General features: G+C 42.4%; 3 protein-coding genes, 3 long non-coding RNA genes and 1 pseudogene across 12 annotated transcripts in view; 4 read left to right on the top strand and 3 right to left on the bottom strand.

Moving 5' to 3' along the window:
- The window catches only part of DLC1 (DLC1 Rho GTPase activating protein), a 254,741-nt gene extending 188,044 nt beyond the window's left edge, over window positions 1–66,697 (bottom strand). For 2 of the 5 annotated variants that reach the window (XM_081019786.1, XM_081019789.1), the window contains exons 1-4: window positions 66,453–66,697; window positions 47,672–48,815; window positions 6,116–6,259; window positions 2,475–2,636 (exon numbers count right to left, since the gene is read on the bottom strand). In XM_081019786.1, coding sequence (XP_080875912.1) covers window positions 2,475–2,636; window positions 6,116–6,259; window positions 47,672–48,700 — 1,335 coding nt within the window. In that variant the 5' untranslated portion in view covers window positions 48,701–48,815; window positions 66,453–66,697. Of the gene's footprint in view, window positions 1–2,474; window positions 2,637–6,115; window positions 6,260–47,671; window positions 48,816–65,412; window positions 65,556–65,583; window positions 65,925–66,452 lie in introns of those variants that run through there. The other 3 variants (XM_081019788.1, XM_081019787.1, XM_081019790.1) reach the window with 3 other exon arrangements.
- A 161,733-nt stretch (window positions 66,698–228,430) lies between these two features.
- Window positions 228,431–793,948, bottom strand: SGCZ (sarcoglycan zeta). Of its 2 annotated transcripts, XM_081020155.1 has the most exons (8): window positions 792,796–793,587; window positions 453,407–453,601; window positions 363,053–363,154; window positions 301,671–301,758; window positions 271,439–271,561; window positions 243,839–243,911; window positions 233,083–233,206; window positions 228,433–230,372 (listed from the first exon to the last, which is right to left on the bottom strand). In XM_081020155.1, exons 1-8 carry the CDS (start codon window positions 792,832–792,834, stop codon window positions 230,172–230,174), a joined length of 945 nt encoding a protein of 314 aa, XP_080876281.1. In that variant the 5' UTR covers window positions 792,835–793,587; the 3' UTR covers window positions 228,433–230,171. The 2 variants fall into 2 exon arrangements, with proteins under 2 accessions (XP_080876282.1, XP_080876281.1); XM_081020156.1 differs by lacking the exon at window positions 363,053–363,154 and having other exon boundaries at window positions 228,431–230,372; window positions 792,796–793,948.
- LOC308484980 lies at window positions 273,490–303,288 on the top strand. The gene is made up of 3 exons (XR_013990259.1): window positions 273,490–273,573; window positions 278,598–278,687; window positions 303,184–303,288. It is a non-coding gene; the product is annotated as an uncharacterized lncRNA (long non-coding RNA).
- Window positions 682,673–683,112, top strand: LOC308485016 (small ribosomal subunit protein eS25 pseudogene; annotated as a pseudogene). Its single transcript has one exon. The product of its transcript is annotated as a small ribosomal subunit protein eS25 pseudogene (transcript).
- Window positions 793,949–915,969: 122,021 nt separating the features above from the next.
- LOC308484959 lies at window positions 915,970–920,009 on the top strand. The gene is made up of 3 exons (XR_013990235.1): window positions 915,970–917,005; window positions 918,261–918,344; window positions 919,871–920,009. It is a non-coding gene; the product is annotated as an uncharacterized lncRNA (long non-coding RNA).
- Window positions 919,465–950,640, bottom strand: LOC308484943. Its single transcript, XR_013990200.1, has 3 exons — window positions 950,503–950,640; window positions 948,232–948,301; window positions 919,465–920,075 (listed from the first exon to the last, which is right to left on the bottom strand). It is a non-coding gene; the product is annotated as an uncharacterized lncRNA (long non-coding RNA).
- Window positions 950,641–950,647: 7 nt separating this feature from the next.
- On the top strand, window positions 950,648–1,074,051 carry TUSC3 (tumor suppressor candidate 3). The gene is made up of 10 exons (XM_081020149.1): window positions 950,648–950,838; window positions 991,328–991,497; window positions 1,007,511–1,007,628; window positions 1,010,200–1,010,340; window positions 1,011,660–1,011,800; window positions 1,017,975–1,018,064; window positions 1,045,797–1,045,860; window positions 1,059,392–1,059,466; window positions 1,061,231–1,061,321; window positions 1,073,575–1,074,051. Exons 1-10 carry the CDS (start codon window positions 950,722–950,724, stop codon window positions 1,073,588–1,073,590), a joined length of 1,023 nt encoding a protein of 340 aa, XP_080876275.1. The 5' UTR covers window positions 950,648–950,721; the 3' UTR covers window positions 1,073,591–1,074,051.
- The last annotated feature ends 79,382 nt before the right edge of the window (window positions 1,074,052–1,153,433 follow it).

The following is a 1,153,433-nucleotide window of genomic DNA, read 5'->3' as shown; positions in this document are numbered from 1 at the left end:
ACCTACAACATCCTACTGGGCTGAACTAACGAGATTCTGTAGACCTGATTTTTCCCCAGTTGGGTTTTGCTATGGGATACACATATATTTACGCTTAAATTTCACATTGAGGGTAATTTGGGACAGTTATAACTCTGAATTCACTTCTGACTGAAAGCCGCAATAAACGCTGCTGAGTCTTAGGACTTGATTAGTTTTTGACTTCCACTATCCAACAAACATCAGTGTCCTTACTCATTTCACCCAGGAAATACAAACCAATTTATCCTTAGCTGGGTGCCTTAGTACATTACTGCTCCTAATGTTATTATTTTAAAAGCATTTTTATCCATTTTTATTGATCCTTGGCTGGCTTCAGAATTTGTACAAAATCTAACAACAATGAGCAGATATGAAATACAAGTTGGCCAGTGAGATATACAGAACTATACATTCTGAGAAAGATTTCTCTTGTGGCAATCTTATTCCAAATATTCCAGTTAGAAGCCACCCCTGACAGGTAATAAAACTCTTGGTACAAAGTTAAGGTAGTGCCCAATGCAGCCTACAGCTTTTTTTTTTTAAAAAAAATGCTTTCCATACATAGAATTTGACTGAAATTAATCCACAGGTTCAGTGGTTCCCATAATCTTTAATGGTGGAAATTACTGAGATGCTAATTCCAAGAATCCATCCATAGCTCAGTGGCTGGTAGAGCATTTGCTTTGGATTCACAAAGTCCCAGGTACTATCCCAAATATATCCAGGTAGGGCTGGGGGAGTCTGAATCCCTGCAGAGCAGCTACCAGTCAGTTTAGACAGTATTGGTCTAGAATGAGCAAAGATCTGACTCAGTCTAAGGCACCTTCTTATATACCTTCTATCTATGTATGAATCCAAAGCCACTAATGCATGCATTCAAGTATAATCATGCATGATCACCAGAGATCCTTACCCCTAAAATATCGTTTTACAAGGCAGGAAGTGGTATATCAGAATTGAAAACTCAAGAAATCGTCACATGGAGCATCCGCTAACAGTTGAGTTCCTAGTCCAAAGGGGAGCCCCTTGTTCACCTCCGTCACACATTTTGCTGTGGCCTGTGTAACCCACACAGATACCCCACTGGCACACAAAGCATAAAATCCACCTTGTTCTCTACTACTCAGTTTGACATGATAACATTCCACAACACATATCCTCCGCAGCTGGCCAGCTGAAGCATGCAGTTTTGACAGTGTTGGGAAATGCGTCCAATGGATTTAAACAGAAACCAGACCATTTGGAACCAGCGCTCCTTGGCTGAACGAAGAGCAACACAACTGGTCACATCCAACCCTATTGAATCATTTTGGATGAGTGTCACTGCACATCTGTGAACGCCACCAAGTCTTTTCCAAGAGGAGAAAGTAGAAGAAGTTATTATCATTGCCTTCTATTCTTCTTGATGTCACACTGCTGCTCAGTTCCATTTCACCTGGGCCCGTGGTTCCCAACGTGGGGCACACACACCACAGGGGGGCAATTTAATTTTTAAGGGGAGGCAATTTGAGAATTAGTTATTAACAGTTAATGGCCTTTTAGGCTTCCTCCACATGAATAGGAGTTCACTTTTTTGAATAATAAGAATTATATGTCACAGGTTGGGGGGGCATCAGGCTTTCAGAGATGCTTAGGTGGGGCATGGCCAAAAAACAGGTTGGGAACCACTGACCAAAGAGCAGAAGAACTGCTCACACATTTCTGGCCCAGGGCCAGCTGCATGCTACTTGAGATCTCCCATCATATTTGATCTCCTAAAACAAAACTGTGTGGCCTTCCAGATGTTGTGGGACTACAGCTTTCATTATCCCTGATCATTGGCCATGTTGGCTGGGGTCATGGGAGCTGGAGATCAACAATTTCTGGAGGGGCACAGGTTTCCCACCTCAGTCCTACAAGCAGCTCTCTGCGTGATAGAAATTTGGGTTGCAGCAAGCTTTACCCATTGCCCCTGCAGCAGTTCTCCAATGCAAATCTCTCCCGGAAATGCTATAAGCAAGGGAGGGGAAAGACACAGGCACAGTACAGGCCATTCACATCACATGCAGTTTGACCTTAGGTCTGCCATGCGAATTGGCAGGCTAAACATTTTTCTCCCTTACTAGGGTGGAGGACTCCCACTGGGAGGATCTGCTGGCAGACCCACCTTCTCTGTCAGCAGGTCTCATGTTCTGGTCTTCTCTGACCAGACACTGCAAGGAGCATCTCATGAAACTGCTGAAATGAGGAAGTTGCCTTCCCATGACCACCCCCCAACTTAGAAGCACTCAATTTCAGCTTTCACCGGGATCATCCCTGGAACTTCTCCCCTGCAAAATAGCAAATGTGACTGAACCTTGTAAGATCTTGATGGCAATCCACATTCCAAAGGCAGCAGGGCTTGGCTACTTGTTCTCCCAATTCTCCCCATACAAAAACCAATGCTACCATATCAGAATAATTTTAAGACTCACCCCAGCCTTTGGTTTAGCTCCAGAACCAGTCATTGGTGTGGAAAATGCTCGATCAGCAACATAGGGCGGTGGAAGAGGTGGAGAGGGTGGGGGTGGTATGTTTGCTTGCTGGTGGCTCAGAATAGCAATGTCCACTCTAGAATCAGGATGCAATTCCAAATCCTTTTTAAAGAAAAGAAGGACAAATCTCTTTAAGGGATGTGCATATTCCTTAGGTGGCTACCATTCTATTACCTACAGGAAATACATTAAATCACACATTGGTGTTGTTGTTTATAAAAAAGTTTGCAACTTTCTCTACATTCCTATACATTCTTGTTCTAAGAAATAATGATGATCTAATCACTGCTGTTCCCTGACACTTTAATATACCTTGAGATCAAAGCTGCAACACCCTAAAGGGGTGTTTTGTGTTTTTTATAAAAAAAATCCTTTGTTTAGGAGCCAGGTTTTTTCAGAAGTCTGGCATGTTTTCTCCTTGTATTTCCTGTACACCTCAGATTATGTCCGCACCTTTGTCTCTGGAAGCATCTGATACCTCTAGCACCATGTGGAAATTGTTATGCAGCTGGAGTGATATCATCATTTGAACCCTTGTGCAGGTGAAACCTCTTGTGGTTTCTTAAAACTTACAGTGTAAACAAAAACTTGGTAACATCCATGTCTAGCGATAGGGGAATCCATCAATTTTAGTTTATCTCAATTTTTATTTTTTCCACTCTTAAGTTCAGTTCCTCACATTTCTCCATCAGTCTGCTTAAAAAAAATAAAATGTCCTTATGAAATCCCAACAGCTTTTTAGTGCATATTTCTTCTAATTCCCCTAAAATTGCCTCTGTACACACTTTTGCCTAACAGACACATTGTTGCAAAGCAGTTTTCCTTTATAAAATGCATTTTGAGTACATTGCTTTCACTAATAAATACACACTTTGCCCTATGCCCCTTTCTACAAGTTACTTGACTGGAGAACTGTATTGCAAAATTCAGACAAGTGTGAATTTCAAAGGGTATCTGTGTTTCGGTTTGCATATTGTTTCAGAAATTGTGAATCAGGTAGGTTCACTAATTAATGCAGACCGAATCAAATTTCCCTCCCACCCCTATGCATGTCTCAATGCTTCAAACTCTTTGTAATATTTGCAACGGGGCTGAGGAATGTGTGGACTCAAACTTCCATCAGCCCCGGATATCATGACCAATGATCAGGGATGGGGGGAGTTGTAGTCCAATAACACCTGGAAGGCCACAGATTCCCCATCCTTGATTTACAGAGGAGGCCACAATTCAGTATGTAGTTATGCACAACAAATTCCTATGGAAAACAACTAAGCATATAAACTGCCTTTATATAATTCAGTGGTTGGTTGGTTGGTTGGTTTTTCATTTCCCACATTCAAAGAATCCTTTCCACATCAAGCGGTCCACCTAAGGACCTCTGCATGCTGAAATGATTTCAGCATGAAGTTTCCCTAGCACAATGGCCAGGCCTATTGCTCAGCATAAAGTGAGACTTCAGTCAACAACCTATCTGATTCTCGTTTATGAGCGCACATTAAGAGGACGATCAATAGATCTAGGCAAGATGTTTTTCAGCGAAGCTTGTCTATCACCTGTCTATTTTAAAGTTTTTATTGTTTTTATTTTGATTAATTTTATTATGTATTTTGTTTTTCGTACATTGTAACTTTGTGTTGTGAACTGCCCTGAGACATATGGATACAGGGCAGTATACAAATTAGTATAATATAAATATAATAATATAATGATATAATATACAATAATATTGCTACTAATATTCTTATTAAGGAGCCCCAGATAAGTCTGATGATGGGTCTATAAATGTAGCAGGAAGTGGTAGAATGGATTCTGCCACCTTAGACTGGAAATACGGATTTCATGTTTATTTTTTGACTGTTAACCCATTTTGAAAAAAAAGTGAGCAAAAAATCCTAGCACACGAGGAGGGCAAGTTTTAGCCCAACCCTCCCTAGTTTTCTACTTGCAAGGAATTTTCTGTCAATGGCATCATTTTTATTTTTTTAAAAAGGTGATTTCCACCTGCCGTCTGAAATGGCACAGTACATCTACCAACTTGTTCCCATCTCATTGCAATATATCTATATATAGCAGTGGCTTAGCAAATCTCATAAATTCAGTTACCACATGCCACTACTGTGATTTTGTTTTTTGAAAATCCAGCTTATTTCAGGGATAAACAAAATAAAGGGTAAAAATAACATGCAGGGCAGTCTCATACACATTTATTCAAAAGTCCCACTGAGTTCAATAAGGCTTACTCTTCATTAAGTGGGCATAAAAGGTAAAGGTAAAGGACCCCGTCAGATAAGTCCAGTCACGGACGACTCTGGGGTTGCGGCACTCATCTCGCTTTACTGGCCGAGGGAGCCAGCGTTTGTCCACAGACAGTTTTTCCAGGTCATGTGGCCAGCATGACTAAGCCGTTTCTGGCGAATCAGAGCAGCGCATGGAAACACCGTTTACCTTCCCGCCAGAGTGGTACCTATTTATCTACTTGCACTTTGATGTGCTTTTGAACTGCTAGGTGAGCAGGAGCAGGGACCGAGCAACGGGAGCTCACTCCATCGCAGGGATTCGAACTGCCGACCTTCTGATCGACAAGTCCAAGAGGCTCTGTGGTTTAGACCACAGTGCCACCCACGTCCCAAGTGGGCATTGGTTTGCAATTTTAGTGAACAACGCACAGCACAACACAACACTATATTTTCCATACCAGAATCACTGAAATGAAGGGGAGTTGTAAAAAAAAAAAAAAAAGAGGACTTTGTCCCTAAAAGTGCATGTGTCTCTGTGTGTATTGCCAGAATAGTGTTTTACCTCATCCTTTCCAATATCACAACATAAAACTATCTAAAAAAAGACAAACAATGCTTTGTTGTCAGAATATTATTTTAACCGAGGCAGAATTTGTAAGCAGCCCATAAATGCCTCCTTGCCTGGGGCGCTGGGTCTTACCGAAATGTGGACCCAATAAAAAACACAACATTTCAGCACTTTCTCTTGCAAATTCAGCACCCATTGCATCAGCCCATTGTGCTGGCACGACTCTAACCCCAGTCTGATTGCCTTTAAAAAACACACAGAGAAGCTTGGCAGGGGACAGGGGAGTCCAATATCTTTTGAATTTTGTACCCTTCACTTGCTTTGGTTTTAGTAGTTCTTATAACTCTCCCAGAGTGGAGAGAGGCCAAGAAGGAATAAATGAGTAGCTGGAGGCTAGGAAATGGAACATTACACAGACACACACAAACACACATACATACACACCTTTTATTTTTTTTATAAAGGAGAAATTACATGTGCTGAAACAGAAAGACCAAAAAGAGTAGGAAAAAGAGGGAGAGGCTGCACACACATTTAAAATACATTTGAAGCACACCCCTCTCTCAGGAATCCTGGGAACTGTGCTTTGTTAAGGGTGCTGGGAATTATAGCTCTGTGAGGGATCTGCTACAGTTCCCATGTTTCTTTGCTGGCAGGGATGTGCTTTACATGCACTTTGAGTGCATGGTGTGTACACATTCAGGGGAAGGGTGAGGAAGAAGCAGCAGAGGTAAATATGCAACTGGGATAAAAGATAAGTAAACAAGCAAGCTCACAGGTATGTGCCTCCGTGTGTGTGTCAGCGTGCTGGAAGGCGAGGATGCTGAACCGAGAGCGTTCTCAATATCCTGATCTAGCTGGTCCAGTTTAAGAATGAGTAGCACCATGGAGTCCAATCGCGAGTGATCTTCTCTCACTTCCTGGGGATTAGAACATGCAATTACAGAATCTGAAAGGGCACTTCTGGGAAAGAATAAAAAACTCTCTGTTCCCTAATTTAACAAAACAGCATTCAATAATAGGCAGCAAACACACATTTGCAGTGGGGGGGGGATGGGTGGAGAAAACCACAACACACTGTTTTCTCTCTTCAATGGGTTGTTCACTGTGAAGGCTCGACTTACTGACTGAGAAGAATATTGCATGCATCTTAAATACCTTTCTGCTCGAAAACTGTGTAAATGGAAAAAGGGCATTGTTTTAAGTGCTATCGGACGGGGGGGGGGGAATGGAATGACTGTCCTGAGTCCCCCTAGCCCAGCAAAGGAAGGCACATGCCTGATAGTAATTAATTGTTGTCAAAAGTGCAAACTTACAGCCACTCCTAAGATGTCCTGCATACACACACGTTTCTAATGTCTACACACTGCAGCCATTTTCTCAAGGTTCCCCCTAAACTCTGGAACAAGTGCTAGAGACAACGACATGGTTTTCCCCACCCCCGGTCTCAAGAGTTTCACTATAGGGTGGGTGCAGAGTTTCTCCTGACACAGAAAGCAGGTGGTGGGGCCACTGTGGAAGGTGGCTGTGTGCCCTGTTTTACAGAAGACGGTTGTCTGTTTGAAGAACTCTCATAGGACAGTCTTCTGTTTGAATCTAGGGTGGCTCTGCTGTGGCGTAGGGTGAGACAGCCACCCCAGACAACAGACTTTGGGTATTCTTAAATATGACACGTTGCTAGCTATTCCTGTTTGTTACTGTTGTTATTATTCCTGCTGGGAAGAGATGGTTCTGAGAGTTGTTGTTTTGCCCCAGGTGCCAAAGTAACTTTTCATCTTCATTTGGGCTGGGGGCAGGCACCACCTGCTGCTCTACCAGAGGCAGAAAAATGCCCTGGGCTGGCCAGGATTTGAAGTTCTCCCTTTGAAAGTCTGTCTGGTCCACATCCACTTTCAATATACGCACCCATAAGATGGAAGACCAGGTTGTGGAGACCAGCCTATATACTGCAAGTTGACAAGTTACCTGGTCTGGTCCCTGTCTTCCCCATTATGATGAGGTGCATCTCTATACAACTTACAGTCCTTATATACATATTGGACAGGCACCAAACCAAGAGGGTGTGGTCTTGCATCAAATTGAGAGAGAGAGCACAACACCTCATCTTTAAAAGGTTGGCGGGTGGGGTGTGGAAACTTATTGGGACATATTTGTTGCTTCCATCCAGTTCAGAACTTCTTGACCTGTTCTTAAACTCCTGCACTATGGCTCCTGAACCTTGTGTCTGTTGCTGAACCTCTAACAGTATTCACTTGAATAATGATTTCTTTCTTACTTAAAAGTAAGAGCCTCTATTTGCATGTTTTGGGGTGGGAGCAGGGACAATTTGATGTAAATCTGTCTCCTCTTTTGCTCTCTTTTTGTGGTTGATGCATTTACTCTTTTTTGATTATGGGTAACATTTCTGATCATGGATAACGTTGTATAAAACTATCTGTGGATCAAATGACTTGGAAAAGGAAGAATATTTTATTCTAAATATTCATAAATAAAAACTGTTTTATGGATTTTTTGTTATAAAATTCTCTTTCCATTTCATGAACAGTACAAATCAAGGGCAGTTATGCACTGATATTTTTGTAATGAAACTTGATGTAAAAATATTAGATAGATAGATAGATAGATAGATTGTATCTGCATGTGTGCTAATAAAAATAAACTTGCAATATGCCAACTCTCTCCACGTCTTGCAGCCAGCAATGCTCCAGACCCACAAATTTTCATTGCAGGATTTGTGTCACAACTGTACAATTTTACTGTAATACCAAATTCTATTTTCACCATAATAAATACAGGCCATATTGTTTGCTATGCTATATGCATTCCTGCATATAGAACAGGAAACCTCACAGGCTTTCCCTCACATATTTTTCTATACATTCCATGTCTAGAGGAAAAAGGAAGTATACTCCCTTGGAAGAAGCAAAGCATTCTACTCAAAACATTTTGGTCTTATACCAAATACTCAGGAATTCCATATAGAAGCCTTGTATTTCTATGTGTGTGTCGGGCATGCATGCCCAAATGCTGGTGAGGTCCTGCCTCTCATGGTTGGAGCAGAGAGGCTAGATGAATATCAGTTAATTCTGTGGCTTCTCTCAGCCCACACTGAGAAAGTGCTGCAGATCTTGGAGGTGGACCGCTACACTGCACATTCCTCTCATGCATGCTTGCTCAGAAGTAAGTCTTGTGGTGACTTGACAAACACTGCCTCAGTCACAGTGAAGTTACACCATCCTTTGGAATTTGATTTCCAAAGCTTGCTCCCTCAAGACTGAGTCCCAGTCCTTTTGCTGATTGCCATAAGATGAACCAAATATCAAAACCCAGACTCTACTTGCAATGTACATTTTCAGATGGCAACATGCACACACAGAAGGACACGTCTGCTTTTCCAAGGTTTCCAAAATATGTAGAGAAGAGCTTTCCACATGTACAGCTTTTCAGTTATCAAAAGGAATGTGTGCAGGTTTGGGTAGACACTGTCTCCCCACCCCACAATGTGTTAATTGAATACATGCTGAATATCTGAAAATGGCTAATTATTGTTAGAATCAGGTGAATCCCAGGAAATTGTGCTCTAGTTTATGCATGTTTAAGGACATGGTTCTTCCCCTCCCAATGAACATGTAAAAGTGCTTCTCACTGATTTATTGTAGACATTCCTTGCCCACGAGTCATGATGATGATGATGATGATGATGATGATAATAATAATAATTTATTACTTATAAATTACTTATACCCCACCCATCTGGCTGGGCCTCCTTGGCCACTCTGGGCGGCTTCCAACAGGATATTAAAAACACAATAAAACATCAAACATTAAAAACTTCCCAAAACAGGGTTGCCTTCAGATGTCTTCTAAAAGTCAGATAGTTTTTTATTTCCTTGACATCTGATGGGAGGGCATTCCTCAGGGTGGGTGCCGCTACCAAGAAGGCCCTCTGCCTGGTTCCCTGTAACCTTACTTCTCGCAGTGAGGGAACCACCAGAAGGCCCTCGGAGCTGGACCTCAGTGTCCGAGCTGAACAATATGGGTGGAGACTGGGACGTTTAGGGCTTTAAAGGTTAGCACCAACACTTTGAATTGAATTGTGCTCAGAAATGTACTGGGAGCCCAGGTAGGTCTTTCATAACAGGTGTTATATGGTCTCGGCGGCTGCTCCCAGTCACCAGTCTAGCTACTGCATTCTGGATTAATTGTAGTTTCTGGGTCACTTTCAAAGGTAGCTCCATGTAGAGCAGTAGTCCAAGTGGGAGATAACTAGAGCATGCACCACTCTGGGAAGTGATAGTATGATGCCATACTACTGTTAGAATTCCTGCTCCGTGATTGCAGTCTTTCACATGATGGTGTATGTTTTGACTCCACAAAGTGGGAATGTTTGTGTTACTGTGTTCCATGAAGTGGGACTATTGTCCTATATTCATTCTCTTTGCTGTCTGATGGTAGAGAGAGAGCCATGTTGCAATGCTCCATGTGTGTTTATATGTAAATAAAGTAGATTAGCCAAAATGCTGAGTTGCTGAGGTCTGTTATGCTGAGGTCTGTTACGCAAGCTGCGAAGACTCTGCAGATCCCTAAGTGTGCCGATGTCTGTTGGCATTGGTTGCTGTGATGTTCGGGCAGAAGAAAGCTTTTGAAGCTCCCGAACGAACGACCAGGAGGGAGAGAACATGCCAGTCGGGCATGTGTCTCTGCCAGGGTCCTACTCGAGTGTAGGATGAACTCCTGACAACTACCAAGTGTGACTTGATCTCAGGGCTAGTCCTACCATCAGACATAGCCAAGCAGCCACCAGAGGCAGCAGTCTGCTGGGAAATAGCAAGGAGTTAGAACTGTGTGCGCCACAGCTATGATTATGCTGCATACCGGGGGAATGGAGCGGTGTGGACAAGTGTAACTGGGGTGTGGGTGGGCCTCACATTCTTTAAGATGCCCAAATGCTTCACATGGTGGCAGTGCAGTCTGCTGGCTGAAGCAGGCAGGGGCCAAGGAAGGGCTGAGTGCAAGACTATGGGGCACCTCTTCACATATGCAAGGCTGCGCACACAGGTGGGTGCTGCACATGTAGTATGGAAAAGACTGTGCTTTGAATTTGCTCATACTGAGGATGTGGACCAAGGCACTCAAAAATGTAGGTCTGCAATCACCAAGTCAAGTACATTGTGAAGTATTTTGGTTTTTATTTGACTATTACACCATGCCTTAAAACAAATCTTTTGCATTTATTACTTTTCCACACAGTATATTGCAGGGTTAAGCAGCTAGTAAATGTATTCATAAAAACCTAAGAATTATACCCATAAAAACGAAAGTATGCAGAAAATTTTGAGCAGGACACTGAAAGGGATATCATTCATCTGTGTTTATATTCTGTTCCTGTGTCGCCATAATCATGCAAAGGTCTTTGTCTCTTATGAATGTTCCTGAATGTGCCTTTTTTTGGTCCTCTGACCTGTTTGCAGCTTAAACTTGACATTTCCTCCCCCTTTCTCTAGCCACCCAACATTTCATCAATTCAGATTATTTACAGATGGTTTCATCAACTTTAAATGTCATATAATACATGTGACAAAGAAGAAGCTCTAGACTGTATGGTTTTCTGGAAAAGACTCTGCACAACACATATTTTCCTAAGCTAAAGACCTGAAACAGGATTCGTATATTGATATTAAGAATGTCACTTCTGATTACTATAAATGTAGGAACTAGGTTGGGCACGCGCTAGCAGAGGTTTTTTTGGCATTCCTATATTTAAATAAAGTGCTGGTTCTGATGTAACAATTGGTAGACATTGCTTTGCTTTCAGAAATTACTCCATAAGTAGGAAAGGGAGAGAAATTCAGTTCAGTTCACATTTTAATGGGTATCTAGCTAATTCACACTTGCCAGAACAATACACAAACCCAACATGCAACTATGCTTTAAAATCACATTTCCCTGAATTTTGCAATTCAATTCTTTATCCAAATAATGTGAGCATAAATGCATATTTATGGAAAACTGTTCATAAAATGCCTGTTTTAGGTAGACTAACATAAAAGGTATTGCAACAGTCAAAAATGATTGCAAAAATGTGGATATTTAGGCAAAAATGCATAAAATTGGGATAAATATGTATTAATACACTGATGAATTTTCAGGAGGATTTTTTAAAAAAATTGTAAATTGATGCAGAAATGCAGAGAACAGGATAAAAGTTTGGAAAAAGAAATGGAGAGAAACCAAAACAAGCCAATCTTCTCCAACCTGGTGCCCTCCAGATGTTTCAGACTACAATTCCCATCAGCCCCAGTCAGGCTGGCCAATGACCAGAGTCAATGGAAGCTGAGGTCCAAAATGTCTTGAGCACAGAAGGCTGAGGAAGGCTTCGATAAGCATTTTTTTTGGGGGGGTGGGGGGTGGGAAACTATATTGTGATGGATTATGCATGTATTTCTTCAGGGGGCCATTCTCCAGGCAGGATTAGAGAGAAATTTAAAGAAATGTGCTACTTGCTGAAATATACTCCTCTCAGTGGCAATTTAGAAGCCACTCAAAAGGGGTTGTAATAGCTCTGGTTTCCCATTATGTTCCCTATTTTCTTAAGTGAAAGGAAGTTGCACGAGTACCCACCAAAGGGTTAGTTTCCTGGCACAGAGGGAGTCCTGATGACTTTGTGTTGTCTTATTTTCAGGCACTCTGGCTCAAGGGCAGCTTGGGCATACTGGCAGGAAGCAGGTGTGTTGGACCTGGACCAGGGACACCTGGGTTCTGTTCCCTCTCTGATCATTAGATGACCTCGAGCCAGTAATTCAGCCTAACCTACTGCTCAGGTTTCTTGCAAGGATAAAATAGGAAAACCCCATTTATGCTGCCCAGAGCTCCTTAGAGGAAGTGAGTGACACCAAGGGAATACAGTGGTGCCCCGCAAGACGAATGCCTCGCAAGACGAAAAACTCGCTAGACGAAAGGGTTTTGCGTTTTTTGAGTCGTTCCGCAAGACAAATTTCCCTATGGGCTTGCTTCGCAAGACGAAACGTCTTGCGAGTTCTTGCGAGTTTGTTTCCTTTTTCTTAAAGCCGCTAATAGCCGCTAAGCCGCTAATAGCCGTGCTTCGCAAGACGAAAAAACCGCAAAACGAAGAGACTCGCGGAACGGATTAATTTCGTCTTGCGAGGCACCACTGTAAATAATCAATAAGCAAAGCAAATTGCCCCGTTAATATAACCTTCTTGAGGGCCTTAATAACCTCATTGGAAGCATGTGGTTGCTTAACACATCAGTTACTATGAAATGTTGACGCAATACATTTTAAAGCTCACGTATGAAGAGCTCATTTTCTTCAATTTACAGTGGTACCTCAGGTTAAGTACTTAATTCGTTCCAGAGGTCCATTCTTAACCTGAAACTGTTCTTAACCTGAAGCACCACTTTAGCTAATGGGGCCTCCTGCTGCTGCCGCGCCACCAGAGCACAATTTCTGTTCTCATCCTGAAGCAAAGTTCTTAACCCGAGGTAATATTTCTGGGTTAGCGGAGTCTGTAACCTGAAGTGTATGTAACCCGAAGCGTATGTAACCCAAGGTACCAGTGTATGTTCAAATGTAGTACATTGAGGACCCATTCACATTAGCCCCTTGTGGCATGGCAGCACTCCTCCATATTATGATCTCATGCTGATGCCAAAACCATGTTATTGATGGCAACAATCACTTGCATGGATGTATCCCACCAGATATATCACCTGAGCATCAGGTTGGAAAGGCCCATGCAACTGGACCCATGCACATGGTTCTGGAATTCACAACAGTGGCTTGGGATTAAATATTATTATTATTATTATTATTATTAAAAAAAAAAAATTCCACCTATTTCTCCAAAGAGACTCCGGGTGGTTAACAAATTGTAGTGAAAAGAGAAAAAAAATGTATAACTTTTTTAACCTACACCAATGTGCATTCAGAGTAATAAGTTAAGACTATCCAAGCCAGTTGACAACTCCACTAGCGCAAAAATAATATGGAACTGAACCATCAAATACTATATAAGCAAAGGCCTTTAAAAGAAAGCAAGGTTGTTGTCAACTGACTGAAGCAGTACAGCAATGGGGCCTAAGAGACCTCGCTGAACATGGAATTCCATAAGACAGGCGCCACAACATAGGAGGCCCTATTCCTAGTTGACACTAATCTTGCTTCCTGAGGTTTATGGGTTTGGAACAGGGCCTGAGATGGCAATCAGAGAATGCAAGGAGGAACACATGGGAAAAGGTGGTTCCTTCAGCACCAAGTCGCAAGCCATTAACCCTTTTAAAGATTAACTCCAGCACCTTGAATTGAGCCTGGACTTTGGGCTTTCAAACTTCAGCGGTGTCCCCCCACCTCTCACCTTCCATTCTACTTCATTTTGTGGCACTTCCTGTGGTACTGTCTCAGCTTGGCACCCAGTGAGGGCAAACCAGTAGTGCTTCCCTAAATCTGCCTTTGATGTAAAACCAGTATGATAAAATCACACTGAGTCAGCCTAGTAGCCCATGTAAATTGAAATTGAAATTGAAATACTTTATTGTTACTTGTACAACTTGTATACAGTGAGATTACATGAGCACCCCCCACTCAGCTCTCTTAGTCTTAATTCCCCTCGTTTACTGGCGCACACCCACCAAACCCTAAAGTCAGTTGCCCTGTTGTTATATTTTCATTCAGCAGCCTAACAGCCCACGGATAGAAGCTGTTCTTTACCCTGTTGGTGCGACTAATCATGCTTCTATATCTTCTGCCTCAGGGCAGGAGATCAAGAAAGTGCCGGCCAGGGGGTGAATCATCCCTGAGAATTTTCCTCACTCTCCTGAGGCAACGTTCTTCTGCTATTTCATCCGGTGGATTCACGGGACAGCCCATAATATATTGTGCTGTATTCACCACCGTCTGTAGGCACTTCCTATCAGATGATGTCAAACCAGCATACCACACCGTGATGCAGTATGAAAGGACACTTTCTATTGTTGACCGGTAGAAGGAGATCATCAGATGTTGATTGACATTGTTCTTCTGCAAGACTCTGAGGAGATGGAGTCTCTGCTGGGCTTTCTTAACCACCTGGGTTGTATTTATTTTCCAAGTAAGGTCTTCACTGAGATAAACTCCTAGGAATTTAAAGGAAGAGACTCTCTCCACACAGCCCTCCCCGATGTACAGCGGGGCTAGTTCTCCTCTCTTCCTCCGAAAGTCAAACACCATCTCCTTTGTCTTGCTGATATTAAGGTGCAAGTTGTTCCCTAGGCGCCATGTAGATATTTTTTGGACCTCCCCAGTAGCTCAGTATCTGTATCAGTATCTGTTTACACACTGACTGGCACCAGTGGTCTAGGATGTCTGACAAGGCATTCTTCCAATCCTAGTTGAGGATGTGAGGGTACAGCTCTTTCCCTGGAGCTACAGCCCTTGTCCTCCAGCAGCAGCAGCAGCAGCAGTCCCAAACACATTTACTTAGGAGTAAGCCTGAATGAGACTTATTTCTGGGAAAACATGCAAGAGATGGTGCTGTAACGTAGCCTTCAGTTTTAAAGGCAGCCTCTTTTGCTGGACTGGCAAGGCAAGTTTTCTCACCCACCCACAGAAGAAAGGGTCCTTTTACAAAGAGAGCTGGCAAAATTCCTCTCTGCGCCTTTGATCTGGGGCCAGTTGGACTGAGCTTAAAATCTTACATTAATGTTATACATTTCATAGGATGCTAAAGTCCTAGTCCATGTCTTGCTTTGTTTAAAGGGGAAAATAACACTCTGCTCCAGCAGAATAGAAAGGTATTCAGGTCTCTTTTCATCTACCGTGAAGTCATTCATCTGAGCTGACAAGAAAGGTTGAGGATAATACAATACATCCCATTTCTCGAACTATCTGCTGACTTTCGCAAGCAGTTCTATAAATCAGAGGTAACCTGGTTTATGTCCTTCTTCCTTGCAACATGATAAAATAGGGAACTGGCGTGGGAATTTTTATCTCCCTCTGAAGTTTAAATTTCATATTAGGCACTAATAATGCAGTATTTCACAAAGCAAATGAAAAGATAGCAAAAGCAAGCATTTTCACAGATTAAAACAAAGAAAAGGTTACAGCTTTCCTTGTAGTTTCTTCCTCACAAAGGATATATGGTAGAGTCTGGACTTTTAACAAACCTTTACTGTGGTTCGATACCCTGCTTTTTTAAGTGGCTAGAATTAGAATAAACCAGTTTTCCAAATTCATTTGTAACAGGAAACTGATTTAGTTATTTTAAAAAGTGAAAGAGCTTATGCTTGAGGAGGATAAGATAGGATAGTGAGAGTGTGAGCCCAAGGATTGCCACCATTTATTTGCATTAATTTATATTATGGTTTAGATGATCACCTGAACATGGTCACTGTGGCTGTTGTAGTGCACAATTAATGTATCAGGCAGGCAGGCAGGCAGGCAGGCAGGCAGGCAGGTGTGCCCAAACTACAAATTATTTTGCTTATTTTAAAAAAAGTGTGATTGCTTGGCCTATATTATGATTTTGCTTGAACCATGACATATGAAAAAGTAATCACAGCCAATGCTCTTAAAATGCACAGCTTTTTTGGAAAGAGAGAGAGAGAGAACTTGCACATGGGCCAGAGGGAGAGGATGTATGGCTGGTGATAGTGAGGAGGATAAAGCTGGAGAGTAAGGCTATTGATGACTGCTAACCATGATGCCTATGCTCTGCCTTCATGGTCAGAGACAGTAATGCGTCTGCATAAGGTAAAAAAAAAGGCAAAGGACCCCTGGACGGTTAAGTCCAGTCAAAGGTGACTATGAGGTGCAACGTTCATCTCACTTCAGGCCGAGGGAGCAGGCATTTGTCCACAGACAGTTTTCCGGGTCACTTGGCCAGCATGACTAAACCACTTCTGGCACAATGGGACACCGGGACGAGTGTCGGAGCGCACGGAAATGCCATTTACCTTCCTGCTGCAGTGGTACCTATTTATCTACTTGCACTGGTGTGCTTTTGAACTGCTAGGTTGGCAGAAGCTGGGACAGAGCAACGGCAGCTCACACCGTCGCAGGGATTCGAACCACCGAGCTTCCGATCGGCAAGCCCAAGAGGCTCAGTGGTTTAGACCACAGCACCACCCATGTCCTTTTGCTTCTGCATACCAGTTCCTGGAAGTCATAGGAGGTGAGAGTGCTGTTTTGCTCAGGCCCTGCTTAAGGGTTTTCCATAGGCATCTGAGTGGCCAGTGTGAGAGCAGGATGCTGGACTAGATGAGCCATTGACCTAATCCAGGAGGCTCTTCTTATGTTCTTACAAGGGGGGTGGAGGAGGAGCAAAGGTCAAAGAGCTCTAGTGATTGGCTCAAAGCCCCCTTGCATCATAAACCAGGTTGGGCAGACCTCTTGGCTTTAGCTGTCTCTGTGGTTGCTCTCATCAGGGAGACCAACACAGATTGAAATCTCAGTCTCCGTTGTGTGTCAACCCTGGGTTCATTTGAGCTGCTAAAAGCCAACCAGCCAGTCTCCAACCGACATGCCTTTCTCCTTCTCTCATAAGTCTCAGATGAAAACAACATACTGCCATGCTCTCCTTCTGATACACAAATATCTATCTATCATCTATCATCTATCTATCTATCTATCTATCTATCTATCTATCTATCTATCATCCCTCTATCCATGGCTTGCATAGGAGTGTGGCTTGCATTGATAGTGCCCTTGGGGTTGGTATCAGAACTGGCTATATGCAACTCCCTTTGACATGCTTCCCAGGATAAGCACAGACTTGTTCCCTCAGGATTACTGTTATGCTGCCTGCTACCTTCATGTTCTAGAGAAGGGTTGGCAGAGTCTCACCCTTCATAGGGTGCATGCTGTTGGTTGAAAAGGTATCAGCTAGCCAAAGCACTCTTAAAATGTCATTCTATGAGTGGTTTGAAATTATTGTTTTCTGTTCATCTTCACAACAGCTCCTTCCTAACACTCAATTCCACCTGAATCTATGTTGTAAAGATAGCTGTAGACAACTGCATGAATGGGGGAAAAATATTTCAAGAGACAGAAAAAAATGTGGTAACTATTTAGTCCAGGCTGTTCAGCGTTCAGAATTACATTTAATCACTGAATGCTATGCCAAACTCCTGAGATAAGCACAGATTTGCCCATATCAGAAGAACTGTAGCCAACAACCATTTGTAACATGAAACAGCTCTGAAATTTAAAAAGCCAGTTCAGTCTGGGTTGATCATCGGCCAACGTCATGTCACTATGGGCAGCTGCTCCAGAAAATCACAGATTTGGCATTCAGATATTATTTTATTACAGTGTACTACAAGAGATGCCATGGTGATAGTGTACAAAATATTCAACAGACCACCTTGTGTAACCAGAGCAGGGGCCCATGAGAGAGTTTGCAACTGATGATCCTGCATCAATACTATGCAATGCAAGTGTTTTGCTTTGTTGTACAGGTTTTCAAGAAAAGGGATACTCAGGAAGTCTTCAGAAATGGATTATTGACATTGGTCCAGCATTTAGCCTCCTCCCACACCTGTCTTCTTGTCTCTTAGCTCTGCTCCATTGTGCAGCAAACCATGAAATCAATTGTATGATAGGGTCAAGGCTGAGGAAAACCAATGCAGTAGATAATCCCTTTCTGATTGTAAATGTTTGGGGAACAGCCAAAGCCTAGAACGGTCACAGGACTTTAGAAAATCATTCCTCATGATTTCATACTTTCCTTTCCAGGAGCAGTCAGAAATTCAAGGCAGGCTTCCCAGAGTACCAGAGACCAATGCTGCAACCCAAACCTCACTTACCTGGGAGTAAACCTCACTGAATTCAGTAGGACTTAACATTCTGAGTAGGCGTGGTTAGAACTGCACTGTTAGAGTGTCTTTGTGATATATTTATTTAAAAACCTACAGATATTATAGTGCGGCAGAAGCACTATAATTATTTATATAATGTAATTAATTTAGCCACCCTATTCCATGAAATTATTTGTATTTAGATAAATATATCTTTAGTTTTATTTCTTAATTATCTCAGTATGGACTTGAGAAAAAGGCCATGATGTGATAGCCTTCTCCTTAAATTAACAGGGCTTTCTTGACTCTGCTAGTTTAATGTTCTGGTTTGTGAGGCTGTAAGATTCTTCAGTTGGCAGAGCTTACTGAAGATTTATTCGTAGGTACTAAGAGTGCTGTTTGTTATTAACTAGAAATGCAGAGAAGGTTAACGATAGGTCAGTAGAGTTTGAATCTTCAGGATACACCTAGCAAACCTGAAGCTATTCATGGTTTCTTTCACTCAAATTGGATGAGACACGTAGTGATTTTTCCCAGAATTAAACGTGAAAGGTGGTATTAGTGGTTTTGGCAGAGTTAATTTGGATTCATCAAACCTGAACCTCAACAAGAGACCGAGAAGGAAAGAGAAAAAAACAAGTGTCATAAGAGGAGTGATTGTACTTCATTAGTCTCCAGATTAAATTGCTGACTGCGTAGAAAGCCAAATTTCAAAGGGCGTTTTTGCTCTGTGAGCCAAATTCATCAGTGGTGATTTCATGAAACTCTTTCTCATATTATACATTGTGACAGCAAGAGAATAATTCTCTTGCACTCACTGGCTTCCTTTTAATCCTCATTTTGGGATCTATAATTCTGCTCCCACCCTCTGGGTGCTTTCACATGTCCTTGTGGCTTGACTCATAACTTGACATATTTGCTGGGCGTTGTGATCTGGACTTAAACTATGCATGACATCAGTCACATGCAGTTGCCACCTGGCTACAACAGAGAAAGAGAAGGAGGGACAGGACCATTCTGTTGGGTCTGCTGAAAGATCAGCTCCTTTTGGCTCCTTCTCCCTCTCAACTCTCTCAGTTCCATCGTCTTTATATGAATTTTGAAATATTAGAGCTGGGGGCCAAGCTTGCTTGTTTCTCTTCCCTCCACCTTCCCCTTTCCTTTTGCATCATTTCTCTTAGATGATAAGTCTACAGGCAAGAACTATCTAGTTGATCTTGCACTCATCTTATGTTAGCTGCTCTGGGAGAGTAGAGTAGAGTAGTTTGGATTTGATATCCTGCTTTATCACTACCCGAAGGAGTCTCAAAGCGGCTAACATTCTCCTTTCCGTTCCTCCCCCACAACAAACACTCTGTGAGGTGAGTGGGGCTGAGAGACTTCAGAGAAGTGTAACTAGCCCAAGGTCACCCAGCAGCTGCATGTGGAGGAGCGGAGACGCGAACCCAGTTCCCCAGATTACAAGTCTACCGCTCTTAACCACTACACCACACTGGAGACATTTGACACACCTGTTATTTTATCAGAAAGGGCTCTGGATTTACTCAGCCAGTGCTGTTTAGAGAGAATGAATGCTGCAGCATGCAGAGTTGAATGTCATGTGAGGGCAGCAATCGTTAGCAATCCTTGGTTGACCTTGCAAAAGGCATCATATGAGGACTTGGTATTAAGTATTCCAGTTACTGCGCCATCTGGTTTGTACAAAGCATAAATATTGAACTGCTTTATGTTTCACGCTCTCTCTCCAATTTTATGGCCCCAGTTCCTCTGGCCTGTGGTTTGCAGTCCCTAATCGTTTCAAATGCATTTCCATCTGTTTCTATGGCAGCACCATAACGGCCCATGACCTGTCTTAAAAAAATAAATAAATTACAAAATGTCTCTACCATGTATCAAAGGTTGTCAGCTGATTAAAACTCTAGGCTGCCATTCCATCTCCCCAATTAAGCTGTTTAAACCCAATTGGAATTGATGGGATTTAGGGAGACTTAACTGTATGCAAAATTACAGATATGATGCCTTGCGTCTAAACAGGTTTACTCAGAATTGAATCCCCCTGAATTCTATGGAATTTTCTCCACAATAAGTGTGTTTAGGATTGTGGCCAGGGGTTGACTAACCATATGGCTTTGGATTATATCACAAAATACTCATTCAAATGCAAATAAAATGTGCATATCATCAAAACCCCAGTCTTCAAAACCACAACTGTCTTTGTGAGGATATTGAAAGAAAGAGTTTCTCTTACATATGAGATACCTCACAACAGAAGTTTCCATTCATTGCCAAAAGGAAAGGTAATCTATTTTACTTTCCTTGGGAATATAGAATATTTCCCCCTTTTTGAAAAACTTGGCGCGTCAACAAGGAGAGCTAATAGCTCTCTGATGTTAACACAATTGAATTGCCTTTCAATTTCACCTGTTCCAATAAACTGAGAGGCAAATTCAGTTGATTGATATATTAACAAGTTACAGTATATACACAGAACTCAGAGTTCTGTGGGCCTTACTCCCAGGCAAATGTGTAATGATTTTCAAATGGCAACTCTATAAAAATAGATATGTAATGAGGAATGGTATAAACAGTAAATAATCATAATCATAATCATAATCATAATCATAATCATAATGGATCAGAACGTCCCTATTTTCATCAGACAAATGTTGGAGGGGATGTAAAACCTAGCAGGGCTGACTTATCATATACACATTACCATCTAAAGATCAGCCCTCTGTAAGTCCAAAGGCTAAAATTACCTAACTGCACCACTGGCTATTAGCACAGTAGGTCTGTGACAGATACATCATGATCATCTAACACAGTGCTTAATGTCTAGGAAATTAGATGCTGGGGCTCAAGTCAATCTTCTCCTAATTCCTTATGGGTGGTGACTCTCAATGGTTATTTACTGGTACAAGATGGCACAGTCTGGCTCAGGTATCAGACTCTGGATTACCTATAAAGGGCACCCATCACCAAGTTTTTGTGTTTTTTTAAAATTTCATTGTCATCTGTTATTTCACCACTGTGGGAAACACCCTTTGGATTTTCTGCCTCAGTAACCAAAATGTCACAGCCTCTTTCACAACAACCTTCAAAATGTGTGTTGTGTGTGGAAATGGGTTGTGTGTTTTGAATTAGAAACTGGACCCTGTGCTGGAATTTAGAGGCTTCCTGCAGACTTGAGAGCAATAGAAAAAAAAGTTAACTTGATTAAATGATGGGTAGCATAGCGCTGTAACTGCTTGTAGCCAGGAAGGTGCTGTCAATAAGGCTATTCTCCTTGGTTCCCAGTTTGTCAGGAATTTTTCCCACACTGCTAAACTAAATCAGATGTCCAGAAGTTCTTCCCCCCATTCTACCGCTTCTCTCACAGCCATCCATGCAGCCAAGCAGTTTGGGGGAAAAGAACAAATTTGCAACAGCGGCTTCAGAATGCTTTGGAAACTGTCAGCAGATGAATCATGAGAGATTTGTGCTTCCTCTCCCAAGACTCAATGCAAGGGAGAAGATGTGTGTTTTTCAACATGGGGCCAGAACATCCATCTCTCCATAGGAAGGATGCATACCACTCTTCACACAAGACACTGGGAAAGGATGTGCAAAGGAAGAAGGGGGGGGGGACCCCGACATTTAGCAGCCTCTCAAAGGTGTATCTTGCTGATTGGACAAGTTTCTCCACTGATGTCTTCCTCTTTCTTGGAGCTACATACCTGTACCCTTGGTTATCAATCTGATATATTTTGCATTTTCTTTTTTATTCACTTACTTGGTCCATTGTCATCCACCCCCAACTAACTGACATGCATCTTAATAAAGCACAATAATGTGCAATGTGTTTTATTTGTTTTTAAAGTGACTGTTCTGATTATGTGCTTCCATTCATTTAAAACCTCAAAATACGGAAGATGAAAGGCTAAACTTTTGGTCAAATCCAATATAGTTTGATTCTGTTAAGTCTTTAAAGTTATATGGAATGTTTATTGCTGTGAACAGTATTTGCCCAGCTCCTGAAAACAGAAGCCATAGAAAACTTTAGTCAGTTTTATACAGTAGTTATCCTCTTGCATTCAAAACATTACCCTCAGTCAGCGGGTTCCACTTTTTGCAAACATTTGTGGCAGCATTGAAAAGCCCTGATTATTTCGTTGGTGATTGCTCTAAAAGGCAGCAAAAAGTGTCCACCAGCTCAGAAAATATTGTTGTCACTCTGAACTTTCCCTCCAAAGTGACATAAGCACGTAGCCAAACATGACTGGCAAGGTAGCACTGTATTGCCATCCCATCGTCATCCTTATCAGTTGGCTGGAATCACCTGCAAATGATCCAGGAGACACTGCCCTTACTCTCAATTGGCCTTTTTGTGTGTGGGGGGGGGGGGCACTCATCTGATGTTGTGATGTAGCAAATCCAACAGACCATGCAGCACCATCATGTTCTCTATGTAATCTACAATTGTATCGGCAGGGGTGTCTTGCCCATAGAGGCAAGTAGTGTGGGGTGCCAGGGTGCCAAGTTCTGGAGGGCACCAGGGAAGAGGCAGAGGCGGCTGGACGCAGCGCCTCCCGGCATCAGCTCGCTGCCCTCGCCCACCTCCGCCATGCCGCGCCGAAGCAGCGCCGCGCCTGGAGCCTCCGCCTGCCATGGCCACCACGGCACGGGTGCCAGGGAAGAGGGGAAAGAAGAAGAAGAAGAAGAAGAAGAAGAAGAGGAGGAGGAGGAGGAGGAGGAGGAGGAGGAGGAGTATGGATTTGATATTCCGCTTTATCATTACCCAAAGGAGTCTCAAAGTGGCTAACATCCCTTTCTCCCCCACAACAAACACTCTGTGAGGTGAATGGGACTGAGAGACTTCAGAGAAGTGTGACTAGCCCAAGGTCACCCAGCAGCTGCATGTGGAGGAGTGGAGACGCGAACCCGGTTCACCAGATTATGAGTCTACCACTCTTAACCACTACACAACACTGGCTCGCCGCCCTCGCCCGCCTTGCTGAAGCAGCGCTGATCCGGAGCCTCTGCCTCTTCCTTGCCAGAGGAGCCGTCCTCCAGCCACTTCCCTCCTCCTCCAGCCCCGCAAAGCTGCTGGCAGCACCATAAAAAGGTTGTCAACTCTGGGAAATGGGGGGAGGGTGCCAGAGGGATCTTTGCACCATGGTGCCAGATATACTTAAGATGGCCCTGTGTATCGGACCACATACTGTATTTGTCCAATCAGGAAAGATGTAGCAACGAGACATGGATGGGGGGGGGGAGGGTGCTGAAGCAGTGACAAATGAAACAATGGCAGTAGACACAATAAAAAGGTGACCATCTTTGCAATTCAGAGTTTATCTGGAAATATTTCGCCCTCTCTGATCCCTAATTTTGACCTAAACTTTGAAATGGGAGGCCATTCAACAAAGACCTAATTTGCGCTTCCCAAAGACACTACAGTATATCATCTGCCTTCTATCAGATGCCACAGCTTAAAAACACGAGTTTTAGGAATTATTCATAAATACCAGGAGGCTGAATGAGACTTTGTAAAAGTCTGGAATTTAGACAAATCATAAACTGTTCTGCAGTTTCTATCATCTCATGCAAGCCTTGGGTGTGTTATTTGTACATACCCAAAGACTAAAAATTAATAAGCATAATCTAGAAAGATCTATTTCCATGCTACAAAAGCATGAAAAATTGCCCAACTCATAGAACACCCTTGATCTTTATACTGAATGAAATATATTATTATTGGAAGCATTTTTATATGACATATGACCACTGGAAGAAAGGGGGAATTCTTGTTTTAAATGTTGGGAACAACCCAAAGAAAGTGATACAGTGGTGACAGACCCTGCTAATTTATTTTCCTTTCCGAGACTGGAGGTTTCGAAGGGAGATTCTGACTAAACATCAGAACAAACTTTCCAACAGCAAGAGCTGTTTGGTGGCAGAGACAGGAGGTGCTTTGCAGGGGGTAACGTCTGGGACTGGGCAGAGGAGGAATGGTGGAGACCAACTCTCCAGCTTGACCCTTCCAGGGAGGGGGAGGAGGAAGACAGTAGAGATTTACAACAGTGGTTTGTGGGAGGTCACAGCTCAGAGGCAGATGAGGGGAAAAGTTGGGAAATAATGGGAGAGGAGGAGTAGGTAGAGCCGGAGGAGCAGCAGCTGGCTGACACATGGTCACTAGAAAGTATTCCAGACCTTCCCTCTCCCAGAACCTGTGAAGCCCGGGTCACTGATTTATGTTGGGCAGAGGTGATGGTCTTCGCAGCGGCATGGCTGGAAGGAGACGGCCCAGTTGGGGCTTGCCACCTGGCCTCTCGGCCCTCTGCATGCCGACAGGAGATTCAACTGGGACAATGCCATTATCCAAGAGGCTGGTTTCTATAGCCTCTCTCTGTAAAGACTAAAATAAAAAAGTACGGTAAGAAACTTTTCATTGTCTTTATACTTTCCTGGGCAACCAGCCAGAAGCAGCTGAGAGCATCCTCCCTTCCAATTCTCAGAAATTAAGAGTCCAAGAGGAGAGTAGCAGGTTCATATGCGCAGTGGCGTAGCGTGGGTTGTCAGCACCCGGGGCAAGGCAAGTAATTTGCGCCCCCTAACCCGTGGATTTGCGCCCCCTAACCCTAACCCCCAGATGTTGTGCCCGGTGCGGCCGGCCCCCCCTGCACCCCCCACGCTACGCCACTGCATATGCGGTGTCTCAGACCATCCAAGTGTCTCTGTTTTCCAGGGACTGTTCCAGATTTACAGCAGCCATTCCAGTTTCTGATTTGATCCCAGAATGTCCCGCTTTTCCTCAGGATGTCCCTATTTTCATTAGAGAAATGTTGGAGGATATGGAGTTATGTGACCCCCTGAGCCAAGAAGATAAGTAACTATACAGTGGTACCTTGGGTTACATACGCTTCAGGTTACATATTCTTCAGGTTAAGAACTTCAGGATGAGAACTGAAATCGTGCTCCGGCGACACGGCAGCAGCAGGAGGTCCCATTAGCTAAAATGGTGCTTCAGGTTAAGAACAGTTTCAGGTTAAGCACAGACCTCCGGAATGAATTAAGTACTTAATTCGAGGTACCACTGTACAAGGCATCTGAAGGCAGCCCTGTATAATGGAGTTTTTATAATGTTTTGCTATGTTTCTAAATATGTTGGAAGCTGCCCAGAGTGGCTGGGGCAACCTAGTGAGATGGGTGGGGTATTATTATTATTATTATTATTATTATTATTATTATTTACTGAATTTATATACAGCCCTATATCTGGAAGTCCCAGGGCTGTTCAGTAGTAGTAGTAGTATGGAATAGGATGTCCCTATTTTCATTGAAGAAATGTTGAAGGGTATGGTATCTCTTGGCTCATCTGCCAAAGTTAGAAAAGTTGCCAGGAGTTAAAACAGCCACAAATCATTCAAGCCAAAGAATCAAGCAACACCTTCTTCATCCATACATTGGGGTAAATTTTAATCCAATTATGCTCAAAGCTGGAAACAAGTAAGGGTGAGATAAACACACAGTATTTTCACACACACTTCTGTATTAATTTGAATGTTTATCACATTTTACTCAAATTATGCTTCCGGAATAAGTATGGAGTGGAATCAGATAAAAATAGGCACTTTCAACCCCCTAATGAAAACATAAATTAGCTATTTTTTAAAAAAGAAGAAGAAGCAAAACACACAGATGTAAAAAGTTTAAAAGGTGCTGCTAATGTATCAACAAGGGAACACCCTAACAGCTGTGAGGAACATGATACCTAAGTTTCCCAGTTTAGGTAATAAATAAAAATAGAGACAAAACAGAAGGAAATGCATGCTTTAAGTTGCCAAGACTACATGGTGGGAGCTTAAAACACCTGGTTCTCGCCACAAAGCTGCAATAAAGACCGAGGGAATGATAGCATCCCGTACAATGCGTCAGACTTCAGTCTGGATGTTGCTAAAAGGGTAACCAGACATTATTTAAACTTGGTAAACCTGCTATCTTGATTATATCACTCTGCCTTCAGAAGGTACCGCTGAAAACAAGCGACAGACTAGGCAGCTGTAGGGGTACCCAGAACAAAAATAACTCTCATATAATATGTTTTCCTGATCTTAAAAGAAAAAGACAATGGGCGATTCAGGCCAAAGGAGGAAAACATAACTTCTTTATCCTTTAGCATAATGGGAGTCATATTTCAATAGACTTCAGGAGCTATTAAGGAGATTTTCAGGAACTAATCATGGTTCAGGGTAATTGTTTTTAAGAGAATTGTGAGTGGCTACTGAGGCACCTTGAATCAGCTCCTCCAAATGCTGCTTTATGTTGCTGTTTATAAGCTAAAGCACAGAATGAACTAAAAGCTAAAGCACAGAATGAACTAAAAGCTAAAGCACAGAATGAACTCAGGCTTGCTAGAGAGGTTAAAAGCAACAAAAAAGGCTTTTATGGGTATGTTCGTAGCAAAAGGAAGAACAAAGAAACAGTGGGGTCACTCAGAGGAGAAGATGGTGAAATGCAAACAGGGGACACAGAAAGGGCTGAACTCCTCAATGCCTTCTTTGCCTCAGTCTTCTCCGATAAAGAAAACAATGCCCGACCTGAAGAATTTGGAGCAAATGATTCAGCAAAGGAAACACAGCCCAGAATAACTAAGGAGATAGTACAAGAATACTTGGCTAGTTTAGATGTATTCAAGTCTCCAGGGCCAGATGAACTGCATCCAAGAGTATTAAAAGAACTGGCAGATGTGATCTCAGAACCACTGGCAGTCATCTTTGAGAATTCCTGGAGAACAGGCGAAGTCCCGGCAGACTGGAGGAGGGCAAATGTTGTCCCTATTTTCAAAAAGGAGAAAAGAGAGGACCCAAATAATTACCGCCCAGTCAGTCTGACATCAATACCAGGGAAGATTCTGGAGCAGATCATTAAGCAAACAGTCTGTGAGCACCTAGAAAGGAATGCTGTGATCACCAATAGTCAGCATGGATTTCTGAAAAATAAGTCATGTCAGACTAACCTGATCTCGTTTTTTGACAGAATTACAAGCCTGGTAGATGAAGGGAACACAGTGGATGTAGCCTACCTTGATTTCAGCAAGGCATTTGACAAGGTGCCCCATGATATTCTTGTAAAGAAGCTGGTAAAATGTGGTCTTGACTATGCTACCACTCAGTGGATTTGTAACTGGCTGACTGACCGAACCCAAAGGGTGCTCATCAATGGTTCCTCTTCATCCTGGAGAAGAGTGACTAGTGGGGGGGCCACAGGGTTCTGTCTTGGGCCCGGTCTTATTCAACATCTTTATCAACGACTTGGATGATGGACTCAAGGGCATCCTGATCAAATTTGCAGATGACACCAAACTGGGAGGGGTGGCTAACACCCCAGAGGACAGGATCACACTTCAAAACGACCTTGACAGATTAGAGAACTGGGCCAAAACAAACAAGATGAATTTTAACAGGGAGAAATGTAAAGTATTGCACTTGGGCAAAAAAAATGAGAGGCACAAATACAAGATGGGTGACACCTGGCTTGAGAGCAGTACATGTGAAAAGGATCTAGGAGTCTTGGTTGAACACAAACTTGACATGAGCCAACAGTGTGACGCGGCAGCTAAAAAAGCCAATGCAATTCTGGGCTGCATCAATAGGAGTACAGCATCTAGATCAAGGGAAGTAATAGTGCCACTGTATTCTGCTCTGGTCAGACCTCACCTGGAGTACTGTGTCCAGTTCTGGGCACCACAGTTCAAGAAGGACACTGACAAACTGGAACGTGTCCAGAGGAGGGCAACCAAAATGGTCAAAGGCCTGGAAACGATGCCTTATGAGGAACGGCTAAGGGAGCTGGGCATGTTTAGCCTGGAGAAGAGGAGGTTAAGGGGTGATATGATAGCCATGTTCAAATATATAAAAGGATGTCGCATAGAGGAGGGAGAAAGGTTGTTTTCTGCTGCTCCAGAGAAGCGGACACGGAGCAATGGATCCAAACTACAAGAAAGAAGATTCCACCTAAACATTAGGAAGAACTTCCTGACAGTAAGAGCTGTTCGACAGTGGAATTTGCTGCCAAGGAGTGTGGTGGAGTCTCCTTCTTTGGAGGTCTTTAAGCAGAGGCTTGACAACCATATGTCAGGAGTGCTCTGATGGTGTTTCCTGCTTGGCAGGGGGTTGGACTCGATGGCCCTTGGGGTCTCTTCCAACTCTATGATTCTATGATTCTATGATTCTATGAGATCATTTCTGAGTGAACGTCCCCAGTGGGTAGGAGTGCTTAATCATGGCCACAGTTTCAGGCAGGAAAAATCAAGGGAAGGGGATCCATGGATTGGCTTTTGAAAAACAGGGGGTCCCCTGTACTTAGCTAATCGGGAACCACTAATCTAAGTAATATTAACCCTAGCTGGGTGGGAGGGCTGCATACTATTACTTGACAGCAAACTTGCTCTCAAAGAAATGGACAATGTTTATTGCCATATATGGTGGGAAACGGTGGAATATATTTATGTGACCTACTGAGAAACAAATCATATCAATCATGCATGGAAACCGGTCAATGAATCTGTCCTTCTTGAAGATAAAGCAAATTTTGTGGGGGGGTGTATGTGGATTAATGAACTAGTTTTTCTATGTAAACAGGAGGTGTTTGTGTGAGAGAGAGAGAAAGAAAGAGAAGTGCAACATTACTCCACTGAATCTTGCATTTCCTGCTATTTCCAAACGTTTTATTGACGTGCTAAATATATAAAGCCCAGTTTTTGTGTGTTTTTGATGAATTCCCAGTGTACTACGGCTAACAAAAGGACCGTTCCATTAAAAGCCACCCACTTCCACAAACCTTCTCTCCAGAGACTTTTAAAATCCTGCGCAGCTTTATGTTTACCAGACTTTCCCCACATTCTGGGACAGGAAGTTGAGTGGGGGTGTTGACCTCATCTGGATCAGGAGGTGGTCTATTGAAAAAGATTCCAAGACTCTGCTCTTGTCCTGATTTATCAGATAGTTAGGTCAATAAATAAACTCTCTGCTGTGTTTTCTTCGCAGCTGTAAAACAACCAGCTGAGTCCTTTGAGAGCTAATTACTAGATCTTTTGAGTTTTCCATCAAGGACCCATGGATTAGCTTTCTGCTTAGCAAATTCCACTGCAATGTAATTTTGTTGAGACCGGCTAGTCACAGGAGCCCCTGAGAATGAAGAGCAGTTTATTCAAGTGAAATTTAAACTTCTTCCTCTCCACTTCCCCCTGCTTTATAAAATTCTCCCAGATCCCCTGCTAGTAATTTCCCCATGGACTAAGAACTATATAGAGGGGTGTGATGAAACACACTCAGCAGGGAGCAAATAGCAGGATTTGATAGTATATTTTTGGGTTGGGGCAAAGAGGAATTGTTAGCAAATGAGAAGGTAATATCATTGTCATCAGCTCACGGCTATCTGGCTTATAAGTTAAAGTTGCTGTATTCCTCTTTTCCCATTAATTTCTACCCTCCATGCCCAGAACAAAAATCCAAGTTCACAAGCTAATGAAATAACGTGGGGACTAACAGATGGCCAACAAAAGTGGGTGTAGGAGATCTTAGCATGGCAGAGAGACTTATATTACAAGGCTGGAAGGCTAAATGGCCATTCTGCTTTGAAAATCTCAATTTCCTTTCTACATTTGAACACGTGTTATACTGTTGTCAATTGACATCCAATGGCCTTTTAAATGTGTTTTAAATGAGGGGGTTATTGGTTTGTCAGTGTTTTTAATTTTATGATGCATTTTGTGGTTTTTATGTTGTAATTTTATGTTGTGAACCACACTGAGTCTATGGATGAAGGGTGGTATACAAATTTAATTAATTAACAAATAATAATAATAATTTCATTTTGATACCTATTTGGACAGACAGACTGCCTGTATCAATCTGTATGTTTAAATTACTGTAAGACTGATGAAATATTTTTATTGTTAAAGATAGCTAGCAATTGTTTTTATTCTCCCCTTTTTCTTTCTGCTACATTGGCATTAAAAAGAAAAAAGCTAGCTCTTGCCATTTGAGCTGGGAGGCATCTACTCCTAATTCCAGGTTTGCAACAAGTGCAGTTACACAGCTGTGTGGCAGATGACATGTTCCAAGGTGGCTACCTATCTTTTTGGAGCTTGAACATTCAGAAAGGAGCCTGGAAGTTGAACCCTGTTATAAAGGCATCATGAGAAACAGAGAACTGCTATCATGCCCTTTCTTTGCTCATTTTTCCTCATAGGAGAGCCAGTGTGTAGAGTGTCGAGCTAGGACCCTGGAGATCAGTTTAAATCCCCTTGGGCCAGTCACTGTCCCTCAGCCTAACAACTGCACAGGGTTGTTGTTGTGAGGAGAAAATGGCGGGTGGGGAAGAGAGAACGATGTATGCACCTTGAACTCCTTGAAGGAAAGCTGGCACCAAGTCAGTTCTCAAGGAAGGAACCTACTGGACCGCCTCTCCCGGTATGCCCCGCGGAGGACCTTAAGGTCCATAAATAGCAACACCCTAGAGGTCCCGGGCCCTAAGGAAGTTAGATTAGCCTCAACCAGAGCAAGGGCCTTTTCAACACTGGCTCCAGCCTGGTGGAACACTCTGCCTTATGAGACCAGGGCCCTTCAGGATCTTATTTCTTTCCCCAGGGCCTGTAAGATGGAGTTGTTCCACCTGGCCTTTGGCTTGGAATCAACTTGATCCCCTCCCCCTCTTTCCTTTTTCCTTTCTCCTTCTGTGATGGAACTCCTATTTGGGGACTTCCCTGGCTTTTTTCTGGCCCACGTATGACCAGTTTGGATAGCTAGCCTTGGTGAAGATTTGACATTTTCATCCCCAAAAAGTTTTTGATTTGAATTTCTACTGAAATGAGACTGCATTTTAATGTTGTATTTTAATCTTGTTTTTAAGTTGCATTTTAATCAATTGTTTTTATACCTGGTGTTAGCCGCCCTGAGCCTGGTCATGGCTGGGGAGGGAGGGGTATAAATAAAATTTATTATTATTATTAATTTTGCCCGATCTGATTGTATTTAATAACTCCACAGTTGGAGGCAGCATTGCTTCTGAACATAGCTGTCAACTTTTCCCTTTTCTTGCGAGGAATCCTATTTGGAATAAGGGAATTTCCCTTTAAAAAAGGGGAAAGTTGACAGCTATGCTTCTGAATACCAGTTGTTGGAAACTATGAGAGGGGAAAGTGCTCTTGTGCTTATGTTCTGCTAGATGGGCCTTGCTCTGATCCAGCTGACTATTCTTGTGGAATCTTTATGTCCTTCTACACTTGGCTTTGGGCAGTAAAGGTAATTTTGGAAGGGGCTCTGACTTTCAAAACGGATCTACTGCATCTTCCTAGCTTGACGTTCCTACTTGGGGCTACAATGCACACTAGCTATTGAGTACAGATTGAATCAGCAATGCTCTTTTAGCACTGTTGCTCCTGTATTTTTAAACACGTTCTATTTACATGCAAGGCTCACTCTGTAAATAGAGATGCACAATGGTGCAAACCCTGTTTTCTTATTTAAAATATGTGGGCTCTGGTTGTGGTTTCCCACAGTGGTAAGAAAACACACTCTGCTGTATTATTGGTTTATGCTAGTCTGCCATGTTACAGATTTATGGTACTGAGTCCTTAGAGGAAGAATGAATGCAGGTCATTCAAATCCATCCCTCATTCCACCCCATAGATATTAACAAATTGTGAGTCTCAGCAAGGGGGGCCAAAAGGGAGAGGAGTGGTTTGATGGAAGGAACAAGAGACCCACTGATATCTTGTGCCCAGCCAATGATGCGAGGCAGGATGGAGCAATGCAGTGACATCATGAACGTGAGAAGTTGTTCTTTTCTTTTCTGGGTCTTTCTTTAATTGGTTTAATTTGCATTTTATCCTGTCATTGGGCTACTTTGAGACTTCTTTTTTAACGAAGTGGCAAACAAATACAGTGGTACCCCGGGTTACAGACGCTTCAGGTTACAGACACTTCAGGTTACAGACTCCGCTAACCCAGAAATGGTACCTCAGGTTAAGAACTTTGCTTCAGGATGAGAACAGAAATCGTGTGGCGGCAGCAGGAGGCCTCATTAGCTAAAGTGGTACCTCAAGTTAAGAACAGTTTCAGGTTAAGAACGGACCTCCAGAACAAATTAAGTTCTTAACCCGAGGTACCACTGTAAAATAATCAGCAATGAGAAACAGTGAGCTCTCCATGTTTCCCATAACATCTGTTACAACCCAACTTGTATGCTGAAACGGGTATGGTAGAACCCACCCTGCAGGATTCACCAGATCTCTCAGTAATACAGCGTTTGCTCAAGCAAACAAAAACAAGACTAAACTAGTTCTGAAACAGTTGTACAGTGAGAAACAAAAAATACTGTGGTTCAAGTTCTGCTACAGCAAATGGTTCTGGTCAGGTGTCAGCTACCTTCTCAGCCTGACACATAAAATGAAACTCCCACAAAATCAAGAGTGGAATCAAACAGTATGAAACAGATTGTATGTTCACCTCCCTGGGACTAACCATAGAACCCTGCTATTACAGAAGGAGTGTGAGGAAATCCAAAAATATATATGGAAATATGGTCCAAACTGATGAATGCTAAACATCCAGATCGGTAACAGAATTTCAAGTGTTTATATCAGGGTGGGGAAACTATGAGCCTTCAGATGTTGCTAGACTCTGACTTCCGTTAGCCCAATTCAGCATGGCCAATGGTCAGGGATGATGGGAACATAAGAACGTGTGTTGCACCAGGTCAAAGACCCACCTAGTCCAGCATCCTGTTCTTAAAAGTGGCCAACTAGATCCCTATGGGAATCCTGCACGCAGAACATGAATCCAACAGCACTCATAATCCATCACTTGTAGTTCGGCAACATCTGGAGGGCCACAGGTTCCCCAGCCTTGGTTTATACGCTTCCAAAAACAACAACAATGTGAGTCACTTAAGTAAATAACTGTCCATAAATACACTCCAGATGTTCTTTGATGGGCTGCTGGCCATTCCTTGAGAATACTTTCTAAAGGCTCTTTGAAAACAGGAGGCCCTTTTCCCTTTGAGAAATGAAACTCGACATCCACGTTATCTAGCTGAACTTCCCAAGCTGAAAAGAGCTCCATTACAAGCAAGCACCGGTGCCAGTAATTCCCCGTATGAATCCGTTCACTTAATATGTTTTTCCACACCAAATATTTCTGAACATCCTCACAGTGCGCCAAGTAATCCACACATGTCACAACCTCCTGCAACACCTGCTGGACCTGGAACAAATGAACGGCTATTAAGCCCACATCCCTCCTGGGCCAGGCAAAGTGATACAGTTTCAAAACATCGAAAATCCAGGTTGTCAAAAATGATTTAAATGTGGTTCGCCATGCCATCCACATGCATCCAGGACTCGGAGCATGTGTGGAAAGATGGCGACATTTAATGCTTCGGTCATGGTACGAAAGGCAAATTTCAGAAATGTCACGGATTAATAGGAACCAGTCAAAGATGGGATCACAGTAATACAGAAGGGTGGACATGTGACCACCCTTCTGTATTACTGTGATCCCATCTTTGGGCTGCTTTACAGCCCTCCATTTGACGATGTTCTCTGTTTGAAGGGCTGCCCAGTCCAAAACCAGTTTGAAGATAAAGAATTTGATTTATTTATTACATTTGTATACCACTTTCTCCTCCAAGGAACTGAAATTTGGTGTTGTGGTTCTCCCCTCCCCATTTTATCCTCACAACAAGGTCCTAGACAGTGACAGGTCCAAGGTCACTCAGTGACCTTCATGTCTGAGTAGGTAGATCTTCACAGAGCTACAGTTCCTATGATTCTTCGGGCAAAGCCATGATATTTTATAATTGTGAAATAATGCAGTGACCACTGCATCCTTATTTAAATTAGTCTTTAGTTCTATTATGTGTGTGTGAATATATATTAATTAACATAGGTAGTCCTGTGGCCAAGGTGGTGCAAATTGGTGCACACACCCCTCAAGCTGTGCTTCGCCTCCCCTAGGATTTAAAGAGATAAAATAATTTGTGATGTGACAGACAATGACAGCCTCTGCTTAAAGAGTGTTTTCTAACAGTCTGAAAAATTCAGTGAATACGGCAGGGTGCATGCACAATAAAGGACTCATCTGACAGAGGGCTGTCCCCATTATCTCAAGACTTTCCCTGACCAAGGATGAAATTTTCAGGAGCCTTAAGCGATCTCGAAAAAAGCACACTGTATAAGTACCATCACCTTGCAGTGTTAAATATTAGAACTTTGTATTATGGGATTGAGTTAGAGTCCACCCAGGGGACTTTTATTTGCTCTGCTTTTCGGTTTCAGTTGTGTTCTATACACAGCTACCAATAAAGAAGCATGTTTGCCTGGAGTAAGAAGTAAGAGTTTGTTTATTTTGCAGTTATTATGACGAGCAAGCAGGATTGGGTGCAAAGGGCAAAATAAAGAGATAAGCTAAAGTGATCTGGGGGATAAAAAACTACACTAAGGTTGGATCTAGACACATCAAAGAAGCGTTTCAGTTAAATGCGTTATAAACTTTGTATGAGAAATCGGTTGGCAAAAGTGGAACTCCACAGCGCCATCTGGTGCCACAGTGTTATAATGCATATATAACGCATACAAAGTGCTTTTTCTTTGCCAGTGTAGCTGAGTCCTAAGTTACCCTTTACTCTTTTAAATCATTTACTCCCTTATATACCCATTGCATTATGATGGGATATTAGGATCTGTCTGCATTGGTGCAAACACACTTGTTCGTTGGGTGGACAATTGAGCAATGCCATCAGCATTTCATTACAAGCACCTGCAACCACTGGTGCCGTCACAGTGTTAATTTCTCCTCACCTCAGCTGGGGTGGGGCCTTAAGAGTCCCCAGCAGCATTGCATCATTTCCTTTTGTTTTCATCAAACTTCATTTGGTAAGAGGCTTATGCTAATACAGGCAGTTTGAATGGCTCAGGACATCTTTCTGTTTCATTTTCACAGTGACTAAGATGCTCTTTAGGCATTACGTCAGCAACATAAGAAGCTGCTTTTCCATACTTCATCCCATCGCACAGATGTGCAGTTTCGAGGTCTGCCGCCATATGCTCAGGGCTAATCACATGGGTTCTTCATCTTCCTGGTTAGGTGACAACTGCATGGTGAAAATCTATTATTGTCAGTTGATGCTACCTTTGTGATTGCCCCCTCAGTGTTCTGTTAAAAAGCAGAAGCAAAACCTTCCACCCACATGGTTTTCTTTTAAAGTTTGTTTCTCTCCCCCCACCCCAAAGAAACAGGCAAGACACACAGCTGTAAAACTTCACAAAGCCTATTGGCCTTCAAATATTGAGCAAAGTAATTTCTCTGAAGGCTGCTTTTGTAGTGACTTCAAGCAAACACTGTAGTGATGAATGGAAAAGATACACATTTCCTTTCAGATATTACTCCTGAGAGCCCTCAATCAGGTTCCCAGAGGGCTTTGCTCTGGCAACATGGCAATGACATCAGTGTAGGCTACTTCCTGACAGACGAAAAGCTGCTGGTGTTTCCTACTTGGAGATCACAAGAGAATGCGAAAGTCTTTAAATTATTAGTTCTGAAGTGGTAGCTTCTGGAAAGTGTATCCTTGAAAATCTCTATTTCAGCAGTGCTATTACGATGGAAACACTGTAAAACCTACACACATGGCAAAGAAATTTCTGCTACATGTGACTGCTCCTGAAATAAAGCAATTTTCTCAAATGACAAATGCCATTTTCCCGCCAGCAAAACGTATTTTTAACTTTACTAGGAAATGGTTGAGTGAGCTATATCCAGTTGTCCTTTCACCTTTGGAATCTTGGTTTTATTCCAGCCACACAAACTATCGCATTGTTCTCAGCATAGATTATTTTTCCTTATACTTTAGGAATGAAAAACTAAGAACCGATACTGCCAGTCTTCTTCATACACCCAGCCCCAAGGTTGAACATATCTGTAACTGTGGCTGCTGAACGCTTGAGGACTAGACAGTATGTCAGTCAGTTACTCACGGTCAGATGCATGTCTGAGACTTAGGTCAGCAGTTCATGGATGACAATTCAACCCTTGAAAAACATCTTTAGGAAAAACACAGCAAGGTTTGCCATGGTACATGACACTGCAGCTCACAACAATTAAGTAGCAGTTGGAGTAAACTTTCCATGTCTTCCCTTCTCAGCATCACAATCACACACAGCTACAAGACAGGTTACTCCGTTCAGCTTCAGCATTATAAAATGCTTAAAATTAATAATTCTGATAAGCACAGCTCAGGAAGTCTCACCATCTCACTGTGAGGAGGAAACCCCCCAGCCATCATTCATGTCCTTTCATCATTCATGTCCCGTACTGACAATAACTGGGCTAGTTGATGGGCAATTGGAAGGCTCATTTATTTGTGAGTGAAAACAACTGAAGAACACATGGAGATAATATCAGCAGTACTGGAAATTATGTTAGATAGATACAACAGTGTTGTTAACACTGTATATTCTCACATATGTGAGAAGCCATCAGTAGGCAAGACGTCAGCAGCAACGTTAAATTCCAACATTATAACTTGGTGGGACAGGAAACATGTAGCTTTGCAGATTGCGTACTACAATAGATCAGGAAATATAAACTGTCCATCGGATTAGCACATGGGATGAAAACATATGGCGAACAAATACATCCCCACTGGTTTCACCCACACCATGTATTGAATGCACCCTCCTTCCTTCAGAGAATCCTATAACTGCCAGAGACCGTGCTGAGGAAGGCTGCACAAAGGAGTTATGGTGGGAACCTCCCCCCACCCCTGCTCCTGGTCAGGATCCTGAAGCTGCCCAGGAGCAGTGGGACAGTATAGATTTGGAACAGTGGTTTGCAGAGGGACATAGTTCAGAAAACAAAAGTTGGGAAGAACTGGGTGGTGAACAGCTAGGAGAAGAAGAACTGGGAGAGAGAGAGAGTTAACAGACTCTCTCTCGCTGGACAGCCTACATCTGCCCAGCCCAAGGTCATAACAAGCAGATAAGGTGGCAGTACAGTACAGAAAGCAAAGCGGTTGTGAGATCAAGTTGCAAGATGAAGAAATGACTCGGGGTGTAAACCTTAACTGGGAGCACCTTTACTTCGAGAATGGACTCTTTGTTCTTTCGCAGTGATCCTGAAAATCTCTTTAAATGGTAAGAGATTATTTTTTGCTTTGTTCTGTTTATCCACGGCCAAAGGGAGGGAGGAAGCCATTTACCTAAAGCCTGACAATAACTGACTTTTGTTAACAGCATTGGAATTGTAACTTTGTAAGAAGTGAACTACAGTTCCCAGGTATGCCTGCTATGGATAAATATGTGCAGTCACAGAGCTATGATGTCACATTATATAACTGCATACAAATGCAGTCTTACAAGCAATATCTCACCCAACTCTTTACTTCAAAACGTGTTAATTCCTCGTTTTCTAACATACATCTTTATTTTGGAGAAGGAACACTGTAGATGGTGTGCCTACTTAAGATCAGCAGTTCCTTACTGCACTCCATTGGCTCTCGCCCCCCCCATCAATTTTTTATACTAGTGAGAGCTTCCTAATTTTCTCAACCACTTTAATAATTTTTCACACTCTTCCTATCATAGCTTTGGTAGGACCAGGTGATCTTTGCTCTCCTTCAGACTTAAATTGCTGTTATATGTTAACAGTTAAAGCAGGCTACAAAACAGAGGTAGCTAAATTAATTTCCCTTCCTTCTTATATTGTGCAATGAAAGGACTTACATTACTAAACTGTTTTGATCAGCGTTCAAAACTCCCATTGTTCCAGAGGCATTTTGTGACAGGGAAGTTCGTTAGCGTAAGTGGTTTCTGAGCTCTGGGTGCAGTACTGTGCCTAAGATTTCAGATTAAAACTGCCATTGCTGGAAGAAAAGGAGGACCTTTTTCTGCCTTCCCAACTTCCAGCCAATCTCTGAAGACTGGAGAAGAGACCCTCATAAGAATATTAGGGGGGCGGGCAGGGGAAGTATGGCTTTGCTTTTTTGCAGTCTTCACAGACCATGTCAAAAATTAACATAAGATTTTAGCTGCAGTTCATTCATTTTCAGTTGTGTATTCCTGTTATAAAAAAGCACGCCTAGATACTCCATTGGGGTGCCCATAACCTAGGTTTAAGGTGCCATTTAGCTCATGGCTTCCATATCTCAGTTTCTAACACTGCTTTTGATAGTATTTGTATGATTCTTTAAAGCAATGCCATTACAAAAAGGTACCGTATTTTTCGCTCTATAAGACACACAAGACGCACCTAGTTTTTGGAGGAGGAAAACAAGAAACAATATTCTGAATCTCAGAAGCCAGAACAGCAAGAGGGATCGCTGCGCAGTGAAAGCAGCAATCCCTCTTGCTGTTCTGGCTTCTGGGATAGCTGCGCAGCTTGCATTCGCTCCATAAGACGCACACACATTTCCCCTTACTTTTTAGGAGGGAAAAAGTGAGTCTTATAGAGCAAAAAATACGGTAACTAACACTAACATTCCGCCCTGTGGAATGCCCTCCCATCAGATGTCAAGGAAATAAACAACTATCTGAGTTTTAGAAGACATCTGAAGGCAACCCTGTATTGGGACATTTTTAATATCTAATGTTTTACAATCTTTTGTGTGCTGTAAGCTGCTCAGAGTGTCTAGGAAACACAGCCAGATGGGTGGGGTATAAAAAATAAAATTATTATTATTATTATTATTATTGTTGTTGTTGTTGTTGTTGTTGTTGTTGTTGCTGTTGTTCAGCGTGTATCAAGCAAGTTAGCCAGGGATATTTATATCCTATCCTACATATATCTAAGGCACCAGAGAAAGCAGGTAAGGAGATGTTATTGACTTGACTGCATAACCCAGGGTTGGAGAACCTCCAGAAATTGTTGTACTACCACTCCCATCATCCCCCCCAATCATTGGCTGTGCTGGCTGGCACCAACAGGAGTTGTAGTCCAAAATATCTGGAGAGCTTCAGGTTGGCAAACACTGTACTACTTCTATGGAGGTGTGAGGGGAGAAAGAAAGAGAGAGAGAAGGGGGGGGACTGTTGGCAGTAAGAATGGAAAGAAGGGCAGACTTCACAAATGTTGGCCAAGACAGGGGCGTATGAGTTCCAGTTTTAGCATAGAAAGTTAACAAAGGGAAAATAAGTGGATTTAACACACAAAAGTCCTATTTAAGAACTGGGCAGAGCATTACAATGCCTAATATAGGAAGTAGGAGGAAGTTCACACCTCAAAAAGCTGGAATGCCAGCCTATGTACAGGTGGCAGCAAATAGTTAGACAGATATGCACCTTGAGCTCAAAGTCGCAACCCAGGTATGGAAGCATTGGGTCCAATTTGCTGCCTGAGAAGACAGACAAGATGGCGGCCCCTCCTCATTCGACATACAAAAGCTGCCTTGGCTGGCAGTTTAATCTTACTTCAACAATGCTGTGTGTGTGTGTGTGTGTGTGTGTGAGAGAGAGAGAGAGAGAGAGAGAGAGACCTACCCATGTGAAGCTGACACAAAAACCCTGCACAATCACGATTCATTTTTAGAGTAAAATTATCAATGGATATAAATTGATTTATATAAAGACACAATGTAAAAAAGACATTATAGTATAAAGGATGTTGAGTTGTGGTGGAGGGAAGCCACATAGGTATATATTCTAATTTTCTTTTGGTGAATATGGTTTTTATTTTGTAAAGTATATAAAGTGTATTTGTATCTTTCCTTAGTGAACAAAAAAGAAGAAGAAATAAAAACCCTGCACAAACACTAAGCAATACAATGAAAGATCATTATTCCCCCCTCTCCCCCCTCTCTTTCCCCTCTTTCCCTCCAACCTCACAATGTCTATGATAATAGTGACTCATACTGAACATAAAGGAACTGTGAAAAAGACTTTGTGAATTGAAAGTGGAGGCTTTTCTCTGTTTCTTTCTTTGTTTTGTTACACAAGAAAATCTTTGAAAGAAACAATGGTGACAGGATATCATCCTCTACTATACCTGAAGCATCAGTCTAGTTTGGAGGGGAGCAGGATCCTATCCTCCAGCAGAGAGAATGCCTCAGGACAAGGGGTGGGGTCTTAGGAGGCTCAACCAGAAGGCTGCCCCTGCTGCCATGCAACATATTCTACCTGAGGCAGTTGCCTCATTTTGCCCAGCAGTTGGGCTGGTCCTGCCTTTGGCACCTGTTAAGTGGCAGTACAGAATGACCTAAGAATTGGAGAACGATGAATACATTCATGGAAACTGGAAAGGATTAAGGAAGCAAAAGAAGAATAGAAAGTGCCAGGTATGGACTCAGATTTAAATATATACTGTATAAATTAGCAAGCATTTAGCCTCCTCTATCACAGGCTTCTCTGTCTCTGTCCAAATGCTGCCCTTGCTTCCAGATCTATCATCCAGATTATCTTTTGAGTTGTCATGTCCAGGGAACTGAGCCAGATGGGAGTGGAACATGAAAAAGGAACATGGTATCAAGGTACAAAGCCCAGTCCAGCGATGACCCAACAAATCATACGAGGCCAAACATTATTTCCGCTTGTATATTTCCTTAGTCTTTCTTCTTGCTCATCTCTTTCTCTACTCTGGCAGTAAATTACAAAGCATCAGTGTGCAGGTATGAATGAGTGCTCTAGAAATAAACAAGCCACGATGAGGAGAAGGCAGTCCTGGAACACCTCGGTGTTGAGTGATACACTTTCCCTAGTGTTGCTTTTCCCTTTCTGAAATTCCAAGCACTAACAACGTTAAAAAGAAAATGAAAACAAGTATTTTCAGTGGCTTTTTGAAGGCATCCCCCCCCCCCCAAACAAGGACAATGAAACCATGGGATCTTTTTTTTTTTTTGGCCAGGAATTTACTTCTGGATCTGAAGAGATAAATGTACAGGCTTGGGGGCATTACTCACATTACTTTTTGTTGAAGAACATTTTGTGGGTTAAATGGATCTTCAATAAAGTTGTCCATATGGCCAAGGGCAATCTATAGATAGGTAGGTAGACAGGTAGATATATAGCCCCTTAGGGGCAAAGAAGTTGCTTAAGATTCACTTTCATTATATGGTCCTTTACTCCCTTTTCTTTGGATGGCTGCACACATGTACAACCTGCCCACTTTCTGGGTTTTCTTGGCTGGGGGTTCCCCCCTACGTTTTTTTAAAAAAGAAACACTTCTGCAATCTGTGGCATTCACCCCAATATGCAGGTAAAAAGGTAAAGGGACCCCTGACCATTAGGTCCAGTTGCGGACGACTATGGGGTTGCGGCGCTCATCTCACTTTACTGGCCGAGGGAGCTGGCATACAGCTTCCAGGTCATGTGGCCAGCATGACTAAGCCGCTTCTGGGGAACCAGAACAGCACACAGAAATGCCGTTTACCTTCCTGCCGGAGTGGTACCTATTTATCTACTTGCACTGTGTGCTTTCAAACTGCTAGGTTGGCAGGAGCTGGGACCGAGCAATGGGAGCTCACCCCGTCACGGGGATTCAAACAGCTGACCTTCTGATCGGCAAGCCCTAGGCTCTGTGGTTTAACCCACAGCGCCACCCACGCCCCTAATATGCAGGTACCTCAGCCTTATTGCTCAGGGGTTGCACAATGTCATCATGCTGGGTCTGAGTTCAGCATTAGAAGGTGTGATCCTGAGCTAGGATTCTTACCCGCAGAGAATCTTAATGCATTGGCGATATACACACACAGCTTGAAAACTGGAAGCTATGGTCATCAGCATCAGTGTTGCGTATGTGGACACATGCACAAAACATGTTCTCCCTAACAGAGAGCACGTGTTGGGGTGGGAGCTAGCAGGCCACCCCACTGTTGCGGGGCAGATACGTTTGGATGGCCACAGGCAGTGATTGGGTAACTGAGTCTCTGGGGAGATTCCTATGTTGCCAATTTGTGGGTCGAGACAAAGGTTTTAAATACTGGTCTTGCAGCTTTGAGCGTCCTCTTGGGCTGCGTTCACCGGATCACCCGCCCACCCTCCCTGAATTATTATTTTTTTTGCATTGACCTTGCTATGCCTGTCATGGGGTCGTCTGCTGTTGGGGCAGGGGCCTGGTAGGAATTTTGTCCATTTGGCTGATTGACTGGTGCCATTTGGTTTTTGCCTACTGCATAGCAAATTGTCACAACTTGTAAGGTTTGCGGTTAGGCATTGATTAAAATTGGTTGGTGGAGGGGTAAGTGCCTACCCCTCCAATGGTGGTGCTGCAAGGGAATTCCGTTAAAGGAATCCAGGGGCTTGCCACCCCTTTTCATCCAAGTGCCTGGCATCGGGCTTGGGCCATGCAAGCCCCCGGGAGCATCCGGGTGAGAAGTGAGGGTCTGCTGCCCAGCTTCATTTCTCCCCAATATTGTTTTCCCTGACTGGCTTTCGCTGGAATCCGGAAGTCAGTTCTGTCCCTGGGGCAAGGACAGACAGTCGTAACCAATGCCTAAACAACCACTCACATGTGTGTATTTAAATAAAGTTGTGGCCAAAGTCATGCTAAAAACCTTAAACAAAAATTGATGTGTGAAGTGTGAGTTTGTTTGGGGTGGCTTGGGGACCTCGAGATGCAAAAGAAAATTCTGCAGTATTGAAGGTTGGATATAAGAAGCGAAACGGCAATAGTTGTTTGCCACCTCTCTCCTTGCTGTCATACTCCTCTTTGTCAATGGGCTTCTATGAGTCCCAAGGAATGTTCACAAGCATTCTAGTTGCTTAGTGTGAGCAGCAGCATCCCAAGAAGTGATGATAACTCTTGCAAGATACGTGAAGACCAGTTTGGCTATGGAAATCTTCACACAGCCCTAGAGGCAAAGAAGGATGTGTGATGTGGTGATAAGCAGTGACATCAAGGGTTAGGAATCTAAATGGGAAGAGGAACTGGAAAATAAACGAGTAAGGGCAAATGGGATTGGTGGCAGGGCAGCCGAAGAATGTGGATAGAGTAGGAAGTGGCTTGAGAATTAGAGGTTTGACGAAAGTAAGATTGGAAAAGGCAGGGAGTTAGGGGGGGGGGAGAAAAACAATATTAGAGCACAATTGGAGAAGAACCCCATCCGTGTCTGTGCCTCATTTCCCAAAATTACTGAGAACTCTTGATTAGTAATATCACTTTCTTCCTAAATGAAGAACTCTCTTGATTTAATGTATCTACTTCTAGAACAGGGACTTTTTGATTAAGTTCAGATCAACATAGTTTATAGTTTATTTTCTGGGGAAATAAAAGATTTTGATGATTTAGTTAAAGAGGAATCTACTGTACATCAATTACTTTAGCACCATGATGCTAGTCAAGGAGATGCTGGCAAGCGGTTATAAAGTCATATATAAAACTGCATTTATTACCATTTTAGGCAGCTGAAACCCAAGTGTTTCCTGACTTGATGCATAACAGTTGCAGTATGGTTCTCGGGTTTGCAGTCTAGACAAAATTGGCAGCTTCTAAAATTTATAGCTGCCTGCCGTCGCAAAAATGTGTCAAAATTTAAATTTGCATAAAAGGTTGCACTGCCATGGCCTCGAATCATCCCATTAGTGACTCTGTTTTGTTCAGCACTTGTTTTAAATTCTTTTTGGATTGTTTGGAATCCATCATGTGTCTATCCAAACATGGCTGAAGTCTGTGGGATAGCATTCCATAGCTTCCTAAGGGACAGAGATAATATTTATGATGGTGTTTGCGTAAATTCCAAGTACAAATTACACAGTAATCTAAATAAATTAAACTGAAGAACACCACAATGCATAAATTCTAATTAAACAAGTTAGTGCAACAAAATTGTGAGTTTTCCACTGCTTTTTTTCTGTTGATAAGTTTGTCATTTATGCTTTTGGAATAAGCTTCATTAGCTAAGGCCCCACTTGCACTATTTGCATAAAGTGGTATCATACCACTTTTAACACCCATGGTTTCTCCCGAAGAATCTTGGGAACTGTAGTGTGCTGGAAATTGTTAGGAGACTTCTATTCTCATCTCTGACTACAGTTCTCAGAGTGATTCCCTCTCTCCTCTTCATAGGAAACTCTGGAAACAGTGGCATTTTAAAAATTTACCTACAGTTCCCAAGATTCTTTGGGGGAAGTTGTGACTGTTTAGCGTAAATCAATACCACTTTAAATGTACAGTGCAGATAGGGGATATGTCACAAATGTCCCTCCACTGGTGATGTGATGAGCACTACAAACCTATATATATATATAAGGTAAAGGGACCCCTGACCATTAGGTCCAGTCGTGGCCGACTCTGGGGTTGCGGCGCTCATCTCGCTTTACTGGCCAAGGGAGCCGGCGTACAGCTTCTGGGTCATGTGGCCAGCATGACTAAGCCGCTTCTGGCGAACCAGAGCAGCGCACGGAAACGCCGTTTACCTTCCCGCCGGAGCGGTACCTATTTATCGACTTGCACTTCATGCTTTCAAACTGCTAGGTTGGCAGGAACAGGGACCGAGGAATGGGAGCTCACCCCATCACGGGGATTCGAACCACCGACCTTCTGATCGGCAAGCCCTAGGCTCTGTGGTTTAACCCACAGCCACCCATGTCCCACAATAAACTGTACTTTATTTTTATATATTCATTCAAAAGTAGGTCTCACTATGCTTAATGGGGCTTACTCCCAGGTATGTATGCATACAATTGAACCCTCCATTCACTTGTCTAGGAGGAAGTCCCAATGGACTCAGTTGGACTTACTTCTGAGTAAATATGTATAAGATTGGGAGCATATGATTTTATCTATGAAGGTGCTTGTCCTGTTCATAGCAGCGAAGAGAAACCCAGGTGTGCTGTTGGACTCGGAACTCCTATCAGCCCCAGCCATCATGGCTCACGTTCATGGATGAGAGTTTATAGTCTTACAAGAGCTGGAGGGATTCTAGAATCTTCTATCAAAGGATCAATGGATTCCAGCCATAACAAAATCTTAATGTCTTCCAGAAGTAGTGAAGGCCAGCCTAACCATTCTGGATGTCTAAGCAGGGCAACTTACTGAGGCAGCAAGCAGCAGTTTGGAAAGGTCTACAGATTCTTCTTCCAGTGGCTGGCCTGCCTGGGACTGAATCACCGAGAAGCTTGGTGATCTCACCTACAATTTATAGAAAGCAGCAGACACAGAGGCCTGGTATTGCTCTTTTGCATATGCTTCCTAGCAACAGGGAAAATGGGAGAGTCAGCATTCCGCTTTAGCCGCTGCTGTCAAATATGGAGGCTTTGAAGATTTTCGCCACAGGCACTGTCTAACTTTGACAGAGCTAACAACATAGCCAGAGAAAAAGCAACACTTACAGTTTAATCCTACCGTCCTGCTGCAAGCAAAATTAATCCTACCTCATGAATAAGGATTTGGGGACTGGGGAGGACTCTTGTCACAAGGGATTTAAAATCGCTTGCCGTTCCTTTGTCAGAATTGTGGGCGGCGGGCTGGGGGGGGGCTATTTGTGCTGTCCAGAAATTGCTTTCAAATGTGACCATAACTGTCTTATGTGCACCCCAACTAGCACCTCACATAAGTCATTTCCTCATACCGTAGGGAGTCTCAGGTGCGTTGAAAAGGAGGCTAATCCTGGGGTTGCTCTGCTGAATCAATACTGACATAAATTTGCCCTTTTTCGGACCAATTAGTACAAGCGGATATGAGAAGAGCAGAGGGGAGTGACCCGGTTGATGCCTGACCCTAGAGACACCCAGCCAGAGCCAGCAATGTGGGAATGCACAGTCTGTCTCTAGACAAAAGTCACTTACTGAACATTCGTATCAAGAAGTGTCAAAACATCCCAGAGAAATTTCATTAATTTGATTAAAAGCCTTTTCCTAAGGACGTAAGGCTCATACCAAAGGCCTATTTAAGTCAAGCATCCTGTTTCCCACAGCCTCTGACACCTATGGGAAGCCCCAAGAAGGACGTGGGCCCAACAGCCCTCTCAGATGGCCTTATCCCCCCAACATTTGTCTCTTACTATTTTAAAGCTACTTAGGTTGGTGGCTGTGGCGTTTGCCCTCCTAGGGGTGTGACATCATACTGGGTTCATAAGGAAAGGGTTAACTTATTGTAAAATGACTAACCAATGGGAACCAAGGGGGCAGAGTTAACCGTGTATAAGGTTTAAGCACAGAGGGTTTTGGGGGGAGTTAGGAGTTAGAGTTAGGGTGGTTGAGAAGACAATCTGGAGTTAGAAGAAACGGAGAAGAGAAGTCTGTGGGTTGGGCTAGTCTGGTGTGAGAGAGGGAGAGAATTTGTTAAGAGGAGTCAGTTAAACAGTTGATATAATCAGTCAGAAGGTATTAGGAAGGTATAAGCCAGTAAAGAAACTAAAGTTGAGAAACTGACAGGAATATTATCTGAGAAACCATAAACTTGTTAATGTTTATAAAATAAACTTGTTTATTTGGTTCACTTTTAACAACTGTCTGGACTCAGTATTTTACCTGAGAGTAACGGGTTAGTGGCAACGGGGAAGCGAGCACAGTGGTGGCACAGGGATCAATAGACCATTAAACGTCCGAGGACCCTGTGTGATCGCCACAGTGGCCATCACCACAAGTTGTGCACTGTGTGAAAAAATGCAATTTCTTGTCCACCCCTTGTCCAGCTGTGCAGTGTATGAAAAAATGCAATTTCTTGTCCACCCTGAATCTTTTATCACCCATTTCTCTTGGATGTCCACTTTCCTTCAGATTTGTACTGGTTGTTCCTGAGCAGGGTCTTCCAAAATACACCTACATTTTCCACGTAGGTAAAACTGTGATAACTTAGAAAAGCGTGAAGCCCTCCGGAGGCATTTTGCCAATCACACTAACTGGAATTATTTTGACTCTACTAAGTGCTATGCTGATCTCAGGTTGAACTTAGGGCCAGATGAAGCAGTTAACTGGATCCCTCTCCAGCCCCAAGCTAACGTAGACTGACTGTGAACTTTGAATTCCTTCTAATATGCCAACTGAAGCCTTTAAGCTAGACTGTGGCAAGGGGGATCCAGAGGTGTCCAACCCTACATGGGCCACTTTGACAGGTGGGTGGGGTCACTCACTTGTCAACCACCTGTCGTCATATGATATGCATTCACTCTGTGGCTGCGAAGGAAGAATTTGGAGTGTACTCTTGAGCCACCGATTATTCCTTTGCCCAGCTTGAACCACTTGAATTCAAGCTATGGCTTGAAGGAAGAAGCAGATTTGCACCCTAAGTGCGCTCCCGAGTCTTCCTTTACAGGCCAAATTCAATGCTTTTCGAACTGCCTCCATTTTCTGTCAGCATGCAGGGGGAAAGGTCAGCATGGCTTACCAAACATACCTTGGTGGGCCAACCTCTGAGGCCTAGCAGGCCTAATTAGCCCCATGGGCTCGAGGTTTCACACCGCTGCTTTCAGTTTACTGAGGTCTCATTGACTAAGTCTTAATTTGACACTGGATTACACACATTCCTTCCCCAAGCTATTTCAACTGTCAGCTTCCGCCTAGGAACACATATTTCCCAGGAAATCTGAAAACAACAGCAACGAGCAACACCTTTTTATTTTTTAACACGTCCTACCTTTCTTTTGCGCAAAATGACTTGACCGTCCGTAGGCTCGTGTGTGGTTGTGTTGTTCTTTAAATCACTTATACGTTCCACCAGGGATGTGCTTTTGATGCATTTGTCTTGAGCACACGCAAAGCCATTTTCATCCAGAACATTTTCCTCCGATAGGAAACAAGAACCAGGTGATGGCTCAAGAACATTTCTGGAGTCTGCAACAACTACATTTAGGTCACTACACGGACCAGGAGAAAATTCATCAAATAATTGACCACAGACTGTTTTTTCATTCCCATCTTTAGGAGCATTCGATTTTTCATGCCTCTGTGCAGCTACAATATCACAGGCCATCTTCTTCTCAGGCATTGTTTCTCCTGCATCTGGAGGCTCAGAGAAGTTTTCTTCTGGTGTCTCTTCATTTTCATTGGAGCTGCTGTAACAAAGTTCTAGTCTCTCTTCTCTGCTATCACAAATATATTCCTTCAGTGCTTTGGGATCTGTCTCATTATGAAGTTTCCCAACAGAATCCAAGGCATGACTGGAGTCTTCCTTTGCTTCCACACCTGGGTCCATCTTCATGAAGAGTCCTGCTCCTCCTTCTGACTGGTTCCTTTCAGCTGACCATTTTTCTTCAGGGTCACCAAGCTGGTGGTTGACTTTCTCCAAAGAGAGCTCTACGTCATTGTCCTCGGCATCATTATCGCCACCAATGGAAACATTCACCAATGTTTCTGTGCTAGCCTCAAGGGAGGGAAATTCTTCTTCTTCTTGATGATTGTCATTTTCATCTACCTCTCTGGAAACATTACCAAGCAGCTTTGTGGGGAAACCTCCCAGTTCTCCACCATGACAGCAGTCCGGCAAGGAAGCACTTCTTTCTTTCTGGCTTTCGCTCCGAAGTCTGTCATTTTCCATACCTGCTTGCAAGTTGTCAGCTACTAGGCCATGCCTGCATAATATATTAGAATCAATAGACCCAAACGGCAAGCCCATCCATTGGGTCACGTGTTCTTCCCAGCTTCTTTTTCTGATTGCTAGAGACATGTCATAGTACTTTAGCAACAGGTTCCACAGTGTAATGCAAAGAGGGCCAGAGGAAACATTATGACTTCCATGAAATTCTCTGCAGGATGAAATGGTTTTACCTCTTGCATATCTTCTGTAAAAAGAAGAAGAAATAAATTATCGTTTCAATGTAAGTAACAGAAGCGCATATAGCAGGGAGCGAAGTATGGAAAAGCAACAATAAGTGCCTGAGTTACGAAGAGTTTAGAAAGATGTTTTGCAGAATAACTTTAATCATTTTCCAACAAAGGCAAAAGCTATAATCTAGCATAGCCTCCTTGCTGATTACTCCCTCAAATGAAGTAAACAGAATGCTATAAACAACTTTATGGGAACTTAACAGATTCCATAAGCCAAAATCTGACAATGAGTCTCTCATCACTGCCTCTGTCATGAGACAGCTATTTTCATGGGTTTAAAAGCCATTGGTCTTGTGAGTCTTCGTACACAACACAAGTCCACATTTCCTATTCAGGAAAATAACCAAGCATCACATTATTGTCAAAGGCTGAATTTCCATGCCTGCCTTTTGAACTATTCATAGATTCTAGAATATTCATTTATTTTGTTACATTGGTAAATTTAGACCCAAGGCTGAACGTATTCAGAACTATTATCTTCCCTAATTATTTTTAAGAAGAATATTTCCAAGGACAGTTTAGTGTTCCCCAACTTACTTCACTGCCACTATCAGAGAAGGCAGAAACGTTTTACTGAGTAGATGGTTTTCTTAGAATAGGTACTGGAGCTTTTCAGATAGAGCTCAGTGACTAAACTGTTTACAAGATCACTGGAAGGCTGTCTAAATGTGAGTTGTGTTCAGTCTGAGATATGCTTGAAACAGTCCCACACACGCGAATATAAACATATAAAGTTGCCTTACAGTGAGTCCAGCATAGTCTACTTTGATTAGAGGGCCTCATTGATCCTACTAGCAGAGGTCCTTCTCAGGCTTGCTACTAGATGCTGAGGGCTAAAAGCATGTACTGTATACCACAGCTATGGGATTCCCCTTATTGTCCCTTCTTGATTTTTTAAATACAGCATGCTAACTAAAAGGGTACTGATGGTCATGTGATGTTCCTTGAGCTAGGAGTGTAGTATGTCACTCTTAGAACCCATTCAGGCCACAATATTTCAAGGACCGCTTCTCTTCCAATAAACTGCGATAATTATCTGAGGCCCTTCTTAATGTGGCTCATCCACAAGAGGGTGGCAGCACAAGAATGGGCCTTTTCTGCAGTGGCTCCCCATTTGTGGAATGCTCTTCCCAGGAAGGCTCACCTGGCACCTTCACTATACATGTTTAGGTGCCAGGCAACAACATTCCTCTTCAGCCAGGCCTTTGGCTAATTTATATTTTATGGCCTTTTAAATGTGGTTGGGGGAGGGAGGTTACTGTTTTGTTTCAACTATTCATTTTGTGCTTCTATCCTGTTTTTTTTTTATCTTGTGAACCATTTTCAGATCTTCAGATGAAGGGCGGTATATAAATTTAATAAATAATGATGATGATGATAATTTGGAACCCATTATACTACACATTTTACAGCACATTGGTAGTTGATTTGTGTTAGAATAATTCTCCTTATCATTTGATAGGATGATACTGTTGACTAAGGGTGGATCCACACACAGGGGGAAAAACGCTATAAATAAGTTAGAAATTACATTGTTATAACAAAAGGGGGGGAAAACCACTATGGAAAACCACAAATAAATTTTATGTTGTTCTCCGGCACCAACTGGTGTTACATGTTTATTATGCATTCAAAATGCTGGGTTTTATTTTACTAATGTAGCTGAGTCCCAAGTTACTCCAGGACAAGAAAACTGACTCAGGGGTAATTTAATTGTTTGCATGGGCTTGTAGTCTATAGTAATTAAGTGAACCACCCATTGTTTTGTTCTGATTTCATGTTCCCAATCGCAGCTCTTCTGCTGTACAAAATAAAAGGTGGCATACAAATGATCCATTTAACCGCCTGATTAATAGGCAGTTAGTGACTGGCCTTGTTCATCTGCTTAAAGCAGCTGTCTGTTGTAAACATGGATGAATGAAGTGGAGAACAGATAAAATCAGAGGTGAACAAACAAAGAACACAGTAAAAGATTCTGCAATTCTGTCATAGGAAAGCCAGCACATTACAATAATTCATAAATATAAATGGAGGGGGGGAAATCCCAGCAAGCATTACACAGTCCTCTGGCCTGATTAATGGGCCTTGGGTTGTTCCAGCAATTTTTCTGCAGGTCTTTGTGTTTCCGAGTGTCACTGAGTTTGGAAGTCCCAGCACACTTGAATAATGATATCTTCAGCATGGAGGTGTCCTCTAGTAAGACAGGAGAAACCATTGCTGACTCTGTGGCCCAATTCATAGGCTATCCAAATAGCACGCATGCTGTTGGAAACTTGAATTGAATAGGGGCATATAAGGCTCCTCAACCAGGGAAGGTAGCGCATGTAGGAGAAGAAAAACTCAGGTCCTAAACCTCTTCTGCCTTGCAGGATATCTTTGGGAGAAGAAAAGGCTAAGGGGTAAACCAGGGGTCAGCAAACTTTTTTGGCAGGGGGCCGGTCCACTGTCCCTCAGACCTTGTGGGGGCCAGAATATATTTTTTTGGGGAAAATAATGAATTCCCATGCCCCACAAATAACCCAGAGATGCCTTTTAAATAAAAGGACACATTCTACTCATGTAAAAACATGCTGATTCCCAGACTGTCCGTGGGTTGGATTTAGAAGGCGACTGGGCCGGATCCGGCCCTCTGGCCTTAGTTTGCCCACCCATGGGGTAAACCCTACACAAATCCAGAGTGTAGTCTCTAAGGCTGTTGGATGGCACCTCGTATGCCTTCTTCCAGCAACTCCTGCAGCCAAGCTTGTGCCAAACATATTGCTCAGCTGCCCTTGGGACCACATCAGTGAGGTCTTGTTGACTGGGCAGCTCAGGGCCTCCATACATATTGCCCAGGCTTGCGCCCCAGGGAGGTCACTTCAGTTTGACATTTCCCTTGGAGGTGCACTCCATTGTCTCTCAAGACAGATGGATGCCAACAGCTTGTTGGAAACTTGATTTGTGCCAGTGCGTTTACAATTACTCACATGTGAAGTGACACATGCCCCATTCGAGACAATATGAATTATGCCAAAGTAGCAAAATACATTCCAATCAGGGACCTCCCTAGCATGATTGACATCATCTGGAACTGCATGTGCCCATAGATGTACATATAAAGAGGTGTCTGTCTGCTTTGGGTTCATGACGGCAACCACATCACAAATGTCGCATGCAAAGAATGTCTGCCAGCGATTGCTTATGGTTTGCGTGCCACCTTCTCATCTGCCTATCTTTCCAATGATCCTCGTGTGTTACGATGATCTGTGCCAAGCTTCTGAGTCATTAGAAGAGGCTGCTGTGCAGACTTATTATGGAATTTATGACAACACTATCATTCAGAATCATGTAAGGAAACAAACAACACAATGTTGCAAAAAAAAATATTGAGAAGCCGACTGAGATATGCTATTTTATCATAATAAATCATACATAACAATGAAATAATGCTTCAAATCCCTTTGGAGCAGGGGTAGTTGACATGATGCTCTCCTAGTTTTCTGCAAAGTGATGTTTTGTCCTGGATTTTAGGCAAGTCAAATTGCATATTTGTAAAAAAAAAATCAGATTTCCCTAAAAGAAGCTCAACAACTGGGTTGGTTTTCTTCAGAAAAGCTCAAATTTCCATTTTGCTTCATCTCCTTATGCAAACTGTTATCTTTCCCCTGCCTCTCCTTATTTGCAAGATGGTAAAGTACTACTCCCTTCCCTTGCAAGGTTATTGTAATGGTTAATGGAATTATATGTGTGCATCACTTTGAAAACTCTGAGAGAGAAGAGTACATATATGTGTAATGTATCTATGTGCAGCCATGTATGTTAAAGTGTACGTGTAAAATGAGTGCATGTTTGAAAAACAGATTCTATATGCCAGGACTATATCTATTTCTTCATGGCCCGTTAGGTGAAAGGAAATAAAATGATGCCTTTTAAATATATACACCATCAGAGGGGGACCTCCTTATTAAATAACAGCAACGACAATAAAGGAAATTTCTGGGTTGTAACATATTACAGGTTCAAGGAACAGCCACTTCTCCTTTTCACTCCCTACATAGGAACTGTCAGCACTTAGCATGGATCTGCTTATTGATTTCAGCAATAAAGAAGATTAACTACCGAGTTTGTTCTGGGTCATTTCAGTCTACCGAGGGAAGCTCCGATTGCACACCCAGACCACAAGGCTGTCCTGACAAATCACATGCCTGAAGGTATAAAAGGAGGCAGCCTGAAAGAATTGCAGAATTATAGCTGTGCAACTGAACCTCCATAAATTACGCCTTGACAAAGTGACTTTCACAACGGAGCGTCTGCATGCTCAGAGGCCTTTAACCTCCCTTTTAAGTCCAGCCTGCTCCCATTTCACAACCATATTTTCCACGTCTACAAAGCTGAAGAAGAGGACCCTGCATGCGCAAGGGTTAACAGAATTCACTGCCGGCTGCATGAGGATGAGGATGGTGAAACAAAACCTTCTCTCAAGGAAAGATGTAGCCAAAAAGGAGAAAAGAAAAAGGACCTGATAAATAGGGAATGAGCAAAACTCACTTTTGCAATGCATGGGGTAAACATGAAGAAATAACAGGGGAACCTACTGAAATCTGCAGCTCTTGACAATGCATACATCATTTCATTTGTACACAGTATTCCATAGCAAAGCTATGCTCAAGGCGGCTTACAATATGAAAAATAATAACTGCATAATTACAAACAAAGCAAAATTAGTCAAACAGCCATGACCCTGCCTCCAATAGGTTTATGACATGTCTTGACATCTTTACGTTATGCATCTCCTCAACTCCATTTCACAGCTAGCAAGGTAGTGTTGCTGGGTAAATTCACATGGTAATGGCATTAAGACACAAGGTAAGTCATGTTATGGAAAGGGAGGGGGAATTTGAATCAAGGCTGCCAGTACGTGAAGCCCTGCTTTGTCCTTATAATGTATATTTTGGTATGGAAAAAGCACCAGTGCCAGCCATATCTCAGAGGCAAGGGCATTCCCCAAATGGGGTACCACAACAGAAGGCCTTCTGCATAAAACATAAATCCTGGAAGTGGGACATTGAGAAGAGCCTCCTTGGCAGATCAGGCAAGACAATATAGGGATAATAATAATAATAATAATAATAATAATAATAATAATAATAATTTATTTATACCCAGCCACTCTTGGCGGCTTCCAACAAAGTATTAAAATACAGTGGTCTGCTAAACATTAAAAGCTTCCCTAAACAGGGCTGCCTTCAGATGTCTTCTGAAAGTCGCGTGGTAGTTCTTCTCTTTGACATCTGGTGGGAGGGCGTTCCACAGGGCGGGTGCTTCAGGTATTTAGGACCCATGGTCATTCTAGGCTTTAAAAATAACCATCAGCGCCATAAATTCAGGGAGGTGTGCTGGGCACCAATGCAACTCCTTTCCATTCAGTGATATGGCTCTCATTGGCTGATCTGCTTCATAACTTGGCTGCTGCATTTTGCGCTATCTGCAGCTTCCAAGTCACTTCCAAGGGAAATTGTCACATTGTGCAAGTGGTGTTGTATCTTGTTTGGCCCAGGGCTCAAACACTTGCTAACTCATGAAGCTCACTGGGTGATCTGGAGGCAACTCTTGGCATTTCAGTCTAATCTGTAGCGCATGATTTGGGTACGGATTAAATCGGAAACTGCAGGTGTACTGCTAAATAAACCATATCTATACTGGTAATTTAATAGCAAATTTAACACCTACCAGGCAAAGAGAGTTACTGTCTAAAATACTGCTGTTGTTTTCTTTCTCTTCTGTAAACTGAGTTTATGCTTCCAAGGAGATGGCTACATTCAAACATTGACCAGCTGCTGGACCCTTGCTAAATGCTGAAATAAATAATTACGGTTAAATAGTTTCACACCCGAAGTGTCCATCAAGAGAAATTCAGCCCACTGCATAAACAAGTCAGTCCGCCAGACAACAGTAGCATGGTTCATTTTATTACATGCAGACAGGAAATATAAGGTAAGACAGGATAAACAATTCCCTAGAGGCTGACAGTGTGCCGGTGTCAAGTTTAAGGAGAATTTCTGGAAGCTCTAGTTCTGAAGTGACGTGCCACACAGTCTTCGACATTCATGCACGCCCATGTGGTCAAAGGTCAAGAATAGGAGAGTGGCGAATGTATTATTTCCATCTTGATTAAATACATATATTTATATATACATGGGCAACAGATCTCTGTTTTCATTTTTGGATGTAGAGCTTCCACGGCAATGCATTTATTTGACATTGCAATAGCTCATGTTTCAAACTGGGTAGCCGATAGAAAGATAAAACTGGAGAGTCATATTTCATTTTAAAATAATGAAAACAGGATAGATTAAGGGGTCGAGCCTATGTTTCCCAGCAGGGCAGCTGAGGGACCATAGGCTGCAAAGGAATAGCTGCTCAAATGGTGGAGAAGGAGATGCGATGGCATGCCTACTGCTGGAATCTTCCCAGTGGGGTAGTGGAAAGCTCCCCTCCTTTCACTGCCCTGTTGGTGGTGGGAGGCGTATCAGGGAGCCTGTTTACCTGCATGATCCAGATTCCCTGCATTATCCTGAGACACACCAAAATGGGCCCCAGAACAGCACTAGCTTTTGAGATGGTGCAGTTTGCTTCAACTCTGTGGGCTAAAAGCAGTGAGGAACCAGGGACAAACATGCAACCCCTTGCCAACATGTGCTTGGAATCTTGTTTATTATTCCAGGTGTCATAAGAAAGCTGCAGAGATAGTGCAGGATAGTGCACACCCCGGGAATTATCTCTTTCAGCTTCTGCCTTCTGGAAGAAGGTACAGGGTTATAAAGACTGGGACTAGCCGCCTGAGAAACAGTTCCTATCCAAATGCGATTTTGGTTTTAAATGCAGTGTAAGGTAGTCTCTATGGGAGTAAAGGTAAAGGGACCCCTGACCATGAGGTTCAGTCGTGACTGACTCTGGGGTTGTGGTGCTCATCTCACAGAAATCCCATGATTTGCAGGCATCTTGCATTTACAAAACTGCAACACTTTCCCTTTTTCCCTGGATTTACAGATGCCTTCCCAGTTTCTGATTTGATCCTGGAATGTCCCTATTTTCATTGGAAAAATGTTGAGTGGTATGGTAAAGGTAAAGGGACCCCTGACCATTAGGTCCAGTCGTGACCGACTCTGGGGTTGCGGCGCTCATCTCACTTTATTGGCCGAGGGAGCCGGCATACAGCTTCTGGGTCATGTGGCCAGCATGACTATGCCGCTTCTGGCGAACCAGAGCAGTGCACGGAAACACCGTTTACCTTCCCGCCGGAGCGGTACCTATTTATCTACTTACACTTTTGACATGCTTTTGAGCTGCTAGGTTGGCAGGAGCAGGGACCGAGCAATGGGAGCTCACTGACCTTCTGATTGGCAAGGTCTAGGCTCTGTGGTTTAACCCACAGCGCCACCCGTGTCCCTTCTATGGGACGTATGGTCTATGGGAGTATATTGTATTTCATTATGGGGTATCAGAGTTTTTAGGGGGTTAACCAGGCTGGGGTAGCAGGCTTGTTGGTTTTTGAATGTCTGATGTAGATTTTTTCAATTTCGTTGTTCTGTATGGGACAATGACAATAAAGATTATTGTATCATATCTTATCATATCGTATCATATTGTATCGGAAACGTGTTCTTTATTGGAGACACACTTAGAATCTCCTTTCAGAAATTCCCTCTTTGATGGAGATAGTGCACATAGCGGTGTTTGTGGGTGGGTGAGGCTTGAAAGAGCGCCCCTGCCTCATCTCCACTTCTCCCCCCCCCCATTCATACTAACACCTGCCTAGAGCTTGGATCATCAAACTCTCTGTGTGCCTGTTTATGTGGGCCCCTCCATACAACCTGTTTATTGAGCATTCACCCTGATTTGCTTGTACAATGCTGACATCAAAGCTAGATTTTATAGCTGGCCTTTACTGAGCATTCATTCTGATTGGTTTGGGGGGTGGTCATATGACAATGAGCAGCCTTCATCCTGATTTGCTTGCAAGGTGTTTAAACACTGCTCCCCGTTAGCCCATAGTTGTGCACAGCACGTTTCGTTAGGGTGTGCACCTAGGGAATTAAATTAAATGACAACACCATTCTCACTATGCAGCCCAACAAAGAGAATCAGTGCAAGGCAGGAGAAAAGCAGACTAAGAGATACGTATGTGCACACACATACACACAAAGCGGGAGGGGATAAAAATAAGGGGTGGAGCCAGAGGCACACACCCCAAGAGACCCCAGCCAATCAGCTCATCCCATACACATCCTTCCCCTGGTTGTTACCTACACTTTATAGCTTCTGAGTCATCTCTGAGGCAAGACCCCAGGCTGACTCTGCACCTCTTCCTCTGCAAAGGCAGAGACTGAGAGAAACACACACACACACACACACACACCACACACTGTGTGCATGCATCTGGAGAACAAGCTCCCCACTGCTGCTGGCACTGCGATTCCTGCCACACACAAAAAACAGAGCCATTCTTAGAGTGGGAGTCTTCCCAGTTGCCAGTTTAAAAACATTTATGGAGCCTGCAGCCACTTTTTGTGGGGAAAGCATTAGGGGGCGCCTGGGCACACTCATCACACCCTATAGGGGAGCAGAGCACTTTAATCCACTTCATCTGTGCAAATCAAAAGTTTTGGTTTGTGCTTGAATTGCTCCTGCAAAATAGCGATAGTCTGGAAATCCCCTAAATCCATCAACTGTGGTGAATGTTTGTGTTTCCTAGTGTGTGGGAAGTACCACACTACACATTTAAAGCACACCCAGCACACATTTAAACCAAAAGAAACCTAGGAACTCACAGAGATACAATTCCCAGTACGCTTAACAAACTAACAAAAATATACATATTATTATTTCACCAGTTTCTATAGGAACTCAGTTAGGACTAGAGCTGACTCTGTAGCTACAAGTTCATTTGAATTTCTATCAAGGTAAAAGTACTTAGAACACGCTGGCCACAGCGTATTCCAAAAGAAATACTAAATCATAACCGAATGGTAAAAGCTCGCACCTGCATGTGCCCAGTTGCTGAAATCAATTTATTTGTGTGCGCTTCCTAAATCTGTACTTATTAAGGCATATACTTCCTAAACTTGTACAATGTGGTCTTATGATGCACCAAGGAACTGAAACCTTGCTGACAACTGTTGTCATCACCTGTGTTGACTTGACGTTGAAAATGGCTCCACTGGTAGCATGGGTGGGAGAGAACAGCACTACACATCATTACCGAAAACACTATTGACATTTGGTTCTCAAATATTTCTGTTGCATGTATTCCAGACAGGGCAAGAATGTATTCACAGCATTTACACTAACAGCTAAACCTTTTAATAAAACCAATTTGAAGTAACTCATTACTGAAAACAGTTGCCAAAATGGACTTTGCTGCCTCGTGGAGATGAGGCTTAAGCTAACATTTCCAGTAAGGAAGGCCAGAATTCCCCATTTCCATGCAAGTGAAGAAATGCTGTTGCCTGGGAACTTTGCGAAACGGAATGCCGCTGCGGAAGGACATAGCCGATGGAAAATGTTGTTTGGATGAAATTAGCCCTTTAAGCATTTCTGCTGCATCTACACATACATTGCTGCTACTTATACATATTCTTTTGTTTTTAAGCAGTTAAATCAATTTTTATTACATGAGAAAGTCACTTTTAAGATGATTAAAAATTATTACATTGTATTATATTATATTATATTATATTATATTATATTAGTGTGTATTTAGAAAGAAAACAGTGAGAATGCCAACAGTTGTCAGCTCAATACATCATGCTACATATACATATCCATACCCTCCAAGTGCCCCAATTTTCCATGGAAAATACCAGAATTCTGAAATAAAATTGGGATTAATGGGTTTCCTCAGGATGGTGGAGAATGTGTGTACTGTGCCCTGTTGGTGTGTGGTGGTGGAAATGCTCTGTAGGGGGTGGTCGCGGGGGACAGAAAATAGGGGGTTGAGGAGGGTCAGTTGGAGTGGAGTGAGAAATGTCCCTATTTTCATCTGAGGAATGTTGGAGGCTATGCATACAAAGCCAGGAGGGCACTTCCCTTCTGCCCTGTAACAATAGTCCATTTGCTCCTGTTGTTGCTGCTGTTTAGTCGTGTCCGACTCTTTGTGACCCCAATTTGCTCCTAGTGCTAGCAATTCCCAAACCCCTATGCTACAGCCACCGGCCTGTTTTGAATGTACAGTGGTACCTCGGGTAAAGAACTTAATTCGTTCTGGAGGTCCGTTCTTAACCTGAAACTGTTCTTAACCTGAGGTACCACTTTAGCTAATGGGGCCTCCCGCTGCCACTGCGCGATTTCTGTTCTCATCCTGAAGCAAAGTTCTTAACCCGAGGTACTATTTCTGGGTTAGTGGAGTCTGTAACCTGAAGCGTCTGTAACCCGAGGTAGCACTGTATTGCTAATTCATAGTTTAGTATTACATACATGAGCCTGCTCCCTATGGGTTGAGCCATGAGCAGGGCCAGCTAGAGACACTTTGGCACCTGAGGCAAAACACAAAATGGGAAGTAGGGGTGAGTGGAAGATCTACATCAGAAACAAGGGTAGGGGGAGACCAGCAGTGCCTCCTGTTCATCAAGAGGCCGCTGTAGAGAAGCACTGTGGGAAGCTTATGAGGAGGTGGCAGATCCAGTCTCCAAGCACTGCAGCTATTGCTGCCTCCTTGTCAGCAGCAGTGGGTGATGTATTCCCTGGAGGTCAGATCTACTGCCTCTGTGGATCCTGTTGCCTGAGGCAGTGGCCTCACCTTCCCTCATGGCTAGGTTGGCCATGCTCAGGTTCTGTGGGAAACTGTTAGTGTAGGAAACAGTTAGTGGTCAGGACTGAAGTCAGAACCGTAGGGCAAACCAGGAGGGATGGTTGAGAAGCAATTTGAAAGCCCAGAATTCGAGAACATGGGAACATGCCAGAGGCCAGGAAGACCGTGTTCAAGCAAGGCTCATCTGGAACAAGAGGCATTTTTATGATCTTTCTGATGGCCTGGATGGGTGGGGTAAATCCAAAGTCTGAATGTACGTCTCTGAGAAACTGCCACCTGCATTTCAATGACCCAGGAGACTGCACACAAATCCAGCAACATCCAGCAATTCCCCCCTTCCTTTCCTCTGGGTATGGTCGTGAGCAGGAGATCGGAAGCATCTGCTTTCACCCTTGTCAGAACTGGAAACTGTGGTTAGTTTAGTCAGTGGCGTAGCGTGGGGGGTGCAGGGGGGGCCGGCCGCACCGGGCGCAACATCTGTGGGGTGCTCGCTCGCACTCGCAGCTCTCTGCCCCTACCTGGCTCCACGGGTTAGGGGGCGCAAATTACTTGCCTTGCCCCGGGTGCTGACAACCCACGCTACGCCACTGAGTTTAGTTACGGTTTATCTCAACCATTCAGAATCAGAAAGCTTGGGTTGATCTTGGCTTGTTTGTTGAAAGCATAGTTGGACAAACCATTGGACTAAACAACAGAGTCAGTTGAAAACGGAATGCTTCTATTCTCCCCATCATAGCTGCTCCAGAAGAGGGGGCAGGAGGTGGAAAATGTCTGAGCATCAGGGTTGTTCACATAGCACTCAGCTGAGCAAACACAGGGATGAGGAGAGACTTGCTACCAAAGACTGGCCTTGCAGGGGAAAGACTATTTGCCCATTTAATCTTATTAACTCTGTACAGTGGTACCTCGGGTTAAGTACTTAATTCGTTCTGGAGGTATGTTCTTAACCTGAAACTGTTCTTAACCTGAAGCACCACTTTAGCTAATGGGGTCTCCTGCTGCTGCCGCGCCGCCGGAGCACGATTTCTGTTCTCATCCTGAAGCATAGTTCTTAACCTGAAGCACTATTTCTGGGTTAGCGGAGTCTGTAACCTGAAGCCTATGTAACCTGAAGCGTATGTAACCTGAGGTACCACTGTATAAGGGGAAAGGTGAATCTAGCATCAAGGGATGGAGCACATATCCATTAAACGCAGATCATGTCATATCAATGCCATTTATGATATAGGTAAGTGCTATTGTGAGAGAGCAGGACCTTTTCCGTGATCACACTCTTTTCTTGTAAAGAGCTACATGAGCGCTTATCCATTAGAAAGTAAAATAAAAATAAGAACCCAAAGTTAAAAGCATTTGATATGGCAGGGTCTTGACCACAGCCATGCAAATGCATGGGATAGTTGCAGATGGAGGTGAGAACCACAATTAACCAGCAATCTCCAAATGCAGTGTGTGTGTGTGTATCCTGAGCAGTTATCGTTGAACTGGAGGAGGGATGAAGTTGTCATCCCCTATAATCACAGGGGGTGAACTATTTCCTCACAACAAAGATTCACATCAACATATGAGACTGCTTTAAATTGAGAAGCTTTGGCCCACTTAACCTAATAAGATTAACTGGCAGTGACTCTCCAAAGTATTAACCTTTCCAGCTTTACTATCTGAGATTCTTTTCATTACTTCAGGCAAAGGATAGAATCAGCCCCTTGATCAATTGTCCTGAACCCATGGATACCTGGTGGTAAGTCAATATTTCAAGTCCCCAGTCCAGGGTCAATCCACATGTCCAATGTCCAAAACCAAAGCACAGTCCCACAAAGATCCTGGAGTAACCAAGCTGATGTCCATCAACAGGGGCAAGTTGAGCAGACATAGGATCTCATCCCTGCTGTCCTTTTGTATTTTGCATCTGAACTTGATGAGGCATGTGACCCTCACCTGTTCCAAGCCTACTCCAGCTAAGCAGGCATGGCCAAACTTGGCCCTCCAGCTGTTTTAGGACAATTCCCATCATCCCTGACCACTGGTCCTGATAGCTAGGGATGATGGGAGTTGTGGTCCAAAAACAGCTGGAGGGCCAAGTTTGGCCATGCCTGATCTAAGGAACCACACCCCTCTTCTCAGAGCTAGTGAGCCTCACCTGGCCAGCTTGGGAGCTGGGCTATGGGCCCTTGCCTGCCTCAGCCTCCTGGAGCAACCCTCCCACTGCTCCCTACACCATGTTTGTGGGAACAGAGCCCTCTCTAGCTCTGGTGATGGGTCCTGCTTCTCTGGTTCCTGTGCACTGACCATCATCCCCTCGTCATCCTCCATCACCCTGTGAGTACTTCCTACACCAACCTCTCCTTCCCCAACCCCAGCTTGCCCAGGTCCTGCCTACACCCCTCACCGGGATCCTCTTCCTCCTCCTCTTCCTCCCAGTTGTCCTTCCAGTTCATGACATCAATGCAGGACATCCAGAGTTAGAGCACCCCCAAACTGATGGCTTTCTAGCACCTCCTTGAAGATCCCCAATGAGGGGAGCCCACCAGGCCTCTAGCCAATGGGTTCCAGTATTCAACTGCTCTTCTCATTAAGAGGTCTCACCTCATGTTCATCTGAAAATGCCATCCTGTATCTTAAGTCCTGCTCTCAAGGCTCATAGAGAAACAAGTCTTTGCTCTCTTCTATGCAACAGTCTGTCAAATATTTGAAGAGTGCTATCAGGTCTCTCATCAATCTTCTCTTCCCCAGGTTTAACATATCCCATCCCTTCAATCTTTTCTCATAGGACATATATCCCATATGGTTGAAGAAGGATATAGACAAACTGATTCAGAGGTTGGCAGAGCAGATGATGGTTGACCATCTTCTTTGCTAACTTCTGAATCAGTTTGTCTGTACCTATCTTCAATGCAGAACCAGAACTTTAGTACGAAACAAAATAAAAAAAATCCTTCCAGTAGCACCTTAGAGACCGACTAAGTTTGTTATTGGTATGAGCTTTTGTGTGCATGCACACTTCTTCAGATACACTGCAACAGAGGTTACCAGACCTGTAGGTTTACCTCACCTATCAGTCAATCACCCATTCCCACCACCCTTCTGACTAATACACCTCCTTACCTTCTCACTATATATAAGGGTCTGGTGACTTCTGTTTCAGTGTATCTGAAGAAGTGTGCAAGCACACGAAAGTTCATACCAGTAACAAACTTAGTTGGTCTCTAAGGTGCTACTGGAAGGATTTTTTAAATTTTGTTTTGACTACGGCAGACCAACACGGCTACCTACCTGTAACTAGAACTTTAGTACTTGAGTCAACTAAATAGTTGTGCTAGCGAGAGCCAGTGCAGAGTCCCAGTAGTACCCTGCTCTTCCACCACATGCCCCTGCCCCTCAACTGGCTTGGGATGCATGTGGAAGATTTGCCAGAACAGCACATAGTGGAGTAGAGGGGGGATTGTTCTATCAGGCAAACAGGATCTATTTCCATGACACTGAATTCAACCCACAGACTGAACCAACCGTTTTTACACATTCTACAGAGAAAGCTCCCACGATTCAGGCCTGTGTAGAGATAATGCCAAAATAATTCAGATTTGGCCTCAAGGAAATCCAAATTGCACATTCAAAATAAATTACACAAGCTAAGTACATTGGCATGCCTCCACTGGTTACAATTTACAATTATGATTTATCTGGCTTACAATACGAAAGATGTCTGAAACCTACTAGCAGAATAGCAGAATACATGAAGGGAATGGAGAAAGGAAAAGATGTGGTGAATCAGGTGGACACACACAAAAAGAACAGCAGTCATCGCAGTTCAGCGGAATGGTAGTTTTATACAACTGAAGATTCACCAGCTCTGTCCCAAATGTGCACAATTCCGTTGTGTGAAACTGTAATGTATCCTTAAGAGTACAGCAAACTCATGCAAATGTGAATGCACTTGTTCCTCAGTGAGCCCTAAATCCTAAACCCTAAAATGTCTTGGTCAACTAGGATTTGGACTAGGAACCTCCTGGCTTGCATGCAGATGGTTTTCGTGGTGTTCAGTGCAAGGCTGCAGATAGAAGGACATAGAAAGCACCATTCATATCAAGTGAATGAGGAAGTCGCTGCCCGTGCCAACCTATGTGCTCATTGGATTATCTAAGTCCCACACAACTTGCAACCGACCCAGGGTGCCATCCTAGGCAAGTGGCAGAAGCATAACCCACAACAACTAGCATGCGGCAGAGTTTGACTCAGTGAGTCACATTGCTTAGCCCTGGACTATCCCAGGCATAGGATCACAGGGAACTGCCTTACTCCAAGTCAGACCATTGGTTCATCTAGCTCATCATTGTCTTCACAATGTTCCATGATGCTGGAGCTATGTACTGCTTAATACCAAGAACACTTGATAGGCTGGAGAAAAGTAACAGAGCTCAGGGTCACAGAAGGAAGAGAAAAGTGATGATCCCACCCACCCACTTTGGATCTGGCCCTGATCCACATTGGCTTTAGCCCCACCCAGTGTTTGCAACCCCCTCCCCACAATATTTCTTCTGAGGCAATGCAGCATTGACAGAAAAAAATGTTCTTCACCTGGTTCATGCAGTGGTTTAATAGCTGTCCACCACCAATACAGTGGTACCTCGGGTTTATACGCTTCAGCTTACAGACTCCGCTAACCCAGAAATAATGCTTCAGGTTAAGAACTTTGTTTCAGGATAAGAACAGAAATCGTGCTCCGGCGGCGCAGTGGCAGCAGGAGGCCCCATTAGCTAAAGTGGTGCTTCAGGTTAAGAACAGTTTCAGGTTAAGAACGGACCTCCGGAACGAATTAAGTACTTAACCCGAGGTACCACTGTACTGTTTTACCATGGAATCCCATGGGTATCTTACTAGAGTTCAATAGGGCTTACTCCTAGATAAGTATGTGTCAGACTGCAGCCTTAATGTGCAGGGAGTAATACATTTTCTGCCCATATTAAGCAAACAGGGGCATGGGATATGAGGGGCATTATTACCCAGACCTTTCATCTGCCTTTAAACGCTGGTGTTATGGTCTGAAGCTTCTTCCAGCAATTCAGCTAATGCTATATGATATACTAACACTTTATCAATCCAGTATACATCATTGATTAGGAGTCTTGCGTGTATTTCCCGTGTGGCTCCAGTTTATATATGCTATGCTATATTGGTTTTGTAGTGGTTTCACATAAAAAGTTGATATGGAACAACTTTCTGCCCTTTGAAAGAATTCACACGGAGTCCTGAATCAAAACTTCAAGCTGCATTAGAGGCAATATTATCTCTATGACAATTGTTCCTTCCCTTAAAACGACTGCGATATATGATCACAAAACATTTTCTTATTTCTAGTTAGTGTGCATCTGACAGTTGATGCTTCTTGATTGATACATTTGGTAACTTCATGCCCAGCCATTCTCATTTCAAGTATCCCTACATCACAAAATTCTCTGGGACCAAGCCCAAGAGAGATACGGCTGATATAAACCAGTGTATTCACCTAAGGGAGATGTTGTTTTCAGCTGGGTGCTGATTTTTGCCTATTGATCACGAAGGTAATGAGAAGATTTAGGCACATTTCTTGATTTTGTAGCCTTTGCAAAACACACAAGTCAATCCCTTCCAAGCGTCATTCGTATAAACAGATACTTCAGCATATCGTTTGCATCTTTACAAAGGAAACCTTAGAAAGCAAAGTTTTGCTTCAGAGCTTGCATACAGAATAGTTAAAAGACACAGCCGGCATGCAATCATCCACTTACTGCGACTTTTTCCATCCCAGTTACACTGTTCGAATCTTCAGTGCAGAAAGCTTCACTACTGAGCAGTGGCATTTTGTTTAACCGATTCCAGAAAATGTCTGTATATCTCAAATAAGCTTTATCCCCCCCCCCCAAAAAAAAAGAATTTAAAAAGAAGCCTTCCAGGTTTACCTCACAGAGATGGCAAGAAGGTAGAAGTAGCCAGAATTACTTCTCTAAATACTTTGCCTGTGTATACAGAAAGAGAGGGAAGGGGTGGGAACCCAAAATCCGACTCAACCTCCACTAAGCATAAAGTTCAGATTTCATTGCTGAGATCATTGCTCTATTCTCAGCACTTTTGCTCTATATGTGTGATTCTGACCGAAACACGTTCTGCAGCTGGAGGGAGCCTTGTCTAAGTGGAATTCTACCAAGCTTTCCCTAGTTACTTCTGTCTACTAAATGCAGACTGATGTTTTGTGAGACAGGGGCCTCACAGAACCAGGCCCAGATTGCTTGAAAAGTATTTCCTGCTGTTGAGTAGTAGGCATGTGAAACAGAGAGAGACAGAGAGAGAGAAGAAAATCCCGAAACAGTGCACAATATAACTCTGATTTGAGATACGACCCTGTTCCCTAATTTGTGGCAATTCCCATATTAATGCACACATTCATATGAATTTCATTGGCTCCACCCCCACCCCCGCCATGCCAAACGCAAGCACAACTCTGAAAGCATTTCAGATTTTTGTTTTACTCTCTTGAGCAACAAACAAGCAAATGGCTAGGAAAGTTGGCTTCAGCTAATATACTGCAACTCTTCAAAGGCAGTTTTTCTTTAGAGTATCAGGCAAGTAATCACCAGCACAAGAATGAGGCGCGAGGAGGAAAGGGCAAGAAAGATGCAAGATGCAGGGAGAGTAAAATACGCAAATAAAAGGAAAAGGCAAAGTTTTGCCAGTGAGCATTTTAACCAATGAGAGGTATGAGAACAGAGAGCTATTTGCATATAAAGGCAACAGTGTGCATAGGGAGAGAGAGATAAACACAAGACATTACCTCTACGGAGAATTCTCCAGAGTGTCAGAGATTCAGGGCTGTGAAAGCATGAGGACAGACTCCATCTTGATCATATTAGAACTCAGCTGACATAAAACACTTGTAACTATGCTTTCCCAGTTTGACAGGGTGCCTGAATCATATCTCTGGAGCAGCCTACAGAATCTACATCCTCTATTCTGTACAGATTTGGTGAAGCTATCTGCTGTTTATCTTTTCTGCTTTCTTCTGCCTCCTCTGAATGATTTCCTCCCAGTTGCTCCAGCCTGGGAACTTGGACTGCCATTTGGTTTTGATTAAAACCAGACAGACAGCTCTGTAAAAATTTGAGAGTAAGCTAATGGAAAGCACTGGCATGGCTTTAATTAGAGTATCAATTAATAATAAATGTTAACTATTCACATAACAAATGCTACCAGAGCTCTTGAGGTAATTTCTAAGGAGCATAATAACTTATGTTATTTTAGGTTGTCGTGTGTTTTTTTTAAAAAACTCAGACCTGCTTTTTTTATAAAAAAAAATTTAAGCTCTAGCAACAAGAATCAAAGAGGCAAGTTCTCTTAAGGAATGCCAAACAGTATGACAGAGCTGCGTTGGCTGATTTGCTTGTAATTTGGAAGAAGTGCTGATTCTGAGTTTTATTAAGTTTTTGAGGCTACACAAAGTTTGCACTCTGTTGACTCACTTACGGTGTACCAAAACTAATTTTATAGGTATTTGGGGGGATAGAAACATAGGAAACTGCCTTATACTGAGTCAGGCACACTGGTCCATCTAATACTGTCTACACGGGTTGGCAGCAGGGTTTCCGACTGGTAGTCACTCTCAGCCCTATATGGAGATGTCAGGGGTTGAACCTGTGACCTTCTGCATGCAAGGCTGAGGCATTACCACTGAGCTATGCAGTTACTGATCAAGGCTATGCTTTGGTATTTTATTTAAGCACTCAGCTCAGGTGCCTTTTTTTTGTGGCAGTACAGTGGTACCTCGGGTTACATATGCTTCAGGTTACAAACGCTTCAGGTTACAGACTCCACTCACCCAAAAATATTACCTCAGGTTAAGAACTTTGCTTCAGGATGAGAACAGAAATCGTGCAGTGGTGGTGCAGCGGCAGTGGGAGGCCCCATTAGCTAAAGGGGTGCTTCAGGTTGAGACCAGTTTCAGGTTAAGAACAGACCTCCAGAGCGAATGAAGTTCTTAACCCAAGGTACCACGGTATTCACCTCTCTCTTTTGTTTTGCTGCCCATGGCAGCCATTTTGTGCTGGCACCTCAGGGCTTTTATCAATATATGAGCACGATTCCAATCATTCCAGTGCCTTACAGATTCCTGACTGAAAAGTGATACTGGAAAACCCCAATTTTCGTCAAACTAAAAAAACTAAGTGTTTGACTAAACACTTACAACTAACAAAACAAATATAGATATTAAGATGTAACAATTGGAAAATATATATATTTTTTTTTAAATAATATTTATTAAAATTTTCAAAAATACAGAAAGTAAGAATTAAAATACATTCAGAACCTTATTTTCATATATCCACTTTCTGGGACTCCCCCCTTCCCCCACCCCTACCATATTCCTTTTTCATGTTGTTAGCTCCACAAGCTCTCAGTTCTGATTAAAAACTTAATTTGTTTAGACCATTATTCGAATTTAAAATTTCTACACTCCTCATCAATACCCTTAATAAAAAACCAAAAATTTCTTTCCCAGGGCCCACCCCATTTTTATTCCACAATTTCCCTTTTTTTTTAATAATAAAGACACCCCACATAATAGAAATATCAGAAATAAGAAATAAAAGGTATAATAGATGAAACAAAGCCAATTCAAAAAAAAGAAGTTGGCAAGCCTTTGGATTTTAGTTCTCCCCCTCTGTCCCCGGTTTAATTTCCCCCTGACCACCAAACCATGTTATCCGCCTGGAATTCTTACAATCCATAAATCGCCTATTTCCCCCAACTCCTTGCTGGCTTTTTTTTTCCGGGTTGGCGCCATCGCCGAATGGCGGACTCCCTCCGAGCTTCGGAGGGAGCCTGCTCGGCAGGGGCTGGGTCCTACCGCACCGGCGATGCGGGGACCCTTAAAAACCACGGCCACGAGGGCCGTGGACATGGAGACTCGGCTGGCACCGTCAGCGCCCTCCCGACTCGTGAAGGAGCCTTTTTAAAGGCTACGGATCGGGTGCCGGGGAGAAGCGTGGTGCTTTGAGTCCTCTGCTATCCCTGCCGAGCGCAGCCGCATGCCATCCGGCGGAGAGCGCTGACTTCTTCCATTGAAAATTCGGACTTTTTAACAACAACCCGTGAGTAATTTGGAAACTGGGTTTAAAAGGAGGAAAAAAAAGAATTTCTTTTCGAATTGGATACGAGCGGGGGGGGATCCAAAAAGGAAGTCAGTCCCCCCCCCTATTGTAAACCTTCCAAGACAAGGACGGGGAAACCAAGGTCCAAAAAGATTTGTATTGCTGATAAAAACTAAGAATTCCACAATGGGGAATCATAAGAACTGTGCTGGAGGACGAATTGAGGGAGAAGAAACGTAACCCCCCCCCCCTGGGAACCGGGGTGATTGAAGAGAGAGCCTGGTGAAAAGAGTCGGAGATTTTGACAGCTGTCAAAGTAGCTGTCAAAGTCGGAAAGCAGAGAGGATTTTATTATGAGAACTTTGCTGGCTAAATTTGTTACAATTTGCTACAACTTGTTAAAACTTGGATACAAAATGGCGAAAACATGGATAACAATCGGACTTTTGGACTAGAGAAAACAAAGTTACAACGATCCCCCTAGAGGAGTTTCGGGACATTACAAAGATGGTCGTAAGTGGAAAAATACCATTGGAAATTTTACAGAACTGGTTATCTTCTGGGAAAGCTGCAAAACGGAAATAATATTTTGTCTACAGGGTGTTCAGCTAAAGGAGACAATAGAATTTTCTATTGAAGAAAGGAAGGGACTGAACGCAAGTTTTTGTTCCTGAATAACAATAATCCCTGCAGACTTACTAAGCTTCTGAATTAGAACGTTTCAGCAGCGGAACAAGAGGAAACTGGACTACAATTTGGAAAGAACAATGGGGGGAGCTTTATTAAAGATCTGAAGTTAAGTGTTTTAAAAAATAATTATGAAAGGAAAAAAAAAAAAAAAGTAACAATTGGAAAATAACCAAGTGTAAGAGTCGATCTGAAAATAATTATAATATAAAAATGACCAGATCAGAACAATATTCAATTTAAAGAATGCATTACTGTATTAAGAGATACTAAAACAAGCAGGAGAAGTTAATATGTAATGAACCAGAAGAGGGAGTTGAGCGAAGTTGTGGGTTGGGGGATGGGAATTGTATTTTTCTTTCTTGCTGAGATAATGTTATTGTGATGAGTAAAAAACTGTTAAATTTAATAAAAATTAATTTTAAAAAAGGAAAACCCCAAGTTTTTAGTCCTTGTGAATTTCTTCTATTGTGACGACAAGGCCACCTTCTTGAGTGTTGCTCAGGAACTCGTGGCCACTAAGACAACCAAGGAGCTGTTCTAGTTGCCTTCTAGCCCAACACATTCATCAGGGTTCGAGGGGTAATTTGGTGTTTTGTTGTGGTGTTGTTGTTTAGTCATTTAGTCGTGTCCGACTCTTCGTGACCCCATGGACCAGAGCACGCCAGGCTGTTGTGGTAGGAAGAGGATAATCTGTAGAGAAAGACCTTAATGACTTTGTTGCCATAGAGCAAGGATGTGAGGTCTGTGGCCCACCATCTGTTCTTAGATGGCAACTTCCATCATAACTGACATTCACCATACTAGCTGGGGCCTATGAAGTGGAGCTGGAGTCCCAAAACATATGAAGGGCCACAGGTCCCTCACCCCTGTTCTGTGGCAATGAAATCATCAAGGGCTTTCTATAGACAAATCAGGGACGCGGGTGGCGCTGTGGGTAAAACCTCAGTGCCTACGACTTGCCGATCGTATGGTCGGCGGTTCGAATCCCTGCGGCGGGGTGAGCTCCCGTCTTTCGGTCCCAGCTCCTGCCCACCTAGCAGTTCGAAAGCACCCCTAAGTGCAAGTAGATAAATAGGTACCGCTTTATAGCGGGAAGGTAAACGGCGTTTCCGTGTGCTGCACTGGTGCTGGCTCGCCAGAGCAGCTACGTTACGCTGGCCACGTGACCCGGAAGTGTCTTCAGACAGCGCTGGCTCTCGGCCTCTTAAGTGAGATGAGCCCACAACCCTAGAGTCGGACCATACGGGCAGGGGTACCTTTACCTTTTTATAGACAAATCAATATCTGGTGATGAAGGTTGGATTCAAGAGAGCCTCTTCCTTCTGGATGAGTGAGGAATTGATTAAAATGGCCTGCATTTGAAAGCTGTTGGACTTCCATTGCACCCTTGGCATATTTCCAGCAGACACAATCCACAATAAATTCACTCATCACATTTGTTAAATGCTAAGTGAAAAATTATGTATTTTTCCGTGTATAAGACTATATTTCCCCCCATTTTTTAAAGTTTAAAATTGGGGGTTGTCTTATACCTGAAATGTTACAATTAATTATTTCTTAATTTTGGGCTCAAAAATAGGGGTTGTCTTATACATGTGGGCGTCTTAAACACGGAAAAATACGTTATATAAAGTTGAGTAGGCAAAGGGGACTATAGGAAGTCAGATAACTGGTCCATTAAGTTCAGTATTGGTTTGTTCTCCAGTGTATCAGACAGGAGTCATTGCCAGACCTATCTGGAAATGCTAGAGATCAAACCAGAGAACATCTGAATGCAAAGCAAATGCCTTACTGAACTACAGGCCCTCCCACAAGTGATCACTAGGAAGATGGTCAGAACCAAGCCTTATGAGGAATGGTTGAGGGAGCTGGGTATGTTTAGCCTGGAAAAAGGAGACTGAGAGGATACATGATAGCCACCTTCAAATATCTCAAGGGCTGTCACATGGAAGAGGGAACAAGCTTGTTCTCTCCTGCTCTGGAGGGTAGGACTCAAACCAATGGCTTCAAGTTGCAAGTAAACATCAGGAAAAACTTTCTGACAGTAAGAGCTGTTCGACAGTGGAATGGTATCCCTTGGGAGGTTGTGAACTTTCCTTCCTTGCACATTTTTAAGCAGAGGTTGGATGGCCATCCGTCATGGATGCTTCAGCTGAAATTCCTACAATTCTATGATTCTAGCCCATTCCTTTTCAAACTGTAGATTTTACTGCAATGACCTGGTGTAACAAAAATGTTTTTGGTATTCTTTTGTATATGGAAGAAGATGTCAAACACAAGGCCAGTAGCTTAATATTGAGTGGAAAAACAAGTCTAAACTTTCAAACAATAGGCGCAGTGCGGCTGCAGATACTGTTTCAAAGAAACTTGTAACCTTATGTGGTCTCCCCTTTTTGATACGCAACTCCAGTAGAAAAAGCCACATGATATTTATAGCACGCCACATTATTATATTAATCCTGGAGCTAAGAGTGTGAACCTGAAAACAGTAGATAATTGGCTCAGCCTCTCTTCTAAAAACATACCAAGTCAAGGAGTACTATTTTGCCTTTACAAATGAAATGAAGATGTGTCTTCAGAGATTTCCCCTGGAATGCTTTAGAAATGATCAGCTGGGCAAGATAAGATTATTTCAAATATCACTAATATTTGTTCAAAGGCTGGTGGGGTCAAGTGATCAGAACCAATGTAGGGTGTGTGTCACAGAGCCTGTCAGTCAGTAAGTCCCACAGCTCAAAGTTGGAGTTAACTCTTTATTGGCAAAAACACAGACTTGGCTGAGTGTCAGGCCTAATGAGCACAAGAGTTCATTCCCGGTGTGTCTTACACCATGAGTTGCTGAGACAAAAGGTCCCCACCTTCCCAAAGTTCTCTATGTCTCCTCCTCTCCAGGGTATCTTCCAAGCAATCAGAGACTGTGCCTGCTTGCAGCCAATCTCTCCTCTGCCCTTTTCATGCCTCTCCTGGTTCTGGCAGCCGGGGGAGAGGGGAGTTGTTGCAGCAGGAGAAGACCCCTGTGACACCAGCCTGTATCTCGACCTGCCTCCTCCTACTTGCCAGCTTCAGATTATTGACTCCCCTCTGCCATAGACTCTTCCAGCTCACAAAGCCCTGTTACCCTTCTCAGTTTCTGACACTTCCTCTTCCCACTCTTCTCCTTCTGACCACTCGTCGTTGTCCCACTACCACTCTCCTGGCTCTGAGCCTTCTGCCCTTCCTTGGTGGGTCCCCAGCTGGTTCCTCTCACCATTCCTCTGCATCCATAACAGGGGGAAGGGCAGGTGAATCCAAATGGATACCATGGCAGCATCTTTCAGCAAGAAGCTTAGTAGGATATCACATGCTTACAAACAGAAGGTTCAGGGCTTGACACACAGGTCTTCTAGCTTGACCCCCCACGACATCTGAGAAGCACTATGAGAAGTCAAGTTGGCAATGTGAAATCAGTAGCAGCTAGTGCGGTAGGACAGAGTCATGGAGCTGCCTTCTAAACACCATCATTGCTACAGCTTACCTGGGAGGAGGGCGATGGCAAGGTCAGAGCTTTCCAGAGCCTGGGACTCACAGTTGTCCATGGAGGCACAGGTCAATTCTGTGTCCACGGCAGTTGTCTACCAGCTCTGTTTGGTATGCAGGCTGAGACCCTACCTGCCCATGGACTCTCTTGTCAGTGGTGCATGCTCTAGTTATCTTCCGCCTGGACTACTGCAATGTGCTCTACGTGGGGCTACCTTTGAAGGTGACCCAGAAACTACAAGTAATCCAGAATGCGGCAGCTAGACTGGTGACTGGGAGTGGCCACCGAGACCACATAACACCGGTCCTGAAGGACCTACATTGGCTCCCAGTACATTTCCGAGCACAATTCAAAGTGTTGGTGCTGACCTTTAAAGCTCTAAACAGCCTTGGCCCAGTATACCTGAAGGAGCATCTCCACCCCCATCGTTCTGCCAGGACACTGAGGTCCAGCTCCAAGGGCCTTCTGGCAGTTTCCTCACTGTAAGAAGTGAAGCTACAGGGAACCAGGCAGAAGGCCTTCTTGGTGGTGGCTCCCACCCTGTGGAATGCCCTCCCACCAGATGTCAAGGAAATAAACAACTACCTGACTTTTAGAAAACATCTGAAGGCAGACCTGTTTAGGGAAGTTTTTAATGTTTGGTGTTTTATCGTATTTTTAATATTCTATTGGAAGCCGCCCAGAGTGGCTAGGATATAAATATATCATCATCATCATCATCATCATCATCATCATAGACACACTGGCTGCTGCCCTGGCCCACCCCAGTCCCATCCAGCTAAGCTTCTGTGACGCAGGTGTCTGGGGAAAATGCATGGTTCTGCCCCAGCATTTTGGCCCCTCCTGCATGGATTGTAGCCCACAAGTTATTTCATTCTATTTTCCAATATCACTTTAAGTGCTTTAAAGGCAAACACTAATTTTCTTGTTCTTAAAGTTCTGCACATCTCTCTGAGGTGTACCTGGTCCCATTATTATATGCTTTTCAATAACTTTTTGGGGGTGGAAGATGGAAATGAAATGAGCATACAATCCCCTGCCCCCACATACTGAGGAACTGCTGTTCTTGATTGCCATTTTAATTCATGGGTTTTATATTGTGGTTTTAATGGATGTTTTATATTATGTTTAAAATTGTTGGGTTGATTTTGTATGGCGAAGGGTGGGTTCCAAACATGCAGACTAAACAAACAAACAAATAAATGACATGGATCAAGTATGTGATCTGCAGAAAGTATTTCTGGCTGTTTCCAATCTGCTGCTTTTCATCAGCTACTATCTAACCCTAAAATGAGGTCAAAGAGCTCCCAATCTGCAAACGTCTGCAAACCATATGTGATTTTTAGCATGGCCATCTTTGGTGTATTTCACTAGAAATAGAAGTCTGAATACAATGTTGCTTGCAAGTTGCACATCTTTTGCATATGATCGAGAGAGAGGCTTCCTGGACACTTGATTTAATACAAGAAGTTGACTTTTATATTACAGTGGTACCTTGGGTTACAAACTTAATTAGTTCTGGACATTCGTTTTTAACCCGAAACCGTTCTTAACCTGAGGCATGCTTTCGCTAATGGGGCCTCCCGCTGCTGCTGCGCTGGCGCCATGCGATTTTCGTTCTCATCCTGGGGCAAAGTTCATAACCCGAGGTACTACTTCCAGGTCAGCGGAGTTTGTAACCCGAGGTACTACTGTATCTGTGTTATGTACTGAGTTGAATAGGATCCAAACTGTAGCAGTCTGATTGGTCCTAGAACAATAGGATCCAAAAGGCAGCAGTCTGATTGGTCCTAGAACAATAGGATTCAGAATGCAGCAGTCTGATTGGTCCTAGAACAATGCAGCAGTATGATTGGTTGGCAGGAACCACCCAATCCTGCTCCAGATAGAAGTGAATCCACAACCTGATTGGCTTACAGTAGAATTCCAGAATTAGCCAATCATGTGCAGCCCATTGTGTAAATAATGTATATAAAGCAGATACTGTGAGGGGACAATTATTCATTCCTCCTCACCACTATGAGCTGAATAAAGAGCATGAAATCACTTTGCGACTCTGAGTATATTTCACTGGCGACGAAGGTGGGATCCCGCTGAGCTGACTGCCACACACAGCACCGCAGCACCGCCAACTGCCGCACCGCTGCCTCGCACCGTGTATCCAGGCTTCAGCTCCGGGGCACAAGGAACTCAGAATGGCAGCCAACAGCAGCTTCTCGCCATTCAACCCAGCATCTGGAGACTGGGAAGCGTACGCCTCCCGTTTCACCTTCCTCCTAGAAGCCAAAGGGGTCACCGACGAAGAAGACGCCAAGAAGAGGGCGATATTCTTCAGCGTCTGCGGAGAGGAGACGTTTGAAATCGCCCGGGCTCTCCTTGCGCCTGAAGACGTCGCTACTGTTCCATACAAAACAATAATGGAACAGCTGAAGGGGCACTTTTCGCCGCAGCCCTCAGTGGTGGCTCGTCGAAATGCCTTCTACGCAAAGCGGCAAGCCCCTGGGGAAACCATAACTGGGTTTGTGACCTCTCTCCGCCAAGCCGCCCGGTTCTGCAACTTCTCAGAGCTGGAGAACATGCTTCGTGACCGCCTCGTCGGTGGCCTGAAGGATGAGAAGCTGCAACGGCGCCTCTACGCTAAGAAGGACCTAACGTTCCAGGTCGCTCTGGAGGAGGCCCTGGCAACAGAAGCTGCCGAGAGGTCGACCCAAGAGGCACGGCCGAGCCTGCCATCCCAACCGAGGGTCCACCATGAAGACCTCACCGACGACTCAGGATCCGACAGGGAGGAGGTGCACCGAGTACAGCAGCGCACTCAAGCAGCGCACAGACCACAGCTGCCTCGACGAGAAGGAGGGAACTGCGCAAGCTGCGGGGAGAGTCACGAGAGGAGGACCTGCCGTTTCCGCAACGCAGAGTGCAGGCAGTGCAGAAAATCGGGACACATCGCCCGGGTGTGTCGGGCTCGGCCCACCCGACACCAGGCATCAGATGACCAATCCAAGAGCCCCAGGTCCCGGGGCCCAACGCACCAAGGCAACTCGACGGAGCTCACGGACTTCCAGGTATACCAGTTGCCCCACCCCAACGTAGAGAAAATTTATGTAGAGGTACAGATAGAGGGGGCCCCATGCCGCATGGAGCTCGACACGGGTTCAACTCTATCCATAATCTCGGCAAGGACCTTAAGGAAACTGTGTCCCACTGGGGGTCCCAAACTCAGGCCGGCCCCATTCACCCTCCGGGACTTCCAGAAACGTAAGGTCCCCACAATGGGGGTGGGGACCTTCAGGGTGCAATACCGAGGGCGGACGCGGCAACTGGACTTGCTTGTGGTCAAGGGCCCCTACATTAGCTTACTGGGATTGGCATGGTTTGGACCACTGGGGCTAGCTGTCACCGGGGTGAACCACACTAGCTTACAAGTGGACGTGGACGCCATATGCAAGGAATTTCCAGGGGTTTTCGATGGGAAATTGGGACAGTATACGGGCCCCCCCATTGCGCTACAGCTTGACCCCGCAGTACGACCGGTCAGGCTCAAGGCCCGCCGGGTCCCGTTCGCCTTGAAACCCCGTATAGACGAGGAATTGGACCGACTCGTAGAGCAAGGAGTGCTGGAGCCGGTGCCTAATGCTCCCTGGGAAACCCCAATCGTCACACCCGTCAAGCCTAATGGTTCGGTCCGCATCTGCGCAGACTACAAATGTACCATAAACAAGGCCCTCACGGCCCACGCATACCCAGTGCCAGTGGTCAGCCATGTCCTTGCCACCCTGGCTGGGTCGAAAATTTTTGGCAAGCTGGACTTGGCCCAAGCATATCAACAGCTGCCAGTAGATGAGGCCACAGCAGAGGCACAGACGATTGTGACGCACAGAGGAGCGTTCAGGGTAAAGCGGCTGCAATTCGGTGTCAGCGTGGCACCAGGCATATTCCAGAATATAATGGACTCTCTCCTTAAAGGGATTCCTGGCGTCACCCCCTTCTTCGATGATGTGTTGATTGCCGGCCCCACACCAGAGGAGTTTGAGGACCGCCTCCGCACCGTTCTGCACCGTTTCCAGATGGCGGGTCTCAAGGTGAAGCGGGAAAAATGTCTACTAGGAATGCCTCAGGTGGACTTTCTGGGATTTATGGTGGACGCAGAAGGGGTCCACCCGACTGGGGACAAGGTACGGGCCATTTGTGATGCCCCAGCGCCCAAGAGCAAGACTGAACTTCAGGCCTTCTTGGGACTATTGAACTTTTACCATTCCTTCCTTCCCCACAAGGCGGCGGTAGCGGAGCCCCTACACAGACTCCTGGACAAGCGGGCCCCTTGGGTGTGGGGCCAGCGCCAGGAGGCCGCATTCCAGGCAGTCAAGGACTTGCTTGTCTCAAACTCGGTCTTGGCACACTTCGACGAGAGGCTGCCGGTGGTGCTAGCATGCGACGCCTCACCCTATGGCATTGGAGCTGTCCTGGGGCACCAACTCCCGGATGGAAGAGAGGTACCGGTGGCGTACTTTTCCCAGACACTCAACACAACCGAGCGGAACTACTCGCAAATCGACAAGGAGGGTCTGGCAATCGTAAAGGGAGTAAAAAAATTCCATGATTTCTTGTACGGGCGGCCCTTCACCGTGGTGACTGACCACAAGCCGTTGCTTGGCTTGTTTGCCCCCGAAAAGCAGACCCCCCAAGTGCTGTCTCCTCGCGTCCTCAGGTGGTCAATTTTCCTTGCCAGCTACCAGTATGCACTGATTCACCGACCTGGGAAGGCGATGGGCCATGCGGACGCCCTCAGCAGGCTACCACTACCGGAAACAGGCCCTGACCCAGCACCTGCACAAGAGGTTATGAGCCTGGAGCTGCTTCCCGACCGCCCCATTCAGGCACAAGAAGTTGCACACCATTCCAAGAAAGATAGGGTCATCTCCCGGGTCCTGGACTGGGTGTGGAGGGGATGGCCCAGCAGCAGCCCCGGGCCAGAATTCGCCGGCTACACAACCCGCAAACATGAACTGTCGGCCCACAAGGGGTGCCTGTTATGGGGAAGCAGAGTCGTTGTTCCCCAGCCCCTCTGCAAAAGGGTCCTCACAGCCCTACACGAGACACATCCAGGGGTAGTAAGAATGAAGGCCCTTGCCAGGAGTTATGTGTGGTGGCCGGGGATCGATGGAGAGATAGAGGCCTGGGTCAAACACTGCCAGGCCTGCCAAGAATCCCGCCCAGATCCCCCAAGGGCCCCAGTCCAGTCCTGGGAGTCCGCCCGAGCACCATGGTCACGCCTGCATGTGGATTTCGCTGGCCCCTTTCAGGGGAAAACATTCTTCATAGTGGTGGACTCCTACACCAAATGGCTGGAAGTCGCACTGGTACCGTCCACTTCCACGTCCGCAGCCATCCGGGTACTACGCAGGCTGTTTGCAACCCACGGGCTCCCTGACACTCTCGTCTCAGACAACGGGACTGCATTTACGTCAGGAGAATTCCAAACCTTCACAGCGCAGAACGCCATCCGCCACATCCGTTCGGCGCCGTTCCACCCTGCCACCAATGGCCAAGCAGAACGCATGGTGCGGACCACCAAGGACACCCTTCGCCGCATGACGCAAGGGGACTGGGAGTACCGCCTTGCCACATTCCTTCTAGCACAGCACAGCACCCCCAGCTCAACGACTGGCCGGAGCCCCGCTGAACTACTAATGGGTCGGCGCCTTGCAATCAGATTGGACCGCCTTCACCCCGATAGAGCTCAGGATGAGGTAGTGGTGGGGGAAGGCAGGAACCCCCGGACCTTCGAGGCCCAGGACCCAGTGTACGCAAAGAATTTTGGGGCAGGCCCAGCATGGGTACCCGCCACAATCACCAGGGTCACTGGCCCCGTGTCGTACGAGGTGCTAACGGATGGGGGGCAATGCTGGCGCCGCCACTGCGACCAGACACGGCGACGATTCCCGGGAGAAAACCAGGAGGAGGACAGGTCAGAGGAGTCCCAAGGGAACAGCGGGGCAGTGAGGCCCATAGAGCAGGAGGGGCCAGCAGGAGAGGCAGAATCAGTAAATACAGAGAGGACCCGTGAGGCCGAAAGGACACCGGAACCAGAACCACGACTGAGCGAGCCGGTTGCACCAGACCAAACAGCCGCATCACAGCCAGCATCCTTGGAACACGAGCCAGAACCCGGAGCCCGGACCAGGGAACACCCCAGGCCACAACGCACACGTAGGCCGCCGGCATACCTTGAGGACTATGAATGCGACCTCCCGGGCAGGACTGGAACTTAGAGGGGAGGGGTGTTATGTACTGAGTTGAATAGGATCCAAACTGTAGCAGTCTGATTGGTCCTAGAACAATAGGATCCAAAAGGCAGCAGTCTGATTGGTCCTAGAACAATAGGATTCAGAATGCAGCAGTCTGATTGGTCCTAGAACAATGCAGCAGTATGATTGGTTGGCAGGAACCACCCAATCCTGCTCCAGATAGAAGTGAATCCACAACCTGATTGGCTTACAGTAGAATTCCAGAATTAGCCAATCATGTGCAGCCCATTGTGTAAATAATGTATATAAAGCAGATACTGTGAGGGGACAATTATTCATTCCTCCTCACCACTATGAGCTGAATAAAGAGCATGAAATCACTTTGCGACTCTGAGTATATTTCAATCTGGGACAGATGGAAAATGTGTTCCATTCAGCAAATTAAAATCTCAATTAGCCTCAGTGATACATTTGCTGATCGACATAGGTTAATCAGTGCTGATAATTTTAAATGAATTTACCTGTTACTGATTGGTTGTTTTTTGTTTGTTTTTTAACTCTTGGATATGCTGCTTTGCAAAGCTGCTAAGAACATTTCATTTCAAATCATTTGTCCCAGGTTTCCCCCAGGTAGAAGTTGGAAAGAAAGGACACATTTCTTCATGGTCTAGACACATGCTTGTGAAACAACCCTACCATTTGCAACAGGAATCCATATACCACAGGTCAGTGGTGGCCAAGGTGATGCCATTCAAATGTTGCTGGCCAATGATGATGATGATTTTATACCCCACCCATCTGGCTGGGTTGCCCCAGCCAATCTGGGTGGCTTCCAACACATAAAAACATAATGTAACTCTCATCACAGTATACAACATAATAGTATACAACATAATAACAGCTCTAATCATCCCTGACAATTGGTCATGCTGGCGGGTGCTGATAAGCATTGTATATGGATGGGAGGGAAAAATGGTTCAGTTCCCATTTTGATTCACATATACCCAATCCACACATACTGAAGCAAAACACAAATGGAAAACAGCTGTCATTCAAAACTACAGTCCTCCAAATTTCCTGATGCAGTTCCCAAACCAGAAGTTGTGTACAAAACTGTGTGTATGGACAATGCACATTAAAATGCATATATTATTAAAAGTAACAGAAGAGGCATTATGTTAGAGAAAACTGATTGCAAACATGTTTATTACATGCAAAAATGTGACTGTATTTTCTCTGATGAAAATAGGGACATCCTACCATACCACAGGGATGCGGGTGGCGCTGTGGGTTAAACCACAGAGCCTAGGACTTGCCGATCAGAAGGTCGGCGGTTCGAATCCCCATGACGGGGTGAGCTCCCATTACTCGGTCCCTGCTCCTGCCAACCTAGCAGTTCGAAAGCATGCCAAAGTTCAAGTAGATAAATAGGTACCACTCTGGCGGGAAGGTAAACGGCATTTCCGTATACTGCTCTCTTGTTCGCCAGAAGCCACATGACCTGGAAGCTGTACGCCGGCTCCCTCGGCCAGTAAAGCGAGATGAGCGCCTCAACCCCAGAGTCGGTCACGACTGGACCTAATGGTCAGGGGTCCCTTTACCTTTACCATACCACTCAAAAAATTTTCAATGAAAATAGGGACATTCCAGGATCAAATCAGAAACTGGGAAGGCATCTGTAAATCCAGGAAAAAAGGGAAAGTGTTGCAGTTTTGTAAATGCAAGATCACTGCAAATGATGGGATTTCTGTAGTTGCAAAAGAAGTGATTTTTAAATCATCTGCATGTTGTCCCAATGAAGTAAGCACAACTCGGATTGATGATTTTAGGGTCTGGCATTAGTGCTGAGGACCTGAGCCAAAAGGCTGAGTATCTTGAATGATTATCCACACGTGCTCTGTTTTTATATTTTATGACAATATTTTGCTCTAGACCTTCAAGGTGAAATCTGATAGCATAATTCATAGGTAGGGGCTGCATCGTTTCTGAAGCTAACGTACACTTTTCATGTTGCACACTGGACAATTGAATGGATTATTTTAACCTGGAAGCAATGAAATTACAGAGCATCTGTTGGGCAGGTGGAGGGAAGGTTTATGCAAAGTCCAGTCAGTACAGCTGACCTGTTACGTATTGGGGGACACGGCGCTTTATTGTTTCCCTTCGCAATCCAGATCTCCCACCCAGGAACTCACATTTGCTTCACAAGGAGAAACAGGCAGATATCCCTTTCCCCCTCTCCCTCAAATGGTAAAACAGCAGTTTTGGAACAGAGGGATGTATGGTTTAGATGGGTAAATGGCTTAGTGGAGAAAGTTAAACACTCTCTCCCCCAGTGATACTGCTATGCTCTGGTTTGGACTGCTCTGTAGAAAAAAAGATGACAAAGTGAAAAGCAGGAACATCAATAAGGGATTTCATCTAACCTGGCCCCTAGCTAACCTGGTTTTTAATCGCACCCCCACACACAAAACACACACAGAGGCTTACTTCCAAAAGTAATGCAAGGTTGCTTCTAATACTAATTCTTAATATTTTGTTAAGGGAATTCATCTGTGTAAATCTGCCATTTATACACTTGCCTTTTGCAAGGCCTAATCAGAAGATAACCTCTCCCCGCCATTTTACTGTATTGAGTTTAACGTGCAAACTGTGGCACACCCAAAGGCAAATCCACAGGCAGGCCCCTAAGTATTGCGTTTGTGTGTGTTTGTTTTTTAAAAAAGGTTTAGCACATATTCGATCTCCATTTGATTTATAAGCCACGCTAACAATTTGTGTGTGCGAAATAAAACCGGACAAGTCTGCCAAATGACCTTGGAACAACGAACCACTGTGGGTCTAGTTGTTTAAACATTTCTTATGTAATATCCCACGGAGACAATGAGGCTGATCTGTGGTGGCCTGAAATGAGTTAAGCATGAAGGGAGATTGACCTTCCCTCTCTCCTCGCTTTCTGGACGACAGCGGAATATGACCATCTGCAGCACGCAGCGTTTCCTCTGAGACCCAGAATCATCCCTTTTTCTGTTCCAAGCCCGTTTCATTTTTTGGACAGCACCCTGTTCACATGGCTATCACAAGCTGAAGGACTTAACAAATAGCTGGCTGCTTCTAAAATGTAAGCACCATCCGCTCTGCTGTTCTCCAGTTTGTCCTAACACTGATGCAATGCTCTCAGAGGCCAATCGCTTATGAATTGTAAGGCACATCTGGTGCATAAAGTGAGGTCTTCAGATGTGCATACTTTGAGCAGGCCTCAAGCTTTCTGCTGTGGGAACTTGATTGGAGAATCTCCCTACAGGCCCCAGCCTAGACTGAAGTGAAGATGCTGACAAGCAACTCAAACAAGAGGTCCTGTCGCCAAGTCTAGCTTTCGCACACTAACCACTTGTATCTGGAAAAGAAGATGATGCAGAAACAAATTTTCAGATAGCCTCGGCCCTGTTCAGGGATTCTAAATCGCTCATGCAATGAGGGAGAGTAAGGGGTGAGTGGGCTAGCTCTGCCCTTCCAAGCTTCTACAAATTGGAGGGATAATTTTATGATTTCACAGGGTTCTATGTAAATTGCGTGGAGAACCTTCATGACTAAAGCAGGCTTCTTCCTGCCACAATTATCTGATGGAGGGATAATGGAGGGGATGGTAGGTGGAGCTAGCACACTCATTCCTCTCACCCCCTCACTCCATGAAGGGTTTAGAAAGCTTGAATAGGGCTATTTATTCACAGCAACTGTTCTGAAGCCAGTTTCATCTAAATGGGCTTCTCTTTTAAGTCGAGAAATAAATGGCTCGAGCCTTCCCAAAATTATCAGTGACAAAAACAAAGGCATGCTCGGCTGAAAGTATTCTTATTCTAAGGCTAAAGGCTAAAATGTGACTTTTTGTCACACAGTCCCTTTATGTTTTATGCTTCTTCTTCTTTTTTGGGTCCATAACTCTTATTCATAAACTGCTTGAAACACAAAGTTCTCTCTTTTTTTCTTTCCTCTTTTGCATACTTTTTTATTTTTTGTAGCAGGAGATGAACTCTGAAATGACCACATTTCTCATGAGGGATGGGAGCCCAGCCAAGCATAATACAGTGCAGATGGATTAATATTCATTAGCGTCATAAGTGACTCACAGTCTCATGTGGAAGGGAATATACCTTCTGAAGGAAAACTGGAATAATTCGACTTTAAAAAGAAATCATATGTTGGTCTTTCACATTTAAACAGCACCCCGTGCGAGGCCAAAATTTGGTGCCCCCACCCCTTGCCTTCTGTTCTGCGCATGCACCGAATCATAGCTGCAATGCTTGGCACCCAGTGCGAGAGAAGCAGTCGTGCTGCCCTAAATTCACCCCTGACTTCTGCCATAGGCAACAGGGCTTGTGGCACACATGAAAATGAGCAAGAGGGCTCATTAAATTGGTACTGGAATAAAACTATGCCTGTATGCCCATTATAATATCTAATGCTCCTCCACAGTTCAACAGACAAAACCATTTCAAGGAGTTTACAAGAGTCTTATAATTCGGACCTGATCAGGGCTATTTTTCTAGGGGGAAAAAGGTCCTGGGACTCACCATAAGCACCTCTCTTATTCAATTATAATGGCAATGGTGCCCATCTGAGAGGCGCTGGAACTGAATTCCGGCGAGTTCCGGCTGAAAAAAAATCCCTGGACTTGACTTGTGGGGAGTTTCCTTCACAGTTGGTCAGAACTGGCTTAATTAATCCATGTGTGGGTGCCATCCTGATCAGTTTGTCATTGATTTTATTAATTTGAATATTTAAAATAGTTGTCTGTGATGATAACATTATTCTTTTATTCCTTCCTATACCGCTTTGAGATTTGTTAACAATCATGCAGTGTACGAAATAAATAATGTTGAAATCACGAAGCATCCACAGCCTTGACAGATTTTGCTACTGCATGAGACTATTAGTGGCACTGAACTTAGAAACTTGTGGTTCCTCTTTACTGGGCGACATCTTGCTGGAGAATGTATTTTCTAATATGGTTCCGCAGATTATCCCACTTTTGAGGACTGGTTATAGGACACAATAGAACGAAAAATAGTGGTGTGACCAGGTCCTCCCACATGACAAGTCTCATTCTAACTGAGCTTCCTTCAACTTGGTGTCTTCCAGATTTTTCTGGAATTCAACTTCTATTGCCCTGGCCACTGGCTATGCCTTCCGAGACTGCTGAGAGTTGTAGTCAAAACACCTCAGCAGTTGAAGGAAGGCTGTTCTAATGTTATCCGGGCTTAGAACTGAACCATGGTGAAGTGACAACTATACCATGTAATGTAAACTCTGCCTCCGAATGATGCTGAATTTTGAGTTAAGGGCTGATCTACATGTGATGTATGCTTCAAATCGGCCCACGTGATGGCTGCTGCCATGTTGTGAGGTAATTTATTGCAGAGATCACCCAGCTTTCACTATGTTGCCACAAAACTTCCAAAAATAATGGTTTAGCATGACATGGTAAAAAAGTTCTGATCCATATGTTGAGTTGCAGTTCATGAACAACTCACCACATAGTAACAACTGCCACATGGAGGGCTAGAGAACAACTTTCAAATCACATTGTGTATAATGCTGTTTGCAACCTCTTTAGGCAATATGAAAAATATGTCAACATACTGAAAAGTTCTTCCAATAAATTAGACAACAGTGAACAATGATATTGTTCACAGTTGTATTGTTTGATGTACCAAATAGGAAAACACTTGTAGGTGCAACTGAAAAGTCAGGAAAAGAATTTCATTTGTGAAGTCTGGGAATCCATGACAGGAAGGCGTAGTACGATTATTAAACTTGTTCTGCTTTGTGCAAAGACGATTCCCATCACTTGCTCAGGATTCTTCCCCTTTACTGTGCATAGATCTAGGCTCCAAACCAAAGAAAGATGAATTTAAATTCCATTGAAATGAATGGAATGGAAACCAGTCTCCTCACAGGAACATAGGAAGAGGGCTTATACTCAGATTGTTGGTCTATCTAGTTCAGTATTATCTTCACTCGCCTTCAGCAGCTTTCCAGGATTCCAGGCAGAAGGGTTTTCTCACTATACGTGGAGATGCCACAGATGGAACCTAGGGAGTTTTTCATTCAAAGCATGTGTCCCATTGAGTTCAACTGGAATATAATGTAACCAACTTTCTCCAGATTAAGGTCATCCTTCCTGAAGAATCCCAGGAGTTCAGTTCCATTTCATTAACTGTTCATTAAATAGCTGAGCTGCATAATAAAATTATCCTAAAATCCATAACAGACATTTTATGTATACATGTAGAACTTTGGTATGATAGGATGATAATCTTGAATCAAGCTGAAAATGGAGAGCTTATTTTAGTAATGCACTAAAAATAGAAGAGGCACTTTAATTTATGCTTACATTGTACCACAGATGACCTTAAACTTCCTGAAAGGGAGTACTCACTACAAGAGTGGTTTAGTTTTAATGGTACTAATTTATGGCTTTCTTTTGAGTTAGGTTTAATAGATTTATAATACAAGTGGCTGTTACGCACAGATGTTTAAAAAGACCTGATGTACTTCACCTGGGGCCTCTGAGTTGCCTCATAAGAGACAATTGCAGTTCCCGATAAACTTTATGCACGCATATTAACTCTTTTAATATTTAATATATATGTGTGTGTGTGTAATCTATAAAGTGGCATTCAATGATGTCTGTCTACTGGCTGAAAGGAGCCTGTCAATGGAATGGGGAGGGAGGCAATTTTTGGGGACCTTACTTTCTGCTGCAGCACCATGTACCCCCTAAATCTGCATGGAAGGGTCCCCCAATCCTCTGGAGTAGATTTAGAGGGAGTGCAGTGCACTACAGAGGGGGGATTGAAGAAAATGATTTCATTTTCTGTTCAACTGATGGTGTTCCTTCAGTCCTTGGACAACCACCATTGAATACCACCCATCTGTATCATTCTCCATTGATGTGGAGTGGAGTGCTACCAGGTAATATTTTCAAAATAGTCATCATTGAAGATTCAGCATCATTGTTTGCTGCTGCTTGTTTTGCTTTGGACATGCAGTCCTTGTCATGGAAATTCTACTCAGTATTGATCCAGAGTAAAACTCTAACATATAGTCAGCAGAGTTAAAAACTTAAACACGTTGCAGGACTCCCAGAAAATAGACCAGAGGCAATTATACTTCATCCAGCAGAGCTTTACTGCTGCTGAAGGCAAATGAGCATAATGGTCACAAATCCAATACATTCAGGATTGGCACTGTCCATAACAAATCCAGTTGCAGCAGACTTAACATCAGCTTGTAACTTATAATAAGACTAAACCTTAACACTATCTATGTACAGAACACCACACCAGAAGGAAGAGAGATAGAAAGAGAAAGTGAAACCCAGGATCCTTCTGGCCTTACTTTTATAGTTGGCATGACCTTGACAGAAGAGAACGGAACCAGTTTAAGTCAGCTGCACTCAGCTTCTCTGAAGGAATAACCCAAACATCATGAACCTTCTGCTTGTTTCTTTCACAAAGAGAAGCTTGCAGAACTCTCTTGAATGAATTAGAACAGGAAAGATCTCTACACAACAGATCAATACTTTCTGCACTAAGAAATGCAAACTGACAGTCCTTTCCATCCATCATAGTGATTATCCTTCTTTCACTTCAATCACACCAATCTTCATGTGTAGCAAAGAGTATTTTGCTATTCTACAGTTCAGGTGTCGGGAACCTGTGGCCTTGGGGCCAAATGCAGCTCTCGCCCTTGGGACTCTCCCCAGGTCCACAACCACCCCAAAGCTACACCTGTCACCACTCTCTGCCCTACCCAGTTGCTTTCGGATAGCTGGAACATGTCCTTGAGCTATGATAATGACTCTTGTTTTCCTTGATGAAGGATGGAGCTTTAGAAACCCCTGATTTTTCTGTGGATGGAATGTGTCCTACAGCACAAAGATAAGAATCACATCCGGTGCTTTGATCACTTTTCACCACTAGCCTCACCCAGCAGTGGCATTTACCTGCTGGAATGTTGAGAATGAAGGCAGGCCATTTCATGTGCACACATGCATAAGATAATGTGCGATGGAAGGACATGGCTGCATGCACGTTGATCCAATTTGCTCGACTCTTTCCCCATGAAAATGAAGGAATGGCAGAGGGATTCTCTTCCTGCTGGAAACATTTGGAAAAAAATAAAGGTAAAGGACCCCTGGGTGGTTAAGTCTAGTCAAAGGTAACTATAGGGTTGCAGCGCTCATCTCACTTTCAGGCTGAGGGAGCTGGCGTTTGTCCACAGACAGCTTTCTGGGTCATGTGGCCAGCAGGACTAAACTGCTTCTGGCACAATGGGACACCTTGATGAGTGCCAGAGTGCACGAAAATGCCGTTTACCTTCCTGCCACAGTGGTACCTATTTATCTACTTGCACTGGTGTGCTTTCGAACTGCTAGGTTGGCAGAAGCTGGGACAGAGCAACAGGCACTCACCCTGACATGGGGATTTGAACCGCTGACCTTCCAATCAGCAAGCCCAAGAGGCTCAGTGGTTTAGACCACAGCACCACCCCAAGTGCCCCCCCCCAAGTGTCTCTATTCACAAATAGGGTGGAGGACTTAGAGGCTGTTTGTGTAGAGGTCTGCTTCATCCCCGCTTATCCATGCAAGACAAAGCAGGAGCAAAAATAGGCTGTAGATATTCAGCTACCCATGGCAACGAGAAATCCATTTCTCTAAAGTGCCCAGCAAAAGCTGCATATACAATGTGCATTTGTGGTCAGAAATGGCCCGTGAGTTACAAAGGCAGCAGCAAAGACTTTGCATGAGTAAAAATAAAAGATGAGATATGCCAGCGTTATAAGGCACGGTTATAAGGGATTTGGGAAAGGGTGTTTTTTGCATGATCTGACTGTAGGAGAAACTTTCACTGACCCTGGCCAGGTAGCAGCAGAAGTGATAAAAGGAAGCTTGTGCTGGCTTATGAAGAGAAAAGCATTCGGGGGGGGGGGGAGTATACTTCTAATTTGCTGATATTACCTTACGGAAGCAACACTGCTCTCCAAAATAAAATTTCTTTGCTGAAATGCCCTGTTGATTTTATATTGAAAATAGGATCCTATGCGGCTTCTCATCTCAAAGAACTTCCGCTGCCCATATTGAAGAATAAGTCTTCTATTCATGGCTTGCTGGTGTTCTTTCTCTTTTGAACATTCTTGCTATTTTCCTTGGCAATCCTTGGTTCTCATTTGGTATTTTCAAACAAAATAGGCTCCTCCAGATTTTGCTTACTAAGATGGTTTCTCTCTCTTTCCTCTCCCTCTCAGATTCCTACCTCTCTGACTGCCATGACTGTGTGGAGCTTCACAGCTGCAGTGGATTTTGAAAGAAAGAAGGAAAGAAAGAAAGAAAGAAAGAAAGAAAGAAAGAAAGACAATAATAAAGGGCATTTTCACAGCTTTTACGTCTGGTATTTCTAATATAAGGAAGATGGCCCTATATGGAAACAATAGGTTTTCCATTTCAACTGAGTTGAATAGGATCCAAAATGCAGCAGTCTGATTTGTCCTAGAACAATAGGATTCAGAATGCAGCAGTCTGATTGGTCCTAGAACAATGCAGCAGTATGATTGGTCTGCAGGAGCCACCCAATCCAGCTCCAGATGGAAGTGAATCCACAACCTGATTGGCCTACAGGAGAATTCCGGAATTAGCCAATCATGTGCAGCCCATTGTGTAAATAATGTATATAAAGCAGATACTTTGGGGAAACTTTCATTCCTCCTCACCACTATGAGCTGAATAAAGAGCATGAAATCCACTCTCGACTCTGAGTATATTTCATCAACAATACAGGCCTACCCTTTTCTTATTGCAAAATTGCCCAGATAGAATTCTGGGACTCCGCACCTTCCATTAGAGGAATATAATGTGATTTATGGTGAATATAGCGGCCTTGGTCCTCCTGGAAGCTAGACAGCATGCTTGTGTGTGTGTTGTGTGCATGTAATGTGGTTGCAAATGTGTTTCTGGAATGATGCCCACCCCCATCTCAATCCTCATCCAAGCATCATGTTGAATTGGTGGGATGCGTCTTTTGGTGCAAACAGGGAAGCTACACTTCTGGAATCACCAGTAGCAGCAAAACTACATGTCATACTGTGAAAGAGTTGGAAAACACTTTGAGGGTGAAATGACTCCTTGCTGAATGACATGCCACAATTGGTTCAGGTGTGTTGGAGGCCCGGCATGGAGCACCATTATATTACACTTTGCAGTATCAATATCGGTTGTTGCAGGCTAAAGATGTGGTCAGACCACTTGAGGCGATGAGGCTGTGACATGCCCTCTTGATTGCTGCCCATAGTGGTGGATAAAATACAGTATGAGTGGACTGGCTGGGTGATTCCAGGAAGTGGCTAATGCATCCATAAGGGAGAGAGTTATGCCCGCGGTCTTGAAGGAGACATTGGTACAGAGGTCCTCCTTGAATAGATAGTACTGTCCACCAACTAATACTCCTTCCAATTACTATGTGATTGGAAAGGTGATGGTCAGCCAGCTGCAGGAGAGTCTGGCAAGCTATCTAGATCCATTCCAGTATTGGTTCCTACCATTGTGGAGTGGCAGTCAAAGATGATGGACTATGCGGAGCTAGCCAAACTGACCAGAAGGATTCGGGATCAGGACGATTGGAGATTTCAGGGCAATTGGAGTAAATTTATTGACTATTTAAAGGACAGTTGTTAAAAACTTAAAAACACTAGCAGGACTGAAGTAACTCCTACAATGTAGATAAGATGTGAAAAGATAAAATATGCGAGTGGATTTAATAAAGGATACCATCTGAAGGGAGGGAGGGAAGTCACAAGCTCGGCAGAGCAAAAAGGTGTATATGTTGTTTAAAGTATGATAAGAAAGAATATGTAAAGAAAATAATAAAAATGTATGGGGAAAAAACAGATCCATTCCAGTATTGTTTCCGGCTTGGTTTTGCAACCCAAACAGCCTTGGTCACCCTCATTGAAGACCGTTATCAGGAGAGAGATGGTGTGTGTGACCCTTTACCTTTCAGTGACTTTTGACACAATTTACCCTCGTGTCATTTTGAACGACTCAAGGAGATGGGAGGTCTGGGGCTGTAGTAGAGTGCTTCTGTTCCTTCCTGAAGTCTTATGACCAGAAAGTAGTACAGTTGTACCTTGGATCCCAAACGCCTTGCAAGTCAAACTTTTGGCTCCCAAATGCTGTAAACCCGGAAGTGAGTATTCTGGTTTGCAAACGTTCTTTGGAACCTGAACGTCTGATGTGGCTTCCGCAGCTTCCGATTGGCTGCAGGAGCTTCCTGCAGCCAATCAGAAACCATGCCTTGGTTTCTGAACGTTTAATAAGTCGAACAGACTTCCAGAACAGATTCCGTTTGACTTCCGAGGTACCACTGTACTAGGAGAGGGTTGCTTGGTCCCATGGCTTTTGAGGTCAGGGGTCCCACAATTGCCCATACTATCTCCTTTGCTAGGGTTGCCATATTTCAAAAAGTACAAACCAGGGCACCCCGAAAGTGGCTTTTATTTTTAGGAAACCACCAGACGTATAGCATCCCTATCCTTTGCTTTGCAGTATCCTGATGACGCACAGCTCTAAGTCTGCATTCCACCACAATCAAGAGAGGCTATAAAGGTGTTGGACAAGTGCCTGGGAACCGTGATAGGCTGGATGGGGACCAACAAACTGTTTGCTCTTTCCTCTTCACCATTTTCCTTTCTGTGCCATTTCTTTTCTTTTCTAGAGGTGGGGGTTATTCCTGCAGGCAGGGACTATCTGTTTTTACTCACGTTATGTAACAACGCTCTTTTAGGAGAATTTCTGGCTGACAGGTGAGATAAGAATGCTTCAAATAAATAAATAAATAAATAAATAAATAAACAAACAAACCACCCTTTAAATTTTGAAATTTTGAAATCAAATAACATACTTTAAATGCAAAATTACATGAGCAGTGCACTCCATAACGTATGGTGCATGCATATTTATATGGCTATTCACAATAAACACAATAAATTCTCTCATTTCCAAGCTGATTGTAGGGATACCATTCCAAATAAAGTTACATGTGCTATTCATCCAGCAATAATGACTGCACCTGTGAAGAAACACACACACACACACACACACACACACACACACACACTTTTTTAAAAAAACCCTTTCACTCATGGAAGGACTCTTCTGAGCTTAAAAGGGCTCTATTTTAGATCCATGCAACTCAATGAGCTTTTAATAACTGAAGCTTCAAGCTTGAGGATATCTCTCCCTCTCTCTCATATATTTAACCCACATTTCAAATAACACAGTGATTTTCATAATGGAGCAGTTTATGAAGAAACTGATCGGTCCTTCAAAGCTCATCCAGATGTCCAGCTATTGTCCACTTGCTCATGCCAGTCTTTACATAGCCTGGTCCTGGACCAGTGGAAGTCAGTAATGTCTGACTCCCCCTGATTTCCACAGACATATAATTAAATCCTACACATGTGTCTTCAGCGAAGGGAGCCCAGCCTACCAGATGAACCTCCAGGTAAGCTTGTGTAGGGTTGCAAGATTGAAAGGGGTTCATTTTCTCTAAATTAGGGCCCATGTTTGGTATGTGTTCCTTGACTGTAGATTTGTTTCTAATTGTGCTGGGGGAGTTTCTTTCTTTAACAGTTTTTCCATGAAAAGCCAGCAAGATCCCAAAAATAAAACTGACATAGAACATTTATTTAAATTGGATTGAGATCGAGGGAGAGGGAAAACATTTGGCAGGGAGGGAGCAGAATTTTTGGCTCCTTGCCTGCAACACTTTCCTGGTATTTCCATAATGTTTATACATGCAGTTGTTGGAAGAGTTGGTTCCAAGTATTTAAGGCTGTATTTACTAACAACCCAAGCTTGTGCCCAGACAGCAGCTTCCTGCACCATTGGTGTGGGAAGCAGGGAGGAGAAAGGAGTACAGAGCTGTGTGGAACGATGCAGAAATTCTTGAGCAATTCCCTCACTTGGTCTCTTCCAGCAATGCTGGCTCTTGAAGGAAAGGTGAGATACAAATGTAATAAACAAAGGGGTTCAAGCCTTTGCAAAGGAAAGGCTGAAATGTACACCCCTATGATTTCGTCACAAGTGACACATGACTTGAAAGTGACTATCAAAAGCAGATGCAAGACGACAGATCTGGGATGGACAACCTGTAGCCCTCTAGGGTCCTTTTGAACTACAAGTCCCAGCACCCCTGACCATTGGCCATATTGGTTGGGGCTGATGGGAGTTGGAGTCCACCAACTTCAGGAGGGCTGCAGGTTCCCCATCTGTGTAGCAGATTGTGGATACAGGTAGATCTCATCTTATGCAGGGGTTACGTTCCTGGCTATTGTGCATATAAGCAAAATCACATAAAGCCAGAATGATTCCTGGAATGTCCACAAGCGTCCATCTCTACCTGACCAAAGCCAGTGCTTTGCCTTGCCACCCCTGCCATGCAAGGCAGAGAGCTTTTTAAGCCCCCTAGATCACTTATAGGGTTCTGGGAATGTCACACAAGGGCTCTCACAAGCCCTCGGACAGCCCTTCTGGGTTCTACCCCCCAAATCAGTCTTTCTAATTTATTCATTTATTGTTCAGTAACCCATATAGAGCTGGTGTCATGGTCCGGTTCACGGGCGATCAAAGTCCCGGCTGGGGAAGATGGGACTGGGGGCAAGATGGCATGGTGGGAGCAGGAAAGGGAGTCCAGAAGCCAGGAGCCAGGAAGCCAAAGGTCAGGAAGCAAGGAGTTACGAAGTCAGGGGTCTGAGGATCAAGAAGCAAGGAGCCAAACACAGCAAGGCAGGGAATGTGTTGCTGTGGCAAAGAGCCAAAGGGAAATGCTGACCTTATATCCCTTCCTGGCTCTTGCCACCAGGTGCTGTGAATTACCAATCGGCCTCACCTGTGTGGCTGCACCTTGCCTCTTCAGATCAAACTTAGGAAGGCCCCAGTCCTGCAAAGTCCTACTGGTCACAGGGCCTGGCTCCTGCACGCACTCCTGACAGCTGCAATCGCGTAAGTGAAATAAGTGTGAAGTGTGAGTTACCCGTACTCATTCTCTAATGCTGTTCAGTTAAATGTTTCCATAACTGATGGAATTGAAAGGACTCTACCCAGTCAGATATACCTTCCTCTGGAATGCTAAGGCAGGGATTGGCAACTCGGCATCTGCTGGTCTCATGGCACCCATGGTTGCCACGTTGGTGGTCCTTGCACTTAATTGCTACTATTTTTTGTGGCAAGCATTTTCTTCACCCATGGAAGGAATGTTCTAAATGCGTGTGTGCATGCTCATGTATGCTCTCCACATGTGTGTAATTGAGGGAGATATATTTGGGCAGAGAGGGAGGGAGAAATGTGCTTGTGCATATTTGAGGTGTATGAGAGATATGCATGTGTGTCCATGGCCTATTTGTGTATGGTGATTGTGTAAGAGGGAGTGAATGTGGTGTGGCACCTTGTGTATTTTTTCCAGGTATGCTTATTGTTATTAGATAACAACAGCATCAGTGTGTGTGTATGGGGGTGGCAATCAATACAGTGGTACCTCGGGTTACAGATGCTTCAGGTTATAGACTCTGCTAACCCAGAAATAGTACCTCGGGTTAAGAACTTTGCTTCAGGATGAGAACAGAAATCGTGCGGTGGCGGCGCACTGGCAGCAGGAGGTCCCATTAGCTAAAGTGGTGCTTCAGGTTAAGAACAGTTTCAGGTTAAGAACGGACCTCCATAATGAATTAAGTTCTTAACCAGAGGTACCACTGTACTGTGTGATCTCCAGGGTTGACAGGGTGAACAGTGTTGACTGCATTCTCTCTCATTTTGTGCTATGCATGGCCACCAGCTGCAGCCATTTTACGTTATGCCACACCCCCATGACAGCCATTTTGTGACTGGCACCCAAAGTACTTTTTCAAAGTTCAAAATGTCCCTGCTGGTCCAAAAAGGTTGGTGACCCCTGCTATGAGACTTAGTTTAAGTTGTAAGAAGTTCAAGCTGGGCAATTGACAATCATCATCATCATCATTTTACTGCTGATTAATAATAATAATAATAATAATAATAATAAATTACTTATATCCTGCCCATCTGGCCAGGCCTCCCCAGCCACTCTGGGCTTTGTATATAAAATAAGTTTGTAATTTATAGATATTTTTACAACCAATTTCCTCTAAGATAAAACATTTCTATATCATTTATAGATTATTTGGCTGGAGAATAACACCACAGTATTTGGAGAAGTGTAAATTTCAAAGGATAGCTGTGCTTCACTTTGAATAATTTTTGGAAATTGCAGGCTAGTAAGGTCCACATTGAAATCCAAGCTGAACTGAATTTCTTGCCAAACTCTATTCTATGGTTTTCTGTTTTTCTTCTCCAACTGACACACAATGTCCCATGTCTCTTGGAGATCACTGAGCATGCTCAATCCTCAGTGGGCTGTTCTTTAAAAAATAATACCATTTGCATTTCTGGAAACCTTGGGGTTCCCTGATAAGCTGATCATTCCCTCTTGTTTCTCAGTGGTTCTGCTTTGACTCCATTTCTGTTGGTGTTATAGGAGCACTGAGGTTGCTATTATGTAAAGATGTAAGATATACCACATAACTATGCTGTATAAGACAATTTGGTCAAGTGGTTTTCTTCCACAGCAGTTTTCAAAAAGGTATTTTCCCTGAGCATTGTATATGTGTGGAGAGGCCCACAATGCGACATTGAGGTATATCATGTGTGACGTGGTTTTTTAAAAATAGTGTCATAGTGCCTTTTGTCGATTCAGTTCTCTTTAAAATAAAACTCTCCTGACATTTTCAGGGGAACCATATAATCCCTCTGATTTGACCATTCAAAACAAAACTGTTGGCATAAAGTGAAGTGAAGTTCAAAGAGCAAACATATCATCGCCAAGTGTGGGAAACCCCAGAAGTTTAGTCACCAACAAGCATTTTGTTTTGTCAAGAGCTCTCTCAAGTCGGTGAGACAACTGAAAGCTTTACAACACTTCTTCTGGAAGGATGAAGAAAGAAATGCTAGCCTTTTAAGGAGCTTAAATATTTTGGGCACAAATCACTCCTAATAAGGTAATATCATCAGAAGGAAATTGACCGTCTATACAACTTTTAATATTTTGAAGATGGGCAGTGGAACCATCATAAAGTCAATCTGTTTTAAAAGGGCTAGCTAAGACAATGATTAAAGTAATATGACAGGAAAAGGTATCATTTGATTGGGTTGAGAAAGGCACATCAGATCAAAATTTCATACGAGCGGAACTGCTTTATTCCTCCCACTTGAAAGTCAGGCTGTTTTAAATAACAGGAGTCCAAAAATGCAGGATGCTGAAGCAGACTGTATAATTAATACATGTGTATTCCAGATGTGATCCACTCTTTCCACAGGCAATTGAGTAGCATACTTGATGCATCAAAGTCCAAGTATTTCCTGGTCTAGGAGGAAATGCAAGGCCCCACTGGGAACCTGGGAGTATCTTGTTCCCACTGAATGAAAGTCCTGCTCACTCTTCAAGTTCTTTACCTCACTGAAGGTATGAAAAGGATGTCACTGGCCAAGGATGCAGCTTGCACTATGCAAGGCCGTTGTGTGAAGCACATTTGTGCAGGAAACGCCACATTTTGGAGAGGAAAACAAATCTCTGTTTTAAAATGCCCACTGTCTGACTTTGCTCACGATTAGTCTTTAAAAAATTGTGCAGGGGTAAAGTATATAATTGCATAATTGCTGAAGGAATCCTCATCCCCAAATGAATTATATGCAGCTGTGAAGCTTTTGGTTCCTTGGGAACCAACGTTTTCTGCATACATATCTCTGTGTTTTCAGGGGTGTGGGTGGGAAAGAACATTATGCCCTTGGCAGCATTAATGCTTTCCACATTTCTCCCATTGAGAAGGGCCACAGGTCAGTAGAAGAACATCTAATTTGCTTGCAGAAGGTTCAATCCCAGGTAGGACTGGGGGAGCCCATTGCCTGAAACTCCCAAGAAATGAGCTAGCTAGACCAATGGATCAGGCAGTCGTTGAGCTAAAACTAGAATGTAGACTACATTGGTAATGTTGCTTTAACTTGCAGAGGCCTTCTCGCCACATAAAGAAAGACCCAAGTCACTGTCAGTTTGCATTTCTTAGTACAGAAAAGTATTGATCTGTTGTGTAGAGATCTTTCCTATTCTAATTAATTCAAGAGGGTTCTGGAAGCTTCTCTGTGTGAAAAAAAACAAGCAGAAGGTTCATGATGTTTGGGTTATTCCTTCAGAGAAGCTGAGTACAGCTGGCTTAAACTGGTTCTGTTATCTCTTCTGTCAAGGCCATGCCAAGCATAAAAGTAATGCCAGAAGGAGTCTGGGTTTCACTTTCTCTTTCTATCTCTTTTCCTTCTGGTGTGGTGTTCTGTACATGGTATGCTTAGTGTTAAGGTTCAGACTTATTATAAGTTATTGCAAGTTGAAGTTAAGGTGCTGCAACTGGATTTCTTATGGACAGTGCCAATCCTGAATGTATTGGATACGGGACCATTATGCTCATTTGCTTTCAGTAGCAGTAAAGCTCTTCTGGATGAAATACAATTGCTTCAGGTCTGTTTTTTGGGAATCCTGCAGTGTGTTTAAGTTTTTACTCTGCTAACTATACATTGGAATCTGCTCTGGATCAATATTGAGTAAAATTCCACAACAGTCACATGACCCAAAATTCCACAACAGTCACATGACTCAAAACTGAGAGAAAACTCATAGGGGGTTGTGCCTTGAGTGTTCTGTATGGCTAGTGCTGACTCAAGACCATTTATTGCCTGAGGCAAAGGACTAATTGCTCCCCCAAACTGCACCTACAGAAGCCGGCTGGGCTGGCTGCTGCATTTTCCAACACATCAGAGAGTAGCAAGCTGGTTTACAGGGTGAAAGGCCCAGTTCTACCATTCTTTTGTGCCCCCTGCCCAGCAGGCTGAAGTGGCTGCTTTGTTCTGCCTAATGGTAAGGCCTATAACATAAATACAAGTGTTTTCAGTCACCCAGTCTCCACAACTAGTTCCTATAGAGATCATATGAGGGAGAGTGACAGCAATGTAGGAGCCAATAACAAACTCAGGCTGCAATCCTACCGGTGTTTCCCAAACTTGGGTCCCCAGCTGTTGCTGGACTACAACTCCCATCATCCCTGGTCACTGGTCCTGCTAGCTAGGGATGATGGGAGTTGTAGTCCAACAACAGCCGGGGACCTAAGTTTGAGAAACACTGGGAGTAAGGAAGCTCAGTGGTCAGCTTCTAAAAAGGCCATTCATCATCTCAGTGCATTGTGACACCCTTCCACACATCACCAGTCACAGCCCCTTAATCAGCCATTGCCCCCAATTGTCACCTTGCCCAACCCCCGAGAACTTGGAGTCCCCACTGCAGCTTGTAACTTCCCAGAAACCCTCCTTCTGACTTGCCACTGCCTTATCTCCAAAATCTTGCAAATATAAGTGGGTCCCGAGTTTTCTGGAGCAGTGATTTTTTAGTAATGGCTCTATTAGAAATTTTAGAGAGCTGTAGTATGTGTGGATTTTTTTTTAAATAAAAAAGTACAGTTTATTGTGGGACATGGGTGGCGCTGCGAGTTAAACCACAGAGTCTAGGACTTGCCGATCAGAAGCTCAGCAGTTCAAATCTCCGCGACGGGGTGAACTCCCGTTGCTTGGTCCCTGCTCCTGCCAACCTAGCAGTTCGAAAGCACGAAGTGCAAGTAGATAAATAGATACTGCTCCAGCGGGAAGGTAAATGGCGTTTCCGTGTGCTGCTCTGGTTCACCAAAAGTGGCTTAGTCATGTTGGCCACATGACCCGGAAGCTGTATGCCGGCTCCCTTGGCCAATAAAGCGAGATGAGCGCCGCAACCCCAGAGTCAGCCACGACTGGACCTAATGGTCAGGGGTCCCTTTACCTTTACAGTTTATTGTACTGAAAGGCAGTCTATAAATCAATTTTTGCCCTTTATTTTGACATCAATTTATTGTTTGCTGTTATAACCTACCACATGACAAATCTACACATCAGGGTGTTTCTTTATGTGGACATGAAAGAGTATGAAATAGTACTCTCTTTTTATTCTTTTGAAGATGGATGACTGTCACTCATGGCATTTCATCCCAAAGTTCCAAAAATTATTTTCTTGACCCTGAATATGGAAAGTGTAATCTTAAAACAACAACACCACCCCAACTTTATTATACTGCTTGAATTTACTTAACGCTTCTCATTCATAAGTATGGTCACAATTCCAAGTGCGGGTTAACAAGATGCATAATGATTTTCAATCACTTATACATCATATTGACAATGTAAGTCTCTGAAGTATAAACACCTGAGACCTTTGCCCTGGCTAAAAGCAACTGGATGAAAAACATAGAGACTTTAAATTAACAATGAATGTGCTATTGCTTCAATGGAGGCTAAAACCAAGGTACCCATTAGGAATGTATGAGCAGATGTAAAAAAAATATCTGTCTGTTCATTCAATTAACTCTTCACCCTCAAGACCACAGATCATTCCATTTGTCACCACATTGATTAGATGGCTCTACATTTTGCAAGGACTGCCAAGCCATTAGCTTATTAAGCACAACTAATTTACTTTCTTAGAAAGATGCTGGGCGCTCAGTGCATTAACTAATTGCTAAGAACGTGATAAGATTTTTTTGATTTTTTAAAAAAAGAAATACTGTATCTCAAGAAAGAGTTATGAAAGAGCTATCCAATTTAGCGCCTCAATGCAGTTTATTTAATCTTCATTGATGTATACATTTTTAAATCATGGATTTACTGTGAAATAAATTGAAGTTATTATTGTTTAAATGAAAATAAACAAAATCACAAAGCCTTCCTTTCAAAATCACAATTGCAATTCCAGTGCAACGCTTCTATCTAAGGCTACATTTACAATGAACTAGAAACAGTATTTTCCCGAGTACAATTTTGCTTCTTGGGATATATATTCTTTTCTATTTAATTATAAATTCATTTGACTTCTCCATTAGTTCTTCCATAAAATAAAATAAAAATGCATCCTTGAATCCATGAAAATAAGTCCCTCTAAATTATCTATCAGCTATCTTATCCATCTATTCATCTATCTATTTCCAACTTGAATATCTATTTACTTCCATCTGCTGAATATGTTTCCTTTACAACTGAACTAAAACCAGTCAGCTAATCAGGCTTGCAGTGAACATTGCCTAGATTTCAACATCTTATTTAAGATACAAAGTAGCAAGACATTCTCTTACCTTGGTTTTACTGATGCTGGCTTCGGACTGATTGGAATAATTTTACTTACATCCCAGAAAACTCTTCAGCAGTAATCCGGTTATGTGTCTATAGTGATTGGAAGGGGTGGGACTCCAATGTAGTGATGAATTCACCAGGGAATCTTTCATTTTTTAAAACACACACACACACACACACACACACACACACACCCTGCTGTTACAGAAAAGGAAACCACACTCCATCTATTGTATAAGCATTTGGATATAAAGTACACTGCATGTGCATGTCTGTGTGCAGAAGCACAGACCAGGCAGAAGACGTCAATGTGCTTGTGATGAAGGAAAACTCTGATGCTACTCACTTTGTGATACTGGACATATATACTTAAGACAGGGGTAGTCAAGATGGTGCCCTTCACATATTATGGACTAAATCTCCCATCAGCCCTAGCCAGTATGCTTGATGATCAAGGATGATAGACGTTGTAGTCCACAACAGCCAAAGGAGACTACAATGTCTATCACCGACTTGAGAAAGATAACATTCTTGAGGCTATAGCCAGTGCCAGATTTATGTACGTATAAGCTAAACAAGCTGTAGCTTAGGGCCCCACTCTCTTGGGGGCCCTCAAAAAAATTTAAAGGAGAAAAAACTGGATGTACATTTCCAAATTATAAGATAAAAAACAAATAGAATAAAACCTACCTACAGTTTTGTGTTGTGTAGACTCCTATGATGTAAGTAATGGGCCCCGCCTGCTAGTCTGCTCCTTAAAATATCACTGGTTTGCTCATTTCTATATACAGTGGTACCTCGGGTTGCATACGCTTCAGGTTACATATGCTTCAGGTTACAGACTCTGCTAACCCAGAAATAGTGCTTCAGGTTAAGAACTTTGCTTCAGTATAAGAACAGAAATTGTGCTCCGACAGCACAGCGGCAGCAGTAGGTCCCATTAGCTAAAGTGGTGCTTCAGGTTAAGAACAGCTTCAGGTTAAGTACAGACCTCTGGAATGAATTAAGTACTTAACCCAAGGTACCACTGTATAGGGTGCCTACATTCTGCATGTGCAAATGGCTTTAGGTACCTATTAGGTCCATAAATTACCATATAGCATATATTCAACACTAAAAACAGTGACAATTTATTGTTGACAAAGGACACCTGGACATATAAAGGGCCCCATTGCCTTCAGTAGCTTAGGGTCTCATCAAACCTAAATCCGGCCCTGGCTATAGCCACAGGAATGGTCTTATCTAATGCAATTTTGTCTTACCTAATACATTTGATTCAATCAGCTTGTAGTAGGAATTGAAGCCAAGGCTCTTGAATTCTGTATTTCACTCTTGTTATTTGTGGTATTAAGCTGCTTCTCAGGTTGTAGAAGTGAAAGGATGCTGGGTGGTGCATTTGTGAATTGAGTCTCCAGATCAATTCACAGTTCCATGTGGATTCACTTTGGCTCTTCAGCTTCCACCCACACAGCCATGCAATGTTTATTATTTATTTTATTTTTATTAATATATGCATTCGGCTGGAACACTGAATAGGGTGGCTCTCGATAGAGCAAGTTAACATGAAAAATGGGCAGCAGAACAATATGAATAGCATTAAAATTGGACCAGCTTCTATCAGAATAAGGTAACATGATCCAAACCCTTTAAAAGAAGATGGGGTGACCACGGCTACCCCTGTAGGAAGCAGGAAATGTAGGGCTGCCATTTCAGAAGTGTTGATTTTTGGAAATTTTCCTAAGAAATAGGTAAAAAAACTTCATATTTTTTCTGAGATTTTGCAAAGAAAGCTCAACAACTTTTGTGTCCGGATTTAATTTTTTTGAACTATGGCAACCCTAAAAGAGCTTGGTAAACCTTGCTAGAGAGGTGGTTCCAGAAGGCAGGGGCCACCACCAAAAATGGATCTGCTCTGTGTAGCAGCTAGCCAAGTTTCTAATGGTCATAATTCTAATAGTGGTTGCCTTAACAGATATGCTCCATGATCAGCAATGATGCTGTGCAGTATCACAAACTGCTTGCTCATACGCACCCATAATTTTCCTTGGTCTTTCAGGTCCAAATCCAAATGAGGAAGATGCAGTACATGGGATAGACAAAGATGCCTCAATTTGCACTGGTCATATATTACATTATAAACTATCTGATACATACTATTTTGCTTCAGCTATGCTCCTAGCCAGCGGTTCTCAACCTGTGGGTCCCCAGATGTTGTTGGACTACAACTCCCACCATCCCTGAGCTCTGGCCTTGCTAGCTAGGGGTGATGGAAGTTGTAGTTCAACAACATCTGGGGACCCACAGGTTGAGAAAGGCTGTTAGGCATTAGCTCACATCTCTACTGCTTACTCCAGTAGCTGGCAATATGGGTTAAAGAGTGAGAGCTAGGGTCTCCTCTGATGCAGCAGGGGCAAGACTTGAACTGCTCTCAGTGACTTGTGGCGTGGTGCATATAGCTTTGTTTCCAACCTCCGTTATGATTGATGATCATGCCATGAAATGAAACATGTCAAAGGAAGTTTTGAAAACAATCTGTATCTGTGTCATAGATTTTAAAGCAGCAACAAGGAAAGTTGCATCTTGGCAATGGCAGAGGTGGTGAATGTTTTGACTTTGAAAAGGAAAAGGATGTTTACTTGTTTACATGTCAGTGTCAGGAGTTCAGCCTACACTCGAGTAGGACTCTGGCAGAGACACATGCCCAACTGGCATGTTCCCTCCCTCCTGGTCGATCGTTCGGGAGCTTCATAAGCTTTCTTCAGCCCGAACATCACAGCGACCGATGCCAACAGACACTGGCAGACTTTGGGATCCGCAGAGTTTGTGCAGTTGTGTAACAGATCTCAGCAACTCAGCATGTTGGCTAACCTACTTTATTTACATATAAGCACACACAGAGCACTGCAACATGGCTCCCTCTCTCTCTAGCATCAGACAGCAAAGACAAAAAGAACAAAGGACAATAGTCCCACTTCACAGAACACATTAACACAAACTTCCTGCCTCCGTCACTTCCCACTTTGTGGAATCAAAACATACACCTTCATGTGATAGACAAAAATCCCATGACTGCAGTCATGGATCAGGAATTCTAACAGTCAGTACATTCACAGGCCAAGTATCTCTTCCTTCTGAAAAAAAGCTGTGAGAGAGTTAAAGGATGTGGAGCCCTCAGGTATTCCATTGTAGGAAAGTACTTGACTCAATCCTCTGGGCTGTTATTTGGGTCCTAGGATTATACATACATGAAGGTAGTAGATGATTGGTGGAAGGACCCTGGGTCAGAGCAGGGAAGTCTTGGGGAGCTGACTGGAAGAAGCATGGAAAGCTCCCAGGTGAGAGCTGGGAGGGTTCACCATTTTCTGTGCGATACAAGGGTTAAAGGCTACTTTGGAGAGAGGACTCTATATTTCACTTTATCTCTCTGTTTTTGTTTTTATTTAGATTAGTTTCTTTTATCTCAACATATTAAGAAAAAGGTTTAATGAAAATTCTCAGGCTCTCCCAATACCCACACCTCGATTTGGAAGTGCTCTACTGACACATAATAATCAGCTAAAGCTGGTTACAGTTCTTTTTAGGTAATATCATTTGTACGAGGTATTCAGTAATCTGTCTATAACTGGATTTTATTATGTATGTTTATTTGAAGTGGTTCTATTCTGTTTTCTTGAAATCCATCAAAATTATTAGGAAATAAATTTATAAGGATATAAAAAAGGGAAGAGAAGAAACAAAACAGAAGCTATGAATTTTTTCTGTAGAGTCAAGCTTTCCATGACCTATGCTTCCCACCACTGAAATAGCTTTCTTCTGATTGCTTTTTGGCCATTGTTGGTTTTCTATAACATGCATTAACTTTGCATTTACAATATATCCCTCAATATCATTCTGAACAAAACACTTTGCTTAGTACAAAACCATCCCTAATCACATTAGGCTATTACAACAGGCTTTTGCTTCTGTGCTCAGAACCATTAAAACAGGTTAGTTCCAATAATCTTTTTTTTTTCCTGATCAGCCATGCTATTTTAATTTAAGACCTTCTTTTATTGCTCTCCTAAATGGTGGCAAACAGCTTCATCCCCCAGATGTTGATAGTGCTTGTATTAAATTACTGTCTAGCTGCCCCATCTCCCTCCCCCTCCACTTTCCAGATCACTCTAAGAGGTAATAGCATTAACTGCTAGAGGTCATTTTCCCTGATGTAAATAAATTATATGGAGCTCTATTCCTGGTTACCGCTGCAGAGATACTGAACTGGGCAGGTTTTTCTTTTCCATTTAATGGCAGGGACAATGTGTTCACTAGCGATCTGCATATACTTCACCTTCAAATGCATTAGGTTCAAGAAATGGAAAGTGTCTTTTGGTAAACAGAAGCAAGTTTTGTAAAATGCTAAGTAGTCTGAAGTGATTAGCCAGGGGTTTGGAACCTGTAAGTAGAAATTAGCACCATCTCTTCGCTAGGGCCTGGTTATAAACCAGTGTTCTTACTTCAGTTCTGAAGTTTGCTGCAGTTCATTTGTGTGAATATCTATGGGTCAGGATGCAGACTGACATGCACAATGGTTTGTGAGATTCCAGGGAATTTTGAAATCATAGCAGTGGCTGTTGGAACTCTAAAAACAAAATTAATCAGTGTGTTGTTTTTTCTGGAGGGACACAGGGGTAAGCGTACCCCTAAACATTTTGTGAATCTAACGGGAGAAGAAGCTAAATTTTTTAATTTTTTTAGTTTCTTCTCTAGCACGGTGAATCATCAGTTCCGTTGCTACCCCTGATGGCGGCCTCATTTCCTGTCATGGTGTTTCCTGCGTCTCAGACAGAAGCAGGCGTTTAATGTGTGAAGTAGGAGTTGGAATACAGCACGGTGATTGGTCAGTTTTGTTGGTACCACCTCCGACGGTGGCTTCCTTTCCTTTCCCGGTGTTTCCTGAGTCTCAGACAGAAGCGAGCACTTAATGTGTAAAGCAGTGTAGAATGTGGATGTGTGGTGTTTTACTGATGAAAGTTTGGCCTCATTGAGGGGCAGAATTTCACACAGCCTCATGCCAGTGTGGAGGTTACTGTGAGCTGTCAGCTGTGTAATATGAGGTAATGCATGTTCTTTGTACTTTTGTCCATTGACTGTATTTATTTTTCCCAATTTGAACTATAAAATGGTGATTTTCTTGAGTCAAAATGAGAGTACCCCTAAACATTTTCTTAGAAAAGCACTGCAATTAATCATAAGAATTTCTCTAATCCCATAAACAACAGTGCATGTATCCATCCAGAGCATATAAACAAAGAAATATCATGTACACACCGTAGACAACCTTGAAGGAAATCCAGTCAAATCCATCAAATGTCCAAAGGATGTCTTAATTGTTTGGATTGTTTCCAGTGGTGGATTTTTGGTTTGTGTCCAGCCCTTTGGGGGGCCCTATTAGTTCACCTAAATAAATGTGACTGTATCAAAATTAAGGGAAATTTCTGTTTTCAACACAGGATGGTCACATTTTCTTTGGAATGAAAGGATAGGTAACCTTGGCATGCAGACTTGCTGCCCATTTAATGATTTGTCAGGACAATAACTCGGCTGGTCAGAAACAAGAAATTGTCACTTGTGTTCTGAAACTCTTTGGAGGTGTCTGTGGAATCTGTGTCCCCATGCTTCTTAAATGACACCTCCAATGGCAGAAGAGTGAATTGGCCACCTCAGTGCTTCACTTCTAAGCCCAGAGGAGGACATGTCTGCAGGCAAAGGCCAAAGGTCCACTTTCCACTCCTCACAGCCTGAGCATTCATCGTGGGGAGATGAACAAACCTGCCAATATTCGGCAACAGAACTGCAGAAACATTTCATTCCACCTCTGGTCTGTGAACTGCTAATGGAGATGGACCTGCTCTTGCAAAACTGCATGTGCAGAAAGCATTTTCTCTCAGCTTCACACATTGTCCTTTTTGGCTAAGGGGTAACCAAACTGAAAAACTGTAAGCAAAACAGCAGCAGCTTTTCTGAAACGCACTCACAACACAGGATCGCAAGGAAACAAACCCCTACTGCACTTAAATTAGTGAGACCTCATTCAATAAGGCGCCTGGGTATTGTGTCATAAGATGGAATTCAAAATCCCTGTCACTATAGTTAACTGAGAAATTCTATGCATGTCTTAGAAGTAAGTTCAATGGAGATAGGTAAGGGGGTATACAGGACTGGAGTTCAGAAGCGCCGCACAAAATAGGCATCATTACAAAGAAAGGAATAACATATTTGGGCATGATTGTGTAATTAAAATTATCTAACTTTCCCAGCAGTTCAGGGGACGGTTATTTTTAAAATCATGCTATGCTTTATTATACTCTCATATAAATAAGTGTAACAGTTTTATTTATTTATATAGTGTCACCAGCATATGCATTGGCTTACAGTATAAGCAAAATGTTGTGTTTTTAATATTCTGTTGGGAGCCGCCCAGAGTAGCTGGGGAAACCTAGCCAGATGGATGGGGTATAAATAATAATAATAATTATTATTATTATTATTATTATTATTATTATGTCCTTGAGTTTGCAATCTAAATACTACACACACTACAGATTTTCAAAGGACAACTTTTATGATAAACAGGAATTATAAGGAGGAGGGAAAATACATTTTTGTAAGAAAAAGAAATGATTGTCCATTCATTTATAACACTGTATGTATCTGGGTAATGTGACAAAACTAAACTGAAAGTCACAAGCATTCATGTTTTGCTATATCACATGCCTCCTTTTCCAGTACTTTTTACCCATTTCAGCTTACAGCAATGTGCCCGCAAACTAAATGTCACCCTTTGACATTTAACTATCTAGCATTAAGCACCACTAAAATGATGTTGTTTTTTTTAAAAAAAGATTTGCTTTCATTTTTATGCAACAGCAGTGCAATTCTACATATATCTACTCAGAGGTAAGCCCCACTGAGTTCAATAGAACTTTTTCCCTGGAAAGTGTGGCCTAAAGTAACAAAGTGCAGATTTAAAGTTTTTTAGGACAGCGCCCCCTCCCCCACCAGGGAAACAAAAACAAAACTCAGGCAACTTATTTCCATTGTGATCACACAAAGAGTGAACAGTTAAGTGATTCACTGGAGCAACTTACAGACTTTTCTGACTCACTTCGTATAAATTGGTGTTATTTCTGGTCACCTCCAGCCTCTTTATCAGAAGAAAATTCCCCACTTCTTACGTTTGCTTTTGATTGGGTAATTATCCAAATAAAATAAAACGTTGGGGGGGGGGAGGATTGAGACTATGTTCACCAGATGTTTTTATGAGTACGTTCTCAGCCTTCAAAAAGTACTAAATCGTTCCAACACCCACATGGAGGACTTCATTATCTGGACACCCATTTGCTAACAGGAGTCTCGTTCATAAGGGAAAATAGAAAAACATGCTTGTATTCGGTGGAAGCTGGTCTATTAGAGCAACCAGGCCAGAGCATAGTCCTACCAACTGAAATGTCAAGCCCCTTTTTATTAAGGTTTTGCCCATACTCCCAAAGTCCCACACAACCTTCCATAATCCATTTAAATTTAAGAGAGGTTTCTGGAGACATTTCTGTAAATCTCCTGTTCTGTGGCCAATCAGCTCTCTACACCACTCAGCCAATCTGAAAGGCGAGAAGGGTGCATTATAAATGGAATAAATAAATTTCGATCCCAAAGTACTGTTATGGTTAGGAGGTCCCATGATTCTGTCTCCAGGCAGAAAAACCATGTAGATTCACATTTTACTGGAGCCACTAGCTCCTGGCTCCAGTTGTGCAGTTCCCCACACTTCTCCTGTTGCCATTATGCAATCCAATTGCAGTACAGTCATACCTTGGTTGACGAACACCTTGTGACTCGGACGTTTTGGCTCCTGAACTCCACAAACCCAGAAGTGAGTGGTCCAATTTGTGAACGTTCTTTGGAACCTGAAGCTCCTGCAGCCAATCAGAAGCTGCGCCTTGGTTTCTGAATGTTTTGGAAGTCGAAAGGACTTCCGGAATGGATTCTGTTTGATTTCTGAGGTACCACTGTATATTCCATTAACAGGTGTGCTGCTATGGGTGAACCAATGGCCAATACATCTTTTCTGGGCATCCCAGAGGTGTTACCTTGAAGGTCACACCTACATAGCAGCAAAGCTCATGCACCAGGCTCCCTGAACAGCTTTGCTGTTTGTCCCTTTATTCATTTCACTGCTTGTGTGAGCTTCACTATTCGCGTGAGTGAACTCCACTAGATACACTGTGAGCTGTCCGTTCATATAAGCTATATATTACTTATACATTTTAAATGGATGGGATGGTTATTATTATTTAAACGTGCTTGCCACATTTCTGGTTGGCTTCTTTGGCTGCGTTGCAAAATTCAGAGAATCGCAAGTTTCGAAGGGTGTCTGTGTTCCGGTTTGGAAAGTATAACTTGGGTAGATTCACCGAGACATGAGAACTGAATCAAATTTCTCCATCCATAATTAGCACTTTGACTATGCTTACATATGACTAGACCATGTGGCAAATTAAAAGTTGAAGATGTTTCTTTGTTAAACAAAACATGCCATTTTTGGGGTGTATTTTATGCAGGCCATTTTCAGGTTCCGGTGTGGGTCCTTGGGACATTCCCTGCCCCCCTCCACCCAGTAACGTTCCCACAATAATAGGCACCAGATTCTCCAACTCTTGTCTTCCAAACCCCCTTCCTATAAAAAGTCTGCTTTCAGACAGAAGGGTACAGGAGTGGGTGGAACCAACTGCAGATATTGGGGAACAAGAGGAAGATGTGGTGTTGCCAAGAGTGGTGCCAATGCAGGAAGTGAAAGGGGTCTTGTGGCTATGGTGGAAGATGAAGCAATGGGAAGGAGGTAGTGCTGGGTTCTTGACAGCTGCCTGCCTGACAATGCCATCTGGTGCCACTGAGTGCAATTTTATGGCTGCTGCAACTGACACTGTATTGGTACAACTGCTGATTAATTAGGCCATATGTATCAAGCAGTCAGTTGCACCAGAAGAGGAGGAATGTGAAATGATATACAGATACATGCATGTACACACACACACACACACACACACACAAAACAATAGAATCATTTGTATTTCATAAAGGGGTATGCAATTATGTGTAGTATACGTTTGGCTGGCTCTCAAGGTTTGCTAGATTTTTGTAGCTATAGATATTAAAGCATGGTTATGCTGAAAGCAGACATCTGGAATTTGTCCATTCATCTGCTATTTTAATTTTGCCTCTTTATTTGTGGTTGTGTATGCCAAATTGATTTTCACATAAGACTTTACATTTCTTCGATTCCCCCTAGGAAACTTTTCTGCCAGATGGTATGAGCAAGCATATACACCCCATTTCAACAGTTTGGTTTTTTTTCAGGGTTATATTTTGAATATAAGATATCTTAAAATGATCTGACAAAAGGCATGAAATTCCTTCTTAGGATCTATAAAACACTTATTGTTTAAAGCTTGAAAAAGAATAAGAACTTTGCAGCAGGAGGAGGTTTGCTAATATATTACTGCTACAAGCATAGCTATTGTATAACTTTAATTCCAATATAAAACATTACAGGGTGTGTGTTTTTTAAGTACCATATTTACTTTGGAGTAACAGAAATACTGCTTCTTTTCCTACGGAAAGATTAAGATTAGCAGAGAGGGCCCTCTTGGTAGTTTCAACACCCTCAGAAATTTGGGTGGTGGTGGCCAGGAGAAGACCTTCTCTGTGGCAGGTCCCAGACTGTGGTGTTCCCTCTCCACAAGGGTATATTTGGCACCTTGAGTGTATAGTTTCTATCATATGCTGAAGATGCACATCTATGCACTGGTCTCCTGACACCTGAGATATATGTTTTCAAAACCCACCCTATTCCTGTGACTGTAATTTATTTCAAAATGTTTTTAAGGTTGAATTTTAAATGGTTGCAACCCACTCTTGGACCTTTGGATGAAGAGGAGAGAAGTACTAATAATAAAACTTGACATTCAGATGGCACATTTATGAATGCCCTGGGAGGTATGCACAAAGGGGAAATAACTATCCGGGGTGAAGGAAGGCTCTCCGGCACCCGGTGTGGGGTGTCGAGGGGCGGGGCAAACTGCCTGGAGGCGCAAGCGCGGTGCTGATACGGATGGTGTACGCATGACACTGATACAGACGGCGCCGCTCGAGCGCTCGGCCGCCCGCCATTTTGTCATCCCCCCCCTCATGGTGACACCCGGGGCGACCCACACCCTACACCCCCTTTCCTCTGCCCCTGTAACCATCTGTGTTAAGGGTCCAGGGGCTTCATGTGCAGCCCCAAACATTCCTGTAGAGGCCCAATCCCATGCTCTCCATTCTCAACCCTTCTGTGTTGAGGAGGCAAGTTTTGGAATAGGCCCACGGTCACTTGAACGGAAGCGGGAACTCTGATAAAGCAGGAAAGACTGAGGACTGAGTGTGTGGGGAAATGTATGTTGGGAGGAGATTGGCACGTGTAGCCAGGTGCCCCTGACATCGATTTATATTTCCTGTTCAGGCATAATGCATAAACAAAGATGAAGACTGTTCACTTGGGTCCAGATAGGTGTGGTTTGAAGGGTGTATGCCTATTGCATCCTCTTTGCACCCCCCCCAATGGACTGGGGCCATCGCCTCGACAGCCCCCCCCCCCCACGCTATGGCTCTGCACAAAGTGGCTCACAAAATATGAAATGAACAACCCTGTGAGGTAAATTAGGCTGAGATATTGTGACTGGCCTAAGGTCACTCAGTGGATTTCATGTCTGAATGAGGATTTGAATGCTGGTCTCCCAAAGTCATAGTCTCCTACTCTGTCCACAACATCACACAGGAATCCTAATCCTAACTAGAGTGAATCCATGATAAGAACCTAAGAGCCCTGCTGGATCAGACCAGAGGCTTCTCAAGTCCAGCATCCTTTCCCCCCACAGTGACCAGCTAGATTCCCATGGGAAGCCCACAAACAGGACATGAGTCCATCACTCATGGTTGTTCCCCAGAGACTGGTATTCAGAGGCACAGTGTCTCTGATCTCAGGCATGGTGTGCCATGGTGCCATGAAGGACAGCCTGGTTCAAAACAGATACAAAACAGATCCACTGTTCCTCAGGGTGCAGTAGCCACAGGTACATTTTATGTGAAAATGAACACCTAACTTCTTATACTGATCTGAGTCTTCTGAGTGCCAATGTTTATGTAGCCAAAACCGCATTCACAAGGAAGAATGAAGTATCAACAGACTTGGGGTAACCCCGAGAATCATTGGGGGGGAAACCTTAAGGAGGGTACCCCCAAAACAGACCCAATAAAGTCAGTGGAAAGGAAACTCTGAAAGATTGAGATGGGGTAGAACAGTCAGTCAGACATGGTTGTTTTTTTTTTTAAAAGCATAGAATAAAACTCATTGTCTGAATTGGCCATTTCTTAATTCATACTGAGAAACCATTTTCAAGTGTCTCTAGGCTGCCAAAGGCATCAATGGAGAAATATAAGATTCTAATGTACCTAGGATTAGCCCAAAGTGTTTCCCCCAAAACCCAGACAAGACCCTGACCAGATGGAGAAAATGGACCAAAATGGAAAACAAGCAAGCCCCCCAAACAGAAAAAGCAGTGGGTGGAATAGAGTTTCTGGAAACCTGAATAAAAGCACCTTTTTTGTGGGGCTGTATACCGTGTGCACACTATATTCTGCTTTTGAGGACAAGCCCTTAATGATAGTGACTACAGGGAGACTTGTGGATTCCAAGTCTTATTTTGGATTCCAAGTTTTGGGGAGTGATGTACTACTTATCACTCACACTGATATAGTTTCAGTGAAATCAAACCCCTTTGGGAAAGGCCATGATGAATATGAGATTCCAGTTTAATAGGATAATCATCCGGTTTGGGACACGCAGTGTTGTATTCTAGTCTTGCCACATCTGCCAAAATTCCTTCTGAAGTATTTGGAAGTCTGAAAGTATGCACAGGTTATTATTTTCACTTAATCACTTGGTTTAACATATTTAATAACTTACCCAGAACATTTAAAGTCATTGTTCTGCAGTCGAGTTGTTAATAAAACTCCCACTCCCCGTTTGGTTGATAGGCCAAACAGGGGCAGTCGCAGCATAAGCGATGCAATACAACTTGAGAGGAAGCTCAGAGAGCAGGCCTTGCATGGTTGGCTCCCTCCTCTGAGATGGAGCTACAGTGTGAGGGAGAAGGGGGGGGGGGGACGACAAGCAAGAAGACAGCATGGACTTGGGCATGGTCAGAAAAGCCAGTGGGATCACTAGGATCCACTTATTTTTCTGTTACTGACTGGGGGTCAAAAATATCTGTGTCCTGCCCCCTTCCATTCTATTTTTGAGACCTCACCCTGAAGTAGTGTCTCAACCCCCATTGTTCAGCCTGGACACTGAGGTCCAGCTCTGAGGGCCTTCTGGCGGTTCCCTCACTGTGAAAAGTGAGGTTGCAGGGAACCAAGCAGAGGGCCTTCTCGGTAGTGGCGCCTTCCATGTGGAACGCCCTCCTATCAGATGTCAAGAAAATAAACAACTATCTGGCTCTTAGAAGACACCTGAAGGCAGTCCTGTTTAGGGAAGTTTTTGATGTTTGATATTTTATTGTGTTTTTAATATTCTGTTGGGAGCTGCCCAGAGTGACTGGGGAAACCCAGTTAGATGGGCAGGGTATAAATAATAAATTATTATTATTATTATTAGTAGTAGTAGTAGTAGTAGTAATCTGGGATGAGACAATTGTTGCTTCTGCCTATGGGATGGCTATAGGGAACCCTGAGCAATGTCCCTTGATCTTATTCTCCCCAAATTTTAGCAGCCCCTTGTGTCATACCAAAATTCAGTGCCCCCTGACACTTGCCTTCCATTCTACATAATACTTGTGGCACCCACAAGGCTCCGTGCCCAGTGTGACTGAACTCGTTGTGCTCCCCAGAATCTGTCTCTGCCTTTGTGCACCCATCCTCTGGGCTTGCTCACATGTTATACTGAACACAGGTACGACTTCTCTTTACACATCTGCATTTGTTTGTGGGAAAGAGGGGTACACATGTGGAAGCTCAGCTATTGTGTACACTATTCTGTGAAACAATCCAGATTGGATTTATTCTTTAATCCCAAAAGTTTAGCACTGAGTAGCTCCAATGACCCCAGTAGCCCTTTAGATGATGAAATGTGTCAGTTTTGGTTTCTCTCCCTTCCCCACCCCCCTAATCTTTGTCTGATTTTTTTAAAGTCAGCATGGGAATTAATCAATATTTCAGTGCATCTCTCCTAATATTCACATTTTTGTGTGTAATTTCCCATAACATGATGGATTATTTTTTAATAAATGTATGCATTTTTATGCACTCTTTCCCCTAATATATGCATTTTGGACACATTGGACACACTGCAGAAGTCTGAGAGCTGCAAATTCCCAAGGACAGCTGTGCTATGGTTTGTGCATTATTTCGGCAAAAGTGAATTAGGTTAACCAAATTTCTCCCCCTTACTCAGTGGTCCTGCACAAGAGCAACAAATATTTGTATATGGTATTTTTCTACGTGCTGTCTGAAGGGGTAGTGTCTCTCTTACCCCTTAGCATTTAGCTACATCATTGTGTAGCAAGTGTGGGTCATATTTAATAGTTCTAAAACAAACAGCGTGCTGAAAGGGATTTTGGGTACCATCTACAGAGCATCAGGGGACTACAGAGGACAGGGCCTGCTTGGTGGTTGCACCCACCCGTGGGCTGCCCTTATGCTTCTCTTTTATACTGTGTTTTAGTATTCCTGCCTCAATGTTTTGTTATAGTTGGTTTTACTCTAATTTTAACTTTCTGCAAGATGCCCACAGAACTAGTTGAAAGGCAGAGTATTGTAATGAAGAGGAGAAGGATGAGGCAGCTGCTGTTTAATATATGGCTTATTTGTAATATTCCGTCTTTCTTTCTTAAACTTGGGTAGGAGGGGCTCTGTTTTATATGAAATTAGAGCATATGGTTCTTCCCTTCATCCTCAGACCTTAAGTAAAAAGCAGAAGAGGGTGAAAAACAAGAAACCCCACAGATGAAGAACTAGGAGCTTCTGTACAGCAGAGGTTGAACCACAAGAAATTGTATAGCCAGTATTTTCTTTTAATAATTATAATAATACAAGCAAAGGTTGTGTTGGGACAGTGGCTGGGTATTGAGGTATCAAGATTTGTGAGGCTTGCTACCAGTTATATTGTAGGGAATATCCAATAGATGTCTGTGGCATTTGTGCAAGCACTTCCAACAGAGCAAACATAAATGTGATAGGCTGTGAGAATCCCATAGCAAAAGCATGAACTTAAGAAAAACTGTGGAGGCCCCGCAGAACAAAAGGGCCTTTTCATTGGACAAAAATGGATCATTCAGAAAGGCTCTAAGATGTTATATCTGCTTTTCACAGTTTTAGATCACAAAAAGAACACAGTTCATATGTCACGGGTTTGCATATTAGATCCAAAGAAGTACTGAACAAAATGGAAATGGCCCAAAACTGAACAAATAGAGACATCTTGTGGTAATATTTGAGCATCACAGAAATTGTTAAAACTTTCCTCAGAAAGGGATAATTAAAAAGAAGACTTGAAAGTAAAAGTTTCCCAATTTGCAGAGTTCTCAACATGTCTGATGCAGAACTGCCACCTTTCTATTATAATCTGTAATTTTTCCCTTGAAACAGAAGTTTTACCTGCTTATGGGCTTATAGTTGCTGCTAAACCAGGTGAGGGTAGCCAATGGGTCTCAAACCCTCAGTGAATTAGGGACTTCCCCTGCATGCAAAGACAGGTTGAGTGGATGAGACCAATAGTGGGTCCAACAGTCAGGAAGGTGGTGCCCATTCAGGAGAAGTGAAGCTCTCATCCTAAATCTCTGCTGCCTTCAAGAGAAGAAAAGGCTAAGGTCTAAACCCTACACAGAGATCCAGAGTGGAGTCCCTAAGATGGTTGGATGGTATGACTTTCCGGCAACTTCTGCAGCCAAGTTGGTGCCAAAGGTCTTGCTTTCCTTTCCTTTGGACCACAGACATTGATCTTTCCACAAGGGCCAACACTGATGACGAAATCCAGCATCTCCTGAGCTCTGCGAGTGTGGCTTTCTCCTGACTGAAGTGCAGAGTGTTTGAGGACCGGGACATTTGCAGGGAAACCAAAATGCTTGTCTACTATGCTGTTGTACTACCAAGCTTGCTATATGCTTGTGAAACATGGACCACTTATAAACGCTATCTCCAACTCCTCTAAAGATTCCATTAACGGTGTCTCCAAAATTTTTTACACATCACTTGGGAAGACAGGCGAACTAATACCAGTGTACTGGAAGAAGCAAAGATCACCAGTGTTGAAGCAATGATTCTTCAACATCAACTTCGTTGGACTGGTCATGTTGTGTAGGTAGACTCCTGATTATCATCTTCCAAAGCAACTACTCTATTCCAAACTTAAAAATGGAAAGCGTAATGCTGGTGGTCAACAAAAGAGGTTTAAAGACTGTCTCAAGGCAAATCTTTAAAAATGTAGTATAAACACTGACAACTGGGAGACACTGGCCTGCGAGCACTCCAGTTGGAGAACAGTCTTTACCAAAGGTGTCATGGGCTTTGAAGACACACAAACTCAGGATGCAAGGGGAAAACATGCTAAGAGGAAGGCACGCTTGGCAAATCCACACCGTGATCAACTCCCACCTGGAAACCAATGTCCCCACTGTGGAAGGACGTGTGGATCCAGAACTGGCCTCCACAGTCACTTGTTGTTAAAACTGTGTTTATGGAAGACAATCTTACTCAGCTATGAGTGATCGCCAAAGAAGAAGAAGAGGAGCCCTTAGCCCAAGCACTTTCATAATTCTGTTTGGTTCCCTTGAATATTTCCCCAGATTTGCCTTGAAATGTTAAATTTGGCTAAATTTGGCAACAACTCTACACTCTGTATTAATTTTGCAGGACCAAGAAGGGTCAAAAGGGAGGATTACTTGTTCTTTTCCCCTTGCCAACAACCCGTTGAACTTGTCTTTGTGGCAGGAGAGAAACTGACGTTGGCATATTCCCTCATGATACATACAAGCAGCATCTTTGGGGAGGGGTGAGTTTTGTTGAGACAGTGGCAGTTGTGGGGAGGGTTAAACTCCGTCTCCCCTCTCTGTGGTTCCAACCACTGCTTGGCCACTCCCCCAACTGCTATTTGCATCCCCCCCCAAATGTGCATGTTAAAAAGCAATCAGGCAGTTGATCTTATGGTGTGAAAAGAAACACACCCCACAATGAATTATTTCACCATCACCTGCCACTTTTCAAAAAATGACCAGGCCGCAAGTGGTGACAGGAATGAGTAGAGGACACCCAGCAGGCTGTAAAGGAATAGTCAGGACCGTTTTATGAATCTCTGGATATTGGTGATTTAAGCGTTTTTAGGTCTTCTCAACAAGAACATAACATATCTTGGTTCCAGTTACAGATAGGTAGCCGTGTTGGTCTGCCATAGTCGAAATAAAAAAATTCCTTCCTGTAGCACCTTAAAGACCAACTAAGTTAGTTCTTGGTATAAGCTTTCGTGTGCATGCACACTTCTTCAGATACACATCTGAAGAAGTGTGCATGCACACGAAAGCTTATACCAAGAACTAACTTAGTTGGTCTTTAAGGTGCTACAGGAAGGATTTTTTTTATAACATATCTTGTGTGCCAGAATCTAATGAGCATCCTCATTGAGTTGAAGAGATATTCATTCACCTCAGCAAGTACAAGTCAAATCAACTGAAATTAAAGGTGCGGCAGTTAATCCATCTTTTGGGCTTCTGCCCAATTAACTCAGACAAATTGGTACTAAGGTCAGTTGAGAGAAAGAGAGTCTCTCCCCACAAAGTCATGAATGCAATATCCAGGAGAGTTTCTTCTTCAAGTTTCAAGGATATCAAAAGCCCAAATCAAAGTAACTTGGAGAAGGGCTTTTAGTGTGGCTGCCCTTGTTCTGTGGAACAGAATTCCTGCTGAGATACGACAGGCACCCATTAACTGCACTTTTTGGAAACAACTGAAGACGTTTTTTGTTTTTGAACTCATCTTCTGATGTTTTTGTAACTGTTCTGTAACTGTCATTATATTTTGTTCATCACACTGGGGCTTATGTGGAAGGCGGGGAATAGTATTATGATTAATAATATTATTAATAATATTAATTCAATTATTAATCATTAATTCAATTAATAATTCAATTAATAATTGAAATTAGTATAGGTATTTACTTCTACTGCGTTAGGAATGAAAAAAGAAATACTTATTTAATGCTACTTAAATCTTGTCAGGTGATACAATTTGTTGTTGTTTAGTAGTTTAGTCGTGTCCGACTCTTCATGACCCCATGGACCAGAGCATGCCAGGCACTTCTGTCTTCCACTGCCTCCCGCAGTTTGGTCAAACTCATGCTGGTAGCTTTGAGAACACTGTCCAACCATCTTGTCCTCTGTCGTCCCCTTCTCCTTGTGCCCTCAATCTTTCCCAACATCAGGATCTTTTCCAAGGAGTCTTTTCTTCTCATGAGGTGACCAAAGTATTGGAGCCTCAGCTTCACGATCTGTCCTTCCAGTGAGCACTCAGGGCTGATTTCATTCAGAATGGATAGGTTTGATCTTCTTGCAGTCCATGGGACTCTCAAGAGTCTCCTCCAGCACCATAATTCAAAAGCATCAATTCTTTGGCGATCAGTCTTCTTTATGGGTAATACAGTTAGGAAGGGATTTAAATCTATTCTCATAATTCTGATAACACAGAGTTGGGTGATCCACAGTTTCCTTCCTTCCTCCAGTGGAAGACAAATTCCTTTTGTTGAAGGAAGGGGGCATTTAAATGTAATATAAATAACAACATGAAACCATGAATTGTAGCCGGATTGCTGTTTGTCATTTGGGGGTTTTACTGACAACAACCACAGCAAATGGTAGAGTTTGGTTCCAAAGGCAGGATAGTGTTGTTTATTCACTCATCAGTAGTTTGTAGCTCATGTTAATCTCTCAGTTGTGCATGTTAATTAGAAACTGAAGCAAAGGAAAGGAGAAGAGGAAGCAGCAGCAGCAGCTCCCGGGTAATTAGGAGCTCTTTATCTTCTTCTCTTTCATATCAAAAGCAGATCAATAGTCTCAACAATAGGCTGGACATTGCCTTGCAGGTTCAGAGGCAGACAAAAATCAAAAGTCGATGCTAGCACAAAGAGGGTGGGAAGTGCACTGAGATAATGACAGAGGATGTCTGACCAAAATAGGCTTCTTTCATTACACAGGCAGACAAATTCACAGAGGAGAAGTCTATCAACAGCTATTAAGGGACGATCAAAGACCATATGCTCTTGGATACTAGATTCTGAGAAGGATTGACGCCTTTAAGCCCTGCATCGTCTGCCAAGGATCCACAGATCCTAGGTGTCTCCTGAGGCAGCTTGCAGTCAGGTGAACAGAGAGATGCTAGCACAAGGTATATATTCAATATCGAACTCTGCGCCAAGTCCCTGTGGGCATGGTTGCATAAAGCAGCACAATACAAGCAAATCACTGTGTATGTATTCCCCTCCAAAAAACAGTCTCACTGGTGCACAACATACTGAGTTCATTTGATAATTTGGTCTGTGAAAAATATAATTTATCCAAAGTTCTGTCTCTGGAGCATCATTTTCCAATACATATCTAGCTGCCTCGTGTTCAACTTGCAAGAGAAAATAAAAACGCTTCTTTTGTTGAGCTTTTAATCTCCGTTTGGTAGCAACCCAACCAAAATAGGACTGGTTTTAACCATGTAGGCATTTTGAAAATACATTGTAAATTAATCTCATCCCAATCTGTCTGCAGAGACCCTACGTCCGCTGAATTTATCCTCATGATCTTACAGTTAGGTTAAGCAATCCAACTGCTTCTTAGAAAAACGGAAAGGTCACAAATGAAAATAAAAATGTGGATTGCAATCTGGTTATTAATGCATAAATGCTTTTGAAGTCTGTTGGATTATACATACATGCAGTGACAGGACTGTACCTGCAAGTTAAGCTCATGTCAAATGCAACCAGGCTGTGGAATATTTCTAGCATGAGTATTTAAAATTCAGGTCTGTTCAGATTCAGATGTATCCTATATAGTGTGGAAGGATCTTGTAAAAGCAAAAAACAAAAAACTGTGTGTGTTTTCAGCAAGGATACATTCCACCCAGCTCAAAATATAATGGTTACCATACTTGCCTGTGAACACACCTGTATTAACTTATCCATCATAAGCAAATGGAACCCTTTGGAGTCAAGATGTTGGGGAACACATACAATGGTAGAAAAATGTCGCTCTGTTGTCAACAGCCATTCATTTTCTTGTGTATACTGGCTCAGAAGAACCATGGCAATGTTGTCAATGATGTTTTCTCTCTTTATCCCGTTTTTTGTGCCTGAATGTTTGCAGGTTCTCGGCTTGTGTCTTAAACAGGCATGCAAAATGCACAAATCACTTTTTAAAGAGAGATACAAGCATTCCTGATATCTCACATGGTCTAAAATGGTTGGTGGGAAGAACTGCCTTCCTTTCCCTTACTAAATGGTATCCCAGTATTATCACTGTTACTGTTATTGCTCCCCGCTCCCTGCAGCCAACCCTTTGCACGTTAAGTCACAAATAGTCCATGTTTCATCTAGTAGGACAAAAGAATAGTGTAGAAGAAATTCCCTAGATATGTGGTTCATAAGTGCAGTGGAAATAGCTCAGATGGCACACCAGTATTGGGTGAAATCAGACCAAAGCTTCATTGATTAAACAGCAAGTAAGTAAGCAATCACCGGGCAACATGGCAAGGGTCAATTCTTTGCTGATGGAACAGTCTTCCACTCAGGGTTTGGAAGCACCCAGCCCTTCACCTTGGAAGTTGGCTTGTGTTGGACCATGGCATAGTGCTAGCCAAGTGCCTAGAATACTATTGGGCCACTGGGCAGAGAGTCCAGCTAGCTAGGGACGCTACCAGCATCCGAACATGAAGCATTTCACTGAGGAAAGATGAAACCCTTCCAACCAAGGTTGAGGTTGGGAGGGGAAAAAATCATTTCCAGCCCTGTTAAGTACAAAGTGAGGCTCTATCACAAGCACCCCCAAACTCGGCCCTCCAGCTGTTTTGGGACTACAATTCCCATCATCCCTAGCTAATGGGACCAGTGGTCAGGGATGATGGGAACTGTAGTTCCAAAACATCTGGAGGGCCAAATTTGGGGACGCCTGCTCTATCACCAAGGGTAGGTTGGGAAGCTTGCAGAACAATATTGTTCTGAACCATTTGTTGTCAAGACCAGTCCCATGGAAGCCTACCAGAGCACTGCAGAGTGAAAAACTCCTGCCCTCACACCAACAGAGTCTCCATGCCACCAGACAAAGTTACCCCATACATAGGGCCTGCCTGGAGTGGGACCTAAATAGTACATGTGTGTCTGTTTTTGACTGTATGTAATGCGGCTGAAAGAAAGCCATATGCTATCACAGCATGCAAGTCACCTGCCATCCTTGTCTTCATCCATTTATCAAATATTAATAATGATGATAATGTTATTATTTATACCCTGCCCATCTGGTTGGGTTTCCCCAGCCACTCTGGGCGGCTTACAGAATATCTAAAAAGATAATAAAAACACCAAGCATTAAAAACCTCCTGATACAGGGCTGCCTTCAGATGTCTTCTAAAAGTTGTGCAATTATTTATCTCCTTGACATCTGAAGGGAGGACGCCATTACCCAGAAAGCCCTAAAACATATATTGCATGCATCATGTCACTAATAATTAGTCTACAGCATATCATTTTGGATGATTGGCTGCCTGACTTGTAAAGTACACATCCAAACTATTATCATTCCACAAATGCTAGCAAATACTGATGTCTATGTTCAGGGTTGCTGGTTTTTGTAAACAATCGTGCAATTGTTTTTAACTGTTACCTTGTATGGTGGGGTCACCGGATCATGGAATTTAAAGATGTTTAATGCTTATGCCAAAGATCTGACAAATAACTCTACTTCCTATATTGATTTTTAAAAATGGACTAATGGCAAATCTCTTTCCTCAATCCAATTTGAAATCCAGGTAAGGGCTGAGTACACCAAACTTTAAAGTCTACTAGCATTCAGCTGCCCTTAAAAGCAGATTCAAAGCTCCAGGAGCCTTCTTGGAGCTCACAGTTTAATCTGCTGCATTACGAACTTCTCTCTCACCTTGAGCTGCCGCCGTACATCATCAGCCAGGTTGGAACTGCTGTCAGCTTTCAGAGGAGTCTGCACAGCCATCATTTTGGACCTTGTAGGTATATGTTGAAAGGTTTGATTAGGTCTGTGCTCAAATTTCTTTGTTTTGTTCACGAACTATATCCTGAATCAGATGCTACCCAGGTGTTTCTGGTTGGCAGGAACATTGCAAATTAGCTTTGCTGCTGCCTGAAGAAGAGGATGCTGGTGAGGGGAGTAGCCGGGACTGGGACACACCGGGGCAAGCAGGGAATGGGAGAGGAAGTACTCACAGAGTGATGGAGGATGCTGAGGGAATGGGGGGGGGGTCAGTGCACTGGGACCACAGCAGCAGGACCCATCACCAGAGAGAGGGTTCCCTGTCCCTACAAAGCATATTCTCACTAAAGAAGAGCACGTGTTGCGGATGGGGCCAGGCAAAGCACCCCGTAGTTGCCAGGCAGGATAGATTGAAGGGGCCTGGCTTGGATTGGTGGTTGGTGTTGCTGGGGTAAATTTGATGTTGCCAATTTGGGGGTGGGAACCGAGGTTATTTAAACAAGGTTCACAGCAAGCTGCTTTCTCTTTCGCTGTGGGCACCGGATCACCCGCCCGCCCTCCCTTGTTTGGGCTTGTTCTTTGACCTTGCTATGCCTGTCATGGGGTCGTCCGCCTTAGTGCAGGGGCCTGGTAGGAATTTTTCCATTTGGCTGATTAGTGTGTGCCATTTGGTTTTTGCCTACTGCGTAGCAAATCGTCACAACTTGTAAGGTTGGCGGTTAGGCATTGGTTTAAATTGGTTGGTGGAGGGGTATGGATTGGCTGTGCCTGCCCCACCAATGCTGCTGCTGCACGGGAATTCCGTTAAAGGAATTCAGGGGCTTACCATCCTTTTGTCCAAACCCCTGGAATTGGGTTTGGGCCGCGTAAGCCCCTGGGAAGATGCGGGGAGAAGCTGAGGGTCTGTGTCGCAGCTCCAGTTATCCCTGATCTTGTTCCTCCACACTGGCTTTTGCTGGAATCCGGGAGTCAGTGCTGTCCCCCAAAGTGGGGGGGGGGGGGACAGATAGTCATAACCAATGCCTAAGCAACCACTCACAATTTGTATGTTTAATAAAGTTGTGACCAAAATTATGCCAAAAACCTTAAACAAAAATTTATGAGTGATGTGTGAGTTATTGGGGTAGGGGTGTTTTGGGGGACCTCAGCACGCAAACATGGCAGGCTCTGAAGCAGAGGGAGCAGTAGTCTCTTGCAACAACCTGTTTTTTGTTGTCTGATATAGATAGGTATATATCCTTTAGAACATCCAAATTTCTTGCCAAGGCTTTACAAATTTGCGTAATAAAACTTAAAGAGGGAGTGGGGAATGATTCATCCCTTAAAGGTCGGGCAGTAGAAAGGCAAACCACTATTATTGGCAGTATTCTTGTTGTTACTATTTTTATGTGTGCAACGGCTGCTGGCAAAACTGAAACTGAGGGAATTGCAGGAGTGGTGCTCTAGGAGGCTGAAGCAGGCAAAAGGCCCACAGCCCAGCTCCCTAGCTGGCCAGGTGGGGCTCGCTAGCTCTGAGAGGAGGGGTGTGATTCCTCAGATGGAGTAGGCTTGGAACAGGTGAGGGTCACCTGCCTCTTCAAGCCCAGATGCTGCAATCAGCAGTCAAAAGGGAAGTAGAGCTGAGGTGCTGTGTCTGCTCACCTGCCCATGTTGCTACTGGACTGTGTTTTGGGTTTGACTCGGGACTGTTTTCTGACTGCTGAACTTCAGGCTTGGCTTACTTGGCTTGACCCTGGACTGTGCTTCCTGACATTTGGACTTGGCGTGTGTGGCTTGACCTCTGGATGTGGACTTTGGACTGGACATGCTGACTTGCTGCCAGGTAGGCCAGGGGTTCAGGGCACCTGAGAGCCATAGATCAGTGGCAATCCTTTGCCTTCAGAATGTCCCAAATTCAATTCCTGAAATTTCTAAGGAGGGCTGTGAAGGACTCATGACTGAAACACCCCCAGTGTAGATACTGTAGTACTGAGCTAGAAACCTAGAAAACACCCATCCATCTTGGTCAGTATGGTCTATATTGACTGACTACAGTTCTTCAGAGTTTCAGGAAGTCTCTCCCAGGCCTACTTGAAAACACCAAGGATTAAGTTGGGCCTGACTGCATGCAAAGGAGATTCACTGCCACTGCACTACAGGCCTTACAGCTTTATTTGTTAAAAGACAGCTTTTAACAGATGCTAAGTTCCAGATTTGATAATTATAACTCACTTTTCACTGTGTTACCTTTGAAGAGCATCTGGAAACTACAATTGGCTCTGAATTCAATGGTCAGGTTGGTAACTGATGTGGGCAGTAGCTAGCATATAACTCCAATATTATTCCATATTCTCTGGTTGGCTATTAGTTACTGAGACTAATTTAAAGAGCCTTCTATGGTACTGACTTTTACATCCCTAAATAGACAGAGTCTAGGACATCTGAGCTACTCTCTCTTCCCAAAACAACCTCCTTATATGTTCAATTCAGAGTCCCTACCCTGCATTCCTCTGTTATCTGAGGCAGTTGGCTAATCACTAGCCGCAGGGCTTTTTCAGACATGGCACCTAAGCTGCAGCAAAGCTTTCTTCCATGCTTTCAGGAAGCAATGCAAATCCGGCATTCCCACCAGCAGGCGTTTGGGTTATATATTAGTTGATTTGAGATCCAGCCCTTCCTTTATTGTAGTTTTTGTGGTTTTGTTTTTAATGTTTATTATTTTACTCTTAACACCTTGGCGGGTCTTTTGGGCTGGTAAGCAGGATGAAAATATTCTAAATAAACAAATTAACCCTAATTTGAGAGTTGAAGGAGCCCTTCTGCAAACAAAACCTGGCAGGCAACTGTTGTTATATTTACCTTGAACGAGGTCCAGCTGCCTTTAGGAAATAATGCTTTCCTCCTGGCAAGCTGTTTCTGTAGCTTCAAATAACAGACCCACACCAGGCTTTCAATAAGCAATGTATAGTGCACACATATTAATTTAGATACATACACCACATTTATGCTGCTGTTGACATGCAAAATGGGTGGTGTTTACCTGGGAGCAAGCTCCATGGGACTTACTTTTGGCAAAAAGTGTAGGAGAAATAATACATTAGAATCATAGAGTTGAAAGAGACCCTCAAGGGTCATCTAGTCCAACCCACTGCAATGAAGGAATATCTTGCCCAGTGTGAGGCTCGAACCCATGACCCTAAGAGTCTCATGCTCTAGCAACTGAGCTATGCTAGATGCTTAAGCCATATACAGTAGTACTTCTGGTTAAGAACTTAATTCGTTCCGGAGGTCCGTTCTTAACCTGAAACTGTTCTTAACCTGAGGTACCACTTTAGCTAATGGGGCCTCCTACTGCCACCGCGCAATTTCTGTTCTCATCCTGAGGTAAAGTTCTTAACCTGAGGTACTACTTCCAGGTTAGCGGAGTCTGTTACCCGAAGCGTTTGTAACCTGAGGTACCACTATACACACACACACACCCCACACACAAACACACACATACACACACAGTGGTACCTCAGGTTACATACGCTTCAGGTTACAGAGTCCGCTAACCCAGAAATAGTGCCTCAGGTTAAGAACTTTGTTTCAGGATGAGAACAGAAATCACGTGGCGGCGGCAGCAGGAGGTCCCATTAGCTAAAGTGGTGCTTCAGGTTAAGAACAGTTTCAGGTTAAGAACGGACCTCCAGAACAAATTATGTTCTTAAGTTCTTAACCCGAGGTACCACTGTGTGTGTGTGTGTGTGTGTGTGTACACACACACACACACACACACACACACATACATATACACACACACACCTCAAGGTGTTCCAGTAACTAAATTCAGGTTTATCGAATTGTTACGTCATCTGCATGCCAGTGGATGGTTTTACAACCTGGCCTTGCAAGACTTTGTGAAGGTTTTTAATTCCTTTACTTTCTTTTGTTTTGAGACTTGCAGATTGGACTTCCCCCACCCCCCCGCAAGAAAAACCCTCTTTGATGCCATTTATTATTCTGTTGCATTTTGTTCTTTCTGACTGCAACATTTAACTCTAGAGCAGCATTTCTTTCCAATCAAAAAAGCCATTTAAAAGTACACTGGGTTACATAGGCGAATTAATTGCTACAATTAAATGGCTGTACGTGTTACCTGGTGATTTTTTTTAAATAAAAAAAACTCTCCCCATACTTTCCCCACTCTCTTTCATCCAACAGCACAGAAAAGCAAGAAGTCAATTGCTCGCTACTTGCTCTGCCCAAAATGATCCATTTTGACAAACAGATAATGAATTAGTTGCAGGCCAAAGTCTGCGATTAGCAGAAGAGGATCTTGCAAATAGTCAAAGTGAAAGGAAGCCCTTAGGGCTAACTTACACTTTGCATTTTTAACTCTGGTACAAAAGTACCCACAGTAAATGGCAAAACAGAGGTGTAGCAACTTATTTATAATTGCCTGAGATCACCAAGGCTGAGAGGCTGTGACTGGCCCAAGGTCACCCACTTGCCTTCATGGCTGATCAGAGATTTGAACCCTGGTCTTCTAAGTCCCCGTCCAACATCCTGACCGCTACACCGCATTCATGCTCATAGGAACACAAGAATGACCCTGCCAGATGCAAAAGTGGGAGGAGCAAGGAATGTGAATATTACCTTTGTACAGTGGGCTGGTTTCTGACACTGACTCACCTGCATTGCTGGGGGTTGGACTAGATGACCCTTGGGAATCCCTAAGATTCACCCGCCGCTCCCTAGCCTCCATTTCAGTAAGCAAGAATTCAGTGACACATTCAAGCCAAGGAGGGTGCAAAACGGGGCTGGGGAGGGGTGTGGCCTAGGTAGAGATGGCATTTCTCTCTCTCTCTCTCTCTCTCTCTCTCTCACACACACACACACACACACACACACACACACACACACACAGACAGCCACCCTCTCTCTTCTGCCAGAAGAGCAGTAGAAAGCTTCCTTCCCCATCTCAGTGGTTTCTGTTTTTGGTGTTGCTATATTTTGTTGTTTGGATCGTTCCATAGTTTTAAATAATAATAATAATAATAATAATAATAATAATAATAATATTTATACCCTGCCCATCTGGCTGAGTTTCCCCAGCCACTCTGGGCAGCTCCCAATCGAGTGTTAAAAACAATACAGCATTAACTATTAAAAACTTCTCTAAACAGGGCTGCCTTCAGATGTCTTTTAAAAATAAGACAGCTGCTTATTTCCTTGACATCTGCTGGGAGGGCGTTCCACAGGGCAGGCGCCACTACCGAGAAGGCCCTCTGTCTGGTTCCCTGTAACCTCACTTCTCACAATGAGGGAACCACCAGAAGGCCCTTGGAGCTGGACCTCAGTGCCCTGGCAGAACAATGGGGGTGGAGACTCTCCTTCAGGTATACGGGGCCGAGGCTGTTTAGGGCTTTAAATGTCAGCACCAGCACTTTGAATTGTGCTCGGAAACATACTGGGAGCCAATGCAGATCTCTCAGGACCAGTCTTATATGGTCCCGGTGGCCGCTCCCAGTCAACAGTCTAGCTGCCACATTCTGGATTGGTTGTAGTTTCGAGGTCACCTTCAAAGATAGCCCCACGTGGAGTGCATTGCAGTAGTCCAAGAGGTAGTTTTGTATTTGATGAACGCATGACTTGGTTTTCATGTTGAAGCCACCTCATCTTGTGAATTTTTCTACTAAATTGTAATGCAGGATATAAATATCTTAAGCAAGCAGAGAGAAAAATGGTGACATCAAAGCAAACCAGCAAGTGCTGTCAAGTTACTTTAAAAAAAAAAACCCCAAACCCTACAGGCATTGTGTTGATTGTTACCTGCGTTTTTGATGGCTGGTGTCCTCAAAACCGGATGCTGTTTACAGCTTAGAGTATATTCAGTCTTCATTACCCCCAAATGCTGTTTTCGGATCAAGTTTTCTAGGTAACATTAACAAGCAATTCTCTTGCTACGAAGTAAATTGTACTGAATAATAGATGACATTATATATAGTTTCTTCAAGCTGGTCTTAAAATGTAACTATATGTAACTGGGTTTTTGTTTTCATTACCTCAAGGGAAGGTTATTCAATAGATGCAAAACTTTTTGCTGACATGGCCTAATATCCTTGCGTGTGACCAGGAGACTTTGGGGTGCTGGTAGTGGTAACCTTTCCTTATCCTCTGGAACACTTAATAAAATATTGGCAAGGTCTATATTTTTATTACTTTGCCAGTATATTATTCCCCAGCTGTACGTATTTTCAAGGACCAGAGTTCATATTGGCCACTCTAAATTCAGCTTCAGTTACATTTTTCCTGCAGGTGGCAGAATAACTCCAAAGTAGTTTGAGATGCTCTGTCTGCATCGTAAAGAAAATTTGCATCTCGCAAGTTTAAAGTAACTACTATAGGAGCTATTCAGGTGAATACAAGGTTGCTAAACTTAGCACCTAATTCTGATTGCTCTCTTGCAAATGGGAGGCAACGTTATTTTCTGTCTGGATTTCACAATGCTCAAGCTGAACATCATTTGAATTCTTTAAGGCAAGCAAAGATGTTGTATACCACTGCTCAAAGCACCATGAACATCATGGCTCGTGAAGAACAATATAGAGACATCCAAATTTTGTGTGTATTTCAAATGGAATGAGGGCGGGTGACGAACCAGCCATACTAAAGTTGCACCAAATCTCAACTGCAGCAGTTTTTTTTAGGAGAATCTGGGTGAGCTGTCTGAAGAAGCGTGAGAGAGAAAAGCAAAAAGAGTTTCGATATGATTAGCAGATGCAGTTTCCAATTTGGAACTAGTGACGGTGCTGGAATATGAAGTTACTTGTCTGGAATATGAAGTTACTTGTACTAGTTGACTTAAATATGAGATGAGCATTATGACTCCTGAGCTCTTCTCTAGTTTAGATTTTAGTTTGAGGTGGAAAAGAACTTCTACCCACCTGCCTACCTGATTGCTCCTCTAGAGGCAGCAGGTATAAAAGAAAGAAAGGCCTTTTCACTGGCTCGTCTCTCTTGGGACATGGAGAACCACTGCAGCGGCCAAGGCAATCAGGATCCCTGGGAAATATCATTTTCCCAGGGCTCCTGGCACCTATGTTGTTACCAGCACAAAAGGGGAAGAGGCGAGATTCTTCTCTTGCTAGAGTAGAGTCTTCCATTCTTCTCTTGCTAGAGTAGCAGCCACGTCTATCGGGTTAAATGAAGGATTGGGTTCTGTTGCATTCCCAATTACATCATTAGGAGCAGGACATGGTTCATATCGGTGGTTGGTCAATCAACAAATTGGCAGGTGTGTGTGTGTTTTAAGTAATGAGGCTTACTGCCCCCAGTTATGAATCAAAGCAGAGAAATGCAAAACTGGTGCAAATTTCATCAGCCAATATAACAAATATATTTGCAGAGTATAAATTAAATATATCAGCAAGAGTTCTAAGTAGGAGTGGACGATACGAACACATTATACCAGTACTTGAATTGTATTCAAAGTACTGGTTTTGACCTGTAAAGCCCTTCATGGCTTGGGATCTGAAGGTTCCCCTCTTCCCCATGTCCTGAGATAATAAACTGAGGTGCTTCTTTGAGTAAGAACAATCTGAGATATGGAGGATAGTTGCAAGGGAGAAGGCCCTCTTCTCTGGTGGTTGGGAATGCCCCTCCCAGAAAGACATGCCGGCTACCTGCTTGAGGAAGCAATCCTACACTCTTGGGAAGGAGGGTAGACTGCAGCAGCCACATCTGTGGGAGGAAAAGAAAGTACACCCCCAGAGGCCTTCTTGTTGCAATGGTAGAAATCTCCTCTGTCATTGCTTCTCAGAGGCTGGGAAGAATTTGTTGGGGATGGTTCCCTAACAAGGGAGACAGACAACCCACCCCTGGAGCTGATGTAGCAATTTTCCTTCTGACTAAAACCATTGGAAGTATTTTTTTTAAGTCCAGCAGGGAAGTTGGGAGGAAGGGGGGGAAAAACCCCACCTTTTGTGTCTTGGGTTGTTTCTCTCATGTCTTTTCTGCACTGGGCAAGGAATTTTAATTTTTCCAGGCCTTTAAAAATAATTGAAAATCCTGTCTTGGAACATCTTAATCTTGGCATTTTGCTATGGCTTTTGGATGTGCTCTTAGGTCCACAAGGATGTTTTGCGGCTCTGTTTTATAAGCTCTGTTTGTGGCTAAAATTGTGTGAAGTTCTGCTTTGATTTATTTATTTTTAATAGGATTTTTATGCTGCTATTTAAGGAGTGTTTTGATTTGTGGCTATGTCTTAATTGTTGCTGCCCAGAAAACCATGGTTAAGGCGGGGAGGTTGAATGATAAATAAAACAAATAAATAATAATACCCAGAGACTCCAGATAGATATAATGCTAACATTATGGCAGCTAATCTGTTCCTCGTCCATATGTTTTTCTCCCCCACCTGAGGCTTATCTGGCTGTCATCTGTTTATCTCATCCAGTTGTCAATATTCTGTCACTCTCTCACAACATTTCTGTCACATTCTGGAGTGATTAGGAAAACCTCAAGAACAGAAAGTGGGCAGGGACTATGCAAATTAACTACATTAACTACATTGTGCAAAGACAGGAGCAGGTGTGGGTTTTTTTGAGCATTAAAAACCTTTGTGTTTTCCCTTTATTTTCACCTGGCCGGAAGTAAATGCTTTGCCTGTTCTCTTGAGTAAAAATGAAAGTGCCAAAAAATATCTGGGAACATTGGTGTAGTGAAATCAAAAGCGGCCTCCACTGTCCAGGATATCACAGAAATGTGTGAGGTCCCTGCACTTTTGAGGGGGCTCTGCAAGGTCCATTGCCAGCATACCAGCCCTGCATGAGATTGCTGGCACTTGGAAGCTGCCATTTTATGTTTCCTGAAATTTCCCAGAAGGACATTAACAGAGCCATCGACAACCATCACCTATGTCATAGTCTCCAAAGCCCATGAAGGTGTTGTTGGCAGCCAGCAGAAATAATGAGACATTCCAAAGGTGGAGCCAGGACACTGTTGGATTCTGATGTCACCCCTTTGCCATCATACGGTGCAGTGATTTGCCTGCCTGTCACCTGCTACCCTGACTGGAATCTAGGAATGACTCTGCTACTCCATTAAACTCCACTCGGCAGCAGCTGGAGTCAGTATTTCACCCTCCATCAGGTACTCCAGGGCATTGTGGAGAATTGAAAAGGGCAGCTTCCCAATTTTGTGGGACAACATCAATGTTGTACAGGGCCCACCAGATAGAACATCCAGTCCTGAAGGTGGCATTGATCCCTTCAAGATATACCCATGCTAATGGCAGGCACTTTTCTTTTCATATATTTATAATTTTTATTGAGTTTTCAATTTTCTACATATCAAATTATACATTTTACAATCTTTAAAATAACCAATGACTTCCCTTCTTCTCCTTCCATGGTTCATATTACATACCATAGTTTACTCCATATTTTACTATAACCATTCAAATCAATTTTCCACTTTTACATCAATCATATATTATTTACTCTGCTGAATTTATCTTAATGCTGCCAGCGTTTTCAGCCGTGTACAATTATTTTCCATATATTCAGTAAATATTTTCCACTCTTCTTTAAATATACGTCCGGCATGTTTTTTTCAACTCATTATAAATCATTTCCCAGTATTCTTTCACCTTTCTACATGTCCCCCCATATGAAAAAGTTCCTCCCATTTCTTTACATTTCCAACACAAATCTGATTCTGCTTTCTACTTCTTAGCCAGTCTACTGGGAGTTAAATACCATCTGTGAATCATTTTCAAATAGTTCCCTTTCAGAGAATAACACACAGTAAATTTCAAATCACTTTTCCAAAGTTTCTCCCAGAGGTTTAGGTCTATATTGTGTCCTATATCTATTGCCCAATGTGACATTGATGCTCATCTTTTGTTTCCCATTCTAATAAGAAATTATACATTTTAGACAGATGTTTATCCTCATTTTGTAACAGTTTCAAATAGTGAGCTTTGGTCCAAAACCCATTTTTTCCCCTACCTTAAACATAATGTATATCTGGTGGTATTGTATCCGTAACTTGACTCCTTAAGTTCTCCATAGGTTTCAGTCTAGGTTTGCCCTCTGCAAAGTCCAGCAATTCCCTGTAAGTCGCCCATTATCTATCCATATCAACTCTCTTAATTGTAATTGCTTCGATAGGGGATAACCATAAAAGTGTTTTTCTTTCTAGCAGATTTTTGTATTTCTCCCTGACTCAACACTTTCCTATTGAAATGATCCTTTTTATTATTTCTATAGCCACTATGCATCATCATGGCATGTTTCTTAGCATCTTTGCCACCATTTTTTTGAGGTTTATGATACATTAGCCATTCTTCTTGATAACATTCAGCATTTCATAGCAGTGAATGCTGGATATCTGTATGACCTACATTTTTAAGAGACACATAATATTTGCATCCACCTAAAGGGAAAAGGCAGAGTCATGTCTTGATTTGACTTGCGCAGTTTCAACCAGAAATGGAAAAAATAATATATCTTCTTAACCCACTTATTGTTCTGGTATGATCAGCTAAAGGGCAGAGAAGCTATTTGTGGGCATTGTTGCCTTGATGTTGTCTTCAAGAGCAGGGCAGCTGTGAAGCTTCCATTGGGGCAGCATTTGAAGATGGATCAGTGCTTTCCTCTTTTCGAAGGGGGTGATTTGCACCAACAGCTCCTGTTTGGCTGAAGCACAGTTGTACTTGCACAGACCTTGGCTTTGTTAATAATGCCATTTTTGCAAGCCAAGATGTGTTAGGTTTTCTCTCTTTTCCCTTCTCAGAAAAGTATGTGTCCTTCCTTCTTAACAAAGTTACCTTCTGGGATGGAGCTGATTGTGCATTTCATCTTGGGAACAAGGACATAAATGTCACAAGACGCTGCCTTCAATTGGCCCTATTAGCCTTTCTTTTAATATTTCAGGCCTTTAATGCAACCAAATTAAAGTGATACATCATGGAACTGCAGAACAAGGAACGAGCCAGGGATCTTCTGCGCCAAATTTCTTTTCTTTTTTCTAAAAAAAGCAAACCACAAGACTGTAGCACAGGGTTGCCAAATGTGCTGGATTTGGCCGTTGGAAATAGTGTCCAAGTGGGAATTGGTTAAATGTCTGGGAAAATCTGGCAACCCATGTCGAAAACCCAGGTTTATTTTGCAAATTTCAATGAAAAAACCTATGGGGTTTGGCCAAAAGAAAGCTCATCAACTTCTGTGTCCAGATTTTCACTTTTTGAAATATGGCAACCCTATTGTAGCAGAACATTGGGGTGTTGGTCCTAGAGTTACCAACTGCCCAGGAAACATTGTCTCAGCCTGGTTTTGCAATGCTTACAGCTCTTCAGATATCAACAAGCAGATTTTTTTCACCGCATGGAGAAAAAATGTGGACACCAAGCTGCTGTTAAAAACACAGCTGCATGGACAAGCTGGGAATTTGGCAGTCTTAACTTACCGGTAGTTTTATGCCCTTCTGAAGAGGTTCCCATGACTTCCTTTATTTCTCTTCTTAAAAAAGAGTAAAAAATAGGTCAGTCCTCTTAACGCAACAGAGATATTCCAAGGTCCCCTTAGGTTTATTATTGAGGACATATTTTTTTTCAATCCTTGTGAGATGTTCTGAACATAAAGCTTTGGTTTTTTTTAGGACAATGGAGGCTGTTTTTATTCTCAGTAGATGATACCATAGTACTCTATGTCTACTTCTGTGGCTTACATCTATTTGCTTCATGTTTCTCCTTCCAGTTGTGAAATTGCTTACAAAAATATCCACCTGTCTTGCTGCAGGAAAAAAATGAGCTAGTTTAAACATTAAAAGATGATAAAAGCATGGTTTTATGCTCATTTGGATTGTAGAGGGAGGTTTCTTAACTATGCTAAATTTGTGAATGGCCTGCTCTTAGGATAGATGTGGTTTATTAAACTGGAATGCCTTATGCTATTATTATTATTATTATTATTATTATTATTACTACTACTACTTATTATTATTTATTAAGCTGTGGGGTTCTGACATGTAGAGCCTTCACAGCCATTGACAGAGTACCTGTGTTTAAGGTGGATAGTTTGATCAGTCAAACAGCAGTCAAATATTAGCACACAATGGTCAAGTTTATCTATTCTAAAAGGGTGAAAGCTTTTGGCCATTGCAAAGAACAAGTTCACTCATCTCTGTAAGGAGGACCAGAATAAATGAGCAGATGAAATTAAATTCAATTTATTTATTTTTTGGAATCTATTACTGTTTTGTAATCATGGGCAGTAGACCATACATTGTAATTAAATACATAAAATATGAATGTCATTTACATGTGAATGACATTCAAGATGCTGAATGACAGTGCTTGACTTTTTGCCTCAGAATGTCATGGATGACTCAAAAAGTGACAAACCTTTAAAATGGATATGAACTTAAATTTAATAGAATTAAATTAAAGCTATGAAGCAACTATGACACAAGCTATTCTTATGGATGAGGGAGAAACTCAGTTCACATTTAAAAGTGAACTAATTCACACTGTCTGAAATAGGCAAACTGAAAGAGATTCTTTAAAATTCCGCATTTTTTTTCAGTGTACAAAAATGTGCATACTACCATAAAATGTGCATAGAAATGTATAATTTAGTGAATGTAACATGCAATAATGCATTGTATTAGGGGAAATTGCTTGGCAGAAATATTTGGCAAGCTTGCATACAAAAATCTCTATATAGTAGGAGAAATTTGCAATAAAATGCTGATAATTTTTTGTGACGACATTAAATTATTATAATTTTTATTACAAATGGATGTGGAAATGTGAAGAACTGAATTTAGAACTGGAAGAATGAGATAATGGGAAAAATGAAAAATTACATATTGGCCCAACCCTATTTAGTTGTTGGTTGGTTTACACGTTGCTTAATGTCTAAACTGGCTTTAAGTGGTTCATGGGAAGGAATTGATCCTAAGTGAAATGTGTGTGTTTCCATGTGTGTACCCCATTCCTGCAGAAACCAGAGATTTCTCCCTCTCGCTACAAGATGAAACAATGATAACAATTTTTAAAAGTAGCCTGCTACTTACACAAAGGGATTCTTTTCTTAGCTTCATGAAATGGTTGACAATATTTGACAGCTAATTAATCAGTTGACTAGTTAATTTCTCAACAAAAGGAGCTTTCTTCTTAAGCAATATAAAAATGTTTCTTTGCCAGATAGGTCTGTGTCTCTACAATGCTGAGTCCAGTCATAAATAGAATCCATTCATCCATCTGTTTTTAAATAACAGTTTAGACAAATGTCTCTTCTTTACAGTGTCTGTTAATTTATTCATCTCGGTAGTCGCCCACACTTTCCCTTAGCCGTTCTTTTGTGGTTGGCATATTGACAATATTTGATCCGTCAATTGACCAACGTTCCTCCTCTAACATGGTTGGCCTTGTATTCATTTCATTAGAAGGAAATGCATTGACTGCTGCTATCACTGTTGTCCAGGTGAAATGGAAATGACATAGTGTGGTGTATTGCATTCTTAGTGGTAGGCAGGAGTGGATTGTGGCATTGCTTTGGGATTGGAGCTAATGGTGGTTAGGCTGGGAGGCTTCATAGCGCTATACACTCAACTCTGCCTGCCTGCTCGTTGCGGTACAAGCTTCCACTCATAGTCTTATTATCAAGGGGAATTGTAAGTGATAAAGCACAGAGGCTAAAAGGTCCCCTATGCATAGTTGTAGTCTTCAAGCTTTTTAGGCCCAGGACCTGCCTTTAACCTAAAGATGTATTCTTAATACAACCTGTCCATATAGTTATATAGTCCAGCGCCAAGGGCCTTCTGGCGGTTCCCTCACTGTGAGAAGCAAAGCTTCAGGGAACTAGGCAGAGGGCCTTCTCAGTAGTGGCCCCCGCCCTGTGGGACGCCCTCCCATCAGATGTCAAAGAGATAAACAACTACCTGACATTTATAAGACATCTGAAGTCAGCCCTGTTCAGGGAAGTTTTTAATGTGTGACATTTTAATGTATTTTTAATCTTTGTTGGAACCCGCCCAGAGTGGCTGGGGAAACCTAGCCAGATGGGCGGGGTACAAATTATTATTATTATTATTATTATTATTAATCATCATCATCATCATCAGGCCACTATCAAGCAGTAGCTTCCAACCCACCAAGACTAACACACTGATCCAAAGGGAGTAATTGACTCTGGTGCTGATGGATAGCAATCCTTTCTCTACTAGTTTCATTGATATGCAATAGCTTAGATCAGAGATGTCCAAGCGGTCAACCGTGATCGATAGGTAGATCCCTGGGAGTTCGTGGTCAATTGCAGGACCGTTATTGAGCGCTGAATGAGAAAAGCTGTGGAATGAATGTCTCCGTCCCCCGCCTCCCTCTCTCTGTCCCTCCTTCACATCATGGGGGCGGTCGTTTGGCATCCCCTGCTGGCGACTGGGGATACAATGGGTAGATCACTGCCATTTATTTTTATACTGGGAGTAGATCACAGACTCTTGGCAGTTGGATGTACCTGGCTTAGATGAATATACTTTTCTTTCCCAAAGAATATGTTGTGACATGCAGTTTTGTATCTTACTAGTCACCAATAGTGTGTCCAATGTTCAAGAAGGTGGTTTCTGCACAAAGGGAATGAGGGACAGATGGGTTCCTCAGTCTGGGAAGGTAGTCCATCTAGGAGAAGGAAAACTCTGATGCTAAACCTTTGTTGCTTTGCAGGATTATCTTTAGGAGAAGAAAAGGACTAAGGAGTAAACCCTACACAAATTTGTAGCGGTGTCCCTAGCCATATACCCCAGGGAGGTCACTTTGAAGCTGCTAACACAGCAGTTTGACTTCACCCTCGGAGTCCCACTCCATTGTCTCTTAAGACAGTCTCTTAAGATAGATAATAATAATAATAATAATAATAATAAATTATTTATATCCCGCCCTCTCCAGCCGAAGCCAGCTCAGAGCGGCTAACAACAGTACAATAATAAAGCATTCTAAAATCAATTCATTATAAAATCAGTTCAAATCAAATTAATGGCAACCATTGGGGTAGAGTTCTGTGAAGAATTTCCAAAGGAGGGGGTCAGGCTGTGCCTTGGCCAAAGGCTTGGTGGAACAGCTCTGTCTTGCAGGCCCTGCGGAAAGATGTCAAGTCCCGCAGGGCCCTAGTCTCTTGTGACAGAGCGTTCCACCAGATCGGAGCCACAGCCAAAAAAGCCCTGGCTCTGGTTGAGGTCAGCCTAGATGCGGGTGGCGCTGTGGGTTAAATTACAGAGCCTAGAACTTGCCGATCAGAAGGTCAGCGGTTCGAATCCCTGTGATGGGGTGAGCTCCTGTTGCTCGGTCCCTGCTCCTGCCAACCTAGCAGTCAAAGTGCAAGTAGATAAATAGGTACCGCTCCGGCAGGAAGGTAAACGGTGTTTTCGTGCGCTGCTCTGGTTCACCAGAAGTGGCTTAGTCATGCTGCCCACATGACCCGGAAGCTGTACACCAGCTCCCTTGGCCAATAAAGCGAGATGAGTGCCGCAATCCCAGAGTTGGTCATGACTGGACCTAATGGTCAGGGGTCCCTTTACCTTTACCTTTAACCTCTCTGTGGCCTGGGACCTCCAAGATGTTTTTGTTTGAAGACCGTAAGGTCCTCCGTGGGACATACCAGGAGAGGCGGTCCAACAACAACAAAGTCACAATGTGTTTGGAAATTTTCCCTTGAAATGTGATGTTGATTAAACTGAGAGAGGGGAGTCTGTTTCAGTCTGAGGACAACACTTCATCATGGGGAACCTTGGGTGTGGGTATACCAGGGGTGGACGTTGCCTAAGACAAAAGTGGCCATGGCTCTCACAGGAGGCAGTGGCAACCTCCAACGCATACAGCTTTAAAAATTGATGGTTAGACAAACTCATGGAAGATAAAGCACTCAATGGCCTGATCCAGCAGGGCTCTACTCTTGTCCATCCCCCCCCCCCCCAGTGGAGCAAGGGATGTGATTCTTAGCTATATACAATTGGTACATTCCAGCCATGCAAAAGCCAGAGGTTTCGTTGCACACATAGACACATATATCTCTTCATGCTTCTTCATTCTTCAGGCAAGCAAGAGGCATTATTAGAGTTCAATGACACTTACCAGCCAGGCACTCAAGGAGGTCTCAGAGCATGGCCTGTGAAGTGTGTGGGCTGGTGAAGAGGCATCTTGCCAGTTGCTTTGGAAAAGACACTTTCCAGCCAGGTAATGGCACTTGGAGAGGGTGTGGAGGGCTGTTCAGCGGCACGGCCTGCAGAGAAGGAGCACAGCTCAGGACAGAAGTGCTACTTAGGGTGAGTCCAGAGTCAATTGGCCCCCAGCTCCCTATACTTGTATTAAATAATAAGGATGGTTATTTCTGAACATTCCCATTGATGCTTTATAACCCACACAATATGTTTATGGTACTGAAGCCATCTGCAAGCCTCTCCTCACTATCTGCAGACATGTTTGATCACATCCTAAAGAGTATCCTTAAGACAGTATCCTTAAGAAAGGGGTAGACAATGTGGTGCCCTTCAGTTGTAGCACCCACAGGCAGCATGGGCGATGATCCTAGGTGTAATCTGCAGCTCATCCATAGCTCATGGAAATGTTCACATCATTTTAAAGTTGTATACCACCTTTCTACCACACTGTGCTAGTGGAACATCACTACAGTGGTACCTCAGGTTACATATGCTTCAGGTTACAGACTCTGCTAACCCAGAAATAGTGCTTCAGGTTAAGAACTTTGCTTCAGGATGAGAACGGAAATTGTGCTCTGGTGGCACGGCGGCAGCAGGAGGCCCCATTAGCTAAAGTGTTGCTTCAGGTTACGAACAGTTTCAGGTGAAGTACGGACCTCCGGAACGAATTAAGTACTTAACCTGAGGTACCACTGTATTATGTTCATTTCTCTTGGGCTAAATAAGTATAATAGTGATTTGCCACATATCAGACTTACAGGTGGGTTGGGTCCAGTTGAGTCCAGTTTGCATTGGGCTGGCAGGGGGCTGAATTTCACATACCAAGTTGAAATGCTAACCCAGCTCCTCAGATGCAGGCTTGGGTAATAAAGCAACATAGCGTAGGCTTTAATTTTAACAAGTGTAGACAGTTACATCATTTTTCAGGAGTCTGCCTCAAGGGGGGGGGGGGACCCAAATTGTATGCCAACCGTTCAGCTATGCATGAATGTGCATTAGAAGATTATGGAATGAAGTGAACCGCAAAAACACCTTTCTTCAAAAAGTAAAGATAACATGGATGGCAGGAGACAATTGGGGATTTCTATCTGGTGAGGTGCTAAAAATTCTGGGAGGTCTGGAATAAGGCCAGTACAATTATGTGAGCAATGTGAACTCTTACCTCTAGCAAACATCCTATTACAGGGGAAGGACAGAAAGCAACGAAGCCACTCAGGCCATGAAACAAGCGGCTTTTCAGTTCTTCCTGGATAAAGTAATGATTTCGGAACAGCAGCACTTCAGTACAGTGGTACCTCGGGTTACATACGCTTCAGGTTACATACGCTTCAGGTTACAGACTCCGCTAAACCAGAAATAGTGCTTCAGGTTAAGAACTTTGCTTCAGGATGAGAACAGAAATCATGCTCCGGTGGCGCGGCGGCAGCAGGAGGCCCCATTAGCTAAAGTGGTGCTTCAGGTTAAGAACAGTTTCAGGTTAAGTACGGACCTCCAGAATGAATTAAGTACTTAACCCGAGGTACCACTGTATTAGGTATGCACTCCTGTTATGTTAAACAGGTCCATCTAGAGCAAAGTGGCATTGTCTCTGCATAGTGACAGACAGGAGTCGTTTCTCAGCCAGTCCTACCTGAGATGCTGGAGACTGACCTGGGACCATTGGCAGATGCTCTACCACTGAGCTGTAGAGAGGCCATCAGAAGAACGTCCTGTGTAGAACTTCCTTTCTATCATGGTTTCTGCTGTGCACTTGCTTGCCTTTTCCTTCCTGGCCCAACTGCACCACTAACTGGAGCAAGGGTGGTGAACCTTAGGGCTGGTGGCCAAATGCGGCTACCCAAGCATCTCTCCGTAGTGCTTGGGACTTTCTCTTCCTCAGCCACACCCTTTCCCCCAGGCCATGCCCCTCATTGGCCCTGCTTCATATTCTCCTTGAGTGTTTTTGCCTGACTCTATAGAAAGTGTGCTTGAACTCCGATATCCCCTATAAACTAGCCTTTATACTATAGGATAAAGGCAAAATTTACCTTGGTTGAACCACCCACTTTCGCCTCTGAGCCCCTAGAAGGTTGCTCAGAAGGGAATAAGGGCACAGCAAACAGAGCATGCTTCTCCTCCTCTTTGATCCTCTTTGATGTCCTCATTCCCTCAGAGAGGACATCTGAACAGGCAGTGGAAGCAAGAGGTTGAGTTGCAGGGTTTGAGGTGGAGATTTCTCTGGGAGCCAGAAGCAGATGGGAATAGATTATTACTCATGGAGTTTTAAGTGGAGATATTAAGGATATGCTGCATTGGAAATACAAGAGAATGAGAGGCCTACTATATAGGAATGATGGTCTTCTCAGTAGTGGCACCTCACTGTACCTGGCATGGACCTTTTGGTCATTTCAGTGTCAAGTAAAGACTTACCTTGGCGAAAGGCCATAAGGCACATGCTCTGAACGCAGAAGGTCCCGGGTTCAGTCCCTAACATCTGCACTTAGGGTGGGGAACACTCTGAAGAGATGCTGCCAATGCAGTAGAGACAATACTGAACAGGGGTGGGATGTGGGTAGGAGGCCATTTTGCCTAAGGCCTCAAGCTCAAAGGGAGCCTCAGGTTTTGCCAGCTTTCTCTTTTTGGCATTTGGTAAGTTTTACAATTGGTAAAACATGCTTAGAACTGCATGTTTGGTTAAACAAAACATTTAATTTGGTAATAGACATACACAGTGCTTTTTTTCTGGGAGGACGCATACCCCTAAACATTTTGTGAATCATTGTACTTTTGTCCATTTACTGTATTTGTTTTTCCTGATGTGAACTATAAAATCGTGATTTTCTTGAGTCAAATGAGAGTACCCCTAAACATTTTTTTAAGAAAAAAAGCACTGGACACACACCACAGAGCTTTGTTTCTGGGGGGACCCAGGGGTAAGCATGCCCCTAAACATTTTGTGGATCTAAGTTTGGCCTCATCAAGGGGCAGTATTTCAATATGAGTAGGAAAATGAGAGTACCCCTAAACATTTTTAAAGAAAAAAGCACTGTATAAATATATGAGAATGTCAAGTGGGCTAACAATTACACCCAGGAATACATATCCGCCAGTAATCCTACTCACTTCCAAGAGCTTTCATTGCCCCAAATGAAAAATGTATCATTTCTTGTGTTCTTAATGACAAAACTAATTTGGTAATACTTAAGGCTTCAGGTACAAAAGTGGCAGTGCAATCCTGCACATGTCTACTCAGAAGTAAGTCTCATTAGGCTGCCTGGCTTGCTCCCAGGATTGCGGTCTTAATCTGTTGTATGTTTTGCCAGTTTGATGCAGTTAAAAGTATTTTCTCAGATTCTTGATCGTACAAGAAAAACCTCGAAACCATGACAACAGTTGTATCCTATCAGCTCAGAAGAGTACAGTGGTACCTCGGGTTACAGACGCTTCAGGTTACAGACTCCACTAACCCAAAAATAGTACCTCAGGTTAAGAACTTTGCTTCAGGATGAGAACAGAAATTGTGTGGCAGCAGCGGGAGGCCCCATTAGCTAAAGTGGTGCTTCAGGTTAAGAACAGTTTCAGGTTAAGTACGGACCTCCAGAATGAATTAAGTTATTAACCCGAGGTACCACTGTATTGTTAAATACCATGATGTGGAAGTCAGTGCGTTCCATTTTAAAATTTCCCATCACATAACTTTGCTAGACAATCTGGGTTTTGGTGAGTTCCCTTCCATGAAGAAAAGAAAACTCCCTCTAGTGGACACGCTCCTGACATTGGAGGAAGGAACCTTTAGATCTAACCTTCTGCCATCCATCTTTCTTTAGCAGCTCAGAGCCTAGGACATGCCAATCAGAAGGTCGGTGGTTCGAATCGCCGTGACGGGGTGAGTTCCCATTGCTCGGTCCCTGCTCCTGCCAACCTAGCAGTTCGAAAGCACGAAGTGCAAGTAGATAAATAGGTACCGCTCCGGCGGGAAGGTAAACAGTGTTTCCGTGTGCTGCTCTGGTTTGCCAGAAGCGGCTTAGTCATGCTGGCCACATGACCTGGAAGCTGTACGCCGGCTCCCTCGGCCAATAAAGCGAGATGAGCGCCGCAACCCCAGAGTCGGCCATGACTGGACCTAATGGTCAGGGGTCCCTTTACCTTTATACTTTGTTCATAAGATTATTCAAGTGTAGTAATGTTTGCTAGCACATGCACCAGTTGCAAGAAAGGGGAGAGTAAAAAAAATAAATATCCACGCTGTTTTTTAAAAGTACGTTTCTTGCTGTTCCCCAAGGAATCTGGTTAAAAGTCAGATTGAGTAGAATTAGGCTGTATACACATTGCTGTTTACTCTGACTCCAGCATTTTCCCACGGGTGGTTTCTCAGTCTATGTATACAGGTTGTCAGCCATGATCCAAAGGTATGCTGTAGTTTATTGTGAAATACTGCTGTCTGATGGGTTTCTTCCCTAGCCATGTTCGATCCAACTTGAGAACTGTCATTTTGTTCAATTTGTGGTGAAGTCCAGGGGTGTACATTTGAGAAACCAACATTTCCTTCATATGTGTCTCATGTTGGCATGGGTGTGTGCTGAGATGGGGCATCTAGCTTCCAGATGGGGCATCCAGCCCTTACTCTCTCCCACTTTCTTGCCAACAGCACCCCCAACCTCTTTGTGCAAGAGCACATCAATTGCACCTTAACAAAAAATGTTTGTGTGGAGAACGTGGGAAACATTATATAAACATTTTTTAAAAGGTGATGCACTGGGAGAATGTGTGTGCTCGCTTTCTTTGTGTGTGTGTGTGTGTGTGTGTGTGTGTGTGTAATGAGAGATGTAATAGGCAATATAATGGGAGAGAAAGGGAGGCAAATGGGTAGAGTTCAAATCTGGCCTGGTTGAGATTTTGGGGGAAAGGGAAGTTATTCTATTTCAACTGTCAAAGAAGGGATGCTATGAAAGGTTCCAAACTTCAGTTCTGTGATGCATTTCCACAGAAATTTCCTCTCCTATTAGTAACAAATTCCATTGTATGTGGAAGATGTATAGGATTGTGGCTGCAGATGAAAGTCTGAATTTCATAGATTCACCTATTAAATACATACTGAATCAAAATTCTTCTCCATCCCTAGTCCTGACACATTTGTGCCAACAGTGGCTACTGGCTGTTTGTAAGGCTTTCAAAGTTCCTCACTAAGGAGCATTTTATAATGAAATGTCAATCCTAATTTGAGCCTAGAGGCACTAAGTAATCTTTATCTTTGCAATATATACTTTGCAGAATTACCTGAGATATTCATAACTCTAAAGAGCTGTTCTAAGCAAAGCCAGCTGCCTCAAAGAACATAAATTTTGGAGTGCAAAAACATTTGCAGACTACAATGGTCCAAGGAGAAATAAGAGCAAGGAACGAGACGGCGGTGGAGAAATATATATGACCTATATAATAACCTAAAAGGACAAGCTCTATTGCTAAACATTACTGCTGCTTAAAGAGGACACTGTAGATCTGATAATTCTGAAAAGGATATATAAAATCCATGCAAAATGAGACTGAAGAAAGATAGTATCAGAATATACTGTCAAGGAACACTAATTCCTTACACAAATCAGAGTCACTGTATGGGGTCTGGAAATATAAAGTCATATAAGCTTAAGACTTTTCAACTGTCTCAAGGGCACAAGGAAAGGGATGGGCTATTAGAATGATACTGATTTGGCTCAAAATTATTAACTACTAGTAACATGTCACATATTTACTCTGGGTGTTTTCTGCTGGAGTATTAGCAGTATAAAACTTTGTCCATCATTTTCTTTTTCCTGGTCTGAAAGCGAGATAGGCATCTTTACTTCCTTTGAATGTATAAACTGGAAAACAAATGTTCATAGATAAAAGCCTTAAGAAAGGATGGGGAGGGGGAATAAAAACCAGAAGCATGATTTTAATCCTCCAAAGCTGGCCTTGGAATCTCACAATGGATTGTAAAAAAACATTAAGCAGGCAGCTTCTGACAGGCAATCTTAGCACAGGAATCAGGACTTACCAGAATTTCACTAAACTCCATGATAAATGTTAGGGGAAAGGCAGCCTTCTCCTTCACTCACTGTACCGGAAAGTGACTACAATTTATAAATATATGGGACACCCAGAGGGCAAGTTTTATTTTTTTAAAAAATGAATAAATCATAAGCTTATTTGATAAAGTAAATTTTGAGGATTGCATGGCAGGTTCTATTAGCTGTTGGTTTTGAAACCATGTCAGAGAAATTCCATCTATTTAAAGACTTTTATAGAGCTACTTTGCAGGTGGTTCATGAAGACCACCTCCATTTTGGAAAAAAGCGTACACCCTCTCCCCTGTGAGGTGTGCTGCGAACATTGCTTTCTCCTCAAATATATGAACTCAACAGGTCCAGCCAAGCTACCTCCATTGGAGCAAAAACACAAAATTGGAAGCGGCCTTAAATTGAGTCAGACCATTGAGCCATATAGTTCAGCACTGTCTGCACTAACAGGAAGTAAGAGAAGGGTCTCTGGCCTACCTTGAAGATATTGGGGATTGAACCTGGGACCTTATGAATGCAGTTAAAGTAGATACTCTGCCACTGAAGTACAACAGTAGATGAAGCAGCCCTGTATAGACATCATATGGAGACCTGCTCAGTAATGGATTTGCTACAAATGACCACTAGAGGGAACACAAGATGTCCTGCACCTGTGAATTTCTAGCAATTCATTGTTGTAATGTGTTGGCTTGGCTTCTTACAATTTCCCCATTATTTTTTTAATGCTGTTGAGCTGTTTGGTTGGCCGCCTTGTCTGCTGTTGGTTTTTTTAAAAATAGATTTATGCATCCAAGTGAATGCCTTCAAATGATTGAAATTAAGACGACTAATAATTCACTATGATTTTAATTCTTCCTTATATCGCTAGACAACAATGAGACTGCTAGTTTGGTATCACAATATCCTGATTTTTACAAGAGTTTTCAAAACTATATTATGAACTTAAAATAATAATCCAGTAAAAAACAGGAAATAAAATTAAAAGAGAAAAAACTGTACAACCGTTCACAGCCATCACCTCATAAAATAAAGCATATTATCAAGAGACTTCACAAGAAATTATATGTTACACCAAAAACAGACCTGATCCCCAGAGAATACAAAACAAATATTAGGAATAATACCCTGATTTTAAATCAATTCATTCATACCTTTATCCCCCTTCCAATTTCATTGAGAAATTAGTGTGGATAGTAATTTAACTAGCATTTAGGAAGAATATGACATTTCAGTCCAATACTTGCTGGGCTCAAGAGTGGACAATAACATCTAGATGCAGATGTAAATACGTGTTTAGGCGTCACCCAAGAAAGCAATTTAAGATCAATTTGTTTCAAGAGAAATGTCAACCATGAGCTTAACTCTCCCAATGAAATCAGCAAGACTTCAAGGTGCAGATTTTGGGGTAACATTGCAGCTTCTTTAAAAACACAGTTCTAGTTCTTAATGCAGAGGCATGTCATGAACTGCTGCTGCTTCTTCTTCTTTTAAATCTTACAGTAAGCTAACAACACTCACAAGTTAACTATTTTTGATAGTTAAAAAATCATGGTAATAGTAATTAACAGGTTAGCTATAAACATGCAATTATGGTGCTTATGTCCATCTTTAATCGGAACAGTGGTAGGAACAAAGCCTTGAGTTTGTGCCGTTAGGTTTTATATTTCATTTAAAATAAAACACGACACCTGAGTATTGTTTAATAAGAATGCAGTTCAAACCCTTTGAACTGGATGAATTGGAAAGTCAGTTTACCACTACTATAAGCCCAAACATCCATTAAAAAGGACACAATGCATTGATTTCCCCCTCCCCCTATTCTTTTATATGATAAATCTGTAAAAGCATCCATTCTTCTTTTTAAGCAGTTGGAGTATCAGGCGTAATCCTTGGCTGCAATACAATGTGATTGCCGTGACATTACTGTGAGTTTTCAGGTCTTGAGTGAAGCATCATTTAGGAAGTCAGGCTGCATAGAATGTATTGGAAAATTCCATCACACCATATGACTTTTCTGTACACTGCGTTCTTCATTTAGGGAACAATTCTATAAGCAGGATAGGATCCAACAGAACTCCAGACGAGATTCTGTAGTTCCCAAGAACCTACGTTGGTTCAACTCCTTCACCTTTGGCTCAGCTGGAGTTATGGCAGTATCTCCCCCATTCAAAAATACAAAATTCACAATTTCATTAGGTCTACTCTAAGAATTACCAGATTTAGAAAGGATCCAATGTTAACAGTACAACAAAAACAAAAACAAAAAACATTTTCTATAGAAAAGGAAAGGGTAAAGATTTTTCACATCAGACATAGTTGGTAATCTTAGGCTAAAATCCTACAAACCTGACCATTTGCCTTATAGAACTCAATCACGCTTCTTTCTGAGTAGACTTTCATATGACTACACACTGTTCACTTTGTAGTCAAGCTTGCTAATGTGACTGCTGTCTCTTCCCAAAAGATTATGAATATTATTTATTTGACAAATATTTTTAGGACACATTAACATTTCTTCTTACAATTCAAGGCAAGATAACAAAAGACAAAAAATCCCAGACACATAAGGTATCAAATGATAACAATCTTATCTGTTTATAGATGTGCTTTGAAAAGATTTTATTATGCTTACTGCTTAATCTGGCCAAACAGATTACCTGTAATTATTTTAGCCACACGGTGCTTTTTAAACTGACAAGCTTACTAAAAACGTAAACCAGAAAAACAAAGGGGAAAGCCACCTTTTCATAATAGTGAAAATAGCTGTAATTGTAGATATGTGTCTTATCATCGACATCCAACTGATTTATCATATAAGATCCTTTGATGTGTCTTACAGAAATAAGATCTCTGTGGAAACATTCTTACTGCATTACCCATTCCAGTACTAGAGGGGTAGGGAACTTTCTTTTGTCAAGGGATGTGTGTCCCCATAGGCAATATGTTGGGCGCTGCATGCCAGTAGCTGTTGGGTGTGGAGTACGAGGTAGGAAAGATCAGGATTGTGGAACTTATTTAAAATAAGGGCTCCTTATTTAGTAATGCTAAATGTTAATACCGCTCCTTGAAATGAGCGAATTCTGAGAAATCTGTGTTTTTTTTCCCTGGGAGATCTGTCATGCTTACAGAGCAATAGCCCCACATGAGTTACACCAAACAATGAAGCAAAGAAAAGTACCTGAAGTTTCTTCCACACTTTCCTTTTGGCTGTGATATCTGTCAGTCAGAAAACTGGAGCTTTTTCCTAGCTGTGAATATCACAGCATCCCAAACCAGCAGCCCTTCCGTTCTGTTCTACGTTGGCTCCCAGTACGTTTCAGAGCACAATTCAGAGTGTTGGTGCTGAACTTTAAAGCCCTAAACGGCCTCGGTCCAGTATACCTGAAGGAGCGTCTCCATCCCCATTGTTCAGCCCGGACACTGAGGTCCAGCGACGAGGGCCTTCTGGCGGTTCCCTCACTGGGAGAAGTGAGGTTACAGGGAACCAGGCAGAGGGCCTCTCACCAGATGTCAAGGAAATAAACAACTGTCTGACTTGTAGAAGACATCTGAAGGCAACCCTGTATCGGGACATTTTTAATGTCTAATGTTTTACAATTTTTTATTTGTAAGCTGAACAGTGTGGCTTGGGAAACCCAGCCAGATGGGTGGGGTAATAATAATAATAATAATAATAATAATAATAATAAATTTATTATTATTATTTTCTAGTTAGTGTTCTTCCTCATGGCTCCATTTGCAGTGTTTCTGGTTTAGCTATGCAGTACTAACTGAGGCATTGGAGGCAGCTGCCATCTGGGTGCTGGTTTAATCATTGATGCCCAGATCTAGATGCTGTGAGATCATGATTCCTCAAATACACTTCTTGGGTTTTTATAAAAAAGATTTTGATAATAACAAACAGAAGCCAAACAAAATTTAAAAGCCAAAAGCTTCCTTTTGAATGCATGCATTGGAAATCTAGCCTGCCATTAAAGATCAATCAGCTTCGCGACGAAAGGGTTGTTTACATGCCACCTAAATATTTCCCCTTTGATTGCCTTTGCTTTGGAGAATAACATAACCTGATGGCTGTAACTCTTTATAAGAATGAGTTAGACTTCCTACGTCAGAGTGATTCTTTCTACATTGAAAAATAAAAATAAAATAATAAAGCACAATTTCCCCAAAGCTCTTCACCAGGCAAGCAGTAGGTGAAGGGGATAAGGAAAAAATGAGGACAAAGGACAGTCATTAGGCAGCTATAGTAGCTGTGAGGTCATCTTTTAGAGATTAGAGACTGAATATGTCCCTCCCAGGGGCTAAAGATAAAAGGTTACATGCCAAGGATTCTGACATAATGAAGCAATGCCTGTTCCCTGCTTCTAGTACACTATCCACAATTGGTCTATGGCTTTGCCAAATTAAAGGCTGCCATATTTCTTTTTACTTCTGCCTGCTGTCCACCCAGGAACCTGTGGCTTTCATTTATGGTGTAGAAGAGACTGTAACTTCTCAGAAATGGAAAACCATCATGGAAAACCATAATTGCTCTCTCTTTCTCTCTCTCTCTCTCTTTTATTTTTTGCTCCCAGAATTTTAGATGTGTAGCCTGATATCTATAGCAGACATTCACCCTGCAATCTCAGAACTGTCTTTTGGGTCTAAAAATTAAAGATGTGAGAAAGGTGGCCCTGGATAAGAAACCCGCCAAATTGCACACCAAGAGGTCCAGGGGCTTTAACGTGGACTTTGGAGAGGGAAGAACTAAAAGGGATTTGCATTCCAAGTTGAAACCAGTAGTTGGGCAGTGACACACACATGTCCTCCTAACAAATGAGTTGCTGCTGATTACTAGGAAGGAAATGGGGAGGCATGAGGCAGTGGGGAGGCTGGCATGGCGCAAATACACCCATGGAGCCAATCTTGTGCTCCTGCATTTGCACTAAAGTGATCTCCCCACCACTCCCCCTCTTGGTAAGCAGCAGTGAGTCAGCTGTCAGGAGGTCAGGTGACCCTAACCCCACCTGCTACTGAATAAATATTTCCCTCTGGTTACAAGCTAGACCTGTCAAGTCTCATGTGATGAAGTTCTTTCTCCCCCACCTGCCACGGTCCGGTTCATGGGTGATCAAAGTCCCGGCAGGGGACGTCAGGACCGGGGGCAAGATGGCAGGGTGGGAGCAGGAACGGGGTCCAGAAGCCAGGAGTCAGGAGCCAAGAGTCTGAGGGTCAGAGAGCTGGGAGTCAAGAAGCCAAGGGTCCGAGAGTCAGGAAGCAAGGAGCCACGATGTCAAGGGTCCGAGGATCAAGAAGCAGGGAGTCAAGAAGCTGAGGTTCAAGGATCAGGAAGCAAGAAGCCAAATGCAGCAAGGCAGGAAACGTGTTGCTGTGGCAAAGAGCCAAAGGGAAATGCTGACCTTATATCCCTTCCCAGCTCTTGCCACCAGGTGCTGTGAGTTACCAATCGGCCTCTTCAGAACAAACTTAGGAAGGCCCCAGTCCTGCAAAGGCCTGTTGGTCACAGGGCCTGGCTCCTGCACGCACACCTGACACCACCCCAGCATTTCCCTTAAGCTTAGAGAAAGCTACTTCTTCATTCAAAGCACTTTGACTGGAGAGCAGTGGTAAAACCATTCCCTCTGAAGCTAGGCTTGTCGCTCACAAAGCAGCTCCTTCTCTGTGCCCTCTCTCCCCACTGTAGTGTTTGCTTACCCTTCCTCCACTATCCCAACCATGGTGTTTTGGCATTCCTTTCATTTTCAGCAGATGCTTGCCTGTGGCACTAGTTTGATGTTTATATCACCGGGGTGCCTCCAATTCTTTCAGGAGTTCCTGTTTTGATTTATGCTTCCCCGGAGATATCTCACGCAAGCCTGAAATCCTCCCAAGGCATTCTGCTTCATCCCAGGATTTGTCCAAACTCCATATCTTCTTCTTCTTCTTCTTTGGCGATCAATCATAGCCGAGTAAGATTGTCTTCCATAAACATGGTTTTAAAAGTGAGTCTGTAAGTGACTGTGGAGGCCAATTCTGGATCCACACGTCCTTCTACAGTGAGGTTTCCGGGTGGGAATTGATCATGGTGTGGATTTGCCAAGCGTGTCTTCCTCTTATCACATTTCTCCCTTGCATCCTGAGTTTGAGTGTCTTCAAAGCCCATGACACCTTTGGTAAAGGCTGTTCTCTGATTGGAGTGCTCACAGGCCAGTGTTTCCCAATTGTTGGTGTTTATACTACATTTTTAAAAATTTGCCTTGAGACCGTCTTTAAACCTCTTTTGTTGACCACCAGCATTACACTTTCCATTTTTAAGTTCGGAATAGAGTAGTTGCTTTGGAAGACGATCATCAGGCATCTGCACAACATGACCAGTCCAAAGAAGTTGATGTTGAAGAATCATTGCTTCAACACCGGTGATCTTTGCTTCTTCCAGTACACTGGTATTAGTTCGCCTGTCTTCCCAAGTGATGTGTAAATTTTTTCGGAGACATCGTTGATGGAATCAACCCAATAAAACTCACAGATCAAGTGTCAGTAGCTAATAATCAGAGGATGTGTGTCCTGTTGAAAGGTGCAATAGCTCCACACAAGTGACTTTGAATAATGGAAGCAAAGCAAAGCACACGAACTTCTCTGCTTCTTCTACATGTCCCTGATACTGATGGAAATGAACCACAGGTTTCTTCCACTCTGTGAATTTGGAAGTTCATATATAAAGAGGTATATTGTAAAGGCAAGAACTAATATTTTTAGTCAGAGTTCATTATTCCTTAGGTAGTTGTCTCCTGACACAGGCAACTACCTGGTCTCTTATCACACCAGAATAGATCTGATTAGCAACTGTGGGAATTCAGTCTCTCTGTTAATGTGCAAGAATGCTGTGTTAATTGGGCTCTCTTTTCCCAGGTGGGATTATGTGAGCAGAAAAACCCCTTGCTGGGATTTTCCCAAGACACACTAAAGTCAGCTCATAGCAGAAATTCAAACAGAAAAGCACAGGTATTATTAGATAGACAGCAGAGCAGAGCTAGAACCTTGGGGGAATGGATCCATCTGGGCATTTGAGAATGGAAGAAACTGAAATATCAGGAGGAGAGATTTTGACTGCCAAAGGAAAATGGCAACACTGTTTTCAAGGAATGCTGTTTACCCGCTGAGCAAGTGTAACCCACCACTGTATAAGGTGAAAAGGTGATAGGCCCAAAGCTTGATCTCCATCTTGTACGCTTCATTAAACTAAACAGCCCTGACCATTTTGAGAACAGATTTGGCTTAAAATACATGGAGTCTAAGCTTTCAGACCTCAGTGCCTGAGTTATGCCCACAAAATCTGTGTGCTCACCAATTGACTACATTCATAAAATCAACACTTAAGGGAACAAATGGACCCAAACAGCCATTTAGAATGCTCTGCTCCTTATACATGGATCTGGATGTGTATTAAATTTAATACAAATATTTTGAGCTATCCAAACAGAGTGCAATGTGTCTTACTTTTGCAGAGTTTATACACCTATTATCCCTGTTGTTGCACGTCATTAATTCACCAGTGTGAGTTCAGACCAATAGTGCTTCCCTGATACGTTAAAAGTTTTGTTGGACACAATTACTGCACAAGACCCACTTGACGGTTTCATTGACAATATACATTGGGCAAAGTCCGCTTCACCACTCCCCAACTTCCTCTTTGCAGCTATACATTTTAATTTTAATTTACTCAGGCTGCCAATGTCCCTTCTGAGACTTTGTTTTTTTCTTTTTAATATTTTTAAATTTGATTTTCAAAAATAAAAGAAAGGGGAAAAAGGAAAAAGAATAAAGTTACGTCAAAATGAAATGCACATTCATGTATTGAGATTACTCTGAATCTCCTGACTCCCCCCGCCCCATCCCATCCCATCCCATCCCATCCATGGGTCCTCTTAATTCAATTTTCATCTGCATATTAATACTTCTCCAAATTATTCACCTTCCTAAATTATCTGTAGTTTCTATTACATTTCTATTACATTACAAGTTTAAAATCCTGCTAATGTTTTGACCTCTTTACAATGATCTTGTATCTACATTATAAACATTTCCCATTCTTTTTAGAATTTCTTGTCTTCTTGGTTCCTGAGCTTCCCAGTTAGTTTTGCCATTTTGGCATAGTCCATCAACTTGATCTGCCATTCTTCTTTGCTCGGGCTTGTCTCCTCCCCTTCTGGGACTTTGTAAAAATGATTTTAAAATATCAATAACAGAGGCAGAACTGCAACCCATTGGATCACCTCACAAGTCCCCTCATGTCATATTATTTTTAATAAATCTTTCTACACAAGACATATTAAAATATGTGTGAAAATGGAATGGCATGGATGAAGTCCTTTCCCCCTTTAGAAATGGGGTGGACTGGACTATAACGGGATCAACCATCCCTTCTCCTAGGTGTGCAGAGGACTGCAGCCTGAGAAGGCGAAAACATGAGAAAATGGTAGCATTTTTGCATTTGTTAAAATTCATTGAGATGAACAGATTGAAGCTTTAACTGCCTTAGAAACAAAACTGTCTTCTTACTGAAAATGACATTAACAGTTCTCTTTTCTAATATCAAAAATGGATAGGCCTGTTGATGTAATCATTGGAGCAGTTAATGGCTGCAATATTTCCCCAGCCACAATATGATTTCATTCTTACTATAGTTTTCCCCTCCCCAATTTATCATTTCACCAGGCTATAGTGTTTTACTTTTTAGAAGTATTTGGAATTGGAGACTGGAGGGGAGGGAGGGGAAGAACATCCTTCACACATACAGTAATTTCCAGTTCAGTGACATTTCCATTATCACCAGTTGCATATTATTTACTTTGCCTACATTTCCTGTCAGCTCTTATCTGCTCTAAGACTGTCTCTCATTTGGCCTGACCTTGGATCCTGTCAGCAAGTAAAATATTATAAAGAAAGGAAGAAGAAACAACCAAAAGTCAAAATTGGTCTGGATTCTTTTCTTTACATATTCCCGCTGCTAATTTAAATTATACAATGCTGCACTCATAAAACGGTTTCAAATGTTTTAATACTTTAATTTAAAGCCTATAGTCACAGAAAATGTGATGTATAAAGCAAAAGTACGGTACTTGTCATCTCGGCTGAAAAACGAAGGCAATATATAAACATTGTCTTGATTTGAGCGTAAGAGGTAACAGGTATATTCTGAAAAAAATGTGAGCGGATTGGGTTACAAAGTAGGCTCAACATATCTGGACAATTATGAAAGGCTGCAGTCAAATCTTTGAAATTTCCAGCATATTTGAGGTGCAGAGATGAAAGAGAACCTATCCTTCACAAACATAATAGCTTGGGCATTATAAATTTGCCTTTGGGGCTGTTTTTTGGGGGGAAAGTCTTTGAGAATGTCAGATATTCTGTGGAAATTCTTGCACGCTACAAGGCTTTAAAAGTGAGGAGTAAGAATGTTATAGCTAGTAGGTGATGGTAGCAGGATCTCTTTTTACACTGAAGAAGAGCCATTTGAGACAAGAAGCAACAGAGAATACCTAGATGGCAAATTACTGTTGTGGAAGATGAAACTCAGCCTTGAACTACTTAAGATGGAAGTAGGCAAAGGGTGCAGGGAGTTAACCTGAGCTAGTCTCACTTGGGTTATTATTCTGTATGTACATTGTTGAGTAATGCCTAAATAGCATATGCAAATTTTATGCAGATCTGTGCCCCTTTTTTGGGTTATCCATGCTCTCCTTTTTGGCAACATGTACGTCACCACTCTAGTCTGTCCACAGGTTTGGACATAAGTCAGCAAATGTGGTCCTATAGCCACCTTTGCTTTGCTCCCTGTGTTTGCACACAGATGAATGCACAAAGAGTTCTGTTGTGACTGGACTAGAGAGCACAGTGGTGGTGCTTTCTAAGAAGATCCAAGATCTTCCTTCTTGGATCAAACAAACAGACCCTTTATCTGATCTCTGTAGTTCTGCTCCTGAGAAATGCCTGGAAGGCAAACAATGCTGAAGCACAGTTAGCTCCTATAGTCGACTTCTTCTTCTTCTTCTTCTTCTTCTTCTTCTTCTTCTTCTTCTTCTTCTTCTTCTTCTTTTGCGATCACTCATAGCTGAGTAAGATTGTCTTCCATAAATACGGTTTTAACAATGAGTCTGTAAGTGACTGTGGAGGCCAATTCTGGATCCACACATCCTTCTACAGTGGGGACATAGGTTTCTGGATGGGAGTTGATCACGGTGTGGATTTGCAAGCGTGCCTTCCTCTTAGCATGTTTCTCCCTTGCGTTCTGAGTTCATGTGTCTTCAAAGCCCATGACACCTTTGGTAAAGGCTGTTTTCCAATTGGAGCGCTCACAGGTCAGTGTTTCCCAATTGTTGGTGTTTATACTACTTTTTTTAAAAAAAGATTTGCCTTGAGACAGTCTTTGAACCTCTTTTGTTGACGGCCAGCACTACACACTAGATATTTAATGTATGCTTTACTACAGTGAGAAAACTTGGAGGGGGGGGGGAAATCATCTTCCTATTTAACAGAGTTCTTTTGTATGATAAGGTTAAGAGGAATAAGCTCCCGCAAATCCAAGTATCCTAGTCAAAGCTGGATTCTTAAACTTGTGAGATATCTCCTCTCCTGAGAGAGGCTGATGACAAGCTCCCCTCAAGTTGTGTTGCATCAGAAGAGGAGGAGAGAACATTCCTTAGGGTACAAAGTTGTTCAGGGCCTCTTGAGATGGCATATCTGCTTATTCACCAGCTGCAGGAAATGGGCAAATAATGTGGGCTGACAGTTTGCCGATGATGCATTCTAAACAGGGGAGAAATGGCAAAATTGTTTATCACAACATCCCTTGAGCTGAAACAAAATACATTGGGAAGGATTATTTCTTTCTTTGGCATAATGGTATGAGTGTCCAGAATCACAGAACTGTAGACTTGAAAGGGATTACGAGGGTCATCCAGTCCAGCCCCTTGCAATGCAGGGATATTTTGCCCAACGTAGCGCTCGAACCCACAACCCTGAGATTAAGAGTCTCATGCTCTACCAACTGAGTTTATCCCAAGAGTCATGTGGGATAAAAGGCTGAAAGAGAAGTCGTAGTATTTACCAAATAAAAATGTGGGTCAATAGAAAGAATGTCAATGGATAAATTTCTTTTTTTAAAAAAAACCTGTATGAAATTTATTAGGAATTTAGGATGAATTTATTGGATGAGGACAGGGGAACTTCAGGCTCGGGGACCAAATGCTGCTCTCCAGGCCTCTTTGTCAGGCCCAAGCATGGTAGCTCAGTTGGTTAGAGCATGGTGCTGATGACACCAAGGTTGCAGGTTCGATCCCTGTAAGGGACAGCTGCATGATCCTGTATTGCAGGGGGTTGGACTAGATGCTCCTCAGGGTCCCTTCCAACTCTACAGTTCTATGATTCCTTAGGCCATACACTCTCCTGAGCCACACCCCACCCCAGTCCTGCTTTGCACCCTCCTTGAGTGGGTTTACCTGGCTGGAAAATATATTCGAATGGTTCTCGTTTGCCTGGCTGGAGGATAGAGAATGGTTTGTGAATGTGAAGTAACTAACTTAGTTTGCTCTGCCCTGTTTTGCCTGCGGCTCTGTCCACCACCAGCATGAGGAAGGTTGACTGAAGGGAATGCGACGTTCGGTCTGTGAGTTACACGATGCAAAGATATAGATGGCAGAATTTTATGTGATCACAGAAGCACTTTCCCCCAGGTACTACAATAGCTGGAATCAATGCAACTCTTTTTGTGTACAGAGTTTTCACTGCGCTTGCGGCTGTGGAAGGTTGGTGTCATTGTGCAAAGTCGCCATAATTTAAAGGCTGATGAAATTTAATGCTGCTTTTGTTTATTACATAATTAGATGGTGCTAGGCGCTCCTTGCTTAAAATGTAGCTGCTTTGTGGCAGTTGTGTGAGATCTTCAACCTTGTAATATTATTATTATTATTATTATTATTATTATTATTATTATTATTAATTTATTACTATTAATTTATCTACTGTCATCTTGCTCCTGTGCGGTACCATAAAAGATAAACATTCGTGTTAAAATCCCCCGCAGAGGACCTAAAGGTCCACAAATGACAACACTTTGGAGGTCCCAAGTCGCAAGGTGGTTAGATTGGTCTCAACTAGGGCCAGGGCCTTTTGAGTTCTGGCCCCAACTTGGTGGAATGCTCTGTCACAAGAGGCTAGGGCCCTGCGGGACTTGACATCTTTCCGCAGGGCCTGCAAGACAGAGCTGTTCCGCCTGGCCTTTGGTTTGGACTCAGTCTGACCCTTATGTTTCCCTCCCCTTATGGTTTTGATTCATGGGCTACTATTAAAATGAGGCTGCATTTTAACTTGTATTTTAACCCATATTTTAAATTGGTTTTTCTTTTCTTTTCTCTCTCTCCCCCCCCCCCTTATGCTTTTATTGTAATTTTGTAATTTTACTGGTGTTAGCCACCCTGAGCCCGGGGAGGGCAGGGTATAAATAAAATAATAATTTGTTATTATTTTATTTTCCGCCTTGAAAGGAAGGTTACACACAGAAGTTGACTCATCCATTTCAACCACTCTTTCCAAAAACGGGGTTAAAAAATAATGAGAACAAGTTTTCTCATGACATTTGCAATACATTTCATACTTGCACAGATGGAAAACTCTGCATCTAATTTGCACGAACGTTTTGTACCTCTGCAACTATGTGTAATGAAGCACTGCAAGGGGGAACTGTGTATAAGATCCAAGACAATATGTAAAATTCTTAGGAGAATAGTCAGCTTAATGACTAGTGCCAAGTATACATCTATTTCTTTGGGCATATCTATGGAGCTGGCTTAACAAGGGAATTCTGTACACGTCTGCTCAGAAGTAGGTTATATTGACTCCAGTGAGTCTTACTCCGAGATAGAGATGAGCAGATCTGTCAATTTGGGTTTCTTTCTGTTTCTCTTTTCCCCACCCTCAATTTTTGCTCCTACAATTCCACTTTAGTTTGTGATTTTTTTAAAATGTTCCTAATACTGATTATTATATTTACAGTGGTACCTCAGGTTACATACGCTTCAGGTTACATACGCTTCAGGTTACAGACTCCGCTAACCCAGAAATAGTGCTTCAGGTTAAGAACTTTGCTTCAGGAGAACAGAAATCGTGCTCTGGTGATGCGGCAGCAGCAGGAGGCCCTATTAGCTAAAGTGGTGCTTCAGGTTAAGAACAGTTTCAGGTTAAGTACAGACCTCCAGAACGAATTAAGTACTTAACCTGAGGTACCTCTGTATATGCTGCCCATTTGGTTGGGTTGCCAGCATATTAGTGCAATTTTCTCCTAATTATACACATTTTGGTGTGCAGTTTTCCTTAATAAAATGCATATTTGTAAGCTTTTCCCATGCGTATATACATTCTCATACACACTTTGTCTGAATGTATGGAGCCTTGTACACTTGACTTGGTTGGAGAACAGCACTGCAAAATTCAAAGGATGACTGCATTTCAGTCCACTTGATTTGGGGAAGTGTCAATGAAGTTGGCTCACTTTAAAATACAACCTGAATCAATTCCCCACATCTCTTCTCATAGGTATGTGGGTTTAAAAATCAATTTCTCTCCCCAAGGAATCCTGAGAACTGAAGTATTGCGGGGAGGTAGAGATCTTGCAAATACAATTCTTAGCCTTTTACCCAATCTCCAGATTCCTTTGGGTGGAAGTGCATGTTAAAAGAATGAAATAAAAATTTTAATATATTAAAGTCAGAATCTATCCAAGATACTTTTTCTTTTTCTACTCCTGCTGGTTGATAAAATAAGCAATGGCTAAAAGAAACACGCCTTCATCCAGAAAATAATTTGAGTTCTGAGAAGTTGAGACAAGCCTCCTTCCAGATTACCCTTCTTAATTCACAAAGATGGAGTCTTGTTCTTGCTCCCTCATAGTACTCTGGGGAACTATATCTATTAAATGATTCAGATTCCTCTTTTAGTCCTACTCATTGTTAATAAAAATGCCGGAAGCCAAACAATTGCTGCATTAGCTGGTATGGGTACATTAATGCAGCATTATATGTGATTTCGTTAATGGTCACATTTGGGGGGGGGGCTCAATTACCTTGATATGATCACGCTGAGGTTGGTAGTCATAGAATTCACTGCTTGAGGGTTCTAGAATTTGATATAATTTGGGATCTGCAAAGAACAAAAAAGAAGGAGACTTTCTGGCATATCATATGAATATAGGAGCTCGCGGTTTCATCATATACCAGTTGTGGGGAACCTGTGCTCCTCCCCATGGCCTTGGACTACAACTCCCATAATCTCTGAGCCAGTTTGGCTGTGGATGATAGGAGTCTGGGTCAAACAACATCTGCAGAGAAATGAGCTCCCTATCCTTGCATTATACCAGGCACCCCCAACCTGCGGCCCTCCAGATGTTTTGGCCTACAACTCCCATGATCCCTAGCTACAGGACCAGTGGTCAGGAATGATGGGAATTGTAGTCCAAAACATCTGGAGGGCCGAAGGTTGGGGGTGCCTGCATTATACAGAGTCAGACCAGCGGCCATCTCCTCCAATAGTATTCTCTGAGTGAAACAGCTCTCAAAAAAGAGAACCTTTCCAGGTATCATTTACTTGAGAAGTCTTAAATAGTGATGCTACGGATTGATTGTTGGATCATTTACAGACAAGGTAGGTGATCTTGATACTAAGAGATGTCTTCTCTAAAGAACAAAATATAGTTTGCTACTGTTGTCCAGTGATAATTAGCTGGAGCTCACTGGAAGATCATCTGATCTGCATGGGGAAGATTCTAAGTTCAGTCTCTCCAGATAGCGCTGGCATCCCAGTCTGAAATTCTGGACAGCTACTGTATGTCATTGTGGCCTGTACTTATTTAGATGCACCAATGGTGTGACACAATATAAGGTAGAACTATGTTCCTATAATTCTGTGTATATACACTCTATAGTTTTAGAATCTCTAGCTGATCTTATTGAAATAAGGACACAGGTTATAAGTAGGTTTAGTTGTCTGTGTTTATGCATGGATTTAATTCCTTCAGGCTATCAACTTTGAAACATGAGTGTAAGAAATATATAGCCTGTTATTCAACTCTCCCTATTGGCTAATTTATAGTTAAGATTCAGTGGATGAAGTTCTAAAGCCCTTGCATAATAATGTTTATACATATACTGATATTAATGGGGACTACTTGTAAGCGAGTGGTTCACATTTTTTAAGCATTGCTATCAAACATACTTGATCATGGCACTTTAAATGCTCAGTTGACTAGACCTGTGCTTAATCAAGCTAGGCATTTATTAGGATTCTATAAAGTTGACTCTATAAAATTCTTATTTGTCATCTTCAAACAGTGCAAAAATCCCTTTACATCTATGCAGGGCTTTCCCCCCAGCTGGAACTCAGTTCCGGCACCTCTCAGGTGGGGACCATTGCCATTTTAGGAGAACAAGGGAGGAGTTCATAGTGAGTTCCGTCACCTCTTTTTTTTAATATAGAAAAATAGCACTGCATCTATGAATCATTATGGCCACTTGCCAAACGAGTATACAACTTGTGTTGGCTTAAGGCAAAGATGGGGATCCTTTGACCCTCCAGGTGCTGTTAAACTATAGCTCCCATTATCCCCTGACAACATGGTCAATGGTCAGGAATTTGTAGCCCAGCAATACTGGGAGGGCCACCCCCAACTTAAAGGCTAGTAGAAGAGTCCCTTGCCATAGATGCACTTCTCAATGAAACAGCTGCAAGAGAACATGGTAGATAATATCTAGAGAAACTGTGGTATAGTGTTCCTAAGAGGTTTTTGAAAAGCAGTTGTACAGATGTTGACAATGTTCATGCAAAAATAATAATGACAGATTTTGTTCACATGGTGGTATATACCTTCCCCACTCAGGTACACCTGTTGCCTTGTGGGCCTTGTCTACAGACAAATTCATGGAACATAAGGCTGTGAAGACCTCCTGTTGGGAGCAGTATGCCTCTGAATATCAGTTGCTGGGGAACAAGAACAGGAAGAGCATTTGTGGGCTTCCAATAAGAAACTATTTGGCTGTTGCATGAAAAAAGATGCTGGACATATTAGGACTTCTTCCGTTCTTTTCATCCTTAACACTGAGCAGGCAAGAATGACCAAAATATAATTTCAGCCTAATAGGGGTTATTTTTTCTTGGAAGCATTCATCATAGAGGTATTCCTGTAGAAGCATGCTCAATATAATTGAGAGAAAATAGTTTTATTTCACTATGTGTTCTACATGGAATGAATATTTTTGCACCAATGTGAAGCTTATATATGTTAATAAGGCATAGCTGTATCCCCTTTCATTCGTTTCCCCTCTTTTGAGTACATATACATTTTGCTACAATTGATTTCATCTGAGAGCAAACTCATTTCAGCAGTTGGCAATTACACACATATAGACCAGCCATTTCAATTTCTTTCCGAATTGGCAAATACAAATAAGACCATAAGTGCAGAAGGCATCAAAGTGTGCGACAACTCCTGACGGAAATAAGGCTGGGTAATGAAGTCAGAAACTGGCAATGAAATATTGATTTGTCTAATCGTGCTACTCATTAACAGTCCAATAAGTTTCCTTCCTTGGACCCTTAAACTTTTCCATTGTTGTTTACAATTTCTTTGGCCCCTCTCAGCAGAGAAAGGGACAAATTTGTCCCTTACAAAATTATGTGGAGATTTCTCCCCTCCTGGTCTTGTGGGAGGGAAACAATTTCTTTCCAAAGAAAGTTCATTCCAAGAGGTGGGGGGATGAAGTTAATTCTTGCAGAAATGTTTGTATTCTCTGGCATGACCTACACATGAATGGAAGGGCCCCTCAAATGACCTAGTTATTGAGCATTCATTCTGATTTGCTTATACCAGGCATCCCCAAACGCAGCCCTCCAGCTGTTTTGGGACTACAACTCCCATCATCCCTAGCTAAAGGGACCAGTGGTCAGAGATGATGGGAATTGTAGTCCCCAAAAATCTGGAGGGCCGAGTTTGGGATGCCTGGCTTATACAAAGCTTATATGGAAGGATTTGCCACTTTTGGTTCTCTCTGTTTCAAAAATCTCCAATCTTAAATTCAGTTCTTAATGTTTCTGCAGTAATTATGATTACCTTAAAAAAATCTAATTAGTATTTTAGTGCACGTTTATCCCAATAAACACATTTTTGGATGCAGATTTGACCAACGTACACATTTTTGCAACCAGTTTCCCCCAGTTTTTGTAAACATTTGTTTGAAGAACTGCTTTGCAAAATTCGGATATGTGCAAATTTCAAGGGATGGTTGTGTTGTGGTTCGCATGTCATTTTGAAAAGTGTAAATTTGAGATCTTTGCCTTTAAATGAAAACTGAATGGAATTTCTGCCCCATCCTTTCATTGGGAGTTAGATAATGCCAGTGTGGCATAATGATTTGAGTGTTGGACTAGGGCCTGGGAGAGCAGGGTTTGAATCCTTACTAAGCTATGAAGTTCACTGGGTGACGCTGAGCTGGTCACCATCTTTTAGCCCAATCTCCCTCACAGGGTTGTTGGTGAGGATGAAACCAGGAGGAGGAGAACAATGTAAGCCACCTTGAGCTCCTTGGAAGATAAAGATGGCATGTAAATGTAATAAATAAAATAAAATGTCTGGCCTTTATTGAGCATTTAATTTTTATCTGTTTATTAGCAAAGAGCATTCATTTTGCATATATCCTGAATGGTTTGCATGGCATTTATATGTCTTCCCAGTAATTCATTCATTAATTCAATCATCCATCCATCCATCCATCCTACACTACGCAATGCATTTCCCCAAAACCACAGAAAGTCTATTTCTTTTTAAAGTGGGTTCATTGTGAGAGAGGTTGGGGTGGGCCTAGGGTGTGGTTGTTCATTTGTGGTTGGCTGTGGTGGTCTTTGTTTTCATGTGTGAGTGGGGTGGGTGGGTGTTTTGGATCAGGTTAGCCATATTGATTTGTATGCTGTTGATGGATTTTTGTCATTGTCTTGTTGGGCTGTGTGTGTGTGATAAAGGGGAGCCATACCGGGGTGAAGGCGTCGTCTTCTATTTGTCCCCGTGTCAGTTTCAGTTTATTGGTTAGTTTTTCTAGTAAGGCTGTTTGCCATACTATTTGGTACCATTGGTTCATGCTTACTCCTGACAGGTCTCTCCAGTGTCTGGTTATGTTGTTTCTGGCTGCTGACAGCAAAGAACCTGCACAAGCAATGCTGACACCAAACCCTACATATATTAAGTAAAATAGAAACATTGTCACCTGACCCCACCCATCCTTCCCCCCACCTCTTTCCCTCTTTTCTTCCTAATGTCTCAACAAATGAAACTGGTTTGTAAAAATGTTACATTGGGGGGGGGATGAGAGAGAGAGACATTGCACATACTTTTGTAAATCAAGAAAATCTTTAATAAAAATACATTTTAATAAGTGGCTTCATTTTGTTAGTGATATGGATTTACTTGAATCCGGAAAAGACACTTTGGAGGCACCTAGAGTGACATTATAGAATCTTGAGGTGGTGGAGAGCATTGTGACACTTCTGATTTGAGGTACAGACATAGGTTCACGTTTTTGAATGCTCCTACATGTAAAAAATAGGGACGCAGGTGGTGCTGTGGGTTAAGCCTAGGACTTGCCGATCAGAAGGTCGGCGGTTCGAATCCCTGCGATGGGGTGAGCTCCTGTTGCTCAATCCCAGCTCCTGCCCACCTAGCAGTTCGAAAGCACCTCAAAGTGCAAGTAGATAAATAGGTACTGCTCCGGCGGGAAGGTAAACGGTGTTTTCGTGTGCTGCTCTGGTTCACCAGAAGTGCCTTAGTCATGCTGGCCACATGACCCAGAAGCTGTACACTGGCTCCCTCGGCCAATAAAGCGAGATGAGCGCCGCAACCCCAGAGTCGGTCACGACTGGACCTGATGGTCAGGGGTCCCTTTACCCTTTACTGTTACATGTAAAAAACAAAACAAAAAACATCTGTAAGTAAAAGCAGAAACAAACCACAATCAGAACACAGCCTACTCCTTGCTCTGTTAGTTTCCACCTACAGGTAGGGATCCAGTTCATGACCCAGAAAAGCAGTCTGTGGACAAATGCTGGCTCCCTCGGTCTGAAGGCAGAGATGAGTACCGCACTTGTTAATTGAATTTGACTGATCTTAACTGTCCAATGGTCCTTTACCTTTTACAGGTAGGGATGGATAAGTTAATTCAGAGGGCCATTCTGGCCCACTTCTGCATCCATCTGCACTTAAATGCAAAATATTGGAATAGTGTATTTTCAGATATATTTACCCCTCCCATCTCAAACCACATTTCAGTCCAATCCAGACAACAACTTAGTGATAAGTGTTAAGGTACTAGCATGACAATCCCAGTAAATCCTTAAGCATATATTTTATGGCAACCAGTTTATAAAGTGCTTTCCTAATAAGTCATTTAATTTCTTACCTGTTTGTCTGTGTCATTGTTGCTGCAGTATATTAATCTTGCAATAATTTCAGTCATAAATCTGAATGGCTAAAAGTTTCTTGGGGAAATTTCATTAACTTGCGTATAAATAACATTACAGAATAACATTGCTATGGAGGAGGGGGAAAGTTGCTAACCCCTTCCCTATCACTACACTGTTGGTTAACCAAAAAACAGATGTTGAATACCAACAAGGAGGCACCGAAGTATTGAAACCCTGTTATTGTATAAGATATTTAACTATCACCTTGAATAAATGCATACCTAACTCACACACACACACACACACACACACACACACTCACACACAGACTAACATGTCAGCCATTTTAATTATTGCATAAGGTGAAATGGTAGAAAAAACTTTGCTGCTATGCAGATCACTGAAAAGATTAACACTAGAGACTAAAATCACAAAAGTCAGGTTTTCCTTAAAAAATTATTATTCATTTTAAAACATAAACAGAAAATTCTTGTCATATCCTTATTTTTCTAAACATTGTTAAGTGGGCTTCCCCAAGTCCCACCTATCTGGTTTTCATTTTACTTCATCTTTAGCAGTTTACATATATCATAATTTCTAACCATCTTTTTTTTTTAATCACACTTAAAATACCTTCACATTTTATCACTTAGAAATAATACTGTTTTAAAATACCCTGTCTTCTACTTCTAACCCTACAGCCTATATCCACTTCCAAAGCTATTCTAAGGTTTAAATATTAACATATTTTTTTCAAATATTCCTTAAACTTCTTCCACCGTCTCTTCTCTCCGGTCTTGGAGTCTCCCGGTCAGTTCGGCATGTTCCATGTAGTCCATCATCTTCATCTGCCAATCTTTGATAGTTGGTAAAAAAGTCAGTTTGTTTTTAATACTGTGTACAGTGGTACCTCTGGTTAAGAACTTAATTCGTTCTGGAGATCTGTTCTTAACCTGAAACTGTTCTTAACCTGAGGTACCACTTTAGCTAATGGGGCCTCCCGCTGCCACTGCGCCACCGGAACACAATTTCTGTTCTCATCCTGAAGCAAAGTTCTTAAGCTGAGGTACTATTTCTGGGTTAGCAGAGTCTGTAACCTGAAGCTGCGAAATGAGAGACACCTAGAGAAATCAGTATCAGTAATGCTTGCCCTAGACTGAGTAATAAACTCAAAAAAGGGGAACGATGAGTATTTTGAAGGATTCTACATATTCACATTTTACAATTTGTAATCATTTAAATTATCTTTTATAAGCTGTCTTGAGATGGCTTCATCCTGAAAAGCGGCATCCTAAGTACTTGGAGTAATGAACAAATGAATGCATCTCAGAGGTTAGACAGAGATACCAAGAATAGAAAACATGGAACTTGCAGCGATCAGAAGGTTTAAATCCTTATGTTAAAAAGCTACATTTCCACATGGATGTGCTTCTCTTTCTATGGTTATTATCCTGATATTCAAAGCAGTGAATGCACCCCCTTTTTAAAGCAAAAACTTCTTATAAAACTCATTAAACCTATTAGCAAACATCAATCCCCCGAAGGCCCATGTTTGATAGTGAAGAAAGCTCTGACAGATTGCTGTAGCCATTACAACTACCCGCCTCCCCAAGTTACAATAAATAATTTTAACACTCGGGGAAATAGCAGGGGAAAGTCTATAAAAAGTGATTTTGCCAATCCAAAGCTGGCCAAAGATCCAGACATCATTAAAGCTTACTTCACATTTTGGATTTATTTATGTTCTCATTTCAGTTCTTAATGATGCCACGGAAACAGAGATGGAGGGTGCCCCTATTGCTTTCTCCGGGAGCTGTTCACCTATGAAAACAACAAAAAGGAATCGACTGGGCAGGGACCTAATTGTTTCTGGAGAGCAGTGGAACTCCTCAGTGAACATGTCTCCAAAGGTAAGCATGTATTACTAATTCCCCATATCCACATCTCACATCTATGCTATGAGTCACTGAAGATATGGTGGCTAAAGTGAATGGCCCACACCTGGATGGATAAAAACCTTCCTTGAGAGAGGCTGTGTGCTCACCATACAATTTAAAGCACCTGACTTCCCCTCAAAGAATCCTGGGAGCTGTAGTCTGTTAAGAATGCTAGGAACTGTAGCTCTGTAAGGGTAAACTGCACTTCCAATGATTCTTTGGAAGAATCATGTGCTTTAAATGTAGGGTATGCTGGGGACACTGTTTTGCCATGGTTCCTCTCATATATCAGCAGGAAAATTCCACAAGATGAAGCTGGGCAGCTACTCTTCTTCCCTGTTAGATGGGGTAGCCGATGTGCTGCAATCTTGTTGGACTACAACTCCCATTAGCCACAGCCAGGCATGACCGATACCCTGAACCATGCAGTGAGTCATGCAGCCATTAGGCTAGGCAGCTCATACCCTCCAAGTTTTCCCTGTTTTCCAGGGGCAGTCCCAGAATCACGAAAGCCATCCTGGCTTCTGATTTGATCCCAGAATGTCCTTATTTCCCCCCACAGTGCTGCTACCATTGAGGAGGATGAGCTGGTGTTTCTCCTGAGCGCTGGTGGCAGTGATGGAGCACCCCGTTGCCTCTCCATGGCTGCCGCCGCCGGCCTCATCCCTTGGGCAGCTCATAGTGGCTACTGGAGAGCAGGCGAGTAGGAAGAGAGGCTTCAGGATTAAGGGTTTTCTCAGGATGTGCTTTGGCCTGTTGGTTTAGTGGTGGCGGCCCTCGCCGCCTTCTGATAGGAAATGCTTGGAGGGACACAAAAATGGGGAGTCGGGGAGGGTCAGTTGTGGGGAGTGAGAAATGTCCCAATTTTCATTTGAGGAATGTTGGAGGGTATTCCAGCTGTAAGAGTCAACTGTCAGTCTGGGAGAAGTCTGGGAGATTTCTGCTGCGTGGAACAGGCAGGTACCATCTTAGGTGTAGATAGTAGAAAGTCTCAGCTCTAGTAAGCTTTTACTACCTAATAAACTCATTGGGCTCAGCATGAGAGGAAACAGAATACATGAAAGGCTTCATACTTCACTAGAGAAGCCAGGCCACCGGTGATTTTTCCTCCTCCAAGCCAGACTTACGATCATCAAGTATTGAGATGTCTCCTACAGCGTGTATGTTTATTCCAATGATGAATTGACGTATTGGCAGATCAGAATAATGGGCTATTTAAGCAGAGACAGTGTTTCACCTCTGCAAGAGACTGCAAAATATTTCAACATGGGAATGCATAAGAAGAAATTGCAAAGATCCTGCAGGTGTTTTTAATGGAGAGCAAAATCCTATTATGGGGATCAGTGGAGAATATTTATGGAAGCTCTTGAGTTTAAAATCGAATGCTAAAGTGTCTTGTAGACATATTGATCCTTGAAAAACAGATGCATTAGCTGTGGAGTTAATTTTTCATTTTCAAGAATGCAATTTGAATACAGCAGCTTTCAGGGTCACACAGTCCTCATTTGTCAAATACAAAAAGGCAGGCTATGTAAGAGGAAAAACAAACTAGGTGGGATGGGGAGGAGGGGAGGCATTCATAGATTTCCCCACACAAATAAGATTTATGCTCACTAATGACAATATGTTTTCTATATTGTCAGTAGTTGGGACAAGTAAATCTCCTTTGCCCTTCACTCTATAGGCTGCAGAACAGTGGGAGAGATGCAAAACAGGGCTATTCAATAGCCCCTGCCTGAGGGACCAGCTGCTTTTGACTCTCCCTCAAGTGTCACCTAGTGGCAGCCATTTCAGTGAACAATCAGTGAAATCAGTGCCTGAACAATTGTGTGTGTGTGTGTGTGTGTGTGTGTGTGTGTGTGTGTGATCACTTAATATAATAAAAGTCTCTCGGCAGCTTATGGGAGTGGGGAATCCAATAATATTCCCTTAAAAGTAGATAAAAACCAGAAAACAAACAAAATGAAGGTGTTTCCATCCCTACTAGCCATGGTAAGAAATGGAACTTTAAGAAATGATTCTTGAGCTTTTGCTTCTTCTTCTCTCTCCTCTTTCTCATTTCCTTGTGTGTCATAACTTTTAGTCTGATGGCAGGGAATGTTTTACTACTGTAAGCTGCTCTGGGAGACATTTTGGCTAAAGACTGGGGTAATAATGCTTCTGATTGCTAACAAAATAAATTCTATATGGAACCCAAGGCCAACATATCAAAGCGGTGAGAGATGTTCTTTTTACTTTAGCCCCACTGAAACCCCTGATACTTTCAGAAAATTATCCTCTTAATATAATCATGTACAGTGGTACCTCGGGTTAAGAACTTAATTCGTTCTGGAGGTCCGTTCTTAACCTGAAACTGTTCTTAACCTGAGGTACCACTTTAGCTAATGGGGCCTCCCGCTGCCACCTCACGATTTCTGTTCTCATCCTGAAGCAAAGTTCTTAACCTGAGGTACTATTTCTGGATTAGCGGAGTCTGTAACCTGAAGCGTCTGTTACCTGAGCGTCTGTAACCCAAGGTACCACTGTATAGGCTAACTCAAAGGGGTACATGGAGTGATGTTCTTGGTAGCTGCTAATCAATAAGGAATTGTTGATTGTGGGTCTCCAAAGAGGCACAGACTTGTCCTAGTCCCTACATGGATTTTTGTGTGTGTGTGTGTGTGTGTGTGTGTGTGTGTGTTCCTTCTGCCTTCCAAAGAGGTTCTGTCTGCTTCTTATACAACCTGACACTCCTAAGTCTTGCTCGCCTGATCACTGTGTGGTCCTGGGTGTGGATGTTCATGGGACAACCACCTTTCTGTGGGACACTTTCTCATACCTAGTTCCCTGTTGTACCCACATGGGCACAGACTAGGGAGCCCTACCAGTCTAGTTCAGCAGCAACTACGTGTGTGTGTGTGTGTGTGTGTGTGTGTGTGTGTGTGTGTGTTTTGGGAGGGGGGAAGAGAGAACGGGACTCGTAGCTGGTCTCATGTCCAGGAGCCAAAAAAATCTGGAGCCTATTGAAACCTGGAGCTTGGTAAAATCATAATGCTTCATCTTGATAACATACTACGTTTGCGGACCATTGAGAAGAATGAGCTATTTATTAATCACAGAAGTGCCTCCTTCTTGATAGGGAAACAAACGGCATAATTGTATGCCTTTGTCTGTATTTCATCTATGGCTGAGTAAGCCCATAGGCTGAATGAACGAGTGGTTAATAAAATAAAGACAAAATGCCTGGCTGGCAGAGTTCCCAAGAGATCAGAAGCAATTGCAGGTCTGATAGGAAAATGTATGAGTATGGGCAAGCTTCACAAACAATTTGTATTACCCGAGCAAGAACAGACTATCCAAACAATTGCACTGAAAGATTTGATATGAACCCACACTAAACAAAAGGCATCACAGGTGAATTTTGCCAAATTCTCTGTAGGAGAGAAGTCCTTGCCAAGCCCAGCAGATTTGCCACTGACATTGTTTCTGTTTCTTCGTATGGGAAAAAGAAATAAGAAAAAAAGGATATTAAGACTCGCCTCATCAATATTTTCTCTCTCTGCTGTGATATGCAAGGTGTGTTCAAAATAGGCAAGGTGTAATTGAAAACAAGTCCAGGGGCTGTTCATGGAGGGCAGAAAGTGTTGTAGACGGTCCCCCCTCACACCATACCACAACTTATTCTTCTTGCTAGAATACTTCTTTCATGTCAGGGACTGGACTAAGGAGGATGGGTGGGGGCTACCGCCCCCTCTTCCTGCACCTTCCCAAGAAGAGGAGGACAATATAGATTTAGAACAGTGGTTTGCAGAAGGTCATAGTTCAGAGGCTGCAGAGGGGAGAAGCTGGCAAAGATTGGGAGAGGAACAGCAGGAAGAAGAAGCACCAGGGGAGAGACAGCTGACAGACTCAGTGTCTGTAGAAAGCATTCCTGACCCGCCCCCCCCCCCCAGGACCAAGCGTGCATTGAGAGTAGTAGAACAGAAAGCTCAGAGGCAGAAAGCACAGATCAGCCAGGGCAGGGATGATGTAGAATAGGAGAGACGGAGGGGCTGGGACTTTACTTGGAGCAACTCCATTATCTAAGGGAGACCTTCTTCTCTCTCTGTGAATATTGAATAAACTGCTTGGTAAGATCTCCTCCTTGTTTATCTGCTTCTTGGCTGCCTGTGTGGAAGGGACAGGATTCCCTGAAGCCTGACCTTTCAAGACTCATTTCAGCTGGAGGGATGGGACCCTCTGGACACCTGGGAAGGCCTCTGTTGGGGGTAGCCATGGGTTAAGGGCCTGTGCATAGGGAATTATCTGGTAAACCACACAATCACTTTGGGCATATTACTTCAATCACGTCTTTCAAGGAGAGGTGGTCAAAGGACTCTGTGTACAATTTGTAATGGTTTCAGAAGAAAAATGTGATCAGGCCTCCTGCAATACTTTTGAAAGAATGGAAATACAGAAAATGGGGGGGGGGGGGTTCTAATTGACAAGGGTGGAAGACCATGGCAACAGGAAATGGCATTAGCAGAGACGGATATGCCTTTCTTGGTGTGATTTAATGCCTAAATAATTTGTAATCGATAATGGATATTGTCTTATTATAAATACAGTTAAGAAATTCATGGGGAACAAAGAATAAGGACTGGATAAGGTTGTCTTAAATCTGGAGGTAAAGTTATGAGGTTGGACTGAGGAATATTATGGCTGGTTTTTATAGATAATAATTGCAGAAACCCCTTTGGACTTCTTGGATGGAAAGGAAAGGAAATGAACCTGTGATGCCTGGATTGATCATTGGGAAAAACATCAGCTAGCAGGGGGAGGAATAACTGGATACTACTCTTGATTGAAAATTGGACTATTATGAGGGACTCTTGCAAGCACAACTGACAGGTGGATAGTTGGAAGTCACTTTTATTTATCTCTCTCTCTTTATTCTGTTGTTATTCTTATCTCTCTGCTTGTTTGCTTTTTCTGCATTTTCTTTCTTATTTCTTCTCTCGTTTCTATGTTGAAAAGTTTTAATAAAACTATTTTATAAAAAAGTCACTGCACCTTTCCACAGAAAGGTGTACTAGGAATTGATTCATGAATGCATATGAGGCTCAGTGCAATCCTATGAAGGTTTATCACATAGTGAGCCCCACTGAGTTCAATGAGAATTACTCCCAGGCGGGTGTTGCGCCACAAATAATGGTCTCTAGTTAGATCTCTGAGTCTCCCTTACACTTTGCTGCTATATTGTTCAGAGTCTTATTTCTGATGTTTTTGGCCACCAAAGCAAAAAGAGTGACTTAATGAATCACTGAAGTGTTTACTTCAACATGTAAAGTGGGACATGATTTTCTGAGTTAACAGAGTTTCCACCCCCTGGAAACAACACAGAAATGAGTGCTGGACTTCCACCAGATACCCAGAAATGGCTTTTACATTGTGTATAAGATAATTCCAAATGCAAAAAGGAAGAGGGAAGCAAACATGGTGAAGACTGAATAAAGTGCAATCTGAATGCAGCAATCCGAATGGATGGAAGTGGGGGAAAGTCCTTGGAGCTGGGAGATTTAGGTTAAAGGATCAGTTCTGCTGTGGAATCTTGATTCTGTGCCCTTGGACAAATCACAGCTTCTTTGCAACCATGGTTGAACTGCAAATTGGAAACAATAGCAATCTACCTTGCAAGGTTGTAATGAGGGCAAAACAGTTGTGATTGCAAAACTGAAAATTAAGGCAATGATACAGGCAAAGGGATGCACTTCTAAGCTCAGTTGATTTCTGTGAAATAGTTAAGTACAGTGGTACCTTGGTTCTCAAATTTAATCCGTTCCGGGAGTCCGTTCAACTCCCAAAATGGTTTGAAAACCAAGGTGTGGCTTCCAATTGGCTGCAGGTGCTTAATGCACTCATTCAGAAGCCGCAGAAGCCATGTCGGACATTCGGCTTCCAAAAAATGTTCACAAACTCACTTCTGGGTTTGCAGCATTCAGGAGCCAATTTGTTCAGGACCAAAGCCGTTCGACTACCAAGGTACCACTGTATGTGCCTAAATTTCTTCATTGAAATCAATTAGAAGTACTTATGTTTGGGTGGATCCTGTCCTGAAAGCGTTGCATAAATTGTGAGTAGCAGGAATGCCAGTTTCAATGGAAATAGTGTTCATTGGGTCAAGGGCTTATATAAAAATGTATTTCTCCATACATTTCCTCAAAATTCATGGTTTAACACCATTTTTTAAATAAGAAAAACCACCCCTAATTTTCTGGCTCTTATTGTCAGTTTATTTATACTGAAAGGGTGATATTCTGTCACACAGTTTATGAGAAATAATGATGATCAAAGAGCTGTTTCTAAACAGCAGTTTCCCTGAACTGAATTTTCTGGTGCAAATAATCTAATGTTTGTTATTATTTCCAGGATAACAAAAATAGCTTCCAATTTCAGGGTACTTGAGAGCTGTAGATTATGGTGGATAAAATCTGTTTTACTTTGAGAAACAAGCAGATGCCAAAAGCTTCAAGCATACTGTGAAAGTTAATGATTTGAGAAAGAAAGTGCCTAGAAGGAAAAACAGGGAGATTAAAGACTGACATCAGGGCAACACATCTGTACTAAAGTCATCTAATTCACTGATAACTGGGATTGCTATTTTGCTATCGGACCCCAGACAATTGCACTTAAATATAGGTGCCTTGAAATCAAACAACAACAAAAAGGGACTATAACTGCCTGCCATAAAAGCCCTATAAACATGCACACACATTTAAATCTATTAGTAGGATAACACTGTTAACATAATGATCTTCCATAAATTGTAGATGTGATTCAGTTACTGACAGGGCTGAAGCCAGGATTTTCTGATTCCATTATGCTGTTGGTATACAGGCCTTCCCCAGCATATCAATATGTACTGAATGCAGATTGTTAGACAACGAATTCCAAGAACTTAGTAGCCAAATCAGGAATAGTGTATGTGCAAGTCTGGGTATGGTACAAGGTGGGCAGTCAATGGTGTCTCTCCCATTTGACCGCCCTGAATAAATTATTCTGTTAGTGAACTTGCAAGAACCTTCACTTTCAGCCAATAGAAGACCTTTAGAGATATAAACTCGCAAGGACTAATCTATAATCCATTAAATGACTACCTATTGTTCAACTCTTTAACCTCAAAGGCAATGGGATTATTGCCCAGTCTACTGTTTTAAAGAACCGAAGACTAATTAGGCCGTGGTGTAAAAAAAAGGCCCAATAATAGATAAGCCAGGTGAGCACGCCACAGTTGAAATGGACCCTTATATTGGGAATTGGGGTATAATTATCTTAGCTATCTATGTAACTTTTATAAAGTCTGCCAACATTAGGCCCGTTAAGAGTCCATTTCACAAAGTGGTGAATGGCAATAGAAGATGAACATTCACAGTGTGAAAGAATCACAAAAAAGTTTGGATTAACCATCCAGTTTCATCTAAACAATTGATAGCTGATTGTGAGCAACATTCACATGCATAGAATGCACGCATATTTTAAGCTAGCGTTTTCAAGTTAACTCAAAGTATTTCCCAAAAGGTGTGTCTGAAGAAATAAACAAAAAATGGATCTGCGGAGAATCTGCAGGGAGGTGTACATAAAACATTTTTAAGTGTTTAGTTTGTGACCGACTACATCATAGTGTCGCCATCTCTTTTCCGCTTGGTGAATTTTTTTGAGGTGCTGAAGATAGCAGAAAGAGACCATTTCCCATTTTTTGTTACAATCTACCCCCTGTTAGAATGTTTTCCCCCACCAGAGTTAACAATTGCTTCCAGAGAGCTCATGGGTGCAAAAAGACTAAAATGGTCATTGAGACTAAGTGACAATATCCAAAAGACCCTAGCCTCTGAATATCTGATGCATCTACACAAATCCCCTGAAAACAACTAGTCCATCCCAGTGGAGATTTACCAACAAATAACAGCAGAAATCAAACTGAGCTGCATTTTCAAGCTATGCCCTCCATCTCCCTAGAGGGATGATATAACAGGATACCATACAAAGACAGACTTTGTATATGTGGGCAACCGCATGTGGAAGACATTTTTCATTATTTACTATATAGTCCACTATTCATTGGACCTAGGAGGCGATTTCTCACCTTACCATCCATACAGGAAATATGTCTCTCCCTGGCAGAGTAGATCCTGGATTCTTAGCAATTCTTAGGGTGATTCATAAAGTCACCCTTTTTGCTTTGGCAGCCAAAAAGTTAAGAAATAAGACTCTGAACAATATAGCAGTGAACTGCAAGAGAGACGCAGAGATCTAAATAGAGACAATTGTTTGTGGCGCAGCACCCCTTTTGCTTGTATTTAGTTTTTATTCAGATTTGTCATGGCCAATGGCTAGTACAATAAAGTTATTTGGATTGGTTTAGTTTGTAGCGTGCTTTTGAAAAGTAAAGGGTTTTTTCTTTTGTTGCACTGTCATTTTCCAACTGTGCTGGTAGTTTCGCAACAACATTCAGCTATTTTTCTTTCAGCACATTGAGGGTCTCCATCCTTTGTCTCATTCTTCCAAGACAGTCTTTGCAACAAGGATGGGGAACCTGTGCCCCTCTAAGATGTGGTTGGACTTCAACTCCCAGAAGTCCCAGCTAATATAGACCATTGGCAAGAAGGATGGGAGTTGTATTCTAGCAACATCTGGAGGGCCACAGGTTCCCCACCCTGGCTGTACAATGCCTCAAACATCCTTCCACCTCTTTCATAGCACACTTTCCCCTTCAAGTCCCATCTTCCTTTGACATAATGTTCTCTCTCTTTTTTAAACATTTCCAGTAAACAGTATTTTCTTTCCAATTGGTAAATACATTGTGAAACCTTGAGACTGGCCATATAGATACCCTTGCCTGGTCAACAGACCAGAACTGCCTATTTGCCCTCATAGTCTTTTCCAATCCCTGTAGGTTTGCAGAGTGTACATTTTTGGTCTGATACAGGCCTGAGGTAATAACTATATTCCACTGATTTGACAGTTACATGCTGACCAAGCCAGTGTTTTAATGTCCAGGCTCTATTTTTCTATATTTTTATTCTTTGTAGTCATTTGTAACCCCCCCCAAAAAAAAACTCCCCTCCAAAACAAAAGGTGGCAACCTCAGTAGAAAAACATTTTTGGTATTTCTTTTTTATCTCTCTTTTTATATGGGATACATTACATTAAAGGAGGATTTTATTACCTATTGGATGGTCAGCCAGACATTAGTATACTCTGTAAGAGCCATAAAATGTGTCTGGGTTCTATAAAATGTAGCAGTGCCTCACCATTTAAACTGAATTACATTACTATGAAAATTTCCCATCCTCACAAAAATACATTTTTATGCTTCTAAAGAAGCAAATCAACCCAACAGTTTTTTTTAGAGTTACATCACTCTAAAAATCTTCTTAATAAAACGATCACCATTATTATTATTCTCATTATAGCCATCAGACGTTGCGCAGGTTTCTCAGCAATATGGTCATTACTATACTGTAGATAAAGTTTTCATCTGCTAATCTAAAATAAATGAGTAAAATATTCTATGCACCAAGTCCTCAAATGCCTTCTGGCTATTTGCAATGTTTTGGAAATTGAGCCCCTTTTAGCATTAAGGTACTTGCAGTCTAGGCAAGTATAAAGCTGCCTGAAATTCGCAATGAATGTCAGTCTTCTGATTACTTTCTTAGACTATCTGCATTATAGAGCACACTTCTCTGATAGGATAAGGAAAGAAGAGACCATCCTTTGTAACCCCCCAGATGTCAGACAGGAAACAATTCTTAAAATTAAGGATCAACATAATGATGCATTTTTGTGAGAATATATATATCACATTAATGGGAATGAACACTCCCTCCCTCTGGCTGACATAATGCTTTTTTAGAAGTTATGAATAATATGTTAATGTTCATTTGGATTAAATTCAGTTAGATGGGGTTAGGAACTTGTGGCGGTTCAGAAGTTGCTGTTTTAGAACTCCCATCATCCTTGTCTATTGTCTGTGCTGGCTGGAGCTGATGGGACTTGGAGTCCAATGGCATCTATAGTGTCACAAGTTCCACACCACTGAGACAGAACACCCACAGTACAGCTTCCACTACTAGATCAGGCCTCCACAACTTGTGATGCATCAGGCCAAACTCAGGCACACAGTTTAATTCATAGTTGCTCCCCAGTAGTCTCAGAAACCTCCAGTTTTTTGCTTCCTGCTTGGAAGTACCGGAATCTGGGGTTGCAAAACACTCTAGTAAGGTAGAAAAAATAAGCAGAAAGGAATCTAGGAAACAATTAAGTAGATAGGCATGGAACAGTTCATTGGGGGATAACTCAATTAAAAAGAGTCTAAAATATAAATATCCTGCATAAGTTCCTTACCAAAACAAGGGAGAAGAACCTATGGCCCTCCAGTTGTTGTCAGATTCCAGATCCCATCAGCTCCAGGCACCATGGCCAGTGGTCAAGGATTATGAAAGCAACATCAGGAGGTCCACAGGTTCCCCACTCCTAAAGTAAGGCCATTAAGTGATGATGCAAGGCATACTTTCAATAAGTATTGTGATTTGTACATGGAATAAATGAATGGTCCATCAAACTCACTAAAGGTTTATTAATTTTTGAGGATGCAAAAGCTTTTGTCCTACTTAGAATTTCTAACTGAATTAGTTTCATTCAAATTGTTTTGAACTGTCATGTTGATTTTGATTGGGGTTGAACAAAGAGAGTCTTACTTTTGGGGATACATTGCTGCAGTTCAGACTGTAAAAATTATCTTTTCAAAACAGAGCATTAGATAAGATTGCCACTTTGTGATAAGACTTCAAACACTGCAGATTGAATTTGTGACTTCCAATTCTGCTTCTTGATGAATTCAAATCATTTGGAACAAATGTTGTCGTATATTTGATCCTTCCAGTCTTCTGAAACTTATTTTAATTTAACTAATATATATTCAGAGAGAACTTGAAAATTTACTTAAAAAAGAAACTCAACGAAAAAGTTGACTCTAAAAAAATAATAATGAAGGGCATTAGTGTTAAAGTGAATGAATGAATATGTAGATCAGTCGATAGTATCATGACTATCAAATAGGTAGGTGAGTTTTCCTCTAGCCTTATTTTTAACTATTTGCTAATCGTGGGGGCATAGTAGCTGCGTGTTCCATTAATGAGCATTGAAGGGTGATGGCTACTAACTCTGGCTTCTCCCTAGTCACTTGGAAGTAGGGCATGTAGTTTCATGTCAAGGTCCCCAAGACACCCCCCAAATAACACACACATTACACAGAATTTTTGTTTAAGGTTTTTGGCATAATTTTGGCCACAACTTTATTAACATACATGGATGTGAATGGTTGCTTAGGCGTTGGTTATGACTATCTGTCCCCCCGCTTGGGGACAGAACTGACTTCTGGATTCCAGTGCAAGTCAGTGAGGGGGGAAAATATTGGGTAGAAAGTGGAGCTGCGCCACAGGCCCTCACCTTCTCCCCACATGCTCCCATGGGCTTACGCGGCCCAAACCCGATTCCAGGGGTTTGGACGAAAGCATGGCAAGCCCCTGAATTCCTTTAACGGAATTCCCTTGCAGCAGCACCATTGGAGGGGCAGGCCCAGCCAATCCTTACCCCTCCTCCAACAAATTATTTAACCAATGCCTAACCGCAACCTTACAAGTTGTGACAATTTGCTACGCAGTAGGCAAAAACCAAATGGCACCAGCCAATCAGCCAAATGGACAAAATTCCTACCAGGCCCCTGCCCCAACGGCAGACGACCCCATGACAGGCATAGCAAGGTCCACCCAATAACCAAATAAGGGAGGGCAGGTGATCCGTTGCACGCAGCAAAAGTGAAAGCTCTCAGACTGTGTGCATTGCTTAAAAAAACCTTTGTTCCCTCCCCCTAAATGGCAACATCAATTTTACCCCAGCAACACCAACAACCAATCCCTGCTAGAGGCCATCTATCCTAACCCGCCCGGCAACAGAGGGGGTGGCTTGGCTGGCCCCAACCGCAACAAGTGCTCTCTTTTAATGAGAACACGCTCAAGCAAAGGAGACAGAAATCCAAGATTTGTAGCTAACCTGACCTTTAGAAGACATCTGAAGGCAGCCCTGTTTAGGGAAGTTTTTAATGTTTGAAGTTTTTTTCCTGTTTAATATTCTGTTGGGAGCTGCCCAGAGTGGCTGGGGAAACACAGCCAGATGGGCGGGGTTTAATAATAAATTATTATTATTATTATTATTATTATTATTATTATTACTAACTGGAAGAAGCAGAACTTTATTTGTGTGCTTGGTAATGCATGCTGCTTTGTTTGGGTGGACATTCCTGTTGTCATTCATTATTATCATTTTATTATTAATTAGATTTGTTTACCGCCCTTCATCAAATGATCTCAGGGTGGTTCACCCTTTGCCTAATTTATATCTCTGCAAATAAGCACGTATTGAGAAGGCAACGCAAGAATCGACAGTAGCGTCAGCTCATAAAGAAACTGACTCTGGAAAAAGTGGGGGAACTTTCTACCCCCAAGGACCACTTTCAGAATAATAATTAACTTTCCATTCTAGGCAACCTTCTGAGGCCCAAATGACACAGGGGAACCAAAAGCTGGCAGAGCAACAAATACATTTCTTTAAACTTTTGTATGGTTCTTCATACCCATTTTTTATCCTCCATCTAAGCACACAAGAAGCAGAGTTCAAGGACATGTTCCAACCAGACAAAAATATTCAAGGAGGGTGCAAATCAGGACTGATGAAGGGAGTGGCTCAGAAGAGTATTCTCCACCCATTCACTAGAATTTTCTCCCCCCCTCCATTTTATTTATTTATTAACATTCTTATATTACATTGGTAAACATTGTCATATTACATTACAGGACTTACTATAATATAATTTCCAACATGTATACAAAAATTACCATATTTTTCACTCTATAAGACGCACCAGACCACAAGACGCACCTAGTTTTTGGAGGAGGAAAACAAGAAAAAAAATATTCTGAATCTCAGAAGCCAGCACAGCAAGAGGGATCGCTGCACAGTGAAAGCAGTCCCTCTTGCTGTTCTGGCTTATGGGATAGCTGCGCAGCCTGCATTCGCTCCATAAGACACACACACATTTCCCCTTACTCTTTAGGAGTGAAAAAGTGAGTCTGATAGAGCAGAAAATACGGTATATACAAATTTTATATACCTAAAAAGAAAATGAAACAAAAAAAAAGAACAAAGAAGAAAAACCAAAAACAAGTTTTTCCAAAAATCATATACATACCAACACACTAGACTTCCTGTCTTTCCCGTTGTATATTCCTTTTTTACAAATGAATGTACTCTTATTATTGTATATTTCTTTACATATTATCTAATACATTCCTCTATCAATATGTGCTCTTGGTCTTATTTCTCAACACAGTCTCACTAGAATTTCCAAGAGTTCAGGAAGTGGGGAAGTGTGAACAGGCCCCATGTCAGTACAAGGTGCTGAAGCTGTAGATATTTGCTGTGAAAACTATCTGCTTTCCCCTTAATCAGATTAATGGGCATCTCACATCAATGTGCTGTTAAGTACCTTTCACATAATCAGTCTTATTCCAGGTTAATAAATACCAATCCCAGATTCATTCTTACTCTCCTTCTCACAATCAATAAGACAAGTCACAGAAACACTTCGCACTTTAGAGCATATATTCAGGATTAGTTACTGCTAATTAATCCTTTAAACTCTTGTCTTGTCTGCACAGATGGGAAAATAGGAGCAAAGAGACCTGAGCCTTGCTCTTCCACACTGGGTCCACATTTTAATTGAGGTATATCTTATGACTCCAAGGTCTCACTCCTGCTCTGTTACCTCCAGCTCAGACCCTGTGTACGTGAAATTGAGATCCCCCCCCCAGGAGGCCATCACTTTACACTTGCTTACATTGAATTGCATTTGCCATTTTAGGAACCAGATCAGTGCTATCTATATGCTTGTTGACACGCTCAAAGGGTTGTAATAGGTATGTGAGGCAGGACTTTGCCTTGCAGAAGCCTTGCTGCCTTTGCTTCAGCAGGCCTTGTTCTTCTGTGTGCTTAGTTATTCATGAGCTGTCTGAAGCAACTAACACAGGGGTCAGCAACCTTTTTCGGCCAAAAGCCGGTCCACTGTCCCTCAGACCATGTGGTGGGCCGGACTATATTTTGAAAAAAAATATGAACAAATTCCTGTGCCCCATGAATAACCCAGAGATGCATTTTAAATAAAAGCACACTTTTCTACTCATGTAAAAACACCAGGCAGGCCCCACAAATAACCCAGAGAGGCATTTTAAGGACACATTCTACTCATGACACGCTGATTCCCGGACTCTCTGCGGGCTGGATTGAGAAGGTGATTGGGCCGGATCTGGCCCCCAGGCCTTAATTTGCCTACCCATGAACTAACAGATGATGCTTCATATATGGCGAAAGAAAGACCATTCACAGTCCAAGGACTATAGCACAAAATGCCAATTTTCGGGTAACTGCCCATGAGTAAATTTTCCCCAGATTATCCAGGTGATCTTACAGGTCTATATGGGGACAGGTGATCTTACAAGTAACCAGGTCCCAAGCACAAGTACAGGAAATGCCTGTATGACCCTCTTTTTCCTGCCACACTTTTCATGAGGAGACTGGCCAGAAATTGCGCAGCGCTTAGTACATTGATGCTGACACAATAATACAGCACAAATGAGAAGCCATTTCTCATTTTCACATTTGCCACAAAGGGGTTAATGAGCCTTCTGCTGAGAAACAGCATACCAGCTAAAAGATGAGCATCTATCTGCGTAAGGATATTCCCTCCACCTTTCATTTACTGGTCTCTGTGGTACAACCTATTGTCTTTGATAGAGGATAAAGAATAGCATTTTTTCTCTCTTGCTGGCTTTATCAGAAGGGAGAACTAGAAAAGAGCTTAGTGTGTCAGCAACTTTCTGACATTTGGCAGCTATTAAGGCCTTAACTAGGCCAGCTGTGGCTAATTTAAGGAGTCGCAGGTGCTACAACAGCAAGAACAAATGCAGCCGGTTGGAGGACCTACATCACGGAGTTATAGTCTCTATATTTTCAGGAAATGGTGAAGCTCAGTAGACCTGTTGTGGATTACTTTAAAGAGGAATTTGCAGACTGGGTTTCTTTTGAGTTAGGGAAAACTACAAAAGCAATGCTTGCTTTGTTATGCCAGTTTATTATTATTTTTAAACAAAGTATTATGCATCTTTAAAAAAAACACCAAAACAAGAAACAACCACTTGTCTCAAATCATCATCTTGCACCCTTGCCTGGGATGGTCAGCAGCACTTTGTGTAAGCATTCCCTGCATTTTTTTCAGGGAACAGTAACAGGCAGGATTCTGCAAATCAGTTTTAAAATGCATTGCCCATTCACCATTTAAGTTTGTGCAGTGCGGAATTTCTATGGCGCTTCTACAATTTAAGCAGCCCTGGGTTTATATAATAGGGTTTTGCTTTGTGTTTATTGCAGTATAGCTTTGTGCTTTGTTGCGCACCCCTCCCAACTTTTGCTTTCCTTACAACCTTTCATCTAGGGTAGCGCTTCAGCTGCTGACAAGCATCAGCCCTTTTCTGTGTTTTGTACCTGTGTTGTCCGGCACTGACTCTCTGTGGAACATAATTGTAAGCAGCATGAAACCTTTTTCTTTCCTTGTTACACTGAACATGGATTGCTAAATTCTTTACCTTGTGAGATGCTTTCAAGTCTGTCTGACACCTTATTCTAGTTCCTGACCGGCGATATATAGAAACCTTTCTTTTATGGCTCATGAGCCTGACATTTAATCCTTCCATTGTGTACCTTCTATTGACAACCTACTAAATGCACATCTAGCTATGACCAAATCAAGCTAGCACAGCCATATCAAAGCTGAAACCTACATTATTTGTATTTAGAAGCTGTGAAGTGACAGTGGTAAACTATTTGGAAAGAATAGATACATAGATGTACTTGGTTACAATGCATGCCTCCTCTGACATCTCTCTCAATAACAACCACTCACAAGCACCACACAAGGTTTATAGCAGGTGTGGGGAATATTTGGCTCTCCAGATGTTGCTGAACTAAAACTCTTATGGCCCCCAGCCAGCTCCTGTAGATGATGGAAGTTTTTGTTCAGCAACATCTGACCAGGTCCACGTAATACGTTAAATGAGTTCACATCTCCAGGGCCTGAGGAATTGCACCCAAGGGTATTAAAGGAGCTTGCAGGTGTAATCTCAGAGCCTCTGTCTATAATCCTTGAGAACAGGTGAGGTTCCTGTGGACTGGGGGTAAACAAATGCTACACCAAACTGGGAAGGTTAGCTAATGCCGCAGAAGATGACCTTAACACGATGTTTCCCAACCGAGGGCCATATGGCCCCCTAGGGGCACCAGAATATTCCTGGGGGGGGGGAGGCTGCAGGTGAAAACTGTGTAAATGGGGGGGGGGCACAGCATGAGGCTAGGGGGGCACAGAGGGAAGTTAGAAGTGAAGAAGAAAAATCATTTTTAAATAAAAATCCTGATTGGCTGTCTATCCACTTGGCCAGTGGTCAGCAAACTTTTTCAGCAGGGGGCAGGTCCACTGTCCCTCAGACCTTGTGGGGGGCCGGACTATATTTTGGAAAAAATAATAATGAACGAATTCCTATGCCCCACAAATAACCCAGAGATGCATTTTAAATAAAAGGGCACATTCTACTCATGTAAAAACATGCTGATTCCCAGACCGTCCGCAGGCCGGATTGAGAAGGCGATTGGGCCGGATCTGGCCCCTGGGCCTTAGTTTGCCTACCCATGCGCTTGGCCAAACACAAACGGGTAAGGGCCTAATGCTGCTTTTTGCCACATTTGTTTTCTTCTATCAGCCCTCATTTGTTTCCAGCGGGAGAGGGCGATCACCGAGGGCACCATTTTGACCAGTAGAGCCTGTAATCCAGAACCCCCAGTTCAGGTAAGAGCAGTGGAGCGATGGCAACCAGTAGGGCTGGGTGAGATGGAGCTGCTTGCTGCTGCCACCAGTGCTGGGCCAGGTGGCAAGGTGCAGGGTGCAATCCACCCCAGTGCCTAGTGGATCAGGCCCTTCAGATGCTGCCAAGGGGCACAGGGTCCGTTGGCAGTGTTGGCCTGGTTCTGCAAGGCGTGGGGTGAAATCCACCGCAGCACCTAGCAGACCAGGATTGTCTGCTGCTGCTGACTTGCATCTAGTAAATAACCAAGTGTCTACAAATAACCACATTGAGTTCAGTGGGCCTTACTCCCAGGTAAGGGTATGTGGGGCTATAGTGTTTTATCTAGGCAGCCAGGGCTCCTCCGGATGACAATATTTTTTTGCACAGGTCAGTGAGGACTACTTGCCTTTAAAATTCTCCCATATATACAGAACTCCCTGTGTACCTTTTGGACTATCTCTGTAGGTTTCCCCCTCTGTGTCAAATAACTGGGGTCAAATAAGTGTTGTTTACTTTTTACAATACATGGAAAGATGGATCTTCCTTGGGAGGTTCTGGAGTCTCTTTCCTTGGAGGTTTCTATGCAGAGGTTGGATGGTCATTTGTCATGGATGCTTTAGCTGAGTTTCCTACATTGCAGGGGTTTCCACTAGAAAGATGGCCCTTGGGGTCCCTTCCAGCTCTATGATTCTATGTTTTTCTGCTTCAACAATATTTCATCATGTTCCTATCATTTCATGTAATTGTATTTCGTATAAATTATAAAAAAATATAAATAAAACATATTCTATTTGCAAACAAAGCATTTAAATAGCTACTTTTCTACCGGTAGGACGGGGGGGGGGGATGGGCGTAGCCAGGATTTTTGTTAGGGGACAGGCTTTTGTTGGGGGGGGGCAGAAATTCAGATTTGTATTGATTTGTGTGGATTTTTTTTCTTATTTGGGTTGCAGCTGCACCCCTGCGGCTACATCGGTGGGGGGAGGGGGAAGCATGGGAAGGAAACAAGGTCAGAAGGGGGCCACAGTCAGAAACAAGTTGGGAAACATTGCCTTAACAGATTGTAAAACTGGGCCAAAAAGTTTTTTTCTAAATGAATTTCAATAGAGATAAATGTAAGGTTTTACACTTAGGCAGGAATAACCAGCGGCAAAAATAGAAGATGGGGAACACCTGGTTTTCCAGTGGTACATGTGAAAGGGATCTAGGGGTCTTAGTAAACCACAACTTTACCAAAATGAGTGGCGTGGGGGCGGGGCAGGAAAACAGTGAAGGGTTGGCCTTCCACATTTGGAAACAAGTGTTCACAATAAACTTCATCATCAGACGAGTGAGGCTCCCATAAGACCATCAAGTTCAGACTCTAAAATTACCAGACTGCTTGGAAACCTTCAGAGCTCAGCTCTGGTTAACTGACATCATTTCTACTAAGCACTAAATTGCATTCAACTGCGCTTTACAGGGTTGGAAAAGAACATCTATGCAACGTGAACTAAAACAAAAGCTTTTCAGCTCAGAAAAATGGCATACCTGAAGTCAGTGTCTGAATGGCAAGAGGTTCTTTTATTGAACTACAGTAACATCATCTCTAGCAGATTGATGGGTCTCTGAATAAAGTAAAACTTCCATTAACAATAATTAAAGTTTTTAGCCTTTTGGGGATTCAAAGGCAATCTCTAACAATCTGACCTCAAGGGTTATGATGTCTAATGGTTTCTGAGAATGCAATGTGAAATAATAGCTTTGAGACAGTTCTGAGTGACCTTATCATTTCATCAGGGCATTAGTGAGAAAAAGACTAATTGGGAGTATTTACATGGTTCCATTAACTGCTTCACAGCTTCCCACATTGTTACTAAATCCAACCACAGTACGAGGAGATCATTTCATTCTCCTTCTGAACTGTCAAGCTATCATACCTAGTCCAGTTGACTTGGCTGGGTGACAAGATGCAGGAAAGGGCAGACTTCCTGTACATTTCATAGTTGTGTAGGAGGAGGAAATCCAGCAGCTTTTCTTACTCCTTCATGACAAGGTGCCCAAAACATGTTTCTCCTCCAGCTTCCACCATCTCTGATTGCTGGTCATCCTGGCTGGGGCTGATGGAAGCTGGAGTCCAGTATTATCTGGAGGATACCATGTTGACTTCTCTGTGGTCTCGAGGCAGTTCACATCTACCCAGTAAAGACCTGGTTGCAGGGGCGGAGGAAGGGGGATGTGGTGTGCATGGGCCACCCTGGGTGTCACCACTGAGGGGGTGACAAAATATGCCGCGTGGCACTCACCAAGGGGCCTGTAGTGCACCTGAGCCACGTGTCTCCCCAGGGTGAGACGCGGTGGCTTGGGCATTCACAGGCTCCATGCTACCCAAACAGTCCACCGGCTGCCTCCCCCCAGCTGTAGGGCGGCTGAGTGGGAGGAGGCAGGTAGACTCCAGAGGCCTCGCAGTGCACCCTGCCCCTATGGGTGCCCGAGCGGCTTCCTCTGCTCCTGCCTGGTGGAGCTGAGGAAGATATCACACTCTTTTGCCTCCTTTTTGGAGTTAATGACAAGGTTCCTGGACCCTTCTCCTGTGTTTGGACCAACGGCGTAGCTAGCTGCTCAGTGCCCTACATTGGCTCCCAGTATGTTTCCGAGCACAATTAAAGTGTTGGTGCTGACCTTTAAAGCCCTAAACGGCCTCGGCCCAGTATACCTGAAGGAGCATCTCCACCCCCATTGTTCTGCCCAGACACTGAGGTCCAGTGCTGAGGGCCTTCTGGCGTTTCTCTCACTGCAAGAAGCAGGGAACCAGGCAGAGGGCCTTCTCGGTAGTGGTGCCTGCCTTGTGGAATGCCCTCCTATCAGATGTCAAAGAGATAAACAACGACCTGACATTTAGAAGACATCTGAAGGCAGCCCTGTTCAGGGAAGTTTTTAATGTGTGACATTTTAATGTATTTTTAATCTTTGTTGGAAGCTGTCCAGAGTGGCTGGGAAATCCCAGCCAGATGGGCGGGATACAAATAATAAATTACTAATACTATTACCTAGGGGCAGAGCGAGCCGCCCATGGGGGCAGGGCGAGCTAGGGCAGGGTGCACTGCGCAAAGTCTCTCCGCTGCCTCACCCTCAACAGTAGGGCGGCTGAGGGAGAGGTGGTGGGCAGACACAAGCTCCGTACTGCTGTTTCAGGCAGCATGGAGCCTGCAGGCGCCAAGCCACTATGTCACTCCCAGGAGAGACGTGTAGCTCAGGCACACTGCAGGCCCCGTGGTAAGTGCCGGCCGTGTTTCATTGCATTTGTTGACTGAACTAAAAAGTTTCATGAGCCCAATTTTTATTATTATTTTAAAACTCATATTTTTGCCGTTTTGTCACCCCCCTCAGTGATGACACCCGGGGCACCCCGCACCCACCGCACCCCTTTCCTACACCACTGGTTTGAACAGTACAGTGGTACCTCGGGTTACATACGCTTCAGGTTACATACACTTCAGGTTACAGACTCCCCTAACCCAGAAATAGTACCTCGGGTTAAGAACTTTGCTTCAGGATGAGAACAGAAATCGTGCTCCACCGTTTGCCTCACGTGTTTTTAATAATCCGTTCGTCAGATCCTCTGTGGAAGTCTTTTAAAAAAACAACACTTTATTTAAGGTAGATAAGGACAATATGAAATTATACAATTGAATATAAATATAGAAGGGAAACGGGTATGTATAGTGAATACTTATCTACTTTTAAAATTTTTCACCTATGATCTTTTTCTTTTACTTCTCTATTTTTTCTTTGTTCTTTTTTCTGATATCTTATCTTTCATTTCACTTCTTTATTGTGAATAGCATTTTATAGAGGTATAAATAACTGCAAATATGAAAAGAGACAAAGTATTCTCTAATTTTTTTACTTGGTTATATGTATTTTCTTTTTCTTTTGTATTTTCTTTTGTTGTAAATATGTATGTTTTCTAATTTGTACTTAATAAAAATTATTAAATTGAATAATAATAATAAAAAGAAATCGTGCTCCGGCGGCGCAGCAGCAGCAGGAGGCCCCATTAGCTAAAGTGGTGCTTCAGGTTAAGAACAGTTTCAGGTTAAGAACGGACCTCCGGAAAAAATTAAGTACTTAACCCGAGGTACCACTGTATGAGTAAAGAGTGACCTTTCTTTGAGCAAGTTGGGTGATTTCACCTACTCATATTGCCAGGCAGCAACTTTACTTGTTGGCTAATGGAGAGACATGACTTTGATTCTTCCAGCTGTGCTTCCACCAGCAGGAGAACTGAGTTGTGTCGGCAGACTCCTAGCAGCTCTCTCTTTGTTGCTATAGATTTAGCTATTTACTTACAGCAAAAGTAGCCAATGTGATGCCCTCCATATGTTCTTGGACTCCAGCTCCCATCAGTCCCAGCCAGCATGACCAATGGTCAGAGATTGTGGGATGTGTAGTCCAGCAATCTCTGGAGGCCACCACATTGGCTACTTTTGCTGTAAGTAAATAGCTAATTTTTTTCAGAACAGCACCTGCTTAGCTTTTGCCTAACATGCAGTTCTAAAAACCACAGGAGCCCTTTAAAAATTGATACGCTTGGGTCAGGGTGCAAGACTTGGGGGAGATTAAAAATACTACATAGATTCATCCCCAAAGGAACTCTATAAAGGCACAGTTAAGATTATGCACAGGTGAAACAGATTTCCATGCTCTGTCATTTTTACCTCTTGGAAGACACTTTGCTAACCCTCTGCAAAGGGCATGATATTTAGAGAGAACAGCAGATAATTAGGGACATTAAGCCCCTGCCCAACTAATTTTGTTCTGAACAGAGAATTAATTTAGTATGTGTGTCAGAGATTCAAGATCTATATAGCTCAAACAATTTGAGCAAATCGGAAACCAAACAGCAATGAATTCATCTTAAACCTATTTAAGATCTGTTTGTTCATTTCACCTTATAAAAACACAGTTTAGCAGGGATATCTGCTACCTCGCTAAATGAGAAAATATAGATAGGCATCAGGAACGGCACAGTATAGCACTAGAAAGAGAATTCACAAACATGCGATCCCAAGGCCAATGAAAGATTTGAAACGAGGGCCCAATGTCACCGAAGAGCAAGAGAGTTAGATGCTTTTGGTGACCTCAATAAAGTGTGTTAATTAAAAAGCTTATTTGAACAGTGGCAGGAGTTTGTTAGCTATGAAAAACACCCAGCTGAGATGGTTTCTGTTGATTATATTTTGTTTCGTCTTCAAGAGTAATCACGGAGCTGCAACCCCCAGATACTTCTGAGGGAAATAGAAGGCCCAATTCTCCCCTTCGTCAGAATATTGTAAATCAGGAATAATGCAGTTTAAGGCAACAGGTGATAACAGGTGAAGAGTCTCATGAGAGAAACTTCAGGACTCTTTGCTAAACATATTATTTACCTTAGCTTTGCTACAGCACACTTTGCATCTGTACATTCTTTTTAAAGATGTAGGTTCACATGAGGTTATTATATTATACTACCATTTAAAGCAGAGGCAGGGAATCTTTTTGGAAAGGGCCACATTCCCTTTTGGGGGCCACATACTGGGGTAGGGTGGGCCTTGATGCAAAAGTAGGCAGAGCAATGGAAGTGACACCTGAGCTATGCAAAAGTCAAGTTCCTACACACACAAATCCCATTCTCTTTCCAGGCAAGCAAGAGGCATTCACAGTTCAAGCACCCATTCCAGCCAGGCAAACACACTCAAGGAAGATGTGACCTGGGCAAGGATGTGGCCTGCTGACAGTCCAGAAGGCCAGAGAGGCCTTCTCTCTCCCCCCCCCCGCATTTCCCCCCTGGACATCTGAGTCAGAAGAGGCCATGCAGGTTCTTGATTGGTGCCTGGACACAGTTGTGGGCTTGGTGAAGGCCAATAAACCGAGGATAAGAAGGTAAAGGGACCCCTGACCATTAGGTCCAGTCGTGACCGACTCTGGGGTTGCGGCGCTCATCTTGCTTTATTGGCCGAGGGAGCCGGCGTACAGCTTCTGGGTCATGTGGCCAGCATGACTAAGCCGCTTCTGGCGAATCTGATCAGTGCACAGAAACGCCGTTTACCTTCCCACCGGAGTGGTACCTATTTATCTACTTGCATTTTGACATGCTTTCAAACTGCTAGGTGGGCAGGAGCAGGGACCAAGCAACAGGAGCTCACCCCATCGTGGGGATTCGAACTGCCAACCTTCTGATCGGCAAGTCCTAGGCTCTGTGGTTTATGGAACGCCACCCGCGTTCCATAAATGAGGATAAGTTCTGTTAAATGAGAGGTTCTGTGGTTGGGTATTTCCCAGATCTTAGAACTGGGTAGGTTGTTTACTGCAGATGGGGTTGCACTCCCTCTACAGAAATGAATGCATAGTTTGCGAGCTCCTGGATCCAGGACCCCCAACTGTTGTTGGAGGAGCACCTATTGCCCTTTTTGGTTGGTATGCCAACTATGGCCGTACTTGAACAGAAAGTGTCTGCGTAGTCAAGATGGGACTACCACATTGTATTCTATTTTAGGCTGCCTTGGAGGCTGTTGTGGTATTTGTGTTTAGTGGGACAGCTGCTGGAATCATATTAGACCTGTGTTGAAAGAACAGGACAGGTTTCCTATTTGCTACTATGCCAGATTTACATATTTATATTCAAATCCCAAAACATCTTGGGACCTAGATACAGCACATCCCATACAGACCTGCCCATACTTTAGGATCTGCTGGAGATGTTCTCTTCTGAAATTTGGTATGTTACTATGGGAAAGAGGGCATTCTAAGTTCAAATGCCCCAATAATGGAATTACCTCCCCTCTCAATGAAAACAGGTATCAATGATCAAGTGTTTTCAGTAGTGGTTAAAGACCCACAAGTTCAGGCAGCCTTTGGATGAGTTGTGTTAGTGCTAATTTGTTCTGATGAGTTTTGTGGTTTTAACTGCTGTTTACTTTTAGGGTTTATTATGTTTATGCTTCAAAGAAGTAATGATGCAACCTGATCTGGGATGCCTTTTTGGTAGTAGTAGTAATAATAATAATAATGATGATGATGATGATGATTAATAATAATAGTTGTTGTTGTTGTTGTTGTTATTTTATTTATACCCTGCCCATCTGCTGGCTGGCTTTCCCTAGCCACTCTGGGCGACTTACTGCACATAAAAACATTGTAAAACATTAGGCATTTATGTTGCCTGTAGATGTCTTTTAAAAGTCAAATAGTTGTTTATGGTAATGAAGAATGGGGTTGTCAATATTTTAAATACATAAATAAAAGTTCAAGTCTGTTATATTCTTTAATATTGAGGAGCATGGTACACTCCAAAGATGAAAGGATTTGCTGCCACTAAATAAATAACCTTGTCTGTCACCACTATCTTACTAAAATCTGATTAAATTCTATTCTCGGAGGATAAAAGACTTATAATGGCCCATTTAAAATCTGAAAGATTTTTATCACTTAGTGTGGCAAAAAAATATATATTTAAAGTAACTCTTTCTAAAATGCATGGAAGTATATTTACATTTGTCTAACCAAGATTTATATGTTCTGCCTGGAAGCCTAGAAGGCGTATGTTCATAATCGCTCCTTCAGATTCTGCTGGAAGCAAGCCATATAAACATCCATATAGAATACGCGAGTCAAGGCCATAGCTTAATACTGCCACACAACAATCTTAAGAGCAGCCTAGGGGTTTTATAAGAAATTCTGGAAAAGGTAATAAAAAAAGAGAACCTAGTGTGGCTTTGATTCCCCCATGAAATGTATTTCTACTTCAGTTCCCCCAGAACGAAAGAACTTGTCCTCTAGATCTGTGCTGAAATGTGTCACATTCAGTTCTACACATGAATATTTTGAGCCTATGTGCAGCATGGAGTCTTTAGGGGATCAGAACTGAATCGCTGCAGCACATGCATAGAATCGAGAGGTGGACAGAACACTCAATTTAGCATGGATGGAGGAATTAGTCCAGTCTGGTCCCATTTCTGTTTTTAATTGTGGTTTGATGCATAAACATTTCCAATTAAATATTTTAAATATGTACGTTAAGGTGGAGATCCTATCTGCATTGACGTGTGATGAGTATGAGTTACTCGTGCGTAAACTGGTGCCTCTCTAGGCTAATTTGCCTTGTTAAACCTTTCTGACTGCACAGCCCTTTCTAATCATGACTGTCTCAGTCACTGGCAGAATCCGTCAGTGGGTGTTTCTTGAATCTCTTCCAACATAAGAGTTGTTTGACACCCAGTCTCCTCCTCCTCTCACTGCGCGGGAGCCTTCTGCGCAGGGAGGGCGTAGGTAGCGGAGGACCTGTCCCCTCCTCACTGAGTTCCAGTGAAGAGTCCGGGAGCCCTCTCTCCGATTTCCCCATCTGCCCACTTTTGTTCCTGGTGTTGCGCTTAAATGCTTCCCCCTCCACTGAGCTGCTTCTCCCCCTGCTGCTGGGTCCTTCTCCAGCATCATCTAGGAGCCTCCCCTTCGCCTCCCGCTCCGATGTCAGTTCCCTGACATCCACCTCCCCCCCAGAATCCCCTCCACCCCTGGACCGACCTGTGGGATCAACTTCGTCCCCTTCGTCGGCCGAGGAGGCGGGGAACCCCCGGAAGGAACTGTCACCATCTTCTGTGGATTCGAAACCCGCTTCCCACCCGCTCTTCCACCTGCCAACGGGGTGGTCTTCCCAGTCTGATTCTTCTTCCTCCGAAACCTCTCCTCCCTCCTCCTCGGAGCCAGAAAATCCCTCAAAAACCTCTTCCTCATCTGTGGTTCCAAATTGCTCCTCCCAGAATCCCTCCAGGGGTTTGGGTTTGTCCGGGAACCGGCGGTGGAATACCTCCACCAGATACCTGTCCTCGAAGGCTTCCGTGGGGACCCACGTGTTTTCGGACCTGGGTTCCCCTTCCCACGCTACCAAATACTCCACCCGGCGCCCTTGCCACCTTGAGTCCAGTATTTCCGTGGCCCTGTGGTGGTGTTCCCTTTCTTCTACCTGCGGGTGTGTGGTGACTTCTCCCTCTTGCCCCTGGAATTCCCGCCCTTCCCTATGCGGTGAGAGCAGGGACCTGTGGAAAACCGGGTGTATTTTCATGCTATCAGGCAACTTGAGCTTAAATGCCACGGGATTAACTTGCTGTGTTACCTCAAAAGGTCCCAGCCGTCTGGGCTGCAACTTCTTGCACCCCCCTTTGAAAGGTAGCCCTTGGGTGGACAACCACACCCGGTCCCCCACCCGTATGGTCTCCCCTTCCCTGCGGTGCTTGTCTGCCTGCCTCTTGTAAGTTTCCTTGGCCCGCTCCAAGTTCATCTTAAGTTGCTGGTGTAGGGCCTCCATTTCTTCCACAAACTGCTCTGCAGCGGGTACGCTCCAGCTTTCCTCCCCACTCCCCGGGAAGGCCCTGGGATGACACCCATGGTTGGCCATGAATGGGCTCATTCCCGTGGACACGTGTTCTGCGTTGTTGTATGCGAATTCAGCCAGCGCTAGTTTTTCTACCCAATCGTTCTGCCTCTCGCCGACATAGCAGCGTAGGTATTGCTGGAGTATACTGTTCGCTCTTTCTGCTTGCCCGTTGGTCTCTGGGTGTCTCGCCGTCGAGAAACCCACCTCCACCTGCAGCAAGCTCATGAGCTTCCTCCAGAACCGGGAAGTAAATTGTTTTCCGCGGTCGGAGATAACCCTCAAGGGGGCGCCATGCAGCCGGAATATGTGCTCCACAAACAACCGGGCTGTTTCCTCTGCCGTTACAGCATGTGAGCAAGCTATAAAATGGCACATTTTTGTCAGTAGGTCGACCACTACCATGACTGCTGTCTTTCCCCGGGACTTGGGCAAATCTGTCATAAAATCAATGGATACCACCTCCCAGGGTTTCCCCGGCATGGGTAAGGATTCCAGTAATCCTGTGGGGGCCGCCCGCTCCCCCTTTGCCCTTTGGCAGCGGTCGCACCCCCGTACATATTCCCGTACATCCTCCCTCACCCTGGGCCACCAGAATTGCCTGGTCACAAGCATCATGGTTTTGTGCTGTCCAAAGTGCCCTGCTGTGGGGTTGTCGTGGAGTTGTTTGAGTACCTTTCCCCTCAGGGTCTCCCCCGGTACGTACAGTGCTCCCCTATAGTACAGTACCCCTTCCTTCTCCTCAAACCCTTCTTGGGTCCCTCTTCCGTCTCGTAGTTCCCGGATTTTAGTTTGCGCGAACACGTCATTTCTGGTCAGCCCGGCTAGTTCTCGTTTCCCCACCAAAGTTCCCCCACACACCCATCGGTCCTCGGGGATCACGTGTCGTTTCTCCGGCGGCCCCGCTCCTTCCAGGTACTCCGGTTTACGCGAGAGAGCGTCTGCTCTTACGTTTTCCTCTCCGGGCACGTATTGGATTTCAAAGAAAAACTTGGAGAACTCCTGTGCCCATCGAATCTGTCTCTGGTTGAGTACTCGTGCGGTTCTCCAGTACTCCAAGTTCTTGTGATCTGTGCAAACCTGGATCTGTTGTTGCGCCCCTATCAGTAGATGACGCCAACGACGAAAGGCCGCGTAGATTGCCAGCAGTTCACGGTCATACACTGTATAGTTTTGCTCCGACTTGCTCAGTTTTCTCGAGAAAAAGACACACGGTTTCCATTCCTGCTTGCCCCTCCCTGGCTGCAAAAGAACCGCCCCTACGGCTCTGTCGGACGCGTCGGTCTCTAGCCTCAGGGGTTTCTCCAGATCTACGTGCAGGAGTTGCTCTTCCGATACGAACGCCTTCTTCAGTTTTTCGAAGGATTGCTGGGCCTCTTCTGTCCACACAAACTTCTTTTTGCTACTGAGACAATCCGTGATGGGCGCTGTCAAGTGGGCGAAGTTCTTGATGAACTTCCTGTAGAAGTTGCTGAACCCTAGGAACCTCTGTACGTCCTTCCGTGTTTTGGGAGCCTTCCACTCCAGCACTGCCTGCACCTTGCTTGGGTCCATCGCTAAGCCTTTGTCAGACAACTTGTACCCCAGAAACTCGACTTCTCTGGCGTGAAACTGACATTTTTCCAGCTTGACCCACAACTGGTGCTTCTGCAGTCGTTGTAACACTTCCCTGACGTCTCTAACATGTTGCTCCTCATTGTCCGAATAAATTAAGACGTCGTCCAAGAAGGCTACGCAGTTCTTGTACAGCAGAGACCCCAACACGTGGTGCATGAAAGCTTGAAAACAGGCGGAGCCCGACTGTAATCCAAAAGGCATAACTAAGTACTCAAAGGCACCTAGGGGTGTGAACATTGTGGTCTTCCATTTGTCCCCCTCCTTCATCCTGATCAAATTGTATGCGCCCCTGAGGTCCAGCTTGGTAAAAAATTTGCCTTTCCTCACTCGCGTTAAAATGTCGTCAATCCTGGGCATTGGGAAGGTCACGGGTTCTGACACCAATTTGACAGCTCTATAGTCCACTACGAGCCTGGGTTTATTTGTGTCCTTTTTGTCCACAAAGAACACCGGACTGCCCCCTACCGCCTTTGATTCTCTTATGAAGCCTCTTTTCAGGTTCTTGTCAAAAATTCTCGCAACTCCTTCATCTCCCTGTCAGACATGGCGTACAGCTTACCCACTGGCAGCTGAGCCCCCGGAAGCAAGTTGATCTGGCAGTCAAAGGGCCTATGGGGTGGCAGTCTATCTGCCTCCTTCTCGCTGAAGACCTCCCGCAGATCTGCATATTGTGGCGGCACCTCCCCTTTCCGCTCCACCGCCATCCCAGCCACCCTGGCCACGGTCATTCTTGGGGCTTCCCCCCCTAGACAGTGTTCCAGGCAGTAAGCTGACCCAAAGGTGACTGTCCTCTGATGCCACGCCACCACTGGATCATGTTGTGCTAGCCAGCTCATCCCTAATATTATTGGGGGCCCTGCTAGCGAGGCGACGTGAAAGGCGATGGTCTCCGAGTGCCTGGACACCCTCATTCTCATTGGTGGGGTCTGGTGTGTCACTTCCCCTCCTAGAAGCTCCCTGCCATCAATGGTGGTCACTTGCAAGGGAAAATCCAAAGGCAGTAAGTGCAGCTGGTGCTCTAATGCAAAGTCTTTGCTGAAGAAATTACATGAGCTGCCTGAATCCAGCATCCCTTTCACCTTGACTGGGTGCCCGTTCGGGAGTTCTAGCACCACTTCGATGGCTATTGCCGCCTTGGGGGGGTCTGGTTGGGGCACTTTTACTGGTGGCTGGCCTGGCTGTTGTGCCCCTTGATTGGCAGCCAAGCGTTCCCGTTTCCCTGTTCCTGTTCCTTTACCACCTCCTCCTCACCCCCTGTGGCTCCCACCATTCCTTGCCAGGCCTTTCTTTGAGGGCAGGCTCTGGCAAAATGCCCTGGCCGCTGGCAAAGGTAACACTTCTTGGAGGTTTTCCAATCCTTTCCCTCCTTTTTGCGCCCTTCGCTGGTGCTTGAAACTTCCCGCGCGCGTGCCCCATCTATTTCCATTGGCTCTGCTGGCGGGGAAGGCTGCCTTGGTATTTCAGGAATGCGGTAGTCATGGCAACGTTGCTCTCTCCCTTCCCGCCTCTCCTGGGCCCGCGCTTCCTGGCGCACGCCAATCGCAAGCACAGCCTTGGTCAGCTGATCCATCCCCTGTGGGCGGGGTGTGCGGGAAAGTTCATCCTTAACCGTTGGGGACAACCCCTCCTCGAATAACATCTGTATGGGTTCGGAGTCCAGTTGCCACCCGAGGCGGTGAACTATCATGGCAAAGCGCGACCAGTAGTCCCTAACTGACTGGCTCCCCTGTTTACAGTTCATCAATTCCCGCTTTGTCACACTTTTTTGAACATCAGTGGAAAACATTGCGTCCATTGCTTGGAAGAATTTCCTCAGGTCCTGCATGGCGGCATTCTGCGTCGCCATAAGGGGCCTGACCCATTCCCTGGCCCCGTCCTGCAGGTGACCCACAATATATGCCACCCGCGCCGCGTCGTCTTCAAAATCGTCATGCTGCAATTCCAATGCGTACTCTATTTCCGTTCGAAACGCACTGTATTCTTGCGGCTTCCCCCCAAATTTGTGCACCAGTCCCGGTACCTTCCTTGCTATGGGGGTGGGTCTGACCTGTGCATCTTGAGACCGCCTTTCGTCCAGCCGCGCCGTCAGAATGGCCACATGCTGCTCCAACTCTCGGTTCCTCTCCACCAGCGTTTGCCCTCCAGCTGCTCCCCCCTGGGTGCTGGCTTCTCCGGGCTTGCTCATGATGCTGCCTGCCTGCTGCTGCGCACGAGCAACTTTCAGGGTCTGACGGATTGCTGTGATGAGTATGAGTTACTCGTGCGTAAACTGGTGCCTCTCTAGACTAATTTGCCTTGTTAAACCTTTCTGACTGCACAGCCCTTTCTAATCATGACTGTCTCAGTCACTGGCAGAATCCGTCAGTGGGCGTTTCTTGAATCTCTTCCAACATAAGAGTTGTTTGACACCCAGTCTCCTCCTCCTCTCACTGCGCGGGAGCCTTCTGCGCAGGGAGGGCATAGGTAGCGGAGGACCTGTCCCCTCCTCACTGAGTTCCAGTGAAGAGTCCGGGAGCCCTCTCTCCGATTTCCCCATCTGCCCACTTTTGTTCCTGGTGTTGCGCTTAAATGCTTCCCACTCCACTGAGCTGCTTCTCCCCCTGCTGCTGGGTCCTTCTCCAGCATCATCTAGGAGCCTCCCCTTCGCCTCCCGCTCCGATGTCAGTTCCCTGACAACATGGGAGTAGGTCCAGCTGAGCTCGGTGGGACTAATGTCTAAGCCAGTGATGGCCAAACTTGGCCTTCCAGCTGTTTTTGGGACTACAATTCCCATCATCCCTGACCACTGGTCCTGTTAGCCAGGGATGATGGGAGTTGTAGTCCCAAAACAGCTGAAGGGCCAAGTTTGGCCATCACTGGTGTAAGCAAATATTCATAGGATTGCATTCTTTAGAAAAAGCATTTCTGAACATAATTCTCTCCTAAAATATGTATTTTAAACTGATTTTCCTACTTTTTGAGTAGCATCTTTGGAAGTCAAAAGTTGGTCTAAACTACAGCAGAGAAGGACTGGGTTAAACCCCCTCCTTGCCCACCTGCTATCATTTTGATAATTATCATCCCTAACCTGCCCCGCCCCCGTGTTTAAAAACACACAAAAGTTAACTATGTAGATGCATTGAACATTGTGTCTAGTTTGGCCCTTTGACTAAAACAAAATATGGAGACAGGATTAACTGTTGTTTATAGAGCACAACTTTATATTCAACATGCCAAGTGTCTTGGCCAAACTGCTATCCAGTTGCTCCTGTCTGAGTCTCTTAAAATAAAATGCCACGCTGCAGCAAAGCTGAGGAAGAGCCCATCAAGATATAAATGTAATAAATTGAGCTGATGGCAAGGCAAGCAATAATATATGTTTGTAAGATCTACTAGTAGGGCAGTTCAGGAGGGCTTGTTCCTGTTGACAGGGTGTTGCCAGTTTGAGTAGGAAAAGCTCTTTTCTTCAATTCCTGGCTTGCAATTGCTCTTCCATGAGCATGAAACTTTCATGTGACAACTGCAATCTCTGTACAACAAACCTAACAGTGTGAATTGGCTTGGATTCTTCTCCATGGGAAGGATCAACCCCTTGTTTGGAGCTGCAACCCTGACAGTCCTATTGTCTCACTGTGATGTTGTCACATGTCTGTAGGTAACAATATAGCCTACTTGAGGCAACACACCACAGGATCTCGAACCTGAAAGCCTACTTCCAACTTCTCTGTAGTTTCTACAAATGTGTTGCTTTTCTTATACCTGCAGAGCTCTAGATAATTTTTTTCCACCAGTTTTCATATTTTTATTTCTCTTTAACCTGACACTGGCTTGAACTGTCAAGAATTAGTTGTCTTTTGAGGTCCGGGGGGCTCCCACAGGACTATTCCTTGAAGAGTAGAAAGCAGTTTGAAGGTGACCTTTGGGCCCTGTCTTCATTTTTCTGCTTGTTAGCACGTAGTGCCAAGATTTTGATGTTAGAAGCCTCTGTTGTAGCAGATACATTTTTGTGGCAGGTTTTTTTCCCCTTCCATTTTGTCTTCAGTATATTGCACTCTGTTTCGCCCATCCTAAGAAGTGGAGAAGCATTCAGCACACAACCTGATTATTTATCTCAGCTGCGTTATTAAAAGGAAGAGCCTAGTTCTTACAGGACTCAATGTCAACTAAAAACCTGGTTTCATCCTCTGTAAACCTGACCCCAAACACCCCTGTACCTTTTTCTTGGTGGAGCTTAAGAAAAGGCTGAAAGCCAAACAGCAGGATAGCTGGATATGTACAGTCATATCCAGGCAGGACACAGCAATCCCTTTTGTTTGGGGCTCTGATTTGTATTTCCAGATCCAAGGCCTCGTTCTCAGTGAGGTGGCAAATCTTTCATGGAGGTGACATATCTTTGCCCAGGCTTGCCCTACCTTTATAAATTCCTGTTTTTATCCTCCTGCTTTTATAATGCTGTTCTGCTGTTTTTATTAAATCACTGTATTGTTTTTTATTATTTTTGTACACCTTATTTTTGAAAATTAAGCATTTTAAATACAAATAAAACTCTTATCTGGGGTATGCAAATATGGACTCGCACAGAGTGCACCCATCTCCATTATATATATATATATATATACAGTGGTACCTCGGAAGTTGAACGGAATCCGTTCTGGAAATCCGTTCAACTTCCAAAACGTTCGGAAACCAAGGCATGGCTTCCAATTGGCTGCAGGAAGCTCCTGCAGCCAATCGGAAGCTGCGCAAGATGTTCGGGTTTGGTAGCCAAAACGTTTGAGTCACAAGGTGTTCATCAACCAACAATGTAAGAGTCAAAGACTCTGTTCTACCCTTCTTCCTGATGTACTAGGTTCTATGTGTACACCTTTCCCTTCAGGTTTACCACTTAAAAAACAGAAAAAAACTAGGCCCAATTTGGGACAAAGGTATGATCCTCATATCTTTTAAATAAGAAGTGTGTCCTTACCCTGCTTAACGGTAAAGATGGCAGTGGTCAAAGCCAACAGCATATAAATCACTTCACATGGTAGCCTTTCATGCACACAACATAATGTATCAAAATGTTGATAGGGCAAATTTCTTTTCATTACTGCCTGGCCTTTTTTCCCTTTGACTATTTGTGAAGGAAGGTGCTCAATATACATAAAGGTACTTTGCCTTATAAACACTCTGATAATGAACCTACTACCCACAGACCAACAAGATGGTTGAGATCATTTCAGCTGAGAAAAAAAATCTAAGATTGCAATCAAGATGCCATCTGAAAAGCTTCCCCTGAAAGCCTCACCAGACACACAGTTTATATCAATGAGGCTGAAATCATTTTAAGAGCGAAGTGTGATGAAAAGTGGAATATGGTGTTTCTTTAAAAACTAATAAACAATGAACATTAAAAAAATCTGTATAAGGCAGGCAACCACATCTTCAACAGGTTTCAAACCTTCTTTTTTTGGTTTTCTGCATGGCTTCCTTATAAAGCTCAAAGGAAACCATTGCTAGCTTTTTCTGTCAATTTGCTGTATGGAATCAACAGCAGGCAATGGAGCATAGATATTTTATGTCTCTGAACAAATTTGCACTGGAAATATTGTAGTCTTCTCTGGAATAGTTTTGGATTATTAAATAACTGGAAATAAATTAAAATTTCCATGTTGTTTGCTTAGCAACCCCAATGTTGGACTACTGTACATCGTACAGACTGAACTATCTCAAGAAAAGAAATTTGTTGTAATACACTGTTGTGTGTCTATTTCTCCCCCTTCACACCATATATGTAAAAAAATGAAAACTGCTTTCCCATAGCATTATTTCATAAGTGATACAAGCTTCAACATGGTATTATGCATAGTACATATGCACTCAATATACACTTTTTGAATTTGAAATGCATATAGAGAGAGATGAGAAAGATTTTCCTTTATCTCGGCTTTACTGTATTTTACTCATTTATAGTTTTACCTCAGGCATCTCAAGGCATCTTTAAAAAAATGCATGTGATATAACAAAATGAAACACCTTTAAATCTGACTGATTTAAAGGTTCTGAATGATTAAGGCTGTAATCCTATGCACACTTTCCTGGAAGTAAGCCCTCATAGCATAATATAACTTACTGCATTGCATATGTCTCCTTTTGAAATCAGCCGGGCTCAAAAGTGTTGCATTTTTGGCTAGATCATACCAAAGCAAACATTAAGTATTAGGGGTGTACACTGTCCATAATATTTTGTTCAGACCATTATTCAGGACTCTGGAAAACAGCCCACCTCCATCAAAAGAACTTAATAGGCCAATTAGACTTGGGATCTATCTGATCTGCTGTACCCCCTCCTCATAACTAAAAAACCAAAATAAACAAACTTGACTAGGACTTTTTTTTCTTTTAACAGAAGTGGATTAAATTTGTGGGCACAGTAGTCTCTTCAGGGCAGATAAAGGTTGCCAGGTTACAGGCAAATAGGTCCAGAGGTATTTGTTCTGAGCACTTTTGTTTTATTTTTTAAAGGAAATGTCTATTTATTACTATTATCGTTATTTTGGAGCAGAAGTAGATGAAATTGTAGACAAGTGCACCCTTTCTCAGGGCATGGATCCTGTTAAATTCCAAGTTATCTGCAGTGGTTTTCCTGCATGTGCAACCTTATAGTTTTTGTGTGGGTGAAAATATAATTCTCTCTGTCTCTCTCTCTCTCTCTTAAGGCAAATTGTTCTGAAAATTGCAGACAAGTGAGAAATGCCTGTGGACAGGAAACTTGCCAAATTGGAGACGAATAAATCTAGGGGCTTCTGAACCAGGTACCATTAAAATTGATTTTAAGGAAAAGTAAAACAAGAAGGGTTCTGTTTTCAAAGTAAAACCATCCCCTCTGATTATCAGCTCAGCTCTCTTCCCAAACTAGTGTTTCTTCTCTCTTCCCCTATCACCCCACCCTGATGTTCTCCATAAGAAATTTTATTTTGCTTTACCAGATTTTGTCTGCAACATTGTGTGTGTGTGTGTGTGAGAGAGAGAGAGAGAGAGAGAGAGAGAGAGAGAGAGAGACAGACAGAGACAGACAGAGAGACAGACAGACAGAGAGACAGACATCTGGATCACAAAGGCACGATGAAGCACTTCAGGTACGTTTTTATCCATTTTGGCTCATGCCACTGTATACATTACTTCTTTAAGTCTAAGATCCCCTTGAGGCACTCCACTTCAGTGTGGGATTTGTCTAAATTCAATATATACCCTTTTACATTAACACCCCCTAAAAAAGCCTGACCAACTCCAATTAAAACCAACATGTGTATCTGAAGAAGTGTGCTTGCACACGAAAGCTTATACCAAGAACTAACTTAGTTGGTCTTTAAGGTGCTACAGGAAGGAATTTTTCTATTTCGACTATGGCAGACCAACACGGCTACCCATCTGTAACTAAAACCAACATAGTAATACATAAATGAACATAGTCGTAAAACACACACACACACTTACTATGTTTTCTTATAAGTATTACTATCTTAGGCTACAGTCCTAGATTTGCTCCATTTGTCTCCTATGAGATTTTCTGATCAGTATCACAACTTCATTTATCACAGTTGCTGGGGTTGCAGTTTCATTCAATGCTTCGTTTTGTGAGCTAACAAACAGGTTTAATGACAAGGTGAAAATTCTGTTGATCGGCAGGAAAGCTAATCCTGGGTCAGTGATACAGCCTGTTTGGGATGGGGTGGCGTTCTCTCTGAACAACCAGTTAATAATCTGGGAATGCTTTTGGACCCAGCTTTGATCCTAGATGGTTAGGTCCTGTGGTTAAGAACGTCTCTGCTGGTCTCCAGCTAGTGTTCTTTGACCATTGGTCAAAGAAGAAGGGTTTGGTCAACATCACACATGCCTTGGTTACATCCCCTTTAGATGACAGCAAGACACCTTGTGTGCTGCTACATGTGAAAAGTACTTGGAGACTGAAGCTGATGGAGCAAACTGCTCGTGGGGACCTATTATAGCAGGGGTGTCCAACTTTCAGGAGAGACTGCGATCTACTCCCACTTTTTTTGGGGGGGGGCAATCAATGGGACAGCCTGTGATTGACCGACAGATTACGATTGACCGGATGGACAGGCCTGTATTACAGCATGTGCTTCTATTGTTATTCATTCTGCCTTAATCTGCTTCTGGGCTCAAATCAAAGACTATCTCCTTTGAAGCCCTACACCGTTTGGGCCTGGATACTTAAAGGACTGCCTGTTGCCACATGTTCCTGCCTGCCATTTCAGGTTTCCCAGGGTTGTTCCACATTCCACCACCATCATCTGAAGTATGACTGGCATAGGATTTCTTATTATTTTCAAGGTTTGGAATTATCTCCCATGGGACCCCCACTTAGACTCTTCCCTTTTCTTTTCCAAAGACTTGTAATGAACATTTTATTCAGGCGAGGCTTCCATTTGGAGTCATTTGTACTTGCTTGCCAGTTAGAAATTTGTATCTGGCTCCCTTTGGTATCTTGCTCTGCTCTGCTGGTGTTCTTTTTTATATAATATGAGGAAATCCATATTTTTATGTCTTTTATTAGGCCAACCAGAATATCACAAAACAGTGTACAAGCTTTTGCATTTCAAAAGCTTGGGTAGTATTTTGTGATATTTTGCTTGGCCTAATAAAGGTATTGTCCTACTTTGTTTTATCTTTTTTTCCCTCATGAGGGTGTGTGTATATATATATATATATATATATATATATATATATTTATATCATTATACTTTGCTATTTTATCATTCACTGCTTCCGGGGCTTTGCTTAAATGATGCAAAAATAAATTAACTATAACAACAAATATGAGAATGATCTGAATACAAAATGCCCATGTCTTGAATCCTTTGACAAGTAGAGATCTCTTAATTGAAAAGTAAGGAGAGAGGCCTCATACATGTGATATAATTTCTGAGGTACATTACCTCAAGGCATGGAGAAGAACATGGCATTCTGAGGCTTTTTTGTTGTTGTTACACTCTGGGTGTATTGACCTGTGCTGTTTACCTCCAAGCTATAGTATTTGATTTTGCATAATTTGTTATAGTATTACAGCTTTGGAATGCCCTTTGTTTGAAATGAGCAAGTTACAGGGCTTTTCACATGCCACCTGTTTAAATTCTAGGTGTAGGTGATATTAAACAGGCTTTTAGTGGACAACAGAATTTAACATTATTTTTGCAGAGAAGAAAGGCTCCATCAATCTTTCAAAAATGCCTACAAGTTCATGTTACAACAAGATTGCTTTGGATCTCAGAATATTATGGTATTATACAGTGCAGAGTTGGGGAAACCTGTAGGCTTCCCCAGAAGTTATTGAACTGCACCTCTTGTTAACTCCAGACAGCATGCCCAATGGTCAAGGATGGTGGGAGCTGTAGTCTAACAACATTTGGAGACCACAGGTTCCCCATCCCTAATATACAGTCATACCTCGTGTTACAGACGCTTCAGGTTGCATGTTTTCGGGTTGCGCACTGCGCCGAACCCGGACGTACCAGAATGGGTTACTTCCAGGTTTCAGCGCATGTGCAGAAGCGCTAAATCGCGCTTTGCGAAGAAGAAGAAGAAGAAGAAGAAGAAGAAGAAGAAGAAGAAGAAGAAGAGTTTGGATTTGATATCCCGCTTTATTACTACCCGAAGGAGTCTCAAAGCGGCTAACATTCTCCTTTCTCTTCCTCCCCCACAACAAACACTCTGTGAGCTGAGTGGGGCTGAGAGACTTCAGAGAAGTGTGACTAGCCCAAGGTCACCCAGCAGCTGCATGTGGAGGAGCGGAGACGCGAACCCAGTTCACCAGATTACGAGTCTACCACTCTTAACCACTACACCACACTGGCTGAATCGCAACCCGCGTGTGTGCAGACGCGGTGCTGCGGGTCGCAAACGTGCCTCCTGCACGGAACATGTTCGCAACCCTAGCGTCCACTGTAATATAATATAATACTGCATGCAGGAAGCATAGTTTCAAGTGGACACCAGAAAAGGATCCCATGGCCCATCTGAATTACATAATAATATATTGATCACAATTCCCCTTTCTAAAACTAAGCAGTCTGAACTAAAATGCAGAACAAGAACCAGCAAAAAGGCAAGTGTCTGAAATAGGTGATTTCTGTATAGAGGTTCTATACAGAGAGTTATATAGGTGGTGAGTGAACAAGAAATGAATTTCCACTCATTCCCCAAGCTTATAGAAGGGAGGTGCTGGCCAGTTAAGAAAAGTATAATGGAAAGTAGAAAAAAAAGGTAATATTGGGAGCAAGAAAATATATTCCTTGAAAGGAAAATATGATTTTAAAAAAATGTTTTCTAATTTTCAGGATGCACAAGTTGTGTTTTTTCAATAGCTGCAATGCTTCTGACTGGGTCGCAACTTTACAGCTATGATCAATTTGATTGCCATTGCATTTTACAGACTGAAAGGCATATGTGCTCTGCTGAGAGGAACAAAACAAAAAACAAATCACAGTATTTTAAGGTTAACTATAATGTACTTTATGATGAAAAATTGGTTTTGTAGGCAGTAACTGTAACAAATTTCCATTCCGCCTTATTGATCTCAAAGCATAATGTTTAGCAGCTTCTGTAACAGAGAAGAAAAAAGGACAGGGATTCTCATTCTGTTATAATATGGAATTCGTCAGCATATTTTCCTGTAACTTCTTCAGTCTAGGGCTCGTATTCAGAACCCGTCAGGCCAGGAGAAGCTATTTAAAAATCAAAGTGAGAGTGAATCAGTTAATGCAGAAAGTACAATTTTAAAGATGCTCTCAACTCCAGCAATCTACTCTTTTTCAAGGACTCTTTCAGCCACCATATGGCATATAAATTTCCACAAAACCCACAGCATAATTCTAGACATCACTGTAAGAGCCTGTGTGCCCAGTGTCGGATTTACATATAAGCTAAACAAGCTATAACTTAGGGCCTCACTCTCTTGGCATAGCTGTCAACGCTTCCCTTTTTCAAAGGGAAATTCCCTTATTCCGAATAGGATTCCTCACAAGAAAAGGGAAAAGTTGACAGCTATGTCTCTTGCCCCCCCCCCCAAATTAAAGGAAATAAACTGGATGTACATTTCCAAATATAAGATAAAAAACAAATAAAATAAACTTACATACAGCAACAGTGTTTTGAGTTGTGTAGGTTCCTATGATGTAAGTAATGGGTCCCGCCTGCTAGCCTGCTCCCTAAAATATCACTGGTTTGCTCATTTCTATATATAGGGTGCCTACATTCTGCATGGACTGGCTGCATGTCAACACGTGCAAATGGCTTTAGATACCTATTAGGTCCATAAATTACCATATAGCATATATTCAACACAAAAAACAGTGACAATTTGTTGTTGACAAAGGACAGCTGGACATATGAAGGGCCCCATTACCTTTGGTAGCTTAAGGCCTCATCAAACCTAAATCCGGCCCTGTGTGTGCCATACCTTCATACGAACTGCTCATGTCTTTGACCTATCCTTGAAGAACAAAAAGCTGGGGAAATGAGTGTGATGGCTCATTCATTACATGGTGCCAGCAGCAAGAATGATGTTCACATATGTATGGCCCTTCGCTTATGGCACAATAGGAAGTCTGTTTCTAAGGCTTCTGTATGTTGACCACTTGCATGCGGTGAATTTTTTCACAGGGGAACAATTAGGGCCAGAGGCACCAGTTTGCAAGGGCGAGGGGTGTGGGGGAAATGACATTGAAATAGCCTGATGATGCACTCATGAGCATTGTGCCCCCTCCCTGAGCTGGGCAGAAGCTTCCCAGGCTTTGGGAAGGAGGCACCATGGGAACATTTAGGGGACTAGCCTAGTCCTCCTGATCCACTGACTACACACCACTGGTGTTGACTGTGGGTGGGACCAAAGCCAGAAGTGGGTGGGGCCACAGCTAGCTGTGTACAGGTCACCCCATCTCTCTCCTCTCCCTTTTCTCTCTTTCTGACACCTGGTTATCCCCTTCCCACCTCTGTCCTGCTTTTTTTCCTGCCCAGTGATGGATGGATAGATCACTCTTGCCTGAATGGATTACAGTCATAACCTGGGTTACAGACACTTCAGGTTGTGTTTTTTCGTGTTATGGATGCACCAAATCCTGGAAGTACCAGAACGGGTTACTTCCGGGTTTTGGCGGTCACGCATGCGCAGAAGTGCTAAATCATGCTTTGTGCATAAGCGCTGAATCGCAACCCATGCGTGCACAGATGCGGCGTTGTGGGTTGCGAATGCTGCGGGTGAACGTGCCTCCCACACGGAACACGTTCGCAACCCGAGCATCCACTGTACTTGTAGATAGCTTTTAAAAATTGGGACAAAGGTTGCCCATCCCCAAATAAAAACATTCTGGTTCGACTTATAGCTAAATAACTAGTCCCTGTTTGAGTGAAACCAGGCAAATAGTATATTTTTGCAATCAAATGTTAATCTGTGTGTGCTTTTTTTTTTTAATACCAACATTTCATTTGACTTACTGGGTTTTGGTTTGATTTGCTGTGCAGTGGCTCAATATGGCCAGTTCACCCCACACTAATTTTATACTATTTATTCTTTCATCTGTTTTCAGTAGGACAGCAGCAGCCAATAGTGGGCTGTAAATTTAGATCATTCCGCACAACTCGGTCATCTGGCTATCAATATCATGCTTTGTCCGCTGGGGCAAATAAAGTGATCCTAATTTCCCATTATTCATATAAAAACGAAGTGTTGTCACCGCCTTCCTTCAACTTGCTAGGTATTTAGGGAGACGGTAGCAATGGACTAAAACTGTTTTAATTACTTCTGCTGTCACTTGACAAAACTGATTCTTATCGAGGGAAATTAAGGTCTCCAAAAAGCAATGCAGGAAAAGAGGAGCTGGTGAGGTCACACACACTCTGTATCGCGGAAGATGGAGCACTTGACTTATCCAGAAAAGTGAAATGGGTGGAGGAGGGAGGAAGTCATTACGATCCTTTAATAACGGATTGTGTATGCATATATCCGGCAGATTGCCTGCTTGATTGACGCCACACAAGTGAGACAATCCCATTTCAGTCTTTTTCTTACCTAATTATAGGATATCTGAGTATCAACCCACCAACTCAAATCAAATCATCATTACATCCTAGAATTCATTATGCCACTCAAGTCAGCAACAAAAGAAGCCACAGTGGAGCCGAGTTTCAAGTTCATTTTAAAAGCATTAGCCTGGGCTAAAGTAATTTAGATAGCTCCTTCAGGCTTAGGACCCAAATTCATGAAAATAAATCCCGCCACCGGATCTCGATAAAGAAGTATTTAGCAATTACAAAGGGAGTATGTATGAAGGAGGGAGGGAGGGAGGGAGGGAGAAAGAGTGAGGGAGAAAGAAACCAAATTTATTAAGACTAGTTCTTCTCTGAGTGCATAAGGGACACTCAAATTTGCCATGAAGCTGCTCTAAAGGATTCGCAACATCAGCAGCACACTCGGCATCTGAATCAGTGATGGAGGACCTGTGGAATTGTATAGATTGGCTCCACCTGCATGACCAGTGGTCAGGAATGATGGGAGTTTTAGCCCAACGGCCTCTGGATAGCCACCATTTCCCCTGCCTGATCAAAATACTGTAGGCTATAAATTAAAAAGAACAATTAAGCTAGAAACATACCGTAGTTATGTATCTTGAATACATAACCTAGTCCCTTTTAACTATAGGCATTGGGTTAACATGTGAATTCAAAGGGAAATGAGCAAAACTGTGGATTCCATAATTATGTGTGTTTGTGGGAGGGGGGGATTAGTTGTAAGGAGGACAACTCAAATCTGCTTCCTGAAGCAGCTGCAGAGTGGCTGGAGAAACCCAGCCAGATGGGTGGGGTATAAATAATAATAATAATAATAATAATAATAATAATAATAATAATAATTCTGCCTAATGGGAGGGCTGGTCCTGCTGATATGTGGCAGTGCTAGTGGCATATTCCACAAACAACAAGAACCATGTCACCATGTTCATGCTGGTGGTTCATTTCCCAGCAGCTCTGTGAGGTGAATATGTTTTCCTTGAGCAATGATTGTGTGTGGAATAAGAAGAGAAAGCATCGATGCAGCTTAGGACCATAGGAAGCTGCCTCATAGTGAATGAGACCATTGATCCAGCCAGCTTAGAATTGTCTGCATTGATCAGCAGGGACTCTACAGGGTTTCAGCCTCACTGAGAGATGCCAAGGATTGAATCACAGAATTGTAGAGTTGGAAGGGACCCCCAAGAACCTGGGACCTTTTGCACGCAAAGCTACTCCCCCCCCCCCCACTGAGCTTGAACCACGCCTCTCTGCACACAAACATCAGCCAATATCCTAGTTTTGATTACTTCAGAAACTTCAGTAGAAATGGTGGAATCTTTTAGTCCCTTTGGAGGTGCATTAGGGTTCACTCTGATTCTAACACCCCAGTTTCTACAAACTGTATTAATCTCTTGTGGTGTTGGTTTGGTGCAGGAAAGGAGAGATTGCAAAATTCTCTGGTGTTTGACTTTGAAGTGGAAGGAAGTAGCTGGTAGCTGATAAGATAGTGTGTTAAACACACACACACACACACACACACACACACACACACACATTCTTGAATAAGTGTTTTGTTAAGAGAGAGCACACCTTAAGTAACACAAAAATGCTCTACTATAGAATAAAAATATTATACCATTTTCATATCACTGGAGTTGTGACAGATCACCTCTCATTTCAGGCTTCTAAAGGATATTTTCTTTGGCAAGCTTGTACTCAGTGACATCACCAACAACTGTAAAGCCAGCTTTTTTCCAAGCTCTTTGTCCCCCCCCCCCCCACCGCCACTATATTTGAGGACCTGTAGCTTTTTTAGTACAGTGGTACCTCGGGTTACATACGCTTCAGGTTACATACGCATCAGGTTACAGACTCTGCTAACCCAGAAATAGTGCTTCAGGTTAAGAACTTTGCTTCAGGATGAGAACAGAAATCGTGCGGAGGCGGTGGGAGGCCCCATTAGCTAAAGTGTTACCTCAGGTTAAGAACAGTTTCAGGTTAAGAATGGACCTCCAGAACGAATTAAGTTCTTAACCAGAGGTACCACTGTAGTGGCATTTTGGAGTCATCTGCAGATTGGATGAACATCCCCTCAATACCTTCATCCAAGTTGTTTATAAAGATGCTGAACCACAACGTGCATAGGACAGAACCCTGTGGCACCCCACTTTTTCCAGGATGACAAAGCGTGTTCTCCTTCATGGAGAGCACGTGTTGCGGTGGGGGCCGCCAGGACACTCCAAAGTTGGGGGCGGGCTAATTGATCGTTGTCCACTGATGCAATTGGGGCTTCCCTTGTTGTTGGGAAGAAGTTAATGTTGCCATTTGTTGATTGACAGCCAGAAATGCTAAAACTCCTTGCACGAGGCTAGGGCTTCCTCTTTTTGCCCCGTGCATCGGATTGCCCGTCCGTCCCCCCCTAGAATTAAGGTTGTTCACTTTGACCTTGCTATGCCTGTCATGCGGTCGTCTGCTCTTGGGGCAGGGGCCCGGTAGGAATTTTGTCCATCTGGCTGATTGGCTGGGGCCATTTGGTTTTTGCCTACTGCGTAGCAAATCGTCACAACTTGTAAGGTTGCGGTTAGGCATTGGTTTATGGTTTGGTTGGTTGAGGGGCATGGATTGGCTGTGCCTGGACCTCTAATGCTGCTGCTGCAAGGGATTCCGTTAAAGGAATCGGGGGCTAACTTGCTTGTCCACTCTGTCAAGGGGGCTTGGGCCATAGCAATGAGCTCCTGGTTGCATTTGGGGAGGTCTGAGGGCAGGTTACCTGCTCCATTGCTATCCCCAAGTGTATTCCCCTTTTCTGACTTTTGCATCGTGCGGAATGTCAGTCTGTCCCCCATGGTGGGGGCAGATAGTCGCAACCAATGCCTAAGCAACCACTCACATTTTTGTATTTTAATAAAGTTGTGGCCAAAATTATGCCAAAAACCTTAAACAAAAAATTCTGTGTGATCTGTGAGTTATTGGGGTGGCCCTGGGGACCTTGACACGCAAGGAACCCTTTCTGAGCACTCTTTAGGTCCAGTCAGTCAACCAGCTACAAATGCACCTAACAGTTACCTCCTCCAGCCCACATCTTACCAGCTTCTGCACATTAATATCATAGGGGACTTTCTCAAAAGCCATACTGAAACCAAGTCACACTGCATCCGCTGCATTCCCTTGATCTGCCAGACTTATAACTCTATAAAAAAAGAAAGAAATGAGATTCCTCTGGCATGACTTGTTTTTGAGAAACCTATGCTGGGTTTTAGTGATCACAGCATCCTTTTCTAAGTGTGCACATATCCACTGTTTAATTATCTGTTCTCGGACTTTTCCTGGTATTGATGCAAGCTCACCAGACAGTAGTTACTTGGTTCCCCCCCCCCCCCTTACTGAAGATGGGGACAACATTTCCCCACCTCCAGCCCACAGGAACCCGTTCTCAAAGAATTCTCAAATATTATAGACAGAGGCTCTGACTCCTTTGTCAATGCATCTCTGGTCATCTAATGCAACATAAAGTTCTTCAGCCCACAGAGACACTTCTGTCACAACTGGCTTTGCTCTTTTTCCCTTCAGCACACGTTTTAATATATGTTCTTTTTTCGGTTTGTCTCTCACAGAATTTTCATCTCCCTGTCATCTCTTATCACCTTTATTCCCTGACAAAGTCTTTCTCTAGTAGCTTTTTCCTCTGGAATAAGCAGCTATACAAATCCTATGATTTGGACAGCCCCATTTCCTCACAAAACCAACTTCTATTTACAGAACTCGCTCCTTCTTCTTGGTACAGAAATCTTTTCTCCAACTTTTCTTTATATATATATATTTTCAGTGGTGGAGTATTTTTAGAGTTTGCAGTTCTTAGTTTGTGAATTTAGGTCACCTTATGATCTCAGTCTCTGCCAGAAGACAGACAAGTACCTCTTTTCCCCCTAATGCTTTGGCATATTATTAATTAAATGTTACATTTGCTTTCTGCAATATTTGCACTGAAAGTGTGTGAGGGGGGACCCCCTCGCAACCTACCCAACTGCCCCCAATTTTAATAATGCAGAATGCGTTTTGCAAAAGCAGTATTGTGATTTGAAATGGAACAAATCCAACACGCCAGAATTATTTTAGGCCCCCCCCCTTGAGGCTCCAATACAAATAAAATTACTCATGACTAGGGGTGCTGGAGGGCTGTGATGTTTGCAAATTTCCATACAAAACACCCTGATCCACACCCAAGGACTAATGCACAGAACATAGCTATCCAGTAGATTTCACACTTCTCTGAATGTTGTTTGACATAGTTTGCAGCTGCTTGAAGGTATCAAACCATGGATTAAAGTATGTAGTGCAGGATATTTATTTTCAGAGAAAATATGCATCTATTAAATACATATGTTGTGAGCACTTAAAAATTGTAGATTAAACTGAAAATGGATAGAATGGAATCCATGGACTGGAAATACACATCCCTACTTCATTACTAATTCTCACTATGGCGGGTGGGGAAAGGACTTAACTTGGGGCGTATCTACACTCAAGGTCTACAACGTTAAGGAAGGATCAAGGAAGGATTTTCATGATGTAATGGACATATTATGTTTTGCTTGTAACGTTAATAATGCGTTATTAAAATATGACACTAGAGGACGCTGCAGGGGAAACTGTGTTATTACAGAGGAAATGGGTAAGGAATGTTTTTATTTTACCAGTATGCCCTGTGACATTTTAGAACGATATATCTAATATCATTCTAATAATGTTTAAAAGGTCAGTGTAGATCCAGCCTTGCTCTGTTTGTTTCAATGACTCTTAGGTTCAACTAATTTAAGCAATGGATGTCCAGATCTGTTTATTTCTAGTCCATGCCAGTTTCACATGTGATGATGATGATGATGATAATTTATTTGTACCCTTCTGAAGTTTCTCTTGAAACTCCTGTTTTACCTGAGCAAGAGCCTGTAGATTTTGCTTTGTTCAGCATTTCTTTTAGCTTTGTCACTTTTTCTTTGTGTTGGATGTATTATATATGTAACATTCTCTCATTTTATTGTATTGTACAGTTTTTATCCGTGTGCTATAAGTCACTCTTGAATACAATCACGCAATAGTGGTGTATAAATAATAATTATTATGAATGCCACCATCTCAATTTTTCCCAGTTTCCCTCAGAAACACCTTCTGCTAACAACCATTTGTCTTATTACTTTCCCAACTATCTTTTCCACTGGTCATGGGCTGTTTATAAACCCAAACTATCAGAGTTCCACACAGAGGGTCATAATGGATATTGTTGGGCAATTAACTGTCCGTATTAGTAGCCAAATCATAACTCTGAGAAAAAGCTTAGTGACATTTATATCCCTTTTTTTGAAGTCTGGAATTTCCCTTCATTTCAAATTATATCTCTTCCCCTCTTCAGAACACAGAGTGCTTCTTGCCCACCACTAATTAGTATTTTTTTAATAAAAAAATAAATCATTGTGCACGAATGTTCAGTACAAACTGCAGCCTGGCATTCTCTTTTGCCCTTTCCTTTAGAAACCTTTCCCTTAAATTCTTTGCATCTTAACTTTCAAAGGAGCTGTGGCAGCTGACAGGATTTTGCCTCCACACAGGAGGGTTTTAAGTTACCATCAACTATTCATTAGAACCCACAGACTAGGGATCAATTAAGAAGCAAAAATGGCCAACGGATGCTTCCAAAAAGACACACACTTCTGGATTGCAGCTCATGGTGAAACTGGCTCAGGAGACGCAGGCAGCAATCTTCTGCCAAGTGGTAGCAGCCAAGCTAGGAGCTGTCAACCTGCTGTTTTGCCTTTAACAGCAGTCTATCATGCAGAAGATTAAGCATGAAGCTTTTTATAGCACAGCAAGACAGTGACTGGGGGGAAAATGCATCATCATCATCATTATTATTATTATTTCCATTTACATCCCACCTTTCCTCCTGAAGGGTGGCAAACACACCAATACTAAAGTTTTTTTGTGTGTGTGTTTTTAGCAGTCCAAAAACAGTTAAAACATTCTTGGGTAACTAAGACTGTTTTGAAATTCCTGCTAAATGTCAGAGCCAAAGCACAGTTCCGGTAACTCTTGGTTGGGCACCATTGCGGGCCGGGGCTCTCCTCTTCACCGCTTCTTGCCTTTACCTACTTTTGAGAAGCCCATAATGAACATTTCAAGTCAAAATGGAAGCTGGCCAGGGAAGCGAGTCTACATGTTGGTTTTTTAAATAGATCTATGACTCTATCTAGCTTCTCCTAGACACGATTGGTCAAGCAATAGGGCAGGGCCAATTCATATGTTCTTTTCTTCAATCTGTCTTTCATGTAGTGGTGTCAGGCTTCAAATTTTCCAGCCAGGCCTCTATTGTTGCACACACTTGCATTTGGTTGCCCTAGCCATCTGCTTGAATATAAGAAAACAAGGGAGGCAGGGGCTCATTTATTTGGTCTGCACCAGAACACAGGGTAACCCTGAAACCAGCTAGGAAGACAACTTGCCATATTTTTTAGCACTTCCATGGGCAGTGAACATGGCTATTGTCAAACCAGTTCAGGGCTGCTGCTAGTCGCCTGTAGGGCTGGGCGATATATGGTTTTCAACATCATGATATATCACCAGCTGAATATCACAATGCCTGCAGACTGGCTCACCAGAGTGGTGCATGCTCTAGTTATCTCCTGCTTGGACTACTGCAATGCGCTGTACGTGGAGCTACCTTTGAAGGTAGCTAGTTATTCTATTTTCGTTTTAGCTTTTTGAAAAGTTTGGTTACGGTTGACACAGATATCATTAACATACAATCTGGGTAGTTAGACAGTCTGAAGGTTTGTGGGCATGAATGGAAAATAATTTCAAACCGTATTGGATGCACTAGTGATATATGAACTTATTATATTCTTGGTCTGGACATGAAAAAAAAAAATACTCACCAGTTTGAAGGGCAATCAGTTTACCCTGGAGAAATAGTACAAAAAGAAGACTTTAAAGACTTTAAAGAACAAAAGAGGCGGTTTGTTTGCCTCCAACTTCCTTGTTTTGGATGTATTATAGGACTTAATTGGAGCTCCTGGTCTCATTCAAACCTATTTTTGTCAACAGTTTGACAAAGAGGTGTGTGAGCAAGAGATAAAAGTCTTCTGTGCCCAGTAAGTTCCTGTGTTAATCCAAAGGGAGCCAGCCAACATACCACTGTGCCTGCTTCAGTAAGGTTTGTTTTCCTGTAGCTTGTTGCCAGCCATAAGTTGCGGTGCAAAAGGGGGCTGTCTGGTACAAAGGTTCCCTTCCAGGTTCCATTAGTTTTTTAAGCAGCTCCCTATGGGGTGCCTCACAGCAGTGCTTCTCCACAAACCAGAGATGTCATGCAGGGTGGAATCAGAACAAAGGAGAAGGAGGCCTGTAAAGGAATCTGACAGAGAAGGCATCTGCAGTAAAACAGGAAAGATGTCCCTTTTTTATTCTACTTGAACTCCCTCATCAGTTAACTGGGGATGGACAATTTTGTCAGTGCTAGTACCTCTTCAGTCTTCATTTTTCCAGACTTAAGTTTAGTTCCCACCATTTCAGTATGCAGTTTTGCTTAATGTGCATATCTTCACAAGCATCCCACTCCAATATAATGCATTTTGCAACCAATATATGCATGTCTGTGTAAAATTTTGCCTAATATACACTTTCTAAAATATACCTTTTTGGGGTGTAGGGGGGAGTGGAAAAATAAACCACAAAATTCAGGGAAGTGTAGATTTCAAAGGAAAGCTGTATTTTGGTTCCTGTTTTGGTTTGGAATTAGATAGGTCCACATTGAATGCAACCCAAATGAATTTCGCTCCATCTTTGCCATTAGGTAAAGGTAAAGGTACCCCTGCCCGTGCGGGCCAGTCTTGACAGACTCTAGGGTTGTGCGCTCATCTCACTCTAGAGGCCGGGAGCCAGCGCTGTCCGCAGACACTTCCGGGTCACGTGGCCAGCGTGATGAAGCTGCTCCGGCGAACCGGCACCAGAGCAGCACACGGAAACGCCGTTTACCTTCCCTCTATAAAGCAGTACCTATTTATCTACTTGCACTTAAGGGTGCTTTCAAACTGCTAGGTGGGCAGGAGCTGGGACCGAACGACGGGAGCTCACCCCGCCGTGGGGATTCGAACCGCCGACCATGCGATCGGCAAGTCCTAGGCGCTGAGGTTTTACCCACAGCGCCACCCGCGTCCCTCTTTGCCATTAACACAGAGAAAATTCCTGTCATGGAGCCCCTATTTTCTCCTCATTTCTAAGGCGTTCCTTATCTTTACTCCAGGCCAGTTTACTCTGAAATCTGTCTTGCTGGCGAAGAGAGTATGCCATGTAATGATGAAGAGAGCTCCTTTAGCAAGTGTCTCTGAAGCTTGACTACTTTTGGTTAAAACTAGGGCTCTGACCTCTTAAGTATACTAAGGGGCATAGAAGAAACTATTTCTTTCCCCCACCCACATTAACATTTATTCATTGTAAAATTCTCTTCAGAGAACCAGGCAAATGTAGATAGGTGCCCAAGGCAGAGTATAATTTTCCTAAAACAACCTCAATATCAACAAATATTTAAGAGTGAGGCTGCCTGGTGAGCTGACACATGTTCTGGCTGTGTAGAGAGAAGCGGGAGCTCTGTGTAAAGCCTAAGTTCAAAGTTTTTCCAAATGTTGGTATGTTAGAACTGATGATAATGATGACAATTTGGGCAGAGTTATAAATATTCCATGTAACAACTATGAAGTACACTTTCTAAAACAAAGAGGTCTAATGGCCCTAGCGATGGGTACACACCATATATTTACAACACATTCAAAGCATCCCTCTCAAAGAATGCTGGGAACTCCAGTTTGTTAAGGATGCTAGGAACTGATGCTCTATAAGGAGTAAACTATAGTTCACAGTATTCTTTTTGGGTTGGATGTGTGTTTTAAACATATGTGTACACAGCCAAAGTTTCCATGAGAGCTTTCCCAAAAATCAAAGGTTGAGATGGAATGGATTGGTGAGGAAAATGTATTTTTACCCACATTTTTGTCATCGCCTGAATACATCAGTGAAGACACTGCAATTATATAATTTTCTGTGCATGCTTTTCTTTGACCCATTGTTCAAATGTATATGAATCTCTGTTGTAATGTGGATTTGGCCAGTGCTCCTATGTGCACTGTTGTTCCGGATGCAAACGCCCAAATCTCACCAAATGTAGATGTTGGTGCTGCTGCAAGTAATGTGCAATATAGCAGCCACACAAATCTAAGTCTGGATTTGGACCGACATATTCAGCCAAGCCCTTGCGCTGAAGAGCATGCCCAGGGTTAATCCCTATATAGAACTTTTTCTGTCGGATTAGATACAAGTTTGCGTTGAAGAAAGTCACGCTTGCATCAATGAGAGCCCTTCAAGTGTTTCTGAAGAATGTTTAATTACCCTGGGGCCTTACACACTGAAATGCCTTCAGGCATGTTCGGAAGAATCTAGGATGGTTAAGAATGATTCTCTGTGTACAGCCAGAAGTGTGTTTTTAAATTAGGAATAAGCCATAGATGCTGCTAGGGCTTTGGCGAGAGTATAAAGGACTGGAGTTCTTCTCAGTCCACATCATTGCTATAGGCTGCTGTTCCTGCTGATTACTCCCTGTTGAGAGTCCACATGAGAGATTTTCCTACACAGAGGGCTCCATATTCTCAGGCAACCTTCAATCACTGTTTCCCAGGAGCTTCCCAGGGGGAACGCTCAACATTTCCCATGGATCTTCTTGAGCTTCTTGCCTAGGGAGAAGATATTAATTTGTAATGTATGGGAATTCACAGAAGCAACTTTTCAAATAACAAATCATGTGTGCGCTGTATACAGTATATATTTATTCATCTTCACAAGTTACCTGTAGAGCAAATAGCAATTGCTCATTGGTGGGAAAGTGAGAAAGCAATTAGCAAGATTTTTGCAATAAGGAGGCTTTGAATGCAATGCAATGAATTTTGCAATGAGGGGGCTTTGGATTCAGAAAATGTGTTGGCCCTGAAATCAGTAGGATTGTTGATTGAGTATCCACAGGTTGAGCCTGGTGTCGCTGTTAAGTCTGGGATCCACTAGTTTTATGACATTGTTAAGTTTTACGATGAAACAAACTTAAAACCTTAAACATCTGCCCCCTTATCTAGCTGAATGTAAAGGTAACAGCCTGTTCTTCACACACATGTCCCAGTCAAATCCTTGGCAACCACCAGGTTTTCAGGGAGTGGACCATTATGAAGAAGACACCTCTGAGCATTCATAAAGTTCATGGTGTTCCCCATAAAGAAACTACAATCAGTCTATCCTGCACTAATTATGAGTTCAGCCCCCCCCCCCTTAATTTATATCTACAGCTCAGTTTAGTGAGGCACTTCTATGATTAGGCCTCCTCATTAGTCTTTTCTCCACAAAGCAAGGATCTGCTAACCACAAATAGGCAGGCATAGCTAAAACCTTCCACCTTATCATTATTTTGGACCTGGCATATTCTTCCCAATCCCTGTCTGAAGGTCATGTAAATAATTGGAATTCATATAAAGGAACTTCAGCCTTGAAAGCCAGAATCTTATATGACTGCAGGGTGCCATGAAAGATGAAACAAAATCTTTGTATGAGATTCAGTGGAGTGTGTGACTTATTTAAAGTGGAATTTCTCACACCTACATATCTAAAATGTTTGTGGATCACCTGCTTGCTTGTGTAACTAGAGGAAAAGTTTGGTGTTTGGTTCTTTAGGAATCTTTCTTTTATCTCTTGCAGGTGGGAGTTCTCACTGCGGGCAATGAGGAGGTCTGGAAGGTCCCAGTCTTGGTCAAACACACAACTTAAGGCCTCTCCTTTTGATTATACACCAATCTGTCCTTGATCCAGGGTCAATCAGATTCCTAATGTTTCCAGTTCTAATGCCAACATTGTGCTTGTTGACTCCTTTACTTGTCAGGTGAGGCACTGACAGATGCTGAGGTTTGTACAGATCGGTATCTAACCGAACTCTCAGTACAAAGCAATAAAAAGAAATCTCATCTTTTTAAAATATAAAGATGCAACGTGCTGTTACAACTAAATCAGCAGCTAGCTGACGGTAGGAACTTCTGAAAGCCTGGCTGCGATGTCAAAATACAACTGACAGACGGGGACGATAACAGCATATTTGTACATCTGATGTGGCATTTAACATCTGTCACAGCGTATTTTGGAGACCCTCAATTGGAAAGAGCTTGGGAGGTCAAAGGGAGGGCAAGCAGGGATCAAGTCAGGGAAATGTTGGTGGAATAACAACTTAATAAGGGGCTTAACCTTTTGGGATAAAAAGAAAGCATCAGAAAATAAGTTGTTTCCTAAACTGGTACTAATTCCTTCCTTCCTTCCTACTTTTAAGAACTTAAGAAGATCCCTGCTGCATCTGCCAAGGCTCATCTTGCCTAGCACTTTGTTCTCACAGTCGACAACCAGATGATCATGGGGAAACCCACAAGCAGAACCTGCAGGCAAGAGCAGCCAACTTCCAGTTCACACTGAACATTGTATCCGAACACGTTCCAGATATTTTGTGCCAGATGTCCAACTGTCAATAAGCTTACCACGAACACCTCATTTCAAGTATGCCCCACTCAGTTCCTCTGGTTATCTGCCACTATTCAATAGTCCCATTTTTTCATTTGCTTAGAGCTATCGCTTGAATATAGGGGACGCGGGTGGCACTGTGGGTTAAACCTCAGAGCCTAGGACTTGCTGATCAAAAGGTCGGCGGTTCAAATCCCCGTGACGGGGTGAGCTCCCGTTGCTCAGTCCCTGCTCCTGCCAACCTAGCAGTTCGAAAGCATGTGAAAGTGCAAGTAGATAAATAGGTACCACACCAGTGGGAAGGTAAATGGCGTTTCCGTGCACTGCTCTGGTTCACCAGAAGCGGCTTAGTCATGCAGGCCACATGACCCGGAAGCTGTATGCCAGCTCCCTCGGCCAATAAAGCAAGATGAGCGCCGCAACCCCAGAGTCAGTCACGACTGGACCTAATGGTCAGGGGTCCTTTTACCTTTGCTGTCGCTTGAATATGGGCCGTCGTTTTTGCTTTTCATATGCAGGCTGTCGCCTGCCTCTGCTGCCACAAGGGATATTCTCTTATTCATTTTTGCTTTCTTTGAGAATCCTTGAATTTTTGGCCCAAGAAGAAACCCACAGATTCACCTGAACATTTTACTCGGGTGGTGGTGGTGGGGAGAGAGTTTTTTTCAGCCAGAATGCCACATTCCCTTGTGGGAAGTCTTCCCGGGTCCACATGTTGGTGGTGGGTGGAGCCAGAAGGAGTAGCTGAGTCCTTTGAACAGTAGTCTACTTTCCAACCATACAACACCAACACCCCCCCTTCCAGGCACCCAAGAGGCATTATTACAACTTAAGGACATGTTGACAGAAGTGCTTGTGCAGGGCTGGTGAGGGGTGTGGCCTGAGGAGAGCCCTGAGGGCCACATAGAAATGCTATGTCTGGCCCTTGATTCCCCATCTCTGCTCTAGGCAAACTTCAGTGGCAGCTCTAATCCTCGGAATTACCAGTGTTGGCCACTGCATGCAGAGTTTCTGCACAGCCTTGGGTGCCAAATGAGTTCTTCATCAACAATAAGAACCTGATGATATCCCACCACATAAATTGCCCAACAATAAGTTTTCCTCTGCTTTCTGTGTTTTTGTGTGCTGGTAAACTTCTACGGATTTTTATAGGCATCTCTGGCTGTTGCTGTGTTGCTTTGTAGTCCCTCCCCTGACTTGGCTTTTTATTTTCTGTGCTTTGCATTGAGCTATTGATTTTTGTGTGTTGTTTTAATGACTTGTTGTTTAGCTCCCTTGGGTTATTGTATGACAAAGTCAGAATATAATTTTAAAGAAATAAAATAATCTCATAAGCAGACCCTTAAATTGGCTGTGTCTGCTTATCCAGCCCCTGTCATCTTCAAACCAGGGGCGCAAAAGAGGTGGTTAATGCACTGGGTTTGGAGTACCCTGGGCAAAGTACCCTCTGCTCCCTCAAAGTGCCCAGCTTAGAGCCTCCTGGGCAGGCTTAGCAGGTGATGGCAGTGGATAGAGGCAGGGACATCCTGCTGTGGCCTTCCCCCAGCTCTGTGATATTCTGGGTGCACAACTGCTGCCCCAGCTGCCTCCATTGCCCAGTAAGCTTGACAACGGGGCTCACAGAATGGCATAGGGTAGGAGACAGGGCAAGCTGTTGGTGCTGGTAGGCAGAGTTAATACACTTGGCATAACTCGCCTTCCCTTTTTCTTTTAAGGGCCTATGACTTTGAGAAGCATCGGACTGAGTCACTGCTGTGGCCACTGCCTCCTTTCCTCCAAACGCTTCTGAACCTGCAGAGAGATGTTTCATTATAGGTGAAACATCTCATGGGCATCATTCCAGGGGCAACATCCCAGTGGTGGTGGGGCCAGAGGCTAAAGAAGTGAGTGGAAAAACCGTGAGTCTTACCTTTGTTCAGTAGGCTACATCCATTTACACTAAAGTAAGAGGTTTCAACACCCACCAAAGAGATCCAGGCAAGCAAAGGGTCTTCTTAGAGTTCAAGGACACATTCCAACCAGGAAAGAGAAAGAGCACCCAAAGAGGCTGCAAAACAGGGCCATTGAGAGGTGTGGCTTAGGGAGAGTGTTGTGGCCTGAGGGTGATCCATGAAACCCAGAGGGCCAAGTCTACATTCAGCCCCTAGGCCTGTCCCCCATCCTTGCTACAAACAGATTAGTCAAAATGTTAGAAAGTGCAGCAGCTTTGAAAGGAAAACCATGTCTTTGGAAAGGAAAACCATGTCCTTTCATGTGACTTGAAAAGTCTCTGGCACAATTTCTTCACCACCTGATGTCATAATTAGATGCTTCTCTCAAAGGATTATCAGACATGAGCACCATAGTTCACAGGAAGGTTCACATTTAACAACCGTATATATTAAAGATTTTTATTTACATATATTTAAAAACTGATATAACATAGCTCTTCATACTTCACAACATGATAATACATTGATATACTTTTTCATCAATTCTAGTAATAAACAATTCTTTTGTTTTCCTAAAAGGGAATAATACACCATTTAGAAATTTTGCGTTGGAATGTAAATACTTTATCACAAGAGTCTAACCCAAGTAAAACTTGTTAGACAGACTGTACAGTATCAAATTTAGTTTATATTGGCTTGTATAGAGGCTTTTCTAGGAAGAATGAAATTATACTGTCCTGCAAAATGAGGCATCATGATTCCAATGTATTTTTCCCTTTCAGTTATCAGAAATATATGGCCACTAGTAAATTTCTGTTGTTTAGATATATAATTTTTAACCTTCTAAAAAGTATATAATGTACTAGACTGAAAAACTAATCTTTCCCCCTCCCTCAAAAATCTAACATGTTAATTCCATGCAAGGTTTTGGAAACTGGAGATAATGTAATGAATATGTTTTAGGAGAGACCCCAATACATTTTCTTACCATGTGATACTGAGCCTGTAAGAGGCTGCTATTGTGTGCAGGTGGTTTGCTGTATCACTAAAAATTGTAGGCACTGGAAAAGAAGCCATTCTGTTGGTTCATACCCAGCTGAAATATCTAAAATACATTTAGATTTCTAAGCTTCTCCCACAGGCTTTGCACCAGTGCATCAGTCATTTGTTTCATAGTACTTGCTCCATATTGAACGTAGTTGTCGCTTTAGATGCCGATTAAAAAAATTACTAGGATCAGCTTCCATTAGTTGGCTTGATATACATGCATACAACAGGTAAGCTGTAAAATGAGCAACTGATTCTAGAAGAAAGTGTGATTAATTACTTAGACCAGGATCCAAAGACCACCACTATGCGGTGTCACAAATTGACTGCAAAAGTTGCTTCACGGTTAGTCATGTGTGATGTGTGAGTGAGGAAGTCTGCTGTTTAGGAAACGGAAGCAGAAAACTTCCTGGAGGGCAGCTGATTATTGGTGTGGTTGGTTAGATCCCAGTCAAAGTAATTTGACAGGGTTAAGATGGTAGGGTTTTGAACCAGAGGTGCAGGCCATGAAACCCAGGAAACTTGGCCCCTAACCCTGTTCACGTTTTCTGTATTGGGGATATGTGGGGGCACCAATTTCCCTCCATGAATTAGACAGCAAACTTATAAAGTGGGGAGCCTATATATATATATATATATATATATATATTCATATACTTGTGGAGCTTCCCTGTGGTTTTCCACAATTCTAAAACATGGGGGGAGCCTCCACAAAGAACAGAAGCTCCCATCTTCATGTGTTTGCCCTCCAAATCCTAAAAAGGTGGTTGAAATGGCAACGAGGGGTTGAGCTTGTGCACTCTTCCTACTGCCCCCACTTTGAGTGCCACCATCATTTATATACTGCTTTTTTCCAGGACTTAGCCCCAAGGAAGGTGGAAGAAGGTTTCTGTGCAATTACAGCAGCATTTCGTAAGATGTAGTTGTGGACCTGCTAACCTCATTGTATTTGGCCAGTTCTGCACCTATTAGTTAAAGGGCTGCTAGGCGACACAAGAACCTAGCAGAGTTCCATCTTGTCTTTTAAAGCCTCATGCTGTGGCCAGGCTGTCCTTAATCTAAGCAAATTGTGTCCTGAAGTGAGCACCAGAGCACTCTCAGACTGTCTCTGCCTTCTTGCCTGCTCATAGCACCAGCCCTGGCAGACAGTTAATTGTTTGTCATGGGTAGAGTTTAGATGCTTATCTTTTTCTTTTCGGCACCATCTGGAAGATCTAATCCCAAATATGAAGTGAATGGAGAAAATACAAAAAATAGTATCAAATGAGTTGAAAGTTCCTCTTTTCTGATAAGAACAGGTCCCCGTTTCCAAAACCTTGGTGTAATTTAGTTTAAAATAAACTACTACTGCAACAACAAAATCCAAGATATTCATATACTGCGTGTGAATTAATAGGTTATCTACAGTTTATAAGACAATCAATTCATTTAAATAGAAAAAAGTCTTGTTTCACATAAAGCAAGAGAGAGTACAAAAGCACAGCTTTTGTAATTTGGTAATATTGCAATTTTACAAACATATTGCATAGAGTGTGTAAGAAAATAGTTCCGTCTTTTTATATATTTATTTACAGAAGAACAACATTGACATGAAAGTAGCAAAAGGAGAAAAAGGGAAAGAAAAAGTTAGTACACTCTGTAAAACACAACAAAACCATTGGACATTTGAACTTGAGAGAGTATTTTGCAATTATGTCAGAGTGAATGAACTGGCACTTACAAACCAGGGTTGTCTATATGTTTGATTTATTTGATTGACATTTAAATGAATGATAAAGGAACTCCCAAAGAAACCAATCACTTGTCATTACAGCTGTTTGTTGGTCATTTTCTTTCATCCTCTACTTGTATAATCCAGTCAGATCAGTGGAGAAATAAATAAATATAGGCTTAGGGCCTAACAGTTCTATCCACAGTGGCAGAGGAAAGGGGGTGCAGTGGGTGTGGGCAGCCCCAGGTGTCATCACTGGGGGGGAAGGTGACAAAATGACAAAAATATGAGTTAAATAAAATAAATTGGGCTCACAAAACTTCTTAGTTCAGTCAACAAACGCAATGAAACACGGCTGGCGCTGGGCGCCACACCACGGGGGCCGACACTTACCACGGGGCCTGCAGCGTGCCCGAGCCACACGTCTCTCCTGCGAGTGACTTGGGGACTTGAGTGCCTGCAGGCTCAGCGCTGCCTGAAATGGCAGCGTGGAGCTTGCGTCTGCCCACCACCTCTCCCTCAGCCACCCTACAGCTGAGGGGGAGGCTGCAGAGAGGCTCCCTCCACCCCCGGCTGCAGGATGCGCACGCTGTTCTGGGCACCCAAGCGGCTAGCTATGCCGCTGGCTATCCGAACTACGTTTATTCAATAAGTCCTATTAAATTCATTGGGAGTTACTCCCAGGTAAGTGGGTAGGGACTGCAGCCTTAGATTTCCCTCTCGAAACTGAAAGAGCTTCTGTTTGTGGACAGTAATTCATTCATTTTATTCAGTATTAGCATTATACTCATGGAGGGTTCATCCATGAAAGCAACTTTCCTTCCAGGAGCAGAAGCTCATTCCATGCATGAAGCAGAAGTTTAGAATCCAGACCTTACTCTGAAAATTCAACTGAGGAAGAAGAAAAACCCAACAAAACATTCCCCCCCCCCCCACTTTTTGGCACATTTTCAGTATACATTCCCTTTTCTGATTAGTGAAATATAGATCTTATGCATGAAGAAGAGAATAATTCAACAAACCAAACTCACTTTCCCTTCGAAATGAATGAAAAAGGCAAATATTGAAAGCACAGAATACTTCACAGATCTAAAGCATGTTACTGTCTTGTGTAGCAAGAACAATGCATCATTCTCTTCATTCCAACAGAAAGGAGCTGAAGGTGCAGTGTCGTGTTAGATATAACAGAAGTATCAGTCTTTGGTCTTTAATATTAAACCAATACATGAACTGCCGTTTAATAAAAGAACAGAACCAACCCAACATACAAGTAACAGTGTTCAAAGAGGTCATTGTATACTTTTATTTAAAAACAAATAAATAAACAAGAGACAGTATCCACTAACATTGTAGCAGGGATCCCCCCATTTTTGCGGTATTTGCTATGTAATATATAGTCATACAAAGAGTGGAGAATTGTCTAGTTATATACTAGACTCCATTGTATATGATGCAGTAGGGATAATTCTGAGGAGACCGGAAAATCTGGAAAAGTGAGGTACCATTTTCCTTGGGATACAAACTGAGAGGGCAATATTTGAAAAAAGTGGCCTGATTTGAGGGAGGGGGTCATAGCACCAGTCTTTTAAACTTACATTTCCTCCTCTTGAAAAAAACTTTCCAGGTAAAAGGAAGAACATTATTATGTTATTGGTATTTGGCATGATCCAAGAAGAATCATATTGGAGAAGGAGGGTTGTACCTGGTTTAGCAAGTCACGTGGCTCCCCATTCAACTCTGCTGGAGGCCTGATCTTGCCTTCTCCTTGGACTACTGGTAAGTGGCTACTGAATGGCAGGCTGCCATACTTCAGGGATTCTCTTTAAGAACATGGACCTAGCTCAGGGGTACAGGACGTACATGGAATATGGAAAGTCCCATGTTTAATTCCTGCCACCTACAGCTCTCATGTAGCAGGGTTGCGGAAGGACTATGCTTGAGCCCTTAAAAATTCCTTGCCAGTTAGGCGGAAGCAGCTGCTGAGGCGTGGCAGTGCCATGGAGTCACCCTTCCGACATGGGCATCAATGCTGTTCACTTGGGTGGTGCAGGTGTGGGGCAAAGGTGAGGCCAGGGCTTTGTGGGGACACTGTGGCAGGAGACCAGGATTGGCTCCACCAGTATATCGACACAGCTCCATCTTGCTCTGCCTCATCCAGGTAAGCAGCTCTGCAACACCACCTCAGTATGCCAACCACTCCTGCAACTTGGTTATAGACAGCTCTGGGATAGATGGATCATTGACCTGAAGGAGCTTCCTACAGATTATTGCATGTAACAGCTTTATAAACTGATGAATGCTGGACTTGCTGTAATTTGTGATGGGCTTTTGCAATCCTCTGGCACATGAATTACCTATTAAATGAGGAGCTCGTACCGTATCCTCCCCATCAGTCACTCTGAAATTTTCACATGTTCAGGTTCTTTGCCCTGGACAGAATGCAACTAGGCCTGACATATGATGTTTTATCCAATATTTTCCTTAGTTTCAGTGTAAAGTTCCCAATTTGTGGCTCTACACTACTGGACTGTGGGCCTTCCGTGAATAGGATAGATATCAAGGCAATTGGAAGAGAAACCCATGAATAAAGTGGTGCCAGATTTTAAGCAAGCATGAAGTTCCAGGTCAAGGCTAATGTGTGGGCACCCAAGTGACGTTGTCAGCTGTGATGCTGTTTATCAAAAGATTCAGGAATCTCTCCCTATTTCAAAAACATTAAAACATAAATACTACCACCTACTCTTGTGATCCAAGCTCTGAGATCCTAAATGGGCATCTACCTCATGCTATGTCAAAGGGTTTCTCTTGAATGCTGTGCCCACGATTATTCAACACTAACACAAGCAGAACTTAGAAGCAGTAAAAGAAGAATTCATTGCAACCTCTTGCCATTTCTAAACAAAATGCATGGGGATGCCATTTAGAAAGGATGGAGTATGATACATCTGGTTATTGTGGGCTGTAAAAAGGGGGAACCAATACAAAATGTTTGCAAATTACACTGCTTTTCTTTTTAAGGCAGTCTGATATTTAATATTTTTTAAAGAGCAGACCTTTGAACCTAGCTGTCAACCTTCCCCAATCCTGATTCAACTTGTAACCTGAAGTTTGCTTCCAACTCCTGTGGTGTTTGAACTTGATAACTAGTTTTATCCATTCTTCATTTGCAGAACATAAATTCAGTCATACAGCCAAGCCACATCAAAATGCAATGAAGGCAGAATTTTAAAAGTGTTTGTTCAACCAAGCTGCATCAAAAGTTAAAATACTACATGTCTCAAGTGACCAGCTAGCCGGTCAAAAAGATCAAGAGAATTTCTAACAGCCCTGCTACTCCCACTTCTTCCTGTCATTTCTATTGTATTTCACTCGCACCCTATGAAGGTAAGGGTGGAATATATTATTATCCTTTACCAATAGGATGCTATTGTTATGTTATTCCATTATGGTGATGCTATGCTAGATGGAGGAATCCATGTAGTGAGCACTTAAAACAGGGGTGAGGAACCTGTGGCCTTGCAGATATTGATGGACTTCAACTGCCATCATTTCTGACCATTGGCCCTGCTGGCTGGAGCTGATGAGAATTTGGGTTCAACAGCTGGAGGGATACAGGCTCCCCATTCCTTGTTAAAATATTACTATACCTGACTGTTGTAACCCCATGGAGAGGTGGGAACATACTGTGTTTTCCGCATTTTTCACTCTATAAGACGCACCAGACCACAAGACACACCTAGTTTTTGGAGGAGGAAAACAAGAAAAAAATATTCTGAATCTCAGAAGCCAGAACAGCAAGAGGGATCGCTGTGCAGTGAAAGCAGCAATCCCTCTTGCTGTTCTGGCTTCTGTGATAGCTGCGCAGCCTGCATTCGCTCCATAAGACGCACACACATTTCCCCTTACTTTTTAGGAGGGAAAAAGTGAATCTTACAGAGCAAAAAATACGGTAATTATGCAGCTAACTTTACCTCCTTAGATGTTTGACTGATTGTGGGAACACAGACGTTGAGATGGGTGTATCCAATGACAAGGAGGCTATGAATAATGCCCAGGCAGTTGGGAGGCTGCTTCCCCACCAGATTTAGTGAAATCCTTAGCTGCCTGTTATTCTTTGAATTTGGTGAATTGGTAACACTGCTGTGATGGGCATGTCTTATTCTGAAGCGTTTGATTGTTTGTTTTTGGGCAGGGGCTCATACAAAAGCAAGCTTTTTCCCAATTTCAACTGGCCCCTTTCAATTCTCCCTTGTTATTTGGACTCATCTGGTTTTGCCTGACACTCATTTGCACTGCCTGATTCAACAGGGAGAGACTTTCAAAGGGGGCAGGAGTTAACTAGGGAGTGCTGGTGGGCTGGCTGTACAACCCAGAAACCTTTGGCTAAGCCCTAGAACTGGTCTCTTGGTCCAGTTGCCAAGCCAGATGTTTTCCTAAACATCTGGTTCATGTAGGGAGGTGCGGTTGCTCTGAGAGCAGAACAGAGAAAGGAGGCTCAGTTCTGGTTATGACCACACTTGCTCTGATTGCCTGGGACAAGAGTCTTTTCACACTCATGCATTATCTTGAGGTGCCCATTTTCCAGCTTAAAATTAACAGTGTGGCATTTCAACTAACAAATAAACACATAAATGTCAAAAGGGAAATTCATCTAGTTGGAGATCATTTTAGAGCTCAGTTATAAAGCCTTCAAATCCTCTGTCCTCTCTTTCATTTTATATGGTTGTAAATCTATGGCTACACATAATATAGGGGAGAGTCTTTACTTCCAGGGAACCAAACAGTCTCTGAAAGTTCATACTGTAATTCAACCATGAACTGAATGCTTCCAGTTTCACACTTTGCCCTCTTGTTCTGCTAACTAAATGACTACACCATCTTACTGTTCATTGTCTCCTATGACTTCATAGGATTTTTATTTGTTTATTTATTTGGTTCATCTGGAAATTTGTTAGCCAGCCTGTTTCCCTCTAGCTGTTGTTAGGCTCTGGAAAACCTGCACCATCTAACATGGGTAATGGAGAGGGATGATGGGAAATAGCTAATATAACAAATATTACTTTAAAATACAATTGAATTTATATGGGTCCCAGTTGATATTTTGACAAAATATTCAACCCAGCTCAGATGTAAGAGGAAACCACGGTTTCTGCTGTGGGAACAAAGCATAATGAGCCTCAAGTTGGTGCATTGCCTTCTCCTCTGACTTGCCTGTGAGAAGATTGAAAATTTTTGCTTTCCGTTTAAAACAAACCATAGTTTCCCATGGCATTTGAACTGTGATTTGTTGAAACTATGGTTAAGAAGAACAAGCCAGGATCAGATGATGATTTCAAACCCTGGCTTGTTCTGAAACGATAGTTTAAACAAACCATGGTTCTCCCAGTTCAGAAGTCACAGAGAATGCTGATTGATTTAAAACTAGAGGTAGTTGCTTCTGATCTCCTTTAGGAGTGGAGGAGCATGGGATTTTCAGGCTTGTCATAGCTTGTTCATGTAATAGGAAACCATAGATTCCTACTGTGGCAGAATTGTGGTGCTATCCAGTCAGAGACCTGATTTACATTTTCCTCCAAGTAGCATAGCTGCCACTGAAATTTATTTATTGCCTTTTATTTTATTTTTAAATGCTCAACGTGATTTACAATAATTAATTTGGATGATAAAACAATATCAATAACAGAAAATAACTTCTTAGTGGTTTCTCCCATTGTGATTCCAGTATTGTGCACAGCTGTGAAGTTTGGGAAGTTGTGCACATTGCTGGAGGAGTGAGGGAGAAACCTGAGAGGTGGCAGCAAGCACACTAAAGTAACAAGCAAACCAGCCCTGGCAATCAGTCAACTGTTTGAAACACAGGCTGCTTCAAGAGGAAAGATACTGATTTAGTGAGTATTGCCTGAATTCTGCAAGCTGCAAGATACATTTCTGCGGTGGCTCCCTGTTTGTGAAATGCTCTACCCAGGGAGGTTTGCCCAACACCTTTCTTACATATATCTTTAGATGCCAGGTGAAAACATTTTCTTAATCAGCCAAAAGCTCAAGTATAGAGATTCTATGTCATTTTAAACATGTTTGTAGGAAGGAGAGAGATTGGTTTGTTTTTATTATGTATTTTGTGTTCTCATTTTTTATTTTTATGTTGTAGGAAAGCGCTTCTGGTTTTTATGCCTTGCCAACTGTCCAGGCAGACATGCAGCCTATGGCTTTTCAGCCAGCAATGTATGCCCCACCCCTGAGGAGGCCACTCATTGGACAATTTTGAACTCCAGCAGCTGATGGGAACTTGAGCCACCTACCTACGTGGCCAAGGGGAATTCCCTCAATGGCTGCCTGACCATGTGCGTTCTGTTTTACTGCCCTGGGATGGCGACTAAGCGTGAGGATCTGCAACAATCACCCGTCCGATGGAAGGGGTGAGTGTCCATTTTGTGTTTTTATTTTGTGAACCGCCCTGTGATCTTCGGGTGAAGGGCCGTATACAAATTTAATAATGATGATGATGATAATAAAGGGACCCCTGACCATTAGGTCCAGTCGTGGCCGACTCTGGGGTTGCGGTGCTCATCTCGCTTTATTGGCCGAGAGAGCCAGTGTACAGCTTCCGGGTCATGTGGCCAGCACGACTAAGCCGCTTCTGGTGAACCAGAGCAGCACACGGAAATGCTGTTTACCTTCTCTCTGGAGTGGTACCTCTTTATCTACTTGCACTTTGATGTGCTTTTGAACTGCTAGGTGGACAGGAGCAGGGACCGAGCAATGGGAGCTCACCCCGTCGCGGGGATTTGAACCGCCAACCTTTTGATTGGCAAGTCCTAGGCTCTGTGGTTTAACCCACTGCGCCCCCCGCGTCCCTTAATAATGATAATAATTATCCTGAAAACAAGCTAAGCAAGTTCACAGATAAAAGGTTGCCTGTCCCCTCCTCCATCCTTGAAGCCATATGCACATTCACTCAAAATACGGAACTGGAGCTCCTGGGGTGGGGGCAGATAACAAATTGCCCCAAATTGGTCCAACAAGCAGTACCCCAGTGCCCCATTTCCACATAGTTCAGGAGGGTTTCCCTATCATCTGAAGACCCGTTTTAGGGGTGCTTATGGCTGCCAGGGTGACCAAGGGCCAAACATTTCCCCCCATGAACTTTAATTTATTTCAGAATCCTAGTCATTATATTTTGAAATTGCACGGGAAGATCTGATAATAGATGCTAACAAGAGAAAACGTCACTGCACTTTTTCACCATGATAGTAATTCCAATGCACTAAATTCAGATGGCTTTGTTTAGCTGCAGCTATTATGCTCCAAACCTGCCACTGTTTTGGGGTTGTATAGTGCTTTCCTCCAGTTCATTTCAATGGACGAAGCAAGTCTATGGGCATTTTCATGGGTGCGCATGCATTTGCTTTCTCCATTGTAAAGGATGAGGAAACCCACACATGTGAGAACTCAATGTACATCTGTGGGGCTCCAGTTCAAGGCATGGCTCTTTTTTCCATTATAAACTTCTATAACTTTAGAAAAATATTTATTTGGTCATCCATTTATCCATCACATCATCATGGGAATTTCTTCAGTGGTATATTCTCCCCCGACCAGACCATTCGTTGACCCCAGAATGCTACTGTTTAAAGAAATTGCTTTGTATATAATCACTATGTAATCACTGAAGTGCTGAACAAAACTAAAATTGGGTCTTGTTTTCAACATGAATAGGTTATATTGCTAAGTGCGTCCAAAGAATTTTTCCTACAAAACCCCAGCTGTAGGAGATAAACAGTAACAACGGATTGGCGATCGGGGAGGGATTCTGTCTCTTGCTGCTTAAAATGTGAATTGAATTTTAATTGTTTAGCAAAGCAAGCATCACACAATGCTCCAAAAGTTTTAAAAATCAGGGATAAAAGTTTACATCCAAAAGTGATGGGCATATGAAAATTGTGCTTTCAGACAGTAGAATTATTTATTATACCAATTCATCTCGCCTTTTGATTCTGGGAAAATTTGTATAGCATTATATCTATATCTATCTATATATATTTATGTATTATATATATATATATATTTATATATATGTGCAGATTCTCATTTACAGTTCCTGCAAAAATCTAAAACAATGTGCTTCACTTCATATATAGCAAAGGCACCTGTGTTATTCTCCCTTTTGGACAAAAGGTGATACTAAGATCCAGGTTTCCTGATGAAGACAACCGTTTTTGTTCCCCCTTCTTTCTTCCAGTCGTTTACGTCCACGAGCCAGACAAAAAGGCCACATTGTCTTCCTGCTTACACCGGAAGAGGATGCTCTGTGGGCTGTTTCGGAGCTTCATGATGGAACGAAGGAAACCGGGCAGAACTGTGAAGCAGAGGGACAGTAACAAAAAGGCTATTCTGGTGTGAGGAGGGGTCGGGAGTCTTTTCAGCTCCACAAGCAGATGTTGCTACTGGACTGACACGTGGAGCCTGCTCCTGCCGGGGAAAGGTACAGTTTACCATTGGGACAAACGCAGAGCTCATAGATAGTCTGTCGAGCTGCTGATGAGCTTGGCGGGGAGGAGGAAGAGGAAAAAGTACCCACTGGTAGATTTCCTAATCGGATTGAGTCCGCGTTCAAAAATATCTAGGAGGAAAAGAGAAGAGAAGAGAAAAGAATGTAAAGCTCTTTTCATGGTGTGTATCAGGCAATGTCCAACCGGTCGATAGCAGTCGATTGTGTGATCCAGATCGATTCCCCCCCCCCCCCGAAAGCTCAACAACTTTGGCTCCCCAGAAGAAGCTCAACAGCTTTGGTCAATCTAATGGGTAGGTCACTGCTAGTTTTTTATAGTGGGTGTAGATCACAGTCTCTTGGGAGCTGGACATGCCTGGTGTATATTATAGATGCCTCCCTATCGTGTGTGGATGGCGCCATTTTGCCTGCAAAAGCAACCACACTCACCTACGGATATCAGGCATAGAGGGAATGATAAATACATGGGGCCTGGTTGAACATTCTCTGTCCGCTAGCATAGTAGTTGTTTAAAGGTTGTGAAACAAAGGAAACCCAGCACAATAGTTGCACAACAGCTGACTCGTGTTGTGGAGGGAGACAAAGGAAAGGGAGCAACTTCTTTCCTCTTGTGCCAGCGTTGCTACTCCTATGACTGCCACCTGATAGGGAAGGAAAAGGGGAGAGTTTGGGAGGTGTCATTTGGTGACAGTGAAGCTTTGAAAATCAAACCAATGTCTTTTTGGAGAAAGCTGTATCAATTCCAAGGTAATTATTGGAAGCTGCCCAGAGTGGCTCAGGAAACCCAGCCAGATGGGCAGGGTATAATAATAATAATAATAATAATAATAATAATAAGTATTATTAGTATTAATTGGAGGACAGCATTGGGGGACTCGCCCATTTCCCGTAAGGATAAATTGGATGCAGTTTGCTATGGAGTATGGCAGGAATTCACTTCTTTTTATAACTTACCTCTAGGGTTACCACAGATATAAGCAAAAAGCTCACGTCCAATTGGCACATGGAGCTCCCATTGGCCAGGCAAGCATCCTGAAATGGCTGGCTGCTCACTGGCAGAAACTCCAATGGAGGGCTGTAGACTGACAGCCCTCAGAACCAACAGAATGGGTTTTACTGTTACAACTGCTGTTAGCTTTTTACTGATGCCTTTTACGATCTTCAGAGTGGCAACAATGGTGTAAAAGCATGATGGCAGTATTTTAAAAGCTCTTGAGCTTAAATACTGATACAAGGCTGAGGCTTTAAGTATTTCCTGCATTATAGCAGCTGCCGAGGGACACATTAGTGTGACTCAAGCTCAAGCCTATGGAAAGCAATGGGGCTCCATGGCAGTGTAATGGCTACCTATAAATTACTTCTTGGAGCAATTCAAACCATCGTTATTTTCATGCCATGTGTGGTTTGGACCAATAGTTAAATATGAATATAAAACTGAAAGCTGGGATATAATAGCATGCAAGTCATGAAAGTTTTCAAAGCACCTTGAAAACATACACATTTTAACACTTCTTCCTTTTGGTGATCTTGATTTAACTGTGGCCCGTTTATCAGTACCGCTAAGTGGAAGGAGCAGGTAAGCTATGCATTTTTCATCACTAATGTAGCAATTATATTTGTATGTTAGTGTATCAAAATAATGAAGTTTGAAAAGAGCAGTGAAAGTGAAAAATAACTGTATAATTCACAGCACACTGAAATATTTAGAATTTGCTGTTCATTTAAATATCCCCTAGTCATCAGTGCCACATAGGAAAGGAAGCATGATGTTTGTGCAATTTTCAGTCATTTATTATGACAGCTGTGCATGACTTGTGACCTGCAAAGCTGAATGTGGACCATCAGGCATATTTACTGCCTGTATTCTGCCAACGTCTGCCTCCTGCTTTCGCAACAGTGCCTCCTTTGCAGACAACAAAATTGCTTCCCCTTGAAAAGTCACAAACATGGCCATCATGCCGTGTGACATGTGGGAATAGCTCTGAGACATGCCACACAAGACAGAAGCGACAGATGAAGCAACATGGATTGGGTTATGATTGGGAAGGACTCCTCAGTAGGAATGCCTTGCCCAGCGTGGAATTTCTGAGGTGAGCTTGATGACTCTCTTATACCATTTTAACAGCCACCGCTTCACCTAAAGAATTCTGGGGTCTGTAGTTTGTTAAGGATGCTGAAAGGTCTTAGGACATCATAGAGTTACTTGGACCCTGCCCATCTGACTGGGATGCCTCAGCCCATTGGGAAAAGCCATGACTGTCAACATGGTAGCAGAGTGTTTTAAATGTATGATGTGGATATGATCACTATCGATGCATACTGTACACATTGGGAATGGAGGTACGAATCTCATGTAATGTGTCATTGAGCTGTAATATGCCCTTTAAAATCACATCTCTTTCCTGACTTAATAATTTAATGCATTTCTAGACCACCTCTCCACCATAATGGCCCACAAGGTGTTTGCAATTTGAAAATGAAAGCAATTCAATTCTGAAAAGGAAATCCAGTAACTAAACCATGACTGTTTAACTTTGGGTATCTTCTGATGGTAAAAGGATGGGTTGTCAGCCACCTGCAGTCTCTTCCAGAGTCAACTAGGAAAGCTTGCTTGTACTATCTGAAGCTTTTTGTGTTTGAGCCACATTTGCCATAAATTGTATTGACAACTTTGAGCTGCTCTGTTAAATGCTACGATTCCCGATGTAATCTTTTCATGCTGACACAAGTATGTGGTAGGGATGATCTGGCTAACAGAGCACCATTTGAGTTGTGTTTCCCACGTGTATGTTTTGTGTCATGGTGCTCCTATCAGACTTACCTCCCCTTCTGTGGACTGCAAGTGTAGTTCTTTTCTACAGGTAGCTTTTAAGTCCCCTGCAGCTGCACTCACTTGTATTCCCTTGGGAGCTTCCATTATCAAAGATCTAGTTGGCGATTCGAGCCTGAAAGTGTGTTTTTGAAAAAAGGAGAGAGAGAGGGAAAGGGGGGAAAGTCTTAAATGATTATGCTTTGCACATATCACCCAACAGCATAGGTAAAATCTTTTCCCTAAGACAATGTAAAAATAAAACTTCCACTGACTCCCCTGCTTTTTGGAAAAATTCATTTTCAAGATGAAAAATGTCAGTTCTTACAATATTCATATTCCTTTAGATCTCAGTTCAGAGCTGTTTTTGGAACACACTGCATTTACTTCTGGAACCACATATTTCTATATGCACATAAATACACGTACATGCATACACCTCTTAGTGAATGTTTGTGTTATAGATAACAAATTATTACGTTGAAAAGGGGTTATTGTCTCATGTAAGAGCCTGGTTTTATGACCACCAGGTGGTGGGTTGCTTTCTGCTTGTGCCAAGGAGGTGAGGAGTGATAGCACACGACAAATCTACACTCAAATATTTGCACTGCATCTTTGCAAAGTTAATTCTACCACCCTACCCAGAAGTGCTAATGATTTATGCCTGCAGCCTATCACATGATTGTTTCACTGTCACCATGACTGGTGGCTATCATGCTAGGAGGGTCTTAAATATGTGATTCTGCAAAAGAAGGCAAATGAAAATCATCAACAAACAATATGTACAGCCTGAAGTCTGACAATACGGCTTTAGCTTCCTACAGCCGGTGGTGGCCTGTCAATCAAGACTTTGTATGGATTCACATCTTGCATTATTTGCATGATCATTACAATTCTTCCAACATGACTGAAAGCTCAGAATTTATAGTTTATTACTCTTTATTTTTTCTGAGGAGTTCAGAGAGGCTTATGTATGTCTCTGGAATGGCCTTCCATCCAGTTAGTTTACAAAGCTAGACTTGCACACCTTCTGCAAGGGATCGTGTGATGCATGTGGTTTTGTTAACCGACAGCAGGACTCACCTGCAGACATCAAGCTCAGTATTTGTAACTACTTTGATGTTTTGTCTGCTCTTCCCCTTAGCTTAAGAAGACGAGCATTAGAACAACAAAAAGCCAGCCCTGCTGGATCAAGTCAAAGGCCTTCCTAGTTCAGCAAGCTGTTTTCACAGTGCACAACTGTGGGAAGGCTGCAAGCAGGCTTGGTTGAATCTATGTTGTGAGGTGCATATGAGAAGCTCTCTCACCTTATGAAGTTGACAAATAAGAAGCTTCTCATATGTTCATCTCACATGAAAATCTTTATATCTACATCTATTCATAAGCAAATTTCGAGTGACTATATGTTTCTGCAAGGCCTTTGCACTTCGATAAAACCTATGGCCATCCCCCCCCCCTTTCAAATTCAGCAATATGACCTTCTTAACTTCATTTTTATGCATAATCAGCACAGTCAGAAAAATAACAATCCTTTTTCAGTGCTGAAACTCAGCAACACAAATTCAGTGTATTGCCCCCAGAACAAATTTTGCTGCCTCATGATCTACCGGTGGGACTTTCCCCCTGGCCCAGGTTTTATTTTATTAATTTTGTTTTAGATATTTCTATGCTGCCCTTCAGTAAGAATTCCCAGGGTGGTTTATAGAAGAAGAAAGTACCATCTCCCAGTTCTCAGAGTACCAGTGAACATAACAAATAAATAAAACAAATGGTGGACAATAAGAGAATGCAAGAACTACAACAGCAGTGAGAGCTTAAAAGCCAGATAAAAGCAAATAGCATGAGTTAAATTGTGTCTAAAAGGCCTAGGAAAATGGAATATTTTTTTCCCCTGAAACTAAAAGAACAGCAAAGTATTCATCAGTTAGGCCACTCGGGTGAGAGCATTCTAAAATTTTGAGACAAACAAGAATTTCACTGCTCATATTTTGTTTTGAAACAACCATTACGAGTCCCCAAAACTGGTTTCCAGATCTTGATATGGAAAAACTAATAATCTCAAGCCAAAAGTGAAGTACTTTCAAATCTATTGCTTTCACATGTAACCCCTCTCATTAAAATCAGTGGAATTTCAGAAATATTTGCTATATGCTTTCTAAAAGTGCAGCATTTTCCATGGAGCTACTACAGCATTCTCTTTTAGATATCCTTGTCTCTAAAGAAAAGGGCATGGTTTAAATTCCAGGAAAGTTCTCTTTTGAACAGTCTGAGAACCTGCTTTCCTTTCAGAGAATAAATTCTTTGTCATAACGATACTTACTTCACTGCTACCAATGCAGTGTTTTATTCCCAGCCCTCCCTTAGGCAACAGGAAGGTATGCAACTATATGATAAAATGGGCTAAAATTTCTACATGCTGCTCTACTGTACAGGAAATTAAAAATAAGTGTGGTTTGATTTTTTTAAAAAAATACTACTTGCCGTGGAGGCAAAATAGCTTCTCTGTAAAAAGATTTCATTTCAGACACCACCACTAAGTTAAAAGCATGGTTAGAAATAATGGGCACCATCTACCCAAAGTTAAGGACATTTAAGATCCTTTGGTTGCAGAGAAAGAGATGTTAAAAGGTGCTTAACCTCACCCCTGAAATCACAGGGACTGGAAAGCACTTAAATTTGATGGGGACATGCCTGGAATATATACCACAATCCTAAACTTGCTATAAGAGACTAAGGTTTCTTATCGCCTATTGTGTCAACACAATGAACCAGTATAAATGTTTACCACTAGGAACTTTCATTGGTTGTGGATCAGGAGAAAAGAGTTGCAGCTGCACCTTCAAAGAAACCTCTCTGAGGTTTGCTAATCATATTCCACTTGCCTTCCCAGGCCTGCTTGAGAGAGGGGTGTGTGTGTGTGTGTGTGTGTGTGTGTGCGCGCGCATGCATGCACAGAAGCGCAAGTCAAACCACCCTAAGATCAAGGAAAATGTCACCAACAACCAGTGCTAAATTTCTAGAAAAAGAGGTGCAGAACTCACCATGAACATCTCCTTTGTACTCTTATAATGGTAATGGTGCCCACCTAAGAGCCAGAACTCCGTTCCAGCGAGTTCCAGGTGAAAAAAAAGCCCAGCTCATGAGGAAAACTAAAATGGTACTTGGAACTGAGTGAGTTCAACTCAAGCCAGGACTCTCAAGAGGCAGAAGACAATTGATCTAAGATTGTTACCCAGCATTCAAAAGCAAGTAAAGAAGGCTTGGCCATAATTATTCGGAAAGAGAATGGAGGTACTTTCAGGTTTTTTTGCTCTTATAGCCTTAGAACTGAATTAAAATGAGATAGATCACTAGCATGGTGTGATAAGGGTTTGGAAATCTAGGAAGTGGAGTTTTGCTTTGCTGGACAATCTTGCTTTGCCTGAACTAATCTTCCTACAAGGCAACTATACCCAGATTCTATGTTTCAGTATGGTGGGGTTCAAAGATTCTGCTAGCTTGCATGCAGGTGAGTTAGGGAATCTGCCCAGTTCAAAGAGTTCTGAGGTTTCAGGTGGTGGGACCAGCAACTCTCCACAACTCACAAGCCAGCAAAGGGGTCAGTGGGGTCAGTAAGATTCCTTAACAAAGAGGGAGAGGTTGCTCTACCTCTGGCACTATAAAGAGATGGAGGTGGCGGTGAATACTTTCATATCTCTGGGTAAAACATAAATGTCCCAAAACATGGGAAAAGGAGTCTCAGCGGCAACTACATGGGATGTAGATTGGCCCTGGTTTGGGTTCATTATTGCAAAAGGAAAAAAGGTAGCATTAAAAATGAACACTCAAAGGGAAAGACCAGACCATGAGTAAGTAATTCATTTTCGAGCTTCGGGTATCTAATGAGTGGGGAAAGGTGTTTCACTTTCCCTCATTTCTTGCATTTCTCCTGCAACATCTGGTCCCCTCTCCTCCATGAAACTGGGTATCTTGGATATGGATTTCTCAAATGCAGCTAGTGGAAAAGCAGCTATGGTCAAGGCATGCAGGGGAGAATCAATGGGGAGGAATCAGGGTAAAGCAAACATCCCCAACTGCTGTTTCTCCCCTCCAAATTGCACTGCCTCTCCCATGCATCTTTTCAACTGTTTGGCTCTTAAACCAGGAAAGATAATTACAGCCCCAGCTCCAATTCAGAAATACGGCAGTATCGAATTTATGACTTAACTTCATATTATTTCATGCAGAGCATGTCAGTTACCTTATTATCAATCCTAAAGCTCTCATTAAGTCCTAGACATCTCCTAGCTAGACTCTAATTGAATGGAACATTCCATTATTTTTGGCATAGCTAGTTTTCCTTATTCTACCAGGAATCATAGGAAATAATTGACTACTTTGATGTTAACAAGTCTAGAAAGATAGGTGAAGTGTGTGCGCATTAAGCAATAGTGTCTGGAGTTACAATGTAGTTTGTTGCCAAGGCGGGAGTGAAATCTAAAGATAAAATGACATCTCAAGAGCCTTTGAAAATGTCGTTGTTATGTATTGTAAGTTAAGGAGAGGTTTTGTAGTGATAACACTGGGGTGGGGAGAGATCAGAGGAGAAAGGTAGCAGAATTAAATGAAGGGCAGTTTGAAAACTTGTGACACATAGAACAGATGTGTTATATATGAATAGAAGCGGAATCAATTGTTTGAGGAGGAACCAGGGGAGGAGAGGAAGAAGATCACGGTAACCTGCAACAAATCCTTCATGCACAGAGAACCTACATTGGAGGTGGTTGAATAAGATGCTCTCCTGGGAACAATGCAACCCAGAACAGGGATACTGCCACATCATTCTCCATTATCTATGTATGTTGGCGTTCTGAGTGACCCCTCTTGTTGTTTCAAAACTGCAATGGATGTACTGGGAATTATCCACTGTGCTGATTTTTTATTTCAGAATTTTGAGCATAGCACTGGGCGTGTGCGCTTTGCTACAGCCTCCAGTTATTACACGTTTTTCCTCTCTTCTGCATCAGTGCACGATCCCCCTGTTACTCTGCACATGGGGTACATGAGTGGGTGACAGGGGTGAGATAGGGATGCAGGGACCAGCAACATCTGCATGCCATGGGTATGAGAGAAGGCTTCACTGAATGGAGGTCAAATAGATAGGAGACCCAGGAGTTTAGTTTATTTTATTTTTAATACTAATAAAAAATAATCTGTAAACTTTATTGGCCTGGGGAAAGTATGGGGTTTTTTGCCTACACGATACTGTGCTGATCCTAGTTTGGCCTGACTGGTGTCAGTTTAAATAGATGGTTGTAAATGACAGTGTAGTATGGGGATGGATTTAACAGCAAACAGAGGTTAGGGTAGCAACGGCTTACTACTTTGGACCCTCAGAGCTATAGGGGGAGAAATGATCCCTTCCAAGGTTTGTTTGGATGACACACTTAAAGCTATGATCACTGGCGGAGGAACATTAGGGTGCATAGGGTGCCATTGCAGTGGCCCCTCCACGCACCGGGCGTCATGCCCCCACAGGTGGCACACCACGCCCCCAGGATGCGCGCTACACCCCTGCAGGCGGTATGCCACACCCCTGGGATGCTCGTCACATCCCTGGGGGGTGCCAGCCATGCCCCCACCTGCTCTCCGCCCCCGGTAGCACAGCATGCAGCTTCGCCAGTGGCTGTGATCTGGAAGGACTTTTCTCAGCCCTGGACTGGACAGGTGAGGTCTGCAGGGTTGGAAATAAATGATGCAGTACCTCTGGCCCAGAGTCAGGAACAAGTTGTCCAGATAATTTTGAGGGGAGGGGATATGGGCAGACATCTCCTGCTCTCGCCTAATCTCACTCTGTTCAGTTTTCCACAGATCTCTTGATTAATAAATGAAGCAAACTTTTAAAACATATGAAATAACAAAATAAACTGCATTCCTTTTTAATGAAGGAAATTGCATTCAAAAGTTATACAAGGGCAGATAATTTTTCCTTGCAATTCTCATTTTGTGGGTCCAGGGTTCTCCTGTGCCTGTCATGTTTCAAGATAGTCAAGGAGTGTTTGTGACCAAAGTCCTATCTACAAATCTTCTCGATCCACCAGGTCCCATTTCCTATGGATAATGACTTAAAGGTTTGCACATGTCTATTCCTCAGAGACATCACCTTGCCAACAAAGGTCCGTATAGTTAAAGCAATGGTTTTCCCAGTAGTGATATATGGAAGTGAGAGCTGGACCATAAAGAAGGCAGATCGCCAAAGAATTGATGCGTTTGAATTATGGTGCTGGAGGAGACTCTTGAGAGTCCCATGGACTGCAAGAAGATCAAACGTATCCATTCTTAAGGAAATCAGCCCTGAGTGCTCACTGGAAGGACAGATCGTGAAGCTGAGGCTCCAGTATTTTGGCCACCTCATGAGAAGACTCGACTCCCTGGAAAAGACCCTGATGTTGGGAAAGATTGAGGGCACAAGGAGAAGGGGACGACAGAGGATGAGATGGTTGGATAGTGTTCTCAAAGCTACCAGCATGAGTTTGACCAAACTGCGGGAGGCAGTGGAAGACAGGAGTGCCTGGCGTGCTCTGGTCCATGGGGTCACGAAGAGTCAGACACGACTAAATGACTGATCAACAACAACATGCCTCTCTAATGGGGATATGAGCTGTAGGACCCAGATGCCTTATTCTCTAGCAACCGTGAGAGTTTGGTTGACTTGCTTCCTGAGGACAGGGATTTCAGTTATCATTTCCACAGGAGTAAGGTGACTCCAAGGGCCACCAAAGCTCTGCAAAGTTTCTAATTATGGCCTGCCTCTATGGAACCTCAGGGATGTGAATACAGCCTTCCAGGCCTCATGCCTCTTCCAGGATCAACCCTCCTTCCCAGCCCCATGCTCCATTGGCTCTGAGTTGCATCCCCCTTGAGTGTTTTTGCCTGGTTACAGCATGTCATGGTCACAATGTGGTGAAATCAAAATTAGTTGGTCCCCTTACTTTTGCCTCCAGCCTCACCTACTGCTAAGCCTATGGTGCTCAGGCTGAAAAAGGTTCCCTGCCCCTGCTCTATGGTTTTAGCTGATCTTAGGCCACCTGGCCATCACCTGGTCACTTACCTGCCTCTAAACCATCAGCCCCAACAGACACTTCCTGTTTGGTGCACTGTTCTCGGTGCTGCTGTTGCTGAGTATGTTGCCATTTAGAAGCTCCCTTATTCACATTAACATATAAAAGCACAAATGCACCAAGATCTACCCTATATAATTTATGTTGATGGCTACTTTGTGAGGCCTCCTCCTGCCCTGAAAGTAGATCACATTAACATGTGCTTTCATAGCTTCAAATCAAATCTTTTAAAGTTCTGTATCTGTTTAAGGGCAGCGGGGGGAAATTGCGTTTGGCCTCTTTGTGGCTCAAGCTTTTAATGAAAGGATGTCCTGCTATGTTAGTGCTTTTCTCTTACTCCCTCTGTCTTTTTCAAGAACTGCTCCTGCTGATGCCAGGCAGTTGCAGCTTTGTAGAAAACACAAAACTATTGTGCAGGATTTGTGGGTCTTCAATACAGATCAAATTAAAAGGGGATCCTACTATCCTTGTCGACTCCTTGTCGCTTGATCAATTTTCCATCTCATTATGCCCAGTGTTGGCTTTCAGGATTAGCTTATAGTCAATCTTACTGTAGCCTTGATGATAAAAGGGGGAAGGAAGCTATTAAATTTGATTTTCGAGTTCTCCCCAGAGGTGCAGGACAACAACAAAGCAATTTGCCCCCCTTATTAAGAAGTTGATTGAGGGCATAGATTTCTGCAGATAACCACAGTGGTCTTTTATTGTGTATAGAAGCTGTTTGTTTCTTAATGACTACCTGGACAAACTGCGTTGCTGTCATATTTAAAATAAATATTTTGGGGTTTATACTCTCCTTAGTTTAGCTGGGCTCTTTCTGACAAAACGTGGCAACTGGAGTCTGACAAATAAATTATACAGGTGTAATTCAGTTATACAGATGTAATTCATTTTACTGTTTGTAAAATATGATCCTCTTATCCTGCTTGTTCCTGCTAATGAGTCTCAGGTTCAGCTAAGCTTTCTTGGGCCAGGGATCATGTAACAGGGTTTATAAACTCTCAAAAATGGCTATAGGCAGCAAAATCTTGCTAGCAAAAGATTAACTTGGGTAGATTTTATCTTGTCTGAGCTGAATGGTTGACTAGCAAGGGAATCTAAAGATGATTTAGAAGGAACAAAATGTAAACATTCCAAACTATGGGGGAATGTTCAGAGTATGAGAAGCATGTCCATAAATGTTTAGGATATGATTTTTATTTTTCAGATTAGATTTGGTCATTGATACTGCTATCATTTATCAAGGCAGCTGAATTAATTTCCTAAATCTGAAAAATGCTTAAGAATAAGAATAAAGTTATTTATGTGGGTAATAAAAAATAACCTGTTTAAATAAAGTTTTACACAGGGAAGTTGCAATCCAAACCTACTTATCTAGGAGTAAACACCAGTGAACTCCATGGGACACATACAGGACTCTACTGTAAACCTCTCAAAATTTTTAAATTTTATATTATTAAATGTACAAGATATAACATTATGCAAGTAAAATAAGACAAACAGATTTGTTTGTTTAAAAAACCATTTCAAGATATGATGGAGAGGCTCAAAAGTGAGGTGCAAAAAGGGATGCAAAATTAATAGGGCTCAACTGAAATTGATCCAAAAAGATTTCTTTCTTTCAAGCTCCTCCTGAACTGTTGGAGAATTTCAGACCTCCCCTATTTGGTGAAACAGCCTACCCCATTTTGCCATTCATGAATTCTGGATGCAACTTAGAATAATAAAAGAATAAAAATATTATTTTATTTAAAAAACATATTCAAAAACAGCCTTAGTTTATGATGACCAGACACTGGCACAGGTTCTGCCTACAGTGATGGACCTTGGTGTCTCAAATTTCAGCGGCACCTTGTGCAATGCCAAAGTTCTGCACCCCCTGCCTCTGACCTTCCCTTCTACTTCATAGTTGAGGTGTCTCCTGCAGGGAGTGCAACCAAACTGGTCAAGCTCCCCCAAAGCTGCCTCTGCTGCCTGTCCTCCTCTGAGAAAGTGGAGTAGATCTGGGCGCCATCAGTATGCTGGTGAGGGCTGATTCCATACTTCCAGATGACCTCACATAGTGGCTTCATACAGATGTTGACTAGAGGGCTAAGGCTGACCCCTGTGGAATCCCACAGCTGAACTGCCATGGAGTCAAGCAAAAGTTCCTCAGTGCAACGCTCTGAAACTTAGCCTCAGGTAGAGCAGGACCACCATAACACTGTGCCCTTTACTCCAACCAGCAAAGTTGGTCTAATAAGATTTCATGGCTGATGGTATTGAGGAGTGGCAAAATATCTGCCTTCCTCCTGTTACCACAACCAGTCTGCTACTGGTTGTTTTAGGTGCTTCTCTCCTTATATCTTTTCTAGGGTTTCCTCACACACACCCCTCTTGACTTCTGGACAGGAAACAGGAAGTGGTGCTCCTTCGGAGTCAGGAGATGTTGCCCCATCACAGCTAGAGTTATGCTTTAGGGCAAATTTCCTCAACCTCAGCCCTCCAGATGTTTTGAGACTACAATTCCCATCACCCCTGTCCACTGGTCCTGCTAGCTTGGGATCAGCTTGGGAGTTGTAGGCCAAGAGCATCTGGAGGGCAGAGGTTGAGGAAGCCTGCTTTAGGGCAACGTGTTCAACAAGTGATCTCATCTGATTTCTGCCCAAGTTAAAATGCTCATTTTACAATGGTTGACGACTGCACTCCCTTGTTGTAGTACTTGAGTCCATCTCTTGAGTCTAATGTGCATGAAACACCCAAATCTGCTTTGGAAAGAGAAGGGGACATCAACCTTACCACAACCTCTGTGACATGTGCTGAGATGGAAACGATCCCAAAAAACAGAAGAAGAAAGAACCGTATACTGAAACACAACTGTTTGTTTTAGGCTTACATTTAATCTCTTTGCCTTTTCAGAAAAATATTGATCAGGGCTCAGCCGCACAGCCACATCTAAACATATCTAAGGCTTCAACAGGGAAGTCATTGTCATTAAAAAATAAATAAATCTTAGTTTGACTTACAGGCTCCCTGGAAGTTTTAGGATTCAATCTTTTTAATAAAAAAATATCTCTCTGATATTTGGGAAAAAGACAAAAACCACAAGAGTGACTGGCCGGCAAATGCAGTATTGCTTCACTGACATCAGGAGTGAGTGGGTTTTTTTGTTTGGATTGCAGCCTTTGAATAACCTTGGAAGGATAGATTCATAGGAAAGTGAAGGACAAATATGGCTCAAGAGAGAGAGAGACAGAAAATGAGCAAAAGGCAAACATAGTTTTCAAGGGCAAACCACAGCATGCCAACCCTTCCCTGACATTTGTGGCTTGCACATCCTGAAAAAGTTCATAATAAGAACAAAAACTCAGTTTTCAGAGGGACAGGAGTGCTCTACAAACCCCATTTAACAATGAATGAATCCTGACCCATCACGGCTTCAGACAACTTTGATACAAGGCACAAATACATGTCAAAAGGAAAATGCTTTTGTGAAAAGGTCTATGATTAATTTTGATTCTTCATTTGTAGGTGAATTACTTGAAAGTTTTGTTTATGGGCGAGGAGTACACAAATGCTATAGTCATATGAATGAACAATATAACTTACTTTAAAAGCGTTTTAAAGCATAGCTGGTCTATTGATAACTTGCCAAATAAAACTGAAATCAATGCTTTCGAAACACCTACTTGAGGTCTTGGGAAGGATCTGCTCTGATATGGGGAGTCTCCACAGAGTGCTCAAATACAGCCCCTTCTGTGCCTAAAATAAATACATAAATAGGATACAGGATGGTTATATTCTATGTGAAGATCACAGTTTAAATGTATTACATTCCTCAAACAAAAGCATTTCATTGAACTGATTTGTTTAATGTTTCAGCACGTTACTGTTGGTGAGGTTTCTTCAAATTAGACTGGCTCTAGAAGAATGCTTCCAGCTCTATCCCCCCCCCCCTAGAAAAAGAGGTGCCAGAATTCACCATGAACACCTTCCTCATTCTCCCACCTGGGAGGTGCCGGAAGTGAGTTTTGGTGAGCTGCGGCTGAAAAATTAAAGCCCTGTTGGACTCTTATCGTCACCGCTGACCATTGGTTAAGCTGGCTGGGTATGATGGGTAGTGCAACAATATCTCGGGGCCCATAGCTGAGGAGCACTGCTCTAGAAGGGTTGCATGTTTTAAAGAAAATGTGATATATGAAAAAGATTTGATTGGTGGCACTGGAAGCAAAGGTCCTGATCTTCAGGCTGGGGGGTGCTGCTGCGTCATTCATATCAATGGTGGCAGAAGCTCCATGCTTAAAGGAGTGTGCTCATGCATCTGCCTTGTCCAGAAAAGGAAATGGACCAGCACTTGTATAAAGAGGAGTGCTTCTTCTGTCCAGAAGATTCCATACAAAAATGCCAAATTTCCACTAAAGACCGATTTATGTTTCCCCTCTCCAGATGCATATGAGTATAATATCCCAGATCTTAGACAGTCACCTCTAGTCTAGATCTCCAGTATCCTATGCAATGCTTCAGGATATAATGAATTATACCAGATTTTTTAAAAAAATAAATTATTTTATTCTATATGGCCAATGTGGTTCCCTCCAGAGGCTACTGGATTCCAGCTCCCATCCCTTCATCTTAAGGTAGCATTCAGATTTGTGTCTGGTTTCATGATTATTTTTATTGTTTAATTCTCTATACAGTTTGTTTATTTATTTATTTATACTAACTATAAAGCGATATACACATGCCTTAAATAAATAATAATTAGCTAAAAACTGGTCAACATTTGAAAACAAAGCTTTTTTGTTTTTTTGACAAAACAAGATCACAAGTCATAGATGGGGAGTGACAACAGCTATTTATTAGTTCAAACTCTAAGCTTTCAGTATTGGGCAGCAATGTGTTAACTAGAGGACCAGTGATGTACTCTCTTAAACAGCATAATCATGGACATGGAGGGATCATCCATAAAGAAATTAGAGATTACAGCAGACCGAGCATGGAAAATCTTCTAGGAGATATCATTTAAATAAGGCAAGAAACCCACAAGATACATGGTCATTTTATAAATGGCAAGATTCTCAGAAATATTTCTGTGACACAGAGCTCAGCATACATCATATCCATCTTAATTCAGTACAAGCCACAGCTAGTCATGCATTCACAAATTGTACTCCCCTGAAACTATGGAAACTGAAAATTTAGTACTCTCAGAGACTGGCTGGTGTAAACTATTTATTTCTGCTCGATTTACCAGTTACTGATATTCGGCCTTTGGAAAATGACAATGAAGATGGTTTCATTAATACCACTGGAAGCATATATTACAAATTACAGAGCTGAAAGTTTGGCAATAGATCATGCTACCCTTGCATCCACAGAATGAGCGGGTACTTGTTATATAAACAGCAAAACAAGGGTTTTCTCCATGCATTGTCTTGCTCTCAGAAAGAAAATGGCAGCACATTCAGCACAACACCAAATAAAGACTAAATTGTGCTGCTTTATTGGGAGTACTCTAGATGCAAAACTGCCACCACCCTTTAATTCAATCATACATCTAGGGTCACAATAAAATGAAAGCAAACTCAATGTTGCATGTACTGTTCATTTCAACAAAGGGACCAAACAGCAAGGTGTTGCTTTGGTACATTGTTGGTGTCGCTGACCAAAGTTGCGATGGTTTCAAAAGCCTCGGTGCTTCTACAGCTGGGTAAGCAAATGAGAGGGATGTTATTCCTGTAGATACGTGGACCCTGTGCACTGCTCTGGTTCGCCAGAAGTGGCTTAGTCATGCTGGCCACATGACCCTGAAGCTGTACGCCGGCTCCCTCGGCCTATAAAGCGAGATGAGCGCCGCAACCCCAGAGTCGGCCACGATTGGACCTAATGGTCAGGGGTCCCTTTACCTTTTACCTGGACCCTGACTTCTCAAATCACAGATGTAAGGAACCTCAGTTGTGCCTGTCTTTGTCAACAGGCGCCCATCGTTGTGGTGATATAGGATTTACAGGTGGATAAAGGATATCAGTTAAATGCTACTGGTAAAAGGTTTGCAAGTCATTGTGTTCGAATGAGAAACAATGTGCAACATTTAACAGCTGTATCATAAAACAGAATCTATGAACTCGGTGGGCATTTGGCTTGAAGTGTTACTTGGCAACATTGGAATATGTGCAGCCAACACCAGTTCTTGGACTAGTACAGCATTTGAATTAATAATATACAGTGGAACCTCGGTTTTCAAGTGTCTCAGAAGCTGAACACCGAAAACTTAAAAAGTAATTGCTTCCGTTTTCGAACGAACCTCAAAGGTCGAGCGGCTTCCACTGCGTGTTTTTCTTTTTTATTAATGGATTTTGCCGACCATCCATTGCTCCTCAATTTTCGAACATTTCGGAAGTCGAACAGTCTTCCGGAACACATTATGTTAAAAAACCGAGGTTCCACTGTATTTAAATTATGACAGATTGAAACTAGAGGCTTGACACTGCCATTTAGATTATGTGAATGTGTGTACACAAACAAGTACACCAATCCCAGCATAAGTCGCCTTAGCAACTCTTCCAGGTCATAAAAATCTAAGAAGAGTCATACTGGATGAGACCAAAATTTATCTAGTCCATCTTTTGCTATCCACAGTAGCCAACTGGACACCTTTTGGAAGCCTACAAGTAGCGTATGAGGACAATAACCGCTTTGCTGTTCCTCCCCAACAAATTCCCAGTAACAGGACACAGCTATCACAAGGAATAATAGTAACCATTTACACCATTCTTCTCCATGAAATCTATATAGACTAGTGACTATCACATCTTGTGGCAATGAATCCCACAAGTTAACTCCCTCCTTGCTCCACCTCTCCTCCTTCCAATCTGCCCCAGCTTCACTTCCATGGCCACCTGCTTTCTCCTAAATCCCCTGCCCAATTCATCCATTCACTCATTCATTTGAATCCCTTGCCTCTACCCACAGCTTCCTTCTCCCCCCTTACTTTAATTTCTTGTCTCCTTTCTGCCTGCCTATGGACACATTAGGTTTTCTAGCTTCACATTGCCCACCCCTTCTATGATAGTTGAGCAGCTCACTGACATTGGTCTAAGGTATCCCAGGCACAAACAAAAATGAGGTGGTGGGAAAATAATAATAATAATTTAATTTTTTATACCCCACCCATCTGGCTGGGTTTTCCCAGCCATTCTGAGTGGCTTTCAAAGGTACTTTGAAGCCCTGTAGAGGAGTGAGCAGAAGATACAGGTGAAACTCGGAAAATTAGAATATCGTGGAAAAGTTCATTTATTTCAGTAATTCAACTTAAAGGTGAAACTAAATGTCTTTTCTGATGATAGCAGCTTTTGCATCTCATTTGGAAACCGAGGACCCAGAGTCTTGAGGAAGAATGGGGAGGCACACAATGCCAGATGCTTGAAGTCCAGTGTGAAGTTTCCACAGTCTGTGTTGATTTGGGGAGCCATGTCATCAGCTGGTGTTGGCCCACTGTCCTTCATTAAGTCCAGGGTCAATGCAGCCATCTACCAGGAGATTTTGGAGCACTTCATGCTTCCTTCCGCAGACAAGCTTTAAGAGGATGCTGACTTCATTTTCCAGCAGGACTTTGGCACCTGCCCACACTGCCAAAAGTACCAAAACCTGGTTCAATGCCCATGGGATTACTGTGCTTGATTGGCCAGCAAACTCGCCTGACCTGAACTCCATAGAGAATCTATCGGGCATTGCCAAGAGAAAGATGAGAGACATGAGACCGAGCAATGCTACTGAAGCATCCTGGTCTTCCAAAACACCTCAGCAGTGCCACAGGCTGATAGCATCAATGCCACACTGCATTGAGGCAGTAAGTGACGCAAAAGGGGCTCAAACCAACTACTGAGTACATATGCATGCTTCTACTTCTCAGAGGTCCAATATTGCTCTATTTGCAGTCCTTGTTTTGCTGATTTCATTTAATATTCTAATTTTCTGAGATTATTAATTTGGGGTTTTCATCAGCTGTACGCCATGATCATCACCATTATAACAAATAAAGGCTTGACATCTCTCGCTTTGCATGTCATGAGTCTATCTCATATATTAGTTTCACCTTTTAAGTTTAATTACTGAAATAAATGAACTTTTTCACGATATTCTAATTTTCTGAGTTTCACCTATAGATCAGGATCTACTGGGAGATTTCCCAGGTGATCTTCAGTAGATGCTGCATAGTATCTGCTTTGCATGAATGGCTTGCTACTTGATAACAGCCACCATGTGGAGTGCTTTATGGCTTCCTTCCATGCGTGAACAGAAAATAATAGTAGTATAGATTACTAAAAAGCACCGTGCGTCATTCGTAAAGATGGAATAGATTAAAGCCATAATATGCACTTTTTAAAAAGGTTATTCAGAAGGTTCTATTTTGATCTTGCCGTTAGTGTTCCCGATTATTACCTATATAATGACTTGCTGGCCATTTAGTCTCCAAAGCATCCTACCTTTTCTCTGTACCACGGAGCTGAATAACAGATGTAGAAGGCAAAAACCACCTGTCATTACCACAAAGTAAAAGAGAAATGATTTATTGAGAAATGCCCTTCACCATGGTTCAAGTGGGAAATTCGGCAGGCAATAAGAGAGGGAGAGGGACTTGGGCACTTAAATACCCTTCTTTAGATCAGCAGAGAGGCAAAGTATGGTTCTTAATTTAGCAGTATGGGAATCAGGTGTACTGCAAAGCAATTGACAAGAAGACCTGGGAATCTGACAGAACCATACAAAGAGGAGGAGGGGGCATGTGGGGATACATATGACAGTCAATGAGCCATTCACTACAATAACCTCATACACACATTGTAGCACTGCAGCAACTGTTTTTCGCTGCAGGACATTGCAGAAAACAGTGAAAGTTGAAAGCAGCTAATACTTTAAGAAACACTATTGATCAGTGATAAAATTCTCGCTTTGTACTTTTCAACAGGGTTCCTGGGTTAGAGATTTGCTCTGCCTATACTAAAGGTAGACAAAACAGTAGTAGATTTTCCATGTGTGGAGGCAAGGGGTTTCCAACTTGCTATGGGACCCAGTGTCACAGATCATGCCGGTCAGTAAATTATACCAGGCATAGGAAAACTCCGGCCCTCCAGATGTTTGGGACTTCAATTCCCATCATCCCTGACCACTGGTCCTGTTAGCTAGGGATGATGGGAGTTGTAGTCCCAAACATCTGGAGGGCCGGAGTTTGCTTATGCCTGAATTACACAGGCCAAAGCTGGAGTTTACTCTTTCTTAGCAAAAAGATGATCTCTTCAGACTTGGTTGAGTGTCAGGCTCCATGAGATCAGTTGCCATGACCAAAGCTCCCCGTCTCCCCACAGCTATCTAGGTCTCCTCCTCTCCAGGGCTTTTCCCAAGCAAACAGACTGTGCCTGCATGCCCCCTGTCTCCTGGTTCTGGGAGACAGGGGGTGGAGAAGACCTTGCCTCAGCAAGAGGGGGAGACACCTGTGCCTGTTCATGAGCCTGACTCATCTCTGCCTCTTGGCTTCCCTCCCAGTTGCCGGCTTCAGCTTCTGATTCTTGACCTGCCACAGACTCTCCCATCTCACTAAGCTTTCAAACACAGGAAGGACTCAGATTCAATTCCAAACACACTTACACGGAATTAAGACCTGTTCATTTAATGCAACCAGACCCCTAGTGTTAAACAAAGCATGAGATGTTGAGAAACAGTGTAACACTAACAAAAGTGAAACGGCATCGAGTATTTGTGTGTCAAGACCCCGAAGCTACCCCCTTATTGAGAAATAACACACACAAGGACATGGATATTAGGTTAATGTTATTGGGCAAATTTGGCCACAACTTTATTGATTACAGAATGTGAGGGGTATTGGCTTAGGCATTGAATGGACCCGACTATATCTTACTCCTGCCCGATGCGCCGGAAGGGGGAGCCCTGTCAATGCATACCAACTCGAGCTCCCCCTGGTGTTCCCATTGAGGTCGTGTCATGGCCCTAGCCCCCGACCCGGGCTTCGGACAATATCAACACCCCAGATTCCTTTAACAGAATACCCTTAAGCTTGGAGGGGCAGGCGATGGTCACACCTCCCCTCCCCCATCACAAGGTCAAACAATGCCTAACCGCAACCTTAACAAAGTTGTGACGATTGCTACGAGGTAGGCGAAAACCACATGGCCAGTGCCAATTTGCCAAGTGGAAAAATTCCTACCAGACCCCTCAACACTGACCAGCCAAGGTCCATATCAAGGCCAGTGCCTAAACCTGCAAAATAGAGAGGGAGGGTGGGTGATTGAGGAAGCGAGGCAAAGAGGAAGCCCTCTGGCTTGTGCCTCCGTTTGCATGGTCCCAGCCACGCACCCCCACCCAGCGGATTGGCTGGCTGGGCTCTGGGGTGGCTGGGATCCCCTGGGCAATGGGGGACTAAGTCCCCCGCCCCTGGAGGGGAATGGGTGGCCATGCAGTCCACCGCAACTCCTCCCCACTGGGAAGTGGAGTGGATTTCATGACAAGCTCTGAGGTTTATCCACACAAGGCAGGAGTGGGGAACATTTGACCCTCCAGACGTTGCTGAACTACAACTCCCATCAGCCCTAGCAAGCATGGCCAATGGCCAGGAATGATGGGAGTATTAGTTCAGCAACACCTGGAGGGTGAAAGGTTCACCACACTTGATGTAAAGCATTTGACACACATTACAAAGACTAAAATCTACATGTTCTTAACTATGTGAAGGCTGTGTAATTCAGATATTGGGAAGCTGCTGCCTTTTAGAGAAGCCAATCAACATGACAGCAGCTATTGGGGAAAAAGGGAAGTTCCCTTAGATGGGAAGTCATTCATGCTACAATTGGGTATTCCAGGAGGAAGGAAAGTTGGGAAAATTTTAAATAGCTGAAATAGGGCACCACGTGCACAGTGTTCATGATAGTATGGCTGCAGACATGCACAGTATGTGTTTGTTTCTCTAGCAGAATAATTTCTCTGTGCCGATATGCCTCAAAGGTTTTTGGGGCACCTTAAAGACAAATAAATTATATTATGGCATAAGCTTTCGTGGACTAGAGCCCACTAAACAGATGCACGGACTGTAAGCATCAGTTGTTGGGCATATGCCATAAAAGAAATGTTACGCTTTAAGGTGCCACAATACACTTTGTTGCTGCAACAGACCAGCACAGCTCTCACTCCAGAATCTGTGGCCAAGTTCCAGGAGAAAGATTGCAGCATTTGTTCCCTTTGGTTGAAAGAACACTGGAGACTTAATGGTGTATTTGGACTATTTGCTTTATTTAACAAATGCACAAGCAGAGCAAAGGTGGAGGCAAACAGGCACTCCTGCAGAAGGCAGACAGATTCCCAGATAACTATTTATGTGGACCTACAAAACTGTACTCCCCGCTCCAGCTAATTCCACCTAGAAACACTCAGATCTCTCTGTTCTATCATTGCCCATTCAAAGCTGCTAGCTACTATTTCATATACGCATTCTGCAAAGCACAGGTCTGCAAAGCACAGGTCTGAGACCTCTCTAGCACTGCAGGAGAGAATTGCCCATTGAAGGGACCATCCCTGGTCATTAAGAAGCATTAACATGCCTCTGTCAGATCCCAGATTTACAGAGATGGAGCCAGCCAAACTCACAGCTGTATTTTCCCTTGATCCTAGTCTGTTCATACAGGCACTCAATTAGTCATATCCTTTGCTGTTTTATTTAATCTCCCTTCTCTGTTGTCACCATGTCCTGATTATCCCCTGTGCCTTTTGATGCCCTCTGTTTAATACTTTTAATGAGCTACAGTAGGCTTAAAATATTATATAACACCCCAAGAGAAACCAAGCTAAGTTAAAATAAAAACAATGGAATAAATTCTGGCTCCCTTGAAATCGGCGTCAGTGACTGCTAACCATCACCAAATGACTGTTAGAAAGCAACAATCTTCATGCTTTTTCTGTAGCTTGGATATCACTGCTAACTTCTGAAAAATTAGTGCAGACCTTTGGCATCAAGTGAAACTGAAACAACCTTCACCAAATCATCTTGAATCAAATTATGGTTCCACATTTAAAACTCCCACCAACTAAAATCAAAGCTCTTTTCCCAAACGTCCTTATTACTTATAATACACTATTAATGGATCCACAATTGTACTGTTTGGCAGGTGGATCAAGCTACATACCTGTTGCAATATCTGGTAAGCAAAGCTTACTATCAGTAGATAAAGGTGGCAGAGTTCTGTGTGATTTGGACAGGCTCTAAGAGGTTTCCTTCCCATTTGGTGTGCTCCCCACCATAGAGTGATGAGATTGTATGAAAAAGGCCACATCACACCAACACACATTCATATGTTGTGTTAAGCCATGGTTAGCTGAGAATGGGCCTCAGAGAAGACTGGGAAATGCTACTGGGTTACAAAGGGAAGGTGAACTACTCAATACCTACTTTGCATCTGTCTTCACCCAAAAGGAGAGTCTCCAACTTGGTGACAACAAGAATAAATGATGCAAGGAGGGAGCTGGGTCCCAAGATAAGAAAAGAGGTGGTAACTTAGCTACTTTAAAGGAATTCACATCTCCAGGACCTGAGGAGCTGCACTCAAGGGTATTAAAGGAGCTTGCAGATGCTGCAAATGTTGTGCCCATCTTCAAAAAGGGGGGAAAGAAGAAGAGCCAGGTAACTACTGACCAGTCAGCTTTACACCGATACCAGAAAAGATCATAGAACAGATACTTAAACGGTCGGTCTGTGAGCACTTAGAAGAGCTAGCATGGGCTTCTCAAAAGCAAGTCATGCCAGATGGATTCCATTTGGTGGATCAGGGGAATGCTGTGGACATAGCATAGCTTGATTTCAGTAAGGCTTTTGACAAAGTCCCCCGTGGTATTCTTGCGAGGAAGCTGGCAAAATGTGGGTGAACCAGGTAACTGTTAGGTGGATTTGTAGCTGGTTGACTGACCGAACCCAGAGAGTCCTCACTAACAGTTCTTCAACATATCCACTTCCGAGCTAGGAAGGAGGTGGGGTTGCAGGCTTCACGCCCCTCCCCACACTCACAGGGGCTGGCTCCAGCCCCACGTGATAGCAGGGAATCCTCGGACACGTCATACCCCGAGCCAGCCAATCAGCTGGCGTGGGGGCGTGGCCTCACCTACTTAGGTCTGGTGCGGCCGAGGGTCTCCCTCTTTGCCGCGCCGCAGCTGACCTGGTTTTGACCTGGGTTTTTGCTTCGCCGTTCGTCCGTGGATCTCTCCTGTTCTGGACCCCTCTCAGCCTCATGCGCCAGAGCAACCACCGACAATGGTCTTTGGGCTGCCCGAAGAGCCGCTGCATTGGGAGCCTTACTTTGAGAATAGAGCTGAAATCACTGGGGGGATTTTGAGTGGGAAAAAGTGACAAGTGGGGTGCCATAGTTTCTGAGCAGGACCTGTTGTTGTTCAACATCTTTACAAAGGACTTGGTTGCAGGTATTGAGGAGATGCTCATCCTATTTGCAAATGACACCAAACTGGGAGGGGTAGCCAGTGCCTCTGAAGACAGAATTGGGATACAATATGACCTTAACAGATTAGAGAACTGGACCAAAGCTAACAAAATGAATTTCAATAGGAACAAATGTACTACACTTAGGCAGGAAGAACCAGCTGCACAGATATAAGATGGGGGTCACCTGGCTTGCCAGTACAATGTGTGGAAAGGATCTAGGGGTCTTAGTAGATCACAAACTTAACACGAGTCAACAATAAATAATAATTGTGATGCTGATGCAAAAAAGGCTAATGCTACTTTAGGCTGCATTAACAGAAGTATAGTGTCCAGATCAAGGGAAGTAATAGTACTGCTCTATTCTGCCTTGGTCAGACCATACCTGGAGTACTGTGTCTACTTCCAGGCACCACAATTTAAGAATATTGAAAAGATGGAATGCATGCAGAGAAGAGCAACCAAAATGATCATAGGTTTGCAAACCAAGCCTTATGAACTGGGTATGTTTAGCCCGGTAAAGAGGAGACTGAGAGGAGATATCATAGCCATCTTTAAATATCTAAAGGGCTGTTACATGGATTATGGAGCAGGTTTGTTTTCTCCTGATCTGGAGGCCAGGACCTGAACCAATGGCTTCAAGTTACAAGAAAGGAGATTCTGACTAAACATCAGGAAGAACTTTCTGACAGTAAGAGCTGTTGACAGTGGAATAGACTCTCCCAGGCGGTTGTGGACTTTCCTTCCTTAGAGGTTTTTAAGCAGAGGTTGGATGGCTATCTGTTATGTATGATCCAGTTGAGATTCTTGCATTGTGGGGTTTGGACTAGATGACCCACAGAGTCTCTTCCAACTATACAATTCTATGATTTATGATTCTTGTTTCTAAAAGTCTGCCAAGCTTATCTCAAATGTGTGTTTATTTCAAAATTGCTCACTACCCAATTATCTTTACAATGCTCTTTTACAATGTCATTATTTCTCAACCTTTTATTTAGAATATATATAGAGAGAGAGAGTGCCTTTGCTGCTTTCCAGAGTAATTGAGCAATCTGATATTTTCCATTCATCAATCCCTTAATATAGCAGCATATAGTATTTCCAAATTAGTAGATGCCCCTTAAAGACAAATAGAGGATGCCTCTTCGGTTTAAATTTACTGAAAGCAGCATATGTCAATCCTGAGAATTCCTAATTGAAACAAACCTGCTGAGTCCCAAATGAGGGAACAGTTGCGGCTGAACTTTGGTGTGTGTGTGTGTGTGTGTGAGAGAGAGAGAGAGAGAGAGAGAGAGAGAGAAATGACTGATAAAATAGACTGCTGGGTGAGGTGTGAGCAGTTGCTAGAACTGAGCCAGAAGTTGTCAACTGAAAACATCCAACTCAACTCAAAGTAGCTTGAAATTAGGAGTGAAATTTAGAAGGCATGATCCTGATGCAGGAGGGCTTACTGTGTATTGGTGGTTGTAGTGGCTGTTTGTTTTCCCTCTCTTTCATTCTCCTCTCAACACGTCCATTTGCCTTCAACAATCTATGGTCTTTTCAGTGTGTTTGTGGGAGGTGGGATTATTGGCTTATCTCTTTGTTTGTCTTTGTCATGTTTTGTATTTTATATTTTTATGCTGTAAACTGCCCTGGGATCTTTGGATGAAGGGCAGTATATACATTTAATTGATTGATTGATTGATTGATTGATTGATAATAGGGATGTTAGAGAATTCTGATGACAATGGAAATGGGAGCAGAAATTGCTGGTGCTCACTTATTTGTCCCCTGTCTGGAATGGAAATCAATCCAGTGAATGCAACAATATGCTGTTGTTGATTTTCATCCACAAACATATGCTGTTGATTAAGTTTTTGTCTACACCGCCGCATCTGCATTGCATTTCCTTCACGTTGAAGTGAATAGGTTGGAATAGCATAATGCCAATGTGTTTTATATAATTAATTATGTAAATTGTGTCAAGTTGCTTGATTTTAGCACAGCGGACAGTGAGAAGAAGAACGTAAGTTTTGGCAGAAGATGACCTGCAGTCGAATGGAAGCAGTGCTGCGTGTGATGAATACATGCAATATATGGAATGCACAACAATGACTTCTTACAACCCAATCAATGCCTCTTTAAATGACACTACATTATTATGCAATAGCCTGGCATTCCCAGCTTCCTCGATCCATCCCCCAAACACTGGATATAACCTTTGAGTTAGTACCACATTATATCAAGAAACATATTCTCTTTGAAATGTGCTCCTAGCCTTTCTTTTTCTCTCTTTTTTACTTAATTCAATCGCAGAGTTAGCTCTTTTCCCAGAAACTAATCCTTAAGTGGCCATATATTCTGCGGTGAGAGCCAAGGCTCCTGACAAGTCATGCCCACACCTTTACAGCCCCCATTTACAATCCAGACATGAAAAATAAAAACATATATATTATGTGCTTAAAAACAAAGCAAAAGAAGACCATTATTATGCTCAAATACCTAGGTATTGAATTTACTGATGTCAGCCTGAAAAACAGGAACCCATCATTGGGTTCAAGGGAGAAATTCAACTTCACAGTACTGCAAAATAAATAAATAACCAATATACTGAGCCACATTTGGGTGTATGATTTCTACACTTCACTCCCTGTGGGCTAGGCTGTCTGTGGGTGAAAGCATTCTGACTTCTGACTGAATAGCAGTTGCTTAAATAATATTCAGGTTGCATGATACAAGGGTGAGGTGTAATTATGTAACTTTAAAATTCTTTACTAGACCTATATCTGCTTGTGAGTGGAGAAGGGGGGAAGTTGCTGGTACAGACCTGGAAATGTCTTCTTGATGGATCTGTGAGTCCTCAAGTGATAATTGCTATGGATTTACATATCAATAACCTTAGGTCACAAAAATTCCTGAGACAAATTAAGGCAAACTAGGGTTTGCTACTTCCGTTTCTTAGTCATAGTGTCAGAAGTATCTGAGGACTACTTCTGATGTTATAGTTCTTGTTTGTGTTAAGAAAAAGAATCAGGAATAAGACTGAATAGACCAATTCCACTACCTCTGTGAAACTGGAATTTTAGCCCTGTTCACATGGTCAAAATTCAGGAATTCCGGGCACATAGAGTGGTGAGATTGTGCCTTTTGCATTCAAGGCTCCAAATCTTCATTTGTTTATGCATTTCGTTATATATGGAACAAACATGGGTACAAGTTACAGAGAGAGAGAGGAAGGAAGGAAGGAAGGAAGGAAGGAAGGAAGGAAGGAAGGAAGGATCTGTTTACAAAGGTCCCATGAACATGTGAAGTTCAGGAGTGCAGACACGAAGTGCGAAAGCTTGTATGTGTGAATGAGCAATCACAGGTGGTACTCCATAGGTAGAACTTTCATACCAAAACACATTATCAGTCTGCACATTCAGCTGAAAGGTATCAAATGTTGAATAACTAAGGGATGATAAATTATGTCATTTAGAAGCTGTGTCAATGAAATACACAAATTGTGGATATGGTACTGGCCTCTCTGGGCCAACTGGACCTTAGAATTCAAGCACGATTGAAGATACCAACGTTGTTTGTGCTTATAAACCCTAATGTTTGCAAGCATTTACAAAACTGCAAATGTTCCTTGAAATAACTCAAGATATCTACCCAAGCAAAACCTTATTGGCTGCCCAGAAATTCTGACACAGGAAAATTTGGTGGCTACTCGCCCTCATATACAGCTTGCATCTTGACTGCTAGATTTATTTGAGATTCTAGGACTTCACCTGTTTGCTACACATGTACTGATTATCTACCCAACTGTCCTCAGAATTTTGACCATACCCATCCATATTCAGTAATGCCGTGATTGCAAACGCTGCTTAATTCAGTGAGTCAGCCAGGTGTATATTATTGCTTTTTCTTCCCACCTTTCTTCCATTGATTGTAACATATCAATCTTGAATTATGACCTGTCTATAGAGCATGAAAAGTGTGAGAAAGACTTCGCCCATTGACAATCAAATGGCCAGTCAGCCACTGAAGGCAAATATATACCATATACTCTCATACAAACATGCACCGTATCATCATTTACTTTCTCTACATCACTGAGCTTTTTCTAAATGGTTTATTTATATTCTTCTAACCTAATTTGTAATTCACACATATCCCTCATTTCCTTGTTATTCTGACATATTTCCTTTTTATGGCCCCAAACAATATTTCTACTTTATCATCCCATTTTAACTGTTATTGTGGTGTTCTGTATATTGCTTCCAATTACCTGCACATTTATCCAGTCTTAAAAGCAAATCTAGTATGTTTATGTTCTCCTATACATGTTAAAATCGTGTGGCTATTATAATACAATAATGGAGTGTCTCATTATTTCTTTCTACTGTGTGGCTGTGCTAGATTCTATTGAATTCATAATATTTTTCTCCACATCAAAAGAAGCATGGCTAGACCCAAGTCAGAAGAATATTAAATTTGTTTCAATACATTCATCAACTCTTAACACATTTTTCTTTCTTGTCTGTTTCACATGAAACTCAAGTGGAATGTCTTTTATTTCTGCAAATTAATTCAAGATATGTGCAATTCTAGCAGCGTGTAACTGGTGATTTATATGAACATTTGCATTAAAACTCTCCTTAATCTTCCTGATAAATGAGATTACAGTGGTACCTCGGGTTAAGTACTTAATTCGTTCCAGAGGTTTGTACTTAACCTGAAACTGTTCTTAACCTGAAGCACTACTTTAGCTAATGGGGCCTCCCGTTGCTGCCGCGCCGCCGGAGCACGATTTCTGTTCTCATCCTGAAGCAAAGTTCTTAACCTGAAGCACTATTTCTGGGTTAGCGGAGTCTTTAACCTGAAGCGTATGTAACCCGAGGTACCACTGTATATTTCTCATCTAACTTTTTGACATCTATTTCTCACACTGCTGCTAGTAAGGTACTTAATTAAGTCTGGTTTCATATTTTATAAAGTGGTACCTTGGATTAAGTACTTAATTCGTTCCGGAGGTCCTTTCTTAACCTGAAACTGTTCTTAACCTGAAGCACCACTTTAGCTAATGGGGCCTCCTGCTGCCGCTGTGCCGCTAGAACCCGATTTCTGTTCTTATCCTGAAGCAAAGTTCTTAACCTGAAGCACTATTTCTGGGTTAATGGAGTGTGTAACCTGAAGCATATGTAACCTGAAGCGTATGTAACCCGAGGTCGCACTGTATCTGCTTTGTATGCCTGCATATTATTGGAGAAATAAAGAAATGCAAAGCTGCAATTGTAGTTGAGATTCTTTGGTATTGGGTTAACCTAAGAATTTTGATTCAGTCTCAGAAGATATGAAAATGACCTGCCCTCCAAATGGGTGCTTGTGAGTTCCTAGCTGTGCAAGGCCACACTGGGGCTTTGCTCATTTCTACAAGGGAGTCCCCCAAAAGTAGGATTCCAGGTGATGCAAGGACATGCAGCTTGGACCTCAGTTCTTACCAAAGAGTCATTTGTCATCTATTTCTGGTGGTTTTCCTCTGTTTTTCCTTTGGCACACATGTGACACCCTTTCCTCCATGAATAACTTTGAAACTCATCCAGAGATATTCATTAACTGGCTTTATATAGCCCTATAAATTTTACAGCAACATATTGAGGATTTTCATCACTAATGGCTATGTGGAGTTACAGACCTCTCCCAAATCTTGCGGGGACTTTCTGCTTCTAAAAGTAAAAAAAAAACCTACTGTAAATATAGCTTTCAAGGTCAACGGTGCCCTAATACATATGGGTTTGAATTATATAGGCAGTGACAAGCTAACTCAAAAGACACAGAGAAATGAAAGTTTATTACTTGCACTTGCTTATGAGGCCATTTATAGTTCTGGAGTCCGACAAGAATCAGTGTATCACATCTGAACTCTGCTTGTGAATATTGTTATCCCGGGTGCTATTTGCTTGAGAGCATTATGCAATTCTGCTTGGCATGTGGCCTCAGTTTAGTTCAGGGGTCCTCTTGGATGGTGGCCAGAGTCAAGAGAGCAGAAATAAATAGCCCCTTTCAAATTTGGAAATCAGATGAGAATATTAGTTTAGTTTACATGATTGCTAGAATCTGAAAGTTACGCCATCTAATTCTATGTCATTTGCTGAAACCAAATGTCCCTGGGGAAATGGTGTTTTGGTTCTAATAGCTGCTGCTAACATGTGCTGTCGACACACAGGCATAAAGCATTGAAGAATGCAAGCCAGATGGTAGCAGTGCCAACTGCAAATGACTCAACTCTCTATCTTCTTTTCAAGGAAGGATAATACTCAGTTCTGAGACTGTCAACATTCTTGGGCAAAGAGTACGTATACTTTGCTGAGCAACTTCAGTGCTTTACTTTAGAACCTGTGGCACTTTAGATGTTGCTGGAATACAATTGACATCATGCCTAACCACTGACTGTGTTGATTGGGGCTGATGGGAGCTGGAGTCCAACAAAATCTAAGGGGCCACAAACTGCTCATTCTTGACATTTTTTATTTATTTATGTAGACCATATCTATCCCAAGGGACGCGGGTGGTGCTGTGGTCTAAACCACAGAGCCTAGGACTTGCCATTCAGAAGGTCGGCAGTTCGAATCCCTGCGACAGGGTGAGCTCCCCTTGCTCGGTCCCAGCTCCTGCCAACCTAGCAGTTCGAAAGCCCGAAGTGCAAGTAGATAAATAGGTACCGCTCTGGCGGGAAGCTAAACGGCGTTTCCGTGCGCTGCTCTGGTTCGCCAGAAGCGGCTTAGTCATGCTGGCCTCGTGACCCAGAAGCCGTACGCCGGTTCCCTCGGCCAATAAAGCGAGATGAGCGCCGCAACCCCAGAGTCAGCCACAACTGGACCTAATGGTCAAGGGTCCCTTTACCTTTATATCTATCCCAAGCTTTTTGTGACCATTCCAAAACAGGTTGCTGTATAATATACAGACAAAACCAAGACATAAATTATTCTGTCTTTAATATACAAAGCCCTGAACAACTCGGGTCCAGAATATATTACTGCTTCGCTGAGGCCTGAGATGATCTTAAGGAGCACGGCTAGCTGCCTCCCACTTTACAGGGCCCCTCCTGGCTTCAGGTCTTTAGCATTCTTGCTGCTAATTTCCAGGCACCTGTAGCAGACTTTTTTTTTTATGCCGACAGCCCTATTCCAATGTTTAAACCTTTTCAAGGTGAAACGGTCATTGTTGCCATTTCTTTTATAGTGTTTTATGTTTTACTGTACTTGCATATTTTGCCGTATACCGCCTTGGTCTTTTATGTGAGCCCTAAGAATATTTCTCCTAAAACTGAAACTAAAATCAGCATAAAACAAAACCAGCATTAAAAAGAAAGGATAACCAAGGCAGATAAATGGCAAGCGAGGGGGACTCCAATCTGGCTTTGCACTCCAGCAAAGGATGAAGAAACAGGCCTTTATCTGGTTCCAAAAGCTCAGCAATGTTTGTATCTCAGAGGGGAGAAAGTTCCAAAGCTGAAGATGTATGAGCTTTGGAACTTTCTCCATTGAAAAGATTATTGTTTGTGCCACCACCATTCGAACCTCTGTGACAGATGGCATCACCAGGCGAGCAATATGCAAGCTGGTCTTAGGGGAGCAGGAATTCTCTCAAGTGAACTTAGCTGTTTAGGACTCTGAGTACCAATACTAAAACTTTGACTCATTCTTGGCAGCATATATAAAAGGTAAAGGTAAAAGGACCACTGGACGGTTAAGCCCAGTCAAAGGGGACTATGGGGTGCGGTGCTCATCTCACTTCAGGCTGAGGGAGCTGGCGTTTGTCCACATACAACTGGTCGTGTGGTCAGCATGATGAAAATGCTTTTGGCACAATGGGACGCTGAGATTAGTGCCAGAGTGCATGTAAATGCACAGAAATATTGGCAGCATATTAGTAGCCAGTGCAGTCCTTTTAAAACTGCTGTTATGTGCTCATGGTAGGCTACCCCTGACAGGAGCTTAGTCACATCATTCTGTACCAGCCGAAGCTAAGTGCATTCTCAAGGGCATTCTCACATATGCCCTTGAGTAATCCAACCTTTAGGTTTCCAGTGTGTGCATACCACAAACGTAGACCACACATCATGAAAATAGATATACTCTGCCTATTGAGCATATGGTTCCCAATATGCAATGCTCTTGTGTGGGTTTATAAAAAGATTAGGTTGAGAATTGCTCAGTTGCTCAGGGAAACTCTGGATAAACAAAAAAGTTTAAGTTTACTCTTCCCTTCCCTGGAGACCATTCTTTGAAGCACCCCTCCTTTCTTTTATGAGTTAAGTTTTAAAATAAAAATTGAAGATGCAGAGCTTTAAAAATGTTTAAAGGACACAAGTTCTTGAATCTAAAAACCCTTTTGCCTTTGAGCACAGGGGGGGGGGGGATCATAATAACCTAATTCAAAGACAAGCATAGAGAAGCTTTAGAGACAGAACAATTTTCTAAATTATATCTGGGAAAGAACAATGCTAATACCATTAAGGTCAGAAGGAAAACTCTTGCAATCTTTAACAGTTGTCGTGAAGCTTGTACAGTTAAGACACTCAAGCTTTAAACTTTTGCATTTGTGCAACATTCGTGACTGAATTGGGTCCCCTGTATGGCGGTTTGTCAAGATCACACAGTTACTTTTCTTGGCTACAGAAGAGCCACAGTTCAAATGCCTACTCAGCTACAACACACACACCATTTTTTCATGTGCATGTTTTCTTTGTTAGATAATGAACATTTCCAATGAAACATTTATAGGCAAGCCTGTTCTGTATTTATGTTTTGCTAGTCTTGAATGCATGAACCCATTTATTCACATCATGCCTCAGGGACAAACTGCATTCTATGTTAAACATATAGCTTGGCATTCCATTTTGTTTTGTTTTTTAAAGTTTAAATAGCAGACACCTGGGATGCCCAGATAGGATAAAAAAATGTGGTGAGGGCAGATGGCTATGCTCTTCAATCCTTTGCAGTGTACCATGATATCAATGAAAATACATATCCTTGCTCAGAAACTACTATTTCCATCGGGAGGGAAGTTGCCACTGGCTGTTACACAACCAGCAACTGGCCCAAGAAAAAAAAAAAAAGCTGTTGTTTGTTTCTGATTGTCTGGCGACTCTAGCCGATAAAGGTTGTTCCCAGTGACAATCAATAATATTTGCCTTTTAGACTCATCTCTTTTTGTCTAGCAATAATCAAATTAAAAAGCTGAACATCAGAAGAAAATACTTTTTAAAGCGAACTATGGGATCTAGGGTCAGGTTCTGTTAGTGGAAGCCAGATGGAGCCCTGTCAATCTAATAAATTGTATGCCTCCTTTATTCCATTGTATTTCTCATTTCCAAGATATCTGGTAGACTTGCCAAATCTCAAAATGAGGGTGGCCTTTACACAGGCAAGATTAAATGTTCTCCCACTAGCAGATTGGATGGGCCGGCATAAAGGAATTCCTAAGAAAGACAAAGTCTGTGGCTGCAACTCAGTATGAATAGGAGATGCAACTCATGTGCTCCCTTTCTATAATGAACTTAGAAACAATTATATTCACCCACTGTTAAGAGCGCAGAAGGGAAGGCCATCCCTTGGTAAAGACCTGTTTCTTGCTGTCTGATGCAGAGAAATACATATCTTTCAGAATATCTAAATTTCTTGTTAAGACTCTATAGATCTGTGCTACAAAATTTAAAGGGCATATGGGTAATGATGTATGTTTAAAGGTTAAGGAGTAGAAATGCAAATTACTATTTTTGTTGTTTTCTGTTTAATATGTGTATATAGCAGTCACAAAATTAAAAGACGCCTGCTTCTTGGGATAAAAGCGATGACAAACCTAGACAGCATCTTAAAAAGCAGAGACATCACCTTGCCGACAAAGGTTTGTATAGTTAAAGCTATGGTTTTCCCAGTAGTGATGTATGGAAGTGAGAGCTGGACCATAAAGAAGGCTGATCGCTTTTGAATTATGGTGCTGGAGGAGACTCTTGAGAGTCCCATGGACTGCAAAAAGATCAAACCTATCCATTCTGAAGGAAATCAGCCCTGAGTGCTCTCTGGAAGGACAGGTCCTGAAGCTGAGGCTCCAATATTTTGGCCACCTCATGAGAAGAGAAGAATCCCTGGAAGAGACCCTGATGCTGGGAAAGAAGGAGAGCACAAGGAGAAGGGGACAACAGAGGACGAGATGGTTGGACAGTGTTCTCGAAGCTACCAGCATGAGTTTGACCAAACTGCGGGAGGCAGTGGAAGACAGGAGTGCCTGGCGTGCTCTGGTCCATGGGGTCATGAAGAGTTGGACACGACTAAATGACTAAACCACAACAAACATTTTATATGTGTATATATGTATAAAATGCAATAAACTGACTGACTGAAGCCAGTACAAAGACTGCTGCTAGCACTCATTCCAACACCTCTACCATAACTCTTTATATATTCTCTGTATACATAGTTTGAACAGTTCATCACTATTCCTTTTTTGTGATGGAGTAGTGCTGCTTCCTGTCTACAAAACAAAAATTATCAAAGGCCTCACAGCTGCGATCAAGCCTTATATGACAGAGACATGTGCATGAAGTCTAGTTCAGTGCAACTTGATAAAAGAATGTCAAATGTGTCTGTATGTGAGACTGTGTGTGTGTGTGTGAGAGAGAGAGAGAGAGAGAGAGAGAGAAAGAAACAGGAATGGACACATCAATTTCAATTTCTCTCACTTATTCCCCATCTTCTGACATTCAGAAGACATCTTAAGGCAGCCCTGTTCAGGGAAGTTTTTAATATGTGACATTTTAGTGTATTTTTGGTCTCTGTGGAAGCCGCCCAGAGTGGCTGGGGAAACCCAGCCAGATGGGCAGGGTACAAATAATAAATTTATTATTATTATTATTATTATTATTATTATTATTATTATTACTATGTCCAGATCGCCCCATTTGCATATCAGTTTGTGATTTTATATTTTTATATTTTTAAAAGTTCACATAAAAAAATTGTGCTCATTTCTGTACACATTTCCCCTCACCTTTTCGTATGCAACGTTGCCTAAAATAGGAATGCTTGCAAGCAATTCCCCTTAATAAACATTTTTGTCTGTTATTTCTATATTATGTTCATTAATACAAGTACTTTTGTGCACACTTTCCCACTGTGGACTCCCCCCCACCTTTCTCCCATTTTGGAGCATGCGTTATAGAGAGCTTAATTGCAAAATTCGTAGAAGTGTAAATTCTGAAAGATACCTGCATAACAGTACAGGAACTGCGAATTAGGCAGGTTCATGTCAAAATGTCAACCAGATGACTTGCATCCCTATCTCTGGATCAACTTCAGAATTTCTTTTGGACCTTTGACCCATCGCAGTCTTTTAAGGAACTCGGGGCCAAGCACCTTAAGGGGGTACAAGTAACCAGAGCAACTGTGATGCTGTAGGGGACGAAAAGTAGGCTTGGAGTACTGGTGTGATCTCCCCTTTTCAGGGAGTGTACTGCTGTATTCTGCAACATCGGCAGCTTTCTAGTAGTCATCAAGGGCAGCCGCATGTCATCTAGCCTCGAGGTGACTAAGGAATGAATGATGGTTGCGAGGTACAACTAGAACACTGCCAAAAGGCATTATATTCCCTAAGCTAGGAACACAGAGATAACTTTCTCCTTGTAGTTGCCTTTGAGTTCTGACCCCCAAATTGTGTTGCTTTTAAATTTTTCAGCAAACATGTGCAAGTCCCCACGGTTTGCATCAGTCGGCTTATATTACGTCCTGTGACATGATATAACTGATGAAATATGGCAGGGCGCTGGAGTGCCAAGTGTCACAAAGAGATTTTCAAAGGCTTTTCCCACCTTCAGATACTCATTCAATAAGTACCTTACCTTGAAGTGCTTGACACAGTAAAAGAAGACGTTAGGTACTTAGTTTAGACCAGGCATGGCTAACTGATGGCTTGTGGGCAGCACCCTGTGAAATGTGAGTCAAGATGTGGTAAGACAACAACAGAAATGTTGTCCCCCCTTTTTTACTTGTAATGAAAAGTGAAACCTCCATGTTCCATTTCTACTTTAGATACCATGAAAATGTACGGCCGAAATCAACCAACTGGTCCTGCTAGTGGTAACCTGTTAGTACAATTGTGATTTCCCCCCTATTTGCACCCTGTGCCCCCCAAATTAGCTCAAGGGGAAACCCCAGAACAGTGTGCAGGGGGAACTGATTCTGTTGGATAAGCAGAAATGCTTGCATTAACATAATGTTTGTGACAGTGTGGTGTTGAATTCCCTCGAAAGTAATTATATTTTATGTGCAATGCTGAACATATGGGTTCCATAATTGTGACGCCCTTACTACTAGATGGTGTCGTTATTATTACAGAAATATCTGTGTTGAATGTTTTGCTATTATGAAGCATGGAGCAAGTACTACAACACAACTGCATTTCATTGGATAAAATACTTGGGTAGAAGTTTGCAGATATGGTCTCTCTCCCATCCCATACTGTCCACATGGAGGATTCTGGGTTTGATTTCTAGCATTCAACAAAGCAGGAAAATCTCTCTCTCTCTCTACTTGAGGCCAAGAAAGCTGACTCAATACAAGTACATTTCATATGTTTAAATATTCATTTGCACAGTTTTAAAAATAGTGAAGCAAGTTTGAACTATTTCTCCTAGTCTTTGTGGAGAAAGGTTTTAAAACAACAACCCACAATCCAAAAAGAGGTTTTGCGTGATAGTAAGCAAAGAGCCTAGGAATTGCCGATCAGAAGGTTGGCGGTTTGAATCCCCGCGACAGGGTGAGCTCCCGTTGCTCGGTCCCTGCTCCTGCCAACCTAGCAGTTCGAAAGCACGTCAAAGTGCAAGTAGATAAATAGGTACCGCTCCAGCAGGAAGGTAAACGGCGTTTCTGTGCGCTGCTCTGGTTCGCCAGAAGCAGCTTAGTCATGCTGGCCACATGACCCGGAAGGTGTACGCCGACTCCCTCGGCCAATAAAGCGAGATGAGCGCCACAACCCCAGAGTCGGTCATGACTGGACCTAATGGTCAGGGGTCCCTTTACCTTTACCTTTAAGCAAAGAGGACTGAATTCAACTAATGAGTCCTGTCAGTGGAGGCCTGCACAAGAATTTCCCTTTGTACAAGGGGTCTTTCCCCATGTGCCCCCCCAAAAAAAATGGCTGGGGAAGGGTCAGGAAAATTCCCAGAACAATGCCTGGAGGGAAGGGGTTGTTTTATATGGGAAGCTGAAAAGCTTGCCCTGACATATCAACATTGACTGATATGAGATAATTTGTTATAAGTATGGATAAAAATACAGGCCTCAGTGTAACTGGTTTCTAATGCCAACTGACACAATGGAAAATCCCACAAGCCATATGATCACCTCTCCAAAATCCCTAGAAACTGTATCAGCCTAGCTGTTCCCTGGCAAACTAAAGAAATCCTACATAACGTCTCCCAGGCCCCAGCTAGAAATAAACTGCCAGTCACTCCATACAATTAACTATTTACGGGCTGAAAAGTTTATTTTAGCAGAACAACATTCACATATGTAACTTTACCTTTCTCCACACAGGGTATTATTTTTCATACCAGTTGCAACTTAGCTGTTTTATATTCATTTGAGGAAACTTTAAACATCTGTTTTGAAAGCTTGTGTCAATTATTTGCTTAAGACTGAGCTTCAGAACATTTAGCCATCTGAGATTTTTATCTGCCAGTTTCAGTTTTTATATTTAGCTTTATTCTTGTATTTTTCAAGTTTCGTTTCCTTCCTTGCTAAGGCAAACATCTTGAAAATGACTGCCTCTCAAGATTTGCTTTAGATAAAAGAACCAGATATTTATTCTCCTTTGGCTTTTGAAGTCTAGCAAACAGACAAAATTAGCAGTAGTTCACTGGTCACAAGACAACTGCCAATTAGTCTGCTAAGACAAATGCTAGATTTTAAAGACTTATGCTAAAAGAGAAAGTTAGAAAATATCAGCATCAATGGCCTTTTTGTGGGGGGGGGGGGAGTATTTTTAGAAATACAAGAAATGTTCACTGTTCCCTTGAACAACTGACATAGGGAAAATATTTTATTCTCTAAAACCAGCCACACTGGTCGTTATCTTTGATAAATCAGGAATAGTAAAAAGTAAGGATGCTGTGATGATCAGCCAAGTTTGATTTCCAATATGTATATAGTAGTTCCACTGGTGCAGACAAGTATACCAGATTTTCCTGCTATCTGATTCTACTTTATTTCTGAGGTGGCGGAAATTATTGCCAATGGAATGCACAAACTCCTGTACATGGTTATTGGGGAGGGGGTATATATCTAGTTGGCTTACAATGAAGAGGTGTTTTTTGCTCAAAACTTCTAAACCACTTACAAACTGAGTGCTTATTATTTACATTGCATACATACAGAATGTTTATTGGGGTGGGGTATATGGGAATTGTTTGTTGGTGCATTGTTATAAACTGGAAAATAAATATTAAAAATGTTTTTGTGCTAGCCTGGGAACTGTGTGTACAGATTTGCGTTCAAATGAAAGCCTCTGTGAACATACAAATAGGAGAATGTGCACGAAGGGAGGATAGGGAGACAAAAAAGGATGCAGCTGAAATCAACCATATGAAAGATTTTTGTTGCTGGCTGGCAGTCTGCAGGCTTGGGGACCTGGCTCTGGCTTTGGAACATTCGTGACACTTTCAAAACTAGAACTTTTGGTCTGGAGGCCAGGGAGCTCTTCCTTGCTCAACTTGTATGTTTGCAAATAGAGACTCCACAAAAATTTCTGGTAGTCTCTCATCATAAGGAAACTGATTTGGTAATGATTGTCCCTGAAACTTCCTAACACTTGGGCATGTGGAGATCACTTCACGTTATAGAGTTGTTCTATGCATTACTCTCGACTCAAATTGTAGAATTTGGGATGCAGCAGTTCAAATTGCAGATGGGATATCACATTTTTAATTGTTTTCAAAGTTAAAAAAAAGAGAGAGTTCCTGACATGTAGAAAACTAGAACAACAAAGGAGAAATAGCATAGCTCTTTCCCCCTTTTTATAGTTTACCACACTAGGGGTTTATTTTTTGTTTATTTTTTTACATAGGGAAGCATTCAAAAAATGATACCCAAAATGTAAAGCGGTGGGTCGGCCTCTCATTCTGCATAATGTGTCAAATAAATGTTGGACAATCAATCTCATTATTTTAGTTGTATGATTCATCCTTTCCAAGTCAAATAATAATGCGGAACATTTTAAAGTGTGCTAAAGATTGCTATCTGCACCGATATAATTACAGTGACAAGACGAAAAACTCGCAAAACGAAAAACTCGCAAGACGAAAGAGTTTTTCATTTTTTGAGTTGCTTCGCAAGACGAATTTCCCTATGGGCTTGCTTCGCAAGACGAAAACGTCTTGCAAGTTTGTTCCCTTTTGGATTTTCAATGCATTCCTATGGGAAACCGTGCTTCACAAGACGAAAAATTCGCAAGACGAAAAAACTCGCAGAACGAATTAATTTCGTCTTGCGAGGCACCACTGTATACAATTTGCAGTAACAAGAGTCAGCTTGTAACGTTGGATTGAATCAGCAACCTCTTGCTTCTGGCACATTGCAATAGAACATGGGAATAAAGTATAAACCAAGGCAATGTTAAATGTAACCACCACTATCAGTTTGTCTGAGTACATGCCAATGCAGTCAAAATAGTCTCTGGAAATTTTAGTGAAATGCAGTCTTTTACTGGAGAATAACTGACACACTGAGGGAAAGCCATTCCTCAATATTCCGATCCATGGAGTAGTCCTCTAGTAAGAAATAGGTTTCGACTTCCCCAGTTCAAGGTGAACTGTCTTGAAGCACTCTTTATAGAGTACTTTTAAGTACGTACCCTTAAGTCACAGAGAAATTTGAGCTGACATTTTGAGTACAGGCGACTATTAACACGCTGGGTAATGGCAGCTTTTATGACTATTGGGGGTGGGGGTGGCGTTACCTAAGTAAACCTCTCAAAATGGCAAAAGCGCAATAAATTAATGCCACATTAATGATGGCATGTGAAACAGAACTGCGGGTAGAGAGTCTAATTCTACAGAGGGAGAATATCCATCTACGTTATTGCTGTGTCTGGACAGCAACAAAAGGGGAGGGGAGAACTCAGCATCACAGCGATCCAGATCTTACACCTTAGTTTCGCAAAGAACAGAGCCAAAAAGGTAGATGCGACTCAACAACTTGCATGTTAAATTTTTTTTAAAAAGCAGACATAAAAACAAACTCAAGGTGAGGTTAGACCAGGTGAATGTGCCCCCCCCCACTCTTTTTTTCAAGGCCCTGAGTTGGACCTTCCATGGAAGTATAGTGGTACCTCAGGTTAAGTACTTACCGTATTTTTCGCTCTATAACATGCACCCGACCATAACACACACATAGATTTTAGAAGAGGAAAATCCATAGGCATGCCACCCGTAGGCATTCCCTCCATAACACGCACAGACATTTCCCCTTATTTTCTAGGAGGAAAAAAGTGAGTGTTATGGTGCAAAAAATACGGTAATTCATTCCGGAGGTCCGTACTTAACCTGAAACTGTTCTTAACCTGAAGCACCACTTTAGCTAATGGGGCCTCCTGCTGCCGCCATGCCGCCAGAGCACAATTTCTGTTCTCATCCTGAAGCAAAGTTCTTAACCTGAAGCACTATTTCTGGGTTAGCGGAGTCTGTAACCTGAAGCGTATGTAACCTGAAGCGTATGTAACCTGAGGTACCACTGTATGTTGCTACTCAGGACTTTATCTGTTGCCACTCATCTTGCTGCTCTCTCTTTCTCCTGGCTTCCCAGTCAGGACGAGGTTGCAGCAGCCTATGTCCACGCTGTCGCTGGCTCTGTTTTTGGCCCCAGCAGGCCACCATTTTGGTACTTTGGTGCCCACCATGCCACTCCCTAGCACGAGGCAGTGCCTCTCACTCCTCAGTTTCTTGGTTTCACCAAGCTTCCTCCTCCTCAAACATTCCTGACTCCTTCCTTTGTTCTTCCCTTTTTCCTTTATGCAGTATCCACCAAGTCTACCCACTTCCAGTTTACTCATCCTTCAGCCCTTTGACTGGTCACAACCCCCTTCCTATCTACCTTAGGCTTTCCTTTCCTTTGTCTAAGATAAGGATATTTCTTGAGCGCTGGTCCTTGGGTAGCCAAAATTATCCACACATGAGAGGAAGGTATCCCTGTATAGGGAAGTTTTAAATGTTTGGTGTTTTATTGTGGTTTTATATTTGTTGGAAGCTGCCCGGAGTGGCTGGGGCAACCCAGCCAGATGGGAGGGGTACAATTATTATTATTATTATTAGTAGTAGTAGTAGTAGTAGTAGTTTTGGGGAACCACAAAATTTGTATAAGGGCAAAAAAGATTTAGCGAAAACCCTTAGAGAGGAACCCCCAAAAAACCCCAGATTGAGCATGCTCAGTGCACACAAAATACTGACTGTTGAGCAGCAGGGGAGGTGAGAACGGAAAGCTGGGGTTGGGAGCGGAATGGACTAGGATTTCTGGAATGATGAACAGGAGCATTCCACACTGCCATATTTGGTTGCAGGTTCTATTTCCGCACCCTTAATGCAGAACAATGTGTGGTATATCTGTTGGTAGAATGCATGAACATGCATTAGAAAAATGTGCATAAATGATTGAGAGCAAGTCTTCTTCCTCATTTAAAATAAACTGTGGTACGCTTATGAAAACCTTTTGGACGTATCGTCAAAATACCATTAGCACTTTTAAATAAATAAAAAAAGGGTACCGCTGTTCTTCCCTACCTGTGACTTTCAGTCTGTCTGCTCCAATGACGATCTCTTCTTCATCAGCAGAGAAGAGCACCCTTCCATCTTCACTGGAGCTCACTTCAAATCTCTTACACTGGGCTTCTACAGCGTCAGCACCTAAGGAGAGAAAACAAAGCTTTGAGGCAGAGGCCACCACTTACATGATGAGCTCAAGCATTTCACTCCCACCACTGCAACTTTCACCATTTCCGAAAGGTAGCTGGGGGTGGCCACCTAGTTTTCTTCGCAGGGGGGTTCCAGAACTGTCAAAATGGGCTGGGATGTAAGGTGGGTATTTTGATCCCCAATTAATGTCTCAATGAATGGCACAATTCTTTTAATCACACCCTGCGGATATTTTTGGAAGCATGTATGCAAATTAAATGCCTAACTGATGTATCCCCAAAGCCGGTTAAAGGGGAAATCTGCAAAAAATTCATCCCCCACCCCCCAAACAGTTCTCCTGATTACTTTGGAACTAGGCAAGACTAGGTAGTTGACTATTGTTTAAGTGCCCTTTATACTTGTTGACTTTGCTGCCCTAATCACAAACAATTTTTGCTGTGTGTGACATCAACACACATAGGTGGGATTCCCTTAAAAAAATATTTTACATGGGATAAGTTTCAGACATGGCCTTTACATTAGAAGGATTTTTAAGGATTGGCAAGGCCTACTTGTATGCATATGAATTGCATGTGCAGTCACTCTGGACTTCAGTTTAGAGTGTCACATGACGCTAAAGACTAATTGAGACTACTCAGCCTGACTCTCATGTCAATGAAAAAGAATGCATGTTTTGATATATGCTTATGTATCATAGGCATTTTAATAAGAGAGCAAGGAATGGCTGCAGCCCTCCATCAAATTTGCTTGAGAATCTACATTTGCCACAATTCATTGTGTGGAATTTCTTTCATGTGGACATCCCTGTGTGAAGATGGCTTACACCCCTTGAGTCTTGCTGCTGAAGGGGTCAGGATAATCATAATTTATTATTTCTACCCTGCCCATCTGGCTCGGTTTCCCCAGCCACTCTGGGCTGCTTCCAACAAAAGAGTTTAAATACATTAAAACATTAGTCATTAAACACTTCCCTAAACAGGGCTGCCTTCAGATGTCTTCTAAAAGTCGGATAGTTGTTTATTTCCTTGACATCTGATGGGAGAGCATTCCATAGGGCAGGAGCCACCACTGAGAAGGCCCTCTGCCTGGTTCCCTGTAACCTCACTTCCCACAGGGAGGGAACTGCCAGAAGGCCCTGGGAGCTGGACCTCAGTGTCTGGGCTGAACGATGGGGGTGGAGATGCTCCTTCAGGTATACTGGGCCGAGGCCGTTTAGGGCTTTAAAGGTCAGCGCCAACACTTTGAATTGTGCTTGAAAACATACTGACACATACAGACCACAAACATACATGCAAGTTTTGTGAAGGTGTTTATATGCCCATGTGGGAGGCTCTGCTGCTTTGAAGGCTGCCACTGCAACTGTGTTGTGAGCAGGGGCGGAGGAAGGGGGATGACAAAATGCCGGGCGGCATTCACCGCAGGGCCTGCAGTGCACCTGAGCCACGCATGTCTCCTGGGAGAGACGCGGTGGCTTGGGCATGCGCAGGCTCCGTGTTGCCCAAACAGTCCCCCTGCTGCCTCCCCCCCAGCTGTAGGGCACCTGAGTGGGAGGAGGCAGGCAGACTCTGGAGGCTCCGTGGTATGCCCCGCCCCCATGGACAACTCTCCCTGCCCTTGCCCCGCCCCTATGGGCGGCTTGCCCTGCCCCCTGGTACCCGAGTGGCTTCCTCCACCACTGGTTGTGAGTCAAGCTCTTCCACTGGTGATGTTTCCACTGATGGTAGTCAGCACAGGGGTTTGAAATAGGATATTGCAAGGGCAAAGCAGAGTTACGTTAATTTTTTAAATTTTTATTGAATTTTACAAGAAAAGAAAAAAATACAAAGAACAATACATAACACTGTAAACACATTTATATACGTTTTCCAAAATGCAAAAAAGACAAAAGATAAAAGAAAAAGAAAAAATACTTTTCATAACTGTCAGGGAACTGCCATCGGAAGGAAGGGAGGTGAAAGGGCTCACACAGGTTGGGAGAGACTCAGCAGCTGAAGAGGGAACCAGTAGGGGGAGAGGAGCTGAGCTGAGGGAAAGTGAGCTGGAGGGATGGCTCAGAGACACTTCCAGCGAAAACAGTGGGGAGGTTTCAGGACCTCCTGTAGGGACACCCACTCCTCGCCGGAAACTGTCACGCAGAGAGTCCAGAAGACGTGTTTCCGTTAAGGAGCTTTTATGTTGGAAGCGATTCCGAAAGCAACCACTGTCGGAATCTGCTAGTGACTAGAGGAGCCATGTCTGAGGGGCTCCGTCACAGACAGAGGTTTGTGGACTTGAACAAACTCTGAGGGGATACGATTTTACGCACAAGCAGCTCATCATCCCATCACAGCATTCCGACAGTCTTTGAAAGCAGCTTGTGCAGGAGAAGGCATCATGAGCAACCCAGCCGGAACCGGAGAAGCAGGAGCTGGAGCGGGTCCAAGCCTGGAAGAAAGGTACCGGGTGTTGGAGGTCCAGCTAGCGCTGCAGACGGTGAGGCTTGAGGAGAGGAGGGCTCAGGATGCAGACAAAAAGGGGAAAGCCACCCAGCTCGCCAGAAAGGTACCAGGATTGGTGCAGAAGTTTGGGGGGGGAGCCCAAAGACTATCATGGCTTTCGGACAGAGATGCAATATGCCCTCAATCTGCAGTTTGATGAATTCCCTGACGAGGAATCACGAGTGGCTTTCGTGATTGGGCATCTTGAAAAGGGGGCGAGAGACTGGGTTAGACCCCTGATGGCAACGAATAGTGACGTCCTAAAGGACACGATGAAGTTCTTTCGCGCCATGGATCTGATGTTTTCCAGCGATATTGAACAGGGAGTGGTGCGCAGACAGTTAATGGCTTGCAAACAGGGGAGCCGATCTGTCCGTGAGTACTGGACTGAGTTCACCATGTTGATCCATAAATTGGGGTGGGATCTATCGGCGGAACCCATTCAAATGCTCTTTGAAGAAGGGCTTTCTTCGGCTGTGAAAGACGAACTTTCCCGGGCGCCCAGGGCGGAGTCTATGGACCAGCTGACCAAATCAGCGCTGACCATAGGAGCGCGCCAGGAGGCGAGAGCATTGGAGAGGCGGGAAGGGAAGGGGGAACGTTGGAAGGAGTTCCGCATTCCAGACATTCCAGAGCCAACTTTCCCGCCGGCAGAGCCGATGGAAATCGGAACAGCGCGCGCGCGCGCAGTTTCAAAGCCCAGTGAGGGGGGGAAGAAGGAGGGAAAAGGCGCCCGGAAATGCTATCTCTGCCAACAGCCAGGTCACTTTGCCAGAGTCTGCCCCCAGAGGAAGGAATGGCAAGGGATGGTAGGAGCTGTGGAGGGAAGAGAGGAAGAAATACCGAAGCAAGTAAAAGCCAACGCCTGGCTGCCACCGTCGGGGCACAGCAGCCAGGCCAAAGAGCAGTGAAAGTGCCCACGCCAGAACCTCCTAAACCCGCCCTAGTGATAGAAGTGGCGCTAGAGCTGCCAAACGGACACCCTCTAAAGATAAAGGCGCTGTTGGACTCAGGCAGCTCCTGCAATTTCATGAGCAAAGAGTTTGCAGCTGAACACCAGATACAGACGATCCCTTTAAGCAACCCCCTGCAGGTGACCACGATCGATGGCAGGGAGCTGTTGGGAGGAGAAGTCAGCTTGCAGACCGTCCCAATGATAATGAAGGTGGCAAGGCACACCGAACTGATAGCGTTTAATGTGGCCACCTTGGGAGGAGCTCCCATTATATTGGGGATGAGCTGGCTAGCGTTACATGATCCGCTGGTGGGCTGGCATCAGAGAGTGGTTTCTTTTGGTTCAGCACATTGCTTAGAACACTGCAAAGAGGGAAAGGGTTTGGCAGGGGCCCAAGCCACCCTAGCAGGGACTGAAGTAACGGAGAACGTGAAGGTACCACGACAATACGCAGATCTCCGCGACGTCTTCAGCGAAAGGGAAGCTGACCAACTACCTCCGCATAGACCCTTTGACTGTCAAATCAATTTACTCCCTGGGGCACAGCTCCCTGTAGGCAAGCTGTACGCCATGTCAGACAGAGAGATGCAGGAGCTAAGAGAGTTCATTGACAAGAACCTGAAGAGAGGGTTCATCAGAGAGTCCAGGGCAGTGGGGGGCAGCCCAGTGTTTTTTGTGGATAAAAAACACACGAACAAGCCGAGGCTGGTGTGTGACTTCAGGGCCTTAAATGCAGTGTCAGAACCAGTGGCTTTCCCTATGCCCAGGATTGACGACATTTTGACAAGGGTGCGGAAGGGAAAGATTTTCACAAAGCTGGACCTAAGGGGGGCGTACAACCTGATACGAATAAGGAAGGGGGATGAATGGAAAACCACCATGTTCACCCCTTTGGGGGCATTTGAATATTTAGTTATGCCCTTCGGCCTACAAGCAGGCTCCGCATGCTTTCAATCGTTTATGAACCACGTCCTGGGGCCTTTGCTTTACAAGAATTGTGTGGCCTTCTTAGACGACGTGTTGGTGTATTCTAAGAATGAGGAGCAGCATGTGAGAGACGTCAGAGAAGTGTTGAGCAGGCTGCAAGCCAACCAGCTGTGGGTGAAACTGGAGAAGTGTCAGTTTCATACCAAGGAGGTGGAATTCCTGGGGTATCGCCTGTCAGACAAGGGATTGGCCATGGATCCCGGCAAGGTCCAGGCGGTGCTGGAATGGAAAACACCCAAAACAAGGAAGGATGTGCAGAGGTTCCTAGGATTTGGGAACTTCTATCGTAAGTTCATCCGAAACTTTGCCCACCTGACGGCGCCCATTACGGACTGTCTCAGCAGTAAGAAGAAGTTCGTTTGGACTGAGGAGGCGGAGCGAGCATTTGAGGAACTAAAAAGGGCCTTCGCCTCGGAACAACAACTCCTGCATGTGGATTTACAAAAACCGATGAGAGTGGAAACTGACGCATCAGACAGAGCTATTGGGGCGGTGCTTCTGCAGCCAGGGAAGGAGGAGTCAGAGTGGAGACCGTGTGCCTTTTTTTCGCGAAAGCTGAACAAATCCGAGAGGAACTACACGGTGTATGACCGAGAACTACTAGCCATTCATGAGGCGTTCCGGAGATGGAGGCACCTGCTAATTGGCGCACAACATAAGGTGCAAGTGTGCACTGACCACAAGAACCTAGAGTATTGGAGGACGGCACGAGTGCTCAACCAATGGCAAGTGAGATGGGCCCAGGAGTTCTCCAAATTTAACTTTGAGATTTGTTACGTGCCAGGCCCAGAGAACATTAGGGCGGACGCTCTCTCACGCAAACCTGAATATTTGGAGGGGGAGGGAGCACCCGAAGAGAGACATGTCATTCCAGAGGACCGCTGGGTGTGTGGGGCGGCATTGGTGGGACAAAGAGAACTGGTAGAGGAAACAGAGAATGATGAATACGCCCAGAATAAGCTCAGAGGTCTTAGGGGTGAGGGAGAGGAACCAGGGGGTTTCGAGGAAAGAAATGGAGCTTTGTATTACAAAGGGGCACTGTATATCCCTGAAGGAGACTTAAGGGGGAGGGTACTCAAGCAGTTGCACGACAGCCCCACGGCGGGGCATTTTGGACAACACAAAACCATGTGGTTGGTCACCAGGGAATTTTGGTGGCCTAAGGTGAGGGAAGATGTACGGGAGTATGTGAGAGGGTGTGAGCAATGCCAGCGAGCCAAAGGGGAGAGGCGGGCACCGGCGGGGCTATTAGAACCCTTACCAACCCCAGAACGACCTTGGGAGGCAGTGTCGATAGATTTTATGACTGATCTGCCGAAGTCCAAGGGGAAAACAGCCATCATGGTGGTGGTAGACCTACTAACAAAGATGTGCCACTTTGTAGCCTGCTCGCATGCAGTCACGGCGGAAGAGACAGCGAAGTTATTTGTAGAACACATTTTTAGGTTGCACGGGGTGCCATTGAGGGTGGTCTCAGACCGAGGAAAACAATTTACTTCCAGGTTCTGGAGGAAGCTCATGAGCTTACTGCAGGTGGAGGTCAACTTTTCGACTGCCCGGCACCCTGAAACCAACGGGCAGGCGGAAAGGGCAAACGGTGTCCTCCAGCAATACCTGAGGTGTTATGTCAATGACAGAGAGAATGACTGGGTAGAAAAGTTGGCGCTGGCGGAATTTGCCTACAACAATGCCGAGAATGTGTCCACAGGGATGAGCCCCTTCTTGGCTAATTATGGGTGTCATCCCAGGGCTTTCCCAGGGGGAGAAGGGGAGAGATGGAGCGTCCCGGCAGCCGAGCATTTTGTAGAAGAAATGGAAGCAATCCATCGTCAGCTCCAACTCAACTTAGAAAGGGCGAAGGAAGAATACAAGAGGCAGGCAGACAAGAACCGAAGGGAAGGTGAAACCATAAGGGTGGGAGATAGGGTGTGGCTGTCAACCCAAGGGTTGCCGTTCAAAGGAGGTTGTAAGAAATTAAGACCCAGGAGATTGGGTCCCTTTGAGGTCATTCAACAGGTCAACCCAGTGGCTTTCAGGCTCCGGTTACCCAACCACATGAAACTGCACCCAGTATTTCACAGGTCGTTACTGTCACCGTATGAGGGGGGACGAGAAGGGATGGCCACTCGGGGACCGGTCATAAAAGAAAGGGAATGCAGCAGCCATGTGGCAGAAATCCTCGACGCCAGGTGGAAGGGGGATCAGGTGGAGTATTTGGTAGCGTGGGAAGGAGAACCGGAGTCAGAAAACACTTGGGTAATGGCAGAAGATATCAATGACGAGGTATTGATAGAAACCTTCCATCAAAGGTTCCCAAGGAAACCTCAGCCTGTGGAGAGGTTCCGGAGGGAATACTTTGGGACCACCGATGAGGAGGAGGAGTTGGAAGGATTCCCGGACTCGGAAGGGGAAGGGGAGATGGACTCTGAGGAGGAGGAGTACTTCGAGACCAGGAACCGCAACAGGTGGAGAGAAGTGTTCGAGACATCGGAAGATGAAGGAAGTTCATTCCGGGGTTTTGCCTCCTCACCGCCCGTAGAGGAGGGGGCGAGAGGGGATGAAGGGGGCCCTGGAGGGGAGGTGGATGTCAGGGAACTGCCATCGGAAGGAAGGGAGGTGAAAGGGCTCACACAGGTTGGGAGAGACTCAGCAGCTGAAGAGGGAACCAGTAGGGGGAGAGGAGCTGAGCTGAGGGAAAGTGAGCTGGAGGGATGGCTCAGAGACACTTCCAGCGAAAACAGTGGGGAGGTTTCAGGACCTCCTGTAGGGACACCCACTCCTCGCCGGAAACTGTCACGCAGAGAGTCCAGAAGACGTGCTTTTAAGGAGCTTTTATGTTGGAAGCGATTCCGAAAGCAACCACTGTCGGAATCTGCTAGTGACTAGAGGAGCCATGTCTGAGGGGCTCCGTCACAGACAGAGGTTTGTGGACTTGAACAAACTCTGAGGGGATACGATTTTACGCACAAGCAGCTCATCATCCCATCACAATAACCAATAATAAGATAAAAGAAAAAGAAAAAATACTTTTCATAACCAAATTCATGCTTCAAACATTACAATATATAAATCTTAGTTAAAATATTATAAAAGACTTCCACCGCATTCACCACACAACTCTTAGTTATCTTGCTCGCCTTTACATCTGTTCTTCAATTATCTCCCTTCCTTAGATTCTTTCATAATCAGTCAAATCTTTATGTTCTCTATATTCTTCACATGGTTAGTCTAGAACAGAGTCACATTAATGTGCCCAATCCTAAGCTGCAGTAGCCTGTAGCTGACACAGCCTCCGCCTTCCATCACATCTGGTGTGAGCTGGCAAAATTTCAGGTGGCAGAGTGGCTGACCCATTGCTCTACTCCCAGCTGGATGAGTGTACCCTTAAATCTATTATGCTGGCGCCCCCATCATGCTTAAATAGTCACAAAGTGAAGTGTCTGCTTTCAATGGGTCTACTCAATGCATGATTAAGTCTGAATACAACCTACTGAGAATAAACAAACTATCTATTTTGCTTTGGTCATCTAAAATTCCTTGCTATCCAAATTCACTATTTGATCTTAATAATAATAATAATAATAATAATAATAATAATAATAATAATAAATATATTTATACCCCACCCATCTGACTGAGTCTCCCCAGCCACTCTGGGCATCTCCCAACAGAATATTAAAAACATGATAAAGACATCCAAGTCCTAAGTAAATATCATGCCCGTTTATGTAACTGAGAATTCTGGATATAACCCAGGTCTTTTTCAAATTGTTCATATTTGGGGTTAATTCTCAAAAGCACCATTAAAAAAACACTTTTTATTTTGTACCGCAGGAAATTCATAAGCTTTCTGTAAAACATTCATAACATAATAAAGATTTGTCTGTTAACACAAAACTTAACAAGAACTGTATTATTTAAATTGTACAGTATTTATATGTTACTAACATATAAAAGTCTACGGCAATCACACTACTAAACTGTATAAAACCAAAAGGTGGCAATGTTCCGGGAGGCATGTAGAAGGGTTATCTTGATCATCAAGATAACCCCAGGATTAATTGGTAGTTGCTCAAAGAATGAGCTCATATATGTTTATTCACTTACTTTGATATATGCTAATTGGCTTGCTCTGATGCTACACTTATCTGTCGGCTTGGTGTGCTTGGTTACTGACCTAGAGATAGAGGAGTTATCTGTAAGACTTGGAGGCTTGCCACATATGCCTTCGTTGGCAGGTGGACCAATGAGAGGTTCTGGCCAAATGGACGTATTCTTTTTTTTTTTTTTTGTATCAGTAATGCATGAAAGCTTTCCTGGGTGCAGATAAGTTATGATGAACGTTTACTCTGGTTATCTCCTGCTTGAACTGCTGCAATACACTCTACATGGGGCTACCACTGAAGGTGACCCAGAAACTACAACTAATCCAGAATGTGGCAACTAGACTGGTGACTGGGAGTGGCTGCTGAGACCATATAACACCGGTTCTGAAAGACCTACATGGGCTCCCAGTACATTTCTGAGCACAATTCAAAGTGTTGGTGCTGACCTTTAAAGCCCTAAATGGCCTCTGCCCAGTATACCTGAAGGAGCATCTCCACCCCCATCGTTCAGCCAGGACACTGAAGTCCAACTCTGAGGGCCTTCTGGTGGTTCCCTCACTGCGAGAAGTGAGGTTACAGGGAACCAGGCAGAGGGCCTTCTCGGTAGTGGCTCCCACCCTGTGGAACGCCCTCCCATCAGATGTCAAGGAAATAAACAACTATCCAACTTTTAGAAGACATCTGAAGGCAGCCCTGTTTAGGGAAGCTTTTCATGTTTGATGTTTTATTGCTTTTTTATTATTATATCCTGTTGGGAGCTGCCCAGAGTGGCTGGGGAAACCCAGCCAGATGGGCGGGGTATAAGACAATAACGTATTTCATTCTGGATCAATGAGAACATAGTCAATTCAATGAAAACGTATGATATACAGTACTCTGCATGCTACTGGAACCCACCCACAAATATGCTTTGGTGTTTGCACCATGTAGAACAATTCATATTACAAATTTCAAAGTCCTTTAACATTCTCAGGGTCCTAATAACCTCTGATGTGGATAACTGAAAGTTCTAGGGAAAGATCTGGGTAAATTACAGATACTAATCTTGTTTGGTGCATCCATCGACTATTTCAAGCAGCTAATTTAATAAAGACTAAAAAAGCAAGAAATGGGAGCAAGTGCAGTTGTTTGAAGGCTGAATCATTTTTTGCTGAGACAAAATGCTAACTGAAAATATTTTCTGAACGGCTTGGTGCTTTAAAATGTTCTTAAACATAATGAGAAAATGGGGTGTATGTGTGCCTGCAACAAAGGAGAGGCAATGATCAATATTAGAAGGTCCGGAGGGTGGAAGAGGTAAATAAAGAAACCTGTTGACATGCCAGAGGAGAAAAAAATTATTGTGAACAGTCTCAAGCAATATGCAATGTCTGGTTTAAGTCTGAATTTAGCAAACTAGCAGAAGAAACAGAAAAAACGAGCAGTTAGGTACTAAAATGCAAGAAATAAACCAGAATTAAAATAAACAGCAAGAGTTAAACTTGGGAGGCGCATAAGGAAAAATAAGAGAGACAGGCTCACAGCACACAAGGTGCAATTTCTTTTCACAGCTTTATATACCAATACTGAGCTCTGGAGTGGATGCAGAGTGTGTTACCCTCAATCTCATTTTGAGCCATGCCAAGAACTCCTACAAAATACCTGGAGCATAAAAGGCCCATCCCCACTTATCCCAGCACCAGTCTTTCCTTTTACCAACACTCTTTCTTCCCCCTTTCCCTCAGATTATAACCAGGGGAATGAGTGGGGAGAAGGAATTTTGACAAGCGTATGCTTAAGGAGAAAAATTACCACTGTCATGGATCCTGGGAACGAGAGCCCATTTTGAGCACAGAGTCACTGGAAACTCCATTTCCCCAGCTCCCTGGAAGCTGTAGAAATTCCTGGCCAAGCAAGCACCAGGGCTAGACCATCCAGGTCTTAAAAATGAGTCCATGATTTCTAGCCATAAATCAGAAGGGAAAAAATGAACGAATTCCTATGCCCCACAAATAACCCAGAAATGCATTTTAAATAAAAGCACACATTCTACTCATGTAAAAACACCAGGCAGGCCCCACAAATAACTCCAGAGACGCCTTTAAAATAAAAGGGCACATTCTACTCATGTAAAAACATGTTGATTCCTGGACCATCCACGGGTCAGTTTTAGAAGGCGATTGGGCCGGATCCGGCCCCCGAGCCTTAATTTGCCTACCCATGCTGTAAACTCTCTGCATCACCCTTATTGCTGCTACCGTATCTTCACAAGCTTACCGTAATTGTTGGGAAGGCAGGACTAGAAGGGAAGATTGGTGGTTACATGGCTATTATGAACTTAATTATTGGGGGCGGCAGATAACCTCCCCCCAAGAGTTCTCTAAGAAAACCTGGAAAAACTGAGCTAATTGTGAGATGAGCCGGGGGGAGCACACCCATTACTTTTTCTAAGGAACAGCAGAGAATCACAGAATCATAACGAGAATAATCTAGTACATAATCTGCGTAACCTGAATATGCAGCTGTCTCATTTGGGGATTGAACCTGCAACACTGGCATCATCAGCACCATGCTCTAACCAACTGAGCTATTCTGTGCTGTCCCCTTTGGAATGTAAAGACCAGCAGGTTGGTTCAAGACATCTTGCCCATCAGGATCCCTTGAGTTGGGGGCAATTAAGCAACACTGCCAATTCTTCAAATAAAAGTCTCGTAGGCTGATCACCAGTATAAGTTTCCTTTCATGCTCCACAAACTGGAGCAAGCTTAGGACATTTCCCTAAACTCTAGTTTTGTAATATTAAGCCTAAACCTTTTCATTATATCTTATGCTTAGAAGCTAGTTCCAGCAGAACATTCATTTTCTCTATCAAGCCAAAGACTGACAGTTCTCCACCTCTTCACAGAAATTGTTTCACAAGTGTTTTACAATGCTACTGAGCTTTCTTTTGAATTGATTCCTTAGCTCTTTCCCCATTTAGATTTGCTGACTGCAAATCATGGCTGAAAGCAAAGTAATGGATAAGGGCATTTAGAATAATTTATTTTATAGCTCAATATAATATGCTGCTCTCTATGTTAAGTCCACAACCTTCTCGATTCTGAAGTGGAAATCCATGACTGATGATAGGCTATTATCTGCATATTGAATCAGTTTAGGTTCTATAGATTCCACTCTGTTGTTGTTGTTGTTGTTGTTGTTGTTGTTGTTCAGTGCTAGTATTATCTCTTATTGATATCTCCAAGGAGCTAATGAGAAGATGAAAAGCAACACATTCTCACTTACACGAATACTGTGAATCTCTTAGTGCCACTTGATAGAACTTCAATAGAAAAAAAATATATGGTATTGTGGATATTCATTTGATGCCAGATCTCTCACTTCACAATTTCTATAGTTATCATCTCTTAACACCAACAGCAAACAGATACTATGCAGTTATATCTGAGAATTCTTGCCAGTCTGAATGACTTGTTACTTATCCCACAGCCAACCACTTGCCGGTTTCTGTACAGGATGCAAACCAGTTCTCAAACATGGATATAGCTTTTAAAAGAAATGTTGCACAGACACACAAAAGGTGAAATGTGTGGATCAGTGCAGTCAGAGCACGGCACGTTCAAACAACAAATATTAATATCCCACTATAATATCAACCATAGTGACATATCAGATATGAAACATGGATGGAAATCCCTCTCCAATGTCTCAAACAGGCTTGCTGTCTGCTTTCTTTCAGTTAGAGGTGCTAAACTAAGCCCTTATATATTCAAAACCTGGGCTCTACTACTAGATGTGTTTAAGGCACTGTGGACATTCTTTCAACAGTGGCAAAAACAGACTATAGGAGCAAATCAGGCTCAGACAGTAGCAATAATAGGAACACAATACTCTTAGTCTCATGATTATTATTATTATTATTTTTAATGGAAGTGAGGCTGAAAAGGGGCCTTTACCTGAAGAAAGCTGAAAAGCTTATCTGAAAGAATCAGGGAACAGCCATAGATCAGTGACAGAGCACATGCTTTGAATGCAAAAGATCCCAGCCTCATTTCTCACATCTTCAGGCCAGGCTGGAAAATATCCCTACACTGCCAGTCAATGTAGATGAAACTAATTTAGTTGGACCAATGGTCTGATGTACAGGAATAGACCCATGGGTTGGGTGATAACTGTGAGTTACCTGTCTTCCAATCCATATCACTGGTGGGTACCAGCAAAGTGGTGGACCAAGGAAAGTCTTTTATGGTAAAGTTAACATATAGACCAGTTCTAAGAGTGTACACTGTGTACATCATCAGCTGCAACCGCCTATGGCTCACCAGCACATATGCAAGGAATGTGTTGGGAGTGTTGGAAATAAATTCATGCAGCTATATGAGCCAGCAAAACTGGTTAATCTGTAATTTATGAAACCACCAAGCCACATGTTGTGTTTTAAGGAAGTTTGCCTGGAAATATTTGAAAACAGCTGACTTTGATGGGGTGGAATGCCTCTGATTACAAATGTCATGTGGGAAAACATCCATTTATCCAGAAAGCACTGCAAATATTTAGGTAGATAAGAAACTATACATCTTGTTATTGACACTGTAGATTACATTACAGTTGTGTATAAATTTGTTAGAAGCTCTGCTTGCTGTCATACAAACATCTGCAAAATGCCTCTTCTTTGATGCTGCCATCTTTCAAGAGACTTGATCTGATTGGTGTGAGAGACTGAAAGATGGGGCACCAACTGTTAAGTGTTGTGTAATGTACATTGAGATGGAAAATAACCCTGCATTGTTCTATATGTATGCTGTGAAGCATGACATGGAAATGTCCAATGGAGCTGAAGAGAGAGACTAACAAATTAATGATTAAGTAGGACTGTATCTTTGTGGCTCAGCCACAAAAAGATATACTATTACAAGTCTCTGCATATGCTAATCTGTAGCCATCCTTTTTTGGATGTTGGGGTTCTTTGTTCTCAAGCTGCTGAACAGAATGAACATGCTAATCTCTCTCCAGGAAAACACCTTCAAGCTAATGGAGGCTGGCATGGAGGAGAGACAGCTTTGATTTTTAGCTTAGGGTATGCATAATACCTATATTGGGATCAGTATTAGAAATTATGTATCTAACCGAATGTAACTTTATTTGTTTTAAGTTGATTGGAGTTTGAATTCTGTAAGTAAAGCTTCTGAATCATCATTTTGAACTGGAGAATTTTTATTTCAAAGAAGAGTCAGTTTTTTATTCATCCAAATTGCTTCCATATGCACAATATTAATAACCTCGATACAAGAAGTGCTGCAACCCTCATAGGACTAGCACGTCATTGGAACCATTTAATTCTGGCACTATTTTAACTATGAGACCCATCGCATGGGGCACCCACATGTGTAAGTTTGGGGTTTTTGCTGACCTCCACCCAGCTACCGCTGTCACACTTAAATTGACCCTGACATTAAGGCATGGAAAACTGGTGATTCATGGGATGAATCACAAGAGATCTTGCCTATCCAGACAGACATATTTGACTATAAAACAGAAAGGAGCGCTAATAATTGAAGCCATCTAAAGAGACAGTGAGCAGTTTAGAAAGACAAAGAGCTGCCGGTCAGATTTAGAAGCAACATGTACTAGGTTGAGTGGAAACATTCTACATTCTCTACATCAGAAAATAGTTCTTTAAGAGCCATCAACTCACATGGTTAAAAAAAATGGGAGTTTACTATGAACCCGCAGTACGGAGCCAGTGTGGTGTAGTGGTTAAGAGTGGTAGTCTTGTAATCTGGTGAACCGGGTTTGCGTCCCCGCTCCTCCACATGCAGCTGCTGGGTGACCTTGGGCTAGTCACACTTCTTGAAGTCTCTCAGCCTCACTCACCTCACAGAGTGTTTGTTGTGGGGGAGGAAGGGAAAGGAGAATGTTAGCTGCTTTGAGACTCCTTTGGGTAGTGATAAAGCAGGATATCAAATCCAAACTCCTCCTCCTCCTCCTCCTCCTCCTCCTCCTTCTTCTTCTTCTTCTTCGGCCTCTTTGATACTTTGAATGTATCTCGACTGGAGTCTGAAGCAAGCAATGCCAGGAAAGATTTTATCCTGTGTACCATCATTCCATTCTGCAACGGAAGGAATGGCATGAACACCATCCTTTTAAGAGTGGGTCATGTGATATTCCCTGGTCAGGCTTGCTCATTGGTATGGGCAAGAAAGTAATTCTGCTTCTGCATCCAGTGGTGTTATAAGGGCAAGACTTTGGGGCTGGAAGTCAGGGCTGCATTCAGCAGAATGAACCAGATAGCCAAATGGAAAGGGGTTGGCATTGCACATTTTGAAGTGAAGAAATACATGCCACCATCTAAAGAACCAATATTAAGTCCAGAATCTAGAATTACCTAACTGGGCCACCATCTGTATTCTCTGTGAGAAACTAACTTTGCTTTCAACAATTCCAACTTGAGAGAACCTGATTCTTGGGGGACAGAAGGGGGACTTGCATCTAAGAGGAGCGTCAGAAACTGGATTTGCTGGTTTTCAGTAAATGTAAAGAATGTGCTGCCTCTTTGGATTTATATTACTGGGTAGATGCAAGCATTACCCATCCACCACTGGGATACTTACTACAATTCTATATTTATTTGCAGCTCCAGCATAGAAAGCTGTTCAAGCGGATGAGCTTTCCTCACCAAAGGAGGTAGCTGTAAGTAAATTACTGAGATTTGATAATGCCAAAACAAATGAGATTTGCATATGCCAAAGCAAATTACACACTAATTAAATAATCTTTTGGATTGCTTTTTGTTTGTTTGCTTAATTGTGTATGAAATAAGGAATAATTCCAATGATATTAGAAAAAAAAAAGTCTTTTGAAATGTATTGATTCTCAGGGACGGGAGGAATCACAGAGATAGCATGTGTTTTAATAATGAGGTAATCCTTGGCAGAACCTAAGCTCAATCTTTAAAATTATAATGTCAAATATATCTTCAAAGATGCAGGATTTGGGGTTAATATTGATGAAGCTTCAAGTATGATTGGCCACCAGTGGGCTTTGCCATTTTTTGAAATATGAAAGCATGAGACACACTGCGTTAACTGAATATAAGTGTGTGGAATTTTAAGTAATTTCACTGGCACATTAGAAACATCTACGTAAGGGCCTTCAGTTTAAGATGTAGATTGGGGGCACCCTAGAATATTGAATCAAAATCATGTTAAGCCCCTATGATTGAATATAAATGTATAGGCACTAGAGGATTCAGATGTATTTGGAATTAGCTTTTGATCACAAGGGGAAACAATTACTGCTTCTTAGAATAGCTACACTTTATTCTCAGCTGAAGTTCTAAGATTTACGTCACACTATTCAGCTATTTATAATTCATGGCCTTGTGGGTACAAAACCTTCTGTGGTGATCACACAGGGTCCCCGGATGTTTCACTGTCTATTGATCCCTGTGCCACCACTTTATTTCTCACTGCCACCACTCAGGCCCTACCTGGGACAATACTGAGTCCAGTCAGGGTTAAATTGAAACATAAACTCTCGTTTATTTATTGCAGTTTAACAAGTGTGTGGTTTCAGAAACAGTATCAGTCAATTACATTCATGGGGTGCCTATCCAGACCTTTAACTTCTGCTACCTGCTCTCACTCACTAAACCACCTCTCAGATATTTACTTGTCTTCCTAGCCCCTAACTGTTTCTGACTCAGCCTATTTCGTTACACTAACTGAACCTACCCACAACTCTAGCCCAATTCACTCCCACTCCAACCAACCACCCAACTCCCAACGAACTCCCTCTTTTGCCCCTCCCAGAGCTGGTTTTATAGTCCCACTGACTCCACCCCCCTGGGTCCTGACTGGGCACTCTCTCATATGTTAACATCATACCTTAAGGCCTGATTCATACCTGATTCATACCTGATTCATCAATGGGCACATCACTTACAGGTGAAAACAAGAACCTCAAAAGATATCTAGTCCACCCACTGCCAATGCAGGAAACCCATCTACTGCAGCGTCCTTGACAGACAGCTTAAAAACTGCTTAAAAACCTTAACAAAGGACATTCTACCATTTTTCAAGGCAATGTGTACTGCTGGCAAACAGCTCACATTGGCAGGAACGTCTTCCTAGTGTTTAGTCTGAATCCCTTTTGTTTTCATTTGAACCTATTGAGTTCAGGTTCTACCCTCTGGAACAACACCTATTAAGAAGGCTTTCTTTCATAGCACTTTCCATAGTCTTCCCCCCAGGCTACACATACTGAACTCCTTCAACCTTCCTCACAGAACAATCTGTAGGCCCACGAACATCTTTTGCCCTCCGACATGGTCTGTGGTGCTCAGAACAGGTCACATTACTGTAGGTGACGTCTGTCAAAAGCAGAAAGTGCTTCTCACAATCTGGATACTATACATCTGTTGACAATACACAGAATTGCCTTAGCCTTTTTTGTTGCTGCAACACTCCACTGACTCAAGTTTAGTCAGTAGCACTAAATGGTGGCAATCCCTCAAATGCTCACTAGAACAGAGTTTCGCAAGGTACCCCAAAACATGAAAACTGAAAACTTGTGTGATAAATAGGTATATAATGCCTCTGCCCTACCAGTTTCAGCTCGGGATGGGGGTGAGGAGACTATTTATTATCTGTACTGAACCATCACTTTTAACAAAGAATAAACAGGAAACAGAGGAAAAATGTATCTTGGATTCATATCACCATCTGCAAACCATTAAAATGACCTTATGATTGATGCAACCCAATCTGTCCTTGAATGTCTGGTTCTCCTTTCTAGCATTTATTATGTAGATACATACTAAAATGAATTTGGAATGTGGCACTTATAATAACAGGGGCATGACTACAGAATGGGCAATTCAAACAAGATTTCTGAATGACTCAACTGGATTCCACTTGTACTTTGGCCCCATCTGCTCTCTCTCTCTTTATATATACATATAAAGCAGTATCAACGTCATGTGCCCCCTCCTCCCAAAAATCTTGGGAACTGTAGTTTGTTAAGGGTGCTGAGAGATGTTGGGAGACCCTTATTCCCCTCAGAGAAATACGATTCCCAGAATTACCTGGGAAGATGGATTGATTGCTATACCACATTGGAAATTGTGGTAGCCATGACTATTTAAAGTGGCATGATATTGCTTTAAATGTACACTGCAGACACCTTATTAAATTCCAAATACACAGCGTATGTGCTGCATTTCCTGTATACATTCTTGATCTTGATCTGACTCTCATTCAGTGCAATTAGATTTTTCTCATAGGCTTCAATAGATGTTAGTCTCATTCCGCTGCTGGCTCAGCAACAGCACCACAGAAGCAAAGCTTGCTTCAGTGAAATTGCTTCCGATTAATAGATTAAGAACACACTCAGTAAAATAATCTAGTTATGCTAGGTTCGTAACTGATGTTTTATTCACCATTTTGGGGGAGATAAAAAGTTTATTTGCATGCCTTTAGAAAGGAAAGAAAGTGATGAGGAAAGAAGAATTATAAGATCAGCAACAAAGGTCCATAAACTTAGATTTATATAAGTTTGGAGAGGTGGATGGTGATAGATAGATAGATAGAGAGATAGATAGGTAGATGATAGATACATAGGTATAAAGCTTCTATAATTGTAGGAGAGAGGGGGGCGGTTATTAGCTGGGCCCAGAATGTCAGATCTGAATAAATTAACATATGCCTTAGTTACCATACTTTTCCGTGTATAAGACTAGGTTTCCCCCCTTAAAATCATGCTAAAAAGTGGGGGTTGTCTTATATATGGGTAGCGCATAGGGTGGACATTTGACTGGTTTCTGCCGCAGCTGTCAGCAGCTATAGTGTGTGTTATTGGTTGCTGCATCAATGGGTGGTGTTGATTGGCCGACGCTGCAGCCAATTGTGCGGGCGATTGGCAGCTTCTGCCAGCAAGGGGGCAGACGGGAGATGGATTTTGCAATGCGTGTGGGTGAGGAATTTTTGGCATTCCCCCCTAAAAAAAACTCAACAACCCTTGGTAACCCCCCCCCCAAAAAAGCTCAAGAACTCTGGGCAATCCCCCCCCCAAAAAAACTCAACAACTTTTTGCCATCTCCCCCCCTTTTCTGAAATTTCAGTCCCCCAAAATAGGGGCGTCTTATAGATGAAAAAATATGGTACGCTGAAATTGAACCAATGCAATACCCTCTACATGTGGCTTCTTTTGAGGTACCTTTGGAAGCTTGCAGATGGTCCATAATGCAATAAGAAGGATGCCAACTGGTACACACTCATGGAAGCATGTTACAACTATCCTGGCAATGGTTGCCATTTGGGCACAATTCGAAGTGTTGCTGGTTTGGTCCAGAGATCCCTTACTCCCAAACCACCCTGCCAGCTTCCTAACATAAGAAGGACACCCCTTCGTGGTTTCTAGGAATGGTGGAGACATTTACTACAACCCGGCAGGGCACCAAACTGCCCCCAAGTTTGCTGGAAAGTGCGTTTCTGTGGATTTTCACGATATCAAATTATTATTACTTTAGAATTTTGTGAATATGATAACCTCTTTATTTAATATGATTAGTCAGCTACCATCACCATCAATCATATGCACCCCTTCACTTATCCCTGTTCTCTGTCTATCCCTCGCTCTTTCCACCCACTCTCTGATTATCTCCCATGGACTACCTTGATCTTGAGCAATTTGGAATTAAAATTAGATTGGCTGCAAAACTTAGAAAGAACAGAGCAAATGCGGCAGATCTCTGTGTAATGATTTGCCTCTGTGGGCCAGATCAATGTGCCCTTGGATGCAACTACTTCCTTAAAGGTACGAGCACAAAATAATCTTTAATTTAAAATCTTCGAGGTATTATACAAAGCCAGAGTTTCACCCATACCCAAATACTTGATTGGAAACACAGGAAATCTTTTCAGGATTCATTACAGCAGTCATTCTTCAACAGAGCCCAGTCACATTGTCTTACTGTTGTTCATCTTGTTTTCCTCTAGGTGCATTGCTTACTGATTGACTGCTCTATTAGTTACTCTCAAAATTTGCCAGGTGTTAAATTAAACTTACTTGAATGTAATCCCTGGATCCTTGTTTTTCGCCACTTTCTTTCTTATTAAAAATAGGCATGGAGTTTGACCTGCTGCAGCCCTCAGAGACCTTACCTGTCATCCCTGAGTTCTCAAAAATAATTGCTAATAGTGGTGCCAATCCCTTCCCTGCTAGCTGCTCTAACGCTGTAAGGTGAATTTCACTACAAGGCTTGAGGTTTTGAAATATGCTTGCATTAAGCATTCCTTAACCTTTTCTGTTCTGATTCCATCACTTGACTGCTCCAGTCTTGCAATCAACATCAAGCTTCAGAAAGCTTTCAATGGATGTGTGTGTGTACACACATGTTTTTTGGAAACAAAAGCTGATAAGCTTAAAATTCAGCAACCAAAGAACCAGCTAGAAGAAGCTAGTAAAATGCAGTGAGCAGTCAGCATCATTCATTTCGCAGCAGGTTGTGTGTCAAAGCCCCATGACCCCGCAGTTCCCTAGGTGATGAAGAAACAGGTAAGATAGCAGCATACAGTTTTGGGTTTCAAATAGGCCACAACTTTATTGGTTACAGATGTGAGTGGTTTGGCATAGGCATTGGGTGAAGCCAATTGTTCCACTCCAGCCTGACTGCTGGGAGTGCATCTAAGGGTAAACCACATATTAGTGGAGGGGGACTATGACCTACATCAAATAGGGGTACCACCCTGATGGGTCCCTGTTGGAGGAGTGATATGGCCCTAGCCCCCGCCTGGGCATTGGACAGAAGCCACTCCTTGTGGATCTCTTTAATGGGACACCTTAACTGGGGAGTGGGGAGCCAGAGGCTACAACCTCTGCTCCAGCCAAAACTAAGGCTTATTCAATGCCTAGCCACACAAAGTTGTGACGATTGCTATGAGATTGGCAAAAACCAAATGGCCAGTGCCAATTTTTTGGGAGGAGTCACTGTTGGTGCTTCCTCATGGCTTGGATGCACGACACACAGGAGCTGTGTGTTCCATATTGCGGGTCTGGGACGCGGGGGGCGCTGTGGTCTAAACCACTGTGCCTCTTAGGCTTGCCGATCAGAAGGTCAGCAGTTTGAATCCCTGTGACGGGGCGAGCTCCCGTTGCTCTGTGCCAGCTTCTGCCAACCTAGCAGTTTGAAAGCACGCCAGTGCAAGTAGATAAATAGGTGGGAAGGTAAACAGTGTTTCTGTGTACTCTGGTTTCCGTCACAGTGTCCCGTTGCACCAGAAGCGGTTTAGTCATGCTGGCCACATGACCCGGAAAGCTGTCGGTGGACAAACACCGACTCCCTTGGCCTGAAAGCGAGATGAGCGCCGCAACCCCATAGTCACCTTTGACTGGACTTAACTGTCATGGGGTCCTTTGCCTTTTTAAATTTATTGCGGGTCCAGCTGCCTTCCAGCTGAGGCCTGGTAGATCCCTTCCCCATTGAACTTTTGGTACCTGATGAAGACTATTTTCTTCCAGCAGGCTTTTCACTGAATGATGATTTTAGAGTATTAACCAATTCTTCTCTCTTTGGTGTTGTATTTGTTCTACACTGTTTAGAGATGGTTTTAGTTGAGCAGCATATCCATTGTTTAAATAAAACAAAATAAATGGATACATGTCCACTCAGAAGTAAGCCCTGTTGAGTTCAGTGGTACAGTAGTACCTCGGGTTAAGTACTTAATTCGTTCCGGAGGTCCGTTCTTAACCTGAAACTGTTCTTAACCTGAAGCACCACTTTAGCTAATGGAGCCTCCTGCTGCTGCTGCGCCGCTGGAGCACAATTTCTGTTCTCATCCTGAAGCAAAGTTCTTAACCTGAAGCAATATCTCTGGGTTAGCGGAGTCTGTAACCTGAAGTGTAGGTAACCTAAGGTACCACTGTACTTACTCTGAGACAAGTAGACATTGGGCTGCTGCATATATAGCATCTGACCGCTCTTATCTAGCCCCCCGTACATTAAACTTAGAATCATAGAATTATAGAGCTGGAAAGGAACACAAAGGTCATCTAGGCCAACCCCCTGCAATGCAGGGATCTTTTGAACAATGTGGGGTCCTGCTCTACCAACTGAGCTACCCCATTATATTTTTCCCTGTTGTGTGTTGCTGTAACCTGCCCTGTAACCTCTGGGTGAATTGTAGGACATCAGTCGATAAATCATTCCCTCCCTCTACTCACCGCTGCCCAATTCTATTTCTGTGGTAAAGTTTTGTTTTAAAGGTAGGTAAAATGGAATTCACATTATTGCATGTAAAGGATCAACTGTACACAAACTATCTTGATTTATATATGAGGTATCAACAGGAAGATCAGCAGGTGGCAGACTGGCTGTATAACTGCCATTTCACATGATCTTGAAACAGAGACAACTCTGAGAGTGAGGTTGTGTCTTTATATCAGGGGTCAGCAAACTTTTTCAGCAGGGGGCCAGTCCACTGTCCCTCAGACCTTGTGGGGGGGCAGACTACATTTTGAAAAAAGGAGAAGAACGAATTCCTATGCCCCACAAATAACCCAGAGATGCATTTTAAATAAAAGCACACATTCTACTCATGTAAAAACACCAGGCAGGCCCCACAAATAACCCACATATGCATTTTAAATAAAAGGACACATTTTACTCATGAAAAAACACGCTGATTCCCAGACCGAACACGGGCTGGATTGAGAAGGTGATTGGGCCTGATCCGGCCCCTGGGCCTTAGTTTGCCTACCCATGCTTTATATAAAGACAGAGGGAGGAACTGAATCTCTCAGAGCTACTTTCTTAAAGAAACATAGTGATGCAGCACAACTATTCTGAGTTATAGAAACAGAAACCAACATATATCAACATCACCAGCTGCTTTATATTAGTAGCTGCTTAAAATAAATTCACATTGTTTTTCACTGTAAAGTGGAGACTGCGTTTTGCACCAAGCTCATCCATAGCTACTGGTGGATGAACTGAGCTATACAACTGACTTTGCATTTAGATACATGGTGACTGCAGTAAAAAGAAAAAGAAAAAGAAAAAGAAAAAGAAAAAGAAAAAGAAAAAGAAAAAGAAAAAGAAAAAGAAAAAGAAAAAGAAAAAGAAGATTTTAGACTAAAGTAGGGGAAACAAAACAAGGTGTGAGATCAATGTCTCCAGAATAAGAAACTTGTGGCCTTGAATAATTTCTTTTGAGGAAGTGGATTCTATTTTTTTTTTTAAAATGGTGTGGAGCTGGTTCACCACACAGAGAAACATATATGGAAGCCCTGTACTTTTGTGGAAGAAAAGCTAGATAGTGAAGGGTAGCCAATATGGTGTGCTCCCAATGGTGTTGGACTCCAACACAACTCCCATGATCTCCAGCGAGCACGGACATTGCTCAAGGATGATGACAGTTTTAGTACAGCTACTTCCGGATGGTCGCAAATTCCTCCCATCCCCTAACTAGAAAGATGCATGGACAGATTGAATAAATGCAATCCTTTTACAGCGATCCATATCCATTTGCTACCATCATAACATCCCACAGAGCTGTTTGCCAATGACAGTTTAAAGGTTAAGTCAGAGACATGTGGGAATGACAACATGTTCTCCAGATATAATGTTAAGTTATAGCGTGGCACTAAATGTACTTGCCCTCTTTAACGGCTTTCTCCAGTTTGCATGCAGGATATATAGTTTTGCCAAAATTAATGAGATGTCTGAATGTCAGAAGGGGCGGAGAGAGAGAAAAATAAAAATTTAATATCCTGTCGGAAACTTGTTATAGAGCCAGATGCTGGAAATAATTTTACTGTACTTAACGCCCGGCAGCAGCTTTCTGAATGTCATGACAGTCACATAGCATCTGTCCTAGTAGCTAAGCATTAGCAGTTAATATATATGAAACAAGCCATTTAAATGGAAGGTCTTTGGAAGAGGTGTATTAAATCACCCCAAACAGATTCAGTGCTACCTGAATAATATTTGTTTTCTCGTTTGGAGGGGGTCTCAGAAGTTAGAAAAATAAGTACTTATCCTCATTAAACCTTTTTCTGGCAGTGGCTTACTATCCGTGCTTAAGAGGACTCCAATAATAAAACAGATGCTGATTTTTAAACTGTCCAATATTGTTCTCAAACTCAACCAGGATTGAACCCCCCTCCCCATGCTTTCGAGGTGGTTTTCCTAAACCCTAATTGATCTGCAACTCCTCTCTCCTAATGCACGAAGTGCAGGTTCCCCTATAAAAGTATCAGCTATGTTAAACAATATATATGAGTTAGTGAAGCAAGGAGCAGCAGTGCTGTAAAACAATGCTAATGTGGCTCGGACGAGGTTGTGAAATTTAAATGTAATGGGTGCAGAATACATGCCAGAGTGATCACAATATATAGGAGAGCTTTAGGTTTCCTTTACCACTCCCTTCTTTCTGATAGATCTCACCTGTAGATGTATGTCTTCTGGAGTGTCCAGAAATAGGATGTTCTGAACATCACTTTAAGCACCTCTTACGGAATGTCATAGTCTGCTGTGAGATAGGTCTTTTAATTTCAGTGGGCCAACTGAATAATGTAAAAGGAAAAGCATGCACAGCATTAGGATTCTCTCCCCCCCCCCTTCATTCTGAGCACAATGCCGCCGCCACCAAATGATCAATGCCTTGCTGGCATTGTTATGCTAAGCCAGTCCTCTGTGCCCATTCCGCTCAGTCACTGGAACTAATCTCTGCATTATTGTGACTTTTATAACAGACCTATAAACTAAAGCCAGGCTTTCATTACACAAAATGAAGGCTTCTTAACATACTTCTCAATGCGTTTATTGCTAACATCCACGCAAACATCACATATCCTTTTCCACATTATGCACCTGGGTGTTCCTCCCTCTACACACACACCCACCCCACCCCGGATTCAACATAGCCCAGCCAAAGGAACAAGTGCAGAGAGAAGCTACACTGCATTTTCACGGTGATAACATCAGGACAACTCGTACTAGACAGTAATAGCAGGCAGAGCTTTGCTGTTATTAAGACGAAGAAAAATACCCAAAGCCATCGATTCACATTGCACCATTTACATAACAGGCAGCCTGTTCCTCAAAACAACACATCACCCCACCCTGAAATGAGTGAAGGAAGAACAGGGTATGAGAATAGTAATCAAATATTTAGTCCCATACATTTTAAATTCTTTTTCTGCTTTTCTGCTTTTCTGTTTTAATCTATTGAAACTAATTTGATTCCACATTTTCCAGTGCTCATGGTGGTCTGCATTTAAGAATTAAAATGTAATTCTAAGATTAAAACAAACTTTAATTTAAGAGAAGAGTAAAGTCATACAAGCACCAAAAAGCACGAAAGTTTTAAGTGAAGGCACTAGCTTTAATTTCTGTTCTGTGCCATGTAAACAGTAGCCTTTGGGAGTCTCACACAATGCGCCCACTTACAACTTATTCTCCATGTATCTACACTTTTTTCACCTTGGTCTTTCAGCCCCAATCTTCTCCAGGTTCTGTTGCTTCTGTTGATACTACATCCATCTACCACATCCACGTTTGACAAAACATCAGTTTCTAAATTCTAAAAGCTTACTTCCAATCGCCAACCTCTTGGGTATCTTATCTTAAGCTGCAGAACACAGAACTGTGGACCACAACTTGGTCTGGTGTGGCTACCCATAATGATGGTTGTGTACTACTTTCAGATCTCTCTCTGAATACCAATTGCTGGGTAATTCTCATGGCTTACTTGTGGGGTCCCCATAAGCATCTGGTTGGCCACTGGACTAATTACTAGACCATTGGTCTGATCCAGCAGGGCTCTTATTATGTTTTTATGTCTTATGTCTCACCTTATGATGACAGTCAACCAGCACCAATGCCCATCTGACCCCAGTCTTGTATCAACATTTACGCAGCATCTTTCTACACACACTGTCAAACTGCTCTTACCATCAAGTTGCTTTCCTTATGATTGGCTGAAATCTACTGTTCTTCATTCATACGATTGCACTTATTTCATACAATGCAATCATAAGAAACAGAATTAACTCCTGATAGATGTAGTAAGGGCCACATCCTTAGATGGCTTTCCAAGAGAATGAGGCAGACTCAAGGAGGATGATAGCACAATCTCACACATGTCCACTTAGAAGTTCTACTGAGTTCAATGGGAGTTACTCCCAGGGAGGTGAGTCTAGGGTTGCAGTGTATCAATGGCTTTTTGCATGGATAGCAAAACGGAATCTCCCATATTCAGAGAAAATATACTTCAGAAAATCAGTTCCTAGAAGCGAACAGTTTTTTAATAATAATAATAATAATAATAATAATAATAATAATAATAGCTCTGCTTGTGAGCTTCCTAGATGCTACTACTGGAGAAAGAAGGCTGGACCAGAAAGGACTTTTGAAATCAGCTAGGGATTTTTGCAAAAATGTCCTTATGGATTTTTTCCTTCCAATTTCTGTTATCTTTATTTAGCAGCGAAATGTTATACAGAAGAAAAGAATAGTTCATCTATATTCATTGACGATAGCTACAGAGCCACAGATTATATAAAGCACCAGATATAGAAAGGATCTGCTATGCTATTAGTGAAGTTATTCTCTGAATGTGGATCCTTATGTATCGCAAACAGCAGCATCCATGTGGGAGGCATGGGGGAACAAAAATATATTAAGAACACACCTCCTCCCCAAAAACCCCAGCCCAGTGATGACTGAAAATGTTCAGTGGGCACAGTAAGTTGACTGGCAGGAGGTGGGGCAGGACAACAGAAAATAGGGTGGGGAGAGAATGGAATGGGGCATCCATACAGAATACACGACTGGCTGGATCACATACTGAACAAGAGTATGTCTCACTGCACTGTTTTGGTGCAGGTCCTCTTGTGACTTAGTACATGCACTATACAAAGTGCTCTGAACATTCCCAACGTGCTGTGGAAATTGCAGGTGTTACTATGTGCAGGTATGTCCTCACTTAGCTGCGTTCAACTCGTGCACAACTGTGCATATGTGTGGTGCCAGGGGAAAATTAAATAAATTGATTTAAACTGAAAAATAATGTGAAAAGTGCAAAACAACAGCAACAACTGTTCAGACCCAAAAAGAGCAGGAAAACTACAAAATGGTGCAAAACCAGCAAGAAATCCTAGGAACCTTTGTAACTGCAATCTGATTGCACTGAGTTTTAGAGGGTGTCTACAGATGCCTGCATAAGGGACGCGGGTGGCGCTGTGGGTTAAACCACAGAGCCTAGGACTTGCTGATCAGAAGGTCGGTGGTTCGAATCCCCGCAACGGGGTGAGCTCCCGTTGCTCGGTCCCTGCTCCTGCCAACCTAGCAGTTTGAAAGCACGTCAAGTGCAAGTAGATAAATAGGTACCACTCCATTGGGAAGGTAAACGGTGTTTCCGTGTGCTGCTCTTGTTCGCCAGAAGCGGCTTAGTCATGCTGGCCACATGACCCGGAAGCTGTACGCCAGCTCCCTCGGCCAATAGAGCAAGATGAGTGCCGCAACCCCAGAGTCGGTCATGACTGGACCTAATGATCAGGGATACCTTTACCTTTATCTTTACCTTTACAGATGCCTGCATACCTCCCCACAGCCAGATTGCACTGATGACTGAGATAACTTTGAGGGCTCAAAGCTATCTCAGTCATCAGTGCAATCTGGCTGTGGGGAGGTATGCAGGCATCCGTAAAGGTAAAGATAAAGGTAAAGGTATCCCTGATCATTTTATTGTTGTTGCATTGTTTTGTTAGTTTAATGTATTGTATTGTATGTGTTTTTTCTTTTCTTTTAGTGTTTAAATTTTTTGGAAAAGTAATAAATATTATTTAAAAAATATATATGATACTATTGAAAAGTAAACTGACCCTGCAGAGATTTCACCAGAACCAGAAAGCAAGAGAAGTGAAATGAAACGTAACTATGATACATTTTAATCAGTAGACTCCTCCGACAATCCGCACCAACTGCGATGGCTAATTAAATAGTTCACAGGTGTTTGCAGTAATGACTAACAAGAGAACATGTGTTGCTTTAAAGCATCTGAACTATTTAGAGGATTAAGTGCAGACACTGTATTGTCAAGCCGACTAGACGGTGCTCTCGCACCTATTTAGTCACACTTACAGGGTAAAACTCAACAAATTGCCATTCCTTCAATCTGAGTTTCAGATTGCTTCCCTATATTGAATTCAACGGAGTGTCAGAATAAACCTAACTTTAAATACCACTAGAGCTAAATGTTTAAATAATGTATTTACCAGAAGCAGCGAGTGCAAAATGGCTAGGAAAGGTGCTGCCTTAATTTGCATCCATTTGTATCTGCCACCATGCCTGGCTGCCTTTGACACAACCGTTTAGGGCAATCATCACAGATGCTGTGTCTTTGCATATTACACTGCCATGCCTCAGGTAGAATAACTATATGAACGAAACAACAATCCCTTCATCAGATTAAGGGGGGATAGCTCAGCAATTCATTTCTAAAAAAGAGAGAGGTAGCAGGCTCCAGACCTCCTATTTGAGAAGGCCTTTCCCCCTTAATCTTAAATGTATATTATATGTACATTATATGTACTCAAAAAGGGTTTTGCAGAAAACAAGATAATGAACAGTGAGACACACACACCCCTCAATAAAAAACCCTCATTGGAAAAGAAAGGGCTAATCAAGAGAGTAGGATTAAGGTCTTGCTACAGTCCTATAGTATACTGGCATTTTTTCAAGGTAGGGTCTTAAGTCATTTTCTTGAGTGGCCATGGGAAGATCTGAAGGAAAAGAGGTTTATAAACACCCTCCCCTAGACCTCTTATGTCTGGCAGCAGGAGTCAAAAGCTAACAGAGACGATCAGAGAAACTAAGATGTTTACTTGCGTAGCCTTTCAAAAGTGGGCAGTGTCTTCTCTGCTCATTAACTGGCTAAGGTTTTTGGATTTAGGAGATCGCTTATAGAACATGATTATTTGTTGAAATTTTCAAAACTCACCAGTCCAAAACCATCAGTCTAGTGACGGATCTTTTGGTATCAATTAAATTTGCTGCTTTAGAAGTGCTACTTGATATAAGTTTCAACCAATTAAATCTGCAGGTGTTTCCATACAAACAAAATAATAATTCTGAAGAACAGGGGGGAAAGGGCACTGTCTTTGCTTTTAAGGTGATGAACACAAATGTTGCACTTTGCTTCTAAGTTTATATTTACCACTTGAAGTTTTTTACAAGTACTTGTTTTAAAATAGTTGACATTATTTGAAACACACAGAAATGTATTGCCTCTTAAGAGATTTTAGTTGATTAATCTAACAGATTAATCAACTAAATATTGAAATCCTTTTAATATGTAAAGTGACCACTAAAAAATATTCGAGATGAAATTACAATAAAGCCACTGCAATGATAGCAACTGAATTGGGACAACTGGGAATGACAGAATTGTAAAGAAGAACAGTACCTGACATCAGAGGATGATTTATGATAGAAATCATTCTGAACCATAGAAATTCTCCCTGAACATTAATAAAAACCTAACATACTGCATGGCATATGCTCACAAGAGACGTCATTATTAAAATATGCAGTAAAGGTTTTCTATGTGTTTTTCTGCAGAATTGAAAGATTCTTCTTACTAAAAAAAATCTGTATCTCTTTTTTGGGGAGGGGGAAGACCTGTTAAAGTTCCATACTAACTAAGCATTATAAAACGTAACTATAAATGAAGAAGAACAAAGAGCACTCCAAACCAACAGAGGATAATGAGGCAGATTGACATCGGCACAAGCATCACATGATATCTGATCACTTGATCATTTGTCATTCAAAGAGCCAAGCTATTTTCTCAGCCACTAATATATCCCAAAAGTGGCAGAACCACTGTTACAGTGACACTGTGGCTCTCATCTCCAGCACTGCGCTAATTATTTTGGCTATAATTAATAAAATTGGAGAGGGAAACAAGCTTTCGGATTTGGAAATCCTGCTATTACACACCCACATATATTTACATACATTCCAATGCACCCTCTGCAATACAACACATGATGTCTAAAAGTAAATGCTTATATTTCTGAACAACATTCCCACTATATGCGGAAATACAGTCCAAAGGTTTCCTATCCTCCCCAGTATCTTACTGAGACTGTGTTCAGAATGTTTTCCCTCTTTCTTGAAGAGGCAGTGAGTTTTGTCTTCATAATCATAAAAGAAAATCCTCTGATATTAGCAAATAATTCCCACACATTTTGTACCATTGCTGTTGGATGAAAATTATAACTCACTTTACTAAAAGGCTAGAAGAATTTTAGATTAATCTGCCTGTGAAAAGGTTGAAGTGCAATAAGATTTTCTAATAGGGTTAATCCTCATTTTATCCAATCAATTATTTGTTGGGATAGATTATCTTTTTTATCGAATTACCATTGCAGAGCTAAATTCTGCTAAAATTGCAGCTAAGGACATTTAGAGTGCACTGAACTTGGATAATCCTTTCCTGCATCCTTCCTGCTATACACTATATTTAAAAGAAATGGTGTCTGCAATGTTAACATGATACACAAAAGCTTCATTAGAGAATAAGACTTACCTACAGTCAGCTGTCCCGTTAACTGTCCCATGTGGTTTCTTGCATTCACTGTTACATTCCTGTCAGACTGTAAGACCAGAGGGCTATCCTGGGAAACATGTATAAGATAAGGAAATGAGAGGGAAAAATATAGCAGAGTCAAGCTATAACGACTGACACACAAGTATGCTGGTGAGGTCTAGTCAAAACAGCACAGTCTTGCTGATATCAGCTATAACCATGGAGTACCATTCAAATTCTGTTGGACTACAACCAGGTCTGGCCCAAGACATTTTAGCACCTTAGGCAGGCCACAAAATGGTGCCTCCCCTCCCCTCCAGGGAAGAATGGGTGAGTGAAGATCTACATCGGGAACAAGGCAGGAATAAAGATCTGCATTGGGATCGGATGTCCTTGTGGATCCTGCCGCCTGAGGTGGTTGCCTCAACTGGCCTCATAGGTGGGCCGGCCCTGACTGCAACACTCATTAGCTGTCGCCAAGATGGCTAATGCTTAGGGATTACGGGAACTGTAGTCCAACAACTTCTGAAGGTCGCCAGGTTGGCTGCCCCTGAGCTAGAATCACATGAAATTGAAGACACAGAATTTGATTTCTGAGCTATTCCAAGGTTTTTAAAATTCTCAAATGGCTCCCTTTACGTAACTGCATTCAGCATCAGAGACACAGGCCTACAAAGTGACTCATTGTTCGGTGCCAAGCATTTGGTGCCATTGCGTTTATATGCCCACTTGAAAAACTGCAATTTGGGTTTGTATCAGCAACCAAAGCCACTATTTTCTGGTATATTTCTGACACTAAAGGCAATGCTACTGCTAAGAGAATGGTCATTAAGGGATCCTTAGTATGAAAAGGGGTGTGGCATTGGCTGCTGATGTCTGAAAACCTGGCATTCTGGTTGCATGGGATGGTATACTATTCAAAACAGCAGAACGTGGGCTGAATAAAGATCGTTTGGGGAGGCTACCTCCAGTTGACCCAGCTGGAAGCATAAGAAATTATGACACAGCTTGCTTTACTGGGGTGACCAGGTGAATGGCGAACATGGTGGCCTTTTTGCCAGGCTTCCAGAGAAGCTTGGGCTTCCTGCATTCTTTCTTATGCTGCTACTAGGTTTGAGTTGGAATCTGCTTCCACTTTACACAGCTGCTTTTGCAGTGGCTGAAACACTGCTCAGAGGCATTTGGGCAAGAAAAAAGACAAGTGGTAGCAAGCTGAATGGAGGCCATGTGAGTGCCTGTAAATATTTCCCACAAAATGTTTACTCTGCCCCTAGAAAATACAAAAAAAAGTAATTATCACCTTCTCTGCCCCACCTCCTCTCAAAATCATTCAAAAATTCTAATAGCTCTAACTTATATTGTTAGTAGATCTCATTTTGCTTTTGTGATCAAAGTAGTTACATTTCATTTCATTTCATTTTGTTTTTTAGAAATGCTGCATATCATTTTAAACATAATAAATAAATTGTAGAGATATATACTGTCAGGGAACTGCCATCGGAAGGAAGGGAAGTGAAAGGGCTCACACAGGTTGGGAGAGACTCAGCAGCTGAAGAGGGAACCAGTAGGGGGAGAGGAGCTGAGCTGAGGGAAAGGGAGCTGGAGGGATGGCTCAGAGACACTTCCAGCGAAAACAGTGGGGAGGTTTCAGGACCTCCTGTAGGGACACCCACTCCTCGCCGGAAACTGTCACGCAGAGAGTCCAGAAGACGTGTTTCCGTTAAGGAGCTTTTATGTTGGAAGCGATTCCGAAAGCAACCACTGTCGGAATCTGCCAGCGACTGACGGAGCCATGTTTAAGGGGCTCCGTTACAGACAGAGGTTTGCAAACTTGACCAAACTCTGAGGGACTAGGATTTTACACACAAGCAGCTCATCGTCCCATCACAGCATTCCGACAGTCATCGTGAGCAGCTTGTGCAGGAGAAGGCATCATGAGCAACCCAGCCGGAACCGGAGAAGCAGGAGCTGGAGCGGGTCCAAGCCTGGAAGAAAGGTACCGGGTGTTGGAGGTCCAGCTAGCGCTGCAGACGGCGAGGCTTGAGGAGAGGAGGGCTCAGGATGCAGACAAAAAGGGGAAAGACACCCAGCTCGTCAGAAAGGTACCAGGATTGGTGCAGAAGTTTGGGGGGGAGCCCAAAGACTATCATGGCTTTCGGACAGAGATGCAATATGCCCTCAATCTGCAGTTTGATGAATTCCCTGACGAGGAATCACGAGTGGCTTTCGTGATTGGGCATCTTGAAAAGGGGGCGAGAGACTGGGTTAGACCCCTGATGGCAGCGAATAGTGACGTCCTAAAGGACACGATGAAGTTCTTTCGCGCCATGGATCTGATGTTTTCCAGCGATATTGAACAGGGAGTGGTCCGCAGACAGTTAATGGCTTGCAAACAGGGGAGCCGATCTGTCCGTGAGTACTGGACTGAGTTCACCATGTTGATCCATAAATTGGGGTGGGATCTATCGGCGGAACCCATTCAAATGCTCTTTGAAGAAGGGCTTTCTTCGGCTGTGAAAGACGAACTTTCCCGGGCGCCCAGGGCGGAGTCTATGGACCAGCTGACCAAATCAGCGCTGACCATAGGAGCGCGCCAGGAGGCGAGAGCATTGGAGAGGCGGGAAGGGAAGGGAGAACGTTGGAAGGAGTTCCGCATTCCAGACATTCCAGAGCCAACTTTCCCGCCGGCAGAGCCGATGGAAATCGGAACAGCGCGCGCGCGCGCAGTTTCAAAGCCCAGTGAGGGGGGAAAGAAGGAGGGAAAAGGCGCCCGGAAATGCTATCTCTGCCAACAGCCAGGTCACTTTGCCAGAGTCTGCCCCCAGAGGAAGGAATGGCAAGGGATGGTAGGAGCTGTGGAGGGAAGAGAGGAAGAAATACCGAAGCAAGTAAAAGCCAACGCCTGGCTGCCACCGTCGGGGCACAGCAGCCAGGCCAAAGAGCAGTGAAAGTGCCCACGCCAGAACCTCCTAAACCCGCCCTAGTGATAGAAGTGGCGCTAGAGCTGCCAAACGGACACCCTCTAAAGATAAAGGCGCTGTTGGACTCAGGCAGCTCCTGCAATTTCATGAGCAAAGAGTTTGCAGCTGAACACCAGATACAGACGATCCCTTTAAGCAACCCCCTGCAGGTGACCACGATCGATGGCAGGGAGCTGTTGGGAGGAGAAGTCAGCTTGCAGACCGTCCCAATGATAATGAAGGTGGCAAGGCACACCGAACTGATAGCGTTTAATGTGGCCACCTTGGGAGGAGCTCCCATTATATTGGGGATGAGCTGGCTAGCGTTACATGATCCGCTGGTGGGCTGGCATCAGAGAGTGGTTTCTTTTGGTTCAGCACATTGCTTAGAACACTGCAAAGAGGGAAAGGGTTTGGCAGGGGCCCAAGCCACCCTAGCAGGGACTGAAGTAACGGAGAACGTGAAGGTACCACGACAATACGCAGATCTCCGCGACGTCTTCAGCGAAAGGGAAGCTGACCAACTACCCCCGCATAGACCCTTTGACTGTCAAATCAATTTACTCCCTGGGGCACAGCTCCCTGTAGGCAAGCTGTACGCCATGTCAGACAGAGAGATGCAGGAGCTAAGAGAGTTCATTGACAAGAACCTGAAGAGAGGGTTCATCAGAGAGTCCAGGGCGGTGGGGGGCAGCCCAGTGTTTTTTGTGGATAAAAAAAACACGAACAAGCCGAGGCTTGTGTGTGACTTCAGGGCCTTAAATGCAGTGTCAGTTTCATACCAAGGAGGTGGAATTCCTGGGGTATCGCCTGTCAGACAAGGGATTGGCCATGGATCCCGGCAAGGTCCAGGCGGTGCTGGAATGGAAAACACCCAAAACAAGGAAGGATGTGCAGAGGTTCCTAGGATTTGGGAACTTCTATCGTAAGTTCATCCGAAACTTTGCCCACCTGACGGCGCCCATTACGGACTGTCTCAGCAGTAAGAAGAAGTTCGTTTGGACTGAGGAGGCGGAGCGAGCATTTGAGGAACTAAAAAGGGCCTTCGCCTCGGAACAACAACTCCTGCATGTGGATTTACAAAAACCGATGAGAGTGGAAACTGACGCATCAGACAGAGCTATTGGGGCGGTGCTTCTGCAGCCAGGGAAGGAGGAGTCAGAGTGGAGACCGTGTGCCTTTTTTTCGCGAAAGCTGAACAAATCCGAGAGGAACTACACGGTGTATGACCGAGAACTACTAGCCATTCATGAGGCGTTCCGGAGATGGAGGCACCTGCTAATTGGCGCACAACATAAGGTGCAAGTGTGCACTGACCACAAGAACCTAGAGTATTGGAGGACGGCACGAGTGCTCAACCAACGGCAAGTGAGATGGGCCCAGGAGTTCTCCAAATTTAACTTTGAGATTTGTTACGTGCCAGGCCCAGAGAACATTAGGGCGGACGCTCTCTCACGCAAACCTGAATATTTGGAGGGGGAGGGAGCACCCGAAGAGAGACATGTCATTCCAGAGGACCGCTGGGTGTGTGGGGCGGCATTGGTGGGACAAAGAGAACTGGTAGAGGAAACAGAGAATGATGAATACGCCCAGAATAAGCTCAGAGGTCTTAGGGGTGAGGGAGAGGAACCAGGGGGTTTCGAGGAAAGAAATGGAGCTTTGTATTACAAAGGGGCACTGTATATCCCTGAAGGAGACTTAAGGGGGAGGGTACTCAAGCAGTTGCACGACAGCCCCACGGCGGGGCATTTTGGACAACACAAAACCATGTGGTTGGTCACCAGGGAATTTTGGTGGCCTAAGGTGAGGGAAGATGTACGGGAGTATGTAAGAGGGTGTGAGCAATGCCAGCGAGCCAAAGGGGAGAGGCGGGCACCGGCAGGGCTATTAGAACCCTTACCAACCCCAGAACGACCTTGGGAGGCAGTGTCGATAGATTTTATGACTGATCTGCCGAAGTCCAAGGGGAAAACAGCCATCATGGTGGTGGTAGACCTACTAACAAAGATGTGCCACTTTGTAGCCTGCTCGCATGCAGTCACGGCGGAAGAGACAGCGAAGTTATTTGTAGAACACATTTTTAGGTTGCACGGGGTGCCATTGAGGGTGGTCTCAGACCGAGGAAAACAATTTACTTCCAGGTTCTGGAGGAAGCTCATGAGCTTACTGCAGGTGGAGGTCAACTTTTCGACTGCCCGGCACCCTGAAACCAACGGGCAGGCGGAAAGAGCAAACGGGGTCCTCCAGCAATACCTGAGGTGTTATGTCAATGACAGAGAGAATGACTGGGTAGAAAAGTTGGCGCTGGCGGAATTTGCCTACAACAATGCCGAGAATGTGTCCACAGGGATGAGCCCCTTCTTGGCTAATTATGGGTGTCATCCCAGGGCTTTCCCAGGGGGAGAAGGGGAGAGATGGGGTGTCCCGGCAGCCGAGCATTTTGTAGAAGAAATGGAAGCAATCCATCGTCAGCTCCAACTCAACTTAGAAAGGGCGAAGGAAGAATACAAGAGGCAGGCAGACAAGAACCGAAGGGAAGGTGAAACCATAAGGGTGGGAGATAGGGTGTGGCTGTCAACCCAAGGGTTGCCGTTCAAAGGAGGTTGTAAGAAATTAAGACCCAGGAGATTGGGTCCCTTTGAGGTCATTCAACAGGTCAACCCAGTGGCTTTCAGGCTCCGGTTACCCAACCACATGAAACTGCACCCAGTATTTCACAGGTCGTTACTGTCACCGTATGAGGGGGGACGAGAAGGGATGGCCACTCGGGGACCGGTCATAGAAGAAAGGGAATGCAGCAGCCATGTGGCAGAAATCCTCGACGCCAGATGGAAGGGGGATCAGGTGGAGTATTTGGTAGCGTGGGAAGGAGAACCGGAGTCAGAAAACACTTGGGTAATGGCAGAAGATATCAATGACGAGGTATTGATAGAAACGTTCCATCAAAGGTTCCCAAGGAAACCTCAGCCTGTGGAGAGGTTCCGGAGGGAATACTTTGGGACCACCGATGAGGAGGAGGAGTTGGAAGGATTCTCGGAATCGGAAGGGGAAGGGGAGATGGACTCTGAGGAGGAGGAGTACTTCGAGACCAGGAACCGCAACAGGTGGAGAGAAGTGTTCGGGACATCGGAAGATGAAGGAAGTTCATTCCGGGGTTTTGCCTCCTCACCGCCCGTAGAGGAGGGGGCGAGAGGGGATGAAGGGGGCCCTGGAGGGGAGGTGGATGTCAGGGAACTGCCATCGGAAGGAAGGGAAGTGAAAGGGCTCACACAGGTTGGGAGAGACTCAGCAGCTGAAGAGGGAACCAGTAGGGGGAGAGGAGCTGAGCTGAGGGAAAGGGAGCTGGAGGGATGGCTCAGAGACACTTCCAGCGAAAACAGTGGGGAGGTTTCAGGACCTCCTGTAGGGACACCCACTCCTCGCCGGAAACTGTCACGCAGAGAGTCCAGAAGACGTGTTTCCGTTAAGGAGCTTTTATGTTGGAAGCGATTCCGAAAGCAACCACTGTCGGAATCTGCCAGCGACTGACGGAGCCATGTTTAAGGGGCTCCGTTACAGACAGAGGTTTGCAAACTTGACCAAACTCTGAGGGACTAGGATTTTACACACAAGCAGCTCATCGTCCCATCACATATACACTTTTACTTTTATCTTTTATTTATGTTCTAATTGCAAAGGTGTTCAATTTAGAAACCATATACCTTATTTTTTGGGGAAAGATCACATTTAGGGAGGACAGGTTAAACCATTTTCTCTTCCCCTACCTAACAGAAAGAGCTGCCAGCCAGCCAGAAATAAATTAGCCTGGTTTGCCCCTGTTCCTTTAAGATAGGTTTGGTATATTGAAAAGAGCAGGCAATTTTTTTAATGACATGGAGCTATACATTATTACCTGTTTAATTGCTGCAGATCAACTTGCTGTTTAAGAGATAGCTACAGGCACTGGATGAAAGTTGGCTTCTCTAGATTCAGAACATGTGTGGCTATTCCACAGCAAGCATGCATTGCTGTGCAAGCAATGCTTGGGTCTGATGATGGCTACATGGTTAACACGCTGTACAAATCTCAGGAAAACCCATTACTGATTGTGTCTTCGATTGGGACATGGGATAAGTTGGAGATGGACAAAATTGTAGCTAATTTGCTTTAAGGATTTCTGGAACTGTCCTAGCACTACACCATAATAGAAATTAGTTATGAGAAATGTTAGGGAAGCGACTGGTTATGATACAGCATTCAATCCAGCCTCTGGTTGTATTTGGAGATCTAAAATACGTAGTTGCTTCTGATGCTTTGCAGACGACTGTTCATCTTTTGACAGCAGCCAAAGGGCAACCACTCAAAGATGGTGGAAAAATGAGAACAGGCCTATCACGTTCAGTAGAAAGACTGTTTAGAGTGCAGGAGGCAAGTTTCTCTGACTGAATTGACGGACACTGTATAAGTTAGAGAAAGATGACAGGTGGACAACAAAGCTGTCTATACTCCGAATCTCTGGAAATGTCAAAATACAAGGCAATTGTTGAGTCTATCATGAACAGCTGCTTTAAAAAGCTTTAATCCATCTATTTAAATGATAAGGTAGTTTTTGTTGTTGTTGTTTAGTCGTTTAGTCGTGTCCGACTCTTCGTGACCCCATGGACCAGAGCACGCCAGGCACTTCTGTCTTCCACTGCCTCCCGCAGTTTGGTCAGACTCATGTTTGTAGCTTCGAAGACACTATCCAACCATCTCGTCCTCTGTCGTCCCCTTCTCCTTGTGCCCTCATCTTTCCCAACATCAGGGTCTTTTCCAGGGAGTCTTCTCTTCTCATGAGGTGGCCAAAGTATTGGAGCCTCAGCTTTACGATCTGTCCTTCCAGTGAGCACTCAGGGCTGATTTCCTTCAGAATGGATGTGTTTGATCTTCTTGCAGTCCATGGGACTCTCAAGAGTCTCTCCAGCACCATAATTCAAAAGCATCAATTCTTCGGCGATCAGCCTTCTTTATGGTCCAGCTCTCACTTCCATACATCACTACTGGGAAAACCATAGCTTTTACTATACAGACATTTGTTGGCAAGGTGATGTCTCTACTTTTTAAGATGCTGTCTAGGTTGGTCATTGCTTTCCTCCCAAGAAGCAGGCGTCTCTTAATTTCGTGGCTGCTGTCACCAGAATAGATTAAAAATATTACTGAGTCACTGGTTCCACATAATGGAATCACTCAATGCAATGAAACAAGCCTCTGTATTAGGAATGTGTAGTAAAGACACACATCTCTCTACTTCAAAAAAAGTAGAAGTGACTGAGCTGAGCTGATAGCACTGACATCATTATTATGAGGTAATAAGTAATCACAGCAAAAGTACAGTATACTGGCTTTTATTATTGTTTGTCATTTAAGCTTGAATGCATCCATTCCCTGGCTCTCTCTTGGTGGATATGTAAGATACAGTGGTACCTCAGGTTAAGTACTTAATTCGTTCCGGAGGTCCGTACTTAACCTGAAACTGTTCTTAACCTGAAGCACCACTTTAGCTAACGGGGCCTCCCACTGCTGCTGCGCTGCCGGAGCACGATTTCTGTTCTTATCCTGAAGCAAAGTTCTTAACCTGAAGCACTATTTCTGGGTTAGTGGAGTGTGTAACCTGAAGCGTATGTAACCTGAAGCATATGTAACCTGAGGTACCACTTTATACATGACTGGACCCATAACACCTCTGAGATATTTTACATTGCAATTGTAACAACACCAGATAACACCAGTGCAGGAAGGTTTCATTCAGCCTGGTGTGTCTATGTGAATTGGACCACACATAAAGTCCATGCAGTCAAAAATCCCATGATATACACAGATGCACATCGGAGGTTTTAAGCAGAGGTCGGATGGCCATCTGTCATGGATGCTTTAGGTGAGATTCCTGCATTGCAGGGGGTTGAACTAGATGACCCGCATGGTCCCTTCCAACTCTACAATTCTGTGATTAAAAAACAGCAGAACCATGTGTAGGACCTCGCTTTTTGTCACAGCTTTGAGATTGCTTAAGTCATAGGTAGCCATGCACTTTCTCTCCGCTTCAACCAGAGAAGCAACTGTGATGCTTGTTAAATGGCCCTGTCTGTTTCTAGAGTCAAACAGCTGCCACAGAGATTGGGAGAAGGTGGGGAGAGCTTGGGGGAAAGGACTGCATGCTGATGAGAGTGTAGTCATAAGCCTGATCAGAACTTATCGATATGGAGAAGTTCTGTTCAGGCTTATGACTACCCTTGAATCAGCATGGAGATGATTGATATGGAGCTCTTGGTAAATCAGTTAGGCTTGTTAAATCTCTCACCTCCCAATACGCACAAACATTTTAAGCACCCTGCTGACAGCTAGCAAAAATGAGGAGGGGAATATTTTGGCACCAGGCAGGAAATGAGTTAAGTCTAAAAGATACAGGGAAGGGGCTTAGCAGTGGTGGGGGCGCAAGCAACACCCCCTTTCAATGGTCATCAGCTGATAACTGGTGGTGTATGTTTCAGAAGGGAGGATGGCACTGGTCCCCAAGAACCCACTTTGTGTGACTCCACATTGCTAGACAGAGCAATAGTGCTATTTTGCTACCCTCCACAAGGCAGCCAAATACAAACATAATGAAGTAATTTCCCACTTCCCAAATGTGGCTGAAAGATGTCCTTGGGGAATGTTCAGCCCAGGACTCAAATGAATAAACATTCTTGCTAATGAGCATTTAGTAATCTAAACCGCTGGGAGGAGCACAGAGCGAAGAAATACAATGGTGTACCTACAACAGCAAAACCAGGCACCTTCACCTGCCGCAGCTGCAATAAAACATGTCTCTCCTGTATTGGTCTCTACTGCCACAGCAGATGCTGTAACTCTCCAGCAGTTTGACTTTAGCCCCTAGATAGCACATCTGATGGCCATTGTCTCTCAAGACAGAAGGATGCCAGCATTAGTAATCTCTCCCCAACTGCTTTCCCACTGAATGAGGCACAGAACAGTGTGCAGTTGCTATGACAGCTTAGCAAATAAAAATATTTTCTAGGCCATGGGGACACACACACACACACACACACACACACACACACTTATAATAATCTTTTAGAGGAAATAAAATATCAGCTTCATAAAAGCTTTCAGAAATGAGTGCATGGAAACAGTTTTTAACCAAGTACAGGTAAGGAAATTAGTGGCTGTTTTTAAGCCTGCAATGGAATCTATCAGCTTTGTTATTTACTGCAGTCTCATCAGTGGTTTGTTATCTTAGCATTAATCCTCAGAATGGATAGAAATCTGGTGTATTATAAAGAGCACAGAAGACCACCTGTCTTCGCTAACATCTGTTAGCTATATACAAATGCCTGGATAAATTTTAAATGTTATCAGTTAAGTTCAGATATTCTCCTGCTAATCAGGCTACCTCACAGCTTCTTTTTAATTTGGTAATACTTTTTTAAAAAAACCTAATTGTTTTATTTCTCTTCTAAAATCAGGTACAATGGCAATTCTTTTACAGGAGAAAAGAAAATCAAGTCAAGTCAAACCAATCTTTTACAACTTCTACAGGAAAGAATAGGAAAAGCTTCACATAAAAATAGTCACTAAAATTCAAATCTAACTACTTCATTTGGCTTATTTTTGTAATATCAAGAGAGATGAAAAGCTTCAAACTTATTTAACTACTTTGCTATGTGTGTGTTGATTTCTGCAAAGTTGATGAACCGTCTCCACGATAACATAAAAAGTTGATTTTTCCCTGTCCATTTGCTACTTTTGCTTGGTGCCATAGTTTTCCTAATAGTTCTCATTCTTTATTTGGCAATTGAGATTGTTTTCTGGGGTCTTCTCTCACCTACTCCGTATCTATACTTGCTGAAACAATTAAAATCTCTTCCTCCATGGTGGTAAAAACAACACACCAAAATTTTCTTCCATATAATTTGTTTAACTTGTCACATAAAAAAGGAAACTTCTATAGCTCAACAACTGAAGGCATTTAAAGCATGTCTCACACACTGCAATTTAGACACGAGGGCTGAATTGTTGCATGTGTTATGTCTGAAACATCCTGTTGCAGAGGGTTAGATTCTGAAGCAGTCCTTCCAAACCCATGACTTTTAACTGCTTTTGGAAAATAGCTTAGTCCAAGTGAAGGACATATTTGGTTGGTGATTTAAAACAATTTAATGCCATCTGGCCTTTTCTATGGACACTCTCCATTTTTCTAAACTGAAAAACGAGCAAAGCATTGCTCCTGATTTTCCTTCTGTCATGCGACTGAGGACTAATGAAGAAATAATTATGGACCTGTAAAAGGGTATAATCCATAATGACTGCAAAAATATTTTTAAAATGATTGAAAAAACACACACCAGAGTTCTGAAGTCCAGCACCAAGGGCCTTCTTGTGGTTCCCTAACTGCGAGAAGTGAGATCACAGGGAACCGGGCAGAGGGCCTTCTCGGTAGTGGGGCCCACCCTGTGGAACGCCCTCCCATCAGATGTCAAGGAAATAAACATCTATCCGACTTTTAGAAGACAGCTGAAGGCAGCCCTGTTTAGGGAAGTTTTTAATGTTTGATGTTTTATCATGTTTTTAATATCCTGTTTAAAGCCGCCCAGAGTGGCTGGGGAGGCCCAGCAAGTTGGGTGGGGTAAAAATTATTATTATTATTATTATTATTATTATTATTATTATTATGGATAATTCAGATGGAAATTCCCAGGTGTAAAAAAAATGTTATTTATGTATGCTGCTACTGCAGCCTGTGTTTTGTTAGCCCCCAAATGGAAAATGAGTGAGGTCCCAAAGAAAGAAGAGTGGCAACTTAAGCTGATAGAATATGCACAGCTTGCAGACTTAGCATATAGAATAAGAGAACAAGAACATACATTTAGAGAAGATTGGAAAATGTTTATTGAATATATGGGGGGAGGTAATTGTATACACTTGAAAACACTGGCAGCATGAAGATAAATTCAACAGTGTAAATAAGTTTTGATGGATGTAATAATGGAATATTGAAAGGTTTAGTGTGTGTAAAATATGCAGGGATTTATGGTATGCAAAACAATGGAAAGAGAGGAAGGGAAGTCATTGATATATATATATATATATATATATATATGAAGAAATAATTTAGGTTACAATCCTTTATGTGATTACCTGTTAAGTCCTGTTGAAACTAATGGGGTTTGTATCTTTGTAGGCATGTATAGGCCTTGCTTGGTATACTTAGGGATGGGGTAGAAATTTGATTCAGTTCACAGCTAAAAGTGAACCTCCCTAATTTGCACTTTTCAAACTAATGTGTGACCCAAAACAGTTGTTCTTTGAATTTTGCACTTCTCCGAATTTCGCAATGAAATTCTCCAGCCAAGTAAAGTGTTTCAAAAGTGTACATTCTAGGACAGAGTCTGCATACAAATTCATGATTATTCAAGAATACATTAAATTAGGGGACACTGCTTTGCAAAAATGTGTATTTTAGAGGAAAATGCATACAAAAATGTGCATTTTAGGAGAAATTGAGCTAAAATGCTGATGAATTTCCATGAGGACTTTTTTTTTTTTTAAAGACTGACTTGGAAACGTGGAGAACTGACTTACATTTTGTAACAATGAAAAGCTGAAATTGACCATTTCACCTTTCCTCAAGCATGCTTACTGGAAGTAAGCCTCATATCTCCCTTCTGAGTAAACAAAGTAAGTTAAGTTCAACAAAATGTTGGATAATGGCTAGACGTTACTCTTGACTCTCCAACATGGAGCCTTCTTCCCAGAGGAAAGGCTTCTAGGCTGCTTCCATCAGTTCATTAACTTGCAAAAAGGAACGTGTGAAGTCATGGTGAGCTCCTTCCTAGGATGTCAAGTGCATTGTATGTTCTCCTCTTCCTCCCCTCTGCAGTTGATTTATTTAATAGTTTGTCAAACAGCTTGCCCTCCTGCAGCTTGGCAGATGGAAGGGGCTTTTTGGCTTGTCCATCTTTCCAGCTGCAGAGCCACGACTGTTTGGGAGCGTCCGTGCCCAAAGCAATCATTTGGGCTGAGAATATGAACATTGCCCAGGGACTTGATGGCAACCAAAGCAGCTGCTAGGGATATTTTTCCTAAGTAGTGATTATTATTTTCCCCATGCCCCTTATGGACTTTTTGAAGTTTCTTAGCCCCGGCGACTGCTGGTCTGGCAAAAGAGTATGCAGTAATAGATGACTTAATGGCTGAGGTATCAAAATACATCTTCAAAGAACTGCTTTGTTGTTTATAGCACTTAGCTTGGGGGGGGGGACCCTCCCACCCACTACCAAAGAACAACACATGAGAGTCATTTCCAGTTTCTATCTCTCCGTTATTTGATTGGTATTAATGCATTTTTCATTAAACTGCAGGGGTACGGATTCTCTTTGATTTCAACTTGACGTTGCCTGAATGAATCCATTGTTTCTAACTGGAATTTAGAAGCACATTAAAATAAACAGAGCTTATTTGAATACATTATATGCTCATTAATCTAATGAAAAAGAAAAGGGTGTCTCTCCCCCCCCCCACCCCCAGCTAAGAATGTGAGGTGCCTTTCCACAATGCAGCAGAGAATTAGGTGTACTTGAGACCTTTGGTCCCAATGGGCTTAAGCGTTCTTTACCTTGTGCTGGACTGTGACATCTGTTCTTTAAGAAGTCTCTGTTTCATCTTTGTGAAAATAGAAATTAATTAGTATGGTATATTATGTAGCCTAATATTTATTTTGGGATGGTCCTGCAGGCTCCTATCACTGACTTCCTTATATCCTCTAGGCTTTTTGCACTCACTTGATGAGAGGAATTCAAAATTAGTCACACTACTTCTATGACAGTTTTATTTCAATGAAGTCATTATGAGTTAGATTTTGAGCACTAGGGTAAGTGCTCAGTTTTTAGATTACTTGGATATTAAGGGTGATGTCCAACTATGTCATACCCAGTGTAAACTCGTTGAAATCAACATATTTATGTTCCTGACAACAATGAATTTCAAGAGTTTACTGTGAACATGTCCAACATGTTCACCCTAAGTGAAGCGAATTCCTTGTAGGTCTTCAGTCTCTGGGTATTATGTATACTTATTTATATTGTAACCCTATAAATGTTTACTCAACGGTACTTACGTCCAGGCTAATGTGTATAGGTTTACAGTCCTAGACAATTTATCTAGTTCAAAATGTATTTTTCTTATTTCTTTTGAAATGCTTGCTTAATTTATCATCCAGTATTAATGGATTTCCAGTTTCACTGCTTTCTTTTTCTTGTCTTCTCAATAAGTTTTTATAAGGTTAGAAAAATCATATCTATTAATCAAATCAGTTGTGTTTGGAAGATCAACAAAGCAGGTTAAATGCTAGATAGTGGAGATAAACTTGAAGAAATATCAGATAGCTCTGGATTTGTTGTGGGCTTGTTCTGTTCCCTTATCATGTCATCCAGATAGCTAAAGAAAATAATCTACTGAAACCCTATTTCACATCGAGATTCAATATCAAGGTCTAACTTTCTCCTGTTTAATTTACTATCCAATAAATTGTCAACTGAGAGCATTGTAATCTCCAGACCATTTTTAAAATAGCAAGTGCTGGTTATTTTTATATAGGCAAAGCATTTTTACACTGGCATTTAATGAAAGGACTGATTTATAAACATTATCTGGAATCTTGGAGCTAGGAAAGGTTTTCCTACAATTACGTTGCTGAGCAAGATCCAGGCAAGAAAGATAGCATGTTATAGCTTGGATGAAAATGTGCTTTTCACACACTGAACAGGACATGTGAAAACAGCATCTACACATGCAAGTAATCAACACAACTCAAACCACCACTCATTCGGGGGTCCTGATCTCCCTCTGTACCACTGTTGGCCTGTATCACTTAAGTTGCTCACCTTTGCCCCCCCCAAAAATTATATGCTCACCTCTTCCATCAGGTTTCCTAAACGATGTACTTAGCAATTCAACTCCAAATGAGCCAAATTAGTAGATGAAACCAGAGTTTACTTTCATTGCAGGTTAGCCAATGTAATTAGCAAACAGAAGTTAATTAAGATAGGTTGTTTTTTTTCTGCAAACTATTAGAATGTACAAATGGAGCAGAAAAAGAATAGACTTTAATCTCCTTCTGAGGGTTTGTGCAACGATAAGAAGTGTGAAAGGAACTTCCAGATAACAGTGACTTCTGCTAAAGTGGGAGGAAGAGGAAGGTACCGGTAGTTTAGCTGCAGGCATAACAACTAGGTTGAGAGTGTGGCACTACAGTTGTTATTTCAACTTTGCCATTTTTGTTGGCGCCTCCCGCTAATCTGTTTGGATCAGCAAGGAATTGGCATGGCCCAACAGAGACCGTAGTTCGCAAGCAAGTAGATACCAACCGGGACGCAGGTGGTGCTGTTGGTTAAACCACAGAGCCTAGCACTTGCCGATCAGAAGGTCGGCGGTTTGAATCCCCATGACGGAGTGAGCTCCCATTGCTCGGTCCCTGCTCCTGCCAACCTAGCAGTTCAAAAGCACGTCAAAGTGCAAGTAGATAAGTAGGTACCGCTCCGGTGGGAAGGTAAACGGCGTTTCCGTGTGCTGCTGCTCTGGTTCACCAGAAGCGGCTTAGTCATGCTGGCCACATGACCCAGAAGCTGTGCGCTGGCTCCCTCGGCCAATAAAGCAAGATGAGAGCTGCAACCCCAGAGTTGGCAACGACTGGACCTAATGGTCAGGGGTCCCTTTACCTTTAGATATCAACCAGGCAGGTATTGAGTTGAGCAGCTGAGCAGCTAGCAAATTAAGCCAGTCAGTAGTAATATGCTATCTGAAAGCTGTACCTAGGAATGTAAGTTGCCTTATACTGGTCCATGCAGTTCAGTATTGTCCATACCAAGGGTGGGGAACAAGATGTCTCTGGGCCACAATTCCCATAATCCCTGACTGCTTGCTATGCTAGCTGGCGCTGATGGGGGTTCTAGTTCAGCAACATCTGGAAGGCCATAGGTTTCCCACTCCTGGTCTACACCGTCTGAAAGAAGTCCTCCATAATTTCAGATGGGGAACGGGTCTCTCCCAGTGAACCCAGGACCTTCACGGGTGAAGTATGTGCTGTACCACTGAGCCACATCCCTTCCCAAGTAATTACTTGTTCAAACTGGACACAGTCAAGAAGTTTTATATTACCAGATCAGAACTGATTGGATGTGTATAATGCCATTGCTCAATTGGCAGCAGCAACCATACCCACCACCCTCTAGCCATGCACAGAGATATTACTGAAACACAGTGGAATGAAGACTCAACTGCTGTTCTGACAAACTAACAGTGGAAACAAAGAGAAAGGTTTTCACTACCAGAGTCCTGGCTCTGACATCTCCAGAACAATGTCTAGACCCAGAGAGGGGGTCCCAAATGTCTGGAGCATCGCTGGATTTATCTGGACGGATTTCAACTAGTTAGTTTGCTCAAATTCAAAGGGATAGGGAGGCAAACTAGATGTGACAACACCCTTTATGTAAATGTTTCTTTAGAATGCAAATAGCAGGTGCAGGGGGGCCAATACGGATTGAATCTCTGTTGGGAGGGTCAATTTTTTTTAATGTTTTGCCAGCCAGCATAGGAATAAAGCAGATTAATCTGGATTAATGCTATACTAGAACAACTGGTTAATATTTGGGCTGATAGCACAACCACAAGGTCTACAGTCTCACGTATATTTCAGGGTGTTGGGAGATAACAAAAGCTGCAACCTTGAAAAACCGCTGTCCACACTCTCTACAGCTATAAAGATTTATGATTAAAATGCTGCAGACAGTGCAGTGTATAGGCTTTCATTTCAAATTGCCTACATTTATGAAGAATGGAAGCAGCAGCACAAAGCTTGTGAAACCCCTTTAAGTGGAACAAGTCATGACAACCACATGAAGATTTCATTTGTATTCCCTTTCTGCATGCCTAGGGCAGCCAATCACTTTAGCATGGTATGTTCTCCTCTCAGGTGAATCACCCACTTAACAGCTTTAAAAAGATTTAAGGAGTGGATTGCAGCAGGTGAAATTATCTGGGCTTTTATTTCCTCTTGAAAGTACTTCAGGATCCAAATAATTTAACAGGTAAAAGCTGTGAGGCTATGGAAATAAAACGCACAATCTACAGATTCTAGGCTCTGGAAAATTATTATTCTTAAATTAAATCTATGAGCCGGTCAAACTTGCAGAAACATAATTTAATATGGAAATGATTTATTCTACAAGATATAATGTCCCACACTTTTCCCGATTCAAGAAAACCTTGAAGGATTCTGCTGTGTATATATCCAAGACCTCAAGAATGATCCAATTTTCACATGCTATGTGCGGGTCTAACCACCGCCAGCAACAAACATCAGAGCAAAGTCAAAATGTCACTTTCTCAAAATAAATATTGGTTGGGAAATAGGTTTTCCTATTTGTGCTTTACACAAACGTAAGATGTTCACCGAGAACATGTCAGTGGGTTTCAGACTTCACCCCAAATACACCATTTTGCAAATGATTTCCTATATCCTTCATGAGCTGATCTGTCACTCCTCTGCCCCCTCCTCCACATCCATGTAAAATATTAAGTATGGGACCTATACTTTCACATTTGTAACTCAAAGTAGGGCTGAACTGAATATGCCCATTCCCCATTTATAGGCTGGATGGTGGGGCATTTGGGCTCCCCCTCCCAAAAGCAGAAGAAAACATTTTTTCAGAAATTGGGGGGTTACTTTCCACCCCCACCCCATTGTTTCTTCCATTTCTCCATTTTCATAGGAAAGGACTGCTTACCGGCATCAACTGGAAAAGACAATTGCAGCCCAGCCCAGCCCAGCCCCCAAAGGTTTGGGAGCATCCATTGGCTTCCTGCAGAGCCAGCAGATGAAATCAGCTCCTCCATTGGCTGCTGGAGTAGTTAGGACTCTCCCTGCCAATTTTAAATTTGCACTGGCAGGCAGGGAGTGGTGGCACCCTGGTTCTAGACCTGACTGTAACCTGGCCTCAGTCAGGTCCACCAATTGCTTGTAAATTCTGACTGTGCTGGCACCCAGCAGTGGAGCTCAGCATTGGATTTCCCACCCTCCCTCCCTTTATGATGTTGGGACGCTACACCCGAGGGTGAGTGGGCAGGGCATGTTTTGGCCTTGCTGTGGAATTATTTGGTCACCGTAGTTGGGGCCAGGGAAGAATTTGTTTGCAAGACTAATTGGACCTGTCTGGGGCTTTTGCCTGCCTCAATGGGTTGTCAGATAAGGCACTGAATTGCATTGACTCCGGATTTTCACTTTTTGAAATAGACCCCCTAGTAAAGGGGTCTGGTGGCGAGGCCTCTGTTGGGATGCAGCCAAGGAATGAAGGGCAATTGGCAGGCCCCCAGGTGGCCCCAGCCCACCGGCCAGTGTGCTGGGCGATTTCCAGTCCTTGGATCAGCATGAAACTGCGACTCTAGCTTCCGAAGCCTTCAGAAGCTGAGCACGCACACTCAGCAGCGTAAATAACGCTGCACAACAGAAGTGGCAGGAAGAGGCTGTGATGAACATATTTACAAGCAGTTTATTCAGCATACATCAGGATAAGATGAAAACATGTCTTCTCTCCTTCGTGTCCAAGCAAGCAGCATAAGCAATAGCTATACACAAACGGAAGTTCCCAGAAAGCTGTGCTGGAGTGTAAACAGGCAAGTGACATACAACAGTCATGCCTATACTTAAGGTGGAACGGAATATCCTAACAGCCTCTGTCCATATATCCAGATGTGGGTTGACAGGCCTCAGACCCTCTACAAAATGACAATCTGGAGGGACTCCTCCATTTGATGTGAGTCATGGGGTGGTCCTTAATCCAGTATCAGCCCTGATGGAATAATCAGCCAACAGATTGGACTGGTTAATACAGAATATGCACCTAAGCCAAGACCATATTACAACTGCACTCAATAAAGTTGTGGTCAGTCCCAAGAACTGGCTTTATTGTTTCTTTATTATCATGTTTTCCGCTCTATAAGATGCACCCGACCATAAGATGCGCCTAGTTTTTAAAGAAGGAAAACAATAAAATAAATATTCTGAATCAAATGTTGTACTAAACTATTTAATAAACTACCGGTATATCAGAATAATATTTCAACCATGTAAAGTGAACAGCAGTCAACAGTGGCATTAAGAACCACCATCACTGTCATTAACAAATGAAGAGAGACCTTACTCCCTAGTAAGGGGGCAGGCAATTGAAGTACCGTATTTTTCGCCCCATAGGGCACACTGGCCCATAGGACGCACCTAGTTTTTTGGGGGGGAAATCAAGGCAAAAAAAATTGATTCCCCCCCCCAGCCACGGGCTTCGGGATCAGCAAAAGGGGACCTTCAGGGACAGCCTCTCTAGCCTCCGTGGGGCAGCGCACTCTGCTGCCCTGCAGAGGCTTTGCGCAGACATCCCCAAGCTAGAAGAGGGAGACGGAGCGCTCCGTCTCCCTCTTCTGCCTTCAGGGACAGCCTCCCTAGCCTCCGTGGGGCAGCGGCTCGCCCCGCTGTCCCCCGAGCACGCTTCTCCCCACCGCCAGCCTCCAAACCAGGTCGGGGAATAGCGGGATGGCGGCGCTCTGCCTCCCCGCTGTCCCCCGAGCTTGTGGGGCTGCCCGATATCTGCCCGAATCCCGAGGTGCGCTCCGGAGCGTGCCCCATGCTTCGGGCTGCAGGCTGCCGCCCACAAGCCTTGCGAGGCAGCGGCAACTCCCGCCGGGCTCGCAAGGCTTGCGGACATCTGCGTGAAGCACGGGGCGCCCTCTGGAGCGCACCTTGTGCTTTGGGCTGCAGGCTGCTGCCCGCAAGCCTTGCGAGCCCGGCGGCAACTCCCACCGGGCTCGCAAGACTTGCGGATAGCTTCCTGAAGCCTGGAGAGCGGTTGGTGTGCACCGATGCCTCTCGCTCTCCAGGCTTCAGCGAAAGCCTGCATTCGCCCCATAGGACGCACACACATTTCCCCTTCATTTTTGGAGGGGGAAAAGTGCGTCCTATAGGGCGAAAAATACGGTATATAAGCTTCCCACATTGAGTCCCTTAGATCTAAGGACTGTATGGTTTGGCCCTACACAATTATTTTAATAAAGCCAAAAGAAGTGGGACTTTCTTCCTTTTTGTTCATTGCTGAGAGCTCTGGGGGCTTTCATATGAGGGAGGAATGAGGGAGAAATCTGATTCAATTCCCATTTAAAGTCAAACCTACCTAATTCACAACACAAGGACCAAACCACAGGCACCCTTCAAATTTCACACTTCTGCAAAGAAAGGCACTACTGTCCCGGCAAGACCAGTGGCGGAGGGAGGGTCTTGCATGGCGGCACATCGCCTGTGGGGACATGGGACGTCGTTCACATGAGCAACGTCCCAAGGGGGTGGTGCATGCGTGCGCCTGCCCATCTCAATGGGACGGCCGAGCATGGGGGTGGAGGGATTACATGGCTCCTGCTGTGCTTGCTTTACACCCATGTAGAAGAAGGGTTTGGATGTGATATCCCACTTTATCACTACCTGAAGGCGTCTCAAAGGGGCTAACATTCTCCTTTCCCTTCCTCCCCCACAACAAACACTCTGTGAGGTGAGTGGGGCTGAGAGACTTCAGAGAAGTGTGACTAGCCCAAGGTCACCCAGCAGCTGCATGTGGAGGAGCGGAGACGTGAACCCGGTTCACCAGATTACGAGTCTACCACTCTTAACCACTACACCACACTGGCTCTCCCTTGGTAAAGACCTGTTTCTTGCTGCCTAATGAAGAAGTACATATCTTTCAGAATATCTAAATTTCTTGTTAAGAGTCTATAGATCTGTGCTACAAAATTTAAAGGGCATATGGGAAATGATGTAGCCTTTAAAGGTTAAGGAGTAGAAATGCAAATTACTATTGTTATTGTTTTTATTGTTGTTGTTGTTTTCTTTTTAATATGTGTATATAGCAGTCACAAACTTAAAATGTTAGCTCAGTTATACCACCTTGCTTCTGCTGAAATGAATGGTTTTCCCCAGTGCTGGTTTTCTCAAAAAAGAAGTGCCAGAACTCACCACGTATGGCTTCCTTGTTCTCTTATAATGGCAATAGTGCCCACCAAAAAGGTGTCAGAACTGAGTTCTGTTGAGTGCTGGCTGAAAAACAACAACAACACTGGTTTCCCCACAGATTAATTTGGTGATGAACATTTGATCATATTAAGCTGAGACCACATCCAAATATGTGAGTTTAGGATATGACAGGCCTTCTCACTTAGTTTCAATCACTGCTGGAATATAACTTAGGAACTTTCTTGTTAAGTGAACTACAAGACGATTTCCTATAGTTACAAATTGTCCCTGACTACATCTGCCTTCCCATTTGGATAGACAGCCACATTTTGTACTGAAGCACCATCAGATCAGTTTTCAGCCTAGTGTCCAAATTTGGAGTGGGTTGGCAGCCTTTTGCCCTAGATCAGCCTTTCTCAACGTGTGGGTCCCCCAGATGTTGTTGAACTACAACTCCCATCACCCCTAGCTAGCAAGGCCAGAGCTCAGGGATGATGGGAGTTGTAGTCCAACAACATCTGGGGACCCACAGGTTGAGAACCGCTGCCCTAGATAGTAAACACTTCTGATACGTTTCATGTTTTGTGGCAGCCTACAGAAATAAGAATTGCCATGATGCAACCATCTTACCTTACTATGTAATGAGTAGCCAAGTGGCATAAAGAAGCTCAGAAACAGAGCAAGATGAATACAGATATTATTCCTATGCTTATTCTGAACACCTTGAACTCAAAGACAAATTGCTTCTACATGATGACAGCTTCTTCCTTAAGGTAAAGGTAAAGGGACTCCTGACCATTAGGTCCAGTCATGGCCGACTCTGGGGTTGCGGCGCTCATCTCGCTTTATTGGCCGAGGGAGCCGGCCTACAGCTTCCAGGTCATGTGGCCAGCATGACTAAGCTGCTTCTGGTGAACCAGAGCAGCGCACGGAAACGCCGTTTACCTTCCTGCCGGAGTGGTACCTATTTATCTACTTGCACTTTGATGTGCTTTTGAACTGCTAGGTTGGCAGGAGCAGGGACCGAGCAATGGGAGCTCACTCCGTCATGGGGATTCGAATCGCCGACCTTCTGATCGGCAAGTCCTAGGCTCTGTGGTTTAACCCACAGCACCACCCTTAGTTATCACTAAAAGCCATTGCTAGAACCATCCTCCATGGATTTTTTCCCCACTTTAAGCCTTAATTTAAGGCCACTTATGCTGACATACTTAGTGTAATATCCTATTGTAAGGCTACAGAAAACAAAGGAATTGAAGTTCTGTGTGTATGACAGAAAGGAGAGGAATCAAGTCTGTAATACTGTTGTCTTAATACACATTGCCTCCCATTTTTTCCCTAATCTGCAAACAGACAGACATCTGAATGGATCTTTTCTCATGATAACTTGCAGCTTCAGAACTTTTTTTAAAAAAGAAGTCTACATTATTATACATGAATAGTAATTTCAGTATCTTTGATGCAGTGCCTATGTTAAGAGCACTAACAATGATGTTCTTGGCATGTGGTCTGCATTTATTGAAAGAAAATGGCCCTGCATTTATTTAAAGAAAATCAGACTGCTGCATTCTGAATCCTATTCAACTCAATACATAACAACATGCAAAGGCAATCAGCTCCTAAAGCTCAAAGATAAAGAACGATAAACACCACAAGTAGAATTCAGCCAATATTAAGCACTTTTGCATCCCAAAACTGCTTAGCTTTGACCGGATCATGTTGAATTTATTTTAAAATTTAAGACTTCCATTTCTGTTGTGGTGGCCTCTAAAGCAACAAGGCCTGAGTTGATCTCCTCCTCCAAGATCCCGTCGCATGGAACTGCCTCCTTCCCCCACAACCTGCTCTGCCACCTTTCTTCCCATCTTCATTAATCACCACTAACATGGTCCAGTTGCCATTCCTTTGCTGGAATGCAGTCTGCGTTTCCCAGGAACCTGTGAGGAACCAATCTACACCTTCTACACCAATGGTGTTGCTGAGGGGCACCCATCTCCCATCTCACCAATCACAAGCCTCAAATCAACAAATAACTAGCTATGCCAACTGAGCAAGAACACACAGAACTTGGTAGTAAAGGTTATCCCCAGTTAGCTAATGCATGGGGCAATTATCTCACCTGCCCAGTAGACAGGGGACAAGTTTGGCCTCCCACGCCAGAGGTGTCTATACTTCTTGCTCTACTTGAGGCGATACCTTTAGTATTCAGGCCAGAGAGTGGGGAGAGGAATCCTCCATCGCTCCTCATTTGATGCTCTTTTAGCTGCTGTGGTATATCACACCCAGTGATGCTTTGAAGGTCAAGCCCCTCATTTGCTGCTGAGCAATTCAAACGGAGACTAGACTTTCAAACCTCTAATTATTATTAAAAAGTATATTTTAAAGTGTTGGTTTTATCTAACAATGGATTTCATTTCAGTGACATTTGCCTGTGGCTTTTCTTTGTCTATCTGTTGTAAGCAGCTGCTGCCAAAGCTGCACAGAAAATTCTGGCAGCCAGCAGGTCTCCAAAAGAGGTTTACTCTTTTGAGTGCATGATTTGAAAACAGTTGAGATAATCGCCAATAATCCAGCTGCCTCAGAGGGTGAATTTGAAGTCTGGCAGTGCTTAGCGCTGGGTGGTGATGTACCACTTTGTCTCAACCCACATACAGCCCCATATTTTCCTTTTGGCCCTTCAGTGTTTCCTCAATAATATCCATCACATAAAATAAAAAGGTCTGGAAAGAGAATTTTAAAAAGACTGCCATTATTTTAAAGGCAATTTTAACCTCCACCCTATTGCTGTTGTGGCTTATGCAAATTGAAGCAACACTGATAAAATACAGAAGGCTAAAAACATATGAAAGATCATATTTTAATTACTTTTTAACTATGATCTTTTATATGTTTTTAGCCTTCTATATTCTGCCGGTGTTGCTTTAATTTGCATAAGGCAATTATGCAAAACTATAATAGAATGAAAGTAATATAAAAACTGATCTATTAAATTACAGAGAGCAGAAACATCACTGCACTATTTGAAAGCCATTCCATTTTTTAATTTTTTAATTTTTAAAGGCAGTGGTGTCAGCAGGTGATACATGCCTTGGAGGCCAGATCTGCTGCCCTTGTGAATACTGCTGCCCGAGTTGTCTCACCTTGCCTCATGAGTGGGCCAGCCCGCATATTATTATAAAAAGGTTTCCTAGCTGGTGTAGCTGATCTCCTTACAGTTACAGTTGTACCTTGGTTGTCAAACACCCTGGAACTCAGACGTTTTGGCTCCTGAACGCTGCAAACCTGGAAGTCGTTGTTCCAGTTTGCGAACGTTCTTTTGGAACCTGAATGTCCAACAGAGCTTCCTGCAGCCAACCAGAAGCTGTGATTTGGTTTTTGAACGTTTTGTAAGTCGAACAGACTTCCGGAACAGATTCCGTTCAATTTCCAAGGTACGACTGTATTTCCTTGTTGCACAGAAATTGGTTGCAGTTAGGGATGAGTGAATCACCAGTTTCACTTTCTCACACTTTCTCCTTTTCCCCCACTCCTAAATTCAATTCTTCACATTTCCACATCAGTTTGCAATTTTGGTTAAGAAAAAAAATCCTCATGAAAATTCATCAGCATTTTTGTGTGAATTTTTCCACCTTTTTAGAACATGATTTACCTCAAAATAATGCATTCTTAATTGTTTGCATGCAATGCTTGGATGAAGAACTGCTCTGCAAAATGTGAAGTGCAAAGTTTGAAGGGTGACTCTGTTTCAGCCCCTATATGACTTTGGAAAGCTGCAAACTAGGTAGCTTCGCTTTTAAATGCATATTGAATCAAGTTTGTCCTCCACCCCGAGCTGTAATGCACTTGCTGAATCCCCCCTTGGCAACCTCAGTATCACTTGTTCACCTCATTATATTCTCCATTCTATTGTGATAAGAAATTCTTCTGTCGTCATAACATTGCTACCTTGATGTGTAGCATACGTAGCGGTTGATTCTGATGACAGTTCTAACCCCAGCCATGCCAGAGTTAAATTTCCCACAGTCACGCCCCCTACCAGCACTGATTGGCCAGTGGGGCCCTGCCCAGCGCCAGTGACGTGGCCTGGATGGCACAAGGGGGGGGCATCAACTTCTAGGTCACTGCAAGGGTCCGGGTGCCTGGCTGCGACACCGCTCACCAAAAAAAGTGAGCAGACTTCTAAAACAATATGATTCCAGAAAGCTGCGACTTGCCAAAACAGTTAATAATTAGTCTAATTCATTGTCTCGGAAGGAGGTAAGATGACAAGTATCATATCACAGACGCCTTTGAGCTGCCTTTGTGCCAATTGTCCTATATGCCTATGTGCACTTGGCTTTTGAAAGGTCAACACAAAATCAGCTGGCATACTGACAGTTCATATTTATTCTAATTGCTATAATCTAGTAGAAAATTACCTTGGCCAATAAATCATTTGCAAGCATTCCTGCATAAAGTAAAGCTTGCTTTTATCCAAGTGCCAGCTGCCAAGGGTTGTGCTCTTTGTTTTTTTTTTTGTTTTTTACCCCTGTTTTTGACAACACAAAACTTTGGATACAAAACCTATAAATTTAACCATCAATACTGGCATTATTAAGGAAAATTAAACCAGCTATGCCTCTTTTCTATATCCCATTTCTACCTTTCATTAGGAAAAAGATGTATGAAAAGAAATCTTACTTAGCTACTCTTAGTATCAATTTCAAATTTGCTATTACAATACATTCTTCAGGCAATCTCCTGCCGTAGTTATTAGCGTAAGAAAATAGTATTTCAATGTTCAATGGATGTATACATAAGGAAATATGGATCAGAACCATGTGGTGTGTTTGGGATCCAAATAACTGAACAACTAGGGACGCTTGAAGAAATTGATCTCTGTGAATTCCAAAATCAATTGATCTGATCTGCTTCTCCTGGACTGATGTGTGGATTGGAACAAACCCATTATTGGGATATTATACTTTTCAGAATTTTGCAATACAGATTTTTTAAAATAAAAAATGCATCCAAATGCCTATTTTGAGAGGAAATCCATTCTAGAAATGCCTATTTCTAGTGAAAGCATGTCTAATTTTCATATGCAAATGCTTTTTAAAAAACCCAACAACCTGCAGTTTAATGTGGAAAGCAGGACAAAATGGGAAAACGTATGACACGTGAAGTGTCACATACAAAAATTACTGGTCCATATATCCTTATTCACAAAGTGTGTTCTCCCTAACAGAAAGCACATGTTGCGGTGGGGGCCAGCAGGCCACCCCACTGTTGCTGGGCAGATACGTTTGGATGTCCACAGGCAGTGAATGGGTAATTCAAGTCTCTGGGGAGATTTCGTTGTTGCCAATTTGGAGGAGTGGTCAAAGGTTTTAAATTCTGGACATGCAGCTTTGGGCGTCCTCTTGGGCTGCATGCGTTGAATCACCCGCCCACCCTCCCTGAATTGGGTTTTTTTTTTCTTTGACCTTGCTATGCCTGTCATGGGGTCGCCTGCTGTTGGGGCAGGGGCCTGGTAGGAATTTTGTCCATTTGGCTGATTTTTTGTTGTTGTTTAGTCGTTTAGTCATGTCTGACTCTTCGTGTCCCCATGGACCAGAGCACGCCAGGCACTCCTGTCTTCCACTGCCTCCCGCAGTTTGGTCAAACTCATGCTGGTAGCTTTGAGAACACTGTCCAACCATCTTGTCCTCTGTCGTCCCCTTCTCCTTGTGCCCTCCACCTTTCCCAACATCAGGGTCTTTTCCAGGGAGTCTTCTCTTCTCATGAGGTGGCCAAAGTATTGGAGCCTCAGCTTCACAATCTGTCCCTCCAGTGAGCACTCAGTGCTGATTTCCTTAAGAATGGAGAGGTTTGATCTTCTTGCAGTCCATGGGACTCTCAAGAGTCTCCTCCAGCAACATAATTCAAAAGCATCAATTCTTTGGTGATCAGCCTTCTTTATGGTCCAGCTCTCACTTCCATACATCACTACTGGGAAAACCATAGCTTTAACTATTTGGCTGATTGGCTGGTGCCATTTGGTTTTTGCCTACTGCGTAGCAAATCATCACAACTTGTAAGGTTGGCAGTTAGGCAGTGGTTAAAATTTGTAGGTGGAGGGGTAAGTGCCTATCCCTCCAGTGGTGGTGCAGAAAGGAAATTCTGTTAAAAGAATCCAGGGGCTTGCCATCCTTTCTTCCAAGTCCCTGGCATCGGGCTTGGGCTGTACAAGCCCCCGGGAGCATGTGGGTGAGAAGTGAGGACCTGATGCCCAGGTTCATTTCTCCCCAATATTGTTTTCCCTGACTGGCTTCCACTGGAATCTGGAAGTCAGTTCTGTCCCTGGGGCAAGGACAGATAGTCGTATCCAATGCCTAAGCAACCACTCACATGTGTGTATTTAAATAAAGTTGTGGCCAAAATCATGGCAAAAACCTTAAACAAAAATTGATGCATGAAGTGTGAGTTTATTTGGGGTGGCTTGGGGACCTCGACACGCAACTAACTTCATGTGTTCAGGGGTTCTTGGTTTTCTCAGATAAGTACCACCCGTCAGCTGCATAGCAAAGAGCTTTTGAAAGTAAGTACACTTTTCAAAACAGATTGTGATATGGAAGCCTGCTGTCCAAAGGAGAATACATTTTTGAAAATGCAGATTTTGGCATCCATAAAGTACATTTTGGAACCCTAGCCTATCTCCCAACTATGCCCCAAACATACGTCTACTTTCAACGTATGGCATTTTCCAGTAGTATTTGTTCATTTATCATATTTCTTAAATCAGGACTGGATTTCCATTCATTCATTTTGTATACTATCCTTCATCCGAAGATCACAGGCCAGTTCACAACATAAAAATAGAAAATAGGATCACAAAATGCATGATAAAACAAACCAAAAAAACAAACAAACCAGTGAGAGCCCCCCCCCCCCACAAACACATTTAAAAGGTCATAGAATTTCAATCAACCAAAATCCTGGTTATAGAGAAACGTTGCTGTTTGGTGCCTAAAGATACATAATGAAGGTGCCAGACAAGTCTCCCTAGGGAGAACATTCCACGAAGGGGGAGCCACTGCATAAAAGGTCCATTTTCGTGGTTTTCAGCTGAAAAGGGGGGGTTTCTTCTGGTGAGGATGGAGGAAGGCATGAGTCTTCCTGTTTCCTGAACCTCTCTGAAACCTTCTAACAGTGGCACTGACCTCAGAATTGTACTTGTCAAGAGGGAGAAGGGGCCCATTTGCAAAGGTGAAAAGAGGTGACACTGCCCCCCCCCCTTCTGCTCTCACCAGCATGTTGGTAGATCTCACATCACCACCTGCTGGTTAATTCAGTAATGATTCAGTAATTTTCAGTAAGTTTATGAAGATGGTAACTGTGGTGTTTGCCCTCCTAGGTGGGTCATAAGGAAAGGGTTAAATGAGTGTGTAGTGATTGGCCAGTGGCAACCCAAGGGGAGGAGTTAGAGTTAGAGTTGGAGTTGTTGGGAAGTCAGTTGGGAGTTGGAGAAGCAAGAGGGAGGATAAATCTGTGGGTTGGTTGAGTTGTGTTGTGAGAGAGTGAGAGAAACTGTTAGGAGGAGTCAGATAGGCAATTGGGATAATCAGTTAGAAGTCATTAGGAAGGTATAGGCCGGTAAAGAAACAAAGATTATGAAACTGACAAGAAAAATTATCTGAAACCATAAACTTGTTAATGCTTATAAAATAAACTTGCTTATTTGATTTAATGTTAACAACTGTCTGGACTTTGTGTGTACCCTAGAGAAACGGGTTGGTGGCAGCGGGGAAGCAATCACAGTGGTGGCACAGGGATCAATAGACCGCCGAACGTCCGGGGACCCTGTGTGATCGCCACAGTAACATTTTAAGACTGATTTTTTTACATATATAATGAAACAGTTTGAGAGATGAGTGGTTAACCCAGGCATAGGCAAACTCTGGCCCTCCAGATGTTTGCAACTACAATTCCCACCATCCCTAGCTAACAGGACCAGTGGTCAGGGATGGTGGGAATTGTAGTCCCAAACATCTGGAGGGCCGGAGTTTGCCTATGCTTGGGTTAACCCATAGCAGTTAAGTCATATTCAATCCCCACTCAAGCGATTCCTGGTGCTTCCAGAAGCCCTTCAACCATCTGGCTTCTTCTTAAAATAAGAAAATAATAAATTTTAAAAGAAGTCAAATGAGTTAGCACCGATGTCTTAAACTGTTCTGATATTTTTAATATGACCATCCTTAAAATGTTACCATCTTTGTAAAATCGCTGTCAAAGCATGACCATAGTTCAATGGAAGAGTGGTGAAATCTAACTTTGCACCTTCAACGTATTTTAATAATTTGGTAATTGTGTTTGGCCACATATGGCCTCCTGGGATTTATAATTAGGAATTCACAGATGATTAAACACAGCTGGCTTACATGATTACATCATTCCAACTAATTATAAATAGGTCATTTCCTTCAAATACCCAATATATTTACTGTGGCAAAGGGTTTGGGGATGGAGAATTTAGCGGATAAAAAAATATCCAGTGGAATTTCGATAAATGTTGGTTGGATGAAAGGCAAAATGAAAAGCATCTTTCAACTGTATGACATTTATAACATGAGAAAATAACCTCTTTGAAGAAGAAATCCAGCATGAAGTTATGCTAAATGGGGTACAAATATTATTTATGTAGTAGGTGTGCACACTTTCTTAAGTCAATTGGCTTGACATTTTTCAAACACCCATTTTTGATGCTGTCAGCCAATTCTGATTTCTACTTAAATCACGCAAAGTATAATAAGCATTAGCTTTCATTTAAAAAAGGTTTTAAAAAGCATTTCATTGGTTTTTAACAACAGACCAGCCGCAAGGAACTATTTTTAATATTTGACAGCGCCTATAATTCCTCTGCAGCCTTCATCAGTCATATATGCTCATCAGGCATTCATAAACGAAATGGACAACATGCAGGAATTGAACTGAGATGGCTCTAAGCCAGAAATCGCCCTAGACATTTGGGTGCCTGAGGCAGAAAATCCAAATGGTTCCTGCAATTGTGGGTGTCTTTTAAATGTGAAAACTAGATAACCGACCATTTGATAACCTTCCATTGTACCTCAAAATCTGCTGTCTGAAGGTGGCAGCCTCATTCTGCGTAAATGATAGGGCTAGCTTCAATTCTAATTTCATGGAGTCATAGAACTGTAGAGTTGGAAGGTACCCAGAGGGTCATCTCGTCCAACCCCTGCAATTTATAGGTTAGCAGTTCACCTTGGGTACCATTTCGCATCTTAGTGGTGCTTATTGTGTTGATGTTAAAGGCCACCCTTTATGAATCACTGCTCTCGAAACTGAAGACCAGTTCAAGAGGCTGTTGGACTAAGACTCTCATCAGCCCCAGACGGCATAGCTGGTGTCGGCTATCCCTGTTGTAGACCATCTGAGGCTTCTCTACAAAAGTGTATGTGCTAAACCTGTACCTTACTGTTCTGATGTTACTACACTTGCTCTCTTCCATGCTTGCATCTTAAAAGCAAATGTGGGAGTCCTGTTAGAACTGGTCCACAGAAGTGTAATGTAAAAAGTGTTTCAATTCAGAAGGCAACTAGTGAAAAGAAGGCTACAGTCCTCCTTGACCCTTGTTATCTATTTATTTACATCTATCCTCTAAACCAGGGTTTCCCAAACTTGAGTCTTCAGCTGCTTTTGGACTACAATTCCCATCATCCCTGACCACTGGTCTTTCTTAGCTGGGGATGATGGGAGTTGTAGTCTAAAAACAGCTGGAGACCAAGTTTGGGAAACCCTGCTCTAAACCTACTCCCCTAATAGTAATAGTAATTTATTATTTGTACCCCGCCCATCTTGCTGGGTTTCCCCAGCCACTCTGGGTGGCTTCCAACAAAGATTAAAAATACATTAAAATGTCACACATTAAAAACTTCCCTGAACAGGGCTGCCTTCAGTTGTCTTCTAAATGTCAGGTAGTTGTTTATCTCTTCCCACAACCACTTTGAATCTACCATGAGGGGATGTTTCCCCAGTTACCGTAATTTTCGCCCTATAGGACGCACTTTTCCCCCTCCAAAAATGAAGGGGAAATGTGTGTGGGTCCTATGGGGCAAATGCACGCTTTCGCTGAAGCCTGGAGAGCGAGAGGGGTTGGTGCTTCAGGCTTCAGGAAGCTCTCTGCTAGCCGTGGGAGAGCTGCGAGACTTCGCGCAGTTCTCCCACGGCTAGCGGAGAGCTTGCCTGCACCCAGAAGCTTGGGGCGCGCTGAGCTCAGCACGCCCCAGGCTTACGGCTTTGCGCAGCTCTCCCACAGCTTGTGGACAGCAGCCTGTTCTGGGAGATGGGGGCGGGGGAAGCCCCGCACCTGGGGGGGAAATAAATTTTTTTTTCTTTATTTTCCCCCCAAAAAACTAGGTGCGTCCTATGGGCCGGTGCATCCTATGGGCGAAAAATATGGTACTTAATATAAATATATACTGGCCAGGATCAAATGAGACCTATGTACAGAGGCAAAGTATGGATGGGTTGCTGATTTTCCCTCAATGTTGTAGCCCTTCACACCCAATGCAATGCTGAGGTAAGTGGTCCCTTGATGGTTAGGGACAATTTGGGAGTGGGGCATGGGATACAGCATAAGGATGGGGTGACTGAAAAGGCCATACATGGTGCTTAGGATCTTGAGAACTATATATGTATATATATCCGTGTTAATGGTAGCAATATGGATCTGTAGTCCACTGCAAGCTAAATGGTTGGTGCAATCTGGCTCTGAAAAGGAAAATGAATACTCACTGTTGAGTTTCCTTTCTGTGCTCTCCAGATGCAGACAGTCCAACAAGTGATTGGGTAGTGGGTAGTGCCCTCCCTCTTGGACTGAAGGCAGGATCCTGACTGGACAATGGCCTCTGGTCCTAGGGAGGAGTACACATATGCCTTACCCAGACCTAAGGTCTGAACAATTAACTAAACTAAGAACCCCTCACATAAAATAATGGTATACCATCAAACCATTTTTAAGTGATTGGGTAACAAGATTTAAAAAAGTAAATAGCTAATTATTACCTTAGATCCATAAGCGAGAATCTAAAATTGGAAGCACAGTATTTTTGCTTCAAGGACATAAAGGTGAAAAGCTCAAGTCTGATGCTTTCCTGTCCTTACTGTCCAGAGGAAAATGTGCTGCCATGTTACAGTGGACTCACCAAGCTAAAGAGAATCTTCCAGCCATGTATGATGGCGCATGGGGGATTGATAAAACTCCTGCCTGCCTGGGATTGCAAAGATGAGGGAGAAAGTGTTGTCAGCAAGCCATAATATGTGGCTGGTGGACAGCATTTGGCTCAGCCAGACAAATGTCACACTGGCGTCAACTATGGCTTGGTTTGGCTTTGGTTTCTCTATATGAATGATCTTTGCAATATTGGCCAGCCCAAACAGTCACCTCAAAGTTTCCACCCCATTCTGGTAAATGTACAGAACCTCAAGTAGTTGCCTGATGGCTTAGAATCACTGATGAAACTATTACTCTTATCAAAGTGACTTCCACAGGAGATACTTTCAGTGCTTCTTTGCAGTGCATTCTCATAACCCACCATTTTACAACAGACCTCTTTGCCTCATATCCCTTCCCTAGCCAGTTCACAAAAATGGCCCCACCGCTAAATTCCTTCCAAGTGGCTCACAGAGCGACTAAAATGTGTCCTGGTAGGATTGTGGCAGCTTTACAGGCTGATCTGGATTGATATGAGTTTACCTGAGAGCAAGTATAATAGGATTATTGCAACTTTTCAGTTGGTTTATTCAGAAGTAAAATTGCAATCCTAATCCCACATTCCTGGGAGTAAGCCCCATTGAATTCAGCAGGACTTCCTTCTGAGTAGACATGGTTAGGGTTGCTCATTCTTGCAACTTACTCAGAAGTAAAGTCAATTTGTTTAAATGGGAATAGTTTAGGACAGCAGCAAATAACTACTGTCTAGATAAGGTTCTGAGGATACTGAAACGTTTTCAGATTTATTTTCTGTACATTTGATTTCAGGCAAGTTGATACAAGGTGAGAGCAGATAGATGAGTCGTTGTGACAGAGGGAGAAAAAAGTTGACAAAAAAGGGTGGAATGCAGGAAAGGAAGAGGAGACTTGGGTCCCCAGGGAAGGAGATGCTTAGTTAAAGTTAATTAAATTAATATGCAAATCCTATGCATCTCTACTCAGAAGAAAGGTCCATTTATTTTAATGGGACTTACTCTCAAATAAGTATTCAACTTTAATATGGGTTGATTTGGAATGAAAATTAGTTTTATTTAGTTGCTTGTAAAAAAAATGAAATAGGAAATGGCAAGACTTTGCAAAGTAAAAGAAAAAACACATTTTGTTTTGGAAGTATAACTGGACATTGTTTTAGTGTGGGAGAAGCTATCATCCAACAGGGGCAATGAAGAACAACTGCCATCTATATTAGGTTCTGGGGGTGATGAACCTTCCCCAGAAATCCTGTTCCTTTTTATTTCAGGCAAGTTGACATTAGCAAGGAGCAAGGGCAACCAAAAGGTGAATTTAAAGATGGCAGAAAAGGTGACACAAGGTGGAAGAAAGTGAGCAAAAGGGAAAGGGAAATGAGAGAGGAAGGAAATATCAAGAAGGTGAAATGGAGTAGAAGAAAGAAAGTATAGAAGTTTGAGAAGGTAAAGAGAATGCAGAAGATGACAAGAGCAGAGAGAAAGAGGAAACAGGCAGACTTGTGAAAGAAGAGGAGCCGAGGATATGTGGCAACCGAGAAAGAACTGAGAAAGTGCAGGGAGGAAGCAAAGGTGGAAGGTGAAAGAACAAAGGCAAGACCAGTGATGGAGGAAAAAGGCAGCAGAAAGAAAGAAAGCAGTGAAAAGTTATAGAAAGTGGTCCAAAAGCTTTTTTGGGTACCAAAACACAAGCATAAATGGTTGTGATTATGTATTTATTTCATAAATTTTCTCCGTGGCTTGATTGTTAAAAACTTCAAAACAGTTTACAGAAAGAAAAAACCGAGGAAAATTCACGACCATATTTTCAAACGTACAAAAGTTAAAATCCGAAACAGATTAAAACAAATTGCCCTCTTGCTCAGCATCAACCACAGGCTTAACTGAAGGGGGGTGGGATGGAAGCCAAAGGGACGATACAACTATTAAGAGGGTTCAAAAGTTTCACGGCCAATACCTGAACTAATGGAAAAAATAGTATGCCAAAAGAAAAGCGAAAATGTGGAGGTAGGTCCCATCTTCCTGGCCGAGAGTCTAAAATGGATCTTGGGTCTGGATTAGACTAGAAGCGACTCTGAGATGTCAATCAGGGTTTTCTCCCAGCCTGACCTGGTGATGCCAGGAGTTGAATTTGGGACCTCTCCACATAAACCAGATGTTCAGCCACCAAGTGATGGCATAATAGTTGCCAGTAAAAAATTGCTCCCCACTCACATGATTGCTGCAGCGTACGTAATCTGTTTCCCAAGCCTGGATTGCTCATAGTTTTCAGTTAACCTTTCAGTTCAGCCACAGTGTTCAAGTGCCAACTTGAACCAATGGGAAGTCGGTTACATATGTTGCAGCATGCATGGTCAGATGACTCCCCCGAACACATAAGACTTCTCAGTGACAATAACATTGCCACCTTAATGTATGAAGCTGACCAAGCAATGAAAAGAAAAGACAGAGCAAGCTGTCCTTTTTTTTCTACGGAACCTTATAATCTTGAAATAATTACATTTATTATAAATGAACAAACTTCTAAAATTTAAAAATCGCATTACAGTGGTGCCCCCCAAGACGAATGCCTCGCAAGACGAAAAACTCGCTAGACGAAAGAGTTTTCCGTTTTTTCAGTCGTTCCGCAAGATGAATTTCCCTATGGGCTTGCTTTGCAAGATGAAACGTCTTGCGAGTTCTTGCGAGTTCGTTTCCTTTTTCTTAAAGCCGCTAAGCCGCTAAGCCGTTAATAGCTGCTAAGTCGCTAATAGCCGCTAATAGCCGCTAAGCCGCTAATAGCCGTGCTTCGCAAGACGAAAAAACCGCAAGACGAAGAGACTCGCGGAACGGATTAATTTCGTCTTGCGAGGCACCGCTGTACTATTTATTGTTAGGAGGCACGCAAGGTTACCCCTAGGAGATGCATTAACCAAACTGGTGGGATTTCTGAGAGATGTGTTAGTCGATATGCTTTAGCTGAACATTTTCTGCAGCCGTAACTCACATTCAACATTCCTAGTTGCTATCCCTTGCTTCTTGGTCATCAAAGAAAACTGACACTGCTATGAAGTGTCTAGGCAAATGAGTAATGATCAAAACTCTAGGGTGCTTCTCAAAGTCTCTTCAAACACAAGCAAAAAGGCCCTGAAAGGACAAGCACATTATCTGTCAAGAAAACAACAACAAAACCTCTTCCCCATGATCTTTAAAGGTATCGAAACATCAGCCAGGGTTGACTTGAAAATGCTCTCTGAAGTAGCTGTCTCATTATTTTTGTGGTGACGAATCAAAATATTGACAGTCTGAGGTGTTTTATATATGGTATCAACTTTTAGGCCAATTTGGAGGTGACTTTAAATGGGTCTTTGCATTGAACATGTAAGTTTTTTTAATTATTTTTAAATGCAAGCAACGTCTGCTGCTGTGGGGTGCTGTGGGATTGGGGCTGATAATTGTTGGGATTCTCACCCTTTGGTGGTCCTGTATAAACCCACACCTGCTATTTGTATTGGGAAGAAACTGCAATACAGTGGTACCTCGGTTTTCAAACGTAATCCGTTCCAGAAGTCTGAGTTCTGAAACATTCGAAAACTGAAAACTCAACAGCCGGCAGCTAGGCCTCAGGATCTTGCACTCAGCGGAAGCCACGTGGCATGTTCAAATTCTGAGGTGTGTTTGAAAACAGAAGCATTTACTTCTTGGTTTATGGCGTTCGAAAACCGAAATGTTCGTCAACAGAGACATTCGAAAACAGAGGTACCACTATACAGAAAAACGCAAAATACTCTCACACGCAGTTTGGCCCTCTGACAAGGTAAGAGGAAGCAGGCATCTGCCCCTTGGCACTATGGACAAGAATGTGAAGTGGATTAAAAAAAAAAAATTCTAAGAATCAATAAAGCTGTTTGCATTGAACATTCAGATAGCATCATCTTAATTGCCTTTCAGGTGGAGAGTTTCTACAACATATTTATTACAGTTAAAAATCAATAACCCTTGTATAAAACCACCACTTAAGAGCCGAAAAAATGTGTGTTCATAGCATAAATAAATGCATTCAGAATATTTCTGTTTTTCTAAAGGGCTTGGAGAAGCTGATGGGCAAGATCATCAATGATCTGACCGGTGTACTGCTGTCTTGACTACTGGATGGGATTTTGCAGCCTTGAGGCAGCTTGCACCACTGCATCATGCTGCCAAGGGGTGAAGGAGAAATGTTATCATTTCCCTTCTTCCTCAGAATTCTAACCAGGTGCAGAAGTATGATAAAGGACTCTGTGCCACACAGCAGAACGATACAGACAAATGGCTTATAAAGTACTTGCATGCACAGTTTGGTTAAGTTCCTATTTGTTCATGAAACTCCCTTTATTTGCAAGCATGCTGGCTGTGTCGGATTCGAGGATAGACATAAATGATGCATTAAGGATGTATGTGTTGCAACCGGTGGAGGGGGGTCCGTTATGGCAAACAGGGGCTGCCACACCAACCCCAATCTGCCCTCAGGCATCCCCCACTGTCCCAACCAGTCCAGGGGTCAGTATGGCTGTCAGCTGCTGCCTCCTCCTTAGTGCTAGTGTGCCCTGTGCAGAACTCAATGAGGAGGAGGATAGTGACAAAACTAGAATATGTTGGATCTGCCAGTCATTGGCTCTGGCACCTGCCTACTGTTGGCTTCTATGCTTTCTGACCCATCAATCTCAATGGGTACCAACCATCACCAGCTATAGCTTCAATGTAGATGGCATGGCTAAACCTACCATTAGGAAGAGTGAGGTGGCTGCCTCAGAAGGCAGGAGCTGGGCTGAAATATACTCTGAGTCGAGTGTGGGTTTCATGCTCTTTATTCAGCTCATAGTTTTGAGGAATGCCAGTTCCCCCAACGTGTCTGCTTTATATACATTATTTACACAATGGGCCCCACGTGATTGGCTAATTCTGGGATTCTCCTGTAGGCCAATCAGGTTGCGGATTCACTTCCACCTGGAGCTGGATTGGGTGGCTCCTGCGGACCAATCAGACTGCTGCTTTTGGATTCTATTGTCCTATTGAGGTTTTACCCACAGCGCCACCCGCGTCCCTTCCACTTCCAGGTTGTCGGCGTTCAAAACCCGAAACATTCAACTTTCTAAGTGTGCGACAGTCAAGGTTCCACTGTATAGAAGTAGCCAAGGAAAGGCAGTGGTGGAGCTCCTTACAGAAGCTCCCACTCTTCTTTCCCATAATGCCTCTGGATCAATGCTACATCAAGTCCAACTGGGAGCCACCACTTTCCTCCCAGCAAACTTCCTTCAAGTGATGCTACAATTTGGCATTGCTTTGATTCCAGGGTCATCCAAGGAGAGACCTTGGGGGGGGGGGGCGTTAGACAGAAGAAGAAACCTCCATGTCACCCATCTGCCAATGGTAAGTATTATCCTGAACAACTTCGGAAAGTTCTGTCTCCCTGAAACCTATCTCACTCCCCATTTTAGATGCCTTTTTCAGTGCCACATCAATTTTAGTTCATCACTCATTATTCTTCAATCTAAACACACACATGCACCATACTGTATATATAGGTTTGTTTTATAGTCTATGGCTCAAATTCACTCTGAGTGCTGTTTATTTGTTCCCATTTTTGGTTTATGGCACAGTTTGGATGGTCTTGATCCCACATACCCTCCAACATTTCGCCAATGAAAATAGGGACACCCTATTCCTCCATCATCATCATCATCATCACCACCATCATCATCATTTTACCATTTATACTCCACCCATTTGGCTGGGTTGCCCAGCCACTCTGAGTGGCTTCCAGCATATATAAAACATAATAGAACATGAAACATTAATAAACTTCCCCATACAGGGCTGCCTTTAGATGGTTTGGAGGTTGGATAATGCCATACCCTCCAACATTTCTCCACTGAAAATAGGGATGTCCTCAAGTGGGACATTCCAAGATCAAATCAGAAACCAGGATTGCTTCTGCAAATCCAGGAATGTCACTGGAAAATAGGGACATTTGGGGGGTCTGTAGGCATATTTCCTGAGCCGACTGACTCCCATCCCAGTCCATAAGTATGATAATAATTTTATTAGTGAAATTTTGTCATGGACATGATCTTAAAGAACTAATCAAATCTTTTACCTCCAGGTGATTAGTAACAGAGTGCAATGTGGACCAGCAGGGCAACTTTCTAATCTTATATCTTTCATTGTCCATTTATTTATATGAGGAGTAGTGCAGCAGCTTTCTGTGAAAAGTAAAAGCTGTTTCTTATTATAAGTGCCCTTTGACCAAATAAAAAAATAAAAAAGTTAATTAGATTAGGATTCAATTTAGTCTGAGGGAGTAATAGTGAGCAGGGTATTCAATATGCTGCCCCATAATATTATAACAAAAGAGGTCACATAGGGCTAATTAAATCCCCCTTTTCACAGTGAGAAGCAGACTTCCATTTAAAACATACATCTTAAACTAGGAACCCATTTCATTTTGTTTGCAAGCTTATCCACAAGATACATTTGTTACAAAATCACTACCACTTTGCAGCCCTTACATAATGCTAGGACACTGGATAATTACAGATATCCTACTTCGGCACTCATCTGGTAAGCTTAGGAATGGGACAAAGATCTGTACCATCTGAAGTATATGCTTGCTGTTACTAACCCTCCACCACTTGCATTTTTTCCAGGAGTTTCCAGAATTTATCCAATGGCCAACTGAACCCAAGTCTCGAGTCTTACGCCTAGTTCACATGGCTGAATGTTTCTGTATGGCAAAGGTGGGAAAGCCTCCAGGCGTCTCTGTGTCCTTTGGACTTCCCCCCTCTGACCTTTCCATAGTTGGATGTAGCCTACTGACATCTAGCTTTCTACATACAGATTCATTTTTATTTTTATATAGAGGAATACTTATTTACATGAGCTCCTGTCTACTGTCTGAAATGGTGAAGCCCAAAGACTGGTCTGCCACCTCCATGAGAAGAACTAGGCCTAAAAGTGTGAGAGAAATATTCTTGTATGCTACGGTAGCTGCAAGAATATTAATCGCCACAAATTGGAAAGGGGAGAGAACCCTGACAAAGCTAGAGTGGCAAAGTAAATTGCTGGAATATGCCAAATTGGCAAAAATTACAGAAAAACCGAGAGGCCATACTGATCAAACATTTATTAGGAAATGGGACATGTGCGAAAAATACCTTAAGGATTACTGTAATAACATGACATCAGTGGCAGGGCTTTGAATGATTTCTGTGGTATGAAAAGCATAAGAGAATATAATATTGATGAAAATTAATAAAAGAAAATGAAAATACATAGTACGCTAGATAGATTAAGTGGTAGTTGTATGATGGGGTGATGGGACGTTGTTAGAAATTCAAGAAGAACGTACAGCGGTACCTCGGGTTAAGAACTTAATTCATTCTGGAGGTCCGTTCTTAACCTGAAACTGTTCTTAACCTGAAGCACCACTTTAGCTAATGGGGCCTCCCGCTGCTGCTGCGCTGCTGCCACACGATTTCTGTTCTCATTCTGAAGCAAAGTTCTTAACCTGAGGTACTATTTCTGGATTAGCGGAGTCTGTAACCTGAAGCGTCTGTAACCCAAGGTACCACTGTATTGTGATACGATGTAACAAATTTCACTACATTCTTTCTTTTGGTTAACCTTCTTGTTTGTTACTTCTTTTTAATCTCAATAAAGCATATTTAAAAAAGACAGAGAGGAGAACTAGGCCTTATCTGAAGTGAATAATAAAGACCTACATTTTATCCCCGTGTGCGTATGCCCCCCCCAATCCCCATTCTTATTTATGAGTCTCTTGATTGTAGAGGCTTTCATTCTAGGTCTACTTTTGCTCCACATGAACTCATCAACTAATTTCCGCTAGATTCTCAAAGACTCTGGAGGCATGTATATTTTCACGCTAATTAACAGGAAGCCCCAGAAACGAACATTCGTAACACCTATACCTTTATCTTCAAATGAGAAACAGTATCAGCTGCGCATTTCAATAGGCACTTTGAGAGAAGCATTAATTCATATTAGTATAGTTCCGTAATATCAAATAAAGCAGATGACAGAAAATATATCAGCACAATAACACCCCACCTAAACCTCAATATTAAAAGTGGCCTGTCCATAGGAGTTGCGTAACAAAGCCCACAAAGAGGGGAAAGGGCATCAGCCAACCTGTTTTACTTCCACCATAAGTCTTTAAACATATGTGGCCTCCAAATTTGCCCTAGATGACTTGCCCACAAGTTCCTTTGAGATGCATTCATTTTGTACATTAGATGCACATATTCCTGACAGGAAATACTTGTGAGTAAGGAATGTGTTGGCAGAAATGCTAAGAGATGGCAGGTGCACACCACAGATTGAAAACCAAAATAAAATCCAAACAGTTTATTCACTTCTCTCTCTCCCGCCCATTTTATAATCTGCTAATTGCACTCCGTTGTCTTTGTCCATGGAGTTTTATTGGCAGGGATACTGGAGCGGCTTGCCGGTTCCTGCTCCAGGTGGATCATGTTTGGTCAAAACTCTCCACTATGACCTGTCTGTCTTGGGTGGCCCTGCACAGCATAGCTCATAGCTTCTCTGAGTTATTCAAGCCCCTTTGCCACGACAAGGCAGTGACTGGGAAAGATTGAGGGCACAAGGAGAAGGGGACGACAGAAGACAAGATGGTTGGACAATGTTCTCGAAGCTGCCAACTTGAGTTTGACCAAACTGCGGGAGGCAGTGGAAGACAGGAGTGCCTGGTGTGCTCTTGTCCATGGGGTCACGAAGAGTCGGACACGACTAAACAACTAAACAACAAATTGCACTCTAGTTGATCTTTTCTAGGGATTAAACCACGGATTCACTTGAGTATTTTTAACAAGCAGTCCATAAAGACAACCAACCCACCCTGACGGAATTTGCTCACCAAGGAGTAACTGGATCACGAGTGGATAAGAGAAGCCATTATACCAAATGGTCTGCCATGTATTTTGCAACACATTAATGAGTGATGCATGGTAAAATTCTCCTTACTATCAGGCAAGATGATGCAGGGTATCAAGGGTCCCTCCAGACATCTGCATTTATCCAGTGCCTGGTCAATTCAGCATCTTTTCCCAATATACTTTTGATTATTGCCATTTTCTCCTTAATTCTGTATCTACAACAAGCAGATAAGGGTTGTCTCTGCCATTCAGATATGAGCTGCAATGCCAGAGTTGTTCTGAGGGGAGTTTGATTGGCATGGCATCCAATAAAGAAAACAAGGTTTCTCCTCTGTGTATTTTTATTTCTTTAATGCTGCCTGCCAGCAAGCAAAATGCTAAGACTTAAGTATTAAGTAGTTAATTATATGTACAAAATGGCTTACAATCCCAGAGCTTGCTTTTCAGGAACACCCAACTCATGGCACTGTAGCTGAAATGAGCAAATATTGTGGATAGCAACAGCAGCTCTGAATACAGTGGTACCTCAGGTTAAGAACTTAATTTGTTCTGGAGGTCTGTTCTTAACCTGAAACTGTTCTTAACCTGAGGTACCACTTTAGCCGCACAATTTCTGTTCTCATCCTGAAGCAAAATTCTTAACCCGAGGTACTATTTTGGGGTTAGTGGAGTCTGTAACTTGAAGTGTATGTAACCTGAAGTGTCTGTAACCCGAGGTACCACTGTAGTTGGCAAGCTGTCTTTCTTTTCCTCGGTTATTCAAAGTGCTGCTAAGAGGCTACTTAAAATTGCTCAAACATCTAGCATGAATTGACTCACCAACATGAATGCAGACTTTAAAGACTCAAATCGCCTTAAGCTACACATATACATAAAACAAGTATCTCTGGTGTGTATGAGTTACCTAAGCCTGTGGCTAAGATGGGTTGTTGTTGTGGTGGTGGTTGTTTTGGGGGGAATCCTGTCCATTAAGAACAGGCAGACCCTGCTTTTCCCTCATGTGCACCTATTATCTTCTGCTTTTGTTTTTTAACATTTGAAAGTGCAACCAATCTGCATGTACGTCAAGGGAACAAGAAGCTTCTGCAGGCAGTTGATACGCTTGATTTGCCTGGAAGGAGATCTTGGGGGTGGGACGATGAATGGAGAATTATTGACTGGCAATCCAGACCAGTTTTAGACTGACTTTAGACTTACAATATTGAGCAGTAGACTGCATTCCAAGGCTGCTGCAAGCTACTCATTCTTAGCAAACCCCTCTCTTCCTGCTACAGATAATACTACTTAGTCTCCAGAGTATGAGACTCATAATCTCAGCCTTGAGCCCCACGTTGGGTGAAGTATTCCTTAATTGCAGGGGGTTGGACATCATAATCTTCGTGGTCCCTTCCAACTCTGGAATTCTATACTTCACTGCAAAGCCATTGTATACCACTCTCTCAAGTCAACCTGCAATGTGGAGATAAAAGCAATGGGCAACACTGCAAGGTTGTCGTCATCTCTCAGCTTCAACCCAACCCTCAACTTCACAGCCTAGGACCCTCGTACCTACGGGACTGCCTCTCCCGGTATGCCCCACGGAGGACCTTAAGGTCCATAAATAGCAACACCTTAGAGGTCCCGGGCCCTAAGGAAGTTAGATTAGCCTCAACCAGAGTCAGGGCCTTTTCAACATTGGCTGTGGCCTGGAGGAACGCTCTGTCTCATGAGACCAGGGCCCTGCAGGATCTGATTTCTTTCCGCAGGGCCTGTAAGACAGAGTTGTTCCACCTGGCCTTTGGCTTGGAATCAATTTGATTCCCTCCCCCTCTTTCTTTTTTCCTTTCTCCTCCTGTGATGAGGCTGCATTTTAATGTTGTTGTATTTTAATCTTGTTTTTTAAGTTGCATTTCAATCAATTTTTTATTATTGGTTGTTAGCCACCCTGAGCCCGGTCTTGGCTGAGGAGGGCGGGGTATAAATAAAATTTATTATTATTTATTATTAATACTACTGGGTAGTGCCGCCTGGTGTCCATTAGTGTCCGGCTGGTGTCCATTAGTGGTGTCCACTCAAAAGCAGCCCAGTGAGGCCTAAACATACTCTGTTGCTGACTATAAAATCAGGGAGACAGAGAAATTTGATGGAAAGACTGGAAACAAATAGGACATGGTCTCAAATCACTCTTTACTTTTCATTACTTTTTAAAAGTATAGTTTTCAAAGCAGATTTATTTCTTTTGGAAAATGCTTAACTGCTCAGTAAAGCCATAGCTTCCAGGGATGCCAGCTCAATAGAGAAATGTTGATTAAGTGAGTGTCATTTTTTCCTGTCTCAGTTCATCAGGTTAGCTAATTAACAGTCCAGAATGTCCATGCCTCTTTTTGTTTTGTTTTTTAAGGTGATGACACAAGTACTAGGAACTCCTTTCTTCCCCCCCTTTAACGTTTGGTACTTAATTGGACTCTGCAGAAATCTGTACAACTAAATGGTATATCCTTGATGCTTAAGGAGAGATTTAACTCATTTGGCACCAGGAGCGGCTTCAAGAAAATAGATACAACCAATCTCAGTGGTATTGATTTAATGTTTGTTCCACATCTAGAAAAATTATTTGTTCCAGCTATACATCAAAAGCAGAGACGGCACTCTTCCCCCTGCCTTTGCAATTTAAAAGTAGGGATGCTTATGAAATTCTCCCAATATAAATTTATTGCAGGTATTTGGGGATTCCAAATGTGGAGCAGCACCAATGCACTAGCAAGCCACCATTCTTCCATTTTTTATTTCTGAACTGAACTGTCTTCAGATGCTTACATGCACTAGTGTCAATTCGTGACCAGCAGGGAAGAAAGATGTGAACTGAAAACTGCTATAAATGAAGGGTGCATCAGTTCTGAAAGGAAATATAGAAAGTTAAAGCAGAATGTAGGGGAGAATGGAATGTGCAGTTGATCCAAGCCATGGGACAGCAATGAAATGGAACACTGGACATGAACACATCCCCTAATTCAAACACCAAGATGTTAAATGTTCCTGAAACTATGTAATGCTTTCGTCTAGTGATATATCATTTTTTGAATGGGCAAAAGTAATATAGAGTCAATAGCAGGGATTTCTGTGATTGTATTGAACGTTATAAGAACATGTTTTCTATTTTTTTTAGCTGTTCTTATTTTATCTGTAAGCCACCTTGAGTCCCTGTCAGGGAAAAAGGTGGCTAATAATAATAATAGAAAACAAACATATTGTGCAAATGATCCCCAAAATGGCGGCTGTTTTTTAAAAGTATTTAGCAATTGCAAGTTTAGCAATCTTTAATTCCTATGTCACCCTTTCTTCCCTTTCCTTCCTTATGTATATATTTAAAGTGCTGGTGAAATATCCTTTTATAAAATACACAGGATACAATAATGCTGTTTTCTTCAGGATTTTGGCATTATAGTGGTACCTTGGGTTAAGTACTTAATTTGTTCCGGAGGTCCGTTCTTAGCCTGAAACTGTTCTGAACCTGAAGCACCACTTTAGCTAATGGGGCCTCCCACTGCCGCCGCACCACCGGAGCACGATTTCTGTTCTCATCCTGAAGGAAAGTTCTTAACCCGAGGTACTATTTCTGGGTTAGCAGAGTCTGTAACCTGAAGCGTATGTAAGCTGAAGCGTATGTAAGCTGAAGCGTACGTAACCGAGGTACCACTGTAGTTAAGTCTGGAGTACATCTAGTAAGTATGGATTAGTTGCAGCCTCATGTCAAAAGAAAATATGCCCTACATATTCCCAACGTGGCATGTCAAATCTTGGTTGCATTCTGAACCTGTCCTGTTAGGTTAGGGGTTGCTAATATTTTTGGACCATGGGCACATTTGCAAACAGGAGAAACTGTAGCGGGCACCACACACACAGCACAAGCAATCATACACTTCAATCAATTAAAGTGATTGCAATAGAATGCACTTTTACATTTTTATGAAATATAGAACCGTTAGCATAATGGCTTAAATAAACATTAAGAAATGGTTTTATGTCACTTCACAACTTGGAAAAGGGGTTTTCACAACCCCTTGCTTCTACCTTAGTTATTCTGTTCTTCCATCCACTATAGAAAATGATAGCAGATCCCTGATAATTACCCTGGAGGTTTTTCAGTTCAAATGAACTTCTTGGGTAATAATATCCCACCATTTCCAGTAAAATACTCAGACATCTGTGCAAAGGACCAATGACTCTGAACTCATAAAATGAGTGACACCGTGACACACACAAAAAATGATGTGCTCAAAAGGTATAGTTTTGCAAATGGATGACCTCAGAAAAGCTGCAGTGAAGTACAGAAAATCAAGGGCAACGTCATGAATCATCAAGATCTGTGGAGCTCAGCCAACTTAATTTCATGGCAGATATGATACAGGCTCCAGTAAAAGTATGAATGAGTGGTCCCCACTGGCAGAGTCTGTGATTAAGACAACATTATATAGTGTTCATTGACAATGAACCAATTCATTACAGTGGTGCCCTATCAAGTTGAGAGATAGAATAGTATGGGATAGATGACTTTGTTTTTTACAGCATTAATAAAATCCTGAAGGCTAACCAGAAGAAAAAAAAATAGGTTGACTGATATGGATTTTATGGACAAAGGTCCAATTTAATCACAGAACCAGAAAAGCACACCGAGGCATCATTAGGTGATATGATTTGATTCGCTTATTAGGAATTATGTTGAGGAACAGTAATTTAGAAAAGATGTGTGTGTATGGAACTACTCAGTGATACCTCCTAAAACAAAATAAAACCATACAATTCAGAGGGGGGAAACTTACTTAGTAGTTATTACTACTTTTTGTGGGAACAAGTTCTGTAATTTATGCACTGTGTGAAGGAATCATTTTGTTTATCTGTTTTGAGTCTTTCAACATTCAGCTTCATTGGCTCTCCATGAGTTCTAGTGTTATGAGAGGAGAAAAACTTCTCTCTCTCTCAATGCATTATTTTATAGAGATGCATGCCTAGACAATCTCCTTTTTTGTTTTCTTCCTTCAGCAGGACAGAGTGTTCTTTTCAGGCCTCAAGATGTTGGGAAGATCTAATCTTGCCGAGGCAACTCAAATACCAAAGTAATAAGGCAAACATTCTAAACTGATATTCAAAATATTTGAATTTTAAATATTTACCAGGACATGTAATAAATGACTTGGCTATGCATCATTGGCTCATGTATTGATCTTTCTAACTTTTGTGGTGAATATTTGTTTTAGGTCTAGATTTTTCCAGCACAGGAAGCCCTCTGAACACTCAAATGGAGATAATGGTCTTTGAACTTTATAGGTGAAGGGAATGCATTTTCCGAGGCCACCAGAGAAATCAATAAGTTCACTCCACCCTATTAAAAAGAAGAAGAAGTGCAGGAAAGCTAAATAAAAGTTCTTTTGTTATAGACTCTAACATGGATGGAAGGTGCTGTTGGTCTGTTTGAGATGTACTAGAAAAATAAGAGGCCTCATTTCCTCCACTCTTGTTATCCACAAAAGACCTATCCAAAGCCACTCTATCATTGATTTTACACTACACATGAATTATCCAACTATCTCACAAGATTGCCTGAAGTGCACATGATATTATTATGCCTCACTTTCTGTGCATAAAAGATGTAAGTACAGGATGAGAACGCAGAGAGTCTGCTAAATTGTTCAACACCAATGATCTCAGGTACTGCCTGAGCATATGAGTGCTGCTGATAAGAGTGAGAATTTAGCAGGAAGTGCATTGCTAGTTTGCCTCTCAAGCTGAGGACTCCGACCATTTGAAGTATACCCAACAATATTACATTTATTTATTGGCAGCATTTGTACATCACGCTTCACCAGCGCAGAAATTCACAATGCAAATTGATAACAGAGCTTCCATTTCCTCTCCTTCTCCCCCTCCCCCCAAGAAAACAAAACAAAACCCCAGTCCTCCAGAGCTGATTTTGAGGGTGAGAAGGGTGCTGCTGGGGGAAAACAGGAGGGGAAGAGGAAATTCCATTGTATGCAAGGAAGTCTGTTGCGGCAGCAGAGCCTCCCCATTTCCTCAGATCTAAAACATCCATTTCATTTAAAAGACTTAAGAGAATTTAAAATTGCCTTTGAGGACAAGGATGCCAGATAAATACCCCCAAGCAACAAATTCCACAGTTGGCACCACCAATGAAAAAGTCTTTCTCTTGCTGCCACTTGCTAGACCTGCTCAAGAGCAGAATCTGTCTCCCAGAATATTGTATTGCCGTCTTACGGAAGACTTTTGTTATATTAAGGAGAAGAAGAGGAGGAGTTTGGATTTGATATCCTGCTTTATCACTACCTCAAGGAGTCTCAAAGCGGCTAACATTCTTCTTTCCCTTTCTCCCCCACAACAAACACTCTGTGAGGTAAGTGGGGCTGAGAGACTTCAGAGAAGTGTGACCAGCCCAAGGTCACCCAGCAGCTGCATGTGGAGGAGCGGAGATGCGAACCTGGTTCCCCAGATTACGAGTCTATCGCTCTTAACCACTACACCACACTGGCTCTCATTGAGAGAAGTGTGGGGCTCAGCAATTGCTCCTCTAAATGATAGAAATACCTTGGGCCTTGGTATTTAAGAGGCTAATTCTGTTTATTCCCTAGTTAGTTCTCACATCTAGTTTTGTTGAGATGTCACTGCGTGAGAATGGCTTTTGGAGTAAGGAGGGCTCCTTGGAAGTTATCTGTGCTGACTACCTGCCAAGTACTAGCTAGTCTTTCGTTCTGATGGGAAACTGATATGTCAAGCGAACACCAGCTGTGGCTTATGTAGCTGCAAGAGTCACTTTGATGGGAATAAGAACCAATAACACATCTGTTCATGAGAACCTCTGCACAGGCTGGACCGCAGAAAGTGGCGTGCGCAGACCACAGCTCCATCTCCATCTTCAGGGATCACAGCTGCTGTTGGCAGGATTCTCATCAACTTTAGACCATAAGGGAGTAAGATAAAGCCAATGCTTTCAAACTGTCTCTTGCTATTTAATAAAATCTTTAGCCTTCATCCCACTTGTGTGTTCTGAATCTTAAAAGCAGCACTGTCCCCTTGGCAACAAAACGTGCATTAAAAATGGGCACATGAACATAAAATCAAACAACACATTCAATCAAACAACCCTACTGATGTAACCCTAGGTATCAACAAAAAAACCCCACTAGGATCAGGGTGTGTGTGTGTGTGTGTGTGTGTGTGTGTAGTTATGAGTTTGGTGTGTCTTAAACCGGATGCCAGACCCCTCTAACGCCTGGATCCAACAGGTGCTAAAAAATAAGCCAGGCTAGCTTCCTGATGAGGGGATCGCCTGGGTGATGGGCCATTAAGTGAAGCAAAGCAAAGGGAGGCTGTGTGTGAGATGGCAAATGGGTGGGGCCCTTCCTTCAACTCTCAGATCATTAGAAGGACAAAGCCAGAGTCTAGAGTTGAGTTTGCAGTGGATGTGAGCTAGAAGCAAAGCAGCAAGGAGAGAGAGAGAGAGAGAGAGAGAGAGAGAGAGAGAGAGAGAGGCCCGATTTCTGCTTGAAAGCTCATGGAACCCCTTGACTCTCAAACTGCTCAGAGATTGGGGTGGCATGTATAATATCTGCCTGCCCTTGCAAATACAGTGTACACAAAGCAAATACTTTGTCAGTATAGTGGAAGCACCCTGAATGATGAGACAAAGCTAATTAAGATGGATTTCCTGAGCATTAGAAGCATATTCTGGACACCTTCCAAACATCTTCTTTACAATCAGTGAACAAAGCAACTCCTCTCATTATACTATTACAATACAAATTGCTGTTGATAAGCCAGATTGGAAAGATTCCATTTTTCAGTTATATGTAATTTAAGTGATATATTTTCCCTACGCAAGCAATAAATCTTCGGGTGGGGGTGGGGAATCAGTTTCATCAATCATTGTACTATTGTATAATCAAAGGAACAAAGTAAACAGATGAATGCAAAAAAAGAGATAAGCAATAAAGACCATGCAGTCTTATTTTTAGCACTGCTTTGGGATTTTTGTATTTGGATGTGTCAGAGAATAATTTTCTGATACATTACTTTTGCTAGTCAAACTCAGTCACTACTAAAATTAGCAAGAGTTGTGCATATGCTAATTCATATAGGAGACACAACAGGATGCCATGCCAGAATTTCACAGCATCTTTCTTTTTTTCCTTTAGATTGGCTAGTTTTACTTGAGCAGACTGACTTTAAACAGGCCACTGAGCTTTGCAGGGTTTCAAATAGGGAGAATTCAGGTGCTTATAGCAAAACAGTGTCTAAGCCATATTGTGTCAAATAGTATATATGCCACAATGAATATCCCAGTTGTAGAAAATGCTGAATGCTGACATTTACACATGGAGGATTATTGCCTAAGCCCCCACCCTCTGTGCCAAAACACAAAACAGCTTATGTAGTGCCCAGAGGGGTGCCAAGAAACTACTATGTGAAACACCTTTCCCCGGTTTGCTTCATGACCTCCTGTGTGTGTTTTAACTAGGTGGTTTCAAAACAGGATTCCTCAGGTGCATTTTTAGAAACAAGGTTGGAAAGTGAAAGTCACAATAATTTGCGTGTCAAGGTCCCAAAGACACCCCCCAATAAAACACAAGTGACACATTATTTTTGTTTACGGTTTTTTGGCATAATTTTGGCCACAACTTTATTAAATTACAAGCAATGTGAGTGGTTGCTTAGGCATTGGCTGTGACTATCTGACCCCACCATGGGGGACAGTCTGACATTTGCACGCTTGCGAAGTCAGAAAAGGGTAAGACACCCGGGGAGAAAGACGGGACTGGGAACCATGCCTCACCTCTCCCCAAATGCTCCCAGGGGCTCTTGCGTGGCCCTAGCCCCTTGACAGGGTTCGGACAAAAGCATGGCGAGCCCCTGGGTTCCTTTAACGGAAAACCCTTGCAGCAGCAGCACTTTTGGAGGGGCAGGCACAGCCAAATCCATACCCCTCCATCAACCAATTCCCAAACCAATGTCTAACCGCAACCTTACAAGTTGTGACGATTTGCTACGCAGTAGGCAAAAATCAAATGGCACCAGCCAATCAGCCAAATGGACAAAATTCCTACCAGGTACCTGCCCCAAAAGCAGACGACCCCATGACAGGCATAGCAAGGTCAAGCAAACAGCCTAAAATAGGGAGGGAGGGCGGGTGATCTGATGCACGCAGCGAAAAGAGGAAGCTCAATGCTGCGTGCAGGGCATTTAAAGACTAGGGCTGTCAATCAAAAAAATGGCAACATATAAGTCTCCCCAGCAACAGCCAGCCCTCTGCTAATGGTGGCCAAACTCTTTTCCGCCCAGCAACAGTGGGGTGTCTTGCTAGCCCCCACTGCAACACGTGCTCTCCATGAAGGAGAACACGCTTTGTGCCACATTAATTAAATGGAGTTTTGCTTTGGCTTCTTGGGCTAGTGCTTTTATTCCACGGCCTTAGCAGATAGGGACATGCAATATACCGCACTGCGAGCCCTTTGGTGATATAAATGGGACTTTCAGAATAACATCATTCTAATTCACGGCATGCAAGGAGACAAACACAAGCTTAACACAGACTGAAGTGCCTCCAAGTTCACAGGCTTCTAATAATAGGAAGCTCCTGTAGAAAAGACTCACAATAAATTTTCTTTCTACTAGATCATGTGTTGCGCTAGGAAAGCTTTGGGTATACTAGAAGATACTGTATTTCACAAAGTCCCAGGTGTATGGAATTAGTTAAAGAAGCTGGAGGGGAGAGGAAATAGGTAAAAATAATAGCAGCAAGAATGACAGTAGGCCCCAAATGTCTTTTAAAAAAAAAAAGGTTATGAAGCCATCGTAGACTAAGCCCAAGAGGATGAGGAACTACATTATTACCGACTGACACTTTTGTACTTTATAATCCATATATTTGTTTTCAGATTATAGAGAGAAAATTATGTGATCCATGGCCTTCAGAGAAATTTATTCCTGCAGTTTACCAAGGCCTGTGCATCCCATGAAAACCTATGAAAAGGCTATTGAGCAACTCATGAATCATTATCTCTTGAGCAACACCTTTCTATCAAAGGGGAGTTAAGTAGTCCATTATTGTGCAGAAGGGCAGTTATTTATAAAGAAACAAGGTACCACGTCTTTTTCTTTCATTGAGTAATAGCTCCCACCCAAGAAAAAAAGTGAGTGGACCTATATCCTATTTTAAAATATGTCAGTGTCCATTTAAAAGGTAACTCCCATTGCTTTCAGTAGGGCTGAAAGCCAGGAGTGCAGAACTCAGTTCACAGAAGTTGCTAAGCTACTTCCAATCCTCCCACCCTGCAAATAGCTTGCATACTAATTCATATATGGTTTAACAAAAAAATTACTCTAGCTTTAAGGTAAAAGTAAAAAGGTCCAGTCGTGGCCGACTCTGGGGTTGCGGCGCTCATCTCACTTTATTGGCTGAGGGAGCTGGCGTACAGCTTCCGGGTCATGTGGCCAGCATGACTAAGCCGCTTCTGGCAACCAGAACAGCGCACAGAAACGCCGTTCACCTTCCCGCCAGAGTGGTACCTATTTATCTACTTGCACTTTGACATGCTTTTGAACTGCTACGTTGGCAGGAACTCTAGTTTAGACTCATGAAAATGCAACCTGAAAAACACTTTTCTGGGAATACAAAATCTAAGAAGGCAAAAATACGGTTATATGTGAGCATATTCTTTCTTTCCTTTTTTAGCTTGATGTGACTTCAAAGGAGTGCAGAAGATGACATAGAAAATGTATGACCACAGTTGCAAAACAGCATATATATATATATGCTCCCTTCACAGATTTTTAGCTGACCAAAGACAAATATATATATATACCCTGGTAGCTTGGTTTAAGAACAGCTTAGTTTATGAACAGCTTGGATTAAGAATTCTGCAAACCCAGAAGTAGGTGTTTTGGTTTGTGAACTTTGCCTTGGAACAAGAACATGTTTTGCTTCCTGTTGAGTGTGTTCCATTTGTAAATTTAGTCCTCCACTGCTATGGTAAAACATACCTTGGTTTAAGAAAGCTGTGGTTTAACAACAGACTTCCGGAACGGATTAAGTTCGTAAACCAAGGTACCACTGTATGTTATTTTTACCTATAGTGGCACCTATTTATAATGAAGCGCTGGAGATAAACATAAATCACTTCTCTTTCCTGTTGCACCACAGTCACCTTTATTTAAGTCTGGGTTTGGCTGAATTCAGGGCAGAACTTGTTTTTACTTCCAGGGCTCATGGGGGTGGGGAGAGTAAGGAATGTAGCTTGATGTTGGAGCACATGCTTTGCATGCAGAAGGTCCTAGATTCAGTTCTTAACAAACCCCTGAGAACTGTCAACAGCAAAGCAAACTGTTGTGTGACAACAGTCTTACTTTTTTCTTATATGCGATAGTTGTGACCCTATTGTTAAAAGTGAGTCAAGTAAATCACATTCCATAATGTAATGGTTCTACAGCTTATACTTTGAAAATGGCTGAACAGATTGATTTGAAAGCTGGCAGAGAAAGATTTGAGTGTGGTCCATGATGAATATGGGGTAGAAGGGGTTTTAAAAATGTTTCATTTAAAATTAGTTAAATTTCCAACAGGCATTGTACATTTGTATTACATTAATTTTGCTGGGGCGGTTTTTCCAGAAAGATTTCACTCTTTGTATTGTGTGTTCTGGAGAACACATTGCTGATCTAGGTCAAGGAGAATATCTGGTAGGTGTTTCTGCCCATGAGACGTATTACATGTTTGTAGTATTTATTTTATTTTATTTTATTCTATTCTATTAAAAATGCATTTTTCTAACCAAGGTTTGTCAATGGACTTGCTTATTCTGCTGTTGCCAGGCAACACTTCCGGCCAAACTTTGCCAATATAGAAGCATTCTGTGGCTAGGCTAGATTCTCACCCACCAAGCCACAGACTTTACAGTTCAGGTAGACCAAGAGGCTAGAAGTTAAGATATGAATGGAGACAGCAGAAAAAAAACACAGGCAATGAGTATAAATAGTTTGAGAGGCGTGAAGGAGAGGGAGAAATATCTCTGAGGTGCACAGCAGATGGATCTCTAATGGGCAGCTGTTGAAGGCACAAGAGAGCCTTGGGGGAGGGGGGAAAGCAGGACATTAGGGAGCAACTCTGTGTGCTTTTTCTGTTTAATATCCTTTCCCCTTGCAACCTTTAAAGGTTAGGGTTGTCAATTGACCTGAAAAGTCCCAAACAGGCCTGCTCCCAAGAGACCACAGTTCAAATCCCCATCCCCAGACATAAAACTTGCCCGGTGATCTTGGGCCAATCACAATCTCTCAGCCTAAACTAACTCACAGGGTTGTTTGTGGGGATTAAATAAGGAGGGGGAGAACCAAGAATACCATCTTGAACTCCTAACTGTAAACCACTCTCTGATCCTCGAGTGGAGGGCAATAGAGAAATTTAATAAATCTGTTAAATAAATAGAACCTGAAGCCTCACACCAAACTTCAGCACTGGCAGAAGTCTGGCAGAACACTGAGTTGAGCAGGCAAGCAAAGAAGATCACACTCCTAGTACTTATGCCAGTCATAGTAAGCCCAGAATTACAATTTTTTTTACTGTTGACCAAATGCAGTAGAAGCTGGAGAGACACTCATTCCAATCTCTCCTGGAAGAATTGAGCACTGAGTGCATGTAGGAGCTTGCTTCAGCATCAGACCATGATTAAACACCCAGAGGCTCCGGCTAAAATACTGTAGCTATGCTGCTTAGTAGGAGATTACATGGAACATGCATTTTCAGCTTCCAAATTGTAAATTAGAGTATACACATGCTAGCCTGGGGAAATTTCCTGATAGTTGTGTGGTTCTAAAATTCAGCCTCTTCACCCTTCTGCACACCTTTTGACCTACAGGACACAACTCCTTTCAGTACTTCACCTCTGTTCCATCAAATAATATGTGAAGTTGTAGTCAAATTATTTAAAAGGTTGTATGCCTTATGAGAGTGGCACACTTTTCTTAGCCGTAATTTAATTTCCACTTTGATTTACACTCATGGGGTTGCATTTCACATTAAAATGTATTTTTTCTTTTTATAAAAAAAGAAATCTAATTACACAGAGGTTCATTTATGTAACCATAATATGAAATAAATTATATAGAGGTCATTTATGCAACCATAAACTTTTGATTGTGCAAAGTACTACATCAGAGGTTAGGTATTTGCATTTTCTCTACACTGAAGCAACCTCATTACTGATGATTTACTTAAAAATTATGATTAGCTAGTTCCCCCCCCCCATTTTAATCATCTATGTCCTAATAGTTTCTTTTTTTCACAGTCAGAACTAATAGGAAACATCAACCTGTCTGTTGTTAATTGATGCTATCTTTTATGTTTCTTTCGTACATAGTGTAAATATATATTGTACATAAATATTGTGCAAAATATTGTAAATAAAATATATTTTTTAGAAGTGTAAGAAAACATTTTGCATCATTATCTATCTACTAAGGTCCTAATCCAATGATGCCAGCACATCAGCATGTACTGGTGTGTATGAGAGCATATAACAATTCCAGCTCCTAAGATGCAATTGGATTCTTAATGACTAGGATTAAAAAGTTTAACAAATTTATTGTTAGCATCTTTCCCCTGTCTGTCTCCTACACATATATTAGGTCCCATATCTACCAACCCTGCTACAACATACAATGTTGCCAGGTTGAATGAATGAAATTTTATTTGCGTCAGCCATCAGCCATAGCAACACAAGAACATTACGAGACACACAGAACAAAATAGGAAGTCGATTACGTATATAAAACACGGTTCTGCATAGCAGTGGTCAAAATTCATTGGCTGATGACCTGCGCCACAAACTAGTTTTAATGAACACCCATATCAGAGTGCTTTGTAAATTGATAGTCATAGCCTTTTATGCTCTTCCACATCCATTTAATGTTCTTTTATATTCTTATAGTCTTTTATATATATACCTTCTGTTTTAGTAATTGTAGCTTTCTAAAACGTTTTACAGATTTTAAATTATTGTACACCACCCTACTTATGCTGGCCTATGACCGTAATAAAGATTTGATTGATTGATACATTTAAAGCATTCGTACAGAACTTTTAGATATGGCTTCCTCCAAAACATTCTGGGATTCGTTACGGGGGCTGAGAGTTGTTGGGAGACTCCTATTGTCCTCACAAATTTCCAGAGTTCCCTGGAAAGAGGGATTCACGGTTAAGCCGCTCAGAGAATTGTCAGTCATACTGTGAGGGAAGTTGTCTCCTAACAAATCTTATCACTCTTAACAAATTACAGTTCCCAGGATTCTTTGGGGACACCATGAATGTTAAAGTGAGAAGAGGGCTTTGACTGTATGGTGCAGTTGTGATCATATACAGATGTTCCATCAGACACTTTAGAATTTTGAATGGAAAGAGATTTGCCATTCAGTCATTTCCCCCCCACTGCTTTCTATCAGTGCCTTGAAATAAAGTAAAACCAAAACTTTCAAATAGATGCAGTGTCACATAAATACATTTAGAATCAATAGTAAAACACTAAAGGAGATAATCAGCTAATAATAACTAATGTATGATGATACCCTTTACACACATGACACAAGGTTAATCACCAACGATTCCAGCTAAAATAGCCACAATAACAACAACTGTATTATTCAAGTGCCATGTATGGTTCTGTGCCTGTGCAGACCAACTGGAACATTCTAGATCTCAGACCAGGAAGCTGGTATTTGTGCCTCCTCCCCTCAAGGTGAGGTATCTGACCAGTTGCTTATTCTTCAAAAGGTGGGGCAAGCCCTCTTCTGCCGAGTTCCTTTATAGCCACACCCCAAAACAAAATCTAGAGGGACATTAGAAACAGGGGAAGGCTGGGAGATTATACAGATGACCACTTGAAGAGCACACGTTACACGTAGTGAACATATTTCTTTTGTCTCTGTGCATTCCCACATTTGGTTCACCAACCCGCTTGCTTGGGAGGGCACCGATGTCCTCAGAAAAAATTAAGTTGAAAAACAAATGAAAAGGGATGGATTTGGACTGACAGAAAAAGTTGCTGAAGGTTGACATTGGAGCAGTCAGAATGAACATCATAGGAGAGGGGGATAGTTGCTAATAGCCTATTAGGATGGTAACAGATTTATTAATGGTAGGTTTCTGTGAGGAAATCAGGAAGCTGATGATTAAGAGTAGGCTTTTCCTAATCCCCATCCCTGAGCCAGCACAAACGTGAGAGTGGAATTATCAGCTTGGGGAATAGCACAAACCGTTTAGTGTCTGCTACTCAAATCATCAGGGACGCGGGTGGTGCTGTGGGTTAAACCACTGAGCCTAGGACTTGCCGATCAGAAGGTCGGCGGTTCGAAACCCCATGACAGGGTGAGCTCCCGTTGCTTGGTCCCTGCTCCTGCCAACCTAGCAGTTTGAAAGCACGTCAAAGTGCAAGTAGATAAATAGGTACCGCTCTGGTGGGAAGGTAAACAGCATTTCCGTGCACTCCTCTGGTGCACCAGAAGCAGCTTAGTCATGCTGGCCACATGACCCGGAAGCTGTACACTGGCTCCCTCAGCCAATAAAGCAATATGAGCGCTGCAACCCCAGAGTCGGTCACGACTGGACCTAATGGTCAGGGGTTCCTTTACCTTTACTCAAATCATATTTATGATCTCAGTGACCCTGGTCTTAGCATCTTAGAGGAGTGACAGTATGTGCCAAACTTAGTTGGCATAAGGTGCTTTGTTGATGGCGCAAACCAAAATGAAGCAGGGAGAACCTGCTATGATGAGAAAGTGGCAGCATCCTCATATCTTCCTTTCTGTGAATGACACACAACCACAAAAATGTCCGATGCCACACTGTGGACTTGGGGAGGAACTGCAGCCTGTCCAGTAGAGGTTCAGGCATTGTCACTTCTGGAGAAACCTCCACCGAGACAGGAAGCTGTATTTCTGGGTATGGGAATCACTGTAGGTGGAATTGTTTGCATAGGTGCCAAAGCATAATGAGCAACAGAAACAAGCGCAGCAGTAGGAGGTTGCCGATGTCACTCTTTGGCCACTCATACATTGTCTTCTTTGAGGAAGGTTTAGAAATTAACACAGGTCCAGGGGCAAGGAGCAATAGGGGATGTAGAAATGGACACCTTAGGAGTTAAAGAATGAGGCTGGGCAACTATTTCTGTCTGCCCTCAAAATGAGGCTACAAAGATGGTTATTGTGATACCTGCTGCTCTTTGCCACAACAATGCCCTCCGATTACAAAAGTCTGCTGAGTAAATTTCAGGAAATGTCAAATTTGGTTCACGCTCTTCTCCCAAATTATCACGTCACAGGTGATTTCAGGTCAATGCCCAACTAAACGTCGAGATATTTACATTCCTTAGTGAGCCTGTGGGCACCGGTTGCCAGCTAGATCTCTAGAATGTTCTGAGGGATGCTAGCACAGAGACCACAAAGAAGAATAAATTTGCCACACTGTCCCCCTTACTTTCTCCTTGGCTAACGTGAATTGCTATAGAGAATAGTGAAGCTCTACACTGGTGAGGAGGGGGAAGGACAGAGAGCTAGAAAGATTGAGAGCGGGGAGGGGAGAAGCTTATTAAATATTTGGACAGTCAGTGCCAGCGTGTGCAGAGGAAAGTAAGACAACATGAGAGTAGAGCCACTTAAGGAATTCAATTTCTGTACATTCTGATGCCAATTTATCTGATCTGTACTTCCTAGACAAAATGGTACAAATCTGAAAATAATTAGTCTTAGGATTTTGCACTTCTTCAAATTTTGCAATGCTTTTTTTTTTTTTTTTTTTGCTTCTGCACACACACACACACACACACACACACTCACTTAGATATGCATGAACTGAAACAAAAAAAAATCTAAATTCATATTTTGTGCTAGAATATGTATCTAAATTTGGTATTTATTATAAACATATGCATTTAATAAGAGTTTTGTATAATTTTCAAAAATTGTTGATTAATATGTAAACCAGATGGGATGGATTTATTAATACGAAGCCATGATTAAGTGAAATTGGCACAGACCTGTAACAGATTGAGCTATCCATCCAAACGTGAGCAGGGAATGGGAGAGGGAAGGAAAGAAAGCAAGAGAAATGCTTTCAGAAGGGGGTATTAGTAGTAGTAGTAGTGGTGAAGATTTGTGTTGTGAAGAGATAGAGTGGAAAGGAATGAGACAAGAGGATGGAGGCCCTCCTTCATCCCAGTCTCTAAGCCATGAAATTTCCATTTTATCTATTTCCTATGGGATTTCTATCCCATCTTTGAAACCAATTCCCCAAGTGGCTTACAAAAAATCCATAGCTGTCAAGTGTCCCTTATTTGAAGGGACAGTCCCTTATTCCAGCACCATGTCCCGCTGCTGTCCCTTATTGATGGATGTCCCTTAAATGTCCCTTAAATGATGTCCCTTAAATTTCAAAGGAAGCAGCTCCTCTCCCTCCCTCCCTGCTGGTCAGGGAGGAGGGAGGCTCCAACTGTGTTGCTTGGCTGTGTTGCTCTCCCAATAACAAGTCTAAGAACGACTGGGGGGTGGAGTATGCATGCCTTGTGCTGATCAAATCGGCTGCGTTGCCTGGGGACTCGCCTTTGCTCAGTGCTTCCCAATGGTGAGGTGATGGTGGTTTTCCTTGAGGCTTCGTTTGGCTGCTGGCTGGGCTTTCTGCCTTTGGCTCAGAGGGGCTCAGAATCGGATGGATACATCATCGAAGGCCCACTCACCCTTGCCAGTGAAAAAGTCTGTCTGGAGCGGGGGCACATGGTGGGGGGAAAGGAAAGGAGATCTCGTGGGAGGGGGGGAGGCTGTGTGTGTGTGGTTAGTTAATGCAAGCTGAGGGGGTTTTTGAATGCTGGATGCCATTTTGTTGCACGTGCTGCTGCAAACTTTGCCGTGCAAAGCCAGGCCGGGGAGCCATCTTAAGTTGAGGCTGCATAGGCCTTGTGGTCCATGTGATTCAGATTCTATTCAGTTGAACCTCTGGTTACAAAGTTGGTTCAACAGTGTTCTCGAAGCTACCAGCATGAGTTTGACCAGACTCCAGGAGGACAGGAAGACTGGAGTGCTTGGAACAGGTGAGGCTGCAGGTCCCTTATTTTGGCTGCTGGTCCCTTATTTCCATGGCTGCTGGTCCCTTATTTTCAAATCTGTAAGTTGACAGCTATGAAAATCCGACCTATATAAGTTCTCAATATTCCACCCCACCCAATGGGGCATGGCAGTGTAATCTGAATCAGGATTGATTCAGAGCGGATGGGGCAGGCAGTGGACTGCTTATTACACTGGAGACACAATTCTAATAAACTGTCCCTGTTCAAGTCACACGTCAAGAAACATGGCCCCGAATGAGGAAACGGCAGACTTCCCAGCATACTGTTAGATGGGGGCAGATGTCAGGGTCTGGCAGGGCTCTGATGGGTATGTGACAGAGGCGGGAAGCCTGGGGATTGACTTTCGAGAGCAGGGCAGTGATTTATGAAATTTGGCACAGGCTGTGAGGTTCGGCGGAAGAGGAATGGCCAGAGCTGGGAGATGGGTGTGCAGGATGTGTCATAGGAAGAGGCTGTTCAGGCGAGGGACAGGCCGGTTGAATCCACACCACCCCCTGCCCCAGTGTCTACTGGAACCAGGAGGGGCTTGAAGAAAGAAGGGCAGTGATAGTTTCCATGTAGGAAAAGACACGCTGGGTTTGTGTGGTCCCATTGTTGCTGCAAGCGCTCTGCAGGACGAAGACCTGGGAACAGCTGCTTGGGACCTAGAAGTAGGGGGGAGGGACTGTGGGAATTTCTGTGTACTTTTGTCAGTTAAAAAGTAACTTTCAGACATGTGCCTTCCCTGGCTGGTGCCTAGGACAGCAGCTTATAAAATGTACACAACTTCAGCGGGCGTTTAAATCAGTGCTTATTGTAGCCTTTCTTGGGACTGACAAGTTTTTAAATAGCTCTTCATTCCTGACAACTTTGGAGCAGCAATGTATATTAAATTTCCCTACACTTCATTGACTCAAAACATTTTTGCTTCACTCCTTGATTACTGGTTAGCATTGGCATGCTAGAAAGAACTCCTGAACCGAAGAAAGCAAAACACAAGATCTTCTAAAAATATATCTTTAAGAACTCCGTTGCCACATGACAGAATTGTAATAGCTGGCTTGCTCTGCAGAATTTATAATGTCTCTTGTTTTTCTGTAATGGCCTACTTTAAGCAGTAAAACAATTACATACTAAACAATAATGTGATGGGCTGCTTTAGCTAATGTACTTTTTGGATGAGATACTTCTCATATTAGAACATTCCCAGCCTCTGTTTTATTATAAAACTGTTCACTAGTGGACACACACCAGTGCGTGCTTAGGCCTGTTGGTTTCAATAGGCTTAAGCATGTTTACATCTACGCTAAATTATGGCCTAAGGATGCAAGCATGAATACTTAATTGGAAATAAATTCTTTGGGAAAAGGCCAAACATATGCTCCAAATGTACCAATCTGCTCATGATGTTTACTAGATAATTCTTAAAAGTTGAATGTTGAATGATACATCCCCAATATATATCTACCGGTAGTTCACTGCTATAGTATTAGCTTTCTTTTTTATTTTCTTTTTTTGAGTAAATATAGTCATTTAACTTAGAGGAGTCCTGATGGGACAGGCCAGCCAGAAGCAAGACATGAAGGCAATAGCTTCCCTCACATTGTAGGTTCCTAGCAGCTTGTATTGACTGGTGATGTGTCTCTGAACCTCTGGTTGCATTCAAGAGTAGAATCTGTATGAAATTTGTAAAATCCCCAAGTTCTTTTTATAGCGGTGGCAGCAGAAAAACACAATTTGAAGTTAAGGTTTCTAAAATGCATTGGGCTATTTCACACATCAGCTACCTATGTCATAACTGTCTGTCACTCTGAGGAACTACGCTTTCACACAGAATAAGCAAGCACAACCAATATTCATCTTAGAAATGTTGCAAGGTATAGTCAAGTGAAATTTTATCATTGAGGTAGATTAGCCTTTAAGTTCCCTATGTGCCTCTACACTGAAGGCTCAGAAGGAAACGCATTTGGAATCCTCACCTAAATGTCAATTTAAAGGTATCTTAGAAATCCAATACTTTCAGTGAAAATAACGAAAGAAAAAAAAAGAGAAAAGCCTTAAACTTTTTATTTATTTAAGCAAAGCAACCTACCTTTCGAGAATGGATTTCTTTCACATACAATGGAAGTAGAAATTCAGATATACCTTCAAGTCGAATTCCTTTTTTGGTGACTCTCAGATTCCCCATTCCATCCTAGAAGCAATAATATACAAATGTGTGTATATGCCGTTGAGTTGGGCAGCTAATCACTATATACAATGCATTACTTACTCCCATCAAACCTCAGGTTTAGAAGGTTAATGCTAAAAGCAATGTAAGTGCAGGGGGAAGTGAGTATGCCTGTCTGATTATGAGATGATTCATGACATGAATGCACATCTGTCACTGTTTTTGATAGGCACATTGCCTACTGGCAACATACTTTAAAAACTTCAAGACATATTTCTTTGACATGTACCTTTCTATAGTTTGAGCTACCTAGTTCATAAAACTCTAGGTTGTCCTCCTTTGTAAGAGTAATATGGATTGGGCCCATGTTTATCTGGAAATGTAGAGCTACCAGGAGGGAAGCCATCTGTAGCCTGAAGATTCGAACTTGCAAGTATGTGAAAAACTTGTGATCAACAGGAATAGCATACTACTCCATAGTTCGTATGAGATTTCAAATTTAACGTTTTACATAAAATCATAGAATTATAGAGTTGGAAGAGACCCCGAGGGTCATATAGTCAAAACACCCTGGAGTACAGTGGTACCTCGGGTTACAGACTCTGCTAACCCAGTAGTAGTACCTCGGGTTAAGAACTTTACCTCAGGATGAGAACGGAAATCATGCGCTGGTGGCGTGGTGGCGGCAGAAGGCCCCATTAGCTAAAGTGGTACCTCAGGTTAAGAACGGTTTCAGGTTAAGAATGGACGTCCGGAACGAATTAAGTTCGTAACCAGAGGTACCACTGTTCAGGAATCTCGACTAATTCATATGTTGACAGGTGGCCATCCAACCTCTGCTTAAAAATCTCCAAGGAAGGAGAGTCTTGTGGGAGTCTGTTCCACTGTCCAACAGCTCTATACAAATGTCAAAGGATTCTCTTAGATTCCCAATCAATAATGAGGTTCCTGGCCAATTCACTCAGAAAATGGATTTGCCACAATTACTTTGGAGCACACCAAGCATAGTAAATGCAGACAGACCGATGTTCATAGACATATACTGGAGAATTTCTGGTACATACCATATTCTGAGGGGTATTTTTTAAAAAAAACAACATGGAAAACTTTTTCACTATTTGTGTTTTCACTGTGGGAAAATTCAGTGTAACCACCATTGCAGAGTGTTCTTTTAGGGATAAAACAGTGTGATTCCATGCATGTTGTCTTGAGCTCCTTGGAGCATGCTAGATAAACATGCTAGATAAATAAGAGCCTATGGAAGGACAATGGTATTTTATACAGTGTGGCTCCCTCAACTTGCCTGTACAAGGCAAGATTACAAGGCAGAGGAAATATGTATTTTTTAAAATGGTGAATGTCTTGCTTTTGCCAGGCAGAGGGTTACAACACATAAGGGGTGTTGCTTTTAGACACCCCGACTTTGTCCTGTATGAAATGCTGGCAGATGTCAATCATTACATGTCCAACTGTACATCAAATGTTCTCTTACTGTTAAATATTATTCCGTAACTGGCACAAAATATTGTTAAATGTGACAACAGAAGTTTCGAAACTGCTTTCCAGGAAGATATTGGCCAAGCTCTCTCAGTGAGATGCAACACACCCCCATGTAAACTGAACAAGGATAGAGATCCACTCATGGGAACTGGGAGACCAACATCTAGAAGGTCACAGGTTTCACATCCCTGCCCTACAACATGTTCTCCAGATTCCTATGCAATGCCCTGGGATTCTTTGTCAAACATGTAGAGGTTCCTTGGTAGATTTTGTATGGTAAATGTTCCCAGACGGTAGGAAGATTGAAACAACATTGCAATTTACTACTGCATGTCAGCCATCTATACTGTTAAGTACTGAACACCATTGCATGCCTGATATTAAAAACTGTTGGATGCCAATATTCAGACAAGTGTAACATATAGATATACCGACTACACAAAGAATATGTGGGAAATTGTCAACATCAAAACTGCTTTTTGTTGAGAATCACTGGTAAGTACATTGATTTCAACTTTAAAATATGCAGCTTCTCAACAATGATTCATCCTCCATTCTCCACTAACGCCTGCCTACTGAGACTGAAGAGTTACATTATGAGGACAATTTCTCCAAAGCACATCACACCAACTGAAATAATGAAATGTTTTCTAGAATAAAATATTAGTGCAGAGCTTCAAATGCAAAATATTTAAACTTTAATAGGATGAATGAATTGGAGCTCGGTTTAAATATGAGGAAAAAAATGCAACTCTCTCCCCTTTGAAGATAACATTTTCCTGTGTTTGTGAACAGCAGAACTTTAGGTACATCTAATACAAGTAGAACAGTAGCTAGTCACATTGAAATTATAAAGGTCCAGCGCCGAGAGCCTTCTGGTGGTTCCCTCACTGCGAGAAGCCAAGTTACAGGGAACCAGGCAGAAGGCCTTCTCGGTAGTGGCACCCACCCTGTGGAACACCCTCCCACCAGATGTCAAAGTGAAGAACAACTACCAGACTTTTAGAAGACATCTGAAGGCAGCCCTCTTTAGGGAAGCTTTTAATGTTTAACAGACCACTATTTTAATACTTTGTTGGAAGTTGCCTAGGGTGGCTGGGGAGACCCAGCCCGATGGGCAGGGTATAAATAATAAATATTTATTATTTATTTTTTATTATTATTACTATTATTATTATTATTATTATTATTATTATTATTATTTGATTTTCTACCAGACATCTTGCTGATCTTCCAACATGGGTAGGAGGCATGGAATAGCTGCCTTGCCTCTTACAATGGCTAACTGGGTTGTCAACTCACTATGGCTACAGGTAAATCTTAAGCCTGAGGTGATCAGGCTGCTGATGAAGCCAAGGCTAATGACAAAGGGAGAAGAAGTGCAACTATAGAACCCATAAACTGACTTCAGCGCCTTGCATTCCATGCCCTGAGAGCTTAGATGTGGTAGGAGCCAAGACAAGCTAAACAGAGCCACAATGTTAGGAGAGAAAAAGACAGTCATCCACACCATACATTTAAAGCATGTTTAGCACCCATTAATTGACTTATAGAATTGTAGAGTTGGAAGGGGCCTCCAACTCCCTGCAATGCAGGAATCTCAGCTAATGTATCCATGACAGAAGACTGTACCAACCTCTACTTAAAGGAAAGAGAGCCCACCACCTCCTGAGGGAGACCGTACCACTGTCAAACAGCTCTTGATGTCAGAAAGTTCTTCCTGATGTTTACGCTGGAATCTCCTTTCTTGTAACTTGTAGCCATTGGTTCAAGTCCTACTCTCCTGAGCAGGAGAAAACTAGCTTGTTCTCCCTTCCATGTGGCAACCCATGACTTCCCTCAGAAACTGGCTGCCAGGGCAGAGAGAAGCCAGCCAACCAGCCAAGTCTCAGGGGGGTACCTGCCTGGAGGCAGACTCCATATACAAAGTCCAGTCCCGTCCTAAGGTCAGGAGCATCTCAGTTCACATAGTCAGATGATCTGGGGGTCAAGAAAGCCGAGGGTCTAAGGTCATAAGAAGCAAGAATCAGCAAGGCCTGGTTAGGAACAACCGGAGTTGTTTCCAGCAACTGACTGAGGCTGGAATCCCTGCTTAAGAAAGCTGGAGCCAGCTGGTTCTCATCAGGAGCAAGAAGGCTGATGAGCAGCAGGTGGAGTCACTTTGCCTTCTGCTCTTTCAGGCAGGTGAAACCAAGTCCTAACCAATGACAGAATCTTGGGGACCCATTTGAATGGGTGTTAGATGTGCTTTAAATATACAGTGCAGATGTTATTCATGAACTGTGTCCTTTCGGTATAGTTGGGATCCCTTTTCAATTTCATTTTTAGTGTAATATTGTGTAATAATCGCCTTAAGCACCTACCCATGTTAAAAATACTTCCTGGGTCTTTGATCCCAAGTAACTAGTTCCTTAACCTACTGCCACCAGACTGTTAGAATTCCTGCTCCATGAATGCAGTCATGGGATTTTTGTCTATCACACAACGGTGTATGTTTTGACTCCACAGAGTGGGAAGTGATGAAGACAGGATGTTTGTGTAACTGTGTTCCGTGAAGTGGGACTATTGTCCTTTGTTTTGCCCCTCTTTGCTGTCTGATGCTAGAGAGAGAGAGGGAGCCATGTTGCAGTGCTCTGTGTGTGTTTATATGTAAATAAAGTAGATTAGCCAAAATGCTGAGTTGCTGAGGTCTGTCACGCGCATGATGTGCAAACTCTGCAGATCTCTAAGTGTGCCAGTGTCGGTTGGCATCGGTCGCTGTGATGTTCGGGCTGAAGAAAGCTTTTGAAGCTCCCAAACGATCAACCAGGAGGGAGGGAACATGCCAGTTGGGCATGTGTCTCTGCCAGGGTCCTACTCAAGTGTAGGCTGAACTCCTGACACAGACAAGTATGGAGGTCTCTTGCTTGGGCAGGGTGGAAGAGCATCTCTTTTGCTTTCACCATTCCCAAGGCAACGTGATTGAATCACCATCTTTTCAGCCTGTGTGCTACTGGGGGAACAAGACAGTTTAATAAAGGAAAGGCTGAGGACAGGAGCACAGACACTGGGAAGGATTGTAGGTTTGCTCACAGAAGGCTTTATTCTAAAAAGGTGTTAAAAGGACAATGCTAATTGAATTGTTCTCCATTTGATGACTGTTCAAGTCAGAATAGCATCAGGTCCAAGACTTTCATAATTATAAATGGTTAGAAAGGAAAGATACCCTGTTAGGGATTTAGTAAATGTATTAAATCCAGTGGGATTTAGATTTATTTAATCTATAGGGATACACCAAGATCCTTAAGAAAGCTATTTCCTCTCTCGTGAGAAAGAGATCAATTATGGCATGAGAATGCAACAAATTGAAAAATAATGAGCTTCATGGAATTCAATCATGCTACTCATGCTAACACCAGAGAACATTTAAGCTATTGGGTCTGGGGGAAAAAGGAAATGATAAGCACTTTAAGGACCCATCAGATGGATGTAATATATAAAACTGCAAATGTGAAATGAACATGGGATATTTTTAAAGAAGCAGAAGATTATTTTGGCATGGGGCAGACAGGAGGAGGACAAGTTTAATTCTTTTTAGTCAGCACATTCAAAATCCCTTCAAGAAACAAAGGTATGTGGAATGCCTTAAAAATGTCACTTTTCTTTATCCAGTAACCCTAACTGAATGAAGTAGTATTTTATACACACCATTAGACAGAGCTGATAGACAATCTAGGGGCAGATGAGCCTTGATGGGAACTCTATGCAGGCCACCCCCTATATCTCTCTGTGTTTTCTGGGTTGGAACATGTATTTAGACTATGATAATACCTCTTTTATTTTTTTGCCAAGATGGAGGATGGAGTAGGAAGAGCTGCATCATTGGCTCCATGCACTCTTGCCTATGGCACAGTCCACCAATGACATCATGAAGCCCTTGGAAGTTGACCAATCAGGGAATATGGCCCTCAGGATGAAAATGTCCCCGTTCCCCACACCTGATTCTTTGTAATGTCTGGTTTGAGCCTCAGGATGGCCCAACTTAAGGCTACTGAACCCCAAATCCTATGCTCTGCACACTCCACAATTTTGTCATGGTTGTTAAAGAAAACTAGAAAAATAGTATTTTTGAAAACAATTTTAACATGAAAACAACACAGAGGCGTTAACAGGGATGAAATGTTATAAAACGTAGAGCTGAGCTGCCACTTGGAAGATAACAGGAATCAGGGAATAAATGCACTATTATTACGGTAAAACAAAACTACTGGCCTTACACGCTCCAAGAAAATGCAAATAACAACAACTTGGGAAACAGCATCTATTTGTTTCTTAGGAAACCAAAAGTTTCAACAGGCAAATGCGAAGAGTATGGATTCTAATGTTAAACTGTGGACCTGATACGAATGGCTGAAGAACAAATAGCTTACACATGGTTAATAGGCACAAATCATGTACACTAGAGATAGCCAGCTGTTTTCCCATAGACTCAATGCTGTTCCCAAAGCGTGTGCGTGTGTGTGTGTGTATATATATATATATATATATATATATATATATATACACACACACACACACACACTGTTTCTCTTGCAATGTTTTTCAGTGCTTTCCAGTTGTATTAAATAGCGACCTTCCACACTGGAATATTCTGTGACCTACAAATAATGTAAAATAAATGATACTGTGTTTGTGTACACATGCTCCATAAGTGGGAAGCAGTTACTGTAGGATGGTGCCTGCAGTGTGAAAATACTCTTCTGGAGTTGAAGAATACTGGAAGTGCCTATTCCTCATCAACACTGTTCTTTCTCTCCCCCCCCCCCCCATTTCTTGTGAAATCCTGGGCATCTCAGGAACTGCCTCAGGATCAGGCAGACTGGCAAAGAATTGCACAATTGCTTATTTGGTGTCTGACAGACCTTGATACCAGAATGCTAGCTTCCCCCTCCGCCCCCCCCCAAAATCAATACTGCAAAATTATTTGATGCTGGGTAACATGAATTATTGCTTTTGTGTTTTTGTGTAATCACAATACCTTTGGAAATGAAATTATCTTTCACACACCGCCCATAGTTGGTAAGGTGCCAAAGCCAAGGCTTATAGTTCTCATTATAACTTGAGAATTCATAAAGTAAAAAAGATAGATAAAAACAAGCATGAGCCAAAAAGCAGGATGGGGGATTAACCACCTCTAGCATTATGAGACCCCTGGAGTTTTAACTAACAGGACCTTGAAGACTAGAAACCAGCTTTGGCCTAGTAGATTTTAATAGTTCCAGAGTACCAGTTTTCAAAATGTACTCATGTGATGTTGAACCTATACATGCTGAACCTACACATATCAGGGTTAGTGGAGATAGACAGGGAAGAACATTTGCAGAAGTAAAACACCACACTGTACTTGTCAGGAAATTGTACCTGTGTGTATTTAGGAACATTGTAAAATACAAGATATTAAAAAGGTTCTAATAATGCCTTCTGCCCTTAGATCACATCATCCGAGAAACAATATTCTAAGTGGGTACATGGCATTGATGCACATGAGAGACTTATGTACAGGCTCATAGATAGCAATAATCTTCTGCCATGTTGAGGGTATGTTAAAAGGAGGCCTCTGGACAATGTTCTGAGTTTGTCCTCTCTTCCCCATTGAAATAATACCTCAGATTGTCGTTCTGAATCTTTGAAGGGCAGACGGCCCTTTCAAAATGCATGAATACACCTAGGTTTATGTAGTGCAGTGATGGGGAGGGGATGATGATGGGCGAATACTTCATAAATGTGCAGAAATATATTACAATTGTAGGTCTTAATTTATGGCCTTAGCTTTGCATTTCAGACAATTCAACTCTCTTCTTTGATATCCCAGACTACCATTGCATTGGGGCTAAGGAGAGGGATGTGCCTGAATCTTGCATCTTCAAAACTAGACCCAGATTTTCTCCTCCCTTTTGAAGTGTCAGTCTGGAGATGCACAGTACACAAAATATTCCTAAAGTTAGGTGTCAAGGCACTCTTTCTTGGAAATTGATTCCATGGAATTAAAACAGAACCTACTTCCAAGCAAAGGTGTTTAGGTCTAAGCTACACAAAAACATACATCACCATCTAGTGAATTACTGGATGACAAATTGTTTGCAAGTTAAAAATAAGGCATTCTGGGTCTTCCAAAGAGTGAGAAACAAGTATAATAAAACACACCTTTTATCTCAATCTACTAAATACGAGCAAGTAAGTCCCTCCACTTTCTCCAGCATTGATAATTGCTAGGAGAGTATTATTTATTATGGGGATTATCCAGCCACAGTTAAATACACTTAAGGGCCTAACAATAGCCCTATCTGGGTGCTCAAGCAACATGTGTGGAAGTGTATGGGCTCATGTGCTGGCCCCACCTTCAGTATCATGAAACCATGTGACCACCCCAACCTTCTGCCACTGAGCAGGTAGACCCAAAGGGGACTTCTAATTGTGTTCAGATGAATGTGCTTATCAGCCTCTGTATGTTTTATTTTTGTGCATTACATATGCAATGTTAATTCTGCCATAATTCCTACTGAGTCCAATGGAATTTAAGTAAGTGCTTACCATTCAAGTCCCATTCAAATCAATGGGACTTTGAAGGATCAACAACAATGCAAATTTACCTTACCTTACAGAATATGATAAAACTCCCTTTACCAAAACAATCTTAGCTTAACTTTGAATATATCAGGGCTTTGGGTGAATGAGCAGACTGACTTTCAGTGGCTGCACTGGGGTATTGAGGAATGCCAGTTAATTTAATGACACATTAAACTGATTAAACTCTTCTCGAGAAGTAAAAATTTGCATTTGTCAAGTTTGATATAACATTCTCTCCCAACTCAGAAGTAATCAGTTAAAATAATCACTTTCCATTGTGACATTATTAAGATTAAGCATTTGTTACTAATGTTTGTCTTGAAAGTTGATGACGCTAATGCTTTTTCACAAAAGTGTAGGTGATTTATTAAATCAAGGAAATGGCGTTGGATCTACTACACTATAACATTTGCATTTCATCCCGAAAGAAACAAAACTTGAGATCTATACAGTGGGCTCACTTACTGAAAGAAGAAGAATAAGCAGAGAATAAATTGAGGATTCTTGATGGGTGAAATCATATCCAGAATGAGTCCATGGATTTCAAGGGGTCTGCTCTGAGTATAGAATTGGGTATCACCCAATGGAGCCAACACAGGGAACATACATAGGCTCATAGAATTATAGAATTTGAATGGACCATAAGGAATCATCTAGTCCAGGCATAGGCAAACTCCGGCCCTGCAGATGTTTGGGACTACAATTCCCATCACCCCTGACAACTGGTCCTGTTAGCTAGGGATGATGGGAATTGTAGTCCCAAACATCTGGAGGGCTGGAGTTTGCCTATGCCTGATCTAGTCCTGCAATGCAGGAATCTTTCGCCTAGAGGTGTCGTAGTTTTCAGAACTCAAGAGGGACTGACGCAACCATACTGGATGTATTTATCACTTTATGCCCCTTGGGATGGGGAGAGAGATGGAGGCAACATTGATCCTCTCTCTTTCTGCCTGTATACAAGCAACAGGAGAGGACAAACTTGTTTGATATTAATTGAAAAGCAAGCTCGGCTGTTCTGAATAGTGAGGCTTGGTTTCATGTAACTTCTTATTCTGATGTAAAAAAATATATAAGTAACATCATTCATCTTCACAAGTCTTTCCTTGGCCATGCTAAATGAGGTGTTACATTATGTATGTTTGTTTGTTCATTGTGTTAATTGTATGAAAAATTCTTATAACAGCAGAGCTCCCTACAAAATGAAATGAGAATCTTTCCAAATATAACCTTGTATAAATCAAAGCTAGGCATGTCTTTCTACCTTACCAATTCCCACCATGCTTTGAACAGATAAGGAAAAGTTAGAAGAGTGTCAATGAAGAAGGATTTTAGGAGGGTTTGTAGATAAGTTCTCCCAAATCAATTTTTAGTCTCTGTCCTTTTCACTGCTGTAAGCATCAGAGTTTGTCCTAACCGCCCTTGAATCCAAATATCTTATCATTGGGTTTAATTTATGATGTCAACTTTCCCGACATTTATTGCGCATTTTATTGATCAGCAAAAAGTATGTATACTTTGTCGGTTCATAACCACAAACAGATGTTTTGCTATAATTGTGTCATGAATATGACAAAATTTACGACATTCTATCAGCAGTGAAACAGAAGCAAAAACTTTATTGGAATGGAAGAACTCAAAGCCTTTATTCCTAGCTTTTATGGCTTGAATATAATCTATATTTTTATTGCTGGGTACACACACAGAGTGCTTTGAACGAACCTTATTTATTATTATAGGACATGAAAAGTGAAGGGCTTGGGGGACAACTGTTGAAAAAGCAGCCTTAAGGCATTTGTATACCAGAGATACATGCTGTTTGCTGTTTTAAATTCCTCCTATAAATTATTCTAGGAGACTTTTAGCTGTTTGTGGGTGTAGCCCTCAACATACTTAATGGAAGCAAGAATAATGAAAATCAGTGTTGTTACATATGAGTCAACTTGGTTAGGCTTGGGCTAACCAGCACCAGTGATAAGAAGGCTGAGGTTCTGGCATGTAGAAAACCCAAGAATGATGAGATACTGACTTGCAAATTTCAGTTATGGGAAAAGGCAATTTCCATTGCTTTAAAAGTAAAGTTTCTTTTCTCAGAATCTGACAGAGAAGAACATATGATTAGGAACATTTTAGAATGAAGAAGGAATTTCCCTGTTTCACTAGGAAAGAAATCAGAAATCAGAAACATAACCGTGCTCATTCCTTAACAGTTTGTAATACAGAGTTTGTATTTCACTGCCACAAAACACTGAAAGCTGACATTGTCAGTGAACTTTCCACTATGGTTTTAGTTCTGGTTAGCCCTTTGATCACATCAGCTTATCTTAAGAAGAGAGAGTTTCTCACATCTCCCATTTTGTTGTTTTTCACCTCGCTTAAAGAGAACCTTTTGGAGCCCTTTGCCCTATTGATTTGCAACACCAACCTTATGAATAACATGTTGCCAATTGCAGCGTTGTCTCCCTCATTTTGGAAGCAAACCGAAAGTTGTCTTTTGGTATGACTTTTGTTATGCGTTCTGACAAAGTCTCAAAGCAACTTTCTTCCAACCCATTGTAAAACACACAAACACGTGTGTGTGTGTATCTAGGCCAGTCGTGGGGAACGTCTGGCCTGTGCACCTAATGAGGCACACTAAAACCTCATTTAGCCCACAAGGTCATTTTGGCCATGTTCTCCTCGCCTCCCTTACACCTGACTTCACATATGGTATTAGTTAGTGCTATTTTTCTAGAAAAAGAGGTGCCAGAACTCACCACGAACGCCTCCCTTGTTCTCACCTACCTGAGAGGTGACGGAACTGAGTTTCCGCTGAAAAAGAGCCCTGTGGGGCAGATAAAGACACAGCTGTGCCACAAACAGGTTTTCAGCTCCTAGCAAACCCCTATACATAGCACCCTATGTAGCGCTTTGTAAGCCCTGATTGTTGGTGTTTGTAGAGGGCTGAGTTTGGTGCTTTGCAGCCCCGATGATCATGACCACCCCTTCTCTCTTTTTCTGTTACCCCCTTATTTCTCTCTCTTCTCCCTTTTACTATTGCAATCAAACCCAGTTACATAGAATTCACAATGTGTGAGGGGAGAGCATTAATAAAAGTTTGTTGTTGGGTTTGCTTGAATTCCACCTTTCCTCCACACAACAATGATTTAGTAACAGCATATCTCCTCCCAGTTCTATGTGCATCTAGCTTATATATTACCTGCAGGTATCCTATCTAATGACAATCTGCCCAGCTTTTTTAAGACAACATGATAGAAAATATCAAAGCTTGCCTGAGCAGTTGGGTAGCTGTTTGACCCTGACTTGTGGCTTCATCCCTCAACTCCTGGCTCACCTCAGACTGCTGCTTTCTCTTCTACAAACGACTATTTAAAGGGTGGGGAAGAGTCATCTTTGCTGAATTAGCTGTTTCAGGCAAAATACAAGTTGTTAGGTTCGGTATGTATATTTTATTGAAGGCTCTTTTTTTTTTTTAACTGAAACAAAGGTGAAAGTATATGGGCTGAAATCTTGCAGTCATCTAGTATGGAGTGAGTGAGTGGTTTAAGGGTTGCAGACTTAAATAGTGTTATTTGTACTTCCAGCTTTATGCCATCATACATTCTGAGAGTCACCCTATGGTGATGATTATATGACATGCAAGACTTTTCTCTTTCTAGCCATTTCTTCATCTGCAGGCTTTGCCTGATGGATTACTGCGTTAAAGGTCTGTTTGATTATGTGCTTTTTAGCAAATGGCTTAAGCAAAGTCCTGCAGAGTGAAGAACTGGCTGATGAGGCGCTAGCAGTGCATATACTCCAAAAATTAAGATAGCAGCTGTTGGGGAAAAACACAACAGGCATGTAGTGAGATTATTAAAGGGCATTATGATCATGTCATAGGGTGGGTTAATCCAACTGCCAACAAAGAAACAAGCTACATACAATTTGTAGTGTGTGTGTGTGTGTGTGTGTCACAATATGACATAATTCACAATTGTAATAAAAGATCTTTTTAGGAAATGTAAAATACTTTTCAGAAAAAAGAAGATATCTGTTTAAAAAGTGGTAATTGAGAGTTTAAGTGCTTAGCCCAAAGAATACTGTAAGGAGCATGTTATGGAAGCATGACCTGGGACCTGCCAACCTGCAGGGGTTGTGGAAAACATTACAGATGAGGTTAAATTATGTCTCCTTTGTGTATGAGTTCATGATCCAAAACACACCTCCCATTTTTGCCTGTTTGGGCGAACTTGTTGCAAGCACTTTCTGAAATTGATTTTAAATTTCAAGTAACAAAACCTGCTCATACAAGGAAAACAGAGCTTAGTAGTTATACAGAGAAACACCAGCTGATGGTTGTAGTTTTAGACATTCCAAGAAAGGCAATCAAATGAAAGCGTCTATCCATGAGTCAATGAAGGGTGAAAACCATGTTTGATTGTCTTAACTAAATAAATAAAAGGATAACATGTCATGTAGAAGATTTGAGTCTTTCCCTTTCCAGATCAATATTCATTTTGTGAAATGGTTAATTTGTCCAGAAGCAAAATGTTCCATACTTGTGAAGTTTTCCATTTTTTATTTTTTGCAATCACTGATCTAGCTGCAGTTAATAAATGGAGGATGAGGTCTTTATTGGTTATGTTCTTACACCGAGAATTAAAATAAGGTAGTGGGGCTAATTTGGGGTCTGATTAATTGTTTCATAACCTTTTTGAGTTTGGGGGGGAATCACCACGTGTACTTGAGAGCCAGGAAAATTGCATTCCTGCCATCAAAGTTTGGATGTGTTAGGATTAATTCCGCATAATCTGGTTGGGCCCATGTACCAGTGATGTGCTATGTTTAAAGCATCTTCTCATGTTCTAATTGAGATGGATGCAAATGGTAGATTATTCCAAATTATTCCCCAGAGTTGTTCCTCTAGTTCTTCTCCAAAATCTTTTCCCCATTTTAAGTCTTAATAAAGTGAGAGGAAGGATAGCTAATTGTGTGAGAATTTTAGATAGTTGGGAGATTATTCCTTTCCCCAGTGAGTTAGTTGAGTTGAGTAGAGTAGTTGCCTAAAACTATTTAAACAGCGTAGTGCTTGAGTCCTTATATTTGGCTTATTTAGAAAATGTAAAATCAGGTGTATCTCTAACCAGCCACATGGTATATCCCAATATAAAATTTATTTCTGGTGCTACAAGCGGCTTGTGTTTAGTTTAGAAGTAAAATCAAAATGATATTCTGTAAGTGAGCAGTCTTTATACCATTTTAGGTTTGGTATCAATCTACCTCATTGTTTCTTGGGTTTTATGAGATAGCCAAGGTCTCTTGTTGGCATGAATAAAATTTAGTAGCTTTTTGGTAATTATTAACTTGAGAGATGGGTATGCTTATTGGTAAGACTCTGAATAAGTAAAGAAGGTATGATAATAGCATCATTTTTGTTTTAGACACTCTGACTAACTATGAGTATGTTAGTTTTGACCAATTTTTGAGTTTAGTTGTTAAATCTTATCAGGGGATTAAGGTTCAATTTTTCTAGTTTAGATAGATTCTAAGGTATATTCACACTGTTATTTAAAGGAGGTATTACAGTGTTTTAGGCCAGTTGTTTTGTGTCAATGCAGTTGTAATTTTAGAGGGGTGAATCAACCCACATTTGCTGAAGTTAATGGTAAACCCAGATATCTTGCCAGATATAACAAGTTGATGCATAACAGCAGATAATGAGCTTTCAGGGTCAGGAAGGAATAGATCAACATCATATTGCTAAAATGTTTTTCCCCCAAATAATTCAGAACATTTTAAATCATGTTTTTAAAAATATCCAATAGAAAGGTTTAGGCAATAATAGGGGCATGGCCCAAGATATTAAGACAACTAACTTCTGAGTTGTGAGTAATAATACAAACTGGCATAATTTTTGTACCTTGCTGACATATGCGTATGGTTTATTAGTTCTGTATTGGCTAAGCACCAAGCATGAAAGTAATTGTGTTAATGTAATATGTTGTATAGGGATGTTTTAAAAGTGGATGGTTTGCGTGGGTTTTGCAACAGGTGAGATGTTCTGCTTCTATCAAAATAATCATTAAGTACAAGATTAAAGTTACCACTTTTCCTTGTTTAAATGAGTGCAGTAATGTAAAAGCTTCATCTAGAAATTGTTCTTGTTGGGTATTAGGTACATAAACAGAGCATAATGTCAGCCAGGAGTTATCTAACAGTCCTTTGAGGAAGATAAATCTTTCATTAGGGTCACTTAGTGCATCTTTTAATTGAAAATCAAGTTTAGGAGAAATCTAGGTTGCTGACTCCCTACTCTTGCAAGTAGCTTGTGAGGGGTACCAATCTCCACCTTGATTCAGGAGGAAGGGATATGTATCAGTGTTGTGTTTCTGTGTCTTTTTAAAATATGTCTTTTATTTAAAAAGTAAGGTCTGGGTTATCTGGGTAGACCATACCCTTCGTATTTTAAGTTTGATATTAATTTTAATTGGAGTACTCATTTACGTTCCAAGTTAGTGCAGATAAGATTAATTTAAACATGCAGCATATACCAGGCAATAGATCTATTATGCACCATAGTAATTTCAGCATTATTATCATATTCCATCAGAATAAAGATGCTTGGAATTCGTAAAGGGATTAACTGTCCCTCCCGCACTACCTGGTCCTTTCAGCCTTCCTTACAGAATAATCCCTACACCTTCAGATGAGAGTGGAATAGTCCATCTCTTCATGAGCCAAATGCTCATGAGCTAAAGTGAAATTAGGAGGCTCACACATTAACCCCTCCTCCCTCCTTCCCTGCAGAAGCAGAAAATGTTTTACATGGTTATATCGCAAACAAAAATAAGCGAATAATAGCCCAATTCTTGCCTGTTTTGGTTATGGAGGTCATAGCTCTTGAACAAACTTACTAGTTGGTCGTTTGATTTGGGAGGCAACAACATTTACTTTCAAGCCTTTACAATTAATTAACAGGGCTTGTTTTCCACAAAGGAAAAGAAATCAGTCAGATTCATTTTCTCTTGTTTTCCTATGTGGGTTTCACTGGTTCTATACATTCGTGTTGTGATTTTTATGTTCTGTTTTCATTGGGTTAAATTGTGTGTGTGCATGTGTGTTTGAAATGAGAATCAACTTTGCCTTTGCCTTGGGGGCAGAAAAAAACCAGGATAAAAAAATCTTTCAAAACAGATAAAAAAATAAAAGTCCTCTTCTATAAAGATTGACAAATCAACTGAGGAAAGAGCTTTTGTAGATGGTAGACAATGGAGATGACACTTTAATGTTAGCATTCAATAGTTTTGCAATAAAAATCCAGACAGTTAAATAAAATACATACTTGGAAAATAAGAGTTCTCAAGCATCTTCTTTCTCAAAAATTCAACCCTGCAATACACTTTGGGAAGATTCACTAATGATGCATCACTCAAGAACTTCACTCAGATAAGAAGTGCTTTGGGAGGTGTTGTAACCCTTAATCAACAGGTTCAGTTATTGCTAAACTTGTATCAATGATGCTGTATTCGTACTGAGTGACAGAGGATTTCAGGGCAAACTTATTCCTCGCTTTCTGTCTCAGTAGCTCAGGGTACCATATCTGAAACTTATTTCTCCTGATTTATTCTTATTAGAATAATGTAAGTAAGTTGAGGTTGCTCACTATCAAACACCGTTGTGAAATCTCTGTTCAAACACAGGTCTCCTGGTTCCAAGTCCAACAACAAGGCTATTGGTTCCCTATATTGCTGGAGAGAAAAAAGGCAGTTCCAAGAGGGAAAAGAGAGCTAATGGTCTCACATAAAGGTAAAGGTAAAGGTACCCCTGACCGTTAGGTCCAGTCGCAGATGACTCTGGGGTTGGGCGATTATCTTGCTCTATAGGCCGAGGAAGCCGGCGTTTGTCTGCAGACAGCTTCCGGGTCATGTGGCCAACATGACTAAGCCACTTCTGACAAACCAGAGCAGCGCACGGAAACACCGTTTACCTTCCTGCCAGAGCAGTACCTATTTATCTACTTGCACTTGATGTGCTTTTGAACTGCTAGGTGGGCAGGAACAATGGGAGCTCACCCTGTCGCAGGGATTCGAACCTCTGACCTTCTGATCGGTAAGCCCTAGGCTCTGTGGTTTAGACCACAGCACCACCCATGTCCCAATAATGGTCTCACATATGGTCCTCTAAAAATGTCCTTCCTGAAACATGTAAGACAGGATTTCTGTTTGCTCCTAACAAAACCGGGTATTTGAAAGCATATGAAAATACACCTATATTCTAAATCAAACTTCTCACTCAGCTCTTTATTGCCACTGTCATTTCCCTCTGCCTTCTCCCCTGAATTAAAACAGTTGGCTCTTCAACGTTGGAAGAAAATCTCCATTTGTAGATGGCTGTGGGAGGATGCAGTGCTTTGGCAGAGCAGAACTTTCCCTTTTGCTCACCTGAGAGAAGTGTTTCTTAAGGGGCTGGCTAGCTGCAGCATCACAGCTTGCTGCTGTTGAGGAAATAGCTCTCTGAGCTTACAAGTAGTGCCTGGAAAGGAAGGGGGTCTATAAAAGAGCACAGCCATGTGGTGACAAAAAGAATGGGGAAAAGCCTAGGGGCAAGCAGGTGCCCTGTGTTTCGCAACAGTAATGGCCAGTGTGATGGAGGTGGAGCTGCTCTCCTGATACCATGAATGCTGCAACCTACCTGGCTGGGGATGGGAAGGGGCTTGGACCCCACTGCAGTGATCTGCTCTGACCTCAGCCAAATGCTCAGTTCAAGAAAGAGCCAAGCAGCGCTATTTTTCTAGAAAAATAGGTGCCGGAACTCACCACAAATTGTTCTCTTATTATGGCAATGGCACCCACCTGAGAGGTGCTGGAACTAAGTTTCAGCAAGTTCCAGCTGGGAGGAAAAAGCCCTGAAGCCAAGGCATCTGTGTGATGGTAGCTTGTGGTTCGATTCTTCATCAGTCAATCAAATGATGCTTCTTCTCCTCTCTTTGACTAAAAGTATGCTTGGCTCCCAAAAAGCAATGCATTATTACTGCCAAGTGCCATTCATCATCTGGGTTCTTAAATGCTTTGTGGTATTAATTATTTATGGGGCAAAGCCAACTCAGCATTTGATATGTTAAAAAATGGATACAAAGCTGCTTTTGATTTATACATTTCAAAATGTAAAGTGTCACGAGTCTTCAAAGCCAGCTCGTTTCTGCAGCTTACAGCCTTCAAATCAAATAAAGCTTATCAGAAAGGGGTATGGACACTACCTTGTTTGGTTTTGTTGAAGTAATCTACTTAGAGAGCAGCTTCAAATGGAACAAAGATGCGTGGAGGGTAAAGTGCAACGAAATTCCCCTTCTCTTTTCCTCACTTCTGCTTTAGCGTCCAGAGTTGGCCTCAAGATTTCCAGGGGCCCATAGATTTCTGGAACTCAATGTGGGTAAGCTCTGTGAATCAATTTGGACTACTGATGATCCAAATCTTGTTGTTGTTGTTAGTCCCTTTCTCCAAATTTGTTTTGGGTAGGGATAGGTAAAAAGCTAAGGCAAAACCACAAGCCACCTTCAGGAGAGAATAACATGGACTCTTGGGAGTGGGAGAGAAGCCTTGTGGAAAGCCTTGTGGAAAGCCTTTTTTTCCAACCAGGTTCTGGCATGATGGTACATCACAATGTAGCATTGTTCCCTAAGTGGTTGGGGGAAACCAATGTTGCATAGGAGCACTTCAGGCACTTGTAAGCAGATGAGAGAGAAAGTAAACTTCAAAACACAAGAAAAAAGAGGCATTTTGGCTACTACTTTCAGTAAGCCTCCATCTTGGACAGTTAAGTAGCACTCACAGTGCCAGCCCTAAAGATGTGTCTGCAAAATCGAGAGGGCTCTTCTCTATTTGCTGAGCTTTATTTTAGACTTCATACTATAAGTGGGGAAAGATGAAACTTGAGACTGTTGTTCCTATGATTTCCCCTTGTTACACTGTAATGTTTTGATTGGGTGATTCATGACTGATTCGCATATCTGCCTTGATTGTAGCAGCCACTGGTTGGACTGGCTTGTAATGCCTGAAGTCTAGAACAGTCACATGTGAGGCATCAACACACACTGAACTTAGCACATGTTAGCAGTCTTTGTCGACTGTCACAGCAAATGTATGCACAGTTCCATCCATGCCATTGGATAGCGTCCAACTGCCTCTGTGTGCAACGTTCACGGTGATAAAGTGAAAAGCTCCATGGGAAGTTATCAAATCTGACTTGCACTAGACTTATGGTGCTAGAGGCAGTGGTGAAAAATGATCCTCTCAGCAGTTAAATATGCATGCTTCTATTCCATGCATTTATATTGCTTCCAATGGATGTCTTAATCAAATGCATAATATTTTAAAACATTATCAAATCTGTCTTTCATTGTATTGATCTGAGGGCAAGTTGCGACAAAAGGAGGACCTAACCCAGCAGGCCAGCACTACATAACAACAACAACAACAACAACAACAACAACAACAACAGGAGGTGTTTGGACTTGATATCCCGCCTTTCACTCCCCTTAAGGAGTCTCAAAGCAGCTAACAATCGCCTTTCCCTTCCTCCCCCACAACAAACACTCTGTGAGGTGAGTGGGGCTGAGAGACTTCAGAGAAGTGTGACTAGCCCAAGGTCACCCAGCAGCTGCATGTGGAGGAGCAGGGAAGCGAACCCGGTTCACCAGATTACGAGTCCACTGCTCTTAACCACTACACCACACTGGCGCTCAAGTAAAACATACCCATGAACTCTAAAAGTGATAATTTATTAAATAACAAGTGACATGGTAGCAGAAGCTAGCTACAACTAAAAGGTAAAGGTAAAGGACCCCTGACAGTTAAGTCCAGTTGCAAATGACTCTGGGGTTGCGGCGCTTGTCTCGCTTTACTGGCCAAGGGAGCCAACGTTTGTCTGCAGACAGTTTTTCCGGGTCATGTGGCCAGCATGACTAAGCTGCTTCTGGCAAAACCAGAGCAGCACATGGAAACACCGTTTACCTTCCCACCAGGGCAGTATCTATTTAGCGGTATCTATTTATCTACTTGCACTTTGATGTGCTTTCGAACTGCTAGGTTGGCAGGAGCTGGGACCGAACAATGGGAGCTCACCCCGTCGCGGGGATTTGAACCGCTGACCTTCTGATCAGCAAGCCCAAGGCTCAGTGGTTTACACCACAGCACCACCCGCTACAACTACCCCTCTCCAAATGTCATTAATCCGTGCTGAGAACTCATTAGAGGCCGGAACAAGAGGGGAGGGAGTTTCATAGGGGACACAGGATTTAGGCCTCACCCTTTTTTTAGTTTTTAATTAGGTATTCGTTAAATTGATACGTGAACTGCAAAGTTAATACAGTTAACTTTCCCAGGTTGATGAGCCCCATGATTTCCTTCTACAGCACTTGCAGTAACCACCTTCTTAATGGTTGGACTCCCTATGGGTCTAATCCACTCAATCCACAGAAGCCTGTCTTCGCATGCAGTGGAAGTCCCTAACTCACCAAAGGTTTGAGACCCATCGGCTCCCCTCAGCCAGTTGAAGCCATTTCCCAGGGTGTGGCCACTGTCATATGCTAACAGCTTCTGAGACTCACAGGTGAAAGCTGAGTGCAGGGTGGGGACCAAAGGTAGATAAACTACCTCAGAAGGAGCATGACATGTCCCCCACCAGAGGTACCATCCCTTCCCTAACACCCCATCAGGGCTGGATTTAGGTTTGATGAGGCCCTAAGCTACTGAAGGTAATGGAGCCCTTTTTATGTTCAGTTGTCTTTTGTCAACAACAAATTGTCGCTGTTTTTTGTGTTGAATATATGCTATATGTGGGGCCATAGCTGTCAACTTTTCCCTTTTCTTGCGAGGAATTCTATTTGGAATAAAGGAATTTCCCTTAAAAAAAGGGAAACATTGACAGCTATGTGTATGGCCCATTACTTACATCATAGGAGCCTACACAACACAACACACTATTGCTGTATGTAGGTTTCATTTCATTTTATTTGTTTTTTATCTTATATTTTGGAAATGTACATCCAGGTTTTTTTCCTTTAATTTTTTTGGGGGCCCCCAAGAGAGTGGGGTCCTAAGCTAAAGCTTGTTTAGCTTATACGTAAATCCAGCACTGCACCCCATACACCCATAATAATATTATATGATTTATGCTGTACTTGTGTTTTTTGTGTTAATGCTACTTGTTGTTTGTAACCTGCTTTGGGATTCTTCTGAATGGATACAGCAGCATAGAATACAATCAATCAATCAAGGTACGAGGTAAGAGAATTCCTGAGATGCCATGAGATTCAAGTGGCCAGTTGTACCACACCATGCTCAGTTGTACTCTACTGCTCATCCTTGCCTTGGTTGTCACAGAGTCACTACATCCCTTTTGACTGCAAGTAGCAGTGAAGGATGCTGGAGGAGACTCTTGAGAGTCCCATGGACTGCAAGAAGATCAAACCGATCCATTTTGAAGGAAATCAGCCCTGAGTGCTCACTGGAAGGACAGATCGTGAAGCCGAGGCTCCAATACTTTGGCCACCTCATGAGAAGAGAAGACTCCCTGGAAAAGACCCTGATGTTGGGGAAGATGGAGGGTACAAGGAGAAGGGGACGACAGAGGACAAGATGGTTGGACAGTGTTCTCGAAGCTACCAGCATGAGTTTGACCAAACTGTGGGAGGCAGTGGAAGACAGAAGTGCCTGGCATGCTTTGGTCCATGGGGTCACGAAGAGTCGGACACGACTAAACGACTAAACAACAACAAGCAGTGAAGGAAGACAGAAAGGCATGCCGGTTGGAGAATATAGCGAAGAAGAGCCACACTGACCTAACTAGCTGAGACTCAGTTGCTCCACTTATCTAAATTTTCTTGCATCTGCAAATCATGGATTCTGATTGTCCATGGTTACAGAATACCTGTAAGGTGTGCATTTTAAGTTCACGCTTTGTTATTTTGACCTAGCTGGAGTGTTATTAAATTAATTGAAGTTACTAAAACCATTTCATCTTTCAAGGGTTGGCAACCTAATTTGGTCAGATACAGCACACTAGAAAAGGTCCATGGAAAACCCTGGGCATGCAACTGGAAGCACAGGGCCCCTCTAGTGTATGGCAGCAACGTATGGCTCCATATATAAGTAAGGATTTCCAGATGGCCTGTTTACTATAGTTCAAGGTTGCAGAGTAATGCAAACTAGCAAACAAGCAAATAAATGTCCTGCCTATACATGCATATCAAATCATGCTCCTGAATCTCTACTGCAATAAACCCTGAGTAGCTTGCAAAATTGAGTTCAAATTTATGGTTATATTTTCATCTCCTAACATCATATACTGCATCCTTGCTGTTGTATAAATCAACTGCACTAAGAACTGGGTGTCATCTAACAGGTGAGACTTACAGATTCCAATTTGTTTCCAATACCTTTAAGCATCTACAGGTACTCATTCATGGAATGGGTGTTGCGGCACAAAACTCCAGTGTTCTGTCAGCTCCAAGAAGAAAATATACAACATCATCAATTTGCCCTCTTGCCGCTGAGTAGAATTCAAGATGCAGCAGCAGTAATGCCTATCTCTTAATTTGCCTATTATGTATTCAATAATTCAGTACATAAAGGAAAAGGTAACAACTCCCATGGAAAAGGAGAAAGAAAAAATGGTTGGAATCATTAAAAATACACAATTTGTCATAAAGTAGGTACAGTATTTAAATAACAATTTCCATGAGGACTTTTTAAACCTAAAATTCAGTGTGACATCTAAGAAAAATGTGCATACTATAATCAATTATATTTGATCCTGTAAGCATGTTGTGCCTTACAACTAGGGAAAGATCAATCAGTATATATCTTGCATGTGTCAATTTGCACACTCATAACTATGTTCTGTCATGTTTTTTGTATTATCTGCATTTTTTTAAAAAAAATGCACAATTCTTTTTACATAAAAACTTATCTTATTACACATTACGTATGTACATGTTTTATTTCAACGTACTCATTAACAAACATACTCCATCCTAAACTTGCCAAGAACTGCAAGACTAATTTTGGAGAAATGTGAAATCTGAAGTTTAATTACACTCCAATCTGTACATTGCCCTGGGAGGTGTGGATTAGGTCAGTATGCACTGGAATTCACAAGAATCAATTTCCTCAAGTATCCAAAATATGTCACAGTATTGTCTGCCACAACCCTTTCTCAGTAAATAAGGCAAAGGGCTGCAATTCATGCATCTTTCCAGTCACACATAAAGAGGTGGAGGAGCTCTTATTTCAACAGTAAAATAAATACCTGAGATGGATTCTGAGCCTTCCCTCATTTCATGCCTTACCACCTCAGATTTGGTTCTTCTTGGTTTTCTAACACTTCCCAGCCCCATTATCAAAATTGAGCCAGAAAGAGAAGGAAGTGCTTAGAACCTTGGACTGAGGGGAGGTAATATGGTGGGATGGGGAAAGAGATACAGAAAGCGTGTTCTCCTTCATGGAGAGCATGGGTTGCGGTGGGGGCCGACAAGACACTCCAAAATTGTGGGGCGGGCTAATTGATCGTTGGCCACTGTTGTGATTGGGCTTCCCTTGTTGTTGGGAGAAAGTTAATGTTGCCATTTTGTGATTGACAGCTTGAAACCTTAAAACTCCCTGCACGAAGCGTAGCGCTTCCTCTTTTCGCTCTGTGCATCGGATTGCCCATCCTCCCTCTCTATATTTAGGGTTGTTTGCATTGACCTTGCTATGCCTGTCATGGGGTTGTCTGCTCTTGGGGCAGGGGCCTGGTAGGAATTTGGTCCATTTGGCTGATTGGCTGGTGCCATTTGGTTTTTGCCTACTGTGTAGCAAATCGTCACAACTTGTAAGGTTGTGGTTAGGCATTGGTTTTTGGTTTGGTTGGTTGAGGTGCATGGATTGACTGTGCCTGCCCCTCTAATGCTGCTGCTGCAAGGGTATTCCGTTAAAGGAATACAGGGGCTCACCACTGCTTTTGTCTGAACTCTGTCAAGGGGCTAGGGCCATGCAAGAGCCCCTGGTTGCTTTTGGGGAGGGCTGAGGGCAGGTTCCCTGCTCCGTTGCTATCCCCAAAATGTATTCCCCTTTTCTGGCTTTCGCAAATTTGCGGAATGTCTGTCTGTCCCCACCGGGGACAGATAGTCGCAACCAATGCCTAAGCAACCACTCACATTTTTTGTATTTAAATAAAGTTGTGGCCAAAAATTATACCAAAAAAACCTTAAACAAAAATTTCTGTGTGAGGTGTGAGTTATTTGGGGTGGCTTGGGGACCTCGACGCGCAACCTTCATTTCGCATGTTCCATTTTGTGTTAAAACAAGCTCTGCCCCACCATTCAAATTTTATATATGGACAGGTCAGGCACTAAAAGAAAGTCACATTTCTCACCATCACTTGTAGTTTTGGGCCTGTGTTAAGAAAGAGAGTGTCCGCAGAATATACAAAGTTTGAAAAATATTGACTTGAGTGAATATGTTACCAATCTAGCATGACTTAGCCAATGCAAGGATCTGGTTCTCTCCAGCCTCCTGGAAGCTAAGTAACACATGAGCCGACACACTTAACAAGCTACAGTGCACCAATGAGTCACCGAACACCACAGTAATTGGTGTCATAAAGGCTGCCCCTGAGCCACTCTACTTATTAGAAAATCATCACCTCTGCTGGCTGTGCTGCAGGGTTGTTGCAAGCGCTTTCCTAATCAATCCCTCAAGGAAGTTTTCACAGAACACAGCAAATGGTTCTGATTTTTATTTGGCTACAGGTGCACTTCCTGGCTGACCTAGTCATTTTTAACTATTACGGGCACTTGTTGCATAGTGCTTGGCTTCATTTTAAGATGCCCCCCATGATATTAGTAGTATATTCGTGGGATGGCGACCTTCCCAGGTAAAAATTAATTAAATCAAATTGATGGCAACCAATTAAGCAAAGTTCTGTGCAGGTTGCCAGAGGAGGGAGTCAGGCTGCGCCCTGATCAAAGGCCTGGCGGAACAACTCTGTCTTGCAGGCCCTGCGGAAAGATGTCAAGTCCCGCAGGGCCCTAGTCTCTTGTGACAGAGCATTCCACCAGATTGGAGCCGCAGCCGAGAAGGCCCTGGCTCTAGTTGAGGCCAGCCTAACCTCTCTGAGGCCTGGGACCTTGAGGATGTTATTATTTGCAGACCGTAGGTTTCTCTGTGGGGCATACCAGGAGAGGTGGTCCCGTAGGTACGAGGGTCCTAGGCCGTATAGGGCTTTAAAGGTTAAAACCAGCACCTTAAACCTGATCCTGTACTCCACCGGGAGCCAGTGCAGCTGGTATAGTACCGGATGAATGTGATCTCGCAGCGAAGACCCCATAAGGAGTCTCGCCGCGGCATTCTGCACCCGCTGGAGTTTCTGGGTCAGTCTCAAGGGCAGCCCCACGTAGAGCGAGTTACAATAATCCAGTTTGGAGGTGACCGTCGCATGGATCACAGTGGCTAGGTCAGGGCGAGAGAGATAAGGGGCCATAATTTTGTATGAGGCATAATTTCTGAGAGGAATGTGTTTTTTGTACATTAATATATATCAGAACACACACCCAACCTTTTTTTGTGGATGGATGACCTTGTAGGGGTGCAATTAAGTGGAATGAGGCATATTTGACAGCCAACGTTCTGTATTATAGCAAACTCTTAGGGATGTGTATGACACAAACAACCAGCCAGGATATCCCCATCATCATCAATTTATTTAGGAATCACCTTCCATATATGTCACAAGGTGATTGCAAAATGGGATTTAAAACAACTTAAAAAGTGAAGAAAAACCACAGAATATAACAGATTTTTTTTTTATATAAAAAAACAGTAACAATTAGGCACCCACGGCAGAGACCTCTTCGTTCAGCAGGGCAAGCTAGCACTTAACCCAGTGCGAGTATCAAAATGTAGGAAACCCCTCCCCTGCTAACTTATGATTATAAAACTGAACTGAAAATACGAAGCTATACCTAAATATATCCACAACTCAAATCTTCAAGTACACATGGCTGTGTGTCTTCCTTTGATTATGAGCCTGCAGACCAGGAATCTTCCTAATTGCTCTAGATCAGGCTTCCCACTTTCAGACAACAGTTGGAGTTTAAAACCGTACGGTTGGGTGCCTTACTAGATGCATACCATGACATGGGAAAAGCAATCACACTTTAGAAAATGGCCTTGAAGATTTCTAACACAGAAAGACTGGAACTCTAAATATAAGCAATTGGGTGAACTTCTGTTGTTTTTTTATTAGATGCTCTTGTTATTTTTATTAGATGTTATTTCTGTGATTGTACTATTTGCAAGTGTGAGCTTTTTTGGGGGGGGGGGGGAGGAATGTTCTTAATATTGTATTTTAAATTGTTTTGACCAGCCCTGGGACCTTAGAGTGAAGGGCAGGTAATAAACTATAATTTATTACCCTGAGACCTCTGGGTATCGGGCAGAATATAAATTCAATAAATAATCATAATATCCCAGATGGGCAGGATATAAATAATAAATTATGTTGTTGTTGTTGTTGTTATGTCAGAACAAAAAAAAAGTCTTGCATTTTTTCCCAAATAGTACAGAAGGGTGGTGCCCATCATATCTCAACAGGAATGCTGTTTCACAGGGCAAAACCCTTCTCAGAGTCACTCTGAAGATCTTTGGAACTTGAAGGACAAAGTCTCCCACAGATCACAATGACCTACTGGGTATATATGGGTATATATGTATCCTTGATACATCATATAGCTGATTGTCCTTTGCACCCTTGAACCACCTAGCCATGGACTGACTCCTTGCCTAGAGAGTTGTGGCCAAATAATTCATTTGTGTGGCCAAAAGGGTACAAGAGGATTCTAGACTTCAGTTTCATCAGTAGGAATAAGGAATGGCAGGGGGAGCTTAGAATAGAAATGTTAAAAACTACTGCTGTCAACAGAGATCTAGCTTAATAAAGGAAGAGAAATTTGCAGCTGGTTCAGGTAAATATTTAATATGCTTTCAATCAGTAAGATGTATTAGCGTGTACCCTCATAATTGCACTTTTATCGTTGTTTTGGAAAATGAAAAGTATATTTCTCTTCAATAACTTTAATAACGAAACAGTCATTTGTATTTCTGAAGTTTAAAAGGAGTAATAAATCTGTTTTATTGCGACATATTTAAACTCTGATGCCATGGAAGATGAAGATTGGCAGGTTTTTTTAGTTTATTCTGCAGGCTGAAACAAATGAGTTCTAGGAAATATTGAATGATGCTAATATTACTGTTTAAGACATCATCTTTAATCAGGCTAGTCTGATGAAGAGTAACGTTAAGCATAATAAGCAGGCACTGGATGCAAAACTTAAGGCGGCAGTCCAATACACACTGAATTGGAGGGAAGTTAACAGAACTTAGTAGAACCATACATAGGATCATTCTGAAACGGTATGGTGCTCTTGCTACAGAGATGTCATGGGTTTCACTGTTTATTTGTTTGTTTAAGATTGTGTGTTCTTCTCTTCTTCAGAGTGTGTTCTTCTCTTCTTCAGAATTTATCATTCTGAAAAATCCATACTTGTTGGGGGACGGTTTGGTACCCCATTTTGGCACCGCTGATTCATCTCCTCAGCAGACAATGGTCTTCATAAACAGGGTTGTGTGAGTTTATACAACCATTCCGGAAGCACATATCAGATTCATTTCTCTCACGTGAGAGCAAGACATTTAGTTCAAAACAGTTCAAAGACCTGCTAAACAAAACACTTCAAAAGGGAAACACAACAACAGCCAAAAGAAGTAGGTCAGCTTTTTTTTGGGGGGGGGACCAAAGCTGAATATGAGAGGGCAGCTGCAGGCAGAGGTGGCAGGTTGCCCCCAAGACTGAGGGAGCCAGACTCGAATGGCACACGTTACACACGTTGTACATTGCGTGTGTGATGTCACACATGCGCAACACACAGGGTTGCCTCATTTGGGGGGGGAGCCCAGCCCCCTTAAAACAAATATTGAGGGGGCCGAGGTGCCTTCACCCCCCTAGAGTTGGCGCACTGGGCACAGGACAGCCATAATTGGAATCAAGGTCCTCAAATATGAAGTATGAGTTCATAAGGACCCCACCTCTGTGTTGCTGTACAGGAGTGCCTACTTGAATAAAATATGGGGCAGGTAAACTTCGTCGTGTATAATTGATCACATGACCTGGTACATGCACATCATTTGAATGGCAGTGCCCATCAACTGGGGGGGGGTCTTGTTGGGGGTATTGGTCATTTGTTTTCAAAAAACTGTCTCTGTGAAGGTGGATTTTTTTTTATACAGCTGCAAGATAAGATAGTGAAAGCATGGACATGCGCACGGCGTTATGTGAGCAACTTTCTGAACTCCTTCATCTGGGGAGAGGACACAAGCAGATGTGCTGCTGTGGGGATCCACAGCCATTAAGGACTATCTCTGTCTATAGCAACTGATTTGCTGAATTAGGGGCGATAAAGTAATCTGCCTAGAACACTCTCGTGTTGCTGGTCAATCAGACTCAGGGTGATTCTGTGCGTGTTTTGCCGCTGACTGTGTTCACTCTGCTGGAAGCCTGGTTGGAAGCGTCCCGGGCAAATCTGTCTCAAGGCAGCCTTCACACCATTAACAGTCAGAGGGAGGTCCCCTCAAATATTTTACTGGGGCACCGAAGACCCCTTGGTCCCTAGGAGTTGGTTACTATGTTACTGTACTACGCTGGTCCCATTCTGCTCCCCACTTAGGGGCGGAGGAAGGGGCATGAAGTGGGGGGCGGGCCGCCCCGGGTGTCACCAGTGAGGGGGATGACAAAATGTTGGGCCTGCAGCACGCCTGAGCCACATGTCTCTCCTGGGAGTCACATGGTAGCTTGGGCACCCGCAGGCTCTGCACTGCCCCAAACGGTCCGCCCACCTCCTCTCAGCTGTAGGGCGGCTGAGTGGGAGGAGGCAGGCAGACTCCTCAGAGGCCCCGTGGAGCATCCTGCCCTGGCTTGCCATGCCCCACGGGCAGCTGGCCCCACCCCTGGGCACTGCCCCAGATGTCCAATCGGCTTGCTCCACTGCTGTCCCCACCAGCATAGGTGTTCAAAGGAGGTCTGACTTTTTACCATATGTGGTGGAATTGCAGTAAAATCAAAATATTCTGGGAAATGATATATAATGAGCTAAAGAAAATGTTCCATTTAACATTTACGAAAAAGCCTGAAGCTTTGTTATTAGGGATAGTGGGAAAAGACCTGCCAAAGAAATTAAAAAATATTTTTATGTATGTGACAACGGCGGCAAGAGTCTTAATAGCACAAGGATGGAAGAATGAGGAAATCCCGACTAAAGAACTGTGGCAAGAAAAACTGATGGACTATGCGGAATTGGCAAAACTGACACACAAACTATGTGATAAGGATAACTGTGACTTCAAAGACGAATGGGAACCTTTTATGAAATATTTGAAGAAGCAACAAAACGAACTGGACTTTATGGCAGGTTTTGAATAAACATTCACAAACCTTTTATTGTAATATATAGATAGACAACTTGAGGATCTTTACAATTTTATAACATGCAGATAGAAATATGTGTTGAGAAACCAGAGAAAGGCGCTGAGGGAAGTCCGGGGGTGGGGTGGGAGGTTGGGTTTTTTGTTTAGGGGGGGAGGGGGAAAATGGAGGGAAAAAATAATAATGTGGATGATGTATTTTTGATAAAACCATTGTGTTGAAATTTCCAATAAAATTTTATTTTTTAAAAAGGAGATCTATATACACACAGGCATTCTGTACGATCAGCAGCATAGATGGTGTTTGATGCCCTATGACTGGGATTCAAGAAGACATCAACAACTCGCTTCTTGCTCCATGAGGTTTGCTTCACTACTAGAGAAGGAATGGACATTACAGAAATCATGCCGTATGGTGTAGGCATCAGTAGCTACTCAGTTTCCCATTTAGGTTGTGCAGCTAGTAATTGTACCACAGTGAGTACTAATCTAAACCTTGACATATCACTGAGGCAACTTCCTGCAAACAAGCACGTTGGGGTGTTAAGAAGTTGACCTGGTATTTTCAGTTTTATATTACACAGAGATGAAACGTATCCTTATTAATGACTGTGAATTTCATTAAGGTTAAAAGTGGAATGGCAAGTTGGCCAATTAAAAAGATATTAATATTCCTCTAATGCCCTGTGCATGTGTTTTTTTTTAATTTTAAAAAGCAACCACAAAACACCAAATAGAAAATATTATAGCTAGAATCCAATTACTTCCAAAAGTTTGCTGTTGTCATCCTAACTTGCCCACAGAAATGAGCATTAGTGCTTTAATTTGCCTTCCAAAGTTCCCTTTAAGGAAAATGTTAATTTTTAATAAAAATGCAAAAGATAAGATTCTAAAGTAGCAGTTAAGAAACCAAGATTATATCAGAAGTAAGTAAATATATATCCATAATGTTTGCTCAATATTTATATAACTGCAAGCCAAATATGCAAAATATATCTATTTCTTTTAAGTCAATCTGAAGTATACAGTACTTAGATGGCAGTAGTTCCTATTGAAACAAACAGGTCTTACTTCCGTGGCAATACCACCATGGTAATTGGTTACGTCATGGGCAGCAAATATTGCTGTGCCCCTAGGCTTTTAATGGGATATAATTTTGACCTTGGTGCTGTTTTAAATTGCTGCTGTTTTTGTTTTATCTTGTTTTCACAGTTATTTTCATTTTGGGGATTACTTGGTTTTTATTGTGAATTTTTATTATGAATTATGAATTGGTGTTACCTTTTGGAAAACTGTGTGCATCTTGAGAAGGGTCATATCTTAATGTCATGCCTGTGGGATTCCCAGAGGTCTTTGGCTGGGCACTGTAGGAAACCAGATGGAGGAGTACACAGACCCTTGTTCTAACTGAGCATAACTCTCCATTCACTCTTTAAAAGTTACTGGTATTCAGAGGTAGACTGCCTCTGAACATGCAGGTTCCATTGAATCATGCTTGGCCCACCTCTTTCTGGATATCCATATGGCGCTCAGAGGTATGCCCCAGAAAATTCTGAACTGATTGGTGAAATTTATATGCTTCAGAGCAGCTTGAAAGATGAGATAGCTGAGATTTGGTTTATTTATGTACGTATGCATTTATTTTTACACTAGTAAAAGGTAAAGGGACCCCTGACCATTAGGTCCAATCGTGACCGACTCTGGGGTTGCGGTGCTCATCTCGCTTTATTGGCTGAGGGAGCTGGTGTGCAGCTTCCGGGTCATGTGGCCAGCATGACTAAGCCGCTTCTGGTGAACCAGAGCAGCACACGGAAACACCGTTTACCTTCCTGCCGGAGCGGTACCTATTTATCTACTTGCACTTTGACATGCTTTTGAACTGCTAGGTTGGCAGGAGCAGGGACCAAGCAATGGGAGCTCACCCCGTCGCGGGGATTCGAACCGCCAACCTTCTGATCGGCAAATCCTAGGCTCTGTTTGAAAATAATTGGTTGATGCTGGCAAGACTCTCCCAAGGCTTCCTACTTGATGTCACTTCCCTGTCTCAGCCACTTCCCCTTAAACAGAGCACCACATTACATATCATCGCTTCCATGAGGAATCACACCAGGAAAACTCAGGAGTGTATTACCAGTGGCTAGTGAGACAGTAAGTTAGCTGACACCCCTAAAATTCTAAAAGAAAGATATGATACCTTGCCTCCAAAACCAACCCAACTGCCTCCAAATTTTGACTGTGGAGAACACACAACTTGTACCATGAAAACGGGGAGGGAATGACTCACCATCCAAGGACCTTCAATGTGTAGCTGAGGTCAAGGGTCAGACTAGTTCCTTGGCTGGGGTGGGGAGACCAAGCTATATCTTATTGGGGACGCCATCCTATCTACACCCTCTGGTTCAAAGGGCACATCCCCTACAGTGCCTGCTTCCCTAGTCTCTCAGAAACCAAAGGCTACAAAATAAGGTGAGAGCCATCAGCCAGCCAGATCCTCCAGGGATGCAGAGCCTGCCACACTTGAGGCCTGGTCAGTTGGCTCTAGCTTTCAACAGAGACAACATCTCCGCTTGCTGCCTTAGCAGGGATGTGTGGAGCTGTCCATGGTACTGCACATTCACTGCTTACTACTTGAACTTGTAACACAAGGCACTTCTGCTGTTTATAAACATATTATGATATGTTGTGGGGAGGGGCAACTCCAGCATTTTAAAATGAGCATTGTGCATAGACATAAACAGATCTGCCAGAAGGTGTAGAAGCACATAGTATTGCTGCTTCGGATTATAACTGCTCCATTCCATTTACTGTTAAGTTCCTGTCGGGCCTTTAGCTAGCCAGTATTCTATGACTATTGAGCATACTCCGTCCTCATCGGGCTGTTATCTCCACCCTGTGGTTTTCCCCTTAAAGTTTCTTCTTCTTCAAACTGTTATGTTTCCCTCAGACCTGATGGTACTGCTCTCCTCTTGTGCATGGAGGCTGCACTTTTGGCTACCTACATAAGCAACAATATATCGTTGTCTCTTCTAGAAAAAGCTATGGGCCCCAAAATCTCGGTAGCTTTCTCGCTGAGGCTGTTATGCACAGTGAAGGGACTTACATGCTGTCTCCAGGGATATTCCAGCACTATGAAGAACTGCAAGAACAACTCCCTCTGCCTGCCTGCACACACACACACACACACACACACACACACAACTCCCCTGTAATGATGGAGAATTATTTCTGAAGGTGAAATGACTGCCTAATTTAAACAGCAGCATGTTCTAGGGAGGTTGATTCGGGGTATTTTCTGCTAGGAGCTTTCACTGATTTGGCTACTAATCCTGAAGCCTGTCAGGAAAAACAAAACTTCTCAGCTACATTTATGCTTGGTTAGTTCCCAAGGGCATTTTTAATACCTCCCTAATTAAAGGGATGCTTTACTAGTGTTCCTGCAGTTGCAGGTAATTGGCAATCACCAACTGCAGGGGTTTGATGAGGGGGTTTGTTAAACAAAAAAACAAAAAAAGATGGAAAAGGAAAAGGGGGGAAACAGTTCTCATCTGCCCCCATTATGTAGTTTAAATCCTTTAAAACTGATCTCATGTCTGTAAGAAATTCTTACTTGGGAAAGATTCGAGCAGACGAAGCAATCCATGAATCACTTGCACTGAAAAATTCAAGACTTTGATTTCCCAAAGGCTAGAAATTGTAAAGCTTAATCCCAGCAACATTACTCTAGGGAAAGTTAGTCTTAGGGTATTTAGTCTATTTGCTTTATAAATGCTGACAACACAGGCAGCAGAGAGACAGCAAAGCGGATTACAACGAGAAAGAAAACAACTTCATTTTGCTCCAAGCATGAAGGCCAAATTCAAGTTCTTACTGGCTTTTAATGCAAATTGGTTTTCATATATATATATATATATATATATATATATATGCACACTATTATCCTATATCAAGATCTTTATTGGAAGGTCTGAGGTTAATTGCACTCTGAACTACAATACCAAGTGCTTTTACCACTTGGTAATTTCACTGCATCACCTTCCTGTGCTTTTTTCAGTGAACAGTCTAAAATACTAATTTACTCCCTTGTTTGGACCAGTATTTTGTTGCTGTTGTTGAAGTACTATGGAAAATAGAAGGACGTGGGTGGTGCTGTGGTCTAAACCACTGAGCCTCTTTGTCTTGCTGATCAGAAGGTCAGCGGTTCAAATCCCTGCGACGGAGTGAGCTTCTGTTGGTCTGTCCCAGCTCCTGCCAACCTAGCATTTCGAAAGCATGCCAGTTCAAGTAGATAAATAGGTACTGCTGCAGTGGGAAGGTAAATGGCATTTCTGTGTGCTCTGGTTTCTGTCACGGTATTCCATTGCACCAGAAGCTGTTTAGTCATGCTGGCCACATGAGCCGGAAAGCTGTCTGTGGACAAACACCGGCTCCCTTGGCCTGAAAGCGAGATGAGCACCACAGCCCCATAGTCGCCTTTGACTGGACTTAACGGCCCAGAGGTCCTTTACATTTTGGGGTTTTTTTTTACTATGGATAATACTTAGGTCTTCTTAGACACACCTTAACTGGAACAGAATATACATATCTATTGCATCTCTACTACACAGGGATTCAGAAATACTTGAATACATTTTATTTATTTATTCAAGCATTTATATATCACTTTTCAGGTATTGCCATCTCCAAATAAGGATGCTTGAAGAATTCAATCTTTGCAATTTAAATATGAAACGACCTGATCTATGCCTTCTAGATTAATGCAAAAATTGAATATTATAGTTATTCCACAGTATTCTTTCCTAGCCTTCCAATACTGCTCTCGGCTCAAGAAATGTATCAAAATACATTTAGAATGGCATGTTTTGAGAGAAAGGATTATTATGGGTTTTGTTTGGTTTTAAAGCAAAGATTTATGTAGAAATAATACAGACTTATGGGAGAAAACCTGTGACTGTGGGATAGACTGCGAATCTCTGCTTCCAAAAAAAGAGAGGGGAAAGCCACACACACCACACACACATATTGGGAAAATATCAGGAGGTTGCTTGGGACAAACTACCACCAACACATAACACACTGTTTGTAAGATTTGCACTAGCTACCAATCTGCTACCAAGCCAAGTTCACATATAAGGCCCTATACATCTCAGGACCCGATTGCTTGGGAAGACTGCGTTATCTCTTAAACACTCAGTAGGTCACTGTGGTCTACAAAAAAAGCATCTCCTTCAAGTTCCAAACATCTCAGAAGTCCTCTCCACAGTAACTTGGAGCCAGGCTTTGAATGTGGCTGTGCCTATTCTGTGAAACAGCACTCCTACCAAAATACAACAGGTGCCCACTATCTGTGCTTTCCAGAAACAATTGAAGACTTTTTGCTCTGACAAACCTTCCCAGCTAGATGAATAGGTCTCTGCCATGGGTGACTAACTGGTGTTGCGTTTTTGCTTTTTTTAATCTGCTGCAATTCTCTGTATTGTTTCAAACCGGCATCGTTTTATTTGTTTTTATTGTATTCTGCACAGTGCCTTGAGACATATGTGGAAGGTGATAAAGAAATAAATAATGATCTGTCTCTCCACTTGACAGCACAGGGTCCCAGAGAAAACTCAAGGCGGGGGCAAGTGTGTCCCCATAAAAAGTTATTCTGATCTTTCTGGCTTTTGTACTTTGGCCCAACTCCATTCTTCCTTATGGTCCTCCTCACTTCCACTTTTGAACACCAGTGGCTACATCAAAAGTTACTGGTGGTCGCACTAAAAAACCAATGTCTCTAAAGGGATGAGGAATCCATGGCACTCCATATGTTGTTAGATTATGACTCTCATCATTGCTTTCCACTGGCCATCCTGGCTTAAGTTCAACAACATCTGCCAGGTCAAAGGGACACCAGCTCTGGTCTATAATATCTATGTAGGCTCAGGTTTTGCTGGATGAGGAAATGTATTTGCCGATTTGCAAAGAGCAAGCAAATTCTTTCTTGTTAATTACAGAACATAAACAAGGAGCTGCTGAGGTGGGGAGGAGAAATGGCTATAATGGCAGTGTCTGTCTTGTAACAGGGTTCCAGTTATGACAACCAAGTTATGCACTGATGGCGAGGCAATGCTTCCTTAAAACAGGTGAGATGGACCAGATACCTTCGCTGGTGTACCATTGTTACTGCCTTCTGTCTACTGGATGAATCCCATCTGCTTAAATTGTGTCTGGAGAGAAACTGCTTGAATGTTGAAACAAAAAATAAAAAAAAATCCTTCCAGTAGCAGCTTAGAGACCAACTAAGTTTGTTATTGGTACATAGCTGTCAGCTGTTTCCTTTTTTTAAGGGAAATTCCCTTATTCCGAATAGGATTCCTCGCAAGAAAAGGGGAAAGTTGACAGCTATGTATTGGTATGAGCTTTCATGTGCATGCTTGAATGTTGCCACTGAAGGAAATTTGAATTTTTGCAGCTGACTGAAAATAAGTCACCAAGAAGCAGAACAAATTGTCCTTGGTGTTCAACATATTTATGTAAACATACACTGCAAAAATATGTCTCTAGTGCTTGCTCCTTATCTTGTAAAAGGCTAGCCCTGGACCTTCCTCCTGGTTACAAGAAGTGGAGAATGCAAACTAATAGGGACTCTAATTACTCTGTGGTTGCTCCCATAAACCAAACAATAACAAAAAGGTATGGAAACTGAAGCAAACCCTTACACTGGCAATCCTAGCCTTATTTACTTGAGAGTAAGCCCCAGTGAGCGGGACGCAGGTGGCGCTGTGGGTTAAACCAATCAGAAGGTCGGCGGTTCGAATCCCTGCGACAGGGTGAGCTCTCGTTGCTCGGTCCCTGCTCCTGCCAACCTAGCAGTTTGAAAGCATGTCAAAGTGCAAGTAGATTAATAGGTACCGCTCCAGCGGGAAGGTAAACGGTGTTTCCGTGCGCTGCTCTGGTTCACCAGAAGCGGCTTAGTCATGCTGGCCACATGACCCGGAAGCTGTATGCCGGCTCCCTCGGCCAATAAAGCGAGATGAGCGCTGCAACCCCAGAGTTGGTCATGACTGGACGTAATGGTCAGGGTTCCCTTTTTCCTTTACTAAGCCCCAGTGAATTCAATAGGACTTCTGAGAAGGCATGGTTAGGATTGCACTGTGAGTCAATAACCGCATAGATTCATGACAGCCCATCCACTTTCTCAAATCAAAAAGCACCACACAGAACCACATGCCCATATCTCCAGAAACTCAACGGTTTTGCCCAAGTCCGTCTTGTTCTAATGAAGCTCTTTGCTCTGTCTAGTTGCCAAATCTACCTCCCCCTTCTAGTTAAAATGCAGGTGATTGAAATGAAAACAGAAGTGACATGGGATGATCAAAACCACCAATGACATGTCATAAAGTTTGGTGCCAACAAGTATGCTGCTCTAATTATGGTGGAATTTACTTCAGGCAATGGGCTGGAAGGTCTCACCTGCTAAACAGGAAGACATTTGGGAAACCATACTGTCCCGTGTATATTGAAAGCTGCCATCAATCTGAAAGTGGGTCACTTATTATGAAGAACAGCATTTTAAATAATGCTGTCTTTACCACTTAGCAGCTACGGTACATTCATGCTTCTGTGGTTTAGGTAAGCATTTTAAATTAGCAGCCATCATTGACTACAGCTCTCCAAGGGCTTCTCCCCCCCCCCCCCAATTTTTATTTAATTTTACTCTGGTTTTCAGAGGACAGTGGAATACTTAACAGCATTGCAGTGTCAATTTATAAAAGCAAGGAACATTAGTTTGTAGTAATTTAAGTGACTCTCTAGTGCTTTGTGTAAGGGCTACGTAGAATGGAAAAATAAATGGGAAAATAAATGCTGACGGAAGAATTTCTTAACTCAGCTCAACCCACTGGAATCAATTAGAGCCTCAGGGAAAAAAATTACTGTGAAATCCAATATTAATGCGAACTCCTTTCTGGTTTTCTCATAGAATGCAGAATAATGCAAGCTTGCACTGTAACAAAGCACTTGATTAGAAGCAAAATAATTTGTCTTATGCGTTAATTGAAATGTGATACGGGACTTTCCCCCCACCAAAAAATAACACATTGAAGACCTAGCCTTTTAGATGAAAAACGAAGTTCAGTAAATCTACAAACCTAAGAAACTGCAATTTGCTTTAGGCTTCCATTTGCACCTGTTCATAATTGTGATGGGACGATGAGCTGCTTGTGTGTAAAATCCTAGTCCCTCAGAGTTTGGTCAAGTTTGCAAACCTCTGTCTGTAACGGAGCCCCTTAAACATGGCTCCGTCAGTCGCTGGCAGATTCCGACAGTGGTTGCTTTCGGAATCGCTTCCAACATAAAAGCTCCTTAACGGAAACACGTCTTCTGGACTCTCTGCGTGACAGTTTCCGGCGAGGAGTGGGTGTCCCTACAGGAGGTCCTGAAACCTCCCCACTGTTTTCGCTGGAAGTGTCTCTGAGCCATCCCTCCAGCTCCCTTTCCCTCAGCTCAGCTCCTCTCCCCCTACTGGTTCCCTCTTCAGCTGCTGAGTCTCTCCCAACCTGTGTGAGCCCTTTCACTTCCCTTCCTTCCGATGGCAGTTCCCTGACATCCACCTCCCCTCCAGGGCCCCCTTCATCCCCTCTCGCCCCCTCCTCTACGGGCGGTGAGGAGGCAAAACCCCGGAATGAACTTCCTTCATCTTCCGATGTCCCGAACACTTCTCTCCACCTGTTGCGGTTCCTGGTCTCGAAGTACTCCTCCTCCTCAGAGTCCATCTCCCCTTCCCCTTCCGATTCCGAGAATCCTTCCAACTCCTCCTCCTCATCGGTGGTCCCAAAGTATTCCCTCCGGAACCTCTCCACAGGCTGAGGTTTCCTTGGGAACCTTTGATGGAACGTTTCTATCAATACCTCGTCATTGATATCTTCTGCCATTACCCAAGTGTTTTCTGACTCCGGTTCTCCTTCCCACGCTACCAAATACTCCACCTGATCCCCCTTCCATCTGGCGTCGAGGATTTCTGCCACATGGCTGCTGCATTCCCTTTCTTCTATGACCGGTCCCCGAGTGGCCATCCCTTCTCGTCCCCCCTCATACGGTGACAGTAACGACCTGTGAAATACTGGGTGCAGTTTCATGTGGTTGGGTAACCGGAGCCTGAAAGCCACTGGGTTGACCTGTTGAATGACCTCAAAGGGACCCAATCTCCTGGGTCTTAATTTCTTACAACCTCCTTTGAACGGCAACCCTTGGGTTGACAGCCACACCCTATCTCCCACCCTTATGGTTTCACCTTCCCTTCGGTTCTTGTCTGCCTGCCTCTTGTATTCTTCCTTCGCCCTTTCTAAGTTGAGTTGGAGCTGACGATGGATTGCTTCCATTTCTTCTACAAAATGCTCGGCTGCCGGGACACCCCATCTCTCCCCTTCTCCCCCTGGGAAAGCCCTGGGATGACACCCATAATTACCCAAGAAGGGGCTCATCCCTGTGGACACATTCTCGGCATTGTTGTAGGCAAATTCCGCCAGCGCCAACTTTTCTACCCAGTCATTCTCTCTGTCATTGACATAACACCTCAGGTATTGCTGGAGGACCCAGTTTGCTCTTTCCGCCTGCCCGTTGGTTTCAGGGTGCCGGGCAGTCGAAAAGTTGACCTCCACCTGCAGTAAGCTCATGAGCTTCCTCCAGAACCTGGAAGTAAATTGTTTTCCTGGGTCTGAGACCACCCTCAATGGCACCCCGTGCAACCTAAAAATGTGTTCTACAAATAACTTCGCTGTCTCTTCCGCCGTGACTGCATGCGAGCAGGCTACAAAGTGGCACATCTTTGTTAGTAGGTCTACCACCACCATGATGTCTGTTTTCCCCTTGGACTTCGGCAGATCAGTCATAAAATCTATCGACACTGCCTCCCAAGGTCGTTCTGGGGTTGGTAAGGGTTCTAATAGCCCCGCCGGTGCCCGCCTCTCCCCTTTGGCTCGCTGGCATTGCTCACACCCTCTTACATACTCCCGTACATCTTCCCTCACCTTAGGCCACCAAAATTCCCTGGTGACCAACCACATGGTTTTGTGTTGTCCAAAATGCCCCGCCGTGGGGCTGTCGTGCAACTGCTTGAGTACCCTCCCCCTTAAGTCTCCTTCAGGGATATACAGTGCCCCTTTGTAATACAAAGCTCCATTTCTTTCCTCGAAACCCCCTGGTTCCTCTCCCTCACCCCTAAGACCTCTGAGCTTATTCTGGGCGTATTCATCATTCTCTGTTTCCTCTACCAGTTCTCTTTGTCCCACCAATGCCGCCCCACACACCCAGCGGTCCTCTGGAATGACATGTCTCTCTTCTGGTGCTCCCTCCCCCTCCAAATATTCAGGTTTGCGTGAGAGAGCGTCCGCCCTAATGTTCTCTGGGCCTGGCACGTAACAAATCTCAAAGTTAAATTTGGAGAACTCCTGGGCCCATCTCACTTGCCGTTGGTTGAGCACTCGTGCCGTCCTCCAATACTCTAGGTTCTTGTGGTCAGTGCACACTTGCACCTTATGTTGTGCGCCAATTAGCAGGTGCCTCCATCTCCGGAACGCCTCATGAATGGCTAGTAGTTCTCGGTCATACACCGTGTAGTTCCTCTCGGATTTGTTCAGTTTTCGCGAAAAAAAGGCACACGGTCTCCACTCTGACTCCTCCTTCCCTGGCTGCAGAAGCACCGCCCCAATAGCTCTGTCTGATGCGTCAGTTTCCACTCTCATCGGTTTTTGTAAATCCACATGCAGGAGTTGTTGTTCCGAGGCGAAGGCCCTTTTTAGTTCCTCAAATGCTCGCTCCGCCTCCTCAGTCCAAACGAACTTCTTCTTACTGCTGAGACAGTCCGTAATGGGCGCCGTCAGGTGGGCAAAGTTTCGGATGAACTTACGATAGAAGTTCCCAAATCCTAGGAACCTCTGCACATCCTTCCTTGTTTTGGGTGTTTTCCATTCCAGCACCGCCTGGACCTTGCCGGGATCCATGGCCAATCCCTTGTCTGACAGGCGATACCCCAGGAATTCCACCTCCTTGGTATGAAACTGACACTTCTCCAGTTTCACCCACAGCTGGTTGGCTTGCAGCCTGCTCAACACTTCTCTGACGTCTCTCACATGCTGCTCCTCATTCTCAGAATACACCAACACGTCGTCTAAGAAGGCCACACAATTCTTGTAAAGCAAAGGCCCCAGGACGTGGTTCATAAACGATTGAAAGCACGCGGAGCCTCCTTGTAGGCCGAAGGGCATAACTAAATATTCAAATGCCCCCAAAGGGGTGAACATGGTGGTTTTCCATTCATCCCCCTTCCTTATTCGTATCAGGTTGTACGCCCCCCTTAGGTCCAGTTTAGTAAAAATCTTTCCCTTCCTGACCCTTGTCAAAATGTCGTCAATCCTGGGCATAGGGAAAGCCACTGGTTCTGACACTGCATTTAAGGCCCTGAAGTCACACACAAGCCTCGGCTTGTTCGTGTTTTTTTTATCCACAAAAAACACTGGGCTGCCCCCCACCGCCCTGGACTCTCTGATGAACCCTCTCTTCAGGTTCTTGTCAATGAACTCTCTTAGCTCCTGCATCTCTCTGTCTGACATGGCGTACAGCTTGCCTACAGGGAGCTGTGCCCCAGGGAGTAAATTGATTTGACAGTCAAAGGGTCTATGCGGGGGTAGTTGGTCAGCTTCCCTTTCGCTGAAGACGTCGCGGAGATCTGCGTATTGTCGTGGTACCTTCACGTTCTCCGTTACTTCAGTCCCTGCTAGGGTGGCTTGGGCCCCTGCCAAACCCTTTCCCTCTTTGCAGTGTTCTAAGCAATGTGCTGAACCAAAAGAAACCACTCTCTGATGCCAGCCCACCAGCGGATCATGTAACGCTAGCCAGCTCATCCCCAATATAATGGGAGCTCCTCCCAAGGTGGCCACATTAAACGCTATCAGTTCGGTGTGCCTTGCCACCTTCATTATCATTGGGACGGTCTGCAAGCTGACTTCTCCTCCCAACAGCTCCCTGCCATCGATCGTGGTCACCTGCAGGGGGTTGCTTAAAGGGATCGTCTGTATCTGGTGTTCAGCTGCAAACTCTTTGCTCATGAAATTGCAGGAGCTGCCTGAGTCCAACAGCGCCTTTATCTTTAGAGGGTGTCCGTTTGGCAGCTCTAGCGCCACTTCTATCACTAGGGCGGGTTTAGGAGGTTCTGGCGTGGGCACTTTCACTGCTCTTTGGCCTGGCTGCTGTGCCCCGACGGTGGCAGCCAGGCGTTGGCTTTTACTTGCTTCGGTATTTCTTCCTCTCTTCCCTCCACAGCTCCTACCATCCCTTGCCATTCCTTCCTCTGGGGGCAGACTCTGGCAAAGTGACCTGGCTGTTGGCAGAGATAGCATTTCCGGGCGCCTTTTCCCTCCTTCTTTCCCCCCTCACTGGGCTTTGAAACTGCGCGCGCGCGCGCTGTTCCGATTTCCATCGGCTCTGCCGGCGGGAAAGTTGGCTCTGGAATGTCTGGAATGCGGAACTCCTTCCAACGTTCCCCCTTCCCTTCCCGCCTCTCCAATGCTCTCGCCTCCTGGCGCGCTCCTATGGTCAGCGCTGATTTGGTCAGCTGGTCCATAGACTCCGCCCTGGGCGCCCGGGAAAGTTCGTCTTTCACAGCCGAAGAAAGCCCTTCTTCAAAGAGCATTTGAATGGGTTCCGCCGATAGATCCCACCCCAATTTATGGATCAACATGGTGAACTCAGTCCAGTACTCACGGACAGATCGGCTCCCCTGTTTGCAAGCCATTAACTGTCTGCGGACCACTCCCTGTTCAATATCGCTGGAAAACATCAGATCCATGGCGCGAAAGAACTTCATCGTGTCCTTTAGGACGTCACTATTCGCTGCCATCAGGGGTCTAACCCAGTCTCTCGCCCCCTTTTCAAGATGCCCAATCACGAAAGCCACTCGTGATTCCTCGTCAGGGAATTCATCAAACTGCAGATTGAGGGCATATTGCATCTCTGTCCGAAAGCCATGATAGTCTTTGGGCTCCCCCCCAAACTTCTGCACCAATCCTGGTACCTTTCTGACGAGCTGGGTGTCTTTCCCCTTTTTGTCTGCATCCTGAGCCCTCCTCTCCTCAAGCCTCGCCGTCTGCAGCGCTAGCTGGACCTCCAACACCCGGTACCTTTCTTCCAGGCTTGGACCCGCTCCAGCTCCTGCTTCTCCGGTTCCGGCTGGGTTGCTCATGATGCCTTCTCCTGCACAAGCTGCTCACGAAGACTGTCGGAATGCTGTGATGGGACGATGAGCTGCTTGTGTGTAAAATCCTAGTCCCTCAGAGTTTGGTCAAGTTTGCAAACCTCTGTCTGTAACGGAGCCCCTTAAACATGGCTCCGTCAGTCGCTGGCAGATTCCGACAGTGGTTGCTTTCGGAGTCGCTTCCAACATAAAAGCTCCTTAACGGAAACACGTCTTCTGGACTCTCTGCGTGACAGTTTCCGGCGAGGAGTGGGTGTCCCTACAGGAGGTCCTGAAACCTCCCCACTGTTTTCGCTGGAAGTGTCTCTGAGCCATCCCTCCAGCTCCCTTTCCCTCAGCTCAGCTCCTCTCCCCCTACTGGTTCCCTCTTCAGCTGCTGAGTCTCTCCCAACCTGTGTGAGCCCTTTCACTTCCCTTCCTTCCGATGGCAGTTCCCTGACAATAATGTAAAATTACACATAGGCTCACAAAAGAGATTGCCCCGTGTATAAGAAATGGAGTGCATTATGTAAATATACAGAGCGAAAGTTTGGGCAATATTGTATTATATTTCAAGTGATATTTCTGGTGCTTGAAACAGCCCATTTTTTTCTTGAGTCACTCAGTGCATTGTGGGTACATGCTTTGTATTTGTTTATATTTACATTTAGTTTTAGTGGGCGAAGTCTCACTTTCAATTTATATGAAATCCATGTGACCATTTTACAATTTGTGCAAGCCAATAATATTAGCTGGCTGTGCAAGTTAATTGAAAGAGATGTGTTTGAATTGAGCTTGGGAAGCAAATTCTTTATTCTGGCTCCGTACTGGGATACGCTAGCAGATTAGTTATGCATTTGCTGAAATCTCAATGATTTCTGAAATGTCAAGTTCCTTAACAAAATGCACCCCCCCCCCCCGTTTAGAAATATGACTCAGTTTTTCTAGAATATTCTTGTTGTGGTAGAAAGCATTAATTGCAATTTTAAGTCCTCATCTGCTCTATACTTTTAAAGCAGTATCATACCTTTTCAAAACAGTCATGGCTTCCTAGGAAGTGTGATTTGTGAAAGGCTCTGAGAGTTGCTAGGAGACCCCTATTCCCAGAGTGGTTTAACAATTAATGCCACTTACTGGGGAACTCTGGGAAAATGCCCAATATTTAATTTCCAGGTTCCTCACAATTCCTGTTTTTGGCCTTGAGGCTGTGGGGATCTCAGAAACATGGAACTGTTACATTTAAGCTTCCTTAAATGCATCTAGTCCAACCCCTGCATGAATCTGAGCTAAAGCATCCATGGCAGATGGCTATCCAACCTCTGCTTAAAAACCTCCAAAGAAAGAGAGTCCACAACCTCTCATGGGAGTCTGTTCCACTGTCAAACAGCTCCTACTGCCAGAATGTTTTTCCGAATTCTTAGTGAGAATCTCCTTTCTTGTAACTTGAAACCATTGGTTTGAGTCTTACCCTCCAGAGGAGAGAAAACAATCATGCTCCCTCTTCCATGTGGAAAGCCCCTAAGAAATTTGAAGATGGCTGTAATATCTCCTCTCGGTCTCCTCTTTTCCAGGCTAAATATACCCAGCTGCTTCAAGTGCTCCTCATAAGGCTTAGTTTCCAGACCCTTGATCATCTTGGTTGCCCTCCTCTGCACACGTTCCAGCTTGTCAACATCCTTCTTATCTTGTGGTGTCCAGAACTGGAAACGGTATTCCAGTTGTAGTCTGACTAAGGCAGAATAGAGTGGTACTATTACTTCCCTTGATCTGGACACTATACTTCTGTTGATGCAGCCTAGAATAGCGTTAGCTTTTTTTTGCTGCTGCATCACACTGTTGACTCATGTTAAGCTTGTGGACCACCAAGACCCCTAGATCCTTTTCACATGTACTGCTAGTAAGCCAGATGTCCTCCATCCTATATTTGTGCATCTGGCTCTTCCTGCCTAAGTGCAGAACCTTAAATTTGTCAGTATTGGAAATATGATAAGCATCCCCTCAATTCCTCCAACCAAGTCATTTATAAAGACGTTGAACAACAGGCCCAGGACAGAACCCTGCAGCACCCCACTTGTCACTTTTTTCCAGGATAATGAGGAACCATTAATGAGTGCTCTTTGGGTTCATTCAGTCAACCAGCTACAAATCCACATAACAGTTACCTCATTCAATCCATATTTTACCAGCTTCCTCACAAGAATATGATGGGGTACTTTGTCAAAAGCCTTATGGAAATCAAGATATACTATGTCCACATTTCCCTCATCCACCAAGTTTGTAATTCCATCAAAAGAAGAGATCAGATTGGTCTGGCATGATTTATTTCTGAGAAACCCATGTTGGGTCTTAGTAATCACAGCATCCTTTTCTAAATGCTCACAGACCAACTGTTGAATTATCTGTTTTAGGACCTTCCCTGATATTGATGTCAAGCTCACTGGTTGGTAGTTACCTGGGTCTTCCTTTTCCCCTTTTTGAAGATGGGGACAATATTGGTCCACCTCCAGTCTGTAGGGACCTCATCTGTTCTCCAAGAATTCTCAAAGATAATAGACAAAGGGTCTGAAATTACATCTACAAGTTCCTTCAGTATCCTTGGATGCAGCTCATCAGGCCCTGGAGATTTGAATTCATTTAAAGTAGCTAGGTGTTTCCTTACTACCTTTTTCCTATCTTGGGCTACAGCTCCCTCCTTACCTCATTTATTCTGTTATCATCAGGTTGGGCATCAATTTACTTTTGGGTGAAGACAGAGGCAAAGTAAGTGTTGAGTAGTTCCGCCTTTTCTCTGTCACCCAATAGTATTTCTCTATCTTCCCCACGCAGAGAACCTACCACTTGCTTGTTCTTCCTCTTACTTTGGACATAGCCGAAGAAACCTTTATTATTTTTAACCTCTCTTGCAAGCCTGAGCTCATTCTGAGCTTTAGCCAGCCTGACTTTCTCCCTGCAAATGTAGGCTACTTGTGTATATTCCTCCTTTGTGGTTTACCCTTTCTTCCATTTCTTATATGTGTCCTTCTTAACTCTCAGCTCATCTGTAAGCTTCTTTATGCAGCCACACTGGTTTGCTCCAATTTTTCTTTCTTGTTGATATTGTCTGCATTAGGGTCTTCAATGTTTCTCCTTTTAGAAACTCCCAATCTTTTTGGACTCCCTTCTCTTTGAGTATTTCTGACCATGGGATCACACCCAGTAGGTCTTTAAGCTTTTTTAAATTGGCCTTCTTAAAGTCCAGAGTGCATGTCTGACCACGCTCAGTTTTCCCTTGCCTCTTTATCCTGAAACCCAGGAGAACATGATCACTTCCTCCTCAGTTTCCAAGTACTTTCACTTCATCGATCAGATCCTCCCTATTGGTGAGGACCAGATCCGAGATTGATGACCCCCTTGTTAGTTCTTTTAACTTCTGGGAAATGAAATTGCCAGTGAGGCAATGGAGGAATTTGTCAGACCTTACACGCTTGGCAGAGTTTGAGTTCCAACAGATATCAAGGAAGTTGAAGTCCATGATTATTATCTCTCTCTTTTTTGAATGTATGAGCAAGGCAGATTCAAATATCCTTTAAAATAATGATGATGAAATAGAGAAAGGGTGGCTACATTCCAAAATAAAGATAAAAAGCAGTAACTGATTAGCTAATCCATGCACTTAGATCCTAAAGTCATTTTTCAATACACTACAGGTAGTATTATCTTGCTTGCCCCTAAAATCCTGAGTGGAAAAGGGCAGAGGTCCCCTTGGCCAAAGAAAGGGAGTGCTAAATGTATATACATCTATAATCAATAATGTTGGCTACAGCTGTATGCCTCATCTCTGTTATGCATTGCTCTCACTTAGACCAGGAATAGGCAAACTCGGCTCTCCAGATGTTTTGGGACTATAACTCCCATCATCCCTAGCTAAGAGGACCAGTGGTTGAGTTTGCATATGCCTGACTTAGACCTTAGAAGTATTTCTTAACATAAATTTCATGGCTTAGCTATGTGGCTTATCTGAAATCTAGGGCAACTGTTTCCAAAAGTCGGTAAGAACAGAAGTCAAGATGAGGCAAACATCTTACTAGGCGCCTTTGTCATTTGTACCAGACTGTTTATTATGGTAAGGCATCAGAGCAAACAATGCAAAAACATTCTGCTTTTGCTGGGCACAAAGATCTTCCTGATCTTGCAAGGTGCAAGAACAAGGACTTGAAAACAAGTGGCACAGGCAAAATGCAGGCAGAGAACATGCCCTCGGTGACAAAAGCCTATCCTGAAGCCTACAGTATGTAAAGTATGTAACTCAAGGTGAAAACAGTCAGAATAATGATACATAATATACACATGTTGAGGTCCTCTATCTCGAAGTACCTGTTGTGAACATCTTTTCTGTAGCATTTCTTTTCTGTGGCAAAGATATCTTGTTTTTCCCCAGCAAAGTTTCATAACCATCACTGCTGCACTGATTGATTCACTAGAAGATAACTACCAAGCTTAAAACTTCAGACATGGAGTGGAAGATAGAAGCAGATCCCTCTTGACTAGTGCTTAATTAACAGGCACAACATTTCAAGACACAACATTATATGCAAAATACCCTATTTTTTGTGGTGATGTGTGTGTGTATGGGGGAAGGAGGTTCTTACATTTTGCAGAAATAGTAATATCCACTGATATTATTTCTTTTCCTCTCAGACATTCTATGTAGGATCTGGCAACTGTGTCCAAAGATGGCCCACTTGAGCAGGGCTTGTTTCAGGGGGAACTCACAGGAACTCAGTTCCAGCACCTCTCAGGTGGGTGCCATTGCCATTCTACTAGAAAGAGGGAGGCGTTCATAGTGGTTCTGGCACCTCTTTTTCTAGAAAATGGCAGTGCGCTTGGGGATTGTAGGTGGCGGCAGTGTTTTGGCAGAGATCTGGATTTCTGAAGGAAAAGGCAGGTTGGCTTTTCTGTTACCGATAATAACTAGAAAGAGAACCCTGAATAAGTTCACAAAGTTAGAATTCAAATCCCCAAACCCCAATATATCTACTGTGGCAAAAAGGAAACTGATGTATGTCCCTGTGCCTTGGTTTTCCTGAGTTACATATGTTTTACCACTGAGATATTCAACAGATTGAAAGAGATTATTTTACTGCTTCATTTACATTTCTAACAGGATCTTTATCCTAAATTATGCTGATTGAGAACTGTAGAATCTAAAATGGATATTGTCAAGGCTGCCTCAAGTCTCAGCTCACAAAAGACCAACGCCTATCTCTTCTTATATACAAAAGTGTTTATTGCAGTTCATTGTTTGCTTCACATCCGAGGCGCGCAGCCCTACGTCTGCTAGGCTTAGACCGCTGAAGTCCCCTCTGAATCCGTCCCTCCCCTGCACCAGTTTAAGAGGCTTGCGCTGCTCCACCTCTTTCTCTCTTTCCTTTTCCGCAGGGTCTTTCTGCCCGCTGGGGTTTCGCCCCTCCTGGATTCCTCTGACGCGGAATCAGACTGCTCTTGCCCCCTCCTGCGGGCTTTGGGACCTGGCCCCTCCTCCGGGCTCCCTGTACTTCCGCGCGCCTCTACAGTTGAACTTGGCGCGCGCGCCCAACCTCTAACCTTCCTTTTAACAGCTACACTACTCCCTTCACTACTCCCCTCCCCTTCCGGGAGGGTGGCTTGCTCCGACCTCCCTCCTTTCTCTGCTGCCGGAGCCGCTTCCCCTGATACACTGAAAGCTCCACCCCCTTCGCTGCACTCTGGCGGGGAGGCTGGTCCTGACGCCCAGCTGCCACTTTGGGATCCCCCGCTGGCCCCCTGCTCCTGACACGTCCCCCCTGGGGCTCCCCTGGCCTTGACCACCGGCGCCCCCTTCTGGGAATCCTCTGATTCGCTGGAAAGACTCATGGAATCTCTTGAGTCATTGTCATCCTCTTCCTCGCTGTCCTGGGATTCATCCCCATCGCTCTCCATCTCCTGCCTACCCTGTGCCTCTGTCCCTGAACCCCTGACAGATATATATATATATATATATATATATATATATATATATATATCTCACAAGTGGAGCATCTTACATACTAAGATGCTAGTTTCCAGGCCCACAAATGAGATTTGTTTGTAGATGCTAATATAATAAGATTAATAAATTTAAAACCCACATATGTTTAATGATAGAAGAGGTTCTAACATATTTAAGAATGAGCTTTTCATTACATCCATGAATCTCTGACATCTTTATACTTTTTATAGTCTTTGAGTAAACAATTATCTACATCGTACTTAGTCAGTTCAGTTCCAATACTGATAGAATTTAACCCTCTACCCCACAACAGCTATAAACAAAGCCAAAAATCCCTTAACTGCAATACATCTATCTGTTGACAAGGTGTAATGGGTATTAGAGAATAACAAGTGGGCTTGGTGATCCAAGAAGTCTGTACACTACTGCTTAAGAGAGGAATCCAGACTTCCAATCTGTTGTAGTAGAGTAGGCATCCCCAAGCGTGGCCCTCCAGATGTTTTGGGACTACAACTCCCATCATCCCTAGCTAACAAGACCAGTGGTCAGGGATGATGGGAACTGTATTCTCAAAGTATCTGGAGGGCCAAGTTTGGGGATGCCTGCACCAGAGGGAGGTTTGATGAGGCAAAGGCATTGTTCCAGCCAGTTCACCCTGAGTATGTCTTGCTGTGCCGGCAAGGAATCTCAGTTGGCAAGGAAACCTCAGAATTGAGGTTTTTACTCTGACCCCCGAAAGCAAGAGTTGGCAAAAGTTTCTGCTTGAGATAGTCCAGAACAAGGAGGGGCTGAGCTGATTCAACCCTGTGTAACCCTGTACAAGTCACCATTTCTGAAATGCATTTGAGCAGGTCTATTGCAACAACTTGTTAAAAAAAAAAAACCCACAATCCTCACATTATGTAGGATTGTGCAATAAATGTTCAAAATGCCCACTAAAACTTTGCCCTGAGAAAAGAGTAACCTGTCTTGGTTTTCTTGGTTCTTTTTATTTATTTATTTTTAAAAAAATATGTCATGGAAAATATCAAAGCAGTTCAAAGTAATATCAACGTATAATAAAAAGACATAAAAATTTAAAACCAGAAACCATCAGCTAACAAATACGGAAAGCTGTTTTCTTAATTGCCTGCAGAAGCCTGGCAGCACAAGACTGGTTTTGCTCTGTTTTGTTTCTGAGCAACGAATGTTTCAGCAGAAGTACTCTGAATGTGAATGTTGAAGGTCACACTTGAAGCAACAGTGGGATGCAACAGTGGGAGATTCATTTATTTGGTTTTAATGGCACAGAAGGGCGGGGCCTGACAGCAAAAGCGGCTCATAAGCAGAGGGTGCAAAAATCTTCCTACATAGCAACCGGGGAGGGATATTTGGATCGATGCCAGACCACAGAGAAAAAGGATTAGACACTTCTACTTTGCACAATGGCCTGAATGGAAACTGAGGGACTCTGAGGCATATAAAAGGAGATCCAAATGTTATCCTCCAACATTGCGTCTACTTAGGCCTTCGGACTTATATAATGAGCTATAAAGATGATTATTGCGTGGACAGGCGGAGTCCCCAGATCCTGCGCGGTCCCCCCGTCATGTGGAATAACGATTCATGACAACATGCTATGGGATTAAATTGGCCACAACTTTATTAAATTTCAAATGTGGGTAGACCTTGGCTCAGGCATTGGGTGTTCTTCCTCCCCAGTCCCCAGCCGGGGACCTAGGGAGCATCAGGGTTATCCAGTGTGTGTGGGGGGGGGATGGGCCGGCTCTGGAGAACATATGTTCAAGCAGAGATAGCCGCCCCCGTTACGCTGCCGCCGCAGGGGAGAGCAATGACGACCTTTCGGCGTACGGTCAAAGCCTCCCTTCAGAAACCCCTTTAACGGGGAACCCTGGTATCGCCGCCGCAAAGAGGAAGATGGACTAAAGGATTCCGCCCAAGGCCTGATACCGCCAAAGTTGTGACGTTTTGCTACGGGAAAGGCAAAACCTGCCAATGCAGGGAAATTCCTTTCCGGCCCTTTAACAGCGACCTTAACGTAGCAGCGCCCGCATACCTGAGAAGAAAAGTTAACCTGCAAAACCTGTGAAGAAAAGTTAACCTGCAAATAAGCATTAACTGAGGGTGGGTAGGGTGGGAGAAGCTCTGGAGCCAAGTGAGGATTCCCAGGTAAGATCCTCCCTCTATTGTGTGGGCAGGTAATCCCTCCCCTACCTGGCCTGGTCTCCTTGGCAACGCTTCCCCCAGGTGGGATTGGACAACTGACTGAGGTAGGCGGAGACCTCCAGGTATCCCACCTGAGGGAAGGCAAACCAAGCCTATGCTGTTGGAGCCGCTCCAGATCTAGGGGCTGTGCGCGTCCACGCAAAGGGCGTTCCCCCGTTTTAAGCGGGGAGCGGTCATTGTTGTTGTTGACATCCATCTCTCTTGGGAGGCAATGTAAGATAAAAGGCCAGATTTTATCCAATGAATGAGGGCCTTGACATAATTGCTAAAGAATGGCTTGAAATTGCTTTATAAACTCTTATACTTCAGGAGTTCATCTACTGTTTCTATAGCAAATCCGCTCAGTAAATGTTCCAGTGTTTTTTCCCTTCAGATCTACCTTATAGGATACTTATGTTTTTCCAAATTACTAGCAAGGGGCGAAAAGTGCATGGTGTATTTGAACCAGCTACTGCTGTGACACAGAAAATGGAAGGAATCTGACAGTGACTCCCTTCTTTTTTCTTTTCTTCTGCAAAGTTTCATTTCCACAAAGTTCTTACTTCCGTAGTCTTGATGTCAGGAGAAAAATAAAATAAAATAATGAATACCCTAGACATACTTGCACACAGTAGTCCAAGCAAGGATGAAAATGTCATCTGTGCCTTATATGCAAAATATCGGAGGCAAACAAGGATTGTAAGTATGAAAAAAACGGTTTAGCAAAATGTGGCCCTGGTGCCTAAAATAATAAATTAGGGTTACAAGAAAAAGTAGCTACGGATTAATTAGCAACTGCAATTGGATGCAGATACAATACACTGATTTGCACCAAAACCTAAACACATGGGCTTTCTCTTGCTAGAATCACTGCAACATCTTTTTTGTCATGAGACTGAGATTAACAAAGATCCAGATTCTTGTTCAAGGCAATGTGTTGAAACAAAACTATGCAATTTCCTATACAAATGTACAATTATCCGGTGTTTTGAGCATTATGGAACTAATTTAAAGGGTTTCTAATTCACAAGTCTTTTTTGTTAAATAGTAACTTATTGTTCTGGGACTTGCAACCACTCAACGCTCTGAAGTACCTATAAACTAGAATTTAATTCACTAGAATTTTGACTTAGGGTAACAAGCCACATTGTTCCCCCTAAAGAATGGTACAAGATGTACAAATGAAGAATAATGGATCGATTTAAATAAAGGAGAGGGTGTTTGATTTGCCGGAAAATATATTCTGAATGCTGAAATCAGTTAGATTAAGGGAGAGTCTGCTGAGGAGGTGCCATCACCAAGACAATTTTTAGAGACAGTCTGTTTCAACTCATTTTAAAGCAACCATTATCATTTCATGTGCTAATTATTTAGATGTCTACAAAGTCCCTTTGAAATATTTAAATCACAGTTTGAGAAAGAAAGAAAAAACCTTTTCAAACTGAATCTGTTAGTCTATGTTCCAGAGTGACACTCCTAACTAGTGTGTGAATTTGAAGTCAAAATAACTTTGCATGTTTTGCTAAACAAGGATATGAAAGGGTTAAGCATCACAGAGTTCCTGATTACTAGAGAGGGCACTGTGTGATGTCACTTCTCTTGAGTTCCCTGGCAGGAAAAAGACAAAAAGATTTAACCCTTTATACTCCCCCCTGCCTCAGAACTCAAGTCTCTTTTCCACCATGCTTCTCAGGTAGATGGTCTTCTGTTTTGATCTCTGCTTAAGCAGAGACTTCAATTTGAACTCAAATATGTATTTTATAATCTAGAAATAAACGTTGCCAGCCTACTTTTTGCTACTGTTACTGCCGGAATCAAGTGCAATACTTTATGTAAGTAAACACTATTTTTATGCTTAATCTACAGTCTGTCGCATGATTCTTTTAATTCAGAGGGAAGGGGGCGGGGAGAAATCCAGTCAATTACCGTAGTTTGGATAAATTGCAACAAGCCTACACAGCCTAGTCCCAAAGTTTCCACTTTAATGATGCAAGGGATGTTGTTTTAAACTCTGCTATCTAATTGTTTTAAGTTTAAACATTCTGTTCACGCACATGAGTAATGGGGGAGATAAATTGTAAAACATATCCTATTCTGCCTATAAAACCCATACAAGAACTTGAGTAATCTGATAGTCCCAACATATCCCCATAATGAAACAGAGAGAAATCATCATTCCAGACTACCTCAGTCATGCCCTGCCCCCAGGACAGCCATGTTTTGTGATATCAGTTGGAGAATGAAACCAGTGATTGATGTGGCAAGCTTTCAACCAGAAACTGCATCCACTCCATTTAATTCACTTGAGACCATTTCAGCTCTCCTCTCAGAACTCACATGAAGATTCATGGGACTGTAACATTTGAGCCTTCAGTTATTTATTTATTTTAACCTTACTCCATGAATTGTCTTCAGTTCCACCACCATTGAACCTGTCGTCCCATTGATATTAATTCTTTGTACTTATGGAAAGATGTTGTTGTCAGTGACCACAGCTATCCAAAATATATTTCACTTTCAGAAATCAATCCAACATTGCGTCCCATATTGACATGCCACATTTCATGTCACTGCATAATTCATACACCCCCCTTTTATTCCATAAATATACCTAGACTGTATTTTAAATTGAAAGCACAGCTTAAATGACAAAGCTTGTACATGAAGTGAACCTGGAGTGAGACAGAACTTTTCATTTTTCAGTTCAAAGAAAGGCTAATGGCAATACAGTTAAAGTCCTGAATATTTCATTTCCCCTTTTATGACCTTTTTTTCCTTTTTTCTTTACAACAAATGATTTGATGATTTCCATCTTTAAAGAAGGAAAACATTTTACTGTGACTGGCTTAATTCACTAAAAGGTAAGATTTGTTCAAGCAGTTACAATTCAGAAAATGAGAAGCAAATATGCTTCTGCAAAACAGAAGCTGAACTTTCTTTTATTCTGGATTTAAGACATGGCTTCTTGGCAGGTAGGGCTCTTTTTAAACTTAATGCAATGCTATGAACATTTAATTGGGAGTAGATCACACTGAATTCAAGGTGATCTGTTTATGTACATATGTTTTGGGTTGTGGTGCAATTCCCCAAACACTTACTCCTGGTCTTGGCTAGGAGCAATGAAGGAAGTGTTGTGTTGGAAATATCTTCTGCATTTTTTCAAACATCTTCCATCAATTAATGAGGAAAAAAATTAGGTTTGGAATTTATGAATTGAGAGCAAGAATTTTGGTGAAATTCTCATGGTTCAGAAGCAGAGGCTTTGATGCTCTTACTTTACTTTTGATGTGGCCAGGGTATTTTGAGAGAGTCCTTTCTTTCCTTCTACAAATCATCTCACCCATAGTCTGCATTCTGCAGCTTATGCAGGTGCCCATGGATCAGTCAAAGCCCAGGGAAAGACATAATGTAACATCTCCCATGCACCTTTTTCCAGATCAGGATCTGTGGGCAACCAAGGATTTTGCAGAGTGCTGGAGAAATTTTTTTACATATTTTTCACTCTATAGGATGCACCAGACCATAAGGTGCATCTAGTTTTTGGAGGAGGAAAACAAAAAAAGAAAAATATTCTGAATCCCAGTAGCCAGAACAGCAAGAGGGATCACTGCACAGCGAAAGCAGCGATCCCTCTTGCTGTTCTGGCTTCTGGGATAGCTGCACAGCCTGCATTCGCTCCATAAGACGCACACACATTTCCCCTTACTTTTTAGGAGGGAAAAAAGTGAGTCTTATAGAGCAAAAAATACGGTAATGGAAAATAAAAATGTAAACACACCTGGCCCCTTCGCAATAATACAGTAAACTCAAAGCTCCCACACCTACTGAAATTATAATAAGTTCTAAAGTGCCCTGAGAATGAGACAGAAAAAGACGCTTCTCTTTTTGTAGGGGAAAGAGAATTTCTCAAGCAATTTGGGGAACTGGAGGGCAGATCTTGGCAAAGCACTTCAAGTGCTGCAACAATCTTAAGATACCACTGAAAGTTGACTTGGCCTTCTGACTCTTCTAGCCTGCTCCACCCCCAGTCATAATCATCTGCACCAGTCTCACACCAACATTATTTGCTGTATCCCATAATGTAGAATTTTGCACTATGGTAGCTGATTATTCAGCCCAGTTTAGCAAATCTGAAAGTCGAATAAGGTGACTGTCAATGAATACAGAGTTGGTAAGTTACCAGCGAAGCATGTGGCAAATGGTTTGTTGATATTCCTTCAAGTCTTACTACCCACGGCTAGAGATGCTTTCTCTTTCAGCAAGAGATGTCAAATATCTAGATAACTCAGAGTGAGTGATGGCTGAATCTTTCAGTGCTTCTTAATGAAACCGTAGAACATTCACAGATGACTAAATGCAATCTTATTTCTTTCAAAAAGTAGAAATGTGTAGAAGCTGCGAATTTTCTTTTTCGGTTACCAATTTTCTGAGATAAGTCCCCCCCCCCCAAAAAAAAGGTCTCACTACCAGTTCATATTTCAGCATTCCCATTCATTTATTGTTATCAGCTCTATACTTTTAAGGAAGGTCCTCAAATGCTTGCTCATTTCTTCCCTCCCCCCATACAAGTTTTCAGTTGGAGTCACATACTATAAGGCTGTAGGCTTTAAGGCTGAATAGTGTCTGGCTGTTCACACATAAATGGTTAATATATTGCAAGACAAAACATGATTTGGCACAGAGTAAAAATACTTGCAAGAATACAGACGCAGCACCAACAAGAAAAAAGAGAGAGCTTCAAAATCAAAGAATATTGTGAATGTATACTGAAAGCTAATTCTCCCAAGCAGAACCCATAAATGGATTTGTAGAAAGCATAACGGAAGCCAGAATAGCTGCCAAAATTTTCAAATTGGAAGTTGAAAGTAGAAGAATCAGCGTTCTTCTCTTTCTGCATATTTTGGCAGCCAGGCTAATAAAATGCTATAGGAAAGGCCCTGCTGCCATGCAGTTAACGTCTTAAAAACTATATTGTTTTGTCAGATTTTACTATTTTATATAATGTGTGATTTTTTGTTGTTTTTATTCATTAAGGAACTGCCTTATGCTAACAGGTTCATCTAGCTCAGTGGTATCAATACTGACTATGGCTCTCTGGGGTTTTAGAGATGGAGATGCCAATAATTGAACCCAGAACCTTTTACAGCCACAGTATGCAGTTTACCACTGAGCTTCATGCCTTCTCTTCATTGAATATGGCACCTTGGAAATTTTATATTGCAGAATGAAATGATTGTAAAATAGTTGTACTAGAAAATAGTCATAGTGGCAACTTCATTTTTACTTAAATAATATGTAGCAGGCTATATATAGCGTAGCTGATCTAGCATCCGGAAAAAGAGAAAAGCAAACTTCAATATTAATGCCATACATATTCATTAACTAAAAAGAAAGGAGAGTCGAAAATGATGTTCACTTAACAAGACCGACAGAGAATCAAACGTAGGAAAATACTATTTTGGAGTGCTTTAGCTCTGTGTAGGACCTGAAGAATAAGGTGAATTAAGATGATTCAGGGTACAGTGGTACCTTGGTTCCGAACTTAATTCATTCCAGGAGTCCATTTGACTCCAGGAACCATTCAAAAACCAAGGCGCGGCTTCTGATTAGCTGCAGGACCTTCCTGCACTCAGTCGGAAGCCGTAGAAGCCGTGTTGGACGTTCGGTAAAAAAGTTCACAAACCGGAATGCTTACCTCTGGGTTTTTGGCGTTGATTTGTTTGAGATCCAAGCCGTTTGACAACCAAGGTGCCACTGTACTCCTTCCTCCTCATACACATCAGCAACACCCCAAGTCAAACCACGCCCACCCCCAAGGTTTCATGTAGCTTTGCTTCTATGCCATAGTTTCTACATATGTCTATGTGCATCAAGTTCCATTGGTTTTGCAAGAAGTGAGGCTGCCCAACTGTAGGACACAGAAGAACTCTGGTTTGTTTTTGTTAAAGCTACTGGAAAATAACGCCCATTGCAGTGTAATGGATTGGAGCCTGAGAAGAGGTAGTAGAACTTTGGGGAAGATCCATAGCTCAGTGGTAAAACATCTGCTTTGCTTACAGAAGGTCAAAGGTTCAATCCCTGGCATCTCCAGGTTAGGAGAGGCTGCTTTGTGAAACCCCTGAGAGTCACGTCCTGCTAGATAGACCAGTGCTCTGATTCACTATGTGTAAGCTTCATATGTTATTGTGGTCATGGAGGAAGATTTTCCTGGCCTCTTCCCTTTCCCAGCCCCCACTGCAGACTCCCGTAATACATTCATACCTGTTTGCGCAAGACACCTTTGCATACCAGCAATGGCTATCAGTTTCTCTAGTAATTTAGACTTAGGAAGGACAAGTTTATTTTATTTTTTGAGGAAAAAACCTGAATACTAGCAACTGCTTTGGGGCATTTCTCTCTGACCCTAGGTTTAAAAGACTTCCCAATAGAGTTATGAAAATAGTGTGCAATAAATAACAGCTTGATGCTTCTCAATAGGAAAAATGAACAGAAAATGAAAGAATGAACAGCTTGCAGAAAACTAGTAAACAAACCATAGATACACACAGCTTTGGTTTAAATTCCAAGGAGCTTTAAATATAAGGCATTGGCAACTGAGAATTCAGTGATTCGCTGCTGGCACTTTTTTTTCTTTTTTGAAAAAGCACATTTAACACAGTGTTGATACTGAAGAATGTGATAATTATGCTTCAAATGCAAATACTTTGTTGGCCTGCTTTTATAAAATCCACTTTGTCACACTCTCCCTCAGAGTTAATCTTCTTAACAGAAGCTACAAGCTTCTGTTTAGAACAAAAAAGAAAAAAAGAGAAAAAAATACGCTTTCAGTTCTATTGTTTGGGAAGCAGTTCTTGGTTTTTTAAATTATCTCAGAAAATGGATGTTTTTTAAAAAATTCAAATAAAAAAAAGACCATGTACTGTGAGTTCAGTGACCTAACTGTATTTAAAATAATTTTTACAACTACTTCTTTACATTTTTATTTGCTTCAATTTATTTCTTTATCTGAATATGAATTATTTAGCATTCATTTTCCACAATGAGGAAAGCAAGCTGCAGTAAATTGTTGCTTTAGGTGAAAACTTGTAAAAACTACAATGTAAATGCAAATAAATCCCACATAATAAAAAATGTGAAGCTTTTATAAACTTCAGGTAATACCAGCAAAACATCTTTGTTTGCTTTGTTATAGCAAACCAATAAATTAATGCAGTGTTGAGGTGGCTTCTTCCTTTTTTTAAAAGAACATTATTTTATCAAGATGCTTTCATCTAAAAACTGACGAAATTCAGCAGTTTAGATCTAAAGTGTTCCCTCTGTGAATGGAAATGATCTTTTCAGGTGAGAAAGGAACTGAAATCAAGGGGGGGGAAATCAAGGAAAAGAGCACTGTCAGGATGGGATTGTCTTGGCAGACCCCAATGGAGGCGGAGGAGGAACAGATGTGAGGGGCCTGATCAGGGCCGGATTTAGGTGTGATGAGGCCCTAAGCTACTGAAGGTAATGGGGCCCTTTAAATGTCCAGCTGTCCTTTGTCAACAACAAATTGTCACTGTTTTTTGTGTTAAATATATGCTATACGGTAATTTATAGACCAAAGAGATATCTAAAGCCATTTGCACATGCAGAATGTAGGCACCCTATATAGAAATGAGCAAACCAGTGATATTTTAGGGAGCAGGCTAGCAGGCGGGACCCATTACTTACATCATAGGAGCCTACACAACACAAAACACTGTTGCTGCATGTAGGTTTTATTCTACAGTGGTACCTCGGGTTAAGTACTTAATTTGTTCCAGAGGTCCGTTCTTAACCTGAAACTGTTCTTAACCTGAAGCACCACATTAGCTAATGGGGCCTCCCGCTGCCGCCGCGCCGCCGGAGCACGATTTCTGTTCTCATCCTGAAGCAAAGTTCTTAACCTGAGGTACTATTTCTGGGTTAGCGGAGTCTGTAACCTGAAGCGTATGTAACCTGAAGCGTATGTAACCTGAGGTACCACTGTATTTGTTTTTTATCTTATACATTGGTACCTCTAGTTATGAACTTAATTCGTTCCGGAGGTCCATTCTTAACCTGAAACTGTTCTTAACTAGAGAGGTGCTTTCGCTAATGGGTCCTCTTGCTGCCGCTGTACATGATTTCCATTCTCATCCTGGGGCAAAGTTCTCAACTCAAGGTAACTCTTCCAGATTAGCAGAGTTTGTAACCTGAAGCGTTTGTAACCTGAGGCGGGTGTAACTCGAGGTACCACTGTATTTTGGAAATGTACATCCAGGTGTTTTTTTCTCCTTTAATTTTTTTGGGGGCCCCCAAGAGAGTGGGGCCCTAAGCTATATCTTGTTTAGCTTATACGTAAGTCCGGCACTGGGCCTAATTAGTGGGAACCGGGGTCAGAGGAGGAGGATTTCCCCCATCCTACCCTGACTTCAGACACTTTGGAATGGGGAACAAGGATGATGGCTCCTCCCCTTAACCCATCGTTAAAGGAGAGACACTCAGTGGAGGCTGCGAAGGGCTGTGGGCAGCTGAATGGGGAGGCAAGTCAGGAGGTGGCAGCAACTGATCAGGCCCCCTGAACAAGAGGGTGCTGTATGTTGCCTAGAAACAGGCAGCATCTGCACAAATGGGAGCAGACCCTGTCGGAATCTCCGCTACGACCGAGCTACCCCTCCGGTTGAGCCTTCGGAATCTCCTCCGACGATGGTTAACGACCTGAGCCTTTGATAAGGCTCCAGGCACGTTCCCCATTCAGCAGAGTATCCAAAACAGCAGAAGGAGCCGAGAAATATGAGCTACATCGCTATGCTGTATTTTTCTAACGATGCAGACAGTAAGAATTTACATCCTTTCTCTGTGAAAAGCAGAGAGCAACTGAAACAAAGGAACAGGAAACCAGTAACGTCACATCCGTCTCCCATTTTCTGTGAAACTTCCAACAGTCTGGAATGTCTGGAATGCAAAACAGAGTCTTGTGACTCCAAGTACTGCACAGTGGCAACACAGAGAAACCTAACAGACCCACCCCTGCTAGAGGAGTGCACATTTGCAATGCTCACTTTCCCACAAAGGCAGTGAGTATCATAATTGAGCGCTTTACAGGCTTGGTGTGCAGGACTGGACAACTGTTGGGACATCCTCATTGCTTCTGTTCATTTCTGAATGCCCTGCTTGATTCCTGAACTCCTGTTCTTAAGAGAAATTTGTAACAAAGTACAAAATGCCTAATTATCCGGTGGCTTAATTGGAGAAGGATGAACCCGATCTGTCCTCTGAGAGAAAAAAAAGGGAGGGCTGGTCTTGTGTGATTATTTTGCCAAACAAGCAGCAGCATTCCTGACAAGCAGATGAAGCAATGCTGATTTAAATACTGAAGAGAACTATGTAAAGAATGTTACCGATAGGCAGCCATGCACATTTAAAGAAATAAATAATTGGTTCCAAATAAAGACCAAGTTCCTATCACATTTCAGTTTAGGTTTCCATGTTTGAGAATTCATATTTTATTACGTAGCTTGCAAATACGTGCTATCAGTGACATCTGCAAAATTAAGTTTCAGCTTTTAGTGATGGTTTTCAAAGCACTATAAATAAAACCACTATGGCCTGATGGGATAGAATCTGAAATGTGTTGCTCTCATACCTGTTCTGAATAATTTCTTTTTTATGTTAGGATTTTCTGTTCACGTGTTTTGATTGAAAATCCTACCAGTAAACTTACAATGTTCAGCCATTAAGAATATAGCTGTACATCTTCATTAGTGTAATTAGAAACACAGTGGCATTGCAACGGCTAAAATGATAAGCTGTTTCTCTGTATTACTTCAAACGTCTGTATAAAAAAGTCTGTACATTCTGCAGACAGAGTGGAGTGCATGAGCTTCTCCTTTTCTAAATACCTGGTTTTAAATATGGCAGTTCCAGATGGACTAGAAGGTTGCAGTACATTGGTACAGCAAAAACCTGCCAGCTTTTGGATTTTGATGAATAGTTTCCTCAAGGCTAGACCAGAAATATTTATTTTTTTCAATTGGTCACTATGCATGAATAATAAAATGAATAAAATTGGCTGACAGAGCCTATTAAGTAGGACACACTGTATTTGAAGTGCCAAACCCCAAACAATTATGAAAAAGGTAGGAATAGCTTACTCCACCTCAATCTTTGGATTATCTAGTAAAGGTAAAGGGACCCCTGACAATTAAGTCCAGTTGTGAACGACTCTGGGGTTGTGGCACTCATCTCGCTTTAAAGGCCGGGGGAGCCGGCATTTGTCTTCTTCCACAGACAGTTTTTCTGGGTCATGTGGCCAGCATGACTAAGCCGCTTCTGGTGAAACCAGAGCAGCGCATGTAAACACTGTTTACCTTCCTGCTGGAGCGGTACCTATTTATCTACTTGCACTTTGACATGCTTTCAAACTGGAAGGTTAGCAGGAGCTGGGACCGAACAATGGGAGCTCACCCTGTTGCGGGGATTCGAACCGCTGACCTTTCGATTGGCAAGCCCAAGTGGCACAATGGTTTAACCCACAGTGCCACCCGTGTCTACCAATGCATCATTAGTGACAGTGTCACATCAAGAGTGTATTTACTCTACAAAGAATAAGTGTGTGTGATTTTGTCATTCCTAGAACGGGTGGGAATACTACCAGAAAATACTAGGGTTTGAAAAAATAAGCATTCACCTGTTTTAAATTTAAACATAATATAATTATGGGGAAACATGTTAATCTGTTTATAGGAACATTTATTAATTACTTAGAATATCCTGTCCTTCCTTTAATAACAGAGACTGGCCCATGGTTCATCATCTCTGCTATTTCATTTCCAACTGTAGTTAGTCATGTTGGTTAGAGCATGGTGCTGACAACACCAAGGTTCCAGGTTCAATCACTTTAAGGGACAGCTGCATATTCCTGCTGCATTGCAGCAGGACTAATAATAATAATAATAATAACAATAATAATAATAATAAATTTTATTTATACCCCACCCTCCCCAGCCAAGACCAGGCTCAGTGCGGCTAACACCAGGTATAAAAACAATTGATTGAAATACAACTTAAAAACAAGATTAAAATACAACATTAAAATGCAGCCTCATTTCAGTAGGAACTCAAATCAAAAACTTTTTTGGGGATGAAAACGTCAAGTCTTCACCAAGGCCAACTATCCAGAATGGTCCTACGTGGGCCAGAAAAAGCCAAGGAAAATGAGTGTTAGAAGGATGCTGGAATGAAGCTATATGGTTTTAGTAGAAATGCAACAAAGAATTAAGTAAAAGCTGATTGATAACGGGTTAAAATGTAAAAATTTAGGGTTAGACCGTTAAGATAAATTATAGAAAAAAATTAAGAAAGATGGGAAGAATTTGCTGAAATAGTGAATCAAACTAGAATACAAAAAAAGGGAGGTGTGAGGAGGTCGATGAAACAAGTTAAGGAAAGGTAAAGATATGGAATATTGGATGTGTGTTTTAGTTCTCTTTTTGCTTCTTTTTGTTGTATTGTTGTATTGCTTTTCTATGTTTTTTTTCTTTTTTATTGTTGTCTTTTTTCTTTTTTCTGTAATTTTTAAACTTTTAATAAATATCATTTAAAACAGAAAAACAGAAAAAGCCAAGGAAGTCCCCAAACAGGAGTTCCATCACAAAAGGAGAAAGGAAAAAGAAAAGAGGGGGAGGGGATCAAGTTGATTCCAAGCCAAAGGCCAGGCGGAACAACTGTGTCTTACAGGCCTGCGGAGTAGATGATCCTCAGGATCCCTTCCAACTCTATGATTCTATGTGCCTCTAGATGAGGGTGAGCACGGCCAACAAGGAAGATGGAATGACATTTGGAGGACTAGTGGTTTCCTATGCCTGCTCCAGAAGTTCAAAAACAGGACCTGAATGTGACCGCCAATCTCCACTTGGGAGCATTTTGTACTCAGAGGTAAACTGCTCTTGAACACAGAGGTTGTATTAAGCTAGCATGGCTTAATACAAGCTAGCGTGGCTTAATAGGCATACCTAGCCTTTGTGGATTTGTCTACTTTAGTGCATCTATGCAAGTTTTAAAAGAGGATTAGACAAATCCATGGGGGATAAGATCAATGAGTAGTGGTCATGATGGCTATGTTCTAACTTCCTGTGTTTCAGGGGGTTGGACTAGATCAGGCTTCCTCAAACTCAGCCCTTCAGATATTTTGAGACTACATTTCCCATCATCCCTGACCACTGGTCCTGCTAGCTAGGGATCATGGGAGTTGTAGGCCAAAAACATCTGGAGGGCTGAGATTGAGGAAGCCCGGACTAGATATTCTCAGGGTCCTTTCCAACTCCACAATTCTATGCTTCTTTGTCACAGGCCGTATGCTAGTTTCTGGGAATCACAGCTATAGTGCTCAGGTTATGCTTATGGGCTTTCTATCTTGCCGGCCACTGTGAGAACAGAATGCTGGACTAGATGGGCCTTTGTTCTGATCCAGCAGAACTGTTAGGATGGCCATCACGTTTTGCGGTAGCGAACTCTGGTATGTATAAAATGGATAAAAGTTTCAATTCTCCTATGAACAGTTATAGTCAATTTCACCGCCTGACATCCTAAATGCTACTCTTTATGGGAACAGGAGGAGAAATCTGCCCACTCTCTCTACACCATTTATAATTATTCTATCATCCTCTACCCTTTCCATATATCTCCAGCCTCCACAAACTGAAAAGCCCTGAACGCTTTTCCTCTTAAGCAAAGGTGCTCCAACTTCCAATATTTCAGCTGGCCTTTCCTGACTGGAGCAATGGAGCATCTGTCTTCATTTCATCAAACAAGCTAGCTTCAGAATCCTTCTAACAGCAGCAAGAAAGGGGCCCTGCTGTAATTCAGAAGTGAGAACACTGTATGTATCAGGGAGACTATCAAAGAATGCCTTACAAAGAGCACTAGGCAGAACTGTAGAATGACCCCAACAGAGTTCTTCACTCTTGCCCCAATCCTTCTCATCTGCATTTAACGGAGCTGTAGGACCACAGTCTCCAATTTGTGTTCCTGCGCTGTTCGAAATGAGATCACCCTGGATTTCAGGTAGACCATACAGTAGTGCCCAAGCAGTTCTTTGCTTGACCTAAGAATTGCCCTAGAGTACGCCCAGTGTCTCTGCAACATGCAGTCATTTCATTACAAATGTGCAGAAGTTTCCACAGCAGACAATTACATAAAGAAAGGATTAGCTGAGAGTTAAGTCTTCTTCCCCAGAAGACAGGAAAATGGTGATGAATCATACTTGCCTCAAACTTCTTATATTTTAAGAAAGAGGGTTGTAACAGAGTGCAGTTGTCAAATTTGACAAATGTGTTCCATTACAGAAATCTATGTGGGAGTTTGGGGCCCCTTCACTACTGACACTCTCCACATGAAAGGAGAAAAATATGTGAGAAAGCTTCTCTTTCACTTCATGGGCTCAGAACCCCACTTTCCCACTGTATGGCTCAAAGGCATGTTTTACTGGAGGTGTTCAGTAGGTCAGAGACCAAAGATTTATAGACAGCAGGGAAGTTGCTGAAGTAAATCAGGGATAGCCAGTGTTGCTCCAGTATAAGCCCCATAATCTCTGGTCACCAGCCACGCTGGAGCCCAACAACATCTGGAAGGAACATGGCTATTCCTGAGCTATGGGATCAATGAGCTGTGAAAGGTGAGGCATAGTAAAATCAACTGTAGCTGCTCCTGAGGCTCCACCCCTTTCTGAAGCCCCACCTCTCCCTGCAGTATCAGCAGAGGCCTGAGCCTAAACATGTGTTGGATCTGGTGTTTCTCCTCCAAAATAGGATTCAGGGACATGAGGACCTGTGTTGCCAGATGGGCACCATACCCTTGGGTCTTGGATTCTGTTCATTTACTGTGCTTAAGGGTCCGAGGAAGTGTTTTCATGCTTGGTGGGAATGCAAAACTGTTTCTGTATTTTGGTGTGCAATATTTTCTCCAAAATTGTTAAACAACCTCTCTCGCCGAACCCAGCCTTAGCTCTGCTTTCACTAAACCCAGATTCCAATCCTACTACCCAGCATAAAGATTTAATTCTTTTTTTTACCGCCACATGTCTAGTGGTATCACTGGCAATCCCAGGTTCAATAATATTTGGGATATAGCTAGTTCAGAATGATTAACTGGGGGTTATAAAGCAAAAGACCTTTGATGAAACCTGGTCTCCCTTCTTTTCATACATAAGGGAAAAAGAAAGCCAGCGTCTCCCACCAGCCTCACAAACCTGTTACGTGGAGAACCTGTATGGAATGACAATGTTTAAGACCATGTAAAATGATGCCATAAACTTAATGTTATGTTCTTTTCCCTGTGGAGACTGTATTGTTATATATATGCATCCCACAAATCAGGTCTGATCCAGGAGATCTGAACCAATCAGGGTTCATTGCTTCCCCTGAGTCTACAGCTTGTAAAAGCAGGGCACCTTCCCACCCATGTAACAGTCTTGGGAGAAGGCACTTGATAGTTGACTCTCCTTGAATCCTATATATGAAGGGGCCCTCCTGATGCTGCTGAATAACAACACCCACAATCTCTTATTGCTAGCTATGCTGGCGGGGGGCGATGGGCTCTGGAGGTCAACCACATCTGGAGGGCACCATCACTGGAGAAGGAAGGAGGGTGCGATGGGTGCGGCTCACCCTGGGTGTCATCCCTGAGGAGGGAGACATTGCCGCACCCCCCGGGATGCTTGCTGCTCGCAAGCAATCCAGCTGAAATTAAGTGTGTTCGATTCCAAACAATTTCAGTGGAAGAAACTTAAACCCTGGTTTCCACTGATTAAATTTGCTTAAATTTAGCAGTACTGTTCTCCCACAGTCAAAACTTTCTCTGAGTATATATCAGGCTACTGTTATTGCTTTGCTTACAAAGCCACAATTGAGATAAAAGACAATACAATTAGGTGCTATTCAAAAAGAATTCAGACCACATTTGGTGTACACAGCGTTCTCCAGCAAGGACTTTTATGTGCTGATTAGCTGCTGTAAGAGACAGGTTCTCTTGACATTTGTTCAAAATTTACTTCCTTTTAGCTCCACTGGGTAACTATTTGCCTGTATGTGAAAAGGGCTTAATTACTTTAAACTATGTCTAACATTTGTCATTTTCTCAATTATAAGCCATTCTAACTTCCCTTCCCTTCCATGATAAATGACTGCACCTTTCTCAGGCCCTCCTGAATCCTTCAGATCACTAACCTCTGTTTTGTCCTTTTGCAAATGTTTTAAGTCTGTGGTGTATTTTAAAGCTATGAAAGGTGACAAAGTTGATGCTGAGTTTTAGAAGTGTCATTATGCCGCCTTCTTCTTCTTCTTCTTCTTCTTCTTCTTCTTCTTCTTCTTCTTTTTCCTCAGAATAACGCCCACAAACAACAACAATGACTTCTTAAAAGTCTTTACCATGCTAAGTTGATCCTATGATTTACTTGTGAGTAAGCATGCAGTGAGTAAGAAGGCTGATCGCCGAAGAATTGATGCTTTTGAATTATGGTCTGGAGGAGACTCTTGAGAGTCCCATGGACTGCAAGAAGATCAAACCTATCCATTCTTAAGGAAATCAGCCCTGAGTGCTCACTGGAAGGACAGATCGTGAAGCTGAGGCCCCAATACTTTGACCACCTCATGAGAAAAGAAGACTCCCTGGAAAAGACCCTGATGTTGGGAAAGATGGAGGGCACAAGGAGAAGGGGACGACAGAGGACGAGATGGTTGGACAGTGTTCTCAAAGCTACAAACATGAGTCTGACCGAACTGCGGGAGACAGTGGAAGACAGGAGTGCCTGGCGTGCTCTGGTCCATGGGGTCACGAAGAGTCGGACACGACTAAACGACTAAACAACAACAAAGCATGCAGACAATCAGGCTGCATGGGCAACAACAGAGATCTTGATAATGGCTGCTTACTCGATTCCAGGTGGGGCAAAAGGCTAATTCACATGTCTTTAAGCTAAACGTGGTACGTTCGCAGTGATCTGGTGTAACTTAAGCTGACATAAATAATGCTGGCTACCCATATTTAGGATTGATCCTTTAGCCTGAGCTGTTGTTGAGTAATCCATTTGCTATGTTATCTGAGATCTAGACATTTCCCCAGCAGGCCCTAGTATGAATACTAGTTTATTAATTTCAGACCTTTCTTTGTTACAGACTGCAATGAACTCAGTTTAACCTACTCATTCCTTACAATTCTTCTCTCTCAACACCGCTTTTCAATGTATCATTATGCTGACTGGAGACAGTTTTATTGCAAGTAATAAATATTTCCTGCACTGTTTATGCATCCAGCAATTGTATTTATTTTCTGTCACCGTCACATCATGAACAATCATAACTGTTTGAGTCCAAAAGAAGTTCTATATTAATATAAAATTTATAGGCACTCATTAATTGGACAGGGTAATAAAGGATGAGCTAATGAATGGCTTTTGAGTATTCAAGTCATACATAGCACATTTAAATATTTAAAATTACACTTCAATCATAGGAGAAAAATAGTCATTATATACTTCGGTTTCCCATCCATGAAGTGTGACTAAGGCTGTATTGTTAAACGGGATGGAGGGGTTCTTGAGGAATTCAGTCTATACAAAATTCCTATCAAAATTGGTCTGATCCTCAGCCCTTGGATCAGAACTCATCTATCCATCATATTTCACACTTCTCCAAATTTCACTGATCAATAGGAAGCCTAAGATAACAAGAAACAAAAAATAAGCAGCTCAGAGATTAATTCAGTTGATGGTCTGTTGTAATACAATACAATTTTGCATGTGAAACCTGTAAATTCCTTGGAAGGAGAATCAGCTCAAAACAGGGTGATGCAGCGTGATTTCTGTTAATTACATTCTTGACCCAAGATCATAGGAGTGCATGATGAAGTTTGAAAGGGAAGGGGGCGGGGACAAGCTGTACAGGAATCAGACAAGATTCGTCTGCTACAAGGATTAGGGGTGGATAAGTTTAAAACTGATTTATACACTGATTTAATGGGGTAGTTCTGAGCTGATGGAGCTTCTCCTACATTGGGCCACCTCTTGCATCAAGCACCTGCTTATGACTGAAGCACACATGCAATTTTTACAAAAGACCAGCTAATTATATGCAAAATTGCATGCAAAATATTATAACGTAGCTCTACAATTCTATGATCTCTTTCTCTTGCTATTCACTACGATCCCTTCCTCCAGAACATCCATGCATCCATGCATAGATGTCAATGCCAAAGCATCTGAGGTGCTGTGCTTCTCATTCCTAGAGTTCTACAGGCATATAGTTCTATATTCTGCATTTGGAGATGAGGACCATTCCAGGTACTTCTACTACATGTGAAGCCTCTCATCAGTTTGAGAACAGATGTCTTGGACCCTTATCTACTTGTTTATGTATTACAGTCCCTGACCTATATTTGAGGAGTTCCTGTTGAGAATCTGACCAAATATTACATTCTTGTTCTTAGTGTAATGGATACTCAATTCCTTACAATGGCAATGAAGTATGTATGAGTGCCACTAAATTTTGCGAAATAATTATGTTATTGTCTGAACATACTAAGAGATTTATCATATTGACAACCCATCCCCACCCCTAGCTAAAATCAGGTCTGAATAGGGATGGGATTATTTGTCTATGATGGAGAGAAATTGGCCACTCTTAAGATATGTGTGTGTGTGCTTAAAAAAAAAAAAAAAAAAAAAAGATTTTCCCGATAAAAGTCCAGGTAATGGGGAAAGTAATGCATCCTCCATTAGTCTTGGATCAAATTCTAAGCCATATTTAGTCTAATGGGCAGACTTCAAATTATAGAGTCCTTGAGTCAATGCCTTAAAATTCAAACTTCAGCCAAGATTTTTTCATGGTTTATAGGGTTGAACATCATTTTAAAAACAATTAGAGGAAGAGCAGAACATCTTAAATGACTGCATCTGAATCAAATATGGTTGGGTTTTTTTCTTTTAATGAACCAGTTTTAGATCTATCTATTAGTATGTTTTTCTTCTTTTACTAATTTATTGCCATATGCCAATTTTCCAGTTTTAGCAACAGATGCTATCCAGCCCTGAGTTGGGTGGAACAGATATGCTAAGAATTCTAGAGCTGTGGTCATGGTTTGCTGTCAACACTAACAAGAGAAATCAGTCCTTGATTCCATGATGGTAGATATTTCTCAGGCTCTGCCCCCTTCCTAAGGAGTGGAGAGTCTTAAAGTGGTAGTTCCCTGAATTTGAATTTAGTACCTCTGTCTGTTCTTATTGGTTTTGCTGACTTCACTGGCGTGCTGAGGTCAATGACTGAGATACAGTTGATGTTGCGAGTGTAAAATCCATAGGGGATTTGGATCATGGTTCTCTTGGCTTATATATAAGCACTTACTTGACTCCTCCACCTCACCCACTTAGGATCACATGCTCCTAACTTTTAGGCAATTTACACTTCTTTGTGTTTATGCACATTCCCCGTTAAACACACATTAATCACACTATATAGAAATGCTTGTAGAGGTCAAAGACTTTTAAAGCAAAGTTAATAACAAAAACATTTAATACCCTATAATATATATAAAGTTTCTTTTTAACTTTCTTTCCACCGTCGCTATATGAAAACTAATAACTGTGTTTTTTTTATAATCTTAAGTTCTGTGGACTACTTTAAACTTATTAAAAAGCACACACTTAAAAAAATAAATCATCATCATCATGTTCTCACCTTGACCCACAAAGAGTGTCCTTAAAGTATAAAGGGGTAAGTTAGCTACACTAATGGAAAGAGACATTAGAACATCCTTTTTGTTTTCATAGCTGTTAATACTGCTGTGGGGGAAATTGTCAAACAAGTGGTACATTCCAGAATGATTGTAAGTCTTATGGAAAGCTCTTGTCAACTCCAGCACGCTTTGTGCAAGCAACACATCAGCCCAATACCTGTACAATGGACAGTGATTGATTTCTTCAGCAACAAGGCCCTTCCAGAATATATTTTCCATCACTTTCTGTGACAGGGAATTGTTTCCATTTTGCCGGTAATGGTAACCGTTTTGAACATTTTATTGTTTTTGCACTTGATTACTGTCATTTTTGTCAGCCGAGTCAAAAAGTCAATAGAAGACAAGCCAGCAGTTTGTATTTATCCCCTCTGCTGCCCCAAACTCCCAATTTTGTGCCTCTCTGGTACCACCGCCTTCCTTCTAACCAGTACAGCCTGGTGCAACATAATAGTCCTTCTTTAACTCTATGGTAAACAAACACCAGACCAACAACCCATTTGACTTCCAGAGTCTTGTTCAGCCTTTCCAACTTAGACCCATTTGAAGCTGTTTTTCAGCAAGTAATTAGTTAGTAGAAACATCAGCTTTAAATACAGTCCCCCATACTTAAACCTATTGAACAAAACAAAACTTCAAAGCAGGTAAGCTATTATGCAATAGCTCCTATAGCTTTGGTGTTCCTTAAATCCGTCAGTTCTGCTTTTCAGAACTTATCACTAAGTCCTTTGGTGCATTTGTTTGCTAGCTTGGCAATAGTACACATGCTAGATTATTCTGATATTTTGAAGAGTTCCATCAACTGGAATCTAGTCCTACCCTCAGCTTGAGATTGCATTCTGATTAGCTCTGACAAGTTTCAGGAGGCAACTGATGTACTTCTTTTTCTTGAAACAAAAATAAAGGGATCATAAGGAGGGTCCACAACAAAATGTTGCAGGCCAAGGACCTACTCAGTAGTAGTGCCCACCCTGTGGAACACCCTCCCATCAGATGTCAAGGAAATACTTGACATAACTTTTTTAAAAAGTTCTCACTTTTTTAAAAAGTTGCATGAGACCTTGATGGACTATTTGGATTATAATGTGATTTTGATGGGAGACATGAATGGAGTGGTATCTACACATATGGACAAGGCACAAAGACAGGTAGTCACTAAAGATGGTAGACTACCGAAAACCTTTTTTGAGATGACAGACAACTTGGACTTAGTCGATATTTGGAGAACAAAGAACCCCTTGGCTAAAGAGGGAACCTTCTTCTCTGAAGCCAAGATGACATGGACAAGAATTGACCAAATATGGGTAACTAGAGGAATGGCACCAAAGACAAGAAAAGTGGAAATCTGCCCAAAAACCTGTTCCGACCATAATGCTGTTAAGATGGAAATGAAACTAACACCAACTGGTTCCTTCAGATGGAGGATGAATGACACCTTATTTAGAGATGAAGAAGTGTTTAAGAAGGCCCAAAAAACCTTGAGAGATTATTTTGAGATAAATATGAGCACCAATGTGGAAAAAAGAGTAATCTGGGACGCAAGTAAAGCTGTTATGAGAGGGTTCTTGATACAACAAAATGCATTAAAGAAGAGAATCCAAAATGAGAAGAAGGATAAAATCCTGGAGAAAATAAAGGAAAGTGAAAAAAAATTGAGAGCAAAACCAAAGTCGCAAGAGATTTTGAGAGAAATAAAGTTACATCAAGTGCAATACATGAAAATGATGAATCAGGAGATAGAATGTAAAATTAAACAAATGAGACAAAAGACATTCGAGTCGGCTAATAAATGTGGGAAATTGTTGGCTTGGCAAATGAAAAAAAGACAAAAATTAAATACAGTTACAAATTTAGAAGTGGAAGGAAGGAATATACAGAACCCAGCTGAGATTAGAAATTGTTTCCAGAGGTACTTTAAACAACTATATACACAAGGGCCACAGAAAGAAACTGACGTAGACCGATTTTTGAAAACAAATGGATTACAAAAAATCTCTCAAGAAAATAAATTAATGTTGAACTATAAATTAACTGAACAGGAGATAGAAGGTGCCATTCAGAATATGCAATTGGGTAAATCTCCAGGACCGGATGGACTGACTTCTAGATACTACAGATCTTTAAAAGAATGGTACAACCTTTGAAAGAGGTCTGCAACGAAATAATGGAGGGGAAAAGGGCACCAGAGTCGTGGAAAGAAGCGTATATCACACTTGTACCGAAAACAGAGACTGAAAAGACGCAGCTTAAGAACTACCGCCCCATATCATTGCTCAATGTGGATTACAAAATTTTTGCAGATATTTTGGCTAAAAGACTAAAAAGAGTGTTCGTGGAAGAGATACATAAAGACCAAGCAGGCTTTCTCCCAGGTAGACATCTATCTGACAATGTGAGAAACATAATCAATATTTTAGAAAAATTACAAGTGAATATAAATACTAAGGCAGTTTTAGTATTTGTGGACGCGGAGAAAGCTTTTGACAACATTTCTTGGAGTTTTATGAAGAAGAACCTACAGGGGATGGGGGTAGGCCAAGGCTTTGAAAACGGTATAAGTGCAATATACTCTAAACAAAAGGCTAAATTAATTGTAAATAATGTGGTGACGGAAGAATTTAAGATAGAAAAAGGGACACGACAAGGTTGCCCAATCTCCCCATTGCTTTTTATATCGGTCCTGGAGGTTTTGCTGAATATGATAAGAAGGGACCAGTTGGTTAAAGGTATACAGGTAGGAGCCAAACAGTACAAATTGAGAGCATTTGCAGATGACTTAGTATTGACGTTACAGGAGCCAGAATCTAGTACCAAAAGGGTTTTAGAACTGATTCAATAATTTGGTCAAGTTGCAGGATTTAAATTGAATAAGTTAAAAACCAACGTTTTAGAGAAAAATTTAACACCAATGGAGAGAGAGAGGTTTCAGAATGAGACAGGTTTAACAGTGGTTAAGAAAGTTAAATACCTGGGGATTAACATGACAGCAAAAAACGGGAATTTATTTAAAGACAACTATGAAAAATGCTGGGCTGAAGTGAAAAAAGATTTAGAAATCTGGTCAAATTTGAAGCTTTCACTGTTGGGTCGTATTGCTGCGGTAAAAATGAATGTATTGCCTAGAATGTTGTTTTTGTTTCAAACATTGCAAATTGTGGACAAAATGGACTGTTTCAAGAGGTGGCAGAGAGATATTTCTAGATTTGTCTGGCAGGGCAAGAAGCCTAGAATAAAATTTAAAATATTAACAGATGCAAAGGAAAGAGGTGGATTTGCCCTGCCAGACTTTAAACTTTATTATGAATCAGCAGCTTTTTGCTGGTTGAAAGAATGGCTGCTTCTTGAAAACACTGACATTTTGGATCTAGAAGGTTTTAACAATGTATTTGGATGGCATGCATATCTGTGGTATGACAAGGTCAAAGCACATAAAGCATTTAAAAATCATATTGTCAGGAAAGCATTGTTTAATGTTTGGATAAGATACGAGGATTTATTGGAAAACAAAACCCCAAGGTGGCTGTCACCGATGGAAGCGAAAGCTCTGAAAAGGCTCAATATGGAGGCCAAATGGCCGAAATATTGGGAAATTTTGGAACAAGATGGGGATAGACTGAAATTACAGAGTTTTGAAAAATTAAAAAACAAAGTGCGAGACTGGCTTCATTATTACCAGATAATGGAGGCATATAATTTGGACAAGAAAATTGGCTTCCAGGTGGAAAAATCAAAATTGGAAACAGAACTGTTAGACCCTAAAGTTAAGAATTTGTCAAGAATGTATAACTTGCTGTTGAAATGGAATACTCAGGATGAAACGGTGAAATCTGCTATGATTAAATGGGCACAAGATGTTGGACATAACATAATGATGGCTGACTGGGAACAGTTATGGACCACAGGTATGAAGTTTACGGCATGTAATGCCTTAAGAGAGAATATTATGAAAATGATCTACAGGTGGTACATGACACCAGTCAAGCTTGCAAAAATCTATCACTTGCCCGATAATAAATGTTGGAAATGTAAAGAAACCGAAGGTACATTTTTTCACCTTTGGTGGACGTGCCCAAGGATTAAGGCTTTCTGGGAGATGATTTATAATGAAATGAAAAGGGTATTTAAATATACCTTTCTGAAGAAACCAGAGGCCTTTCTCCTGGGCATGGTCGGCCAAATGGTGTCAAAGAAGGACAGAACTTTCTTTATGTATGCCACAACAGCAGCAAGAATACTTATTGCAAAGTATTGGAAGACACAAGACCTACCCACTCTGGAAGAATGACAGATGAAGGTGATGGACTACATGGAATTGGCGGAAATGACTGGCAGAATCCGAGACCAGGGAGAAGAGTCGGTGGAAGAAGATTGGAAGAAATTTAAAGACTATTTACAGAAATATTGTAAAATTAATGAATGTTAGAATGATGTTGGAATGAAGCTAGGTGGTTTAAGCAGTAATGTTATAAAGGTGTAGGTAAAAAAGGACTGATAACAGATGAAAATTTAAAGTTATAGTATATTAAGTTAAAGAATCATGAGAAAACAAAGACGGAAAGAAATTGCTGACTTAACTAATTGAACTGGAATACAAAAAAGGGAGGTATGAGGAGGTCAGGGAAACAAGGATATGAATGTAAGTTATGGAAAGATTGATCCATTTTCCTTTTTCTTTTTTTTCTTTTTAAGTGTCTTTTACTCTTTTTTGTATTTTGTATTTTCTTGTATTTTTACTTTTTGTTTTTGTGTAATTCTTGTATTCTCTGAAATTTTAATAAATATCATTAAAAAAAACAGATGTCAAGGAAAAAAACAACTATCTGACTTTTAGAAGACATCTGAAGGCAGCCCTGTTTAGGGAAGTTCTTAATGTTTGGTGTTTTATCGCATTATTATTATTATTATTATTATTATTATTATTATCCTGTGGGAGCCGTCCAGAGTGGCTGGGGAAACCCAGCCAGATGCGCAGGGTATAAATAATAAAATTAATTTAATAATAATAAGCATATGGTATGATTTACACTCTAGCTACTATGGCTTGAGGTCCACAATTAAAACTGAAACAAAGTTATGGTGCCCTTTCGGCACTGAGTTTAAATATTTTTCAGGAATTAAAACTCCTTTCTTCTCAAGAATACGGCTGCTAACATCATCAAGCTACAATATTTGGGTAAAAACAATGACTGGGACTGCAAAATGAAAGAGGAGGACACGGTTCAGCAGACATCATGACCTACAGTAGCTGGCCAATTAAACAGTTATTTTCAGGGCTTTTTTCCAGCCAAAACTCATTGGAACTCAGTTCCGGCACCTCTCAGGTGGGCACCATTGCCATTAACAAAGGAGGTGCCTATGGTGAGTTCCAGCACCTCTTTTTCTATAAAAATAGCACAGGTTATTTTTCCTATGGTCATATCTAGCACCTGAAGATTAGCTTTGCCCTGCCAAGTTATAAGGTAAAGGACCACTGGATAGTTAAATCCAGTCAAAGGTAACTGGGGTTGTGGCGCTCATCTTGATTTCAGGCCGAGGGAGCCAGCGTTTGTCCACAGACAGCTTTCCAGGTCATGTGACCAGCATGACTAAACTGCTTCTGGCACAACGTGACACCATGGCGGAATGACATGAAATTGTTCCATGGGGAATAAGCTCACAAATTTGTATCTAGGGAGGGGTGGACGGGCTTCCCTTAAGTGACATCTAACCCATTTCTGTCTGATTCTTTGCTTCTGAAACTTTTACCACAGACCCTGATCAGCTTTGCTAGCGCTTGTCTTCCTTGTCTCTTTGTCTTACTCTCATCCTGCCAAGATCACCATTGCCCTCGTAAGGTAAAGAGAGACAGCAGGATTCCTATGAAAAGCAATAAAATGTTCAGTTCCTTTATAAGTCCTTTTCTATACTAATTTGTTCACTGTGCGTATATCTCTTCGTACAGCTGGTTTATTTTACTGACGCCCCTCTAACCACAACGGCACAGAACAAAAGTTTCCACAAAGCCAGACACTCCCTTACTTAAGATAGGATCATAGCACATGAGAACACTATTCTAATTGTTTTCAGAGGAATTCACAACAGGTTGATAAATAAAATCTGTTTCCCAATGCAATTATCAAGCCATCAATACAGAATTTACAAAAAGGTTCACTCTGCGTTGCTAATGGAATGCACTCCATGATGTAGCAATTAATATTTGAGGAAGTCTTTTCATTTTTGTTAATAACCAGCTGTATTTTATAGGCTTATTATCAACCTTTTGAAATACTACCCCAGCCAAAATGTTCAGATAAGTAGGGCACACTATTGTGAAATATTTATAGGCCTTGATTGCTTAAATTGCCTTTTGCCATCCCATTTACTCCTCTTTGCAATCCCGTTCCTAGACATACTAATAATGTGGTGGGCTATATCTGCTGAGATTAGCTTTTCATGAAACATTCTGTAATTCATGCTCACTTTCATTTTATGAAACGAAGCAATGAGTGAGGAAATGTCCTTAAATGCTTTCCCTTTTACAAACCCATTCCAATAAAATCATTTTCAGGGCATGTTCCTTTTGTACAGCTGATTTATTTAACGGACTCGCTTCTAAACTGAACTGTAGGCACCTGAAGTAATTATCACTCATACACACCATGAATCTGAAATCTCTCATTATTTCCCTTAGAAATGCTTTCACATTCTACCAACAAAATCTTTATCTGGTGCAGTTTCCTTGAAAGCAAATGTTGTGTCAGAGGCAATAGTTAATTCTTTTTTAAATTAAAGAAATCAATAAATGCTAGTTCGCGCAAGTTTAAGAGGGAGTCCATAACACCTCGAAAGACAATTTAATTACAGCATATTTCTCTATGGACCAAACTAGTCACCAAAGTAATACTCTTTTTGAGACTACAGGGCAATGCCAGAGAGGATTTGCTCCCAACGGAGCACATAGTTTTACAACCATTAGGCACTGCAGATACAGAAAACTCTCGCCCCTTGAATTGCTGAATTCCAGACTCACACTAACTCCTTGCCAGTTTCCATGAAAGAAATAGAAGAAGTGGAAAATCACAGAGCTACAGATGTTCATTTACCTAAAAATGTGAAATGCTGGCCCTGCTGTGCTTCGGGTGCCTGAGCTGATTTGCTCTTATGCCCTGGTGACAACACTGGGCACCAATGTATGGTTAAATGACTTGCTCTTCTACTTATGCCTGTTTGACCTGAGGTGGGTTTAACCCCCCCCCCCACACACACACTGATCACAAGAGATTAAAACCTGCTGCCAGTGATGCTGATGCTGTGAAGGGGTTCTGGGAGCTAGCTAACTCACCCAGCCCATGGAACCCCTAGTAAAAATGAATTGATGCTTCGCACTTCTCCACCTGATTTTTGTTTAGTCTGAGGGGTCGTACTGAACAGTCACATGTCAAAGTTTATTCAGAAGCAGGGAGAGGCAGCAGCCTCCATAACAAAATTTGTAGATTCAGCACTGCCCCGAGCTGCTGTTTATCTGTCCCATAATATGCTACAAGAGTCAGGGGGATTTTGGCAGGAAACCAGCACATGGGCCTTAAAGGTAAAGGGACCCCTGACCATTAGGTCCAGTCATGGCCGACTCTGGGGTTGTGGCGCTCATCTCGTTTTATTGGCCGAGGAAGCTGGCGTACAGCTTCCGGGTCATGTGGCCAGCATGACTAAGCTGCTTCTGGCGAACCAGAGCAGCGCACGGAAATGCCGTTTACCTTCCCAGTGGAGCGGTACCTATTTATCTACTGTCACTTTGACGTGCTTTCGAACTGCTAGGTTGGCAGGAGCAGGGACCGAGCAACGGGAGCTCACCCCGTCGCGGGGATTCGAACCGCCAACCTTCTGATCGGCAAGTCCTAGGCTCTGTGGTTTAACCCACAGCGCCACCCGCGTCCCCCGTGGGCTTTAGTGCTTTAGAAGAATGGAAATAGGGCCCTACTATCATACCATTGTAAACAGCTATGGCTTCCTCCAGAGAAACTTGGGACGTGTAGTTTGTTTGCTCTGAGAGTTGTTAGAAAAACACTGTTTCCTTCACACAGCTACAGTTCCCTGGAAAGAGGGGCTGGCTGTTAAACCACTCTGAGGATTGTAGCTCCGGGGAAGGAACAGAGGTATCCTAACAACTCCCAACATCCTTAACAAACCACAGTTCCTAGTTAAACCACACCTGTTTAAAGTGTTATCGTGCTGTTTTAAATATACACTGCAGATGTGGCCTGGCTCAGGAAAACATTCTGGATCAGGGCCCCCTGTAGTCTCTCTCCCATCAAAATAAGAGCAGCTAGTTTAAGCATGCTTTTTAATATACAGTGGTACCTTGGGTTACAAACGTTTCGGGTTACAAATACTACAGGTTACAAGCTCTGTTAACCTGGAAGAAGTACCTTGGGTTGAGAACTTTGCCCCAGGATGAGAATCGAAATCGCGTGTGGGCAGCGCGACAGCAGCAGGAGGCCCCATTAGCAAAAGCATGCCTCTAGTTAAGAACGGTTTCGGGTTAAGAACGGACCCCCGGAACGAATTAAGTTCGTAACCTGAGGTAACACTGTATAGCAAATAACCTAATATGTTGTTTAGCCTGCAGAAAGCCAAAATGCTCAGCTCCCATAATGTGTTCAGTAATGCAGATAAAGGATCTATGTCCCTTCCCCTTGTATTACATCAGGACTCTGGTGTGGGGATAATCACTGATGCACACAGGTGGAGCAGGTGGCTATTACATCACCCCCATCCTTTCCTACTTGATCTCTCTGAGATCAGACTGCCTAAGCTTACCATTTAAGGTTTCCCACTTAAGACAGAAAACACCAGTTAGTAACATGAATTGAAACTGATCGCAGACAAACACCAAACCAGGCACCCTGTCACCTCACAATTATTTAATTCATGGAGAACTTGTGCATATATAAAACCCGCGTGCTGCCTATCTCCTCCATCCCCCGATAACCGTATGAACCGGAATGCAAAATGGAGCTTCGCTAAATGGCACGGAATCAAAAGCTAAAATTTCAAATGCACATGAGTTAGTAGAACAGACCTCAGAATGACAAGGTGACAGATGCCCTTGGGGAAAGGATAGTGTTTCAAGAGCTCCTCTTTCCAGCAAACAACAGAGGTCTGGATGTAATAACATGTGTCAGCACAATGACTAGAGGAAAAACAAGACAAAAAGAGCTGAAGTTAGAGGTTAATTGTTCTTGCTACTCAAAGGATTAATAAATACATGCAGATGTGAGGAAAAGAGGCAGAATTTTATCTGGCAGATTCTTTCTGCAACGATGAATGTATAGACATTCCCACTCCCCACCCCAAAAAACCCTGCAGAACCCTTATTTAGAAAGTCTCTCTCCCCCCATAATACAATCCTGTTCTTGCCTACTTGGAAGTAAATCTCATTGTTTTCACTGGAACTTATTCACTGGTTAGTGTGTATTGTATTGTATTGTAAGTGCATGATTTAACTTTATAGTCACTCTCCATTTAAGAAAAAGTGGGACTACTACCTCATCCTGCAAAGTTCCTGATAAAAGTTCCTCCTTCAGCACGAGAGGGAGGAGATATTCAAAGAATTCTGTCGTTAGGGCATATGTCTTCTCCTATGCATTTTGGTAATATCCTGACAAGCTGGCACTTGCCTGATCCAAGGCAAAGCCCAACCTACTAAATCTTAAAGCAGTCTCTCTCTTCTCTTCCAGAACCTGTTACCTAGCATCCCCTGCTAAACAGGCTTATCTTACTATATAATATAATTGTACATCTGTTGCCATGCTGCTGCAGTTCAGGTGGCTGCCAATAGCTGCAGTGGCAACAACAGAACAGTAGACAGGCAAGCAGTGGGGGGGGGGCAGGTGGCCCTGGTGAACATCGCTGGCGTGGGTTTCGTCAGGTGTAAAAGGAAGTATGGGACCTATAATATTTTGAGGTTAAGCCATCTGGCCCTGGAGATTTGCCCAACTGCATGTTCTGAATGGCACCTTCCACCTCCTGTTCTATTATTTTGTAGTTCAACGTTAACTTATTTTCTTGGGAGATTTTTTGAAGTCCATTTGTTTTTAAAAATTTGTCTAAATCACACTCTTTCTGTGGCCCTTGTGTATATAGCTATTTAAAGTACCTCTGGAAGCATTTTCTAATTTCCACTGGATTCTGGATGTTCTTTCCTTCCACTTCCAAGTTGGTAATGGTGTTAAGTTTTTGTCTTTTTTTCATTTGCCAAGCTAACAGTTTTCCACATTTATTAGCCGATTCAAATGTCCTTTGTTTCATCTGTTTAATTTTCCATTCTATTTCCTGATTCATCATCTTCATATATTGAACTTGGTATAACTTTATTTCTCTCAGAATCTCTTGTGATTTTGGTTTCGCTCTCAGTTTCTTCTCCCCCTCTTTTATTTTTTCCAAAATGTTATCTTTTTTCTCATTTTGAGTTCTCTTCTTTATTGCATTCTGTTGAATTAGAAACCCTCTCATAACTGCTTTACTTGCGTCCCAGATTACTCTTTTTTCAATGGTGGTGTTCATATTTATCTCAAAGTAATCTCTTAAGGTTTTTTGGGCCTTCTTGGTAATTTCTTGATCTCTAAACAAGGTGTCATTCATCCTCCATCTGAAGGAGCCGGTAGGTGTTAATTTCATCTCCATTTTCACAGCATTATGGTCGGAGCAGGTTTTAGGGCAGATTTCCACTTTTCGAGTCTTAGGTGCCAGTCCTCTAGTAATCCAGATTTGGTCAATTCTTGTCCATGTCATTTTGGCTTCAGAGAAGAAGGTTCCCTCCCTAGCCAAGGGATTCTTTATTCTCCAAATGTCAATCAAATCCATATTGTCAGTCATCTCAAAAAAAGTTTTTCATAGTCTACCATCTTTGGTAACTACCTGTCTCTGCGACTTGTCCATGTTTGTGGATACCACTCCATTCATATCTCCCATCATGATAATGTTGTAATCCATATAGTCTTACAATGTCTCATGCAACTTCTTAAAAAATTCAGATTTTCCCTCATTTGGTGCATATACTCCTACTATCAGAAATTTTTCTCCTTGTGTTTGAATTTCAATTGCCACATATCTTCCTTGGTCATCTTTAAAAATAAATTTCAGTGATAGGCTCTCTTTCGCGTAAATTACAACTCCTCTCTTTTTAACCTTGTCCGATGAAATAAACTCCTGGCCTAATCTTTTATTAATCAATACTTTCCTATGGAGCCTTATCACATGTGTTTCCTGCAAACAAATCAAGTCCAATTGTTCCTTTTTCAATAAATGAAAGACTTTTTTCCTTTTCTCCGGGGAATTAAATCCATGAATATTCCAACTTAATAGTTGCAGGGACATGGTGTATTTATTTTACTTTTCCTCCAACTGCACCAAGTAATTGTTCTTGTTCTGTTGGTGGTATCACCTTCTCTAACTTGTCCAATCCCAAAGGTAGTGATACTATGTCCTGTATTCCTGGTTTTAAAGCTCTTGGCTCTTTTTCAGTTTCTTTTTGCAAATCTTCGTGATCTTTCAGAAATTTTTCTTTATCTTCCACTGATCTTATTTTGAACTTTTTCCCTTTAAAAGTAAAAGATAGGCCTTGAGGGAATTCCCACCTAAAAATGGTTCTATTTGCTCTTAGCAGGGCCACCAAGTCTCCGTAGTTGGACCTGAGATCCAAAAGATGTTTAGGGATATCCTTAAATATCTCCACTCTTGATTCCTTTATTTCCAAGGTCTTCTGGAAGTGCAGGCTCAATATTCTGTCTCTCTCCTCTCTTGATCGGAGGGTAATCAAACAGTCTCTCACCCTGTTCTTTCTCCCCCCTCTTCCAAGTCTAAAAGCACTTACTATCTTGAAGTCTAACTTGTCTGGGTCTAAGTCCCAAAAGTCTGTAAATTCCTGCGTAAGAAAATCACTCAAGTTGTCTTTCTCAAGTTCAGGTACCGCCCTGATCCTTAGATTTATCTGTTTTTCTTTTAATTCGATCATAGACAGCAATGACTTATGATCCTCCAACTGCCTACATATCGGTGGTATCTTTTCCTCTATCTTTTCCTCCACAGCCAATGCTTTTTGCTTAGCTTCTTCAGCTGCTTTTCGATTCGAAGTAGATTCCTGCAGCAGTTTCTCAATAGATTCTGTATTCGAGTTCACTTTCTGCCCCAAGTTATTGATGCATGTGGTGTTTTGACCAATTTTAGTTGTCGCTTCAGCCACTTGTTTGCTCAACTTTTCCAAAGATTGAAAAATTTTATCTAAAGCTGAAGCTAAGCCCCCTTCAGCTGCCATTCCTTTAGACGCCACCTGGGCTGAATCCCCTGCTAAACAGGCTTATCTTACTATATAATATAATTGTACATCTGTTGCCATGCTGCTGCAGTTCAGGTGGCTGCCAATAGTTGCAGTGGCAACAACAGAACAGTAGACAGGCAAGCAGTGGGGGGGGGGGGCAGGTGGCCCTGGTGAATATCACTGGCGTGGGTTTGGTCAGGTGTAAAAGGAAGTATGGGATGGCCAGGTAGAGGGCTTGATGGATGGGGGGGGGTTGATGAGTGGAGTGAGCAGGAGCAGGAGCCCCTAGTAACATTATAATAATACAAGGCCTTGTAGGAATCACAGACATCGGAGAACGTATCTTCCTTTTAAACACAAAGCTAACCAAATTTATATAATGTCCCCACATTTTCCTTCCCTTAAGGTCTTTAAAACCCCTTTCCACCCCATGTGTACACTCAGAAAGCCATAATGACTAGACCAGGAGTGGGCAACCGTTTTTCTGTCAAGAACCACATTCCCTTGAGGTTAACCTGTCAGTGGTCAAAAGCTGGTGGTGGGTAGAGACAGAGACAAAACTGTTCTGGATTAACTAATTCAGAATAAATACCACTCTTTTTAAATCTTCACCATGGCTACCTCAGATTAGAATTTCCTACCCTATGTAGCTCTAGTCAGAAGTAAGCATGACTGTGTTTGATTACTGTGGTACCTCGGGTTAAGTACTTAATTTGTTCTGGAGGTCTGTTCTTAACCTGAAACTGTTCTTAACCTGAAGCACCACTTTAGCTAATGGGGCCTCCTACTGCTGCCGCGCCGCCACCGTGCGATTTCTGTTCCCATCCTGAAGCAAAGTTCTTAACCCGAGGTACTATTTCTGGGTTAGCGGAGTCTGTAACCTGAAGCATATGTAACCCGAGGTACCACTGTACTCTCAAAGAAGTATTCAGAGCTTCTACCTCCCAGTTCAACAAACCACAGCTATTGTTCTGGAAAGCAAGTGAGAGTAATTCCTTTCTGACTTCAGTCAAAGACCACATGTGGCTCCTAGGCAAACAGGTTGCCCATCTGTGACCTAGAGTCGCTTCACACCCAAAGAAGTATAAGAGATATTGCTGAACGGTGAGCTTTCCTTAGCTAGATTCAGGACTAGTTCATACTGACAAGCCCTCAGTGAGAATTCTGCAAAGCTCACCACCGGTTTCCCTCACTTGGAGTGCTGATATGTGCACATTGATGGTGTCACGGAAATGCTCATTATAATAGTGATCCCTGAGAAATGTAGTTTGTCTTCACTTGCCCAGCAAGGAAGCAAAATAAATAAAATAAACAATGCATAATTTCACAAACTTCTATCATGTTCCCCTTTAAATTCACCTTTAAAAAGTCCCAAATACTGCAACTTTTCCTTGTGGGGGGGTCCACCCCCTTGCTAATTGTGGTAGCCCTTTTCTGAACCTTTTCCAATTCTACAATATCCTTTTTGAGGTGAGGTAGCCAAAAATGTACACAGAATTCCAGATGCAGCCACGCCACAGATTTGTATAATACCATTGTGATATATACTGACCCAGGTAATTATAAACTTCAGCAACATTAGTAGCCGGTACACACTTATACAATTGTGGTAAACATATAAGACAGGAAAGGGAGTCACAGAAATGACTTCCACCCAATTTCAGTTGTACTGTGTGTGTTCACTGTGAGTTCCAATTTGTTAATGTGTTTTCCTTTTGCACGTTATAGGCTTATATCCTGGTTAAATATTGCTTCAACCGCAGGACATCCATGGCACCACATGCAGCATGAACTGGGTCCCTGCAGCTAAACTTCCTAACAAATACTAGCATGTTGCTTGTTTCCTCAGTAATTTACCATGCTGAATAACCATCCCTTCCTGAGCTGAATATTAAATTAAGGCAAATGAAACCCGGGCAATGCAGCAAAGATAACAATGTAATAGTTGCAATACCTGCCACTTTACAAAAATAAATATTCTTAATCAAGTGGAAACACCTGCTAAGACAATACGAACACCAAGGCATTTGATAACAAAATAAACACAGTCCGATTTTGTCAGCGTGAGCCTAAGGGTGCTTTTGCAGAGAGGAGATGAAATCAGAAGCACAGATGAGTTGTGTTTCCAAGGCAATGTGCAGTGAGTTGAGCCTCTCCCTCTCTCCCTCTGTCCATCTGCCTCTCGTTCTCCATGGTGTCTACACATTTGGGACATATGCAATACCCTCATCACCCAGTCCCCCACAGCTTTGCCAGGCTGCTGCCCTCAGGGATGCAAGAGCAACAGCCCGCATGAATTATAATAACTGTAATAGTAACAGTGCTCATTCCAAAGTCAAACCTGCTTAGCCTGGCCTCCTGCACGGCATGCAGTGAGCAGCACTGCCTCTTGGTGTCTGCAAATCCAGTGCAGACATCTGCACAAGGGAAGCCCTTGCTCACCCAGCTGTTTAGTCATAGTCAACGTTTGACTCTTAGGACAGGCTTGGTATGTGTGAAGATTGAATTTTTAAAATCCATCTCAGCGAGGCTTCTACAGAATCTACAAACTCCTATCTGAAACAATGTCAACTTCAGAAAACAGAGAAAAACACACAGAATACAGGAACCTCTGCTTTTAGTATCTTTGTTCCTTCCTGGCATCCACACCTGAACAAATGCTCTATGTAAAGTTCATTGCATGGCTGTATCCCATGTTTTGAAACATTATTCATTACTGTCCTGTAATAAAAATCTAAGTGCGGACTGATTGTGCCTTCCAGTGGCTGTGATTCTTCAGCCAAAATACTTGACTGGTTTTTTTTCACATGTTTGCAGAAGTGCTGGAGCAGGAAGAGCCATGGGCATCTATAGTAGCAGAGGGAGGAGTAAAGAGTAAGCAGATTTACATTTTCAGAGAGGCTGCCCAGTCATTGGACTCTTGGCTGGATGGCAAGTAAACCTGAGGGAAAGTATCTAGTATGCATATTAATTGGCACCACTCTATCCAAAGAGATGATCATGAGTCCAAAATGCATGCTCACTATGAAAGTCTACAAATCCCAATCAGGAAAACCAAAACAGCTGCCAAGCCTCTGTTTACTTAGAGCAGGCATGGCCAAACTTGGCCCTCCAGATGTTTTGGGGCTACAACTCCCATCATTCCTAGCTAACCGGACCAGTGGTCAGGGATGATGGGAATTGTAGTCCCAAAACATCTGGAGGGCCAAGTTTGGCCATGCCTGACTTAGATCGAAGCTAATAACCAGTTAGAAAAGTGCTTTGAATACACACACACACAGAGCGTCTCTGAAGCAATGCAAAGTACTAAATGCCAATTAATATTTTTAAAGAGATTGCTTTGTGCCCAGTAATTTTTAATACCCTTGATCAACACTGGCTGCAGTATTGAGACCAGTACTAGCTACAATACAACTGGCAACATATGCCAAGCATATTGGGAGCCAACTGATGATCCCCAGGTATGATCCTCCCCCTATTGTGTGGGCAGGGTGGTCCCTCCCCCTACCTGGCCTGATCACCTTGGCAACGCCTCCCCAGGCGGGATTGGGCAACTGGCTGAGGTAGGCGGAGACCTCTAGGTATCCCACCTGGGGAAGGCGAAGCCAAGCCTGTGCTAATGGTGCCGCATAGGGTCCAGGGGGCTGCGCGCGACCACGCAAAGGGCGCCCCCCATTTAATGGTCATTGTTTATTCAAAAAGTCAAATAAAGAGACTTTGATGCAAAGGGAAAGTAAAGTTCAGGGTTGGCATGCTGGCAAACTTCCAAATCACAGGGTCAAGTTAGCATTTTCTTTTCAAGCATTGTTATTTAGAGCTTTTCAGCCTGGAACGTGGTGGGAGGTATTCTCCTTTTTCTAGCGCTTGTCCAATGACAATAAGTTTACATTTCCTTTGCAGTGAAGGATAACACCAAATGGAATAAGATCTGACGCTTTCTCTTTTCATCTAGATGGTGGCATTTCTGAGTCTTGCAGACTCTGGGAGAGCTACAGAAACACATTGTACTTGATTCATCTGTGAGGATTTGATGGACATGGACTGCAAATAATAACAATTGAGGCACAGCAGACACAATGCAATGATGTAATTCCATTAGCATTTTGAAAGGAAAATTCAGGTAATTCTATTAAAATATAATACAACAGCATACTGCCATTAACGTATATACTGAGGGCGGAAACCATTAAGTGAATGTCATATATCAAAAACTGAAGGTCCAGAACAGTGTGTCCTCAATCCCACCATGTCCACTGACCCTTTATAAATTATACCCCTCCTGTGCTGCACCATTAAGAGGAGCCACAATTTTATTTGTACCTAATCCCCTTTTTTTTTGGGGGGGGGGAAGAAGTCTGGCAATAAGACTATGAGCTCTGAAACGGAATGGGTAGTAAGGTCTATGCCAAAGGCAGATTTAAAGCATACTCACTGAAATAAAATGATTTAAGTAAGTTATGTCCAAGTTTTCAGTTCATGGTTTCAATGGGCCTACTCTTGAGTATGGCTTAGCTGGATACACACCAATACATTTAGAATTACCCACAGATTTGGGGACAATAGGGAATTGGTCCACCTCACTGGCAATTGCGGGTATGGAAGAACCTAGCCACAATGGGAATGGGGAGAGAGTTGGTCCTTTTTACACAAATGTTTTCTGGCAAAGGTAGATAGTCACTTTCATCAAAAGACCCTGCCCAGATCACCACCATCGTTCATGGATAGTCAAGAAAAACATATTGACACTGTGATCCCAGAAGTCTCTAAATTAGTGCTTAATGGATAGTTTCATTTGGTTAAAATTAAATTCTTGCTGCCTCAATAGCCTACCCAGTAATCTTTATTTCACAGTTGGGTTGTTGCCTATTGTGGAAATATTAAAAGAAAGGATGAAAATATGTATTATATTCACCCGCGTATTAAACTAGAGCTACCTTTGCTTTTTTCGCCCTTTTCCTTTTCAACCTGTGGATTCCTCTTAAGCTCAGTGTTTCCTAATCAGTATCTGCCAGGTATCTGTTCATCTGTATTCCACTTACTATCTCCAGACTAAAGAAAAACCTCTAATGGACTTAGGAGGAAAGAACTTGGCTAAGCCAAGTATCTCTTGTTAACACGACAAGTGGAACAAGTAATTAATTATTATTATTTTAGCTTCAAAGCAGTTATACTTGAGGGTCGCAGGTAGGGAACTGAACCAAAAGTCAAGTATTTTCTTTTGAATGTTTATGGAAGCTCAATGTTTAGGAAAATGCTGACATGTAGGTGGTAAAACTGGACTTCAAAGAGTTCATTATTTAAAAGTGATTTTATATATATATATATATATATATATATATATATATACACACACATACACACACACAGTGCTTTTTTATTTAAAAATGTTTAGGGGTACTCTCATTTTGACTCAAGAAAATCACCATTTTATAATTCAAGTTGGGGAAAATAAATACAGTTAATAGACAAAAGTACAAAGATTCACAAAATGTTTAGGGGTATGTGTAGCCCTGTGTCCTCCCCCCCGAAAAGCACTCTATGTGTGTGTGTGTGAGTGTGTGTGTGTATATATAAAGATTATTGCTGACCTATATGCATTTATAAATCTCAGTCCCTCACATCATCACAGCCTCATGTCCTCTCCTCTATTTGTACAAGTTCAGATATATCATTTGGTTAATACTTTTTAATGAAAAGGTAGCCCTTCAGAATTCTTTTAAAAAAAACTTTTGAGAAGGAAGGAAGGAGGGAGGGGGGGCAGAGCTGCTTGCGGCACCCCTGAACATCGTTCAAGTCACCCCAGGTACCACGACACACTGGTTGAAAACCTAGGGTGCAGAGAGAGTTAAGAGGTAAACAGCAGTAAGCTGTGGGCTGGAGAGAAAGGGGTCGGAGAGCAATGTTTGAGAGTAATGGTTGTGGGTCTGCTTAAATCCAAGGATGCTGGGGCTATGGAAGAAGCCTCTTGGAGTATGAAATGTGCCTGTTCATCGTAGGCTCAAGTTGTATATATGTGTAAATAAAGACACCATAGCCTCCCCTGTGCCTCATTTCCTAAAAGGAAACACAGAACCTAGGTAGGCATCTGGTAGCCCTGGAATCTCTCACTGCTGTGTAAAACTATTATGTATTCCTCTATATGAAGAACAAAAGTTAATCATCTCACATAAAGTATAAATTCTGGAAAGGACAATCTGATAGCTCCTGTATAATAATAAAAAACCCCAAACCATCCTGTCAATCTTCCTGAGAACAGAATCATCTGAAAACAACACGTTCAGCTTGTTCAAACATAAAATGTTAACAAGTATGAATCCACACTTGAGGGATAGCAAAGAGCAATAATGAAAGTGAGATCTAATTGTGGCAGATCAATAAGGTTCCCTGAACAATTTACACTTTTATTTTCTTGCTTTTTAATATCACTCTTAATTTATTTTCCTTCAGTGCTTTCTACAGCTCCTTTCTGAATAGGGAAGGAAAGATGCTGGTTCCTTCTCACAGAGTAACAAAGGAGGATTAAAGATTAATTTTCACTTGTCAACTGTGTACAATCTAATTGGATTTAGAACTGAAGGGGCAGTTAAAATCCACATTAGCTAAGTGATTTCTTGAAATTCCATAGCCAGTACAGTCATGAAAGACTGGATTTAGGTATAAAGTGCATTAGACTTCAAATGTTATCTTTGGAAATCGTTAAGCCTCCATTTGTATAATTACTGTAGCCACATGCATACAACTTAAACGAGTGAAGCAAAGACCTCAATCCTCTAGTCTGCAGGCAGGGAAGGAAGTCAACTCATCACCTTGTACGCTAAATATGAAATATGATTCTAAAATATGCTATAGGAAGCAAACTTTCCAGCAAGACTTCTGCACCCGGAGCTGTGTTTTGAAGTGCCATTCCTAAATAGCCCTGTCTACAGTGCTTTCCATATTCAAATTGTTAGAATGCAAAGCCGAGTACCATCACCCCAGCCAAATTATCCTCCATAGTATGCAATTTAAATGAGAAACATACTCTTTTAAGATTTGCAGTTTACAAGCTCCTTTCCCACATCAGAGGTGGTTGTGGGGTGATCTGAAGACACCTGAAGCTGGCCCTGTTCACGGACGTTTTTAATGGTTGATGTTTTATTGTGGTTTTGTTATATTTTGTTGAGAGCCGCCCAGAAACTTATTACCCCTAGAATGTCCTTGTAGTTTTGATTGACAGGCAGCCACCATTTTCAATTGCCAAGAATGTATGTTGCTAGGGATCATTCTGAGGAAAAGAAAGAATTGGCATCCTTCTCTTCTTGTCATCTTTCGGGAGGAATCTGATTGGCCATTGTCAGGAGACATAATAGATTCAATGAGAACCATCAATTTAACAATAATTTTATTGTTCTTATGATGATACTAATGAAATATTTGACGTCACCTGCACATGTTTGGGTTTTTGATATAAGTGTCTGCTTTATAGGGTTTGTGCCTATAGAGGTTTGTAAAGAAACCTTCAGAGACTGAGGGTGAGCACATAGGATTTTGGGTGAAGGGGAACTCACTGGAATGTTCTCACAGCTCTGATAGCCTGGCAGCTGCCATTTTCTTTTTAGCTGTCATATTTGAGCACTCCTCTCAATATCCAGCTGTAAAGAGATATTTACAGACCTCTCTTCTGTGGTCTCCTAAGCATTTTAAAACTTAAGCTATAGACCTTCCCCACAAAAGAAAAATGTAAATTATACAGGCATGAAGTCAAACATTATATTTGTCTCCAGCCTATTGCCCACTAGCTTCACTGAATAAAGATGTAACTTTCTACTGTTGTGGAAATGTAAAGGATTCTTCAGCCCCACTTTTGAAAGGGAGACAGTATGTCACTGTGGTCAGTTTACAGAGTCCTCATTGCTTTGATACCTATCGTTGCAATACATTCCATTTGATACAACCAACACTGTGCATCAAAATACAGAAATGGCCAGATTAAGAAAATGTTTAAAATGCAGGCAAGAAACATTTAAATGTATCATGACAAAGGACACAATTGCTTTCGCTGTATTTTTAGCTGGCTCTGAATTTGGTCGTTTCTGTACTCTTGGTTTTCCCCCACCCCCCATACATAGGAATAATTCTTAACTGAGCAAGATCACTGAATCATCTTAGCACAGTCATTACACCCCTAATTTTAATACATAAACAAGACAATGTAGATCTATAGAGATGAGGAAGACACTACGTTTCGAAATAAAAATTATTGTGCCCATAATATACCCTGATATACGTATGAATAATAAAACCAAGGGATTGTCAAAGTGTATATTCCATAGATTTGTATGATAAAAACACATAAAAAGAACACACCTCTCTAAGGCAAAATAATACTCTATCAAACAAAAACCAAGGGGAAGACAATACATCTCCTTTTTAAAATTACACAATAAATCTGCAGTGCTTTATGATTTGGTATCAATGTGCTATTCATTCCATAGTAGACATAATTTCTGAATAGCAGGGGAACTGAATTAGAACAGTGGGGAGGGGGCCAAGAATTAATCACCCACCCTCTGTTTCAGGACCTCATGATTATTCCTCAGGAACAGTCATGTTTCTGGCCAGCTTTATGGTTCTGCACACCCAGGGACTACTTGCCTATGCAAAATGATGATGGAATCATTCCTCTGTAACAGAGAATCAGAGGAGAATGAAAAGCTGCCACAAATCATTGTAGGCATGGAAGGTAAAAAACACCAACACCTCACCAGACTGGAGACCTAAGTGATGTGAAGAGGACATGGAAGGGTCTAAGCATAGGGATGAGGAACCTCTCAGCTTCCAGATGTTGTTGGACTACAATTCCCATCATTCCTAGCCATTGGACAGGCATACTGGGGCAAGATGGGAGTTGGAGCCATTAAATTCTCCACTCCTGGATTAGAATAATGTTGTAAGAATGTAGGCACAACTGAATGCTCTTAAAACAAGACTAGTTTTGTTGGACTCCATCTTTAAGAGCTAATCGTTAAACTATGCTGTGGGTTTCCACCTCCCAGCCTCCCAGCCTCCCCCCATATCCCTTTGTCCTCCCCACTGAAAATTGAAATGGTGCACCTGCTAAAAAAAGTAATTTGCCGTCCAACTAATAAACAGAGGTCCCTGAAAACTGACACCAAAGGACCGCCATGTATATACACACAAACAAAAAACAAATCTTAGTATTACTTACCACTGTGAAATTCATTACTTTCAGTATCCATATCGTCATTGCTAAGTTAACAATCATGGTAACCAATAGCAAGAGGACAAAGAAGTATAGGCACCTCTTTCGCCAACCATAAATTCCTACTGGATAAAGCTGAGTGTTTTCTGTTCTGGGCAGGTTGTTTTGCTGTGTTGCCAGTATATACTGTTCTCGTGTCATCTATTAAAATTAAATAAAAATAAAAATATCATTAAGTATTTATCTGAATATTCAATCAAATATACCATTTAAATAGGACTATGTCTAGAACAATTGTCCCAGGTTTCAACTAATGAACTCCCAAAGGAGTTCTCTCTCTTGTTGGATGGTGTGATTAATTAATTTTCAAGTTTTCACAATCAAATCAAATACAGTAGGAAAATAACACACCTGGTTTCCCCCCCCTTTAACCACCAATGTTTACCCCCTCCCCCACTTTAGCCATATAATGCAGGCATAAAGTTTCAGAGAGTTAACACGCATAATGAGAATTAAAGAAGAAACCACACAAAAGAGGATCAAAACTACAGACATATCTGGATTAATATTTCACACACACACACACACCCCGGAAGCACTTTACAAGTGTTCTGCTTCCGGAAACACTTTCCACATGGAACTGTCTGCAAAATATCCCTTCCCCAGTCTTCAGATTTATCATTTCATCAAATGATGGTGATAATCTGCACGGATCAGCTGAGAAGAGGGCCATGTGTCCTGTAGGTGGCATCCACAGCTACTCATTTTGACCATACCCACAACCTAGAGGGTTGGTCAAGGGTGAATGCAGCTGTCAGGCCATAAACTATATTAATGGACCTATCCAATGTATTTTAAGAGTTTCTTCAGCAAGCTCCTCTCTTAGAGTCCACATCCAGGAGAACAAGTTTGCTTTTGTATAAGAAGTAGGGCCTTCTTGGTAGTTGTGCCCACCCTGTGGAATGCCCTCCCTTCAAATGTCAAAGAGATAAATAATGATACAACCTTCTGTAGACATCTGAAGGCAGCCCTGCTTTAGGACACTTTTCATGTGTGATGTGTTGTTGTTGCTGTTCTTGTTGTTGTGTTTTTATATATTATGTTGGAAGCTGCCGAGAGTGGCTGGGGCAACCCAGCCATATGGGTGGAGTATAATCATCATCATCAACACCATCCTACAATTTTTTATCACCATGGTAAACAATGCAATGGTGCAGGCATCCCCAAACTTGGCCCTCCAGCTGTTTTGGGACTACAACTCCCATCACCCCTAGCTAACAGGACCAGTGGTCAGGGATGATGGGAATTGTAGTCCCAAAACAGCTGAAGGGCCAAGTTTGGGGATGCCTGCAATAGTGCATTATGGCTGCAATCCTAGACACAGTTACTCAGGAGTAAGTCAATAGAACAGAATGGGATTTGCTTCTGATTAGATATGCATAGGATTTTGCTGCAAGGGCATCATATTTGATTTACATTAATTTCCACCCATTTGGCAAGCATTTTACAGTGTTGTACCGCTTCCCCGTTCCCACTAGGAGTATCTTTCTCCCTCCCATCATTGGTTGTAATTATACAATACAAATGTGTGTGTGTGTCGTATGTATATATCAGAGCCATATTACAAAGCTGAAAGGAGGGAAGCTAAATTAAAAAGACAAAATAAGATGAATAAATGAAATCTTGGATCCATTAAACTCAATAGGAATCTCAGTGCCTACTTCAGCTCAGACTTCGTTTTACCATATATAATGTTAATGAAAACTTCTGCGTTGCCTTCGAGTGCAAAATAAATGGTTTCCAAAACATCATTTTGCATGAAGAAGTGAAAAACAAGGGAAGAAGTATGTATGAATACGGATGAATTAAATACTCAAGTACTTGCTATACATTTGGCTGGTGTTCAAACACCGCGAAAAACCCTAGTCTGTGTAGATAATCAAGTTCACCTCAATGCACTCTTCTTCTCCCTCCTGCATTGCTCCCATGTGAAGGATTACAATACCACCAACACTCCCTTTTCCCAAGAGCATAATAAGAGCCCTGCCAGATCAGACCAAATCCCCTTTTAACTAACATCCTGTGCTCACTGTGGCCAACCTGATGTGCTGCTGATAAGCTCAGCAGCAGGAGCTGAATGCAACACAGTGTTCCCGCAGCCGCAGAAACATAGGGCAGTGCCTCACACTGAGTCAGACCATTCGCTCCTCTGTCTGTTGCAGAGCTGGTTCTTTGCCTCACCTCACAGAAGACACGGCTATAAGCTTAAACAGGATCTTTTTTCTTAACAACGTCAGTCATAGCTTGTTAAAGAAGAAGCAAGAAGGAAAGATGAAAGAGAAACCAAAACATGGGTGGTACCAGAGCTGAGGCAAGCGCTACCCCAAACAAGCAGCTCATCCCCTTGTCACCTCCATTGCTAGACTTCTGTCATTGCGTGGACAGGCGGAGTCCCCAGATCCTGCACGGTCCCCCCGTCATGTGGAATAACGACTCAAGACAACGTGCTATGGGATTAAATTGGCCACAACTTTATTAAATTTCAAATGTGGGTAGACCTTGGCTCAGGCATTGGGCGTTCTCCCTCCCCGGTCCCCAGCCGGGGACCTAGGGAGCATCAGGGTTATCCAGTGTGTGTGTGGGGGATGGGCCGGCTCTGGAGAACATATGTTCAAGCAGAGATGGCCGCCCCCGTAACGCCGCCGCCGCAGGGGAGAGCAATGACGACCTTTCGGTGTACGGCCAAAGCCTCCCTTCAGAAAACCCCTTTAACGGGGAACCCTGGTATCGCCGCCGCAAGAGGAAGATGGACAAAAGGATTCCGCCCAAGGCCTGATACCGCCAAAGTTGTGACGTTTTGCTACGGGAAAGGCGAAACCTGCCAATGCAGGGAAATTCCTTTCCGGCCCTTTAACAGCGACCTTAACGTAGCAGCGCCCGCATACCTGTGAAGAAAAGTTAATCTGCAAAACCTGTGAAGACAAGTTAACCTGCAAAATAAGACATTAACTGAGGGTGGGTAGGGTGGGAGAAGCTCTGGAGCCAAGTGAGGATTCCTAGGTAAGATCCTCCCTCTATTGTGTGGGCAGGTAATCCCTCCCCTACCTGGCCTGGTCTCCTTGGCAACGCTTCCCCCAGGTGGGATTGGACAACTGACTGAGGTAGGCGGAGACCTCCAGGTATCACACCTGAGGGAAGGCAAAGCCAAGCCTATGCTGTTGGGGCCACTCCAGATCTAGGGGCTGCACGCGTCCACGCAAAGGGCGCCCCCCGTTTTAAGCGGGGAGCGGTCATTAACATATATTGCATACCCTGCAACATTTCTCTTATGAAAATAGGGATGTCCTATTTAATAAAGAATAATAATAATAATAATAATAATAATAATAATAATACCCCACCCATAGGATCCACAGGCGACTTTGGGTCATCTCTCTAAGGTAGTCTATTTTAAAGTTTTTATGTGTTTATATGCCTATCACACTTTTAAACTTAAAATCCATTGTTGTATATTGTTTTAAATGTTTGTTTTGCTATTGGGATTGTAGTTCCATTTGTGTTTCTCAAGCTGGTCTCTGACCGTAATAAATTTCACCCACCCATTTGACTTGGTTGCCCCAGCCACTCTGGGCAGCTTCCAACATATAAAAACATAATAAAACATTAAACCTTTTTTTTAAAAAAAAAACTTTCCTATACAGTGGTACCTTGGGTTAAGTACTTAATTCGTTCTGGAGGTCCATTCTTAAGCTGAAACTGTTCTTAACCTGAAACACCACTTTAGCTAATGAGGCCTCCTGCTGCCGCTGCGCCGGAGCATGATTTCTGTTCTCATCCTGAAGCAAAGTTCTTAACCTGAAGCACTATTTCTGGGTTAGCGGAGTGTGTAACCTGAAGTGTATGTAACCTGAGGTACCACTGTACTGGGCTGCCTACAGGTGTCTTCTAAAGGCTGTATAGTTACTTATCTCCTTGGGTCAGGGGTCTCATAACGCCGTAGCCTCCAATATTTCTCTGATGAAAATGGGGATGTCCTAAGGAATAGCAGGACATTACAGGATCAAAACAGAAGAAACCAGGACGGCTTCTGTAAATCCAGGACTGTCCCTGGAAAATAGGGACACTTGGAGGGTCTGATATTGCTATTTTTTCTTTCAGACATATTAACAGCTGGGAGGGACGCAACTCGCTGGACTTTAGCTTCCATCTTTGCCAACTACAGCCTCCAGTTCATGCAACTGATTGCAATGCCATTTCTTGCATAAAGGGGCATCTTGTGAATAAAATGATTGTGGGGATGCATCCTGGCCCCATCTCAGATGTCCAAGTTACATTTCTTCCAGAATCGGGCCAGAGCCTTTCATTCCTCACTTAGCCTGGGATGCAAGGCCTTAGCTGGGCTCTCTAACATTTACATTGCTCAGAGCTGGCTCTGAATAAAGGTTAATAGTTGAAGCAACCGGAACCAGAAGCAAAGAAATGATGGACTCAGCTACCGGTCCTTTCACTCTCCTCCAGACTCAGGAGGGGGAAAGCAAATGACGCAGATTAAATCTCCAGGGGAAAATAGTTCACTGTTCTCAATTAAAACAATTCTAGTCTTCATTTCAAGCTAGTCTCAATATATGGTAATTTAGAAAGTTAATAACTGAGAATGTCAGGGCACATGTATTCACTAGATTGCTAATCTTCTGGTATTTAGCAAAAATTGCTTTAATGATTTCTGGATTAACTTTTACGGTATCCCTTCATTTCCACATCCTTTTATTCTAACAAAAATTTATGATCTGTTCAGTATGCACACCTGCATTTTTCCCTTGTACAAAAAGGGTTCAATATTAATGACCGGCAAAAATGAAATGAAAGACTTCTGTTGTTTTAGAGCCATTTTCCTCATTAACAAGACACGATACAATTAATGTTTTTGACCTTTCAATGTAAGAAACAATGTCTCAAATTTAAGGAACAAACCAATAAGCATATGCTCTCTCTCTTCAAAGTGCTAACACGTGCTGTTTATGTATCAAACATTTGCCATATTTCCAAACAAGTCCACCCAAACAGGAAATAATAATAATAATAATAATAATAATAATAATAATAATAATAATTTATTATTTGTACCCTGCCCATCTGGCTGGGCCTCCCCAGCCACTCTGGGCGGCTTCCATAGAACCAAAAATACACTAAAATATCACACGTTAAAAACTTCCCTGAACAGGGCTGCCTTAAAATGTCTTCTGAATGTCAGGTAGTTGTTTATCGCTTTGACATCTGCTGGAAGGGCGTTCCACAGGGCGGGCGCCACTACTGAGAAGGCCCTCTGCCTGGTTCCATGTAGCTTTGCTTCTCGCAATGAGGGAACCGCCAGAAGGCCCTCGGCGCTGGACCTCAGCGTCCGGGCAGAACGATGGGGGTGGAGACGCTCCTTCAGGTACACTGGACCGAGGCCGTTTAGGGCTTTAAAGGTCAGCACCAACACTTTGAATTGTGCTCGGAAACGTACTGGGAGCCAATGTAGGTCTTTCAAGACCGGTGTTATATGGTCTCGGCGGCCGCCCCCAGTCACAAGTCTAGCTGCCACATTCTGGATTAGTTGTAGTTTCCGAGTCACCTTCAAAGGTAGCCCCACGTAGAGCGCATTGCAGTAGTCCAAGCGGGAGATAACCAGAGCATGCACCACTCTGGCGAGACAGTCCGCAGGCAGATAGGGTCTCAACCTACGTACCAGATGGAGCTGGTAAACAGCTGCCCTGGACACAGATTTGACCTGTGCCTCCATGGACAGCTGTGAGTCCAAAATGACTCCCAGGCTGCGCACCTGGTCCTTCAGGGGCACAGTTACCCCATTCAGGACCAGGGAGTCCTCCACACCTGCCCGCCTCCTGTCCCCCAAAAACAGTACTTCTGTCTTGTCAGGATTCAACCTCAATCTGTTAGCTGCCATCCATCCTCCAACCGCCTCCAGACACTCACACAGGACCTTCACCGCCTTCACTGGTTCTGATTTAAAAGAGAGGTAGAGTTGGGTATCATCCGCATACTGATGAACACCCAGCCCAAATCTCCTGATGATCTCTCCCAGCGGCTGCATGTAAATGTTGAAAAGCATGGGGGAGAGGACAGAACCCTGAGGCACCCCACAAGTGAGAGCCCAGGGGTCTGAACACTCATCCCCCCCCCCACTTTCTGAACACGGCCCAGGAGGAAGGAGCGGAACCACTGTATGACAGTGCCCCCAGCTCCCAGCCCCTCAAGACGGTCCAGAAGGATGTTATGGTCGATGGTATCAAACGCCGCTGAGAGATCCAGCAGAACTAGGAAACAGTTATCTTTTCTGCAACAAGCAAGATGTATTCAATTACTGTATCGGTTAAAAGGCAATTGGGGCAGAGAAAGGAGCCATGGTGGGAATGGAATTTTCTTTTAGCAATGATGCTTGGAGCCACTGAAGCTGGTAAGGCAGAAGTAGAGGGACCAAAGGTAGGCGGAGCCAATGTCCAGGGGAGCCACCACCTGACTGGCTGCGAGTTATACACCTGCAGGTGGGGTCTGGCTTGAGGAAAGGTTGAGGGAGGTGGGGCAGTCAGTGCCCCATTCATCCCAATGGACCAGCTTCTGCTGCCTTTGAGAGATTGCCATGAAACAATTAGGAAAATGCAAGCTGCGATGAGGCTGACACACAAAGCCCTTTCTCAAGAGAATATAAAGGAAGGGCAGTGTGGATACAATGGTACCTCAGGTTACATACGCTTCAGGTTACATACGCTATAGGTTACAGACACCGCTAACCCAGAAATAGTGCTTCAGGTTAAGAACTTTGCTTCAGGATGAGAAGAGAAATTGTGCTCTGGTGGCGCGGTGGCAGCAGGAGGCCCCATTAGCTAAAGTGGTGCTTCAGGTTAAGAACAGTTTCAGGTTAAGTACGGACCTCCGGAATGAATTAAGTACTTAACCTGAGGTATCACTGTACTGCATTACTTCAGGGGAAATTGCTTTGCAGTAATATTCATACTATGCAACTGCACAGAAACCGGAAATTTTCAGTCGAACAATGACAGATTTTCATGAGAGAGAGAGAGAGAGAGAGAGAGAGAGAGAGAGAGGTTGTTGCAGAAAGAGTGTTCTCCCTGACAGAGAGCACGTGTTGCGATGGGGGCCAGCAGGCCACCCCACTGTTGCTGGGTAGATACGTTTGGATGTCCACAAGCAGTGAATGGGTAATTCGAGTCTCTGGGGAGATTTTGATGTTGCCAGTTTGGAGGACGGGTCAAAGGTTTTAAATACTGGACACGCAGCTTTGGGCGTCCTCTTGGGCTGTGTGATCACCCACCCACCCTCCCTGAATTGGGGGGGAGTTCTTTGCTTGACCTTGCTATGCCTGTCATGGGGTCGCCTGCTTTTGGGGCAGGGGCCTGGTAGGAATTTTGCCCATTTGGCTGATTGGCTGGTGCCATTTGGTTTTTGCCTACTGCGTAGCAAATCATCCCAACTTGTAAGGTTGGCGGTTAGGCATTGGTTAAAATTGGTTGGTGGAGGGGTAAGTGCCTACCCCTCCAATGGTGGTGCGGAAAGGAAATTCCGTTAAAGGAATCCAGGGGCTTGCCATCCTTTCGTCCAAGTCCCTGGCATCGGGCTTGGTTCCTACAAGCCCCCGGGAGCATCCGGGTGAGAAGTGAGGGTCTGATGCCCAGCTTCATTTCTCCCCAATATTGTTTTCCCTGACTGGCTTCCGCTGGAATCTGGAAGTCAGTTCTGTCCCTGGGGCAAGGACAGATAGTCGTAACAAATGCCTAGGCAACCACTCACAAGTGTGTATTTAAATAAAGTTGTGGCCAAAATCATACCAAAAACCTTAAACAAAAATTGATGTGTGAAGTGTGAGTTTATTTGGGGTGGCTTGGGGACCTCGACACGCAACTGTGGAGAACTAGATTTAAGATTGGAGAAATGAGAAACTTGAGGTACCAAAATTAATAGGTTTCTCTATCCTTGGCTGCCATGCATCCACTGCCACTCCATCATTTGCCTCAGGTGCTATAATAATTTCTGCAGTGCTGTAAGTGACTTCTCAAACACAAGTTGGACCAGCTGAATTTTTGCTATGAGGTGAATTTCCAGTTGGGGAGAGTTCAGAACTGTGAACTTCCTCCCCACTCCTTCAAAAAGGCTCACCCCTTTTAAAGTTGGGCCCAATCCCTTTTAGGTTTGGGTCCAGTCACTAGCCACCCCTTCCCTGCCAGTTAACTTGCTTCTTAAGCAAAAGTTTTTGCTTTTACTAACTAACAGGTATAACCACCAGCAGGTCACGCTTGTGAAATACAGAAGAGAGCTTATGGCCTGGAACAAGAGGCTGCAAACAACAGTTATGAGCATGCCTAAAAGGGGATCATGAGGGTTTCTCTTAATTGCACTAAGAGCTTATAAAGTCCTTTGGACTTCCGGGGTGGCGCCACCGGCAATGGCGGACTCCCTCTGAACTGGAGGGACTAGCTCCGCGGAAAACGGGTCTTTTCCGCTACGGCGAAGCGGGGACCCACTTAAAAATCACAGGCGGATGAAGCCTGTGACCATGGGACTCGGCGGGCACCTTTAGCGCCCCCCAACCCGCTAAGGAACCCACTAACGGGCTCCGAAGTGAAGAGGGGGAAGTGGCGCGGTGCTGTGAGTCAACTGCTATTTCCGTGGAGCGAAGCCGCATAGCTGTTGCCGGAGAGCGCTGCCTTTTTCCTGGGACAATTTGGACTTTAAAATAAGCACCCGTGAGTACTTAGACTTTGAACAATTGGACATTAAATAAGGACTTGCAAGTAGGAAAGAATCGGACTTTAAAAAATTTACTTGAATTTGGTACGGAACGGGAACGTCTAAGTCATCCTTCCGTTCTTTTGTAAACAGAATAAAGCAAAGGCAATTTAAACTAGAGCTCAGGAAATCGCCTTTAAAAGATTGGATTTCACCATTTAAAATTGTGGAACCCTCCTTCGACAGCAGGAGAAGGGGGGATCTTTTTGGACTGTTTCAAGTGACTTTAAAGTGAAGTAACTTTCCTCCGTCCTGATCCTGGAGCGGGCTGTCAGGACTGACGTGTGAAGTTCATTAACCAAAGACAAGTGTTTTTGACAGGTGGCTAAAAGAAGAGAAACCTAGTGATTCCACTGTTCCCTTCCGCATTTTAAAGGATTATATATGGACAAAATATCTTTAAAAAGGAAACTTTGTTGCAAGAATAAATAGAAGTCTTCCCCCTAGGGGGAGTCTGTGAAATTGTAACTGTGAAACTGTAACTAACTCCAGGGAGTCGACAGCTGTTACAGATTACAACCGTGGGAACAAGTATCTGACCTTGTAGGACAATGTATTCAGAAGCCTTGTTGTATGCTCTCTATAAAACAAACAATCTACTGGAACAATTACACGAGAAGGTGAATTGGATGGCGACTTCGACTAGAAATTTTGAACAGGCAGTGGGAAACTTTGAACAGACAGTGGGAAAATATGTGGAGCCCACTCAGGATTTAAATCAGGAGTGTGTCTTGACAGAACAGGAGTTTTTGGCATTAAATCAGGAGTGTGTTTTGACAGAACAGGCCCAACAGGAATATGATTTTTTCGATTTGACAAATGAACTTGGAAAAAGCCATATCTGGAAAGGAAAAGTTTGGCTTGGTTTGGAAATGGGGGGCTGGATTGACCCCCCCTATGCTGGGATGTTTGGACTTTTCAAATATGGCAACGGGCCGTGAGATGTTTGGGACTGTGGGGGCTCTCAATTTTGGAGGGCCTTTGAAACATGCTTTTAAATACTACATGGAATTCATTGTTGAACATGGAAAAGGGGCTGATCTGTTGAGAAGAGTTAAAAACATTGTCAAGCTGGAGTTACCACGAGCAGGAGACAAGGGAAAATACAGTTACAAATATGAAGAAGAGCCGCGGAAGGGTCATGGAAGAGACTTGAGGGTCTTGGACATAAGGTTGCCAGGTTAATGGGCTAGATTGACGGGAATAAGGACTGACAAAACCGGGAACCAGGAGGAAGGGACGCTGGATGAAGATTGGATCTGTTTGTATCTCTTTTCTCTACCATTAGAACTGTTTTATAAAATTGATGAATGATAGAAAAATGTTGGAATGAAATTACTTGGCTTTAGCAAAGATGTTTAAAGAATTATGAAAGAATATTATGATCATGAGAAGTTGGTAAGGATAAGATTTAAGTTTTAAGTTTTAAGTTTTATTTTATTATAGAAAGATAAGGTCAAGGATTTGCTGGGATAATTAATAACTAGGATACAAAGAAAGGGAGGAGGAGGAGGTCTAAGAAAGAAGGTAATGATAGTTAAGGATTTGAAAATAATGAATTTGTTTTTAAATGTTTTTAAAGTTTTGTGATTTTTGCATTCTTCTTTTTTTCTTTTTTTCTGTCATTTTTTCTCATTTGGAATTTTTTTGTATATGGTGGGAAGGGGTTGGTTTTTTTTTCTTTCTTTCTTTTTCTATTTTGGCAATTATTTTTATCCTTTGTACTCTCTTCTGCTTCTATTTTATTTTTTCTCTTTTTTGTAACATTTTGAAAATCTCAATAAATATCTTTAAAAAAAAAAAAAAAAAGAACTTATAAAGTCCTTTGAAGGGTCTACCACTAGTACATATCATTTGTAATTTCAAAATCCAGATTTCAAATTTGGGGGAGCTGAAGAACAACTTGGAACCTGAAAATCTGAAATGGAGCTTGAGCACAACTTTCATTTAATTTCAAATATGCTCAGATTTGGTTGGTGGTTTGACAGTGCTAAGCACTGGTGCAGCTGTCTTTCAAGAAACCACATGGCATTCTGTGGTCTTATATAATAAATAAATAAATAATAAATAAATAAATAATAATAATAATAATAATTTTTATTATTATTTATACCCCGCCAATCTGGCTGGGTTTCCCCAGCCACTCTGGGCGGCTTCCAACAAAACACTAAAATGCAATAACCTATTAAATATTAAAAGCTTCCCTAAACAGGGCTGCCTTCAGATGTCTTCTAAAAGTCTGGTAGTTGTTCTTCTCTTTGACATCTGGTGGGAGGGCGTTCCACAGGGCGGGTGCCACTACTGAGAAGGCCCTCTGCCTGGGTCCCTGCAACTTGGCTTCTTGCAGCGAGGGAACCACCAGAAGGCCCTTGGCACTGGATCTCAGTGTCCGGGCAGAACAATGGGGGTGGAGACGCTCCTTCGGGTATACTGGACCGAGGCCGTATGACATTCTATGGCTTCGTATGATTTATATTTCCACAAAACATCCGATAAAGACTTGCCGCCACTTGTGCTGCTTCTACCCATCTGTCTCAACTACCAGCTGTCAGCACCTGATGCGTGGCAAAAGCAGGGGGAAGTTCTCCTGACCACTTGGCAGGGTGATACAGATCCCTGGTTATCCAAGCACACGGTGGCAAGTGCTCATTGATACCCAGGCAGAGATAAGCCAATAAACATTCCCTTGTATCTTCCTTTCCCGGATAATTTATTCTCAACAAAAATATGATGTTGGGACGAGGACACGTGACTCAACCCCCATCCGTATATAGATCAGATTATTATTTTGTGCTTGCGTGGAGACTCTGAGCCATGTGAGCTGTGAAACTCGTCACAATAGCTTGGGGAGAAGCCTTTTAAAATAGACACTCTAAGCTAAAAGTGCGCGCATCAGCATTTAGAGTGAATAAGAAAAGAGAAAGGGAAAGGGGGGGGGGATCCACAATCTGCTGCTAACCAGCCACAGAAGCTAGGGAGAACTCTTTCAAAACCTTAGACAGGTAATTTACCAGAACCAGCTGGCTTCCTTTTCTCCCCCTGACAGTAACATGCCCTCTAGCTATGCAGTCCATGCTGTGGCCACCTCTCTTCTCTCTTCAACATGCCAGCAAGTCACTCACCCTGCTTCTGGTTTGTGCAGCATGGGGCGTTAATTAAACTTACAGATGAAGCATTATTTCACATTTCCTTCGTGCTGTTTGGCTGGCTGGCATCCTACCATATGTAGGGTAATATGTATCACACAGTGTAGCTGATGGCGCATAACAGCACCGGAGTCAACATTTCTCCGGCTGCAAACTCATAAATACATACATTATGTATTAAAAAATGGCACCGTATTTCAGGCATGATAGATAAAAATTGGACTTTTACAATTTAACTATATATAATGGCCAGTTATTCTTCCCGCTATGGATTGATTTGTAAAAGAAAGACTCCACGAGTCAGACAAATAGATTTACCATGGAAGCTCTTTTCAAAGGCAAGCGGCTTAAATATACCTAGTCTTGTCATTTTTTTATTTTTTATTTTTAAGAAACAGATAACGCTGCTCAAACTGATTTATTCCGACTTATCTCCTACAGCTAGTCCTTATTTCCTACAGCTAAGCTCTACAACATTTTTTAAAGAGTTAATATAATTCTGTGTTCATAACCTATATCACTTTTCCTTCGCAGGGTATTTATTGGATATTTAGGAGCTGGGGTATTGTTTAGGGGGTCTTGTTGGGACAAGCTGTTGATGTTATTGATATTTTTTGTATCTTCATTTTAGATCTGGTGATTTATGTGGAAATTGTTCCATTTGGCTGTGTATTTTTGATGTTTATTTTTTATTACTACTTTTCTTACATTGCAATTATGCATCTTTTTCATGTCATAAGCCACATTGAGCATGGTCTGAACTATGGAAAGGCAGCATACAAATATAATTATGTATGTATGTATGTGTGAATTGTGCATGTAATGAGCACTAAATTACCTGGTTGGATTTGTTGTTGGACATACCAAAGCTTTTGCCCCAAAAGTCTATCCCAAGTCTAGCTTTGTCTATCCTAAACCCAACTAAAAACCAAATTATCCCCATCATGGCCTCAAAATAACATTATCTTGAGGGGTTCTGATCCATCATGGAATGTTCCCTCTTGAATCTCCCAACCATTCCCTCTCACACTTACATGAGCCTCCAAGGCCCATCAACCTCCAAACCCTTTCCCTCCCAATGGCAATGTGAGGAAAGAAGGAAGCCATTATCCCTTCACCTCAGTAACACTATGAAGCAAACCGAGATCAGTATATGGAGCCCTCTCCGTGGTAACCACAGCCTTCAGTGTTTTATCTTTTATCTACTGGGAGGAAGTATTTTACTGCAATGGCACCGACACTTAACAGCCCTTCCCTCAACAAGACATAGGCAGGATACTCCATCTTTTTGTCACATGAATCAAATATATTTGTTCATACAGTCATTTCCTGACAATGTTGCCTGCACACCAAGAGCCACCAGAATGGGATGTATATGAAATGCTGTGAAGGGCTACAGGAAAAGTCTATCAGGGACTGCAGGGAAGAGTGGCCAGAGAAAGAGCCCAAAGTGGCTGGGATTTGCACCGTTGAAGGATTGTCTAAGTTCTCTTTCTCTGTACACCATGCCACTCCATATCTACAGGCTACATGAAGATACGCCTGGAACCAAAAGTCCTTCCACCACTGAGAATTATGTAACCCACTAGTCCATGTAATCTGCCTTAATTGACTTGCATGTACAAATTAAGAATTTTGTTCTTTCAGAGAAATGTGGCGCTCCAAACACGGTGGAGCCATTAGGGAGATGTTTCTTAATAAGCATAGGAGGTTTCTTACCACCCATTCTTCTGCAAACCCATGTTCAAAACCTAAAGACAGGAGATTTCACTCAACTCAGGAGCCACAGTCAATTCCTCCCATCCTTTATGCATACAGTGGTCATGCTCATCCAGACTACCTACCTTCATGCCACTCAGACAGAGTTATTTGCTTTTCACACCAAGGCCACACAGGCATTTACTGCTAGATTGGATTGGCATATGTTGCCCTTCTCAGTGAGACTGCTCACGACTCAAACACAATGGCTACCCAGAAGCTTTCTGTTCAAGATGAAGGTAGTCTTCCCTTACCATTTATGACCTCATTGCTCTGCTAAGGCATAGCTTTACACTTAAGAGTTCACCATGGGAGTTTCTCTGTAGGCATCAATACTCAAATCCTTCCTTCTTTTCAAACCATGTTCCAGGGAATCCAAGAAAGATTTTGAGGGCTTCTTCAATAATGACCTAGCTTCCTTAAAACAAATCTTCCCTTGAAGTCCTGGATGTGTCCTAGGCACACTCAATGTTCACATGGATTAGTAGTGACACATTAAGGTCTTGATTCCTGCCCTTATGTGAATGGATTTGTTTACCTAGAATACGTTACAGAACCCTCACCAATGCATATCTGATTCTTCAGTAGACAGGTCATTGTGGAAACATGGTTAGTGTTCTCTGAACATTAGGGATGATTGGAAAGTCTACATGAAAAAGACTAGAAAGTCTATTTATTTTCAGATTACCTGTTTATTGAGCATTGCCATTTGTTTGCAGTAAGGTTAGACAAACTGATTTGGTTGGCTGTCTATTGAGCTTTCATTCTGACTTATTGCCTTATTCTTTCTGACATCTCCCACACTTTACAATAGATTTCCCCGTCGCTTTTCTTGTCACAAAACGTCCAATCTTTTCAGGGAGTGAGTTGGCAAGAGCTCCAAACCAGCTTTAATTGTGCAACCGGAATTTGCCAGGATGTGACTGAATGCCACATGACCATGGAAGCGACCATCGAAAGCTTGGGCCAAAACGTCTGTCTAGACAGAAAAAAATCTATAGAATAAAGTCAAATTATTTGTTTTAAAAATTACTAAATTCAGAGGAACCTAATTGCTTCATACCCTCTCCTCTCTAGGAGGGGGCCAGGGAAGAACACTTTTCCTTGACATCAGTGTCTATGGGGTTTATGTCAGCATGTGTCTTCTGATACTGCAATTTGCTTGCCTGTACACTGTCAATGAGAATTCCACTTTCCTGCTAAGTCAATACAATTAGATTACTACCGAGACTTCATTACAGCCACAAGCAGGACAGCCGCTGAGGTATACAATTTTCACCCTATGATCCCAGAACTACTAAACAGTTATTGGAACAATTGTCTATAAAAGGACAATAAATGCCTCTATCTTAAATATTGTTTTCCAATGCCATTTTCCCACTGAAAGGGAAAGGGAGTTAAATGGGGGGAACGATTGTAAGTTAGATACTGCTATTAGCATTACCGCTTAGTGAGAACATTTGCTGGTGCTCTGTATTTAACATACTTAATTATAATGCATGTCATGCAATCACATTCGCGGCATGCACTCAGGAAGAATAATCCTATGATGAACAGTTTCCATATTTTCAGAGATTTGGGAGGAGGATATGGATGCCTTCCAGTGCAAAAGGTTAAGAAGGGGGGGGAGAGGTGCATTTATTTATGTCGGCAGAAAAGTGGTGCTTTTGCAAGTGGTGCATATAACAACATTATCAGTGAAACACAGGTAAAATTAGCAATACTGGTAAAAAGCAGGTATACTAAACATTATCAATAAAATGCAGAAATCACCAATAGTATACAGTGGTACCTCAGGTTACATACGCTTCAGGTTACATACACTTCAGGTTACAGACTCCGCTAACCCAGAAATAGTGCTTCAGGTTAAGAACTTTGCTTCAGGATGAGAACAGTAATCGTGCTCCGGCGGCGCGGTGGCAGCAGGAGGCCCCATTAGCTAAAGTGGTGCTTCAGGTTAAGAACAGTTTCAGGTTAAGAATGGACCTCCGGAACGAATTAAGTACTTAACCCGAGGTACCACTGTGTGTGTATGTGTGTGTGTGTCTAAGTAGCCTTGGTTGGGGGCAGGGCGGCGAGGAGAGGAAGTAGCTCAGTTGGTTAGAGTGTGGTGCTGATAGCACAAAGGTTGCAGGTTTGAGCCCTGTTTGTGACAGCTGCATATTCCCGCTTTGCAGGGGGTTGGACGAGATAATTGTCAGGGTCCCTTTCCAGCTCTAAAATTCTATGATTCTAAGTTTTCAGCAAGTGTTTAATCAATACAGAGAAGGCACCTGCTTAATGCCAATAAGATGGGGGGTTCAAAATCATAAGTGCAGCCACGCTAAAAGATTGTCTCCAACCAACATGATATAGCACCTGTAAACGTTTTAAGTTCTGCATACCAAAATGCTTGAATATATGGAAAGGGATCCCTAAAGTAAACTGATTCCATGCTGTTAAGGGCATTATGTACCCATAATAAAACCTTGAACTTAGTCCAGAAACAAACTTGGCAGCTAGTACAGATCTTTAAGCGCAGGTATAGGATGCTCATCGAATTTCACTCCTGTCAGCAGTTGTGCTGTAGCATTCTGCACTAATTCAGCCTCAAGGGAAGTCCCACATAGAGTGCGTTGCAGTAACTCATAAAGACATTTTTTAAAAACAACAAAAAACACTGTTTTATTTTAGTTGTGCTTATTGTATAACTTTTGGTTTTGGAAACGTGGATGCAAAAGTTAAAATAAATAACCAACAAAAGAATAACTATACACCCATATTTGTTCAGTGGCCTGCCTTACAGACTCAGAATTTGCTATTTTATTTAAAAAAAAATTGCAGGGAGCTAAACTAATAGCAACAGAAAACAAATATGGACCAAGGCACCACTGAGAATCTTGAGGCTGTAATTCTATCAAGCAATTCACATACTATTATAAACCCACAGAGAAAGCACTTAGGCATGTTTCTGTTACCCCATCGGGTCTCCAAAAAGAAATTATTCAAAATCTGCATCCCTACCCCTCTATTTTATGAGACATGCAGCTTCAATTTCCCATTTTCCTCTCTAGTGTTGTTTTCTATCATTATACATATAGAGGTATTTAAAAACATGCTGCTTGACTTATCAGCAATGCCAGTGATTCTGCATTTAACATTTTTGGCCATACTCTCAAGATGGGAACTTCTTTCCCAGATACCAAACTGCACAACAATCTTGATGAACCTCCCCATTCCGTAAGCCTTGAAAATTCCCAGTAATGTACAAAATCCTTAAGTGCCTGGATAACTCTTTTGTTCTGTCCTTCACTACTGAATTTCAAAACAGTGCTAGGAAGAGACCCTTTAGATTTCTAAAAAAATATTTTGTATTTGTATTTTGTATGTTCTAGAGTGATATGACACTATAAACCTAATGCATATTTTCTTTTTAAGGGACATCACTGGTTTCCTTTTCTAATGAAGTGGGTGCAATCTAAAGCCTGGGGGTTGCACCTAGTCCATTTCAGCCTCACCTCACTTTGCATCCCATCTACATTTATTACTTGGAAGACTGCAAACCATGGTGCAAATTTTGGCAGTTTACATTCAGCTCATAGGCTGTATGTGACCAGCACCTGCTCAGTAGGGTCGTTTTATTTCTTTTTCAAGTATTACGGAAAGCATAATTTATTGCCTTTCCATTACGGCCCCATCATCTGCTTTCTGAACTTTCTTGTCTGCCTGAAACCCATTATTCAATAGCACCAGTAGGCTGGAGACAGTGTGCTGATTTCAAAATGTAATCCTGGCAAAATGTAATCCTAAAAGGTCCGAATCTGGGAGAAGGGAGGAGGATATCTGTGCTCACCTCAGGCATATTGGTAAGCTCAGGATGAAGCCTTATCAAGCAAGAGATGTTTAGCGGTTGTTAGAGCCTGTTGAGCGGAGGCTCACTAAAAGATTAGACATGAACAGATCCTGAAGCTGAGGCTCCAATACTTGGCCACCTCATGAGAAGAGAAGACTCCCTGGAAAAGACCCTGATGTTGGGAAAGATGGAGGGCACAAGGAGAAGGGGACGACAGAGGACGAGATGGTTGGACAGTGTTCTCGAAGCTACCAGCATGAGTTTGACCAAACTGCGGGAGGCAGTGGAAGAAAGGAGTGCCTGGCGTGCTCTGGTCCATGGGGTCACGAAGAGTCGGACACGACTAAATGACTAAACAACATCTCATGGATTTTACATTGAGGGCTGACGAAATCACTTATTTAAAGTATATTTCTTTAGCTTTTTAAAATAAGTATTGTTATTGAAAGTTTTCAACATAAAATAGAATAAAAATCAAACTAATCTAAATAACAAAAATTATAAGAAACTAAGAAATGAAAAAAGGAGACAAAAGAAAGGAGAGAAAGAGACAAAAAGAGATAAAGGAGGGAGGAAGTATCTATAAGGGCCCTTTATCACATTTATATCATATCATCTCTCCATAAAGGTAGACCCCCGCATCTCCCATCCGGGAGCCTACTTCTTCTCCCAGTCTCCTACTCTGAAAGAACCTTTCTACCCTGCCTTTCCTGCAGGGATCATCTCCCTCCAACTATCCCCTTCCTATGTGTGCCCTCCTCAATCCAAAATAAAGGACTTCTAATAGAGAAAATAAAATAACACAACATAAGAGGTACTTCCACCTTTCTATCAATTACATAATTACCAATAATTCAAAGTATTTAATATACACACTCCAGAGTAATTCTTGCTGTAGTTAATATCCAGCCTTCCTTTCCCATTCTGCAAGATAGCATTTTCCCCAAACTTCTTTCCCCAGGCCCAATATTTAATTAATCAGATGTTCCAATATGAGTCTTCATATTTTTATGAGGCCTCGGCACCAGGGTTCCCTCACTGTGAGAAGTGAGGTTATAGGGAACCAGGCAGAGGGCCTTCTCGGTAGTGGCACCCGCCCTCTGGAACGCCCTCCCAGCAGATGTCAAGGCAATAAGCAACTCTTTTACTTTTAAAAGACAACTGAAGGCGGCCCTGTTTAGGGAAGTTTTTAATGTTTGATGCTGTATTGTTTTTAATATGTGGTTGGAAGCCACCCAGAGTGGCTGGGGAAACCCAGCCAGATGGGTGGGGTATAAATTTATCATCATCATCATCATCATCATCATCCCCCCTTTTAATGGGTTTTTAACGTTTCTTCACGTTTTTTTCTAAAACAACAACAGCAGCTACTACTGTACAACATGTGATTGGTAATATATTTGTGTTTGACAGGGATGGTTGCAAATAATGTCCCTGTAAAGCTTTTTCCCCCATCATCATCCAAACAGATTGTTCCATAGTATGCGATGTGTAATGAGAAGCGCTACAATTTCATTAGGTCTTTTGACTAGTTAAGCTATGTTGTTCATCCGCTCTTCACACAGCCACTGCTACCATAACAAAAGCAAATGGGTATGTGGCTAACAACATCTCTGTGACACTTACTTTCCCTAACAAATGTTCATGATAATCTGGAGTATGGAGCAAATATACCATATGTTTTGCTTTATTGTGAAATTTTTACCCTCTAAATAGGAAGAAGAGTTTGGTTGGTAAATTTGCAGCATAGCCAACAACAACAACAACAACAACAACACACTTCTATTTAATGTACTACATTAGTTTCTTGGGTGAACGACAGTGGCACCTAAACCTCAACAGATTGCCTGTTGAGAAAAATGAATCAACACATTTGGCTGAAATGATTTCCCCATTAACGAACTTTAACTGAGTTAGGAACAATCCCTCATCATGCTTCCGATTGCCAGTTGTGGTTACAAGGATATGTTGATTAAAATATTCGCCCAGCATATTTATTCCAAGATGCCCAATTTTCTGCACATTCAAACATTAAATATCGACGCCTCTGCTTGTAATCTTAAATAATGTATGAGGTCTGCCACAGCCTAGTTCATATCTGCATATTTAAAAGCATTTTCTGGGGATCACATTGGCATGCCTTGCGTGCTTTCTATGGATTTTCGGGCTAATGGATTTTCTCGTGTGTCGGTGAAACTGATTTAATAACTTTTGTTTATTGAAGATCATGGGTAGCATGAATTACTAGAGGCGCGCCACAGTTATTCAAAACCCAGTGAACGATCACCGTGAATTTAACCTTTGTGCCTTTCTAAGCAGACTGTGATTAGCATCAGTAGGCTTGGAGAGTATGATTATTTACATACCAGCTGCAATGTGTTCAAATCATTATAGGTAAAATTAAAAGATAGGCCTTGCCTGGAGGAAATTGTGATGTGTTGCAGCCCTTTTCATGGGTTCATTTATCCATCACATGGAGGAGGAAGTGAGAATGAGCGCACGCACCCTGCCCTATCCAATGCCATCCCCATCATCCTCAACTAGTTGGGGGATGTTCAGCTGCAAGGAGGAGCCTGTTCTACTCAGGTAGGCTCCCCTTATGGTTTAGCTTCTGGGGAAATCAGTTTTCTAAAATGTACAGGGAACCTTTCTGAGTGGGAAAGCCCACACTGATGGCCACCCTCCAGTTTGTGGACTACAGTGGGGATGAACAAGGAGCAAGCATGCTCATTCCTGCTTCCTGCTCCATGGGATGCTAATAGCTTGGAGGCATGAATACTTGAAAAGGACATGCTTGCATTCAAGTATATGGCAAATGTACCACCAGACATGTACAGCGAAGGAGGTATTCATTTTAAAGAGATTTATTACATTGGGGGGAGGGGAGTTGAGTTGCTCAAACTTATATTGAATGCCTTCTTCTTATTCATTTAATTTCCATACTGCCCTATACCCAAAGGTCTCAGGGTGGTTCACATAAAATATCAAATACATAAAATTAAAACAAAACTAACAACCCAATAAAAAAAAAACCAACCCCAAAGATGTAGATTAAGTCAGGCAACAGTCTGGTTGAAAAGGAACGTTTTTGCCTGGCGCCTCTTATGTCCAAACTGCTTGTTGTTGTTTATTTTTTTAAAAAGAAGTTTGACTAATTATATCCCAAATTATATGCAAAATATAGGTCTATTACATGTATCTATTATATATTTTTGGAAAGCTATTGTTTCACTATGAGGTTTAATATATTGTAACCAGCACAATGGCTCCTGAGATCAAGCAAGGCCGCTCCTCTTCCCAGAGGGGAGGGGTTGCAAGCAGACCGCATCCCCACGCTTAGCAGGGGGTGTGACTAGGCCCTCTGTGTCACAGGGAGTCCCTGGCCAATCTGGCTGGTTGGGGGGCGTGGTTTACAGCATTTAAGCGGCCGCGGGACTGGGACTCTTTCTGTTTGCTTCCTGCTCGCTTCCCACTCGCACGGATCTCACAGTTCTTTTACTCTGCTCGTGGCTCCTGAGATCAAGCAACAGGTTTTCGTCTCTGTTTCACTACAGTTGGACACTAATTTGGGCACTAAGTTGCACTGCCAACAAAATTTCACTGAGGGACTATGTTAAAAATCCAGAAGCTTTTCTATTAGGAATCATAGGTGCAGACATTTCAGAGGAGCAGAAAAGACTTTTTATGTATGTGACAACAGCTGCACGGATGCTACTAGCCCAGAGATGGAAAAAAGAAGGAGTCCCTGCCAGAGAGGAATGGCAAACTAAATTGTTGGACTACGGCAAAATGGCAAAGCTGACCAAAAAGCTCAGAAACCAAGAGGACAAAAACTTCAAGAAATAATGGGGGGGAATTATAATTTATCTAGGAGACCACTGTAAGCAGATGGAAAAAATGGCAGGTTTTTAATCTCACTTGTAATGTAACAAATACAATGGATAATATGGATAGATATAAAACATGATTATGGTATAATATGCAGTTGAAAACGTTGACATTAGGACCCACAGAGGGAATGGGGGGAAGTCACAAAATTCTCTAATGTATTGGGTTTTGTTATGAATCTGTATTTCAAAAATCAAATAAAAATTATTACCAAAAAAGAGACGGGATGTAAGTAAGAAGGTCAGCACACAGAGGCTGGCTAAGGGCAAACGGAGTTTGGTGGAGCACTGCCCCATTTGTCCTAATCAACCAGCCTCCATTGCAGGACGTTTAGAGTGTATTTATGCTTATTTATTTTCAGTAATACAAATAGCAATTTTCTTCTGCAGGTATAAATTCAAACCATTTTGACTGGATGAAATGGAACCGACAGTGCCACTGCCTGCACATTTGCTCAGAAGGAAGCACTACTGAACTCGTGCATATGGGACTGCTGCTTTAAAAAGGTCTTGTGGTGCTTCCTTTGGCTACTGTCATTGCAACTGCTACAACAATCTCTATCCTTGCTCTGATTCTCAGTTTGGGGTCCATGAACCAACAAGATGCAGTGGCAATTGCTTCCAATGAAACTGTATTTCCAAGGTTTGTTACAAGTGGCAAAGCTGTCAAATAATATTGATCCTGCAGCATCAAAAGAAGATTTCTAGTTGGCTTGTTACACAGTGGAAGCAAAATCAAAGTCAGGTATATCTGGCTTATGGCAAGTGCTGCCAAGTATTTTTACTCCATAGTCCTTTTCTAAAAAATCATATTTCGTAAGTATTTTCTGTATTTCCAAAAATAAGTTTTCAAAGTTGCAAAGAACATGAAGATGACATAACTTTGTGGCTCTCTGCTGACATTAAAAGACTTAAATCTCCCCTGATGTGGCTATTTTGATTTTTAGGATTCTTTTATTGTTTTACTGGATTTGTGTTTTAAATTGTGTTTAAGCTGGGTTGTCACCCAGAGAACTTGGGTTATAGTATGATTAATAAATGAAAATGGTCTCAGACAGAGACAGAGTGGCGGGGAAAATCCAGTCAGATGTGTGGCGTATAATTATTTTATTATTTTCCAGCACTCTTACCAGATATCCTTTTAACTAGATTCCAAGGACTGAAGGACAATCTTACAAACAAAATGTATGCTCTCAACCACTGAGCAATACACCCTTCCTTCAAAATCTAATCGGCGCTACAGAGCACATTACAATTCCAAGGTTGCTCTTCAATAGAAAGGAATCATGCCACAATAAGCATCACACTCCCTGTTTATCGGGGAGTGGAAATGCTTAGAGGATCTGTCTCTTTCCAAATACCAGTCATAGATGCTTTAGGAGTTGATCTCTTGCCTTAGTGTGGAGTTTGAAGTCTCCTTTGATGTTTCTTCCAATGGTATAATTCTAAGAATCCCACCCTTCTGCTGAGCAATACTAGTAATGTTTGCACCTTTTCATCGTCTAAGCTGGTACAGCAATGGCACTGTCAGCCTGGTGCCAGCAGGCTCTTTGGGGTGTGTGTTTTCAATGGGCGGTGGTATCCTGAACCTGTAGGATTCTACAGCCAGCTCAGAAACAGGGACACAGCCTGGAATCCACAGGCTTCTAAGTGGGCCTCGCTGTCATCATGTGATGTCATAGGGTATGATCTGAGTCCAATCAATGTACCACCTCCGGGCTGGCACAATCTGCCTGCCTGCTTTCTGCACCCATGTGGAGAAGAACTGTGGAGGTGGTAAACTCTAAAGTCTGCTAGACTGCATACATATGGGGAGTGGGGAGTTAGGATTTCTCCCTTAACTCCAGGAAGTGCAAATCAGACCAGTTCGCCTAAAAATGTGAACCACATGAAATCCCCAAGCACCCTTACAACTGCTTTTACTACTTGAAGGCAGAACGGCCAGAGTGTTCTCAACGACACATCAAAATATAAGTTCAGGGGACATAGATTTATCACTGTCATCAGACACAAGAAATCATGATCTCCCTGGTCTGTTGGGCTATAGACCCTGCTGGCAAGCAACAACCTTTCAAACAGTACACTAATGGTTCCCCCGCCCCCCAAAAGGACAGGTTAAAATTGTCTGGCAGGATTCCTCATCTAAATTGGGCATGTCCCGAGCTTGCTTGAATGACAGTTCTCTTCAGGCAGTCGGCACCACTCGTAACTGGCACTAGCTAAGTCGAAAAGGCTGGGTGTTTTGTCTTTTATCTCAAGTCTATTCACAGAGCCAAGTATAAAAAGCTTCAAAGAATAGAAAATTGGAGGCTGGAGTTACAGGAAATAAAAGAGTTCTTCTGAGGAGGTAGAAGCAGCAGTAAGGGACACTGAAACTTTTGAACATTGCAGTGGAAGTTATCAAGCGCCTGTTCGCATATTCAGGTGAACCCCTTGCGTTATAGGATTTAGCTGCAAGTTCCAACACATGGTTCCTTTACTAGGGACGGAGGAGGAACCTGCCTTCAATGGAATGAGATGCAGATTTTGGCAGTTCTGGACAGACAGAACCTGTTTGCATTGAGCTGCCTGTTGCATTGAGGCACTGGTCTTTTTTTGTTTGCTTTACAAAAGCCCAACTAATTAGATGCTAATTTTTCCTATACAGGAAACCTTTGGTTACATACACTTCAGGTTACATACGCTTCAGGTTACAGATTCTGTTAACCCAGAAATAGTACCTTGGGTTAAGAACTTTGCTTCAGAATGAGAACAGAAATCGTGCGGTGGCGGGGCAGCGGCAGTGGGAGGCCCCATTAGCTAAAGTGGTGCTTCAGGTTAAGAACAGTTTCAGGTTAAGAACGGACCTCCGGAACGAATTAAGTACGTAAGCAGAGGTACCACTGTACTATGTGTATGCCTTGTATGCATATAATGTACCATACCATATTTCTGCTGTGTAATTTTATAAGTATAGTAAAATATACATACCGGTAAATTATGACATTATATGCATTGGTGTATTTGCTTATTTCTTTACACATGAATACTATGTGTATGATCTGTTGGGAATTCCATTCCACCCTTTGCTGCAGATATGTGGATTGTTGCATGTTACATGTCTGTTTACATTCTAGCACATAAACACACATTTATATTTATATATTATATTATAAATATTTATATATTTATTATGTGAACTTTCATAATAACTCAAGAATCAGGTATGGAGAACCATTGGCTTCTGTGTTGTTCTTGAACTGCAGCGCCCATCATCCCTGACCAACGTCCATACTGGCCAAGAGTGATGCGAGTTGGGAGTCCAAGAACATTTTGAAGCCCCCAAGCTCCCCCATCTCTGGTATAAATAATTTGTATAATATGTGTGAATCGCTCGTACATTTAGCAGAACCAGGCTGGAGTCAGGGAAGAACTTAACTGAGATTAAGGAGCAAGATGGAGTTAGAAAAAAACTGTGCAGATAAGCCCAGCATCAAGTTTTTCCAGTAACCCCAACTCTATCCTTCATCCAACCCTGCCCCCCCAACTTCACTTTTACTTACAGAGCGGCTGAGGGAAATAAAAAACTTGCAAAGAGAAAGGTGTGTGTACGAGTGGATTAGAAACATGTGGAGTATGGATCTTGCTCTTATATTTCTTCACAGCATACTCAGTGAAGTTGAGGGCTTCAGCTAAGGGAACTTGAGGTTATTATAATTTAGGAAGAAAGAGGCATTCTTTGTTTACTATCTGGGAATTGATGTTTCCACATGCCTTGCTCTACTCTCCAGGCTTAGGAGCCTTCATTGTCTGTGGGGACACTTATATCATCATTTTTGGGGGGGGGGGGCGGACGGTGACCTAAGGTTAAGTGACCTATTGTTAAACTTTATGCTCTCTTAAATTCCTGATATAATTTAAATGAACCCTTGTCGAACTTGTTAGTACTGTATTGCAGTAGCATTATATTTATGATTATGGTTTGTTGTACTATTGTATTTCGACCATTTATTTTCTGCACAGCACTTTGATCCCAAAGGTATCTGTGGGAAAATGTGGTGGATAGATAAAACCCGCTTTGACTATTAATGTGGTAGAGTCCCCATGACGCGGTGTGAGGCTGCTAATTTTTGCAATGGATAAGTTAATACAAGAGTGTCAGCATGACACATTTCCCTTCTGTTCTTTGTCTGACAAGACATACGGTCTTATATTGAGGCAGGACATCGATCCACTCCTAGCCTAATATTGTGTACTCTAACTGACAGGGGCTCTCCAGGGTCTGAAGCAGCAGTCTTCCCCAGCCCTGTAACTGAACCTGAGTCGTTCTGTATTCAAAACATGTGCTTTGCTATGGCAGTTGCTCAGCTACACTCTGATTATTGCAATAGACAGACTGAGCTGACTGTTGGTTGTGGTGTTTCCTGTTAGTTTCTCTGTCACCATCTCCCATTAGTGTCTTATGAAGCTACAGACACTTTGCCTTTGACCAGAAACTTTCCACAGTTTCTCTTTAAAAAATAAAATGTGTAGTCTAAAAGGGATCTCTGGGCATCTAGAAGGCTCACAGACTGGACTGTGGACTTTAGTTTACCGTGTCTTACTGTCCCCCAAAAGTTCATTCAAGGGGGTAGACATGGCTAATGCTTTTCAAACAACGTTTCGTGAAAGATCATGTCAAAAAAATATGGCTTAGTTATGGTGAGTAGTAAGATTGCCGAACTTTGGAAGGGGAGGGGGGGGGTCATAGTGGTCAACCCAAAGGTTTGCCTTCATGAGCTGAGCTCGCAGCTGCACACACACACAAAAAAGCAAGCTAGGGCCACAACTGGCTCACCATAAGTCAATCTTGCTTGTTTGTCCCCCTGCCCCCAGCAAAGTTAACCTTCTGAAGAAAACGGAAGAACTATCCATGGAGAAGGAAAGCTAGTGGAATCACAGGGCCTTGTAGGTGTCATCTCTCTGAACATCCATGAGCATGCTCAAGCTTTCTTAGCATCACTGGGATGAGTAGAAGTGGAGGATTCCAATTCCTCCTGGAACAATTCATTGAATTGGGAGCACTGGAAACTACAATTGCCCTGCATCCTAGCAGGTTTGGGATTCAGACCTTAAGAATGGGACCTATTGGACCTCCACAATTACCCTACAGTTCTCCTCTCTGCTGGCTCCTCACACTCTGCTCAAGGCTAGTTTTTGATGGGAGAGATCTAGCAAGGAGCTCCCTCAGGTACACCAACAATCTGAGCATTCTCAGAGGCCTCGTGGTGAAAGATTTTTTCTAATAAAGATTGGGAAAAGCTAATCTAATTATTTGAATAGCTGGAGTTCACCCATTACTCGAGGCAAATGCAACGAGGTCCTAATCCATTCTAATTCAGAATAATACAAATCCTTTAAAAAAAGGGGGGGGGAGCACAGATGAAGATGAAGGCAGCTACCAAGAAAGTTTTAGTAACCAGTTATCGCTTTTAACTGTTAGAAAACTAATGATAAGCAAACTGCTTTTTACTGTGCATGTGGGTCCTCCAGTGATTTGCTGGGCTAAGGTCAATGTATACATTACTATGTTTACTTTTATTTATATTAGGTGTAAGAAAAACAATTTCTGTTCTGACCTTTACTTATCACAATCAGCACTGTTTCCATTCCACTGAAGTTCAGTTTCTGCCAGATACTACATTATTCATCTCCCTGTCATCTATTTAATATTTGTTCTATAACTTACATCCATTCATTTCAATGTAAAGTAAACATCAAAGCAATGTAAATAAAATATCATTAATTACCTGTCGTTTAGAAACTTAGCAGCAATTAACCCAGTGAATGAATACCAGTCATATTCACTTGGGCTGAAGCAATACCTGCCTTTGTCAGGATTCTTGGAGATCTCTAATTTGATATTTAAATGTTTGAAATTGTAGACCAAACTAAAGTTGTAGATCATTAATTTGCCATTTTAAATTTCACTCCCTCTGATTTCACCCAGTTAAGCGACTCATTTTCAAACAGAGATGCTTTAGGGGGAAACGAAGTATCAGCAGTAGCAACAGAAGATTGCCACCCCAGAACAGTAGCCTGGGAAGTTCACCCCCTCTCTCCACAACATTTAAAACAACTTACACAAGATTGTAAGTTAATGCTACATTAATGTTGTACCCTCGAAGATCTAACAGCATGAAAGAATTTCCATTTTCAGTCTGATTAGCTATAGTAGCCTTTAACTTGAATAGCATCATCTGTGTTGCTGGAGTAGAAGCGCGCGCACACACAGTCAAATTTGATTAAAATCATATTTTTACAAAATAGTAGTTGAGCAGAATAGCCTGTGCCAAGATATATCTCAACATGAATGATTACCGATGGCTTTTAATTCCAGATGCTAATGTAGAAATGAAAATCTGATAGAACCCGTCATTATAAAACCATCACCGTACTTAAAGGTAGGCATTAGGTGAAGAAGAAGAAAAAACCCAGAGAATTTAGGAAGCCAGCAATTTAATAGGAAATTGGTCCAAGGAACATTGTCTGTGCTTCATAGAAGCTGTCAGTTAAATGTCAGCTTTAACTTTGTCTGTTACATAATGGAATATCAGGAGGTAAGGAAGAGAAACTCAAGCTCAGAAAGCGCTACTTCAGCTACTGATTTGATCCAAATTAGAAATGTCTACTCCTAAGAGTGTTATGTCTTAAGACAAAGAAGAAGAAGAAGAAGAAGAAGAAGAAGAAGAAGAAGAAGCCTACATTCAACAATTCAAGGAAATCTCTCTAATTGAAATGGCTACAGTCTTTAAGACAAAAGCAGAAAGTAACCAACAAACAGGGGCAGATTCTTATAACTATCGAATGTAGCAATCTATGTAAGCAATTTATTGGATATATTTTCTTGCACAAAATCTTTTTTTAAAAAAACGGGGCGGGGGGACTTTGCTGTTACTTCGACAGGTGTATTGTTTGGCATTTCACTCAGAAGCTTGTGAATTTGTGCAACATACAGCTTATGGGTCAAGGAAACAGTATCCCAGTGAGCACGCCCCTTATGGGGAAACAGAGGAATATGCGTGTGTCCGGGGCAGCTGGTGTCCATTGTGACTCATAGGGCAGAAGGCAAGGAGACCAACATTGTTGTTGTTGTTTAGTCGTTTAGTCGTGTCCGACTCTTTGTGACCCCATGGACCAGAGCACGCCAGTCACTCCTGTCTTCCACTGCCTCCCGCAGTTTGGTCAAACTCATGCTGGTAGCTTCGAGAACACTGTCCAACAATCTCGTCCTCTGTCGTCCCCTTCTCCTTGTGCCCTCAATCTTTCCCAACATCAGGGTCTTTTCCAGGGAGTCTTCTCTTCTCATGAGGTGGCCAAAGTATTGGAGCCTCAGCTTCAGGATCTGTCCTTCCAGTGAGCACTCAGGGCTGATTTCCTTCAGAATGGATCAGTTTGATCTTCTTGCAGTCCATGGGACTCTCAAGAGTCTCCTCCAGCACCATAATTCAAAAGCATCAATTCTTCAGTGATCAGCCTTCTTTATGGTCCAGCTCTCACTTCCATACATCACTACTGGGACCCTCCTAATTCCAGTTTTGCCTCCATCCTGTCCCCCGTTTGAGCTCTATGAGGGCACTACCAATACTAAGGAGGAAGACGCCAACAGGCAGTGCCACCCCTGGACTGGTTGTGAGTAAGCGGGTGGGCTTAGCTGAGTGCAGACTGAAATTGGTGAGGCAGGATGCCATTTGCTCTAATGGACCAGCCTCCTCTGGTATACGTGGGTCCTCTAACTGGAATTATTAGCAAAATCGTTCATTAAGAGCACACAGCACAGTGAGACAGCTACAGAGGTTTATGCACTTCTCCAAACAGCCTTTTCCTCTGTTTGAGCCATGGAAAAAATATTCTGAGGTGAACCGCCTGTCATGAGCTAGAATCGCATAATAAACATTAAACCAGATAAAATATTATCCCAAAGCTTAAGCTGGTGCAGAATATTTGTAGCCCACATATTAATGAGCCATATGGAGCATGTTTCATCTGCCTCCTCTGCTATTCATCCAATGAGAGACTGCTGGCTGCCGAAAGCATCCAAAAGGAACTCACCTATTACCTTGTGATCTGGAAATCTCCAAAGGAGCAAAGCCCAGGGGGAAGGGGAGGCACCTCACAGAGAGATTATGAGGGAGATGAAAAGCGACTGAGGAGCCATGCACTTAAACTCAGAAGCAGACTCCCAGTGATTCAAAATCCATGTGTGTGTGTGTGTTTTGGGGTGTGTGATTTTTGATGTAAGTAGAGAGGATGAGCTAGTCTTACCATCACAGCCCTGAGAAAAGGTGTTGATGGTTTGCCAGCATAGAAGCTCAACGAAAAGTACTCTCAACTTGCTCAGACAGACACACTGCATTATTTCACAGTATTTCTGAGCAGCTACTGAGAAAGTACAGGCAGAAGGGGGGCGAGGAGGCAAATATTTATTCATCTTCCAATGCTAAAATGTACTCTGGAATAATGACTTGGGTGCCTTCTTTTTATGAAGAGAGGAGTTTCGGGATTCCAATTCAAGTACGTTGCACCAAAAATGTTATGAAACTGAACACAGAGTTACATTTCTTGACTCACATCCCTAGGAGATCACTGTGTGCTAATGAGACCTTCGTTACAAGTGAAAGATAGAGGACAGGACTGTTGCGAGACATTTTGCTGCCTAAAATAAAGGGCAGAATGGGAACTTTCCCCATCCCTTTTCCAACCAGATCAGCAACTGAATTTTACATCAACCATGATAACAGGACTGTAGCCTAGAGTACATGTGTAAGTAAGCAGGCTAACTCACACAGCTCTGTCCTCTGGCTGCACTCCCAGTCCACCTCAGCATCTGCTGCCTGAAGCAGCTGTCTCACTCTGCCTAATGGCAGAGCCAGCACTCACCGCTCATTACATAGAAGCAAACCTGGTTTTGCCAATGAATATACACTTGACAGGCAGCCACAGCCAACCCTGGCTTTCTCATTCGTGCGCCTATAAAATGCATGTCTTTTCAAACCCTGTTTCAATGGGCATTTAAAATATCCAATAGAAAAATGAGGACTAACAAGTTACCAAAGGGAAAACAGGACTATTGCCTAACAACAAACCTTTGTCTGGGCTGAACCACTTCATATAGTGCAGTAGTTCAGCCCAAACACAGGTTCATTATTAGGAATGCTCTTTCATACAAACATATCATCCACAGAAAAATAGGAAACAAAATTAAACTGGAACCATTCTCCCCAACATGCAGATTTTGGGGTGTGCAGGTCTTGAGCCCCCTGACCCCCTATATACAGCCTGAAGTGGTCCAATCCAGACAAAGAACTAAGCTTTGATCTCTATCCAAGAAAAGAGGATAACCGTCTTCCCACCCTCTTCAATGAAAGTGCACATCATGGTGTTATTAACCCAATATTTAATTTTACTTATTTAAGGCATCTGCATGCCACCCATTTTTGTATCATCTATGTCAGGGAATATACTGACAGACTGGAAATGGCTGCAGTCCAGGAAATCAGTTCTTGAATACAAGGGTATTCCCAGTCCTTTCAGCTGCTTTCCCCCCAGAAGCTCTCTCTCTGTCTCTCTCTGTGCCTAAAAATGGCTCTGGTTGATTTCATTAAAGGCCCCCCTAGCTTTGCCCCCATAATCTGAGTACTACAAGAAATGGGAGATCTGGCGAATTTGGGTTGACCAGGTTAGCACCCCCCCATGCAGAAATGGTAAGCTAGTGACTAGATCATTAATATTCCTTCAAAACACTACTGCTTGTAATGACTTTCAGTGATGCATAAATGATAGAACAAGTTGCTGAAGAACTCCTCCCAACACCAGAAGGTTTTGCGATGATTTCTGTATAGAGGTAGTTAAAAGATAGGATCGTATCCCCCTGCTTCCATCAATTCACTAGATAGACAGGTCTGTGAACCATGCATCAATCTTGCAGAATGGCAAATCCATTGTACATCTGCAGCTGTCATACCTGTTCCACAATTAGCATGCACAAGAGGCAAGCAAAAATACATGGCTCTTTCAAGGCAGTTCCTGGGATTTCATCCTAGCAATTTGCTATATGCGTACAACTAAAATCCCCTTCCCTGAGACTCTGTAGGTGGCTGTTTCTGTCGGTGTCATTTTTCAGCCTCTCAGAAAAATACTTTTAAAAAGGAACACCATGTGCACAATAGCATTCATCTACAACTCACAACAGAATGGGCCTTGGGTGCTCTTGTGACATGGATGAATTGTTAAAATACCTTTGCATGCTCTTTTCTCAGTCTGGAGCTTCTGAGCTTTACAGCCTGTTGTCAGCCTTTCTTCCAAGCACTACGGCTGGGCAATTTAAATAAAAAACCCTATTCATTCTACCAGCTCAGACCCATCCTTCCACACAACTCAAGCATGAATGGATCACTTAGTCATTGCCACCCTACGGTTGACACCTCTGAATGAAACAGCAAAGAACCCGGTGGCATTTTAAAGAGTAACATAGATTATAATGTATATTTTGTGGATTACAGTCCAATTAATCCGAGTTACATGTGAGTACAAATACATGCATCTAATGGGCTTTTGCTGGGTGGAGCGAGTCTTGGTGCCAACTACCTCTGATGTATATCATTTTAGGGCATAGGATTCCACACTCACACATCTTAAACAGATTTCAAGTAATCAACAGGGAACAATGAGAATTGTTCCAACACCTCAAACACTGCAACTTCGCAAATTGCCTCTCACCACATAAGAAATGAACAATTGCTCCTTTGCAGTAGGATGCAGGTCTATACACAGAACCAGATGAAAATAAAGCATTCCCAGCCCCCACCCCTAGATACAAGTAATTTCAAAATAAGGAGGAGCAAAAAGCCTGTTGTTTTTTAAGGTGCTACAAAAACAAAAGCTTGTGTGGTGTACACCTTTGAATAGTTTACTGGGTAAAGGTAATTTTAAATCCTCTAATGGCCTTGCTGTTGTTTTGAGTCCTGGGGCTGCTTAATGAGCTTTCAAAACTAAAGCTTTTGCTTCCCTCCCCCTCCCCCTTCTTTCATAAAAGGCTTACAGTTCAAGCTTAACTGTAAATAGATCAGGAATTCATGAATGCAAAATGAACCAAGGCCAGGACTGAAAACATTTCCCACTACTTACAAACATTTGCAGCCTTCATTGACTGGGTGCCACATATCATTACAATGATGTTCTTCATTGGCTGGGTAATAATTATTCATTTGGTATCTTTTTCATGTGATTCCGAGCTCTGTCTGAAGTAACAGTTGGGGAGTCTTAAAGGCAGTGCTTTTCTCTGGGGGAGGGATGCAGGGGTACGCATACCCCTAAACATTTTATGAATCTTTGTACTTTTGTCCATTTACTGTATTTATTTCCCCCAATTTGAACTATAAAATGGTGATTTTCTTGAGTCAAAATGAGAGTACCCCTAAATATTTTTTTAAGAAAAATCACTACTTAAAGGCAAAGGACCCTTTGTACCCTAACTCTGAATTTTCTGCACTGATTTAACAGAACTATTTCTTGAGTATCTTGATCTTATGCTTCTTGTTTTCTTGAGGGTGCTTACTATGACTTCAAGCACAACAGAGCCCTATGTAACAGACCACTGTTCCTCAATCTTAATCCCTTGGACAATGTCTAAGAAGGAATTGTTGACTTGGAAGATGAGTTGCATAATTTGGGGGCTCAGGACCAAACTCCAGTGCAGGCCATACTGTAGTTGAGCCATTTCCTTGGGAGCCAATCAGTGACGCCAGATGATTCTAGGGAGCTGAGCTTAGGTGTGGACTGGAAGGGGAACCTCTTCCTCCTGGAGCTCTGCTTGTTTTAAAAGAAATTAGGAGAATGGCCAGGATTTTGTATCACTGGGGCATCAGTTTTTCTGGATTAGAGCCCACTTTGTCAGATGCAGTTTACTGAGTCCATATCTTGCTCTTTGACATGTCATTGTTATTTTCGGTCTTTCGATGGTCACAGAAACAGGCCATGGCAACAGAAGCAACTGCACTGTGCCAGCTAATCTCTTAAAATAACTCTGAGTAATAGCTGCTTCCAAGAATAAGCAGGTTGTTGCAAACAAACCTTGCTGGAAAGGGAGAGAGTGGCAGATCTAGCCAACTTATTTGCAAATCTCCTCTTGAATTTGCTTTTCAGAATTGCAAATATAGCCCCGCCCCGGAGACATTTGTCATTTGTATTTAGCCCCGCTCTGTTTCACACCCCCAAAGAACCAGGAAGTTATCCTAAAAAAAAAGTAAAGTTGAAGTATGCATGGACTGTTTTATTTTGCATTCCATGTACAGCAACACTCTCATCCATCCCTATATAAGTCACCAGTAGGGATGGATGAGAGGAGGAGATTCAGGGGTGACTATGTCAACAGCCCAAGCCAAAGGTCAGTCAGGGCTGCTTCACTCGCACACCATATGTCCCCTTTCCTAGAACTGACTGTAGTGCCTCTGCTCTTCCCAGCTCCTATCTTCCCAGACACATCCTACATCCCTTTATTGAAATACAACAAAACAATTTAAACCCAACAAAACCCTCAAATATTAAATTTTAGAACACACATGTTAAAAGCAGTTTGCAATTTAAAACATTAACAAAACCATTTATAAACAGCAACAGGCTCCTTTCCATCAACAAAATCCCCTAAACAATATCAGGTGGAAAAGGCCTGCAAAGAAGCAAGCAACGTCCTCCAGGACTCGCGGCAAGATGGGCGGCAACCTGGACATGCATAATTCAGGGTTGACGTCAAGACCTTGTAGGCAAAAGGGAAAGCAAAACCACAATTTATGTAGTTTGGCATGACAAGAAGGGAATGAAATATTGAAGAGGTGTAATGTACTTTAGCACATGTCAATGAACTTGGCCAGCAAGAGAACTCCCTCCTTCCCAAGGCACCATGAGACTCTGAATGGATGCCTTTGATTTCATGCAAATATCACCCACTCAGAACCAAAGGGGTTTCTAATGGTTTCAGCTCCTGCTATTTATGATACTTAAAAACTTGCTGACAAAAAGAGAGCCTACCGTTATTTTTTAAACCAGCATTCATCATGGTTGTCTTTACTTTGAGAAGGGAGTGCTCTACAGGTGTTGTCATCCCAGGACCACTGAAGAGGAAAATCCCTGGTGTCGCCAGGTAGAAACTCTGCCAGTCCGTGTAGACAACACTAAGCAAGATGACTCAATGGTTTGACATGGCATGGTATAAGGCAGCTTTCTATGACGGAGGAATAGGTCATAAATGATGCTTGGGGGAGTTTGCCAGTTGAGGGCTTGATACCAATTTGAGGCAGAAAGGACTAGATGACTTCTGAGTCCTCCTAGATATCTACAAGGCTTTCAAGGGAAGTTCAGTATGTAATGAAAACATCCCTAATTTCTTTTTCTGAGCTCCATGTGAGAGATGAAGAATTTGGAGCAAATGATTCAGCAGAGGAAAAACAGCCCAGAATAACTAAGGAGATAGTACAAGAATACTCGGCTAGTTTAGATGTATTCAAGTCTCCAGGGCCAGATGAACTGCATCCAAGAGTATTAAAAGAACTGGCAGGTGTGATCTCAGAACCACTGGCAGTCATCTTTGAGAATTCCTGGAGAACAGGCGAAGTCCCTGCAGACTGGAGGAGGGCAAATGTTGTCCCTATTTTCAAAAAGGGGGAAAGAGAGGACCCAAATAATTACCGCCCAGTCAGTCTGACATCAATACCAGGGAAGATTCTGGAGCAGATCATTAAGCAAACAGTCTGTGAGCACCTAGAAAGGAATGCTGTGATCACCAATAGTCAGCATGGATTTCTGAAAAATAAGTCATGTCAGACTAACCTGATCTCGTTTTTTGACAGAATTACAAGCCTGGTAGATGAAGGGAACGCAGTGGATGTAGCCTACCTTGATTTCAGCAAGGCATTTGACAAGGTGCCCCATGATAGTCTTGTAAAGAAGCTGGTAAAATGCGGTCTTGACTATGCTACCACTCAGTGGATTTGTAACTGGCTGACTGACCGAACCCAAAGGGTGCTCATCAATGGTTCCTCTTCATCCTGGAGAAGAGTGACTAGTGGGGTGCCACAGGGTTCTGTCTTGGGCCCTTGGGTCTTATTCAACATCTTTATCAACGACTTGGATGATGGACTCAAGGGCATCCTGATCAAATTTGCAGATGACACCAAACTGGGAGGGGTGGCTAACACCCCAGAGGACAGGATCACACTTCAAAACGACCTTGACAGATTAGAGAACTGGGCAAAAACAAACAAGATGAATTTTAACAGGGAGAAATGTAAAGTATTGCACTTGGGCAAAAAAAATGAGAGGCACAAATACAAGATGGGTGACACCTGGCTTGAGAACATGTGAAAAGGATCTAGGAGTCTTGGTTGACCACAAACTTGACATGAGCCAACAGTGTGACGCGGCAGCTAAAAAAGCCAATGCAATTCTGGGCTGCATCAATAGGAGTATAGCATCTAGATCAAGGGAAGTAATAGTGCCACTGTATTCTGCTCTGGTCAGACCTCACCTGGAGTACTGTGTCCAGTTCTGGGCACCACAGTTCAAGAAGGACACTGACAAACTGGAACGGGTCCAGAGGAGGGCAAGCATAATGGTCAAAGGCCTGGAAACGATGCCTTATGAGGAACGGCTAAGGGAGCTGGGCATGTTTAGCCTGGAGAAGAGGAGGTTAAGGGGTGATATGATAGCCATGTTCAAATATATAAAAGGATGTCACATAGAGGAGGGAGAAAGGTTGTTTTCTGCTGCTCCAGAGAAGCGGACACGGAGCAATGGATCCAAACTACAAGAAAGAAGATTCCACCTAAACATTAGGAAGAACTTCCTGACAGTAAGAGCTGTTCGACAGTGGAATTTGCTGCCAAGGAGTGTGGTGGAGTCTCCTTCTTTGGAGGTCTTTAAGCAGAGGCTTGACAACCATATGTCAGGAGTGCTCTGATGGTGTTTCCTGCTTGGCAGGGGGTTGGACTCGATGGCCCTTGTGGTCTCTTCCAACTCTATGATTCTATGATTCTATGTATGCGGAATCACTCATACTTGTGAGCCTAGGCAGAAATTGGTGAGAATATAGTAGAAACCCAATTTTGCCCCAGGAATCGCAGTGGGTGACATTTTCCTGAAAATATGAAGTCTTTGAAGGGCTATGAATTATTATTATTACTTAATTTATTTGCATTACTTTTATTAGTTTTTCTTGGTTGACAGTGAAAATTGATAATAATAAAGTACTGAACTTGACTATTCCGGCACTAAACTTGGAATATGAAAGCAGTTAGGAGTCAGAAAGAAGACAAATCTGATTAATGATTGAGAGCGCAGATGCTAACAAGCCTTGACAATGTAGTAGTAGACAAGGGTTGCACAAAGGAAGAGATAATTCAAGAATCAAGGCAATACTAAAGATGTTACAAGAGGACAGAATTTAACAGATAAAAACAGTGCACCAAGAGAAATGGACTCCAACAGAAAAGGTTGGTTGCTTGGATTGTTAGAAGCATTTGTGATGGACGATGAATGGGCCAAACTCATTGTGTTCCTGCTTGCAGATGCAAAACTTCTAGAATGTGGAGAAACATTGTGGAGTCCCTGACTCACACCAAGTCGATGCCGCATAACTCCATGTCCAGGGAGGAGTGCTGGAAGAGGGCCTTGGGGCACCGGAAGCACTTACTGCCAATGGTGATCACCTGCCTGTCAGGCAGCTCATAGCTTTTCTCCAGAGAGGACGACAAGGAGGCCGTGGCCGTAATCCGCTTGAAGTCCAGGGCCTTTTGATGTCCTACCATCATAGTTGTGGTAGTGAAGCAATAGCCCACTTGGTCAGGATATTCATGATGTGGCCAGTCAGGACACAAATGGCCAGGTCAAGGCACAGGACGGCATGTGGCAGAGAGTACCTTGTTGGGTTGAAATGATTCCCTTCAGTACCTTTTATAGATGAGCACCATGTGGGACACCTACATGAGTGGTGGTGCAGCCAGAGGTGTACTGCAACCGCACAGCCTAGATGACCACTTACATGGCCAGCATGTTGAAGGTCTCAAACATGATCTGCATCATCTTCTCCCAGTTGGCCTTCAGGATCACGAGGGCTTCGGTTAGCAAGACTGGGTATTCCTTGGTGGCCACCCACAACTCGTAGAAGGTGGGGTGATCTTCTCCCTGTCATCTCACTTGGTGATGATGCCATGTTCAATAGGGTACTTTAAGGTGAGGAAATCCCTCTTGTTCTGTGCTTTGTCCCCCATGTAATTGTCCTTCTGGCTCATCCCCACCATGATCCTCTGGTGCCTGAGCCATCTCATAATGGTGGAGAAGACTGCCTGGGAATTGTCATATTCCTCACATCTCACTTTGCACATTCCATAGCCATTGTCCATGACCAGAGTGGCAACTTTGCCACCGGCCATTTTGAATTGATCTTAAGTTCAACCGGCGGAGACCATGCCTTGAATGGCCAGGGAACAGCTAAGCATGAATGGGGCCCAAATTGAATACTTTTGATATTTGAGAAGGAAAATTTGATTCAGGAATTATAACGTCAACAGAAGGGGTTGTAAATGTAGTTAAATGTAGAAGTAAATACAGCAGATTGGAAGAGTGGAACAATTAAAAGGGGAAAGCTCTATAAAAATAAATTATATGCGAAGAGCAGATGGGAGAGAAAGGACATTGGAACAGATGTAAACATTATTCTAAAGTAGGAAAGATTTATCAAGACAGCAAACAATACTGAAGAGTTTATTTTTGTCCATTGCTAACAGTGCTGAGCTTTGGCCCCAAGAGACGTAACAGAGGAATATCCTTCCTTGATCACCAGCCTGGGGAGTAAGCGAGTGATGGTCACAAGCCAACTGCCGTGCCATCACAAACTTATGCATGCTGTTGCTTCATGCGGTTTCTTTCATATCAAGCGCTGGATTCCTGCTAGGCTTCTTAAAGGACTGAATAATACAGAAATAAAAGGCAGCTTAAAAATAAATCTGAATGGCGATGAATGAAAGGCACACTCAATTTTTCCCTTACAATTCTGAAATAGGTGTAAAAGTATTAGACTGGAAGAGGAAAATGCAGGAATTAAAACCGATGGATACCAAAGTGCTTATGCTAAGTTGTGACAAACTGTCCCAGCATGTTTTAAACAGAACAGTATTTCCTACAGGGGAAAAGATATCAAAGTAGCATTGGAAAAGCAGACCTGAGGGTTAAATATATAACCTGCATGTGTGTCCTTTAACCATTTAAAAATACATGTACCGTACTAGGAGCTGTAACATGGCAGTGTTTGGGGGATGGAATAGGGTTGATAACACAGATTACACACACACACACACACACACACACACACTGTATGAAGAATTCAGAACTCTCCATTTTCCTATCTTCATTTTCAACTTCAGTAGAAAAGCTGTTAGCTACTGTTCTTTTTAAAAACAACAACAACGAAGTTTTCTATTCGTATACATATAGCCATATTGGAATGGAAGAAGAACTGGAGAAGTGATAATGTAAGGAGAATGAAGATTCAAATTAAATTTGATGTGCTTTGGGCCACTGCATACCCTAGTGAAGTAAATAAGATGCTTTATAAGGGTTTTGGAACACAACAAGAGAGATGGAAAATCAGCTTGGGGCAAGCTACCTTTCCCTGGCAAGATCCCATTGCATGAACCATCTCCAACATCTCACCCATTTCCCCCAATCCCAGAAGAGTAAGCTGTGCTTTACAGTCAGAATTCTGCACCATCAATGAACACATTTGTTAAATCAGGTGTTATTTGGCTGCTACCAAGGTGGAATGGCTAGTGCGACAACTAAAACTAGTGTTGTGCCAACACTTTAAATAACTTCTCATGAGTGCAGGGCATCATGGAGGCTTGTGAGGGTCGCCTAGTGTTCAACACTCTGCAGCTCCCCTGGGTGACTATAATTCTGGGGAGGTTATATTGAGGTAACTCCTCCCATGGGTGTTCTTTATATTAGGAATTACAGAGAACATGCGAATCTGCAAAGTGCTGGACAACTGTTTGCTAGGAAGAAAAATGCATGCAGATCATTCTGGGCCACCTTACAATGATGAGGCAAGCTCAAAATCTGGCACCAACCATAATTCTAAAGAAATTCTCAGGGCCCTGAGAAATCGGCAGAAAATTGAAACCCTTTTTTCAGAAGAAGATATTTTTGAGGAACTGAAGCGCAAGTTTCAGCACAACACAACTAAGAAACAAAAACACTAGGATACCGGGGAAGTGAGAGCACAACGACAAAATGAGTTTGGTAATAAATTCACCAATTTAAAGCCACTGAAGTGAAATCCCAAGGAGGAGGAAATTCCAGAAGTGTATCTGGAATTCTCCAAAGTCTGATAATATATGTGAACCAGCTCTAGATCCATCTTATCTTAGTGTGGCTACTTTGAGAAGCACTCCCAAAGGCACAGTGATTCATTACATCTGTGGGTACTTGTTAATTAGTCTCATTAATTTATAAACTCTAAATTTTCTTTTTAATTATGTACACTGAGAAAAGTGGATAACTCAAGAAGGTAAAGGAAATGAGCAGTGAATGAAGACTTGCTAGCTTTTAATTATGCAAATAAAGACCGCTGTGGATTAATTATTTAGAAATCGGTATGCTTAGAATTGAAAATCTATTTCTGTCATTTGTGTACATGCCTTCCTTACTTGGAACAAAAGAAATGACCTTTTCCCATATATTTTGCTTTGCTATATAATGCCAGACTATGGCTTTGTATTACTACAGCAAGCCTCAGATGCACATGCTACTTCCTCCTTCTCTCATGCAGAAATCCACTGTCTTCCTGTCTAGTACAAACCATAGATTGCTGTTACACTGACATACATTGGCTATTTGGATGGAATGGCAAACTGTGACTAATACTAAACAGCAGGATGCAAGCCAGAATATGAGGAAGTTACGAAGGACATGCATGAGACTGAGAGTCATTTGTCACAGGATTGGTGTGAACTGTCAAATTCTGTTCTAGCATGAGTTTTATGAAGCTCTATTCCAGAGGTCAGCAAACTTTTTCAGCAGGGGGCTGGTCCACTGTGCCTCAGATCATGTGGGGGCCAGACTATATTTTGAGGGGGGGGGTGATGCAAGAGCACCACGAGCCCTGGTGGCTACTTACCTGTGTCTTGCGAGTGGCAAGGGCTGGCAGCGGTGGCGGAGGGATGATGAGCAGTGCGTGAAAGGGCTCTGAAGAGGGGCTGCTTAAAATGGCGGCCGCTCAAGTGCTGCTGCTGCTGCTGCTGCTGCTGCTGCTGCTGCTGGCACCAACAAAGCCCAGTCCCCTTACTCCTCTAGGCAGGGCGGCAAGAAGCCAGGAGGAGGGAGGGAGGCGGCGCCGCAGCCGTGTGAGGGAGAGGGAAAGAACGTGTGCACTGGCGATCCACACAGCGATTCCCAGATTGTCCATCGGCCAGATCCAGAAGACAATTGGGCCTGATCCGGCCCGCGGACCTTATTTTGCCTAGCCATGCTCTATTCTGAATGCAAAAATCTCTATTTACTTGGTGCAAACTACAATAATTTGTTCTGGGCACTAATTAATTTATATTAATCTGCAAAGAGCTTCCCAAACCATCATCTTGACAGTGTCACACACTGTCCTTTCATCGCCAGCATCTTTCTCCATTCTCTCAACTGTAACTTTCATCCTGAGGAAATTTTCTGTGAAATTCAAATGCTAGCTCTCTACATTGTGATTTTACTTTAACTCAACAAAGCTATTATACTGTTGTTCAAAGAAAGTTTCAGCTGATAAGAGTTTCAATTTATATATATATCCATATAACAGTTGATTGGTAACATTGGAGGTGTGCCATCACCCAAGAACTTTTGCTAGCTTTTCATCAAATTGCTCAGAATTGTCACTATTTATTTATTTTTTTAAAAAGTGTATAGATCTTTGAAAATACAGCTGTAAAAAGTCAATAGAATTCCCAATTTCCAGTTTCTCTTGGGCAAAATCTGGTGACAACTAAGTGATTAGGCAAAACTTGGTGGCAAGTGATTATGGACTGACATAGACTCCTCTGAGAAAAGTCTATTTTTTATATGTCTTGACATTCTAGGTCACATATAGTTTGGCCACAAGTCCTCTGTAGAAGTTATCTGTAGGCTAGACCTACCCTGATGTAACTGTAGCCTTCCAGACTTGGATCATGCCCATTTAATCAAAGCACTCATTTTCCAATGCATATAGGATATACCTAAAATATATACCTACTAACATATACTGCATATACCTAAAACAGAACAAAGTCAGGCTGTCACAATGGAACAATCACCTGACTACCATAGGTGGATTGAGATGGGGTCACATCAGGATAAAGACAGAAAGAAAAATACAGCTCTTCAAAGAGGTACGAGGCTTAGGGAACACTTCTAAATTCCCAACCACCCTGATTCTGGTCACTGATTTCAATAGTGTCATTCAATCCTAAGTACACTTTGTATTGTAACCTAAATGTGTCATATACTGCAAAAAGATAGCAAGTGCACTACAATACTTTCTCCCTCTTGCTCTGAAAGCATTCTTCAAGCAACATTTATTTTCTGTACAGCAGATAACAGCTTAATTGTTGAAGAGGTAACTCCAAATGTAAACTGATATCAAGACAAACCTGCAAGCATGCTAACTTTTGTCAAATTATATGTTTGTTCCTAGAAGTAGCACTAGCATATTTTAATAACTCATTTTAATTCACATTATATTCGGGTGAAAGGAATGAAGGCCCCTCAAACTCATTTTCAACTTTTAGCTGCTGCACATTTCTATGTAAATCAGAATAATTTTCCTCTATCCATCATGTCAGAATACCTCTCTAAATAAGCACATGCATTAGAATTTTATGTATACATGGTGCACAATTTATCAGTGTTGATGCACAATTTATGTTGGAGTACTTCTGTCTACAGCAGTATCCCTGTAGTTATAATAATCGACTGCTCGTCCATTGTAATAAAAATCCGGTAAAAGTTTGTGATGCTCATGGCAATACCTATGGCGACTGCTTGTTCCATCTGTTTCTCATAAAGAGTGGAATGAGTTCATGCTAATGTCACAAACTTGAATAATTTTGCAGTACATGTCAACAAAGATTACAAAGAAATCATTTATCATTTAGTTCATACTTTGGTCAACACAGCCATAACACAATTATCTACCATCATAAATCTGTGGCAAGATGCTAAACCCAGGAGACTGAAGAATTTGACCACCAATACAGAGCTACCTTCACTGCATTAATTTTAGTTAAAGTTGGAAAGATACAAATAACAATTATGGATAAAAAAATTAGAACACTTGTAATGTGAGGTTCTTGACATCACACACCAAGTAGCAAGCACTAAGTGGTGGGTTGTCTGCTTCCCATTTTGAGCTTCTTCCACAATATTTGAGATGGAGTGCATGCTTCTCTCTCAAGGGAAGGCTCACATTCACTGTGTCATTTTGGCATTGTCCAATACAGTGATACCTCTGGTTATGAACTTAATTCGTTCCGGAGGTCCATTCTTAACCTGAAGCTGTTCTTAACCTGAGGTACCACTTTAGCTAATAGGGCCTCCTGCTGCCGCTGTGCTGCCACTGCGCAATTTCTGTTCTGATCCTGAGGTAAAGTTCTTAACCCAAGGTACTACAGTGATATCTCGGGCTACAAAGTTCTTCACACAAGGAAGTAGTACAGTGGTACCTCAGGTTAAGAACAGTTTCAGGTTAAGAACGGACCTCCAGAAAGAATTAAGTTCTTAACCAGAGGTACCACTGTACTTCCGGGTTAGCGGAGTCTGTAACCCAAAGTGTTTGTAACCTGAGGTACCACTGTATATAAAATAAGTTCCAAAGGGTGTGCCTCCTTTTAAAAATGCCACTACAGCAGTAATGCAATAGAAAGATACAAGATGTAATATATATCTATGTGATCCAATAGCCCTCCACTTCACTCCCCACTTCAAACTGCTTTTAGAGCATGCAGGTACACACCATGGATTAAGTCATTTAATAGTCATAAGATCTTGAAAAGAAAGAGTTAGCTATAAAAGAAACATACAATATTGAATGGAAAATGCATAGATCAACACACACACACACACAAACAGATAATAAAAGAGTCTATAAAAGTGCCACACTGCCGCAGGATTTTGTCATTTCCTCTTCAGTATTCCCAGACAACAATCTTTCTGGACTTCATGACTGACATTGAGAAAATACAGTTCACATACCAGCATTAAGGCCCAGAGGCCAGACTTTCAAATGCATACAGTCTGTGTTCATTATGAAAGGTAAGAATTTGAGATGAAGTTAGGTTCTGTAAATACATGCATCCATGCAAAAAACCCCCCAGTATCGCCTGAACCTTAATATTCTGTGATATTAAAGACCTCAGATATCATTCCAATATAGTTTGCAGCCCTATACTGTAAACTAGGAATGACTAACCTGTGACCCTCTGTTACTGTACTACAAATCCCATCACCCTAAGCCACATGCTCAGTGGCCAATGGTGAGAGGAGTTGTAGGTTAGCAATATCAGGAGGACGAAGGATTAGGCACTCTTGATAAGAACCATGAAAAATAATGCACTTTCAATTTTGTTACATTTAATTATGGTTCTTATAAGTCGCAATCTGTTCCCCCGAGTAGAAAATATCTCACGAGAAGCAGCTGACAGAACTGTGCATTTCATTGAGATATTTAGCTAAATTTGGTCTGTATGCTCAGATGTGCAACCATAATTCCATGTACTGACTGGAGTTGCACAGTGCTTCTTAGAAATCACTGACGAGAATGGCAAGACATTGTAATACTCATTGATTGACTGCACTTCAAAATGGCACAGGATTGCCCCATAAGCATTTTAAGCACACGCTGATTAACTCTTGAAAAGTCTATATCGCACACATAAAAGAGCTCCAACAACCATTATGGAGTTATCCATATTCCCTGTTAATTATCCTGATGTTGTTTTATAGGAAGTGATTCACATCCAGAAAAAAGGGCTAGAAATACTGCACACTATCAATCCCATGTTTTATTTCACTTGGGTCACAAATCTCCATCACTCAGAAAATGTAATTGTAAACTAGAAAACACAACAGGTTTTACTATTGTCAGCAATATGGCCACTACTTTAATAAGCAACACGGGATTGGTTCACCAGTATCACCTGATTACCATTGGAGCTCAGAATCCTGATTTTATCAGTGGCACAGCTTGAACTGCTTATTGTTCTCTCCTCTAACTAGCAGCTCAGAGGGTGGCACAAGAAAAGGAAACCTCAATATGATTTTAAAGGCTCTCAGACTGACTGACCGCCACAACTCCTGACACACTTACCACATATGTGGGTGAAAGACAACTGATCCCAACACAGAAACGTCTTTTCAAAATGATCAAAACCCCAATAATCTTGACTCCACCATTCCATTTTTTCAAGTGTCAAAAGGTAAACAGTGATAGTACTGAACAAAGTGAGACCTGCAGTAAAATGTTGCAACATAGGGTGCTGTGGTTCAGGGTTCTAGCCTTTCCCTTCCTTTCCACCACTCAACAGCATTTTGTAGCCACTGGGAATGCTCAGATCTCTCTGAGATGTTTCTACAGGTGCCCCTCCCTTAGTGTATTTTTCATAAAGATGTTGTGTTTCCCCAAGACTGTTCATGTTTACCTTTTCTGCATGTATGTGTGTGCAATGTCATTGTTTAAACTACGTTACCAGCACCACTCACAACTTAATAAAAAAACTGATGTCCTGCCAGCTCATGACATCGAAACTTAACTCAGAGTACGCCGGGGTTTAGGACAGCAGACAAAGTCATCGTGTTTTGAATCAACTTCTAGTGTCACTCCAAAATTCTTAAGTGCTATCTATTTTATTGGTCAACCATACAACTAGTTCTGTCTTCACATACAGCCACAGCAACAGTGAATTTATCATCTCCCCATTCTCACTGATCTGCCAATGTATGGAAGATGGAAGCTGAGCACCGTCTGCCCGCTGGATAAGTAAGCCCTGCCAACAGCATCTCAGATATAACTAAAGTATGTTTGGTCTGTTCTACAACATATGTCTTCCAAGTCTCTTTCCCTAATTGATTTGGGAAAGCAGAGTCAATGCGAGCACAGCCTTGATTGCTCTGTCTTTTCTTTCACAAACCAACAGATGCTGGGATTTACATTTGCCAACCTTGACAAAAGGCTTTCAATCTCAACAAAGTAAAGATAGATTCACCTGTCCTTTAGTCTATGTACTAAATCCTCTTTTATTGGTGAAACAAATGGAGTGCACCACTACCAGACAGCCACAGTAAGGGATACTTCCTGTGCTGATGGGAGGGAAAGCCTACCAAGGCAATTTTCCACCAAATTTCAATGAGTCCTTCTTGGAACCACCATTCTGCTCTCTGCTTCCAAACATATCCAAGAGCGCATCAAAGAACAATGCTTTTTGTATGTTGCCCAGAGGCTTTCAGCATGCCAGTTTTTAAAGCCATATCACTATTGGCTGCAGCTGTAGAGGAAGGATAACAAAAGTCTTCGGCGAGCTAGAAAGGGCAGTCAGTGCCATTTCCAGTCACAGTAAATAGTCAGACCAGGGCCAACACCCTCCCATATGCAACTAGCTTTCACGATCTAGCTAGTGTGGCAACAGCAATAACGTCTCTTCTTTGGCAACAGATGGCATGCTTGGCTCTGATCCGTCTTGCAAATGTAAAATAAATCAGAACCTCATTACAGCAAGAAGGTTTCCGTCCCTCACAGCTTTCGTGCATTATCCTTATTAACTTTAATACAAGTGCGGTTATGTAAGGACATACGGTACCTTTCTGGTGCTAAACGACACGACCTGTGAAAATGCCAAGCTCTGCAATAAATGCTTGCCAAGGAATTCCATTGGCTTGCACCAATAGAGATGACTCACAAAACAGAGAAAGTATGGAGATGTTTCCATTAAGATGCTAGTCTTTGTGGGGGTAGGATAGAGAGAGGATCAAGAAGGAGACTTCCACATATCCACTCCCTTGTATTGTGAGGCTAAAAGACTGAGTTAGAAATATTTGCACCTACCAAAATCAATAGGCTTAGCTACACCTAATGATCCATAGGATTATTTTGCGGTAGGAGCAGGTGGAAGTGGGCAGGAGAGAGAAAAACTGCATTGTAGTTGCTAAATTAGGCTGCCAGAAAAACCTGGATTTCTTCTAGAAAAGGTAACGGTACCCCTGCCCCTACGGGCCAGTCTTGACAGACTCTAGGGTTGTGCGCTCATCTCACTCTATAGGCTGGGAGCCAGCGCTGTCCGCAGACACTTCCGGGTCACGTGGCCAGCGTGACAAGCTGCATCTCGCGAGCCAGCGCAGCACACGGAACGCCGTTTACCTTCCCGCTGAACAGCGGTCCCTATTTATCTACTTGCACCCGGGGGTGCTTTCGAACTGCTAGGTTGGCAGGCGCTGGGACCGAACGACGGGAGCGCACCGCGCCGCGGGGATTCGAACCGCCGACCATGAATCGGCAAGTCCTAGGCACTGAGGTTTTACCCACAGCGCCACCCGCGTCCCGGATTTCTTCTAGCTTAGTGTTAAAATGTATTTCTGTTACGCTAGCATTTCCCAGCCATGATTGCTTTGGATGGTGGAAGTTGTAGTCCAAAACATCTGGAGGGAACGAGGTTGGGAAGGGCTGTTCTGGCACAAGTGACAATCTATTGGTGGGCTGGGTCCACAGAATCAAGGGTCTGCCTGGGGCAATACTTAGGGGTTGGGATGTTGGAGAATCCAGATGAACAACCCCTCCCCATTAGCTTTGGTGTTAATGGTTATCTATGGAATTTATAAGCCCATCCTTCAGCAAATGGTCCCAGAATAAAATCATTCATAAAAAGATTTTCTTTAAAACTTATCAAAAAGGCAGGAAAACAGCAGGAAATAAAACCCATAACGCATGACATAACAACTCAATCCACCCCAAAAGCCTGGGCCCAAACATAAGCAACATCAGTGTCAGACATTCTTCAGAGGGGAGATGGCTTTAGAGATGGGGGTGTCACCACTTAGTGGACCCTTTCTTATGCCACTGCCCCACATACTTTTCCTGAAGATACGACAATCAGAAATGCTTCCACTACTGACCTTCATACATGGGCAAGCACATCTAGGGAGAAATGTTCCTTCAGATATGTGAAGCTCAAGACATTTTTTCCTTAAGGCTTCTATCTATGGGAGTGGGACCCAGTCATGCTGAGGAAGAGATAAGCCAGCCATCTCCATCCCTATATGGATTGCCCACCTGTGTGCTTGGAATTCAGAAAGAAAAGGCAAGAAGGAAGCTACATGTGAATATCTAGCTGGGCCCCAAGAGGCTTGTTTCCTTTTCAGAAGCCCCTGTCTTCCAAATGTATGATATTTGCAGAGACCTCAAACATGACTGGTAGCAAAAGGAAGCTAATTCCTATATGGCTCTTTAGCCCTTTTATTCTCCTTGCTAAAGGTCATTTCAAACATTATTCGTTTTGTTGCCTGAGGCAAAGGATAAGATGGTGCCACTCTCCATTACATGTTAAAAAGCCAAGCAGACAAGCAGCTGAACTTTACTTAAACACTGTGAATGAGGAAGCACATCTGAGGGCAGTAGGTTAGTGTAGGGCAGCTGGAATGGTATAAACAGCTCAGTCCTGCACAATGTGCGGAAGGTCCAGTTTTAAAAGTGAACAAGTCCCAATTCATTCTGTCAAAAGTGGGACGATTTTCAGTTCAACTTCCTCCTCTTATAAGGCAAACTAGTTCAGCTCAAGTCAACCCAAATGAACATTTTAGTTCATAAAAAGTTCACCCTTGGCAAAAAATAAAATCCAGTTACAAGCTGCTGTGCTAAAGCACAAGAAAATCAGAGGCTGCACACAAGAAAGATGTCTGACAGACAGAATGTCAACAGGTGAAGCTTTCCACACGATTAGGGATGGATGGATCTGCCAATTTCTGTTCTCATTTTTCCAATCTTAAGTTATTTCTGCAGCAATTTGCATTTTTAAAAAAAATATCATGAAAATTCATCACCACTTTAGTGTAAATTTCTCCCCAGTTTTATATGCAGCTTTAACTAAAATACACATTTTTGCAAGCAGTTTGCCCCTAATTTTGTAAGTTATCTCCTCTAATACAGTGGTACCTCTAGTTATGAACTTAATTTGTTCCAAAGGTCCGTTCTTAACTTGAAACCGTTCTTAACCTGAGGCGCTTTCACTAATGGGGCCTTCTGCTGCCACCGTGCCGCCAGCACACGATTTCTGTTCTCATCCTGAGGTAAAATTCTTAACCCGAGGTATTACTTCTGGGTTAGCGGAGTCTGTAGCCTGAAGTGTTTGTAACCTGTATCTTCATTTTGTGCACACTTCCCCCTAATATATGTACTTCTGTAAATCTTGTTTGCTTGGAAAAGTACCCTGCAAAATTATGATATGTGCAAATTTTGAAGGCTAGCTGTGTTTTGGTTCACATTGTTTCAGAAAGTGCAAATTTGATTGATTTGGCTTTACGTGTGTACAGAATTGAATTTCTCCTCCATCCCCACCCATAATGGCATTCCCATACTAGAAAAGGCTTACCCTGTTGTATTTGTGCAAGCCGCACACCTGTTAAAAGCAAATGCATCTTTTGCTTTGTTCTTGTCCTTCTTTATGCAAGCTGCTCCTCTTGGAAGAGAGCAAATCTCTTCAGCGGGGAAAAGCGACAGGAAATGCCTCATATTCCTTCCTTCCGACTGCTTATCAACAGTGATTAAGCATCCTTAGCAACAGAAGTGCCTCCACACCTGCCCAACAATCCTTAGAATGTTGCCTTCATGTTGGCTGCCTCACACTGCCCAATGGTAGAGCTGTTTCTGGGAGTGGCATCAGATCAGTGCCAGATCTACGTATAAGCTAAACAAGCTATAGCTTAGAGCCCCATTCTCTTGAGGGCCCTCCAAAAATGTAAAGGAAAAAACTGGATGTACATTTCCAAAATATAAGGGAAAAAACCAAAGTAAAACCTACATAAGCAACAGTGTTTTGTGTTGTGTAGGCTCCTATGATGTAAGTAATGGGTCCCACCTGCTAGCCTGCTCCCTAAAATATCACTGGTTGGCTCATTTCTATATATAGGGTGCCTACATTCTGCATGTGGAAATGGCTTTAGATATCTATTAGGTCCATAAATTACCATATATCATATATCCAACACAAACAACAGGGACAAGTTGCTGTTGACAAAGGACAGCTGGACATATAAAGGGCCCCATTACCTTCAGTCGCTTAGGGCCTCATCACACCTAAATCCAGCCCTGCATCGGATGCAGCAGACACAAGCCATAATAAACTTGTTCATCTATGCAGTGACACAATATGCTTCATTGCTTTTGCTGCAGCTAATGTTTTCTCAGACTAGCACGGCTACCCCCGTGGAAGTAGCTCATGAATTAAGTCAAATATATCCTTTAAATGGTAATCTGCATTTTCATTATAAAACTAATATTACAATCATTAATGGCATCTGTTTATTTCGCTTTGGGGCCTCTTTGCAAAGCTCAAGGGCAGCACACAATAAAATAGATTAAAAAAACACATAGGACATAATAAAATATTAAAAGTAACCATAGCAGGATAAAAAGTTATATACTTCAGCCACAGGCTTTGATAAATGAGAACGGTTTTTTGCCCTCATGAACTGCACTGAGGGAAAAGGCAGCTATGGTAAAGGTTCATTCTTCCTTTTTTTTCACTCTGCATACTGAATGAGCTCAAACCAGGGTCCAGCCTGCATAATACCAGTGGTCTGGTATTCAATGGCAGCTAAACAACAAAACCACCCCAATGAGATTGGAGTTAAATAGAAAGAAATGTGGTTACACCTGAGCATGGGTGTTGCTGAATTGAACTTGTGTTTCTACAACTCCAGTTCTTGGTTAGTACCAATTCAAGCCAGGTTTTGAAGCGAGGAAGAAATCAGATGTCACTTAGCAATTCACTAAGTGTGGAAGTTCTGATAATGGGTCCTGTTATTACCCTCAGGCTCCTCCTCCACCTCAATTGGGCTTTAGAAATGGCTTTTATCTTTTGATCTTTTACATTTTGTTAGTTAGTGAGTTATTTAGAAGATGGGGAAACCACAGCAAAATACAAAAAGGATCAGTATGGCAAGCCACAACATGTGTACTTGAATCAAAAGAGAAGTTTGGAAAATTACCAATTATCCCATCACCAATTTATTATAAACAAACTAGAATATGCAAATCTCATTTAAAAATTGAAGTTCTGCACACACCAACACAATGGATATGTACTCTGCAAGCCCTTTAAATAATACAAGAACCATTATTCAACACATACTTGTTAAAACGCCTCAATGTGTACATCTGTCATGCATATTTCATATTAATTACTATTGCAAACCCTTTTTAAATCTTCTGATGCAAGACAACTGCTGTGTCACTTTCAGGGAGAAATGCAATGAAAAACAAATAGAGTTGCTTTTTTATCAAGATGGCTGCTATATTAAGAATACTGTTCGACTCAATTGATTCTGAATTTATTACACACTGGATGCCGTAATTCAATTAATTAATTATGAAACAAGGCCAACCAATTCTACCCCATTCTGTTCTATTTTTATTTTAATCCCTACCACCCAACCAATTTGAGATGGTCCTTTCAATACCTTATATTTTTTGCACTCCTAAAAATACAGAGTAAATGTATGGGTTTTAAAAATTCCCCTCAAACACCATCAATTCTGCCTTCAAATTGGCAAAAGTTAGCCACTGATACAAAAATTCTTAAATACAGAGGCACAGTGAGCCAGACACAGAAAGTCATATTCACACCATACATTTAAAGTGGTATACCACTTTAAGTAGTCATAGTATCCTTTAAATAATTCTGGGATCTGTAGTTTGTTAAAGGTGCTGACTTGTTAAGAGACCCTTGTTCTCCCAGTGGTGTCACGAGTGATTTAAATGTATGGTGTAAATGTGGCCCAAGTAATAAGTTCATAAATTACTAGTTTTATTTCTGTTTTCACCACCACAAAGCATCACATGATTATTTCATGTCTTTTTTTGCTTACCTCAGAATTCCAACTACCACAAAACAAAAACAAAGCAATTATTTGCATAGTGTCAATCATGTTACTTACGCTGAAGAGATATTTCCACCATCATAGGTGACCTAATTAAGGCAGGAAAATAGTTTTCCCCGCCAAGGATTTTTTGATAGAAAAGCTTCACCGTCAGTTTGCAGCCAGTGTTTTACAGTGGCTTGCCTATATTTGGGGAGACTAAAAATGAGCCTGTTTTGTGTGTGTGGTACAATTATAATTAACATATTCCTAAATAAATTGCTTGGAGGACTGAGTAAATTTAGAAAGACAAGACAGATCATAATAACAGATTTTTAAAAAGAATATAATTATTTTTAACAAAATAAATTTGTACTACTACTTGTGGCATACATCAACTTCTTCTAATTTTGAAATATAATTCAAATTTATACAGTCCAGTAAAACACCATATATATACACACATACTGTATACAGTGGTACCTTCGTTTATCAACCTAATTCGTTCTGGAAGTCCATTCTTACACCGAAAATGTTCTTAAACCGAGGTGTGCTTTCCCCAATGAGGCTTCCCGCCGCCGGTGCCCTTCCACTGGTCGGCTTTCATTCATTTTCCGGGCAAAGTTCGCTAGCCGGAACACCTACTTCCAGTTTTGCGGAGTGTGTTGCCTGAATAGTTCGTTAACAGGACTGTTCTTAGACCGAGGTACAGTGGTACCGCGGGTTAAGTACTTAATTCGTTCCAGAGGTCTGTTCTTAACCTGAAACTGTTCTTAACCTGAAGCACTACTTTAGCTAATGGAGCCTCCTGCTGCCGCTGCGCTGCCGGAGCACGATTTCTGTTCTTATCTTGAAGCAAAGTTCTTAACCTGAAGCACTATTTCTGGGTTAGCAGAGTGTGTAACCTGAAGCGTATGTAACCCGAGGTACCACTGTATGACTATATGCATATACATACACACTGACACAGTGAGGTTCTCTCCTTTGGATAAGTTGGTATCAAGTGACTTTTAGCTCCTTCCTTCCAGTGGATGTCTACACTGTTAGAACCTAAGCAGCTCTTCATATATGGGCTTCCTGATAATCATGCAGAATGCCATTCACACGATATTTGGAATGTGAAATTGCTTCCTTTCCTATTTCCTCCCTGATCATCTTTGCCTCACGTCTCTTAGATTGAAAGCCATTACAACAAACCAGCTTAACTTGTTTGGGAGAAATGCAATATAGAAATGAAGGGATGTATCCAACTAAGCTATACAAAGACCAGACCCGCTGAAAGTAATGGACACAAGTTAGTTGTGTCCACTTATTTCAATTGGTCTATGAGTAGGACTAATGTTGGATTCAACCTATAGCAAATAAATATTAAATTAATTGCATGTATTAATTGCATGTGACACTCCAGACTCTACCTGGAACCAAATAAAAGAGAATGCTGTGCTTCTAATCCTGACAAACCTACCAATGGGGAAGACCTATCAGTCCAAAACAACTTTGCTGCTAGAAAGTCCTATGAAAATGGAGCTCTGGGATACAGCTATGCCTCCATTTTCTCTACCTGAACAGGTAACCATGCCCTGCCTCTAACCCTTTCCCCCAAGCCACCTGAAGCTCAGGAGAGTTCCTTCTCCAAACATGCCATGCCCATAGGTGTTGTAGCTCTGTGCTGCCAACCACAGCAGAGCTCAATGGAGGAAGAAGCCAGCCAGCCAGCTGAGTCCCGGGGGGGGGGGGTACTTGCCTGGAGGCAGAGTCTGTATACAAGGTCCAGTCCAGTCCTAAGGTCAGGAATATCTCAGTTCACAATCCGGGGGTCAAGAAAGCTGAGGGTCCAAGGGCATGAGAAGCAAGAAGCAGCAAGGTTTGGCCAGGAACAACAAATGTTGTTTCCAGCAACTGACTGAGGCTGGAATCCCTGCTTAAGAAAGCTGGAGCCAGCTGGTTCTCATCAGGAGCAAGAAGGCTGATGAGCAGCAGGTGGAGTCACTTTGCCTTCTGCTCCTTCAGGCTGCTGCTCAGCAGGTGAAGCCCATGATACTAGGCAGTAGAATGCTTTCCAACCCAACCAGATCGGTTGGGTCATTATAGTGCATGATCTCTTTAGGTCCAAGCAGATTTTTCTCTAAAGTGGTAGAAGCTGAGAGCCATCTGTTAAGCCTGAAGTTGCCTCAGGACTATTGGTGAAGCAACACAGCTAAGCACATTGCTTGTTGTTCTCTTTGCAGAGAGCTTGATTTGTAACCAGCTGCCAGAGTGAGCTATCCAAGGTCCTGAAAGCCTGCATCAAATCCTGGACCAGGCATCCTCAAACTCAGCCCTCCCGATGTTTTGGGACTACAACTCCCATCATCCCTAGCTAACAGGACCAGTGGTCAGGGCCAAGCTTGGGGATGCCTGTCCTGGACTATTGCACTGCTTGGCTAAGACTTATTTTAAGATGTGTCTTAATGCAGAGGGTTAGTTCACACATGCATTTTTATCCCTTGGTATCTGTGGCATCAAATGGTGACTTCCATATGTGAATGAGTCATTCTCGGTCTGACACTTTCCTACCACTTGATGACATCTTAAACAGAAAAAAACCCTGCTTATTTACTGTGTCAGTGCACACACTCAATTGTAAGTCATCAAGCGAGGCATGAGACTTTCACATTATGTTGAATCCACCTACTCTAGTTTGCAATAGTGCTGAAAATAGTGCTTTTGATGTGAAAAGCTGCCTATTTTCTGAAAGACTGTGTGTGCATGCACACTATTAGTAGCGACAACTTACCAGTTGTGACAGAGCCATTGGAGTTGCTGGGGACAGGGTATGACACCACCCCATTTAACAAACCCACCAGGAAGGAAATTAATGAATTGAAGACTAGTTCATTAAAGTAAGAAACAGAAAGGAACACATCAATTGGCTGTGTGGCACAGAGAGCCTTCAGATAATGGGATGATCCTCAGTCACCTCCAAGTCCTCATGCTCTCACCTATTCAGTTCAATACTTGCCACATGTGACACGAGGATGGCAATAACAATGAGGTTCGCCGTGCCTCTCTGCATGGCCCTTGAGACTTTCACTAGGTCAGGCTTCTCTCTGCACCCTCCTCAAGGGCTTTTTGTCAGGCTGCAATGTATCCTTGAGCTGTGATAATGTATCTTGCTTGCCTGAATGGAGGATGCTTGTGTGTGTAGAAACCTCTCACAGCTGTGCAGGTTGGAATGTAGGCGACAGTATAAAGGTAAGAGCCACATGAATTGCTCCATGCACTTTCCCACAATGAAGCAGGAATGCACTTCCTCTTTCCAGCTATGTACCAGCTATCTGGTAGCTATCTACCAGCTCCACCTGGTACACAGGCTGAGACCCTACCTGCCCGCGGACTGTCTCGCCAGAATGGTGCATGCTTTAGTTATCTCCCGCTTGGACTACTGCAACGTGCTCTACATGGGGCTACCTTTGAAGGTGACCCAGAAACTGCAATTAATCCAGAATGCGGCAGCTAGACTGGTGACTGGGAGTGGCCGTCAGGACCACATAACACCGGTTCTGAGAGATCTGCATTGGCTCCCAGTACGTTTCCAAGCACAATTCAAAGTGTTGGTTCTGACCTTTAAAGTCCTAAATGGCCTCGGTCCTGTATACCTGAAGGAGTGCCTCCACCCCCATCGTTCAGCCCGGACACTGAGATCCAGCGCCGAGGGCCTTCTGGCGGTTCCCTCATTGCGCGAAGTGAGGTTATAGGGAACCAGACAGAGGGCCTTCTTGGTAGTGGCACCTGCCCTGTGGAACACCCTCCCTTCAGATGTGAAGGAAATAAGCAGCTATCCTATCTTTAAAAGACATCTGAAGGCCACCCTGTTCAGAGAAGTTTTTAATATTTAACGCTGTACTGTTTTTAACACTTGATTGGGAGCTGTCCAGAGTGGCTGGGGAAACTCAGCCAGATGGGCGGGGTATAAATAATATATTATTATTATTATTATTATTATTATTATTATTATTATTATTATTATTTCCTATTTAGAGGGAGGGCAATGATAGGGTTCTGATGTCCTCAGCCATGTAGCACCCCTAAGTTCTTCATGGTATGGGTGGTAGTGCAGGGAGGAGAAGTCATCAAAATTATCCTTTCCCGGCAACCTTCAGAAGCAAAAGTGGATATCACAAAATAAAATAAAATTGTGCAGCACCTGTTTTCATTGCTTCAACATTCTCATGCCTTTTTTATTTGGATTCCGTTTTGCCACAACAAATACCAGCCCACCAAACTCAGTTCCATCTTCAGAACTGAATGTGCTTATGCGCCTAGTTCAGGGAAGTCACACCCCATCCCTTTTGCATCACCCATTTTCTCATACAGTATAAGAAGATAAGACATCTCCCACAATCTGCTAGGAAAAAAGGAGGCAAATGTCTCAGAACGGAAATGAGAAATACTAATTTGTCTAGAAATTCTGATCATTGATAGAAAATGGTTAGTGGATGCAATATGGCAGCATACATTTTGAAGGGGAAAGGAACCACAGCTAGCAGATCTGCAAATATCTCTGGTGAATAACATTTTTGTGATCACGCAATCAAGTTCATTTATGGTCCGCAGGTCAGCATTTAATGGAAATGCACAGCATAGGCAAACAATATCAGGATTCACTTTGGGGTATGTAGTGTAACAAATACACAAATTTGTAAACGACCTGTGGGGTGAGGGTGTACACCTGCATAAAGAACAGGGAATGCTAGCAAATGACTGGGCCTAGAGATATCTATTTTAATATGTGGTGGCACTGTAAACATAATTAGAGGTTTAATTGCATACCTAAATATAATTGGTGCATTGACATGTGAAATTAATGAAGATTTATATTTGTTCAAATCAGTTTCATGCAGCTTCTTTTTCAACAATTAAAATTACTGTGCAAGATTACAAAATCACATCAATTCTTCCTTAACTTCTTTGAATACAGTAAAACCAATGTAATTTTGCCTTCAGGTAATATGAATGTAGAGTTCTATCCCCATCGGACATAGTTATCCTAAGACATAAGTGTATTAAAGACACATATACACATATATACATACATACAAATTATGCTGGGCGGGGTGGGGGGGGAAGAGACCAGCAGAAATGAATAAGATCTAATTATCATTTTCAACTAGTCTCAAGTTAAATGTGACTTTAACCTACAGTTAATTTTATTTTAGCTACAGAGATCAAGGTTTCTGTGATTTATAGGAGAACTGCTTTAGAAGTTGCCTAATCAGTACTGATGAGCACGATGATAAGAAGGGACAATTATGTTGATGAATACAAGGGCACAAAAATGGCTCCCTTCATTTTTTTTAAAAAGATGATATTTTCAAAATGTTGTTGATCCAGTCATAAGTAGGGAGGCCTCAGTTCTGCAAAAATTTGTTTACCGTTTATGTTTCACCAAAAGCTGAGAACTTTAGGCTCAAGTCGCTCATGGGTTCTTCTGATACGAACTTCCTTTACATCAAAGGAGAGCCCAGGTCTTAAAAATTGCAAGGGCCATACGCGGAAAAATACTGCACAGCCTCTAATGTGCCACAGACCCCTGTCATTTGAGAGAGGTGAACAATTTATTCTTCTGCCATCACAGTCATCCTCTGCAACATGGAGCCGGTAATATTGCAGGATAGAAAAGTCCACTATTTTCGGCCAATGTTGAAAGAAGTTTTCAGTTGCCATTTTCTGGTGGAATGTTCCCAGACATAATTCTGTGCACGCCAGCCAGCTCCAGCAGGTGTCTCCTTTGTCGCACACTGTGACATGCTCAACCTCCTGCCATCTGGCCCTTCACCCCATTTTGGGGTAGTCAGAAGAAACCTCATCTGCCAAGTCCATTACTGCTTGCCTGCCCACCAGTGGTAAGTGCCTCCTTCATCCATTGATAGGGCTTGCTTAAAAACAAAAAGGTTGGGAAGCCAAGAGCAAGCATGGATATTCCAGCACACTCAGGTTGGCTTTTCTGTAGGTGCAAAGCTCTCTTCTGCTGGGGAGTTTTTAATTAATTCCTTCCCCCGCCAATAGTTGCTTCCCTCCAACATCAATCTGCATTTTGGGAGATTACTTAAGTCTGGCTCTGTCCTCTTCTCCCCATCGTCCAGTAAAAATGGATTCTGGCTTATGCCACATTGTCCCCATAACTCCTGAGTCTCCTCTTTTGCTCGTTAGTTGCCAGCTCTCTCCCACCCACCCATTTTGTGATTTCAGAGAAGTTTGATCAGGTGAGACTTTTCCCGTCCATTCAGAAGCAAATTCCACTGAGTTCAATGAGGTTACTTCAGTCTCAGGTAATCTACATAAGATTGTACCCTCTGTCTTTGCGGGAGGTGCCTTCTAAGATTCTGCTTGTGATGTATGTTAAGTTATTGCATAAAATCATTTTGCTAACAATGGGGAGCAAAGAGCAAGAGTTCACACACGTTAGTCCCCACCAAGGTATGGGAGGGGAAAATCTGAACCTTCATGAAGGGATCAATAGGATCTGTTTCAAGGGGGGAATCAAATTTGTCTTAAAAATAATAATCAAGGATTTGAAAAAAAGTTCAGGTCTGTTATGGCCCTATTGGGTTATATGGGATTCATAGCTGTCAACTTTTCCCTTTTCTTGCAAGGAATCCTATTCGGAATAAGGGAATTTCCCTTTAAAAAAGGAAAACGTTGACAGCTATGATGGGATTGTAAATTGTAGGATCATGGTATTACACTTATATGGTATTTCTTCTTTCCTTTCTTTCTCCTCTAAGCAAGTTTTTATTTTCTACCCCAATGAAATTATTACTGTTCGGAACAAAGCTTTTAAAACATGCCCCTTTCTCCTGCACAAACAATTTCTCTGCTCCTATGTAGGGTGGTGAAATTCGAGGGACCACCTTGTGTACAGCTCTACTTCTAACATCTTAATGGTCCTGTTATTTGATTTTCATCCACTCTGTAATATAAGTTCTTCTGTCGCTTTCTGCCTTGTCCCATCCTTTAATGCCTTTCTGTCACTAACAGAATACTCTGCTGTTTGAGGCTAATGCATCATTCCTTTTACACAAATGCTATTTTCCCTTATATAAGGAAATCATCATCTCAGTAAAAAGGAAAAGCCCATTCGCAATCAGTTACGCTTTCGTATCATTTCTTGTATTTGGCAAAGAAGCACAGAGGTGTGTTGAAGATTTCTCAATGGAGAGAATTTGCCTGGGTTTACCAAACTATACCCCTTCATGGATCACTGCCTTGTCATGGCGAAGGGGCTTGAATAACCCCAAGAAGCAGGGCCACCCAAGACAGATAGCTGAGAGTTTAGACTAAATGTGACCCCCCCCTAGAGAAGGAACTGGCAACCTACTCCAGTATTTTTGCCATGAAAACTCCATGGACATTAAAAAGGAGAAGCTTTGAGAAGAAATTTCCAAGGCATGCTCTGGTTCATGGGGTCACAGAGAGTCGGACACAACTAAGACGACTAAACGATGACCATACAATAGCTGTGAATGGCCTTTGGCTCCTGGGCCTAAAATATGTAGCATCAGGTGGAGGACAGGACAGATGTGGCTGCCAAGGAACAGTCGGGAGCTTAAAGTGTGCAAGTGGGGTTAAATGCCAGTGCTGATCAGCTGACTGGCATGGACAGTGAGCCCTTTTGATGTTGCCACCTGGAATCATCATGAAGTCAGACAACTGTCAGGTAGAAAGCCCCAACCATGTGCCAAAAATGGCTCAGGGTAGGTGAGCCCAGTTCTTGATCTGGTCCTCAGATTGAAAAAGACTTCCCACCCCTGCTGTGCTATGACCACTATGATATTATTATTGTTGTTGTTGTTGTTGCTGCTGCTGCTGCTGCTGCTGCTGTTGTTAGGTTTATACCCCTCCCACCTGGCTGGGTTTCCCCAGCCATTCTGGGTGACTTACAGCATATATAAAAACATAATAAAAACAGCATACACCAGATAGACCATGAGCAGAGGGAACGTACTATTTCCCTACTTTCTACCATGATTAAGAGCCATTTCCTCCTTTTAACAAGAGATTTTTCAGGGCTGGGCTTGGAATCTACATAAGAAGGTATATCGCTGGCTTCCTGATCATTGTGTTTCTTGAGCCTCAGGTTGGAGTCCTGTGCCCCGTTACCTGGGAGTAAGCTCCATTGAACTCAGGGAGACTTACACTCATAGGAGCACACTCATAGGTGTGAACAGTGAGGAAATATCCATGGTGTTTGTTTGCTGATCAACACATCCAAGTCACTATTTGCAGACATCGATGGAGGAACATGCATGTGTGTCTTTAGGTCTCAGTCTGTCCTGGAGTCTTTTCAAGTGATTTGCAGTTTGAAGTTTGGCTAAGCACATTGAAGGAAAGGTGCTAACCTATAGGGTCTTTATGGTCCTTGACTGACTGAGGACATCCTTGTGGTATTGATCTATGAATTTCAAAGTTTCACTGTTGAACAGCATTTCTCTATCTATCTATGATAGATAGATAGGAGGGAAGCATACCATGAATAAAAGTAATAGCTAGACTGTCCTAGTGGATAATTCTGGGCTAAATGCACCACTTGCACATGTGATTATAGATCACCTTTAGGACAAAAACAGCAGATTAAGAACAGGCCTATATTTTTCAAATGGAAAGCCATATAAACACAATGCAATCTGGATTTAAACAGACACACACACACAGCCTGCACAAATATCTGAGAGTGGTTTGTGCCCTGAAGGCTTTATTTCCCCAAGTAATCACTACCAAGTTTATCATTCTACCTTCAAATAAAATAATTGTTATATTTTAATGGGCAGTTAACAAATGCAGTGTTGTAATCCTCTCTAACAACATCTGAAGTCTGGAAATAATAGAGCTGGGAGGAGGAGATCATTCTTCCTCTCTGAACTCTGGTTCTGGGAGGTCAGTGGCTCACTCTTGACAGCATAGGCCAGTCAATTTAATTAGGCTAAAATAACACACACAATGTTGCTACAAATCTTTGGCATGAATTGCTAATCTGTCATATGCAAATTTAAGACATATTCTCACATCTCTGCGCATCCTCTTCAGTAGTATGGATTACTTTACAGAAACATATGAAAGCTCTGCATGGGAGTTAAGGGATCATTGAGGTAGTGCAAACACTCCCTTACTGGAAATTCTGTTCTTGCGAGAAGACACTGGAATTGTAGGTCACCCCCTCTATGTAGTACATGAATTGAGACATATGAGCATACATCTGTACACACGTGTGTGTGTTCCTTCCCCGCGGTCCATTTTTGAGTGGAAATATATGTGTGAGTTTAGGCATATGCAGACTTGTGCACATAAGTCTTAGAACATAGATCACATTCCTTTTATAGTCCTGCTGGCAAGACTATGTGTTTTGTACAGCACCTACTATAGCAGCAGGCTCAGTATAAATAAAAATAAATTATAATGACAACAGTGATTCAACATCTGCATGGAGAGAACACAATCTCAGCATACCACGATGAATACAGAACCTCCAACTGGCAATTTTGTGAATGAGCCATCACAATTTGAGCTTTTTTAAACAAACAAACAAACAAACAAACAAACAAACAAACAAATAAACAGGACGGGTATACAGGGATGGAACTACTTATATACATTCAGCAACAAAACATTTCATCACATAATTCCAGCCAACAGCAAACTTAACTGTAAATCAACTCTTTCAGCATAATCTAGCCCAATACTGAACTCAACCATCCCCTCCTCTGATTCTTGAGGTAAAATTCAGTTCTAGCCAGAGGAAGTGGGTTTCTATGGCAGTTACCATATTACTCTGTTCCAAAAGCTGGTATTTTTGGTTTTAAAAATTATTTCTGTTATGTACTGAAGTTCTCACCCTGAGCCAGCAGGGGGATACTGTAGATAGTTTTCACTCAGGTCCACATATGCAAATAAGGGATTGAAAGTGACGTTCAGTGATTGGATAGTTACAGAAAATGGTTACTGTTGCGTTCTAGTGGAGCTCTATGTAAGCAGGCTGGCTGAACCCTTCAGTTCAGTTCTGTTCTGGCCTGTGAATAAACAAGAGCTGTTTGAAGAATTGCTGTGTCGTCTGATATGTTCACCCACAACTTAACAATTTCACCCCCAATTATATTAACTTCTGCTCCTTGAACATGTAGGGAAAGCGGTGTGTGAGTGTGTGTGTGTGTAAAATTTCTAAGGGTGGCCAACACATTCTTGATAGTTTTCATATTTAATAGCATTCCACTGCCTTGTCCTTACACAGTAGGATAATCAACTATCTCCTCTCTAGTTTCTGTCATAACATGGAAAACAAATCCCACTTATTCTCATCATTACTGTATGGTGGTAGCATACCAAGTGAAGTTAAGAGTTTCTGTTTTCAACTAGTGCATAGGTCATAATTTTAGGCCAGTGTAATTTTGAGAAAGTTCCATGGGTGCCAGTCACAAGATGGCTGCTGAGGAGGATTAGAATAACACAAGATCCCTGCCACATCTCAAAGATGAGCCACCACATTTCGAAAGGCAGGTATCTTTCTGGTGACAGCAGTGGTGAAGGGGAGAACAACTTGTCCCCTCCATGACAGTAGTGGTGGTGGCAATGGAGGGGCATGTGAATGCCTGCCTGGGACACCCACCTGGCTGCCTGTTGTGCTGGATCATTTGTCCATTCACTCACTTGCTCAGCCAGGCTGCCTATTCAGTCACTCAGACCCTGGGCTTTCCTGGCTCTGTTGTGCATCCACACACTCAAGCCAGCAGGTGGGTGGTGGCAGCAATGATGATGACATGGGAGACATGGGAAGGCCCACCCACCTGCCCATGTACTCACTCACTGCACTGGCCTGCTCACGAACACCATTGGCCGGCCTGCTTCCTTCACTCACTTTACCTGTTGTTGTCACCCCTGCAGTTCACGTAGCTGCCTACTGGAGGGAATACAAACTGCAGCATAATGACTTACTTTCTTACAAATACAGTGGTACCTCCGTACCGGAGGACCATTTGCAACATGAGCAGAATGTTACCCGCGTCTGCGCATCTCGTCTGCAGGTTGTGATTTGCCGCTTCTGCACATGCGTGTGATGTCATTTTGTGCATCTGCGCATGCGCGAGCTGCAAAACCCGGAAGTAACCCTTCTGGTACTTCCAGGTCGCCGCAGGACGCAACCTGAAAAAATGTATCATGAAGCAAACGCATCACAAGGTATGACTGTATATTATATAGTAAGAAAGCAAAAGACGATAGCAAGGAAATTGAAATGGAAGATTCAGACACAGCTAATAGAAAAATAACATATATATATATATATATATATACACACACACACACACACACACACACGCACGCGCACACACACACACACACACACACACACAGTGTGTGTTTGTGTGTGTGTATTGATATGTTTTATGAGTATACTATGGAACTATGTATGGAACTCATGTTTTCCATGGTTAATTCTAATTGTAAATTAAAGTACTTGTAAGTGAAATAATAGAATCTTCTTCCCTTGCCTAACTATGCATCCATTTCTCCCACTTTCTCAGTTGTTTCCCTGGATCTCTTTTAGATTGTAAAAGGTAAAGGTAAAGGCAAAGGACCCCTGGACAGTTAAGTCCAGTCAAAGGTGACTATGGGGTTGTGGCGCTCATCTCGCTCCAGGCTGAGGGATCTGGTGTTTGTCCACAGACAGAGCAATGGGAGCTCACCCCATTGCGGGGATTCGAACCGCCGACCTTCTGATCAGCAGGCCCAAGAGGTTCTGTGGTTTGTAAACCCAATGGGGTGTAGATGGGTCATACTTCTTTGTTATAAATTGCCACGTATATAGATGGGGGGGAGAGAGAGAGGGAGAAAAAAAATTAAACATGTTTTTGGAGTGTTCTCAAGAAGCATGTCTCTCATTTTATCAAGGTAATTAAATAGAGGCAAGGTGGTGCTAAATGTGTTACAGAAATCAAGTATCCTCCCAATTAAAGGAGGATTCTAGCAGGTGAATCTATGATTTATACAGACCAAATGTCCTCCAAATCCCTCATTTAATGCAGTTCAGAGAATGTCTCTCTATGCCAGGATATCTCATTGTTCAGCCTGTGTTTTGGACTACCAACCAGGGAATGGGTGCCATACAGCGAGGCCACTAACGTCTACACTGGGTGAAAACAGCATGCTTGCCAGGTCCTTCCATTGTTCTCCTTGCACTTTCCCTTATCTTGTATTGGTCCTGGCTATAAAATCCAGATTTGGCATCATTTTTTCACCAGTGTGTATAAAGGTTGGAAATACATATGTAATGCGGTTCCCATTCAGAAAGGACATTAGATGACACCATTATGCAATGGCAATGGCAACGTTTTCCTCACGATGGCTTGGATCCATAGGAAGCAGAGTGGCTATGAACATGACTGAATGCTGGAGAACAGCAAGCACCAGCGGCTTGTGTTTTCTATTTTCTGTGTTTCTTCGCAATGTCCAAGATGCTGATGTGGAAGATGTGGAAGATACTTCCAAGATGTGGAAGTAGCCTGTGAAACTCAGGCAATTTGTACTGTTGGAAATGAACCATGTCCATTCTGTGGCAGAAGTTACAAAGAAGAACCAATAAGGGCAAGTCTGAGCCACCTGCACTTCCCGTCTCCTTCTCAGTCTGATAACAGGCAAAGTATGTTATCACAACCACCATTTAGGCTAAGCCCCCTTTCCACATCTTTAACCATGTTGATACTGTGACTCCATGTGCCTTATGCCAGACTCTTTACATACACACACACACACACACACACACGAGCTTTCTACAACCACAGAGTAATCTAGCACACTCCATCTACACCAGCCTCTCCCAACCTCCTACCCTCTGGGTTTTGTTAAATTATAACTCCCATAATCCCTGACCATTAGACTAGGCTTGGGTTGGTTAGTATCCATTACCTTGGTGACCTATAGTATGATGCTTCAGGGGATGGGAATCCATACGAACATCAAATGCATAGAAAAGCTTCCATTTTGCAAATAATTTAGCTCCATTCAGGACTTAATTAAAACATTAGTTTCTGAAGAGCTCATCGTTGGGTTTTCTTCATAAAAAATGGAATCGAGAGTCTGGCATAAATTTCCTCTGAGGAGAAAAATAAATAGTGACTCAAGTTCCCAATCTCACAAATGCACTTAAGGTTAAGATTGAGGAACTTTCTCTAAAATAGCAGTGTAAAGCTCCAGCAGTATGAATATTCTCCTTAGAGGAAAGTTGTCTAATATTGTTAAATCAGATTCACAACCATGCAAATGTTCTAGTCTGGCACAACACGGTTTTACAGAATCTTCAGCTGCCGTTTCTAGTTTTCTTAATATTGGAGCTTAAGCTTAAATTCAGATTCTGAACCGACTAAAATGTGATCCCTAAAACAGGTCAAAGAGAAGTCAAATCGGTTCCTCCAAGGTACAATACCAAGATGACCCTGGACTGTGCTGATGCTCCATCATATATGCTTTTTAAAAGGCTGTCTTCTGACATTTAATTTTCAGCTAGGAGTTAATAACCTAATCATCATCCCTGAGACTGGGCCTAGACCTACATTCAGTTTCAACTGCACAAATGGAAGACGTTAGGAATTTAGCATGCTTATCCCTGCTTTCCCTCCACTGGTGCTACTCTCGTGGTGAAGTACAATGCCCAAAGCAGGCTACTAAGTGCTACAAAACTAAGAAGCACTGCTGGGGGTATAAATAAAGGTCCTCACTGTCTGATCCAAACAAATCAGTGTTTCTAACCTTGACAGGTTGATATTTCTGGGTTCATGTTGCTGGAGGAACTGCTGTACACTATTTAAAGATGTAAAAACTGAGTGCCATAGGTGAAACTACTGCCTGAAAGTGCACTCTCTGAAAGATTTGTCCTTATTTAGTCAGCTTTGTTCAAGAGGAATTAAGATCAAGGTTAAGGCTCAAGACTCTGTTAAGCACTTTCAAAATACCATAAGGAGTGCTCAGTACCATAGAAGTACCAGCATCAGTATGAAATCTCTGTACCAGATTGCTTTTGAATAAGGTGGTGTATCATGCCCCCATATCTCAGTGCCATCTAGAAGCTTTTAGACTAGCCCTGCACATGAGTAGCGTTTTGTGGTAGAGAACAGGGCCAAGCATGAGCCTGCCCATTTTCACTACAGAGGGTGAACTGAAACAGAAAGAGGCTTCTTCACTCGTGGAGACACACTACACTAGGGTTACCAGATGTCCCCGTTTCCCGGGGACAGTCCCTGGATTTGCAAATAAGTCCCCGGACAAATTTCACCCCTGGAATGTCCCCAAATTTCATCTAATGTCCCCGGAAAACACAGCAGCGCCAGTCTCAGCAGCCCAGAGCAGTTGGCTCTGGCTGGCTTCAGGAGCTGCTTGGAAGTCCCCATATGATGGTTGTGCAGGGGCTTTAAGATGCAGCTTCTGGGCTGCCTCCACCTTCCCTGACCCCAGCAACTAAGCTGTGAAGGCGCTGCCTATCAGAGCTTGTGTGCAAGCAGGAGGGGGCATGGATCTCTGTTAGGCAACAGGAAGCCTCTCTTCCCAGCTGAGGGATCCCCCCCCCTCCTGCTTGCATGCAAGTAGGAATGGGATTGGGGCTGCTCCAATGGGAAGGGAGGCATTGTGCTGCCCAAGCCTCACCGCCGATCTCGGCCCTCCTTCTCCACCTTCCATGCCTGACCTACCGTGCACCGCTTCCCCACCACCACCAAAGAACCAACAACTCAAGGGCTGACCAGGCTCATGGAGAAAGGAGATAGAAGCCTCAGAGGAAAGGGAAATGTGGCGGTTGAGGTCAAGGTGGTGGCCACCCCTCTGCCACCGCCATTGCTGCAGCATCAAGGTCCCGAACGTGTAGTAATTAATTAATAAATTAATTAATTACAGTGTCCCCAGATTCACTGGAAAAAATCTGATAACCTTACACTACACCAAAGGTTACCAACATGGTGCTCTCCAGATATTGTTGGACTTCAGTTCCCATCAGCCCCAGCCAGCATGGGCAGTGGTTGCTGGCAATGGGAGCTGTAGTCCAACAACATGTAGTCCATGTTGGCTACCCCTGCACTGCGCAATATAGAACCCTGCAAGATCAAGATTCCAAATTATATGGGGAGCCTCCACAAGTATAAAAGAGCTCTTTGCTTCAGACATTCACTCTCCAACTCATGGAGGATGACGGGGACAGTAACAGAGGAGCTTTGCGTGTTCATCCCTGCTTTCCCTCACACAGTGCTATTCTTGTGGTGAAGTACAATGCCTGGAGAGGCCTACTAAGTGCTACAAAACCAAGCAGCACTGCTGGAGGTACAAATAAAGGTCCTCACTGTCTGATCCAAACAAATCAGTGCCTGTCTCCTTGACAGGCTGACACTTCTGGGTTCGTGTTGCTAGAGGAACTGCTCTACACTATTTAGAGATTAAAGAACTGAGTGCCATAGGTGAACCGCTGCCCGGAAGTGTACTCTCTGACAACCCTATTTAGTCAGCTATATTCAAGACGAATTAAGATCAAGGTAAAGGCTCAAGACTCTTTTAAGAAGTACCATAAAAATTCTTGCTGCTGCTTTTTTTTCTCGTTCAGAAAATGAATATTGACTCTTATCCTAAATGATTGGACAAGCTGATAAAAAAGCTTTGCAAGCTGTATTAAAAAAACCTCTACGCTGCAGATGCTGATGGCATTTTGAATGTGAGCAATAATTATTTATGGTGATATATTACTGATGGATAGTTGATGTACTGTCATTATAAATACTTTATTGAGTTTTTAAAGAAATAGATAGGTTCCAACTTCTAAGCCAGGCTTCTAAGCTAGGTTTCCCAAACCATGCTACCTCTAGATATTTTGGGCTCCAATTCTTGTCTCAACATGGAAATGAATGCTAAACTTCCACTAGATTTCCAGAAGTGTTTTTATACCATGTGAAAGATCACATAAAACACAGAAATTACCAGGTAAAGAAACACCAGGGAAACGTAATAAAGTTTGTCTGAATGCCACCTTGGTAGGCAGAAAGGAGTGGATTTAGGTCTGTTCATCCCTTTCCATTTAAGCTACCATAAATCTGGATTTCCTTATGCCCAGATTTAGGATACCTGGGCATGAGCTCATCTTGCCTGGGTGTTGGTGGCGAGTGGCCTTTTACAACAGCACATGAGATCTAGGGGATGTGGCACATTGTAGCAGAACAGGAAGGAGGAAGGCAAATCTGTGTGGACTTTGTAGTCCTCTCTCCAGCTTCAAATACAGCACAGGGCTCTTATCCTCAAATTGAGAAGAGCCTGCAAAAAACCTCTTCATGCAGACTTCTGAGATGGCTGCTTTTGTCTCCCCAAGATCAAAGGCAGGCTCACTCCAGAGCTGCCTGCCATTCTAGTGTGTTACTTTGATGAATCTGCAAAGTCTTCCTCTTGTTTCCAACTCTTTGCCCCCTCTGAAGCCATCAATAAATTCCTCCTCTGCTATAAACAAAGAGGCTGCCCTGCTAGATCTCTTTCAGCTACAATTGTTGCCTTTTTCCTCTGTCTTCCAGCTTTTGATATAAAACCTAGCATTAGAATCTCCACAACTTCACTAAGATTCAGCTTCTCTTTGCTCTCTAGACCATTATCCACTCCTCGAGAATATATCATATGTATTTTTTGTTAACTACTACACAAAACATCCCTCAGCATCTCTTGTTATTTCTGCAACTTGTTATTTCTGAAACAAGTTTCCACTGGAATTCACTTCAAATTTCAGTCATTTTAGGAAGAATCATGAGCATCAATACATTGGTGAGCCATTGTTTTTCTTTTTAAAATCTGTATTTAGTCTGTTTCTGTGTAACCACAGTAATGCCTTTACAACGACCCTTAAAGGAAGCAGATACCTTTGTTCCATCTTTGACAGCCCAGAAGATCCAGGCTGCTTTGAAGCCTGATACAGTAAAAACAAAATACTTCAAAGTTGCATCCTGGATTCTCCAACTTAGGTTGGAACCAAAATTGGGAACTAAGGGATTTCAAATCAAACTTTCCTATTCTGGAAAACATTAGAAGGAAAAGAGGGTCCAACTACAGAGAAGCCTGTTGTGGAAGGCTTCTGGAGCTGTGTAAGTCTAACTGTAGATGCCTGGTTGTCCCTGGATAATTCTGTTTTTATTTAGAAGAATCTATTGCATATATCCCCAGCATGCAAGATGAAGTTTTCATGTTCTCTCCCTTTTGCCCCTCAGTTTGATTCATTAAGCAGAGGGGCACTGGAAACATCCATTTCCTAGGCTCCCTGGAAGCAATTGAATTTCTGAACATGCTCAAAAAGAACATGATCGAAAGACTGGATGATCTGCTGAAGCAATCCACAAAAGCCTGCTTTGTCTAGGGATGCTTAGGAATGCGTTCTTTCTTAATTCTACTAGGAACAGACCTCACTCGTACTTCCCAAACTGGTTTGTGGATTGGAATGTAGTTATACTTTGGATTTCATGCTTCTCCAAAATTTGTGGTGCTTTTTTTGGGGGGGGGGGTGTCAAAAAACAAACCTAAATGTGTATTTAAATGCATGTTTTAGAATTAAAGAGTACATAAAGAAATGTATACATTGAGAGAAAATATATATAGACAGGGCCGGATTTAGGTTTGGTGAGGCCCTAAGCTACTGAAGGTAATGGGGCCCTTTATATGTCCAGCTGTCCTTTGTCAACAACAAATTGTCGCTGTTGTTTGTGTTGAATATATGCTATATGGTAATTTATGGACCTAATAGGTATCTAAAGCCATTTGCACATTACAAAATATGTATTTTATCAAAGTAATTGTTGAACTGAAATACAATTAAGAAGAATTATATTAATAGTGAAATACCATTAAGAAGAAGTTTTTTTTGAGTCCCAAGAGAGTGAGGCCCTAAAGCTATAGCTTGTTTAGCTTATACATAAATCCAGCACTATACGTAGATATAGAAAAATGCATTTTTTAAATGCAACAGGTTGTCTTTTTGTTTTTGTTTTTTAAAAAAATGCAGGTTAATGTGGAAATGGCAAGTAAAGAATGAACGAACAAATGAATGAATGTGGAACTAAAATGAAGTGGAAATCCATTAGTCAGACCATGCCTATTCCTGCTTACATCACCCTTGGCAGAGTGAATTTTAGGAAAGTGGGGAATCACTGGGTAAAACTGAGAGCAATCTCACCCTGGTGTGGGCTTTCCAATAATTCACTAAGAAATCTCAGAAATTAACAGCCTTTTGGGACAAATTGTCTGAACAAGTGCATGCATCTGGTGAACAAACACAACTGAACAGAATATTGATAAATGGTTTGTGCTTATTTCTTATATAAACAACAATTATTCACTACAGCCTTTCTTAAGTCAACACAGATGGCTTGGGAAGGATGTGATTTCTGTGCAATTTTTGTATGATTGTTAGTGCTATGAAGAAGGACCTTTACTGATAACAAGGTTCAGTTATTTATAATGTATGTAATGCATTTTCTAGCCTTCTTTGGATTCATGTTTTCATTTTATTAAACCAGTAAAATATTATTAAAAAGGAAAAGGAAACCAGAACTAATTGCAAGCTGCGGGGAGCTCACCCATCACTGTTTTCAAATAAGTGAATTTAGGAAGTTCCATTGATGTCAGTGTAGCTATTTTCAAGTACGTGTATTTAGAATCACACGTCTATCTTGACTCTTGACATGTTTATGTAGAAAAATAGCCTTTCTGATTTTCAAGAACAGGTAAGGTTATTAGAGGAATGAAATTCAGTTGCAAGTCCAAAACCAGGAGTGGGAAACCTGTTGAGATGTTCTTGGGCTCCAACTCCTATTTGCCTTAGCTAGCATGTGCAGTTAGGGATGATGGGATTTGTAGTCTAGCAATATCTGGAAGATCACAGGTTCCCCACCCCGCTCCTAAATATTGCAGTCCAAATAGTCTGACAGAAATTATCTACCACTAGAATAAGAAAAATATCATCTGTATCAACTAAAATAGTGAATTACAGTCACTATCCCATTTTCAGTCTTTCATCTCTGGTGCAGCTCAATATATACAGAACAGAGCATCAAAAGACACTATTCCCTTTTGAGATCCTTCAGAAACATTGTGAATAACAAATCATTCATTTTTGTTACACTCCTTTCCATGGTGGGGGCCAATGCATTTGGAAGTTTTTGGCACACCGAGGTTCTTTGTTATTGCTGGCATAATTAAATTATAGGTTTACTAAATTATATTACAAAAAAGTAGCTACACCTCTTTGCCAGTGGGAGTAATTTGCCCTACAGAAATCTGTTATAGCATTTAAATGAAATTGTTAATCAGGGACTATTTACAACAGCACCTGCTCTCATTTGTTACATTAGACTATGTAATCACTGTCAGTTTCTTGCAGATTCAACCCACTTAATACAACAGAAGCATAGTTAAAATAGAATTCTCATCTGCAGAATTAACCTGGGTTTCCAATGGGAAATAGGGAACAGGGTTGCAAAGGGCAGGAAGAAAAGCACCAATGGTTTTCCCGCTTGAAATTTGTTTGGCAGTGTGAGATCTTCAGAAAGGGAAGATGGCTCCTTTCATTCTCTTTTGCTGGGATGCATTGCATGCAAAGCTATAGCAGATGAAACCTGCTGCAAAGGTAAAGCAAATAGACAATTGCTTCATTAAAGGAGAAAAACAGAAGGTATACATGCCAGCTCATTGTTTGAAAGTTGCAGAGCTAATCTTGGAATTCCATATGTGTATAAAGAGCATTGCAAACCCATTCATATGTCTTTTTAGGAGTGCGGAGAGCTGCACAGTTCCTGGAGCCATCTCACAATGTTCACCCAACACAGCTCTTTCACGTAAAGAAGGATTACTCTAAGATTTTTTTTTTAATGAGGTGAGAGAGTTTGTTTGTTTGTTTGTTTTAATGACAGCTATAATTAATCAATAATAATAATAATAATAATAATAATAATAATAATAATAATTATAATTTATAGTTTATCCCATTCTGGGAGGCTTCCAGCAGAATATTAAAATGCAATATTCATCAAATGTTAAAGGCTTCCCTAAACAGGGCTGCCTTCAGATGTCTTCTAAAAGTTACAGCTATGGACAATACTTTCTAGTTCTCTGTGTTCACTAGACAACACATTATAGTTCACTGCATTTTAAACCATCTGATTAAGCAACTGGATAAATGTCTCTAGCTTCTGGGATTGCATACTTTAATTAGGATGTGTCATGTCCAGTCCCCATACTCTACACCATGGATAGATAATGTGGTGCTTTCTGGATGTTATCTGGAGACCAGCATGACCATTGGTCAGGGATAAATAGGTGCTAGCTATAGTTCAACAACATCTGGAGGACATTGCGTTGGCTGCTCCTACAACTTTGAATTCCTCAGCCTTACATACTTCAGAGATATGCCCCAAAAGCATTTTCTTCAGCCTACAGGAAGCAAAAACTACAGGTTTATGGAGCCCACAGGAAGTCACAATGTATGCCTGGTGGACCGTGTTTGCTTGCTTGCTGATTTACAAGTTTTGCAGACTTCTTCTCCTCAGAAGTCAAAGTCAGTGTAATACAGTTTAACATATTTTGATGGGGTCTTCAAACCAGGTGCTTCTCTTAACCGTGCACTACAATCTTTTCAAAAGTAAAATGGCAGGCATCCCTCAACTGAGATTAATATGAATAGCCTATATATATGCCTTCAAAGCATATCAAATTAATTTCAAAACACCCTGAGATTACTTGACTACAGTTGGATGTCAAAATCCAAGGAGTAAATTCTGTTGTTTGCTTCGACCAGCCATCAATACCTTTATAGACATCTGTGCAAGATACATCGAGTGGCTTTTATCATAAAACCATTATACTGCTGAGCCTTCCCCTCACCCTTAAACAGAATACAATAGCACCGTTGTCCTTAAAATGGGAATGGTTTTACAGCTTATACATACAAGAGTGTCAGGTATAAAACAGAGAATTTAGTTATCTGCCCATGTGAAAACAACAATGTATTCCATAATCAATAGGCTTTTATGAGCACTATCTATCTTACGTCTATTGACTACATGTCTCTGGTAGACAGTTGTACTGCATCACTAGTTTTGAAATCCCAAAATGAATGACACCAACCAGGTCCATAATATATAATTAATCCTAGTCAGCCTGCAATAGACATCGAGTGGCTTATTTTGTTATTTAATTTGATGGGGCTGAAAAAGCTGGACTTCAAAACTATAATGATGGATTTTAAATCTTTTTTTTATTTTATTGATAGTGAACGATCAAGGGAAAACACATTCATAACCGCAGATAGGAGAGCAATACTGGTCCATCTCCAGTACTTTCCAAGCTAATTATCCTTCAGAAATGGCTGGACTGTACATGTCCCCCATATGTTCACACATATGGGGCATATGTACACACTAGTGATGCTTTCATGAGTGGATAGAAGTGGATGGAAAAATTGAGCATCTGCACATTCAAACATAGATGGGTATGTCCAGAATCCCACCAATGGATCTGTCCATATCACACACTGATAGAAAATTCAGAATTCAGAATTGGATGTTTATTATTCTTTGTATTTGTCCATTTATCTGCAACTTATAAACCAGCTCTCAATTCAGTTCATTAATATTATTTAAAGTATGTCTTTACAGTTCCTAAAATTATGACTAAATGTGTAAACTACTCTGTAGCCTTGAGATCTTTGGATGAAGGGTGGTACATAAATTTAATATAACAACAACAACAACCTCAGATATTGAAGGCATTTCTTCCCAATCATACTTGAAAAGACTGAAGCATGGAGTATGCCCCAAAAAGTTTCAGAGGAGTGTGAAAAACTCAACATCAGTCAGAAATCATGGGAGGAAGTTTGTGCTATGTCAAATCCATATATTCCCTTTACTATTAAAATAAATCAATTTCAAGACTGTGGTATGGTATGGCTCTCAGCCAAGAAACTCCAGATACTGAAGTGCTGTAAACAGACCAGGGAGGACCCAGAGAATTCTCATCATTCTTTGAGAGAAGTCGTGACAACTGAATCACTGCCCAACCAGATATGGAGTGCAATTGTATGCATGTCTAGTCAAAAGTAAGCTTTAGTGATGTCAGTGGGACTTAACTCATCATAAGCATGTATAGAATTATAGTCCAAATGTGTAGCATATGTGTGAGTTAAAACAATCCTAGCTATAGGAAATCAAACTCAAGTTTGATCTGGGAATCTGATTCCTTATACTGTTTTAGGGCATTGCAGATGAATGGTGCATTATGTGTCAGTAATAGGGCATTCTTGTGCAGTTATACAAATGCTTAACTGTGTGTCATTATCCATTTCCAGGTAGGGACTGATGGATCTGTCCATTTCAGTTCCCTCAGTTTCTGATTATTTGAATCTTAAATTCAGCTCTCCACATTTTGCAGCCATTTACAATTCCAAAAAAAAAAAAAAAAAATCCTCATGAAAATTCATCAGCATTTTAGTGATTCCCCCCCCCCCCATAAACAATTTTTATATGAAATTTTCCTAGTGTGTACATTTTTGCAAGCAATCTGAAACAATACATTTTTGTATTGATAGCTTATGTTTAAGGCATACTTTCCCCTACAATGTGCATTTCCGGGGGGGGGGGGGAGTTGGGTTGCAGAACTGCATTGCAAATTCAAATAAATATGAATTTCAAAGCACAGCTGTGTTTTCATTCGCATATTGTTTCAGATAGTGAAAACTTGGTAGATTTGGCTTTAAATGCATGCTGAGTTGAATTTCTCCTCCAGGTATATTTTATATTATTTCTCACAAATAATGAGGAGCAAATTTCCCAAAAAGGGAAATTGCATGCACTCAGTCAAAACAAACTCTTATTTATCCATTGTGTCATGAGGATTTTGGGTTGTTGCCAACAAAATCATTCCATTCACAAAAAAGATTTCCGCTAGTGCAATAGAACTTTCTCTTTCTCTCCTCCCACTGTGTGGCCCCCCAATTTGATCTTGATTTCCCTCCAACACTCTAGAACAAATTTGGTGGGGTCCAGGATGGGGGACATCTGGGCACAGGAGAGGGAAGGAAAGTTCTGTTGCACAAGTCCTTGAGCAAACAGAATGACTTTATAGAATACATTGCTTTGTTTTTATGCCCAAATCTGCTCTGTTAAATACAGCCGCAATTACAAGTTAAAATCAGATGGATTGTGGTTTTCAGTGACAAGAGCAGTTAACAAAAAGTTTCAAGACAAAACCTGCAATTAAAAAATAAACTACAAGTCAATAATAAATGTTACCACAATAAGCAACTTACCCTTCATTTTAGAGGTAACTTGAAATTTGATCTATTAATGATTGGTATGGCGGGGAGTGGGGATAATGAACAGTCATGGGTCTATGAAAAGGTATAATTGTGATTTAGCATTTTGTCGGTGAATAGCCTCGAATTAAACATTTTGATCATGTATTCAGAAGTTTTAGAAGCTTTCAGTTCTGTAACTTATATGCACTTCAGATCAGAATAGCTACATTTTGTGGAAATAGAACCTTGCAGAGGTTTTTAAAGATTTAATGATAGGGCTTGGGAGGCATGCCAGAATGAGAGCTGATGAAATGAGTAGGAAGGCAGGTATGGTATAATTACTTTAATTGCTCATGAGGAGGACAGTAAAAAGGCGGGGGGGGGGGAAATCCATTAGAAACTCGGAAGCTTGAAAAGTCGCTTCCATTGGTAGAAGCAAAGGCACTTTAGAAAACACAGTATTTTGAAAATATGATGTTTGTTGTTCTTATTGTTAAAAATCTAATAAAATATTTTTTAAAAAAGAGAAAAAAGAATCAAGAGCATTTATTGATAATATATCGGCTTCTTAAGGGGGTGTCGCTATTATTGGGTGGAGTTCAATCGCATGCCATCAGATTCAGGTTGTACAATTAACACCGATTTGACACTCGTATTCAACCTAAATTGAATGTTTTGCAGTAAAGAAATTTACGAGAAAAAGCACTGAAAGATGTGGGATAACTCTTGCTTGAGACAATAGTCTAACCTCCCCATAAACAAATTGGAATGAATGGTCAATAAATGGTGGACGTCATCCAGCCTCACTGCAAACATTGTGAAAGCAAATCAAAATGAATGCTCATGTACAGGTCATATGGAAACAATTTGTGTCAGTTTCAGATATCTTAGAATCATATAGTTGGAAGGGACCATGAGGGTCATCTAGTCCAACCCCTTGCAATGCAGGAATCTCTTGTCAATATGGGGCTCAAACCCATGAGCCTGAGACTAAGAGTCTCCTGCTCTTCTGGTTGAGCTATAGTGAGTCTGTTCTGTTCCATTTCTACATTAATCTGCATTTTTTATAATAAAAAAAATCTGCACAAAAAATTACATTCAGAAGGTTGGCGGTTCGAATCCCCACGACGGTATGAGCTCCCGTTGCTCGGTCCCTGCTCCTGCCAACCTAGCAGTTCGAAAGCACGTCAAAGTACAAGTAGATAAATAGGTACCACTCTGGCAGGAAGGTAAGCGGTGTTTCCGTGCGCTGCTCTGGTTCGCCAGAAGCAGCTTAGTCAGGCTGGCCACATGACCTGGAAGCTGTACGCTGGCTTCCTTGGCCAATAAAGCGAGATGAGCGCTGCAACCCCAGAGTCATCTGTGACTGGACCTAACGGTCAGGGGTCCCCTTACCTTTATGTATTTAAATACACATTTCTGAATGCATTTTTCTCTCAATATCCCTCCCCCCCCCCCGTCGATGTATCTTGATATATTTGAGTCAAGAACTGCATCAGGACAGCCAGCAAGTCTGAAAACAGATGAGTCACTATGTTCCAATCACCACCACATTCATCTGAGAGGTGTCAATCAGGTTAGCTCAAGTTCTGGAATTTCCAAAGAGAAAATTCCGGAAGCATCTCTACTTTTGCAACCTAGAAACTAGTGACATGAAGAAGCAAAACTGATACAAAGAATGATCAGAGTGGGAGCAGGAAAGAGACAGAAATAAATTTGCATGGCATGGCTATCTAAAAATACAAAATCAAATGTACAGTTTTAACACTAACAGTGCAATCCATGCACATTCATTTGTAAACAAGCCACACTAAATTCAGCAGGACTTACTTGTGAGCAGGGGTACCAACCTGAATAAAATGTTGGTGGGGGAAGGTAAGTCCTGCTCCACATAACCGATCACAAGACACGGCACATGCACACCAGTCGAATGGCAATGCCCATCAACTTTGGAGAGGGGTTGGCCCCTAGAAGTTGGCTCCTATGCTTCGGAGTATACATGCATAGGATTGTTCTGTAACAATCTGGATTGCTCCTTAAAACAGATTTAGCCATTAGCCTGAGGATAAAGCTATTCCTGCACCCCAAGCCAGTATCTATTTTCTACAGTCTACAGTTATTCAAAAGTCATTCAGACACAGCTGAATGCGCCACTAACTGCTAACTTTACTTCATATTGGACTCCAGGTGGAAACAAATTGGGATGTTAAATTAACTGGGAGATAGGGTCCACCAAAAAGAGAGAAGAAAAGTTTATTACAATGCCTTGAAGTGTACCCTACAGGCCCACAAAGATCAATTATGAACAGCCTACTTTCTTTAAAAGCTTGCAATAAATGGAATCGCTTCACAGAAATTCACCAGTGGTTTTAGATTTTCTCTCTTCAAAAGATCCCTTTCTGCACCGACTTTTCTATGGATAAACTTCTGGGTGCTCCAGAGGATACTGGGGTATGCAGTCCTCATGGGATGACTTGAAAGCCCTGCTGTCAATAACTGGTGGGATTTGTTAGTAGCTGCCCCATATCACTGAAAAGCTTCTCAATAGGCCATGTACTGACTCTGCCTATTGAGGATGGTCACTGGATCATAGTGGACAATATGGAGTCTAAGAGGGCTTCCTGTTTCAGTTGAGTCTTGACTGAGAGACAAGGCCTTCCTGAGTTATGGTGTGTTCCTACCACTCTATTTGTCCTTCAGTCCTGACTTCTTACTTGATCTTTGCCCCTACATCCTGATGTCTTATTTAGTTCCAACTTACTCTTTGGCCTTGACTGCTGCATGTCTCATGGCTCGCAATGGACAACCCACCTCAGGCTGGGGCACGTGACCCAGGCTGCACCACTAGGCCTCTCCCTGTCAACAAAATGCATAGCTCTTCCCCCATATATCTCTTAAGGCTGACAGTTAAGGGCAAGTTGGGTTCTTCTGAGGAAAGCAGGTGCACCATAATGGAACTCCAGAATGCAGTTTTAATAACACTCAGTCCTGATGCACTGAAAGAAAAAATAAAACTGTACTTACTATCAAAATTCCAGTGAAAATGGAACTCCCGTCTCCTGTGGTGCCTTTTGATCAGATGAATTCTGCATGATTCTGTACTGCTAATTAGTTCCTTCCTCACTTGCAGTGCTCTCAGGAGGAGAGGCATGCTCACAAAATATTATTTTGTTGCTGTCTTGATGTGCCATTGGGCCACTCATTGTTATCAGGGTTAGTGTAGCATACTATTGTGTATCTTCATACGCCTAGCACCTTCCATTCTCACATTGGGATTGGTTTAATATTGGATCTTCTTTGACCCAGTTTGTGGGTTATGCAAGCACCTTTTCTTCTTCTTTGAAATTGGGATTCCTGTTTAATCTAACAAATCTCTAAACTGTGTGATTTAATTAACAGATAATTAAGTGCTCAATGATGGAACACATCAGGGAATTGCATATTATTAAGGCAGCAGAAGAGGTGTTCATACTTAAAGAAAGATAATCTTGACTGGCTGATGGGGACTAGAGACAGTAGAAAAGTTCCTAGATCTAAAAAAGAAGGCTGACTGCTGTAATTACCGTACTACACTCAATGTATTTATAGTCATCACCGTTATAGTGGCAATGAAATTACATTTTGTAATTGCAATGTATGGGGCAGTGGCTGTGTGTCAGGGAAGGTTAGATGACAAGGAGTGGTGGGAGATCCAAGAGAAGGCAGGCTCAGAGCCTGGGGATTGGTGGCGGGACATTGAGGAGAGGTCATAGAAAGAAGATTGGGAGGAAGGGCTGGATACTGACGAGGCAACAGGGTTTAGTGAACAGGAGGAACATGTGACAGTGAGCAGTTCAGATGCTGAGGCTGAAACAGAGGAGGGTAAGGGGTCAAGAGATTGCTGGAGCATCCTGGGAGTCTCCCTCTCAGGCTGCAACCAGCTCCCCCAGCTCCAAGAATGCACGGCATAATGAGGAGGGCAATGCAGAGACCAGAGGTGTGCAGGTGCAGTTTGAGACTGCTTGGGAAACATTGAGGAGAGGAGGAGTCTTTAAAAGGGTGGAAGGTGGAGGCCTTCATTCCTGGCAACTGCTCTATAGGGCCAAGACCTGCTGGGAAGTGTTGCTGAGTTGTATGCCATTTCATTGAATAGTTCATTGAATAGTTACCTTCACTGACAACTGGCTGTCTCTTTGTTCTGACCTGCGTCTGACTCCAGCCTTGGCAGTGTATCTTCTTTCTTAGAGTTCACTCTCATAGCATGTTTTATTCACTTTACTGGTATATAAACTGGGATATTAAGGATTTTTCCATTTTTTCAGACTCCATCAATATATGTGTGAAGTTAGCGTGTGCATCGCTTTGCAGTTATTTATGCTGCATTTCTGTTTGGATACCTTACCAGTCAGGTCAGAGAGGTCAATTTGAAGCTTTCCACTGCTCCGCAGGTTTTACACCACCATAAATAATTTGATGGCATCTGCAAGGCTGGCCTTCCCTGTTCACCCCTAATTTGAGTTCATTTATGAAGTAACTGGACAGCAGCAATACCAATACAGATATTGGGAGGACCCTATTTCTCCCCTTGCTAATTTCTTCCTGTCCTCTTTTTTCTGTTGCTAAAACAGTTGTTAATCCATAATAATATGTTCATTCTGTCCTCTTATCCCATAAATGCTTAAATTTACACAGGAGTCGTTGGGAACACACTTTTTATGTGAGTCATACATGGAAATAATACGCTGGAAACGGTTATGCATAGCATAAATAAGTTGAAGGTGAATCCTGCAAAGACAAGGCTGTTATGTGTTCTGACTTCTCAAGTCTAGGAGGTGAGAAGACAGCCTGCTCTGAAGCCTGCTCCATTGGAAGAAGCAAGTCTGTAGTTTGTGGTGCTCCTAGATCCAGCACTGTCATTGGGGGTTTAAGTGGCTAGGAGTGCCTGTGCCCAACTATGTCTGATTCATTATTGCTTACATGGTGGTAGACTGATATTTTCAAGCAAGTTTTCATTCCCAGGGTGGCAGCAGGAAAAAATATGTTCCCTCTCAAATTGGCATGAGGATAGGAGAATCCCCCCCTTTTTTGGAAAGGAGAGGTTACCTTAATAAGAAGGTTGCAAGGTTGACCAAGTGGGTGATCTTCCTTTAAAAATAAACTGGTTGGTCCTTCACCATCATGCTGCTTTCTGGTGCCTCCTTGCCAACATGTTTTCTGAAATACCCATGGGAAGGTGTTATTATCCTTCAGTGGGGATTTCAGCTGGTATGGGGCCTGCCTATGGAGACACTGGCACAAGGCCAGTGTATGTTTCAGAGCACAATTCAAAGTGTTGGTGCTGACCTTTAATGCCCTAAACGGCCTCGGCCCAGTATACCTAAAGGAGTGTCTTCACCCCCATCATTCAGCCCGGACACTGAGGTCCAGCTCCAAGGGCCTTCTGGTGGTTCCCTCACTGTGAGAAGTGAGGTTACAGGGAACCAGGCAGAGGGCCTTCTCGGTAGTGGCGCCTGCCCTGTGGAACGCCCTCCTGTCAGATGTCAAGGAAATAAACAACTATCTGCCTTTTAGAAGACATCTGAAGGCAGCCCTGTTTAGGGAAGTTTTTAATGTTTGATGTTTTATTGTGTTTTTAATATTCTGTTGGGAGCCCCCCAGAGTGGCTGGGGAAACCCAGCCAGATGGGCATGGTGTAAATAAATATTGTTGTTGTTGTTGTTGTTGTTATTATTATTATTATTATTATTATACACATTTTTAAGTGAAAAGAGCTTCTTGTGCCAGAAAAATCCTTGCAGCATCTTTGCAGAGTTAGCTGACTTTCAAAGCACCTCTGCTTTCCCAGCTGGGTTGAGGGTGGAGCTGCCTCTTTTGCTGAAACAGTGTCCTGTTAGTTGCTTAACATAGGAAGCTGTCGCAGATTCACACTACAAAGAACTCATAAACCATCTGCTCTCAGCAGCCAGAAACATCATAACTAGACACCGGAGGGACCTGTCAAGAGTGAACATGGACCGCTGGTACCAAAGCATATGGGAAACAACCCTACTGGAAAAGCTAACTAACAAATTGAAATAAAATAAAAACAAATCCTTCCAGTAGCACCTTAGAGACCAACTAAACTAAGTTGGTCTCTAAGGTGCTACTGGAAGGAATTTTTTTTTATTTTGTGTCGACTACGGCAGACCAACACAGCTACCTACCTGTAACAAATTAAAACTAGCATGGGGACAAACAAAAGAGGACATCTTCACTGGTGTATGACTCCCCTTTATTACATATGCAGCCCAACAAGACAAAGTCAAGAACCCACCGTCAGCATATGAACTGATATGGCTAACTTGACCTGACAGCCCCTCTCCCTCACACACGCAAATGAAACACACTCTAGTCAGCTGAAGGCAACCAACCATGCCCTGGGACCCCCAATCTCTCTCATCGCCAAAGAAAACTAATAAATGAACAGAAAGAGAACCTACCCATGTGACGCTGACGCAAAAACATTGCACGTACACTATGTGAAAGAGCAAAAGTTTACTACACCCTTTCTCTCTCCCTCGGTCTTTCTCCCCCAACCTTATACTGTCAGTGTCTCGCATTGAATATAACTGATCTGTAGAAAGGACTCTATGAACTGAAAGCAGAGATGTTGCACTTTTGCAACACAGTAAAATCTTAATATATTTTTTAAAAAGCATAGGAAGCTGTCAACTATTGAGTTGGAGCACTGGTCCATCTACCTCAGTGTTGCCCACAATGACTGGCTGAGGCTCTCAAGGTTCCAGGCAGGTTTTTATTTGTTTTGGTGTGTGTTTTTCCTCATTTCCTACCTGAGAGAAACCAGGGATGGATTCCAGGATATTTTTTTCATGTAAGGCAGGTGTTGCCACCCTGACCCACAGTCCTTCTACCAAAGAATGCCTCTGAGAGTGATGTGATGTTTTGACATTTTATTATTCCCTTAGACATTCTGGGCCAGCTCTCAGGAAACACAGCCTCAGGTTATGGTGCTATGAGTAGCTGCAAGGCTTTTTAAAAAATAAATAAATTAAGAAGTATTGTGGGGAAGGAATCCTTGGCCATCCTATATAGTTCATCAACATAACCACAGGCAAACTTCCCTCCACCTTGAAAAATTCATGGAAAATTATTTCTCCACTCAAAAAATAATAATAGCAAAAAACTGAACCCCTCTCCTGCAAGCGTAAATGAACCCATGAAAGTAGGGAGATAATTTTGATCAATCTTTGAAGGTCCCACCTGAACGAGACCATGTTAAAGAATATTTAAAGGCAGGTATATAGTAAATAGGCACAGAGCAAGACAAGAGGAAGCTTTGCTGAAAATGAAGTCTCGTCATTATATAGAAGAACTATAAACTACAACTCTGGTGATTCTGTTCAAATGTTTACTACCTCACTTACACAAATCACCACAGAGAGTAGGGGGAAGTAATTGGAATAGTGTGTCCTGACCTTTCTTTGACTTCATTCATTAGATGATTTAGGGTCAGTCTAGGCAGGAACTCAATTCTGCTAGTCAGTGTGAACAGCAGCGATAGCATCTGTTCACCAGTCAATTTCCCTTGTCCTTGGTCCTTCCTCTCATTTAGAAACTATGTCAGTTGCAATCCAGCTGTGTCCAACCATATGCTGCTTAGACCACTGGCTTGGGGGACTTCAAAGAAACTTAAATCAGTTAGTGTCTTCATGATCTTTCCAGTAAGAAAGGCAAGCGCTGGATTATTTTTTTTTCAGATAACCATTAATAAAATTCTCCTATTTGAAGTTGACTTGCAAAAATGTAAATACTGCTAATTCAACTGTTCTAATGACATTTGAGTCACTGGTCTTATACAGAAATGGAACCATTCAATTAAGCAAATTGCAAACCACTTTGGGGATTTTCTTTTTTTATGGTCAAGCAGATTGGTGCAATACGTGGCAAAAAAAAAAAAAGCCACTTCACTCTGTATCTGCCCAACTTAGGGAAAACACATTTAAAATCGTACATAGGTGGCATTTGAATTCACAAAAATGTAACTGGGTCAATGCTCAAGGGTCGCCACTGTGATGGAGGGACTGTGGATGTTTGGGGATGATGTACCATATGTGGTCGACTTGTACTTTGGTTAATACATTTTGAACTGCAATCCTTCAGGAAATAAGTTTCCTCAAAAAACAGTCAGTTCATTGGTTAGCAAGTGGCTTTATTAACCATTGGGGGGAAAATGAACAGAAGGACGTTCTCCACAAAGAATTGAACACAGTCTTTTGGTTGCTCCAAAATGGAAGGATTTGGATAATTTGCAGTTGTCTGCTTGGGACAAAAGGTTTGTACTCTGGCTATCATGGAAAAGCTGACCATTAAAAGTACTGAACGGACAACAAACAAAATGATTTTGTGGAAACAGGGCATGCCTCTATGACATATATATGACATGTATTTGGCTGATATCTGTACCTTGTTCTTATGATGGGAAGGGGTTTATAGTTTTTAGTGTGTGTTGTTATATTAGAAAAAACTAAATGAAATCATTTATTTAATAAAGCAATATAAAATATTTAAATTTAAGAAATAATCTGCTGTGGGGGGGAAACTACTCTGCTTATTTATACCAATATCGGAGAAGTATACTTTTGTTTAGTGTCCTGCTCCTCCAGAATTTACTTGGGGCAGATGTGACAATTCAAAACAATTGCTCTTTTCCATTGGAACTCATGGGAAAACCATGGAAGGAGGAGAAGGCATCAACAAGTGCTGTTCTAAATCATCACTAGTTGAAGGAAGTGCACTCAACTATATGTTTTCCTGCTGCTGAAACATGCAAAAATAGATTAAGCCCACCTTAAATTTTTGAACCCACACTTATGTCCCTTGAACGTAAAACTGATTTCAGTAACAATTCAAGCTGGATAATTGTCAGCAGCGAACATCTCCTTCAGCTTTGCTTCATTACATTTAGCTTGCCTTGAACGAGGAGTGGTGCAATTTTCTTCCTGGGAGGAAAAAAATGCCACTTCTGAGATTGTAGGATGTGCTCTGACTTTACAAGTGCTAAGAACTAATTAGCAGCTAGACCAGGAGTTCAGAGTCCACAGCTATCTACATTTAAGCAGCAGCATGTCGAAAAGACAAATGTATTTTGTTGATGTGCCATTGTGCAGCTCTCAAGTTGCTCATTTTGACTAAGGAAAGGAAAGGAAAAAAGTAATCAACTATGCACAATAGTTTCTAACCTATTAAGCTATTTTCATGGGAATCTAAATAAACTTACTATAATTAGAACTAATGAAATCTCCGTGTGTGCTGGGTTCAATTAAAAAAAACCACACAGATTCATGTGCCTTTGCTTTTAGTACACTGGAATGTCAGCACTCAAGAGTCATTACTGTTCCCAGGCAAATAAAATTCTACTGCAAATAAAATCTACAAGAAAGCAGAACTTTTTCTGCCACATTCTGTTCCAATGAGTGGTGAAAGCAAGAAGAACTATCCATTTTTCATGGGCTTTCAAAGCAGGTTCCATGATTTACATCCCTGAGCTTCAGAGGAAATCCAGCAGCAATCCTGATTTTGTTATCAAACTTGTTTGCTTGAGAAATACACATAAAACATGGCTGGAGAACACTGCCCCAGTGGAAAGTTAGTGGGGACATGTCACTTAGGCTTATTTATGCATTTTTTCTACATTCTCTCCTAGCTCCTATTTCATATTCACGCAGAACTCTATAGAACAGTACAGTAGGTGCTTAGAGACAAGAGTTTGTCTTCATTTAGCAAGCGATACTAAAACAAAAACACTCATAGCTCTCTTCATGTGACCCAGGCCTGAACTATGTGGTCAAATATTTATACAACTGTTCAGCTTCTTGGTTCCAAACTTTGGAAACCAGACCTACCCACTATGACAACAATGGAGACTGCAATAGACGTACAAGGCTGTCACCTCATCCAATGTGTGAACCAGAGACAACATTTTTTTGATTAGGCAGTTCATACCCAATAAGAGACTTCCTCCCTCTCTGTGTCTCTGTATCTCTCAATTTATCCTTGCTGATCCTGACATATGTTTTTTCAGTGTCTGCCAGCCTCACCTTGGGGTTCAGATCTCTTGAGGAAATAAGTGGGAACTCTTACCTCAAAACTCAGCAAATAACTCACAAGTTGAAAGAACTTTTTTTAAAGAAAGATAATGTCTATCAGGAGTCAACTGAGGGGTTTGGGGTTTTTTTTAAGGAGCACAGATGCTACAGGAAGTCACCTCTATCTACACTGTAACAGGAGAAAAATAATTGTCAGTAGGATTTCCCTTAAAAAGTCCTTTATTAAAGGAACCGGAAGATGCAGTGGTGAGGTATACCGTGTGCATCAACCCTCAAGCACAATTATGTGGCACAATTTAAGTAAAGCCAGTCCAAACAAAAGAATTTCTCTTTGGGTATGGCCATTGTTCAAGAAGAATGTCCAAAACGCCATTCAATAGTTGAGTGCATTGAGAAGGACATGGTTAAAGAAAAAGGAATGAGAGATTTTTAGGAGTCCATATTCATAACTTGCAGAAGCATGGTGGCTACACATTCTGTTTTTTACATGGTCAGCTAGCTCAGTTAGTTCCCCCCATGAAAAAGAGAGGTAGCATTAGGAGCACATCAAGGATGTTTTTGTTTTCTGCCCTAGATGCAAGTGAGGCAGAAGCAGAACAGTATTCAAAGTCTGTGTCCTAGAACTTTGACATGAGCTGTGGCATTGCCCATGAATCTGAGGCACACCCTCTGCTTGCATGGGAAGTGAACATGCCAGAAGCAGATTCAACATTTCTTCCAACATAAGGGAAGTCCCTTGAATTGCACCATTCCCCTACATATATAAGAGCTGGGAGGAACTGTCCAGAGCCACATGCCAATAGTGGGTGGGCTGAAGCCAATGGTGGGTGGGGCTGGATCTAAAAGTGGGTGGGATGCCTCTTCCTTTTTTGCCACCCCTTCTCTCATCCAACACCTGCTTCTTTCCCCACCTCGCCTCCCTCTTCCTCCCTGCCCTTCATGGAAGGACAGATTGCTCTTGCCAGATATGTGAACTAACCACTTGCAGGAGATTTCACCTCTTCTTCTTCCATCACTGCATTCATTTTATCTCCGACCCCCAATTCCTGTCCTCAACCTCCTTTTCTCCCTTCTGGGCTCCCACCACTTGCCTGAAATTAGAAACGAGACTGGAAGCTGAGGGCCATTGTCTGGGCAATCTATCTGGAAGATAACTGTATTTCGAGGAGATAGTGCTCTAACGTGGTTATCATTCTTGCTCCTGTTTGCTTCCCCCCTCTAAGCTCTTTGATGGCTGAAGAACAGCCTTTAATGCCCTAATCTGTTGAAAGGGAAGGAAGTGATATTGCTGGGTACCTTGTTTTGATGCCGGACATGGTTTGAAGAAAGTGAGGCATTGGGAGAGGTGGCTAATGAATCTGCGTGTAGCTAGTAGCACATAACCAGTCAGGCAAGCCAAGCAGGCTAAAAGGTTAACTAACTATAAATCAGATATTTTGGGCCGAGTTCTGAGAACATTGTGCACAAACTGACGGCCACAGGGCTGTGCAACCTGAGGCTACCTGGGGAGTCACTTTGCCACTTCTTGAGGGCTTCCAAGTGGAAGATCAAAGTGCCTGCTTGGTAATGTACATAATGCTTGCTGTTTAGAATAAAATCTTTAATCTTGTCACTCACTTGTGTTTGTATTGCCTCTGAATCTCATTTCCAAAGAACCACCTTGCATTTGGCAAGACAGCCACATGCAGCCCAAAGGGCTTTACACTGCCCATCTCTAATTATATAGTCATCTCGATCCCCAGCAACATAATCCTCAGCCAAGAATAAAATCACCTCAGAATGGTATGCATAAGGACACAGGAAGCTGCCTTTGGTCCATCAGCTTTGGCCCATCAGCTCAGGTGTTGTCTACATTGACAGGCATCTTACAGGAGTTGCTGTAGGTTGAAGGGGAGGCATTCTACAAAGCATGCATTCCATCACTGAGTAAAACCTTTAATTGGCTGTCTGTGTATAAGCAACCATACATCCAAACTGGTATAATCCATTTCAATGAATTCAGAGCAATTCCATGATTACTTCACATTAATTTTCCAGCACCACGATAAGAGGTAAAATAATGAGAACACCAGTATTGATTAGAGTTACTGAGGAACAGCCTACTAGATAAACAATATATTATTAGAAGCTTCTCGCTTCGCTAAAAGATACATCAGGCTGTTGACACTTTAAGGTGTGAGTTTTCAAAACACCAAGAATTAAGTGCATTTTTGTCTCCTTGGAAGAAACAGTAACATGTAGAATGTGAGGGATGCAATTTCAAAGGCTGTTACTGTAGAGAAGAATAAGTTGCGTTCCCAAGTCAGCTATCTGAAAATGGGGACTTACATTGATAATGAGAATCGATGGATACAGAAGAAATGTTTTAATGTACACAAAACTGTTAGCAGATATTTTCAGCATATTTTAAAAATCTTTATCAATAGAAACCGGTCAGGCTTTGTGAGGATTCTCTCTCTCTCTCTCTCTCTCTCTCTCTGTGTGTGTGTGTGTGTGTGTGTGAGAGAGAGAGAGAGAGAGAGAGAGAGAGAGATGCACACACACACACACACACACACACACACACACAAGCCCCTGTATCAGTTGATTTCAGGGTAGTTTACAGGTGCTGTGGATAGTATTCAATGCTAGCCCTACACAGAGTAGACCCATTGACTAACTTAGATTCGTTGAGTCCAATGTGTCTACTCTGAATGCAACTTAGTGGAATTTAATATGGTGCTATTAAGAATGACCCATCTGCAGCTTGCCAGATGGAACTATTCCCCTCGCCTATTTCAGAGGGCATGAGGGGAGGACAGTGGGGAAAACCCCAAAGAACAAGTGGAAGTCCTTGAGCAGGGCTTCTGTGGGCAGGACACCTTAGGGGAATTCCACCCACAGTGTTAGATCTTAAAGGAAATTAAGACTTGCATCAGCAGCTAGAAATACCATAACTAGACACGCAAAGGACCTGTCAGGAGTGAACATAGACCACTGGTACCTAAATGTATGGGAAGCCACCTTTCTAGAAAAATGAACCAACAAACTTAAACTAGCACAGGGACAAGCAAAGGAGGACAGGAAGGGAACCACATTAGCTGTCTTGCTTCTGCGAGATTTGATACAACCCTATGAAATAAAGAGGTAGAGAAAGAAGAAAACCTCACTGAACACATTATTGAACCCAGGTATTATTTATAATATAGTACTACTTTCATATACATCCCGTTGTTTCACTCAAAGTTCTTCATGAAGGAATAGCAAAAACAAAACAAAACATCCGCAATGCAAATGTTCCTCCCAGGTAATGCACACACAGAAAAATCAATATTTGGGAAGAAGCTGTAATAAATCCAGTTTTCAGTGTGCCGTCTCTGCCTATTTTAATATGTATGAAAACCTATAATGTAATTGTGAGCTAGGATACTAGTGTTTCCTTCCTTTCCCTTCCACTGTTTGAAAACGGATCACGCTTTATCTTGCTTCATGATTGACAAAAGTTTCCATTCAAATGTTAATGTCCTACATTGCAGGTGATAGCTGAGGAATGGGTGAGAAAGATAAATGATACATCTTAGTATTCTTTCCTCTAAAATTACATTAGCCTTCTGAGATGCTGCATAGGATGAAGCTGAAGAGCCTAAGATCATTACGCCACTTATTACCCTGCGTATTTATCTTCTTTGCCACAAAAGCTTTACAGAAAATCTATTTTTTTTAAGGCTGCATTAGCATTGAATCCACCACTGTGGGGAAGCTAGGGTGCATTCCAGCCAAAGAGAAAGAGGAGAGGAAAGGAAAGGAAAGGAAGGGCAAGTTCCACTGTGTGAGTAGAACACCATCCATGCAGCATTGAGTACAACCCAATGTCCACAAACCAGGAAATACCAAGGAAAACACAGAAAGTGGTCTGCAAAAGCACCCATGGTCCATGGTGGTCAGTGGTCTCCATATGGGTGGGGCTCATTCCACAAAACAGAAAATGCCCTCTTTTTCACCCCAGCCAACTGAATGCCAGTAGATTTCGGCATAGTCATGAAATTCAACAAAGAATTCTGATGAAGCAAATGCTAAGAAACAGCTTGTTATTTCAGAACTATTCCAGCAACATATTTAGGACATCGTGTTGGCTACCTTCTAGCAGGGGAAATACCCCTGCTGCTGACCCTAGCCACAGAGCATGGTGCCGATAATGCCAAGGTTGCAGGTTTGATCCCCATATAGGACAGCTGCATATTCCGGCCTTGAGGGGGTTGGAACTCTACAGTTCTATGTTAGATGGACAAATGGTATCATTTTGTTTAAGGCAGATCTCCACGTTCTTTTGCAAAAGCTGTCTCAGCACATTAACATGTATCTTGTAATATAAGATGCAGCAATTAGAGCTGAGAAAATTATCTGTGAAATGCAGGTGCAAACAATAGTTTGCTGGCATGTATAGGATTTTTAGTCCATTCTTCTTTACTTTTGGAAGGGGTGGCCAAACACTTCCTCTAAACAGAACTACAGAACGAAACAGAAGAGAATATATTGTCGCCTGCCAATATGTGGGCAGGATTTCAATAGAAGTATACTTGAGAGTGAATTCAAAATGCAAGGACTGTAGAATTACATCTCAGGATTAAATAAAATGACAATGGCTGTCCTTGCGCAAGATGTTTTCTACCTGGTAATTCCATCTGCCTTGGATAGAAGCGTCCCACTTTGCAATTTTTCATTAGAAATCAACCTTGAGAATCTACTCCCACTGCTCAGAAATCCAACATGGTGCAAGTTTTGTATAATCAGCTTCTAAAGTCATGAAAGAACCATCATTTCACCACAATGAAAATATATTTCACAGAGAGTCAAAATTAGGCAAACACACCGATTTCAGCACCAACTTAACTTGCAGTTTAGTGGATGTGTTCTAATGCCAAGAGATCTTGGCAATATTTTTATATATAAATATCAGTGATATTTTGCAATATGCTGTTCCCCTTAACTCCATCAAATATTAATATTTAAAAGATAGGGGACCAAGTAGTAAGGGAAGAAAACCTCTTTTAAATATATAATACAGACTGTTTGTTCTTTTTAAGGATTGGAAAAGAAGGAAAATATCTGAGAAAGTTAAGTGGTTTCCTTGGGTGAAGCTAGGGAGTTATAAAAACAAATCAATCTGAGCAAAAATAGTAATCTTTAAAAATAAATAAATACTAGAATGATAGGCAACGTATGTTAGGCAGTAATCCATTTCTGATACAGTAAGAGTGAAAGGATGTATCCTAATCAAGTGGACCCATAGAAATTATTCAGCTCAATAACTGTATATTATTAGTCACATACATTAACTCCGAGGGGCTGAGATCCCTTTGGTCCCCCAATAAAATATTTGAGGGGGCTGCCTCCCCAAAATTGATGGGGATTGCCATTCTAATGGAGTGTGTGCACCATGACTTGTGATCGCTTATGCGGCGATGGGGTTACTTGTCCCCCCCAGTATTTTATTTAAGTTGGCACCCCGGCTTTGAGTATTACTAACCCTGGAGACAGTTTCTGGTTCTTCTAGCCTAAATACTGCTATTATAAGTGTGTGTGTGTGTGTGTGTGTGTGTGTGTGGCAGTGGGTTCTGTGGTTATTTGTGTGTTTTTCCTTACATTAATGCAGGGGAGGAGAACCTTTGACCCTCCAAATGTTGCTGAACTACATGCACCATCTACACGCAGCATGGCTAATAGTCAAGGCTGATGGGAGTTGCAGTCCAACATCTGGAGGGCCAAAGATCCCCTATTCCAGTCTGGAGATGCTCTAAATCATATTCACAGTAAAAAGGTAAAGGGACCCCTGACCATTAGGTCCAGTCGTGACCAACTCTGGGGTTGCGGCGCTCATCTTGCTTTATTGGCCAAGGGAGCCGGCGTACAGCTTCCAGGTCATGTGGCCAGCAGGACTAAGCCACTTCTGGCGAACCAGAGCAGCTCACGGAAACGCTGTTTACCTTCCTGCCAGAGTGGTACCTATTTATCTACTTGCACTTTGACGTGCTTTTGAACTGCTAGGTTGGCAGGAGCAGGGACCGAACAATGGGAGCTCACCCTGTCGCGGGGATTCGAACCGCCGACCTTCTGATCGGCAAGTCCTAGGCTCTGTGGTTTAACCCACAGCGCCACCCATGTCCCTACTATCTACTCACAGTAGATCTATTGAAATCAGTGGACTTGACTTAGTCATTCCTATTAATTTCAGTTAGTCTACTCTGAGCACTGGATGCAACCCTGTGTGGGTTTCATTTCCATTTCTTGCATGACCAATTTTGCAAACAGGGAAGTACACATAAAATATTTCTCTTCCATGCTACTTTCACCTTCCACTCTCTAACAAAGTTGTCAACACTTTCAGAATTAATTTCTATAAACCACACATTTTTCTTACATACTTCCTGCCGGTTTATCTCTATTACACACTAATTATAGGCTCGCTTTATAGCTCCCTTTTCATACAATGGTTCAGATATATTTTTCTTCTACCAAAGTCAAACTCAGCAGGCTGTGCTTCCCAGGATACGCAGAGCTGCTCTGAAAAAAGGTAAGCTTCTTTTTATAATTTCTCCTCTTGTGCCATCATTATTAATATTACAAAGCTGTTAATGAGGGATTGCCTCACCAGCATAGCAACTTGGCGCTTTTAACATATTATTTAGCACATTTTATTTTGTCACATCTCTGCAGCGATACATCTTCAAACAGCTGAAGGTAATTTATCTAGCTGTTTAGGGGAGACTTGCAAAAAACAAACAAACCTACAGTGCTCAGAATAATTAAAATCCAATACAAAAAATATTTAGAAGACATACTGATGGAACTCAGCTCTGCTTCCCTACCACAAAACTTTTTCCTTCCAATTGAAATTGAAATACTTTATTGTCACTTGTACAACTTGTATACAGTGAGATTACACGAGCACCCCCCACTCAGATCTCTTAGTCTTAATTCCCCTCATTTACTGACGCACACTCACCAACCCGAAAGTCAGTTGCCCTGTTGTTATCTTTTCATTCAGCAGCCTAACAGCCCACGGATAGAAGCTGTTCTTTACCCTGTTGGTGCGACTAATCATGCTTCTATATCTTCTGCCTGAGGGCAGGAGATCAAGAAAGTGCCAGCCAGGGTGTGAATCATCCCTGAGAATTTTCCTCACCCTCCTGAGGCAATGTTCTTCTGCTATTTCATCCAGCGGATTCATGGGACAGTCCATAATAACTTATGCTGTATTCACCACCCTCTGTAGGCACTTCCTATCAGTTGATGTCAAACCAGCGTACCACACCATAATGCAGTATGAAAGGACACTTTCTATTGTGGAGCAGTAGAAGGAGATCATCAAATGTTGATTGACATCATTCTTCCACAATGCTCTGAGGAGATGGAATCTCTGTTGGGCTTTCTTAACCACCTGGGTTGTATTTATTTTCCAAGTAAGGTCTTCACTGAGATAAACTCCTAGGAATTTAAAGGAAGAGACTCTCTCCACACAAGCAAGAACAATGAACAGGGTGGGGCAATTCTGCTAAGAAGAGAGGTGGTGACACTTAGGGCTTTTTAGATGACCAAAAAGGTGAGTAAGGGAGGACATGATAGAGGTACATAAAACCTGGCAGGGTGTGGAGAAAGTTGGACCCAGATAAATTTATCTCCCATAATACTAGAACCAGGGGTCATCCAATGAAACTGAATGGTGGGAGACAGAAGACAGACAAAGGACCATCTTCACACACAGCAGATAGTTAAACTATTTATTTATATCCCACCTTTTTCTCCAAGAAGGTCAAGGTGGTCTACATGGCTCTTTCCCTCATGCATCTACTCTCCACAACGACCTTGTGAGCAGTGCTTTTTTCCTGAGGGGATGCAGGGGTACACATACCCCTAAACATTTCATGAATCCTTGTCCATTTGTCCATTTACTGTATTTATTTTCCCCGATTTGAACTATAAAATGTTGCTTTCCTTGAGTCAAAATGAGAGTACTCCTAAACATTTTTTAAGAGAGAGAAAAAAAGCACTGCTTGTGAGGTAGGCTGGGCTGAGAGGCGTTGACTGGCCAAGTGGGGATTTGAAACATGTTCTGACAGGTCTGAGTCCAACACTCAAACCACAGAATCACAGAATTGTGGAACTGAAGAGTTTGAGGGTTATCTAGTTCAACCTCCTGCAATGCAGGAATCCTAGCTAAAGCATACATGACAAACCACCTAGCAAGATACAAAAATAAAGCACAACATCCTAAAGCACAAAGGGAAGAGGCCAGCTTTAGGAAGTAAAGTTAAGCAAAGAGAAACACGGGTGCAAGGGCCATTCATGTCATTAACATGGTATGTCATTTGGCCCTTAGACTGTAAGCTCCTCAGGACATCGACCGGTCCTCCTGTATTGTATAAAGTACCATGCACACTGAAATAATAATAAATCGCACTTCAGGTGGAACTTGGCAGTAACTCTGCTTAACGTCTTTGATTTACCTTACTCTTTGTCAGAGGCTTAATGCTGTCCAGCTGGCATAGATAAGACTCCGGGCTCCCAGCCAGTTCCAAACTATTTGATTTATTGGACAAAGTTCAAACGTACATCTCCAGCTTTTCAATTAGCGTCCGTCCCATAGTTGCACAGTTGCCACCTCTAATCTTTCTTCTTCCTTTTCCGTACCCAGCATGCAAGTCTGCGGAAACTCCTCCCCTGACTTCCTCTGTGTACAGAATGACTTGTTCCAGGCTCATCCTCCTCCCCCTCTACGTCAGACCCACTGTCAGACGACATGCTGCTGATAATCTCTTTAGGCTCTCTATAACTGCTGGTTTCTGTCCTTTCTGTCCTTTTCCCGTTTGCCTCTCCCTGACACTCTTTTTGATCATTCCTTGCTATTCATCAATTCTTCAGAAGACACAATAATCTCCTGGAACACTCTTTTTTTGGGGGGAGGGGGAGTTTTTCTTTTCATTGCTTTTATGGTCATTCACTACAAAAATGCATTGAAGAGTACCATTCAGTCTGCTTCCTTACTACACCATCTATGCTCACATCCTCTTTTCCCTCTCTTGTATTTATAATTCACAAAGGCCACCTATTCAAGTTCTCAGTGGTTGAGAGTTGACCTTCCACTATGACCCCTTGTGTGCTGACTTGCATTCAAGTATCTAAGCACACATGCCACTGAAAGCAATGTCATGTGGGTAGAGGTGAATTACAATCTGTTTGAATATAATTCACTTCCAATTCACCTCTATCATTCTGTCGCATTTCAGTAATTTGCTTGGTGTCAAAAGTTCTTTTCCATTGCCAGGCTTTCGAGATCACTCTTAGCTTCTCGGAATGGATTATAGATATTTTTTAACTTTTCATTAGGGGTGCCATTTAGAAAGGGCATGAGGGGGCAGCTCCCTCCACCACTGCCCCTCCCGCATTTCAGATCACATGTATTTATAGCTCAGAATATTTTGGCCAGCTCACTAGGTCTAAGCACACCAAGGGCCAAGCTAAGCACAGCATTAATTATGTGAATGCAATTAATGTGCGCATTTGTTTTGAAAATAGCAACCACGGGGGGGGGGGGCTTGAGCAATCGAGGCTTCGCTTCCAGAGCAAACAGCAGCTTAGGTGGGAGGGTTATTTTGGCAGGGACTACAGCAGGTCCTTGCCAACAAAGGACCATATAGTTAAAGCTATGGTTTTCCCAGTAGTGATGTATGGAAGTGAGAACTGGAACATAAAAAAGGCCGAAGAATTGATGCTTTTGAATTATGGTGCTGGAGGAGACTCTTGAGAGTCCCATGGACTGCAAGAAGATCAAACCTATCCATTCTGAAGGAAATCAGCCCTGAGTGCTCACTGAAAGGACAGATCCTGAAGCTGAGGCTCCAATACTTTGGCCACCTCATGAGAAGAGAAGACTCCTTGGAAAAGACCCTGATGTTGGGAAAGATGGAGGGCACAAGGAGAAGGGGACGAGAGAGGATGAGATGGTTGGACAGTGTTCTCGAAGCTACCAGCCTGAGTTTGACCAAACTGCGGGAGGCAGTGGAAGACAGGAGTGCTTGGCGTGCTCTGGTCCATGGTGTCATGAAGAGTCGGACACAACTAAACCACAACAGCAGCAGGAAGTACAAGGTTAAGCTTCCCCTCCCCAGAGCTCGTGGCACCAATGCTGCTTTAGGCTCCCCTTGGGGCTGCTATTTGCATCAACAAAATCACGCTTGTTAATTACATTCATGCAAGACACCTTGCATTCCAACTGGTCCTGAATGATTGCTATGTAAGAATTAAACAGACCTGTTTAATTGCAAACCGAAAAGTGTGCACACCAAAGATAAAACTTTCAGAAAGAGAGACATGTTTTTCTTTCACGCACATCTCACTCTCTGCTGCCCCTCCCATAATGCTTCATTGACCCAGTACAACTAAGGAGATCTGTGTATTGAAGCAGCGTTCAAGATGCACGGTGCATCCTGGATCAGAAACTGCATGAGCACGTCAGATCTACAATTCATTGCTTTCATTTCTTTCTGATAACGTATTATTACAGTGGTACCATGGTTTGCATACATTTTGGATTACCAACACGTCAAACCCAGAAGTGCTTGTCCCGGTTTGCAACCTTTTTTTGGATTACAACCCATTTTGGGGGGATTACAAACCATTTGGGGGGGGGACGCCCCATTGGCAAAAGCTTGGGTTACAACCTGCTTTGGTTTACAAATGGACCTCCGGAACGGATTATGGTTGTAAACCAAGGTACCACTGTATTATTAAAGCGTTTTTGTACAATAAAAAACAAACTAATCTCAATGGGAAAAAAAGAAATAAAGGAAAAGGAAAGGAAATGCAAAGCAGTGTCTCAAAGGTAGATCTTAACCCTTGTCTCATACAGAAAGGGGTGGACCCTCCCAGGTCTCACCTGGGAGCTTCCCTTTCTTTTCCCAGCATCCCACCCTGGGGACCATTCCTTTCCCTGCCTCTCATACAGGGTCCTTTGCCAACCATCCATCACCTTCATGTTTGTTTAATCCCCATATTGATCCAGAGTAGCGGACACCACCAACAACAGCAATACTGCCTTGCTTTCAAAAGGGACATGGATTTCCTTCTGTTTCAGACCAAGGCAGTGCAGACAGAAGTGGTTCATACTCAGGACGGGCATTCGGATCTACATCCAATTTATGCTTCTGATTCCTAATCCAGAATGTGATGTCTGAAATGCATTTTCTTGGTTGGGACAACTCCTCTTGGGTCAGCCAGCACCTCCGTTTCCCCTTTACGTGATTCCAGCTGGAAAGTCACTAGCTACAGCAGCAGATGCCCAGAACCAGTGGTGGCTTTGTAAGTGAAAAGTTCTTAGAGAACTAGAGAAAGGGAAGGGCTTCGTAGGCGATTTGCCCAACTAGTGTTTGGAATGAACGAGCTCAGCTTAATGAGGTTCACTGAATTAGTTCCAAAATCTCCGAACTACAACTGGAAGTAGTTCCCATAACTGAACGTGAATTAAGTTTGTTTTGGAGGTAGAGCTCTGAACGATTTCTAGTTCAAGTTCATTCACTAACATGTCTTGCTTTAAAGAACATGATTACTGGGGAAATAAATAAATGGACAATCAAGGGTGGGTGGGTGTGTTCATGTTTGATTAAACTTCTTAGGTATATTTTACGCTTCAGAGAAAGTGACCCTAATGGTGCATCTCTAAGCCCAGCACCGCCACATCTAGGGTTCGGGCTGAAAATATCCACAGCTTAACTTTTAGCACTGATCAGCTAAGAGCAGGGTCACCTCTATAATTAGGCAGAGGGAGGCAGCCACCTCAGGCAGGAGATGCCGGGAGTCTGGGAGAAGGCTGTGGAGGCCCTCTTGGGTATTCTTCACACAGTCAGAGCTGCATGTGCTATGCAGCCTGCCTTGTCCCCTTTAAGCTGCCTTGATGGAGGATGCTATTCTATTGCCAGTGTTGAAGCCAGGCGTCTGTTTAACCAGCCAATGCTAGAAGATGGAATGGGTGATTGGGGGCACCACCTTGTCCTTTGACAATGATAATTGTCTTCCTCTACATTAGACACACAATGGGAGAAAATACTGTAATAGCTCAGCTGTCATGCTTTTTTTAGTTGTGTCAGGCCTTCTCTCCAGTCTGGAGTTTTATTTGTTTATTGATGGATCTGCTTAATAATAATAATAATAATAATAATATCCCACCCATCTGGCTGGGTTACCCCAGTCACTCTGGGCAGCTTCCAACACATATGCCTTCCTTAGTATTCTGAAGTGATACTTTCTTCTTTTTGTGCTATAGGCATTATTATTTGTCATCTATCAGGGAAACTGTAATTGCATCAGGAACTTCAAATCCTGCATTGAGGAGGTGGGCTGACTTTGGACCAAGTGACCTCTTAGATCCCTTCCAATTCCACAGTTCAGAATTGCACTATGCTCATTATCTAGCAGTATGCTTTAAACTCACCATCATTTTCTCCCTTGCATTTGCTACAGGAGAAACATTTTCATGATTTTTTTTTTTTTAATCTATGAAATATAAAGTTTCAACAGCTTTTTCACAGCTCTTGATTATAAACATTCCATCAAAACCTTGATCAGTTTTACGTGATTGCACTCGGTTTGCTAATTTCCATTAAAAAAAAAAAAAGGGAATGAAGGATTTCAGCATTAACATTAGAAGCAGTAGTTCAAAACAAAATAAAAGAAATAAGTTCCCTCTGGTGTAAATTTTACATTGTAAAATGGATACAAGATCTGGGCGGACTTGTTTTCAGATGTCTGCTGATGTCTTGCTGCAGACAGGGTACTTAAAAATGGTAAGCATAATGCTGGTGGTCAACAAAAGAGGCTTAAAGACTCTCTCAATGCAAATCTTAAAAAAAAGTAGTATAAACACCAACAACTGGGAAATACTGGCCTGGGGGTGCTCCAATTGGAGAACAAACTTTACCAAAGGTGTCGTGGGTTTGGAAGACACTCAAACTCAGGACGCAAGGGAGAAATGCGCTAAGAGGAAGGCACGCTTGGCAAACCCTCACCATGATCAACCTATGTCCCCACTGTGGAAGGACATGTGGATCCAGAATTAGCTTCCACAGTCACTTACGGAGTCACTTTTAAAACTGTTTATGGAAGACAATCTTACTCGGCTATGAGTGATCGCCAAAGACGACGACTTCTGTGAAATGTGAGGACAGATTTTGGAATACTACAGGTTGGATACCAGTCCATTGCTATTTTTCTAGAAAAAGAGGTGCTGGAACTCACCATGAACTCCTGCCTCATTCTCTCGGAATGGCAACGGTGCTCACCTGAGAGGTTCGGGAACTGAGTTCCTGTGAGCTCCCCATAAAAAAGCCCTGGATACTACATAAGAACATGCCTGATCAGGCCAATGGTCCAGCATCCTATTATCACAGTGGCCAACCAGATACCTATGGGTGTCATGGTCCGGTTCACAGGCAATCGAAGTCCCGGCAGGAGACGTCAGGACTGGGGGCAAGATGGCGGGGTGGGAGCAGGAACGGGGGTCCAGAAACCAGGAAGCCAAGAGTCTGAGGGTCAGAGAGCAAGAAGTCAGGGGTCCGAGGATCAAGAAGCAAGGAGTCAAGAAGCCAAGGTTCAAGGATCAGGAAGCCAAACGCAGGAAGAGTGTTGCTGTGGCAAAGAGCCAAAGGGAAATGCTGACCTTATATACCTTCCCAGCTCTTGCCATCAGGTGCTGTGAGTTACCAATCGGCCTCACCTGTGAGGCCACACCTTGCCTCTTCAGATCAAACTTAGGAAGGCCCCAGTTCTATTGGTCACAGAGCCTGGCTCCTGCACGCACACCTGACAATAGGAAACTCTCATGCAGAACTCTCAAGCACGCTCGGCTCCTGTGGTTTCCAGCACCCGGTATTCATATGGAATACTATCTCTGACTGTGGAGGTAGAGTACAGCTATCATGGCTAGTAGGCATTGATAGCCTTATCCTTCATTGATTTGCCCAAATCTCTTTCAAAGCTATCCAAGATGGTGGTCATCTCCTACCTCCTGTGGGAGGTTCCATAGTTTAACTGTGTGAAGAAGTAGTTTATTTAATTTGTCTTGAATCTTCCAACATTCAGTTTTGTTGAATGTCCATGGATTCTAGCGTTATGAGGGAGAATTGTTTTTATCTGCCCACTTTCTCTATGTTGTACATAGTTTTATAAACTCCTCTAATATCACCTCTCACCTGCCTTTTCTTTAAGCTAAGTCCCAGGCGCTGAAACATTTCCTCCATTTTTGTTGCCGCATCACATACCTCTTTAGGATTAGGCTGTTCATCCAAAGCGGCAAGGCATTCTGGAACAAAGTTAACACCTGAGCTCTAAAGCCCAGACATAGCAGAAGTTAATCTATTTTAAGCAGTAATTTTAAAAATGGCTAAAGCAACCGTGTTCCACCTGGTGTTCTGGAGAACTGTGGGGTTCCTCAGAAACTTACTCAGGGCTCCTAAATAATAATAAAAAATCAGTAATTACGACCTATATTCTCTGGCTGACAGCTTGCCCCTCACTCAGGTTCTTCCCTTATAATGTGCCTCTCCAAAAGTGTGATGGTCATTTCCCAGGAATCAAAAAGGGGGAAATTGCTGACTTTAGCTATGTTTCTTTTGATAATTCTTGCTTCCTAATGTCAATCTTTTTCCTCCCATAAAGAGGGAGGAGTGAAGTTTGTACATACAAACTAAAGTGTTTTTTGAGAAGAAAAATACAAAAGCAACCAAACATGATAACATGGTAATTCTAATTCATTTTAAGCAAAGCTTTTAGGGCTTCTCAACTCTTCAAGCATTCAAAGAAACAGCTTATTACAGGATATATCCAGAGGGAACAAGTGCCTCTTTAGATAATATTAAAGTAAGAGAATAAAGCTTTCACAGCAATAAGTGAAAATAAATTACGGTTTAAAAATGAGGGAGTGACTCAATCCTGTATTTTCACACATTAAAAATACAATACCCTGCAATCTTAGGAAATCAATATCAGAGCTTTGAAGCTTCATTGTACTGTCGACCTAAACTCATACCTTGTGCAATAAAGACTAAACTAAGATACAACACAAGCATGACTGGTTCTCAGTAACGGTAGCCCATTCAGCAATGGTTATGATGCATGGTTATGGGAGCTGGGAACTCAAGCTCCGGCACTGGACCTCAAGCTGGCTCTCAGCCACTATGATATCCTAGCTCTTGATCAAAAAATACATGCCGATGAGCAATATAAAGAGCCATTTCTACCATACTAGCCAACTGATTAACCAAAGAATGACTTTTATCTAGGTAAGGGGAACCAACTAACCATGAGAACAAGCTGTGATATTGTTTAATAAAGCAAACACATTTATTTAGGAAACAATAAAAATGACTAATTTAAAAAATCCCCAAGCCCCTTCACTTGAATATCAGAGTGCACTTTCAGATAACACTGCTTTAGCTGACACAGTTCTGTCATTAGATGAAACATTGCTATGATGGATCCAATATACTTTGTGCACTCTTCTCTAATAATACACAGATACACCATTCCAGATACTTTATTTCCTAAACGTCAGATATATTAAAAACAAAGCTGAGCTTGCCATTAGATAGTTTAAAGAAAAGAAGAAGAAAAAGGCAGACAGAGCCATGGAGTTCTCTCTCTCTTTTGCATTATTTACAACATCCTACGTGGTTTTGAAACTCAGCAACTTGACTTTTCAGCTAATACCAGCACTTCAAAGGGAAAATAATTTAACGACAAGCTGATATTCATTAGAAATAATTTGCATGCCCTTTATGTTGTTATTTCCCACTCCCCATAAGTTATGATGAATAAGCAGGCTGAAGTATTTTATTTGTGAATTGCATTTTCTTCTTTTTCTTAACACTTTACAATAACCACACCCTAATGCAGATTCTACATTGGGGCAGACAACCTGTAGCACAAGGCCTAATTACAAAAGTCCTCTGTAAGCCAGGGATCCATTCAAAGATCTGGCAAGAGCAATCTGTCTCTTCCCCAGGACCCTGATTGGAAGGGGAGAGAAAGGAGGGGGGGATATAGAAAGAGGGAAAGGGTGGTGGACAGAAAGAGAGTGACTCCATCAACTGTTGGCTTTGGTCTATGATTTTTGGCTTTTGGTCTATGAATAGGACTCTTGGCCAGAGGTGGGGAGGTTCACCATCTCTGTTCTAGCCAAAGATGGTGAGTTTCTTTTTACAGTGGTACCTCTGGTTGCAAACAGGATCTGTTCTGGAGCACCATTCGCAACCTGAAAGGAACGCAACCCGCATCTGTGCATCTGCGCACATGTGGATCGCGATTCGCTGCTTCTGCACATGTGTGTGACGTCATTTTGCGTGTCTGCGCATGCACGAGTGGCGAAACCTGGAAGTAACACTTTCTGGTACTTCCGGGTTGCCACAGGATGTAACTTGAAAAGACGTAACCTGAACCGAACGTAACAAGAGGTATGACTGTATAAGGAAAACATCTCCAGCACATAATACCAGTGCTCAAAAGTGTGCATTTGATTTCTGTGCACTGGCTGCCCATATGTTACTGGGCAAGGTTCAAGGTTCTTGCATTCAATTACAAAGCCTTTAACAATCTGAGACCGGGATACCTCAAAGACTACCTGATTTGCTATATCCCCACTCAATCACTGATAACTTGGGGGTTGGGAGCCACTGTTAGTTGTCTCTTGTGACTCAGAAGTATGACTTATACCCACCAGGAGCTGTCCAGTATTGTGGTTCCAATTTTATGGAACTCTCTACCAGCTGAGATCAGAATGTCATGCTCCTGTTGAACCTCTGGCACACACTGAAGGACTTTTTGGGGAAAATATCCAGCAGGCATATTAACTGAGTTCTGATTTTATAATTTTAATCCGCACAAACAATATATGAACAGCTACCTTTAAAATTTTGCACTTGTCTGAATTTTGCAATGCACTGCTCTTACCAAACAATGTTTACAAAGATGCATGTATTAGGGGAAAGTGTGCAAAAGAAAAGAATATATTAGCGAAAAGAACATACAAAAATGCAATATTTATGGAGAACCAGCTTGCAAAGAAGATGTGTACATTAGTTAAAGCTGCATACAAACATGTGTTTATTGGGAGAAATTTGCAGTCACATGCTGAAGAATTTTCATGAGGATTTCTTTTAAACTGCTACAGAAATGTGCAGAAAAAAAATTAAAATTAGAAAAACTAGATGCGGAGAGAGCTCAAAGTGATGGGCCCTTCAGTCGCTACTGGTAACATTTAGTGCCTTTACTTTGGCTTAATTCCAGAGATCTTTTTGCAGTCTTCAAACAGAGATTCGTTTGCAGTACCAAAACATTGCCTAGTTGATATAGTTTTGATCTAATTATTAACTGTGTGGAAAAGATTTATGAATTTGCAATTAATTTTGATGGACTGTTAAGAGCAGAAGATGGGAATTGAGGCTTCTAGCCAAAGTACAGGCTTATCTGTTCTGGTATGAGATGAAATGAAGAGGTTTGAACAATTGGCAGAAAGCCAGAGTTCCTCCATTTGGGGATGTGTCGTATTGGACAATTACAGGCATGAAGAAGTGAAAGCGAAAGACACAGACAAAAATAAACACCCACTCAGAAACATACTGTTTTGATATAACTCGCTTGCTGGACGAACTCAGAGGCTGTGAAAACGAATGAAGGATTAACATCAGATTGATTTATGGGAACCACCTGGACTAATTAAGGAAGCAGCGCAAATGTGAGATGATTGCAATCCTCTGACCTCAGAGCATGGGAAGTCAAACAAAGATTTATGATTTGGCTTAATATTTGGACTGTTTGTTTATTTTATAATTTGGAATGTCTTTAATGTGGCCTTTATTGGATTGTTAAATTGGAAACCTTAATAAATATTATTTTTATTTAAAAAAACAATGCCTAATTTGCTACTGCTTGAACATTGTAGAGTGGTACCTCGGGTTACAGCCGCTTCAGGTTACAGACTCTGCTAACCCAGAAATATTACCTCAGGTTAAGAACTTTACCTCAGGATGATAACAGAAAGCACGCAGTGGCAGCGGGAGGCCCCATTAGCTAAAGTGGTACCTCAAGTTAAGAACAGTTTCAGGTTAAGAACGGACCTCCAGAACGAATTAAGTTCTTAACCCAAGGTACCACTGTGCATCATATCAAACCTTATCAAGCACAGAAATTGTTTGGGGGCTTTTTAAGTATGTATAGGTGGCAACTAAAGTTCCATATGTGGCTTTGAGTAGCATTAAAGGGGGGCAGAATTAAGGCAATCAGTGGCACTGAATGCAGAAGGGAACGCTTAAGATCATGTTAGGCTGAAGCAACATCCAGACAAAAACCCTGTACCCGAACTGCGGATCATTGCTTGGCCAAGGCCACCCAGCCCAGATGCTGAATCATCCCCAGTATCCAAAGAAGGAACTAAACATCCATACTTTGCATTTTTAAAAATAAATCTCTAAGTAGATGTATGTATTGTTCTAAGTAACAATTTTATTTTCTGAAAGCAATTTGCATTCTAATCACCACCACTGCTGGGGAGCTTAAAGTTAGATTTCAGTGAAGCTGACCAAATATACCCCCACAAATATGCTTTGACATAATGGAAGCAGAAGCTATAATAATGAAAGTTCAACCCGATCAAAAAATAACGTGCCATTTGACAAAAGATATACACAGAATGGCGGGGGAAGCATCTAAATGCCTCAGAAGGCAATCAAACCAGGATACTTTATCCTTAATAATCACAATCTTTTAAAAGAGTATTTGAGAGGGGGAAACGCCCCACACATATGTGACAAATTGAAATGATCATACCTTTTTTCCTCTTACCTAAAAATAAAAATGAAATAGAGATGTAGAAGAAAGAGGACTTTCAGGAACGAACACACACAAATGCACACACACATGGTTCCTAAGTAAGAAAGATAAGGAATGAAAAACCCTGTGGAATTCCATTCAGAGGTCACTAAATTGCTGTACTCAATTATTTGGGTTCAAGTGAAACTTCCATTCACACACAGAAAACAGATTAACCAGGAAAGAGGAAGTAGTATATTTATTTAAAATCATTTGTTAACCGCTTAATATTTAACATATTTAGAAGGTACAGAACTAATTTTAAAATATTATCCACTAGCACGGGACGCAGGTGGCACTGTGGGTAAAACCTCAGCGCCTAGGACTTGCCGATCGCATGGTTGGCGGTTCAAATCCCCGCGGCGGGGTGCGCTCCCGTCGTTCGGTCCCAGCGCCTGCCAACCTAGCAGTTCGAAAGCACCCCCGGGTGCAAGTAGATAAATAGGGACCGCTTACCAGCGGGAAGGTATATGGCGTTCCGTGTGCTGCGCTGGCTCGCCAGATGCAGCTTGTCACGCTGGCCACGTGACCCGGAAGTGTCTGCGGACAGCGCTGGCTCCCGGCCTAGAGAGTGAGATGAGCGCACAACCCTAGAGTCTGGCAAGACTGGCCCGTACGGGAAGGGGTACCTTTACCTAGCACAGGGTAAATGTACAGTGAGGTGACCACTTTGGGAAACTAATTTTGTATATCATGGAAGAGCAGCCTTTTTTTAAAAAAAAAGTTATTTAATGCATGAAAGTGCAACCTAAATCCAAGAGCTGCTGGGATGAGTGAGTTTGGATCTGGTGAGGTCTGGGGTTTTTTCTGGCTCAACCTGCGCTCCACAAACTCCACAGAATCAACAGAAGAAGAGCACATGAAAATGCCCTTATGTGCCCTTTAGATGTGGGTAAACGTGCTCATGCACAGCCTTGGATACTCCCATTGTTCCAGTCGCATTTTGCCACTGGCAAACCCGCCTTTTGCGACTGAATGGAGACGTCTGGAAGCCCCCGTTGCGCCTAGGTATCTCCACGCCTGCCGGGCTGCAGTCCGCTGGTGTGCAGGGCACAGCGGCAGCAAAAGAAGTGCGTCTTTTGCTAATGCTCTACTCCGCAAAACACCTGATTCGCCCAGCAGTAAAAGACGCGTCTTTTTCTTCTTCTGCCATGCTGCTGGGCGAATCAGGTGTTTGGGGTGGGGTGTGAAGACAGGCGCAGGGAGAACGGATTGAAATCGGAGTGCATGCATGTGTGAAGGAAGGCGCAGGAGAATCGGGTCGGGGGTAAAGGAAGCATCTGCCCGCATTTTGGCACCGGCTCCAAAGATCCCTCCTTTCCCCCTCTCGCCCCACAAGGCAGCAGCAGGAGAGCTGCTGCCGCCTCCGCCTTTGCCTCCTCCTCTTCTCCCTCGCTCCGTCAAGCGAAGCTCCCTCCCTCCCTACCCATCTTCTCCTTCTCCTTTTCGGAGCAGCGAACTGGCCTCTGCATGGCCGGGCAGGGAAGCAGAGCCTCGCCTCTCTCGCTGCCGCTTTGTGTTCCATGAGGATTCCCTCTGCTCCGGGCTCAGCTCAGACTCTTTCTCTCTCCCTCTCCCTCTCTCTTTCTCTCCTTCCTTTGCCTGTCCTCTCCCCGGCTGCGCCGGCCAGGTGATTCACAGGCAGCCCTCTTTTACAACTCCCAGAAGCTTCTGAGAAGTTTCTCTCCACTCTTGATCTTTAGTCAGACAGCAGCGCAAATCTACATAACCATTTTGTGCTTTCTGCGCAGGGAGAAGACTCATTCCTGTTACCTGTAACTGTGGAAACTTTAGGAGCAATTTATTGGATGAAGCATGTGCACTGACCATGTTGGTTAATAGGATCTGTCAGACAATACCTTCATTTAATTATTTTCAAAGCGGTATGAGGTCTAATAAATGCCTGGAAAGAATGGTAACTTTCATTGCCATTATTTAAATACAAGACCAAACTATGTCAGTTATTTCTTTTCAGGGTGAACCATGTTGATAAGTGTGTGAGTTCAGGGACAGAGGAAAATTACTACAAGTTAGTTTCTTTATAAAATTTGCTATTAACTTTGTGTCCCTCTATTTTAGATAAAGTAATAGCACACAAACGCACACACAAACAGTACATATGTTTACCTTTTTAAAAAAAATCCTGCCCAAAGTTTGTGTGTATTTCCTTAGGCTTGGTGTTTCTGCTTTTGGAATAATTCAGAGATGTATAATTGTTACTAGAAATCAGTGGTTCTTTGCTTTGAGTGTGTTGTTTTTTGTTGTTGAAATGACTAGATGTAAAGATAATATTTTTTTACAATGCACTTAGTATTTCAAAATATAACCAAATTACTACACAAGGTAATAATAGAAGCTCCCTTTTATGTTTATTTCTGTGCTAAGAGCTGCATATATTATATAGGATGTTGTTAGGAGAAAGAGAGCTTATGCTTTTCAATGGAGGGAAATATTATTACTGATCATGAGTTTCAGAATTCCTGTGTTCATTGTAAGCTAGGGCATTTCCAAATGTTCAGCGTGACGGTGATGTCTATTGGTACTTGCATCCCTTTCTCCCTAATTTATACCAATTTGTATAAAATATTATTAGCTGGTGATCTTAGAATGCAAAGTCATCACACTTGATTTTAAAAACAGGTTGTACTGGATTATTTTTTGTTCATTTTAAATAAAAAGATAAAGTTTAAATCACCCACCTTTCTTAAATGACCTGACTTGAACCCCTAGCTGCGCCTTCAAAATGTTTTCTCAAGGGTCTTACCTGCACCTACTTCCTTGTCCCTTTATAATGTGGCTGGGGATATCAGACTGCCTTCAAAGAGGACCTGCAAAAACACCAGGAAGCATCAGTGCTTTGTGCTTCCTGTTATATCATTTTCCCCACCTCACCTCATCACTGTTTGCAAGGAATCTTTTGCATCTCCCCTAGCAGTCTCTCTCCCACAAATATTCCTGTAGGGAAATTGGTGGATAGACTGTTTACTGTTGAAAATGACAGAGCTTTCATTATGGGATTCCCACCCCCGTTGCTCTTGCCAGGTAGCTATGACACTCACATAGTTGTATTAAAAATCCCTGCTAAACTATTATTATTTTCATGCTATTAAACATGCCTGGATTAAATTTGTGCCAAAATCTGGTTTTCAAAACAGAAAACCTGTAGTGTCTTTAAAAAAAGAAATCCCTATATAAATTTTAAAAAGTGGTGACTATACATTCTGTTTTTGCACCTACAATCAAAGTCCCAGGAGCAATGAGGCTCCTAGCTTTTGTTATGCCAGTTTCTAACACTGCACATGCATATATCTCTGTCCGTGTCTGCATGTATGTGTGCACATGCTTGTTTATGTGTGAAAATACATGTTTGCTTTCTGCTGTCCTGGCCTCTTGCATTTCTTTGATGCATTTCCTTGAAGCTCCCACTTCCCAACAACATCACATCAAAAGGCCATTCACATAGCAGAAGGGACGGCTCTGGAAATGAATCTGACATCTCAAAGTGCACTGAGGGCACCATCAGTGAGCATTAGTTCACATTCATGTTTCAGACCAAAAAAGAAGCTTTGGATGTGCTGCTGCTGCACAGCTTCTAACTCACCAAGTGAAAGAGCAGTTTTAGGTTTAATACCTTGCACAAATTAAAAGTATAATACCAGGATTTATTGCTTTCACCTTTGCAACAGCCCAATTCTCTTGTGTAATTATTCCACTTCCTTCGGTGCATTAGATGTTCATTTGTGAGCTTAAAGCTAACAAGGAAGAGCAAAACAATAACTTCTGCAGCACGATGGTGCGCGCATAAAGCTAGGCCAACGTTTTATTGTCCAAATGCAATATTCCTACCAATTTCCTTGCAGCTGACTGCGTGAGGTGATGACAAGAAACCAGATTAGTACTCAACTCAGTTTTACTCAGAGTAAAACCACTGCAATTAATGAGCATGGATAAGCAGCTTATGTGGTGGCTGAGTGATGTATATTGTTGTTAGCACATTAAAAAAACAACTCTGCAGCTTCACATCAAGCTTTCCATTTCAGTCTTGTTGGTTTCCTCTGGTGGGTCTTAAGGGGTCTCTGGGAAGCCTTATAGTGTGAGACTGTCCACAAAGTTGCCTTCAGTTTTGAAGAGCTTTGGGTTGTTTCCTGAAGGGGAAGATGGTTGTCACTGTCAAAGCAGAGTAACGTAGGATTTCAATAAAACTTAATAGAGGTGCTTAACTTCTTAAAATCAAATCCTCCACTGTTTTTTTAAAAACAAAATCACCGGATGCTGCACTTTAACCACCACCACAAAACCCAGAGCTCCTCAATGCTCTGTCGGCAACAATTCAGACAGATTCACTTCTTGCAGAACCCAGGGAGAAACACAGAGCTAAAGGGAAACTCAAGAGCTGTAAGTTACAGAAAGGAAAGGAACAACGGATCAACATGTGGCTGTGTGGAAACCCTGATTTGTGTCAGATGGGTTTAATGACATTGCCCTTTGATTCTGGATTGTGGGGTGGGGGAAACTGCCTGAATCACCACAATTCTCCCATTATCCAGTCCCCACATGGAGCTGATGCACACCCCACTCAACACAGCCCCCCAGCCATGCATTTGGGCCTGCCAAGTGCTTAATAATAAAGGCCTAAGTGAATTGCACGTAAGTGGGAAGCCCATTGCAGTAAATAGTTTCCTATCCAATAGTGAGAGCTCTCGCACGCCATTTTGGAGCCTTGGAGTCTTCTGGACTTCGGGCTCTGGGGAGGGTCTCCTCATGAGCCACGAAGACTTTCCACCTCTCTCCTGCCATTTCAGGTTAGTATTGAATTATTGAATTATTTTCCAGTGCCACACATATATGTACAGTGGTACCTCGGTTTTCAAACAGCTTAATTCATGAACAACTTGGAACCCGAACGCTGCAAAACCAGAAGTAGGTGTTCCAGTTTTCGAACTTTTTTCGGAAGCCAAACATGCTCCGTTTTGAGTCCCCCTGTGTTCCCTGTTGCGCTGCTAATTTGCACCCCCCCAATTGTAATTCAAGCCTTACATTTCTGATTGCAGTGTTCTGAGGTGATATTTGGAGCTTATATTTGGCGCTTTTGTTTTTGCTATTTATTTTGTGTTTTTTTGGGGGGGGGCTTTTTCAGTTAATTTGTTTTTGTGACTGTGTGGATCCCAGTTCAGCTACTGATTGATTGATTAATTGATTGATTGTGTGACTGCAGAAATGGATAAAAGCCCCCCATCCAAACAATGACTATCATCAGTGCAGGTAAGAAAAAAAATTAATTTTAATTTTTATCATCTACAATACTGTTTTATTTATTTTATAGGACAGTACATTGATTATTGCTTTCATTTTATGGATCAATTGTCTCATTACATAGTAAATTTCATGTTAAATTGCTGTTTTAGAGGTTGTTTTTAAAAGTCTGGAACGGATTAATCCGTTTTGCATTAATTTCTATGGGAAAGCACACCTTGGTTTTGGAATGCTTTGGTTTTAGAACAGACTTCCGGAATGGATTAAGTTTGAGAATGAAGGTACCACTGTAGTTATGCACAAGTGAGCCTGTAAGCCCATTTTTTTGCATACCTGATAGGCAGCAAAACCAAGTTGTTTATTGAACACTTGGTTCCACTATACATGACTAGCAAGCTGTGCTTAGCTTGACTGAGCACAAGCTGCAAAGAGGATGCAAAGTCCTTGTACACCATCAACAAATCAGTCCCGACATAGGAACAAGGGGCATTGCTTTCAGGTCCAAGAGTGTGGCTTATTCAAGCCTGGTTTGGTCCAATGATGAATTGCTGGTTGCCAATGAAGCGGAGAAGAGCGTAAACACAATGTCGTAGTGGTAACATCAATGCAAAGAGCCCATGTTTTGGAATGTCAAAGGTGAGGATGCTAATGCTTTACAAAGCCTGCTCAAGCCATTTGCAAGCATTTTGTTGGGTAATCTGGGTGTCGTAAATGTAAGGTCTTATAACCTGCTATAATTGAAATGGCTGACAGTTCAGGAGAAGCTGGACTTCAAAAATGTCAATTGTGAAGGGCAGGATGAGGCTGGTACAGGAGTTCAAGCCGACGTAATTGCTGGTATTGACCTCCACTTCATTTGCAAGAGAAACAAAAAGGAGCCTTTGTTTGTTTGCTTTTGTGATCATGGCAGCTCTTTGAAAGCTGGTCAGAGGCTTGGAGCTTACATCAACAACACATTCCCCTCTCAATAATTGCCTTCTCCTGTAACATCATTAATCATGTGATCACATGTGCCACATTGGAGTTAATAATGTGCACAGGATATATGCACAGTTGTCCTGCAAAGTTTTACTGTACTTGTACCAAGTACGTTTCCGAGCACAATTCAAAGTGTTGGTGCTGACCTTTAAAACCCTAAATGGCCTTGACCCAGCATACCCAAAGGAGCGTTTCCACCTCTATCATTCTGCCTGGACACTGAGGTCCAGCGCAGAGGGCCTTCTGGCGGTTCCCTCACTGCGAGAAGCCAAGTTACAGGGAACCAGGCAGAGGGCCTTCTCGGTAGTGGCACCCGCCCTGTGGAACGCCCTCCCACCAGATGTCAAAGAGAAAAATAACTACCAGACTTATAGAAGACATCTGAAGGCAGCCCTGTTTAGGGAAGCTTTTAATGTTTAATAGGTTATTGTATTTTAGTGTTTTGTTGGAAGCTGCCCAGAATGGCTGGGGAAACCCAGCCAGATGGGTGGGGTATAAATAATAAATTAATTATTATTATTATTATTATTATTCATAGCAGAGTGTACAGGTGTCTGTTGCATTTGATCTATGTGAATTCCAATGCTAGCAGACTTGATCTATTCTAGACTAATGTTTGGCTTGGAAGTCAGCTGTCTGCTGGATTTCATACTTCTTTGGATTCTGTGGCAGGTTTTGTCTTAAATGTCATATCGAAAAACATCAAGAACTAAATATTTTTTGGGGGGGGGATACATTCTGTAATTTACATGCCATTTCCTTGCTGATGGATAGAAAGTTAAGTTTATCAAGGTGGAAATGGGATAGGATGGATCACATATGTGATGACCACCCGCCCTCTCCAGCCACCCTGGATCCCTTCATTGTCTCCCAGTACGTTTCTGAGCACATTCAAAGTCCTAAACGGCCTCGGCCCAGTATACCTGAAGTAGCATCTCCACCCACATCATTCATCCTGGACACTGAGGTCCAGTTCCAAGGGCCTTCTGGTGGTTCCCTCACTGTGAGAAGTGAGGTTGCAGGGAACCAAGCAGAGGGCCTTCTTGGTAGTGGTGCCTGCCCTGTGGAATGCCCTCCCATCAGATGTCAAGGAAATAAGCAGCTATCTGACTTTTATAAGATATCTGAAGGCAGCCCTGCTCAGGGAAGTTTTTAATGTTTGATGTTTTATCATGTTTTTAATATTCTGTTGGGAACAGCCCAGAGTGACTGGGGAGGCCCGGCCAGGTGGGGAAGGTTTAAGTATTATTATTATTATTATTATTATTATTATTATTATTTATTATTATTACTACCATCTGAGGAAATGGCTAACAGCGAGTAAACCACAACAGGATTTTGAAACAAAACGTTTACTATGATACATTTTAAGAAAAGAAAAATTTTACTGCAAGGAAAAGTTACAGAAAACCAGCATATCCCCAATAAAGCAAAACACAAAGAGTTAAACGCAATCCTCTAGCCCTAACGCTAAGTATATTCCCTGAATTTAGAATCATACGTTGTCCAATGCACAGTCCCAGCCCATTCTTGCTGGCACCCTTCTCTCCCAGGTGTACAAAAGCCTTTTATGTCACAGGCATTGCACTAAACACCTACAAGCTTGCAACCTGTAAATACAACCTTTGTCTACCTCATATTTTATATGGTTCAATACTATTTTGCTGTCGCCAGTGATCAAAAAACATCTCCCTTATATTCTGAATGAGTTACCAAATGAAACAATTCACACCTATGTGTTCATCTCTTAGCATGCTGTAGTTCAATAATGTGCCATTGCAAATCAAGCACCACATTTGAACGTCACTCTACATCACCCCCAACACACACACACACACACACACACAAAGACTTTTCAGTGTGACGCCCATTCACACAATCAGCTGCATCTTGCCAATGGTTGGGTTCTTTCTTTCTTTCTTTCTTTCTTTCTTTCTTTCTTTCTTTCATCAAACATACAAAGCAGTATTACACATACACTTGCAAACAGAAAGACAAACAAAAAAGGTAAAGGAAAAAAAGAAAAAATACATAAAATAGGTACTACAGCCTTGTGACTTCCCTCCACCAGTGCTCGTCATCTTTTATTCATTAAATTTCTTTCTTACATTGCATTTTATATATCTCAACCTTACTTTTCTTGTTAAACTATTCGTTTTTTTCTAGATCAGCTTTACAGACTTACTCTAAACATATCAAGGTATTATCTTTAGACCAGTGTTTGCTCATATACTTTTCAAACCATATCCATTGTGACCTTAATTTCTGATTTGCTTGATATCTTATTGCTGCGGTTATTTTCGCCAATTCTATAAATTCGGATAATGGTTGGGTTCTTATCATGGTGATTTCACAAAAAGCACACCAAGTGGTCCATACGCTCCCAATGCTCAGAGTATCTAACAGAAAATTGTGCAGCGGTGGAGCATTCAATAAGAGAATAAAAAAAGAAAGTGCTTGTCCATCTCTATCTGGTACTGTAAAATATTAACTTGAAAATAATGGCCAACAAGATGGCTATGGAAAGGAGTCACATAAAAGCAAGCCAAGCTGCAAGACGGCTTTGCTGGATGAACCGCATCACCTCATTAACCTGAGGCTATTTCTCTGACTTGTGATCTGTCAGAGATGGAATTTGCCTCCTGGGAAATAAAAGGAACAGGAGCAGAATAACCATCAGAAATACCTGGGCAACTGCCCAGCGCATTCTCCTCACCATCCTTTTCTTCTTCCCTTCACACAGCAGTTGACCACAGTAAGAATGAATCAAAGCAGTACCTCCTCCCCCAGCTTGTTGGCCCTTAAAGGAGTAACGATATAGAGTGCTTCAAAGTACTTTTGGGCAGTTCAATAAACATTCATGCACTTGGAAGGACTCACAGGGACTGCTGAGTGTTGTATGAGCGAGATTAACACCTCCTGCAGAAGTTCATAATGGCTGCTGAAGGATCTAACATGCACTGTAACACAATGGAAAAGAAAGCGGGGCACTGGGTTCATCCGGGCCTTAGAAATATAGACATAGGCTTTTCAAGCGAAAATTTGCTTTAATCAACTTCTATTAAAATGGTGGAAGCATTATGTTTTCATGATCAGCATGAAGTCATGATCAACAATGGTCTGGTGCTATTCCTGCCTGCCAAGGTTATATGTATTTAAAAAATTGTCTGGATTGTGGAAACCTAATTACAGTTATTGAAAACAGTATTCCCCCTACCCATAGCAGAATAGTTTCTTGAAGTGGTTCCTTGGATTATATATACATTGGGTGTTGCAGTTCTCAACAATACTCCTAGGTGTTTCCATGCATATATATATATATATATATATATATATATATATATATATATATATATGAGTCTTCAAGCAACTGTGACTAACAGAAACATATTGACTCATCAATACTATCCTAAAGATGTCAATACTGCCTCAGTATCCTGGGCTGTCTCCATATGAATATTTCCAAGACTATGAAGCAAGGATCTAAATTTAAACATAGCAGCCTACTAGGAGGTATGCAGATATAATATGACATCTGCAGTCGAACTAATAGAGGATCCATCTGCTACATCTGCAGAGGTGTAATGCTCATCAGCTGTTCATTTTAAGAAGTTAAATGCCTATTACTTTCCACAAAATTGCAAATGGTTTAATTTCACTAATATAATGCCACTGCACACTTATGGCTTTAGAAATTTAATTTGGTATAGGATACATTTTGAGCTAGACAAAAATATTTTTCTTTTACCATTTCTGTATAGAAAAGCATGCACTCCTGTGATTAAATTGGAGTCTCTTAGACCTTGCTTCTTCCTCTTTTAACTTAGAATTCCCGGTGAAATAGATAAGAGTGGAGATGGTGACATATTATCTTATCCGCATGGAATGAGAATACTTTTGCCTGCCTCCTTCCTGCTTTGCTGCAGTCATGTATAAACTGGGCAAAAATCCCCTGTGTGGTGATGATGATTTATTGTTATATCCTGCTGTTCCTCCTGAAGGAACAATAACAACCACACAAATAAAATCAGCTGGGAGGAAAACCAACAATAAAAACCCTAACACTAAACAATAAGACTCAAAACAGTTGACAATTGGACTCTCCTTTAGCTATGTGGTCAAAAGCCCAGACAAACATATAGCTAAGTAATCACCTAATGGAAAGCAGTGTAGGGAGACCCACAGATCTCTAACAGGTGAGAGGTCCAAAACCAGACACTACCACTGAGAAGGTCCTATGCATCACCACTCTCCAGGCTATGGACATGAAGGGGATGGGACCATGAGGAGCATTCGGCACAGAGACAAGACAAACAGTATTTTCCAAGCAAACACCACAAGCAGAACTAATTTGAAAAGAAAAAGGTGATACAGTACTTAAAGCACTGTGATTGGAGAGACCTGCCAAAATATTATTTTCTGATTAGAGGCTAGACCTGTCCATCACAAACGAGTTGTCCCTCTCCACCCTGGCATTTTTCTTATATGGCACAAAGCATAAGAGATTTTTTTTTTATTATTATTTGCAGATGCACTGCAATGTTTTTCAAACATCTGAATCTCTAGTGCTTCAGAGGTCGCCTCTTCGATTTGGGTCACATTGGAGAGATCTTACTTTGGCTCAGACAAATCTGTATGAAGTGGTCCCTTGCCAATTCTTCTGAATCTTTTGCACACTCCTAATTCGAGAACTTTTTGTTGTTTTCTTGGCTTTTTGTGTGGGGATCACAAAATGTATGAGGCAAATATTAGAAGTCTGATGGCCTTCATCCCTCTTGCCCTCCCTGGTGGCCCCATGATGGAAGTTAGAAGACATGAAGTGGCATTAAGACCACTGTTGTGGAGGATGTATCAGGGACAGCACCTCTAATCAAGTTAGATGAATTTCACTAACTCTAGAAAAATCAGTCTCATTGAAACCCAGAAGAGATTTACAAGATGTATTTTCTCTAAGCGCCTATTCAAGTCTATGATTTGCCAACAAAAATAGTCCACACCCCTTTCCTCTCTTCTCTTCTGCACATGAATAGGACACATTATGCTTAATTGAAAACTGCAGTCAGGAAAGCAATCAGGCTGACACGGCTAATAACAGGCATGCCTATTAAAGTATCATTATAGGCTAAATTAAAATTGCATTCCTTTTCTAAATATGAAAGCTGCTATTGTTATAGGATGCGAGTTGTTTCTCAATGGGAATTTTGGCAGGGAGAAAGGAAAGAATCAGGGCTTTTGTAGACCGTTCTTGCTTGTGCCTTACACCTAAAGGAAATGTTTCAGATTTATTATTGTTGTTATAGCTTTTATTTCCCTTTAAATCAGGAGCACAAAGTTAAGATGAAACCATAGCTAAAGCTTTCCCCCCTTCCTGCTTCCGGCAGTGTACTTGAGATCAGATAGTGATAAACTTTCCTTCACAAATCAGGGGCTGAGTTCTCCCAAATGCAGCTCCAGCATCTCTTTTGTTGACAACAGAGTGGTTTGCTCCTGTGCATTCTGGCCATAAGGAACAAGCCATCACTCAGTAGCAGAACAAGTGGTTTGTGTAGAAGGAGGTCCCTTAGTTCATAGGTGATTAGGTAGAAAGGTTGTCTTCTTGCATTTACTGTGTATTAGTGGCATTCTAAAGGCAAGGGATAGGGACGCTGGTGGCGCTGCGGGTTAAACCGTAGAGCCTAGGGCTTGCCAATTGGAAGGTCGGTGGTTTGAATCCCCATGATGGAGTGAGCTCCCGTTGCTCAGTCCCAGCTCCTGCCCCCCTAGCAGTTTGAAATCACGTCAAAGTGCAAGTAGATAAATATGTATTGCTCCGGCGGGAAGGTAAACAGCATTTCCGTGCACTGCTCTGGTTTCACCAGAATTGGCTTAGTCATGCTGGCCACATGACCTGGAAGCTGTCTGGAGACAAACACCGGCTCCCTCGGCCTATTGAGCGAAATGAGCGCCGCAACCCCAGAGTCGTCCATGACTGGACCTAATGGTCAGGGGTACCTTTACCTTTAAAGGCAAGGGAGGTGCAGAGTGAACTCTGCAAGTATATCCATTCATTCAGTTTCTTCCAGTCAGTATAAGACCAGAAGCTCCAACCCTCCAATCATCTCCAATCCTCCTGAGCAATGCTCAGGAATCAATGACATAAACCAGTCCATTTTCACAAGGGTTATAGCTTGGAATGAGTCCAAATATATCTAACTCCCCTTTCCTCCTTGATCCACTTGTGCTCAGATGGAGGGTGAAAAGGAACATGGAAGGTTTAGCTATATCTTTATATACTCGAAGGGTTGTTCTTATGGCAATGCTCAGGGTGAAGAAATAAGAACCAATATAGTTGAAATGCAATTATTTAAATGTGGCCACAGTAGATCAATGACTGCTAAGGGTCATAGATGTCCACTATATCCAAGCAGTACCATCAGCTAGAGTTGGAAGAGGAGTTTGTTCAGTATGCTTTTCATAGTTGTTGTTGTTTAGCCATGTCCGATTCTTCGTGACCCCATGGACGACAGCACACCAGGCATAGTGGACCAACCCAAATCAGCACTGCAGATTGTACTTGCAGATTGGAATGAAATCCCAGTCAGATTATGTGGATTTTGTGGTGCACTTCCACCACACAAAAAGCTTTGTTATGTAAGAAATGAGTCCAAAGCACATATTTGATGGGGAAATGTATAAAAAAATGCAAATTTTATGTAATAAGCAAGTACCAAAAAGTAGAAGAATGGAGATTCTGACTAAACATCAGAAAGAATTTTATGTTAGTAAGAATGGACTCCCTCAGGAGAAAGTGGACTCTCCTTCCTTGGAGGTTTTTAAGCAAAGGTTGGATGGTCATCTGTCATGGATGCTTTAGCTGAGATTCCTGTATTCCAGGGGGTTGGACCTTGGGGTACCTTCCAACTCTGCAATTCTGTAAATGTATGATTCTATGAAAATGTATAACAAATGTGCAGAATGCAAATGCAGAGTGTTCGTGTATTCTTTCAAAACATCTGCAGAAAATGGGAAGGAACAGACCTTCATTTTGAGTGCCAGCAAAACTGAAATAGCAAAGAATTAGGCTGCTCAGTCCGCCTTATTGTTAATAGGACACAATGTTCGTAGGCAGCATTCAAGCACAAAGAGGGAAAGGTACCACAGGTTTAGAAGAAAGAAGCTATTAACAAAATGCAATTAAATCTGCACATGGAAAAAGGCATCTAAAATGCTACATAAAATCCCATAGCAACTGTGAAGAAATCTTGAAAAGACAGAAAATAAGGTCACAGTGTATGGTTCATTTTGGGAGAAGACGGTTGGCAAAATGCAGAATAGGACAGCCATAGTATATAACAAAGGGCATAGCTTACATAACAGTTGAAGTAAATCATAATATTCCTTCACAACATGCAGAAAACTGTATCCATCTTTTGCCTTTTGAAGACTTCTGTGCAACCTACACTGGGGAAATAAGACAACAACCAGCACTGAACTGGATTAGCCAATCCCTGATTTGGCATTACTTGATGACCACAAGTGTCATTGTGTCATTGTGCTATCAGGCACGGAATGTCCAGAGTGAAGAATTAACTCTTTATTGTCAAAAGGGCACTTACAAGTTAGGGAAAGGCATGTCCCTCAGCCCTACGTCTCTCAGCTACTCCTAGGTGTGCACACAATGTGGCAGTTGCCACAACAAAGAGACCCAACCCCCCAACCTCATTTTATGCATCTCCTTCACCTGAGTGGCACTCAAAAGCAAATGAAGATAAAGATATAAACATTTGAGCTAAAGTGTCACATCTCAGCAGCATATTTACAGTTTTACATATGGAATAAGGAATTATTCTGGAGTGCTGGCATTAATTATAAACACTTGTAATGGCATATCTACCTGCAATGCCAGGTAATGATTGTACAATCCGGGCACGATGTATCACATTTTAACCAGAATTGTATCTTTGATGTTTCTGTGACACCAGAGAGGATTTATTATGGGTCTAATTTTGCCACAGCTATCTCATCTTACAAAGACCATGTGGTTAAGGATCTTGGAGCAGCCAGAACTTTTATTTTAAATAAAATATCCCTGCCTCTAAAGCTGATGCTATTGTTAAAACATTTAACAGCTTAAACTTGTCAAATGAAACATTTAAACACTCTTTTTCAAATAGTTAATTCAAACACACCCTCTTCAGTTACTAGCTAAATTTGATTCTTTATTCACTTCCATTAATCGTATCCTTTTATAGAGGGGTGGGGAACCTCAGGCCCTGAGACTGAATGTGGATTCTCTATTGGGTTCTCAGGACTCTTCCCAGGCCAGATTCCCCATCTCAGACTTGTTCTGTGACATTCTCAAGTGCTTATCCCTGGAAGGGGAAGGGGTTGGTGGGTTGGGAGTACTGTGTGAGCAGAGGCAGTAAATCACCATCATCACCATCCATCATCATCATCCATCAGGGTAACAGTTCTGTTTGCATAAAAAAATTATACGACTTTCCGAAGACATTTGAAGGCATCCCTGTATCAGGAAGCTGTTAATGTATCGTGTATTCTTTTATATTTTCATAGAAGGAACCCAGAGTGCCTGGGGCAACCCAGTCAGATGTGCACGGGAGAAGTAATATACAGTGCTACCTCGGCTTACATACGCTTCAGGTTACACACACTGCTAACCCAGAAATAGTGCTTCAGGTTAAGAACTTTGCTTCAGGATAAGAACAGAAATCGGGCTCCGGCGGCGCGGCAGCAGCAGGAGGCCCCATTAGCTAAAGTGGTGCTTCAGGTTAAGAACAGTTTCAGGTTAAGAACGGACCACCAGAAAGAATTAAGTACTTAACCTGAGGTACCACTGTATCATCATCATCATCATGGCCAGAGACATACATAGGAAGAGCAATGAATGCAACTCTTACCATTTTACAGGAGGCCTAATCCTAGCTTTGCAAAATTCAGAGATTTCCATACTCATACCCACACATACATTTCCCTGTAGGGACGCAGGTGATGATGCTGTGCTCAAAACCACTGAGCCTCTTGGGTTTGCCGATCGAAAGGTCGCTGGTTTGAATTCCTGGGATGGAGCGAGCTCCTGTTGCTCTGTCCCAGCTCCTTCCTACCTAGCAGTTCGAAAGCACGCCAGTGCGAGTAGATAAATAGGTACCACTGCGGCAGGAAGGTAAACAGTGTTTCAGTTCACTCTAGCTTCCATCACAGTGTCCCATTGCACCAGAAGCGGTTTAGTCATGCTGGCCACATGACCCGGAAAGTTGTCTGTGGACAAACACCGGCTCCCTCAGCCTGAAAGCAAGATGAGCACTGCAACCCCATAGTTGCCTTTGACTGGACTTAAACCGTCCAGGGGTCCTTTTTACCTTATATTTCCCTATCCTCAAGCAAGCAAGAAGAATTGCCACAGTTCAAGGACACATTCCAGCCAGACAAAAGCACTCAATGAGAGCTTGTAGTAGGTGAGGCTGTGGGCTAGGGAGAGGGGTGTGGCCAAAGGAGGAGAAATTACCTAAGGAGAGTTCCTCAGGACAGTTGCAGAGGCGGTTTCCCCCCCAAAGCCTGTGGTTCCCCAACCCTGATCTAAATACAGTGGTACCTCGGGTTAAGAACTTAATTCGTTCCAGAGGTCCGTTCTTAACCTGAAACTGTTCTTAACCTGAAGCACCACTTTAGCTAATGGGGCCTCCTGCTGCCGCCGCGCCACCGCTGCACAATTTCTGTTCTCATCCTGAAGCAAAGTTCTTAACCCGAGGTAATATAGCGGAGTCTGTAACCTGAAGCGTATGTAACCTGAAGCGTATGTAACCCGAGGTACCACTGTAGTTTAGAATACAAAAATATCAATTTGTACCTTTTTCACCCCCAAAAAATAAAGAAGTGAAAAGTGTGATCAGTGACATTTGCCAGTATACATGTTTACCACATGTTTTTGTCATTTCCTGCTTAGATTTTTTTCCAAGTTATTCGCATGCATGGAGAGTCTATTATGGGACTTGATTATCTTATGCATCAAAGTGACAGATCTACAGCCTTGGTGACAGCATTACAGCTCACCAGCACTAAGGGGCAATTAATCCCTTATGAATCAGAGGAGAGTTACCAGATCATGACAGGCCTTGGAAGTCTGTCAACTCCTCTTGAATGAGGCCACTAGACTGTTAAGAGAAGCACTGGTGTGCATTATAAGTGGCGGCAAACTGTAAATCAAGCAGAGGTTTGGGGGAGAAATGAAAATAAAATGGCCAAAAGGAATATGTCACAATGATTAACTTCACATTTGGAGACTACTCGAAGACAGCAGAAGAGCCCGTCCATTCCATTAATGGAAACTTTCTTCATTCTGCAAAATTGCAATTCATAAATTAATGTGAAGTATTTAAGAGCCACTTCCTACCCGAACGAGTGACTTTGGGCCTATCAGTGTATCTAACCTTTGGGTCCCAAATTATAAAGTGAAAGTTATAATGCCCGTTGGCAAAGAAGGACTTTTATCAGCCCTCTTAGCAGCCCTACCAAGTTTTAGGTTGCAATCCTAAAAGCACTTACCTAGGAGTCAGTTCCATCTAAGGCAACAGGGTTTATATCTTTTGCTAATCTTACATTTCGAACTGTTTTTCTCAGTTGTGTTCAGTTGGTTTTATTGTAGTACTGTTTTGTTGTTTACTGCCCTGGAATCATGATGAAAGGCAGACTAGAAATTGACTTATGCTTGCCAGTGCACACAAATGAACCCAAAATGCACAACTTGACGGTGGCAAGATCCATTTTACCCTGGTCAGTCTGACAATCCCAAGGACAACATGTAGGTTTCCCTAGTGTACATACATAAAAAAATGCACTTCCTCTGACACCAATAATTTTTGATCAGGATAATTTTCCCCCTGAATGTGTTCTGAGGGCAAACAGCTCAAGGAGAAATGAATCTGTCAGGTTTGATTTCTCGTTTCCCCCTTCCTTAAATTAAGTTCCCTCCATTTCTACAGCAGTTTGTAATTCTTTTTGAAAAAATTCTCATGAAAATTCATCAGCATTTTAGTGCAAATTTCTCCTAATACACACATTTGTGTGCAATTTTGACTAATGTACACAATTTTTGCAAGCAAATTTTCTAAACAGAAAACATTTTTGTATGTTATATAGATTCTTATGCATACACACACACACATGCATTGTCTGTATTATTTGGTTTTAGAAATGTATTGCAAAATTCACAATGGGTACTGTCAGGGAACTGACATCGGAGCTAGAGGCGGAGGGGAGGCTCTCAAATGATGCTGGAGAAGGGCCCAGCAGGGAGAGAGGCAGCTCAGCAGATGGGGAAGCAAATCAGCGCAACACCAGAGATAAAGGGGGGCAGATGGGGGAATCGGCGAGAGGGCTCCAGGACTCTTCACCGGACACCAGCGGGGAGAGCACGGGTCCTCCGCTACCCACGCCCTCCCTGCGCAGAAGGCTTCCGCGCAGGGAGAGTAGGAGGAGACTTGGCGTCAAACAACTTTTATGTTGGAAAAGGTTTAAGAAACGCCCACTGACGGATTCTGCTAGCGACTGAGGCAGCCACGAAGTGAAGGGCTGTCCAGACAGAAAGGTTTAAACAAGGCAACATAGCCAGGAGAGGCGGCAACTTACGCACGAGCAACCCATACTCATTACAGGTACTTTCAGTTCGCGTATTGGTTTGAGTTGTGCCAATTGAGTAGTTACTCATTAAAATGAAAACAAAATACCCACCCCCATTCCCAGACAATTCTTATAAAGAAAGGAAATACAGTGGGGAGTGGGTGGAGAAGACCATTCACCTTAGCAACAATAGGAGGAACTTGGGTATGAATTCAGACAGAAAATACATGGTTGCAGTGGTGTTCTTGTTTTCACCCATGAAATGTTAGAGAGCATGCAGGCATAAAGCCTCTGACCCCCCCAGCTTTTGGTATTCATAGGCATGCCACATTTTTCCAACATGGATGGTTCACTTCTCTAGAATGGTACATGGAACATAAACCCAAATCTACAGATGTTAGATTTCCTGAACGTCTGGATCAAATCAAAATAGAATGAACGCATGCTGCTTTTAGACTTCTAAATAAATTAAGGAAATAAACTAGAACTTCCAACAGGGTGTATGGCAGGAAAAGAACAAAGGAAGCACCCAAGTATTTTTAGGACCAGGCTCAACCGTCCAGATACCTAGAAGCCAAAGATTTCTGTAAGACGGCAGTCCTATAGGCTCTTATCCAGGTGTAAGTCCCGTTGAACCCCCTGGAGTTTATATCTGTTTAGTCATGCATAAAGTAAAGATAAAGGGACCCCTGACCATTAGGTCTAGTCGTAGCTGACTCTGGGGTTGCGGCGCTCATCTCGCTTTATCGGCCGAGGGAGCCGGCGTACAGCTTCTGGGTCATGTGGCCAGCATGACTAAGCCGCTTCTAGTGAACCAGAGCAGCGCACAGAAACGCCGTTTACCTTCCCTCCGGAGCGGTACCTATTTATCTACTTGCACTTTGATGTGCTTTTGAACTGCTAGGTTGGCAGGATTAGTCATGCATAGGATTACATTAATATGGCTGTGCTCCTACAAACACTTTCCTCTTAGTAAGCCCATTGAACACAATGGTTGCTCTGAGTATAGGATTGCAAATGACAAATTTCTTCGACAATGATTTTAGGAATTTCCCGTTTCACCTGCAGGTACCATTCACAATAACCGAAATCTTTCCCAATAAATTTTAAGTAAAATGTTCAGTCCTTAGGGGATATAATGACGTCTCTCGCTCTGTTTCCTTCTGGAGGGAAAATTCTTTGAATTCTTCTGCAGGGGACACTGAGACATCTGGCTAATCTTCTTGCAGATGTTGCTCAACTGTTTTAAGTTACACTTGCCTTCTTTGCATATGGAATCTCTTGGAAACGGAGCGTGAACCTTTCAAGCTGTTGTCCATGATATCGGAATAAATTCACAACAGAGAAAACAAAGTTTGCCTGTCCTTGTGCGTGAGGTATTATCTTGTTAAAATGATTGTAATTTTTTTCCTCTCTTCAAATGACCGTTGTCCACTTTCAGGGAGTAATTATTGTCATTACATCTAATCACATAATCAGTGTGAATTCAAGTAACCACCAAATTAGAATGCGCAATTATGTGATTTTGTTTGGCTGGAAAGCATGAGAGACTAATCAAGCTGGTAGGAAATGAAGCTTCTCCAAAGCATTTGACAATGCCATGTTGAAACCAGCAGAATCCATATATATAACAGATGCTTAAGTGTGCTACTCAGTAGCGGATGGCCTGATGGGGCAGTGGCACTTCCCTCCCAAGAATGGGAAGGAGAGGGAAGAGAAGTTAAGTGGCAAGGAGGTCGGCGTGGCAGACAGCAGTGATTCACCTATCAGGAGGTGAAGTGGATGGCAGCTCCCACCACCCTTGTCTTCTACTGGTGCTACTAATCAATTTTACTCCATCAGGCTACACAGAAATTCAACCGCTGTATAGTGGTACCTCAGGTTACAAATGCTTCAGGCTACAGACTCTGCTAACCCAGGTTAAGAACTTTGCTTCAGGATGAGAACAGAAATCGCGTGGCGGCACGGCGGCAGCAGCAGGAGGCCCCATTAGCTAAAGTGGTACCTCAGGTTAAGAACAGTTTCAGGTTAAGAACGGACCTCCGGAACAAATTAAGTTCTTAACCTGAGGTACCACTGTACTTTTTAGAGGTTTTATTCTGGCAAGTTTCCCAAACTCCATTTCACGGGAGGAAACATTGTCAGATGAAAAACAGTGGCCACAATCCAGCATGAAGCGAGTACACTGATGCTTAATGAAATCAATTTACAGTGGTATCTCGGGTTACAGACGCTTCAGGTTACAGACGCTTCAGGTTACAGACTCCGCTAACCCAGAAATAGTACCTCAGGTTAAGAACTTTGCTTCAGGATGAGAACAGAAATTGTGTGGCGGCAGTGGGAGGCCCCATTAGCTAAAGTGGCACCTCAGGTTAAGAACAGTTTAAGAATGGACCTCCAGAGCAAATTAAGTTCTTAACCCGAGGTACCACTGTATCTCTGTGGATTGTGCCCAAGTATGTTAAGAGGAAGAGCAAAGTGAGGTGGGTTTTCTACAAGGATTAAGGCTCATGGATTTATTTGATATTTAACCACAAAATAGGTGGTTTTAGTCACCATTCCTTGCATTAAATAGAGAACACAAGGGTGTCTGTTTCGTGCTGAAGCTTGTGGGACCAGTATTCCCAGTCCCAGGTGGGAAAACATACAAACATACAGGCATACATATTTTTATTTGTATGTTCCCTTTCCATTGTTAAAATCACCAAAGGGTCTTCCCTTTTTATTTGACTAACTGTTCTGCCTTGCATTGTCTTACAGGCTGTTTCCAAGTTTATACAAGATTTGGTGGCAGCTTGTCAGGTAGTACAGGGCAGGGATGGAGCAGAAATTCCAATGAGTTATCACTGCAATGCGAAACTACCCAATTTGCACCTAGTGAAACCACACAAGAATTGAAATTCAACCATCTTTCAAAATTCACACCTCTCCAGATGATGGAATTCAGCTCTCTAACCAAAACATGGGGGAAATTACTGCAAAATGTGTATATTAGGCAAAAATGCATACAGAAATATGAGGAGCAACACATGAGGACTATGCTATTGGCCTAACTACTGCCTATTTTTTCCACCCTGCAGACACCTAAATGCTAAAACCCAATCCTACATTTTCTTCTTTCTCCTTGTCGTTGCCAAAAGAACTTCAGGACACATTTCTTCATTAGCTTTCCTCTTGTAAGGTGGTAGGAACTAGTGTAACACCCTCCCCAGGCACAGCTTCATTAACATGTCAATTACAGCCACACACTGTGAGTTCACTGATATTATGAAGGCTACTGTGCTGTGCGGAACATAGGGAGGCTGGTAGAGAATACCTAATTAAATCCATCGCATAAAGAAACAAAGGGGGCGAAATAAAGACAAAGAACACTGTAGGCAGCTTTCATTCACACCCACTCTGTGTGTCCAGTCTCCTACTCAGGTGTACACAGCCATCGCTACAGAAATTTGGATTCATAGCTAGCTGCCTCAAGTGACGATAAATCAAATTTACAGGGATGGAATGAGTGTCTTCAATTTTCCCCACCTACATTAAAAAAACCCTGTCTTTTTGCTGTTGTGAATAACAGTAGAACTCTATATTTGTCTACTCAGAAGTAAGCTGCATTAAGGGATATTGGACATACCCCAGATATGGGACTTCAGACCAATTGCCTTAAGCAAGAAAATTATTTCCAGATTTGTAGGAGAGAAAACCACAATTCCATATGCAACATATTTGAGTGGGGAACATGGCATCCATTCCTCATGAATGTTGTTGTTGTTGTTGTTGTTGTTGTTGTTGTTGTTGTATTTACCTGTAAATTGGAACCTCCCATATGCACCCCAGGTTAATGTGTCAGGTTTGTGAAAGATAAAAAGCAGGTTGGCAATAGAATGTAAAAAAAATAATAAAGTGTGGGTTTGCTCTTGATATCTAGGCATGATATATTTTGCCTGGAGTTGAGCTGAAATTTCTCGGAAGACATTTATTTAAGGAAATGCCTGATTTATTTATTTTACCTATAAATAGTGTGCTATATTGATCTACTGGTTTGCCATTATGGGTTTGGAATGGTATTGGACTGCTTTATTCAAGTTTAAATATCGATTATCATTTTGTATGGATTGTAATTTTGATTCCCCCCCAATGTGCACATATACAATATAATAACTGAGCAGTGACCAAACTTTCATTTCTTGCATTGACCGTGTCGTACTTATTGTCAGTGACTTTAGCCTTCCTTTTGGGTGGAAAAGCAGGGAGATGAATGCAGAAACTGCTTAGGATAGAACTTGTCTAACCAAAGTTGAAAATTAGATACTGCTGCTGAGGCTGTATGCTCAGCATTCAGACTAAGAAGTCTATTATATTTTTTAAAAATTAACCTTGGCAAGCAGCATGATGATATTTGATGCTTCATGCTCTTTGATGCTGTCGTGCTAATTTTTCCTCTCACTTCAAAAAGCTTGAGTTATTGCTACTCTTGCTCTGTCCCTGACCCCACATACTTAGAGACTAGGAATCCTCTGCAGTACTTCAGTAATATCCTGCATTTTTCAAGATTTCCCACCTACCACAGGACATGAAATACTTAAATGATCCAGTCAAGTGGTAAGTGCCACAGCACTTCCAATTTCAAGCCAAGGGGTGTGTATGTCAAGTCCCTGCAGCAGCTGAGTTCACACCCAGTGTTGGGACCGATCGGCAGCTCAGGCAGCTGGCTGGCATTGTTAAATATGTTCCCCTTTGATTTAAGATATTAAACTGGAGGTCGGTGCCAAAAAGACCATTACATTAGAACTCAAATGCTACTAGGGCTTCCTGGAAAGTTAAGCTGTATATTAAAGTCAATGTGTACATCGTTGCCTAGAAAACAACAACAACACAGATGTGCAGGAATGATTTGCTCCAGGCCCATTAAACTGAGTGTTCATTGGCTTCCTTCATTTTCCCATCATGCTACTGTTGGTGGAAAAACGCCTATAGGGTATTACTTTAGGGTTATTCGATAGTCATCAGAATTCTTACTTTGCATTCCCCTTTGATTACAACACAGTACTATTTTCTTAAGGGACGCAGGTGGCGCTGTGGGTTAAACCACAGAGCCTAGGACTTGCTGATCAGAAGGTCAGCGGTTCGAATCCCTGTGACGGGGTGAGCTCCCGTTGCTCGGTCCCAGGTCCTGCCAACCTAGCAGTTCGAAAGCACATCAAAGTGCAAGTAGATAAATAGGTACCGCTCAAGCAGGAAGGTAAATGGTGTTTCCGTGTGCTGCTCTGGTTCTCCAGAAGCGGCTTAGTCATGCTGGCCATATGACCCGGAAGCTGTACGCTGGCTCCCTCGGCCAATAAAGCAAGATGAGCGCCACTACCCCAGAGTCGGCCACGACTGGACCTAATGGTCAGGGGTCCCTTTACCTTTACTTACTATTTTCATAGGATGGAGGTGTGTACATGTGGCCCTCCATATCTCTTTCTATCCCATTTTTCCTAATGTGTGTGGGTGTTGCTTGCCCAGCCTGACTGCTCCCTACCTGACTGTCCCCTCTTGTAACTACCAGCAGACCCAGAGGGAGAGCAGCGTATGGAGGGGCAGAGAAGGTCTAGCACACAATCCACAGTCACCTTTCAGACAGCTTCTGCTTGGCATTAAGTCTGCTGGGGATTTACGGTTTGCCCATCTGGCATACTGCATAGCTACTACCTACTCTGAAATCCTTTGGATTAGGCAAACCTTAATCTCGATAAATAAAAGTCAGCCTCATACCGTATGAGCCATCTCCTGATCTTCTTTGCCTGGCATGTCCCTGGTTGGAAGTCTAAGGACTCCAGGCTGCAAGCTGATCAGCACGAGATTGTAAACTCTTAGCATGAAAGGCTCATGCTCTCTTCCTTCAAATCCCACTTCAAAGCCCACATTTTCCCTGGCACTGAAAATATAACTACATCTGCTCATTTTCACCTTTACTATCACCTCTTTCACCTCTCCCTTTCCTCTGTTCTCTGTCAAGAACCTGAGAGCCATATAGTGTAGTCATTGGACTAAAGCTGGAGAGAATCCAGACCCGTCTGCACTTTACAGTTAAAGGGATATCATACCGCTTTAAACAGTCATGGCTCCCATCAAAGAATCCTGGGAATTGTAGTTTCTTAAAGGTACTTTAAGGGAGGCCCCCTAGTCCACTTGCAGAGCTACAATTCGCAGAGCGGTTTAACAATCAATCCCTCTTCCTAGGGAATTCTGGGAATGGCAGCTCTGTGAAGAGAATAGGTGTCTCCTAACAACTTTCAACACTCTTAACAAATTACAGTGGTTATGATATTTCTTTAAATGTGTGGTGTAGATGGGGCCTTGGGTTCAAATATCTCGTTATACTAGTGAGTCATGTCCATTAATGTCAATATGTTTACTCCGAGTGGGACTAGTGTTGGCTACAACCCAATGCAACTAACTAGGTGACATTGGGCCAGTCACTACTTTTTGGGTAGTTGTGAGGAGAAAATGGGAGAGGTGGGGGAAGAACCATGCATGCCATCTTAAGCTCCTTCAATGAAAACCAGGATATAAATCCAGTAAATAAATAAAATATCAGATACTGGAATGGAAGATCCTTGGGGCAAAGCTCTGTCGTTTTTAATGCCGTCATGTACATGCAGACATGGATGACTCCGAAAACAAGACTGTTATGTTAGAGCAGTGATACCGTAAGGAGACACTGATGCAGTTTGGCTCCCTGCCTGTGCTAGCTCTGGAAGTGAGCCCAGACGGACTGCAGGAGTGGGGAGGCAGGGAAGCAGAGGCATGAGGCAAGCAAGAGGGGCCTTTTTCACGTTGGAAGAAGCAAAGAATGCTGAGGAGGAGAAGGGAGAGGAGGAGGAGGACATATAGGAAGATGGCGAGGGAGGAAAAACGGCAGCAAGAACACCAGAGAAGGAGGAAGACTCTAGCAACTGTTAACCAGTTTGCAACAGGGAGGGTTGACCCAAGATATTTTGCTGCCTGAGAAGAAAAGATTGTGGGGATGGCCCCACAGTTGAGAGAGATAGGCAGTCCTCAAGCTTTCCCTATGATGAGCTGAGGTTCCTAGGTCCAAGAGCAGAGACCAGGACTGATTCCAAGTCCTGTTCTCTTATGTAAGTATGGGTTCAGAATTCTCCACACAGCTTCAGGAAAGACCAGAATATCCCACAGTCAGGCCCAACTGCATTTTGAAAGGGGCGTTCACACATGAGTGTTCAATCTGCTGGCATAGCTCTGTCGGTAAAGCATGGGTCTTGGGTTCGAGCCCCACATTGGGCAAAAGTTTCTGGCATTGCGGGGGGTTGGACTAGATAACCATTGTGGTCCCTTCTGATTCTATGGTTCTGTGTAAGGTAAAAAGGTAAAAGACCCCTGGAAGTTTAAGTCCAGTCAAAGGCAACTATGGGGTTGCGGCGCTCATCTCTCTTTCAGTCCAAGGGAATCGGCGTTTATCGACAGCTTTCCAGATCATGTGGCCAGCATGACTAAACCGCTTCTGGAGGAACAGAACACTGTAACAGGAACCAGAGCGCATGGAAATGCCGTTTACCTTCCCACCACAGCGGTAACTATTTATCTACTTGCACTCGCATACTTTCGAACTGCTAAATTGGCAGGAGCCGGGACAGAGCAACAGGAGCTCACCCCATTATGGGAATTCAAAGCACCGACCTTCTGATCGACAAGCCCAAGAGTCTCAGTGGTTTAGGCCACAGCACCACCCACCCTGATATACCCATGTATACAAATGATTGAATTGTACACTGGTATCGTTATTCACATGAAACATTCACTGAATGTACAGTCTGTGTACACATAAGTTGAGCCATACAAATCAACATGTGTACACTCTTTCACACAAACACTTGCACCTGTGTTTGTAACATACGAACAAGTCATAAGCTAATTGCCAGTCTCCATTTTCAAAAGAGGTTTTCCTTTACCAACCCCATAATTTTGACCCAGCCTCTTATTCCCCTTTCTCAGGGGCCCTCTGGTGAGGACACCAACCACACATTGCCTACCCAGGAAGCTTTGTAGCCAGATTCTTTCCACAAGAAAACAAAAGAAGGGAGGTGAGATCGGCTAGCACAAACCAGGCCTTCTGCAGTCCATCCTTCTCAGCTGCAATCCAGCCACTCTGTAACCCGTAAAGAAAGAGCACAAAGCAAACTGACAGCACCAAACAATGTTTACTCTGATGCATCTGGGAAACCTTTTGCAATCTGCTACATCAATATGATTTAAAAGGTGCAAAGATGGACAGTTCACTTGTTCTTCACTCCCGGGGAGAAATATAAATGATTAAGTGGCTGCCCCTGCTGCACAGTCAGGAGGATTTTCTCTTTGGCTTTACTAAGTTATCCCTCACATTGTGAAGGCATCTTCCACATGAGGCTCCTTCATTCATAGCTGCTCTCCATGCTACCCCACAGACAAGGATGGAGATTTTTCTTTTTCTCATCACCATCCCTCTTCAGCAGTAAGAAAGCCATGCTGTGGAAGTTTCCCCAAATATCCTACACATTTTGTGTGGGTCGTGACCTCCATCCCTGCCCCCCCCACATGCTCCCAAACCATGCTAGATATGGGATGTTATAGAGCACCAGTAGAGGAATCTGTTCCCCTCAACCCTGCCATATTTTGTTGGACTATGGCACCCATCATCTTTGACAACTGGTCTCACTGGGGGTATGATAACTGTAGCTCAACTGCATATGATTCCTCAGCTCCCATCATCCGTAGCTAGCATGACCAGTGGTCAGGGATGATGGGAATTGTAGTCCAAAAACAGCTGGAGACCCAGGTTTGGGAAACACTGGCTTAGTGGTAAACTGCAAGCAGAATATCCAGATTTCAGTCCCTGGTATCTCAAAGTATGGGTGGGAGAGACTCCTGTCTAAACCCTGGAGAAGTGCTTCCAGTCATTGTAGCCAATGCCAAGCTAGATGGACCAATAATATGGCTCTGTGCAAGGCAGTTTCCTATGTTCCTAAGGGCATCTGTTTTCTTTCATGGCCAACCTTTCTAGGGCTAGTTAAAAAGCAACAACACACACATAACATCCTTCCACTCAAGCCATTTTCATCTCAATTACATTGCACAACACTTATGCCTACATGAGGATCTTGAGGACTGTAATGACACATAGTGGGCTATAACAGCACATTACCGGGATGCGAAGGATACAGAAATGGGCGCATCATGCAGGGCACATGCATCCCTGATGCAGCATGGCCCACAGCAAAGCACAGGTGCTTCACATTTTAACACTGTGGAATATTTCAGCTCTGCACTTTAATTGCGCAAAGGAATAAATGCATTTAAAGGTCATGGGATATCTTTAATCCTAGTTAAAAAGTCATCATATATTTAATGAAGGAGCCCAGCGTGGTAGCAAGGTAGAGAGAAATGCCACAGGAATTAGCTGACAAGTCTCTAGTATTTGCTTGCTAGCTCCTACTGCAGTGGCAACAAGACTGACCATTTAATTCCTCCTCAAGACAAATGACTGGCTTGTTAAGCAGAATTTGGTAGCGGGGCGGGGGGAGAAGATCAGGCAAACAGTGAGATCTACAAAATATGGTCTTATTGGTGCTTTGGAGGATGTTATGTGTGACTTGTATAAGAGCTTTCAGAGCAGCATCCACAAAGATCTGAGATCTCATCTCCTACACCAGTATAGATGATGATGATAGTTTATTACTTACACCCCACCCATCTGGCTGGGCCTTCCCAGCCACTCTGGGCAGCTCCCAACAGAATATTAAAAACATGACAAAACATCAAACATTAAAAACTTCCCTAAACAGGGCTGCCTTCAGATGTTTTCTAAAAGTCAGGTAGTTGTTTGTTTCCTTGACATCTGGTGGGAGTGCGTTCCACAGGGTGGGCGCCACTACCGAGAAGGCCCTCTGCCTGGTTCCCTGTAACCTTACTTCTCACAGTGAGGAAACTGGCAGAAGGCCCTCGGAGCTGGACCTAAGTGTCCGGGCTGAATGATGGGGATGGAGACGTTCCTTCAGGTATACTGGGCAGAGGCCATTTAGGGCTTTAAAGATCAACACCAACACTTTGAATTGTGCTTGGAAATGTACTGGGAGCCTATGTAGGCCTTTCACGACCAGTCTTATGTGGTCACGGCGGCCACTCCCAGTCACCAGTCTAGCTGCCGCATTCTGGATTAATTGTAGTTTCGGGTCACCTTCAAAGGTAGCCCCATGTAGAGATGTTTATGGTGGCACAAGGGACTGTGGTAAAGGATGAAATACTGAAAAAAACAGGGGCTGGAATTGTGCAGGACTATGTAAGTGAGGCAACCAGCATAATTTGCATGCTAAGGCAAGTCTGAATAGTAATGGTGCATTACTAAAATCTGAAGCACACAAGTGCATTGTGACAGACACCATAGCTATGTCCCCAAGGAGAGACTAAAGGCAATTGTGTTCATCCATTCTCCTTCCACCACTCTCTTTCACACAGAGGAACACCAATGCATAGCATAATACTCAGCTTATTAGAATCAGCGTGACAGCATTCCTATGAAGTTTTCAAGAATTAAACTCCTCCATTTAACTCAGTGGTACCTACATCTGACTGCATAGGCTTGACTTGTAAAACACACCCTTTAGCTTTTAAATTAGAAATGCTAACCATCTTGCAAATAAGTGTTGGCATTTACCGTATTTTTCGCTCTATAGGATGCACTTTTTCCCCTCCAAAAATTAAGGGGAAATGTGTGTGCGTCCTATGGAGCGAATGCAGGCTCCTTGGCTTCAGTGATAGCAACGCGAAGCCTCTGAAGCGCAGAGGGAGAGCTCCCCCCGTGCTCTGGAGGCTTTGCATTGCTTTCGCTGAAGCCGCCTGAAGCTCCCTCTCTGCACAGCGCCCCTTCAGCAAAGTGGGGGGAGAAATGGAAGGGGCTCCGTTTCTCCTGCAGCTTCGCTGAAGGGGCGCTGAGCAGAGGGGGAGCATTTTTCCCCCTGTTCTCCCCCTCCTATGGTCCGGTGCGTCCTATGGTCCGGTGAGTCCTATAGAGGGGGAAATACGGTAAATTGTTTGTGTGACCCCCACCAATGAAAATGGAAGATGGGTCCATTCTGTTACTTGACAATATTCATCATTCTTTGACTTCCTCTATGTTGACAAACAAACTTCAGAGCTTCATTAACACCATTACCTGAACAAGTAGGGTCTGTCAATTACTGGGTGGTCCAGCAGATTTCATTATTATTCTGAAGAACACCCTAGAGCGGTATCTCTCTGCATTATTGCTCCACTAAACCACTGCTGAAGAGGCAATAACGTCGTTGTTTTTTTAAGGTGAAGCATTCCATAACATTAATTATCCATTCAACCTCCCAACATTTCATCATCAAAACAAGCTACGAGGATACAAGGCATATGCCATATTACTTATGAGAGCTGAAGAATCCAGAACAGCTGGTAATATTTGTATCGTTCCAAAAAGCCACCTGCAACCTGGTTTTAAGAGACGGATTGAGATGTGGAGCATGACATACTGAAAATTGCTAGAGTGGAAGATTAATATCATCACCAAACATAAGCAAAGAATTCGTTTTATGTGTATCAACAACAACTGGGAGGCAAATGCCACCACTGAAATCTGTACACTTAATATATGCAAACTGAAACAACAAAGTACAGAGAAAGGCATGATCACCTCTTGTACTAAACCATCTGTGGTACCCTTTTCACAATCTTGTTCCTTTACTTAAGCCAGCTTGCAGGAAGAGACTCTTATTCCTGGGAGAGAAGCAACTGAATGCAGACAAAACAGTGTTTACTACCAATGGGGTAAAGAAGAAAAATAATTTATTTCTAACCACTTTTTCCTATACCATATCTAACTTTATAAACTTCTACCATGTCCCCTGTTCCAGATGTGAAATGTTTTATTATGTTTTATATATGTTGGAAGCCACCCAGAGTGGCTGGAGCAACCCAGTCAGATGGGTGTGGTACAAATAATAAAATTATGTTGTTGTTGTTGCTGCTGCTGCTGTCCCCCTGCTATCAAAAATCCATGTATCTATTAGTCTTCCCTCTTAGGAAAAGTGTTCCTACTCCCCTGGATATTTTCGTTGCCCTTTTCTGTGCTATCCTTAGTAAAGGTAAAGGAACCCCTGACTGTCGTGGCCAACTCTGGGGTTGCAGCGCTCATCTCGCTTTATTGGCCGAGGGAGCCGGCGTACAGCTTCCGGGTCATGTGGCCAGCATGACTAAGCCACTTCTGGTGAACCAGAGCAGCGCATGGAAACACTGTTTACCTTCCCGCCAGAGCGATACCTATTTATCTACTTGCACTTCATGCTTTTGAACTGCTAGGTTGGCAGGAGCTGGGACCGAGCAACGGGAGCTCACCCCGTCACGGGGATTCGAACCGCTGACCTTCTGATCAGCAAGTCCTAGGCTCGGTGGTTTAACCCACAGCGCCACCGGCGTCCCACGTGCTCTCCTTAACTCTGTGCTATCTTTGAGATGGAGAAATCAGAAAGGAACCTGAGCTCCAAATGAGGCTGTATTATAGATTATGCAAAGGCATTAATTTACAAAACTGAATTTTAATTTTCAGTCTCTTTACTAAGAATTCCCTATTGTGGAATTTGCCTTTATCACAACAATCACCCACTGAGATAACAGTTTTGTTATCATGACCTCACCACCTACATTAGTGCATATGTGAAGCTAGGTTTCCAATGTGAATGATTTTACACTTTTGTTGTCCGTTCACACAATGTGAAGTTAGCGCTAAGACAAACTATGCAGCCCAGATCTCTCCTTTTTCTTTTTCTTTTGAAATTTAGGAGGATAAGGAGGTGGGGCAAACAGCAGCTGAACAGCAGCAGCATTGTTTTCATGGGAAGGCTGAATTTTATGTGTGGAGGGTGGAGACTTGCAGAGTCTTCTCTTCATTAAAATACACACACATCATAAAGTCTTTGCTTCTTCAAGTTTCAATCAGCAGCCGATTGACGTTCTGTCTCCTATGATGCTCCATTCGCAACAGGCCACCATATGGGACAAGACACCAATGTGCTGCTGGTTGCAGCTTTACCGCCACTTGAAGCAGAGGCAAAGATTTAGTCGTTGTTTTAAAAAGAAGAGCAAGGGATCGAGAAAGCCCTCCACCATATCATTTCCAAATACCAAGCCCCCAACTCCGAAAATAAAGAAAATGTACCTTCTCTTGGGAAAGTGCCTGAAAACCTAAACACATACCATATTAGCTTGAATATAAGCCGCACCCAAATATAAGCTGCACCTTTAAAATTGGAGGAAGGGGAGAAAAATTTACCAGTATATGAGCCGCTCCATTCCTTGCTACTCCTGGCTGCATACTTAGTGGGGGGGACTGTGCTGTGTTGCCGGCGGCCTTTCCCCTCCCTCGCTCTCTCCCTTCCCAGCCTTGGGGGAGAGGACAGGGTGGGCGCCACTTTGCTGAGCTCCTGGCGCTGTTTGCCCCATGCTCCTGGCTGCATACCGTAAGGTCGTGAATATAATCCGCACTTTAACTTTCCATGGTTGGAATTAGGGGAAAAGGTGAGGCTTATATTCAGGCCAATATGGTACATTCTTCTCCAGGGGCACAAATGAGCCCATGGAAATGTGTGGGGATGCTGTTCAGCCCAGCCCTATTGTGAGACACCCTTCTCTATCCACTTGGTTGTGGAGAATGATAATTCCCATCTTTAATCATTTGATGTCATCCAAAAAAAGAAAAAGAGGGCAATTTCCCTACACCTTTTTATTCTTGCTCGACTTATTGTCAGCTTACTTTCATTTCGGAGGATGTACGTTCCTTTTCGTTGCATTTATTTGGGAAACTTTTAGAAAGGCAGGCTTTTAATGGTTTCCTCAATGCTGCTCATTAGTCCCACTGGTATTTCTCCAGCACCCCCCCCCTTTTTTTAATTCCCTCTAATAGATCTGAACCTCTTGCCTTTTTAAACTGATCCCCTAATTTCTTGAGAAGTTTCCTCTCTTGAAATTAAAACTAGGCATAGGCAAACTCAGCCCTCCAGATGTTTTGGGATTACAACTCCCATCATCCCTAGCTAACAGGACCAGTGGTCAGAGATGATGGGAGTTGTAGTCCTAAAACATCTGGAGTTTGCCTATGCCTGATTAAGACCAACTGTGCTGGATGTCGATTCCCACATTCCTGGAGCCACAAGGAGCAGTATCAGAGAATGGTGACCATGCTGCTCCCATAACTGAAGACCCCTATGCGATGGATGTCCACCTCATGAGAAGAGAAGACTCCCTGGAAAAGACCCTGATGTTGGGAAAGATGGAGGGCACAAGGAGAAGGGGACGACAGAGGATGAGATGGTTGGACATGTTCTCGAAGCTACCAGCATGAGTTTGACCAAACTGCGGGAGGCAGTGGAAGACAGGAGTGCCTGGCATGCTCTGGTCCAGGGGGTCATGAAGAGTCGGACACAACTAAACGACTAAACAACAAAAACATGTGACGGATATTAAGGCTACTCCTCTTGAGCAAGATGCATCAAGGCTGAGGGCAATGTAAATTCCTGCCTTTACTAACACAAACGATACGGTGATGTCATTCATCTTATGTAAAAAGCAGCATCACTGGCGCACTATAAACGAACTGCACAATGGACAGAAGTGGTAGAATTCTTTAAAGCAGAGGTGAGAAATCTTTGGTCCGCCAGGTGTGGCTGAACTACAATTTCCACCAGCCGAAGCAAGCATGGAGAATGGCCAGGGATGGTGGGAGTTGTAGTTTAAAGCACTCCTGCTTAAAATGTTCATCTAGACCAGTGGTTCTCAATCTGTGGGTCTCCAGATATTGTTGGACTACAATTCCCATCACCCCTGAGCTCTGGCCTTGCTAGCTAGGGGTGATTGGAGTTGTAGTTCAACAACATCTGGGGACCCACAGGTTGAGAAAGGTTGATCTAGACACTTTTGAGAGCCGAACTTAAAGTGTACAGTGGTACCTCAGGTTACATACGCTTCAGGTTACATACGCTTCAGGTTACAGACTCCGCTAACCCAGAAATAGTGCTTCAGGTTAAGAACTTTGCTTCAGGATGAGAACAGAAATTGTGTTCCAGCGGCACGGCGGCAGCAGGAGGCCCCATTAGCTAAAGTGGTGCTTCAGGTTAAGAACAGTTTCAGGTTAAGAACGGACCTCCGGAACAAATTAAGTACTTAACCCGAGGCACCACTGTATATACAGGTACCACACACAAACACACACACACACACACACACACACACACACACACTAGTTCTGGTCCTGTAAATTAGTATTACTGAGGTAGAAAATCCAAATGCTTTCCTAACCACGGCAATCTGAATCCCTTTAATGGTATCCAAAATCTGCCGAATGAATTGATGGCTGCCTCATGGTTGGGACTGACAAGTTAATCCCCTTTAACGGTGTTCCAAATCTGCTGCCTGAGCCTGCCAACTATTTTGCTCTGCTTCATCACAGAGCCTGCCCTGGTAGACTTTTCAATGCCACATTGTTAATATTCACTAAGTAAGCCATTTTAGAAAGGCAAATCCATACTGCCAATTTTGGACAGAATTTGATATCTCCTTATGTCAGTTTCTTCTACACAACCATTCATATTTACTGGCTGGCTGTGTGTGTGTGTGTTTTTAAGGACTTCTATTACTTGATGACCTTTATGGCTACATTTCAGAATTTAAATACACCTTGCAAATGCTTCGGACATATTTGAAGATATGGCTGTTAGGCAAGCATTCCCCTGAATATGAACTTCCTGATCTATTTGGTTTAATTGCTCTTTTAACTCTTTTAAGTATTCTGTAAGTAAATTTACATTACAGATGTTTTAATGGAACTGTTTTATTTATGTATGCCTGTGTTCTATAACTGATTTAATACTTGTAAATTGCTTTGAACCCGTTTTTGGCACGCAAGCTGGACATAAATGAGAGGCTGATGATTGCTGATCACCACTTGATACCCCATTGTAGCTCTCCGAATTTTTAAACTCTTCATATATGAGTTTGACAATGCTGATCACAGGGCGCTGATTAAAAGCCAAAGATCGCCTACGTAGAACACTAAATGAGTTTGGAATGCCTCCCAAAACTCTTTTATCTGCTCTTGGCTGTCTGAGAACTACTATGATACGTACCAGTGGAATGAGAATTTACAGGGAGTCTGAGAAAAGAAGAAAACGATGGTCTATAATTCACCTCCAGCATTAAAAACAATGAATAAAACTCATAAAGAAACTAATAAACTTTGTGACAGATTTACAAGACATTAATTGTTTTTGTTCTGACTACAGGCCTATTTCATAAAACATACATGAACATATAGTTTATTAATTTTATCTCATCTGTTGCATGAGAAAGTGTTTAATGTATTCTGGCTGAGTTGCAATCTACATTCATATTTTTAGTTAAGGGAATTTTAGCCCAGTTCTTTTACCCATAAAAAATATACCCTGTAAAATGGAATCCATTACTTCAGTACAGCTAGAAAGTTAAATGTCAAGGATAGAGAGAGAAAGAGGATGTGGGGGAAAGCAAGAACAGGTATTTAGGCTGAAATTTACAGCTCACTTACCCCCCAGAATTGTCCCAGAGCAGTTCTATTGACTCCAGTACTTCAAGGTAAGTAGGTTATGTGAATTGCATCTCGGGTCACAATATGCATTTAGAGTAACTAAATATCATGTCATCTTTTACGGCACAATAAAAAGAGAGATTTATCACACTTCAAATACTGAATAGAAATGGAGCATTTCTGCTGAAGCACTCTCATGATACAGCATCAATAAAGACCCATTGTTAATGCAGTCACCACAGATGGCACCTCTACATTGTACCACTCCTAGACTGCGGTGTTAGAACATCTCCTTACCAAAGGAACTTAGCTTGCAAAGCATGGGCAGTGAGTCGCAGTCTCTCCTATGACATGCTAGGATGCCAAGATTCCCAAGGGTTGTACCCAGGGCCGTCTTAAGTATATCTGGCACCGTGGAGCAAAGATCCTTCCGGTGCCCCCCCTCCCCCGTTTCCCAGAGATGCTGACCTTTTTATGGTGCGGCCAGCAGCTTTGTGGGGCTGGAGGAGGCAGGCAGAGGCTGGAGGGCAGCTCCTCCGGTGGGGAAGAGGCAGAGGCTCCAGGCGTGGTGCTGCTTCAGCGAGGCGGGCAAGGGTGCAAGCTGATGCTGGGAGGTGCCGCGCCCAGTCTCAGCCTCTTCCCTGGAGCCTGTGCCATGGTGGCCACGGCAGGCGGAGGCTCCTGGTGTGGCACTGCTTCAGCGTGGCATGGCGGAGGCGGGCGAGGGCAGCGAGCTGATATAATAATAATATTATTATTATAATTTATTATTTATATCTCGCCCATCTGGCTGGGTTTCCCCAGCCACTCTGGGCGGCTTCCAAGAAAGTATTAAAATACAGTAGTCTGTTAAACATTAAAAGCTTCCCTAAAGAGAGCTGCCTTCAGATGTCTTCTAAAAGTCTGGTAGTTGTTCTCTTTGACATCTGGTGGGAGGGCGTTCCACAGGGTGGGTGCCACTACCAAGAAGGCCCTCTGCCTGGTTCCCTGTAACTTGGCTTCTCGCAGTGAGGGAACCGCCAGAAGGCCCTCGGTGCTGGACCTCAATGTCAGGGGTGAATGATGGGGGTGGAGACGCTCCTTCAGGTATACTGGACCGAGGCAGTTTAGGGCTTTAAAGGTCATCACCAACACTTTGAATTGTGCTCGGAAACGTACTGGGAGCCAATGTAGGTCTTTCAAGACCGGTGTTATGTTGTCTTGGTGGCCGCTCCCAGCGTCCAGCCTCCGCCTCTTCCCTGACGCCCTCCAGAACTTGGCACCCTGGCTCCCCACACCACTTGCTTCTATGGGCAAGATGCCCCTGGCTGTACCGTCTTATAAATTCACTGGTAATACTTGTTACTGTAATGAAAAGAAAATCCCACCATTGAAGCATGCAGTGATTCAGTCCTTGGAAAAATGAGTATTTTTAGGTCCTCTTGCTTAATGCAGGAGAGAACTCAGCACACAAACCCTACAACCGTTCCTGGACTGGGGCAGTTTGATCTCAGTGGTTCAGACATTGGTAGCTTCAAGAATGGACTACTGCAATGCACTCTACTTGGGGCTTCCCTGGGTCCAGAAACTGTCATTAGTGTAGAATGCTGCAGCACGATTGCTTACAGAAGTGAAAGTCTGTTAGCAGATTGCAGCTGGGCTCAAAGATCTGCAGTTCGCCAGTGAGCTGAGTTCAAGGTGCTACCAAGCCCTTAATGGCTTGGGATCAGTTTACTAACCCCATGTATGCTGACTCAATCACTTTAATCTGCAGAACTTGCACTCCTGCATGTGCCATGCCATGCCCGTTCTGTCAGGAGTTGTACTTTCAGTGTAGCAACATTTGCCAATGTCTTCCCCGGCCCTATCCATAGTACATTTCGCGGTTTTAGAGCAAAGGAAAAGGCAGGTTTGCCAGTGAACTTTTCACAAGTGTTTGCATCACAACTTGCAAAGGCTTTGTGCTTTGTCGGGAATGCTTGCAAAGACTTGGCTCTTTTCTCCATGGGAAAACTGAGGTGCTGACATATCCATATCTCCCACCCAGCCACAGAATCTGAATAGGCTTCCTGTTATTACCTGGGCAAACAATCAAAGTGCCTCTTCCTATAACCCAGTTCTGATATTCCAAAATACATCCCATGCACAGACATTGCCCTTACCCTTTGAACATTCATTGATTACCAGAGCACAGCCTCATGCACTGGCTTTGGTGAATCCACACAGGTTATGGGGTGGAGCATGATTCCTCCTCCAGTGGCATGCTCACTGAATGCACTTTTGAATGCTCAAACAGGACTCATGGTAGACTAAAGAACCATAATTAAAAATCACAGGACTCTGCCTGCAGGCTACAATTGCAGCAACAGAAACAGTGCTCAGACTGTTACCGTAATGTATGACCTGTCTCCAAGACTCTGATACTATATTAAAGTGACTAGTCCATTTGTATGGCAGCAGCTGTTTTGAAGGAAATCTGGGTTGTAATGTAATGTAACGGAGAGCATGCCATAACGAAGTATACAAGCCCAATTAAAACAGCCCCCCTAAAGTATAATACTTTTCAGAAACATGATCATCCATCTAATTTTTAATCAAATCTCTTGCTCATATGCTATCTGTCTTCCTTGGCATTATTTCAACCCTGCTGCTAGAATTATTTTAGGAGCCTGATGCTGAAGCCCTATGCAAATCAATACACATCCCAAAAGAACAAACAGCTATCCATGAGAAAATGGTACTGCAGACAGCATGGAAACCAAAGACAAATAACCCAGCCAGATACATTTTTCAACCAGGACTCGGGATGTTAAGGCGCACACACTCACAAACTTTAAAACAAACAGTCTTAATCTGTTGGAACTGATTACCCCAGAGATCAGAAATGTGAAGATGTTTTATTTTCATAGCCTCTCAAGGCTATAATGGGTGTACCAATGGATCATGCATTTGAAATCTGTAAGATATACAGTGTTTCGTTCAGAGACGTTCTTGGGAAGCCAAGATTTTGTTGACCTTTTGAGCTTTTCATCTAAAGTGGAATTTTAAACTAAGCGGGAGCGTTAGGTACTATACCTCCAGTTATTATAAGATATGTCGTTGAAATGAGTGTTTAAACAGCATGTGGCCAATAAAGAGTGAGAAAAGCGCCTCTCCAGTCACGAAATGTGTCAACAATATGGTTGATTAAAGCCATTCTAAAAAGAGATATCCTTATTAGTTTTCTCATTTATTATGTAATTATAGCTCCCCAACATTTGATCACACTCTAGCATGAACATGAAACAGGATCGCTGGGAACAAACTATGCAGTAGAGAGAAGTGGGCTGTGCAACTGGAAGCAAGTTTGTTTGACCAGGGTCACCAGAGGCAGGTAGCAGGGTTAGCCCCCATCCTATGGTTCCCCAATGAAATGTACCTCCATAATTTCTCCCACAGGAGCAACTTTGTGCTGTTCACTTCAGTAGGAAAAGCAAGGTACTGATTATGAGAACAGCATTGTACTGAGAGCAAAACCTGTCCACTGTTTTTGACACTGAGTGGTTTCCTCACTGGCACGGTAGAGGGTACCTGTGTTTACAATATGCCCGGTTTTACAGAACGCAACTAGATGTACAGCACGCCTCAGCGCAAGAGTGGGAAACCTTTCTGAACTCAAGAAGAAGAAGAAGAAGAAGAAGAGGAGGAGGAGGAGGAGGAGTTTGGACTTGCTATCCCTCCTTTCACTCCCCTTACGGAGTCTCAAAGTGGCTAATTTTCCCTTCCTCCCCCACAACAAACACTCTGTGAGGTGAGTGAGGCTGAGAGACTTCAGAGAAGTGTGACTAGCCCAAGGTCACCCAGCAGCTGCATGTGGAGGAGCGGGGAAGCGAACCCGGTTCACTAGATTACAAGTCCACCGCTCTTAAACACTACACCACGCTGGCTCTCAAGGGCCACATTCCCTTCTGGGCAAGATTCTGGGGGCCACATCCCTATGCTGGTTGGAACAATAAGCAAAAGTGTGTGGAGCAATGTACCTTTGAACTAGTTCACATTACAAACACCCCCTCTATAGCCTCCATAGTTTCTACACATGCAGCTCTCTGTCCTCCATATTGACAAACAAGAGGTATCATCAGAGTCAAGTGACACATTTTAGCCAGACAGAAACACTGAGAGAGGCTATGAAGAAGAGCCAGAGAGCAGTGTGGTCTAAGGACTGTTCTGATGGCCAGGCAGGGAGGCCTGCAGGCCATGTCAGAGGTTCCCAACCAGGGGTCTCTGCAATATACACTGCCTACCCATCACAACCTTTAAGGTCCTTCACCTGCTTTAGCCAATCACATTCATTTTGCAAGCCTAACCACCAAGAATAATGCTGCTGTCAAAGCAGAAATGGAAAACCATCTATTGTTTTGAACATTTATCATCACAACCTGTCAAACTGTGACAACAGAAGCAGTAGGAAAATACACTGGAGCTATGGTCCGCAAATATCACATTGTTGTATATGATGAGAATAAGCAGATAACTTCTTTTTTTAATGCAGTGCACTGAAATGTCTACTGACTCTTTTTATATTTAAAAATAATAATAATGAATGAGAGTTTTCGAGACCTCTCTCTCTCCTAATCTGTTTGTCATTCCCAATAATGAATGACATCTCTGAGAGGGAGCAGTGATTACTACAGCTATAACCGCTCTAGGCTACATCTGTAACCATCAGAGCTGTGAGATGTGTGGCCAATTTTCATCTTCAGGCAAATCTACCCTCAGCTTATGCCATGGCTGTCACCTGTCCTTCCCAGAAGCCAAGAACCAGGTCAACAGTCAGGAGCTGCTAGAATCTGTGTGTAGCTGCCCCATGTGGTGAATCACTGAATTGCAGGTGGCAACCTCCCCTGTGAAGAGCCTTCTGGACTGACTCTGTTTACCAAGCAACTTTCTAGGCAGGTAGTGGTATAATGAGCTTCTTTATCCAGCTGAGCCTTGCTCAAGGAAGGTCTACTTGAGCTCTAGAATATCTTATGCTTCTGGTCTTGCTTGCTAGCCCTGACTCCTGACTTGTCTCCTGATTCTCAATTCTGGCTCTCTGCAGACCACTGCTCATGGTCTAGCCCTGACGCCAGACTCTCCATGGTCCTATTGCTTTCTAGTGGTTTTGGGTCTGGCTGCACTCAGACACAAGCACTGGCACTGAGCCTCTAAGATATCTGCCATCTTGAGGTCCAATGGAGGACACTGTTCCCTCACTAGTTTTAAATTAAGATTCAGCTGCTGGTCCAGTAGAGTTCTGCACATGGCTGCCATCTTGTCCTTCCCTTTAAGCCAGGGGTGGGGAATCATTAAGGATAATGGTTTAATTTCCTGAAATGGGAATTATATTAAACTAATGTGTATTTTCTGCAAAGGGTTTTTCCTTTGGTAGTAGCTCTCATGTAATTGGAGGACTGTGAGTCACATGAGAAAGGCATTCCATTCTGTTGTGACTGTTCTTCAAGCAACTGTCGTTTTTAACTGCTTTCTGCTTCTTGCTCTGTGTGTGAGGAGAATGGCTGCTGAGAGAGACTTCTTAGGATACTGCTGTGGACACTGCATGTCAGTGTGATCTGTCTGAATCACATCAAGAATCTCAGGCCCAGGGGCCAAAGGCAGCCCTTCAGATCTCTCTACCTGGCCCCTGGAATTCTCCCCAAGCCACACCCCTTCTTCTCAGCCACACCCCTCTCTGGCCCTACTTTGCATGCCAAACATGTTTTTGTCTGGCTGGAATACACAATCAGCCTATCCATGAGGCAGACTAAGACAGCTGTCAAGGGTGGTGGAATCCCAAGGGGTGGCACACCCACAGGTGCCCCTCCTGCTGCTGTCAGAGAAGCAAGAAGAAGAAACAGCTGCTTCCAGTGAGATATCATTAGATCTCATGAGGTCTCAGAGAACTCTCACACGATCTCATCACCACTGCTTCTCCTCACCCTGCCATCACCACTGCTGCCCGAGAAGCGGCTGTAGTTTCCAGGTACTGGAAAGATCTCACATACTTATCCCAAGGTCTTGCTGGAACATGGAAGCTGCAGCCACAGTTCACAAACGTGGTAAGACAAGAAGAAGAAGAGGAGTTTGGATTTGATATCCCACTTTATCACTACCCGAAGGAGTCTCAAAGCGGCTAACATTCTCCTCTCCCTTCCTCCTCCACAACAAATACTCTGTGAGGTGAGTGAGGCTGAGAGACTTCAGAGAAGTGTGACTAGCCCAAGGTCACCCAGCAGCTGCATGTGGAGGAGCGGAGACGCGAACCCGGTTCACCAGATTACAAATCCACCGCTCTTAACCACTACACCACACTGGCTCCAGAAGAGAGGCTTCAAAAGAAGGGCACCTTCACATTTTGCCTCAGGTGGTGAAACGGGATGGGCTGCCCCTGCTGGAACATGTCCTTAGCCTCACCCACCACTGCAGGTGGCCCTCAGAAGATTGGCAGGAACAGAGTGTGGCCCTCAGTTTGAAAAAGGTTCCCCACTGAGTGCTCCATGAAAAATCATCATCATCATTAAATTATGAATTTATTAATTTATATACCACTTAATTGCCAAAGTGGTTTCTAAGCAATTTACAAGTGTAAAACCTATCTATCTATCATCTATCTATCTATCTATCTATCTATCTATCTATCTATACACACACACACATAATTAAAATCCACAATAAAACAATGACAGAAAAATATTAAAATAAGCACCTACAATTAAAATATGCAACAAATCCCATTAAAGTAGCACAACAAAATAACATTTAAAACAAGATGTTCAGGTCAAGAGATCAGAAAAATCTCATGATTGTGTTTACTTAACTTTTCCTCAGCTGCACATACGTATTTATATTTCTCATGTGCATAATGAGGAATTATCTTTTTCTGAGGTTACACATTTCCAGAAGTTGTCTTCTTCATTGTCATGCCTTGGTTTGAAATTCCCCTCTGATATTTAGTTATTTGAACTGCAAAGTCCCATTTGACACAATAGTTACTTGTGGAGGGGGCGGTAATCACTTCAGTTTGATTGGGTCCTCATACATGAATGCTAAATGAAAGGCTCAGGAACAAATTGTGTTTCCCCTTGATGGTTGCTGCAAGAGATAAGCAGGATGCCACATTTACTTCTGGGTAGCTGCAAGTCTATATCTAAACACTAAATACAGATAACTGACTAAGAAAGGGATAATTTGAAAGGGGAATAACTGCTCCTGATCCACAAGAACTATGACGTTTTCTATTTGCAATCCATATCAACGGTGCTTGCTGGCAGAGACATGGAAACTGACTGTGACAATGCACAGTCTTGCAAAAGCTTGTGATACGTAACTAAGTGAGGATTTTGCTGCAAAGATCTTCATCCCCATGGTGGCATTGCTTTGTGAGGAAGAGGAAGAGCCATGCACTAGGGCTGCTGTCTTGAGTAGGAATTCCAAGCACATATGGATGAGGTTGCTTGCAGTCAGGTACAGACATGGTCTTCTCAAAGTTCTGTAGAGGTTATTGGCAATCACTTAAATTAACTAATCCACAAAGGCAAAGGGACCCCTGACCATTAGGTCCAGTCGTGGCCGACTCTGGGACGCTCATCTCACTTTATTGGCCGAGGGAGCCGGCATACAGGTCATGTGGCCAGCATGACTAAGCCGCTTCTGGCAAACCAGAGCAGTGCACGGAAATGCCGTTTACCTTCCCGCCGGAGTGGTACCTATTTATCTACTTGCACTTTGAAGTGCTTTTGAACTGCTAAGTTGGCAGGAGCAGGGACCGAGCAACGGGAGCTCATACCGTCGTGGGAATTCGAACCGCCAACCTTCTGAATGTAATTTTTTGTGCAGATTTTTTTTATTATAAAAATGCAGATTAATGTAGAAATGAAACAGAACAAACTCACTATAGCTCAACCAGAAGAGCAGGAGACTCTTAGTCTCAGGCTCATGGGTTTGAGCCCCACACTGACAAAATATTCCTGCATTGCAAGGGGTTGGACTAGGTGACCCTAGTGCTTTCAAATTGCTAGGTCGGCAGGAGCAGGGACTGAGCAATGGGAGCTCACCCCGTCACGGGGATTTGAACCACCGACCTTCTGATCGGCAAGTCCTAGGCTCTGTGGTTTAACCCACAGCGCCACCCGCATCCCAACTAATCCATAGCTGGGGAGGAAAGCATAGCTACTTTTAGAAGAAGGAGATCATATGGGACTCCCACACAGCATCTTAGGCCTGAAGCTTGCATTTCATATTATATAAAAACTTCCTGACCCACTTTAGATCTTGTGGGACTCAGATTTGACAGAACACACTCTACTCATAGGACCCATAGGAACTAGAGTGTGAAGGGGTTCAGTACATTTTTTATATAAGATTTGGGCATAATGAGGTGCTATGTGGCAGATCCATGTGCTTTTCTTCTTCTAGAAGTAGCTATGGGGAAAACTCCCTCCTTTGTCACTGGGAGGAATGGGATGTTATCATGTCCTATCATTCCCTGTGCACTCGCGCTTACTGAACCAGCTGTTCAAAAAATTTCTTTTCCAAAGGCAACCCTTGGACCACTTTTCAAATTCATTGCAGCACAGATTCTGAAGGAGAACTACATTCAGTTCCTCCCTTCCCACTACTCCAGGAGGTGTGCTAAGGTTAAATTTACTGTGGGATTTGGGCTCAGAAAATTCCTAGATCATCCTAGTTAAAGAGGCAATGCCATGGGGGCCGTGGAGTGTCATGTGCAAGAGCAGAAGGAATTCTCATGCTGGCCCATGTTGGAAGACAGTATGTCTCCCTCTTTGCTATTCTACCTTATCTGCTGTCATCCTCTCCTGTGCATCACCATGTGCAATCCTATATGCCTGAGAGCAGAGATGGGCAGACATGTCAACTTAATAAGAAGAAGGAGAAGAAGAAGAAGAAGAAGTTCTTATTTATATCCCACCCTCCCTGGCCAACACTGGGCTCAGAGTGGCTAACAACAGTAAAAATAGCACAATTTACATAAAATCACAGTCAATTAATTAAAATACATTCTAAAATCAATTCAGAATCAAATTAATGCCAACCATTGGGTTAGAATTCTATGAGGATTACAGAAGGAGAGAGGGGGTCAGACTGTGCCTTGGCCAAAGGCCTGGTGGAACAGCTCTGTCTTGCAGGCCCTGCAGAAAGATGTCAAGTCCTGCAGGGCCCTAGTCTCTTGTGACAGAGCGTTCCACCAGATCGGGGCCACGGCCGAAAAAACCCTGGCTCTAGTTGAGGCCAGCCTAACATCCCTGTGGCCCGGGATCTCCAAGATGTTTTTATTTGAAGACCATAAGGTCCTCTGTGGGACATACCAGGAGAGGTGGTCCTGTAGGTACGAGGGTCCTAGGCCACAAAGGGCTTTAAAGGTTAAAACCAGCACCTTCAACCTGATCCTGTACTGCACCGGGAGCCAGTGCAGCTGATATAGCACCAGGTGAATGTGATGCCATGGCAAGGGTCCAGTAAGTAGTCTCGCCGTGGCATTCTGCACCCGCTGCAGTTTCTCGGTCAGTCTCAAGGGCAGCCCACGTAGAGTGGCTCATTCTCATCATTTTTTCCAGTTTTTATATACAACAGGGTTGGAATCTTTCTTCAGCCAGAGGGGCACATTCCCTTCTGGGCAACTTTCCAAGGGCAAGGCTGAAAGCAAAAGTGGGCATAACAACAAATGCAAACTTTACCTTCGTACAGTAGACTCAGTGTCGGATTTAGGGCAGTGCTAGTGGTTCTGCCACACATGGCACCGAGCAGAGGTTGCACTAAATTGAGAAGATCCATAATTGAGAAGATCCATTTGGGGTTGCCAAATTTTGGCCTCACTCAGAACACCATAATACCATAGATTACAAAGTCCACCCCGGTGGACCGATTTCTGTGCACAAAAATCCTCCACCCAGATAAGCAAGAGACATTATGAAACTTCAAGAGAACATTCCATCCAAGCAGAAACAAGACCAGTGAGGAGTCTGGTCTGGGGGCTGGGGAGTTCTGGGAAGAGTTCTGAGGACCAGATAGAAGGACCCAAAGGATGGCATCTGACCCCCCAGACTTGAGATTCCTCATCCCTGAGGCACAATGACACATCACACTTGTACACTAAGTTCAGTCCTCACTATTTCCATGTCAGTTTGTGATTTATAAAAAATTAAAAATCTACATGAATGTGTATGCATTCTGCCTAACCTACAACATTTTGCCGGTTACTTCCCTTAATATAATGTGTTTATTTTCACAGACAGAAAGATACTTGTGGGCATTTTTTATTGAAAACTGCTCTACAAAATTCAGAGAAGTTTTTTAAAATAGCAGTGTTTTGTTTTTTTATATAAAAAAAAATTATTTATACAACAAGAAAAACAAAAAAACAAAAAAACACAAATACCGAATTACACACAAATTACAAAAATAACCATAGACACTTAATATTCTTAGCAAACAATAAAACATCTATTGGTCTTAACACTAAAGACCCAACCTCCCGTCTATTCCATACTTCAAATTCATATTACTTATTGCCAATACACTTTTTTTTCATAATTAAACTTATTCTCATTAAATCTAATTTCTTATATCTACCTTGCAACTATTACTGAAGTTCCTCGAATGCTGCAACAGAATTTAAACTACTATATTTATTTTTCAGATATTCTTTAAAAACCTCCCATTTAGAAACAAATTCCTGTTTTGATTTATTTTTTATTTTTTCTGATAAACCATCTAATTCAGCATATTCTGTCAGCTTTTGGATCCAATCTTGAATAGAGGGGATTTCATTACTCTTCCATTTTGCTGCGATCAAAACTCTTGCTGCCGCCGTCGCATATAAAAAGATACCCTTCCTCTTTTGTGGAATATCCAAATCTGTTATTCCCAGGAGGTAGGCCTCTGGTTTTTTATTGAAAGAGATATTTAGCATTTTTTGCAGTTCTGCATGTATACTCTCCCAGAATACCTGTATTTTCCTACATATCCACCACATATGGTAGAATGTTCCTGAGTCTCCCCATCTCCAACAATTACTTGATACATTTTTATACATTTTTGAAAGCTTCCATGGTGTTAGATACCATCGATGTTGCATTTTTTGAAAGTTCTCTCTAATCGTGTAACAATTTGTGAATTTCCAATTGATCTTCCATAAATTTTCCCATTGGGCCATGGTTATTGAGTGGCCAAAATCCTGGGACCACCTCACCATTGCCACTGTTACCTCCTCCTCCTTGACTGTCCAGTCAAGGAGGAGTCGGTAAGTTTTGGAAAGAGTTTTTCTTTTAGAATTTAGAAGATCAGATTCGAATCGGGAAATTTCTGTTGAGAACCCCTTTTGTTTGTCAGATTTAAATTTTTCAAATAACTGATGGTATTGGAACCAGTCTGAAATGTGGTCTCTTATTTCCTCAAAGTTTTTTAATTTTATTTGGTTATCTTCATTTTTTAGAAGTATTTTATATGTTGGCCAGCTTTCCTGAGTATTTTTCCGTTTTACTGCTATGGCTTCTACTGGAGAAGTCCACCACGGGACTTTAGGCTCCATCAGGTCTTTATATTTTTCCCATACAGCAGAGTGACTTTCTTATTATATGGTTGGTAAAGTTTTTATGAATTTTCGCTTTTCTATATATTAGGTAGGCGTGCCATCCCCAATGGTTGTCAAAACCTTCCAGGTCGAGGAGGTCCGAATCCTGCAACGTGCACCAATCTTTTAGCCAGGTGAAACATGCTGCCTCGTAGTAAAGTTTTAGGTCGGGTAGGGAAAAGCCTCCTCTCTCTTTTATGTCTATTAAGATCAGGTGTTTAATCCTAGGTTTCTTCCCTTCCCACAGGAATTTGGAAATTTCTCTTTGCCATATCTTGAGACAACCTGCTTCGCCCAGTATTGGAATCATTTGAAATAAAAAGATTAATTTTGGAAGTACATTCATCTTTATAATGGAAATCCTACCCAGAAATGTTAATTTTAGTTTACTCCAGCTTACAAAGTTTTTTCTAATCTCTAACCAAGTTTTGGTGTAATTATCCTGAAATAAGTTTATGTTCTTGGGGGTAATCCAAATACCCAGGTATTTCGCTTTTGAGGAGATTTTCAGGCCCAATATTTTTTCTAAATCGTCCTTTTCTTCTGTGGTTACATTTTTAACAAGCATTTTTGTTTTTGTTATATTCAGCTTGAAGCCTGCCACTTCTCCAAATTCTTTAATCAATTCCAGCACTCTTTTCAGACTTTCTTTAGGGTTTTCAGTCATAACAAGTAGATCGTCCGCGAAGGCTTTAATTTTATATGTTTTGTTTCCCAGAGTGATGCCTTTAACAAGCTGATCCCTTCTTATCTGATTATTCAAGACTTCCATCACCAAGATAAATATCAGTGGTGACAGTGGGCAGCCCTGTCTGGTTCCCTTGTTTATTTTGCACTCCTCAGTAATTCTTCAATTGATGATCAATTTTGCATATTGTTCCGAATAGATGGCATTTATTCCTTTATAAATATTTTCTCCCAGTCCGATTTCTTCCATTAATTTTTTCATAAACTTCCAGGACACATTATCAAAAGCTTTTTCAGCATCCACCAACATAATAGCTGCTGGTTTATCAATTTTAATATCCAAATATTCTAATACATTAATCACACATCTAATATTGGATTGCATAAATCGTCCAGGAAGAAATCCAGTTTGATCTTTATGAATTATCTCTTTCAGCACCATTTTTAATCTATTTGCAAGAATGTCTGCGAATATCTTGTAATCGTTGTTTAGCAGTGCAATGGGTCTATAATTGGCCATGTTTGAGGCATCTGTTCCCTGTTTGTGGATAAGAGTAATAAAGCTGTCCTTCCAGGTTTTCGGTAGCTTTCCATTTGCCAAAATGTTATTCATTAGGTCTTTCATGGGAAGAAATAATGCTTGTTCTAACTTTTTATAGTAATTAGCTAGGAGACCATCTGGGCCTGGTGTCTTTCCTACTTTTGATCTCTGTATAGCTTGTTGCACCTCCATAGCTGTTATTGGTGAGTTCAAGATTTCAGTTTTTTCCTTAGGTATTATTGGTAGTTTATTTTTGCCCAAAAAATCAATTATTTTTTCTAGAGTCTCTGGGCCTTCTTTATATAGTTTTCTGAAAAAACTAGCAAAGTTTTTACTAATTTCCTTCGGTTCTTGAATCCACTTGTCTTCAATTTTAATTTTATTGATAATTCTATCTTCCTTTTTCTTCTTTAATTGCCAGGCCAAAAGTTTGCCAGGTTTATTTGCAAACTCAAAATTTCTATGTCTCAACCATTTTATCTTCCATTCTATCTCTTCATTTATTATCATGGAGAATTGCGTCTGTAAAATTTTTATACTTTGCTTAATTAGTTCATCATCTGGTTTTTGGAAAAGGATCCTTTCCTTTTTTCTAATTTCCTCCCATATCTCCATTTTCTTCTTCTCCCTTATTTTCCTTTGGAATGCATTTTGTTGGATAAAGAAGCCTCTTATGACGGCTTTACCCGCATCCCAAACCGTCTCTAGATCTACTCCTTGATTTAAATTGAACTTAAAATATTCTTCTAAGATTTGCTTGGCCTTCTGTACAGTTTTTTCATCATTTAGCATACTCTCATTAAGTTGCCACCTTTTAACCTTTTCTTCTTTTCCTTTAAAGTTAACCCAGACCACGCTGTGATCTGAAATTGTCCTTGGATGAATTTCTGCTTTTGTAATATTATTTAATAAATCCTTTGTTGTCCAGATCGCGTTGATTCGTCCCGCCGATTTGTGTGGCTCTGAATAATGTGTAAATTCTTTCTCCGTTGGATTCTTAAACCTCCAAGTGTCAAACAAATTCAGGAGTTCTATTAATTGGAAAAATGTAGTTGGGAGTTTGTTCTGCCTCTTTTCTTTCTTCTTTATTGTTCTGTCCATGTTTGGATTGACTACTCCATTAAAATCTCCTAATAATATAATTTTTCCCCCTAAATATTCTATGACTTTTTCTTCCAGGTATTGATAGAATTTGGATTTTCTTTCATTTGGTGCATAAATTCCAATAACTATCACTTTTTCATTATTGATCTTAATCTCTATAATCACTGTTCAACCTTTTTCATCACTGTAAAGCAGTTTGGGCTCCAGCTGAGGTTTTACATAGATTACCACCCCTCTCTTTTTTTCTTTACTTGATGTAATAAACTCAAGCCCCAATCTCTTATTTATTAATACTCTTTTATGTTTTTCCGCTACATGGGTTTCTTGCAGACAGATTAAATCATATTTTTGCTTAACCAGAATATGTTCCACCTTGTTCCTTTTTGATTTTTCATTTAGACTATTTACGTTCCAAGTAATAAATTTATAAACCATACTTTATTTCTTTTGATACGTCAACGGGTTTAAAAAAATAAAATAAAAAAATTACACATTCAAGGTCTCAGTTTACGTTTAGTAAATTCCCTTCTTAGATCTGTCTCCTAACTCTCAACTGTTTGTTCAATTTCCTCTGATTCTCCCAACAATTGCCTTTTTCCTCCGAGCTCTTTCCGATACTTTCTCCAGAATTTATCCGCATCTAGTGCCGACAAGCACTTTCTACGTTTCCCTTTAAAGAAAAAGGAGATGCCTTCAGGGTACTCCCACCTATAGTCCACTGCCTTTGCCTTTAGTGCCTCGGCCAGAGGTCTGTAAGCTTCTCTCTTTTTTATCAACCGATTTGGGATAATCTTATGGACAATAATATCATAGCAGTGTTTTTAAAGGAATTTAAAGCGTTAGATACGTTAAAAGGCTCAGAAGGTTTTTTTAAACAACAACAACACCACATTTTCCTAACATCACTGTGAGCTGCAATCAGAAACTTCCCATATAGTCTGGCCCGATTCAATGCCTGGTTTCAGACCAAATTCTTTCTTCTGAAGGCCAAAACAAAGGAACTCTGACTCAGTTTAATTTATCTAAATTACATCTGCAAAGCAAAAGCCATCTAAACGTTCTGCTTTCCCGAGTGTAATACATCACCAGTGTTCTGCTGTTGATAAATTGTTCTGGATTCTAAAGCCTGCTGGCACATTTCCTATTCCAAGACAGCAGTATATGTGCAAGCTTGAAAATGGGGGCACTTATCCCTTTTTATTGCTACATGAAATCACCCTTTGCTATTCTTTTCCTTAAGAAATGACATAAATCTCAAGGCATTGTATTTTATTTATTGTGAGAACAACATTGGTTTGTTTTTTAAAGAAGAAGTATACCGTAATTTCAATCTCAGCAGTCCAATATTGTTCCTCTTAGCTTTTTCACAATCAGCTATTTCACCAAGGGATTATTCTCTCTATTTATGGCATGTGTATGCCACCTCACTAAAATAAAGTACTCTGGAGTCCTTCATGAATTAGATCTAAATGCCTAGTTCATGCAGGGATGCCTTATCACTGTATTAATACAGGGTTCTGGTGAGGTACATGGCAGGCACGTCCAAAGTTCATTTCGGGAGCCTAATCCGGCCCGTCGGTTGGTTTAATGCGGCCCCTGTAGCAGTTTCAGTTCTAACAAAAGCTCAACAACTTTGGTTGCCCCTTTGGTTGGCCCTCAAGGCCCTTCACTTCATCAAATCTGGCCCTCTTTGAAAAAAGTTTGGACACCACTGATATGGAGTAAGGAAAACCACCACAGTAGGGCTTTGCAAGTGGTGGCTCACAAACTAAATATGACCCATTGAGGGGCATGATCTCTCTACCCATTCCAAGATGTCTCCAGTGTCCACCACCACTTACTCCTTCCACATTCCCAGGTGGTGGCTGTTGGAACTGGTAGATTTGAAGGCAAAGAGACCAGCAGTGAGTGGTGTCAGAGTCAATGAGAGGCAGAGTCACCTGCCAACTGGTTGCAAGAAAGTTTGGGGTTGTAAGAAACTAAGGGAAGACCAAGGTTGGTGGGGCAGTGCCCTAGCAGATCAGCTTCCACTGCTATTTGGGATAATTAAGGTCAAGGAATGTGACCCCTCCTCCACAATATTTAAACTTTATGGGGTTCTGCTCTCTTAACAGCTAAATTAATGCATGTGTGTATGTGTGTAAGTTATTTGCCACTCTAATTCCCTCAAAGCTTTTTTATATTCATCTTTTACTGAGAATATTTCAATTGAACCTAATAAAAGAGAAGTGAAAAATGAAAAAAATAAATACAATGGGGGAAATGAAATAAATGTATATTTTATCATTATATATGCTGACAACTACAATACCACATATGCCCGTATAGTATTATTATCCAAATACATATACTGCTATTTATAACCTACTATATATTTTTATAAATGCAACAGATTGCACACTCTATCATGCACCAAAGTTCCCAGCAACCTGCTTGTGCATTTTCTTGTGCAACAACATTCCCCTGTCACAAAACATTTGCCAAAAGACTAAGTATAATACTAGGTTACTTTAACATGATGCTACATTAGATACAACCCTTACTCTCGATCCAAACAATGTTCCAATCAAATTCACTTAAGATGTTTCGTTTCTGTGCCATTGCCCCATGGGAGCTGTAGTGCCCTGAGATAAACTGCCAGAAATTCCAAACAAGTTTACTGTTCCTAAGAAAACTTTTTCAGAGAATTTGTGTTTATAAAACTGACATTCATTTGTGTTGTAGACGATGTGAAGCTAGAACAATACAGTGGTGCCCCGCAAGACGAATGCCTCGCAAGACGGAAAACCCGCTAGACGAAAGGGTTTTCCGTTTTCAATGCGCTTCGCAGGACGAATTTCCCTATGGGCTTGCTTCGCAAGACGAAAATGTCTTGCGAGTTTTGAGATTTTTTTTTTGCTCCCCCCCTTTTTTCTAAGCCACTAAGTCTTTAATAGCCTTTTAGCAGCTAATCCGCTAAGCCGCTAAGCCTTTAATAGCCGCTAAACCGCTAATAGCGCTAAGCCGCTAAGCCGCTAATAGGGTTGCTTTGCAAGACGAAAAAACCACTAGACGAAGATACTCGCGGAACGGATTAATTTCGTCTTGCGAGGCACCACTGTAACATATTGTACACATCGTGAGGCTTAAAACACAAATGCATCATCAGTGGTATTCGAATACAGAGAACAGAGTTCCCAGATCAGGTAAGGAGATAGAGATAGAGAGAGATTCTGCAAAAAATAAAAAAATGATATATTAGTGCTATTATGAGCCACTGCATAATGAAATGCAACTCCCAGTCAACAGAAGATTAAATACTGCCCTGGGACACTTTCTTAAAGGTTGTGTCATGTTAACGTGATAATAGTATATAATCCTAGCCAGGCAGCGATAAAATGCCCTGGATCAACCCCACAAAACGACGAGTGCAATCTTCTAAACATAATAGTATAAAATGCATAAAACATTCCAAATGAGCCGCCAGATGAATCATAAATGAATCATATTTACACTGAAAACACTTGTTGATTCTAAAAAATGAAGCAAATAACCAGAGACATCATAGGGGAGGCAGGGAAAAGATAGAAGTATTTACTCGTTCTTACTTAAAAGTCAGTAGGTAGTTCAGTCAACATGTTAATGCCATGAAACTTAACTTTCTTTTTACCCCATTGCACAATCTGTTCCAGAAAAACGGGGAGATTTACAGATCTTGCAAACTTTCAGGATCTATTCTGAAAAGCAATTGGGATTATCATCATTTCCCTTTTTTCACAAAAGTGACTCAAAGTAACTGATGAAAGAAAATTTAAAAACAAGTATAAAAATAAGAGTAAAAAACCAACCTAAAAGGCTCCTCAAGAATAGGTATACAAGAACAGATCTAACTCAACTTAACCCCAAAGGAAAAAAGCAAAAGATGAGGCCAGGGTGGTGCTGTGGTCTAAACCACTGAGCCTCTTGGGCTTGCCGATCAGAAGGTCGGCGGTTCGAATCCCCGTGATGGGGTGAGCTCCCATTGCTCTGTCCCAGCTCCTGCCAACCTAGCAGTTCGAAAGCACACCAGTGCAAGTAGATAAATAGGTACCACTCCAGCAGGAAGGTAAACGGTGTTTATGTTCGCTGCTCACCCCCAGGGAAAAAAGCACAAAAAGAGGCCAGATAGCTAAGTACCTTCCAAATTATGGGCCAAAACCTGGGTGGGGAAAAATATTGATAGTGATGGTGCCAGGTGAGCCTCCTTGGGGAAAGCATTTAGCAAATGTGGAGCCACTCCACAAATGCCCCCCTCCACACCTCCCTTTGAGAAAGGTCCCACAGATGGCAAATACGGGGTCCTCTAATTCTCAGGGAAGCTATAACTCACACATAATCAGCAGATCATATGGCTATGCAGTTTCTCTTTCACTGGTGTGAATGAAATTGAGTGAGACATGCCAGCATATCAGTCAAAAAGACACAGTAGGCAACAAGTACCTCAGTGTGAAAGGTATGTTAGGAAACGGAAGACACTAGCCTTATACCATCAATAAAACTTACACAATGTTTTTTCCACATCTTAGTGAGGCATTAGGAGGATAGGCTGCTTAGCTAGGCTGCAATAACCAAGTCTGCCCAATCTCACTGCGATATGAGTAGGTCACAGGTATATTAAAGACAGTACACTTCTCCAAATCAGAGCCAGTCTTCGAAAAGCAAGTCCTGAGGAATCTTGTTAGGAGCTAAATGCCAAGGAAAAAAGAACCACAGAGCCTGAACGTTACTCATTCTGCAGATAAATACTACTTAGGACCCATGAGTGCCTTCCTTACAAGCATAAATAAATCAGAAAAGCATATTATTGCGCTAGGAAACTAATATGCTCATGACCCAGAAATAAAAGTTTATGTTTAGCTAGAACATGTAGGATATAGTTATGGAAATACTTTTCCTATCTCTAAATTCACCTGTTCACATTAATTACCGATACCGTTACTGATACCAGATGCTGACTGCAAGGCAAGGGAGGTTGTATCAAAGTGTATATGTGTTTGCATGTATAATTATTTCTGACATTATACTAATGCAGCAAGTAACATCTCTATAAATATAATGGCATACTAATGAGCTTTGCCCACAATTTGCAAAAAAAGTTTTGAAATAATCATTTAATTTTTAAAATGAAGCCATTCTGCTTTGTTTTGTAATGCTGATTGGGTTATTTAACCAATTCAAGGAAGATGGGGAAGGGCAGAAATGCTCTCCTACATTCTCAAGAAAAATCAGTGTGAGGGTAGGTGTACCAGAAATCAAGCTTCAGAGCCAAATTCAAGTTATGGATATTACGTGCTACATTTTCCATTGCCTTCTATCTTGTCTTGTTACCGACACAGTTGTTCTATTAGCGCAATGAAACTTCAGAGTTTCATCGCACAGGGACCCAGGCTCTCTCCCTCTCCTCTCCCTTTTTCTGTCCCTTTTTCTGTCCTAGTGGTCCCGGGCCCTAAGGAAGTTAGATTAGCTTCAACCAGAGCCAGGGCCTTTTCAGCACTGGCTCCGGCCTGGTGGAACGCTCTGCCTCATGAGACCAGGGCCCTGCAGGATCTGATTTCTTTCTGCAGGGCCTGTAAGACAGAGTTGTTCTGCCTGGCCTTTGGCTTGGAGCCAATTTGATTCCCTCCCCCTCTTTCTTTTCTCTTTTTCCTTTCTCCTCCTGTGATGAGGCTGCATTTTAATATTTTAATGTTTCGATATTCTAACTGTTGTATTTTAATCTTGTTTTTAAGTTGTATTCATTCAACTTGTTTTTATTATTGCTTGTTTGCCTGAGCCCGGCCTTGGCTGGGGAGGGTGGGGTATAAATAAAAGTTGTTGTTGTTGTTGTTGTTGTTGTTGTTGTTGTTGTTGTTGTTATTGGGGTTCCCTAATCCTCAAGAACAGATCTGAGGAAAGTGCAGGGGTGCATGAGGAGAGGAAGTGGGTGTTGGATGCTGCACAACATGATCTGCAAAAAAGGTTGCAACAGCCATTTTATAGCTTTATGCCCACTTCTTTTTTTGTTATTTAGCATTTCAAATTTATAAGCCACCTTTAGGGCAGCTCACAATAAGAAAATGATAAAACAAATTAAAACAACACTATAACATACTGCAGGTAGCATTTAAAACCAGCATAGCTGCTTATTAATTGATCATCACTTTTTATCTATACAGAGCCACTACTATACAAGACAGGTTGCAGCATCAAGTTTGAGCATAGTCCTACGAAATTTTGGGTTGGGGGCTCAAGACGCAAACAACAAATTATTCTCGTTCACCCCCAAGCTTACAGCCCAGCAAAGGGCAGATCTGGCCAAAGTGGGCAAAGTAATCCTCCACCATTAGTCTCTTCCTCCTCAACCCTCTTAACAGACACTTGGCCATGAGGTGAGAAGTGGTCAGAAGAGTCTATGAGGTGAGAGCTTGAGGCAGCCTGGATCTCATGCATCCAATCCTCTTCAAGGAAGTATGGCTTTTACAAGGTGGCATTTTCCACCAGCAGATTTGGAAATACTTGTCTTAAAAATATTCTTTTTTAAAAAGCCACCCAACTCTTTGTGATGCTCTGAGAACTAGACAAAGAGTGAGGAAAAGGCATTGGGGAAAAGTCTGATAGAATCAACATCCCCTCTTCCAAGCACTTTGACTGGAGAGTTTTGAGGGTGGTTCTAGCCCTTTATTGGAAGATAGTCCTCTGAATGAACAAACTTTGGCTCCCTTACCCTCTCCCTCTCTCCCTCTCTCCACCCTGGCATTTCCCTTGTATGGTATTGCTTTATGTATTTATAGCATTTTGGAGATGGGCTGTCTAGTTAGGCAACAGGGTTAAAAATGTCAACTCTGAATAACTCCAAATAGTTCCGAGTGGTGGGACGTATTCACTTTGGAGCAGTTGGAAAGGAGGCACACTTTGGAAGGGCAGCATTTCAGTCCAAATATACCTGCCTCAGTATTTGGAATTTAGACTAAGCACCACACAGAGCTTGCAGAAATCACCAGACATCGCAACTCCCCCATGTACAGGGAGGACCCAATTAAGTACAAACAAGCTTTTGCATGCAGATTTTCCCACTTTACTTGTGCAAAGGATTGGAGAGAGGTTTCTGTACTGTATCCAAAAACAGTGTAAGCGATCCTCACCATTTTAACATGGCTCCAATACAGAGATGAAAACTTGCTAAGTCAAACTGTTTGTATCACCGTACAGGCAAAGAGGAAGAGGAAAGAAGACTATTTACTACCACCTGACTTTTGATATGCCATTCCAGTTCTACAGCAAGTCTGCAGAATTTCCTCCACGTTCTAAATACATTCACATGGTTTGCAAACTTGAAAGATTTCTTGTCCCATAAGATTTCTACTGCGAGAGAATTGATCACAGACTGACTCATTCTATAAGCGTTCACTGAAAGCGACTCTATTATGCGTTTCATTACTTAGCGTGACTGACTGTTTCAAGGTGCTATACTTGCCGTAAGTTACTGCCCTGCTATAATCTACATATTGTTGCAGGGGGAAATCTTGCCCTCTATTAAAATCTGAACTGCAAAAGGAAATATAATGGGATGGATACAGAATAAACCGCAACTTCAGAGTCTGATGGGACCTTGGAAGATGTTATCTAGTCCAACCCCCTGCTATAGACAGGAGAGATATCTAAGTTCACATTTAAAGATGAACATACCAAATTGGCACTTTCTGAAACAATACATGAGCCAAAACACAATTATCCTTCAAAATTTGCACCTTGCCAAATTATTATTACTATTATTATTACTATTATTATTATTTACATGCCCATCTGACTGGGTGGCACCAGCAATGCAAAAACTCTCCACCCAAGCAATGTGTACAAAATGGGTCAGACCCAAATGCATATATTGGTGGGGGGAAAATACAAAAATTCATTCTGTCCTGGATTTTTTTTGTGTGTGTGTGTGTGTAAAAATGTACTAATTGGGCAAAATTCACATTGAAATAATATTTTCCACTGCTATAAATTCTGTGGGTATTTGTCCCTGTTCAAGGGGCCAGAATAAATGCAGGCATAAGGTTTGGCTATAGGCACTGGATGGTGTGGCAAACTCAGAATAAATGCAATTGTGTAGCTGTGTTTAAATTTGAGCTGGTTTCTGGTATAAGGCAGTGGCAGTGTTTATATAGCTGTCGTGTCCAAAAAGTTGACCTGGTGCATGGATTGTGACAGGTTTAGGGTAATGGAGGAGGGAAATCACTGCAGTCCCAGAGGAACTTTCCAGCACACTCTTTGAATGTTGTAGCAACGTGTCTGCTATTGGGGAAAATGTTTTCATGGTTCAGTTCTTCACTGTAAATAAGATTCATCTGTATTCACTGACATTTCCCATGCTACAAGCGGGATGATAAATTAACATTACAAAGTGCTGCATTGAAGCAAATGCAGGGCATCCTGTTGATTATTCTCAGAAGACAGAATCAACATAGCCGTATCAGACCATTCTGCTTCTCCATTTAATCAAACTCTTGGGGTGGGAAGGTTAGAATGGGCACACTGGCTTCATGAGCTGAAGGAATCACTTCTGCACTGGGAGCCTTTTCTACTCTTTTAGGCTCCCTTTAAATCCTCATCTTTTTTCCAGGGTTCTCAATCACATGTAGTAGTGCAGGCTGCCTGCATCAGGTGCTATCCAACTTGTCAAAGCCAAGAGTTAGCATGAGTTAGCATGCTCATGTGCTCCCTGGCTGTGACACAAATGTCCCCACCACTACAATTAGGGTTCTTTTGGGTACAATATAAGACTTCTTTGAAGCCTGGTTACAAAGGAGCAGGGGTGATTTGGGGGGGAGGGTGAAGTTACTCCTTCCCTCTGCAGTTTTGATCCCTGAAAACACTCCACACCACTGCAGTTAGGCTTGAAATAAGCTTTCTGTTGGCTGTGATAGAAGGCTTTTCTTATGCCTAATTATTGTCAGGGAGCTGCAGTAATAATAATAATAATAATAATAATAATAATAATAATAATTTTATTTATACCCCGCCCTCCCCAGCCAAGACCTGGCTCAGGGCAGCTAACACCAAGTATAAAAACAATTGATTAAAATACAACTGAAAAACAAGATTAAAATACAACATTAAAATGCAGCCTCATTTCAGTAGAAACTCAAATCAAAAACATTTTGGGGATTAAAACGTCAAATCTTCACCAAGGCCAACTATCCAGACTGGTCCTACATGGGCCAGAAAAAAGCCAGGGAAGTCCCCAAATAGGAGTTCCATCACAGAAGGAAAAAGGGGGGGAGGGGGAGGGGATCAAGTTGATTCCAAGCCAAAGGCCAGGCGGAACAACTCTGTCTTACAGGCCTGCGGAAAGAAATCAGATCCTGCAGGGCCCTGGCTTATAAGTCTTTCAACCACCAGCTGTACTCTCTTGAATTACTATCCCCCCCCCCAAAAAAAAGCACATTAGATTTGAAGAGAGGCCTTTTGCAAACCTCATTGCTTGTAGTGTGGCAGGGAGTCAGGGTGTGTGCATCCATGCGGTTGACACTTGTGCACACATAGCTGTAGTGTGTGCATGTTGCCCATAACAGATTCTCTCATTTGTCTATGTGTGTGTAGGTCCAAAAACGGTGGAGGACTCCAACTCTATCCCCAATTCGCCTTGATTTGGAACGGCAGACTCAAACAGTTTGTGGTGGCTTCTCTTCAGCGAACCCTGTGTGTATAACTGAAGCCATGCTTCCTCCAGCAATGAAAGGGATGTGGAAATGCCCTGAAGGTCTGAATTAATCTTTGGAGGGACACAAACATTTCTAGTTGTTTTACACTGGAATAGATTCTTCACCAGAAAGCTAAGAAGTTCCTTGTTTCTGCCAACCAAGAAAGAGGTTCTTCACCATTCTGTTACATCAAATGATGTAAACAATGGCAAGAAACGTGTCAGAGGAGCCTAATATGTGTTCAGAACTTATTCCCACAAAAGCATAAATAACAAATTGAATTTGCTGTCTTAGGACATGGCGGTGGCCCCTGGCTTAGGTCTACATGTGGCTGTGTGTAACCAAACTTTCCTTCCATTTCTTTTTTTCTTAACAAATGGATGCTATGAATGTGTGCAAAGAGCAGCAAGGACACTGCTTAACCTGTTTCCCTCTAGCCATTTCATCACCACCACCACCACCCCTGCTGCTTTTCTGTGTGGAAAACTGCTGGTGGGGAAGGATTAGGAGAAGACAGGAAAGCTACATATACTGTAACATTTGTTTCAATCTTAGCTACCTTTGAAAGGGGATTAACGTTAGCTAAGTGTTGTTGTTTAGTCGTTTAGTCGTGTCCGACTCTTCGTGACTCCATGGACCTGAGCACGCCAGGCACTCCTATCTTCCACTGCCTCCCGCAGTTTGGTCCAACTCATGCTGGTAGCTTTGAGAACACTATCCAACCATCTCGTCCTCTGTCGTCCCCTTCTCCTTGTGCCCTCAATCTTTCCCAACATCAGGGTCTTTTCCAGGGAGTCTTCTCTTCTCATGAGGTGGCCAAAGTATTGGAGCCTCAGCTTCAGGATCTGTCCTTCCAGTGAGCACTCAGGGCTGATTTCCTTAAGAATGGAGAGGTCTGATCTTCTTGCAGTCCATGGGACTCTCAAGAGTCTCCTCCGGCACCATAATTCAAAAGCATCAATTCTTCGGCGATCAGCCTTCTTTATGGTCCAGCTCTCACTTCCATACATCACTACTGGGCAAACCATAGCTTTAACTATATACAGAACTTTGTCGGCAAGGTGATGTCTCTGCTTTTTAAGATGCTGTCTAGGTTTGTCATTGCTTTTCTCCCAAGAAGCAGGCGTCTTTTAATTTCGTGACTGCTGTCACCATCTGCAGTGATCATGGAGCCCAAGTGTAATGCCTGTCTTTATCAGCAGTGTACCTATGAATACTAGGCGGCAGTGGGCAAATGGTGAGGGAGGACTATTGTGTTTACATCCTTATTGGGTGTGGGGGCGGGCGGGCTGAACATTGTGGAAAACTGGATGCTGGAATAGGAAACAGGAAGCTTATACTGAAACAGACCATTTAGTTTGCAGACTTCAGTATTGTCGACACTGGCTGGCAGCAGCTCTCCAGTCAGAGGTTTCTTCCAGCTATCCCCAGAAATGCTAGGAATTGAACCTGAGATGCTCTACTACTCAGCTGCAACCCTTTCCCTGTGTGTAGCCTACAGCGGAAAGTCAAAAGTCACAGATGCTTCATTTGTAGAGTCTTCCTGGTGGCGGGTTTATGAAGATGATACGTTGGTACTGTGAACATTAGAGCAGGTTTGTGAGGTTTAGAGACAGGCACCTTTTGTTCTACTGTGTACTGTTTACTTTTTCAGTATTTTATTGTATACCTTTGATATTCAATATACCTTCAGCAACCTTTGTTTGTGAAGTTGTTTAGGACTCTGCCAATAAGAAATATAAGGAGAAAATGCACTGATAAGGAGCTAAATTTGAGAGGAGAGGAATCCGGACTGGGAATTGTTGTGGGCCACCTGCTGGACAGAAGAGGCAGATTTTGTTCAGCAGAGCAGCACTTCCGCTCGACAGCCTCCTGAGGAAACTGCCACACTGGCATTCTGAGACCATTTTGGAAAGAAGCCCAAATGCACCATCTGGGCTGCGTGAGACATCATCTCCCAGATGTCATGCTTGTGGCTTCAGCCTGAAATATGCAGCCGGTAGTCTGGAATGACATATTTTGAAACTACCTGTTGTTAAGCTTTTGCTCTAAGCTGCAAAACGACCATATAAAGCAAAGAAGACACAACAATGTGTGCTTATACATTGGTGGGGCAGAAGGTTGCTCCATCTAGTGCAGCCATAGCTCACTCACTTCCTTTGCCTACTTGAAGAACCCTTCTCTTCCCAGACTTGTTGTTAGCTGAGGTGCCCAAGGTTAGCTCCAGTGGACCTTAAAGGTACATGCTATATGACAAGGGAATGATTTCCTTATACTCTAGGTGTTTTCCCTATCCCTAGGGAAGCAATGAGCAGATAATTCCAGCTTGTTTCAGTCACTGTTCCTTCCTACTGCATCCCATTGCATGCCATTGCATCCTATTCCATCCCATTGTACACATTTTGTGCACACTTCTGAAATGTAAAATATGCAAATTGTGCATAAAATATACAACTCTCAGTGCTTTTCAATGATTTCACCAGTGAAATGTGCATTTTTTGTGTGCACAATTTTGAGCATCAAAAATGCATTACTGATCTGCAAGTTTGGGGGCGTTGGATCAGGTCGGATCTTGGGTGCAAAAGGTGGAATGACTGAGTCCCTTCCTCCATCCTAAATATTCTGTGCGCATGTTGCCTTAAAGAAATAGAAAGAGGAAATAAAACCCAGCTACATTACAATATAAATGAGTGACTAGAGGGGGAAAAGGGGATAATAAACTGTTTCTGCATATTCACACATCTCTTGTGATTTAAAGCTTCTCTTACAGGGATTTAATGATCAAACTTAGCCGCCTCTTTTATCATTAGAGTTTGGAGTCAATCACAGTCACTTAAATATAAGCTACAATTATCAGGCTTGCTTATTGAAGTCTGAGGGTAACATGGCACCTTACAAATCGGTAGATGCAAGAGCTGTTAAGGAAAGAACTCCTGCCAAAAGTGTTTTGCTATACAATCACCTACAAACCTTTCAAGATATACATGCCTTTTTCTCATTTCCGCACAAAAGCTCCTGATATTTGGGATGCCGCTACAAATGTCACAAGCTGAAGATTGTCAAGATTCACTGGAATAGCCACAGAAACTGTGTTGACAATGTCAGATATTAAATACCTGTGTTATGAAAACGGCAGGCTCGCCTCATTAACCTAACTACCATGACAAGTGGACGGTGTGTCACTGCTGTAAATGTGTAGGGCAGATGGAGCCTGAGGCAGGAACCAGGCACTAGGTGCAAAAATGGAACCCTCCCAGTCCAGTATTTGACAATGATGTACAAAAACAAGGATAATTAGCAAGGAGGAAGCTGTTGATCTCTACCCCTGAATAGCTTTTCCCTTAATCCTTCTCTGGCTGCTTCTTTTACTCTGCAAGCTCTTTCCTCAAATCACTTCCCCATCAGATTCTGGATTTACTGGTCAACTGGGGAAAGCAAACAAGGAAACACAGTGGCCAGGAAAAAGAATTAAAAACTTTTCCTGCAAATCCACCCCGCCCCCCTTTCTGGCTCCTGATTTCCATGTCAAATGCAAACATGGGGTTGGGAACCATTAAATGATGACTTGCATGTGTAGATGAGAAATCAGATAGTACGTTTCCGAGAACAATTCGAAGTGCTGGTGCTGACCTTTAAGGCCCTTAAAAGGCCTCAGCCCAGTATACCTGAAGAAGCGCCTCCAGCCCCATCATTCAGCCCAGACACCGAGGTCTAGGGCCTTCTGACGGTTCCCTCACTGTGAGAAGTGAGGTTACAGGAACCAGGCAGAGGGCCTTCTCGGTAGTGGCACCCGCCCTGTGGAATGCCCTCCAATCAGATGTCAAGGAAATCAACAACTACCTGACTTTTAGAAGACATCTGAAGGCAACCCTGTTTAGGGAAGTTTTTTAAAAAAATATATATAATTTTTTATTAACAGGCCAATCAAATCACATTAATTCCAAATCACATTAAATCCAAATTATACAGCCGGATTTTTTAAATTTTTGTTGGGGGTACCCATACTTCAAGTTCCGAAAGGGGTCAAAACATCACTCTTGCTGCTGCCTTGATCAAACAGTTCTATCCAGTTCTGTCCAGATAGTCTTTTTATTATTTTCTTCATCTTTTTGTTGTTATCATATATTCCTTTCTTTGTGATCTCTGATAATCTTCACAAGCAGGTGAAAGACAAACATCTCCTGTGCGGGTTTTGCACTCTCCAAAAATCCTATCACATAAAGGACAGACTCCATTTCCACACCTCCGTTGAAAACATTCCCACAGTTTGTCCGTTGATTCACAGGCTTGCGAATATATATCTCAGAGGGCCCTGCCAGGTCAAGATTACGTTCCGATAACCATACATTCACATTCCAATGACCCTGGTCCTCCTCCCTCTCGTCCTCCTTAGGCAAGCCTACTTCACGAAACTCCATTTTTAACTGTGTCATAAAACTTTCCTTTCATTCCCCGGTATTTCCACCAGTCCTCTCCTCAATCAATAATTCACTCCCACACAGTTCTTAGTCTCCTGCTTGTGATTAATAATAGCAACGATTCTTCTCTCTATCTGTCTGGAGGGGAGGGTTATTGGTACTCACATAAGGTAAAAAAAGAAAAGTTTTTTCCTCCCCTCCCTTTCCGTTTCACTCCAACATACCAATCTCTTGATGTTGATTCTTCATTTGATTTATTTTCACGCCCGTCGCTCCGCTCACAGAGATCCCATTAATCAGCAGTCTTTACTCCCGATCTTCACTTGACGTATGTGCATTAGCTTCTCCAATTATGTATTTCCAATTAAATATTTTGAGCTAATGCGAACCAGTGCGCTAATTGGAGACAGCGTCAGGAAGAGCCGACTTCACTCGAGGGCTTCGTGCCAAGTGTCCACACCCCCTTCTTTCGAATCCGGGGGTGAATTATGGACACCGCTGGCAAGGCAGTCCCCCCCATCCCCTTGGGGGGGGGGCAAGGAAGGCTGCATACTTCCCATAGCAGCCTCTTAATTACCTCGTGTGGGTCGGAGAGATGTTATTGTCGGCCATCTTCCAATGCGCCCCCTGGTGGCTCCCCTGTTTAGGGAAGTTTTTAATGGTTGATGTTTTATCGTGTTTTTAATATTCTGTTGGAAGCCGCCCAGAGTGGCTGGGGAAACCCAGCCAGATGGGTGGAGTATCAATAAACAACAACAACAACGTTATCATAACACCAGTGCATAGCTGTCAACTTTTTTCTTTTTTTAAGGGAAATTCCCTTATTCCGAATAGGATTCCTTGTGAGAAAAGGGGAAAATTGACAGCTATGCACCAGTGTGATGTGGTGCTTAGATTGTTGAACTAGGGCCTGGAAGACTAGGGTTCACATCCCTACTTGGACATGAAGCCCACAGCATACATGGACTGGTTGGACACAGAGGAATGGGGGGAGGAATCAGCTGGGGAACCCCAAAAGGGAAGCAGAGCCCAGGGAGTGTTGGTGGGATAATGATGAGTGGTCTGAGGGAGAAAACTGGGGGGGAGAGGTGTCAGAGGCTGAAGGGGTAACAGAGTTAGTGAGCAGGGAGAGTCTGTGCCAGAGAGAAGTCCAGAATCAGAATCAGGGGAGGAGGAAGACCAAGAGGCAGAGATGAGCCCTGCTTGTGAAGAGTCACAGATGTCTCCCCCCCACCCCCGCTGCGACAAGCTCGCCTCCCCTGTTGCGAGTTGTCTGAGGATCCTCAAGCAGTGCACATGTGTGTGTGTGTGAATCAGCCCTGAGAGTGTTCAGGGAGAAACAACAAGTATTATCCCCTCTTGATCGCTCACTTATGAATGGAAGGTGTGTTCTCTGTTTTGGTACTTGTCATTTATTCTGGCTCTGTTTCCCCAATCTGTTCTCTCTTCCACATTCCCATTTTTAATTTAAAAGGGACACGTTTCCTTGCTGTTTCTCAGCGTGAGGCATCGTGTTTGGCAGCAGAACAATCGAAAATGAAGAAAAGTTCATTAAGGCCGGAAATTTACCCTCACTGAAATGAGCCTGGATAATGGGGCTTCATGCGGGGAACTCTATGGGGAATAGCATGATGGAGTTCACCCTGAAAGCTACTGGGCCAGCCACAGTTTGGGTGCAGGGCTTTGTATTATAAAATGTGTTGGTTGAAAAACACCATACCATCAAGATTTCAGGATTTAAGGCAAAAGCTTGGTGATTAATGGATTTCTATAGGTACCCTCTTATAAAGGAGTTAGTTATTCTTTGGTACACACAAAAAGATTCTTCAGGAATACCTATACCTATGGGGTGGGGGGGTGACACAGATATGATTTCTGCATAACCAGAAACTTGTGTGTTTTGCTTAAGGCACAAGACAGATCTGGGTAACAGCCAGGCTTTGTTTTTCTCCCCCCAAAATGGGGATCAGCTATTGCTGCTTCTTGTCAGAATATCAGGTATAAACTGATACCTGCAAATACACTATGTGATCTCCATCTTCAGATTGAGTCTAAATGCAAACATCAAGGTGTCCAGCTTAATTTTCTTTTTAAATAAAACACCTGAGGATGTTTCTCCAATTCCTCTCAATTTCTGCTTTGAGTAACATCTTGCCTGTTGAATTGATCTGGAGAACGCAAAGCCTGCACTCTTTTCATCATTTTGTGTGGTCCTAATAAAGTTATTTACAACTGTGATGCACCACATACAGAAAGGGAGGGTTATTCAGAGGTACAAAAATAACCACAGCCAAGGTTCTTAATATAACCTGGCTGTTTCCCTACAGGCACTGGAATCTTAAATAGCATCCCTGAGCTGAACACCAAAGTATTGGAAAATTGCATAGTTTGCTTACTGAAGATTTGAGGGTAGGAAATGATGTCAAAGAAACATAGAACTGGAGAGTTGGAAGAGACCATCTAGTCCAACCACCTGCAATGCAGAAATGTCAACACACCATCTCCCACCCAGTTTGGAACCATACCGGACCCTGCTTAGCTTTGCAAATGTGTTAGCGGTTTTATTGCTGCTCCAAAAATCATTTAGTGACTATTGGAGGGACTTCACATGATCTAAACTTTTGTACATCAAAGCACTGGTGATTTCATTCAAATCTCATGAGCAGCTTCTACCCAAAATGGTGCCCTCCAGATCTTTTACACTACAATCTCATTTTCTCTGACCATTGGCCATTGTTTGGGGTTAATGGGAGTTCAAAATATCTGCAGGACACCAAGTTAGGGAAAGTGCCCTAAACGGTGTCGACAGATTGCTGTTATTAACACAGCTATGACACAGAGAGAATCAAAAGGCATGAAGCCATTTTAGTCACAATGTTTATTGATCTTACTGTAGATGCTAGCTCTGCACAGGGGCGGAATGAGATTTTGGCTAACAACCACAGGAAGAGATTAAGGAAACCGTACAGAGGAACATTATTTATAACAGAATTTGCAAAAGTCACTAAACATTGATAAACATTTATTTCCAGGTTTCCACAAGCTGGCATTTACCAGACATCCAACCTCAAATCAATACAATTCTTATAAAACAGGCTGCATTAAGACTCCCTCCATGAAATTCCTGTAACAAAGCAATGCACAGCTACAACATGTGCAGAGATAGTATAAACGATAGATGTAAATATGGCAAGTCTCAGTCACTCTTATAAGCAGGGATCCAAAGAACCACTTTGCAGATGTTTAAAGGATCTGAATATAAGCAAATGGCATTTCTGACCCTTCTTTTTGAATGACAGAGTCTTGAGCTTTTTGAAATGCCCTTGACTTGCAAAGGCAATTTTGCACATGTTTTTTTGAGGGGGACACAAATTAAATCCAAAGCTTCCTTGGACTCATGGAACTGGGCACGTGGTTCTTAGGAATGAAAGCAAGCACTTTGCAACAGTGCTTTGAATGTGCCAATCAAGTACAGCCACTATATTATTTTTGAAATTCAAAGCCTGAAAAATAATATTGCCTGATTTGCTCCACTTTGTTGCTGATTTGAAAGGTCAGCTATAGCAAAACCTTGATTAGGGCTAAGGGTTAAGTACTCTGTTTTATTTGGTACTATACCATGTAAGAGTGCTGGCTGAATATTTGTTCAGTCATAGTATAATCCTATGCATATCAAAAGTAAGCCCTATTGAGTTCAATGTAGCTTAATCCTGGGGAAATGTGTGTAAGATTGCAGTCTTAGTGTTCAGCAGAGTGCTCTCAACAATGAGACTGGTCAGGCTTATTATTCCTCATCAGTGATATAAATCTCTACTAATCAAGGCAGTGTGTGTCCCAAGGTCATTCATAAAGTTATTGGACAACAAACAAACACAATCAAATACTAAAATTGATTCATATATGGTATCCAATATCACAGAGGTAAAAAAGCAACACCTGCATAATAATGCCTCTAGGCCATGGGTAGGCAAACTAAGGCCCGGGGGCCGGATCCGGCCCAATCACCTTCTAAATCCGGCCCATGGATGGTCCGGGAATCAGCGTGTTTTTACATGAGTAGAATGTGTGCTTTTATTTAAAATGCATCTCTGGGTTATTTGTGGGGCCTGCCTGGTGTTTTTACATGAGTAGAATGTATGCTTTTATTTAAATTGCATCTCTGGGTTATTCATTCATCATTATTTTTTTTTCAAAATATAGTCCGGCCCCCCACAAGGTCTGGGGGACAGTGGACCGGCCCCCTGCTGAAAAAGTTTGCTGACCCCTGCTCTAGGCATTAGGGATTGAAACAAACTGAATGAGTTTCAGCCAAGCCTTTCTCAGTGGGAGAAAAAGCAGGTACTATTATTTCTAGTCTTTAGCACTGGGAGCAGAGCAAGTGGGCATCTTCTTTGAATTTAATGACTCCACCAACCTATGCAGCATGGATGAGAAAGCTGTGACCCTCCAGGTGCTGCTAGATTATAGTTCCCATCAGCCCTGACCCTGCTGGCTTTCCTGCTTGGTCATCTGTGATGTAAGCAACTTCTAACCATCACAGGCAGGTGACTCTGTATAAGCTTGCATTGGGATTTGTGTCAGCAGTGCTCAATACGGCATGTGTGGCAGGGAAGTCTGATGATTTCATTTGGACTTTTGCTTCAAATGAAGACAGCCTCAATTGTTCACAGAAAAGGAGTGAGATGGCATCACACCTCACTCTAATGCATTGTGCATTAGATATTGTATTCCGGCACTATTGATAAGCTAAGACAGCATGAGGAAAAGCAAAATAAGCAGGATGCAGAATTATTTGCTGTTCTGTGCATGCACGGTGTAATTCACTCAGAGTTCTGCTACTGATAATAAAAAAAGACAAGACACCTCCCCCCGTATCCAACAAGGCTACATTACTTATTGTAATACTTTCTGCTCAACTATTAGGTGATGCAAACAACTAGGGAGACATTAAAGTCAATCTAGTTTTATTCGCGGCAGATAAGCACACTGACTTAACAAAACAAAGCAATGTGTTACCTTGGGGGACTTTCATTTGCGATGTGGTTTGAAAACTGCAAGTCAAGCCAATGCTTACCTGCCAACAACTCGAGCAATTGACTCCAGGATCCTCATGACCATTAATCATTCCTTACATTTGGTTTTGCTTTTTTGATTCTCACACGGGGAGGTGACCACCAAAACCATTAGGTTGTAAGCTATGCTCCATGAGAACCAAGGTCTCAACGTGGCAAAAGGCTAGTACACTTGCTCTTTCTGACCAGGCAGTGCTGTGGCTGTTTAATATCAAACCAAAGCCACAATCACCTTCTGATCTGAGGAGCAGGTGACTTGAGCGTTCTCCTGGGTCCAGATACTTAGGTGCTGGTTCATTGGTAGACGAGGTAGACAAGGTATGGCATATTCCAGTCACCAAAGAATTCATTACCTTCATATATTAGCATACATCACAAAGTGTTTTGAACATGAATAAATGTGGGAGCATACACACACTTCTGTCACACCATTCATTTTGAGAGGACTTCCCCATGCATTGCTGCTGTAACTGCTTTTTAAGAAACCAAACAAATAATAATAGTAAATTTAGTGATTGATATTCGGTTGCAACCTGAAATGAAATATTGTCATCTAGACTGCTCCTGTTCGGTATTTCAGCCAGCATACAGCTCCATTTTGCCCATTCCCTACCCCACAAAGTAATCCAGCCCCCTCTCCAAACACTCAGCATTTTATGGCCACTAAGCATGCTCTGTCATCATCACTGGGCTGTTCCTGTTCTTGTTGATTTTGGCTGCAACCCTGTCTGCACTCACCATCCAAGTCTGCTATTGTAGAGTTTGATGCTACTGCTGTTTATTTATTTTTTAATATTGCCGGGAAAATATCCCACTTTTTACCACATAGGTCTCAAAGCAGCTTACGGCAAGAAAATATATAATATACCAATTTTGAAACGTTAGGTAAACCTCCAAAATTTTAAAATCTCAAGAACTTTAAATCTCAAAAAAAAAAAAAAAAAAAAAAACCCAGGAGAGGACAAATCAGATGTCGTTAAGAACAAAGGCACAAAAAGAATGAGAACTTCCTGCACCGTTGGAAGGCACAGTAGCACTATTCAGGTACAATCTATTTAGGAAGCACTGTTCCAAAAGCTTGATGACTGGAACAAGGATTTTTCTGAATTCAGATGGGAGAAGCAACTCACTTATGTATCTCAGTCAGTTGCCAGTACTGTATAATGAACAAGTTTTCTCCTATCAGCTACAGGATAGTTGACCCTACCATCTCCAGTTCTTCAGAGCTCAGAGACAGCATAGCAGATTATTGCCAATGGTAATACTGCTACGGTTTGCATGCAAAGATCCCAGGTTCAATATCCACCATCTTCTTGTAAAGCTGGGAGGCAATTCTGCCTGAAATATCAAAGAGCTGGACATTGCAGACTAGTGGTGGTGAACCTGTGGACCTCCAGATGTTGGTAGAAACACAACTCCCATCATTCTTGACTATTGGCCACGCTGGTTGGGGCTGATTGAAGCTGGAACCCAACAGCATCCAGAGGGCTAATGGTTCCCCACTCCTGGAATAGACAGCTAGATGGACCAGTGGTCTGACTCAGTATAAAGCAACTTCCTATGTTCCATAGGATTTCCCCATGCTGTCAGCCAAATGAAAGGAATCTCATAGTGAAATCTTCAATGCATCCTTGCACTTCTCCAAAGGATGGAATCCCTGTCTATATAATGGCAGAAAGAGGTACCATCAGTGCTGATTTCTGAACTCCCTTGTTCTTTTGGTATTGAGTGATGGGTATTTTGAGTGATGTTGTTGTTGGCATCTGTCTTTCTTGAGAAACAATGGTGTGTGCTTCAAGGGGTGAGGTCAAACTGTTGCATTAGCAGCACTGAAGTTACCTTCCTTGGGTACAAGCTTGGGCAGTGCATATGGAGGTCCTGGGCTACCCAAACGACAGGATCCCCCCCCCCCTCAGCCTTGCTGAATTTTCAAGGTGTGGATTAATGGCACACATGTCCCCCAGTATGTGTCTAAGAATAATGGATTTAGGACTACAGCAGAAAAATGGAAAGGCACTAAAGTGTGGCCAATGCCTCACATTGTAACTAAAATAAATAAAAGGAAATACTTGGGAAGGGAGAGATTTCATCTGTGTCACATAGGTAGCCCTATAGGATCAAAAGATTTCTCAGATTTCAGGCTTGATCAAACTAGACAATGACCCAACTCCGCTGAAAGCTCAGAAATTGCTGTGGTTGGAAATGAACAAAGAAACGAGAATGATCGGGGCATGTTTTTCTTACACCAAGACAGAACTTGGCATGCCAGGATGAGCTCTGCAATAGCTTAAAATAAACCCTGATTGGAAAAGGAACTTATGGCCTTTCACTCTCAAGGTACTAGCTACTAGCCACAGAGCATTAAAAAAAAAATCAGCCTAAACAAATGGAAGCCAACTTTAAGAAGTTATCAAAAATGTTGGGGAGGAATACATGGCCGGGGTTATTGCAGGAGTCTACAGGGGCCTCAGCCTCAGGAATTCTTCTCTGATATATATTTCCCCTTCTGGTGTTGAAAGGTTTCAGACAGATTCTGCCAAGTGCTACAAAAGTCATGCAGAAATTCAAAAGGGACCTGATGAAAGAAGTTGTAACTCCTCATGTACATCCTCTGTATTGTAAGAGCTTCCATTAGCCCTTGAATATCTGAGGTTACCTCTTTGAGCATGGTAGCATAGCCTTCTGTTTAATTCAATAAGAAATTGTGCAATAGATAAGTCTGTGCAGCTACTACAGAGGGCTGGCTCAAGCTTTACTTTACTAACAATTTTTTTGCAGGACAGGAGAAAGGGCATAGTTGTTTGAGTGCATGCATCCAACATCACACAAATGAAGTTGCAAGAAGCAAAAAGATAGGCTTGCAGACAACCATCTCAGCACCTGCAAGCCTGTGGCCCAGCCACTCTCCTACAGGTGGAAAATCTTAATGTCATTAGCCCATTTGGGCTGCTCTTTCATTTTTTGTGAGTATTTATTTCAGTAGCTAATTCCCCGGAATTAGGTTGTTCTCAACAATTAACCCAAAATGAATTTTGTCTTGTTGCCAAATGTTGCTGATTTTATTATAGATTAAACTACTATTGATTTAGAGGAGCATCATGAACATTCACTGAAACACACTGAACAGATTTAAATGCAGCTTTTATAGAATAATATAATTGTAGAGTTGGAAGGTACCACAAGGGTCATCTAGTCCAACCCCCTGCAACAAAGGAATCTTTTGCCCAACATGGGGCTCAAACCCACGGCGCTGAGATTAAGAGTCTCATACTCTACCGACTTAGCTATCAGAGGCTCCTTGCACAGCTGGGATCAAAAAGAGACTGTGCTGCAAAGAAAGCAAAGGAGCTGGCCTTATGGAGCCTGTGCGATTTTGAGCTGTAGCTTTGACATAAGTACTGTCAAATTGCAATAGAAATCACTGTGCAATAAAGATAATGGAAGTCAAACTGATCTTATTGGTTAAGGCTTTAGAGAGGAGATCAATGTGTGGAATAACTTGAAAAATCAGAACCTCCAATCAAAGTAGCAATTCAGCAATAAAGCAAAATTTCCCAATAAAATAATCTCTAAGGGCACATTCTCTATGCCCCAAAACCGAAGCCTCACTTATTAGAGTCCACCCTACTGTCAGGTTTTATTGTTTAATTGGGCATAATGATTTACTCAGACCTGCTAGCCAATTGTCCAGTAGCAACTATGCTGAACAGTGTGTGTATCCTAATTGATCTCTAGCCTTTTCTGCTAGCACATCCTTGTAGATCATTTTTAATTGCCATTTCTGTGAAGGAAATTTGTCATACAGTTGACTAAGTTCTTTTGAAAGTGTGGAGTTTTAGCAGACATAAATTCAGATTTAATCATCGGACTCCAAAAACTGAATTTGTACCAGTAGATTAAGTGTATCCATTAAAAAGTTAAAATTTCAGCATGGCCATTGTAGTTTGTATCTCCTAGGACTGAACCAAACATTTTGTGTGTGTACCTGCACGGGGAGGGGGCATTGCAAACATTTTTGGAAGAACTGAAAAACACCTGCCTTTCAGTAACCTTTCAGTAATTGCATCAAAAGGAAGGACAAAACATTCACTGATACAGAATGAGGACAACTGGTTATCCAATTGGCTAAGATTTCCATGTTACTGATGCAGGAAAAATTGTCCCCACTCTCAATTGGTTTTGTGTGCCCTCTGTGTAGCCATAGCTATCAGTTGCATAGCACGGGGGGGGGGGGGGTATCACATTTGTCATGTTTCATCCTTGAGTGGCTGAGATAACTCTAAGAAGACAAAAATAAACTCATAAAAAACGGCAGTGAAGCAGCGGAGAAGAAGAAAAAACAATGGCAGTAGGAATGGGAGAACAAAAGGAATATAAATATCAAGGATTTATTTGTCAAGTCCCCACCTTCCTCAAAAAATCTATTTTCATCCCTCCCCCCCCCCCCCCATATAAATAGGCAAACTTTTGGCATAGCCCTAGTTATGTCACATATTCTAATACAACTCAAAAGCTACAGTTGTGGCGGACCTACATTTGGGGGACCCTGAAACTCAAACTGTTTTGGGGGCCCCTTCACAACCAGCGACAGGGTCTGGGTAACAACTGTTATCTTCTTCAATGGGGTTTCCCCCCAACAGTGGCCAGTCTCCATTAGGCCACTAAGGCTGGTGTCATCCTCTGCCCTGTGGGGCAGTGTGAGGAGACAGTTCTCTTTGGAGAGGGGGCACAGCTTAGAGACCAGGGCCAGCAGCAGCGGCTGCCCAGAGGACTCCCAAGGAGAAGGGAGAGGAGAGGAGGCTGAAGGAACACTCCAAAAGGGAGAGTGTTCAAAAAGGGGTGAGAGGCTGCTAGCTTTGCAGGAAAGGCGTGATGTAATTGAGCTCCTGAGCCCCACAGGGGTGCCACAAAAAGAAGGTACTGTAGCTGGTCAAGGGAGCCGTGGACTCAGAAAGGTTGAAAACCTCTGCATTAAGCATTTAGAAGCTTTAATCATCTTTCTTTTCTTTTTTTAAGGAAGATTGTCCTCTGGGAGCCCCTTGCAAAGGGCAAAGCGTTAACATCGTATAGCCCCTGAAGAAAGTGTTCTTCAACACATACTCAGTTTAATCTGATCGATTCCTCTAGATAAGCCTCTCTGTAAAGTCATAATAAATCTTGAAGCTTCTGGCATTCTCACTCTCTGATAATCCTTTAAGCTGTTAAGCAAGTCAGTGTTGTGGTCTTCGGTTAGAGGTCAATCCTCTTCCACAAGATCCCACAGGATTCTCTTGCTGCTGTTCAAAATCCTGTTCTCTTGCTCGTTAAAAAGTGTCCTACATGCCTCAAATTCCATAGCCACCACCTCAAATCCACTTAAAAGGTGTCTAGGCACCTTCCTTCTGCTCTGGACACACAAGATCTCCTTGGGTTATCCTGAGATAACCCTCTAAAATACTTGCAAGTCTCGTGTTCTCAGCCTTAATCAGAGGGAGAAAGCAAAACAGAAAACAGTAAACAGACTCTGTGTCCTTATAGACTCCTGATTCCCATCAGTTTTGCCGTGGCAAACTGAAAAGATGTGATCTTTGGAAGCGAGCCATGGATGGTGTTTTTCATTCAGATAGCAAAGTGAGCTGAAAGTTAAGGCTGCAATCCTCACCCCATTTACCTGTGACAAGTCCCATTGAATTCAATGGGACTTACTTCAGGGTAAGCATGTTTAGAATTGTGCAGTAAGCTACTGGTCTCTGAATCCACACAACTTTGTGAATCACTTAGTACTAAAGTCCAGCTTTTAAAAGACTTTTTAACCCACAAGCAGTTTTACTAGACTACCTATCCAGAGGAAGATATTTGTGACACTTTTGAGAGCCTTAGGAAAGAAAAATGGACTTGCTGATGGACAGGTACTTTCTCTTTTTTACTTAACACATCTGACACTGACAGGTGAGTAGGTGAACAATTTTTATACATCTGACACCAACTTCAACAACGTCTATTGCTACCATCACCGTTACTTGTCGCACATACAGATCTATGATCTCTTACTGGAATGTATAAACTTGCAGTTGACTTTCAGTCAGTGAAAACACGTATCTGATAGGGAGCTTGGCATTAGAAATTTGGTGCTCGGGTCACTGGATCTGCTGCACCAAATGTTGCAAGGTTACCCCATATTGACCTGGAATTCTTAAGCTCCATTTTAAGTTTTGCCTCAATTTGAGGATGGGTGGAGAGCTTAAAGAACAAAGAGTGTGAGGTGGCATGAAGCAATTTATACCATTTCAGGAAGGGCTTACCATGACAGAGGTGGAGTTTCCTCATTTTTCTGGCTCTTTAAAAGCTGTCTATTGTAGAACAATTTTTTCCCTTTTTAAAAAACATAAGCTGCTGTGGGAGACTTGGTAGTTAAAGGGTTCTGTCACAAAAGTCTATCAAACATTAATCATGAAGTCACATCAGAGTGATAGCAGGAAGGATTTCCTTCACTCAGGTGACTTCTGGGCTGCGTGGGTAATATAAAATGACGTCCCAAAGCACCGGGGAACACAATTCCTGCTGTTACCAGGACCATGAACGGATGACAGCAGAAGGGGGGGGGGACTGTGTGCTTAAACTTTTCACACACATAGCCCACACACTCAGCCTGGTAAGTTTGTATGAGAACTTTCAAGTCAACATTTGCTGAGGCTCTCCTGTTCCACTTGGGCTTGAGACTCACAGGGGAAGTGCAAGCAATAAATAGGTCAGGCACATCAAGGCAAATCCAGGCAAAAAGTCAAGTTAAGTTTCTCTGAACAGATTCAGGACCCTGGACAACTCCCATTGGGCCCTGCCAGCTGAACTTTGAAAGCTGTTGTCTCAAGGCTTATCCACACTTTCTCCGCTGTTTTCAGGCACAGTCCACATTTGAAAACTCCATGTCCGAGCGCCCTTTCTTTTCTTTTCTTTTTTTGATCTGGAGATTTCCCTACAAAAGCTGAATTGGAAAAAGGGGCAATCCGCAGAGAACCTGAGTTGCTGTTTGGTGCGCTTCAGTTTTAAAGAGCGGGTTTTCACAGGGGAGACCAAAAAAAAAAGAGTGTTCAGCCATATAGCTTTAAGGCCTAGACCTGTGCCTGCAAAGACCAGGGCAAAAGGTATGTGAGGATAAGCCCTCAGCCAAGAGCTGGGGCTATCTGAAGCCTTATGTAGGCAGACAAGGTCTGTACTGGCACCACCTCATTTGAGGAAATATTCATTGGAGTGAATCTTACCAAAACATTTTATTCAGTGCTTTGGGGTTCAACTTTTCTTGTTTGTCATAAGTAAGTGCCATAAAACACAGTAGGCTTCCTTTTGAGAGAAGATGCATAGGACTGCAGTGTCAAAATATACATACGAGTGCCTCCAAGTTAAACCAGAAAGAAAAGAGTCTCACAAACTTCAGAAGTTTGAGAAACACTGCTGTATTGAATCTGAACACAAGAAAATTCTATAAAAACTCAAGCAACTGCCACTGAGATCAATGAAGCCTTCATTATGTTACAGCAGAAATGACTCTGATCCAAACCTTCAATGGTTTGGTTTATTGCAGTACAGCCAACATGCGGCTAACCTAAATATTACCTCCAATTTTTAGTACTTCAGAAATTGAACTGTAGATTTTGCCTGCACTGTTTTTGTAACAAGTACCAACGAAATGTTCAAATATGTTTTGTTCCTTAAGGAACAATGTTTGCTGCTTTCTGTCATTCCTTAATAGGCCCAAAAGCACAGATTTTGCTTTCTCCTTGGATGTCAGATCATTAGTACTTCATGAAATCATAACAGTGTTTCAGTATTTGTTGGGGTGGGGGAAATACACTTCACACATGACAGAAGGACAAAGTGAGAGAGAAGGTGAGCTGCAGAAGGCAGCTAGGGATGATACGGCAGCAATATGTTCATGATTTGTACAGGCGGGTGAATCACCATTGCATAATACTATACAGATGACGAAGCGGGAAAAGAATTTGTGCCTATTTTTTCCTATAGACCAGGCATGAGGAAGCTTTTATTTATCTCAAGGACCACATTACATTCTGCGAAATCGTCCAGAGTCCACACAGGGGCTGAGGAAGGGGGTGCGGTGGGGGTGGATCGCCCCAAGTGTCTTCACAGAGGGGGGTGACATATGGCACGCTGAATGTCCGCCATCAGTGGCTCACTGCGCCCCCATGGGCAGCTCACTCTGCCCCCGGCTGCAGGGTGCACGGGGCATTCCTTGCACCCGAGTGGCTATCCTGCACCTGGGAGGGTACCCTCTGTGCCCCGCACCCCTCGGGAGCACGCTCCATCCCCCCCAAGAGTGTGCTTCACCCCCCTCCGGAGCGCGCCCGACCTGGGCAGCACAAGCATATGCTCTGCCGCTGAGTCCACATACCATGTGGGGCCAGCGGCAAGAATTGGTGGAGCACTGTATGTAAATTTTACCTATATACAGTAGACTAGTTCATACATATGCATCCCCTCTCTATGCTTCAAGCAGGCAAGCAAGAAGCATGGGCAGGGTTCAAGGACAGCCAGGTGGGTGCAAAAAGGGTGCAAAGCAGGTTGAGTGGGGATGTGGCTGAGGAGCCACAGTGTGGCCTGGTGAAGGTCCGAAAGGCCTGGCAGAGAGGTCTTGAGGGTCACATTTGCCCTCAAGGCCTGGGGCTCCCCACCACTGCTACATTCCCTTGCAGAGACAAATCAAACCCACCATTTTTGAAAATTGAGAAGACAAAACTGTTCCTAACTACAGGAGGAACAGTTGGAATTTCCAAGCACACAAGGCAAGATCACACATAATAATAATAATAATAATAATAATAATAATAATAATAATAATAAATTTATACCCCGCCCATCTGGCTGGGATTCCCCAGCCACTCTGGGCATCTTCCAACAGAATATTAAAATGCAATAATCTATTAAACATTAAAAGCTTCCTAAACAGGTCTGCCTTCAGATGTCTTCTAAAAGTCAGATAGTTTTTTATTTCCTTGACATCTGATGGGAGGGCATTCCACAAGGCAGGCGCCACTACCGAGAATGCCCTCTGCCTGGTTCCTGTAACCTCTCACAGTGAGGGAACTGCCAGAAGGCCCTCAGCACTGGACCTCAGTGTCCGGGCAGAATGATGGGGGTGGAGACTCTCCTTCAGGTATACTGGGCTGAGGCCATTTCAGGCTTTAAAGGTCAGCATCAACACTTTGAATTGTGCTCAGAAACACACCCTAATTTCCCATGTGTCTGGGGAAAAGGATACAGATAACTGAACATTTTTTTTAAAAAGTCCTTTCCAGTTTGGGTACTCATAATTAAAGTTAAACACAAATCTTAAATATGAATTCAAAGATAGCAGCTGTGGTGTGAATGCAGGTTCACATGCCCACACAACACATGTGATCTAGCTGAATGTTCAGCACTTTTATATCATAGTGGCTTAAAGGGAGAGCAATGCTTTAACCCTGCCCCATTAAACTCCATGAGACAATAGCTTTGAAAGATTACCTGGTGACGCACAGTAGCATCTGTTGCGTGGCGGAGCCATTTATTGAGCACTGAAAAATATGTCAAATGGTTTTGCCGTAACATTCAAAATACATTTCTGAAACCAGGAAGGGTAAGTGATAAGAGCATGGGTCTCGAAAGTTAAATTGTTTTTTATTCCTGATTCCAATGGCCAGTAAAGCACAGGGCCCACTGGTCTGCTTTAATGATAAGCACCTAGAAAATGATCGTGAATGCAAGGTTTGGCGTCACTCTGGAATGCTTATTTTGAATATAAAAATTAACGAGTTGATTAAATGAGGGCCATGGCAACAGACATTGAGGGTGTGTGGTTTGTTATTAAATCAAGAAATATATAAATTTTATGAAATAAATAAAACAAATATAACTGGTACCCTTTGTCAAAAATCAGGCATTTTCTCTCTTCATGCCTAGGACCTCAGCTGTATTGCACAGAGCTAATTAGCTTATACAAACCCAAGATCTGTTGGCAAAGTATTTTCCGTTGATTTAGAAAGCTCAGCTCTTCAATAGCCTTAATTGCCAATATCACTGCTTAGGAAATGTCAGTAAGAGTGAAGCTGACCTGAACAAAAGCAAAGGCAGTGGTACCTCGGGTTAAGAACTTAATTCGTTCCGGAGGCCCGTTCTTAACCTGAAACTGTTCTTAACCTGAAGCACCACTTTAGCTAATGGGGCCTCCTGCTGCTGCCGCACCGCCAGAGCACAATTTCTGTTCTCAAAGACCCAGTCTTTGGGTCTGGTTTATCAACTCCTGGCTGGAACTTCCCTAATAAAGAAAGAAAAACGGGATTCGTGGTATGACACACCTTATGCTAATAAATACAGTGGTACCTCAGGTTAAGTACTTAATTCATTCTGGAGGTCCGTTCTTAACCTGAAACTGTTCTTAACCTGAAGCACCACTTTAGCTAATGGGGCCTCCTGCTGCTGCCGCACCGCCAGAGCACAATTTCTGTTCTCATCCTGAAGCAAAGTTCTTATCCCGAGGTACTATTTCTGGGTTAGCGGAGTCTGTAACCTGAAGTGTCTTTAACCTGAAGCGTCTGTAACCCCAGGTACCACTGTATCAGAACAGTTTAGATTTCAAGAGGCGGGGGGGGGGGGTTCACCCTTAAGGGAGTCTCCTACTTAAAGCCAGTTCTCTTGTCATGGACATCATGTGGGAGTCTTGAGATACATATATCCACATGGCAGCTGTAATATGAATCTCCATTCAACACATGGAGTGCCCCAATAGCTTGGAATGTCTGGACACTGCTACATGCCAAAGCCATGTATGGAGGTCACTGGTTTGGCAACTTAACCACAGCTGACCGATGTGGCAAGCATCTCTCACACATTATAATAGCTGCAGGTTGCTTAGGGAGGAGAATTGCAATGAAATTGGGAGCATAAACTGTCTATGTTCGCTTATTCATCCCAGAATGGAAATCAATCCAGTGAATGCTATCAGTATGTGTTGTTGTTGCCTTGATTCCACAAATGAAACATTATTTATTGCTCCCTGCCCACAATATGCATTGCATTTCCTTTGCATTGAAATGAATGGAATGGAATACAGTGGTACCTCGGGTTACAAACACCTTGGGTTAGAAACACTTCGGTTTACAGACTCCGCTAACCCGGAAGTAGTACCTCGGGTTAAGAACTTTGCCCCAGGATGAGAACAGAAATCCTGCCACAGCGGCAGTGGGAGGCCCCATTAGCTAAAGTGGTACCTCAGGATAAGAACGGTTTCAGGTTAAGAACGGACCTCCAGAACGAATTAAGTTCACAACCAGAGGTACCACTGTACCTTAATGATAATGTAATTTACACAATCAATTACAAAAATTTTCTAAATTCATCACAACAGCCAGCCAGACAAATAATGTAATTCTGGGTGGAATACGAACTGCAGTGGAACAGAAGCAGTGCGGCATGTGATGAATGGAATGGAATGGGTGGAAACAGAAAACTATGCCTTATTACATCCGTAGCAGTGCTAACACTATGTAGGAGACTTTTCCACTAGACTTCAGTATCATTGTTATAACGTGAAAGCTGGCCTAGATGTTACTTCCATTGCAGTTACTTGCACTATGCATTCCCCTTGTCCTCAGGGCATATAATGAAACAAAAGCACAGTCCCAGTTGTATCCATCACACCGTGAGTTTCTTTGTCCCCAAATCACATCAAAGGCTGCACTTATAGGGTGGGGAAATTTGCAATGTGAGAATCCCCTACCAACATAGAAAATTCTGTTTCAATATACAGCTATGTGCACAAACAAACATTGCCACAAGGATGCCAATCTCAATGGTAAAAAGTTATAGCTGCACGTGTTCCAGTGATTTATCCTTGTGGTGTAAGAATTGACAGCTCTGTGGTTATAGATTTTCCCCTCTCTCATTCTCTTTTCCCACTTTTATTGGAGGTATATATGAGAGAAAGAGGGAGAAAGTCAATGTTTACGATCCAGCTAAGGTGAAGTTAACAAGGGGGATTTAGCAGAATGGGCCAGTCGCTTTGAAGCTCTGCACAGCAACTAACAAAATCCATGCATAAACATAGGATGTGTACGAAATGTGCGCCATCGCTCACATCCGAGTTGCGTTTCTGTAAGAGCACCATATCCAGTTGCATTGTGATTTCAAAGGGAAACACTGCGGGAGTTTGTTTAATCAAACGTTGGCCACCTTTTAACGAAATCAATTTTCCTCTCATCACTTCTTTCAGTTGTCTTTTGAAGTGAATGCTTTTTAAGTCGATGCATTCAACTTTGGAAATTTAATTCCCGGGTTTGAAAAGATAATTGACTGTCAATAATATAGCCTCAAAGAAAAAGTCTGATTTCTCTCTGTGTACAACTGCTACTACTGCCACCATAAGCATATGGGGATAGAAGAGCATTTTGACCCTCCTTTCCCAAAAGTTTTATAAATAAATGGGCTGTGATTTTTCCAGGTTTTTTTCCACCAAGAATCTTTGCATCAGGTCATAGTCAACATGGTTGCATGGTGTCAGAAGCAATCTGGATCTCTCGCATTAAGGCTTCTGTCCATTTTACATTCCCTCCGGGAGTGCTTATTGATCTTACCAGGGCACTCGTGCCTTAAAATTCCCTGATGAATTATAAACAAGCTTTTAAAGTGTATCAGAAGTGAGGATTTGAGTATCTTGCTCCGGGTTCGCCCCCCTCCTCCTCATTCTTCTTCAACAGTCACTGAAGCTAAAACGCAACAGAGGGAGAATGCATTTCTTCCATCATAAATAAAATATTGTGTTTTTTCCTGCAACAACCGTTATCTTTGCTCCCCTGTGTTTAGTTTTAACTACACTGACTCGGTATCAGGAGAGCTTCTTGGAAGATGACGAAAGATGACAGCCCACCACAGTGGGAAAAATCTGAGCGAACCGGGATGGGAACGACAGTTTAACCTTTGAATCATGAAGTAAACTGCATATCCTTAGCCTTGGGAGTAGAATAAACTATAATTGGATTATGCCATTGCCCCATCTCTCTCTTCTGGGGATGAATTTAGCCTACTCTGTGCAAGGAGGAAGTTGCAGGAAGTCTAGAGAGGCTTTTTCCTGGAGGGAGACAAGAGAACAGGAGTTTTCAGTCCTAACAGACCAATCAGAAAAAGGCTGGCACCAGCCTATAATGGCTGATGTTGTCCCAAGGCACTTCTTCTTTGTCTGCTGTGAACAGCAAAGTCAGTTATTCTCCTAGGGCTCAACTGGCAACTGAGCACCATTTTTTCACCTACTCCATCCTGCCCCTTTTTCAATTGACTTTTGGTGTGTTTGGGTTTATGATGTGGCTGATTCAATCCAAATTTCCATTTAGTGTTGGGCAAGAATGTACATTGGTCTGGATAACATTGGTGAGTGCCTTCCATTGCTGATGGGCTTGGGAGGTTGCTTCTTCTGGTGCTCTTGGAGCCTGGTGCATGTCCCTGCTGAATGCTAGTCCACATGGATGGTCCACTGCTTCCCTATATGAGAAACCAGAAATCATTTGCTCTCATCACTTGCTTAACAGTGCAAGGGCCAAAGTAGGTTGGTTTTGCCCAGGATACTGGAGATATAGGCTTTCCCCTTCTCTCTGTGCAGTTTCTATCTGCCTGGATTAACTTGGTTTTTGTTACAGATCCTCATAAGAACTCAAGAAGAACCAGCTGGATCAGGCCAAGGACCTCTCTAGTCCAGTATCTTGTTCCTGTGGGAAAATTCATAAGCAGAACCCAAGCACAATAGCACTCCCCCCCCCCCCTGAGATTTCCAGCAACTGGTATTTAGACGCATTACTGTTTCTGGCCATAGAGACAGAGTATAGCCATCTTGTCAAGTAGCCACCAATAGCCTTAGTCTCCACGAGAATCCTCTTTTAAAAGTCATCCTCAAGTTAAACTGAATCAATTATAACCGTATTCCTTAACCTTGGCTCTCAAGCCTTTAGTACAAGTATGTGGGCAACCTACTCAATCACACAAGTCTATGATTCTATTTCTCAGAAGAATTCTAGGCAAGTTTTCCAATCCATTTCCTTATTCCCAATGGCAAAGATGTCCTGGGAGGAGATGCTGAAGAATTATCACCACCCTGAGCACATATTTGTGGCATGTAGAATTCTACAGTAAAACGCAATGACCTCAGAATGATCCAGATAATTAGCAAGAAAGTTAGGGTGATATGTATTATGTCAAGATAACAGCACTGAAAATAAACTGTGAATCTTGGACTGTGGACAAACCTACAGTGTGATGTAACCCAGCTTGACACTATGACCCAAGCAGACTTGGAGACTGTAGACCTAGAATCATAGAACTATTGAGTTCGAATGGACTCCAAGGGCCATCTAGTCCAATGCCCTGCAATGAAGGAATCTCAACTAAAGCATCCAAAACAGATGGGGAAAAAATATTTAAAAATGAGGCATGGTTGATAGGTTTTTACATAAGTTTCAGATTCTGTGCCCATCTTCCAGAAAATATAAAAACATGAGAACAGAATACTCTGTCTAAAGATGTGGAAAAAAGTTTTCAGGCCAGATCTTCCTCAGTTAGGCACTATGTTACAGATCCAATCATTGTCACTATTGCCACAAAGCATTATGGTTCCTGATATTTGTTTATTAGAAAAACTAGTACACTTTAATATTCACCCAGAGGAGATATTTTCAGTTACTTAATCCCCACCACAGCTGTTGACCAAACGAAAAATATATAATAATAATAATAATAATTAATAATAATAATAATATTTTTTTATTTATACCCCGCCCTCCCCAGCCAAGGCCAGGCTCAGAGCAGCTTACAAGCAATAATAAAAACAAGTTGAATGATTACAACTTAAAAACAAAATTAAAATACAACATTAAAATAAAATGTAGCCTCAACGCAGGAGGAGAAGGAAAGAAAAAAAGAAAGAGAGGGAGGGAATCAAATTGGCTCCAAGCCAAAGGCCAGGCGGAACAACTCTGTCTTACAGGCCCTGCGGAAAGAAATCAGATCCTGCAGGGCCCTGGTCTCATGAGGCAGAGCGTTCCACCAGGCCGGAGCCAGAGTTGAAAAGGCCCTGGCTCTGGTTGAAGCCAATCTAACTTCCTTAGGGCCCGGGACCACTAGGGTGTTGCTATTTATGGACCTTGAGGCTCTCCATGGGGCATACCGGGAGAGGCGGTCTCATAGGTACGAGGGTCCAAGGCCGTGAAGGGCTTTAAAGGTCAAAAGCAGCACCTTAAATCTGACCCTGTACTCTAGCGGGAGCCAGTGCAGTTTAAAAAGCACTGGGTGAATATGCTCCCATGGCAGAGACCCCATGAGGAGCCTCGCTGCAGCATTCTGCACCCGCTGGAGTTTCTGGGACAGCTTCAAGGGCAGCCCCGCATAGAGCGAATTTAAGTAGTCAAGCCTGGAGATGACCATCGCATGGATCACTGTGGTCAGGTCGGGGCGGGAAAGGTAAGGGACCAACTGCTTGATGCGGCGAAGGTGGAAAAATGTCGCCTTGGCTGTTGCTGTAACTTGCGCCTCCATGGAAAGGGAGGCGTCAAGGATTACACCCAAACTCTTAATGGAAGGCAATGGCACTAATTGGGCCCCCGCAAGAGAAGGGAGTTGGTCCCTCATCCCCATGCCATCCCGACCCAGCCATAGGACCTCTGTCTTTGAAGGATTTAATTTCAATCGGCTCCCACGAAACCATCTAGCCACAGCTTCCAAGCATCTGGTCAGTGTGTTCAGGGCCGAGTCGGTGTGGCCATCCATCAGTAGATAGAGCTGAGTGTCATCAGCATACTGGTGACAGCCCAGCCCAAAGCTCCAGATAATCTGAGCAAGGGGGCGCATAAAGATGTTAAAAAGCATCGGGGAGAGAATTGCGCCCTGCGGCACTCCACACACCAAGGAATGGTGCGACGACATTTCCCTCCCCAGTGCCACCCTCTGTCCCCAACCAGAGATAAAAGAGCACAGCCAGTTACGGGCTATGCCCTGTATCCCCACGTCTGTGAGGCGGTGGTCCAGAAGATCATGATCGACCATGTCAAAAGCCACTGACAAATCTAAAAGGATCAGCAGTCCTGACCCGCCTTGATCCAGTTGTCTACGGAGATCATCTGTTAGGGCAACCAGAGCCGTCTCGGTCCCAAAACCAGGACGGAAACCGGACTGAAATGGATCTAAAGCCGATGTTTCCTCCAGAAACCTACCAAGCTGTTCAGCAACCACTCTCTCAATTACCTTACCCAGATATGGAAGATTTGAAACTGGGTGGTAATTGGATAGGTCTAAGGGATCTAATGAAGTTTTCTTTAAGAGTGGACACACTACTGCTTCCTGGGAATGTCCCCGTGTCAAGGGACAAATTGATAATTTCAACCAGGGGGGTCCGCGCAACATCTGGACACTCCCTAATCAGCCAAGATGGGCACGGATCAAGGAGGCAGGTGGTGGGCCTACCAACTTGGAGGAATCTATCCACATCAGCAGGGAGTATCCGATCGAAATGGTCCAACACTGGACCTGAAGTCAGTCGAGGGGCCTCCAGTTCAGTAACTGTATCTAAATTGGCAGGGAGGTCATATGCTACTCATGCATATTCTGGACCGTGATATTCTTAAATAATACTTGCATTCTTTAAGCAACAAAATGAAAAAAAAAATGTAGTTACATTGAGAACAACCATATGGCTACCGAGAGTGAACTTACTCTTCTTCATGCGTCCATTGATCACCTGTAAGTGCTTACCATATGATTCTACTCAAGCAGTTGATACATTGCACTTCAGCAATGCAACACTGGGGTGGGGGAATAACTACTACATGATGGAGCAAAATATAAGCTAGCAAATAAAACAGAAGAGATGGAAGACTTTGCCATGGATATGTTGTATTTTGGGGCACTCCTGCAGCCCTCCAAGTCTTTCTTTCCTCTCTGGAGTACTGACAGTTTTGACTTAATCTGACCTATAAAAAGTTAAAGGGACCGCTGACCATTAGGTCCAGTCGTGACCGACTCTGGGGTTGCAGTGCTCATCTCGCTTTACTGGCCGAGGAGCCGGCGTTTGTCCGCAGACAGCTTCCAGGTCATGTGGCCAGCATGACTAAGCCGCTTCTGGAGAACCAGAGTAGCGAACGGAAACGCTGTTTACCTTCCTGCCGGAACGGTACCTATTTATCTACTTGCACTTTGACGTGCTTTCGAACTGCTAGGTTGACAGGAGCAGGGACCAAGCAATGGGAGCTCACCCCGTCACAGAGATTCGAACCGCCGACCTTCTGATCGGTTTAAACCACAGCGCCACCCGCGTCCAATCTGACCTATAGTCCCATTCAATTGTCTGCTGTGTTCAGTTGTAGGCTGAAGTCCTTGCTTTTTTTTTTTTATTACAACACTGAGAAAAGTGGAATGGATGAATAGGCACTTAAAACTACCAAGTTCAGCATAAATGGAACAAGCCTAAAGGGCCAGTCGTCTAACGTCTGTAGGATTACCTTTTGTCAAGTGATTTGATGGAGCAATTATATGACTACACTGAGACCGTCCCAGATCAGTCTCTGGAATGTGCTGATGTTTCAGAAACACCGAAAGACCTTTTATTGTATTGAAAGAATTAGCTCATTTAAAAAAAGAGAACTATCCAGGCTCCTTAAATCAAGAATGCGCCTTCAATAGCCATAAAGCTTTCCCTGGCTGTATACATGCACCTTGGTGATGAAGCTGCATACTCAAAGGGAAAGTGAATGAGATTGTGGAAGTTCTCAAGAAAATTGGGGTACAATAGCTCTATCTCTTCCCCTGGGAGGAGACAGGTAGTTAACTTTTCTTTCTGAAGTTCCTATCTAATTGAATCTATAAGACAGGGGTGGGGGGAACCTGTGGCTTTCCAGATATCATTAAATTGCATCAGTCCCACTCAGCAAAGGCCAATGATCAGGGATGATAGGAGCTATAGTCTATCAATATTCATCCATGCCACCTTTCCATGGTTAAAACCATGCTCAAGGCCGCTTACAAAGAGGAATGAGACACTCATTTCCACACACAATATGATACGATATGATAATCTTTATTGTCATTGTCCCATACAGAACAACAAGATTGAAAAATCTACATAAAACATTCAAAACCTAACAAGCCTGCTATCCCAGCTATCCTAACCTGGTTAGCCCCCTAAAAACTCTGATACCCCATTTTTAAATACAATATACTCCCATAGAGACTCCTTACACTGTGTTTAAAACCAAAATCACATTTGGGTAGAAACTGTTTCTCAGGCGGCTAGTCCTAGTCTTTATAACCCTGTACCTTCTTCCAGAAGGCAGAAGCTGAAAGAGATAATTTCCGGGGTGCGCACTATCCTGCGCTATCTCTGCAGCTTTCTTATGGCACCTGGAAGCATAGATTTGATCCAAGGTGGGAAGAGTGCACCCAATTATTCTCTCTACAGTCTTTACAACCCTGGACAGGATTGTTTTTTCCCTGACCGTGCAGAATTTCCCCACTTGGCTGATAGGTTGTTGCCATTTGTGTTTCGCCTGCCGCGTAGCAACTCGTCACAACTTGTAAGGTTGTGGATAGGCACTGGTTCATGTGATAGGGATGGGAGAACGGTCTTGCCATCCCTATGTGAAGGAATGGTGTTAAAGGAATCCAGGGACTCAACTGGTTTGGTCAACCCCTGAGAGGGGGTTGTGCCTGTACCTGAGTCCAGGGGGAGGCATCTGGGTGGTGAACAGAGTCTGTACCCAGCTTTTCACCTTCCCAGGTATTCACCCTTGGCTGACCTATGCTGGTGCCCTGGGTCAGCGCTGCCTGCAAGAGTGCAGGGAGCTAGTTGAACCAGAGCCTATGTAACCACTCACCTTCTGCAATAAAGTTGTGGCCTAAATTCTGTCAAAAACCAAAACTAAAATTTGAGCCATGTGTGAATTGATTTAGGGGGGAGGTCTCTGGGTCTGAACACGCAAATGGAACTCACACTCAAATAGCTCTTTCCCTAACCAGGCACAGCAAAGCACTTGAAAATTTGCAATCTGAACAAAAGCAGCTGGAGATCTGTTGCATTGCTGTGAGTAGATAAACGCCAACACTCTCATCTCGTTCTATGTAATTCTAGTCCTTGCATTTCACATATGTATGGAATGATCTGACAAGCTGCAGGTTGCAACAGGCAGTGAGAAAGAAACCTCTCTAGTATTTCCTTTGACATCTCTGACATTTATCATGACCCAGGAGTCAGTTCTGATTATCCTTTCCACTCTCTTTGTTGTTCGTTGTAGCTTATTACCCAATAGAAACTTACATTTCCTTAAACCATTTTTGAATGACATGTCAGCTATGATTATTTATACCACCAATGGAGGAACGGAAAACTTTGTCTGACTGCATTCATTTAGTCAGAGATAGTCCGGCTTCATATGTCACTCCGAGCAGGAAATGCTGAGATAGCATTCTAGGAGCAGGCCCTATTAATATAAGTCAAAATTGCAGACAAGCTAATATATGTCAAGAATATTAAGCGTCATTTCTTTAAGAACAAATGACAGAATTTGATCTCTCCCTCATTCCCAACACTCACATTTGTTCTTTTTATTAAAGCTCTGTAAGATATTTCAGCTGCCAGGGAAAAACACACACGCACATATAGCTCATTTTAACTGGTGTGCAAACATAGGAAAGCATTTTTCATTTTATTTTTTTTAGTTGGGGGAGGGAATCACAAAAACTCATTCCACCATGAAAAGAGAAACATTTCTCTGTGAAATTGGCAAATTCCCACCTGGGGCAATTTCCAATACATCAGCATTGCAAGACGGGCAACCTCAAGTGTTAATATCTTTTTAGAAAATCTTGCAACCAAGATTAAGGGGTTTGTGCTTGATAGGAAGGTTTTAGTGCCACAGAAACATCAGCCCATGTTACCTTATGATCTGCTTCTTTGCGATAACATTCCCATCAGATTGATTTATGCCAGGAAGTTGGAGGGTTGGTTAAAAAAGGAAAAAAATCAACAACACAGTCTTAGAGACTAAGAAGGATTTCTGAAATGTGTCCCTAGGTAAGAATCGGAGAATTGAGCTGTACGGGAAATGTACCGTATCATCTTGCTGCCAAGCTGTAACTGACTCCAAACTTCAGGAGCAAACTTTTTGGTTCAATACACAGAGATTTAAAACACACAGACAGCTAACTTATGGCCAGAAATGGGACCCTTATCTTCTGCCTGACCACTCTGGAGCCTGATATATAGCTGGAAAGGGATACTGAGGCAGGAGTTCTGGGCCTGCAAAGCACGGAGTAACCAGCCAACATAATGAAGTACAAACCCATCTATCCAAAGTATCTGGGAAACAGTCAAAATATTCAGGCTGTGCTCACACTAGGCTCAAACTCTTGCTCTCGTTGAACCAGATTCATTGTTGCCTACAATCCTGCACATCTGAGGTAAAAACCACATTGAGGCTTCAATTGAAACTCACTGCGGTTGGGTCTCTCTCCCACTTATTGGTGGTCATGGTGGAAGATGAAAATGGCAAGACTTGTGCCAGGTTCAGGCTGGTGAAGAATTGAAGCATGGATCAGGGCCAATACTGGCTGGTGATAGCTGTAGGAATGTCTCAGGATTCCAGGCCAGCTCTGCCCTGCCCCTTCCCAACCCTCAGTATGCCCCATTTCAAGGTGTTTTGATGGCACCTGCTGAGGAACTGCCGGCCAGCCTCCTGCCAACTTGTTCGCTGGCCAGCCAAGCTCCTCTGCTCAATCTACCTCTACCCATCCAAATATACTAATCTGTAAGTATACTCTATTGAACACAACACAATTAACTTTTGAGCACACAGATATAGGATTGTACTTTAAGAAAATGCACGCAGGTGTCTTCCCTGTGCAATCCAGATGTTTCTGGGGGCTCTTTTGCACCCTCACCCCCAAATAAAACCTCATGAGTGATGACAGATGAGAGGCTTAATAAAACTTCCAAGCATCTCAACCTCCTACACAGGGGACAGTTTTGGATCATATTAGTTTCAGAAGTCAATCTCTTTTGCATGACAAGATTTTACAAATGGTGGTCTATTTGCCATAGGCTCCCAACATTTCTAAGACATTTCACACACACACACAAACATCACACACCATTTATTAATATTTTACAAAACTGAATATCTTTTTAAGCAGTATGTCAGTAGCAGCTCTTAGCTAGTCCTCTATCACCACACACACTCCCCTAGCTAGCACATTGGCAGTGGGGAAATCTCATTTTCCAGGCACTCAAAGTGCTAATTTTGAGATGCTGGGGAAATGAAAGTTCACCCCTGGCAGCACAGCAATCCTATTTGCAAATGCTGCAGGGACAGAGCGAGATTCGCAGGTGCCCATTGGGTAGTGCCTATCACATCCCTGAAATAAGCAGTAGATGTCCTTGCTTGACTCCCCACCTTTCTTCTAAATTGTTTAGGCGTTGGGTGCTCTAGACTCTTCATTTCCACTACTTTTGCATAAATCCCAAGCCTCCCTCTCCACTATATATATAAAAAAGAGGAGCTACAGCATCAGTGCCCTTTCACTTTAAAAAGTTTGGATTTATTTGCTTTTTCAAAAGGTTCCTTGAAGGACCTTGGTTCTCTCTTCTGAAGCACTGAAGGGGCTCATCTTCATACAACCACTTGCTGGTAAGAAGACAGCCAACAGAGTAACCCATCTGAGGGTACTACTGGGTCAAGGTCATGTAAGAAAAGGGAACCCTTTCATCTCAGTGGAAAATTTATTCCTGCGCAACATTCCAGGGGTGGACAGAGCCTGAGGAAAAAGTAGACGAAGCAACAGATGTGATGCTTAGCTTTGTTCTGCAGGCTGCATTCCAGCCACACAAAAGTTAGTGGTTTCTACACACACACACCACACCTTTCTCCGCCTGACAAGTAAGAGACATTCTCACCCCTCAAGCACCAGTTCCAACCAGAAAAAAACAGTTAATGAGGTACAAAGCGGAGCAAGTGAGGACTATGGCCTGGAGACAGTGCAGAAACCCAGTTAGAGAAGACTGGAGGGCCACATTTGTCCCCAAGGTCTGCAGTTGCCAACCCTGTATGATATGCAGAGAAGGAATCTAGCCACAGTTAATCACTTTAAAGTCCCACTGATAAACGTAATAGGAGGGGTCTAGCATGAAATCCAGTTCCTCCCATTGAAACTGACAGGATTTTAAAATGCTCAAGCTTGACTGGATCCACAGCCCGATTTTTCAAGCAGAATTCAAGGAACCTGTACCACCACTTTCCTTCAATTGTTCCCCGCTTGTTGAACCATTAAACAAAATGTCTAAGTAACAAGCCTTAAGTAACCTCAATTTAAGGTTCTTTTTCTGCCTTCTTTGCATGCATTTTTTAAAAAAACCACAAGCCATTATGTTTGATTTCTCTACAGAGCAAGCAAACATTGTCGATTGCAAAGGAAAACTTGAGAGGACTTCATGAACCACCCCCCCCCCCATGTTCATTGCGTCTCTATGAATCCTACCCTTCCATTAGGAGTCAATTGCCAACCCTGGAAATTCAACCTGGGATTTGAGAACAAAGGCCATCAAGCCCAGTAACAAAGGGATGACAGGCCAAATTGGGCCCTCAGCTTCAGCTGTACAATCCCATTGTCTCCACGGGCATCATTTAAGACAACCACACAGCTCTGATGCTATCAGCATCTTACTTAGAGCAACTTGGTAAATGAGTCCATTAGTACATGGAAAGGAACAGCGTCTCTTTCCCTCCCCCCCCCCCGCACTTTTTATTTATAAATGCGATGTCTCAGCAGGGATAAGAAAACGTGAAAAGCAACAAAAGCTCGTTTTCATTATGCAAGTCAGCAGCTCAAAGTACATGCAAAAACAAAGACCACAGCAAGGATCATGGCTTTCTTCTCTTTTTTCTCAGGCAATCACTTTTGAATGATCACCGTTGCGCTAAAAACAAAAGGAACAAACAGTTGAGATGGATACAAAGCTTATTCTGAATTGAAAACTGTTGTGTGTGTTTTTTCAAATCACTTTGCTCTCTTCAACCCAACCCCCGAGATATGCCTTGATTCATGGTGATGATAACGCCAAGTTTGCAGGTTCAATATGGGACAGCTGCACATTCCTGCACTGCAGTGGATTGGACTACATCAGTGTTTCTCAACACTGGGTCTTCTGCTGTTTCTGGACTACAACTCCCATCATCCCTAGCTAGCAAGCCCAGTGGTCAGGGATGATGGGAGCTGTAGTCTGAAGACAGCTGGAGCCCCAAGGTTGGGAAATGGCTGGACTAGATTATCCTCAGGGCACCTTCCAACTCTATGATCCTATGATTCTATGCTATGTTATCCACCTCTGAATGTCCACTTGCTCTCACCCACTAAGTGCCGGCAAACTCAAAAGCATTTGATTAAAACCTCCTCCCGGCTCTGCTTTCTTGCACAGCAACTAATGCAGTCACAGTGGATGTGAAGTTGGTCAGGTGACGTGGACAGAAGACTAGGTCTGAACACGGGATCAGCCGGTTCAAATTATTCAGCTATGAAGATCACTCACTGGCCTTTGGGGAAAGGATTTTCAGGACTATCTCTCTTTAAAAAATAGGAATAATAATTCAAGGTGGGGAGGTGTCCAGCTGGGAGCAGCTGATGCTGTAGTATAGTTGGAGTGGGGAATCTGTGGTTTTCCCATTGTTGCATTGCAACTCTCATCATCCCTGATCGCTGGTCATGATGGGGTTCCTGCAATATCTGGAGGGTCACTGACTCCTTAGCCTTGATTTAAGCTAAATAGAAGGTGTTTTGGATCCTCGCTTATCTTATCTCACTTATCAGTACAGGAACAAAATTTGTTCCTTAAAGGTATTATATTACTTCTGTGACATACAGACATCTTCTATATCCCCAACCCAAAAATTGGTGAACAGGAAATCTACCCACAATGCACTGTTAGCGAGACAGAGTAGGGATGGAGGAAAAATCAAGTTTGGAAGACACAAACTGAAATGCAGCCATCCTTTGAGATTCATCCCTTTTCCAAATTTTGTGATGCACAAATGTACATTAGCAGGAAGTGTGTGCACAACAGGCCTACATTAGGGGAAATGGTGGACTTAATTTATGGCGGGGAAATGAGAAGGTAAGAGAAACCAAAACTGACAGATTCATCTCTCCATCCTGAGGACAGAGTATAGTTGTGTTACTGATGCTAGTAAAATGCTAAAGAAATGCATGTGGGTTCCCCCTGCCATCCAGAAAGGCCTTTAAGACACAAATTGCCATTGAAAACAACATCAGAAAGAAAGGAATCCCAATGAGATAATAAAAAGAGCACAGAATAAATATGTCCTTTCCTGCCCTTCCAGGAAGACTGACTCTCACAGGATAATATCTGCACTCGCTGATGGAGTTAATATCAAGCAACCTTAACATATAAAGAGATGCTTATTGATACTATATCCACACATGCCTGCTGTGCGGGCCCATAAAATAAGTGTCTACTCTTTATTATTCTTTTAAGACCGCAAGCGACGTGGTCAAGGTTTCCCTGTCAACGTTGTAACAAGTGAGGCTCGTTTGAAATTCAGCACAACACCGAGAAGCTGTGAGGCTCGGCCAAGCATCAATATCACAATAAAGAAGCAGCCTTGACATGCGAGACATCCAAACAGATGAATTGAACAAACTTTATGAATATTTTTTATGACTGCCGGTTCCAAAGCAGTGGGCACCCAAGCAAAAATTCAAAACACGTACAGCTGCTTTCATTTTTCCTGCTTGCAAGTTTGGAACGAAAGCATGGCTGAAAAGTAGAAAAGGATGGTGCGCTCTCTCTCTCTCTCTCTCTCTCTCTATATATATCTATCTATCTATCTATATATATATATATATCTATCTCATCACACTTTGCCCAATCCTGAAATAATAAGTTTCACTGTCGTTTTATTGTGGCAGCTTTTATTGTTATATTTTGTTACATGCTGGTATACCAATAATTTAAATAAATACACATTGGAGATATCTCCAATTCAGGAGGTCTGCAGTTCTCAAGCCCAGAGGACAAATACTTCCCTCCAGATATGTGCTCAGGACTCTCCTCAGATCACACCCTCAGATCACAGGCCCACTTTCACACCCACCTTGAGTGCTCTGGCCTGGCTGGAATGTGTCTTTGAACTCCAATGATGCTTTGTCTTAATGGAGGCCAGAGAGAGATGTGTAAATGCATCTAGAAACCATCCACCTGAGCAAAGGTAGAATTCCCATTCATTGCTTTGTCCACTTTTCTTTCTGGTCCTACCAACCACCGTCATGTGGCCCCTGGAAGTTTGCCCAAAAATGAATGTGGCTCTCAGGTTGAAAAACGGTTCCTGATTCCTGAGCTAATTCCTTGGACTATATGGGCAACACTCTGCACTCCAAGTCCAAATTCCATACCCCAATGGATTTTTATTATTATTATTAATTACCACCACTCTCCATCCTCTCCATTTTCCTTCTGTCAGGGCGTTTGCAGTGCAATCATAGGTTTGTGAGGTGCCTGAACTCCCCTTCAGGAGAGCCAGTGTGGTGTAGTGGTTAACAGTGATGGACTCGTAATCTGCTGAACTGGGTTTGATTCCCTGCTCCTCCACATGCAGCTGCTGGGTGACCTTGGGCCAGTCACACTTCTCTGAAGTCTCTCAGCCCCACTCACCTCACAGAGTGTTTGTTGTGGGGGAGGAAGGGAAAGGAGAATGTTAGCTGCTTTGAGACTCCTTCGGGTAGTGATAAAGCGGGATATCAAATCCAAACTCCTCCTCCTCCTCTTCTTCTTCTTCTTCTTCTTCTTCTTCTTCTTCTTCTTCTTCTTCAAATTCCTGGGTGGAACGCACTGAATTTAACATGTTACAAATACAAGCCAGGAGCCAGCCTGGTGATGGCCACTAAAGAAGGGTCGTTCACTGGAACAAAGGGAGTGACTCTGTGCCAGAGGGCAAATGGGAGGGCTCCCTCTCTCAACTCAGAATTAGTTAGAAAGATAAGTGCCATGAAGTTTTAGAATTTTGCTGTGATGGGAGCTGGGGGGAAGAAAGGGCCAGTATGCAAAATACTCCCAGCTGAAGTGGGTCAGAGAACCATGGCATATTTATTTTTGAATCCAAGGCTGAGCTTATAGAGGAAGCAAGATCCCGCTTGCAGTGGAATGCTTTGAGCCCCTCCATTGTAGGTAGGTTCAGGTTGTATGTATATACAAATAAACCATACATCTGAAGGACGCCACAGTCTATGGCGTGCCTCATTTCCAAAGGAAATAAACACAATGCAGTGCAAAGGAATACACAGAGATAAAGAAACACAGGTGTGTTTCATTTCCAAAGGAAACACAAACCCTGGGTGAGCGCCTGGGCCTCTGGAATCATAGAGTTGTAGAATTAGAATTGATCCCGGGGGTCATTAGGAATCTCAACTAGATCATACATGACATGACGGCTGTGAAAATTGGGGTGGGTGTAACCAGAGCTATTTTTCTACAAAAAGAGGTGCCGGAACTCACCACGAATGCTTCCCTTGTTCTCTTATAACGGCAATGGCGCCCACCTGAGAGGTGCCAGAACTGAGTTCCAGCGAGTTCCGACTGAAAAAAAAGTGCTGCGTGTAACAATATGCATTTCTACTCAAGAGTAAGCCTCGGTGAATTCAATGTAACTTACTCCCAGGTTTGTGTGTGTAGCCTCCATCATGTAGGTGTGCTTGTGCTTGTATTGTTCTAAAACAAAACAATGCTAATAAGCTGTAAGTATAAAGACACCCACACTCAGACATTAGTGCCAAGTCTCAAATTGTGGATACTTCAAATGCACTGTTAATTTTCCTCAATATTTTCCACTTTCAAATGGCTCTTCAGAGTCTGGCAGATTTATACAATGTTGGCTGAAAAAGAGAGGAACCTTGAGAACTGAAAGGCTGGATGCACATTTTCCAAGTCCCCAAGCAATGGGCAGATAAAAATAAACCTAGTATAACCATCCAAGTTCCCTGTTATTTGAGTCATGTTTTTCTCTATAACGAGTAGAAACAGTGCTAGACTTATGTCTGTGTTTTCCCCTCTAACTGCTACAATATACACAGAGACACTCTAACCATGTTTCTGAACCTTCCGAAGCATGAAGGAACAGGTGGTTAAAAGTTGTTGCAACCCAGTCCTTATTTAGTGATATTGACTATGCTTTTTGAAGATGTTAGCCATTCCTTTCCAGTCCTCTGTGGTCTGAATTGGAAGGGACACTGAGGGACACCTAGTCCAACCCCTTGCAGTGAAGGAATCTTTGCCCAAGCTGGGGTTCAAACCCATGATCCTGAAATTAAGAGTTTATGTCATTCATTAGTATACTCCATCCTACTACCATTTCTGCATTGATCTGCATATTTTCATATTTTGGTTAATCCACATGAACAGTTGTACTTAATCATATATTTGAATACAGTGGTACCTCAGGTTAAGTACTTAATTCGTTCCAGAGGTCCGTTCTTAACCTGAAACTGTTCTTCACCTGAAGCACCACTTTAGCTAATGGGGCCTCCTGCTGCTGTCGTGCCGCCAGGGCACAATTTCTGTTCTCATCCTGAAGCAAAGTTCTTAACCTGAAGCACTATTTCTGGGTTAGCAGAGTCTGTAACCTGAAGCGTATGTAACCCGAGGTACCACTGTACATATTTTATCCTAAAGCATGTATATTACCCTTAAATATCAATTATATTTTATTTCTTTGAGCCAAGAACTGAATTTCAAATTTCAGATGGTAGTGAAATCTGAAGGATAAGGACATTCCAACCTCCATAGATGTATGGGAGGTTCTGATCAGGTTAGTTCACAGCAGAATTCACAGGAATCCCGATGCACCCCTATCACCAGGGAACAGAAATCAAGCTGAACTTGGAAGCATATAAGGATTCAACAAAATGACTACAGTCACTACAGTATGTTTTCAGCCAGCTTTCTTCATTGCTTCTCCCAGGCAACATGCTACGAGTTCCAACAGTTGCTTTATCCAAGCCTCCTTTAAATGAATGGACTGGATCTGAGCTTCGCACTGCTTGGTGGCACTTCATTCCTCCATCAATATGAAAACATGCATTATAGGACAGGGACCATGGCTCCAGGCATTTGGTTTCAAATCAGTCTGCTGCCCTCCTGTAGATTGCTGCATTCCTTTGTTGATAATGTTAGACTTTCTGAATGGAGACTGTATCAACCGAGCCAAGACTACTCTGTGAATAATATTAACACAGAGAGAAATATTTATCATGCATTAAGAGAATGCAGAACGACACTTCCCTGAACTGTACTCTCAATACGCATTGTCTTGGATAGAGCCTGCATCACTGAAATGGTACCCTTTCCTTATAAATTATGCTATTTGGGCTATCAAATGTTCCCTATTACTCACCATCAAACCACTTAACTGCCACAAGTTGCAGGAAGAAGCAGATCCCAGCACCGTGCAGCAACGCATTTTGTGCTGCCCTACTTCACATCTCAGGCACTGGTGCCATTTCCATTAAAGCCGCACGCTGGGAAATCCCAACTGGCCATGTAAAGTGGCGCAGATTGATTTGAGACTGGAGCATTTGTTTACCACCTAGAAAGCAAAACAATAGCTCTCTTCTCATTTCGAGCAGGAAAGGAAAAACAATGCAAGGCCAGGATGGGGAAACGAAAGGAAAAGAGAGCCCCTTTACCAGCCAAAGAACAAAATGCTTTCATTAATGATTTCCAGCGGTTTAACGTAGTCCCAAGATCTTCCATAAATCCCCACATTTACCCGGGCAGATATGCAATCAGCGCTGCATTTTTTGTACCAATCTTGCTCAAAGCATCACTAACTGTTAAAATACAAGTGTCTCCCAGAATGCTACACAGTTCACAGCCCAGCTTGATCAGAAGATGATAGAAAGTGGGAAAGCATCCTTCTACTCCCCTTCCAAACCTGACCCTTGGGCTTCTAGAGTTAAGTACTGTCATATACCCTAGCAGCAGCGCTATTACATCTGTATCATTTGATAGTACATTCGTACCTTGGTTCTCAAATGGAAATCCGTTCCAGAAGTCCGTTCAACTTCCAAAAACGTTCGACAACCAAGGCACAGCTTCCAATTGGCTGCAGGAGCTTCCTGCACTCAATCAGAAGCCTCGGAAGCAGCGTCAGACGTTTGGGTTCCAAAGAACGTTCACAAACCGGAACACTGACTTCCAGGTTTGCGGTGTTTGGGAGCCAAAATGTTCACGTCACAAGGCGTTTGACAACCAAGGCATGACTGTACTACAAAAGGCTGGGCAAAATCTTGCTGAACTGCCCAGTTCAAAACAGTGCAAGATTAACCAACAGGCAGAGTAGGCACTGGCCTAGGGCCCTACACCTTTTAGGGGCCCCAAGAGAACAGATAAAAATAATATTGGTTTGATCTTGAAAGAAAATTACCATCAAGCTTTCTTAATTCAATGTTATCCCACTAGTCTGCACACGAGAGAGACCCCAAGATTTCTAGGGGTGCCTCCACAGGGTTTAATCTGGCACTGGTTCAAAATGACCCCATGCACATTGGGTCAATCCATATGAATTCACTCAGACCTCAATCTTCCCTGGGAAGATCTGTAGCAGGCATAGGCCCTCCAGATGTTTTGGGACTACAACTCCCATCATCCCTGACCACTGGTCCTGTTAGCTAGGGATGATGGGAGTTGTAGTCCCAAAACATCTGGAGGGCCGAGTTTGCCTATGCCTGATCTGTAGGGTTGTTTTTGTTTTGTTTTTAACTGGCAATCATTCAAATGCAAGTAGATTGCCCCACATGACTAGAATCCCACCTTATGGGATGTCTTCTACTCACATTGACATGAAGATGAAATCTCCTCACATGCTCAACATGAAGAAAGCCAGCCAGCAGAGAGCCACAGGGCATGCACATGTGCTATGAACTACATGTGCTTAAATTTCAGAGTCCTCTTTAGGAAAAGAATGGGCACCCCAGGCTGGAAAATGCACCTTCTAGGACTATTTTCCCCAGGCTGGAAAATGCACCTTCTAGGACTATTTTTGGATACAGACACCCATAGCCCTGGCCTGGCCTTGTCTGGAATCTACAGAAAAGCCCTAGTAATATGTGTGGTCCTGTGCTTCCAGCTGCTTTCCCCAGTGCACAATTTAAGGGAAAGGATGATCAGACCAATAGCAAGAAGGAGTTGAAATGGAAACCAACTAAGGAAATGTTCTTCTCATAATTATTTCATTTAACACCTGCTATAGTTTCATACCTGTCCCAAATAATCAAATTCCACTCTGTATCAAGGCAGAAATCCTAACAGGCTTCAGAAACGTTTCTAAACTCTCCCAGCACAATCTCAGAGAAGGCTGTAGGAAAAATGTCACTGCCAGTTAACAGCAGCTAAAAACAGGGAAAGAACTCCATGGATATTTATTCCTTTGTTGTAGTAATAGTGGTGGAGGTAGTGGTGGTGGCTGTGATGCTAAATTTGGTCCAAAAGATTATTTTTAGGTGGAGTGTAATTCAAGCCAACAAAGAACCGACACAGTACAAATTATCCTGCAATGGTAATCTACAGACAGTGCAACTTTTTCCCACTTGCCTCTCCAGTGAGAATGTTGGCTGTACTTGAAAGCCCCTGAGAAAATCTATTACATGAGAAGATAATGCATGCACTTAAAGTGCTTTTCGACAAAAGATTACACAAAAGCATTGAATATCTGTTTCCTTATAGGATACAGTTTTGCATTCGCAATTCTAGCCCCATGCCTTTCTCTTCAGAGTATCGTCCTTTAAAATGGGGTAGGGGAGGGGGGAGAGAGCAGGAAGCAATTTTGTAGTGCAGAAAGCCATATTTTAAATAGATTCCTTAAAATTAAATCTGGTGGGGGAAAATGGGTATCTGTGAACTTTTGGTCCCCATTTAAGCATCATATTTTGGATTATAATACTTGACATAAAACAAACTACAAATGCCTATTTGTCATTCTCTGTATGAAGATGATACAGGAAGAACTCTTGCATTCAAAGTAGCCTTAACCGTGGAGGGAAGTTCTTATAAGGAATACACAGGATGACTAGAATTTTCCCTGTCTTGGGGGTGGGGTAAGGTACTATATATGGTTTTTGGACAGCCAAATGAAAAAGAAAGTCACTGGACTAGCTGCCACTCGGATCGTGAACTGGCTCTGAATTCTGGCCAAAAAACAGGTAAGTTGGGCTTTGAGGCATGGAATTTCAGGAAACATTTCTGAACACTGAAAATGTTCATCAGCAAATATTTGGTGCACTCCCTGGTGCACTCAAATATACAAATACAGAAAATCCTTAAAAGGCCCTTCTGACCTCTTTAGAGAAATTTTAAAAAAAAACTTATTCAAAAAATACATTGTTCTGCTTTTAAAAAACCAGTATAGAACTCTGTAGATTTTAAAACACATTTTAAAAGGTATCTGAGGATACAACTGAGCATCTAGGAAGTTGGTAAGAAGTTGTTGGGTTTTTTAATTTAAAAAAAAGAACAAAAACTGTTTAGCCAACTCATTTATTTTAAGTTAAGAGAGAGCAAGAAACAAACCCCTGATCCCCATTTTCATAAGGGATTGCAGAGAAAATGGAATCCCTTTTATTTCCCTCACAAAAAGTCTGTTGACCTATTTGTCTGTCATTTGGCACATTTAATTCTCTCTGAAGGTTCTCCTGTGCCTGAATATTTCATCTGGCCTAAATTATAATTAACTTTAGATTCCCCATTATAGTGAATGGGGAACACAAGAGCTTCATTCTGTACAGAGCATTACACTTTGGACTGCACACCAGATGTTATTGAACAAATGACAATGATTTGTATAGAAATACAAATAAAATTATGTATGTATGTATGTATGTATAAGCTTAAAATTATCATAACAGAACATTTATTGGGATCTGTTCCACTAAAGGAGATTTGTTGGCATCCGTCTATCTTGGGAGACAGTGGAAGAGTGCACCTTTAGGAGTGAAGTCAAATCACTGGAAAGTTACAGCTCCTGCTGTGGCTGTAGCGACAGATACGGACAAGACATGTTTTGTTGCAGAAGGATCAGATGAAGGCGTCTGGTTGTGCTGCTACAGATGCACCATGGCATTTCTTCTCTCTGTGCTCCTCCCAGTGTTCATTCCTTCTTTGGTCACTGTTATGAATGCCTTTATGGCAGAAATTATTCTTGGGCGCCTTGAGCAAATGGGATTAGCCACGGAGAATTTGTGTGATCAAGGTTATGATAGTGGGAGTTGAAAGGCAAAGAAAATGGCATACAAGAGAGAGTCCTGGACATAAACTCATCGCCTTTTTTGTGCCGTGCAATAAACACTCTTTAAACTTGGTAGACAACTTGGTTCAACAGACCTATCACTATTTCTATGCATTGACTTGGCATCGACAAATTCTAACTAGCCATGCATCAGTCTGAGACATAACTGCTAAGCCATTGAGCAAGACAAGATGGGAGAACCAGATTGATGCTTTGAAGCCACTGGCAGTATGTATGATGCTTTAATAGAAACCTTTGATGAAACAAGCCTAAAAGGTTTATCTGGAAATACTTCCCGAATTGAAGCTAAGGCTCTTGCTGATGCAATTTATAAGTTCAAGTTTGTGGTATTCCTTGTTACATGCTACAACATCCTTTTTGAAGTCAATCTTATAAACAAGCTATTACAAAGTAAGGAACCTGATTTAAATTCAGCTACAAGCCAATTGCAAGTGACCAAGAATTGCCTTGTGAGCTATAGAGGTGATGAGGGTTTTCAACAAGTTTTGATAGAGGCTACAGAGATTGCAAAGGAGCTAGAAATGCTACCAAACTTTGAGACAGAGTAAGTTAGAAAAAGGAGAAAGAAGAAGAGTAGAAGAGTTTGGATTTGATATCCCGCTTTATTACTACCCGAAGGAGTCTCAAAGCGGCTAACATTCTCCTTTCCCTTCCTCCCCCACAACAAACACTCTGTGAGGTGAGTGGGGCTGAGAGACTTCAGAGAAGTGTGACTGGCCCAAGGTCACCCAGCAGCTGCATGTGGAGGAACGGAGACGTGAACCCGGTTCCCCAGATTACGAATCTACTGCTCTTAACCACTACACCACACTGGTAGTTTTTGTACAAGGCCCAAAAAGAGGCACTACAAAATCCAAAGCAGAAATTCAAAGTAGGCTTCTACTAAGCTGTCTTACATGTGCAATCTGCTGAAGAGAGATTCCAACAACTATAAAAATATAATTCCCTATTTGGCTTCCTGTATGATATATACAGTATTCTACTGAAGCTGTACTTAAGGCCTGTAAAAATTTGGAAAAATCATTGATGCACAACAGAAACAACTAAATTGATGCTGACATCTGTGCTATGAACTTATAGCAAAAACTCAAAGGCTTCCAAAGTTTATGCCGCCAAAAGGAGTATTTCTTTTCATACAACTGAAACTGTTGGATAATGTGCCTAATATTTTTGCTTCTCTTAAGGATCCATCTCACACTTCCATTGCCAATAGCAAGTAGTGAACACAGTTTCTCAAAGCTCAAACTCATAAAAGCTCAACCATGTTAAAAAAGAGAGAGACTAGTTGGATTGGCATCTACAAGTAAACCACAACTTAATGCACATTTAACTTGCATGCATTCAGCTTCACGCTCTTGGCAAAAAATAAAAAAGGGGTGGAAAGGGCTAGGCATCCAGGAAAAAAGACTTTGGCAAGCCCACCCGCCATTGCACCCAATGTGTTTTGACTATTTGCAATTTTGGCTTTACACACTATCTCAGGAACATAAATCCCATGTAAATAAGAAGTCACCTGTATACCAATTGAACAGGCCCAAGCATCAATATTTGACCTGAAGGAACTGGTGACATCATTTTCAAAGGAAAAAGCATGCAAAGTGAGATTTTGTGCCTGAAAGTGAAACTTTCAGGAGACCTGAACTTCAACACTGCAATTCACAGGATTATTCGAAATGATTTGTGTGCTAAAACATTTCCTTTTGTGTTTGCGAAAGATAATCCAAGATTGTTGTATTACTTATTTAGCAGTTTCAAGTTTTGTGCTTTTCATTTTCTATAAGACATCCATTTTTGAAAATTGAAGTTAGCAATTTTTTCGGTGGGGAGGGTGCAAGTAGTTAGCCTTGCTTAGGGCTTAAAATAGCCTGGCACAGGCACTGGGTAAAGATTTACCCATTCAGATATCCAGGCAAATGGAAAAGCTTCACCAGCTAAATTTCTCTGTCTAAGGCTGCTTTGAAAGACACAGAACCAAGGCCAGAGAGAAAGACAAAATAAAAAGGTACCACAACTACACAACATGTTTTGTTATTAAAGTTGTACAACATGCATCATACATGTTTCACTTCAGAAGCTGAACTGTAGGACCCTGAGCTCATTCAACCTAATGCCACAGAGTTACAGTAAGCTTTGGGTTGTTTACTTAAAGATTATTAAACTGTTCTTTTATATTCAACAGCGGACTTGTATCCTCAGACATTTTTCACGAGCCAAGTTGTCAGTGGAACGCAGAACCAAGCCTTAAAAATAAAATAAAAAACCATGTTTCAATCCCCATAATCTCTGTTTTTACAGCTTTAATCCAAATAGAATTTTGGTCCGCTCTACTCTTTTGGGGACTGGCTGAGCTACAGATAAGCAAACTCCACTAGGGAACACTGAAGGAATTAAAAAGAGGCTACTTCTTTAGGTAAGCTACGCTTCCTTGTGGCCGCATAAATTACAATCGTTCAACTTGCTCATGGTATTTGCAGGACGTACATTAGCCACAACTTTTAACTTCACAAGCAGGTTTTTTGAAAAAAATAAAAAATCTCTGAAGCATAAAAATGGACTGTGATTTAACACTAACACTAGATTGACAATGTCACCCAGCACAGAATAATGATTTCACAAGCAGATCTAAAACCGAGAGCTTTAAAATAGACCAATATATTGAACTGGAAACAGCAACAAGCTTTAATTTCTCTATAGTAGACAATCCATAAGCAAAACTCAATTTAGACCTATAAATTCCTATTGGGGCAAGTTTGATTAGCATCAGCGTAAATTTTTATGGTAATCAGGCAAAGCATGTTACACACAAGACTGTTCTAATGACAGCTGCAGATCAATCTGCGCATAATTAATTTATACTGTGGAGAATAAAAAGTCTACAAAACAGCGTAACTGCACGGCACAGAAAAGAGTCAGTCAAAATGTGCAATCATTACCTACATTTTTGAAACAGAAAATTAACTTTGCCCCAATTATCCGATGGCTTCTCACCACAGTGTAATTATGTGAGTAGAACGGTAATCCTATTAAACCACATCAAGTCTATGCCTTGTTAGACCAAAAAGCACATCGATGCTGAGGGCTCATGCACACTTCCGTTGGTCCCATTTACTGATGAAATGTCAATCGGGTTTTCCGTGAATTAATGTTTTGTTCTGATTCAGCAGTAAACAGTGGGTTTTTCCAAAAGAAAGCTGTGGGGCAGGAGAACAATCTCTTGGCCCCGTGCCTACAAATGATGGGACAAACAGATGTGTTGCTGAACTCCCGTCTGGACCTCATTCCTAACCTAGGTTCAGAAGTCTTTGGAGGTGCAGAGGAACTTCATTTCTGAGGCCTTTTTCAAAGGAAACATTGTGTGGTGTCGTAAAACTCTTCCTGGGATATACCACTGTGGGTAGTAGATAGGTAGATCGCCAGACTGAATACTTCTCAATGAAAATAAGTTCCTCACACATGCACTACCTGTTGGGAAACTGTGTACGTGCAGCTACTCACACAGAGTCAATTAAAGTTTGGCAGACAGCCAGAAGGCCATCTGAAGGAGTAAGTCTGCCTGGTGATAACAGAGACATGATTCGTCAAGCTTTCTCAAGGGAGTGATAATTAATGACCTACTAACTGGAATATGTTACTTCAGAGTTCAGAGGTTCAGAGTTCTGTGTCATTGTAGGAGTTGTGAGTCGTATCAGAGAGAGCTAGCAAAAGATCCGTATTCTGTTCCTGTAAATAGTCCACTGTATATAATAAACACCTAACTACAAGTTCCTAGTTCCTGCTCCGTCTATCCTGTCTGCAGCCAAGTCGTCAATTGCTTCCGTGGATTCTGCGTGTACTCTGCTAGGTCTGGCTAAGGTCCTGCAACTGGTCAGAAAGTTGCGAAACACCAAATAGGTTTTGCCAATACTACCTTCAAGGAGAAGGTTGTTTGTTTATTATTCATTTCCTAAAATAAGTTAGCCAATATATTTTAATGTTTAATTTCTAGAAACTAGAAATTCTAGTTTAGGTACCTCATAGTGGCACAGTCCATAAATTATTATTTTTTATACTTCATCAGTTTGGGCAAGCTAGACTTCATCACAAGGGTTGCCAGGTTGACTACACAACCTTAGGTCTTGCACAGAGAGGATTCATAGTCAATGCTAGAGATTTCCAATTCTGTCTTTCAAGTCTTGCAAAAGATGCAATTTAAGTTTTCCGAGGGCAAGCAAAGCCACATCTCCATGAGGGGAAAAGCTAGATGTGGAATTTCTGTGTGTTTACCACTAATAAAGGTGCAGAGTCTCCTTTAAAAGCAAGCAAGGAATCTGTCGGTTGTAATCCCATTAAGACAGACTTAGAAAATCACATGTGCGTTTATAGCGCTATAATTAATCTTCCCCCACTTTAAACAATGAGCATTAACTCTGTTCACAAACAGTGAAATTTCCTCTTTAAAAATCAGTGCAATTGGTCCAGCTAGTGCAAGACGCAATACTGAAGCACCTCTCTTCCTCAGAGGTTCTTCTATAATTCCCTGATGCAGCTGTACTCTGGTGAAGTCCTAATTCAAGAGAATGTGTGACACCTGTTGCCCTCTAGATATTGCTGGTCAGCAACTCCCATCATCCCTAGCGATTGGTCATTCTAGGGGGGACCAATGGGAGTTGGAGTCCAATGACATCTGGAAGATCATTGTTTAGCCATCCTTCTTCTAAAGATATTCTCCTTGCCCTCACTGTTTCCTTCACTGCCCCTTCCTAGCTATTATCTCCAGTGAAGGAGGTCAGGGAGAACAGTTTCACCAATTGCTTTTATAATATAAATATATTCTGTGTGCACTTTTACACACAAACTCTTTATTCCTTTTTCTGAACAGCAGCAGTTATAGGGGCAAAGAAAAGGAGCGGAAGTTGTGAAGTTTCCACAAAGAAACTGTTTTTTTATTTAAAAAAAATTGTCAGCCTCAGAGTTAATTCATTAATACAACACAGAGTGGGGAACAGTGCTAACACCAACTGGCTCCTTTAGATGGAGGATGAATGACACCTTATTCAGAGATGAAGAAGTGCTTAAGAAGGCCCAAAAAACCTTGAGAGACTATTTTGAGATAAATATGAGCACCAATGTGGAAAAAAGAGTAATCTGGGACGCAAGTAAAGCGGTTATGAGAGGGTTCCTGATACAACAGAATGCATTAAAGAAGAGAATCCAAAATGAGAAGAAGGATAAAATTTTGGAGATAATAAAGGAAAGTGAAAAAAGATTGAGAGCAAAACCAAAGTCTCAAGAGATTTTGAGAGAAATAAAGTTATATCAAGTGCAATATATGAAAATGATGAATCAGGAGATAGAATTGAAAATTAAACAAATGAGACAAAAGACATTCGAGTCAGCTAATAAATGTGGGAAATTGTTGGCTTGGCAAATGAAAAAAAGACAAAAATTAAATACAGTTACAAATTTAGAAGTGGAAGGAAGGAATATACAGAACCCGGCTGAGATTAGAAATTGTTTCCAGAGGTACTTTAAATGACTATATACACAAGGGCCACAGAAAGAAACTGACGTAGATCGATTTTTGAAAACAAATGGATTACAAAAAATCTCTCAAGAAAATAAATTAATGTTGAATTACAAAATAACTGAACAGGAGATAGAAGGTGCCATTCAGAATATGCAATTGGGTAAATCTCCAGGATCGGATGGACTGACTTCTAGATACTACAGATCTTTAAAAGAATGGCTAGTACAACCTTTGAAAGAGGTCTGTAATGAAATAATGGAGGGGGAAAGGACACCAGAGTTGTGGAAAGACGCATATATCACACTTGTACCAAAAATAGAGACTGAAAAGACGCAGCTTAAGAACTATCGCCCCATATCATTGCTTAATGTGGATTACAAAATTTTTGCAGATATTTTGGCTAAAAGACTAAAAAGAGTGTTAGTGGATGAGATACATAAGGACCAAGCAGGCTTTCTCCCAGGAAGACATCTATCTGATAATGTGAGAAACATAATTAATATTTTAGAAAAATTACAAGTGAATATAAATACTAAGGCAGTTTTAATATTTGTGGACACGGAGAAAGCTTTTGACAATATTTATTGGACTTTTATGGAAAAAAAACCTACAGGGTATGGGCGTAGGCCAAGGTTTTGAAAATGGTATAAGTGCAATATATTCTGAACAAAAGGCTAAATTAATTGTAAATAATGTGGTGATGGAAGAATTTAAGATAGAAAAAGGGACACAACAAGGTTGCCCAATCGCCCCATTGCTTTTTATATCGGTCCTGGAGGTTCTGCTGAATATGATAAGAAGGGACCAGTTGGTTAAAGGTATACAGGTCGGAGCCAAACAGTACAAATTGAGAGCATTTGCAGATGACTTAGTATTGACGTTACAGGAGCCAGAATCTAGTACCAAAAGGGTTTTAGAACTGATTCAAGAATTTGGTCAAGTTGCAGGATTTAAATTGAATAAGTTAAAAACCAAGGTTTTAGAGAAAAATTTAACACCAATGGAGAGAGAGAGGTTTCAGAATGAGACAGGTTTAACAGTGGTTAAGAAAGTTAAATACCTGGGGATTAACATGACAGCAAAAAATGGGAATTTATTTAAAGACAACTATGAAAAATGCTGGGCTGAAGTGAAAAAAGATTTAGAAATTTGGTCAAATTTGAAGCTTTCACTGCTGTGTCGTATTGCTGCGGTAAAAATGAATGTATTGCCTAGAATGTTGTTTTTGTTTCAAACATTGCAAATTGTGGACAAAATGGACTGTTTCAAGAGGTGGCAGAGAGATATTTCTAGATTTGTCTGGCAGGGCAAGAAGCCTAGAATAAAATTTAAAATACTAACAGATGCAAAGGAAAGAGGTGGATTTGCCCTGCCAGACTTTAAACTTTACTATGAATCAGCAGCTTTTTGCTGGTTGAAAGAATGGCTGCTTCTTGAAAACACTGACATTTTGGATCTAGAAGGTTTTAACAATGTATTTGGATGGCATGCATATCTGTGGTATGATAAGGTCAAAGCACATAAAGCATTTAAAAACCATATTGTCAGGAAAGCATTGTTTAATGTTTGGATAAGATATAAGGACTTATTGGAAAATAAAACCCCAAGGTGGCTGTCACCGATGGAAGCGAAAGCTCTGAAAAAGCTCAATATGGAGGTCAAATGGCCGAAATATTGGGAAATTTTGGAACAAGATGGAGATAGATTGAAATTGCAGAGTTTTGAAAAACTAAAAAACAAAGTGCCAGACTGGCTTCATTATTATCAGATAATGGAGGCATACAATTTGGACAAGAAAATCGGCTTCCAGGTGGAAAAATCAAAATTAGAAACAGAATTGTTAGAACCCAAAACCAAGATTTTGTCAAAGATGTATAACTTGCTGCTGAAATGGAATACTCAGGATGAAACGGTGAAATCTGCTATGATTAAATGGGCACAAGACGTTGGACATAACATAATGATGGCTGACTGGGAACAGTTGTGGACCACAGGTATGAAGTTTACGGCATGCAATGCCTTAAGAGAGAATATTATGAAAATGATATACAGGTGGTACATAACCCCAGTCAAGCTTGCAAAAATCTACCATTTGCCCGATAACAAAGGTTGGAAATGCAAAGAAACTGAAGGTACATTCTTTCACCTTTGGTGGACGTGCCCAAGGATTAAGGTTTTCTGGGAGATGATTTATAATGAATTAAAAAAGGTATTTAAATATACCTTCTTGAAGAAACCAGAGGCCTTTCTCCTGGGCATAGTCGGCCAATCGGTGTTAAAGAAGGACAGAACTTTCTTTATGTATGCTACAACAGCAGCAAGAATACTTATTGCAAAGTATTGGAAGACACAAGACCTACCCACACTGGAAGAATGGCAGATGAAAATGATGGACTACATGGAATTGGCGGAAATGACTGGCAGAATCCGAGACCAGGGAGAAGAGTCGGTGGAAGAAGATTGGAAGAAATTTAAAGACTATTTACAGAAATATTGCAAAATTAATGAATGTTAGAATGATGTTGGATTGAAGTTAAGTGGTTTCAAGCTGTAATGGTATAAAAGAATATGGAAAAATTGGATTTTTAATAGGTAAAAAATTAATGCTATAATATATTAAGATTAAAGATCAGGATAAAATAAGGAGGGAAAGGAATTGCTGAACTAATAAATTGAACTGGAATACAAAAAAGGGAGGCATGAGGAGGTCCGGGAAACAAGTAAATGAAAGATAAGTGACGAAAAGATGGAACTGTTTTTAATTGGTTGTTTGTTTTTTTTGTGTTTTTTCTTTTTTCATGTAATATTGTGAAAACGTTAATAAATATTTATAAATAATAATAATAAAAAAACAGAGTGGGGAACAGTGAAGAAAATCAGCATCAGAGAAGGATAACAGTGAAAATGAGGCGGCTTTTTCTCTCTCTCCTTTCACATACACTTTCATAGAGGAATGAAGTTATTTTTATATATGTATATAAAGGTAAAGGTAAAGGTCCCCCTGACCGTTAGGTCCAGTCGTGGACGACTCTGGGGTTGCAGCACTCATCTCGCTCTATAGGCCAAGGGAGCCGGCGTTTGTCCACAGACACTTTTTCTGGGTCATGTGGCCAGCATGACTAAGCCGCTTCTGGCAAACCAGAGGAGCGCACGAAAACGCCATTTACCTTCCCACTGCATGGGTACCTATTTATCTACTTGCACTTTGACGTGCTTCCAAACTGCTAGGTGGGCAGGAGCAGGGACCGAGCAACAGGAACTCACCCTGTTGTGGGGATTCGAACTGCCGATTGGCAAGCCCTAGGCTCTGTGGTTTACACTACAGCGCCACCCGCATCCTTGTATATATGTATATAAAAAAAATCAAATCCCAAAAATGTACAACTCTCTGGAAAAGGTCCTGAATAGATGGCTCAAAATGCACATCAGACCAAATGGTTTGCAAGTGGCACAAAATCTACACAAAGGTTGACATGAGCATACAAATCCATCTTCCTGCATGTTTGTTCGCATTAGTTTGAAAAGCTGGCACAAACACATTTAAGCTTGCGTTTCTGTCTTGTATGCATGCACACCAGCAGTGGGAGAGATGCTGAAAAGCACCGGTATTTCTGTTACGTTTTCACTTCTTTAGCTAAGAGTAGCTGCAGGAGAAGGATATGAATAGAAGGCATGGGGTGTGTGTAAGCCCCTGTTTCCCCACCCCCGCCCCATTAATTCCCTGATCAAAACTGGGACCTCCGCATCTGCTTCTAGCAGCAGAAACATCAACAACTACAAATGCCAGAGATCACACATTTCCCCGAGGACATATGGACTGTATTTGATTGCATATACTAGAAAGAAAGAAAGAAAAAGCTAAGCCTCCTACAGAGGTTCTAGAACTAGCAAAAAGAACAGTATGTTTTATTACTGATTTCCACATTTGTTTGCTGGAGGTCAAATTATACCCACTGTCATACCCACAGAGATCAGATCCATAATACAGTGCTAAAGCAAAAGCAGTATCTGAGGAGTTTACATATTATACTTCCACAGCAGACCATGCCTCTGGCCACTTGCAGACTGCCTCCAAAGAAAAACCATTAACAACCACAATAACTCTGCAAAGTTTTGAAAGGAAGTAAAGCAGAGAAATTCCAAAGGGGGGCGGGATGTAGCCAAGCCAAGGAGAAGAGTGTCTGTCTGTCTGTCTGCCTATATTGAGAAATTGTAGAAAGGTGGGAATCAAAGGGTAAAAGCCACAAGTAGGAAAAAACAAAAAAAATTGAGAAGTCAAAGAACTAAGGGCCGGAAGGGCACAAAATAAGAGGTCAAGGTCCAGGTGTAAAAGAAAAACCAGCTGAATTACCAAAAGCCATTTGTAGCCAATTATGAAGGATATTTCTATTGGGCATCGAAACATGTCACAGAGTGCGTGCAGAGTGGACCACACAGATGGAAAGAGATGCAAAGATATATTTGCAAGGTTTAATAACAACTTCTCAAACATACATTTTACATAGTGTCTATAATCATCACCCATCCAGAGACATCACCTTGCCAGCAAAGGTCCGTATAGTTAAAGCTATGGTTTTCCCAGTAGTGATGTATGGAAGTGAGAGATGGACCATAAAGAAGGCTGATCGCCGAAGAATGGATACTTTTGAATTATGGTGCTGGAGGAGACTCTTGAGAGTCCCATGGACTGCAAGAAGATCAAACCTATCCATTCTGAAGGAAATCAGCCCTGAGTGCTCACTGGAAGGACAGATCCTGAAGCTGAGACTCCAATATTTTGGCCACCTCATGAGAAGAGAAGACTCCCTGGAAAAGACCCTGATGTTGGGAAAGATTGATGGCACAAGGAGAAGGGGATGGCAGAGGATGAGATTGTTGGACAGTGTTCTCAAAGCTACCAGCATGAGTTTGACCAAACTGCGGGAGGCAGCGGAAGACAGAAGTGCCTGGCGTGCTCTGGTCCATGGGGTCACGAAGAGTCAGACATGACTAAACAACTAAACAACAGCATCCATCCACCAGGGCGGCAGAGTACGGTGCATACTGTACATGATATATCATTCACAATTGCTGACACAGCTAATTACAGTGACTTATCAGTGCCTGCTACCCAGCTGTAAAAACTAGGGCAGGATATGCACCCTGGCTTTTAAAATGGTACACATCCTGTGAAACAATAACCCAAACATTTAAACAAACTATTCCAAATTTCTCCACATGTGGAGTTATCCTGCCACAACAAATAAAGCCAGGTTCCTTTTTGCTGGCTAACTCAACTGGGAAGCCAGAAAAAAATTCATAAGAAGGGGGACTGAGGGCTTTTACTCCTTTCCTCGCTTCTGTGCTGCACTACCCAAAGCTAAATGTTTTATTTGTTGAATGTCCCCTCCACATACCTATCCATTCTCCTTTTTGCAACAGCAACAAAAATCTCTCCACAGTTATAAATGATTGAGAAATTGAGCCTTTATTGTCATCGGCCCAGTCCTGGGCAACACATTGCCAACAGAGATTCAGCGGGCAACTTCAGTGACCACTGAAAACTTTCCCATTTTGCCAGGCCTATGTAGGCACTTAAGAGTACATCCCACCCAATCCATACTCATGTTTACGCTGTGTAAATCACACAGAGTTCAGTTGGGCTTACTCCCTCATAAGAATAGGAAAGAAATACAGTTCAGCTTTAAAGGCAAACTTACTCAACTCACGCTTTCAGAAACAACATGAGACATAGCCAGCCTTTGAGAGTCACACTTCTCCAAAATGTATTTCTCCAGCCAAATAATATTTATAAAATTGCACACCCCAGGGTAAAATGTGCATTAAACAAATTTCTTCGTGTTAATCACATAACGCAAACGCTTTATATATTAGAGGAAACTGATTTGCAAATACATGAATATTTGTCACAGCTGTGTAGAAAAATGTGTTTCTCAAGAGAAATTTGTGTGGAGATGCTGATGAATTTTCATGAGCAATTTTTTTAATGGAGAAATGTGAAGAACTGAATATAAAATTCAAAAAATATGCATCTGAAAGACCCATAATTGGCATTATTCCCTCAGAAAAACCTAGCCGGGCTCTGAGAAGTTCAGGGGTAGCCCTTCTCTCAGTCCCACCACCCTTAAAGGCTCAGGACGTGAGAGGGGGCCCTCCTGGCTCCCTCCCTTCTGCCAACAGGTGAAGACTTTCTTATTTAAACAGGTTTTTGGAGCTTAGTGTTCTTAAGGAAAGAGCTGGTGCTGTGATGCTTTTATTGTAATGGTCTACATGGCTGAGGCAACCCAGTTAGATGGGCGGGGTACAAATAATAAAATTAGTAGTAGTACTAGTACTACTAGTAGTATGCAATACTAAATGCTTTTAATGTTGCACACCACCCTGAGATTTTTTGATAAAGAGTGGCTAATAATAATAATAATAATTCAATTATTTTTTAATTATTTCTGACACCCCTATGTTTTTCGCTGTCTATTTTATTTGTAAGCCACTTTGAGTCCCTGGGGAAAAGATGGGACATAGATAAATGTAATATAATAATAAATGTAATATACCTGCTTGTCTTAGGTTGCAATTTTTTAAATAAAAAAACCACAGGAGATACAGATACAAGATTGTGCACACTTACATGGAAGTAACCCCAGTTGGGCTTTGTATGAGGAAAATATGCATGGGTTCCTTGAATCTCCCTACAGGCCTTTGCTACCTGTTGTACACCTAAGAAAATAAACAATTAAAAAATAGGCTCTCAACAATCCTGTCTTGTTTCTGTTGAAGACGCCCTTTGGCCCAAGTAACACTCATCAATTTCCATGGCATCTGTCCTTTCTTCAGACTTTTCCCTCCTCCTCCTCTTCTCTGCTCCAGTTTAAAGCCATTTTGTCCACTGTCAATTCTTCAGGGAAGCAAGCATAGAAATGAGACATGCTTGGGGATGACAGGAAGAAAAAGTGTTTAACCTTCCTTGCTTGCCTAGGATAACTGTTGTAGCATAGAATGCAACAGATGCTGACATTAATATTTAAGCGAATGTGAAACATACAAACTCTGCAATAAACATTACCAAGCCAAACACACACACACACACATGTTGCTTTTATTACCAGAAAAGATGAATAGTTTTCCATTATGCTATTTAAGCTACATTAAGCAACTGCTGAGGACAGACTCCTTAGGACTTAAAAGATCTTTAATTCTCCATTTTTAATTCAGTGCTGCGATTCAGCTCCTGTCACTTTGGCAAATGGACTCGCGGCAACTACAGCTTGCTGTTAAAGGATGCTGGGCTTATCCTCTCCCTTTTGCCATTACAACCAGTGAAGCTTCCAGAATAGCAAAGCCAGGCCTACCAAAGGCATCTACAGCCCCAAATCTAGGAGACCACACTCTCCAATTCAGAGTTCCTAAATTCAGTGATAGAACCAGAGGTGTCAGCTTCTTCAGATGATTGAGGGGGTCCAATATGATGTTGTGTGATGTTGCGAGGAGTCTGGGGGGAGCCGAATTCCCTCTGAAAATTGAGGGGGCCCACTCCCACCAAAAATGCATGGGGGGGGGCAAACCTGCCTCAGCCCCTAGGAGTTGACACCTAAGGATAGAACCTGAATGGAGATGCATGTGTTGTGCGTTTAAGAAATGGGCCCCTGAATTGTATAAAACAAAATAAAAGAAATAACTGTGTGTGGCATGGTAATGGACTTCTGAGTTGGGGCCTGTATATCATATTCAAAGGCAACATTGCATGAGGAAGGAGTCCTTACATTCAGAATCAAGAGTATGTGGAGATATCATTCCTCATAAAGGGATTTTGCACAAGGTAATGACATGAGATGAAGCAGCTGACCATCAGGTACAATGAAGGTAGGGAGGCGGATGGTGCTGTGGTCTAAACCACTGAGCCTCTTGGGCTTGCTGATCAGAAGGTCGGTGGTTCGAATCCCCACAATGGGGTGAGCTCCCATTGCCCTGTCCCAGCTTCTGCCAACCTAGCAGTTCGAAAGCATGCTAGTACCAGTAGATAAATAGGTATGAAAGGGAAACAGCGTTTCTGTGTGCTCTGGTTTCTGTCACGGTGTTCTGTTGCACCAGAAGTCATGCTGGCCACATGACCCAGAAAGCTGTCTGTGGACAAACGCCGGCTCCCTTGGCCTGAAAGTGAGATGAGCGCCGCAACCCATTAGCCGCCTTAGATTGGCCTTAACCGTCCAGGGGTCCTTTACCTTTTTATCTTTTACAATGAAGGCAACTACTGTACAGGGATGGCATTCTGAAATACAGGCTTGGTGTTGTGTTTTTACAATCACTCGCCAATTCAGCGTTAACTAAACTTGATAAAACGGAATCTTGCTTCTTTGTCAGGGAGTGAAATTACCAGTTATCCTTATATCTCATTCCCAACTCAGGAAAATAATTTGTTATTTCCTCTAAGAATCTTCTGTCCCCTGTCCTGTTCACTCAAAAAACTTATTTCTTTATTGAAATTCAGAGGAAAGATGAGTAAGAGGCATCTTAAGGCCGGAAAAGAACTCTCTGTCCTGCTGAAGGAAGAAAAAAGGAGATTGACTAGGCATTTGCTTCTATGAAATTATTCATGGCATAGAGAAAGTGATAAGCGAAACGTTTTTCTCCTTCTCTCATAACACTGGAATTCGTGGTCATCCCACGAAGCTGAATGCTGGAATGTTCAGTGCAGACCTCCTCACACAACATATACTGTATTTTTCTGTGTATAAGACTAGGTTTTTTTCCCTTAAAAAATAATGTCAAAAATTAGGGGGCATCTTATACACGGATACATCTCCTCCCATTTTCTTAATCTGAGTCCCCCAAAATAGGGGGTGTCTTATACATGGGGGCGTCTTATAGACGGAAAAATATGGTTAGTTGAACAATAGAGCTCGCTTGCATAGGAGGCAGGAATGGCCACCGACTTCTATGGCTTTAAAAGAGAACTGGACAAATTCATGGAGGGTAAGGCTAGCAATGGCTTCTAAATGTACAGTGGTACCTCGGGTTACATATTCTTCAGGTTACATACGCTTCAGGTTACAGTCTCCGCTAACCCAGAAATATTACATCGGGTTAAGAACTATGCTTCAGGATGAGAACAGAAATTGTGTGACGGCGGCGCAGTGGCAGCAGGAGGCCCCATTAGCTAAAGTGGTGCTTCAGGTTAAGAACAGCTTCCGGTTAAGAACGGACCTCCGGAATGAATTAAGTATCGTATTTTTCACACCATAGGACGCACCGGACAATAGGACGCACCTTGTTGTAGAGGGGGGAGAACAAGAAAAAAAAAATCTCCCCCTGTCTGCCCAGCGCCCCTTCAGCGAAGCGGCAGGAGGCACTGCGCAGAGAGGGAGAGAATTTTCCCCCTCTTGTTTTCCCGCTCTAAAACAAGGTGCCGTTTAAGGTGCGTTCAGGCGGCTACCTTGGAAGGTTCCTTTCGACCTGCTCTTTGGGGCTGGCGGGGGGAAGCCCACCACCAGCCCCAAAGAGCAGGTCAGGGAGCAGCAGAAAGGCGCAGCGGAGAGGCTGCTGCCATAGTCGCGCGTCACCTCTCCAGCTGGGAGAGGGTCGCAGGGCTATGGCTTCTTTAGCCCCTCACATGCTCTCCCAGCTGGAGAGGTGGCGCGCGGCTAAAGAGGATCCTGCCATAGCCACGCATCACCTCTCCAGCCGGAGAGGGTCGCAGGGGGCTTCTTTAGCCCTGTGCGCACTCTCCCGGCTGGAGAGGTGACGCGCGGCTATAGAGGCTCCTTCCATAGCTGCGCGTCACCTCTCCAGCCGGGAGAGGGTAGCGGGGCTATGGCCTCTTCACTCCATAGGACGCACACACATTTCCCCTTCATTTTTGAAGGGGAAAAAGTGCATCCTATCGAGTGAAAAATACGGTACTTAACCTGAGGTACCACTGTAATAGCTATGTTCTACCTCCACTGAACGACTAAACAACCTCCACTGTCAGAGGTGTTATGCCTCTGAATGCCAATTGCTGGGAATTGCAGGGCAAAGCGCTGTTGCACACAGGTTCTGATTGCATGTTTCTTATGGGCATTTGGTCGGCCACTGTGAGAATGGGATGCTGGACTAGATGGGCCATCGGCCTGATCCAGCAGGATCATCTCCTGTTCTTACATTTTGAGCAATTTTCCGTTATAAAAAGGCACAAGGTGCTATGAATGTTCATTCAAAAGATTAAACAAATGCACGCTCGGGAATATTACAACGAAGAAGACGGCCGTCCATTTTATCACCTACGTAATGCAATTTTATGTGTGTTGTAAAACAAAACATTTTGCGCAATTTTAATATTATTGCAGAGCAGTAAATTTTAACTGAAATTATGGCATGCATCTAATGAGGTTTAAACACAGTGAGCCATGATTATGGGAGCGGTAATTCGAGGAAGTCCCATTCATGCAGTTAGTCATTGAAAGTGAGATTATTTGATTGGCATAATTGGGGCTATGCTGGTTTTTGCCAACATCTAAACAAATCCAATCAAACAATCTTCAAAATGGATCAAACTATTACTAATATATGTTATTAAAATAAAGACCTTCGATGGTCCATGACCATCCCACATACTAAACAGAAAGCACCTCAGCTGAAAGTAATTTGAAATATTGGGGGGGGGGGGTGTTCCTGAAGTTGCCCCTGACTCACTGAGCTCCACTATGAACCCACCAAGAACTTCCGGCATTTTCCAGCCCCACCATTGGGCCTGCTCTTGGCTCTGTCTCCAGAGTGAACAGGGCCTATTGAAATACCAAAAATGTTTTGGTTCAAGAGTTGGCAACCCAATCTGCATTCATCGTCAGACAAGCCAGTTTAATCATAACAACACATCACAATTAATTTAGCTAAGATTTAGCAGTCAGGGAGACAGGAGTCAATTCTGAGAGCAGAAGGGGAAAAGATGAAAAGGAGCTCTAACGGTACAAACAGGACTCTTCAAACCTGAATGGATTTATGGTGTTAAAGATGCCATATGGTTCTCTGAACTTAGGCCATCTAAAAAAAATAAACTAAAAAATAGATTTTGGAATAATTTGATAGCCCATGTTTCTATACAGCTGGGAGGATAATTTATGATTTATTTATAGGCCTTGCTACATCATTCATTACCAGGATGTCTGGATGTCTCAATTCTGAATATTTTTAAAACAGAATTTGAAAGGAGAGGGACATCAGTGAATGAATAATTAGTCTTTCTGCAGGAGGATATTAAAAGAAATAAAGCACCCTGATGATTACAGAAACAGTAATCAGCAGAACTCCAAACAATTGACAAGTGTGAATTGCCTGCACTTGTTATGCAATGGCTCATAAATATGTACCCAAACAGCTAGCAGAACCCTGTTTAAATGCTGTTGTTCCTCATTAGAAGAACTCTAAAGCTGATAACATGTAAAAGCGAAAACAAATACAGAGCAAAGTGTTGACTATTGCTCAGAAATCAGATGGAATATAAAAGAGGGAACTTGCAGAACGGGTAACAGTTGCCAAACACACAACGGAAAGATGAATCGGGCTGAGGGTAATTGAAACAAATCACAAAATAATACCATTTATCAAAGATCTTTCTTGGAAAAGGGAGAGGAAAACAGCAGCTACAAATGCGAAAAATTGATTGTGATGCACTGACAAAAGGATCAATAACCAGAGGAGAAAACACTGCTATTGCTGAGAGAGAGACTTGCAGTCCTAGGCACATGAACCTCAGAAAAAGTCCCACAGAACATGGTTCCAACTAAGTACACGCAGAATTGGATTGCAAGGCTACAATCCTATGAACACCTTACTTACTGAACTCAGTTGGACTTCACTTCTGAGGAAGTATGGATGGTGCTGGGTCGCACTGAAGCAGGTGCAGAAGAGTTGCTAGGGTGCCAGCTACGAGCATGAAACACCCAAGTTCAAAACTCTGCTTAGCCACAAAGCTTGTCACAAGGCTGTAAGGCTTCTTGGAGGAAAGGTGAGATGTAAATAAAATATTATTATTATTATTATTATTATTATTATTATTATTATTATTAAAAACCTATCACTGATATCCTTGTAGTGGTTAGACTGCTGGACCAGGACCTGGGAGACCAAAGCTCAAATGAAGCTCACTTGGGTGACCTTGGGCCATCCACTATCTCTTAGCTTAACCTACCTCACAGGTTAAGCTGTGGGGATAAAGAGGAGGAGAGCTGGCTGTGCTACTTGAGCTCCTTTGGAGAAAAGCTGGGATACTGATGGACAGTCATACCTCTTGTTACATTCGGTTCAGGTTACGTTCTTTCAGGAGATGTCCCGCGGTGACCCGGAAGTAATGGAACGGGTTACTTCCGGGTTTCACCACTTGCGCATGCGCAGATGCTCAAAATGACACCACGCGCATGCGCAGAAGTGGTGAATCGTGCCCCGTGCACGCGCAGACATGGGTTGCGTTCTGCTCATGTTGCGAATGGGGCTCTGGAATGGATCCCGTTCGCAACCAGAGGTATCACTGTATTTAATAATAGGCAGGGGTGACAACTTGAATAAAATATTGGGGGGTCCAAGTTAGCACTGCCTTGCAGAATCAATCACAAGACTCGGAGTACACACACCATTTGAATGGCAAGGCCCATCAACTTGGGGGGGGGGCAGACTGGCCCCTTAAAGTATTTTATTGGGGGGTGGTTCCTATGATAATAAGTATGTGTGACTTGCCACCAGTGGTCTACAGCCTAGGCTAAATAGAAGCCTAGAGTTCCTCACAAAAGACCAGGAGTGTAGAAACACAGGGACTCAAAGTCCCTAGAACATGCCCCCCCCCAAAAAAAACCATTCCTAGTGCCAACATAATTTTCTGCTGGCCTGAAGGAGTGTGGGCAGCAACAGCTTTTGCATATGCTCTGGGAACAGAACACGTTGGATATGGACATATGCTATGTCATAGTCTGTGTGGGGCTGGGCTTGGCAGAGCTATTCTAGAGAATTCAGGATAGCATCTCTCAGTAGCTGCACAGTTCTGGCTATTGGGAAGGGTATAGTGGGTGACCACCCACAATCCAGAGGCTAGGATGTAAATAGTCACCAGACAGTTCTAGATTTAGAAACAGGAAACGCTGACGTCCCAGTGTTGCACATGTCTTGTTCAGTGAAGGGGCTTTAGCTCAGTGGTAGAGCATTAATGGATGGTCTCAGATTCAATCCTCAGCATCTCCAGGTGAGTCAACATACTGAGCTATGTGAACCAATGCCCTGCCTCAATATAAAGCAACTTCAAGTGTTTATATTGAATTCATAAATTGTGGCCATAGTGTATTCATACTCTTGTGCAGGCATAGGCAAACTCGGCCCTCCAGATGTTTTGGGACTACAACTCCCATCACCCCTAGCTAATAGGACCAGTGGTCAGGGGTGATGGGAGTTGTAGTCCCAAAACATCTGGAGCGCCGAGTTTGCCTATACCTGCTCTTGTGTATCATCTGAATCGGCTGCATAAGATATAACAGCATTGGAAAACATGTTGGCCTATGCATCGTTTGTGGGTGTGTAACTCTCCATAGTCAACAGCTAAAAGATCCTGTTGTTTCTTTTCCTAATAGAAAACATCAAGAACAGGTGTCACATGAAAAGATGAGGAAGAGAGCTTGCAAGGTGGCTGCCGAAGTGACTAATTGGTTTCAATTGTCCTCTATCACCACCGTTCTGTCGAGGGAATGTCAGCTTTAATTGATTGGTTGGTTAGTCCAACCAATCATGAATCTCCCTCAAAGCCTTTCCGTTGCATGGTTGGCAACGTTATTTCAATAATGCTTCATTCTTCTGCCATGGCTGATGTGAAAACACCCCCATAGCAACACATACACAATCGAGCAAAAGCAAGACTGGGGAAAGGAAGAATTGATTTGAAAATGAGAGATAAAGGGAAAGCCAAAATATTCCGTTCAAGTGAGATTTCTCCTTGCTTTTTATTATTCTAGTGACATGATGTGGTTGGACCACAGCTCCCATCATCCCTGAACTTTTGCCTTGCTGGCTGGATCTAATGGGCTTTGGAGTCCAGCTGAATCCCCATCCTTGTTCTGGCTCTATGAGGACATTAGCCCTCTGCACTTTCCCCCCATGAAGAGGGGGAAATATGATGTCTTATGCCAGGTCTTCCCAATGTCCCTGGTCCCACCCAATCTGTCAGTTTGACCTCCATACATTCAATGATTGGGAGTCATGTACATGGAGGGAACTTGTCAACTTCTGTTCTAGGTAACTGCAAAGCGCAAGGACTTCCATGGTATGTAGGACTTGGCACCATAGTCTCAAGATACAAGGCCTCTGAATTATTACTGCAAGCCTTGATTCCTCTCACCAGAACCACACAGTGCTTCAAGCACTACATATACGACACAGTGGTACCTCGGGTTATATATGCTTCAGGTTACATACGCTTCAGGTTACAGACTCCGCTAACCAAGAAATATTACCTCGGGTTAAGAACTTTGCTTCAGGATGAGAACAGAAATTGTGCAGCAGCGGCGCAGCGGCAGCAGGAGGCCCCATTAGCTAAAGTGGTGCTTCAGGTTAAGAACAGTTTCAGGTTAAGAACAGACTTCCAGAATGAATTAAGTTCTTAACCAGAGGTACCACTGTACTCAAAATGCCACCTGGGATTTTGAGGAGAAGCAAGGGCAGGTGAAGGGCAAATCATCTTCCTGCTGTTTGTGCTTCTTCATCTTCCCTGAAATGCATTCATCACTATGGAGATCTTGGATGGCTTAAAAAGTGGATTAGACAAATTCATGGAGGACAGGAATACCAATGGCTACTACTCACAATGTACGCATTCTACAGTACTCATGTTCAGCTTACAGGCTTCCCACAGGCATGTGGTTGGCCACAGAGATAGGCCATTGGTCTGGTCCAGCAGGCTTGCCTTATTTTCTTATGTTCTTATGAGACATCACATGCAAACATTCCTCACACCTCCTGTTCATTGCCTGTCCTCCTCCTTCCCTCTCCCTCTTTTTGGTCCCATCTGAAACCACTCCAAGCAGCCATATTGTTTCTAAGTACCTCTGAACTTGTGTACCTTGAGCAAGATTTCCTCTGTGAACACCGCTGCCCTTCTTCCTTTTTCTGCCTGCTGAGGTTCTGCATAGCTTAAAAGAAGAGCTTCATCCACAAGTGTTAACAGGCCATTAACCTTCATAACCACGGATATTTGTTGAAATATAAATCAGACTAGGGCCATTACCTGTATATTTAGCTCTCTTTTTTCATGAAGAATGCTTCATGCTACAATTAGGTAATTTCCTTCTTTGATAGCTTTGTGAAACCCCATAAAGGGCTTGCTCCTCATAATGCTAATTAAACAAGGAGAGGTATTGCCCAGCCCAACTTGATTTTTTTTCCCTTGACAGCGCCTCAGGGATTCTCTTCTTCAAATTACAGTGACCTATTTCTACACAACTGCTATGAGGAAGATGCTTTTCACGAGGTGAGGGTCTTATAAATATTTTCTAGACTTTCAAAAAAGAAGTACAGATTTCAGTTACAATAAAAGTTGAAATGCGTCTTAGGTCACATGCACACCATATGTTTAAAGCACCATGATGCCAGCAGAGACAGTTTTACGGTAGCACAACCAGTTTGGCTGCACTTGGGACCAGCACTATGGGGGAAACTGCAACAATGATGTAGGATGGAGCACAAGAGGTAGGGGTTAGCATTGCACACAATGCCACTGAGAACTGGAACCCCAAAGTGCTCCACTGATGCCCGTTTCAACAGGCGTGGCTTCCCTCAAAGAATCCTGGGAGCTGTAGTTTGCAAACTGAGAGTTCCCAGGAGTCTCCTATTCCCCTCCCAGAGTTCTCCCCTCTCAGCACTCTTCTAAAAAAGTATTAAAAACAATCTTGTGTTGATTTTTTCAAAAAAACCTGAAACAGAAATCCCCACTTCCAACCAACATTAACCCCTTCTCGCTTCAAATGTAGGTTCCTTATAGGAAACTATTGTTCCAAAGTGTCAGGGGCAAGTCCAGTGGGTGCCATTGTGAGTGTTGTTGTTGTTGTTTGTTTGTTTAGTCATTTAATTGTGTCCGACTCTTTGTGACCCCATGGACCAGAGCACGTCAGGCACTCCTGTCTTCCACTGCCTCCCGCAGTTTGGTACAACTCATGCTGGTAGCTTCAAAAACACTGTCCAACCATCTCGTCCTCTGTCGTCCCCTTCTCCTTGTGCCCTCAATCTTTCCCAACATCAGGGTCTTTTCTAGGGAGTCTTCTCTTCTCATGAGGTGGCCAAAGTATTAGAGCCTCAGCTTCAGGATCTGTCCTTCCAGTGAGCACTCAGGGCTGATTTCCTTAAGAATGGATAGGTTTGGTCTTCTTGCAGTCCATGGAATTCTCAAGAGTCTCTTCCAGCACCATAATCCAAAAGCATCAATTCTTCGGCGATCAGCCTTCTTTATGGTCCAGCTCTCACTTCCATACAGCACTACTGGGGAAACCACAGCTTTAATTTGACGAACCTTTGTCGGTGAGGTGATGTCTCTGCTTTTTAAGATGCTGTCTAGGTTTGCCATCGCTAGCTTAAGAAAATTGTATACATCATGTGCATGAGAAGAAATGCACATGATGAATAAATATTTATCAGGGTTTTTGTTTTTTTAAAAAATGCAAACTACTGCAAACATGAGGCATAATGAACGGAAGACTGGAAAAATTAAAAACTTCAAGGAACTGAAACTGACAAATGCATCCATCCCTAGGCATGAGATGATGCAATCCAAAAAGCATTGGGGGCACATTACCCCCTCCCAGTTGGGGCCATCATATGTTTGTGTAACAGTTTTTGCCTTCTGTTTGCACATACCTTCAGTCCTAGGTACAGCACTGACATTTGTCTTTCTTCATCTTCAGGAGACATAGGGCAACTTTTTAACGTTCTAACAAACTACCTTGCTGCTTATTAATCATTAGCAAAGGAAGTTTATAATTAGGCAGTCTGTTGCCATTTTCCTGATGAATGGCACCAATCTCTAAAAGCGACACATGGGAAGGGCACCGCAAATGCCCTGGTTCAAATGCATTGAAGGAGAAGGTTTCCAGACAGACATTCCTGAAGCATCCTTGCTGCTGTTTTCATATATTACAGCATGCGTGCGCAGTGTGTGTCGAGGGAAATGTGCAATATTTTCCCCTGAGCGATTTTGCCATTCATGTTGGCAGCAAGTGGAATGCAAAACCAATTTCCAATATTCTACCAAGAGGAAAAGTTCTTTGAACACATCTGAATTAACACCTATTGCTAAAGCTCGTGAATGGGCCACAGAGGTCTTTATTTTAAAAGCAGTTTCCCTGCTTCTTCATTCATTGTTTACAGAGAGCTAAACGCCATAAAACCTTGAATCTAGTGAATTGTGAACAATCCTTTATTTATTCCCAGGAAACTGACAATAATAATGAAGGGGTTTTTTAATAAAAAACCAAGACAACCCACGGTGACATGCACTTCATTACAATAAATGATAATAATGCCTATGTCTCCTCTTAAAAGATTCCATTACATTCCTCTTTGGCTCTCTTGTTACAATGACTCTAGCGATTGTGCTATTGGAACAGCTTTTCTTTGATCTCTATAAATATGATAATGTAATTATGCATCCCTCTCTGGATTCCTTTTTCAGGGCACCAAGGCATTCTTTGGGCTTTCTATGTGGGGGGTTTTCAGCTACAAGTACTGAAGGAAAACATGCTCAGGCCAAGCATTAGGCTGAACTGGGACCAAATAAGTAGCCCACTTCGATGTGTGCCTACTCAGAAGTAAGTCACCCTGAATTCAATGACACTTGCTCCCAGTTAAAAGTGTGCAGAACTGAAGCCTCAACCATACATCTTAATGCAGTGCAAGGGACTTATATAAGTAGAAAAACTGATAAACTACTTTTTGTGCTATAGCAGCCTTTACCTTCCAGATGTTTTGGACTACAAGTCCCAGCAGCCTCAGCAAGCATGGCTGTGTTTGCTGGTGTTAAGTGGACTTGTAATCCAAACGCCTGAGGGGCTTGGCTAGCAAAGATTATACTAGAGTATTCCCATATAAAGCTATCTTTTCTATGGAATCTATTGAGGAAGCCTGGCTGTGCTTGCCATTTAAACACAGCATGACTTACTAGGACACAGGGCAGGGCCTTCATGGTTGCAGCCCCTATTTTGGTCAGGGACAAACCTCCTAGCAAAGCCTGTCTTGCAATTATGTTTTCCCCACATTCATTCACTTTTTATTGGGCAGGTGAAATTTTGTTGTCAGTATTTTGCTGCGATCGTGCATTCTTGGTGCTTTGTAAAACCATTCAAACCCACTGTCTTTATTGCAAGTTGGAAAAGTGGCCAAATGTTAAGTAGCCAAAAGCAAAATAGCTTTTTAAAAAATCTTATTGAACATATGCATGCAGCTGTGTATTGCCCTGAACTAATGCCAGAAAGGCACCTTAAGAAACAGACACAGGATGAAGATGAAAGGGGTAAGAATGATAATTAGTTATTATTGTTACTATTTCAGATTTCAAATCATTATGGAACCCCAGAGACAAGTAAACAATACCAAAAAGTCAGTAATATGTCTAACTTAAGGCGGGGAATACAAAACCTAAAGATATTAAGTCATTACACCCAATCTAAAATCATGGCAACCATATAGATGGTAACGGGAGAGATACCGGTAAATCTGAAACTAAATCATAGGAAATAAAATCCCACCATACTGTATATAAATGATCAGGATCTTCCTGTGCCTTAGAGCCCCCTAGTTATTATGATTCATGAATTATGACACGGAGTCCATGTTCATAACATTAGTATGCGGTATGAGCTTCTAAGCCCCCTTTTACACACAAGCTGATAGGGAGCTGATAGGCAGTTTGTGCAACACAATTGCTGCGTCTGTTTCATCTCATGGCAATCATGAATGCAACAGAGATGCTGCAGCAGGGCTTTGAAATGCTGCCCATATCAGTGCTTTAATAAATCCACAATTGTACAAATGCCTAGAGAGTAATTTGCCGGAGTAATCCGATTTCAGCGCATTTCCTATAGGGCTCTCTACATGTTAACTGATTTTACCTTCCCCATTATCAATCGCATCAGTGTTAGACTGATGGGAAAAGTAGCCCTTGATTAAAGAGAGAAAAGGTTGAATGACTACTTTGATTAGCACTCACTGTGCAGCAAAATAAATATTTTCCCATCGTATCAGCATAGCAGAGACCAAGGTGGAAGATTAAGAAATGGGACAGCTGGAGGTATAATGTAGATAGCACAGGAGTGGGGAGGGGGCATTCAAATTCCAAATATCCCCTCATATTCTTATTGCATTGCTCAATCATTGGGCAATTATATGCAACAACAGCTTTCACCTTTCACTCACTTTATTATATTAGGGTGTATCCAGACTGGATTACAATGGGTTTACTCTAAAAAGGTAAAGGTAAAGGACCCTTGACAGTTAAATCCAGTCGCAGACGACTCTGGAGTTGTGGCGCTCAGCTCGCTTTCCTGGCTGAGGGAGCCGACATTTGTCCGCAGACAGTTTTTCCAGGTCATGTGGCCAGCATGACTAAGCTGCTTCTGGCGCAACGGAACACCGAGACCAGAGCAGCACACGGAAACGCCGTTTACCTTCCCACGGCAGCGGTACCTATTTATCTACTTGCACTTTGGGGCAAGCTTTCGAACTGTTAGGTTGGCTGGAGCTGGGACCAAGCAACAGGAGCTCACCCGTCATGGGGATTCGAACCACCGACCTTCTGATCAGCAAGCCCAAGAGGCTCAGTGGTTGAGACCACAGCACCAACCGTGTCCGGGTTTACTCTAGGCATGGCTAAATGAGCAATCCTAAATATGAAAAGGCAGTATAATTTAGATGACTTAAATTAAGCTTGTGTAGAATACACCAGATCCAAACCAGTTCAACTTAGACCACCCTCGAGAAGCAGCGATGGTAGCCGCTCCAACTGTACCATGCCGCCAAAGGACGATAAGAAGGGGGACATGGGCAAGTCGGCCAAGAAGGACAAGGAAACCATCAACAAGTCCAGTGGAAAAGCCAAGAAGAAGAAGTGGCCCAAAAGGGAAAGTAAGAGACAAGTTGAACAACCTTGTTCTGTTTGACAAAGCTACTTACGACAAGCAGTGCAAGGAGGTGCCAAACTACAAACTCATCACACCTGCTGTGGTCTCTGAAAGACTGAAGATTTGAGGCTCCTTGGCTAGAACCGCACTCCAGGAGCTTCTCAGCAAAGGCCTAATCAAACTGGTATCCAAGCACAGAGCCCAGGTCATCTACACCCAAAACAGCAAGGGGGATGATGCATAAAAGGTTCTTGAGAGGTTTTTAGACTCTGTAAATTACAAAAATAAAATAATTTGAACTCCTGGGGGAGGAAAAAAAACTTAGACCACCCTTTTCGCCAGCATAAGTTGCGAAGTCATGTGAGTGAGCTGAACAGAGTTAGGATCCAGCATAAGTCCTCCCCCTGGTCCTGCTCTCAACACTTCCCTGCCACCTCCACAGAATGCCAGTTTTTCAGAGCTTATGCCGGTATAAGATCTGCCAGTCTCACGTCAGCTTTATGACCTGGCTGAGCCAGGATGAAGGTGTTATGATAGCATAGCCCTAGCTGAGCTGAGATCTGCTGGATTCTAACTTGCTAAGCTGGGGGGATCTTGGGCTTGGATTGCTTCCTTACTCTGGATCCAACCCACTGAAGTTAACATGGCTGAATAGGAATGGCAATGAGGGTCTGTATTCTTGCAAATGTTAACTTCCATGGTTAACAAATGTCAACTTTTCCTAAAATTCAAAAAACACTGCAAGTAATTGCATTCACGGTAGGTTTTCTCAGAAACATTAAAAAAATAATCGTGTATGAAAATGTGTGCAGAGGTTCAGCATCATCTAGTTTGGTAAACATGTCACAGAAGAATGGCTTCCCCAGAATATTACATTGACATCTGCAAGTCAAACAAACCACAATCCAGTAGTGGAATATTTGCTCTTGATATGGCATATTCATGAATTTATTCAGAGAAGCCTGTCATCTTGATATTTATAAACAAATGAAAACTTCAGAATCAGCTCTTCTACTTTTTGGATTGGGCAATGACTGACCCAAGGTCACCCAAGGGAGTTTAATGGCCTTGGTGTTCCAAGTCAAGATTTCTCTAACCTCATTGCATTCACTTTCATGTGTGTGTACAAAAACCTCTTTGTGATAGCCAGGATTTACATCCATTTGGATCATCAAAAGATTTCCTTAAATCTGCCATAAATGTCAACATAATCTCTACGTAAAATGGACAGTATAGTTAAGACGTGTAACAGAGTCGGCCTCTCTGTGTGAGGAGATTTCACCCCTCCCATATCCAAGAATCTCCTGAGGAGTCTGCTGATTCTCCAGAGAGGAGGAGACGTGTTCTGCTCTCTACTTATTCTGCTCCAGCACCAGAGTCAGTCAGTCAGTCAGTGTCAGAGAGAGAGAGACTGAGTGTTAGAGATCGTGTGTATAGATAAGGTTGCTGCTAAGAGCAGCTGCAGACACTCAGTGCAGTGCAGCATTCATTTATGCTTAGACTCATTAAGCTCTGTATATAGTTGTATAATAGTTGTAGATAGAATAAAGAAGTTATTCTACAGAGCTGCTCTCTGAGTTGTTTATATACTCTGCTAGAGTCTGCTGTACTCTGCTGTGCGACGACTGTCTTCTTGTGAGAGTGAATCCGGTGCTCACAACTCTAAGCTGTGAGTCCACAGCACTTTGACCTGTTCCTGTGCAGAAGGTGGTCTCTGGAAGTGCTACCCAGCTCGCCTAGCCCAGTCGGGGCTGAAGTGGATGAGTCCAGTTGGTGGCACTGGCTCAAGGGCGATGCTGACACTGTGGTCCCGCAATAACATAAAGTCTACAACCAGAGGAAGGCGTAACATCTTTCTTGTAGCAATACAGAGGGTAACGCACTGTACCTAGCTAATGTGAAAGCACAACTATATTTAGAAAGGTTTAACCTTCTAAATATTTGGACACTTTGATCCCATAATCAGTATTCACACCCACAAATAGCGGGGAATGGCTTTTGTTTGTTAGAGAGCACATATTTGAGGTGTTTAAATTCCCTATTCTCAGAGGCAGTAAATGTTTCTCAAAATCTCACCAGGAAAACCTAGTGCATATACCTTACTTTAAAGCAGTCCCTAAATCCAGACTATGTAGAAGAGGTCTTGCACAACAACTAGCTTCTTTAGAAGGCGATACATATTTCCATCCACATCAATTTGAAATGCCACTCTTCTAACTCAAAGTAGCCCAGAGTAGAGCCCTGATTCTAATGCGCTTCCAAGCGTACATTCACATTAGATTGGCATTCAGAAGTCTTCTTATGCACACCGAGATCCCTTGCTAAATTACAGCAATCAGGTTGCCTGCAATTTACAGCCGCAGCAGCGTGAGTCATAATAATTCTGTTTAAAATGCTGCATTTATTTATTTTCATTTATTTTCTGACTCAGCTGTAGAATCATGACGAGAGAGAGGGGTAGCTGGTAGGACTTTGTCTTCCAGCCTTCATCCAGGCTGGCATGACTGTGATCCCTTTAAAGTTGTTCCACCATTCAAGTTTTGAAGATCTTGTGGGAGGGGAGTTAGCAAACGCATCTGGGGTTTAGAATTGTGCTCTCTGATGATCTCTCTTTCTTAAAGGGGGGAATAATGAGGTCAATGTCAGTAGTGAACAAAAGCAAGAACTCTTATGTACTTCCTTTTGCAAGCAGGACTTCCTCCTCTTCTGGTTTAGCACCTAAATGTCAAAGCAGCAACATGGAAGGCTCCTTTATTAGAATCGCACCAAGTGAACTTTCAAGGATATGATAGGTAAAGGTAAAGGTACCCCTGACCATCAGGTCCAGTTGTGACCGACTCTGGGGTTGCGCGCTCATCTCGCTCTATAGGCCGGGAGCCGGCGCTTGTCCGCAGACAGCTTCTGGATCACATGGCCAGCGTGACTAAGCCGCTTCTGGCGAACCAGAGCAGCACACGGAAACGCCGTTTACCTTCCCGCCGGAGAGCGGTCCCTATTTATCTACTTGCACTTTGAGGTGCTTTCGAATTGCTAGGTTGACAGGAGCTGGGACCGAACAAAGGGAGCTCACCCCGTCGCGGGGATTCGAACCGCCGACCTTCCGATCGGCAAGTCCTAGGCTCCGTGGTTTAACCCACAGCGCCACCCGTGTCCCTAAGGATATGATAGTTAAAGCTAAATATGGGTATCTAGCTTCTTCTCTCCCCACTTCACTATAGTCAGATATAGTGGAGCAGTTTTTCCCACCCAACAGTTTTTCTGAGGAACACTTTTCTCAGTGTAAATTGGAGGTGAGCTTCATGTTTATAGCTAAACAGGCTGACTTCATGTTCATGTAAGAATACCAACCCTTTTAAGGAGGTAAGCCCAGAGCAACGACTCGTCCAGAGATTCATTGGGTATTCTCCACTGAAGGTGTTTCATTTAGCTGCATTCTGCATGAAGGCGGATTGAATCATCCTATCTCACTCAATTTAACCTTGCAGCAGACTTATCGTATGCAACTATCCTCAGCAGAGGTTGGTTGATAGCAGGAAAGCACAGAACCTAAGGTTATCAGATGTCCCCGTTTCCCAGGGACAGTCCCCAGATTTACAAATCAGTCTCCTAACAAAATCAATTGAAGTTGAAAAGTGTCCCCAGATTCATTGAAAAAAATCTGGTAACCTTAGCAGAACCCCATGTACAGATGTAGCAAGAAACCTTCCCTGTGGGTGGGGGCTTTGAGTTCATAGGCGCTTTTAATGAATGAATGAATGAATTTCTTGCAGAACAGTTCTCTCATAGCACACAGTTTGGCAACTAATACATTAGAGCTTTCTTGTCTAGCCAAGGAAGACCTGGAAGGTGCATCTTTTGAGCAGAGTACAGTATGATTGCTTTGAAATGTGTTCTAATGATATCACCTGATCTTAATTCTACAAATCCTTCTGAAGTAAATATAGATTGTATTTTGTTGTGACTGCTATGAGCAAGCACTGATCTTGATTAGAAAATACCATTTGTAGTAAAGCTTTTCTGCCTGCATTAGTTTTCCCCAGTTATACTTTTATCTTTCCTTAACAAGAATAACCATGTTTTCCTAGCTGCCTAGGGTAAAGAATCGCAGAATCATAGAATTGCAGAGTTGGAAGGGGCCACAAGTTTCATGTAGTCCAGGAATGTAGTCACACAACGTTGGGCTCAAACCCACAACCCTGAGATTCAGGGGTCTCATGCTCTATCAATTGAGCTATCTGAATGAGTCCCACTACTTTAGTCCTTTGCTGTGCTATATAGGTAGTTATATTTCACACCCCCATACACCCTTAGATGATTATTTCTGGAATTATAACTTTTTATTACATGATAATTGTAGACAAATACTTCTAGTTTAATTATACATCTGTGCTCCATGTTGGATTTTGCTGCAAAAACAAGCTATGGCTATATCTCCCCCCCCCCCCCTTTTTAACTGTGAAGTCATTATCAGAAATCTACTACTAAAGCGGATTGTTCTTTCTTATCACATTCAAGCCTGCCTCTCCCTTGTTAGATGATGGGCGGATATGATAAGATAGAGCATTGCATGATAACTGATCTGTGATAATGGCTTCAAGCAACAAAACGATCTGATAAGAGCTGCAGTTTATCACATGGGAAGAAACCAATTCCTATCATATTCAGTGATCTTGTGAATTAGTCTCCTCCATAGCTGTCCAATTCCTTCCCTCCAGAGATCAAGGGGTTTACTTGTACACCATGGCAAGGTCACCCGTATGTAAACAAACAAGAAAATGTGGATTCCTTCTTTTCTTTTTCATTTTTTACAGTGATGCTGCCTGGATTAGTGTCCAGGATTTGGTTTTTATCATTTGGGAGAACTATTTAGCTATGCACACATTAGCAGCTTGAAACACAACAAGGTTCTTTCCCCCTTCTGCATTTCTTAAAAGCAAATAAAGAAAGAAATGCCCCAAAGAATAAAGCAATTGAATACATTTTCCAGCTCTACAAAAGAAATGCATGAACAGAACATATGTGCAAGCAGGCAGACATAGAATATATTAGGTATGCACATTACTCAGACAGGGGCAAAAGTCCAGTGAAAGCAAGTTAGCATAACAGTTTTGACCACTGGATATTGCAGTGTTACAGCTAGTTGTCCCAAATGCTCACTAATACATATCGATCAACAACCTCAGCATAAATATGTTCTGTTAAGAAAACTTTCTGTGGCAAAGTTATGGTACATCACAAGAGTCCTGTCTTCTCCTGTCTCAAATATAAAAAGCACAGCTCTTAACATTTAAATTCCTGCTTTGCTCCTTTACAGAATTCCTTGGGTGAGTAAAACAAAGGAATTTATTGCCTGATTGTTATTTTTATACAATGTGGTTGATTATAGGCCTAGTTTGTTCATACATAGTGCTGTTCTTTGGCAGGGAGGCATGTAAGCCAAGCCTCAGCGCGTGTCCAGGCAGGTGGCCACCCCTGGGCACCTCTCGCTCTGGCGCCCTCGCCACCGCCGCCTTTCCTTCCAAGATTCCGGCAGGAAATAAAGGTGGTAGCACCTCCCCCTCTTCCTCTCAGTGGCCAAATCAGAGGCTCCCCCAAAATCAAGCCAACAGCTGCCCCTCGCGCCGGCACCTCACAACGCCTGCCATGAATGGAAGAAGGAAGGCAGGCGGCATGAGGTCAGTCATGTCAAAGGTGCCGCTGACTCCGCTGCCACATACAATATGGTTAGGTGGCTTCAGCGGTAGCCGGCCCCCAGAATTTGGTGCCAGGGTGCCCTGCACCCCTTGCGCCCCAGGGTAAAGACGGCCCTGATGACAAGACCCACAAGTACTAAACCTTGGGACAAGGAGTGCAGTATGTACACAAGAGTGATCCTTTTTCTAACTGTGAAGGACTGGGGATCTTTCACAGTTGAGAATGCATTCACCCTTTAATAAGATTCAAAGCAACATTCCCCTGATTTCTCATTGTCTCACGGGTTCATGAACCTACTAGATTGGAGATCCACTTCACTTGAAAGATCAGAGTCTCCGATTCCACCATGCTCAGAATGTGGCACAATCAAGGTCCATATGTGCCAAGTCCCTTCTCAATTATTCTTGCACATTATTCTTCCTCCCCTTCTCAAAAGCAGTAAAAGAATATTGCACAAACTGGGAGTGTGTACATACTAACGTCCAAGTGGAGCACTTCATTTGCACGTTAGGTTTTAGGTATGGTAATAGGGAATGTTTCTCCACTCTGTGAAGAGAAATGCCAGCTTGTTAATGAGCCACAGATTCCAGTTTAGCTTCATAATGAAAGCTGTGGGCCATATGCAGTGGCAAAATTCAGCTGTTGCAATGGATATCTGTGTGATCAGTGGAGGTTCTTGCTTCCCTCTTGTCCCCTAAGGTCCCCCTCCTGGTGCAACCTTAAAATCAGTTCTGGGTGGTTTTGGGACCTTCTGGAGCAAATTTGGGGGAGGAGAGGAAACAGAAGTTGTGCAGTTACCAGCAGAACTATGTATGCAGAGCACTGGAGACAAGCCCATGTGTAGTTATGATGCCCTTTGCAAATGATGGTTATGATGATCTACAACCACATAGATTGAGATATTTATTGGCATCTGTCACCAGCCATTGCAAACCACATCTCCATAATGCTCTTGGTCTCTCTCTCTCCCTCTCTCTCTCTCTCTCTCTCTCTTTCCCTCTCTCTCTGCATATGTTTCTATACAGTGGTACCTCGGGTTAAGTACTTAATTCATTCCGGAGGTCCATTCTTAACCTGAAACTGTTCTTAACCTGAAGCACCACTTTAGCTAATGGGACCTCCTGCTGCTGCCGCAACGCCGAAGCATGATTTCTGTTCTTATCCTGAAGCAAAGTTCTTAACCCGAGGTACTGTTTCTGGGTTAGCGGAGTCTGTAACCTGAAGCGTATGTAACCTGAGGTACCACTGTATATTTTTATTCTTCAGACATTGGCACCAAGGTGAAGTGAATGAGAAAGTCCCCTACTTGCCTGCAGCTCCCAGTACACATGGAGAACTTTGGATTAGGGCAAAGATTATGATGGCGTGATGTTATGCAATGAAAATACAAAACCACGGTCTTAAAACTCGCCTGACTTTGAGTTGACATTTTGACAACACGGCTACAGCATCAATTAACTCATCTAATATTAATTAGTATTTCATAAGCATGGCAATCTCGATGCTTTAAGTTACTTTATCTGTTAAATCAATGCTTTAATAGCCCATTCGTGTTAATTAAGAAACAATTTAGTTTTCAGTGGAAGAGTTTAATCATTATCGTTATTAATTGTTTCAAGTGCTGGCGATGGGAAGGAATCCTTGGCTCTAGTGGACTTTTGCTTAACTATGCAAGAGATAGCCCGCAGGGAGGGCAATCTCAGCTCCAGAGTCTCTGTGCCATTTAAATGCAAATCATTGCAATCAGCATGCCACAGGTATACTTACACCACAGCAGAAAGGAGCAAGCAGGCATGGGGTGCTGTGTCAAGGCTTTCTGGGCTGTTTTCGCCAGAGTGGTTTTGATGGATGTTCGTACAAGCCATGGTTTTAAAAAGTGGCTTCATTCACTTTATGTTTGCTCGACGACAAAACTCCCGACTGCATATGTGGATCCTTTTTTGTTGTATAAACAACAATAAAAAATACTTTCCCTATTAGATAGCACAATCTGAGCATTGTAGCCAATGTTAGTCTCACTCAGAGTAGACCCATTGAAAGTATTGGCTACGATATGGTTACCAGATTTTTTTCAATGAATCTGGTGGACATTTTTTTTCTTTAAAGCTGAGTAGCAACAGGGAGTCAGTAGTGTGGATGGTGAGGCAAAAGACCCTGGGCCCAAGCACACATGCATATTGTATAAAGGTGCAAAGCCCTTCTTTCTCAGCAGCCCCTCTGTATTTGCTTTCCTTCTTTATGCCTGTAGAGGGCTAAAAATTTTGGGCTTCTATAAAGAGAATTACTGTTGCAATTTCCCTCCCTTTTTGAAATTGATTTACTCTTGCCTTGATGGAATTTAACATTCTGTTATGACAATCCATTGCATCATTGAGAGTCTAAGGTACCGTATTTTTTGCACCATAACACTCACTTTTTTTCCTCCTAGAGAGTAAGGGGAAATGTCTGTGCGTGTTATGGAGCGAATGCGTACGGATGGCGGGGGGGGGGGATCTGCTGCAGTGGTGAGCAGAGGATCCATGGTTCCCCTTCCTTCCCTCCTCCATGGCTCGCTTTGAAACAGCAAAGCGGGAGAAGAGCCGCTGAGTGGGGAGGAGAGAGGGACAGAGAGCCTGCTTGCTTTAAAGGAGCAAAGCGGGAGAGGAGAGGAGCCGCTTACACGAGTGTAAGTGGCTCCTGTCTGGTTGGCTCCTTTAAAGCAAGCAGGCTCTCTGTCCCTCTCTCCTCCCCACTCAGCTCGCTAAATAGCAGCAAAGTTTTTCAGCTCGCTAAGTCGGGGATGAGCAGGGAGGAGGGAGAAAAGCAGAGCCTGCTTGCTTTAAAGGAGCAAAGTGGGAGAGGAGAGGAGCCTTTTCCCTTATACCCCTCTTCTTCATTATTAGCAGCATCCTTCTCCACACACCACACGCGTGCTCCTTGTCCCTTGAGTGCTTTTCCTTCCCTCCCCACTTAAAATGTGGTTACAAAGCACGGATCCACATGGATCCTCAGGATTTTTGCACTGGGTCACCCCAAATTCACCATCAGATCACATAGCACGTCCATGGCTACATCTTGCACCAAAAAAATCACGCACCCACTGTTGCCTGGGGCCTCAGTGGTGCAAAAACGTGGTTACAAAGCATGGATCCACATGGATCCTCAGGATTTTTGCATTGAGCTACTCCAAACTCACTGTCAGATCACATGTCTGTGGCCACAGCATGAACCACAAAAATCATACATCCACTGTTTCGTTTAGAATTTTTTTTTTCTTGTTTTCCTCCTCTGAAAACTATGTGCGTGTTATGGTCTGGTGCGTGTTATAGAGCGAAAAATACGGTAATTTTTACACAAATCCATTTAGTGCCTTTCCGCTAAACACCAGATTCATATATTTTTTTGCGGGAGAGGGGGAGAATGCATTTTGGGAGTAACACCATCTACATCATGAGGTTTATGATACGTCAGGAGCTTCTGAGAATATGCAGATGCAATTGAGGCAGATGGAATTGCTCTTTTTTTCTGCTGGAAAAGGACTCTCAGAAGAATCTCATTTACTTTTATTCTGACAGATGCAATTAGATGCCTGCACCTGGCATTGGTGGAGAATTAGTGACTCTTTAATTAAAGCATCTATGGATGGAGCTTTTCAAGTAGGAATCCATTTATCACAAACTAGTTTGTCATTCTTAATCTCTTTCACCTTGCTTTCTATGTTTTCCCTGTCAATGCCATTTATCTGCTTATTTCCATATTATGTGCTGTTGCTTTTGTTCCTTCTCTTATTATCCACTTACAGAGCAACCCTGAGACTGTTTACCTGGAAGTGAGCCTGCAGTCCCAAACACACTTAGTGGGACCTACTTCCTAGGAAACACGGTGGTCAAATAGCTCAGTTGATTAGAACGTGGTGCTGATAATGCCAAGGTTGCAGGTTTGATCCCCGTATGGAACAACTGCATATTCTTGAATTGCTGGGTGTTGGACGATGACTCTCAGGGTCCCTCTAACCCTATGACTCTATGAATTCTCTGCACAGCATTGCTCTGTATGACTGTTACTGTTCCATGCAGAAGAAGAAACAGAAGAGAAGAGGACATAATAGAATCGTTTACCTATATAAGGACCTTTCTCTGTTTTAGTGGATATTCAGTGTTTCTTCACTCATTCCTACTAATGCTTCTCATTGTGATAATTATTCTCACTTTTTTTTCAAGTTGTCCTGGAAATAACTCAGATACTGGGTAAAATGTTCCTTATGTTTGCATTCCATGATGTATGACATCAATCATGTGGTCTTGGCACAAATACTCTTCAAGCCCAAGTTCACTCTGTGTCAAGTCAAGGATGAACTGCCCCAGTGTCTCCCTGAATTCATCTCAAATTAAATAGGGAAGCATGGCATTCTGTATTTGTTTGCAAACTGCATTCCAAGAAAAGCAAGTATGTGTTTGCACATATTTTCACGGGTGTAATAAAGGCATTCAGTTGCACGCTGTATCAAGAAACACAGGTTTAGAAAGTGGTCAGAGTGTTCACTCTCCTAATATTTGCCAAATCCTTTACATCTGTTATCACTTATGCCAGGGCGTCGCCCCCAATCTCCAAATGAAAATGAAAGCCTACCAGTTACCATTTCAGCAAACCTACTATTAACAGGCTTTAAAAATAGACGAGAAATGCTTCCAGGGGTATTATAAAAATCGGCAGCCCATTTCAGCAAACATGTTTATTACTTCTAATGGGAAGAGAAAGATTAGCATGCAGGTCGTATTTTTATGGAGCAGACATTTGCACAAAGATCATGTAATCCAGCTGAAAAGCTTCAAATGAAAGTCAATTAGATGTTATTAATAAGGGACAGTGTCAAGCAGCAGTGTTATATTATCTTTTTTGATTCGCTGAATTGTTAGGTATCAATATTTTTCTAGGAAAGAGCCTGTTAAATACAAGGATTGATATGCCAAAACCAGTCAAAATAGTAGGAATGGAGAGAAAGAAAATAATTTTATTTGACGAAAGAATTATTCTAGTTCAGAGTATATTATTATTATTATTATTATTATTATTATTATTATTATTATTCTGCCTGCCTGAATGGGTTGCCCCAGCCACTCTGGCCGGCTTCCAGCAAAATATGAAAAACACTAAAACATCAAACATTAAAAACTTCCCTTCTAAAAACTTTAGAAATCCTCTAAAGTCATAGTTGTTTATTTCTTCGACATCTGATGGGAGGGCATTCCACAGGGTGGGCATGGCTACCCAGAAGACCCTTCCCTGTAACTTCACTTCTCACAGTGAGGGAACTGCCAGAAGGCTCTTGGAGCTGGACCTCAGTGTCCAGGCTGAACAATGTGGGTGGAGACGCTCCTTCAGGTATACTTGGCAAAGGCCGTTTAGACCATATGTGTGTCTCACATATTTGACTGAAAGTGAAATATGCAGCACAATAAAATTAACATCAGTTAATCAGGGATATGTGTCGCCCTACTAATAGGCCTCCAATTCAAGCCATGCTTAAGTTTCAGAGATGTAACAGTTGACCTTGCCTGAAGGATCTGCTGACGAGTCTGTCCCTCACATGTGACTGGATAATTTAATCACAGCAAAATCATTGGCCTTCATAGGAGTCTGATTGTGGGAGGAAGGAGAGAAACCCTGAAAGTTCACAGTATCTTTTCAGTACTGAATTTGTTAATTGTTTCTGGTACACGGGTGGCTCTTTCATATTCTACTACTGTGCTCCAGCACACAGTTTGTGCATGTCTGCCCTAGCCCATGATCCAATGGGACCATTGATCAGTCTAGCTCAGAATTGTCTGTGCTGACTGGAAGGAGCTCTCCAGGGTGCTGGACTGGAGCTTTTCCAGCTGTACCTAGAGCTGCTGGGAACTGAACCTGGGACCTTCAGCATGCAAACCATATGCTCTACCACTGGACTACAGTTCTTCCCCATAAGTTAACAGCAGAGGACCGCTGTGGTGAGCTGGATGCGGCTTTGCACTTTTCCCATGTGCCTGTTTTTCTCCATATGATGCAAAGAGAATATACATGTTCTTGGAAAGCCAATGAGTCTAAGAGCAATTAGGTCACAGCTGTTAGCTTTTCCATCAAATAAATGTTATAGTAGGCAATAAGAAGTGCTACTTATGGAAGAAGGTTACACAATAAAGTTAATTACTGTCTGCTGTAGATTTCAAAATCTCTTCATCAAAATGAAAACTTATTCAATAGTGAAGGGGGGAATCACCCACAATAATGTTATGCACATATAAATTAGTGTCCATTTAGATTAGGCATATAAAAATGAAAATACAGATCACTTTCTTATTTACAACTGTGTTGCCTGGGGGTCCTGCTGGTAAGGCTGAGGTCCTGTTGTGCTTGCCTATAATAAATTCTGTGGGAAATATCTATCTCTCCTTAGCTTGACGAGTGCTATTATTTTTGTATAAACATAGCAGGGCACAGTCCACCAAATGTTAGTTGCAACTTAGGGTTGACTGACAAGATACATGTTCAAATGATGGCTTGTATTTATGAATGAGCTGTCGAGATCAAACCCCCACAGATACAGTGCTTACAGTAATTTTTTTTTTAAGTGTCAGCTCCTACATTCATCAGGTGCCTTTGCAAAATCATGAGCATGGTTGTGCGGAACAAGTCTAGATTCCATTAGTTTCAAGGGGATTTGGGTACAGTTATCACGTGCAAACTACCTAATAATATTATTTGCAATATTTCCATATATCTTTCCCAATCAGTTCACTTTAAATACAATCAAAGGGCCAGCAAGGAAGAGAGGCTTTCAAACATTTTCCCTGCAAGCCGTTTCCTTCCATTAGTCCTTTCCTACAAGCAGGAGTGGGGATAGCTCTGAGGAAGCAGCAAGGGAAGGGTTAAGCAATCATGTGTTTCCCCTGACACACACACACACCCCCTACGAGTCCTACATTCAATCTGGAAGCCACTTACAGCTGCTTTGCATTTATTAAAAAAGTGTCTAGAGAATCCTGGAACTAACACACACACACACACACAGAGAGAGAGAGAGAGAGAGAGAGAGTTTTCACTTAATAGTTTGGCTTTCACTGGGGTGATAAACCTGTGTCTGGGCTGCTCCAGCCCAGATTGCAGGTGTGGGTGCTTGCATGGCTGAATAAAAATCCCCTGAAAATACAAAACTTAGCATCAATAATATGAATCCATGTCCAGTCTTCTCCCTCACCTGCTGGTAGTTTTTGTGCAGTGAACTATTATGTACAAAACCTGCTCAGTCATATGAGTTTACACTTGCAATGTGAAATGTTATGGCCCAAACCTCCCTGCGAGAACTAAGACTTAATAATCCCCCCCCCCTTGAGTCTCAATGAGAACTTGGCCTTAACCCTCTTCCCTCAATTCTGCCTGCCCAGTGCATTTGGAGGAGAGTCTACAGCTTCATTTGCAATGTGGTACAATATATAGGGCAGATGTAGAGCCAATTTACCTAACCCCAAATTGACCTTGAGCATGTGGCAAATTCAGATTGTGTTACTGCTGATTGCTCTGTTTGTGGCCTGATCAATTTTCAGCGCATGATGAGTTGACTAGAAAATAAAAATAATGAGCCTCAACAGGTGCCGAAAACCTAGCTGGCCATAAAATGGAACAGCTGGGGAAGTGCTTCATCAGAAGTCTGGCTATGTCATGCTTTGAATACAACATTGTACTCGGGAGTGAATTTGGGATGATTTGAGTCAACCAGGAGAGAAACCTAAACAAGGACTATAGGGGGAGAAATTAGGTTCTGAGTGCATCACAAAGCAGTTACTCAGATGGGCCCTTGATTTCCCTACCCCCCCTACAGTTTCCTTTTCAGAAGCTGCCTGCATGGAACTCTGCATTGCTCTTTAAACTCTATTCGGAAAGCATTGGAGAGGAGATTGGGCACCAGAGAAGCTTAATGGGAAGCCTTGGAAGGAATGCAACAACACACTGACATTTCCCATTTATTCTGCTGGACTGGAGTTTGTATTGTACATTTGCTACCTATTTTTAACTTCTATTCCTGATGTCTCCTGGTATGTCTGCTTTTTCGTTCCTTGTTTGTTCGTAATGGCCTATAGCTAGAACAAATAAAGAATTCCATCATAGTTCTCTCACTGGCACCAAACCAGTGTTTCATGTGCACTAGCCTGAGTTCAAAGGAAAGGCAAAGGAAAGCGAGTTACTTCCCTCCAAATATGGTGCAGAACAAAGGATAACAGCAGATCCTTAAGACTGAAGTCTTCCTTCCCAATGCAGTTTTTACTATCAAGATGGTTACAAAGGTTACACAGCCATGACCAAATGGATGTGACAATTATGACACCCAAATATCTTGACTCACTACATTTGCTTCCTTTCTTGACTGTATTTAATGACGACATATTTAAGGAAGATAATAGGAGATGTACTGCTATGGAATGGATATCCTTGATGTTCAATATCAGGCATGATTCGCTAGTGTAGTTCCAAACAGGTGGGTGGAAAGGAGAGCTTTCTTTTAAAAACTGTCTGCCCCCACCTGTTGCAAAAAGTGGCCTGAAAACACAGGGCACATTCCAGATGAAGTTAAAGAGGGTCAAGCCTCATAGCATTAAACATGCTGAGACAATTACAAAGCAGATCAATGAACAAACTGGTGCTCTCTACTATTTTGCATGCCTGGAAGCTGAATGACACAGGAAGAGATCAACATTCTATTCAATTGCTAATTAAGATTCAGCACTGCTAAATTACTTCCATCTGGACAAATATATATATGTTATAACATTGGAATATTTAAATTATTCTTAAATTTTGTTTGCTTGAGACCATTATTCTCTTTCGCTTTTTCTTTGAGGGCCACCATATTTTAATCTGTGATTCTTTGAAAGGAAGTTTCAAAGTAAAATTCAAGAGGTGGGAGTTATTTAAATATCCCTGTCAGCGGAAGCCCCAAGAAAAGACCTCTGCTTGCACAAAGGGATTTCCCCCCTTTCTCTTCCCACTACAAAATTGGCTCAGCCGTGTGGGAGTGCCCCCAGAACGGCTTTCAAGTCGTTTTGCTTGTTTTTATTGTAGTAGTCTAAGCAAAAACTGAATGTGAAGGGGGGAAAGGAATGGGAGGTAGCAACTGATATTGCCAAACATATGCATACTCTGTGTCACTGAACCATAGTAGCTGTAATGTGATAATCAGCTCCAAACAGTTATGTCTTGTCAACAAATAATCTCATTGCCATCTCACCATGCAAATACAATGCATTCAATTCAGCTGTACTGGAGTGTTGAAAGAGTCTCATCAGTTTGTTCTGAAGAAAGAAACCTTCAGCATTCATCCCATTGTTTTGGTCATGGTCTGATGGACCACTTGAAAGCACAGTGGAGATAATTGGTGGTGCTTGAACCACAGTCTAAGAATCAGTGGTATGTCTATTGACTCACTGGATAATTGAAATGGATGTGATAAGCTAACAGATGTAACAGCACAACATTAGAAGACCTAGCATTTATGGTTGTAGCATTATATTGACAGGAGACATACATTTTGCATCACATTGCCCAAGCTATTTCATACTACATAGCCTATTTGAAGATAACTTAAATATGGAAACAAGTGTGTGTTTGTATACAGAGAGAGAGAGAGAGAGCACGCAAGCAAGTGAAAATTAGTATGCTACTTCTTTTGTGTAGCATCAACCCTGTTTATATTATACTATATTATGTTGTCCACCATGTACGTTCCTTCTTCTTTGGCAATCACTCATAGCCAAGTAAGATTGTCTTCCATAAACACAGTTTTAACAATGAGTCTGTAAATGACTGGATCCACTGGGGCCAATTCTGGATCCACATGTCCTTCCACAGTGGGGACATTGGTTTCTGGGTGGGAGTTGATCACGGTGTGGATTTGCCAAGCAAGCCTTCGTCATAGCATGTTTCTTCGTTGTGTCGTGAGTTTGAGTGTCTTCAAAGCCCATGACACCATTGGTAAAGGTTGCTTTCCAGTTGGAGCACTCGCAGGCTAGTATTGCCCAATTGTAGGTGTTTATACTACATTTTTTTAAAATTTGCCTTGAGAGAGTCTTTAAACCCCTTTTGTTGACCACCAACATTATGCTTTTTATTTTTAAGTTTGGAATAGAGTAGTTGCTTTGGAAGATGATAATCAGGCATCTGCACAACATGACCAGTCCAATGAAGTGATCAACATTTTCCAGCGAAGGCCCGGCTGGGATGGTCTTCCTGTTATATACTCTGGGCTTTACGAGTTTTTAGAAGGCTTTACGAGGCATCTGACCCTCACCTGAGCCTACTCCAGCTGAGGCATCACACACCTGTTTCTCAAGCCACCAAGTCCCACCTATTTCACTTTTCAGGTCAACTTTACAAGGTTTCATTTCCATTCCTCTCACCAAACCATTTTTTGGCAAGTCTGCTATAATCCTGATTGGGGAGCAAAGCACCCCCCCCCCCCAACAAATCCAAAGCATGCTGCTTTCTGTTTTGTTAGCCACCATGAATACAATTTCTAATATAGGTTTTTTAAAATAAAAAACAAACAGACAAAGTAACACTGAAGGAGTTGGTCACAAATTCTTCGCAATAAAGCAGACTCCCTGTTCAGCTTCCTCCTCATGGCTCCAAATGCAGCAATCTGAAAAGTTCATCATGACAACCGCTTTCAAAAGTCCCCAATTCATTGCTCGTTTCTGAAATAGATTTCATTGTTCCAAATGCTTGGAGGTTAAAACGATAGGTTTGCAATGCTTCACAGAAGCCTGGGTCTACTCTAAATTCAAATAAATTATATATTAACAGAGGCTTTTTAACAACAGCAGCAATGGCAAGGAACTCTGCTAAAGTGGTCTCTCATTAAAGAAACAAATAGTTGTTGCTTAGCAACAGAGGAAATGTTTGCCTTAGCACAGATAATGTTAAGAAAGAAATTGTCCTTGAAAACCCACACTGGGTTTTAGAGGGAGGGGAGGCAAAAAAAGAGATAAACATTTTTTTTTCTACAGGCAACATAAAAAAAGGATATATTAGAAGGAAAGCCTCAGTGGCTAGAACTAATTTTCTTTCATTCTTCTCAGTTTCAATTTTTGTTATTTTTATCTATTAAGACTTTCTGTGATTGATGAGTCATAACATGAATTTTAATGGGTGCTATATGAGTGCTGTGTAATTTGCTGCTTCTTTGAACAGAAGCTGTAATAAAACCAGGCATTATTTCAATATGTTTTACCATCAAAGTTAGTTCTTTGCATAACTGCAGGGGGGGGGGAGACGACCCCAAAATGGGTTATCCAGAAGGAGGACCTGCAGCAGAGATGAAAATTATGAACTTGATTATTTCCCACCACTGCCCCTTGCTGCCGAGATGGGGCAATATCAACGTGCCCATTTGGGTGAGGGGGAAATGTAGGGGAAAGGAGCCTTACTTCCTCGGTATGTCTAATACAATACCTGTAATAAGTGGAGTTGTGCCCAAATGTCTCAGATGATATTTCTCTGAGAAAAATTGCTGAGATTTAGTTTTGTCCCACCGCCACAGAAATTCTTTGCAGAATTTTCTCAGATATCCTCTACCACACATTTAAAGCCCTCTTATTCAACTTTAACAGTTGGAGCTTCCCTCAAAGTATCATGGGAACTGTAGTTTGTTAAGGGTTGTTAGGAGAGCCATATTCCCCTCATGTATTCCCCATGCATATTCACAACTGGATGCCTTCATCTGCCCTAGATAGCTGCAATAAAACATGTACAGTGGTACCTCAGGTAACAGACGCTTCAGGTTACAGAGGCTTCAGGTTACAGACTCTACTAACCCAGAAATAGAACCTCAGGTTAAGAATTTTGCTTCAGGATGAGAACAGAAATCACGCAGTAGCAGCGGAAGGCCCCATTAGCTAAAGTGGTACCTCAGGTTAAGAACAGTTTCAGGTTAAGAACGGACCTCCGGAACGAATTACCGTAAGTACTTAACCCGAGGTACCACTGTACAGTTTTTCCCACAGAGCCACAGCAGGCGTTGTAACTCTCCATCTATGAATTCACCACTGAAGGCACATTATCTCCTGAGACAGACAGATGCCAACCTTCTGATTCCCCTACAGTTCTTAAGAGTTCCCTGAGAAGAGGGAAAGATTGTTAAACCATTCTGGAAATTGTATCTCTGTGAGGGGCATATGTTTTCGCAGAGCAGATCTGAATCAGTATTGCACATAATGGTTGATTCATCTAACCATCCCTGCCAGATGATTTTCAAGGATTTCCACATTCACAACAGGGCTTTTTTGCATCTCTCCTCCATCCAAGCCCCCTGCAATTGCCTCTGAGAGGGTGTCAGGAGACACCCCATGCTAAACAGTGCACATGGGGAAAGAGATTATAAATCATTCCATCTGGCAAGCTGCAACGCTTGCACAGACAGAACAACCGGAAGAACATGGTTTTGAATTCAACCAAATGCCCACATTTGTGTGTCATGTTCCCCATTCAAAAGCACAGATGATTGTGTATGGATCCAACAGTGCACTACTATTCAGTTTTACACAGATGTAACCTTCTATATGCTCAGTGGGACTTACTTCCAGGAAACTAAATCCTTGCAGGCACATTGCATGCATTATTGGTTTAAATCCCATCACATTCTCCATTCAGCAGTGCAGAGCATAGTTTAAATGAAGCCAGAGCTATATCATAGTTGTACAATCCAACTGCTGCTTTTTCCACAGGTCTAAAAGTATATTTGCAAACCAGCAGTCTCTACAGATCACTTACCCACAATAGCAAATACGCCTTTTTTAAGAACAGAAAATTGTGGATATTAATTGCATCACTGGTTGGGGAACCATCCAGTGGGAATCTGGAGGACCTCATGTTCCCCATACTTGGTCTACGGTATTCATCTTTTATCTTGTGGGATGGAGGGCCACACAGCAATCTGAGCATCAGTAAGCAGTAGCACCACCTCCATTTTTTTCATTTTTAAAGAGGAGCAAAACAGAAAAAGGTAGGACTGAAACAGAAATGAAAGAGAAAATGTAGAAAAGGCATTCTTACTGTGAATAGGTATATGAAAGAAGGGATTTCACAGTGTTCAGCTTTTTCATACTAAATTACACATACCTGAAGTCCCTCTTGTATATAGCCGTTCAAGGCAAGACTCGAAAATTATCTAAGGTAAAGGTAAAGGACTCCTGGATGGTTAAGTCCAGTCGAATTCGACTATGGGGTGCAGCACTCATCTCCACTTTCAGGCCAAGAGAGCCAACATTTGTCTGCAGAAAGCCTTTTCTGGGTCATGTGGTCAGCATGGTAAAACTGCTTCTGGTGCACAGAACACTGTGACAAGGGCCAGAGTGCATGGAAATGCCATTTACCTTCCTGCTGCAGTGGTACCTATTTATCTACTTGTGCTGGTATACATTTGAACTGCTAGATTGGCAGCAGCTGAGACAAAGCAACGGGAACTCATACCTTATGATCAGCAAGCCCAAGAGGCTCAGTGGTTTACCTGCATCCCCTAATATTATCTAAACACTGAAGGCAGAAGAGTGTTATTCATTTCAGCTGCCATCCTAGAACATGGAAGGGGAAACAGGAGTCATGCAGATGCTAATAGACTCCAGCTCCCATCAGCCCCGGCCATAGTCCTTGCTAGCTGGGAGTTCGAATTCAACATCCGGAGGGTCACAGTTTTCCCATCCTTGCTCTAGAGAGAAAAGTAAAAGAACAAAAACTTTTCTTTTCTTTTCTTTTTAAAAAAATAGGTCCAGTGATGCAGATTGGAATTAAAACTGGGCATTGGGTCTGAAAAGGTTGGAGGTTACTGCTACCTAGGGTAAAATTAATGGGTTGTGGCTTGAGATATACTTAAGGATGAGGACTTGCCTGCTGCAGAAAGCTTTGAGTGAGAAAACTTAAAACCAACATGTACTAGCAGGCAACCTTGCCAAAGTACATTTGGGATTGAGATAGCTTCAGATAAATGACACTGGGGACTAATTCAAACTTTTCTCATTGTGTTCCCAGTAATAGCAACCATTTACGATCTTTGTTCAGCCTTCTTAGTTTCTCCCACAAGGACTTCACACAAATTCAATCTGAGGCTGCTTTTACGCTGACAAAAGCCACAAATAGCCCCAGTTGGCTGGAAGGGGCATGAAATATTGGTGAACTGAATGTTTTAGGAAAAAATAATTATCCACTGTTGAGAGGCCCGCTCTAATTCCTGCTTGTTCTTCACCAAAGACTCCACTGGTTAATAGCTCGTGTATCCAATTTGTCTAGGGGATAGTTGGCACAGAATTTACTTCCCATATCTGAAATATAGATTGGTTGATAATTGTGGCCGCTCTCTAATATAGGAATTATTATTCCAGAGCAGGAGCTGGAGCAACCAACCCTGACTCATTAATAGAAGTAAACAGTCTCGCGAGGATGACTGACCACCAGTCAATAATATCGATATAAACTTCAGGAGGAATACAATCGTCAGCTGGTGCTTTATTGACTGCCCAAAGGATGGGAAGAGATTCTAGCTTTGCTGGGCAAATGTTCAGTGAGCACACTAAACATACCCAAAACGCATGCTGATCTATTAACAATGGGTTTTGTGCTGAGATATTATAACAGCAGGATTGACTTTTCAGACCCAAAACATGATCAATACACAGAGAAGTTAGGAGCTGGTTCCCTACATATCTGCAGGGATGCTCTCACCAATTGTTATGCCTCTTGGGGCCTTTCCAAATATGAGTGCTTGGAATCTCTTTCTCTCTCTCTCTCTCCTATTCATGCAAGTACACAGCTTAAGTACGTACAATATGCAGAACTCCAGGTCATCTACTTAGGTTGTGTGTTTTTTTGGGTCAAACTGCTTTCTTCAATTCCCCACAAACACATTGGTCAAGCAATAAACTCTTAATTCTCTTCAAACTTTTGTGCTGCAGGTAGAACTCCATAACTGATTAGAGTCCGGCAAAGGAGTCCTTTACCACAAAAGAAATTTTATCATTATTTTTGTTGCCCTTTCTGTTGCACATGTTTTGGTTACATATCTGAAACAGGTTGCTGTAATATATGAGGAGGTGCCATAGCTGGTGAACCATCCACAGTTTGAAATAGGTGCTCCTGAGCTTTCTGAGACAATGTTGGAGCCAGGAGTACAAGGCCAAGCTACAGACCTACTCCTTTCAGAGGAATACACCATTCAGAACATTTTACTGGCATGCCAACTTTCCATGAGCAGGGAATGTTTTCTTTTGGAAGAACATTACTTCATGAAATTGCCCATCTCCACTGTGACTTGTCCAACAGCCCCAGAAGAGTTATACCAAATGGTTTTTTATTGTTGCCATATTATTTATTTATTTATTTATTTATTTATTTATTTATTTCTCGGTAGTGGCGCCCTCCCTGTGGAATGCCCTCCCATCAGATGTCAAAGATAACAACAACTACCAGACTTTTAGAAGACATCTGAAGGCAGCCCTGTTTAGGGAAGCTTTTAATGTTTGATGTATCACAGTATTTTAATATTCTTTTGGAAGCCGCCCAGAGTGGCTGGGGAAGCCCAGCCAGATGGGCGGGGTATAAATAATAAATTATTATTATAAATTATTATTATTATTATTTCTACCCCAGCTGCTCTGAGTGGCTTTCAACAGAACATTAAAAAACAGAATAAAACTTCAAACATTAAAAACTTTCCTAAACAGGGCTGCCGGGCTGCTTTCAGATGTCTTCTAAAAGTCAGATAATTGTTTATTCTCTTGACATCTGATGGGAGGGCGTTCCACAGGGTGGGTGCCACTACCAAGAAGGCCCTCTGCCTGGTTCCCTGTAACCTCACTTCTTGCAGTAAGGGAACCGCCAGAAGGCCCTCAAAGCTGGACTTCAGTGCCTGAGCAGAACGATGGGGGTGGAGACACTCCTTCAATAGTCATTGCTATTGTTTTTGAGGATATGATGATGGTGATAAACTTATTAGTTGCCTCTGCACCATTATGTCAAGGAGATACACGGGGGGAAACAGTTAAAAACTATGGTCATGTAAAGTAATAAAAGCATTCTGGGAAATGATATATAATGAATTGGAAAAAAAATGTTTAAAATAACTTTTATTTAAAAAAAACAACCCAGAAGTTTTTTCATTAGGAATTGTAGGTACTGATATTGCAAAGGAACAGAAAAGGCTTTTTATGTATGTGACAACAGCTGCACGGATGCTACTAGCCAAGAGATGGAAAGAAGACAAGGCCGTGACCAGAAAGGAATGGCAAACCAAGCTGATGGAATATGCCAAAATACCAAAACTGACTGGAAACCTCAGGAACCAAGAAGACAAAAACTTTAAGAAAGAATGGGGGAAATTTATAATTTATCTAGGCGACCACTATAAGCAGATGAAAATATTAGCAGGATTTTAATAACACTTGTAATGTAACAATCACTATGGATAATACGGACAGATACAAAATATGGACTATGAAATAATATGGAGTGGGAAATGTTAGCAATAAGACCCATGGAGAAGGAGGTGGTGGGAAGTTCTGGAGATTCTGCGAATTCCCAAAATGTGGATATTTTCTTGGCATTGTTAAAACACTACACTTGTAAAATCAAATGAAATTTATTATTATTATTATTAGTATTATTAGTATTAGTATTAGTATTAGTATTAGTATTATTATTATTATTTAAAAAACCCCACAAAAAGCAGATACATTTAAAACAATAGACACATATGACAAAGATCCATTCATTCAGCTGGGAAAGATGAGAAAGCCTGATGGATAAAAAAATTCAGTGGTTTCCAGAAAATGCAGATAGTAGGCACATCGACAGGAATGCTATTCCACAAAACAGGGGCAGCCACACTGAAAGTCCTGCTCCAAGTTACGTGGTTCAGGCTTCAGAGATCATTGGCTTGTGATGCCTTTTCTGATGGTATAGCTTGGAATTTTGAGGTAATAAGGTACAAAGGCATTTCACCCAGACTTAGTGAAAGCCACGTTCTCTATTCAGCATACAACATCACTACAGAAGAAAGGGAACAAACCTGCTAATACGTTTATTCATGTCAGAATTTGTGGGATGTTGAGCACTGCTGTAGCCATCAAAACAATTTTTACTTCCTTAGGGTCCATGTATCCATATTCTTACATAGATCCCGGAATCATAGATTTGAAGATTTGTAGCACTTCCCTCAAAATAATCAAAGAATGCACCTCACTTTTGCAAGCCGGCAAAAAATGAATAATGTCCCTGAGAAATGTGTATTCAACCTGTTCAGTCAATAGGAACTCCAGAATATACTTGGCAACTTTTTCTACTGTCCGGTTACTTCTATAATCACAATCATTGCTCCTATTATTTTCTTTGTGGTAGATTAAGCCTATTGATTTTTGTCCTGTCCCCAGTGGCAAAATGGAAGAATTACTTCTTCTCTAGGTTTACAGTTCAACTTCTGTCTTCTTAATATGTTGGGCTCTCTACTTTCCATCTTTCTTAGTAGGATTTGATCTCTTAGACCTTAAATCATCTTAGCTGTCTTCATCTAAAACCTCTGTAATTTTCGACCTCTTTGATTATTTACATTTGAGCCTGAAGCATTTTGGGATGTTTCGGTTTAAGCTTGCAACAATTAAACCACTTACTCTAGGAAACGACTTTTTGAAATGGTAATGATCTTTGACAAGTCATTTCCTCAAAGTGAAAATGCTACAAGAGCATATTTGAGTCAGTGGAACTGTTTTGGTAGCAAATTGATTAGAGGTCCAAGAACCTTATCTGTGTGTGTGTGTGTGTGTGTGTGTGTGTGTGTGTGTACACTAACATGCTGGTGAATTCTCATGAGGACTAAAAATAATAATCGCAAACTGATTTGGAAATGTGGATATTTGAACAAGAAAAGCCAAAATGAACAGATTCATACATTCCTAGTTTGATTGATCCTAGCTGGAGGGATTTTTCATATACGCTACACTGGGCTTGAGTGGGAATAGAGGAAGTTAGAATCATAGAATGGTAGAGTTGGAAAGGACCCTGAGGATCAATAAATAGCCTGATTACGTCTGTGAAGCAGTATGAATATTAGTTCAAAGGGTTAGCCATTGTTGAGCACCCCGAGGCACCTTTAGAGTCCATGAGGATTCCCATGATGTGTCCTAAAGTTATTTATTTATTTATTACCTTTTCAGGAAGATTTAAGCAGGTTCAATGCTGTGGGGGAGTTCTTTTGGCTAGTCTTCCTTTAAAGCACTAGCAAAATTCCTCAAACTGTTGCAAGAACTTCAAGGAAATGCTCACCAAACCACAATCAGATTAGAGATAAGCACAGAGAGGTTTGTGCAATCCACCCCCAATGCTTTAGGTTGTAGATGGGTCCATTGCTTGTCCCCAAAATACAGAGGTCAGAAGTCTTTACAGTGCGTCAGATGTGTCACAGAGTCTAGGGTTACCATATCTTGAAGAGCAAAAAAGAGGACAGCCCGAGCCACTGACAGCCTGAGCCCAAGCCTGAAAAAACCCAGACATTTCTTTTAAAATGTGAAAATCTGCCAGGATGGGCATGTTGTCCCCCAAAAGAGGACATGTCCAGGTTTTCCCGGACGTATGTCAACCCTACTATAGGAGGCAAGATATTGGTAGATGGGTATCAGAGCTAGTAAGATGATTTCCCCCTCCCAAATAGGATTCGCCCCGCTGATCAATAAGGCATTTGACTATTTGATCATTGTCACTTATCATTTTCTTTGGCCTGGTGTAACACATTGTAATGATTCTTGATAAATGCTGTAACCTGCTACTGTGATTGTAGCCATATTTGACAATGCCCTTGGGCCAGATTCTTAACTGGTATGAACAGATTTCAGTACGGGATTAAAATCAGCATTGCCAAGCCACTGTACACATACATCATGCAGTACCAGCGCAAGCTGGAATCAGATCAGGATGGGTGTGTGTAATGGAACATTGTGCTACATGCTATTTTTCAGAATTGATGGATCCTGTCTAAAACAATGATTTCCGAGCTACTCAAGAATGACATTTACAATTACCTTCAAATGAGGGTTCGGTTTCTTGGCAAAGGATCATATTCTAAAAAGCCAGAGCAGCTAAAATGTTGCTTCCATATATTGATTTTCTCAATCTAGCAATGCTTCAGGGGCCTGGCTGGATAGATAGATTACCACAAGATCTATTTCTAGGCTGCAGCTCCAAAAGCCATTATATCTGGACGATGCATTGATGAGTCCAAACCTTTAATGATATCAATAAAACAGTTAAATATGATTATCACCTTGCATTACTTGTGACTGCTCTTAATCTGCACCTCTTTACTGAGTACACTTGTAGCATTGAAGGAGAACCAGCACTGTTTTCAATGATGCCAAGAAATTTGCTGGAATAACAGAATGGGGGGGGGGAGTGTTTTTGCTTCAAATACTACACGTCATACTTACTAGGGAAATGTGCCTATACTGGACAGAAACTAGCAGGCATTTGCAATGGCCCCAGACTACTACTAGACTGAGAAAATCTGTATATGGAAGCAACATTTTAGAATAAGATTCTAAAATGTCAGAGCAGCTAAAATGTGCAATAAACCTAACCAAAACAGTACAATAAACTTAACCATTTTGAGCTGTCTCTTAACTTAAAGGTGAATCTAATATAAATCAGCATCTTAGGTGGTGGCTGAATATTTGCATTAGGTATGCAAGATGCCAGAAGAAACCTAGCCAAACTTCTGCTGAGCTTGCTGGATCCGGGTCCTTCTTTGATTCTGAACTAGGTCCCACATCCTTGTACTGGGATCGCCACCCCATCATTGCCGTTCATATATACAGTGGTACCTCGGGTTACATACGCTGTAGGTTACAGACTCCGCTAACCCAGAAATAGTACCTCGGGTTAAGAACTTTGCTTCAGGTTGAGAACAGAAATTGTGCTCCGGCAGCGCAGCAGCAGTGGGAGGCCCCATTAGCTAAAGTGGTGCTTCAGGTTAAGAACAGTTTCAGGTTAAGAACGGACCTCCGGAACGAATTAAGTACTTAACCCGAGGTACCACTTTATTTGTTTGAACAAGGAGGGTTGGCATTGGGGAACAGCTGAGAGGACTTTTTAGCATAACCATCCTACTGTCAGGAGCCAGAGTCAGGGTCAGCTCAGCCATAAAACACCCAGTTTCTGTGAAGTTAACTCTTTATTCAAAGAAACCAAAGCAATGCGGGCCTAGTGATCATAGCAACTCTTCCCCAAGGAGGCAGCTGTGAGGATTGAAGATCCCCACCTTTCCACCATTCTCTAAGGCTCCTACCTCTGTTTCTTCCCCAGCAGCCTAAGGCTCCTTCATCTCGTCCCTCTTTGCTCCACCCTTTTCATTCCTCTGTGTGCTCTGGGAGACCAGGGGTGAGGGGAGCTGGTCACCCCTGGAGAGGGAGATTCCACAACTTCTTCAGCAGCCTGCCTCCACTCTGCCTCTTGGCACCCCACTCTGCTTCTGCCTCTGAGTCTGGACTGCTCTCTGCCACAGCATCTTCCTACTCACTGAGCCCTGTTACCTCTTCAGCTTCCAATGTTCCCAGTCTGCTGCCTCTCAAACCACTCATTGTCATCCCACCACCAGTCCCCTGTCTCAGAACCTTCTTCTCTTGAGGGTGCCCTTGGGAGTTCCCCAGCTGGTGCCTCCCATCGTTCCTGTGCATCCAGCCAGTTCATGAAACCTACCCACTACCGTTGTTCTTGTTTTTCAAATCACCAGAGGAGGCTGGTTTATTAGGGCAAATGGTCCATTAGAACAACCTAAGCCAATCCCCACCTTTCTGCCTTCTGCCTTACAACCAGTCGGGGGGGGTCTCTACTTGTTATTGGCTCTGGTCCCGCCAATCCTCAGCCTTCCCTCCTACCAGTCCCAATGGGCACCGACCATCACTGCTTCTACCCCTGTTTAATTGGCATGATCCACATTCTGATGCATAAATTGTGCCTAGGTCTAGACACTAGCCTGCACTCTGTCCTTTTCTGTACTTCCACTCCATCTTTCCCCAATTAAAGGGTCCTCAAGACACACATTTCTTGAAGAGTCTTAATTTAAAATAGTGCTTTCCCTACATCTGATAGTGTCATTGTATTACCTAATCAGAGTGTGAATTATCTGGAGCACACACTTAGGAACACAGCAAGACACCATCCTCCTTTCGGCTTGGGACATAACCATACCATAGGTATGATTATTGTTGGCAGTAATGCAAATAGCATATTTGGGTTAAAGTGATGAATTGGAGCTAAATTAATAAGAATGAGAACTTAGATTTTTCTGCAAGTCTCTGATGCAGTGGTTTTCTTTGAAAATATATTCTCTCTTATTTAATTGTGAAAGCATGCCTCAAAAAAAATCTAGGGCATCTCCTTCCCCCTCCCCACCCCAGAGCGAATGATTCCGACATAGCAGTTACTATGGAGAGTTTGGATGGGTTTGTGACATGCGATTCTCAGCCAGTAATGAATCTCGCAACGTCCTCATCTGCTTCCTCTTTCCACATTACTGTATTGCTAGATTAATTATTGACAGCTTGTTCTTCTGCTTTTCAACTTAGTTGGAAGGGAATCACAAAACAGATTTTGTCCTGGCTAGAAAGCAAAAGCGATATTGCACATTCAAATGGTAAAGATAATGTTGCATAGGCCATTTTAAGTTGACTGCACTTTTTACTACCATGGAAATGGCTCTATTAGCATTTGTCGGCAAAACCTAAGCTGTGGAAATGAGCCTATTTAGGCCAGTTACAACTACATGAAATATGTATCGGCAGATTCCGCGCTGGTTTGGCATGCAAGTGCCGTGTGCTATATAACACACCGTCATTTGCACAACAAGCAAATTGCTCTCATCTCTGACATATTTTGCTTCTGTCCACAATGGCATCTCTTGGGTTATAGGCATAGCTGTCAACTTTCAGATTTGAAAATAAGGGATCAGCAGCCTCACCTGTCCCGGGGACGGTCTACGGGATATCTAACAATCCAGGATAGCAATGGGAAATGGTGCTGGAATAACGGAATTTCCCACAAAAAAAGGGAAGGTTGACAGCTATGGTTATAGGCAGCATAGCTCGGTTGCTTAGAGTGTGGTGCTGATAACCCCAAGGTTGCAGGTAAGGGACAGCTGCATATTCCTGAAACAGAGATGTGAAGCAACAGGCCCTCAAGACCCGTTTACATGCATATACAGAGAATCATAGAACTGTAGAGCAGCAAAGGACCACAAAGATAATCTAATCCAACCCCCTGTGATGCAACTGAAGGGGGCTGGACTAGATGATCCTCAGGGTCCCTTCCAACTCTATGAGTTCTGTGGGTTTTATGAATGACTGGTGGGATGATGTAGGTGGGGCTGCATTGCTCTCCTGTTGCCTGCACCCAAACTGAGTTGCCTGCACCCAAACTGAATGGTGCAGCTTTGCTGCTAGATTGTGCACTCTTCAATCATTACAAAAAAAATGAAGTCATGTAATTTTTATCAACAACCAAGAGCAGAAGATTGCAGCCCAGTGTATAAAATGGAACCCTTTGATATGTTCAAGGGCAGAATGAAAACAAAAGCTCTTCTTCTTTTTATCATTAAAAGTGCTGCCAGAAATCCCTCTTATTTCAGGGAAAGTGGAAGCTTGGGATGGGGGGGGGCTGTGTCGAGAGTTAAAGATTAAAAGGGGTGGGGGAAAGAGAAGACTCTGAGTTGTCTGCAGAGAGACCAAATGGACTTTATCAAGAACCCCATGCTGGCAACCCTTTGCTGTCAGCGTCTGTTTTCAATCACATATTGCATTCTGTTGTTTTGATGTTCAAATCCATTCCATCCAGTGCTTGTCTGCAAACACCGCAGCTCACATACTGATGAGGGTACATTCGAATTGCGTCTGCTGTCCAATTAGTTTGCCTCGGTAAAAAAGAGAGAGGAACAAGATCTGAAGCTTTCTAACCAGTCATTCGTGCACCAGTTAGGTAACCGGGGGATGTATATACTGGAATGGAAATTGTCCCCCTCCACCAGACATTTTAGACACATCCAGAAGAGCAAGAAGGCATGGCTCAGAAGCTAAGGGGAGGAAAGAGCAAGTCCTTTTTGCAGCTTCTGCTGCTACAATCTTTTTAAAAAAACACACAGGGCATTCAGCCTTGCTCAGGACACGGATTTAGAGCATTGCTGAATCTGGGATGTGATACAGAGCTGAAATTTTATCAGATCTGATGTTGTTAAGGAGTAGTTCCTCACAGAATCTTAGCACCACTTTCCATGGAGGCTATGGACCACAGAAGGCCAGGCCCATAGGATATGCTACCATGAGTCAAGTGTACACTCCAGAGTTTCTACAGATATAACCAGAGCTGGAGGTAGAATACGAGCCTTCAACAGGGGTGTCAACTTGAATAAAATATTGTGGGTCCCAGGTAAGCCCCGCGAATCGATCACATGATGCAGTTCACACACACCATTTGAATTGAAATGGCCATCAAATATTTTATTGTGGGGACCAAAGCCCCCACAGTCACTAGGAGTTGGCTCCTTTGGCCTTCAAGGCAGTGAAATAGGATGGAGCTTGAGTACCACAGAAGATGATTCTGTTCTATTGACCAAGCAAGAGACAGAGGCTCTGGTTTTTAGCAAATGTGTAAGCACATGTGCACAGAATGGCTCAACTGGTAGAGCATGAGACTCTTAATTCAGGGTTGTGGGTTTGAGAGCCACATTGGGCAAAAAGATTCCTGCATTCCAGGAGGTTGGATTAGATTATCTTTATGGTCCTTTGCTGTTCTACAATTCTACAATTCTCTGTATATGTCTATAAACGGGTCTTGAGAGTCTGTTGCTTCACATCTCTGTTTCATTCTAAGCCTAGAGAAGCTCCTTGCCTGAACCCCCAGAACCCTGGCCATTTTCTCTTGACATTATCATTCACTGGAGAATATATTGCCACACAGTTCTTTAGGATTCCCTTCAGAAACATCTACATCTTTTCATGCATGGCTAAGTTACCCCCTCCGAAACAACAACAAAAACACGATTGTATAAAACTAACCTAGAATTTCCCCATCATACAATTACTTACACAGCTAGTCAAAAAAGTATCATTAGGGAAAACCAGTACTAAAATTTCAATAAAGCCTGCAACATTTTCAATTAAAAACCTCTATTTTAATGTCCTTCACCTTCCAGAAAGGGCAAAAGATAAAATTAAAAATTGAACACTTTTATATCACATCTGTTTATTGCAACGAGGAAGAGAGATTTAAGTGCATGCTTAACTCTCCAACTGAAACCAAAGACATAGTACTGGCTGGATTGCCCCCATTATTTTTATACCCCATTATACTGAGAACTTACAGTGCAAAGAGGAAACATGCAAAGGAGCTTAATCTTAACAACTTGCTTAACCGTATGGAAAATAAATGAATATGCTGTAACTGCCTATTTTAACAACTGTGAACACAGAGTTGTTAAAAAGCCATGGCTTCTCCCAAATAAAGTGTAGTTTATTAAGGGTGCTGCGAGTTGTTACAAAAGTCCCTATTCTCCTCACAGTTCTCAGAGTAGTTTAACAATCAATCCCTCTTCCTAGGAAACTCCAGGAACTCTCAACACCTTTGGCAAACTACACTTCCCAGGATTCTTTGGGGGAAGCCGAGACTCTTTAACGTGGCATGATACTGCTTTAAACGTATAGTGCATTTGGAGCCACAGTCCATCAAATGCCAATGCAATGCAAACATGATCGGCAATGGCATTAATTACCGTATTTTTCGCTCCGTAAGAGGCACTTTTTTCCTCCTAAACAGTAAGGGGAAATGTCTGTGCATCTTATGGAGCGAATGTGTGGTCGATCGCTGGCTCCCTTTCTGGCCCCGCCCCCTTGCCCAGGCCTCCATTGTTGAATGTTCTGCAGACGGAGGCCGTTTGTTTCCCCAGCGACATGGCTGATTAGATTATCTGTCTGGAAACTGTAGAAATGGCTCCCTTTCCTTTCCTAAAGAAGCTGCAGAACTGTGAGTTGAACCCCATAAAAACAGGATTTTTCCCTTTACAAAGTAAGCTCAACAACTTTGAGCTGATGCTCAAAAAAGGGGGCTTTTGCCCTTTGCAAAAGAAGCTGCACAACTGTGAGCTGATCCCCAAAAAATGGGGCTTTCCCCCTTTCCTCCTCTAAAACCTAGGTGCTTCTTATGGCCAGGTGCGTCTTATGGAGTGAAAAATACGGCGCCTAATATCTACAGCTCTGGAATCCAGTGTCAACAAATGCTAGTTAAGGTTCATCCACACTTTCTTTTTCTCCACTCTTTAGAGCTCTGTGCCCAAACACCCTTTTTTGACGTTTGCTCCGATTCAGCTTTAAAAAGCAGGTTTTTGTGGGGAGAGGTCAGGGGTGGGGTGGGGAACACAGAGCATTAAAGTGTGGAACTCTGCCTGGAAAGAGCAGAGCAAAAGGTATGGAAAAGCCCTTACATTCACAGGAAGTAAACCTGGTCTTGACAATGAGTGAATATGTACCCAGCTGTAATTTCTGTAATTTTGCATATTCTGCATTTTTTAAAAAAATGAAATGAAAATTTGGGGGTAAAAATTCTCCGACATTCCTAGTCTGCATCCAATCCAAAGTTCCCCGTTTAAACTATATCTTGCTTCTATTTGTAAGGGAAGCAAAACACACACAAAGTTTTTATTTCCCCTTCCCTTTTCCTAAAAAAAAAAAAGGCTTTGCTGTTGTCAATTTACTAACACACCCTGTTTCAGAAGCCATTTAAGGACAGGCTTTTAATGAATAATGCAGACAGCCCTGGTCCTTAATGTGAGAATAGGGGCGTTGCAAGAACACTGGAGAGGGACCCTAAGTTCTCCTGCAGAATATTGGAGGGTATGTGGCACATACTGAACATTCGCCAACTCATTTATTCCTTTCCCAAGTTGGTCAAAGCTTAATTGTGTTATGTGGAGCTAATGAGGAGGAAAAACATCCCAGGGACTCGGAGGTAGCAAATGAGCAATAAATGAGGTTCACACTAACATGGAAATGAACCTTATATTAACCTACTGAACAGCTTAAAATATGCCTAGATTGTAGGGGGAGGGGATGTCACCATTACTGATTTGCCCAAATATCCTAGACCACTCTGTACGACCTTCTCACCTGCTTTGGCTTGGGAGAGAAGGGAAGATATCCACAGATCGTTTAGACGAAGCAAATCACGCTGCTCTGACCCTAGCTGTGGTACAGCTGTTGGAGATGATGAAATTCAGCTGCTTTCCGCGTGTAATAGATGGGGATTGCAGTTTTGAAGACACACAACAAATCTGACCTACAGCACAGAGCACCTGAGCACTTTGTAAATCTACTCTGTCAAGGAATCACCACCGCTGAGCATATGACATATCCAGGGAGAGTCTATATGTCAGATAAGTGCAAAGGATTCACATTCCAGATGTTTAGAGGGCGAACTTTCCATTACAAAAGAAGAGATGCTTAAATAAATGGCCTTCCTTGACTATTGGACCAGCCTATCCAGATATCTAGAATACTAATGTGTGTTTTAATCTGTTTCCAGTTTGTTGCTGATTTTAATTTTCTGAAAACTGCTGTTTTTACTGTTTTCCTTTTCTTTTTTTACAAGCAAGTGGTGCATAAATTTTATGAAATAAATAAAATACTGCCATGCAAATGTGTCCCAGTTATTTTCATGTGTATTCCCACATCGTTGAAAAGCTGCATTGCAAGGTCAGAGTACTTACCTGCAAAAAAAGAAAACCTCAGGTATGTAACATAGACTTGAACAGTGCTTTCCCATTTGTTATCAAGCACATTATTTCAGGTTAGTGTTCCTGGATCCTCCCATTCATTTTTTTAAGGCACAGAGAGGCACAACTTTGTGTATACAACTTTGGCTGGAGAACCGAGTCACAAAACTCCAATGTGGAATTTTTGGTCCATGGACTGTTTTGAGAGTTTTGCATATTCAGTAGGTTCGTTTTTAAATGCATGCCAAACTGAATTTCTCCTTCATTGCTACTCCCAGCTCGCCATAAACCAAAAGAAGCTCATAGATTACACATTTTCCCACAACAATGAGAAGTGATGGAAAGAGGTGCAGCTCTCCAGATTTCTGCCTGAATGAAGCTGGAAATAAAGACCCAAAGCCCTAGCAAGACAAAAAGTAGCAAAATTCACATCATCTGCAATTGCTGGAAGCATGATGGCCAAACATCTGATGCCAAATTTGTTTCAGTAAGCCTACTGAAATTTCTGTACATTCCTAAGTAGAGTGTACTGAAATGAAACGGTCTGGTCCACTTTATTCTGTCTGGTCCACAACAAACCAGCTAAGCTGAAAGTCCCCAAATATTTATTTATAAAAGTCACTTATCACATAAGAGGAGCAGACCAACTGGCCCATCTCTAGCCCAGCATCTGGTTATCTCAGTGTTCAGCTTGATGCCCATGAGAAGCCCACAAACAGGACATGAGCACAGCATCACCCTCGCCACTTGCGATTCCAGGTAACTGCCATTCAGAGGCATGCTACCTTTCTGCCCAAGATATTCGAGGCAAGGGAAATACATAGAGCACACACAACAGAAATACAAAATCAAACAGTGTGAGGTATCAACTGCAGCAGAGAGATAAAATAATGGCAGACGAACTCTGGCTCCTGTATCAATAAACGAGTTTTATTGGTCTACCTAAAATTAAGTCCAGCAAGGGGGAAGCTCCCAAAATCAACATGGCACAAGAGCAAGCCGAAAGTGGCTGCAGAAACAGATGCATTCAAAGTGCAAATTAACCAGACTCCCCTATTTATTCACAGCTGACGTTTACTTCAAATGCGCACACACTTTTTTCCCAGAGCAGGCTCGTGGCCTAAAATGAGCTTCATGAGCTGAAATTATCTGCTAACTTAATAAATTTTTGAGTGAGTCACTTTCTGTGCCCATTCATGAAATGCTCTTGCACTGTGCCAAAACTGACGACAGGCTTCCTTAAGGAGACTAATCTGAAATAGCAGTGCCACTGCATACATGTCTGTGCGTAGGACCAGGAAATCTTGCTACTTGGAATGAGGTTAGCCAAAACTGGGTTTCCAGGAAATTCATTCTCTTGCAATCTGACTATGTCATGTGGGCAATATGCAACTGTAGTCATAGCCATTGAAATCAGTGGATTTAAGTCTTGGATTTCAGATGCTCAAGTCTGAATATGACTAACACTGGACAGTACTCTGTAAATCTATCCCCCCCCGTCAGCCTTACTGAAAACACTTTCCCAAAAACTTTTACTGAACCTTAAGTGTTATTACTTACACACACACACACACACACACACACACACACCAGCATTTGAGTATGGAAAGAATATTGAAAGAATTGTGTGTTTTCTTTCCTGTCCTTAAAAGAATATTTTGATCAGCTTTTCTGGCAACTGTTTCTCTTTATCCTTACTTAAAATAAAATAAAAAATACCCAGCACACGCCATCCTTAAAAGAGTGTAAGATTTCATGGATGGTTTTGTTCCATGCCTTTTCACATCTCACTTGAAGTTGTCGAGTGTTTGTCCTTTCAAACCATCTCTATCTTGGAAACGTTTGAAAAAAAGATTACACTGTAATAGGACTATCATTTTTTACTTACCAATGGGCACCAGCAGTCTTTAAGTTTATGCATCGTATACTCTGAAATCAGTCCAAACACAGCCATCGCTCTCTAGCTTCCAGTTATCTTTCCCATAAACACACATTCTCGCTTTTCTAAAAAGAAATAAACAGGTTCCTCCCACCACTGCTATGAGTTATGGCGGCACGGAACGGTTTGATGTTTATGGCAAACAAACGTTACTGAGTAATATTCTGCATTGCAGAAGAGTTACTTACTTCGCATTGGGAGCCATAATCCACTGCTACCAATTTCAAATGTAAAGAGAAAACTTCTAAGAAGAAAACTTAAAAGGTATGGTTGCATTTGCATCTCATTGCTGTTGCTTTTTACTGAATCCCATTAGCACAACGGATGACAGAAGGCACCCATTGTTTTGTTTCTGATTTTCTCCAAACTGGAAGAGGCAGAGCTGATCCAGCTGTGGAAAATCAACCTAGGATGTAGCCTGGAGTGCCAACATTCATTCATTCATTCATTCATTCGTTGATTGCTTACATTTATATCTGCTCTGGAGGCAGAACAATTCTGGACTTGGTAACACCAACTCCATTTGAAAGCCAACGCTATCCTCCTAATTCTGTAACTGTTTTTCCAGTGGGAAGATTTGCAACCCAAACTGGGCATAAAGTGATACCTGTGGCACAGGAGAAAATGAGTTGAGCCAAGATGGCCATTTTACTTAAACCACATCAGGATCTGCAGAGGGGCAATGTGTCATGAGTTCAGCCTACACTCGAGTAGGACCCTGGCAGAGACACATGCCCGACTGGCATGTTCCCTCCCCCTGGAAGTGTGTTCAGGAGCTTCAAAAGCTTTCTTCTGCCCAACATCACGGCGACCAATGACAACCGACACAGGCACACTTAGGGATCGCAGAATTTATGCATCATGCATGACAGACCTCAGAAACTCAGCATTTTGGCTAATCTACTTTATTTACATATAAACACACACGGAGCACTGCAACACGACTCCCTCTCTCTCTAGCATCAGACAGCAAAGAGAGAGAGAACAAAGGACAATAGTCCCACTTCACGGAACACAGTAACAGAAACATCCTGTCTCCGTCACATCCCACTCTGTGGAGTCAAAACATATACTGTCATGTGAAAGACAAAAATCCCATGACTGCAATCATGGAGCAGGAATTCTAACACAATGGCAGTGCAGGAAACTAATAACTTAGAAGTACCTGCCTTCAGGTGAGTCAGCCCCTACCCAGGGAGTGTGGTGTGCAGGAGTGGCTCACCTGGTGGGGTAAAGTCACTATGCTAGCTTCTTGGCAGGTGGACCACTGTTCTTTACCAGCAGGGGCAGTGAGCAGGTCAGTCGCAGGAGCACAGGATTGTCTCCACCACTGCGTTTGCACAGTGCCAATCTCCCTGCAGCCTCACCTGTCCCGCTAAGCAGCAGTGGGAAGCCAACAGCAGCCCTACCTAGTGTACTGCTTCTAGTGGCATGAGTTGCCATTTCTTACCCTTGCAAGCCACACCCATGAAAGTGAGTAGATAGGTATTCCTGATGCATCCCTTTCTACGGCCTCACAGCAGAGGCAGATTTAGGGGAGTATGACTGGTTCAGTGGCACCAGGTGCAGATCCTCGGGGGCTCTGCAGGGGTTGTCACATCTGTGGGTGTAGAATGGAAGGCGAGAGGCAGGGTGGATGCTGAATTTTGGTGCCGCTGAAATGTGAGACCCCAAGGTCCACCGCTGCTCACAGCTCCAGTCAGGTGTGAAGGAATGACCGCAGGGAGTGAAGTACACTTCCACCCACAGATAAGCCACAGCTGTCTGAACGCCATGCCCTCTATCTAACCTTTGGCTTTCACACTGGTCTGCTGTGCCCTGTCTGTGACCTTTGTCTCCTTCGTTTAAACATTGTTCAGGGGCAAAGTGAGCCGGTGGAAACAGGTGCCAAAATAACTTTGTACCACCCCACGATCGCATGATTGGAAGATATGTAAAGGGCGCAGTCCAAAATGTATCCGGCTGGTTTTGCATATTGTGCTAATAAAAAGAGCCTCTGCAGAGCTAGCTGGCAGCTTGCTTATGCACAGCTCACCTGCATGATTAACTCCTGTATCATATCCTTCACTTCACAGGTGAGATAGGTTAGCCTCAAATACACTTTTTATTCCACCCATGAGTCCCATAGCTCTGAGAGGCAAGTCCTGGCAAGTGCCCATCAATCTCAAAGTTGCCTAAGTATGCTCACCTAGGCTGAATCTACACTGACCTGTTTAACGTTATTAGAATGATATTAGATATATCGTTCTAAAACAGGCATAAGGGAAACGCGGCCCTCCAAATGTTTGGGGACTACAACTCCCATGATCCCTAGCTTACAGGACCAGTGGTCAGGAATTATGGGAATTGTAGTCCCAAAACATCTGGAGGGTCAAGTTTGCCTATGCCTATTCTAAAACATCATATGGCAGACTTGTAAAATAATTTGTTAGCTCTGTCCCCTCCCCCCATCAAAATGGCTATCTTCCTACTGCTGGTTGCTGGTTGCTTGGCAGGGTCCTCAGCTGTCACAATTTAATAACGCATTATGAATGTTAAAAGCAGAACGTCATGTGTCCATCTACATTATGAAAACCATTCCTTAACCCTTCCTTAATGTTAATGTAGATCCGCCCTAATCTCACCCCTATCTGATCAATTTCCTCACACCTTCCTGCTTCCAAAGTGACCAAATAACCCAATTAATGGCACACTCATATCACGTGCATGCCTGCCAACCCCCAAAAATCAGGCATATGGTGCAGCAGAAGTGAAAAACTTGCCCACAGGGCCAAGACTCGGGCAGGCAACAAATTCCTATGCGGCTCTTAAGGAACTTCTTAGATCTGCACAATAGCATAGAATGGGAGTGGGTGGGTGGGTACCAGTCCTGTCTTTCCTCCATCCTGGCTGCAACACACACTCCTTGCTACAAACTGCAGGATCAGGCAGCAGAGCAGCATTCTGCACGGCCATGCAAACAAATGGCTGACTTATACAAAAGGGAAATTTAACAATGCTGGAATATAAAGAGAGTTAAGAGCAGATCAAAATAGGGCTGCCTGTATAGATATCCATAAGCCTTTCATTTCCTATTCTCTTTCACTCTTGGTTGCTGTCACTCTGGGAAACTCCCGGTCTGCAGGCAATGAAAAGGGCATGAAAGGTTATTTTCTGCAAATTGTGCAGGAAGTGATTTTGCCTATTTTTACTTAAAAAGGAAGAAAAGGCCCTCTCCTCTCCCCCCACCCCCCATCCCTGATTTTGTACCAAGGTGGCAAATGATCCGAATTATGAGCAAAGGCCAAAACTAACTATATGTTGGGCAGTGCAAGCAAATGTCTGCCTGCCGTTCTCTTCAATCCCAGAGGAGCATTAAGACTTATTTGATAAGACTACCTACAAATCGCTGGAAGGAAGTCAGGTTGCTACATGCTGGGCTTAACTAGGCTACAACTTTATTTGAGCATAGAAATTGCAGAGTATAAATGGAAAGCCCAGCCTGTACAGTGATCTCTATATTACCTCCAATGCTCCCATAGGCATTAGATATGGAATGTACCTGGGGTGCGGGTGGTCTCCTGTAGGTCATACAAACTGTTTGGCTTCTGTGTCCAGGATCCAAAGAACTACTCTGCATGTGCCATGGGGGCTGGGCAATATTCAGTGGGATTTTAACAAATTCTCCCTCCCCCTTTCCAACAGCAGACTCTGCCCCACCACAGGGACCATGTCAAAAATACTGTATTTTTTGCTCTATAAGACTCACTTTTTCCCTCCTAAAAAGTAAGGGGAAATGTATGTGCGTCTTATGGAGCGAATGCAGGCTGCGCAGCTGTCCCAGAAGCCAGAACAGCAAGAGGGATTGCTGCTTTCACTGCGCAGCGATCCCTCTTGCTGTTCTGGTTTCTGAGATTCAGAATATTTTTTTTCTTATTTTCCTCCTCCAAAAACTAGGTGCGTCTTGTGGTCTGGTGCGTCTTATAGAGCGAAAAATACGGTATATTTTGAAAGCCCCCTCGGTTTCATATCCAGTTTGTGCTTTTCCTTGTATTTATCCTTTGTTACTTGCTGGTCCTAACATGTGGGATTCTCTTTCATGTGAGCTTTGTTCTGCTCTCCCCTCCCTTCAGGAAGCTTCTCAAAACTCATCTTTACAACTTTCTCCTATTATTCCTACTTTTAAATGGCTTAGCAATTGAGAACCAGTTGTTTTCATTCCCTATTCTCAGGACCTACAACAGAAATTTGGAATATGCAGTTCTCCGGATGGTGGTGGTGCCAACTATTAGCCGAAAATGAAACACACCTCAAACTCTTTTTCCTTCATCATAGCTTCCTAACACCTGAACCTATGCTTCTGAAACATTGCAGGGAACTTACCATTGGGCATGTCTGCAAAGGATGAAATGTTTATTGGAATTGGCCTCAGCCAATATTAATAATAATAATAATAATAATAATAATAATAATAATATCAAATATTTATGGCTCCCTTTGCAAAACAAAAACAGCTCTGCATTTACCTGTCTCAAATGTGGGAGACTTCATCTACTCAGAATGGACTGCCATAATTGCAGAGACCGCCCTGCTCTGCTAAGAAGCAAACAGCTAGGGGTACTCTCCTTTTAAAATCTACAAATGTTAAAGGCTCCACCTAGAAACCCTTGCATCTATTTATCTGAAATCTGACAGGTACTTCTCTATCTAAACAAGCAACTAGACCTGCAAATTCCATCCATTTCTGTAATACAAGAACAAATAGAGCAACTTCTTGAGCGCCTCATTATTGTAACTGAGAAAACATACGAAGGATTGGAAGGGAGGTTCTTCGTAGGATCTGAGGTGAAACAAGATACCCATGAAAAGTGCTGTATTGAGTCCCATAATGAAAGAAACATGGGATATAAATGAAAAAAATAAATGCAATATTGGACAGTAAGGGTGGAGCTGTGTGTGTGCTAGAAAATACGAATGGGGGGGCAGTTAAGGGTGGTATAATTGGAGTGGGGACAAAGGTTGGGGTCAGCTGTTAATGTTCAGCAAATGTCATTCTAAGGAAAACAAGAGGAATTTTGTTGTCTTTCATGACTGAAGAAAGCTTTTACTCTCTTGAATATACCTCTAAAATAACCCACAATCATGTCTCATCTTAAAAGTGTTTGAGGCTCCCACCAAAAGATCTAATAGTGTAATTAAAAAAAGATTGCCAGTAATAACATGCATTGTAACTGCTCTCCGCAGAAGGCATAAACCCTTGAAACTACCTTGAATGGGATGCTCAGAGCTATTCTACAATAATGTGTGTAGAATGGGAATAAATGCTAAATGACAGAATAAAGCTTTAAGTCTAAGTGTGCAAAATGTCATTTAGGAACGACTCAGAAATTGCTGGCTGTCATGTATGACAAACGCATGCTTTTAGCATTAGACTCCATGCCAAGAATTTTGCAGTATTGCTTTAATAAAGGGTGCAAAAGAACCCAGAGGTTCAGAGCTGTAGCCTGGACTCTTGTTGGCAACAGAACAAAATTGATTTCAAATGGAGTTGGGGTTCCCTTCACAGTGTTTAAAATTTCCATGAAATCTACCTAATGTCAGCCTATTTCCCCACTTTTAAGATGCAATTCCTGAGCATGACACGTTTACTTTGGGGGCAAAGTGCCATGAAATATACAAACTTAACCATGAAATTGGTAATTGCTTGGTATAAAGAAATATGAAGCTCCATAAATCTAATCCAAATTCAAATTACAGGCAATCAGTGAATCATCTTACCTGGGGGAAAGCCTAGTGCCCTATGAGCAGACCAATATACTTATGGTTAATAATCCATTTTCCTTGGTTTAGGCCAGTTCCTTCCCCTGCAAAGACCTCAAAAATCAAGAAGCCAAATGAACACCACTCATAATAGAGTCTAAAGGCTTCCATGGAAACGAAAATTTCTGGTTCTATTGTGGTCCATTAGAAATATATAAAAAAATACTTCTCTTCTACAACTTATTATTAATAGTGTCACTAGCTGATCAATATTTTTTTAATTGGCTAAACCAACTCAGTTTAAACCAATTATGTTTAAATATATTTGCATATCACACAAACCTCAATAGATATGCCTTTTGAATTATTGAAGCACAGATAGGTATTTACAATGCTCATTATTTAGCTTCCGTTGCAAGAAAAAACTGTGTTTTATGTTTTCTTTTTCAGTCTTCGTTACAATAGCACACGAAAACTGAAACAGGACACTTGTGCCCTTAACATGCACCCAAGGAGATTTAAATTGACTCGAATTCAAATAACCAACTGATGAATCTCTAGCTGATTGATCTATTGACTCAACTGTTTAAAGCTCGTAGCCCCAATTAACAGCTTCTATGGGTAGATGTGGATGGGGGAAAGTCCCTTCTGAATCCAAGTGCTAACAATTCACTGTTGTGACCATTGGCAATGCAGCCCAGCGCAAGCACCATCGCCATCATGTAATCGGTATTATAATCACTGATGTATTTTGGGCTGTCCACTTGGACAAAAATGCTTGCTAAACTGACTGTGCACGAGGGCAAGCAGGGATGTAATCTTGTACTTTGCATGATGAACTCTCAATTTGGCATCTTCAAATGCCGAGGCTGGAATGAAGCAAGCAAAAGAAGGCAATGATTCATAGCAATGCTTAATCTACATGCTTTGTCTTGTGTACCTTTTTTTTGTCAAGCTGGACAAGGTGAGCTGGATTTGCAATAATGAACGAGACTGAGGGGAGGGAAGGAGGAGGAACTAGAGATGGTGATGGATGAAGCGGCTCTATCCTTACGATGAGAAGAAGCTGTCCATTTACCCCCAGGTTTTTCTCTATATCTGTTGGGCTTATAAGTCTTCTTTTTTAAAAAAGAAATATTAAAATAAATATAGGCTAAAAGTCCAAGTAAGGTAAAAGAAAAGAAAAGAAAATCCATCCTAGAGGCCATGTTCCAATATGATCAGGTTAAGCAAATTCCCAGTTCAGGTCTTCCTGTACAAAGTCAGAATAATTGCTGAATAATTGCATTTTGGGTATCTTATATTTGGATATCTTATATAGTAGGGTTGCCATATGTCTGTATTTTCCTGGACATATCCGGGATTCCAGTGATGGGGGGAATTTGGGGAAATCGTCAAAATTTCCAAGTCTTTGAAACTTTTCCCCGAAACAACTTCATTTGGGCAATTCCCCCCCCCCCCAAAAAAAGCTCAACAACTTTCAACTTTGTGTTTTCGGATTTTTACTTCTTGAAATATGGCAACCTTATTATATGGACAGAAGCTGCTTTGAATAGAGATGGTATAGATCATTAAAGAATGGCTAAAGAGTTAACCTTATAACTCTAAAGAGCCAGTGTGGTGTAGTGGTTCAGAGCAGTAGACTTGTAATCTGGTGAACCGGGTTTGCGTCTCCGCTCCTCCACATGCAGCTGCTAGGTGACCTTGGGCCAGTCACACTTCTCTGAAGTCTCTCAGCCCTACTCACCTCACAGAGTTTTTGTTGTGGGGGAGGAAGGGAAAAGAGAATGTTAGCCACTTTGAGACTCCTTTGGGTAGTGATAAAGCAGGATATCAAATCCAAACTCTTCTTCTTCTTCCTCTTCTTCTTCCTCTTCCTCTTCCTCTTCCTCTTCTTCTACAGATCCAGAGTGCAGTACCTAAGATGGTTGGGTGGTGCCTTGTGCACCTCCTTCCAGCAACTCCTGCAGCCAAGCTGGTGCCAAACATACTGCTCTGCTTTCCTTTGGACCGCATGAGTGAAACTGAGAGAGGGGCAGATCTTGTTGTCTGGGAGGCCCAAGACCTCCATGCACACTGCCAAGGCTTGCGCCCTAGGGAGGTAACTTTGGTGCTCTTAACTCAGTGGTTTGAGTTCACCCCATTGTCTCTCAAGAAATACGGATGCAAACAAAATATTTATTGTCCAATAAGTACCATATATTCATTTCACGAAGAAGAGCAGCAACCAAAATTAGCAGCAACCAAAATGCCACAAGATTATTTGAGGATGTAGCCAGTACCTGCTGGATTCTAACATATATTTATGCAATAATTGTAATTGTATCCATTCTATCATTCATTCAAGCCCCAGTGAGCTAGAAGGGGACTCAGAGTCTTCAAACATATGGACCAAAGTTGCAAAATCTGGTGAAAACCTTGGAAGCCTAAGTGCCACTGCTGACAATATTCACGGTGTTCTAGTCTGCATATTCAATTTTCCCCTCCATATAAAGTACTTACTTGGCTACGGCCCACAATTCTTACCCAAACAATTGTATTGCATGACACTGACCCCATGGTACTGGCAATTGAAAGCAGTAGGAAAGTCACAAGTGCCAGGAGACACTTTGCAAATGGAGAATACTCTCTCTTCCTGCACTTAGCCAAAATTGCTATTCTCTCCTGAAGAAAAATCCAGCAAGCCAAGGGCTCCCTTTGATGGGCAATTCAATCAAGCTTTTGTTTTCCTCCTCAAAGCAGCCATCAGCCTCAAAAGTATTAGCAAAAAAACGGTTTGGGGTCTAGGCATAACTCTGAGTGTCTTCACACAGAATGGCAATCAAGGAGCTCGCAACCGAAATGAAATGGAAACTTTTGTCGGTAAATTCAAAAGCCACCTTGAAATATGCTTTCAAAGGATGCTTAGCTTAGAAATACATTCCACTGGTACTTATTTCCGCATAAATGCATCGAGGGTTGATTTGGAAGTAAGCACTCTTGAAATTAAAGAGGCACAGCCTTATCTTAGACACTGCTAAATACCACAGTGGTTTTTTGGGGGGGCAGCATAGGCCAGGGACGGGTTGCTCACCTGTCTTCCCAACGCTGAGTTCCGATCCCAGTTACTGAGAGGGAGAAGTGGAGGGGTAAAGCACAGGAAGCTCATTGCAGTGCATCCGTGGCAGCAGAGCCAATCCAATGTTCCCGCCACTGTGCACACACCGCGCTGAACTTCCAGCACCTCATACCTCCCCCTCTCAAGAACTGACAGGGATGCTCAGCGCTTGGGGAAGCATGTGAGCAACCTGACCCTGCCTGCACCAACCTACTGACTGCTATTGTCTACAAATGAGAGCATCACCTGCTCCAGTGGTTGCCAGATGTGCTCACAGAGGCCTTTCCTAGATTGTGGGTAGGGAGTGTCTTGTTTTGATTGTGTGTAGGTCATTCTGGGAGCCTTTTTGGCTGAAGAGCAGGGTACAATTTCGCTATTCCACCTGGGCTTTAATTTGAATTCAGCCTGATCTTTTATTTCCCTTCTCTTCCCTCCCCCTCCCCTTTTATGAAGATCACCCATTCCGAGACCCCACCGCTAATTCTCCCCTGGCCTCCTCACTGGCCCAAGTAGGACCAATTCAGCCAGCTAGCCCTGGGGATTATCTAATGCTTATTTCCACTAAACTGATTTTTGAATTTTGAATTTTATTGTTATTCATGTTTTTATACTGTATTTTACGCTGCATTTATAATTAAGTGTTTTAAATTTGTTGCTAGCCACCCTGAGCCTGGTTTTTGAACCGGGAAGGGCGGGGTATAAATAAAAAAAATATTATTATTATTATTTAGTTATTATTACAAATGCTCGAAACAAACAAACAAATACATTTCCCCCTCCACTATCTTTCTAGGTATCCCCCTGTCCCCACTAACCCTAACCCCCAACAGCCACCATCCATTTCCCCTTCTGCAGTGCCTCAAGAGTGATGCTGCATCGTTGGACCACATTACTGCACCCAAACATTTCCATTTGTGTGTGTGCCAATATTTTCCCACTTCTCTCATTTTTCTTTTCCTTCCTTAGCTGGTAGCTCTGTTTGTGGATTTCTTTTAATTATATGCCTTCTTTTAAGGCTTAGTTCTTTAATTTCCTTTGATGTAATTTCGCAGTGTGTTGGTGCTTTTTTACACGTCGTATTTTGGTGGAAGATGTAAATAAATAGCTAAAGTGCGAATTGACCACTATCTCCCTAAATACGCAGCCTGAACAATCAGTGCTATTCATAAAGTTGCCTATTACATTCTAAAGCCTGAATTTGGACCTGTGCCAGTTGACAGGCAGTTCCCAAAATGTTCTCCTCTCTGCAGAATTAGGTATTCATATTGGATCAGAAGGTAGGAAAGAGATTTTCTCATCACCTGAGAAACAGAGTAATCAAAGTGACTCTTTTTCCTGCCCACCTCCTTCTCCTCTTTCTCCTAAGTAGGCAGACAGTGGTGGTTGGTGCCCCCTGGAACTGGTAGGATAAAAGGCAGGGACCCCAACCGTAGGTGGTACCAGAGCGAATGGCAGGCAGAACTGACTGGTTTTTGTCCCCATCTTCCTCCCTGCTGATTTCTGCAGGCAAGTGGAGACTGGCTGAGAACAGACTGAGACTGGTAGGGCTTTGCCCCCTTTTCCCAAATAGAACAGGCTCCACTCCAAGCTCTGGTAGCATCCATGAATGTTTATACTATGGACAAATCCATGTCGATAAAGTTTATAATGACAACTTACCAATTGGGCAGGAATGTAAAGTCCACTCTGGGTATATCTAGGCTGATTCTGAGATATTAATTTCCCAGCCATGGTGGCGCACAGAACCAAGTGACCTTCACTGAGGATCAAGGCTCTACTCAAACAAGGAGCAGGGCTGGACCAAGGCTTTTAGCTGCCTGAGACAAATGACAAGATGGCCGCCTCCATTCCATATACATACAAACACACCCTCTACTTATTCAGCTCAGCCTTGTCTACAATGACTCGCAGTGGCTTGCGTTGAGCTTCAGGTAAAATACATTTCCAGCTGGAAGTTGAACCTGGCACCGCCTGAGTGCAAAACAGATACTGTATTACCACTGAGCTGTGACCCTTCTCTCAGAAGATGATTGGACTGGCAGATGAATTTTACTTCGACCCTGGTGAGAGGACAATGTCCTCCACTGTACCTGAGTACCACTGTAGTGCAGGTCAGGTAGCACAGCACACACAACTTACTGTCACCTCCTTCCCTCAATCACCTGCTGCCTAAGGCAGCTACCTCACTCTGACAATGATAGGGCTAGAATTTGGATCCGTTGAGAGGGGAAATGGTTCAGTTTGGTACAAATGTTTTGATCATACCTATCCATCAGTACGTGTATACATTACACACACACACACACACACACACACACACACACAGCACTTTTAACTCTATTTTCCTTCCGCAATATCCTGCAAAGTGTCATGAATAATGGAAGCTAATGGATATAACAACACTGCTCAACCTTCCATCGAGTTCATTTCGGGCATACAGCTGTATCGTGACATGAGCAATTCGGAGATGCTTAAGCCTGATTGGGCTCAACAGGGTGAAGGCAAATGAGGCTGCTATGATTCCTACTTGCTGGAAACCACAGGAAGGGAGAATGCCACGTTAATATAAAAAAACCTGGATGTATGCTCCAGAGAATGCCTTCACATTTTCTGCAATGACCTAGGATTTCATAGGAGATGAACAGATGTGGAGTAAGGCACTAGAAAGTTTGAACTGCAGTAACTACTTAAAGCTAAGATACACTGATATCCTACTAAACTGGGTGAAGCTACACAAGTGTAAATGTCTGATGTAGGCAATGTCTAAAGTACATACGATCATTTAAAAGAATAAACCTTTGGGGCTTTATTTCTATACGTGAGAGACTATCCTTCAAGAAAGTTCTGTCTCGCGGTTGTTTTTCTTACCTGTTGCTACACTGCTAGCTTTAAAGATTAGACAGTTTTGGGGGCAACACAGAAGATATTTGAATGAGATGGGAAACTCACATTGGGAGTCTGATAAGTGAAAAAGCATGGGAATCCATATGGTGAAATCCGTCTCTGAAAACAATTTCGGCTCGCCTCCAGGAAATTTCCCTTAAGATTATCTTTTGGTGGCACTGGACCCCCACATGCCTTGCAAAAACAAATTCTTCAAGCTCACCATTAGGTTGGAAAGGCTGTGAAGAATGAGGTTCCTATTTTCAAGTTTGGTGGGAGTGTACTGTGGTCCATGCCTTTTGGGGAAAAGTATTTTATCTGACCTCTGAAATCACTAAACAATCTCTCTCTCCTAATTTGGCACTTGCCTTACTATCACTAGATTTGACCCCAAATTCTACCCTTAAATCTAAAGAATTAATTTCCTTCCTGTTCTCAGCAGCTAGGCTAGTTATTGCCCAACTATGGAAGGAAACATCTAATAGAGGCATGGCTTAATAACATCTGGAGCATTGCTCTATCAGAACGCCTCACATACCATCAGTGACTAATCAAAGGCATCTCCCAAAAAGATATATATGACATGATTTGGTCTCCTTTTTTCTCTTTTATTGAAGAAGGGCAGGATATTTTAATGCCAGCATCATCACAGAGGTGTCTGTAGAAGGGATATATTAACTGAAAATCAGATCTGTAGTTGGATCCCTTTTTAAGGTATTGGGTGAGCCAACATGACAATGGTGAGGGATTTAGGATTGGAGTGATCATTTTGTGATACTATGACACGGGTGGCATGGTAGTCTAAACTACTGAACCTCTGGGGCTTGCCGATCTGAAGGTTGGTTGTTCAAATCCACACAATGGGGGGAGCTCCTGTTGCTCTGTCCCAGCTTCTGCCAACCTAGCAATTTGAAAGCATGCTAGTGCAAGTAGATAAGTAGTTACCGCTGCAGTGGGAAGGTAAACAGTGTTTCTGTGCACTCTTGCTTCTGTCACAGTGCCCCATTGTGCCAGAAGCAGTTTGTCATGCTGGCCACATGACCCCGGAAGCTGTCTGTGGACAAACGCCAGCTCCCTCGGCCTGAAAAGTGAGATGAGCGCCACACACTATAGTTGCCTTTGACTGGACTCAACTGTCCAGGGGTCCTTTACCTTTTTACCTTATGATGGCAGTGGACACAGCTGTCTTGTCACTTTTGAATAAATGTGCTTTAATAATAAAAGAAGAAAAAGAAGAAGAAGATTGCGGGGAAAGGAAGCTCTGAGCCCTGACTTGAGCAGTCCTGCTGTGAAAGTCTACATCCTCTTCTCCTCTGCATAAAGATTTCTGCATTAGAAGCAGCAGCCTGCATTTTTCTCATTTCACTGCTCTTTGACTGGGAAGCACCCTGTTGGAAAATTACACTGAAATAAATTATGCTCTGAAACCTTGGCCAGAAATGCATTTTCTCATTCACCTCCTCATTCACCAGCAGACTTGCATAAAGTCAAAGGAAGCCATTTTTGTCTCTCAGTGAATGGGGAGGGGAAACCCTTCTTAATTCACAACTCACAAGCATTAGGCTTGGTAAACAGATTCAAATGTGCGTGGGTGATGGAGGGGGAACAATGTGCTCAGCTTGCATACTTAGAAGAAACCGCCCAAACTATATTGAAACACTTTGTTTTTGGTGGAATCTCCTTTTCTGCACCTTCATCTTCGAGCAGGGAATACTTCATTGCTTCCTTCTTTTGTGCCTGTCAGTTGCTGAGCGAAGGCAGATTCGTAAATAAATCATCACTGTATAATAGATAAGAGCTACTGACGCCAATGAGAAACCACCACTGATACAGGGTGTGAGCAAGAACAAAAGCACACTTTGTGTTTGTTTGTCTTATTTTTAGCGTGGGGTGTCTGATGGAGAATTTGTGCAGTTGTAACACCTGCTTTTTAGATGAAGAAAAAATATGTTTCCAGGTAACAATGCCACCAGGCATCCCAAGTCACATGGGAGTGATGCAATATACCACCAAAACTTCACAGAATCCATTCTAGACAACAAGGGGTGTTATTTCTCCAGAAGACAAATTGGTGTCCGATATGAATAGCATTATTTCTGAGAAAATGTTGCCACTTGCTATATTATTCCCATCAAAGTCCTTTGTATGTGGTGAATTCGGGGGTGAGGCGGTGGAATCTAGCTGCAAAGTTGGCAATACAGGCCTTTCCCCAGAATTTTGAAAGCTGTTCACTAGGCATTTGGACACTTCTTGCGATACAATCCAATTTTGCACAATGGTTCGTAAAAACAAGGATAAGATTTGAATACAGTTGGATGCCATTTTCAATCAAGTGTTAGAATTCCTGATCCATGATTGCAGTCATGGGATTGTTGTCTATCACATGACGGTGTATGTTTTGACTCCACAGAGTGGGAAGTGACAGAAACAGGATGTTTGTGTTACTTTGTTCCGTGAAGTGGGACTATTGTCCTTTGTCTTTTTCTCTTTGCTGTCTGATGCTATAGAGAAAGGGAGCCATGTTGCAGTGCTCCGTGTGTGTTTATATGTAAATAAAGTAGATTAGCCAAAATGCTGAGTTGCTGAGATCTGTTATGCAACTGTGCAAACTCTGCAGATCCCTAAGTGTGCCGGTGTCGGTTGGCATCGGTCGCTGTGATGTTTGGGCTGAAGAAAGCTTATGAAGCTCCCGAACGATCGACCAGGAGGGAGGGAACATGCCAGTCGGGCATGTGTCTCTGCCAGGGTCCTACTTGAGTGTAGGCCGAACTCCTGACATCAAGATGGTAGTCTGAAATTTCAGAACTGCACTGATTTTTTTGGTTTCTTAGAATTCCCGAGCAATGTCAAGTGCAAGGCTGCTAGTACATCACATCGTGCCCTTGCCAGAGACCTTTCATCTCTACCCCACCTTCCTCTGTTTCTTATTCCTTTGTCCCTGTTCCAACATTCTGCTTTTTCTCTACTAACTTTAATGTACTCACATAGCAAATCTCTTCTCTTTCTTCCTACTTAGCCCTCCCGACAAAAGATTACCAAGGCAAGGAAAATAGTGGGAGCTCCGATTACAGAAGCTCCCACTGTTATATCTATGATTATTACATTAAAGAAAATGCCCATGAAAGGAAATTCGTACATCACAGAGGACATTTATATGCAGAAACGAAGGCTACATACAACCTTGTGATGAGTTCTCAGTCTTGCTTGTGTCTAATTTAAAGCTTTGCATTTTCAAAGACTTAGTAGCCCAATGGTCTCTTGATAGATTCCAAATGGATTTGCTGGGCTTTTAAAAGTTTGTTGATTTTGAAATGTAGGGAGGAATAACAAAATATTCTGATTATGCAATCCAGCACATTACTGGATTCTATCAGTAAGCAATCTGTCAGCCTCGTGTGATAATTTCCTGCATATCCTGTTAGAAAAATGCAGTATTTTCCCATGTATAATTGGGGGTCGACTTAAACACGGATGTTCATTGCATGGGTTTTTTGTTGTTGTTTTTTTGTATTTTTTAAAATGCTAATTATCTTCCCGTGGCTGCTGCAAAGAAGCTGCCGGAACCGCCAATCTCCCACAAAAAGTTCTTTGGCAATCTCCCTCAAAAAAGCTCAACACGCTTGGTGGGGCACACTCCGTTTAAAATATTGATTTCTTAATTTTTGGTTCAATAGGGGTCGTCTTATACATGGGGGTGTATTATACACATAAAAATATGTCATTTTGTGTTTTTTAATGAGTAACAGTACATCACAATGACTCTGCATGTTTGTTAATTCTTTACTTCCTGTGAATCTGGTAGCAGCTGAGGATTCCAGAATATGCTAGGGGTATGCATTGGATTTGTACAAGGTGGCAAGAGTTGAAACAGGAACCCCCAAAATGCTTCATGGTTTCTCAGTGCTCAGGCATTTAAAAAAATGCTGCGGACAAGCAAATGCTAAAAAGCAAAAGTAATGACTCTAAGATTAACACACCATCTTACTCCAAGGGTGGGGGAGACGGAAATCAAAACCCCGAGTGGATAAAGGACAGAAAGAGAGAGATCCATTGCGTGACTAACAGGTCATGCTTGTAATCTGAGGGACTGATTTTACCCAGAAAGCAAATCCCTTTTCATTCTTTTAACATTTAATGGCATCTAGCACAAAAGCTCCTGATCTATTTGTCTGCAATTTAGCAAGCTTCATCCCAGGTCTGCAATTTTCAGACCAATCGCCCACAAGACATGAGGGAGATTAAGAGATTCCTTTTCACTCACCCTAAAAAAACAAAAAGCAGCTGCCCTTATAGGAAAATTGCTGCAGCTATCCTTCTAGATTCATGCCCTCATAGGAGGTGACCTTGCCTGAAAATTCCATTTAATTCCATCCCAAAATTTAAAAGGTTACAGGGTTTCCTAGCCAGCACCAGCTGCTGTGAGCTCCCCAGGACTCATGAGTCCAGTAATTGTTGTTGTTGTTCAAAGCTGTCTGTCTCATGAGACAATGGAGTGTGCTTCTGGGGGTGAAGTCAAACTGCTGGAAAATCACAGCACCTACTGTGGCTACAGAGACCGGTAACTTGTAACTGCTGCCTCCTGTGTTGGTTTTGCTGTGTTAGCAGCGCCAACATGGTCAGACCACACCTGGAATACTGTGTCCAATTCTGGCCACCACAATTTAAGAAGGATGTTGACAAGCTGGAACGTGCGCAGAGGAAGGCAACCAAGATGATCAAGGGTCTGGAAACTCAGCCTTATGAGAAGCGCTTGAAGGAGCTGGGTATGTTTAGTCTGGAAAAGAGGAGACTGAGAGGAGATATAATATCCTAAGGACTGTCAAATGGAAGAGGGAGCATGCTTGTTTTCTCCTGTCCTTGAGGGTAGGACTTCAGGCAATGGCGTCAAGTTACAAGAAAGGAGATTCCAGCTAAACATTTGGAAGAACTTTCTGACACTAAGAGCTGTTCGGCAGTGGAAGAGACTCCCACAAGAGGTGGTAGACTCTCCTTCCTTGGAGGTTTTTAAGCAGAGGTTGGAGGGCCACCTGTCATGGATGCTTACGTGAGATTCCTGCATTGCAGGGTGTTGGACTAGAGGATCCTTGGGTCCCTTCCACCTCTTAGATTCTATGATTCTGTGATCTCTTTGGGCCCAAGCCTGGGCAGTGTATATGAAGGTCTTGTGTTGCCAAGCTTACCAAATCACAAGCAAATGGGTTCAGTGGCTTTTGTGATGGGCACTTTAATTTTGTTTGGCTTGTTGTTTTTAAACAAGCATCCTCCAACAACCAGCAGAGATTAATGGGGTGTTAGTGGGGCACACAGGGCATTGCACAGGCCAAAGATCTTCACTAATAGAATTACATTATTGGATAACATCCTGGGTAGGGCTTTGTTTTGCTTTTGTTCCTGTTCTTGCTATGTATTTTGTGTTTCTATTTTGCATCTTTATGCATCCTTGGGATCTTCAGATGAAGGGTGGTATACAAATTTCATAAATAAAATAATAATAATACTCTTTCTCAATGTGCCGGTCCCCTCTCCTTTCCTGCAAGTTAGCTGCTCTCTCTTTGATTACTTTGTTGTGTCCATTTCCGCTCATCACATTTTCGGTGCAGTACTATTGAGTCCAATGAGATTTACACCCAGAGAGCTGCAAACAGCATTGTCGCCTTAGTTTCCTTTTGGAGATGTGTTCAATAAGAGTCCTCAGGTAACTTGGCTAGAGCTAACCATGCACTTGGTGAAATAAAGCAGGCTATCTCTTCCAGACCAAGTTAGCCTTCACCGTCCTGAGAATATGTGATGAGCAGTTTGTTGGTGGACACAGGACAATAAGAGGGGAAACTTTCTTGACACATTGAGGCCCAGCGGCTGGATATTTTTAAATTTGCAGATTTATTTTCAATTGCACTGGCCAAAATCAATATTTAGTCACTCTTCCAGAACTGCACACCAAATTTTAATAATAGTTTAGCTTTATAACTCCCACTCGCTAGGCATTTGGCAGGAGACAGCAAAGCAGCAGGAAGGGTGTCCCTCTGTATTTTGTTTTCACTCCATCTCACTGTTTTGGAGGCATTAGAATCCATTGCAAACATCCCTCCTAAAACAATCTAATTATTCAGTTGAGTCAAACAGCAGTCGTCGTCCCCAGCCCTAGCTATCCTTTAACTGGAGATGCAAGGGATTGAGTTTGGAGTCTTCAGCATGCAAAACATGAGCCCTCCGTTCGAAGGATCAGGTCTCTGCTATAGTTTCCAGCATGAACGAAAGTGGATGGCATCCCAGGTGTGCTGTGTCTAGGTTATTAAACAGTGTGATGAAATGAACCTAGCAGCAAATCCCCATAGTGATATTCAGTTGTATGAATAATCTAAATCTGCTTTCCCCATATGATGCCCTGCAGAAATTGTTGGGCTATAGCTCCCATTATCCCTGATCTCTGACTATGCTGGCTGATAGGAGTTGTTGTTCGAAACAGTATCAGTATCAAACTTGATTTCGGTCACAGACCAGCATAAGATAAAGCATATGGATAAACTGAACACATAAGACTTAAAACAGGTAAGGGATAAAAACTAGTACAGTGGTACCTCGGTTTAAGAACAGCCCTTTTTACGAATGATTCGGTTTACGAATTCCACAAAACAGGAAGTAGTGTCCCAGTTTGTGAACTTTACCTCGGTCTAAGAACGGAATCCAAATGGTGGAAGGGCACCAGCGGCGGGAGGCCTCGTTAGGGAAAGTGCACCTCGGTTTAAGAACGGCTTCGGTTTAAGAACGGACTTCCGGAACAGATTAAGTTTGTAAACTGATATACCACTATAATTAAAAGGTGATTATGTCATATGTACTTAAAAAGATAGAAACAAGGACAAACGGTTAAAAGTGACTATAAGGGAATGAGCACCAGATTGACCAAGATTTACCCTTAGGGTAATTTTATTTTCACAGGAAGCAACTGCTTTGCTTATGTAGAGCACAATCCTGTACTGAAGAAATACTGGCAGAAGGGAACTTGCACCAGAGCAATGTGCATCTTCTTGGCTATCCCAGTAGAAAATGTTGCTGGGTGTGACCACGTTGGGGTACAGATACACATAAGAGGCAGGTGGCACAAGAGAGTAGCATTCTTACTACAAATCCTACACCCACTCAGACTCTGCCCATGCCCCCATCAACTGACCATGGAACTTGTGCAAGGAATTCTCTCTGAATTCAGTGGCAAAGAGAAAATAAATAAAACTTTGCACAAATGCGCCCAATGACAACCTTCCTGTTCACATCACCATGATGGAGAGGACAAGAACTCAAGAATATATAAAGACAACAAGTCAGACGACAGGGTGGCACATAATTGGGTTATATCTAGGGTTGCCGTATTTCAAACAGTGAAAATCCAAACAGAAAAGTTGTTGAGGGTTTTTTTTGGCAAATTTCTGAGCTATTTTAAAGGAAAACTGCTGACATGGGTTGCCATATGTCTGGATTTCCCCAGACATTCTTAGCAATTTCTGCCGGGACACTGCTTCTGACTGCAGTATTCTGGATTTGTCCAGGAAATTCTGGGTGTATGGCAACCCTATTATATACCCATGGATCTCACAAGGGGGGAGTCTGGTGATAAGAAAAGGGGAGCAAGGGTTCTTTGCATAATACAGTTTCATCACATATGCACGTGCAAACTTTCCTTCCATTGATTTAGAAGGGAGGATGCTCCTGAATTTAATCTGCATTTCTCTTGCTCAGAGAAAACAATTTCAGTGGGGTGAAAGTAACGAAAATGTTCCAGTTTTTCATATTCAAACGCAATGTATCTGTGCTCATTTTATGGCAAGCTGGTAGCCGATACCATGGCTGTAATCTCAAAGCGCCATCCTTTGTTGGAAGCCTACAGAAGTTAATCAATTATTCCTAAGTGAGTTGCACTTTGCAAGCTGTGGGGTGCTTTCAGATATCCACTTTTGAATATTTTAAAGATTGAACCATCTGGGCTTATGCATCCGAGATTTCAGCCTGAGATGTCATTGCTGAGGACTGGCTGGTGGGACTGAAGAGTGTTTGCTTCCTAGCAAATCAGATACGTTATAAAACTTGATGTCTACTAGTTTAAATGGCTCTTAAAGGGGATTAAGGAAAACACATGGAGGAAAAGGATATACCATATATCAGTGATTATTAGCTATGATAACTAAATTAAATATCCATGTTAAGAGGCAGTATGTATGGCTAATGGATAGTTACGGTAGGAGAGGACCACATGCTCATTTCATGGGGCTTTCATGCTATCCTGATGGTCCTCCTGAAAGCATCTAATGGACCACTGTAGAAATCAGGATACTGAACTAGATGGACTTTTTGCCTTATCCAACAGGGCTCCCCATTGTACCTTTGTGAATGCCAGCTGGCTTCTCAAAACAGATGGCATCTTCTGTTCAGTCAGTCACTGGAACCAACGCTATCCTTGCGTGGTGGATGAGCAAGCTTACCCCTTCCCCTCTGCACACAAATAAAACCACATACTTTCAAATTGTTCAGCAGAAATGACAGACGAAATGGAATCCTGGCTGTACAATCCACCACCCATACTATTTTGAGGGGCTGTGTGCAAATCAGAGGAGACATAGCCCAGAGGCAGAGTACCTGCACTCCATCCCTCACATTTCCAGGTAGGGCTAGGAAGGAAGCCTGTCAAAAATCCTGTGGAGTCACTATCAGTCAGTGTAGAGAATATCGGGAAGGCCAAACACCCACCATCCATTACTCAGTGACCTGAAGATTTTACTGGCCTTTTCATGTTTGAATGCCTGGTTTATAATCATCAATCTTCTTTAGATACTTATGGACTGCATAGCATATGTTAATCTGTTTGTTTGTTTGTTTGTTATTTAACTTCATATTTATTTATTTATACTTTTCAAGTTTATACATTTCACTAATTTTATACATTTTACTAATTTTATACATTTCACTAATTTTACAATCATTTTGACATTTTGAAACTTGACTCCCTTCCCCCACTTTCTGCGGTTCCTTAAATTTATTTCCTTAAATTTCTTCTGCATATCCAAATTAACTTAATTTACTCATTTATTTATCTTCTTTAAATTTATACTCTTATAAAATTGCAGGTTGTTACCTTAATCCTGCCAATGTTTTTATCTGTTTATACTTTATCTGTAAACATTCAATAAACCATTTCCATTCTTTTGTGTGTGTGTTTTAAAAAGTTATCTTGATTTCTTATTCTTCCAGTAAGTTTCACTATTTCTGCATATTCCATAAGTTTTTGTATCCATTCTTCCTTTGCTGGGACTTCTGCTTCTTTCCATTTTTGGGCAAGTAACATTCTTGCCACTGTAGTAGCATACATGCATAAGTTTCTATACATTTTAGGTAGTTCTTTTTTTTTTTTATAAATGTTTATTAGGATTTAAAATACAAATAGATATAATAAACAATATAACATATGTCTTAACATAACTTCACATCTTCTTTGGACTCCCTCACATCTCCCGCTCCCACTTTCATCGTTATAACTTTATGCCAGCAATTTGTCATCTTGTTTGCATTCTTATGTCCCATCTGCTTAATTATAATCTTGTAATTCTCAGAAAGGTTTATATTTTCTCAATCTCACTTGTCATCCTGAATCATCTAATTTAGTGGTGCTCAATTATTTATGATCTAGCATCCTGCTTAACATTCACTCAAATTACAATATTTTTGTAGATAAATCTTGAATTTCTTCCAGTCCTCCTCCATCCTCTCCTCACCCAGGTCACGAATTCTGCCGGTCATCTCGGCCATACATTTTAGGTAGTTCTGCCCCTATAATTCCCAAAAGAAAAGCTTCTGGTTTTGGTTTTGGTTTTACAAAGGTTATTCTAAACAACCTTTTCATTTCAATATATATCATTTCCTGGTAAACTTTAACCTTACATATGTTAATCTGTATGTTTAAATTAGGATTGATGGAATATTCTTATTGTTAATGTCAGCTGGCAGTCCCCTTCCTTCCCTCGCTCCCTCCTTTGCTCCCTTCCTTTCTCTTTCTCTCTCTCTCTCTCTCTCTCTCTCTCTTCTCTCTCTCCTCTCCCTTCTATTGAAGAAGAAGAGTTAACAGTACCAAGCTGGACCAATCAATGATTTGACTCAGTATATGGCAGCTTCCTGTGCTTCTATGTGAATGATATGTTTGTTGGATTCCAGCTCTCATAAGCCCCAGCCAACATGGCCAATAAACAGGGCTGGTGGCAGCTGCAGTTCAGCAACATCTGGTTGTCCACAGGTTCCCCATCCCTGCTCTACAAGGTCAGCTATTTATGTGGAGCTCCCAGCTCACTCAACATGACATCTACACCTTGGAGGGAAGGAGGAAGAATCCATCTTGTAATGATGGTGTCACTGCCAGTGAATGTATGAAATTAACAATCTTTATTTATTTTTTTGGCAAGTCTTTTCCTACCATTTTCTTCTCTGCTCATCAGCCTTTGCTAACGAAAGGCAAATGAGTCTTATCTAGCAAATCAGTAAATATGTTGTCATGGCAATTAATTTGGGTTTTCTCCCTTTATGATCCACATGGCTTCCCGGGCTGAAAAGCAATTTGCTAGGCAAAGATATACTTCCAACCAACTGAAAAACAGCAAGAGTGATGGAATTCGCTAATCTGCACTAGCTCTGTTCATTATCCACATCACCGAGGGCCAGACACATGCTTGTGCCACAAAGACAGTCATGTAGCTGCCATTAGTGTGTGTCTAGGAGAACATCTTGTGAAGAATAAATGATGCTTTGGTAGTTTTGTACTTTCAGCGGAAAAAAGAGAGAGCTGCTGGCGCTTTTTGTTTTGCTATTTTTAATGACGGGAGATTAACTAATATCCTTCTATGAGTGGGGAGGGGGGGGACTTTGATGTTAAAAGATCACAGAGAAGCCTTTTTGCATTGTTGAGTTATAGAACACCTTCCAGACAACCACCAGGCTAAATGGGAATCAAATTCCGTCTGTGATGTGGAGCTGACACTTCTCAAAGGCTCGGTTCTGCGGTTACTGATGATATAAGCAGTTCAGAGGTTTTCTCTATCAGGGGAAACAAAGGCCAAAAGCTTGATTCTCAGATGTAAATTTTGTTGATTGTGGCCCATCCTCTTTTATGCATGCAGATCACAAAGGGATGAAGAATGAGAGGGATGAGGAAGAGAGAGGCAATGCCCATTGATTTCAAAGTATCTATCCTTAGGGTTGGGATGCGGGTAGCACTGTGGGTTAAACCACAGAGCCTAGGACTTGCCGATCAGAAGGTTGGCGGTTCGAATCTCCGCGATGGGGTGAGCTCTCGTTGCTTGGGCCCTGCTCCTGCCAACCTAGCAGTTCAAAAGCACGTCAAAGTGCAAGTAGATAAATAGGTACTGCTCCGGCGGGAAGGTAAATGGCGTTTCCGTGCGCTGCTCTGGTTCGCCAGAAGCATCTTAGTCTTGCTGGCCACATGACCCAGAAGCTGTATGCCAGCTCCCTCAGCCAGTAAAGTGAGATGAGCACCGCAATCTCAGAGTCAGCCACGACTGGACCTAATGGCCAGGGGTCCCTTTACCTTTATCCTTAGGGTTACAGCCACTCCAACAGCCTAGGAATTACAAGTTCATTACCAGTTCTTCTTACAACATTCCCCACCCCCACCCCTTTACAAGGTGATCAAACTCAGCTTCCCTTGGTTAGCATAATAGTATCTTATCCCAGGAAATAATGTCCTTTGCTACAGACACAGCACAGTGGCACTGTCCAAAAGCAGATGTACATTAAGTCTTGGTCACGCCCCATGCAAGTCTATGAACCTTTAAACCAGGGATGGGTCACATGGTGCCTTGCAGTTGCAGAGCCATCCTTTAATAGTCACACCTCTCCAAATCTTGCAATGCACTTCTCCAGCCGAGTGGCATGCAGAAAAATGCATATATTATGGGACAGTGCTCATAAACATGCATATATTCATGAAAGTCACATAACCCACTGTGGCGATCACACAGGGTCCCCGGACGTTTCACCATCTATTGATCCCTGTGCCGCCACCTTATTTCTCGCTGCCACTACCCAGGCCCTACCTGGGACAATACTGAGTCCAGTCAGGGTTAAATTGGAACATAAACTTCTGTTTCTTTATTGCAGTTTAACAAGCATGTGGTTTCATAAACAATATCGGTCAATTACATTCATGGGTTGCCTATCCAGACCTATAACTTCCGCTATCTGCTCTCACTCACTAAACCACCTCTCAGGTATTTGCTTGTCTTCCTAGCCCCTAACTGTTCCTGACTCAACATTTCACTATACTAACTCAACCTCCCCACAAACTCTATTCCAATTCACTCCCACTCCAACCAACCACCCAACGAACTCCTCCCTTCGCCCCTCCCAGAGCTGGTTTTATAGTCCCTCTGACTCCACCCCCTGGGTTCTGATTGGGTAACCTGTTTAACTATTTCACCTCCAGCACTCTCATTTGTTAATGTCACATCACACACACACACCCCAACAAAAGCACATATGGGGATATTGCTTGCAAAAATGTGTATATATTGGGCAAAATTGCACAGGAGAATGTGTTTAATGGGAGAAATTTACACCACAATGCTGAAGAATTTTCACGAGGACTTTTCTAAAAGGGGGGAGGGAGAAGTGATCTGATGTAGGTATGTGCAGAAGCAAACCATAAACGGGAAGCAGAGAGAAACCAAATGACAAAAGTGCCCATTGCTGCACTCAAGCGTGAGAAGGGTGAGTTACCACCAGACACTTTATTACAGGAGAATACACGGAGTATGAAAGTGCTAGAGTTACATGTTATTTTCCATTCCTTCAGAGTGACTTGTGACCCTCGCAAGCATTATGGGTTGTAGCATTCAAAGAGACCTATCACCTCAGAGGAATATAAAGAGAAAAGTGGTTTGGAATGTTAGAATGATGTTGGATTGAAAATAAGTGGTTTCCAGCTGTACAGGTTAAAGTTAAGGATAGATTAAGATTAAAGATCAAGATTAAAGATGTTTAAAGAAATGGAAATTTGATAATAAAAGGGAAAAATTTAAAGGTATATGACATTAAGAACAAGGATTAGGCTTAAAAAAGTTGAAGTTATATATTTTAATATTTTATTAAACTAAAGATTGGGTTTAAAAAAGTGGAAAAGAAACTGCTGGACAAATAATGTAGATTGGAATACAAAAGAGGGAGGTATGAGGAAGTCCAGAAAATAAGTAATTTAAAATTGGGAATGGAAAAGAGAGTTTGTTTTTAATTGTTATGTTTTGTGTTTTTATTGTTAAATTTTGTATTGTTTTTTGTGTGTGTTGTTTTTCTTTTTTCTTTGTTTAAAACCTTAATAAAAAATTATTAAAAAATAAATAAAGAGAAAAGTGGTTTGTTAAAATGTCTCATTTTTCTTCCCCACATCAACTCAGAATGACAGACCCGTCAGTCTTGGAAGCAGAAAGTGGTGGTGGTGGTGGTGGTGGAACAAAGACTGGGGATTATTTCTGCAATCTTTTTGAGGACAACGCCATTTTGCACTTTTTCATGAATTAGGCAAGGCAAGTTTGATATCACCTTGTAGCTCATCTAGTTCTGTTTAATAGAAACTCGTCGGAGCATCGGTGGAAAACCGTATAAATGAATAGGAAAGCGAGAGAAGACCAGACTGTGAGATTGCAAGCTCTAGTTTCTTATCTGTTCTTAGTATATTAAAATGAGATATATATATATGAATATTTTAAAGAAATCAATTATAAAATTTCACATTTCCGTTACATGCATGTGATCTGTTACTGGTGGTGCAGAGGCCCCATACATTATGGATTAGCAAAGGGGCATCTTAAATACAACAGATTCCCATTGGGCAAACTCTCTGTTATCTGAGCCAGTGTGTGTGACATTCTGCCACTTATGCGATGTAGTGAGATTAATGTAGCACAGCTGAAGGAACAAGCAAACCATTCCCACCCCCCTACAAAATGTTCACAGGCCTTTCCAGTAAGAAAACAAAACAAAACCCAAATGTTGTAATTAATTAATGTAAACAGAAACAAGTCATGGTGTTCCTGGAAATTGATTTTGCTGCAGAGATTGTCAGTGCGGTGAACATTGTGATGTTTGAAGAGTGGAGAGTTCACTCGTCAACACTGCATTGCATTTGCATCTGGGAGCAGTAGCTGTTGGTAGGGTACGCTTTTTACCTGCCTCTCCAGCACAGGTGGCGCTGTGGGTTAAACCACAGAGCCTAGGACTTGCCGATCAGAAGGTTGGCGGTTAGAATCCCTGCGATGGGATGAGCTCCTGTTGCTCGTTCCCTGCTCCTGCCCACCTAGCAGTTCGAAAGCACGTCAAGTGCAAGTAGATAAATAGGTACCGCTCCGGCAGGAAGGTAAACGGCGTTTCTGTGCGCTTCTCTGGTTCGCCAGAAACGGCTTAGTCATGCTGGCCACATGACCCGGAAGCTGTACGCTGGCTCCCTCGGCCAGTAAAGCGAGGTGAGCACCACAACCACAGAGTCGGCCACGACTGGACATAACGGTCAGGGGTCCCTTTAACTTTACCAAGCGCTGTGTGTCGTTGCTGGTTCCTAAGAGGTAAAGGTGTGAGGGGCAGGGGGCTAGGTGAGGTGTTGCTGCAGCAACGGAGCCAATCTGGCAATCCTGCCACCATGCCCACACCGCACTGAGCTCCCCAGGCCTCACCCCCTCATGAACCATGAGCAATGCTAAGTTGGCAGCTGAACAGCCCTGAGCTGCCCCACCACCTGTCTAGGAGAGAGAGAAGTCGTGTCTAGACTGAGAGCTTTTAATCCTTCCCACGTTGTTCGACTTTAAACTACATCACTTTCCATGCTACAGCAGGTGAACCCCCTTGTCTCTCACCATGCCAATTTTCAGTCCCTTTCTATGGGACAGAGAGTGAGGGTTCCATATTCCATACCCGCCAACATTTCCATCCCCAAAATTGGGGTGTCAGGAGGGGCACGCCTTCTGGTGCTCTGCTGATTGTCAGCAGGGTCGTGCCAAAGTGCTGGGATAGAAAGCCCAGTGAGACTTTGTTTGGTCCAGCGCTCTGGACTCACGCCAGAGGGCTGGATGAAAGAAAATGGGACATCCCAGGATCCAAACAGAAGTCGGGATTTGCTTCTGCGATCCAGTATGTCCCACTTAAAATGGGACAGCTGTGGGCAATGATAATTTTATTTATTTATTTATTTATTTATTTATTTATTCATATCCCGCCCATCTGGCTGAGTTTCCCCAGCCACTCTGGGCGGCTCCCAATCGAGTGTTAAGAACAATACAGCATTAAATATTAAAAACTTCCCTAAACAGGGCTGCCTTCAGATGTCTTTTAAAAATAAGATAGCTGCTTAGTTCCTTGACATCTGATGGGAGGGTGTTCCACAGTGCAGGCGCCACTACCGAGAAGGCCCTCTGTCTGGTTCCCTGTAACCTTACTTCTCGCAATGAGGGAACCGCCAGAAGGCCCTCAACGCTGGATCTCAGTGTCCGGGCCAAACAATGGGGGTGGAGACGCTCCTTCAGGTATAGAGGACTGAGGCAGTTTAGGGCTTTAAAGGTCAGCACCAACACTTTGAATTAAAATACCTGGTGTGGAACAGGGGCATCATTTGGCAGGGGGTGTTGAGGACACCCAAAAATGTTCAGGGGGGGCAGCCCCCTCAATATTCTGTGGCGACTGTGCGCACGTTGTGTGGCATGCACACATGATATCAGCACGCCGTGCGGTATGTGCGCACAGTGCAAGCATGTCGTGTGGCACGCACTCATGACACCAGCACATTCCACGTCCCGCATGGATGATGTCAGCATGCACAGCGTCCACACGTCACATGGCGCCGCCCCCCTCAATTGCAGGGGCAAGCCAGCATGCTTCGTGTGGACGTACCCAGAGATGATCATGCCTCGTATATTCCCCCTCTTCATGGATGCATGGAACCCCCTCTTCTGGTCGTGGCATACGTTCTCTTGTTTTTGCATCTCCAGTATCTTCCAAATTGCCATCCTTGTTTCTTTTTTGCGATTTACCCCTCCCTTCCTATGCCATCAGTTGTAGTAAACTCTTCAAACCACGGAATCTTTCTGCTTCCCCTCTGCACCCCCCCCCCCATATCATTTCAGGTAAATGTTATTACATAGTGCCAGTTCTGTGTGAAATATGAGAATAATGCTCTCCCTCAACCAAATGTCTCTCATAGACATTTCACAGATCACCTAACTAGCTTTTAAAATGTAAACACAGAATCAGGAAACCATTTCTCCAAATGATCCGCTTTCTACTCATTTCGCATTCCATCTAGTTTTGCAGTGGATATTTCCTTTGCTTGTGGGATGATGAGTACACAGAAGGTCCCTACAGCCTCCGTGGTCCGAGCCACAGACAGCCGCAGCCAACAGCTGTAGCTCCAGAAAGATGTTGCTTTCTGTGTTTAGAAAGCAGCTTGTGTGATAAATATGCCAATTAATTGCAGAAACCTGCAGGCTAATCTTGGTACTGATAACCAAGCATTGCCCATTATTGTTTAATAGTGCTTTGACTCAGATAAGGTGCTTGAAAATGTGTCCCGTCCCTCCTTAGAAATGAGTATATGGTATTAAGTGCTTCACTTGGAGCAGGCTGACTGGAGTGCCACAAGCGCCCTCCTCTGGGTATTTGACGCTACTGCAGCATAGGCAGGGCGAAAGTATTCACATACAGGGATATCTTGTTTGGGGGGAGGAGGGCTGCAGATGTCAGGAGTTAAATTGCCTTCTATCCAGAGGGGAAACAGAGAAGGCTTGCAGAATCCAATGTTTACAATGGCAGACTAGACAGACGAAAGCCGATGGGCAATTAATGCCCTGGTCACTTAGTTAGGCGTTACAGCTGCTTTCCTTAATCTCCAGTTTCGCTGATGCTACGTAACACATCGATCTTGAAGCTGACTTTTGAGTTTGGTTCTTATGCTTAAGGGTGTAGCCCCTTTTTGTCTTCCTAAATTAGGGAAGCACACTTTCAGCTGCTTTGGCTTATAAAATAGTAAATACAGCCAACCTACAAAGGGAAAACGGAACTGAAGCAGGTGAATTTCTGAAGATAAATGCCCGGTTCTAGCTCAGGAGGTCCAAGCATGAAAGAAGCCTTTTTCTTGTGCAGTCACAAAAGCACATCTGGGTGTGCATCCCTATATACTCAGTAATTCCCATCAGGACCATTTCATTGGTTAGATTTTTTTTTTTTAAAAGGAGGATGAACATCTGGGGGATAACAGTTGTATTTCCCACAGACAGAGCTGAACAGGGGCCAGAAATTGCATTAGGGGAAATGTTTTGATAGATTGCAAATGGGATCTGACCCGGGAGTAAATTCCCCCGTGGCCCACGGGGTTTATTTTCGGGAAAGTGTGCATAGGCCCGAAGACTCGTTTTTTAATTAATTTATTTGTGCAAATAATTATCTACCACTATGTCGTAAAAAAGATATCAAAGCGGATTAAAGCAATAAAACATAAAACCCTACAATTAGAACCATAAAAAAATAAAAGCACGTATCAGTTAGCCAGTGTGGAGGGATGGATTCTTAACTGCCAGCACAGGCCTGCCAGAATGGAAGTGTTTTCAGCAGTCATTTAAAAGGAATCTGTTGAATTATTTCTGACAGAGTTTTCCACAGGACTGGGAAATGAGCCTCACTTAAAGGTAAAGGTAAAGGTACCCCTGACCCACCGGAGTCGTGGAAGGAAGCGTTTATCACATTAATACCAAAGTCGGAAGCTGAAAAGACACAACTTAAGAACTACCGTCCCATCTCTCTTTTAAATGTGGATTACAAAATATTTGCAGACATTTTGGCAAATAGATTTAAAAAAGTTTTAAATGAAGTAATTCATAAGGACCAGGCTGGCTTTCTCCCAGGAAGACATCTGTTTGCTAATACAAGGAACATTATTGATATTTTGGAACTTTTGCAAACAGATATAAATACAAAAGCAGTTTTAATTTTTATAGATGCGGAGAAGGCCTTTGACAATATCTCCTGGAAATTTATGATGGGAAATTTAAAAGAGATGGGAGTGGGACGGGGTTTTGAGAATGGGATTGAGGCGATATATTCAGAACAGAAAGCTAAACTGATAGTTAATAATGTGGTTACAGAAGAGTTTAAAATTGAAAAAGGGACACGACAAGGTTGCCCTATTTCCCCTTTGTTATTTATTTCGGTTCTGGAAGTGCTATTGAACATGATTAGAAGGGATCGGTTGGTGGAAGGAATTCAGGTCGGTCAGAAACAATATAAATTAAAAGCTTTCGCAGATGACCTGGTTTTGACCTTGCAGAAGCCAGAGCCCAGTACGAAAAGAGTATTACAACTGATTAATGACTTTGGTCGGGTGGCCGGATTTAAATTAAATAAACAGAAAACTAAGGTTTTGGGGAAAAACTTGACTAATACAGAGTCAGAACGGTTTCAGAATGAGACGGAACTTAATGTGGTTAAAAAAGTAAAATACCTAGGGGTAAACATAACAGCAAAAAATCTAAGTCTATTTAAGGACAATTATGAAAAATGTTGGACAGAAATTAAGAGAGACTTAGATAGTTGGTCAAAATTGAAACTTTCTTTGTTAGGCCGAATTGCTGCTATCAAGATGAATGTATTGCCAAGGATGTTGTTCTTATTTCAAACACTTCAGGTTTTGGACAAAACGGAGTGCTTTCAGAAGTGGCAGAGAGACATTTCTAAGTTTGTCTGGCAGGGCAAAAAGCCCAGAATTAAGTTTAAGATATTAACCGATGCAAAACAAAGAGGGGGCTTTGCCCTGCCAGACTTAAAGTTGTATTATGAAGCCGCAGCGTTCTGCTGGCTAAAAGACTGGCTACTTCTTGAAGACACTGATGTGTTAGATTTGGAAGGGTTTAACAATACCTTTGGATGGCATGCATATTTATGGTATGACAAGGTTAAAGCAAACAAGGCCTTTAAGAACCATATTGTCAGAAAATCATTGTTTAATGTCTGGACAAAATATAAAGACTTGCTGGAAAATAAAACACCAAGGTGGCTTTCACCTTTGGAAGCCAAGGCCCGAAAAAGACCCAATATGGAGGCTAAATGGCCAAAATATTGGGAAATACTAGAAAAGGATGGAGACAATTGGAAATTGCAGAGTCTGGAGAAAATGAAAGACAAAGTGCGAGATTGGTTACATTACGCTCAGATTAAAGAAGTTTTTAAAAATGATAAGAAACTAGGGTTCCAGGTGGAGAAATCGAAATTAGAAACAGAATTGTTAGAACCAAAGATTAAGGTACTTTCAAGGATGTATAACTTGCTGTTGAAATGGAATACACAAGACGAAACGGTTAAATCGGCTATGATAAGGTGGGCACAGGACATTGGGCATAATATCATGTTTGAGGACTGGGAGAGGTTGTGGAGTAATGGATTGAAATTTACTGCATGTAACGCCCTGAAAGAAAATGTAATGAAAATGATTTATAGATGGTATATGACCCCAGTCAAACTTGCTAAAATTTACCACCTGTCTGATAATAAGTGTTGGAAATGCAAAGAGTGTGAGGGAACGTTCTTCCACCTCTGGTGGACTTGCCCTAAAGTGAAGGCGTTCTGGGAAATGATTTATAATGAACTGAAAAAGGTATTTAAATATACCTTCACTAAGAAACCAGAGGCTTTCCTTTTGGGTATTGTCGGCCAAGGGGTGGCAAAGAAGGACCAGACATTTTTTATGTATGCAACAACAGCAGCAAGGATACTACTCGCAAAACATTGGAAAACTCAAGATCTACCCACACTGGAAGAATGGCAGATACAACTGATAGACTACATGGAACTGGCTGAAATGACCGGCAGAATCCGTGACCTGGGAGAAGAGAGGATTGAGGAGGACTGGAAGAAATTTAAGAACTATTTACAAAAGTATTGCAATTTGAGTGAATGTTAAATAAGATGCTAGATCAAAATAACTGAGCACCACTAAATTTAGAAGTTTTTAAGAAAATAAGTAAGACTGTGAAATTTAGCTTATTCTGAGAACTATAAGATTAGGAAATATAGAAGGGATATAAGAATTTAAATAAGATGATAAATTGCTGACAAAATGTTTCAACGATGAAAATGGGAGCGGGAGATGTGAGGAAGTCCAAAGAAAATGTGAAAATATGTTAAGATCAATGTTACATTGTCTATCATGTTTATTTTTATTGTAAAATTTAATAAATTGCTTTAAAAAAAAAAAAAAAAAGGTACCCCTGACCATTAGGTCTAGTCACGGACAACTCTGGGGTTGCGCACTCATCTTGGTCTATAGGCTGAGGGAGCCGGTGTTTGTCTGCAGACAGTTTCTGGGTCATGTGGCCAGCAGGACTAAGCTGCTTCTGGTAAACCAGCGCACGGAAATGCCGTTTACCTTCCTGCCGGAGCGGTACATATTTATCTACTTGCACTTGACATGCTTTCAAACTGCTAGGTGGGCAGGAGCTGGGACCAAACAATGGGAGCTTACCCCATTGCAGAGATTCGAACCGCTGACCTTCTGATCAGCAAGCCCTAGGCTCTGTGGTTTAGACCACAGTGCCACCCTCGTCCCCACTTATGGCCTTTTAAAAGAGGACTGGTTTTAAGATACACTAGCAGGTTAACTGGGCAATCCTACTAACATCTACTGAGAATTAAGCCCCACTGAGTCCCTACAGAAGGTTGTTGACTAGGGTTGCCATACAACCAGAATTTCCCAGACATAGCCGGAATACAACATTAGGAAACAGTGTCTTGGTTGGAAATTGCTTAAATATCTGGGAAAATCCAGACATATGGCAACCCATGTCAGAAGTCTATATTTTGGTGATTTTCCTTAAAAATATCTCAAATTTATTTATTTTATTTTTTTGCAAAATTATAAAGCTCAACAACTTTGCCAAAAAAATATGCTCAACAACTTTTGTGTCCAGATTTTCACTTTTTGGAATATGGCAACCCTATTGTTGACTCATGGGAAAAGTCAGTGGGGCAGATGGCAGCCAGAGGCAGAGCTGGGAGTGGGCGGAGCTAGTACCCAAAGTGGGTGGGGTTTGCAGTATTGTTCATCTCTCTCTCCTTCTCTGTAGGCTGCCTAAAATTAGAGCCACTTGAGCTTAAGCCTCAGGTTACCCATCCCAGGTATGCAGGACCATAACCTGAGACTTAAGTGAAAGAAAGAAGAGGATGTATTTATTTTATTTTTTTCCAGATCATGGCAGGTACCTATTGCTTTGAATATAGAATGAAAAGTCTGGCCAGGATCTTAGACCTGCAACTGACATACGGAATTAAACCCAGTTATGGAATTAATGCAGTAGGTTTGCAAGTTAATCTTATTGATCACAGTAGGATTTATCATCCTTTCTGTGGTCCTGACCTGGCACCTCCAATCTGCACCGGGGGGTTCTGAGGCACCTGTAGGATTAATCGTATGGTTTTGATTAATCAATTACATCTACATAAATCTGCATTTAAGTAACTGTGCCTCGGGGAGGGAGGGACCCTCATTTTAGATAAAATTATGCAAGCATATGTTGCAGTAGGCACCATCATAGATGGCGGCAAGAGGTGGAGGACAGCCTCTGTTAAGATAGCTGCTGTCACACATCTTGCACACAACACACACACACACACACACACACACACACAATGCCGGATTTAACGTATAAGCTAAACAAGCTATAGCTTAGAGCCCCACTCTCTTGGGGCCCCCCAAAAATTTATAGGGGGAAAAAACTGGTTGTAGATTTCCAAAATATAAGATAAAAAACAAATAAAATAAAACCTATATACAGCAACAGTGTTTTGTGTTGTGTAGGCTCCTATGATGTAAGTAATGGGTCCCACCTGCTAGCCTGCTCCCTAAAATATTACTGGTTTGCTCATTTCTATATATAGGGTGCCTACATTCCGCATGTGTAAATGGCTTTAGATACCTATTAGGTACATAAATCACCATATAGCATATATTCAACAACAACAAGAAACCGACAATTTGTTGTTGACAAAGGACAGCTGGACATATAAAGGGCCCCATTATCTTCAGTAGCTTAGGACCTCATCAAACCTAAATTTAGCCCTGCACACACACATGATGAAATGGTAGGGTACGGTCCCATTCTCGTCTACTCAGAAGTAAGCTTCATTTAGCTGAGTGGGACTCACTCCCTAGTATAGGATTGGAGCTTACTTGAAAGTAAGAATGTATATTATTGCTTTTGTAAGTGTTGTACCCTGGTGCTATATATACTATATAGTGCTGTTTATAATCTCTCTCTCTCTCTCTCTCTCTCTCACACACACACACACAGAGAGAGAGAGAGAGAGAGAGAGAGGACCAAGCAGTAATTGGAAACAGAATGGTAGACAGTGGCAAATGTACAGTATACTGAGCATTAGCACGATTGGTGTTGTATTAAATCTATTCCAAGCAGAGTGGCTGACTGAAAGGATGATAATGGATTTAACACTTGCCCACTTTACCAAAGCATGCCAGCAAGAATAGAATGATACAATGCATTCGGTTTGCTTGAGATCTTTTCTTCAATCTAGATAAAATGACAGGTAGAAAACAATAACTGAAGCATTCTTCATATAAAAGTCAGCAGCCCTCCATTGCTCAAATAAATCTAAGCCAGTTAGAATTCCCACTGGAGTGTGACACTGGTTAAGAGCATTCAGACATAATGAAGAAAAACAAGACTGCTCTAATAGATATATTTTGTACCTCTAGTGTTTATCTTGTTTTGGTCTTTAATCTTGTTTACATTGCTTTCTTGCATGGCAGGCTTTGTGAAGCATTTTTCTACTCAGATGAGTTTTGTTGCTTTAAAAAAACACAAACACATTTCTAAGCTGCATTTCTTCCTCCAAGGTGGCACATAGGTCACTCACAGAACCCTGTGTGGTGGATTAGGCAGGAAGAAATGCAGGTGGGGGCAGGGCTGGTGTCCTGTGTAGAAGGGACCCCTGGGAGCAGACCAATCAAAGATCTCAGATAGAGCAGTCAGAACAGCATCAGCATCTTTATGGGACAAGAAGGAAGCCTATTGGCCTCTTCTGTCACCTGACCCCTGTTGAACCCCTCTTGCCAAGCTTAATGTTGGCACTCAAGTGCAGCAGGAGCATGTCAAAAGCTCCTTTCTCTGACAAGACATCCCAATAGCACAAAATGTGTGATGTCTGAGTGTCAGTAGTAGGTCTATAGCAACTTAAAAATTGTCATCCTACGGCTTGTATGTCTGAGTGTGGATTTGAGCCCAAATGCAGAAGTTACCTGCACTGGCTCACATGGTGCTGTCCACGTAAGGTAAAGGTAAAGGGACCCCTAACCATTAGGTCCTGTCACAGACGACTCTGGGGTTGTGGCGCTCATCTTGCTTTATTGGCCAAGGGAGCCAGCATACAGCTTCTGGGTCATGTGGCCAGCATGACTCAGCCACTTCTGGTGAACCAGAGCAGTGCATGGAAATGCCGTTTACCTTCCCGCCACAGCGGTACCTATTTATCTACTTGCACATTGTGCTTTCGAACTGCTAGGTTGACAGGAGCAGGGACCGAGCAACGGGAGCTCACCCCGTCGCGGGGATTCGAACCACCGACCTTCTGATCGGCAAGCCCTAGGCTCTGTGGTTTAACCCACAGTGCCACCCGCTGTCCAAGTAGTTATATTTAAATGCAGAGATCAGCCCTTACTCTTATGTCTCACCAGTGGTGTATTGGGGGGGGCACAGGGGCAGTTACCCCAGGCCCAAAATTTGTTAGGGGCTCAAAATTTCAACACCCGGTGCCGACTCAATACAGTTGTGTGCTTCCTTCACTGGGCTCTGTTGAAAACAGCTTCTCCGTGTGAACCAGGAACTGACCTCTCCAGACAACAGAACGACTCTTCTCTTCTTATCTCTGTGGCTGTGATCTCCTGGGTGATGCAAAGACCTTAGGCAGTTGAATGCACATGTGTACTCTGTCTGTTTCCCTTCCACACCCCACCCCTCCACGCGGCCCCGGGTACGGGCAACCCACGCTACGTCACTGCGTCTCATTGCTCAGATTTAAAGGCATAGCAGATAAGATACCAACACAACTGATCTGCATCGTGCAAAGGAACTCCTCACCCTCTTTGCCAAAGTTGCATCTGGCTACTGTGTTACTCATTTCTTTAGAACTGAAACATTGTTTGTTGGGTCAAGTGCTCCGTTGCCACACTTTGCAAGGTAGCATCATCTGAATGTCGTTAACGGCTCATTTGCTGATCATTAATGAAGGCGTTGAATAAAACCAGACATCAAATTGATTGCTGTGGCACCCAGCAATGCTTCTCCTTTGGCCCGTCTTACCGCAACTCAATAACCTGCTCTTTATCGTTACTGTTTGTTTTGCGCTCCTTCTGCCAGGTTTGAGATCGCACAGGAGCACTGACATCTAAGCCAATTTCAATTAATTTTTCAGCTCGGCCTTGTGGAATGCACTCTCTCGCTGTGTTTCTGGTGAGCTCCATTTTTCACACGGGCAGCAGCTTAGCCGTGCTTACACAGAAGTAAGTCCCTTGGCACACCATAGCAGGTAAACGTGCAGAGGGCTGCAATCTTAGGGCAAGCTCTTTTACTACCCCCTCCAAGGTTTTCCAAAAGTACATTTGCCAACTGCTGGGGTTTTTTTAAAGAAAAGATTTCTGGATATTTCTAGCCAATATAAAGATACATTCCTTTTCTGATCATGATGACAGACAGGAATAATGATCAATGCAGTAATTGCTAGGATTTGATTTTCTGAAGAAGGAAAAGTCAGGAAAAGGCTTATTGCAATTTGCTGCACCCAAGAACTTCAACCCTCTTTAGAAAGTCTCATCACAGTCTTCTTTTTTAAGACCCATTTTGTTCATGTGGTTTTCTTTATTGCCGCTAAATTGTCATGTTATACAACCCAGTTGCTTCCTGCTTTATTAAACAAATAAGTTAACCACAAGTTCAATAGTGCCTCCATTGCCAGCAGCATCCTTTCTCGTTTGCCACCCTCACTTATTAATAAATACATTTATCAACAAATGCTATATTTTTCAGGGATGTGCTTATAGCAGTCCCTTCAACAAGCATGAAAAACCCTCTAATTTATATGAATAAAACCAATCAAAGGTGTATGTTGTGCTTTGAAATAGGCTACCACTACCAACATCTTAGTGAAAAGCCCAAACCTAGATATTTTCTTTTGGAAGTGTTATGGTCTTCATTGTAGCTGAATCCCAGGCCAGTCAAAGTCATAGGATTTTAGCAACCTCAATTATTACAGCATGGGCTTTCGTAGACTGGAATCTATTTTGTCAGATGCATGAGTGAAAGACCCTCCCGTTATTATTGTCAGGATGTGTTCTTGTTAAATACCTGCAATGTTTGAAACTGTGCATACTGAGAGAGTGACAGAGGTTCTACCAGTGGGGCCTATTACCTATTGGGACTGTAGGGGATTGGTCAGGAACACCAACAGTAGGTGGCGCCAGTACGATTGACAGAGTCAGCTAATTCTACCTTGTCCCCATCCTTCTCCCTACAGGGACTAAGGAGGAAGAAGCTGACAGCCAATGGCAACCCTGTACTGGTTGTAACAAAGAACATAAGTGGTGGCAGGGTGGGGGGCTGTTTCAAGGCAGAGTGAGGTTGGTGTGGCAATGCCTTGCTCACCTTAATAGAGCAGATTCAGTTTGATCTTCTCCATGGACTAACAATCTTATAGCAGAGGCCCCTGCTCCAGGGGGCTGAGCCCCCTATATTTTTGGGTTTGGGGCCAAGACCCCTCCCCAAGGTTCATAAAGCACGGAAGTGAAGGGTGGGGCCGACCATGACATGGTTAATAATAATAATAATAATAATAATAATAATTTATTATTATACCCAGCCCATCTGGCTGGGTTTCCCCAACCACTCTGGGCAGCTCCCAACAGAATATTAAAAACATGATAAAACATCAAACTTTAAAAACTTCCCTAAACAGGGTTGCCTTCAGATGTCTTCTAAAAGTCAGATAGTTGTTTATTTCCTTGATATCTGATGGGAGGGCGTTCCACAGGGGCGTTCCACAGGGTGCCACTACCAATAAGGCCCTCTGCCTGGTTCCCTGTAACCTCACTTCTCACAGTGAGGGAACTGCCAGAAGGCCCTCGGCGTCCTGGTTGAACGATGGGGGTGGAGATGCTCCATCAGGTATAGTGAGCCGAGGCCGTTTAGGGCTTTAAAGTTCAACACCAACCCTTTGGTGCTGGTTCCTCCTCCTCCTGTCACAGCAGAGAAGGAGGGTTGAAGCATCATCATTGTGATTTATAGCTTCATTGTGGATTTTAAATGTTATAAATCTGCCTCGGTAATGTCACTGAACAAAAAGCTGGGAGGTATATGTTTTAATAAATAAATGTGGGAGAGACTCAGTCACCATTAAACCATCCTGAGGTTTTTCACCCATGTTATACTTAAGAACAAGCATTTTCTCCAAAACTCCCTAAATTAGACAACATGAATGCAGGGCAATCCTATGCATATTTATTCAGAAGCATGCTCCTCCTTTTTGTTATTAAAAAAACCTAGAGCTTATTCCCAGAGAAATGTGCGTAGGATTGCAACCATAGTTACATAGCCAGAGTCTTACCTGATAGATTATTAGTGTGCTTTCCCTAAAGAAATGTCAGTGTCTCCAGTGATCTGTATCAGCAAGCGAATGGGTGGAGAAGGTTGCTGTTTTCAGCATTATGAAAGGGCTTGGTATGAGTGGAAGTGAGAAACTTGCTGGGTGCCTTATTCTGGGGTACTGAATAAAAAGGGTGCTAAATTAGGGCTGCCATACATCCAAATTTTCCCAGATATTACCGGGATTTCAAAGGCAGAATTGACATCGGAGGGGAATTTCCTAAAGGTGGTGCTTTGGATCTTAGGCAAGTCAATTGAAAAATTGAGTTTTTTGGTCATTTTTGCACCTGAGAATGATTATTTATTTTGCTTTTAGCAGGGCTAATTTGCAATCAGCTTTATGTGACCTTAGATGTTTTGATGGTATCAAGTTAATGGTCATCACTTAATAGTTGCCAATAGTCTGATCTGTGAGAGGTTAGGAAGGCAGGCTGCTCCTATCAGCTGGCGGGCAGTGTTTCTTTTAGGGCCTGTGGCCCTCTAGATGTTGCTGGACTGCCCCAGATAATGTGGCCAGTGGTCAAGGCTGATGGGAGTTGTAGTACTTTAGGTTCTCCACCAGCTTATTGAGAAAGAAATCCAGTCTACCACTTCACTGTGATGTAGACAACAAATCTGATCTCAGTCTTAAAGGCCTTTTGATAACGTTTACTCCTCATTTTAACTTTGGGAAGAAGAATGAGCAGATTCTGAATTCTCCCAGTCGCTCAGATCAAGTAGGAGACAACTGAAACATGCACTATCAACATCCTCCACAAACAGTGGCATAGCATGGGAGCCCACAGGGGTGGTTGCCCCAGGTGCAAAATTCTTAGGGAGCCCAAAATGTCACCACCCGATGCTGCCTCAATACAGCTGCATGCTTCCCTCCCTGGGCTCCACTGAAAACAGCTTCTCCATGCGAACCAGGAAGTGACCTCTCCAGACAACAAAATGACTCTTCTTTTCTTATCTCTGCAATCTTCTGAGTGAATGGGCATGCATGCTCCATCTGTTTCCCTCCCTCTAAGTGGCCCTGGGTGCTGGCAACCCATGCTACACCACTGTCCACAAACACATGTGGATGGGTGGATCTGAACTGCAGGCAGCACATGAGATTCGTTTCACAAGTAGAATTTCTACATATACTCCACCATTCACAAGAGAAGCATTACTTCCAGCAGGGGGGCTTGCTGACTTCCCTTCATAGTCTAGACCAGACATGCAATGTGGGCACTTGATTACTGAAGCATCGTGTGATGACTGGCATGTGGGAATATCCCAAAGAGCTAACATTGCAGCAGAATATTTCTATAACTTCAAGTACTATGTTGTTTGGCAGACGTGCTACACACATTTCTCAGTCAAGTAGATATTTTAAACCATGATGCTATGATTTCAATCTCCCATGAAACTTCCAGACTGTATGCGCTTAAAACATAGCCACCTTAGTGCCAAAGACTGCTGGATTAAGCAGAGAGCAGCACTCACCCCCTGAAAAAAAATTCAAGAAAAATGTTGCAGCTGGATAGGGAGCCCAGAAGAAACAAGAGCAGTTTTGAAGCTCATCAGCTTTAGTCGGAAAAGCTGTTCCACTTTCAGGACTAAGAAGCTTGTTGCAGATTCTTTGTTCTGCGCAACATCTTAGAGCCCTGCTGCAGTCCAGGATTTTAACTTTGCTCTGCATATTTTGTAATATGATTAAGAGCTCCTTTCAGATTCAGGAGTTTCAGCTGGCCAGGTGATTAATGGAGATGACCTATTATTTTTCAGCACACTGTTTTTTAATCAGAAGCCTTCTCCTCTACCTGTTGTCCAAAAGAATAGAAGTTTGTTCCTTAGGATGGTGCCATTCAAATTTGGCATGTCAGTCTTACATGGTCCTCTTTATTGATTGTGCAATTAGAATTCCATTCTCGCCCTATTTCCCAACTCTCTCCAGCGCTGCACTTATGAATTTAATACTTTTAGATCAGAGACTGCAACTACAGCTTAGCAGACATTTGACAGCTGATTTTCTTTTGAACAGAACCGAGTGCATCCCTTCTCCTGGGCCACTATACAATGCTTTCTGTTTCCAGATTTAGCTATACCTGGAACATTGCCTTGGGCATCAGCATGTAAAGTGAAACCTATGATCGCAGGCAGAGACCTACCCAAGAGAAATGCTGCATTCAGGTGTCAGCGTTGCTTTGGAGTGCTAGAGGATGCAGGAGTGTACAATAATGGCCCCTGTGCTTGTTAGGTTCTGTGCAGTCTCTAGACTGGCTAAGTGTGGTAGAAGCACCAGGAACCTGGCCTCCTGGCTTTGTCTGCTCAAGAGAGCAATACTTTTTACTTGCTTCACCTGCAAGGAACATAGGAAACTGCCCTATACTGAGTCAGACCATTGGTCCATCTCCCTCAGTATTGTCTGCACTGACTGGCAGTGGCTCTCCAGGAGTTCGGATGGAGGTCTCTTTTAGCCTACCCTGAAACTGCCAGGGATTGAAAGCTGGGACCTTCTCCATGCAGATCCAATGCTTTACCACCGAACACACCCTGTGAGTCCAGATTGTGAGCTGTTCATCCCATGAATCAATGGCTGGATCTAGATGCACCAAATAAGCGTTTCAGGGAAACACGTTGTAAACCTCAAAGTGGGAAATCACAATGGAGAAAGACAGAACTCCCAGCCAAATGGCCTGTTTGAAAATATAATCAAGCAGAACGTATAACATGGAAACATAGCTGTCAACGTTTCCCTTTTTTTAAGGGAAATCCCCTTATTCCGAATAGGATTCCTCGCAAGAAAAGGGAAAAGTTGACAGCTATGCATGGAAATACTGTTAATTTCTTTGTAATCCCATCTATAGAAAGGTTTTGAACGAAGGACTATGATTGCATCTTCCATGCACAGAAGACCTCTCCTCTAAGAACACTCTCTGGACAGTTGATAAATCGGTCAACAACATTGTGCATATTGTTTAGGGATTAGAGCAGGAGTGGAAAGTCTATGGTGCTCCAGATGTTCTTGGACCCCAACTCCCATCAGCCCCAGCCTGTTGTCAACATGCAGAGGGGAGGCCAACTGGAAAGCCCAGCTCAGACGTCTCCTTCCATCGGCCTGTGCTCCAACGTAAATCAGCGACCCAAACTTCAAAAGCCAGGGCACACAATTAGCAGAGTGTGGTATGCACACAGAAGTAGACGTGAGGCATAAGTCATGCTACAGCTACAGATTTATTAAATATAAATCAGAACAAAGAAACATGTCGTCTCTCTTTCATGTTGTCTCAGAGAGAACAGTAAAAGCGAAAGCTATACACAAATGGAAGTTCCCAGCAAGCCCAGAAGCCTTTTTGTTAGGAATGGTTGGAAATGAAATAAATAGGAAGGATCATAAATTATTTTTATATGCAGTAACAGCGGCAAGGATACTACTGGCCCAAAAATGGAAGCAGGAAGAATTACCATCGATAGAAGAATGGAGAATGAAACTGATGGACTACGCAGAATTAGACAAATTAACAGGAAAGGTTCGAAACCGACGAGATCATAAGTTTACCGAGGACTGGAGTAAATTTGTAGACTATATGAAAAGCATATGTGATGTACAAATAACGTTTGCAGGTTTACAGGAAGCTTTGTGAAGAAATAAGTACTAGAAACGTTGTAAAAAAGGGAACAAGGGAATAGGTTTATTTAAAATAAAAGGCAATGTTAAATTTAGAATTGCGGATAGAAGATTAGAAAACGGAAGATTCGCGGATGAGCTGAAGGAAGTCAAAAATATGTATCTGTGACAACATTGAAAATGTATGTTTAAATTTTATATTGGAAATTGAATAAAAATATTTTTATTTTTTTTAAAAGGAAGTTCCCAGCAAGCTGTGCTGGAATGTAAACAGACATGTGAGATGCAACAATCTCATGCCTGTTCCTTAAGGTGGAATGGAAAATGTCAACACCTGCATGTCCTGTGGTCCAAGAGGAGTCCAGCACCATTTGTGAGGCCATGGTTCCCCCATTCCTGGAACAGAGCCTGTAAGGCTCTTTGTGAGGATGCCACCTGTGATATTGTAGCTTCACTGATTTGTTCCTAACCAACAATTTGATGGGACAGGGTGGGTACAGGAGGGAGCCCCCAAAATCTCAAGGTGATCCCTCTTTGTTTCAGTGGAGACATCACATCCCTATTTGTATCTTCAAAGAGGAAATGCTCAGAAGTGCTCCATTCCTGGACTGAAGCAACAAGCATAAGCAAATATTGGCTTCAAAGGACCATTCAGAGATCAGCCTCTTCTGCTGCCATGTGAAACTAGCTGCAGGACAATATTACTTCACGCGGCTCAATTTACAATAACTTTCGCAAGCTGATCAGGCCATTTCCTTTCAAACTGCTCTCAACATTTGAAAGCTATTCCACCCAGCGTTTCACTGGATCTGGAAGGTGTCCTTTCAGGACAAATGCTCCCATTACTTAAACGAGTTAAAGCTACTGAGATGCCCCTTATAGGATGGGCATGCTGATCTACCAAAGAATTACTCAACCAGAATTGCAGACATGGCAATAGGGGGAAAGGGCAAGGAAGAGAATGAGTCTCCTAGCCACTGACTTGCTGAATTAGTTAGTTACCTCTGTATGGCAAAGGCATTGCAGCATTAGCAAAAGCTTTCTCTCAAGCAAAAGGTCACAGGTTCCCCATATAGCCTCCCCTCCCCACCTGCTTTATATTTTATCTGACAGCCCCTTTCCTGCCTGCACCAAAGAAGGAGCTGAGTTGTAGGAGGTGGAGGGGATTGCTCCATTCACAGATCTCCTTGACATTGTTGCATTATAGCAAAAATACAGCAAAGAATCCTAGCAACAAACAAATACATTACAATGCCACATTGAATACACAATCACTTTTAGCATCCCTTTTCTCAACCATCCCATGAGCAAATGCTATATGGGGAACTGAGGCAGAAAATTTGGTGCCCTATACATTTTCTGATGGAACTGGAATTGGAGTTCATGGTGCTACAAGACTGATTTAGGTCTACTACTGCATTATTTTAAATACATGGGCCAAAAAATCCCCCCCTTTCATTAAAGTGATAAAATATCACCACTCTATGTTGATTGTTTGGGGCTTCTCAGATCCTTAAAATCAGCACTTGCAATGTATGTAGATCTGGGCTCTTTCCATGTTATGAAGAATTCTTCAATGTGGAAAACCATCGATATTCCATCAGTATTCACCCGGTCTGATTCCAGGGCATTTGTGCTTAATGCATAACACCAACATATTGTGTCACTTTCTTTTTCAAATAATAGAATTCACCTCGTGTGACCTCTCCTGTGACGAAAGGATTTGTCTAACAATTATAATTTTATAAAAGGCATTAAGATGCACACATGTAATGCTATTTGTTTAGAAAGTGCATCATGTGATTTCATTCCCCCACCAATGCTGATATGTGGAGCAAACAAAAGCATTCATTTGATACTGGGGAGAATATGAGGCAGCGCTCATTTTTGCTCTTTCAAAACCTAGAGAAGCTGCATTTTATCTCTCCTCCTGCAGTGCCGATTCCCCCCGCTCCTTATCCCACATTTAAGCAGCAAATTCCAATTACATAGTCTATATCTTTTGTGGAAGCCTATTGTGTTCAAACTGCCTAATTCTCTCCAGTATATTAATGAGTAAATAGGAACTCTAATTATTATAGACTCAGTAGGTTCCATCCCACAGTCCCTTTTCTTGCAAAACTCCTATTAGGGGATCAAGCCCTTTCCCAGTGTTCAATTTCAGCAGCTTGGGGAGAGGGGAAAACCAGAGATAAGGAGAACTCATTGCTCTGTATATCTTCACAGAGTATAGTCTGAAGTAGGGGTGCACAGAGGTTTTATATGACAGGGTGAACTGGGGTGCCTTGGAGTGTTTGAGGTGCGTCTCACACAAAGAGAGAGAGAGAGAGAGAGAGAGAGAGAGAGAGAGAGACTGCAGAAAGTTTGTTGTTGGTGCTACACAAAATGAACACGCTTGTAGAAAACCCATATCTCCCAAGTGCCCTGGAAAAACCCCAGGACATCCTGTTTTTTCACACAAGATCTCGGTGGGTGCTGCTCTCTTGTGCAACACTCTTGCAAGATCTTGCCCATCGCCCCAAGCAACTATCTGACCTAATTCCAACCCTTCTAATGAGCCGGGAATCTTTGAGGGAATATTCTAGTCAATTGAAACCAGGGAATTATGGGGAACATTTTTAATCTTTTCCCCAGCACCCATCATTGTATTCTGTGTAGTTTGAAAGAGCCCTTCCTTCACAGCTTCCGTTGCTTTTACAAAGAGAAAAAATAAGACCACATGCAGTGTATCTGTCAACAACCACCTCACACCATGCCCATTCATTTTAATGGTCCTTGCATAGGGGGGGCAACATTTAGTGGATTACTCCCCGAGGCTCTAATGCAGTTGATTGCACAATGTTCATTTGTCTGCAATTTCAAAGTCACACTGATAAACCACATGTTGTAGATATTCTTCAGACATTTAAGGGGGAGCCCTGATTACTTTTCCACTACAATGCCTTAAGAATAAAGTCCATTATATTTCAAGTATTGAAGGCCTGCAAGTTCAATGAAATATTGTAATGAACTGCAGGATGGCATCCTTTGAATAAATCAACTAAGTCTTAGGTGTTGTTGTTGTTTGAAAATAAAATAACCAATTAGTGCCAATTGCCCCTATAGATAGCAATGTTTTCAAACAGCTCATGGGTTGTTTCTTTTAATTAATTTTCTTTTATCTCCCTTGTAATTAACCAGCCTCATCCCCCAAATTCCATTTCCTTTTGTACCTTTCCGATATATGACCCAACTTCCTCGGTTTCGCCACCAACAGTTCAGCCACATTATTATCCTTTTAGAATAATCATACATCCAAGCATTGCCAACACAATTGGAGCCCGGCTTCAAATCAAATTTGTCTCTTTTGATGTGAACCTCTGCTACGTGCCGTGTATAGGAAGGAGTCCTTGGAGTTAGCGGGGATGTACTAGAATTTTAACAAGTTGTTTCCAAGCCAGGCAAAGTTTTAAATATATGTGCTATGACTCACAAGTGACAAGAGGCAGGCCCTCCCTTCTGTTGTAACCGTTACAGAAAATAACTCCAAGAGAAAGACGTTAACCGCCACAGGCGAAAGGTTAGGAGCACTTGACGTACTCTAGATGTTTTACAAAGGGGTTGGGGGCTCTGGAGCTTGAACTGGAAACCTCACAGCTGAGCAGAAGACCCAGCCTAGTAAGCTGGCTAGGACTCAATGTGTTCAAACTTCAGAGCCCTAGGGCATGACACAGTACACACCCTTCCAGTGAAAATGTAGCAGTATGAATTCTCTGGATTTACTGGGTCATGAATAAATGCTGGCAGTCCCTGTCCTTGCCTAATCAACAAAGCAGTACAGTGGTACCTCGTGTTACAGACGCTTCAGGTTACAGACTCCGCTAACCCAGAAATAGTACCTCGGGTTAAGAACTTTGCTTCAGGATGAGAGCAGAAATCGCGTGGTGGCGGCGTGGCGGCAGCGGAAGGCCCTATTAGCTAAAATGGTACCTCAGGTTAAGAACAGTTTCAGGTTAAGAACGGACCTCCAGAACGAATTAAGTTCTTAACCTGAGGTACCACTGTATCTTCTAGGGGGCATGAGAACATGGTATCCCCAAAGCTCCCAAATAAAACTCCCCTCCACCAAGGTGCCAATAAAACAAACAAATAAAAATAAAATAAGGGATTTGTTAAGTGTTTGGATTTTGGAATAGCAAAAAAAAAAACAAAAAACAAAAAACAGTTCTCTAACCATTTTCCAGAAAATTACTGTACTTTTCCATGTATAAGAAGAGCTTTTTTTACTCTAAAATAAGGTAAAACAATGGGGGTTGTCCTATACACGGATAGTGCATGGTGGGGACATGTGATTGGTTGCAGCCACGAGCAGGAGCTTGTCAGCGGTGATTTTGTGGGTGATTGGTGGCTGTGTCAAGTGCTGCTTTGGATTGGCTGCTGCTGTGGTAATTGTGTGGGTGATTGGTTGCTGCAGCAAGGGTTGCTTTGGATTGGCTGATGCTTCGGGAATTGGGCATGCGATTGCCGTCTGCTGTTGGTGAGCGGTCAGACGCATGTTGGATGTGGTGTCCGCGTTTGTTAGTCGGGTTAGTGATTTTCTGAATCCCCCCCCCCAAAAAAGGCTCACCAACTTTGGGCCATCTCCCCCCATTTTCTTAAATTTGAGTCCCCCCAAATAGAGGGCATCTTATATATGGAGGCGTGTTATACACGGAAAAATACGGTATCTTCTGATCCATTTTGGCTCCGTCAATAATGAATGAAGATGTATCATTCATTCAGTCTAGTGGATGGCAGGAAGCAATGGGCCAAGTTATGAGAACTGGAAGGAGTAGGGGACATAGCCATTGCTTGCTTTCAACAATGTCGCAATGATATAAAAACAAAAATCAAAACTGCAACGGGAGTTGCACTGCTTTATTGATGGGCAGAAAAGTTTGGAGGAGTGGTACTTCACATAATATTTGGAAGGGGGCTGGGAGAATTGGGGGGGGGGGACAAAATCAAGAAAGATGTGAAAGAAATAAAAATCAGCCCAGTCCTATAGATTTCTACCCAACATGGGTTTCCAGCCTTTGCTACAACCCTATGTTCCATCTCGCTAGATTGCCCTCCACAGTCCTGAGTTGGAGAAGGTACTCCAGCTATTGATATCCACATGTCCAGCACTAATGTTCTATTTTTTTGTACCGCATTTAGAAATAACCCAGTATCAAAATTAGAATTCAGTCATAGCTTCCTTATTTTTCATCCCCATCACACTCCTCTTCAAAAGAGATATGTGAAATAACTTCACTGTCTTTCCATTTAGAGTCATGGGGCTGAACGATACTGACCTAACCAAAACCAACTAGTTAGTTCGTTGCCAAGTGGTGATTTAACCTCCAGTCTTCCAGGTCCAACATGGTATATACTAGGCTACATTTATCCCCAGAGTTTCAATTTTCAGCAACAATTTTGTATGCATCTCAGTGAAGAAGACATGCTTAGCGTAAGTGGAAACATTGTTTCACGCTGCATGGATGGCGGCAGTGCATTAATAATTGTAATGATATTTCTTTCTCCTACAAAATCATGGCATTTCACAATTGCCAGAATACAAAAATACCATCACCTTGTTGACAAAAAAGGAAAATCACAAAGGCAGCCATCTCAAATTTAGCACCAGACCTCCAATTAAATAAATTCATGAAATGCCGTTTATAGCACTTTCCGAAAAACTGGGAAACCCAGGTTTGAATGGGCCTCCTGAGGGAAGAAATTCACAGTACACCAGGAGCAAGCCCATCGCCATGAAGGAAGCCCAGTTTTCTATTCAGATCTATGTCATGTATCATCTGAAGGCACATGAAGCCACCACCTTGCTGAAGCTAAGCAGGTCTGGATCTGGTCAGTGCCTGGATGGGATAATGGCCTGGGAGCCATTTTGGGCTCCATGATGGAAGAAAGTCAACATATAAATATAAGAAAAATAAAAATAAATAACCAGGAGTAGAGTTGTATCCTAACTCCTGATGATAACAACAATAGGCAAGAGGTCTGAAATAGGGAACGATGCTGGATCCAGGTCTTTATAGCAAATATAACATCACAAATGGCATAACCAGCAAGCTGCAGTTTGAATGCAGCCGCTGCTCTCTAAGAAACAGGCTCTGTGTGACCTACTAGGAATTGTGATGGGTCCTTCTGTGTGCTGTGTGTTGAAAAGGTCAACAGCTGTTCTGCTAATTCAAGTCACAGATGCCGCAGCGGCTTGAAAGGTCTAAAGAGGAAAGATTCGAGGCTGGTTTATGTAAGGGGGGGGGGGGGGAATGCTGTTTGAACTCATGGTTCTACATCTCAATTATATGCTTTTAAAAGAAATCACTCTTCAACACACACACACACACACACACACACACACACACACACCTCTTGGGTAGAACTGCCAATTCTAGAACTACACTGAAATGATTATTTTGCCATTAAAACATGCATCAAAGGTGCTATTTTTTTCTTGTGGTGACAGCACTGTAATGGGCACAGAACATGGCATTTTATGATGTCATAGAATCATAGAATTGTAGAGTTGGAAGGGACCATGGGGGTCATCTAGTACAACCCCCTGCAATGCAGGAATCTTTGGCCCAACATGGGGCTCAAACCCACGATTCTGAGATGAAGAGTCTCATGGGCTGGAACTAGACACATCAAAGAAGTGATTCGGTTAAACACGTTGTAAACTCATACAGGGAAATCCGGTAGGGAAAGACGGGACTCTCCAGTGCCATCTGGTGTCACAGTGTTATACTGCATATACAACGCATATAAAACACCTTTTCTTTACCAATCTAGCTGAGTCCATGCTCTACCAACTGAGCTATAGCCAGCCCAGGAGCCAGTCCCTAGACACCTGAGCCTCGCAGTCTTACCTGTGGCTTTATGTGACTTTAGTACAAGTGGGGCTGCAAAAGTAGATTCTGCAATGCCTCTTTTCGATTCTAAAATGCATTGTGTACTTGATACTCCAGATATCTAGAGATTTTGAAGCCATTTACGAAGTACAACATAAGCATAAAACTTGCCCATTAGAAACACAATGCCCATCAGGATGTCTAAAACACCTGCTTGAATGTTGAAAAAGTCTTTACAGTATTAAGGTAAAGGGACCCCTGACCATTAGGGCCAGTCGTGGCCGACTCTGGGGTTGCGGCGCTCATCTTGCTTTATTGGCCGAGGGAGCCAGCGTACAGCTTCCGGGTCATGTGGCCAGCATGACTAAGCCGCTTCTGGAGAACCAGAGCAGCGCACAGAAACACCAGAGCGGTACCTATTTATCTACTTGCACTTTGATGTGCTTTCGAACTGCTAGGTTGGCAGGAGCCTTTACAGTACTAGGTGCCTAAAAATAATGAAGCTGGGTGGGGGAGATTCTGAAATCAGAGTGTCGTGGCCCAAAAAAAATTCCCCTTTCATTAAAATATACCTCATCTCTGAAAGAGAGAAAAGATGACCAGCTGATGTGCATCTTAACATGCAGACAGATTGGTATGGGTGAAGCCATTATCTCAGATGCTTGGCTCTTAACTCATTTAGAGCTTAAAAGCACCAGCACTTTGAATTGGGCCCAGAAGCCAACAGGGAACCAGTGGATTTCTTCCAGATAAAACTCTGGCTTCCTCATTCGGCACCAAACAAAGCTTCCAAGCCATTGCCAAAGGCTATGGCTAAACTATCAGCGTCTGGATTAATAAAGAGATTAGTCCAGAGCATCCACACATTTAGAATTTATTTGATGAATGATGAGCAATCAAGGAAGAAGTTATAATGCAAAGACTGAGTGCAAGAATTAAAATCCATTATGCGGCATACAAGATTCATGTTTTCTCCCACAATTTACAAATGCAGTTAAAACCACCGACAGTGCTTTTTGACCTTGAGCTATTCTCTATCTATATCTGTGAGTGGGCTGCAATATTTATTTGCCTCTGAATGCTGACTTACCAAATGTACTCCACGATTTCTTTCCAGGAGATGTCCAAATGTCAGCATCTCATCCATTCCAGTTTCATTCTTCGGTTTTATTTGTCCCATATTATGCTGTATCCCAAGGCTGTCTAACCTTTGGTTAGTATATAACCAGAGACTCCCCTACACCCAGAATGAAGACTTGACAAAGCATGAATTGGTAAAATATATCTCTTAAAATATAGCAAGGAGCAGTTTGTGTCGATCTCGTATAACAAGTGCAGGCAGGCATAATCTGCACAGGCAGGTAGAAAATTTCCTGCCTGCCGTTCAGGGCCAAAAGACCCCGGAACAACTTCATCACCCAAGCTGGTGTGATGCGAGGGAAACATCAGCTTCCCATAAAGAAAAGCCATGGGCAGGCGACCTGACTGGTGACCTGAGTGAGGTTCTCAAATCTGTGCATGTATTGCAAAGCCAATGTTTTGTCTTCCCTTTGACCTCCCCCCCCCCCCACACACACCGTACTTTAGAAATACAGTGAGGGGGGAAGGTATTTGAGCACCTGCTAAATTTGCCCGTTTGCCCTCTGACCAGTCCATAATTTTAATGGTAGGTTTATTGCAGTTGTGAGAGACAGAATAACAACAGGAAAACCCCCCAGAAACCCATAAAAGTAAAGAGGAGTGGGACAAAATACCTCCTGAGATGTGTGCAAACCTGGTGGCCACCTACAAGAAACGTCTGACCTCTGTAATTGCCAACAAGGGTTTTGCCACCAGGTACTAAGTCATCTTTTGTAAAGGGATCAAATACTTATTTCCCTCATTATAATGCACATCAATCTCTGACTTTTGACTTCTGGGTCTCTGGGGGTTTTCCTGTTCTTATTCTGTCTCTCACAGCTACAATAAACCTACCATTAAAATTATGGACTGGTCATTTCTTCGTCAGAGTGCAAAAGGGCAAATTTAGCAGGGGATCAAATACTTTCCCCCCTCACTGTATACCCAATGACACCTAAACAGCTACATTGTGAACCAGATTCCTATTGTTGACCAACTCCTCTACAGTTTAGTAGCTTTTCTAGTATTAAGCCTTTGTCGTCTCCCGCAAGATGTAGGCATGGCCACAAACCTGAATTACAGGAAAAGACGTTATCAATGGCTAACCCACAAGAGCAATGCTGGAACTCCCCTGGGTAACTCACAATTCTAGATGCTGGAAATAACCAATGGGGAGAGCACTGTTGCATTCAAGTCCTGTCAGGGGAGGCTGGTCCATTAGAGGCTGGAGGACTGTATTATTATTATTATTATTATTATTATTATTATTATTATTTGTATACCACTCTATAGTCATAGATCTTAGAGTGGTTCACAACATAAAATCATAATGTAGAAAACACAAAATAAAAACAAAAACAACCCAATAATCCACACTCCCACAAGGGCACTAGAGGTCCATCAGCCAAAGGCCTGGTTAAAGAGGAACATTTTCACCTGGCACCTGAAGGTGTATAATGAAGGCACCAGCCAAACATCCCTGGGGAGAGCATTCCATAAACGGGAGCCACTGGAGAAAAGACCTGTCCTTCTGTTGGCAGCCTCTGGACCTCTCGTGGAGGAGGCACGTGAAGAAGGGCCTCAGTAGATGATTGAAGGGTCTGGGTAGGTTCACATGGAGAGAGGCAGTCCTTGAAGTATTGTGCTCCTGAGCCCTTTAAGGCTTTACAGGTCAAAACCAGCACTTTGAATTGGGCCCTGGCATAGAACTCACCAGGAAGGAGGATGGGGACAAAACTAGAATTAGTTTTGGATGTGGAACCACTTACTGCTGGCCTTCTGTCCCAAGGAGCACCAGCCACCACTGAGTCCTGCTTGTGGACTTCTGATAGGCACCTGGTTGGCCACTGCTGGAACAGGATGCTAGACTAGAACCTGACCCAGAGGGGGTCTTCATGGGTTCTAATGTAGCAGCTTTTGAGAACGCAAGCAATGTCCTAGTTGAAGCACACCCTTTTGTATTCTGTTTCACACAGAAGCCCTCCAAGTGCAACTGTCACAGATATGAAGAATGAAAATCTGCAACACAGCTTTTGTGTGTGTGTGTGATGCCCCAGATGGAGGAAACTCACAAATTATACTGCAGTGCTGGAAATAGTAATAACCGCCCAAGTCAATTGTCAGGTCCAAGAGTCTAATCTAATGTGTGCAATCAACTAAAAGCTTTGCAGTCTCTGGGCCCGGGCAATTAAAGTCTAAAATGCAGCCAGTGAACTAGAAGTATATGCATTTGTATAAACATCAGAAGGGTAGTGCCACGGTGGTCACTTTTAAATAGGAATGCCAAGTATCTATCTGCCAGTTCCCAACATTCTGTAGCACTCCCAACAACTCGTCACGCTCAGCATGACCAAGAGACAGAACCCAGGATGGGGCTAAGCAGAGAGGCGCAGGCTCAATAATTAATAGTCGGGTCACTAGGGGTAAGGAGCATGTTTAACCCCAATCATTTTCTTTCTGCACTCAGTACCACTGGGTGCCACACATTAATTCCGGGAAGGAAATAAAAAGCTGCTCTTTTGGAACGCAGTGCAGTGGTACCCAAATCTGACATTGCATCTTCTGTAGCATTTTGGGTAGGAATAAGTGATATCAACCTCCATTTGTCCCCATGGGATGCTACAGAATAACACATTAGGAGCATTCTGGGAAAATAAAATGGTGGCATTTAGGAAATGGCAACACTGAGAAAAGTCACTGCTGTTGGAGAAAGGTAAGTCCCCCCTCTCATTTATCCCTCAAGAAAATTTAAGCTTTTCGGATCAGGTCAGTCAGAAAAGTGGACCAAATTCTTCCTCCATCCCTAGTCATGAACCTTGATATATAATATCTGCAACCGGAGAGAGGAAAGAAACTGGCCTATTCCTGGAAAAAGAATTCAATTTACAGCAGCTGATCACACTTTAAACCACCTAGTGAATTACATGTCCACAGCCAAAGGAAGCACAAAGAGTGCATGAAAATTAGCTGGCAGATCAATCCATTTATCAAGAAAGCAGCGTTTCCATGGCTGAAGATGTCAGGCCTGGTACACAGTCAGTCTCCAGTCACCTGAGGTACCCATTCCTAATGTGGTGAATGGTGTGCTGGACTGAACCTTTGAGTCTTACATAAAGAGTGAACCACTTTCAACCAAGCCTACAATCAGAGGTTCTATGTGACAGACGCACAGGGGGCCTTTTTCAGACAAGCTGCAGGTAGAAAATCTGAAAACCGCTGTTATGTAGAGAGGCACCTCCATGCCACAGATTTTTTCTGTCCACACATCGCAATCCTTTTCTCCCATGGATATTCTGAATGAAAGCATCAAAACAGGCCAAACAACAACAAATGGTTGTTTTTCTTTTTAGCTCAAGGTCAGGTTCTGAGAGTAAAAACCCTTGTTGAAATTACAGCATTCACACTGTAATTTATAATCACATTTTAATCAGGAAGCAAGAAGACTCTTCCCGGCTTCAAGTTCAGGTTAGTCTTTTTAAGCAGCACACCTGACATGATGGATTAACTTTTTTTGTTGTTTATTGCTCTGGTTCAATTATGCCATCCCCCAGAATCCTCCTGATGTGAGGACGTTTACCCAAATAATCAACATTGCAGTCAATAATGAAAAGAATGCACAATTGTTTTAATTGCAGGATAAGTTAAAATCTTCGGCTTCCCCTCCCATTTTGTATCTCAGTGAAAGACAAGAACTCCAAAGCCCCAGATTTTGTTTCTAAAATAGACAAACACCGCCTTGATTTCTCCATTGTGACCTTTGCAAAAACTTGCCACAGCTTCATGAAGCTTTGACTTGATTCACCAGTGTGTTACTGAGGCGAGGAAGGCCTGAGTTGAGTTCAAATCTTCCTTCAGCCTTCTTATTAACAGGACTTGTGCAAGTCATTGTATCTCACTTACATACCTCATAGAGTTGTCATAAGGAAACATCTGGTATTTGTACTGGATTTGAATTGATTCGATGTATATTCTGTTGTTTTACATTGTGTCTGTGTGTGCCTGTATGTAGTTCTTTTAAAAAAGAATGTTCTCATATGTACTATTGGTTTCTGTTTTTATATATTTAAGTGTTTTATTTATGTTTTATTAAATTGTAAATTTGCTTTGGGATGCCTCATGGGAAGGAATTCACACATGAAAAAAGTAGATAAGAATAGCTAATAATAACCACATGCCATCCTCCGCTCCCTTGACAAAATCAAAAGTGATACAATAAATAATACAAATATAGCTGCCCTACAGATGTTGAAGGACTGTGGCTTCCATCTTCCCTGAGCATTGCTCATCCTTGCTGGGGTTGGTGGGAATACTCCAACAACAGCTGTTCCTGAAATAAGTCTCTGGAACATATTGTTTTTCTGATGGGCGCATGATGTGACAGAAGACTGAGTTTTAGACCAATGGCTGCTGACCACAGTGACATTGCATTTTTATGTTCAGTCACCATTTCATATTTATAAACAGCTTCAGGGTAGTTTTTTTCTGGATTGGGGGTGGGGAGACGTCATGTTACTAAAGCTCTGATTCAGCAACGTTTTCCAGACAAGTGATTTCCATGCTTGTGACACATGATGGACATGTGCTGCGCTTAGTGCCTAGTGACCCATTGGATTTCAACTAAGATCTGGGAGGAGGAGCACAGACCATTTGGCTGCCAGTGTGCAAATCCAATGTGCTCTAATTGTATAGCTTCAATAGTGGGGATCTCTCGTGAAAATTATCTCACTTGGGGGAGGTATATGTGCATTAGCACCAGTGCTCCCAAGAGGAAACATGACTTGGGTGCAGACTCAAACTCTGAGCAATATCAGTGTGATCTGCACCATGCTCTTTCCGCCACAAGTTAGAATTGTCTCTTCTTGATCAGAGCTGGCCCTGCTATGTAATAAAGTGTGGTGGCCTCCTTCCTTTACAGAGCACCATGGAGGTGGGATAGGTGAATGTGGGGGTTGGTATCTGAATGGGGTAATAAGACTTAAACAGAGACGTGAGGAACCAGAGGAACCAGCTCCTGAAATTGTTGGACTCCAACTCCCACAAACCCCAACTAGCCCAATGATGGGAGTTGCAGTTTAACACCAGCTGAAGGCTACAGAATCCCTACCCTAATTTAAAGCTGTAGCATGGAGGTGTCCTTTGGGCACCATCAAAATGTATTGGGCTGACACTGTTCCTGGTACAGAGTTGGTCTCCAGAAAGTGAAGGATGCCTTTGGTAAAGCTCATGGAACTAATCTAAGTTCCAGAACTGATATCAGATCAATAAGAACCTGCTGGATGCATCTTCTGCTTCCTGTTGATCAGCCTCTGAGCTGACCAGGAAAGTAAGACATTTGGCAGATATGAGGAGATAAGAGAAGTACTCTCTTCTGAACTGTTCCTTGACCTTTATTTTCTCTCACTCAAGTTGCTGGAACTCTCTGTTGGCAAAGTAACGACACAGGATATGAGATCACTTTAGGTAGGTAGAGAAACATGACTCTAATGTATGCAGTTCACATCCTGACGCATATTTTAGATGTATACTGATTGACTTCTCTTGAGATTTAAAATTAAGTTCCTTCTAAGGCAGTCAAAGCTTTTTCGAAAACTACTGATGGCGATATTATTAACCTTAGCTATTGAAATTCTGTTAGTGCCACCTGATTTATCTGTGGTACATCGTATCAGCATCTCATTCTTATCCCCAGTCTCTGGAATTTACAACTTTAGGGTTTCTTCTGTTTGTTTTTCAGATGAAGGCATCAATAAAAGCAAACTGTGCTTTAAACTTCTTCTGATACAGATTGCACATAAGGGATGCATTGCCTTTTTTATCTCCGCTTTCTTTTTTAAGAAGATGTATATTTTCTTTGCTTTGCTTAAAAAAGGGGCAAGCACTCTCTCTCTCATCTCTCTCTCTCTCTTTCTCCATTCACAAATGTGATGTCACACTCTTCAAGAACATAAAAGGCCCTTTAAATGGAATTGAGGAAACCATATCCCTGCAAGAACAAAACAAATGTTTCCATACGGACTGTATGATAAAATCCCACACCTACACAAAGAAAAGGAAACTGCACCTTATACCAGCCTCTCTCAACCTGGGGTACCCAGATGTTGTTGGACTACAACTCCCATTGATGACTGCTGAAGAACTCACCATGAACTCCTTCCTTGCTCTCTTATAATGGCAATGGTGTCAACCTGAGAGGTGCTGGAACTGAGTTCTGGTGAGTTCCGGCTGGAAAAAAAGTCCTGTTTACATGAATGTATGCGTTCGTTCATTCATTCAGACTTCTGGGTCACTTTTCTATGAATTAAACTACTCAAGCACAATAAGACAATATAAAAACTACAATTCAGTGTAAAGCAACGTAAGATGAGCAGCAAGGTTTCGGGTATCAGAATCTGTGAGACAGAGCCAGTAGTCAGACCTCCAGCTCCAAAATGGGAGTCATTTCTGCTGGCCCATTAGAAACTATCAGTTTTGGCCCTACTGCACTCTAATGCTTCATTGTAACTCAGCCCAGGTCACTTGGTTTACAATGATACTGACCACCACCACCACCCCATTAATGGTCCTCTGTCCAGGATGCTTTGGTGGGAGTCACCAAAGAGAATAACTTCCACTGTTTTTGTTTCAGAAATGACATCAGGAGAATACCACAGCTTGATGTATGTCCACATTGTCTCTTGATAAATGTAACATCTGAAAGCAGCCTTCCAAAGGTATGCTGCCATTGACTTAGCAGCTCACACTGAATTTTACAAGAACACATTTGACTTTTTACAGTTTCCTGCAGTAGTAAACTTTATCCCTTCTGACAGCAGAAGTAATTGCTGTGTGCAGAATAAAATTGATTGTTTAAATAGTTGAACTCCGTTTTCTTGCTTTTTTATGGTTTAAGGCTGGGGTCCTTTTTCTGTTCCTTTCCCCATCAGTGGATGGATCCTGGCTAACTCTGAGGAAAAACAAATAATTGTGACTTCCGGTGGCAACATATGGAGAAGGGCCAGACTCACCTGTCAAATTTGAAGACAGGACAAATTTAGGCAAGGGTGATACTGTGTGAAACCTGCCCTGCTTTCACCAGCAGAACTTTAACTTCTCCCCTTAAGAATGAAAGGAAGCTTGACAAAACAACCCTCTGAAACTGCTGGATCTTTCTGCATCTGTGATATTTTGCAGCCTCTGTCTTGGAACAGTGTGTTCCAAGACAGAGGCTTCCATCAGAAGCCTCTAGAGTATTTATGCAGCTCAGTAGGTGGACAGAGGAGGACATGTCTTCTTTCCAAGTTGTGCTTCAATTTAGCTTTGCAGCTCAGTCCAGATCCCACATGTGCCAAGATGTGTACATGGAGCTCTTGGGTATGCATGCTGTCCCACTTTTCTCCATAGAAGCAGTGGATCCTCACATCCAAAGACATATGTAGGGCACTTAGTGCTACTGCTAGAGATGATATTTACCTCCAAGTGTATATGCAGGAAAAAGTAAAGGCAAAGGACCCCCAGACGGTCAAGTCCAGTCAAAGGTAACTATGTGGCTGTGGTGTGCATCTCACTTTCAGGCCGAGGGAGCCAGCGTTTGTCTGCAGACAGCTTTCCGGGTCATGTGGCCAGCATGACTAAACTGATTCTGGTACAACGGAACACCATGATGGAAACCAGAGCACACAGAAGTGCCGTTTACCTTCCTGCCACAGTGGTACCTATTTATCTACTTGCACTGGCATGCCTTCGAATTGCTAGGTTGGCAGAAACTGGGATAGAGCAACAGGAGCTCACCCCATCACGGGGTTTCAAACTGGTGACCTTCTGATTGGCAAGCCCAAGAGGCTCAGTAGTTTAGACTACAGTGCCACCTGCATCCCTAAGTGTATATGCAATGGACACAGTGCCCACCCCAAAAGAAATCACTGGATTAGGCTTTTGACTATTCACCAGTGGACTGGTCTGCACACGTATATTCATCATTTGGTGACTTCAGCCTTGAATGATGCTTTCATGTGTGCATGAACCATCAGTGTTCAAATGCCACAATGAAAGTTTAGAATTGGAACTGACTCACATGGTTCCTGCAGCATCAAGTGATAGCATCTTTACATGTGTGAGGAGACAGCCGGAGATCTAATAACATAGGCATAATTTTCATAATCTGTCCAGTACTTCTTACAGGCATCTGAGGACATGTTCAGCTGCCAGTCATCACAGGTAGAGTGAACAAGTGTACAAAAATCAACAGCGTGATGTACATGTGTTGGTGATCTGGCCATTAGGAATGGAGACATGTGGAGTCCACAACTGTCATGTTATATTATGCACAGGCAGGTGAGGAGCCGCCCAGCTGTTCAGAGCTGTACAGGTTGCCTATAATTAGGATTGTGGGATGTGCTTCCTGCCTTGAGCCACAGCTTTTGACTGATGCTGCAGGTAGCTCTATAAACAGATGTTTGAACCAAATAGAGCATATAAACCTCCCAGCTTCTCAGTGCTTTGACTGCCTGATTTAAAAACCATCATGGATCAATTTTATCACCAGTCAGATCAAACCTCAAAAGCTAATCAATTTTTATATTTTGATTTGGGTGGCGGGGGGGGGGATTACATATTAAAACAATTAATCTGGAAGCGTGGCAATTCCTGACTGAGAGCAACTGTAGCCTGGTGACTTAACGCAACTGAGCTCTGAATCAGGAAAGCCCTTATTCAATTCTTACCTTTGCTATGATCGTATTAGGTGGCTATAAGGAAGCTCCTGTTCTTTTATAGGAAGTGTGACAGCAGAGACCATTCAACAAGTGACCCAAGGGTTAATGCTGTTTACAGCAAAAAAGGGAGGTGTTGCCTAGAAACCAGTCAGATTGGCATAATCTTTGCTGAGTGCCAGGGACTGGGCAGAGGGGGAATGATGGAGACCGCCTCTTCAGCCTGACCCTTCCAGAGAAGAAGAAGACAGTTCAGAATTACAACAGGGGTTTGAGGGAGGTCACAGCTCAGAGGAAGATGAGGGGGAAAGTTGGGAAATAATGGGAGAGGAGGAGGAGGCAGAGCTGGAGCAGCTGGCTGACACGTTATCACTAGAAAGCATTCCAGAATCACCATCTCCCAGAACCCAGCAAGCCTTAAAAGTAGGAGAGCAAAGGACTCAGAGACAGATGGCCCTAAGCTGAAACCATAAAGGGGTGTGTGTTGTGGTTGACAAATGAGGAAGTGGGAGAGAAAGGGGTTGGAGATTTACTCAACACCATTTCCCAAGAGGCTGCATTTCTAAGCCTCTCTGTGTGAACATTGAACAAAAAGCAGCTGGTAAGAACTTTCCTTGTCTTATCCGTTCCTGGCAACCTACCGTGGCGGTTGGATCCTCTGACACCTGACGCTGAGGTAACCCAGCCAACATGGCCAATGCTTAGAGATTAGTGGGAGCTGAAGAACATTGGGAGGGCCATAGGTCCCCCACCCATCAGTGGAATATGGGCCACTAGGGTGTGTGGGGCACTGCCTCAGCAACAGCAGTCTGCCCTCACCCAGCCTCCAGCTGCCTGCCGTCTTACTTCTATGTAGCCCAGGGGGTAGCACATTCTGTCAGCATCTTAGCATTGCCCTTGTAAAACTCAGCAGGGGAGAGGACGGGGTCAAACTCTGCCTTTCAATGGCATCTCTGTCTTCTATCCTACCTCCAAAGGGCACCTGCCACCATTGCTGTCCATGCTCAAAGGTACTATGCGATACTGATGATTTGCAGCCCTGGAGTTTACGATCGCTGTGAAAAGATACTCAGAAAGTTCCATTCTGTACTTAATGCACCATATTAACACCAAGTCAAACAATGTTTTCCTTTTCCTGTGAATTATTATTACACACCCTCCAACATTTCTCCAATGAGAATAGGGATGCGCTACTCAATGATACTAATAATAGTAATAATAATACTTTTACTATTTACACCCCACCCATCTGACTTGGTTGCTTCAGCCACTCTGGGTGGCTTCCAACATATATAAAACATTAAACATCAAAATCTTCCCTGTGCAGGTCTGCCTTCAGATGTAATCTAAAGGTTGTATACTTATCTTCTTGACTCGGGTCACATAACTCCATACCCTCCAACATTTCTCCAATGAAACTAGGGACATCCTAAGGAAAAGCCGGACATTCCAGGATCAAATCAGAAACTGGGATGGCTTCTGTAAATCCAGGATTGTCCCTGGAAAATGAGGACACTTGGAGGGTCTGGTATTACAGCATTATTTCCCTTAGGCCCAGCTTGTTTAAGAAGCTTGACAAATGGCTCCTATGTGGCTGTGTAGCTTAGAATTGTTTATTTCTGTTCTGTCTGTGCCTTCCTCCCTGCCCCACCCAACCAGTCCTCAAATCCTTACAATTTACTTCTCTCCTTGGAAAATGGAGCTTGCTGGGTTGTGTATCACAAAGGAGCTCAACTTGAGTGCACCATGCACCCGCATAAAATAAATTTTGGCCAATATAATCTATAATCCCTGACATGCCAGGTGCTCAGCTTCAATCCACCCAAACTCTGTCTTCTTGCTCTGTTTATCATTATGCTGCAGTTTTACTGCCTGGTAGATACTGTTCATTGATCAAGGCCTAGAAAAAGTCCCAAGTTCAATAGGACAGACGGCACTTTGGCAGAGAGAAGCTTTTGTTTTATGACTGTCAGCACTATGATGGAAATTTTATCATGGGACGCGGCGACACCACTCATATCCCCATAATTTTATTAAGCAATAGTGCAAGTGGTCTCGGTAGACTGAGTAGATGACATATTTACATGAACAGCAAATATTATCCGCCTCATCTAAATTAATACGGAATGAAATAGGGAGCTTAACTAGGCAGGCCCGAGCTGGGCAAATAGATCATGCATTTGCTGAGGAGGAAAGGAAGGAAGAGAACATTAAGAGGCTTGTACAGTTGTTGCCTGAGCAATTTTCACAACTCGGAGAGGGAGGACGCAAAGGGACATTCCACACATTACATTGTTTAAGCGTTTGCCTCATGCTCAGAGACACCAGCTTCTGTGGAAGGTGGTGATTCAGGGATGGAGCAAGGGCAGAATTAGGAGGGTGTGGGTGAAGCCATTATGAAATCTCATAGATTATCAATAGAACCTGTAGAATTTGCTGAAAGTGGAAGGATTACCAAGTCAACAAAGGCATGTCTTTAGTTGGTGGAGGCTGGTCCATCAGGGTGAGTGGACTACTGCCCCACCAATATCATCCAGTCCCTACTTCCTTATTTACAGCTAGTCCACAGGGTGACACTGGCTTTCAACTTCTTCCTTCTTCACCTTTCTAGAACAGGCATAGGCAAACTTGGCCCTCCAGATGTTTGGGGACTACAACTCCCATGATCCTCAGCTAACAGGACCAGTGGTCAGGGATGATGGCAATTGTAGTGCCAAAACATCTGGAGAGCCGAGTTTGCCTATGCCTGTTCTATAACTTAGAAGGGAGGAGAATGAAGCTCCACCTACTGCTGGCCTCCTACTTTGCACCACACCAGTCCCAATGGAGCCAGCCACCATTGCCTTTAGTAGGGCTGTGCGCCAGATTTTGGCCAAGTCCTCAGCAAAGTCTGGCATATCTGGAAGTACTTAGGCATTAGACGAGTTGGACACAGACAACCACAGATTGCAACACATCAGGTTGGATGGCCAAGAGTAAGGTTTCCCAAACTTGGGTCTCCAGCTGTTTTTGGACTACAACTCCCATCATCCCTAGCTAGTGGGATGATGGGAATTGTAGTCCAAAGTTGGAGACCCAAGTTTGGGAAACCCTGGCGCAGAGCAATGTGGCGGTTGGGAAGGGCACTGGGAAGGAAGCAGATACAGGCACAGAGCAGGAAAACCCTGTGAAAAGACCTAGACTTACCCTGACTGCCAGGAGGAGCTAGCAGGGTTGCCATATTTCAAAAAGTAAATACCAGGACACCCGAAAGTGGTTGAGCTTTTTCCAGACAAACCCCAAAGTTGTTGAGAAACACAAATTTTCAATTGACTTGATCCAGGAGAAAGTGCTGCCTTTCGGGAATCCCCCCCCCCCCACACACACACACCAGACGTCAATTCCACCATTGAATCCTGGTAATGCCCAGGATGGCAGCCCTAGGAGCTAGGAACTTGCCACCTGACTCTCCTTCCTGAAAGAAGCTGGACAGCTGAGAAGCAGTTTGCAAAGGGACACTATGGACCAGGCAGGACAGCTGTGTGCAAAATAGACATCAAAGGTCATGCAAGTTTGCTGCTGAAGCCATCTACAGAAATGGACAAGGGTTTGTCTCCACTGTCTATATCAGCAGTTCTCAACCTGTAGGTCCCCAGATGTTGTTGGACTACAACTCCCATCATCCCTGAGCTCTGGCCTTGCTAGCTAGGGGTGATGGGAGTTGTAGTTCAACAACATCTGGGGACCCACAGGTTGAGAAAGGCTGCTCTATATGCTAGCATGGAACCTCCCGAAACCATAAACGCTCCCACATAATGATAACGTTTCTATATCAGATGATTATATCTCATGTAGAATATTCTCGACTAAGGTGGGCAACCCTCACCTCATTTACTTGGGACTGAGCCCCATTGAATAGGACTCAATTCTTAATAGACATGGTAAGGTTTGTGCAGTAAGTAGAGATTCCACCAAAAGGTTCATAGCACGGAAGTGTATGGGTTCTTGTGAAGACACCTTCAGTATAAGTCCTCTTTTGCTTTCAGACCATTATAGGTGAGGCAGCTTCCTGCCTGAAATATTAAATTGACTTTTGCCTTTTGTCACTGCCAGTGATCAACACAGAAGCTCCTATTGATTTTCGGCATCTTTAGTTTTTATTGCTGAATGTATGCCGGCAATTCATAAAATCCATGCTTTACAGTCTTTAAGATGAGTGAAAGTGACGCCATATCCAATTAGAGTTAATTTGTGTGGTGGGATGTGAGGTTCATGGAAGGGAAATGTATTTGTGTGGCAAAGCAAGGATCATCTGCATATGGGCCTGCTATCTTTCCGGAACACAACAAACGCTATAAATCCGGGCCGTTTTACCTACAAATGGAAGGGAGTAATGTGTGCGTAGATCTCTGTGAAGTAAACTATATAGCATCACTTTGAAATGCTGCTGTGAATACTAAATCCCTCATATCAAGCTCTGCGTGCTTAAAATCAATTTCGCATTTACCGTCTTGATTGATTCATACTAAAAATGTCTCATAATAATTTTGTACACCGGAGAACTTTTGCACAAATATTTCTGAAATGCAATCAACACCAAAACTCTACTGCATGCAAAAAAATAAAAAATAAAAAATCATGGGCATACTAAAATATATGATGGCGCTTCGAAGATGCATATGGAATATCAGACGATGGGACCTCATGCAGAATATTTTAAGTAAATGGAGTTGCCATTAAATTATCCCTAAGGTGGATTCAAGGTTGACAGCAATGGTGGCCTTCCTTTTTAGCAGGTGTGCCCTGGGTCCAATTCAAAGTATATGAGTGTACCACTCTAATGTGCATTACAATGGATACACAGCCTGCCATATGTTTGGCTTTAGCTTTATGATTCAGGAAAAAGTTATCAGTACAACCCTGGAGAGGCAGGCAGGGATGTACAGACCAGACTATATGCTGTACATGGGCACACCTGTCCTACTCAGTTGACATACCATGTAGCACAGGCTTCCTCAACCTCGGCCCTCCAGATGTTTTCGAGACTACAATTCCCATCATCCCTGACCACTGGTTCTGCTAGCTAGGGATCATGGGAGTTGTGGGCCAAAAAACATCTGGATGGCTGAGGCTGAGGAAGCCTGATGTAGCATCTCTACTGTGGCATGGTCCACCATGGTTTAGATTGTGATAGAGAACATGTCAGTTTACAGATGTTGCTGGAGTCCAACTCCCACCAGGCCCAGCCAGTATGGCCAATGGTCAGGGATGATGAGAGTGTAGTACAGCAACATTTGAAGGTTCACAGGTCCTCCAACCCTGATTTAAAGGGTCTAGCTCAAAGCCATTCATCCAACAGCATTCAGAAAACATTTTGCGTGTTCCACCTCCTGTGATATCAGAGCACCCCTGATGATCACTGCAGCCACTACCAACGTATCTATTCACACATTAGAGTGCAGATCTACAGATGGAACAGAATGCATGATGTTTGCTGTCCAAACACTTCAAGAGCAACAAAATAAGCCCAAAGTGGAGAATGGCTAAAATAGCCCCATCTAACTTCTGGAGGATTGGAGACAGAGAAAACCAACTTGCTGTCCTCTAGGAAGCAGAGAATGAAAAAAAAATGTTCCCCACCAAAAGGGAAGCATGGGACTTTTTGAGTCCCATGGCACCCCTAATGATTCTACCTAGAATTGTCATGGAATTAAGGTAAATCCCATTGTTCCTGGCACCCCTGGGATCTCATTAAAGGTTTTCAGTGTCAAGGGCATTGTGGATGCTTGGCACAATCCTTCTAATTCAACCTTTAGGATAATCTGGAGTAGGCTTTGCATTTGGTGTGTGTGTTTAGTACTGGTTGGGGAAATCAATGTAACGATCAATACTTTTTGCACAATGTGATAAGTTCTTGAGAGGACAGATATAGTGTATATAAAAAGCCACGAATAAGTACAAGTTAGAAGGATTTTCGTTTTAACCAAGTGTTGATATATTTTCAGCTTGAAACGTAGTGAGCTTAGCAAACCTTTATATTAATACAAGACTGAAGTGTTCAGGCAGAGTAACTGCAAACTCTTAATAATGAAAGAAGGAAGAGAAGATTTATTTACTGAGGTCACCCACTGCAATTCAATTCACCTGTTTTTATTTGGGGGCAACCCTGTTCTACACTTATCTAAGATGGTCCAGCCTTGTTACCTGCTCAGTGCTCACTTAAATGATGCATTTCCCATGCCTACATCTGTTTACCCGTAGGAAAATATTATGTGGCTGTCTTCTGTACATCCACGCCTTACTCCCTATCACATTAATACCTGAAGATAAAATATGCTACAAAATGTATATTTAGTGACGGAAAGCATTCCAAAATATAACAGACATTTTCAGGCAGATCAAAAATGCAGATTAATCTGGAAACTGTAGCAATCAGATCTATGAATGGACACGTGTAGAACTGACATGGACTAGAAACAGATTGGTCCCTGGCTGAAAGCATTTCTGGTTCTGATCCAGCACCTGTTGCCAGAAATGAACCTGCATATTCATGTATCAGTCTAAAAGAGGCACCTGCTCTTGCATGACTGTGTGTCCATGTTTATAAAATTGTCACCTGGAAAATAGGCCTTCCTTAGGCATGCTTTGCTTGAGCTCATGATATTTCCAAGGGAAAGGTAATCAGTCTCCCCACTGATCTTTTGACTAAAACGTGTGTGATGAACGTGAACTGGCCCTTTTCAGAATGATGGCACCGCCTCATCCTGTCCTAAACAAGAAGAGAAATTTGCCAAGTGTTACTTTGTTCCTGCTTGACCTTTAATTAGGTAGAGCTTGAAGACTGGATATTCTGAAGGTGAATTGCAAAGGTTAATTGTCTTTTATCTAATGTTGATGATGACAGGCTTTGTGAAAATGATGGGATTTGGGGTGGCAAATGAGGGAAGGGAGGACAAAAGAAAGAAGAGACGTTTGTTTATCAGGCACGTCAGATAACTCTAACCAGAGGTTGCTCTCTTGTCTCCAGCCTCAGCGATGAATATATAGCATGCATTGCACTAAAAATATGTCAGTTGCTACAGAGTAGTATTTTGCATTATGGAATGACTAACGTGTAACAGAAATAAAGCCACCTACTTAGCTTTGCCCATCAAAAATCCTCCCACGCTGCACAAAGCCTGACTTAACTTGGGGAAACTGTGAAACTGGCTTCCAAGGTGGCTTGCTTTAGGACCACAGAACTGCTGAATCAACCTCTTGAGGGCTCCCTCATTTCACATTCCTTATGCCATATGCTGTAATTCTGAAACATCATCAATCTACCATGTGCTGGAGGACAGCATTGTTTAAAGCTCTCCATCTGCGGCTAGTTTTGTAATCGACTGGTCTGAATAATGTAGCCATATTTCATCTGGAAATGGAAACCGGACCAATAATAATAATAATAATAATAATAATTTATTATTTATACCCCGCCCATCTGGCTGGGTTTCCCCAGCCACTCTGGGCGGCTTCCAAAAGAATATTAAAATACTATGTTACATCAAACATTAAAAGCTTCCCTAAACAGGGCTGCCTTCAGATGTCTTCTAAAAGTCTGGTAGTTGTTGTTCTCTTTGACATCTGGTGGGAGGGCGTTCCACAGGGAGGGCGCCACTACCGAGAAGGCCCTCTGCCTGGTTCCCTGTAACTTGGCTTCTCGCAGTGAGGGAACCGCCAGAAGGCCCTCGGTGCTGGACCTCAGTGTCCGGGTAGAACGATGGAGGTGGAGACGCTCCTTCAGGTATACTGGACCGAGGCCGTTTAGGGCTTTAAAGGTCAGCACCAACACTTTGAATTGTGCTCGGAAACGTACTGGGAGCCAATGTAGGTCTTTCAAGACCGGTGTTATATGGTCTCGGCGGCCGCTCCCAGTCACCAGTCTGGCTGCTGCATTCTTGATTAGTTGTAGTTTCCGGGTCACCTTCAAAGGTAGCCCCACCAAGCGGTTCTCAAGTATGTTACAACCCCCCAGCACCTATTGATACATCAATGCAACACCAGGAATAAAGACCCCCTCCTCCTTCTCTTTCTCTTCCTCTTCCACACCCCTTGATCACCTTACAGCAGCCTCTTCTGGTTTTTCGAGTGAACTGCCTTACTTCTTCTTGCTCCATGTTGCCCTGACGCAAACTACCTGCCTAAAGTGACAGGCTTGATTTACCAGTTTGTCTTCACAGTGCCCTGAACAGGCTGCTACATGACCTAGATACATTTTAGTATATACAGTTGTACCTTGGTTCTCAAACGGAATCCGTTCCGGAAGTCCGTCCAACTTCCAAAAACGTTCGAAAACCAAGGCATGGCCTCTGATTGGCTGTAGGAGCTTCCTGCAGCCAACCAGAAACCGCGGAAGCCCCGTCGAACGTGCGAACGTTCAGCTTCCAAAGAATGTTTGCAAACCGGAATACTCCCTTCTGGGTTTGGGAGCCAAAACGTTCGAATCACAGGCCATTCGACAACCAAGGTACAACTGTAAGAGTGAGATAAGAAGGACAAAAACTGATCAGCAGGGAGTGTACATCCACATGAAAGTAAGCCCTAGCAGACAGGAGGGTGGTCAGAGATAGGTCCAATGGAAGAGACAATTAGTTCTGGGTTCTGGGTGCTAAAGGAGCCCCTGTATCAGGAGTGAGGGACCTTTGCCCCTCCAGATGTTGTTATATGGCAATCCCCACCATCCTGGAGCATGTCTATGTTTTCAAAAGGCAGACATCTATCTCCATATTAATTCCAATGTGCCATGCTCTGTTAGCCTCTGTGCTAAACTGCTATAACCCATATATATGGGGCTGCCTCTGAAGAGCATTCGGAAACCTGTTGGTTAACCATGCAGCTGGTGGACAGCTAACTGGGACCGGGAGCGATGAAGATGTCATGCTAGCACTTCATCAGCTGCACTGCCTCTTGATCTGTTTCCAGGCCCAATTCACAGGGACCTTTAAAGCTCATCATGGCTAGAGGATGGGGTACTGGAATAATCCCTTGCCTCCACGTGTGGCTGCCCATACATTGAGATCACATCACTTCGTAGGAGTGCTTTCACCAATAGCTTCACCAGCAGTCAACCATTAACATGCTTGCAAGACCAAACCTACCACCAAAAACTAAAACTAGCATATTTGTAATCCTACATTCCATTTCCTTGAACTCAAAGGGATTGGCCTTTAAGTAAATGTGCATAGGATCGATCTGTTAGAACTTGCTGTTCCTTCTTAGAATTGTCACTTTCAGATGGAAATGCTGCTTTTCACTGGTGTTGTTAATTACCTCAAGTTAATAATATCACCTGAAAGATTCTTTTTGTATAGGTTTGCATAGTCTATTCATCCAGAAAAAAATGTCAAGATGATGTTTTACACACCCTATAAAGCACAATCACCTGCCATCTGAGACCGATAGACATATTTCAATGATTGCAAATGGGAGAGGAATGGAAATAAAAGATGCTGCAAGAGTTGCGCCATAAAGAGTGGAAAATGCAAACGAGAGATTTATAGCAATAGAAGCAGGATCAGTGTGGGGCAAGGCAATTCAGTGCACACGCTTCACATGTGAAAGCTTCTCTTCCATTGCCTTCAGATCCCACACTTGCTGCCTTTGTGTCATTATTTAAGGAGTGGTTCAAAGTCAGTTCATGCCTTTGCAGTGAGCCAAAGCACATAGGCGTACAAGCCTTCAAAAAGCAGCTCATCCAATTGTCAGCTAAATATTTCAAACTATACAGTGAACATTTGTGTAAGTATATTTCCATGGGCACATAAGCACATATGCAAGATCACTTGGAGTTGTTCTCCATTTGAGCAAGGTTAGCCAATGGAGTGTTCTCCAGGTGGCACTGAACTACAACTCCCATCATCCGTGGCTATGCTGACTGAACTGAAGGGAGCTGGATCCCAGCAACATCTGCAGGGAACCATTTTGGGTCTCCCCGACTTGGTATGGCTACTCTGTTGCACTTCACAATCACGAGGTACGATCCAGTCAAAAGTTAAGTCCATTTAAATTGTGCTGATTTCAGCAGGGGAGTTACACTGCATCCCTAATCATGTCTACTCAAAAGTAAGCCTCATAAAATTCATATGAGTCTGCACTCTTACACACACTTTGACGCTTTTTGAGAGCATGCTTAGGGGGAATATGTGAATTTTAACTTATGCTACTGATTATGAACCAGAAAGTAGTAGGTAATATTTTAGTTTAATTAGCCAAGATTTTAAGGATGTGCTCCGGGGCATGTATGCAAAACATGCACGTGCTTAGCTGTTCACAGAGGAAATGCCTGTGCATATAGGGACACACATTTAAAAATTGCAAAGTGGTTTTGCTAATGCAAAGGGCTGCACTGCAAAGGATTTGGAGGAGACACATTCAACATGCATCCCAGTGTTACGCATACTTACTCAGGAGGAAGTCCCACTGTGTTCACTGGGGCTTTCTTCCAGGTAAGCGCAAAATACAGCCCTAGTTAATTTTTATGACGGTGCTCCTTTGAAACAAAACACCACGGATTTGTGAATTAAAAGTATGAAAGTTCATATATGCATTGGAGACGGAAGCTGGGAGATCAAAGCAAAAGCACATCAGTCCCCAGATCTCTGGATGAAAACTTGCTTTCCGTCTCTCTCATTTTTGTTCTGATCTGTTTCATTGCAAATTCGTGCAGAGACTAGCAAGGTGAAGCACCTCCCCTTGCTAGTTTTCAGTTTTGTATCAAGTGACCTTTCAAATGTGCCCAGCACCTTTGAAAATATCACAACACACATTCAAAGAGACACTCAGCAGTGAGCTTTATTACAGTTCCTCTGTAGCTAAGTGCTTAATGAAACTCTAACTTTTTAATGGACTCAGAAAAGGGGCTTAACATAAGCTTTATGCTTACAAATAAAAATCCATAATGCTCTTAGCAAATGAAAAGCTTATTGCCAAACTACCCAGAAAATTAGATGGCAGGTCCTGTTACAGTGTCTCCAATAACCTGGGATCAACGAACGGTTGCAAGAGGAGTGAGATTTTGCTCCAGGCCATAGATAACCAGGGATAACCAACTTCTCTATTCTTGGGGGCTAGCGTACGACGCAAGTCCCAGATCAATCTGGCCTCTTCATGGATGATCAAGACTTTAGTAAGGCAGGTATTACTTTGCATTAAAGGCTTCAGGTATGGAGCACAATGCACTCAGATCCTAGCACGAGGTCATTGATTGTGGGGAATGAAGAATGAAAGTGCTACCTGAAAGATCTCCCCAAGAGGCAAATAGTTCTTTGCTTTTTTCTACTGTGGTTGCAGAGCATCCTCTCCCCTAACAAGAGGACTCCTGTTCAGGATTTTAGCCAGCTATTCTTCTCAAAGAGGGCATTCTATCCATTCAGACCCGTTTTCAGTTCCTCCTTTCCAGCTGACTCAATATTTTGCATATATTCAGTCCTTACTGCATGGTTCTGGTTTTGTCTGCCATTTCCTTGTGTTTATTTTTGGTATATATTATAGATATATACACTTTTGTAAACCGTGGTATTCCCCCTAAGAATGCTGGCACATCCTTCTTTATCTGTTTTGTTTCCCTGCTTTCTGTATTTGTGGGAGTAAGACGTATAAAATTTGCAACATCTTGTTGCTTCTTTAAAGTGAAATTTTAAGCAGCATTTTTTTTCGCCCTGCCTCGATTTCATTTGGCAAGGCAACCAAACCACATCAGGAATCACTAGCTGATCTTTCCAAAGCCTGGCCGTACTGTGCTTTCGTAAACAAGAGAGATAGATTTCAGATGGAGAAGTATTTGTGCTGCTAGCGGGTTCGTTGCTGTTTTGATCCAAGTATTCTTTCTAAAGCCAGAAGCAATTTCTCATAATAAAATAGTAGGTCCCCCACACAAATAAGATTTTAGAAACCTTTTTTTAAAGATAGTGTTACACTGCTAGGCCGAGTCTGCTGCATTTCAGATAGATGTTTGGAGGAGACACTGTTTTAATCAGGTTTCAGGCAGGCCTTTGTGAGAAGACATAAGCTCCATAAAAGGTTTCCATAAATGAGCTGAAGTCAGAAGGAAATGGCCAACTTTGCAAAGAGCAACACATTATCCAAGGACGGATCTCTCCAAACTGAGGGGAACGGTGGGGGATAGGAATAGTACTAATATGGCAAATTAAGTTCAGTAGTATGACTGCAAAATTATGTGCGTTCCTCCCCTGCTTGCCCAATAATCTTAACTTCACAAATACAATGATGGGGTCAGAGCCAACTAGGTCTAATCAGGAAAGAGATATCGGAGGCATGGCTGGTAACTTAATAAAAATGTCAACTCAGTGTATGGCAACTGGAGAGTCAGGAAGCAAAATCCTTGCAAGAGATTAAGAAGTGGAAACCAAGAGAACCTATTTCAAAATGCCTTCATATAAAACTGCGGCAGCTGCATTTAGAATAGTCTGAACAGATCTTACCAGCTCATCTCAAGAAAGGTATCACAGAGCACTCTATGGCACTGCAAAGGGCAAACAAACAGAAAATTAGAGGTTGGGGCCATTTTCCTCAAGAGTAAGATGGGGGAGGTTTGGAGACTTTTTGGTTCAGAAAACCCAACAACAAAGAGGGTTGTGATACCAGTTTACAAAATTATGCACGTTCTGGAAAAAGTGGGTCAAATGGGCTTCCTCCCCCATCTTCCTCTTCTGTAAAATGAGAACTTGGTCTAGGAATCATCCAGTGATGCGGGTTGCCAGGAGAATCAGGACAGACAACAGAAGGTCCTTCACATAGGATAGAATTAATTTGTGAGATGGGCCACTGAATGAGGTGAAGGCTTTCTAAGGAGATTAGGCAAAATCAAGGAGAATATGTCTATTAGACATGGTGGCTAACAGTGGTGCAGTTACGTAATTTCAGATCCTTGTAATCATATTGTTTATTGCCCTACTTGCTTCAAAATGTGGTAAGCCATCCCTGCTGCATTTGGAGGTCTTTCTGGCATCTGCCCCAAAGTTATGCCCTGGTGGCAAAAATGAGAGCTAACAGAATCTTCAGGTTTAGAGCCAGCAATACTTCTGGATACCAGATAGATAGATAGATAGATAGATAGATAGATAGATATTCAACAAAATATAGGTATTATGAGCATTAAGGCCAGAATCCTAACCATGTCGGCTTACAATTAAGTCTCACTGAATTCAGCGAGGCTTACTCCCAGGTAAGTAAGCTTAGTGTTGCAGGTACATCAGGAAATGGCATGGTCCACTGGTGGAGCCACAGCAAATTTCTGGTTTCTGGGCTGCTTGCAAAGATTGCTGAGATAAGTCGGCTTTGGTTTGACTCAGCCAAAGCAGTTCTGTAATTGTAAAGCACAGAAGCAGAGCACAGGCGGGTTCTAGGGTGAAAAATGTAGACTACGCAAAACCAATCGGGTCTGTCATCACCTGAGCTAATCAGTAAATCAAGTGTTCATCTTCGAGACCTTGGCATGACCACCTACTTCTGCTGCTGTTGTTAATATTATTTAACCATTCTTAGCATTAGTTTTAGTCACACACACACACCATGCTCTATAAATTAACAGAAGCAGCCCCTGCCTGAAAAGGAGCTTAGAACCTTAGGTTTCAATCTTATGCCTGCATACCTGGAAGTAAGTCCCATCAAACTTAGTAGGACTTACGTCTGAGTAGACACACCTCGATTTGTCCTGCAAATGTGATCAGTGTAGGGGAGAGATCAGTGACTACAGTCCATTTGCTTCTTTGCAACTTAAAGCAGCCTCTGAGCTTCTTTTTTGCTGTGCTTTCCTGATTCTTGCAGCTGAAGCCCAAATGCATCATGCTCACAAGCCCTCTACACCCCAAAAATGCAATGCATTCAACCTCATGTGCAGAAGGAAGAGGGGTCTGATTCTAATAATACCAGCAACTTTAAGTTGGCATTGCATCACTAGCAGGGGTGCCAACAAAGCTTAGTAGTTAAGACAGCGTTGGCTGTCCCTTATATTTATTTATTACACGTTTAAAAAATAGCTGATAATACAGAATATACTGTGTGTACAAACACCCACACGCACACCCCAAACTCAATCACCTGCTTCTTTTTAGCCTTGTTCAATAAAATGGTATCTTGCATACACACCACCCCCTACTGGTGATTAATAGAATGCAGCAGACCAATTATCAAAAAGTATTAGCTGTCTATCCCAAAAGGCTGAGTTTTAACAGGCTCCTAAAAGCAGCCAGTTGAAGGCACAGGAGATATTGTGGCACATGAGAGGAAGCATGCATGGGAAACAGTGCTCTTGGAGCAGCCCTGAGGACCATCTGACGGAAAAGTGCTACCTACCTAGATAGGTAGGTAGATAGCATAGGGCCTACAGTCATACATGTCCAGCATTTAGACAGGCAGGAGTCCAGCCAGATCTGAAACCCAGGTGCATGTGCACCACATGAATCAGCTGCACCTGCATGAGCATATCGGATCTCACAGATCAGCACCACGGCGACATGTCCTGAACATGCAGATGTGCTCCACTCTAAGCCAACGACATGTGGGTTTCTATCTCTCATCTGTCTTCTGTGCGAGGATAAAGTTCCCCTTGAGAAGCCCTGCTGCTTTCTCTAAGGTACCCAAGGCAAAGAATGGAGAAAGGGGGCGTTGGGAGTCCCCTTTCATCCTGGCTGCTCTCCTCAAGGTCGCCCACTCTCTCCCAGCCCCTGCAAGAGTGGCCTTAATTGCAGAGCTGCTCGAGGGAAGATTAATGGGAACACATCTCCCTCTCCCTCAAACCGGGGTCTGCAGAAAGACCACATGCAGCGGAGAAGTATCTGCCAGTCCCCAAGTGATGGAGAGACGTGTGAGACGTAGCCCAGTTTAGGATTTCCACAGAACTTTGAAAGCGGGGAGCCATTTCCCTGCGGGGAAGTGCCCTTATGCCGTCCTCAAAGAAAACTTTGTTCACAAGCCTACGTTATGTACCACAGCTCCCTGGGAAGAGGGAAAGGCGGCAAATTGCGCGGGGATCTCAGTTCATTGAGGGATGGCATTGCACCAGGCTGGAAACCGAGCTCAAAACAGTCTGGTCTTGGCTCTTGCATTGTGTTCATATAATAACAATCACAACAAATGATCATCTCAACAGAGCAGGCATTAAAATGCCATATTCTTTAAGCTCTTGAAATTGAGCAACTTGAAGGGGGGGTTGCCATTTTTTCATGCATGCTTTCTTGGAGGTAACTCCCAGGGAACTCTGGGGTGGGGGTTCCTTCTGAGGCGACTGCGCATAGAAGCATCAAGCTGTAAAAGTTTATGTGGGGAAATGCATCCTTAACAACAGGAAGCAATAAATCACAGTTTTGGGGCACGAAATGTCCACCACCAGCACCCCAGTTTCAAAGTTCCCACACCACGCATTTCAATATTTGAGGAAATGAAGCAACTCCTCCGAATGAATAAATAGCATGCCTGCCACATGTAAGGACATGATAATTCTTTCTGAAAGGTTTTATAAGGAAAGGGCTGTGAGACAACTATTCCTCTTTCACACAAATTATCTGATTCACAGTGCAGTGATTTTTTAAATTAAAAAATACATAAATTATTTTTTCTTTTTCTAACGACCTTCTCATCCTCTTTTGATCCTCTGCTACCCTTATATTTGCATTATTTCACCTTAGTCCCCCCCCCCCCATTTTTCATTTTCCCTTCAGTACTACACCTCTCCCCATGCGCCCCATTCCCCCTTCTCTCGCCATTGCCTCCTTACTCTGCCTTCTCCCTTTCACCGCCTGCTTTGCTTCCTAGGAAGCCCCCTCCCCTTTTGCAGGGAACAGGTTCTAAACCAGCAAGACGGGGTGGGCAGCTTCATGGCGCATGCTCCCAGCAACCAAGCATGCTCCTTAAGAAGGAGGGAGCCTAAAAGAAGGCAAAATCGGATGGGGAAGTTTCCTTGTTTAAAAACCCTCCGCTCCGCGATTCCAATGCAAAGTTTTCTCAGTTCCCCTCCCCCCAGCAAAGTACGTGGCTGCATCCGCATCCTTGGAAAATCTCGGATAGTTGCCTTGCGTGGCTTGTAGTCCTGAAATGTTGAGCCTTGGGCTTCTGGAGTGTGTGTGAAGCGGGAGGAAAAGACTTTAGACTAGAGTGAGGGGATCCGCAGAGGGAAGGGAACCCCATAGATCAAGAGCAGTGCAAGACAAGGAGGAAGATCGCCCGATCATTCTCACAACAGGCTAGAAATCGGGAGGGAGGGAGCTTTGAGAGGGAAGTTTTGCTGAGGAAGGAACAGCGGCGGCGTGAAAGGGGAAGCCACCTTTCAGCTCTTCCCCCGGCGGCCGATGATTAACAGACCCGGCGCGCCGCTGTCCGAAGTGCTGATGCAACTGACGGGAGGAAGCAGCGCTTTATCATTAGGATCATGATTAGGAAGGCGCAGCAGAGGGAGGGAGAGGGGGAGGGAAGAGGAGAAGCGCAGCCGGGCTTTTGCCATCTAATCTCCAGCGCCCGTCGTCGTCCTCCTCCTCCTTCCCCCTCCCCCTCTCCCCGCTACCAGAGCCGCCTCCTCCTCTCCCCCCCCCCTTCTTCTTCTTTCCTTCTTCTTCTCCTCCTGTAGGGGCCGGCGGACGGGGCTGCGCTCCTCCATGCCCACCCTTCTCTTCCCATACCCCCACACCCGGCATCTCCGCGCACCGGCAACAGAAAGCGCCTCCAACTCCTTCGGGCTGAGCCTGAGCAAAAGACACCACCACCAAGAGCGGCATTTCCTCTTTCTCCCCCTTTTCACAATCGCTCACACACGCTCTCCCATCTCTCTCAACACGGGGGGACGGTGGGAGAGACGATCACACGTACCTTGAGCTCTTCAATGTCCAGATCGGGTGCTCTTTCCATAGATCGAAAGTGAACGCCACGGAGGTGGGGAAAGAGGCGAGGTGGAGGGAGGAGGAGGAGAAGAAGAAGAAGAAAAAGAGGTGGCGGAGGAAGAGGAAAACACCAGAGAAGTTGTGCCAATTTCTTCCTCTCTCTTCGGAGCGAGAGCGAGCCAGCCAGTCATCGGTTCTCGGCGCTCCGTTTCCAACGCGAAGTCAGCCTTGCCCTGGCAATCCGGGCGGCTCGAGTCAATGGCATCCTCCGCCAAGCGCGCCGCCTCCCAGGCTTCCCAAAAGCAACAAATAAATGTGGAAAGGGGAATCAGATGCCCCGGCCCTTCCTCTCAATCTTTCCTTTTGGGGTGGGGTGGGGAGGAGGGAGAAACCACACACACCTCCCTTAGCGATCGGGGTGGGGGGGAAAAGCGACAGGTGATCTTGGGAGCCCCCGGATCTTGTCCTGTGCCGAGGCGAAGGAATCGAGGGGGGCGGGGAGAAGAAGATGGGTTTCCCGTCGGGGTGGGACGCCGAGGAGAATCCTCTCCGCCAAAGCTTTCCTCCCCGGCCGCCGCCTCAGCAGCCGGCAGCGGCGCCTCGCTGGCAGCCGAGGCGAACAGCGGCGCCTGCCTTTCCCCCGGACGGCACCAATGCAGCAAAACGGCGAGCGAGCGTCTCCTGGTGCTGCGCCTCCTTCGCCCAGCCGGAGAAGGCAGCGAGCGCCCGGCAAGAGCAGCGGCGCAGCGCGGGGCTGCCCGGCATGCTTACCCCGGCCAGCTCCCCGCGGGCGCCCGGGAGAGCGAGCGAGCGCCGGGCACCCGCCGCCGTCCCTTCTCGAGCTTTCACCGCTTAGTCCTGCATATAGTCGCCCCAGTTGTTGTGCGGAGGCTCTGGCGGGAAGGGAGCTGGAGGAGGGAGGGAGGGAGGAAGGGAGGAAGGGGAGAAGGAGAAGAGAAAGTCTGCGGGGGAGATATAGAGACGCTCTCCCTCCCTCCCCCTCTCTCTCTCCTGAAGGTTAGGCTAAACAGAGTTAAAACCGGGTTGATTGGGGAAGGGGGGTGGGAAAGAGAGAGAAGGATCTCTCGCAGGGAGAGGAAGAGAAGAGTAGGGGAGGGGGGAGATTTCTCTCTCTCGCCCCCCTCTCTCCTGTTTTACTGTCCTTCACCGCCAGGTGACTGACTTCACTTCTCTCTTCTCACAGCCAGCACTGAGGGGATTTCTCTCCTCTGTCAAAAAGCAACATTTCCTTTCCCGGCCCAGGCTGCGGGCCCCGGGTCCTAGCGCACGCTTGGTCTTGGCACCACTGCTGCTTCGGAGCGAGCAGTCGTGGGCACGCACGGAAAGGCAGACGCCTCTGGTTGGAGATTGGGGGGCCGGAGGGGTGCTATGGCTGAGTGAAGCTCCGGCTGCAATCTTCGGAGTTTCCCTACATATCACATTCACCCCACCCTTGATTTCCTGCCTTATTGCACTCCCACGGCGTGCTGCCCCAACAAATATTAGGGATATTTTTGAAAGGCGTTTTTATGTCGTTCCTGTCGTAGCTGTCAGCATCAATCTACACACAAACACCTGATCAATTCAAAGGTTTGTTGTAATACAGAGAGATAATTCGGAGTGCCTCTTGATTTATAAAAATGTCCCCTTCTAATCTAAGTCGGCTAAAGCTCCCATTGATGTGCAGAGTTTCTTCCCCTCTCCATGCAGCTCAAACAACTTCCTAAGAGTCTCCCACCAGCATATATATTTTTAAAAGAAAAATACACTTTCCCAGTGTTTGTTATAAATTCATCTGCGCTACAGATCCTGTTCCACTGTCCTGTTGTCTACGACTCTTCACCCAAGCATCCATTCTGCATCTAAGCTTATATAACCTAAACATATTTACATCTAAGCATAAGTTATTTTCATAGAATCCTTAGGCAGTTTTTGCCACATTAATACAAGTGCTGTCTATCAGCATCCTGTCCCCAAGACTTTCCCCTCAACCCCTAGAACAAGAATGAAGCACGCATGGACCTCCAAATGTTGCTCTTCTGCATCTCTTATCAGCCCCAGGCAGCGTCAATAATGGCCAGAGTTGTTCTGTGTAGTTTACAAATGTTCAACGTTCCTACAAGCCACAAAATCCAACTTTTATTTCCGAATTTCCTTAGCTTAGAATTGACTTGGGAGAATTACCTTGCCACCAGTGTTCGAAACTCCCATTGTTCCAGGCGCATTTTGCAACCGGGAATTTCATTAGCAGGAGCAGTTTCTGAGCTCTGGGCTCAGTACTGCGCCTAAGATTTCAGATTAAAACGGCAGAGTGGGAGGAAAGGAGGACCTTTTTCTGCCTCCCCACTTCCAGCTGCTGTCTGAAGACTGGAGAATAGACCCTCTTAAGAATATTACAGGGATGGGCAGGGGAAGGACTAGCCCATGTGAAAAATGAACATAATATTTTAGCTGCAGCTCATTCATTTTCAGCTTTGTATTCTTGTTATAAAAAAGCGCACCTAGACATTCCGTTGTTGCACCCATACCCCTTTGCCAACTAGCTCCTCCCTTTCATACCTGTTTCTAACACTGCTTACCACTGAATGTTAATCTCTTGGAGCACGCAATACACCTGGCCCTGGCTTGAGAATAAAGTTCCTTTAAAGTTAATTAAGCACATTTATTTGGCAGAGCTGGAAAAAGGGCAGAATTCCCCAATGCAATGGAAGCTTGGAGCTTTCCTGCCCAAAATGGTTGGTTGCTCCATTGATTCCCAAGTAGGGAGTCTCCTTGCTTGAGTTCCATTCTCTTTTCAGTCTATCTGCATGGTATTTGTTTAGGGCGTAAGAAGTCCAGGATTCCATCCTGATCATGCATTTTGGGATGGGGGGAGGGATATGTTTCTATTTGATGGGAGAAGCTGTAGATCAGTAGTAGAATATATATGTCATGTTCCATCCCTGGTATCTCTTGGTAGGGCTGATAAAGACCACAGTCTGAAACTCTGCTACCAGTAAGTGTGGACGAATGGGGGGCAACCTGCATTAAGATCAGCTTCAGAGACTCTGCCCGTAAGCCTGCTGATAAGATCAATTAGGTTAGCAGGCACAAGTGACTGCTGCTTCTTGGTGGAGACCCTCTGGCTATGAACTGCCTTCCAAGTGAATTGTGTATGGTCCCCACAATATAGGCTGTCAAGCAGACCTTGAAAACTCACCATGAGTCTTTGCACTGCAGACTTTGGAACTGATGAGCAATTTCAATGGCAAGAATTTCCACGCACCCTTGTTTCCTTCGTATTAAAGGAAAGGTTTTATCGAGAACTGAATTGACCCACCCTTTTCTTCTCATATTTGACAACTGGGTGTGTCATTGCATATTAAGTAGTTTCCTGGTGTTTTACCCCCTCTCTGTAATCTGTGTCTTATTTTTCTACTTTTACATTTATTTTTATTTGCCATACACATCTTTTTTATTTATTCTATATGTTTTTATGCCAATAAACTTTTAATTAACAACAACAACAAAAAAAACCCTGATGTAAGAATCAGATAAGAAGAGCCTGGATAGATCACCCTGATAAAAATAGTAATAATAGTAATAATATTTTTTCATTTATACCCCGCCCATCAGGCTGGGCTTCCACAGCCACTCTGGGTGGCTTCCAACAGAATATTAAATATACGATAAAATATCAAACATGAAAAACTTCCCTAAACAGGGTGGCCTTCACGTGTCTTCTAAAAGTCAGATAGTTGTTTATTCCCTTGGCATCTGATGGGAGGGCATTCCACAGGGCAGGCGCCACTACCAAGAAGGCCCTCTGCCTGGTTCCCTGTAACCTTGCAGGGAGGAAATGGCCAGAAGGCCCTCGGCGCTGGACCTCAATGTCTAGGCTGGAGGATGGGGTGGAGAAACTCCTTCGGGTATATTGGGCCAAGACTGTTTAGGGCTTTAAAGGTCAGCACCAACACTTTGAATTGTGCTCGGAAACGTACTGGGAGCCAGTGTAGGTCTTTCAGGGCTGGTGTTATATGGTCTCGGCAGCTACTCCCAGTCACCAATCTAGCTGCCGCATTCTGGATTAATTGATGCCTTTTGAGTGTTCTGAGCAACAACTCCTATCACCCCCAGCATCAACCCTAGTCAAGGATGATGGAAAGCTTCCAGGACCTTTTAGTCCAGGGCATCTAGTTGCGGCACGTGGCATTAAACCAAAGCTAAATCTAGTGCCACAGTGGCAGACTAGCTGGCAAAAAGCTTCTAAGTACAGAGCTCACAAAGAGTGCTTTCTCAGAAATAAGCAGTTTGCATTTGCACATTCTTATTATTTTAAGGACTTAACTTTCGGTCAGGCTTCTTCCTCAGTTTGGAGAAACCTTTGAGAAGCAAAAAATCACTGCGAGGATCTGGCAAATGCTTTGCCTTTTAGCAGAAGAAGGATCTCAGAGGAACAACAGTTCGTCATGGAAGCTGCTGCTAGCCCTTCACATGCATAAATTATTTCTCTGTTCGGTGCTACAGATATCTGAGGGCATAATCAAGTCTTAGTGCTGGAGGGAGATACTTTTGTTCTAAGAAACGGAGCCTGGAACGGAGCCATTTTGCTTAATCTCTGTGAGACAGTCTGCTGTAACTTTTATAAAAAGAGAGCTGCAATACAGCTTCTGCGTGCCTCTTCGATTCTTGCCCACACTGAGGATTTCTTTAAATACCTCGAGGCAGGCAAATGTTCACGCAGACACTTTCAGCTTTTGCTAATTTCCATTCAAACACATAGCGCCAGAGTGAACTAGATTGTTCGGGGAGGGGGGGTGGCGGAATTACCAGGACGTGGACTCAGTATGAATGCCACAGATTGTTCGGGGAGCTCATGGGAAATGTACAGCTAGGCTCGCTTAATTTCCTCTGGAGCACATGTCTTGGCTTCAGTTGCCAGGCTGCAACCCAGGGATCCTGCTTACACCTGTACACGTGCGAAGGGAGCAGGAGAGGCTCAGCTGCCACACTTCCCCCACTCTCATTTTTTTGCAGCCCTACGCCACCCATTTGTGTGGGGTAAAGCTAGAGCAGCCCCCCCCCCATGTCTTTAAGCCCCTTGGTATGTTTGGGTTTTTGAGCGAGTGCCATGGGCTCCACCTTCTCTGGTCACTTCTCTCCCCCACCCCAAACTCCCAGAAACAGAAAGAGAGAAAATGCACACACATTTCCCAAGGGGTCTGGGTAGAAGCTGGCTCCAGAGTAATTCCTCTACCTCTTGTAAAAAGAAGTGGGAAAAAGCACCAGCCTTCCAGCTTCTTCCTTCAGAAATACAGTTGCACCTCGGAAGTCGAACAGAATCTGTTCTGGAAGTCCGTTCGACTTCCAAAACATTCGAAAACCAAGGCGAGGCTCCCGATTGGCTGCAGAAAGCTCCTGCAGCCAATTGGAAGCCGTAGAGGCCGCGATGGACATTCCAAAGGGTGTTTGCAAACTGGAACAATCACGTCCAGGTTTGCGGCATTCGGGAGCCAAAACATTCGACTCGCAAGGTGTTCGACTTCCAAGGTACGACTGTATGCAGTTTTCAGTGGAGCAGAATGTAACCACCATTGACTTCTTCAAGACAAATGAGGCATGGAGTGAGCAGGTGTGTCTGAGTTGGGGGGGAGGCTTAGAGGATTCTCAGGCATGGGGGGAAATCTCATCCTTTGGCATATCAGTGCTGCTGGAAATCTCCAAAATAACCAAACAGGTAATAGAAGCAACTCCAGAATTAGCCTTATCAAATGCCGTATTTTTCGCTCTATAAGACGCACCAGACCATAAGACGCACCTAGTTTTTGGAGGAGGAAAACAAGAAAAAAAATATTCTGAATCTCAGAAGCCAGAACAACAAGAGGGATCGCTGTGCAGCGAAAGCAGTGATCCCTCTTGCTGTTCTGGCTTCTGGGATAGCTGCACAGCCTGCATTCACTCCATAAGACGCACACACATTTCCCCTTACTTTTTAGGAGGGAAAAAGTGAGTCTTATAGAGCAAAAAATATGGTATCTTCCAGGATAACAAAGCACACACACACATGACAAGGAACTCATAAATCACTTACTCTCAGCAGCTAGAAACATCACAATTAGACACTGGAAGGACCTATCAGGAGTGAACATAGACCACTGGGACCAAAATGGATGGGAAACCACCCTACTGGAACTTAAGTTAGCACGGGGACAAGCAAGGAAGGATGCCTTCGCCTCAGTATAGTTCTCCTTTATCACATACACATCACAACAGTACAAAGACCTATCCCCGCCCCAAACAGCATACAAATCAATATGGCTAACCAGACCCAACAACCTACCCCCAACACATGCAAACAAATCACATTGCAACCAACTAAATGCAACCAACCAAGCTCTGGACCCCCTAAACTCTTACAATGTCAGTAATACACACACACACGACCTATCCATGTGACGCCAACACAAATCCCTACACTAGGAAACAGAATGAAAGAACACCCCCATTTTTCTGCTTCCCTCTCTCTCCTCTCTTCTGCCCAATTGTACTTCCCCAATGCTTATTTGTTTGTTATGTAACACAGGAAAATCTTTAACAGAAACAAGTTAAAAAGGGGGAGGCACCATTACACTGATGGGGGCCAAAATGGCGGCTTGAGAGCTTGCTAGCTAAAGCAGGTATAGGAAAAGGGACTGGCAAAGAGAAATGGGTGAAGATGGATGAGGAGACAGGAAAAGCAACCGGTACATTATCTAATACTGCACCAGTGCTTTGAAATATCCGCACGGTGATCAGGCAACCCTCATCTCAACACAAGGCATCGCGCTGACAGCATAACATCAGAATGGGATTTAGGAAGAGACCGAAAGAGCAGAAATGTACATTGCTCGGCAGAATGAACACATACAGCTCCCTTATTGGGTGGGTTCTTCCAGATGTTAATGACAAGGGTGCTGGTGTCGCCTGTTTAGCATATTCACAGGCACTCACGTCAACTGCAACTAACTACAGCAGAAGATGCCTCAGCTTCCAGCATCAGTTTACAAATAAGGCATACGAATGACCCATTCTAATTAAGTCTGTATACACATACACACACACACACACACACACGGACCTGCAGTAATTATTCCAGGAGCTATAATAGGGAGGGGTGAAACACAAGGTTTTGCGTTATGGGCATACAGTAGTGAGTCAAATATTCTGTGGTGGTGAAGAAGGCTAACTTCAGAACTGCAAATGATTTCTCCGTTCTCAAGGTGCTGGTAAGATTTCTTAGGGGTCCTGCTCCAGAAACAAATAAGCAAAGTGTTTGATTCAGCAAGAGTGCTGAGTGTCTGAAGCTCACAGAGTCACAAAAACAGAGATTTATTGCAAAAGCGTTGTTTTTATTCCACTACTTCGATTTTTTTTGTTCTTTGATTTAAGTAGGGGATGAGGGAATAACTAATGAATATCAGTAATTAAGAGAACATTAAAAAAGGAGAGAATACGGAGAAAGCAAATGAGCTGACTTTTAGAGAAAGGACCCTTCTTTTTTTAAAAAAAAAAAAATCACTTATTTGTGTATCTTCATGACCCATGCATGTGGTATTTAATATGAACAACCCAATCTAACCTGTTTGTCCAAAGTAAATTTAATTCAGCAGGACTTACCTCCAAGTTACCGTGTTTAGGGTTTCAGGAGAATTTAAGATGAAGCAATGTTTTTTAAACTGCGTTCCAGGGAATGCTGGAGTGATTCGCTGCTGTTGTTTATGGAGCTTATCAGGGGTTTGTCGCTGAGAACATCAGCAATGGTGGACCTTCATCTCTTGAAGACTGATTGCTAGGCCGGTACTCTTCTGCCACTGTAATAGGAAGCCACAAGAAAATGTTGGCTGTAATAGAGTACATGCTTTCTTTTTTACATGGGCTAAAGGAGGAGTCCTTTCTAGCATGGCCACCACCTTGAATGAACTAAAAGTATGCATCTGAGAATGTTCCCCCATCCCTTGAATCCTTTGCAGGAGTACCATGGCAGATGTTCCTGGTTTTCTTGGCAAACACATCAGTGAAGAATGGGTTCTCTGAAAGCACAGAGTTTGAAAACTACTAGACTGAAGGTGACCTACATACATTCTTGATAGATGTGGGCATTAATTTTAAGGGGAACCACACAGGCTCTATGAAGCAGGACAAATCCAGAGGCGATATGGACACTCATTCCCAGCTACTAAGGAGCATCCTAATCTGTAACAGCCTTCTGTCCATAACCTTAGTTTCTTTGCTCATTGGAACAGAATTCTTTCATTTTGTTTCAAAATGCACATGTAATGACACTCCAATATATTCATTTTGGGGGACCAACGTTTATCCATATCTCTTTTTTTCAATTTTTTTAATTAATTTTCCAAATTTATGACAAATAAAAAGAAAACATCAACAAACAAACATTAATCCTAACTGTAATAATTCCACTTTTGTTAACATTATTGGGTGACTTCCTCGAATCCCCCGGCTGAATTTCCATATAATCATTGCAGCAGTTTTCCGAAACTATTTTCACAGAAAACGTTTATCCATATTTCATGATTATTTGAACCTTCTTCCCATTGGCAGTGGTTACTGGCCAAATCAAATATTACCTTTTTCATGAAAAAGAGCCTTGAAACACACTGAATTCAACTGGATTGGGGGTGTGTGCTTATATGTACACACATCCTTTCCCTGCCAGCTGTTTTCCCAAGCAAAATCACCTTCCTCCAGGCAGCTTTTTTTCCCCAGAGGAAAAAAGAAACTTGCACCTAGGGATAGGTGAATGTGTCAATTTTTGTTTCTCGTTTTAAAAATCTTAAGTTTGGGTCTCCACATTTCTGCATCAGTTTATGGTTTTGTCTAAAGTGCTCCCAAAAAGATCATTGATTCATTTATCCTAAAATGCGCACTTTCCTATGCAATTTTGTTTCATATACACAGTTTTGCAAGGCAATTTCCCCTAATATAATGCATTTTGATCTTATTTGCACTGACACATGCATTTATAAGTACACTTTACCCCAGTATATGCATTTTTGTACACATAACCTGGCTGGAGAACTGTACTGAAAAATTCAGAGAAGCACGGGTTTTGAAGGATGGCTGAGTTTCGATTTGTGTGTTGTTTTGGGAAGTGTGTATTAGGGAGGCTCTCATTTAAATACAAAATGAATTGAATTCCCCAACAACAGCAACAAACCTGGTTGCACCTGCACCTATTCCGTCACAGAGGGAAAAGTTGATGGGGTAGAATCATAGAATCATAGAGTTGGAAGAGACCACAAGGGCCATCGAGTCCAACCCCCTGCCAAGCAGGAAACACCATCAGAGCACTCCTGACATATGGTTGTCAAGCCTCTGCTTAAAGACCTCCAAAGAAGGAGACTCCACCACACTCCTTGGCAGCAAATTCCACTGTTGAACAGCTCTTACTGTCAGGAAGTTCTTCCTAATGTTTAGGTGGAATCGTCTTTCTTGTAGTTTGGGTCCATTGCTCCGTGTCCGCTTCTCTGGAGCAGCAGAAAACAACTTTTCTCCCTCCTCTATGTGACATCCTTTTATATATTTGAACACGGCTATCATATCACCCCTTAACCTCCTCTTCTCCAGGCTAAACATGCCCAGCTCCCTTAGCCGTTCCTCATAAGGCATCGTTTCCAGGCCTTTGACCATCGTTTCCAGGCCTTTGGGTGGCCAGCAAGAAAAGGGTTTAGCACACGCACCCCACTCATCATTCAGATCTTCCTGATGGCATCATTGGTAGGTCTATGGAGTCCAAATTCTGAATTGGCATTGGGGGAAAAACTTTTCCTGATTGTTTTTTGGAAAAGAGCTCAGTCTGCTGAGCCCAGTTCTGAACTGAGCCAAGGGGAGCTCACCTATCAATGTTGCAGAGTCTGACTGGGACAAATGAAGGAGGACCATGAAGCATATGCCACACACCAGCTTGCTTTTCAAGGTCCTAGAATGTCCTTAAAGATTTCGTTTATTCCTTTTCGTCAGTGTTGCCTTCTCACAGTTGCGTCGTCAGAGCACAGATGTAACCCTAGAATCTCATTTGTATTATACGCAGTTGAATTCCACAGAATGACAATTGCAAAGTTTCATAACTGTACTGAGTATGCAGACACCTACTAAAATTATTAATAGATTGCATATCACCAGCAGGGTGCTAGGGGAACTAAGTAAGCAATGCTGTTGTGTCTGTCTGCTGTATTCATTAAGCCAGTGCAGGTGTCACTTAATTTGTGAGAAATAGGATGGACTATGGCAGGGGTACCAAATGTGGTGCTGTCCCGGTGTTGTGAAGCAGACGTTGTTGTTGTTGTTGTTGTATTTATTTATACCCCACCTTTCCCCCTGACAGGACACAAGGCGGCTTCCACATAAAACCAGAATTGGTAAAAACAGAAAAAAACAATAATTAAAAAGCAATTAAACAGTAATAGAATTGACACTATATATATATATATACAATTTGTTTAAAACATACAAATAATTGCAATGAAAACAGCACAGCACCAGCCTTTTCATTATAAGCAGTCAGTTTCCCCAAAGCCTATTGGAACAAGGAGGTCTTCACCTGCCAGCAGAAGGACAACAAGGAGGGAGCCAGTCTTGCCTCTCCAAGGAGTGACTTCTAGAGTCTGGGACCATTGACCATGACAGCTTGGAATGGTGGGAGCTGTAGCCCACAATATCTGGAGGACACAATGTTGCCTGTTTCAGAAGGATGTTACCAGCCTAACTTATCTTGCAAGTGGAACATCTGGTCCACTGAGGATTTGGGTAGCTGGACAGTCTAAAGTCTAAAGAAGTTACAAAGATGTAGGTGTAAGAAGCAGACCTCCGATTACAGAACAAAACCAACCATATAAATACAGTGGTACCTCGGGTTACATACGCTTCAGGTTACAGACTCTGCTAACCCAGAAATAGTACCTCGGGTTAAGAACTTTGTTTCAGGATGAGAACAGAAATCACGTGGCAGCGGGCACAGCAGCAGTGGGAGGCCCCATAAGCTAAAGTGGTGCTTCAGGTTAAGAACAGTTTCAGGTTAAGAACGGACCTCCAGAACGAATTAAGTATGTAACCAGAGGTACCACTGTATATATATTTGAGGAAGGGGTGTAGCTTAGTGGAAGAGGATCTGCTTTGAATGCGAAACTTCTGAGATTCAATCCCTGGCATCTCCAGGTACAACTGGGAATGTCCCATCAGAAACCCTGGAGATCAATGGACCAGTGTGCTCTGAAAATTCTACAGAATCTTCCTATGTCTCTGCCATACTTCCTCCAATCCCAAATAAACCCTGAGATCGGCTAATCTACAGCTGCTATTATGACAGCAATTGAGGAATGAGTTCTTACAAACCACTCGAATCCTCTAGCATTGTGAAATTCTGGGTTGACCCCCCAGCTTCTCTAAACCATCCATGCTCTTTAAAGCTCTTTGTTGCCCTGATATTTTATGTTTAGCAGCCTAGTTCGAGGAGTCAGGGTTTGGAGTTTGGCAGCCTCGACAACTTTCTTTGACACTCAGCATGAAAGATAAGACTCTAAATAGATCATTTGCATTTCAGAAGGCCTCCTTGCCTTATCCGAAGACATGAGGAACATACATGTTTGCCACGTTAATGGCATTTCAGCAAGGGTTTTTCAGGATTAGATTTGAAAAGTAGCAGCTCTCTTAAGTCGTGACTGACAATGAAAGCAAATTATGCTTTAAGATGATGGTGGCTGTGTGAAGTGAGCAGATGCCCGCTAGGGACTCGACTGAGTAGCTTCCTCTTAATCTTTGAATCCTAAAAAAAATTCTTAAAAAGCATGCCAAATGCATGTTGATTCGGGCAGAGACTTTGCCAATGCATTAATGAAATACCAGTCCATAACTTCATATTTTCAGATATGCTGCATCCTGTGATTCTTTATAAAATGAGCTCTGAGCACTGATTTGAAATGTTAGGTTACTTGAAGTAACAGGATTTTTCACAGCTGTCAATGGACTTGAACTCTTCCTGAGCCCATGCACTCCTTTTTCACTCACACACTTAGGCAATGTTTCCAAACTTTGGATAACTTCAGTACATACACACATCACCAGAATAATAATAATAATAATAATAATAATAATAATAATTTATTATTATTTATACCCCGCCCATCTGGCTGGGTTTCCCCAGCCACTCTGGGCGGCTTCCAACAAAACACTAAAATACAATAACCTATTAAACATTAAAAGCTTCCCTAAACAGGGCTGCCTTCAGATGTCTTCTAAAAGTTTGGTAGTTATTTTTCTCTTTGACATCTGGTGGGAGGGCGTTCCACAGGGCGGGTGCCACTACCGAGAAGGCCCTCTGCCTGGTTCCCTGTAACTTGGCTTCTCGCAAGGAACCGCCAGAAGGCCCTCGGCGCTGGACCTCAGTGTCCGGGGCAGAACGATGGAGGTGGAGACGCTCCTTCAGGTATACTGGACCGAGGCTGTTCAGGGCTTTAAATACATCTACAAAGCCAATGGTAAGGAGTCATTTCTCATGCTCTTTCTTACGAGGTCTGTGTGGTGCCCAGTAGCTTCTAATAAGAATGGTTTCTTCCGTTGCACAAACGAGATTTAAATTTATGAAATAAGACCTAATACTGTATTACATAGAGTGCTTCTGTTCTGACATTTACAGGACAGGTTGTTTTAACTCTCTGTTCCACCTCTCAATATTTGTGTGTCAGGTTTGAAATGGCTGGATTACTGCTTATATTAAAGGGTGTAGCTGTAAGCATCATGAATAGATTGTTTAGGTCATTTAATTTCCCCTTCCTTGCCTCCCCCCCCCCCTTGATTACAAATATCAAAATACCAAAAACAGGTGGCCACGTTTTACTCAATTAATACTGGAGACAAACTTCACTCTTAGTATCAAAATTAGTGCTTGACAAAGATACACTTATCAACATAAATGAAAATAGGAACACTCTTTTGTGCTTTCTGTACCACTATGATCACACTCTCTATCAGTGCCTGGGTGTACCCCAGTCAGTCTACAGTTCTGAAAGGATTTGCCCACCTACAGTTTCTTTATTTAGACCTCATTTGCACTACACACTGAGGTCCAGCTCCAAGGGCCTTCTGGCGGTTCCCTCACTGTGAGAAGTGAAGTTACAGGGAACCAGGCACAGGGCCTTCTTGGTAGTGGCACCCACCCTGTGGAACGCCCTCCCATCAGATGTCAAGGAAATAAACAACTATCTGACTTTTAGAAGACATCTGAAGGCAGCCCTGTTTAGGGAAGTTTTTAATGTTTGATGTTTTATCATGTTTTTAATATTCTGTTGGGTGTAAATAAACTCTTGCTACTACTACTACTACTACTACTACTAGCTTTACACCACCATAAACAGTCATAGCTTTCCCCAAAGAATTTCCCTCATGGAGGTACAATTCCCAGAGTTCCCTGAGAAGAGGTATTGATTGTTAAACCACTCTGAGAACTGTGAGGGGAATTGTTCTCCTAAGAACCCTCAGCACTCTCAACAAACTGCACTTCCCATGATTCTTTGGGGGAAGCCATGACCATTTAAAGTGTTGCGATACTGCTTAAAAAACATAATGCAGATGAGGCAATGTAAGAGCCACTTGCTACTTAAGGAAGTGTGTTACTGAGCTCACTATATAACTGTGTCATTTGGGTTAGATTTAGATTTGACAGGTTGACACCGGTAGGACCTCTATTAATAATAACCTGCTTAGGTTCCATTGGTTTACTCTGAGTATCACAAATATTAGAACTAATCCTTTTCGATCCTCCCAGGGCAGGTATGGGGTACCTATAGCCCCCCAGATATTGCCAGCCCTCCAGATATTATCAACCTCCCACTGCAAATAAATTGGATCAGTTTATATTTGAATTTACAAAGACCAAATTCCTCAAACATCAGTGAATTGCAGTTTAAACTTAGGTGTGTTGTGTGTGTATCAGACCCATTTAAAGTGATCCTTGGGAATATCAGATTTGCATTGCTTTTTTTATGAGGCATTCTTCTAGAAAGCTTGTTCAGTAAGTGGATTGAGCTAGAAATTGTCATTGTCACTCTCCCCTAGTAGAGGTTACGTGCTGATGGAGGAAGCATGGGAACTGGCAGGCCCTTGGCTCCAGCTGTCAGCTCTGAGCTACAGGCACTTTTCTTCATCTGTAGGGCAATCAGTCTAGGAATACCTGAAACTGGGCCATGACGGATTGTTTTCATACATTTTGCTAAGAAGTTTCTTTGAGAGCTCCTTATTTTTGTTTTGTTGTTGTTGTTTTAAAAAGCAACCAAAAGGCAATACTGGGGAGGTTTGGAAGGAAAAGCTCCAGATTTCTCCAGCTTCTGACCTGCCTCCTGATATCCTCCTCTCCCCTCCCTTTTCTGGCCACATTCACAGCATTTAACATAGTATCATACTACTTTCAAGAGACATGGCAAGTATGGTTTGTTAAGGATGTTGATCATAAGCCTCAGCTCCAAAGGGCCAAGGCACTGTGGGCCTCCTCAATGTTTTGTTTTGTTTTCTTTAGCTCCCACCCCAATTGTTGGAGCCAGGAACTACAATTCTATGATTCGATGAAATCTAAACGGCCTCGGTCCTGTATACCTGAAGGAGCATCTCCACCCCCATCGTTCAGCCTGGACACTGAGATCCAGAGCCGAGAGTCTTCTGGCAGTTCCCTCCCTGCGAGAAGTGAAGTTACAGGGAACCAGACAGAGGGCCTTTTCAGTAGTGGCGCCCGCCCTGTGGAACACCCTCCCTTCAGATGTGAAGGAAATAAGCAGCTATCCTATCTTTAAAAGGCATCTGAAGGCAGCCCTGTTTAGGGAAGTTTTTAATATTTAATGCTGTATTGTTTTTAATACTCGATTGGGAGCTGCCCAGAGTGGCTGGGGAAACTCAGCCAGATGGGTGGGGTATAAATAATAAATTATTATTATTATTATTATTATTATTAACCTTTGGGTCCTCTCAACCTGGTGAGTTGACTGTTCACCGAGAAGGCTTACTCCCTGCAGAGATGGATTTAGGGGAGCATGACTGGTTATGTTACACTGGGCGCAGAGTCTTGTGGGTGCTGCAGAGGGTTCTGCAACTATATATTTATTATTATGGATATCTACATTTTCATGCTTGTGCAATTGGGCTTTTATATTTGTAAACTACTTTGGAAACTTATTTTAGCATTAAGCTGCATATAAATTAATAATACGATGGTAACATAAGCAATGACAATAATAATAATAATAATAATAATAATAATAATAATATGATGGTGGTGGTGGTGATGATGTTTGGCTTTGTTAGACATCTGGAGTTTCCTCTGAAAATTAGATACCAGTGTTTAAAAATTAAAAAATGCCTATTTACATGTAAATATAAGTGCAACTGTTTAGTGAAATGGTAATTCTGAGAGTGTGTTGGGAGGAGGATTCTCCTAATTTGCCACAACTATGGTCCAGTTCCTAACACAGATATTTCCCAAATAATTTATAGCTCATCTGAATAATTTATCACACAGCAACCTCTCCAGGGGGCTGAAAAAAGCAGAATTAACTGAATGCTCATATTCTTTTTCCTTTGTAAAATAAGTGGAAGTAAAACAAAACAAAACAATCTAAATCAAACACATCCTTTTCTTGAAGCTACTCGTGTATCTGCTGAATGCGGTAACAACTCATTATTGTTTGCATTTATTCCGAAGCCAAGAAATGACTGAAATAAAATATGCATGCTAGAAAACAGAAACGGCTGCAGATGCAACACACTGTGCAGGGGCTTTCTGAACTGGAACAGAAGTTGCAGGTGTCAGAATAATAATAATTATCATGTACCTATTTTTTCTAGGAAGCCACAGTTAGAGTCTTTGCTTCTGTACTAGCCTCCATGTGGCAGATAGGGTTCAGGTTTTGGTCTGGTGTAAGGATCGCCAACGTGGTCACCTCCAGATGTTGTTGGACAGCAACAGCTGTAACCCGGGGCCACCAGCACTGTTGGCTGGGGCAGATGGGAGTTGAAGTCCATCATGTTGGCTCCCCAGTCTAATGGAAGCTTGGAGGTTGGGTTCAAGGAAGGTAAGTGATTTGCCTAAGGCCACCTAGTGAGCTCATGGCTAAGGTCAGGTTGGAGCCATCAGCTTCCCTAGTTCCACTCATGCGACATCCCACTGAGCCCCTACTAAATGTGCTTAGGACTGATGTCTTACACTACTACACCATGCTAGGCCATCTGTTGCAGAGCAAAGCAGATGCTTGATAGGGCTGATCAACCACTTGTTTTACCGGGGACCACATTAGGCAGGGGGAGGGATGATAGTGGACACAGGTTTCCATATGTACTTCTGGTAGGCTGGATGAATATGCCAATTTCAGTTTCTCTGAGTTTCTAATTTTTCCCTTTAAAGCTAGTCAACATGATAATTGCTCAGCATTTTAGTGCACTTGCTTCCAATGAATACATTATTGTGTGCCTTAAAAAAAATATTTTTGCAGAAGGTTATCAACAGAAAGAATTAGAGGAACCATTGGAAGTGACTATGAAAAGCAGTAGAAGTATGAGATGATCAGAACCCTCTGAACTTGAAGCATGGGAAGTCCTATTAAAAAATTATAATTTGGCAGAATATTCAGATTATTTTATATGTATAGGTATAATTTGGAATATTTAATGTGATTTGGTTGGATTGTTAAAGTGGAAAATTTAATAAAAATGAATTTAAAAAATATTTTTGCAAGCAATTTTCCTATTGTAAGGCAATTTTTGTATTTATTTTCATGGATACATCCATTTTTATGCACGCCTTTCCAGAATACATGCATGATTAGAGAACTGCATTGCAGAATTCAGAGAAGTGGGAATTTTTATGGATGGTTGCGTTTTTATTTGTGCATGGTTTTGGAAAAAATGAATTCAGTAGGTGTCTTGAAGTGAGGAGAGTTTTTTTCTAAAAAAAAAAAAGAACGAAAGAAAAAACACTCACATGCACACTTTTAGGGCAGCAAGTTTTGTAATTGCTTTAAATAGGTTTAAAAGCATTTGTTTTGACAGATAATTTACTGATCTCATTATATAAGGACTAGCCCATCCCTCACTGAGCTTTCTTTCCAAAACAGTAGGAAATGAGGCTCTGAAACAGTGCACCCAGCATTTGTCCTGCTTAAACGTATTCAGAGATTAATGAAATAATTTACATTAAGCTAATGCAAGGTGATTTGCTTCCCACAATAATATCCTCTTTGAAGTCTGTAAAATAAGGATAATATGTTGAAAAGAGTAAGCATTTGTTTCTGCTTTATTCATTCCCTCAGCTCCTGCGGATTGTTAAACGGCTGCCACACACACTGACGTGGAGAAGACAGACCTTTAGATGTGATTTGGCAGCTCTTGAAAAATGTGAAATGCACATTTGGTCCAAACCATCTAAAGAGCTCAGGATGGGCAAGAATGCTTCAGAAAAGGATTATTATTATTAAGAACAACTCATACAGAGTTGAAATTCATGTGATCAGACCACCCAATCACAGGTAAAGAAGGCAAGGTGAGACTACAGATTCCAGTTCACCTTGGAAGCTCTTAAGTGTTCTTTATATTCATTTATATACTCCCTGATATAATGCACAACTAAGGAAGGAATAGCGTGGGGCTGCTGGGTGTCTGAGCTTTGCTTTCGAGGAGACCAAATTAACCTTAAAAAGCGGCTGGGGGAGAAGAAGAGACTTCTGCCTGATAAGCAGTAAGGCAGAAATGAGCCAGGGTGGAGCCATGTGAAGAGAGGGAGAGGAGTTTTAGCCCTTTCCCTCTGCTGTGGTCCCAATCTCAGTCTTCCCCACCTTACTTGCAATTTTCATGAGATAGAGAGAGAGAGAGAGAGAGAGAGAGAGAGAGATGTGCAATTGAACCAGCTAGGCTCTTCTTGGCAATGGAAATAGCAGGACCACAGCAAGATCAAAGGGTTCATAGAATCATAGAATCATAGAGTTGGAAGAGACCACAAGGGCCATCGAGTCCAACCCCCTGCCAAGCAGGAAACACCATCGGAGCACTCCTGACATATGGTTGTCAAGCCTCTGCTTAAAGACCTCCAAAGAAGGAGACTCCACCACACTCCTTGGCAGCAAATTCCACTGTCAAACAGCTCTTACTGTCAGGAAGTTCTTCCTAATGTTTAGGTGGAATCTTCTTTCTTGTAGTTTGGATCCATTGCTCTGTATCCGCTTCTCTGGAGCAGCAGAAAACAACCTTTCTCCCTCCTCTATGTGACATCCTTTTATATATTTGAACACGGCTATCATATCACCCCTTAACCTCCTCTTCTCCAGGCTAAACATGCCCAGCTCCCTTAGCCGTTCCTCATAAGGCATTTCCAGGCCTTTGACCATTTTGGTTGCCCTCCTCTGGACACGTTCCAGTTTGTCAGTGTCCTTCTTGAACTGTGGTGCCCAGAACTGGACACAGTACTCCAGGTGTGGTCTGACCAGAGCAGAATACAGTGGCACTATTACTTCCCTTGATCTAGATTCTATACTCCTATTGATGAGGCCCAGAATTGCATTGGCTTTTTTAGCTGCCACGTTACACTGTTGGCTCATGTCAAGTTTGTGGTCAACCAAGACTCCTAGATCCTTTTCACATGTACTGCTCTCAAGTCAGGTGTCACCCATCTTGTATTTGTGCCTCTCATTTTTTTTGCCCAAGTGCAATACTTTACATTTCTCCCTGTTAAAATTCATCTTGTTTGTTTTGGCCCAGTTCTCTAATCTGTCAAGGTCGTTTTGAAGTGTGATCCTGTCCTCTGGGGTGTTAGCCACCCCTCCCAGTTTGGTGTCATCTGCAAATTTGATCAGGATGTCCTTGAGTCCATCATCCAAGTCGTTGATAAAGATGTTGAATAAGACCGGGCCCAGGACAGAACCCTGTGGCACCCCACTAGTCACTCTTCTCCAGGATGAAGAGGAACCATTGATGATCACCCTTTGGGTTCGGTCAGTCAGCCAGTTACAAATCCACTGAGTGGTAGCATAGTCATAGAAATTCTGGATGGGGAACAGCTAGCAGAAGAAACACTGGAAGAGAGAGGGTTAACAGATTCACAGTGTCTGGACAACATTCACCCCTCTTCACCAAAGTCTTGGAGAGCTCAGAAAGTGTCAGAACAGAAAGCACAGAGGGTACGAGATCAGATTACAAGAGGTAAGAGTGACGTAGATTAATAGGGACGGAGGGGGGAGTGTCCCTTACCTGAGAGCACCGCTATTTCTAAGAGATGTGTTCTTTGTTCTCTCGCTGTGGTTATTAAAGATTCTAACTTATCTCTTATCTACTGCCACGGGGGGAAGAAGCTGATTCCCCAAAGCCTGACACCCCCAAAGTTTTGCCATTGAAGAAAGACCTGGCTGGCCGGCTGTCTCACCAGGAGCACTCCTAGTCACACCAAATAGCCCTTGGTAGAAAGAACTTTCATGAATGGATGCAGCAGATAGCCATTTTCATATTATGGAAGCTGCCAAAGGTGACACCATAATCACAAGAAGAGTTGGGGGTTTGCTGCGTTCCTAACCTAATTCACACTGAGCTTCCTCTGGGCAGTTCCCAACATGGGAGAGGATGTCTGGAGAAGACAAGTGCTGGTGCTGGTGAAGGCCTGGCCTGATTTACCGACTTAAACCAGCCCACCAAGATCTGACATCTTTTATCAGTCCCCATTCCAGCAAATACTGCAGAGATGGATCTTTGGGTAAATTGCTTCCATGACCATAGGAATAATCTGCTTTGTGAATCCTACAGCTAGGGTTTACTGACAGCTTCTGCAGCTTTCAGGAGAATCCTATTTTATGCCCATGTCTCACAGTTCTCCATTTTAAAACTTGGTGTGTGTGTGTGTGTGAATTTCAGTTTGAATATTCACTGTTTTAATATGCTTTAAAGTCAGGATTTGTGGGGTAGGGTGGGGAGATTAAACAGATCCCCCAGCAACATGAAACTTTCAGGTTTTCTTTAGGAAAAATGTAAAGAGCTTGACTAATTAAGGAGGTGAATCTGTGTGCACCAGCTTTTTGTTCAATTCTGCACTAATTCCTGAACTGCTTAGTCAAGCCCTAAGATTATTAAGGTTACTAGTAGTCGGTATTTGAAATAATGGCCATTTTAAGCTGAAATCTCTTTCAGCGCACCTATGAGGGCTTTAAAAGCTTCTCCATTTTGGAGCGATAAAACATTAAGTGCCAATCTTCGGATGTAATGCAAAATAGAAGGATGCATAGTCTTCTACAAAATAACTGTTGCTCTTGTACCCCAAAGTGGACATGCGATTGTCCTTTATACATTACTTGCAGACACATTCATTTAGAGCCTCAGACTATGTAGCTAGTAAGAAAATCCAGTTGCCCGTATGAGCATGCATTCACAAGACCACCCCACCATGCAGAAAATGAGAAGCGGTGAGTATCTGCCTTAGAAATGGTCATGTGAATCAGCCCTCAGTCATGATGGGAAAAGCAGTGGGCCTGGGTCAGCCAGGATGTGGGGTGGGGAATACTCTCTCTTTTTCATTCAAAAATAAATCTGAGCTGGGAGAGGCCCAGAATCAGTATCTGGCTTATTGAGGAGAGCCAGACTTGTGCCATTGTGTTTCACCATCTTCCTCCTGAACTGTGGTCTTCTCTCTAGTCAACATCCAGTTGCAATTAAAGTAGGGTGGATATGTTTTGTGGGTCACAACGGAGTGGGAAGAGTTACAACGTAAAGGCAATTGACTTTGGGTGTCTGTGGGAGTGCTTCCACCTATGGTCAACCTGTACATTTATACATCAACACAACTATTAGCAAAGGCCAATGCATACCCAGTGATTTCCTTTCAAAGGGAATGAAACTTGGGTATGCACTGATGAAACTTCTCTAAAGAGTGAGAAGTTGGTTGAGTGTATTGGGAGTGGTGGTGATGCTGAACCTTCCTAGAAATTTGACAGCCCATGTGCTTCATTCTGCACCCCTGTAATACCAGCTCAGTCCAAGCTTTCGAAATAGAACATTATTATGAAGGTACCAGGTATGTTCAGTTTTCTCTTCTCTAAGACTATTTGGAATTGTTAAGGCTAAAGGGAGCAAATATATACTATATATATACCCACAATGGATGCTTGCCATGTTCTCCAATAGTTTCTCCAAAAGAATTATCACTGCTCCCTTTCTAGGGTTTAAATGCTGGTTGTGTATTAACATTATGAAGAAATACTGATTTATAAATAAAATGGAAACCCTGTCTTCCACATGCCTTGATTGCATTGCCTGGGTTAGTCTAATCTACTAGTCCTAGACTTTAAAACTTGGGTGAGAGTTTCATTTTGTTCAGGTCTTCCTTTCCAAATATCTCTTTTTTTATTTATAGTCAACAAAAGCTTCGCCTCAAGCACTTCAAAAGTTGCACTTACCAACCCAGCTGTAGTTTTTGATGAAGCTACATGACAGATTCAGTGCATATCCCTTGTACAGCTTCACTGACCTAATTCTAACCTGCATTGCAACAGATTAAGACAACAGCACTTGAGTAGAAACAAATGTACTCCTTTTCTTATTGCTAAGCATCTGTGCCTTCGTGTCAGTGGCTGCCTAACTACTTATTAAGCTATGGCCCAGAATAAGCTATGCGACCGCCGAGACCACATAACATGGTCTTGAAAGACCTACATTGGCTCCCAGTACATTTCCGAGCACAATTCAAAGTGTTGGTGCTGAACTTTAAAGCCCTAAATGGCCTCGGTCCAGTATACCTGAAGGAGAGTCTCCACCTCCATCATTCTGCCCGGACACTGAGGTCCAGCTCCAAGGACCTTCTGGCGGTTCCCTCACTGCAAGAAGCAATGTTACAGGGAACCAGGCAGAGGGCCTTCTTGGTAGTGGCACCCACCCTGTGGAATGCCCTTCCACCAGATGTCAAAGAGAACAACAACTACCAGACTTTTAGAAGACATCTGAAGGCAGCCCTGCTTAGGGAAGCTTTTAATGTTTGATGCATTACTGTATTTTAATATTTTGTTGGAAGCCACCCAGAGTGGCTGGGGAAGCCCAGTCAGATGGGCGAGATATAAATAATAAATTGTTGTTGTTTGTTGTTGTTGTTGTTGTTGTTGTTGTTGTTGTTGTTGTGGACCCTGATTTCAATCATGCACAGTGGTAAACTAGTTCCCTTGCTCTACTAGAAGGAAGCGGTGGCCCACCAGATATTTTTGGACTCCAATTCCCATCAGCCCCAGCATTGTCAGTGGCCATGGGTGATGGGCACTGAGGTCCAACAGCCTCTGAAGGGCCACAGATTTCCTAATGTAACTAATCATCAGTATGTGTAGCTGGAATAACAATGTATTCTTTCCTCATTTACCCTACATCTACTGCTGTCTTCTTCAGTGCCAATGTTAAACTGCAAGCCCCTCGGAACAGAGAACTGTCTTCTGTTCCTCTGTAAAGCACTATGCATATAGATGACACTATTTAAATAAATAAAAAACAAACCTTTATTGGGTACAAAGACCATTTGGCTACCAACTGAAAAATAGCTACTGCATTTATTTATTTATTTGGTAAATGAAAGAAAAGAGAAGAGAAGAGAAGAGAAGAGAAGAAAAGAGTAGTATTTATTTTAGGACTGCAACATTTTCCAGTTAATTGGTTGGATTATCAACTGCAAACCAGTTGGTAGCTGAAAAAGCTGTTTCCCAAATGTTGTGGGAGACACAAACTGCACAGGAGAGGGAAAGTCTCTTCTAAAATGATGCTCACTATAATATAGGCGTGCATCATTTGAAAGCAAATAAAGTTTGCCTTTTGCTTCAGAACTATTCCCCCCCCCCCATTCATCTGCATGTTTAATCAATAAATTAGTCAACTAAATGCCTACGGTCAAGTTAAGACTTCTGAAATTGCAATATTTCACTTCCAAGACATCGCCATTCAGAAACAAAGAATAATGGGTTACAATGTAGAAGAGAATCTTTTAGAAACTAATTGGTACCCTTCAGGCTGATTCCAGTATCTAACGAATGATTCACAGTTCTTCTGAATATCATTAATTTATTATTCTTCACTGGGTCAGGCATGTGAAACAGATTAACATTAGCCCAATTTGCACATCATGGTAAACTACAGTTAATAGCTCACCATGAATGTGCCAGTCTCACCTGCTTTGTTCCTTCCTTCTCATGGGAGAAACAAAACCCAGTCCCTGACTTAGCATTACATTTAAAACATGGATCATGGTTTGTTTTGCTGCAAACAAGCCATTATACATATCCAAACTTGGTTCTTGGCTTCCCTAGCACGCTTATTTTATGCAAAACAAACTGTGGACTCAGCAACATTGGTCAATTATAACGTTGAAAATGCATTATAAAAATGTGGCACCAGAGGGCACTATAGAGCAACGATCCATCACTAATGGAAAATTGCCTTGAAAACTATATTTTTATTGCGTTTTTAAATAGTGTTTTTCAGGTCAGTGTAGATCCAGCCTGTGATGCCTGGTTGATATACAGTGGTACCTCGGGTTCCATATGCTTCAGGTTACATACGCTTCAGGTTACAGACTCCGCTAACCTAGAAATAGTACCTCGAGTTAAGAACTTTGCTTCAGGATGAGAACAGAAATCGTGCTCCGGCGGCGCAGCAGCAGCAGGAGGCCCCTTTAGCTAAAGTGGTGCTTCAGGTTAAGAACAATTTCAAGTTAAGAAAGGACCTCTGGAACGAATTAAGTACTTAGCCCGAGGTACCACTGTACAATACTAAGGCAGGAATCATGGTGTGTTTCCCACCTCCAGTAGACTGGTAAACCACATGCAATCAAGGCCATCGTTATTTTAGGTACTAATCAATATATTTTATAACCAACAACTGTGCTTTTCAAAAGTATTAGATATTCTTACAGTTACTTGCCAGTTCTTATGGTGTTGCAGTGATGTTACAGCAGGATTGCAAGGAGATGGTGTTGCACCACTTATGAACATAGGAAACTGTTGTATACTGAGCCACATCATTGGTCCATCTGGAATGGCAGTGGCTCTCCAGGGCAAGGGTCTCTCCTAACCCGACCTGTGTGTCTGGGGTATTGAATTCAGGACCTCTTGCATGTGAGGGAGATACTCTCATCACTGAGCTACAATCCCTAGTCAGGATCAAACTGTTATATTCACAGATATGTGTAGAGATCTGCCCTGCTCAGACTACTTGGCATGACGTAAGGGTAAACAGAGCCTTGGACGGTTAAGTCCAGTTAAAGGCAACTATGGGGTTGTGACGTTCATCTTGCTTCAGGCCGAGGGAGCTGGCCTTTGTCCACAGACAGCTTTCTGGGTCATGTGGCCAGCATGGCTAAACTGCTTCTGGCACAACAGAACACCGTGACAGGTGTCAAAGCACACAGAAACACTGTTTGCCTTCCCAACTCAGTGGTACCTATTTATCTACTCGCACCAGTGTGCTTTTGAACTGCTAGGTTAGCAGGAGCTGGGACACAGCAACGGGAGCTCACCCCATTGTGGGGATTTGAACCGCTGACCTTCTGATCAGCAAACCCAAGAGGTTCAGTGGTTTGGACCACTATTCCACAGTTCACACATGGGTTTCCACTTCCATTTGATGTTTTGTTTTCTAGAGGTAAACATAGGCACCAGTATAATCTTCTAAATCTTGGAGGTAGAGTTTATGGCTGCCTACTCAGATAACTTCCATGTTCCAATCAAGATGACAGCCCAGAAGATTTCCTGGTGGGACTGCAGCCTTGACATGTGCAGAATCACGCTCAATACTTTGATCTCTAAGGGGAAAGCTTTTATTCTGTCAAAGACTTCAGTTATAGTCTTAAAATTAAACATGATCTGTCTGCATCTACCTATTACACAAGCTCATGTCTCACGTACGAGCATTCAAAGGAGATACCATCAAAGGAAATGTATCCTTAAAGTAACAAAATTAAGATTAGGCTAATTTCTCTGTTGCACTATGTGCATTAAATGTTTAAATAATCAAAAAGCACATGACATTTCCCCCTTTTAATTAAAAGTAAGAAACTGTAGCAAAAACGAGCCTTGCAATGAGAGTGCAGTTATTCTCTTTCAAACTTTTGCGTTTTTAAAATGAAAAGATTGCATTTCATCTGCATTACAGATTCAACATGATAAGAGAATTTGAGAATGGGGTATATTCTCATTTTTTCTTTTTGAAAGAATTACAAGCTTGGTGGAGAATTCTGTGGACATAGTATATCTGGATTTCAGTAAATGTTTTGACAACCCCCCCCCCCCCATGATATTCTTGTCAAGAAGCTGGCAAAATGTGGTCTGGATGAGGTAACAGTTAGAGAGATTTGTAGCTGGTAGACCGACTGAACCAAAAGAGTGTTCGCTAATGGTTCCTTGTCATCCTGAAAAAAAGCGGGAAGTGTGGTGCCACATGATTCTGTTTTGGGCTCATTGTTGTTCAATGTCTGTGTAAATTACTTGGAAGAAGGAATTGGTGGGATGGTCATCAAATCTGCAGATGATACCAAACTGGGAAGGGTAGCTAATGCCAAAGAAGACAGAATCAGGATAGCCTTAACAGATTGGAGAACAGAGCCAAAAAGAAGGATATTGACAAGCCGGAATGAGTGCAGAAAAGAGCAACCAAGATGATCATGGGTCTGGAAACAAAGCTTTGTAAGGCAAAGTTGAGAGAGTTGCGTATGTTTAACTTGGAAAATAGGAGGGTGAGAGATGTGATAAAGGTAAAGGGACCCCTGACCGTTACATCCAGTCGCGGATGACTCTGGGGTTGCGGCGCTCATATCGCTTTATTGGCCGAGGAAGCCGGCATACAGCTTCTGGGTCATGTGGCCAGCATGACTAAGCCACTTCTGTGAATCAGAGCAGCACATGGAAATACTGTTTACCTTCCTGCCGGAGCGGTACCTATTTATCTACTTGCACTTTGATGTGCTTTCAAACTGCTAGGTTGGCAGGAGCAGGGACCAAGCAACAGGAGCTCACCCTGTCGCGGGGATTTGAACCATCGACATTCTGATTTGCAAGCCCTAGGCTCTGTGGTTTAGACCACAGTGCCACCTGCGTCCGGCCAAGAGATGTGATAGCCATCTTCAAATATCTAAAGGGTTGTCACATGGAAGATGGAGCAAGCTTGTTCTGTCCTGCTCCAGAAGCTAAGACCCAAACCAATGGCTTCAAGTTACAAGAAAGGAGATTCCGACTAAGCAACAGGAAGAACTTAGTGTTACTTACTTCTAATTAAGCATGCCTAGAGGATTGATGTGTAAGTTTGATTTCATGTGCAAAAATCCAAAAGGATGTGGTATTGTTTGTATAATATTCATTTAATGTAAAGAAACATATAAGTTTGAAGTTATATTATGAAAGTGTTTTTATTGGTTTAATTTTATCAGACTGCTTTGGATATAGCACTTCGTGTGTGTATCCACACAAATTTTCTGCAGATTATACCAAACTGGGTTTATAATTTTCATTTATAATAAATAAACATTTCAAGAACAAAAAATTAAACAATTCTCACATATCAAACCTTGACTTACGGTACCTCCCCCTCTTCCAGTGGTTCCATCAATTTATCCTCTTTCTTTCTTCTTCTGCATATCCCATTTAACTCTATTCTTTTCCTCATCTATTTCATATATGCTTTAGAAACTGCAAGTTTTTACAATAACCCTGCTAATGCCATCATTTGTTTGTAAATATTCCATAAACGATTTCCATTCCTTAATAAAAAGTTTGTTGTCTTGATTTCTTATTCTTCTGGTAAGTTTCACCATTTCTGCATAGTCCATTAATTTCTGTAGCCATTCTTCTTTCATCAGGGCTTCTTTCCATTTTGGGGCGAATGTCAGTCTTGCTGCAGTAGTTGCATACATAAAAAAAATGCTACCTATATTGTTTAGGTAATTCTGATCCCATAATTCTCAAAAGAAAAGCTTCTGGGGTTTTTTTTGGGGGGGGGGTTACAAATGTTTTGGATATAGTACTTCTGTACAACACTTTGACCTATGATGCAATCCTCATCCTATTAAATTTCTTGAAAATCTGCTTCCTTTTTAGATGGCTCTCTCACTGGTAACATGCAAGCATTTTTTTTAAAAAAAACAGAGATGAATAATTATTTGCAGTAGACATCTGTCTATTATTTCTTTATTTTCAGGAGACAGAAGGCAGTAATGGCACATTCCTACATAATAATGAAACCAAATTAGCTGAAATTTAGGACAAGAAAGGATGTTGCTAGAATTACAATTGCTGTGGTGCTAACCTCATCCCCTAATAGGAATATGAAAAGTCAATGAGATCTTCTTCCTGTAAATCAGAGATATGGAATCTGTAGCCTTCCAGATGTTGATGAACTACAGCTCCCATCAGCCACAGACATCATAGCCCAAGATCAAGGATGCTGGGCATTGTGGTCTAACAACACCTTATCTGACTTCATGCTTCCCATGTTTGCTGCTTGTTTCCTCCTGAACTTAGTGGACTGGATGAGTGAATTTTATATTCAGAAGTGTGTGCAATTTTACACTATTTAAAAGTGTGTGAGAATTCTCCTAATATAATGCATTTTGTATTATATTTTCACCAATATAAGCATTTTTATGCAGACTTTACCCAAGGCTATGCATTTTTGCACACTTTAGTCGGTGGAAGACCCGCTTTGCAAAATTCAGAGAAGTTCTCATTTCAAAGGCTGCCTTTATTTCACTTTGCATATTGTTCTGGAAAGTGTGAATTTGGGAGGTTTACTTTAAATGGGGGTTGAATCAAATTGTTCTCCCATCCCTATCAGTGAGTTTAATTTCCTCTCAATTAGTTATCTCACTGTATTCTTATTCTTCCTTCTTCATTGCCTGTACAGTGGTACCTCAGGTTAAGTACTTAATTCGTTCCGGAGGTCCGTTCTTAACCTGAAACTGTTCTTAACCTGAAGCACCACTTTAGCTAATGGGGCCTCCTGCTGCTGCCACGCCGCCGGAGCATGATTTCTGTTCTCATCCTGAAGCAAAGTTCTTAACCTGAAGCATTATTTCTGGGTTAGCGGAGTCTGTAACCTGAAGCGTATGTAACCTGAGGTACCACTGTACTTTGAACTTTGTTTCAAAATAAATCTTCATGCAACTGTTCTATTGCCAGAATTTGGAGCAGAGTAGCCCAAGTGGGTCTGCTGGATGGATCAGTGATGGTGGCATGCCAGACAAATAAGAATTAGGAGGAGCATCAGTGGTAATTTGCAAGGAGCAAGAGTGGCTCGAAAACAGCAGGATAACCCTTGACCTTCTAAACCTAATCTAAAAGGTTCTGGATTCTCCTCACATTGGAAAGAGCCATTTCAAATAAGGAGTTCATATTCAGACTGCCCCCAATTCACATTTTGTCCCTGTTGCTGTCAACCTGTGGTATCACAATGTTTTCTCCAAATTGCCTAGAAACACAAACCCCGCCCTGCTCCCCACTATGAGGTACTGTCTTCACCAACATATTCCTCCATTCTAGTTATGCACAGCACTTCAACAATGAACAACCTGTACTGCGCCAAAGCAGGATATGGCTTTCATGTTTTCTCTTAACTGACCTGTCAATGTTTGTCACCAATGTTTCATTTAGGCCCTGAGGACCTGCAGCTGTACAGGAGTTCAGGTTCTTCCTGAAGAACATGTCTGGCTGTGGTGAAACGTTGGCAGTTTGATTGGCTTTCAGGCTTCATTTAGAAGCCCAGCGGGAAAACTGGAGTGGGGTGTTTATGTAAATACGAGCACGGTTGCTTTCCCCAAATCATGCTTCTGAGAAAATTATAGCAGATTGAGCTAAATGAAATAGTATGAGCAGTACCGTAGGCTGAAATATTCGAGAAATGCCTTCTCAAAGATAAGATGCAAGAGTACCTGGTGACCATCTTCATGCATCTTGTCTGAACTACTGCACCACCTCCACCCAGATGTCAAATAAATGCAGCTTAATTGTAAAAGGAAACATCTTTAAAGTGCCATCAGAAGAAATATCCGTGTACTAAAATTCTTGTAGCAGGAAGGGGTGTGTATCCACCAGCTGTAGGATATACACAGCAATTAAAAAACCAAAAACAAACAAGCCAGAAACTGTGTTCACTGTTGTGGAGAGATATTTGAAAAGGGAGTGATCCTTTGTATATATTCTGAAGCAATTCCATCCATTCAGAATCCTTAATGGGGGGCACTCTGTGGTGTAGTGGTTAAGAGCGGTGGACTCGTAATCTGGTGAACCGGGTTCGATTCCCTGCTCCTCCACATGCAGCTGCTGGGTGACCTTCTTTGAAGTCTCTTAGTCACACTTCTTTGAAGTCTCTCAGCCCCACTCACCTCACGGAGCGTTTGTTGTGGGGGAGGAAGGGAAAGGAGAATGTTAGCCACTTTGAGACTCCTTCGGGTAGTGATAAAGCGGGATATCAAATCCAAACTACTACTACTACTACTATTCTTCTTCTTCTTCTTCTTCTTCTTCTTCTTCTTCTTCTTCTTCTGTACGTATAATCTGTGCAGGTGCTGAATTGATGCCTGGACCCCGTTGTGGTTCGAATGAGGGCCCCCCATAAATTGAAGCTGAACCCCAACAAGGCAGAAACTCTGTGGTTGGTTGTTATCGTGGGTCTGGAACTGTGATTATCAACTTTGTTCCGGATGGGGTTGCACTTTTCCTGAAAATGCAGTTGATCAGTCTGTGGGTAATCATTGATCAAAGTGGTGTCATTTAAGCCCTTGGTCTTGCTAGCTTCAGCCAGTTTGCCAGCAGTGGCCATTGCTGGGTAGGATTAGGCTGGCATGTTCCATGCTTGGATAACTCACTGGTTGGCTTCCTGTAGGGTGCTATGTGTGGGGCTGCCCAGAAGTTTCAGTAGTGCAGAACTCAGCTTCCAGAATTTTGATTGGTAGAGCCAGAGTCCCTCTCACACCAGCCTGCCCATGTTTTAAGATCTTATGTAGTGGCCCTGCTCCAAGTACTCTCTTTTGCAGAGATATACCTAGGAAAGGGACTTTTCTGTGGTGGTGCCCCCACTCTGGAATACCCTTCCTAAAGTAGCAAATCTGGCACTGAGATTAAAATAGTTTCTGCTCCAGGTGAATAAATCCTCATCTGGAATTTTGCCCTTTTGTTTTATGGCTTTTCAAACTGCCTCTATTATTCCTGTGTATCGGGGTTGAGGAACCTGTGGTTCTTCAAATGTTGTTGGACTACAGTGTCCATCATCCATTACCATTTGCCATGCTGGCTGCTGCTGATGGGAGTTGGAGTTCAACAATGGCTGGAGGGTCATAGGTTCTCCCCCCCCTACTGTCCATTTGCTGTTCTTATTGCATTTCTATATTGTGTGAATAGTTTTATTCACACCTTTGTACACAAGTTTGGAATCTTTTCCACGAAGGGCATATAAGAAATATTTTAAAGAAATTCAAACATAACCCATGCCTTTAGTTACTTTCCAAACTGAATCCCACAGCTGGAACAGAGGGTCCCAGTGCAATCTTGAGAAATCCCATTGGCCTTATCAAAATGCTTTTGGTTTCCCTCAATATTGCTTAAATGCTTTTAGGCACCTGCCCTAATATTGGGCCCTAATATTGGGCCTCAGGCAATGGATAGGGGACCTGTGGCCTTCTTGATTTTGTTGGATTTCCATCAGCCCCAGCCCATGATGGGGTTATATTCCAGGAATATTTGGAGGGCCACAAATTCACCATCTCTGTCTTTGATGAAATGTAGTGAGTAGTTGACTGACAAATAGAATGTATGAGGTAGGGAAAGGCTTTAGTGGTTGTGTGGAATAGATAGCGAGTGATACTGAATGAGTAGTATTATGAATAATGTGTGCTGTGTTGATTGAAATTTTACATGACACTGCCTCATAATGCTCTTTGACTTGACATACAATGAGTGGAATTCAACGTTGCATTGTGATGAACATCCTGTCAATACACTGCAGTTTACCAGAGGGAAAGATTTCCAAAAAAACCACCCCACTGTTCTGGAGATTCTCTAGGCCCGCCAGAACCAATTTCAGGGGGGGGGGCTGGGGGTTCAGGGGGAGGAAATCAGGGCAGCCCTCTTGCAGAAACCTTTGCGCATGTCTTGCACTGATATTGTGTTTATGTATATTTATATTGCAGGATTAGCTCGCGACGGGGTGAGCTCCCATTGTTCAGTTCCAGCTCCTGCCCACCTAGCAGTTCGAAAACACGTCAAAGTGCAAGTAGATAAATAGGTACCGCTCCAGCGGGAAGGTAAACGGCGTTTCTGTGAGCTGCTCTGGTTCGTCAGAAGCGACTTAGTCATGCTGGCCATATGACCCGGAAGCTGTACGCCGGCTCCCTCAGCCAATAAAGCGAGATGAGCGCCGCAAACCCCAAAGTCGGTCACGACCTGGACCTAATGGTCAGTGGTCCCTTTACCTTTATTATATTTATATTGTATATGTATTTGCTTTTATGTACATCATTTGACATGGTTTTTTAAAAATTATGCTTATACAAACCAGTTTGAGATATTCATATAGCAGGTTATCTATAAATGGAAATAATAATAGCAATATTATTCATAATAATAAGTCAGGTGTCAAAAGACGGGCTGAGGAGTGAAGAGGTTGCCTTCACTAAATGGCAAAAGCTGTACAATAAAAGTACCAGGTGCACATCTCTGGGGAGGGGGTTCCACAGCTATGGGCTGCCACAGAGAATGCTCTCTCCAAGTCTCCATTATTATTATTATTATTATTATTATTATTATTCCTCTGGGTGGCTTCTAACAGAACACTAAAAACAGAACAAAACTTCAAACATTAAAAACCTAAACAGGGCTGCCTTCAGATTTCTTCTAAAAGTCAGATAGATGGGAGGGTGTTCCACTGGGCGGGTGCCACTACCAAGAAGGCCCTCTGCCTGGTTCCCTGCAACCTTACTTCTCACAGTGAGGGAACCGCCAGAAGGCCCTCAGAGCTGGACCTCAGTGTCTGGGCAGAATGATGGGGGTGGAGACGCTCCTTCAGGTATATTAGGCCTTTTAGGGCTTTAAAGGTCAGCACCAACACTTTGAATTGTGCTCAGAAATGTACTGGGAGCCAATGTAGGTCTTTAAGGACCGGTATAATATGGCTGCCACATTCTGGATTAGCTGTAGTTTCCAGGTCACCTTCAAAGGTAGCCCCGCATAGAGCGCATTGCAGTAATCCAAGCGGGAGAAAATCAGAGCAGCAAAGATCATCCCCAACGGATCTTAACACCTCCTATGGTCTGTAGGTAAGGACTTGGTCTTTCAGAAAGTGCTGCACCTTGTTCTTCATACATATCCCTCAGCAACATAAGTGCCAACTTACATTTGGTAATTTGATTTGGAGGGATGGGGAGAGATCTCCGGCACGCAAATTTTCAAAGACGCCAGAGCATTAACGGGATAACAATGGGGATCACACTGAACAACGTTTCCACAGAATTCCAAAGAACCTGAAAGCAACTGCGTGCGTTTAACAAGAAACTTTGCCTCTTTATCTGATATTTTGCTAATTAAATACAAATACCGTCTTGACGCCGTGATTCAGGTTATATCCTCCCAAAGTGCTTGACAGGGAAAATATTTGCTGAGGAGTTCTGAGGACATGTTGTACAATTAAAAAAAAGAGAGATTGGATACACACTGCTACCCAGGGAAGAGGTTTGAAATAAGATTTAAAATGTGTACTGTTAATGGTTTAAAGCTCTAGTCAACAGCCACGCTATGTAGAGAAGTACAAATACGACCAGCTGAGCCACTCAGGAGGAAGCTCAGCTGGTCTACTGGAACTGTAGTATTTGGCAATAAGCCACCTTAGCAATGCAGACTCCTTTTAAATAAGCATCTCCGATTGAGCAATTGGAAATGGTCTCATGCATAACCCAATTTTCTAAGGAAGCTACTTGAGACTACAAAGATGGGCGGAAAGAAATTAACTTTGGCTGGCAAATCTCCTTATGGTGTTGCTTTGTAATAACAAGGGAATCTCAGGACCCTCACTAGAGGGTGAAGTGAAGTGTGTCTTTCCTTAGCAGCTGCTGACATTGTGAGGAATGGAACGGGGGTCACCTGGAAGTACTTCCAGACTGATTGGAGCCGAAGACATAGCCACTGTATAGCAAATTTATTTATCACTTAGGGAGAGAGTGGAGTGGTCCGCACAAATCATGGGATTTCTTGTCACTTGATGACTCACATCTGAGGGCTGATGTGTTTGAGCTGAAAAAGTATTGTGTTGGAGGTTACGGTGGGTGGGTGCTATGAAAGTCCTGTCTGCATTGTTAGATGGCCTGATGTTGCCACTATCGAGCTGTGAACATGCATGTTTGACTCAAACCCAAAGTGCAAAATATTGGCATACCTGAACCCACCAAAACTACAGGAGTCTGAGTGGTAGGCATATGTATCAAAGTGATTAAGAAAGATTTAGTGGATTTTGATGACAGCCAGGATCACATCTGAAGTTGGGAGAAGTTTCCCAGAAGTGCCTCATGAGGCAGAGAGAGGAAGTCACATCTTCCTGGAAGTACTGCGCTTCTCAGGATGGGACGAGGATGGGGCAAAGAGGAGTTCCCCCAACCTCACTGTTGCCATTGCACTCCATCTCTGTCCTGATGAACACAGCACTGCTGCCACTAGGAGGACACCATTGTCTCCATCTCCACCAGGAGCCACCACTGAAGCTTCCTTCATGTTTCTGGTGACCCTAAGAGATTTATTCCCCCTGCTGTTTTGGCTTGGCTTAGATCAGGCATGGCCAAACTTGGCCCTCCAGCTGTTTTGGGATTACAATTCCCATCATCCCTGACCACTGGTCCTGTTAGCTAGGGATGATGGGAGTTGTAGTCCCAAAACATCTGGAGGGCCAAGTCTGGCCATGCCTGGCTTAGAGGAACCATCTGAAATCATTACTCTTAAATGTGTTTTGTCTGTTTTTGAAAAAATTAATGCATATCTTAAATGTAAACAGTTGATTGTATATCTTCTGGTAACCCTCAATTAGTAATCACTCAGGGCTGGAAAGACGCTTCATGCTATACCCTAGATAACTGGTTCAAGAAAGTTAAGTTTATTGCTGTTTCAGAGAAATTGACATGTAATATTTAAATGGCTAGGGATGATGCTAATCCTTCTGATTTCACTTCTATTTGGGGGTTATTTATTAAATATAGGACATCACAGGTGGCAAATTCCTTTGAAATATGGTTTTATTTTCAGTGTCTATGAACAGGCAATACTTTTTTCCTATCTCTTTCATTGTGCAATGTACGTTGTGCTTTTTTTTTTTTACCCCTTTTATAATTGTATCTATTTTATTCACTCCTGATATTTTTTTTTCTTTACTATCCAAAGCTCCTTGTATTATTTTGTTGCTACTGTTTATCTCGTTTGTGTGTATTGTCTGTTTCTGGTCGATCAATAAAATAATAAAATACCCAATGCCACACACTTTTGCTGACCTCCTTTACTGATTCTGTGGTGTAATTTGCTGCCCAGATTTTTGTTTTATGCAATTTCATGCTATAGAACAACATCACCTTCACCATAAACTGCTCTGAATTCCCTGTAGGTTTTATATGCAGAGATGCCAGTATCCCATTGACTTTCATTGTTTTACCCAGGATCCTTATATGTGTACTATATCCGCATTACTTTTTAATGCTAGGCATTCTAATTGACCCGTATTGGCCATTAAACAACTCGCATTACATATGCATATTGCAAAACTATATTTTCTTTTTTATATATATATTTAAAAAAACTTCCTCTCGTGCTTCTCTTTTAAGAAGGTTATAGTTTAGCACTGCTGTAAAATAATACTTGAGAATGCTGAGTGATTCCAGATTGCTTTTTTTAAAAAAGAAACATATTGCAAATAAGGTTACCTCCAGATGGGAATTAATTTGGAGGCTGACTGTTCACAATTGCTTAGGTGGAAACAATCACCTGCAGAAGGAAACAAGATTCCATTTCATTTTCTTTCATAATTAGGCTGCTGTTATTTTTATTTCTCTATAAAGGTATTGATGGCACATTTGCATCTATCTGGGCATCTTCGGGGCAAACACAATTCCAGCCCCTTCAGCAAAAGGGTAGTTATATGTCAAATTAAAGTACCGTACTTCTGAAGTCTAATGGATTAATCAAGTGTGGATGGTTGTCATTGCTTTATAAGTGTGTTAAGTGACAGCTTTCACCGTTTAAAAACAGTGTTGGCTGCTCACATGTGTGTTACAGGGTCTGTCTTCATTAGGGAAATTCTGAGAATTGGGATGAGGGTAAAAAGGTAAAGGGATCCCTGACCATTTGGTCCAGTCGTGTCCGACTCTGGTGTTGCGGCGCTCATCTCGCTTTATTGGCCGAGGGAGCCGGCATACAGCTTCCAAGTCATGTGGCCAGCATGACTAAGCCGCTTCTGGCGAACGGGAGCAGCGCACGGAAATGCCGTTTACCTTCCCGCCAGAGTGGTACCTATTTATCTACTTGCACTTTGTCATGCTTTCGAACTGCTAGGTTGGCAGGAGCAGGGACCGAGCAAAGGGAGCTCACCCTGCCGTGGGGATTCCAACCACCAACCTTCTGATTGGCAAGTCCTACATGCCGCAGAGGGCAATTGCAACGCATGTCTGTGGTCCTGTGCGAGTCATGTCATTCACACGAGAGCGTGGCCCCCAAAACGTGTCTTTCAGGGCCGCAGCACTGCATGAGTCATGTGACTCACGTGAGAGCACAGCCACAAAAAGTGAGCATCTTTGGGGGCTATACTCTCATGGGAGCCAAAACAGGACATTCTGGGATCCCACCGGAAGCTGGGATGGCATCTGTAATTCCAGGATATCCCCCTTAAAGCAGGACAGTTGAGAATTTATGGGTGATGTACTCCAACAACATTTTGAGGGCAACAGTTCTCTATCTCTGCTTTTGAATATGCTCATGTGCAATCTCTTTATGCAGGCAATATTCACACCCTAAATTCAAAGCACTGTGATACCACTTTAACAGGCATGGATTCCTCCAAAGAAGTTAATGTATAAATCAACAGTTACGGGAAACAATGGCAGCTAGCATCCCTCCGCAACTTTACACTAAATACCTTGGATATTTTAGATGGTTTTGACCAATGAGGAACCTCTGAAATCACTTTAATTTTGCTTTAGGCAGATTCTGGTGGCAGTCTGTGGTTATGCAGATCCCTCCTTGAGAAATTTCATTAGCCTTATCAAAACTCCTTTCGGCTGCCCTTAAAACTCCTCAGGTGTTTTGCCTGAGGAAACCTGGAATTTCACTTTGAATTTTGCCTTGGGTGACATTTCCATGGCATCTCTAGGTGTGTAAAGCTCCTTTGCATATGTAAAACTGTGCCTTTTGTACTACGTGTGACCAGCATTTCATTATGTTCAGTGACTGTCTTATGTTTAAAATTTGTAACAGATTCATGTTTTGTTATGGTTCTAGCTGACACAAGACTTGGACACAAGTCCATCACTGAGATCTGCAGGGGCCCCATTGGTCATTCTCCAATAAGAAGCTTAGCCTTTCATGTGATTGGCCCACTGCTGTGGAATGCTCTGCCAATAGAGATTCAGCAGGCACCTTTTGTGTCAACTTTTAAATGCCTGCTGAAACCTCTTCTATTCTGTCAGGCCAATTCAGGCGAATAAAAGTACACCTTTCCACATGGCTTCCTTGATTCTGTTTTTAACTTCTCTGTGTTATGCACTAGTGCTGTAAACCGCTTTGATGTCTCTCTTTTTGTGATACCACAGTGTATCAATATTTCTTATGATCAATTAAATAAATAAAAGGACGGAGGATGAAGTGCTGTTTCAATGAAAGGCATTTACTTGGTGGCAGCAGTGAGCACCACTGTCCCCTCCTTCCCACGATGTACACCCAAACATGAAAGAAAACCAGTCCAGAAACATCTTTGTTCTTCAGTTTAGGTCCTCTGCCATTTCAACAGGGGTGGCATGTTCAAGAGCAATTACGGGTTTTCTATCTGGCCTGGACACTAGAGGAAAAATTGCACGCACTGCTGGTGGCTTTCAGTGTTGTTTGTTGACAGTGGAATAGGGCTCTGAATGTGGAGTTTAAATAGCTGCTCCAGGTACATCTCCTTATCATTTCCCTCCCCGGTGCTGAAAATATAGACACTTGGGAAGATTTGCATGGCTCTGATACACTTCAGTTAAGTGTAGCATTGCACCATTTCACAGTGCAGTTTCACAGACTGTAGAGCATTTTAAAATGGAAGCATCGTGGCAAGTGTGAGAGAGAGTGCAATTTGCAAATGCATCCAGAGTGTCTTGCATTGCAGCAAAACCCAATTCCAGATACAGCAGTTCCTCCTCTAAGATGCTGACTGCTGCTGTGACACATGCATGCATCACAGCCAAGATGGTCTCAGAAGTGAGACAGAAAGAAATTTTGCACATGCTCAGAAGCACATGCTCATTCTTTTCTTAGTTCCACACTTAGGCCAGATCTGATTCCTAAGTTTGTAACTGGCTGACTGACTGAACCCAAAGGGTGCTCATCAATGGTTCCTCTTCATCCTGGAGAAGAGTGACTAGTGGGGGGCCACAGGGTTCTGTCTTGGGCCCGGTCTTATTCAACATCTTTATCAACGACTTGGATGATGGACTCAAGGGCATCCTGATCAAATTTGCAGATGACACCAAACTGGGAGGGGTGGCTAACACCCCAGAGGACAGGATCACACTTCAAAACGATCTTGACAGATTAGAGAACTGGGCAAAAACAAACAAGATGAATTTTAACAGGGAGAAATGTAAAGTATTGCACTTGGGCAAAAAAAATGAGAGGCACAAATACAAGATGGGTGACACCTGGCTTGAGAGCAGTACATGTGAAAAGGATCTAGGAGTCTTGGTTGAACACAAACTTGACATGAGCCAACAGTGTGACGCGGCAGCTAAAAAAGCCAATGCAATTCTGGGCCTCATCAATAGGAGTATAGCATCTAGATCAAGGGAAGTAATAGTGCCACTGTATTCTGCTCTGGTCAGACCTCACCTGGAGTACTGTGTCCAGTTCTGGGCACCACAGTTCAAGAAGGACACTGACAAACTGGAAGGTGTCCAGAGGAGGGCAACCAAAATGGTCAAAGGCCTGGAAACGATGCCTTATGAGGAACGGCTAAGGGAGCTGGGCATGTTTAGCCTGGAGAAGAGGAGGTTAAGGGGTGATATGATAGCCATGTTCAAATATATAAAAGGATGTCACATAGAGGAGGGAGAAAGGTTGTTTTCTGCTGCTCCAGAGAAGCAGATACAGAGCAATGGATCCAAACTACAAGAAAGAAGATTCCACCTAAACATTAGGAAGAACTTCCTGACAGTAAGAGCTGTTCGATAGTGGAATTTGCTGCCAAGGAGTGTGGTGGAGTCTCCTTCTTTGGAGGTCTTTAAGCAGAGGCTTGACAACCATATGTCAGGAGTGCTCTGATGGTGTTTCCTGCTTGGCAGGGGGTTGGACTCGATGGCCCTTGTGGTCTCTTCCAACTCTATGATTCTATGATTCTATGATTCCTAGGACTGGCGGGTGGTGGGGGTGGTGAGATTCTGGGAACAAATCTGCTTCTAACTAAACTCTTGGTGCTGGTTCTTTTAAGGTTTTATTTGGATTCCAAAAAAACTAGGTCAAACTTCAAAAAATCATTTTTACAAAGTACGTAGTATCTACTTTAAAAGCTATTTTACTAATGTAATTCCAAGCATCTCTGCTAAGCAAACTTTTTATTTTTATGATATTACACCTGGCATACTCTGCTTCCTTTATGGCTTTTTGTTGCTTTGCAACAATGTATAAACTTTTTTTTGTTGTTAGAAAAATCAATAATTCTAGTATAGCATACTGGGTCCTGATTCCTGATAAGTTGATTGTGTTTCTAAATAAGCATACATTTAACATTTTTATTGCAAAATCTATACAACTGTGTAGAATTCACATTTCTCCCAGGTTTTGCAAAATATGACCCTCACTCTGAACCTTTATTTCTGAGCAAAGATTCAGATGCATTTATTTCCTTTGGCCCAAAGCCAAAGCAACAGAGGCTCTCTTAGGGCCGAACTAAAGAGTATCTCAGCAAATGTGTTGATTCCTAATATTCTGGGGCTTTTGCAGCAGAGAACCATAGGGCAGGGGAAGGATTATGTACTTTTCTCCTTTTCAAAAGCTCTTCCGTCTCCCATATTGGCATCACAACAGAAGCATGGGCTTCAGTACTTGGCCTTTCATTTGTAACATCTAGTATGACCTTTATTGCATACAAGACCACTCACCTTCTCCCGGTGGGCAGCATTGTGGCGGGGTATCTGGGTCTAGCAATGTGAAAGCACATCAAAGTGCAAGTAGATAAATAGGTACCGCTCCGGCGGGAAGGTAAACGGCATTTCCGTGTGCTGCTCTGATTCGCCAGAAGCGGCTTAGTCATGCTGGCCACATGACCTGGAAGCTGTACGTCGGCTCCCTCAGCCAATAAAGCGAGATGAGCGCCGAAACCCCAGAGTTGGTCACGACTGGAACTAATGGTCAGGGGTCCCTTTACCTCCCAGTGACCCTGCAAGAGGGAGGGAGGATGCTGCCCACATCACCAGGATTCCCGGCCGCATCATGCCCCCAGCTGACCAATCAAGAGAGCTGAGGGTGTGGCCAATGGCCGATTAAACTGTGGCATGGCCGGTGGAGGGTGCACCCTCCTTTCTGCTTCCTCACTGGATCTCCCAGGAAACTCGCCCTCTTTTTTCAAGCTCTGGTTTGACATGACCTTGCTATGGACATATGTCAGCCGCCATATTGATGGGGCCAGGTAGGAATTTTCCCACTTGGCAAATTGGGACCAGCCATTTGGTTTTTGCCTACCTTGTAGCAATCGTTGCAACTTTGTGAGGTTAGGCATTGGGTAAGCCTTGTTTATGGGAGGGGATGTTGTAGCCTCTGCCTGCCCCTCCTCGTTAAGGATGTCCCGTTAAAGGGCTCCAGGGGTGTGGATTCTGTTCGAAGCCTGGGCATGGGCTAGGGCCATGCCATGACTCCATCGGGGACCCTGGGGATGCCCTGATTTGATGTATATCATAGGGCTCCCCCTACTGGTGGCTTACCCTTAGGAGACGCCCTGCAGACGGGCAGGAGTCAGGATATAATCTGGTTTCACCCAGTGCCTAAGCCAAACCATTCACATCTGTAACCAATAAAGTCGTGGCCTTTTTTATCCCATTAACGTAAATATTTGTGATGGTGTGTTTATTATCTAAGGGGGCTGTGGGGCCACGGACCTCGGCATGCAATTTAATTCAATGGGCCATCTGTCTAGACACAATGGTGAAGCATGATCTCCTGGAAGCCACTCCATTCTTTTCTCAAATCCCACCAAAATGAATGAGAATTGCACAACAGTGACCCATCCATTTAGTTAGATTGGATGGATGGATGGAAATGACATTCCTAGGGATTGGTGGACATGTACCAATACTGACCCAATGCTATGTGATCTGAAATTTACTTTTAGATATTTACAGGATTTGTTAGATCAGGTACAGGCAAACTCGGCCCTCCAGATGTTTTGGGGCTACAACGTCCATTATCCCTAGCTAACAGGACCAGTGGTCAGGGATGATGGGAGTTGTAGTCTCCCAAAAAAATATGGAGGGCCAAGTTTGCCTATGCCTGTGTTAGATCCTGACTAAATACACTTTGTGAAACCTTGCTGTTGATACGATGTTTGATTTTGGAAGCACCAAACTTTTACGATTAATTAGACAGCCTCAGTTCTACAGCCTACTGTGCTGATAGAAAATGTACAGGATAAATATTTCTGCCTACCACCATCAGAAAGCTATAATATCTGGTGTTGCGGTGACTGTAGGAGGCAGCCCCAGATGAGTGGGTGGCATGGAAGCAGAAATCATCTTAATGCACCAGTAACAGCAAGTGAATGAAATGATTGTGAGACTTTCAAGTTTCACATAAAAGAAGTCAGAGAATGAGGGAAATAATGAAGAGGAGGCAGAACGTATCTTTCCTTGCATAAGGTTCCTACTTCACGCAAGCAGTTTCTTTGCAAGGTGGTCTGCATTTCTGATTCAAGGATGAAGGTTGTATTTCAGCTGACTAAAGATTTGTGAAAACTCAATATGATTTACAAAACTATGCTGTCAGAAGAATTGGGACAACCAAATTCAGTGGCGCTCACTCCCAGGTAGCAATGACAATATTCTTGGCCTGACTACACTTTTCTGCCAATTAGTTTCTGGGCCCAATTCAAAGTTTTGACCTCTAAAGCCTTAAATTGCCCAGGACCACAATACTTCAAGGACCACCTCTCCCGTATGCACTGATCATTATCTGAGGCCCTTCTTTGTGTGTTCCCTACACGAGAGGTCTGGAGGGTGGCAACACAAGAACGAGCCTTTTCTGCAGGAGCTCCTCATTTGTGGAATGCTCTCCCCAGGGAGGTTCTCCTAGCACCATTGTTATATATCTTTAGGTGCCAGGCAAAACCTTTCCAGTAACCAGACCTTTGTCCTCTGTGGCCTTTTAGAAGTAGGCAGCATGTTTTTAAAGTATTTCATTTTCCTCTTGGTTTTAACATATCTACGTGTGGGTTTTTTGGTATCTCTCTTTGGTTGGTTTTAAGTCACTTTGGCTTGCCCTTGACACAATAATGTAACTTACCAAGTGCATCAATAAAATAAACAAATAAATAAACAAACAAACATGTGCAGAACTTCATTCCATGCACATTCCAATATGCTAACCACTGTGACAGCACCTTTTGCCCGCTCAGTATTCTGGGACTGCCATCTGAGCCTGATATATTGGGGTTTCTGCTGTGAAAATTATTATATAATTGATTGATACAGCTGCTTGCATTTCCGGAGTGTCCTAAGCGACATGGCTATGGCATATGTCCCTATTTTCCAGGGGCAGTCCCATAATTATGAAAGCCATCCTGGCTTCTGATTTGATCTGAGAATGTCCCTATTTCCCCCACCAGTGCAGCTGATGAGCCGACGCTTGGCCTGAGCAACTGCGGCGGCAGCAGTGGCGACTGCGAGGGAGCACCTGGGTTCAAAATTAACCTCTGCACCACTGCTTACCTGCAATAGTGAATATGCAGGTGCCGTTTTTGCACTGAGACTGGGAAACCACAGATATTTGTGGCATTCTTAAAAATAACAAAGCACAGCTGTGTTGCAACATTCTGAATAATCTGGGCCTGCTGTTTTCCTGCTGTGTCACCCCTCACAAAGCCTGCACCCTAAAGGTCCTTCCCGGGAGTTTGGTTGATTGATGTTGTTATACATTTCTAGATCAGAGTCCAAGGAAGTCAACTTGAATCCCAGTGGCATTTGCAAGGGGTGGGGGGAATAAAGAAGCAGACACCCATAGGGCTGATCTTTCAAACCAAAAGCTATTGCTGTTAATTTGTTTTCTGCCGTCTGACTGCTGAATCCAGGCCTTTTCAAAACATTGGGCACAATAATGTTAAACTGCGTCAGTTTAACTGCAACAGCTACAAGTACAGTGGTACCTCGGGTTACAGATGCTTCAGGTTACAGACTCTGCTAACCCAGAAATAGTACCTCGGGTTAAGAACTTTGCTTCAGGATGAAAACAGAAATCTCGCAGTGGCAGCATGGCAGCAGCGGGAGGACCCATTAGCTAAAGTGGTACCTCAGGTTAAGAACAGTTTCAGGTTAAGAACAGACCTCCGGAACGAATTAAGTTCTTAACCAGAGGTACCACTGTATAGAAGTTCTGCAGTGCTTGGCCAAACATTAAAAGAGAGCTTCTCCTTGGTAATTCTTTTTTTTAAAAAAATAATATTTATTAATAATTTCAAAATTACATAGAAGAAAGAAAAAAATTAAAAACAACACTACAATACATAAAAAAGAAGAAAAAAAACAAAACAATGCAACAATACAGCAAAAAGAAAAAAAAGAAAGAAAAAAAAGACACAAATCCCATATTACATAACTTTAACTTCCATTTGCTTGTTTCATTGACCTCCTCACACCTCCCTTTTTGTATTCTAGTTTAATTAGTTATTTCAGCAAATTCTTTCCCTCTTTCTCAATTTTTATTAAATAATTTATCTTAAAAATTTAACCTATTAATTAACTCAACCAATCCTTTCCATCTTTTCCCCATATTCTGTTATTCAAATAACCTTAATTTATTTAACCTTATCTTACAAAAAAATACTTTAGAGCTTAAAGCTTAATACTCGATTATACATAACTCCTGATATCATTTCTACTAGAGTCATATAGTTTCATTCCAACATTTTCCCTAATATTCATTAATTTTAGGCTAATTCCCTAGAAAAAAAAATTATTTATAAATTTTCTTCCAGTCTTCATCCAACGTCTCTTCTTCCTGGTCTCGGGTCGTGTCAGTCCTTACTGTCCATTCCATCTAGTCCATCAACCTGGTAATCTTATGTCCGAGGCCCTTAAGTCTCTTCCATGTCCCTTCTGCAAATCTTCTTCTTGTTGTTTATACTTGCACTTTTCCTTGTCTTTTGTTGGTCTCTTTCTTAATTTCTTTCCTTTCTCATTGAGGATTAGGTCTCTGGGGGATTCCAACCCAAAATTATCTCCATCTCCCTTCATCAAACCAGCCCATTCCCCACAGTCCCACTCCCCACAGTCATCAATGTAGTCCAAAAAATATTTAAAAGCATATTTCAAGGTCTCTCCAAAGTTAACAACCTCCTCAGCTCCAGACTCCCCCTGGCCCACTCCAACTTCAATCTTCAAAGACAGCGGCTTATGCTCCTGTAGGGCCTCGGGTCTCTCCATTTGTATTATTTGAGGTGCAACCGCAACCTCCTCCATTATCTTCTGCACTTGCCCAATCAGTACAGGTTCCTGAGTTGGTCCCTGAATGGTTTCTGTATCAATATTCCCTGTTTGTCCACAGTTATTAACCACAACAGTCATCAAATCCATTTTCCTCATTCATCAAATCCATCTTCTCATGCATCTGTTCCAACAAGGCACTTGTCTTGCATAAAGCAAGCACCAAAACTTCCTCCCAGCTCATATTTAGTCAAGGTCAAAAAGGACTGATCCCACGATCTTAATCTCACAGCTGTAGAGTCCTCAAGTAGACTGCAGCAACAATTTAGCAAGCTCCCTCTAGAGGAGACAATTTCTATTTGTATCCATTTTTTTAAGGCAAGTCCAACAAAGGAAAATTACTTTCATTTTTCAGATATTTTGTTTCTTTAGAATGCAAAAGGCAACATTGGAATCAGTTTATTTCTCTTCTTTAGCTATCTGTCAAAGTATTCCATTCACAGTCAATGAACCTCTCCAACAATTTCTGTCTCTGACACCCCGTTCCCAGGTTAGAGACGGTGGAAACTTATCTTTCTTCACTCCCTCTCCTGCAGGCATTAAACAAAGTCCCCCCCCCTTTTCTCCTGCTTCCAAGGGGGTTTCAGTAGTTATAAATGAAGGAAATTTAGACTTTTTTAACGACTTTCCAGGCTTTAGCTTACAAGGTTTTTGCTTCAGTCTATATACAAAAAGCAGAAGGCAGACTTCCTGTTTTGAACCTTCCCGCTTCGGTGCCAAATTAAGATATTTCTTGATCCAATTTTCCGTTTCTACTCACGGGTACTTGTTTTAAATCCAATTGTCCACAGGAAAAAGTCAGCGCTCTCCGGCAATGGCTGTGCGGCTTCACTCCGTGAAAGTAGCAATCAGTTCGCAGCACCACGCCGCTCACCTCACTTCACTCCAGAGCCCCAAAATGGGGTTCCCGGTGCGTGGGGGGGCGCTCCTGGTGCCCTGCCGAACCCCACGTTCCCAGGCTTCCTCCGCCTGGGATTTCTAGCGGGTCCCCACCTTCGCCGCGGTGGGAAAACCCAGTTTCCACGGAGCCAGTTCCTCCGGTCGGAGGAACTCCACCATTCGCCGATGGCGCTAACCCGGAAGTCTCTCCTTGGTAATTCTGCCCTTGGATATAAATCTTAGCAGGAGAAGCTCCACCAATCCCAACATAAGGCCGACCCAAGGAGGCACATCTATTTCACTGTAATATTCCCCTTTTTGTGTACTGTGACCCCCCCACCCCACAATCAGACTTGGGGGAGGGAGGCTCCTATTGACTCCAGTATGAAGCTTTTTTCAGCTTAGTTATAGTGCAGTGACACCTCCAATTTTTGGACAGTTGCAGATGGGGAGGGAAGGTTGTGTGCTGTATTTGTGACCTGATGGCTGAGTCAGACGCCCAGGCTGGGCTGAATCTATTCTGCCTTGGTCCAATCACACCTGGAGTAGTGCGACCTGTTCTGGGCACCACAATTGAAGGATAATTGACAAGCTGGAACATATGCAGAGGAGGTGACCGAGATCATCAAGGAGACTGAGGGGAGATTTGATAGCCATCTTCAAATATCTCAAGGGCTGCCACTTGGATGGATCAAGCTTGTTTTCTCCTGCTCTGGAGACTAGGACCTGAACCAATTGCTTCAAGTTACAAGAAAGGAGATGCTGTTTGACAGTGGAACAGACTCCCACAGAAGGTGGACTTTCTTTCCTTGGAGGTTTTTAAGCAGAGGTTGGCTGGCCATTTGTCATGGATACTCTAGTTGAGATTCCTGCATTGCAGGGGGTTGGACTAGAGGACCTTCCTAGTCCTTTCCAACTCTACAATTCTATGATTCTCAGATTCCGTTTCTCAACTCTTAACAGCAGCCCGGGGCTCCACTGCCAAATCCTGGAAGACCTTCAATCTTAATAATTTGGATTGCTGGATTTGGCAAATTGCCCACCTTGGAAAGATAACTCATAAACTAAAAGTATCTAAAGGGCAGAGCTTAAATGGCCTTTTTTTTGAGGGGGTGGAGTGGGGGCTATATGGCATGATTCTATTTCTTATACAAATATTGTGGCACACAGCTGCTCAGCATCACCACTGCATGCAAATGTCTGGCTCATCTAAGACTTTATAAAACCTTTATTCTCAATAATGATGGAACTCACAGGTGGATAATACTTTCATCTTTACATATATTTGTTATTTGTAAAAGGAATCTTTGGATGAGTCAATACTCCATTATTCCTTTGGAGCTGTGCTTTTTTACTTTTATCCTTCCAGAATGTGACATTTTATGATTTGTGGTTTTTGATTCTTTGTTTTATTTCTTTTTGTTAACAAAATCAGTAAAATGTTATTATTAATAATTGGAAAAATAAGAAACCAGCAGCCCTACAACTACAGTAGAATCAATCACTAAACTGGGACATGGGCACACTGACCCTCTCTTGCAGACCCTTGATTCTATCTACCATATCCCCCCACCAAAAAAAGAAAGAAAGAAAAGAGTACAGCCACTCTCTTGACCATCTCCAGGTACTTATTAATTGCCATAGGTGGAGATGAAGTCAGAGACAACTCAACTTCCCCAACCCTTATAGCTGTTTCATGCAGGTTAAGTTGCACATTCTCTTTTATATTTGGACCACATGCCAGTTTGAGCACAGGAAAAAGTAGCCCATCAATACTTAAAATTTTGCTGAATTCTACTAAGCAGCCATGTATGGTGGCTCACCTGGAAATTGGCAACCCTCCTCTCTTTTTCTGCTGTTTATCTGGGATTACTAGGCTTGCCATACATCAGGAAAATTCCTGACATGGTCTGGTTTTGGGGTGTAAAAACAGTGTCAGGGGGGAAAAAATGTCGAAACAGCAAAATGTCAGGGAAAACCTGTATGTATGGCAACGCAACCAAAAAAGCAAACAACTCCGAAAGCTTAAAATCACTTTTTTGGGGGGGGGGATGTATCCCCAGAAAGCTCAACAATTTTGTGAGTGTCAGGAATTTTACTTTTTGAAATAAGGTAACCCTAAGGATTACAAAAATATAGAGAAGTCAATTACACGGCTCGTGGCAACGATTCAGCTTGGTAGCTCACAGACTGGGCAGATCTTTCAAGCAGAAGTTGTTGTTTACATATTAAAACTTTACCAAATGTTGCTTAACAGTCAGGAATAGCCATCTTTGTTTTGAGATATCTTTTGAAGGTTTATATCATAGGTTTTTTGCTTCCATTGCAATATTTTTATTTAGTTTTATTTTTTTCTGATTGTGAACTTCTTGCATCAGGTTCCAGGCAGAATAAGAATCTATTTTAACTTTTGTGTCTTGAATGGCATGTAATTTTGTTTCCAGGGAAACTGCAGATTTTTCCCGCAGTAAATACCGTGTTAGAGGAAGCATGGGGAGGGAAGAGGAAGAGTCCATGTAGAAGACATACCAATTACTTAGGTACAAGAAGATGCCAGGCAAAAATTCAGATTAGCATCCTTATACATGCTCAGTATTACTGCTCAAGAGCTTACCCCATTAATTTATCAGACACCAAGGGTCAAACTAGACGTGAACTCAACTCTGCACTGGTTATTTATTTTTTGAAGATCTGGATTACAATAATAGTGTGGGAATACGATGATCTTTGCCCCCACCACATTATTGATCTAAATTTGGGTGGATGCACACTTGTTATTCACAATTGGAGGAAGAGTTCCCACTGGAACTATTGTGAATATCAGACACTGGCATCAGGACCATGGTGATGGCAAAAACTGCAAAAAATAGAAGGTTGCAGAGCTTATGTGTATATTGGTTCCTAGATAATGCAAACTAATCCTCATATCTACATTCCAATCCACACATAGGTCTGTGGGGTCAAAAGGGGGTAGGCTATCTCCCCAATGAGGATAGAACCAGAATAGTCCAACACCCTTAGCTGTGACATTTGCTAGAAGTTGTCTTGCTGGTTTGGACCAAAGCTATATAGGATGTCATTTTGTAAATCCTACCAATATTGATGTCTGGGGCATTATTTTTGCTTTGGGGAGGTGCAAGATCAATTGACGGATGACAAGGAAGAAGATGAAGTGGGTTGGGACAGGATTAAAAAAAAAGTAGAACTGTAGCAAAAATTCTGAATGTGTAAAGCGACCCCTGACCATTAGGTTCCGTTGTGACCAACTCTGGGGTTGCAGTGCTCATCTCGCTTTATTGGCCGAGGGAGCCGGTGTACAGCTTCCGGGTCATGTGGCCAGCATGACTAAGCCGCTTCTGGCGAACCAGAGCAGCGCACGGAAACACCGTTTACCTTCCCGCCAGAGCGGTACCTATTTATCTACTTGCACTTTGACGTGCTTTCGAACTGCTAGGTTGGCAGGACCAGGGACCGAGCAACGGGAGCTCACCCCGTCGCGGGGATTCGAACCGCCGACCTTCTGATCAGCAAGTCCTAGGCTCTGTGGTTTAACCCACAGCGCCACCCGCGTCCCAGTCTGAATCTGTAGAAGAGGCTTAATAAAAGAAATTCATTGCTAAAGAGATACTGCTAACTGCAATTGTTTTAGCTAGAAACAGAGTTGATTGAGACAAAATCAAATTTAGATGACTCCCAAATCCTTGCTAAAGATGCAGACCAAAGTTAGGAGGAGAGCATAAAATACAGAGCAAAGTGGGGGGAAAGAGAGCTAAATATACAATAAATGGATAGAAGAGAAGTAGGAACAGAACAAGAATGGTGACAGATACATGAGATGTCAGGCTGACCTGACCACATAACAGTTGAACTAAATAAGACAAATGTAGCAATAAAGGTTTGTACTCATTATTTCATATCAGAGCTAGAAAGTGCTGTTTTTGGGGGGTTTTTGATCACAAGTCATCAATGGCCAGCATTCTGTGGGAGAACTGATGAGCTTGACCTCTCCCAATAAAGATGTAGTGTTCCTTAGGGGATGCCGCATCAACAATATGTTGTCTTTTTTCCCAAAGTTCATCATGACATTCTTTTTCCCCCCTGGGCTCTGTATCTCTCTGTTCCCAACGGTCGATCTCTTTGTGACACTCTAGCAATGCCGTGCTAGAGTCAGACAGTAAAGCAGAAGGGGGTTTCTTGGGTTAATATCTGATTGCACAGAAGCCCAGCTGCATGATGCCTCCTCCTCTGTGATATCCTTGTACAATAAACAATTATGGGAACGAGTCCCCTGTGCATTCACAAGTCAGACTCGGTTCACACTAAATTATCTGGAGGATGGAGAGAGGCTCACAGCTCCTCCAAGCTATGCCAGTTCCAGTTCAGGTAGACATATGAGCCACAACAAGGACAGACTTATATAAGATTGAAACAACCTGTTTAGATCTAGATAGCAGAGAAAATATATGGGCTTTTCAGGGGTTGGGAACCTCAGGGGCAAAATGCAAACCTACAGAACTCTCTAGCTGGCCCATGGGTTTCCCTCCAGGCTATGTCCCTACCTAGACGTGCTTCATACCTCAAGCATTTTTGCATGGCAGGAGTCTGTCCTTGAATGCCTGTTTGCCTGGATGTAGGATAGAGAGGGAGGGGGGGCGTGTCTGTGTGTAGAAACTAGCCTACTGTGCAAAGGTGAAATTTGCATTTGTTTCTCCGCCCACTTCTGGCCCTATCTACCACTGGCCTGTGGACCTCAGAAGAAGGGACTACAGCCTTCTGGCTGTAAAAGATTCCCTACCTCCGGACTATCTGATTGAAATGAATCTTCCAAAATACCCTAAAATGTACAAAAAAATAAAAATCCTGAAGATTTTCTGCTAGGGATTATAGGGTCAGAAATTCAAAAAAGAGATGATTAAAGGGTTATCTATGTAACTACAACAGCTAGGATTCTTTTTGCTCAGAAATGGAAAGATGAAGAAGTTATTGCTAAAGAAGAATGGCTAAGTAAAGTGATGGACTATGTTGAATCAGCAAAGTTAGACTTCCGGGTTGGCGCCATCGGTAATGGCGGAATTCCTCTGATCGGGAGGAATTTGCCCCGTGGGAATTCGGGTCTGGCCGTCACGGCGAAGGTGGAGACCCGCTAAAAATCACAGGTGGGAGAAGCCTGTGAACGTGGGATTCGGCGAGCACCCTTTGCGCCTCCCCTACTCGCGAGGAACCCGGTTTCGGGGGTTCGGAGCGACGTGGGGTGAGTGGCGCGGTGCTTCGAATCGACTGCTTTTTCCACGGAGCGAAGCTGCATAGCTGTTGCCGGAGAGCGCTGACTTTTTCCTGTGGATAATTTGACTCTAAAGTAATTACCCGTGAGTAGAGCTGAAACGGGAGAATTGGATTTTTAAATGTATAATTTGGTATCGAAGCGGGGAGGTTCAATACAGGAAGTCCGCCTTCCCCTTTTGTAAATAGACTGATGCAAGGAGGCTGCAAGCTGAAGCCTTGGAAAGCCTTTTGTAAAAGACTAAACTTTTAATGGTAAAGAACATTTAACCCCCCCTTGGGGGGGCAGGAGAAGAGGGGGGGAAGTTGTGGACTGAGTATGCCTTCAGGAGAGAGTGAAGAGAGTTAGAATACTGCCACTCTGACCCTGGAAACGGGCTGCTAGTAGGACTGACGTCTTTTGGAATGTCCATTGACAGCGTTTAGAACGTTCACTGACAGTTAGCTAAGTAAGAGAAATACATTGTTTCTACAGTCTCCGGCTGTTTCTAAAAAGGAGTAAATAGTAACATAAAACTGAAACTAACTTTGGATTGCTTGGACTGTGTTTAAAAGAGGACATTATTGATTAATACAAAATAACATAAATAGAAACTGTTTCCCCCTAGTGGAAGCTTTTGAAACTGGTTGTTTTACAAGAGTTGGGCTGGGGGAATTTCCAGCTGCAAGATAAAAAGCTGTGAGACTGGGACTGACCTTGAACCTTTTAAGTGTTATGGCAAATGGAAAGGAAAAAAACAGATCTGCCAACTGCTGAAAAAACATTAAGGTCTGGGAAGATTAGGCAGCAACCCAGGAGAAGTTCAATACCAGACCCTACTGCTCCTGCTGCTGCTGTGTCTATATCAGCACAACCAAAATCAAGATGAATGTTCTCAGAAGAGGTATTAGCGGTTGCATTAGGTAAGATAAATGATTCATTGGAACAGCTTAATAAGAAAGTGGATGTTGCAACGGAAAGCATAAACAATCTGGGACTAAAGGTGAATAGCAATACAGAAACTATTCAGAAATTGATACAGGAATCCACTCTGATACGGCAGACTGCGGAGGAAGCTAGGGAGGAAGCTGCTGCTGCTGAATGTAAAGTAACACAACTGGAGAGAGAGAGAGTCCCAGCCCTACAGAGGCAACTTGATGAACATAAGTTGACGCTTGCTATGATTGAACTTAAAGAAAAACAGACGAATCTAAGGATCAGAGGCCTACCTGAATTCGAGAAGGAAAGTTTGATAGACTTTCTTACACAGGAATTTGCTGACTTTTGGGACTTGGACTTGGGACAAGAAGAGTTTAGAATTGTGAGGGCCTTCAGACTTGGAAGAGGAGGGAAAAAAGAGAAGAATACAATAAGAGACTGCTTGATTACCCTTCGAACTAAAGAAGAGAGAGACAGAATCTTGGGTTGGCACTACCAGAAGAACCTAGAAGTACAACAGTTAAGAGTGGTAATTTTTAAAGACGTCCCGAAGTATCTTTTGGATTTTAGGCCTGACTACGGAGATATTGTTGCCCTGCTGAGAAAGAATAAAATTATCTTTAGGTGGGAGTTTCCCCAAGGTTTATCTTTCAGTTTCAAAGGTAGGAAAATAAAAATAAGATCAGTAGAGGATAAAGTGAAGTTTCTGCACAAATACGAAGAAGATCTACAGAAGGGACTTGGAAAAGAGCCAAGAGTATCGGACAGAAGATCACCAGATAGAGGCCTAGAGCAGAGAGCATCGGATAGGAGATCACCAAATAGGGGAATATTGGATATATCAACATTGTCTTTTGGATTGGACTCCCCAGTGAACGTGCCACCATTACCACTAACAGAAGAAGAGCAAGCATTGGGTGCAGTTGGAGGAACATCAGCGTAATTACATGATGGCGTTGCAGGTCTCGAGCTAGAATGTGAATGGGCTAAACTCCCCAGAAAAAAGGTGGAGAGTCTTTCATTTATTGAAAAAAGAACATTTGGACTTGGTTTTAGAGAAAAATTTAACTGTGAACGAGAGAGAGAAGTTTCAGGAAGAGACAGGACTAACACTGGTTAAGAAAGTGAAATATTTAGTGGTTAACATGACTGCCAAAATGTGAATCTATTTAAGGATAATTATGAAAAATGTTGGATTGAAGTGAAAAAGGATTTAGAAATATGGTCAAATTTGAAGTTATCATTGTTAGGCCGAATTGCTGTGATAAAAATGAATGTGCTGCCAAGAATGCTGTTTTTGTTTCAAACATTACAAATTTTGGATAAGATGGATTGTTTCAAGAAGTGGCAGAAAGATATTTCCAGATTTGTTTGGCAGGGCAAGAAGCCTCGAATAAAATTTAAGATATTAACTGATGCTAAAGAAAGAGGTGGATTTGCCCTGCCAGACTTCAAACTTTATTATGAATCAGCGGCTTTTTGCTGGCTGAGAGAATGGCTGCTTCTTGAAAACACTGACGTGTTGGATTTAGAAGGTTTCAATAATGCATTTGGTTGGCATGCATATTTGTGGTACGATAAGGTAAAAGTACATAAAGCGTTTAAAAATCATATTGTTAGAAAAGCATTGTTTAATGTTTGGATAAGATATAAAGATTTGTTAGAAAAGAAAACCCCAAGATGGTTGTCACCAATGGAAGCGAAGGCACAGAAAAAACTCAATATGGAGGCCAAATGGCCGAAATATTGGGAAATTCTGGATCAAGATGGAGACAGAATAAAATTGCAGAGCTTTGAAAAATAAAGTGCGAGATTGGCTCCATTATTATCAAATAATGGAGGCATACAATTTGGACAAAAAAGTTGGTTTCCAGGTGGAAAAATCAAAATTGGAAACAGAATTGTTAGATTCCAAAATTAAGAATTTGTCAAAAATGTATAACTTGCTGTTGAAATGGAACACTCAGGATGAAATGGTGAAATCAGCTATGATTAAATGGGCACAAGATGTTGGACATAACATAATGATGGCTGACTGTGAACAGTTATGGACCACAGGTATGAAATTTACGGCATGTAATGCCCTAAGAGAAAACTTAATGAAAATGAATTACAGGTGGTACATGACACCAGTCAAGCTTGCAAAAATTTACCATTTGCCCGACAATAAATGTTGGAAATGTAACGAGACTGAAGGCACATTCTTTCACCTTTGGTGGACATGCCCAAGGATTAAGACATTCTGGGAGATGATTTATAACGAAATGAAAAAGGTATTTAAATATACCTTTCTGAAGAAACCAGAGGCTTTTCTCCTGGGCATGGTCGGCCAATTGGTGTCAAAGAAGGATAGAACTTTCTTTATGTATGCAACAACAGCAGCAAGGATACTCATCGCAAAATATTGGAAGACACAAGATTTACCCACCCGGGAAGAATGGCAGATGAAGTTGATGGACTATATGGAACTGTTGGAAATGACTGGCAGAATCCGAGACCAGGGAGAAGAGTCGGTGGAAGAAGACTGGAAAAAACTTAAAGACTATTTACAGAAACACTGTAAAATTAATGAATGTTAGAAAAATGTTGGAAGGAAGTTATATGGCTTTAGTAGAAACGTTATAAGGAATTAAGTATAAATAGATTAATAGAGTATTAAAGGAAAAATAAGGTTAGAATGAGTTAAGATAATTATAGGATAGAAAACAGAGGAAGATGGAAAGGAATTGCTGAAATAATTAACAGAAGTGGAATACAAAAAGGGAGGTGTGAGGAGGTCATTGAAATAAGTGAATGAAAGATGGGATAATGAAATTGTTTGATTTATTTTATTGTTTTTGTTTTGTTTTGTTAGTTTAATGTATTGCATTGTATTGTCTTTTTAGTGTTTAAATTTTTGGAAAAGTAATAAATATTATTTTTAAAAAAAGAATCAGCAAAGTTAACAGCTAAAAATAAGAGAATTTAGTGATGATTGCTTTATTGAAGAATGGAAGCCCTTTTTGGATTACTTAAAGAAATATTATAATGCAATGAAATCATGAGGGGGATTTGAATTTTGAGCAACAGAGAGAATTAGAGATTACTGTATTAGGGATATGATATAAAAGAGGGAAGATACGGTGCAGCACAGGGGTTGAAAAGAAGAACACCACGGAAAATGGGATGGGAAGTCGATAGAAAAATTCATGATGTATTGGAACTTCATGTGTAATTTGTGGAAATTCAATAAAATATATTTCTTTTAAAAAAGAATCTTCCATTTATATTTTAACAAACATACAAGCAAGGCTTGACACCTCAAATGTAAGGTTAGACCAAGAGCAGGCAATCTGCACTGCTTTTGCTTGCCACTAATACGAAAGCCCAGGTTTACTGTATACCAAAGAATTGCATAGCACAGATGGTACAGAAAAGGTTTGGAGGTCCACTATCCCAATATTAGTACACTGCTTGACCCCATGATGAACAGGATATGTTTATCTGTTTTGCATTAGGATTTGGGAATCACATAACTACGAAGACAAGGAAAGTTTCGCCTCAGATAGGACATATGGTTCAACTGAGCATATGTTTTTATTCCTGCTGCCAATCAACCACTAGGGTGATGGAATGACAATTCAGCTGAGTGCAAAAGGAACTTGCTTTGTCAAGTTTTGATGTCAAGACAGGAGGCTTTGGCTACATCCATTGAATAAAAATCCTCTGATACATGCAGTGATGATAATGGATAAACGTCAGTAGAGGAGGCAAGCTTAGCCAAGCAAAATAAAGAATATTCCAAACAAAATCAAAGCTGGGCTTCCTGTCATATGCGCCACTTGTTACGGTCTTTTGTACAAGGCGAAGAATATGACTGGGGAAAGATTGAAAAGCAAGGTGCGGCAGAGAATTGTCTCTCAACTACCCCTACACTTATCTCAGCCTGCCTCATATGGCTAGCTCTACCATCAGGTTGAATAAAGCAAGGGCAACAAATTGTTGTTATCTTATATTTTTGCTACCAGAGAGAGATTCTGATGCAGGTGTCCTTCTTGATTGTCCTTCTGTATTTTTGCAGTGCGCCTTCACTTTCACGTAGGGGTGCCATTGTTTGCTCTGCCTCATGTGGCAAAACGTCTGGCCCCACTAGAGTTGAACAAATTTCGGCTTCTCATTTTTCCTGAAGTCTGAAGTTCTCCACATTTCCACGTCGGTCTGCACCAGCATTTTAGTGTGAATTTCTCCCAATATACACAGTTTCTAATGCAATTTTGCCTAAGGCACATGTTATTTTCAAAGCAGTTCCCCCATATATAATGCACTTTGTCTATAATTTCCCTAATATAAAATATAATATAATAAAAGCATGCCCTAGTATATGCAGGTTTGCAGGATATTCCTCAGCTGCAGAACTGCAGAACAAAATTCAGGAATGTGTGACTTTCAAATGAAATTTCCAAACAAAGTGTGAATTGTCTAAGTTTCCATGTGAACACAAACTGAATAAAATTTCTCTCTCTCCCCATCCTAGGCCTTGCTCCTATCACCCACTCACAGTTCCATCAGTTACAGGTCTGGTGTGAGTAAGGTCCTTTCTAGACCTGAATAATGCAGGCTAATAATAATAATAATAATAATAATAATAATAATTTATTTATTTACACCCCGCTCATCTGGCTGGGTTTCCTAGCAACAAAATCCCTCTTTGTACACTTTGAAAAGTTCAGTCCCTGGAGCAGAGGCAACTTTCCCAATCCAACTGCTTGGTGCTTCTATTTTTATTTTATTTTATTTTTTGCAACAGGTGCCCATGAAACATGGTTGACAGATGCCGTCTCCAGCAATGTATTGGCAGATGCCTCCATTCAGGGTTTCTGGCCCATCCTTTTTAGAAAGGCCTTCAATGTATTGGATGCACAGCAGAAGGAGAAGGAGAGAGAAGGAAGGTATTTATGGGCTGAAGTCACAGGAGGCCAGCACTTTGCTGAAGCCAAGCAGGTTTGGGTCTGGTCAGTGCTTGGATGGGAGACAGCCTGGGAATCACATGTATGCCATCTTGGGTTTCATGATGGAAGAAAGGTCGGATACAAATGCAAGAAAATAATAAGAATAGAGGTGGTGGTTGTGGTGGTGGGGATGATATTGTCTTTCATTACACTAACATGTAAAGGGAGTTTCCCAAAATATTATTTTTATTTTTAAATACCCTGAATTCAGAACCAGGGATTTGACAGGGATAGATTTTAAGCAATCAGGCTGCTTCTCCATCCCACCAACTTTCCACTTTAGCTGCTTGAGTTCATGGAAGAAGGAGCGGTGCAAATTTAAAAGCAATCAATTAGGGCCAAATCTAGGGCTTAAGAGAGACGGAGCAGATTTTGAGGGTGTGCAGCAAGTTGGAAGGGGCAGTTCCATTATGCAAGTAGAAGTTTGCTGCATGAATCGGCACAACTCAGATCTATATCAGAAATTCACATTGGTGGAGCAGGATTCAAAGTGCTGATGGAGCTTCCATGTGGACAAAGGAGTTTCTACAGAATTTGGGGGTCTTGTCTGGGTTCCTGGTTGATGAATTGTTAGAAGATATGCTTGTGACCCTACACATTTGGCCTGCTAGAATCACTCAGATTTATTTTCTTCTCCTCTCCTTAACACAATCTCATTTCAGCTACATTTGATCTCCTGACCAAAGAGAGGCAAGATAGAAATAACTACAGGTATTTGTTAAACTTACCCCTATTTTAATGCAGCCCTCTTGGAGCTGCTCATGATTACCGTAAATATACTCTTCATTAGTCAGCATTACTTCATAGTTTGCACATACCATTTTTAAACCTTTGAGGCATTGACAGAACAGTGGTGATTCAGAGCTTATATTTCTGTTCCTGCACTGTAGATGGCATAATCATTGCTCTTCTATTTGTATCCAGTCTCATTTGCATCACACTCCACCCCCCTTTTTACTTCTTGGTGCATCATTGAGAACTAAATTTCTCCTAAAATTATTCCTTTCATCTCTGTGGGGCAGATTCTTCTAATGTTAAGTCCACACCATTTCGCCTTCTCTTGCGGCACATAAAAGTAAACCCTTCTACGACAACTTCATGTGATTTATAAATAGAAGCACAATAACCTGTCATAGAGATTCATGTTTCTAGCAGACATTAACAGATGTTAAAAACAACAGCAAGGGCACTCCAAGAAATGTCCACGATTGGATGAGACCTGATAATGTGATGGAGAACATGAAATGATTGGAAAAGTAACAATGCTGGGAAGGAAGAGGATTGACTTGATTCTTAGGGCATTAAAAGACCATCCATTCATCATTGATTTTGCAAACTACTCTTACTGAAGAAAATGCTTGGATTCTGTAAGTAGGTGTAATGCAAGAAGCATGAAGGATGGATTAAGGTTGGACAGTGTCAGCCTCAGATGTCAATCTTATTCATGTCCCACCTACCTAAAATATGCACTGCCCGCATTTCAACATTCTCCATACAAGTGATTTAATATACACTGTCACCTGTCCCTGAGTGGTGAGAAGTTCTAGAGATACAGTGCTTACCCAGGTTAGGTTCTTGGGGATTTGTAATACATAGGTTTATTTGTAAATATACAGGTTGAGCGGATGTTGTGCAGATGCCTGATGATCGTCTTCCAAAGCAACTACTCTATTCCAAATTTCACAATGGTGGTCAACAAAAGAGGTTCAAAGACTCTCTCAAGGCAAATCTTTAAAAAAATGTAGCATAAAAACCGACAACTGGGAAGCACTGGCCTGCGAGCGCTGCAGTTGGAGAACAGCCTTTACCAAAGGTGTCATTGGCTTTGAAGGACAGAAGGGAGAAACGTGCTAAGAGGAAGGCACGCTTGGCAAACCCTCACCATGATCAACTCCTGCCCAGAAACCTATGTCCCCGCAGTGGAAGGATGTGTGGATCCAGAATTGGCCTCCACAGTCACTTACGGACTCACTGTTAAGACCGTGTTCATGGAAGACAATCTTACTCGGCTACAAGTGATCGCCAAAAAAGAAGACGACAGGTTGAGGATAGATGGAGATGTAGCTTCAGTGTTCCAACAAATTATCAACACCTATGGCTCCCACATCAGATCTCTAGGGAGGCAGCCTAAGATGCCTACAGAACCCCCTCCCTGTTGAGCATCTGGTGCTTAGTGCAGACCTTTTGGTTTAAGTAGGCATTTTAAGTAAGTTTTCTGATTTGTTTTAACTGTGTGGTTTTTTTTATCTGTTTAATCTTACTGCAGCGTACTTACAGATTATGGTGCTAAGTGGTATGTAAGTGTCAAAATACACAAAAATAAATATGAAGCTTATCATGCTGATACAGTTCCTCACTAGCTTATGAGCGGGAGCAAGAGAGAGAAGCTGGAAACAGCCTCTCTCTTTTCTTCCGGGGTTTTTAAAATAATAGCACTCCATCTCAAGATAAAGCAGCCAAGTCACCACTGCACAGAACACTAACGGGGACTTCAGCTACACTTCCTTAATGCCAGAAAAACATGGCACGACTTGTCTCCTGACGACAATAAGTAAAGAGCTAATTTGGAATAGCCCAGCCTCTGGCCTTTCATGAGAACAGCCTAATGAAAATGGCTTTGCTTTGATTATATTTCACTGAAGAGTGTAATGCCTTGAGACCCAGTGAAACAAGAGTGGTTAAGAGACTGCGATAGGTCCAGGCCTTCTCAGTGCCAAACTGCACCTCAGCCATTGAACCCAGTAGACTGCCTTGAGCAAGCCACTGTTTCTCAAGCTCTGGCCCACCCAATTCCAGACTGGCCTACTTTATACGTCTGTTGGAGGGCTTACTGAGATGCAATGCAATCCTACTCAGGTGTAAGCCCCCTTGGAATTACTATTGGAATTACTGCCAGGTAAGGGTGTATAGAGACGCGGGTGGTGCTGTGGGTTAAACCATAGAGCCTAGGACTTGCCGATCAGAAGGTCAGCGGTTCGAATCCCCGCGACGGGGTGAGCTCCCGTTGCTCGGTCCCAGCTTCTGCCAACCTAGCAGTTCGAAAGCAAGTCAAAGTGCAAGTAGATAAATAGGTAGTGCTCAGGCGAGAAGGTAAACGGTGTTTCCGTGTGCGGCTCTGGTTCGCCAGAAGCGGCTTAGTCATGCTGGCCACATGACCCAGAAGCTGTACGCCAGCTCCCTCGGCCAATAAAGCAAGATGAGCACAGCAATCCCAGAGTCGGCCACGACTGGACCTAATGGTCAGGGGTCGCTTTACCTTTAAGAGTGTATTGGGTTATAGTCTTAAACATGATACAAATAGAAACTACTACTGGTCAGGTCCCAGTTTTTGTTTTTGTTTCAACTTTGCAAGCTTGGGGGGAAGGGTGTCTTGGGTGGCCTTTTAGGTCCTTTCCAACTCACAAATTTTCTAGATATAAGACTGGGGTCTGGACTAGAGGACTATTGCTACAGTGGCCAAACAAGTTGTAGAGGAGGTAGTTAGCAGAACTGGAAACTGCCTTAACAGACTTGGCAAACTTGCCAAATACCTTTCCTTTGTTAGGGAGATTGACTGATTCTTCTCAATAGGTGGCCAATAATGAGGATGAAAAAGTTGGAGACTCCTCTGGAAGTCCAGAAGGGGGCCTGTCTGATCTTAGCTGGAAGGGAATGCCACAAGCTTGAGCCCACATCACTGAAAGCACAGCTCCTGCTGTGCGTGAGCCAAGTGTCCGAGCCATGGGGGACCACAAACAATGGCTATCATGAAGACCTCAGTGGTTGGGCAGTGATAAAAGGAATCAGGAGGTCCTGAAGATTTTCTGACACATTTCATGACATTTCTGTATTTAAATAAATGTGTGTTTCATTAATTGAGAATAAAAAATGTCATTTCATGTGATTTTTAAAGTGCCATTTTATGTTGTCCCATGAAAATTCCTTTTAAAAAAAAAAACCAAGACATCTACAGTAAGAGGGAGCAAGATAGAGCAGTTGCCCCCCAGTGATTACTGGGGTGCAATTTTCTTTCAGAATTTGCACAGAGGCAGATCTACAATGTAGTATTCCTTATTTATTGGCATTTGTATAATAGTAAACAAGACCCCCAAATTTCAGCCACTACCAGTTATAGTTTTCTTTTTGTACACAAAAAACACCTGGGGCAAAGGGGGTGGGAAATCCCAAGAGAACCAGCTGAATCTTACAGATGGGGTGCCTTTTTCTCATCCTAGCAAAGATGTTGTGTTGGGGTAAAAAAAGGGGGGAGGAATGCCCCATGGCGGTCATCAAGAAAAAACTGACCCAGAGAAGCAGATAAAGCATGTGAACAGCAGCAAGTAATTTGGGAAGTACCCCCATCTCCTACATGGGAGTAATTTAGGATGTTCAGTATCTATGTGTCTTCCCCAGCTGTTGCTCATAATTTCTGGAATGCTGCAAAAACTTGTGGCAATCATAACTCTCTCAACAGTTACAATGCTCAATGTAGGTTGTAAACTACAACCCTGCTAAACTTTATAAAGGTTTTTAATTGTTTTAAGCTCTTGTAAGTTTTTATTGAGTTTTATAGATTGTTTTCCTTCCTTTCCTTTGTAATCTTTGAAAGGATTTGATTTTTTTTGTAAGCCACCTTGAGAGTGCTGATTGGACATCAAAAACTATAGGGGGCTCCTGGTGCCTGAGCACCCACAAAATTTTGGGGGTGGGTGCACCCACATTGCAGGGCCCCTGATGCAACGTTCGAGGTCTTGCAAGGCCTCGGAGATGCTGTCTGAGGCCTTGCGAGACCTCAGAACCTGATATCCGGTGGCACTGGAAGTCAGGTGCCAAGGTCTCGTGAGACCTCAGAAAGCATCTCTGAGGCTTCGCGAGACCTTGGAGATGCTTGCTGAGGTCTTGGAACCATGACATCACATTGCAATGTGACATCATGACGTCACACACATTGGGAACCCTTAACCTGGGGTCCAAGTCAGCTCCCCTGGCGGAGGTGTAAATTTGAGGAACAAATAAGTTCCTCATTTCTGTACAAATAAGCTTTTCGTGTTTTCAAAACTTGAAAATGCCCCTTCTTTAAACAAAAGTATAAAGGAAATGTTCCACTTGTTATTCATGTTTTACTTGAGTTACCCACATGTATGACAGGCAGAAAGCACAACCCTGAGAATATATACTGGGCAAGATATCCCATGGACGTTATTGGAAATTACTTCCAGCTCAGTGTGTGTAGGATTGCAGACATAATTTGTGAATTACATTTAAGAAATGGTGGGGTTCTTGACAAGTCATTCACTATTGGTAGAAGAAAATGATTTAGTTAGTATGCATTTTAAGCCAACCTGACCTAGTTTATCAGGCTCTGATATATATATATATATATATATATATATATATATATATAATTCAAAGCTGTGGGTTTTATGGGGAAATGCATTGAAAAGCATACAGAAATATGCTTTCTATGTGATGAACCCAAATAAAATTGACATCAGATATATAGAAGGAAAGAATTCCTGAGGCAGAGCCTCAGTGATGCCCTGAATTCAACGCTAACTGTCCCCTTGGCATTGTCTTGGAGTCTCTCTGCTTCTCTGCCCACTACAGGGTCTCTTAGTGCAGACCCAGGTCACTGAACCCAAATTTCCACAGCTGTTGCCTGCCATAAACCACCATTGGCAGTGACAATGAGACAGACAGAAAGGCAGACAGGGAGATAAAATTGTTATACTTGTTAACTTGGTATGTTGAGATGATGGCGATATGTTCTCTGTTTAATATAATATTTTATCCTCTTGCTAATTATGCAGTTTTAAGCATGTATTCTATATTTGCCCTCTTTTAGTAATGTTATATTTTGAAATGTTTAACATAATATTTTTGTTTCCTGTTAATTATGTTGCTTTAAATGTATACTTTATATTTGATTTTCTCCTGTAATGCTTTGTTTCATTTTTTAATGTAGGTTGTAAATTACTTTGAGGGTTTTTTCTTAAAAATATAAAACAGTGTAGAAATGAAATTAATAATAGTAAGGTGGGGTTTTTTGGTGAATTTCAGTGTGTGGTTTTTCCCAATTAATGCACTAAAAATGAAGTGAAATGGACCTTTATTTGAGCAGATATGAAAATGACCCCGAATAGTAAATCCATGCTTAACTATTTGTAGTCTATCTGGGGTTATACAGAGGTGGATTACCCAATAGACAGATTAAGCATGGGCTTAAAGCACAAGCGAAGCAGGGGCATAAAAAAAAAAAATTAAAAACAGGATTTGACATTTGATATTTCAAAAAAAGAAAAGAAAAAGCACCGATCATGGGAAAGATGAGAACTTTGTTAGGCTCCCTTACAATTTTATTTTAGTATTGTATTTATTTTGATTTACACATGAGGACACCATAATCTTTTCAGTGCTTAGGGCAGGCATCCCCAATCTGCGGCCCTCCAGATGTTTTGGCCTACAACTCCCATGATCCCTAGCTAACAGGACCAGTGGTCAGGGATGGTGGGAATTGTAGTCCAAAACATCTGGAGGGACGAAGGTTCGGGATGCCTGGTTTAGGGCCTCTAACTGTTTTAATCTGACCCTGTACATCTGGGTTGCTGATAGGTCAAATCATATGCTTTGCTCACTACACAACAGTTGCAAAAAGAGGGACACGATGAGCTGACCAATGTAGGAGGCCAGGTGACCTGAAGAACCAATGGGGATTCAGCTGGCCCTATAAAGCCCCGCCTGTGCAATTTGTCTGTGGTGTAAACACCAAGCTGCCATCACACTGCCTCACAGCTTGTCTCAGCCTGTCCATTTGCCAGCTTGCCACCTGCCTAGCTCATCTGTCTGTGTCACTTCCCTTCCTCCAGGCCACCAGCCCTGACACCATTTGGGAAGTGTATGATAATATTCTTTGAGGCTGAACTGTTCCTGTCTTGAAGCTAAGATTATCTATTAAGTGCTTTGGAAGTCCAGAAGATAGAAAATGAGTATGGCTGTCAATTATTAAAGAGGCATTAATCAATTTAAGTGTCTTTTAGATAAATTATTAGTCTGCAACGAGGGCACTGCTCTTGAGAAAACAAAAGGGAAGGGGAATCTCCTTCGGTCTGACCATCCTCTCCCTAAATTGTTGTTTGTGGCTTTGGTGCCACAAGCCTCCAGCCACTAAGGGGGAGAGCACAAAGCATGTTGCAATATCACTCAAATCTCTGTGCCGCACTCTCTCCAAACTGCCCACAACGCTGACCATCCTTTTACTTACAAAACCTTGGCTTTGAGCATTTTCAAATGATGACAGAATCCCCTGCCCACAGCTTCTGGCATAATAGTGCATATTAATTTGTACCAAATACTAAGACTTGATAGGAAGCCTTACAGCATCTCATATACTCTGCCATAAATGAATCAATTCTATTCTTGAACGTGGTGCAAAACTCAAAGCCAGTCGCGGCGAAGCAGTTGATTACTGCAGTATCTCCACTGTATTTACAAGTTATTTATTCTTAGGCTAATAAATTATCCTTTAAATCTGTGGACCGTCATCAGTGAAATGCTACAGAGCTACAGGCGGTCTTTTAGCGGCCTCATGTTGAGTTATAGTGGAAGACATAATAGAATAGGTTTCCTGCTAATTAATCTCCACCATTAATAAGTCCATTTAATAACTTCGTGAATAGAACTGTGAAATTCTTGGGAATATGAGGGCGTTTTGTGCATGCTTCTAAGTGGATGGGGATGGTGACATTAAGGGAGGAATTGGAATTAAACTACTGACCCCTTCAGCTCTCTTTCCATTTTTTGCAGTTGAAGCTTTCAGTAAAGCCTGAGCATTTTGGCAGTTTTACCTCAGCATTCCAAAGGAGACAGAGGCACCTCCAGCCACAGTTTTTGGAGTGGGCCACACCGCCATGGTAGAGCATGTCAGGAGTTCAGCCTACACACAAGTAGGACCCTGGCAGAGACACATGCCCAACTGGCATGTTCTCTCCCTCCTGGTCGATCGTTCAGAAGCTTCTTCAGCCCAAACATCACAGCGACCGATGCCAACCAACACCGGCACACTTAGAGATCCACAGAGTTTGCACACCTTGTGTGACAGACCCCAGCAACTCAGCATTTTGGCTAATCTACTTTATTTGCATATAAACACACATGGAGCACTGCAACATGGGTCCCTCTCTCTCTAGCATCAGACAGCAAAGAGAAAAAGAACAAAGGACAATAGTCCCACTTCACGGAACACAGTAACACAAACATCCTGTCTCCGTTACTCTATGGAGTCAAAACATACACCGTCATGTGATAGGCAAAAATCCCATGAGTACAATCACAGATCAGGATTCTAACAGAGCATACACATGCCAAAGGTCCCATGTCCACTCTCCAGCACCAGGGGCGGAGGAAGGGAGGTGCGGTGGGTGCGGACCGCCCCGGGTATCACCACTGAGGGGGGTGACAAAATGCTGGGCAGCACTCTACACAGGGCCTGCAGCGTGCCCAAGCCACACTTCTCTCCTGGGAGAGACGCAGCAGCTTGGGTACACGCAGGCTCCTCACTGCCCAAACACTCTGCCCACTGCCTCCCCCAGCTGTGGGGGAGGAGGCAGGCAGACTCCAGAGGCCCCACCCCTATGGGTGGCTCACCCTGCCCCTGGGCATGCCGCCCCAGGCACCCGAGTGGCTTCCTCCACCGCTGTCCAGCACTTCCAGGTAGACCCAGGAAGGACTTCTGTCTAAAACTCTGGGGCACCACCACCAATCTGATTGTTTAGTTCTGAGACAGATTGAGTCATGGTCTGACTTGGCAAACCTGAATACCACCAATAGTGAAAAGTCTGCATTTTTCTGGGTTGCTGGTGATGATTTTCCTTTCCAAAACAATGGTGGAAAGGATGCTCATTTCTGCATGTGAACAAGGGACAAGATGCCCACTAACCTTTATCTGTAGCTTCCCGCTCGCAGTTGTTGAGCTGAGAGCATATTGCATTGCATTTGGTATTCAAGTGCTGTCAAGGTTGGTTGCCAGCCTGCAGTCTCCAAGCCACATTTTAAAAAGCATTTATTTTAAAGACTCCAGAAGCAGTGCTTTATATGATTAAGCTATTCTGAAACACTGTGCAAGTGCTCATGAGGTGAATAACTGGCAGTTTCTATTCCAGAAATGGCACAGCTCCATGAACTGTTGAACTCATGTACAAAATGTTCTCCGCATGCTTCGTCGATATAGACCATTGGATTGCAAATGTGCTCTCTGGTTTTAATCAGGAGGTCATTAATCTTAACTGCATCAGTGTGGTGTTCGTGTGCATTGCTAGTAAAGGAACAATACATTGGCAAGGAGGGTTCGGTATACCCTGGGATGTCAACAAGTCTGTGTGTCCCTAATTACCTGGCAGCAGAACATCTCATATGCCATAGCATGGAAATCAAAGCAGAGTTTGAGGCTATGCCCAGCGCTCCTGATGCATCCTGTATTTCCAAGGTACATTGTATACAGGGTCATTGTTCCAAGTGCACTTTGTGCCTTTAGATCAGTTTTATTCCACTGCTGGGAAATATTGAGTAACTTGGCAGTAGCTCTTATGTTTGGACTGGAAATAGCTCCCAAGATGTTGCATTTGAGTTAGCAGGAGTGGGTTAATCTGCAGCTCCCCTGTCCATTGTGCCACTTGTATTAGCAGATTACAGAAATGAGAAAGCTCACAAGATCTCATTTTCACACCAAAGATTGTTGACTGCATGGCATTCAGCCTTGCTGCCATTCTCTATCTGTGGTTTAAAGCTTTGATAGACGCTGTGTAGAGACTAGCAAGCAACAATGGGAATGAAACATTATGTTTTACCTGCCTCCTTTTTCTGTCTCCCCCCCCCCCTTTGTTCATTTATTGTTTTATGGTATTTGATCATATTTTTGTTATTGCTGTCAACTACCTTAAGCACCATTGGGTGGAAAGGCTGCATATAACTTTAACAAGTAAACAAATACAGTGGTACCTCGGGTTACATACACTTCAGGTTACATACACTTCAGGTTACAGACTCCGCTAACCCAGAAATAGTGCTTCAGGTTAAGAACTTTGCTTCAGGATGAGAACAGAATTCGTGCTCTGGTGGCGCAGCAGCAGCAGGAGGCCCCATTAGCTAAAGTGGTGCTTCAGGTTAAGAACAGTTTCAGGTTAAGTACGGACTTCCGGAACGAATTAAGTACTTAACCTGAGGTACCACTGTAATGCATCTTTATGCCATCAAAAACTTAGGGGGGGGGAATGCAAAAATATAATAATTTGTGATCTCTCTTTGGAGTTGAACCATGCAATGTTTTGTGGCTGCAAAGTAGATTCTTCTTTAAATCATATAGTTAGTGACCATTTATGTAATTGTGGATGGGCCAGTTTTATTCACACCTCCACAGACTGCCCTACAAAATGGTACTCTAGGCTGCATCAACAGTAGTGTCCACATCAAAGGAAGCAATAGTACCCCTCTATTCTGTCTTGGTCAGACCACACCTGGAGTACTGTGTCCACTTCTGGGTACCACAATTTAAGGATAATTGACAAGCTGGAATGTGTGTAGAGGAGGACAACCAAGATGATCATGGGTTTGGAAACCAAGCCTTATGAGCAAAGGTTGAGGGCAGTGCTTTTTCTGGGGGGGGGGGGGACACAGGGGTATGCATACCCCTAAACATTTTGTGAATCTTAGTAGTTTTGTCCATTTACTGTATTTTTCTCGATTTGACCTATAAAATGGTGGTTTTCTTGAGTCAAAATGAAAGTACCCCTAAATATTATTTTTTTAGGAAAAAAGCACTGGTTGAGGGAGTTGGGTATGTTTAACCTGGAAAAGAGGAGAGTGAGAGGAGATATGCCATCTTCAAATATTGAATGGGGGAGGATGCGGCAAGCTGGTTTTCTCCTGCTGTAGAGGGTAGGACCTGAGTCAATGGCTTCAAGTTACAAAAAATGAGATTCCGACTAAATATCAGGAAGAACTTTCTGATGGTAAGAGCTGTTTGACAGTGGAACGGATTCCCTTGGGCGGTTGTGGACTCTGCTCCCTTGGAGGTTTTTAAGCAGAGGTTGGATGACCATCTGTCATGGTTGCTTTATCTGAGAGACCTGCATTGCAGGGGGTTGGACTAGATGACCCTTCTAGCTCTATTATTCTATGTTCCATTTTCTGCAGTTTATAATACTATGTATCTTGCAGCTGTAGATCTAACCACTCAGATTTGAATCTCTTTCGTCAGGTTGATGTAACTGATGCTGCTTTATACTTTTATAGCATCAATTGGCCTGCACACTCTAGAACGCTTGTGCTTCTTGATTAAATGGGCAAGTTAATTTACTATGTGCCATTTGAAGTCATTACACTGCAGTTGTGCCCTCCAGCTGCTCTTCCAATGACGCAGCATTCCTGATTCTTCTATTTTTAATTGAAATTTGCAGCCGACTAAGATATTGTTGGCCTACAACGCCTATTACCCCCAATCATTGACTTTGCCAGCTGGGGCTGATGGGACTTGGAATCCAGAAATATCTGACTGGTCACAGGCTGCCCATCACTGCTGGGCTACATCTCTGATGTCTATGTAGGAGATAACTCAAGGCTACCAGGTGATTGCTTGCTCCTTGGGTTGTCTTCTGCTGACTTCTCTTTTGACACCTAGCTTCTCCTTCTCTAGGGACCAGAGAAGGGAAGACTGAGATTTACCCCAAAATACCACTATGTGGGCCACAATTTTTTCATATATATATAGAGAGAGAGAGAGAGAGAGAGAGAGAGAGAGAGAGGAAATTTCATAAGGGGTGCTGGAGATATTTCCAACTTTTTAGACGAAGATATGAATCAACATAGCTAAATCAAAATATGCTTAATGAAATTATAAGTAGAAGCACAAACAATATTCTAACTACTTCCCATACCTAATGAAAATAGTTATGATTATAATTGACATTCCCAAACAATGCTTTTTCAGTATTCAATAGAGTTGAGCTTTCAGATAATACATGCGTAGTTTACATTCTACTACACTTATGCCCCATGTCAAGCAAACAAAATTAACCTCAATGGCATCTGTTCTGCAGCAATAGAGACGTATGTTTTTCCAGCTACGAGATCATCTTTTATAATGATTGAACCTGTTAAAAATTCTACAGAAGTGTTCCCAGGGTGAATTTCTCCTATACTGCAATAAGGGAGAGAAAGCTAACTTCATGCTTAATGCATTCCGATACTTAGCATTTTGTCAGTATTTGCAAAAAAGGGCATTTTTCATATTATGCATTCTTCAGCTCAAGAACTTTTGGAAATAGTTTCTGCCAGGGCATGTTGCCAGTTTGATAATAATATCGCCAAACAGGGGAAATATGTTAACTGTTGAGTTTTCCAGTGAGTGAACTGTAACTCATTTTAAAATAAGTATCACTTTCGAAATATATCTTAGCAATGTTTCTCTCCATTTCACTTGTAGCGCTCCTGCAAAAGGGAAAGGATGACTTACCACATCTGTCTTTCCAGTGGCTTATAAACAAAAGTGTTCTCCTTTCCTTTGTGTTCAGGTAGCGACAGGAGTCCTCAATTTTTCTCTCTTCATCATATGGGTTTTAACAAAAAACCTAACACATACATGGGCAGTAGCAGAGAATATGAGTCTGGAACTACGTTTTGCTTTTAATTTGAAGCTAAAATCAGTGATTGCCCATTTAGTTCTCTCTGCTCTTCTATAAATGACTAGAATAGGGATAGTGACCATGGTGTCCTCCAGATATTGCTAGACTACAACTCCCATCATCTCTGACTGTTCAACAACATCTAGAGGACACCTGGTTGGCTACTCCTGGTCTAGGACAAATTATCCATATTATGACATCACAACATTGTGTCTCTCTCCTTCCCACCCAGGAGCCAAAGATATGTGTTGGGCTGGGTCAATGGCCAATGCCATGACTGCGGGAATGAGTAGGTTGTCATAGTAAATGAATAGGTACTACTTATGATGACAACTATGTGTTTATAGCACAATTCTATAGCTGTCTTCAATTAAGTTTAATGAAACATTCTGCCAAGGAAGTGCACATAGGGTTGCACCTTAAATATAGCATGAAATTTGCATGGCCCCAAAATCCAGAGGAATTTGAGGTTTGAAAGAAAATGACCTATTCATTTTTGTTCTGAAATCAATATAACAGCGTTTAAAGCATGTTGCAGTGTTTCTGTTGAATGCCTAGTTTGCTTTTAACAAGCAACAGCCTGATTTAGGCTACATTTGATGCCCAAACTCAACAGAGCTTACTTCTGAGTAGACGTACACAAGATTACACTGTTTGCTTCTTACATGTCCGGAGAACTATAATAGACAGCCATTCTAAACAGGTGCCATTCCTCAATGGCCCTGAAAGAATGACTTTTTGATGACAAATCCCTAGTATATATATATTTTCTAACAGTCATTCAAAATGAACCCATGAAAAAGTGAGCAAAGAAGAAAAACTGAAATAAAATTTAGACAAAATCATGAATATACATATCTGATGCAGTCATAGAGGATGGATGCTTCTACTTCTTGGGAAAGGAATCATGCTCTATTCCATTGATCCCAGTTTGGGGTGCTATAAACAATCATTTTAATTCTCAGCCCTTCCATCATGGTCCCCATCTGCCTCAGAGAGGAGGAATCCTTTTTCAGCTGAAAGCCTGCATTCCCTCATGGGCATCTTTCCGGGGGCTACATACCAGTGGTGTGTGGGGCAACAGATGTGACTCCAGTCCATAGACTCCAGCTCATAAAAGCCTGAGCTTCCTACACTAGCACCTGTTCCTCCAGACAAGCAAGAGACATTATTGCAGTTCAAGGACACTTTCAACCCAGGCATAAGAACACAGGATGAGAGCATGGAGCAGAACCAGTGAGGAGCATGGCCTGGGAAGGAGGTGTGGTCTGTGGAAAGTCCCACGGACCAGACAGAAATGCTTGGAGTGCCATATTTGGCTCCCAGGTCTGAGTTTCCCCACCCCTAATCTACTTTTAAGAGAAATAGGAGCAGTGTCGCCTTTGAGGCCAGTCTGAACTGTGTCCCCCCCCCCCAACATGGAGTTACAAATAGCATTTCCTTACTGTGTAAGCTTTGGGATGCGGGTGGCGCTGTGGTCTAAACCACAGAGCCTAGGGCTTGCTGATCAGAAGGTCGGCGGTTCCAATCCCCGCGACGGGGTGAGCTCCCGTTGCTCAGTCCCTGTTCCTGCCAACCTAGCAGTTCGAAAGCACATCAAAGTGCAAGTAGATAAATAGGTACTGCTCTAGCGGGAAGGTAAATGGCATTTCCGTGCGCTGCACCGGTTCGCCAGAAGTGGCTTAGTCATGCTGGCCACATGACCCGGAAGCTGTACGCCGGCTCCCTCGGCCAATAAAGCGAGATGAGCGCCGCAATCCCAGAGTCATCCACGACTGGACCTAATGGTCAGGGGTCCCTTTACCTTTACTGGGTAAGCTTACATGTCACCAGCACCCAAGGTGGTCTTTTCATAGAGTCCATTGGAGAACAGTCCTCTCTTTGAAGGGCTGTCTGGTCTGAGTGTGATTTAAAGACAGAGAACCATCACAAGGGAGAGCAGAGGCCATGGGGTTGCCCATTAACAGCTCTTTCCACGTTCTTCCTGCTTAGCACTGGTAGAGCAGCAGGCAAACAGCTAATCTGATTACAGTTTTCCCCTGCTACAGTGAGAGGTATTGTATTTCTATTTAAATTATAGTAATTATTTTTAAATTTGTAGCTAAAGTTATAAAATAGTACAGGTATGTTTCATGCTGATCAGGGTTCTTTTCCAATGACGCATTTCCTCTTTTTCAACGATGCACGAGTCCATCACCTACCAGTAGTTGTCAATATCAAATTGACTTTAGCCAACTCACAGGCTACTTGGACCATTTACTCTACTGTCCAGATACCGTGTTTGCGTATTTGCACATATATGTGTACACATATTTGGGATCAAATCAGATTCAGATTGCTGTTGGCATTTTTATTATTATTATTAGTGAGTGATGAGCTGGAAATTTCTCTGACTTCTCTCACCCCCCACCCTCCAATCATTCTCTATCAATTAACGGGAAAAGAAATGGCATTCAAATGTTACCAAAGAAGAAAATAAAATCCAGTCGTGTTCTTGGGATGGGGGCAGGGTTTTAAGGAGAGTGGATTAGCTTTCTTCTGAGCTTATGCTTTTTGATACAAACCATCTTTCCAGTGTTCTGCAAACTGCAGTCTTCCTGGGGCCCCAGATTTCCTTAAAACCTCATGACAAATTCAGCTGAGCTTTTCTATCAGTGCAGAAGGCAGGGAAGCTGCCTATCACAGTGCAAAAACTTTTGTTGTTGTTGTTTCGTTAGTTAAAAGAAATACTTCCCTTAAAAACAAAATCAGTGAGTGCACTGATTTTGGGTGCTTGAAAGTCACCACCACTTGGCTTTCCACATTTCAAACTTAAGGAAAGATGTTGAAGGGCAGGCATAGGCAAACCCAGCCCTCCAGATGTTTTGGGACTACAACTCCCATCATCCCTGACAACTGGTCCTGTTAGCTAGGGATGATGGGAGTTGTAGTCCCAAAGCATCTGAAGGGCCGAGTTGGCCTATGCCTGTTGTAGGGGTTTTTGAGACCAGGAAGTGTGGGCAGTTGGGGCAGAGCACTGGAGAAATGTTTGAAGGAGAGAAACAAGAAGGATGTTCACAAGCTGGAACGCATGTAGAGAAGGGCAACCGAGATGAAAAGGGACTGGAAATCAAGCCTTATGAGGAACGGTTGAAGGAGCTGGGCATGTTTAGCCTGGAAAAGAGGAGACTGAGAGGAGATATTACAGCCATCTTCAAATATCTCAAGGGCTGTCACATGCAAGAGGGAACTAGCTTCTTTTCTCCTGCTCTAGAGGGTAGCACTCAAACCAATGGTTTCAAGTTACAAGAAATGAGATTCCGACTAAACTTCAGGAAGAACATTCTGACAGTAAGAGCTGTTCAACAGTGGGACGGACTCCCTTAAGAGGTTGGAGACTCTCTTTCCTCGAAGGTTTTTAAGCAGAGCTTGGGTAGCCAACTGCTAGGGATGCTTTCACTGAGATTCCTGCATTTCAGTGTGTTGCACTAGATGACCCTTGCGGTCCCTTCCAACTCTACAATTCTATGATACACACCACCCACACCATTGGAACCCATTGGAAATGTCAAGAAATTCTAAAAGGCCCAGAAGAAGAAGAAGAAGAAGAAGAAGAAGAAGAAGAAGAAGAAGAAGAAGGAGGAGGAGGAGGAGGAGGAGGAGGAGGAGGAGGAGGGAATTCACTTTTGCAAGTAAGAAAACTTTTGAGAAATTGAAGGGCACATTTTGACACAGCACTTATTTTTATGGAGTGAGATCAAAAAGGTGACTTTCCTAACTCTGTGTCAATGCCCCATTGGGTATCTCTGTGTACAATCTTCCACCAAGCTGCTTTCTTTGTGACCAGCCTCACATTTAGGAATGATTCTGATGCTTAAGTACATGGATGCGCTGCTGATTTAAAAATTGAATTTGTGCTGTTGGAGGAAGGGGGGGAGGTGTGGGTGGGTGAAACAAGTTAGAGAATCTAAAAAGGCGGGGGATCACAAACCAAGTTGGAGTGTTGGTTTCATCTAATGAATACTCAAATTTAATTCCCAGCCTTGGAGAACTTGGCATCTGATTCATAATACTTTAATTGGCTTTAAATCTATGTGCTCTGTTTTAATTTAATTTATGTAATTTGTCCTCGGGAAACAAAAGGGAAAAAGCCCAGGATTGCCACATATCCAATAAAGTAATATGCCCAACAGCATGAGATGCATTATTAACCTGCTTAAAGTTACATAATTTTATAGGATACTATAAAAATATATATATCAAAATTGTGTTTACTTTTCTGACATTTGGTTGATGGCCTTTCTCTCAGTATCATGCTGAGTGCCATCGCTTAAAAAAGAGAGAGAGAAGGAAGCCCATGAAGGAAGCTACAGAATCCTTCAAACCTTGAACAAGTTTTCTGTCAATGATGAATGGTAATAAGCTATTCCAATTTCCATTTTAAAATGTTCAGATTTATACTGAGTCACAGTGTTCTTCCATCTAGCTGAGTTTTGTCTCAAACGACTGGCAGAGGCTCTCCAGGATTCCAGATGAAGTCCTCAATCAGCCCTACCTGGAGATGCCAGGAATTGAACTTATGACCTTCTGCATGCAAAGCAGATGTGTGTTTAGGGGGAATTGCATTATGACAAGATCACATTGTGTGTGTGTGTGTGTGTGTGTGTGTGTGTGTGTGTTAAGGGCACAATCCAGATAAATTAACCCAAAAAATGGCCCATAGCTCCATGGATGAGCTCAGGTGTGATCCGTAGAATCCAAGGTAGATATTTCAGGAAGCATGGCTAGAAAATACCACTGCAGAAACCATTGACTGAGAGAATATCCATCAGGGTGGACCATTCAGGGCTAGCTAGGCCTCACATCTGCCTCACACAAGGCAGTTTCATACGTTTACAAACCCCTTTAGCTTTCATTGATTTCACAGAAATCAATGGAAGAATGGATGCCTTTCTTGAACTATTTAAAGAAATATTATAGTGTGATGATATCGCAAGCAGGATTTGAGCTATGAGCAACAGGAGTAATTAGATTATAATATTGTGGTTATTATTTGATAGATGGAAGATAGGGTGCAGCAGAAGGGGAGAGACAACAATTCAATGGGGAAAGGGGTGGGGAGTCAACAGAAATAAGAGAAAAGATGAAATTGTGTCTTGACTGCATATGTTTAAGATGCTGAAATTTAATAAAATAAAGTTGATATAGGTGATATAGTGTATATAGTTAATGTACTCTAGAATGGCTCATACCCAAACATGGATCCCCTTGGAAAGAGGCAGAGAAGAGACATTCCTACTTCAAGTGGGGCCTATTAGTACAGTGGTACCTCGGGTTACAGACGCTTCGGGTTACAGACACTTCAGGTTACAGACTCCGCTAAATCATAAATAATACCTCAGGTTAAGAACTTTGCTTCAGGATGAGAACAGAAATCGCGCTCCAGATGCGGCAGCAGCGGGAGGCCCCATTAGCTAAAGTGGTACCTCAGGTTAAGAACGGTTTCAGGATAAGAAGGGACCTCCAGAACGAATTAAGTTCTTAACCCGAGGTACCACTGTACTGAAGGGACGTGGGTGGCGCTGTGGGTTAAACCACAGAGCCTAGGACTTGCTGATCAGAAGGTCAGCGGTTCGAATCCCTGCGACGGGGTGAGCTCCCGTTGCTCGGTCCCGGCTCCTACCAACCTAGCAGTTCGAAAGCACTTCAAAGTGCAAGTAGATAAATAGGTACCGCTCCGGCGGGAAGGTAAACGGCGTTTCCGTGCACTGCTCTGGTTCGCCAGAAGCGGCTTAGTCATGCTGGCCACATGACCCAGAAGCTGTACGCCGGCTCCCTCAGCCAATAAAGTGAGATGAGCGCTGCAACCCCAGAGCCGGTCACGACTGAACCTAATGGTCAGGGGTCCCTTTACCTTTACCTTTACCACTGTACTGTAAAGCAGGAATGGGGAACCTGTGGCCCTCTAGATGTTGACAGGCTCCTCCTCCTATCACCTTGCATAATGGGTGTACATGCCAGCTAGGGCCAATTGGAGCTGGAGTCCATTGTCCCCTGGAGGGCCACAAGTTCCCCACCCCGGTGTAAAAATAAAATAAAACAAAATAAAAAGTTGAAACCATGCATCAGCGTAATGAATCACTGGCTCATTTTTTAACATCTCACAGTGTAAATAGCTCCAAGAGTCTTCTGGCATAGTCTTTTCCTTTGTGAAACAGGTGTCCTTAATCTCAAATCTCGTAGAGAGCCGTAATCTCCTCCTGCCACCCCATGTGCTCACTGGATGTGTAGGCGGGTGCCTGCTGCCTTGTTTTTCTACTTGGAATTCGCTCACAGAACACCGTGCTTTTTAAAATCATGCCTGTCTTACTTCTACCTTTTTACTTTGAGAAAGATCTTTGTTGTTGTCGCTGCTGCTGCTGCTGCTGGACTCTGCCTCCAGTTTTCGTCACTAAAGCATACAGGGCTTCCTTCCCTTTTCTCCCATAAGCAGGGCTGCATCTCTCAGCAGGTAGCCCTCAGGAGAGAGCTTTTGAGCAACTTCAGCGTAAAAGGAGTTGCTAATGCTTAGAAACCAGGAGGCACAAGATACCATTCCACTGCCAAAGCTAAGCAGATGGAGACTGATGGAACAATATATAAGTGCTCTGAGTTCTTCAAAGGAAGAACATGGCAAAGGTTACAAACAAATAGCTTATATATTATTGTGGCCTTGGGGATGTGGGAGATGGATTGAGGATTAAATCTGTACATTTAGATCTAAACCTCCTATCTCATGTGTGAGGGAGAAATACAAAAGCTGTGAAGCCTTTTTAGCAGAGTAAAAACACTTATAAGTTTTGCAGCTTATGAAAGACTAATAATTAAGCAATTGCACCTTTTTATACATTTCATTTGTGGTCTGTTGACCTTCCACCTCTTCATTCCCATTGTAGAGAATGAACCACACGTTTTAGTAAGATAAACGAAAAAATGGTTTACTTACATTTCAGTGCAGGCAGCAAATACTGAATAGTAGTGTGAAGAAAAATACTTCTAAGTTACAGTAAAATAAAAGTTGGTAGTCTTAGCTAACATGATAGAAATAAGGAGCTTTAGCCATGCATGTCTGGTCAGCTTGGAGGCATGGTGGAAAGACAGAGTGTCCTCACAGGCAGAAGGAAATATAAAGGATTGCCACCTTTGTTAGAGTTCCCACCCAGAGGAGGCAAAGGAAGTGACCACACACAGGGGATCCTCTCTAGGAAGTTCAAGAATTCTCTGTGCTTGTCTAGCAAAACATGCATTTGTGATTTGGCTGCAAACTCCGCAAGGGGCTGCTAGGTTGAGAATGGCAGTTCAACCTTCTGATTGAGCCCAGGTAGAAAAAGCCACCCTATCTTTCCAATCCCCTAGACTGAAAGCAGCCCTGATGGTCTAAGCCCGGAATTCCCAACCTATCACCAAAACCAACCAGTGATACAGTCCTCTAAATATAGAGCGGAACAGGTAATGTGAAGTGACAATTTCGCATGAATCTCAGGATGGGGATAAAATGGAGATAGTAGACTGGTTTCTGCAACACCAAATGAGGATTCATAAACGTTATACAACACAAACTTGGGTGTTAGATGCAGGGTTTTTTATGATTGATTTTTTTTGTACTGAATCCTTCTGGAATCTTGTACATATATAACAATAAGAGTTCAGGAATCTAAGAATCTGAATGAGAAGCACATTTGAACATGGTGAGAGCATTTCCCAACCATATATAAATGGTAAAGGAAGCAAGAGAAAGAAGAGAACATGTGGATATGGTAAGAAAATATATATATATAAGTGGATTCCTTCTCTTAGATTAAGGCTAAAAGTGGGTCTTGAGTCTGAGAAAGTAGAAAGCTATTGGGACTTCCGGGGTGGCGCCACCGGCAATGGCGGACTCCCTCTGAACTGGAGGGACTGGCTCCGCGGTAAACAGGGTCTACTCCGCTACGGCAAAGCGGGGACCCCTTCAAAATCACAGGCGGATGAAGCCTGTGACTGTGGGACTTGGCGGGCACCTTTAGCACCCCCCCATCTGCTAAGAAACCCACTAACGGGCTCCGAAGTGAGGAGGGGGAAGCGGCGTGGTGCTGTGAGTCAATCGCTATTTCCATGGAGCAAAGCCGCATAGCTGCTGCCGGAGAGCGCTGCCTTCTTTCCTGGGACAATTTGGACTTTAAAACAAACACCCGTGAGTACTTAGAATTTGAACAAATGGGATATCAAATAAAGATTTGTGAAAAGGACAGAATCGGACTATAAAAAAAAAAGAAAAAATTTATTGAATTTGGTACGGAGCGGGAAGGGCTAAACAGGAAGTCACCCTTCCGTTCTTTTGTAAATAGAACAAAGCAAAGGCAATTTACACTAGAGCTCAGAAAATTGACTTTAAAAGAGTGGATTTCAACATTTTAAATTGGGAATATTTTTTTTTTTTGACTATTTGAAGTTATTTTCCTCCGTCCTGATCCTGGAGCGGGGGTGTCAGGACTGATGTGAGTTTACCAAGATAATTGTTTTTTGACAGACAGCTAAAAGAAGAGAAACTTTGTGATTCTACTGTTCCCTTTCGCATTCTAAAGGAATATATATGGACAAAGTATCTTAAGTATTTTGAGGGAAAAAAAAAGGGAAACTTTGTAGCAAAAATAAATATAAGTCTTCCCCCTAGGGGGAGCTTTTGAAACTGTAACTAACTCCAGGGATCTGACAGCTGTTACAAAATAACCGTGGGAAAGTGTCTGACTGTGCAAGACAATGTTTTCAGAAACCTTGGTCTGTGTTTTTTACAAAACAAATGCTCTACTGGAAGAATTACATGATAAGGTGAACCGGATGGCCATTTCGACTAGAAATCTTAAACAGGCAGTGGAATGTCTTGACCAGACTGTGGGAAAATATGTGGAGCCTACTCAGGATTCAAACCAGGAGTGTGTTTTGACAGAACAGGAGTTTGTGCCATTAAATCAGGTGTGTGTTTTGACAGAACAGACCCAACAGGAGTATGATCCTTCGGACTGGACAAATGAACTTGGAAAAAGCCAGATTTGGAAAGGGAAAGTTCGGTGTGGCTTGGAAATGGGGGGCTGGATTGACCCCCCTATGTTGGGATGTCTGGGCTTTTTAAATATGGCAATGGGCTGCGATATGTTTGGGACTGTGGGGGCCCTCAACTTTGGAGGGCCCTTGAAACATGTTTTTAAATACTATATGGAATGCAGCGATGAATATGGAAAAGGGTCTGATCTGACGAGAAGGGTTAAAAACATTACTATGTTGGAGTTACCACGAACAAGAGACATTGTCAAGCTGGAGTTATTACGAGGAGATAAGGGAAATTACAGCTATAAGTATGAAGAAGAGCCGCGGAAGGGCCATGGAAGTGACCTGAGGGCCTCGGACATAAGGTTACTGGGTTAAGCTGATGGGAATAAGGACTGACAAATCCCGGAACCAGGAGGAAGGGACGTTGGATAAAGATTGGACTTGTCTATATCTTTTTTTCCCTATTTTTCTTTATTATCAGAATGTTTTACAAAGTTGATGAATGATAGAAAAATGTTGGAAGAAATTACCTGGCTTTAGTAAAGATGCATAAAAAATTATGAAAGAATATTATGATCACAAGAAGCTGGTAAGGTTAAGACTTAAGCTTTAAACTTTAAGGTTTAGTTTATTATAGAAAGATAGGATTAAATTAGTCGAGGGTAATGTAATGATAGAGTTTTTTGAAATATGGAAAGGAAAGGATTTGCTGGGATAATTAATAACTAGAATACAAAGGAAGGGAGGAGGAGGTCTAAGAAAGAAGGCAACGACAGTTAAGGGTCTGAAAAGAATGAATTTGTTTTGTTTTTTCTTTATTCTTTTTTCTGTATTTTTATTTTCCTGTATTTTGTATTTTTATTTTTTGTATTTTTACTTTTTGTTTTTGTTCTTGTGTAATTTTTGTATCCTCTGAAACTTTAATAAATATCATTTAAAAAAAAGAGAGAAAGTAGAAAGCTATTGTTGTGACCTTTCCTTGTTCTGTGTTTTGTTTGCTTCCAAGCAATAAATCTATACTGAATAATTTCATTTCTTGCAAGAAGATCTTAAAACTCTCTTTCTCTTCTAGTATCTCCTGCAATATTTGCTTAAACAATGTATTTGGAACTGGATGTACAAACCCCCATGCCGAATTATCCAAATTTTATTGAAATTTCCACTCTGAGAATTTCCATGGGTATTCTGGCTGAATGTGTTTTCCCGTGTCTGCCTAGCGTTTCACTTTCAGCAAAATTCTGTTGCCGTTTATAGACATGTGTCAAACTGAAAATGAATGGTAATGGTGACATTTGAAGGACCAGTATCCTGGGGAACTTTTCATCATCTTTAATGCAGGCCCATTGATCCAATAGCAAAACCTAGCACATCAAGATACTCAAGGTACTAGGGTCCTGAGTCAGTCATCTGTAATGTGATTCAATATGGCAGTGGATTCTGCACCAGTCTTGACTGCAATATTCTAAATCTTTTTAGAACAGAAGATGAGAATTCACATATGTTATTTATTTTTATGGATTAGAGGTTAGCTGTTATGTAATTCAGGCTAATTTAAAATAGATTTCATAACTATTATGGTGGCACTTTAATTATGTTTGCATTATCTTTTAGTGTGCTTTATTGTATATGGTGTCACTGTTTGATACTTTAATGTGTACCAATCTACAATTAATCTGAATAAAGGAAATGATGTTGAGTGACATATAGATGCCGTCAAGTTTTTCCATATAGAGTTTAATTCACAGTATAATATCAGTGCCTTCTGATTTAAGATATATGAATTAATTGAATTATTGTTCTCACTGATTGCATATATGGATGGAACATAAGCATAGTTACATAATACATGTATGTACAAAACTTACTTTTAAAAAAAAGAAGCAAGAAGAAAATTATTGAGGAAGACCTTTCTACTCAACTATGGTAGGTTTTCTATATCTAATTATCTTATACATCCTTGAAAAAAGGCTCCTATACTAAGATTTTGAAAATCATCATTATTCATGTTTATTGATTAATTAAATTTAGTTATTTACTAAATTGTGGGTGGTTGATCATAGGAATATAGAAAGCTGTCTTTGACTGAACCAGACTGAACAAGTGATGGGCAACTCCTCTCCAGGGTTTCAGGTAGAGCACATCCCCATCCCTCTGGAGAAGCCTGAGATTGCATCCAAAGCAAACACTCTGTTCCTGAGCTACTGCCTATCCCTTAATGTTATCTTACAGTAACATTCTCTACCTGACTTGACAACTCTAACCATTCATTCTGATCTACGGATCCACATCCATTCAGATACTGTATTCATTTGTTCCATTTCTCGATGACAAAAGTGTATTGAGTTTAATGGATGGAGGTGGTTTACATGCAGAAAGAAGTATATATAGAGAGATGGATCAGTTTTCCCGACAAAATTGATGAATGTGTTTTTTCAGACTGGGTACCACTCTTTGGTAAATCGAAATGCATATTCAGAACAGGTTACCAAACTGAGGCACAAAGTTTTGGTTGAAAGCACAAACATGACTTCCAGGATCTTGACTCAAATACCTGATAAAGCCTAAGCATTTTTCCTTCCTTGTTTACTGTGCCTCTGTGGTACACGCAGAAGAGTACTAACTCTGATATAAATTGTGGAAATGTTATATGCTTGCAACGGAACAGTTACAGGGCATTTACTGTGCTATCTGAAAGCGGAGATTCCTCTGATGCTTTTGCTGATCTCGAAAAAGATCTATTATTACCAGTGTCTATATAACTTGAAAAATGGGAAATTTGTGTCTTAATGGGAAAAAAGCTTCAAAGGATATCAAGCTTGCCTGAGACAGGCTGTTCTGTGCAGCAATGCCTTCATTTCCTGCTAAGATCATGCCATTCCTCCATGATGCTTTACACAAACTGTGCAAAAAGTGGAAATTACCAAGATGTTATGATGAAACCCTGTTATCAAGATGAGTGTTAGTCACAGTTGGCCTTTAGATGTATTTGCCATCATCAGGATGGCTAGGGGGTGAGCATTTGCTAATATAGGCACTGCACTGAGCAGCCAACAAATCCTGTTGTTGTTATTAATTATTAATTATTATTATATTATTATTATTATTATTATTATTATTATTATTATTATTATCCTGCATACATTCACTTAAATGTGGGAAGTGTATGAGCACATACGATTCATCTCATCATTCTGAAGAAACCGCTGATACGTTCCTTCAAGCCTAATTACCAACGACAACATAGGAGCTCACGGTTTTTGCTTCAGATCACTGTTCTTCCCCACTTCCCATGTTTTTCCCTGTTCCTATTTTACTTGAAATTAAAATAAATCCCCATTACGAAGTTAAAGTGTAACTAGTAAGCCTGTCACATTCACACCCTGGAATAAAGAGGTGAAATACTTGTTGATAGCTGGAGATCAACAAAACTGGTCCCGTTCTCTCACAGAGCCCAGGTGAGGGAGTACAGTCAACCCCATTTACCAGAAAAAAAGACTGGGATTTGTATTTGGACAAAATCCAAAGCAACCCCCTCATAAGGACATGTCAAGAGGTATAGGGAAGTGCAGGGCTCTCCAGCAGAGGCAGAGTCTTGTAACCCTCCTTCCTCTGGACTCTACAACCCTGTCTGACTGTGCAGAGCCGCAAGGAGGCAGTCAGGCAGGTGCAAGAGCTTGGGAGCCCGGCCACACAGCTTGGTGTCCAGAGCATCTTCCTCAGGAACCCTGTGCTGGTCTGTGATGGAGCTTCCTGAACTCCAAAGCAGGTTGCCTTAGCTCGTCGTGTCTGGGCTGAGGCTGCCCTGAGCTGCTCCTTGGGTGGGATCTGCATGATTTGTTTTTCCTTGGTGTGGGGAGAGAGAGACACCCCAGGATATGGGAAGCCATTTATTGCGTTTGGGCTCTTGTTCATATCAGATCATGAGGGTGGGGCTTTCTGCATTGCAGTGGTTTGGACCAGATGATTCAACGAACTTTTTGTTGACATTTCTATTCCAACTAAAGAACCGACATGGGATTGTTACGTGTCACATGTCTGTTTACATTCCAGCACAGTATGCTGGGAACTTCCGTTGTGTATAGCTTTTGCTTTTTAGCTGTTCTCTCTGAGACAACATGAGAGAGAGATGACATGCTTCTTTGTCCTGATTTATGCTTAATAAATCTGTAGTTGTAGTATGCTTCCACAAGCCTCACGCCTATTCTGTGTGCGCAGTTCGATCTGCTTTGAAGTCCAGGTCACTGATTTGCGTCGGAGCAGAAGTGATGGTCTTCGCAGCGGGACGGCTGGAAGGAGATGGCCCAGCCAGGGCTAGCCAGCTGGCCTCCCAACCCTCTGCATGCCGACACTTTTAGCCCAAGGTCGGTGGGTCCATTTACTGAGTAAAAATATTGGGTAAAGTTAGCTCCCAGATGGTGGGATGAGACAACACAATAATGGGCCTCAACCAGTGGCCTAAGGTGACAATTTTGTGTTACTTAAATACAGTTCACACTTGGAATGTTTGGTGTTGTCACCTGTTGACTGCAGTCACCTGTATGAACATCAAATAAATTGTCAGCCTTTTGCAAGTCTTCTCTGCTAATAGGGCCACCTGTTGTAACAGATGGGAGAAATGACAGTGCCTTTCCATCTCTATATATTTTGAGTGCACCAGTAATCTCTGGCAACTCCATCACCAGGTTTGAGGATTTCAGCTTAAGATATTAGCTGCTACTAGAGGTGGAAACCTCAAAAGCCCTTTCCATTCTCTCTGTGACAATCTATAGTATAAAATGGAATAATTCCTCATTAAGAACGAGCGAAGACACCTAATTGTGAAAATGTTACAGGAAGAGAAGAAGTTGTCGTTTTTTTCTTTAAGTAGGTATTTTATGCCAAACTCATGACTGCCCTATATAAAATGTGGGCAGAATAACATAGGCTGATTTGTATATACATGTTTTCTCCACTTTGAATGCACAATGAAATGCGTAATGGCCGCTTACCCGTCTTCCCAATGTAAAGGTTTCTGCCAGCAACCAATAGGGGGAAGAGCGAGGTGGCAGCAGGGAGGTCAGTGTGGTTCGGGCACTGTGGTGGGACCATCAGATGGGCTCTGCCATTTTGCTTGCATCACAACAACCTCCCATTGCTGTGCCCCTCTCAGTTACTAGCAGCAACCTCTAGATTGGAAAGCCTGGTGCGCAATGCTGCCTCACCCCTTCTGCCTGTCAACCACCACATTCACACCATACATTTAAAGCACTATAATGCCACTATAAACAGCCATGGCTTCACCCAAAGAATTCTAGGAGCTGTTTTGTGATTTGTTAAGGATTCATTTACGTGTGAGCATGAGAGAGGGTATCTTTATTTTCCATACAACATGGGTAAACTTTCATTACCTATAATAATAACAGAGGAAGAAGTTGTATGGGGGTACGAATAGCAGATACAGATTCCTTTTACAGAAATATAATTACGGAAACACTGAAGACCTCAGAAAACATAGCCTCTAACCCCTATATGAAGAAGTGAAGCAACAGATTATGGAAGACATGCACACTCCCTGGAAGTTGAAATATGTAACTCATTCTCCAAGCAACTCCGAAATCATGGAGAGCAACCATGAAGGAATTTCCAGAGATGCTGTTTATTTGCACAAAATGTGGTTATCTTTCACTTTTCTACTTGGAAGAAAAAACAAGCTGATAAGTATCATATAAGATCCATGCAAACTTATCAAGATGACATGTTTTGATAAATAGATGGCATTGTATAACTTCCACATACATTTCCTGTGGGCACATCTGCATGAATATTCAAAAAAAAGCCATCCCAGAAGCTTCCCCACTCAGTTTTGAAGCAGTCTGATTCAGTATAAGACTACTTCCTATGTTTGTAACGTTTCTGTTGGCCTAGAATTCTCTTATGGGATTTTGGGAATTTTAGTCATCCGCTCTCTTTTTAAAAAATAGGAGCCAACTTCAGTGTCCGTCTTTCTGGTATAAAAAGGCAGATTACTGCCCCACTCCCACAAAGGAGATTCAGCTGCAGAATCAGATTTCAGCATGGGTTTCTCAAAAACAAGCCATGCCAAATGAACCCCATTTCTTTCTTTGATAGAGTAACAAGCTTGGTGGATCAGGGGGATGCTGTGGACATAGTGTATCTTGACTTCAGTAAGGTTTCGGGCAAAATATCCCCCGATATTATTGTGAAGAAGCTAGTAAAATGTGGATGGGATGAGTTTACTGTTAGATAGGTTAGCAACTGGTTGGTTGACCGAACACAGTGAAGTGCTCACTAATGGTTCCTCCTCATCCTGGAAGAAAGTGGCAAATGAGGTTCAACAAGGTTCTTTCCTGGGCCGGTGTTCTTCAATGTCTATAAATTACTTGGATTAAAGAACTAAGAGGATGTTCAGCCAATTTGCAGATGATACCAAACTGGGAGGGGTAGCTAATGCTGTAGAATACAGAATCAGGATTCAATTTGACCTTAACAGACTGGACAACTGGTCCCAAAGGAACAAAATGAATTTCAGTAGGGACACATGTCAGGTTCTACACTTAAACAGGAATAACCAGCAAAGAGAGGGTGAAAAACTTTCTGTATCCACTTTCTCCTGTCCCTCAAGCATAATTTTAACATTACTATCATGTCTCACCCTTACTAGTCATTTTTCTAGGCTATAAACACCCCCACCATCACCCCACAACATTGGAACCTTTTCTCATGGAAGAATTGCCTTGGTCATTTTGTTTGCCTTTTTTTCTGACCTTTTCATGCTATAAAAATGATGATTGATCATTTGAAATCTGATTGATCAAATGAAACAATTGATGATTGTTAACGAAATCAAAATGTTGCATGTACTAAAGTGCACAGTGTACAATTTTCATATGAGTTGGATTGTATGCACATTCCTTCCTATTGCCTATTAAATTTTTTGTAGCTCTCTTATTACACCAGGCTGAAGGGTCTTTGGTGAATTCTGGCTCGTGGAATGTGAAGAGGTGTGCACAGATGTGGGAGCCCCAGAGGACTGTGGCACCAGGTGTCAGGTTCAGTTAACTACATGCAAATGAGTTTCCAAGGTAGCTCTAAGGCCTTTTGGAAGAAGGGGAGAAAACAAACAAACCCCAACTGGATAGCAAGATGATACGGCAAGGATATAAGAAGTGCTAACGCGCGTGGTTGTTTTTAACCAACATACAGGCCTGCAAATTCTGCTGAATAGAACGGGAAAGGAGATTTATTTCCTATTTAAAAAACTAACACTTGTTGATTGTCAAAGTAAGGCAAAACTCCAAAAATGTCTTCATGACAAATAAAAAGGGGAGGGTGTGGATTAAATAGGTATCATAGTATTCAGAACCCACCTGCGTGATTCACATTGTTATTAGTGACGGTGGAGGATTTCAGAAATAGACAGGGCTTTATGGGAATCATATTATATTATTAATAATAATAATAATAATAATAATACCCTGCCCACTCTGGGCAGCTTCCAAAAAATATTAAAATGCAATAATTAATCAGATATTAAAATCTTCCCTAAACAGGGCTGCTTTCAGATGTCTTCTAAAAGTCAGATAGTTGTTTATTTCTTTGACATCTGATGGGAGGACATTCCACAGGGCGGGTGCCACTATCGAGAAGGCCCTCTGCCTGGTTCCCTGTAGCTTCACTTCTTGCAGTGAGGGAATCACCAGAAGGCCCTTGGCGCTGGACCTCAGCGTCTGGGCAGAACGATGGGGGTGGAGACACTCCTTCAGGTATACTGGACCGAGGCTGTTTAGGGCTTTAAAGGTCAGCACCAACACTTTGAATTGTGCCTGGAAACATACTGGGAGCCAATGTAGGTCTTTCAGAACCAGTGTTATATGGTCTCGGTGGCCACTCCCAGTCACCAGTCTAGCTGCCGCATTCTGGATTAGTTGTAGTTTCCAGGTCACTTTCAAAGGTAGCCCTACATAGAGTGCATTGCAGTAGTCCAAGCAGGAGATAACTAGAGCATGCACCACTCTGGTGAGACAGTCCATGGGCAGGTAGGGTCTCAGCCTGCATACCAGCTGGAGCTGCCCTGGACACAGACTTGACCTGCGCCTCCATGGACAGCTGTGAGTCCAAAATAATGGGAACCAAGCTACACATAGTATTTTAGCTTAGTTCATAAATTAGGGTTGTCATATGTCCAGACATTGCTGTGATTTGGCTGTCAGAAACAGTGTCCTGGAGGAAATCACTTAAATGTCCAAGAAAAACTGGACATATGACAACCTATGTTGGAAGCTCAACAACTTTTGAGTCTGGATTTTCACTTTTTAAAGCATGGGAACCCTATCATAAATGGAACAGTGCCAAGAATACATAATACTATTTTAATAATTCCAGATTACATCTTAAAGGAGAGTATTGTGTGTGCAGGTGTCTAGCAGGTTGCTAGTCCTACATACCCTCATTTGCATGTCTGCATTCAGAGAGAGAGAGATCAAAGAAGAAGAGGAGCGCTGCTCCCCTATTAGCTGACAATTATAGTTTGAGAGACCAATAAGCCCAAGAACGCCATGTTCTCCTTTAGGGAAAACAGTCATCTGTGTTGTTTACAATGTTGGCCCAACAAAGAGAAGTGAAAGCAAAACTAGGAATCAAAGTCTACCATGACTTAATCATGATTGGCTGTAGGATTTATTCTCATGTGCAGCTGGATACATTTTGTGCACAGAAAATATGCCAAGTGAAATAAGTTTTTGTGCAGCTGGGCAAATGGGATTTAATAAGGAGCTAGGTGGTTTCTTTAAAGAGAGATGAGAAAATGAAGGTGAATACTGGTTCCTTTTAAATATTGATATTAAGGGCATATTATGGGATTAATTACTGGACTGGCCAAAGGCATTTATTGACTCATATTGAACTCTACTTAAACAGTATATGTAGCTGTACAATCATTACCTACCAGTATAAAGCAAAGAGAATATTGCACAGTGGTGCCATGGTGCGTTCTCTCACAATACGCTGAGCATGTTAAAATTTATTCTGCCGTAGTAAAGGCTGTGAATTCAGCTTTGTAGTTATGCTTTGTGTGGAAAAGGAGTCTCAGTACCAAATTATAGCTTAAGGAAAGGAGATAATATCTTCCCCCAAATAATTGGGAACATTCTCCTTACTCCCCCATTCTTTTCAAGGCATCTCTATTTTTCTTGCTCCTTCTCTGTCTTTTTTTTATTATTTGCCCAAATTTCCAATTTTTCCTTCTTTCTCCTCCTCCTGCTTCCCCTCCTCCTTCCTTTTTCTGTCTCTTTCTCTGTTAATTCTGATTTTGTCCTTCTTCTTTCAGGTTGTTTTGGTTACAAAATGTTCAGGGGCAGGCATTGTGCTGGCTGCTTGTGCAACTGGGTGGGGGGGGGCTTAGAGTGAACCCTGATTGGTTGGGCCTAATTTGGGATCAGCCTGAATCACTGATCTTACCATATTATAGGGGAAAGAGGAGCCATGTCTTTAAGCAGTTTAACATAATTACATATTTATAGATAATGTAGATTGTTCGAAAGAAACTTGGCTTTTTTCCTCCCCCGATTTTGCTGCACTGCATGTTGTGTAAGAGAAACTCACCAATGCACCAGTCCAAATGCTGATTATTTGTTCAGTCTAGGCCTGCAATACACTTTCCATAGCATGAGCACAGATTTATGGAGAGGCAGTGTGGTGCAGTGGTTAGAATGCTAGACGAAGACCTGGGTGGGAGAGCAGGGCTCAAATCCTCATTTAGCCACAGAACACACTGAATGACTTTGGGTTAATCACTGTCTCTCGGCCTAATCTACCTCATAGGGTTGTTTGTGAGATAAAACAGAGGGGTGGAGAACCACTCATGCCACCTTGAGGTCTTTGGAAGAATGGTGGAGTATAAATGAAACAACAACAACAACAACAACAACAACAACAACAACAACAACACTAAATGCCTAGGTGAGGTGATGACCGAAGTTCAGTGGCACACCAGACTCATAAAACACCACATGGCAACATTTCCACATGGCAATTGAACCACAAGCACTTGGAGTGTATTCTAGATCCACCATTTGGGAAACCAATCTATTCGAATAATGGATTACGTAAGTAAGGGAAGACAAATTAGATACTGAATATTGTCATGGAGTGGTCCTGGCCCTGTAGCCAGAGCCATTTCCATGCCTGGTTTGCTTGTCCGCTTTAATCAGTCTCTGCTGGCTGTGGATGAATAACACTGAGCCAGGAATGGAGGGAGGGAGACTGCTGAAAGAGCAGCCTTGTGGAGAAGTTTCCCAGAGCCTGACTAGCCCAGCCAGGTGATTGGCACAGTGCTCTCTTTAACAAGGGTAAAGCCAGTATGGGTCACTTGCTCCTTATGGAAGGCTACGTTCAGTGCTCATTCAGAGCTGTGTAAATCCAGGTTAACATCCAAAGCCCATAGGTCAGCTACAGATTTTTATGGTTGCGCAACGGAACAATATGCAGCCACAGGTGGGACCAGCAGCAAAGTCTTGCAGTGGGGAGTTTTCCTGTTCAGGATTCCAGGCAGCCACACTTTCCTAAGGATACTCCATTCCATTCTCCCTGCTCCCCCCTGCTTCAACATTTAGCCAGCATTCTGTGGTCACCGAGTCACCCCAATCCCCAATGGATTCTTTCTTTGGCTTCATCCTCCTTTAGCTTTGTTCTAAACCCCTTTCTTTCTGTTTTTTGTACCTCGGGTTTCCGCCAATCTTGTTAACATCTCCCTCTTATGCGTGAGTGGAGATACATAAGGAGAACATGTTTGCCATTGGTTTGCTATTGCTGTTTTACGAGTAACATTACTAAGACTAGAGGATGTCTGTGAAACATTCCATACCCCTCAACTGTCCTGTTTAAATTGGCACATCCTTTTTTTGGGCTCCCCGCTCTCAAAACACATGAGATCACAACACCCAAAAATGTGACTCTTGTGCAGATCATATGACTGACAGCCTGGAAGATGTGTGGCCCGGTTTTGTTGGAGCGTATGTCACTTTGGTCAATTTCATTCATCCATTAACGTGTATGAGATTTCAGAAATGGTTGGCAATTAGAAAAAACAAGCAATCTCTATCACCGCGGCAGGACCACTGTTCGCTACTTTTGTAAACTTAGCACTTGTAAACTTATTCACACACACCATATGTATTTTGGAACTCAAGTTTTATAAGTGGTGTTCATTCCAGGCATTAACTGGTTGAGGTAGAGGGAGCCTTCTGGATGGAACCAATTAACCTCATGTCTTGTTGTCTGAGAGGGGTTCTATGGAAGATCACCATACATGGCTTGAAAACGGTCGGTGGGCGATAGCTGGTACTCACCTCCCAATGCTGTTGCACTCAATTTGCTACATACAAGACAGGCTAAGCGCTCCAATGTATGTATTCAAAGTGGTGAGACTTTAGGGAATAATTCATAAACAGTAATTTAATTAGAAGCAATCGTTTTACTTTTTAGCTTCAAAAGGTTTTGACATTTGGCATGGCCTCGACTAAATAATTTAACTTCTGTAGTTATAGAACTGAACTCTCCTGAAAAGAGGATTATTTCTGCCTACTGTAGTACAATCCAGCATGACAAGACATTGGAGGGAGGCTATTTGTGTGCCATATGCTGTTACCTTAAAACGGATGCACCAGTCACAGCTTCTGGAAAGCAAAGAGCTTCAGGCATGGTATGAAAAATCATTTCAGTCAAAGGGTATTTCACTTCTAAAATTTAGCATATTTCTCCCCAAAGTAGTGACACCATGAAAGTTGGATCTGTTTCATTTGACAACGCCCTATCGTGCAACTATTGCCAGGAGCGTTTTCTGTAGCTTTTATAATAAAAGAATATCACTCTGGCATTTTCCAGTTATTCTTGATGCTAAAAAATTGGGAAGTAGAGAGAATGCTATGAGCCATGAAGGCCCTAGAATGAAAGGCAGAAACATTTGTTTTCTGTGAGCAAGGAATAATAAAATAAATAAATTATTTTATTTTATTTTATTTATTATATGCTACCCATCTGTGCGGCTCTCAACAAAATATTAAAAACACAGTGAAACATCAACAATTAAAAGCTTCCCTGAACAGGACTGCCTTCAGATGTCTTCTAAAAGTCAAATAGTTGTTATCTGTTTGACATCTGATGGGAAGGCATTCCACAGGGTGGGTGCCACTACTGAGAAGGTCCTCTGCCTGGTTCCCTGTAGCTTCACATCTCGCAGTGAGGGAAAAGCCAGAAGGCCCAGCCTTTCTAACCAATCTTTCTAGGCACCTAGATTTTAGTGCCGTGAGCTTTCCCAACTGGGAGCTCTATAGATGTTTTGGACTACAAACTTCACCAGTGCTGGCCAGCATCACCAATGATCATTGATGGTGGTCCAACAACATCTGGGTGGTCACAGGTTCCCATGTCTTGTCCTAAAGCAGTTTCCCCCAATTTAGTGTCCTTCAGATGTTGTTGGACTTCCATCATCCTTGACCAATGGCCATGCTGACTGGAGCTGATGGGGGTTGAAGTCCAACAATGTCCAGAGGACACCAGATTGGGGAAAGTTGCTGAGTTCTGGTATTATATGAAAGGGGGAATGCTCCCTTCTTATCCACTTCCTCCACACCAGATATTAGATGGCAGACCAAAATGTGACTTTGGTGAGACTTCACCTGTTTGTCGGCGTGACAGATCCAAACTCTCAAACTATCCCATCCATTTTAAAAAATCACAAATATATTTGGTTTCTAAAAATTGCCACGCAGCACCAGGCAGTTTCCACCAGTACACTAAAATAGGAGAAACTGCTTGCAAAAATGTGTTTATTAGGCAAAATTGGACTAAAATGCTGAATAATTTTCACGAGGCTTAAAAAACAACAACACATAAATTTCTGCAGAACTATGGAAAACTGCATTTAAGATTGTAAAAATGAGAAACTAAGAGACCTAAAATTGACAGATCCTTGCATCTGTACTGGAGTTTCAGGTTCTCCATCCATGGGGGACAATGACCTCACAGCGTTTTGGGGGCAGCAACTGAGAACTCTAATACATTAAACTACTAATTAAGAAAATGACTTTGTTATGTGAGAACTTCAAATTGTTTTTAGCTGTGAACTATTATAATACAGAACAGTACATTTATAGTCCGATTTCACAACTGAACTGTACAGTGAAACTCTTCTTGTTTCGAAGCACCTCTAGTCGTTTCTCCCTTAAACATACAAGTTTGCTATCTCAATGCAAGCATGTAGCAGCCAATAAAAATGAGCAAAGGATATAGTTTACCATTGCCTCATGAAGATTACTGCATTTTATTTTAGAAGTTTAGAACATCCCGAGGAAGGCCAAGCCCATATATTAGTGTCATATTTTAAAACACTGCCTATGTCTATGTATTCAAATTGTGTCAGATTCCCCTTCCAGATAGAGATTTATTCTCAAAATGCCAATCAATCTCCCCCCCCCCCCCCCAGTTCTTATCTTAATAACTTGAAATGGGATTAGTACAAACTGTTTCACATTTATCTGTAGAATAGAAAAAGGGATGGGAAGGGAAGCATCCTGAGGTACCTTCTTCATTTTAATGGCTCTTCTTGTGTTTCTGATCTCACATGAGAGCATTTCATTCTTACATCTTCATCCTATAAACCAATTCTCTAGCCTGGGAGCCAGGATCAGGTGCAAGAGTTCCTCCATTGGCATGAGCTTGCAACACACATGTTGCCAGTACCTGGCCCCAAACCCAAAACTGATGTTGGCAAGGGCAATTGCATCATGCCAGCTGGAGGCTGCGTGGAAGGCAGTGGCCTGGTCCTCAGACTGCCAGCTTCACAGGAGAGCTGGAACAACACAGACAGCTCTGAGTCCTCAAGCAAGGCCACTGCCGTCCTAGCCAGTCTGAGAGTGAAGATAATAGCTATTCTGCGGCACGTTACTATTTATACCCTAGCCAAAGCATGAAGAGAGGATTTATATGGTTAGACATCTCCTCCTAGGAAGTCACTGGCTCAGTTCCCCAATTCTACATCTTCGCCATTATTTGTCTGTGGAAGAAGACCATGCCAAAGGCTCATCTAATCCAGCATTCTGGACTCACAATAGACAACCAAATGGGAAGTCTATAAGCATGACCTGAGTGCAACAGCACTCTCCCTACTTGCAATTCCCAGCCCTCTGTATTCAGAAGCAGGGCCGGCCCACCTATGAGGCAAGGTGAGGTGCGAAATCTCTTAGTCTGGTGCTGTTCAGAGGCATGCTGCCTCAAGACAATGGCAAGCCACACTGTCTGTTCATTTTTATTGACTGATGTATGCTCACATTGTTAGCCCTTCACTGATATCACCTCCAGCTCATTCCTGTTCGTTCTCACTTCCCTTATAGCCAACGAACTGCAGTAGTTCACTGCCCTGAAGTTCCACCGCCACCTGTAATTGCCTGTCTTTTCCTTTAGACTCCTGCACACATTTATTTGAGATGAGCTTCAACCTCAGTGGGACTTACTTTAAAGTTGATATGCATGGGATCAGGCTGTCACTCCTCTCACTTACTTTCCCTAAAGCAACTCCTTGACAACCCACTTGGGATGGGTACATGAACGCGATGAGAAGCGATGTAACTGCTGTAACCATCACAACATAAATGGGAATGATTAAAGAGCAAGCCTTTCATATTGGAGAACATGATGGTCTTAATTACCTGCTTCTTGTTTGGTTCAGAGATTGCAGCAAGCCGTCTGAGTGCTACGGAAACTGCAGAGCTGGTGCAGTGAGGTGACAAAGGACCAAAGTAAATGTAACAGGAGATCCATGCTTTTTGAAGACCGATAGCAAGGGAGTCTGAATCTAATCAGGATGGTCGAATTGAGGGAGTGGGAACTCTTCTCTGCATACCAACAGTTCTGGACTCAGTGGGGTCCTCTAACCTGGACAAGGCAGGACATGCAAACTGAGGATTCTCTTTAGGTTGCCTCTGATCTTGAATACTCTAAGCAAAGTTGAAATGGTTAAGGTAGTGTCCCTCTCCTGGGCTTAGGGCCCTGGAAAATGCCTAACTTGCGACCCTCCGGAGACCGCAGTATGCATTAGAGCCAGTGCGGTGTAGTGGTTAAGAGTGATAGACTCGTAATCTGGGGAACCGGGTTCGCGTCTCTGCTCCTTCACATGCAGCTGCTGGGTGACCTTGGGCCAGTCACACTTCTTTGAAGTCTCTCAGCCCCACTCACCTCACAGAGTGTTTGTTGTGGGGGAGGAAGGGAAAGGAGAATGTTAGCCGCTCTGAGACTCCCTAGGGTAGTGATAAAGAGGGATATCAAATCCAAACTCTTATTTGAGCTGCTATTGGTTTATCCTGGTAGGCCAAACACCTAACAAGGGCAAACTGCATCTGGGGGAAGAGATTTTCAGTGAGAATATGGCATGTGGAGAAGGACTTAAACCTTACCCCCATGCAGAAACACACAAGCACACACACACTGCTGCAGCCCTGATCGTATTCCACACTTCCACTTTGACATGACTGCTGTTAAAAACTGACATCCGATGACAGCTTTCTCATTGTCATGTCTATCTGACTGCTAAGAGCATGAGCTGGGCAGATCTTGGTTCAAATTGCAGCAAGAGCCATGAGTTCAGTAGTTGTCCACGAATCTATCTACAGTCGGACCTTGGATCCTGAATGCCCTGGAACTCAGACGTTTTGGCTCCCGAACACTGCAAAGCTGGAAATGATCGTTCTAGTTTGTGAACGTTCTTTTGGAAGACGAATGTCCAACGGGGCTTCTGCGGCTTCTGATTGGCTGCAGGAGCTTCCTGCAGAAGCCGTCATTTGGTTTTCGAAAGTTTTGGAAGTCGAATGGACTTCTGGAATGGATTCCGTTCGACTTCCAAGTTACAACATTCAGAAATAAGCACCACTTTATCACTGTAAGAATACATAGGATTGCAACCACATAGTCCATAAACAATGTGCACATGAAAGCTTATACCCAGAACAAACTTAGTTGGTCTGTAAGGTGCTACTGGACAATTTTTTGGGAATAATCTTTTTCAAGATTTTTATTTATTTCGACCACGGCAGACCAACACGGCTGCTTACCTGAATCTAGAAATGTGAAGTTTTGTTTCATTGGTGCATTGGAGTGGGGGGAGGGGAGAACTGTTCATACCACTGGTGGGTTTTTCCGAATGCTAATTGCCATGTAGGGGGTGATTTTCACTGATATCTAATCGCTAATCACATAATTGACATAGCATGTAGTCAAGCCCTTATTTAAAGCAAAGGCTGCATTCATGCGACAGTTTATTCCACTTTCCCAACATTTCCCTAACTGTTTATTTCTGCATTATATTTGAGCTGTCACACGACACACAAAAAGCCACTTTTAGAACAGAGTGCAAACTGAGGTCTCATCTCTGTGTTATTTGGTTCCAAGGGGGGGGGGGGATCCTTAACCCAGAAAACTACAGGAGTAAAGTGATGAAATTTGCGGTGGTATATCACCATAGAATACTTTCCTGCTGTTTTCATGGGGGAATGAATCATGGGGGAGCAGAAACATGCATGTCTCGAAAGGGTGGGGCAGTTGCAACATTTTCCATTGATATTTGTTGTCGTGTCGCACCACACCCACTGTTGCGAATGAAATTGAGCACAACCTGCCAGTATATCATTCAAAGCCACCGTTCCATAACAAAACAGGTACTGCAGTGTGAAAGGAACATTAAAAAGGGGGACAAAAGTGCTTGCATTAAAAGCAGGAAAAGTAACACAGCATTATTCCCCATGTCTGAATGTACCCAATATCTCACTGCTAGTTCCTTCGTCCCCTCAGATAATAACATTGGTCTACCGTACATGAATGCTAGATAATATTTGCAAAGTGTTCTGAAACCCTGAAATGCACTACCTAATTTATGTTGACAATGAGAAGGCTGCATTCCACCCATTAAGGAAAGCTAATATTTCCCTTCCATCTAAACTCTATGAAAGCCATTTAAATATACAAGCAACCTAGTGTGAGGCAAGCGTTAATTAATCCAAAATGTATTTAGGCTGCCGGTGTCTACCACCTTCGGTTCCTCCCCAAACAAGTTAGCAGGCAGAATACGAATTCGTGTAGTAACCTACCCAGTTGGGATTACCTACAGGCAGCTTTACCTATTCCAGGTGACATTTACATCCCTAGTACAGGGGCACCTCTGTCAGTTATTATGTATGAAATGTTATGGTTTCAAAAATATATCCTCACATCTCCCATCCCAGCACATATGGATCAGCTGAGGGATTGAACAAAAGGCTACATTAGCATTTCGCTCAAGAGAAAGCTACCTTGAGAAAATGCAGAATAGAGAAAGAGAGAGAGAGAGAGAGGGAACGAGAGCAAGAGAGTGCGAAGTGGGCCGAGATACCTTCAATGGCATAACATTATAGACTGCAAATAAATCATTTTGATTGGGGGAACAGTGATAGATAGTGGATTACTTGACTGGACACATTTCTCTAGGGTACACCCCTCCCCAACACCAAAAGAGCTGACCTAGTTGCTGGTACAGTCAGTTTCTACAGAAACTGGCGATTATACTTCTTTCCCCCAGAGTTATTGCGCCACTCTGAATGTCAAAATTGTTTTAACCATTTTTACATGTGCGATTGTTTTACATATGCTCTTATTGTACTGTGAAGTTATTAATTAATTGAATTTATACGTCGCCCTATATCTGCAGGTCTCGGGGCAGTTCACAAGATAAAATCGCAATATAAAAACACAAAATACATATCAAAATAAAAACAAAAGCAATCCAATAGTGCCCCCCCCAAACAAGAACAACAACACATTTTAAAAGGGTATTGGATATTAATCAGCCAAAGGCCTGTTTAAAGAGGAACACTTTTGCCTGGCTCCTAAAGGTGTATAATGAAAGCACCAGCCAATCCTCACTGGCAAGAGCATTCCACAAATGCGGAGCCACTGCAGAAAAGTCCCCTTTCACATGGAGGTATTCAGAAGATGATCTCAGGGTCTGGATAGGTTCATATGGAAAGAGGTATTGCAATCCTGAGCTGTTGGCTTCAAGATGTTTCATAGGAAGCAATTCATAAATGAAATTAGTAAAGATAAGAATGATATTATCCAGCGGCATGCCTGTGGACTTACACGGCTAATGGCCTACAGCTGAAGGGTTAAGGCCCCCACATGGGCTGTGCCATCATTTAACCTCCATCCAGTCTTGAAGAGGGAAACCACCCTAATGGTTTTCAGGGTCCATTTTATGCCCCCAATAAGATTTCCAATGCATAGTGCAGTAGAAGGTAGACCTCGGGTAATATCTGTGTCTGTGGTGTCAGATGATGTATGCTGCCAATACCCAAACACTGAGAGCCAGAACACACCTTATTCAGAGGAAGTAGAGTTTTTTCTGGGCAGTAAATGTTTTCCCCAGCCCCTGCATATGAAAAAATAAAATCTGTTCCTTTAATAAGCTATTGTTTTTCTTTTCAATTACAAAAAAATTACAAATTAAATTAAAAACTATCTTTTAAAATAATCATGTGATGAAAATATTGCAAACTGTCAAGAAAAAACTGAGAACTAGCGTCAACTAACACAGCTTTGCAAGGGAGTTTTCCCAATGCGTTCCCCAGACCCATTAAGAGGCACAGAAACATCTCCGCAGCATTCCACCTCTCACCTGAAATTCAGGTTCACTTTCATTCCTCTACCTTCTAGCTGCTCCAGTCTCCCCCCTAGAAGCAAGCCCACCTAAAACCAATCCCTCATGGGATGAGCCCTCTCCGTTGTCACACCCTGAAGTGTCATTGGTGTGACTCACCTTTCTGCAACCTAAAGGGATGACCTCAGAAGCTGTCCCACCAATGGCAGCCTCCAAATCAATTTATCTCACACCCTGCACCCCAGAAACCAGCTTCAACTGTGGCAAGGTTCTTCAGGAACGAAGCTAGATGGCTGAACTTCCTGGCTCCTCCAACAAGAAACTTTTCTCCAGGTGCATAAGAAGAGAGCTGAGGAGGCAAAGGGTAGCATCTACCTCCCAATCATAAATAAGTCTTCCTATTGCTACTTGCTTGTTCTCTGAGCCAAATAAAGAGGACACTTATTTATGATTTTTTAATTTAAAAAACAAACAAACAAAAAGTGGGTCTGTGAATCAGGCTGAAGTTGTAGGTTGGCTCCTGGCTTGAACAAGCTGAAGACCACTGCACTATAATCACATGGGGACCACTTTGCACAGTTCTGAATCTTTACTGACCTTATTGGTGCACAGAGCTTTTCTGCCACTGAGCAAAGAATCCCATTTAGCTAACATGGCTGATAAGGAGGGCAGGAAAGGGAAGCACAATGGATGATGCAATGGACATGTTCCCACTGTGGGAGAAGCTTGAACATTAAGAGGTCCCACCAAGATGAGCAGCGATTGTAGTCAATGAAAATGTTGATTGAGGCATCTTTATTACTATTATTACTGCATATGCTTCTTTCCTTTCAAATCCTCAGGTCTTAAGAAAAGGAGCTTATTGAATTCACAGTAAAGCTAAACTGCCTACCTGCCATGTGCTTCCACTGAATTTATAAACATGCAACAAGATTACTGAAATGCAATTTCCCTCCTATCATTATTTTTATTCCCTTCTTGACTTCCAGGTTATTGCTCTTTCTATTTCTTTGTCAAATGGGAATCATTTGCCTGCGTGTTCTGTTGAAACCAGGGTAAGGAAGATGTATTTCTTCCAAACAGCAAAAGCTCATCTTTTCTGTTGTGTAATGAACTCAAAACCATGCCTACAAAAATCGTCCATCCTGGGGGATCGCACAGATAACTCTGGATTCGGGCTGCAAGTTATTTTCGTGCGATTGGAGCATGATTTATGCATTTCACCTCTTTAGCGCAAACGCCACACACCCTAATTGAAAGCTGAAAAATGGATCCCATCCTCCTGCCAAGACAAGTAAATGCCCCTTTGTGTAGGAGGCAATTTCCACTGCTGGAAGATTGTCCTGGTAAGTAGCAGGTAAACATCTTTGGTAAGAAAAATACAAACTGTACTGCTGGTGAGCTGAGAGTTAATGGACATGTTCAGACATCATAATAAGATTATAGTTTACCATTCACAAACTCAGTATGCCTGCTTTGCTACTCCCCACTAGCAGCAAGAGAAACAAACCGCAATCCTTGTTCTTGGCCTACTCATCATGGTTCAAGAGAAACAACCCACAACACATGGTTTAGACAATGTTAAGCCAGATTTTTGGAAGAAGCAAAGACCACCTGTGTCAAAGCAATGATTCTTCAACATCAACTTTGTTGGACTGGTCATGTTGTTAGAATGCCTGATTATCGTCTTCCAAAGCAACTACTCTATTCCGAACTTAACAATGGAATGCGTAATGCTGGTGGTCAACAAAAGAGGTTTAAAGTTTCTCTCAAGGCAAATCTTTTAAAATGTAGTATAAACACTGACAACTGGGAAACACTGGCCTGCGAGTGCTCCAATTGGAGAACAGCCTTTACCAAAGGTGTCATGGGTTTAGAAGACGCTCAAACTCAGGACAAAGGGGAGAAACATGCTAAGAGGAAGACACGCTTGGCAAACCCTCACCACGATCAACTCCTTCCCGGAAAACCTTTGTCCCCACTGTGGAAGGACGTATGGATCCAGAATTGGCCTCCACAGTCACTTACGGCCTCACTGTTAAAACCATGTTTATGGAAGACAATCTTACTCAGCTATGAGTAATCGCCAAAGAAGAAGTAGCAGCCAGATTTATTTCTCCCTAGCACTAGTGAAGAGGACCAAAGTGGGTGTGAGCAGCTCACACATGGCAAACAACTATGGTTTGCCCTGACATCTGAATGCTGCCAATACTGTGGTACCTTTGGTTAGGAACTTAATTCAGTCTGGAGGTTCGTTCTTAACCTGAAACTGCTGAAACTGTTCTTAACCTGAGGTACCACTTTAGCTAATGGGGCCTCCCGCTGCCGCGCAATTTCTGTTCTCATCCTGAAGTAAAGTTCTAAACCCGAGGTACTACTACCAGGTTAGCGGAGTCTGTAACCTGAAGTGTTCGTAACCCGAAGCATTTGTAACCCAAGGTACTACTATATTTAAATGATGGACTATCTGCCTCCTAGGTGTGTGAATAAGAAGCTCTTCCGATTGTTAAGATGGCTGCTGAAGTAATTGTAGTCAGAGGGAAAGCAATTTGGGGACAGAGGTGGTTACAGGGGATCATGAATGGTGCAGGCTCACTGGGCGCAGAGTTTCTGGGGTGCCTCAGCAGGCACCGCCACTATGACATCCAATGGAAGGTGAGAGGCAGGAGGAAGCTGGATTCTGACATCACACAGGATGTCACTGAAGTCTGAGACCCCAAGGTCCACCACAACTGGGGGTGAGACAGGTTGGAAAAAAAATTAAACCTGCTTGTTGATTTTTGAAAAGTCCCCTTACTGGGAGTCTTGATGATGCTTTTGCATGTTGGGATTTTTAAAAAAATAAACTGAACTTTTTATAAAGTTGTTCTATGAATTAATGTTTACATTTTACTGAAATGTTGGTATTATTTGGACATTGTTATGTTATTGATTTTTTTTTTAATCAAAATGTTCATTTAAATTTGTTTTTATGCCCTTGTTACCTTACTTCGTATCTTGTCAAGTTGCCATGAATATAGTACCCCCCTCCCTGCAGTTTTTATCTTACTTTGTATATTGTGAAGTGTCTTGGACAATTTTTGTGTGTGGAGAAGGGCATATCATTCAAAGTTTTATCTAATGTAATTCTACCCTGCTGGGGCTCAACTCTACATGAGACAGAGCTCGAAGGCAATCTTCTCCTCAGGCAAGGAATTTATACAAAATCACTTGTGTGTAGGGTTGTGCGTTAGAGTCTGATAAATCCTGACCCAAAGCGGTCTGCTTTGGAAAGATTTGTGCATTGTCCAAATGGAATCATGATCCCTCCAAAGGGGTCTGAACCAAACCACAGGCATCCAAAGTGATTTAAGGTACTTCAGAGATTCAGACTTTTTTTTTAAAAAAAAGAACCTACTACAGATAACGTGACTGCAAAAATGAAAACATTTCTCCCCAAAATGTCATGTTGGGAAGGGAGAGTTTTTTTGTGACTGACAGGTCTATCTTATACTCAGAGAGAATTATTTCCCAAGAATCTCCAATCACAGTTACTTGAGGGAGGATTCTCTCACACAAGTGTTTCACTGCCGCAAAATGTTTCACCAGAGGAACAAATATGTCACTAGCTGACTTAGTGTGACAAATTAACTGACTAATTTAGTGCAACAATGGATACAACCCAAATATGCACTGGGTGACACCAGAAAAGCGCTCTCTGGAGTCAAAGGGCGAGATGTGGTGAGCAGGGAAAAATCCCACTCCATCCCTCACTCTATGAGTAATGTGTCATTTCTGTAAACTGCTTAGAAGTTATTCTTTACAACCCAGTGGTGTATGCATTTTGTTAAATGGATTAATCAACAAAGCTGGCTTGAGTTTCTTAACATAAAAACATTTTCCATTCAAAATACTAACATTATATTTTCTTCCTCAAGACTAAAGGACCCATTATCCTCCTGCAATATCATTTACAAGAGACACGGTTATTTGACCTCCGTGGTTAAACTGCAAGGCTCCCTTTGCATGCACAGTATTTTGAAGTGCTGAGTTATTCCTGACATTAAAACCCCAGCTGGTTTATTTTACCATTGAGGAAATGCAGGTACTTGTTCAGCAAAAAAGAAAACACCATGAAATAAATTACTATTTTTTTCCCAAGGAAATTAAAGGCTTCTCGTACACAGTTTACTACAGTCAAGGTCCACCGCCAATGTGCAGCCTGCTACTTATCTCAAGAAAGGTCTAGTGTTGTAATTATCACTGTGTGGTTGTCAAGTCAGAAACATTATTTAAAGTGAGGACCACTTCATCTTCGATTCACACAGATGTGGAGGTTCATCCCTGTGGGGGATGAACCAGTAAATCTTTTGTTTGACTCACCCAGAGACCTGTGAATCCTGTTATTCAAAAACTAACATATTGTAATGGAAAACATGGTTACACTCACCTCATTTTTCCACGTGGGTTGAAAAGTTCCAGCCGTGCTGCACTGAATCCAAGTTCCCTTTCATTTTAAGAGAAGGTGACTTGTGCCATTGTTTTATTTATCCAGTTTTATTTGCAAATATACAGGTTGAACATGGGTGGTTGATGGAAACCACAGGAGGGCAGAGTGCCCTTGTTCTGCTCCCTGGTTTCCCACAGGCATCTGGGAACAGGATGCTGGGCAATTGGGCCATTGGCCTAATCCTGCAGGCTATTCTTATGTTCTTATGTGGTGGTACAGTTCCAACAGATAGTCAAAGCCAGGGGCCCCATTCCAGATCTCTGGGCAGTGGTAGATAGCAGCACAAAATGCTTTTAACTTACAGATCCTAGCAACTCACCTTCCTCTCTCTTTCTCCGTTTCTCACTTTTAAAACAGAAGTTTCCTACGCCACACAACTAGTTCACATCATCCTCACTTAGGAAAGCCTTCTGAGTATTTCCTAGTGTCCTGAAGCCCTGGCCTTCCTGGCAGCAAGTCAGTAGGCCAAGTCCACTGTCTGGGGGTCAAGCCACACAAGTAAAGTCCAACAGTCAGGAAACACAGTCCAGGGTCAATCCAAATGCCAAGCCTGAGGTCCAGCAGTCAGAATACAGTCCAGAGTCAAATCTGAAGCACAGTCCCATGAAGATCCAGGAGTATCCAGACCAAAGCCCATCAACACGGGCAGTTGAACAAACACAGCTCCTCAGCTCAGCTTCCCTTTTGACTGCTGATTGCAGGATCTGGGCTTGACGAGGCATATGACCCTCACCTGTTCCAAGCCTACTTCAGCTGAGGAATCAAACCTCTCCTCCCAGAGCTAGCGAGCCCCACCTGGCCAGCTAAGGAAATGGACAGTGGGCCCTTGCATTTCTTAGCCTCCTAGAGTGCCTTTCCCACTAGTCCTTATGACTCAGAGCCTGCCATGTTTGTGGGGACAGGGGCCCCTTTGGCTCTGGTGAGGGGGTCCTGCTGCTCTGGTTCCTGTACAATGGTACCTCGGAAGTCGAAGGGACTCCATTCCAGAAGTCCGTTCGACTTCCAAAACGTTCAGAAACCAAGGTGCGGCTTCTGAATGGCTGCAGGAAGCTTCTGCAGCCAATCGGAAGCCGTGGAAGCCATGGAAGTTGTGTTGGATGTTTGGGTTCCAAAGAACGTTCGCCAACTGGAACACTCACTTCCGGGTTTGCAGTGTTTGGTAGCCAAAACGTTTGACTCGCAAGGCATTCGGGATCCAAGGTATGACTGTAAATAAGGCTTAGTTCCTTTAATCATCTTGGTTGCCCTCCTCTGCACACCTTGTCAATGTTTTTCTTAAATTGTGGTGTCCAGAACTGGACACAGTACTCCAGGTGTGCTCTGACCAAGGCAGAACAGAGTGGGACTGGTACTTCCCTTGATCATGACCCTATGCAATCATTAATACAACTATCCTCACTCAGTCTGACTACTGTTCATACGGTTCCTAATGGTTAGAAACATGCTCTTTTCCCATCAGTCATTTAACCCCGTTCCTAAAATGCATTCCTCATAGCTAGATTCTTTCATGCGCTCCTATTTCAACTGATCTTGCTTTCCCTGGGATAGAGATTAAAACTAAACCTTAACACAAGCATGAAGGCTTTTAGTTTCTAAGACAAATATGGGCTTGGGAAATGCTTTAACAAAATGTGAAGGGGCTGCATTAGAGAGTTTCTTTGTGGCTGTGGTGGGGATTGAATTCATTGCCATGGGAGAATAGGGGAAACTTTAGATGGGAGATGAGCAGCAGGAACATCTCGATGCTTTTGTGCTCCTCACCAGCAGTGGCCCATCTGATAGGGGCACAGGGGTGGAGCCACCCTCCTGAGGTCACTGCAGCTTACCTGCATGGCACTGCGGTTTAGTGAGGTCAGGGCTCTGCACTGATGCAGCCAATCCAGTGCTCCCAAAAGTGCACCTTGCCCCCAGACCTGTCCTGTTAAGGTGCAGCAATGAAAGGAATATTGGCCTTACTCAGCCTGGGGTCAAATGTTCTACGGTGCTTATGCTATCTTGGCCACTTGTCCAAATGTTTCATCCACCTCTTTGAAGGCTAGCTGCCTTGCCTTCAGCTCCCCCTGATGCCATGGAGCTATCCCAGGGAATTAGTTGAAGTTCCAGATTGCTCCAGCTGTCCGTCCTCCTAATGAGTGACCAAACAAATCAGAACTCCAGCAGGTGTCAAAAGCCAATATCATTACCTTCTTTCCCTTTTTCGTTTGTTCCATTTCTTCCAGATCTTGGCCAAATAAAACGTAGAAACTCTGGAGTCTAACTTTTCATTTCTTTGATTTGTGTTTCTTCCATGACTCTGACCTGGCCTGACTCTGCTCTGGTGTTATTTTTTGAAATTGAACATCTTGTCTGGAAGTGTCCTTATGGTGGTTTTGCTCTTGCTGAAATGTGCCTGGCCAGAAATAAGGATGCTGTTATAAATGACTTATCCTGATGAAAATGGTGTTATGCTTCTTTTATATGCCGCTTGCCTGCTATATATTACTGTAGTTTTATTGATTGTGTGTTTTGTGTTCATGTGCTGGAAAAACCACCCACCCCCACCTACACACATATATAATGAACATAACATTAATTATTATTATTAAAATTAAAATTTATTTCTCATTTTCATTTTTACACTTAAAACACTAACGATAGTCTAAATGTAAAACACACATTTAATGTTGACTCCCCTCCCTACCTTCCATGTTTAATTTTATTAATTTCCTTTCCTCTGCAGATTCTAATTTATCTCCATATATTATTTTCCCCAATTTTATCTATCATTATTTATTACTGCTGTATAATGAGCATTTTATTTTATTTTATTATACTGTCCTTCATCACAAGATCTCTGGGCAGTTCACAATACAAAAATATTTCAATGCAACCGTGCTTGGACCATAGGAAAATGACATCATAATCACTTAGTAAATCCTCTAAAAGGTAAAGGTAAAGGTACCCCTGCCCGTACGGGCCAGTCTTGACAGACTCTAGGGTTGTGCGCCCATCTCACTCTAGAGGCCGGGGGCCAGCGCTGTCCGCAGACACTTCCGGGTCACGTGGCCAGCGTGACAAAGCCGCATCTGGCGAGCCAGCGTAGCACACGGAAACGCCGTTTGCCTTCCTGCCAGTAAGCGGTCCCTATTTATCTACTTGCACCCGGGGGTGCTTTCGAACTGCTAGGTTGGCAGGCGCTGGGACCGAGCAACGGGAGCGCACCCCGCCATGGGGATTCGAACCGCCGACCTCTCGATCGGCAAGCCCTAGGCGCTGAGGCTTTTACCCACAGTGCCACCCGCGTCCCATTAGTAAATCCTCTAGTTTACCACTTAAAAAGCAATCACTGTGAACATACTTTTCTTATGATACATAGTTAGTAGTTACAGAATTTTGTATTTGTACTTGAAATTGGGCAATATTATCCAAACATCACAAGGGTGTGATTTACACATTTTTCACAGAACAGCACCATCAGTCATCTTCTCCCAGTAGACGGGATCATGATCTGCCATCTCTGTTGTGTCTGCCAGATAACCTGTGCCAAATGCAGATACATCCAGTTATAGGTATTCTGCATATTTGGGACTTAGGTGGCACAAAACCTATTGTGCAGAATATGGCATCCAACCTGTTTCCAGCTAGTGTGGTGCAGTGGTTAGAGCACTGGACGAGGACATGGGAGACCAGGATTCAAATCCTCACACAACCATGAAGCTCAGTTGGGCCATTCACTGCCTCTCAGCCTAACCTATTTCACAGGGTTGTTGTGGGTATTAAATGAGGAGGGGGGAAACCAGGTGCGCCACCTTGAGTTCATTAGAGAAAAGGTGGGATATAAATGCAATAAATAAATGAAATCTTGAAAGCCTTTGTTTTTTTCTTCTTCTTCTTAAAAGTCATGGTCCCACTCCTCAAGCCAAATTTGAGAACATGGATGAAGAATCTGTTTAGATTTTAGAAAACAGTAGGATTTCAATTGCTCACTGTTCTGCACAGATACACCCTATGACCAGCATTATCAAACTAAACATGGTGTGACAAACTAACATGGGAGTCATTTTTAGCTGAGCACTATATTTCCTTCTGGGAAGCCATGTGCCAGGGGTTCTGTCAGGAGAGAGACAGCAGTAAATCACACCATGCAAGTTGGAGTTATCTCTTTACAGTGGTACCTCGGGTTACATACGCTTCAGGTTACATGCGCTTCAGGTTACAGACTCCGCTAACCCAGAAATAGTACTTCAAGTTAAGAACTTTGCTGTACAGTGGTACCTCAGGTTAAGTACTTAATTCGTTCCGGAGGTCCGTACTTAACCTGAAACTGTTCTTAACCTGAAGCACCACTTTAGCCTCCTGCTGCTGCCGCGCCGCCGGAGCACGATTTCTGTTCTCATCCTGAAGCAAAGTTCTTAACCTGAAGCACTATTTCTGGGTTAGCAGAGTCTGTAACCTGAAGTGTATGTAAGGTACCACTGTATTAGCAAAAATATGATTGACACAGGAGTTTCGGGCCTAATGAGCACAGCAACTCATCTCTGGTAGGTCTTGCATCTGTGAAGGAGTTGCGGAGACTGAAGGTCCCTGCCTCCTCACAGCTGCCTCTTCTCCAGGGTCGTCGTCCCCACAAGCAATTGGAGACTGCATCTGCATGTTGCCAATCTCTCCTCCATCCTTTTCATGCCTCTTCTGGTTCTGGCAGACAAGGGGGAAGGGGAGTTTGTTGCAGCATGAGGGGAAGACAACTGTGATTCTTCAGCAGCATGATTCATTTCTGTCTCTTGGCCTCCTTCCTTCCCTGCTTAAGCTTCTGCCTCCGATTCTGGACTTCTTTCTGCCACAGACTCTCCCAGCTCACTAAGCCCTGTTACCTCTTCAACTTCTGACACCTCCTCCACCCTATATTCTCTCCCTGTGACCACTCAATATTGTCCCACTACCACTCCCCGGGCTCTGAGCCTTCTTCCCTTGGTGGTTCTCCAGCTGGTTCCTCCTACCATTCCTCTGGGTCCAACCAGTCAAAGACAGGTGCTCAAGGCCAGAGGCCTTAATCAGGTGCCAGAGTTCAGCTTTTCCTGATGTAGACAGTGAGTTATCATTAAATCCCTGCAGATTATACATAGTCCTCTGCAAACTTGTAATACGTTGAGAAAATGTCAATTTCCTTCTTTAAGGGAGAAGATGTGTAGGCAGGTAATGAGCAATGCCCGTCTTGATAGGAGACACTTATATAACCTGATGCAAATGAAAGGAATGGAAGCATCCAAATGTCTAACTTTGTAAAACCACTTTTGGAAGGCTTGGTCCCCTTATAAATATGAAACTTATAGCCACCTGATCTTCAGTCTGTTAAAACTAAAGGTGCAGTGGTCCAGAGTCGTGGAGATTTGAAGACCAATTGCTGTTTCAGCAGCAGGGTCCTAGAGCTGGCCAATCAGAAAGAAAGGGGAGTTTTTTAGCCACTCAGAAGATGTTTTCTCACCCTTTGTGCTGATTGGAGCAAATCATGGTGAAAGCAGGTGAGTCAGCACCTGAGGATTGGTCCTGTGGTGACTCTGGAGAAGGGGTGCAGACAGACCACCGGGAAGGAGTCATTCCATGTGCTCCAAAGCTAAGCATTTAGGAACATTGAAAACACAAGGTGCTTCAATTTTCAGAGACTAGCATGCAAGTTTGGATGCAGACAAAGGCACACCAAGGAAAAGGCACCCATGCAGATGCCCAGAATCTAGCTGAAAGGCCAAGCATGGAGATCTGCATTGATCATTGCAATGCATCCTTAAATATTATTATGATTGTATCATTACAAGATGATTGTACTAGAAGTTTGGTTGTGTAATCTCAGAGGTACATGGCTGTGACTATCATGAAGGGTCCTTTCATTTTGATTGCTGGCAACATGAACACTTCTACACCTTTGGCATGCACCCCATTTATGGCAGCCCCGGCGATTGCCCACAACCGAGGCATTATTATCTCTTTGCGTTCCATCAGCTTAGCTCCAGACTGTTGGAGCAAGCCATGTATGTGAAAACAGCAGCAGTCGTCGTTAATGAAACTGCAGGGAGAAAGGAAAGACAAAGAGATTTGTTAAGTGCCAGAACCAACTCAACCCCAAACAAAGTGACAGGGTTTTTACAAGTTTGATGGAAGCTTGCTGTTTCAGTACGCAGAGGAGGGATTCAGAGGACTTGTGCTCCCCTCGGGACCGCCAGAGACTCAGTGAGCTCGAGCCATTTTTAAAATATATGTGTGCGCTTTCAGACAAGTCATTTCTGTTGTGGCCTGAGAGAGTTTTCCCAGTGTATCCTGAGTCCTCCATGTAGGCAAAATCATCAATCTTGGGGAGTTCAGAAATCTGGAGCTGGCAAGCAATGGTTGCTAGCGGTCTGTGGAATAAGAGGCAGCCCAGGGCAATTAAGAGAGCTTTGACTGTCCGCTGTTGGTAAAGAAGGGCTTGCATTGTTTACATGTTTTTAGTGCTCATCAGGGAGTATCAGCCTATGATGCCCTCTAGAGGCATCAGGCCACATTGGCAGTCTCCATAATAAGGGATTCCCATGTTCCTAAGATAGCTGGGAAACTGTTTTTGGTTTGTTTTTTTTAATATCGCCTGGTGCAAAAGAGACAACTGTGAAGAGTCCTCCTGGACTTATTCTGCCATTTAGGGATGGGGAGGAATTTGTTCAGTTCATATTTTAGTGTGAGCCCGCCCAATGGCATTTCTCAAACTAATGTGAAATTTGCACTTTTCCAAATTTTGCAATGCAGTTCTCCAACCAAAGTAGAAATGCAGACTGAAAAAGTGCACACACCAAAATGTGCACATTAGTGAACATACAAAGATGTATTATGCTAAGGGAAATGGCTTAGCGATATGTACATACTTAGCAAAAAAAAAATGCATTAAAATATTAGGAGACATAAGTGTGAAAAGGTGAATATATCGTGCAGCAGACTTACTGTGAAAAAATGAATTACACAGTTGTTTTAAACTGCTTTTGATATTATGCAATATTGTGTTTTAATATGAATACTGTATTTTAATTATTGTAATCTGGGACCTTAGGGTGAAGGGAGGTAAAAAATTGTAATTGTGATGATGATGATTTTGATGAAAGAAAGAAGGCAAACTGGACTTAAGGTTGGAAAAATAAGAAAAGATGAGAAACCAAAACTGACAAATTTGTCCATCCCTATTCTGCATAAAGGTATAGAATTATATTTTCAGCCCCAAAATTCCTACTTTATTTATATGTTTATGTAGAAATTCCAGCCCCTGCTGTGATTTGTTCTTCTCGATCCCTAAAAGAGCAACAATTATAACATCCCATTACATGCTCTGCAGATATATCTGATTTAAATTCACAAAGCAGCGTGCTGCTCAAAAGTCAAGCATCTACCATGTTGAGAATTTGGGATAAAATCAGTAGTGCATTACGCTGTCCGTGGCTGATTTGAATTGCAGTATTTTGTGTATGCATGCTTTAATCTGGAGTGTGCTCATTCGCAGGCTCTGTGGTCTTTCTGCTGCATCAGCACTATATTGTTCTTCCTATGAATGCACACTGGGTTTTGTGGTTACATGCTGAACAAACATTCTCGAGCTTCCATTGTGGCAGCTCATTTTTACACCCAGCAAAAGGACCTGTAGTGGTTCCAGTGAAGGGAACGTTGATTTCACGAAAGCTGCAAGAAATCTTAGAAAGCTCGTTGTCGTTGTTAGAGCCACAAATACTGTATGGGAATCTTTTTGGCAATACTCTTGGCATGTTACATTTGGACAAGGTGGACAGCTTAGATGGAGAGGATGTTAACAAAAACAAGAAGATGGGAACATCTGACGCCACTTCTGGCCCAACCGCACTAGCTGTCAGTTTCCAGGTTCAGTTTTAATGGCTAGTTTTGATCTTTAAGCCCTATCAAAGCTCAGAAACCCAATATATAAAGGGGCATCTCTTCCCATATGAACTTGCATGGACACTGAATTTCTCATCTGAGACTCTTCTCCGTCCCCCACCTCCAAAAATGGGAAGCATGCAGGGATGACAACCATAGAATGGGCTTCTTTTATAATAGTCCCCTTCACAGTTTTTGGAATGTCTCCTTGGGGAGGCACAATTGGCACCAACTTTATTAGCATTTGGGGTACAAGCAAAAATGTTTCTATTCTCCCTGGCAATTAATGGTATTTAGTAGCATTGTTGTTATTTGATCCAGGCTTTAGTGCGAGTTTTTAAAAAATATTACTAGATTTATTACTGTATTGATATTGGGCATTGTTTAATACTTTTATTAGGTTTTATCTTCCTATAGACATAAAAATGCAGTGTGTTGTCACGCTCTGCAGTTCACATAGCGGCCAACTGGTGGCCACACCAACTGCAGCAGGAGGAATGGCAGGCTGCCCCTTTAATGGAGATAGGTGTCGTGGAGTACTTTCCCCCCACAGTTAAATGTACCCGCAGCAAGGTTTAATGGAGGCAGGAGGCCCTTCGCACAGTGGAGTGTCTTCCTCTCCTTTAAAATGGGGGTGGGGCTTGGGTAAAAAGGGGTGGGGCTTCAGGCGAGCCATGAGAGGGGTGGGCTGTGGGGAAATAGGTGTAAAGGGAGGGGTGTGTTCAGGTGTGGGTGAAGAGCAAGGGGGTAGGTGGGGTTGTTGCAGAGAGCATGCAGGGGCTGCAGCTCCTGAATTTTGTGTGTGTGTGTGTGTGTTTCCAAATCATGGGTCTCCAGTTGTTTTTGGACTACAGTTCCCATCATCCCTAGCTAGCAAGACCAGTGTTCAGGGATGATGGGAAATGTAGTTCAAAAACAGATGTATACCTAAGTTTGGGAAACACACACACACAAACACATGCCCTAAGAGACATACTGTCTGTCTGTCTCTCTCTCTCTCTCTTTCTCTTTCTCTTTCTCTTTCTCTTTCTCTTTCTCTTTCTCTTTCTCTCTCTCATAGAACAATATGCAAGTCCTATACAGTGGTACCTCTGGTTAAGAACTTAATTCGTTCTGGAGGTCTGTTCTTAACCTGAAACTGATCTTAACCTGAGGTACCACTTTAGCTAATGGGGCCTCCCGCTGCTGCCATGCCACTGCCGCGTGATTTCTGTTCTCACCCTGAAGCAAAGTTCTTAACCCGAGGTACTATTTCTGGGTTAGTGGAGTCTGTAACCTGAAGCGTATGTAACCCGAGGTACCACTGTACAGTAAATCCAATTAAAATCTAACAATACAAACAAGGCACCCCAACACGTGGATGAGGTATGGAAAACCTCTGGCCCTTCATATGTTGCTGACCTAAAACTCCCATCATCCCTGGCCATTGGCCATGCTTGCTGGGGTTGATGGGAGTTGTAGTTCAGCAACACCCAAAGAGTCAAATGTTCCCTCACACCTTGAACCACGGAGCAGGTGAAGTAATAATAAACAGCTGTTTGCCCCTGATCACGTGCAATGTTTTCCCAAATTAGCACCAAATAGCTCCACATAACTATAGCCAAGAAGAACAACTTTCAGTTCAATAAGGGTGACTGCAGGGAGGTGCAAGTTCAGGGAGATGCTAAGCCCAGACAAACTGCATAACAGGAAATGTGTCAGAGCTATACTGCTTTGCTTTTCTGCTTATTGTTCAGTGATTTTGGTGGGTACAATTCATTTCCATTTGTAAAAGATAATGTCAGACCATAAATTCCAAATATGTCTGCTGTCCTAGTTTTAAACTTAGTTGTTATGCTCCAGTAATTATGAACTGTATGTTTTGATGGATTGCCAGTGTGGTGTAGTGGTTAAGAGCGGTAGTCTTGTAATCTGGGGAACCAGGTTCACATCTCCGCTCCTCCACTTGCAGCTGCTGGGTGACCATGGGCTAGTCACACTTCTTTGAAGTCTCTCAGCCCCACTTACCTCACAGAGTGTTTATTGTGGGGGAGGAAGGGAAAGGAGAATGTTAGCCGCTTTGAGACTCCTGAAGGGGAGTGAAAGGCAGGATATCAAATCCAAACTCTTCTTCTTCTTCTTATGTAATATTTTAATATTTATGTGTTTCCTTATTATGATTTTTTGTTTTAACTATGGAGATATTGTAGGCTAATGGTTTGTGATTTTTGATTTTTTTGTATTCTAATGCTTTTGTCAGTTTGATATAAACTTCACTGAGCATCTACGGAAAGGTGACATAAATTGTTTTGTATTATTATTTTTCATGGGTTATATATATTGTTTGTATGCCACCCAAGGAATATTTATTTATGGATGGCTGTATATATGCAGTAAATATATATATACATAAATAAAAAATTATTTTATATATAAATGATGATGATAATGCTGAAATATGCTGCTATTTGGAACTCTTAGTAACTTTTCAGCTTCAAGAGAAAATACCATAAGACCTCAAGGAAAGCATCCTCATATTTATTAACAAAGCAAATATTTTTTATACACAAAGGACATGTTACTTCCCCGCAATATCAATAAATATTATTTTCTCCAAGAATTATGGATGCAAGGTTGAACACAGCCATTGTGGCTGACAGCCATTAATAGCCTTGTCTTCTGTGAATTTCTCAACCTTCTTTTAAAGCCATTGAATTTAATGGCCATCATTGCCATATATATATACATACATACATACATACATACATACATACAGGGGCGCGGGTGGTGCTGTGAGTTAAACTACAGAGCCTAGTACTTGCCGATCAGAAGGTCGGTGGTTCGAATCCCTGTGACGGGGTGAGCTCCTGTTGCTCGGTCCCTGCTCCTGCCAACCTAGCAGTTCGAAAGCATGTCAAAGTGCAAATAGATAAATAGGTCCCGCTTCGGCAGGAAGGTAAACGGTGTTTCTGTGCGCTGCTCTGGTTCGCCAGAAGCGGCTTAGTCATGCTGGCCACATGACCCGGAAGCTGTATGCCGGCTCCCTCGGCCAATAACGCGAGATGAGCACTGCAACCCCAGAGTCAGTCACGACTGGACCCAATGGTCAGGGGTCCCTTTACCTTTACATACATACATACATACATACATACATACACACTTTTCAGATATATACATTTCATTGATTTTACAGTCATTTTGACATTTTAAAACTTGACTTCTTTCCCCCTCTTTCTGAGGTTCCTTAAATTTATTTTTAATATCTTCTGCATATCCTAATTAACTTAACTTACTCATTTATTTATGTTCTTTAAATATATACTCTTATGTAGCTGCAGGTTATTACAATAATCCTGTCAGTGCTTCTGTCTGGGTACAATTTGTAAGTAGTCAATAAACCATTTCCATCCTTTTATAAAATTTTGATATTTTGATTTCTTATTCGTCCGGTAAGTTTCGCCATTTCTGCATATTCCGTAAGTTTTTGTATCCATTCTTCCTTTGCTGGGATGACTTCTTCTTTCCATTTTTGGGCACATTCTTGCTGCTGTCGTTGCATACATGAATAAATTTCTATACAGTTTAGGTGGTTCTATCCCTATAATTTCCAAGAGAACGACTTCTGGGTTGTTTATTTTTTAGAAACGTTATTTTAAACATCCTTTTCATTTCATTGTATATCATTTCCCAGTACGCCTTAACCTTACTACAAGACCACCACATATGATAAAAAGAACCTTCTTTCAGCCATCATTGCCTCCTATGCATTGCCTCCTATGCAATGAGAGCCAGTGTGGTGTAGTGGTTAAGAGCAGTAGACTCGTAATCTGGTGAACCGGGTTCGCGTCTCCGCTCCTCCACATGCAGCTGCTGGGTGACCTTGGGCTAGTCACACTTCTCTGAAGTCTCTCAGCCCCACTCACCTCACAGAGTGTTTGTTGTGGGGGAGGAAGGGAAAGGAGAATGTTAGCCGCTTTGAGACTCCTTAAAGGGAGTGAAAGGTGGGATATCAAATCCAAACTCTTCTTCTCTTCTTCTCTATGGGAACGAGTTCCATAGTTGACATATGCACTGCATGAAGAAGTACATTCTCCAGCTTTAAAAGATGTCCACAAGACGTTCTGGGAGAAGGAAAAGAACTTTTCTCTGTCTACTTTCTCCATGCCATGTTACGTCGCACTCACCGTTACTGTAAATGAAAAAGTCCCAAATGCTGCAACTTTGCCTAGGGGTATAGCATGGGGCTGGTGGTGTCAGGAGGGCTGTGGCCTCGGGCACACAATTTTGGAGGAGCGCAAACCAAGCCCTCAGCTCCAGCCTGGCTTGACAACAACAACAACAACAACAACAACAACAACAACAATTTATTATTTATACCCTGCCCATCTGGCTGACTTTCCCCAGCCACTCTGGGCGGCTTCCAATCAAGTGTTAAAAACAATACAGCATTAAATATTAAAAACTTCCCTAAACAGGGCTGCCTTCAGATGTCTCTTAAAGATAAGATAGCTGCTTATTTCCTTCACATCTGAAGGAAGGGCGTTCCACAGGGCGGGCGCCACTACCGAGAAGGCCCTCTGTCTGGTTCCCTGTAACCTCACTTCTCGCAATGAGGGAACCGCCAGGAGGCCCTCGGCGCTGGATCTCAGTGTCCGGGCTGAACAATGGGGGTGTTGATGCTGTTCTCTGCCTGCCAAGGGCCACATAGGCCGGCCAGGCTCCCCCTGTATGGGTAAGTGGCTCAGTGTGGCCCTGCTTTGCTCCAGTGAGGGTGGCATCGCTCCGGCAGTGAGGGCTGGGCTAGAGACCCCCCTGCCTGGCATGCATGCATATCCCTGGGTGCCAGCAACAGACGCTACACCACTGACCTCTCCCCATTGGTGAATTGCTCCACCCCTTGATCATTTTGATTCCCATTTGCATGTCAAGACTCCGAGGCCACTACACTTGATCTTAGCCAAAAGGCCGAGAGGCTATAACATAAATTGAAATACTTGCAAGTACCAAACTGGCCTAGGATTAAAATATGTTGAATTGTATAATGTTATGGATTGAGAAACTATGAAAAGGAAGGAAGATAGTAATTTGAATAAGTTAATTTTATTAGAAAGTGGATATTGGAAAATTGCTACAATGAGATTTAATGAAACTCAGTTAGGGAGGATTCGAGGAAGTCACTTAACAATGGAAATCAAAATGGATTTTTAATCGTAAGATGTTTTATATGTTTGTTTGTTATTTTTTAATGTGCTTTCTATTTTGTGTGTGTTATATTTGTCATAAATTTGGAAAACTAATAAAAAAATTGGGGGGATTATTATTGAATAATAACACGTGGACACCATATATTAGGTTAATGGGCAAAATCTAACCAACATTATTGGTTACAGAATGTGAGCAGTATTGGCTCAGGCATTGAACAACAAGAGAGATCACGCAGCCGTGCGGCTGCTTTAAAGGGGGAAGCCACGCCCCCCCCGGCTGACCGGGTTGGCTGGCCGGGGGCCAGGGGCCAGGGCACGGCCGGGGACTCCCTAATGATGAGGGGGCTTAGCCCAGCCCCCGCTGGGTGCAGAGGGCACATGGCCTGCTTGCAACACCATCCCACTCAGAAGTGGAGTAGACCTCTTCCAACTCTGCAACAATTTTTAAAACAACAGCGATTTATAACAGAAAAAGCATCAATTTGTGAATTGTTAATACTGGGTTTGCCTTTCTAGTGCTACAGGGTATCCCATATTTTGCTGGCTTCTATGACTTTTTCTTTTTCTTTCAATGAAAACCCCTTGGGGGAGGGACTTAGTCTGATCATAATCCCAACCATTCTGCTGGAACCTTGTCATAAAGAGAGTACAAAAATAGATGTGCAATAGGAGATTTTTTAATGATGAATCGCATGTCAGGACACATTTTGATGGTTCCTTCTATCTTGGCAACCATGTGTGCTTGTTCTCTCTAAGGAAGCCAGCTTACTGTGTTTGCATGGATTGTTTTAGATTATACTAATATTTCCTACTTTCATATTCCATAAAAATGTGGTTCATTCCCCCCACCCCCCATGCAGTTATCTGAATCAATTCTTTGAGCTCCATGTAGCTAATATTGCAGCTGGAGACTTGTAGAAATGGGGTTCATGATTATCTGAATTTCTGATACAGATGTGCTGAGCTGTTCTCAGACTATTCAGATAAATCTTGTGCAACTGAGATGTATTTTGAGTACATAACACAGAGAAAAGCATGTAGGGTTTGGCAAGTTCCCTTCGTCAGCGTGGTGGCTCTTAGATAACATTAATTTAGACAAGGCTCATTACAGAGAAAAACTGACACAGAAGGTCAGCTCTTCAAGAAATATAGAAACTCAGTGGAGCAACACCAATTAATCCATTTTGAAGATGTGTTATTGCATAGTTGCCATCTGGAATTCAATTTCATTAAGATGCTAGGATCTGAGTGCTTGGAGTGTAAGTCTTGCCTGCTGGAATCACATATAACTTACTTCCCCCTTAGGGCCAAACTAAATGCTATGTTAAACATACTTCTGCCACCCAAAAATAGTAGCTGCCCATTTAGCTTCTGCGATCACACACAGGAATTTAATTGTAGGAGGCTTGTTGAATTGGGTACCAGAAGCTCCTGCAAAACTTCCCTATCGCTTTTCACTTATTACGTGGAGTTTCTGGTGACTCGCTGGACTGGGGGGGAATCAGAGCAGATGAGGTTCAGGTTTAACAAGAGGGTTTTTTGTTTGTTTGTTTCTATCTTTACACGCGCCCACAGCTCCATGAAAACAAAGGGGTCATTTCATTTGATAGTTTGTTTTTTCTTGCCCAGCCACCATCCCGACACAAATCACCTTTATGAAACTGCTGTTTGCACTTTGAGAGAAGCTTCCAAGGTCCAGGGCCTTTGCATCACTAGACATTATTGAACAGCTTGCAACAACCATCTGATTGTGCTTCCTTTAGCATTGTCACATAGCTGTAATCATGACATATGGAGCAGTCCTGGCTTCGTACCACGTCTCTCACGCCTGCCATACCACCTTGCTACATGTTTCAGTGCTTGCCACGTAGGAATCATATGCCTTAAGATCAACAGACTCTTCTCAAAGTCCTGCTGCTGAGAGATATGCATTATGCAGTGACATGGGAGAAAGGTCTCCTTACTGGTGACCCCCCCCCCATTTGTGCAGTGCCTTGCCGCCACAAGGTATATTTGGCACTGACTAGCTCCACATTTTGGTGCTGGTGCCAAATAAAACCTTACTTGTTCACCTTGGAATTTGTAGGATATTCAATATTCACTTGCCAGTTTTCTTTTTGTTTTTGCAGGCAATATAAAGTCCACACTGTATTTTGAAAGATGTGTTTTAATTATGGCATTTGACTTGTTCATTTTTTGTTTGTGTTTAGCTACAGTGTTTTAATCGGATTGTTTTGGTGGCATTGTACATTACCTTGAAATCAGTAATGATGTTTAGGGTTGCCATATTTCAAAAAGTAAAATCCAGGACACCTTGAAAGTTGCTGGGAAGACCTCAAAAATTTTGATGTATTTTTCCCCCCAACAAAAATGTCAAACAACCATGATTTTTCAATTGACTTGCCTAAAATCCAGGACAAAGCACCACATTTTGGAAACCCCCCCCCCCCCACGTTGATTCCACCTTTGAAATCCTGGTAATGTCTGGGAAAATCCAGATGTATATGGCAGCCCTAATTAATGTTAGTGGGTTAAAAATATAATAACTTCATAGCTGCTGCTGCTAGTTCCTTGACTGCTTTGCCGAAAAATACTATGAATTGGGAGAGGACCTGTTGATTTATTTCCATAGATATTTCTACCTTCCTGGCATAGAATGTACAGAATCGCAATCAGGAAAAACTGGATATGTGATTTCTGCAATCAGAGCCAAAATTTTGTTAGACATGTGTATGTGTTGAGTACAAGATGCCTCAAGCATCTTCAGATGGAGAGGAGGGCTAGCAATTTACTTAAATTAATAAATATATCCCTGCATTTGCCTAATAGTGCATTGATTCCCCTATCCAAACACACTATCCAAGCATTGTAAAACAAATCATTGCTGCATATTGAAAGTGCTATACTGTATTTGCGAAACAGCATGGGCATTCAGTTTTTCCTTTTATATAAAGAAATTTGTCTCCCAGAGTCATATTCCTAGTCTTGCTACCTTTTCAGAGCACTTAGTCACAAGAAGGAACATGTAGTCTTTGCATCAAGGGCTATTCATGGTGTCTTTTGCAAGCCCTGCCCAACGTCCTTTATCAGCCAATCAGATTCAGTGTGTCTTACCTGGAGACATGACATAATGGCATGTGATGGTTCAGTGGGTGGGTCTCAGAACAGCATGGTAGAGTGAGGCAACTGCCTGAGGTAGCAGGTGCTGGGGCAGGGCGGGGAGGTGTTGGAAAACTGAGCTGTATGTGCCACATGGCCTACCTTGTGCCTATATGCTAGCCTGCTACCCTCAGATGCAGTGCAAAATGCTGTCTCATCATGAGTGTTGAAGCAATAGTCAGTTGCTAGTTGGTAGACTTCTACACATTGCAGTGGGGAGTGGGGCAGACACCTGCCTGGATTCAACTAAGTCAGGGGTCAGCAAAATTTTTCAGCAGGGGGCCGGTCCACTGTCCCTCAGACCTTGTGGGGGGCCAGACTATATTTTGAAGAAAAAAATGAACAAATTCCTATGCCCCACAAATAACCCAGAGATGCATTTTAAATAAAGGACACATTCTACTCATGTAAAAACATGCTGATTCCCGGACCGTCCGTGGGCCAGATTTAGAAGGCGATTGGGCCAGATCCAGCCCCTGGGCCTTTGTTTGCCTACCCATGAACTAAGTAGTCCCACTAACTGAAGTCTCAAATCTATTGGGGCTTTCCCTTGCTCCTCCCTGCACTAAAATTGTTCTGTGGTGTTTGAGGAGAATCAGGAGAACACCTGGAACAGGATGCAATGCTTGTACTGAGTTGAGCAATGCTTGTACTGACGGCAGGGACACAGGTGGTGCTGTGGTCTAAACCACAGAGCCTCTTGGGCTTGCTGATCAGAAGATTGGCAGTTCGAATCCCCACGATGGGGTGAGCTCCCGTTGCTCTGTCCCAGCTCCTGCCAACCTAGCAGTTTGAAAGCACACCAGTGTGAGTAGATAACGAGGTACCACTGTGGCAGGAAGGTAACCAACATTTCCGTGCACTGTGGCTTCCGTCATGGTGTTCCTTTGCGCCATAAGTAGTTTAGTCCTGCTGGCCACATGTCCCAGAAAACTGTCTGTGGACAAACGCCGGCTCCCTCGGCCTGAGAGATGAGCGCCGCAACCCCATAGTTGCCTTTGACAGGACTTAACCGTCCAGGGGTCCTTTACCTTTACCTTTTACCTACTGATGGAGCAACCTGCTTAGCACAATATTGAACTCCACCCAATATCATGTCCTTTGCCTCAGGAGGCAAAATGTCATAGATGAGCCTTTGGACTGACATTTTCAAAACAGGGGCAAGTGGAATGTGTTCCTCTCGATGCCAGTCATGATCATTTCTAGGACACTCCATTACATTTTCCCTCCACTGCCCCAATTTTCTACTTTTCTTCTCCAACAGATAGTCAGCGTTCCATGTCCACTAAACATGCTCAGTCTCATTGAGCTGTTTTGCTGTTTTCTTTCCCACTTGTGTTTCCAGATACAAATAGGTAGCTAGCTTGGGGTTCCCCTTAAGTCTGCTGGTACCTCCTTCTTGTACAATGGATGGTGCCATTTTGACTATACGGAAGCCCACACAAGGAGAACGAGTCTGCTTATTCATTTATAGGATGTACATATCCACATCTGTTTATGAGGGCTTCTGGACTGGCAAAGTCAACCCCAACGTGGAAAGCAGTTTTGACACAGCCATCATTCTGACACTCTCATTCCAGGCTGCCGACAGCGTAAGCAATTTGTTTTCTAACAGTCTACTTGTTAGCCCATCAGAACCAGAAAGAGGCTATTTGAAGAGTTTCCCGAATTGTTTCTGAAAAAGAAATGCAAATGTAAAATAGCACCTTTTCCATTCAATATTTGTTCCCTTTCTGCATTCATCACCATGCCCAGGTTTTTCCGAAGACAAAATTATTTGTACTGCTTCTGTACTTTTTCTGCATTAGGGAGCCAGCAGCGGAGCTATGCCTGAATTAGACAATTGGACAGAACAGAACAGGTTATTTTCTCTTTGATGTACCTGCAAACAAAAAATGTCAGCAGATGCCTAACTGCATTGCCAGATACGCCTGTAAAATTCATGCAGGGAAACAGTAACTCAGGAAAGAAGTTGCCCTGGTAAATTATTATTGCTTTTGCTTATATAAGCTCAGTACAATGGTGATCTCAGGATGAGATTGCAGAAACATGGGGGGGGGGGGGAAATACTAGTAAAATGTAAGAGCATATGAACAGCCCGGCTGGAGCAAGCCAAGGGTCCATCTAGTCCAGCATCCTTTTCACACAGTGGCCAACCTGATAGATGCCCGAGGGAAGTCTGCAAGCTAGAGCTGAGCACAAACAGCTCTGCCCCATCTGCTAGTCCTAGCAACTCGCATTCAGAGGCTTACTACCTCCAGCAGTGAAAGTAAAACCATTTGGAAAATCAACAAATGAAAATAACATTACAGTGAATATAAAATCTCCTGTAGAATTGCACCAAAGACTTCAGGATCCAGATGCCCAGTCAACTGAAAAAATCTTCACTCATTCTTTTATTTTATGTTATTTGCAATGGGAGAATATTTTGATACTCTCACCGAGTCTCCTGTCTTGGCGGTTTGTGGCCCATAGCGTTGGGTGAGGTCTGCAAGGAAACTGTAGGATCTGTATGGACAGGCAGACATGGGGTTAGTAAATGAAGCCTAAGGGTCTTTATTTATCCCACATTGTGTACCTTTCAAAATTCATTGTGACCCCTAAAGCTGGACTCACAGATAGAATGAATATAAACCTCCAGAAGGCTTTATTTCTTTGCATCAGGTGTTTACTTACATTTTGGATTAAGACCGCCCTCGTTTCTCTAGCTCTGGAAAATATAACCTGGTACCCATCTACACTACTACTGGAATATATTGTCATAAATAGATGAAGTCATTGCTTTTTTTGTGACTGTACTCAACAGTATGGAGTACTGTCAGCTCTTGGATGTGGCGTTCCAAATGTCACTGCTCTGAATCCAACCAACGGGCTTTTCACTCTTGGATTTGCTTTGCTGTGACTCCCAAGCAAAGCTGAACTGAAATTACCAGGACTTACTTTGATAGAATTGGTTTCCAACTCAGGGGCTGCAGGGCTTGGATTAGGGATTGTTCCCTGCTTCCTCCACTGGTAGGACTGCTGGCTGGAAAGCCATGAGACTATTGACACAACCCATAATCCTCCTGGCCCTATAGAGAGCCAATCCCATGAAAATGCCTGTTATAAAAGCTCTCAGAGCTGCTGCTCTTCCGCAAGATGGGCAATTTGTCTCTGAGAGAGTCCAACAAGCTACCTGTCTCTGCTTCCAGGCTAGCCAGCTGCCATCCTGTCTGCCCCAGGAGCTTATCAGCAGCCCGTACACCTAAGTGCTTGGCAGTACAATTGGGATGGAAGATGCTGGTTGTACTTCTCGGGTTGCCAAAGGAAGCAGATTCTTCAACAGGAACAATCCTATTTTTGTCTGAACTGGATTGTGAACAAAGCTGATGGCTGGGCTTTCTGTCTGTGTCCCTTTCTTCTTCCAAGGCCCTTTTTTCCTTGTTACGAACGAGCACTAAAACACCACAGCCATATTGTCATCTGTCATTGCAGAGCTTCCAGGAAGCAGAAGCCAGAAAGCCCATTAGTGTCAAGCGAGCGATTTTTATTTTGTCCCCGGATCCTATTCCCAATAAATTGGTATGGGAATTAAAAAGAAATAAATGTTCTGCTTACATTGGTGAACAGTCCGGCAAAGACTTGGGTGTTATACTCGAGCTAAAATTCCCATATGGACAGAGAATTGAAAGGATCAGTTGTCATTAAAGCAGCAGAAAGCAAGCTGAGCAAGCCACTGCGGTATTATCTTCCACTCACTCAGCTGAAACCAGAGCTACTGCTGTTGCTGACATTTCTTTTCATTCATTTGTGCCTCTGTTACTTTTCAGTAAGCCTCCCACTGTTTGCTCATCACCCATAATAATATTGCTGTATATGCACATCAGGGATTCTGAGCCATCATGCTCTATTTCACATTTTTATATTATTATTTAAAATGAGTGCCTCTCTCTGCCGCCCTCCTGCAAAGGGCTTCCGGATGTCTACCCTCCCGACCATATTGCGGGGGTGGGGGGAACCAAACCAACCAACCAACCCCCCCACCCCTCCAAAAAAACAAACCCTTCCTGGATTAATAATGCCTAGAAATGGATTGGTCTGCCGATTAAGCCTTTCATAAACATTTCCTAACCCACGTCGGTTGAGGTCACGAGATCATCACCAGCTTCTGGACTTTCATTAAGTCGTCCCAATAACAATCTGATCGCTCGCTTATCAGGAGGCACGCTAGGTATTAAAATACATATCTAAGATGCCTGGAACAATTTTATAAATACTGCTGACTAAATCATACCCTACTCTTGCTATTTTAAGGTTTTATTTTATTCTGCTTTGCCGAGAACTGCTGGTGGTATGGCTATATATGAGACTGTGAAGTCTACAATGAAATTGTGAAGTCCTTTTCAGGAAGATAATCAGGGGCTGTATCTAGCTAAGTCACTGTGCAAATGGAACGACTTCTGCACATGCAATGAAACTTCCCTCCTCTCTTCCCCTTGCATGCCTTCAGAGGCAGTGCAGGAGGGAAGCAAGAACCCCACAAAACAAGAATCTTAACCCCCACTTGCTCCCCCATTTCTCCTGTCATTAGCATATCCTACCTAGAAATACACTTTGCCTGGTCCCAGAGCAGTTTAACCACCAATCCCTCTTTATGGGGAACTCAGAGAACTGTAGCTCTGGGAGGGGACTAGAGGCCTCCTAATAACTCTCAGGACCCTTAATAAATTGCAGCTCCCATGATTATTTGGGTGGTGAGCATGATAATTTGAAGTGGCACCATAGCACTTTAAATGTATGGTGTAAATTTGGCCTGAGATTCTCCCTTTCAACCTTCTTCCTCTACACGTTTAGCCTGCATGCATTCAGGTGAATGACTTAATAGGACTTCCATTTGAAGACAGTAACCACAATTTTGTTTTTTAGGTGTGATTTTTTTTTGTCTTGAAAAAGGTACCTGAATTATTAGAACACAAAGACGAAACCCTCTGTTGTTTTGATAGAACAAATTAACTTTGCAAATATGGGTGCTTTCACTCTTCCACCACCTTCTACATAAATACCTTGTCCTCATAGAAGAAGGTTATTTATTGCATTGTGTCCTTCGTTCCAGGTGTCTATTCCCTCTGGGATTTGGCACACAATTGCCCCGAACAATCAGGAGCTGAGTGTGCTGGCTGAAGGGGATTCATATGATAAATATTTTAGAGGCAGAACCAAAGAACTTTAGCCAAGTGAAGTTGCAAGAAAACAGCTTTGAGAAATGTAAATGTACATTTGATGGCGGGGACGACGACGACACATTTTCCCTGCTCTATCGTATATAATCATTTTCTCTTTAGGCATGATTTGAACATTATGTGGGGCCTGAGTCAAACCATTTCATATGGCAGATTTTGGGGTCCAGTTAAGGATGCCATTAAGACTTTTTGTTTGAATCATTCAAACTTTTTCACTTCCTTGACACTGTTGGAAATAGGAGGAGGCAAAACTCATTAAACAGGGAGTGAGTGATTCTATCATATTCTAGCATTCCATATTTTGAGACATGTGAAAAGAGAGGTAAGTATCTGAGATACGATATCCAAAGCACAATGACTGTCTGAGTGTTCAAGCTGAAACTAACTCACTCCATCATTATACTGTAATGGGATCAGAGGAGATTAGTGCAGGCAAGGAGAGCCACAATGCAACAAAGTTAAGGTCACCAACAGAGCAATCCTATAGATGTCCATTTGGAATGAAGCACCGTTGACTTCAGTGGAAATTGCTCCCAAACAAGCATGTATAGGGTTGCAGTCCATGACTGTAGTCGAAAGAGGAGTTTGTGACTTTGACCAAAACATTCTGTTTTGAGCCAAGCTCAAGAGGCCTTAGGAGAATGAAACCACTAAAGTGTTAACGACCAAACTTCAAAACACTCTTAGTACTATCATATTAGGACACCTTGCAAAGTCCATGGGGAGTGACACTGCATGGTGCAGGCTACTCTCATCAAAGTATACCTTGAGGTAAGTCATGCTGTTCCTAACTCAGTTACAGAAAAGACAAGAACATCTTTTTAAGGATTACCTTGTCAGAAGCATGCTGAGTACTTTAGAATCCAAAAGGGATGTATGGATGTGTTTTGAACTTAACGTCATTGGCTTTATGCAATCCCCATGCCAGAAATGAAGAGTCTATTGTATTTGGGCACCAAAGTGTAATAATAGAAATCCTCAGCTAAATGACTGGATAATTATATATTGCATTGTTTCTATGAATGTATTTTGCATTTCAAGAACAGAAAGCTGATACAAAACTTTGCATCGGGGATGAGCTCTACCCATTTACCAAGTCGATAGAAAGCCACTTAATGTGTCTTCCTGGTTAGTAAAGATGGAATGAATCTGCACTTGACAGAAGCCCTACTAAGACATTCAGGAATCACATAAAATCAGTGATGGAGAAACAGGAAGGTGTCCATTTTCTACACTCCTGGCCTCTGTGAGTCAATCCAAAGATCCCAACAGAGTTTGTACACATACAATGTGTACACACTGTGATTATTTTAAGTCTTTTGAATCAATGCAGGTAAGGTGGGAGTAAGGTAAAAAAAAAGGTAAAGGACCCCTGGGCGCTTAAGTCCAGTCAAACGTGACTATGGGGTGCGTCACTCAGGCTGAGGGAGCTGGTGTTTGTCCATAGGCAGCTTTCCAGGTCATGTGGCCAGCATGACTAAACCACTTCTGGCACAATGGAACACCAAGACGGAAGCCAGAGCACACGGAAATGCTGTTTACCTTCCTGCTGCCATGGTACCTGTTTATCTACTTGCACTGGTGTGCTTTTGAACTGCTAGGTTGGCAGAAGCTGGGACAGAGCAACGGGAGCTCAACACCATCACAAAGATTCAAACCGCCGACCTTCTGATCGGCAAGCCCAAGAGGCTCAGTGTTTTAGACCACAGCGCCACCCGCTGTGGAGCAGAGATGGTGGGCATGATATCTCTCCCCCACCCCCACCACACACTGATTATCCATGGTTCCCAAATGTCTTGCTTGTGTCTCTGAACTAAAAAAAGAGGAAACTGACAGCTGCAAAGACCAGGAAACCCCGGAACAGAATTCTCCTGGTAATAATATTCCCTCAGTCCCTCCATAATATTGCTATGGGCTGCTATAACAGATCCTAGCCTGTGGCTCCCATGCTAGCATATTCAACTGTGTAATGAAGCAGCCCTTTTCCAAATTTGTTTCACCCCAGGGATGAATCCCTGAGTGTGACAAACCTCTCTGAAAATTTAAGTACCAAACAGATAGGCCTAGGAACCCATGATTGGTTGCTATTCCCTTTTGATCACACTTGCGCCCATCCAGACCTCTCTATCTGAACTTGGAGACTTTTCCTGGGCAGACCCCTCAGTGCTGTTAACTTACAATTACATGCTACAATGTTCTCTTTAAACTTTCTAGAATCCTTCCAAGAAGGCAGCCCTGATAATTTGTAGTTTATACAAATGATGTTGGTTTCTTTCACTCATCTGACATATAATACTGCACTGATGGATTTGTGCATAATCACATCTACAGTAGTTAATGTTGAGTGTTTCAACACCCAGGCTCTCCTTGTGGTTTCTTTTTCCTGCTTATACGAAGGAAGCCTTCTCAAGACAAGGAGGCAAGCTGTTCCTTTAGCTTAGATGTAGGGCGGGGGAATCAAAGGAGAAAGTGTGACAGCAGAATTGCATAAAGTATTAAAGAGCATGTGCCTAACCTTTTGAAACCGTAACTCTGTAATATGCAATCTTAATATGATTGGCAGGAACGTGTAATAAGTAAACTGTGAAATTGAGTTGCACAGTGCCCAGAGTCAAATGCTTCAAACAAAATGAACTCTTTGACTTCAAAGGAGGAGCACACTGAAAGGACACAAAAGCTTGCCGCAGTCAAAGACTACCTATTACTAGAGACATATGCCAGACCAAAGCAGTGGGAGGTTATAAACTGCTACAGCAAGAGATACTTCAGAGTGACCTACATTTACACACAGATATGCATGTACAGTTTATACTCATGTACACGCATACATACATACACACACACACACAGATATATATTGTACGTACACACACAGACAGAGAGCACACATTGACTCCTTTAAACACAATTGCATACTAACAAATTTGCATTTCTCAAATGGACCCTATGCCACATAGGGTGGGCATAATCAATGCTACAAGTGTCATTTGGTTACAGTGATTAAAAGCCATCATGTGCTACACTATGGTCCACTGAGAGGTCATGATTAACTCAAAGGTGTGATTTTAGCTCATGGAACTCATTTCATTTATTTTCTTATGTTTACATTCTGCCTCTCTTCCATCACAGAACTGAAGGTGCCATTCATGTATTTCTCAGGCAGCCGATGATCCAGGCAACTGACCAGTTCCAGATCTGCTTAGCTTCATCAAGGTGATGGTCACATGCTTTCAGACTAACTTAAGTCATGTTGATTTCAACTGCTCTCTTCTAAACATGACTAAGGGTGCATTGAGATGTGGGGATTTGTGCATTAGTTTTCCTAATTATAATGCTAACACTTAATAAAACATTCCCTTTCTACTGTGTTACCTGTTGTGTTATGGAAACGTGGCTTTCTGATCAATTTCCAAAGGCAGGAAATAATTTTATGCCGAAATACTGTCCAATATTTCATCATTACGATGCAATGATGAACACGTTTTTTGGGGGTTAACATGCTTGCCAAAAAATAAATAAATCTGGAAGCAAATTACAAAAACGAGCACCAAAACTTTCACTAGATTTTGCTTGTTTTTCCACAAGTGGCTTTTATGCCATGTGAGAGATATGTAAAATGTGGAAAATATCAGGTAAGGAAATGTGCACATGGAATAAAGCATGGTCTGAATGAAGCCTAAGGATGCATTCCTAGCCCCACTTACCTGGGAGTAAGCCCCATTGAATTCTATAGGGCTAACGTCTGAGTAAACATGGTTTAGATTGCGCTGTATTCCCAGGTCCAACCCTCTATGTGTGGCAGATAACTCCCCACCCCCAGCCTTAGGATCACAGTTAGCATTGATTACTCACTATAAGAGGATGGAAAGTGGGTCACTTTGCTAAAATAGCTACAAGCAATGTTCCCTCCAAAAATGATGCACATGCTTGCCACATTAGACTTCCTATTTATTTTAAACCTATGGCTTGGAAGAACTTTCTGGCCAGGGTTGGTGGTCTTGAGATGAGCCCATAAGCAGGTAATCATGGGCAGATGGAGAGCTTGCTCTATGCCTGAGTGACAAGTTTCTGTGACAGGACCAAATGAAGTCCTACTGGTCACTTACGCCACTTGGCCCCTGCTGAGCTTATAGCTGCAATGCCCCGTCACACTCCCACAATCTCCAGCGCTGGTGCCAGAGCATCACAGACTACAGGTTACCCCTTCCTCTGGGATGTTTCCATGGCAACACACAGAGTAAGTGCTTGGGTACCATTGCTAGAGTCTGTCAACCCTGACCTCCTGAGACTTTGCCGTGAGAATAAAATGAGGCTGTAGAGAATGTTTCTTCAAAATATTTATTACTCTCCATCACTGCATTGGGTGAAGAGGGAAAAGGTGGATAAATTAACATGCCCTACTGTGACTAAGCCAAGGCAAGTATAACTGAACTCCTCTCGCCCCACAGTCTCCCCATATTGAACTTTAGATTTTATTTAATTGATTTATATACCGCTTAATCACTAAAAACCTCTAAGAGGTTTACACATGCTTCTCAGAAACTTCCCTTTTGTTCTTCATGAAGCACCATGGACATGCATTTAATAATAACTGAAGAAGAAGAAGAATAGCTATACTTTTGAAATATGGTGGGGAAATACAAAATTCTCATTCCTAACTAATATTGAGGCATGCCATCTCTTCGGGGTTTGCTTATGAAGCTTTGATTCACACGGCTTTTGGTCCTTGTTTTTCACAGAACTAAAAAAAGCACCTGAAAAAGGAATTTGCCTTCCCCCTCGTGGCTCTGCTCAGATATTGTTCCCGCTGTTCATCTCTGACAGATGTTTTATGTTCTTTGGAACTCTGTTGGATCTTCAGGTAGTGCCAACCTTCAGAGCATCTCAACCTCACAACTTTCACCATTTTCTTCTCAGGTATTCCACAATACTGAACCTCCAGATCTGTAGCATAACAATACGTTTGAGTGTGTATCAATGTGGGGGTTTTTTTGGAAACAGAAAGGGTTTGAAATTGGCTGTGACTCCCTTACGATGACCTCTGCCTCATAGTACTCTGCTAGTATTTTACGCCTACCTTTAGGGATTCTTGCCAAGAATTGTTGAATGATTTTACAGCACTGTTTGTTTTTTGATCTCTCATGCTGTGGAAGATCTTTTCTATATACCCCTATTTTTGTGTAACAAGGCAAGAAGGAAGAAAAAGGGAAGGGAAAGGCCAGAGGTGATTCTAGAAGTGTTCTATCTAGGCAACTTTACTCAAGCTAAAGAGAGGTGGTTGAGTATCTCTGGATTGTACATTGCTGAGTGCTCTCTGTGTGATAAATGCCTCTCATAAATTTAACAAAAAGTCACACAATCAAAATATATTTGGAACACTAAATACCACACTGTGTTCTTATCAGAGTCATACTAACAAATTCCTTTTTTAAAAGGCCACAGTGAGATCCCTGTTTGTTCAGCTGCATGTTAAGCAAATCTAATACATTATCCATCTCAGGTTAATTTAATTCTAGATTTTGGCTTGTGCTGTACTTATTATAACGCACTCATCTTCATGATGTGTTATAATGCACCAGATATGCATCCAATGGACATCTGGCTGCCAGAGGCCAATGGTGAAAGTGAGGGAGACTCAGAACTGTATTCAGCTAAGTCGTGTTCACAGAAGACCCATTGAAACGAATATGGTGAACTACAAGAAGTTCTGTGAGGAGTAATTTAAGAAATATTGTAAAAATGGAAAGGGAGAAATGATTTGCTTGAAAATGTAAAGGCAATATTAAGTTAAGAATTGCAGGAGAAATAATCAAGACGGAAGGCTATCAGAGATGCTGAAGGAAGTCCAAACAAGGACATATGTATAATAATTTGTGTGGTATGTCTTTAAAATTTTTGTATGCTAAAAATTAATAAAAAATATTATATAAAAAAATGAAACGAATATAGTAGTTGTGACCAACTTCAATGGATCTAATCTGAGTAGGAAATACTGTCCACAATTCAAATCCCGATTCAGCAATGAAGCTCTCAGTGGATGACGTTGGGTCACTTGCTACCTCTAACCCAGGCAAACCCATAGGCAAACTCCGGCTCTCCAGATGTTTGGGACGACAATTCCCATAATCCCTAGCTAACAGGACCGGTGGTCAGGGGTGATGGGAATTGTAGTCGCAAACATCTGGAGGGCCAGAGTTTGCCTATGCCTGATCTAACCTTAATGCACCTCACAGGATTGTTCTAAAATAGAGGGGTTGTGTGGTTATGTAGCCCACTCTCAGGTCTTTGGAGGAAGGTTGGGTTAAAAAGACGATAAACACATTTTTAAAGGAATGCATTTATTATCCCTTCTCACTCTGACCCTCTACTTGCAGAAACCCACCCAGACCGTTGGCTTTGAGCTCAAAGGGTAATCTGTGCTTCCAATTTGCCATATGTAGTCCTCTGAGAATATCAGGTTTCAAGAAAGGAGATTCCGACTAAACATTTGGAAAAACTTTCTGACAGTAAGAGCTTCTTCGGCAGTGGAACAAACTCCCACGAGAGGTGGTGGACTCTCCTTCCTTGGAGGTTTTTAAGCAGACTTTGGATAGTCATTTGTCATGGATGCTTTAGCTGTGATTCCTGCATCGCAGGGGGTTGGACTAGATGACCCTTGGGGTCCCTTCCAACTATAAGATTCTATGGTTCTACTATCTTTTTCTTGTGAAATATACCTGTAGGTTTGCTAGACAGTCTATTTAAAAAAAAAAAAAAACAACTTTTAAGCGTTCCTGGGTTGCGTAGACATGGACCAATAAAATCTGCTTCTTCTTGGCAAAATAAAATTTTCTGTGTGTACACATTCACCCATAACACCCCTCAAAGGACTTGCCTATAATAATGGAATGTAGCTGAACTTAATGGAATGATTGAATTTAAAAAATTGTATATTGAGCATTGGAGGGAGAACAATATAAATAGAGACACATTTGCCAAGGCCGAGACATTTCTGCAGTGTGGCAAAGCTGTGTTCCTGTAGTGCTTGAGGAGAAATGGCATCTTGAGCTGATAGTAAAGGACATAGTGATGGATCTCAAGTTCATAAAAAGTGCAAGCCTATGGGGTTTATTGTAGTTCCAAGGTCTGCAGTATTCCCTATACGCAGTTACATGCCATCTAAGATGAGTGCTACAAACTAACAATATGGCTCTTTGCCATACTCTTGATAATGTTCTTGAGAACTACCGTGTCTCGCATTGGACTCCTTATCATAAGGCTCCTGTCCTGCTCCAAAATAAAATAATATCTAGATATTACTTCTACATCCAATTCTGGAAAATGAAAGTAAGTGCTCTAATTCATCAAAGGAAAATCTGCAAAATGCATTAGTATGAACGAAGAACCAGCTTACCTAAGAATATAAATGCAAGAGTTATTATCAACCCTTTCCCCACACATCCAATTAAAGTAACACCTTAAGCCTTGCTGAAGACCTTGTATGGCAAGAGACTTCAGATCAAACCTTCCGAGGCCTCTAGATGAAAGATTCCCTCTGATAAAAATTAGACGATAACCATTCCTCGCTTCCTTGCAGGATATCTTCAGAAGAAAGGGCTAAGAAGTAAACCCTACGCAAACACCATGTAGAATCCCTAAGGTGGTTGGATAGCATCTTGTACGCTTCTTTCCAGCAATTCCTGAAGCCAAGTTGGTGCCAAATGTACTGCTTTGCTTTCCTTAGGACCATATCAACAAGGCCAAGAGTGGGGTTGTAACGTCTGGGCAGCAGTGGTGTAGCGTGAGAGGCAGGGAGGCACAGAGGCAGTTGCCCTGAGTGCAAAATTGTTAGGGGCACAAAATCTAAACACCCTGTGTTGCCTCAATACTGCTGTATACTTCCGTCACTTAGCTCCATCGAAAATGGCTTCCCCATGTGAACCAGAAAGTGGTTCTAGACAATGGAATGACTCTTCTTATCTCTGCAACTGCGATCTCCTGGGTGATGCGGATGCCATTAGGCAACTGAATGTGTATGCATATTCTGTCCATTTCCCTCCTTCCAATCCACACCCTCCCCGGAGCCCTGGCAACCCATGCTACACCACTGCTGGGCAGTCCAGGCCCTCTCTACACACTGCCCAGGCTTGCACTCCAGAGAGTTTGCTTCCATGCTGTTAATGCAGCAAAGACAATGTGGGAAGCAGCAGTTAGGAGTTATTAAACTCAGCCTGATTGGCATAAGGTATGAGCACTACAGGTTGCCTTTGTCGGTAGGAGAGATCACTGTGTCTCACTGGTCAGCTATTGCCCACCTTAAGCCAGGTAGTCCCAATCAACCTTACAGATGAATGCAGAGCCTGGAGACAGGTTATGTATTCACAGCAGTGACCAAAAGAGAAATGACTGTTGGGAGGGGTACGGAAAGAAGAAACACCATGATATACCAATGAGTGTTCTTGATTGCTGTATCCATAAATGACTCTTTGGCAGGAGATAACTAGCATCTGGAGGTAACTGCAGTCAGTTAGTATTATGGGATACATAGAGGTGGACACACGAAGCTCCTTTCAGACCTTTAGGTGGACACACAGAGGTGAGAGACACCTAACATTTGCGAGAGATGGATTGAAATTTCTCAAAGGAAATTGTTCTGAAATAATTTCTGAGTTAGAGAGTGCCACTTTGTCACAGGATGTTCACCAGCTTTTTTGTGGGGGGTGGGGACAAAGACGCTGTGCTGGTTTACAACCGTTAATAGTGAACTCAATCCCCCTGGAATTAATTGGTGGAGAATTTCTCTTTCCCTAGATAAATTGACTGAAATGGTTCTCTTCCCTAATCAGTGCCAGATTTATGTACAGTGGTACCTCGGGTTACAGACACTTCAGGTTACAGAATCCGCTAACCCAGAAATAGTACCTCGGGTTAAGAACTCTGCTTCAGGATGAGAACAGAAATTGTGCGGTGGCAGTGGGAGGCCCCATTAGCTAAAGTGGTACCTCAGGTTAAGAACAGTTTCAGGTTAAGAATGGACCTCCAGAACGAATTAAATTCTTAACCTGAGGTACTACTGTATAGGCTAAGTAGGCTAAAGCCTAGGGCCTCTAAATCTAGGGGGCCTCACCAGCCTGCCCTCTCCCCAGTGCTGCAGCCTCCCCTCTCCCAAAATTGTAAACCCAAGACTTCATGCAAGGGCAGGGCAACTCAGGCCCAGCAGCTATGAGACTTAGTGCTAGCCAGTGGGGCCCAATTTGAAGCAGTGGGGTGAAACTTGAATGGGGTTTTTGTTTTTTGTTTTTTTGGGGTAGGGCCTCAGTTCACGGCCAAAGTCTGCAAAATCTTACAGATATAAACAAAATCCATCTAGATTGCTCTGGTGCCGAGGCCCCCTTAGGAGCAGCACATGGAGCCCAATTTGGCCAAATTACTTCAATTACCTTAAGGTCAGCCCTGATCAGACTGTGCAGGGGTTGGACTGACAAACCCTGTACCTTCTAGGTCCCTGGTGTCACTATTCAGAGTACAGACTCAAGGACTTGTTATGGAAATAAAGGGAGGACACTTATTGGAAATCAGTTTTGTTACCTCTCCCCCACCCCAAATCCCAAGAAAATGAGCCCAGCCACCTTTTATTCACAGTCGCATAAGCACTACACTACAGCATGGCCATAAACCTGAATGTTCAACCACTGAAATATACACCCAATATGTAGCATTGAAGATTTATGTTATTGCTTTATGAATGAACACTGTGTTTTATGAATGGACTCTGTATTTTGTGAATTACCTAAGAGCCACCAATAGGGAGCTCTAGAATCTGATAGCTAACCAATTGGGTACTACCAAACAGCGACCCCTATTGCTGAAAGCAGGTAACCAGCAGGGAATGCTTCAGCTCAGCCTTTCCACTGTTGACTGAACATCCCCTGCTGTGCAGATAATGGAGAAAGCTCGTAAATTGTATCCCTTCTGGCATCCTAGCGAACTCTATTACGTTGGTGTAACCCTGGTGCACCAGAAGCCCAGAATAGCAGCAAATAAAATCTGCTCATACGTCAGCGTTAGTCTTCCTAAATTATAAAGCTCCAAAATACAGGCCAAAATATAGCAGATCTGGGAAGAGCAAGGCATACAATGGGCACCACCAGTGAAAAGACCCTGCTCGGTGTAGCTCCTGCCCTGTCATTTGATATGGTGCCCACTTGCCCTCCTTCTTGACATGGAATGCTGTCTATTGGAGTTTCCAGGTCTAGTACAAAGACCATAAGAAGGGAGAACAGGGACCTTGAAGTTCCCAACAGCTGTTAAGCAAGCAAGCACACAGGTCACCTTTGTCACAGTCAGGCCGCTTATGTCCTGGCCAAGCCTGTACCCAATCTTGTTTTTGTACAATCTTGTTTGTCCTCAGTAACCAAAATTATATTATCAACATATACAAGCAGAAAAGTTGTTTTCCTTCATTTGCAAGGAATCATACAAAACAAAGTGGGACTAATAAAGAAAAGTTCCAGGGTGGTAACAGAAAGCAAACTAAAAATGCTTTTGCCGTTCATCAAAACTATCCAGCAATATCAAGTTCTAGGAAAACTGGTGCTATTAACAGTAATCCTTCTAGTTGGCTAATTGGTTCAGCAACTTCCATGCACATGACGTGTGATGCTAATTATTTCCCCCAAGAGTTAAATGATAACTAATCAGAGGCAACTACAGTTGCAAATGGCAACAAAATATCTGTGAAAGGAAAAGGAGCAGGTTTGCTCAAGTGTGTTGCAGGTAGAAACACTGTTTGTAATGAAGTGAGAGCAGTAGTTTACTTGCTCAAATTAACAAATAAGAAAGTTTTGAGAATTTAAATTCTAGATTAAAATTGATTACTTAAGTGAGAAGGGGAGTGTAACAAAAACACTGGGGCTTAATTTGAATAGTAGAGTGCATGGTATGTGGAGGTCAATCTCATCCTTTATTTCCACACTGTGGCTGCAGACCAAAGGACTCGTCAGGAGAGCTATGAGATTCAGGTGAGGGTCAGATGCCTTGTCAATCCCTTGTCAATCCCAGCAAGTATATAACAGGAAGACCCGGCCTGCCCAGGGTTTACAAAGTTCCGTTATCGCAAAAGTTTTTCAGTGTTAATTTTATGCATTTTTAAAAATCACCATGGTATTTAACAATAATATCTTATATCCTTTAGAGGTGAAATTGTGAATTGCAGAATTTTAAATACCCATCATCATCCTTGGCTTCACTCAATTTTGTTTATAACACACTTTCATTTTCTTCTAGTTGTGAGGGTGGGGGATTGGGAGGGACTTCACAAGTAGAGTAGCCTAGGGTCTCTCTTCATCTAAATCCGGCCCTGCCCCTAATGCATTTTTTCTGCCCACAATTAGGATGGAGAATTTTGGGAGACTATTTGTGCATAACTCTACTTTTTATTTCCCCCTCACATCTGTGTGTTCAGTCTATGAATGAGAAAAATATCCCAAAGCAGCTAGGATCAGAGCAGTAGCTTCTTATTCTGTAAACACTGGTGCTTTTCCTGATCACTATTATGCCTGCTTTCACATCTAACAAAGTGGCTTCTGACCCTAAAAAGCTTAAACCTGCAAGAAATCTATTAGTCTAAGATACCTCATGGCTTTCCGTTTGTTGCAGCTACCAGACTAAAGGGACTACCATTCTGGGACTGCATAAATTAGGGTTTAAGATACATTTTAAAAAAATAAAAAAATAAAACCAAACAAACCCAGACATGAAGTATTAAGTAACTTAGTACTTAAAAGTATTGAAACATTTCCATTAGCCTTCAACTGTATTGAGTTTCACCTTTCACTTCCATTCTGCTTCCAACTTTGAAGTTATTAATCCTCTCTCTAAATGAAGTGGCTTTACTGCATTTGTCAGTATCTTCATCTAGGGGATGAGCCCATGGAATGTGATTGCATTTTTAAAAAAGCAATTTAAAAAAAAATGATACATTTAGACTGAATTGAGAGCCATCGTTTACAGGTCCAATCAACATGATCCTGTTGCTGGTGATTAAAAGGGCAACATTTTATGCTGCATTAATTAAACACAACTAATTTAATGTGTCACTTTATTTAATTTTCTTATAATATGAGGATTTGCCACTGCTCATTAGCAAGGATTTCTTTATTTTTGTTAAATCTATGGGCGAGATATATCTATTTTAAAAATACTTTTCACCCGTCTTTTGTGCCCAAGGTCCTTCAAGGCAGCTAACAAGACATTTAAAAAAAATTAAAAGCATCAAACTAAAAAGAATATCAAAAAAGTAGCTGAGCTAATAACAGCTGAGGGAAGAAAGGGACAGCCCAGCAACTAAATAAAAGAAAATCTGTCGGGGGGGGGGCTCCAAATGACCCCAGAAATAAACAGCATGATCTTGACCTGTCACCAGAAGGTCCACAATAAAAGGATGGAATGAACCTCCTACAGGAGGGAATTTCAGAATTTCTGTAGCACTGTATAAAAGGCCCTACCCCAGGTAAGCTTCCTCTACACCTTGCATGGTGAAGGAGCCTACAGCAGGTGTCTGAGGAAGAGCTAAACAAACAGGTAGTCTTGGGCCTTGGGCAAACTCTGGTGCAATTGAACAAGCATCCACAAGGCCTGAGTCAATGAGATGCTCAAAAAGAGTGTTGTTGTCTATGTTGTCTATAAGAATAAAAGAAAATTATTATAAATTAATTTGGAGATGGCATTTAATACCAGTCAGATTAAATCAAATAAACAAGGAATATTCTTTGTTATGTTGGAGAAGATGCCAGGAAACCGAGAATTATGTTCACATGTGATGGGGGTGTAAATATGTACAAATTCTCTGGCAAAGGGTGTTTAAGGAGATAACAGAAATCACTGAGTTAAAGCTGACCAAAAGTCCAGAGGTAGCATTATTATCAATTTATGATGGGGTGGAAGGCATGCAGGCAATGAAGGACTTGCTCACAAATTTATTGACAGCTGCACAAGTCATTCTAGCTAGGAAGTGGAAGGGGCAAGCAGAATATAAAATAGAAGAATGGTATAAAGAGGTGTGGGATATAGCTATTAATGATAAATTAACATGTGCCATTAATGTAAGATGGGGAATATGCAGGAGAAATGATTTTGAGGAGATATGGATGGTGTTTGTAGAATTTGTACTGTTAAAATGGAAAGGGACCAAACCATCACAAGAGGTGTTGAAATTTTGGGAGGTTGGATAGTTAAAATGGAATGGTCTCGGTGGTAGGGTGCACATTGTTATATTTGTTTATGTATGATTATTACTTTGTCAAAACAAAATAATCATTTTTTTTATTAAAAAAAAAAGGGTGTTGGTAATAAGCTCCCACAACAGAAAGACAAGGATTAAATAGGCCAGAGGCAGAGGACTTAATTGAAGATTAACTGGAGGTCACGTTTCAGATCAAGAAAGCAGGGCCAGAGAGTCTGCTTGACTACTCCTTGAGATGACTGAGGAACTGATTTTTACATCTTCATGACTTCTGTCCCTTTCACAAGCTGTGGAGGTACAAGCCTCACTCAGTAATTGACTAACATATTATATATATATATATATATATATATATATATATATATATATATTGCATGCAATCTTGCCTAATATACCGGTACACGTTTTACGATTCTACGATTCTGTTATTTCCCCACAATATAATGCAGTGTTATATTATTTTCATTAGAACCAGGGAGATAAGGATTCCAATCTGTACTCAGTCATGAAGCTCACTGGGTGGCCTTTCAGCCTAACCTACATCACAGGGTTGTTGTGAGGATAACATGAGAGGAGGAAGAACCATGTGTGCCACCTTGGGCACCTGCTTTTAATGGCAGCCCCAAGTTGAGCACATTATGGTAATCTAATCTGGAGGTTACATCCATCTTGTCTGGATTAAGTTTCATTTTGTTGGCCCTCATCCAGCCCATTACAGTCTCCAGACACACTCTATTGTTCTCAGAACACCCTGTGTGATTTGTGATTACGTATAGACTTGGGAGAATGAGGATCTTATTATTCTACTTTTGCTCTGAACACCCAGAAGCTGAAGTGATTGCAAGATTTTGAAAGCCAGAAACCCTTTTAAACAATTAGGCAACAATCCCTGGACTGCAACTTCCCCCACTGAACTTTCAGAAACACTTTAAAGTGCCTTTTGAAAGCTGGTTGCAGGAGAAACGTTGCACATAGATTATTACTTACACTTACACCAGCAAGCAGAACTACATGCTACGAAAAGATGTGTGACTGCCTCACATCTCCTAATGTCTCCCCAACAAAATGAGTCTCCCCACTCCAACTCTACCACATTGCTCCCACACAGGAAAAATCAGGAAAAATCCTACTGACACCTCCTCGTGCATTTTGCTTCACTGAGGAAGAGAAGAGATGTTTTGGTGCTGGTTTCACATCAAACCCAACAAAGAGGAAATTGTGGCCCCAATTCAACAGGTAGAAAACCAGCACGCAAACTGAGATCTGAACATCAAAAAACCACAAAATAGTATAAACCAGTTATATACACCAACCTTATATCATAAATACAAATACAGTGGTGCCTCGCAAGACGAAATTAATTCGTTCCGCAAGTTTTTTCTTCTTGCGAGTTTTTCGTCTTGCGAAGCACGGTTTCCCATAGGAATGCATTGAAAATCAATTAATGCGTTCCTAGGGAAACCGCCTGCCAGGCTGGCGGTGCGGAGAAGGGCTTTTCTCCCCACCGCAAGCCTTCAGGACAGGTACGGGAACAGAGGGGAAGGCGCGCAGCGCTTTCCCTCTGTTCCCGGGGCTTGCGTGGGAGGAGGGTTTTTCCTCCCCACCGCCAACATTCAGAACAGCATTCTGAATGTTGGCGGTGGGAAGGAAAACCCTCCTCCCACCCCAAGTCTTCAGGAAAGCCATCCGAAGCTGGGCGGCGGGAGAAGGTGTCCCCGCCCCCCCGCCCGGCATCGGAGCTTCGTTCCGATGCCGGGCGGCGGGAGGAGGCGTTCCCCCCCCCCGCCCGGCATCGGAGATTCGTTCCGAAGCCGGGCGGCGGGAGGAGGTCCGAGGACAGTGGGGAAGACGCGCTGCGCTTCCCCGCTGTCCCGGAGATTTCCCTATGGGCTGTCGTCTTGCGAAGCAAGCCCATAGGGAAATTCGTTTTGCGAAGCGCCTCCAAAACGAAAAACCCTTTCGTCTAGCGGGTTTTCCGTCTTGCGAGGCGTTCGTCTTGCGGGGTACCACTGTAAATTAAATGTGACATGGTGTACCAGGCCAACTGGCGGACCAACTCTATTTTACATTGATCTCTGCAAACATGACATGAAGTCTGGCAACAGCAACCCTGACATGTGAGAATCCCTTACAGATGACCACAGTGCCTGGAGACAGGCAGTCAAGTCATATATCCATAACAGTGACCAGAGGAGAAACACGGCGGTGTATCTGCAGCAGCACGACTGGATGCCTTCATTTGCCCTAGCTGCAACAAAACATGTCTCTCCTGCATCAGTCTCTACAGCCATAGCAGGTGCTGAAACCTTCCAACAGCTTGCCCTCTCCCCCAAAGGTGCAGTCCTCCATTGTCTCCCAAGATAGATGGATGCCAACTCAACAACTCAGTTGTGATGTAACCAATAAATATTAAGGGGGGGGGTTCAAATAAAACAATACAATTAAGCAAATGCATTTCAACCAAGGGTCTTTTTCAGTGATCTCTGAATGTACACACGATATATAATAGAGACAAACAATATATCAGTTTGGATACTCCATGCAAAAATATAAAACTGAGTTACAACACCTGCAAACATTTATGATTAAAAAATTGCTTTGTATGACTAGTTCATACTATTCAGCTTTCTGGTCTCATATCAGCCATTATTTGTAGCCGCAAATGAATGAAATTTCATGCTGCCCTGAATATCAAAAATGACTTGAAAGGATTAATAAATCCTTTTAATAAATAAGTTCAGTAAAGGAAGATCTAAGCTCTACTAAAAATTGTCCAGAAATGGGAAAGAAATCGACCACCTTTTTCTGCCTTCCAAGACTAGTGTGGAATGCTGAGGAATAAAAATGCCAGGCTAGCCCTTTCTAAACATAACAAACATACTTGTTGTTGTTGTTGTTTGTTGTTGTTGTTGTTGTTGTTTTGTCTGTTATTGGTAATTCCTTCTTTGCTTCCATCCCCACTATTCCACCATTACATTTTAAAAAATATTTCAAAGTCCTTTCCCCTTATTTCATTTGCCAGCTTTGCTTTCATCTTGTGTAAACTCATCATCTTTTGCTTCTCTGTGCATCATCTATACAATGCAGAGTTGTTACACACCATGCTTGTATCAGGATACATTCAATTTTATTTTATGTTTTTCAGCTCAGAAACTGCAAAGTCTGAGGAAACAATTTACAGCTCCATCACCTTCATAATCTATTTTGCACGAATATGGAAGTTTAACCCTAGGCTACAAAAAGAAGTTGAGATTAACCAAGAAATGACAGTAGACGTGTCAAGATCTAAGCAGCCTAATATGAATGCCACAAGACTGGCTAGGCAAGACCTAGAATATTAATGAATATTACCTTCCTCTCCTTAAAACAGAAAGGAAAAAAATAACCACTTTATTTGGGGCTAAATCATGTTGCTGGTTGATTTGATGTTTAGCCTGCCCTTCCTCAATTTTATTGATCCCAGAGTTACATGCTATTAAGAAAACAATAAAGCAGCTGTTTTAATTTTAATACAGTAAACAAACTATGCTTCCATCTGCCCATCAAAAAGACATGGACAAGAATGCTGTCAGACAAGCCTATCTCTCAAAATGTTAGCTATTGAGATATATCCATGTGCCAGGTTGTATTCAAAATATATGAGACTACTTGAATGTATACATTTTATTGCTATTGCTATTGCTCTAGTCATTGCTTTTCCTTTGTTGTATTTTTTTAAAAGATGAAGCTAGATACCATGCCCTACCTTATAAAGTTATGGGCAGACATCAGGTTTGTGTGGCCTACTTTGTTGTTTTACTAAAACACTAAGGGCTACTGACTGAAGAGTTACAAAATAGTGAGTGGAACCAGATGCAAAAATAATTGAAGGGGTGGAGCAAATTACCTACTGCACTCTCATCAGCTTGAATGACCCAACACACAATACAAACCGACACCTGAGCGACTACATATCTAGGATTCTAAATCTAGAAGCATAATTTAGAAGGAAAAAAGAGGAGTTTATTGCTAGTGCTAAGCAACTGGGAGCCAATTGCTGATCTACTGCAAATCATTCAGCAGCCTACTAGTCAATTCAAAATGGTATGAGGCTGTTGAAAATACTAGATGTTCTGCTAAATATACATCTGATTTGTGATGAATACATTACTCCTCTAGATCAGGGATGGGGGACCTGCAGCCCTCTAGATGTTGCTGGACTACAGTGTCCATCATCCTTGGCCTTTGGCCATTCTATATGGGACTGATGGAAGTTGGAGTTCACCATCTGGATGGCTCACTGGTTCCCCAACCCTGCTTTAGCTTTTGATAGGTATAGATATAACCTAGCAAGCCACCACTAGCATATGCAACTGAACATTATGGTACTACAGCTTTTAATTTAGCCTCTTTGTAGGTAGGAAGGTATATCAATCCTCATCACGACAGATCTGCAATTAAATTATTCATTTTAAGTTTATATATGACATAGCCATTCGGGATAATTTATGCAGTAGATTTCACCAAAAGAAATGATACATTTGCAGTGCTGTCTTTATTTATGCAAGTGTTCAACGGGATAATTTAAAGACTACAGAGTCAAGTAATAAATCCTACTGAGAATAAATGCAGAATGAATGCCTAGCAATCCGATACCTGAAAGAGAGCCAATGCCGTATGTGCTCAGCATCAACTTTGTCAGAGTTGAAGCACCATCTTTCAGATAAATAACTACTTAGAGGTTGTTGTTTTATCACTGTGCACCTAATGATGGCATCTGAATTGAAGGCTGTGGTGAACTTTGACCTGTATACCTGAAGGAGCATCTCCACCCCACCCCCCTCGTTCAGACACTGAGGTCCAGCTCCAAGGGCCTTCTGGCGATTCCCTCACTGCAAGAAGGGAGGTTACAGGGAACCAGCAGAGGGCCTTCTCGATAGTGGCACCCACCCCATGGAACACCCTTTTATCAGATGTCAAGGAGATAAGTAACACTACAACCTTTAGAAGATACCTGAAGGCAGCCCTGTATCGGAAAGTTTTTAAGGTGTAAGGTTTTATTATGTTTTTATATATGCTGGAAGCTGACTAGAGTGGCTGGGGTAACCCAGTCAGATAGGCAGCATAATAATAATGTGTACCGAAGAAGAGAAGGAATGGTGGAGGTCTCCCCGCCCTTCTCCTGTAGCTTACAGTGAGGAGGAAGGCAATCTCAAATTACAGCAGGGCTTTGAGGAAGACAGCAGCTCAGAGACAGGCGAACAGCCGAGTTATGCTGTGTTAGGAGGAGGGGAGATAGAGCAGCTAGTTAACAAGTCATTGCGCAGAATACCTGACCCCTCTTCTCTCAAAACGCGGCATTTGTTAAGGTTGTTAGAACAAAAAGCAGAGAGAATTGTCCACAGACAGATGCTATAGAACATGGGTAGGCAAACTAAGGCCCGGGGGCCGGATCCAGCCCAATCGCCTTCTAAATCCGGCCCACGGACGGCCCGTGAATCAGTGTGTTTTTACATGAGTAGAATGTGTCCTTTTATTTAAAATGCATCTCTGGGTTATTTGTGGAGCATAGGAATTTGTTCATTTTTTTTTTTTTCAAAATATAGTCCGGCCCCCCACAAGGTCTGAGGGACAGTGGACCGCCTCCCTGCTGAAAATGTTTGCTGACCCCAGCTATAGAAGCAGGTGTTGTTGCTAGAGAGGGAAGAAGGAGGAATTCAGTGCGAGCAACTCCATTATGGAGGAATGACTGGCATTCTTTGTATTTTACTGTGATAACTGAATAAATCATACGTAATAACTTTCTTGTTTCCTCCCTGCCTCTTGGTGCCATCGGGGGGAGGGAGAGGATTCCTCAAGCCTGACAGATAACAACAACAACAACAACAACAACCATATACCTTGAAGCCATTGCAGGTAATTAAGAATATAACAAGTTGCCTTATACTGAATCACATCATATCTAGACCAAGGATGAAGAATCTAGGACCAAATGTGGCTGCTAGGTTTCTCCATCAGGCCCTCAGCTTGCCAGGCTACCCTGCTCAATGGCCATGATTCACACCCCAAGTCTTTTGCCTGGCTGGAATAGTTCCTTGAACTCTGTAATGCCTGTTGCTTGCCTTCATGGGGTGTGTGAGTGCACACCTAGCCTACTGTGCAAAGTACTTACTGTACTGTATCTGTTGCTTTGCCCACTTTTATTTTTAACTTGCCCCAGTCCACCACTGACAGGTTGCCCAGAAATTAACATGGCCCTTGGGCCTGATCTATCTCAGTTTTGTCTACACCGACTGGTAGCAGCTCTCCAGCATTTCAGCAGGATATTTTTACTAGCCTTACCTGGAGTAACCAGAAATTCAACCTGAGACCTTCTGCATGCAAAGTAGCTCCTCTACCACTGAGTTGGGTTCTTCACCATATAATTGGAGATGTCCTATTAGGGAGATTGTAATTAAAAAAAATATCATTCCCTTTGTTCGTGCAGTAGAAATTGTATCAACATACATCACAGGATTCTGGAATTAAGTTGTCTTTATGTTCTTCTTGCCTTTATAACAAAGGCTCTTTCTAGAAAACAAAAGGGGTTTTCATAGGAAAGGCTAATGCAAATTGGAGTTCACTCTAATGAAAAAAAGGTACAGGGATATGGCTTAGACAAGAAACGAAGACAATTCCTTTTCAGCGATCTTTGCAAGAAATATGCTCTTTTTGTTCCCCAGGAGCCAATTATGTGTTCCTTCCATAGTAACCATAAATGAAAGCAACTCTGTGAACATTTATTTAATTATACAGAGCCTTATTACTTCTTTGTTAGACTCAAGTTGCCAAGTTGTTGGTGAAATGTATGTAGAACAATTAGCCACTAGGGAAGTTTCTTCTAATGACACAGAGAGAGTTGCCTATAGCTGCAAAGCAGAAGGGGCTGTCTCATTTTGGAAAGTCCAGCTGAATGACATCCCCACCTTCACCACTGCCCAAAATGGAAAGGAGGAGAAGTGCTCATCTTTAGGTCAGAGGGTTGATCCTTTAAGGGTCACAAGAGGGAAGAGCCTGGGAGAGGTAGCTTAGAGGCTTAAAAGGGATCAGTTTGGCCTCAACCTTTCTTGGAGCAAGATGCTCATGTGGAGCTATCCATGGTCCTGAAATTGCTAATGTGCCTTGTTCTGTGGCACCCAGCATCAAACCTGCTCTCTAATACAGTTCAACTAGATGTTAGTCACTCTATGTATATTTGGTGTATACCCTCCGCTACTTAGGGTAACTGGTAACAGCCTTATCCTACATCTGACACGAGTCCATTTGCACATTTAAGGTCAGTCATGTAAGTGAACTATTCAATTAAGCTGCTGGTTCAGGCAAGGTGGTATCCAGGGGGCTGAAGACATGTCAGCCTCCTCAAAATTTGTTGGAAGGGGGCTGGGCCCTCTCAATGTTGAGGGGCCTAGTGTGCATTGTGCATTGCAGGTTCAGTGGCCGGCTCCTCCAGAGGGCTCGGCCTCCCCCAATGACATGCAAGCCAGGTGATGCAAGCCAGGCCCCCTGAATCTTAGGGGCAACTTGGCACTTCTGGTGGTGTCTGCAAAGTGGTTGCATGCATAACTCTTACCACTTTTTAGATTTTGTAGTAAATACAGACCTTTCTTCATCACCTGCACTGACTCTTATGTTTTGTTGCAATTTATCCCGAGTAATTGGTGTGCTAAACCACAGAGCCTAGGACTTGCCGATCAGAAGGTCAGCGGTTCGAATCCCCGCAACGGGGTGAGCTTCCGTTGCTCGGTCCCTGCTCCTGCCAACCTAGCAGTTCGAAAGCACGTCAAAGTGCAAGTAGTTAAATAGGTACCGCTCCAGCGGGAAGGTAAACGGCGTTTCCGTGCGCTGCTCTGGTTTGCCAGAAGCGGCTTAGTCATGCTGGCCATATGACCTGGAAGCTGTACGCCGGCTCCCTCAGCCAATAAAGCGAGATGAGCGCCACAACCCCATAGTCAGCCTTGACTGGACCTAATGGTCAGGTGTGCTAGGCAACATGCCACCATGTGCTGTGACTCAGGGTCTGAGATCTTCAAAATTGCATCATATACAGTTGCAAAAATCACCAAGGTTGTGTGTCAACTATCCTTAAAGTATTACTGTACCACAATATTCCAGTATTCCCAGTATTGGTTAATGCAGTGGTGGCAGACCTATGGTCTTCCCAAGTCTTGTTGGATGCCAACTCTCATCAGCCCCAGCCAGCATGGTCAATAGTAAGGGAGGGTGGAAAATGCAGACCAGCAACGCCTAGAGAGCCACAGGTTCTCCACCCTTGGATGAATGCAACAAATTATGTTTACAACCAATTGTTTTAGTTTATTTGCTTCTGTTTGTGTGTGCCCTTGCACTGCAACTGGCACATTCACATTTGTGTATAGCAAGACCAGGAAAGGGAAACAATTTCCATTTTATAAATGTAATTAGCATTAATAGGGAAACATACACCTTGAAATTTCAGATAATATGGCTGCTTTTATTCTCCTTCCCTAGTTGATTACAAACAATTCCAAAATAAGCTTTCGTCTAATTAGGTTGTTCTAACAGGGATAAGTCAGCAGGATGAGCCTACAAAGCTCAGTGGTGCTTGATGTTTGGAATAACCTTTCTCAAAAGAGGAGAATAAAAAGAAAGGAACTAGATTATTGTGGATTTCCCCCCTATCAAGTTGTGTTGTATGGAGATTTAGCTCCTTATCTCTGTGTGGTAACCTTTAAAGAATTATTTTTCATCGGTACCTTTGAACAACTTCAATAAAATCTGACAGTGTAAGCTCCATTGAAATCAATGTGTAGATAGGATTGTAGCCTAAGTCAGACATAGAATCATAGAGTTATAAGGAACCCTTAGGATCATCTAGTCCAACCCCCTGAAATGCAGGAATATGCTGTTGCGCCTTATGGAGATTGAACCTGCAACCCTGGCATTATCAGCACTATGTTCTAACCAACTGAGCTATCTTGTCTTGGATAAGATGTTTTCACCATTTCATAAGAGTTTTGCTCCAAGTTTTTAGGTCTCCATTCTTTTTCTTTGGTGCCAGTATTTGGGAGATATTGTTGATTTTGGGGCAGGTAAAGATGTGTCTGGACCAAAGTCCATTTTCAGGCACTGCTGTTCAGCTGACCAGAGTGCCAGGCTTGGGGATGATGGCCTTGCGGGGAAGGGGAGGGGATTCCTTGTCATGGTCTATCTATTGTCAAAGTAACAATCAATGTGATTAACAAAAACCTTACAACCTTACATGTAAAGCATAGCCAGCACTGTGTTAATATTATTTCTTCTTGTAAATTTTCTCACATGTTTAAAACAACAACACCATTCAATAAATTGTAGTGGTGTGGGTGGGGGAGAGAGAGGGAGACTGTGACCAGACCCACGTGTGCAAATTTATCATATTGAGACTGTGATAAATCAAATCCATTAAATGGACTACAAATGGAATAAATAATATGGCATTCAAAAGCTGAAGAAATGGAGAGAACACCAAGAAAGTTCCTCACTTGGGTGCCATTTAGTCTATGACCAGTCTTAGAGGCAACTGTGGGCATATCAAATGAAGACACAAAGGCCACAATTCTTCTAGTGAGGGCCAATTCCATGCTGCTGTCTACTATGGAGCCCCAGATCTGTCAGGTGTTTTGTTTTTTAGGGTGGGTTGCACAACTATACTGCTTGCCTAGCCTGCCAGTCCTTGAACCGAGGACCTGACATTCTCTTATGCCCCCAAAGTGGCAGTAGTGCCACTGTGCCCATGACCACCACCTAGTGTGGCAGCTGAGCAAAGGACCTGTTGTTTCTATAATAGCAATATGATAATCTAGGTCTTAGTTCACAAGTGAATTCTCTCTGAAGCCTCCCTCCTCCTGAGTAGATCCTTCCTCCCCAAGAAAACTCTAGTGATAGACCCCTGGACATCAAATGAACACTCAGGCTCCAATTCTCCCATTGGGTTTGCTGTCCCGTTTGATCTTGAAATATGGGACAAAGGAGGAGAATCAAGGGTTGAGGAAGGATGTGGTTGAAGTAGCTGTTAGAGGGATCAGGCAACATGTCAATGAGACTAGGTATTTGGGGCTATCTCAGGACTACAGTAAGTTCTTCCTGGTCCCCAGATGTGCTGGTTTTCTCTGAGGGTGCCACACCTCTTCCTTGAAGGAAGTCTCTCCAGGGTCCTGTTGTGATGGGATTGTGATACACTGGTACAACCTACATTATGTTGTGGTTTGAACACCAGTAGATTGGACAAAACAGTGCAAATCATCAGCAGAACTGGCCACAATCAATGCAGAATGGAGCAGATTTCAGAATATTGAAATCCAACATTTGCCTTGGACCAAATGGATCAACATTTGTAAGTTGAGATTCTATAACTGGATATGGACATGGAACATTCCCCACATAAGAATATGGAAAATCCCTACAACTTGGGTTGTATATAATAGTTTTTAACTGGACAATCTAGCCCATAGTTAACCCTCCCATCAAAACATGATTTCAGAATTGGAAGGAAAAAGAAACCTTGAATTCACATATTGTAGTTCATTCTGAATGGCTCCAACCTATACCAAGAGCACCACTAGAAAATGATCTTGTATCTGTTGTTAGGCAGTGAAATAATGAGAGGAGATAACCGACTGTCACTTTGTCTGGATTTAAAACCAACCCTCCCTTTCCTGCCCTCCCTGCAAAAGGAAGGAGGAAAAATCCCCGTGCCATTTGGTTCATCAGGATTTATGGTACACAAGTTTCTTGCTTGATGGAAATGCTGTTTGTCTCTATACACAAAGAGGACAGATGTGCCACATTAATAAGTGATCTGTGGTGCTGTTAACATCACTTTGCCTAGTAACAGTTAGGCGCAGCATACTAATACTGCCGAAAGAAAAGATACATATGTTTGGATGGGCTTTTGAGGCAGCTGCATTGCCACCTGTCTTAGTTTGATGAGGACATTTCTAGGTTTTATGGCTGTCACCTCAAATCTTGCATCAGGTAGCTGTAAGGTTGAAACGAGAGCATTTTTCTTTTTTATTATCAGGGATGCCTATGGAATGAAGTCACATTGAAAATGCCCTAAAGTGCTTGTTTGTTTTTCCAGCGTATCGCCAGGGTAGTGCTGTTTGCTCTGGTCAGACAGGACTATTTCCATAAGCCTATAAATAGTCTTATCGCTCCACATGTGATCACCAGGACAACTTGGGGAGGGTCTGTAGCTCAGTAGCAGAGCACATGGTGTGCATGCAAAAGCTCCTGTGTTTAATCCCTTACATCATCAGGTACAGGGTTGGGAAAGATTCCTTTCTGAAACTCTTAGACAAATATTACCTGTCAGCGTAAACCACTGTCTGAAATGCCAGAGAGCCGCTGCTTTTCCAATGTAGACAATACTGAGCCCGATGAACCAATGGTCTGATTTGGTACAAGGCAGCTCCCAGTACCCCTAATGATATGTAAAGGAAGGAGAACATCTTCATGCCCTCTCTGTATGTTAACCCAACTCTTACAAACAAAACCTTCCGGCTGATTCGGGAGCAATGATGAAGTTGCCTTCATGCTTGAATGCGCTGGCAGTGCTCTATTCAGAAGTGGAGAAATGCACAGACAGTGCCACTGATGTTATGTCAGCATAAATGAATGAAGGGAAGGCAATTAATCTAGCCTTCCAAACAATTTCAAATGCGGACATAATTCAAGAATAATGAGGCAGAAGGAGGAAGGGAAGAAAAGAAAAGAAAAGAAAAGAAAAGAAAAGAAAAGAAAAGAAAAGAAAAGGGATTGCTAGCCTGAGCAGGAAATGGCTTAAGTAATGCTTGGGTCCCAGGCAGGACCACACTGCTAAACTCTCTCCAGTCTAGGGTAGGAAACATGTTTGATAGCCCATTTCTCAAGTATCAATATCACTGAAATGCCACATACCCTGGCTCATCTGAGCTATTTTGCCAAACTATTGAAGCTGCACCATGGGCTCACATGCTCTGAGTTGTATCCAGCTAAGTTCTGCTCAAGTGTATAATCTTTGTAATAAAGGAGCATAAGTTAGTCATCTACATTAATTTCAATGGATGTATACTGAATAGGACTGTTGATTATAACCCGCAGCCTTAATCCTTCTTGTTCTCTAACCACCTCTTTCGTCTCCCAAAAAAGAATTTTCTCCTCCATTTCCAGATTGCTCCAATCTTAGTTTACAGCGACATTCAAATCTGGCAACTATGGCAATTGCTAAGCTTCAAACCATGGTTAGCCAATGGACTTCAAAACCATGGTTTGAAAACATGGTCTGAAGCCAGTATTTACCAGAGTGTGGCTGAAATGGAAGGGAGAATGAGGAAGCATCATGTTCCTGAACTATGGTTTGGAGATCCAGAAGTGTGGCATCTAAACTGGACCACACAGTACTCAGTTTCAAAGTCTGAGCAAGGCTTGGAGTGGTGAGTACAAATGATAGGAGTTCTTAGCAGCACTCTGCACAGCAATATTTTTGAATGTATGGAGCAGGGGTGCATAGGCCAAGGGCAATTAGTCACAGGCCAAGCACCAGAGAATGTACTCTGGAAACTTCACCCTGTATGGCAAGGGGTAGTGAAACTTTTCTGGTTCAAGCACCCCATTTTCTGTTGCAAACCCTCCCACTTTGCAGGTTGGGTTGTCACGTGCCAAAAGTGGGAGGGTTGAAGCCAAACCAAAATTCTTACCAATGCATATGATTAATTTTTTAAAAACATTTTTAAAAGATTCTTTCATTGCCCTAGAATGCTTCTTACAAGCACCAACAATGACTTCAAATGCACTAATAATTGCTTTCAAATGCACTAATAATTGCTCCGTTATAATGATCCGTAATGATTATTACTTCCACACACACATTAATGAATTAATTGCCCTGGAATAATTTCACAAGTGCCAACATTGAATTCCAATGAATTAATAGTTTGTAGTAATAAGGATAACAACTATTCCACCATCCCCAACTGAGACCTGCTGTTTCTTCCTTTGCGCGCGCACACACAGGGAGAGACTTCTTCTTTAGGAATGTCTTTCTCTCATTAAAAGCATTGCCCAATAGCCTTTTCTGGGCATTGCTCCTCTTTCTAGCTGGTTTCACTAGTCACCACAGAGTTGCAAGGAATTAGGACCCAATTTGTTCAGTGGTAGAGAAGGTCAGGAAAAATCAAAGCTCTAGGGGTAAGGTGAGCTTTTTACAATGTTCAAGGCGAGCTGGCCTGAAAATGCAACACAGTAGATAAAATGACCAGTTTGTTGCAACCATGAGTTTTATATCTGACATGTTTTCTGAATGGAAGGAGACAGGCATGGAACCACATGGCACGTTGTCCCCAGTCAGACCTGCCACAATGGTGTTCCAGACTGAGAACACAATGGATGAATTCAGCAATGAGATTTCTAGAGGGTTTAGTTTGAAGCAGAGCTCATAACGCCCATGTTTCTTCCCAGAACCCGGGAGTTCAGCTCCAGAAACTCACTGATTCTACTAGAGGTATGTCTAGAAATAATGCACTATGCCTCCTCCATTCTCTTTCCATCTGCCACTATGGGTACTTGAAAATGCTACATTTTTGTCAGGGATGCATGTTCAGGCCCCCGAAAGCTGTATCAATTATTTGCAATTGTTAAATTAATTAACAGAGATATGCAGTGTCAGCTAGCCCCCTTTGAAATGATCGTCAAGGTAAACGTATCATTTTTTTTGAACTCTTCTAAAGTTCAGGCAGAACAATTTTTTTTAGTGCAACAGGACCCATAAAGATTCTCCTGTTAATAATAGCTTTGTGAGAATGCCATCTATATTAATTGCTTTTTGGGTTCTTTCCTAGTTATTTTTGGTACTGGGGCAAAAAGTCAGCCCTTTTATTCTGAGGATCCCTCCCCCACCCCGAGCCATTATTCTAGGTATTATTCCAGCTCTTTTCAGCTTTTTCTGTTCATAATGATAAGCTGGCAAGCACTTCTGAAAAGTTAATCTTCTGTTAGTTTTGCTATTTGTACTACTATGGCAGTTGATTTGCTTTCCCTAATCCGGAGCAGAATCTCTTCCTTACGCACATAAGTGTATATTTTCATTTGATTAGTTCCGGGAGCCTGCCAATAAAACTTAAATTACATGGAGGCCATTCATGTACAAGTTAATTTGATGGCTGCAGTCTCTAAACTGCCTATTCTAGTGCAAGAGAGACCAAGGATGGCCACAGACCAAGCAGTGCCCCAGGCAAGGAGTGCATTTGAGGCTCCACTCATTTATTCCAATTTTTAATTCTACTGAGTTGTTATCTGTCTATCTATCTATCTATCTATCTATCTATCTATCATCTATCATCTACCTACCTACCTACCATCTATCATCTTTCTATCTATCATCTATAATCATCTATCTCTTTCTATCTTTCTATCATTATATTTATATCCCACCTTTCCTCCATGGAGCTCAAGGTGGTATCTATGATTCTTCCCTCTCCTGGAAATTTAAAATGATTTCTTTAAAAAAAATAATCATGCTGCGGTTATGGGTGGGCAAGTAGGCCTAATCCTCAGTCCTCACATATGCTTGGGAGGTCCCTGCGAGGCTCAGATCCTCCTCAGTTGACTGAGGATGCCGGGTGTTGCTACTGTTCCTGAATGGAAGCAAATAGGTCAATGGAAACCCTCAGGTGCCTCACCATAGCTGGGAGATTATCAGTATTACCTTCGCACCATCCCAAAGCATTGGGAAATCATAAACCTGAGAGATTTCTATCTGGAAAAAGGGTTCACCTTCTGTTCTAATGACTAGGAATACAATATAAGCTGTTTGTTTCTGATAGCTGCCAAACATATTCTTCTTGGCTCAGTGCTTTGAGGACAGTTTGCTGTCAAAGAAGATGAGCCTTCAGGATTGGTGGACAAAAAGGGTGGGGTGGAATCTTGATTTTGCTCTCAGGTACTTTGTTAAGCACTGTTCATTTGGATATGATGTGCCACGATTAATATTCCCATCACAAAAACTGGTGCTTAGGTAGGATGTAATTTTTCTTCCAACTTGGTCTCCATTTCACTTCTTTGTCATTCCAGCACACACGACATCATCAATCACGCAGAATGAAAAATTATGTCACCTGCAACTTTGCTTTGCTTTCTTGCCAACTTCCAGATGTGGCTCTTTGGCTTGGTTGTTAGGAACTCCAGTGGTACCTGAATAATTAGGAGGCTTCCAGAACTTATTCTGTGCTGGACTCAGTGGTGTGAGGTGCAATTTTTCATAGAGGAAGAGTTAGGGCCAGAGGTGCCAGCTTGTGAGCGTGAATGCTGGTGGTGGTGGTGCAGGGAAAATCGTGACGTCCTGATGTCATGAGTGTGAGCGTTGCACCTGCCTCCCTAAGCTGGGCAGAAGCTTCCTGGGCTTTGGGAAGGAGGTACCAGGCCTCTGACAAAATGCTGGAGGCCTGCTGCCTCCTTTCCAAATCTGGGCAGGCTTTGGGAAGATGGCAGAAGGGCTCTTGGCCCTGTCAGAGCATCGTGCCTCCCTCCCTAGGCTGGGTAGAAGCTTCCCAGGCTTTGAGAAGGTGCTAGGCTTTAATACTTTAATTTACCAGAAGCATTTAGGCGACTAGCCTAGTCCCCCTAGTCCACTGACTGCATGCCTCTGGTGCTGGTTGTCTCAAGCATGTGAGATGAGCCTGGCTGAATCAGATCAAAGATAATAATAATAATAATAATATATTTTTATTTATACCCTGCCCTCCCCAGCCAAGGCCGGGCTCAGGGCGGTTATCATGTCTAGCATTCACTTGCCCACAGTGGCCTATAGAAAGTTTGCAAGCAGCACATGCGAGCAATAGCCCTCTCTTGCTGCTGTCCCCCAGGCGGCATACTGTGTCTACTTATCTATTTACAGTGATACCTCTGGTTTTGTACTTAATTCGTTCCAGAGGTCCCTTCTTAACCTGAAACTGTTCTTAACCTGAAGCACCACTTTAGCGAAAGGGGCCTCCCGCTGCTGCCGCACCGCCGCCGCGTGATTTCTGTTCTCATCCTGAAGCAAAGTTCTTAACCCGGGTACTATTTCTGGGTTAGTGGAGTCTGTAACCTGAAGCGTATGTAACCTGAAGCGCATATAACCCAAGGTACCACTGTATTATTAAATTTGTATACCACCCTATGCCCGCAGGTATCAGGGCGGTTCACAGGATAATCTAATCCTGGAGTTAAGGAATGTGCACACAGACACACACATTCATCATGAGTTGTAACCATTACCAGACGTTCTGAAATAATTAGTCATGTTAAAGCCTTTTTTTTAAAAAAAGAAAAGAAATGAAAGCCAATATTTTCCAGCCATTTAAAATACCGTATTGGCCCGAAAATAAGACACACTTCCCCCCCCAAAAAAATTCCGACCATGAAAAGTTAAAGTGTGGCTTATATTCGTGACCTTATGGTATGCAGCCAGGAGCGCGGGGCAAACAGCGCCAGGAGCATGGCAAAGCAGAGCCTTCAGATGTTTTCTAAAAGTCAGGTAGTTGTTTATTTCCTTGACATCTGATGGGAGGGCGTTCCACAGGGCGGGCGCTAATACCGAGAAGGCCCTCTGCCTGGTTCCCTGCAACCTCACTTCTCGCAGGGAGGGAACCACTAGAAGGCCCTCAGAACTGGACCTCAGTGTCCGGGCTGAACGATGGGGATGTAAATGCTCCTTCAGGTATACTGGACCGAGGCTGTTTAGGGCTTTAAAGGTCAGCATCAACACTTTGAGTTATGCTCGGAAACGTAACTGGAGAAACCACTTATAAAAACTAGCATTCAGAATATGCAATGCTACTCATAGATTTGTCTCAGAGTGACACATCTGTTTGCAAAATATTTACAGATTGCCATGCATAGGCAAGACCATGAAACCATCCTAGCTGGTTGAGAGGCCCTTCAAATAGAACACCTGAGAATTACCTGGCCACTGACGCTCTGAGGCAACCTAGAAGACAAATGACTTATCTTGAGAGTGGCTAGAATTAAGGAGAAATCTTGCAATTCCCTGAACTCTATGGGTTGTGGATTATAAATGAATGCTATCTGCATTTCCCCCTAATTCTGACATCTGAATAGCTATTAGCGCTGGGCCAGATGGGCCATGCTCTTATTCGGCTATGGCAAATCAGGAAAAAACCATACAAATAAAATATTCTACACCGTTTATATTTTTAAGTTTCCACTCAGTTTTCGGTCATTGCTTGCACCCCTGCAACATTGCACTGCTTTGGCTGATTATAGTGCAAGCGAATTGTTCCTTTTGAGAAGAATTTTCTAGCCCAGCTGTCAGATTGGTTCAGTCGATTGTCTAGTTTTAAACATCATGGCTACATATAGTTAAAGCACTAATGCACAGCTTGGCCAATTTACATGAAGCTGGGGATACTACCCACAGGGCCTGAAATGTTGTGAATGTGAGTGGATAAATGAAGGAAAGCTTTGCCTGTGAGCAATTTGCATTGCCATAAAAGCTCAGTTGATATTAACAAACAAAATGCTAAAATAAAATGAAATAACCCCATATTCCACTTGCACTAAAAGCATATAAAAGTGCGGGAAGTATTACTTTAGTTCCTTCTGGTTGTTTTTCATGGCTTAACAGTTTGACAATGAGAATTTTGTTTTTTAAAAGTCCTTGTGTATGTCTAGATTACCAGTCATACTGTAACCTCAACTTTAATTACAAATACGTAAGTACAGCATAGCTGAATCAAACGAGAACTCCTTCAATAAGTCTGAATTGGATCTAGAGAGAGTACATCTTCTACCAGACTTTACCCCTCCCTGTTAAACTCTCCACTTCTTTAATCAAACCGTAAAACTCCTGTTTCCTTGCACTGAGCAATGGTATCAGTCCCATCACCCTGCAGCTAGATTTCCTATTGAAGAGAACATAAAAACCATTAAAGGATCATTAAAGTTATTTTGACTCGACCTCAGTCATTCATGCCCTAGTCACCTCTATGTTGGGTTACTATAATTCATTCTATGCTGAGCTGCCTATGAAGACAATTCAGACAATTCGCTTGTTTTGGAATGTGGATGCCAGGGGGTTGGCTGAAGCCCAAAGATCTGAATACATTACTTCAATCCTTTACCCGGTTCACTAGTAACAACTTGCTGTTGGTTTTGACCTTGAAAGTCAAGGTATGGCACCAGGGCATGTTGGACACTGTCTCCACTCATGAGAAATGATTTGAGAACCCAATTTTGCATGAGGAGTGGCAAGTGGAGTCAAAAGAGAGGGGCTTTTCAGTTACAATATCCAGATTATGGAACACCCTACTCAGGGCAACATGCTTGGTCCAACCTAGATGCTTTATTCCAGTGTGCTTCTAGTTAAACATTACATATTTTTATATGTTTGCAATTTTGTTATTTTACAGTTTATTTTATCTGTAGCTTTGTTGTTTCAATTTCAGGTATTGTAGGAAGGCAGGCTATTATTATTATATGTTTATTTTGCAGGGACCTGACACTCATTTTTTAAGTACTGCTGTCACAACCCCAAGTAAAACCATAATAGTAGACCCATTCAGAGTAACCAGACAGCTAATCTCACAACAATTTATTACAACTGGAGGTCTTATGTCGAAACAGGGCCCTATCTCAGAAAAAGTTCTACAGCGGTGCGAAAGATGCAGAAAAGGTCAACCAAATTAATCAAAGAATTGGGGAGGGGGCAGTTTCCCTCAGAACAAAGAGTCAAGAGTTTGGAGCTTTTTAGATTAGGGCACAGGGAGAACCATTTACAGCCCATGAGTCAGATTTGCACCTTTCCAAGCTTCTGAGGCAAAATGGATATGGTCAGGGGCAAAGGGGGCATGGTCTGAGGGAAAGGGGGAAATGACTGGGGCTCACGGTAGGCATTTGAAAAACTATATATTGTATGATGCAGAAAAGTAGACAATATTAGTAATTCCGGGTAATTCATTTAAACTGATAAGCAGTAGATTCAGGAGAGGCAAAATCATAGAACAATTCTGTGACAAAAGGCAACCAGCCATTATGGAATTTATTGCCACAAGATGTAGTCATGGCTTTAAAAGGGGTTTAGATAAATTAGTGCAGGTTAGGTCTACCTGTAACTATTAGCCATGGTAGGTTAGTAGAACGTTCAAGCGTGGAGACAGTATTCCACAGAACATGGAATAATGGTTGATGTTTTATAATGTTTTTATATTTTGCTGGAAGCTGCCCAGGGTGGCTGGGTGTAAAATAACAACAACAACAATATTATTTTAGTATTTGGGGTGGGGTGAGGGTGGGGGATACACAGAATAGCAGCTTCTGGGAGTAGGTGGAAGAAAGTATGTTGTTTTCCTGCCCTCCTTTCTAGAGACATTTGGCTGGTTATTGTGAGGAGAAGGCAGACAGAAGAAGAAGAAGGGTCCCTGGTGTAATATGCCAGTTCTCTCTTTATATATCAGACTGCCCTAGCAAGAACATAGTCCTGACAATAACAAAAAAAAAATATATGTTGCATTTCCTAAATAATTACATACTGAAGCTTGTGAAATTTTTGTTGGGTAAGAGTCAAAGCCTGAAATCCTATACAGTGGTACCTCTGGTTACGAACTTAATTCGTTCCAGAGGTCCATTCTTAACCCGAAACTGTTCTTAACTTGAGGCGCGCTTTCACTAATGGGGCCTCCTTCTGATGCTCTGCCGCTGGTGCGCGACTTCCGCTCGCATCCCAGGGCAAAGTTCGCTACCAGGGGCATCTACATCCGGGTTAGCAGCGCTCGTTACCTGAAGCGTTCATAAGGAGGGTGGTACGTAACCTGAGATTCCACTGTACACACTTATCTAAGAGAATGTCCCATTGAATTCAATAGCACTTACCTCTGAATAGACATGCACTGGATTGTGCTGCATAGGATATCCCAACCATCACATTTATTATCGCTAGTTTCTGTTTCGAGTAAAGAGAATAATATTTTAATAGCACATCCATTGCTCATTTATCTTAATCATGACAAGCTTTAACCTTATTTAATTTAAACAAACAAACCAGCAATAAATTCCAGGATCCTTCTTTAATTTGGTTATGAGAATTGGCCGTGAACCTTCTTATGGCAAGATTTTTGTGCACTCAAAAACTATTTCATAGGCAGAAAATTAGCCTACAAAGCTTTATTTCTGGAAGGGGGGTGTCTAAATTTGCTATATTTCTGTCTGCTGGCCAGCTGTTAAAGGCATAGAAATCTGCAATCACCTCCGATACTGTTGGTGACATTGTCATTATTCTTATCTCAGTCGGTAGAGTATGAGACTCTTAATCTCAAGGTCATGGGTTTGAGATACACATTGGGGACCGATTCCTGCATTGTAGGGGGTAGAACTAGATGTTCCTCATGATCCCTTCCCACCCTACATTTATATGATTCTAGGATACTAAATGTAATGTATGGGGGCTAGATAAAGGTAGTCATATACTATATATGTAGCAGCCCAATATCCAGAGTAAGGACGCGGGTTATGCTGTGGGTTAAGCCACAGAGCCTAGGGCTTGCCGATCAGAAGGTCAGTGGTTCGAATCTCTGCAACAGGGTGAGCTCCTGTTGCTCGGTCCCTGCTCCTGCCAACCTAGCAGTTCGAAAGCACGTCAAAGTGCAAGTAGATAAATAGGTACCGCTCTGGTGGGAAGGTAAACGGTGTTTCCGTGTGCTGCTCTGGTTTGCCAGAAGCAGCTTAGTCATGCTGGTCACATGACCCGGAAGCTGTACGCCGGCTCCCTCGGCCAATAAAGCAAGATGAGCGCCACAACCCCAGAGTCATCTGTGACTGGACCTAATGGACAGGGGTCCCTTTACCTTTACCTTTAAGGACCTCTGAACTCAACTCGACTTACTTCTGAGTGGACACGTATCAAATAGTGTGTTTTAAGTTGCACAGAATGCTAAAACACACAACACTTCTCTCTACCCCACATTAAAGGCAAGCTACCAATATTTTCTCAGCTTCATATCACTGTGTACATTTGTTTTCCTATGTAGGGAAATGGGGCTTAGGTCAAAACAACAAACCTCTCAATTGAGGCTGCTATCCAGGTTGCATTCTTGCTTGCAGGTGTTAAGTCCCATTGAATAAAGTGGGACTCACGTTAAAGCAAGCAAGCAAAGAACCAGGTTTCACAGTGGCGATCGCTTTATGTTCAGGAATAGTATACATAAAATAATAAGGAAACCCTACGAAAGAGGAAGCGGGGGGGGGGGGGACTCAGAACAGTGGTTCTCAGACTTCTTCCCTCTGAACCACACTTTCCCATCAGATGTCAAGGTGGTAAAGAACTACACAACTTTTAGAAGACATCTGAAGGCATCCCTGTATCAGGAAGTTTTTAATGTTTGACGTTTTATTAAGCTTTTATATGTGCTGGAAGCTGCCCAGAGTGGCTGGGGAAACCCAGCAAGGTGGGCCGGGTATAAATAATAAAATTAATAACAAAAACATATTTAATAATAATAATAATAGTAATATGCTCATGCCGCACTAAATTTTTTATCAATAAGAAATACATTGGGAAACAAAAAGCAACAACTCCTAGCAGTGCTTGATTTTGAAAAGATGCGTATTCCACATTCTGCAAATATTTATGTGTGTATGTGTGTGTGTATACAGAATGGTACCTCTGGATGTGAACGAGATCCGTTCCAGAGGCTCGTTCACAACATGAAAAGAACGCAACCCACAGTGGCACGTCTGCGCACACACAGGTTGCGACTTGCCACTTCTGCGCATGCACGTTACATCGTTTTGCGTGTCTGCGCATGCGCGAGCAGCGAAACCCGGAAGTAACCCTTTCCGGTACTTCCAGGTTGGCGTGGGACGCAACCTGAAAAAACGTAACATGAAGCAAACGTAACATGAGGTATGACTGTATATATATCTATATATATCTATATCTATATCTATATCTATATGTGTGTGTGTGTGTGTGTGTGTGTGTGTAATAGACACACACACACACACACATATATATATATATATATATATATACACAGAGAGAGAGAAAAAGAACCACACATATACACACATATATACATACGCATGTATAGTATAGTATAGTACACAGAAATGTTTAAATGCTTCTTTGAGTGGGTCCCGCCACACCTGCCATCCTCTCCTGCCGCACCTGCGCGGCGCTCCGCACCCTTTGAGAACCACCGCCACGGAACGGACTACATTTCCCAGAAGGCTTTGCTCAGTAGCAGGCTCGCTTCTGGATTGGTGCTCCTCGGGGCCCAATCAGCGCGGAGGAGAACGGCGTGGATAACGGCGTTTCCCAGGTGCTTGTGGCGGAGACTGACGCGCCGGCGCCCGTTGGAAGCCATGGCCCCGTCACGGCGCCTCGCGCCGCACCTGCCTGTGGGGAGCAGCCTCCTTCCCCCCCTCCTCCTCCTCTTCCTCCTTTGTGTCCAGTTCGGGGGAGGCCAGAAGAAGAAGGAGGTAGAGCCGTTCGCTTCTCTCCCGTTTCCACGCGCCCCACCCGCGCGACCCTTCTGCCTCCCTGTGTGTGTCAAAGGGGGGGGGGGGAGATACCTAGGGTTCAACACACACACCCCGCCAGCCCCCTTTGTTTATGAGTTTAATATATTCTCCACCTTTCCCCCTGCAGCTCATGTGTGTTGGTATATATATATATTTAATATCCTTTTCTATTTATTTATTTATTTCTCGTTTTCTAGTTACAATTTTATTTATACAATATGAATGCCCACATTTAAGATTTCATTATTAGGTTTCGTTTATAGCAATCATTCCCACTCCCCTCCTTCTCGCTGCCTCTTCCCTCCACACAGTCATCCATCCCTCTGAGGGACAACCATAGGTTGGACATGTGGGAAAGATGTGGGAAAGATGGATCCTTAAGATTTCTAGAAATGCCTAGAAATGTTCGTTATTATGCTATGTGGGGTTTGTGTGTGTGTTTTTGTGTGTTGTAAGCTGCCCTTTGATCTTTGGATGAAGGGCGGTAAACATTAATAATCAGTGCTTTTAATAATAATAATAATAATAATAATGTTCAGGGGTCCTCTCATTTTGACTCAAGAAAATCACCATTTTATAGTTCAAATCGGGGGGGAAATAAACACAGCAAATGGAGAAAAGTAGAACGATTCACAAAATGTTTAGGGGTATGCGTTCCCCTGCGTCGCCCCAGAAAAAAAAGCACTGATAATAATAGGAATGTGGAGAAGGTTAGGTGGGTGTTTTCCTTGCTCAGGACTGCCGATCAAAAGCTGTGTGGCAGGTGAGAATTCTACCACTGAACCATCAATGCAAAAGCTGTATCAGATAAGAGATATAACTAGTGTTTAAACCCAGAACCTGTTTTCTATTGTTTAATATGTTTTTGAATTATTTACAAAAAAACCCCACCCCTCAAAAATGTTGTTAGATCGTGTAAGCAAAATCACTTCTACATCTCATATCCCACAGCTTGTTTTATCGATGGAACATGTGGTGTTACAGTGGAGAAAAAGAAAGTGCCTCTGAGCATGTGATGAAAGTCTCTTCTGACATAAACACAAGCACCTATTTGGAAATAAGCGGAAAGGAATTCCTGATCACACTGTGTGATTTTCACACGGCAGGAACATCCTTTTAGTAATTAATGACTGCTTTGTTGTTGTTTTCCTTCCTTTCTCCCTTGTTCTTCTCCTCACTATGTTTTGATACCACCAGTGACATTTAAGCCCACCTTAATCACTTGTACAATTTCCTATTCGTTGGCCATTGTCCTTACATTTGTCCCATATATACACCCTCTCCTAACTGCTGCATAGTGCAGAATGTTATATATTGAAATAGCTGTTGTGGATAAATTAATATCAGCAATAATTCTGCCTCTTAAGTTTTCATAAATTAGTAGCACATCCAATGCTGCTTTTGGAGATTTCTGTAATATAGACCCTTCCCTAGTCTTTTTGCCATCAATACATGCTATTTTTTTCCTTCTCCATTCCCTTCTCCATTTAATGCCAGACATCTAGTATTATCCCCTGAAAAATGGGGGAACCTCCTATCTTGCAGAGATAAAATAACACTGCTGCTCTTGGCTTGAATTAACTGTCTCTCTAGCTTACTTACTTGATTATGTTATTATTATTTTATTTTATTTGCATGTTTACCAAGAAAAAAGGGAAAAGTGAATTAAAGAGAAGAAAAAATAAAGATAAAATATAATATACAAATAATAGTAATAATACAGATAATAACAGTAAATCAAATCAGCATCAACTATGAATACCATGACCATCAGTACATGGGTCTTAAATTAAACATATAAGTAAGTATAAATCCTTCAGATTTCCAAATAGGTATCCCCACAAGATTGATGCCTATGTTTTTGAATGTAGCCATGGCAATAAGGTCTTTAGACAACTGCATAATAGACAGTAGGTCTGCATCCTTCCACACTTATACTTCAAGTCTCTTAGCCACCATTGGCCGCTGATTGGGATTAGACTCCTTGCTTTATCATTTAACATGCATAGAAGGGGTGGGGAAATACTTTATATCTATGAACCTGGATTAATTATTCTGAAAACATTTAACTTTCTGGCTTTGTAGCATGTATTCAGTGAGTAATGCCTTTTGTGACTGGACAACTTCTAACCAGTATATGAATAGCTGGTATACAACAACACTATGGAATTATTCATAATACAGTGGTGCCCCGCAAGACGAATGCCTCGCAAGACGGAAAACCCGCTAGACGAAAGGGTTTTCCGTTTTTGAGTTGCTTCGCAGGACGAATTTCCCTATGGGCTTGCTTCGCAAGATGAAAATGTCTTGCGAGTCTTGAGGTTTTTTTTTCGCTTTCCCCCCCCTTTATCTAATCTGCTAAGCCTTTAATAGCCTTTAATAGCCTTTTAGCAGCTAATCCGCTAAGCCTTTAAGCCTTTAATAGCCGCTAAACCGCTAATAGCGCTAATCTGTTAAGCCGCTAATAGGGTTGCTTCGCAAGACGAAAAAACCGCTAGACGAAGACTCTCGCGGAACGGATTAATTTCGTCTTGCGAGGCACCACTGTATATAAATATTGTGAGATGAAGTTTATAAATCAAGAGATTTTGAAGTAGAATTCATCTAAGTGTTCTACTTTGTGAGCCTCGTAGTCAGTAAATGTCTTCTACCCTATCCTTTGTGATCACAATATGCTGGGCACATGATTTACACCCAAACAAACTATTGTAATTTGTTTGAGATAATGAGAAACACTGTAGCTGCTGATCTTAGCACTTATACAATAAAAATGTGACAATATGCAACCCTGATGCTTATCTGCAGCTTGTACTAATAATAAAAAAATACATGTGGCTAGCTTTTATACTAAATGAACTTGTAAACAAATTTGCAACAGCCTGCAAGCCCTCACCATTGCTTCAGCAGCTGTCTGTTCCTCATCAGACTACTGCTGCAAATAAAGGAACGCTGATGTATTTAGGATCAGGATCTTTAGGAAGTTTTAAAATTATTTTTCCATTGCTTTATGTATTGCAGGATGTGTGTCTCTTTCTGATTCATCCAGGGTTTTTTTATGAGCCAAGTGCTGTATTTCATGACTTCAGTTGTTAAGAGTTAACCAGTAGAAAGTGAGTCTCCTGATATTGGTTATATTTCTGAGTAAAAATGGCCAGAATAGTAAAGTGTTGAATTATTTTAATTTGAATCTTTGCTATAAACCAAGTGGGGTGTCATTTGCTTTTACCAAAGTGTGGTCTGTAAGCCTTAACCTGGGAATAGCCCCACTGAGCTTGGTGGGACATATTCTTGTGTAGGCATATCTACAGGTTTGTGTTGTTAGAATTAGATTGGAGGAAAAGTAGAAATGGACACCTGAGTGCATCAGTGGAAAAAGGGATCCTGCCCTTGTTTGGTTTTATTATGGCTTCTGCTTCTCCTAATAATAATAATAATAATGATGCATTATTTATACCCCACCCATCTGGCTGGGCTTCCCCAGCCACTCTGGGTGGCTTCCAACAAAATATTAAAATACCGTAAAACATCAAACATTAAAAGCTTCCCTAAACAGGGCTGCCTTCAGATGTCTTCTAAAAGTCTGGTAGTTGTTGTTCTCTTTGACATCTGGTGGGAGGGCGTTCCACAGGGAAGGCGCCTCTACTGAGAAGGCCCTCTGTCTGGTTCCCTGTAACTTGACTTCTCGCAGTGAGGGAACCGCCAGAAGGCCCTCGGCGCTGGATCTCAGTGTCCGGGTAGAACAATGGGGGTGGAGACGCTCCTTCAGATATACTGGACCGAGGGGTGGGACCGATATCCCTAGCCCTTATCAGGCTGCCTTTTAGTTAGCACTTAATTCAGAGAGCCATGGTTCAAGATGATTACAGTGGTGCCCCGCAAGATGAATGCCTCGCAAGACGAAAAACTCGCTAGACGAAAGGGTTTTGCGTTTTTTGAGTCGTTCCGCAAGACGAATTTCCCTATGGGCTTACTTCGCAAGACGAAACGTCTTGCGAGTTCTTGCAAGTTTGTTTCCTTTTTCTTAAAGCCGCTAAGCCGCTAATAGCCGCTAATAGCCGCTAAGCCGCTAATAGCCGTGCTTCGCAAGACGAAAAAACCGCAAGACGAAGAGACTCGCGGAACGGATTAATTTCGTCTTGCGAGGCACCACTGTATTTGGAAAGCAGAGCCCTTCCTCCTGCTTCATGTGGCTTGTGGTTGCCCTTTTCTCTCTACTGAGTAATTGCGGTCTGCCTATACCTTCATTCTTTCCTTCTTCTGCTACAAGGCCTTTCCATAAAAAGAGGTTCTGGAGCTGTGCTCTTAGGAACATAAAGAAGAGCTTGGCTGGGTCAGGCCAAAGGGCATCTTCCTATGGGAAACCCGCAAGCAGGACTTGACTGTAACAGTACTCTCCCCATGTGTGATTCCCAGCAGCTGCTCTTCAGAGGCATAATTCCTGCATTGTAGCTAGTAATGATTGATAGGCTTATCCTCCACGAATTTTTCCATTCCTCTTTTAAAGCTGTCCAAGTGGTGGGCCATCACTACACCATGTGGAGGTAATATCCATAGTTTAACTAGGAAACCCCAACTCCGATTAAGACCTGCTTCTATGTCCCAAAAAGTTAAAAAGGCGAAAAGCAAAGGGTAAAGGACTAGAATTGAGTGAGAAAAATGGGAGGGCAAGATTGCGTTTTTAAAAGGCTGTGTAAAACTTGTGGAGAGGCTAAATAAGAAGATGTTGACATGGGGAAGAACTTTGTGGGAAAGGAAGAAACTAACAGAAAGAGATAGATATGCTGGGATGAAGATTGCATGGGAAAGAAAGGGAGCATGAAAAAAAGCACGGCAGAAAAGATAGAGAATAGAAGAAGCGGAGGAAAAGGGGGAAGCAGAATTAGCGAGAATAATAAATTTTGAATGGCATACATTGCATTGAATCTAGTCACATAGTTCTATTGTAAGTCATGTTGTTCATGTTTTAAAAGAAAATCAGTGTAGGCACAGAAACGATGGAAGAGAAAACTATCGATCTATCTATCTATTGGGGGGGGGGGGACACACATGAACCGTCTTAAGTAGATCTTTAGTCCTGCAGGAAAGGGAGGACATGTGTTCTGAATGTGCTGGAGGGGGTAAAAACAGTCTCAGTATTATTTTAGCATATAGTTTGATGGACTAAGGAAAATGAGACAGCAGCCAAATCTTGCTGCTGTACCACCAAAATGTAGATAAGTTGAGCTGATTGAGTTTGAAGGAACAAAGTTGGGGACAGAGGGTGTAAGGGAAGGCAACTGTCAGGTTGTATACAGAGTGCTGCTCGTTGGAGGAGGAGATACTTGCTTTGTGCTTTCTTTAGCAATTCAGGTGGCCAGTCATCAAGTCATTTTTGTTGTTGTTCCTAAAGCTCACCCCAGCACTTTAAGTTTAATGTGAACTTCTTTACTCCTTACATGGATGGGGTGGGTGGGGAAAGAGAGACTGTATCAAAACTTTCTATTTTACTGGACCTAGACATGTACTTCAAAATCTATCCTCCTCTCCCCCTTCACTCATTAGCTATGGATACTTAATTGGCCTTCAAAAGCTTTGGAACCCTTCCTGGTTTTTCTGGTGGCTGAGCCAATTCTTTATTCAGTTCCTTAGAGATCATGGGGCGAATTGCATCTGGCCTTGGCGGTCTGATATGCCAGATTCTATTTTTAATGTGTTGATCTCACCTGTCTTAGTATTGAGAACAGAATTTGTTTGCAAATTGCAATAACACAGTTTGCATGTTTTCACAAAGAATGTTACCACACTTGTCTTTTATGAACCCAATGTGTTTTGATTCTTTTTCTCACGAGGAATGGTGCGCTACACTTTCACTTTCTCTTCTTTGAATTAAAATGCATTGCTTGAAAGATGAAAACGATAACTGAGGAGGCTACCTTTATAGCATTGGCATGGAAAAGTTTCTGATCATCAGTTTCACGAACTTTCTCATGAGTGTTACTTGTGGAACAGATGTATTGATGACATGGATGTTGGAAACTTGTATTTCCATTTTAATTCAGCTGTTTTAATAAGTAGTGGTGATATCTGACTGGTTGGAAAGGTAACCTGTTAATTCATATTATAGTTTGGTTGAAATAGCTAGGACAACTCGGTGGTGGGTACAGTGGTTATAGCCAAAGAGACAATGTGTACATTGCAAGAAAGGGTATGTTCGAGAAATGAAGTTTTAATGGATTTTGCATGAGGCTACATTTGTGGAGTCTGAATGCTTTCAGGCATGGATCTTAAACATTTTCTTCAAAAGCACAAATTGTGTTCCTGTAAATCATTTGATCTATTGCACAAAGTGTGCTTTAAATCAGTGATGCTCAAACGACATGTTGGGGCATATTAGAGCCAAAGCATGTTTTGAAAAATTAAGCAGTTATATTTTATGCAACCATTACTCTAGGGCTGTTGAAGAAGGGTGGCCTAGTTACATTAGGGAGAGGAAGTAAGGAAGCGCTGAGGTTTCCTGATGGCAACCTTTTCAATCGACAGCTGAAGAGAATCTCTGAAGACTCTTCATTGCCTAGAAAGCACTGGGTAAACAGGGTGGGTATGGTGCAAAAGGATGTCTGGCCTTTATTCTTGAAACTGACTGAGAAAGTAATATGTGTTTTTTGAGTGCTGAGGAGAGAATGCCTCCAATTTTAATCCAGAAAAAAATGTGCTCTCGGTATCAAGAAATGTGACCTTGAACATTGCCAAATAGAAGCACAAATTTCTCCTCTAAGGCCCTTTCTCTCTCAACTCTACTGCTGTATTTGGACTGTATATCCTATCAGGCTCAGCTAACATAGCCAGGGGCTGGGGATGAGAGGAGATGATGTAGTCCAAAACATCTGGAGGGCACCAGGTGGATGAAGGCTGGTCTAGACCTTTATTTTCTGCAATGCAGTTGATTCAGTGCAATGAATTGCCTCATCTGCTTTCCTAGCCATGCTTTAGGCCGTCTGCATGTGGAAAGTATAAACTCTGGAGACAAAACACTCCTTTGAAAAATGCAAAAGGCCTGTGATGCTACCTCCACATCTTCCTTCCTTTTAGAAAAGAGAGTCAAGCTGAAAATGCAGCATGTGCAGAAAAATATCAGGATCAGCCTTTAGATCAATTTTGTCTTAATTGTGGTAGATTTGACTCTTGGCCAGGGTGGTACTAATGGAGAGCAAATTAATGTAAAGTAAGAGCAGAAAGGTTAAGGTGTCCTCTTTTGCATATTTGGACAAAGTTCAGAAGATGCTTGCAGAGATTCTTGGTGAAAGTAGCCCTGGAAAACAAAATAAGTGACGTCTGTTCTCTTCTGGTAGAGGAATCCCTAATTTTAGATGTGGAACTATTTCTGTTTTTGTTAAAAAAAATTCTATACCACCCTTCATCTGAGGATCACAGGGTGGTTTGCAATATAAAAACACAAAAATACAAACCATAATAAACAAAAGCAACACAGAGACAAATGTTCTCTGGAGGAAATTTGCCTCTCTACTTCACACCATATTGCCCTTTGTACAGGCTATCTGACTTCTAACACATACCATTTTGAAATACTTCAGAATATATTTATGAACTAAGGTTAGGAGAGTCTGTTTCCTGGTGTACAAAAGCTTTTGAAAAAATCCTGCAAAGTAAATATTTTAAACTAGGGGGTGGATTGGGAAGGAGCAGAGAATGATAGCACTGAAGTAATCCATATAATATTTCAAACATACTATTGACCCTACTACAGAGATGGGTGAACAGAAAGTGTGTTCATATAATGGAGCTTAAAAAACCCTAAAAACCTTTAGTTGAACTATACATGTAAGAGTGATGATGAGCGGGAGTTATCATTTTTCTGCAATACACTTAAGCTGCTGCTTGCACTTCTTCAGATGGCTAAATAAATTTGCCAATATATTGTGGATTTCTTTAATTTACCTTCTTGCTTCCTGCCTTAAAAAACTTTTAAAATTTGCCCTCCTTTTTATATGTGTGTTGTTTTATTTCTTCTGAATATATTTAGGGCTCAACTGAAAGGTAGATACATTTTGATGGAAACATTTATCTGTGGGAATGGTATTGTCCATGTTACAGGAATTTGTTACAGGAATTTTATAGGAAGTTGCCCTGAGAGGAGATGAAAGTATAGTTGTACCTTGGATCCTGAACGCCTTGCAAGTTGAACATTTTGGCTCCCGAATTCCACAAACCCAGAAGTGAGTGTTCCAGTTTGTGAACATTCTTTGGTACCCGAACGTCCGACGCAGCTTCCAATTGACTGCAAAAGTTTCCTGTAGCCAATCAGAAGCCGCACCTTGGTTTCTGAACATTTTGGAACTTGAACGGACTTCCAGAACGGATTCTGTTCGACTTCCGAGGTACCACTGTATTCACCTGTTGGGAGGGCAGCGTGAGCAAACATTGATCTTAATTGGCTTTTTGACTTCATCATGTATCCAGTTCTTGCTATCTCTCATTCCAGTATTCTCCATGTGATCCCTGACTGGTTTGGATTGCCCATATGATTGTTCCCAAGAAAGATGTCCTCTCCAGCATTACCACATGCTCTGAGCTTTGAGTTCTGACATAATTACTGTGCCTGATACTAGAGTAAAACTTCTGAAATGATAATGTCGATTCAAGTAATTGATAAGGGGGTTTATAGGAAGTATTGAGGTGGAAAGTTTTCTGATACTTATTTAGCATCTACAGTGTGATCTGATGTAACATATTTAACTTATATTTAGTAAGCAAATTTAAAAACACTTGCAATCTGATGTGCAGTAAGAATTTTCACTTTGATTAGAGCTGCAAATGCAATCAGGTGAATTCATAAGTTGATCTTTGATTAGAGTTACTAAGTATTTTTGTGGTTTTTAATTTACCCTTTCTGGGTTAAAAATCAATAAAACATACATATCACCAGACTTTTCCTAAGTGTAACCACCAGAATAACATTAATTACAAGTTTGGAACTGCCAAACATGCCTCATATTGCGTTGACCACCACCATTTTACTAATGACTTTTATGAAGCAATTAATTTTTAGACATTGAACGTTTCCCATACCTCAGACTTGAATAAAGTCATTATATATTACCTTATCATTGTTCCAACATCAGTTTCATCTCCTTTGTTCTCATGCTAGATCTAAATGTAACTTTTTTATAGCTGCCTCTGAAAATGTTGTTTGGCTGCAATCCAATGCAGAGCATGTTTAATATGGATGAAAATCTACAGGCTGTAAGCGTTCTTAACTCCGTGTTGGTGTGTGCTTCTTTTCCTTATATACATATAAAAATAAATCTTGAAGATAATCAGTCATGAAGCTAAGGTTCTAATGGAGTTGGAAACTGTAAAATAGGATGTGCAAGGCTATGGAGTTACTGTACATCTGTTAGTTTTAATTCTGGAAAAGGAACCACAATTGATTAAAGTCAGTCCTGAATTCTTCAAGGTTTAGATTTCTCCCCTTAAAACAATGCGTAAGCTGCAGTGATTCCCTGTCCTCCACCCACTCTTCATAATGGCTGACAGTTGAAATATAGCTGGCCTTTTGAACGTAGCTTCTTACTTGGAAGGTGGGAGGCTTTGCCCCTTAGAAAACGTTCATTTTTAGTTGGATGGGCAAACTTTTTGGGCAACCCTACATGGAACATTTTGGACACCTATTGGACTTCCATTATCACCTCTTTTTGAACATGTCTATCATTTATCAGTCTGTTTTGAGGCCAAACACTGCATTGTTGTTTTTTTAAAAGTCCAGGCATAATGAAGCCTTTCTGCCTTTTTTGCTTTTCTGCCTCTGCTGATGCATCACTTCCACTTCTGTTCATGCCTCTTGAGGCAAACAGCAGCATCTGCAACACCTCTTCTACCATTGGCAAGTATTCCTGATAGCTCTGAGAAGAAAGTGAGGTGGCAATTTTGCTGATGGATCACTGGGGAAATAGATTTAAGAACAGGGAAGAGCTTAGTGAGGTGACACGGCAGATGGTTGATGGAATATGAACGTTTTAATGAAGGAGAACAGGTTCTAGCAGGTTTAGTATAGTAGATGTGTGACCTGTCAGCCAAGCTATCCCCAGGTAAAATCTCATCCACAGATTCATTAGGTAGCTTCAGGCAAGCCGCAGTTACTCACTCTACCATCAGTCTGACCTTCCTTACAGGGCTGTTGTAGGGACCCTAGGGCAATATATGGGAAGTACTTTGAATGTTCAAAGTGCTTCATAAATTGTGGTTTTTGTAATTGTCAGGGAATGAAATAGTGATAATAGGTATCATGTAAATCTGCGTAGGCTCCTGTTCTAAATGCCACACTGAATGCATGAATTTTGGGTGGAGTAATGGTGCACAATATTCTGCCTCCTCCTTGCGTTGGATACGTGCATGGAGGGCTTCAAATGAACAGTCCTTTTGTGTATATTTCCCTTTCTCCAAGCAGCTCAAGGAGCAGTTATCTTTGAAACAAGATAACCCCATGAAGTAGGTAAGGCTGAGAAATTGTGTTTGCACATTTGAACTCCCTAGGTGGAGTGAAAATTTGAATTTGGGTTTCCCACATGAAAGCCCACACAGATCTTTTGTGAAAACTTGTGGCAAGATAGCAACCACCCATCGTGTGCTTTGTTGTCAGCCAGATACATCAAACTTTTATACCTATGGGAAGGAACTATTATACATGGATTTCTAAACATGCATACAACTTCCTGTGAAGTGTTTCAGTGATTTGGCTATTCTCTGGTAATCCAGTCAACGGGATTGAAGTATATTGCTCCTAAGCCAATCAAACAGGGTGTGATTGTGTGACAGGGGTGTTTGCGTGGGGACTTGGTAGAACACAATTGTTTAATATGATACCTTGTCACATTTTAGCCCAGAGGAGATCATGGTGGCAATGGCAAATGTTTTTCAGTGGTTGGTGATGCAGCTTGCTGTTGTTGTTGTTGTTGTTGTTGTTGTTGTTGTTGTCATCTACAATAAATAAAATATGGTGCTTATAGCAGCCCCAATGTACTCCTATAATTAGATTGCCTGAAACTTTGTCCCCATCCCAGATGTCTCTAGTTTGGCAGCGTAGCTTCTATAAGACAGATCAGCAGCTTAATTGATCTTTCCTATCAAACTGTTCTGCAAGTACTTATACAGCACTGCCTGGGCAGCCACGTGGAAAATAGAGACTGTTTCCTCTGGTTTTGGATTGTGATGAGTAAAGTGAATTGGGCAATTCTGTCATAGCAAAATGGTGTGTGTGTGTGTTGCTCGTAAAACCTATTATAAAATTGGTTTGATGCATCAGTCTTGGTAATAAAATCAGGAGAAAATGTGTGGGTATTGCACTTTAATCTTATTCAAAAAAAAAAAAAAACTTTGAAAAAATTAGTGGATCCACAGCAGAGTGTTAGGAAAGGGGGAGCTTTTTGTGTGAGTGTGAGGGCATTAAGATAAAAAGCACTACTGTGGTTATTATTATTTTATTTACTAATTATTAATCACCCTTCACCCTAAGGTCCGAGGGTGGGTTGCAACATTGAAACACAACACTGAAAATAGTTTAAAGCAACTTAGAGCTATGGCAGTGGCTAAGAGGCTGAAAAAAATGCTTTTAATGTCGAAGACAAGTGGCTGAAGCACAAGGTGCCAGGGAAAGGAAGGAATTGTGGTCCTGGGAGAAAGTGAATTATTCATGGATTTCAGTTGGTTCAGCAAATTAACAAGGTATATTTTTAGTTAAGACATTGACCAGGAAGGCGCCTTGGATGCTTGTACAAGGAATGAAAATGGTTCACAGTTGCATATGATTCTTTGAGCAAGGAACTATCCAGTAGCAAAGGGCACTCTCTCCAAACTAGCATGTGAGAACTGAGTCTGCCTCTGCTCTTTCCAGTTTAAGAGATGCTGCTGCAAATTATCTTCCCAGGAACTGCCCCAACATGTAATCAGTGTTGAAATTCACTCTCTTTTTAAAGTAAGTTTTGGAGATGTGATTTGGCTTCCATCTTATTACTAAAACTCTGGTATACCTGTTGGGGAGATATCTATCTATCATCTATCTATCTATCATCATCATCTATCACAGCCAAAAAATTAATCTATAGCTCATACATTACCAAAAGCTTATACATTGTTCTTTAACAGCTCCCTTCAGAACATTTATTTTCCCCTTCCCTCCTCCAATACACCATCTTTATTTTTGAAGCCCGCTTAACACCTATACAGTGGTACCCCGGTTTACATATGCTTCAGGTTACATACGCTTCAGGTTACAGACTTCGCTAACCCAGAAATAGTGCTTCAGGTTAAGAACTTTGCTTCAGGATGAGAACAGAAATCGTGCTCCGGCAGCGCAGCAGCAGCAGGAGGCCCCATTAGCTAAAGTGGTGCTTCAGTTTAAGAACAGTTTCAGGTTAAGTACGGACCTCCAGAATGAATTAAGTACTTAACCTGAGGTACCACTGTACTAGATCTTTAACTACGATTAATCAAATGACTCCTCACGTAATGTCCCATGTATCACAGGTAGGAATCCCTTCCCTGCCTTTGATTGATGTGGATAATGAAACAATACCACTGAGCCATCTATACAGTTGAGATAAAACTTGAACCCAAATTTTATATATGGGGGGGGGGGGGATATGATGATCCAAGAAGGCTGTGCTTTTTACCTTTTGAGCCTGCCACACTTAAAATGGCCCTCAAGGTGGCATTTGAAGTGGATAAAGTCTTACTACCTCATACTATTAGTGTTCTGCTATGTGTCAACTCTTTTTACAGGCAGCAAAAGAGGCTAATAAATGGGTAATTCTGCCATGCTGACTGAGGCGACTCTCTAATAGAGGAGCCACAGTCAAAATGAGTTGCATCAGTAAAAGACAAAGCCCTTAATTGCCCTATACTTGCGGGCTTGCACTTTCCAGCTGAACCTCCTGAGTTCTTAAAAAAATAAAGGTAGAAGAAGAAAGCCAAAGTGACAGGAAGTTCGGCTAATATTTCAAACTGGACTGGAGTAGACAGAAAGTTATTAGGGTATAGTCTTGAGACTCCCAAGTACAGCCATGGGGAAAAGAAAACACATCCTCTTTGATTTCAGTGGTTTCACATAACAGGACAAGTTTCAAGTTTATTTGTTGTTGTGACAATCGTGGTCATTTCAACCAAAAAGGAAATAGAAGTATTCTATGCATGTTGTGCAGAATTTGCATAGATACACCATTAAAATATACAGATAATATTTATATATATATACCCTGAGATACAGACCTCAGGACATAATAACAACAACCATCTGTTCCCTAGTAGGTCTTAAAATTAGGTAAATGCAACCTCAGATGAGCAACAACACATGACATATTTCACCATGTATTGATTTATTTAAAGGAATAATGACATTCCATCAATTTACACTGTTCTGATCTGTTGCTGAGATGCCCCTTGTAACCATGTACTGCTTTTGGTACCCTTCTTCTCATAGTTTGAGGCTTTTGGCTTCAGCATGAACCTGTGCATTACATCCGTCTATAAATGGTGTATGTGTGTGCATGCACACATAATTTTTTAAAAAATCACTATTTAGCATTTTTAAACTGCTGTCATTTTTTTCTATGATCTTTGCCAAGTTTTATCTAAAATATCTAAGCCAGTGGTTCCCAACCATTTTTTGGGCATGCCCCACCTAAGCATCTCTAAAATCCTGACCCCCCCACCGTGACATATAACTCTTATTATTCAAAAAGTGAACTCCTGTTCATGTGGAGGAACCCTAAAAGGCCATTAATTTGGTCTAACTCATTCTAGAATTGCCCCCCTTAAAAATCAAATTGCCCCTCTGTGGGGCGTGTGCCCCGTGCTGGGAACAATGGATCTAAATCATAATCCCTAAGAGATGTATTTGGAGGACAGCAGTGGTGGGGATCCAGCAGCCATCCAGATGTTGCTGGACTTCAACACACATTGGCCCCAGCCTGCATGGTCAGTGGTCAGGGATTATGGGAGTTGTAGTCCACCAACTTCTGCAGCGCCACAGGTTCCCCACCATTGCTGCATAAAGGATGCGCAGCCTGAAGCAGAAGCTCTTGTCAGCTTTCTCCCAGATTCATTACAATTTTTGTGAAGAAAGAGGATTTTAGCATAATCCCAAATGTTATTAATGCCTAGGGCTTAATTTTAGCTAGATCTCACCCCATAGTGCTAGAGTTTGGTCCTCAGACCTATGAATCAAAATAAGATTGTATTTGCATTGGCAGCCATTTCTAAATGAGACATTTCTGACCTTTGCTAACACAGCAACCAGATACTGTGGATTTTGTTATACAGGGTTATAGCAGAATACAAAAGAAAATCTATCTATCATACAAGTATGTAGTTACCCAAGGAAATATCAATTTTCAGCTTGGCTTAGGGGCCATGGCAGTTCCACGGCAAGAATAAATGAAATTTTGATGTTTGGATTTATCCACGATTCACCAGCTTCAAGCCCCAGAATATTATTTCAAAAGCTGACATAGCCCTTGTGCCTTCCATAGCAGGCACACAAAATGGAGTGGGGTAGGAGCTGGTTTTTCTCTCTTTCTCTGAATGCTAGTTGCATTCAAGTTTTCAGCTGCGGACAGACTTGAACTGAGGACTTCCTGTTTGTCTGAGCAGCTCATTGGACAATTAAATATCTTTGGGAAGTCACAGACTTCCTTGGGTCCCAGTAGTTTTATTGGCTGTTTACCTTTCTCTGCCCTTTCCCATTGGGGCTTGGTCATTGCCCTCTTCTTCATTGTCCTATATAAGCATCTCTTTCCTGTTCCCAGCAAAGCAAAATGCCTTTTGCGTGCAACTCAGATATTCTGTTTCTTATTCTGCCGTTTTGTTTTTGTAAGTCTTTTTGTAGTTCTGGACTCCCACAGATAGCAATGCCTGTACCTCTGAGCTACAGCCTTTCCAATCTCTCTTAAAGTTTGCAGCGGTACTTGCTACATCATTGCTTGATATAAAAACCTGGGGCTGGGCATCTTATCAGTTTCTCTAACTATACAGCCAAATGACTGGAATTCCCAATATTTTAATAGTCCATCTTTACTTATGAGCATCCAGTTGATTTGACTTGCTTCACTGCTCATCTTTTCCAGCTATCTGGAAAGATAGGAGTTCCTTTGGCTCTCTACTTCCCAGCCACCACAAAATCCTAGAAGTGGTTCTTCTGGCTAAAGTTATGTGAACATTTTTCTGAGACTTTCCCCCATGCTTGCATCAAATATCTGGGATTGACACTGAGCAGTGACCCCCCCCCCCAATTTTGTGATTGCCAAGCCATTGGAGTCATTGGCCAATCAGAACCTTAATATTGCCTAACTCTTTATATCTTCATGGCTCATGGATGCTTTCATTTGTGGCCTGAAGTATTCACAGATCGACCCTCCACAACTGTGTAGCATTGTTCAGCTTTGAGTGGCAGAGAGTATTCTGAATAAATTGTTTAAGCTTTAACAGGTTTTGTTAGTACGTTCATCTTGTGGAACGTTATAATATGCTAGGTTTGGCACCCTGAGGCTTCCTCCCCTCTATTGTAGTGTATTATTCAAAATTCATTTCAACGAGCCATCCAATTTTCATTTCCAAGAGTTGGCTAGGATTATTTTAGGGGAGGAGAGGAGACTTAAATTAAGTGTCTGAGAGAAAAATGTGACCACATGCTGTTTAATGTAATTGCAGTGTACCTTCCTCTCTTCCTCTCCCACCTATGCTAGAGGCCCATGAGAACAAATATTAACAATGGGTAGCCAAAACACTGTTTTGCCTGCTGCTTATAAAGGTGTATGAAAATCACAGCTCAGGCTCCAGACTCATTGAATCATTCATACAACAGGATATATTGGGCTGAGCCAATTGTTTAAACAAAAGCACTTCTGCACAGAACACCTGCTTTTCATTTATTCTTATCTCTACCTATGGTGGCCTTCCATTCCCTTCTTAGTTAGTTATTAAGTTAGTTAGGTTTCCTTGCCCTTCTTAGTTAGTTAGTTAGTTAGGCAGGCATTTTTTTAACCTCATTTAAGAGTGTTACAAGGGGCGTTCATTAAAGATTTCCCCAGACCCACTTTCAGTTATCGTAGGAGGATGAAATTGACATGTATAATGATACATCTCTCCATAGGTAACTTAGTAATTTGTAGCTCTGAACTCCTAACAGTTTCTCTGTTATGGGTGCTAACGTGGAGTAATGTCTGATAATGGAACCAGTTGAATGCAGAGCGGTCATCAGGTTATTGTACATGAAAGGGCACACACCACGGAAGACGTTCGATGAGATGAAAGGGACATATGGGAAGGATGGTCCATCATATGACGTAGTTAAGCACTGGCATCGTCAGTTCAAGTGTGGTTGGACTTTGGTGGAATGGCTCTCATTCCTGGGTCACCACAGTCCTCCACTGATGAAGACACCATCCAGCAAGTGGAGGCTGCCATTTTGGAGAATCACCGCATAACTGTTCGCCAACTAGCTGCAGATGTCAAGATCAGTGTGGGTTCTGTAGAAAAAATAATCCATGACCATTTGCACATGGGAAAGGTGTCTGCACGGTGGGTTCCCCGGCTGCTGACGCCTTTCCAGAAGCAGGAACGAGTGACATGCTCACAGGCTCTTTTGGCCATGTGTCATGAAATCCACGATGACTTCTTCACCAGACTAATTACTCAGGATGAAAAATAGGTCATCCCAGTCCAAACAATGGAAATACTCTGCCTCACCACCTCCAAAGTAGGTACGTGTCCAACTGTCAACGGCAAGGTCATGCTTACAGTCTTTTGGGACCAGTGCAGAGTAGTGATGATGGATTTCCTGGCAAAGGGTACCACAATTACCGGGACATACTATGCTTCACTGCTGCAGAAATTGTGGAAGGCCATCAAAATCGAGAGGCGTGATATGCTGACCAAAGGTGTCCGCCTCCTGCAGGATAATTCCCTGATTCACAACTTGCATGTTGCTCAGATGGAAGCATGGTCCTGTGGCTATGAAATCCTTCCTCACTCCCCTTATTCTCCCGACCTCGCACTATCGGTCTTCCACCTCTTTCCAACCATTAAGTTATTTTTGAAGGGCAAGCTTTTTCCACACGGAATGCTGATTTCTGAGGTCAAGTTGTGACTTCTGACACAACTTGCTGACTTCTACAGACGAGGTCTCCACAGCTGCATAAAGCAATGGGAGAAGTGTTTGACTCTTGCTGGTAGCTATGTAGAGAAGGACTAATAACTGTGCCCAGTTTTGTTTGTCTCAGTCCACGGGAAGTATGTCAGGGGAAATCTTTAATGAACGCCCCTCGTAAGCCTCTGAAGGCAGCTTACAAAGCAGTATGTGAACCAGCAATATAATATCACATGTAGGGATGGGTGAATCTGTCAGTTTTGGTTCTTCTCAGTTTTCCAGTCCTAAGTTTAGTTCTTCACTTTTGTACATCAGCTTGTGATTATTATTATTTTTAAGTCCTCATGAAAAGTCATCAGCATTCTAGTTTGGATTTCCCCCCATGTTGCCTAATATACACATTTTTTGCAAAACATTTCTCCCTAATGCATCATTGTATGTTATTTTCACTAATATATGCATTTTAGGAACACTCAGTGTTAGTAAATGCATTTCTATATACATTCCTTGGCTGGAGAACTGCGTTGAAACATTCTGAGTGAATTTTGGAAGAATGGCTATGTTTCAGGTTTCATATTGCTTCAGGAAGCCCAATTTAGCTAAACTCACCTTTAAATAGGAAGTAAATCAAATTTCTCTCCCATCTCTAATCACAAGCTAAATTAAGCCCACATCAACATTAAGTAGCATTGAAACAATAGCAGTAGATAATACCATGATAAAACTTGGTGCCATCGAATCACCAAAAAGCAGATGGGAATAATAATAAAAAAGTTTTAGGGATTGTGGTTTGCCAGAAGTGGCTTAGTCATGCTGGCCACATGACCCGGAAGTTGTACGCTGGCTCCCTCGGCCAATAAAGCGAGATGAGCGCCGCAACCCCAGAGTTGGTCACGACTGGACCTAATGGTCAGGGGTCCCTTTACCTTTTTAAAGGCCACAAAAGTGATGGCAGATGTGCCTCCCTAAGGAGGTTGTTCCACTGATTGTGGGGCTGTCACAGAGAAGGCCAAGTCCCCTGGACTCACTAACCTAATAGCACTCACTGTGTGGATCAGAGGGCAGGGCTCCAATGCTGATCTTGAAATTTGGGCAGGTACATATAAATTCAGGAAGTCTTTCAGACAGTTTGCTCCCAGACTGTTTCTCATTCTGTTCTGGAAGGTGCCCTAACCCTCTAAAGTAAGTTTAAAGGAAGGCTGAAATGGGTAGAGAGGAATCAGCAAAATAAAAAAGGGGGGCTCCACTTTGCTCAAGGAAAAGCCCTTTCCAGAGAGGCAAAGACACTATTGAATACAACCCACTGTGGAGATGGTGAATTTACCAGCAACCAGCAAAAGGGAAGGATGAGCAACATGGTGGCAGGGTGCCATTTGCAAAATAGCAGGAGAGTTCCTGGAGTAATGTGTCCCTTCTCTGATGAGTCCATCAGATTTCCTAAATATGGGGGGATGGGGAGGGCCCATGTGCACTAGCATGACTATTTCTGAAGCCATCAGAATCCTGATGAATTCTCAGGAAGCTCTGAGCAATGGCAAGATGGTAGAGTGGGAAGAAAGATCTGGGTTTATGTAAGAAACCTCTTCTCCTGATCTATATCTGGCCCTAACCTGCTGACAGCATCTATTCTACATATACCAATTGCTGCACGACTGCAGTGACAAATACCTTTATACATTGACATAGCTGACAGATGTGACCATTGCAGATGTTTTCATTAGCAGAGTAAGGTTGCAATTAAATATGGAATTGGAAAGCTACATGGATTTGAACCCATTTCTTGAAATAATCATCTTTTTGAACTAGAAGTGGCTTTATTGGGCTTATTAGCATGTAGCAATAAAAGGGCTCGGCTATTCTGGAAACAGATGGTAATGGGATGTTTCTATCAGCTCATGTATTCAGTCTCTATAAATAGACTGAGTTGCTGGTGCAGCCTGATGAATGCTTCATTGTATTATGTTCCATAGTTGATTCCTTCTTTAAAAGGTGATAATTTCCTCATGGTTGATTTCTTCTGATATATTTATTTATTTTAAAAAATAAGGTAAGCTGATTTTATTTATTTTGACATTTCCACTCTTTCACTACAGCATTCTGGCTAATTGTTTATGGAAGGAAGATGAGCTGGAGATACCTTTCCCAATCTCCCAGAGATCTACCTAGCTCCCCACCTCTGTGTTCCACATCAGCATTAATTGTATGGGTAAAGACAGATTTTAAGAGGGTGGTGGGTGGGACCCAAACCTTGTATGTAAGGCAAATGTACAAAGATTTGTATGAGACAGCAATGGAAAACTGAAATTAAATATGAGAAGGGGTGATGGGGCAAATGTGCATTGTGGATCCACAGAACTCATGAGTGGAGTTGCACTTGTAGAAATCTCACAGAAAGGGATGAGGCAATTTAGCCTGATTCCCCATGCATCCTTGAAAGCTGCTTTGGGTGGTTGAATGGGAGGAAGCTGTAGGACAGAGAAGCCTATGCCACTCCATATATATGTCATTAGACTCTGACTCCTATCAGCCTCAGCCAATGGCCAGGGATTGTGGAGGGCCACAGGTTCCTAATCCTTGCTGTAGGGGGAAGTGGTGAACATCACCTTCCTTCCCTTTCCTTTAGATGAGTTGCTTTGCTGGGTTGCTGATTTATTTTTATTTTTTTTATGGACTAATCTGGTTCCAAGCAACTCTAAATTGTAAAACTGGACCATAATTCCAAAGGGCACACATGTGGTGATATTTTGCTCTTGGCAACTGCCCTCACAGAACTCCTGAACTAACGTTTGAAATTTCCCTGAAAACCATCCAGTGGTGTTGGAAAAATGGGGTAGTATTCAACTAAGTTTTCCTCAGACCCATTGAATTAGTCCTATTCATTAATTTCAGTAGGTCTGTGAATAAAATTTGACAGAAGAGCTCAGAACATGTGGTGCATGTGTGCTAAACAAAGTTTCCTTTTAGATATTTTGTGGATACCATTGTAATTAATGAGAACAAACTTCTTTTAGAAAAAAACAAACTTACAGTACACTTTGATAGGAACATAAAAATTGCCCTGCTTCATTGGAAGAATGATCCATCTAGTCTAAAATTGTTGCCAGAAACTTACTAAAAAGAATGACACAGAATGATCATTGAAATGCATTGATTCCTTATGATTGGCTGTAAAAATGCACTGTGTTTCCAAATATCCATTAATATATTCCCAGAACATGATGGTGATGTCCATCTTTGTTTAATGTCCAAAACGGGGTAATGTCAGGGTATCTTCCGGCATTGGCACTGAGTCTTGGTTTCTGTCAATATAGTTTCTATATTGGTTGCTGTGTGTGTGTTTCTGTTAACGAAAGGGTTTTTGATGGTGGCATAACAAAGAATAGTCAAACTGCCTGTTCATAATGCTTGTAGATCTTTAATATTCCCCAAGAGCTGCTTCTAAATATTACTTAAAGCTTTATGACCTGCACTAATAATTTGGATGCTGCCCAGCAACTTCTAAACACTAATTGGAAGAAAGAAGAAGTAATGTGACGAAGATAGCCTAGACTGTTTGTAAAGAAATTTAGGATGCAATTAGGACTGGATCTTTAATTGGTAGATTAATCATCTAAAGATTTAGATGATTAATCGGGGGGGGGGACAATTTTATTAGTGAGGGCAGAATTGGCGAGACTGTATTTGAGGTTACTTTTGTTTTAGCATGTTGCTGTAACAGGGATCAAAAGAAGTGAATATTAAACATGGCATTTCCTTCTAATGAGTGGTAGCTTTTGTTCATTGCATTGCATTTATATTTCACTTAATCTCAAAGGCACTATCGTTGAGGTTATAGCGATACTCAGTGTTTTTTTTAAAAAAATTCAATTAATCCAGTAAAAGGCACATGATTGAATAGCTACAAATTTAATTAGTAAACAGTCCAAAATATGATTGTATATAATCTGAATGAGTGTGCTTGGGAAAAATCTAATTAGAGCTATGGGGTGGGGAGAATGAAAACGGAAAAAGTTTTGAGCAAAGACTCTGCCGTCCGAAGGGCATTTCCAGTGCTTTAACATTGTGTGGATGAACCTGAAAGAACCAGAGCAAAGTATTGGGCTTGTGTACTTTTTCCTTTCCTCCTGCATGGCCAAGACGAAGACTGGGCCATAGGTTCAATTTCTTTTAATGATTCTATGCTTAGTGTCACATTTGAATTAGGGGTTCTGGTTTAAAATAAGATCTAGTCAGTTTCAAAAAGAAAAGAAAGATTCCCTTGTTTCAACATAATGCTAACCTGAAATTTCTTAAATGTGAAACTAAGCTTTGGCAAAGTCTTCCTCCCACCCATGGAGAAGAAGAAAGGGAAGCACCACGTCTGATGCTTTGCTCAGGTTCATTCAACTTCATTAGTGTAGAGCTAAACTGTGGTTTAAAGGTTATGTGCAATCTGGGCCATTGTGAAGAGACCTCTATTTCAAATCTCTCATGTTACCAACACAAAAATAATGATTCCAACCTACCTTACATCACTGTGGATAGGATTTTTCAGAGTAGGTGTACGAAGCACTTTTGAACTTTTAGATGCACTGCATGAAAGCTGCTTGCTATTGAATGGATCCCTTAGGATTCTGGAGACTGCATTGGAAAACGAAAAACCTATGAGCTTGTGCTTTTTAAGATGGCAGGTTCTCGGCTTATATTTAGGTTTTGCCTTTCTGTCAAATCAAACCTACACAGAGGAGGGGAAATTGTTTGCTTAAAATGAACAGTTAATGCAGTGTGCTTTCATGCAGAACTCATGCTTACTTTGCTATTGGAGAGTAAATTATAAGTTTGTTAGCTGAAACAGCAATTTGTTTTTTAAAGCAATTAAAGTTCTGTACTGTTGCTACATGAACACGTTCCTCCCTGCTTCCCCCCAAAATTAAAGGGCCCTTTCTCTATGCAATATTATCTTGAGAAACATGGTTTTTCTTAAACTATGTGGTGCTAAACCTCATTCTGTAGTGTGTTGTTGTATTTTGTAACTTATATGTAAATTCTGAAATTGCAGAGTGCTGACAAAAGGATGGTTTACAACTGAAATGTGAGTTCTAAGGTGTAATAGGAATGTAGACCAACCCACCATTTTAACAAATAGTCAGTTCCATAGACTTCATTTATTAAAATACTTTTGTAGTAACTTTGTTCCCTGAGTCTGATGGTAAAATAGACTTATTTATTTTATTGTCCCATATAACATTTGCTTGTTCTCCTGGGATGAGCAGCTAAATGCACATGTGTAGCTTCACTGATCCCTGTGTTACCTTGCCTGATTCCTTCTGCTACACCTTCAACATTATGCCTGAGGCCTATGATAGCTTTTAAAACCTGGAGTGGTCGCCTTGATGGCTTGATGATCTTACTTCCTAATGAGGAAATGTAACATGAGGATATAGTATATATTTGCACATCTAGCTATAAATATATATGACAGGAACAAGGACAGGTAGACAGGTAGAAAAAGCACCCTAGGGTGTTGCATCCTATTTTTCAAACCTGCTTTTGAAAATGTGTATTTAGACCTCTCAGGTATTAGGTAGAGGTTGGGCAGAGTTAGGCATGCAGGGTCTATATCTCTTTTCTTCCTCTTGCCCACCAATGTAGGCAGGTGCAAAATGGTGGCTCATGAACCTCTTGCAGATCTCCTGTGACCCAGTAAATCCCCATGTACCTTCTATCTATCTAGTTGTGTGGTTGAAGGAACTGTTTAGCATGGGTGGAAGCAGTTTGACAATGCCGAAGTGCCTATTTAAAGTAGAAATATCAACATGCTCGAATATATGGAGCTCATATGAGGACTTTGGCATGCCTGGGTTTATTTTTGTGGTGGTCAGGATAAATTTCTAGCTTGGGAACAGACACACTTCATGTGTTCAAGGCAAATGATTTTCTTGAACTGTACCAATTGGGCTATAGGTAGGATTTACTTATAACTGGAAAGTATTTACCCTTTCTATACAAAGTACATAAGAAAAGCCCTTATTTATCAGACCATGCCCATCTACTCCAGCACAGAGGCCAACCAGAAATGCCCAAGCCAAGACCATTACAGTACTATTCCTTTCCTGCTGTTGTTTCCCAATTTGTAGCTAGTGATAGCCTTCTTTTCCACGTATTTGGCTGGTGCCCTTTTAGAACCATGTAAGTTGGGGACCATCTCCAGTTTAACTACCTAAGGCCACTAACAATGAAAAAGAAAACTAAAGAACATTGCAACAATGCAGCAATGTTGTTGTTTTTAAGAAGCCAAACGAAACCCATAATCATTGAGACTGCAGTAAAAGGCGGGGGGAATGCAGCCACCATGGAGAAACAATTTAAAAAGCAGTAGCAGGAAGTCACCCATTGGGAGGGAGAAGCTATGTCTTCATGGCTCCTTGAAAAGTGAGCAGTGATGAGCCTAGTGGGCTTCTTTAGCAGGGCCTTCTGTTGCCTTGACCCTATCACAGAGAAAGCCCTGTTCCTCATGCCCATCTGTTGTGCTAGTGCCCATCTGCTGTAGGAAAAGACAGAGCAAGGTTTGTGTACAGTTTCTCAAGGTCTGGGCAGACTCGTATTGGTGGAGGTGATTCTTAATATATTCTTGTTTTAGCCTGTTTAGAAGTGCCCATCTCTCCAATTAAATTTCATTCATTCATTTTGTTTATATACCACATTCCCACACAAAAAATAATGCTCAAAGCAGCTTTCAGCAAAGAAAACAGGAAGACATTTCAAACAAACACTGCAAAAACAATTTCATAATACAGCAAAACAATGACATAGTAACAATGTTGTAATAACATAGCAATATTATAGCAAACATAACACACACAAAAACCCCACATTTCAAGACTATAAATAAAATAAGATTACTTAAACAACATGCAGCATCCAATAGCAAAAATAACAAGGGAGCTTCACAATTTCACCTTAGTTCCAGAAACAGACTCCCATGGTGTTGCTCAGTGTCTCTCTCCTGCAGCCATTTGTAAGGCTTCCAAGAGCCAAGGCTGGAGTAGCTGGAAAAACTCCACCCATGATGTTGCTCAATGTACAGTGATACCTCGGGTTACATACGCTTCAGGTTACAGCCTCCGCTAACCCAGAAATAGCTCCTTGGGTTAAGAACTTTGTCTCAGGATGGGAACAGAAATTGCGCGGCGGCGGCGCGGCAGCAGCAGCAGGAAGCTAAAGTGGTGCTTCAGGTTAAGAACAGTTTCAGGTTAAGAACGGACCTCTGGAATGAATTAAGTACGTAACCAGAGGTACTACTGTACATAAAAGGCACTAACACTTTTTAAAGGAAGAGTGAATACTCCTTAAAACATACTAAAGGTAAAGGTAAAGGCACCCCTGCCCGTACAGGCCAGTCTTGACAGACTCTAGGGTTGTGCGCTCATCTCACTCTAGAGGCCAGGAGCCAGCGCTGTCCGCAGACACTTCCAGGTCACGTGGCCAGTGTGACGAAACTGCTCTGGCGAACCAGCACCAGAGCAGCACACGTAAACGCCGTTTACCTTCCCGCAATATAAAGCGGTACCTATTTATCTACTTGTGCTTAAGGGTGCTTTCGAACTGCTAGATGGGCAGGAGCTGGGACCGAACGACGGGAGCTCACCCCGCTGCGGGGATTCGAACCGCCGACCATGCGATCGGCAAGTCCTAGGCGCTGAGGTTTTACCCACAGCGCCACCCGCATCCCTATAAACATACTATTTCTTCCTTAATATTTTTCCATCAAGAGAGCCTGAATACGTCTCTTGGGCGTGGCGAATTAAAAATGCATTGGAAGGCCACAGAGATCCTAGCTTTAGAAAAAGCGCAGGAAGGCCGAACAAAGTAAATTAACCAAACCCCGGTTTAAATGAATTAGATTTGTGCACTGACTTGTAAAATATTCATGTTACAGGTATATTCCGTCTCCCCTTCTCCCGGCTCAATGTATCTTTTTCTCTTTCCTTTTCTCTTTGCTCAGATACATCAGAGTCAATTTGCCAAGTACGTGGCAACTATCCCTTTTCATAACGTGTTGTTCTCGCTGTAATGTTCTTCTCTTCCTCCTTTTTAATGTTCTTAAATGTATTTTATGTTTATTTCTGTACAGTGAATCGTACCGTTGCATTAACAGCCAGTTTAGTTTGTTCTCAAATTGTCCAATGTGCAGAGAAGCCTATGTAGGATAGGGGAGACAGATTTGTATGGTGGTTCAAACTGTGGAGCCTGTTTTAAAATCCAATCTGTCCCTTAAAAGTTGAACACTCATAAAAAAAAATAAAAATGTCTGGAGAGCAAATTGTTCAGCTCCTCCTTGGTTGGGGCCCTGCATTTAAAATGTATTGCATTTTGTTATCAAAAAGCCATGCAGGGAGAAAATGCCACGTCAGTGTAAAATTCTATTGTGGGTGTTTGCCTTGCGCAAAACAGATAATTCAATACATAGAATTGTGTTTATTTTGAGTGTAATTCTTTCTAAAAATAGGGTTTTTTTGAATGAATAAATGGTTCACCAGTGAAGATCAGCGTCCACAAGCAAAAACCGTATTCGTTTAAAATGGAGACCCTCAACTTTTATGAAAGCCAGATTGAGTGGTTAAAAGATGGGGTTTGCTATAGGTGCATCTGCAGTCCATATGCTCCACGTAAAACAGTTTTCTAGGGAATCTATTTTTATTTCCACACAGATTGTAGTCCTTTCCCCTTTCCACAACATAAAAATAATGCTAAATCTGTCATGCTGATTAGTGGCAATGGTAGATTCAGTGTCTGAATGCTAACATTGGCAGTTGTTTCCTTAAAGTCTAATGTATTATACAATAAACATAACCATATCAGAGCATCTTCCTTTGCAGTGGTAACAAGCTGTTGAAAAGTAAAACTTACTACTTAATTTACAAAGAAATTATACTAATAAAAATGTAGAGGGCAGATGCGATTTTTAAAATGCATCATTCTTGCCCTAAAGCTTGGCTTAAAAAAAAATGGTTGGAATGAGAGCTGAATCATTCTTTGTAATTGTTGCAACACAGTCTCTATGGTATTATGGAAAATATATATGCAAAAACCAAAACACTTGTCAGCAATTCTTCCAAATGCAGAGAAAAGTTAGGATGTTCTCTAATACTTTCTCATCTCTGTTAGTTTAATAGACTCAGGGCTTCATTTAAAGCTTTTGGATCCCACTAGCCACTGTCGTGAGCTGCCTAACCTTTTACCTTGAGTTTGGAAGTAGAGGTCACTGCAAAACTAGTCAAAGGGAAAACAGCCTGGCAGGATTAGAAGCATAGAATCATAGAATTGTAAAGTTGGAGGGGACCACGCAGGTCATCTAGTCCAATTCCCTGCAATGCAGGAATTTTTTGCCCAGTGTGGAGCTCGAAAAAATGACCCAGAGATTAAGAGTCTCATGCTGCATAGCCTGAGCTATCGTCATTCTGTAATCTTCCTGTCCTAGCCTTAGCATTTCCCCCACTGTGCATGGTACCCCAAAAAAGGCTCTCAGATGTTCACTCAAACTGCCACTTGATTTATCCTTGAGGCTAGTCCAGGATACCTGCTTAGTCCACTGTGCATGAGTGTACCTGGTGGTGCATTTAATTGGGATTGAGCAAACTGAAATGTGTTGTTAAATGTGATGCATTTGAGGACAGCTTCTTTCAGAATTTTTCAGAATACGGTGGTACCTCGGGTTACATACGCTTCAGGTTACATACTCTTCAGGTTACAGACTCCGCTAACCCAGAAATAGTACCTCGGGTTAAGAACTTTGCTTCAGGATGAGAACAGAAATCGTGCTCTGGCGGTGCGGCAGCAGCAGGAGGCCCCATTAGCTAAAGTGGTGCTTCAGGTTAAGAACAGTTTCAGGTTAAGAACGGACCTCTGGAACGAATTAAGTACTTAACCTGAGGTACCACTGTACTAGCAACTTCTGGTGCCCGCATGTAATGGTGATCTAATTTTTAGAAGCTCAAGGGCATTAACCTTATTTGCTGCATTTAGGAAGGTCTTGCTTGGTGTGTACATCAGTCCTCAGTATTGTTGGCACATTGGCTTTTCATTACCAAAACAGCCAGCCCAGCCTTCCCATCATTGAATGAGTCCTGTATAACTGCAGGGAATATCCATCGCCCACAACTCACTCTGTGTGTGAGAAGATCTGGGACCCCTCTCATCACGTTCATAAGAAAACAATGACAAACTTGCTGTGTGAAATCCTGTATAGAGGACAAGGCCAGCAGAAAGGTGAGCAAGATGTTGGGAACATTATTGAACCTCACTGGGAATGTACTATTTATTTGTCTTGTTTTTACTTAGGAGCATGGAGCATATCTCATGGACAAAAAGATTTTTGATTTTGATTTTTTAAAAGAAGGGTCTCATGGCTTGGCAGTGGAACTGGTCAAGCTGTTAAGCTGTTCACTCCCCTAAGAAAGTTAGGGGAGCTCTTTTGGCTATCTTTATACAGTGGACCCTTGGGTTATGTTACCTTCGGGTAGCGAACGCAGCAAACCCGGAGGTGTATACTTCTGGGTTTCGCCGCGTGCGCATGCACAGAAGGGCGCCTCCGGTTACGAAGATTTCGGGATATGGCCGGGCCTTCAGAACGGATCCCATTCGTAACTGGAGGTGCCACTGTATAGTAGAACCTCTACTTACGTCCCGCTCTACTTAGGCCCGTTCCAAGTCCCGACCGTGGCAAACCTGGAAGTAAACACCGGGTTTGCCGTGATTTGCACATGGGCAGAAGCTTCTGCAGCCATTTGCACATGCACAGAAGCACCTGCCGCTGTCTGCACATGCGCAGAAGTGGGCTGCCGCCAAATGCACCTGCGCACAACACTGCTTCTATCAGCGACCTGTTTCGCCATAAGGACGGGCCTCCAGAATGGATTGTGGTCATGAGTAGAGGTTCCACTGTACTTCTATGAGGAGAATTTTCTTATTTTAAGAAAATAATAAAAACTGTGCTGGATCAGACCAAAGGCCCTTGTAGTTCTTACAGTGGCTAGCCAGACACCTCTGGGAAGCGAAGAAGGTCATGAGCTCACCAGTTCTCACGCCTCTTGTGATTCCCAGAAACTGGTATTCAAAGGCACACTGTCTCTGGTACATAGTACCACAAGCCTTCATGACTCATAGCCACTGATAGCATCATCCTCCATGACTTTGTCTAAATTCCTTTTGCAACCATCCAGGTTGGTGGCCATTGCTACATCTTATATAATAATTTTCTATATCTTATAGAAAATATGTTTGAAATTTATAAATTGCCCTTTATTTAGAATGGCTTTCAGGACAGTATATGAAACCAATTAAAATTACAAATACAGTGGTACCTCGGTTTTCGAACGTCTCCGTTGAGAAACATTTGGGTTTACGAACACCGTAAACCCAGAAGTAAGTGCTTCGGTTTTCGAACATGCCTTGGAAGTCAAACATGCCACGCGGCTTCCGCTGAGTGCAAGATCCTGAGGCCTAGCTGTTGGCTGTTGAGTTTTTGGTTTTCGAACGTTTCAGAACTCGGAACGGTCTTCTGGAACAGATTACGTTCAAAAACCGAGGTACCACGGTACATTTTGAAACAAACCACCGGTACAATTAAATGAAACCATTGAACCATCTAAATACCATCTAATCTATGCCTCAAATTCTTGGTTTGCTTTGGAATGTTTACACGACCAGTAAAGACCAGTAATTTTCCTAATTCAAAGACTAGCAATATTTTTTTCTTCCTGCCATTCCATTTATCATATTACTTGGCACTAGTGGGCTGCCCCTTACATGTTGCATCTGTAAGCTTTGTGATGGCCATTACCAACAACCATTTTGGTGTGTTTGGTTCGTACTGATTTTCTGGTTGCCGTTCTTTCCCCTAGTTTCCAGTACAATGGAAAGCATTCTGGAATTCCAGTTCAGGTAGAATCAGAAGATGACTTTTTAAATTTACTGTCGGTTTTCTGTGTTGTCTATATGGCATTGCTGAAGTGATAGTCACAAATGATACTTATTAGAGGTAATTAGTAAAAGGAGGAGAGGAGTATGGAGATCCAGAATTATTTATAGAGCCTAGATGGGAAATGGAGTATGGAAAATTGCACATTTTTAATAATACACTGAAGCAACAGTTAAGAGACATCAGGTTGATGCCATAAAGACAGACATGTACAAACTAAGAAAAAATGAGTTTAATAACAATAAATCAGGTTTTAAAAGCTGGCATTCAGACTGTGAATTACAGTTGCATGTTGGAAAAGCACCAGGCTAGCACTTGGGATTTCAACTTAGAGGCTAATAACCAACACCCATATATTTGTAACCTAAGCATCGTATTCTGGTGCATCAGATTCCCCTCACCCCTTGCAGGTCATTGAGTTTTCCCCTAGTCTTTCCCCCTTGCTTCTTGGTTTGCAGAGATCTGGTATGGAAAGAAGAGACTCCCATGTTCCAACTCAGGGACTCTAAAAATGAGTGTGCTATCTCTGAGTACCCCAAGTATGATCAGGGGGCACATAAACAACTGTGGGTCTCAGGATGGTAGACTGCTTGAGAAAGCTCATGTAATCTGTATGCTCTCAGAGGTATGAAGGATGAGCGGACTGTAAGTGTACTTAATAAATGAATGAGACCATGAAGAAGAACTAACAAAGCATACAATAACTGGGATAGGATGGACCAGTGGTCTGGCTCTCTATGGCAGCTGCATTAACTGACTGGAAGAGAAGAAGGAACTACATTGCTTGGTACATTACTTGGCAGTTATGGCCTCTCTGGTATCCTCCTCGTCCACTTCTAGGTAGTATGTTGGTACCACATTTCAGGGTCAGTTTTAGTATGGCATATGCAATGGCTTACATACAAGATATTGGTAAGCCTTATAGCAATCTGTTTACATGTATGCATATAATGAGAAAGAATTGATTCATGCTGAAGACAATATCTCTTGTCAAACTGTGTTAATGTCACACTGAGCCAATGGTTTGGAACTCCAGCAGTTAAGTGCTCTAATGCATTTTACATTAGCAGTAGTTATGGGAAATCGTAATATCTTTATGCTCTGATTCGGTTAACTGTGTCCATTTCTTATGCTATAATTTTGTATGCACGTCTCATAAGTGATTTACAAACCAGAGATTCTGCTTCTGTACATAGAACAGGTTTGCACCTGGATCCCTTTGTGTAACAACACAGGAGACTTTAATTCTAGACAATTCAGTAAAGTTTCCAGTATCTTTTTTCAGTTTTGCAAATATTTACCTTTCAGAGTCGTATGATTTCTATCTTATCTTTCAAATTACTTTGTCTTCCTTTGTTTTATGAACTGGTACATGGGCTTCCAAGACCTTTCTTTTCGGTGTCACTGACCAAATAGAATTTTTCTTTTTACACAACTACTTGCTTAGTTCGTTCCCCCCCCCCCCCCAAAAAAAATACGTTCAGAAGACATGGCATCTGAACTTGGATCACTTGAAAATAGTGAATGTAACTATTTAGTTCATCTTTCACTTGTGTATGTCCTTTAGGTGTAAAGTGGTTATTTTCCAGCTTTTCCAAGAAGTGTAGCATGAAGATTGTAGCCTCTTTTTTTTCATTACAACAAGTGATGAAGGGAAATTGCTTGGGAAATTTTATTTCCGCTAATGAATAGATAGATAAATATAATTAATGGCTAAATTCAGGTTTCTTTAAAATAAAAAAGTACACCTGCAGGTTTGAAACTACATAATCAGAAAGTAATGGCACTTTTTTCCCTATAAAATGACATATGTAAGAGATGAATTTAAAGTTTCTTTTAGAGAAGGACAGACAGCTATGTGCCCCTACATTTGTACCCTTGATTATTGAGGTCAAAAGCCTTGAGAAGACTCTTCAGACATTTGAGCACGAAGCCAAAGGGTGGAAATCCTCTTCTTGGCTGCTACCCCATTCCACCCCTAAGGACAAAAAAACCCTATACTTTTGCTTCGGAGAAGTGTATGGGGTAGCAGATAATGGAGGTCTATGTGTGTGTGTGCCTGAAGAACTGAAGCAGGGGGGACCTCTGCTTGCCTCAGATCTCTTTGCAACAGTTCAAGGATCTCACATAACACAGCACTTCTGTTTGAATTGGCGACCCATATACCTAGTTTCCTTAAAAATAGGTTGCTTCTTAGTGGTATTTGACTCTCTCTTTTTATGAGAACATAAGAAGAGTAATGCCGGATCAGAGCAAACCCAGTCCAGCATTCTCTTTCCTTCAGAGTGTTGGTCTAAATGTCTCTGGGAAGCTCACATGAAGTGCATGAAAGTGATGACCGATTTCTGTGGTTGTAGTCTCTGGTATCCAGTATTCAAAGAGAGCTTCCCTCCCAGACTGTTACCAAAGCCAGCAATCTGTTGGTTCTTCTTTGTACACTGGCTCACTGTTTCTGCAGCTAAGTTGTTGCATCATCTTGCCCTTTCTCTTCTTTGGGCACTGAGTACAACACCTTGCCCTTGCTGCATTAATGTTATCCTGGACTGAACAGCATGTACTCTCAATTTACTTTCTTTCTCAGTATTGGCTAACGCACTTCCATAGTAAAATTGTTAATGGGTCATGCAGCAAAAATCTTGGATTAATGAGTTCGACTTGTTCATGAAGCAGGTTGCGAAGGGTGGTGGCCAATAAAACAAGGAGAACATTTTGACCTTGCTGGAGTAGATTGTGGTTAGTTACTTACTGAAGCAATTTGAGTCTCTCTTTTTTTAGAGCAGTTGATAAAAACCACTGATGTAAAGTCCTTAAAACATGCTGCTCTTCATTTCTTGTGGAGGGCGGTCTGTAGGGTAGTTCTGTAAATGGTGTTACAACTGAAATAATTTCTTTTTAATAAAGTCAGTTGCATCTAGGATTGTAGCTAAAATGAGAGACAAAACTAAAAACTAAAACTAAAAATCCTTTTTTAAAAATAATAATAATTTGAAAACTGAATATACCACTCCAGCCCAAAACAATAGCACAATGAATACTGTGCATACTCAGTTGCCACAGAATGAACGGTAGCAATTGGAAAAGTAAAATGTAATGGGAAGTAGGAGGAGAAAAATGAATAACTAGCTGGTACCCTAAACAAGAACACTTGCATGTTATTAATGTTATTCATTAATAAGAGTGCAAAGAGTGCTTTTTGAGTACAAAACACTTAAAATGCCTTGCCTGAGGAACAATAATATTTCAAAAATCAAGAAGCTTTAATTGGAGCATTTGGTGTTAAAAGAGTCTGTGATTTGAGCAAGGGGATGTAGAAGATCTCATGTTCAGTGCTCAGCAGATCTAGTTAAAAAGGGTCGCAGGTAGCAAGCCTGGGAAAGCTCTTGGAGAACCTCCATCCTTCAGAATGGGCACTACTGGACTAGTTGAAACAATGGCAGTTGAGCCAAAGACAACTTCACATGTTGAACAACATATAGAGCCAGTTAAACTGGGGTCATATCATGACAAAAGCAAAGTGTATGCACCATGATTCTGTCATATCAACTTCAGCTCTTGCCTGCTTCCATCATAAGCATTTGAAATGACCAGCTGATACTAATTAACTTTGCAGAGCCAGAAAAGAAATTCTAAGATGGGTTGCACTAACTGGCACAATGTCGCAAGCTGTTAATATTGTCCTAATATTGCAGGGATGTAACTTGTAGATAGGTATTCCTGCAAAGGCATGGAGCCCAAAACCATTTTTGCAGCAATTGGTAGCCAGCCATTAATCTAGAATGTTCTGTATGCAAATACTGATGTAGTCACTCTTCAGATGGCATTTTTAAAATAAAGACCTGGTAGGTAGCCATCTGGCTGACGAGCCTACTTTGACTACATATTTTATGGTATACTTAAATGCTTGGATTCCATAGTTTTATTGATCTTCTAAACCATATGTTCAGATGCTTTAGACAAGTTAATATTTTGATGACAATTCTTAATGTACCTTTTCACCTTGTGTTGGTAATTGATTTTTTTATTTTTTGGAAGGGGGGTTGCTGCAGATCTACAATAAGGCCGAAACATCACAGGCATGGTCAAAAGAAAAAGTACTTTTCAAATTGTTACAGGTGTTAAATCGCAAAGCCAGTGAGGTGCTATCTGTTAATACCATCTTCAGTGTGACACAATGAGAATCAGTTGTTCCCGGCTGCCATTGTTACAGATTGCATTTACCATAGGAAAGCATGTGGTTTTTGCATATTCATTTATCTGCTGTGGATCCTGCTGCTAGATTTTCCAGGTCTATCCTTAAGTTAAACAAAAAACCAGTGTGTATTTTGCCTGCATATTTTTTTTAGAACCATTCTCACATCCTCGTGTAACTATTTTTGATGAACAACTTGGATAAATACATTGAGGGGTTGTTTATCAGATTTGTGGATGACACTGGACTGGGAGAGGTGACTAATGCTGGAGAAGATAGAATCAGGATTCATGGTGACTTTAACTGATTGGAGAACTGGGTCCATACTAACAAAATGAATTTCAGTAGGGTCAGGTGTCAGGCAGGAAGAACCAGCAGCACAAATATGAAATGAGGGACACTTGGCTTGGCTTCATAGGAGCTTCAGCAGTAGAGTGCAGCAGGAGAAAAAAGCTAATTCTATTCTAGGCTGCATCAGCAGAAGTACAGTGCCCTCATCAAGCGAAGTAATACTACAGCTCTATTCTGCCTTGATCAGACCCCACCTCAAGCACTTTGTCCAGTTCCAGGCACCACAATTTAAGAAGGATATTAACAAGCTGGAACATGTGCAGAGGAGGTGACCAAGATGATCAAGGGTCTGGAAATCAATCCTTAGAACAGTTGTGAGAACTGGATACGTTTAGTCTGGTAAAGAGGAGACTGAGAGGAGATATGATCAGTGGTGAAGCTGCATGCTCCACTACTGGAGGTGGAGAGCAGGCAGGGGCGTGGCTGGTGCCCCCCTGGGGCGTGGCGTGCGTTCTGGGAGCGTGGCGCGCCGCCTGTGGGGCATGACACCTGGTGCATACGTGGGTGCGTGACACGTGTCCGGGGGGCCCGCTGCGATGGCACCCTACCAGAATAGTGGTGCCGAGGGTGGTCCACTCCCTCCACACTCCCGTTCCTCCACCAGTGGATATTATAGCCATCTTCAAATATCTAAAATCACATGGAAGATGGAGCAAGCTTGTGTTCTCCTGCTACACTAGGCTTCACTGGTGGTCAAGGCACTTGGGTACACTTGAAATGGCAGTAAAGCAAAGCATCTTGATAACACCAGGGTAACAGCGCTTAGTCTTGGTTTGGATTCCTTTGGAAGATTTTACTTGCATCTTACGGCCTTTTGTGTAATATTTGAGTTGATCTATAAATGTAAAAGTTGAGAGCAGGGCTCTTTTTTTCAACAGAAACTCATGGGAACACAGTTCTGGCACCTCCTAGGTGGGTGCCATTGCCATTATAAGAGAACAAAGGAGGCATTCATGGGGAGTTCTGGCACCTATTATTCTAGAAAAATAGCACTGGTTGAGAGTATGTGGAGACATAGTGTTACACTCCAGCAGACAGCTAAAGAAACGGCCCTGTTTCAGATCTCCAGAGAAAAGCACCCCATCCCGCACTGATACTTTTTCAGAGCCTAGCTCTCTGCTTCATTTTCTGTTTTTCTCCTGAAAAATGCTTCTGTTGGTTACTACTCAGCTAGTTTGTTTGTTCTCCCTGGCTACAGTGGGGAGCAAGGGTGAGTCATCTTTTCCAACTATCTCCTAGTCATCTTGGGTTATGTACCTATTTGCCTGTTGTGTCCCGAACAAAGGATGTACCCAGCCTCATTGACAAGGGACTATTAAGTCACCAGGAGTACTCCTGGCTCTGTTAATCCTCTTCAGTCTAAACCTCAAGTTTTGCAGTGTATTAACATAGGACCACATTTACTGAGGCAAGGAAATTGGTGCCCCAGACCCATAAAATACTTTAAACAATGGTTTTGGGGGGTGTTTTTCTTCTTTGACTTAAATCCCGAGTCTCCGAGTCAAACCAAGGGTATGGTTTGAAGGCTGCATCTCTGGATCAGCTTTTGTTTGAAAAATGACACAGGAGATACCATCTGCATTATTTCTTTATTAAATTTGTTTCCTGACCTTCCTCCCCAAGCAGCCCTCAAAACGTTATAACAGTATAATTTAAAATCAATTCAAAACATACTTAAAATATGCAGAAACTATGAAAAGCCATCTAAAAAAATTCAAGTACGTTTAGAACAGCTTAAAATGTATAAAAGCAAACACATACCCTGCCTATTCTATTATATGCTTTGTAATTCTATCTTTAACAAATACTTTCCACCAGTTTTCTCAGAAAAGGCATTAAACTAGCCAGTGTAATTTCATAGTTTCTCCCTGGATCCCTTTCCAGTCCTTCCTAAGTCGATCATAGTGACTAGTTAACATTTTTGTTAGGTTTTGATCAGCAACCTTTTTCAGCCGTGGGCTGGTCCACCATCCCTCAGACCATGTGGTGGGCCAGACTATATTTTGGGGAAAAAATGAACGAATTCCTATGCCCCACAAATAACCCAGAGATGCATTTTAAATAAAAGGACACATTCTACTCATGTAAAAACACACTGATTTCCAGACTGTCCATGGGCCGGCTTGAGAAGGCGATTGGGCCGCATCCGGCCCACGGGCCTTAGGTTGCCTACCCCTGGCTTAGAACAGCAACTCGTCGCTACTGTTGGCCTCTGACTCCCTTCCTGGAAAAGTTAGTACAGGCACAGGGATTTGACTTGTATCTTCTGTAAAGATAGATGCAAAGAATTGATGCACCTTCTCTACAATCTCCTTTTCCTCCTTTGGCACAAATTTGACTCTCTTGTCATCCCAAGGTTCTACTGCCTCCCTAGCTGGTCTCCTGCTACTAATGTCTTTACATAATCTTTTGTTGGTCTTTGTTTGTTTGTTTGTTTAGCAATGTGCTCCTCAAATTATTTTTTTAGCATCCTTATTGCCAGCTTGCATTTCTTTTGCCAGAATTTGTGTTCCGTTTGCTCCGCTCATTTGGACAAGACTTCCATTTTCTGAAGGAAGCTGTGTAACCTCTAATAGTTTCTTGACTGCTCATTAACCACATTGACATCATATTGGCACCGCTCGTACTTTTTCTGATCTGTAGTATAGATTCTAGTTGAGCTTCTATTATTGTGATTTTGAATAACCCCCAACTGTTCTTGGGAGATTTGACTCTCTTTGCTTTGCCTTTCAATTTTCCTTTTCATCAGATCCATCATTTTTTAGACATTTTCTCTTTTGAAGTCCAGTGTGACTGTGTTGGACCACTGTCCAGCAAACCATGTGGGTGCAACCTGACATTTGCAGCCTTTGTACAATGCAGGCAAGTTGCCATGCATTCAGCATACCCATCACAAACCTAACTATATCTCTAATGAACAAGTCACCCACTACTAGGAGATCCCCACTCCTTGGAGAAGTATCCTTGATGTGAGGGAATAGTTGTTTGCCTCCCAAGAAATGGGTTCCTTCTACAGCAGGGTTTCCCTTGGGTCTCCAGTTGTTTTTGGACTACAATTTCCATCATCCCTAACCACTGGTCCTGCTAGCTAGGGATGATGGGAGTTGTAGTCCAAAAACAACTGAAGACCCAAGTTTTCCTGAAGACCATTTTCCTGTTCCTCAGAGTTATACTCTCCTTCCCCAAGCAGAGGAACTGGCACCCTGGGAATAAGTTACCACTGTCCCATTTATCAAAGCTTCATTCACCAATCCCTCTAACTTTCTCAGCTGCCTTGAGGGGACAGAATTGTTCCTTGAGGGTCAGGAGCTTATTGTACTGAGCACGCAGCCACAACCTCTGTCCAGGGGGCAGAGAGTCATTCGTGGGATATTGTGCACAATACAGAGCTCCCACCCCCTGCTGGTATTCTACCTGCATCCTTGTTGGTCTTGTTGAGTTTCTTGGATTTGGAGTTTGGAATTGGTTAGGCAAAAAAAGCGGGCAATGGAGAGTCGTCTGCACTAGGCTCCCAGCCCTGCTGCCAAACTAACACAGTTGCCTAACTGACATGGCTGGCCTAACTGACTTTGTCCTGGGCGCTTCCCTCTTCCTCATAGAATAGGCTCATTTGCTGAGAGTGCTCTCTCTCTAGCCTGGAGTACTTTGTATTCAAAAGCAAAAGGCTTCCAGAAACGGGCCGTTTTATTGTCATCTGTGTATTGTCTCCCAACCTTACAGCAGAGAGAGGCATAGTATGTGCAGTCACTATGTAATCCAACAGTGTTCTTTTCCCTGGTTCACAAGTATAATCCACTGGCAGATAGGAGCTTTGTCTGCTTAATAGAGGGCAATACCGATCTCATTTCATTTTGGAGGCTTGGTTGTGGTCTGGGAGGGGGGCATGTCAGTTGAATTACTGAAGTGAAACAAAAGGAGAGTGATGAAATGATTAGGAGAAGGGGCTTTTAAGTTTTTTAAAAAACCAGACCCTTTTGAAACTACTGGTGGTTTTGGTAGCAACAACAGAGCTCTGCTCACCGCCAGCTGTTCTTCCTTCCCATGGTCAGTCTAGGAAGGAAGAATGGAGGTAGTGCCTGTAATAGGTGCTTTAAAATAGGGGGGAGGGGGAGAAGGAAAAGTGCAAGGGAAAAACCATAAGGACTCCCTGATGCAATTGCAAGCCACCCGCTCCTGAAATATCTACCCTCAATTTGTCACCTGTGAATGGCAGAGGTCAATTGTTCCTCGCTCTGGATGGGAGAAAGATTGGGTAATGTGCCTTGTGTGTTACTATCAAACTCATCTTCTGCCTTCAGAAAATCTCTTCCTCTCAGCCTCTTACTAAAACTTAATTGTGAATCTAAGTTTTAAGAAAAAATGGTGGTGCTATTACGTGGCTGTTACTGAAATTAGAATAATTCCCTATAAGAGTGTACTCAGATGGCTGAGTGCGGATCAGTTTGGAAGTGAAACTTGTTCCTTCAAAATTAGGGTATTGGATTCTACATACAGTGGTACCTCGGGTTAAGTACTTAATTCGTTCCAGAGGTCCGTTCTTAACCTGGAACTGTTCTTAACCTGAAGTACCACTTTAGCTAATGGGGCCTCCTGCTGCCGCTGCACGATTTCTGTTCTCATCCTGAAGCAAAGTTCTTAACCTGAGGTACTGTTTCTGGGTTAGTGGAGTCTGTAACCTGAAATGTATGTAACCTGAAGTGTATGTAACCTGAGGTACCACTGTATTCGGGGGACATTGTAGGTATGCAGAAGGGCATATATTTGTGAATTAAAAGAAAATAACTCTAACATTTAATTTAAAAAAAAAACAAAAACCAGAACTGAATGGAAGGGACCTGTGAGCTTTCAGATTGTTTATGGCAGTTAAACATATAAAGAGAAAGAGTTTAGTGAAATCAGAAGTCATGCAAACTGTGTACGTGTTACAATCAAATCTATGGCTGGGAACCGTGAGGCACAGTGTTAATATGTGAGTTGAAAACACACCCACAGGAAAATGGGACGGGAATTAACCTGTAAGCCCCTAAAAACTTGTAGTAAGTATCCTGGAAGCAGAGAATTTGAGTTGGGGGATGCCTTTTCTTCTCCAGAACTGCATTCTCTCAGCCCATCAACTTTAGGGTCAGTAGCCCTCCAGTGCAGAAGGGAAAGTCCTGCAGCAGTTTGGTAAGGAAAAAATACATTTGACCCTTTTTCTGCCCACTCCCCATTCACCCACAAGAAGCCTATACCAGTGCTGCGAGACTTGGGTTTGGGGCTATCTGAAGCCATAGAGAGGGGGAGCACTTCTTAGAGTCTGGTGGTAAGCAATAGCCTATCATTTCAGAGTCTAGTTTTGATAAGTAATGGTAAGGATCTAACATAATGCTTCTACTCAGCAGTTTCAATTATTATTGGACAGCTGAAGGGATAACTTCCTTAGTCCTGAAATTTGTGGAATTTTCTTTTGTTAATTGCTACATTACGATCACAAGGTCATTATTGCATATCTGTTGTGACATTTCCCTTTTTTAATTTGACAGTTGATTTGTGGTCTTGGTCCACAGTTCCAGTTCCGAAGCTTGTCTCTTGTCCGCATTGCTGGCCTGGAAGCCTGTGAAGGGTTCCAGAGGCTGAGCACGCAAAGTAGTGGGTAGTAGTTGGGCAGATGGTAAAGCAGCTCAGTCTGCTCCCAAGGGACAAGTTATGTATATTGTGGAGCTAGGCCAGCATTGTCGGCTTTACAGTCCCCATGGGACCTTATTGGTTCTTTCAGTCACCTGATTCCTCCTGGGATGTAATCTGCCACATTGCTGTCCACCCATCTGCAGTAGTGGCACTGCAGAGCTGTTAAAATTAGGCCAGTGATTCCTGCTGCTTGCAGGGAATAAGATGCCTTGGCCCTACTGCCAGAACCCCAGCTGCCTTATATCTAGTTTCGTCCTTGTTTATTTAATGAGAGATTTTTTACAGCATTCAAGTTGTGCCAGTAACCATTAAATGTTTGTTGGGAAAGTGATGTGATACTTGACTGAAAGAGGGCAGAGTCTGACCCTGGTTGCGTAGTGGGGCTTCATGTCCCTGATTTTTCCTGTATTTGCATGTTACAAAATTGGCGCTGTAAGCACAGCATTCAAAATTCGCCAGGCACATTTTGCATGTGGTTGGCAGCCACTTGTGACCAAGTGAAGATGCCCGGGTGCTAGGATGGCACCTGTTATTTCCAACATCTGGAGGTGCATGCCTGGAGAACCTTGGGTCTTACCTGTTTTCACACACTAACAACACATCCTGTAAAATTCTATCTGCGGTATTTTATCTGCACGATCAGAACAAATTTTAGGAACCGAAAGGTTGTATTGAAAATATGACTTTGAGCCATCTAACCCGAAAATGGCAACTAGACATTCCATTTTGGTGACTGTAACCCTGGTTTAAGGAACCATTTGGTGCCTAGCTTATATATCTGAGTTTCTAACAGTGTATATGTACCATTTATGTAGCACATAAAGCAACCCTTAAGATATTATTTTTTTTTATGCACATTTGGTAGCCTTTTAATACACATTTTTGTGAATGGGAGCCTCTGTGTGCCTGAAAAGATTACTTGCTCAGAAAAGCTTTGTAGGCCTATGTTACTACAATATCCTTTTCCAACCCTGGCATTCCCACAACGATATTCCAGCAGCTTGCCAGTAAGATCTATAAGACGAGAAAGTTTCTATTAACTTGATAGTCCATTAAACGGAGACTATCTGAACTGGGGCTACCTCCTGGGACGTGCTGTGTTTTAAAATGCAGCAGCAACCGTTCTGCTTGTTCTTGATTTCAGAACCTTTTAGCTGAGAAGGTGGAACAACTTATGGAATGGAGTTCAAGGCGCTCAGTCATCCGCATGAATGGAGACAAATTCAGAAGATTTGTGAAGGCCCCGCCTCGCAACTATTCGGTGATTGTAATGTTTACAGCTCTCCAGCCGCAGAGGCAATGTTCTGTTTGCAGGTACGTTTATACCCTTGGAAGCAGAACTTTTTGGTCTTCTCTTTTGATCATCTGCCTTCAGTCAATGTTGTCACATTTATCAGTTCTTTATCAGTTATGTAGTCAACTCACATGTTTGTGTTTATCTGTGAGATACAAGTTGAATGTTAATTCATTAGTTTCTATATTCAGAGGACATTTTATGCTCCATTTACAAATTGCAACAGTTGGGTGCTCTTTAATTTCAGGTTCTTTGGGTTACATATGTTTGTGTACACACACACACACACACACACACACACTTAAACACTTAAAAAAGGCATTCATTATTTCACAAGTTGACTGACTGGTTTCTTCAGAGATCTTTGCCACATCTTAATACAATTTCAGGGCTTTTCGTAACATTCTTCAGCCTTCCTTCTATTGTTTGCACTCAGTGATTGCTGTGGAAAATGTTGCTCAAGTCTATTTAACGAGGTGCTCCTTTAAAGCTGCAAATTTTAACCTGCAGTAGTGTAGACTGGATCTTGTTGTTTTGTAGGGGAGGTACAGCCCCATGTAATAACCTGTCAATTAAGCAATCTAAATACGTGGGGACATAAAGCACTGCTTTTCACGTTGCAAATAGCTGAGTGAGAGCATACCTGTATTCCTTGTATATTTGCTGTTTCCCCTATAACACGTTGTTGTTGCTTTTAACTGCATATATTTTGTCTACACATCAATACGGAACCCAGATCCCCATGGCACATACAAAAGTTCAACTTTTTTTTGAAGAACACATATGTTTTTGGGGATGCCACAGGTATGCCCAATATACAAGTATGCATGCAACATCGGAAACAGCTCTTAAGACATCCACTAAGGAATCACAGTTGTTACAACATTTGTCAAACTGTCAATCATTTGTGGCTCTTCCATGAAGTTACACATTTCCTTTCCAGGACTCCTTGTTACTGTTTGGTTTCACAATCAGCTCCTTTTTTTCAGCATGTGAATTCTCAACAGGCCACTGCAGCTCTTTTTTAGAATGACAGGTTGGCATGATGGAATTGGCTTTGCAGTTGGAATGTGGCTTATTGTTGCTGAGAAACTGTATTATTCTCGGTGGGCTGAAGTTCAGGAACAATCGGAACAGCTTTAAATGGTTGCGGTTCTGATTATTATGCAAAATAGCCAGTAACACATTCCCTTATGTTGGTCTGTGCATAAATCTTTTGTTACTAGGATTTAATGCTGTACAAATATTGTCATTTAATAAGAGGATACCATTTACTGCAGTGGGGGAGAAAAGGGCTTAAGGTTCATCCTGCTGTATGGCATGGCAAAGACCCTGAACACGTCCCATTAATTTCAGTGAAATTCATTTCCAAGTAAATATTAGGACCGCAGGCTTAGTCATTTCTGCAGAATGCAGCTGGACATCTAAAATAAGAAACAATTAACTCATTGCTTCTAGTTCAAAACGTTTAAAACAAATGTGAAATTGAGATTTAGCTTTGCTGTAGGGTACGATATGAATTAAATGAAGCTGATGTCGCTGCACCTGAAAATAATAACATAAAACGGAAGTTACTCCAATCACCAAGTAATTAAAAGGCAGGAGCTGTATGTATAATAGAGAAGATGAATACAGAGTGCTGTGTTCAGTGCATTTTGGAGTTTTTGCTATGAACAACCTAATGGGCAGTATTCGACTAAACAGTTCTGCTAGTGCAAGCACTTTAGACAGTGCAACAGAACTTCCTCTCCCTGTGCTGCATCCCCTGAGTTCTGGGTTTCCCTCCAACCCTCCCTAGAAAATGTTGGGGTTGTATGGGAGTTCACTGCATGCCCCATAGTACCTGCACTAGCAGAAATGCTTAGTTAGATACTACTGAATGCATCACTGACTGAAGCTACTCTTTTGTATAGCTCTCTTAGACACGAAGTTGTTTTCAAAGTAATTGTACACCACATATTAATATAATATTTCTCATATGAATTTTTCCTCTTGGAATCTCTGTACTTTTTTAGCAAAACATATATATTTTTTAATAAGCATGCAGTATTAACTTTCTGCATGGAACTGTTCTGAAACAGTCATATTTGATCAATGCATAGGAAATATCAGTGGGCGGTTGTTGTTGTTTTTCTGTGTAGTTCATCCTTGGGCTTTTAGGTATTTCAGATACTGAGGATGCATTAAGTTGTGAAAAGTTCATAATTCCCTTCAACATATGGAAACAGTTTTAAAAGTTTTCCTTCCAAGGGTGCCCAGAATACCTCTGCCAGCAAGACACAGGATATATTTGGGGCTGAAATATGTAGCAGTGTGTTATTGTTTTACTGGAAAGGATGTGATGTGCAGCTCTTTTTAGGAAATTGAGGCATGTGGTCATACCATTGGGAGTGGAGTACAGTGTATTGAGATTCCCATTTTCATTTTTTTTCCCTTCTGAGAGTTTTGAGGCAGTATGGCTGGGAAGACAAATCTTGCGTGTGGGTAGTGCATGTGGGAATCTTCAGAAGTCAAAATCTTTGCCATGTGTTCCAAAAAAATGTGTGTGAGGGGAACAGGTGTGCATGCTTCCCCCATCCTCAATGTTCCTGCACACATCAGGTGTGCTCCATGTCTCTTCTCATTTTGAAACTGAAATGTCTGAAGGGGGGTTGTAAGCACATTCAGCTGAGCGTGCTTAGATTGTGATCAGCTACCCTGACAGCTCAAGGTTAGAAGTCTCCTTCAAACTGTCCAGATCAATGTAGATGGAGGTGAGAAGACTGAGATTGGGCCTGATTCTTGCGCCTCCACTCCTACAGAGTTTGTGCCCCTCCCACACATTCTTTTGAATGCATGAATACAGCTGGAGTGACAGCTGAATGGTTGGAGGACCAAGGCTTCAATGCTTCTCATTGAGCCATGTCCCTTCTTGGGATTAGCACAAGGAGAATAAATTATGCAAATTAAATTGGCCCAGCTAATTTGCTGAACATACTCCAGGTATGAAGCGCTATTTTAGTTCATTTGTTTTTTGCGGAGATTTGTTAGTATACATCCATTCATGGCTGATTACAAAATGCTACAGGATACCATTTGAGTATTGCTTTTCTCATCACTTGTCAAGAAGTCAGGAAGTTGGTCATTGGGTCATGATTCTGCCTACCATGTTTTAGAAGTCTGCATTAATGGAGGAAGTCAGAGCATTTGTTAGGTCTGTCCCTTATCATTAAATCTCAGTTGATCATCTCGAAGCTAATGATTAGCTCCATGGAAATTACTTTTTCTGTAATGTAAGGGAACTAAGTGAAATTATCAGATTTGCTCAGTGAATTTAGTTGCTTCCTGTACAACCGTGTGGAGGTTTGATCATCAAAAAATGAGGTACCTCTCAAAAACATGTTAAATAAAGTGAGTGTAGTTTTTAGTCACTCTTTTATATGTTGTGTCTTCCGCACTTTGTAGGATCTGAACAAGTTCTTCATTCTCTGACCCTTTTTGTGTGGCAATTCAGCTGCTTCCTTGGACCTATTGGAGCTGATATTTTGCCAAATTCCTCCTATGCATCACTGTAAGAAGATTGTTAAGTCTTGCTTATGACAACACACTGATCTTGGCAGGCTTTCCAAATGCCCTGAAGCCCAACTCAGCCAAAGAAACAAGCCCTAGCTCTCCTCCCCTAGGTCTGAACTGATGGAGTGGGAAGCAGTGGCACAGGCTCATTGCAAAATCTGAGGATTTGCCTACCCTTCATCTGAGATGGACAAGAGGGGGAGAATGTCTAATTTTCAAATGGTTCCAATGACAGCAAGTGATACGGCTTCTTTAAGAATCAGGATGATGTTGATGTTATTAGGGTGCCTGACTAGACCAAGTATTCAAATCTCCGCTCAGCCATGACTCTCAGCCAGTCACTGATTCTCAGTTGTTGTAGGGATGAAATGAGGAGGGGGAGAACCAGGTGCGCCACATTGAGCTTCTTGGAGAAAAGGGTGGGATATAAATGCAATAAAATAAATAAATGCATTAAAAAAAACTTTTTTAGGCTCACCACAAAGTCTGGAGGTTCCCATATTCTTCTCATTAGCCTGAAACAGCCTTTCTTCTTTCTGCATGTTAATGCAAGAACCTTTTCAATTTTCTCATTAGCATAAAAGAAAATAAAAACACAGTTGCCAGTGGTGAGCTCATTCTAGTTCCCCTAGCTATAATCCATGACTAGATGTATCACTTGAGGCTATTGATCATGCAAAGCTATTGCAAGAGGAAGTGTGAAAAGGAATTAACATGTTGCATGCAAACTTGACCTTTATTCCAATGTACGCGAAGCACCGTTCATGCATGCAGTGGTTTTCCCATTCATTCACATATTTGGGAACAGGTTAAATTGCATTCCCGTTTGATGCATGGAACTGTTCCTGCCACAGTCCTGCAAGGAAGCCTGGGCTTGCCTGTTGCTCACCAGGAGCATTGCAGCACCTATATAAGGCTCAATGTATCAAGTAAGAGCACTAAGGTTGCAGGTTCGATCCCTGTATGGAACAGCTGCATATCCCTGCATTGCGGGGGTTTGGACTTGATGATCCTCAGGATCCCTTCCAACTATACACTTCTTTGATTCTGTGACCAATGATAAAGGTCAATGTTTCACTCTTGATAGCACTGGAAGTAAATTTAGAAGCTTCCAGGAGGATTGTGGTGATATTATTTCTTAGAATACTTAGTTGGGTGCACTGCAGCCTTCAACTAAAAGAAATAAAATATTGGCCGAACATTGTGAAAATAAATGGCAAGAGTGGAAAGAGGATACAAATTAGTGTGCCACTCCTACTGTTAAAAAACATTGCCTTGTTAAATTCCAGTTCTTCGTCTTTGTGCCATTTCTTCTATTGGAGCACCGCCAGACCGCAAGCAATCAAATTTCTTTCCATCATCTGTATGACTGCATTATGTCCACTGATTCCACTACTGTCAAATCCTGTAACCATGTGCTTCAGCACCAGAAGCAGGATCACATTCCCTTTGATTGTAAATCTTATGCCTAAAGCTTCCCACGGTGGACCTTTTGTTTGGGGTTTGCAGGAAGCAGAATTTGCAAGGAACAGTCAGTGTGATTGTGGGAAGAATCCTATAATTATGTGTGTCATGAAGACTATGGAAGCATGATGGGAAGCTACTAGACTGAAAGTGAGTTTGAGAGACAAGCCTCCTTGGATTTTTCTAGTGCTGCTTGTAGTGTTTTGATCTAGTGTTTTGATATTGCCAGGGAGGGGGAAAATACATTTAAAATGCAATCCTATGCATTCATACTTTGAAGCAAGTCTCACTGAGTTCTGTTTGACTTACTCTGAGGTGTAGTAGCGCTTGGGATTTCAGCCTGATGAGGCCACCCTCCCATTTTTGCTGGGATAAATTATTCCAAATTTTAAAAGTGCCTATGTAACCTTCCCCATCCTGGTGCTCTCAAGATGTTATGGGACTGCAACTTCCATCAACCCCAATCAACATAGCTGATGGTGATGGGAGATGGAGTTCAAAGACATCTGGAGGGCACTACATTAGGGAGTTCTGACTTGGGGCCAAATGTGTATTGATGTTTGCTTCTGTGTTGGTGCTCATGCAACGGATGCTGATCCCCTGTCTAGGGAGAATATGGGTGATGAAAGAGCAGGGGACTTGATTCATCCCTTCTTGCTCTCCTTCTTACTACATTACTGATAACCTGCTTTGGTCAGCACGTCTTCCAGCTCTGCCTGAATTGAGGTTAGGCACTGTTTTATGTGCGCAGAATCCCATCACTGCACACACATACAGCTGTGTTGGGCCCAGATATTCAGATCTTATAAAAAGTTGGAGAAGGTACCTTTTTTTTTGGTCAGGTCCATCATCTGCCAATTTAAGCCTGTTCAACATCCTTAACAGAGCAAGTAAAGGAATTTTCATCACATCCACTGACAGAATGTATTTATTTATCAATCTGTTGTTCTGATTGGAACATTATTACTTGCTTGATTTTATCATTGTAACTATTTTAAATGTTTTTCTGACTGTATATGAAATGGTCAGGATCTGCCCTGGAACCTTGTGGTGAAGGGTGGGTAACGGATCTTACAAATAAAATAAGAATGTTCCCATCTCCTCCCTTTTATTGTTCAGATAGGGTCTGCCCTTTCACATTTGGGCTGGTTGGGAATATTGTGAAATGAAGGAGAAGTAAGAACAGGAGGAGAAGGTGGTGGCATCACCTATTAAAAAGCATATGGCAAGCTGGCATTTCCTCTTTATTTTCTGAACCAGAGCATCCTGCTTCTCACCAGCACTGAAATGTCTGCTCTTCAGATCCAGGGTAATGGTGGGAGGAGGTCATGTGTCACTGGTTCAGATTTTACACTTGAAAATGAAGTAGGAGACATGGCCGTTGACCCTAGCTTAATCTCTGTGTGTCTTCTCTATCAAGAGAGGCCACTTTTGTCTATACTTCCCCCTTCTTATTTTGATCTCAGTTCTACACACACACACACACACACACACACACACACACACAAGCTCTTCTCCAATTATATGACGTTTTCATTTTCACCTTCATGAAATTAGCTCTTTACCATGCTGTGCAAGTGTGAGGAGCTGGAGTCAGTGCTGAGAACTGGACGGGCTCCATTTTACGCAAGAGCCTCCTCGCAAAGCCGGTGCCCAGCGCAAGATGAAAAACAGCTTGTCTCGCTCGATGCCTGCTGGGCCTGCTGTCAGCCGACTGTATGTTCTTAATCACCATTCCAAAATGAGGGATGACTTGGCCTTTGCCAACTATTTTGCTCTTCACACTCATACTCTCACGCACGTGTACTTTTAATTCCTTCCCACTAAAATGTTTGCCTTTGCTATCTAAACTTGGGTTTTGCAAATCACACACACACCCCACCAAAAACTAGGGGTGCCAGCTGTTGACTGAGGTGATGCAGCTGTGGGCCTTTTTTGCAGTACTGCTCGCTTACATTATATATGTTTAGCTTCCTCTTCTTAGCTGCTGGTTGGTTAATAGTGTTTTACGGATTGTAATTGTTTTACTGATTGGTTGATTATGCAATATGACTAATGCTGAACCTGTAATGTTCTATTACGTTGTTATTTATTGTTTGCAAGCTGATTGGGGATTCATGTGAATGGAAAGCAGCACAGAAATACAACGAATCAAATCAAAACAAAATGTATGTATATTTCTGTTTGCTTAATCCTGAATTTTCTTTCCGTATATACATACATACATGTATGTATTAATGCATCTATGGAAAGAAAATTGGGCATTAAGCAAATAGGAAATCAGTGGTATGAAGGACAGAAGTAGGTCTTGGCTGAGTCTAGAGCGTCTCATAACCTGCTGTGTTCTCTCTCTCAAGGTGGCAGTGAGGAACTGGTGAAAAACCCAGTTGGCATTTTGACTTTAAATGATAAAACAGTTGTTTCTCTTCAAAATCCTCTTCAGTTTTCTTTCGAGTTCAGGAAACAAATGCTGGACTAAACCTATAGCTGTAGCTTACTTATTTTTGAAAAGGTTTATACTCTGCTTTCTGATCAAATCTTTCCTCAGGAGGACTTATAACTGATGATAATCGTATAATACAAGCATTGAATTCACCTCCCCCCCCCCCCATTTTTTTGTAGGGCAGCCAAGATGCTGTCCCTAGCAATCTGATGTGCTTGTCGCCACTAATGTCCTTCAGGGTCTTTTGCGAGCCCACCCAAGGGAAATAACACCCCCTCTGGGGAGTGTGCTGCTTTATAACGCAATATTGCAGCTTTAAAAATGTTTAGACCCAGTTTAGTTATTCCAGTTTTGCAAATAACAGAACAGGATTTATTGGCCCTTGCAAAAGATTCACTAGCCCACTTGCACACGTTTCTAATATGACTGTGATCTAAAAAAGGGATGGGCAGGAGGAATGCTACCATTGCTTGGTCACCTGAGAACTAGTTCTACCTACATGCAATTAGGAGAAGAGGTTACTTAGAGGTCTGAATTACTGTCCCTTCTTGATTAGCAAATTGTGAATCCCATAAACAAAAGACAAATATTTGTGTCTATTCTTTGTGAACAGCTTAGGGCAGAAATATACTCAGTGCCTTCTTCCTCCAAGGAGTTCAGGGCAGTGTGTGTAGGCTTAGTCCATTTTATTCTCCCAATCAAGTTAAGGCTGAGAGATGATAAATTGCCCAGGTGAGTGTCATAGCTGAGCATGCACAGGGAGCACAAAATGCTGACTGACTGCTAAGAGAGGGGGCAGTGGAATGGTGTATTCAGGGAAGGGACGTGGCTTACTGGAACCCTGAACAGGAGCAGCCAATTCTTCAGCATTTTTCTTGCAGGCCCTGCTTGCAGGCCATTACATTTCAATTTCCTCAAAATGTGAAATATTTTCCTACTGTTTATCTCCATGTCCCTCAGCCCCTAAAGAGGACATCATACAAAAACCTCTATGAATTTAATATAAAATTGGGTATGAGACAGTCGTACCTCGGAATCCGCTCCGCTTCGACTTCCGAAACGGTTGACTTCCAAAGCGCAGCTTCTGATTGGCTGCAGGAGCTCCTGCAGCCAATCAGAAGCCGCGGAAGCCCCGTCGGACATTCAGCTTCCGAAAGAATGTTTGAAAACGGGAACAATCACTTCCGGTTTTTGATCGTTCAGGAGCCTGAGCCAAGGTACGACTGTACAGTGAAGGAGAAATGTAAATCTAATATGGAGAGCAAGGGAGTCATTCTTTTAAGAGAAATGAACATAGCTATTTTCCTCTTCTGGTATCTAGATATTATTTCTGAGTTGCATGCTAGATTTCAGTTTAGCATACCAATCTTTCCCCCCCCCCCCCCAACATTGTTGCTTTTCTGGCTGACTTACATGTTCGTTGTTATTTTTACTGCATAAAAGCTGTCTTTGGCAATTTATTTCCCTCTTTCTTTGAGTGAACTGTATCTGACCCACTATCCCTTGCAGAAATGGTAAGATAATGAGCTTGAAATTCCAGAAAAGTTTGAAGCCTTTTGCAAAAGATAGTAAATATAAATTAATTAGCAGTAACTTTAAATTAGGCAGAGAGTTAATTAATAAAGCAACCTGAAAGACTGGCTAGGATATATTACCCAAGTGTAAGTATAGCTAAACAAGTTAAAGAAAATGATCAAGTTGGAGTGATGTGATGTGATGTGATCATTTTATTCATCTATTAAAACTTCAGAGTTTCTATTATAGTTGGTTTAACACAGACATGCCCTACAGTTATTACTTAAACCTTGGCAGGATTCATTTGATGTTGCTTGACTGCCCTCTACAGGCTGTGAATGAAGATGCAGCACCAGTTCATTAGGAAATGACAGATTCAGTGTAGCAGTGAGCTGCCTGGCTTTCAAACCTTGCCCCCTAAATGGGATTTTGAAAGAAGGGAATAATTCTCGGCTCTCCAGTTGACAGCAAAAGCAAACATTTCAGTTTGCTTCTAGTCCAAATGAGTGCCCCGTGTCGGAGGCTGTGTTTTCTTGTGATCGCAGTTTAGAAATATTGGTTTTCTTTTCACCGGATGATTAGTACTGTGTTCTGATGGGAAAATGCACTTTTCTACCAAAATGGCATTCAGAATTCTGTTTAGTTATGGTGTCTCTTACACTTTTATCTAGAGCTCTTCCAGGTGACCTGATGATTCAACATCTATCATGATTTGCTTCTGCAAAGCTTACCCAAGGAGGTTAGACTATGTTTGCTCTTTCTTGAACATTTGTTCTGGTTTGTCTGTTGAGAGATTATATGATGATGAGCATCCATCCTGATTTTATTGTATTTTGTTTGTACATCTTCCCATTAAGCAGTAAGTCAACCTACACATTTAAATACATTTCCCTGTTGCTTTCCTAACCTCAAAAAGTCAATAAAAAACAAGAAGTGGGTTTTTTGTGCTAGGCAATAAAGCTTTTTAATCCACTTTAGTTGCACAGACCTAAATTTCATGCAAGTGCTTGATCCCATCTCAAAATACTGACTGTCTGGAGGCAACCCTGACTGTTAGTGATGATTACATTTATTGTACTTGAAGGCCAGTTCTGGGCCCGAATACACAGTTGCACTAAAGCAGACAGATAGTGGGTCTTTCTAAACCAAATAAACTGTAGCAGGAGAATACTCAGCACATAAATCCATCAATATTTTTAGTAATTACTCCCCCTGCCATACACACTTTCCTAATCAGTTGGCACATTGCAAGCTAGGCTAGTATTGTGCTTCAGATGGTGTTAGGTGATTAGATTTGTGATGGTGGCTCAGTCATCGAGTGATGCAACAGCCAAAGAATTTGTTTTTTGCCTTTTTCAGAGATAATCATGAACCTGGGGAGATTATTAGAAAGATAGGGTTGGAGACCAAATTTAATTTGTGAGAACTTATTGGGCAGATTAGGATCAGGGGGAATTTCTTTTTTTTCTTCTTTTTTTGGCAGGTAAATAATTGGTTGCTGATACTGAGAATAATTTACCTTGGTCTTGAAAATCAATCCACAAAAATTACCAACCAATAAAAGTCATATCTAACAGAAGTGTTCTTTTTAAACAACAACAACTCTTATACCCTTAAAAGTAATGCTATAAAAACAGCTGTTTTCAGAGGTGGCAGACACAGAACATGGTGTGTTATATCACTCCCTCACACCCAAAGACAGGAAAAACAGCTTTTTTCTTTGTCCATTTATCATGCCTCCCCCCTCCCGTAGTCCATTTCCTGCCTTTGCCTGGGACAGACGTGTGATATCCCTCCTGTCATTTGTCCTCAGTCTTGTACCTATGATGATGATGGTGATGATGATTAAATTTCCTATACTGCCATTCATCTGAGGATCATAAGGCAGTTTACAACATAAAAGCACATAACATAACAAACAAAAACAATCCACTTTCCAGTTTAAAAGGCCATCAATTGTTTAATTAGCCAAAGGCCTGGTTAAAGAGGAACATTTTTGCCTGTCGCCTAAAGGTGTATAATGATGGTGCCAGGTGAGCCTTCCTGGGGAGAGCATTGCACAAATGGGAGCCATTGCAGAAAAGGCCCGTTCTTGTGTTGCCACCCTCCAGACCTCTTGTGGAGGAGGTACACAAAGAAGGGCCTCACGTGATGATTGCAGGGTCTGGGTCAGTTCACATGGGGAGTGGTGGTCCTGGAGGTATTGTGGTCCTGAATCACTTAAGGCTTTATAGGTCCAAACCAGCACTTTGAATTGGGCCCGGAAAATAATTGGCAGTCAGTGCAGTTGGGCCAGGATTGGCATTACAGTGGTACCTTGGGTTACATACGCTTCAGGTTATAGACGCTTCAGGTTACAGACTCCGCTAACCCAGAAATAGAACCTCGGGTTAAGAACTTTGCTTCAGGATGAGAATAGAAATCGTGTAGAGGTGGCGCAGCGGCAGCGGGAGGCCTCATTAGCGAAAGTGGTGCTTCAGGTTAAGAACAGTTTCAGGTTAAGAACGGACCTCCGGAACGAATTAAGTACTTAACCCAAGGTACCACTGTATATGCTCAAACCCTCTTACTCTGGTGAGCAACCTGTCTTCTGAATTCTGCTCCAGCTAAAGTTTCCAAACCATCTTCAGAGGCAGCTCCATGTATAACACATTGCAGCAATCTTACCTACAGGTTACCAGAGCACAGACAACAGAAGTTAGGCTATACCTGTCTAGATAGGGGTACAGCTTTGGCTGATGGAAGACACTCTGAGCCACCTAAGCCTCAAGCGACAGCAATGGATGCAGAAGTACCCTCAAGCTATTTCCTCACTCCTTCAGTGGGAGTGTAACCCCATCAGTAGTAGGCAACCTCCCATCTATCTGGTCTAGGGAACTGCCCGTTCCCAGTGCTTCTTGTCTTATCTGGACTGAGCTCCAGTTTACTGGCTCTCATCCAGTCCATTACCAAGGCAACAATCCAGCACATCTGCTGCCTCACCTGCAGATGTACAGGAGAAGTCCAGCTGGGTTTCATCAGCATATTGCTGACAACGTACTCCAGATAACCCCACTCAGTGGTTTCATGTAGATGTTAAACAACATGGGTGATAAAATTGAACTCCGAGGAACCCCACATCGAAGGCTCCATGGGGCCAAAGAGCACTCTCCAATGTGTACTCTCCGCCATGTGTACCCATTTCTGGACAATCTTCTCTTGAGGTCGCACTACAATTGGCAAGTGAGTCAGAGGTGCCAGTGCAATCAAGGAATGTCTCTCAGCATGTGGTTTCCTAATAAATTGAAAAGGAGAAAAAGTCATCTTCAGCCAGCACAGCAGCTGATTCATCTACAAGCTCTGTTGGATACGCAGAATGGGTTGGTATCAGTCAGCCTAGACCGTGTGTTTAAAATATTGTCAGCAAATTGCTGCTTATGAGGTCAGCACTGCTGATACACATAGCCCATGGTACAGGGACTTGTAGTTTGGGCAATTCATCTGATGTTTTGGGCAAAACATATCAGACCATTACAATGGGTATTACTACCTTTTTAGTTACAGATAGGTAGCCGTGTTGGTCTGCCATAGTCAAAATAAAAAAAATCCTTCCAGTAGCACCTTTAAGACCAACTAAGTTAGTTCTTGGTATGAGCTTTCGTGTGCAAGCACACTTCTTCAGATACACAGTATATATATTCAGTGTATCTGAAGAAGTGTGCTTGCACACGAAAAGCTCATACCAAGAACTAACTTAGTTGGTCTTAAAGGTGCTACTGGAAGGATTTTTTTTATTTTGACTACCTTTTTAGATACTTTTGACTGTGGGGCTACGATTATCTCTAAGAGGCTGGACTCCAGAATTCAGTTTATTTCTTAGATCTGGTGAGCATGGTAATGACTGCAAGATGCCAGTCTGATGGGCATCTGGGCGAAGAACAAGGCTACTCATAGTGTGAATTTGTTGGAGTTGTGGGAGGCAAGTTTAACTCTTTGGCATTTTGCCCAAAGCTTCAACTTGGATCACATTAAAGGCAGGACAGATCTTGGTCTCAGAGTTTGCAGTGCTAAATGGCAGTCTTCATGAATAGGAAGGAAGACTGCAGAGCCTATGAAAGGGGAGTCAAATGTGTGGGTCCACTGGCTAAGTCGACAGCAAGTTCATTTGCGGAAATGACACTTAGCATCCATGTTTTGCAGTGTCTTGAGTCAAGTTTCAACCAGGGAACTCTGGCTCTGTTTGCTTCTCCAGTGAACATACAGACTTAACCTTTTTTTTTTTTTTTAACCTGGTTCCAGTGATCAAAGGCATAAGAGATGAATGCATTGTCAGTGCTTGGACTAGAGGGTCTTCATTATGCTTTCCTACAAATTTCACTTCTGCTAAGTGTTTTAAGAAAATTGAGATTGGAGAGGCCTTGAATAATTCTGATAGTGTCGGTTTGGCCATGAATTACAGAATGACCATGGTTAACAGAAATTTTGCAAACGGCAATAGCCCCACATGCATTGCAAATACTGCCTCATCTGGGTCTTTTGACGCTGGGTCTTTTGAACTATGGTTCACCCAGATATGAAGAGGTTCCATCTCACTGCTTGAAAATTGAGCAGTAGAATATGAAAAGTTGTGGCTTCTTAGATATCGTGATGGACATATTGGCTTCTTGGAGTCTTTCAGTGATCTGGATCTGTCAACTGACATGGAGGAAGTTCCTTCAATAGCTAAGATCAAATAACATCAACTTGGAGTCAGAGAATTTACCCCCAACTTGAAAATAATTCCAGTAAGTCTTTTTGTCCAATGGATGGGTTTTTGCTTTATTTAAATACTCTTTTAACCCTATGATATTATACCTTTTCTCTGGGGGTACTCAGGGGTATGCAGTACTGGCACCTTTTTTCTAGAACAAAAGCCCTGGTTATAAGTGTAGCCCTTACTGTAACAACTTCATGGTGAGTGTCAGCACCATTTTTTTTTCCTGGAAGAAAAGCACTGATTATACCCTTAAAAGTACTGCTATAAAAACAGCTGTTCTGGATTTATAGGATTAGGAAAGGAAGAACAAACCAAAGGGGAGAGAGAAATATTTAGTATTCCCAACTTGAAGTAACTTCAAAGAAGCACTTATCCCTTTTCTTCCCCTGAAGGCCAAATATTCTGTTTAATATTTTGCCCAAACGGATACAGTGACATTCAGCTTGATCCTGTGCAAGATTATTTGGAAGTAAATCCCGCAGTGTTCAGTATGGCTTCCTTCCAGGTCAGTGAATGCACCAGCTTTTGCTAGCCTGATGTCTTCCATACGTTTTGTGATACAACTTGTATCAGCTCCAACCTGTGTGGAAGGCACCCAAGTTGTCAAAGACTGGTGTATAGAGTTGGTGCCTAGCTGTAGTCCTTTTGCATTCTTGCCTGATGGTAAGTCTCACCAAACACTGGGGGATATAATTCCAAATAAACTTGCCTAGGACCTGGGAGCCTGTGAATAAGCTACTTCCAAAAGCCTGAGGGCAGTATCCTTCAAAATAGATGTGCTGGTGCAGTGACTTTTGGCTACACAATAGAACTTTCCTTTCCTCTCATCCTTTCCCAATAATGGTTCTGGAGTTTTCCCCAACTTTCCAGAGCAGATCTAGAGAAGGCGAGGAGAGAGGAGATGGAGAAGTTCCACTGCATGCAGAAATCCTTGTGCTAGTGAAACTACTTCACTGGGTACCACGTAGATAACTGCAAATGCTTCCACATTTCAAATGACTTGTCCTTAGGGCATACAAGTCAGGTTACCACACAGTCCCCGGATTTACAAATCAGCCCCCATACAAAATCCATTGAAGTTGAAAAGTGTCCCTGGATTCATTGAAAAAAATCTGATAACCTTACGTACAAGATTAAAATAAACAAGAAAATTCAACTGGCGTGGTCTTCTTGGTTGGGTATGAAATGCAATACCAAGATACAGCCATTCTGTTTGTAAAAACAAAGCAGAAGGCATCAAATGCAAAAATGAAAGTCCTGTGTCAGTTGTTCAGGCATGTATACCTGAACCAACTCATCCCTGAGTGGATGATCTGGTGAAGAGCAAGAGAGGACGGTGTCCGGCTGTGCCGCAGTTTAAATTCCCTACAGCCAAGCTCCCTGCCCCTGCTGGCGCCGATTGGGCAGTGAGGGCCGCTCCTAGGCAGGGCCCAGTGCCGGCGATGCAGCTGAACAGTGCCAAGGAGGTGCTGATTTCCGGCCCCGGCCAGATCACTGCAGGGCCTGATGCCTGCCCACAACGCCACCTACCAGGTAATGTAAGCAGACTTGCAATAGACAGATTAAAACAGAAACAAAAATGGGACAGTCCTAGGCTAGTGATAGGTAGCTGACACTACATCAGTCCTGGTCTCCTGGGGACAATTTGGGAATAGTAAAAAGCAATTTTGCAATCCAGTTTACCTAGGGGTTCAGCATAGTTCCTGTTCCTTGAGCAGTCCAGTTTTCTTGTCGTAACTTGTAAGGTCACCCAGTGAGTTTTTTTATGACCAACCAGGGCCTTAGGTCCTATCCAACACTAACCACTACACCACCACTGGCTCTTTATTTTGGATTTTGGAAGTTTTGAAGGTGGTAGCAGCCCCTTCCACACATTTTTCAGGTTATGGAGGGGTTTGTGTGAGCCCTGCTCTAGTGGTTAGGAGCAGTTAAAATCTTGTCTCTTCCATCGACTCAACAGTTTACTGTCCCCCACATTGCACACTGGTGCAGCAACAGAAAGGAGGTGATTTGCTCAAGGTCACTGTCTTTCAGCCTTGGGTCTCATCTGCAATGTGGGGATGATGATGATTACTGAGAATGACCTATGCAAAGCCCTTGAAAGTGTTCTGAGTGTTATAAATACTGTAAAGTTTTCTCCCTTTTCTCAGGTTTAGCTGTGAGTTTTTAAAAAGAAAAGACAGTGTAATTTTGTGGAAAAGAATGCACATTACAGTTTTATGTGAGGTTCATCTAATGCTGTAAGTAGGACGATGTTACTGCAGTTATTAATGGTGCACTTATTAGGTAGTTGAATGTGTTTTTCTCTGTCTTTACTCTTACAGGCAAGCTAATGAGGAATATCAAGTGCTGGCTAACTCATGGCGCTACTCTTCAGCATTTTCGAACAAACTTTTCTTCACTATAGTAGATTATGATGAAGGCGCTGATGTTTTTCAGCAGGTGAGAAGGTGTATTCCTGAATGCTAAGCTGCTCTGTGTCCATCTTTCTAATATATTCATACTCTTGGTTGCCTTAATTGCATGTTTCAGACATGTTTTACTTTTTTTTTAGAGGGGGTAAGCACAAGCACAGATGATGGAGAGACTGCTGTTATTATTCCACCATACTCCTTTAGCTGCCACTAAAAATGAAGAATGTTGCTGTTCTGAAAGATCTGCAGCAGTTTGTTTCTGCTGCCCACAAAAATGTACACATTGTTCATTTTTTTGTAGTCCAAATGATCATGAAACTATGGCTTAGATCAGGGATGAACAAACCTTCCCACCCCTGTTGAGGACCGGTTCCACTCAGGGCTAATCTTTTGGGGGCCGTGGGCAAAGCCAAAAGTGTTTTCAATTAACTAATCTGGAAGAAAGACCAATTTTTGCTATGCCTACCTCAGATTTGAATTCCCAACCTAGATAACTGTGCCCAAAAGTAACCCTCAGTGGGTTTTATGGAGCTACTGTCAAATAAATATACAGAGGTTGGGTGGGGATTTTTTTTAGTGCAACAGACAAAAGTAACTAGTGTTCTGAAAAGTAAGTGAAATAAACTGCTTTCTTACTTTACTGTGCTATATATACATACACACACAGGCACATGCACTCACATATACACACACAGAAGCCTACCACTTCTCCCCAGGCTATACAAGTAAACAAGTTTAAAAGTTTTTTAAGAGGTCAGTTTATTTTTATAAAACAAGACTGCTACTGCTTCCAGTTATCCTGAAACTTTGACACTAATAGTTTTATACTAAAATGTAGGTCATGGCCATCTGTGACCAACTTGCCAGGTCATTTTCTCCCCCTTCTCTCCATAATGTATATCAGTTGTCAGAGATTTGATGCCATTACCTATGTTCTCCCATTCTTCAGCATGAGCTGCTGTTGGACGAAAAATGCATACCATGATGGCATCACATCAGATGTAATTGAATATATATGTTATGGGGGAAAGGGGAAGAAGAGTGTGGCACAGGGAGGCTGTTTTCGATGGCTACCCTAACACAATATGTAGCTTTTGTCCTTCCCTATTGCTGATACCTTTTTACCTTATTGCTGATGGCTCTCTTTCTCCTCTTCCATCCTCTCTCACGCACCCCATGGACCTGAGTAATTGAGTTCACATAAAATGCATATCATTCAAATTGATTACTTCTTTAAAAAGACCTCACTTTTGCTAGTTCACAAAGCGAGTTGCAGTCTACTTCAGCAAAGCTATGTGCTGTCTTCTGAAATATTACATTTGACCAAAAAAACCCCCACAACCAACCACATTTCCTAGTGCCTCATATTTTTCAGTTTCACGACATATTGGGTTGTCAACGAATATTCCGCGGAGGAAGAGAATATGTTGTACTTGGAATAAATCCAATTATTTAACATCCAGCTTGATTATTGTACATAATTTGAATTTGCAACATTTAAATAATGTATTTATGTAACATAATTTAGTTGTGTAGTGAGCATACAGCCCTGGTAATGAAAATGGCTGGGCTTGTGTATGTCATTAGAGGCAATCTTGTTCCATCCTCGTTGCTTTCACAGGTTTCTTCACTCAGATTTCAGGGTAACCTTATATGTCCACATCCCTGAGTTCTGAGAGAGAGAGAGAGAGAGAGAGAGAGAGAGAGAGAGTATAAATAAATACAAATTGCCTTTCGTTAGTGGAAAATAACAGTTTGGATCCTGACATAGCTTTAAGGGAGTCATTGGAAGGAAAGTTTCCTGTTCCATCCTTCCCTCTGTAGTTACCTATGATCAAGGAGGTTTGGAAGCTCTCTTGAAGAATGTGGGATGAGGCACAAGGGCTATTTGGAGAAAGATGAAGCAACAGGAACTTTTCTTATGAGAATTTCCTTAGCTTAGGATCCAAACCTGATTTAATGCAATTCCCCACTTCTCTTAGTGCCCTTCCCCATGTTTCACCCCACATTGTTCTGGGAGTACCCCTGAACACAAGATATTTTTAAGAGATACAGTGGCTGCAGAGAAAATGAGGGGTCAGGAAACATTTCCTTTTGTCAACTTCTACAGGTTAGCTTACCATAAGATCTAGGCTGGTGATGATACTTAGCTTTTATATTTCATCTTTTGAGTTCCAACCCCACCCCCATAAGAACCAATGAGAGGTACTCAACTGACTGTTTAAAAGCTTAACTGTTCACATGGGGATTCCTACTACCCTCATCCTTAGTACTCGCTGTACTGAACTTTTGTACATCTGTTGAATATTGTATTGTATAATTTCTGCTTTGCAAATTGCCTTGTTTTTACAATAGAAGGTGATCTGGAAATGACTTTAAATACATAAATTACATGTGCGCAGCTGACCTGTAGTGTACTGACCTTATTGTTCCCATACAGTAGATGGGGACTTGATAGAAGCCTAGTGGCTTCATTTAATGGCACATTGTTAAGCATTATATGCAATATACTTCCATACTTTTAACAGTTTCCCAAAAGGCTGACAAAGGACAGATATGCTTTTTTAATATTTGGTGGCATCTTTGTTGTCTCTCATAGCTCAATATGAACTCTGCTCCAACGTTCATGCATTTCCCTCCGAAAGGGAAGCCCAGGAGAGCTGACACATTTGACCTGCAGAGAATTGGATTCGCAGCAGAGCAGTTGGCTAAGTGGATAGCTGACAGAACTGATGTTCATGTAAGTCACTTGACAAAGTTAAGAGACTCATCCACACTTATCTTCATGTTCTGTGACAAACAGACCTTGGGAACTGGGGTTCCCTCTTCCCCACTACCTTCAAATGATATCCCCCCCATAAGAGTCCTCTACAAAATGTATTAAAATAATAAAAGTGCCAGCTGTGCTACTCTATCACTCTTTGGTAACTCCAGAGGGGAAAAAATTAACGATGTATTTCAATCTTGCTTTGGTAGCTAAAATATTAATCTGGCTGTCTCCTAGCAGAACATGAGGAATGATATTGTACCAATTAATTGATTAATGTGAGCACGTACTTGAAATATTTCTTATTGCTAGTAATAACTCCTAAGTCTAACACTGAGTAGTTGTTTTTTTAAAAAAAAATAATGCTGTAGATGTACAATTGGTAAATATACTGAACAACTTTATTTAACTGCATGCAAGCGTAGTGGGCAAGAACATTGTAGGGAAAGTACCATATTTATCTAAAGGAAAAACTAGAAGTCTCTTTAGAAATAATGAAGAATTAAAATCTTGACCGCTTCTCAGGGTTGATGCAAAGGGGACTTTTCAAGAAACTGGGGGATGTTTTTAGGTTCACTGCTCAAATGGGGCACAGCTCACCAGCACATTCTCTTGTGCAAACATCGCTAAAATGAATTGACGACTACAAGTTCCCTTTCATTTCATCAGGTCTAGTGCAGGAGAACCTGCCAGTGGAAATTCTTTCAAGTTATCTCCTGAGTTTAGACCATCAGGCCCCTTTGCCAGGCTCTGCTACTTCTGTGTCCTGTTGTTGTGACTAGAATAAACTTGCTGCCATCTGAATGTGGTTTTGTAGTTGCCATTGAAGGCTTAGAGGAGAGGTAGCCAATCTGGTGTCCTCCGGGTGATTTGGAATATAGTTCCCGTTGGATCCAGCCCAGTGCTATTTTTCTAGAAAAAGTGGTGCTGGAACTCACCATGAACACCTCCCTTGTTCTCTTATAATGGCAATGGTGCCCACCTGAGAGGTGCCGAAACTGAGTTCCTCCTTTAAAAAGCCCTGCCTCCAGCAAGCCTGGTATCTCTCTCTCTCTCTCTCTCTCTCTCTCTCTCTCTCTCTCACTCACACACACACACACACACAGAGAGAGAGAGAGAGAGAAATGGGGGGGGGAATAGCAGTTTTAATCTGTACTTGTGTCATTTTACTTGACTAGATGCGTACAAGTTTAATTGTGAATGGCTGGCTCTGTTTAGTATGTAAATTCTGTATGCCTACTTATACATCAGAAAGCAGAAAAACACATGACATGCTTTTTCTTGTTTTACAGATCAGAGTGTTCAGGCCCCCAAACTATTCAGGTACCATTGCATTGGCTCTCCTGGTGTCGCTAGTCGGTGGCTTACTCTACTTGCGGCGAAACAACTTGGAGTTCATCTACAACAAGACTGGCTGGGCAATGGCAGCACTGGTAAGCCAACTTTTCATTTTTTTAAAAAAAACTTTCTGAAGCTCAATTAATTTAATTGTTTATATAACAAGATTTCAAGTCCCTTTCACACTGTTAATGAGAGAGCACTGCATTAATAAATAGGTTAGCGAGAGACAGCATTGATTGTGAAATCATAACAGGAACAGCTGGGCCAAACCTCAAGGGCAGTAAACAGTGCTAGCATGCAATTAAGAGGTTGCCGATACCCTGGCTAATTGTAATTGGTTCCAGTGTTGGCAGAAGTTGGTTAAATTGACATTCCCCCCCCCCCCCCAAAGTTCAAAGGCATGAAGGTTACAACTCACAAGTTAACTGTTGCTCAGAACTGGGGGTAGGGTGGGTATGCTTATGCAATTAAAGATACTGATAATCACTGTTTTATCAAATATATAACATTAGTTTTAGTGACTGAAACGTAAGATAGAGCTGGGCTCCTTGAAAGTTGGCATGGGAAAATATGAGCCACGTGGCTGCAGCTAATGTTAGTTTCTTGTACCAAACTTCTCTTCCATGACATCTTTGCTAGGTAAGAGCTTAGCTGTAGTGGGTGGGAATACAGCTCCCTCATCTGAAATCTCAGTACTTGAATCCACTGTTGAAATACCTTCATTTATTGTTCAGCATCCGTTATAATGAATCTGTGTTGCATAGTTGTTTTCAGTCTTTTACTTGTGCTGCTGCTTTGTTGTTGTTTAAAAAAATCTCTGCACCCATGAGAACAAGGCAATTCTATTTTAAAACAAAGCTGTCACCACCACCACCCGCCATTGAAGTTTATGAACCTGACAGAATAATGGATCTGGGAGAACTCCCAAGTCCGAGAGTATTACTTATACTCCCACCTCCACATTGAGCTCTTCCTTTTATTGTTACTTCCTTCACATGTAAGTAACAATGCTGCTAACAGTGCATGGTTCAGTTGCTGAACTGTCATGAACCAGATTCAGGTAGGTAGCCGTGTTGGTCTGACACAGTCGAAATAAATTTAAAAATTGTCCAGTAGCACCCTAGAGACCAAATAAGTTTGTTCTGGGCATAACCTTTTGTGTGCATGCAGTATCTGAAGAAGTGCGCATGCACACAAAAGCTTATACCCAAACCAAATTTAGTTGGTCTCTAAGGTGCTACTAAAGGGATGCGGGTGGCGCTGTGGGTTAAACCACAGAGCCTAGGACTTGCCGATCAGAAGGTCAGCGGTTTGAATCCCCGTGGCGGGGTGAGCTCCCGTTGCTCGGTCCCTGCTCCTGCCAACCTAGCAGTTCGAAAGCATGTCAAAGTGCAAGTAGATAAATAGGTACCGCTCCGGCGGGAAGGTAAACGGTGTTTCTGTGTGCTGCTCTGGTTCGCCAGAAGCGGCTTAGTCATGCTGGCCCAGCTCCCTTGGCCAATAAAACAAGATGAGCGCTGCAACCCCAGAGTCGGCCATGACTGGACCTAATGGTCAGAGGTCTCTTTACCTAAGGTGCTACTGTACAGTTTTTAAATTATTTATTTATTTTGTCATGAACCAGTATGCTAAGTTGTCCCCATTGGTAATAGTAATGGTAGGCTTTGGTCCTTGATAGTCGTTAACACATGCATTGAACACAGGGACACCATATATACATTTGCTTGTTACTCTCATTTTACCATATAACCTGCCCCACGTTTGTTCACTTTGGGGGCTTGTGTATACATGCATATATGTAAGCATGCATCATTAAAATATATTGTAAGCTGCCTTGACAAACATTGGTTTGAAAGGCACCGTATTATAAAATCTTAGAAATAAATTCAACATTTTTTTGTCCACCTTCTACAGCTCATGAGTTTGGCTCTTGCTTGCAAAAGCCAGAACTTATTTGTTAATACTTAAGATGCCACAGGACTCTTTCCTCTATAAGATGTAGCTAAAATCACACTGCACAATAGCTCCCGAAGTCCTGCTAAGTTTGTAGCTTTCCTACCCACAGGTACTCCTTTTGAATTCCCTGCAGAGCTGGGAAGATGGAAAGGAGCTGCTTAGTTATCTTTCTCCTCATCTTCCCCACCCCATATATATATGAGAGAAAATGCAGTTAAATTGTTTGACAAATTGTCTATTGAAGCAAATTTCCAATCTTGAACTCTTCCATGGTGGTATCTTCAAAGATAAGAGGTGGTGGTGATGATTTGTTGGTAGCTTTTAAAGATCTTTTATTCATGCAAAATCATATCTCTCTTTGGAAGGAACAGCTGTATTTAGCCATAAGAATATTAAGGTAGATATTTTAGCTTTAGAAACATTTCTGATTTCTTTTCCCCCTTACATTCTTAAATGCCACCTGCTTCATTCGTTTCTTCCTTCTCCATCAAACGCCACCCACACCGTTTTACAGGTTACGGACTGCTAACATGTCTTGTGTCCTGCAGAAAATAGTTGTGAGATGCTTCCTTTGTTTTATCCCTTTATCCCTAGTCCATAAAGCTAAAATAAAATAATTATGACTCTGACGTGGGAGTTAGACCAGACAGTGGGCAGTACCTGTCTCACCTGAAATTGTTGCTGAATTCTTTTATTAAAGTGGGGAGGGGAAATAAAATTGCACTTTCGGCAGGAAGGAATGCTGAAATTTCTCTGCTTGCTCCTGAGAGAAACTGCTTCCTCCCAGTTTGTTTTCTGGTACCCAGAAGGAGGAAAAAAATTGCTGATAAAAACAGATTTTCTGGGGTGTGAGGGAAGAGAAGGTGAGGGAAAGATTCCCTGTCTACTCATCTGTGGCATTAATCTACATGACTCACATTCTGATATTCAGGTCATGCCACCATAATATATAGTTTGACCTATATATTTGGCTGCAAACTTGTCTGACTTGCAGGATGTAAATAACTACGAATCTCCATGCAGGGATATGGCAGTAGCCCAGCGGGATTTGTTACTTTTTGTCCTTGGCACAGAAGGCCAGCTGAACATTTTCCAAACTGCTTTGGAATCACCTGAAAAATAAATAAATCTCAAAACCAGTTTGCCATGTGGTTTGGTAGAGAGTGGAGTTAGGAAAACAATTCCACAACCCCCTTGGGAACACAATACTGGTTTCATGGTCTTTTAGGAACAGAGTCCATCTAGCGCCATTGGGTCAATCTAGCTCACTGAGCTACAAGACTCTGCCATTGAGCTACAAGACTCCTAATTTGATGAGGATCTTCTTGTACTGCCAGTGTACTTTTTCTTGGTGATATCAGCATTAGTCATACTCAGCATAGACCAAACTGAGATTAATGGAGATTATTTCAGTAGGTTTACTCCCAAGTACAATTTATCTGGTTATCACTTGCTTCCTCTCGCCTTCTTTTGCTGTTTTACTACTTTCTGGGAATTTCCTCACAGAGGTTTCTGGGAGGACCTTTTCCCCCTGGATTTTTTGAATGGAGAAGGCAGCATCTCTTTTTAGATGTAGAACATGGTGCTGGATTGAGTAAGATTGCTCTCTGCTGCAAAACTTTGAAGATGTCTACAAATGTGTTAACCTGACCCTTTTGTCCCTTGCCTGGTACAGAAATGTTCAGGAAAAGGTGTTCCTGTCATCTTATGTATTGTACCTATATCCTGTTAGAATAAATTGGGTAATGTTATACATAGTTTTTGATTCCTTGGAGGAATCATAGGGTAGAATTATTATGCTTGGAACGAAAAGCCATGTAATGATTTTAAGCATATACAGAGATGTTAGTAGAAAATAACCAACTGGACAGCAGTACTTCATTGAGCCTCAGTCCTAGGGGGTTCAGAAAATTCAAGAGTTTAATAAAAAAAGGAACAACAAAGAAAATCCAGTGTTCAATTCTATCTTGGTGTAGCAACTAAAACTCTGCTAAAATGGAGAGTGATTATATATTCCAAAACAGGAAGGAGGCGGATTATTAATTTGTGGAGCGAAGTACAAGATGCTATCCTTTTACCATATCCTTTTATTATGTCTTTATAATATGGAGTTGTGAGCCTCTAGATCCCATACTGTCATCTGAGACAGCTTAAATAATGACATGAATGGGGAGGTGGAGTTGAATACTTTAGAGGTAATATGAAAGAGATAACAATAAATTGAGCAGTAGTGGGTAAGCAAAGAGAACCATGGGGAAAATGAGATAAAGAGCAGCTCCCTCTGTATGCCCGGATTTCTCTTACTTTCCACATACCCTGCTCCCCTAATTGTCCATGCATGGATCTCAAGGACTCGTCTAAAGGTGTGAGCTTGCTTTTCCTCCAGATTGTACATAATGCAAATGACCCATTAATGTTGTCCATTAGCTCCTGCCTTAATCATGTGCCAGCTTGTTCCTTATTAATAGATGATTCAGGTGGCAAAAAGAAGGCCCGGTCTGCGAACTAGTTCAGGCAGGCAGACAGTAGATGTGCGGTTGTCAAAACCATTCCTAACTTGATTCATGTCAATCAATAGTCAGCGCAGCTCGGAAGCTGCCGGCAGCCTCAAAAGGCTCTAAACTGCATGTGGCTCCCCGCTGGACCTGGGATTAGCATATTTTTTGTATTTTAGGCTTGCTAAGCCTTAGGGAGAACAACACCATCATTAACTGGGCATTAAGATAGTTGAGAAGCCAAGTCCACTCCGTTTTCGTACCTATCGCTTGAGCAGTTGGTGCGCTTGCCCCCACATAGATAATTATAAGGAAGATAAAAGGAAGTTCCCCAGTGAGAGCTGGGTTTTTTCCCCGAAATCTGAGAGCATGGACGTCTGTCAAGCAGGGACTCCCCTCCCCTTCTTTCATCCTTGTATGTTCATTAATTTTCAAGTTAAACTGCTTCCATCAAAATTGCAGTAGTAAAGCTGTGATATGGAGAGAAACAGAAAAATTTGGGACTAGCTGTAGGTTTGAGGCAGTTGCCCTGCAAAGCGTTGGTCATTGTATAGTAAAGGTAAAGGGACCCCTGACTATTAGGTCCAGTCGTGACCGACTCTGGGGTTGCGGCGCTCATCTTGCTTTATTGGCCGAGGGAGCCGCCGTACAGCTTCCGGGTCATGTGGCCAGCAGGACTAAGCCGCTTCTGGCAAACCAGAGCAGCGCACGGAAATGCCATTTAACTTCCCGCCGGAGCAGTATCTATTTATCTACTTGCACTTTGACGTGCTTTTGAACTGCTAGGTTGGCAGGATGGTCATTGTATAGTTTCCTTCTAACCCTACAGCTGCAGACTCACTGTCAGCAGCCCCTGAGTCTGGGAAGCCACCTGCAAGTTTAAATTTCCAACACTGACCAAAGCGCCTAATTCAGCTGTGGCTGCAAAGGAAGAATGGGAACCAGTGTGCCACTGCTTGTTCCTTTGCAGTCCAAATGCTGCATTTTTTTTGAACTTGGCATCCTTTTCTGTCCCCCTGCCTGGTTTTGCAGCCAAACCTTAATCACTTGACACTATATGATGGGAGGTGATTGACAGGTGGATGGCCACGCCCACCTATCAAATTGGCCTGTGAAGTGTTGGTTACTTTCAGATCTGGCTCTCCAATTGGATCATCTAAGGATGACACAACTACTCTAGCTGACAGCACCCCTCCTCAAATACTGGAGTTTGGTTTCCTCCCCCTCTCCCCACATGTGAATTCATTAGAGATAGGCTGAATTCTTTGTCCCACAAGCAAGCAATTCTATAAACTTAAAGCATTAACTCATTTTCCCCCCTGAGGAACTAATCTTTGAAGGCCCATTTTATTATTATTATTATTCATTTTATTCCTATACCGCTTTATATTTTCTCTTTGCTTCCTGCCTTTACCTACCTTAAGTAATATCCTAACTTTAGTACAGTGTTACCTCGGGTTACATACGCTTCAGGTTACATACGCTTCAGTTTACAGACTCTGCTAACCCAGAAATAGTACCTCGGGTTAAGAACTTTGCTTCAGGATGAGAACAGAAATCGTGCTCCAGCGGCACAGCAGCAGCAGGAGGCCCCATTAGCTAAAGTGGTGCTTCAGGTTAAGAACAGTTTCAGGTTAAGAATGGACCTCCGGAACGAATTAAGTACTTAACCCGAGGTACCACTGTAATCTGTCTTGAAAATATATGCTGCTTGATTATTGGGATATATTTCCTGGGCATGCAAACTTAAGAGCTCCCCCCTTTCTTTCTTTTGTTTGTTCTATTAATAGCATCTTTTTCTTTTTCTTTTTGCAGTGTGTCGTTTTCGCTATGACTTCTGGCCAAATGTGGAATCACATTCGTGGGCCCCCTTATGCTCATAAAAATCCTCAGAATGGGCAAGTGGTAAGTTCTCCTATTTTACCAATGTATAGAAAGAATGATGTCATCACAGGGGGCTATAAATTCAAGTTGCAGGGGAATAGGGTATGAAAATAAGTGACGATTATTTACCTTCGGGGGCAGTTTTTTCAAAAGACTTGTGTCTAGCACATGCTTTTGATAGCACATGAACTTAATGAAACTGTTTTTTAGGAATGTGCAGTGAACATAAGCAAATGCTTCGTCTGTAACCAAAGTTCATGTAAAATTGCTTCTACCAATTGTCTTCTAGCCATACCAGCAGATGGACAGACTGCATACTAATTATGGCTTTCCACTCTCCCTATAAATCTTTAGTGAGGTTTTAAACTTTTTTAGTATTTGTCAGCACGCATGTTATACAAAGAGATGACAGGAGGCTTTATCTAAGGGTGAGCACCTTCTACAATGTCAAGATTTTGGGTAGAAAATTGGACTACCAGCTTCATTCTAATCGGCTCATGTCATGAAGTTTTTCCAGCAGTTCAGTTCTATACTTATTTATGCATAGAGTGTCTGGAGAGGCTTTTGACCTGATAAATATGTTTAGAAATGCAGCCTAGGTGTAGCAAATGTTACTTGCATGGATTATTTGTTTGCAATTTATTTATTTGCAAAAAGGGCTATTAAGGGGGGAAAATGGCAGCAAACAGTATAAAATAACCAAAAAATGCATTCATTTAAAGTACAAAATATATTACAATTCAGTTGATCAGCTTCCTTCATAATAATAATAATAATAATAATAATAATAATTCAGTTATACCCCACCCATCTGGCTTGGTTGCCCAAGCTACTCTGGGCAGCTTCCAAGACATAAAAACATAATAAAACATCAAACATTAATAGTAACAATCTGATCCAATATAAGAGTCACAATAACTTTAAAATAAACAACTTACATTAAACATAGCAACATTCAACAATCCATCAGAATCTAATAGTATTTTTTTTTAATGATATTTATTGGAATTTAAAAAAAAAAAATTACAGAAGAGAACAAGGTAGAAACAGAAAAAAGAAAGAGCAAAGAGAAATGAAAAAAACAAACCACATCAGACAATACAAATTCAAAAAAACAAAAATACACCACAAACATTTAAAAACAAATCCATTATTCTCAAATCCTCAACTGTCATTACCTTCTTTCTTTGACCTCCTCCTCCTCCCTTTTTTTTGTATCCTAGTTATTAATTGTCGCAGCAAATCCTTTCCATATTTCATAATATTCTGTCATTACATTACTTTAAACCATTTTAATCTTATCTTACTATAAAAAAACTTAAAACTTAAAACTTGAATCTTATTTTTACCCACTTCTCATAACCATAATATTCTTACGTAATTCTTTACACATTTTTACTAAAGCCAAGTAATTTCATTCCAACATTTTTCTAACATTCATCAATTTTATAAAACAATCCTAGTAGTAAAAAAGAAATAAAAACAATCCAATCTTCATCCAGTGTCCCTTCCTCCTGGTCCCGGGTTTTGTCAGTCCTTATTATCCCATCGATCTAGCGCATTAACCTGGTAACCTTGTATCCGAGGCCCTTAAGTCTCTTCCATGTCCCTTCCGCAGCTCTTCTTCATATTTATAACTGTATTTTCCCTTGTCTCCTGCTCGTTTCACTCGTGCGAACTCCAGCTTAACAATGTTTTTGACCCTTCTCGACAGATCAGCCCCTTTTCCATAACCCACACTAAACTCCATTTGGTATTTAAGAACATGTTTCAAAATCCCTCCAAAATTAGGAGCCCCCACAACCCCAAACATCTCACGGCCCATTGCCAGACTTGAAAAGTCCAAACATCCCTGCATAGGGGGGTCCATCCAGCCCCCCATTTCCAAACCAAACCAAACTTTTTCTTTCCAAATCTGGCTTTTTCCAAGTTCATTTGTCAAATCCAAAAGCTCATGTTCCTGTTGGGCCACAGCTCCCTCCATCTCTGGCGCCCAAGATTCAGCCATCAGAATCTAATAGTAAACATAGCTGCATCACCTTCTCAGGGAAAGCCATGGTGAATAGATGAGTTTTAAGCAGCTGCCTGTTTAACAATGCTGTAGCTGCCTGGCTGGTGTGTTTTGGAAGCGCATTCCAGATGGCAGGTGCTGCCACACTAAAAGCCTTGGTTTTAGTGGACATGAGACTAACATCAGGAGTGTATGGCCCTTCTAAGAGTGACTCTCCCAAGGCTTGGTGACCTGGAAAGTATAGATAAGGTAAGGCCTTCTCGGAGGTAGCCTGGTCTCAAGTCCTTTGAGACTTTGCATTCCAATATCAAGACCTTCAGCATGTTGTAAACATTAGCATATGTGGTTATGGAAGATGGAAGTAGCTTGTTGTTTATGCTTCACATAGTCTGTGCTACTCTTACTTCTTTTAGAAATGTTCAGCCCCTTTTCAGAACATCACCTGTTTCATCAAACAGTGTGTGATAACTGGAAAACACAGAAAGCTGAATATACACAGAAAGCTGAATATACTGTCTCCCTCAGTGGTGAGAGCTAGTTTTGTTTCATCAAACATAGTAATTTAAAGGAAGACATACAAAAGCAGTTGGTTTGCAGGCTCCTTCCTTTGCCTTGTCCTGCATTTTGGAACCTCTCTAAAAGTATCTCCTGAATCAAACTGAGCAGGAAGCTGTGATGAAGAAGGAGTAGGGTCTGGTTAAAGTGAAGTGTCGCTAGGATGGAGGGTTTAAAAGATACTGGGAAACATTGTAAATAGAGTTGCATAACTTAGTGGATGATCCCTTGGTTCAGCTGTTGTAAATTCTTCATCATTTGTAATGAATCAAGTCCCAGGAGGTGCGTTCCGACTGCATAATGATAATCATGCTTTTGACTTCAAAGGGTGATTTGAATCTCAGATGGCTCTTGGGAGTTTGTTTTTTGTGTTGGGTGTATATACATGGTTTTTAGAGTGTAATCCTCTTTGAACTTCCTGCTGGGATACAGAAGCGGAAGAAAAGAAGTAAGACTGATATGTAAGATAGTAAGAGAAACTGTCACAAGAAAACAAATGTCAGGGCTTTGACATAAAGACCTCCATTTCACCTTGTTTCCCACCAAACACAGGTGGTCTAAGATGGGCTGCATTCTTGAATTGTTCTTTGAAGAAAGCAGAATAAAAGTATTATATTTTTTAGGGGGGAAATCCACAAGTCATTGAGTTGGTAGTTTACAAAAATGGGATCTGTCCCTCCCCCTTCCTGCGAGCTGAACTTCCCACCATTTTCATGCATTCTCATTACTGTTTAATGAAGAATAATTTGCTTAGTCTTGCAAGAGGAAATCCATTCTTAATTTTCTTTGATACCTCATATCTTAATTAGAGTAAGAAAAAAAGTGACGGACTGAATTTGATGACTGATCTACTTGGTGACGGGAGGATAGTTGCTGATGGATGGCATAAAATGACACATTTGGTCTGGCAGCTTTGTTATGCAGAACTTTGACTAAGGAAGTAATAAATAACTGTGTCACTAAAACACTGTGTTTAGAACAGCTCAGAATTTTTCATTACTCCATTTCAGTATTTAATTTATGATGCCTTTTATATGGAGTGACAGAAAGGTGAGAAATGGCAGAGCGCAGACAACTGATGCTAACAATTAAATTAGGGTTTGTGTGTGTGTGTTTAATAAAGTGTAAGTTTTTATAGATTCGGTTTGGATTCTCTGTCCCGGAGGAGGAATATAAGGAGACCTATTTTCATTACTTTCTGCCTTTTTCTCGACATCTTATGATGTGTTGTCAGTCCTCTAATAGTGATAGTCTTTTGCTTAGGAGCTGTTCCTTCTGGGAGACATTGAAGGGTGGCTGGCACAGTTCATGTTCATATGCTAATTGTCATCACTGTCCAGAAGCAGCCCAGTGTATAAGAGCTATCCCTCTCATAGCATCTCCCAGAGAGGGAGCCATGTTCATCTGTTGCAGCAGAAGCGGCAAATGGCCCTGCAAGCTAGGTAGGGATGAAGTGAAACTCGTAGCAGTTCTAAAGCCATTTCTTTTCTTTTTTCTTTTTTCTTTTTGACATTTTAAAGGATTTCTTAACCTTCCGCTGGGGTTAAGGTGGGGCTTTTTTGATACTGTAAACAACGTGATTTTCTCAGGTTGCTCTAACTGAAAAAAAGCAAACTTCTCAGAATAATTTTAAATAACAGATTTTCTTTTCAAGCACCATAAAGTCTAGCACACACTATTGCCCTCCTGTATTCTCCTTACAAGTGCCAACATTTGTAGCACAGAAATTGCAGTTCAGCATCACTGAGTTTGAAATGCTTAGTAATTCAGCTAGAGCATAAAACAGTAAGTATGCCATCATTTTGGTGTTTGGGCTTAGAAACTGTCCCCTCCGTTCTGTTCTTTGTGTGTATGTGTTCTGGAGGGCAATGGCGATGAAGGCCGTGGTGGTAAGGAGCAGTCACAATTCTGCCTTTGGGGTTCTTTTGCCTCTTCTGTAAGAACTAGGTTAAATTTGCCAGGGCACTCCAGAAAATAGCCATAAATTCTGGAATTAGAAAACATTCCATTTTAAAATGTCCAGAATTTGTCAAGTACGTACAGGGGGGGAAAAAACTTAAGTCCTGCGTGCCTGCTGATTCACCGGAACATTCTACTGATTGACGCAAGCCAGAATATTTTCATGAACGTTGGTGCACAAAGCAAGAATGGGAGAGCGAAGGAGGAGCCTCAGTGCTTGCCCGTGACTTTGCAAATCATTGTTTATGAAGCCGTGGAGAGTCATCCAAATATGGTGATGTTGAGCCTTTACAGGGGTAATAACATTTCAAATTCAATTTGTTAACAATGGAAGAACAATAAGTGCCAAAATTCAAATATTTGCAGTGCTCTGAATGTGGGAAAAGCTGGCATATGTGAGACAACATGCTTCAGTTTTAATTACTGCCTAAGTTTAATATATTTCTGTAGGATTCACAGCATCCCCAGAAGTAAAGGCACGGTTGCATAAAATTATGTATCCAATGTTAGGGCTACTCATAGTAAACCCATTGAAATTAATGGACATGTGTGCCTTAAGTTCATTAATTTCAGTAGGTCTACTCTAACTTAGTTGGATACAGCCCATTCAGAGAAAGTGTGTAGCTCCAGATAAAAAAAAAATAGGCTAGATAAAGTGCAAGGAAACAATTCTTCACTTGCATTAAATATCCAGTTACCTAATGAGGACATTCTGGGCATTATCAGCTATGACAAATGGTTCACAATCCAGCTCTGTTAGTAGAATGCTTTGAATGTTGGAGGAAAATCTTCTTCCATTCTTTGTCAAGGGCAATAAGAAAGCCATAATGATGTGTGGTTGAAGGTCATAAAGTTTAATGAAATAACATCTCGCTGGAACAAAGTCTGAGTATGCCTGTTCTAAGGGGACAAAATAAGTTATGGTGACTTTTCCATTTACAAAATAAATAAATAATTAAAAGTACATAAAACTGTCCATTCAATTGGAAAACTTCAAAATGCACAGTAGATCTTTTATTTCTGCCCTTTCTATTTCCCTAGCTGAAATTATTTAACATTTATGAAATATAATTTTGTGTCTCAGTTTAAAGTCAAAGTTATTGAAGTCTTTTGTGCTGTGTGTGCAGAATATCAGGGGTGGTGGCAGGGAAGATCTGACACAGAGTTAGCTTTCCCTTATATTTTGGAGTGGCCTGTATTTCAAAGATATTGTTGCTTGAGAATTGCTCTAGGAAAAGAAAAGTAGAGACCACATCTTTGTAAATTCTTGTATCAAAGAAAAAGAAGCATGTTTAGCCATCTATTATTTATTTGGTGCTTGTTTATGCTCCTACTAGAAATGTCGCTTCTGGTATTGGATTCTGTAAAATACAGTAATGCTGTACTCATTCGTCTGATAAACTGGGAAGCTAGTATAAGGTGAAAATGGTTAAATTAGTTGCACCATTATAGTTAATGAGACTTCTCTTGCCATAGTCTGTTATGCACTTGTTCCATTATAAATTCATGCATTACAAGTGAGCCTTGCTAAATTAGCTTGCACCTTGACTTTCAGCTTGTTAAAACAATGCTACAATATATGGAACATTTTGGGCTTTATTTTGCCAGAAAAGCTAGCAGTTGCAACACTTGCATTCCATAAAAATTGCTAGTTTGTAAGCGAAACATCCAATTTATCAAGCTTGACCTTGTTTTCATCTCTACCACTGATATATATCTGCTCCCTAAGCTGCACTACCACCACCCCCTCCCAACTATCACTAAGTTCTTGTTGTATGGATCCCTTGACTGAGAATGTTCAAAGCATGCTAGCTGTGAGCATGAGAATGGAAAAATCTTGGTTATATTGTTATATCCTGTTTACATGGAAAGAATTGGAATCTTAACTGGGCTAGTCCAGTCCTTCAGGAATTCATAAAGTAGATATATGTGCACTGACCTAAAGTTGCAGGGGGAGGAAACTGATTTATGTTGGAAGCAAAGTATAGTCCAGTGGATTGAGTTGGCCATTGTGTCAGGCGGCACTCTAGAATCAAGTCTCTATATAATTTCCTATTTCTATAACATTGTATTTTTGCAATACAAAAGATATAGGTCACTAGAGAAATTTTCTTTTGTATTCTTTCTGTTCTTTCGCTACTGCATAAAAGGTGGCATTTGCTCTTTATTTCCTTTAATGAAATATTAACATTCCAATTTAATTTTGTTAATGTGAAAGTTTATGTACCCTATAAATTCTGCAGCTGATGTCGTCTCTTCTAAATGAGAGAACGTTAATTTCTTGCTGAGGCATATCTGGTGGGCTTCAACGTTCTCCAAAGTAATAAAATGTGGTTTTCAGAATGAAATATCTCTCTGATGTTGAGCTACTTTGAAGTCAATGAAGTGGTGGCTTGTGTTCAGTTAACTGGTAGAGGATACAGTGGTACCTCTGGTTGTGAACGGGATCCGTTCTGGAGCCCTGGTCGCAACATGAGCAGAACGCACCCTGTGCGTGCGTTGGTCATGATTCGCTGCTTCTGCGCATGCGCGTGACGTCATTTTGAACGTCTGCGCATGTGCGAGTGGCGAAACCCGGAAGTAACCCTTTCCGGTACTTCCGGGTTGCCGCAGGACGCAACCTGAAAAGATTTAACCTGAAGCAAACGTAACAAGAGGTATGACTGTATTGTTCCCACAAGCAAGCATGATATATCCTCTTGGTGTCAAATCATGTCATAAACAAGGGGTTGCCAACATTATGTTCATCAGAACCAGTGTGCCTCTCAGTCTCTGATGATGCAATTTTGGAATGTTCTTTTGAGAGAGGCCATTTTCCATCTGATGGCTACCTCCTTTTCATGAACAATGGGCATACTGTTGTGCCATGGTTACACAGATATATGGTATGGTTTGGGGGGCTTTTAATGCTACTGTTTTGATAGTCTAATGGTTTTTTTTACTATTGCTTTGTATTTTAACTTTGTAATCTAACTTGGGATTCTGTGTGATCTGAAAGAATAGAATTTTACTACTATAAATGTACAGATTTTCAGACTAAATGGTGATCAAGCAGTTTCCTGTTTTCTCAGCATCCATTCTGGATGGCTCTCAGTTCGGCAGGTTTTGAAATCTGCTGCATTCTGAAAGTCATGTGAGCAGTTCACAATATATTAATGTTAACTTAACATGTGTCTTTTCAGAATTGTTATAAAAACTAAGTATGGTTTAAGTCATTAAGAGGAAAAGAAAATGTTGACTTTGCAAGGTCATGGTCAGCATTACTGCATGGATTTCTTTTGCTTAATCCTATAGTGTGCCCCATGGCATTTCTCTAGCTATCTACTTTAGTGCAAGTGTAATAGAAAAGCAACAACTCAAAAAAGGTTTTAAAGGAGATAATTGGTTCTTACATGCTTTCAACATAATTGTTCCATGGTCACCAAGATTCTTGTTTTTTGCACTTGGTGTATACATAGTATCGCTGGGGGGAAAGGAAATTCTCTCTTGAGTGCATTAAAACTTTAGTGTTCTGCACCAGCATTTTAACAGACAATGTCTGAGTGTGAGAGATTTTTCTTTCTAGCATTCACATACTTGTTTTCTCTCGCACACACTTACACACTCTTGTATACATATTTCATTTTTTGTGTGAACTGGATTGTACACTGAGAGCCGGAGGCCATTTCCGCCATCATAGCAACACATTCTGCAGCTGCCGTGGTCATGGAAACTGTTGAAGGTAGTTTTCATATCCAAGCCCATTTGCAAAGAGTTTTCTCTATGCAAATCCACACAGGAGAGAGATTACATGAAGAAAAAAATGATTGGCCATTTCCCATGAGTGAATTGAACCTTGGAATATGTTGCTTTGTGGGGTCCAGGCCCGAAATGGACGAATCATCCTAATTATCTCAATGCTTTGGATGAAAATAATGTTGGCTATTTCTGTCACATTTCTAAAAGTCTGAGACTTCTGTTATGGTTAAAACTGTCAGAGACTGGTGGTAACCCCAGAATTGCATCGAATCTGTGGCCAGTATTGATGATGCCCAGATGAAGTATAAATTGAGGCTACTTTGAGGCTACTTTGATCAAAAACTATACAGCATTTCTTTAAAGAGCATGAATCTTTTTAGATGCATAATGAAACATGGAATCAAATTGGGTTGCTTAGTCCTTAGATATTCTCTTTATAAAAATACCATTTAAGTCAACTTTTGAAAAAGATATATTTCTCAGTTGTAATGTTTCCTCTGTTCATTTTGAAAATGCAGGTTTGGTTATCCGTGATGCTTTTGTTATCACTGGGTAAGGTCTGGCAAAAGAGATGAGAGCAGATTCAAGTGAATAGAGGTTGCATTTTAATTCCATCAAAACGAAGTGAATTTCTCCCCCAGAACATTCATGTCTGATAGGGTACATCACACAGTATTAAAAGTACTAGTTTTACACAAGACAATTAAAAGAATAACCTTCAAACTTTCTCAGCGACTTTCGGTTTCTTATCATTCATAGAAATGTCAGAATCATAATGCATGTACTCATGAAGATTTTGAACTATGAATAGAGGAGGCTTCCTTTTGAGGTTATATTTGCTGGAATAGAAAAGATAACAGCATTATCAGTGTTTTTTTAGTGTAACCAATTTCTCATTGCATAAACTGAAATGGACTTAATGTGGTTCAAATATTAGTTGAGTGATAATATTGGACTTGTGATATAAAGTCAGGACATTGCTTTTAGATGAGGTGCAACTCAAATAGAATTGTAAGGTTTGGGGGAGTTAACTTTCATTGTTTGGGTATTTTAAGCCTTATTTGAGTATGCACGCTGCATAAACATTTGCCTCACTCAAAGAGCTAGTCCTCTTATGTATGTTGATCTCGCATAAATTTCAGCATCAAGTGATAAGTTGCATGGGTTTAAAATCTGATCGTTTTATCTCTGTTTTATTCCTGAAATGTTTTTGTATAATGGTTGGTCAGTTGACTGACTGCATGTCACTCAAAGAACAGTTACTGAGTGAGTACAAAATACACAAAATTATTAAATGTGTGAATGGCCCATCACTGATAGAATTTTAATACCTTCCCACATTATCTTATGTAGAGCTGACCCCAAATACCCTGGTTTTGGTACCTCATTTGCAGGCAGTGAAAAGGGAGGGTGTATTGTATTGTGTGTGTGTTTTTATGTCTCCTTAGGAGCAGTTTATTTTTTAACATATTTTTATTAAAGATTTCTTGGTTTACAAAAGTATGTTCAATGTCTTTTTTTCAAGTTACATTTTCTACAGATCAGTTTCATTTGTTGAGACATTACAGTACAGTGGTACCTCGGGTTACATACGCTTCAGGTTACAGACGCTTCAGGTTACAGACTCCGCTAACCCAGAAATAGTACCTCAGGTTAAGAACTTTGCTTCAGGATGAGAACAGAAATCGCGTGGTGGCGGTGCAGCAGCAGTGGGAAGCCCCATTAACTAAAGTGGTGTCTCAGTTTCAGGTTAAGAACGGACCTCCGGAATGAATTAAGTACGTAACCAAAGGTACCACTGTAGTGTTACATTAGGAAGAAAAGGGGGAAAGAGGTGGAGGGGGCCATGGTGCGTAGGGGTGGGGTGGGGTGGCGATGTTTCGATTTTACTTCATGTATGTGTGGGGTTTTGTGTCAGCATTGCTTGTGCAGGTTCTCTTTACTATTCGCTTGTGTTTTGGCGGGTAAAAGAGGCTGGGGTTGTCCTAGGGTATGGTTGTTTGTGATTGGCTGTGGTGAACCTATTATATTGTTCTTTGGGGTATTGCAAAGGCTTGGATGGCTGCTGCCAGGACCGCCAAACCTGGTGACAGTGTTGAAAAAGAGGAAGCAGGCCAAAGTGCAGACTTCATCTCCTCCCTTTTTCTGCCCCACTCCTTCTGCTTTGGGCAGAAAAAAGTGTCATTAAATATAGAGGAATCAAGAAATCAATGTGCACACATAAACCAGGCCCCAAAAGCAACTGTTAGGATACAATTGGGCTATAGTCTCAGGGTGTTTTCAGCCTGAGGGCCACTTTCTCTTCTTGGCAAGTCATATGGTAGTGGTGAGTGGTTCCAGAGGCAAAACAACAACTGTAAATTTCACCTTTTTACAGTAGGCTAGTTTCTACACACATTCACACACCCATCTTTTATCCTCCATCCAGATACAGTGGTACCTCGGGTTAAGTACTTAATTCGTTCCGGAGGTCCGTTCTTAACCTGAAACTGTTCTTAACCTGAAGCACCACTTTAGCTAATGGGGCCTCCTGCTGCTGCCGCACCGCCGGAGCACAATTTCTGTTCTCATCCTGAAGCAAAGTTCTTAACCCGAGGTACTATTTCTGGGTTAGCGGAGTCTCTAACCTGAAATGTATGTAACATGGAGTGTATGTAACCCGAGGTACCATTGTAAACAAGAGGCATTATCAGAGCTTAGTGGCACAAACAAGTCAGGGAAAGAGACGCTGAAGGAGGGTGCAAAGCAGGGGAAGTGAGGGGTGTGGGCTAAGGAGGAGGGGTGTGGCCTGGGAAAGTTCCAAGGGCCCAAATAGAGAGACCTGGAGGGGTTGCATTTGGCTCCCGGGCTGAAGGTTTCCCACCCTTGCTATCATCATTCCCTTTGCGTTGAGAATCGAGGTGATTGCGAGTAGCTCCTTCCCTCATGGCTACGATATCACAGTTTTCAGGATCTTCTGGTTGAAGCTGTGGCAGTTAAAACAGTACCAAGCCAGTATTCATTTGTCCCTACTATATAGTATGAAGAGGTTGATGCGATCAATGTAGCATTCTGCATTCATACAGTCAATTTTGATACTTTTATTGATAAATTATTCAGACCTTATCGTTTCTCAGTAACCTGTAAGGGTAAATGCAAAGAGCACATTGAATGAAATGATGGTGTGTGCTTGTGTCCTTGGTTCAGCTAGTAGATATATTTTTTTAAAGGCCTCAAAGTAGTCTCTGTGTGGCTAAATCTACAGAGCATTCAGTAATTTTAATTCACTTTAAGGCAGAAGCTTGATGGATACACACTTTTTTCCAGCTTTATTACACCAACTCCTGTACTGTTGCTAACCTTGGCCTAGGCATGATTAATGCAGAAAGGAGCAGAATGAAAATCTTTTTCATACTTCAGATTGCCATGTGCTTTGTGATAAAAATGTAGCCCCAACTTCAACTTCAAATTAAAAGCCTTAAAGGGAATACAATGTGAGAGGCTTCTGTTAAATGCTTACATAAATGAAATGACCAAGGCCAGGACCTGTTTCCAGAAAGAGAAAAGTAAGGGGAATGTGTTGTGAGAGGGAGGATTATTGGTTTGTTTTTGTTCTTATTTTTAATTGTCTTCTGTGTCTTTTATATTGTAATTTTATGTTGAGATCTATGGATAAAGGGTGATGCAGAAATAATAACAACAACAGCAAACAACAGCAATAACCATAATAATAGAAGCATATCGGAATGGTCTGACTTCTGCAATATTTAAGAAGTTAGCTTTGCATTTCACTCCCTGAAATTTCTAATAGTTGCTTTTTCCTTGGCAGCCTTGCTACATTTTGAGTTCGGGAACTATATATTTTCAGAGTGAACAAACAGATATGATATTTCTCAGCATGGGAAACCATGCAAATCTAAAGCAAGTGGTGCTGTATACTCTTTTTTTTTTCCCCCTGTATCAACCTTCACCTTAACTAGAGGCAATGGAAAAGCCAGGGGAGGTCAGCCAGCAACACCCATAGCATAGTTGCAAGCCCCGATAGCTGCTATGAATTTCTGCTACATCTTGAAAGCTGAGAATCGTGGGGAATTAAGGTATTACGGAGATCATATTATACTGCAGTGTTATCAGGACCTAGGGGTTTTATAACTGTAGATTAATCTCCTGGTTGTCTAAGGGATGACAGGGAAATTATTCCAGTTGATCCATATGATTTCCAGAGTGGATAAAGGTGATGATGACACTCCCATTTTTAAGAGGTGTGTTGATGAATCATGCCTGCAGGGATTGATAGCATTCTAAAAAAAGGTAAAGGGACCCCTGACCGTTAGGTCCAGTCACAGACGACTCTGGGGTTGCGGCTCTCATCTCGCTTTACTGGCTGAGGGAGCCGGCGTACAGCTTCCGGGTCACGTGGCCAGCATGACTAAGCCGATTCTGGTGAACCAGAGCAGCGCACAGAAATGCCGTTTACCTTCCCGCTAGAGTGGTTCCTATTTATCTACTTGCCCTTTGACGTGCTTTCGAACTGCTAGGTTGGCAGGAGCAGGGACCGAGCAACGAGAGCTCACCCCGTCACGGGGATTTGAACCGCCGACCTTCTGATCAGCAAGCCCTAGGCTCTGTGGTTTAGACCACAGTGCCACCTGCATCCCTGATAGCATTCTAGCTGGCCTCTAATCTGCAAATTATTATCATTGCAAGATGGTGGGAGATTCATTGGCAGTGCTGGGGGAGAGCGGGTGTGACGTAGGAGACTCTTAAAGGGAAAGTGAGGAGAATTTGAGAAGGCATTTACCCCTTGGAAGCTGAAAGGTTTGTATGCATCATATGCACACATGAACAGGATGACAATATAAACCCCATTCCTTCACATGGTTGAATATAGCTGCACTTGTGTATGCTGTCTCTCGGGAAATATTAATTTAGCTATTCTGCATAGCTGTGCTACATGATAATAAACCCTACGTATCAATATTTAGATGTTATGGAGTTTTAAATCATCAAAATAGGGGCTTATTGCAACAAAATGACCGTATAATGAGTTGAGCATAAATTTGAACAGAATAGTAAAACTCACTTGTACTGCTAGAAAATCGGTCACATCCTTTATGATTTAAATTTTAATATGTTAAGTGTTTATGTAGTTATGTGCCTAAAATAATTGGCACAATAAAATGTCTCATCCTATAAAGCTTTTACCCTCATAAACCTTATTCACACTAGTAGTTCCATTAACTCTAATAAATATGTATATATATTTATAGTCACAGCAGTAGCACTCCGCTCACACTTAGAGCGTGTTCATTGTCTATTTTCAGATACCCATAATTGGCCTCAAATAGTTTGGATGGAAATAATCTGTGACACAAGCCTGTTTTCGGACTGAGTGTGGGGAGGATATTTTAATGGAAATGGCTGAGAAACTGCCGAGATTTGAGGCAGAGATGAAGTGTTACTGTCTGCAGCTGAAATGGAAGGGTTTCATTAGTTGCTAGAAGACACCAGAACTCCTTCAAAGTAGAAGATGACAATTTTTCCAGGATACACTATGTTCACTATTTATTTACGGAAAATATTTGTAGGCTGCCTTTCAAGGGAATGCCCTCTCAAGAAGATCCATAGATGCTACTTTGACATAGCAGATTTCTGTGAACTTTTAAGAGACAGTATTTCAGCTCCATAGGCCTAAACAATGCCAGCCTGAAAGCCTTAGATGAAGGAGCCAAGCTTAATTCATTGCAGGTTTCCATGGCTGTGGGGCCACTACAAAAAGGCCCTGTCTCTCATGCCTGCCAGATTAATTGATCTGATCAGCAGACACACAGGCATGACTTCATCTTCTGCATTATTATTGGGGAAGCCATGTTAGAATGTTACAGAACATTAAATAAACTCCCTGGGCCACCTAGTCACCTCCCCTGCCCAAAGCTGTACCTTTAATTTGTGAGGCCCTTTCACAGATTAGCCAACATTGCTCAAGGGTGTCATAACCCAGAAACTAAAGCTTTGAGCAGAATGGCATAAGTGCCTTCAGCTGAATCATAGTTTATTGGAGGGGAAATCCAAAAGAGGTGCTTTAGTGAGCTTAAAACAGGTACAGAACAGAGAGAGCCATAAAGTAAAGAGGAATATAACTGGTAAAGCAGGATAAATCCTGCTGCCTCTATTTATGCTATGTATAGTTATATTCTACTTTATCCCACAGGCTCCGAATAAGCAAGAGTTGAGAATGTAATTAACTTTATTTATATATAAGTGCTGTCAACAGAAACTGTCTAGATAAACAGACTAACTAGGAGGAAATCCGAAGTCGTGTGGGCTGGAGAGATGTGTGAAAGGAGCGGAAGTTTTCTCTTTTTATTAATAGCTTTTAAATACAATTTTAAATTGATTCTTGATAGCATTAGTACAATTTGTGGGATTTTTTAACTATGTGTTGCACAAATGCACACACAAAGGCCCTCCACAATCTTATTGATGGAAACTGCCGCCACACATGGACATAACATATAAATAATATACTGAAAACTGGAGGAGAATGCTAAAAAAATAATTGTATACGGAGTAGGTGAAATATGAGACTTGAGGAATTGTTTTAAAAAGTGAGGGGGAGAGAGATTCAATTAAACTAATGTCAGCTGGTAAAGAGTTCTGTAAATAAGAAGCAATCAGAGAAAAAGCTCAGGATACAAAATAGCTGGAGAGATGTCAGCTCTAGCAAACAACAAAGAACTTGGAAGAATGCAAAAAGCAAGAAGGAGAATATAAAGTACTCAGAGATGAAAGATAAGCAGGAGCTGGCAAATGGATACATTTGAAGGGAACTAACAGTCTTAAATTGAGTGCAAAAAAGGAAAGGTTACCGGTGAAAAGACATCAAAAGCTAATAAATATGAGCATGCTGGCCTGTAACTAAGGGTAGAGCCTTAATTTTGAGGGCTGTGTTGTGAGCTCTGAGGGGTCAGCGCGTCACATGGCCCCTTACCGAAAGCACCTCATAACACTTCTCCCAACAAACTGCCCCCCAAACACAGGGGCTTTAAAAATGTGCCTTTAAAACCACAGTGAACAGCCTCACAAGACTCAGTGCATTGCATTTGTGTGCTATTTAATTAATTAATAAGGGTATACCCTGCTTCTCAGGAGTGGGGGGAACCCAGCCACCACCACCTTAAACTCACCTTGCCAAATTTTTAAAAATGCAAAAGACAAATGACCAGAACTTACAACACATCAAAATGCAGAACAAAGCAGAAAAATTCTGCTTGAAGTGAGACATAGACACAACAATACATGCCTTTTTAGGAAGTGAATGCTGGTATTGTGGGGCTACCACTGAAAAGTCCCTGTCTCTGCTTCTCTACAGTCTGATGGACCTTGATGGCAGATCAGAAAGTAGGGGTTCAGTTACTGATCTCAAGGTCTGGGCTGGTTTGTATGGGTCCAAGTGATCTTCCAGTGAATGTTCCCAAACCATTCAAGTTTTTAAAGCAGGGATGGGATAGCATTGGACTACAGGTCCAATCATCCATGAGAAAAATTGAATCCCAGTCTTTCTGGACTACAAAACCCATCATCCCATGCCAGGAATAACTTCTAACCAATTAGTTTGCATAATTTCACAGATCATTGTTATTTTTAGCTATTTCAAATATATCAAGGGTTACCATAACACTCTTTGTGAATGAGGACTGGGTATCTAACAATTGGATGAGGAAGCATTCCAGTAATCTAGGTGTTTTCTTTCAACCCAATAGTCTGATTTTGTGAGCACACCTCTGTGGTCTGCTCTGAATTTAGAAGCTCTGAGAAACTCATATCAACATCTGTCTTCATGCCAAGCGAGCCTTGCCAAGAGAGTAACAAGAATAATCCCATTTAGCCAGGGGGCTGGCTGGCAGCTTTTCCAGTGGTTTAGTTTGAAGCCGAGCAGTGTGAAGCAGAATGTGATATATGAAACGTCACAAGGGAAAATTCTGGATCAAAAGCATCACAAAAGAAAATAGGGGATAGGTGCAACTCAATATACATAGAACTTCAATAATTAAATTCAAATAAACCATAGTGCTACAGAAATAATTCAGATCCCTTAGGAGTTTCTGAATGCTAAATAAATGTTATGCAAGTTTCAGTAATTCTGAGAGGAAAAACAAAATAACTTAGGACATTAAAACTTCCCCATTAATGATTCGAACTTTGGAAAATGATGGGACTTTAATATTTAGGGGCAATAGAGATGCCAGCCCTTTTTATAGAAAGGGCTTATAGAAATGGTTGACCAGAAGGACACTGAAGGGATATTGACTACTCTTTGCAGCCTTAGTCAAATGTACCTTTCAGTTACAACATGGGGGTTTGGAGACATCGTTGGGTATTATCCTGGGTTTTTTTGTTTTGTTTCAAAAATTAATGAGCAGGGACAATTTTTCTATAAATTTATTTTTTTTGACATTTATATTGACCTCTTGAGCTATAGGTCACCTTTGTAAGCAATATTATGTCCCTTATTATTTTTCAGGTCATTGTGCAATGCTAGATGGTTTTATTGCTGTCCAGTGTCAACTGAGGCACATTGAAGCTGCAGTGAGAAGGTTTAGAATAGGCTGTAGATCTACTAATTAGATATCTTCTTTTAGATAACAGTTTGTTTTGCAATCCTGCCCATTACACAAAAACACATGTATTTAAATCCCAACATTTGGTTAAAAATGTGAAGATGAAAGCTGTGACCCTGCTTACTCTGCTCAACAACTCCCTGCTATTCCCCACACATTAATTCCCCACATCTTCCCCATCCCCATCCTATGCTACTACTAAGCTAGTATTTCATCTTTCCAACCTCATTTCTGAACACTTCTCTTGTCTGTTCTGCAGCCCCACTTTGCATACCTGTTTTTACCTTCCCCTCCTGATTCTGGGCAACCCCTTTTGCACACAGACCACCTTCATAATAAGCTCCTACATCTTCCTCCTTCACACATTGCAACTACTAATCACTACAGATTCTGAGGCCGAGCTCAGAGTTCATGCAAACCTGGAATTGTGATGTGGCACTACAAATCCTCCAGTTGCTGTGTGATAACAACCTTATATTTTAGTATATAGGGAGATATAACTTAAATATGTGTTACATAGAGTGTGCCAGGGCAGAGGGTGGCTGCTGCCTTTCTTCTTATTTTTTGAGGGATGTTGCAAATTTTATATAACTACATTATTACATCATGCTAAAATTAAAGTATCCGAACAAACAATCATTATCTGCCCAAACTGGGGAAAGGATCAATAAGAAACAGCTTCTTTGAACTGGATGTTTGTTAAACATCAAAGATGATTTAATAAGAAATTGTGCCAAAATTGTATCAGATGTAGCTTTTGTCATTTGGCGAATAGAGGTCTTTATGAAGACAAAACAAATCTCCCACTAACGTAATGAAATGGTATTGTTAGGTCTGCAGAAAGTGAAAACAGGCATTTCCTTCAAAGGAACGATGTAAACACTGTGCTCTCTAGCGGCCACTGAGATAGCCTGTGAGTCTATTGTGATGGTTTCATTTGCCTTTCCCTCTCTCTAGTCTGGCAAATGAGATGGTACGCCTTAGGGTCGTAAAATCGGTATTCAAAGTGCATCCATTAGTATTGCAGCTTTGGGTGTGATTGACTTTGTGCTGGTAGATGACAGTGAAAACATTGAAAAAGACTCCCGCAGGAAAGAGACCTCAACTGGTGGGAGGGAATAAATGAGCTAGGTCTGCCAATGCCCTCCTCACATAATTGCATGAGGCTAACAGCAACTGTGTTCCCTCCTGCGTTTGGCACTAGGTTTTGTGAGGAATTAGCCACTGTTGATTTTTAGGGGCGGAAGACAATTTTGTAGCATGTTAACAATGAATTTCATTATGGCATGGGTTTTTACAGGCCAGTGGAAAGGTTTGTAAAAATAACTTCCTGTCCTCTAGTATGTACTGCAGTTACAGAGGTGGGGGAGGGGGGCATATAAATAACAATTTGCTCCTTGACTGTTTTTGATTTAATGAGTTAAATATTTTATCTGTTCTAATTTTGCAAACAAGGTGGTAGCATTTTTAAAAAAATCTCATAGATTTAGGGGATTGGTGGTTTCATCCGAATAAGTCATTGCATGATCAAAACAACTATCACTCATGCAATGGAACCCCCCCTCCCAATTGTGTGTTCCCCACACCACCCCCAAAATGCTCCAGATTTTTTGGGAGGATAGGGGAGGGAATCTCTGGAGCAAGTTCAGGATGTAAGGAGGTGCACAGGAAAAGAGAAGGAAGAAAAGCTCTGTTGCATGAGCAGAAATCATTCCACTTGTGCAATGACTTACTTAGATGCATCCCTGTGATCCTGAAAAAATAGCCTAGAAATTGCTGGAATAAAATTTCAATAGGCATTGGTTCATCAGAGGCAAAAACTGGGCAGAGATGTATATGGATGTATATAGCATGCATGCTTAGATATAGCTGTTATGAGCCATTGTAAAAATGTTATCCAGAAATTTCCCTTTATTTTGAAAACATTTTGTTTTGTTTTTTCATTTATTAACAATATTTGTACTACCCCAAAGTTCTGTGAACACCGTGTGTGTGTGTGTGTGTAAATCTAGCTTCTCCTCTGGCTTGAAGTGGTTTCTAATGATAAGCAGCTTCCCACATAACTTGTTACGGCATAACAATGGCATAAAGTCATTAAACATCAAAAATGACCCAGCAGCCACAAAATCCAAATGCTGTTAAAGGAGCCAGGGGAAAATTAGCAAGTTGGCAAAACTGCTCTCAAACACAAATGGTCTTGCAACGCTTCCTTAACCTCACCAGTTAGCCACACTGACACGCTTTCTCTAGTAGCTTGTTCCAAAGCCTTCAAGCTATTGCAAGGAAAGCCCTTCTAGATCCCTTGTTAACAGCAATCTAATTCTAGGCAAAAGTTGCCTAAGCAGAGATTTACCTATCCATCTTAATTGAAGGGGGACAGGGAAATATCTCAACCTTACAGCCAGATTCCCTTGCAGACACCATTTCAGTTGCCACATGCCAGCTGTGAGGCCTGATGTAAATGTTTGTAGAGCAAGAAATATAAATTTCTCTCTCTCTCTCTCTCTCTCTCTCTCTCTCTCTCTTACTTTTCTACACACACTTTGTTCTGGGCTCCATCCGAGCAAGCAGTATACATCATCAGAGTTCAGGGACGCACTTCAGCCAGGCAAAAACACTCTAGGAAGGCACAGAGCAGAACTGGTGGGTCGTGTTGCTTGGGGAGAGTCCCACAAGTCATATACAAAGCTTGGAGGCTGCATTTGGATCCTGGGTTCAAGCTGCCTTCCCCACCCTCAGTATACACACTATGATGTGTGCATCTGACGCAGTGTCACTGAGAAGCCACTAGGCTAGGCTTCTTCAAACTCTGTCCTCCAGATATTTTGAGACTACAATCCCCATCATCCCTGATCAATGGTCCTGCTAGCTAGGGATCATGGGAGTTGTAGGCCAAAAACATCTGGAGGGCCAAGTTTGAGGAAGCCTGCACTAGGCTGTCTGTGTTGGGTGGCTCATCCTGCCAGTCACTTCCTGTAGCCCAGTGGCTAGCAGGAGAGGTGGGAAGTCCCACTCAAACCTCTGACACCAGAGCATGAGTTCACATGGAGACTTTATGGAAACCAACATGTCTTGTCCTCCTTTTCCCCACCACAACATGTAATTTGACAATCATGAGAACATAAGAAGAAACTGCTGGATCAGGCCAATGGCCCATCTAATCCAGCATACTGTTTTCACAGGGGACCAACAGGGGCCTGTGGTAAGCTGGGGATGTGGGTGGCCCTGAGGTCTAAACCACTGAGCCTCTTGGGCTTGCCGGTTGGAAGGTTGGCGGTTCAAATCCCCATGATGGGGTTTGCTCCCATTCCTCTGTCCCAGCTCCTGCCAACCTAGCAGTTCTCAGCACATCAGTGCAAGTAGATAAATAGGTACCGCTGTGGCGGGAAGGTAAACAACGTTTCCGTGCACTCTGGTTTCTGTCACGGTGTTCCATTGCGCCAGAAGTGGTTTAGTCCTGCTGGCCACATGACCTGGAAAGCTGTGGACAAACGCCGGCTCCCTCGGCCTGAAAGCGAGATGAGCGCCGCAACCCCATAGTTGCCTTTGACTGGACTTAACCATCCAGAGGTCCTTTACCTTTACCTTTTACCAATGGTAAACCCGGCAAGAAGGACCCAGCCATAACTGAACTCTCCCCATTTGTGATTCCCAGCAGCTAGCATTCAGAGGCATCCTGCCTTCAACAGAATGGAGGTAGTATCAACTTGTATGAAGCACAAGTATTAACTTGTATGATGAAGCTTTAACTTTTAAAGCTTAGAAGTGCTGCATAATTGCCACGTCTTCAGTTTTACTGCTTTGAAGATACACCTGATCCTCTTGTTCCACTGAAGGGGACCGATGCTTAGCATTGGTTAAGGTATTTGTCAGTCCTTCCTCTCCTTCAGCCTACTCATGGCATGTGGGAGCAGTCACACTGAGCTGGAATGCCCCCCCCCCCCACAAGCCTAAGCAAGCTGAAAGTCTGCCAGAGTAGGTCTAGCCAGCTGCAAGGCTTTTTTAATTGTCAAGAACTAGATAGTGAGCCTAAGGCTGCAGCCGTATAATCAAATTTACATCTAGCTGTTCCAATGTCTGCGCTCTTAGCAGCCTTTTCATTTCACTGTGTCAGAAATGACCGTTTGGACAGCTGGGACAACAGTGCGTTCCTGTCTCTTTAAAAAGCAAAGTAAACTTTTTTTGGAACTTGACAGAAATGCTCTCCTCTGATGCCAGCTTATTAATTTAAATGGAGTTTAATTAATGCCCCCACGCAAACATCTCTAGATTATTTTTTCCCCATCACCTGTACCAACTCATTGAAGCACAAAACCCATGCTGCTTTATTCAGGTAACAGCACTGCAGACCGTTGTGGCATCTAAAATATGCAATCATGTTTAAATTTTAATGGGGGCTATTGCAGGAGCTAATTGAATTGCCTTGAGGACTAAAATGTAACTCACACAGGTCTTGTTTCCAATTACCGTTTTCTATTTTATTTACACAGTTTAACAGGGAGAAAGGAATGAGTGCAATCTACATTTAATGTAAGTGTCTTACTGAACCGTGACAGATATCACTCTGGAGATCACAAACATATGCAGCATTTAGAGAAATTTCAAAAAAAAATAAAAATAATCCATTATGGCTATCGTTGATTACTCTAGAGAGAGTGTGCAAAGTATATACCATTTCTGGTTCAGTAATGCCAAATAAGTCTAGGAGAGCAGATAAATAATTTGGTTCTCAAGAAATAGACATGTGTTTGATATTATTCATTTTGATACTTTGGGTTGGACATTCTTACTGCCTTCAGTGGGACCAAAATAATGTCTTAAGAGTTAAATTGCAAATCCATTCACAAGACTGGGTTCTTCTGGCATGAAGCGCTGATCTGCCAAGCATTATTTTGTGTAGGAGACCAGTTCATACTAGCCACTCTGCTACTACAGGACATGGGAAATCAATATTGATTAGGGTAGTAAATTTCGAAGAACACTTTGCAGCAAAGTGTGAACTTCTTATTCCACCTCACTTTAAAGTGACCAAGAAACAGATGCAGATAGAAACAAGGCTGGTACTTCATAGCTGGCAAGCTGGTGGCACAACTGGGCAACTGCTGAAGGCCTGGCAATGTTGCTCTTCCTCTGCTTCTTGCTGTCTAACCACAATGCCCCTTCCTCTATCCACACCACTGGCATTGCTGCATGCTCTCTGCTTATCATCTGTGTAGGGAGAGGTCTTACTGACCATAGCTGTCAATTTACAGATTTGAAAATAAGGGATCAGCAGCCTCGAAAATAAGGGATCAGCAGCCAAAATAAGGGATTTTAGTCAACCAGCTCCCAAGCCAAAGGCAGAAAGCCCAGCCAGCAGCCAAACGGAGCCTCAAGCGGTGGTTCCCACACCGCAGCAACCCGGCAAAGGGGATGCAGCAAGGAAAACCACCATCACTTCTCCGCTGGGAAGCGCTGAGCAAAGACGAGTCCCCAGGCAACGCAGCCGATTTGATCGGCACAAGGCATGCAAGCTCCACCCCCCCAGTCGTTCTTAGACTCCTTATTGGGTGAGCAACGCAGCCAAGCAACACAGTTGGAGCCTCCCTCCTCCCTGGCCGGCAGGGAGGGAGGGAGAGGAACTGCTTCCTTTGAAACCCGGGAAATTTACGGGATATCATCAATCCAGGACAGCAGCGGGAAACGGCACTGGGATAAGGGAGTTTCCCGCCAAATAAGGGACGGTTGACAGCTATGCTTACTGACTTATCTGTTGGCAGCCATCTGTCTCGAGAGACATTGGAAGAGTGTGCTACCAAGGGTAAAGTCAAGCCATTGGAAAGTTACAGCGACTGCTGTGGCTGTAGAGACTGATACAGGAGAGACATGGGGGGGGTTGCAATTGGGGCAGATGAAGGCATCCAGTTTTGCTGTTACAGGTGCACCATGGCTTACATGTTTCTTTACAGATATGTTCGAAACATATGTTGTAATCCCTGCAAAGCCAAACGCCTAAGGACTCATTAAAAAAAAAACCAGAATATATGTGTTGGATAGAAAAAACAGGTGTCATTAGTTTAATAAAAAATACTTCAGGGATCATCATTACATTTCTATCTTTTTAGCTTTATTATTATTTATTTATCTCTCATATGGGTAGTATCCTGTTACTGATAGTAACACACATTTGATTTTTATATACTGAAATGGATCTTATTAGCATTTTTCTGGCAAGGAAAATGAATTAGTCAGCTAGCACTTGTGACTGCTTGAAAAACCTAAAATTCTTTACAGTGGATAAGAGTAAAGCCTTCTGAAGACAAGTGACTGTTACTAGAAAGAAAGTTGGCAATTCACTCTAAATGGCACCACTGTCGTATCAAGATTTAGGAGACAAAATCCTTGCAGTGTTGTAAGAAAAGATCTTTTGAAGCAAGTGACCTTTAGTATCAAGTTAATTCTTTGCTGAAGTCTGCCGGGCCCTTTGGCCACTGTGACTTGCTGTTGCAGTTACTTTGATCACAGAAATGGATTTGCAAAGTGGATCTGTTAAAAGACCTTGAGTGAAGACTCTCTTATAGCTGTACCTGAAGTTGAACTGATGTGATGGCAAGTGAGTATGCTAATTTAGCCGACCGCCTTGAACATAAGAGCTCTGCAGCATCTTTTCCGGCATCCTTTGCTCACATCGGCCAACTAGATGCATATGGAAAGCTCCTGTGCAGTAACCTGAGTGCAACAGCACTTTCCCCACCTGTGTTTCCCAACCAGTTTAATAGGATGATCCTGACTTCTAGAATTAGGAGAAGCAGAAATAAATTACCCCTATTCACTTCCCTCACACCATGCAAAATCTTACACACCTCTATCATATTCTCCCCTGCTTGCCTTTTTCCCCCTAAGCAACAAAGCCCCATGTGTTGCCCCCTTTCCTCATAGGGGAGCTTCTCAAAGGCCTTGATCATTTTTGAACTTTTCCCAGCTCTGCAATATTCTTTTTTTAGATACAAGGGCCAGAACTAAACACAGTATTCCAAGTATCACCCCATCATAGATTTCTATAATAGCTTTAGTGGTATTGATAGTTTTGTTTTCAGTCCCTTTCATGCCATTCACCTTTTTCACAGCTGACACACACTAGTTCAGCATCTTCATAAAGCTGTCCGCTATGACCCTAAGCTCTTGTTCCTGGTCAGTTACTGCCAGTTCAGACCCCATCAGCAAATGTGTGAAATTATAATGTCTTTGAAATTTATGTGACATTTTGCCACAGTATGTATTATTTTGCATTTGCTTCCATCTTACTGCCCATTCACCCATTTGGGATAGATCCTTTTGGAGCTCCTCACAATTCCTTCTTGTTTTATCTGCCTTAAACAATTTGGTATTATCAGCAAACAAGGCTATGTCAGTGCTCACCCATAATTCTACACCATTAATGAGCAACTGAAAAAACACAAGTCCTTGGCCCAGGTGGGTGTCCCTCCACTTTTTACATCCTTCCATTGGGAGAAATGTCCCTGTTTTACACTCAGTTTCCTGTTTCTTAACCAGTTACTAATCCATAAGAGGATTTACCTTATTCCCATGAGTTGCTAAACTTTACTCAGGGGACATGGATGAGGTGCTTTGTCATTATTATTATTATTATTATTATTATTATTATTATTTTGAAAGTCTTACATACACAATGACACATCTACCTGTAGGCTTGTTGACATCAGAGAACTCTGAAAGGTTGGTGGGACAGGAGTTGCTCTTTTCTACGATTGGTAATTCTATATTTTGCACTGCTTTCCACCAGTTTTCCTAAAACAAGCATTAAGCTAACCAGCCTGTGATTTCCCAGATTCTCCCAGATCTCTTTTTTGAAAAAAATATTGATACGTTGGCCACTTTCCAGTCGGGTAGAGAAGCTGACCTTAGGGACCCGTTACATATTTTGCTAGAAGATTGGCAGTTTCATATTTGAGTTCTTTAATAATAAGAATAACTCTTAGGTAGATGCACTCAGACCCCAGTGATTTGTTAGTTTTTAATTTGTCAAATAAGGCTTAGCTTAGAACATTCCTCAGACTCCCTCAGGTTTCATTGTGAACGTAATTCAGTTCCATGTAGGATGCAGTATATGTAGGACTGTGGGTCCTTCAGACAGAGAAGCCTTCTGGATGCAGCCTCTAAAATAATATGCAAGCTGCTCTGACTATGTTGGCAAATGCTGCTCACACATGGTGGCACAATTTTTGGCTGTGTGACCTGTGCCTGTTGCTCCTGAGAGACAATGTGATTGTGCTATCTTCAACATGCGACCATTATACAAGAAGGGCTCCTAAGGATAAATTTTAGAGCATACGTACGCACTCTCTTGCAATACATTTTGAAATCACCACTGCTTCTGGATGCACTTCACCCTGGCTGCAAGCCCAGGAACAGTTGCACTAACTACTCCCAGCTCATCATTGCTTGAAACTGCCCCAAATGTATAGCAAATGCAGTACTAGGGATAGCATAAGAGTTTATCCAAACTTGGCTCAGATTCTAATTCAAGAGGTTTGCAAATAAAGGGGGGGCGGAGAGAAAAGCAAGTCCGAACCAAACTTGAATCTTCCAACCTCTGAACATCCTTTTCTAAGTGTTCAAAGTCAAAGTGCTCAGGAAGGGAAATCCTATGTTACTCGTTTTTCCAGCCCCAATTCATACTAATAGAGATTTTGGAAGCTGGCCCATCACTATAAAGAACCGGGGTGCAGATCAGCAAAAGTATAGCCGTTTTATTCTTCAAATCCAGTTCCATATATACTTTTGGGGGGGATCATTATCTATGTTCACATTAATAAAAGCAGTAATTTGTGTGTCTTTTCATCTTAGCGAGTTGGTTATTTACATTTTGAGATATATAGTTTTCAACTCCTGACAGGTACCTTAGGTGCTGTATACTTTGGTGCTATATGTTAATGGCTATGTAGATGCCCTAATTATCTTTCTGTAGGGCGCTTGATTTAATTTAGGCTTCATTAACTTTCATCCCTTAGGTTGACTTTCCTTCAGGTATCCTGAAATTTGATAGCATTGTAATAGGCTTTTATTTATCGTGGGGTGGGGATTCTGCTTATAGAGGGAGTGCATACACAGGAAGTTTAGTGTGGAGGTGGTGGTGCTTAGAGGAGCTTGCCAAAACTGAGGTATAAATTACAAGTTTTGGTTCTGTGCAATATAATTTTGTACTGGAAGTGACTCCTGGGTTCCTAAATTATCCTTACAAATAATTATTTGCCAGCTGGTTTCCCAGCCCCACATCCTCTTATCAGTGCTCCTACTTTACTTTAGTTTTCTGCCAGCTGTTCGCTGTCACATGCTGTGAGCCTGTTGTAACTCACTGTTAGAGCATCTGTTTTGCATTACACAGTTCCAGGTTCAATTCCCAGTATTTCAGGACTGGGAGATACCCCTGACTGAAATTCTGGGGAGCTGGTGCCAGTTTAGGAGGGTCTGAGCTACATGCACCCTCATCCATACCACAGTCAGTTAAATATAAGAGTGACAACAGAACAAGTGCAACACTTCTTTTTCATGCAGTGTAGCATCATGTCACCCAAAGGCTCTTCTCTCATCCCCCCCCCCTCCTTTCTGCCTTAAATACAAAAGGTCTAGAAGATCTGCATAGGCAGCTGTCAAAGCAGCAGTAGATTTTATTTCATATGTAATAAACGTATACCTCACAATTAATGTAATCTGCATGTCTATGAAAAGTGTAAAAATTAACTTTCTGGTAAATGGTCAGTTAGTGGTCCAGGAAACCAGCAGGTCACCGTCACTGGGAAATGAAAAAGTGTTGGAAGAGATTTGAAGTTTTAGCATAAGAAGGCCACTGATCCCTCAGTACAGTGGAACCTCAGGTTATGTACTGTCCTCCTTACAAACACTTTGGGTTATGAGCTCCGCTAACCCGGAAGTAGGTGTTCCAGGTAGTGAACTTTGCCCCGGGATGCGTGCCAGTGGCTTGGCGGTAGTGGGAGGCCATTAGCGAAAGCGCACCTCAGGTTAAGAACGGACCTCCAGAACTAATTAAGTTCGTAAATGGAGTTACCACTGTACATAGACTTGCCCTTGACATGAGTGGATCCCTTTGTCCTTTTGGATGAATGAAATAAAGTGCCCCCTCCCACCTCACTGAATGACAAGTATTTCAACATATGTGCACTCACATCTTCAGACTGCCATTTTCTAATTTGTCTTGTTCCTCGGCTTAGTCCCTCCTCGACCCTTACACAGTGTCTTTTCTGGCAACATTTTGAAACATCATTCTGATACTTTTGTGTATTTTTAATGGTTTTGTGGCTTTTTTTAATGGAACCAAGTATGTAATCTCCCAGGGAGGGTAGCACACAAGGGCCAGGCTACAAATTCAGCTTGCTGGATAATTCCTAGTACCTGCTGTTCAATATGTAGGTTTTGATCTGTGTTAGTGCTACAATTCTGATTAAAGCTCAGGAAATTGGCAGACAAACACTGCTTTAAGAATAGCCTTCTAGGAATAGGCCAAAGGCACATCTAGTCCAAGACTCGGTTGTGAACAATAGCCAGTCAAATGCCTTTGGGAAGGCCACCAATGGTGTGATGACAGTATGGGAGATAACTCAATGGTGATGGCAGTAGCCTACCCCTTTTAGTTATCTCCCATAATAGTTCTTTGGTTTTAAGCAAGAATTTAGAAAGGTGCAGCTCTGCAGCCATGTTTATGCACCTCTGTCATCTCTCTGTATTACTTTGTACTTTGTACCCTGCTTTTGCCAGGCTGGTTTTTATTTGCTTTTAATTCTGTTGACACATATCTTTACTAATTGTATCCTTTTAAAAATCCTTTGTATGTGCTAATCTAGTACTTACTCTCCCTTTCCCTCCATTTCTTAGAGTTACATTCATGGAAGCAGCCAAGCACAATTCGTTGCAGAGTCTCATATTATACTGCTCCTGAGTATCCTTCAAATGTTGATGGATGGAACAAGGCAAGCTAAGCAGAGTCTGCTATTACATGAAATTGCACTGACAGTGAATATCACTGAGGTTTTGAACAGGTATTGCGTTCCCTGCCTATTTGCTATGTGATTAAGATGATGCCCAATAGTTTGGGGGGTTTTATGTGTAGAGAAAGGTAGATGTTTTTGTTGTATACTGCTAACTGGTTACCTGGTGCAGTGTTGCGTATTGTTTTCCCCTTGTAACAGAAACCAACTATGTTGTGTTAAACTATGGATCAGCTCAGGATGTCAGCAGTGATCATCAAGTGACAAGATCATCATTTTAATCTTTTGCTAAACTTGCCGTTATTGCAAGGATAGGGAACCAGTTGCCCTCCAGATATTGTTGGATTGCAACTCTCATCATCCCCAACAATTTGGTGTCTAGTAACATCTGGAGAGCAAATAGGTCTTCCTTTATCACAACAAAGGATTGTATTCCTAGTTGAAATGTGGAAGCAAGTCTCACTGGAAGCATATTTCCCCCACCCAACACACACATGCCATTTTACATCTCTTAAGTACTCATACCTTCTCCACACAAATGAATGGGTGGATAATAATAATTAATAATAATTTATTATTTCTACCCCACCCATCTGGCTGAATCACAAGGATGGGGTATATATAATCTACAAGCAGTGAACATTTTGTGCAGGGATTCTGTTTCTGTCCCCCACACATGTCGGTAGAGCATGCATAAGCATGCTCTGCCCCTCCCCAGTTCCACCCCCATTTCACCCCCATTTTGCCTTCTTCCAGGTCCGAAAGGACCCACACATCAGCGATCATGTGTCAATTGGACGGGCCTAAAATTGTCATTCCCTGTATATATCTGATTGGAAAAGAAAGTCTATATAAAATGGGATGGATGCGCATAACCGCAGCACCAACTCCAGGCTCTAAGGGCCTAGACCCATTTGAACGAATCCTTCTCTTTTAATAGGTTCATCAGTCAGGTAATAATGTTGGCTGTATGGTTATGCTCCCTAGTAGCAACAAACGTAGGGCAGTCCTTTTTTGATGCAGAGAAGTCACTGTGGTGTTGACATCCATCAGTCTCGCGACATAGTGGAGTGTGTCTCTGGGGGTGAAGTCAAACAGCTGTGTTAGCAGCACCAAAGTGACCTCCTCAGGGCAAAAGCCTGGGCAGTGTGTATGGAAGTCCTGGGTCATCATATTACATTTGCAGGAGATTTTAGAAGGAATTATCTTACTTGTATTACAGAGTAATTGTAACTGATTGTGTGTTCTGCTCAAGCTGCCATATTAACCTCTATCTACCACAACGCTCCTAGTACCACTAGGAAAATCTGAGAGTTCCTAATGTTTTGCTGTTTGCTGTCAAAATTTCCCCATTTTCACCATTAGTAATATACATCAGAAATGCTGCACAATTTAAGGATGGTATGGAAGATGGGGGGGGGTGTTTTCCAGTGGATTCTGGTCCTCATGCTGGATTCTCTCTGAGAACTATTTGAGGTATTCACTACTGTATTGGGGACTGTGCATGGAATATTCTCTGACTCACCAAAATGTATGGGGAGTCCATGGTTCTATGGAACTATGGATGTGTTAAAGACAACTGTTGTTTTATGAAACTCCCTTGTGCGCTGTTGTTTTCACCCCATGGATCGGGCAGACAGGTGGTAATACTTCACAACTAGCAGTTCCAACTTCATACATTACCGTAAGTGGAAAATATTAGGGCGAGGGAATAGTTCCTGCTCAGGAAGTGGTAGTCGCAAGGCTTCTTTGATGATTGCAGGTTCCCAACATTGATTTTCAATTAGCTTCCAACTTTTACCAGTGTTTCTAATTCAAATGCTTCTGTCTCTTTGGGTGGATAGAGGGTGGTCATCAAAGGACCCTTAAACAAATTTTCTATAGAGGAGAGTCCCAAGGGGTTCAGTGAACCCTGACTTTCAATAAATTGCATCAGACTTACAGTAACATTCAAAGCCAAGTTGCCAAGGAACCTTTCTTTACTGGCCGGACACATCCTTCTCACGGCTTTCTAGTTTGAATAGAGGATTTAAACTAGCACATCCCACAAGAGTTTTTGAAGGTTTTATTTCATGGCTCAGTACTGTCAACTGAAATTTGTGATGCAAAGAGGTTATGCAAGCAGTGTGAAGTCTTACATATGGATTTTTAACAGTTACGCTTGGAAGAGTTTGTTTCCATTATCCTTTATGTACCAGCAATAATTATTAGCTGCGCTGTTGTTTCTGTTTGTCTATTCAAAAATGTTTGCAGTAAAGAAGAAAGTAACAAAATATCACTTTCCCCGATAATGCTGTTGAATTTCTCAGTGTTTTATGAAAAACATATTGTTGAATTTTAATATGCCTTTTGCCTTGTCTCCAGTGGGAGGAGTCATCCCTCTCGTACCAGACTGGCCCTGCCTATAACTGAAGGTAGTTGGGGTCCTTACTTTGTTCCTTTTCAGCTTTTCTAATCAGCTTGTGATTATTATAAATTTTTAATTTTAACTTTTGGTATTTGTTTGTGATTTGTTTCACTTTGCTTTCTTTTTTCTGTTTTTTTTTTAAATGTACTGCATTTTTCGCTCCATAAGATGCACTTTTTCCCTCCTAAAAAGTAAGGGGAAACGTGTGTGCGTCTTATGGAGTGAATGCAAGAGGGAGGCGGGCGAGAAAAGCCCCAAGAGCCACACACACGCTCCACGCGGCTCATGAAAGGGAGCGCTGAGCAGAGCCTGGGATGCATACAGACTCTGCTCAGCACTCCCTTTAAATATTGTTCTTCTTGCATTCCTCCTCTAAAAACTAGGTGCGTCTTATGGCGCGAAAAATACGGTAAACCACTTTGAGGGCCCTCATTTGTTCCAAAAGGGGATAGAAAATGTTTAAGCAAAACTCTGTCCATAAATGGCTAATGCTAGGAGGGATTTTGGGGTGGCAGCCACAGGCAGGTGTGTATTGTTAAGCCAACAAATGTGAGCAGAAGCATTTCAGCTTTAGTTTTCTCTGCAATGTGTTTGTGCACAGTGCTTCTCAGGTAGTGCAAGCCTACTTGTACGGTGCTATCCAGGCATGGTGCCGTAAGCTTACGGGGATTGCCCTCCCGCTTCTCCTGCCTTTTCCATCTAGCAGGTTTCTGTACAATATTGAGCATCATGCCTGTTTCATTTACGTCAAAGTAAATCCAGGGTAATTCTGTCAAAGTGTATTCATTTAGGCCTGTCTAAAGCTTGCTTAAGGGATAACAAGGCTCAATAAGTCAGCTTCCTATTGCACAGCAACATTTTGAAAAGCAAACTTGCCAAAATGTGGATTCTGTTCCCAGGAAAGGAATAGATGGGTTTCCACCCCTTGGTTTCTTTTACATACAGTGCATCCGAGGACAGATATTTCCAGGGGAAGAAACATTAATGCTGAACGCAGTTTGAGAATTGTTTTTAGATTTGGATCGCTTCTAATCTGTCATTATAACCACAGTGTAGTGCCATTTTTCCTCAGCATCTGTTCTCATTTATCTTAAACTGGCAAAGCCCTGTTTTCCTTTCTAAGAGCAACAGTAGCTTGTTATCAGGTGCAATTGAGAATGAAGCTTTATGTACTGTAAACATATTTGTCACCCTCTCAGTTGGATGATCATTGCCTGAAGGTGCTGTATGTAATTTTCACAAATAATAGTTTGTGGTTTTAGGCAGACTTATATCAATATTTTGGCTGCCCTGAGTAGCTTCCTTTTGGAGGGGTGGTGCTTTGTTTTTTTTAGAAAGCCATCAATAAATCATCCCAGGAGCTGAAATGCGTTTGAGATAGACTGAACTATATGAAATAAAACAGAATGACTGCATAGAATCGACTGTCACATATTTGTTCCAGTACCAATGTTCTTAGAAGCTCATCAAAGACCTTAGTTTGTGCAATCAACATTTGTCATCATCTTTCCATCATTAAGTACCTGGATAAAGATGCATTGGTGGTTTGCTGACAGACATTGTAGGAAAGAAAGAGGGGGAGGCATGTTGATATTCACGAAAGTAAGGATAAAAGCACATTTTTTTTCTATCAGAATGCATTCAATTGTATTTCTAAACAGGGCATTTCAAAAATGACTCTTTACTTCAGGCATTGATCTGAAAACAATCATAGACACACATCATGCATTACATTAATTATTCTTCAACTCTGAGAATAATTAGAGCATAGAACACAGATTCTCAAACAGAAGCTTCTTAGGATAATTACTTCACATTTCAACGGTAAACATACATTCTTCATGTCAGGAATGAGATAAAGAGACTTGTTTTGCTTCTGCCATTTAAAAGCTGAATATTAAAGCAAAAAGACTTCTTAAAGTGCAAATCACAAATATTTTTTGCCTTTTGAGCTCTTGTTTAGATTGCCCATTCATATCTTGATATTACTCACATCCTTATTCCAGAGCTTCTTGAGACAAAATGGAAATCTTTCTGAACTCCCCATACTTTAAAGACAGAAAAACTGAAGAACCAAATTGACTAAACTAATCCATTGACAACTGTTAGTTGGTATGACTCACTTATTCCAAAGAAGAAAAGTTATTCGGACTATAGGTAGAGAAATCTCATGTTGAAATACTCCCGCTTGGAAGAGAGAATGTTTTTTTATAAATAGAAAACTAGTACACCGAGAAAAGATTTCACTAAAAACTAAGAAGCACAACAAAACACATTTTTTAGTTTTTTGAGTGTTTCAATATGTGCTCCCCCCCCCCGCCAAAAAATTACCTGTAACCAGTTTTAGAAACTCAGATACACAATTTAATTCCCAAATGGCACCTTAAGCCTAGGTTGCAAATGTCTAGGCACCTTTTTTCTTCATTATCATCATCATCATCATTTCTATACTGCTTTATATTTTAAAGAAAACATCTCAAAGCAGTTTACAAACACATTAAAACATCAAATAAAACAATCCAGAATAAAACAAATTCAAGCTTCAAGGATAATATTTCTGATCATTCTCTAAGTGACATTTTGCTTTCCCTCTTTTTATCTACTTACTTAATTTTTATAGCTGCCCCATAGCAGAAATACTCTAGGATGCTGGGCGGTGTAGTGGTTAGAGTGTCAGCCTAGGACCTGGGAGATCAGGATTCAAATCCCCACTCAGTCGTGAAACTCACTGACCTTGAGCCAGATCACAGTCTCTTAACCTACCTCACAGGGATGTTGTAGGGATTAACTGAGGGAGGGATGAACCATGTACGCCTGGGAGGAAAAGAAGGGATATTAGTGTAATGAATAAGCTCTTCTGCTTACCTGGTTAAGGAAGTTGGAGGGGCCAGCCAAATGGACATGTCAGTTGCCAACCGGGCAGGCAGAAATCTCCACATGGTCGCAATTAAACCTGCGCCAGTTGCAAAATGTGCCTGGTAACAGTGCCATCTATCAAAACCTGCAACTGTCATTCTCCTGTTCTTGATTCAAACTTTAGTACAATAAATGGGGAAAGTCTGCTTTAAAACAAACATACATTTGGAGCTGACATTCGGAACATAATTTCCTCCCCTACTTGTCCTTGATATTTCAGCCTTCTCATTATTTGAATGTCTTAGTAAATGAAGGAAGGGAATGTTGTTGTTTTTTAATCCTCTCCTCTCATTCCCCACAACACATGCTTCGTGTGTCTCTCTCCGCCCCACACAAACACCCTAGAAGTTAGATAACATTTCTTCCAACTGCCAAAAACCTGCATCTATTCTCCACACATTTTTTACCCTAAGCTGTTCACAATGCTTGCTTAGGTTTTCTCGCACCAGAACGCTGAAGATTAGCAACTGTAATCTGTGCTGTTTTCATACTTGCGGTTGCAATAACATTCCACTTAATGCGGCTCAAGTAATAAATATTTTCTTTATCAAAAGACTTTTCCATTTAAGCAATGTATTTGCTTGTATAGCAAGTGATAAACCTGAAGGTCGTTACTGTGGGGATTTACAATAACCTGCAGGGTTCCTCCTCCCCACTCCCCAATAATTCTTTTCTAAAATACAGTTAATGCAGATAAAATGTTGGTAACTAAGCTACGAAAACTATTTAGTTTACTAATGAGGTATTTTAAGGTCAGTTTTAACACAGAAGTGTCTTGCTGCATAGGCTGAACTTCAAGAGAGTCTGGGTATAAAAATTAGTAGCGTTGATAGCACTTAGCTAATATAAACTTTTTAAAAAAATAGTTCCCTGCCCTTGAGAAGCTTCCAATGGGAGAGGTAATGGATAAAAGGAAGAAGGTAAGACTGATGAATGGAATATCAGCCAGCAAACATATTGGCATGTTTGGCTAACATAAGGCAACATAAGAAGCTGCCTTATAGCAAGTCAGTATTATCTAAACCAGTGTTTCTCAAACTTGGGTCTCCAGCTGTTTTTGGACTACAACTCCCATCATCCCTAGCTAGCAGGACCAATGGTCAGGGACGATGGGAATTGTAGTCCAAAACCAGCTGGAGACCCAAGTTTGGAGAACACTGAGAGTGGCAGAAGATCTCCACGTTCTCTAATCAGAGTCTTTCCCACCTCTACCTGGAGATTCCCAAAGATTAAACCTGGGAAAATTTTCACCCAAAGCATGAGCTGTATCACTGAGCCATGGACCTTCTCCAACTGAAAATGAGTCTAAGGCTTCACAAAGCTTAGTTCTGAAAGGGACTTGAAGGAAAAGAGAGGAGTATAGCTGTTCAAATGTTTTGAGGTGACCTTCTGTATATAAGAGACAGGGAAAGTGGGCAGTCATTTTTGGGTGTGGCAGGATTGGAAGAATAAAGCTTATAGCTGGAGGAAAAAAGCAACCCCATAAGAATAGCCAAACCAAATAAGCAGCAGAATATGGAGAATAAATAAATAAAGGAAAAGATACTGGGGGGATATGCTTTCTCCTTGGGTGACCATATACTTCCTTTTCCACTTCTCTGAAGTGTTGACTACAAAATATTTCTTTCTTCAGAGAACAAATCAATGTTTTCTCTCCTCTACTTCACATACTTGGGGATTTTTTTTTACGTGTAATTGTAATCCGTGTCTCAACTTTTATTTTGGGTTCTCATTTTCAAGCTTTTCAAAACCTATTTTCTCCAACCAGTTTGATTGGCACCTTTCTAAGTAGCCCAGGTGTTATCTCACCGAAAGGGAAAGATCTGAAAATCAGTGGTCTATCATCCAGTCAGCTGTAGTTCCATCCTCTGCTTGTTGTAGCTGGACCGGGCTGAAATGGATTTTAAAATCTTTACCTTCACGGGTCTGATAGCTTTAGATAGAATATAAGTTCTCAGCTTCAGAGATCATCAGAAATAGTCAAGCTTCATAAGAGCTTATCTTGAGGGTGGTTCCTTTAGAAAAACAACAGCATCCTTACATTTACTGCTTAATATTTCAATTGGAATTATGTCTCCTGATTGGTGCTAAAGACAGGTGACAAAAGCCCTTGTTTTCAATAATTACACTTTTCTAAATGGTGTAGAAAATGACTGAATATCTGATTGTTCTACAAGTTGATGATGCATCTGGTCCAACTACCTCTGGAGAACCACAGTTTTCTCAGCCCTGTCCTAAGTGATCTAGGGGCCATGGTAGTTCAAGCACCTAAAAAGTAAGTTATGTCATATACAATGGTAGATGGATCTCTACAATGTCCCTGGGAACGTGTAGTTCAAATGTGATCAATGTCAAAGCTGTTGAAGAAGTCAACAATATACCGTATTTTTTGCTCTATAAGACTCACTTTTTCCCTCCTAAAAAGTAAGGGGAAATGTGTGTGCATCTTATGGAGCGAATGCAGGCTGCGCAGCTATCCCAGAAGCCAGAACAGCAAGAGGGATCACTGCGCAGTGAAAGCTGCGCAGCGATCCCTCTTGCTGTTCTGGCTTCTGAGATTCAGAATATTTTTTTTCTTGTTTTCCTCCTCTAAAAACTAGGTGCGTCTTGTGGTCTGGTGCGTCTTATAGAGCGAAAAATACAGTATATGTTAAATATTTTTTTTTCTAAATCTGATGCCCTACACACACACACACACACACACTGTGCTGACTGCTCTTAAACTGAAACAATATGACAGTTCTGTGCAGTGTGCAGTTCATATGTAAGCTACTGCCGTGCACAGCCTTTGACTTTTCAGCGCTCTGCAGCAAACCTCCTAACAATTTGCAGATCTGTGAACTGAGTGCCTAGACAGGAACGGTGGGTTGAGACAGATTGAGCACTTGAGTCAAGCCTAAGCGTACTAGACTATCCGAGGTTTAGAATTTGAAAAAAGAGCTCTAAAGCTAAGCAAACATTGCACGGGAACAAATTCTAATGACTAGTCCTGCAGTATTTTAAGCTGCAGCATTAAGGGAATTAAAAGGTGTGGTAGTCAAAAGTTGCCGAAAGTGCTCCAGTAGGTATTCAGACCTGATGCGTCTGGCTTATGACACAATACACCTGTTAATTGATGACCCGCAACTGTTTGAGTGCACTGGGAATATTTTTTTTCTGTATAAGAGGGTGCAGAAGAGGCCTCAATTATATCAGATCATTTCTAGGTGGCTGTTTCACAATGGTGTCCCAATTCTGTTGAATTACTAGGCAGAATAGCTCTGTTGCAATTTCTGGCAGTCAAGGACATTGCTACCCCCAACCCCCAAATTCTAGCAGAGCATCAGTTGGGATGTGAACCACTTCCTATCTTCTGCAGGAGGGAACATTCAGGTTGCATGTTGCTAGGGGATGATGTATCTCCCATCTCCACCATGCTTAAAGCATATCATGTTAAGGAGTCTCCGGCAGCATATAAAACCAGTTGTTTTATAGTTCGGGCTGTAAATATGCTCTCTACTCCCAGCTGGTCAGAGTGCCTTTTGTGCCTTTCTTGGCAGGTACTGGATGGTGCCAATCATGGTGAGAGAATAGACTGAGCAAACTGACAGCTGCCCTGTGGAGACCTAATTGACAGGTTCCTTCAGCCGCTGCTCTTAGCTTGCTTTTAGACATCAGAAAATGGCAGGAGCTTGAAGAGGCTTAGCCTGGAAGTTGCTACTGGCGCCTAACTCTTGACATGCTGCAGTGCCGCCACGGCACACTCCTCCCAAAGGATGCTGCTATCTCTTGAGCCAGTGCCAGCCACTGCTGAAAGGGGGAGGATTATGCAACTATCAGGAGTCTCTGAGTGTAGGGAAGCTGGCAGTGTTCTCCGCCTCGTTGGCCACGCTTCCAGCCGCTGACCTCTTCCATGGTGCCAGGGTTTGATAAATGTTGGTAATTATTACCCTATGAATAAATGGATTCAATAAATAATGACCTGGGTTAGATTCGAACCCATCGTGGAGCTTTAGATTTAGCCTAAAGCTCGTCTTCTACAAATTAAAATGGGTACTTGAAGTGGCCAACTCTTAGTGAGCCAATGGCCTTTTATTTATTTATACGTTCGTAAGTTATTTGCTCGGGATATCTCGGCTCAGATGTAGCATCTGGTTTTTCAGTGAGATTTTACTTTTTCAATTTTCCAGCTGAGTTGCCTGAAGGACAAGGAGGCCAAGTGTCTGCCCGTTTACATACAATGAATGAGCAACTCTGCCAGTTTTATATTCCTGCCTTTTTAACTACATGGCCAGAAGTGCCAATGCCCCTTGCATTGCTGAAGGTCATTTCCTTAAGTTTTGGATTTCAAATGAAACAGTGGCTGATAGCCAATGTGAGTCAGTCATACTCAGGGTAGGCCCATTGAAATCAATAGGCCTAAGTAAATCTCACCATCTATCTGATTTAAGTAAGTACCTCTAGATCATAGCCTACCTTTCAACCCAAACTGAAGTTTCAGAAAGAAAGCAGCTATCTTTTAAGGACTGGCCCTCCCATTGCCCTGCCCATTTCTGGAAGCAGATTTTGGAGGAGCAAAATCCTTCTGAAAATTCCTCCCCAGGTATTTACAGCTTCAAACAAAACATTGGTTCTGCGAGTGTTTTATTAATGGTCAAAAACTTGTCTTCTGTTGCCTGCAAGAGGACCAAAGTTTCTAAAGTTTAACGGATGCATTAGAAATCTTCAGTGCATCAGTTCAGCTTCTTACAGGTTTTCAGATGTCCCCACCCTTTCCCCAAACTCTTTGCTTTCATTTTTTTTTAAATGTCAATTAAGCATCTATAAAGCAAGCAAGCAAAATGTTGGGTAACATTTTAAGCCAAATTTGGCAGATACAAAGGTTCTTAGTCACTGTTGCTAAACAATCAGAAGGAAGAAATGTGAGACATTTCCTGTATCTTCCCTGCTGAATAAATTTGTTCCCTTCCAACAGGAACAGCTTGCAGTGAGAAGTACAGGAACAAAGGGATCGGTGCCTTGTGTCTTTAATAGCTGAGTGGCTGGCATATATTAAGCAGGGCTAGCCTTTTCTAGTGTGGAAATACAGTTGCGGGGAAAGCTTCACCTGCTGACTTCCTGCCTGCCTGTATTACTCATGTATGGCATCTTATTTATTTTTAGTCCCTGCGCAGCCACTTGTAACATTCTGAATGCTGGGGGGAAATTGCTGAGGATGAAGTTTCAATCCAAGCTTCATTTGGATAAACTTTAACTGAAATAGTTTGGTTTGTAAAAGCATAAACTGGGACTGGGACTAGTAAATTCCTTTTTGAACAGGATGAACTAGAACTAGTTCCTTTTCAAAATCAGCTTTCCAAGCACTGCACCTGCCTAATGTCAGTAGTCAGGAAGTTCCAAGTACTTCCAAAATTCCTTCCTAAGAATCCTGTTTTTTTGTGATTGATTTAGTGCCGCAACAGATTATCGGGTGGGTCTTTGGGGGTAGTTCTCCATCCCTCTTTTAAAAAAACAAATAAAAGCCTGCAATGGTTAGTTGATTGATTGATTTCAAAATGTTTTGAGCTGACAAAAATGATCCCAATTATTAAAGTGGCAGGGTTTTTTTTTAAAAAAAAATAAAACTAAAGTAGCGCAACTTCTTACAAACATCGCAGATGGCATTGCTTCTCATGTGGGAGAGAAGGAAGTATGTTGCCTGACGATGATGCGTGCTGCCACAGCACATGTCTGTCATCTAGAATGATTATTGTTTTTCATTAGAACTGTTGCATTTTTTTTCTCATAGCAAAATCATGTACATTTATTCATTTTGAACGCACATTGAATCAGCTAAGGCTGCAGTCTGCGCATACCCCTGCCGAGTCCAATACAGGGACAATTCGGAGCCAACCCTCTCCAGATGTGACCCCCCCAAAACCAAATCTGGGGCCTTGCACAGTCTATAATTGGGATTTAAAACCCTGATTAAACATGCAGTCAGGAGGGAAGAAGAGGGAGAAGCATGCATACTTCCTTGCGTGTGTCTCTTTCTTCCTCCCTCTTCTTGCTGCCTGACTATCCTCCCCTTTCAACAACTGCAGGTTGCCCTGGGTGTACCTGATGCAATCTAGGCCTGCCTCAACTCACTCTGGCTGATTGTGACTCTACAAGTCACCCTGATTCGACTCAGAAGCTAGGATTTTGCTGGAGCCAGTTCATAGCTCTAATAAATGTGTGTGTGTGTGTGTGTACACACATTTAACCTGGGAATAAATCCCATTGATCTGAATGCAATTAATTTCTGAGTAGACAAATGTAGGATTGCACTGTAAGTGTAGGGAGCCAGACCAATCTACATTCATGAAACCTGGAGGTTCCTGTGTGCCTTTCCAAATACTTAAGAGGATGTTGCCTGCTTGTATTTATATATATATTTAAAAAATGAGTACCTTATAAATTTTGAGTTTCACACAGTTATCTTTTTTACTATTCCCTGTCGACCTGTCAAGGAGACTAAATAAAATAAATATAGAGAACAAGTAACCCTGTCAAATTCCTGATACAAACTGGGAAGATAAGTAAAGATGATCTGCCAAAATCACTTCATGTTTGGTGGGGAGACTGGGGCAGAATGTGGACAGCACTGTGATTAGAGCCAAAGATACACACAGAGGAATTAGCATTGACAACATTTGCTTTGTTATGAACAGCAGGTATTTTTGAAAGTTTTGATAATCTTCAGTGCTACAAGAACTCCTCTGTTTCATATTTGCCCATGGCAGAAGCCCCAAGCTGGTCAATATTTTGGGGTTAGCATGGTAGAGATTACTTATTTTGAACTTTGTGCATGATCCAACCAGTCTTTGAACACTTTAAAACCATGCTTGTTTTAATCAAAGAGAGTGGAGTACATGCACAACTCTCTCCCGTTGAAATTTATGGGGCTTCTTTGGGCAACCTGCATATATTTCGGCTGCCTACCATTCCACCTTTCACTCCTTCAGCTCCCCAGGCAATGAAACATCTTGGGCTGGTCTACAACTCCCACACAGAAAAGTGGCAAGAGATATTCAGAAGTGAGAGCATAACTTGCTTCACCTTTCCATTCCACTCCCCCCCCCCCCCAAGCTCTCAGCAGTCTTAAGTTCACTAAACTAATTTAGACATGCTTTCTCCGGTGTCATTATTCGTGGATGTTGTGTTCTTAACAGCTGCAGACTCGTAAAAAGCTGCAGTACAAAACTCCTAAAGTCAAAAAGTGCACTTTAGTTAATATAAGGTGTTTACAGTGAGTGTGATGCCCAGTGGATAATTTTTGTTTAGTTACTACAGATACTAACAAGGCTATTAAACAGAAAAAGAAAAGAGGCTAAATTCTAAAATGGTAGACCTTTTTTGGGGGGTGGGGAGCTAGAAATGGATACAGCTCCCATGATACATCAATTGTATGTCGACTGCTTAGAACAGATGTTAATTACAGTAGTAACAGTTGCTGTTCACGGATACGTTTTCAAACAATTATGTGAATGGCTTAGGATTCTGGCAAATTAGTTAAAATTATTTTATCATTATGTGCTTGTTTGCATTTGTAAAAGCTAGCAATTAAGAGTCTAAAAATGGCTAGTGAGTGAAAACACTTGCTGCTGCAGTGATTTTACTCTGTTCTTGTGGCACATTAGACAGATACTATCCATCTTGCAAACATTGGTTGGGAAACAGCATACTGTGTGCTATCTAAATGGCTTTAGTATGCATCAGTTAATCAGAGAATTAATGTAATTATTTTTATGCACCCTGTATCTGTCTCCTGGCGACATTCATTTTGTACTACCAGAATTGTTACATGGGTTTCCAGACATCTCATAGGTTTGCAGGCTTTACGATACTCACCTAATTTAACAAAGCACCATTAGTGTACTCGGATTCATTTAATGCTTTTGCTAGTCTAGTCCAACCAGTTACAGAAATCTAAAAGTAGGTAAGGGGAAAATAACTCTGAAAATGTGGAAGATACATAGAAATAATCACTAGTTAATGCATTTTCCTCTCTGAACAGCTCTGTGAACTTTTACAACCCATACACTGAATGTAATTAACCCTCTTTAAATCATAAAATTGATAACCCAAGTTTAAAGATGCACTGCTTAGCTTTGTAAGACTTCCGCATTTCCATTGTTTCCTTGACAACAACGATATAGATGCTGCTATCACCATGGGAATGGTTCTTTTGAATGAAGCTGCTACCTCCAAAGGAGATGTTGGGAAAAGGAGAAGTAAGATGTCTAATGTGGTTGGCCGATTTATTGTTGCTGTTCAGAGATTCTGATTCACGTTTGATTACCGCATTCCACGTGGAAGCTCACAGATTCTCATACATATTTCACAAGCACTTGCAAATGTGTTTATTCATTTGTGAACATATTGGTGTGCTTTTGTGAATAGGCTTTTTTCTTTCCTAATATTATTTAATGACACAGGCAGGTATCCAAATAGCTGCTTGAGATATGTCTTTTCAACATCAGCTTGCTATATAGCATGAAAAATAGAAGTCTAAAACTTTGTTGCACCCCTTGAACTATCTGTGCAGTTCTTTGGATACTAGCCCTGTTTATGTGTGTAAAAGTGATGATGTTACTAAATAGGAAAGACTGGGTAATACAAAAAAAAATAGCATGTTTTCCAGATCGCTTTCCTCTGAGTTCCTGTTTAGGGCTGCAGTGAACATTCTTCTGTTGGGAATGTTCAGCTTGCAATAAATGAGAAGAGGCAAATTAGGAATTATTGTTGTTATTATTATTTGTTCCTCGCCCATCTGACTGGATTGCCTTGCCTCAGGCACTCTGGGTGGCTGAGCAAAATTCCAAGATGCATTATGGGGGGAAATGGCAATAGGGGCTGCCTCACACCCATCCCAGTTATGCCCATTGGAATGGTGTTCTGGAATAAGGCTACCTCATGACACCACATTGTTCCAAGGGGGCATTCTGGAGAAGAAATTGTGGTTGTCAGAAGGTGGCCACCAGGAGCAGCAGTGCTGCTGTCGCTACTTGTACTAGTTCTGAAACCAAGGTAAGAAAATGTTGCTCTCGCTACCAGCTAATCCTCCCTAGTTTGTGAATAATCTCCACTCCTCCCTACCCTTCAAAAAAACAAAAACCAGTCCCTATGCATGCATGCACATTTAAGCAAGTGTCTTACAGTCATCAGTACTCATGTAAAATATATATCTAACCAATGGGTGGTGCAAAACGCTAGTGAAGGTTCTGTATGCAAAAAGTGATGCCTAGAGCACTGAGACTGTATCCCACATTTTCAATACCATACAAAGTGAACTGATCTAGGTGGAAGAGAGCATGTTATGAAGAAAAAATTCTGTTGCATTTCATTGTGCCCATGTCCTGCTTGTAGATGTACGATGTCATGTGTAGGACATGTGGGTGGGGCCAGAATTAGGTCCAGAAGCCCCCACTCCCCAGTTAAAGCCTCTTACCACCCTTCCAGTCTGGATCAGCCCTCCATGCCTGCAGTTGACTTCTAACATCCCATTCATGAAGCTGCTGATTCAGTGAATGACATTCTTCTAGTTTGGCCCTCAAGTGCATCTGAATTGGCTGAGTCAGCCAGCTCCTTTCAAGAAAAATTACATGGCATGTGGATGCTGTGAATTTGCCAACCTGTGGCAATAGATAATTAAGATGTACTATTTTTTCGCCTGCCAAAGGGTCTGACGTACACACCTGAAATGATGTTCCCTGAAATACATAATTCAAGTTTATTGCTTTCTCTGGGTACCCTGAGACGTTTTGTAGGTTGCCACCTTTAGTTCCCTTTTTCTTTTTAAACAACAATTTTCTTGTCATTTGTGATAACGAGAAAAGATAATCTCTTGGAATTCTGTTTTTTTGTAAAAGGGTTACAATGTTACCTCAGATGATATAAGGATGATGCCTAGAGACATCCTAACTAACCTTGTATATTTCAATATATAAGTGATTGTACCTAATACTGAATATATTAGCTTTTTTATTTCCCCCCAGTTATATGCCTGGTGGGATTGGGTCTCGTCGTTTTCTTCTTCAGTTTCCTGTTGTCGATATTCCGCTCCAAGTACCATGGTTACCCATACAGGTAAGTCACACAAAAAAACCCTATCCATGCAGATCACCTTTTTTCAGCCACCTGCCTGCTCCCAGCTTTCTACTTGGACATTAATGAATCCATGAACAGGTAAATTGTACTGGCATCTCTAGTGTTTATTTGGATTATCACTGCATAAGAACATAAGAAGAGCCTTCTAGATGAGGCCAATGGCCCATCTAGTCCAAAATCCTGTTCTCATAGGGGCTGAACGACTGCCTGTGGGAAACCAGCAAGCAGGATTCGAACACAAGGGCACTTTCCCCTCCTGTGGTTTCCAGCAACTTCAAAACACACACTTACTGCATTTTGGTTTTGCAGGACAGTATTACAAGTCCCTGTAGAAAGGTAAACAGTAAATAAAAAGTGGGAGTAAAGCGCCTTCTTGCAATGTGACATGCACTCTGGTGTATGAAACAAGGAAGTGCTTAATCTGCAAAGAGGGAGCTTGTGTAGTAGCTGATACCAGTTTGTATGAGGCTAAACTGTGAAGAAAGCAGTTTCATCTTGTTAGTCATACCACATGAAGAAGTCTTCCTGCTTGAAGATGCAACTGAAAAGGGGATTTCCAGGTAAACATTGTATTCAGGTACCAAGCCCTGGCTTATAATGTTGCAAGGACATAGGATTTATTTTAAATATATTTTTTCTGCAAACTCCACATTTTTTAAAGCATTTTGATAAGCTGAGAACTGCATTGCAGTATTCAGAGAAGTGTAAAATCTGATGGTATTGCTACAGTTCAATCTAAATATTATTCTGGGAGGTATGGACTATGTTTTGGAGTTTGCAAATTACTGATGCCTCAATTATCCTAGGCTCTGCACATGAAGCCATAGGTTTTCCAGGTGTGTTCTGGCCCTGTGGTCCTTAAAGTATGTGAACAGTGATCAGTTCATGAATTCAGAACTGTACACGCTGGGTAAAAATAATGCACCATACTTAGCTGAAAAGTGTAACTTTGCAACATCCTTTCCCATATCTGGAAACCAGCTGTTTGCTTAGAATTCTGTCTCCATTCATAGAGGAAATTAGCTATAGCTTCTGAATAATAGAAAGCAGCATTGCACTATTACAGAAATGTTCTCCTGCAAGTTCCTGCAGAAATGTGCTCTCACCCAAGTTTTCCACAGCAGCAAACATGACCAGTATCAAAGAAAACGGAGCTGTCAGGTATTCCTTAGGAAATCAGAAAATTATAGTACAAAAATGAGAGAAAATTATAATACAACATAAAGAAATCCAATTGCTCCTTAGTTTAATGCCACCTGAGGTATGGAGCATAGCACAACTGAAATAATAACAGGTTGGCTGTTTAAAAGTTTGCAAATACCACCAAATTCCATTAAGATTCTGTGCCTGCTACAATTGATGTTGGTGGCAAAATATAAATGCAGTATGAAAACTGTAGACAGTCGCCACACTGTAAGTTCAGAGGACTTAAGTATGCATGTGGCATTCTGATGAATTTAAGTTGCAGACCAGTGCTGCTGTGTTAGGGCCAACATTCTGAAAATTATCATCCCATTCATACTGATTTAGGGCCTTTTCAGGACAAAGCGAACTGTTGTGTAGGTTTAAGATGATTTACTATCTTAAAGCAAGTACAGGGGGCTCTGAATTTGATCAGAGCAGTAGTTTGGGGGTAAGCTAGTGTTTAATCTTCACAATTTTCCTGATCTAAATTGCACCTTGAAGCTTCTATTAGCCATGTAGGGTCTCTGTAGTTCTACTTTTCTCCTTTGGGGCAAATAGCAGCTTGGGGAGAAATGGTGTAGTGAAAGGGGGTACTGGGCAAAAGAGTTAGCCACAACTTTCTCTTCAGAGCCACTGATGTCAAATCCCGTGATTGTTTTTAAAGCATTTTAGAAGATAGGATAGATTTCTTCCATCACATGGTGATTTGACTCTCAGTCGATCAAAGCAGCAACACATGTCCATGGGATCCAAAGATCTTCCGTCAAGGAAAAGGTTGTTCTGAGGAAAGCATATTTTCCTAGTGTTCACTGCATAATAGATTCTTGTTTGGGGGGAAATGTGATTTCTCATGCAGATTAAAGATGATAATCACAGACTGAGTGTTGAAACAAGACTGAATGAATTTATCCATGAGCACATGTGAAAGATTGGAAATAGACTGATCTGTCCATCCCTAACAAAGCCTAACTCACAGCTGTGGGCCAGAGAAGGTTTTAGGCCCTTGTACTACTAGGCAGTCAGAGGTGGTGGCAGAAAAACACTTCTGTTTTCAATCTGCTTAAGTATTTGAATAGTATTTGGAAAGGGATGCTACAACAAGGTTCCAGGGGAAAGAAGAGGACCACACACCACGGGTGGAAAAACAAGTATGGGAAGAAACAGGGCATCAAACACAGCTCTTGTCATCACTCTCTTAATCAAACATTAACCACCTCTGTTTCCTTAAAACGATGGAATCCATGAGCTGCTGATCCCTGGTAATATGGTACAAATGCATTTCAAATCTTGGATCTAGAAAGATGGGGGAACTACATAAAAGACAATGCAAAATATTTATATCTCCTTCCTGTCTCTTACTAGCTCTTCCTTGAATGAATATTTTCAGCTTGTATCTCTTTTTATTTAAAAAAAAATCAATAAGCAGCATGAAATATTACTTATCTGCGTTTTCAGAAGAGCTTTCCATGTGTGTCAGAGTTCTGTACTAAAAGTATTGGAAAAACTCGGCAGGGTGGAAACATAATTTCTGCAACATCTTGATATGTTCTTTGGAGAGGACTCTGAGAAATGGTTCTGATACATTGAACTACTTGACTGTGGCATGTTTGAGTCTGAGAGGGGTTGAACCGTGCATTCAGATACTTTTTCTGGCCAAACCAGAAGCTGAAACCACGTTAAAAACATATTCAGAATATAATAATTGCATGAAAAGGTTTATTCCCATCAAAGCCTCCCCACCCAAGATGACCACCAAAGAGAGGCAAACAGCCAGTCGTTGTTGTTGTTGTTGTTTAGTCATGTCCGGCTCTTCGTGACCCCATGGACCAGAGCACGCCAGGCACTCCTGTCTTCCACTGCCTCTCCGCAATTTGGTCAAACTCATGCTGGTAGCTTCGAGAACACTGTCCAACCATCTCGTCCTCTGTCGTCCCCTTCTCCTTGTGCCCTCCATCTTTCCCAACATCAGGGTCTTTTCCAGGGAGTCTTCTCTTCTCATGAGAAGAGAAGTCATTAGTGCTACCCAAATGCCTGGGAAAACAAAAATGCTGAAAGAGTGACAAAGTTGGCAGCAGGTGAGCCTACTTAGGAGAAGCATTCAATTCTCTGTAAGAAGTGGTACAAAGAGCAGGGTGTCAGAGATCATACTCTCAGGATCCAAGCAGATTCATATGGGAAAGCGGTGAGCAGTGGAGAAGCTCCTGTAGGGATCTTAATTTGGCCCATGTAAGGTGTGAGGCAGGACGCGGGTGGCGCTGTGGGTTAAACCACAGAGCCTAGGACTTGCCAATCAGAAGGTCAGTGGTTCGAATCCCCGTGACGGGGTCAGCTCCCATTGCTCGGTCCCTGCTCCTGCCAACCTAGCAGTTTAAAAGCACATCAAAGTGCAAGTAGATAAATAGGTACCGCTCCGGTGGGAAGGTAAACGGTGTTTCCGTGCGCTGCTCTGGTTTGCCAGAAGCGGCTTCGTCATGCTGGCCATATGACCCGGAAGCTGTACGCCGGCTCCCTCGGCCAATAAAGCGAAATGAGTGCCACAACCCCAGAGTCGGCCACGACTGGACCTAATGGTCAGGGGTCCCTTTACCTTTACCTTAAGGTGTGAGGCAGGTAAAGATGTGGCTGCAAAGGTACAATCAGGAGCTTTGCAATGTATTTTCGGTTGTTCCTTGGCAAGCAGGCTTTGTATTCAGTGGCTTTTATATTTGGTGCCAAATGCAAGCATTGCTACTGGTTCTGCTCAGAAGCTCCCAGTCAGATCTCCCGAGTGGCGTCGATCCCTGTTGAAAGCAGGGTTGGAGTTCATGCTGATTGGCAGTGAGTTCCATCCTTTGGGATCCGGAGCTTCTGACTGGTGCTGACTCTTAAGCACTGATTTGATTGGCTGGAATCTTCCGTCACAGCGTAGCTGATACACGCACCACGCTGCAAAGACGAAGTGGGCCACCTGACATCATGGGGATATAAGATGGTTGGCAAGCAGCCCCCTAGAGGTGGGCTGTGTGTTCAGGATCCAACCCACCAAGCTGAAAAAGTTTTCAGTACAGGGCTCCTGAACCATATGAGGCTTTAAAGGTCAAAAACAGCACTTTGCATTGGACCCAGGAACACTGAGCTATGGCCCTCCTTTCAAAGCAATTCTTTCTGCCATCACTGATCTTCTAATGGAGGAACAAAGTTTTAAAACACCTTTTTTTCACAACTTTCTGGCTCACGGGAGATATCCTGAACTCACATCTTTGATCATTCCTTTGCTCAGTTAACAACTGACTTTTGACCTGTGCCCCTGAAAATTTGTTGCATTTTTTTACACTTCTTACTGTGTCAGGCACCAAACTTATAACAAAGAGGCAGCCTCAGAATTGTTCTTTACCTGTTTTCTTACATTTCCTTCTTTCCTAATCCGTTGGGTCCATTGAGAGGAAGGGGGAGAGAAATCCCCACTAATATTTTGAGGCTCATTTTGAACTTAATTCATATACTTTTTTTTAAAAAAGAGATATCCTATTCATTGTTTTACAAGTAATTTGAATGGCATATTCAACAGTTAGTCTTCAGATGTGCTGTCTGGAGAATCTCTGGTGGCTAGCAACACAACAGCCTTTACAGCTAAATTTACTAGCTCCTGAGTCAATATTTTATAACTTTTCTGGCCTAGTTACCTGCTTCAGTGCTGTGTCAAAGTCATCTAATATCACACCCTTCTGCTTGGGGAGTTTTTACCCAACTCTCTGGGGGTATTATAGTCCCTGAGCAAAGCATTGCTGGATTCATTAGGCTCTTCATGAAATCAATTTTGTCTCCTGCAGTAATCATGAGTGGCTGTGCTTCAGTCTTGCCCCTCTGCCTGTTTCCTTTAGGTTAAATCTCCTCCGGGCATGCATGTAACTTGCATTACTTTTAATGAAAAATAAATGTCTTGTGCACCAAACACAACAGACAGAACTGAAACACCCTGTGTTAAAAAGTATCTTGGGGGTTTTAACCATCTCCTTTTGATGTCATTAGCTGCTCAAGCATAACTTAAGTTGCATCTATTATTTACTGTTATTATTCCTTTATTCCATATTTTCTTACTCTACTACAGCTGTTGCCTTGGAGTAGGCTAACCTTTGTTCACCAACCACATCGCCAGGCTTCCATATCATTTAGGGTGGGGAACCTGTGGCCCTCCAGCTATTGTTGCACTCCAGTTCCCCTCAGTTCCCCTTCCTTCCCTCCCTCTCCTCTTTTCGTGAAGATTGCCTGCTCTCGGATCCCACAGCTGGTTCTCCCTTGGTCTCCTCGCTGGCCCAAGTGGGACTAATTTAGCCAGCTAGCCCTGGTGATCATCTAATGTTTATTGGATGGATTTCCCCCCTAAATTGATTTTTTATTTTTTATTTTATTGTTATTTACGTTTTATACCGTATTTTATGCTTCTTTTTTTGTAGCATCAACTAAGTGTTTTAAATTTGTTGTTAGCCGCCCTGAGCCCTGAACCGGGAAGGGCGGGGTATAAATTAAAAAAAAATTATTTTTATTTATTATCAGTCCCAGCCAGCATGTCCTTTGCATAGGGATTATTGGAGCTGGAGTCCAACAGCATCTGTAGGGACACAGATATGTCAACTAATTCCTCCCATTCCAAGCCTGACTACAAAACTAGACTACTAGACAGGATTTTTTAAATTATTATTTCCCACCTACTTCTTCTGTACCCAAATTGTATTCCTGCATCTTTCAAAGGAAGAGAGAAGGTGGTCTGAGAACCCAAGGGATGAGAAGTTTACAGTTGTAGGGCAATCACCAAGGAATCCCTTCCAGTGTGAAGTGGTTGGAACTTGTTCTGTGAACTGCCCTGAGAACTCTGGGTGTAGGGCGGTATATAAATTCAATTTTAAAAAATAGATCTGCTGCCACACTGTTCTACTAATGGTAGACACCCTGTTAAGGTTCATCCCCACCTACGTATTGCCCCTTTGGGGAGCTTAGGGCACCACTGGCATGAGGAGGCAGCACTTTGTTGTCTCAAATGGCTTGAGGCTGCCAGATGAGCCTTGGTATTAAGATAAAGTAGGTTACAAGGATGCTTCTCTACATGCTTTTGGGTTTTTTAGACTTGATGCACATGAATAGGGAAATAGGCTCCAAGTTGTGTGAGACCCACAGCAGTTAACATTTTAAGGCTTAAAAAATGCACAGCGAAGCATGCTTGACAGATGAAGCCCCATATGATGACCATGTTGCCTGCGGTCAAGAGAAAGCTCAGCCACTGCTGGTTTGCTTATCTGCCTCATCCTGCCAACTAGTAAGAATAGTATTAACATGCATCAGCTACAGATGAGTGGTGGAATGGTTATAAATGTGGGCTCAGAGTGTCACAATGTGCTGTTAGTTACTCAGCTCCAACAAGAGTTGACCTTCTATATTATTAGCCAGGATGGGGTCAGTCCTAAATCGCAATGTCTAACTGTGGAAATGAGGTGACAAGAACTCCATAAAAGACATGCACCAGATGATGCCTAGCTCTCATTCCGATGGAAACATACTAAGGAAAACTGAATCTTTCTATTTGCATGTGTTTAAAATAATTGATTGTAAAGAGAAATTGAAGGCTGCATTCTGAAAGATGTAGACCCCAAAACAAAGTCCACCCTAAGACCACAGATATTTAAACACATTATGTGTTGCATAACACCAAACAGCCATATTAATCTTTCCTGAAGCAGGTGATGGTTGGTCCTGCATCAATAAAGGGAACAAAAAGCCACTTGTCTTAGGCCGCATATCTCCATGAAGTGATATGCTTTGAACATGAAATCAAATAAAAATAAATCAAGAGTGAAAGATTGTGGGGGAGGTTGCCTATCATCCCCAGCCCCTGCTTTTTATACATGGCCGTATACATAAAAATTGTAGGAGGATCCTTTACTATGTCTATGATGGTTACTCTTGCTTTTGATCATCTAAAGAAAAATGGGCTAGAAATGGCAGTGTGAGAAAGTTGAGTCTGCAAATGAGGCTGGCTTTCTTACTTTTTTTCTTTTTAAGTGCTATGTAAGATAACGTCGCAAACTCAGTGGTGCAAAACGAATACCAAAATAACGATAATATGTAAGTAAAATGTATTATAATACATTATATAGATATGCCCCATGTGTTCTCTTCAATAAAAAGTTTTCACCCTATCAAAAAAAAGAGAGAAGCTTAAATGCTCATCAGGGCTTCTGTAATCTGAATTATATAGTCATAGTTTTGAACAGTAATTTTCAAAATGTAAGGCCACTCTGAGTCTTGAAAGGCACTGAGCTTCCTGTTCATCATTTCACTCAGACCTTATTCATTTGTTTTGGTCTCTGTTGCTTGGGTGTTGTCCCTCTGTTATGCGGCCTCTTTCCCCAGACATATTTTGTGTTCCCACAAATGTCCTCAGTTGGTAACACTGCCTCACATCTAAAGCTCTATCAGAGTTGGGCAAAATACAGAACTGAGGCAATCCTGATTGGGCAATTGTGTAAATACAGTTTACTTCCTCTACCTATCAGACACCGCTTCCATGCATTTCAGTCAAGGATAGATCAACCTATGGCCTTCTGGGAGTTGTTTGGATTTGAATTCCCATCTTCCCTGACCATTGGTCATACTGGCTGGAGCTGATGGGAGTCCAACAACATATGTAGGACCACAGGTTCATTGTCCCCAATTTTAGTCACACATTGGGAAAGGAGCAGGACCAACCATCCCCTGAGAGCATGTGCCCCAGCTCTTCCCTGACATTCAGAACAATATTTCCAAATGGGACTCTGCAACCAGCAGTAGGCTCTGTGGGCAACGTTTTCCTTTACTAAAAATAAGGATGCCGTGAGAATTCTGAGATGTAAATCTAACCCACAAATATTCTCAGGAATCTCTATATTTGAAGAGCTTCAGTCATACTAAATATGGTTGCTTACACAAGATTTTGTACCTGCCTGAGAGCTTGAGGCTACGGGAGAATTAGATAGTGTCATTTCAAAGCTGAGAGCAGACAAGTACAGTACCTTGGACAGTTCTAAGGGAGCCCTGCTGGCTAAAAGCAGTCTCCTACTAAGTTAGCTCCAGAAGTGTCAACAGGAAATGTATTTTACCATCTGCTTCCTAATTTGTATTGAGATTAAGGCGGGGAGGGGATAGCTACCTGTTCATTAACATAAGCGGAATCACTTAAACAGTAAGATCCTAGAATTTCAGTGGTCTTCTGGGTAGAATGCTTAATAAAGAATCAAGTTCTCTGGACTCCTTGTACCAATTACAATATAAAAGGATGCGGTTCACATATTCTGTTTCTCAAATTCCACAGTAACAAAGACATCCCTGAATCTAACTTAAGTAGTTAGCAAAAAAAAAAGCAAAGCATTGTGCTCTCCTAGTTTTGTATATAGCTAATGTCTGCAACTATGGAGCTCTGGCAATTCCATTATTTGAAATATTATTTAAGAATAGTGGACAGCATGACTGCAGTTCTCAGATGGTATAAGTATGGGTCTGTTAGCCTCTGGATAACAGAAAGTTGAATCTCCTTTATGTTATAATACCCAAAACCTCAGTGGAGAAGCCCAGCATAAGTATCTCCTTTTTCATGACCAGCATTCTCTGGCTGAGGCCAATAAGTGCTATAACTAGAAGGGCAGAGGAAAAATGCAAGTGCAGACATTATTTCAGGGCATTTATTCAAGCTTTACATTCATAGACCCACTTCATGATATAAAGTTGCATTCCCCACACAGAATCATATGTACAAAACCTTCCTTTAAAAAGATAGATTGAACCGTTCCCAGTTGAGGATTGAAAGCAGTAATCCGTATGTAAACTGACCCCCCCCCCCAAAAAAAAACACACCCACCTGTGGCTTTAAAACTTTGAATAGCTGAAGGAATAAAATGGTGACCCTGGGGTGGGAGGGCTTCTTGGCTGAAGTTAGCAAAATCAGTCATTCTTGTTGCTCAGACCAAGAATATGGTCTCTTGAGGGAACTAGAGTCAGCTGTAAGCAGTGGTTGGTGTTGCCTCATTGGAGGAACTGCCTGGGAAGCCAAAGGCTGTTTTGCGTTTATGTTTGGGGAGATAGCAATACTGCAGTACTTCAGCTAGGAGGGCCTTGAATAAACTACTAGCAGTTCTTCCTACAAGGAAGAAGCCAGAAGCTTATCTTCATCAGAATTGTCCACCACACACTGCATCATCCTCAGGTCATGACAGTAATAGAATACTCAAAATATTCGTTTCCTTATAAAAAAGAAGGAAGTTCTTCACCATTGTGGTGGTAGAGGAAGGCATCAAATCACATGAAGAGGTTAGCAACAGAAAGCAAAGACCTTTGCCCTTCAAATTGTACCTCCTCTCCACTTTCTGTATGATTGAGTAAGAATGTGGATTTTCCACTGACATATGTAATCAGATCTTCAGTCCATATAATCAATTAGTGCAAGCCAGATGTTGGACTTACCGGTAATTTTCCTGAGGGGAAAAAAATCCAGCTTTTCTGAAATTGCATTCTCAGTTATGTGCTTCTAGGGTGTCAAAAATGGGGCACAGTACTTTGAAACTGACTAATCAAATATTTAAGATTTGTTCATTTGCATGTATCCTTTGACTGCATCACTCTTGTTAGAATATTTGAGAATACCACAAACAGATTGCGGTATAAGTTGACAGACCTTTGCTGTTTATAGACACAGAATTATATTTGGGGGAGGGGAGGAGAATGACATGATTATTGCTACTGGACTGATCAGAGATTGTGATGTGTGAACTTGATACCAGTTTATCCAGGTGCATGCACAAGGAGGTTAGGCTGCTTGGGAAGGCAGAGGAATAGATGGACTGCCCATAAATAATCAATAGAAATATGTAATCATTGTTGGACCAAAGTCGACGGTTGTGGTCAGATTCTTCTCAATGGAAAGGTGTGGGAGACTCATCTCCCTGCATGCAGCTGAGGGCTGGGCCCAAAGGTGGAGGAAAAGTGCCCGGTCAACCACAGATGAATAGAAAAGAGGAGCAAATATCTTGTGCTGCATTAGAAATGTGAAAAATTCATACCCAGAAACTCACTTCAGATTTGTAATGTTTATATAATGACACGATAGCTCAAACATGAACTATTAAATGATTACTTGGAAAATATCACGTCATACAACAAACCCAAAGCAAATGGCACATGCTCTTGAGATGCAAAACCCATGTGTACGCATTGGATCACACTAGGATTAAGAGCTAGACCCTTTGCATACATTGCATGCCAGCCAATCTAGATTTGCCACCCTGGAAGCTGCAACCAATCCTGACATTTTGGCAAGCGTGCTATTTATAAGCAGTTAACTTGGAAATCTGACTGCAGCACCAATGCTTCACTTAGGATGCTTCTCTCCCTCTCTATTTCACTCTGGATTTGAGGGGAAGGTGGGAAATCTTCTTTGGTTGTGGAATGGAGCCGGTGGATTAGTTTTTCTGACTTCCATTTTTGAATTCCCAATGCTACAGTTGTTATGCATGTGTCATTTGCTCTTCCTGCAGGTATCCATTACTGCCATTTATTTACACACACACACACACACACACACACACACACACACACCTTGGAGGTAGCAGTCCATGCCCATTAGTACTTGTGCTCATTAAATCACTCCTTTTTTGGTTAATGGAAAACACAGCCATTAAATTTAACTGCCCGATCACATCAGCATTCCATTTAGTTAAAGCATTTGATAGATTAGCTGGAGGTTCTGTTTTACTGAAGTCTGTTTAAAGTGCTGCACAATGCCCACCTGTTAACTTCAGTTAAACAGAGCCTGCAGCTAATTTTCCCTATGCACAATCACATGATCGTATAAAGGGAAAGAAATTGCTTGGAAATTTTTATCTTTTATTCATCCCTCCCACATGCCTTGGGGCTGCCATTTCTTTTTACAAGTTTACGGATATGCAAATTGCATGGCATGGTCTTGTAAGTGTATCTCACTGGGGATGAATAGCCAGCTTTCCAGAGCCACTTTCTGATCTCTTCAGGGTGAAATTATGAAACTTGTCTGGCCTTTCCTGGCATTAATATTACACTGCTCTCCAGGGACCTCTTTTTCCCCATATGCATGTCTCAGCAGGGGATTTTCAAGGACAGAGAAGGAGCTTAAATGGAACTGCTGCACTTTACTTTTTGAAGGGGGAGAGAGAGAGAGAGACAGTTTTAAGATCTACAGTCAAGTCTGTGGTATACCTGCAAGAAAAAGAAAATCAATGTGGAAGGAAATCTGCACAAATGTAGATAACATTTGTAAATGCTCTCAGAGTGGATCTGGGTGCAACACTGTCAAGACCTAACAATATTTTACCCTCAATAAAGGAATCAATCTGTGAATGGATGGATATGAATGGTGGGGGATTCAGAATAGACAAAAGGAAGCACTTCACAGAAAGCATGGTTAAACAATGGGTTGTATCCAGTTGTGACTTTCTGCCAGTGGAAGCGCACCTGATTTTCACTAATTCCCAACCCCATGCAGCCACCCTGTGCCTCCCAAGAGCTCTGAAGGATTGGAGGACCTCCTGGAAGGGTGGGCACAGAAGGCTACAATGGATACAGGGGAGCAGTGAAAATCTGGTGCCTCACCCTATATAAGAAATGTTTTTGCTAGCAAAAACTAGCATAGGATGCAACCCTATGGAATTTGCTCCCTCAATGATAGCTGCTTTAAAGGGGGATTAGACATATTCATGGAGGATAAGCTACAGTCAACTATTATATATTACCTCCAGTGCTGGACTCTGGGGATTGAGGTGCTAAAGAACAGGAGCATGAGAGGGTACTGTTGCAATTGTATCTTGTTTGCGATGAGAGAATGCTAGACCAAATATGACTGTGGTCTCATCAAGAAGGGCTCTTTTTTGGACTTGTGTGTTATTATGTATAACACACAAGCATACACACCCCAAAAAAGGGTGATAAATCTCATTTCCAAGAGCAAGAAGCCAAGCTACATGTGCACTCCCCTCCCCCCTTGAATTTAATCATATTTTTTTGTTCTTTACAGCTTCTTAATTAAATGAATTCAAGTGGGATTCACATAAGGCTAACGTTTGCTACGAAGATAAGCAGCTTCTGATAGTATCTGCTTACCAACATTACATTTCTTCAAGAGTCTTTGCTTGGTTCATCTGCTTCCTGTGATAAAATTGCAGCATTTGTGTGCAGAAGACAATTTTGTTTTTGTACCTTATTACCAAAATGCTTCATCTGATTTATAATGCATAGCAAACATTGAATATCTAAGTGGAAGATGTGATAAACAGAAATGAGTGGGATATGCTTGGTGGTCCCCAATTTAAATAAAGTTAACTTTAGTTGGAAAAGTCTTTTTGATGTTGTTGAATTGCAGCTGTATTGACTTCTGATGAAAAAAAGTCAACCCATTTTAGAGTATGAAACTGTACTCTTGTGGCAGAAAGCAATGTAAGATTTATTAGTACCAACCCAGGTTTGCATAATAAAGAAAATGAAAGCTGAATAAGTGCTGAAGACTGCAGAGTGATTTGTTAGCATGCATTCCATGTCAAAACGATACTGATTTCAGATGGTATTCTTCAAGACCCAAGAGGGCTGCATTTTGGGGAAATTGCAAAAAGAGGAAAAGTTTCATTTCTGAGCATTAAGAATCATAAAAATAGAAGATCAACAGATAGCCAAACATTATGGAGCATTACTGGTTGCTGTTTCTTCAGGAGACAGAAGAGCCATACCAGCAACTCCTTGCTCATGGATCCTGGGGTGTGTCAGTGCAAATTTGCTCCTGTACATCTGCAGGAAACTCCTTTGGGTTATACAATTCCTTCATATATTCCCCAGTCAGCGCTGAGGATACAGGTCTTAATGTGGCAAGGAAATGCTGCCATGGCCTCCTGTATTCTTCATAATGAAGCCAGCTCCTATGTTAACTTTAATTATGATGGGAGGGTTGTTTCTGAGTCTGTGGTGGCATCACATCCTGCATGGTCAAGGTGTGGCAGATGAGAAGATCAGAAGACTCTCTTTTATGGAGGAGGGTGATTGTCTTCTCCCCCACCAAATCTATCCATCTATCTGTAGTGACCTTGATGGTTATTTCCACTTTTTCTGTCTCTATGGATACTTTCTGTATTGAGTGTCTTGCTTAGAACCACCTACCAAAAAGCTGAAATGAGATTATTTGTTCTTTACCATGCTTTACTAGGAAATTTGGTAAAGCCAAGACTGTATACATGGAGTTACATATAACTCTGAGTGGTGACAGTGAAAAAGTACAAAGTGGTATCTGGTAGGATAGAAGTCCATGAAGTTGCTTGGATCATCTCACTGGGCAAGATCGGCAGTATCTTAAGTGAAGTGCTGTCTATTTCACCACGGCCTCATACTGAAGATGAAGGGGGTTGGGGGAAGCTAAAATGTATGACTTTAAGAAGACTATCCAAGGAGCTCATTGCTAAAGTGAAGGGCTGCAGTGTTTAACTGAACAACGGGTTAGATTATTCAATCAAGGTGGATAGATAGTTTAATTGATTAAATTTATCAGGTTTTAAAACTTTTGATCAACAGTAAAGGTTCCCCTAATTGATTGAGGTGCAGATACGTATCAAGTAATAAAAACCACAAAGGGCAACCGCCATCTTAGAAATAGCATCCCCACTTTTTCGCTTCAAAACCCATATGATGCCTGAGATGTAGTCTACACTGAAACACATGGCATGGCCTGTCCTAGGTGCTCAAAATTAGTGTTGTGGTAGAATGGGACAGTGTCTGATTCTGCCTACCAGGTTGGAAGGGCCCAGAAAGCATGTAGCATCAGTTGGACCACAAGTTCCCCTCCCCTAACAAGCAGGGAGAATGCTAGACTGGGTTCCATGTGAATCCTGACCTCTGGATGACAGCAGCAACTGACTTTGAGGTAAGAAAACAATTTTCCAAGTCCATCTTCCATAACAGAGATGTTGAAGAGAGAGGAAGTGGGTTTTGACCCTTGAAAGGGCAGTCTGGTGGAAATAAATTGACCAACTTTGCTGTGAAAGAGGCTCCAAATGTTTTGTGCACACCTTGGATATCAATGGGTACCTCATTTCAGGAATGCCTTCCAGAATTTGATATGAAGGAGAATGTGTATAATGATGCTCGCTCCTTAGAGACGTCTTGCATCCAGTGTTGTTTTGTATCCCGGCAGTCTTTTATATTCAGGGTTCTGAGTTATCTGTAGCCTGCAGTACAAAGCCCCCAAAGAGTCAATTGAAAAGGCTACTATGGAAGAATAAGGGAAGCCACCAGCTGGAAAGGCCACTGGTTTTTGTTGACAGAAGCCGCTAGTGTTCATAAAGAATGTAGGGGTGGATTGTGCAGTCTTGCTTCCATCTGCAATGAGAGCTGTGCACTCTTTGGCCTAGAAGCTACTGTTTGTGCTATGCAAATTTCAGCAAGTGGACAACTGCAAAAAATGAAGGTCAAACGAAAGAAGATAGCCTTCTTAAGTACCAGGATTTTATTCATTTCCCCCCCCCCCCCTTTAACAAAACAAAGACCTAACAAAGCAAAAAGTGCTACAGAAAAGGTGCCCCCCCCAAAATCAAATAATGTGAATTTAGAAAGAGGGTGTGTCAAATACACCATAAATAATATAAAGAAGAAATAGTAATAATGATCATAAAGTACATTTCAAATGCATTACACTTATTTAACTGATTTGCTCAATGTATCTGTATTTTTAAAATCATAGTGAGAAGCATAGCTGTATATGTTTTGTTGAGACAGACTCTTTTTACAGAAATCAATAAAACATCCAGTTAGCCATAACTTTTTCCCAGCCATTGTCTTTTCCTCCTGCTCCTTATATGGTGTGTTAGTTTTTCCAAAATCCCACTCTGTGTCTAATCAATTGCTCATAATCTCTTACTCATTTCATATAGAATTCTGGCGGTCGTATTTGAACTACATCTCCCATCAACCCCGGCCCACACAAGCTGGTTGGGGCTGATGGGAGTTGTAGTCTAAAACATGGAGGAAATAAGGTTGGTGAAGGCTGATTTCACCTGTTAATTTCTTAAAATGTTGGCAAAAACAATAACAACCCATTTATATGGTTCAAAAGGGGAGGGGAGTAGAGTGTCCCATGACATTCTGTAACTAGCGGTCCACCAATATTTCTTTGCAGTGGTGCATTACCTTCAGATATGATAGATATCTATATTTCTGGCATTTCCAACAATTTGCAAGGTAGTTCTTTTTTATTATTGAGCACTGGAGTTCCATACCATCCTGTTTTGACATTGTGATAACATTGTGATATCTATGACCCTTGTTCCACAAGTTGCCTCCTGCAGGGATTTGAATTTCGTAAGTATATTTGTCTTGTTAGTGTGACATTTCTTCTCATGGATAGGTTTATTCCCAGACCAAGGTTAAAAGACATTGGGCAGAGAACTGTCTTGAACTTAAATACACTTTGGGGCCTCACATTGTATTCACGTATTTTGTTTTCCAACGGCCCTGTTCCCAAAGACTTTGAGAATGATAACAGAATTGAAAAGAGCCAGGTTATTTAGTCTTATGGCGCCTTAAATACTGGCTGATTGTCTGTGGTATAAGCTTTCACAGGCAAGAGCCCACTTCATCAGATACAGGTTTGGGGAAATGCATTCCCTGCCCATCTTCCTGCCCCCCCACACTTCCTGCCCCCCACATGTTCAGGATGAATGCTTAGAAAACCCTCGTGTTCTCCCTTAAGGGCTGGTTCACATGTTACCCATGCTTAGAACATAAGAATATAGCATAGGAAAAGCCCTGGATCAAGCCAAAGGCCTATGAAGTCCAGCATCCTCTTTTCACAATGGCCAAGTAGCCTATGAGAGGCCTGCAAGCAGCATCTGAGTGCAACAGCACCATCCATCCTTGTGATCCCCACAACTATATAAAAACTGTATAGAAACATAGGAAGGTGCCTTATACAGATCAGGCTATTGGTCCATCCAACTCAGTATGGTCTACATAGCTCTACATGGCAATGGCTCTCCAAAGTTTCTAGCAGTCCTACCTGGAGATGCCAGGGATTGAACTTGTACCGCTGAGTGATGACAACAGAAGCAGAGCACAGCTATTGGGGCTAGATAGGCTTATCCTTTGTGAATTTGCCTAATTCTCCAAGTTGGTGGACATGCTTGTCCTTCTCCCTCACTTGTTACCCCTCAGAAGAGCAGCAGCTTCTCGTGCCCAAACAGTTTGGAGAAGGAAGGGAAGCCACTGCTGGAGTTAGCAGGGAAGGAAACGGCTGGACAGTGATTTGCTTGTTCTCACTCGTAAGGAAGTGTAGAGGGAAGAAGGCATGCTTGGGGGAAATGCAACGTTTGAATCGGTTTTTAGATCTGACACCAACCTTCTACATTCTTAACAAAGTGTCTCTTGTCAAATATGTTCCACTATGATGAATAATACTGACTTATTAGTACAAAAATGACAGCTAACACCTAGTCTTTTCAAATGTAAAGCATTCTGCCTTCCCGATATAGACTGTTGGGATTAACTAGTAATTTACGCATTGCAGTTGATTTCACAGAGGCTCGTGTGTGCAGTCTTATTTCTTGCTCTCTCTCGCTCTCTCCTTTCAGAAACAGGCTTCGCTTGGTGGGGGGGAGATGTTAACCATCCCTTCTGATTTTTTCTAGATGTGGGTATGGCATATATTTTTTTGTCCTGGTTATCCGTTTTTGTTGGTAAAAGTTCCCCTGGTTTCATGTTACTATGGTAATAGTGTAATATAATTATGGGACACTCTGCTAAGCAAAACTACAGTGGTACCTTGGGTTACATACACTTCAGGTTACATATGCTTCAGGTTACAGACTCTGCTAACCTAGAAATAGTGCTTTAGGTTAAGAACTTTGTTTCAGGATAAGAACAGAAATCGTGCTCCGGCGGCGCAGCAGCCGTAGGAGGCCCCATTAGCTAAAGTGGTGCTTCAGGTTAAGAACGGACCTCTGGAACGAATTAAGTACTTAACCTGAGGTACCACTGTAGTTGCATGTGTTTGTTACTAAATCAAAGGTACAGGACTCTATGTGTTTTTGTTGTATTATGATAAAGCTTGGAGTATTCAAAAAAGGACGACTTGAAAACTCAAGTTCCCTCCTCCTTGAAGAGAGGGATCCCAGTTTGAGTCAGATATAGCACCCACCCACAGACCCACACCATATAGGGGTTTACATTGATTCTGCAGTTTATCACTTCTGTGTATCCTCTACACTTCCCCAAGGGGGGGAAATTACATTTGGAAAAAAGGAGGAAGAAGTAGATAATGGAAGGGCCCTATTGGCACAGCCCAGCATCAACAACATGCAGAGTGCTCCCCCAGTGTTGATGAAACTTGGTGTGTTTTACTGCCTTCTACCCCCCCTCAAGGGAAAGGGACATAGCTTAATGGTAGAGCATCTGCTTTGCATGCAGAAGGTCCCAGATTTAATCCCCAGCATCTCCAGGTAGGACAGAGAGAGACCCTACTCTGAAGCTTAGGGAGCGGTGGCCAATCAGGGTAGACCTTGCTGAGGCCAATGGACAAATGGTCTGGCTTGGTATAAGGTAGCTTCCTCTATTCCTCTATTCCTGTCACGATTTCTGCTCATATTGATCCAGAGCAGATCCCAACATATAGTTTAGCAGAGTAAAAACATAAACACGTTGCAGGATTCCCCCCCAAAATAGACCAGAGGCAATTAATTCCATCCAGCAGTGTTTACTACCACAGAAGGCAAATGAGCATATCGGTCACAAATATCTTCAGGATTAGCACAGTCCATAAGAAATCCAGTTGCAGCAGACTTAACTTAAACTTACAGTCAGACTAAAACCTTAACACTAAACATACTATGTACAGAACACCACACCAGAAGGAAAGAGAAAGGGAAACCCAGCCCCCTTCTGGCACTATTATAGTCGCCATGATCTTGGCAGAAAGAGATAACAGAACCAGTTTAAACCAGCATTTCAGCTTCTCTGAAGGAATAACCCAAACTTTGGGAACCTTCTGCCTGTTTCTAGGCAGAATAGAAGCCTTAATTGTCAGCTAGAAACTTCCAGCTTGCCCTAGCTTGTGTCACACAGAGAAGCTTCCAGAACCCTCTTGAATCAATTAGAATAGGAGAGATCTCTGCACTTTGAGCCAATACTTTCTGTACCAAGAAAATGCAAACTGACAAGTCCTGCCCCCTCCCACCTTACAAAGAAGTGGGAGAGAAGGGTTGGTTATGCCCAAATAGCCTGGGAACTGATGAGGAAATAAATATATCCACTGCTTCTAGGAGGCAGATTTTAAAGTTTTGCTGATTTATTATATATTTGTTCAATGCATGCCAGGTTCAAACTTCCAAAGCAAAAAATCGATTATGATTGGATTTTTTTCCCTACTTCCAAATTACTGTGAAACTTGGCTTCACCTCTGGCCCAGCTATCGGGATTTTTGGAAGGAGTTTGAGTAGCTGATACCCTGTCTGCATTTTGACAGGAAAGAATAATTTGTGTTAGGCTTGGGTAGCTTATGGTGCATCAAGCCTGGCCCATGCATCTTGTTTTGTGACTGGGCAGGCGCCTGACAACCCTTCACTGTTTGTATTGCCAGGATAGTGGGCTGGGAGAAGCAACAAGAGATCAACATACCGTAGTGGGCCCCCAATATTGATTGGAAGGCTATGTTCAATTTGATGGGTCTCTAGTTGTACAAGCCTGGTATACACGATCTATTTTGTAACATACTTAGGGATCTTTTGATATTATTTAGTGTTTATTTGACTCATTTCTTACCATTTATCCATGAAGCGTAATATTAAAGATCCCCCTTCTTTACTCCTTAATACATTTTCCACAATGCAGGGGAGATTACTCAGTGCTAATATTAATAACTTCCACTAATTTATGCACTGTGTTCTTAAAAACAAGGAGCGAGGAAGCAGTGATAGGTACTTGAAGACTAAAAGATAAATGCCTTTGAAGACTCTGCATTGAAATGCTTATCCCGTGGTTCCTCGGTGCCTCAATTTACATTTGCTTTATTCTGCACAGATATAGGAAACATGATTGAGGACTACCTTTTGTTTCCCTGTCAGGTTCCCTGGGATATGCAAGGCATATAAGAAACTTAATTGCATTGTCAGTATTCATTAAACTGAACCGCAGTTCCCTTTCCACCAGGAAGGCAAGCATAGAAAATCATCATAGCTTCTCCAGGACAGACCTCCCAACTTCCTCTTATCTAAGAGAACTGTTCTACTTACTACTTGGAAAGTCCTTGGAGTTCCAGGATTGGATCTTAGAACTACGTAGGCATATGAATCGATGAGCATACACATACCTGCATTGGCAGAATTGTATTCCAGGACAGCAACTTCTGTAAGTGAATGGTGGAAAAAGACATGGGAAGGAAATGGGTGGTGGTGATTTTCACACACAGTGGAACCTCGGTTCCCAAACGCCTCCGTTCTTGTACGTTTTGGTTTCTGAACACCAAAAACCCAGAAGTAAATGCCTCTGTTTTTGAATGTTTTTTGGAACCCGAATGTGTGACACGACTTCCGCTGAGTGCAAGAAGCTCTTGCAACCAATGGAAAGCCGCACCTCGGTTTTCGAACATTTTGGAAGCTGAATAGTCTTCTGGAATGGATTTTGTTCGGGAACCGAGGTTCCACTGTAGTTGGGGAGTACCACAGAGTCAGAGAAGAAGGACTGGGTAACAATAAGAAAATATAAAATTAGCCCGTAATGTCCAGATTTTGTTTCTCTGGGCTATGGTGGATGTTGCCCATTGGGATTAATATGGCAGGAAGCCACGAAGCTGAGAGTTGATGGAGCCAGAGCCAATGAGATGCAGAGCCCCTGAATTCTAGTTTTGCCCCCATCTTCTTCCCTTCTGAGTTCTACAAAGGCAGCACTGAAACTGAGGAACAGGAGCTGTCAGGCAGTACCATCCACTAGACTGGATGCAAGTAGGAAGGCAGGCAGGTGGGGGCTGGCTGAGGGCAGAGTGAGGTTGGTGAGGCAGCATCCCTTCTGCCCTGATGGACCAGCCTCCAACTGATTTTGTGATACAAATTGGGGGCTGTGGTTTACCATGAAAGGCACTCTTCATTTTTGCATAGTGAACTTAAGTCCTTGCCCATCACCTTGCACTGAGTGTATTGAGAAAACAGACGTGAGGTTGAAGTGAGGTATTAGATTCCATTTGATTTCCTGATTGAGTGATGTGATGAGTCTCAGACAACATGAGAACTCTGTCACACATTTTTCATTCAGCATCACTTTAACTCATGCAAACACATGCAATAAGTTCTCCAAGATCTCCCCACCTCCATGCATGACCTAGGGTCCCATATACTGAGCAGCAGAGCAAGTGGCGACAATATTTTTCATCAAATAGCTTAGTGGCTATTTTGCTCCTATCCAGGCATGCCACCCAGTTCTGCTGCCTTTACCACTTGTGACATCCATGCCACAGTTAACACAGCCATTGTTTGCAATATCGAATGAGTGCAGAACAAAATGCAACAGGCAACTAATTTAGGGGGGTGTTAAGAAGGTAAAGGGACCCCTGACCATTAGGTCCTGTCGTGGCCGACTCTGGGGTTGCAGCGCTCATCTCGCTTTATTGGCCGAGGGAGCCAGCGTACAGCTTCCGGGTCATGTGGCCAGCATGACTAAGCCGCTTCTGGCAAACCAGAGCAGCACACGGAAACGCTGTTTACCTTCCCACCGGAGCGGTACCTATTTATCTACTTGCACTTTGACGTGCTTTCGAACTGCTAGGTTGGCAGGAGCAGGGACTGAGCAACGGGAGCTCACCCTGTCACGGGGATTCGAACCACCGACCTTCTGATCGGCAAGCCCTAGGCTCTGTGGTTTAACCCACAGCGCCACCCGCATCCCTTTAGGGGGGTGTTAGAGGAGTTCAAAGTCTCTGAGGAATCCCAAGCTTCTCCAAAACAAAAATGGAAACCCAGCCAGCTAGGTGATGTTTTGATTAATTTTTAAAGCCCATGATTCCATGTCTGCCTTGAAAACAAAAAATGAGGATGGAGGAACTAACATTTTAAAGGATCTGGTATTGGTTAATCTTTCTATGAAAACAGAGTTGCCCTGCTGGGTTTTCAGCACAAAGCTGACTCCATCTAGTGCCTTTTTATTACAAAATAATGCAGTCCTAACACAGTATGCAAATTCCATGTACATAGCGTAGAGTAAATTATGTATCACAGTGCAGAGAATTTGCATAGTTTCTCATTCTCATACTCAGCGGTCAGTAACAATGCAGCACCCAATTGTTGCCATTGATAAAGCAATTGATGTTTACTTTTGAAACTCTAAAATATATTAGTTATTGGTCTGATTTTCTTTCTAATGCAGGAAAGGGTAGACTAGCTAGTGAGATTTAAATGGATTTATATGCAGTATTGGGTGGTTCTGACTTGATCAAGATTTTCCTGCCTCTTCATTTGTCCACTTACTTAAGTCCAAGGTGCTTTTGCATTGCCTTAAAAAATAAAGCCTGACTAATTATATATACTATTAAATGCAAAAAATACTTGTGATCCATATTAAAAGCCCCATGTGGTACTCTATTTCTCCAGCCTACTTTTGTAAATATTAACAGATAAGTATTCATATATAGTAATAAGCATTGTTGTATAGGAACAATGTTTCCAGGTAGGAAACCAGGAGTGTATATTGTGTGAAATATTTTGCATCAAATCATATGGAAGTATCAGTATCAAACTTTATTTCAGTCACAGACCAGCATAAGATAAAGCATACAGATAAACTGAACACATAAGACTTAAAACAGGTAAGGAATAAAAGTAGTAATAAAAAAGGTGGTTGTATCATACATACTTTAAAAGGTAGAAATAGGGACATGAAATAATGTGCAAGAATTGTTTTCATGTTTAGTAGAACCAGTTTTAAAAAACAAAAAATACCCTTCCCATTGAGATCTAGGAGATGAGAATTAGAAAAAGATCTGTGCCGATAAGATCGACACTGAGTTGTTGTTTTTTCGTTTTTGTTTTTAAAAAACTATCTCTACTTAGCAGCGAAGTGAGCTGTGCTTAATGTGTTAATGAAACATGCCACCCACAATATCATCTACCCTAGAAGCCCTTCTCTCGTACTCTCTAATGTGAAAGAACTGGAAGGAGAGATGCAATGAGTATCAGTGATTTTCATTTTTGAGTGTGAGAATTGCATGCTCACAGCTATAGCTAAGAGTCCCAAATGTAGCAACAGGTTTCCTAACAGTTACCATGGAACCGGGGGGGGGGGGCGGCACTATCCTGCTATACAGGATGTCATGTCATTCCTCCCATTGCACAGAATGTGAAATAGCCTGCACTGCTGGAAAACAGCTTGGTTTCTGCAAGCAGACAACAACATGGGGAACCAGATGAGCTGTAGCAGGCTCAATAGTGCTTTGCAGTAGCGGGCTGGTTGCAAACTATAGGAGCTCCTTACTCATTTCCAAAATGGAAACAATGCACAATTAAGTAGAAAATTTGCGCAATTAAGCCATATACCTGTGCCTTTAAATGGGAAACTATGGTAGGATCACAACTAATGTACAAAAGAATTTGGAAAACCCTACTCCCAAAATGTGCAAATCCATTTTTGCATCTCAGCGTCTCAAATGTATTGTGCTAACTTCTTTTAATTTTATTTTTGGTGAAGCAGGAATAGAAAAGTTGTCACTATTCTTTAGCTGTACAGTGGTGCCTCGGGTTACATACGCTTCAGGTTACAGACTCCGCTAACCCAGAAATAGTCTTTCAGGTTAAGAACTTTGTTTCAGGATGAAAACAGAAATCGTGCTCCGGCAGCGCGGCAGCAGCAGGAGGCCCCATTAGCTAAAGTGGTGCTTCAGGTTAAGAACAGTTTCAGGTTAAGAACGGACCTCCGGAACGAATTAAGTACTTAACCCGAGGTACTACTGTAGTTGGTTAGAGTTAGTCATAAGGGAAACATACCTTACAGAAATGCAGAGAGCGTTTCTTTAGCATTGCTACGCATTGGGATTCCTGGTCCATTATTGTGATGGGACGATGAGCTGCTTGTGTGTAAAATCCAAGTCCCTCAGAGTTTGGTCAAGTTTGCAAACCTCTGTCTGTAACGGAGCCCCTTAAACATGGCTCCGTCAGTCGCTGGCAGATTCCGACAGTGGTTGCTTTCGGAATCGCTTCCAACATAAAAGCTCCTTAACGGAAACACGTCTTCTGGACTCTCTGCGTGACAGTTTCCGGCGAGGAGTGGGTGTCCCTACAGGAGGTCCTGAAACCTCCCCACTGTTTTCGCTGGAAGTGTCTCTGAGCCATCCCTCCAACTCACTTTCCCTCAGCTCACCTCCTCTCCCCCTACTGGTTCCCTCTTCAGCTGCTGAGTCTCTCCCAACCTGTGTGAGCCCTTTCACCTCCCTTCCTTCCGATGGCAGTTCCCTGACAATTATATTTAATAACAGATAGATAATGAAACTTACGTACGTAACATACGTATTTCAAAAAAATGTGTGAAATGGGGGGAGTCTTTAAAACTGAGTAGAGTTGTCTCCATTTTTATAGGGGGGGGATTTCTCAAATTTTCAGTGAAAAGGGTTTTATTTAGGAAAATTGTTTTTGAAAACATTTGTGAAAGTCTTTCTCTTTATACTGATCTGTGAAATACGTTTTAAGATAATGTGTTGGTTTTTAAAAAAGTGAACTTTACTCCCTTAGCATTCTTCTTGATGTATTTTCCTTTTTCTTACATACTGTTATATATTTTATTTGGGTATTTTTCCCTTTTGAAAATTGTCCTAGAAATGCCACTGGAGGGTAGTATATGAAAATGTTCACTAAAACAATCAGGTATTGTAAAACCAACAATTGTATCCAATGGTTATGGGAGCTGAAAGCAATCTTGGACATACATACCAACAGGCATGCAAAAGGCAGCGATTTTTGTTCCAAGCTGTATTCATGACAAGCAGAGCTGTTTCCATTCTGCTGCAGCTTCATTTGCAACAAATGATTTGTTTGGCCACCTGTTGTTTATGCAAGTTTCATACGTTATCTTTCATTGCAACATAAAATAACACTAAAACAATATTAAAAGGTCAGTAATCTCAGAGATAAAGAGAGAGAGAGAATTAAAAACAACATTCATGATGTGGACAAATGCTGATGGCATTTGCGTGGTGGTGAAGAAGAAGAAGAAGAAGAAGAAGAAGAAGAAGAAGAGGAGGAGGAGGAGGAGTAGTTTGGAATTGATGTCCCGCTTTATCACTACCCAAAGGAGTCGCAAAGTGGCTAACATTCCTTTCCCTTCCTCCCCCACAACAAACACTCTGTGAGGTGAGTGAGGCTGAGAGACTTCAGAGAAGTGTGACTAGCCCAAGGTCACCCAGCAGCTGCATGTGGAGGAGCGGAGACGCGAACCCGGGTCACCAGATTACGAGTCTACCACTCTTAACCACTACACCACACTGGTGTGACTGATTTCCATTCCTGATCACAGACTGTATGTGAACAGCAGCAATTTCCATTGTCATCAGAATTTTTTTGACATCACTTTGTACCAGTCACAGTGGCTGTCACCCTATGGCCCTTTTCTTTGAGTAATTATAGGCAAAGATCAAACCTGAGATCTTTTCTGTTCTACACTTGTGCTAATCCACTGAGTTTCAGTTCAATATGAGGCCCCTTCAGTACTGGCCATATGTCGTTGGGAGTTCTCTCATGCTGGAGGAGGAATGGAACATGACTCCTGGTAGACCCTAGAGGTCCATTGCCATAGGTCTTTCTTTTGTGTCTGTGGTTATGTGATAAGAGTAGCATTCTGTGGTGTGAGAGGTCTAGATTCTACTATAATTACCTCTTCCTCTTTTCCATCTGAATTTATTGTTGCCAGCAGAACCTCCCAAAACGTAAAATTCATCTTGTGGACTGACACATTCTTAACTCCCCAAGGTGGGATTTGAACTCCAGTCTTCTCTCCCCGTCCCCCTTTGCATCATCTTTTCCCCATCGAGCTATCAGTCAGCCCAATGGTGCTAATCTTTGGCTCGATTGAACCTGATACATTTCGAAGCAGGAAGAAAAAAATTACGTTGTCAACCATGTCCTAAATATCAAATTTGCAAGAACCCCATTAGCATTTAAGTGACACTGGGAGAGAGTGTGGTCTTCAGCGAAAATTGATTGCTGCGACTTTAATAGCTTTCTCTTTAACGTGTCAAAAAGTAGCTTACATTTTGTATTACTGATGAAAATTAGAGAAGGTAGGCTATAGGATGTGTCCTCTGCAGGCAGAATGCCTCTGGCAACTGAAGCTCAGGCTGGGCGCTGCTTCGTCCTGCACCTCCAGCACAGAGGTGGTTGCAAAGCCCTTGATATAGCCAGAAGGTTGTTTTTCATTCTACCAAATGCCTGTAGGATATCACTTCGCTTTGTTCTCTCCAGCTCGGTTTGAAATCTGAAAATATACCACTACCTTTTAAAAAAATTATGTATCATAAGGAATTGGTGTTTATGTCTTTGGGGTCTGATTCAAACATATTATCATTGTAATGAGGCAGACATCCACTTCCATCAGCCTCCTGTGCTATTGAACATTCACATTCACTGCCCCTCTCCTTGTCTTGGCTAACAAAGAGAGCTTTTGAGCTGGTACTCCTGCTGTTCAGTCACCATGTTACATAGGAACTTCCCTTATGAAGAGTCAGGTGTCAGTGGCTCTTCAGGGTTTGAAAAAGGGAACCTTCCCAGCCGTATCTGGAGATGCCAGAGTTTGAACCTGGGACCATGTAAAGCAGATGCCCCATCCCTTTCCCAGCTCTGATCCCAGCTCTTTCCCTATATACAGATGGCCAAGGTATCACTTTTTTGATCTGGTATATAGGGCTTCTTTTTTCAGCCGGAACTCAATTCTGGCACATCTCAGGTATGTGCCATTGACATTATAAGAGAGCAAGGGAGGCGTTCATGGAGAGTTCCGGCACCTCTGTTTCTAGAAAAATAGCACTGGCTATATTTAGCATTAGGCTGCAATCCTAAGTCACAGTGACTAGGAAGTAAGTCCCATGGAATTAACTTTTGAACGCGGGTGGCGCTGTGGGTTAAACCAAAGAGTCTAGGACTTGCCGATCAGAAGGTCGGCGGTTCGAATCCCCGTGACGGGATGAGCTCCCATTGCTCGGTCCCTGCTCCTGCCAACCTACCAGTTTGAAAGCACGTCAAAGTGCAAGTAGATAAACGGTACCACTCCGGCGGGAAGGTAAACGGTATTTTCGTGTGCTGCTCTGGTTCGCCAGAAGCGGCTTAGTCATGGTGGCCACATGACCCGGAAGCTGTACGCCGGCTCCCTCGGCCAATAAAGTGAGATGAGCGCCGCAACCCCAGAGTCGGTCACGACTGGACCTAATGGTCAGGGGTCCCTTTACCTTTACCTTTAACTTTTCAATATACAGTGGTACCTCGGTTTAAGAACAGCCCTGTTTATGAACTATTCAGTTTATGAACTCCGCAAAACCGGAAGTAGTGTCCCAGTTTGAGAACCTTACCTTGGTCTAAGAATGGAATCTGAATAGTGGAAGGGCACTGGCGATGGGAGGCCTCATTAGGGAAAGCGCGCCTTGGTTTAAGAACAGTTTCGGTTTAAGAACGGACTTCTGGAACAGATAAAGTCCGTAAACTGAAGTACCACTGTACATGGTTAGGATGGCAGTTTCTTCTTTATGCATTTGTCACTGCCCAAACTTCTGAGGGTCATGGAACTACCATGGAACTATTCTGCCAAGCTTAACACCTAAGATGGTCACCTAAGATAGGGAAGGAAGTGGTCTCTAAGTTATGTGGGGCTTGAAAACTTTAAACCAAAATCTGGCAGCCAATTATCCCCAGGTTGCATACCTCTCAGGAGCAGTTTAACTCCATCCAGAAGAAAACAAATACCCTATTACCCGTCCATAATGAGACAACCTCCCACAAGTAAATAAAAAATAGTCCAGCCCAATGAGAGAACTGAGCGTCAACAGTGGCCACAGAATACTGGATATCTGCTATGTGGTGGAGTCCTGGAAAACCAAGGAGGAAGGGGATATCTATGGAGCATCATAGATGAGGATGTGGTTGGCTGGCAGACTTAAAAACAAGCATTCCGTGCTGCAATATTTTGACGCAAGTCTCACTTGTCATTAAAATATGGTGCACAAAACTAGATTTGAACCCAGATCTCCTTGCCTCAACTCCAATGCTCCGTTCGCCACACCAAACTGATTATTAAGCAGCCTGCAATTGTGGCACTTATATGAGATAGCACTTATACTGGATAGATACTTCTTCGGTCAAGCTACTTAGAGGCTGGATGTCACCTGGCCATGCAATCACGACAGCAGCCCACCAGCTGCTTAGCCATGGAAACTCTGGCTGCTCGCTTGCATTTAAGTGGCGTATTGATTCTCCGCTGTGTTAAACTTGGTCTAGTGAGTGCTAGCTCAGAACCACACTGAAAGCGGCTTCCCTATAAAATATTTCTTGTCTCCTGTTTCTGAAAATGCCTAACGGGTGAAAAAAAAATTCTAAGAGGGCAGGTAGCCATACTATTCTGTTGCAACAAAAACAACACGGAGTCTTGTAGCATCTCAAACATGGAAAAAAAATTATTGCATAAGGTATATATGCATGAAATAAAAAGTAGAAAGTGCAGATACAGTGTAAATTCACAAAACAATTCACAAGCAATAGAACCAAACCTCTGATGACTTGGATTTCAGGGGTTTCATACCTGAAGTTCCTTTGATCAAGTATGGGGACTTCTAAGGTCAGTTACAGAGTGTCCTGGGAGATTGAAATATTGTTTGTTTGCTTGTTTAACTTCTTTTCTGCCTTCGTCCAAGGATCACAGGTCAATTTACAATATAAAAAACTCATTCCTCCCCTTGCTTAGCATCTGCTGTCCCACCCCAAAGTGAAATATCAACACATGTATGTCAGTTCACATAATGCAAGCACGGTTCATGCCAGGCAGCAGCTTCCATGAACTTGAACCTTTCCCCCCATGGCTATATGCAAAAGACTTTCGCCTCTATGCACTGTCCCCAAATCTTCTCTGGAGCTGGGAGAATCCCAGAACAGATTTAGGGGGTGCTTAGACAATGACTGGGAGGGGGAGTCCCATTTCACAAGTGAAAGTTGTTCCATTCGTGCAAAGCACCACCTAGTGCTACGTTCAACACAACCCTATGAATTTACAAAAACCATAAAGTAATAAAGATGCATTTTCTAATCTCCATAAAAGATTAATGAACAAATCATCCCAATGTCTCGCCTGTCTAAGAATTAATTTGCTTTGAGTGCCAATTGCCAATCTTGCTCATTTATTATCTTTCCTGTTTGTACCTAGTTCTCATGTTTTCACAGACCACAGGTCCAGTAAAACAAAGAAAACATGGTCACAACTGATTTAGAATTTGATTACTTTTTCTTTCTTTCTTTTTGAAGTTCCTTCATATTTAAGGTGCAACATCAGTCTGTCATGTAAATACCCCCACTAGTTTTTGGAAATGCCAGATTTGAATCCCCTTTTTTCTTTGGTGCAGAGACAAAGAAATGTGATCATTTTGCTTTTGTCTCCTGTCAAATGAATGAAGAGATCTCTTGAATTTATTACTGTTATGGAGTCACATCAGTATGGTGTAGTGGTTAGTGTGCTGGACTAGGACCCGGGAGACCAAGGTTCAAATCCCCACTCTGCTGTGAAGCTCACTGGGTGACACTGGGCCAATCACTGCCTCTCTGCCTACCCTGCTTCCCAAGCATGTTGTGGAGATTAAATGAGGAGGCGGAGAACCATGTGTGCCAACTTGGGCTCCTTGAAGAAAAAGAATATAAAAGCTACAAAGAAATCAAAGGATGAGCATAAAACAAGGGAAGGAGAGAATATAATGGGTCGATGAAAAATGTTACAGACAGTGGGACTTAGAGGATTGGGGTGACTGCAAATCAGGTTATATTGTTTCAAATGTCATTATTTTTTTAAAGAAATAGAATGCTAGGCATTGGGAAATTAATTAAATTGTTATGTTGGTTGCCTTCCTCCACTTAGTGTGTTTGGAATTGCAGAGGCTCAGAAGAAGAAGAAGAAGAAGGAAATAATTCTAATTAAAACTACATAGGGACATCTATGGACTCTGGCACATACCAAAGGATGCCCAGGGTAGCGGTGACAGTAATGTGAATGGAGTGATTACCGACTTCACCCGAACTTGCTGTTCTACAATGATCTCAGTCTTATTGCGCTCATCAGCGTCAGGAGGTTGTTTGTTGCACACATTCTCTACTGCATCTTTAATGACACTGGCAGTCCCCTTGGACCAATTAAATCTTCTGTTTACATTTCCATTAGGTGAAGTTGCTCCCCAGTTTGGCATTAGTTACCACAATCATGGAGCTGGTATTCTAATTTATTGTTCACTTGTTCTTTGGAGGTTATAAATCTAGACATTTCACGGTGCGGTTTATTAGCCAGCTAAGTTTACATCACAATTTTTAAACTTGTAAATGTTTGGGAGAGTTCAAGGCCGCTCCCTCTTCAGGCTGATTCCACCAGGCCTAGGGGGCGGGGCCCAGACTCACCTTCGCCACAGCTTTAAGAAGCCTCACTGAGGCATTGGGACATCGCTGCTGCTGCACCGTGAGTGTTGGGGAAGGCCGCTCCCTCTTCAGGCTGATTCCACCAGGCCTAGGGGGCGGGGCCCAGACTCACCTTCGCCACAGCTTTAAGAAGCCTCACTGAGGCATTGGGACATCGCTGCTGCTGCACCGTGAGTGTTGGGGAAGGCCGCTCCCTCTTCAGGCTGATTCCACCTGGCCTAGGGGCGGGGCCCAGACTCACCTCCGCTACAGTTTTAAGGACACTGGTGCTGCTGCAGCAAATGTTAAAAATGTTTTTATATATTTTAAAGTATTTTAAAGGTGTTTTTACTTTTTACTTTACTGTACCACCGTGAACAGTGGTTTTTATCTATGTATTTTTATTTTGTTCTGTTTTATTGTGGTTTGGGGTGGGGATTGGTTTTGTTTAGGTAGAATTGTTTTCAGTTTGGTTTGGTTTTCTATTTTGTAAATGGAGGCTTGTATGAGGCTTGGGATTGCTACCGTGGAGGGGCGAGGGAGGTATGGTGGTGGGGGCAGATGTTATAGGCGAAGGGGATCGAGATACGGATATGCTCGTACCCCTTCCAATCTGCGCCCCATCCCGAGGGACGAGGGTAGGGTGAGCAAGGATTACTCACCTCCGTCACTGGTGTTGTGCAATGCCAGGTCTATAGGCAACAAAACCGCCACTCTGCGAGATTTCTTTACCTCGCAGGGGGTTGACCTGGCTTGTGTGACGGAGACCTGGGTACGCGAAGGGGCAACAGTTACCTTCCGAGAGATGGCACCCCCGGGTTTCTCCGTCCTCCACCAGTCACGGACTGTGGGCCGGGGGGGAGGGGTGGCATTATTAATCCGGGAAGATTGTCCTTTCAGGGCTCTACCATCGCCATCGATCCCCGGCATTGAATGTGTTGGCCTAGTGTGGGGCTCTGAGGTGAGCTTGGCTGTCTGGCTGGTGTACCGGCCACCTAGCGCACCAGCAGCCACCCTGTCAGGCCTACTGGAGGCGGTGGCCGGCTGGGCCTTGGAGTTCCCTAACCTATTGGTATTGGGGGACTTCAACATCCATGCTGATGCCACTCCCTCCTCACAGGCTCTGGACCTGGTGTCTTCCATGGCAACACTAGGGCTCTCCCAGTTTGTTTCAGGCCCCACACATCAAGCAGGCCACACGCTGGATTTGATCTTTGGCGTAGGTATAGATGTGATCATGTCTCCTTCAATTAAGGTGCCATGGTCTGATCACTACGCTCTGAAAGCCAGGATTGACTTTCCACCCCCACCCTGCTTAGGTGGCGAGCCGATTTGGGCTCGCCCGCAGAGGCTGATGGACCCTGATAGATTCCGTCAAGCCTTGCGGGACCTTGCTCCCCCTGGCGACTCATTGACTGAGCTTGTTGAGGGCTGGAATACCCAGCTCCTGGCAGCCATAGATGAGATCGCACCTAAGCGCCCTCTGCGACTCCGCAGAAACCGGGCTCCCTGGTTTACCGAGGAGCTTCGGAAAATGAAGCGGGACCTCAGACGGCTAGAGCGAGTATGGCGGGGTGCCCGTGACGGAGCCTCAAGAACATCTTATAGGGTTTTTATGAAAACCTATGAGATGGCGGTGAAGGCCGCTAAGAAGTCTTACTTCTCGGCCTCCATTGCATCCGCTAGCTCTCGCCCGGCGCAATTATTTAGTATAATTAGGTCTTTAACGTCCCTTGAAGGACAGCCAAATTTAAATAACAATCTGACACACAGCTGTGAGGCATTTGCGAGCTTTTTTGCGGAGAAGGTCCTGTTGCTCCACCATGACCTCCCTGCCAATTTGGATACAATAAAGGAACTGGAGGCCCCTCGACTGTCCTCGGGTCCAGTATTGGACCACTTTGATCGGATATCCCCAGCCGATGTGGACAGACTCCTCCGAGCTGGAAAGCCCACCACCTGTCCTCTTGACCCGTGCCCGTCTTGGCTGATTAGAGCGTGTCCAGACGAGGTGCGGGCCCCCCTGGGGGATATCATCAATTTGTCCCTTGGCACCGGGATATTTCCAGGGGAATTGAAGGAGGCAGTGGTGCGCCCGCTCTTAAAGAAAACATCATTAGATCCCTTAGATCTATCCAATTACCGCCCGGTTTCGAATCTTCCATTCCTGGGTAAGGTGATTGAGAGAGCGGTTGCTGAACAGCTTGGTAGGTTTCTGGATGAAACATCGGCTCTGGATCCATTCCAGTCTGGCTTCCGCGCTGGTCATGGGACCGAGACGGCTCTGGTCGCCCTAACAGATGATCTCCGCAGGCAGCTGGATCGAGGCGGGTCGGGGCTGCTGATTCTTCTAGACCTGTCAGCAGCCTTCGACATGGTTGATCACGAACTCCTGGACCACCGCCTTGCCGACGTGGGGATCCAGGGCACAGTCCTTCAATGGCTGCGCTCGTTTCTCTCTGGTCGGGGACAGAGGGTGGCGCTTGGGGGGGAATTGTCATCCCGCCACTCCTTGGTGTGTGGAGTGCCTCAGGGTGCGATACTCTCCCCGATGCTTTTTAACATCTTTATGCGCCCCCTCGCCCAGCTTGTCCGGAGTTTTGGGCTGGGTTGCCATCAGTATGCCGATGACACCCAACTCTATCTGTTGATGGATGGCCATCCTGACTCGGCCCCAGACACACTGACCAGATGTTTGGAAGCTGTGGCTGGATGGTTACGCGGAAGCCGATTGAAGTTAAATCCTTCGAAGACAGAGGTCCTCTGGCTGGGACGGGACGATATGGGATTGGGGGGGCAACTCCCATCTCTTGCGGGGGTGCAATTAGTGCCAGCACCGTCCGTTAAGAGTTTGGGTGTAATCTTCGATACCTCCCTCTCTATGGAGGCGCAGATTACAGCTATAACAAAGGCGGCATTTTTTCATCTCCGCCAAGCTAAGCAGTTGGCCCCTTATCTCTCTCGCCCTGACCTAGCCACTGTGATCCACGCGACGGTCACCTCCAGACTGGATTATTGTAACTCGCTCTACGTGGGGCTGCCCTTGAGACTGACCCAGAAACTCCAGCGGGTGCAGAATGCCGCGGCAAGACTCCTTATGGGGTCTTCGCTGCGAGATCACATTCATCCGGTACTATACCAGCTGCACTGGCTCCCGGTGGAGTACAGGATCAGGTTTAAGGTGCTGGTTTTAACCTTTAAAGCCCTATACGGCCTAGGACCCTCGTACCTACGGGACCGCCTCTCCTGGTATGCCCCACAGAGGAACCTACGGTCTGCAAATAAAAACATCCTGAAGGTCCCAGGCCTCAGAGAGGTTAGGCTGGCCTCAACTAGAGCCAGGGCTTTCTCGGCTGCGGCTCCAATCCGGTGGAACGCTCTGTCACAAGAGACTAGGGCCCTGCGGGACCTGACATCTTTCCGCAGGGCCTGCAAGACAGAGTTGTTCCGCCAGGCCTTTGGTCAGGGCCCAGCCTGACTCCCACCTCCGGCAACCTGCACAGAACTTTGCTTAACGGTTGCCATTAATTTGATTTTAATTAATTTTTATAATGAAATGTTTTAGAATGTTGGATTATTTGATTGTTTGATTATTTGTTTGTTGTTAGCCGCCCTGAGCCTGGCTTTGGCTGGGGAGGGCGGGATATAAATAAAATTTATTATTATTATTATTATTAATTGTAGCATGGAAGTACTGGGTACCCCCAGCTGGCACTTGGATTTCACACAATATATTTAAGAATCTTGGGAACGCGCGTGCTGTGATGGAAATCTTGCCTTCCGAAATATCAAAAGGCAGGTCAAGGTAAGAGAGTGCTTTTTATGGTGACTAGCATGGTTGGACAGAGAGACCATGAAAGGGGACCTCACTTCCAAATTCCAGACTTTGGATGGAGCATCATGGGGCATTAGAAGCAACGTGATTCTCTCTTGCCACTTCTCTGACTTCCTGAGCTACCCAATCAGATTCCACTAACACAAAGCATCCTCTATGATGTGCATTATGGGTAATTCCCAAAGGGTAGTGTAGAGTAAAGGTAAAGGGAGCCCTGACCATTAGGTCCAGTCGTGGCCGACTCGGGTTGCGGCGCTCATCTCGCTCTATTGGCCGAGGGAGCCGGCGTACAGCTTCCGGGTCATGTGGCCAGCATGACTAAGCAGCTTCTGGCGAACCAGAGCAGTGCACGGAAACACTGTTTACCTTCCCGTCGGAGCGGTACCTATTTATCTACTTGCACTTTGACGTGCTTTCAAACTGCTAGGTGGGCAGGAGCAGGGATTGAGCAACTGGAGCTCACCCCATCACAGGGTTTCGAACCGCCGACCTTCTGATCGGCAAGTCCTAGGTTCTGTGGTTTAACCCACAGCGCCACCCGCGTCCCTCCTAGTGTAGAGTAGGGATGGGTAAATCTGTCAATTTTGGTTTATCATTTTGCCATCTTCAGTTTTCCACATTTCCACATCAGGTTTTTTTGGGGGGGGAATGGGGGGGTGCTCATGAAAATTCATCAGCGTTTTAGTGCAAAATTCTCCCAATACACAAATTACTGTATGCAGTTTTGCCTAACTGCTACATTTTTGCAAGCAAATCCCTCTAACACAATATTATTTTCACTAACGTATGCATTTTTATACATCCTTTATTCTAGTATATGCATTTTTGTACACATTACTTGGCTGGAGAAGTAGAGTGAAATTCAGAGAACTGAAGGATTGTGTTTCAGTTTGCATATTGTTTGAGGAAGTCAAAATTGGGTAGATTTGACTCTACATGCAAACTGATTTTCATTTTTTCTCCATCCCTAGTATTCTCCTCATATCCCTAGTTCCCAACCCTCGCTGAAGGGAAAGATATTTTTAGTTGCAAGTACTTTTAATGTTGTTGCTGTTCTTTTGCAAAGTATTAACTAGCATTTTATCTTATAAGAAATCATCTGCATATTTAGTTGTTTGTCCGTTTTAAGAAGTCACATTTCTTTAAATAGATTGCACTCTTAAACGTTTTAGAAAATAAATAAGATTGAGAACTTGAACATGGTGGCCTTGCCAGGAAATAACCGATAGACCATCCCAGAGAAGAAATTGATCAAAAAATGGTTGAAAGGTTGACTACTTTAAACAGTTTTTTAAAAGCATTAAAGCAGGGCTTTGCACAGACCTTTATAACAAAACACAACGGCATGTACAGAGTTCATGCTTCTTACCAGTGTTAATTTCTAAGTAAACTATAATATGTGGAAAATCGTTGAAATGAGCAGGGCAATATATGTAAAACACCTTCTGGAAAACAATGAAAATAGCAAGTTGCGGGCTTTCTTAACTTAACTAACAGGGCATGATTTGAAGGCATATGCATGTTTCATTCTCCATTAATAACACATTGCATTTGTGGATGAATGAAATATGGTACCTGGGATGAACTGAGGGTTCTGTGTTATCGTTAAATGCATTAGATGCGTAAGTCGGGTCCAGAAGAAGGCTATCAATGGCTACTAGCCACAATGGATATGTTCTGTCTCTGTGGTTGGAGCTGTGCTTCTGAATACAAGTTGTTAGAAACTGCAGAAGGTGAGTGTGTTCTTATGCTCGGGTCCTTCTTGACAGTTTCCCACAGGTATCTAGCTGGCCACTGTGAGAACAGGTTGCTGGACTAGATGGGCCATTGGTCTGATCCATCAGGCTCTTATTATGTTCTTACGGATAATACCGTACTTTTCCGTTATAAGACGCCCCCATGTATAAGACGACCCCTATTTTGGGGGCCTCAAAATTTAGAAAATAGGGGGGATTGAGCTTTTGGGGAGGATTATTGGGGGGGTGCCGAAAACCGCTCACCTGCCTGAACGAAGCACGAGCCCAAGATTGTAAATGGCGATTGTAAGCGACGCAAGCGGTTGTATGCTGCATTCTGGCGGGTGAACGATTTTCGGCATCCCCCCCCCCCAACAATCAAGCGGCCAGTCATTGTTTACAATTTCTGGACCATCATCCCTGATCATTGAGCCTGCTGTTTGGGGCTGATGGGAGTGGCACTGCTACAGCAACTGGAAGACCACAAGTTCCTCAGCCCTGTGCTACAGTCTCTTTGCGTCCACATGGAGCAGTGATGATTCCTAGCCAGCACATGTATGAAAACTGTGTGTCCCTTAGAAAACTTCCCAGAATCCTCTTCAGCATGTAGCTAGGGTTCGATAGCAGGCAGCGAAGTGTTCCTCAACAGAAATGGCTTTAGAGAAAGGGATCCTTGAAATTGGAAAGATTTTTTAATAAAACAGAACAAAACGCTATGGGATGAAAAACAATGCAGATGAATGTAATCCTGCTGCAATCCTCTCTTATGAATCTTATCAGAAAGTACTTAGTTTTCAGAGAGTTGTCACAGCACATTCAGTAGTCTATTCATCAGTTTTAAGAATTGTCACAAGTAATACAACCTTCTTTTTTATAAAAAAAAAAAAATCAACATGGTGGTGAAAAGAAATCATGGCTGCTTTGGGCATTTCTGTTCAAGTTGTTTTCCATTAAAGGTATTGCTTGATATCATTCATCTTCAACTCCATGTTTCCTTTGGGCTTCTCTGACTACACCTGCTATGTCAGCCCCATTGTATCGAGGACAGTGATTTATCAAAGACATTAATCTGCCATATATCTGGCTGGCACAGCTTGTTTTTCACATACTAAATCTTCTGAGTGTCCCCCTTAACCTGCCCTGACCTTACTGTTTCAGAGTTGTGTAGCTTTATAGAAATGACATTTGATTTTATTTGTGTAGTGGGGAGGGATAAAGCACCAGTTACAGGATATCATAAGAGTATAATGGATGACTGGGGTAAACCAAGCCAGATTGGCCCAAGATGTTTGTACCTTTTCAGTCCAACTCATATGATATGTTGCTGTCTCTCTCACTTTTGGCACTCCATACAAATGTCTACTTGGTTCTTAAGATGATTTCTGCTATTTGCTTCCAGGGCCCAAAAAGCATTTGGTTTTGAACATAATCCCCTGTTTTGATTAATCTCAAAAATGCTAATGAGAGTTTTTGGATGAGATACAATTCAGGGCTGAACTGAAATGTCTCTGCTCATTTTCTTTCCTTTTCTTCATCTGATTTGGAAAGCCTGTCCCACCGTCTGTCATTTTTGGCATGTGTTGTGAAATACCAAGGCATTGTTTCGAGGATGTTCTTGTTGCCATTTTAATTCTTCTTTCTTTCTTCTTGTGGCCTTTGGCCACATTTGCCCACACTGCTATTTAATCCACATGAATGGGATGATGCCTGCCATTTTGTCGATGTTACAGTGGCCTGTAGCTGACATGATATCATGGATGCTCATAAAGAAAATGTGTGTTCCAGAGAAGAATGTCAGATGAAGTTAATGGACTATGCTGAAATGGCTAAAATGACCAGAAGAGTCAGAAATCAGGAAGAACAAAGTTTTCACAAAGAATGGGGAAAATTCATAGCTTACCTTAAAGACCATTGTAAAAGTTAAAATCGTTAGTCGGATTGGAATAGCACTTAGTTTAAGGTTGAATTCTGGACACAATGGAAGAGGTAAATGGTTTGGATTATCATAAAAGAAGCGGGAGGAGAGGATTAATAATAGGACCCACAAAGAGGAGGATGGGAGTCCAGGAGATTCCTTGGAATCTTGTTTTTATGATTTACGTTTGATATATTTTAATTTGAAAAAACCAAATAAATTTCTAATAGAAAATGTGTGCCTCACTACAGCCAGTCGGATTAAACGGAAGTGTTTAGAATTGATGCCGAGAGTAGCAAGTACCATTCAAACCCTTGTTTCCCTTGTGCCTATTAATGGCAACATCATGGTAGGAAGTTAGACCGTGTTTCACTTGCGTGAATATACAACACAAAGGTGTCTCATAGTGTATTCAGACAAGGAGAAACTGGGGGACTTTTCAGGTTTGGTGACTCCCATCAGTACTTTTATTACAGGAAAAAAGGTGCTGGTATTCATCATGAATTTGTTGCAGTAAATGCCACACTTTTAACCAGTGCTTTTCTTCTAGAAAAGAAGGTGCTGGAACTATGTACCCTAGAGCACCCCCAGAAAAAAAGCACTGACTTCTTTAACTTCAAATTGTCACCACTCCCAGCTGGTACTCATTGCATCCATAGACCAGAATCAGGACTCAGATGTGAGGCAGGAGGATGCAGTATCAGGAGCTCGAGGAGCACGGAGAAAGCCAGACTCCCATCTGAAAAGGAGCCAATCATAGACTCCCGAACACAAAAAGCATACTGTGTTATGGGGACCCATATGCTAGTATCTCAGTGAACCCCTGCACCATGCAAGGGACTCACCTTGCCAACTCACTAAGACTCCGTGCTCCATGAGCCTTTCTTACCTGAGATTCTGTCAGGTCTGCCAGAAGACTAGATGATGCTGTGGAAGAGCGAGAAACTTTGAACCAGAATGTGGCCTTTAAAGAAACTCACTGCATCCCAAAATGGCAGAGCTTGTGGTGTTTTCTAGGGCCGGAACCACTAAAAGGCTCAGTTCTGCTTCAGCAATTATAGGAACAAGTTTACTGCCTGAGAGCAGTCCAAGTTCTGCAATTCTTCCTGTGTCTCACTTTGTTGCTTGCTGCCATGTTAATGTTTACCAGCCTGAGGTAGAGTAGACCTCTGTCTTCCATTAACAGTGCCTGCTCCCTTCTGCTTGCTCCTGCATGCTTCTAAATCCTGCTTAGGGGTGGGTGAATCGGTCTATTTTAGTTGTTCCCCATTTCTCATTTTTCCAATGTTAAGTTTAGCTCTCCAGCTTGTGATTTATTTATTTTTAAACCCTCATGAAAATTCGCCAGCACTTGGGTGCATATTTGCCCTCGAGCTCACTTTTTTTATATGCAATTTTGTCTGACCGACATATTTTTGCAAGCGGTTTTCCCAGCAGAATGCATTCGGGAGGCATGCATTCATCCACACTTTCCCCTGGTATATGCATTATTATTATTTTTGGTACACGTCATTTCATTGAAGAACATCACAAGAAAGGAAAATTGTCATGGCCTTGGCCTCCTGCCTGTCAGAGACTGGACTGAAGGGGCTGAGTTTGAGGAGGAATGGTGGAAATCGTCCCCCACTTCTCCTGAAGAAGAGAAGAGGAAGGCAGTATTGAATTAAAGCAGGGGTTTGAGGAAGGTCACAGCTCAGAGACAGGCGAACAGAAGAGTTGGGAGGTGTTGGGAGAAGATAAGGAAGGAGGCAGAGCCAGAGCAGCCACTGGAGAGCATTTCTGACCCCCCTTCTCCCAGAACCCGACATTTGTTGAGAGTGCAAGAGCAAAGGACTCAGAGACAATTAGCCCCTGGCAGCCACTGTAAAGGGAAGTGGTATTTCTTGGAAGGGAAGGGGAAGGAGCTCAGTTGGAGCAATGCCATTAATGGGAGACTGACAGTATTCCTTTGTCTCTTGCTGTGATGACTGAATAGACTCATTAGTAAGAACTCTTCTCTGTTTTTCTCTGCTTCTTGCTGCCACCAGGAGAGGGATAGAATTCCCCAAGCCCGACACTGCCAATGGCATTTCTGCCACATACAGGGATAACAAGGGAGCAGGCTAGGGTGGTGATCAGATTGGGGTAGCTTTAGTGCACCAGCAGACCCACTCTGATGCTTTCACCAGGGCTCACAAGCCATGCCACTAACATGCCCTTTCCCATAAAATCCCACCATGACACCACTCCTGGGAGGCCGGGTCTGTGATAGTGCCCCTCCCTGCTGGCTGCTCCTGAATTTGCATTTTCACAGGAGTCCCTTTCCATGGTTATACAAAAACACAGATGAACATTGAACTCTGCAGTGGGGAGGGTAGACACATTGACACCCACCCCCCAAAGTTGTTTGGGTTTTTTTTAAAGAAAATCTCTATTAATTTTCACATAGACAAATATACATAACATATAGTACAAAAAATGATACAAATGAATAAAAACAATAAAGTAAGAAAAATTAGAAAAACAAACATAAACAAATACAATATATTACACTTACATAACAAATTAAAATATGTAACTTCCAACAATTCTCATTATTCTACTTATGTTATCTGTATTCCTTTCATATTATTTTATTTTGTATATAGATATATAATCCACTATTACATTTTGTATAATTCTTTGTATCACTCTATTTCTGCAAGTATCTTATTGTTCGTACAGTACATTTTCAAGTATTCTTTATATATTTTCCATTCCCTAAATACCTGTTGGTTTGACATTCCTCTAAGTTTTCCAGTCCACCCCCCACACTTCTAGCAAGACCAGAAGCTCTGCTCATGAGCCATCACATGGGAGCTGAGAAGCATTTGAATCAGGCCAGTTATTTTTTCCCCTTGAAATGTGGCCCACAACTATTCTTGCCACATCTAACATGCAGCCCCTGCCTTCATTTCTACTTACCTCTGTGGAATGAAAAGATATGCAGAAGGCTTTATATCTGATGTCATTTCTGGACCATTAGATGTTTTTCATCATATCTGATCTTTTTTATTTTAGGGGAATGGGTTAGGTGGTAGTCGTTGTTGTTTTTGCAAATGGGCAAACATAAAACCGAGTTGTTTCTCCCCTTTTAAAGCTATTATTTGATTAGCTCCAAATCGCCCGCTATCACCTCAAATGCAGCAATCGCCCAGTTGCTGAATAGAAAACCACTGTGTGGCAAATCCAATGTAAATCTCATAGTTCAGACTATCGGCTCCTCCAGCTTTCAGCTTAAGTGGAAGCAGCAGCAGTAAGGGGTTGACAGCAGGAATATGCAAGCCACACAGGCTGCATGTTATGAAATAAGAGATTATCCCAGGCGCAGTTAAGCATTTTCAAAAACTGTCCTGCCTGTTTGAGGATTAATGTTATAAGAGAGCCATCTGCCTCCTAGTGGTATCTGGGAAGTACAATCTGCTGGAGCTATTCAAAGATGGCTCTGTGTGGGTGTAGGCAGAGCTCGTCTGGGCTTAAATTGTGTATTAGATCACGGATCCTGCATTTACATACTTAGCTGATGTTTTTCATGAGAGGCTGGAGAACGTCTCTAAAACTGCCTGACAAGGTTATTCTGGGACTGCTGTGAAATGCTCCCATAGGGACATTCATTTTATTTTACTAAGGGTGGCGTTCTGCTTCTCTTTCACATTTCTCTTCTCAGAGATGGCAACAAAATCCAGCGGTGGCCTCATCCTTCCATACATCCTATCTGCACAGCAACTATCCTTCAAAGACCACCTTTTGAAAAGGATTCACAACTTCTGGTTGACTCCAGATTCCAATTTGTATTCTCAGCCATCAGCTGACTAAATAGGACAAGTGCAAGCTGAAAAATTATTGAAGGCAATTAACAGAAGCTTAAGGGTAAAAACTATCACTCCTCTTCTTCTTGAGAGTATAGATTTCGAATAAACTCTAGATTCAAGGAGATGGGAGTCAGAACATGAGCCTGGGCTCAAATAATGTTTCGAAGGGATTTCTGATTCTAACTCGAGGGAAACCAGCATTGGGTCATATTGTACTGCCTGACCCCATAACAGCTTCCAGGTCAGGTTGGTCCAAGCTGCTTTCACTTAGGGTAGGCAGTATCAAGATAGATGGGCTACTATATGTTAATATGATCCATCTCCCATTTATTTACTGTGTAGGTCTGTTTTAGGACACATGTTTCTCCCTCAATATGTTATGGAGCCTCAAAGATTTGTGTCACGTCTATCCACCCTTTTGCTTCTTGTCTTCTGTTGTACTTCATCTTCTCTGAACTTGCACTTATATGTGATCTTCTACAAGTACCCAACTCTCTGAATTTGCCATTCTCTGTATGAAAATAGGTGCTGCCTGTTTACATATTATATGGAGAGGCATGGTTGCTACATGGCCTACCAATGCCGTCAAAGATGAAGATGTTACCCAGAATCAAAAAATAAAACGCCCAGGATGGCAGTCTATGAGGTGGACATATTTGGAATATTATGTAAGTTATGGTTGTCACGTCTTAAAAAGAACAGAGCTGGAAAAGGTAGGTGGAAAGGTCAACCAAAATGACCTCTACAAGGAAAGTTTACAATATTTGGGACTTTATGGTTTAAAAAAGAAAAGGCGAATAAGGGTGGATATAAAAGAAGTGTGTTACATTATGCATGCGGTGGGAAAATGGCTAGTTATATGTTTCTCTCCCTTTCTCATCATAACATTGGAAACTGGGGCCATCCAGTGAAGCTGAATGGTGAGAGGTACAGGAAGTATTTCTTCAGATTTGTTTAGTCGTTTAGTCGCGTCCGACTCTTCGTGACCCCATGGACCACAGCACGCCAGGCATTCCTGTCTTCCACTGCCTCCCACAGTTTGATCAAACTTATGCTGGTAGCTTTGAGTATACTGTCCAGCCATCTCGTCCTCTGTCGTCCCCTTCTCCTTGTGCCCTCAATCTTTCCCAACATCAGGGTCTTTCCCAAGGAGTCTTCTCTTCTCATGAGGTGGCCAAAGTATTGGAGCCTCAGCTTCAGGAGTTGTCCTTCCAGTGAGCACTCAGGGCTGATTTCCTTCAGAATGGATAGGTTTGATCTTCTTGCAGTCCATGGGACTCTCAAGAGTCTCCTCCAGTACCATAATTCAAAAGCATCAATTCTTCAGCGATCAGCCTTCTTTATGGTCCAGCTCTCACTTCCATACATCTTCTTCAGGCTACACATGGTTAAACTGTGCAATTTGCTGCCAAAAGATGTGGCAATGACCACCAGCTTGGCTGGGATTGGACAAATACATTGTGGATAAGTCTATCGACAGCTACTAGTCATGGTCCGCTATCTCCAGCATGAGAGTTAGCAAGCCTCCAAATACGCAGTTATTGGGGAACTACAGTGGGAGAGAGAACTTATCGCCTTAATGCCCTGCTTAGAGAATTCCCACTGAGATCTGGTTGACCACTGTGGAAAACAGAATGCTTGGCTAGATAAGTCTGACAGTCTGGCTCATCTTACTTTCTTAAAGGTAAGAAGGTCAGGGGTTTTTTTGGGGGGGGGGTGTTCGAAATGCTCATGTCCCTAACTGATGTCAAAACCCTCAAGTATTTTCAATGTCAGGTTTTTGTTTATACTCTAAAACAGAGTTCCTTAACTGCAGGAACAAGCAAATGTGGCATACTAATGAGCAGTAATAAATGTTTTCTGAATTTATGGGCAGGCGGTTTCTCTTGCTCTTCAGTGGCACTCAGCTAATTTATAACTTTATTTTGAGTAATAAAACAAAATTAAGATGAGTAATATTTTCTGCGGCTGATTATTTTCCAAAATGTATTTTGTACTTTGTGTACAGGAAAGTCCTATAGGTGCACAACGGCTTAGTCCTTTTTCATAACTCACCTTGTTCTTCAGGGTACAATACCCCTGTCTTACTTATAAGTGACTCTGGAGTACTGTCCTTCTTTTCGGGTTGCTTGGAGGTAGAGTTATATTGCCGTGAATCTTCCTTTCTGTTTCCAAGTACAGACCGTTAGATTCTTTTTCCTTCTTTCTTTTTTACAAATGTGAATGCTTGGAGGAGCAGGCTTAATTAAAAGGCATTTCTGTGTTGATAACCAGTTGCTCAAAACTACAGTAAAATCAATTTAATCTTATTTTGTTTATTACATTCTAATCTCCCTCCAAGGAGCTCCAAGAAACACGCATGCTTCTCTCGCTCCCTTCTTGCTTTGTCCCCATAAAAGCCCTCTAAAGTCATTCGGGGAATTTTATGGCTGAACAAAGGCTTGAACCAAGGTTTGAACCTAACATTCAGAACGTCACATGTTATGTATACAGTGGTACCTCGGGTTAGGAATTTAATTCGTTCCGGAGGTCCGTTCTTAACCTGAAACTGTTCTTAACCTGAAGCACCACTTTAGCTAATGGGACCTCCCGCTGCCGCCGCAGCGCCAGAGCACGATTTCTGTTCTCATCCTGAAGCAAAGTTCTTAACCCGAGGTACTATTTCTGGGTTAGCGAAGTCTGTAACCTGAAGCGTATGTAACCTGAAGCGTATGTAACCTGAGGTACCACTGTACATGTTATGTCAGGCGTGGGGAATCTTTATTTCACCCTGGGGGCCCACATGCCAATGGTGGGAGGGACCAGAGGCAAACATGTGCAGAGAAATGAGTTACCTTTGTGCAGTAAGCAAGTTCTGACACATACACATACACCCCTCTCTAGCCTCCATCCAGGTATCATGGACTGGTTGGGCACAGGGAAATGGTGGGAGGAACCAGCTAGGAAACCACCAAGGGAAGAAGGCTCAGAGCCCAGGGAGTGGGTGGTGGGACAATGATGAGTAGTCAGAGGGAGAAGACTGGGAAGAGGAGGTGTGAGAAGCTGAAGAGGTGTCAGGGCTTAGTGAGGTGGGGGAGACTGTGGCAGAGAGGAGTCCAGAATCAGAGGCAGAATCTGAAGTAAGAGAGTGGGAGGAGGGAGGCCAAGAGGCAGAGATCAGTCAGACTGGTGAGGAGACCCAGGTGTCTCCCCCTCCTGCTGCAACAAGGTCCCGTCCCCCCTGGTCTCCCAGAAACAGAAGAGGCATGAAGCAGGAGGAGCAAAGGTGCAGTTTCTGATTCCATGGGGAAAACCCTGGAGAGGAGGGGACTGAGGCAGCTGTGGGGAGGTAGGGACCTTCAGTCTCAGCAACTGCTTCGTGGGGTCAAGACCGACAAGGACTGAGTTGCTGCGCTCATTAGGCCTGACCCTCTGCCAGGTCCTTGCAGATTGTGTTTTTGCTAATGAAGAGTTAACTCCAATAATAATAATAATAATAATAATAATAATAATAATAATAATAATAATATACCCCACCGTCCCCGGCCAGAGCTGGGCTCAGGGCAGCTAACACCAGTAAAATTACAATAAAAACATAATAGAAGGGGGGGGGGATTAAAATACAGATTAAAAATACAATTTAAAATGCAGCCTCATTTTAATAATAGCCCATAGATCAAAACCATAAGGGGAAGGGAACATAAGGGTCAGACTGAGTCCAAACCAAAGGCCAGGTAGAACAGCTCTGTCTTGCAGGCCCTGCAGAAAGATGTCAAGTCCCGCAGGGCCCTAGTCTCCTGTGACACAGTGTGATTTACTGTGGACTCACTTCTGACACCAGGCAAGCAGAAGCAATGATCAGAAATCAAGAGTGCAGCGCAGATAGGCAAAAAAAGTTCAAGGGGTGTTTAAAGCAAAGCCAGTGAGGACTTCCGGAGGTGGCGCCAACGGTAATGGCGGATTCCCTCTAATGCGGAGGGAATCTGCTCCACAGAAATTGGGTCTGACACCGCTTCGGCGCAGCGGGGACCCCTTAAACCACAGGCGGGTGAAGCCTGTGACCCTGGGACTCGGCAGGCACTGTTTGCGCCCCCCCAATCTGCAAAGGAACCCAGCAACGGGCTCCGGAACAGAGCGGGGAAGTGGCGCTGTGCTGTGAGTCGTCTGCTTCTTTTGTGGAGTGAAGCCGCGTAGCTGTTGCCGGAGAGCGCTGCCTTTTTTCCTGGACAATTTGGATTTTAAAAACAAACACCCATGAGTACTTAGAATTTGAACAAATGGGACAGTAAATGAAGATTTGTGAAAAGGACAGAATTGGACTATAAAAAAAAGGAAAAAAATCTATTGAATTCGGTACGGAGCGGGAAGGGCTAAACAGGAAGTCACCCTTCCGTTCTTTTGTAAATAGAACAAAGCAAAGGCAATTTACACTGGAGCTTAGAAAATCGCTTTTAAAAGAGTGGATTCCAACATTCTAAATTGGGAATATTTTTTTTTTGGACTACTTGAAGTAGTAAAAGGAAGTTATTTTCGTCCTGATCCTGGAGCGGGGATGTCAGGACTGACGTGAATTTATTAAGATAATTGTGCGTGACAGACAGCTAAAAGAAGAGAATCTCCCCTTTCGCAATTTAAAGGAATATATATGGACAAAGTATCTTAAGTATTTTGGGGGGGGGGAAGGGGGAAACTGTGTAGCAAAAACAAATATAAGTCTTCCCCCTAGGGGGAGCTTTTGAAATTGTAACTAACCCCAAGGACTTGACAGCTGCTACAAAATAACCGTGGGAAAGTGTGACAATGTTTTCAGAAGTCCTGGTGTGCCTGTTTAACAAAACAAATGCTCTACTGGAAGAATTACATGATAAGGTGAACCGGATGGCCATTTCGACCAGAAATCTTGAACAGGCAGTGGAATGTTTTGACCAGACTGTGGGAATATATGTGGAGCCTATCCAGGACTTAAACCAGGAGTGTGTTTTGACAGAACAGGGGTTTGTGACATTAAATCAGGAGTGTGTTTTGACAGAACAGACCCAACAGGAGTTTGATCCTTCGGATTGGACAAAGGAACTGGGAAAAAACCAGATTTGGGAAGGGAAAGTTCGGTGTGGTTTGGAAATGGGGGGCTGGATTGACCCCCCTATGTTGGGATATCTGGACCTTTTAAGTACGGTAATAGGCTGCGATATGTTTGGGATTGTGGGGGCCCACAATTTTGGAGGGCCCTTGAAGCATGCTTTTAAATACTACATGGAATGCAGCGATGAATACGGAAAAGGGTCTGATCTGACGAGAAGGGCTAAGAACACTACTAAGTCGGAGTTACTACGAGCAAGAGACTACAGCTACAAGTATGAAGAAGAGCCGCGGAAGGGCCATGGAAGTGACCTGAGGGCCTTGGACATAAGGTCACCGGGTTAGATTGAGGAATAAGGACTGACAAATCCCGGAACCAGGAGGAAGGGACGTTGGATAAAGATTGGACTTGTTTAAATGCTTCTTTTTCTTTTTTTTAATAACAGAGTGTTTTACAAAGTTGATGAATGATAGAAAAATGTTGGAAGAAATTACCTGGCTTTAGTAAAGATGCATAAAGAATAATGAAAGAACATTATGAACACAAGAAGTTGGTAAAGTTAAGACTTAAATTTTAAACTTTAAGGTTTATTTTATTATAGAAAGATAGGATTAAATTAGTTGAGAATTCTTTTTTATTTTTTATTTTTTTGAAACATGGGGAAAGGATTTGCTGGGATAATTAATAACTAGAATACAAAGGAAGGGAGGAGGAGGAGGTCTAAGAAAGAAGGTAATGACAGTTAAGGATCTGAAAATAATGAACTTGTTTTCTCTCTTTTTTATTTTTCTTCTGTATCTTCTACTTTTTCATATTTTTATTTTTATTTTTTGTATTTTTATTTTTACTTTTTGTTTTTGTTCTGTTTTTGTGTAAGCTTTGTATTTTTTGAAATTTTAATAAATATCATTTAAAAAAAATAATAATAAATAAAGCAAAGCCAGTGAGAGGTGTGACCTGGAAAGAGAAGGTGTGGTGTGGGGCGAGTCCCAAGGGCCCAACAGGGAGACTGAAATGTCGTGTCCCGTCCCCCTGGTGTTACATGCAAATTTGTGTAACAAAGGCCTAGCACCATAAAAAACACAACCCTTTGCTATATACTAAGGCTATGCAAGGTACCTCCATTCAGTAGGCAGATTTGGTATCTTGATTCATGACCCTGAACTGAACCGGAGCCCTTGCACAATTCCTAGTTGCATTTTCAGTGTGACAATGTGGGTGGGGAAGTTGCCCTCCGTTCAGCAAAACAAAAGACCACAGGTAGGAATCGTTCTGTAGACAGCATGCAGTGGGCCTGCTTCTCTTTACAACTGGGAGTCACCCATATCAAAAACCCAAATTAAGCACACAGTCAGGCAGTGAAGCAGGAGGAGACAATGCAGGCAAGAGCCTCTGTCTCAGTCACCTCCTTCTTCCCCTCCCTCTCTACCTGACTGTACCCCCTTTTGAGAGGCCCAGATCACTCCAGGTGGACCTGATTCAAGCTGAGGCGCTCTGGGGCTGCCTCAGTCTGCTTCAGACAAATCTCATATTAAGCTGGATCCAGTGGTAGTCTTTGGGCTGTCAAATTTCAGCGGTGCCCTGTGCAACACCAAAATTTGGCGCTCCCCGCCTTTCATGCTGTGTTCTACAGCATTGCTGTGGTGCTCCCTGCAGCATGGCACCTAGTGTTGCCAGACCAGTTACACTACCCTAAAACTACCTCTGCTGGACCGATCCAGTTTGGTTCAGAATCTGGGATACAGCTAGAGTTGATGCAGAAGCCTACACTGTATTTCAGCATGGATTCACAACCTTATACTAAATGTATAAAACATGGCGCACACATGCCGAGCATGTCATACATGGTTAGTGTGTATGAATTCATGAATCTGCTTCTGCTGCCAGCTTAGGACTGTAAAAACTGGAGGTTATGGCGAAGCAACTGGCCACTCACACAGTATAGTTAAGGGGCATGTTTGGTTGGTAGATCACACAGGTTTAGGAACTGGCCATTGGGCAAAGCTGCTTCCATTCTGGTCAACAGTACCTAACGTGTGGATTAGCACACAGAACTGTAGTTCTACCTTTTATTTACACCCTAAGTACAGTCAGCTTCCAAATGAAGAAAAAGGAATGTTGACATCTGAATGAAGGATGCCATGTTTTCACCCTCAAATAAATGGCAGAGTACTTCTCAGATTTAGTTACATTTGCCATAATGGAAATGGGCTAAAATGAGTTTTTATGTAAATTAGAATTGCTACAGGAGGGCTGTTTTTCATTTTCCTTGGAGAAATTGAATGTTGTTCTGCCCAACTGTATTTACATATGCTTTAGTGGATGGATTATATGTCTAAATTATGAAAATTATTGCTTATTTTATTTTGTTTTATTCGACTGCGACAGTTCTAAGGCTAAAATATAAGCAAGGGCTAATAAACAAAGTGTACTCACAACACTTTCTTGTAGAGATAAGTATACTTTGTGGCCTCCTTCCTGATTTCTGTAATATTAACTCTCTCTTTTTTCCAAAAATCTTATTACATTAAATAATCACATTTTGTACAGAAATGAAATTCACGCCATGTGGTGCTGTGATAAAATCTCTTAATACAATTGCATGACACCACATTAATAAATTTCACAGGGTTTTACAAACTGGTTTTTATTGCCCAAAGCTACATGGAGCTGCATCATTTTGATAGACAAGGCTGAGAGAGGACCATTTTCCCCCTTCATTTTCGAGGGCACTCGTCTCTCGAGAATCTTTTATTTTCAGAACCAAAAGTCACTTCACAGACCATAAAGCAAATATCCCGTAATGTTTCATGTGGATCCCAGTGTATTAAAGGGGATCAAAGGGCTTGATTCTGTGAGAATGAGAATCACATAAAAGATACGGTCCTCAGCTTAGAGAAAGCACGACCATGATTAATGGTGCTGGCTGAAGCACGGGCAGGACCAGCAAATGTGCCTTTGGATCCGTTCCACCACCAGTTAATTTCCCATTAGTTCACTGTAATATCTGATTTGTTGACATGATTAAGGGGTTAATTAAAGGATGAAGTGCGTAGGGGAAGAGAGCCCCTTGTTAATTAGGACTCTTGACTTACCTTTTCCGTCTTTGGTTAAGTGAGCATATATAAACAATGGAGCTGTCATTTGTCTTGGAAACTAAAAGTGGGTAGAGTTGACAATTCAGCACAAACACACATGACCTAAGAATGACCAAAGATAACAAGGAAGAAGGAATATCACTCTCTGGGCACCTCCAGGCCATCAGTGTTTTTGGGTGGAATTCAGTCATATACTGGAAAATTCAGGTTGCGCAGTTGTTTGGGAGATTTTGTGTGACAAACCTGCTTCCCAAAAAAGATTAGACTGTCAGCAGTATGGGAAGTGATACGAAAATGCACTGGAAAATGTGGACTAACACTTCCTTTGATGCAATTTGATCTAACCTCCCTGCAAGCAAATCAGAGTGAACGATCACAAAACAGCCCATGTCGTCTGATCCCCCTGCAAGCAAATTGGGATAAATGCTCAATAAAAAGGCCACCTGGAAGCATTCTCTCTCCCAACTTCTTTTATAACAGAGTTATAAAATGGGATAATTCCCATAAATGTTACCCTGGGCTCATTGGAAGATATATGGGATGCAACTAGATGAATAAGCATTGCCAGGGATGGCCAAATCCCTTAGTCTGGAGTTGAGGGCATGATTTAGCACCTAAATACTTGATTCAGAGGATGGACAGCCCATAATTTCAGGTAGATTGACGGGGTGAGACATAGTTAATCTTGCAGGCAAGATACCTCCAAAGATAGATAAAATATAATAACATGTATATTTTCCTGTGGAATTACAGAGTTTCTTATTACTTCATCACACCTGAAAAACTGAAAGTTCAGCCAAAATTGTTGGGGATACTGATAGAAACTTGGGCTGTGCACCAGACTTCGCTGAGGCCCGGAGAGGTTTTTTCAAAACAAAACAAAGCAAAACTAGCCGTTAGGCACTGAGTGCAGCAAGTTTGGTTTATGGATTTCATGTAAGAAAAGGAAAAGGAAAAAGATGGCCACCTCATCAAATAGTAAGCATTCCCTTCCCCAAAGATGTTACAGTCTTTGTGGGAACTCAGCAAAGGCTGTATAAATTTACCTTACAACTTTGCCGGAGGATGAGCCTTATCAAAGTTGGTCCTTTTAAAAGCATACTTGCCACTGCTTTTGAAACCCTGAAGACTGCCCTCCAAGAGTGGTGCCAACTGATGTTTCTTTGAGAACTCTGTTCTCAGAAAATATGGACAAACTTCATTATCGATAAGTTTTCCACTTGTTACAGAGAGCACTCCTGAAATATGAACAGCCCGTATAAATTTTGAACAGGCAGTAATTCTACTTGGCCCCAACACAGAAGCGAGTCCCTTGGTATCCAGTTACTGAAAATCCCATCAATAACATATCTTTATTCTTGCTTATTTATGACTTTCTTTACAGACACATATCTGAAAGCTTAAGGCATTATTTCCCTGCACTGTGACTGGGAATGGGTGATTCTGTCAATGTTGGTTTCTCTCAGTTTCACATTTTTCCAAACTGAAATTCAGTTCTCCACATTTCCATATTGGTTTGCAGGGCGGGGGGGGGGGATGGATTTTAAAGTCCTCATGACTATTCACCAGCATTTTTGTGCAATTTTTTTTTCTTTTTGCAAAGCAATTTCCTTCAATGCAATGCATTTTTGTATGTTGTTTTCAGTATAATATATGCATTTATATGCACACTTTACCTCAGCATATGCACTGAGTACACATTACGGCTGGAGAATTGCATTGCATAATTCAAAGAGGTGTGGATTTCAATGGGTTGCTGTGTTTTGGCTCCTGTATTGCTTTGCAAAGTGTGAATTAGCTAAGTTCTCCCCTGTTGCAATCTGTGACCCTATGCCATAGGAGAGCACATACAAATACAGTGGTACCTCAGGTTAAGAAATTAATTCGTTCTGAAGGTCCGTTCTTAATATGAAACTGTTCTTAACCTGAGGTACCACTTTAGCTATTGGGGCCTCCCGCTGTCGCCGCACGATTTCTGTTCTCATCCTGAAGCAAAGTTCTTAACCCAAGGTACTATTTCTGGGTTAGCGGAGTCTGTAACCTGAAGCATCTGTGACCTGAAGTGTCTGTAACCCGAGGTACCACTGTACTGTGCTCTCCTTGATGGTGTGAGTCTTTCTTGCCTAAAAGATACCCTGGTGAAAGTGAGAGTGTTGATCAGCTGTCAAGGATCGCATGGCCAGCCCAGCTCCCAAGGTTGGAATATATTCATGCATATCCCCTGGGGATGTGGAATTACCCCACTGGGAAGAAATTCTCACTATTTACATGTATGAGTAGTTGCTGGCATCTGTCTGTCTTGGGAGACAATGGAAGTGTGTGCCTTCGGGGGTATATCCAAACCATTGGAGAGTTACAGCACCTGCTGTGGCTGTGGAGACCAATATGGGAGAGACATGTTTTATTGCAGGTGGGGCAGATGAGGGCATCCAGTTTATCTGCTACAGGTGCACCATGGCACATGTGAACGTGTGCATGAAGGATGCCTGTTTCTCGCTATGGTTTCATTGCAGAACTCTAAACAGAAGAGTTAAATGTAAATGTAGAGTTTATAAACATGATGTGCACGCGACAAAGTGAGATGTTAAATGTCAGGATTAGATGAAGTGAAAATTCAGTTCATGGAGAAATAGAAACTTATGCTAAGTAGATTGGTTGTACACACTGGGGGAATGGCGCCCAGCCAAACACAATTTACAGAATTTTGTTGCCATTTGAGACCTCTTAAACAGGTATCTGCAGAAACCCTCTATGTACTTGGGCTGTGCTGAATTTTCATGGAAGCAATAAAATGCTCTGCTCTCTCATCTCACAAATCTGTGACAATTTATCATTTTTAGAGGGCCATCAATATGCATGGTGCTTCGCACAACCACAGAAGAGACAGATACCTACTTGGAAGAGCTTATAGTCTCCCGTTAGATCAGTCAGAGAAATGACAGAGAGGAGCAGGACAAGGATGTGGAATAAGGTGTTGAGAGAACAAAGTCAACACATGTTTGAATTAGTGTCTGGTTCTCTGAAGTTGAGGACAAGGCAATGTTGACATTTTGCAATTCACTGCCTCTCCATTCTCTTCCTTGGAACATGAGCCATGCTGAGATTTTTTTTGCCCTTGAATTAATAGTCAAATAACATTGACAAAAAAACATTCGGTCAAATGATATAGAAATCTCATCATTTTGATTGCCTGGGGTGCAGGGGAAAGGAGGTCTGCTATGTTTAATGGGAAGACCACACATTCAAAAAGTTGTTGGAAAATATCCTTTTCTGGGTTTCCTTTTCCTCCCCCCCCCCCTTTTTTTTGTCATGCTGCACTGAGCCAACTAATAGTCATTCAAAATTCTTGGAGCGCTTTGCTCTGAGACGATTGGCTTCTCTGACCTCACAGGTATGAGAGGCACAGCTTAGGTAAAACCATCCAGTAGGAAAGATCATTTGGATTATAAATGAGTACATTAGGAAACATCCTGGGAGAAGGTTGAGCCGTGAAAACTGAAAATAGGAAACATTTGCCCTGTGGCTAAACTCTTCACAATATTTAGTCCTTCTCCTGGGAGAGTCTTCTTTTGAGTTTCAGAGCAATGTGTTTTTCCTTCACTAAGATTTCAAATTAGAATAACTTCCCTCCCCCTCCTGTCAGGTAAGGAATACAAATGCACATAGTCTATGTGGAAGGTCAAAGAGATGTACAAGTTTGTCTCAGTAACCTTTACTTATGTTTTGTTGCCTTATCTATTATCTCAGATTTATCACTCTACTTCTGCTACTATTGATACTAACATATTTACATCAGGAATAGTCTGGATGCTTTACAAATCTAGAAATGTGACTTAGCTTGCTCCCATGTGCTTATTTAGACCTGGTGACTGAGAGGATGGTTAGGTATTACTTCTTCTACATCTTTTGAATCATCCTTATCATCACCAGAAGCATTAGGGAAGCTTTTAACGTTTGACGGACTGTTGTATTTTAATATTTTGTTGGAAGCTGCCCAGAGTGGCTGGGGAAACCCAGCCAGATGGGCGGGGTATTAATAATAATAATAATAATAATAATAATAATAATAATAATAATTGACCTTCTGGTTTTCCTAACTGCATAACCACTTCACCCTATATTATCTCAGTAATCCCTACAGCAGATTAACCTACAAAGTAGATTAACAGTGTTTGGGCAACTCTTCCCTTTCAGAGTAAGGACAACGGGAAGGCTTCATTTGCCTTCAATGAGGAATCTGTGGGTATCACTGGTTCACTGGACTGCCACTGAACAAATTTGAACCCTGACTAAAGGACCCAGTTAACATTGCTGCAATGGCCCAGGAATTGACATAGAATGCACTACCATCAATTGGATCCCTGGATAAATTTTTGGAGCTGAAATCCAGAATCAAACCAGGGGCCCTGCTACCTGTTTCTCAAAAATCAGCCATACCACAGTACAAAGCTCAAGTCTTGTTTGGCCCCGCAAGACTTTTCCTCCATGGAACTGTGCAATGCTTTAAAAATGACTCACCATCCCATCTTCTAGCAGAGAATTCTAATTATGCATTATGTTGCAAAAAGCTTCCGCTTGTTTTCCCTGCTTCCTGCTGGGGAGACAGGGAGCCAAAAAAAAAGAGAGAATATGCTCTTAAAATATGTGCTTCATTTCTTTGCTTACATCATCTCAGTCAGAACTCCTGTGGCTCCAAAGTGGTTCTAAACTGACTCCTCCCCCTTAACTGAGAAGCCATTTTAATTAAAATGGTAATGCTGTCCATTGCCAAGGTTTCATTTCTATTTAAGCCAAATGCCATATATACACATGTCAAAGAAAAGAATGACCTGCTTGATATACTTTGTATTTGTATTGATCCTGCCAATAAACTTAAGCTTAATTGAGAACACAAAAAGGAGAAACGGTACGTGAGCTAAAAATAAACAATCTCTCCGTGTGAACTTGAACTTTTCTATGTGCAGGCCAGATGTGCCTCAGGATCACAGGAAAGGGTGGTAGGGATTGTGGGAGCAGTAACACCAACTGATGGAAAATCAAAATGCCAGATTCAAGGTGAACAGAATCTTTCCCCCAATAGCATTTGCTCAAGAAATTACTAGGAGATAAAGGTGGCTTGTATAAAAGTAAAACAATGGAGAAAGTGGAATATTGGTGAAGGAGGCCCGAAGATCTTCACTCTGATTCAACAAGGGTGGTAAAAATAGAGAAATCACACCCCTTGCAGGATCAACAACTGTGTTATAGAGATATTTTAGAGCACTAAGTGCTAAATCCTTCCTTGGTTAGCCAAGAAGGAATGTTTAAGTATGGGGTTTTGCTTCTTCTAATAACATTTAAATTTAATCATGGCAAGTCTAAGCCATATACTTTAGAGTATTGATGCTCAGAATCATGTTGCATGTGTCCATTTCTTTTACTCTACTTCCTGGCTAATATTTGTTTAAATCAGTTTTTCAAAGGACAGAAGTTCTGCTTATTGAAACTCTGACACAATGTATGACAATGCTGAGATTCTCTGTTATGTTTGCCAAACCTAATACATTCTGGATAGAGTCGTCTTCTTTCTTTCTACTCTTTTTGTCCTTACAGTAAAGGAGAACTAAAAAAATCCTGTATATAATGTCCTAAGGTGGAAAATGTTAAGGAGCAAGTGAATTCACCGATAAATATTTTCCCAGTGCTTCTTCTAAGATACATGGTTTTTACGAGATTCAAAGACAAGAATCAAATGGGAATGAGTGCCATGTTTGCTTACCTAGTGAATATCTATGAGCTACAAAAGCAAATGGTGAGCAACACATCCATTTTGTAATACTCAATGTTAACTTACAGTTGGAGAGAATATATTGTTCAGTAATCCCATTTAGAAGCCTATTTTATGAAAACGACACTGCCAGATGTGTGCAATTAGGTTGTCAGTTTTTTATTTCAAAAAGGGTAGCCTGCTGGATGGAACAGAGGACTCAGGGACCCAGCACAAGCACAACTGAGCAAGGGCAGAAAATGGCAAATCATGGGTAGAGTCAGGCTGAAATCTGGTGAGTCAGGGTTGAAATCCTGGAGGAATTTGGCTGGTCAGGACTTGGTGCACAGACAGAGCTGAATTTGGCAGATTAGAGGGTCAAGGTCAAGGCTAAACTGAGTGAGTTGGATTAGAGTTAGGACTAAACTTGATGGGTTGTGGCAGAATCTGACAGCTCTCTCTCTCTCTCTCTCTCTCTCTCTCTCTCACACACACACACACACACACATATATATAACATGGCAGAATCTGGATTAGCTTCTCAGAATTTCTTTGTGCTCCATAGTAATGGTTAGACTAAAATGGTAAAACCAGCCAACAGGCAACCTTAGTTAGCAGGACTATGTTAAAATACGTCAATTGATTTAGCACTTCCAGCATGGAAATTAGCCTTGCAGGTAGTGCTCAACTTGGATATAAATATACAATGTGTTGTTGGAATGTGGAAATAACAAAGGCACAGTGTCAGGGAACTGACATCGGAGCGAGAGGCGAAGGGGAGGCTCCTAGATGATGCTGGAGAAGGACCCAGCAGCAGGGGGAGAAACAGCTCAGTAGAGGGGGAAGCATTTAAGCGCAACACCAGGGATAAAGGGGGGCAGATGGGGGAATCGGAGAGAGGGCTCCAGGACTCTTCACTGGACCTCAGTGAGGAGGGGACAGGTCCTCCGCTACCCACGCCCTCCCTGCACAGAAGACTCCCGCGCAGTGAGAGGAGGAGGAGACTGGGTGTCAAACAACTTTTATTTTGGAAGAGGTTCAAGAAACGCCCACTGACGGATTCTGCCAGCGACTGAGGCAGTCACAATTAGAAAGGGCTGTGCAGTCAGAAAGGTTTAACAAGGCAAATTAGCCTAGAGAGGCACCAGTTTACGCACGAGTAACTTATACTCATTACACACAGGAATGAGATTTGGGTGGGTTTTCAGTTCTTTTTAGAAATAACCAGCCAAAGAACCCAAACACAGGCCAAGTTTTACTTCTGATACATTATATACAGTGGTACCTCAGGTTACAGATGTTTCAGGTTACAGACGCTTCATATTACAGACTCCGCTAACCAAGAAATAGTACCTCAGGTTAATAACTTTGCTTCAGGATAAGAACAGAAATTGCACGGTGGCGGCAGCGGGAGGCCCCATTGGCTAAAGTGGTACTTCAGGTTAAGAACAGTTTCAGGTTAAGAATGGACCTCCAAAACGAATTAAGTTCTTAATCTGAGGTACCACTGTATTTAGTAAGGCAAAATGTCAACGATGATACATTGCTCTTGATTTTGCAGATTGAGACTAAAGGAACGCAAGCATCCTCAGAAACACTTTAAAGTGGGCCAGGAGGTAAGGCGAAGAGATTCTGGACTGGTGGAAATTTCAAACAGAATTCCTCAAGCTGATAAGGAAAAAACCCCAAAGCCCTCAAGTTACTTATAGACAGTAGGAATACAGATGCATCTGTAAGCTTTCTCCTCTAAAATCTGGAAGCTCTGAGCTAGACATCTCTGCTTTAAAAAATCTTCCCATGAAGATTTGTGTTTAATTGCTAGAGGCTACCTCTTTGATGGGTTTTCTGTTTGCTGGCTTTTGTTTGTAAAATGGTGCATGTTTTCCTGAACCATGCTATAACCTGTAGTCAGAGGTCAGCCATTTGTTTGTCTGAGATGGAATTGCACTGCCTGGTGTGTAATTCATCCGGCTACATGCACACAGCCTATTGGGGGAAGGTACATAAACTAGTGGAGGGGGAGTGGTCCCCTGTTGCTGCAACTGCTCCAGAGAGCGTCGATCTGGGAATAGCTGCCTAGATGTTAGATTGGTGTGCATAGGTATTCAGAGCTGTAGAATGACTAGAAGTGTTATCTTTGACAATGAAGAGTTAGCAATAAAGAGTCTGCGCAAGGACTTACACTACCACAGTGGGCCTTTCCTCCCCTCTACTCTCCCCACCAAGTTGGGTCAGGGGGTTGGGAGAACCCCCCAGAACAGTTCACAAGGGGAGGGGCAGAGATATTCCATCCACCAAGCAGAAAAGATCAGAAAGGTGTGGCTTTGAATTCCTCCCTGCATCAGACTATTGAGGGGGCAGGAAAAGGTTCAGAGTCCCTCACCCACCCACCCAACTCCAGAGGAAAACTGGTGGTGAAACAGAGGTTCACAAGAATAATAATAATCTTCCTTGCGTATTAATACTGCTCTATCAATGAATGATAAAGCACGAGAACTTCTGTGTAGGAATGTCAATGTAAGTAAGAATGTAAGTTCCATTTCCAATCATTTCCATTTAAGCCAGCCTGCCATCACTTCTGACAGTAGGTTCAGTCCAGTTACTGATCGTTACAAAGGGAAGCTCAAAACTCTCTGCGATTTTCCAGTGTGCGGAAGTGAGGCCACGCGGCAATGTCAGAGGAGCCATCGTTTTCAAAAGAAGCTTTAACCTTAGTGAAAGAGAAGAGCTATTTGGTGGTCAGTTTCAAACAAATTAAAATCAACAGTCCTACTAGGGCTCCCCCCGCCCTGACTTGAAAGAGATATCATGTTCAATCCTCAATAATGCTAATCCTGACAGTTGCTCTTGGGCTTGTTCCTCAGATAATTCTGAAGGGTACAAAGACATGAAAAAGGAAGTCTTTTATATGAAACATACCTCATGGGTAATAAGATGACAGGGGGGTGAAGTGGAGAGTGTGAGCTTTGAAGAATGCAAGACATTTTTCAAAGCTACCTCTTTTTTCTTCTTTCCCTAGAATAATTCTGTCAGAGATACTTAGCCAGGCTGTCACTTCTTTCTTACTCATCTGATGAGTTTCCAGATTCTCCAATAATATTTGGCAATGAAGGCAGAATGTGGTAACAAAGACAGTTACAAAGGCTGCCCATGCTGTTCTTTTCTTCGCATGCAATTTCTCTTAATAGTGTGTAAGATGCTTTCATGTCTGAAGGCATGAGCAGAACCTTTTGCTTTGGGTGTATGACAAGAAACACCTGAAATGCAAAATGGAGGCAGGTGTATCAGAGTTCCTTCATATGTGGCTAGAATTGCGACACACAATTCTACATGAAAAGCATTTGTGTTGGGGAATTGGCCTGGTGAAACACCAGCATAAGCCAATATAGTATAAGGGTGAAAATATTGGACGTGGATGGAGCAGCCAAAGTTCAATTTCCTACCTATGATAGGATTGTCATATTTCAAACAGTAAAAATCCAGACAGAAAAGTTGTTCAGCGTTTTTCAGCAAAGTTGTTGAGCTTTTCCCCCCACAAAAAAACTATATTTGAGCTATTTTTATGGATATTTGAATCGGTTCTGTGCTGCTTCACGTTACCAAAGGAACCTCTAACCAGAACATTACAAAATATCAAACACTACAAATGAGAATCAGATGCAAATGCAATAAGAATCAACATTTACGGCTGCATAATTGACAGGAAAACATATATTTCTCTGAGCCATGAAAAAGAAAACATTGCAAATAAAAATCAAACACAATAACACAATGAAGTGATTGCTATTGATGCTACCAACCCCCCCCCCAAAACTGATGTCTAAATAAAGAGGAAGCAGTGCCCCCCCTACAGTTCTTAGGGCAAAGGGGCAAATGTGGCCTCTCTCTCGGGTGAAGGACAAGAAGTTCCCCAAATCCTTTCACCTTCCTTTCAGCTTTCAGGTACTTTGGTAGGCAGAGTGAGGCAGAAACAGGCAGTGGCTCTGACTTGCAAAAGTCCAAGAATGTGCTCCTCTTTCTCCTTGAATCCTCAACTTTGATTCAAATCAAAATAATTCATCCCCAGCCCCTGTAAGACACAAGAGGAGAGAACATTTTATTTTATTTTTACATCAGATTCATGCATTTGCACGACATTAGTTCAGGTGAGAGCAATTCATTTCAGCTTATCAGGCAGTGTGAGAGAAAATGTAAAAATACAGTTGATCACAAACGGCATCAGAAGGGGCAACAGACATGAAATAGAAAAATTAATGAGCAAGAAGATTATATACCCTGTGCAATCCCCACCCTTTCAAGTGAACTGACTTCCGCTTTCTGACTTGTAACTTTGGTACATTAGGCAAAACACACACAGAGAGAGGTGGGGGAGAGAGAGAGAGAGAGAGAGAGAGAGAGACTGCCACTTCACTGATGCTTTCTCAAGCTATCTTAAGCAGCTTCCAGGTGTATTCACAGCATAGCTTAGGTGGCATCTATCCTTCCTTCCTACACATTGCAGTCCACGCAACCAACCCTAACCACTGCCATTTTCCTCAGGACATGACAAACATCCACAGCAGGGTCGATAAGCTGCCTGGATTCAACTGTGGGGGGAAATAGCTGAAGCCTGCTTATACCACTGTCCAGTTTCCTAACCAAGTTATTCACTAGTTAACGTGATAATGCTTCAGCTGTAACCAAGTTCGGGCCTGTAGGAGAGGCTTTATTCTTTTCAAACTACAGAGAAACTGGGCAGTGGCATGAGACTATGGCCTGTTTTGCACTTAGCATATAACACCGGTCCTGAAAGACCTACATTGGCTCCCAGTACATTTCCAAGCACAATTCAAAGTGTTGGTGCTGACCTTTAAAGCCCTAAATGGCCTCGGCCCAGTATACCTGAAGGAACATTCCCACCCCCATTATTCAGCCTAGACACCGAGGTCCAGCACCGAGGGCCTTCTGGCAGTTCCCTCACTGCGAGAAGTGAGGTTACAGGGAACCAGGCAGAGGGCCTTCTCAGTGGTGGTGCCCGCCCTATGTAACACCCTCCTGTCAGATGTCAAGGAAATAAACAACTATCTGACTTTTAGAAGACATCTGAAGGCAGCCCTGTTTAGGGACGCTGTTAATGTCTGATGTTTTATCGATTATTATTACTATTATTATTATTATTATTATTATTATTATTATTATCATCATCATCATTAATTCTGTTGGGAGCTGCCCAGAGTGGCTGGGGAAACCCAGCCAGATGGGCAAAGTCTAAATAATAAATTATGATGATGATGGTGATGATTATAGAACTAAGTCATGGTTAACGGTTTTTTGTTTTTGTTTTGCTTTTATTTTTTCATTAAATTTTTCAAAAAATAGAAATTAAACAAAGAAAAACAAAGAACAATACATAACAGTGTAAACACACTTATATACATATTTTCCAAAATGAAAACTAATAAAAATAAAGAAAAGGAAAAATAAAAGATATAAAGAAAAAAGACAAAGGAAAAGAAAAAATACTTTTCATAACCTTGAATATTACCAAAGTCATGGTTAATGTTAGCCATAGTTAATAAATGTAGTTAAGACGGTCATTTAAACCATGGTTTATTACACCCCCCTTTCTTACATTAAAGGAGCTGCTCCTCCTCCAAGGCTCTGTAGCTGTGGGGCTGTGTCAGCTCTTCAACCATAGTTGGAGAGGAGCTCCAGGTTTGGACATTATGCTTGGTTATGGTTAGTGTTAACTAAGGTTTGTAAACCAGCTACAAAACTTGGTCAACCTGTAACCATAGTTCATAAACCATAGTTAAGTTTCTGGGCTGGGATAACACATAATGCTGAGCTGTGTTTGATAAGCCATATTTTAGCACTAGGTACAAACCAGGCCAATGTCTATATGTCATTCCTTCCTGGGTTTGGTGCCCCATTTCCTTCAATACTGACAACATAATATTTTTCTGTGCAACCATTCCATATGTCAGTGTTCCTGCTTTCCTTGCAAACTCATCACAGCCTGATGTGTTTTGCCTAGTTTCATTTCCCATTGTCAGATTCATGGGGCAATATTTAAGCTATCCACTTCTAACATATCTCGCCTGCCCAGAGCCTTCATGCACTTCTCACCGTCTCAGAATCCATCGTGCTTTTCTCCTGCCCAATTTCCCCTTCCTACCGCCAAACACAGTCAATATAATAACATACATCCAAAATAATTGCTATTAAAGTATCAGTCATATTGGGAATTTATATTTATTTTACACTAGCCAAGCATTAGGCATACTAATGGCTTGGTTTACTACCTGGAGAGCCTTGGTGCAAATTGAATTTTTCCTGGGAAGATCAACGCACTGCATATGATTGGTAATGCTAAAGAGCTAAAATCGAGAGGCATGACATGGGGATCTTAAAAGATAACCTCGGCCATTACCGCTGGATAATGTTCAGAATGTGAGAGAATAAAGTTGTAACTTATAAAAAGTGGGATTTAAAAGCTGAATTATGTTAATTGTTCCTATCAATATGCAAGCAGCACAGCTATTTAGCATAGGTGATATTATATCAGCTTCCCTCTGACGTGTGTGTGTGTGAGAGAAAGAAATACAGTTGGATAGAAATTATTGTTATGCAAATACTGTGGTCCCATGAATTCCCGCCTTCCCACTTGCTTCCAGGTTAAAAGATGCAGAGGGTGAGGACAGGAGTTAGAAAAAGCATACCTCTGGCATTGCAAATCTAGGAATGTCTAGTCAGAGGCAAGGCCTGCCTTACCCACAATTTGTGTTGTGCACAAAGGGGAGCAGACCAATCCCTACAGGAGTATGTGTTGTTCAGTCAAGGTTCTCATCTGGAAGCCAAGTGTCAGCACTGGTGGAGTTTCTGGGGTAGAGCCAGGGAGCAAACCAGAAGGAAAACCTTCCTCTGGTCTGCTCCTGCCATATAAATGACGGTCGCAGCCATGTCTTTGGTGTTGCCATTGCTAAGAGCGGCAATGGTCCCTTGGAAGGTGGTGGACTCACCTTCCTTGAAAGTTTTTAAGCAGACATTGGATGGCCATCAGTCTTGGATGCTTTTGCTGAGATTCCCTTAGGGTCTACAAATCTATGATTCCATGACTTCACCTAGGGAAGATGGCTTGTTTGCTATGGACAGGGGCTTGCTGGCAGTTAATGGGACTGGAAAGGTTTGTTATCCACCTTAATCAATGGACTCTGTAATGCAGAGGTGTTTTTCTCTCTTCCCCACAGCGAGGTTTTGAGTTTGGGTTTGTTGTTGATGATGATCTTATCATTCATCTGAACTAATAATTGAAGGTGGGGAAGGCATTAGACTGGATCCGCAATGGGGACAAGCTGTTGGGATGTTCTATCCCACCTTTAGGAACAGACGTGGGACTGTTGCATGTCACATGTCTGTAACACACACCAGCATTGCATGCTGGGAACTTCTGTTTGTGTATAGCTTTCTGTTTTGCTTTGTACACGAAGGAGATCAGACATGTTTCCTTTTGTCCTGATGTACGCTGAATAAGGACGCGGGTGGCGTTGTGGGTTAAACCACAGAGCCTAGGGCTTGCCGATCAGAAGGTTGGCGGTTCGAATCCCCGCGACTGGGTGAGCTCCAGTTGCTCAGTCCCTGATCCTGCCAACCTAGCAGTTCAAAAGCACATCAAAGTGCAAGTAGATAAATAGGTACGGCTCTGGCGGGAAGGTAAATGGTGTTTCCGTGTGCTGCTCTGGTTCGCCAGAAGTGGCTTAGTCATGCTGGCCACATGACCCAGAAGCTGTACGCCGGCTCCCTTGGCCAATAAAGCGAGATGAGCACCATAACCCCAGAGTCGGCCATGACTGGACCCCAGAGTCGGCCATGACTGGACCTAATGGTCAGGGGTACCTTTACCTTTACCTTAACACTGAATAAAACCTACTTGTAAATATGCTCACACAGCCTCTCATGCCACTTCTGTTTGTGCAGCGTTTTCTCTGCTGAACAGCGTGCACAGTCTTCTAAAGCCTGTGTCGCAGATTTATGCTGAACCAAGGACCGGAGTTCATCCAGCACACCGGCCGGTGGCCAGGAGCCAGCTGGGGGCCTGCCAATTGCCCCCGTTTCCTTGAATGCCACACAAGCAAGGGTTGAGCTCAATGGGACTTATTCCCAAGTTAAGTATGCAGCTTGGGTGGCAAATTCTTTATACCATGAGACTGCAGGGTGAATTGGATAGTATATGGAAGCTCATCTGGGTGTAGGTGCTGTCTGTCTGCAATGCTATCACTGGAATGTACACCCAAATGTGTACATCCAAGCATGCAATCCTGCACACATCTGCTCAGAAGTAAATCCCATTTATTACAGCAAGGCTTACTCCTAGGTTAAGGGAGATCAGATTGTGGCCCAAGTGAGCATTTCATTGAAAGCAAAGCCCTGCAAGAGTAACTCCACCCTGTGCATCTGATCCCCGCCGACACAACCTGCAAAAGCTTTTCACAGGCTACAATTGCTCGATCTATGACTACACTTCCCATATCTATATTCCCAGCCACCCACGTTTGTGGGCCCTAGCTGGCACTCCTGATTATCAAGGTATCCTCACTGCAAGGAGGGGGAGAGAGTTCATTGGAATTGTGACAGAGGGGAGCTTCTTTTGGATAAATTGAGCATGAAACTGTGGTGAGAAATTCCTAGTTTTTAAAATAGTACTTCTAGCAGTGTTGTTGTTCTTTGTAAAATGCACACCACATAATAAGCAGACGTATTGAAGTTCTCCTGAGGAATCATCGCACATAGCCTACAAACATTTAGGAGCAATGCAACAGACTCTCTTAATGGTGGCATTATGCTTTTCCTGGACATTGACTAGTTAACAGTCTAGGCAGTGCATGTTGACTGTATAAATGTTTATAAGATACACCCTTGAGCAGTTTTTCCAAGACAGACGGTAAAACTGCGAATGTTCCACAGTGGACAAGTAATAAGGCTGCACAGATCATCAAATAGAGCTAATGCCGGAAGGAAAAAGCCAACATTAACACACATTAGAACAAACTCTGGTTTCTTGAGGGCTTGATTATACGTTTAGTGACATGACACGGATTCCGCTTCCCATCACTGTAATATCCCTGAACATGTGTCATCGGAGACCACCTTTTCTTGATATTAAGTGTTCCCTGCATCTGAGCAAATTGTGCTGCTGGAGGGTGGGGTGGGGGGGAGAGCTACCATTAACCCCCAAGATGGCTCCATTATCATCTACAAAAGACTTGAGGGATTACAGTCAGAAAGGTTGCAGTCAATGTCACTCCCCTCCCCCTCCGCACCGACAATAAAAGATGACACAGCATCGTGTGTCAGAGACTGGGAACAATCTCACGGTGAAATAATTTATGCATTAGAAGATTAAAAACATTTACATACAGAAGAATCATGTCAAACATCAAAGGAGTGAAGCAAAGGAGCTGGGTGGGCTGGGGTATTACTCATCATTTCACAATGGCGGGTCTCTCTCTCTCTCTCTCTCTCTCTCTCTCTCTCTCTCTCTCTCTCAATGAAAACATATGTGCTATATTCTCTGCCAAAGTGGTGTGTTGTTTGTGTGTGCAATCATCCTTAAAATGCCAGCAAAAGCTATAGATACATCTACTCGGCATACAATATCTGAAAGTTTATGAGAGTGCATACGTTTATCACATGTTGTGCCCCATGCTTCCCGCTAAGGTGGCATGAGGAATCTCCAGCTCATAGGCTAAACCAGGCCTGGCCCAGGTCTGAATTTGGCCCATGAGGCTGTTTCTCCAAAGATATGGCCACCTGCCCCATATGACATCAGGTGTGGGACAGGTGAAGACACAACTGCAAATGAGCAATTGGGAGCTTGAATCAGAGAATCATAAGATTGGAAGGGACCACAGGCAACATTTAGTCCAACCCTCTGCAATGCAGGAATCTTTTACCCCAAGGAAAATAGGGGCGTCCTATTAATACCACAATACAAATAATCACAATAATTTTATTATTTAGATCCCACCCATCTAAATACTGGTACCCCAGTCACTCTGGGTAGCTTCCAGCATATATAAAAACATTAAAGATTTTTTTTAAAAGACTTCCCTATACAGGGCTGTCTTAAAGTGTCTTCTAAAGGTTGCATAGTTATTTATCTCCTTGACTTGGGGGTCGCATAACTCCATACCCCCAACAACATTCCTCTTATGAAAATAGGGACATCCGCTGTGGGTTAAACCACAGAGCCTAGGACTTGCTGATCAGAAGGTTGGCGGTTCGAATCCCCGTGACGGGGTGAGCTCCCGTTGCTTGGTCACTGCTACTGCCAACCTAGCAGTTCGAAAGCATGTCAAAGTGCAAGTAGATAAATAGGTACCACTCTGGCGGGAAGGTAAACGGCGTTTCCATGCGCTGCTCTGGCTCGCCAGAAGCGGCTTAGTCATGCTGGCCACATGACCTGGAAACTGTACGCCGGCTCCCTCGGCCAATAAAGCGAGATGAGTGCCGCAACCCCAGAGTGGGCCATGACTGGACCTAATGGTCAGGGGTCGCTTCACTTTTACCTTTAAGGAAAAGTGGGATACTCTGGGATCAAATCAGAAACCAGGATGGCTTCTGTAAATCCGGGAAAATAGGGACACTTGGAGGGTCTGTATTTTTGGGCTACAAACCCCATTCATTGCATGTTAAGCCCTATCTGGGCATTCTCTAAAATGATCCCATGGAGTGGGAGAGCAGGGCTGTGCCTGCTGGCCTTTCATCCCTGCTGGGGGAAGCCTACATGCATAGAGTAGGAACGCCTCTAAAGGTCCCCCGTGAAAAAAAGGCACGTGGGCTGTCACGGCAGTGTAGGTCTGTGGGTCTGGCCCCACTTTCTTGCACCATTTGCTAATCCCATGGACCAAATATCTAAATAGGGCTTTGATCACAGCTGCTTTTGCTGAATTCTGCCCATGGTGCATATGGAAAAAACCCTGCCATGATAGGGGACCCCAGGAACAAAGCATTTTTAGGCATCTGTGCAATCTATATTAGAAGCACTATTCTACCATCATAGTCATATAACTTCTTATATTTCTTGCTAATATGCTGTATCCCATTTTCTGCCAGCTTTGGCAGTCACATCGCAATTACTTTAAGCAGGGAAAGTAAAAATGTTAAACTCTCCCCTAGAGGCGCAGGACAGAAGAGCTTATTCCACTTCCTCGTTCTCTTTCTCTCTATCTATCTTTTGGCTGAAATATTTACAGGTAAGGAAATATAGATCCCAGCTGCGAGCATTTTATGTGCGTGCTACAATATATAATAAAAATGCTGCCATTTGCCAAAATGATTTATGCGTACGTCTGATGAAAGTAGGAACTTCATTCCAAAGAAATGTTAATGTCAAGAGTAATTTCCCCTTTTGTCTAGTTCCTTTTTTTTAAAAGGAGATGTAGCACCCAGGAAGAATCCAGCTTGGAGAACCATGGATACTGATGTATTTATTTTGGCCAAAGGACAAATGGGAGTGGAAGTGGAGACACTTGGTAACTAGGACAGACAGTCGGGATCAAGAAAAGCTAAAGTCAGGATCAAGTGAATATCGGCAATTTCTGCTACTGCTCACATCAGAAGTCTCTGATAGTCCTAATGGTAAGGCAGGTAAATACACCTGAGCCAAGCTGGGGTGGTTGCAGGCACTGGCAACTAGTGGTATCTGCAAAGTGCTGTGCACTGGGCTTTGTAAGGGCTGCAGATCACCTTACCATCAGTGACTAAGAAGTACTGCACCTTTGCCTCCGATTGTTCAGAAAAAGCCCTGGTAAGAAGACTTTCAGCTTTGGCAACTGATTTTCTTGGAGGAAGCCCACCGAGAATGAGCTGCTCTGCTCATTGGGCCTGATACTCAACCAAGTCTGTGGAGGTTGAGTTTTTGCTAATAAGTTAACTTCATCTTTGACTGTGTGATTACTGACTGGCATGTTCCTCTGACACTGTGACAGGTGACCAACAGGTAAATGGCCCTGCCCAGTGGTCAAACTGGGCCACTGAGTTGTGGGGGAGATCCCTGGATCCTGGTGGGATCCAGTTCCCCACTCCTGAATTGGAAAGACAGGTGAGCTAATGCCAATGTACTGGAAGAAGCAAAGATCACCAATGTCAAAGCAATGATTCTTCAACATCAACTTAGCTAGACTGGTCATGTTGTGCAGATGCCTGATGATCGTCTTCCAAAGCTTAAACTTAAAAATGGAAAGCGTAATACTGTGGTCAACAAAAGAGGTTTAAAGACTGTCTCAAGGCAAATCTTTAAAAATGTAGTATAAACACTGACAACTGGGAAACACTGGCTTGCAAGCCTCCAATTGGGCTTTATCGAAGGTATCATGGGCTTTGAAGACACTCAAACTCAGGACGAAAGGGGACGAAAGACATGCTAAGAGGAAGGTACATTCAGCAAACCCTCACCGTGATCAACTCCTGCCTGGAGACCTATGTCCCCCCTGTGGAAGGATGTGTGGATCTACAATTGGCCTCCACAGTCACCTACGGAAAAAACTATTAAAACTGTGTTCATGGAAGACAATCTTAGTCAGCTATGAATGATTGCCAAAGAAGAAGAGTTGCCTTTGATTGGACTTAAGTGTCCAGGGGTCCTTTACCTTTACCTGTTGTCTCAGTGCTTAAATTGTAACCTTGGAAGTTTTGGGAAATGACAGCCACATTCAGTTCTGATAGGAAGTACAAACTGATTCCTTCAAACATTTCATAAATGACCTACTCAGTATCTTGGAAGATGACCAGACAAAACGGGTCCTCCACGTTTTCTGAACCATCAGTGAAAAGGCCAAGTATAGTAAATCAAAGGAAAGTTATAATGAGCCAAGGCCATCCAAAGCCTGCTTCTTATTAGAGTATATTCTTGACACTTTAATGCCTCACTTTTTTTCTGAAGCAAAAGGGGGTCAAGGCTCAACTACCTTTGCAGGGCATTTCTGAAAACACTGGGAAGAGACAAAGGCAGGTCTTGTGGTATTTAAATCAGAAACTTTTGAGTGATTTGCATATCCTCATCTCATTGAGCTTTGCCTATTTTCTCTTATTAACTAATTCAAAAATTTAATTAACTAGCTGATAGCTAAATGTGACTTGCATAGAATCAAGAAACCTCTTGGGAGTTACCAAAACTTTCCTTTTGAGCACACCCTCTGGGTTCACAAACGATATCCTGAAAGGCAAAGAGAGAAGAGAAGAAAAAGCAACCTTGCAGGTTCTTTGCAGTGCAGCATAACACAGAACAAATTCTTCACCTTCTTTCTCAGAGCCCTTACTCACATTAATTATACAGCCACACATCTAGACTTTGTTGTTGTTTAGTCATTTAGTTGTGTCCGACTCTTCGTGACCCCATGGACCAGAGCATGCCAGGCACTCCTGTCTTCCACGGCATCCCGCAGCTTGGTCAAACTCATGTTGGTAGCTTCGAGAACACTGTCCAACCATCTTGTCCTCTGTCATCCCCTTCTCCTTGTGCCCTCAATCTTTCCCAACATCAGGGTCTTTTCCAGGGAGTCTAGACTTACTACTGAGCAAAAGAGCTGCTGCCCTGTGGCTCCTCCCCTTCCTCATGCTAAACCTTGCTTGGACCCAGATCTTAAATATAATTTATCCTTCAATCAACAATTATGTGTACATCCAGATGTTCTCCTCAACAACTTGGCCACAGCATTCTGCACCAGCTGCTGCTTCTGGACCATTTTCAAGAGAAGCCCCACCCAGGGCATGTTACAGTAGTCCAACATGGAGGTTGACAACACATGACTCACAGGAGCCTTACCCACAATGCCTCTGTCTTACCAGAATTACAGTACGTCTCAAGATTGTTGGCCCTCATCCAGCCCACCACTGCATTGGTTCCCAGCCTCTCCCAATTCAGATGACAGAATAGATACTGGTGCCATCAGCATACTGATGGCGTTGAGCCCTAAATTTTCTAATGACCAAACACAGCAGCTTCACAGAATATATTAACTAGCATTCGGGACAAAATATAGACTAGTCACTCTGATGAAAGCTACTGTTTCACTTATTCTGTCTGTATGCTTCTTACTGTGTTCTTTTGTTCGGTTATCCTAGATTCCAAGAAACATACATTCATGACCAACTATTTGAAGTGGGGCAATACTGGCCTGGGGAAGACCTGCAGTGAGGACTCATCATATATGGCCTGGGGCTACATAGATTACTTGAGTGGAACTGGAGGAGCCTGTGCCACAGTGGTCCCACACCACAAAGGTAACATGAAAAGGAGTCCTCCCAGAAACAGCTGTTACTAAGGAATGAGCACGCCCAGGCTAGAAGCGGTGAATGCTGAAAGGAGTGATGCTAAGCAGGTGACTATGTCCTTCCTCTGGTCTCCACATTCATCCCTTCTCTCTCTTTTTCCTGAGGGGGTCTGTCAGGGCCTGAGACTGTTGAAACCAATATGTGGAATTTTAAATATGAATGTTTGCCATTCAGTTTAGATTTGTAAAGCACAGAATGGTCTGAAATGAATTAGATCGGCTACCTTTCAGGCTCACATATTAGAACAGGGGTCAGCAAACTTTTTCACCAGCGGGCCGGACCACGGTCCTCAGACCTTGAGGGGGGCCTGGACTATATTTTTGGAGGAAAATGAACGAATTCCTATGCCCCACAAATAACCCAGAGATGCATTTTAAATAAAAGCACACATTCTACTCATGTAAAAACACCAGGCAGGTCCCACAAATAACCCAGAGATGCATTTTAAATAAAAAGACACATTCTACTCACGTAAAAACATGCTGATTTCCGGACCATTCATGGGCTGGATTTAGAAGGTGATTGGACTGGATCTGGACCCTGGGCCTTAGTTTGCCTACCCATGTATTAGAATATTCTGTTTATATTCTCTTTTAGGGATTTCCACCTGTGCTCATTTGGTAAGAACAAAAAGCAGGAGCACTGTTTTTTGTTCTTTTTTAAGGTAAATATAATAAACGTTTTCCTGAAATTCAGTCCATCCATATTTATATGATTAAATCTTGCAGCAGGATCTTTCAAGTCCAAATCTGTTCGCAGGAAATAAGAATAATCTGTGAAGGCCAAATTATTACGCTTTAAAAATGCACTGCATAAAACAGGAGCAGAGTTCTAGCCTAGGCATCTGAAATACGTTTGCAATTTTCCAATGCAAATAAAACAAAGTTTATCCATCTCCAAAAACTACCTCTAACAGCAGTTACTACCTGAAATACTTGTTTTTGGAGCAGAAGAGGTAATTAGGTCACTGAACACTGTATGGAATAACGAGCACGTGCAAGAGATGAACATACTGCATGCATGTTTGAAAAAATTACCTTGGAATTGTCCCAAAGCCTGCAGCATCAAAAATGCTCCATTGCTAGTTGAACACCCCAAGGCAAGATAATGCAAGGTAACCTCGCCATTTGTTTTGTGTTTCCTAGTGTGTCTCTTCTTCCTCTATTTATTCTCCAGATTATACTTTTCTGTTGCTGTTACTTTCATTTGAAGGAGATGGTTTAGAAAGCTCTTTAAAAATGCAATATGTTTTTCAGCCATGGACCATAGCACTTTTCCGTGCCGACAAAACTGTTGATCTTTGTGAAAGCAGCGCAATTATTCTTGACTGCTCATGAGTCAGCCCCTTCCAAGTCTTAAATATATTTGCATTGAAAACCATCATAACACTGGCATTGAAATAAGCGTATTATCATCCTTCACAACCCATGGAGGAGATCTAAACCAAAGAGCTAATCATAGGTCTGATGTTTGCATTGAGCTGCATCAACACAGCTTTGTAAATAAGTTCACAAAAGTTACTAGCCCACCAACAAACAAACCAAGCACCAAACCTCAACACTAGCCTCCTGAAGGCTGGAAGAAGATGAACAAAGTGTCCAATCCCTCCTTCGTTTTCACGCTGAGCAGAAAGAAAAGAGCTTGCCTCCTGTGGCAGCCCACCTGGTGCACAGAGGAGGGATGGGGTATTTGCCCACCAGAAATTCTTTATTGCCTCTGGCTACCAGTGCAATGCTTAAGCAGAAGGCTGCACGAACACGGTGCTTGTGAAAGGTAGGAGTCAGGCGTAGGTCAGCAGCGAAAACAAATAATAATAATAATAATAATAATAATAATAATAATCTATTATTTATACCCCGCCCATCTGGCTGGGCTTTCCCAGCCACTCTGGGTGGCTTCCAACCAAATATTAAAATACAGTAATACATCAAACATTAAAAGCTTCCCTAAACAGGGCTGCCTTCAGATGTCTTCTAAAGGTAGTTGTTTTTCTCTTTGACATCTGGTGGGAGGGCGTTCCACAGGGCGGGCACCACTACTGACAAGGCCCTCTGCCTGGTTCCCTGTAACTTGGCTTCTCGCAGCGAGGAAGCCGCCAGAAGGCCTTCGGCGCTGGACCTCAGTGTCCGGGTAGCACCATGCAGGTGGAGACACTCCTTCAGATATACTGGACCGAGGCCATTTAGGGTTTTAAAGGTCAGCACCAACACTTTGAATTGTACTTGGAAACATACTGAAACCAGTGCAGTTAAATCTTTATCCAAGGAAACAAACCACAGCTCCTGCCTAGTGGTCTCAGCAACTCTTTCTAGAAGGTCTTGCCCCCATGAAGAAGTTGCAAGGACTGAAGGTCGCCGCTTTCCCAGTGCAATCTGGGACTTCTCCTCTCCAGGGTCTTTCCCCCATAGTCTCAGGCTCTGCACACAAGCACCCTCTGTTCTGCCCGTTTCATTTCTCTGTGAGTTCGAGGAGACATAGGGGAAAGGAGCTGGTTCTATCTCATATTCTTCCTAAGCTGTGGCATCAACCTAACAACCACATCATGTTAATTAGCAACAAAACATAAGGTCGTTTACACTGTTTTCGTCTGACAACCGGGCTTTGCGTCTCTTTTTCACACTGTATACATTTTGCATGCTTTCCTTCTTTACCAGTAAAGGGACAGTATTGTAACTACTCTCATATAGAGTCTTTCCTACAGTCATCATCCAAGACAGTTTGTGAAGCATGTGACTATAGAAACCTTTGAACTAGATTCTGCTGTCTTCTCTTCTTTCCCACGTTGCTCCTTTCTATTTCACTCTACCTTGGCTCATCTCCATCCTCACAAAGCTAAAGTAGGGGAGGGGGCAAACGATGTCCCTGACTGAAAGAGACAATGTCTCCTAAGAAGTCTCAGCAGTTTTAACAAACTACAATTCCCAGGATTCCTTGGGGGAAGCCATGACTGTTTAAAGTTGTATAATACTACTTCAAATGTATACTGCAGGTGGGGCTTTCATACTTACATTTAAAATATCTGAGTAAAATAAAAAAATGTTGTTTTTTTATTTAAAAAATCCAATTCTATTTATTATTATGCTTTTTAAAATTGGTTTTTACCCAACCCTGTTTGTCAGCAGCTTGTTCTGACCGAAGAGGGTGGGGTTCTTCAGAAAACACTGTCCTTTTATGTTCTGAGTATACCCTGATTTCAAAACACAATATTTACCTTAGATTTGTTAACTAATTATTGTGATTGATTCAAGATCTTGCGCTCTGAAATTGCACTCCTTGAAGCTGAACTGCAGGGTTGCTGCTATGAAGATAAAAATATAAGATAGAAGTTTATTTAGCCCATTCACCTAATTAAGTTGTTGACTTTTGGAACATTGCCTTTAATTAAGCACAAGGAAAACGGCATTAACCTTTTAATATAAAGTTCAAATGAATATTCCTCAGGTGGGATTTGCCCCTTATTGGGCTCTTCTATCTTTAAGCACATACGTGGTAATATTTAACCAAGACGTTGTGTCTAATGGTGCAAAAGGTGATTAGTACCAACTGCTGATTACTGAACTCAAATTATGCATGAATTCATGTGTGGATTCTTAATGAAGTCTAATAAAGCATGTGTCGTGAAGCATTTTTAGTTCCCAGCCAGAACTCCTTGCATTCAGTATGGCTAATGAATTTTGTACTTCTTTTTGTTGTTGTACTTTTATTGAGGTTCAGCGAGTTTCTGGTTTATGAATCTGAGCATTATTATTTTATTATGCTTTATTTATATATGAGCTAGTCTGATTATAAATTATGCATTTGTGCTATTTCTGTTCCACTTCTTATCAGTGGGAATGCATTTATTGCAAATGGAATTTCCACATTTCTATTGTATCCTTCGGTCAAAACAGGCCCTTTAAATAAAACAGGCTAGCTCCCGCCATAACTCTCCGCAGCAAGTTTTGATGTTGAATATTCTTCAGGTACTCTTGTGAATAATCGAATATTCGCAAAGTATTCACAAAGTATTTTGTGCCTGTATTTAACATTTATTCTATTTATACCCTGCTTTGTAGTCAGTGAAATATCTGTAAGTCTGTAGCCTATGATATTTGGTTTCAGTATCTGACAGCAGATACAGTATTTGACTGGTTTTGATAGCTGACACGGAATGACATTAAGTATCTGATAGCATAAGATCTATGAGATGTTGTAGTGTTTGACAGCTAGGACCTTTCATATGCAATACAGAAAGCTTGGGTTAGAGTGCTGGATTAGGACCTGGTAAAACAGGGGTCAAATCCCTACCTCACAGTCTTGTTGTGGGGATTAAATGAAGATGTGGATAATAATGTATGCCATCTTAAGCTTCCTGCAGAAAAAGATAGGAAATAAATGCAATGAATAATTACATTTTAAAAATCCAAAATCTAAAAAGTTGGACAGGTTGAATGTACTAAGCATGTTTAGTCAAAATCCAAAGAAGTTTAACAAGGAAATACATTGCAAAATTCCAAATATTTAAAATCCAGTCAAACTGGACATAGGAGATATGATAGAATAGGCTAGTGGAATGACAATATATTATACTGCATTCCTTGCAGTTCAGTAATAATAATAATAATAATTTTATTATTTGTACCCCCACTCTTCTGACTGGGTTGCCCTAGCCACTCTGGGCAGCTTCCAACAAATATAAAAGCATAATAAAACACCAAACATTAAAAACTTCCCTATACAGGGCTGCCTCCAGATGTCTTCTAAAAGTTGTATAGTTACTCATCTCCTTGACATCTGATGGGAGGGTGTTCCAATCATAGGGAAAACAGAATTTAAGAAGAAATCAACAGTGGCTGCATTAAATGATGAGTAACTGTATAATACAATTCCACCTTAAAACAGGCTTGTGTGCTTACAGAAATATACAATTTAGTTTAAGTTAACAATCTCAATCATTAAAAGTCATTAAAGCAAGTTTTTCAAGATTCTGATAAATCAGGAATGAAAAAGAAGTTGAGTTTCTAATAAAACTATGAAATATTATTTCCCCCTAGGCATGCTGTGTACATGTTTATTGTGGGTGCTTTTAACCAATTTGAAAATAACTGCTCCAATGTAATCTGCTAAAGAGTTGTTTTTCCAGGCAGCATCGTTTATGCAAATGCTGTGAAATTTTAACACAGAACTTGATAGAGTGAGTATGATATGCAGAACAAGACTAATGTTAATGTTTAAAAAGAACAATCTGATAAAGAAGTATCTGTGCAGAAGCTTGTAATGGATAACATGACAGGACACGGTTCTCCTCTGAGAAATCGCAAGCAAATGCCTAGAACAAAACGTTCCAAGCAATCCTGATCGAGACGGACATGACTGATAGCAAGTACAAAAACAACCATTTTGGACTGGTCCTCAAAATTAGTGAAACAAATAAGGTGGTACTTTATTCTTCCTTCAAAGCTAGCAATATGAGGTGGCGGGGGGGGGAGAAGACAACATGTAGCGATGGAGTTAAAGAACTTCCTGTTTTAAAAATCTTGGACAGGAACGGAAGATCTTGTGCTAATTGGGCCAATAAAAGTGCCTTGAAATACACATTACAGTGGTACCTCGGGTTACAGACGCTTCAGGTTACAGACTCTGCTAACCCAGAAATAGTACCTCGGGTTAAGAACTTTGCTTCAGGATGAGAACAGAAATCGTGCTCCAGCGGCACAGCAGCAGCAGGAGGCCCCATTAGCTAAAGTGGTGCTTCAGGTTAAGAACAGTTTCAGGTTAAGAAGGGACCTCCAGAATGAATTAAGTTCTTAACCCGAGGTACCACTGTACAAAGCTTTGAATCCAGGAATTTAAAACTCCATTTTACATGGTTCCCGTTGGCAATATATGACCTAAAAAGTTATACCAGGCATGATTCACTGATCAGTTCTCATAAGCAGAAGAAATGTGCAAGGACTTCTGCTTGTGCAATGGGGCTATCCCTCCCTCTACTCCCCACATCGCCAGAAATTGCTCAGAGTGGGTCAGGGCAACCTCCACTACAGAGCATGAGGGGAGAAGAGAGAATATCTTTTCATTCGGCAAGCTGAAATTCTTACACTAATGGAACATTCAACATTCACTGCTGAATTCCTTCCATTAACTTTTTATACAAAAATCCAGATGATTGTTTAAGTAACAGCTAACGCACCATACATTTAGAGCACATTTGAAGCACATTTTTCTTCAAAATAATAAACCATCGTTTACCCCTCATGAAGAAGCAATTCCCAGCACCCTTAATCAACCATAGTTCCTAGGATTCCTGGCAGGGGTAGGGAATGTGCTTTGAAAGCGTGGTGTGTGTGCAGCCAACTTCAACGTCAAATTTCAGCATGTGCTACCTTCTAAGCTTAGACATCTCAGGCTCTGCAGTACCTCAGATGAATCCTGTGTTCCATTTGCTTCTGCGGTACAATTGCCAAGAGCTCAGCAAAAAAAAAAAAAAAATGTAAACAGCTTAATGAATCAAATCAATGGAGGAGAAATCCCTGACAAAGAGCATATTTTCTGTGTGTGTTTCTGGGCCCCATGGTGATCCTATATTCAAGACATGATGCGTCTAGGTGAGAATTTGTCACAGGATAATGGTCTCCCACTGCTACTGTACATATAGTACCCAGTGCGCAACACCATGTAGCTGAGATATTCTTGGAAAACTAACTACTTTCCGAGGTGGCTTTGCTAGATGGGGAGCAAGAGCACTGTGAGAAATTGCTCATACAGATGACAAGACGCACGCAGAATGTGTCACGAGCCAAATAGACTTAGAGATGTACTTTGTATAATATTGGAAATCCATCAGCCACAGCCTTATAGATTGCCAGCATGAGGTGAGCTGAAGAGTCCCATACTTCAGAAAGGTAGCCTTGACCCCCTCTAACTAGGTTCCCCCATTGCTGGCATCAGATATAACTCTAGATATGGCATTGAGTAGGTAATCAGTGTGCCATGTTTGAAATGTCAGCAGCTACCATCTGCAACTTGGGTAAAAACAGTTTGATTGGCTCCATTGAAGAAAAGGGGTCACAGGGGCAGGACCTGGAGATGGTAGCAGGCTGTGGATGAAATAAGACTGCAGACTGGGGGACCCGACAAACCAGGCAGAGGAATGTTTTGTTAAAACAGCATTTTGAGACCTCCCTGGTCTTTATGTGGCATCATCTAGCCAACAGGGGGTGAAAGCCTGAAAACTCAAATTACATGTGCCGGCGCTGTTTGTGGAAACCCATCTCTGCCCCAATCATCTACAAAGCAGAGAGTGTACAGTCCAGTTTTTAAAGCAGAACAATATATGGATGGAGGGGCCAAATCCATACCCTTCAACATTTCTCTGATGAAAATAGGGACGTGCTCCCCGACACCATGAGCCTAAGCATGATTTTTTGAGACCCAGTACTAACTTGTAACACAAACCTCTCCCAAACATGCACCACGATCCCATCCCATGCTTGCAATCTCATGAATCAGGGAAACAATGTTTCTAATTTAATTCTGACATTTCATTCACTACATTTCTGAAATTGGCCCACATTGGGGTCCAATCCCTCCAGTCCTCTTTGGCTTTTTTGTCTAGTTTTACAAAGCTTGTTGACTACTTTGTAACTTTTTGGTTGGTCCCAATAAAAGCCCATTGATGTTGTGATTCAAATGTACTGGCACAGTTGCAAAACATTTTAGGCCAGTCCATGTTAAAGTTTTGTTTTTCTGGCCTTTTTTTTTTTAAATCATGAATTATTTTCCCAAAGTTAATTACAAAGTCCTCTGGAAGTTTACACTCAGTTGGTCCAAACAACTAAAGTGGCTTAACTATTATTGGCCCTAGTTAGAAATACTTACATTTGAGAGAGAAAATCTGGAAAATTATTCCCACCATCAACTTTGGGCATTGACTTTGCTGGCTTTTGCATTTCTGTTATGTTCTTAGGCCACTTAGTTTAGACCCAGGCTGGTGACTGGCCTAGTCTAGCTTCCATTTCACATCCTCCTATGTCCTTAGTTGCAAGCGTTTAGCTTAGCATAAATTCTTAAGAGTAAGGAGTCATAAATCTTTGCTTGTTCATTAAATATATGGTCCTTTTTCTGACACTGTGGTATGATTAATCTCCTTGAGCTGAAGTATGATCATTCTCGTTATTTACAATACTCCCTGGATTTACTTTGAAGGTAAAGACGCTAACTTGCGCTTTGGAGATTAAATGTATTTACATGAAAGCCACATTGTAGAATTCTCTCCAAATGTTTCTCAGCTTAGGAAAGCTTTTCTACAAAAGTACAACTAAGTTGCCTGCTGTACTCTGAGGAGCTATAGCCAGGTGGAACATTATTGTGGAAATATATGCAAATAGCTAAATTTTCAGTATACCCTTTCCATCTGTTTCCTCTCTGGCCACTATATTGTTCTCAGCATCTTCACTCTTCTGTGCATTGAAGGCAAACAACTGTGCCAAAAAGGTCACTAACAGACAGTAGGCAAGAGAAATGTTTAGCCTTTCAATGTTTAGCTTTTAAGAAAGCACTTCAACATATTAATCATCATCACCATTATTATTATATAAATTCATATCCCACCTTTCCTCCCAAAGAAGCCCAGGATGGCATGCAAGAAGTGATAAAACAATATATTTAAATATATTTAAAACAATTCCAGATGCAGACTAGAAAAGGTCTCAAAACACTTGTTGGAAGAAGATGTTCTTCAGTAGAGGCACAAACAGGGCCAGATTTAGGTTCGATGAGGCCCTAAGCAACTGAAGGTAATGGGGCCCTTTATATATCCAGCTGTCCCTTGTCAACAACAAATTCTCTCTGTTTTTTGTGTTGAATGTATTTTATATGGTAATTTATGGACCTAATAGGTATCTAAAGCCATTGGCACATAACAAAATATGTAATTTATCAAAGTTATTGTTGAACTGAAATACAATTGGACATGTACATCCAGGTTTTTTTTTTCCTTTAATTTTTTTTTGGGGGGGTCCAAGAGAGGGGGGCCCACAGCTATAGCTTGTTTAGCTTATACGTAAATCCTTCACTGGGCACAAATGACAATGGAGATAGCTCCTTCTACTATTTAACATGCAGGAATTTCAAAGGGTTGGTTCCACAACACTAAAGGCCTGATTCCTATATTCCGTAGAAAAGTTAATTGTTCACATATGTAGCACTGCCAGAATTTTTTTTGGGGGGGGGGCATAGCCATGTATCTCAGAAGCTTTAGTATCCTGACAACTTTACTATGAACGCGTATTCCTCCTAAGGGCTGTTCAGATGTCTCTGACTACCCACATGTATTCAATGCATGTGTGAAGAGGAAGCAAGATTGCAGCATTGCCACATTTGGTAGATGTGTGTGATGAATGAGTGAATACTCCTCTAGATGTTGAAAGATATTGGAGACTCATAGGCAACCAAAAATATCTGATTCCTCACAAAGCAAATTCACAAGGCAACACAGGTCTTCCTAAAGGGATGAGATGAATATCTGCATCATTTGAATTGAATCACACAGTCACACTCTGAAACCTTTGGTACTCCCCAATTTCCCCACCCACTGAACAAATGAAGATGGGGCAATGGGTGAGTAACAGATTGTAATTATTCAATTTAAGAATGGATAGTCTGCAAATAGTCATGACGATCCTACCAAAAAGAGAGACCAGGACTGTGTACCATCAAATTTAATTCAACCTGGTAAGCATATAACTAGTGACTTCGTTAATGAGTTCACTGAATATGTATCCTGATCCCAAGCATGTTTTGTCAGAAGTAAATGAATTGAATGGGCTCCCTGATATGAATGCTTTGGATCACGCAACCTAAAGACACAACCATCTACTATACTGCTGAGTTCAGGTCCTCTAGAGATTATGAAGCAGCTTCTCTTGCTCTCTATATGAATGTAAGATATGATACTTTTCAAGAAGATTCTTCTACGGAACTCTGACAGCAGGGAAGTCTCAAGTTCCCCAATAGTGGGAAAGGTTCCCTCATGTTTGGAAGAGTTTGCAAGACATCTCTAAGTCACAAATGCTCGTGAGTGATCCACTGCTGCAGTCCACAGGCTGTTAGAAATGCAAACAGGATACATGTCCCTGATTATAGGAGCCTCCATTAGTTCATAGGTGTTTGATGTCACTTTCTTGGAGATGTTCTGGGGAAAGTCTTGGAAGGTCAAGAACATCTGAAAGGGAGAGTCCAAAATATTTGGAAAACTCTGATGTGAGGAGGAAAAGGGTTGTTGTCAAAGTCATTTCCTACTTTATTATATTGGTCGCTGCAGGGCAGCTCTGCACCTCATTATGTTTCAGGGTAGAGACTCATCATTATGTTGATTATTCAAGAATGAGGTGTTGATTGCCTTAATGGGCTAATAGTCTGGTAATGAAGACTCAGTAATAGCATTGTCTTGGTGTCTTGGAATTCTTTACGCCACAGCATTATGATTTGTGGAGCTCTGAAGCCAGGCAAGGAGCATAGTGCGTCTTTCAGCACACCCCATGGATATTTTTCTTTGACTTAGACACAGGATTTCCTTTACGAACCTTCCTTTTGGATCAGACACTGGTCTAAACCTTGTTTCACTACCATGCTATCCTGCTCAGGTGGCATGTTTGTTTACCTGAATATGACCCAACAGATGTGAAGGATAAAATTATGCTTTATCAGGGACTTAGTGAAGTAGGAAGCTCATAAGTTGAGCATGGGACAAAGTCTAGTGACAGAAGCTTGGAAGGTCAAGATATACTCTGATCTAGATGTTTATTTTTATTTAGCTTGGGAAATTGGTGGCATATTGAGAGCAGGCAACACATCAAATCTTGTCTATGTGTGTTCTTCAGCTTGCCAAAGGGTAGCAATAGGTCTGTCACATCTCTATACAGAGCCTGATAAAATACAAGTTATAAACAAGAGTGACTCATTCAAAACAGAGGTCAGTGGTGTTAATAGCTCCCTTTTTTGGGTTAATTTAGCAGTATAATTATTATTAACATATTAAAGAGAGAAAAACTTTATTTATTGGGGAAATTTCCTTAATCTCAAATGAGTTCAAATTGAGTAGAAAGGAATTTGCCAATAAATTCTAGTTTGGAAACTTCACTTTGCAGTCTTCTCTTGAAGCTTTCATATTAAAATATGATAACACTGAGGTCTGCCATAAAGTGTCCCATGAGACTGATATGTAATTTGTGTATGGGGAAAGGCCTGGCAAATATAATAGGTCAAATTGGATCATAATTTGATAATTAGTTAAGCATATTTTCATTTCCCAATAAGTCACTCTGCTAGTACTGCCTAATACCTAGAAATGAACCTAGGCGTATTGAAAGTTGCCATCTCACAATATTTTTATCTGCTAGTGACTGAAATCCTCTTTTGTTAAAACAACATCTTTTCAGGTCTTCAGGGTATGTAAATGTAACATCTGACTGATGTGACGTCCTGTTTAAAGTCCTCAGGCACTATTATTAGAAGGAATGTAGGCTTTTGTTTTTTAGTGTGGTAGATTCAAGAGTTTTGCAAACCTTGCTTTTGCATTTTAGGGAGTTTATGATAAAACCTGAATGCATGGTGATAAGAACCCATGACAATCAGAATGTTATCTTCAGTGAGAATATTGAAGACATACCAGAATCAAACTGATAATGTGAGAGACGATTACAGCTTATAAAATATCCAGTGGGTTGGGCTTATAAAGAAGCTGTAAACATGAATGGAAGAATATTGTTAAAACCATTCCCTCAACGCAGCAACTTGAATATAACAAAGTTTTGACTTAATAGTTTTTGGCATTTAACCACTTTTCCCTTTTGCGTAATCCATATGCATCTTACTTCAGGTCATACTGTATTATACGAGGGAGAGGACAATCCAAGGAGTGTGCAGAAAGGAGGCTCTGGGATGGCTGGTGCTGAGCAGAGCAGAAGGGGTCTGAGGGGGAGAGAAGTACCTGGCTGTGGTATATTATATGTTGCTATTGCCTTAAAGAGTTTTCAAAGCTTTCAAAAATATATTTAATGTGTTTTAATTTTATTTTTAATACTATTATTACATAGGTTGCTGGCCACCTCGGGCTCCTTTAGGAGGAAGAGTGGGATAACAGTTTTATAAGTTTTATAAGTGACAGCAGTCACGAAATTAAAAGATCCCTGCTTCTTGGGAAAAAAGTGATGACAATCCTAGACAGCATCTTAAAAAGCAGAGACATCACCTTGCCAACAAAGGTCCGTATAGTTAAAGCTATGGTTTTCCCAGTAGTGATGTATGGAAGTGAGAGCAGGACCATAAAGAAGGCTGGTCACCAAAGAATTGATGCTTTTGGATTATGGTGCTGGAGGAGACTCTTGAGAGTCCCATGGACTGCAAGAAGATCAAACCTCTCCATTCTGAAGGAAATCAGCCCTGAGTGCTCACTGGAAGGACAACTCCTGAAGTTGAGGCTCCAATACTTTGGCCACCTCATGAGAAGAGAAGACTCCCTGTAAAAGACCCTGATGTTGGGAAAGATGGAGGGCACTAGGAGAAGGGGACGACAGAGGACGAGATGGTTGGATTGTGTTCTCGAAGTTACCAGCATGAGTTTGACCAAACTGCGGGAGGCAGTGGAAGACAGGAATGCCTGTGTGCTCTGGTCCATGGGGTCACAAAGAGTCGGACACGACTAAACAACTAAACAAGAAAGTAAATGAATAGTATGGAGGAAAGGAAAATAGTACCAGAGAAATCATTACAGGAAAGCACAGATTCTCCATGCATGTGCCACGTGAGGGTTTTAACACCATGAGCTTAAGGGTAAGATAACTGTCACTTGGGCACATGACCAGAGGGAATATCATTTCCCTATTCCTTTACTTACACTTGGCAGAAAGCTATTTTGAAAGGCACTTCCTGGAGCTGTTCCAAAATTTCTCATTTGGCCTGCCAGACTTAAAGTTGTATTATGAAGCCGCAGCGTTCTGCTGGCTAAAAGACTGGCTACTTCTTGAAGACACTGATGTGTTAGATTTGGAAGGGTTCAACAATACCTTTGGATGGCATGCATATTTATGGTATGACAAGGTTAAAGCAAATAAGGCCTTTAAGAACCATATTGTCAGAAAATCATTGTTTAATGTCTGGACAAAATATAAAGACTTGCTGGAAAATAAAACACCAAGGTGGCTTTCACCTTTGGAAGCCAAGGCCCGAAAAAGACCCAATATGGAGGCTAAATGGCCAAAATATTGGGAAATACTAGAAAAGGATGGAGACAATTGGAAATTGCAGAGTCTGGAGAAAATGAAAGACAAAGTGCGAGATTGGTTACATTACGCTCAGATTAAAGAAGTTTTTAAAAATGATAAGAAACTAGGGTTCCAGGTGGAGAAATCGAAATTAGAAACAGAATTGTTAGAACCAAAGATTAAGGTACTTTCAAGGATGTATAACTTGCTGTTGAAATGGAATACACAAGACGAAACGGTTAAATCGGCTATGATAAGGTGGGCACAGGACATTGGGCATAATATCATGTTTGAGGACTGGGAGAGGTTGTGGAGTAATGGATTGAAATTTACTGCATGTAACGCCCTGAAAGAAAATGTAATGAAAATGATTTATAGATGGTATATGACCCCAGTCAAACTTGCTAAAATTTACCACCTGTCTGATAATAAGTGTTGGAAATGCAAAGAGTGTGAGGGAACGTTCTTCCACCTCTGGTGGACTTGCCCTAAAGTGAAGGCGTTCTGGGAAATGATTTATAATGAACTGAAAAAGGTATTTAAATATACCTTCACTAAGAAACCAGAGGCTTTCCTTTTGGGTATTGTCGGCCAAGGGGTGGCAAAGAAGGACCAGACATTTTTTATGTATGCAACAACAGCAGCAAGGATACTTCTCGCAAAACATTGGAAAACTCAAGATCTACCCACACTGGAAGAATGGCAGATACAACTGATAGACTACATGGAACTGGCTGAAATGACCGGCAGAATCCGTGACCTGGGAGAAGAGAGGATTGAGGAGGACTGGAAGAAATTTAAGAACTATTTACAAAAGTATTGCAATTTGAGTGAATGTTAAATAAGATGCTAGATCAAAATAACTGAGCACCACTAAATTTAGAAGTTTTTAAGAAAATAAGTAAGACTGTGAAATTTAGCTTCTTCTGAGAATTATAAGATTAGGAAATATAGAAGGGATATAAGAATTTAAATAAGATGATAAATTGCTGACAAAATGTTTTAACGATGAAAATGGGAGCGGGAGATGTGAGGAAGTCCAAAGAAAATGTGAAAATATGTTAAGATCAATGTTACATTGTTTATCATGTTTATTTTTATTGTAAAATTTAATAAATTGCTTTAAAAAAAAAAAACAAAATTTCTCATTTGGAAGGTGTGTTTTTTTTTGGGGGGGTTGATGTTGGTGGGGGAAGCAGGAGTGAAAACTACTTCATCTTTGGGGAGATGGTAGGCAGGAACAGTAGCAGGAATTCTAGTAAAAGTGGATGTGGCAGCACCTAGTTTTCACTTTGTCTTTCTTTCACATAAATTTCCTTCTCCTCTTGATGCCAATGGGACTCACTCTCTTCCCCCACCCCCACCCCAGCAATGCTCCTGGAAGGATGCTACATATTGACAGTCCAAATATTACCCCAAATGTGGTACTGTGGGAAAACATGTTGACCTGACTGGCTGCTGACTGCAGCTGCTCCTGGCTGCTTGATCAGTGGCAATCTTAAAATTATTGGAGTCTAATTAAAGGCACTTACTGAAGGTCTCCCGCTAATGAGTGCCCAGGCCATGTTCATCTGTTTAGGGTATTTATAGAAGTGCTTCATATTTGATCATCTCTAAGCAGTGCCAAAAAAGCAACAGGGATAAAACTTATAACATCTATAAATGCAAGACAGCTCAAAAATACCATAAATGTCAACATTTTCTGCAGTAAACAGTGGTTGGCATAGCCAGTGTTAACAAAGAATGCCTGGGTAAATAAATGAAAATGGGAAAATAATATATAATCATGTGATGTCACCAGTATCTTGATGTGAAGGGAATTGAACTAGATGACTCTTATGGTCTTTTCCAACTCTATAATTCTATGATCCTATGTGTATTGAAGGACATTGAAAACGATCAATTTCATGGTTTAATGGTAGTTAGTTGGTTTTGCCCCCACAATACATTACGGAAACGAGCTTAACATCATCCAGAAAATCTACCTCTGTGACTTCAAAAGATGGAGATCTTTGCCTTCAAAATGGTCAGGGTCCTTTCATACATTTTCCAACACATTTAAAGGGAACCTGTACAAGTCTTACCCTTGCTGACATTGGTGTTTAACTTTGCACATTTTTTCCTCCTGGACTTTGAATAGTCCTTGCATTCCACTGCAGAACTGCCTTACCCCAGGGAGGTTATGCACCACTGAAAGCCTGACAGTTCTGAAAGTGGCTTGGAATACAAGTTGGGTCAGCTCTGCTAACATGTTATTCTCTCATCCAATTGCTATTAATACCATTCCAGAAACAGAAGAAAAGGATAACATTATAAACCTAAAGATTTGCTCTGTGTTTAAATACAGCATTTATATGTGTATCCTTTTAAATGCCGTACAATTGTATATTCACAGATTCATCTCCAAAATATATTTGCATTTAAATATAATGCTGTGTTTTTATATCAAATACAAATGTTTCTTGCCAAACATGCACTGCGATACACAGCTATGCAAAATACTCAATGATATGAAACTTATGTAAAGCTCTCAATATACAAAAAAGGCAGAGGATGGGTGATTTTATGCTACATTGGAATGTGCAATTGGGTTTCATCCTCACCCAATCTCTGCACAATAGCATAAGAGTGCGATGGAAAAGTTAAGCAGCTGCAGAGAGCTTCCTAAAAGGTGTGGTCTTCATTGCCATGCAGCTCATGATTTCCCATTCCAGAAGGAATCAAAACCTGTATGATTTCCTGTGGTCATAATTTTTTCTTTTGCTGACAACAGGAGTAATTGCTTTGTGCAGCAGAAAAAAAAGGGGGGTGCAAGGTTGTCTATGGAAGATAACAGCGTTTGCTCATTTTTAAGACTTTATATACCCACACTTCCAATAATCAACTCATAGAGATTCTCAGTGTCTGTGAAATTTTGAAAGTATCTTCCTGGCCAAGTACTATATGTAAAATGGTTCTGTGTAGTGAAAAGGAGCACAACAGCACACCTGTATGACATTAGCTCTTTTCTTCTTTTTAACATTATTTTCTTTATTAAACTTTTGGAAAAATAAAATTAAAAATAAATCAAACAAAACAGATGCAAAGTAAAGTTTTGATCATAAGAGGCTTAAAGCAGCTCAGCGACGATACATACTGATAATTCTAATACCTTCTATATTTTCTTTACAGGGTTTTCTTTGCAATATTGTTTCTTTACAGGGCTTCAAGTTGAACAGATAACTCAAAATAGTCTAGAGTATATTAGGGAGGGGGCAGGCATAATCCATATTTTCTGAAATGAGTCCTTTATTTTTTGTCTCCTGGCTATCCTTAGTTTTTGCGTTCATTTCTCCAAGAGCACGTTCATTACTTCATTTATAAAAGTTCCTATGGAAATATACTATTTGTGATATTTATTAATTTTATAAAGCAACCATATGCATGTTTACCCACCCTGTTTAGTGGAGCTTCCCCTCAGTTTGAAAATAAAAATGGAAATTTTGGGAAACCTCCGGTGAAATGTTTTGTCTTCTGGAATGAGCAAAAAACATTTTAGGACAAGGTTTTACTCACTTTTTGTATTACCAACAGAATCCCCCCCGATGTTCACAAAGGTTCGTTCTCCCTCCCCCCCATTGACCATAAAATGCTGAGGAATTGTCACTCTTTTCCCTCTTGAAAAGTACATGAATGAGCTAATAAGATTTAACCTTTTCAACACAGTGATTATCTTTAAGCACATATGATGAGCCTGGTTGGATCAGGCCAAAGGTCTATCTAGTCCACAATACTCTTCCCACCTGTGATTCCCAGCAATTGCCATTCAGAGGCATTCCACACTGCTTCCAGCTGTGGGGTTAGCCATCATGGATAGGTGCCACTGATTATGGGATGCCCTGTGGACTGTCCTTATGAAAATTGGCTGCCCAGATGAATTTGTGAATATCATTCGGCTCCTCCATGATAATATGACAGCAACAATCGCAGATAACAATGGCTGTTATCAATTTCGTTGGACTGGCCATATTGTGTGGATGCCTGATTATCGTCTTCCAAAGCAACTACTCTACTCGGAACTTAAAAATGGTAAACGTAATGCTGGTGGTCAACAAAAGAGGTTCAAAGACTCTCTCAAGGCAAATATTTTAAAAAAGTAGTATAAACACGAACAACTGGGAAAAACTGGCCTGCGAGTGCTCCAATTGGAGAACAGCCTTTACCAAAGGTGTCGTGGGTTTTGAAGGCGCTCAAACTCAGGACGAAAGGGAGAAACACACCAAGAGGAAGACATGCTTGGCAAACCCTCACCATGATTAATTCCTTCCCAGAAACCTATGTCCCCACTATGGAAGGACATGTGGATCCAGAATTGGCCTCCTCAATCACTTACGGACTCACTTTTAAAACCGTGTTTATGGAAGAGAATCTTACTCAGCTATGAGTGATTGCCAAAGAAGAAGACTCTTCTATGATTCCCAGCCAATGGCGTTCAGAGGCACACTGCTTCCAGCTGTGGGGTTGGGACATAGCCATTGTGTATTGGTGCCCTTGATTATGGGCTGGGTCTGCCCATTGAGAGATAGGTGGAGGCAGTCCATCACATTTTAGATAAGGCTTGGAAAGAGAGGGGCAGAAAGAGGTGTTGATAAGGGAAACCAGTTCTTCTCTCTCACTTACCTAGCCAACAAGTCCCTGTGCAATGAGCCCTGGGAATAATATGTCAGAGTCTCCAAGTGTTTACTATGGACCACCATTTCTAGTAAAGTACAGGTCCCAGGTATCTGTGTGCTGAGAGATTGCTGTTTGTAAGGCTTCCTGGCCTAATGGAAGCCCAAGGAGCAGACTTCCCCCAGTGTTGCGTACTTGCTCCTTGTTACTACTTCTGAAAGATATGTTTGGGGGCACCAGAATGGAACAAGGGATATTGCTATGGGTTGAACGTATTTTAAGGTAAAGCCAGGGTTCAAAGGGATTTGTGGCATGGGTCAGGCTAAGGAGAATTCCCCTCTTCTGCAATTCGGCAACATCATTAATTCATTTCTTCAGATGAATGACCAATATTCTGCATTCTGTGTATAGGCAGAGTATGTTTTCTCTGAGAATTCTGATTATTATTATTATTGAAATTCCTTCCACTTCTCTTGAAATTCCTCAGACATTTTCCCCAAGCAACAACCTCTGGATCTGCCTTGAATTTTGCTTTAGGCAGAATTCAGTGACAATGTAAGGATGTACGAACCCTCTGGAGAAGCTGTGCCAGTCTTAGTGAAACTCTTTTCGCCTCACTTGAAAATCCATCAGTGACTTTGCCTCAGTAGACACCTCCTCCCACTTTGCCACATATTTTGCTCTGAATATAATTCAGAGCAACTCTAGCACTGAGTTCTCTTTAAACAAAAAACAAAAAAACCCCAAATATTTATATTAAGAGTGGCTGGAGCATTTGTTCAGAAAATGATGGCCCCCATGCAGCATTCTAAGTTAGCCCAAGTAACACTTGTGCTTTTGTGTGGCAAGCAGACTTTGCCCTGCAAACACCTTTTCTCACTTACATGTAAGTTATGGAGTTCTTAAAAATCAGTCACATCAGAAGATTTTTTTTTTTAAAAATGTGGAGAATTAAGCCAGGGGTAAGCAAACTTTTTCAGCAGGGGGCTGGTCCACTGTCCGTCAGACCTTGTGGGTGGCCAGACTATATTTTTTTTTTGGGGGGGGGGGATGAACGAATTCCTATGCCCCACAAATAACCCAGAGATGCATTTTAAATAAAAGCATACATTCTATTCATGTAAATCGTCCGCAGACCGAATTTAGAAGGCGATTGGGCCGGATCCGGCCCCCGGGCCTTAGTTTGCCTACCCATAAACTAAGGCTTCACTTCAATGACCTATGAAGAAAACATGCCAGAATAAAAGAAAGCCACAGTGATCATGTAGCAAGGGTGCCTTTTATGTATTTTGAAGAAAAATGCATGGAATCAGTAGTGACAATGTGAAGGCATTTGTAGAGATGTGACAAAAGGGATTTGGGTTTTTGTTCCCTCTCTCTCCAAAGCGAAACATAGGTTTTCCTGTACAAAATGCTAGCCCTCATTGAATGATAGGTCAGAATATCCTCAAGCAAATAGCTTATGAACCTCCAATTGTTAATACTTCATAGTTCATCATCTGGATCTCTGTGGGCAGGGGGTGGGGGGTGGGGAATAGCAATAAACACTGAGATTAACCTGGCTGGCTGTAGGATCTCATTGTGTTTATACAGCCAATTGGGCATTGGTCTGTCAAACAAAATAGGAGCTGTGTCAGGTTTGCTAGAGTGGTTAAAGCATTTTGAAACAAATGATTGATTAAATGGACTCTTTGTTCTCGAGATCTGTCATCTTGGCAGTCAGGGGCACTGAAATGGTTATGCTCAGTAATAGCTGCAGCTTTCTTCAGTGCCCAAACTAATCTAGGTGATATTTGACTCGAACAAATTTACCTGCCTGCATGCATATGGATTTTTGAGGCTTGCTTTGGGGCCGCAATGCATAAGATGGCCAAAGTAATAAGCAATTCCCAGATAATGTTTCCATTTAGTAGAAATGTGGCATTTAGCAACATGCACTGTGAACTGGGGCCAGTGCCCAACGTAATTCTCCACCTTCTTCTTTACACCTCTGGCGTCCACTGGCAGAGAAAATTTAATATGTCACAGCCTTGATTCAGAAGGATCAATAAATGTTATGGTCCCTTTTCACACACCTTTCATTTCTATCAATGGTGCTGGGTTGAGAGTGCTTATTGGTCCATGGTGTTCATATATTGTCTTGTCTTCTGTGGATATAATATCTTGAGGAAGCCACTTGTTAGGATGATGCCATCACAAAACAACATACAAGCAAGAGTAAGACAAGATATAAACATTGCTTTTAAGAAGTTGATCTGTAACACCCAGATAATTGCATTATCAATTTAAAGTAGCATTGAAGAGGAAGGTCATCAGTGCTTGCCTAAATCACTTGTGACAAAGGACAAGGCACATTTCAAAAGGTTCACTCAATCAGTCCTTACCATAAGGGCAGGATGATATGGGTAAAGTTGGTCCTGCAATTAACCTGGTCCCAAGCAATTGAAGACCACTTTTCCAGTGACTCTCCCCCCCCCCCTCTCTCAGGGGCGATGGGTGATTCCCCCCTGCTCACTACATTTCTTGTCTTTCATAAAAATGTACTAATCACAGATATTTGTTTAAAGGAATGTATGTTTTCCTGTACATAGACTCATAGCATTGTAGAGTTGGAAGGGACCACAGGGATCATCGAGTCCAACACCCTGCAGTGCATAAATCTTTCACCCAATGTGGGGCTTGAACTCACAAACCTGAGATTAAGAGTTTCACGCTCTACCAACTGAGCTATCTGATCATCCTCTATCTAATACATGAACCATCCAAGCACTTGCTCAATAAAGATTTGCATGCACAACAAATCCATTTCATCAATGGATTCTGGCATGGTTGGGATTGAGAGTTACTAGAAGTTCTCTTTTGGAGAGAAATGTCTGCCTCTTGAGCTCAAAAATGATTTCAGCACAGAAGTGTCAATACTGTGAGGTAGTAATGGCTGCAGGTGAGTTTCAGAAAGAATCACCTGAAAGAGAAGGACATGTACCATCATGAATGCATCTCTCTCACTTTCTTTCTTTTTTTATCATTCTCTAAACTGAGATGTCAGTGCTGAGTTGTGTATTGTTCTAACATGACCATCCATTACATTTAGGCAGGAACAGTCTATCCCATTAATCACAGGCAGAAGGTTAAGTAAAGATGTAAGCATATTGGAAACAAGGCTTAAAATGCACATAACCTTGATATATTAGGCAAATGTCTAAGAAAGGGCCACAGACCTAAAAAGATTAATGGAAACAGACCAAGCCAAGTTATATTAACTATGCTGAACAACATAATGTTCAAATCTATTATTCCTGCGCAGAAATAGATTGTGCATGAGATCTGCCAGACATATTTTGTGTGTGTATATGTATGCATATATAATCACATGAAAATCTACAAAATAGCCGATGAAATAAAATAAAATCTAATGAGAAAATGGGCTATAAATTGGTTGATATGTCTGATGTGATAAATAGGCCTTTCAAGTTTCATTTTCTTTTGTTTGATATGAAACTGTTGTTTCTGTTCTGCAGCTGAAGTAAGTGCGGAGGACATTACAGTCTCAAATCAAGCCTGACTCTTGGTTTTCTCTGAATATTCAAATTCATGTGTGCAGCCGTCAAGAACCTCAAAAGTTCTGGACTGATGTTCACTTTAAGAAGATATATTTCTAAAGAATGCAACCAATTCATCAAGCACAGAGCATCTACTGTTTATTTCAATACGGTTGGCATGGAAGCAATACTTAAGAGAATGTGGCTTTGATTTAAAAGTTCAGTTCTCTTAAATCAGGGCATAAGTCAGCCCTGCACAACTTGTGATCCATCTAGCAAACACAACCCACCAGCCATACACGGTGGCTCTCAGGGAGTCAATGAATGTTGTGTTTTTCTGCACAAATACCTGAGTCATCTGGAGCTGTTGTTATTAAGGCATGGGATTTATTGCCTGCCTGGGATCTTCCTTGACTTTGTGAAACTGCATGTGCAGATGAGTAGGGTTAAGTGTTTTGGGGGAATGGGGCTGCACTGGAATTGTTGCAGTGTTGACCCATCCTTTCCATGGGCTTCATGGTGTGGACACACACGAATGTAATCTACTTCCTATTCCATTACTTGGAGGCTAATTTAACTGTAGTTTGTCCCAGGGCGAAGCCTTGTGTCCAGTGTTTTTTGCACAGATTGAGAAATTATCTCCATGCCGTGGCAAACGTAGAAAGGCAGTGAAAAACGCTTGGGTAAAAACGCTTGGGTACATGGTGAGCAGCCCATGTGCGAGAGCAGTTGCTACTGGGTCTGTGATCTGACAGCTCTCACATGGAACCACCAGTGTAAACATCTCCATGTGGAGTCTGTCTCTCTGGCCACTAAAATTTGTGTGGCTGTGGCAGTGTTTCTTTGCGCTCCCACCACAGTATGAACTCCAGCCGCTTGCATGCACAGCCCCCACTGTGGCAGCACAAATGCTTCTCACCAATGGTGACTTAATGTGGGTGCTAATTGCTCATAAGAACATGAGAAGAGCCTGCTGGATCAGGCCAGTGACCCATCTAGTCCAGCATCCTGCTCTCACAGTGACCAAACAGATGCCTGTGAGGTCCAGTGCTGAGGTCCAGTGCCTAGGGCCTTCTGGCAGGTCCCTCGCTGCGAGAAGCCAAGTTAAGGGAACCGGGCAGAGGGCCTTCTCGGTAGTGGCACCCGCCCTGTGGAATGCCCTCCCATCAGATGTCAAAGAGAAAAACAACTACCAGACTTTTAGAAGACATCTGAAGGCAGCCCTGCTTAGGGAAGCTTTTAATGTTTAATAGGTTATAGTATTTTAATATTTTGTTGGAAGC

The sequence above is a fragment of the Podarcis pityusensis genome, assembly GCF_964106645.2.
Source record: "Podarcis pityusensis genome assembly, chromosome: 9".
Taxonomy (NCBI): Eukaryota; Metazoa; Chordata; class Lepidosauria; order Squamata; family Lacertidae; genus Podarcis; species Podarcis pityusensis.
This window is presented reverse-complemented; position numbering and strand designations above follow the sequence as displayed.

Coding starts and splice junctions, on each gene's coding strand:
- TUSC3 (XM_081020149.1), top strand. CDS start 950,722: ATGGCCCCGTCACGGCGCCTCGCGCCGCACCTGCCTGTGGGGAGCAGC. Junction 950,839..991,327: donor GAGGCCAGAAGAAGAAGGAG/GTAGAGCCGTTC, acceptor TCTTGATTTCAG/AACCTTTTAGCTGAGAAGGT. Junction 1,011,801..1,017,974: donor GCTGGGCAATGGCAGCACTG/GTAAGCCAACTT, acceptor TTCTTTTTGCAG/TGTGTCGTTTTCGCTATGAC.
- SGCZ (XM_081020155.1), bottom strand. CDS start 792,834: ATGGAAAGAGCACCCGATCTGGACATTGAAGAGCTCAAG. Junction 453,602..792,795: donor TGGACATTGAAGAGCTCAAG/GTACGTGTGATC, acceptor TAATTTTAATAG/ATGACACGAGAACAGTATAT. Junction 243,912..271,438: donor AGACAGACTGAAAGTCACAG/GTAGGGAAGAAC, acceptor TATTTATTTTAG/GCACAGAAGGGGCTGTATTT.